Source organism: Macaca fascicularis, chromosome 3, assembly GCF_037993035.2.
Source record: "Macaca fascicularis isolate 582-1 chromosome 3, T2T-MFA8v1.1".
Lineage (NCBI taxonomy): Eukaryota > Metazoa > Chordata > Mammalia > Primates > Cercopithecidae > Macaca > Macaca fascicularis.
The window spans coordinates 174,756,733-175,910,165 of record NC_088377.1 but is presented as its reverse complement, the minus strand read 5'-3'; the positions used below and the strand labels follow the sequence as shown (position 1 = coordinate 175,910,165).

Sequence of the window (1,153,433 nt, the reverse complement as noted above, 5' to 3'; positions counted from 1 at the left end):
TTGTTCCACATGCCAAGAACCTGGACACCCTCCGCTGGTAACGTCATCACCCATGTGTCCTAACAGAGAGGAGGAAGGGGTATGGGTGAGCACCAGATTCTCTGCTGCACATTCTGACATATGAGGCACCCAGCTTGCTCTTTAACTGGCAAAGTTTTGAAGGGCATTACCTGCCCTGCTGGGAAGAGTGTGGAGAGAACTATAAGGCCTTTCATAATATGAATAGGAATTGGGAATTAGAATTACTGAATTATGGCTCTTGTCTCGGTGGATTTGAAATGAGCTGCCTTTCACTTATTGTTGAGTCTCCCAGCTTGGACAAATGTCCGTCTTGACCATTGTCTTCCCTGTGACTCTTTTTTTTTTTTTTTTGAAACAGAGTCTAGCTCTGTTGCCCAGGCTGGAGTGCAATGGCGCGATCTCGGCTCACTACAACCTCTGCCTCCTGGGTTCAAGTGATTCTCCTGCTTCAGCCTTCCGAGTCGCTGGGATTACAGGTGCACACCACCACTCCCGGCTAATTTTTGTATTTTTAGTAGAGACGTGGTGTTCACCATGTTGGTCAGGCTGGTCTCAAACTCCTGACCTCGTGATTGGCCTGCCTCAGCCTCCCAAAGTGCTGGGATTACAGGCATGAGCCACCACGTCCAGCCTTCCCTGTGACTCTTAATTCTCTGAGCTCAGTACCTTGCAAGGAAAATAAAATTAGGGAAACGTTCAGATCGGATGGAATTGGATCTAGCGTGAGTGAGAGGGATGTTGGGAATAACATACCCAAGGAAATCTGGTTTTTCAAACCTGAAAAAGCTGCACTATATGGGGAGTTTCTCAGACAAGTCCTAGATAGGCAGGCACTGCTCTGGGTCCTCTTACTGACAAACTCTGGAGTGCTGTAGTTGCTTTGTGAATGGATGTCATGTGATGTGGTGTATTTCCCAAATTTCTCACTGTTTCTTTTCCTTTTTGGAACACAAAGGCAATCAGGAAAAGTCACCCTCTGGTCCTGTGGGTTTCACACAAGTGAAAGAGCTTCTATAACCATTTTTTTCAGGCACAGCCTGAGAAAGATCCCTGAAAAGTATCATTTAGGTTCAATACTTATCAGCATCACATTTTACCAAAAGGTTTCAGTTACCCTGTAGGTTATTAACACAAATATAAAATTATGCCTATTCTCTCATTGAGATTTGGGGAATTTCATTATTTATACTTCTCTGACAGGCCAAGGAAAACATGGCTCAGATATGAGTGTGTAAATGGGAAAGATGGGAGGATCACAGGGGGATTCCTCTACCCCCTCAACCACCACATTTCTACCTCTGCCCTCTTTTTGCTACTTTTACTAGGTCCTCCTCCCCAAGGATTGATTGATCAGACTACAGGGCATTCAGTAAGTCACAAAGTAGCAGAATTTAGGATACCTGCACCTGAGCCAGTAACCTGGGCTCTACTCTCTCTCCTCATTCTTGGAGGGCTTAAACAACCATCAATAGAGAGAAAATCTGGGATAAAAAGGGTCAACCTTGATCACCTCTCACACTGCAAGTGGCTAGGCTTGCCATACACTTTATGGAGCAGGAAATAGATAGAGAACCCCAGAAACACACTACAGAAGGCATCAATTCTATCTTTAAGGAAAGTCAATCTGCTAGATATATAGCAAGGTTCTCGTGTAGGGCCTGCCACTTAGATGCTCACTGAACAGTTTTTGAACAAATAGCTGAGTAGGATAATTTGGATTTACATCTGATTATTTTTTTCTCTCATAATCAAAATAAGCCTGATCTTTAAATCCCGGAAGCACTGCCAACTTTCTTTGTAGCCTCAGGCAAGTTTTCTAACCTCTCTGAGATTAGTTTTCTCATCTATAAAAAAGAGGCGATGATGGTAATAATAATATCCCACAGTGTTGTTGGGGAGATCAAATGAGAAAAGCATGCAAAAGTTCCTGATAAATAATCATGGTAATAATGTTATAAAACCTTCATATCTCTCCCCACCCTCTTTGCATAGTTAGTGAACTTGACTGGAGCAGTTTTTGATTCCTTGTTTCAAAGTTCCTAATAACAGCAGAGCACTAGAGTCATTAGAGCGTATAGACACCTGGCAATTGTGAATTTCCCCAAACCCTTTGTTACTAGAATTTTAGTTCTGCCACCAGCCATCTGGTAAACCAAGTCCGCTTCTCTCTCCCAGCTATGATTTCCCATTTTCATTTGGTGAAAGAATCCCAGGAACTGGACAATTCTTTTTTTTTCTATTATTGAGTAGGTAATACCTTGGCTCAAATATCCAAATGAATAAAAAGTCATGCATTGAACGGGCACACTCTCATCTCTGTCGTTGCTCGCCCCACTTCTCAACTTTCAACCCTTACTGGCAATCATTTTTATTATTTTCTCATATATTCAGTTTTTCTCCTTACTATATACAAAAGGTAGCATACAGTTTATAGTGGTCTGCATCTTATTTTTATCATCTAGCAATATAACCTAGAGCTCTTTCTGTATTAGAACATACAGGCGTTTGGGATGTGTTTTTTGTAACAACTGCATGGGATTCTGCTGTGTGGATGTACCATGGTTTATTTAACAGATACCCTATCGTAAACCAGTCTCCCACTATTACAAACAATACTACAATAAATAATTTTGTACTTAAGTATCTCATGTGTGTGCAAATAATTAGGAAAATATATTGTCAGAAGCGGTTTTGCTGGCCCACAGGATAAATGTACTTATCATGTTGATAGATATTGCCGACTTGGTCTTCATATGAATTCTACCATATTCTACTCCCAGCAGCCAAGTCTAAGAGCTTGAAACAAGCATGTTTAAAGCAATTTAACAGAAGACAAATGAGAAAAAATAATGAAAGTTAGCAGAACCAGGGGCAAGGAGCATTGATACACTGTAGGTTAAAATTGCATTACGTATTAGAAATGGAAAAGTTCTGTATTGGTTGTACTGAAGGAAAGGATACGAGATTTTTACAACCCAAGCAGCCCTTACACTACAGTCTCTAACAACAACAGCAGCTCACCTGTGTGTGGCGGGTCACACTACAAAGCCCTTTGTGTACATTAGCTCAGTTGGTCTTCACATCACGTGACGTATGTGAGAGAAACAGAATCAGTCGTCCTAGGTAAAAACAGATGGATCCCCGCAGTGCTGGGACATAAGCCAATCTTCTGACTCAAGATTCTGGGCTTTTTCTGGAAGAAAACCTAGGTGGAGGCAAAAGATTCCTACCACTTGTCACAGTCTATCCTCCCCAGTCACCCTCATGCATCTCTCATACATCTACTTGGTCACTGTCATTTCTACTTTCCATGTCATTTTTGGCCCCTCCTCCCAACTGTCTTAAGGGTGGTGAAGCGGTTCCCTTGCCCTTCCCTCTGCCCACCTCTGATTTCAGTGCGGCTGTGCTGGGCCAGTCTGACACACACTGACTGGACACTCGCCCCATCGCTTCACTTTCTTGCCTCTGGGCAACTTCTGAAGCTCCTGGATCTCACTCAGTCTGGCAGTATGAGAGGGGCAGTATTGAAGCTTATGTGGCCGATCTTCAACCAGTGGGGAACAGGAGTTAGAGGATAAATGCCCAGCTGGTGAGGAAATCTAAGAAGCATCCTACAGGGTTCCTCAGAGAGGAGCCCAGTGAGACCGAGCACTGGCTACCACAGCTGTAATGAGCTCCATGATACCCCATTGCTTTTCCTCCCTCTGCTTCTCACTCTCTCTTCACTCCCTCACTCCTGCTTCCTGGGATCTCCTCCCAAAAGGCCATCCACACTGAAGCCTTGGTCCAGGCTCTGCTTCCAGGGCAATTCCAACCAAGGAAGGTGGGTTTATGTTTCAGGACATGTCAGTATGTATGGGTAAATAATCAGGTAAGTTTCTGGGGTGGGAGATTTGAGAAAGGGATGCAGACGCTGTATGCCATCTTGAGGCAGTGGAGAAGCGTGAATGGGAGGGAGTCAGGTAGGTTGAACTATTCTTGGCTTTGCCTCTAAGTTATCATGTGATCCTGGGCAAATCATTCACCCTCTCTGGACTTTAGTTTCCTCATATGTAGAATGGAGATAATAAACAGTCCCTGCCACCTCATAGTGCTGTTAAGAGTGTGTCCCATTCAATCTCTATTGGGTGCTCAAGGTTTTTTCTTTCCAACACCTACCTCACCCACTGTTTGGGGAGAATAACTGGTTGGGCCAAAAGCTGGAGCCTGACTTACAGGAAGAAGTTCTTAGGAGGAGGATTAAAAATATTTAAATTACTATTTTCTAAGTGGAGTAACTTCTCCTTGGTGTGGTCTTGTTGTCTTAGAGCTATTCCTACCTTGGATTTTGGGGGTTTTCCTTTTTTAAGATGGTCTTGTTCTCTTCTCCTCTTCATATGCCTGGTGCCATAAGATCTGGGGTTACCCCTCCTGGAAGGACCCTGCCTTTGGGAGCCTTCAAGGACCAGGCCAGTGCCCCGTGGAGGAGATGCATCAAGTGTGTAGCTGGGACCAGATCTGCTTCAGTCCCTCAGAAGAAAGGCTCTGAGTGCTACTACTCAGATGGCCAAGACCATGATGTGTGCCTTAGGGAAAGGGGACAGTGACACCCTTCACCTGGCTCCAAACAAGGCCTATAGCTTGTGAAAGGAAAATAAATATTGGGGCACCAAAATCACTAAGCTAAAGGGAAAAGTGAAGCTTGGAACTGCTTAGAGCCAACCTGCCTCCCATTCTATTCAAAGTCACCCCTCTGTTCACTGAGATAAATGCATATGTGTTTGCCTCCTTTGGAGAGGCTAATCAGAAATGCAAACAAATGCGGCCATTTGTCTCTTATCTACCTATGACCTGGAAGCCCCTTCCCTGCTTAGAGTTATCCTGCCTTTGCTTCGAGTTGTCTTGCCTTTTCCAGATGGAACCAGTGTTCAGCTTATATGTATTGATGGATGTCTTATGTCTCCCTAAAACGTGTAAAACCAAACTGTGCTCTGAGCACCTTGGGCACATGTCAGGACCTCCTGAGGCTGTGTCATGGGCACACATCCTTAACCCTGACAAAATAAACTTTCTAAATTAAACGAGACTTGTCTCAGATTTTCAGGGTTTACAAGCTCAGGGTACAAATGAAATAATTGACAGGTGTCCTGGCCCAGCCAGTTTGCCAGGGATAAAGACCACATAGGGGTGGGGTCGGGGAGTAAAGCAGCCAAGTGCCTGTATCACACGCAGACACCCCTGCAAGGGAGCCCCCAAGAATGGTGATGCCCTTGGGGACCTGAGATCCAATTCCTTCTCCTTCTCTAAGAAACACAACCACCAGTGAGAATCAATGACATAAAGTGTAACGGGGTCTGGAAAGTGGTGTAAATATTACTATGGTACAAAAATGAGGCGTCAAGAAGAAGCAGTGCCTCGGGCCCTTTCTCCTTTCTCTGCTAGGGCTCTGCTCATGTCCCTGCACCAGTGCAACCTGCCAAGGAAAAGTGCTCACCATGGCTCTGTCTTGACCTGCCAAAACTTGTGAGTGATTCACACATTTTAATACCTGAATGTGCAGTTCACTGTCTCTTGCCATCACTGTGACTTCTAGAGTGGGAAAGAACTGGGGATGTTTCAGCCTGAGGGACAGGAACTGTGCATAACCCCAGCCCGGCTTCCCCAGCCTCCATTTACACTGAGAAGCCTGGCAAGGGACTTTCAGACTTTTGGGCTCCAGGGCCAGCCTGGGGCTTCACTTGACCAAAGTATTTGTGGCTGTTTCTTCAGAATTTGAGTCTGCTCCGAGACTGTTGAATATGTAAATGTCACTCATCGTGTCTATTATGGCGAGAGAAGAAAGACATTGAGAATGACTGATTTGGGAATGGCTCTTTGATATGGAGTCCCTCCTATTTGGCTGGACTGGGCACCAGTGGCTGCAGCACTCTGTTTGGGTACAACAGAGGCTACTACAACAAGAAACCGAATGTGTAGCTGACTTCAGTTGGAGAGTTTGTGTCTCTCTCAGTACCAGGTCCCAGGTGGGCTGTCCAGGTGGGAGGGGCAGCTCTGTTCCTTCCACCTTCTTGCTCCATGATTTCTTAGGGCATTGGGTGTGAATGGCTGAAGTTGAGTTGCTGCCATGCCTATATTCCAGCTTGCAGAAATTTAGGAATTTAGTAACTGTCATGAATTTGGGGAGACAACTTGCAGTCTGCAATTCCACCCCAGCCAATTATTCCCCACTCCCTTCTATTTAGTAATTTCACGTAGGACCAATGCTACTGATTCAGGAATACCAGAAAGCCTGAGTACCCAGGGTAGATATATTACCGAGAATGCAGAGTGTAGTATGCATGGTACCTGGCTGTGCTCAGTGTGTCAGTGAGAACAGAATATAAAGCACAGACTTAAAATTCAGGACAGAGATACACAATTGATGTAAGAAGGGACTGTCCTATTGGAGGGTGAAAACATGCAAGCTGGGATATTGAAAAAGACTGGAACCATCCTTCCCGCAGGCTCTTTCAGACCATCATTGCTACTGATCGCCTCTCCCTGAAAACCAGAAGCTGAGCAAGGTGACCCCTTGAGCTCCTTCCAGATTTATGATTTTTATTATTCCAGTCCCTAACAGGCTTGTCATCCCCCCAGACCAAAGCAAAAAAAAAAAAAAAAAAAAAAAAAAAATCACTTAAAAATAATCTATGTGAAAAGAAATGCTATCTGAGGGGGAAAAATCAATTCCTACGTAATTCTACTTTTGTGTTAAGAGATTTTCTTCCTTTTATTTTTCTGACTTAGACTATTTGCATAGAGACAGAATCACAGTTCATCCGCTCATGCCACTTCTCTTTGTGTTTGTATTCTTGTCTGCTCTGGACCATGACAATCAGTTGCCGTGGTGATAACTGCATGCATCAAGAATAGAAAATTTCATAATTTCAGGTGTAGGATGACTTACTCCATCCTTGTTTGATGGTTTCTGTGATAGTTTGGGCTCTCTTGCTGCTCTTGTAAGAGCAAGAAAGATCTCCTGTTGAAATGAATTCTTCCAATTAATATTTTTAAAGCTTCTTTATTCTTTTCTTATCCTCAATTTATAGAGGTGATACCCATCTAAAGTCACTGTCGTTTAACAGTTGTGGCAATTCTGAATGTCGACAGGAGAATGTCTCCTGGATTTCAGTCTTTTAGAAGATAAAATGGTCCTATGTGTTCATGAACAAAACCCTGCAGTTTCCCCAGGGCAGTGAGTTACCTGACATCTGGCAGAATCCTGGAAAGTAACCGTGATTCCAAACTTCTGGGTTTGTCTCTGTCTCCCCCAAAACCTATTTTGCAATCAGCTGAAATTCCATAATTAAACATCCCTTGCTTGGTCACCTGCTATACAGCAAAATCTTCCTTTGAGCCCTCACCTCAACCCAATTACCTGGAAAGATACAGGGATTGGGGTTCTGGTGGGTGGGATGGGAAGGGAGACACATGAGCACAGAAGCAGGGAGAAAGGGGCCACTGGGGATACAAAAACCAATGTCTTCTTATTAGACATTTGCTTGGATGCAGGAAGAACGCATGGTGGAAACTTGATGGTGGCCCACCCATATCTCCTCTGCCCACCTGGAGGTCACCTGCAGCTTGGCCGACAGTTCCCACAGAGGGTGATGGTAATCACCTCCAGCACCTGTTTCCCTCTGCTTGAAGGTTTCCTCTGGCCCCATACCAGGGAGACATTCTGGGACAACTAGAAGTGCCAGGGAGTAAAGCCCCAAGAGCAACCTTCAAGCCAATAAGAGATGGCGTTGGAATGAAAACCTCAGCTTCCTCATACCTCAGAGGGACAATCCTGAGACGTGTTCCTCAAATCTCTCCGAGGACCTGGCGGGACTGAGTCCTGGTGGCTCTTGGTAATAATCCTCCTATTCACTCACTCTTCCTTGGCTTTCCCACTCTCCCACTTGCCTCTCACGCTTCCTGGACTCACCTCTCCCGCCTCCTACCCATTCCAATAAACTACTTGGACATAATTCCTCACTCAAGGTTTGCTTTTGAGGGAGCTCAATCCAAGACTGCATGTTTTCTCAAAACAATAACAACTCGTTGGTATCCCACTATGTCATCCACCACCCTAAATCAATTTCCCCCAAGTCCCTACAGAGAAACCTCTGCTTGAGTCACATTATTTCCCTAGCTGTTTCCTGATGCACACCTCCACGTCTTTCATAACAGTCCCTGGAAAATTTCCTAGTCTCTTTTCCTGCCTAAATCCTTCAAGACCCATGACGCCAGTCCTTGACATTTCTGACAAAGTGATCTGCCAGCATCGTAGACTCCTGATGGAGGCGTATCATCTACTTTTCCTCATGGCCATTTTCTCTGTTTAATTGCCTCATTAAATACAAATGAGAGCCAATGTTCTTATCAGAAGACCCAAAAATAAAATTCACCCTTGAGTTAACCTGATGACCAATGGCTTCTCATATACCTCAAATGACAAATGTTAGTAACAAAAACACCTGCACAGTTATAGCATGATTGAAACAAGGGGCGGGGAGGGTGCATGATTCTCTTGGATGAAGCAGTAGTGCGTTCTTATTTTCTATCTTAATGAAAAATTGTAAATTCTACACTCTTGTTGAACAAATAGAATTGTGACTTATGCTTCACAATTTATGTAATTGATTTCTCAGGTTTTTGACAGTTCTATCATATTTCCAATAAATATCTTTTCCCTCCCTAGGAAGTTGGTCATACAATGTTGGGAGCGGGTGGTTGGGGGAGCCCTAAATATTTTCATTTCTTTCAATTCCAAGGCAATTACTCCCTAAATCATTTGTTTGGCACTTATCAGAAGCCAACTTGCATTTTTAATTCCTTTTTCTTCCTACAAGAGCCCAGCTTCCCCAGGCAGTCATCTTGCCTTGTCCTTCTACCAGGATCTGATAATTGCCAGTCATCTAAAAATAGAAAAATAATTTTTCCTTGATATTGATGAGAATGTTGACACCTTTCTGAAACACATTATAAAATTCTCTGCTTTTTTCCAGAGAGAACCAGCAGGACTGAATGTCAGTGATTGCACCATGCAGAACTACAGATTGTACTGAATTTAGATTTTCTGCCTTCCTCCTCAGTTGTCAGGCTGCTAGCCAGCTCTTCCACTCCCATGACACCTGTCGAATGCCTGTCCCTTCCATACTACAAGACACTTTCCAATTCCCAGATTAGAATCTGCTGCAGGCTAGGAATCCCACATCCCAGAAGTGATTTGGCTCTAAGTGCAAAGGCACCAAGTGTCTGCCTTTTGTTAAGCAGCTTCGTGATGGACATATCCAGGACTCAGAGACCCCTTTCCCTTAGCTCTCTTGAGTTGGAAGCTGTCAGGTGCGGAAGGGCAACATCTTACATACATAGGGTTTGGGCAGGTCTGGACACTGCCTGGTTAATGTTAAATGATGCAGATAAAGGAATTGCTGACATCTGAAAGTCAACATGAAAATTGTTTGCCTGCTGTGACTCATGCAACTTCACCCCCAGCCCTGGTTTTCCATGACTCCAGAAGTGGAAAAAATAAGGCAACTCTTTTCCTCAGAATTCAGAAAAATACCTATTGACCAACATCAACTTGGCTCACACAAGACAACTTTTCTCCCTTTTGTTAGTTAACTTTGCTTGGCCCATAGCCAGAAAAACCTCGTTCTTTACAGACAACATCAGACCACATCCTGGAACCACTACAGAAACTAACTGCAGACGTGTGTCCTACTAGAGGTGTTTGGTAGCATTGAAGATCAAATCCCGGTTTTAAAAAAATTTTTTTAATGAACATAAAATGCATTTTTAAAAATGTTTGCAGTCTTTTTATTGTCTGCAAGTTAATTATATAGGTTAATACGGGACACTTCCCACTGCACACACACAAAAGAGCTCTGTCTAACTGAACAACCAATCTTGATCTTGGGGAATTTGAGCTAGACCATCAGTAAGCACTGGAATTCTCTGTTTTAATGGATTCAGTCATCACAACACTTCATGCACACATCCCCTCCTGCAGTATCACAACCCCACCAGAAAATCTTACTCTGGTTGAAAGAAAACTAAGAAGTAGCTTTGGTTTTACCTTGATGGAAAAATATCAGGAAAGTTTTGTTTTCATGGATATTTACATGTTTCACACACCCAGTCAGAAACCACCTAAAAAGTTCACGCTGTAGGTGTGCTGGTGGTGAGTATTGATGGAAAGTTTCTGCACCTGAGTGGAGTCAACCAACAAATGCTCCACGTCAACAATGGCCCAGCCCAGGAGAACCATGGAAAGCAATGATGAAACTAGCAATTCTAAGAGAAATACTCAGCAGCTTTTTGGTAGCCTGAAAGAGTAGGCAGACATAACAGACACATGGTGAATTCAGTGTTGGGCAAGGGCTTCTTGGAGATCCCATGACTACAAGACTAACCACCGATGAAGAATGTGGTACCTCTGATACGCTGTGGAGATAGACGAGGTCCTCAATTGCTCATTAGTGCCAGAAGCTTTTACCTACATGCATTTATTCTCACAACCACCCTACACTGGTTCTGGGGTTATTGTCATTCTATAAATAAGTCTCAGAAGGATTAAAAATATCTGCCTAAGGTCACCCAGTAAGTAAGAAGCAGGACCGGCATTAGAACCCATGACGTTCCCTGCTGAAACTACACATACATTCTTAGGAAGATGCTGCTTTGGAAATGAAGCTTTTGGTAGTACAAACTATTCTCCAGGGGTGATATTCAAAATATTTAGCCACAGTATGACAGGGCATTGACCAATCAGAAGGGAAGCGAGAAGTAAACAGTATGGACAACTATACCCGCCCTTTTCTACTGAATATCTGCTCCTCCTCTTCAGCCCATCAATGGGATTCAGAACTGAGTGATTGTAAAGAAGTTCATAGTGGTCATGTCATCAAAATATTTTTTACTCCGATGAATATATGTTTTTATTTTATTTTAGAGATGAGATCTTGCTCTGTCACCCAGGTTGGAGTACAGTGGCACAATCATAGCTCACTGTAGCCTTGAACTCCTGGGCTCAAGTGATACTCGCACCTCAGCCTCCTAAGTAGCCAGGACATGTGCCACCACACCCATTTAATTTTTTTATGATAAAAGAAAATGTATCTTCATGGTATAAAATATAAAATATTTTAAAATGTAAAATACAAACTAGAATATAATTCAAACACACACACACACACACACACACACACACACACACCCTTCCCCACTAGGTAAGATCTTGCCTTTTTCATTTATATCATAAACATCTTGCCTTGTCTTTAAAAAAGTCTCTGATGACTCTATGTCAATGGCTACTTAGTATTTCATTTTAGGCATGTAATATCATTGATTTACTCTTCCTTTTCTTATTGCAAATTTTGAATATTCCCACATTTTTGTTTATACAAATAATGCTTTCATTAATATCTTTGTGCCTGCAGTTCTGTTTGCATTTTCTCTTTAGGACAATTCCTAGAACGGTTACTAGTGAAGATGATCACAGACTCCCATACTATTATAAACCTGGAAGCTGGCCTTTTTTGTCTCGGTTCACCTCCTCAATCAGGGACATTTTCCTTCCACACGTTACAGTTACCACCAATACTAATAATTATCATAATCATCATTATGGTTATTACCTTCACATGACATCTCACCTGGGACCTTGGTGACATCACATCACACCCATGCCAATGCCTCCATTGATTTCCCCCACTGTTATTGAGATAAAGTTAAATCTCCTTCATGCAGTTTGCAAGGCTATGTGTGAGCTTGCCTCGTCTTACTAACTCTACCTCATAGTTTGCTATTCTGCCCTTGAACTTCATGCCCTAGCAACATCACATAACTTTGTTGGCATTGTGTAATGAGTATTCAGGATGGTCTCCAGGACTTTGTACATGCAGTTTCCCCTGCCTGGACTGATTTCTTTCGGCAAGTATGACCACTGCACTGCACCCATCCCAAGAGTGGGCCACCTTCCCCTCCTAATGCCCCCATTGCATTCTGGAATGCCCACCTTATCATTCATCACATTGTAGTGTAATTGGCAGTCTTCCCCCCTCGGTACTAAGCTCCTTGAGGGCAGGAACTGTGTCACCCTAACTATATACCCTCCATGCCTTTTGCAGATCTGGCATATGGCACACAGGGAATACATATTTGTTGAATGGACAGAGCACAATCTATGTTTACAGTATGTGCTTAATGCTTACATCTGAATGAACCAAAGAAGAGCTGAGGTGTTGTGGGTCTATGAGGAGCTGCCATTTTCTTGAAAATTTTTTCCTGATTAGAAAACAATAGACCTCAGCAAAAATGGTAAAGAAGGCAAAGCCAAATGCTTAAGGCTCTGGTTAGCAGCAGGAAAACATGGAGAGAGGAAGGAAATGCAACCCTTATCAAGCAGTTAAGTAGATCTAAATGCTAACTTCAGGTAGGAAATTCCCATTCTCAGGGATCAGCATTGCAGGAAGAAGTGAATTCTTTCTGCTTTTAAGGGCCCAGCCACAATATAGAGATCTGAATCCCATCATAGCTTGGGGAGCAAAAGGAACCAAGTTCAGGGAGCTGACCTGTCAGACCTGCCATACCTGCTTTCCAGATACAAAAGGGAAATGTCTTCAGATGTTTATCCAGCACATGTGAATCAGTTCTGTACCTTGCCTCAACATCTTTCCTAAGGTTGAGCTATCAGATCCCAGAATGTTCTGGAGTCTTCTGAGGAGACTGGCTTATGGTGACTCATCCCTCCATGACCCACCCATCTCTCTTCTTACCCTTTGAGTTTATGTGTGGGGACAAATATCTCAGGTCAGCCAGCTTCCAAGCCATCAGAAGGCTTTATAGTGCCGTAGAAGAATACAAAATTGGACATCAAACGACTGGGTTCTAGTGTAAGTTTCATAATTAACTTGGTTGTGTCTATTTCTTTCTGGATCAGCATGCACACCGGGAAACTGAGGTGTTTGGGGCCAGGCCACTGATGAAATTCCTTCCAACTCTCACATTTTTGTAATTCTACTGGTACGTACAATTACAACATCCTATGCTTGGCATTGTTGGGAATTCTTTAAACATAAAACATGATTTCAGTCCAAAGGCAAATTTGTGGGGAAGAAAAGACAACCTGGAGTGACTCTCTCATTCTTCCTATGTCTAAATGCCATGTAAAAGGTTACTACCACATCCAGTCAGAGACAAGGGAAAAACTTCACAGGAGAGTTGAGACCTCAGCTGGTCTTTGAAGTAAAAGGTCTAGCAAAATCCCCTGGCAAGAAATAGTGCCTGCAACAAGCCTTAGCCAAAGCACAGACTTTGTGTAGTAAAGCTGACACCTCCACCAGAGTCCTAGAGGCTCCCCAAGAGGGGTGAGGGCTCAGCCAAGCTTGTGACATGAAATAAAATGGGACTGGATATCCCATCTCATTGGGCTAACCCGTCTTATTGGACTGGATGTCCAATCTACCCTTTACTGCCAGACTTGGCTGTCATTCCTTATTCAAAGTCTACTAGCATTTTTGTGCCATGTCACTATGAATAATCCCATCATAGCTTGGGGAGCAAAAGGAACCAAGTTCAGGGAGCTGACATCTCAGACCTGCCATGCCTGCTTTCCAGATACAAAAGGGAAATGTCTTCAGATGTTTATCCAGCACATGTGAATCCGTTCTGTACTTTGCCTCGTCATCTTATTAATATCACTTCAAGTCACCATAGGTGTGGAACACCTATATTTGCAAAAGGTGTTGCCATTAGTTCATGAAAATGGAGTCTTAATCTCTGACCCTTCACCTTGGGGGTAAGAGAGAGGGTGTGGTCAAGCCAATTGGGCACTGAGTCAGAATTAGACCTACAGCCTCCCTGGAACTTGTCCATCCCCCACCCTTCTCCCTGTCTTGGCTTCCTGTTGTCCACATGAGTCACCTGTTGCTGTCATCCTCTGGAAGGTTAGCTGCCCAATGAACCACTGAGCTTTAATGGCTAAGAAATTTTCCAATGGTTCACCATGTTTGCCTTTCACATAAGAACACGCCTTCTCCTCTTGTGTTTACCTTTGGATTTCAGAAGGGAAAAGAAAAAGTGGAGAACAGAAATGAAGGAAAGGGAAAGAAAGGAAAGGGAAGGAGAGGTGTTCTCAAAGTGATTACCTGGTTCAGAAGGAGACAGCTGAAAAGAAACCAAAGGAGGCATGTCTGTGCACCACGCCTACTGACCCCCATGCCCAATCTCAGGCTTAACATCTCCATTATGCACATGGCTGCCTGGAGCAGTAACAAGATAATCCGTAAATCATGTAATATGGATTTGCTTTCTTAATTGCATTTTTATGCTATTAAAATGAATTTAGACTTGGCCTTATTAAACAACAAGGGACCATCACAGATTCCTAGGAGAGAGGACAATTTGAACACAGAAGCTTGTATTTTCTATCAACCAGAATCCTGGCAAGAAACAGACACATTTCAAAGGGATGTTCAAAGAAAATTCATTACAGGGACTATGTACAGTGGTGTGGGCAGAGTATAGGGAGCCAGCAAGGGATGGAGCGGGACCTCAGGGTTAGAAACGGTGGGAGCCATTATTGCCTGAGACCTGAAGCGGTTCCCACAACCCAGGTGGAGATCTAGCTCGAGCCCCAGGGGATAGACAGCTGTGGCCAGAAGCTGTGGTCTTGGGTAGAGGAACACAGTATGGCAGAAAGGGAGGAACCAGGGAAATAAGCCTGACCTCTTTCCTCTCACCCTCCATTCTCCTGTGGAAACCTCCCACTGGCTGAACCCACCCAGCAGTGAGAAGGCGAGAGAACCTCTGGAGGCTGTTCGTTCACACCAGCTTCCCAGAGTCAGAAAAGGGCATGGGAGTGAGGCACTGGGTCCCCAGGGGCAAACAGAGAAGATCTAGTCTCTGTCTGTGCAGCATATTATGATATCCAGAGAATAGATATTTACCTCTATAGGTAGAGATAGATGCAGATGCATAGGTTAGGATAGATTTTTTTTAAATCTCATTTGATCCTCACAACGACCCCGCAGGGTTTTCATGTTTTTCAAATGCAGTCAATTGGGCTCTCAGAGGTCAAATCATTGACCCCACTAGAAGAGGTGGCAGAGTGAGGACATCAATCCAGGATTTTGACCCTTACAGACAGCACTCTCTGCCTCTGCCTCTTCTCATATCTGCCTACCACTTCCCTTCTCCTCACCTACCCAGGGTTGACCTGTCCTTCAAGACTAGGTCAAACCTGCATGAATGAAGTAACTCCATCGATCCCATACCTTTTGACTGCCTAGAGCCATTGGTGGTATTCAACACTGCACAACTTAGTAACTATTTATTCACTTATTGACTTTATATTGTTCTGTGGGTGTTGTCCCTGAATGTCAGAGTCTATTTTCCTGAGACAAGATCAATAGAAGAGTCTTTTGGATGTCAACTCCTGAGAGCACTTAGCCCATTCTACCCCTCAGATCAATAGCTACTTTCCAAATTTGAATAAACAGCATGAGAAGGGAGATTGGGCCATGCTAAGATGTGTGTATGTGTGTGTGAGCGAACAGCATTGTGTCAGTCAGGGGTTGACGCAAGAAACAGAAGAACTCTAGCCGAAAGGGATTGAAGATAGGGAATCAGGCACCCTTATAATCACGGGGCGAGCAGAAGCAAAGGGGGGTTACCTTTGGATGATTGGTTTCTAGATCAAATTACCCTAGCTGTGATCCATAGCTCAGGGAGCTGTTATTACATCACACAATCGTGTGAGGCACCACGCAATTGCCTCACACCTCTGAAGTGAAGACCAGACACCCAGACATGCAGTTGAGCCACCACAAACATTCGCCTCTGACCGACCTTGCTTCCAACAGCCACAGTGTAAGCAGATGGCCTCTGCCTGCTTCTCTATTGCTCCAGCAAATTCAGCTCAATGGCACCATCTCAACTGCACCAGGATCCCAACTCTAAGAAACATGGGAGGGCAGTTTGGGGCCTCTCCTCTCTTGCAATGTTGAGGGGAGCTCAGCATGGGGTGGAAATGGATCCTGATTGTCGGTAAAGCACATGGCTGCAGGCAGATGTGGAACATCTGGTGCTACTGTCCTTCAAAATCAGACAGTGTGGTCAGGGCTGGATATCTAGGAGGTCTGTAGACTTGGCAGGGTTGAGGGAAAATGCTCCCGAGGTATTTTAGATTGAGCATTTTTATTCCATTGGTGAAATTTCACTGTGGGCTTCAAGATCAGCCTTGAAGGGAGGCAGATGTCACAGAAAGAAAACCTGTACCATGAAAAGAGCGTGGCTGGTGCCAGTATGGGGACCATGGATGGGGTGAGGCTGGTGTTGGATTATCAGAGGTTTTAAGATATAAGAACCTGAGTTTTTTGAGCACCAACTGCTCATTTAAAGCTCCCCCTCTCAAGCCTGCAAACACACACACACACACACACACACACACACACCACACACACACACACACACACACACACACACACACACACACACACACCCCTTCCATCTTGAGCCTTTCTTGATCAACAGTGCCCCCTACTGGTACTGCACAAACATTTACTCCAGTCTTCTGTGCCCTGGCAACAAATCAGCTCTATTTGAACTCAACTTTTAGATGATGGAGGGAAGACACTAAACTAAACTGAGATGCTGAGGAAATTGGAACTGGAGCACATAACGCTTAGCTCCTGGGATCTGGGGCAGCCCCTACCTCTTGATATGCTGAGCTGACTCTAGCTAGTCAGGACTTAGAATAGTGGTCCTCAAATAGGGACTGTATAGCATTTGGCAATGTCTGGAGACCCTTTCGATTATCATGACTGGGCAGGGGTGCATCTGGTGTGTAGAGGCCAGTGATGCTGTTAAACATCTTTCAGTGCAGGGGTCCTCAGGTACCATGATACCTAACAGGCCATGGACCAGAACCAGGCCACATAGCAGGAGGTGAGCAGCAGGCAAGCCTGTGAAGCTTTCTCTGTATTTACAGCCGCCCCCCATCACTTGCATTACTGCCTGAGCTCCATCTCCTATCAGATCAGCCACGGCATTAGATTCTCATAGGAGCATGAATCCTACTATGAACTGCGCGTGTGAGGGATCTAGGTTGTGTACTCCTTATGAGAATCTAATGCCTGAAATGACCTGTCACTGTCTCCCATCACCCCCAAATGGGATCATCTAGTTGCAGGAAAACAAGCTCAGGGCTCCCACTGATTCTACATTATAGTGAGTTGTATAATTACTTCATTATACATGACAACATTATTACAATAGAAAGAAAGGGTACAATACATGTAGTGCTCTTGAATTATTCCAAAACCATCCCACCCTGCCAGTCCATGGAAAAATTGTCTTCCTCAAAACCGATCCCTGATGCCAAAATGGTTGGGGACCGCTGCTACAGTGCACAGGACAAGAAAGAACCGGTCCAAAATGTCAGTAGTTCCACTGTTGAGAAATTCTGCTTTAGAAAAGGATGGTTTCCCCCAAGGGATGATTCTCAGGATGACAGGGTCTCCACTTTCACCGGGACTCAAACCCCCTGCATGGGTCACAGTTCTCCTGAAACCTGAGACACTGAGAAAGAGACAAGGGGGAAAGAATAAAAACCCACAAACCTCACACACTTAGGATAGTTATTAGAAAAACAACAACAGAAAATAAATGTTGGCAAGGATGTGGAGAAATTGAAATCCTCATATATTGCTTGTGAGAATGTAAAAATGGAGCAGCCTCTGCAGATGGAAAACACTGGATCCGTTTCTCAAAAAAGTTAGACCTAAAATTACCATATGATCGAGCAATCCTGTGCATATCCCAGAGAGCTGAAAGCTGGGGATCAAATCGATATTTGTATAGCATTATTCACATTAGCTAAAAGGTGGGAAAAAAACAAATATCCATTAATAGAAGAATGGATACACAAAATGTGATATATACAAACAATGGAAGAGGATTCAGCCTCAGTAAGTAATGATATTCTGACACATGCTACAACATGGATGAACCCTGAAGATGTTGTGCTAAATGAAATAAGCCAATCACAAACAGACAAATATTGCATAATACCATTCATATGACATCCTCAGAATGGGCGAACCCATAGAGACAGAAAGTAGAATGGTGTTCCCGGGGCTGTGGGGAAGGAGGAATGAGGGGAATTTCTGCTTAACGGGAACAGAGTTTCAGGTTGAGAAGATGAAAATAGCTCTGGAAATGGATAGTGATGATAACTGCACAGCATTGTGAAAGTATCTAATGCTACTAAATTGTATGCTGAAAATGGCTAAAATGGTGAATTTTATGTTATATATATTTTACCACAATTAAAAAAGAAAAAAAAACACAAGCCTGGGGCTCTCAGCTCTCTTAGACCAAACAGCGGCCAAGGTCAGCAGAGGCCCCAGCTCGCCAAAACCCTCTGCCAGTGACCCACACAGGCCCAAAGGTCTGTTTGCCAGGACACTGCCTGGTCATGACATATTAGCTGAGGATTTGCTGCACATGGCCTTGATCACCCCAGGCTCAGATTGGATTTACTAGGACCAGAGACAGCTGGCAGCCCATGTGGCCACCTCTTCAGCTCACCAAGAAGGCATCAGTTAAAAGTCTGAAATCTTCTGTGCACGAGGGAGCTCCTCTGAAGCCCTCTTGGCATTCTGTAGAAAAAAAGATAAGAGAAAGGGGCTGCGTTTGGAGGAGGGATAAGAAGATTGCCAAGTCCTTCTGGCTGTCCCTGCTTTTCTGCTGTGCCTAGAACCTGCCAGCTCTGCTCAAGTTCAAACAAAGTTACTTTACTTATCTTAGTTCATTTTTCTGTGGCTTCCCAAGGTCCATTTGTGTGCGTGTGTACAGGGGTGCACACATGCATGAGTGCATTTATTTAACATTTCCCTCTAAGTGGGTGATCTCATGTCCTTAGAACACAGGGTGATGAGTCCAAGGTTGGGGTTAGTTCCAGTTGTGAACAGCAAGCATCACACAGCAATAACTGTTTAGGTCACATTGCCTCAGCTAGCCTGCTGGCACAGGGGAGTCGGTAAAGGAAAACCGTCCACCCTAGCCATGCCCAATGCCTGTGGAAAGCAGAAGCCTTTGCAAAGCAGTGAGCAATGCAGGAGGACCCTTAGTGCACGGTGTACGACGCACGCTGTCTTTTACTCAGAGAATGCTACAGAGCCCAGAACTACCCTGTACGTGATATTAGTCACTTTCCATCAGTCAAACCCTCAACCGGCATGAATTCATGATTCTGTTTGAAGTCATGGGGTGTCCACTGTGTATACCCCAAGATTTTCCCAATGATCCCTTTGGGTTTCCACTGAGGGGAATCAGGAACCACCTCGTTGGTTCCTGACCAACCAGTGAAAACCGGAGTAGTCAAATATAGTTGCTCAGTTATCAGGACTGGAGAGATCTATATTCCCAGTGCAGCTCCTGCAGAATCCACAGACCATCAGCACACCCCGCTTAGTGGAGGCCTTGACCACCATTGCTAGAATGACTATAGCATTCTCCTTGGGCAACCACAAAAAAAGCACTTTTCTGGAAAAGCTAAGGATTTCTAAAGCCTAGATATAGGGGGGTCATGTCATACAAGGCCACACCCTTGGGTCAAGCAGTGTCCCTGTACATTGTCTTCTTGTGCAGAGTTTATGACAATGTGAGAAACGCCAGATCTCCTCTTGTCTCCTTGCTGTACACCCCAATCTGAAATTCAGCATAATAGTTCCAATCTCTGTGTTTTTGATCATGCTACTCTCCCTGAGTAGAATCCCTCCCCGTCCTTTCCTCTTTATCCAAATTCCCCAGTTTGTATCCATCTTTATACTTGCTGGGGTTTTTTTCTTCTTCTTCTTCTTTTTTCTTTGTATTTTTCTTTTCTTTTCTTTTCTTTTCTTTTTCTTTTTTTTTTTTTTTTTTTTTTTCTGAGATAGCATCTTGCTCTGTCGCCCAAGCTGGAGTGCAGTGGTGTGATCTAGGCTCACTGCAACCTCCGCCTCCTAGGTTCAAGCGATTCTTCTGCCTCTGCCTCCCGAGTAGCTGGGACTACAGGCAACCGCCATCACTCCTGGCTAATTTTTGTATTTTTAGTAAAGAAGGGGTTTCACCGTACTGGCCAGGTTGGTCTCGAACTTCTGACCTGGTGATCCGCCCGCCTCGGCCTCCCAAAGTGCTGGGATTACAGGTATGAGCCACCGCGCCCGGACTACTTACTGTTATTTAATCAAGTTGAATGTAGAAGGCAAGCCGTCTTAAAACTGCTTTCGTCTGGAGACTTTTGTTTGCAGTTCCAAATTTTGCCACCAGGTGGTGGTGGCATGTTATTCTAGTTTCCAAGAGACCTAACATCCTACCACGTGTCAGGCTGCGCTGGGAGCCATCCCCACCTGATCTCATTTGATCCTGCAGTGATCCTAGTATTACCATCCCCACTTTACAGAGGAGAAGATGGAAACTCCAGAGACCCACCCAACATCACACCACTCATAAGAAGCGTAACTAGAGTTGTGAACTCAGGTCTGGCTTTAAAATCCCACGTGGTTCCCATTGAGCTTTGCTGTTGGGGAAGTTTCCTGAGGAGCCCCCTTACAATCTGTCTGCCTTTTCTTTTAATTGAGCGTGCCACACAATTTGCCCTCCAATCAAGACCCTATCTTGTTCCTGGCTAATGATATGTTTGGTCTTTCTGGCAAGGCTAACTCTCCCAGAATCAAATGGTTAGCATAAACACTCAGGTGTGCCCCCGGGGGGTCTATCATGAATAACTAAGACACTCACATCACTCGGGGAATTCCAAAGGTTTAGAGACTCCCTTCCAGGAGCTGGGACTAAGTCTGGATCTCTGTTGGGATAAAGTTAATTCTTTACTGTACACACCTCTATGGCAAAATACAGTCTCCTGGGGCTCCTGTTCTCCACAATGCCTCAGAGTTCAGAAAAATCTTAACACCAAGCATAGTCCAGAATAATGTGGCCAAAATATGAGGCTCTTTTGATCTGCCTCAAGACAGGGGTAAATTTACAGTATTTAATGAGCTATCTCTGATACATACACTAGGGGCAAACTTCCATAAGTATAGTCTTTCTCTCAGCTAAGTTTTTGAGAGCTATTGAGTCAGTTTACACACCCTGATAACCATTGGAGAACAAGTATTTGATGTATGGTTAACCATCAAACTGTGTGCCTGAAGAGTCAAACCAGCTGGGAAGTAGGATAATCCCTTGAACCTGGGAGGCGGAGGTTGCATTGAGCCAACATTGTGCCATTACACTCCAGCCTGGGCAACAAGAGCGAAATTCCGTATCCAGGAAAAAAAAAAAAAAAAAAAAAAGGTTAAATCAGCTGGGGTGGGACCACCGTCCTCTGATGAATGAGGACACTGACCTATAGGAATTGTCCTTACTTCAAACGTGTGCAGGCTTGGAGTACCCCTGGCACCTAAATGGATTAAAAATACATTTGTCTCTCAAAAATGTATGGGCATATGTCAAATTAGCAGCGTTCTTACTGCCAAGCAAACTTGCTAGGTCTATTTTTGAATTGTAACACTTTGGCAATTAAAGTTATTCAAAACTCTTTTAAACTGTGGGAAACCTTGAAACTGTAAATGAAGTGTAAATGCATTGTTGTTTTTTTAAGTTTCAACTATCAAAACTCAACAAACTTTAATGAATCTCTAAAAGCGTCACTATGAAGGTGAGAATGGGGAGACACCATCACCACTGGATCCATTTTGTACAAGTGGGTCTATTCCCAGCTGTGTATGGTCATTACGTGATTGGCATCTGTTGAGTGTGCACGGTCCAAATAGGCCCGTGGAAAATGGTGTGCAAACACCTGTCACTAGTCATCACAGGCAGGCTCTGTTAAGCTCAGATCTGAAGGCCTTGGCCTGTCTCACCAGGTCTACACTCTCTGCTATCCAAAGAAGCTTATAGCAGCTTCACTGATTATATCAACTTCCCATTTAATGTAGGAAGAGAGTAGATCCTCCTAGTATTATCACTTCCAAGAGTAAATATTATGTTGTTGGTGACAATAAAATTAGCAAAATGAATGTCCTCTTGGGTGGCAGATGTTATCAAGATAGCTAGCTGATCAGGGCTGGGCGTGGTGGCTCACACCTGTAATCCCAGCACTTTGGGAGACTGAGGTGGGCGGATCACTTGAGGCCAGGAGTTCAAGACCAGTCTGGCCGACATGGCAAAACCCCATCTCCGTAAAAAATACAAAAATTAGCACAGGGTGGTGGTGCACACCTGTAATACCAGCTACCTGGGAGGCTGAGGCAAGGAGAATCCCTTGAACCTGGGAGGCAGAGGTTGCAGTGAGGTGAGATCGTGCTACTGCACTGCAGCCTGGGGAACAAAGCAAGACTCCATCTCAAAAAAAAAAAAAAAATGCTGCTCAGGCACTCCCACAAAAGCAGCCAGGATCTCTGCTCCCCTTCTCTTCTGTGCCAACAGCTTCATCGGGAAGTTGGCCACAGGGCTCTCTTCACAGCCTGTCTTATCCTAAGAGTGCAGCTGGACCCAGGGCTCATTGTCTGCCAGGTTTACTTTGCCCTCAACTTCCTGCAGTCATAAAAGAACTGCTCGGGCTAAACTGCTTCCTGGCAAATAAAGAAGCAATGTCCACACGAGGAGTCTTTCTGGACCTTGTGACGCTCTTGTGTTTTCGTGGTAATGTGGCATTGGAATGTTTAGCAATGCCGTTGTGCAACCTTCCAAACCCCACTGGGCATATGATCAGCAAAACACCAAAATTCTTTTAATACATAATCCTTGGTTCACTTTGTTGATTATTTACCTTTACCTGGGGTTGTTCGTTAACTCAGAAGAGGGTAACTATGTGCATTCTACATTCCAGGGAACCAAACACTGTACCTTACCCAATACACAACAGGTGCGTAATATAAGTTGCATTAAATTGTCATTGGGTTTTAAGTCAGCACATACTACATGAATGAATGTGAGTTGATTATACATCCCCCCATGGGGTGGGCACCCTGAGAATGCTTCTTGTGATGTTAGAGTTTGGATGTAAACAAAATCTTACTTTTGTGTTGTCCTTGAGTGAACAGCCTGCATTTAAGCGTGCGGGAGGGAGTTTGAAGGGAATCAGCTGACATTCATATTGATGAAAGAAATGAAATCATTTGAATTTAACACGGCAATTCTGGAAAAGTACTCCCATATATGTGGGACTGTGCAGCCCTGAAAGGTTCTGGTCCTAGCACACCCTGGAACAAGTAGCTTCAGGGGGCATCCAGAGAAACCACAGAGCAGCTATAGCATCGAGCACACAAACCTTGAATATCATCTACCTGTACGCTGCAAGAGGCAGCAGCTCAGGGAGCAGAGACCTCTGAGGCCCCCACCATGTTCATTCCTGCGGTCGACACAAAGATGTGCCACAGGTCAAGGAAGGACTTGTAGCCCAGCCGTGGGAAGTGTGCTCAGCAGACAGCCTCTAGCTGTCCGCAACTTCAAGGTCAGCCTCAGCTGTAGAGAGCTGCTCCCTCGCTGGAGGTCACAACTTCCCAGGGCAGCTCTGCCTGGTGGCTGAGCAAGGCCGGGATACAAGGCTGGCTAGCATGGTGCAGCCCTAGCTCCGTGGCTTTCCCAAGTGGCCTGGGCTTTCTGACACCAGCATCATCTAGGTTCGGCTCCTTCCTCTGCCCAGTCCCCCTCCTTTGTATGGAGGTTGATCCCTAATACACATTTGAACCTCAGACTCTTAGCCTCTGCTTCCAGAGAAGTCAGCCTGGGCAGTCACGCTCCCTGCCACCAGCACCTCCCCTTGACAGCATTCTAGGGGGCATGAGGTTTTCACTGCTGAGAGGCGAAGAGAATACAGACTTGAGTCGCACGTGGAAGCCCATTTGGATAGTCCCATTTTGACACTGTCCCCAACTTTCTGTGGTTGGATCCTGATGTGAAAAACAAAAAAAAAGGACACAGACCTAAAATTTTTTTATTATTATTTATTTATATATTGAGACAGGGTTTCACTGCAGTCGCCCAGGCTGGGTGCAAGGGCACTATCTCTGCTCACTGCAACCTCTGCCTCCTGGGCTCAAGTGACTCTCATGCCTGGGACTCCCAAGTAGATGAGGGTACAGGTGCGTGCCATCATACCCAGCTAATTTTCTTTTTTCTTTTTTTATTTTTTGAGACAAGGTTACACTATGTTGCGCAGGCTGGTCTCAAACTCCCTGGCTTAAGCAATCTATCTGCCTTGGCCTCCCAGGTCTGAATTTTTAAAATCATCACACTATCTCATTTAGAAGAAACTGCATTGCAGATAGGAAAGTGGGGGGCTCACTATCAGAGGAAAGGGACCATTCACACCAATTTTTTTATTTTATTTATTTATTTATTTATTTTGAGATGGAGTCCCGCTCTATGGCCCAGGTTGGAGTGCAGTGGCGCGATCTCGGCTCACTGCAACCTCTGCCTCCCAGATTCAAGTGATTCTCCTGCCTCAACCTCCCTTCACACCAATTCTTTACATCAAAATGACCAGTTTGCAAGAAGTTCAACCTAAGATCCCCTGCAGAGCTATCCTGTGGAGGGCAGGGAGAGCTGCTCCCCAAGCTCTGATAGACAGGGGCTAGGAACACTCTAGGTGAATCGTTCTAGCAAATTTCACAAAAGCTATTTGAAAAGAGTACTGATTACATACACTAGAAAAGAGTCATAATATCTGTTCAGAAAAATATTTGCAGGGAGTTAAACATTAAGAGTCTCTTCATCCGTTGATTTTTAAACTTCTTTCTCAAACTACTGACATAAGTATGGAATCATTATGGAGGAACTGATGTATTTCTTTGTTTAGTCAGGAGATTGAGATCAAAGATCCTGCTCTGTGTCATTTCAGATTCAGAGCCCAATTTAGCTTTTTCTTCATCTTATCTTGACTCATAATTCATTGCTTATATATTATTCTCGTCTGCTAGACCATAAAGTCCTTGAGGATAGAGACATTTTAACATATTTTTGCACCCACCTCACTCCTCCATACCCGACTCCATGCACAGTGGAGTGCCCATGAGGCTGGCAATCATTAAATGAAAAGGTAGCAAAGTTCAAGGAAGAGTGGCCAAACATTGCAGCTGTGCTTCATGCCAAGCCTGGAACAAGTGACAGAAAGTTCTACTGAAGGGGCCGCAGCCATCCAGTTGGGCCAGTCTCTTTCCTGGCAGCATAACTTAGCAGGATGTTGAGATATTTCAACAGGTCTGAAGATGGTCCTGCCATACGTTCATTTGAAACCCACAAGAAGAACCTGCTCACTTGTTTATTGAGATCATATGGTCCCAAGTGGCTCTGGGACACCTGGAAAGGTCTGTGGTCCTGGCAGAGGGAGAAGGGGCTGGGGGCAAAGGTTTAAGGGGTGCATATTGTAGGCAATATCCACATGGTTTCCCAACTGGGACTTTGGCTGGTCAGGGAGATGTGTACGGATTTCCAGGTACCTAGGAACTTGAGATTCCTTAAGTCTCATTCTCCCATGAAGACTCTTCCTTCAGCCTTCCAAGCTGCCAGTATCCTATCCTTCTGTGACCACCAAGTTTTCTAGGGCAGAGAAAATTGCATTCTTTTTTAAACAATGGGTGCGTCTAAATTCCAAACCACACTCTCCCCATTTATATATATATATATATATATACACACACACACAATATGTTATGTAATATATATAATATATATTCATTAGTAATACATATTATTCTAGAAAAGAGCACATTTTTATATAAATTGTTTCAGACATCTTTTAATACAAATGTTAATTAATATTGTTTTATTTTAGAAAAATATACTTTTTACTTAATAATGTATTTAGATCAACTTTTTAACTTAATGTATTATACTTATATAATATATAATATATTTATAATTTACTTTTTTACTTTATAATGTACTTAGATGAACTGTTCATGTCAATAGATAAACATTGCTGTCTTTTTTAATGCCTGCAGATAATTCTATCCTATGGATGTAGCATAATTTCCTTAGCAAACCTTATTGCTGGCATTTGGACCATTTTCAATTGTTCATTGTTTTTTGTTTATGTTTTTGTTTTTTGAGACAGGGTCTCGCTCTGTCATCCAGGCTGGAGTGCAGTGACACGATCTCAGCTCACTGCAACCTCCACCTCCCGGGTTCAAGCAAGTCTCCTGCCTCAGCCTCCTGAGTAGCTGGGATTACAGGCATGTGCCAACACACTGTTATGCTGTCCTTCTGAGTGAGCCTTTTTTTTTCTCGCAGCACACACCCCACCCTGGCTCACCCAGCATCCTTGCTCACGGCTGACTTCCTCCTAACCTCTGCCACCACTAGAAAATTAGCCTGGCTAATTTTGTATTTTTTTAGTAGAGATGGGGTTTCACCATGTTGGCCAGGCTGGTCTCAAACTCCGGACCTCAGGTGATCTGCCCACCTCAGCCTTCTAAAGTGTTGGGATTACAGGCGTCAGCTGCTGCACCTAGCTAATTGTTCACTGTTTTGATCAGCCATTGCTGAAAACAGTTGCTAGTAGCTTAGAGGAGAAACAATAATATCTTCATAGTTCACAGTTTATGAAACACTTTCATATGTATTGTGTCATCAAATGCTTCTACCAACCAGATGAAGTAGGTATTTCAGAAAAGGGAGGCTTAGCAATGTTGCAACTTGCCCAAGCTGGGTGGGAAAATTGTGTCTCAAAGCCAGGATTTTTACCTCTAAGGAACTGACTTAAAGGGATCAAAAGGACAATGTGGATGCAAACGTCATTTGTTTAAAAATGATTGTCTTGCCCAGTAGTAATTTTAGAGCATTGTGGGGTTATTTTGTAACCTTTATTGCATTTTTAGTAAATTCTGTCAAATTTCAGAGTTCTTTGGGGGCAGCTTCAACCCTTTACTTACAATTCATTCCCAACCAACGATTACTGGCCTGCCATATTTATAGTTGGAAATGATTGAAACAAACAAAATGTCCAACCGCATAGGTGAACCTGAATATCCCGGCTTGCTGCTGTAGTATGGAGAATTTCCGTGTCCTGTGTTCACTCACTTGAGCAGTCTGGAATGGGAATTCCCCAGCAGCACCCCGTCTCAGCCTCACTCATCCAGGGGTGGGGTCCATGGGCCACGTGACCATGGCAGTGACAGACTCCCTGCTCAGAACTGCCTCTCCTCATTGATGGGGGAGCAGCCATTTGGTCACATGTGTCGCTAACACCCAGATATTATGTGATGTGCTAAGAATAAAAAATTAAGTTGTAAAATAACAATATTCACCTCCTTCCCTTTTCCTAATTTCAGCTGGAGACCAAGGCAATCTTTTTATCCTAAGCAAGATTTAGTATACTTTTCCCTCTCTCCTCTCCTATTCCCACCCTGTTGCATTGCATGTTGCATGCACACACACGTGCCCACACACATTTGCAAGCCCCAGTCCTCATTTGACAGAAAGGATTTAAAATGAAAAAAAGATGTGGGAGGGAAATTATAAAGAAAAAGAAACAAACTGGCTGGATGGACTTGCCTCCAAATCTCAAGCGTACTGGCTAATGTTAGCGTAGCTTGGAGACCACCTAATCATTTAATGAAACACAGAGAAGAGAGAGATGCATTTGCTAGTCTAAAAAGCCACAAGTCAGTGAATGCAAATGTGCCCTATTCAGAAAACCAAATTAAAGGAACTACTGGGAATTCTCTGCATAGTTAAGTAGAACAATTTTTCCCCCTTTAAGGCCATGTTTACCCTGCAGAAATCACATACCCTTAATACAGAAACCTAGAAACGCATCATTTTCAGGAAGGATGTATCACATTAGCCGGGCCCTGTCCTTCAAAGGAAGAAACTTGAAATTCATCATTGCCCTGGACAGCTTCTGCACATGCTGCAGCTGCAAAGAGAGAAAGCGTGTTCCAGGGCTTCTATTTCACTCTGCTGTTAAATGACAGGTGTCTGAGCCAGTCAGAGCTTTGGCCTTGCTCTGACCCACAGCCACAATGCAACGTGAAGACGGTTCAAGAGACCTTAGACCAGGAAAGTGCCTTCCAAAGCCAAATACAGGCAAATGAAGTCATGGGGAAAATTCATGGCCCAGCTCCTGAAATTTGCCACTGGGTCAGTTGCAAGCATTGATTCAAGGTGTATATTCTTTGCTTAATTGCTAGAGAGCCTTTCTTCCCATTGTCTGTCTCCATCTCCAACCAGGCCAATGACGGATTTCCATTTCAGGGAATGGAAATGCCCTCAGCCTAGCCCAAGCTAAAAGGGGATTTGTGTGAGCATCCTGAGACGTCATAAGGAAGAATCCCAGAGCAGGCAGGAGAATGTCTGCCTCTCTCTGAGTCTCCATCTAGGTTTGTGCTCTCCATCTCTGGGTCAGTGTCTCTCTCCCCGTGGGTTTCTCAGCTTGCTTTCCCCGCGTCTTTCCGTCCCACAGGAAACTCATTCCCACAGCTCCACGTGGACTTGTCTTCGATGGCGCTGCGATCGGCTGAGGCTGATTCATTCTGATTCTCAATTCCGGATTCCTAGAAGACAGAAGCTTGTAAACAAAAACAACACACCTTCTGCCTTCATGGAATAATTTAGTAGAGAGAAAAACATACCACCAGAAATAGGCACATACATAGATAAAGCACAACGTAAGAGGAGGTAGCATGCAAAGGTACAGACGGCTACAGGACAGAACCACAGAATGATGATGTGATGGCAGATGTGGGGGGGTGTGATTATGTAGACTGGGAGTGCCAGGAATTTCAGTCCTCAGGGAGTGACATTTAAGCCAAATGTAAAAAAAAAAAAAAAAAAAAAAGGAATTAGCCATTCAATGAGAAGGAAAATAACATTCTGGGCCAGGGAACCACAGGACCAAAGCCCTGGGGTGGGGAAGAGCTGAGCTTACTTAATTAATAACATTACATGCCCGTGTGGCCAGAGTGTGGTAAACAGCAGAAGGTGAACTGGGATGAGCCGGAGAGGTTCTCCAGGGCCAGAGATATTGGGTCTCATAGGCCAGGTTAAGGGTTTGGGATTTTGTTGAAAGTGCCATGGGAAGCCATGAAAGGATTTTAAGCAGGTGCACTATTTTGTTTGTTTCAAAGGATCATTCTGTCTACAGTGTGAACCAATATAACTGGGAAACAACCATGGAGGCAGGGAGACCAGTTCAGAACCCACTTCAGGTGCACAGAGGAGAAACTATGCTGGCTTTTTAGTCCAGGGCTACAGGTCATGGCAGTGGCCAATCCATGATAATCTGAGGTTCACAGCTCCCCAGGTTTCTGCCCTGAGCAACGGGTGGATGCAGGTGCCAGCAATGAGATGGGAAACCCTGGAGCAGGAGCAGCTGGGGCAGGACACGTTAGGCTTCAGCTGCCTCTGAGACGTCAAAGTAGAATAGAAAGCCAGGTAATTGTATATGAGATTCTAGCACTAGTCACTGTCCTTAAGGAGCTTACATTCAAGTCAGAGGAGACGGGAAACAATAGTTATATGATATGGATAATAAAATAATTTGTGGTGTGGATAAGTATGAAAGTTGTCAGAATCAAAATGAGGTCTCTAATGTTAAAAAAAAAAAAAATGAAAGAAAAACCTGACAAATAGAGCCAAGGAAGGCCGTGAAGAGAGGTCTCACACTTGTATTCATGAAAACAAAAACCATCACAAAAGACGGCTGGTATGGTTTGGTTGTGTCCCCACCTAAATCTCCCCTTGAATTGTAGCTCCCAAAATTCCCACATGTCATGGGAGGGCCCTGGTGGGAGGTAATTGAATCATGGGGGTGGGTCTTTTCTGTGTTGCCCTCATCATAGTGAATAAGTCTCGTGAGATCTGATGGTTTTATAAAGGGGAGTTCCCCTACACAAACTCTCTTGCCTGCTGCCATGTAAGATGTGACTTTTCTCCTCCTTTGCCTTTCACCATGATTGTGAGTCCTCCCCAGCCATGTGGAACTGTGAGTCCATTAAACCTCTTTCCAGTCAGGCATGGTAGCTTACGCCTATAATCCCAGCACTTTGGGAGGCCAAGGTGGAGGGGTCACCTGACGTCAGGAGTTTGAGACCAGCCTGGCCAACATGGCAAAACCCCTTCTCTACTGAAAAAAACAAAAATTAGCCGGGTGTGGTGGCGGGTGCCTGTAATCCCAGCTACTGGGGAGGCTGAGGCAGGAGAATCACTTGAACCTGGGAGGTGGAAGCTACAGTGAGCCCAGATTGTGTCACTGCACTCCAGCCTGATTGACAGAGAGAGACTCTGTCTCCAAAAAAAAAAAAAAAAAAAGAATCTAGTGCAGTCTGGCTGAGAGTGATAAAGTTGAGGGCCATCAAGATAAAGAGAGTTTTTTTTTTTTTAATCATGGGAGAAGTGCAGAGTAAAAAGGGAACAGAGACTAGGATTGAGCTGGAGACCCCCACATTGATTGCTGAGGTAGAGGAAAATCAACCAGGAAGTCTGAGAGAGACTAGCTGGAGATAAATAAGGAAAATAGGCAAGCAGGTTGTCCCGCAGCAAGGACTGAGATGGAGTAGGCAGCTGGGCAGAGCCACTGAGAGATTTAGCTGCTTAAACCAACACTGACCCAAGGCCTGAATGCAGAGGTGTGCGTTGGTCACTGTCCCAGAAGGTGTCCATTAGACATATCTAATGATGACACTGTTTCTATTTTCCTTCCAACTCCTTCATGTTTTATAACTATTCCAGGTAGATGTTTTACTGTAAACATCCACCTGTCTATTCACCCACCCATCCACCCACCCATCCATCCACCCATCCATCGATCCATCCTTCCACCCATCCATCTATCCACCCATTCTGCCATCCATCCATCCACCCCTCCATCCATCCACCCATCCACACATACATCCATCCATGTCCCAGACTTCCCACTAAGGTGCAGGACACACAAGAATGCACAAGGAGGAGCCCTCAGTCTTCTTTCCTTCCACATTTCCTTTTCCTTTCCCTTCTCTACTGGTTTTTGTTTTCCGGCTCCGAAGAAATTGTGCAGGATGTGCTTCACGTACGTATAACAATATGCATTCTGGTATTTGGTCTTGGTAAAGCACCTCACATCCCAGTTTAATTATGTTGAGTTAGTAGTCGTAATAATAGCAATAATAGTAACACTATGATTGAAACAATCTCCCTTTTAATGAAGAGAAGGAATATTTCTAGCCTTCCAAATTACTCGCATTGTGTTTTTGCAGTCTAGATTGCCTCTAACCCATTTAAGACGACTTTCCCCCAGTTAACTCAGTTTCTTTCAACATTTGCATTTTCTTTCAGCCTGTCAGCATGAAAAACTCTTATGTAGTGATGCCTTAAAGGTCAGTGTAGTACCGTCACAAAGACTGATGAGACTATTTTCTCAAAAGACAAATCTGTTGTGCTATCCTTCAGAGTGAGCCCTTTTTTTCTTGCAGCACATGCCCCACCCTGGCTCACCCAGGATCCTTGCTCGTGGCCGACTTCCTCCCTAACCTCTGCCACCATTAGAACCATAAGTTCTCCTTTCCTGGGTAGGTCCCTTCTCTTGCTACCATCTGCCGTATCTATGTCATTTATTCATCGAGCTTGGTAATGATGGTAGATTTCACGAGAGCTTCCCCACATAGATTCACATATTCCTTAATGACCATCTATGGCACAGATTACAAAATAAGGCACTACCAATCCTTCTTCAAATCTTCTATTATGTCAGACTTCACCTATCACCAGTTTTTTTCTCTATGTCTAGACTGTTGCAAAGCAACCTCACAGCAGTTCGTTTATTCTGTGCCAACCACCACCTCTTAGTCTCTCTTCTCTCTGCTACTTACCTCATACCCAGTACAGCCCAGAGTTTCACAACTTGAGGCCATCCTCTATCTTTCTTTAGGGCAACATATTCTACACCACTCAGTTTTTTGTTTTTGTTGATATTTTTTCTTTTTGGCATTCTCTTTTCCCTAAACTCTGAGCCCGCTCCAACAGCAGATTGCCTCACAGCCATTTTGGAAGCAGGTAGTGTATCCTCACTGGATACACTTTAAAGTGAATGGAAGACATAAATCCTCAGTAAATAGATAGACTCCATCAGCCTGTGTTTGCTGTGGCAGGTGATGAATTAGGGGGATTCACCTTCTGACGTGTGAGAGTTGTTAACCCTGCAATGGCTCTAACAGAAAAAGAGGTTGCTGAGTGTCTTTTCCTGGGGGCCTTTCAAAATAAAAATGAACCTGCCTCAGATGATTTGGGGGGGACAGATTAGATGACTTTTCAACACTCCTTCCAGTGCTGAGTTTCTACTATTCATCTCTTCCCCGACTCTGCCTTCTGATTTCAGGAGCATGAGAGAAGTTGTGTCGTGATGGACCGCACCCATCCTTCCCACTCTGGGCTCTCTTTGTCCTGATTTTATTGATGGGGTGAGGTGGACTTCCTGTAAATCTATCAGAAAGATATCTGAAGCACACCTCAGGGTACATATTGAATCTAAGAACCCGATGTCCTTTTACTGCTGCCCCTGAATAACAATTATGCATCTATATCTGCACTTGACCATGTCTCAGATTTGCTGATTTTCTTTGCTCATGCTCATCTTGCCAAGTTTTGAGTGAATGGGCAATTCTCCAAGGCATTGAAAGTCTCCTGAGAAATAATTAATCCATGAATTGTTCGCTTGAGAGAGTAACTGTGAACCCAGGAGCATGTTCTTATGTAGCCTCCTGAATTTAAAAGCCTGTGCTTAGCACAGGTGCATTGTGTGGCTTAAAGTGATGTGTGCTACTCAGGAAACTCACCTGCTCTACGAACATTACCAAGCACCCACTATGTGCAAAGCTCGGTGCTTGGAAGATGCTAGGGAGACTCCCAAAGCCAGAGCACAGAGTTGGTGGCATAGCAGTGAGCACAGCTGCTGTCCAAAGACACAGCATGCTCCCTAACAAAGGAGGGAGAGGGTTTCAGGAAGATGAGCAACAGCCTGGACTCTGGAGCCAGACAGACCCGGGCTTTTACCCACCACGAGCTTCACCACTGCACAGCCAAGGGATTTTACACATTACCAAGCCCCCGCTAAGCCTTGCTTTCTTCCTCTCTGAAATGGAGAGAAATGTAAGACTGTTGCGAAGTTTAAGTGAGCAAATGAAAGTGAAGTGTTCCACCAGTGTCCAGTGTGTTAAATGAATAATGACTACTCCCAGCACCTGAATTTGGCTGAGCTATTTAAGGTGTGTCTCAGTGTATGGCTATATTTAAAAGAAACACTTTCTCTCACAGAAAGCTTTGGAGCAAATGTCTTGTCTGAATGTGCCATAAGAAGGTAAAGAGATTGCATTCTACAATTAAGAGCAAGCAGGGCTCCCCAACCATTCTCTTTACTCCTCTCCCTCCGCAAAATCCCACACCTCACTCAATGACCCCACTTCTCTACTTTTCATAAGTCCTCCTCCCACTACCCACCTGACTCTCCCACTCTTCTCCTCACTCCCAAACCACCTCCAGCACACCCATCCCACCTTCCTGAAACCAAGAAGCCTCCAATGGAAGCAGTGTCCTGAGTTCTTTTTAAACCATGCAGGGCATTGATCAGTATTTCTAAGGATTGTGGAGGCTGTTCGCTTGAGGGAAGTGATTTTTCCCACTTGTGTTAAAAAATAAAAACAAAACCTTGGGTTTCAGAGGAAAATCCATGGGAGAATCTGACAGGATGGAGAAGGAAGCAGGAGAAAGTGGAAGCAGAAGATTTTCCCCTTCTTTACAAGAGATAACGAGCACTTGTCCTTCCAAAGCAGGGAAGGCATAACTGCTCAGTATACTGGCCCTGGAAGGAAAGCTGGGATGCTAATTGCACACATTGCAATGGTCTGCAAAGTCTGTGGTTCCTTTTCACCATCACTGTGAGAGCAGGGCTTTCTGCAGCAGTTCTGCAGTTCCGAGAATGTAGTGAAGCACCCTGCACCTGCCTCTAGCTGAAAACACAGAAGGAGGCAGAAAATGCAAAAATGCACTCTCAGGCCAGGCTGACTTTCCCGGAGTCACACCACATCTCTGAAGAGGAACAAAGCATGAAAAGACCTGAATTCAAAATGAAGCTGGTGGCCAGGTGTGGTGGTTTATGCCTGTAATCCCAGCACTTTGGAAGGCCAATGCAGGCAGATCACCTGAGGTCAGGAATTCGAGACCGGCCTGGCCAATGTGGTGAAACTCTGTCTCTACTAAAAATACAAAAATTAGCTGGGCATGATGGTGGGTGCCTGTAATCCCAACTCTTCAGGAAGCTGAGACAAGAGAATCACTTGAACCCAGGAGGCAGAGATTGCAGTGAGCTGAGATTGCACCACTGCACTCCAGCCTGGGTGACAGAGTAAGACTCAGTCTCCAAAAAAAAAAAAAAAAAACAAGAATAAAAAATAAAGCTGGCATGCAATGTGCAGCTGCCTAAGACCCCCCCATGGAGCCTACAAAAGGCTCACATGACTATGGGTTTGTCTGGTCCTTGTTTCCGGAGGTACAGGGTTCCGGAGGTAAGGGGTTTCCGGAGGTACAGACAGCAACAGCTCTTGGGTACATCAAACAGGGCCTCCTGCATAAAGCTTGGCTGTGTGTTTCATCAGATACACTTTAAAGTGGACAGAGGGTGGGTGGAAGAAGACTGAAGTCAATTGAGTGCATTCCATATGCCAGGAGGCTTACATCTGTCATTTTGCTGAATTATCTAATGCTGGATTAGGTAGGTGTTATTACTCTCTTTTTATGGATGAAGAAACTGAAGCTGAAGTTTTTAAAAACAACTTGCATAGGGCTTAACAACTGAGAAGAAGCAGAGTCAGAATTTAAAGGAAGATCCATCTGATTCCAAAATACCTACTTTTCCCATAACTCTACATAATCTTCCCCATCTTCAGGGTTTCACATTAAAATTAAAACCTCATGTGTTTTATAGACAAGCTTTACACTTTCCTAAATTAAGGTTTAATAGAGAGATCCCCCAAATCATTTTCAATTGACATATATGTGAGGTGGTAGATATGTTAATTAGCTTGATTTAATCATTCTACACTGTAAACACCAAAACATCACATTGCAGCCATGATATATACCATTATTACTTGTCAATTAAAAATATAATAAAATTTTAAAAAATCATTTTCACAGAAAAAAACTTGTGCAAACCCAACTTAATTAAAATCATTAATCCACCCTTTGCTCAAAAAAACAGCACACATTCCGTTACTTTCAGGCTCAGGCATTATTTATTTCCTGGGCATGTTCAGAATGGACAAATGACTGTGACATCTGGTGTACATGTGAAATGTAATTTTGCTGCAAATGGAAGAGGAAACTCTCTTTTGGAGATTATGGTGGCCCCAGTCTCACTTCTGCACAGGCTCAGGGCAGTTTAAGACCATTCACTGAGGCAGCCACAATGCCCCAAAATTATGCGGAACAATTGTGCATTCAAACGCTGTCATTCACCATTTCAGAAGCCGAAATACAGCTATCTGTACAACTGTTTTCACAAAATGTAGAATCACAGCAAATGAACATTACTTCCTCCCTTCTGAAGCACGTTGCTCAGACGTGTTCCCTTTGTTCACCAAGTTAATGAACTCTCCTCACTGCCAGGTGAAGGACTAAAAAGAAAGAAAAAAATCTTTGATTAAGAAGAAAGAAGAGGGGTGACTTAATCATTACCCACCTACACTGGGAAGTCTGCATAGATGAGCTTTCTTTTAAGATAGGGACTTCTTAACTGGCGTCTGCCTTTTTTTCTTCTTGTATTTCTAATTTGACCTTCCCAAATGGCATCTGGATCTATAAGGAGATGAGGGGGGCGGTCTCAAAGAGAAGGAATTATTGCAAATTGAGGGAAGCCAATGGCCTCCAGAATCTTTGTTCTTTTATCATTTCTTCTGCAATTCATAGAAGTAGGACGAAGAGGGCTGGCCTTGCTCGCTGAGCTGTTGCACAGAGTAAAGCCACCTGTAAAAACAAAGCAAGGCATCCACTCTCTAATATGCAAGGCAGTGTTCTCTATGGGTGATATGGTTTGGCTGTGTCCCCACCCAAATCTCAACTTGAATTGTAATAATCCCCATGTATCAAGGGTGGGGCCAGGTGGAGATAACCAAATCATGGGCATGGATTCCCCCACACTGTTCTCATGGTAGTGAATAAGTCTCATGAGATCTGATGGTTTTATAAATGGGAGTTCCCCTGCACAATCTCTCTTGCCTGCCTCCATGTAAGATGTGACTTGACTTCTCCTTTGCTTTCTGCCATGATTGTGAGGTCTCCTCAGCCATGTGGAACTGTGAGTCCATTAAATCTCTTTCCTTTATAAATTACCCAGTCTCAGGTGTGTCTTTATTAGCACTGTGAAAATGGACTAATACAATGGGAGAGGAAAAGTCTATCATGCTGGCCTCACAATGTCTCTGGAGGTTTTTTTCCTTGTGGCTGGTTCATTCTGAATTCCCCTTGGCCACAGAATCAACCCTCAACTCCCTGCTACTAAAAAAACTGGTTTCAAAGGCTCCCTACACAGTGACTAGCACATCATAACCTCATTTCCTAGGACAATAGTCGTTGAGAGTGATCCAGCTTCTCAAATCTCCTGCTAAAACCCTCTCCTGAGGACTCCAGCCAAGAACTACGACTACCTCCTCCAGGTCCCCATATTGCTACCTGGCATATTGTTGACTCAGTATTAATGACAAAAATTAAAATGATGCTGACACTAACCAATAAAGGAACTAGAGAGGGAAACCTCTGAATTCTCCTGATGCCTCAGCAAATATTAAGTTAAAGACAATCACTGGAAACTTAGGTCAGAAAACACATTATCAGCCCTGTATATGGCCATTAAGAATCTTAGCCAGATGGAAGGCAGAAAAAGCACAGCAGCAAAGCACCTCTTCCACTTTCTCAGCTACTTGGAACAGCAAAGCACTGTATATGTACATACACAACAACCAACTGAAGTATATATTGTGCAAACAACCTGTGCCAGAGATTTCAGGTACCTATAATTAGCAACCAAGGGGAGTTGGCCCAACTTTATAGATTTTCCTATAATGAGATCATTACTTTATACACTTAGCCAGTTCTGCATGACAAGTTTCTTTATAATCCCTTTACGACTTTGTGGGGATTTTTTGTTTGTTTTTTGTTTTTGTTTCTGAGACAGAGTCTCACTCTGGCACCCAGGCTGGAGTGCAGTGGCATGATCTTGGCACACTGCAGCCTCGACCTCTAGGGCTCAAGCGGTAATCCTCCTACCTCAGCCTCCTGAGTAGCTGGGACTACAGGCACGTGCCACCATGCCCAGCTAATTTTTGTATTTTTGTTTTAGAGATGGGGTTTCACCATGTTATCCAGGCTGGTTTCAAAGTCCTGGGCTCAAGCGATCAACCCACCTTGGCTTCCCAAAGTGTTCAGATTACAAGCGTGAGCCACCACGTCTGGTACCTTTATGACTTTCTACAAGTTCATGCAATGTAGGAGGCAAGGAGCATAAAGACATAAAACTTGGACTCTGTGTAATCCCAGCACATTGGGAGGCCAAGGCGAGTGGATCATGAGGTCACGAGATTGAGACCATCCTGGCTAACATGGTGAAACCCCATCTCAACTAAAAATACAAAAAATTAGCCGGGCGTGGTGGCGGGCACCTGTAGTCCCAGCTACTTGGGAGGCTGAGGCAGGAGAATGGCGTGAACCCAGGAGGCAGAGCTTGCAGTGAGCCAAGATCGCGCCACTGCACTCCAGCCTGGGCGACAGAGCAAGACTCTGCCTCAAAAAAAAAAAAAAGAAAAAAATTGGACTCCAGGAGGAGATGCCTAAGAACCAAAGAAAGCTCTGAGAACATGGATGGGAGCTCTGGATTTAAATCTAGCTCCTGCCATGTAAATTTGTCTCAAGTTTTAAACATCTGCCTCAGTTTTTCTCTCTGTGAATTGGAGAGAAGAGCACTACCATATACCACAGGACTACTGAAAGGATGAGCATTTTAAGAGGTTAAAAACATGCTGCAGACATAAACTACACATGCAATTTACAAGGTTTCTTTATCTGAGAAACCCAAGGTACATCAAGTCCATTCACATTGTTAATATACGCTGAGCATATGCTATAAGTGGCCAGAAGGTAATACAGGTGCTGGTTGCAGCAATGGTCAGAACAGACAAAGTCCCTGTCCTTAAGGAGCTTACATTCAAGTCAGAGGAGATGGGAAACAATAGTTATATGATATGGGTAATACAATAATTTGTGGTGTGGATAAGTATGAAAGTTGTCAGAATCAAAACGAGATGTCTAATGTTCAAAAAAAAAAATGAAAGAAAAACCTGACAAATAGAACCAAGGAAGGCCGTGAAGAGAGGTCTCACACTTGTATTCATGAAAACAAAAACTATCACAAAAGATGGCTGGTATGGTTTGGTTGTGTCCCCACCTAAATCTCATCTTGAATTGTAGCTCCCAAAATTCCCACGTGTCGTGGGAGGGCTCTGGTGGGAGGTGAGTAAATCATGGGGATGGGTCTTTCCCATGTTGTTCTCATAATAGTGAATAAGTCTCACGAGACCTGATGGTTTTATAAAGGGGAGTTCACCTACACAAACTCTCTTGCCTGCTGCCCTGTAAAATGTGGCTTTTCTCCTCCTTTGCCTTTCACCATGATTGTGAGTCCTCCCCAGCCATGTGGAACTGTGAGTCCATTAAACCTCTTTCCAGCCAGGCATGATAGCTCACACCTGTAATCCCAGCACTTTGGGAGGCTGAGGCGGGCAAATCACCTGAGGTCAGGAGTTCGAGACAAGCCTGGCCAACATGGAGAAACCCTGTCTCTACTAAAAATACAAAAAATTAGCTGGGCATGGTGGGTAGGTGCCTGTAATCCCACCTACTGAGGAGGCTAAGGCAGGAGAATCGCTTGAACCCAGGAGGCGGAGGTTGCAGATAGCGGATACCACGCCATTGCACTCCAGCCTGGGCAACAAGGGTGAAACTCCTTCTCAAAACAAAAAACAAAAAACAAAAAAAACCAAAAACCTCTTTCCCTTAAAACTACCCAGTCTCAGGTATGTCTTTATTAGCAGTGTGAGAATAGACTAATACAACTGCAAAAACCACAACCTTGCCCAAAGGCCATCATAACCTTACACAAAAAATTACTTTTGCAAGGACATCTCCCCAGCACCTGCTTGTGTAACCTTGGGCTGGTGTCAGCCTTGTTACTGATCTGTATAGCCAAGGATAATTATTTCAAAATAACTATGTAATCCTCCTCATTTTTCCTTTAAAAACCTTTGTCTCCCTTTATCTCCCTGAATACACACATAGTTTACTATCACACACATTTTACCATTGCAATGTTCTATTTCTAAATAAATACCTTTTCTTTTAGAAAACCTCTCTGTTATTTAGGTTGCATAAGTATGCTTAAAAACATAAAGAGGAGTAAGTTGCTGGAGAGTGATGAAGGGGAAAAAAAAAAAAGTCCTGCTATTTTAGGCAGGATGACCAGGTACAGTCTCTCTAACGAGTTCATTTGAGCAGAATCCGAATGAAGTGAGGAAGTGGGTGATGTGGATATCTGAGGACGAAGCAATCCAAGCAGAGAGAAGCACAAAATGCAAAGGCTCACCCATCCCTCAGTATTCCAATCAGAAAAGGGACAAAGGTTTGCTTCCTCAAACAGAGGCTGAGGATGCTGAGGTCCAGAGAAAGGGGAGATGTGGGTAAATCCACACCATTTCATAGTCTGGACAGAAGCAAGGCAAAAAAAAAAAAAAAAAAAAAAAAAAAAAATTGCAGATCTGGCTGTAGTCCCACCTACTCCATCAGTGCTCTGGTTCTGAATGTTTGTGTGTCTCCAAAATTCTTATGTTGGAAATCTAACTGCCATGTAATGGTAATAGGAAGTGGGGTCTTTGGGAAGTAAGCAGGTCACAAGGGCTAGGCCCTCATAAGGAGATTACCACCCTTATAAATCAGGCCCCAGGGAGCTCCTATGCCCCTTCTGCCACGTGGGACACGGTAGGAGGACACCATCTGTGAATCCGTCTATGGAACCCAATCTGCTGGCACCTTGATCTTGGACTTCCCAGCCTCCAGAACCACAAGAAATAAATTTTTGTTGTTTATAAGCCACCCAGTCCATGGTATTTTGTTACAGCTGCCTAAATGGACCGAGGCAGTCAGCTAGTGTTAAGAACTAAGCTGTAGCAGCCTTCTTGTTTTCTCAGACCCACATTTCTCTGTGAAGATCCTACTACTTTTTTCTATAAGATGGGGTTTGGATTCTGTGCATCTCTGAACATGGCAGCAGGAAACTTTGAAAGTGGTCTTATTTATGCAAAGCAACACCATTCTCCACCTACACTGTGCCTGTGAGTGGGCAGCCGGCAAAACAAAGCCAAGGCCCTGCGCTTTACACACAAAGTGCCCATTACCCTCCCACTACATTTTTTTTTTGGAAAGGCTTTAGCTAAATTACAAGCCACTTTACAGTCTGAGTACGCCTCATTGTAGTGTGTATATTATACTTAGCCATAAAATGTCTTAAGGTTTCTTGAGTTGGAAATAGGTATAACATTACAGTCCATTATTATTATAAATTTCTCTTCATTACTCTTTGTTATATTTCTTAGCTCTAACCAAAATAATTCTTACTCTGCTGACTGTTTACAACCTTCAACTGTAAAGTGGATGGTCCCAGAGTTCTTCCAGATCATCATTTACTGAGCTCTACTTATTCAGCTCTTTTAATCTTTCTTCATAAATCAGGTTGTCCTTCTCCATCATTCTTGTTGCATTTCCCCTCACGCTCACCCCATTTGTCTGTACCTGGCTGGTAATTAGGTGCTCAGAGCTGAGCACAGCCTTCCAGGTGGGGTCTCAGCAGAGTCGTCTGTTTCTCCAAGTGTTGCTTAGCGGATCCATTTCCATTTCCTCCTGGGCCCCACATTTCACTCCAGACAGAGCTGAGCTGAAGAGGGCACAAAGGAGAACAACACAGACATTACCCAGACCCAGAAAATGGGTCCTGGGAGGAAGATACAAAGCTGGGCCATGTTCTATTTAGGGCCCAGAAGCAGTCACAGGAAGAGATGCTATGAAGAGGGCAGGGATTAATTTTTTACTCCATCTTTCAGTGACAACAAGAGAACAGGTGTTATGTGGCAGCAGAGACATTTTGTCTTAAATGTTATGAAAACCTGCATGGTGCTAAGCTTTCTAGGATTTCTTTCCTTCCAGAAGTCACTAAAAGCCTACTCTACAGTAAGGTGACAGACAAGGTGGAGCCTCCTATTCCAGGAGGATGCTGAAGGCACGACCCAGCAACTTGCTCTTTCCTGCCCACATTCCCTCACCTCTGACAGGCTCCTTCTCTCTCCCAAGTCACAGAAAGGGGCACTTGCCTAGCTCTCACCCACAGTAACCAGGAATTAATTCATTTTCTCATCAGCAGGTTTATGGAAGAGGAGAAAACCACAAAAGCAGATAGCTTGTATGGGTTCTTATGAATCAGCCACACCTCTCTGGCAATTTTGTTATGAGCTCAGTTTTTGCTCTTCTCGTATGCCTACTCCATCCTCGAACATAACATTCTCCTAAAGCAGGCATCTGACAGACACTTGGGAGATGGCCCCAAACAGTAGATTCTCATGTTTTTAAGCCAGAAAGCCCTGGGCTGCTTGTCTGGTGCTCCCATCGGCTGGGTGATTTGGGGTGGGTAATTTAACCATTCTGGGCCTCAGTTTCCTCATATATATGATGCCTTATTGGGGCTTTTGTCCACTGTGAGTGAGAAGGCATAAGCAGAGCCCCTGGTACATAACAGATACTTAGACAATGTTAATTTTTGTTTGAGGGGGGGATGGAGTCTTGCTGTCTCACTCTGTTGCCCAGGTTGGACTGCAGTGACGCGATCTTGACTCACTGTAACCTCTAACTCCTTGGTTCAAGCAATTTTCCTGCCTCAACCTCCTGAGTAGCTGGGATTACAGGCACACTCCACCACGCCCAGCAAATTTTTGTATTTTTAGTAGAGACGGGGTTTCACCGTGTTAGCCAGATGGTCTCGATCTCCTGACCTCGTGATCCGCTCACCTTGGCCTCCCAAAGTGCTGGGATTACAGGCATGAGCCACCGAACCCGGCCTAGACAATGTTACTTTTTCTCCCCTGGAGGCAAAAGCCATAAAGGTGGCTGGCTCTAGTAGACCACACAATCTCTCATGCTTACAAAATGTCTGTAATCATTCTACTTAGGGAAAGTTAGTGTTTGGAGAGAAAAATTCAAATAATGCAATTTGTCTAATCCATTAGCGAGACAGCATAGAAGTTCCTAACCTAGCTTTGATCTACAATTTGGAGGAAGGAGTTTCCAAATACTTGAGGGATCGTTTCTTCCCCTTAATATGATGCTGGAATTTAACTCCCATTAACCATAACATGCATAATGAGTCGGCAGCCACGGGAAAATACCCTCTAGTGCTTAATGAACACAAAATAAAACATTGCCTTTTATCTTCAACATCTACCAGGGTAATTTGAATAATGATATTCATATTCATGATGCATACGACCCTTCCATCAGCTCAGCATTGTCACTAAGGCTCCCACGGAATGCCAATAAGTAAGCAGAGATCTTTCTGATGATGTGGGAGTATGGAAGACCCTACTGCAGATGAATCATTGCATCTCAGCTCAATGAGGCAGATAAAAGGCAAAGGACATTGCACACTAGCTGCATCTTTCCATCTGAACCCATGGAACTGGGAGGCCTTGAAGTGATAACCTCCAAGTAGTTCACAAATCACCTTTAACAGAGCAGAGCTACTACCACCTGATGGATGACAACAGGGCAGTGGCAATAATGAAGACAGTGTTAGTTCATTCTTGCATTGCTATAAAGGAATACATGAGGCTGGGTAATTTATAAAGAAAAGACGTTTATGGCTGGGCAGGGTGGCTCACGCCCATAATCCCAGCACTTTGGTAGGCTGAGGCAGGCAGATCACTTGACGTCAGGAGTTAGAGACCAGCCTGGCCAACATGTTGAAACCCCTTGTCTACTAAAAATACAAAACATTAGCTGGACGTGATGGCATATGCCTGTAAGTCCAGCTACTGGGGAGGCTGAAGCATGAGAATTGCTTGAACTCAGGAGGCAGAGGTTGCAGTAAGCTGAGATCTTGCCACTGCACTCTAGCCTGGTTGATAAAGTGAGACTCTGTCTCAAAACAAAACAAAAAAAAAAAGGCTTAATTGGCTGATAGTTCTGCAGGCTATACAAGAAGCATGGTGCTGGCATCTTCTTGGCTTCTGGTGAGGCCTCAGGGAGTTTGTATTCATGGTGGAAGGTAAAGGCAGAGCAGGCATACACATAGTGAAAGCTGCAGCAAGAGAAGGGGAGGCTCTATACTCCTTTAATCAACAAGATCACACATGAACTCAGAGCGAGAACTCACTCATTATCCCAAGGGCACCACCAAGCTATTCATGAGGGTTCTGGCTCCATGACCCAAACACCTCCCACCAGGCCCCACCGTCAACACTGGGAGTTACATTTCGACATGAGATTTGCAGAGGACTAACGTCCAAACCATATCAAAGACCTTTCCACCAAACATGAGGTTCTGCAATTTGCCCAACTGGGACTAGACAGGACAGACGTAGGAATTTGAAAAGGAGTGGGGATGTGCAGGGGGAGGTGGGTGGAAGGGTTCAGGCTGTATTATAGTATCAAATTGGACATGAGAAAATCTCTATAGGGAAGCCATCTCTATCTTTTGTTATATCTATGAGCTCATTGAGGCAAAATACTATGTCCTATATATTACATATTTCTATTTCCACCTCTTAGCACAGGGCTTGGTGCAGAGAGGGCTAACAATTTCAAAGCATTCATTATGCACCAGGCCCTGGGTTAAGCATTTTACATTACACATTCTTATTCATTTCTCACTATGAATCTGTGAGGGAGGGAAGTAGTATTATTTCCTTTTTACAGATTAAGAACTTGAGTTTGATTTAGAGAATTCTAAAAAATTGCCCAAGGTCTGCTAGTAAATGTTAGAACTGAGACTTGAACCAAGGTCTGTCTGGCGCCATAACCTACAATCTGATGTACCATAAAACGCTGACTTCACAGCATTGGCGTCAAGGGTGAGGTCAGCACAGGCAAAGGATGTGTGACTTTTCTACATGAGTCTGTGGGCACAGAGAACAATACAATGATGAATTTAGCCTAGAGGACTCTGTGTGGTTTTACAGCAGGGGTTGGAAAACTGCTTCTTTAAAAGGCCAGATAGAAAGGATTTTAGGCTTTCTCACAACTTCTCAACTCTGCTGTTGCAGCATAAAAGCCAGCCATAGAAAATATGTAAATCAATGGGCGTGCCTGGGGTCCGATAAAACTTTATTTACAAAAACAGACAGCGGGTGCATTTGTGCTGTCTGTCTCCGTGGTTTTCCAGTCCCTGCTCTGTAGCATCTTGCCCACAAATATCAATGTCTACATTAAGTTGGGGAAGAGGTAGACCCCCAAAGCAGACAGTGTGTAATTTGCCACTCTATCAGTCAGGGTCCCAAAAGGAAACAGATGACATATTCAAAAGATTAATTAGACAAAGTTGTATGAAGGGGCTGGCTATGGAAATGTGCACAGGGTTAAGAATAAAGGATGGTTAAACCTCCAGAGGCTAGCAACAGTACAAACCTAGGCCTGAAGGGACAAAGAGAGGGAACCTGGCATGAGTTATATTCATGGGAGAGGATTTTCCTATCAGGAATTATGGTCCTAGGTAGAAAGATGCTGCCATTGCCAGAACCATCGCCCATGGGGTCAAGTAGCAGGGGGAAGAAAGACCTTGAGTTCTCTCTCTTCCTGCCCTCTGATCTCTTGACTGGTACCTGGGTGGCATGTTCCGTAGAGATGGGACTCTCAGGGCTCAAAACAGGACAGAAGAGGGTGGAAAATGAATCTGGAGGGACAATGGAGAATAACCTGTATAGTTTTCTATGACAAAGTTAAGCATTGCTGTTTTGTTGAGCTGCTGAATAGTTTTTATGAATCAACCAATGTTCTTCTGAACCTTCTTTTCACCACCTTTTTGGGCCAAGACACTAAAGAAGGGCCATTTTCTGGACAAACTAGTAGCAGCCCTTCAGTGAGTAGCTCTTTTCAGAGAATAACCTCACAGTTCTCTGTCCAGTTTTGTTGGAAAGATTCATCATGCACAACTGCCCAACTGTCCCTTGTCCCGTTTGCTGAGTGCAACTTTCAGCTATGCCAAACCAAGTAAAAACTGAACAATCAATACTGATTCAATGAATACTGACAGAGAGTTAATAGTTAAAATAATAATGTTAATAAAATAATAATGCTAATAAAAATGCTAATAAAAGTTAATAATGCTAATAAAACAATGTTGGAAAATCATCATCTCTCAATGTTGGCATGATGGATAATTTTTATGTCTTTTCTTGATATTTTTAAGCATTTCCCTTTTATTCTGTGGTAAACAGCAGAAAACATCCAAAAATGTGAAGAAAAAGGAGAGGAGGAGAAGAGGTGGGGAGGGGAGAGACAAATGATCTAATAGCACACTCTGTTGTTCTAGTGGATGTCAATGTTTGCACCTCCAGGATCTCCCAAGGATATCTTACTGCTGACCCACGTAGAGTCATTCATTCATTTAGCAAGTGTCTATTGAGCATACATTATGAACCAATATTATTCTAGGCACTAGGTTTCCAGTGCTGAAAAAATAGTTCAACCCTGGCTACATGGAGCCAACAGAGCAAGAAATAGATGAATAAGTCCCAGGGTCCTTATTTACCCCCATGGCCTCTCCAACTGAGATATGCTGAATACCGAAGAGGATATGTGCTGTGAGAGAGGTAGGAAAAGGAAGCTGTAAGAACACAGAGAGGGGCTCCTAGCCCAGTCAGCATTCATGGAAAGGTTCTTGGAGGATGCAACGCCTGAACTTATATTGGGAGATATGTAAAATTGATCCAGGAGGCGAGAGTAGAAAGGGAAGTCCAGGCAGAGGAAATAGCACAAGCAGATGCACAGAGGAACAAGAAATTTTAATCTATCAGTGTCAAAATTGATGCAAGAAGCGGAGATAGACGGCTCCAGAGCAGCACCGTCTGGTAGAACTTTCTGCAATGATGGCAACATTCTGTAAATCAGCACTGCCAAAGGAGAAGGTGTGTAGAATGGACAAGTCTATATATCTAATGTGCAACATGAGGACTATAGGTAATAAAATTTATTGTATGTGAGATTCGCGATAAATGAGTAGATTTTAGCTGCTGTTGCCCCAAGAACAAAAAAGCACAGGTATGTTAAGTTGCTTCACTATCACAATCTTTTAACTATCTAAATATGCCCCATAACATCACGTTTTATAACTTAAATCTACACAGTAAAACACACTAATATGGTAGCCACTAGCCACGTGTGACTATTGAGTACTTAAAATGTGGCTAATTTGAGTAAAAAATCGAATTTTTCATTTTCTTTAACTTCACATATTTTAAATGTAAATAGTCGGATGGGGCTAGTAGCTACCTAACTGGACGATGCAATTTGAGAAGAAAAGGTTGGGGAAGAGACTTCACGTCAAGAGGGTTGAGTATCGGATGCCGCACTTCCATTCAGAATTTGGCCTTGGATTCTCTGGACCATGGGAAGCCACTGAAGAGTGTGAGTCTGGAAGTGACAGTCAGATTTGGGTTTGTAGTGAATTGCAGCATCGTGGAAGATACACAAAGCACAGAGTGCTGTCAAAGCTCATAAAAGGGAACCCTAACTCAAGATGAGCTTGGAAGACTTCCTGGAGGAGGAGGACACACCTGGGCAGAATTTGGAAAAATGAGCTGACATTTGTCAGGTGGCCCTACAGAGAGGGCATCGGGTATAGAGACAGGAACAGGTGCAAAGCATCAGAGCAGGACCACGCGGCCATGCTCAGGGATGTCCATGTGCAGGAGGTGGAGGGCTGTGGAATGAGACTGGGAAGTTAGGGTGTGAAGGGCCCCGGACACAAGTTTGGAATTTCTTTTTCTGTAAAGATATAAGAGATTCACGAAGGCTTTTAAACAGAAAAGTGTATCTTATGTGTGTGACCTTGGGTTAACTATCAACCTCTCTGAGCTTCTCTTTCATTTTTTTGAAAATTGCGAATTGTGGATGATGACACCTGCTTTGGGGATCTGTGTAAGAGCCAGTATGTTGCCTGCAGCAGAGTAACTGCAGGATAAAAAGTTGCCTAGGGTTCTCCCAGCTGCCTTGTGAAAACTTAGCACCCAGGGGGCGGGCATGCCGACCCTTCCCTTTCCTAGCTGTCACCACTATAGGGTTGATGACTCCAACTTCCTTGAGACTCCATCTAAAACCAACAAACAAATAAACAAACAAACTGCACTTGAACAAACCCCGTTGCCGTGTCATCGGAAACTTTGGGAGACATTCTTTCTAGGAAACAAGTTTTCCTTATGTTAGGGGGTGGGCAGGAACATAAAGCCTTCTCTGCTTTGCATTCCTCCGACCACTCCTCATTACCACTCACATAAGCCATCTGCCATGGTTGAAAAGTAAAGAGATATGAAGGATCTCGGATGAAATCTGATCCTGAACAAGCAGGCTTCCTGTATCCTGACCTTTGTGAGGTTATGTTGTGGACATTGGACTGGAACTTGAAAAGCCTGTAATTCAGTTTTCTTCTCTATCCTGTTAGAACTTGTTGAAATACCATGAGGGCAAAATGGAAGGGAAACTACTTGCCACTAACAGCTTTGGAGACGTAGACTTTAGCACTGCAAGAAAAATAAGCCTGGAAGAATGAACTCCCGGGACAAACTCACAGTGGAAAAGCGCATGGACTCCACGTCAGACGCTGTGGTCCACATCCTGCTCGGCCACCAGCTGCCTGGAGCCTGTTCTTTAACCTCTCTGAACTCGATTTCCTTATCTGTGTCTGTAAAATGAAAATAAAATAATACACCTCTCCCATAGGGCTGTGGCAAAGTAATATATGAGATACTGTAATGAAAAACATCTGGCAAAATACCAGGCACGGGATTGCTGTTCGATATATGTCAATTACCTTAAAGAACACTGACATATATAGTAAAGGCGTTTGTTCATTTGACAAGTAAGTATATATTGAGTGCCACTATGTGCCAGGCACTGTTCTAGGTGCTGGAGATTCACACAAAGTCTCCGGCTTCCTGGAGTTTACTACTGAGTGGAAGAGACAGGCAATAAAAACGAAAATATAGAAAGATAATTGATATCCTGTTAAGTAATGGTAAAACAAAGAAAATAAAGCAGAGTAAGTTAAAACATAGTGTCAGGGGATGCTATTTTAGATAAGGTGGTCAAAAAAGATCTCTGTGAGAAAGTAACATAAAAGTACAGAACTAAATGAAAGGAAGGAGAGAGCCATGGATACATGTCAGGAGAGAGTGTTCCAGGCTGAGGAAATGGCCCGGGCAGAGACGCTGGGGCAGGAATGAGCTCAGTATGCTGCAAGGGGCCCAGCATGGCTGGAGGGCAGATTGCACAGGCAAGAGTGGGCAGATGAGTAGGAGAAAGGTACCAGGCGCCAGGTCACAAACTGGAGTATTTTGAAAAGTCTTAGTGGTTTCATCTGTGTTTATCTTGCCTCTCTGATGAAACTGAAAGCCTCTAGGATCAGTGGAGTAGAGTAGTTATGACTATGGTTTTGAGAATCAGACAGATCTGGGTGTTAGCCAAACTCCCAACTTAATAGTGCCTTGGAAAGGCTCTTAATTTCTTTGAGCCTCAATTTCCTCATCTATGAAATGAATATTATAATAGTGCCCATCTCACTATATTTTTATGAAGACTAAATGAGATAACTTGAATAAAATTCCTGGCATTGTGTAATTGCTCCATACATCAGATATTACTGAGGGCAAGGGGAACAAGCTCTGAACTTTTCTTTTGCCTATCAATAAATACACATTAATCTCTTACCATGTGCAAGCACTGTGATGGATAATCCCATACTTCCTAGTGTCATGTTGGCCACATAACTAGGCTCTTCACTAATTTTTTGTACACTTACAAAATAGCAGTAACTTTTAAATCTAGCAATCAGCTGACTGATTACTCCATTCAGAACCCAAGAGCCAGGAGGAAAACAAAATATGTCTTGGAATTCCCAAAACACCTGTCAGAAAGATTATGCACTAAAGCTACAAACTTGAATCATGGAGAGGCCTCCATTCCCTACTCGTTTTTAAACCCAATCTTAATGGCGCAGTTGGGTTTCTCAAGCCGCAGAGAGTTAGAGGGGGACAGCGGCCAAGGGCAACATGCTGAATTTAAAAAGAGCAACAGTGTGAAAGAAGACAAAAATAAAAGCTATGAAAAGCAGAGAGAAAGACTCAAGGAATATAGGAATCTATTTATTCCTTTGTTCCTTTAATCATTCATTCACTCAACACGTATTTATGGGTGACTATTGTAGGCTAGGCACTATCCTGAGGAGCTGGGTACGTAGAAGTGACAAGAACATATCCTTGCCTTCACAGAGGCACCCTGGCTCATACACAAGGGTGTCGTGGGGGCAGACAAGCAAGAAATGATTTCAATACAATATGTTAAGAGGCCAAGGGGGAGTACAGGACACTAGAGGGCACTGGAGGAGCATTGATCAGTCTTAGGTATCAGACAACTTCCTGGAGGAAATGGGGGCTATTTCGTATGAGGGTTCTCAGACCATGGTTCACCCAGTGGCACAGTGAGAATCAGCACATTGCGATAGGGGATGCTCAAAACCATGGCGTTGAGTGCACAAACGAGGATAGCCAACATTCAATGTATCATACTTGATAAAGCAGGGGATTGCATGAAGGCTTCCATTCAAAATCACTTTAGTACAAAAAATTTCAGTTCTAAAGTCAATATATTATCTGGAAGTTCTTGGTTAGTTGGAATGAGTTATTTCCTAATGATACTGGATCTGTGAGGAATTACTGTAGGCTGTACTTTTCAGACAATATATAAAGTATATTATAATAACATTTTATATTGTACTTAAGTATTAAACAAAATATCTGCTTTGGTGTTATCTGTATTGGGGGTTTGGATTTTTTTTAAACTATCTGGTTATAGGGAGAAGATTTGGAAAGAAGAATCCTTAGCTACAGGAGTTCTTTGAAAACTTGTGCTATCAATGCTACGGTTACGAATCTAAAGTGTGTCAGTCCGTTAACCTAAGTTTCATAGCCAAGCAAGGGCCAGTTGTCCATGTATTTAGTTTACTCAAAAATACGTACCATGATATTCAATGCAGTGCTGGCTGTTACAGCAAAAGATGGGAACCAACCTACAGATCCAATAACAGAACCAGTTAAATAAAAGATGGTATAATCATAAGTGGAGTATTATACAGTCATTAAAAAGAATAACACACTACTAATGTAAGTATTCTCCAACATCTATTTTTAAGGAAAAAAACAGCATGTGAGTGAAAAAACTACCTATTTTGTAGAAAATGGAAGAATGTACAAAACACTGGTGACACTGGTTGCTTCAAAGTGGGAGCAGTGGGTTACTGGGGCTCAGGAGATGGACGGAAAATTATTTTACACTAGTATCCTCTAGGCCTTTTGAATTTTGTACCAAGTAACCAATCCCAAAAGTAATATATCGGGGTAAGCTGGTGGAGTGACTGAGCTGGTGTCAAATGAGGGTGTTAAAGAGCTGGCTCATCCTTTTCCTGGCCCTGTCACTTAGGACAGGATCGGGGGCATAAGCCAGCAGCCTAGAGAAGAAATCTGGCTCAAAGATTGGTGTATGCCATGTCTTAACAATGTGAATTTGAAGGACTTAAAGAGACATTTCTCCAAAGAAGATATACAAATATACAAATGACCAATACACACATGGAAAGTTGCTCAACATCACTAATTGTCAGGGAAATGCAAATCAAAACCAGAATGAGATATACCACCTCGCACTCACTAGAATGGTCACTATACAAAAAACAGAACATAGTGAGTACTAGCAAGGACATGGAGAAATTGGAACCCTGTGCAGTGTTGGTAGAAATATAAAATGGTGCAGCCACTGTGGAAAACAGTATGGAGGTTCCTCAAAAAATTAAATGTGGAACTATCATATGATCCAGGAATTTCACTTCTAGGTCTATCCCCAAAATAACTGAAAGGGTTTCAAAGAGACATTTGTACCCCTGTGTTCATAGTAGCATTATTCACAATAGCTAAAAGGTAGAGCAACCCAAGGGTCTGTGGATGATGAATGGTTAGACAAAATGTATGGTATGCATAGAGTGGAATATTATTTAGTCTTAAAAAGGAAGGAGAGTCTAACATATGCTATCACATGGATGAATCTTGAGGACATTATGCTAAATGAAATAAGTCACTAAAGGACAGATACTGTATAATTTCACTTACATGAAGTACCTAGAGGAGTTAGATTCAGAGGTAGAAAGTAGAATGGAGATTTCCAGGGGCTGGTGGGAGGCAGGAATGGGGAGTTATTGTAGAATGGGTGTAGAGTTTCAGTTTTGAAAGATGAGTTCTGGAGCTGGATGGTGGGAATGGCAGCCCAACAGTGTGAGTGTATTTAATACCACAGAACCTTACACTCTAAAATGGTTAAGATGGTCAAAATGGTTATGGTACGTGCATGTTACCACAGTGAAAAATAATGTTGAAAATGCAAATTCAAATATATTCAGACAGAGCTTACACTTTTTAATTCCCCAACAAAACTCCTGTGACTTACGGCCAGTTTCACACATTTACCTTAGAAATCAGTTTTACCCACTTTACCTTACCTGCCCGGCCTCACGCATTCACACCAGTGAGCCTTGGAAAATATATTTAATCGTATTTCTCCTAGGACTAATAATGCCTATCTGCTTCATATGATTCATGTAGGGGGTAGATGGGCTCTGTATGGGATCACTTTATAAGCTGAAACTGTCAGAAACTGAGATGTGCAGCATTCACTTCCTGGAACAGCAGATCAAAGCACATGCTTGGTACGTGGGTTAGTAACATCCTCTCAAGCACCTAATGCCTGAATCAGAGGAGAAACATGGCAGTCGGGGTAGGAAAACTAAATGATCCCATAGGTCTGGTATTTTTTCCCCTAAGATATCATCAGTTGGCAGGGCACAGTGGCTCACGCCTGTAATCCCAGCACTTTGGGAGGCAGAAGTGGGTGGATTACGAGGTCAGGAGATCAAGACCATCCTGGCCAACATGGTGAAACCCTGTCTCTACTAAAAATACAAAAATTAGCCAGGCATGGTGGTGTGCGCCTGTAGTCCCAGCTACTCGGGAGGCTGAGGCAGGAGAATGGCTTGAACTCAGGAGGCAGAGGTTGCAGTGAGTCGAGATCGTACCATTGCACTCCAGCCTGGGTGACAGAGCAAGACTCCGTCTAAAAACAGAACAAAACAAAACAAAAAGATATTATCAGTTATACAAGGCAGGGGGGTAGAGGAACAGTAAAAAAAAAAAAAAAAAAAAAATTAAAAAAAAAAACCTTGGAGGCTTCTCATACTTGATATGGGTGAAGAACCAAGAAAACTTGATTCTTGGACACGATTCTTTTTTTTTTTTTTTGAGACAGAGTTTCTCTCTCGTTGCCCAGGCTGGAGTGCAATGGCATGATCTCTGCTCACTGCAACCTCTGCTTCCCGGGTTCAAGCAATTCTCCTGCCTCAGCCTCCTGAGTAGCTGGGATTACAGGCATGCACCACGCCCGGTTAATTTTCTGTATTTTTAGTGGAGACGGGGTTTCACCATGGCCAGGCTGGTCTTGAACTCCTGACCTCAAGTGATCCGCCCACCTTGGCCTCCCAGAGTGCTGGGATTATAGGCGTGAGCCACCGCGCCTAAAGGTGGTATAAACAGTCTCATTTCCTCAGTTAGATTTGCCACTTCAGTTCAGTAATATAATTTAACAAACATCTTCTCAGCAACAATGAAGGGGAAAATGATAAGGCACATAGACAAACGAGCTCTGGTACCTGCTGTTCAGGAGCTCCCCCACAGTCATGGGCATTAATGTTTGTTTCTTCAGGGAATTATTATTTTTTCTTTTTTAATTAAATGTTTTATTTTTATGGATTTAGGGGATACAATTGCAGTTTTGTCACATGGATATATTGCATAGTGGTGAAGTCTGGGTTTTTAGTGTACCCATCACCTGAAGAGTGTGCATGGTACCCATCAGGTAATTTCTCATCCCTCACCTTCCTCCTACCCTCTCACCCTTTCCAGTCTCCAATGTCTATTATTCCACTCTCTGTGTCCATGTGTACACATCGTTTAGTTCCCACTTACAAGTGAGAACATTCAGTATTTTACTTTCTGTTTCTGAATTATTTCATTAAGGCAATGGCTTCCAGTTCCATCCAAGTTACTGCAAAAGACTTGATTTCATCCTTTTTTATGACTGAATAGTATTCCACTGTGTGTGTAGCTATACCACATTTTCATTATCCAGTCATCTATTGATGGATACTTACATTGATTCCATGGTTTTACTATTGTGAATAGTGCTGCAATAAGCATACTAGTGCAGGTATCTTTTTGATATAATTATATCTTTTCTCTGGGGTAGATACCCAGTAGTGGAATTGCTTCAAGAAATCTCTATACTGTTTTTAATAGGGATTATACTACTTTGCATTCCCACCAGCAGTGTATAAGTGTTCCGTTTTCTCTGCATCCTCACCAACATCTGTTGTTTGTTGATTTCTCAATAATAGTCATTCTCACTAGTGTAATGGTGTGAGTAGTGATATTGAGCATTTTTTTCACATGCTTATTGGCTGCTTGCAAGTCATCTTTTGAAAAATGCCTGTTTATGTCTTTTGTCTACTTTTTATTTATTTATTTTTTTCTTGTTGAGTTGTTTGAGTTCCTTGCAAATTTTCTTCAGGTAATTATTCGTACTTAATTTCTCTCATAGCGGGCACCATTTTCAAAGCCTCACCTGTTTTCTTTATGAGTCCCTTAAAAAGTAACTGGTTTTTCAAAAGGTTCTCTTCCCTCCTTTTCTTTCTTTCTCTTTCTTTTTCTTTCTTTCCTTCTTTCTTTCTTTCTTTCTCTCTTCTTTCTTTCCTATTTCTTTCTTTCTCTCTTCTTCCTTCCTTCCCTCCCTCCCTCCCTTCTTCCTTCCTTCCCTTTCTTTCTTTTCTTTCTTTCTCTCTTTCTTTCTTTCTCTCTTTCTCTCTTTCTTTCTTTCTTTTCTTTCTTTCTTTCTTTTCTTTCTTTCTTTCTTTCTTTCTTTCTTTCTTTCTTTCTTTCTTTCTTTCTCTTTTTCTTTTCTTTTCTATTTCTCTTTCTCTCTCTCTCTCCCCTTCCTTCCTTCCCTCCCTCCTTCCTTCCTTCCTTCCTTCCCTCCAGCTGTTACTTACTGAGCACCTACTAAAAGCCAGATGTCATCCAAGTGTGGAGGATACTGTGGCTGATAAGACAAAGTGCTTGTCCTTGGGCCACAAATGTTCTGGTCAAGAAGGTTTTCTTCCCAACCAAGACGTCATGCTCCCAAATTACAGTAATCTGAAAAAATATATCTTCAAATAATGCCCTTGAAAATGTTAAAGTTCATAAGTCTATTAATATACCAGGGCATTGCTTGAATCTGACCTATGAAACAAACAACAAGAATATTTTGACTCTATGAATAATATCTTAAGTATATTTATAGTGCACAGCTCTAAATATCTCAAGATTTACATAATGCAAAGATGAGAAAACAGTCTTCATAAGATAGATATGGAAAAGAGGTTTTAAAAAATCAAATGACAGATCTCTGTAGGACTGGCAATTTGAGACTTATCAGGCAGTATTCCATCAGAGTTATATTATTTAATTTTTTCTCAACAAGTTGTGTAAGTGAATTTTACAAATGATTCAAAATATGTCTGACTGTCTAGAACTAGATACAAAAATGGCTTTTAGAACAAGCTTGACAGCTTTTTCCACTGACAACACTAGGTCAAAGATGATGAACATTCCTAAAACGATAGATCCTTCTTTATAAAGTAAGAGGACTGTGAAGAGGTTTAAACATGTTGAGCCCAGCTGGTGTCTAAGAAGTTGCTATTCATTAAAAAATGTTAGAATTCTGAACTCAGGGTAATAAAAGAAGAAAAAAAAAGGTCTATGAGATGAAATCATAACTGTACTTCACAACTTTGGTTTTATGATAAAACAAAATGTCAAGTTGACATGACCTCTAAAAAAACTCCTGGATGTTCTAGTTGTCTTATGGCCTCTCTGCTCAAAATACACCCTTCATGGCCTTGTTTGGGATGCTGGAGCTGGACCCTGTGGACGTTTCTCCTCTGACAGGGGGCACAGTGTGGAGCTTTGTCACAGAGGGTGCTGCAGGGACACTGAGGGAGGAGGCGGCTTTTCTTCCTGGTTCTGGTGTGCTTTCCTCCGTGTTGTTCATGCAGTGCTCAGCCAGCATGTAGGACACCCTGGTGCATTCACCCTGGTGAGTTCAGCAGTACCCTTACAGCTGGTATCCAGAAAATTCTGTCAGAGTCCCACCCAGCTTCCTAGCAAGTACAAAAGTTCCACCAGCAGCTTCTCAATGAGCTGGCCAGTGCCCCACCTGGACCCCAGAGGGTGACCATCAGTGAGTTTCATCAGCACCTCACTGAACTTCTCTGCTAGCCAGAGGACTACAGCCTTACCCTCTTCAATGAGGGCTGAATCTCCATTTGGGGAGGAGCGGAGAGGACCTTTTTCCAAATATGTTCTTTTCTTAGGTAGTCTGACTCAGTCTTACGTAGTGGCTACTCCTTGTATCTGCTATTCCTATAGTCTAGGGAGTTCTTTTAATCCTTTATAGTAGTTAATCTTCTAGTTAATACTATTAGTTAATAATTCTTTATATTAAACTTTCTTTGTTCAAATTACTATATAATTTCTGTCTCCTGCCTGGACCTTGATTGATATGCTGATATCCAGCAGAAATGTACAAAAGATATGTACAAGATATTTCACAGTAGCACTATTGATAATAGCCAAACTGTCCATCACCAGAGAACAAATAAATTGTAGTATATTCATACAAGGAAATGTTATACAGCAATAAGAATAAATGAGCTACAAATACACACAGCTGAATTGACAACATAATGTTGAGCAAAAAAAGCAGAAACAAAAGAAATATACTGCATGATTCCATTTATGTAAAGTGCAAAAGCAGACCAAACTTATCTTTGGTGCTAGAAAGTCAGAATAGTGCCTGCCCTTGGAGGGGGTTAGAGATTTGAATGGGGCACAGGAGCTGCTGGAATGCTAGTACTCATTTATTTCTGAACCTGAGTATTGGTTATATACCACTGTTTATGCAAATTCACTGAGCAGTACATTTTTGATGTTTACATTTTTAAAATTAGTCAAGCTGAAAAATATCATATATTCATGAGGTGTGAATTATTTGACTACGTCAAGCTGATTCATTCATTCATTGAATAGAAAGTATATGCACATATTATATACCAGTCACCATGTAAGATGCTGAGGATCTAGAGATAAATTAGTTATTTGTGGATTCTGTTCATCAAAGGCTTAGTCTAGAGGGGGAGACCAACATGAAAACAGGTAACTACAGTGCAACATGATTAATGGATTAGTGGGGGTATGGAGGAGTGCTGGAGTTATAGAGAAGGGAGCCATGAATGGTTCATTGAAAAGCAGCCAGGAGCAGTAGCTCATCCCTGTAATCCCTGCATTTTGGGAGGCTGAGGCAGGTGGATCACCTGAGGTCAGGAGTTTGAAACCAGCCTGACCAACATGGTGAAACCCCTTATCTACTAAAAATATTATATATATATTTATACATATATTTATATGTGCCAGACGTGCTGGCAGGCACCTGTAATCCCAGCTACTCAGGAGGCCAAGGCAGGAGAATGGCTTGAACCCTGGAGGCAGAGGTTGCAGTGAGCCAAGATCGCACCATTGCACTCCAGCCTGGGCAAGAAGAGCAAAACTCCCCCTCCAAAAACAAAGAAAAGAGGAAAGAAAAGCTACACACAGAAAAGTGACATCTTAGTATGGCACCTTCCTCCTGCACAACGTAGAGGTATCTACTCACTCTACTGTCCTCTCTGGCCACTGTAAAAGGATGAACAGGAGTTGGCTAAAGAGAAAAGGATAGTCCAAGCAGACAGAACAGCATATGCACAGGTAGGAATTTTGAAAGTTACTGTAAACTCAGAGAAGAGAGTGAGTTTATGTGAGTGGAGCCCAGGTAGCTCTAGGGAGAATGACACAAGATAAAACCAAAGAGGTAAACTGAGGCTTGACTGTGATGTTTATATGCCTTCTACTAAGTGTGACTTTTACACAAGGAATCAAGGAACACTGTATATAGCTAGACTTCAAAGACGTTCCTCCCACACAGACACAACTGATGATTGTGTTACTTTTCTCCCACAGTGAATCAAGCTTGGTCCTACAGAATCAATAGGGTGTGGCACAAGTGGCACTGTGTGACTTCAGAGGCCACCACGGCTTCCGCCTTAATATCTTGGAATGTTTGTTCTAGGTGAAATAAGTTACCATTTAAGAATTCCAACTATCTTGAATCCACCATGTTGTGAGCAAGCATGGCCTAAGAGACACCATGTTAAGAGACTTGCTCCTGCCATCTCGGGGATCAACCTTTTTGAGCCTTCAGTGAACTCCAGCCCCAGCCCACATCTGACTGCAACTGCATGAGAATCCAAACAGAGGACAGAGTAGCTGTGTGCTGGGCACGGTCAACACACAGAACCTGAGTGAGAAATACAGTGTTTGGGTTTTTCTCTTTGTTTGTTTTGCTTTGAATCACTACAGTTTGGGGTGGTTTATTATGTTGTACTACACAATTGGAATAGCAATGAGACATGAAGATTTGGGGTTTTTGGAATCAGCCTGGAGGCAGCAGGAAGGATGGGTTAAAGAACACAGAGGCTGAAGGTATCAAGATGTTAGGAGGCCTTTACAGGAGGAGGAGTGGATGTCAATGGGAATGGAAAAGAAAGGCTGGAATCTAGAGATACTTGTGAGGTGGAACCGACGGGATATAAAGAGCAAATACATGTGCAGTGGAAAAAAGAGGAAGATGTAAATCTTTCAGGTTTTTCCCAAAGAGAAGAAGTAGAGTACAGTGTTCTTAATAGAAATAAAGGCCTATTAGGGAGGGTAGGTAATGAAATGTGTATGCCCTGATGGTGAGGGGTTTACAGGGAAATATTAGTGAACATTCCAAAGGCGCTGGCAATTTTGGTTGAGGACACAGGGAAATGGGGGCTGTACATAGACATACACATAGGATCACTGTTCCGTATGGTAATGGTGGAAGTTCCACAGGTGAAATTGCCAAGAGAACATGTGCAGGGCAATAAGAGGAGGGAATAAATGATGGAACTCTGAAAGGCGAACCCAGCGGTCAGAGGAGGAGAGCCCATTAAGGAAACTGGCAAGGGTAAGTCAGAGAAGTCAGAAGAGAAACAGGAGACTCATGTCTTATAAACGGAGGGACAAGAGAATGTCCAGAAATAATGGGTTTTCATCGTAAAAAGTAAGGTGAGACTGTGGTATATGGTGTTGACAATTAAAAAGTCATCACGGCTCTAAACAGGACTACTTTTAATATCCTGACATTGATCAGAGTACTTTAAGAAGCTGATTGGAGGTTTAACAAGTAAAGACTACAAATATAGATTGCTCTTTAAAGACAGTTGATGGTAAAATGAGGGAGGAAGAAAGATAAGTTAGTTTCTTTGAGCATGATTTTGGTCTGAGGACGGGTTTGCTAGCAAAAGCTCTCTAAGCGAATCAGAGGGGAGGATAGAAAGGTCTTCAGAGTTAACGATTTTACAGGCTTCTGCTCTCCAACTGCGGTCAACAGGTCAGTAGCATCAGCATCACCCGGGAGCTTCTTAGAAATGCAGAATCTCAGGCCACACTGCAGGCCTAGTGAGTCAGAATCTGCATTTTAATAAGATTCCCAGGTGATTAACATGCACATTAAATTACTCACTGCAGTAGGTCAAGACAGAAATGTGAAGGAAGGAAGGAAGATACAGAACTTGTGTAGATACTACAGTACTCAGGCCATTTTTTCTTGTTCAATCACTTAGGCATGCTTTGGTTTTTATCTGAGATGTAATGAGAAATGTTTAGAACATCCTTTAAGGGCTTCCAAATTCTTGGCATATATGGAAAATGAAGGTCTGTGTGAAGAGAAATCTCCTCTAATGAAATCCAGATGAAAATCCAGATCAGCCTTCCTCTTGGTAGGATTATCTATAGTGAAGGTGGAGATAGTATCATTGCTTCAGCCTCACTCCCAGATAGTCTGCTTTATTTGGTCTGAAGTAGAACTGGCACTACTATATACCTGTATATATACCAGTTATATATATGTGTGTGTGTGTGTATATATGTGTATATATGAATATAACCGGTATATACACGTGTGTGTGTATATATATAATTGGTGTGTGTATATATATGTGTTTGTGTGTGTGTGTGTGTGTATACATATATACACACACATATATCTTGTGTGACTCTATTATGCTGCCAGGATTGAGAACCACTGAGAATTCAAGTAAAGCAGTGGCTCTCAACCACATCTGTACATTGGAATCACTTGGAGAGCTTTAAAGATGACTGATAGCCAAGTCCCACCCCCAGCGATTCTGATTCAATTAGACTGAGGTGCAGTCTTAAAGATGATCCATTGCTATTATCCTTAATCTTAGCTCTTTAAGGTACTCCCTTCCTTTACCTCAGTGGTTCTCAAACTTAGCTGGCCCCGCTCCGCTCGGGCCACAGTCAAATCACCTGGGGGCTCTGAAAACTGCCAATGTCCAGGCACTTCTACCAGCAAAAATGCCTGTATCAGCCATCAGATCTTAATGGTGAAAAGAAGGCACACTTCCTTCTTCTTACAGGGGTATTCTCATAGCACTCAATCTGAGCCATTCGACTTGACTCTTATTTACTCAATCAACAAGTGTTTGTTAAGCACATATTATGTACATAAGCTAGTGACCCACTGCTCTTTATTTGTAAAATAGGTATGCACACTTCATCTACCCAGCAAGACTAGTTTTTGATGGAAACATGTTTACACTTCCTTTCTGCTTCCCAGTGTCTACTATAAAAGGTTAGCATTACTGCTTAGTGTTTTACCACACCAAATATTTCCATTGAATAGAATCCAACAGCAATAGCAAAGTACACGGTACAAAGCTAGGTAGAATTTTGGAATGTTATATTGTTTTTGCTATTTCCTGTGAGACATGAACCCTCTGAAGTCTTTCTCGAGATCTGCAATATAGTTTGGAATGCTTTTTTCCCCCGTGGCTGGGAGATCACACTGGAATCATCTGAGGTACTCGTTATCAAGTGCAGATTACTGGGTCTCACTTTAGACCTACCAAGTCAAAATCCTTGTGTATGGGCTCTAGAAACCTGTATTTTTAACAAGCACTCCACGTTCTAATTCTAATGCATTCTAGAATTTGAGAACTGCTGCCTTAAAAAGGTGAGTAGGAAGAACTAACATGAATAGAATGCCTACTACCTGTGAAATTCAGTATTTAATGAGCACCCGTCTTGAGTCTGAACAGTGCTGGCACATTACAACAATGAATGAAAGAAAGTCCTGGGGTACATGTTCTGGGGGCACTGTGTCTCGGGTGAAAAAAATTAAAATTAAAAAAAAAAGGAAGGAAGGGAAGGAAGGAAGGAAGGAAGGAAGGAAGGAAGGAAGGAAGGAAGGAAGGAAGGAAGGAAGCTAGGAAGGAAGGTTGGTTCTTAGAGAGAGAAAGCGAAGAAAAGAAAGAGTCCTCACCATAGAGTTGCTAATAGAGTTGCTAACAGAGTCAATTAGTGCCCTGGGTGCCTCATTAAGAATGATAATATAAAAGCAATACACTTAGTATGTTAGGCTTTTCAGAGATCATATATTTTAATTCTCACAACCTCCAGGTGAGATAGGCATTCTCCATCCTCTCTTTACCAAAGGTGAGACTGAGGCTCAGAGAAGTAGCCTGAGACAGCAGCGCTGATGAGCCAAGATTCAACCTCAGAACCTCTGAGTCCCACTATTCTTTACTAGAGGTAGAGAGGTAAGTTCAGATGAATTTCTACTTCCACTTAGTTCAAGAAGCAGAGTTGTTTCAGATGCTAGAAGGTATCTATAACAAGCAGTCACATCTCTGTAGTTCTAGTGCCGCCGCTGCCAGCAAGTTTGTTGTGACCCTGGCGGCCGAGTTACTTTCTGCGCTCTGGGCGTTCTCGCAATAAACAGTCACCTTTGGGACTTCATTTCCCAGCAAGCCCCGCGGCCGCCTACCGCGCGAGGGATGCCGGGCACCTCGTCCCCCGTCTTCTCTGGCTGAGCTGCCTGGCGGAAGCGGGAACGGCGCAGCCTGACGTAAAGGTGCACGGCATCCTGGGACATGTAGTCTGGGTGGGGCTCGGACGCCCCCTCGGATGAATGGGACCGAGGCTGACTGCGAACTACAGATCCTTGGTGGCAGCGTCGGTGTTGACCGCGGGGGAAGGGGAGACCCGGCGCTCCCGGTGAGAGCGGCTCTCCAGGACCGTGCGATGTGCTGCGCTGCGGCGAGGCAGGAGGCCGGCTTCCTGGGGTAGCGGTATAAGCGGGCGCTTACTCTGTGCGCTCGCTCCCCGAACCCTGCACCGGCCATGCGCCCGGCCTTGGCGGTGGGCCTGGTGTTCGCAGGCTGCTGCAGTAACGTGATCTTCCTAGAGCTCCTGGCCCGGTGAGTGACCCGCTCGGGCCGCACCCGGTCTCCAGGGGCGGGGCGGAGGAAGCCGGAGGAGAGGTCCCCCCGGGACGCGCCCACGCCCTGGCCCCACCCCGCCGCCCACGGAGCCCGGGGCAGGACGGCCTGAGCCCCTCAACAATCCGTCCTGTCTGGGCAGCCTGGGACCCCGCTGAGTGCGCTGCTTCCCAAAACTGCGCACCGGCCGCAGTCCCGCCTAACAGTTTCAAAGCATTCCTGCGGGGGGAACACTCAAGGTGTTGCTGTTGTCACCCCTTTTCCACATTCGGGGGGGATTGATTGAAGCCTGAAGAGTTTTTCACATAACCGGTCCAAGGTCGGCGGAGAGCTAGTGTCAAAACCAAGGTTCCTTCACCAAACCACTCTCTCTCTTCCTTCCCATCCAACTCCAGCTCTTTTTTCGATCCTGTTAAATGGCACAGGCTGGACTTGAGCAGAGGTTTTTGACGTACAGAGTCTTTGTACATGCTGCAAAGAAAGTTTTACTTTTATTACGGCGTCCTGCAAAGCATTTGCTTTATTGGCCTTGGAGATGGTTATGAGTGCATACATAAATGATGCGGTAGAACAGATTTTTATGTAGAAGATCAGTCCACGTGACCCGAGAGTGCTCTTTGAGGTGGCTTGCAAAAAGAAAAAAAAAAAATTATATAGAAGATTGGTTCAAGTGACCCGAGAGGGCTCTTTGAGGTCGCTTTGAATGTGCAAAGTTCAGTGGATAGAAGCTATTACAGAAGAGACAACAGGTGGTGTGGAAAAGGCTCTAGGACTAAAAAGCTGTGTTGTGAAATTTCACTCTTGGCTCCGTCATCCACTGGCTGTGTAGCCCTTCAAGTCACTTAGCCTCTCTGGGCCTCCTTTTCCTGGCAGTAAAACAATACTTATAGTGTTTTCCAGCTCGTGTTTCTGAATCTATACATTACAAGTTGAGTATCCTTCATTTAAAATGTTTGGGAACGGGTGTTTTGTATTTCGTTTTTTTTTTTTTTTTTATTTGGGAATATTTGCATATACATAATGAGATATTTTAGGGATGGTACCCAAATCTAAACACAAATTCGTCTGTGTTTCTTATACACCTTATACACATAACCTTAGCTTGAAGGTAATTGTATACAATATTTTTAATAATTTGTACATGAATTAAAGTTTGTATACACTGACCTATCAGAAAGCAAAGGTGTCAGGTGTGGAATTTTTCACTTGTAATATCATATCAGTGCTCAAAAAGTTTCAGATTTTTTAGAGCATTTCAGAGTTCAGATTTTCAGATGAGAGATACTCAGCTTGTATCTCTGTTGATCATCCGAACAATCCTGTGCAGAAGATAGGTCAAGAATTATAAACTGTTTTACTGAAGTGGAAATGGTCCAAAGAAGTTAGGTGACCTTTCACTGCTTGTAAGTAGCAGAGCCAGAAATGGGAGCCAAGATATCTAAGCTTCTAGTCCAATACCTTTTTCAACCTCCCTGCCAGTTTTGAACTTGAGCAGCCCATAGATTTTGGTTATCCAGTTCTTCATGTGGTGCCTACTAGAAGTTTATTTTATTGGATATCATTGATTAAGTCATCCCGAAGCAACCAGTTTATTTAAGGTAAAGTCTGTATGGGGTTAAGTTTTGCTGTTATGGAGCTTGAAATTTTGTTATACAGAAAGTGTTGATAAAGGTCTCTTATTTGACTTAGGTGAGGGTCTTTTATTTGACTTGGGTGAGGGTGGTGAGGGATATAAAAATGACAAAAAAAAAATTGTATCCAACTGTAAGTCTGATACACTTTTAAAGGAAGGCCACTTTGGTAGCAGTTGATGTGAAAATATAAAAAAGTCGGCCAGGCACAGTGGCTCACACCTGTAATCCTAGCACTTTGGGAGGCCAAAGTGGGTGGATCACGAGGTCAGGGGTTCAAGACCAGCCTGGACAACATGGTGAGACCCCGTGTCTACTAAAAATATAAAAATTAGCTGGGCATGGTGGCGGACACCTGTAATCCCAGCTACTCAGGAGCCTGAGGCAGGAGAATCCTTAGAACCTGGGAGGCAGAGGTTGCAGTGAGCCGAGATAGCACCATTGCACTCCAGCCTGGGCAACAATGCGAGACTACGTCTCAAAAAATAAAAAAAGAAAATATCAAGAAGTGATTTCATCAGGCCAGCCATGGAAATGAAAGTCAGGGAATAATGGTAATATTTGTGTTGAATATGCCATTAAATTAAATCTTGCCAAAGGCTATATGACATGAGAATATGCAAGCAACTAAATCCCCTCTTTACTACTTTGTGAGCCCCTGACTGAATTACTTGATCTCCCTGAGTCTGACCCAACTGTAAAAGGAGGTAATGGTGATGATGGTTCTTCCAGCTTCACAGAGTTTTGAAGGATGAAGTGAGATGTGCGTGTAAAGCCTAAAGCACACTTGTAGGGCTTCCCATTCTTTCCAACAACTTGGTTTCAATACAGATATATTTCCTTTATGAGATGGTCCTGCAAAGTCCTGAACAAATCTGATTTTACAAAATATTTTCATGCATTATAGGAGCTTCTATTTAAAATATTTTGAATAATTTGTAAATAAATCATCACTTCTTATTTTGTTTGGTAAATCTGCATTTTTTGCATAAAACAATGGTTTTTCATAAAGTGGTGAGGAGGTGCATTTATTGAAATAATCAATGGTGCACCAGACTGAATAGAGCCCTTTCCTAATTTGCTTAGACAAGTCTCTACTTCTCGTGTTACAGATCAATAAAATAAGAGCTAGTTGAACCAGATGGCCTTAAGTTTCTTTCTAGATATGGCCTCGGAATTTGTGACTTTATCTTGGGACATCACAGTGGAAGAAGGCCCATAAATTTTTATAGCGTAGGAACTGTGCTTTTTATATTGGCTGGCTTGGAGCCATTAGGTGCTCTAATAAGTAGCAAGTATAATACTAAATATAAATGCTAAGTGACTTGCAGGAAGAAGAGGACATTTTAAACCATTTTCCCCAAATTGGAAAACAAATTTAGGCTTTTCTTTCTGATTTTTATACCTACAATTGGGACCAATATTAAAACACAATGCAGTGGACAGAGCAGATAGGTAGTAAGGGACGAGTGCCTTGATATTCCTCCTTAGGGAGCTTACATTCTACCTTGGAAACAAGATATACACACACCAGCTAACTAGGCAAGATATTACATGCCTTACATCAGGAAAACAATCTGAAACTTTTTTTTTCCCATTTTATTTTTCATTCAAGTGCCTGATCTTGAATTAAATCGTTTCCTAAATTCAGCAAAAGAAATGCAAAAGGCATAAACTATCTGCCCAATTCATTCTCTTCAAAGTTGCATCCTTTTTTAAATAAAAATTTGAATTTTTGCCAAGAGAATTCAAAGTAAGAGAAACTGTTTGCGGTTAGTGATTACAATTCCTGAGGAATCGAGCTCAAGAAAACAAGATTAAGGGATCCAAGTTTTTACTCTGAAGTTTTAAAATGAATTATTCAAGTTAAAATAAATAATTCCATTGGTAGCTATACAACAGTGTGTTTCGAAAAGGCTTCATAAGTTGAGTTTTCAAAAATTATTTGAGCACATTAGGGAGATTTGTAAATTCTATAGAAATAGAAACAAAAAGTAAATGAGGGTTGTTGCTGGACTGGGAAAAGCAAGAAATGGAAAGTGACTCAAAATGGGAGTAGAGTATCTCTTGGAAGTGTCCTAACATTAGTGGCAATTATTGCACAACTAAAAACCCATACCAAACCCCACTGAATTGTAATAATCATAATGCTAAGGGTAACGGCAAATGCCATTTCTTTGCCACTGACCCCTGGGAGACTTACCTAACGCAGTGCAATGGGACCCTCAGCGTCTTTAGCAATGGAATGAAATGGGCATATCAATACCCACCTCCATAAAATAAAAAGTACTAGGATGTCCTTTTAAAAAATCCTATAGAGAATACACATGTAAAGTGAATCGTTTTTTAAATCTCTTTTTATCTCTCGTAGAAATTATAAGATTCTAGATCACATTGGAACACTCCCATTCATTCTCTTGCTTGAGCGAAGGTGGGTCACTGATCCGAAAGTGAGAGCAGAAAGGTAAAGGGACATGGTCTGTCCCCTCACCATCCCTGCTAAGGCACTGGCTTCTGACGGCCTCCTCCTTCATGTCTGGCTCCCTCATATTGTCATCTTCTTGGGCAGGGATCCAGTCCCCTTCAAGCTGGGGGCTCCCTGGTAGCTGCCACCTAACTGTACACATAATTGGGTCTTGATCATTGTTCTTTAGCTGACTTGGCCTAAGCTTGTTAAAGAGAACATAGAAGGAAACTTTTAAGCCTCTTTTGGATTAAGTCTTGTGCTTGGCGCTTATATGTATTTTCTCATTGAATACTCACTACAACAGTGAAGTCAGTTTCATTTTAGAGATGAGAAAACTTAGTCAACTGGAATGTCTTTAAAAGGGGGAGGACCTTTTAAAGACTGAAGACCTTTCAGTATGCAAGATCCTGAATACTGGTCATCATACTTGCCTTTTTCACTCTGTGGCAGGCAGTGTGTTAAGTGCTTTTCAGGGATGACTCATTTACTCTACAATAAATCAAAGAGATAGGCACTTATATGGTTTCCATTTTAAAGATAAAAACACCAGACTTAGATATTCACTTCTGTCACACAGCAAGTGACAGAGCATCATCTCGCATGTCAGTGTGTACTTTTAAGCACAGTGGAGCATGGTGGTTCCCAACCTTGTGTCAGCACCTGAGAACTACCTGTGCATTCACAAACACAGCGATACATGCACTCACACACACTCTCAACCCTTTCCCTGCACCTCAACTGCTATTTCTCCAACCTGGCTGCACATGACAATAAAGTGGAAAGCTTTTAAAAGGTCAGATTCCAGGGTCCTACCCCAGACTAATCAAATTAGAAGTGGGAGAGTGAGCCTCTTTGGGTAAATAGGTTGTTTTTTTGTTGTTTGTTTTTGAGACAAGAGTCTCGCTTTGTCACTCAGGCTGGAGGGCAGTGGCGCGATCTCAGCTCACTGCAACCTCCACATCCCAGGTTCAAGTGATTCTCCTGCCTCAGCCTCCCGAGTAGCTGGAATTATAGGCATACACCACCACACCCAGCTAATGTTTTGTATTTTTAGTAGAGATAGGGTTTCACCACGTTGGCCAAGCTAGTCTCAAACTCCTGATCTCAGGTGATCCACCTGCGTTAGCCTCCCAAAGTGCTGGGATTACAGGTGTGAGCCACCGTGCTGACCATTTGGGAAACAGGTTTTTAAAGAGCAGAGTAGGCTGGCCCGCATTCCAAAGCACCGTGCTAGCAACCGTCTAGAGTTAAAGTTCTTTCTGTTGCTCATATTTAGGCTAGTGGTTTTAATTAGCTCCTTGAATGAGGTAAATGTCTTACATGATTATTTATGGATTCCTGCATTTAGCCTTGTCCTTTGAACATAAGAAGTGCTAAAAGAGAACTTGTTGAATTGAATAGGTAGCAGTTTTCAAGGAAACCTTCATAGGCAGCAGAACTTAAAGAGTAGCAACAGTTCTGCTTCAGTTAGTAAGCCTCGCTCTGTAGGAATGGCTCCTGCCTGGGCTGTCTTATTTTTGTGCCTGATGGGTATATTTAAGGACTTGTCTATCTTGGCATTGCTTTATATATAATACTAACACCACCAATGGAGAATGGAGTCATTTCTGATAAGTAGCATTATATTAATATGTAATAATACAATTACATCTCTGTCTTCATCAGCTTCAGGTAAATGCCTTCGGTCAAGATGAAAACGCAGAATACGAAGGCGGGTGAATATTGGGATTATAGGAAATCTGGAAGCTTCAGGAGAGCAAAGATAACTGCTCACTTTGTTCTTCTTCCAGTGATTGAGCAGAGCTGAATGGAAGACAAGCTCAAGAAAACCTGAACATTTTAAATGACTGGTTTTCAGAGTGCCTCAAGATGAATGTCAGGAGAAAGTTTTTAACTTTGTAAATTTGTTCCTAACAATCACTGTTGAACGTGGGGTATCTTCCCCAACTATTTCATAGACCGCTAAAGAGAATCTATTGAATTCCACAAGCATTTTTTGAGTGCCTAATATATTCAAAACACTGGGTTAAGTGTTGTGGAGAATAGTAGACTACGGCAGTGTTTTTCAGTCTTTTGTTCATTATGCCTCTTCCAGAATACTTTTTAGACGTTGTTTTCTTAATCCCTCCCCCAGGTGTACTGGTTCAGGTACTGTATGTATATTTGTATTTTATTATTATAAAAAGAATAAGATTCCCCCCATCCCAAGAACCAAGTTTTGCCCCATTGCTGGGCACCATTACCATTAAAGCAATGTCCCTATCATCAACATTGGGTTCATTTTTCATTTGACAGCAGTCTTGGTGATTCCTGGTCAGGAGGGATATATAAACATTCCAGGAGACCTGAGCATATTTCTGTCTCTGGGCTTTGCTGCCTAAGCTGACTAGGATCCTGATTAAAGACCTTTTTGGTGAAGCAAAGATCCCAATAAGAACTTATGACCAATTTCCTACAGCTTACTAGGAAAGCTGTATCATAGTTCTGGAAACAAGTGTGTCACAGTAATTCTCCCTCATGGCCTGGTACACGCAAGGAAGAGTAAAATAAGAAAGCTTGACATTCTTCTCTGTGAGATCAATGCTAAATATATGTGATCCAAAGGCTATGAACATTGAGATAAAGGACAGTGGGTAATTGAAATCCCTCCACCCTGTTATTCTGGCCCTCTAATTAGAATGCATTTTAGTGTTATCTCAATTTTTGTGCCTTTCCCCTCCTCTTTTGTTATTCACTATACAGGAAGCATCCAGGATGTGGGAACATTGTGACATTTGCACAATTTTTATTTATTGCTGTGGAAGGCTTCCTCTTTGAAGCTGATTTGGGAAGGAAGCCACCAGCTATCCCAATAAGGTATGGTACATTAGAGTCTCTTTTAGCTTTTGGATTTTTTAAGAAAGTAAAGAGGTGGTACCTGTATAAAAGGAGTATGAGACATTCTTTTGTAAGATTTATTTCAGAGATATCAGTAGAATACTAAGTCATTTTCTGAATTTAATACGTTGTGAAAATCCAGGGTGCCTACTTCCAAACTAAAATTTCTGCCACAAGATTTAAAATAACCATGATGGAGACAAGAGTGTGTATGTGTGTGTGTTCTTATTTAGTATGAGATTACTCAGAAGGCCTAGTGTGACCACAAATTTTATGCTGTCTTCTGTGTTGGTAAAGTTATCAAACATTCTAAAAGAGGAGTATCCTTGTTTCTCTTTAAAAACGAATGGCTTTTGGAAATAAATAGAGGTAGTAGTTACATAACTTTGTGAATGTACTAAGTGCCACTGAATTGTTCAGTTTAAAATGGTTAATTTTATGTTACGTGAATTTCACCCCAATTAAAAGAAAATGAATGGCAAGCGAAGTCAAAATTTGTTGATGCCAGACCTGTAGTCCATTAGTCCAAATTTGCCTAATTGTACTAATGGGGCCAAATAGAAAACAGGGCAGTTCTTATGATAAACAATGTATTGAAAACTCACCTTTCTTGCTGAGAGTGACTCGAGATAAAAGTGTAATCCATCCAATTGTGAGAATTTAGTAGGATGGTATCACTTACTCCCTTTTAGAGCGACATTCTGGTATGAATATATCCAAGTACGAAGGCGAAGGCCCATCTTTGTTGGTTTTCTTTTGCAGCATTCCTACGTAGCCTGCTATAGAAAATCTGGCTGAATTTTGTTAATATTATACTTTTAAAGTTCCCAACGCGATGCTAAATATTCCAGACACTTTTTGTTTTTCATTGGCTTTAGTATCTGCATAAAACTTTCTGCCCCTAAATACCGGCATTTACATTGCAGTAAAAGCCCCAGCATTTCTTGGCTCCTCTGGCCCTTTCCCGCCTCTTCCCACTGTCTCTCCCCATTCTCTCTACCACTAGCATAGATCAGGAAGTATACCCTGTCACCGTATCTTTTATAATAGCATCCTAGCTGACTGACTTCCCTGCCTCCCACCTCGTCATCCGTCCATTTCACTTAATATCATTTTATCACGTGGCCTCACTCTGTGGTTACCATGATGTTCTGAATGACATCCAGACTCCCCAGCCTGCCCTTTGAGGGTCTCTGTGATCTTGCCCTCATAACCATATTCCCATGCATGTCCTATGTGTGGTGGCCATTTTATTTTCTGTAGGTGGAGCCATAATCAAAATTTTGCTCATGTCATTCATCCCCATCCACAATTTCTGGGCAAGCAATGTGGAATAAATTAATTGTCCTAAAAGACCTTGACAAACTCTCTGTAAATGGCACGTCTTCAAGATAGAACTAAGAAAATTTGGCAAGAAACCTGATAAAGTTGCAGATAGTATGTTGTTTAGAAGCTGTGAAGAAGCTGTTGCTGGTAATTTTGCATGTGTGTTCATTGTCAAGTTCCTCAGACTCTCCAGACTATATTAGTTTAGCCTTGGCTTGACTGGCCTGTTGTGGTGTATGGCTCCACACCTAACTAGCAACGCAGAATGGGTTCTTTCAGGGAAGGTCGCTTAGGACTCACTGCCGTCATATCCTTCAGCTGTGCAAAGGTGGAAAATGGTTGGGAATCTCAAAGATCAACATTTCCTGAAGAATATGGAACCACATATTTGCCTTTGCCCTGCATTCTTTAGCCATTTATTTTAAATACTGTTTTTTCTCTTACTGAATATGGTAAGTTGAGTCATGTGAAATTTCTGGCATTCAACTTGTTGACCTATAAAAATGGCAATTTTATATAGTTTAGCCCAATATATGTAGAAGGCATCTTATGTATTTTCTGGATCACAGTGATGACATACAAATGTAAAATTGTTTGTTTATTCATCTGTTCATAATTATTCATTTGTATTTATCCCTTTAAGTTATTAGGGTTACTGGATTTTTTTTTTTGTTTGTTTTTGTTTCTGTTATTATTTTAAGACCTATAAACTTTCAAAAAACAGAGACCCTGATTTTAAATAAAAATCTGTACAAGTCAAACCATGTCCTCATTAATTTGGAGGCCACTAGTTCAGAATGCGGGAGAATTTAGCAGCTGCTAGGCTGAAAATAATCCTTAACTTAGCGAATACTTTCTTTAGAAACAGCGAAAATTAACAGTACAAACAAGTGTATAGAGGACGTTTTTGAGAGAATCAGCCATTTGCAAGTTCTTCAGAGGTATATGAAAATTATTTACAAAGAACCAATGCAATCATTTTAAGTTGCTATGTATACTTGAAAAATATTAATGTTTCTTTAAATGTATTTTATAACTCAGACTTTCCCATGTTAGTCTGGCTTTGTGAAGCATTTTGATACTTACTTAGTAGTTGACATTGCATGATAATAGCGATGCAATTTTGTAACGCAGAGGAAATATGCAAAATGCCTTTTTAGCCAAAAATACATATTTCCTATACTTGATTTTCTTGAAATCCTAGATTCTGTTTGATGAGCTATTCTGTCTGCATTTCAGGTACTATGCCATAATGGTGACCATGTTCTTCACCGTGAGCGTGGTGAACAACTATGCCCTGAATCTCAACATTGCCATGCCCCTGCATATGATATTTAGATCGGTAAGTGCTGCCGGATCCCGTGTGTATGTTCGTCTGAAAAGTATAGTTAAATAGGTCAATTGAATATATGGCAGAACTAGAAGGGTCTTGTAGTAAGTGGTCTTGAGTAGAAGAATAGGTTTGTGAATGCATGAGCAAAAATGGCTTTCATCTGAAAAGTAAGGCAAAAAGAGAAATCTCAAAGTGGATGGTTTACTTTTATTCATCTGAGGTCTAATGAGTGATTAATAAAAAGAAAATTAAATTTTCCCTAGGAAACAGATTTTGCCTTCATTTTCCCTCATCTCTTTGATTTTATATTCAAACATGCTATGTTATTTAACGTATTTCTTATCACTTACTTCTTTCTTTCATAAAAGTACATTTACTTCCAGAACATGAAAGAGATACTTGTCTTTTCTGATTTTATTTTTTAAAGCAGAGACTTGAGATAATAAAGGGAAATTCTTGATGAAGGTAGAGTTTCTCCCAAAGCACTCCAGGCAAAAAAGGCTGATAATTGTGATGATAACATTTCCATGTGGTCTGAGATTTTTGTGAGATTGTACTGTTCCCGGAGGGAGTTTCCAAAGCAACTATAATAATTTTTTTTTTTTTTTTTTTTTTTTTTTTTGAGACGGAGTCTCGCTCTGTCGCCCAGGCTGGAGTGCAGTGGCCGGATCTCGGCTCACTGCAAGCTCCGCCTCCCGGGTTCCCGCCATTCTCCTGCCTCAGCCTCCCGAGTAGCTGGGACTATAGGCGCCGCCACCTCGCCCGGCTAGTTTTTTGTATTTTTTAGTAGAGACGGGGTTTCACCGTGTTCGCCAGGATGGTCTCGATCTCCTGACCTCGTGATCCGCCCGTCTCGGCCTCCCAAAGTGCTGGGATTACAGGCTTGAGCCACCGCGCCCAGCCAGCAACTATAATAATTAAGGTGACCTTCAAAGCATTGAAAACATAGTAGACTTTCAATAAACACCTGTTGATTGATTGTCGCCTTTTTAGAGAGCAGAGAGATCCTTGCATGACTTTTCCCATTAAAACTAGTCAGGGGCTGGGCGCGGTGGTTCACGCCTATAATGCCAGCACGTTGGGAGGCTGAGGTGGGCGGATCGTTGGGAGTTCAAGACCAGCCTGACCAACATGGAGAAACCTCGTCTCTACTAAAAATACAAAATTAGCTGGAAGTGGTGGCACATGCCTGTAATCCCAGCTACTTGGGAGGCTGATGCAAGAGAATCACTTGAACCCGGGAGGCAGAGGTTGCAGTGAGCCAAGATCACACCATTGCATTCCAGCCTAGGCGACAAGAGCAAAACTCCGTCTAAGGGGAAAAAAAAAAGTGTTCAGGGGTGGAGGGTGCAGGTAATAGGGAGAAGCTTATTAAAAGCTCTTATAAATTAGGTAGATGGAAATTTTGACAAATATAAGTCCATGATATCATTTATTCCTGCTAGCCCTAGCTTCAACACTGACCAATTATAGTTGACCCTTGAACAACATGGGTTTGAACCTCATGGATCCACATATATGCAAATTTTTTTCAAACAAATATGAAAATACAGTATTCGTGGGATGTAAAACATGCCTATAAGTAGGGCTGATAATGACTATATTGAGAATTGATCCTTTTTATTCTCGTTGTCATCTTTAAAAGGTTTTTTTTAAAATATATATACACACACACATATATTTTTGGAGACAGAGTTTCGCACTTGTTGCCCAGGCTGGAAGTGCAATGGTGCCATCTTGGCTCACTGCAATCTGCACCTCTTAGGTTCAAGCGATTCTCCTGCCTCAGCCTCCTGAGTAGCTGGAATTACAGGCGCCTGCCACCATGCCCAGCTAAGTTTTGTATTTTTTAGTAGAGACAGAGTTTCACCATGTTGGCCAGGCTGGTCTCAAACTCCTGACCTCAGGTGATCCACCCACCTCGGCTTCCCAAAGTGCTGGGATTATGGGCGTGAGCCACCACGCCCGGCCATCATAATAGCTTTTTATGGTTTATACTTTTGCCGTCATAAGAACAACTAAATCTTACTAATTATTCATCCTAGCCTCCTTCATTCCATGTTTTTCCCCCTTGCCCATGTTCCTATTCATCTCGAATTATGTTTTTTTCCTAGTGCACTAAACCTGTTACTGTTGTCTCCTTTTGCAGGGTTCTCTAATTGCCAACATGATTCTAGGAATTATCATTTTGAAGAAAAGGTAAACAATATACTTCTATATTTTGTGAATGGAAATGATATCCTGAGCCCCTGTCCATAAGCTAGTCATCTGGATTCCTTGTCCCAAAGTAGTGATAAGTTTGCTTCTGGCCATCTACCTCTTTTCTTAGTTCTTTACCAGTGAGGCCCAATCATGCAATGTCCTGAAGCAGCTGACCAGGTAAGAGGCGACACCTGTGGGGTCTCTATGTAGAAGTGAATAGCTCTTGCCATCGTTGAATTTTAGTATCATAATAACCTGCGAAGCCAACTTAAAAAGATGATAGAGAGATTCACTGTGCAGTATGGTCACCATGAACCACGTGTGACTATTTACATTTACATTTTTCAAAATTAAAGAAAATTAAATATTTAGTGTCTCAGTTTCATTAGTCATGTACACTTTTTTTTTCTTTTTTCCTTTTTTGGAGACGAGGTCTCATTCTGTCATCCAGGTTGGAATACAGTGGTGCGATCTCGGCTCACTGCAGCCTCCAGCTCCCAGGTTGAAGTGATCCTCCCACCTCAGCCTCCCAAGTATTTGGGACCAAAGGCGTGTGCCACCATGACCAGCTAATTTTTTTTGTATTTTTGGTAGAGATTGGGTTTCGCCATGTTGTCCAGGCTGGTCTCAAACTCCTAGTCACATTTTCAGTGCTCAGTAGACTCACGTGGCTGGTGGCAACCATGTTGGAGAGCCCAGACGTGGAACATTTCTAACATCCCAGAAATTCCATGGGATGCTGCTGCCCTAGAAGATGCTTATCAGTACAGCATAGCGAACTAAGGAATGGTTGTACATATTAAAAAGGAAATTCCTAACAAAGGCCCAAATAGCCAAGAAGATGGAAGGAAAGGTTCAGGGCTGTTCTTTGTGACCATCACCAGTGGCTCTCTTTGGGATAGGAGCAGGAGGTACCAGAAGTACCTGGGATGCTTTTTCAAAGTATTTGTCTCTCACCTTCACTCTGAGCTTCACCCCTCACTCCTAAGCAGGAAGGATGTTAGCGAGAGACAACACATACAGTTTGGGAAATTTCTCAGGGAAAGTTCACTGGTAAGACCAAAACTATGTAAGTGATGGCAACTTTTCAATGTATTTGATATCCAGCCCCAAGCTCTCTATACGTGCTTGGAAAGTAGCTTTCAATTCAGAATGTGAGAACCTAGAGTTTTTAAGTATTAAGGGCTGTGTCATAAAAAGAACAGCTGTCCTGTCCTACTAGGCTCCGTATCATGGACCCTTTATCTCCTGAGGCTTATGAATTCCCTGAAAAGTACTACTGTAGTTTTCTTTCTTTCTTCTTGGTTCTCTGCATTTCAACATGTATACATATGATGGTCAGGTTTATTACCTTTGAAGTGATCACTATGCTTCTTATCGTGTGGAATTCGCCTTGGGACAGGCCTGTGCTCTTTTCCAACCTTTGATTCTGGCTCGTAACAAGGATACCAAAGAACATGTTATAAGAGGAGTTGTGTTCTCCTGGTATTGCCCCAAAATATTAGGGGTCTTTCCCAAGCATCTGTTGCCCTTAAGAACTTGTTCTGACGGTGTCATCTTGCATCTGTCTAAGCCTTTTGACTCTTTTCTATGTGTATCTCTTTCCCATAGAGCAGGAATTTCCATAAGTTAACCTTCCAATAGAGTGAATTAACTTCTTATCTCCTTTTCTCTTGGGTAGAAGACCCTCAAGTTCATAGTGTGCTCCTCATTCCAAGATTTGAAGATCAAATCTATATTCACCTTACCCATGCCTTTGTTATTCTTTTTGGCCTGAGTTGTAAACCTCTTCAGCGTGATCTTTCTGAACTGAAGAGGTTCTTTTTTTTTTTTTTTTTTTTTTTTTTTTTTTTTTTTTTGAGACGGAGTCTGGCTCTGTCGCCCGGGCTGGAGTGCAGTGGCCGGATCTCAGCTCACTGCAAGCTCCGCCTCCCGGGTTTACGCCATTCTCCTGCCTCAGCCTCCCGAGTGGCTGGGACCTCAGGCGCCCGCCACCTCGCCCGGCTAGTTTTTTTTTGTATTTTTTAGTGGAGAAGGGGTTTCACCATGTTAGCCAGGATGGTCTCGATCTCCTGACCTCGTGATCCGCCTGTCTCGGCGTCCCAAAGTGCTGGGATTACAGGCTTGAGCCACCGCGCCCGGCCGGTTCATTATTTTTTACCGTACGTCCGCTCATACCTGCTTCCTCCCCAACTGCTCTCTAACATGGTCTTCTTGGCCCTTTTGGTCCCTTTCTGTGCTTATTAGCTAGTTCTGCTGGCCTTTTACAAAGTACTGTGACCAAAACAATACTATGTATTTGAGTAGAAAACCTGGGATGGTTCATCTTCTTAGTTAAATTTCTTTTAATCCTTGCCCGAGGCCTTTTGCTTGATCACCAAGAATCTGAGAGGGTGCTAATGATACTAGCTAATGTGAAATGGTACTGTTATTACTGCCTGTAGTTCTATAATCTGAATATCCTTCCCCTCATCCAACTATGCCAACATTTTAAAACAACATTAAGTCATTCAGAGATTTAAAAAAACAAGCCTCCCCCAGAGAATGGATGATTGGATTATGTTCTGAGTATTGAATCCTGCTACTTGCACCTGATAGCCTGTTCTTCCACTTGCATAGTGTGTCTTAGGACACAGATTTGGGCCCCCTAAAGACAGGAAAAGCAACAGATCCTAGTAAGGACTGGGTCAGGCTTTCATTTGGACTCTTGAGAGCAGAATGCAACATCACATCCGGTCTATTTCTGTTTTTATTTCCTGATGAAATAATCGATTGGTCAACAAAGTGTTGGAGACAGACTAAACAGTACCAAGGAAAAGTGTTGGTTAGAAACCAGTCAGTATCCTGATTCATTCATATGCATACTTCTGTGGACTCTGCTGGAAAATAATCCTGTCTGTCATATTTTAGTGATTTGTACTTTCACGCACCATCTGATTGTAAATATCACTGGGAAATTCATATCTGTGCTTTCCTAAGGTGTTTTTCTTCTTCTTTTTTTTTTTTTTTTGCAGATACAGTATATTCAAATATACCTCCATTGCCCTGGTGTCTGTGGGGATATTTATTTGCACTTTTATGTCAGCAAAGCAGGTGGTAAGAAGCTCACAAATCATTTTATGTTCACTACTTGCTATTGGGGCCCAGTTACCAGGCAATTAATAAAATTCAAAATTTTAGGTAATACAAAGATTTTGAAAGAGAAGAGGGGAGGGAAATGGGTAACATAAATATTTCCCTTGTATGTTGGCGCCTTGCATGTAGTTCTGCTCTCTGTACCTAGTTTATTTTCTTATTTCCTAGACTTCCCAGTCCAGCTTGAGTGAGAATGATGGATTCCAGGCATTTGTGTGGTGGTTACTAGGCAAGTACAATAATTATAATAAAGCTAATTGCCTCTGCAGTTGTGTTTGCTGAGTTTTCTCCTAAGAGACATGTTTCTTGGCAAGAAGCTTCAGCTAAACAAATTATGCCATGGAAGAGAGGCACCTGGGATCATATTTCTCTGAACCTTAGCGTTCAAGAAAGGAAAAAAAGAAAATGCCCCCACATCCGTGGCAATATGTTCTACAACATGGATCCATGTTTTTCTTGGATGCCACTGGTGTAGAAAGAAGTGTGTGTCTACTTGCCCATCACACTCTTTGAATGTCATCCGTCTCTTCACGATCTGTCTGCCGAGCTGAAGCTTCTGCAAGAGAAGGGCCCGTTAGAGCAATTGACTCTTTAAATTTCCGAGGGACTCATTTCTATAGACTTATTTTCTTCAGAGGTTAGCTGTTCCATATGGCAGTGTTCCCAAACCTGACTGATCATCAGAATCTCCTGGGGAATTTTTAAAAATACAAGGATCTCTCTGTGGAATTAAATAGGCAGCTCCTGGAGAGCTTTGTTCTCCTGTTTTTTGATACGGAGGTGAGATCGTCCCAGGGGCTTTCAATGATAACAATAACAGATTGAGACTGACCAAGTGGAAGAGAAATAGCAGTGAAAGAACTGTGTCCTCCTTGCTTCTTGGCTTTGAAACTTTATCCCTTTAGGTTGCTGTTTGTAACATAGAAAGATCCTCATGCGCTATTAGAAAAATACCCAATGAGAAAAATGTGCAAAGGATGTGAACATATAGTTCACGGGGGAAATAGTAGTACCCAACAATTTTAGGTTCAGCCTCACTAGTCTAGTAATCAAATAAATGCAAATTGAAACCCAAATGCAATACCTTTTTATGTTGGCCTATCATACCGGCAGGATGATAAATGGTTATCTCATTGCTGCTGAGGATACAGTAAGACAACTATTTTTATAAAAATAGTTTGGGCATAAATGGACACAGCTTTTACGGAAAAATATATATGTATATTTTTAAATATATTTATTTATAAAAAGTATTGTATTTTTTAAATGTCCAACAGCCTTTGACTCAGTAATTCCACTTATGAGGGTTTATCCTAAAATATATCAACATTTGTTTAAAGATTTGTATACAAGGATGTACATTGATTTTAATAATGAAATAATTGGAAATAACCATTCTCATACATCTAAGTATGCTATATCCATATCATAGTCATTAAAAGTATTCTTTTGAAAAAATTTTAATGACTGATTTGAAGGAAAAGTCCAGGCAAAAGCTCATGAAAAAAGCAAGATATAAAATTCCATATGCAATCTGATCCTGTCTTAGTGTAAAAAAATTTACATAAACGAATATATAAGGAGATGTAGAAAGCTGTAAAGGACTAGATGGTAATAATATATTTTTATTTCTTTTTACAATTTTGTACATGTTCTACAATTAGTTTGTAATATTTGCAGGACTTTAAACAATAATGTTCTTCAAGAAGAACATCTGGAAATGAACAAATGCAGACATCTTGTAACCTGATGTTTTATAGGTATTGGGGCACTGACTTTTGCTCTTCTGATGTCCGCAAGGATGGGTATATTCCAAGAGACCCTCTACAAACAATTTGGGAAACACTCCAAGGAAGCTTTGTTTTATAATGTAAGCCACTTGTTGAACCTGGGAGCATGGAAATTCCTAAGTTGTAAAATGTTACTCCAAGTGAACTATTCCCATTCTTCTGATGTAAAATGTTACTCCAAGTGAACTATTCCCATTCTTCTGATGTAAAATGTTACTCCAAGTGAACTATTCCCATTCTTCTGGTGTAGTTGGAGGTTGATTATTAGTAGATGGCTGTAAGACCCACAGACTGAAGCGGTTTTGATGGGATGCTCTGGTGGGTTCTGAGTCACAGTTCACTGCATGAGATGACACAATCAATCAAAGCGAATTAAATTGTGTCTGCATATGTAGCAAGTCCTTTTGTGCAAAATGACTATATGTTTAAATTTCTCCATTCCCTGTTGTTGAGGAAAGGATGCTGGCTCTGTTGTTTGCTTTGTCTGTGATGGCCCTCAGACCCTATAAGGGCAAGAACCATAATTTGGGAGTTGATATCCTGCCATACAATGTGAAGTAGTCAAGAAGCACCGTATACATTTAAGTCTAACTTGCTTTTCTTTATATTGCTGTCAAACAACCTGTACAACTTTTAATCATTGTAAAGCTACTCTAATTATTCTATAATGTTTTTGCACTTACACTTATGTGACCAATTTCTTTCCACAGCACGCCCTTCCACTTCCTGGTTTCATCTTCTTGGCTTCTGATATTTATGACCATGCGGTTCTATTCAATAAGTCTGGTGAGTTTGGGGTTAGACAGTAGAATTACCTGACAGTTTCTGAGGCAGAGTCTCAGTTTTACTCTTGACTTGACCACGGCCTTTTTCATGATCCTGTTCAAATCATGTGTTCCTTTCGAAAATGTCTCCATTCCACTTTCCAGTCATTGCTGCAGCAAAAGCTTTCAGAGGAGTTTCTCAATTATTTACAAATGAAGTAAAAGAATATTTTTGAGTTTTCTATTTTGCTTTGATATTTGTGTGTTTGCATTTGAATGTGAAATGTTTGATGTTTTGAGAATGCAAATGAATACTTATAGCACACTGCAGAGACTGGAGCCCTGAGAAGTTGGGCTGCCGTCCAGCTCTCTCAACTACTGTTTATCCTTCTCTGTCGTGAAAGGCAGAGCTGCTCACAGATCCATCCCAAGCTGCCGTGGAGCAGAGCAAGAGGGGAGCTCCATGATGACAAGGTTTTTCTCCTAGTTACACATGAGATAGGCAGCAGATGAATAAGCAAAATTAGTTTTAAGCTTCTAGTGTAAGTTAGCTGTCACTTTTTTAAATGGCCAGTTAATAAATTAGCTATAGATTGTCAGTTAACTTGACAGGGATCACTTATATGATCTGATTATCTACTAACAGCATTATATAGACAGTGAACACACAAGGAACAAATAAACATTTTTAAAATCAAGCTTTTATGTTGCACACACCTCAAATGCTTAAGTGCATTTTGTGGAATGACAGTAGGTGCTCAGTAAACATTTGTTTGCTATCTGAGCATGAATCGTGAAGTTATGACTATTCTCTGCATTTATAGTGTTGCCTCTCCCATTTGCCCCACCCCCCAAAAAATGTGAAGGTAGTGTGTAAGAAAGTTTGTAAGGCTCTGAATTACTCAAATAATCATGTCTTCATATTAACACAACAGTTTTTAAGATCTCTGAGAAATCCCACACAGCAAAGGGCTATTGAAATAAAAATGTCAAATTCCATGTGATTGATTTAATTGTTAGAATGCTTCTAAAAATCACAGGGCTAGACATTTATGATAAAATGTTTTACAGAATCTGCCTTCAACTTCTTCAGAATCATTTCCAAGTTAAAGATACATTTTCCTTCTCTTGCTTTTCTTGAGATTAAGTGTCTGAGATCCGTGAATTTTCCAAGAGAGCTAAATGTCCATCAAAATAAGTGATATCATTGTCTTTCCTTCAGAGATACAGTGTATCTCTGAAGTTATTAAAAAGTAATCACTTTTGTTAGCTTCCTTTTCATTTCAATATTTGCTAAGTATATCAAAGACAATAGAATACCAGATTATTGGCATTGCCCACTGATCCAGAACCAAGTTCCAAAACTTAGTCTTTATGTGTGTGTGTGTGTATATATATGAGACATTTTATTGGTGAAAGAAAATTGATGTTTATTTTCTTACCAGATCTCAGCATCATTGTATCAGAATTTCTTAAATTATGCTGTATAATTCAAAACCTGAAAACAATTTAGTAATACAAAAAAACTGACCCGTTGAGGATTTCTATGTCTTTATTCTCTTTCATCTTAGATATTTTATTTCCTCCCACAAATTTACTGTGCAAGTGTCATTATATAAAGCTAATATAAGAGTGAGTGTGTGTGTGTGTGTGTCTGTCTTTTAAGAGAGACAGGACCTCCCTATTGCCCAGATTGGTCTCGAACTCCTGGGCCAAAGGGATCCTCCTGCTTTGGCCTCCCAAAGTGCTAGGATTACAGGCGTGAGCCACTACTCCTGGCCTAAAACTAACATAAGAATATATTTAAAGTTATTCACAGTTCCATCAACCTAGACATCTGCTAATTTTATTTTTATTGGTTTTCTTCTAGACCATGTCTATTTACAGAGATTCTTACATAGCTGTAATCCTTGGGTGGATATAATTTTATATTTGTTTTTTACTTTTTTTCTGAGTTTTATGTGGCTATATAATCTCTACAATTTTCGTTTTTATCAAATGTACAATGCCTCCTCTAATGAAAGTACCTTTGTTTATGTAGCCATTGCACCATCATTGGACATTTGATTGATTTTGATTCAGAGTTATTCTTTATTATGTGTAGTACTTTAATGAGTGCAGAACTTTTTTCTTCCTTGGAATTAACTAGGATTAATTCTGAAGGATGGATATGAATAGTTTCATACCCTTAATAAGGATTATGAAATTGATTTTTTGAAGAATGAAACCAAGTTATACTGCCACCAACCTGTGGCTGCCAGTTCCATCACCAACTTGCCGGATTAAGATATTATTTATAAATTTTGAATTGGCTAGGCACAGTGGCTCAAGCCTGTAATCCCAGCACCTTGGGAGGCCAAGACAGGCAAATCACCTGAAGTCAGGAGTTCAAGACCCGCCTGGCCAACATGGCGAAACCCTATCTCTACTAAAAATACAAAAATTAGCCAGGTGTGCTGTTGTGCGCCTGTAGTCCCAGCTACTTGGGAGGCTGAGGCACAAGAATCACTTGAACCTGGCAGAGGTTGCAGTGAGCTGAGATCACGCTACTGCACTCCAGCCTGGGTGACAGAGTGAGACTCTGTCTGAAAAATAAATACATAAATATTGAATTGCTAATTTTGTAGCTATAAAATGGTACAGTCTTATTTACTTTGGAATTCTGTAATTACTAGTGTGATTGAACATATTTCCAAACGGTATTTAGTTACTAGCCGCCATTCCTCTTGTGTTGAGTAGTTAAGGCTGTCTGTATCATTTTATCATTCTCAACTTTTCTGTGCTTCGCAGTGTTTCTTTGTAAAGTGAGGTACTAGTCAGGCAAATGGTAAAGCATTTCCTTAAAAATTAAAACGACTATTTGTTTTAAGAAACCAATTTAATGACTTTAGTGGCTGCCATAGACTGGAGTCAAGGCAAGTAAAGTGATGTGTGGTCCAATTCTATTTGCAAGGAAGACAATGTTGCTGTTCCTATTATGTTCAGTCTGTATTACCCTGTTCAAACTATGAAAAATTCAGCTGTGAAAAAGTGATGTGGCTATATCCTCTTGTAACCTCTACAGAGTTATATGAAATTCCAGGCATCGGAGTGACCCTGCCCATCATGTGGTTCTACCTCCTCATGAACATCATCACTCAGTATCCTTTGGACTCTGCCGTCACCTTTATGTCGTCTTCAGGTTCTTTTGGCATAGGAATGGTCATTCTTGTCTTCCAACAGTGTGTTGACTTGAATCTGATTTTTGCTGGATTTATTCTGCAGCAAGCTGGAGACAGACCCATTCAGGGAACTCCTTGTAGAGGGCAGAAGAGGTGCTAGTGGTGCAGTAGGTCAGTAAGGCACAGGGCAGCGGGAGGAAGTGCCCTGAGTGGAAGCAGAGGAGTCCATTGATTGATAGTGGCGGGTGCGGTGGCTCACGCCTGTAATCCTAGCACTTTAGGAGGCCGAGGCGGGCAGATCACTTGAGGTCAGGAGTTTGAGACCAGCCTGGCCAACATGGTGAAACCCCATCTCTACAAAAATACAAAAGTTAGCCAGGCATGATGATGGGTGCTTGTAATCCCAGCTACTCCATAGACTGAGACAGGAGAATCGCTTGAACCTGAGAGGTGGAGGTTGCAGTGAGCTGAGATCATGCCATTGCACTCCAGCCTGGGTGACAGAGCGAGACTCCATCTCAAAAAACAAAAAACTGTATAGCTTGAATCATCTGTGATTTCTACCTGTGATTTTTTGGTGTCCTAAGGTATTTCCAGTGATCACAAGCTGCTGCAAAGTCCTGAAAGAAATTTCAAATTAAGAGGCTGAGGTGGGAGGATCACTCAAGTCCAGGAGATCGAGGCTGCAGTAAACTTGATCACTCCACTGCACTCCAGCCTGGGTAACAGAACATGACCCTGTCTCAAAAAAAAAAAAAAAGAAATTTCAAAATAGCTTTCATTTTTAAAAATAGTTATTTCGAATGATCTTATATTCATTATGAAAATAATTATGTCTTTGAAGTAGTAAAACGAATCACAGTTGACCTCATTCCTCTGAAGTCAGCTCCTTGATTTGCCATAGAGTCCCTTTCTGGAGGAGAGGATAGAAGGGCTGGAGGCAAGATAAATAAAGGTGAATGGGATCACCCTTACCGAGAGTGTCACCCTCTGTCATTACCTTGGAGGTACCTGTCATTGTAACCATAGGAAGACTCCAACATAAGAATAATTGGCAGTGTTTTAGGCAGTTTCGAATTGGTACCCACAAATGGAATGGCAGCACAGTTGTTCTGCAGGTTCTCCCCAGGAGGAGCCTCATAGCTGCCATAGCAGAACTTCATGTTTTCTTAGAATATGAGAAGTTAAGCCAGGGACCATGCCAGAAGGTTCTCCCACTGATCCCCCAAGTATAGTCTACAGAAAACTACCTTGACTCCACTCCTCCAGGTACGTGTGCATCCGGGGCGTGTTCATCCTCACCACGGAGTGCGCCTCCCTCACCGTCACGCTCGTCGTGACCCTACGCAAATTTGTGAGCCTCATCTTTTCCATCTTGTACTTCCAGAACCCCTTCACCCTGTGGCACTGGCTGGGCACCCTGTTTGTCTTCATTGGGACCTTAATGTACACAGAGGTGTGGAACAACCTAGGGACCACAAAAAGTGAGCCTCAGAAGGACAACAAGAAGAACTGAGACCTGCCTGGAGTACGTAGACCGGTGTCGTCGTGAGGGAGGGACCACCGTTTCGCTTTTGTTAATGCCGAGCTACCCGCAGTGCTGAGCCAGCCATGCCACAGGAAATCTTCAGGAGGAGGGGACTTCTCATATTGCTCATACTGACACGTGTAGACTGAATAGAAACCCCTCAGCCCTAAAATAGAAAAAAGAACAGTTCTGGACTGTTGAACAGCCCATTCATTTATTTGTTTTGTTTACCAAAATATTCAGTATTATTCTTGTTTATTGAATTCTGAGCCTCCATGAACTACTGGCTTACTATCCATGGTCTTGGAAAACATTGTCCCTTCTGTTGCTGTTCTAATGCATCTCTGCCACAGCAGTCATTGTCATCCTGTGGCCTTATCCCTTTTGTCTCCCATCACCTTTTCCTTCCTCAGCAGCACCTCACTGTCAGTCAGACGCTGCAGGCACCACCATCACCAGGAGTGGCCAAGTAAACTGAGACACCGGTAACAGCGGGGCTGGACTTCCTCCCGCGTTTTGGGAAGGAAACAGATGTTCCCTTGAGCTGATTCCCAGTGACACCGGAGCAACACTAGTGGGACTCCTCTTTCCCAGATTTTGCTTTTTTTTTTTTTCCCTATGCAAAAGTCAGATGCTTCTATCCGTTGCTTTCTGTGGTTAGGGCAGCCCTGCAGCATATCTCACAGCAGACACAGTGTTCATAACAAAGAAAGGTTGTGCCGGGCACGGTGGCTCATGCCTGTAATCCCAGCCCTTTGGGAGGCTGAGATGGGCGTATCACTTGAGGTCAGGAGTTCAAGACCAATCTGGCCAACATGGTGAAACCCCAACTCTACTAAAAATACAAAAATTAGCTGGGTGTGGTGGCGCATGCCTGTAATCCCAGCTACTTGGGAGGCTGAGGCAGGAGAATCACTTGAACCCGGGAGATGAAGGTTGCAGTGAGCTGAGGTCTTGCTACTGTACTCCTGCCTGTGCAACAGAGTGAGATTCTATCTCAAAAAAAAAGAAAGAAAGGTTGTTACGGACTGGGCACCCCTGAAGCCCATTACCTAGGCCACAGTGGTGACAGCAGGATGGCCCTGCCCAGCACCACAAGAGCCATGGCTGCCCCTGTTGGCCCAACCGGGCACTCACAGGGCAGAAGGGTAGGTCTCCAGTGGGAGGATAAAGCTTCACCACCAGGAGATTCCCCTCTGCCCGATGACTCTGATAGAGTCATGACCAGTCAGGGGAATGCATAGATGGAGATATGTAGTGTGTGATGTGTAAATCAGGTCAAACCTCAACTACAATTGAAAGTTGTTATTTTATTGCCCTATAAGGTATCTTACCATTCTCAGTGGGTATTGAGGATGGTTCGATGTGCTTTATTGTATGTGGAAACATGCCTCTCTTTGCTAATCATTTCAGAGGTCCAGTTTTCCTCTCACGGGACAGTCTTGAGTAGGAGGAACACTGTCGCTGTAATATGCGTAGCTTGTGTGTACTTTTTGTAGTCTGTGTGTGATCAAAGGGCACGGAAGTGGCTGCGCTTTCACGTCCCCTTTCTTTACTTAGCTGGGACCTTACATACCAGTACATGCTCCCCTGTAAGCAGCTGAATTTGCCGGCCACTTCTCCTTTTGCCTATAGACAAAGACTGTGTGTGTGTGTCTGTGTGTGTGTGTGTGTGTGTGTGTGTGTGTGGTTGTAGTGCACACATTGTGTTCTTAAACTGAGACGTGGCTCTCCAGGTCTCCTGGGCTCATTCCATGGTGTGATATGTTTATTCCACTGTCCAGAGCTATTCTCTGATGGATTTGAGCTACGGCAGTGGAAATAAATGTCCTAGAGTCATCAGGTCGCTTGGAGAAGAAGTCATTTAAGCTGCCTCGGGTTTTTGTTACTTAAAATGTGGATATTATTTCTCCACCTAAATCACTGAGTTTACAGAGTAATAATGTGTTGCTCTGGACATTAACAGTGTTCTAGAGCCAGTAATGGGCTCTTCTGAAAGATGCTCAATTAGAAGTGAACCCATTCATAGGATCAAAAGCCACTTGCTTTGAAATATGTAGAGTTCCTCAGACTTGACGGTGCTAGAAATATCCAAGTGTTATATAACCTCTTAAAAGCAACAAAAGCTACTTTTTTCTTATCACCTAATAGAAGAACCTGTCCCTAGAGGCGACTTGATTACCACATATCTGGAGTCTCTGAACTCTTAATAGGATGCAGCCTCACATACATAACAACACCCATTTTATGTTGATGAAAACATTACAGGTTTTCATTATTGGGTATGTGTTGATGTGCGCAGACAGCACTTGGGCCCATTAGGTTTTAGCATCTGGTCTTAGAGCATGTGTGTTCATCTCAATGTGAATACTTCAGCCAGTCTTATGAATAGGAGGCCATGCATGGGCACAGAATAGGGTTGAACACTCGTACAAGATGACCACATATAGAAGCAGAAAGCCCCAAATCCCCTGGGAACTGGTTTTTCTCTAGTAGCTGAATATAAGCAAATATGTCTAATGGACACCAGTTAATACTTTTTAAAACTACTCTTAAAAAAATATATATGTTCCCCTTGGTTAACTGATTTTTCAATCCAGGATGGACATTTTTTCAACCTTTATTAAAAGGACAAATAAACTATTTTGAAGATCAGACTCCTACCTAACTGGAAGAGAAATGTCTATTAAATGTCTCTCCTCTTTCTCCGGGTCAAGACCATGTAATTTTATGCTTCAGAGATGAGGATATAGTTTGTTTACAAAGAGTTTAGTCTTTAGGACATCCAAAACTGTATGCTAGAGCAAAAATCAAATAGCAAAGGACACTAGCCAGAAAATACGATGTATGTGTGTGTGCACCTGTGTGCCTGCTGAATAACTTGACAGTATAACAGATAAGGTAACAGAAGATGGTGGCTATTTGAATTGTATTAGCTTAATGTCTGCATATCTTTGGCCAAAACTCTATTGTCATATTAGAAACATGTTATCTTCTCCATGTTTATTAGTTTATTTTTTATTGTTTTCTTTTTCATCCAACTAAAACAACTGTAATGTACTTGATACATTTACATCAAGTTCTAAAGTATTTAGACAAATCCAAATACTTTGTTTTTAGTTTTTTCCTCCTTTCCATCCAGTTAACCACAGTGAAATGCTGCAGTATTTGGATTTGGTCAGTGCTCCAGAGGAAGACCATGAAAGCTGAATTGGTCTGTGCCACCCAGAGTAAACCTCTTTTCTTCTGGAAAGAGGGCGTGATGTTTTTCAAGGATTCTAACAAATATCTCACAGTCATCTCCTGAGCACCTTTCCTCTATTTCACTTCCAAACTCCTTCCCCCACTTTCTTCACTCCAGTTTCTTCACTTGCAGTGTTTTCTGCTAAGAAAGACCTATGATCTTGTATCTGCTTATGCCTCTATTCTTTGGGGCCTCTGGATGTTTTTGTGGATTTTTACAGAGTATTTATATCTGCACAGCATGTATTTTGTTATACATTCTTATACGCATTGATATTGGGGGGGTACATTTGTAATAGTAAGAATATCTGGCAGAGTATGTGAATGCCATATCTGTAGATGAGGATGAACATGAAGGGTTAATGTAGAAATGTTTGTTTATTGTGTTACAGCCCAAAATGGGGGCTGAGAGTCTGTACCACCATTCCCTTCTCTATTTGAGAATCTATACCACCATTCCCGTCTCTATTTGGGAAACAATACTTTTCTTATTTTGCTATTTTTACCTTCCCATTAACTGGTTTCACTCAACAGTGCCAGATGCCTATGGAGAGGGGAAGTAAAACACCTTAGGTCAGGAATAATTATAAACCAATGAGTTAGCTCAGGGCTGATGGACATGTTCACTGGTGGACCAGGTGGCATTGACCTAAGCAGACAGAGAAATGCACCACACGGAGGAGAACCACATTGAAATCAAGATCTATTATATTTTGTTTTTCTTTGCTTGGAGTAAATAGCATTATAAGTCATTCAATATTATATTGAAATCAAGTCTATTATATTTTGTTTTTCTTTGCCTGGAGTAAATAGCATTATAAGTCATTCCACCCTTATTAGATAACCAAAGCATTTTGGTCTCAATAGCTTTCTTCTGAAAAATTTGAATCTTACGTGTGGCAGTTCACTCTTAAGGTTGAAAGAACTGTCAATATAGATAAAATCCATTCCTTAGTATTGATTGGCGTGACATTTGAAAATATGTCTAAACAATATTTGTAAGTAAAATAACTAGTCATAAGCTTTGGATGTGTTCAGTATGTACCAAGCTGGAATGGAGACTGGCCCCTCTTGGCTTTGTAGCATGTTGTCTTTTTCCAGCAGCTTCCTCCTAGTAGACATTCCAGGGATGAGAGGGGCCAGGGATCATGTCTTATTTCTGTATCGCCAGCCCCTGGCATATGGTCTGGCTTATGTTACATGAACAAATGAATGCTTGCCAAGATCTCTTCTTCCCTCACGTTTCTGGAAAACCTGAAGGTTCCTGATACCAGCTCCCACTCTATCAGCTGGTTAGCAAGAAAGCAAATAAGGGGAAACATTCCTCACATTCCAAGCAAGAGAAGGAAGAAGGACCATTGGGAGGAAGTACACCAGCGATTGCTCAGTGTGCAGCCTGCTACCTCGCCTTTGGCTCTCTGGATTGCCTGGTGGTAGAAGGGAAGAGCATTATGTAGTTAGCACCTTGCATATTTGATGCTCAGGAAGAAAGTGCAAGGAGATCCCTAATAGAACATTAAAGATTCTTAAAAGTTTCTGAAGTAGGCTGCCTGGGGTGACCAGCCCCCACCCCTTACATCTCTCCATAGCTGGTACAGTTAGCTTGCAGCAGGTGAAGCTGATGCCTGGAGATCACTGTCTGTCGGTCTGATCTCAGTATCGTACTGAGACACCTCCCCTGAGCCTTACCTACTTAAATTACTAAAGGTCCTACCAAAATTTGTCAATTTTAATCAAATGAGGCAAGTTGCAAGGGAGCCAGAGATATGTGAAAAAAGAAAAGCAGAAATCCTAATACTTTCTAAGAAAGAAGTTGTAATAATTTCTTTGGCACATTGACTTACTGATATCTTTTGAAATGCATAGACGACTCTTGTGAACCAAAGAAAGCAGCAGTGGTTATTCCCCGGCGCAATAAAAATGCCTTTGTGTATCACTTGCGATTGCCAGTCATTTCTGTGCCAGTTGCTTTCATTCCAGAGAATGGCCTCATTCTCCAAAAAAAGACTATGATTTTTAGAAGTAGGATTTCCTAACAAATTAATGTGGTGGGGAGGGATGGTGGGGATTTTATTCATCCCGTCTGATCTCTTCATTCAGTACTACCATTAGGTTTTAAGAACAAAGATGGGGGAGGAGGGAGTAGAAAGCTGAGAGTATGTAGAACAGCTACAAGACATTAGTGGGTATTCAGATTTTGAGCTGTGTAAATATCAAACGTCGGCTTCCAGCCTTAAGAGTTATTTGAGCAAAGAGTTAAGGAGAAATGGGAGATTTTGTGAATAAAATGTTTTGCCAAACTGAATGAGTCTTTTTGCCATTATTTCTCAGAGAGAGCCATTTTTTACCTTCTGGAACAACTCATCAGACATCTGGGGTTTATCTTGAATTGTACCATCATTGTTTCTTAATAAAAGTGATACATTTCTTGCAGGTGTTTCCAATCACCATTACCTTTGAAGTGCCTGTATGCAGTTTCAAAAGCTCTCCAATTTTTACCTTGTAAAGTGGCAGTGGCATAGTTTACTACAAACGATTGTCAGCAACCTGTCTTCCTAATTCCTCACAGCTGGATCAGTAATAAACCACTTCTCAGGCTGGTTCCCGCGTCAGAAGTTAAAGAGGATCAGCCTACTTTTGGAAGTTTTAGAGGTTTGTGGCAGTACATTCTGTAGCAAATCTCTCAAAACCTCTTTGCCTTGCTAGAAATACATTGACGTTTGTAAGCTGCAGTGACCAGCTCTCTTTGTCTTTGAAATGTTGCTTTTAAATAAACTTCAATTGGAAAGCAACTCTTCAAAGCAGTTTACCACACCCAGCCTATTTTTAATCATGGTATGCAGTAGCCCCCAGGTACAGAACACAAAAAGAAAAACAAATGAGAAATTTTGCACTAAATATAGCATAGTTACAATTCATCTCTTTAAAAATGGCATTACTCTTTTATCGGGACAGGGCTGGATGTTCTTAAACAGCCCTGGGCCTGTCATTACACGCAGGAATGGTCTCACTGCTTCTGAAGCCCTTTCACTCTCAAGTCATTAAGGCCTTAGAGTGTGTTGAACTCTAAGATGTTATGAACCACAAGCCTACAAAAAGGTAAAGAACCTTCTGGGGGACAAAATTGTGGTTTAGTTCAACTCTAGCAAATTGTATCATCTTGTTAGTGGAGGAGACTTCTACACAGAACTCTGATTCTGGGGCTAGCAGCAAAACACAATTGCAGACAATGCAGTGGCAGAGATGTCCCTCATTAATAAAGGCTCCAAACACATAGGTGGGTGTCAGCAAAGATCCAATTTCTTTGTCCCGTCTTGCATTCAGCATTTCAGCAGTACATTAATTCATTCTCACGCTGCTACTAAAGAGATACCCAAGCCTGGGTAATTTATAAAGGAAAAAGGTTTAACTCACTGTTTTGCATGGCTGAACAGGCCTCAGGAAACTTACAATCATGGTGGAAGGGGAAGCAAACACATCCTTTTTCACATGGCAGCAGGAAGGAGAAGTACAAGCAGAGGAAATACCAGACACTTATAAAACCATCGGATCTCGTGAGAACTCACTATCATGAGAACAGCATTGGGGAAACCATCCCCATGATTCAATTATCTCCACCTGGTCCTGCACTTGACACGTGAGGATTATTATAATTCAAAATGAGATTTGGGTGGGGACACAGCCGAACCATATCAGGCAGCCATAAGAAATGAATACGTATCAATGAGTTGAATATGTGTTTATGTCAAAATTTTGCTTTAAAAGGAAAAACAAAGCACATCTGGCTATGCAAGTGTTTGTTAATAGAACTTTTCAGTAATGTTCTTTATCTGCAAATTAAAATCATGTCATTAAAATTATTTTATCATCTGATTGTTTCTTAATCAGCACTTCAAGGAATTAGCATATGGCTCCATTTTTACATGTGACTCCATGATGTACGGATGCATTCTAAAGCCAAGGGGGCTTATGATTATGATTACTGGAGTTTCGTTATTTCCTGTAATAGCTTTGAATGAAGTTTACTGCATGAAACACTCCTTTCGAGAAGGCCGTAAATCTGTATCAATTTCCCAGAATCTTTAGCATTGTTAAAATAATAAGTTCCATTCCAGCAATTAAATGGAGTGACATAGTAATAGTAGTAAACATATATTTACTACGTGCAAGGCACTTATATCAATTTATTTAGTCCTCATGAAAAATCGTTGACAAGAAAATTATCCTGATTTTACAGATAAGGAATCTGAGGCTCAGATGAGCTTCCTAACTTGCCTCAATTACTCTTATATTTTGGAGCTGGGATTTGAGCCCGTGAAATCTGATTTCAGAATGCATACTGTTAAATCCCTGCATTATGCCACCTCAAAAATCTCAGTAATGGGACTACAGTCTCCCTTTGCCCTGTGTGTCCCTGCATGGTGTAGATTTTTATATGCTAAATGTCATCAATCAGTCTTGAGTCGTTATCATGTCATCATGTGTTTGAATTCATGTCCTGTTTCCTCTCTAAGAACTTATGATCTGTTCTATAGTACAAGTGTAGTAGTCTGTTTTCACACTGCTGTAAAGAACTACCTGAGACTGGGTAAATTTATGAAGGAAAGAGGTTTCATTGACCTTCCACTGGCTTAACAGGCTTAACAGGAAGCATGGACTGGGAGACCTCAGGAAACTTACAATCATGGCAGAAGGCGAAGGGGAAACAGACACCTTCTTCACATGGTGACAGGAGAAAGAGGGAAGGGGAAGTGCCACACACTTTAAACCATCAGATCACGTGAGAACTCACCATCATGAGAACATCAAGGAGGAAATCTGCCCCCATGATCTAATCCCCCCACCAGGTCCCTCCCCTGACATATGGGAATTACAGTTGAACATGCGATTGGGTGGGAACACATTGCCAAGCCGTATCAACCAGCAAGAAGAAAATAAAACCCAGGAAGTTAGCAGCAAAACAGGACTCTGAAACCATTCCGCTTCTCACATGTTCACATCAAAATGTACCCATTTTCTCTGGTATCTATAGCATATGACTTTCAGGTTAATCAGCAATAATTAATATACAGAATAGAAAAAGGTAATTAAATCCAAATATCAATGAATGCTACTTGAGTAGGTATAATTTACAGAATATTTAATATATATATTAATTGGTCTTTCAGTTTCTCTAAGTTCTGTCCCAGAAAACATTTAAATTCTATTATCTCACCTACCTGGATAAATGTCATCCCTGAATTATCCTTTGATAATAAACCTTTAACCATTATACAAGGATCATTACAAGAGTTTTCATTTTCAGTGATTCAGTATCTTTGACACAAATGGAGTTTAATACTTTAGCCATTATCCACTGGATCGCCTAATATCCCCCACTCAAAAAAGGATCTATGTCATATTATGGCTCAATTTTTAGTTCTAGAAAACTTTTGTCTCTACAGATGTGTTTGCATGCGTAATTTTGTCAGAAAATGAAAACTGGCAGTCATCTCTTTTATACAGATTTTATCAGGATTGTGTTTAATTGCATGTAATGGAAACTCAAACCAGTCACTTAATCTGATGGTTTATTTTTCACAGGAGTTAGGCACATTGGGGCTGGGTCAGTCATTCAAGGAAGTTGTCAAGGAAAATAAGTGGAAGCTGCTATAAAATGGCACATCTGATCTGCCCGTCTTGGTCTCCCAAAGTGCTGAGATCCGGCCACTGCACACTAGCCTGGGCGACAGAGCGGGACTCCGTCTAAAAAAAAAAAGGCACATCTGCAAAAGCCCACTTGCCAGAGGAACAATGCAATGCCTTCTGCTTCACTTCCGCCTTCCACCCATCAAGTACCTGTCATTACAGGAATCCCAGAAAGCTGCCAGCAAAGATTGTAGGAAATGTAGATTCCAAGACTCCCAGCCCCTCTGGTACAGGGAAGAAATGAATGGGGAAATACGGCTGACTTGGCAACTCACAATCCAGCACAGTCCACCCCTGTGGTGGACTATTCAACAATAATGTTTAACTTCCAGACAGAAAAATGAGAGCAACAACAGTATGCTCGTAATATGATGTGACTATCCCTCCTGCAAATGAACATGCTATCATTCTTTCCCAAAATGGAGACTCAAAGTCCCTTTCCTGCCTACACTGGTGATGGTGTTCATTAACTTTTACCACTGGACATGCAAGTACTAAGAAAGGTACACAGGGAATGCCTTGAGTTTCACATATTCCCTATCTGCATGATGTAGCAGGAACTGTTTCCCCTTGATAACCAGGATCAATTCCCCCAGCAACTGTAGTCATCGTCTTTCTTGCCTACTGCTTCAGTGGCATAAAAAGGCAAATGTGACCGGGTGGCAGTCTCAACTCTCTCCTCAACTATCCCTTTGTTATACTCCTTGGTGACAGTGTTCCTCCCTTGAGAACTAAAACTTCTAGACCAGCAGCTCTTGAAGTTGTGGGGATCAGAAATAAAAATTTCGCAAGGGGTTATTATGGATAACAATGAGAAGCCATTCATTTCTATCTCCTAACTCTTGGACCTGGGGTTTCTTGTGGGTGAAAAGGTGCCATATTGAACTGGTTGCAGTTTAAGCATACACTGTAACTTGTAGGACAGCAAGTTTTCATTAATCATACAATCAGCCTCCATGGAGACTCAACCAAGTAAACCAGGATGTGTCAACTTACCTAGATCATGCTTTTCCAACGGCCAGACAAGCAACGAGGTCTCAGGTGTTCATTACTGGTTTAAAACAACTTGAGTGGCATAAAGAGATTTGGCTGAGCTTAATCTGTCTGTGATGTCTTCCTTAAACATTGCTTAAACACATGCAAATGGAACACACTCACATTTACAGTATTTCTGCTGTGAATCCTGAAAGCTACATTCTTTCTTTTTATTCTGAAGGCTTCTCAGCTCCCCCAATCCCCTACACCTCTTTCTTTCATGGGCTCATTTTAAATGTGTTAAATCTAGGAAAAGATTTCATTAAAAGCAGAAAAACAGGTGGGAAAGAAAGAGATGAAAACACTCTTTGACAGTTCACTTCTGTTTTGCAGCTGTGAGAGCTGTAGATTGAATTGTGTTACCCCCGCTCACCAAGCTAATTAATTCTCTTTTTTGAAAAAGCCACGTCTCCTTCCTTCAATCAGTGTCAACAGCCAATTACAATCTTTCATCACCCAAAGTGTAATAACGCAAATGTTATCAAGAAAGAAAACAGTTGGACTGACAAGATTAGCAATTCACTCCTTCTTTCTTAATCTTGTAATCACATGGTATACAGCAGTTTACAATAATATACACCCAAGTTTGCTAGTAAATTACTCTATAAAGGCCGTGTGTAAATCCCCCATCATGTCATGTCTACACTTGGCACAGAAGCGCGTGTCTTCCTGTAGGAGACGCGGGATGAATTAAGATCGCTTCCTTAGAGAGCTTTCTCCTCATCCATTAACCACTGCAGAAGTTGTTAATTATGTAAAGAGAGGCACACTTGGTAGAATATAAAACCACGAATGGCATTTAGGGGTAACAGAAAACCGAGGCAGCTGACGGTGACAGAAGCTATTCCGCCAATGTTAAGATTAACACTTTGCTGTTATCTGCTGGAAGACAAAAAACTTCTTACTTTATGGGAGTCTTTGACTCCCATATTTGTTGATGTCATTTGGAATTTGTCCCTAAAGTCTTTGGAAAGCCCAAGTTCATTATCGGTACACTCCCCACAAGCCCGGAGGGTGTGAGTACAATGGGTATGAATTTTGCAACACAAACTGGGTTGTGAAAGGAATGGCACATAGAATTGTTATGAAGACTTTGATTTCAAGCGCTCATTTCCAGCCCTCATTCTGCCAGATTGGTAGAGCTCTCAAGCTCCACCTTTGCTAAGGCACCCTCATTTCCCTGGTGCCAAACAGAAACCCAGGAGGCTAATGTGATGTTTAAAAAATGAATGGGGGCTTCTGCATTTCTGCCCATTCTTGATTATTGTGGTCCCTGAAGCCTGGTGACCTTGCAGCTCCGGTACCTGACCCTGGAAACAATGCCTTGGCTACCCCTGGGCGTTTAACTCTGAGCATTTCCCTGGGTCCAAACCCTGGCTTACCTCAGGCAAGAGAGCACAAAGGGCTTGAAGTAGGGGAATAAAAGCTTGGCAAAGGGATTTTAATGAGTAAACATGGATGGCAGAGGCAGATCACATTCAGTGAAACACTGGAAGTGTAGCTTTGAGGTGGAGGAAGGATTGGGGCACCTCCTTAATTTAGAGCTTTCTGTCTTCCTGTTATTATTCTCTTAGATTCCAAGAGGACTCACCACAACCACCGCCATCTCTATCAAGTAGACGGTATGGCTTGTGCCCTCTGTGGTCTGTGGGGTCGCCTTGTCTCTGCTGCTGCTTCCATGCCCATTCCTTGACTTGCGATGCTGAAGGAGAATTTCTCTTTCTTGGGTGGCCACAGGAATATCAGTCATTCTTAGAAGATCTTATCTGAGAGTGATTACAGGTGAGAGTGACCCTCTGCTGAGGAACCGGGAGCGCATTTCCTACTCTCCCAAAGTCCTCTGCATCATTTCTGCCAGGGGACCTCTAGGGCTCTCAGGCCAGAGGACTTGTGATGTGGTTTGGCTGTGTCCCCACCCAAACCTCATCTTGAATTGTAGCTCCCATAATTCCCGCTTGTTGTGGGAGGGACCCGGTGGGAGATAATTGAACCCTGGGGGCAGTTTCCCCCATACTGTTCTTGTGATTGAGAATAAGTCTTACGAGATCTGATGGTTTAATAAGGGGAAACCCCTTGCGCTTGGTCCTTATTCTCTCTTTTGCCTACCGCCAATGTAAGACGTGCCTTTCACCTTCCACCATGATTGTGAGGCCTCCCGAACCACGTGGCACTGTGAGTCCATTAAACCTCTTTTTCTTTATAAATTACCCAGTCTCACGTATGTCTGTATCACAGCGTGAGAACGGACTAATACGTGATCCTATAATTGAATGGTCTGGGAAGCCCAGGCCCCACAGTCACTACTGCTGGAGTCACACACAGTCAATCCAGGATCAGATATTGGCAGCCGACGGGTAATACAAAAAAAAAATTCGAATGAGAACATATCCTCAAATCATCCTTGAGTAGCCAAAATGTAGTCATGGTATAATAGATAATTGATGGAAGGCAGCGTTGTTGAGCTCAGTACGTTTAGTGCCTTGTGCTTGACTATCTCCCACCAAGAGTGAATGGAAATATTTCTATTTCAAATCAAACAAGAACACACACACTCTGCTGTGGATGCTGCGTGTTGAGTTCAATTCAAGCAGCTAAGGCACAGATTCCACAGCACACTTTGTCAGCACAGTCTGCAGGCGTTCAAAGAAGATGGTGAAAAGTCCGTGAGGTGCCTCTGCCACATCCAGCCCCCAGAGTGCCCTTGGAGGGCATGGCCCACGCCCTGTTTTGCAAGCAGAAACTTGAGATGATACACAGAGTTTTAGAATGCATGACCAATGACAAGTTAGTGAAAATGGGCCGTGAAGGATTAAGAATTTTAATTGTTTTTAAGTGTGCTATTCTAATTCTTTAATTGTTGAGTACCAGAATTCACAAGCACTGAGCTGAGCTATAGAAATACATAGCTGAAACACCTTGGTACTAATTTCAAGGTGCCTCCAACCCATCTGATGTGGTGGTTCTCACTAACCAAAGACAACTACTGAAAAATATTAGTGTTTTTCTTTCCAGTTTTTTCTTTGCCTATATGCCATATGCCAAAATTAATATCGTACTAAATATACAGCTCTATGTTGTTTTATTCACTTAGCACTGTTTTGTATACATTTCTAATATTCTTTGAAAATGTGAGTTTTCATGACTTCATGACAGTCTATTATGTGGATGTTCCATAATTATTTAAACAAATTCATTATTGTTGATCATTTAACATTCACTATTTCCAAACTTATTTTATTTTATTTTTATTTTTATTCATTTATTTTTTTTGAGACAGAGTCTCGCTCTGTCGCCCAGGCTGGAGTGGAGCCGCGCGATCTTGGCTCACTGCAAGCTCCGCCCCCGGGTTCACGCCATTCTCCTGCCTCAGCCTCCCGAGTAGCTGGGACTAAAGGCGCCCGCCACCACACCTGGCTAATTTTTTGTATTTTTAGTAGAGATGAGGTTTCACCGTATTAGCCAGGATGGTCTCGATCTCCTGACCTTGTGATCCTCCCACCTCAGCCTCCCAAAGTGCTGGGATTGTGCCTGGCCCAAACTTACTTTACTATAAATAACAATCCCACAAACGTCTTTGTAAGTAAATATGTCTGCATTGATCAGATTTCCTTCCTAGAATATATCCCTAGAGATAGACATATTAGTCCATAGAATATAAATATTTAAGATTCTTAAAGACAATTTTGTGGCTGTATACTTTACCTAAGTCATTAGTCAAGTATATATTGGGCAAGCTATTAGGTGCCAGATAAGATGCTAGGTACCAGGAGTACATTGCTGAGCAAAATCAACAGAGTCCCTGTTCTTACAAATGTTATCATTGACCAAGAATCTAGATCTAATCTTGGAACAAGAATCTTTATAGATTTAATGTTAAATTCATGCAAAATTAAAAGCTTAGTGGAAGGAAAAATTAAGAACAAAAAGAAAGCTTTGACTCTTAGAATATCATTTATGCAAATAATTCCAGGAAACAAATGACATTAAAATGTGCTAAGCATTGTAGCAGCTGTCAAATTACCTATAAATTATGCATTGTGTTCAGTTAGTTAAGGTTATGGAGGAATATTGGAAAATGGTTTAACTCCAAATGGTGTTCAAAGGAAGAAATAAAAATAATTATTTTACTCCCCAATTTAATAATGAAAAGGAATAATTTGCACACCAGAGGTGTTAGCTATTTGTTTTTTTGTTTGTTTGTTTGTTTTATTTTGTTTTTTGTTTTGTTTTGTTTTGTTTGCAAAGTTATCTAGGAAAGGCTACCAAAAATGCTAGGAATGGGAAAATTTAAGAGGAAGAAAGAGTCTATTGGGAATTTCTGCATAATGTGACGAATCAAGTTGACATGAATGGGTTCTCTTCCTGTTCCAAATCCATAGATAGTCCAGAGGAAAGTGTGACAAGGAAGAGAGGGGGAAAAAGATGAAAGGATAATAATTAAGCCACAAACTAGGAGAACATGTTTGCATACATACAACAGATAAAATATTAAAAAACAGCATTCAGAAAGAACTCCTAAAATCAGTAAGGAAAAGACAACTAAATAGAAGAACAGGCAAAAAAGGCATGAACAATATTTCACAAAAATAGGAATTTCACAGAGTAGAAAACACCCAATGGTCACTAAACAGGAAAGGATACTTGATCACATTAATAATTAAAGAAATGCATTTTAAATCCAGAGTGACATATCACATTACATTCATCAGATTGGCCAAAATTGGAAAGCCAAGAAATATTAAGTTTGGACAGAGAGTGTACGCACAGAAACTTTTTATATACTACTGTGTAGCTCAAATTGGTAGAGCCAACTTGAGAAATAACTTGAATTTATCTTTTAAGGCTGAAGACCTGTCTGCCCTGCAAACAGAAATTCCACTCCTGGATATACCCATAGAGAAACTCTTTCACATGTGTACCAGCAGACATACATAAGATTTTTCATAATAGAACTGCTTACTTTGCAAAAAACTGGAAAGACCAAAATTGCTGTTGACAAGAGAATGGAAAAGTGAAAAAGTAATGAATGTACTATAGCTTCAGCCATCAACAAAGCTGAATCTCAAAAGCATAAGGTTGAGCATAAAAAGCCAGACTCAGAAGACAACAAACAGAATGATAGAATTTTCATAAAGCTCAAAAATTAGCAACATCAAGCAACATGCCCTATTAACAAAACAAGGTAATCACAGTCTAGAAATTTACAATCGAGATTATCTCTACTTTTCTGGGCTTACATTTTAATAAGAGGAAACACATGGTAAACAAGATACATAATTAAAATAAATGTTAGATGTTGAAAAGTTCTCTGGAGACAAATGAAGCAGGCAGAGAGAAAGATGTGGGGTGTAGGTGGGGGCTCTAGACAGATGTTTAAATAGGATGATCAGGGAAGACCTGAGACGTTGATGTGTGAGCAAAGACCTGAGAAGATGAGGGAGCAAGCACTTTGGTGATCTGGGCAAAGAGTGTCCTGGGGAAAGTTACGGGAAATGCTCACACTCTCATCTGTAGCTCAGTTTCATAAGTGAAAGTCACGTTGCAGCACTGGTGCAATGAAATCAACCAGCATCCTTCACCTTCCATTATCTTGCCTTCCCTGTTTCTCCATTTCCCTCCATCCTCTGGCATTCTGAGCCGTATACTGATTAGTTTTTTAAGGACCTGCCCAAGAACAAGCAAGTGTAGTTATTATTTAGGCAAATTGGGTGACTCAAGCAAATCCTTATTTTGCAGAATTCATAGTTAGATCCAGAATTTTGCTGCAATTTACAAGAACTGCGATTTTAGGTAAATAGATTGGAGCTTTGTACCTAAGCTCAATGATCCGGTAAATGCAAAAATTTAAATATTCCACAGTGGCAATTCAGAATATTTTGACTTTATAATTGGCATGGTCTTTTATAGGAGTTAAAGAATTAGAGGCATGCATTAGGATAATAGAATAGAATTTTCAAGAGAACCTTATAAACCAGGGTGAAAATTAGATTTGGGGCTTTAGTGTCTGGGATTCTAATTTAACATGCTGTGGAATGCACCTCATCAAATTGCAAAAACTAATCTCTCATGCCAACAACTGCCTGGGTTAATAAAAAACCTGAAGTTTTTTACATGTTAGTAAACAAGAGAAAATATATAACTGCAGACCTTTCCCCTTCTTAAATGCAACCAAGTTGTATATGACCTTAGTGGAGCCACTTTGATTGATGGAAGCATTGTAATTAGTTAATCAAATTGCTCTCATTTTTCAGAGTTCTTGTTTGACAAAACTTCCTGCATATGATTTCAAAAAAGAGTAATAGCACAGATCCTGTCTGGTGCTACACTGATTTTTGTACTGAGTAGCTGTTCTTCATGTGTTAATTTCATCATCTTTCTAAACAACCCCCTGTGCTATTAACAGCATTTGGGATTGGGGTATTTTCATTAATCAACTTCTTTAGGGAAGGTTTTTTTTCAGAAAAGTAAACAATGATAACATAGAATGCTTATGCATTTGGAAATCTAAATGGCACATGTATGAATATGCATGCAATGTCTCACCAATATTGCTATGAGAAGTGTTTGTTTTAGAGGGTTTGATGTGATTTGGGAGAGGAAGGAAAGGCACGTTTTCCAGGTGCCCTCACACCTCTTCTTCCCCCGCCACAGACATTGCCTGGGCACCGCACTGTGAGAAGACCATTAGACCACAGAATTTAAGAGTTGTTGCTATTCATAGACTTCTAGCTAAGGCCTAATTTTCATTTTTTCCCATTTCTCTTTTAGATTTTGGTTTATTCGTTTTGGTAAGCAGATAAATATTATGTATCTATATATATATTACAAATATAAACATATATATGTGTATTACATACTGCTATGTATTGCTTTAATGAGTTTTTCTCGTTCTAGTTTTATTCTTTTGTTTCCTATTTATATTCATCCTATTGTGCAATTTATCTGTTTAAATATTTAGGTTCTCTATTTTGTCCTTTAAGATTTATTATTACATGTTTTAATGTTACACCTTAAAAATACTTATTTTGAACTGTTGGTTTAGAATAGTTCTTTTATTTTTTCTTTTTTATTATACTTTAAGTTTAGGGTACATGTGCACAACGTGCAGGTTTCTTACATATGTATACATGTGCCAAGTTGGTGTGCTGCACCCATTAACTCGTCATTTACATTAGGTATATCTCCTAATGCTATCCCTCCCCTCTCCCCCACCCCACTTCAGGCCCCGGTGTGTGATGTTCCCCTTCCTGTATCCAAGTGTTCTCATTGTTCAATTCTCACCTATGAGTGAGAACATGCGGTGTTTGGTTTTCTGTTCTTGTGATAGTTTGCTGAGAATGATGGTTTCCAGCTGCATCCATGTCCCTACAAAGGACATGAACTCATCCTTTTTTACGGCTGCATAGTATTCCATGGTGTATATGTGCCACAGTTTCTTAATCCAGTCTGTCATTGATGGACATTTGTGTTGGTTCCAAGTCTTTGCTATTGTGAATAGTGCTGCAATAAACATGTGCATGTGTCTTTATAGCAGCATGATTTATAATCCTTTGGGTATATCCCTGGTAATGGGATGACTGGGTCAAATGGTATTTCTAGTTCTAGATACTTGAGGAATCGCCACACTTTCTTCCACAGTGGTCGAAGTAGTTTACAGTCCCACCAACAGTGTAAAAGTGTTCCTATTTCTCTACATCCTCTCCAGCACATGTTGTTTCCTGACTTTTCAATGATCATTAGAATAGTTCTTTTAACTTCTCAAGTGTCTACCTTTAGCAAGTCTAATATAGAAATGTCCTATACCATGGTATTTATTTTTTATGTGTGTTTTTATTTATTCCTGATTTCTTGGGTTTGAAATTCTTGTTCGCAAGCATTTGAATATCTTACTGATTTCATTTTTTAATCTCTCTACATTTAAATTATTTCTCACGTGTATGAAAGGAAACAGAAAGTTAGACTCACATGACCCACATATAGAGTGATCATGAAATTATTGTCTGCATGAGGATACTTTTGAGGGTGACAGGGACCTCTGTTAATAATTTTGCTGAGACAATAGACATAAACTGAGGCAGCCAAGGGCAGACCAAGGTGCATGGATCTCTCAACCCACAGGGACGCTTCTAGGTCTTCCCCTCCCCCTGCATCGTGCATTCCCAGGCACCATGAAATGCAGAGCTGCATTTCTGGGGATTTTCTAATAGATCTTCCATACCTTTCAAACCTGTCTGGGCAAACAAACTTATAAAAGGAAAAATAGCTCATGTTTATATGGAGCATCGATCATCTGACAAGCACTTTACATGAACAGTTCAAGGGGAATGGGGTATAAACTTCCCCTGAAGGTAGATGTAGCCTCTTCCAGAACAGGTATGGCGTAGCTAGTTCTGCTTCTCCCACGTTTTTATGAGTTTCTCTGTGCCTCAAACCCAGTGGTCTCTGATATCCTTCCCGTTGGATTTGGGGCCAGTCTTGCCAACAGCATAGGAGGAAAAGGTCAGAGAAAGCATCCATTGGCAATGATACCTCCACAGTCCTGGTTGACTGATGAAAAAAAACATATAACCATAGGGAAATGGTACTGGAGAGGCCCCCGAAACGCTGTTGACCTGCTCCCTGCCTTCCTCTGACCTGCATATGCTCATGTGTATTTGTGGCTGACTCTTTTCCCTGGCAAACAAAAGGAGTTTTCTGCTATATGCAGATCCTTGGTTCCTTTTCATCATGACGAGGATGCTGGGAACGGCAGCAAGGATTAGCCTTAGGAAGGATTCCTCTTAAAATAAGAGAACTGTGCTTCTGCTGAACACCTTCTCACCTGACAGCCCCCTAACTGGACAGACATGGTCCTCTTGGATTGCCAGAACTTTAGCCAGATCCATGCCACCTCTCCAGACAGACCTTGGCTGCTCCTGAGGAGCGGCTGGTCTCTTATAATAATTATTGCCACCTTAATTTATTGAATCTGGGATGTAGTACATTGTAATATAAACCATCATTTTCTATTCCACCAAGAAAGAAAAACAATGCTGCCAGTTCAGCCATGGCATGCCATCAATTTTTAAATGTGCCCTGAGTTTAGAGATATTAAAATGTGAAAAATGCCCTCTTAAAATCAATGGAATACTTTTTTTCCCTTCTATTTTCCACCACTTGATTATTAATTCTCTTCCAAGATGCAGCCACAGGGAATTGAGGACTTGAGGCTAGAGGCCTGCCTGATATTGTTCAACCTGATTCATGATATGCCCCCATCCATCTCCCCCACCCCGTCCCCCACCATTCTGTGAATGACACCGCCATCAGTCCTTCCATGACCGAGCCTAACAGATGAAGAAACAGAGAGCAGAGTAAATTGCCTAAAGTCAGACTCCGAAAAGGGATGAACCAGGATTTGAACTCAGGAATTCTGACAGCAGTCTCCCACCATGAATAATTCTATAATAATACCTTCCTACATAGTTAGACATGTCTGTCAAATCACGCCTTTGGTGAGGGCAGGGAGAATTGTGATTTCGTATTCTATAGTCTACATTAGAGGACATTACAAGGAATAGAAGTGGCTTTGTCAAACTCAAGACTGTATTTAATGCCTATAAGCTACTGAGAGGGTGGTCCATACCTTCATACTGTTGCCCCCTTTGGGAGAATTGGGAAAGTAAGTCTCTGAAGTCATTATCAAGAAAAGCTGTGCTGCTTCTGAGCAACTGTTTGACTTATGGTCTTAGGGTCACCATGAGTCTTGCTACTGTGGAATGGAGCTTGCTTCTTTCTTTGCTTTGGCTACCAGGAAGCTTAATTTTGTGACTCTAACAATTGGAGCTTGCATTTGATATATTAAACATTTTTCTTTCTTTTTGCCCCAATATCCTTGCCCTTTTTGTGCTTTATCTAATTGAATTGAATTTACTACTAAATATTCTCAAAGATTTTTGGAATGAGATGATATAAAAATACATAAATACACACATTTTTATGAACTTTTGAAAACTTAGTGCTCTCTAGAAATTGGAGTGCAGATAAACCTGGTTAATATGGTAGCATATAGGCAGCTACCTATCCTAAACTTCTCATTCAATGAATTTGTCAAAGGGGTGAAAGACAACAGCTTGATAAAATCCAGGAAAAAGCTTCAACAATAACAAGAGTAACTGGTAGTAGAAATAACATCTAAAGTTAAGTCCATATGCCAAAGTCTTGGTATTTCCACTGAGCACAGTATCCTGAGCATAACAGAAAAAAGATACATATCCTGGGAATAGCAAAAGAAATGCAAAGAAAAAAATTCTGTCATTTCTCACCTCTCATCTCTCCTGCTGGAATACAGAAATCAAGCAGACTCTTCTATTACCATGTAGTTTCCAAAATGCTCCTTTCCCCTCACTTTCTTTTCTGGCTTTTAGATCAAGAATTTGACCATGAGACAGTCATCATATAAAACAATTGGTAGTAAACATTTAAATTACTGAAAAGTTCAGAGAGAACTGCAATAACATACATATTGAATACAAAGTCAAAATAGCTCTTAAAGATTTATTTGAAAAAAATGGAGATGGGATTCTATAAACTGAGTCTGTAATTTCTAATTAAACTTATAATGGTGGGAATGGAAAAGATAGGGAAAAACGAAAAACAATAAATACTATGTTATATATCAGAGTAGAGAAAAATATACCTTTCAAATTACTATAAATGAAACGAGCAAAAAAATGTATAGCAAAAAGTGTAAACCAATAAGTGAAATAGCAAAACATCAGTGTCAAACTCAATAAAAAATATAAAACAAAATGGTAGAAATAGGACTGAACTTAGTATGAAAAATAAATTAAAATAGTTTTGCTCTACAACTGAAATGAAAGATTTGAATTGAGTTAAGGAAGATCAAGAGTGAGACCAAAATTAAATTACATTGAAAAGATAAGATTGAAAGGATAGGTATAGAAGGCAAATAAAAATAAGCACAGGTGGCACTGATATTTTCAAAGGAAAGTTCAAAGCAAAAACAATTCAATACAACAATGAAACAAAAAGGACTCCTTTCCATTGAAACAAGATGAAATCTGTAATTATGGTATAATACTCCTGTGCATTTATGAGCTGATTAACATAACATCAAAATTTATATAGCAAAAAACTATTTGATATATAAGAAGAAAGAGACTGAAACACAATTACAATTAGGTACTGAAATCCCACACCATCTATTACAGAACAAGTTGATAAAAATAAGAGGATGTATCTAGGTAATTTAAATAACATAATCAGTAAAACTGAATTAGTAGATGTAGCAAAAGTTTATATCACAGATTTTCTTTTCAATTCCACTGATTTTCTAAAATTGAGCACATTACAATAAGGCACAAAGAACATTAATAAAATTTAGAAATATAAACTATATAAGTCAAACTTTTATTTCTTTATTGTAATTCACCAAAACTAGAACTTATAAGGAAGAAAACTCTCAAAATGACTGTTGGATCATAAAGCACAAAACTGTAATGATAAACCCTTTATAATTGCACTGTCCATTGTGGTAGTCACTAGTCACATGTGATTATCTACCTTTCAATTAATTTAAAACAAGTAAAATGAAAAGTTCAGTTTCCCAGTCACACCAGTCACATTTCAAGTGCTCAACAACTACACGGAGCTGGTGGCCACCACAGTGGACAATGTACGTATTTCTATACCTTTCCATCATCACAGAAAGCTCTATTGGACTGTGCTGCTTGTGGAAGGCAGGATTTGTGCGTATACACAACAAACACTACATAGCAAAATATAGAGCTAAAAACTTCTCTATTTAAAATAAATGAAGACCAATAACAAATTGAGATGGATATTTATAACAAACGGGAACCACATAGTTAATATTGAATAGACTATTATTAATGTTGAATCACTTTCACAAAAATATAAGAGAAAACACTAACATCCCGGAATAAAAATGTAACAAAGACATGAGCCAACAATTCGTGGTTCAATTAAGAAGGAAATACTAACAAAAAATAAGCATATGAACAATAGTAAACCTAATCAGTAAAATAACATATTTTTCAACAAACAAATTAATAATTCTAAAAAAGTATAATATACTTTATGCTAATGAGGCTGTGTTCATATGATCACTCACAAACTGCTGAAGGCCAAAAGTTAAAAAACTTGACAAAATCATTCTAGAAAGCCCCCATTCAACCTTGTGGAGCAGCAGTTCTCAAATCTATTTGCACAGTGGACTCACTCTGGGGACTTTAAAAAAAATGCAATGCCTGAGCTTCCCTGCCCATAGATTCTTATTGAATTGGCTTGGGTTGGAGAGTGGGCTTTGGTATTTGGGGAGCTTATAAAGAGCCTGATATGCAGACCAGGTTGAGAACAGCTACTTCGGAGGCATAACCTCAGGGACCACGGTACCGTAGACATCTCATCTGAGTGTGGGACTCTGAGAGGAAGGGCATTCATGCCCACTGCCTGGCTCTACCATAGAGAGCTCTACCAGGCATCAGGTTCGCCAAGTTCTCAATATGTCCATATCCCAATATGTCTTCCCCTAGTCAGGGGAAGACCAGGTGTGTGTCAAGGCAGAGAAGGGCTGAGCCTGACTCTTGGCACAGGGAGCAGTTGATTTATTATGTGCTTTCATGAAGGGAACCAAAGTTCCATGAAGAAGACTGTTGACACACCTCGAGAGCTCAGAATGATGGGGCTGCAGCCACAGCCAGGCATGCATTCTGGCAAATAGACAATACCCAAGACTTTCTCATGAATTCAGGGAGGAACCTAATGTCTCCCCTGATGCCTTGAAACCCCACAAACCCCTGGAAATTGGATAAAATCCGAAGTAAAATGCAAGAGAGGAGAAACTGTAAATTAATTGAGATTGTCCTGAATTGACTGAGAATAAGATTAATTCTTTCACTTTGGATTTGCACTTCAAATTAAAAGTTTGTGGCCTGAAGTGTTCATACTCACCATAGATGCATTATCTAGTTTAATCATCACAAGACTCTTAACAAGCAATTCTGTTAGTTTTATAAATGATAGTACTGTCATTCAGATAGAAAGTAATTTACATTTCTTATACTTTGTGCCTTATATACTTTGATGTCATGTTATTCAACTCATTAAGGCTTATAACTGTTATTACACCTTAATAATGGGATGTACCTGACTTAATGTAAAAGGTGTTTTATGTATCATTTAATGATTTTTGTCTTGACTTCTCCTTTGTCTGATTGTAATATTCCTATCCCTCCTTGCTTCTTATTTGTGTGGTATTTACTCCTGATTCTTCTGTAAGCATTTCTTACATACTACTGACTTTTCTACAACCATCCAGCAATACAGGAAGGAATGGAGGGAGGTAAGAAGGGAAAGGAAAGAAGAGAAGGGAACAGAAACCCTATCACAGTGAGAAGTTTTTTGACCTATCAGTATGAATAAGTAGGAAAAAACGAAAAAGGAAATAAATGGTTTGAATAATACAATTAATATGATTGAATTAATACATACTGCAAATGTTTGTACCCTACAAAGAAAACACCCTCTTCTCAATACTTATTCATGGTAAAACTCTTAGTAAACCGGGAAGAAAATGAAACTTCTTTCTCCAAAGAAGTTTATCTACCTAAAATCTATAGCAAATCTCACACTTAATAGTGAAGCATTAGACAGATTCAGATGGGAGACAAGGATGCTCGTTATCATCGTTTCTATTCAACATTGTATTGAAGGTTGTCTCCAGTGCAGCTTAGTAAAGAAGAAAGGAAAGGAAAAAAGAAAATAATAACAAGAATGGAAAGAAAGAGAACATTGTTATTTTTTATTATACTATCTGCATAGAAATCCTGAAATAATCTATAGTACATTGTCAGAATTAATACACAGGGTTATCTGTAGAAATGAATTGCATTTTATACACCAGACAGAGAAAATATAACCTTTAAAAACATTCAATTTACGACAACCAAGATAAAACACATCTAGGAATAAATCTCACTAAAGATACATTTGTCCTTTATGAAGAAAAGTATACAATTTTATTAATGAAATTAATGAAAACCTACATAAATAGAGAATGTTTATAGATAGAGAGAGAAAATATCATAAAAAAACAGAAGCCTCCTCAAATTTTTGAATTAAATGTAATTCTAACCAACTCCAAGTGAGGCGTTTATAGAATTTGAAACATAAATCCAAGTATTTATGGAAACAATCTATGAGAGAGAAGGTCTTACAAACTAGGAGGGGAGAGTAATGGGACAATTGGAATTAAAAAAAATTCAGTCCTATCTCACATCATACACAGAAGTTCATTCCAAGTAAAATATAGGCCTAAATTAGAAGAGCGAAACTTAACAAAAATTTAGAAAAATATCTGAGATATATATATCTGTCATAAGTTTATGACAATAGGATAAAAAAGAAACTCATAAGATATAAAAAGTACAAATCAAAAAGAAAAAGATTGACAAAGTTGGCCATATAAAAAACTTTCATTCATTAAAATATAACTTTTTAAAAGTTGAAAAGATAAGTCACTACCTGGAAAAAGATCCTTGTAATATGCATAATTAACAAAGAATTATTAACCAGAATATATAAATACATCAAATCAATAAGAAAAAGATAATAACTCAATTTAAAATTGGGCAAAACACATAAACAGGCAATTCACAGAAGAGAACCATAAGTGGCCAGTAAGCTTATTTAAAAGGTTCAACTTTACTTCACAATTGGAGAAATTCAAACTAAACACCTAACACCACAATGAGATTACATTAACATTTATTGGATTAGCAAACAAAAGACTATTAATGCCACTTGTGGAAAATGTGAAAAAAATGAGCACTCTCTTACGTGTTGTTGAGAGCGTATTACAGCAACCATTATAGTAATATCTGATAGTTAAATATTTGTATACCTATAATGCAGCAATTCCACCCCTACACAAGAATGTTTTTAGCTGCATCCTTTGTAATAACAAACATGTGGAAACAAATTTAGTGTTCACCAACAGAAAAGTGAATAAATTACCATATATTCTTACAGTGTAATATTATATAGCAATGAAAATTATGAAACTACAATAATAAAAACTATGTGGATTACTCTTACAAACATAATGTTGAGAAAAAAGTTAATTGCTGAATACGTGTAGTGTAACATGAAGTATTGACTCATGGAGAACAACAGTATATATTGTTAGGAATAGACACATATATACCAAAAGTGTAAAAAATTCATGGGAAGGATAAAAAACTAAACTGAGAATAATGGTTATGTCAGGGTGGGAAATCAGGAAAATATAATTAGAAAGGATACAAAATGGGCCTTAAATATATTAGTAATGTTTTGTTTTTTAAAGTGGGTATGTTGTGGGCTTAGAGTTTTATTGTATTATTCTTCTTCACTTGTAAGATGTAAGTCTTGTGCATTTTTAAAAGATCTACATCTAAAAACTTCATTTTGCTGAGTGAGTATAGTTTAATTTCTGTTTCCAAATGCTCATTGTTAGTATGCAGAAATACAATTGATTTTTTGTATCGATCTTGATAACTGAGACCTTAATGAACACATTTAGTCATTCTAAGAGTTTTTCTTTTCTAGATTTCTGGGAATTTGCTCTGTAGATCATAATATTATCTGCAGATAAGGATTTCTTTCTTTCTAATGTGTATTCTTTTTATTACATTTTCCTGCTTTATTGCACTGGCTTGAACTTCTGGTCCTATGTTAAATGAGTGATGAAAGTAGTCACCTTTGCCTTGTTATTCTCAGAGAGAAACCATTCGGCCTGTAACCACTAAGTATGATTTTAACTGTAGATATTTTGTAGCTGTTCTTTATCAAGTTGAGGAAGGTCCCCTCTACTCCTAGACTTCTATTGTGAATGGGTGTTGGACTTTGTCAAGTGCTTTTCCTGCATCAATTTGTATATTCTGATTTTTCCTCTTTAGCCTATTATTATGATAGATTTCACTGGTTAGTTTCAACTGTCGCACCAACCTGGCATCTCTGGATTAAATCCCACTTGGTCACAGTGCACACATCTTTTATGTATTGCTGAATTTTATTCGCTCATGAAATATTTACCAGGGTGGAATGTATCCAGAGCCACAGAAGAACTTCAATAAATTTAAAAGAATTGAGGCTGGGCACACCTCTAATCCTAGCACTTTGGGAGGCTGAGGCAGGAGGATCACTTGAGGCCAGGAATTTAAGACCAACCTGGACAACATGGTGAGACCTCATCTCTACAAAAAAAGAAACTTAGCCAGGTGTACTGGCACACACTTGTATTCCCAGCTAGTTGGGAGGCTGAGGCAGGAGGGTTGCTTGAGCTCAGGAGGTCAAGGCTGCAGCAAGCTATGGTGGCACCACTGCACACTAGCCTGGGCAACAGAGAGAGACCTTCTCTCAAAAAAAAAAAAAAAAATTGAACTCATATAGAGTATGTCTCTGACCACGATGAAATCAAACTAGAAATTAACAACAGAAAGGTAACAGGAAAATCTGTAAGTATCTGGAAATGAAACAACACACTTCTAAATAATCCGTGGATCTACAAGGAAGTCTAAAGGGAATTAAAAATTCATTGAACTGAGTAAGAAAGGAATCCCTCCTCCTGATTTTTTGGAATAGTTTCAGTAAGATTGGTAGTAGCTCTTTGTACAACTGGTAGAATTTGGCTGTGAATCTGTCTAGTCCTGGGCTTTTTTGGCTAATATTTTGTTAAGAATTTTTGCAGCCAGGCGCGGTGGCTCACACCTGTAATCCCAGCACTTTGGGAGGCCAAGGCGGGCAGATCACAAAGTCAGGAGATGGAGACCATCCTGGCTAACACGGTGAAACCTCGTCTCTACTAAAAATACAATAAAAATTAGCTGGGTGCAGTGGCGGGCGCCTGTAGTCCCAGCTACTCGCGAGGCTGAGGCAGGAGAATGGCGTGAATGTGGGAGGCAGAGCTTGCAGTGAGCCGAGACGGAGCCCCTGCACTCCAGCCTGGGAGACAGAGCGAGGCTCTGTCTCAAAAAAAAAAAAAAAAAAAAGAATTTTTGCGTATATAAGTGATACTGGTTTGTATTTTTCTTTTTTTATATTGTCTGTCTGATTTTGGTATCAGGGTAATATTGGCCTCATAAAATGAGCTGGGAAGTTTTCCTTCCTCTTCTGTTTTCTGGAAGAGATTGTATAGAATTGGTGTGAATGCTTCAGTTAGCAATTGGTTCTTCAGTGAAAGAATTTGGGTTTGGAGATTCTTTTTCAAATTCAATTATAAATTCTTTAATTCAACCTAATTCTTCGATTTCCTTAATATATTTATAGGGTTATTTGAATTACCTATGCCATGCAGCGTGAGTTATGGGAGTTTGTGTTTTTTAAGAAATGAGTTTATTTTATCTAAATTGTCAAATTACATATGTAGAGTTGTTTATAGCATTTCCTTATTATCTTTTTGATATTCAAGGAGTCTGTAGTTTCATCATCCCGTATTTCATTTATATTATTGTTAATTTGTATTAAACTATATTATCTTCATACATTTTTACTAAATAGATAGTCCATTTTATTATGTTTTCGAAGAATCAGCTTTTTGTTTTATTGATTTTCCTCTATTGTTTTTTCCACTTTCATTAATGTCTGCTCTTTATTCTTTTCTTCTGCTTGATCTGGGTTTATTTTGCTTTTGTTCTGGTTCATGAGATAGGAGCTTATTGATTTAAGACTTTTCTTGCCTAATGTAGGCATTTAGTGGTATAAATTTCCCTTTCAGCACTGTTTTAGATGCATACTACAAATTTTGATATGGCATATTTTCATTTTTATTCAGTTAAACGTATTCTATTTTATTTTTTTTAATTTTAGATTCTGGGGGTACTTGTGCAGGTTTGTTACACCGGCATATTGCATGATGCTGAGGTTTGGGCTTCTAGTGAACCCGTCACCCAAATAGTGAACATGGTACCCAATAGGAATTTTTTCAAACCTTGCCTCCTCTATTAGTCCGTTTTCATGCTGCTGGTAAAGACATACCAGAGACTGGGTAATCTACAAAGAAAAAGAGGTTTAATGGACTCACAGTTCCACATGGCTGGGGAGGCCTCACAATCATGGCAGAAGGTGAAAGGCACATCTTAATGGCAGCAGGCAAGAGAGAATGAGAGCCAAGCAAAAGGTGAAACCCCTTATAAAACCATCATTTCTCGTGAGGATTATTCACTACTCATGGGAACAGTATGGTGGAAAGTGCCCCATGATTCAATTATCTCCCACAGGTCCCTCCCACAACACGTGGGAATTATGGGAGCTACAATTCAAGGTGAGATTAGAGTGGGGACACAGCCAAACCCTATCACTCCCCACCCTTTTGGAATCCCAGTGTCTATTGTTGCCATCTTTATGTCCATGTGTACCCATTGTTTAGCTCCCACTTGTAAGTGAGAAGATGCGATATTTGACTTTCTGTTTCTGAGTTATTTCACTTAGGATAATGGCCTCTGGCTGCATCCATGTTGCTACAAAGGACAGGTTTTCATTCTTTTTATGGCTGTGTAGTATTCCATATTTTTACTCGTTCCATTTTTCTTTCTTCCTTCATGATCTTTCAGGTTTCCTTCTTTTATCATTTCCATTCTGTTTCAATAATTTCCTTCAACTATTCTTTTAGGATAGGTTTGTTGGCAACAAATTATTTTTGTTTTCTTTCATCTCAGAATGTCTTGATTTCTCTTTCATACCCGAAGAGGATTTAGCTGCCTCCGATTTCCCTGCCCTACCTGGTCATCTCCTTCATGGTCCTCTGGCTCCACCCTCACCAATCCCAAGAAAAGAACTTTCATCAGCTTCTGTTTGAGAGCAGGACTAGGGGGAGCACAGGAGCCAACAGCAAATTGTGTTACAACCAAATTTGTCACAGGGAAGTAGATTATTAAAAGGGGTTTTGATACTTTAAAAAGGAAAGTCATTAGAGGATTATGATACTCAAAATATTTAACAATGAGTATAGTACTATGTGGAGGCTTCTCTTTTCACTAGTCATCATGCACAGAGTACTCAGAGAAGAGACCATTTACCAGTACAAAGGAATGTATCTCAAAGTTTTAACAATCAGGATAGCCTTACTGGCACATATTAGCTGAATACCAGCCTTGTCTATAACTGCTCAATGGAGGTGTTTCTTTTTAAGACAAGAAGTGAAACCACAAAGATGATGAAAGTTGTCTAAAAGTATATCTAATCACAAGCAGTCCATAATCAGAGTCAAAGAAGGGTGAAATAAAAGAATCAACTGTTACTCTTTATTGTTTCATGTTGCTAAAGCAAGTCAAGAACCCCCCAAAATTACATTAATTCCTTATGAGAGATGCAGTCAAATATCATGTTGGTTACAAGTTAAATGGAACTCTGCAGTCCTTTCATAATCAGAACAAAATAAATCAATCCTCTAGAGCATACAGGAATGTTGTAAATGGACATGTTGAAATTTTAAGAGCACAATCCCAGTTGGATATATCAGAAAGCCACTCTGTATATCGCAGTGCAGGGATCTTGGGAGATTTTCCCATCTGATATTTCCGAGCAGGTAGCAGCTGGAAAAAATTTATTTATAGCTATAGAAAAAAAAGAAACGATATTTTTAAAAGCTAAGAATAATTCACATTCTAAAAAAAACTCACATCTTTAAAAATTATTTAAGAAACATTTTTTTTAATTAAAAAATCTAAAGACACCAGCCAAAGAATCACAAAAGAAACTGATTGAGAGAATTAAGGCAGATAGAACGTTCTTCTGTGGGTAATGGGTTGAGTGAGAAACAGCTGGATCCATGGCCAGGTAAGGCAAGGAATTCAACATCAGCAGAGCAAGTTTTCCATGTTAGGATCAGACATCAAGTGCTGGTCTACCTGCGGCCCTGAGGGATTGGAGGGAGGGTGGGTTTGACGTTGGAACCTGGGCGACTGATGACTGGGACCGAGTCTTTTCTGTGTTGGTGAGACTCTTTTTCACGTGAAAATGATTGTATAGGCAGTGCTGTAAAACATTCAGAAAAAATGATAGTTAATCCCTTGGTTTCTTGGAACAAAGAAAATAAGTGTTGCATGATATAAGCACCAGAACAATTTCTAGAATTCATTCATGACAAACTATAAGAAATAAATGAGGCCAGGTGCAGTGGCTCATACCTGTAATCGCAGTACTTTGGGAGGCCAAGGTGAGTGGATCACTTGAGGCCAAAAAAAAAAAAAAAAAAGAAAGAAAGAGAGAAAGAAATGACATTCAAGGAAGAACAATAGTGGACGAGGTCAGACTATAGCACGTACATGGCTAACCAAGCCTTAGGTTGTATAGACTTGCCCAACAACCGCAGGATACTACAGCGTGCAGTCACTAGCGATTCTTCCACCTGCTCATGCCCTCTGTAACAATGCTCCACTAGGTACTCCTTCACAATCGTACACATGTACGCAAACACACACACACACACACACAGTGAAGTGAAGTTCTTCCTATAGAAGCTTCATTTAATGCCCTCTAAAGATTGGCCTGCTCACCAAGCAGGAAGACATCTGGATCTCGGTTTCTCCAGGGACTGTGGGAAGCAGGAGGAGTTTAGAAGATAGAGAAGAAAGGTAGAGGCATGGTGGCCATAGCAGAATTCTCACTGGTAAGAAAGCAGAGTAGCAGGGATTGAGAAAGTAAAGCAGAGGATTCTATAGAGAGTGAGAGAAACGGAAATGACGGATAGGAATATGAAGACCGGATCTATTGGCCAAACCAAAGCAACGAAAAGTCAAAGGGAACATTGACCTTTTTAGGATATATTCAAAGAAAAAATAAGACATTGTTTGAGAGGATATTGTTATCAGCAAAAGAAAAGAAAAAAACTCCTCCTTTTTAAAATTTTTTTACTTTTTTGAGACCAGGTCTCACTCTGTCACCTAGGCTAGAGTGCAGTAGTGCGATCTCAGCTCACTGCAACCTCCACCTCCCAGGTTCAAATGGTTCTCATGCCTCGGCCTCCTGAGTGGCTGGGATTACAGGCATGTGCCACCACCACGCCTAGTTAATTTTTGTATTTTTGGTAGAGATGGGGTTTCACCATGTTGGCTAGGCTAGTCTCGAACTCCTGACCTCAGGTGATCCTCCCGCCCTCAGGTGATCCTCCTGCCTTGGCCTCCCAAAGTGCTGGGATTACAGACATGAGCCACTGCGCCCAACCACATTCGACTTTAAATCTTAGCAAATTTCAGTTTATTAAAGAAATTGTTGTGCATTTATAAAATACTGTTGTGAATGATGAGTGTTGAAGGGGTCTGCAAATAAAATTTACTTGAAAGTAACTTCATTTCCCTTTTATTTAGGCAGGGGTCCATAAACTATGGCCACACTTTTCTGTTTCTTTGTATGCCTTTGCTCTTTTGTTGAAAATTGGGCATTTGAGAAAACAGCTACCTCACCAAGGCTAATGTTAGAGAGCTCTCCCCGTTCACTTCCTTCCTCTATCGGCTACTCACAGAGCCCCACCTTTGCTATTGACACCCAGATTATTCTCTCCCATTCCCATTTTCACCTCCTGTTCAAGGTCTTTACTCAGTGTTATTTGTGAACGCTGCCGCTGAGCCCAGAGAGAAACATACAATGTCCCTTCTGCCTCCGTCTGGACATGCACGTTCACATGTGTGTTTGGGATCTAGGAGCAAAAAGGAGGTGAAGGGGGGCTAGGCCAGATCCTTCGAGCCTAAAGTCATCAGCATTCTGCCAAACCGCCACAGTGAAGACTGGACTGCAACGCGAAGCCTCCAAGCTTTCCTCCCCTTCACTGAATGGAGTCTACCTCACCAAAACCTCTTCCAAAGAGCGTGTGGTCCTGGCCCCAGACCCGTGCAGATAATGTGGCCAGATGGACAGTGCAGCAGCTTCTACTCAAAGTAGCTAAGTGACGGTGGGTGGATCCCCCACCTTTCTCAACAGTGGGCAACAAGATAACACTCTACCTTACAGGGAGATTCTGACTCAATACTCTCATTCAACTTTCAAAAATCGGGATCAATAAAAAGACAGTGGGAAACATATATAAATATAATACGGACTTATATTTATAATACTATATGTGAAACAACTCATATCTTTTTTTCCCCTTTTGGTTTTTTTTTTTTTTTTTTTGAGACAGAGTTTTGCTCTTGTTGCCCAGGAGTGCAGTAGTGCGATCTCAGCTCACTGCAACCTCCGCCTCCACCTCCTGGGTTCAAGCAATTCACTTGCCTCAGCCTCCCGAGTAGCTGGGATTACAGGTACCCATCACCACGTCTGGCTACTTTTTGTACTTTTAGTAGAGACGGGGTTTCACCATTTTGGCCAGGCTGGTCTCGAACTCCAGACATCAGGAGATCCACCTGCCTTGGCCTCCCAAAGTGCTGGGATTACAGGCGTGAGTCACGGCGCCTGGCCTAACTTATACCTTTCGTGGTCTCTTCGGTCTCACTGTCACTGGCTCCTGATCCTAGGTGTGAAGAAATGCTCCCCTCTGGAGGCTGGAAAGGCAATTCTTTTGACCACGGACAGAACTGAAGCAATGAACATTTCGAGGAAACCAAGGCATCTTTCCCACTGAAATAATGAAAAATCAAAGATCTTTTTGAGATGCAAACTATGCAATACTAATGGCCACACGATCTATGCCTATGACTTCACTGGGTTACCTTGTGTTGAGCCAGTTTTCAACAGTGTCTATAGCAGGTGCTACCTAGCAGCTGACATATCTTAAAGTATATTAGGTACTGTACACATTAGCATAAATGTCCCATCCATTATACAAGACATGGCTGAGTATCTACCAAGGGCAAGACATCATGATAGGTGCTGGAGTATAAAACAAGATGAGAAAGGCACAGATCCTCATCTCCAGGATTTTAGAATCAGTGCTATATCAAGGATAGAGAAACAAAACCATGTTAGGTGGCCTCACATTGGGCATAGGTTTCGGGGACTGTGATTTCCTCTCCTTTTTTTTTTTTTTTTTTTTTTTTTTGGAGAGAATCTTACTCTGTCACCCAGACTGGAGGGCAGTGGCACGATCTGGGCTGACTGCAACGTCCACCTCCTGGGCTCAAGTGATTCTCCTGCCTCGGCCTCCCGAGTAGCTGGGACCACAGGCTGCACCATTACCTGGCTAATTCTTGTATTTTTAGTAGAGACGGGGTTTCGCCATGTTGGCCAGGCTGGTCTCGAACTTCTGACCTCAGGTGATCCGCCAGCCTTGGCCTCCCAAAGTACTGGGATTACAAGTGTGAGCCACTATGCCCCACACTTCTTTCCACTTTTAGGATAATGTTCAGATATGATTGGGTGCCTGAAATCCCTGCTTCTGAGCCAAAACACTTCCTACTGCCAGGTTCCTCTTCTTTGGGATTCACCTGTTTCTTCTCTCCCTGCCAGGGAGGCAGCTCTACCAGGGGAGCTCATCCTGCAAAGCCCTGGCAAGCAGCTGAACCTTGTTTACAGGCACTTCTACGCACTGTGCCTCATCCCCGCCATATTTGCTCTCATTGGAGAATCTGAAATTGATCACAGAAAATGGTTGATATTTAAGCCATTACGTTTTGGATAAATCCTGCCTTTTAACAAGGGCCAAAGTCTTAAAAGAATGCAGCTCTCATGGCAGATTTCAGGCCTAAGCAAGAAGGCAGGAGAAATTTGCTGAGTGAAATTTCCTCACTGAACATTGAAGTCATGCCATTAGTAGTCCCTGACTCAGCAACGGGGATAGCTTTGATTCCACCTGACAGAAAGATGGACACGATCCTCTCCCCTCTCCCTGACCAGTGCAGTCCCCGTCTCCCACCTTGGGACCCTAAAGATTGTTTACACTCTTAACCCTTTTCTGTCACTCATTTATCAAGTCTCATTCACAATTCTAACACTGAGGAGGTTCAGGGGATATAGCAGTGAACATGAGATCTGGACCTGCCCTGTCTAGCTTACAGACTGGGGGGTGTATCTAATCACACACGTGCTTTACAAAAACTGAGATATGAAGGAAAATGCAGATGCTATAAGATGATATATTAGGCATTCCAGGACAGCTTTCCTTGAGGAAGTGCCATTTTAGTTAAGACATGTGGGATCAATTAGCTAGAAAAGAGGGAAGGTGGGGTGGAGGTTGAAACTGGAGGGGAGGAAGGAGAACGCTCTCAGGAGAGGGACCATTGTGACATCTGAAGGGCCTCACTGGGAGACTTCTCTTCTCCAACTTAATGGTTCCAGAATGCTTCAGTCAAAGTAAACTTCAGGAATGATAGAAAGATGCTGGCTTGGAAAACTAATTGGAAAAAGGTAAGGAATAGACTTTTTTTTTTTTTTTTTTGGAGACAGAGTTTTGCTCTTGTTGCCCAGGCTGGAGTGCAATGGTGCATCTCAGTTCACTGCAACCTCCGCCTCCCTATTTCAAGTGATTCTCCTGCCTCAGCCTCCCAAGTAGCTGGGATTACAGGCATGCACCACCGCGCCTGGCTAATTTTGTATTTTTAATAGAGATGGGGTTTCTCCATGTTGGTCAGGCTGCTCTCGAACTCCGGACCTCAGGTGATCCACCTGCCTCAGCTTCCCAAAGTGCTGGAATTACAGGCATGGACCACCACTGCCGGCCAGAAGTAGACTTTTTAAAGAGAAGGTTCGGGGATGGGAATAGGATAATCAACTACGGAAAAGGCAGGAGCGGGAAAGCATGAGGCCTGGAGTTTTATACCACTAGGGCTTGGGAAGAGGGTGCCATAACCCAAGTAACATGTGTCTCTTCTGACACAGGCCACAGGGGGCTTGTTCCCATCCATGTTTCTGGATCTCACCAGCCAATGACTCCAGGACCAGATGGTGGCTGACTGAAGTATTTATAGACTGTGCTCTTGACCTCCCCAGCTGTCTCATCGCTGGGCGCCCTCAGCCATTGGTAGGACCTTGGCAAGGAATCATGCTGAAACCAGATAAAAAGATCCCCTCATCCCCCATGCACACACAGAAAGATTTCTAGTTAACAGCAAATGTAAAAAAAAGAAAGAAAGAAAGAAAAAAAAACTGGTAAAAATGTAGGTGAACCCCTCAGACATAGAGTTGAAATGCAAATATGGGGCCCTCCCATTTTTAAAAGTTTAATAATTTTTCTTTAGAAAGCCACAGAGAATGTGAATTCTCTGTCGGAGATGCTGGCAGATCTTGGGGGGCTTTAGCAAATAAGAGGTAGTTTGGGGAGAGAAAAGAAACCTCTGGTAGAAAATAATGAAGGACAAAAAAGATGTCTGAACTAATTGTGTTTCATTCATCACAGACGTGCCTGTGTCATTGGTGTTTCTCTATACATGTCTTCTTCCTCCAGTTAAGTTCTAAGCCTTGTAAACAGTGTAGCCAAGTGGCTTAGCACAAAGATTCGAGCCTTTTGGCTTTGGTTCAGACCTCAGCTCTGAGACTTGATAGCTTCAAGTCCTTTTACCGACTAATTAACTTGCCTCAGTTGTCACATTTTTAAAATAAGGAAAAAGACAGCATTTTTTTCTCGCCGCGTAGTAGTTATAAATTAGTGTGTGTGTGTGTATGTGTGTCTGTGTGTGTTGAGATAACATATGTCACATTCCCAGAACAGAAACTGGCATGTGGTTGAGTGTTACACAAGATCCACTAGCTTTGTAACTCTGCTTCTCATATCCCATACACATTCATACTTCAGTTCAGTTGTTTTGGATTGACTTATCTTTATCCACTGTATTAATTTTCTAAAAACAAAGTTCACTAATTGCTTCTCATTATAAAACTAAATCATATGCATTATAGACAATTTAGAAAATACAAAAAACTAGAAGGAAAAAGGAAAATCAGACATAGAAAGCCACTCTTACAGTTTGGCTCTTTTTGTTTTATGTAATTGTGCACATTTTCAGTGAATTTCAGTGAATTTTAAGTTATCAACAGTTTTCTGAACCCTGATCTTTAACCGCTGCATAACAGCCCATCAAGTATACGCTTCATGCTTTATTTAATCATTCTGTTATTTTTGGACATTCAGGTTCTTTCTAATTTTTTCTGTCATAATGAATATCTTTGTATATGATGATTTTCCACGTGTTAATTTACTAGTATCTGCTAGGATCTGAATGTTTGCATCCCCACAAATTCCTATGTTGAAATTCTCGTCCCCAAAGTGATGATATTAGGAGGCGGGGCCTTCAGGAGGTGCTTAGGTCATGAGGGTGGGGTCCTCATGGTGGGATTAGTGCCCTTATTTAAAACTCCAGAGAGCTCCCTCACCCCTTCCATTGTGTAGAGGACACATCTACACAATGCCACAAGATGGCATCTGGAAACCAGAAAGTGGGCCCTGACCAGACACTGAATCTGCCAGCACCTTGATCTTAAACTTCCAGCTTCCAGAACTGGGAGAAATAAATGTCTGTTGTCTATCAGCTACTCAGTCTATGGTATTTTATTATAGCAGCCTGAATGGTCTAAGACAGCATCAATTCCCAGAAGCAGGATAAATAGGTCAATAGTAAATATATTATTTAGGATTTTGCTATAAACTTCCTAATTGCTCCCCAAAAGATTGTGAAATTTTATCTCCCAACAAAATCTGGGCTCTCCAGCAGTATCTTTCTCTTTGCACCATTTAAAAAATAATTTTAAAAAAATCAGTTATGCTAATTAAACAAGCAAAAAGTGGCATATTATTTAAAATTGCTTTCTAATCACAAGCAAGATTAAACATTATTTTTTATATTTATTCATTAGCTCCTCCCCATACTCCTTTTGTGACCTATGTATGTCTTTTGCTCATTTATCTGTTGAGGACCATACTGTTTTTCTTACCAATTTGTCTGAACTCTTTACATATTGAATATTAACCCATTTGTTGTATTATATAAAGCTTGCTGTTTTTCTTTTAAATTTGATTTGGACCTAGACAAATTTTTTCTCATCTCTCCAAAAACTTCTCATTAACATTTTAATAAACCTGCTCTCTCTATATAGTTAAAATTAAGTAAAATTATACAGAGAGGCTCTGTCTGTCACCCAGGCTGGAGTGCAGTGGCGCCATCCTGGCTCACTGCAACCTCTGCCTCCTGGGTTTCACTGATTCTCCTGCCTCAGCCCCCTCAGTAACTGGGGCTACAGGTGCGCACCACCACATCTGGCTAATTTTTATATTTTTAGTAGAGATGGGTTTTTGCCATGTTGTCCAGGCTGGTCTTGAATTCCTGACCTCAAGTGATTTGCCTACCTTGGCCTCCCAAAATGCTGGGATTACAGGCGTGAGCCATACCACCCAACCCTGACATCAATTTTAAATATATCTTTTAATAGATACGATTTCTGCTATGATACAGAAGAACTTAACTCACTTTATAACACTCCCCCTACATAGTTCTATCACTATTCTCAGTTCTTCCATCTGTCAGATCTGCATCTTTGTGTATCATATTTTAAAACTCCATTTCTTCTTTCATTAACAACAGATAATAAAATTAACCCTCCACCTCTACCTCCTAAACTTTGTCATTACAGGTCTGCTTTTCACTGTCAATGTTGATTATGTTAAGCTTTGTATTCATAATTCTGTCTTTTCATGATTTGGCCAAAGGTTGATTAAAATGTTGAAAATTAATAGGTAATTTTTCACTGCAGAACCTAGTAGGTGGCTGTGATTATACTTTCTTTTCTGTAGTTCCAATATTATGATCCCTATCCCAGCAAAGAAGTACATTTCTAGGATCAAGTTCAAGTTGACCTCCATTTGTTCACACTCCACATTTAACTTAGATTCGTACCTGCCAACAGGAAAGGCGGATGCAATTGGGTCTATACAAGGTAAAGCCTGCCATTTAAATGAAGGCATCTACATTTACTAGAATGATATTATGACTGTGGCAGAGATTAAAAGGGTAGAAGCCAGTCTTAATGAAATGCCCCCAAGAGTTCAGGGCTCTAGTATTGAAAGACATAGTGCAATTAGCCATCATCTGGGCCTGTCCTTGAGCCGGGAGGTAAGGGAGTGGGGTGGTATAGGCATACTGAGGGTGACACAGCTAATGCGCGCCACTCACTTTGTCTGTATCATGTTTGAATGGCAAGCAGAGGCCACAGCACTGGTGCACTTGGGAATCCAAACCCAGCTCTCCTGGAAAGGCCACATGCTGCTGGGCATAGACACCTGCCTACTACTCGGATCTCAGATGTCTGTCAACTACAGCTAGGGCTACATGGCACCAACGTTCCCAGACAGAGGTGTTCTGTGATGGGCATTCTCTCTGCACCCTAAGGGTTCTGCTTAGAAGTGTCGGTTACTTGTTATCAAGTGGCAGAGAAGTCTAATTGCTTGCTCAAAGGAGGAGGTCCGTCTTACCATCTTGGGCTGAGTTCTTGGGACTGTCTTCTCTTTGTTGGACAATAGCTTTTGGAATTCTACACCAGAATGTTAGGTCCCTTTAATTTAATTTAATTATCTATTTGAGACTGGGTCTGTCACCCAGGCTGGAATGCAATGGTGCAATCATGGCTCACTGCAGCTTTGACCTCTTGTGCTCAAGCCATCCTCCCACCTCAGCCTCCTGAGTAGCTGAGACTACAGGCACACACCACCATGCCCAGCTAATTTTTTTTTTTTTTTTTTTTTTTGTAGAAACAGGGTCTCACTATGTTGCTGAGGCTGGTCTTGAACTCCTGGGCTCAAATGATCCAATCCTTCCACCTTGGCTTCTCAAAGTACTGGGATTAGAGGTGTGAGCCACCACACCAGGCCTAGGCCCCCTTTAGATAGAGCAAAGTCTCCTAGGAGACCTTGTTTCCCAATCTCTTGCTCCCACCTAGGGTAATTGAACTTGCCCAAGAAGCACTTTCTAGAGAAGAGTAAACTGAGACCAATATTGCCAACGTCTGGCTCTTCCAGTCACCGGACAAATCTCTCCTCTATTTCCTGCATTGGGAAAGTGTCATTATTAACCCATGCATGGGATCTTCTCTTTAGATTTATTCCTAGACTGAGTCTTTTCCCCTAAATACAGCAGTAGATGCATTTATGTTTTATGGGATAGAGCTTTTTATCAAATGATAGATGCATAAAGATGTTCTTCCACCTTTTAGTGAAAAATGCAGTAACCCAAAGTGATATATAGTGCATACAATAGTAGGTTATATTTATAACATATAAATTAAATACATACATAGCATATAACCATGTAGCATGTTAAAGGAAACACAGAAAGAATTGACAAGAAAAATTTCACTGGATTTTTAATACAGGTTGTATTAGTTTGCTCCGGCTGCCATAACAAGGTACCATGAACTGAGTGACTTAAACAACAGAAATTGATTGTCTCACAGTTATGGAGGCCTAAAGTCCAAAATCAAGGTGTCAGCAGGGTGGATTCCTTCCAGGGTCTATGAGGGAGAATTGTTCCGGGCCTCTCTCATCATTTCTGGTGGTTTGCTGGCAAGCTTTGGTGCTCCTTGGCTTCTGCCCATCACCCCAATCTGAGTCTTCATCACAAGGTATTCTCCCTATGCATGTGCCTGTGTCCAAATTTCTCCTTTTCACAAGGACAGCCTTATTGGCTTAGGAGCCCACCCTACTCCAATATGACCTCATCTTAAGGTCACATTCTGAGATCCTGGGGGCCAGGACTCCAACATATGAAATTGGGGTTATGGGGGACAGCTCAAACCATAATACATACGTTTTGGGAAAGAATATGTCTGCATTTAAGACACACACCAAAAAAGTCATCACAGAGCAAGTTCTGTCTTTCAACAATTACTTTTCCTTTGCATCAAAGTATTAAATGAATGCTCATTGAAAGTCAGAAGAAAGAAAGTGGTGGAGTTAAAAGACACATGCATGACCACAGGTGAAGTGTCAGACTTGAGCCACAGGCCTGACCCCTTTTACCACAGGAAGAGATGATGTGTAAACCTACTGCAGCCCATTAGGCCACTTTGTTTTCTCTTTTTTGCTGTATTCCCATCTGCCTACCTCACTGGACTAACAATTCAGAGCTCAAACAAATCCTCAGAGATCACAGTTTCAACGTGGTTACAGAAAGCTAATTAACTAATGATAATGCTAGGGTCTCTCCTCTCTAGAGAAATGTGCAGACTGAGAGGGGACCACTGAGAGGGGACAGCTATTTTTCATCATCAAATGTATGAAAGGAAACCCCAAGTGTCAGAACAATAAAACTCAGAAATAAAGGAAATCATTGCTCATTTAAAAAGTTTTCATTCTCATTATGATATATCACCCTCATAAAATATCCCTTTGCTGTGACAGACTTCTAAAATAACTTTGTAAAGAAATACTAATGCTTCAAAAATTATAAAAAGTTCATTGTTGAAAATATGGGGTGGGGGGGGTGAACAAAAGAACAAAAACTGGCCATAATCTATTCACTAGAAGATAATAACATAATATTTTGGTGTCAATATTTTTACTTTCTCATTTATTGAATATTTCATTACATTCTTAGGGATTTTTAATAGTTTTTTAGGATACAGAAATAAAATGTATATCCCTGTGCAAATAATTTAGGCATTACAGGAAAAAAAGGATAAAGAAGAAAAATAAAATAACTGGTAATTCTAGAGAAATAGCCACTGTTAACATTTTGGTGAGCTTTCTTCCAGTCACATTGTATGTCTATTACATTGCCATGCGTTTGGACGCTCCAGAGAGACTGCCATACCCTCAGACCCCTGCTGAAGAGTTTTCCACTTGGTTCGCTGTCACTGGTCTGACCACAGAATACTGGCTAAAAGATAGGTGCCTGGCATAGGGACAGGCAATCTATAGACCAGCCAGCAACCTATGAGGGCCCTGGTTAGAGGTCTCTACCCAAGAGAGGCACCCTGTAGTAGACGGCGATTGACCCAACCAGCCAGATCTTTGTGTAAATTTGTTTTCAAGACCTACAGCGAGATGGTCAGTTGCAGCAGCAGGAGCAACTGAAGGAGAAACAAAATGTAGTAGAACGTTTGCAAAAGCACAGCACTACACTCAGCGATGGAGGCTCTGTTGTGGTCTGTATGGGGCCCTCAGCCTAAACATGTTCAGCTTTTGAGCCACACTGTGACATATTGAACACTGAGACCCTGAAATGGCCTTTTATATATTGGACTTCCATTGGTAAACATTTTGAAATACAGCGTCATACTAATCAAAATAGTTGGTTGCAAATACAGACACTCTTTGGCCAAGATGAATATTAAAAAGGGAATTATTGGAAGGCTATGGGGTACTTTATGAAATTAATGGAAACTAGAGAACCAGGCTTTAAAATGAGGCAGGAACAAAGGTAAGCTTGGAGCCAAGAACACAGCCGAATCACAGTACAGGAAGAGATTAGCAGAACATCACTGCCTGCCTTACCACAATGGATGTCTGTGCTCTTCCTCTGAAATCTCGGTTCTTCTGCTACTGGTGACTTGAATAACCTCTAACTGCCCCTCTGTCTTTGTATCACTCCCTCAAGATTCAAAGTCCCAGATAAAAGCTTCCAATGGTATGAACCTAGGTTATATGTCTGGGCCCTCCATAGAGGGGCAGGGTCTACTCCCTTCACATTCTACAGCAGGAGTTAGGACCCTGCTTCCCAGTTTTAGGATTTCTCTGAAGCCTAGAGATGAGTACCATGATTTTAACTAACCAGCAGAAAATAGCCAATTCCATCCAACGAAACACCTCAACTCACCTCTTTTCAGGATATGGTCCAAATGGAGGTTTAAAATAGTCTTCACAAAGATCAAAACTTTTCCGTAGTTCTTCTAAATTTGTATAATAGTGTAGACCACTGGTGAGAGGTACTGGTACTGGACCCCTGGAATCGGAAATTAAAAAAAAAAAAAACCCAAAGGATTTTGTTATGATTACAAGTGTATACACATGTATACCTAAATATCCCAGATAAATGCAAATGCCAATGAGATCCATGTGGAATAATGTAATGTATTCACTCAGAAACATTCACATCAGAGCTTGTCTAAGTCATTGGCATCATTACATTCTAATTTGAAGGTTAAGTAAATATTCATTGCTGTGAATATTCCATAGCCATTAAAGTACTAATATAGGCAAATTATCTTCCTGGAGATTCATATGTACTCTATTATAAATCCTAGTCCATTTGTTATGCAAGGGTTGGCAATATATCAACTGCTACAAAAGTTAAAAATAGGTGTTTTCCAACTTTATTTGTAATCTAATGCTTTGAAATGGTATCCAAGTAAAATATTTCTAAAAATTCTACCATTATACGTTCAACTAAACTCTAGTATAAAATATCCTTTTTCATCTACTCATATGTGCTGTATGCAAGTCTGTTCCCTCGGACTGATTTGAAAGAAAAAGAATCATTAGCCATTTTTCGTGAATAAACCCTGCTGTTCTTCAGACTTGCTGGAGTTGCTATGTGCAAAGCAGCCCAGTTGCATATAAATGCAGGCAAATTCAAAGCATCTATCTGCCTTTGTGACGACCCATTTGGAACTCATATTTAAAATTGCATAGTTTCTCTGTCCAGGCTGTTTGAACAGGCCTGGCATTCCGCTGGGCAGTGGTCACCTAGGCCCAGCTTCAGCTGCTCTGGGAGACAGTGTCTCATTCCTGGCCACCACCCTCGCAAACCCCCCATACAAATTTGCATATATCACACAGCCTGTGTTTTGAATCTGACTATCCAAAGATAGCCTACCAACATCAAAAAAATTAATCACTCTGTTTTGACATGGCAGCAAACAAGTGAACAAAAATGTATTTATATTGATTAAAGATTCTCAATAGATAACTTAAAATTACAAACAATAAAAAGAACCGAAACAAGCACACAAGGGAAAGGATAGATGGTAGTTAAAGGTGGTGAAGCCACAACTCCAGATTAATCACTCGTCTTCTTCTTGCAAAGAAATATTATTTGCAATCTTCAAAAAATCATCAGTTTCTAGTAGCTATGAGCATATTGTGCCTTTTAATAATGTATACAAATGAAAAGGAAATACAACTTCTAGAACTGGGTGTACTGCTGAATCACTGGGTCCATTTTAGGACAGAGGTTTCTGTTTATGTTCATGATTTAGGATTCATTTGATATATTTGGACACTAGGAAATCAATCTAAAGTTGCTCATGTGATAAATTGCTACCTTTGAAATAGGAGTGTGTGATCAGGGCGTATCCTTCCCATTAGAGCTTGCCGGGCTGCCTCATGCTGTCTGTGTATAGAATCTCTTTCCTAGGTAGGAAATATCATTAGAGAATTATATTGATGTTAAGAATGTCAGACGATTAAAACATCTATAATAATTCTCTTTTGTACTAAAGATTGACCAATATGTGGAAAGAAAAAGGGGGAAAAAGACAGGCAGAAAAAACAATTGATATTCGCTCAGGAAAAAGAAAAGAACAAACTTTATAAATAAAACCAAAATCTTTTTTTAAAGACTGTAATATAATATATAAACTCTATTTGACATCTAAATAATAATATGGCAATTTTAATTCACATTTTATGTGTGCATTTTTATCTTTCTAATGAGATTATAAACTTCTCAAAGGTACAGACTATTATGGTCTTTTTAGTCTTCTCAGATCTCAGCACATACAATAGCTAACTGATTGAATGAACATAGCCACCGAAGTTTAATTATGATCCTGAAATAGGAAAAATTGATGGGGGCGGGGGGGTCTTTCTGTCATTATTTCACAAATATCACTGTCACTGTTTAGTAAGCATTTAATGGAGATACAGATACATAAAAGATAGTCTCTACATTCAAAAGGTTTATGGTCTGATGGCAAAAGGCAACAAAAAAGGAGGAAATAAAACCCAGATAGCGCATGTTGTTTTATAAATAACAGAGGATGTATTGATACAAAGATCGCCTGATGGAGTATGACCTATTTAGCAACTGTTCAGGTACTGGATTTCCTCCCTTAAAGCAAACCTAATACATAAAGTTCTTAACTTACAGAAAAGATAAATTAGCAAGTGATTATTTGTTTTACATAAAAGACTTACAAGGGGATTTATAATGGTATTTATTTAAACAGCAAGTACACTTAAAATACATTAATCTTGGCTTCCAGTAACTTCATCTAAAATAAGCCTTGCTGTTTTGAGTTTTATGTCATTACCAGGCTCCACTATAAATTGGCATTCACTTAAAATTTCACAGGAAATAACAGCAAACAAGCATGCAAGGGAAAGGATAGCCAATAGTTAAAGGTGGTGAAACCACAACTCCAGATCAATCGCCTGTCTTAGCCTTGGGGGCTAGCATAGTTTCAATTGTTTGTTTGCATGTCTTTAGGGGAAGTTTTTTAAAATCAATTTTTAAGAATTAAGTTGATGTGATTGTAAAAACATTTTTGCATCACAATAACTTATCTGTAGTGATGCCAAGACTGACACACCTAACATCTCTGGAAATAAGTCACATCCCAGAGAGATCAGCATCCCTTTTGTCGCTGCTGTATCCCTGCACACAGCACACACACTTTACCACAAAGCAGGACCTCAATAAACCACTTTAATGTACAACAGTATACATTTGGGAGGGATAATGTAAAGAGTGAATAATGTTTATCATTTTTTTACAACCTAGATTAGAATTTGCTGTCCACTGTTCCTAGCTTGAAAAAGTCTAGGTCAAGCTTTGAAATTGTTCCTTAGAGACCAAGACACATGAGCACTAACATGGGCTCACTGAACACACTCCCAGGTGCATATTTGATTACCAAAATCATTTTACTCTTTCCCTGAGCTCTGTGTTTCTATGTAAACAAGATGAAGAGAAAATTGTGTTGGGAAAGTCGGGGGAGGATGTAATGAGAGAAGAAAGGAACAGGCCTGATTTACATTTCACCATTTAAAAACTACAGGTTTAAATAATTCCATGAATACATCTAAAAAACTTGACATGACTATAAAATAACTATATGTTAACCAAGTCTGCTGTGAATTTACTTTATTTTTTGTGTTTGTTGTTATTCACTCTCCCGTGAATTTGTCATTATTTTGCTGGGAATCACTTTATAGTAGTACACCATTTACTACTGTGATTTCATTTTATACCACCCTTACTTTTTCCCTTATTGTAATATATTTTATAACTGAGAAGATGACAGTGGTAGTGGCAGCATACTTTTTGGATCTTCTAGAATTCTCATAAAAATAAACATAGCAACTAAATAGCAAAATCAAAAATATGTCAAAAGATATACAACAAAACCAGGTGACAGAGTATCTCCTCAAACCCCAAAATGCAGGTGGGGCTTTCATAACCACAACACCTGCATGGTATCAGTATCTATGCAGGAGAAAGTCAGAGGATAGCCACAACACCTGCATGGCGTGTCTATGCAGGAGGAAACTGAAGGAAGCAGCATCGTGATTGAAAGACTTGGAAACAGGGGAATGCCAAGACAGCTGAAAAATATTCACTGAAAAGCAAAGCAGGACAATCTGGAACCACAGCTGAAACAGAAAAGGGGTTGTTCCCACTCCAGTAGTGTTTGAGTGTAAGAAGTCATAGGAACTTCTAAAGGAGCTGGGCCAACTGTGAATTCTTGAAACTGACCACCTGGGGCTCCCTGCTAAGACAGGCTCCGCACTCAGAGAAGGTGATGGGAGTGGAATAAAAATGTATTAGAATGGAGTCAACAGAAACAAAAGAAAGAGAAGGTCTAGACCAAAGGGGTGGGGACAGAGAACAGAGCCAGGAAATCCCAGGAAGAAAGCTGCCATGTATTTTGATGCTATTTGAAGGAATTGTGCTCCCTTCCAAAAGTCTGAGAAAACTAATTTCACATAAAAATGAGCAAAAGAAAGTATCAAGTGGAATCCCACACAAAGCTACTGTGAGAGAAAAAGGAGGAGAGTAACACTTTGACAATGAAAGCTTTCATATAAAACCAGAAAAAAATATCTGCAATCTACTACTTCAGAATAAACTAAAAGACATTAAGAAAATGACACAAAACATCAGGAACAGATAAATTACAATTTTAAAAACTCATGAACTAGGTGGCAGAACTCAGGAAAGAATTAGAGAAAAAACCACCCCAGAAACAAAAACTAAACTAGAAAGAGTGAATAAACACAACAAACAATGGTTAAAAAAAAATAGAATGTGAGCAGAGTAAAAAATTTTAAATAAAAAAGAAATGAATACAGGTAAAAAAGGACTCAAGAGAAAATGATGAATATTTAAGATAAAGAAGACTCAACACACAAACAACAGTCTTCCTTGACAAAATAAACAGAACAAGGAAACAGGGTAATGATAAAAACTACAATTACAGTGTAAAGTATAAGTGTATCACACACTGTTATCCATATACAAGAACTCAGGAAATACTGTTTCTATAATCCTTTTTGTAGCTAGTAAAGAATAAGCTTAGACAACAAAAAACTAGAGCAGTGTTGACCTATGGTCTAATGATAAGTATTAAGCATGTACATACTTGAGAACTAAGGTAAAATAATTTGAAGGTAAAATGAGAGTTAAAAAGGAGAGTATTCAATGACTATGCTTTGATAGTGTAGCTATGAATCCATAAATAATAGGGGAAGAACATTTGTAAAAAACATTCTTAACTATTTTTCGGTTTTCATAATGGGTGCTGGTGGTATTAGTATTGTTATTCTGAGACTGTTCTGTGTGTAAGGTGGGATAAATCAAAGGAGTAATTTAATGGGAGATTGTATCATCTCCTGTGTCTTTCAGAATCAGGGTTCTCAGTGTGGAAGAAAGAGAAATACATAATAGAAAAAAAACTTAAGTAAAAATCTTGAAAGTCGTGAATTTTAATTAGAAATATTAACTGAATTCATGAAATATTTTATCTCTCTACCTAAAAGACATAGAAACGACAACCACCTCAATAGTAATGAACATCCCTGATAACAACAATGTGTTCTTGCACTACCATTTCTCACTTAAAGAAACCAAGATTTCTCGAAGAAAAGACTGATTCCAGGTCTGGGATAGGGAAAGTACAAGAAAGCATGGATTATCTTGTCATAACAGACAGTAAGACAGCTATGAGACTCCACAGGGCATGTTAATGGACACAGATGTCAACTTGAACAGGCTTCCATTAGCCAAAGGTAAGATAATATGAATTTCAATAAGGATAAAAAATGTGGTGGGTGGTATCCTTCAAATATGCTTAAATGAAGATCATAATGATCATAAATGATAATTTAAAATTAATTGGTCACCTTCAGAGAATAAATGGGAGCCAATTCATTATCTTGAAAAAAGCATTAGCTGGGCATAGTGGCTCACACCTGTAATCCCAGCACTTTGGGAGGCCAAGGTGGGCACATCACAAGGTCAGGAGTTCGAGACTAGCCTGGCCAATATGGTGAAACCTCGTCTTTACTAAAAATACAAAAATTAGCCGGGCACGGTGGCAGGCACCTGTAGTTCCAGCTACTCAGGAGGCTGAGGCAGGAAAATCACTTGAAGCCGGGAGGTGGAGGCTGCAGTGAGCCCAGATTGTGCCACTGCACTCCAGGCTGGGCAACAGAGTGAGAGACTGTCTCAAAAAAAAAAAAAAAGAAAGAAAAAAGCATTTAGCCTGCTGATCCTATAAGAACTGATGAGAGATGAAAGAAGCATCTCTTCATAGTATTATTCCAACTAATAAAAGAAAATGAAATGATAGAATTACAAAATAATCAGTTTTCAATCCTCAACATATTAATTGAACTAGGTATTGAACAATAGCTAATATAATAACCATAAGTGTAAGAAATTTCTTCTGCTAGCTTCTTTTGAATTTCTGCCTTCAAATCCTCTTAGTGTTAAATTCTTCCTGTCACTGAAAGAAAACAGTACCTGATAAACTATTCAGAAAAGAAGCTTGTTTTTACTTTTCAGAGCTAGATATCTGTATGGCCCTATAGGCGCATACGGGTGTAGGAAACTTCTGCTGGAAGAACATCACAAAAAGAGAAAAACAGATGTTATTTACCCTTTAATGAAAAATAAATACCACTATTTACTGCCTTGCTAAAGGAACAGATCCTGAGTCTGAACAAACTTCTGGATCCAGCTGCCAATTGCAGGAAATTCAGGGGCAGAAGAACATGATGAATGGCACCATAAGCATGCAACTGGCAAAACCCAAAGTGTGGGAGACGCTACAATCTAAACAGAGTCCTTTAACAGGAACTTGTAAAGAAAAGAAAAGGCTGGGTGGAGAACCTGTAGATTAAAAGATACTGTAAATATATATTATTTCTTTTAAAATAGACAAGACTAAACTAGAATCTAAGGATGCACACTTGTGCAATAAAACCAAAAAGGACTATAAGGAATTGGTTACTATAGAGTCAGAATGATGGTTTCCTTTGGAGGGAGGGAGTGTAGGATGGGGCTCATGGGAGGGCTTCTGGAGTAACATGTCCCAACTTGGGGAGTGGTGACAAGGAGATTTGCCTTATAATAATCTATATATTTATTTTACTTGTTTTTTAATTTTATAATTTAAGAAAGGGTAAGAAAATATATTGTATTATGATAACATGGAACTTAAATAAAATATGAGGTAGAAGATTGGGACTTTAGGAAGAATTAAAATATCACTGTGCTTCTTACCTATTAATATCTTACTAAAAATGTGATATCTTATTATGCAAATAACATTTGTTCTAGCATTGCCTTGATTTAGCAAATAAAAATATAATATTGATACTTACTGAGCACTTAATATATTCCAGGAAATTTAACATCAACTAACCTAGGACTTGATTACTATTATCTCTACAGATAAGAAAACTAAGACTCAGAGAAGACATGTGACTTGCCCAAGTGACAGTGCTCTAAACTATACTTCCCCCTATTCCTTCATTCATTCAACAAGTATTACCTGAGCACTACTGTGTGCCTACCATTGTATAAAATAATGAATACATCAGGGAGTAACAATGATTTCTGCCTTTGGAGGATTTATAGTCTAACAGGGGGAGACCAACGACCAGCATAATAGATAATCAAATAGACTAATACATTAGAGGGTGATATGAATTTTCCAAAAAAAAAGTAGAGCAGGGAAAAGGGGCTAGGGAGGGCCAAGGAAGGACACAGAGTAGGGGATACAGGTTGCAGTATAAATTAGGGTTTCAGGGCAGAGAGTATAGAGGTGGTAAAATGTAAGTTAATAGTTGAAGGAGGAAAAGGAGTCAGCCATGTGGCTATCTGGGGAAACAGTGTTCCGGAAAGAAGAAACAGTTAGTGCAATGGCTCTAAGGCAGGAGTGCTGGTGGGTTAGAAGTAAAATCACTTGCCAGTGTCAGCAGAGCTGAGGTAGGAAGAGGAGTAGTAGGAATGAGATCGGAGACACCAAGGGAACAAGATCATGCAGGAGTTTGCAGGAAACTGAAAGGCACTGAGCAACATGGAAGCAAGTGCAGGTGTTTGAGAAGAGGGGGCTCATGATCTGACTTAGGTTTGCAATTGATCATTCTGTCTTCTGTGTTTGCAAATAGCCTATAGGGGCAGAGGTAGAACCAAAGAGACCACTTAAGAGGTGGCTGCTGTGATCTAGGTGACAGATAATGGAAGAGTAGACCAGGACAGTGGGCAGATTCTGGATTCCAGAATAATTTGAAGGTAGGGCCAGTAGAAGTTTTTAACAGATTGGATATTGGGTTGGGAGAGAAAGGAGGACGTTTTTGGTCTGATAACTGCAAATATAGAGTTTGCATCAAATAAGATGAAGATTTAGGGCAACAATCAGTATTTCGGGTTTGAAAGAAGTGAGTGTAGATAGGAAAACAGTGGAAGAGAAAGGAAGAAAAGGAAAAAGGAGAGAAGGGAAGGGAAAAGAAAGAAAGGGAAGGACAAAGAACTGAGCCCTGAGATACTCCAATATCAAGAAATTGGAAAGAAAAAGAGAAAGGAGACCCAAAAGGAACAAGAGAAGCAGACGGGGAAACACAAATTTAATTAAATGGCTCAGACAATAAATCTATTCTTAGAAGAACAAATTTATCATGAGAAGGAACATGATGCTAATTTTAGGAGGACTAGTGTTACAGTAAGATAGTCATTCTATAATCAATTCCCTGCCCATCTACCAGTTGGAAACAACAATGCAGAAAGGAATCAAAGGAAAACTTTGGAGGAAGGGTTCTAGTATATCACAAATCATTCCTTTGTCCATTCACTTTTACTCATTCATAGGTTCAGCAAAATTTATTGAAACCATGCAGGGGGTCAGACAACCACACCAGATGTTGGGAAACCATCATTGAACAAAGCAGAGTATCTCATCTCAGGAAGACCAGTGTGTGAGATCGCTAAGAGACTGGGAAACTGCAGTAGATTGTGGTATCTGAGGGTCATATAATGCTTAGAAAAAGGGATATTGGGAATTGGCCTCATGAAGAGCAGGAGAACAGGTTTGAGATGCTGATCTGTGCCCCTATGAACCTAACCGAAACTTTTTTTTATGACAAAAGACATATTGAAAATGAAACAGTTTAGAGCAGGGGTGTCCAATCTTTTGGCTTCCCTGGGCCACATTGGAAGAAGAATAATTGTCTTGGGCCACACATAAAATACACGAACATTAACAATAACTGATGAGATTTAAAAAAATACATTACAAAAGAAATCTCATAATGTTTTAAGAAAGTTTATGAATTTGTGTTGGGCTGCATTCAAAGCTGTCCTCGACCACATGTGGCCGGCAGGCTGTGGGTTGGACAAGCTTTGTTTAGAGCCATGAGGATCCTGAGTTCAAATTAGACACAAAGAGCAGAGAACAAAGATACTGGATATCAAATGTATTCTCTCGAGATTCATATTGATGCCTAGGTGACAGAGCAAGACTCCATCCCAAAAAAAAAAAAAAAGATTCACATTGATGTATCAATACTGAAAAATGCACCTGAGTAGAAGAAGGCATTTTTCTTCTGAAATCAAAATAGACATTCCTAAGCTGTGTGATCCTTGGACAAGCAGCCTCTCTTCCCTGAGCTGACTTGGGTCCTGAGAGTATTGAAAGGAAATGGTGCTTAATACTTTGTCAACACAGGTCCACTTTGTCATTTCCCCTTCGTACAGTTTGTACTTACAGGATTGTACTGGCCTTGTCTGCTGTACACATATATTTGCTAAATTGTCTCTCAATTAATTGATCATTCAGCAATTTTTCTTTCTGGAGAATTGGCTCTCAGTGACTTGGCCTGCTTCAGGGGTAAGGGTGTTGAAGGAGCTGGTTGAAGAAACAGATATGATGGAGGTAAAGAAAGTCAAGCTTCTTCTAGAAGGCAAAACCTAGTCACAATAGCAAATCCAGAGCAAGAAACCTTAACTAAGTCAGCACAGCCTTCATGTATGCTTTCCAGGGAGCCAACCATGCAAAGAGCATTGGGTTACTATCAGGGAGGGAGACTGAAGTATAATGATATCTGACAAATAACACACAAGAAGTTAGACATCTGTAACCTATACATGAGTGTTACAGAAATAAAAACCTCTCACTGACAGAGTTGGTCATTTATTTTTTGCAAGAGTAAGAAAAGAGCTGTGCACTTTTTTATTCTCAAACCTGCAAAGAAAAATGTTTAAGTGTTTAAGAAGTAAGGCTGATTAAAATTACATTTACAGTTCTCTAAGATTCTCTTAGAGATATTCAAATTAATGTGCTTTGGGTGTCATTCAGAAAAGTAAGTACCATTTAAGATAGGAAGAGAGAAGAAATAAAGCAACAAAGAATTGTATAAGCAAGGAGTGAGAAAATGAGTAAACTGGATATTTTATTAAATTATCTAAATTCATATTAAATTATGATCACATTTATAGAAAGAATTTTATATTTATAAATGATTGGAGTAGCAATCAAGACATGTGATGTTAGCAGATTTTGTTCAGATTGAAGAGTAAAAAATAATATTTGTGGGCATTTCTTCCTAACAAAGACAAGTCATTTAGGTTCTAGAGGAAACCTCCAGTGACTTTAGGAATAGGAAATAAAAAGCCTGGTGCAGTGGCTCACGCCTGTAATCCCGGCACTGTGGGAGGCCGAGGCGGGTAGATCAGGAGGTCAGGAGTTCGAGGCCAGCCTGACCAACATGGTGAAACCCAATCTCTACTAAAGATACAAAAAATTAGCCACGTGTGGCGGTGAGTGCCTGTAATCCCAGCTACTCAGGAGGCTGAGACAGGAGAATTGCTTGAACCCAGGAGGCACAGGTTGCAGTGAACTGAGATCGTGCCATTGCACTCCAGCCTGGGTGACAAGGTGAGACTCTGTCTCAAAAAAAAAAAAAAAAAAAAAAGATTAAAAATAACTATCAGTATATTGGAAGTCAGTAATACTGAGGATTTTCTACTCAAAGAAAGAAGGTAGTAGTAAGAAGACTAGGGATCCACTGACCTTATCCCATCAGTACAAGTAGGCCAGAGGATCTCACTACTAGAATATTAATTCTATCAGGACAGGGACCAGGCCCATATTGTTCTAGTGTCTGCAGCAGGGTCTGATCAGCAAATGTCTGCTCATATTGAAAAAGCAAATCAATATCCTACATACATGATAGGAATTCAACAAATATAAAATGGGTAGATAAATAAATGAGGAAACGGGAAGAAGGCAAAAGAAGGGAAGAAGGGATAGGGAGGGAAAGGAAGGAAGCGAGGAGGAAGAGAGGAAGGAAGGAAGAGAAAAATGAAAGGAAGGGAGAGCGAAAGTAAAGAAGGAAGGGAAAAGGAAGATAAGAAGGAAAGAAGGGAGGAGGGGAGAGAGAAAGGGAGGAACGAAGGGAGGAAGAGAGGGAGAAAGGGAGGAAGGAAGGGAAGAAGGGAGAGAGGGAGAGAGGGAGGAAGGAAGGAGGGAGGGAGGGAGAAAACAAGGAAGGAAGGAAGAAAGGAAAGAAGGGAGAAAGGAAAGAAGAAAGGAAGAGAGGAGAGAAAAAAAGAAGGAAGGAAAGTCCTTTTGAATATGGGAATGGAGATGATGGCTATGAGAGCAAAGGCTCTTTCTAAGCTTGATCAACTAGCAATGACATAATGAATTTATCTGCCAACAAACTATCACAGACCACAGACATTACTTTCTTACGTGGCCACACCTCCCCTGACTCATTATTTCACTTTTCTCAGATTTATGTCCAGTGGGGTGGTAAGCTGAGTCTCCCCCTAATCTGGACTACTGCCATGGATCCTCACTCACTTCAAATCCTTCAGATGGATCATCAAGTTGGACTCTGGCTGGTTTGGGCTTCAGCATCACCCTTGGATCCTTGCCTTATAGATTACTCTTAATTTTTCAAACTACAGCCCTTAGAAAATCCTACCCAATCCCAGAGTGGCTTATGTTAACTCACTGTGGCTTGTCCAGCTAATGAACAGAACAAATAGCATTCCAGTTCACCAGGTGGCCTCCTAAACCTCACAAACAATTGCCAGCGTCTCCAGGTCCCTCAAGACCCTTTTCAACTATTACCACATCTTCCCCCTCTGGAGATAAGCACTCTCCTGACTTTTACAGTAACTACTTCTTCTTTATAGTTTTATCACCTAAATGTGCATCCCTAAATATCATGGTTTAATATTGCCTGTTTTAAATTTTATATTAATGGAATCAGATGGCACGTATAGCATGTATTCTTTTGCATTAGAATTCTTTAGTTCAACAGTATGTTTGTGAAATACAACCAAGAAGTGTGTTGGTTTACATTACTGTACATATTTTATTATATGATGATTCAAAAATTTACATAGCCATTCTTCTGCTGATGGACATGTGAATTTCTAGTTTAGGGCTATTATGAACAATGCTACTATAAACATTTTTGTACATATCTTTTGGTGCACATAACCATTCATTTCTATTGGGTATATACACAAGAATACCACGGTTGAGGTGTAGGGTATATGCATGTTCAACTTTAGTAAATAGTGCTCAACTATTTTCCAAGGTATACCAATTTAATTTCCCATCTGTTGTCTTATAAGAATTTCCATTGCCCCACATATTGATAGTCTTTATAATTTTAGTACTTTTAGTTTATGCATAGTAGTATCTCATTGCGATTATATTTTGCATTTCCCTGATTAGTAATAAGGCTGGGTATCTCTTCATAAGAATATGGGCTATTGGATATTACTTTGTGAAGGGATTTTCCTATGGGTTACCTATGTTTTTTTCTTAATAATTTGTAGGAGTTCTTTATATATTTTGGATACACTTTGTTGATTGTTATGGCAAATGTCTCCTCACTCTCTGTAGTCTTTTTTTTTTTCCCTCCTTAATGCTGTGTTTTCAATTAACAGGAGATCTTAGTTTTATGTACTAAAAAATATTTCAGATTTTTCCTTTGAAATGAATGATTTTTGTGTGACATTTAAGAAATCTTGACCTCAAGATCATAAAAATATTATCTTACATTATTTTTTGATTATTATTTTGCTTTTCACATTTTATAGACAATCTACCTTAACTGTTATATATGGTGTGAGATCAGGGTTAAATCTAATTTTGTTCCTATTTATATCTAATTAATGCTATACAAAAGGCATCATTTTCCTACTGCTCAGCAGTGTCACTTTTTTCATAAATCAGCTTTCCATGTGTGCATGGATCTATTTCTGGGCTGTTATTTATTTTACTTGTCTATTTTAGTGGTGATACCAGCATTTTCAGATACATATTAAAATCAGATTATTAATTTCCACAAAAATGTGAGAATGTTTTTGACTGGATTGCTTTGAATGTATAGACCTAGTTGAAGAAAGCAGACATTTGTATAATATGGAGCCATGCAATCCATAAACATGGTCTATCTCTCCACTTTTTAGGTCTTTAATTTTTCTAGAAAATGTGTTTTACATTTTTCTGAGTAGAAGCATTGCACACCTTTTATTAATTTGTTTTTAAATATTTGACACTCTGGATGTTACCGAATATGTGTGTGTGTGTGTGTGTGTGTGTGTGTGTGTGTGTTTGTTTTTTGAGACAGAGTCTCCCTCTGTCACCCAGACTGGAGCGCAGTGGTGTGATCTCAGCTCACTGCAACCTCTAGTCTCCCAGGTTCAAGTGATTCTCATGCCCCAGCCTCCCATGTAGCTGGGACTACAGACATGTGCCACTACGCCTGGCTAATTTTTGTATTTTTAGTAGAGATGGGGTTTCACCATGTTAGCCAGGCTGGTTTCAAACTCCTGACATCAAGTGATCCTCTCATCTCAGCCTCCCAAAGTGCTGGGATTACAGACGTAGGTCACCGCACTCACCCTGAATATATATTTTTTAAAAATTAAATATATTTAAAATTATTGCTATTAGGTAGAAATTTATTTTTATATGTTTTATGTTTCTAATAATCTTGTCAAATGCATTTATTAACTATTTTCAAGCTTTACACCATTTATTTCTTGTTTATGCTTTATTGCACTGGCTATGACCTCTGATACCATGTTGAATTATTTATTTATTATTCTACTCCTTCCCCCAATTAGACTAAAAAAATACATTTCCTAATCTTCTTTTAGTATCATCCTAGAGATTAAAATATTTTCTTGACTCATCAAAATCTGATAATCTGATATTATTATAGTTACCCTCTTCTTAGACTTCAAATGCAAGGATTCTAAAACATTTCATCTCCATTTATATCCTTCTTGACTTACTATAATTGTTGTCATAAATTTAGTTTTATTTTTAATTTTTATATTTTAATTAAACTTTTTTATTGAGGTAAAATATACACATATAATTTACTGTCTTTACCATTTGTAGGTGTACAGTTCAGCGGTATTAAATACATTTACATTTTTCCCTTCATTCCACATATTTTAATTTTATACATTTTAATTCTATATATTGTTAAAGCCATTGCTGTTTTATACAGTCAACAACCCTTTAGATTTACTCATGTATTGCAGATTTACTCCTGTATTACCCTTTGTCTTGTTCTTCATTTTTTTCTCTATCTATGACGCTGTCTATCTGAAATCATTTTCATTCTGCCAAAAGAAAATTCTCTAGTGTTTCCTTTCATGTAGGCTTCCTGTGACAAATCCTGTTTCTTTGTCTGGAAATACCTTTAATTCACCTTCATTTTTGAATGATGTATTCACTGGGTACAAAATTCTAGGTTGGCAATAATTTATCACTTTAAAGATATTCTCTGTCTTCTTCCTTTCATGATATCTTTTGGAAAGTCAGCTGTTAACCTAATATTACTTTTTTGAAAGTAATTTTATCCCCTATGACTGCTCTTTAGATGTTTTCCTTTGTTTTTAATGTTAGTACAATATGATTTCAAAACAAATATGTGTCTAAGTTGGGTTTTTAAGATTTATTTAATCTATGGCTTGATGACTTTTATCAGGACCATAAAGTTTCAACCATTATCTCTTCAAATCTTGTTTCTGTTCCATTTCTTCTCTCCTTTTAGGATTCAATAACACATGTTAGAACTTCTCACATTTGCTTTATGTCTCTTACTCACTCTTCCACTGTATTTCCCATCTTATGTTTCTAAGATTTATTTTTCTTATCAACTTTTCAGTCTATTAATTCTCTCTTTAGCTGTGTCTAATGGGGTATCAATTTCAGTTACTGTTTTCCCCCAGGTTTTTACCATTTCCATTTAGTTAGTTTTTATTGTCTCCACTTTTGCTGAAATTTATATTTTTGTCTTATATCTTGGACATTATAAATACAGTCACATTAAAGTCTTGCTTTGATAACATCGATGCTTGAAGGCTTCAAAATATGTATTTAAAATCTGGAGGCTCTTGTAGGCCTGTTTCTATCATCTGGGGATTCTGTTATTTTTAGTTCAAGTTTTCCCATGTCCTTATGTGCCTAGTTATTTTTCATTATGCATTAGACAGTGTATTTACAACATTATTTATATATATTTTTTCTGCCATGGACCTAGGGACATCTGGGATCTTTTGAATATAATTTCAGGAATAAGAGTACTTTAACTGTGGCTCCTATGAAGTCCTGACTACTTTTTGTTCACCTTTACTCCAAGGTTGCAGCCCTTTGGTTACCAACCTAAAGAAAGCATCATTCACTAAGTTTACCTCCTTGATGGACCTCATATTTGATGTTATTGTCCTAGTTCCACAAGACTCTCAAAGTGTCAAGTCAGCCTTCAGCCATGTCTACCTCAATTAGCAAAGGTCCACAGGAGTAAGTGCCCTCTGGTACCAGGTTCACCTCTCAGGATCATCCTCCCCTAATTCCTGGCCAGATAAACTTTCTCTTATGTTTATTCTCTAATCCCTTCAAGTAGATATTTTTTTAATCCAGATTTTCTAGCTGTTCTCAGCAAGAAGGGTACTCCAAATTACCAGGTCTGCCTTTAGTGGAAGCAGAAGTTCAATTAACCACTTTTCAGGTATCTGAAGGTTCTTGGTGACACGGGGATGCCGATGATCCCCCAAAGGAGAGCTGCTGTTCTTGAATATAAAGAAGTACAGATGAGGGCCTGAGCCCTTCCTCACTCCCTGCCTATCATCACCGCCATAGCGACAACATTTGTTCTGTAGTCAATCATTTACAAAGAAGTTTCATATGGATTTGACACCATGACATTGTAAGATAGGTATTATTATTTCTCTGTATGTACTTTACAGAAGAGGAAATGGCATCTCATAGCAGATGAGTGGCTTTTGTAAGATCACCCAGTAGATGGCAAGGCTGTCACATTGATTCAAAAGTTAGTGCATTTTTCCTCTTGGGTCAAGAAAAATGGGTCAAGAAGCCAGTAGTTAAATGGAAATAGACATGAACATAGACCAAATACACACATAAACATGTACTTACCCAGCTAGTTATGACATGTGCCATATGTGACTACCAAGAAATAAGACTGGTTCCTTAAGACATACACAAAACCAGCCTCGTTATTTTGTAATCACAGCTCACACACATGTCACTGCACGCAATGGCCAAGGGAAGAGAGAATATTAGATTACAGAAGCAGTATGGACAAGGCCTCATGTACACAGTGAGTTTTGAGGTGGATTCGAGCAGGAGAGAAAGAATGCAATCTTTGACATAAGTGAGAATGGTGCTTCAGAGAAACAGAACCAGAAACAGAAACACACACACACACACACAGAGATGGGAATTGCTACCTTGTCCATCACTGTCAAAGCCCTCTTAATAGTTTGCAAAAGAAAATATAAATACATTAAATGTACACTTAAGACACCAAAAAGCACAAAAATGCCTTTTTTCTTTTGGATAATTTAAGATAAAGTTTTTTGACAAAGGCAGCTGCAATTACTTTCTTCCATCCACTAAAAAGTTCCAAAAAGACATGGAAATTTACCTTGGGAAGGCAAGAGAAGAAAAACAACATCTTCTCCTTCGGGTTGCAGTGAGGGGTATGTGAGACATCCTACACAAAAGCTCTTTCTAAATTATAAATGCTGCGTAAAGGCAATGTATGTTCTCTAACACACGTCATAATGTCTCACTGAAACTTCTGTTGTGATGGTCTTAAAAAGGTATATTGCTTGTTTTGCAGCATTATACCAGCTGTGCAAAAGGTTAACAACCCATGAGATCTCCTAAAATGGGATAAATACTTGCAAATTCCAAGAGCACTGAATCCATAATCTTTAAAAGAAAAATGAGGCACCAAACATAATCTTAGGTGAATTCACCCATACATATGACAAGAGCAATTCAGTTATTACATTTGCCCTAATTTCGTAAGAGTGAATCTGTTAGTTCTGAGGGGGTTTGATTTGCTTTTCTATGAAACTACCTTGTTACATTTGTATTTCCACCTAAACTACTAGCACTGAGAGGCACAGGCATCAGAACCTCAGGGCTCTGCAAATTACTACCATCGGGGGTCAGTAAATGCCACAGTGCTGACACTGGACACAACACAGGCTCCACACAGGCTTCCAGATGCTATGGATTATGGGGGCTGCTCAGTTTCTCGGGGAGGGGCACTGCAGGCAAGGAGCAATCCGGTGTCAAACTTCATGAAACTCTTTCCAGTAACAGGTGGCCTGGGATATCGGTCCTTTCCCCCATCAGTCATCACCAGGGTGGCCCCTTCCACTCTCACAGATTTTTTATCCTCTCTCCGGTTTCCCCATACTGTCTTCATTTTATATTAAAACGTTAGAACTGAATCACAGTTAAGAGCACAGAGTGGGTTTTTGTTTTTTGTTGTTGTTGTTTTTTTCCAGTTCTGTTCCCTTGTCCCCACCCCTTAGTACCTTATTGCCCTTGACCAGCGCTTTTTTTTTTTTTTTTTTTTTTTTTTTTTTGAGACGGAGTTTCACTCTTGCCCAGGCTAGAGTGCAGTGGCGCAATCTCCACTCACTGCAACCTCAGCCTCCTGGGTTCAAGCGATTCTCCTGCCTCAGCTTCCTGAATAGCGAGGACCACAAGCACACGCCACCACACCTGGCTAATGTTTTATATTTTTAGTACAGACAGGGTTTCACCATGTTAGCCAGGATGGTCTCGATCTCTTGACCTCATGATCCGCCCGACTCAGCCTCCCAAAGTACTTGGATTACAGGCGTGAGGACTGCTCCCAGCCGACCAGCACTCTCTTTAATTAGGCCCCACTATTTTCTAACAGGTGATATTTAGATTGGACTTTTTTTTTTTTTAACTTTTATTTTAAGTTCAGGGGTATATGTGCAGGTTTGTTAGGTGAACTTGTGTCATGGGGATTTGTTGTACAGATTATTTCATCATCCAGTTATCAAGCCTAGTATCCATTAGTTATTTTTGCTGATCATCTCCCTCCTCCCACCCTCCACCCTCTGAAGATCCCAGTGTGTGCTGTTCCCTTCTATGTGTCCATGTGTCCTCATCATTGATAAGTGAGAACATGTGGTGCTTGATTTTCTGATCCTGCATTAGTTTGCTAAGGACAATGGCCTCCATGTTCCTGCAAAGGACGTGATCTCCGAACACATTTAAATAAACCATGAATACCCATTAAGTGGAAGTGGGGTGCAAGTCAGTGGTGTGTGCTTCTGCCTATGAGTGTGAATCCAGCTGTGCGTCGGGACAGCTCACCTGGGAAATGGGCTGCCTCTGATTGTCAGGGCGCAGGCTTAACACTAAGGAATAAATAGGTGGACAGGATTTAGTGGCCTGAAGGTTTGCACTCTGGATTTCCATGTCCCAAGGGAACATTAAAACACTGATGCTGTATTTGAAAGTCCAAGAAGCATCAAGCCACACCATCCAAGAAGGCTGGAATACCAAGGGCAGAAGAGAAAGCTGTGGACTGATCTGGAAAGAGGTGGATTTCCCAGGACCAGAAGGACGGAGAGTGATAGGTTCCTCATGTAGAGGGAGCCTTACCTGTTGACTTCCACCCATTACCCCAGGTATAGCAAGATGTCAGGGGTAGGTATTAGGAAAAAACCTACTAGTTAGTTGGGCTCATTGACTCATGCCTGTAATTCCAGCACTTTGGGAGGCTGAAGAGAGACGATCACTTGGGGCCAGGAGTTCAAGGCCAGCCTATGCAACATGTGAAGACCCTGTCTCTACAAAATAAAAAAATAAAAGAAAAAAGCTACTAATAGTAGGAAAAGGTAGGATATGGAGAATACCAGGGCCACTGGCTCAGAATGGGATTTAGTGCCTTAGATAAGAAGCATGTCCATGGTAACCATGGTGGTTATTAAGCTAGACGCCCTTTTGCAATTTCCCAGGATGGTGGAACCCTCAGGATTCTTAAGCTTAATCCAAATATGGGGAGTGATCCACATTTCTAATGACATTTGATTTCCCACAAATCCTAGTGGGATGGGAACAATCCCAGATTTAATTAATTTTGGATAAATACGAGTTTCCTACACTCAGTATCATGGAACAAATTCATCTTATTTATAGATGTTTAGTGCACGCCGACTTACCCCCTGCTGCCTCTAAGAAGCCACAGCCTAAGCCACAGGTCATGCCTTCTGCCCTGCCACAGGTGACCAGACAGGCAGGCTAATATGACCTCCACGGCATGGCTTGAAAACTCAAGCTGGGTTGGGTAGATTCCCCTGCCTTCAGCAACTTGAATTAAAGAGATGGAAGGAAGTTGCTGGGAAGAATGAGCACAGAACCAAGAGGCCTGGACAGTCAGGGCTGGATGGCACATGAGAGCGTGCTCAAGCTAGTGGGAGCAAAGTCTGTGGGCGAGTGGAAGAGACCAGCCAGGAGAGAGAGGGCCACCACAGGCAGGAAATAGAAGCAGAGATACTGTTTCTTGCACCTAGAACACTCAAAACTATTATGACTCAGTAAGAGTAAACTGTATATAGCTATACTATATCTGTATATGCCCCAGCCTGAGACTTTTTGCCTGAAGTAATCAGTAATCAGTCTGATTCTTTTGACCACTGAACCATTGGCACTGAACACTGCCAATGGTTCTGACTTGATGCAACTATTTGTTTAGAACAGGCTATCCTTGGTGGGGCGTGGTGGCTCACACCTGTCATCCCAGCACTTTGGGAGGCTGAGGCAGGCCAATCACCTGAGGTTGGGAGTTCGAGACCAGCCTGACCAACACGGAGAAACCCCATCTCTACTAAAAATACAAAATTAGCTAGGTTTGGTGGTGCATGCCTGTAATCTCAGCTACTCGGGAGGCTGAGGCAGGAGAAGCACTTGAACCTAGGAGGCGGAGGCTGCAGTGAGTGGAGATTACACCATTGCACTCCAGCCTGGCAACAAGGGCAAAACTCTGTCTAAAAAAAAAAAAAAAAAAAAATCAACAACAACAAAAAACAGGCTAGCCTTAAGGAAACACAAACAAGGAACTGACAACCAAAACAAAAAGTTCTGTTGCTTCTGCAGCAAATTGCAATTGCAAGTAAGTCTCTGTATTCCCAGATCATCACATAAAAATGATTACAGATGGAAAACAAGTATGACCTAATCTGAATGCCGTGCCAATTTTGCATTCAATACTCCTGTGCGTGCTGCTTTCTCAAAACTTTCAAAGAATTAAGTTGGGACTAAGCGACGCGACGGGTTTAAGAAGTGCTAAGTTATAAAACACGGAATCTTTGAGTGGACTCACTTTTCAGGCTTGGCCCAAGAATACTCAAATTTATACCCTAGCAACAAGTTTTCCCTTGGAATACATCTTTCACTGCATTAATTTTCTTGTAATGCTTTTCTGTTCTTACTAAATGGAAGATTTGAACGTCAGAATTTTCACTGGGAGCCCGGGAGAAAGGTACTCACAGAATCTGATACTGAATATTCTACTTTTAGAACCAGTGTCTGTTCTCAGGGATGTACAAAGAGGCAACACCCTGTCTTCAGCTGACACTAGCGAGAGAATAATTTTGGGGAAATCTATTAGTCTCAAAATATTAAATCCTCTCTTTGTCTGACATTGTGTAGAGCCCAGTTGTTGCTTCCCCGCTTCTATCCCTCCCTTACCGCTGGTGTTTTTTTGGCTGAAAGTTTGGTCCATAATTTAACAAGGTAGTTTCTGTCTGTAGAATGCAGGAAATCACCAATATTCGAAGAACTATACTTTGTAGGATGCACTTCAGATTTCAGGTGGGATGTCTTACCATCTGGTAGGAGAAAAAAATAGGGTTTAAAATAAAAGGCATAATATAAAGGAAATTTCTGAAGGGATAGAAATGTTTTATATTTTTATTTGCCCAAACATAACAAGCTAGATACTTAAAGTCTGTGCATTTCAACTTTAAAATAAAATAAAAATATATCTTACAATAAAATAATAACTCACAATAATAAAGTCAGTCTGTAACACGTAATAGATATATCCTCTGAATATACCCAATACTTAATCAATTCAGGCTTATAAATAGAATCAAAAGAAGTAAACCATGTCAAAAACAGTGGCTTTTAGATAGTTAATTGAAAAATTACCCTTATGACTTTTCATTTGATGAAAGTCCAAGAGGCTAAAAGGAAAATAAACTATGCAATGCTAAGAGGCTTTGAAATAGAATAGAATGATGAGGCCACTGTTTTTGTTTTTTGGCTTTTTTTGAGAAGGAGTCTCACTCTGTCACCCAGGCTGGAGTGCAGTGGTGTGATCTCAGCTCACTGCAAGCTCCACCTCCCAGGTTCACGCCATTCTCCTGCCTCAGCCTCCTGAGTAGCTGGGACTACAGGTACCCACCACCACGCCCAGTTAATTTTTTGTATTTTTAGTAGAGATGGGGTTTCACCGTGTTAGCCAGGATGGTCTCGATCTCCTGACCTCGTGATCCGCCTGCCTCAGCCTCCCAAAGTGCTGGGATTATAGGCGTGAGCCACTGTGCCCAGCCTGAGGCCACTGTTTAACAGAATTTATTCATAAATAATATCTAATATTTCCTTTAAGATGTTAGAATGTTCAGAGACCTAGCATATAAGAATACTGTATCGGCCGGGCGCGGTGGCTCAAGCCTGTAATCCCAGCACTTTGGGAGGCCAAGACGGGCGGATCACGAGATCAGGAGATCGAGACCATCCTGGCTAACACGGTGAAACCCCGTCTCTACTAAAAAATACAAAAAACTAGCCGGGCGAGGTGGCGGGCGCCTGTAGTCCCAGCTACTCGGGAGGCTGAGGCAGGAGAATGGCGTGAACCCGGGAGGCGGAGCTTGCAGTGAGCTGAGATCCGGCCACTGCACTCCAGCCTGGGTGACAGCGCGAGACTCCGTCTCAAAAAAAAAAAAAAAAACAAAACAAAAAAAAAACAGAATACTGTATATATTTGTATTACTGCTCATTCACAGAGGGGCTAGGAGTAAATAGCTTTGGCTATATGGGAGCATCAACGCTTTCAGTAGTGTTGCTTTTAAAGTTGCTAAAATAAACGATATCCACATGTACCTTCAGTCAATACGATGGACTGAGCAGAAGCGGAAAACTACCCCCACCCAAAGATGAGAAAAACACTAATGTATAACATAAACTTGTTTTGTTTTTAATACATAGTAAGGCAGAAACCAAGAAAGAAAATTTTCTAGATACTACAAGTGTAGTGAAGGCTCGAAGTCAGAGGAGTGGGAATTGATGCTAAGAGGTCAGAGGGCATCGGGGGCTGAGGTTTGAACACGTGGTCTGAGAGGGGAAGCCACAGTCCCTGCATGCTTGGCATACAAGACCTGACTTGGCCAGGTACGATGGCTCACACCTGTCATCCCAGCACTTTGGGAGGCCGAGATTGGCGGAACACTTGAGCCCAGGAGTTTGAGACCAGCCTGGCCGACAGGGTGAAACTACTTCTCTACAAAAAATACAAAAATTAGCCTGATGTGGTGGTGTATGCCTGTTATCCCAGCTAATTGGGAGGCTAAGGTAGGAGGATCACTTGAGATCAGGAGGTAGAGGCTGCAGTGAGCCATGATTCTGCCACTGCACTCCAGCCTGGGTGACAGAGTGAGACCCTGCCTCAAAACAACGACGACCAAAAAAAAAAAAAAATGAAAAGAAGAAGAAGGAGCAGGAAGAAGGGAGGAGGAAGAAGGGAGAAGGGGAGGGAGGAGGAAGAAGGGAGGAGGGGAGGGAGGAAAAGAAGGAGGAGAGGAAAAGAAGGAGAAGGAGAATGAGAAGGAGGAGGAGAAGAAGGAGAAGAAGGAGGAGGAGGAGGAGACCTGCACTGTTTGAAAAGGTGACAAGTTGGAAAAGGGGTATCTGGAAATGTCAGTCCACAGACGTAGGGGCTTTGTCTGGGGACAGATTCTTACTTAACCAGATGATAGAAACACCTGTGGGAAATCAGACTCTACTTTGGTTTGGAATCCGAACTTGAACTTCACCCAAATTGTGTGGCAATCCCAAACCAATAACACAAGGTTAAAGTTGTTGCAGACAAGTACAAGTATTTAATCATGGTAACGAAGTCTAAAGTTCCACCTAGGCCCTGTCTTGAGAAAGGGAGCTTGAACAGATGCAACAAATGGGTGAGGACTATATCCAAAGAATTTCAGGTAATAGAACAATCTACAAAGGAATATTAAAGAAACTGTGTTTAATCACAAAGCGATAAAATGAAACGACTGTATGCAGAAGCATTCTCTGTTGAACCTCTGTGATAAAAGTCACTTGACCCACATTTATTGTGCACCTGCTATGTGCTGGCTGTTGCTCTGGATGCTGGGGATATAGCAGTAAATAAAAGTTCGTGACCTGTGGGGATTACATGCTAATATTGGAGTCAGACAAATAACACATTAAATAACGTCAGGTAATGACAAGTGTGATGAAGAAACAGAAAGCCGGATGAGGGGACAGCATGAGAGATGGCATGGTGGTCAGAGGAAGTCCACCTAAGGTGGTGACATCTGAACACATACTAAAAGGCATAAAGAAGAACCGCATTCAAACATCTGGGGGAAACTATGTGAGACCGGAAAAGTGGCTGGTATAAGAACGTAGATGTATCCTTAACATAACTGCATCACAGTAAAGAACTCAGTGTGGCTGAGGCAGAAACAGAGAGAGAGAGAGAGAGAGAGAGAGGAAGGAGGCGCATCCTGTGCTTATTTATCTTTTGGAAAAAACCCCTTGTCCTGTTGATGTCACTCTAAGTACAGAGCATTAGGAAAAAGACTAGATGAACTGGAACCATATCAATAAGATAGAATTTAAAGAAATAAAAGCTATATTCACTGAAATAATTTCCATAGAATAGATCCTACATAATATATAAAAGTTTATTCAAAATATAGTTTTTGTGTCCGGGTTCCTTTTTCCAGTTTTCTAAGACATAAGCTGTCTGTACTGTGGTGTAAACAAGTCAAGTTCCATCTGATGACACAATGCAGCTGTAATTCCAATAATTTAATGTCTTAGTGATTTCTCAGCAACAAAACATTCTGGGTAAAGATAATGTGTTTAGATTACTATTAAACTACATTGTAATACTACCACTTTAACGACTTGAACTCCTATAATAAAGAGTTTCATACAGTTCTTAATATATTGTCTAATGTCTTAATACATCAATGGACAAAAGAGCTTACTTCCCAATTTAAGGAGAAAACCATAATTACCAATGTTAGAACACCATGCAACAAATTTTCTTAATGTGATTTTATTCAAGCTATCTAAATTAAAGTCAACCTTGAGGCAACATTTTAAATATATATAAACTACTTTACAGTCCACAAAAAGAACCAAGTTCTTCAGTATATATGCTAGTTAAATTTCTTTAAATACCTGCAATGAAGCATAAATGAATTTAATGATCCAAGGCAGATTTTTAAAGTTATTTTATGGATTAGTATCATTACAAATGCAGGAAAATGTAAATGAAGTATCTGGAACAACTGGAACCACATTTCAAATTAATTCTAAATGGCTTAGATCTTTTATGTTAGACATACTCTTTTGAAGTCAAACAAATTAAAATAATATTTGTATAAAACATTTTAAAAGAATAAGCATAAAATCCAAACTAAACACCAAAAGCAGTAGAGGCCATGTACCTAAGAATAAAAGATTTGTACGTATATTTAACATTATATCATCAAACAGACTAAATAGGGCCATTTACTGCATTAAGGAAAGTTAAAAATAGAAGATGTTGATGATCTGGTATCACAGGCATGTAGCCAGGTCAATAATTAGTGATGAACTTACCATTTGGGGGTCAGATTATAAATATTTTGAAAAACAAAATCTCTATTTTAATGACAAGTGTTTCTACATTAATAAGATTTCTTATATAGCAAGGCAATTTAGTCATTCTCCTGTCCAAAAATATGACTGATTACTTTTCAATATGAGCTTTTGAGCTTTTGACATTTAAATAAAACCTTGCAAAAAAAAAAAATGTATCAACACTAGAGCTGATCTCTCTTTGAAAGCACTTAGAAATGGATGACTTGGAAACAGGCTTTAATTTAAAAAAAAAAAAAAAAGTCCTCAGATGCACAGACGACTTCAGAATCACTTATTTTTTTCCCCCACTCAAATGGGGCTTTGTAATCCCAGCACTTTGGGAGGCTGAGGCAGGCGGATCACTTGAGGTCAGGAGTTTGAGACCAGCCTGGCCAACATGGTGAAACTCCGTCTCTACTAAAACTATAAATATTAGCTGAACATGGTGGCATGTGCCTGTAATCCCAGGTACTCGGGAGGCTGAGGCAGGAGAATCACTTGAACCCGGGAGGTGGAGGTTGCAGTGAGCTGAGATCGTGCCACCGCACTCTAGACTCCAGCCTGGGAGTCCTCCAGGCTGGACTCCATCTAAAAACAACAACAACAACAACAACAACAAAACCATATAGCAAGGGTTTTTCTTTAAAAAAAAAAAAAAAAGGAAAACTAACAAGAATTATTCATACCTACAATGATTAAATGCATATATACATATGATGTAAATACCTGTAAAGTTAAAATCTCTATAAGTCTTGATACTGAAATATGTAATCACAAAAAAGAGCTTAAAAGAAAACACAATAATCTGCTATCAAATTTTAAATATTTTTAATATGATAGATAATTTGTAGTGGAAAATTAAGACAAAAGTTTAGTTTATTAGGAAGTGCTATCACAAAACTAAAGGTGGCAAAAGAAGCTATTTTTCTAGGACAGAATTACATCTTAAAAGTCTTGTCTATCTGTGCTTCTAAGAAAAGAATAATATCAACTAGAAAAATAATAATTTTGCATAGTATCCATGATAATTTTCCATAGCAAAATAAACTTTTAGAGTAGAAAACTAACATAAGTCCAAGGAAATACAGTACTAATGTTGTAGTCACGTTATATAAGGTAAAGTGAATACATTTATTAAACTATGCTAACAGTGAAGTGCTATATTCTTGAGTGTCTAATCAAAGAAATAGTTAAACAAAAACAACTTCTATATCAAGAAAAAGGAAAACATACACATTTACATTCATAAGAGCAAATAAAGTACAAAAATGTTCTTTTCCAGTAAACTTCATACATTGTAATGTCTTCAGTGGAGGTGAACTAATAGGTCAATATTTGGGCCTTGCATCAAGAATGTTCCAATTAAAACATAGAGCAATAAGGCCCAGAATTCCAAAAAAAAACAAAAAAAAAGGATGAGTATATAATGAAGTAGTTAGTTGACACTTTAAAGAAGTAAAACACATAGAACAGGTAAATTTCAAGAGTGAAAACTTGCTACATACGATCTGCATTAATATAGAAGAATTTGGGAAAGAAAAGAGGAAAAGGGTAGCAATGACTGGCAGAAAACAGGATATACATCATCAGGAAGCTTCAATACACACTAAAGACTTCCTTTCCTTCTACTAACATGTTCAAATAACTGTATTTCTGATGGGATTTCCACCCAATCCCACACCCTAAGCATGATCTTTGATTGCTAAGGGCTTATCCTTCAAGAATAACATCTTTTTCAAAGATGTTACTTCATTGGTCACTTTCTCCAGCAAAAACATTCTCTGTCTTTCTTCACTTTGCTTTTCTATTTTTATCCTAGGACACCGAGGGGGTATAGATCTGGTAATTGTAGAAGCTGGTCTTTGTCTCAACTGAGTCTCAAAGAGAAAATAAAATATCTACTATCTGGACCAGTGACTTGACAGCATTCACTATCTAACCAATCTGAAACCCAGAATATAAATGATCTTGATTTTATCAATAATGAAATCATAGTAAAAATAATAGATAGCATTTATTGAGCATGTACTATGTGCCAGGTGTTACTACAGGTCTTTCATGTGTGGATCACATGGACATTCATAATAATCTCAGAACTGATGTTTCCCTACTCACTTCTCCAAACTGCAATGCTCCCTATGAATGCCCATTGACAAACCTCTTGGTCTTCGTAATATTTTGCTCAACTACAATTTCTTTCCAATATTACTCTAATCTTACATTCCTAAATTAAATCAAGGTTGTCACATTTTTAAAAAAGGATTTCCACAAAGACCATCTCATTTACCAAATATTTCCACCCAGCTTGAACAGTGTCATCATCTTTCAATGAACAGGAAATGCAAACATTTTTGCTGCTTTCATGTTAATATGAACACACACTACTCATAGAAGCACTTACTGTGAGCTAGATATTGTTCTGGGTGGTTTCCAGTATACTAACTCATTTAATCCCCCTAAAAACACTGAGGTAGGTACTATTATTACCTCCATTTTATACATGAGAACTCTGAAACTTGCCCAAGGTCACATGGCTAGATTGTAATGCAACTGGAATTTTCAAGGATTATTTTGAATTTTAGTGTTACCTGCAATCATGAATTTCTAAGGTTACAATCTGTAATAAAAGGTCTTCAGCTTTTGCAAATCATGACTGCACTCTCATAATCAGTTTTAAGATTAGAGGTTTGATCTTGTAACACCATTTATCTGTCATCAACACAGAAATGGTTAGGCCGTTCTTATCCTCTTCTCTGAATGCCTGGTCAATACAGAAAAGTGATTTCTAGAATTATGTCTTTCAAATTGGACTACGCAATTAAATTCATTTACAGACACACTGTGCTACATACTATATAAATAGTGCAATTATCTGAAGTGGAAATTGGTGGATCTTTTATGGTAATTAGATGATTTTCAGACTTGTCATGGAGCAAAAGGCAAGGAAGTAAGCTGATCAAGATTGTTCTGAAGTGCCTTTAAAAAAAAAAAAAAAAAGCTCTATATAAAATGTATGCATATGAATTTTGGATGTATCTTATCCTGAGCCCCAACACTGAAAAAGAACATAACTGCCAATACACCAGATCCTTGTCCCAGAGCAGAATTCAGTATAAATGATGTCAACCCATCCAACCTCACTTGAAGGCAACCAGAGCAGGGGGGCAGTCTGGTAACAGGCCTCCAAGTAAGGACAACATCAAAGCAAAGCTCTAGGGCACTCAGTGCAGTGTTTTCCAAACTGCAGGTTGCAAACAAAATTGTGAAATCAATTTAGGAGGCCACGACCAGAATATTAAAAATTGAAATTCAGCACCATAGAAAATATCAGTCATCTATCACCATAGTAAGGGTGTTTTATGACACTTTTTTTTTTTTTTTTTGCCAGGTATGTATGTGTTTACTGGGTCACGATATTGTAACATGTATACTTCTAATTATGGATCTTGGTCAATAAAACTTTGAAAGCCACATATCTAAGGAATACTAAGTACATGTAATTTTCTAGTACTAAGCACTACATTTAATAAAACAGGATTCCTCATAACAAACAAATGGAGCCAGTTGCAGTAAGTGGATCTTAGATCATAAAATGAACCTTACATTTTAGCCAGTCCAACTAATCACCCAACATATGAAGACTTTCTGTAAGATTCCCATAACAGAGCATCTAACTTCTGGAGCAAGTCAGTCTGTTCCTCTGCAAATCACCTCTAACTCTTAGAAAGTTCATGATGTCAAATCAAAACAGAATGTAAGGCTATTGCTTTCGCATGACAGTTCTTCAAAGTGTGTGTGTGTGTGTGTGTGTGTGTTTAAATTTAATTCTATATAACTTTTTCTGAATAAACATAGGTCATGGTAAAAAATTTTTTAAAAATACTAAAAAGCATAGATGGGAAAATAAAAATTATGCAGAATCCATAATCCAGAGCTAATAACTAGAGCCATCCTGGCTCTACCTCCTTAACCTGCTTTCTACTTGCTATGCAATAGTTTCCTCCAATTAAATATTCTTCTACGACATGATTATAATGACATCATAACATTCCAGCATATAGTTATACCATAACTTATTTCTAAAATCCCATTAGATAGCTAGATTATTTCTAGATTTTATCATAAAAAAACACTACAATGAACATCCCTGCACATAAGCGATTTCCTTACAATAATCGTCAGATTCGCATTACTAGACTGAAGATATACAAAATGTTAAGGCTTTGACAGAAAATTGTAAAACGTGTCCCAGAAAACTTGTGCCAATTGACTTTCTCTCCTGAGACATAGAAAGTGCCTTTACCCACAGCCTCGCCAACAGTAGACATTAAGTTGTTTTTCATCTGCCAATTCAGTACAAAAAAAAAAGTATCCTGTTTTAACTTATAATGAGATTAAATACGTTTTGACATATCCATTGGACATTTTTATTTCCTCTTCTGTGAATTTCCCAATCATGCCCTTTGTTCAATTATCTTTTGAGGTTTTGGAAATAACTGATTTATCTCTTTAAATATTTGAGGAAGGCTTTCATGCCAAGAGGCACTATTATCTCCATTGATTTGAATATTAGGTGCCGGTCTTCTTTAAAGGAGTTAAAGATGGTATTACTAACGTAGTAACTATAAGCCACAATGTTTTTTTGCTCCTATAAAGATCACCTTGCTGAACAATATATCAAATGGGAATGATAGGAACTTTGCAAATATAGATGGAAAATGGCAAATTTTAAACATTGTTATTCTATGTGTAAAAATCAGAGGTTTCCCTTATACCAAGAAAATCAATAATAGCACTAAAGACCTCTTGTTGATACTCTTTTCCACTCCTTTCCTCCGACCACAAAGAAAATGTTGTCCAGTTCCATTGAGTCTAAGACATTAGGAATGTATACTACCAAAACAATAACAGAAACACAAAGAAGTGATAACAAAAATTTGGCTTATCACTTCCCTTTTGTACCCTAATGGAAATGCAACCACAAATGCCTTCAGGAGCTTCAGAAACAGGCGCCCAAAGAGGAAAATTATACATTTCTAAAAGTAATTTTAAATTTGGAAATTCTTCACCTAAATGAGACATGGACAACTCTAAAGTGCTGCACACCCACCTCATAGAAAATGAGTAATTATCTTAATTTTCTTCCTCTCTTGCACAATCTGCCCTCCCCGACATCCAAGCTAAATATTTACCTAATTTGACAATTCCTACCCCACAGCCTTGTTTCAGGCCTAACTTCTTTTCTGGACTACAGCAATAACTTCCCTGCCACTCCTCCTGCTTCCTGTATTGCTCTTCTCAAATTCATCCTCTATACCCCCTCCAGACAGATGCCTCTCAGATACAAATTCAGTGGCTCCCATTGTTAAAGATCAAGTTTCCAAGCTCTTTGGCGTAGCACAAAAGGGACTTTGGATCTATATAGACCTACACCTCTCCTGGCATTCGGGTCCTTAGAAGATGCTATGCCTGCGCGTGCCTCTGCTTAGGCATACATGGTTCCTTAAGAAAACTTCCTCTCCCCATCAGTCTGCTGACTAATTCTGCAACCGCAAAGACTAAGCCGAAGGCTGACCTTCTCTTTGAAGTGTTTCCTGATCCAATGTTTGTATCCCAGGCCAAATTCAGTGTCCTTCCTTGGTATTCTTATGACAGTCTGGAAAAGTTAACAAATGGATTTTCCTGTCTGTAGGATGCAAAATATAGCCTAGCACGCTGTGGGGCCTTCAGTTGCCCTAATCACATGGCATTATTAATATAATGAACCCTCTTATCTATCTCCCTTGATAAAAGACAAAGCTTCTTGAAGTATCCTCATCACCTCACCTTATCTAGCAACCATCAGTGTCTGGCACATAGGGTGTGCTCAATAAATGCTTGTTGGATGAATGAACTTTTAGTAAAAATAAACACACTTTTAGTAAAAATAAATAAATGAAATAAATGATATGTTTTCTACAGTTACTGTATTATTTTTATCATGGACAAATCAGATAAATCAGAGGGTAATTACTGGCATTATATATGCTTTTCATTTTGCCAGAGGGGATTTCTATATCCTGGATTTCTAAAATATCAATTTCTTTTACTGCCCTTGAAATAACATTTGAAATTCATAGTTTCTCAGACACCTCTCTTTTGTGTAAGATAACATACATTTACAAAGGCATTTAATCATCAGTTACATTTTTAAATATGAGATACCAACCACAGTTTAGCATGCTGCTGTGTACACAGTAAGTGGTCAATAGATATCCTGTAGCTTTTTAAGAGTCACATCTTGGGTTGTCTGTTTTGGTCACAATTATCCTCTTTTTGGGTGGAGTATAGTGTCCATACATAGGAGTTGGTTCAATAGGTATGTCTAAAGGTAACCCTGGTCCCTGCCAGAGTAGATTGGTTTGAGAACGAGTGCCTAAACCAAGCTAGGCCAACAAGACTTTCTCTGGATTAGGATTAATGAACATTCATTCAAATTAATCTCTTTACAGTAGTGGGAGCTTCCAGAGGTAAAATCAGATGTGGGCTTGAGGGCTGCTGGTGGCCTTGTTCCCCGACATGTGCAGAAACTGAAAGAGTCATTTGTAGTCCAAAGAATGAAGCCAACATGGAGAAAGAAACAGAGATGAGAAGTGGTGAGAGTCCTAGACCAGAGTCCAGGAGATGACTAGAGTCCTGGTTACGTTCCACAACTGGCCCCCAGTCTCCCTGAGACCTGCTGTAGCCCTGCCCTTCCCATAGTTTGGTCATACGAAATCTCCTACTCCCTTCTAATAGAGTCACACAAGCTGGCTTAGAGTGGACTTCTATCATTTGCCAGCGAAAGAATCCTGATGGTATGAATAAACGAGCAACTGATTCACTTAAATGTTCTCCCATTAATTCTTTTAATTGATTCAACCAGATGGTTTGGCATAATAAAGGCATGGGCTAATTTACATGAGATTTCTATTCAGAGATAGTAGGAAGGTATTCATTTTGAAATACATTTCAAGCAAAATAAGTTTCAGGCAACATATTGCCAAGACAAATCTGAAGCATTTGATCACAGCATCACGCATGCAAAATATGTCCTCTTCCCTACAGAAGATTCCCACAAGTTAACTGTAGGTTTGGAATCTCCAGGAACAGCAAAGGCTTCCTGTCTCAAGAGTTCTTTTTGCTTTGGAACTCCTCAATAATGCAAGAGGGATAAGAGGATTTTCTAGAAGTCTAGAAGCGAATTTTCCTTATGCAGGGAACAAAACTTAATGGCAATATGGCCCTGCTTCAGTCAGAGTTGGAACTCAGGTTGGATTTGTGTCTGGACACAAAGGCTACTTGCTGGCACCAGCCTTCCAGAACAGCTGAATTTGGTGGCAGCAGCTGATCAAGCCGCATCCCTCTGGGACAGCTGCTCTTCCAGGCGTGACAGCAACAGCAGAAGAGGCACAGGAGTGCAGATTGGCTGCCTTCTAGGAATCCAAGGTTTGGACAGCACTGACCAGCCCCTCCACCTATGCTGACCATGGGTTCAGGAGGAAGCCAGTGTGGAGACTCACAGCACCCAGCCATAGCTGGTCGTTCTCTGACAGTACTGCCTTGGGGTTCCCAGACCTTAATGAGCAGGTGGCTCCAGGGATGGCTTAAACCTTGGTGCGCTGACTGCCACTGGTGTTCAATCTTCCCTTCCAGCTGCCCTGCTCCACAGCAGACACCTGGTTCTGGGGAGTGACGGGGCTTTTGTCCTGTGGCACTGCCCCATGTTTTCAGGTTTGCTTCTCTTTGGTTTGCTGCTTGGAATCAAGTGCATTGTGCCTTTGGACAGAGCTCTCTCTGGCCTGACCTCTCCCTGATGGGCTGGTGTGTCTTTGACAGGCTGCTGGGTTGGAGGCTCACTGTCCTGCTCTGGGGGTTGCGAAGCAATGTCTCTCCTCTGAGACCCGCCCTTTCGATGAACCTGTCCCTTTCTCCCTGGATGCTCCAAGGAGCTGAACTATCCTGTAGTGACTCCGCAGGGGCCTCTTCCCTCTGGAGGGGTCTCCCGGGTGAGGGCTGCCTCTTCTGAGCTGGCCGATCGCCGTTGACGGGAGTTTTATTTTCTTGAGATAATCCTCTAAAAATCTCTCTTCCAAGACGGCCCTGGTTTGGACACATCTACATTCCAAGGCAGGTCATTTGTGGGGAGGTCGGTATGGGCTCTTTTTCTGGAATTATGTTGTTTTTTATCTTCTTGTAATTGGGGGTCTCTAGGTGATGACTGGGCATGGGGGGGCTCAGGAATTTCTGGTGTATGGAATTTGCTTCTCTGGTTGCTCGGATCTCCCGAGTTTGTAACAGTTATACACTGAAATACTAGCTTAGACAAGAAACAAGAGAAGGGCTGGGGTTGGGACGGTCGGGCACCATGGCGGGAGCTGGCTGACGGAGGGGTTCTAGCTGCGAGGCTGGCTGGTGGCTCCCAGGCGGTGCCTCTTCCAGAGGTGCCAGTCCTCCAGCCGTCCCTTTCTGGATGGGGAGTTTTTTTTTCCTAACCCCTGTCTGCTGAAGTGGCCCCTGGTTGTGGGGTGAGGCCTGCATGTCTGGAATCCTCCTCCTGGAGGAGCCGCCTGCTTGGGGAGCTTTCCTTTCCTTTGCAGGCCTTGGATCGGGCTGAGCCCCCGAGCTCTGGGGCAGCCCTGGCTCCGGGAGAGGAGCAGGAATGCGAGGGAGTCTCACTTTCTGAGCCGCCTCCTCCAGGGCGGGACTGAGGATGCGCGGTGCTGCTTGCTCCTGGCTGGGGGGACTGATAAGAGGGAGTTTCACCTCACTGACCTTCTCTTCCTGGACTTGCTGAGGACTGTGGGCTGCCTGGGGGTTCAGATTTGGTGGTGGTTTTGAGTGCGGAGGGCTGATGGGAGGAAGTTTACTGGTGTCTGCTTCCCGGGTTGGTGGAGGCCTGGGAGAGGGAGTCATGGTTTGATCAGAGGTTGTTCCTAAAGCCTCTTCCCTGCTGGGCGATAGGAGTTTGAGTGTGGGCCTCCTGCTCTGCAGGGGAGCCAGCACCTGAGGCTGGGGCAGCCGAGTGGGAGCCAGCCGGATTCTAGAGAGCAAGGTCCCTGGGGCTTCCCAGGCCTGGGGCTGCTTGGTATCTGTTGCTAAGTCTTGGGGATGTGGCAGTTCTGGGTGAGGCTTACTGACCCGGATGGCTTCTGATTTGGAGGTTTCCTCCTTCAGAGCTTGCTGAGAATCTCCAGCAAGTTTCTGCACCACCTCAGGGTGGGAAGAATCTTTTGGAGGATCATGGTGGGAACTGCTGGGTAGATGTTCGTCTGACTCAGTTTCCTCATCCTGAATTCTCTGAGGGCTGAGGGGAGTGGGGCCAGGTGCCTGTGGAGGTTCAGACAGAGGAGGGCCACTGGGGGTTACCTGGGCCTCCCCTGACTCCTCATCCTGGCCTGGCTGAGGGCCGCCGGACAGGGGAGGGGAAGGGTGCGCAGGAGGCGCCAGGGTAGGGGTGATGGGAGACTGCCCCATCTCACTGGCTTTCACCTCGGGGACATCTGTCTCAGCGGCTATCTGTTTTAGAGGAAGATGTGATTGTTGGACATCCTCTTCTGTCGGGTTTAGGGATAGGTCCTGGGCCTGCTGAGGAAGACCCAGTGCCGATGAACTGAGGTGTTGAGGGGGCTCAGGATTGAGATGGCTGTTAGGAGAAAGCTCTTTTTGATGGGTTTCTCCATCCTGAGCCCGCGGTTGGTTCTGGGCAGGAGTTAGGCTCTGATTTTCTAGGTTCTTGGCATGAATTTGCATTCCAGAGAGATGCTCTGTCATCTGGCCATCTGCTTGCAGTTTTGCCAAGCGCCTGGGAGATGGAACCAGGTGTGCTGGTACCCCAGAGAGAGTCTTCTTGCTAGAGGGAGCTCCTGCTTTAATATAAAAAGAAGTTGACTATAAACAGAAGTTAACTAACTGCTTAGAAATTAATAAGAAAAACATCTTTTCCCCATTAGATGCACATAGGCCCTTGAAAGGAATAAAATTACACATATAGGAGAACTAAACCTTCCCTTCTCCTTGAAGATACTAAGTGTCTATAATTCTCTTATTTTGTGGAACTTAGAACAATTTTAGTCAACTGAAAACATCAACTTCAATGAATAAACATAAGAGGTTTATGTCTGGTTCTCATTCACAGAACCAAAATTTACATCCAGGTTTGTGGGTGGTGAGACATTTTCCAAGTGAATGAGATTTTAAATTTATACCAACTTAGAGTATCAGTGCTGCTTTTGATGGTAGAAACTAGAGGATGCACATCCAAGCCAGATGAAGTCTCACTGGTTTGTTTCCTTGTTTAACGGCAGCCCCCTTATATAAGCCGTGAGCTCTGTGAAGCGTTATGTCTGGTCACCAATACCTGGCAAAGGGGCAGGAACTGAGGATATGGGTGATGAATGCAAGAAGGAAGGAAAGAATCAGCGTGACAGAATCACAAGGCACCATGGCTCAGAGCAGCTGTTCCTGAGGACCCCCATCCAGGCTGCTATCCCCCCACTCACATCCCCAGGCCTCCCCTTGGACTTCCACATCTACCTTGCCTTCAAAAATGGCTCTCAGAGGCCACTAGCAATGCTGGTGTTGCAGAGAGGGGGTCCTCCTCCATTCACCATGACACCAAGTTCTCAGAATGACTGATCTCTGGGACAGTCTCACAGATGCCATCATCCAGCAGGCACTCGTTCAGTGAACTTGTTCACTACATGGATTCTGGGGGCCCAAATACCGTCTTACCCCAGTCCTAAGGACATAGCTCTGAAATGTGGAGTGGTCAGAGGTGGTACACCAGTCTGGAACAGCCTTGAAGAAGCTAGTTTCAGCTCACTTTGGGGGAGATCTGACCCTGGAACAGCCTTGAAGAAGCTCGTTTCAGCTCACTTTGGGGGAGATCTGATACTCAGAGACTCCAACCCAAATCAGACCTCTGAGGTGACCCAGAGTGATCCATTCCCCAGAGGTAAACCAGGCTCCCAGCCCCCGATCCCCTCCACTGACGCAGATGAGCTTGCACTGCTGGGTTCTCACTGAGCCCCTAGTCTGGACACGCACCCTTTGCATCCTATCAAACTGGTGTTCTCTAGGGAGAGGGTGGGACAGGTGGGAGCAAAGAAAGGCATCCCTCGGTGTGGTTTCTGAGGGGATGTCCTGTTCATCATTTGGAACTCCCTAGTTTATAACAGCTATAAACTGAAATACTAGCTTGGACAAGAAACAGGGTTAAATTGAAAAATTAAACTGTGAAAATATCAAGAATAGGCAAACTCATAGAGAAAAGAAAGTAGATTCGAAGTTACCAGGAGTTGAGGGGAGTAACAGTTTAATGGGTATAGAGTTTCTGTTTGGGGTAATGACAAATTTTGGAAACACGTATTGGTGATGGTTATACAACACTGAGAATGTAATTAGTACCACTGAATTGTACACTTAAATGGTTAAATTTTAAAACATACAATTTTATGTTATGGTATGCTTTTTAACCAAAATATAAAAGTAATTTTAAAAGGTAGAAAAATATCAGAACAGTGAAATCCTGTGCTAAAGCTTCTTTTGCTCCTTAATCTCTTGGTTTACTGTAATCAGACATACAAGGATGTGTTCCCTACTTTTACAATTTAACAATTGACATAACTTGGCAAATCATACCAGGCCTTTTATTAAAGATAAAGGGAAACTTTATGGACTAGTCAACTGCTCAGTTCTCCTCTGTTTGACTCATCATAACCATCATCATTTCTTTCTACCATTAGTCAGAATAATGATTTGCAAATATAATTTTATTTTATGATCTATATAGCAAGAACTCAGGGTGATAGTTGGTCCAGCTTTCTAAAAACTTTACTGGAAGCACTAACTATCCCAGAAGTAGGTTGTTTAGAGACAAATGGAAAGAAAGACATCCCTTAATACTGAGTTGTGAATATAGTTTTTTCCTTATTTTATATAAACTATTTTATTTATTTGTGCTTTTTAAGTTTTTGGGTATTAGAAATAAATGTTATTCACATTACAATAGGGAAAATAAGATGTGTGTGTATATATATAACATATATATAAACATATATATAACATATATATAGTTTTTATTTTATTTTATTTTATTTTTTTTTGAGATGGAGTCTCACTCTGTCGCCAGGCTGGAGTGCAGTGCTGCGATATCAGCTCATTGCAACTTCTGACTCCCTGGTTCAAGCAATTCTCCTGCCTCAGCCTCCCTAGTAGCTGGGATTATAGGCACACACCACCACACCCAGCTAATTTTTGTATTTTTAGTAGAGACTAGGTTTCTCCTTGTTGGCCAGGATGGTCTCAACCTCCTGACCTCATGATCTGCCCGCCTCTGCCTCCCAAAGTGCTGAGATTACAGGCATGAGCCATCGGGCCTGGTCAATATATATTTTAAATTAAGGGGATATCTGAAGATTTCAAGGGTTTATGATCACTGTGTACCTAAAGTTACTATTTTATACATGCATTAAGTGAAAATTCAATTAATCCATCCATTGGTGAAAGTTGACATTTCTGGGTCCAGGCTGAAAGATGCTGTACTCAGAACTGATAAACCTTGCACTTCCTTTTATCACTCTGTTCCATTCTCATTGTTAAGAGTAGAAATTCAGCTTGTATTCTTAGTTAAAAATTAGCAATGTAAAATTACAAAACATAAAGCTATGTATTACTACTTCAGATATCTGGGAATAATTTTCAGTTTGCATTGATACAGGATTACCACTTTAAGAAATACAATGGTGTTGGTCATAAGATTTCTGTTTGTACTGATGCCTAATCCAATTGGGAAAAACCTCAGCTCTGGACAGCCAGATTCTAATAGTGCACCATGACATTATATATAGGTTTTTATTTTAAGAAATTGGAGCTCAAAATTATTTCTCCAATCAAGTTAATGGTTATTGGTTAGATTTAGAATAGAAAACCAAGGCTTCATATTTCTAGTCCAGTTTTCTAATTGCTCAGAAAAGCTGTCTCACAGAATCGTAAATATTTTTTATTTCAATTTCTTCCTTTTGACAGCTTAATTATTTTTTAAAAAATTCATTATACTAAAACTATTGTTTATTTCTAGAGGTCCCATTTATATGAGTAATGTGTTTATACACATATATCTAAATTATAGAACTTAAAATCAGAGTGACCCAGCTCAGAGCAGGAGCAATGAGGTGAAGCACCAGCTGGGCACATGACTGTGACTCTGCTGGGGCTCTGGGTCCCTTCCTGGGGAGTACTGATGAGATGTGAGGCCAGCTGGACTTCCTGGGTCAAGTGGGGACTTGGGGAACTTTCCTGTCTTACAAGAGGATTGTAAAACACACCAATAAGTGCTCTGTAAAATGCACCAATTGGCAGGATTCTAAAAGTAGCCAATCGCAGGGAGGATTGAAAAAAGGGCACTCTGATAGGACAGAAAGGGAACATGGGAGGGGACAAATAAGGGAATAAAAGCTGTCCACCCCCACCAGCAGTGGCAACCCACTGGGGTCCACTTCCATGCCGTGGACACTTTGTCCTTTCGCTCTTCACAATAAACCTTGCTACCCCTCACTCTTTGGGTCCGTACCATCTTTAAGGGCTGTAACACTCACCATTAAGGTCCACAGCTCTACTCGAAGTCAGCGAGACCGCGAACCCACCTGCAGGAACCAACTCCAGACACACTGACACTTGTTTTAAGGTAATTATGGTTGTCCCCACTCTCGTGTACTGAACCTGTAAACATCTGGCCCCAACTCCTTGGCACCTTGTTCACAGCCCTGAGACTCAGGAAGAACATCGGCTCTCCTTCTTGTCCCACTAGAGACATCATTAAATGTGTATTAATAAGGACCATGGCCATTAGAACTTTTTAGATACTCACTTGAATAATGTCTGGCCTCTACAATGTTACTTTATGTGCAAGCTTATCCTTAAACCCACAAGTGGAAAAAGTAACTTCCTCAGCAAATTAATTGTCTAGATAAGATAAAGTGGTTGGCTTCAGAAAACACATTGTATTTCAAAATACTAAACATGCCAAAAAAACAAAGGGGCCTTGAGGCTAGTGATTTGATACATTAATTACAAATCTGCCTACCTACCTTTTAAAGATGGAATTCTATTAGTCAATAACTAGATGGCTCAGTTTCAGTTATGAAATGTAACTGAAAGCTATCACATTTTTACAAATTCAGTAATTCACACTTTTCATTAAATCAGCCAAGCCTGACCTCATTAGTCCAAATAAATAAAATTTCATTATACCTGTTAAAATCAAAGTCTATTTTTCTATGCACACATTATCTGGTCTATTAATTTACCAAATGGCAACTGCACCCAATAGCCAGTGTTCCTGATAGTTGTAGAATAAGAAAAGATACAGAGATGGACTCTCACTGGCTGTTGAGGCAAAGTCTTGTTCAAGCCCCACTAATTAGTGGCAATCTCAGATTGAGAAACACACTGTTCTCAGTGACTCAGAGCTGGTCAGGCTCAGGGGGGACTGATTCATGTTTATCCAAACCCACAAGAGGCTGATTTAAAAGCCAGTACACCAATTAATTAATTTACAATGGAGACAAGCCTGGCTCAGGGATCAGGGCAGGGTGAGTAACGTAGGGTACAGCCTCCACAGGAGCAGGTCCACCTGATGGGACCAAATTAAAGATCAGAAGGTTGCTTGATTAGCAAAGAATTAAGGCAAGGGGAGCCCGATTTCCTCAAGAGAAACTTCTACTGAGCTACAGAAGCCTCATTAGGTACACTACACAGTCCTTCTCCATAGAGATGGCTTTCTAAAGAACCAACGCCCAGTGCCGAGATTCCGAGCAGGGCTGGATAAATACACTGACACGCTCCTAATCTAATGTCCCCCAATCCTCCCTTCGTAGACTGAGCATAGTCCTCCAGTCCTCCATTCCTGTCTATTTTCAGACAGGTCAGACTTTGTCCAGGAACATTCTAGTCAGCAGGTCATACCCTGGTCACTTCATCTCCTATAGACATATGGAGAAGGAAATTCTCAGCCATTATCTGTTGATTTTTACCAGTTTCACATTGACCTCATTCCAAAACACCAGGGCCCTCAACCTGGGAGAAGTGTGCAAAATTACAAAACAGCATTGATTTGAAGTCTGGCAAGATCATGACCTGCCCTGCCTCAGTCTGGCAGGATGCAACCTGGTAAACAAAATCCTATTTGGGCAAAAAGTCACAACTGCTAAAATGCAAAGCTGAACATACTTGCAAAACAGCCAGGGTCTCGGGTTAACATTTCACAATATGCAGTGTGTGAATGGGGTTCAGTCCATCAAGGGAAAGTTTTAAAATTTACTATGGTGGCAAAATACACATAATACAACATTGACTATCTTAACCATTTTTTTTGCTTGTTTTTGTTTTTGAGATGAAGTCTCGCTCTGACGCTAGGCTGGAGTGCAGTAGCGCAATCTTGGCTCACTGCAACCTGCTACTCTCTGATTCAGGCAATTCTCCTGCCTCAGCCTCCTGAGTAGCTGGGATTACAGGCATACAGGCATGTGCCACCATGCCTGGCTAATTTTTGTATTTTTAGTAAAGACAGGGTTTCACCATGTTGGCCAGGATGGTCTCTATCTCCTGACCTCGTGATCCACTCGCCTCGGCCTCCCAAAGTGCTGGGATTAGAGGCATGAGCCACCGCGCACAGCCGTCTTAACCATTTTTAAGTGCACAGTTCAGTGGCATGAAGTGTATTCACACAGTGCCACCATCACTATCATCCATCCTCAGAACTCTTCTCATCTTCCCAAACTGAAACTGTAACCATTAAACCACTCCCATTCCCTAGCCTCTGGCAACTACCGTTCTTCTTTCTGGCTCTATGAACTTGACTATTCTAGATACCTCATGTAAGTGGAATCATAAAATAGTTGTCCTTTTGTGACTGGCTCATTTCATTTGGCACAGTATCTTCAAGGTTCATCTATGTGTAGCATGTGCCAGAATTTCCTTCCTTTTTTAAGGTCAAATAAAATTCTATTTTATGGGTTCCTTCCACCTTTCGGCTATTGTGAATAGTGCTGCTAAAAACATGGGTGTGCAGCTCTCTTTTTGAGACTCTGCCTTCGATTCTTTTGGAGGTAGATCAGAAGTGGGATTGTTGGATGATAGGACAGTTCTATTGTTAATTTTTTGAGGAACCTCCATACCGTTTTCCACAGGAGCAACACCATTTTACCTTCATGCCAATAGCACACGAGGGTTCCAGTTTCTCCATATCCTTGCCAACACCTGTTAATTTCTGTTTTTTTATTTTGTTTTTATAGTAGCCATCCTAATAGTTGCGAGGTAGATTCAAGGGAGTCTTTTAAATACATCTCAAAATTCATGTACCAAAATTCTAACTTAGGGCTTTAGAATTCCTGGATTCCAAGGGGGTGCACTCTTACGTATACTACATCATGTGCTGCTCACCATCCATGTGGAAGATAAGGAGCATTAGGTCTATGTAGCAGAACAGTAAACTGAAACTCCGAACAGCGAAGAAGCTGACCCAAGAGAGCACAGGGCTAGGACAGGAGCACCAATCCTATGACTAGCGCTCTTGCCACAATATTCCGCAGCACAGTATTTTGAGGACTGGGGTAACACAAAGAAAAGGGAAAATAAAACTCTCAGACTAAATACAAACCCGACAAGTAGAACAACATCTCAGCTAAGGAATGAAACTTCTAGAAGGCTGAGTTCTGAGCCGTGAGGTTAACCCTTATCTATTACCTCCATCAAGCCACTGCCCAGCCTGTTCCTGAAGGGCAGTCCCCAGAGGCCCATCATGACCATGGAGACAAGCAGAGTTACAGGTCCAGAAGGCTGACTCATGCTGCTTGTTTTGGGGACAGTTGCCCCAGAAGAAGTACAGGAATAAAAGAGACCAGCTTTAGCTCAAGTGATGAGTACCCAAATAGGAACTCAGATTTGTTTTCCTTTCCATGAAAAAAAAAAAAAAAATCCTGGCACAAAAAAGATAGGATAGTACCTGCAGTTGTAGCTAAACTCTTGGCAGGTTCCTTAGTCAATCCAAGGTATTCTCTAATGAGCTGACTCAGGTTTTGGTAGGCAACATCCAGATCATCTGCAGCAAAGAGAGTACATTTCAAAACAACAGGATCAGATCCAAAAGAGTTGATGTTTAACTATTGGTGGTAATGATTTGTTTACTGCATTTAATTTTATATATATTATGGTAGAATTTTATATATATTATGGTAGAATTCTAAGATGACCCTAAGGACACATCACCCTTGTATAATCAATCTCCTCCCCTTAAGTGTGCACAGAACCTGTGGAGGCAATGAGATACCACCTCCATGATTGTGTGACATTCAGCAAAAGGGATTTTTGCAGATGTAGTTAAGGTTGTTAATGGGTTGACTTTGGGTTAATCAAAAGGGAGATTATCCAGGCAGGCCCACCCTAATCACATGAGCCGCATAAAAGGAGAGTTCTCTCCAGCTGTTGGCAGAAAAAGAAGTCAGAGACTCAGATCCCAAGGAGGATTCGATGTGCTGGTGCTGGCTTGAAGATGGTGGGGCCACGTGGATGAGACCTGAGAGCAACCTCCAGAAACCGAGGATAATTCTTGGCAGACAGCCCAGTAGAACTAGGACCTCAGTTCTACAACCAAAAGAAACTCCATCCTGCCAACAAGAATGAGCTTTGGAGGCTTATCCCCAGAGCCTTCAGATGAGACCTCAGCCTCCTGATACCCTGAGCAGAGAATCCAGCTATGCTGTACCAGACTTCTTATCTACAAAACTGTGAATTAATAAATGGGTGTTGACACTTTAAGACACTAAGTGTGATAATTTCTATGCAGGAATAGAAAACAAATTCAACTGTGTAATACATTAACATGTTTCAGAGACCAAAAACTATTATTAATAAGTTGAACCATATGAAATTGCTGTTTTCATAGGTCAAAATAGTTGAATATCAACAATTTCATATGGTTCAACTAATGTCCCCCGTCCATCTAGTTCATCTAGCTTCCCTTTCCCCTAAGAGGTAATCAGGTTATTAGTTTTTTGCAGATTCTGCCAGAGAATTTTTTTATGTAGTACAAGAAAATATAATTACATAATTTTTTTACATAAATGATGGCATACTATATTATAAACCTGTCTTTTTTAGTAACTGTATGACTTGAAGATGTTTCCTTATCTGGACACAGAGAACTTTCTCTTTACTTTTTATGACTGTGTAATATAGTGCAGTTTAAAAATATATAGAAATTTGCCAGGCATGGTGGCTCATGCCTATAATCCCAGCACTTTGGGAGGCTGAGGAGGGCAGACTGCTTGAGGTCAGGGGTTTGAGACCAGCCTGGACAACATGGCAAAACCCCATCTCTACTAAAAATACAAAAATTAGCTGGGCTTGGTGGCAGGCACCTGTAATCCCAGCTATTCGGGAGGTTGAGGCAGATGTATTGCTTGAACCTGGGAGTTGGAGAAAGAGGTTGCAGTGAACCAAGATCACGCCATTGCACTCCAGCCTGGGCGACAGGGTGAGACTCTCTCTCCAAAAAAAAAAAAAAAATATATATATATATATATATATGTGTGTGTGTGTGTGTGTGTGTGTGTATGTATAAATTTCTAGAATATATCTATAGAAATTTTATATGTATAAAAATATATATACATATATATAGAAATTTTCACATTTCAAAAAATTCTCCCATGAACTATCACTTTAAATTAAATGGTCATTTATAAACTAGTTTCTGAAAATATTTGTTTTACACATACATTTTTATGGTTATATTTTGAGTAGTTGGGTTTTTAACCTATGTGTAGATTATAATAAAATTACCTGAGTTTCATATGCCTTTCTAGAAATTTAAATGTGTATTTCAAATTACATATAATTTAACTTTGTTCTCACAATGTCCCCTAAAAAATGAACTCAGTTCAGGCTCATTTTACACCAAATGTTATTAGCTACAATCTTAAAAAATAATTGAGACAATGCTCTCATTAAAACAGTAGAAAATTAGACCTCTTGGATTCTTACCCTTTTCGTGTTCTTTGTGATTCACTGTTACAAGGAAAATAGCTTTTACCCAAGAATTTTATCCCCATGAAACAAACTTTTAATTCAGTAATCTTACATTTCAAAAATAAAACTTTGCTGAAAATTACCAACCTGCATTGATTACTGCATCAAAATATCCCGGAAAATTATGATTAGTTTTAATATAAAGGTCCACTCTGGAGACAGCAAATTCAATTTCTGCACGACTGAATAATCCTTTTCTCCGCAAATATCCCTCATATTTTTCCTTGTTCATGGGTACCACCAGGATATAACGAGGCTCAAAATAGGAATATTTTAAACTTCTTACACCCTGTGCATTAAAAGGAAGATAATAAATTGGAAACACATAGATGATTTACAAATCATTTTGGAGCCATCTGACAACATGGGTATAAGAAGTAGTATTATTGATATATTGAAGAATGTATTTCACCTGTAGAGTTAGCTGCTATTTTTCTATAAATATCTCAAGATTGGATTACATTTCTCTCTTCATCAAGTTTTAAATTGTCATTGGAAATATTAGAATTCACTCCACCTGGCTTTCCTTTAATTAATCATTCTAATGAATATGACTGTTAGAAAATTGCTGGATATAAAATAGGTACATTCATAGCAATATTGCAACTTTATTACAGAAAGGTAATTTCCATTCTATATTTCAAAAAGCTTCTGTGGAGCACTAGGAGACAGAGATCTTACCAGGGAGAAAAGACTCTTCTGTGACCCCTTTGTCATCATCTTGGGACCCTTTCTGCAGCTAAATCGGCACCCTGGTTGGGAAGGCCAAGCTCCTGGTAGCCTGCAGACCAGGAGATCACAGCGTGGAACTGTGTAAGGAACTGACTGGTCTGAGTCTGGAGGGCTTGGTCACAACTGCAGCTCTCCGGCTCCTGTAGACTCTGCACGAATCCTTCAAGTTCTCTGGCTATCAGTTTCCTCGTGGGTGAAATGAAAGAGCCATTCCAAATGGACTCTAAAGTCCCTTCCATCTCAATCAGTTTCACTCAATGTTCAAAATCTTTGTTTTAAAAATTCAGTTGGAAGAAATACAGGCTATTTCCAAAACAATTTCCGAGTCAATGGCCAGGGCAGTCTGGAATAATACTTCAGCTGGGGAGAATCAGGGGAATAAAGCATGGATTATAGACTCAACCTCCTGGAAATGGGTAGGAGTGAACTCCCAGGGAGAAAAAGAGTGAAACAGGAGCCACTCCTCAGATAACTGTTGGACCATAGAAAGATAGATAGAAAGGATGGAGAGTTTCTGGACTCACAAATGCATTAATTTTTGTTTCTGCCTTGTCAAATGAATAAATTTTTTAGAAAAGACCTTTTATTTTTGCTAGTTATTATAGAAACAAAGAAAACTCTCCTTAAAGATACAAAACCAATTAATCACAGAGAAATAAGATTTGAAATAGTCTAAGTCAGGAAAGTTAAAGAGCTGGAAGAAATACGTAAGCTAGGAAACGCTTACACCAACACAAAGAGTCAAAAGGGAATTGCAGTCTCCTACTGTGTGAAGTCACAGAGGAAAAAAGAAAGATTCAGAGTTGACATCAAAGGATTATGCACCCAATTTGCCTAGGTTTTGTTTTCTGTACGTTTGGTCTAATTGAATTAGTTTTATAATTGCTTTCTTTTTAATTCCAAAAGTGTCATACTGCTCAGTTAAAGGATCTTGAAAAAACAGTCAACTATCTTTGAAGGTTCCAAGTATGCAATAAAGCTATATTTTTAAAAAATAAATGAGTGGGATATTCATAGTTTTACTCCGGATCTTAATTTTGGAGAAGCTTCTATATACTCTAATTATAGATCATTGTTGGGGGAAGACACGGTGTCGGGGTAGAGAGAAAAATCTCTGACATCTACAGGTCTACATTGCCAGAAGTATGAAAATATTACACCCAGTGAGCAACTGCAGTTAAATGGCAGCACAGCTCACACATCTCATGTAGAACGAAGGAACAAAGTTGACCGCATGGGGCTGTCATTGTCCTAGGGCATGGGGAACCAGTTCCACACTCTACAAATCAGGCTTTATCTACAGTCTTTTATATAAACAGAGGCCATGCTCTAAAAAGAAAAAGGAGCATTTAGTGAGGAAATAACAGAAAATAAAGCTCGAGTGGCAGTTACACTCACAATATCTGTGCAATTTCTTGTATTGTAACCTAACTCCTGTCACTTAATGTTTCACGTGTCTTGCCCCCCCATACTAATTATAAATGGAATATCTTATCTTGTGTCTGGCAATGTGTTGCCTGTGCATTGTAACCCCCTCCCCAACCTCAAATATGTACCTCAATTATGTATCAATAAAAAATTTATATATATATATATATATATATATACACACACACACACACACACATACCCACCACACTCACACAAACTACACACACATTAATTGGTGGAATGAAAAACACTTACTTCTATTTCCATATGAACACAGCTTGCCAAACCATCTCTTGCGATAGCTTCTATAGTGTCCCTATTTAATCCATACTTGTGATTACCATAACTAAATGTTACAATGAATTTCCCCTGGAATTCGAGAAGAACAAAGATTTTCATATAACAGCAGCCATCATGGAATATGATCACAACTAAAATCATTTGATGTCTTATTCTAAATAATTTCAAAAACCTTACAAATTTTAGCAACTGCATACGGATGACAATGGGGTACATGAAACTTAATTTCAAACTGTGACAGAGAAATTTATTCAGAATTCTCAGCTGACAAAAAAAAATAGGTTTTTAGAAATAATCTGCTGACAAAATGTGGAGGAGTGTTAAGGCACTGCAGCATATGGTAAAATAGACTATTTTGTTTACTTACCCACTTCCTGTCAAACTCGCACCAAAACCTTCATTACTGAGAGAACAAAACTAATGGCCTGCTCTTTACCGCCGCCATTTCAGCTGTGCCAGCACACCAGGCAACCCAGAAAAGGCCTCCATTTCCAACAGCCTTGCATTCCAAGATAAGCCATGAGTTATAGATAATTCCGGAAGGCCATGAATTACAGGGACATCCTAAAAGCTTTGAAAACGCAGACCCATCCTGTTTTTCCTCATAAAGATAGCTTTCTACTGAAACTGCCCCAAATGTTATCCAACAGAATTGGTATCTGCCCTATAGCCATTTGAACTATAAATGATGCCTCTGTCTGTATTCTGGAAGCTCAGTTCTTCCAAAAACTGTATTCCCTTGGGGAAAAAAAAGGCAAGTAAAAACACGTCTCTCAAAATTGTCTGTGACTTTTTCTTTGGCAATACTATATTCATTAAACCACTAGGTCAAATCTAAACTGCGTAACTGATGACAACAGAAGGAATAAAAATTTGGATGATCTTGGCAAGTGTGACTTCTCATATACGTGATTTTGAAATGAACAATGAAGTGAAAACTTCCAGGGCTGCACTGAATCCCATCAAATGGCGGTGACAGCATTAAGAACAGTAGCAGCTGGGTCTATTGCTGCCCTGCGTCCTGGCCCCAGAAGTTCTGGAAATGTGAGGGCACACAGATGGGCTGTCTGCCAGGGAAGACAGGTCAGAGACCAGAAGGCACAGGGTGTCTTTTGAGGTTGGGGGATGGGTCTCTGGGCAATGTGTCTGCTGTGGGTGATGAGGAAAATCTACATCCCCCATAATCAAAAGAAGTTTATGTTATGTATTCAAAAAGTTAAAAACTCAACAATAAATATCCTTACTATTTTATTCCTTCAAAGTCATACTTTCTTTGTTATTTGGAACAAATACTGTGACTCCTTTTATATATATATATAAATGTGACTCCTTTTCTCTCTCTCTATATATATATATAAAACCTATATAGATATATATCTGGCTCTCCTTTCAGAGAGACACTTTATCTTGTTTATTGCATCTGCTGGTTAGTGTTATGTGTCAACTTGGAAGATGTTTGGGGTGAGATGAACATTTAAATTGGGGAACTTCAAGGAAGCAGACTGCCACCCATAATATAGGTGGACTTTATCCAATCAGCTGAAGACCTCAATAGAACAAAAAGATCAGCCTTTGGATTTCATCTGCACCACTGAAACCTCCATTGCAAAATTATGACTGAGACAATGAAAGAGATTTAACCTAACTGACTCCATCTTGCTTCTAACCTCCAAACTGTCCTTGTTCAGTCTTGGGCACAGGCTGAACTAACTTTGGGAGGAACTTAGTTTACACTTTAAAACAAAGATGATAACAGCCCTTTCCCAAAACAAACTTCCTTCTTGCCTGGGGACTAGACTGCCTTTGTAGGACTGAAAAATTAGCCACAAGATTAGAAATTATGGTTTAGGGGTCATGCAGCTGGAGGCTATAAGATTCTGACCCTCCCTAAACTGTTCCTGAGATTAGCACTTGAGATATTTTGCAGAGCCTGCACTTGATGGATCAGCTGGCACCGCCCAGATTGATAAACTGGTTCATCTGATCCTGTGGCCCCTATCCAGGAACTGACTCAGTACAAGAAGACAGCTTGACTCCCTGTGATTTCATCTCTGACCAATCAGCACTCCCGGCTTGCTGGCTTCCCCCGACCCACTAAGTTGTCCTTAAAAACTCTGATCCCCAAATGCTCAGGGCGATTGATTTGAGTAATGATAAAACTGTGGTCTCCTGCACAGCTGGCCCTGTGTAAATTATTCTTTCTCTACTGCAATTCCGCTGTCTTGATAAATCGGCTCTGTCTAGGCAGTGGGCAAGGTGAACCCATTGGGATTTCCTGGCTGCCCGTCTCACACTGCAGATTTGGATTTGCCAGTTCCCATAACCCATGTGTGCCAATTCCTTATACTAAATATCTTTAAGAGATGGGTTCTTGCTGTGTTACACAGGCTGGGGTGCAATGGGGCAATCATAACTCACTGCAGCCTTGACCTCCTGGGCTCAAGCAATCCTCCTGCCTCAGCCCTCCTGAGTTGCTGAAACTATAGGCATGAAACCCTACACCAGGCTAATTTTTTATTTTTTGAGGAGATAAGGTCTCATTATGTTGCTCAGGCTGGTCTCAAACTCCTAGGTTCAAGCAATCCTCCCGCCTCAGCCTCCCAAAGTGCTGGGATTATAGGTGTGAGGCCAACCCTAAATCTCTTTCTATACATATACACATCCTATTCTATTTCTCTGGAGAACCCTGACTAACACTCTATGACTCACCCTGTTTTCAAAATGTATACTTGAATTCCTTTTCAGATATATACTGTAAGTTTGTTTATTCACACGTATAAGGACCTTCCACTGTGGATCAAAAAAAAAAAAAACCAAACAAACCCATTTTCTAGAAAGATGTAGAGACATAGAGTTGGGAGGAACCTTGCATAGTACATAGGTATAAAAAAGACTCCATTACAAGTTTGTTAAGAATTGGGATTAAGTGGTTTCCCTCCACCCCATTCTGGCTGGTGATGCTACTTTGGTTTCTTGCTGCATGTGGATTTCCTAATAAATAGCAATAGTCTTACTCCAGAAACCTCAGGGTCTGTGGTTTGATTTCTGCAGGAGAAGGAGAGTTTCTGTGGGGACTATATATGTGTCCATAAAAAGGGTTCTCATATCTGCAGGCATGTTAGGGGGGTGATTGTGTGTTGTGGGGGAAGTATCTGACGGGATGAAGGAGGCACCTGTGTTGGGGAGGGTATGCAGGTCTATGTGTTGTACCTGTCAGAGCAGGAAGGTGTGACTGTCCACAGTAAGGGTGTGCCAAGGCTGTCCGTCAGTGGGCCTGCTGTAATGGAGGATGGTGGGCGGGCTGTCTGGGTGGCTACTGTGTAGAGGGGGGTTCTGTGTACAGAGGGCTGAGTGTCTGTGGGTGATTGGCAAAGCTGACAATGTGTCATGAGTTTGTCATCTCTAAGTTTGTTTCTCTTCATGAAACAGTTTCAAGCTTACATTAAAGGAAAAGAGATCAGAGGCACAATTCAAGTTCAAGAAAATTATGTTATCCTGAAGTATATGTATATATTATCAGAATCTGTAAAAATAAGTACTTCTCAAACACAGGAGGATTTTTGTAGAGGTAGTACAATTCTAAGACTAAATATAGTATAGAAGTGTAGTGACTTTTTAGACTAGGAATTGAACCAGACTAGATTACAGATCTGATAAGGTATGAAACACCAGAGAGCAGATGGGGTTCTGAGAACAGATGAACTGACATGAGAAAAAAATGCCTCATACTCCAACAAGAGAAATTAACATTAATTTTGGGAACTAGTTGTCTTTCAACCTAAAGAGTCCTAAGAGAATGCTTCTTACTAATATCAAGATAACTTCTCAAATCTCTATTGAGGCTTTTAGAAACAAAATCCCAGAGTATTCTTAATCAATTAAACTGAACTGCCAAAATATAGCCCTAGGAGAGAAAATTATAAAGAATTTCCAAGATGTTCTTTTGACAAGGTTAGAGGAAAACAGGGATCATACGTTTTTCTCACTTGTATGTCTCCACAAACACAAGAGAAGTCCAGAAAACATGCACCATGTATAGAGTTGGCCATTCAAAATTAAACTCATAGAAACTGCAAAGCCCATGCTGAAATGGTCCATGATTTTGTACAATGAAGAATAAGCCAGGTCCATTATTTTGGGGGTGGGAACAGAGGAAGGAAGAAGGAAAAAGAAGGGGAAAGAGGGAAGAGGATATACAGCTATAAGGGAATCACCAGGTGGGTGGTAATCTTTCAAAAGCAGAAACACAGATGAGTCCCTCATCTGATAGTTCAGTGGGCTTCAGAAAAGAAAAGGAAGTGGTGTAGGATTTACTTGGTGATAGAAACAATGAAGATATAAACAATAAGGGCCATGGTGAAGTAAAAACAAAAGGTTTACCGATTCATTGGTCGTGATGAAAATATGAACTCCTCTTTCAGTTTAACTGAAGTCATGGGCAGATACATATTTACATTAGCATATACTTTCAACAGATAAAACATGCTAGGATTATGAGGGTTACCTTTGTATGTGAAGGCCAAGAAGGGACAAGTAAGTTGTTTTAAAGAAAATGAATTCAAAGACAAGAGTATTTTGAGTTACTATCAATAACTAGATTGTCAGGGTTTCAGTAAAAAACAAACCAATGAAAAAACCCAAAACTTAAACAAGATTGCTCTGAGTGCCTGTGAAATGGACAAACGCATGGTAATTACCTTGACCTTGTTAAAACAGTCCTCAAAGAAATTAGGGATCATCTCCCATCTTCTAGCAAGGGCTTCCATCTGCATTAGTGAACTGCTTGGCCTCCAGGACTGAGAACTCAGACAGGAACATGACCATGGAAGGTAACATGTCCAGAAAAAGCCAACTAAATGGGACACACCATATTGAAATGGTGCTTAGGGCTGAAACAATTAGAAAGCACCACAGATAATACACAGAAAGAGTACTCTCTGGACAGAGTAGCCAAATCTCCAGACATACTTAATTTACAAGCTTTGTGCACCATCGGTTCTGTAAGAACTGTTTTTCTTGAGTAAATCTGACTAATAACAGTAGCAGCAACTGATAAACACAGATCACAAGAATTTTTCATACTGCTTTAGTTCTATTTCCTTAAAATGCCTACTCATTCATTTTTATTGGAAATTTACAATATTTTCTCCGAGACCATAAAATAAAAAAGCATGTGAAGAATGATGTATTAAGCACTTTAAGAAAAAAAAAACCAATATGAACTCACCTCTCAAAACAAGCACAAAATTTAATTCTTCCTTTTTTTTTTATTTATAACTATTTCCTAACATTTTTGCCAGAGAACGTGCATTTCTTGTGCAATAAAAACAAAGGCAACATTCTTACCGTGTTTACCATTTCATCGAAAACTTCTTGAGAGATAAAATGATAATCAACTCGATCCCCTTCTCCAAAGTAAGGTGGTCTTGTGGTATGACAGGCCCTGAAATCATAAAACAGATCATCCTAGTCTATTTCTAACTGGAAATTCAAAATGGAAAAGGTTTCAGTATAAAGTATGTTTTAAAAAATGAAGTTAATCCACAAATCATAAATCATAAAGTAATACACTTGTGAGAATATGTTGGTTTCAAAGTGCTAGATTATATTCAGTTGCTATCATCTGTAAGGATTATATAAAATTTGGATCATCCATACCAAATTTTTACTCATTATTATTTATCACCTTCTGAACCTCTTCCTCTGCCATCATGTAATAATACTTTAAGAAGTAAATCAATACTTATCATTTAACTATTTTCCACCCACCTGCTTTCATGTTTAATGTATGAGCCTTTTCCACAGGTTGTCCGTCTCTCCTTCCACCTGGCTGGCCTACTCGTTTCTTAGGACTCAGTTTAAATGTCACCCCTCCAAAAATCCTTTCCTGACCTCTATGGCTGGATTATTCATCGCTTTATATTTCCACAGCCTCAGCGTCTGTGCCAATTGCATTTCAATTATATGTTCAGGGCCCATCCCCTCCACCACTTGAGGGTAAATCTGTCTCATGTGCCCTGTGCTTGGTCCATATCCACACTGTGTATAAACCTCCTGTGGCAATCCACGGTGCCAGTGCTGAACAGAAGTCTCAACTCAAGCAAAGAGGCCTTTTCTCTCCACTGTCTGAAATAGCCTCCCCATCCTACCACACCGCTCAACTACTGTCTATCACCAGAACTGCTTTCTTTTATATATTTATCTGGTTTTTTTCCCATCTTTCCCAGCAGAACATATGAATCATAAGGGGAGGACCATGTCTTATTCACCACTGCATTCCCAAAGCCTGGCACACAGTAGGCATTTGATAACATTTTGTAAAGTGAATGAAAAATGAAACATGAGAAGTGGAAAACAGCTGCTAAGAACTCCCTTTTATAGATGACTACAAAAATGACTCCTCTAAGGTCACACAGCAGGCCAGTGTTGGTCCTACAACAAGAATATGGTGGTCCCAACCACCAGGACTCTTGAATTCATATAATTCTGCCTTCCACTGTTAAGTGCAGGAAATGCAAACTGACTTTTAGATTTTCCTGTAGTTTTAAAATAGGAGATGAGAGCCAGGCACAGTAGCTTATTCCTGCAATCCCTGTACTTTAGGAGGCCAAGGCAGGAGGATTGCTTGAGCCCAGGAGTTCAAGACCAGCCTGGGCAACATAGTGAGATTCTGTCTCTACAAAAAAATTTAAAAATTAGCCAGGTGTGGTGGCACGTGCCTGTGGTCTCAGCTACTCAGGAGGTTGAGATGTGAGGCTCACTTGAGCCCAGGAGTTTGAGGCTGCAGCGAGCCATCATTGCCCCATTGCATTCCAGCTGAGGCAACAGAGCAAGACCCTGTTTCAATAAATAAATAATAAAACAAGAGATGAGACTAGCTAGACACTTGACATGTTATTTCATTTATTTCTTACAAAAACCATGAGCTAAGTATTATTTCTTATTTTTATTTTATAGATAATGAAACTGAGGAACAGCTATTAAGGAATGCTACTAAGCAGCAATGCCAAGATGACTCAAAAGTCAATTCTTGTTAATATTATACTAATTCAGACAGTAAAGTTGCAACCTCAAAAGACTTTTCATTGCAAAGCCAAAGGCAAATAAATGTTTATAATTCATACCACTGCTCCCTTTCCATTATACTCAAGAATTAACTGTACTAATAAATTTTAAGGTCTTAACATCATATTTAAATTACATACTCAGGAAAGAGAGCACATTCTAAGAGAAGGCTGTCAAAACACCGTGGCATTTGTTTTGTTGTTTGAATACATTGGCATTTCTTCACACGCCTTAGCAGAGACCTGACACCCTCTGTCTATTGGCGTCCTTGACAGTCAGGGAAGATAAATCAATAGCTTGGCACCCTTGCAGCAAACCCTTAGCATAGCCTGTACACATTATGCTGAACTTACAGTTCTCAACAAAGGAATTGAGTGGCAAGAATTTCTTCTGAATTTCTCAAAGAAAGACAAAACAAAGAAGCAATTTGAAGCTTCTAGGCAGGTAAATAAAGAGATGGCTCCACTGGTGTGCAGAATGCTGATGACAGAGCCTGCAGCCACTGCAGACTTTCTATTAAGAAGAACCTAAGATGATCTGTGTTTTTGAATTTGTCATCCAATTTCCACATATACAAATGTTCACTGTGTTATATGCTGCCCAAATATGAACATCTCAAAAAGAAAATGCTTCACAGTGAAGGCAACATTTCACTCAACTTACATAGGAAAAATGATACCAAATTCTAGACAAAGAAATTTGCTCGAGCCAGGACTTTCAAAATTCTTCTTTTCCCTTGTCTAAATCTTTCTGCAGGTTCATTATTTACTAATTAATTTACTAGTTAAATTATGGTTTGTAATAGGAGCCATAATTCCAGTAATTTCACTCGACACAGAAAAGGACTGAGTTAGAGATGAACCCCAGACTCCAACTCTGGTCCTAAAAGTCTAAGGGTGCCAATTCATGGCCAGGTGTCACTGAAGCTACTACCAAACCGAATTCACAGAAAGGAGATGACCAAGAGGAAAAGGAATTGGAAGGCCAGGCCAAATAATGGAATCCCAAAATATCCAGGGAAATGTAACAGGAAGAAAAGATATCTAAGAAGAGCTAGCAGGTGGATGAGGAAGTAGAATTTTTTTCAGTGTCATTCAGAAGCATGCAGATTTAGAATCTTAATTCTGAACCAGATTGCCTCAGGAAATAATGAACTTGTTACTGCAAATATTTAGGCAGAGGCTTGGCTCTGAGCACATCTGAATTCAAGCACATTACAGCACATCATATTATTAGTAAGTGAGCTCTATCAATGGGTAGCCACAAAAGCCCAGGTATTACTAGAGGAATGTGGGAGGCAAATGAAATTGGTCTGAACACCCAATGCAGATATATGTCAATAGCTTGCTGGACACAATTTAAGTAATCCTCCACACAAAAGATTCCAGCACATACTGTATCTAAGTATCAAACTCCATGAAGCCACTATTCTGCCCACTTTTCAGTAACTACACACCATTTTCTGACTCACGCTACCATCACCAGTCACTACATTCTACCTGGTGTTCTTGTCTCCAGACTTCCTTCCCTAAGCCCTTTCCCAAACTGCCACCAGGATACGGTTTTTAAAATGCAAATGTGATCACATCATTCCCCTCCCTGTTTAGAAATCCTTTATGACCAGACCCCTGTCTGTCCTTCCAGTCTTAACTTTTGCCATCTCCCTTGATAGTCCAAGCTGAGCCAAATGCTGTACTCTCTGCCTAGAATACACCCCCAACTCAAGCCACACTTCCCACTTCTCTTTTATTTCTATCTCAGAGGCTCTTTACCTCCCTCATCATAGCACCCATCAAACTATCTTGTGAGCATTGACCTGTTTACATCCCATACTACTTTGTAAGCTGCCAGGAGGAGAAGACCCATACCTGTTCATTTCACAGTTTCATCACCCACATGTAGCATTTGCTTGATAAATATTGAATGAATAAATGAACCATTCTACAAATTTGTCACATGTGTATAAACAGACACATTAGCTGAGACTGCATTTAGATTGCTGCAGCTCATATCATCTCATGTAGCTAAATATCTGTGGTCTTTTATTTTACTGTATTACAATGCTAAAAATAAAATATATTTAGTAGTCAACCTCATAAGAAGCCTATGAAAATAGAGATGGCTATAAAATAATGATCTAAAAAAGAATAAAGTTTTTCTTTCAGGGCCATTCAGATCACTTTCATGGCCTTAAATCTAGAAGATAGACAGGCATGCTGACACTGTTTTGTGTTGCCCTCATTATCCGGCACTTTTCCAGGAAGTCACTGATTCATGGGTGCTCAGCTAGAAATCAATAGAGAGACTTTGAAGAAAGTAAATGCATATCTCCAGGTCACCCGTAACTAATACTGGTAAAGAAAGTATTAGAATACTACTACTAATTCTACTTTTTTTCCAACATATTTCTAAACATATTTCTAAAACCAAGAACAAATAGTAAAATCAAAACCTAACCACAGCAAAATCTCTCAGCCACACCAATATTTGTTATGTGACTGAGTTACGTTTTCAACATTTATATAACTGGATATGCAACTTAGTGTGCGAAAATGTCATTGAATGTCTCGATATTGGGTCGATGCAATTTAGAAAGGAAGTAAAATACCAGGAAAAAATTAAATGAGGAAGAGGGAAAGAAATGATTCAAGCAAATGGTGGAGAAAGTGCCTTTGTAAATGCTTTTATGTTTCACCATGAGACTCTATTCATGCCTTTTTTCTTTTTACATAATTAAAAATCAATAAAACTTATGTTGGATAAAGAATAATAGAAAAGAAAATCTAAACAAGAGCAATGACTTGCCCTTGAGAATGTGAGAAGGTGCTTTGGTTTTATTTTTAAATTTTAACTAGAAAGTTGCTGCATATAATGGTAGCACTATCTTACTTTCTCAATGGATAAAGTAACTACCTAACACCCTTTTTCATCTGATGCATAGTCTTTTATCCATGCCTTGATGAAATTCTTAGAATAATCTGCCATTGAACAAACCTTGACCTCTGCCTTCATGAGGATGACAGTGAATGGTTGGATGGTGCTTCTGAACCTCTGAGGGAGGTAGATGAATGAGTTTGTAGTTGGGAGGGGGGCAGTTAGGAGTATCTTTCTACTCACCGCTAATTCCAGCCAGAAGAGAAAAATAGTAGTGGCAGCAGTAACAGTACTGGAGCATGAAGCTAATTTTAGGATTCTGTTTGGCCATCTTGTGCCTCCACCTAAATTTCATATAGCACTAATTATCTAAGGTCTGAGTCCCCCATTAGATTACAGATTTCATTAAGGCAACGACCTCACCAATCTTGTTCCTGCTGTACCCTCAGGGACTAGCACAAGAGAGGAAATCAATAAGTATTCATTGAAAGAATGAACAAGTGGATGAATCCATTCATCTCTGCATAGCTCCATCAGTGGAGGCTGGGGAAAATCACCCATGCTTCTTATTGTAGTCCTTTCTATGATCTGTTGCTCACAATGCCATTAATTCAGCCAACCATTTACTCAATCAGTCAGTCAGTCAGTTATTTAACAAATATTTATTACACACATATTAAGTGTCTGGCCATATACTGGGCATTGAGAACTCAATGGTGAACAAGGCTGACATGAGCCCTACCCTCAATGGGCTACATACAAGTAAGGAAAGCAGACATTAAATCAACTCATCACAAGCATGATGGATAAGCATTCTAATTAGGGAAATAAAAGATTTAATGAAAATGAGTAATTGGGAGGTCTCGCCAGATAAGAATGTAAGGGCAAATTGGCTCCAAATCTTGATGATGAGTCAATAAGCACCTCTAAAAACATATCCAACAAAGCATGTCTTGGCAGTGGCATATCACAAAGAAATAAACAGGACTGGGCTACCAATCATTTGCTACATAACTGGTATCAGAGATGTGAAAGGAACTGGAGAAAACCTTGGTTCCTCATAGGTCACTTTGGTTTGCTAAAAAGTTCCAAATTTATGCATTAGAAAATAGCATATACTCTTTTGCCCTAGTTTGACCTTCCATTCATTGTGTTCAGCTTATCTTTTAAAACAGGTTCAGTACATCCACAGAAACATAATGTACTCTATATTTTTATTCTAACATTAACTTTTAATTTATTTTTGTTACTTCAGGGTATTTAAAATATATTAATCAATAAATTATTCCATAGTGTTTGTGGCCTAGAGTTGTTCAAATAAAGGATGTAATTTTAAATATCTAAATAAATGGACCTGTTTGAAATAGTGTTTACATTGTTTGAACATGTGTAGCTTCAAGGAAGGAATTTTTTTGTTTTGTAATAGCATTAGGAAATAATTTGCGCTTATTTTTCTGGCTGTCCTATATATCTTCGTAGTCACATCCTCAGTTCACTGACAGGCACCACTAATCTAAAAGTAATTTATTTGCCATACATAAAAAATACAAGAGGAAACCAGTTTAAGAGATGACAGACAATTCTAAATTTGAGTCTCCAAAACCTCTGAAAAAAATCTTTTTTTTTTTTTTAGTAACAGAAAACATATATATATATGTATTTATTTATTTCAAAGGTAACTTGTTTTACTCAAACTATTTACAACAAAGGGCAGAGTAGAGACATGAATGGCTGCACAAGTTATTTTAATTATAAATTAATAAAAGCCTACATTAAATTCATCTTATTAACTACTTATGAGACTGTATAAAAACTGATGAAGCCAACATTATTTGGTACTTCAGTTACTTCCATTCGCTTCAACTTAACTATTCTTTCTAAGTCTCGCTCTGTTGCCCAGGCTGAAGTGCAGTGGCACAATCTTGGATTCTCATGTCTCAGCCTCCCAAGCAGCTGGGATTACAGGTGTGTGCCAATACACCCAGCTAATTCTTATACTTTTAGTAGAGACGGGATTTTGCCACGTTGGCTGGGCTGGTCTCGAACTCCTGGCTTCAAGTGATCCGCACCCCTCAGCCTCCCAAAGAACTGGGATTAAAGGCATAAGCTACTATCCTCAGGCTCTAAAAAACTTTTTAAACTCCGTTGGAGTTTTGTGTGTGTGTGTGTGTGTGTGTGTGTGTTCTGATGGTTCTAGTTTTTGGATATGTTCCTTTATTTTAACTGGGTCATTAAGACATCACTAAGCAAAATATTTGCTCCAGAAAACTTGAAGTGTATTGAATGCTAACCTGAAGGAAAGAAAAAGAAAAACTTGCTGCCCCTTCTTCCTTCCTCCTGAAATATACCTCAAAAGAGGAAGACCTGTCAGAGACAAAGAAGCTCAAGTGCTGTTGGCACATGTTCCAAGCTCAGACAGGACAGTCTGTTCCTGAACACAGATCTGCCCATCACACATCACAACATGGTGATTCACGCTGTCATACTGCAAGGCAACAGGAGAAGCCTGCCTTCAAATGCCATTATGCTTAATTAAAAAGATGTTTATTTTCAAACCCTGGAGGGTGATTTGGGCTGAAACTGAATCAAGTTAAGCATTTGGAAAATTAAAGTTAAAAAAAATACAGTGTATATTACAGTATAATAAATGACAAAGAAGCTGATAAGCCTTTTATGGAAAAGGTGGGGAACAGCATGAATGAGCTATGCTGGTTTGCTTGCTTATTTTTGTGGGGAACAGGGGAGTCATTGCTGTATGTTTACTGTCTGCTTCACAAAAGAAAAATTATTTTGTTTTGGCCAGGCGTGGTGACTCACACTTGTAATCCCAGCACTTGGGAGGCCAAGGTGGGCGGATCACGAGGTCAGGAGATGGAGACCATCCTGGCTAACACAGTGAAACCCCGTCTGTACTAAAAGTACAAAAAATTAGCTGGGTGAGGTGGCAGGCACCTGAAGTCCCAGCTACTTGGGAGGCTGAGGCAGGAGGATGGCGTGAACCCGGGAGGCGGAGCTTACAGTGAGTGGAGATCGCACCACTGCACTCCAGTTTGGGTGACAGAGCCAGACTCCGTCTCAAAAAAAGAAAAATTATTTTGTTTCTTCCTGCTATATGGTAAGTTCTTCTATTGCTAGAAGTATACTTTAGCAATCATCTTTACCGTATTGATTAGAATGGCACAAGAATCAAGATTCTATCGTTCCAAAATCAGGTAATCACATTGATCCAATTTTATCAATAATTTACCGTCAAGGATTAATATTCGCATGGTGCTCTGTCCTTACCAAGAGTTAATATCTATTGGCCATTCAATTTACTTACCACTTTTGGTTTTGCTATAAAGTGTAACTTAAATATTAAGTTGTTTTGTACATTTCTGAACTTGCTTAAAATTAATAGCCAACATTAGCAATATCAGAGATTTTACTAGAAATGAACTATTGATACCTCCAATAATTCAGATAAATTTCCAAGTCTTAACAAGCCAATAAACAAACTTACCCGTATCTGAAGTAAGTGCTAAACTGTCTGCAGAGGCGATGGGCAAGTTCTCGTTTCCCACAAGCTGTAGGACCAGCTAGTATCAGCATGGGATAAGGGGCATCCAGGCTGGGAAGAGTGCTACAACACAGGAGCAGAGTCAGTTCTCCTACTGCAGCCAGGGAGAAAGCACATGAACTACACCCATTAGGCCATCATTAACCCGGCTGAATGAGGACTCGCTATAGAAGACACTGCGTAGAAGAATAGTTGTCCTTTCCAGAAACAGATTGATTATATGTCAAAAATCATATTCAAAGCATAGATAACAGTATGAGGTAAAATATGAACTTCTGTAAATTTGCTTTAACATGACTTTTAAAGGAAAACTATTAATATTTATTGGTTCTTGATTGCTAGAGTGAAATATTCCTCCCCAAAACTGATCAATGAAAGAAATGACTGTTAAAGTTAAATAAGACTGTAAAGTTAAGATAAATATTCATAACTACTGAATTAGAATGCAGGTATGCAAAGCCAACTTAACAGTAATAGCTAAAATTTACCTGAGCAATTACTACGTGCCAGGAAACATTCTAAGAGTCATACATATATTACCTCATTTAATTATCACAAGAAGCTAAAGAAGATGTTTCTGTCATTATCCCCTTTTAACGTATGAAGAAACTGAAGTACAAGGAGGTTAATTAACTTGCTCAAAGTGATAGTTAATCAGGTAGAGCTGATATACAAATGTAGGCTTGACTGCCAAGCCTGAAGACTGGACTAAAGAATGAATTCATTAATAAAATCTCCTGCAGCTGGGCGTGATGGCTCACGCCTGTAATCCCAGCACTTTGTGAGGCTGAGGCAGATCACCTGAGGTGAGGAATTCGAGACCAGCCTGAGCAACATGGAGAAACCCTGTCTCTACCGAAAATACAGAATTAGCCGGGCATGGTGGTGCACACCTGTAATCCCAGCTACTTGGGAGGCAGAGGCAGGAGAATCTCTTGAACCTGGGAGATGGAGGTTTCAGTGAGCTGAGATGGTGCCATTATACTCCAGCCTGGGCAATAAGAGTGAAACTGTCTCAAAAATAAAAATAAAAAATAAAATAAATAAAAATAAAATCTCTTGCAACACACTGAACGATGTGTTTAGACTCTACTCATGACACAAATTGTAGCAATCTAGAATCAAATATAAAGTTTTTAAAAACCACATGGCTGAGGTGTGGATTCTGTGAAGATGAAGGTGTAGATTCTGAGTAGAGTCTGTGGAAACAATGAAAGAGCATAGTTTTTCAGTCTCTCTGAATTCCCACAGAAAAACAGAAAAACTTGAGAACAAAAGCCTAAGGCAAACATATATAAGTACATGAAACGGTATCACCAAGAGCCACGGACCCACAAAACCTGTGTGGTACTGGAATCAACGCAGGAGGAAGAAGAAGGAAGCAATGGGCAGCATCTGACAGATCTGAGAGCAAGTGAACCCCAAAACAGCCACTGTGTACCTGCCGAGAGCAGGCAGGCTGAAGCTGTATACATGCGCAAAGGCCTGGACGTGAATGTTCATGACAGCCCTATTTGCAATCACCCAAAACTGGAATCAGTCCAGATGTCTTTCAACAGGTGAACAATTCAAGTAACTGTGATACCGCCATGCCATGGAATGCTACATGGCAATAAGAAAGAATGAACAATTGACTCATGCAACAACTTGAATGGATTTCCAGGGAATTAGTCTGAGTGAAACAAAGCCAATCCCAAAAGCCTATGTACTGTATGATTCTATTTATATTACATGTTTGAAATAACAGCATTATAGATAGAGACAGGGACAGATTAGTGGTTTCCAGGGGTTAGGGAAGATGAGGGGGAGGGAGGTGCTACGGCTATTACAGAGTATTACAAGGGATCCTTGTGATGAAACTGCTCTATAACTTGACTGTAGTGGCGCTAAGATAAATCTACACATGTGATAAAATTGCACAGAGGTAAACAGAACTAAAGACAAAAGAGTACATGCAAAACTGGTGAAATCCGATAAGGTTGGTGGATTTCCTGGTCAATTTCCTTGTTTTAATGTTCTGCTATAGTTATGCAAGATATTACCATTGAGGAAAACTGGGTGACTGGTTTATAGAATTTCTCTGTATTATTTCTTACAACTTCATGTGAATCTACAATTACCTCAAAATATATTTTTTTCAAAAAAATAACTAAGAAAAAGAAAGTGACAAATATTGAAATTAAGCAAAAGAGATCTTCTTCCTGAAGATGAAAACCAAAGCAAAGGAACAGAAAACAGAGGGTATACTTCAAAAAACCTTCCCTGAAATTAAAAACAAAAACAAAAACAAAAACAAATCACTATATATTGAAAGGGCACACATTATACCCGAAATATCAGCCCAGAACTAATACCAGGACATAGTCTAGTAAAATTACTGGGCTTTAAAGAAAAAGAAAAAAAATTCCAATTAGAAAAAAAAAGCACATTACTTATAAGGGAAAGAAAATTAAATTATCATCAGATTTTGACAATGTTTTATGCCAAAAGACAATGGAGTAACATTTTTAATATATTCAAGGAAAAAGGTGTGGGTCATGAATTTTATATTTAGCAGAAATGACTTTCAAGTATAAAGGGCATACATTATTATAACATGCAAGAATTCAGAGGATACTGATCCCATATCCCTTCCTAAGGAATCTACTAGAAAACAAGCTTCATACAACCAAAGTGACTCAAGGGACATCAATGTAACAACTGGTAGTGAGCAACAACTATGTAGTTAGCCAGAGAATTAAGACTAAATGAGAGCAAAGAGGGAGAAAGCACAGTATGTGATGGCTGTAAGTTTTGACAATATAAATATAGTACAACACTATTTTCTAAACGGGGTGGTTGATACTTATATGAAATACATAGAATAGGCAAATTCATAGAGACAAAAGTAGATTAGAGCTTATCAGAGGCTGGGAGCAGAGAAGAACCAGGAGTTATTGCTTAATGGGTACCGAGTTTCTGTTGGGGGTAATGAAAATGTTTTGGAAACAGATGGTAGTGATGGTTACTTAACATTACGAATGTACTTAATGCCACTCAACTGTCCACTTTAAAATTGTTACAGTGGCAAATTTTGTTACATATATTTTACCACAATAAAAAACACGGGAGGGAATTGGTAAATTGTAGGCAAAAAAAAATATTTTTAATGGTTTCAGGAATCATTTTGGTGGTAGTATTAGTACTTGTATTCTGATACCATTGTGCTACAATCTAGGATTTTTTCAAATGAGTAATTATGGGATTTGGTAATTTCATCTTCCTCTGTGTCCCTTAGAACCAGATTTCTTTTCTTGGTGTGGGAAAAAAGGAAATACCCATACAATAGCAAGGAGGTTGAGTAAAAGCTTAACTGTAGTTTTGGAATCAAATTGTAAACATCAAGAATTCAGAAGGTATTTAATCCATCTATCTATAGATAGACACAGGTAGGTCTACCCAAAGAGAGAGAGATAGATATAGATAGAACAAATATAGACAGGTACAAATAGATTGGATGGATGGATGGATGGATGGATGGATGGATGGATGGATGAATGAATGAATGGATGGACAGATGAACTGATGAAAAGATTTACATTCTTAGCTCTTTCCACTAAAAGGCCTCAAAATAAATGACCAACCTGGTAGCAATGAGTATCTTAACCCCCAGACTGGAATGGGAAATACTACTTTTCACTAAAACTGGAGCTTCTTGCAGAAAAGGCTGATTACAGATTTGGGACAGGACATGTACAAGATGAGTCTGGAGAACCTTCTCATATCAGAAGTCTCTATCATGACTACCAGACCAGAGTCAAGGTTTGGTCGTGTCATTTTAATACTGTATCCTCACCTCAATTTTACCAGGAGAGGGGACAGTGATTCCCCAGTAATGCAGCATACAAGTCCCAAAGTCAAGGGTTGGGGTTCCTCTCCTGAATCTTGACTTCTGGTGCTGACAGAGAGCGGTATACTGGTCTAGACAGAGTAGGAAGGGCATTGCAGGCCTGCACATTAGCTACTGGTCCTGTGTCCATGAGTTTCCACAATGAATGCCACTCCATCCTGGAACATCTGGGCCTACTTGGCCTTTGTTCTTGTTTGCCCGACAGCCAGAAATGATCAAGACATATGTGTTTATCAAACACTGCTGCAAATGTCTTTGATATATGTTTTTATTTAAGTGTACCCTAAAGCATGAAACAACTAGCAATACCATAAACTAGAAAAGAAATACAATGAGGAGATAAATGCCCCTCTTTTGAATCAAATGTGCTTTTCCAGATGCATGTAAATAAATGATAATTCATTTCACCTAGAGGGCCACCATAAACACGTAAAACTGTCAATGTCTACATTATTAAATTATATGTAAAAATCATGTCCTGGGTTGCAAAATAAAACATTTTGCTCTCTGTGGGAAACCAGCCATGTGAAGTACAGGAGCAAATACCACATGAAGAAGAGAAGCCATTTATACCCAAGAGATTTTACAAGTATTTTTAAAATGCCTTTGGGTATTGATAGAATTTCTCCATTATACTTATAGCATATATGGCCATCTGCTCCAACAGATTGTTTTAAAAAGATATGGAGAAAGCATGGTAAATCTGTCTTCGAATTCAGAGGTGAGAGACTCTGTTCATGTGCTCCATTGAGCTGGGTGACTCCTCCCTACTGAGTTTATTGCAGCTTAGTGCAAAGACTGCTTCGGGTTTCCCTTAGGCTAGCTGGGCTTCCTTCTAAGGGACTCCCTAATAATGTGAATTCATGGAACAGTCTTTGGCAAGGGTATTTAGCATTCACTCACAGCTGAGGGAAAATTTACAATGGATATAAATTATCACAATTTTCTGTTAAGGTTAAGGTCTGTGTTTCTCTCATAAGGCAGAAAAATTGACTTTTTTTTTTCCCCCAAAGATTTCAGTGTTGTATGGCACAGAATGGCCACCATACAAGGGACCAGACAAACTAGTGAAGATGAATCAACTCATCACCATGCTTGGGAAAATACCAGCAAGCAAGCAGCACATTGCAAGTACATGATATTAATAATATACCATAACGGAGACAATATCATCTATCAAATAAAGACTTGGCCCTTTCCCTGAGAGAAGGGTAAAAAGCAGCATTTATCGGAAATAAAGGGGTCACAAAATAGAGGGCTAGGGGAAATGATGAGGCTGTCTTGTGCTTGCTCACCCTGAATTCTGGCCTGTGGATTCCTAATAAATACCTGTCAAAGATCCTCTGCGGCTGCATCACGCTGTTGACAACATGGGTCAGGTGGTCTTGAGCTGCAAGCACTTCAGAGGGAGGATCATATTTATTCACTGCTGAAACCTTTTCCAGAATTAGAGATGTAAAAGGGAAAAAAAGTTTTGTTTCTAAAAAGAAGACGAAGCTTGAATTTTTCCTTAATGAAATGTTGTATACATGCAGCCGGGTATACAAAATAATTTAACACATGCCCATGAATGTTAGTATTCAGTCTTCATGTTTATGCTAATTTTCCTAAAATTTAAGAAATGATAATTATTTTAAAATATTGAGTGGAGTCTTTTGATCTCCTACTTCTTTATACTGCCTGGTTTGGGAGGGAAAATGACAAAAAAAAGAAAACCACCAAACAAAAACCCACAGCCCCTCTAAAGCCTATGATTACTTTTAATATAGTAAACATTCCAACTTTTAATATGTGAAAAATGAATAAAACTTATAGCTGTAGATTCCAGGTTTTGATGCGTGGGGAATGTTTTCCTCATACCATCTCACCAAGAACAATTCCCACAATCTCAAATTCTACCAAAACTTCCTCTTCATTTAGCATAACTTTCTTCATTCAAGGATATGGGCCTTTTCTTCATAATGTACAGTTCTCCATCCCCTTGTCTTTCCCATTCTTCTAAATACATTATCCTCATCTACCATATGCCATATCTTTACTTAATACATAGTTTTAAATTGTATTCCTTTTGCAAAATGTTAAAGGAAAAGAGGAATCTAATAAGTACCTTTGAGTGTGAGAATAATGACAGTCTGGCATCTGTAACTATTTTTAACCAAGATTTCAGAAAGGCATTTATGAGATGGAATACGTGCCTCTCTACATATTTATACCTGTTTTCATTCCCATTTCAAATTTGCATCCAGTGTAAGAAATCCTTCATTAGTAGAGATTTTGGCTGTCACCAACCACTAAAGCAAGACAAAGCAGTGACCATGAGTTTGAAAAGCAGGGAGGCAGGTGCTAGCATTCAAGGTCTGGTTATTCTGGAATTCTGTGACTAGATGAATCATTATTTTAAAGAGCAGAATTAAGGATTTAAAATATCAGGGTAGTGATTTATTTGAGTACCTTTCGATTATATGGTAGAGTGACATTATAGTACATTTTGTTGTTAAATGAATTTTTCAGGTAACACAGATAGAATCACACACCTTCCAAATAGGATAGTTTTTCAAACTGATAGTCTGACATAAAGCTATGACCTATATAAGTGGAGTATTGCTTCTGTTCCCTACGGCCAACCTCTTCACTGTACTAACAGCAAGTCATCAGGCCTTTCACTACATTTGTGTTGATACTCACCTTTGCAGAGGGTTAAACAAACAGATCCTAAGACAAGGAAACATTCCCTAAATGAATTAATGTACATATTGTTATGTGTCTTATTTACTGATTATATTGCTTCCACAGCAGGCAACACAAGCTTTTGAGCATATTAACCCATAAACACAATGGTAATGGTATGACATGATTACATACCTTTTCTTCCACTTTAATCTTCTTCTGATCTAATTCTGTTAATCGCAGAAGCATAAAAATTACGGAGAACCAATATTCAGACTTTTCCTATTTAAAATATTAAGAGGACTGCTCAGTTGCCTTCCTTTTCCCAAAATAACAAGCACCAACATTGGGTTTTCATGAGCTTGGGCCTTTCACCTGCTACCTCATCATTCCCACACACACCCTCACAGGGCTATGCATTTCACACTTCCCAGTTCCCTTACATTAACTTAATGCAGACTGTGCCTTGTAACATATAAAGGTCTTCAAGTGTACACTCTTGTTAATCTCCCTGTGAGATTAGAGATTAACAGGACAGGTGGGTTACCCTCATTTCTTTTTTTAAAATTTAATTTAATTGGCCGGACGAGGTGGCTCACGCCTGTAATCCCAGCACTTTGCGAGGCCAAGGCGGATGAATCACAAGATCAGGAGATCAAGACCATCCTGGCTAACACGGTGAAACCCCGTCTCTACTAAAAATACAAAAAAATTAGCCAGGCGTGGTGGCGGGTGCCCGTAGTCCCAACTACTCAGGAGGCTGAGGCAGCAGAATGCTGTGAACCCAGGAGGTGGAGCTTGCAGTAAGCCGAGATCGCGCCACTGCACTCCAGCCCCTGGGTGACAGAGCAAGACTCTGTCTCAAAAAAATAAAATAAAATAATAATAATAATTTAATTTTAAGTTCTGGGATATATGTGCAGGACGTGCACGTTTCTTACACAGGTAAGGGTGTGCCACGATGGTTTGCTGGACCCATCAACCCATCACCTAGGTATTAAGCCCCGCATGCATTAGCTATTTATCTTTATGCTCTCCCTGCTCCTGGCCCCCGACAGGCCCCAGGGTGCATTGTTCTCCTCCCTGTGTCCATGTGTTCTCATGGTTCAGCTCCCAGTTATAAGTGAGAACATGCAGTATTTGGTTTCCTGTTCCTGTGTTAGGTTGCTGAGGATAATGGCTTCCAGATTATCCTCATTTCTAAAGGCTACCAAGCCTCAGAAAGGTGAAGCATCTCATCTAAGATCCCGTGGCCAGTGACTTCAACCCTGTCTTCTAACTCCAACAAGTCTCAATTCTGCCAATAATGAAACTTTAATATTTTATATTATTTTGTTATTATTTATATGCAATATTTCATATTAATTTGTATTGTTTATTATGAATTTTTGTAATAATAAAATGATATTCATTTATCAGATAAACTCCTTATTACTCCCTACCATCAGGATTATCTGCCTTTTGGAAATATAATTAGAGTTTTCGTAGTAAAAAGCTATGCCTCTTTGAGGGGAAAAAAGACATTAGATATTAGCAGATAATCCATTATATATTAGGTTGGTGCAAAAGTAATTGTGGTCTTTGCCATTAAAATAATGCAAAAACCACAATTACTTTTGTGCCCTCCCAATAGATGAGACCGTATATGAGGTGAATGTACAAAGCTTAGGTGTAAATGTTGGGGGGAAGGTTTTGTGTATAAATCAATTAACATGTGTCAAAGGGCTTGTGATGCTCATTCATGCGTATGCACAAACACCCTTCAGGGATCTGAAACTGAGGTGTGCTGGCCACTTTAAACCCTGCCTCTTACTTTTCCAGAAATGTTTTTAAATTGCCTCTCACTGTTCCTGTCCCAAGGGCAGTTTTTAATTTATAAATCTTTCTTATATTTTTTTTCACCTATCTAGACATTTTCATCAAGATACACACAAAAAGAAGGTTACTAAGAGCTACATGCAAAGTCAAGAGCCTGTGGAAACTAAGTGAAGGATACAGGTAGAAGAATGGAATGAAGGACAAGCAGACAAGGAAGGAGGGAAGGAGGCCGGGAGAAAGCATCAATCAATGGAGAGAAAGAGAGGGACTCAAAACACAGTCCCCGATCCTTCAAACCCAGAGGTGTGAAGAACTCCTGGGAAATGTATTATTTTGCTCTATAATTATTTTACATATACATCAATTTCATGGCTATATCCAGGTAAATTAGGTATCTAATCTTAGATTTTCTTTCCCTTGTTATAAAATAGGAATCACATTCTGTCTCCACCTATGTCTTGCATTGTCTAATGTGAGAGAACACTGTTCTGTAATCTTATTACCTCTTTCCTGTAACCTTTAGTACCACCAGGGATGAGTCACAAATGACCAGCAGAGCAACTAAATGATATTCAGTTTCAGGCTTTCCTTCACTGACAGTCATGTGACAGCTTGTTAGTCATGAAAGAAGATCTTAAGTCTTAAAAAAAAAACGGTCACTGTAGGTACTACTAAATCCTTCCTTAGAGAGAAGGAAGATAGACAAATTCTAGTCACATTCCTGATATTCTTTTACCAAAAGTACTTCTTAAAGAATTCCTAGATAGTTCCCCTCCACCCTCCCACTTTCTTCTCTCTCTCCCTCCCCTGATATAAGTAATGTCTCACCTGAATTGGATTTTTCAGAAGATTGAGAACTCGAAGGATGGGTAAATTTTTGATGTATTCTATTTCTCTCAGCTCAGCAATCTGTTCAAAGAAAAAAAAGTATCAACAGACTAAATGCACAAACACAACAGAAAACATAACACAATAGGAGCCAGTTTGGGTCCTTTCAATTCAACTTATTTTAAAAATTGCTCTGTCCAGCTTTTTAATGAGAATTCCACAGAACTACACAGAACAAGGGAATGAGTGCATACCCCTTCTATAAATATGCATGCACACAACCACATTTTCTTTTTTCTTCTCTAGGTAGGGAACAGTAAGTTTCCTCCTCTTACCCACGTTCACTTTAAGGCAGAAATAAAATAGCATTCACAGTCAGAAAAACAGTACAAAAATGCATCCAAGGATGACCTGGTTACCCACCCCACCCCCGTTCCTAGCCCACCAGCCCCCCAACTTCCTTTCCCAATTCTGCTTCTGCCACCCTGGTCATTTGTGATTTTTTTTTTTTTTTTGAGATGGACTCTCACTCTGTTGCCAGGCTGGAGTACAGTGGTGTGATTTTGGCTCACTGCAACCTCCGACTCCCTAGTTCAAGCGATTCTCCTGCTTCAGCCTTCTGAGTAGCTGGGATTACAGGCACACAGCACCACGCCAGATAATTTTTGCATTTTTAGTAGAGACGGGGTTTCAATATGCTGGTCAAGATGGTCTCAATCTCCTGACCTTGTGATCCGCCTGCCTTGGCCTCGCAAAGTGCTAGGATTACAGGCATGAGCTACTGCGCCCGGCCAAAGTCTTCTTACTGCATGCACATATATGGCTTTATCACTTTTTCCACCAGAGAATTAATACAAGGAAAGGTAAAAAACTAAAAATCGTATGACGTATTTCTTGATGGGTGTGTACTGTTCACCTTGAACTCTTTAGCTAACTTGTACACTTATGTTTTATATACTTTTCTGTATAGGTTTTATTTCACAATTTTAAAAAGTAGCAGAACAGAAAGAAAAAAAAAATGATTGCTTGACAGTTCCTTAATTTGACCAGGAATAGCAGTTGGGTTGTGGCAGGCCTGAATTCTCCACTAAATTAAAAGCAAATAGGTTTATTAAAATTTTTGTAATTAGCATAATTACAATTTTATATCAAGTGTAGATATTAAACTTTTGCAAAAAGTTAATCATCACTTTTTCATTTCTATTTTTCTCCAAATCATTTCTGCATGCATTGGAAAGCACTCCAACAGAAGGATCACAAATAACTCCTGAGTTATCCAACCACAATACACAATTAAAATGCAAACTAGACCCAAAGCCAAGTCAGAGGACAAACATATGCACCATGTTCAAAGGATGCCATTTTCAAAGATATAATATGAAAGGCGAACACCAGAGTTGCAATCTACAACCTGCACACGTTAATCTTGTTAGAGCAACATTATACTATTATACACATCTTTTTCCATAAGATGACTAAACTGTCCATCAGCCTGCCATTTGGATTATCTTTTTTTTTTTTTTTTTTAAAAAAGGGATCAATTGTTTTCTATTGTATTATTCAGGGAAGTGGAAAAGTAAACTTGTAAACAATGGATTAATTTTCTTCTAGCATTCCACCTGCTCTTGTTCTTTTTTTTTTTGAGATTGGGTCTCGCTCTGTCACCCATGCTGGAGTGCAGTGGTATGATCACGGCTCACTGCAGCCTCGACCTCCCTAGCTCAAGGAATCTTCCTACCTCAGCCCCCCACCCCCAAGTAGCTGGGACTAGAAGTGTGCACTGTCAAGCTCAGCTAATTTTTGTAGTTTTTTGGAGACAGGGTTTTGCCATGTTGCTTAGGCTGTTCTTGAACTCCTGGGCTTAAGCAACCCACCCACCTCAACTTCCCATTCCCAAGTGCTAGGACTACAGCCATGAGCCACCACACTGGCCTGCTCTTGTTTTTGGACCTAACACTAATGTTAAGAGATGTGTTCCTTCATTTATCACATCTCACCAACAAGTTGTGGCCATGTGCATTTGCATACATTGCTGGTGAGAGTGGAAACTGGTGCATTCTTTCTATAGGGCAACCTGATGTATTTCATGTGTTTCATAAGCTATGAACCAGCTTTCCCACTTCAAGAGGCTTATACTAAAGAGATCATTTGTATCTAATTTTTTTGTAAACATTAGATTTCCCTCAAGGCCATAGTCTCTAAGCATCACCATCCAGATCTAAAGGGAACCACTAAAGTCTTTTCTTTAAAAAAAATATATATATAATATGTAATTTCTATATGTGAAATATTCTATATTCTAATTTTTTGTAAAAAAAATTAGATACAAGAACATTCAGTCTAACATTATCAATAAAAGTAAAAAAAGTGTAAATTCCTAAGAACACCACGATCATGTAATTAAATGGGTAATAGTACAGTCCTATAGTAGCAACACTACACGCTCATTTTAGAGGATAGTGATATTTACAGTGATTGACATGGAAAGATCTTGATATGTTTCAAACACCATGAACACAGTGGTCATGGAATATACAAAATTATACTGCCGCAAGATGTCAGCTGGGATCAGTTGGTTTTTTGAGAGTCAAATGAAAGGGACCCATTTTCCCTTCCTGGCCTTCCATGGGGTAGGATGAGGTGAGAGGGGAGAAGGTATGGGGTGGCCTGGCTTCACCTCCCCATGTCTACTGAATTAGCAAAGTGCCACAGATACTGCTTGCCCTGCATGCACCCTCCCTCTCCTGCACAACCTACCCCAAGGACTCCACCCTCACATCTTTTCTCTGCAAAGCCCACAAAGCCAGGACTGTGTACATAACAGACTTTTACAGCAGGAGTAGAGACAACAGCACCCCAAACAGCTTCCAGTGAAATACTGCCAGAAAAGTTATGTTCCTACGGGAAGTTCAGTCATCTGCTGCCAAGAATGTCATCTTAACACAGTTGATCCCCAGACTCCAGTCCAGCCCATTCTCTCACCTCCTTTGCCCCTATTGACGATAGTCCACAACTCCACCCCCAAAGCATGTTGACTTCCTCTTCTTTTCTTCTTTTACCATTTCCCTCAAGGCCATAGTCACTAAGCATCACCATCCAGATCTCAAGGGAACTACCAAAGTCTTTTGTTTTAAAAAATATATATATATACATATATAATTTCTATATGTGAATATATATTTATATATGTGAATATATAAAAATATATAAGCATATATAAATATATGTTATATATACACACACACACATATATTTGTCTTCTTAGAAAACAATTGGGTACAACCATTAAAATTTTTTTCACTGCCACATTTAAACATAAATCTGTGCAGAAAAATATTTTTCAAACTGCAGGGAACCTATCAAGTAGCTGATGACGTTGGTAAGTGCATTACTGGAATAAGAATCAACAGATGGATCAATGGAACAGAATAAATACTCCAGAAACAGATCTTTTCAGTATTGGTTTTGTTTCACAATTTTAAGAAGGGGGAAAAAGAAAAAACAAGATTGCTTGACTTCCTGAATTTGGCCAGGGTTAGAATTTGGGTTGCAGCAGGCCTGAATTCTCCACTAAACTAAAGACAACTAGTTTTATTTAAGTTTTCTGTATCTTAGTAGAATCTTAAGAGAAATAAGAATGGTGTATATTTAAAAGATGAACCACAAATATTTTTCAAACTGTGGGGATCTATCAACTAGTTGATGACGTTGGTAAGTGCATTACTGGAATAAGAATCAACAGACAGAGCAATGGAACAGAATAAATACTTCAGAAAATATTTATCTCTGTATCAGTGAGAAAATTAGTCTTATTCAATAAAACTATTTGTTAAATGAGTTAATTAAGGTGAATTGGTTAGCGTAAGGCTGGGGATATAATGAGTCCTCAATAAATGATAGCTGTTATTATATTACTATTAGATATTGAAAAAAGTAAATTGATTTTTTACATTTTTAGTTATTGTGGATACATAAGAGTTGTACATATTTATGGGGTAAATGTGATATTTTGGTACAAGCATACAATGTGTAATGATCAAATCAGGGTAACTGGGGTATCTATCACCTCAAGCATTTATTATTTCTTTGTGTTAGAAATGTGACAATTCTATTCTTTTAGTTATTTTGAAATATACAGTAAAATATGATTAACTATAGTCACCCCATTGTGCTATTGAATACTAGATCTTATTCCTCCTATAAATTAAAATGTTTGTTTCAATTATACCATAAAATAAATTATGGATTAAGAGTTGAAAGGTAATAAAAGAAACCAGGGGGAAAAAGTTTAGGTGAACACCTAACAGATTTCAGAACAGAGAAAGACATCATAAACATTTTTAAAATAATAAAGGAAGACACAAAGAAAAATATTGATGGACTTCAGAAATTACTTTCAAATGTGTAGCAAAAGTACAATGAGTACAATGAAAAGTAGAATGATAATAATATAAATGATAGTCAACGGCATGAATAGACAATTTCTAAAAAGAAAACTAAGTGTCTAACAAACAGGTCAAAAAAATGTTTAACCTCATGGGTAATCAAAAATTTTTATATAAAATAATGCAAAATACTGTTTTTCTCTACCAGAGTGACATAATTTTTAAAAGATATTTGCTCACAAAGGTGTAGTAAGATACACTTATAATATAGTATTCTAACTGGTAGGATATTAATTAGTATGAACCTGTATGAAATATAGTAAGAGTCTTAAAAATGCCTATATCCAGTAATAGTATTTCCAAGAATCTATCCTAAGTAAATCATTTAAAATATACTTAAAGGTTTATATATAAGAATATACGCTACAACAAATTTTAAACATAAATTTCAATAAGTAAATGACTCAATAAATCCTGACATATCCATTCAATAGAATATTTTACAGTATTAATCAGAATTCTGAAATGTTGGGACAATTTATTTCCTACCTTGGAATTAGATGCCCACCTCACACTACCCACAAAAGTAAATCCCAATTGGATTAAAGACTAAATATGAAAAAACAAAACTTGAAATTACAAGAAAATATATGAGAATATTTAAAACCTGGGGTATAGAAAAATTTCTTCAATAAAACATAAAAAGCAGAAATTACAAAAGACCGTAGCGAAGAATAACTTTCAGACCTCATACTCTAGTCCCCAGACATAGAATTTTACTTGATATATAAGTTTTCTAGGGTTTACATAACAAACTACCACAAACCTGGAGGCCTAAAACAACAGAAATTTCTTCCTTCCACAGTTCTGGAGACCAGCAGTCTGAAATCAAGGTGTCAGCAGTCCCGCGCTCTCTCAGAAGGTTCTAGAGAACCCTTCCCTGCCTTCTCCAGCTTCCAGTAACTCCAGACCTTGCTTGGCTTGCAGCAACATAACTCTAATCTCTGCCCCATCTTCGCCTGGGTCATCTCATGGCCTTCTCTGTGTGTGTGTGTCTTCTTCCCTTCAGCCTCTTATCAGGACATTGGGTTTAGGGCCACCCTACATCCAGGATGTTCTTCTCTTTAGATCCCAAACTTGATTACATCTTCAAAGATCCCTTTTCCACATGAGGGGACATTCACAGTTTCCTGGGGTAGGCTTTTTGGAGGAGAGGGCCACACAATTCCACCTGCTATACTTAGTAAGGATTAGCTTCCAAGAGAAGTGGCTCCACGGACAGGGCTTGCCTTCTGTCAGACAGCTGGCACAGCATGCCCCCACCCTGCTGTTGGAATGAGACACTCTGCCTCTAAGGTTTAGGACAAGATAAAGAACCATGCACCAGGGGTTCTGGATGACAGTAAGGAGGCTGGATGGCAGCACTGTCACCCAGTCACCTGAGTCACCTAAGTTGCAAACCCAGGAGTCGTCCTCAAACATTTTCTTCCTCATCCACCACCTCCAATCTGCCCTAGTTATTCTTCCTCAGAAACACCTCTAGACCCCAGCCTTCCTTCCCCTTCCTCACTACTGCTACCTGATTGAAGGCCCTCATCCACTCAGCTCAAACCACTCCTCTGATCTCCAGTCACCATCTCCCTTCTCTGCCCTGTAGGAAAACACTCGAGCCTCACTTCTTATACACAATCATTCCAGAATCTCATCCCATGCATCTCAAACATCACCCAAGCACTTGATAGAAGGGACGCAAATCTGGGTATTCCTGAGAGTTCCTGAGGGTCCTGCATTCAGTCAACAAATATTCTTTGTTTTTTTTTAAGAGACAGGGTCTCGTGATGTTGCCTAGGCTGAGGTGCAGTGGTGTCATAATAGCTTACTGCAGCCTCAAACTCCTAGACTCAGGCCATCCTCCTGCCTAACCTCACAAGTAGCTGGGACTACAGGTACATGTCACCATGCCCAGTTATTTATTATTTTATTTTTTTGTGGTGGGGGAAGAGATGGGAGTCTTGCTGTGTTGCCCAGGCTCGTCTCAAACTCCTGGACTCAAGTGATCAGCCTACCTTGACCTCCCAAAGCTCCAGGATTACAGATGTGAGTCACCATGCCTGGAGCCAAGACAACAAATATTCTTCAGTGCCATCTCTGAGCCAGGCATTGCTCAAAGTGAACAAGATAAAGTCCCTGAGCTCTTGAAGCTAACATTCTAGTTGGAAAGCCAGTGAACTCTAACAGATGTGAAACTAGAATATGCAATATGACACAATCTCAGGTAATAGTAAGTACTAATGATAAATTAAAAAGTATAAAGGGATAAAGAAAACAGGGAGGGGGTGCTGGAGAGGCCAGAGGGGGGTCAGAGGCCATTTTTTGTGAGAGTTTGCCACAGGCTTAAATGAAATGAAGTGAATTTTTTTGAAGATGAGGGGAAAAGCTTCCAGCAGAGACACCAGATGTTATGAAGCTCCAGAGGTGGAAATACGCTGGATCTGCATGAGGATCAGAAGAAAATGGCTGACTTAACATTCCCAGTCCTTCTGCAAGGAAGCACTCACCCCGCCAGCTGCCCCTGAGAGTGCTGGTCTCCATCCCCAGTCACATAAACTGGCCACTGACAGCCAGTCCTACGTAGCCGGCCTAACCAAGTCAGATGGCGAGGAACATGTGGTCTCCTGGTCAATGGCCGGCACTCTACTCAGTGAGCCAGTGCTAAAGCAGGCAAAGGGCAACTATCCCTGCTGACCCCATCATCATGGAGCCAGGGCACCAGGAAGCAGGCCAAGTCCATCACTGGGATATAAGCATTAAGAAAGGGGTCGGGGCAAAGGAGAAAGTCACATTCACCTTGATCTGAGAGTTCAAAAATTGTTTCTAAAAGTAATGAAGCAGCATCAAAACCTGGACTCAAAGTGTGCACCCATTAGCACTCTCCGCAGAGAGCCAAGACTATCCAGAGAGCAGTTGCTGAGCAGATCAGGATTTCCTGCCTTGGGCATCACCTTTGGGTGTAAGGAGGCCAAAGACCTCCAAGGGGGCCTCCCTCCTATTTGCATCCCAGGGCAGGAGTATGTTGGCCAGGTGGAATGGAGATTGACTTTAGCAGGAGATCTGATCACACCAGCATCAATGGTATGCCTCTGCATCAATGTTTTCAGCCCCTGCAGGCCCCAAGGACTCACCTAGTCCAACCCTTCTCATTATAGGCCTAACCTAACAAACCTAAATCCAGAGAGAAATAAAGTTCACTTAGAAGTCTGATTGGGTTTAATGCCCCCAAAGTTCCTTTTGCTCACATATGTGAAGAGAAGTGTGAGCCAAGGTTCAATGAAGAGGGGGGTAATGCACATTGCTTGCCAGGGACATTAAATGGCATCTGTCTTTGAACAACAAGAAGCAAGGGGTCCTCGTCAAAGAATGTTCTGCCTATACAAAGCATCACAAAAATAGAGTGGAATAATGGCCTTCAGCTGCCATTGTCCCCGTCAGCATTCAAGGAGAATGATTTAGAAGGAAAGCCAGAGCACTGCAAAGAATGAAGAGACAGGAAGCTCTGGGAGGAGCACTTTTATTACTTAGGATTCAAGTTGTCTCCATGCTTCCATTGCTTTATGAGTATTACCTTGCGAAATCCTCACAAAAATTCAGAAAAGTAATTGGGAACCGACAGTGTGAAATAATGACACTGAGACTTAGAGAAGTAAGACAGCGTTTTTCTAAGTCACTCCCAAACTGATATCTTGCTTCTAGAAGAAAGGACTGAGGTTATAATAGAGCTAACAGTTTGGGATATGTTTTAAATGCTGGAAATGATGTAAAATCTAACAAGACTACAGAGTAGAGGGTAACTAAGGTCCCCAAATCCCCAGCTGATGGTAAACATTCTCAAGTGGCCTTAAAAAGATGTTCAAATGATCACATGTGGGTGCTACAATGTCTCAACTGCTAAAACCAAGTACATAATACTGATGCAGTGCTACCATAAAACAATATTCTTAATGTCAGATTAATCATATGAGAAGCAGAAGCTAGGTTATGTTTCTGCCTAATGATAAATTTTCCACCCCTGATACACAGTATTCTCAGTAGTCCTGGAGAGTTCTCTGAGGAACTCTCCTGAAGCCTCAAAGAATATTTCAAAGTACTTCTGGTTGCTCCTCAACCTGCCCAGGGGGGAGCTGGGGAATAAGGTGATTGTTACAGACCTCATGGGTGCCAAAGGATCCCCCTTTGGGACACGTGGCCATTTTTTTTTAACGGATCCTCTTTAACATTTGAAAATTATAAACTCCTTTCTTCACATGATGATACTCCTCTTTTTTCTTTAAAGTTTGTCAAATACAATTTGAAAAGTCTCTTGAAATGGAGGAGAACGACATACTATTTGTGAGGTGTTTCTAGATCTGCACTGTCCCATATGATAATTACTAGCCACATGCAGCTGCCCAGCACTTAAAATATGGCCAGGATGAACTGAGACATACTTTAAGTGTAAAATACACAACGGATGTCAGAAATTTAGTATGAAACAATAGAAAGTTAAATATCTCATCAATAAGTCTGTACGTAGATTACATGTTGAAATGAAAACATTTTGGATCTACTGGGTTAAGTAAAATGCATTATTAAAATTAATTTCACCTGTTTCTTTGCACCTTTTTACTGTGGCTACTGGAGAATTTTAGATCACATCTGTGGCTCACATCTGTGGCTCACGTGACGTTTCGCTGAGAAAGCACTGTATTGGGGCATTACAACAGGCCCTTTCAGAAGGGAGGCCCATTAGCATTTTATGTACTGTATCACCCTGCAGAGGTTAAGAACATTGAAACCGGAGGCAAACCATTCTCTGTTTGCAGACTGGCTCTGCTATTTGCTGGATATATGACTTTGGGCAAGTTACTTAACCTCTTTCTGCCCCTGTTTCTTCATTTGTAAAATGAATAATGGGTTATAATGAGGATTAAATGAGATAAAGTGCTTAGGAAAGTGCCTGGTGCATAAAGATCCTCAACAAATATCTCTAGATTATTTTATGATCGGAATTGTTACTATTATCATTACTGTTACTCCTTTTCCTAAATCCTTAGATGCATTGAGTTGAGATTTAATGAGTGCTTTCCACCTTTTCAACAGCCCCTGTATATATGTGAGAACCATTTTAAGTAAGAAATTTTCTAAAAATCAGCCTTCAATGGCAAATGCATGAAAAGGACACTAAAACCACACGAGACGGAGATTGTGCGGACTTCCTAAGACACGTGGTACAGTGAACAAAGATTGTCCATTAGAATTAACTGGAGAAGTTGCCAAAACAACTAAACATACAAGTCAAGGACTCACGCCTGTAATCCCAGCACTTTGGGAGGCCGAGGCAGGTGGATCACGAGGTCAGGAGATAGAGACCATCCTGGCTAGCGCAGTGAAACCCCGTCTCTACTAAAAATACAAAAAAATTAGCTGGGCGTGGTGGCAGGCGCCTGTAGTACCAAGCTGCTCGGGAGGCTGAGGCGGGAGAATGGCGTGAACCCAAGAGGTGGAGCTTGCAGTGAGCCAAGATAATGCCACTGCACTCCAGCCTGGGCGACAGGGAGAGACTCCGTCTCAAAAAAAAAAAAAAAAGATATACACACACACACACACACACACACCACACACACAAGTCAAGGAGAATGAGGAGGAACAGTTTTGTCTGTGATTCAAAACTCATCTGTTCCCAGGACTAATAAATGACTTTTCTTGATTCTTAGCAACCAAACAGATGAGGGAAGTTTGTTGGAAAACAAGGCTCATCGCGCAAAACTGACAAGCACCACCACAGCAGAACACAGCAAGATCCCCACTAGAGGCCAGCTCACTTGAGCTCACACCAACTGTCCCTTTCAGGCTCAGCCCAACTTTTCATTTTCAAGAAGAAATAAACATTCAACCTCCTTATCAAAGTGTTCTCCCAAAAATATGATGAAGTATTCAATATAAATAAAATAACTTTGTAGACCTTACAGCATAAGAAGTCAGGTAAAGTTACCAACTGAATATACCATGATTAGGAGCACAAATGCTTTATTAAAAATAAAATATAAGAACGAAAGCCCGTTTCTGTGATTTTTGAAGTAAAGTGTGCATTATTAAGCCAGACATTAAAATTTGAAGAAACCCAGTCCCCAACCCATCACGTAGATTGGTAGATAAGAACTCGCTTCCTGTGCCTCCTCTCTTTATTTTTAAGGGTTTAAGCCTTTCCTAAGGTATTTGCATTTTTAAACGTTTTAATTTTTTTAAATTGACAGATAAAATTATAGGTACTTACTGTGTATAATACGATGACTTGAAATTCATCGCATCATCCTGTTACATTGTGGGATGGCTAAATCTAGCTTTTTAACATATGTGTTACCTCGCAAAGTAATCATTTTTGTGGTAAAAATGTTTAAAATCTACTCTCTCAGCATGGAAAAATACAATATATTTTTATTAACTATAATTGCCATGTTATACAATAGATCCCTGGGACAAACTCCTTATGTAACCGAAATGTTGTATCCTTTGACCAACATCTTCCCAACACTTCCCTTACCAAGGCCCTAGACTTTTCTTTAAATGGCAGACATGGAGCAACACCAGCCTATGGCTATTCTTATATCTCCAACCTCCTTACTCTGATATTTCAGACATTCCTACTGCCACATTTCTACACAAAATTTTGTATGAACACGTATACTTCAGAAAATCATCCACACGTGATTGCAGTTTAAACCTTAAAAATAATATAATTAGGAATCATCACATTTTCAATAATTAAGATTTTAAATACTTTTTAAAAACAATCCTTCTGCAACTACTCTAGGAATTTTGCTGGAACAATATTTCTAAGCTGGCATTTAATGTGTCCACCCTTGAGAAACCAAAAATGAAGTGTTTGTGCTTCTCTAATATGTCCTCTTATGTCGACACTGAAACCAAGACATGTGAAGTAAAACACTACCTTATTATCCTCCAGGTCGATCACTTCCAGGAGGTCATGATTCTCTAAGCCTTGGAGGCTGCTTATCTGATTGTGGGACAGATCCAGATTCTGTAGGGCTTTTAGATCCTCCAAACCTGTGATTGTCTCAATCTGGTTATTGCTCTAAAATAGACAAAATACATTTAATGTCTCAAAGACCTCTCAAGGAAAAGTTGTAATGGCAAGTTTTCATTTTGGATACTGACCCAAATCTCTCTTAAAAAATCAGTAAGGCATTCTTGTCCTTCCCTCCATCCCATTTCCATCATTCACCACTCTAAACACATACACATATCCCAGAAAGAAGTTCCAGTGTTTCAGCTGGAAAACTCAGAATATAATATTTTCATTAAGGTTAAAGCAAGATGAGTATTCAAATCAGTAAGAAAGAAAAAGGCAGGTAATTTAAGCTTTTAACACTGCACACCTAAAATGTAATGACAGCATAACTCCAGATATATCATTAGAAATATAAATGTAATGTAATTATTTCATCATCATCATAAGAAGCCACTTGACTCACTTGACTATTATAATCCCCACATACATTTTGTTTTCAGCAACACCCTAAATATGATCACTCATGTGGTGAGGGTGCTAGTAGTCTGTTATCTTAGTGTTCTCCAATGAGTCATGCCCCCAGTTATTCCTGCCCTTGTACAGTTCCCTCCATTCTTTTTTTTTTTTTTTTTTGAGAAAGAGCCTGGCTTTGTAGCCCAGGCTGGAGTACAGTGGCACAATCTCGGCTCACTGCAACCTCTGCCTCCAGGGTTCAAGTGATTCTCCTGCCTCAGCCTCCCGACTAGCTGGGACTACAGGTGCGCACCACCATGCCTGGCTTATTTTTGTATTTTTGGTAGAGATGGGGTTTCACCATGTTCGCCAGGCTTGTCTTAAACTCCTGACCTCAAGTGATCCACCCACCTTGGCCTCCCAAAGTGCTGGGATTACAGGTGTGAGCCGCTGCACCTGGCCGCGGTCCCCTCCTCTTAAACTAGGCTGGACCTATGACTTAGCTTCACCAAAGAATATGGTAGAAGTATGCCAGTTCCAAGCCTAAGACTTAAGAAGGCCTGGCAGCTTCTGCTTTTGTGTGTCAGAAGTACTGAGCTACCACATAAGAACTGCAGTTACTCTGTTGGAGAGAACTTGTGGAGAGGTTATATGGAAAAGGAAATGTCACATGGGTAGACATCCTGACACTAAATAGAAAAACCTAGCCATCCCAGCCTCTCAACTGAGCCAAGCCCCCAACCAATATGCCAGGTAATGCAGCAAGCCCAGTGGAAGAACCTCCCAGCTGAGCCTGGCTCAGATTGCAGAATTGTTAGTTAATACAATGGTTATTTTTCCAAGTCACTAAAACTGTGGTAGCTTGTAATGCAACAGTAGATAACCAAACCAAGTTTTTCAATAATTCACACAAAAGCATCTTCCTCACCAATGAGAATAAAACAAAGATTTAAGACTGAAATGTTGTCTTCTTCCCCAATCTCCATATACCCATAACAACAAATGACAATAACAATAATTCTCTTCCCTCTGTATTTTCCCTGGTACATTTGATAGCAAGAGCTCATTTTCATCCTATTTTTTTTTTAAAAATTTCATTTCAATAATGAGCAAGATTTGTGTTCATTAGTTTAATTCTATGGCTTTAAAACCATGTCAATAGAATGTTGATAATCTACAAAGCTAAGTGATAGCACACAAGGGTTTATCATAGTATTCTTTTTATTTTTATTTGAAAAATATCATAATAAATAGAAAAAAATACCCATAATCCATTTGCCAAAGTACAGTCAAATTTCCTTCTGTCCAGAGTTCAAAAGTTATATAAAGTATAATAGAAAAGGGAAAGAAAAAAACTACACCAAACTTAACATCATATCCATATTAATTTAACATACTGCAGTAAGACCCCAATAGCCTATTCAAAATATCCCCACATATCAAATTTATATACAATATATTTCTTCCTAAAGAACTCTGAAATGCTTTAGATGTGGTAGATAGACTGTAATTCTTAATACACTTCTTCCCAGAGAACTTTGAAGTCCTTTAGGTGTGGTAGATAGACTGTAATTCTTCCCACAGTATCTCTAATGGCTTTCAAAGTGGTAGATGACATGAGAAGAGTGAGCATAGAAAAGTTTAATTAGATAGCCTATAGTCATAAAAGAAACCAGAACTGAAAAAAATTTAGAATCACAGAATTTCTGAATTGAAAGTTTTCTAGTTAAACTCTTTATCCAATGCTGAAAAACCAATGCATCTCTCCTAAAAGTGGACATCCAGCTTCTGCACAAAAACTTCCTTCTGCTTGTTTCATAATGATTATTTGGGAAAAGACTTTTAGAATAAAGCCATTTTCTTGAATAAATGAAATTAGAAACATTCTTAACCAACCAATTTTGGAAGAAAAAAACAAGCAGTGTTTACTGTGACAAAATGAATTTGGAATGCATTGTTATTACTTGCTAAGAAGCTGGGTGACAGAATAGCCCATTAGTGAACCACATTTTCCACTTATATTAATCACAAAAGTTCATATTCGAGAATTAACAGTTGATTTGTATGGTGAGTTGTTCTTCTTTCTCTAAATTGTAAATTATTTTCAATAGTAACTAAAGCTGCTGGTTTCCTGATTCCATGAATTAAAAATAAAAGCATTAAAAACTATTGAAACAAATTTTACAGATTTTATTAAACTTTGGAAAAGAAAACCTTTCTATTCTCAAAAAATTAAGAAAAATGAATGAGAGTATATTCCATGTATTCTAGTTGATCTTGGGTGATGAGGGCAGAGATAGGGAACAATCCACCAAATCTAAGAAAATAGAAGTATTCTATCCTTTTTCTAAAAGCTACCTGAGACAGAACTGTCAACATGGATTATTTCTTTTGTAATTGAAACACACTCTTAGGATGAAAATGCTACATATTATTATTCTTAATAATGAGTTCATTCTCATTTCCTTAAGCACACCCCTATATCTTTTTCTATTTACCATGCTCCACTTTAAATGAATGGGAACATCAATACAGAGAAGATACGTAAAGAAAAGAACAAGATTCCAACAGACCACAAAATGAAGCATACATGCTGCTAAAAAATCCTTCAGACTGTCATAATTTTAAAATGTGACTTTCTTTTCTAACTTGAACATTTTCAATCTAATTTATCAAATTCGTTTTCATTTATGTTTGGCTTACATGCCTTCATGGGCAGAAAACATGAAAGATCAGGAAAATTATTAAACCCTCAGGTTCATCCTCAGTACTGGGATGCCAGTACTTTATCCTGACCTAACTCACTGCAGGAATGGAAGAGGTTTGGTTTGTGGTTTTTGTTGTTGTTGTTTGTTTTGTTTTGTTTTGTTTTGTTTTGTTTTTGAGACAGAGGCTCTCTCTGTCACCCAGACTGGAGTACAGTGGCACAATCTCGACTCATTGCAACCTCTGCCTCCTGAGTTTAAGCAATTCTCCTGCCTCAGCCTACCGAGTAGCTGGGATGATAGGCACCCGCCACCGCGCCTAGCTAATTTTTGTATTTTTAGTAGAGATGGAGTTTCACCATCTTGGCCAGGCTGGTCTTGAACTCCTAACCTCGTGATCCACCTGCCTTGGCCTCCCAAAGTGCTAGGATTACAGGCATAAGCCACCACGCCCAGCCTGGAAGAGTTTTAAGAAAGCACTTCGAGCTCTAAGCTAAGGGAAAAAAAAAATTAACACATAGCCAATCTTCAGTGATCTATGGTTAAATAAGACAGAAATAGTGTATTGCATATGTCAAAAATCAGCAGATAATCCAAGATGTCATTTCTTTTTTTTTGTTTTGTTTTGTTTTCTGAGGCAGGGTCTCACTCTGTTGCCCAGGCTGCAGTACAGCGACATGATCATGACTCACTGCAGCCTTGACCTCCTGGGCTCAAGTGATTCTCCCACCTCAGCCTCCTAAGTAGCTGGAACTACAGACTTGCACCACCATGCCCAGCGAATTTTTTATTTTTTGTAGAGACAGGGTCTGGCTATGTTATCCAGGCTGGTCTCAAACTCCCGGACTCAAGTGATCCTCCCACCTCAGCCTCCCAAAGTTTTGAGATTACAGGCATGAATTGTAGTGCATGGCCCAAGATGTCATTTCAAGCAACAGTTTCAACAACCCTCTGTGGGATAGTTCTCGTAAGAAATTTACAAGCTACAAGCCTCATGGCTTGAAATCCCACCTGCCCACCCCATGATAGATGTAATGAAGAACAACAAAGCCACCCAAGGGGGTAAGAGGTAGGAGGAAGGAGAAGAAAGAATCCTGGATATTTTACAGACAATACTGTAGACCCCCAAGTTAGGGAGCTATACTGTTATTTCAAAAATATTGTGCATATCTTTGGGACTATTAGAATCCTGCTGAATTTCTGAAAATTGAGTCATAGTCACACAGCAGGTCACACAGCTTCAAAAGAATGCCCTCTGTGGGAAAAAATAACCCCATTTAAACTTTCTGATTGGAATTGTTCATTTATTCTTAGCACTCTTTTTTATTTTCTAGAGTGGAAGACTAACTAACACATGTTAAAATAAAAGGACTGTCAAAATTCAGTGCCCAGAAAACATCTTGTGGTTCATTTGAAAGCAGTTAAAGTGTTAACAGCAATAAATACTATGCTTAAGTATCCTTAAATGTTATTTTCACCAATAAGATACTATAAAAAATATTTGTAAATACATGCTAAAAGTATACCTTTCTTCCCTAGTATAAAAAAGTCAATCATTTAAAATATTGAATTTGGATAACAAATTAGCAAATCATTTTACTTTAGCATGAAATATTGCTTTCTGTCTCTCTTTCTCTCTCTCACAACCACACACGCACACACACATGCAAATGGTAAAGAAAGGAGTAAACAAAACTGAAGACAATAACATTTCATGAAGGAATTTGCTCTTTATATATTTGAATCCTAAGTAGTCATAATTCATGCAGTTACTAAAAAATATGAACTACTACTTCTATAAAGAAGGACATTTTGTTAGACTCACCAGACTAAGTATTTTGATTGGTAACTTGTTTAAGCCATTAATTGTCGTGATCTTGTTGTTGGCCAAACTAAGGTGAGTTAGATTGTTGCACTTCTCTAGTCCACTGATTTCTTCTATCTCATTGCCTATATACCATGACTACGTTTAAGGAAAATGTTATTAAAAGCATTTGGAAGAAAAAAAGAATCAGTGTTAAATCATCAGTAGACAAAGCAGCCCGCAGCTTAAATAAAGAATGATTATATGCCCAATATAGGATGATTATTAATCCTGAAGTACATTTTTCCATACAGAACATGTCATATTTTATACAATTTTTATTTTAAAAAGGCATAGCAGCCGGGTGTGGTGGCTCATGCCTGTAATCCCAGCACTTTGGGAGGCCAAGGTGGGCAAATCACGAGGTCAGCAGATCGAGACCATCCTGGCTAACATGGTGAAACCTCATCTCTACTAAAAATACAAAATTTAGCTGGGCGTGGTGGTGGATGCCTGTAGTCCCAGCTACTCGGGAGGATGAGGCAGGAGAATGGTGTGAACCTGGGAGGCGAAGTTTGCAGTGAGCCGAGATCGTGCCATTGCACTCCAGCCTGGGCGACAGAGCGAGACTCCATCTCAAAATTAAAAAGGCATAGCTTTTGAGTGTGCTGGGTTGTATTTGACTCATTTAATCGGTATGGAAAGAAAAATCACCGTGGCTCATAGCTGCCTCGTTGGCACTGTGTTTTCCCTTGATCAATTAAGTCCCCATGAGAAACTCATGTGTGTTCCCACAGGCAGAACTTCTGACTACCAGATCGCCCTGCAGGGGCAACATGCACCAAGCATTATTATCCTCATAACTGGGCTAAGAGCCTGGGAGATGTCATCTGTAGCAAATGGGTGGTCCAAAGACCAATACCCTGTTATAGAAAGGAACAGCCCTTTCTTTCTGTCTACATTGACCTCCATTCTCCTTGTAAAATCAATGAGGCTTAAACTCTGCCTTACTTTCTTCATCTGTTAAGTTCCATTTATTGTGAAAATTTTAGCTTATCTTCTGTGTTCCATCTTGTAGTCACCTAACACTACAATCTCAAAGTCATTAATTCTGTTCAGCTCTCTCTGTTCTCAAACTCTTTGACCAGTTTCCAGGATTTAATGTCATTTCCCCATCAAAGCTCAGTTTTTCCTCTCAAGTAACTCATGACATCTCCATTTCTCAGCCACTCATAATCTGCGAGGCATCCAATCACCAAGACCTGCCATGTTTTTGCCTTAAAATATCTCTTTAATGATTTCTTTCCTTTTTATTCACTCGTCTGCCAACTTAACTCACCGTTAATATCAACAGTTACACGAATATCCATTACTTTCTGCCCTAAAGTCACTCTATACACTGTAGGCTGATTAATTTTTTAAAATATTGATTGAATATCATGTTTCAATTTAAAAATTCTCATCGAATTCCAAATTCCTCACTCTTCTATCTAAGGCCCTTTACTATAAGCAAAACCTGTTTATCCAGTTCCATCTACATTATCATCCAATGAGAATACCCTATTCCTGCCAGGTCAATTTCTCAATAGTTCTGGAATGTACCAAGAACTTTTTCCTACTTCTTTCTAAACCACATCCATTCGTCAAGACAACTCCAAATCCCACTTTTTTCTTTTTTTTTTTTAACATTCACATTAAATCAATATCTTAAGTATTTCTTTTTGACATATAACACTCATTCTCTTACTATTTATCTTCTATTACTTTTTAAATACATAAATAAGTGAAAATGATAGGCTACGAGAACATGTTCACAACATATATTAGCAGACAAAAGATTCTACCTAGAATACATTAAAAATGACAATAAATCAACAGAAAAGAAACAACCCAATAAAAAATGGACAACGAATATGCCCAGGCAATTTCCAAAAGAGTGAATCCAAGTGGCTAATAAACATATGAAAAGACATTCTGTCTCACCTGTAGTCACGAGAATGCAAATTAAGATAAGCTGCCATTCCTTACCCATCAGCTTGGCAAACATTTTAAAGTAAAAGGTTTTGAGTAACAGATACTTTTATACTACTGAGAGAGTTCATTATGATATAGCCACTTTAGAGGTAATTTTGCAATGTCTATCATAACTGTAAATATGTCACAGCCATTCCATTTCTTAGTATATATTCTAGACAAACCATTTCTTCCTCAAAGCCTCTCCTGGTCATCTTCTAATCCCCAGCTATCTCCTTCCATTAATCAGAGAAACAAAGAATTTTTTTAAAAAAGAAGGAAGAAGTCATAAATATTACAAAAACATTATGCCTCCATAATTATTTGTAATTATCCCAACTCTACTACTTAGTAGATTTTTCATTTAAAGTGGGGATAGTATCAGGTGGCCATTAAGGCCAAAAGTTAGGCCATGGGAAAAAAATTAGAAAATGGGTGTGAATGAGCAGCAAACCATAAATCATCTCACAATTAAAAGGCATTGATATCATTACCAAATTACATTACATGAGGCCAAGGAAGCACGTCCTCTATCTCTTGGCCAATAGCACAGAAATGAAAAATTCGAGGTTAAGATTAAGCCTGAAAATACTTAGGCCAGAGAAAGAGGTAAATAAGGAAACTAGACAAAAATGTAAAATGTACCAGAAATTCTTGGGTTTTCCTCAATGGTTTCAGTTTCAATCCTTGGATTGAAGTACAGCTCTGTTTGTGGTCAATATGCGTTTTCAAATCTGTTTCCATAAAGCTTCCTGCCAGAATAGCCCTTCAAACAGATGTGTGTGCTCGCAAATACTATCCTTTCTGGTTCTATTTTCTTTGGGCTGCTTAAATAATTGTTCTGAAACTAGAACAAAGACCAGATCTTTGTAGATACAGATTGTAACAAAATATGAATATGAAACATGAGAAATAGGAGATCAAACTATCTCACTCAGGTATGGATGAAATAAAATACCCTTGGAGCGGGCAATCTTTGGCAACAAAAACTATGCAAGGAAAACTTCGAATGGCCATCTGTCTCAGTTTAGCAAAGACAGGAATCACGTTTAAGTCCTATTTTAGGAGCACTAGAGTGTCCTGGTAGTTCTACCCCAACCAAGGTGAAGATACTCTGAATCACGGCAGAATAAAACCAGTGCTTGTGGGTATCTGCCTCAGGAAGTCTTCTCATGGGAAGCAGGCAAGGATCAGAAAACTAGAAAACAGGAATCCTGAAATTATCAAGAGATATCAGGAATCAAAAAGGAAAGCTTGTTTATTATGTCTACAGTAATTTTCTAAGACATTAGAGGCTAACCACAGTTCCCTTGGTACATCCAACTTACTCTCTGGCTTGGACTCCCACAGCTAGTCATGTGTTCTGAAATTAGCACTGCAAGGACAGAGAGGAGGAGGAATTCAGACGCTCACTGCAATCACAGCCATGGTTTCTGCAGGTACCATTGCAGTCACTAACAGCACTGGGGCAAAGGAGCAGGAGTTGCCTGAACATCTCTGTTGAGAAATACGCTCATTCCAGAAAAATTATTTCCTCCTATTTCTCAGCTTTTCACTCTCCTTTAAATATCAGGGAACTTCAGCACTCTAAATTAATCAGGCTTCTGAGTATAGAGAACTTTCTATAGTGACACAGCAGCTTTTTCCTCTACTTGCTCCCACAGTCACCTCATGTGTGCCTGGGGGCACTGCCAACAGTCAATATGCAGGCCTGGGCCATAGAGAGCTTTGAGTTCATAGTTGGTCTTCAATATCTTTATCTCCCCAAACTCTCGTTCTCTTAAGAACCTTCAGAAAATGTTACTTGCCCTTCCTCCTAACGTTATTCGTGTTCTTTCATAGGTCTTGGGACTTCCTGATAAAAAGAAACATAATCTGATAAATCACTACACATTACAATGAGTTAGCTTACTGGGTTAATCCTCTTAGGTATATTTTAATTTTAAAAGACCGCTATCGGGAGAAAGAAACTCAGAAGAACTCAAAATCATCATACCACATTCCAGCTCTAAACTTTTATGATTCTGTGAATAAATCTTTTAAAGTGAAATTGCAGATCCTTGGGGAAACTGAATGAAAGAATCCTGTGGCACTTAAGCATAACTTTACAACTGGGGAAAAACCCAACAATATATTTTTACATTTTGACGATGCTGTCAGTAGTTCACAATGCTTGACATGAATTATTCACTAGTTCAGTATTTGCTCTTATTCATTTGTCTACAATCATAAAATATGGTTCGGGTGTATAGAAAACAGTTACTGAGAAATAGTAGGAAATCCATCACAGTCTTCTTAGTGGAGAGAGCTGCAATGATGGCTTTAATCAAAACCAATCCTGAAAGATCTATATCACCTTACCAGTGAAAAATGCTCTTCACTGTGGGAGAGAATCTCTCCAAGAAATGAAACATGCATAGTTTAAATGCCTCTGTGACAAAAGTTGTAATTACTCAATGAATTGCAACATGGGAAAAACAATGGAATTCAGAAGTCTCAGTTCAACCATTTAGCAAGTTGTTGACCCTTCTGGAGTCCCAGGCTCCTCTTCCATAAAATAAAATAGTGATTAGCACTAGCTGATCTCTAAATTTCTGTCTGGAATTAAATTTCTATGAATTTTTAAATTCCATTATTCTATCATGATAAATTCTAATAAACAACTAGCCAATGTTTATAGGTAAAGAATAAACTGTACCCTTTCTTAAGAACAAATATACTTACTTAACCTTGGCAAAGCTTATTGTATTGCAATTTAGGATGATTATCAATTAATCATCAATTATCCACATATGGAAAGACAAAATAGTGTAAGATAAAAAATTGGTATCTTATAGTTACCGATTCATTCTGAAATATTGATATAATCTACTACAATTACACTGTCGGTATTACTAGCTCAACTGATTTGTTTTCATTTTAAAGAATTATTTTCAAAGAAATTAATTTAGAATTTTCAGGTTTTTAAATTTTTACATAGAGCTGAGTTAAGTTTAATACTTGATTCACCATTGACCTATGCTTGACTGATTTTATTTTTAAAATATGAGCATGCTTGAAACTAGTGCCCCTCAGCCCGATCAGTAGAAAATTAACAACTTGAACCTACCTCTGCATACCTCTCCTGTCAAATCCCTGTATCTCCTTCCCAGAGATAGTAACTATGCTCAGTTGTCTCTTTCCTCTTACCTTCCTCCCTTAGTTTTAAGCCTAAATTTTATTTACATGCAGGTAGATATATTTCATTCATTTTCTCATACTGTATGATACGCTGTTGTGTGACTATACCATAACTCATGCTTTCTCTTATGAATGTGTGTTTGGGCTGTTTCAATTTTTTACTAGTACAAGCAATACTGCTATGAACATTCTTATACAATGCTCCAGGTACACATATGCTAAACTTTCCACGTGTAGGAGTAAAAGTACTAGGTCATAGTGAACTTGGATGCTCAACTTTATAAGACAATATAAAATTGTTTCCTACGGTGGTTGAACTAATTTCATACCCACAAACAAGGTAAAAAGATCTTCTGGATCTACAAGTTCTCTAACACTTGGTATGTTTTGATTTCTTAAGTTTTGTCAATTGAATGGATATAATACAATATCCATTAATATCCATTAAGAGCACATATCATATGGTCTTTAGTTGCATTTATCTGAATACAAATGAGGTTGATATCTCTTCTTATGTTTATTTGCCTTCTCTGATTTGTTTTCCATAAAATTCTTTTTCTCATCTTTTATTTTGCCCATCTTCTTATCCAGGGACATGCGATATATTTCTCTTTAGTTAGGCCTTCAACACCCTTAAATAGAGTTTTGTTAGTCCCCCTACCCCCACAAGTCTTATTCATCTTTAATAAGATTTGTTTTTGTTGTTTTTATAAATGGGTTTCTTTTAAAAGTTGTTTTCTAATTGCTTGTTTCTGGCATACAGAAATGCAACTGATTTCTGTTTATTGAAGTCATATCTAGTCATGTTGTTGAACCCTCAAAACTCTATTATTTCTAGTAGCTTATTGCACATTTTTAATATTCTCTATAGATAAACATGTCATTTGCAAAGAATGACTTTTATGTTCTCCTTACTAACCTTTACACCTTTAATTTCTTTCTCTTGTTTTATGGTGTTGGCTAAGACCTCCAAAATAATGATGGGTTGAAGTGGCAATGGCAGACATCCTAACTTGTTCCCATTTTAAAGGAGAAAGCTTAGAACATGTCCCCAGTTAGGATAAAGTGTATTTCAAAGATTTTTGTAGACATCCTCTATGAATTTGTGGAAATTCCCTATTACTAGTTCACTGAGAGTTTTTATTGTGAATGAGAGCTGGATTTTATTAAATTGTCTGTTGAGTCTCTATATCTCTGGATCATAAGGTTTATTTCCCTTAATCTATTAACATAGTTAATTATGTTTATAGATTTTCTAATATTAAACTCTCCATACACTCCTGAGAAAAACCCAATTTGGTGGTAATACATAGTCTTTTTAATACACTGTCAGATTCTGTTGCTAATATTTTGTTTAGGACTTTTACAGATATATCATGGGTGAGACAAGCCTGTCATTTTCCTTTCTCTTATTGCTCCTTGGCTGGCTTAGATATCAAAGTAACCTCATTAAAATGAATTGTGAATATGCCTTCTATTTTTAGTGTTTGAAAGAATTTGTTCACTATTGGAAGGTCTGTTTTGAAAATTTTGGGTCTAGGCTTTTTTGGTAGAAGATTTTTAATTTTTTAATTTAGCTTATTTTAATTTATAATAAATTACTTTTATAGTTATAGGACTACCCAGGGTTTCTATTTCCAAGCTAGATGTGTAATATTTTTCTAGGAATTTTTGTATTTCATCCAAGTTTTCAACTGTACTGACATAAAAGTTGTTTCAAAATTCTCTTTTTAATCAAACTTTTAATATTTTCAAAAACAGTCTAATCTAGTGATTTTTCTTCTCAAGACCTTAATTTATCATCTAGATACATTTTTGCTTTCTGCTGTCCAGAAAAGCTTGTGAAACTTCACCACCTGTATCATGCACAATATGATATGCTTACACAGAACCGGAGAGAAAGAAGTATATTTCATGCTGTTTCAAAACTAGCCTACTATCTTTTCAAAAGATCTAAGAAGTTTATTTCATTAACAGTTGATGAATGATAGTTTGTTTTTGCATTTTTTAAAACACAGGCAAGAAATGGTGCCACGTTACACTCTAATTATATACCCATGTTCTGAACTTCTATTGGTTTTGGTGTAATAATTACAGCTTTTTATACTTTAGTGATAAGACTCAATTGCTACATCTAATGTCAAGGAAAAAAAAAACCCTGATTCCTTTTTTCATGATATCTGACATTTACAAAGTCATGATACTTTAGTTTTTACACGGAAAGCTAAATGTATATAGAAATTAAGACTCTCATGATAGAAATGTTTTCAACTGTGTTTTGAGTCCAAAATACTGCGGAGTTGTTTTCTTTGGCAATTCCATGTCAAAACATGGAATGTTTTCTGGAGGAACAAGAGATCTCCATAACAAACTCCAGACTGTCATGCCACCATCAGCATTCCAGGTACCCTAATTGCTGAATTCTTCTGGCTAGCAAGAATTTAGGGGCTGCTGACTTCTAGACCAACCAGTGTTTTTGTTTGTTTGTTTTTGTTTTGAGATGGAGCCTTGCTCTGTCGCCAGGCTGGAGTACAGTGGTACAATCTCAGCTCACTGCAACCTCTACCTCCCAGGTTCAAGCGATTCTCTCGCCTCAGCCTCCCAAGTAGCTGGGGACTACAGGCACGTGCCACCACGCCCAGCTAATTTTTGTATTTTTAATAGAGACAAGGTTTCACCATGTTGGCCAGGATGGTCTCTATCTCTTGATCTCATGATTCGCCCACTTTGGCCTCCCCAAGTGCTGGGATTACAGGTGTGAGCCACCACTCCCGGCCTAGACCAACCCCAGTGTTTCTTAAGCTTTAATGTGCGCTCAAATTGCTTTGGGTGGGGGGGTCTTATTAAAATGCAAATTCTGATTTCTTAGGTCTGCAATGGAGCCCAAGAATCTGCATTTCTATGAAGTTCCAGGTGATGCTGCTGCATGGACCTTCCTGTGAAGCACTCTACACAGCCTGAGATAAATGGATGTCTGAGCCAGATAGCTTCTGGACTGTCCGGCTATCTCTTTGCAAACTCAAAATATATGATAGTCAAGCATGAAGTTAAGGTTCTACAGAGATACGCTGCTAATGTGTATGCTTTTAGTTTGTCAACAAAACGTGTTATTTTGGTCACTTTCTGATTTCTCTGTTAGACTATAATCAGAAAAACTTGCTCATTTAAGCATCATCTAAATGTCCACTAATTGCTCATTTTCACACACAGGTTCTAAAGAGAGTGGTGCTATGTTCCAAGCTTTCCATCATATATGAATAAAGGATTTTTTCTTTTACAAGATACGTCTTCAAGAAGATGTACCCTCTGTTGTCCCTCATCTCAGCCTTATCACAAATGTAGTAGGTACTAGCTGCTGTCATATCCCTGAATGAGGCACCCAAGGCAATCAATTCATTCTCCATTCTGTCCCCAAAAATCCTCAGGTGAATAGAAAGATACTTACTGAGAAAGAGAAGTTACGGGCTCCCCTGCCACCAAGAAAACATCAGTCTCTGGTGTGAAGAAGAGACTCAAGCTCATTAAACTCAGGATCTCCAATTAGCCCCTTAGGCTCTAGAAGTTGGAGCTCGCTGTCTTTAAAGTAGGTGCTCTGCTTGCATGGGAGCCTGGCTCATGAAATAGGTATGTTCAAATCATATCAAAAGTTCTTTTTTTAAAAAAAGAATGAAAGCATATTTAAAATACATTAGAAAAGCTTACTATTTAAAGAGAACTTAGCATGAACTCATTGTAAAATAAATAATCACTAATTTTCCTTATGACCATATCTAGATTTTCAAATACTGAATTTATATAAAATAGGACACAAGTTTCAGTAAATTTGAAGAAAGGAGTTAATTTTTTTTTTTTCTTTTGAGACGTAGTCTCACTGTTACCCAGGCTGGAGTGCAGTGGCACAATCTTGGCTCACTACAACCTCTGCCTCCTGGGTTCAAGCAATTCTTGTGCCTCAGCCTGCCAAGTAGCTGGGATTACAGGTGCGCCCCACCACACCTGGCTAATTTTTGTATTTTTAGTAGAGGCAGGGTTTCCGCCATGTTGGCCAGGCTGGTCTTGAACTCCTGACCTCAGGTGATCCAGCTGCCTTGGCCTCTCAAAGTGCTAGGATTACAGGTGTGAGCCAACACACCCAACTGAGAAAGGAGTTAATTACAACAGAACTTCTTCTCTGGTTCTAGAATAAGAATAAGCCTACACTTATCAGAAGGATGACTATCTTACTTAGCTTTTCAGGGGTAAGATACTCTTGGCAAGCTTTGACTCACAGTTTCATTTCTTGGTAAATAAAATTTTTATCCTCATTTTGTGAATATCAATTCCTAGTCATTTAAATGAATCACATCTCTATTAAATTGCTTATCTGGTACTAGTCCATGTAATCTAGTACAATTCTTGAATATGTAGCCTTTAATTTTTATATTGTTTTTAAAATTTTCCCCTTTACTTATTCAAAGGATACCATCCAAAATTAGTTTAGTGAGAGCATGATACGCCGACAGATCACAAATTTCAGAAATGTGGTTGTGGGAAAAGTCCGCCTTCTGGCAAGAAAAAGAGAACAAAATGTTACATTAATATTTTATTTTTCATATTTACCACAATTAACTGCACAAGAAGAAGGTATTTCCGAATGTAAAGTTAGAATTCATTACTGAAAGTACACTAAGGCTAAAGGAGTCATCTGTCTTTAATCTTTTTTTTTTTTTTTTGTTTTTGAAATGGAGTGTTGCTGTGTTGCCCAGGCTAAAGTGCAGTGGTATGATCTCAACTCACTGCAACCTCCGCCTCCCAGGTTCAAGCGATTTTCCTGCCTCAGCCTCCTGAGTAGCTGGGATTACAGGTGCCCACCACCACACCCAGCTAGTTTTTTTGTATTTTTAGTAGAGATGGGGTTTCACCATGTTAGCCAGGATGGTCTCAATCTCCTAACTTCATGATTCACCCACCTCAGCCTCCCAAAGTGCTGAGATTGCAGGCGTGAGCCACCGCGCCCAGCCATTTAATCATTTTCTAACTGGGATACTTTCTGTCCACCTTGAGAATAGTAAGAAGGCCTCTTCCTTATGGTGCACAGGAACCTCCCAATAACCTAAACGCTTTCAATTCCTGCAGCCATGCTCTCCACTTTTAGCATTTATTTTAAATGTCCTTGGTCTTCCTGCAGGATTTACCTCAATTTCATCCTTACCTACAACCATTTTATTTTCTCTACTGCCCAGTAAACTGTATTCACTTCATTTCTGTGCATATCTTCTTTCCTGTTCCTTTACCTTTTCTATTCCTATTTCCATATATTGTCCCAAGATACTCTCTAAATGCCAAAATATTCAATTTTTTTTTTTTGAGGTGGAGTCTCACTCTGTTGCTCAAGCTGGAGTGCTGTGGTGCGATCTCAGCTCACTGCAACCTCCGCCTCCCGGGTTCAAGCAATTCTCCTGCCTCAGCCTTCCAAATAGCTGGGACTGTAGGCGTGTGCCACCGCACCTGGCTAATTTTTTTTTTTTTTGTATTTTTAGTAGAGACGGGGTTTCACTGTATTAGCCAGGATGGCCTCGATCTCCTGACCCACCTCCTGGTCCACCCGTCTCGGCCTCCCAAATTGTTGGGATTATAGGTGTGAGCCACCATGCCTGGCCTAGTCTTTCTTATTCATCTCCAGGCAATGCCTCTTCAACTTTACATTCTTTCTCAAAGTTGACTACTGTAGGAAAGCATTTTCAGCAACATCTGTTGTTTCTAGTCAAACATGTAAGACTAAAAAACAATATAAAATAACTTTAATTATTCACCTACTGGCAAAAGATAAACAAAAAAGTTTTTTTAAGGAAAGAAAAACTCAAGTTTTAGAAACACTGCATTCATAATATGCTGGGTACATGATAATCATTTTCAGGAAAACTATCAATCAATTACATAATAAGTGCTATTCTTATTTTTCCATGTCCTTTAAAATAGTGATTTCACCCCCCAAATTTATGGAGATTATTTTAGCAACACATTAAATACTAAATCCTTTAAATACTAAAAACTTTATATAGTAAATACCAAAAACTAATTTAGATACAACTCAAATGGCATAGAAAACTGATGAAGTGAATTGCAATATAGCAAGCAACAGGACTACTTAGTAAAATACAAGTGAGCAGACCATATGAAGAAACAGAAATGTACAAATAAAAGTGTTACTAAAAAAATCAGAACACCAAATGTATGCATATGCAAATGGGAGCTAGGTAAAATGCATACTATGAAATAAGTCAGTTTGGCATGATGTAAATGGAGTTTAACGTTCATTTTTTTCTTCTATAGAATAATAATAAACTAGGAATAAACTTATCATATAGGGCTTACTTATCATTGACACGTTTTCATGAACACCTTTCATTCTGGTGCTTCTGGTGCCATAGCATGACATCTATGTAACTACACTTCAGGCAGGGGAGCTAATACTATGCTCTCTATGTAGCTATGGTATTAGATTTCTTTTGCTTTTCTTTTTTTTTTTAGATGGAGTCTCACTCTGTCGCCCAGGCTGGAGTGCAGTGGCTCAGTCTTGGCCCACTGCAACCTGAGCCCCCCAGTTCAAGCGATTCTCCTGCCTCAGCCTCCTAAGTAGCTGGGACTATAGGCTCCCACCACCACGCCAGGCTAAATTTTGTATTTTTAGTAGAGGCGGGGTTTCACCATGTTGACCATGGCTGGTCTCGAACCCCTGACCTCAAGTGTCAGCCTCCCAAAGTGCTGGGATTACAGGCCTGAGCCACTGCGCCCAGTCAGTTTTCTTGAAAGACCTTAAAGGGGTTTGTGCCACTGTTTGGACTCCCATTGGAACCTAGAGCTTGGAAAAAGTAGCCATCAAGTCAAGTTAACATTTTTCACCTAGTAAGAGCAAAAGCATTCTAATAAATACAAAAAGAGTGTACGTACAAGTCCCCACTCTAGCAAATGCATGTTCTCTCTGGTTGGTGGTACCAGGTTCATAGATATTAAATGAAAAGGAAGTGGAGCTTCTCAAGAGGGTGGGGGATAGTACACGAGCCTGACTTACTGGAAAGAAGTGGGCTGTGGGGTCTCAGACGGCGGGTTCAATCCCAGTTCCGCTACCTCCCAGCAAAGGTGAAGTTAGTTACTTAACCTTTCATGCTTCAGTATCAGGACAGTATCAGCTGCCCCACAGCTTTATTGGCGGGATTAAATAATACATTGAAAACACCTGAGGCTGGGCGCAACAGCTCACACCTGTAATCCCAGCACTTTGGGAGGCCAAGGCGGGCAGATCACCTGAGGTCAGGAATTTGAGACCAGCCTCGTCAACATGGTGAAACCCCATCTCTACTAAAAATACAAAATTAGCCAGGTGTGGTGGTTCGTGCCTATAATCCCAGCTACTCAGGAGGCTGAGGTAGAAGAATTGCTTGAACCTGGGAGGTGGAGGTTGCAGTGAGCCAAGATCTCGCCATTGCACTCCAGCCTGGGCAACAAGAGTGAGACTCCATCTCAAAAAAAAACAAAAAAAGAAAAGAAAAGAAGACAAACACCAGGAAGCCACCATCATTCCTTCCCAGGTCTACACAGAGCTCACAGTGGCTCGCAGCACCTCAGGGTATAGCCTGGCACTTGGTACACACTTCTCTAAAATGACCAATATATTTGCTCATAATTCTCCAGGAGCTCAGAACCTTAAAGATGGGGTCTATGATTTGTTTTTGTTCGTTTGTGGGGTCTTTCTGGGAGAGTGCAAGGAAGGGGTATGAAAGGGAGAAACTCCAAAGTTTTTCCTGGGGTAGGGATCACGCTGTTACCATGAATGACTGCCCTGTGGCTTCAGGCAAGGCGACTGGAACAGCAAAAGGAGGAGCAAATCAGCTCTGCAAATTAAATTCCTGATAACCTCAAAACCCTGCGGCCCCACACTGAGTACAGACAGGCACCTAGTGCGGCTTCCTGCACAAAGGAATGTCACCCTGGCAAAAACTACAATTTCAAAGGGAAAAAGTGTGCTATTGATAACGGAATGATATAAAATAGAAGAACAATTGAAAATTAAGGTCTCTCATCAGTATAAGGGAATGTCTGTTTCTTGATTTCAAACGGATTTTCCTATTTGTGCAACTCTCCATAGAATATTTTGGATTTAAGTTAATTTGGTTTGTAAATAAAATAAAACTAATAGATAATAAAAGGCAATAGTTGATGTCCATTCCTTAAAATAACTTTAATTAAATATTTGAGTCCAATATAACAACACTAATCACAAAACCCAGGGTGATCATTTCCAGATTTGTCAGCACATTAGAGTCACCTGATGGTCTCTTTAAAAGTCCAGGCCAGGCGTGATGGCTCACACCTGTAATCCTAGCACTTTGGGAGGCTGAGGCAGGTGGATCATTTGAGTCCAGGAGTTCAAGACCAGCCTGGGCTACATGGTGAAACCCCATCTCTACAAAAAATACGAAAAAAAATTAGCCGGGTGTTTTGGCACGTGTCTGTAGTCCCACCTACTCAGGCTGAGGTGAGAGGACCACTTGAGCCCAGGAGTCCGAGGTTGCGGTGAGACTGAGACAAGATTGTGCCACTGCACTCCAGCCTGGGCGACAGGATCACTTGAGCCCAGGAGGCTGAAGGTGTGGTGAGACAAGACTGCGCCACTGCACTCCAACCTATCTCCAAAAATAAAAGTCCAAAGCCCACACCTTACCTTGGACCACTTAAATCAGAATCTCTTGCAGTGGAATTTGGGCATCAGTAGGTCTGAAAACTCTCCCAGGGCATTCCAAAGCGCAGAAAAATGTAGGAACCACTTCTCTCTGACCTTGCTACTTAAGTATGACCCATGGATCAGTGGCATGACATCACCACGAAGGTGTTTAGTAATCACAGGCTCAGGCCCCACCCCAGACCCAACGGGTCAGAATTCCCTTTTCACAAGAACCACAGGTGATTTGGGCATGCATTTAAGCAACAGACTCACTGCTCTAGGGCACAGCAAACTATTCCATCCACCGCTGTTCACAGGTACTTTATTTCTGTTTCAGAAATGCAAAAGCAAGTGCAGAGAAGCAAGAACGGAGATCTGAAAGCATTATTTTCTTAAAAAGTAAAGTTGGATAAATAAAAGGGCAAAGTTTGAGCCTAGGACATTTTTACAGATTATTCGGATATAAAATTTTTCAGAAAAATTATTCTGCTATATGTCCCATAACATCATGCTGTACATCTCAAATATATACAATAAAATGCATTTCTTTAAATAAAATGTTCCAAGTAATATTTTTAAAAAATTGTTCTGCTATAACAACAAAAAAGTGCAATAATAACTACTATTCAAATGAGGGAAAAAGGAGACCAGAGGAAAGTTCGTTGGTTTGAACACCAGGTTTGAACAAAGCTTGCTGAAAGCCTATCCATTGACAGACCATATCCATTTTCCAAAATAAAGGATACACAAGGTCGCCTTTTTTATTTCATTTCAGAAACTTACATTACTTACCTCTGTATCTTATTCTCTCTGAATTCTCTATTTGAGTGGTATTTTGCTTATTTAATGCACTTTTGCAAACCCCTAAACATGTGTAATTAATGTATTCATAAAGTCTACCTTCAGGTTTTTGGGTGGCTTGAAATTGAAGAATGTAGTCAAATTATTTTGAGAAGCATTAAGTTCTAGGAGATAAGGCATACAACTCACACAAGATAAATCTGGGGGGGGAAACAGATACAGAATAAGGTGAGCCAATAAAATAACAAGACAAAGGCATTAAAAACAGTATACATGACCTCAGAATATTTTAAAATTATAACGGTTGCAAAGACATCTTAATTATTCCATATGAGTGAGAGGAATAAAATCAGGTGTATGTGAAACATACAAAAAAAAAAAATGTGGAAAACTCTCGATGAGTCAATAATTTAATCCTCTTCTGCAGGGGTGGCCAATCCTTGTATGCCCTATTTTGGGGGCAGCCAAGTAACCAATCCCTGTGGCCTCTTCCTCATGCCCGCTCCCTCTCCCGCTAACAGTGAAATGCTACAAAACTTGCCAGCCTTTGAGAAAAGGATGAGAAGCAAAAGCCTTGATAATCCTCTTGATAATTAGCCCTTAAATAACTAAATTAGATCTTTTCATAAAGAGTGGAAATGCCACAATTCGGAAACTCTCTTTGTTGTAAATTAGATTTTGTTTCAGCTGGACTTAGCACCAGATCGCATTAAGTATTTGAAGCGATTTAACTCATTGCTGTTATTTGATTTTTGACTCTGGATTGGATCAAATGCACATCCGAGTTTTGCATTTTATCCGAAGCACACACTTTGAATCTTGAATACTAACTAAAGGACTACTGTGCTAATAAAGGATACTGCTAATGAAATTACATATAAAAGATAAAAGATATGAACTATTGCTTTACATTTCTCTATGACTTTACAGCAGACACAGAGGTAGCGGAATGAATTAGGGAAGGAATCAGGAAGGGTCACACAGGAAGGGTTATGGCCCTGTCTCTACCAGTAAGTCCTTTCTCCGCCTGAAAATGGCAACAATACTAGCATTTCCCTCTCTCTCCTCGTTCTAGATCACAGTATGCGCTATTACAACCCCCTGGGGACGACCTCTAGTGGGAGAGTGCAGCCTCCTCACCCAAAGCCAAGCAAAGTGCTTCTACCTTTCTCCAGGTGGCACAGACACATGCAGATCTGGGGAAGGAAGCCAGTCTGGAGTAGCTGGGGCCCTGCCCTGAGATGGGTGGCACACGCTGTGTAAGGGACCTCCTGGTATCTTCCCTTCTCAATAGTCACTGAAGCCAGAAAATTCCCCCCAATTTCTATGTTATTTCTCTGGATGAAACCATGCCCTTCCTTACTAAATGTAAATAGTTCTAGGAGAGACAATACTTTGAGACATTAACACTTTGTTGGAAATGAATCAGCAAATCAAGGAAGAACTCTTTGAGGAAACCTAAGGAGAAACTGTGATTGCTTTCCAATTGGTATCAGTTTGTCCACGCTGAGCTCAGCTACATGTCTGCCAGTAGTGGTCTCAACTCTACTAACTTCACAGGACACCCAAACCCTCATGAAAGATGATCTAACTGTGGGCAGGTAAATAGAGATCCTTCTTGAAGCAGAGGCAGCAGCTAGTACTTAGCTAGAGACAAAGAGATGGTGAGTGCATTTCACACACTGTACATAGCCAGTGTTTTCATATCAAGACAGAAAAAAGTCCCTGGTCTGGGTTGCTGGACTTTGAACTTGAGCTGGCCTGTGGTCCCTATCAATGCAGTGACCTCCTTGCCCACCAGAGGGCAGGAGCTCCTCGTGTCTCCATCACTGATTCTCAGCGTGTGGTCCCGGACCAGCAGCATCAGCCTCACGCAGGAGCTTGTTCGAAACGCAAATTCCCAGGCCCCACCCCAAACCTACGGAATCAGAAACCCTGAGAGTGGGGCCCAGAAATCTGTGTTATCAGGGCTGCCAGGTGATTCGGACGCAGTCTGAAGTTTGGCCTACACCCGGAGACCAGTGAGGCTGTCATCACAAAAAGAAGAATACGCTGTACCTTACACACAGGAGGCTTTCAAACAGTTGATGAACTAGTGAAACGTGCCATCCAAGGTTCACGAGTACTGACCCAGCTGAAGAGGAACGCCTGGAGCGTAACTGTGGGCTCCCTGCTCCTGTTGTCAGCACTGAGCATTGGCAAAGCCCCCACCACTCCGCGATTTCCTACCCGGCAAATGGAAACAACCTCGGAGGTATGGAGTAGGCCAAGTGCTCCTGCCAGAAACACTAGAAAAGGCCTTCTGATGAGAGGACCATCTGAGATTTGCTTTAAAATAACCCTGGGGAAGCAGGGCAGGGAGGTATATAGATGGACTGATAATTGTTGAACCCAAATATTCATTCCAAAATTCTATTTATGCACATATTTGTAATTTTCCATAATAAAGCTTTAGAAAACTGGAAAAAAAATAAAAGTCTTTCAAAAACAGTAGCATTTTAAGAATGAAAGCGGGCTAGAATATTTCTTAATCGTTAAAAAGTGTACTTTAATTATTAGGGTCCTAGAAGGGGGAAAAAAACCAAAATCAAACAGAGAAGACGTATCAGCAACATTTATTTGTCATAAAAAAGGCAGGCAAAAGAAGCAAGCGGAAAGATTATCAGTGAAGAAAGCAGGTCAGAAGTAATGATTTGCTCACTTCCCTAGAAATCTAAAGAAAAACATTGTACACTGTCAACTTCAAATAAGATCAGAAAAACATAAACAAGGATCAAGCTTTGAAGAAAATTTGACACTGGTAGGACTAATTTCATTAAATGTAAACAAGGTGTCATAACAAATAAATTATATAGAACTACAAATGGTGGAGTTAGAGTTGAAAGAATCAACTAAACAAAGACAGCAAAAAAAGAATGAAAAATATGTATCTGTGAATCTCTGGTGCTCAATAATAAGGATAAAAGAGCTAACAGATTTAAAACACAAAATGTAGGCCCAGGCACAGTGGCTCACACCTATAATCCCAGCACTTTGGGAGGCCAAGGCAGGCAGATCGCTTGAGCCCAGGAGTTCAAGACCAGGCCGGGCAACATGGTGAAACCCCATGTCTACAATCAATACAAAAAATTGGGCATGGTGGCATGTCTGTAGTCCTAGCTACCCAGGAGGCTGAGGTGGGAGAATTGATTGAGCCCAGGATGTCAAGGCTGTGTGAGCCGTGATCACGCCACTGCACTCCAGCCAAGGTGATAGAGCAAGACCCTGTCTCAAAAATAAGATGGCTGGGTGTGATGGCTCATGCCTGTAATCCCAGAACTTTGGGAGGCTGAGTCAGGCAGATCACATGAGGTCAGGCGTTCAAGACCATCCTGGCCAACATGGCGAAACCCTATCTCTACTAGAAATACAAAAAATTAGCCAGGCGTGGTGGTGCACACCTGTAATCCCAGCTACTCCGGAGGCTGAGGCAGGAGAATCACTTGAACCCAGGAGGTGGAGGTTGCAGAGAGCTGTGATCATGCCACTGCACTCCAGCCTGGGCAACAGAGTGAGACTCCATCTAAAAAAAATTTTTTTTTTAAATTTTAAAAATAAGATTTTAAAAATGCAAAATAAGGAATGCAATAAAATATAAATCAAAAGCAAAATAAAGAAAAGAATCCATTAAAGAAATAAAAGACTAATTCATCTGCACTGAGTAACTAACAGAGGAAAAGAAAAGAAATCATTAAATATTCAGGGAGCATTGAAGAAATAATGATCGATCTCTTAAAAGGAAAGAATAAAGCCAACATTCCATCTCCTAGTCTTAAATATCATTGACTGCATCTCAGCCACATCATAATATTGCAGATCTGTGCCTTTTTCTCTCTCATCAGTTATCGGTGCCTTTCTTGCATGGAAAGCAAAGGATCAATATGTAAATTGATACACAAATTAGTTATATCAAGTTTGGTATTATTAAACCATATTACCTACTGCAACGTTTAAGTTTTCAGAAAATTCAGTGATCAATCTAGAATGACAATTACATACCTTCAATTTTATTCACTGAAAGATCCAACTTCTGTAGGTGAACATATCCACAGAGAATGCTAACATCAATTAAATTACAACCCTGAGAAAATAAAAGGTAAAAGACCTTAATGTTGCTTTATCAGGTTACTACTCAGCCTTCTTGCAATAACTGTTGATGGAAAGAAATCCAGAATTTCTTTCACAAGTATAGAAGTGAGAGAACAAAATCTGAAGCCTGCTACTAATAGGATCTCAAAACAGATGCCATAAAAAAAAAAAAAAGCCCTTCCTTTGAAGAAAATAATAGCTTAGTAATATTAGTGTTGTTAGCAAAAACAAATACAACATGAAAGGCCAATTTAAAGCAGTGTTCATGGAGACCGTTAGAACAGAGTCTTTTTTTTTCTTTTAATAAATCACACAATAGCAATAAAGACAAGGCCTTTATCTAGTAGAAGAAAAGAAAAAAATGTCTAGAATTTAAATGAAGTTTTAAAGAGAATTCACAGCTCATCAGGAGATCATTAATAACAATACTACCTACACTTTCACCGGGTTCATTTTCAAAGCTCTTTCACAATAATCGCATCTGATCAAACACAGCTGTGAAATCTGTAGGGCCGCTTACTCCCAATTTAGAGATGAGGGGTGTGAGGTACAGAGAGGTATGTTAATAGCCTGAAATCACACAGCAAGTGAGTAACAGAGAAGCAGTATCTAAGTCTCTTGAATCCTTGTCCAAAATTCTTTTCAGGAAATCTTGATTCTAGTCAACTTCAAGTGACGTTGAGGGGAATTCGGTTGAGTGGAACAAAGACTTCTATGATTGTTTTATGTCGTGATGTCAGAGTCAGAAAAAAAGCAAACCAATGAAGAGTCATTATAAGCAGGTTATCATATAGAATAATGGTGATTGCTTAATGAAGGCCGCTAGAACAGTAATAATAAATAAACACTTACTGAATATCTGCTATGTATAAGGCATTGTGCGTGGCATGATAAGAAATACAATGATGGAAAAGAGCTATACTGTGCCCTTAAGAAATTTATGACTTTGGTAGAAGAGAAGATATGTACACAAGTAATAAGAGAAAGTAAAAAAATAACATGTAACACAAGTAAGACATAAAGGAAAAAAAAAAATCACCAAACCAGGCAACTCTAAGAAAGTGTATTCAGTAAGACAGGTTATTAAGTCAAAGTAATTCAACGTGTAATATCTCAAATGTAAGGAGGTCAGTGGCAAAATAAATTAAGCTTCAGTCCACCCAGCTGAAATAAGATTTAAAGGATTGCTTTTTGGGGTAGATCAATTTAAGGCATAGCAGTACCTACATAAGTAGAATATTGATTGAAAGGGGCTTGTGTGGGGATGCATTGGCTGCTGGAATTATATACCATATTCCAGCATTGAACACAGTGCAATGCATACAGGGTGTTCCCTGTATGTTATTGCCTGACTGACTGAGTCATCCATAAAATGTTATAAAGTGAAAATAGAAAAAGATTACTGTTTTAATATGCTGACCTTGAAGGACATGCCCATGGAACTAGCAAAGGTGAAAACAGCTTAACATTTCTTGCGTAGCTTACTCATTCAAATCCAAGATAGAACAGGCTTACAGTGAATTATATATACCCTTTCGCCAAATCATGGTGCCATGGTAAAATTTCAATGTGCGTTTTTTTTTCTCATATGTACCTAAATTTACTCTGTGGATCTCCAATGAATATTTAATGCTTTACAATATAAGGAGGCAAAACGACTTAAATTGTTTTCCTAGGACTACAAAGAAACAAAATGAGGAAAGAAGCAAGTATTCCCAGTAGTTTGCTCTTACAGCCTCTCTTCTGATAAAATTGAAGCCAAGATTTTGTGCTACTCTATGACGAGTACTGAAATCTTAAAAACTGATGAATAATAATAGATTTTTTTCTTTAATGGTAGGTATCTTTTGGAAAGTAAGATATAGCTCAAAGGCTCTTATTTCTTGACATACTTAGTGGGGAAAGTCAATATCAAAATACTTTGTTCCCTTGGATTCAGATATAAAGTTTAGTGCTTCTTCCACTGATCAGAGAGAAAATTCTTAGTCTTTGATTGGTTTTACAGAATCAAATTCAACCTCCTGGAAAGAAAGCATTGATTACTATAATACAGACTACTTAAGATGAAAGAAATAGAGTGCGAAGAGAATGAAAACTAAGAAGTTTGGGGGGCTGATTACTGGATTGGTCACAGCTCTCTGGAGTCTAATATTTACATAAATATCTCTTATCAACAGTCTCCGTCAAATGCAAGGCTCCAAGATTTTCTGCCCTCACAAAAGCTATGAGTACGGAAGAAAATGAATATGGTCTAGCCAGTGTCAAGCTGTAGCCAGCCAACGGAGAGTTTGTCATACTCACTGACAAAGTCAGATTGAGGTAGACTTGCTCAGTCCCAGAGCCTGAGCGCCCCAAGTGATGGAGTGCTTCGGCCACAGCCTCCTCTCTCAGGACCCCATCAAACTCCTCCTGTAAAACACCCAGAAAGGTAGACAAAGAAAAGACTCTCATTAGAAAAGAAACAATCTATCTTGTCATATCCAACACTTATTTAGGATATTTTATACCCAGGAGCTGAGCCCTCCAAAATTTACCGAGCCCCCAAAAAATTCTGTGTTGATAACATATACGTATTACATATAATTAAATAACTATCTGCCAAATCAATGTTTTCATTGGCACTGGTTTTTTCAGGTGGTCACTTACATTAGGCATTCAAAGTTGAGTGAACACTGTAGCAGTAGAAACAGTAGTATCAGTGGTGGTATTGAGTGGTTCTCTATTCCAGACACTGCACTAACAGCTCTCAATGGATGAACTCATTGAATCCTTTGGACAACACTGAGATAGGTACTCTTATCTCCACTTTACAGACGGAAGAATTAGGGTTTGGAGTTTAACTTGCCTGAAACTAAACAGATAGTATGTGACAGAGCTGGAATGAAAATCCCAATCTGTCCAGTCCCAGGGCAATTCTCCAAAACTGCCCTAACCACTGCATTTGACTGCTTACCCACACCCTAAAGGATGGTTACATCAAATTAAGGCAATCACTTCTCTTAATCTGGTATTCGTGCTGGAGAAAACAGGTCCTTCAGTTCACTTCCTATTAGTCAATGTTGCTAGATTTACAAAATGTACAAGATTATTAAAAAAGTGATGATCATTTCCATAAGAAGGTTGGCCCTTGGTCTATAGACATCACATGGACCAATGGCACCCTGACATGCCCTTCCTCCAACAATGACACACAAAAGAGATAACAGGTAGGTCAGTATCATGTTTGTGCTGCTTTCAGCTCCATAATGACCAACACATTGACACTGACATCAACGTGAGGACACAAAACATAGTGATCACATCAGTCACACCAACATAACTAACCATGACTAGCATATAGACTACAATGGCAAAATATCCTTTTTCTAAGTCCTCTATATGAATTCAGGAATCAACAGTGCTGCTCCGGCTGTAGGTACTGACGACATACGCATGTAGGCTTGTGCTATTATAAAGAGTTTCTTTCCCAGCAAGTTTCCACTGATTCAGGGAAGTAAATACCACCAACGGGGAGGCAGCACATGGCTTCAGAATTGGGCAGGCGTGGCTTGAACCCCAGCCCTGCCATTTTGGATGTGTGACTTTGGGGAGGTAAAGTTTTCACTGAGCCTTGTAGTTTTCAGCTATAAATAGGAAATGTTATTACCTTTGAAGAAATTCAGGACATGTCGCTCTAAAATATGCCACGTTGGTACATTGATTATTTTGAGCTGAAGGCACTTGAAAAACAGCAAATGCAGGGAAAGGCTCTTTCTGAACTCCCTTTATCTGCCTAAAGGCAGATCCTCCAAAAGAAACTCAGTTGTCCTAAATTCCTCCCCATTGGTGGTTTCATCAAACACAGAAGAATGACTTTTACCCACTCAGGAGAGGAGACCAGAAGTCAATGTCACACTCAGAAAGACTTTGTCACAAACTTTCATACCTCACGTCTGTTTTTCTAAGAGACTATTTAATTCCCTAAAAAGCATTTACTCTCCCCTAAGTGACCAGAATCCCTTCTCCCCTTCTCCTGTTGAGATGGTACATAACATCTGAAATCTCAGTGCTTTTTTGATTATTCACTTTTATTTTTTCCTGCAATGTCCCCCACAAACATTAAACATTTATTAAAACTTAATACATGTATAATACCTTTTCTCCTGTCAATCCACCTGTTGTCAGTTTATTTTGTAGACCCAGCTATAAAAGCCAGGAGAGTAGAGGGAAAGTCATTCCTTCCCTGCACCTTCTTTTAATATTTTTAGAGAAAGGAAAAAAATGGATATAAAACTCACAGCACAGTATGTGCAACACAGTGTTCCCAATAGATGACGATTTTTGTTACTACCAATTGATGAAGTCAGAAATTCTGCATCTTAATGTTTCACTCATCTATGCCAATCAGCCTGTTCACAAAATGGGCAAAACACATTTACTTTTCTAAATGAAGTTCTAATTTATTACATAAGGCCGGGAAGGAATGTTACCTTCCCTCCAAACTTTCCACCTAGCCCTCTGAAGTTCATCCATTTCCTGGAAATATGAAGACACTGCATCTTCACGTCTAGCAGATGGATGCTTATTTTTCAACTTAGCCACTGACATGGAGATGAGCAACACTGTCACCATTTTTCCTTGGGGAAGGCAGCACTCTGCACAATAACCTCCTCACACCTCCTGAGGTTCCTGACATTTGGCAGTATCATGTCTTCTCCTTCTGATCTTTGGTCATTTTCAAGCTCCTGTCATTACCTTGAGTGGCTTCAGAATCCCTATGGATGGCCATCCAACACCCTATTCCCAGCACATGCACACACGCACAATTCTTTACTGCCTCAGCTCCAGACAGCTTACTCTCACGGCCATGCCCTGGACCTAGCCACCATGCTAAACTGCTCCACCCTGGAAACCTCAGACCCCAGTGTTCCACTCTAATCCCACAATTGCTTATCCTTCAACCTATCTAGCACCTGTTGAACTTGTTCACTGACCACAACAAAATCTCCAGTCTGTTCACAGATAGACACCTTTCTCAGAGTCTATCTGTTCCCATCTAACTATACTCCCTTCCCTACTGGGTAGCCCATAGGCAACTCCTTTTTTCTTTCTTTTTTTTTTTTTTTAGACATGGTCTTGCTCTGTCACCTGGGCTGAAATGTAGTGTTGTGATCTCAGCTCAAAGCCTCAACCTCCCAGGCTCAAGCCATCCTCCCACCTCAGCCTCCAAAATAGATGGGTCTACAGGCATGTGCCACCATGGCTGGCTAATTTTTATCATTTTTTTTTATAGAGGCAGGGTTTCACCATGTTTCCCAGGCTGATCTCAAACTCCTGGGCTCAAATGATCAGCCCACTTCCACTTCCCAAAGTGCTGGGACTACAGGCACGAGCCATCACACCTGGCCCTATAGGCAATTTCAATTTCTCTCTATCTTCAAGTCTCTGATCCTTGTCCCCTGGTTACAACTACCCCATCCACATACAAATCAGAATCAAGTTCACAATCAACTGCTGCATTGAGGCAGGACTGTGTCATGTTCGTCATTCATCAGGGGGAAAAAAATCTATAGAATACCCAGCACATGCCAGCCACTCTGCTTGGCTCAATGGATAAGAAACAGTGAATCAGTGAACAGATATGGTGCCTGTCTATAAGGGATTTACAGTTCAGTCTGGGAGACAGATAAGTATGCAAACAATTTTTGGATTTGATAAATAGTATAATAGAGATAAGCAGTGTCTGCTGACTATGAGCAGGGCCCCTATTGTGTGTCAGTACCAGGGTGGAGTAAGTGGTTAGCAAAATCTTCCTAGGAGAGAGCAATTCAATTGAGACCCAAATTGTGAGTTACTCTGGCCAAAGGGAAGATAAAGCTGAAGAGCGAGCCAAGAAATAGTATTACAGGCAAAAGGGGCAGCATGTACAAAATCCCAAAGGCAAAAGCAAGCATGGCCTATTGAGAGAACGATGAAGGTTCAGGACGGCTGAGCCTAAGTGTGAAGGAGGCAAACAGTGGCTCGCACATGGTGAGTGCTCAAACATGGGTTGAAAGAATGAATGCACCTCTTCTGCCCCCTAGCTGCTGAGTGGGCTGGAGAAGACCCCACAACCCTGCATCCTGGAGACCCTGTAAAGCTGACTTTCAGCTGGGCCTCTTTGCTATGAAAGTCTCCCATTCTTCATCAGCCCCTTTTCAACTACCCTTCTTGACTAACCCAGCTCTCCATCACTCTCAAGCTGTGCAGTGCCTCAACTCCTTTGCCCTCTTCTCCACTAATGCCCTTCTCTTCTACTTCTGAGACAAAGTGGAAGCTCTCAGATGTTAAGCCTCTCAGCTTCCTAGGAGCACCTGTCCTAATGCTTCTCACTCAGGTCTTAGAGGAAGACTGTGCCTTCTCTCTACTCAGGGTCCCACCCCCTTCTCTTTCCTCGGGGACCATTTTTGCCCCCTTTCATCTGTGTTTTGAACCCACCACTCTCCACTGTTCCCACTCCAGCTATAAAAATGTGTCAGACTCTTCTGTCCTACAGAGGCTCTCTTCAGTTCTGCAGGTTCCTTTAGCTATAAACTAGAGTTTCCTTTAATAACCAATCTTCTCTAGAGTTGTTCGTTTTTTATGCCTTAGTTCTCCTTTCCTCGCCTCCCAACTAGTTTTCAACTTCACTTAGCCTCCTATTCACCCACCTCATAAAAACCACATGGGCCAATGTCTCCAATGACCCTCAAACAGGCAAAATGAAGGAGCACTTTTTAGACCTCTTCCCACAACCTATTTGTAGTGTAACCCATTCCCATCTTCTTCTTTTTTTTTTTTTTTTTTTCTTTTTCTTTTGAGACAAGGTATTTCTCTGTCACCCAGACTGGAGTGCAGTGGCATGATCATAGCTCACTGCAGCCTCGAACTCCTGGGTTCAAGTGATCCTTTTGCCTCAGCCTCCCAAGTAGCTGGGACTAGAGGTGCATACCACTATGATCCATCGGCTAATTTTTTAAAAAACCTTTTATAGAGATGGGGTCTCACTATGTTACCCAGACTGGTCTCAAACTCTGGCCTGAAGCTATCCTCCTGCCTCTGGCTCACAAAGTGTCAGGATTTCAGGCATGAGCCACTGCACCCGGTCATCATGTTCTTGAGACTCTTGGCTTCCCTATCATATAGGTCTTCTTTCTCCTCCTACTTCTACCAGTCCTTCCCAGTTTTCTTCCCTGCTTCATCTGCCTACCGCTTAAATACCCTTAGTATCTGTACCTTTATGGTTCTATTTGTGGTCTTTTCCCTCCTATTCCTTCCGGGATGATTTCCCAGAATCTAGTGGTGATAATTCCCATGCCTCCTACTCTGAGATCCCTGCCCTGATTCCCAGTCATATGGTTCATATATCCAACTCCTTAACAAATAGCTCCATCTGTCCCTGATTCCTATGATAGACAACAGCCTTAATATTACCCCAGACCATGCCATAGGCCTAACAGTCATCCTAGACTTCTAATATTTAGTTTGTAACTGAACCATCTTAAATACTTTGAATATGTTTTATCTTTAGTTTCCATTCCCACTGCCACTGCCTTAATCCAAGCTCTTCTCACTCCCCCCTGGATTTTGCTAGAATCTTCTCACTGATCTCCTTGCCTCCAGTATTACCATCCTCCAATCTAATACCACCTGGCCAACAGAGCAGTTCCCCACTGTGTAGAGACCCAAGTCCATGTTCCTACGGTATCACAGTGCCCTCCACAATCTCACCCCTACCTAGGAGGCTGCTTCTGTTCTCACCTGTAACTCATCACTAGGAAAAGCTGCCACCTGCCTGCCCACACACCACCTCTCCACCCAGGCAAGAGTCTCCTTCCCCTGAAGTCTTCAATGTCCCTGCAATCCAGGTGTCAGCTGTACTCATCTCTGTATGACATACTACAGGTATGCTGAATTGCTATTATTTACTCATATTCTTATGTCGCTTTGAGAGCAGGGACCATGTATGTCTTCAATCATGTTCTCATCTTTTTCTACCATTACTGTTATTATTTATTGCAGCCATAATTTTTTGAGAGTCTATTCTGTATGAGACACTATAGTAAGAACTTTAAATATAGAGTTTCTTATTAAATTTGATGTTCATAACTATCCCAGGAGTAGGTATTATTACACATATTAAGGGACTGAAAAGAAGTGTTTTTCATGCATCAATTTTTGGGCCTAGAAACTTCTGCTCTGTACAGTCAAAGAGTGCTTTCTGCATAGCAATCATTCAGTAAATGCTTGTTCAATGAAGGCTAAATAAATCAAATCACTTAATGGGTTGTAGTTAGCAGATAAAAACATGTAAGTTACTATTTGTATTATTAACTGCATCAAAATATATTATGATAAGCGTTTAACATATAGGATCTCATTTAATTCTCACAATTGTTTAAGTATTATTATAATTCCCACATTAACAATGAGAGAGGTTAAGTAACTTGCTCAAGATCTCGCAACTAACAAAAGGCTGAATCAAGCCTCAAACACAAATCTTTGATTCCAACAGCAGTGTTTTGAACAGGTGGTCCATACTGCCTCCCTTACTTCATAAGGGTTTCTGAGGTTTAAGGCATGTTGTATTAAAGGCACTCAATAATCATTGTGACCATCATAGCATTGCAAAGGTGCTAAGCTGGGAATAAGCTGGGAATAACAGGCTAACATGGGAATAATAAATCACTGAACATGAATTTCCAAATGTTTCTTTTTAAAACTTTGTTTCAGTTTATTTAGCATATTAATATGTATGCAATACTACAAAAAGCCAAAATAGAATAAAAACACAAAATTAATATTTAGAATATAAATGGAAGAAATAATGAACCTGTTCCACATGTGTCTTATAAGCCAAAAACGAATAGCTAGTTCATGTCAACCCCTTCTATGGTTTGTTAATGGCATACTGAAGACAGATTAACAATAGTGCTAATGAACCCCACAGCCAGCCGAAGAGCTATGTGTTAATTAGAATAACAAAATATACTGGTGGTTCATTTGTGAATTCCTCTGGGGGGAAGCTGGTGGAAACCATACAAACATCTCAAAGTTGCAAAAACACCACTAGAGTTTTGCAATAGTCACTGTTAAAGATAGAAAGTAAATCAACAAAAGACAAAAGAAGTAATAATGAACAGAATAATTAATAGCTTTTTATGGTCAACTTTAAGCATAACTAATGGGAACTAGCTCACGTAGAAGGAAGTAAAAAAAGGGGAAAGACAAAATGGAGGATGAGAATGGGAAAAAAAGAAAAAAACAGGCAAAATGTTGAAAGTGAACAGAAGGACATTACAAAGGAAGGGGAACCCAAGTGGTTAATAGAAGAATCAGAGTAACAGAAGACACTGCAGGTTAGAAAGGGGAGAATAAGGAGAAATAGGACAAATGAGGAAAGGAGTTTGTGAAAGGGAACAGGCATAACACAGAAATATGTTTGGCCTCAAAGAGAAAAGGTGACTATGAATAGATGCAAAGATGCAAAGAGGGGAAACCAGAAGAATATCACAGAATGAGAGCACTGAAAATATCCTAGGCTGGGCACAGTGGCTCATGCCTGTAACACTAACACTTAGGGAGGCTGAGGTGGCCAGATTGCTTGAGCCCAGGAGATTATGACCAGCCTGGACAATATGGCGAGACCCCCATCTCTACAAAAAATACAATAATTAGCCAGGCGCTCTGATGTACACCTGTAGTCCCTGCTACTCAGGAGGCTGAGGCAGGAGGATTACTTGAGCCTAGGAGGTTGAGACAGCAGTGAGTCATGACTGCACCACTGTATTCCAGTCTGGGTGACAGAGTAAGACCCTGTGAAAGAAAGAGAAGAGGAGAGAAGAGGAGAGGAAAGGAGAGGATGGGAGGGGAGGGGAAGGGGGGAGGGAAGAGAGGGAAGGAGAGGGGAGGGGGAAGAAAGGCAGGAAGGAGAGAGTGGAGGGGAGGGAGGGAGGAAGGGAGGGAGGGAAGAAAGAATGAAGGAAAGAAAGAGAAAGAAAGAAAAAAGAAAGAGAAGGAAGGAAAAGAAAGAGAGAAAGAGAGAGGAAGGAAGGAAGGAAAAGAGGGAGGGGGGAAGACAGGAAGGAAGGAAGGGAGGAAGGAAGGAAAAAAGAAAGAAAGAAAGAGAGGGAGGGAAGGGAAGGAAGGAAGGAAAAGAAAGAGGGAGAGAGGGGAAGGCAGGAAGGAAGGGAGAGAAGGTAGGAAAAAAGAAAGAAAGAAAGAGAGAGAGGGAGGGAGGAAGGACAAAAGGAAGGAAGGAAGGAAGGAAGGAAGGAAGGAAGGAGAAGAGGGAAGGAGGGGAAAGCAGGAAGGCAAGAAGGGAGAAAGGAAGGTAGGGAAGGAGGGAGGGAGGGAGGGAGGAAGGAAGGAAGGAAGGAAAGAAGGAAGGAAGGAGAAGAAAGAAAGAGAAAGAAAGAAGAAAAGAAAATATTCTACTTCTCTACATTATATTTACTTCTGAAAAGAATTTCATGCAATTTATACTGTCAAAGAAAAGGAAAGGGGAGAGAAAACATAAAGAAAACTTTGAAATTAAGAAAAACTATTGAATCTAAGTTTCCTGGCAGCCAAGACAAAGAGAAGAACCTAACAGTGTATTGAAACGAAGCAAATTAGGCCGGGTGCGGTGGCTCATGCCTGTAATCCCAGCACTTTGGGAGGCCAAGGTGGGCGGATCGCGAGGTCAGGAGATTGAGACCATCCTGGCTAACACGGTGAAACCCCGTCTCTACTAAAAAAAAAAAAATTAGCTGGTCGTGGTGGCACACACCTGTAGTCCCAGCTACTCAGGGGGCTGATGCAGGAGAATCGCTTGAACCCAGGAGGTGGAGCTTGCAATGGGCGGAGATCACGCCACTGCACTCCAGCCTGGTGACAGAATGAGACTCCATCTCAAAAAACAAATAAATAAAATAGAAAGGAAGCAAATTAAATTACGCTTCTGAAAGAAAGTAATTTATTGGAAGCCAAGAGAAAAAAGGGATGTGATAAGAAGTGAAAAAGGACAAGAAGACAGCAGTGGACTAAGAAAGGAAAAGGACGACAATAAGCGTAAGAAAGAAGAGGAATTGTGCGGTGGTCAGAAGAGGTATTGTAGAAAGGAGGGAATCGAATCAGCAGTTACGTGAAACGTGAAGCCGCCACCCCAGTCAATACAGGTGGGATGATGGAAACATTCCCCACATCCTAAAATACTCCCACAATGAGCTGACTGTTTGAACATTCTAGGGCTCTTTTCTGGTGTGTGTGCATGTTGCTTGTATAAGGCATATGCCCCTGACAGAAGTAATGTATTCAAATTTTAAGTCACTTAGTCTTTGAAGAAGCACTTTCAAAAGAGGATTATTATTATTATTATTATTATTTTCCCTGGAGAGAGGCTGACGGCACTAAAACTGAGGAAGAGTGTGGAAGTATGTCATAGCCATGGGCAACAGGTGCTGGCAATGTCAGAGATGAACTCTGCCTATTCACAAGACTGTCAAAGTATAATTTTGAAAAAGCTAAAGCCATAATTCCCAGATAATTATCTAGACACTCTTTCAAAGTGACGCTGTGTTAACTTGACTCATAAGAAATCAAATGTGTTAATGAAAAAAGAAAGGAGATATTTAGAGCTATTTCAGGCAGGGGGTGAGAAAATGGGGTAACAGACAGGGGAAGAAAAGTGGGGGAAGAGGCGTTCCTGGAGGCGAGAGAGCCTGACAAGGTGTGGGAAACTTCGGGCTGGTGGGGGTGCATCAGGGAGCTGCTGCTGAAGTAGCAGGCCCTGACGGCTGGACGAGGAAGCCAGGGAGTGAGGAGTCGGGGGGAAGACACACCTCCAAATTCAGCATTTCGGACTCTGAGGACTCCTCGGATCCCGCCTCGCCCTCGCTCTGGTCTTCGTCTCCGTCCACGTCCAGCTCCTGATCCGGGTGCATGAGCTGCTGGAGCAGGTGGGAGGAGGCTCTGTTAGACCTGCCTTTCGTCTTCTGCCCCATGGGAAAAGAAGGCCAGCAAGGCTGACGCTCTTTTTCTGAACGAAACTGTAACGATCGGGCTCCATTTCGGGATCTGCCCAAGCCTCTCAGGAGAGAGGAAGCTCTGGTCCTCACGAGAGCCCTCTTGGGGGTCGCCATCTTGTTTAGCGGGGTTGCCTAGGAGACTGACCCCCGGCAAGGGGAACCGCGGGGGATTCTGGGGCCTGTAGTTTCCTCCGCGCGAGCTCGCCTTCTGCAGGCGGGGCATTGGGAGCTCCACTTGACTTTTCTTTTTCTCAGCCTCTTCTGTTATTTTTCTCTCTTTGGTCCGTTCTGTTCGCTTCTCTTTCTTGTTTTCACCTCTTTTCGCTATACCCCCTTTCTTTGTCTCCCGCCGTTTCCTCCCTACCCTGAGACCCCTCTTAGAGTTTTGTCATCCCACGCTAGGATCGCAGGTGCGCCACGTTCCCGCTTCATTCTCAAAGGGCCGCAGAGTCGTACTTTGGAAGTGTCTAATGTGTCTAAAGCTGACTGTAGGAAAGCTAGTACCGTTGAAATTTATGCAGAGCGCGATGCTAGGAGATGAGGGTGCATACAAGTGAAATAGAAGGCATGGTTCCTGTCCTTATGATTTAATTGCAGATAATAAAGAGAAACTACCGGACGACGCCTGAGAGCTGATTTCCAATTAATTTACATTCCCCACCCCCACCCCCCAGTGATAAGCCTTGTCCTTGGGGAGAAAAACTGGCAGTGGTCTAACAATCCAAACAGAGAGAGAAAAAACTGCTGTCAAATTGACACTGTATCTGAAAGCGTCTGAAAAGCTATTAGCATCCCATAAATAATTATATTAGTCAAGTGACCTGCATTGGCAATTATTTTAATATTGTTGCATAGGCTTTCTTTGCAGTTAAAAAAATACTCTTGCAAGATAACAAAGCGTGATTTTATGCTAGTGTGATTTTATGTGACCCGAATCCCATAGCCTTAAGCTCCACAAAGTCGACACTCTATAGAAAAGCAGAATGAAAATTATAGTAACTATTATTGCCATAGTGATGACAATAGAGATCCTTGCAGGGAAGTAACCCTCATCCTCCTGGCCTTACAGGGCCTTTTCTGCACGCTTCAGTGACAGCAGTTGCAAATACAAAATGATCCTGTCAATGGCTGTCAGGGGAGAAGGAGAAAAAATCCTTATGGACACCATCCATTGACTATTATCTTTCTCAGTGCTTGAGGGGCCGTTAAAACTGACATAAAGCTTTCAGAATTACCTTCCTTCATTATCTTGCTAGTCATAAACGTAAAGGCCATAAGCAAAGTATCTCTTTCTGCCAGGCTCATCTTGCTTTTTGCTTATTTCTTTTTCCAATAAGTAGAGATTCCTCCAAGGGAATTTGTAGGGCTTAACCCTTGTAGGGCTTGGCTTTGGCTAAGTGACATAGGGAAGAATCAGGCAGAAAGTGTAAAAATGTAAATCTCGATCGTTTTTCTTTTTTTCAGTAACTTAATCAGCATTTCTAGTGAGTTTCACCAATGTCGGTCTACTGAGGAGAGTGTCTGAAGGCAGTCAAAGAATAATTTTCAAAAAGTTAAAAACAGCATTCTTATATAAAAAATAGAATGAAGCACATGTGAAAGATTCTATTCGACTCACTAATTAATGAAGAAATCAGGAAGATAGTAATTAGGTATTCAGAGTCCATGAGAAAAGACATTCTGAAATAAGTTTGCCAAGTTGTAGACAAAACTGGTTAATGTCCCACAGGGCAATCAAACTATAGCCTTCGAGGTCATATGGTCTAAGAATTCTGCCTCCTTTCATCTTCATATCCACCTTCTGTCTATCCTCATTAGACAGATGAGACCACTGAGCCTCAGAGAAGTTAAATAACTCAGAGAGGTCAAAAGCCAAGTGGTGGTACTGAAGTCCAGACCTAGAATGACCAACTCCACAGTCCACCTTCAACTACCACTTTTGCGTGTGGAAAAAAAATGTGAGTCAAGATAAAGCTATGCAATAAGAGGTCTCAGAAGAAAAAATACATCAGTCGAGGTTTTTTAAGTATTAATGAAAGAATTCATTCAAAGAAAAACCTTTTTATATATAACCATAAAATATAAAAATCAGAATGAAACTACAAGTCCATCTTATCCCAATTCTTTTTACAGAAGAAATTAATAGCCTTCAGGGGCTAATGACTTGCCCCAAACTGCCTGGCTTGTAAGCCCCAGAGCAGGAATTGGAGTCTAGACCTCTTGTTGCTCAGTTTTTGCTCATGCTAGTTCACCAAACTGCTCACTAGGCTGGACTTTTACTAATAGAATCCCTACTTTGGGATTCTGGGCATCGAATTACAAGGCATTGTATCCATAAAACAAGTTATTTTATCAGGCAGAGAAGACAGAATTAGACAGAGGGAGAGGAGGTGAGGGGAGGAGCTATTTACTCTAAACTCTTCTGATTAGTACAAAAACATCAATAATCACTTCCATTTATTCATTGTTTACTGTAAACCAGGCCTGTTCTAAGTGCTGTACGCATATCTCGTTTAATTATTCCAACGACCCTCTGAAATAGGATTGATATCCCTATTTTCAAAGGAGAAGAAAGAGGCCCAAAGATGGTAAGCAATTGCCCAGTTACAAAATTTGTGTCTAAAGTGGCATTCCAACTCAGGTCTTCCTGGATCCAAAGCTCCTAAAATTAACCATTAATACTCTTCTTTCTCCAAAAGTATGAATTAGTTGCTCAGGGACTTATCATAAGGCATAGAGAACCTGGCCCTGGTGAGACTCTAAAAATGGGAGAAAGAGAGAGTGAGAATGGGGTGCGTGTGTGCGTGCGTGCGTGCGTGTGTGTGCGTGTGTGTGTGTGTTGGAGCAGGCAGGAAGACCTCAGGTTTCTCTGACCAGGGAATTAAGTGAGGTGGGCAAAGACAGTGGGATATGATTGTTCTGGAGAGCAGGGTCTTTTGTGATAGCACTGGATCCTTGCCACCTTGGGTGAGAGGAAGGAGAAAGTAGAGGAGTGACATGATGATACTCAAGAGTGCCTTTTTTGAGAAGGCATCCAGGATAGGCTGTCCTGGAGGGAGAACCAAAGGGGTAAAGAGCTTAAGTTGGAAAGAGGGTGCTGACTCCAGCTTCAACTTCATGATATCTTTGCGTTGGTGTTATTATTAACTCTTATTTACCTCAAACTCTTCTGTGTGCAACTGAGTTGTTCCCCCAGTCTGGAGCCAGCACCTAACCTCATTCAGAATGGAAAGAGGAGGCCAGGTACACCTTCTGTTGCCTATATTTGGAAAGAATGCCTTTCTAGGAGTGTGGACCTTGGGCAAGGCAAAGAATGTGCGTCCCCTTCCCCTGTACATACTTATACCCCTTTTGTGCAAGGACAAACAGTGCTTCTCAGACAAGTTGAGATGGCAACACTTCAAACTCATGGTGATTTTTTATGGAACACTGAAATTTTTACAGAACACCTTGAAATGAAGAGAGAAGATAGACAATAGAAGGCACCATTAGTATTAGCATAATAATAACAATTAAAACACAACCACATTCATATTTATGAGTAATTGCTAAATGCCAACTAAGTGCTTTACATATATAAACTCACTTAATCCCTAGAGATTAATATTATTATTCCCATATTATAGATGAGGAAGAATAGGCATAGAGAGGTCATGTAACTTTCAATCCACTGTGTCAAATAGTGACAAAACTAGGACTCGGATACAAAGTCTGGTTTCCCAGCCTACATCCTTAATCAAAACGCTGTGCTTCCACTCAACTGCTTCAGTAAAACTTTATGGAGGAGAACCTTAAATTTGAGATAATTTGATGAATTAACTTATTATCCTTTGATGGTCTCTTATCCCTGTCTAGGAAGAAGAAAAGAAAGCTTATTATCTCATAAAAGCCTAGTGGGTATATAGACATTAAGCAAACAATTACACCAATAATCGTGTCGTTTTATTTGTCATAAGGGCTAAGGAGGGAAAACATAGGAGCTATGAGAATTTCACCTGGAGCCTTGACCCAGTATGGTGGAGAGGGGCCCTTTAAAATGTTAGACAAACACTTAGAGCCTCATGATTATAAAGTTGGGAAAAGCCAACAACGGATGAGGAATGCAGGTGTTACCTTTGCAGAAATCAGCTACATTCAGAATATAATTGTCATAAGTAATTGCGCTAATAAGATCTGATAAAATCTAGGCAGAATTCGACTGAGCCAAATAATATCCATCCTAACAGATTATCAAAGACGCTTTGGAGGTTGCCCCAATAATAGAAAACCCAGATCAGATACTGGTGTTGAGATCAAAGATAAAAATTGCAGTCCAAGAAAAGATAATCTTAAAAGCTCAGAGACCAAGGCAAAAAAAAGTTAAGCCAATGAAGAATTGTTGCAAAGGAATTGCAAGCATCATGTTGTGAATAAAATCTGAACACAGGACTAGATAAGGATTACTGAGAATTTCTAGCTCGGATTATCTTAGCAGACACAAAACTGGATATCATCAGGGAAGTCACAAAGACTTAAAATCAAAATGATTAAAATGATGACCAGAAGGGACTGTGTGAAATCTTTTGGGGATGAAGATATGAGAACTTGAGAATGTTACACTAGGACAGTTGGGAGATCAAAGACGACCAGGAGAAATTCAGGAAGAAATTTATGAGTAATTGCTAAGGTCTGACTCTAAATGAGTCCTGTTAGCCCCTCTGAGTGCTAGTTTGTGTCTTTTTAATTCTTGGGAGCCTTCAGAGTCTAGGCACTCCTGTGATTACAGGAGGTGGTAAAAGGAAGAAGTGCTTGAGAGACACAAGTTTTAATAACTAAAGCGTCCCAGTGGCGCTGAATAATAAAAACCGAAAGAAGAGCAAATAGAAGACAGACACATGAAAGGTTCGAGAAATCCTGCCAGAGCACATACACTTCAAAAGTAGCAACACAATTCATCTAGTTAAGAACAAGTGTGGAACAGTGCTGCTTTACGGAAAAGCAAATCATGCAGGCTCTGATATAAAGCACAGGTAACACCCAAGTCACCACTATCACCGACTGGTCATACAATCTATAAGGCCCTACTACACAGAGAGGGCTGTTTCAGGCACTGGGGATACAGAAAAAGTTAAAGTCTTGGTCTCTTTATTCAAGGGATTTGCATTACGGTTGGAGCAGCAGGACACCTACATCAAACATATAAGTTAAAAGTATACAAGAGGAGAGAGGTTCCACCTGATTGGTCTGGAGTTATGTTACAGGTCTTCACGGAGGGACTGAATTGGAGGCAGCAGTGGCCATCACTTTCCCCTTACCACTGTTGGCAGACGGGGCTCACTCCTGGACTCAGATAATGCAATGCTCGAGCCAGTCCAGGGGAGTTAAGAGAAAAATCTCAGTTGGGGTCAAATCTGTCCCAAGACAGCATTGCTCAGGAGCTTTAGGGAAGAGGTAAGAATTGAGCGAGACCCTGAAAGAGGAGAAGCAAGTGGGCATTCTGGGAAGGGGAAGCAATAGAGATAAAGGGGAGGAGGCTGGCTGTGCTGTGCTGCAGGAAGTCTCTGAGAAGTAATTATTAATAATATAGAAATAAACTCTGCTCACAGCAAGTCGGAAGAAGGACGAGGGTACTGCCTTCCTGTAAGAAAAGGGACATGAGTGAGGAAAAGGAGGAAATCGTGTCAAATGTCTAAGCAGAATCTAGAGATGAGAGTTAAAACAAAGGAAGAAAAGATGGGCACAGCTAGAGGTCCTGACAGCAGTGAGGAGAAGGCAGGAGCCTTATAACTCCTGGTCTTAGGTGACGTCTATTACACACAGATGATGCTCTCCCATGAGGTTAATAGGAGACTCTGTTGCCTGTGATCTACCATACCTTTTAGGCACCTTATAGAACTTTTATTTATACCTTGTTTCCAAACTTCCTCAGTTACTTTTCTCCCACAAGCGTGTTTCTCTTTCTTGCTGAAAGTCTCCTGCACATAGTGGTATGCTTTATAAACATGTATAACTGCTCACAAACTTATCTTTATGGTGATTATGCCAAATGCATCTGCCACTTCATTCCTCCTAAGTGAAATGACATCTGTGCAGATGAGTGTTTGGAATGAAATGATCAGGATGCTTGTCTCAGAGAGGAGTGCCTAGACTCTGCAGCCTCCAAAGAATTAAAAAGACACAAACTAGCATTCAGAGGGGCTAACAGGACTCATTTAGAGTCAGACCTGAGATCTAATCCAAACTAGCCCGAATGCCTACCTTCCAAGGTTACAGGAAAAGTTAAAGGAGATGAGTATAAAATTGGCTGATTCAGCATGCTAGATTGCGAAGACAGCTACCAATTCTTCCCATCCCTGCACGCACAACCCTTGCAAGGTGACTTTTGTAGTTCTCCAATTAAGAGGTGGAGTCTATTTCTCTACCCCTTGAATCTGGGCTTGACCATGAAACTTGCTTTGGCCAAAAAACAGTAGCAAATGTGGTACAAATGCTTGGCCATTGGCTACTCGTTCTTGTTGCTCTTGGGAATGCTGTGACCACCCTGTGAAGAAGCTTAGGCTAGCCTGCGGGATAACAAGAGATGCTGGGGCCACTTTCCCTTGTGGGCCTGGCCAACCATATCCCATTGCCAGACATGAGAATGAAGCTAGCCCAGATTATTTGGTACCAGCTGCCTTGCCAACTGATTTTTGAGGGAGCACAGTAAAAATCGGTCGAGATGACTCAGGCCAGAAGAACTGCTCAGGCAACCAAAAGAATCATAAGCCAAATCAATGGCTATTTTAAGCCACTAATATTTGGGATAGTTTGAAAGGCAGTAAAAGTTAACTTATACATACAGTACCTGGATGTATATAGGATGTGAGATGCCTACAGTCTCACTCAACTGGTTAGTAAAAGACTTTATTTTCTGACTCTCACTGAAGTGATTAGTTTCATATTAGTCTTTGCTACTGTGAGTACTATCTTCCGTATTAAACAAATCTTTGCTGCTATAAAGGCCAAAAAAGAAGCTACAAATCTTTCCCACAGTGCAAGTGTATTCCTAGTCAGGGTTCTCTAGAGAAAGAGAACCAATAGGATGGAAGATGTTTCTTCAGAGAAACAGAATGAATAGAATAGGCTATAGATATATACATACATATTATAAGGAATTGACTCATGCAATTATGAGGATTAAGAATTCCATGATCTTCAGTTTGCAAGCTGGAGACTCAGGAGAGCAGGTGGTAAAATTCCAGTACAAGTCCAAGCACCTGAGAACCAGGAGAACTAATGGTGTAAATGCCAGTCTGAAGGCAGCGGAGGACCAAAGTCTCAGCTCAGGAAGCCAGGCAGACAAAGTTTCCTCCTATTCAGCTTTTTTGTTCTATTCAGGTCTTTAATTAACTGGATGAAGCACACCACATTAGGGAAGGCAATCTGCTTTCCTCAGTCCGCCCATTTGTATGTTAATCTCATCTAGAAACACCCTCACGGACACACCCAGAATAAAACTTGACCAAATATCTAGGCACCTCCTATCCCACTCAAATTGACAAAATTAACTATCACAGCATGTAACACTTAGAGAAGTTTCTAAGTAAAGAACAGTGTCTTAGTCTTTTTTCTGCTGCTATAACAGAATATCAAAGACAGTAATTTATAAGGAAAAGAATTTTATTTCTTACCATGCTGGAGGCTGGGAAGTTCAAGAGCGTGGTGCCACATCTGGCAAGGGTCATCTCACAGTAAAAGGGCAGAAGACAGAAGGGCAAGAGAGGGTGAGAGGGCACAAGACAGAGACGAAAGGGGGCCAAATTCCCAAAATAACCCACTCCCATGAAACACACATAATCCATTCATGAAGACAGAGTCCTCATGGCCCAACCACCTCCCAAAGGCCCCACCTCTTGACACCTCACAATGGCAACCAAGTTTCAGCATGTGTTTTGGAGGAGATGTTCAAACCACAGCAAACAGAAAGTCCTTTAGAATCTCTTAAAGGGAAAGAACAAACCTTACATCTTTGAATGTTGCTGTACCAGCCTTCCCATCCAGCCAAGTGGGCCTCATGGGTGCTCTGCATGAACATCCTCACCCATTTCGTGCACCACTGTCTGCAAAGTGCTCCAGCCTTCCTTAAAGTTTGTGACGATGCAAACCATTAAGAATACTACAAAGTCTAGGATGCACATAGAAATAATATGATAATAATAGTGAAAAGAGCCACACTTGAATGAAAAAGTACAAGTAGACAAGAAGTGGCTTTGAAATTCCTTCCCCTTCAAATCAAACTTTAAATGTTTAAAATGGAAAGAGTATCATAAAAAGAGAATCACACCCTGAGTCATTTCACACAGGGCCTTCTGGTGAGGCGTAGGACATCAGCAACGTGCATTTCTGGAGGACAAAAATCCATTGCCTTGTGAGGAATAAGACAGAAGCCTGACCTTTGTCCGTCATTGCATTTAGATATCAAGGTGAGTGATTTCGTGTTTGAATTATTTACTGATACATATACAGTCTTGCACATACAAACAGCTTTGAATAGGCTTGGTATTTCTATTATAAATAAATTGAGACGTAGGGCATTTTTCAAAGTCATTCGTTATTGAGGCGTCCTCAAGAAGTTCTCACTTTGTCACGTTCTGACTTTCATTCCTGAGCAAATCAAGCTACTCAAAAGTCCGTCTTGACTGGAAAGTCATTCTGAAAGTGATTTATGGACTTTTACAAAATTCTTTTGAAGAAAAACCATTTTAGAGAAATTTGATTTTAACTCTTTAGGTATTGAGTTTCTCTTAATACTACAGCCTTTAAAAACATTGTGGTAAAATACACATAACATAAAATTTACCTTTTAACTATGTCTAAGTGTATAGTCCACTGGCATTAAATACATTCACATTGCAGTGCAATCCACCTGTCTCGAGATCTTTCACCTTCCAAAATTGAAAGTCCGTTGCTACTAAATGATAACTCCCTATTTCTTTCTCCCCTGTTCCCTGGCAAACACCATTCTATTTTCTGCCTCTATGAATTTGACTACTCGAAATACCTCATATAAGTGGAATCATACAGTATGTGCCTTTTTGTTACTGGCTTATTTCACTTTGCATAACGCGGTTAACGTTCATCTATGTTGTAGCCTCTGTCTGAATTTCCTTCCTTTTTAAGGCTGAATAATATTCCATTGTATGGATAGAGCACATTTTGCTTGCCTACTCCTCTGTCAATGGACGCTTAGGTTGCTTCCACCTTTTGGCTATTATGAATAATATTGCCATCAACTTGGGTGTCCAAATATCCCTTCAAGAACCTTCTTTCAATTATCTGAGGTATATACCCATAAGTCAAGCTGCTAGATCATATGGTAATACACTGGCTTTAGAAAATGCCATATAGTTTTTCACACTGGTTGCACCATTTTACATTCTTACCAACACTGCACAAGGGTTTCAGTTTTGCTACATTCTCATCAACACTTATTTTCTGTTTTTTATAGCAGCCATCCTAAAGGGTGCAAAATTATTTCTCATTGTGGTTTCCATTTACATTTCCCTAATTATTGATGATGTTGACCATCTTTTCATATTTTCATGTGCTTGTTTGACATTTGTATATCTTCTTTGGAGTAATGTCTATTCAAGTCCTTTGCCCATTTTTAAATTGGGTTATTTGTTTTGTTATTATTGAGCTGTAGGAGTTTTTGTTTTGTCTTTTTGTTTGTTTGTTTGTTTGAGATGGAGTTTCACTCTGTCATCCAGGCTGGAGTGCAATGTCAAGATCTTGGCTCACTGCAACCTCCACCTCCTGGGTTCAAGCAATTCTCCTGCCTCAGCCTCCTGAGTAGCTAGGATTACAGGCGTGCACCACCACGCCCAGCTAATTTTTGTATTTTTAGTAGAGACAGGGTTTCACCATGTTGGTCAGGTTTGTCTTAAACTCCTGACCTTGTGATCCGCCCACCTCAGCCTCCCAAAGTGCTGGGATACAGGCGTGAGCCACCGCACCCAGCCAGGAGTTCTTTATATATTTTGGATATTAACCTCTTATCAGATCCATGGTTGGCAAGTAGTTTTTTCTCCCATTCTATGGGTTGTGTTTTCACTTTGTTGATTGTGACTTCTGATGCAAAGAAGTTTTTAATTTTGATGTAGTCCAGTTTATCTATTTTTACTTTTGTTGCCTATGCTTTTGCTGTCATGTCCAAAAAGTCATTGCCAAATCCAATATCATTAAGCCTTTCCCCTCTTTTTCTTCAGCTTCACTGAGGTATAATTGACAAATAAAAATTATATATATTTAAGGTATACAATCTGATGTTTTGATATAAGTACACATTGTAAAATGATCACTACAATCAAGCTGATTAACATATCATTGGCTTGTATAGTTATCATTTTCTTTCTTGTGTGTGTGTGCGTGTGTGGTGAGAACACTTAAGATCTACTCTACTAGCAAATTTTAGTATACAATACAATACTGTATTGTTCATTATAGTCACTATGCTGTACACTAGATCTCCAGAACTTAGTCATTTTGCATAACTGAAACTTCGTACCCTTTACTAAAATCTCCTTATTTTGTCCTCTCTCAGGCCCCTGGGAACCACCATTCTACTCTCTGTTGCTATGAGTTTCACTTTTTAAAGATTGTACATATACAGGAGATCATGCACTATTTGCTTTTCAGTATTTGGCTTACTTCACTTAGCATAATGTCTTCCAGGTTCATCTATGTTGTTGCAAATGACAGGATTTCTTTCCCTTTTAAGACTGAATAATATTTCATTTTATATATATGTTTGTTGTATATAAATGTATATGTGTATATATATAAAATACATATGATTGGATATGACATAAAAGTACAGGAAACAAAAGCAAAGATGACAAGTAGCAAGACGACATCAAAATTGAAAACTTATGTGCATCAAAAATCAAAATCAACAATGTTTTATACTGTCCAGGAGTGGTGGCTCATTCCTGTAATCCAGCACTTTGGGAGGCCAAGGTGGGCAGATCACCTGAGGTCAGGAGTTTGAGGCCAGCCTGGTCAACATGGCATAACCCCATCTCTACTTAAAATACAACAATTAGCCAGGTGTGGTGGTGCACACCTGTAGTCCCAGCTACTCAGGAGGCTGAGGCAGGAGAATTGCTTGAACCCAGGAGGTGGAGGTTGCAGTCAGCCAAGATCATATCACTGCACTCCAGCCTGGGTGACAGAGCAAGACTCCATCTCAAAACACACACACACACAATGTTATATACATACACACACACACACACACATATATACATGTATCTGACATTTTCTTTACACATCCAACTGCCAATGGGCATTTATGTTCTTTTCATGTTTTGGTTATTGTGAATAATGTTACAATGAACATAGCAATGTAGCTATTCCTTCAAAATCCTGATTTCATTTCCTTTGGCTATGTGCCCACAAGTGGAGTTGCCAGATCACAGGATAGCTCTATTTTTAATTTAAGAAAATCCTATACTGTTTTTCATAATGACTGTATCAATTTACATTACTACCAACGATGTACAAGCATTCAATTTTCTCCACATCCTCACTGTATTAATCCATTCTCACAATGCTATAAAGACATACCTGAGACTGGGTAACTTATAAAGAAGAGAGGCTTAATTGGCTCCTGGTTCTGTGGGTTGTACAGGCTTCTGTTTCTGAGGAGGCCTCAGGAAACTGACAATCGTGGTGGAGGTTGAAGGGGAAGTAAGCACGTGGCTGGCATGAGAGAGAGCAAAGGGGGAGGTGCTACACACTTGTAAAAAAAAACCAGATCTCACAGGAACTCTATCATGAGACAGCACTAGGGAGATGGTGCCGAACCATTAGAAACCACCCCCATGATCAAATCACCTCCCACCAGGCTCCACCTTCAACACTGTGGATCACAATTCAACATGAGATTTTGGTGGGGAAATGGAGCCAAACCGTATCACTCACCAACCCTTGTTTCCCTTGATAGTGATGTTGAGCATCTTTTCATATACCTATGGCCATTTGTATGTCCTCTTTGAAAAAATATCTACCCAGGTCCTTTGCTCCTTTTTTAATTAGGTTATTTGTGTTCTTTGATATTGAGTTATACAAGTTCCTTGTATATTTTGGATGTTATCACCTTATTAGATATGTGGTTTGCAAACATTTTCTCTCATTCACTCTGTTGATTGTTTCCTTTGTGGTGCAGAAGCTTTTCATTTTGATGCAATGCCACTTGTTTATCCTTGCTTTTGTTGCCTGCGCTTTTCTGTCATATGCAAAAAATTGTTGCCAAGACCAGTGTCAACAAAGAGTCAAAGAGTCAAACTGTAAAATATTTAAAAAGGTTTAATATCTGAGCCAAATATAAGTCACCAAGGCCCATGACACATTCTCCAGGAGGGTCTGAGAACATGTACCCAAGGTGGTTGGTTACAGCTTGATTTTATACATTTTAGGGGGACAGAAGTTTCAATCAGACATCAATCAATATATGTAAGGTGTTCAGTCTGAAAAGATGGAACAACTCAAAGTGCAGGCTTCAAGGTCATAAGTGGATTCAAAGATTTTCTGATTGACAATTGGTTGAAAGAGTTAAGTAATTATCTAAAGACCTAGAATCGATAGAAAGGAGTGTCTGGGTTAAGATAAAGGGTTGTGGAGACCATAGTTTTTATTATGTAGATGAAGCCTCCAGGTAGCAGGCTTCAGAGAGGATGGATGGTAAATGTCTCTTATCAGACCTAAAAAGGTGCCAGACTCTTAGTTAGTTCTCTCCTGGATCAGGAAGTGAACTGGAAATGGAAGGGGATTCTCTCCAGAATGTAAATTTTCCTTGCAAGAAACAGTTTTGCAGGGTCATTTCAAAATATGTCAAAGAAATATATTTTGGAGTAAAACACTTTGATTTCTTTCAGGGCCTGCTACCTGTCATGTGATGGTATACTAGAGTCAGATTGGAATTCAGTATCTTATTGTTACAAGAGTCTGTTTTGTCAGTCTTAAGATCTCTGTTTTAATGTTAATGTTGGTCAGCTGTGTTTGTATTCCAAAGGGAGGAGGGTATAATTTCTGACCCCCCATGGCCTGAACTAGTTTTTCAGGTTTACTTTGGAATGTCCTTGGCTGAGAGAGTAGTCATTCAGTCAGTTGGGGATCAGGGGTAGAGCTTAGAGTTTTATTTTTGGCTTACACCAAGATCAACATTAAGAATCATTTTTTTCCTGTGCTTTCTTCTAGTAGTTTTACAGTTTGAAGTCTCATGTTTAAGTTTTTAATCGCTATTTTTTTTTTTTTTTTTTTGAGATGGAGTCTTGCTCTGTCACCCAGGCTGGAGTGCGGTGGTGCGATCTGGGGCTCACTGCAACCTCTGCTCCCAGGTTCAAGCGATTCTCCTGCCTCAGCCTCCCGAGCAGCTGGGACTATGGGCGTGTGCCACTGCACCCAGATAATTTTTGTATTTTTAGTAGATACGGGGTTTCACCATGTTGGCCAGGCTGAGCCCAAACTCCTGACCTCAGGTGATCCACCTGCCCTGGCCCTGCAAAGTGCCGGGATTACAGGCATGAGCCACCATGCCTGGCCAAGTTTTTAATCCATTTTGAGTCGATTTTTATACATGGTGTGAGATAAGGGTGCAATTTCATTCTTTTACCTGTGGATATCCAGTGGTCCCAACATCATCTGTTGAAAAGACCCTACTGCTTTTTAAAAATATACTGTTTGCTTCTCTTCATCCTTCAGCTTCCTGCTGTGGCTAGGCCCCAGGGACCTCAGCATCCTTTGTTGGTTTCCTTAACCTTGCCCATACCTCTGTACATCGACTCTTTATTAAATTCTCTTCAGAATTTTGAGTGGGTCAAATGTTTCCTGCTGGGCTCCTGCCCAATAAGAATGGTATGTGAACATCAAGACAACCATTTGAAAGGAGCCAACAAAACTAATTAGTCTAGAGAGATATTCACTATGGTACTTACATCCTGTTTGGAAGTTGACGGTTAAGTGAGAGAGACCCAGGAGTCATGTCTCCTGTGCTTTTTATTTTTCTTTTTTCTTTTCTTTTCTTTCTTATTTTTCTTTTCTTTCCTTTTTTTTTTTTTTTCTCTGTATGGGGGTGGGGAACTGTGAGGGAAAAAAGGAAAGGGAAATTCTGAGGTGAGGGGTGTGTGTGTGTGTGTTTTAAAGGCTAGGATTCCAAAGGGAAAACTTGACGTAAGAGACCAACATCTCTTACTGAGTAGTGATTCGTATAGTTATTATACGCAGACAAGTAATAGGATTTTACACTACCAGCAGCTTAAAGGATCCAGGAGGGTTTCTTCAGTCTCCCTAAACCCAGACAAGACGTTAAGCATTGTTTATGTATCACTCAGCCACAGAAATACATTTATAATTTGGACATAACAAGTGAATGCAGGACTGGATTACATTAACCAAAATTTATCATATCAGAAGTGAATGAGAGCTATGACACCAATCTGGGACTACCAAAGTGTTCTATTTCTCTTGTTCTTGTTCCTTTAGTCCTCTTTCAAAGGGATTGTATCCTCTTGTTACAGTAGGTAGCCAGTCAGGCATGAGCGTTGTAAACCCAACCTATTTCAAGGATAATAACCATCACAATTTACACAGTTACACGACTACTTCCTAATCCTTTGTTGTCTCAAAAATTACTCTTTATGTTAAACTTTTTAAAATAAATAAGTGGACATGGATCACAGTTAAACTATAGATAGAGAGATCTTCTCCCCATCGAATCAGCTCATATGTATTGAAATAATGACTTAAGGCTAGGAGAGACAACTTCTAAATTTGATACATATTTCTTTTTTTTTTTTTTTTTTTGAGACAGAGTCTTGCTCTGTCACCCAGGCTGGAGTGCAGTGGCCGGATCTCAGCTCACTGCAAGCTCCGCCTCCCGGGTTCACGCCATTCTCCTGCCTCAGCCTCCCGAGTAGCTGGGACTACAGGCGCCCGCCACCTCGCCCGGCTATTTTTTTGTATTTTTTAGTAGAGACGGGGTTTCACCGTGTTAGCCGGGATCGTCTCTCGATCTCCTGACCTCGTGATCCGCCCGTCTCGGCCTCCCAAAGTGCTGGGATTACAGGCTTGAGCCACCGCGCCCGGCCTGATACATATTTCTTTATCTCAACATTTCTCAAAGAAGCTGCCAAATCTTCTTAGATAAATCCTAAACGATATTTTATATTTTCATTATGCTTGTTTTTAAAAATGAAAATATAAAGACAAAGTATTTTTCACCCTGGCAATAAACCTGCACAGGCAGAGAATTAGATGTCAGAATCTTTAGCAGAAGCCACATTATTTAGCTGATGAATTAATAGGAATTTGTGGAAGAGGAGGTAGGATGGAAAGTTAAAGCTGAATAACAATTAGGTTGCTTTGTCATTAAAATTCCACTTTTAGCTGCTACTAATTTTCTTTTGACCACAAAAGACATTCGTTTTTCTGAGTGAAGAAGAAAAAGATCTATATTGTTTTACAACAGTATCTACCAGACAGGCTGCCATTGTAGGAAGAGGTTGTCATTTGAATTGCTTAGGAAGAAATAGATGAACAGAGGGGAAAGATAGGGAGAGAAAGGAATACACCATGGTCTATGTCGAGTCTTGATTGCATAAGCAGACTCAGATGGGAAGCAGCAATACTGTTTCCAGGGGTAAGGGAACGAATGAGGGAGGGCAAGAAGAAAGAGCAGAGGCAAGCTCCTCAACCCAGGGGAAGAGAGCGCTGAACACCAACGTGGGCATGGGCCAGGTACTGTCCAGAAAAGGATCAGGTGCTTTAGCAGGGAAAGTCATGTTATTCAAGATCAAAGACAAGTCCACTTACCTTCAAGTGACACTGTGGCTATTGGCTTTAAGCCTTTAGCAAACTTCCATCATTGAGATATTAGTTGGTGCCCAGAACTTACCTGGGGATGATGGGGTTTGAGAAATGCTACCCCAAAATGTCACCTTGAGGTACTGAATATTTCACACCAAAAGAATTTGAGAAAACTACAGAAGCAGAAAGGTCACTCTGACTGCCATCCACCCTCCCCAACCTCCTGAAGCAGATCATAAAACCTAAAAAGGATTTGCCGACCTTCCCCTGAAGCAGGTCAAAAGACTCTAATGTGGGAGGTGCCCACCTGCATGTGAAAGAAATAACATTCTTATCTTTGAAGACACGAGATGGCAAGAAGAATCTGAACAGGGCTTGCTAAGTTTCCCTCAGTTTATTACCATTAGATCATTCCTTTTTTGCCCTATCATATTTCTCCACAATTTTCTGCTCTTCATCAAACCTACTGTTAAAAAATGCTCAGGGCCAGGTGCGGTGGCTCACGCCTATAATCCCAACACTTTGGGAGGCCGAGGCGGGCGGATTGCCTGAGCTCAGGAGTTTGAAACAAGCCTGGGCAACACGGTGAAACCTCGTCTCTACTAAAATCCAAAAAGAAAAAAAAAAGAAAAAATTAGCTGGGTGTGGTGGCATGTGTCTGTAGTCCCAGCTACTCAGGAGGCTGAGGCAGGAGAATTGCTTGAACCCGGGAGGTGGAGGTTGCAGTGAGCCGAGGGAGCGTCACTCCACTCCAGACTGGGTGACAGAGCGAGACTCCATCTCCAAAAAAAAGAGAAAATACTCAGGTTTAACCACTTCAGGTCTTCTTTATGAAGGCTCCTGTATCACATAAAACTTATATTAAATAAGTTTGCCTGTCTTTTGGGGCCCCGGCCAATGCACCTAAGATGGGTAGAAGGAGACAATTTCCTCTCCTATAGGGCATAGGACTTGGGTTTGCAGCCTGATTACCCCTTCCCATCCTAGTCTGCCTTCCCTTCCCAAAACAAATGCTGGTCTACTATTAAGATCACCAGGGCTATCCACCTACCTTGTTCATGATTTCAGATAATAAATACAGAAACTGGATACATTTCATTGTTAAGCAGGCCCGTTGATATATTAATTGAGGGCAAAAGAGCACAGGCATTTTAATTATGTGACAAACTGTAGAATTTTGGCTATAGACTGTCAAAGCTACAATTCTGAGCTCAACCACTCAAAGACCAAAGTGTCTAAGGTGAAGAAGTATCACTGTATGAGTAATATGTAGAAATGCAAAACAAGGATGAAGCCACCACTGCTCAAGTCAAGACTATTACTAGAAAATCAAACATTCTTCTTAAAGCAGCTCTGGTAAGCACACAACTTCTAGAGGAACAACAGCAAATCAAAGAAAGCTGATTCCATAAACTTGGAGCCACTCTACTAGAATAGAGGAACAAGAACTCCCCCTCAAAGACCAACAGTTAGAGAGCTGCCATGAGAGGCTGAGATTAACGAAGAAGAAAAAAAAAGAAAGAAAAAAGAAAATAAAGGAATAAGGCCAGGCACAGTGGCTCATGCCTGTAATCCCAGCACTTTCAGCACTTTGGGAGGCCGAGGCAGGCAGATCACCTGAGGTCAGGAGTTCGAGACCAGCCTGGCCATCATGGTGAAACCCCATCTCTACTAAAAGTACAAAAATTAGCTGGGAGTGGGGGAGGGTGCCTGTAATCCCAGCTACTCAGGAGGTGGAGGCAGGAGAATAACTTGAACCTGGGAGGTGAGGTTACATTGAGGTGAGATTGTGCTGTGGCACTCCAGCCTGCGCAACAAAGCCAGACTCTGTCTCAAAAAAAAAAAAAAAAAAGGAATGACTCAGCAAGAAGATGGCAGACCCTTACAAAAATGAAATGTGGGTCAGAGCCTCAGCCCTCCCTTGCCTTCCTAATGGCTCCTCTGAAAGTAGCTCTGTTAACTTTGCGGCTATCCCTTAAAGACATGAGGAAATGAACATCCCGTGACCTCATCACAGCACTAAAAGGGGTCATATTTCAGTTGGAAGACGGCAGTCTTTCTCTGTAATTTACATACTACACAGAAGCTTCTAGATTCCTGGAATTTCCCTTAGGAAGATAAGAAAAGTTTTTTAAAAAGTGCCTAGGCTAACCTGTGGTCTAGCAGGAGAAAGTGAACTAAGTCCAGATGACTCATAAAGCTGGGTGGCTGTGGTAATACAATGCGATTATGTACTAATGGAGCTATGGACCAGGGGCTAACAGAAAGCAGCAGAAATGGGGGCCAGTGGAGCTCTTTTTGTACCCACCAGTTCTCACTTCATAGACTAGTGAACAAGTGGAGTACCAAGTTCTAGTGAGGAGAGAAAACATGCCAATGTTTTCGTTTTCAGTTTGAGCCTCCTAATTTACTTGACTGGCTCTAGGTGCCTCCCTTCCTCAATATTTTACGAAGATACGCAATCCTACCAGTTTTCTCTGTGGACGCTGTGGAACTGTAAATTATTTATTGCATTTCCTCTGAAAACAAATCTAGGATGTCAACCCGCTAGCAAATTAATAAGCAGCTGGCCCACCAGGTACTGCCACCATTTTGGACATATATAGAATAAAGGGATTTCACAGTAAGGGCACCTTCTATAATCCGGGCATTATACTGAGTTCTTCACACACTTTCTGTTTCTTAATATTTATAATGGTGGGAATTATTATGCCCATTTTGCAGAGGAACAAACATAGTTCAGGAGTTTAGGTGACTTGCCTAAGACTGAGAGCACATAAGCTACTCGGTGGTGCCGCAAAAAATGTCAACCCAGATCTTCCCATCCCTAAACCCATGCTCTTTCTACCACATTCTGTGCATCCCACAGAAAACCAGCTTGGACCTTTCATTATTTCCCTTGATGATGGTAACTGCCTTTGGATGTTTCCAATGGCTAAATGGCTACTTAAACTATGTTGCCTTTTTTTTTTTTTTTTTTTGAGAATCTGGGGCAATTAATTACTACACATTCATTTCTTTTCTTGTAATTTACAGAGCTTTCTTTCTGAAATGCAGAGCAATTACACAGGAAGGCAGAGGAAACTTCTCTCCCCATGTTCTTTTGTAAGATCAAACAGGTATCTGTCAATAAAAAGCAGTCATTCAGGCTGGAGCTCTTTAATGTGATAATGAGATAATGCTAGGTCTCAGATTTCTCCAGGGCTTTTCAAGGGTCTGCAGACTGCACCCCACTTGTACCTCTGGTCCCAATTTGGTCCCTCTCTGTATCCTCCTCCCACTCCTCTCTCTCAGAGGCAAACGAATGTCTCAATATTCTCTGTCTTTTTACTCTTAACCCCTTTACAATCTTAAATTCACAGGGCACCCCAGATCTTCATCACTAAATTCACCAAATAGTGTGGATTGCCTACTATGTGCAAAGCACTGTGGTAAGTGTGATGCAAGATATAAACTCCAGTAAAGTCAAGTCTCTGCCCTCAGCTTATACTCTTGAAAGGGAAATAAATCAGGGTAAAGTAAGCAGAGAGTACAAATCAGGGTACCATTTTTTACCAGCTGAGGAAGAAAGGGCAGGTGAGCCTTGGGGGTGAGCAGACAGGGGGAGGGGGGCAGAAGAGGGGAGTCAGCTCCTGCCTCCTTCACTTTGCAGATCAACTGCAGGACACTGCAGGTTCCAGGCCCCCCACTATTTTTCCACCTCACCCTTTTCTTGACTCTCTTCTTAACTAGCCCATTGCCCCTTGTTGTGCACTGCTGCCTTCCCTCTGCAATAAGGAGCTCTCTTCAACCACTTTTTAAAATGTAGTATTGAGGCAGGAGAATAGGATCTGGAGGCAGGGAACGTAAGGCCAATTCATGCTGACTTCCTAGAACTAAATCAAATGGAAACATTTCAGCTATGACAGGAAATATCCTTTCCATTTACACAGGGCATACACCAAGTAAATGAGTTTGTAACTTTATTTCATCCTCCTCATTTACATAGGGCATACACCAAGTAACCAGTAGAAACCTCTGGAGGGTATTTAAATGGCAGAAAATTCTGTAACCGGCTCTTGAGCCCCTGTGCTTGGCCTGCTCCTACTCTGTGGAGTATACTTTCGTTTTCAAAAAATCTCTGCGTTTGTTGCTTCATTCTTTCCTTGATTCGTCTGTGCGTTTTGTCCAATTCTTTGTTCAAGATGCCAAGAACTGGCTGGCCATCGTGGTTCATGCCTTTAATCCCAGCACTTTGGGAGGCTGAGGTGGGCGGATCATGAGGTCAGGAGTTCGAGACCAGCCTAACAAGGTGAAACCCTGTCTCTATGAAAAATACAAAAATTAGCCAGGCATGGTGGCACACACCTGTAATCCCAGTTACTTGGGAGGCTGAGGCAGAAGAATCACTTGAACCAGGGAGGTGGAGGTTGCAGTGAGCCGAGATCGCGCCACTACACTACACACAGCCTGGGAAACAGAGTGACACTCAGTCTCCAAAAAAAATATGCCAAGAACCTGGACACCCTCCACCAGTAACATATTTTATTACTGCTAGCTGCCACCCCTTCTCCTTGGGATCTTCTAAGGCTGGGCATGAGGAAGAGCCAGCTCCAGGATGTTGAGTAAAATCTCATCCCTCAGCATCACTTGAGGGAACAAGAGTTTAACAGGAGAGGGGCTGGGGCTTCCCAGGGTAGACAGTGGGCAGATGCCTTGGCTTCTGTCTGTGAATAAGGTTCCCTGTCTGCCCTACCCTATCAGTAGGTGTACGTGGCTTCAGTGTTGGGTTGAGTGAGATCTGCTGGTACTGTTGTGGGCTGGGATGGGGGCAGTGGGATGGGCTGCATCCAATGAGCCATATACCTTGATGAGAATGTGAGACAGGCTTGGACACCACATGGCTTGCATTTGATACAGGAGGGGGGCAGGAAAGTGCTGGGTAGAGAAGGGCATGGTTCCTGGCTAGGGCTCCACCCTCAGGCCTGTGCCCACAGACCTAAGTGAGGACAGGCGTTACTGTTTTCATACCCAAATGCTGCATTTTGCAAAACCACCCAGGCCTGCCACACCCCTATCCTGTGCCCATGAACACCCCAAAACCCTACCGGGCACAGGCACAAGTGGTTGGATGTCAAGAGGAACACACTGGCAGAAGAGCACACCGGCAGGCACCAGAGACACTGGCAGGTCATGTACAACAGGACAATGTGGAGTTCAGTCAAGGGTGGTTGGAAGAGAACCTGGCCACTGAGGGGCGTGACTCCAGGGAAAGACCACCCCGCTTCTGGCTCCTGTCCATCTGCTAAGAGTTACTTTGACCACTCAATAAAACCTTGCCCTCATTCTCCAAGCCCATGTGTGATTCAATTTTTCCAGTACAGTAAGGCAAGAACCCCCGAATACAGAAAGCCCTCTGTCTTTGTGATAAGGCACAGGGTCTAATTGAGCTGATTAACACAAGCCACCTACAGATGGCAAAACTAAAAGAGCACATTGTAACACATGCCATGTGACTTGTTCAATGACAGAGATACGAAAATCTATCAAGTACTGCCAGTAGAGTTGGCTTCTGTCCTTACGATGCTTACAGTAAAAAGGACCAGTAATACTGAAAATAACGGCCTTTACTGGTAACACCAGCTGTTACTGGTAATATGTACTTGGGCAAGGCATTTATCCTCTTATATCCTCAGTTTTCCCAACAGAAAAATGGTGTTAATCTATGTGTTGCTCAGCTGAATGTAAGAATTACCTGAAATAGTGTAAATGCAGTGCCTAGCATGGTATGTGGCACATAGTAAAAACACTGGGTAAATGTTCTCCTTCTCCCCAGTTCCTTTCCATTAAAATTTGAGATTCAAGCTTGCCTTTGCACTGTAGGGGAACAAAAACATCTTTTCCTCATCCATTGTTAGCTTCATGGCTAAAGCCCCTATAACAAAAGACAGATTAATAAGAGAAAAAGCATACAAATTTATTTAGTAAGTTTTACACACATGGAGCCTTTATAAAAAAATAACCCAAAGAAATACTTTAAGTATAATTTAATGCTAAGTTTAGTGAAGAATGGACAGTCGTGGAGAAATATGACTGGATAAAGGGGGGATGATTTGATGGTAATAAACTAGGGAGATCTTAGCAAGGTCTATTTGTTCAGATTCTTCTCTGTGTCTTTGTATCCTCAAAGATAAGAATGTTCCTTTCCTGCAGGTGTAGAGAGGGCACCTCTTGAATAAGGGTCTTATAACCTGCTGCAGGGGAAGGTCAGAAAATCCTTCCTAGGTTTTATGCTTCAGAAGAGAAGTGTGAAAGAAAGTCAGAAAGTGACCCTCCTGCTTCTTTGGTTTTCTCAAATTCTTTCAGCCTACAATATTCAATATGTCAAGATAGCCATATTTTGGAGTAGCAAATCCCGAACCCCATCAGCACAAAATAATATCTGTAAACTGAGTCCTGTGGCTTTTATTTATTTATTTATTTATTTGAGATGGAGTCTCACTCTGTTGCCCAGGCTAGAGTGCAGTGGCACAATTCAGCTTACTGCAACCTCCACCTCCCTGGTTCGAGCCATTCTCATGCTTCAGCCTCCCTAGTAGCTAGGACTACAGGTGCATGCCTCCATGAATGGCTAATTTTTGTATTTTTAGTAGAGACTGGGTTTTGCCCTATTGACCAGGCTGGTCTCAAACTCCTGAACTGAAGTGATCCGCCTGCCTTGGCCTCCCAAAGTGCTGGGATTATAGGCATGAGCCACCACCTACAGCTCGGAGTCCTATAGCTTTCAAACAGGAGGAAATACCTTATAATTTTGAAGAAATCTCTAGAAAATTAATTGGTCACCCATTTTGAAGTGTTAAAAAAATCTGGGAATGGGGAATCATTAGACTGGGGTGACTCCAACATTTTAACTTTCTACGTAAGCAGACCAAAGCCTGATGTAAATGACAAAACAAAACTAAAAACTTCACCAACCAGAAACTGCCAATAAACCTCCAACTAAGATCTTTCTACTGTAAGCAATGAAATAGATTTTCTTTGTGTTACTTCCATGCCAGCCTATAAAAGCTCACTGCTCATGCTCCTACAGCTACAGAGCTCTCTGAACCTTTCCTGCTTTGGACTGTTGCCCAGTTCATGAATTGTTCTTTGCTCAAACCAATTCTGTTAAATGTATCTTGTCTAAAGTTTTTTTTCAATCAGAAGAAAGATCATCCATTGTGAAAATGAGGTGTGATGCCATAACTAGATAATGAGTTTGTATAAATAGCAAAGACTGAAGTCTTCTGTTCAGAAGAGAGGGTGCTGTGCTTCCCAATAAGTGGGCCACCAGCCACATAGGACCCTCAAACACTTAAAACTGAGATATGTGGCCAGGCGCAGTGGCTCACACCTGTAATCCCAGCACTTCGGGAGGCCGAGGCGGGCGGATCACGAGGTCAGGAGATCAAGACCATCCTGGCTAACACAGTGAAATCCTGTCTCTACTAAAAATATAAAAAATTAGCCAAGCATGGTGGCGGGCGCCTGTAGTCCCAGCTACTCAGGAGGCTGAGGCAGTAGAATAGCGAGAACCTGGGAGGCGGAGCTTGCAGTGAGCCGAGATCGCGCCACTGTACTCCAGCCTGGGTGACAGAGCAAGACTCCATCTCAAAAAACAAAACAAAACAAAACAAAAAACTGAGATACACTTTAAGTGTAAAGTATATGCTGGATTTTGAAGACTTCACACACACACACAAAAAAAGTAAAATACTTCAATAATTTTAAAATATGGATTACATGCTGAAATGGTAATATTTTGGACACACTGAGTTAAATAATATATATTATTAAAATTAACTTTGCTTGTTTCTTTTTACTTTTTTAAATGTGGCTACAAAAATGTTTAAAATTATTGGCTGGGTGCTGTGGCTCATGCCTGTAATCCCAGCACTTTGGGAGGCAGAGGTGGGTGGATCACCTGAGGTCAGGAGTTTGAGACCAGCCTGGCCAACATGGCAAAACCCTGTCCCTACTAAAAATACAAAAAAGCAGCCAGGTGTAGTCGTGGGCTCCTGTAATCCCAGCTACTTGGGAAGCTGAGGCAGGAGAATTGCTTGAAACCAATTGGGAGGTGGAAGTTGCAGTGAGCTGAGATCGCACCACTGCACTCCAGCCTGGGCAACAAAAGCAAAACTGTCTCTAAAAGAAAAAAAAAAAAAAAAAAGGAAGTTTAAAGTTATATGTGGCTTGTATTCTATTTTTATTGGAGACTGCTGAAGTAGTAAGTAGTTTGTTTGCTTGTTTGTTTATTTGTTTGTTTGAGATGGAGTCTTGCTCTGTCACCCAGGCTGGAGTGCAGTGGTGCAATCTTGGCTCACTGCAACCTCCGCCTCCCGGGTTGAAGTGATTCTCCCGCCTCAGCTTCCTGAGTAGCTGGGATTACAGGCACCCACCACCACGCCCAGCTATTTTTTGTATTTTTAGTAGAGATGGGTTTTCGCCATGTTGGCCAGGCTGGTCTTGAACTCCTTGCCTCAGGTGACCCACCTGCCTCAGCCACCGAAAGCGCTGGGATTACAGACATGAGCCATGGCACCCGGCCTGAAGTAGTAAGTAGTTCCCACGGCAAGCCATCCTGTGTGATCTTATTCAATATTATTTGTCTTAATGAGTTTTGGTGACAACAGATCACATGTGGTATTTGTCACTTGTACCAGGCTTAATAAATACTTAAGAATAGAAGGTGTTAAGTAGGGTTGAGTGTGAGTTAGATTCTACTACCCCTCACTGTTTTGCTGAACCAGGCTTTTCTTACTGTACTTTAAGGAAAGGCCTTTCTTCCATTCTGGCGCTAAAAGCATCCAAGCTCTATCCAGATGGGGCTGCGTCTCTCTTTCTCCAGATGCATCAATTAATAATACTTTGATAACCCGAGCTTCCTCTCTGTGGGAGAACTCAGTCTTCACCAGCTAATTAACACTACAAAGAAAGCAGAGCTGCCATCATCTCAAATGTTTCCACTTGTGCTTCCTGAGACAGCCAGGAGAACAAAGCCAGAGATGACCCCTGTGGGCTGCGGGGACCTCGGGCTGGAGTTCCTGCATCTGTCTTTCTAGTTGAGAGGGACCTTCCTTGACAAACAAGAGTACTTCATCCTTCTGAAGAGAGGGATGACTTCGCTAAAAGCAGTGTTCAAGTAGTTTTTGCCACTGACCAGACCTTTCCTTTGTTAAGAGCACACACACACACACACACACACACATTTGACTAGATGAGAACAACCTCTGAATGGATTAATTTATTTTGTTTTTTGCTTTTATGTGTATTTTTTTTTAACCATTTCACTTCATTTCTTGCAGAGTAGAACCATTATTTTTTAGCTGCCTTCAAAACCTCAATTCTCTTGTTTGGATGAAAAATGGTGCATTTTCTCCTAAGTCCAACTGCCTGCTGGACCCCTCCACCACCTCATAGTCAATGTGTGCAAAACAAACTCCTCCACCTCCCCCACGTGATGCTTCCTCCTAAATCTGCAAATGGCACCACTGTCCTCACAGTCACCAGGCTCAAATGTTGAAACCACGTTCCATTCAATTCCTCTCTCTCCCTTCCTCCCACATGCAAGCATTTGCCAGGTCAACCTATCATTTCACCTCTTGTCTTTATCCCCTCTTCTCTGACCTGCTGCCCTTTTCCTAGTTCAGACCTGCTTTGCGTAGTTTTCAGATGATGGCCACAGCTTCTCACCTAGGCTGCTGCTTGGCTCTGTTTCTCCAAGGAGTTGCATCCGAGATTATCTTCCTGTGCAGGTGCTGATCAAGTCACTTTCTGGCCCACAATCTGTTTTGCCATGATCTACATGCTAAGGTCAGCCACCTCAAATCATTTTAGGCCAAGATAGATAGAAATAAATATTAACACAAAACAAGCAAACTCCGCTAGATAAAAATGTAGATGTCTTTTTTTTTATTTTTATTTTTTATTTCAGATAGAGTCTTGCTCTGTCGCCAGGCTGGAGTGCAGTGGCACAATCTTGGCTCACCACAACCTCTACCTCCTGGGCTCAAGCAGTTCTCCTGCCTCAGCCTCCCAAGTAGCTGGGACTACAGGGGCCCGCCACCACGCCCAGCTAATTTTTGTATTTTTAGTAGAGATGGAGTTTCGCCATGTTGGCCAGGATGGTCTCGATCTCTTGACCTCGTGATCTACCCACCTCGGTCTTCCAAAGTGCTGGGATTACAGGCATGAGCCACCGTGCCTGGCCCCAAAATTTAGATGTCTTTTTCAGCATTCAAAGCCTCTGTTACTTGGCCACAATAACCTTCCCATGCTCCTTTACAGACCTTGGTTCCAGTAGAACCAAACTGCTGAATGCTCTCAACATATTCTTACCCCAGGAAGCTCATGCTCCTCTATCCACTTGAGGTTCTCCTTCCCATTTCTAAAAATACAGTCCTACAAACCTGTATTCGTTTCCCAGGGCTGCTGTAACCAAGTGCCACAAGCTGGGTGACTTAAAACAACAGAAATATATTGTCTCGCAGTTCTGGAGGCGAGGAGTTCAAAATCAGTATGTTGGTAGAGCCTTGCTCCCTCGGAAGGTGCTGGGGAAGGAGCTGTTCAAGGCCTCTCTCCTGGCTTCTAATGGTTCCTAGGCTTGTGGCAGCAGAACTCAAGACTTCACACGGCATCTTCCCATGTATGTGTCTGTCTCCAAATTTCCCCCTGTAGGGAGAAAAAGGTATTTTCCTCACCCATTAACAACGTTCATGGCTGAGACCACTATAACAAAAGACATATCAGCAAGAAAAATGCATATGTTTATTTAAGTTTTATGTGACATGGAAGACTTTAGAAATAAAAATCCAGCCGGGCACAGAGGCTCACGCCTGTAATCCCAGCACTTTGGGAGGCTGAGGCGGGCAGATCACGAGGTCAGGGGCTCGAGACCAGCCTGACCAACATTGTGAAACCCCATCTCTACTAAAAATACAAAAATTAGCCGGGCGTGGTAATCCCAGCTACTCAGGAGGCTGAGGCAGGAGAATCGCTTGAACCTGGGAGGCGGAGTTTGCAGTGAGCAGAGATTGCACCGCTGCACTCCAGCCTGGGCGACAGAGTGAGGCTCCGTCTCAATAAATAAATAAATAAATAAAGACCCAAAGAACCAGGAAAACCTGTGCAGAAGTGTTATGGGAGGGCTGGGTGCAGTGGCTCATGCCTGTAATCCCAGCACTTTGGGAGGCCAAAGCGGGTGGGTCACCTGAGGTCAGAAGTTCGAGACCAGCCTGGCCAACATGGTGAAACCCTGTATCTACTAAAAATACAAAAATTAGCCGGGTGTTGTGGCGGGCACCTGTAATCGCAGCTACTTGGGAGACTGAGGCAGGAGAATCACTTGAATCCAGGAGGTGGAGGTGAGCTGAGATTGCTCCATTGCACTCCAGCCTGGGCGACAAGAGCAAAACTCCATCTCAAAAAAAAAAAAAAGAAGTGTGATGGGAGGAGCAAAGGGAACCATCTAATGATAATACACTGGGGGGAGCTAGAAGGCCTGTTTGTCTAGCTCCTTCTTGGTGTCCCTGTATGACTTTCCTTCCCTCTAGGTATAAGACAGGACAGCTGTCACATGAGCATCTCCAGGAGAGAAGCGAGGGAGGTCAGAGAGTGACCTTCCTAGGTTTTATGGCCTGCTTCAGGGACAAAGGGTGAGGGGGACGGTGAAAATGACCTTCCTGCTTCTGCTGTTTTCTCAAATGCCAAAGTGCCACAATTTCGGTAGCATGTCCTGAGTCCCATCACCCTTTTTACAAGGACACCACTTATGGGATTAGAGGCTCGCCTTACTCCAGTATGACCTCATCTTAACTAATTACATCTACAATAACCCTAATTGCAAATAAGGTCACATTCTGAGGTACTGGGGGTTAAGACTTAAAATACGCATTTTGGCTCAGGACAGAGTTCAGCTCATAACACCATCCTTTAGGTGAAGCCCAAACGCCGTCTCCTTCTGGAAACAACCTTGACCCTTTCCCCACCTCCTTACCCCAAGCTTGACATAAACTCTATCCCTCCTTGAATGCCTCTGGCCTAAGAAACTCTTACATCTTTATCATACGTGATGGCACAAAACACTGGCTTTGCATTTGAGTCAGGCACTGTGTTGGACGTGGCTCCAAGCTATTTTCTAAAGGGCTTCTCTTTCTCACACCCATGTCTCATCTCCCTTGGAGGATGGAGGACAAGAAGCATAAACACTTCAGTAAGAGCTCTCGTTGGCCCTGGGAACTGGCTGAATGTGTGTCCCTGCCATGACAGTTGTCCCCAGAACCAGAGGTAGAGTTCTGAAGACAGCTGTGAGGATTTCTTCACTTCCACCTGCTAGAGAGGCACTACCTCCAACTGCCACCCCTGAAGTACTGATGTTCTCAGCTGTCCCCACCCCTCCACCCCAGCAACTTTCCCACGCAGAGCAGTTAATCTGCTATTTAAGATGCAGACCTAGCTTTCTTTTCACAGGTTGCTCAGTCACATTTTGCAGTTTTGATTAGGAGATAGTACTCCGTGTGCAAGAATTGGGTCGGGTTACACCATTTAATAAAGCTATCATGACTGATGTGAGCACTACTCACAAAAGGGAACAGGAGTCACACAGCTGTACTCTTTGTGGCATGAAATCATGCAGCTTGCACTTGGGTAAGGACCTTTCTGATGTCACCGGGTGAGGGATTAAGTCATAATTATGTAGATCTAAATTACCTTCCAGCAAACCCACTGGTGGTTCTTCATTAACATCACAGCAGGCTTTAATTCCAGCAGAAGACTGATCACCCTTCAGCTGCCCGACATCCAGCCTGAAGAATATGTTTGGAATTAAGCAGGGGTCTTAGTTGAAAAGAACATCAGGTGCTATTTCTTGGCTTTAGTCTGAGACTTTATGTTGGTATGTGTGAATCCTCCTTTCGTGACAGTGCTTGGGATGTGTGTGTGCCAGGTTCTACCCATTTGCCTTCATCGTCTCATGCTCACACACTGGAATCTGAGAATCCAGTAGTTATTAGGGACCTTGGATATCTGATCATCTGAGTTTTGATCAGAAGGCAGTACTGATCCAAGTCGGATTTCCAGGACCATTTATGACTGAGGTGGCCAGTTGATGCCACCATGAACATCTTCCAGGCCCTGGAAAACTCTTTGTGCAATGGACCAGAGCTATAACACCTTAGTGTCTATCCCTAGGGAGGCTGAAATAACCAGGAGAAGGGTCTTATGGATAAATGGGATTTTCTGGAAACTTGGGTGTTTCCCTCCCACGTCAACTTGTGGGGGTAGATTTCCAGTCAATGTGTAGGAAGCCTTGGGATTGGTTAGTTGATTTTTGTTTTGGGTCACTTAGAGGCTTCTCTCAGCAAGAATAGTCGATAAACCATTTTCTCTTCCATTTTCCATTAGAGTGAACCAAAGAGAATGCCTCCCAAGTTAGGCAGGATAAAACAACTTTGCTTTATGGAACTACAAAGCAGTCCCTGTGAATAATGAATGGTGAGATTTGCTTTTCTCCATTAGGAAGGGAGCTAGGCATTTCATACCCACCTTCTGGGAACTGCTGCCCATGAACTTTTTTCTTCTATCTGTAACAGGAATACTCTTAAGCTTACCTTAAATTGGGTAACGTTTAGCCCCTGACAAAATCATGGAGGAGATGACCAAGGGCTGGGAGAGACAGTCTGAGACAGTCGATCTCTAACCAGAATTAGATAACAGGCTTAAAAAAAGAATATATTACCCGGTTCCACTCCAGATGTACTAAATCAACATCTCCAATGGTTGGGAGTTGAATTTTCTTCTTTGAACTTCCATAAGCTCAAATTTTTAATTTTAATTGTTGCTACTCTCCTAAGTCTTCCATGTGGTTTCTGATCTCTGTTTTTTAAAATTTTTATCTTTTTAATGTGTATATATCATAATTCCATACTACTTCATATTTTTTCTGTAAAAAAATTGGTGGTGGTGGTGGATGTCAAGTTATAAGTCAACTTGAAAACAGAGTTGTGATGGTTAAGATTGAGTGTCAACTTGACTGGATTGAAGGATGCAAGGTATTGTTCCTGGTTGTGTCTGTGAGGGTGTTACAAAAGGAGATTAACATTTGAGTCAGTGGATGGGAGAGGCAGACCCACCCTCAGTCTGGGTGGGCACCATCTAATCAGCTGCCAGGGAGGCTAGAATAAAGCAGGCAGAAGGATGTGGGAGGACTTGATTTGCTGAGTCTTCCAGCCTACATCTTTCTCCCGTGCTGAATACTTCCTTCCCATGAACATTAGACTCCAAATTCTTCAGTTTTTGGACTCTTGGACTTACACCAGTGGTTTGTCAGGGGTTCTTGGGCCTTTGGCCATGGTCTGAAGGCTGCACTGTCGGCTTCCTGACATCTGAGGTTTTGGGATGGACTCCCTTCCCTGCTCAGCTTGCAAATGGCCTATTGTGGGACTTACACCTTGTGATTGTATGAGTCAATACACCTTAATAAATTCCCCTTCATATATACACCTATATCCTATTAGTTCTGTCCCTTTAGAGAATCCTGACTAATACAAGAGGTCTTCTAAAAAATCCCCTACCCAGTAGAGAAGAAAATCACATTCAACATTGTGATAAATGGCCCTCTATCTTGGATTGAAGTATTTAAGTGAAAAGCAGCACACCACTTTAAAATGTGACTTATTCTATTGTGGGCTAGTCTTCCTAGGTAAAGTTCTTCCTTTTATTAAAACTCATTGTGCTTTTGATTTGCACCTCTCTGATGATTAGTGATGTTGAACATTTTTTCATATATTGTTTGTATGTCTCCTTTTGAGAAGTGTCTGTTCATGTCTTTTGCCCACTTTTCAATGTTTTTTGTTTGTTCGTTCAATTATTTAAGTTCCTTATAAATTCTGGAAATTAGACCTTTGTTGGATGCATAGTTTGCAAATATTTTCTCTCATTCTGTGGGTTGTCTGTTCACTCTGTTGATAGTTTCTTTTTCTATGAAGAAACTCTTTAATTAGGTCACACTTGTCACTTTTTGTTTTTATTGGAATTGCTTTTGAAGACTTAGTCATACATTATTTCCCAGAGTCCATGTCCAAAATGGTGTTTCCTAGGTTTTCTTCTAAGATTCTTAAAGTTTGGGGTCTTACATTTACTTTAATGCCTCTTGGGTTATTTTTTTATAAGGTGAAATATGGGGGTCCAGTTTCATTTCTCTACATATGGCTATCAAGTTATCCCAGCAAGATTTATTGAATAGAAAGTCTTTTCCCCATTGCTTATTTTTGCCAACTTTGTAGAAGATTAGATGGCCGCAGGTGTGTAGCTTTATTTCTGGGTTCTCTATTCTGTTTCATTGGTGTATGTGTTTGGTTTTGAGCCAGTATCATGTAGTTTTCATGACCGTAGCCTTATAGTATGATTTGAAGTTGGGTAATGTGATGCTTCTGGCTTTGTTCTTTTTGCTTTGGATTGTTTTGGCTACTTGGGCTCTTTTATGGTTCCATACGAATTTTAGAATAGTTTTTTCTAAATCTGTGAAAAATGAAGTTGGCAGTTTGATAGGAATAGCACTGAGTCTGTAGATTGCTTTGGAAAGTATGGCCATTTAAATAACATAGATTCTTCTAATCTATGAGCATGGAGTATTTACCGATTTGTTTGTGCCATCTATGATTTCTTTTTTGCAGTGTTTTGTAGTCCTCCTTGTAGAGATCTTTCATCTTCTCGGTTATATGTATTCCTAGGATTTTTTTGTTGGTGTTTTGTTTTTGGTGTGGCTATTATAAATGGAATTGTGTTCTGATTTGGCTCTCAGCTTGAATATTATTGTTGGTGTGTAGAAATTACGTATTTGATTTTGTACACTGATTTTGTAGCCTGAAACTTTGCTGAAGTCATGTATTAGTTCCAGGAGCCTTTCGGTGGAGTGTTTAGGGTTTTCAAGGTATAGAATCCTATCATCCACGAAGAGAGATAGTTTAACTTTTCCTATTTGGATGCCTTTTATTTCTTTCTCTTGCTTGATTGCTGTGGCTTGGACTTCTAGTACTATCTTGAACAGGAGTAGTGAGAGTAGGTATCCTTGTCTTGTTCCCCTTCTCAAGAGAAATGGTTTTAGCTTTTGCCCATTCAGTATGATGTTTGCTGTAGGTTTGTCATAGATATGTTCCTTTGATGCCTAGTTTGTTGAGGATTTTTATTATGAATGGATGTTGGATTTTATTGAAAGTTTTTTCTGTATTTATTGAGATGATCATATGGTTTTTGTTTTTAATTCTGTCTATGTGGTGAATCACATTTATTGATTTGCATTTAATGATTGGCATTTGAGGATTTTTGCATCTATATTCATCAAGGATCTTGGCCTGTAGTTTTCCTTTTATGTTGTGTCTTTGCCAGGTTTTGTTATCAAAACTGATGCTGGCTTCACAGAATGAGTTAGGGAGGAGTCTCTCCTCCCTGATTTTTTAAAACAGTGTCAGCAGAATTGGTACCAGCTCTTGTTTGTATGTCTGGTAGAATTTGCCTATGAATCCACCCAGTCTGGGACATTTTTTGGTTGGTAGTTTTTAAATTGCTGATTCAATTTCAGAACTCGATATGGGTCTGCTCAGTATTTCAATTTCTTCCTGATTCAGTTTTAGGAGATTGTGTGTTTCCAGGAATTTATCCATTTCCTTCAGATTTTCTAGTCTGTGTGTGTAGAGGTGTTCATAATAGTCTCTTAGGATCTTTTGTATCTCTGTGGAATCAGTTATAATGTCATCTTTGTCATTTCTGATTGTGCTTATTTGGATCTTTTCTGTTAACCTAGCTAGCAGATTATTAATCTTGTTCATCCTTTCAAATAATCAACTTTTGGTTTTGTTGATTCTTTGTATGGATTTTTGGGACTCAATTTTTTTCAGTTATGCTTTGATTTTAGTTATTTCTTTTCTTCTGCTAGATCTGAGGTTCATTTGCTCTTATTTTTCTAGTTCCTCTGGGTGTGATGTTAGATTGCTAATTTGAGATCTTTATAACTTTTTGAGGTAGACATTCAGTGTTATAAACTTTCCTCTTAACACTGCTTTTGCTGCATGCCAGAGATTTTGATATGTCACATCTCTGTTTTCATTTATTTCAAATAATTTTATTTCTGTCTTGATTTTGTTGTTTACCCAAAAGTCATTCAGGAGCAAGTCATTAAATTTCCATGTAATTATGTGGTTTTGAAGAGTCTTCTTGGTATTGATTTCTATTTTTATTCCACTGTAGTCTGAGAGTATGGTTGGTATAATTTCGAGTTTTAAAAATTTATTGATACTTGCTTTATGAATGAGCATCTGATCAATCTTGGAGTATGTTCCATATATAGATGAGAAAAATGTATATTCTGTGGTTGATGAGTAGAGTATTCTGCATATATCTAATAGGTCCAATTGGTGACGTGTTGAGTTTAAGTCCAGGATTTCTGTGTTAGTTTTTTGCCTCGATGACCTGTCTAATACTGTTAGTGGGTTGTTGAAGCCCCCCGCTATTATTGTGTGGCAGTCTAAAATCTTTTTGTAGATCTAGAAATACTTGTTTCAATAATCTGGGTGCTTCAATGTTGGGTGCATATATATTTAGAATAATGAACTCTTCTTGTTGAATTGGATTATCATTATGTAATGCCCTTCTTTGTCCTTTATTCCTGTTGTTGGTTTTAACTCTGTTTTATCTGTTATAAGAAGAGTGACCCCCTGCTTTTTGTTTTGTTTTGTTTTGTTTTCCATTTGCATGGCAGATCTTTCCTCAATCCTTTACTTTGAGCCGTTGGGCACCATTATGTGTGAGATGGGTCTCTTAAACACAGCACATGGAAGGAAGGGTCTTGTTTTTTTAATCCAACTTGCGACTCTATGCCTTTTACATTCAAGGCTAATATTTATGTGTGAGGTTTTGATCCTATAGTGAAGTTGTTAGCTTTTTGCTTTGTAATTTCTATTGTGTTTTTGCTCCATTGGGTCTGTAGTCTATGTACTTAAGTATGTATTTCTGGCAGTAGGTATCGTTCTTTGGTTTATTTTATTTATTTTATTTTTTTTTATTTTTTGAGATGGAGTCTCACTCTGTCACCCAGGCCGGAGTGCAGTGGTGCAATGTTGACTCACTGTAACGTCCACCTCCTGGGTTCAAGCAATTCTCCTGCTTCAGCCTCCCAAGTAGCTGGGATTACAGGCGTGTACCACTACACCTGGCTAATATTTGTATTTTTAGTAGAGATGGGGTTTCACCATGTTGGCCAGGTGGTTTCAATGTATATAACTCCCTTCAGGATCTCTTGTAAGGCTAGTATAGTGGTAAAGAAGTCCCTTAGCATTTTTGTGTCTGGAAAAGATTTTATTTCTCCTTTGCTTATGAAGATTAGTTTGGTGGGATATGAAATTCTTGTTTGGAATTTCTTTTCTTTGAGAATGCTGAAAATAGGCCCCAAGTCTCTTCTGGCTTATAAGGTTTTTGCTGAGTAGATACTATTATTATGCAGTCCTTTAACTCTTTAGACATGATTTCCTTTAATTCTTTGAAAATATTCATATTGGATGATTAAAAGTATCTGTATAATGAGTCCAGTATCTGGATTTCCTCAATTTCTATTGACTCATCTTTTCCTGTGTACGTCTTTTTCTGATTTCTCTGTGCATCTCATAAGTTTTTTTGTTAAAAACTGGACTTTTTTTCTTTAAAATTTTTTAATTGAAATATGTCTTATAATATTGACCCTTTTAAAATGTTCATATAATTCAGTGGATTTTAGCACATTCACAAGGTTCTGGAAGCATCACCACTAATTCCAGCACACTTTCATCAACCCAAAAAGAAACCCCTTACCTAGTAATTCAAAACTGGACATTTAAAATAATGTAATGTAGTAACTCTGGAAATCAGACCAAGTCACATAACCCTTATTCAAAATGCTTAAGAACAAAGGTGTTTTGGATTTTGGATTTATTTTGGATTATTTGCATATATACAATGAGATATATTGGGGATGGGACCCAAGTCTAAATATTAAATTCATTTGTGTTTCATATACAGCTGAAGGAAACAAAAATATTCCTCTCTAAAGTACTGGGGATTTTAGTTAAGTCTTATAAAAGGTTTAAACACAGGGGCACACTCTGACCCTGCTCTCTGCCTTTCCCACCTAAAGATGGGCCCCTTTATAATGCTTGCTTATAAACTGAGAAACAGAAGTCGGAAACAGTGCTGCTAGATCATCTAGAGCAGACTTTACTCTTCTCATAAATTTACCTTTCCACATTTTCCTGCCTTTTGGAAGCCTTCTTTGTCTTGTTACTATATAAGATTTATGGGTCTTTGTGAAAATACTGTCAGAGGCATTGAACCTGAGCAACTCCATCTTGAATAAGGGCTGGGTAAAATGAGGCTGGGACCTACTGGGCTGCATTCCTAGATGATTAAGTCATTCTAAGTCACAAGATGAAACAGAAGTTCAGCACAAGATACAGGTCATAAAGACCTTGTTGATAAAATAGGTTGCAGTAAAGAAGCCGACTAAAACCTACTAAAACCAAGACAGCCATGAAGAGTGACCTTTGGTCATTCTTACTGCTACACTCTCAACAGTGCCATGACAGTTTACAAATTCCATGGCAATGACAGGAAGTTCCCCTATATGGTCTAAAAAGGGGAGGCATGAATAATCAAGCCTTGTTTAACATATCATCAAGAAATAACCATAAAAATAGATAACCAGCAGCCCTTGTGGCTGCTCCATCTATGGAGTAGCCATTCCTTTATTCCTCTACTTTCTTAACAAACTTGTTTTTGCTTTGCACTGTGGACTCGCCCTGAATTTTTTCTTGCCCAAGATCCAGGAACCCCCTCTTGAGGTCTGCATCAGGACCACTTTCCTGTAACATCTTTCTGGCAACCATGAAGGGATGATACTGAAGAGACCCCTAATCCCAACTAAAAATCATCTGCTCGCACCAATTTTGGCTGACTTTGGGTAAGTGGGGTGCATATACCTGGGTAAAGAATGGGATTGGGTTAGAGGCTCAACTTTGGGGAGTTAGAGTCTCTCCTAAGACAAAGTGGGTTAGAGGCCCCTCTTGGTAAAGTCTCTTTTGGCTAAGGATGGGTTTGGCACTATGGGATGCTAACTGCTGTTCTCTTTGGATTAATCTACCTTGCACTCATTGCTGATGGCTGTGGGTGACAGGATTAGGCATGTACAGGATCATGGGACATGGGGAGTGTCTTCCTCCCTAAAAGGGAAAACCTAAGAGCTGATGAAACTGCTGGAAAAGATCCCTTCATGACCAACAAGCAGCTGCCTGAACATTTGAGCAATGGGTGGATCTTTCTCTGGTCTCCCCGAGCTCTTCGCCTTCCCCACCCTGCCTCAGGCAATGCTTTCTTTCTCTTTCTCTCTCTCTTTCTATGCTAACCAGTTGAATTAATGGTAAAAATCACATTTATCTCCTCTGTAAAGTTATGATTAATGGAAAAAGGATTTGAGAGACTAGTGTTAAGCTGTAGTGAATCTGGTGCGCTTTGTGTGTTTTTCTGTATTGTTCTGTCATAAAGAGGGGTACCTTAGGATAGTTCTGTCATAAAGAGGGGTACCTTAGGATAGGGCTTTTCAAAATGGCCCAACAAACTGGTCAGCTACAAACTTTGCTGCAGGTCCCTGAAAAAAACTGGATGAGGTTTCCTTCTTGTCTAGTATGTCCTTGGGAGCTTGACCTTGTAACCATGTGGCTGTGCTTTCTCCTTTCACAATGGTGGCCTGGGTTCAGGGTCCAATTCCTGGCTTAGAGAATGAGTCCTTTATCTTCTGTCTGTCTGTGTATTTATATGTGTTGTGTGTGTGATTATATATGAAAGAGCTTTGATTAATTGGCTTAAAAATAAGTGCTTAAATCAAATATTTTGTCAAAAAAGTAGAAAGTGTAATGCCTTTTACTTCATGTGACTTTAATACTCTTTGGAAAATAGAGATGGTTTTTTAAATTATTGGTAAAATAAAAATATCCTCCAAAATGTAAACATCTGGTCTAAATTATGCACGTCAGATATTAAGTTTACTAAATGCTTTAAGGTCATAAACTGCTTCTTTGACTTTTAAAAATTGTTCAGTCTACCTACTTTGAAGCACTAGATTCTAGATAAGGCCTGGAGACATGTGGAATTAGCCATACCCCATAGCTATGCAAAGAAGTTTATAAAGAAAAGAGACTTCATTTAAGAAAGGATCTTATATGGTAAATTCTTGTCCTAAACTGAAATAACTGGTTGTTTAAAAAAAGGGATGTTTAGGATAAGTCACAAAGTCAAAGTATGTCGTAGATAGTCTGTGTAGGTCACGAAATTCCCATAACAGGGAATTTATGCAAGAAATGTAAAATTTAAAGGTGATTAGGCCTCCTAAATGCTTCATAGAATACTACTGTGATGCTTAACTGTACAACTTGCCTGCTTTACAGCTAGGTAAGGCTTGGGACATGTGAAGTTAGATGTTGAAAAGAGTAAGGACTTATCTGCACTTCTGTCTGGGTCCTAGGCTCCACACTAGTACATAATTAAAATGGCTTACTAACCAGGCTTTTCACCAGAAGTAAGAGTTGCTAAGAGTTAACAGTGTAACATGTATTTGAGACTAAAAAACAGTTTTATGTGCAAGGTGTGTAAAGAAAGTGAAATGTGTTTTTGGTAAAAGATTATAAGAAGTCATAGGAATGTGGATTTTTTATGCCTAAAGTGTTAAAGGATTGTTTTAAGTTAGATAAGGTAAAGCTGAAGATTTAAGCAAGTTGTGGAAGGTTTGTGAAAAATTAGTTGTAAAAGAGATTCTGTGTGTGAACATATTGGCTGAAGTTAAAGGGGTATCATTCAGTTTTTCCATAAATTGAACAGTGGAATAAAAGAACAACAAGTTTTTCTTAAAGCAAAAATCTGCTTATAATCTGCTCTTAATAAAAATTTGTAAAGGGTTATACAAGATTTATGAAAATCTTATCTTATGGTCAAATGGATTAAGATTGGACAGATTTATGTATAAGGTTTTATTAAGAATTGGGTTTAACAGTACACTAATGCAAAGGTAAAATTTGCCTTGCTTGGTATAGTAAAATCATACAAGAAGCACTGACAAATATAATAAAACTTATTGTAGGTTATTAATAATTATAATTGTTACATAAAATCATTGTATGCCACAGAGGTAACCAAACTTCTTTTTCAATCATGTTTTTGGCTGTTGTTGTCCCAAAACACTTTGTCATCCACAAACAATTGTTGTCTTGTTTTAATCCTCTTCAAAAGGTGGTTTATAGTCAGCTATACAACTCTAACAGGTGTTCTTAAATGCAGGTTTCTGATAACTTTGGAAATTGTGACATTAGAATAGAAGAAACAACTTTCAGAACTCTCATGGAGAACTGAAATGTTCATGAATATCAAACAGAAGAGAAATTAACTGCATGGAGTAAACTAAAAGAAGTCTAAAGTAATCTTTTTAACTTTTTGCTTAAAACGTTGCTGATGCCTTGTTTTGTTTTTCAAAGTCAAGAAAACAAATTTTAAGCTATTTACGGCTTTTATCAATTAGGTAAAGTATACTCCTATGAACCCAATTTGGAGCATATTTGTTTCTCTCTACCTTGTTTCTCCAGAATTTGGAAACTACATGTGAATAATCTTAATTTATGGCAATATAGTTATTTGCATAAGTTATTTGCAATAAGAATCTGTTTTCTTTTGTAACAGGACACAATTGGAAAAACTAGTTATTTTACCAAGGCTTTGACTGGAATGGTGTGTTTTCCTTTAAGGAATTAAATTTGACTTACAGGGCCAATAAAAGTCCCTTGGGAAAACTGGCTTCATAACTTGTCTACACAGTCCCTGTACAGGGTTCCTGACATGTCGTAAGTAAAGAATGTCACTTTCTATCAGGCCTGGAGAGCTAAGTTATCTTGAAACCTCAAGAGGAGAGGAATTTATTCAACTTACAGGTATTTGAGGGTACAAACCCATGGCAGGGCTCAGCTCTAAAAAAGTCTTATCTAAGATTCCTTTTATGGAACAGAGTTCCATCAATGGCAATTTAAAGACAGCTTATGTGAAAAATAATTATTCTTGCTGCACTTTATACAAATAATCAGGCCAAGTAAAATAAAACAAATCAGTCTTACCATGATTTATCTTAATAAAAATGGGAAACTGCAGAGAGAAAAATTATGTTTCAAGAACTATGGTACACTTGTTATTAAATTCTAGTCTCATTAGTTGTTTATCAGTTTATTTCCTGCAATTAAGACTGATCCTGCTTATTCCTGTGAACCAACCAATGATCTCTGGCTGCTGCTCAGAAGAAACAAGAGGCATGGGTAATGTAAAAATCTGGATCAATATTCTAATTCTAGGCACATATTGAAATCATCTAGCAACCCCATATCAGCTTGGTTCCAACAGCTGCCCAGTTCATGGAAAGCCTTCTAATTTAGTTTACTTGGGATAATTTTACTTATTTTGCCTTACTTTTGTGTAATATATTGCTGTTGTACTCTTTGTGTAGGAATGAGGATGAGGTTACTCAATGTTTTCTTAAATTGAACACTTATTAATATTCCAGATATCACCTTTTGTTGGAACTCAAAAGTTATGAATGGCCCTCATCATACCAATGCTTTCTGACTGAGCTGTTCTCTACCCCAAATACAAGAGACTCTAATAGTTAGGCAGGAACATCATTGCCCCTATTCTGCCTGAAGAAGTTACAGAAGATAGATCTTCATTCCTCTGCAAACCTTGAAATTAGGGTTGTCTTTTAAAAGAAGGGGTGGGGGGAAATGTCAGAGGCATTTGAAACAGACCAAATCAATCTTGGATAGGGGCTGGGCAAAATGAGGCTGAGACCTACTGGGATGCATTTCCAGATGGTTAAGGCATTCTAAGTCACGGGATGAAATAGGAGGTCAGAATAAGATACAAGTCATAAAGACCTTGTTGATAAAACAGTTTGCAGTAAGGAATCCGGCTAAAATCCACCAAAACCAAGATGGCCATGAAGAGTGACTTCTGGTTGTCTTCACTGCTACACTCCCACCAGTGTCATAACAGTTTACAAGTGCCATGGCAACAACAGGAAGTTCCCCTATATGGTCTAAAAAGGGGAGGCATGAATAATCTACCCCTTGTTTAGCATATCATCAATAAATAACCATAAAAATGGGTAACTAGCAGTCCTTGTGGCTGCGTTGTCTATGGAGTAGCCATTCTTTTATTCCTCTACTTTCTTAATAAACTTGCTTTTGCTTTGTACTGTGGACTCGCCCTGAACTTTCTCTTGCCCAAGATCCAACAATCCTCTCTTGGGGTCTGGATCAGGACCCCTCTCTTGTTAACAATACTATTTAAGCAAGGCCCCAGTACCACTGCCTTGAGAGGGAAATACTTTTGAACTGAGGGCTTTCCCTGCAATGGGTACAGCATGCATTACTAAACTTCTACTTGTTTTTCTTCTGTTAATCTTCCTTTTGTTTTCAGGAGGGTGTCTTAATTAAGAACTTAAAAAAGAAAGGAAAAGAAATTATGTTTGCTCCCCTACATACTTTATGCACAGAGCCTGAAAGTAATTGTTTATAATACTTTTAATAATTTCGTGCATGAAACAAAGTTCTGACTGAGACCTGTCATATGAGGTCAGCTGTGGAATTTTCCACTCATGGCATCATGTCAGTGCTCAACTTTCAAATTTTGGAACATTTCAAATTTCAGATTTTTATATTATGGATGCTGAACCTGTACCCTCTGTATCCAGGGTTTGTTGTTGCTGTTTTGTTGTTTTTACTGTTTGTTTAGTAACTTTCCTGGACAAATTCTGTAAATAAGTATTTCCTATTATGATTGAAGTCCTACTCAGTTAACTTAGTGGTCAGCTAATAATTGAACAGAGGTTTTCTTAAGTTCTTTGAACTAATAAGTCTCTAACCTTAGCCAAGGGGTACTGTTAGCTATGTGTTGGCACACACTTTCAATGCTCTGGTATGACTTCCTGCTTGCAAGGTCAGCCAGAGGTGAGAAGTTAGGTTCCACTTAGGTCTTTCCTGAGCACACACAGCTCTGCCATGTGTATGGCCTTCCAGATCCCCTGTGATATGCTGGAGCTTTTCAAAGCCCCCTGTGAATATCCCCTTCCCAAGATCTTCCTTTTAAATGTTTTGCCAGGCTCCCATTTGCCCCAACTGGTATTGCAGCCTCAGGCAGCCACATGTTAAATCATTGCTATTGGTTGTTTTTGACAAACACCCTAGGGATAAGTTCTACTCCCCAGATCCCAAGCAATGAGTTGTGAATCAGATCAAATAATTGCAATAACATCCTGTGAATGGAGCTTTTCCAGGGAGCTGAAAGACAGGTAACATAGTGACAAATCTAAGGAGATGTGCTTTTGGGGGAGCTCTAAACCCAGGTTATACCTCCGGTGGCAGTAAGGCTGCTCATATTCATAGCTTCCATAATTGCAGAGCTGCTGTTTTCAAGGTTTCTGCAGAGTGGGAGTGAGGAGTACAGGAATAGTGCAAGTTATCATGTTACAACATTTTGCTATTCTTACCAAGATTCAGCAGTTTTTCTTGCATAAATGTTCCTTGGATTTTTTGCAAGCCTTTGGTTAATTGCAGAGTTTTTAAAAAGTTTATTATTATTATTATTATTATTATTATTTTGGCCAGGTATTCTTAGGAGTGGATTTTGGGAAGGTTATTACTTCACCATTCTGGAAGTTTCCAACCTCTCAACCTGACCTAGAGCTGCAATGAACAGTTATGAGGTATTAAAGCAAACTAAACATGGTCTGAGAAGGACTCCATACTTCTATATTTGAGTCCTTGTGGATGAACTGTAACCTAACTGGATAGGTAGACAAGATTAAAAATCTCATTTAGGAGTATGCACCTGTAACAATAGCTGAGTCTTGGCCAGTCCCAGCAGCCATACTTCAACCACTCATATACTGCTGAGTGTTCAAAATGTGTTCAAAAAAGGCAAATGCCCAGCTGTAACCAACCCAGCTGTTTTTATGCCTTACTTCCGATTTCTGTATGTCACTTCCCTTTCTTTGTCTATAAATTTGTTCTGACCACCAGGCATCACTGTAGTCTCTCTGAATCTGCTGTGATTCTGAAGGCTGCACAATTCGTGAATCATTCATTGCTCAATTAAACTCCTTTAAATTTAATTTGGCTGAAGTTTTTCTTTTAACAGAGGCTTAGCAATGGAATTAAGGGGATGGGAAGACTGTCCTTTTGGTGAATTTTTATTTTTATTTTTTATTTTTTTTTAATTTTTTACAGCTGCACCAAATGCTTTTCCAGAAGTTTCTGTCCTTTCCCTCTTTTTTTTTAATTGAGACAGAGTCTCGCCCTGTCACCCAGGCTAGAGTGCAGTGGCGCGATCTCGGTTCACTGCAAGCTCTGCCTCCCGGGTTCACGCCATTCTCCTGCCTCAGCCTTCTGCGTAGCTGGGACTACAGGTGCCCGCCGCCACGCCTGGCTAGTTTTTTGTAGTTTTATTAGAGATGGGGTTTCACTGTGTTAGCCAGGATGATCTCGATCTCCTGACCTCGTGATCTGCCCGCCTTGGCCTCCCAAAGTGCTGGGATTACAGGCATGAACCACCTGTCCTCTCTTTGAGCACTTGGAAAGCCTGTGCCCTTTGTAACCACCTGCCAGCCTTGCAAGGTAGAAAGGTATCCACATTCAGAGAAACCTTCCTGAGGCCCTACTGATACAAAGATAATCCAAGGGGAGTCCTAATGTCAGCCTGAGATGAGAGGATCTTCCAGCCTCTTGGGACCTTCTCTCCGATCAGCTTTCTCAGCGAGGTTTCCCAGTGCCACTAGTCGCTCTTCTCCTTGCCTTGATGGTGCCTCACCAATTTGTAGCTATCTTCTCACTTTTGGCCACCCCTCAGGCACTTTTTGTGTACTGCGTGATGCCCTAAGAGATTTTAAACTGTCTGTAACACTGGCAAGAGCTATGTCTCTTCACTATTGGGAAATAAGGAAGTCTCAATGACTTTCACAAGAATATTCCGAATTATAACCAAGGTCTGCACGTCTGGCTTAGCAGGAGCTGCCTTCAGAATGGCCAGTTATTGCCAGTGACCGGTGTGATAACTGATCAGTAGAAACTCCACACCCTTGGATGAGTCATGTTTCCAGGCTGATTATATCTCTTTCACAGCAAATGGCCTTCTCGGGAGAGCCAGCTTAGCATCTCACTGGAGCCAGACAGCCTTGGTATTAGAGTGATAGCATAAGGGATCCTTTTTGTTTGCTATAATAAGCCTCATTTCCTATGAAGAAGGAAGTGGAGAGATTTTGACTTTGCAAGACACTTCTAGAGAGAAATTGGCCCACACAGTAAGAGAAGCAGAAGGAGAACAACTTGGATGTATGCGTCAGACCTTGCCCCCTTGAAAATCCTGAACCAGACAGTGTGGCAGATTACAGATGGCTGCAAATTCATTGATATTCCTCATGTTGAGAGGTTGGATCTATGACTGGCCTATTACATTTTGACCTTTAGAGTATGGTCAAAGTGATGCTATGCTCATTTTAGGACTAGCATTTAAAAGGACTGGTCACATCTGTTTTGGTTTTTTTAAGAGCCTTGAGTCACGAAGTTCAACTACCCTGCTGAAGAGATCACATGGATAGGCTCTGAGACTACAGCCTGAGAGCTGTTCCCACCAAGGTGTCAGGCTTGTGAATGAAGCCATCTTGGATGTTCCAAACTGGCCCAGGTATGAGCTTAGTACCATCAGGTGACTAAGTCTTGGATTAGTTTGTTTTGCAGAGACAAATAATGAGAACAGGGAGCCAGTTGCCCTTCTGTGAGAGTCTGCCTTAGACATGAGCAAGGGACCAGAGATAGACCCTTACATTTCTGCAGCTGCATCTAGATGGGGCCCATATAACCTCTCTTAGGGTGTCCTGCTGGTGCATCATTGAATGGGGCTCCTAGGTGTCTGCTTAGTACACTAGCTGGTCATACCCTCCCTTGTCCTCTTGGCGAATAGCAAATCTTGTGCTTATGACTAGCAAATTTATATATCTAGAAGGAAAATTGCTGAGTCACAGATATGTAAATTTCTAAACTTTTTGATACACACTGTCAAATTGTATTCCAGAAAGATTCCACCCTTTTCCAGTTGCTTCCAAAGTCTATGAGAGTGCTTACTTACTGCCCCCTCAGTAACACTGGCTGTTATCAACTGTGTGGTAACTGTGACTTTATATGTAATGTCATCCATTTGCATGACCTTGTCAGAGGCCTTTGCCAGAGCAACTTCATCTTGAATATGAGCTGGGTAAAATGAGGCTGAGACCTAGGGGGCTGCATTCCCAGACGGTTAAGGCATTCTAAGTCACAGGATGAGATAGGAGGTCAGCACATGATACAAGTCATAAAGAACTTGCTGATAAAAGAGGTTGCAGTAGGCTGGGTGTGGTGGGTCATGCCTATAATCCCTGCACTTTGGGAGGCCGAGGCGGGTGGATCACGAGGCCAGGAGATTGAGACCATCCTGGCCAACATGGTGAAACCCCGTCTCTACTAAAAATACAAAAATTAGCTGGGCCTGGTGGCATGTGCCTGTAGTCTCAGATACTCTGGAGGATGAGGCAGGAGAATCACTTGAACCCGGGAGGCAGAGGTTGCAGTGAGCAGAGATCACACCACTGCACTTCAGCCTGGTGACAGAGCGAGACTCAGTATCAAACAACAACAACAACAACAATAAAAACTAGGTTGCAGTAAAGAAGCTGGCTAAAACCAACCAAAACCAAGATGGCCATGTGAGTGACCTCAGGCCATCCTCACTGCTACACTCCTATCAGTGCCATGACAGTTTACAAATGCCATGGCAACACCAGGAAGTTACCCTATATGGTATAAAAAAGGGAGGAACCCTCAGTTCCCAGAATTGCCCACCTTTTCCAAGAAAATTCATGAATAGTCTACTCCTTGTTTAGCGTATAATCAAGAAATAACCAAAAAAATGGTCAACTAGCAGCCCTCAGGGCTGCTGTGCCTATGGAGTAGCCATTCTTTTATTCCTTTACTTTCTTAATAAACTTGCTTTCACTTTACTTTATGGACTCTCCCTGAATTCTTTCTTGTGTGAGATCCGAAAACCCTCTCTTGGGGCCTGGATCAGGACCCCTTTCTGGTAACAACCTGTTTACTCATCTGTGTATCCAACATGCTTGTTGTAGGGTCTGGAACCAAGTGGGTTCACAACAATTTTTTTTTTAATGTATAAGTACTCCAAAGGCTGCACAATCTATTCTTTCAGGCCAAAGTCCTGTTGCCTCTACATCTTTCTGTACACGGCCCACAAGTGCCTCAAGTTTATTATCACCTCCTTCACCTCCAACCCTTTACCTCCAAACCTGCTTCTCCCCATCCTGCCTGGTGTTCCTTATCTCACTGAATAGCAGGCTATCCCCTCAGTTAACCTAGCTAGAAACCGGGGAACCTACCTTTGCTCCTTTACCACTTCCTCTTACCCCTTCCCATTCAACCAATTATCATGTCCTGTCAATTCTGTCATCTTTCACCTATTCATTCATTCTAAAAATATTTATTGACCATCTATTGTGTGCCAGGGATTGTTCTAAGTATTGGAGCCACAGAGAACAAAAGATATAAAAGCCTCTGCCCTCAAAGAGTGCATACTTTAGTTGGGGAAGACAAACAATAATCAAATTAATGATTGAGTTGTACAGAATGTCAGATGGCAATAAAAACCATGGAGAAAAATTAAGCAGAGAAAGTATATGGTGTGGGGAAGGGGCTGCTGTTTTATTTATTTATTTATTTATTTATTTATTTAATTTTTTGAGATGGAGTCTCGCTCTGTCACCCAGGCTGGAGTGCAGTGGTGCAATCTCAGCTCACTGCAACTTCCACCTCCTGGGCTCAAGTGATTCTCCCACCTCAGTCTCCTGAGTAGCTGGGATTGCAGGCATGTGCCAATAAACCCAGCTAATTTTTGTATTTTTAGTAGAGGTGGGGTTCTGCCATGTTGGCCAGGCTGGTCTCAAACCCCTCACCTCAGGTGATTCACCTGCCTCAGCCTCCCAAAGTGCCAGGATTACGGGCGTGAGCCACCACGCCCAGCCAGGGCTGCTGTTTTAAATAGGTGGTCAAGAAAGGAATCATTTAGAAGGTAAAATTAAAGCAGAGACCTAAAGGAGGTGAGGGAGCAATCACACTTTTATTTACGTATTTACAATTTTTTAAAGGCAGGGTCTCATTTCTGTTGCCCAGGCTGGAATGCAATAGCCTACAATCGTAGCTCAATTCAACCTCGAACTTCTGGACTCAAGCAATCCTTCTGCCTCAGCTTCCCAAGTAGCTGAGACTATAGGTGGGTACTACCATGCCTGACTAATTTTTAGATTTTTTTTTTTTTTTTTTAAAGATGGGGTCTTGCTACGTTGCCTGGGCTGGTCTGGAACTGCTGGGCTCAAGCAATCCTGTCTTGGCCTCCCAAAGGAATGGGATTATGGGCATGAGACACTGCACCTGGCCATTGTGTTTTTAAGTATTTCCTGAATCTGTCCACCTCCCTCCATCTGTATTACTACCACCCTAGTTGAAGCCACTACCGTCATTCTCCTTGACCACTGACTAGTCTTCCTGCCATCTGCCTTCCAATCCATTATCCATCTTCCAGGGTGATATCTGTAAAGTCAAAACCCAATACTACTTACTTGCTTAAAACTCCTTAGTGGTTACACCAGATCCCTCAAGATAAAAAAATATATACTTATTAATATCTCCTACTGGCCACTGAATTATTCTCCAACCTTATCTCTCCAAGTCCCCAGTTGTAGTCACAACTACTTTTAGTCCTTTCAGTAAGCATGGAGCTGAACTTTTAAAAACCTTCTGAAGCTCTTTTTTTTCTCATTCCATAAAGAAAATAGTGGAATTTTGTTTCTGTTGTAGATTCTTTTTTATTTGGGTTTGAGATGTGTTTTAGAGAACTTGGCTGCCTGTAGAAGAGCCATTCATTCAGAAAGGGTAGGCTTTGTGGCAGGATGACGCTTTCTAATCAGTAAGAAAGGAGCTAATCATGCAGGTGAGGAATGTTTATAGCTAAACTAAGTCAGGGGCTGCAGCTATACATTGTTAATAAGCTATGGTCTGGTAGCACGGCCCCAGCTATTAACAGCATAAGCTGGATGAACTCTAGATCTTGGCGTGATCAGAGTCCAAGGCTCTGTATCCTTGGAGAGGGAGCCTGTTTGGACTAGCATCAGGGGTTAGGTTTTGCGGGCAAGATGGTATTTCTGGTGAATGTGTTTAGCATCCCTTGTGCTCTGAGGCAGGCTAGGACTGCACCCTGGGTCCTGCCTTGAAAATTTGCATTGAAGTTTCCAAGCACATGTGGATGGCTCAGTGCAAACTCATGCCCATAACTAGGAAAGTCATGGTTAGTAGATGTCCTATTGTGGAGGACCAGAGGAACTGACACTGCATCTGAAGGGCACGGCATTTATTAAGGAGGGACAGGATAGCCCAAACTGGGCAGCTCCCTGAGAAATGACATCCTTAAAGACCAGACTCAGGCGCCTCCTTCCAGAACACACTTCCCAGAAGTGGCTGTGGCAAAGTTTTCAAGGACTGCCATCTAAACAGGAATAGTACTGGAGGGTTGGTTAATCAGCATAAAAGGGGTAAGAAATGAGTGCTGAAATTGTTCAAGACGTGGTGGGCTGGTAAGACTTTATGGGCTTTAGCAACTTTTTGTGAATGAATTAAAAAAATAAGTAAACCTAGTACCTGACGGCTATGAAACAGCACTCTGGGTCCTCAAGCACCCAGAACGCATGCAGAACTCTGTTTCTAGATAAAACTAGAAGGTGGGTCTGATCCTGCTGACAGAACATCATTGTGCTTGCCTCAGAGGAAACTTTCCAATAAGGTGCTGGACAGAGAATAGGGACAGAGAGTGCTTCCTGAGCAGGCTGGAAGACGATGTTTGTGCTCGCTTGCTAATGAATGTTGTCTGTGGACTGCTTATTTTGTAGCATACTACCTGCTAGCAAAGTTGTGAGGAGGAGCCACATTGCTTCCATCTCTGCTTATGGCAGAAGGCTACTGATGTTTACTGCAGGAATTTGGACAGCAGGAATGTCAAATTGCCCTAGATCAGTCCTCGATGGAGGGTGGGATGTGGGGCGAATGGTGTAACTACTCTTACTTCCCTTCTGAACTCTGTAGGGTCTGGAACAGTGTGTAAGCACCTCAGGGGCATCCAGGAAATATGGAAATGAAAATACAAGAAAACGATGACAGTTAATACAACTGCAAGATGCAAGAATTTCTATATCCCCTATGAAAACACTTTAATGTTTGCTGTTATCATAGATGATGAATTGCTCTTTAACTGCCAAGAGGCTAGTACCTTGTGCTTTATTAGTCTCTTAAAGCGAGCTGAGTTAACAGCATTTAAGTGTTATGTTTCCTCATTTTAAGATTGCAACTTCAAATCTCATTCAAAACCATTAGCATTTACATCCATTGGGATATCAGAGAAATACAAGGAACTCTAAGCTGTTGGGGAGGAGGGTAGAAAAATATATTCTTTTCCTGAATCTTTTTCATGTTTTGGTGATTGGGCCTTTATTGTTAGAAGGTAAACACTTACTGCTGAGGATGGGTAATAAACGATACTGAAATAGAAAGTTCCTAAGGAAAAAGGGACTGGTCCAGTGAGATAATTAGACATCAGGATTTTGGAGCAGGGATGTGTGGCATCTTGTAGGGGGTTTTAAGCTTCGATAACAGCTAATTATTATGGATAGCAGATTTATATCTATCTATAATATTATAATATTATACATAGTTAACTATTATAGTTTTATTCTGTTTGTTGGATTTACATAGAGGCTTTCCTATGAATACTCAGAGACACTGAATTAAGACCTATGTATTTGAGCTCACTAATACTATAGGAGTTCAAATAAAGGAAAAAGGTGGATAAAGCAAAAGACACAAATAAACTAGGGGGATCCAGGGTTGCTTGTTGTGATGGTTGAGGCAGGAAATTAAAGAAAAATAAATTAAAAAGAAAGAGAAATAAGTTTTCCTGTATTAGTCTGACTTACCCCAGAGGCAGCAACAGGCACAGCCCAGACCCAGGAAAAGTCTTGGTAATATTATGTAATGTGCTCTGGAGACTCTCCCAGCACTCCTTCAACATAAGGAGAAGAAAAACAAATTTTCCTTTGCTTTATGGAATGAGTTTATAGATTCCTGTTCTCTGTAACGAGTGACTTAAAGAATTCTGTTTTACCTAAGAAGTACAACGAAGGTCATGAGAAGCCTGAGTAGGCCTGAACTACAGCTGCCTGGGCACCAGAATGAAGGTTATAGGATAAGTCCGTTCCCAGACAAACCTAGGGAATGGATATCTAGGTTGCCTGGCAACAGTCATGTGCAATCCTGTCTTTGTCCTGCATCTGTATCCCTGCTTTCATGACGCTGTGAGCTTGCTTCAAGCTAGCCCACCCACTTTTGTGAAGTGTGTATAAAAGTCAAGTGCAGTCTCTGTTCCAAGTCCAGTTTTTTGGAGATGAGTCAGCTGGGCCTGAGTGCACTCAATAAAGATTCTCCTGTTTCAACCCGAGGTCTCTCTTGTCCTCCTGAATCCTGCAACAAGGGTTAGTTTTTTATGTCAACTTGACTGAGCTAAGGGATGCCCAGATCACTGGTAATAAATTATTTCTGGGTCTGTCTGTGAGGGTGTTTCTGGAAGGGCTTAGCATTTGAAGCAGCAGGCTGTGTAAAGATCTGTCCTTACCAATGTGGGTAAGCATCATCCAACTTGTTGAAGGCCCTGTTAGAATAAAAAGGTGGAGCAGGGACAAGTCTTTCCCTCTTTCTTTGAGTTGGGACATCCATATTCTTCTGCCTGTAAACATTGTAGCTCTTGGTTCTTGAGCCTTTGTACTCTGAGACTTAGACCAGTCCCCCACTTTCAACTCCCCAACTGAGAGTTACACCACTGGCTCTACTAGTTTTCAGGCCTCCAGACCTGGCCTGAATTACACCACCAGCTTTCCTGATTCTTCAGCTTGCAGATGGCAGATTATGGAACTTTTCAGTCTCCATAATCATGTGAGCCAACTCCCATAATAATTCTGTCTCCTCGTCTCTCTCTCTCTGTCTTGCTCTGCTCTCTCTTCTATACACACACACACATATATGCAGGTCTTCAACTTACGATGTGTTTAACAGGATGTAAGTGAAGGAGTGTTACTGAATGAGTATTGCTTTTGAACCATTGTAAAGCCAAAAAATTTTACATCAAAACATTGTAAGTCATGGATCATCTGTATATGTAATTCTAGGGGTGCAAAGATTCCATGTATCTGCTGAGTTCTAACAAGGTAAGAACAAAAAAGAATTATCTGTTGTTCTTCATTTATTGTTTGAGATATACATATATGTATATATATAAAATTATAGACAATAGTTTTTTCTGTTTATATGTTAGACATATATTTATATATTTTTGTTTATATGTTGGATATATATATCTTAAAGATACATATATATATCCTATTGGTTCTATTTCTCCGGAAAACCCTGGCTAATACACTCCTTGAGTGAACAACACATACTTGTTGCTTCTATCTTTAGGACAGACATATACCGACTGAGGACTTATTGGGAAAGTAATATCTTTTCTCCCCCTTCAGCCTCTAAATTTGGCTCTTATTCTCAATCCTCCACTCAACTAGTTCTCTTTAAAGTCAAAATTTCATCCCTCATTAAAATTCTCTTGCTCTTTCTGCTCTCCTCACCATGATCAGCCTCTTTGTTGTGTGTATCAGTCAGGATAGGAATGGTTATGCTGCAATAACAAACAATCTCAAAATGTCAATGGCTTTAAACAACAAAGATGTATTTCTTACTTACCTCATGTGTCCACTGCAGGTCAGCTGGGGCTCTGGTCTGCATCTTCCTCCCTCTGGAACCCTAGCTGAGTGAGTGGTCACTATCTGGAACATTGCTGGTCATTGTGACAGAGGGGGCACTGAGCTCTGGAGGGTTTCACACAGGTAATTAAATGGCTTTGGTTGGGAAGTGACACCCTTCTACTCATAACTTATTGGCCAAATAATCACATGGTACCACCCAAACACAGAAGGGCCTTGATATGGTTTGGCTGTGTCCCCACCCAAATCTCATCTTGAATTGTAGCCCCCATAATTCCCACATGTGGTGGGAAGGACCCAGTAGGAGATGACTGAATCATGGGGGCAGTTTCCCCCACAATGCTCTGCGGTAGTGAATAAGTCTCATGAGATCTGATGGTTTTCTAAGGGGTTTTCCCTTCCACTTGGCTCTCATTCTGTCTTACCTGCTGCCATCTAAGACATGCCTTCTGCCTTCCACCATGATTGTGAGGCCTCCCCAGCCACGTGGAACTGTGAGTCCATTAAACCTCTTTTTCCTTATAAACTACTCAGTCTTGGGTATGTCTTTATCAGCAGTGTGAAAATGGACCAATACAGGCTCAGAAATGCAATCCTACTATACTCCTGGAAGAGGAAGAGCAAGATATATTGAGAACCTAATGAAAACCTCAGACCTGATTTCATATAATGCACTTATACACCATCACCTCCAATCACCCATGCTGTATGCATGTAATTCTAGAGGGTTCAAAGATCCCATGTATCTGCTGACTGCCTGTGGAGGTTGACAAAATGCATACCTCCATCTCAGCCCTCACATTGATTCTGTAGCTCCACTTGTTTCTCAAGACCATGGTCCAGTTCCATTTTCCCAATTAAGTTGTATTTGACTAACGATAGTCTACAATCATTATTCATTTTTCTGAGTTCCTCAGAAACCACTCAGTGAGCTTTCAGTGGTACACTGGCTTACGATACTCCATAGTGGATTCATGTGTGTTGCCCTGTTCTTTCCATGCAACAGTCATGTCTCTTAAGGCAGGACCTTCCCTTCTATCCCTCTACTTGGCAGTCTAACAGCGTGATTCACATGGGGGCTCCCAAATGCAGGACCCTGGGAATGGTAGTCGAGACCTGGATGCTGGTCCTGGCTCAGACATGAACTAGGCATCCCCACTCTCTTCTCTTGGGCCTGCTCCCTTTGCTCCTCTGGCTCCTTTGAAAAATGAGATGGTTGGGATGGAAGCTCTCTCAAGTTATATCCAGTTCTCTGAATCCAAACAGGGTAAGTTATTGTGAAAGTAATTGATGCCAACCCCCCATCCCAAATTAGGATAAAAGATTCCCACTGCCACCCTGTAGGGTTACTTGGGGATTGCTCTTGAGTCCAGGCTCTCTTTTATCCTCAGAGGTCTGGTTAACAAACTTCTTGTTTCAGGGCAGAAGAAAAAAAAAAGGGGAGAATAAGAGAGGGGAGGGGAGAGAGAAAACTTATCTTCACTCAGATACTCCCTCCAGCAGCCTATTGTTTTGAAAGGTATAGATCCAGGGAAGGAGGCTTTGCTCTCCCAGTGGCAGAAAGGAAAAGAGGCTTTGGCGTTGGGAGGAAAGAGGAGAGAACTGCCCAACCTGGTGTTGGATCCCCCAAAGCTGGGAAGAGACAAGGGCTGTAGCGTGCACAGGAGCTCCACGGCATCTAGCTCACAGTGCCCACGCAGGCAGGCCCTCGTGTCGGGCAGCTGTGAGGGATGCCTGTGGTGGATGGACACTGAGGCTTGGAGGTCCCCGGAACAAAGCCTGGTCACACTGGAAAGGACTCTGCGTGTGGAGCACAGGGCCTGAGGACAGCACCAGACAGTGTTTAGAGCCTTCGCTGTGTCGCAGAAGGAGCACGGGGACAGAGTGATCAGGATGCCCTGATGATGTAGTGCTCACCCCGCTCTCCTGACCTGCTTCAGCAGCAGGGTGTTGGTGCAACCCGATGAAGGGGAGGCCTCTCCCCAAAACCCCCATCCGCGGCCCGTGAGGAATTCACAATGACTGGAGTCGGACTTCTGCTGAGAATGGTAAGCGGGGGCTCAGAGCCAGATTTGATTTTTAAAAATTAAAAAAAAAAAAGAATGTGACATTTTTCTCACCTCAATTTCATAGAGCAATTTGTGAACTTATTAGAAATCCAGGGGCTGACATTCCTCAGCAGAGGTAGAAAGAGTAACAGCAAACTCAAACCCCAGGCAGAAGGCCATTACGTCTGTGAAGGTCTGGTCCCTAAAGGGTACTGGAGCCTTGAGTTAATGAGATGCTCATAATACGCTGGCAGGCAATGAGAGGCAAAACCCTCGCTAATAGCTACAATGGAAGCAGGCTTAAGGAGCCAGACACTGAGGGCAGTCGGCCTGTGTGGGGAGGGGGCTGAAACAATTGTGTAAGATCAGAACATCTAGTTCCTATGATGAGGACATCCGGTTCCGGGGGCCTTCAGGTGTCCACATACAGCAAGTAACAGTCTTGGGTCCACCCTGCCATAGCCTGGGCCTTCCTTTGTTTTTGTTTGTTTTGTTGGTTTTTTTTTTTTTTTTTTGAGACTAAGTCTCACTCTGTCACCCAGGCTGGAGTGCAATGGCACGATCTTGGCTCATTGCAACCTCCGTCTCCCAGGTTCAAGCGATTCTCCTGTCTCAGCCTCCTGAATAGCTGGGATTACAAGCACCCACCACTATGCCTGGCTAACTTTTTGTATTTTTAGTAGAGACAGGGTTTCACCATGTTGGCCAGGCTGGTCTCGAACTCCTGACCTCAAGTGATCCACTCGCCTCGGCCTCCCAAAGTTCTGGGATTACAGGCATGAGCCACCATGCCCAGCCTAGCCTGGGCTTTTCTAACCAAGAAGCGTGGGAAGCGGGGTTGCACTCTTACTACACTTCAACACAGCAGGCTTTCTTGACAGTGTGTCTGAAACTCCTCAAATAAACAGACAAGATAATATTATTTGTTATGTATATATAATATTTATGACATGCCAGGCCCTGAACGCCTCTGTTGGACAGGAGCTATTAGTACCACTGTTATCCCATTTCAAAGATGAGGCAACTGAGGGCATTTTTAAGCACGTGTAACCACATCAAAAAAACAGCATGTACAGGAAGGTTTCTCTGACCTCCCCCTGCCATCCCACTTCTTTCCCCTCTGAAGCAGGTCATAAAACCTAGGAAGACTTTTCTGACCTTCCCCTGAAGCAGGCCTAAGACCTTCCTGTGAGAGACCAGACTGGGCGATACAGCAAGACCCTGCCTCTAAAATACCACCACCACCACCGTAAACAACAACAAAACCCCACCCAGGTTTAACTACTTCTTTGGGTCTTTTTTTTTCCATGTATAAGTTATATTAAATTAGCATGCTTTCTTCTTTTTTTTTTTTTTTTTTTTGAGACAGAGTCTCGCTCTGTCGCCCAGGCTGGAGTGCAGTGGCCGGGTCTCAGCTCACTGCAAGCTCCGCCTCCCGGGTTCACGCCATTCTCCTGCCTCAGCCTCCGGAGTAGCTGGGACTACAGGCGCCCGCCACCTCGCCCGGCTAGTTTTTTGTATTTTTAGTAGAGACGGGGTTTCACCATGTTAGCCAGGATGGTCTCGATCTCCTGACCTTGTGATCCGCCCGTCTCGGCCTCCCAAAGTGCTGGGATTACAGGCTTGAGCCACCGCGCCCGGCCGCTTTCTTCTTCTTAACCTGTCTTTTGTTACAGAGGTTCCAGTCAATGAACCTAAGATGGATAGAAGGAACAGATAAGTTGCCTTCCCTACAAAGGCTAAGGCAATATGTTGAACCAAGATACACCAGATTCTAGAACCTGAGCATTTAGCCTCAGCCTCTTGGGGTTATCTCCAGTCTCCAACTGGCTGGGGTCAGTCCCCGAACCAAAGGTTTGTGCTTCCAAGATTTCTGTCAAGGTACTGGCTACAGGGATGGGCTTGGGCAGCTGGGGGTGGAAGAGAAGCAGAGAGGAGAGTGGGCAATGGTGGCCCCAAATGTGGTCCAGAAATGGTTCCTGCTGGAGGTTACAGGAGAGGACAGAGTGAATGGATGAGTCAGACTACCAAACAGTGTCACTTGGGGCTCAAGTATAGCATGTGAGAGTCCCTGCCTTTGCCACACTGGACAAGGGGGTTTGGCTCAAAATAAGAGCAGAGGGGGTTTCCGTAGCAGTGAGAGAAATTTAGCGTAGTTGACTCCATCTTGCTTCTAACCCCCAAGCAAACTGCCTTTGCTCATTCCTGTGTGTAGCCCCAACTAACTATGGGAGGAATTTAGTGTGTAGCTTAACTTCAAAGCAAGGATGATAACAGGGCCTTCCCCAAAGTAACCCCCAAGGAGATAAGGAGGGCATACAACCAAGTAACAATGTTATGCTAAAGACCTATAGGAGCGCTGTGACCTGACCAAGGATATGAAACTCCCTCAGACTCTTGCTGACACCCAGATGTCTGTGGTCACCTGTCACCTCCTGACCGTAACCCCCTCCTTGTTCCCTTTACCCAATATAAAAAGCAGCTTGGGATTCATACCTTTCAAGATGGTTCTTTAGGACACCAGTCCGCCATCTTGGTTTGCCAGCTTCCTGAAATAAAGTCACTTTCCTTTATTTGGAAAAAATAGTTGAGTATGTCTTGTCTTATTGGCTGTTGTGAGACAAGTGGTATGAGCTTTGGATTTGGTTATGGTTCCAAGCATGAACTCTGGTGTTGGGCAGAACTGGCACACTTACCAGATCTGGTGCAAAGCCCTTAACCTGAGCCTTAGTTTCCTCTGTAAAGTGGGGATGATAATAGTATACATCTTGTCAGATTATTGTGAGGATTAAATGAAATAATGTGGTAAAGCATTTAGCACAGAACCTGATACACATGAAGGGTTCCATAAATGTGTCTAGAATAACATAGCAGCAATCATAAAATAAAAACAACCACAAAAACCAGCTACTAATGGTTTCCTGATCTCTCACACACAGTACATAAATCCTTGTGTGAAAGCAAACTTGAGCTGGTGATAATTAAATCAGTTTGGGATGAGGAGATTGCCGGGTTTTCTGTTTGGAATCAGGTTCCTGCGAGTATCTATTGCAAAGTCAGCAGGAATCTGAGGTCATTTTTCTAAAGGGGATCAAGCACTCACCTGAAAACACCTAACCTCCTTTTTTTTTTTTTTGGGTTATTTGCACACACATAAGCGGTCACATACATCTTAATAGTATGCATGTGGCTTTTACAAGTTATTGTGTTCTTAAGTTCCCGGGGACTCTTGCTCCAGGTGTGTGAATGTCCTGGCAATATTTTTAATTACAGACGCGTCTTTGGCCCAGACATATGAAAACGGCCCCTCCCCACATCGTGTAGTTTCATCACACTCACACCTACCTCCATTGGCAGAAATTCTCTCCTGGTGTTTGTGTCTTAGTTCACTTTTAAAGAAATTTCCAGCTCAGTTCCAATGGCTTTTGCATCTCATTACACTCTTGATAATTAGCTCTATCTCATTACACCCCAGCCCAGTTGGAATAGGATTAGTTGTTTTCAGGTGTAAACCTGTGGTGTGCATCTTACTACACCTCTTCAAAATTCCAGGCAGGCCTTCTGCCTCCGCCAAATTAGGACAACTACTTCCAGCTGCGCACAGTTCATTACCCACCCCGCCCCCCCTCCATTTCAGGAAAAACCTCTGCTGTATTCCACATCTGGTCACATGCTTATTAATTATGTACTTCTTATAACAACTGTGCCTAATTAGGACAGGGTTGACACCTTGCCGAGCCTAGCGATTCTTTATGTTTTCTTGTTTTTGGTACCTCATTACACTCCCTCCAAACTATGTCCAATTTGTTTTACATTCCTGCCACATTAAGACAATCACTCCCAGGTGTGTGTATTTCAGCATTCACTTTGCTTTGGAAAGCAAAATTGTGTTGACCAGGACTCTCCTTATTTTCACATCCTGCTAGAGGGACAGCCCCTTGGCTGGTCTTCTGATCACATCTGCCCTGAATGAAATGACTCTGGCTTGGAGCTGACCTCTTGTCTCCTTCATGGTTACTGTGAAATTTCTGTGCCCTGGTCCTAGGGAGGCAGCCACAGCTACACACCAGAGCAAGAATCCTGAATTCAATGACCTCGGTCCGTTCATAAAGGCTGTGGGGGTGGGGATCCATTAGTTCCATCAAGAAATGGTAAAGCGGCCAGGTGTGGTGGCTCACGCCTGCAGTCCCAGCACTTTGGGAGGCTGAGCTCCAGGGGTTTGAGACCAGCCTGGACAACATGGTAAAACCCCATCTGTACTAAAAATACAAAAATTATCTGGGCGTGGTCTGTAGTTCCAGCTACTCGAGAGGCTGAGGCATGAGCATTGCTTGAACCCAGGAGGCAGAGGTTGCAGTGAGCTGAGATGGTGCCACTGCACTCCAGCCTGGGCAAAAGAGTGAGACCCTGTCTCAAAGAAGAAGAAGGAAGAAAGAAGAAAGAAGGAGAAGGAAGAGGAGAAGGAGGAGACGAGGAGGAGGGAGGAGGAACGAGGAGAGGAAGAAAAAATGGTAAAGGGTGAACTGCTAGGTGTGCTAGCCAGTGGGGCACAGTAGATCGTGAGCGTCTTAAGCTTCCAGAGAAGGAAAGCTCAGAAGAGAGTGCACAGAGTCAGGCTGAAGATTCGAGTTGTCTTCCGAAATGAAAGGGTGGTCTCAGAGAATCGAGGTGGGAAATAAGGACTCTGGGAAGGGTGTATCAGAGAGGAGTTGTAAGAAGCCAGTGGAAGTATAAGCTTTGTGTCACAAGGGGCTGTCTCTTTTGCCTGCCATTGCTTGACTCCCGTATCAACCTGAGCTGTAACAGGCAATTCTATCTATTTGACTGACTGAATGCAAGCATTAATGCTATGAAATTCATGGATATGACTTGACAGTAAGTAGCATCAGGGTTTGGTTGCCAATTCAACTTGTCTGTATTGGAGTTTTTCCTCCCAAGCTATTTGAAACATAAATAAGGACTGTCAGGCTCAGAAAACATTCAGGCAAGAATAAAGTCTTGGAGAGAGGCTGGGGCTTCTTGGAATGGGGTTACTCTGCAGAGGGCAGTAATTGCCAGAAGAGGGTCCTACCAGATTAGTAGTAATGTAGTAGAAGTAATAGTACCTAAGGATGGGCAAGACACAACCCCTATGTTAGTCCATTTTCATACTGCTATGAAGAAATACCTGAGACTGGGTAATTTATAATGAAAAAGAGGTTTAATGGACTCACACTTCCACATGGCTGGGGAGGCCTCACAATCATGGCGAAAGGTGAAGGAGGAGCAAAATCACATCTTACGTGGCGGCAGGCAAGAAGTGTGTGGGAGAACTGCCTTTTAAAAAACCATCGGATCCCGTGAGACTAATTCACTATCACATGAACAGCACTGGAAAAACTCACCCCCAAGATTCATTAATCTCCTACCAGGTCCCTCCCATGACACGTGGGGATTATGGGAGCTACAATTCAAGATGAGATATGGGTGGGGACACAGCCAAACCATATCAGCCCCTTTCTTCAAGTAGGTCAGAAACAAGCATGAAAGCTCATGAAAAGCCTCTGCTTTTTCCAGTGCGGTGTCACTGGCTGTTTCAAGAGTAAGGGCTGTAATGGCTCAGGCCTGGTTGTACCACGAAACTTGAGCTGATCTGGACATACTAAAAAATAAACTTGTCTTTCAGAGCGTGGAAGCAGGGCTTGTCCTCTTACAGCAAGGGCAACCTGAGGAACCAATCCTTGTCTAATCATTGGGATGAAATCAGTGTGGAGGGGAAAACGTTCTAGTAGGGCAGTAAGATAACAAAACCCTACTGTGAGGCGGGAATAAAAACACTGTCCTAGGATAAGACCCTGAAAGAAACTGTATTAATAGAGCAGGTAGAAAGAAGTGCCTGTGGGGTAAGGGGCACAATATCATCCAAAGAGTAGTTTCATTTATAAATTAAAAGGTATACTGACAGGCAATAATATGATAGCTAAAAGTAACCACAAAATGTAGAAGAAACCACTACCTGCACGTCTGAGAACACAATTTGCCTGTGCGTGTGCATACATATGTATATATATATAAAATAGTTGGATCCCAGTTGATGAACTAGTACTTCTTTTTCAAGGAATTTATTCCAAGGATGGCTAACTTGGAAGAGATTCTTTCAGTAGTTTCGGGGCCCTTGGGTATGGAAGAAAGGAAAGTAATATTTATGACATGGGTTGCTGTGAGGACAAAATGGGAAGACATGCTAAGTACCAGAGAGTAGATAACAGTGTTAGCAGAAGGAAGTGCTCTCTGGGAGCTGCTGTACTGATAACCAAGTCAGATGACATCACTCCAAAGCCTTCCTTCTTCATGGTCATGTTGATTTCCCATCTCAGGATCCCTCCTACTCCTGTGGGCCTTCTCCACGGTGCAGTGACTAGTGATGCGGGCAGCAGTCCACATGTCCCTCCCGTTTGTACCTCTGTATAAGAATGAGAAAATGGTTTGCTTTGTTTCCAGCACCCCTTCTGGTAAGGCCTATTTCACTGGCTTTTTTGTTGAGACGCAGTCTTGCTCTGTCGCCTAGGCTGGAGTGCAGTGGGGCAATCTTGGCTCACTGCAACTTCCACCTCCCGGGTTCAAGTGATTCTCCTGCCTCAGCCTACTGAGTAGCTGGGATTACAGGTGCGCACCACCACACCCAGCTAATTTTTGTATTTTTAGTAGAGGTGGGATTTCACTATGTTGGCCAGGCTGGTCTAGAACTCCTGACCTCCTGATCCGCCCGCCTTGGCCTCCCAAAGTGTTGGGATTACAGGCGTGAGTCCTGCACCCAGTCTTTGTTGGCCTTGTTATCTGCAATAGCACACTTAGGGAGAGGTCTTCATGCAAGAACATTATGTAACTCTGTATGTGTTTGGTGGGCCCTGTCCTTGGCAGACCCTGGCTCTCTCTAGCTCTTTCTGGTTGGTCAAGGCTGTAAACAGCACAACAGTCTCACAAAATTCCCCTAAGTAGGATCAAAATGTGGAAATATTCACTGTGTTTCAAAGGCATGTAGGTTCTGAGGTAGCCGTTGACTATCCACTGAGTGTGTCACCGGCTGTTCTTTACCTGTGGAAGAATAAAGACTGATGTGCCAACCTTCAAAGAAACTTGGATGTCCTAAATGTCTCGGAAGAGTCCTAGAGCTCCTTTTCTGTGCAGAATTACCATGTTCAGTCCCGTCATTGTAAGCAAAGCAGGGATTTCACTTTCCTAAATGTTGCCCCTGAAGCAGCTCATCTGTCATTTTTAGGTTGGTTCTCAGGGCTCTTGACATTCTGCTCAATCCAAACCCATGTCTCTTTCCACACCCCAAAAAAACTAGTCTGAGCACTCTCAGTCCCACCCTGGCTCTGCTGCCATCACTGTCACCACTCGGGGTTCTCCACCTGGAGTGGACAGGAAGAAAAAGAAAAGGTACAGAATCAATGCTGGGGGTCGTGGCCATGAAGAAGCAGCTTAGGCAACCCTAATCTCCTCTCATCCCCCTTCTCCCACTACTGCTTCTAGGGTAGACTATTTCTCATGATATTGTTTAGGGCAGTATGTTTTCCCACAGTTGTCTCCTACAGAGATTCTTCTTCCCAGTTAGGCCCTTGGAGCCAGATTGACTACATTCCTTCCCACCAGAATCCCCTGGAACCTCCAGCTGGCCAGTGAATCCCCTTCACGGCAGCCCCACTGCCTGACCTGATTCTGACCCAGCCCTGAGTTTGAGCTGTTGGGATTTTTGACTCCAGTCCAGTTTCCACACTCTTAGATAATAAGGGTGTCCTCTTCATGTATCCATTTGCTCCTGTGTGTGGCAGCATGGAGCACATATTATGCTTCTGGGGAATATTTGCTGAATAAAGAATACAAGAAAAATAACATGAAACATTTAAGCTTCTCAAAACACTTTTTAATATTCCATTTCCCATCAAGACCAAGGTTGTACAAACAGGTATAAAATCCCCCACCTTCAGGGTGTGAGGCATCACTGTGTGTGGTCAAAGTCCCTCCTCCTCCTCTTTCCACGAGTTTTCAAGATGTGGCCCAGTCAGTGCTTTGCTGCCTTCTGTGACCTATGAACCATGTCCAGCAAGAGGACTGGGGACATGGTGAGGTCCAGTGTGCCAGGAACACGGTAAATGCCCACAATGCGGGGGAGAGGACAATCCAGGGACAGGCCCAGCTGGAGGCCACACAGAGGAGAAATGTTACTCTGTCCCATCTTCCCTGCATTCAGCTGAGCTCAGACCAAGTGAGCACCTAAGAATAATTTACTCCCAAAGGATGTTTCAAGTGAGATGAAATGTTCTCTAACCATTATTCTCTCCAAAATTAGGGCGGCGGGCGGGGGCGGGGGTTGGAAATCAAGCAGATGGTTGAATTGCCTTTCATTCCTCCATATTTGTCTAATTGTATGGCTCTTGGTTTTTATATAGCAGAAATAAAACAAAATGGCAATAAACCAACCTACAACCTGTGTACAAGATATAGCATACAAAACTGTCCCGGGGACTGGAACCAAAAGACTTCGATTCCCAGCCCTAAATTAGAGGTTCTGTTTTGTTAGGGAAGTTTGTTGTAAACAGCAGCTGAGAAGCCATTTATTTGACTTTGCCAATAGAGACAGACAGCAATGCACAGACACTTATTTCATTGAACTGTAAATGGATAAGGTCAGGAGAGGAAAAAATCCTACTGTTTATGTAATAGAACCCTACTAAATGGTTTTAGGAAGGGACCAAAACTTAGGTAGCAGTCTACTTTCCAAGGCTGGAATTTTATATATATATATATAGAGAGAGAGTAATAAATGAAATATTAGTAATCCATCCACTCGTTTTTCAGAGTCCAGCAATTTGATACCACCTTCCTCCCTATCCCACCCTAGTCCCGTTAGACTTGACTGCATTAAAGTAGTTGTTCAACCAAAACAGTCAGTACTGTTGCCTTCCTTTAGCATTTATATGAAAAGTCAAACTAGAGAGAAAAAATCCTTATACCTCCTCTCCACTAAAGCAACAGTGTAGAGAAAACTAAGCTCAGAATATACCAATAACATACCAAGGGAAAAAGTGAGTGTGACTGAAGGGACCCCAGCTACCAACCGAAGTAGGCTCTGCTAAACGGTAGTTATCTTCTTGTCCTTGGTGGCTTGCTTGATGGCAGCCTGCTCGCAGATGATCTCTTTGAGCCGCTGCAGCCTCATGTTCTGGGTGGTCAGTTCCCCCACCCCTGTCTGGCTGCGGTGCAGCAGGGTCAGGGCATGGATGTACTCCAGCTCCGTGTACTTCACACCCTGGTCCACCACCAGGTTCAGGAGCTCGTCAGCTGTGTTGTAAAGCATCTCGTAGTACTGCCTGAGAAAGCAAGAGAGAACACTGCTCACCAGCTCCACCATTGGAAACATCTGTCTCGAGGGGACAAATATGCTGTCTATACATTGATTCCTCTACTTACTTCATAAAAATTGATCAGCAGGCAGTGTTCTAGGCCCCACCAATAGAATAAAGAACATGACAGCCACAAGCTCTGTCCTTTGGAGCTCACAGGAGCTCTCTTCAGAAGAAGTCTAAGTGAGGACCCAGGGAGGCTGCATACCTTTCAGTGGCTCAGTTCATTCTACATTGTTTGCTAATTTTGCATTTACCGTGGGAGAGAGGAAAGAAAAGTAGGGGCATAGCCTGAAGAAGGAGAGAAGGCATTGTTAACAGGTTTTTGTCTCATTCAATCCCTCATTCATTCATTATTCATTGGAGGTTTTGTGAAATACTGAACATGGTTTTCTGCTCCATAAAGTGGGTTAATAATAGTACCTACCTCTTGGGGTTATTGAAATAGTTGAGTTAATTAATACATACAAAGCACTCAGAGTGGTGGTGCTTCACAAAGATTAACTATTAGTATTAGAACTATAATGATGCTAATGTGTGATAGTAATGTGATAAAATTAATAGTAGTACATAAGGATGGGCAAGACACAGCCCCTTTCCTCAAGTAGCTCAGAGACAAGGAGGAAAGGTCCTGGAAAGCAGAGACAGAAGGATTTCAGTGCTGTTGACCAAATTCATTCCCATGCACTGTGCCACTTACCCCTCACTCCACCCAGGGGCTATGCCTGCCTTTTCCCAGACACAAAGACCAGAGCATGGAGAAGTTAGAGGGCTTGCCCATGGCACAAAGACAGGGGCTGACTATGCCAGGATCTGAATCCAGGTTTTCTGACTCTAAGTTCAAGAATGTTTTTTCATGGACATTTGACAACTCCCAAGAATATTCTATGTGCCGTAAGTGAGGTCCTAGTACCGTGAATTAATAGCAGAAGAGGAGAAATTGCACCATGCTGAAAGGATGGTATGGGACTGAGGAAGACGTCCTATGGGTAAGATTCTGTCAGGCAGGGCTTCCATAAAGGAAATTCTAGTTGGAGGGAAGAGCATGAGAAAAGACATGGATGAGTAATCTGGTTAGACTGGGGAGTGCAGAGCAAGAGCAGAAAATCCTGGGATAAGGCAGTTGAAGCCTCTGAACATCAGGCTATGACTTTAGACCTAGTTAAGCCAATAAAGGACTTCCTTTTTCCAGAGATCAGAGGTGCCATTCAAAGTTGTGCTTCTGGAAGACTAATGTGACAACGGGATGCAGAATGGTCTGGGAGGGCATTGGTTACAATTCTAGCAGAAAGAGGAGACTTGACAGCCACTTAATGGCAAGGCCATTGGCCTGGGTGGTGGAGAAAGACTTGTGCCTGTAACAGAAATACGCAATAGAGTGATTCTTCAATGCAGCGAGAAGATGAAGGTGGGAGTCAGGAAGTGGAGAAGACAACCACTCACCATTCTTTAAACCAATACCGTGCCACTGCTCTCTCTCAGAGTCTACTGGACTCTGAGGCTGTGACTTGCACAGCCACTCCAAATTACCCAGGAGGTCAAGTTCAACACAGACTCTGAGCCAGCAAGGCTTATCACAGCTTGTCAGCGAAATGAAGAGTGTTACTCACTTCTCTCTGACGTGAAGGGTAACTTTGCCAAGATTGAGGGGACAGAATGAGGCAGTGTGCTCAAGGCAACTCTTGGGGGTGAAAGAATCTTCCAGACCAAACAGGATCAGTGGCTCAGAAATCCTGTATTATTAGACTCAGGGCCGTGAATTTGTTTCTTTCTCATCACGAACATTTTGAAGAAAAAGAGACTCCTATGGGGAAATGAAGCTATCCTTGTGGTAAGAAATACATTCTAGGAGCTCCATAATTTCAGGCCTGTTTTACTGAATTGCTAGTGCAAGGGGAATGTGGTCAGGAAGAGCTGCAGTGTCTTTTCACACGGTTAGCTTCTTTTCCTCCTGCTAAGCCTCCTTTTCTAACTAACACACTCTTTTAAAAAATAGGGGAAAGAATAATCTTTTGTGACTATTCCCCAAATAGTGGCAGAAATTCAAAGGGCTCTTTGTAGATTGGTAAGTTAATGAGGATCTCCTGGGAGCAAATCGGTCAGCATCCTTGTGTACAGTGGGCTAATTTTTCTTTTTTTTTTTTGAGATGTAGTCTCACTCTGTTGCCCAGGCTGGAGTGCAGTGGCACAATCTCGGCTCACTCCAAGCTCTGCCTCCCGGGTTCACACCATTCTCCTGCCTCAGCCTCCTGAGTAGCTAGGACTACAGGCGCCCACCAACACGCCTGACTAATTTTTTTGTATTTTTAGTAGAGACGGGGTTTCACTGTGTTAGCCAGGATGGTCTCGATCTCCTGACCTCGTGATCCGCCCGCCTTGGCCTCCCAAAGTGCTGGGATTACAGGTGTGAGCCACCGCACCCGGCACAGGGGGCTAATTTTCTACAGTGGTTTCAAACGATGTTCATTTTGGCATCACAGAACCAGATATATAGCAATCACTGGTCGAGGGCGACCCTGAATATAGACAGAAATGCTTGGTAGAAGAGGAGAAAAAACTCCACTTCCAGAGGTGTGAGACCCCAGTATCAGCTACAATCAGTAAATCTTTTGAAGTTTCACGTTTAGCATAAAACTCACATGAACTTTGCATTCTACTCCTCAATGTATCTGCAGTAATTTAAATACAGTTTCTAAGAAAAACTTGATGCTGCAGGAAGATGCATCATATTAATATTTATCCTACAGCTTTGCATGTCCCCTGGCTCTCACTGATATTGGCCCCTATTTTGAGAAATGATGCCCTATGTCATCTAACTCTGTTTCCTGTAGATGCACAGGTGAAGGAGAGTTATCTATTAATGAAACTTCCTAAGAGTATACATTTTTAAAAATTGCCCAAGAAGAGCTCATGCATGCATCGAGATTCACCAAATGAAATGAGAGCGAATCTGGGGCTCACGATTTTTTTAAAGCTAGAAGGAACGTGAAAGCTGTGGTTTCAAGACTAGCAGTTCTTGAACTTCAGGGTACCTAACTAAGAATTACCTTGGGGTGCTTATGAAAAGTGCAGATTCCTGAGGCCCCATCCCCAGATACATGCTTTTTAAAGGTTCTGAACCAGCCACGACTCAGCCAGACTCTGTTTGGTAGACGAACAGTTACAGAACTACTGTCTCCTCCAGCCAAGGACCTAAACACATCAGGGAAGGCTACAGAAGCAATAAAAGGTTTGTGATGCTTTTCACTGAGATTAAACCAAAATAACTGGATTTCTTTGTATTAGGATGTTGGTATTTTTATCATTTATCTTAAGAAGCAACACTGAACCCATCATGCCAGATGAAATTGGATTTCTTTTGAAAAATCTGATGAATTGTTTCCAGGGATACTGGCTGCTTTTCTACAGAGGCTGTTGTTCCACGCTGGGAGCAAACAACAAAACAAAGATGCCTGCATTTCTACTCCTGGCTCGTCCAGTGTGATGAGTGATAAAGGGCATGCTGCTTAAGTCCTTAATGTTTCAATATCCTCTGTGCAATGAAGACCTTTATAAATCCCAGAATGACAGTCTGAAGTGGACTGAGAGACTAAGAGTCCTCAAGAGCCTCAGATGAACAGTGCCCCTGAATTGCAAAGCGAGTTATTCAACAAAATTGACAGGTAACTGATGGTGTATTTTCTATAGTTATGGAGAAAAAATTCCTCCATAACCATGATGATATATTAGATCATAAAGAATCATAAATATTTAAAGACAGAACAAAATTCATTTATCTTTCAGAATGGTACCCAGGGGCAAAGATGACTAAACTGACATAGCAACAGTTTCACTTGGAGGTGGGGAAAAGATGCTACCAGGTGCCCTGAAGAGAAAATAGAAAAATGCCCCAAACTATACCATTAGAATGAGCTTCCATGATGAACACTGACAGACCGAAATGAAATCATGTCACCCAATAGGGATAAGTAATTTATCAACACTTATTGAGGCCCCAGGAAATTGAAAGCTTGGTCTTCATTATTGAGCATTAAAATAGCAGTCATGGCTTCCAGGGCAACACGTTTTCCATTTGATGACACTTTGCTCGGGCTGCCTGGATGGGATCAGTGAATGCACATTTGATTGAGACATTTTCTGGCTCAGGGCTTGTAGCCCTTCACAGCCTCTTCATAGCCTACAATATTCAGCAGCCAATTGCTAGATGTACACCAAATATCTTATTCTGGAGACCAAAGAGTTTCATGTCACCCTGGTGTATGGAACGTTCTGGAAGGAGATGTGTGCCTTGCTGTGGTTTCTCCTACCCTTTGCTGTGTGCCTTTGAGCAGCAGTTCCCAAAGTATTATGAGCAGAGAGGGTGAGGGAGTGGAGCGACAAAGAAATGGAGGTGTGACTTCACAGACTGGTCTTATGTGCAGAGTCTAGAACATGACAATGTTTATGCTTTGTTCTGGTGCAAACAGATCATTTTCTCTTATCTTCCTCATGTTTGCTTTATCAACAGACTGTTCTCTGTGGCTTTTTCTTTTGTGCTTTATTTTAACGGTATAGCACTGCGACTCTTTCTCCCCCATACATTCTGTTTGAAAGCATTTCTACCAGGAAGGAAATGCAAGGTATTTTGGAAAGGTGGGCAGATATTTTTAAAGTTTTAAAATAAAATTTTATCTTCCTCTGATTGGAAAGTTAATACATGTGCCATATAGAATATATGGGCCACAGAAAAAGATTTCTCAGAATTCCATCATAAAGATAAACCACAGTTTGGCATATTTTCTTGTAGTTTGCCCCCACCACATGTAGGGTTCTAGCCAATTTTTTTCTTATAGTTGAAATATTTAGGTTGAAACACAATTGGATACTTCAATTGTTTCCAATTATAAAGACTTACTTTCTCAGGGATAGATTTCTAAAAACAGAATTAGTTAAAAGATAAGTATATTATTGAGGACACTCGACAATGCTGCCAAGTTGCTTTCTAAAAAAGCTCTATCGATTTATCCTCCTATCAACAACATATGGGCAGCATCTAACTCACATTCTTTTGAATTTGCATGAGGTTGAACAATTTTTCATCGACTTGTTTTTAATGTATGTAGGTATGTGTGTATGTACAAATGAACTGTTGGTATCTTTCGATCTTTAAGTATTAGTGCTTTTCTGACTTCTCTTTAAGAGCTTTTCATAAATTTTCATAGACAAGAGGCCAGGGAGTTTTCTCATCCCTGGTTCTACCTCCCACGTTGGCATACTCAGTGCAAAAATTAGTACTGTGTCTCTGAAAGTGATTAGAAAGTTTCAGTTCCCTGCTTAGCAAATTGAGGGAAGAAATATTCACTAACAGAAACTATTCCCACCCATGGCAACTCTTGTTCCTGTATTTGTAGGCGTTCAATAAACTTTGCCTGTAGGGGTGACAGCAAGGCCCTGACTGGGGAACTGTCCAAGGTGACTGGGGAACTGTCCAAGGTCCCTGAGGAAAGCTTCGCCTGTTGCCTTCCTTTACTTTGTAGAATTCAGGTCCTAGATCCCGGGATGGAAACTGTGTTTTAAAATATATAGCTACATCTCATGCTGGGTTTTGGAATCTGTCTTGATTGTAGAATATTAATAATAATGTCTAGCTTTTAGGTGCATTTAAATCCTTTTAAATAGGTACTACAATTATCTACATTATACATATGAGAAAACTGAGCTCTACAGAGTATGAGTGATTTGTCTAAGGCCTCAAAATGAAAGACTTTGAGCCCTGTATTTACTCTAAAACCACCTTAATACAAAAATATTTGAAACTATAAACAGCAAAAGAACTGAAAAGAATATTTTTATCGCTGACTCATTTGAGTCTTGAGTATACAAATATGAATTAAATAAAATTCCCATACTCAGCTCTGCCTTTCATTGTAATGCAATGAGCCAGTATTGTGGCGATTCAAATTTGTTTGTACAAACTTTGTGGTTATATTTGAACAACACTGGATTTCATCTGGGAATTCGGTGCTCTAAACCAAGTAATGCAGTCATGTTGTAAATTTAACACTTAATTTGGGAGTTTACAGGAAAGATTTTTTGGCTTTTTATTTCTTTTTATTTCTTTTATTTCTTCCTTTTTAGCCCCTTCAAGCTGGTAATGGATGAAGTAACCTTTCTTTCCAAAAGTTGACTGTCCCTCTGATTCAGTACATTTTTGGGGAAGGGAGACAATTATTTTCATTGTAAAGACTTTCTCTTGTAGTCCTTCCCAAGATAAACTTCCAGTATTAATGTCAACAAATGAATTATGTGCTGAATCTGACTTTTGAAATACAAATTTAAGAGGGAGAAAAATTGAGCTGAATAAAACTTAGTATTGACCATAGCTCCCAACATTATTTTTAGCCAATATCTATAGCATTTTGAGCACTTTAATAAAAACCCAATGGTAGACAGGTCACTAAGTTGTCAAGTGAAGCAGTGAACTCCTGTATTCTCCACCCACTCAGTGGTACCTATGATAACAACAGGGAAATGACAAGAGAAAAAAGAGTAATCCATAAACCAGATAATCATCCATAAATAATTGAGAGGTCATGGTTATAACATAACAACTTAGTGAGGTAAATATTTAAGAGATCAACTAAACTCAGATCCTGGATAAGTCTTTCATTCCTCACTACTAACTAGCCATGTGACCTTGGGCAAATACCGTCAGCTCTCTGGATCTATTTCTCAGGTCCAGAGCAGAAAGGTTACAGCAGATGCTATATAAGCACTGGCATTTTTGGATTTTAAACCTTTACAGCATCCCCTGCTTGGTTCTTTAAAATCATGGGGCTCCCATCAGAATTAGCTGATGCTGTTTTTCTTCAAGCAATGGTAGACAAGAGGCAGTAGCAATTTATTTGAAAACTCTGAACAAGTGTAATCTCAGCTCAAATGGACTTTCCAGACCAATAATAAAATGGATGGTAATCTGTGTGTCAGAAGAATAAATTAGTTTATTAAAAAGTGTTATCTAATTGCTCTTATTTGTATTCCCCTTCGAAGAGCTTAGAGTTTATTACAAACATGATTGAAAATTCTAATTTAAAATGAGCTAAAGTTATTTTCATTTTAGGAATGAGAAAACTAAGGTAGAGAAAAGCTAAATAATTTTCAGACAGTTCATGGCACAATTAGGTGTATATTCTATATCGGGGTAGTGTTTTTTTTTTTTCTCCCACTTCTCACAACAGATTGTACAGGTTTTTGCTGTGATCAGGACATGCTAGAAGTAAAGAATGGTCTTTAGAAAAGATATTGCCTATATTCCCTCAGCTGGTGGCAGCAGAAAATCATTCAAGAGGTAAAGATAGCCTGGGAGTCTGTTGCTTTAAGGCTTGCTTGGGCTTCTTTGATCGGTCATGTACCTATCTGTTTTTTATATATAGTGACACATGCACGCATCCACCCTTTGTCAATGGTGCTATCCTTAAATGGCAGTTACCAGTTACCTCTTGGCCTTGTTCTGATAACCATCACGCCTCGGCAGTACTGCAGGGGTTGGGCTCTCCTGGGAGGCGCTGAAAGTTAAAATCAGCTGTTTCACTCCTCTCAGGAATGTATCCTGACATTTTTGATAGACAGCAGCAGCTACAGCCTTGCTTTATTTCTCGTCAGAAAATAAAACCACTTGAAACAAAGAAACTCCTCCAGGACATCCCCATCAGCATCGAGATGATGACACACTCCCAGGCTCGGTTACAGTCATTGAAATGGGGCTAAAATTTCTTTTTGTTTCCTTAGCTAGCTAGGAACTTTGCTCCCCGCGTTTGGAACACATTATAAATTCATAAACATCTATGGTTGAAATGTTCTCTTCAACAACTTAAGGATTCATATGTCACTCTCCACTACATCAGATAATTTTTTAAATTAAGTTTTCTACAACAGGGCTGGAGAAAGATCTGCATTTGAAATTCAGTACAATTAAAACTGTGTCTCTTTGGTCTGGCACTGCCTTTGGTCAAACCCTATTTGTATGAAAAATTATTCAGTCCATTAAGAAGTCTGCTCAACTCCTTCTCCCATTTTGAAGGTTTTAATAAATATTGATCAGGCACATTTCTGTTTGCACTTGCCAAGACAATTCTGATGTATTCATCTTCTGATGTTATCAAATAATGAAATATGAAAGAGTGAATAGAATTACCCTCTTGTTCTGTGATTTTTTATTTAGGGCCTTCATTTTACTTTCATAATTGTGTTTGTCTCATACTTCTGTAAATGTTCTTTTGATTATCAAAAGGTGAGTCCAGGTTAAGGAATGCTATTCTGGGCTGAATATCACTTTAGAGTCTTTTCAATTTAAGAAAATAGTTAATCAAATATCACTTTAGAGAGTCTTTCTGATTTTTAAAGACAATTTATCTAATATCATAGGTTGATAAAAAGGACATTGTATTATATACTTTGGTGACCACAAAGCTACATATCATTTAACCCAATTAGCACAAGACTCTTGTAGTGTGTATTAGCTACACTTTTCAGATTAGCAATCCGGGAAACAACTGCTGAGAGGCCCTACGGCTTTTTCAATTTTTAGTAATAAAATCACATCATTAATTTTTCAATAAATAATGCAAAGGATTTCTTCAAAGCAAAACCTAATGTTATTACTTATGCTTAGGAAACTCCAATAACATTTTAAATGTTAATATGATATAGAAAGGTATAGTCCTTAGCTCCAAGAAGCTTTATTTATTTATTTTTAAAATCCAATCCAGGCCCAGATCAAAAATACCCAAGGCATGAAGCAAACATTTTAATTTAAAGTAAAGGAAATCTACGGCTTGGCAGTCTGCCTGCCTGCCCTTGTCTGCTGGTACATAAGAAGGGCACAAAGAGTTGGAGTGCCCTAGACAAGGGATAAAAACAACGCTTCTGCTCCAAATGACGACCAGGGTTGGAAATGAGATGGTGAAGTGAATGGGTAAGGGGCTTCCTGTATTTATAATACTGGATCTTGCCCTACCTGTGGGTGTGTGAGGAGAATGGTCAGTGGCAACAGGCATGGCCTGCATGGCTTTGATGGGAACATATGCTCCCATCAACGAGAGCATGATGAACATAATGCCAGCGAGGCCAAGGTGATGGTTGATTCTGGCAGGTGCCAATTCGTTCTATTTTTTGGCCACCGACTCTGCCCCTAGCCAGCTACCTCACAATGATGTTAAGACAGGGCTGGGGGAGGCTGAATGGAGAGTTCACTGCAACCTACTACAGCTGCTGGGAGTCTTAAGACGCAAGGACTGATATTCAGCCATCACTTGGCTGAGTCAGTCAAACCCTGATTCCTGACCTTCTGGTCCTGGTTAGTGACTCTAGCATAGTTCTTGAAATTGTAGATCTCTCTGCCTTGCTGAGACACAAGACCACTTCTTACAGGACTGAAGGGCCACAAAGGAAAATGATTTCGTAGAAGAACCAAAAACTCTGGAATATTTGAGAAGTGTGAGCATATGCAAATCAGCAGGTCCCACTGGCAAACACTTGAGGGTGTATTAACTAAGCCCTTAGGTAATTTATGAAAGACAGAAAAGCTAAATAAACCAAAGCTACAAAATGGGCCACCTGAGATTCAAGGACATGTGACTCAGAACAGATGTCAATTAGAAAAATAATAGACTAACTAGAAAGGAGCTAATGGAAATATGAACAGTATCCAGCAGGTTTAATTAAAGACCCAAATACTCTGACAAACGTGATGGATAGCTTTGGATAACAATGTGAATTTGGTGGATGAAAAGACTACCGTGGCTGATATATATTTGAATGTCAGTGAACCATTTGATGCAGTGCCTCTAGAAAAATATAACTAGCAAAATGAATTTATTCTGAATGGCTACCCTCGATAGGACACAGGCTGAAAAACAAACAGAGGGTAATGATAATGGCAAGTCAACAAATGCAGAAGAGAAGCATCTAGTGAATGCTAAGGATGCTGGCTTTAGAACTGATCTCACTTAATACCTTCATTAATGCAAAGGAAGATACAGAGTGGTGAAAGGGGCCAATGTTAGTGAATGGGGAAGGGCTGTGAACGGCAACAAAAAAGGAAAAATCACATCAAGGACCCCAGGGAATCTGGAATTATGGGAAGCAAGTAATGAAAGGGGATTCATCTTAGAAAAACACAAGTGAATTTGTTTGGGAGAAATTCTAACCTCCTATATTTATTCAATAGTTGGGAGAAACCTTAGAACAGGTGGGTGAATGGTCACTGGGTGGGGGGGAGGAGGAGGTGGGTGTGTTGGGGTGGGTGGTAAGGGCCATGGAACCAGAGCATTTCTTATTTTCTATTTAAAAAGTACAATTTCTGTAATCCCAGCACTTTGGGAGGCCAAGGTAGGTGGATCACCTGAGGTCAGGAGTTTGAGGCCAGCCTGGCCAACATGGCACAACTATGTCTTTACCAAAAATATAAAAAATTAGCTGGGCGTGGTAGTGTGCACCTGTAGTCCCACCTACTTGGGAGGCAGAGGCAGGAGAATCGCTTGAACCTGGGAGGTGGAGGTTGCAGTGAGCCAAGATCATGCCATTGCACTCCAGCCTGAGTGACAGAGCGGGACTCCATCTTAGAAAAAATAATTAAAAAATAAAGTAGAAGAAAAAGTACCAGCTATAGAGCAAGGAAGTGACAATGATTTGTCTTTGTTGTACTTCATAGTTCTTCTTTTGCTTTATACTGTAAGCCAATTGAAAGAAAATCAGAAAAGAGGCTCAGATGGGATTAAAGGGACAGGAGGTTGGGGGAAAACAGAAGATTAAAAGAGATTCAGGTCAATTTTTGCTCAAATGTCTGCTTGTCAATAAGCGAGGTTTTCCCTGACCACCTTTATTTTAAATGATACTTGCTCCATCCTCATCAAGCTTTGTCCTTTAAATAAGCTTTAATTTTCTTTTTAGCATTCATCTCCATCTAAAAATGTATTTCCAAAATATATTTAAAATTATATATTTAAATATAAAATCAGAGATACTTTGATCAGCATATACAATGGTTAAGATCATGGACTCAGGAGCCAGTGGCCTGGGATTTCAACCCAATTCTGCCTCTTCCTATTTGTATGACTTTGGACAAGTTATTAATCTCTCTGTGCCTTGTTCTCTTCATCTGAGAAAAGGAAATAGTAACATAGGATTGCTCCAAGGCTTAAATGATTAAGAACAGTGGCTACACAGAGCAAGAATGTAGAAGCATTTAGTACATAAACAAGTATCTGCTTCCCCCTCCTCCAGTGCAGGTTCTATTAGAGCGGGGCTGAATTCTTTTTTTTCTTTCTTTTTCTTTTTGAGATGGAGTCTCGCTCTGTCGCCCAGGCTGGGGTGCAGTGGCGTGATCTCTGCTCACTGCAAGCTCCGTCTCCCGGGTTCACGCCATTCTTTAGAGCAGGGCTGAATTCTATATTCAACTTGCTCTTACCCCTTGGTCTAAGGAGACAGTAACTAGTGAGTGCTGAGTAAATGAAAAAGAATGAATGAATGAATGAGAGAGCTGATAGTCTATACATGTCATTAAGTATGGCATACGATCTAAAAAGCAGTCTATGATTCTCTGACACTGGGAAGAGAGGAACTATGAATGAAATAATTGATCCATATAAAACACAAAACGTTATTCTGATGTAACTCCAGGGGGAGATGGTCAGGATAATGGTCGCTAATGGAAAAGGGGGTGACACAGAGATCCATGTTTTGGCTAGTGATCTGTAATCCTTCTCAGCTTTTCATTCTCTGGCAGATTTAGACATGAATCCTACATCTTTTACCTAAAATGCATGACTGGAAATTTCTGAACCTGTCTCAACTTCAGTTTTTTCATTTAGGCATGGGATAAATAATATTACATCACAGTAGGTTTGAAGACTAATCAAATGATATGATAGAACACCTGCTATGTAATATAATACAAATGATAAAAATAATTGCTAACTTTGGTTGCATACTCCTCTGTAGTCTGTACTGGCCAACGTTCATGTATACATTATCTCTAAGGGTCTCACAGTTGTATGAGGTATCACATCCTCCGTACCGAAATACATTTTAAAAAACATTCCCTCGACTCAGAAGAAGAGGGGTTTCTTTTCTTTCTGTAAGATTAACCCTATGCCTTTGATCCTCACCCCTCCCAATGCTTTCAAGACTCTGCTGGGTTTTTGTTTTGTTTTTAATTCTTGTATCCAGTATCTTCCCTTTTCACTGGTTCTTTCATGTCTGCTTCAAACATCCTTCTGCTTCTCACATTTTGGAAAAACAAATCAAGAAACAAACCCCAAACCCTTTACGTGATCCCATGTCCACTCCATCTCTCTTTTTGTGTCTTTTCTCCCTTTCATTGTTGAATTTCTGGAACAAATCATTTGTATTCACTGCCTGTCCTTTCTATGCCTCCACTGCATCTATGAAAAGGGTCATCAACGACGTCCTCATGGACACACACAGCGGCTTTTCCTAAGTCCTCTTTTCCTTGACAGTTTTCCATCCTAAACCCAACTGTCATGGAGCCACATTTCTTTTTTCTTTTTCTTTTCTTTTTTTTTTTTTTTTTGAGATGGAGTCTCACTCTGTCGCCCAGGCTGGAGTGCAGTGGCGTGATCTCGGCTTGCTGCAAGCTCTGCCTCCGGGGTTCATGCCATTCTCCTGCCTCAGCCTCCCGAGTAGCTGGGACTACAGGTACCCACCACCACAACCGGCTAATTGTTTTGTATTTTTAGTATAGAAGGGGTTTCACCGTGTTAGCCAGGATGGTCTCGATCTCCTGACCTCATGATTCACCCGCCTTGGCCTTCCAAAGTGCTGGGAATACAGGTGTGAACCACTGCGCCAGCCCATGGAGCCACTTTTTTTTTTTTTTTTTTTTTTTTTTTTTGAGACGGAGTCTCGCTCTGTCTCCCAGGCTGGAGTGCAGTGGCACGATCTCAGCTCACTGCAACCTCTGCCCCACCAGGTTTAAGCAATTCTCTGCCTCAGCCTCCGGAGTAGCTGGGATTACAGGTGCGTGCCACCACGCCCGGCTAATTTTTTGTATTTTTAGTAGAGATGGGGTTTCACATCTTGGCCAGGCTGGTCTTGAACTCCTGACCGTGATCCACCTGCCTCGGCCTCCCAAAGTGCTGGGATTATAGGCATGAGCCACCATGCCCGGCCCTATGGAGCCACATTTTTAAGGCACTTCTCCCAGCTCCCTCCGAGTTTCTTCTCTGATTCTGCTATTGGCTCTGTGTCTGCTTGCTGCAGGTGTTCCTGCCAGTTGGGTGGGGGGTGGCCCTCCATTCTTCTCCCTCTGCTTCTGAAAGTCTTATCTGTGCATGTAATGCTCAGATGTCTCTCTCAAGATCTGGTCTCTCAATAGATTAAAGCTTCATTTTCACTTGTCTGCAGACATTTCTATCAGCTGCCCTTGTCAGGTGGCCTCCCTAGCCTCTGAATTTTGCTTAACGGTACTAGCTTGCAAAACCTCAAAATCTCAGTGTCACCTGGAATCTTCGCTCACCTTCATTTCTTTTGTTCAATTGTTACCAGGTCTATCACTGCAACATCTTTCATGTTCATTTCTTCTTTCCAATCTCACTATCACATGTCCTACACACTTTTCATTGGATTGCTACGGTTGCCTCTTAACTGGCCACCTCACTCACTCACTCCTCCTAGACTAACCCCCAGTTCTTAGTTGGATCATATCACTATTCTGTATTTAATAATAATAAAAAAACATTGTGTGTTCACTAGTGCTAACAGAATCAAGTCCAAACTTCCAACACTGACATCCAAGGCCTTTTAAAGACTTGACCTGTATTCCACCTTTTCTCCCAATTCTTCCCTGCTTCAACCTGCCATTCAAGCCAAATTGAGCTACTCACTGTCCCCTGAATAATACTTAGTACTTTTTGGCTCTAAGTATCCAGAGCCTACTTCATGTTCAAAATTGTTAAATCCTCTACCCTCTCTGAAGCTATCCTGAGCAATTTATTTCTTCTCTGTCACTTACTGCATGGGTCACCCACTTAACATTTATCATGTAGAATCAAACCTTTTATTAAAAAACAACTCTTAATATTCTTTTTGAGCTGATGATACAATAAAAAAGGTTGCTAGGGTATTTACTTACTAGTTGTGTGAATTTGGGTAAGTTATTTGACCTTTACAGGCTTCAGTTTCCTCATCTGTTAAAGGAGGATATTGATAGTACCTAGCTCATAGGATTGTTAAGAAGACTAAGCAAGTTAATATTTGTAAAGTGCTTAGAACAGTGCCTGGCATGTAACATTCTTGTTACATAAAAAGATAAAGGTACAAAATAAGCATATAGTGCAAAGCCTCTCTCCCACCATTTCCTTTCCTAGAGACAATTACTGTTACTAGTTTCCAGGGTATCCTTCCAAATATATTTTATACATATACAAGCAGTCTTTCTTGAGTGTGTGTGTACATATAGACACGCAAATATATTTAAAGATAAATGGTGTTTACATACTGTTCTGCACCTTACTTTTTCTACTAAACAATGGAGCTTGGAGAAGGTTCCATTTCAGTTCATATCAACCTGCCTCATTCTTCTTAATGGTGGCAGAGTACTCAATTGTGTGGATGTACCATTATACGTATTTATTATCCTCACCTAGACTGCAGGCTACTTGATGTCAAAGACTGTGTCTTACGACTTTTGTATCATCCTCACTGCTTATATAGTGCCTTTCAAAGTCCTTTTTAAATCTGTTTACTTGCTCAACAAATATTTCAGCATCAATGACACATCAGGCAGTATACAGTAGACACTGTGGATGCAGAGGTAAGTAAAACATAGTCCTTGTTCTCTGGCAATGCAGAGTCTGGTGTGAAAGTAGCCAGGCACTGTATGTACTTATAGCAATGTGACTGTGGCTATAATAAAGGTACGGAGGAGATTCTCTAAGATCACAGGCAGGAAGGGTTGTAGGCTTCTGAGAGCAGCCAGGGAAGGCTTAATAGAGAAGGAGAAGTTATCAATAATGAGACAAATATGAAGGAAAGAAAATCCTCCACAAGCAAAGGAAACAGAATGTGTGAACTGGGTGGGAGAGTAGGAAGAATACGGTATTTGGGGAAAACGACAAGTGGTTTATTGCTCACTGGAGTGCATGGAGCGTGGGGAAGGGCAAAGAAGGGGAAAGGTGGGCAAGGAAGGGGAAAGGTGGGCAAGGCCCAGAGCATAACAGACCTGTGGGCCATGCTAAGACTTTGGACTTTCATGGGTGAGTGGAAGGAGGAAGGTGAATTAACCTTTATTTTGCCCAGATTATTCAAACAAAACAATTACCATCTATTATTACCAGGATTTGATAAAAGAAGGTATGTTAACACACCTTAAGTGGAAAGAAAATAATCTCAGAACAAAAAGGTTAAATGTTTTGTTGCGTGGGAAACTCAGAAACTTTTAGTCATTATTTATGAGAAACTCACAAAGTACAGTCATTATTTTTCTAATTTTCCCATGGATAAGGACAATCAGCTTCAGTTTACATACACCCTGGCATTTGGAACCAATGACAGGGAGGAATCTGGAAACAATTTTAGAAAGAAGTCACACGTGATGACAACTGTGTTTCAGAAAGACCTTTTTAGCTGCAGCATGGTGGATGGACCTGAGGGTAAGAAAGCCTTCAGACGGTTGGGCAACTTGGTTATTTTGTTTTCTAGTATCAGACCACGCCAATCTTCTAGAAGGTTTCCTCACAACTCCACATCCCCAAGCTTGTAGCTAAACAAAATCAACCTCAAAGAGGGAAGGATGCCAGCACCTCAGTAAAGAACAACACATCACGTTCTCACCTCTAGTATGTCTCCTTCAGGTCAACAGTGACCTGGGGCCATTAACATACACACAACTGTACTGAGATGAGGCCAGTATCTGAGAGGAAAGAGAAGGCTAGCAGTGAGAATATAAGAAATAAGAGGACACCTTTTACTCAAAGGTTCCTCCTAACCTACTCCTCAACTGGTCTGGTTGAAATGTGAGGGAGGGGGACTGAAACTGCCTTTGCAAAAATTATAACTGAGAAAGTTATTAGTGAAAGAGACCCTGACTTAACAGACTCCATCTTGCCTCTAACCTCCAAGCTGTCCTTGCTTATTCCTGGGCATATGCTGAACTAACTTTGAGAGAAACTTAGCTTATAGTTAAACTTTGATGACAACAGCACTTTCTCAAAACAAACCCCTTCCTGCCTGGGGACTAGACTGTCTTTGCAGGACTACAAAATTACCTACAAGATTCAAAATTATGGATTAGGAGTCATGCAGCTGGAGGCTGCAAAATTCTGAACCTCCCCAAATTGCTCTCGGGGATAACACCACTATTGTTAAAACTAAGAGCAGTGCTTGAGATATTTTGCAGACCCTGTACTCAGTGGATCTGCTGGCACCACCAAAATTAATAAACTGGCTCATCTGGTCTTGTGGCCCCCACCCAGGAAATGACTCAGTGCAAGAGAACAGCTTCAACTCCCGATGATTTCATCTCTGACCCAACCAATCAGCACTCCCCACTTTCTGATCCCTTGCCTACCAAATTATCCTTAAAAACTCTGATCCCTGAATTTCTGGGGAGATTGATTTGAGTAACAACTCCATCCACTGTGTGGCATGGCCAGCCTCACGTCAATTAGACTCCTTCTTTACTGCAATGCCATGGTCTTTATTTGTGCAGCAGGCAGGAAGAACCTGTCCAGTTAGGTTACAGGACCTAAAAGCACAGAGTATAAATTAGGAGTACAAATATGATCTCATTTAAACTCTTGACAAACATACAAGAAACGCTTGATAACCTTAATTTGGCAGATAAAGGGTCAGAGAAGAAGGTCACGAAACCTCCTTGTGATGAACACGACTCAAACTCTAGTTCATCCAATTCAAAAGCTCAAGCTCTGATTCTACTAAAGTTATGGGGATTTGCTGGGGGCACTGGGAACTCCTGGAGTCACTGTTACACAGCAGGAGTTTACATTAGATTCTTAGTTGTAGAATTGGGATTTGTGCCTTGGGGGGGTGTCTGGAGTGGAATGACATACAATAGGATAAAATTAACCACAGGAAAATACATCCTGAGAGTCAGCAGAGAAAATCAGGCATTGCAGGAGAGAATAGCAATTTTCTTTAAGTGGCCCTTTCCATACAAAAAGACTAATACTGAGGCTGCTCCATGATGTGGCTCTCTTAAGCCTATATATAAAGAAAAAAGGCCTTTGATGGGAAAAATATAGAGAGCATTTGCATTCATTTTTTAGGACGAAAAACTATCTGATTTGAAAAAACCTCTCAGAAAGGGCAACATTAAGAGAGGAAGGTCTTCAGGCAAGTTTAATGCCTCTATTTAAATGCTAATGCTAACCTATAGCTCTGGACCACACAAAAACTAAAGTTTTTCAAAGACTATAAAGTGAATTTAAAATGAAACCTTAATTTCTTTAAGAAAAGATATTTTATTTCTGAAGAGCCAGCTAACACACATAATTTCATAAGAGCAGTACCGATTTGATCGCATCAGTGAGGAGGCAGGTGAGTTAATGGCAGAGGCTGGCCGGCATCCAGTGTGCAGGGGCTGCCTCTGTCACAATTAGGAGTCCTCCTCAAAACACCTGCCTTTGGAGCTCAACATTTGCCCCCAGCTGTCCCTGATGGGGATTAATGCTGCCCCCCACAGTCCGCCCCACTGCCCTGAATTGTTTTTTGCAATGACCTGTGCTGAGAGCTCGCTGGTGTTTAGAAGCAAAGCTGGGGACAAAAGTGAGGAGAAAATACAAAGGCATGGGAGTCCCTGGGTTCAGAAGAGGAGGCTGTGGGTCCTGAGTGCTTGATGCTGCTTGTTTTCCCTGGGAACCAACATTAACGAACTCAGGTAACCGGGGCCTGGAGTACTGGGGAAAGGTCTCCCAGGCTCGAGGGACCCCACACTTACTGCCTGTATTAACAGATATACAGGGAAACAAACTCAGAAAAAAAAAAAAATCAAACAAAATTAGGAAATGCCTGTGGTGAGGGCAATGACTAGGAGGGGGGCAATCTGAGCTGGTTTTGTTTTTTTTTGTTTTTTTTTTTTGAGACAGAGTCTTACTCTGTTGCCCAGGCTGGGATGCAGTGGTGTGATCTTGGCTCACTGCAACCTCTGCCTCCCAGGTTCAAGCGATTCTCCTGCCTCAGCCTCCTAGGTAGCTAGGACTATCCTCATCTGGCTAATTTTTGTATTTTTATTAGAGACGGAGTTTTACCCTGTTGGCCAGGCTGGTCTCGAATTCCTGGCCTCAAGCGATCCGCCTGCCTCAGCCTCCCAACGTGGTGGAATTATAGGCCTGAGCCATTGTGCCCGGCCCTGAGGTGGTTTTGAAAGGAGCTGGGCACATTCCTCAGCCCCGGGCTCAAAACTCCCTGAGCCTAGCACAAACACATCCCATCCTCCCATCCCACCACCATATATCTCTCAAACTCCCTGAGCTCAGTACAAACACCACCTGGAAAGTCTCCGATAAGGAGACAGCCGTACAAGGTTACTGAAAGCGCAGGAATTTCTTTGTTCCCCTACAACTTTCGGGCTATAAAAAGCAAACGCTCGCATTGTTCGGGGCCCTCTTGTATACTGTGTAAAGGAGGGACCAAGTTCGAACTTGTAGTAAAGATCCTTGCCGCTTGGCTTTGACTCTGGACTCTGGTGGTCTTCTTTGGGGAACAAACAGTCTGGGCATAACATCTGGGGGCCCGTCCGGGATTCCCCAAGCCCACCAGACCCCTGGTCAACGGATCTGCTAGGATCGATCTACTGATAGGTGAGCTGGCTCGTCTCCGTTTGTCTGTCTGTGTCTGTGTGTCTGTTCTGAATCTGAATCTCTGACTCGCGAGGTCTGAAACTGAGGCTGGCACAGTCCTGGCGGACGCGCTATAGGACAGCCAGTGGAGACCGGTGGGAGACGTCCCCTGGCTCTCTTCTGATTTAAATTGCGATCTGAGTTGCCGGAGCGGGTTCGCGATCCGGGCAACAGTCTGAATTGCCCCGGTCCCCGGGTGCGCGCCTGCCGTCTGAATTGCCCCGGTCCCCGGGTGCGCGCCTGCCGTCTGAATTGCCCCGGTCCCCGGGTGCGCGCCTGCCGTCTGAATTGCCCCGGTCCCCGGGTGCGCGCCTGCCGTCTGAATTGCCCCGGTCCCCGGGTGCGCGCCTGCCGTCTGAATTGCCCCGGTCCCCGGGTGCGCGCCTGCCGTCTGAATTGCCCCGGTCCCCGGGTGCGCGCCTGCTGTCTGAATTGCCCCGGTCCCCGGGTGCGCGCCTGCTGTCTGAATTGCCCCGGTCCCCGGGCTCCCGGCTTCCGGCGCGCGCTCGCGGCCCCGGTCCCCGGGCTCCCGGCTTCCGGCGCGCGCTCGCGGCCCCGGTCCCCGGGCTCCCGGCTTCCGGCGCGCGCTCGCGGCCCCGGTCCCCGGGCTCCCGGCTTCCGGCGCGCGCTCGCGGCCCCGGTCCCCGGGCTCCCGGCTTCCGGCGCGCGCTCCCGGCCCCGGTCCCCGGGCTCCCGGCTTCCGGCGCGCGCTCGCGGCCCCGGTCCCCGGGCTCCCGGCTTCCGGCGCGCGCTCGCGGCCCCGGTCCCCGGGCTCCCGGCTTCCGGTGCCACACTTCCGGCCCCGGTCCCGGGGCTCCCCAGCTTCCGGTGCCACACTTCCGGCCCCGGTCCCGGGGCTCCCCAGCTTCCGGTGCCACACTTCCGGCCCCGGTCCCCGGGCTCCCGGCTTCCGGTGCCACACTTCCGGCCCCGGTCCCGGGGCTCCCCAGCTTCCGGTGCCACACTTCCGGCCCCGGTCCCGGGGCTCCCCAGCTTCCGGTGCCACACTTCCGGCCCCGGTCCCCGGGCTCCCGGCTTCCGGTGCCACACTTCCGGCCCCGGTCCCCCGGCTCCCGGCTTCCGGCGCCGCACTCCCGGCTAGCTATCAGTAATAAGTCAGATCAGATTTCCTCTATTGGGATTCTAACCCACATTCCTTTACAGGAAAGGACTACAAATCATTACAGGATGGGCAATACCCAGAGTACTCCTCTATCTCTCCTTACAAATAATTTCAAAGAAGTTAGAGCAAGGGGCCATGATCTTGGTATGGAAATCAGGAAAGGAAAGCTAATTACTCTGTGTCGCTCCGAGTGGCCTGCCTTTGATGTGGGGTGGCCACCCGAAGGGACCTTCCGACTTGCTGTCATCACTAGGGTAAAATCCAAGATTTTCCTACCTGGACATGCGGGCCACTTAGACCAAATCCCATACATCCTCATATGGCAGGACCTTGTTGAAAACCCGCCTCCTTGGCTGTCCCCTTTCCAATTAGCCTCTGAACCCTCTAAGGCACTGGTTGCTCGACCACTAAAAACCAAGCAACCAACTGCCCCCTCCCATCCTGTTCTACCTGATAGCGGGGACCCACTGTTCACAGAACCCCCTCCGTACCCCTCCGGGCCCCAGGTTCCGGCCCCTCGGGCTGAGTCGCGGGAGAGAGCAGGCGGAGAGGAGGCGGCCGCCACTCACGGGCCTGCTGAAAGAGAAAGTAACTTTGAGGGGCCGGCGGGGCGGACGCGAGGGCGCACTTTGCGGACTAGCCCCCCCCAGCCGCCTGACTCCACGGTGGCTTTACCCCTCCGGGAAATAGGACCCCCAGATGACACAGGAATCCCCAGGCTCCAGTACTGGCCATTCTCCACCAGTGATCTGTATAACTGGAAGACTCAGAGTGCTCAGTTTTCAGACAACCCCAAAGATTTACTGTCTTTACTGGATAGTGTCATGTTCACCCACCAGCCCACTTGGGACGATTGTCAGCAGCTCCTCCGAATCTTGTTTACCACGGAAGAGCGAGAGAGAATACAGGTAGAAGCTAGAAAGCTGGTCCCGGGGGACGACGGTCAACCGACTGCCAACCCCGACCTCATAAACGCGACCTTTCCTCTGACCAGGCCGGCATGGGACTACAATACGGCAGAAGGTAGGGGACGGCTACGCCTTTATCGCCAGACTCTAATGGCAGGTCTCCGGGCAGCTGCTCGCAAGCCCACTAATTTGGCTAAAGTATATTCTATTCTGCAAGAAAAGACAGAGAGCCCAGCCACCTACTTAGAAAGATTAATGGAAGCTTTTAGACAGTACACCCCCATAGATCCAGAGGCTCCAGGAAGTCAGGCAGCTATTGTAATGTCATTCGTAAATCAGGCAGCCCCAGATATTAAAAGAAAACTCCAGAAATTAGAAGACTTGGAAGGAAAGCGGATTCAGGACCTCCTTCAGATAGCCCAGCGGGTTTACAATAACAGAGATACTCCAGAAGAAAGGCAATTTAAGGCCACTGAAAAAATGACCAAGGTCCTGGCAGCAGTAGTACAGAAAGAGCATCTACAGCCAGAGTACACCCAACCCAGGCGGCCCCCCAGGCATGATAATCTGAAAAAAGACCAATGTGCCTACTGCAAGGAGGCTGGCCACTGGGTAAGAGACTGCCCCAAAAAGAAACAACGAGGACAGGGACCCCCTAGGTCTACACCCGTACTAGTCACTCAAAATGAAGACTAGGGAAGACGGGGTTCGGATCCCCTCCCCGAACCTAGGGTAACTTTGCAAGTGGAGGGGTCCCCAGTCCAGTTCTTGGTCGATACGGGAGCACAGCACTCAGTCTTAGTTAAAACTAATGGAAAATTATCCTCCAAGTCCTCGTGGGTACAAGGGGCCACAGGAGTTAAGAAATACCCATGGACAACACAAAGAACAGTAAACCTCGGAGCCAAGAATGTAACCCATTCTTTCCTGGTTATCCCTGAGAGCCCCTGTCCCCTATTAGGGAGAGACCTGCTAACTAAAATGGGAGCACAGATCCATTTCCTCCCTGAGGGGCCCATCGTGACCAACTCCCACAATCAACCCGTGTCCGTCCTAACTATAACACTAGAAGATGAGTACCGGCCCCTGACCAGGACATAGCAACCTGGCTCCAGCAATATCCAGAAGCTTGGGCGGAAACGGGGGGCTTAGGACTAGCAAAACACCGTCCTGCTTTATTTGTTGAACTTAAACCTGGGGCAGACCCCGTGCGGGTACGCCAATACCCGATGCCCCTAGAGGCCAAGAAAGGAATTGCCCCGCATATCCGCCGGCTCCTTGACCAAGGAATCATCTGCTCATGTCACTCACCCTGGAATACTCCATTGTTGCCGGTACGAAAACCTAATAGTGGAGAATACAGACCTGTACAAGACTTAAGAGAAATCAATAAGAGAGTTGTGGACATACACCCAACTGTGCCTAACCCATATACCCTCCTAAGCACCCTAAACCCTAAACATCAATGGTACACTGTTTTAGATTTAAAAGATGCTTTCTTCAGTTTGCCTTTAGCCCCTCAGAGCCAAAAGCTCTTCGCCTTCGAGTGGAATGACCCTGATAGAGGCATAAGTGGCCAACTGACATGGACCAGACTGCCGCAAGGATTCAAAAACTCTCCTACCCTGTTCGATGAGGCCCTCCATGAAGACCTGGGTGAGTACCGACGCAAACACCCTGAAATAACCTTACTACAGTATGTTGATGACCTCCTGATTGCTGCTGAGACCCAAGAAGCTTGCATCCAAGGGACCAAAGGTCTCTTACAAGCTCTGGGAAATCTAGGATACCGAGCCTCAGCAAAGAAAGCTCAAATCTGTAAATCAGAGGTAACATACCTAGGATACCTGCTTAAAGAAGGGCAGCGCTGGTTAACAGACGCCCGAAAACAAACTGTTCTGCAGATCCCCAGGCCGCAATCCACCCGACAAGTGAGGGAATTCCTGGGGTCAGCGGGGTTTTGCAGACTATGGATACTTGGGTTCGCAGAACTGGCTAAACCCCTATATCAGGCAACACGGGGGCAGCAGCCATTTAAGTGGACAGACGAAGCCGAGTCGGCTTTCCAACAGATTAAAACTGCCCTACTCTCCGCGCCTGCACTGGGACTACCTGATGTTACCAAGCCCTTCCACTTATACATAGATGAAAATAAAGGTATCGCTAAGGCAGTAATAACTCAAAACTTAGGCCCCTGGCGGAGGCCAGTTGCCTACCTGTCAAAGAAGTTAGACCCAGTGGCTGCCGGGTGGCCCCCTTGTCTCCGAATGATTGCAGCCACGGCTCTGATGGTGCAGGATGCTGATAAGCTTGTCATGGGGCAAGAATTGCGGGTCGTTACCCCACATGCCATCGAAGGTGTACTCAAACAGCCACCCAATCGATGGATGAGTAACGCCCGACTCACCCACTACCAAGGATTACTACTAAATCCTCTCAGGATAACTTTCCTGCCCCCAACGACCTTAAACCCTGCCTCATTGCTGCCCAACCCGGACCTGGACGCCCCACTCCATGACTGCACCGAGATACTAGCTCAGGTGCACGGAGTTCGAGAAGACCTGCAGGATCGCCCACTTCCTGACGCCGACCTCGTCTGGTTCACTGATGGGAGCAGCTTCATGCATCAGGGCCAGAGGTACGCTGGAGCGGCAGTGACTTCAGAGACTAAGGTAATCTGGGCGGAACCCCTGCCCCCGGGGACATCGGCCCAGAAGGCCGAATTAATAGCGCTCACCCAAGCTCTTACCTTAGGGGCGGGGAAAAAGCTGACGGTATATACAGACAGCCGATATGCTTTTGCAACAGCGCATATACATGGGGCCATTTACAGGGAGCGGGGGTTACTAACGGCTGAAGGAAAAGAAATAAAAAACAAGCAAGAAATCCTAGCCCTGCTAACAGCCCTATGGAGGCCAGAAAAGTTAGCCATTGTGCATTGCCCAGGGCATCAGAAACTAACTACTCCAACTGCTCAAGGCAACTTTCTAGCGGACCAAACTGCAAGAAAGGTGGCGAAGGCTCCCAGCCAACTCCTTGCACTCCAGCTCCCTGACCCGGGCCCCCGGGACTTGCCATATTTCCCTGATTATTCAGAACAAGATCTCCAGTGGATTGACAAGCTTCCCCTGAAACAGATCCAGAATGGGTGGTGGACTGATACTAATGACCAAACCATCCTGCCAGAAAAATTAGGACAACAAGTGTTAGAACACATCCACCGAACCACCCACCTGGGTGCTCGGCGGATGATAGACCTGATCAGACGCTCTAAGCTCAAATTCAGACATACAGCCGAGATGGCCAGCAACATCGTGACAAGTTGCAAAGTCTGCCAGCTTAACAACGCCTACCCCCAATCCCAGGCTGCAACGGGAACAAGGCTCAGGGGAACCAGGCCCGGTATCTACTGGGAAGTAGATTTTACTGAGATAAAGCCAGGAAAATACGGGTATCGGTACTTACTTGTCTTTGTAGACACTTTTTCAGGGTGGACTGAAGCATTCCCCACCAAGAAAGAGACTGCTCAGGTTGTAGCAAAGAAAATCCTGGAAGATATCCTCCCCAGGTATGGCTTCCCCGTCCAGATAGGGTCAGATAATGGGCCGGCCTTCGTCGCTAAGGTAAGTCAGGATTTGGCTTCCATCCTTGGGGCAAATTGGAAACTACACTGCGCTTACAGGCCCCAGAGTTCAGGACAGGTAGAGAGAATGAATCGGACCTTAAAAGAGACCTTAACTAAATTGACTATGGAGACTGGCGCTAATTGGGTGGTCCTTCTCCCCTACGCTCTGTTCCGGGCCCGTAACACCCCTTACAGACTAGGCCTTACTCCTTATGAAATTATGTATGGCAGACCCCCACCCTTAGTTCCCGGCCTAAAAGATGATCTGCTCAAGTCCGAAACAGAAAATGTCTCTGAACTCTTGTTTTCCCTACAAGCCTTGCAGAAAATTCATCAAGAAATCTGGCCCAAGCTGAAAGAACTATATGAGACCGGTCCCCCGCCGACACCCCATCCGTACCAGCCGGGAGACTGGGTCCTGGTCAAGCGACACCGACAAGAGACCCTAGAACCCAGGTGGAAAGGACCACTCCAGGTACTCCTAACCACACCCACCGCCCTGAAGATAGAAGGCATCGCATCGTGGATCCACTACACCCACGTCAAGCCAGTGGACCCAACCTCTGATCTTCTGGGACCAATCACGGCGGCGGCTGAAACACCGGACACGTGGACTGTGGACAGAGCTAAGAACAACCCCTTAAAACTCACCCTGCGCCGACAACATAGCTCACTGCAAACATGCAGTTAGATAGTCTAACCCTAATGTTAGTCGCCCTAGTGGCCGCTGGAGAAATCACAAAACCAGCTCATAATCCCTTTGTCTGGAGATTCTGGCTTTATGAAAACCGAACCCACCCTGGGCAACCTCATAAGCCCGGAAAATTATTGGCCAGTGCTGATTGCCCTTCCTCAGGGTGCAACAGCCCAATTCTACTAAATTTTACCGGTTTTCAAATAGCCAAACCTATGACACCAATAATATGCTTTGAGTTTGATCAGACTAAATACAATTGTAAACACTATTGGTGGCACCAAAATGCTGGCTGTCCTTATAACTATTGTAACATCCACAGGCCCCGTTATTGGGGAGAGAGAAAACAGTTAGACCCTAAATGGCCCTTCTATCGTAGACGGGATAAAGACTTTCCATATACATGGATAGTTAGAGACCCCTGGAACTCCCGCTGGACCACACCTCAACATGGGGCTGTATACTACTCCCCCTCCTCCACATGGCCTAGCAGTCACCTCTATCTGTGGCGAGGCCTAGTGCAAGTACTGCCCCTGGTCCACGGGAATATCCAACGACAGGAAAACAGACTAACACAAGACTTACGTCCTTTCTCCTGGTTAAAGTTATTACAAGAAGGACTAGAACTTGCTAACCTTACAGGACTTCATAGCCTGTCTGGCTGCTTCCTGTGCGCCACTCTAGGGCGTCCACCGCTAACAGCTGTCCCTCTGCCATGGGGACCCTCTACCTTTGCCCAAGCTAACAACCTCCGAAACCACTCGTATGCTCCTATCCTGAACGTGCCCCTATACCTAAACCCCAGTCAGGAGAAGTTTCCCTACTGTTTCTCAGGAACCAATTCCAGCCTCTGCAGCATCACTGCAACGCCCCCTAATATTACCTTAAGAGCTCCATCAGGCATATTCTTCTGGTGTAATGGAACCTTATCTAAGAACCTACCTAGTCCTTCTGTTAATAACCTACTATGTCTCCCTGTCACATTAGTTCCCCGGTTGACTCTACTAACTGCTGGCGAGTTCTTAGGGTATACCGGTAACTGGACTAGTGCTATTATTCACCCAGACCCTAGACCAAGACCTGCACGAGCCATATTTCTCCCCCTCATTGCAGGAATCTCCCTCACCGCATCCTTCATTGCGGCCGGACTGGCGGGGGGAGCCCTAGGTCACACCCTCATAGAAAGTAACAGGTTATACCAACAATTTGCCGTTGCTATGGAAGAGTCGGCTGAGTCCCTTGCCTCCCTTCAGCGGCAGCTCACGTCCCTAGCTCAGGTAACCTTGCAAAACCGGAGGGCCCTAGACCTACTCACTGCAGAAAAAGGTGGTACATGTATATTTCTAAAAGAAGACTGTTGTTTCTACATAAATGAATCAGGACTTGTAGAGGACCGGGTCCAACAGTTACGCAAGTTAAGCACTGAAGTAAAAACACGGCAGTTTGCTTCAGCTGCAGACCAATGGTGGAATTCCTCTATGTTTTCTCTGTTAGCCCCCTTCCTTGGACCCCTGCTAAGTCTACTATTTCTGCTTACCGTAGGACCTTGTGCTGTTAACAGAATTTTACAATTTATTAGGGAGAAATTTGACACCATACAACTCATGGTCCTCAGAGCCCAATACCAACCTGTAAACGCTGAAACAGAATCAGACTTATGAGACCCAAGATTGGCTCTGAAGATACCTGAAAAGAAGGGGGGAATGAAAGGAGCTGGGCACATTCCTCAGCCCCGGGCTCAAAACTCCCTGAGCCTAGCACAAACACATCCCATCCTCCCATCCCACCACCATATATCTCTCAAACTCCCTGAGCTCAGTACAAACACCACCTGGAAAGTCTCCGATAAGGAGACAGCCGTACAAGGTTACTGAAAGCGCAGGAATTTCTTTGTTCCCCTACAACTTTCGGGCTATAAAAAGCAAACGCTCGCATTGTTCGGGGCCCTCTTGTATACTGTGTAAAGGAGGGACCAAGTTCGAACTTGTAGTAAAGATCCTTGCCGCTTGGCTTTGACTCTGGACTCTGGTGGTCTTCTTTGGGGAACAAACAGTCTGGGCATAACAGTTTCAACATTCTGTATTTTTACAGGAGTGATGGTTATAAGGGTGTATTCTCTTTGTCAAGAGGAATCCAGTTGTGTACTTAAGATCTGTGCAGTTTAATGTGTGTATGCCATACTCGCTATAAACACCTTAGCTTCCTTCTCCCCACCCCTACAGAAAAAGGAAATGAAACGGACAGCAGGCTGTAGGCCAGGTGTTGGGATGTGTACATGAGTACATTTTTAACTATGTCATACCTGTGCTAATTTTATAAATCTTGAACGTATTCTGCTAATTGAAACAAGCTAGCCACAAAAGACTAAATATTGTGTAATTGCACTTCTATGATCTATCCAGAAGAGGCAAACCCACGGAGAGAGAAAGTAGATGTATGGTTGCCAGGGGTAGCGTTTAGGGGAAATGAGGTGTGATTGCTAATGGATACGGGCGTTTCTTTTGGGGGAGATGAAAATGTTCTAAAACTAGCTGGTGATGATGGCTGTACAACTCTGTGACTATACTAAAAACCAATGAATTGCACACGTTAGAAGGGTTAATGTTTATGGTATGTAAATTATATCTTGATAAAACTATTATAAAAATGCAAATCCTATAAACTAGAACCCTGACTTCTTAACTATACAGAAGACATCTGTCCACAGCCAATACTGTTGTGAGGACTGATCCATTGAGACGTTTGCTGCAGTTCCACGTTCTCCTGTGATAATTGCAGAGAAGATTCTGTAAGCTGACAGATATGGCAACATCTTCGCCAGCTCACATTTTCACTAAGTGCCCCAGAAATGTACTACAGTCATGTCTCAGGGCTCTACACTTTTGTAAGTTAACTGACCACCAGCATCTTTGTACTAAATGCCTTTGAACTCTCTCCGTCCCTACACACTATTCTCAAGAAACATTGGTAACAACTAGTAATGAGTAACCCTTACGAGAAATACAGGTTAGAATTGGGAACAACTCTATGTACGATAGAAATATAATTCAGCCAAAGATTCACTAAAGATTCTATTAATGTTTACTATTAAGAAGGACCATAATTATAGGGAACAATTAGCATTTAACACTTACTATATACCAGGTCCTTTCATATACACCTGATTTAGTCCTCACAACCTGAGGCTCCAAAGGCAAAACACCTGCCTAAGGTCACCTGGCTGGCACCAGGATTGAATTCTTTTATTCTTTCAGGGTTAAAGTTTGACTATATAGCAAGACACTATCATACCCTACCTCCCACACATCATTCCAGGAAAACTGCTGAGTTAGGCTGTGAGAAAACAGTTCAAATCAGAAAATGCTTGGGGAGACAAAAATATTTACTCATCAAGAGACCCACTGAAATCATATTTGTGAAAGCTCTATGTTGATTGTAAAGTGCTATGTGAATATAAGTATCTAGCAAGAACATATTAACAGCACTGGATGGGGGGAGCTGGAAACTGGGGTGCGGCTCACTGCTCCAAGTGTGCATGTTGTGCTAACTTGTGCTACATTAAAGTGAAGGGGGAGATGCCTTGCAATTGTCTGCTCTTTCACAGATCAGACCTTCAGATCTTTATTTGTGGTAATGGATGACTGACTGTTCACAGTTGAGTTGAGGCTGTTCTAGACAGCAAGGTGGCAACCAGGATGGCCTGTGATCTCAGCAGATACAGATGTCAAAGAAAATACATGCTGATCCCTAGTAGAAAAAGTAGACACTGTTCAAAAGGCAGCAAAAGTAGCCTGGAAACCTGAACCTAGTTTTTCACAAATCCTGCAGAAGATGGTGGTAGGCATGATGCAGCAGAGGTTCCATTTCCGTCACACTTGCTACCCTCAGAATTAGTCTTGTAATTTCCAGTGCTTTCAAAAATCTCATGGCCTTCCACAGGTGCTTCACCTGTTTCAGTGGGGATGTCAGTGAGCGGGCTGTGGCCTTATTGATTACTTCCCTGTGGCTCAGAGGAACGGCTGCTCTCATGACCTGGATATCAGTGGAGAAAACAAAATGGGAGGAAGGTGGTGACAAGGACTCCCTTGGGCAAACTCTGGACAGGCTCCTTTGAGCTCTTCTCCACTAGGCTTCACCCAGTGCAAGGTGGATTAGTTGAGATTATCCATGAGTCAGAAATAGAGTTAGGATTCTGCCCATTCTGCCTGGACTCTGAACTGCTGATCCAGTTCCTAGACCATGCTCCATCACTGATCAGGCCAGCACTACAAACCAAGGTTATTTTAAAGACCCCACTTCCAATCAGCACAACTGTGTTGGAGCTGCAGAGGCTGTGCTGGGAAGTGAGGGAAAAAATGAGGAAGAATCAAGTAAGCCTCAGCCTGTCCTTCTCTACAGGGAGATTGCCCTGGCCATTCACAGCTGCATGAGAGAACTCACTTGCCACCGCCAAACCTCCCCCAAAACCACCGCACTCCTCAAGGTACCCCTAATAGTTTACACCCGAGAAAAGTCAAAGTCTAAGGTGATGCTGGGAGGTGTCACACATTCCTAGGGGCCAGGAAGAAACTGCTATCCCTGGAGGACCCTGAATGCCCCAAACCAGGTGGCTGTGGGTGTCCCTCCCTTTCCAGATTTATACTTCTGTTGAGAATCTGTTTTACTGACAAACATTCTAATGTTTTCAAAGAGAAATCTTTCAAATGTGGTGGCGATACAAACATTGGTTTGTGACCCAAATGTTTCTGCGAATGTTTTCTCAGGCTGGGGGATGTAAATGTTTACAAACCATTTGAGCAGGAAAACAGCAGTGATGTGTTTCAGTAATCGTTGCTTGGGGGAAAAAATCCCACCCCTACCAAATGCCAGGGTGTCAAATGCCAGGGTGTCATTAAGAAAATTATTATCTGCTCCGTTATGTGCTGTGTGACAGCGCAGACATGACATGACATCTCTGAGGCATCTATTCCAGTCCTTGCCCCAGCACCAGCTCACTAGTGATCATGATCATGCCACGCAATCCCACGGTACCTCAGTTTCCATATCTGGGAAAAAAATGGAGTAGACTAGAATATATCACATCTAAAAACCATCCAAACCTATGAGGGAAACTGCAGTGGGGGAAGGGGCAGCATTATATTGATTGATTGATTGAGATGGAGTCTTGATCTGTCACCCAGGCTGGAGTGCAGTGGTACAATCTTGGCTAACTGCAACCTCCGCCTCCCAGGCTCAAGCAATTCTCCTGCCTCGGCCCCCTGCGCCAGTAGCTGAGATCACAGGCATGCCACCACCATGGCCAGCTAATTTTTGTATGTTTAGTATACACGGGGTTTTGCCATGTTGGCCAGGCTGGTCTTGAACTCCTGACCTCCGGTGATCCACCTCAGCCTCCCAAAGTGCTGGGATTACAGGCATGAGCCACCGTGCCTGGCCAGGCAGCATTATTAATATTATTTCCATTTTCCAGGAAATGAGATTTAGGTGCGGAAAGACGAGGTCCAGATCACACAGCTAATCAGTGGCAGGGCTCTCACTTAAATCTGCATATCCTGAGCCCAAAGCCTGTAACTTTCTACTACACCACACAGGCTCTTGACAATTTATCCAGTTCCCTGGCTTCCTCAGGCCTCTGTCATAATCAACAGTGTGCCCAGTCGTAGATGGCCCACATTTGTCATGTGTCCTTTCACTTTCCTTTTTTTTTTTTTTTCATAGCATGCATTGTGTCACTCAATCTGCAATGAAGAAAAAGTGCTTTTGACAAGAGCATTGAGCACACTGGGAAATGCGGTTGATGCAGCTTTATTTCCAGGCATATTCAATTGAAAGTAATAGAGGCTTTATTGTATTAAAAAGCTTTATTGCGCTTTGTAATGAAGACACAAAGCACTTAGTTGAAATAATAGTCTTTTAAATTAATCTGCTTTATACTCTATAGCAGAGATGCAGATACAAGGGAATTCAAAAGTGATTTCTGCAAAATGATTCACTCAAAGTCACTGTATCTTTTGAGTAGAAGCCTCAGTTTTTCCCAGGTATCCTCCTGGGCCAGGGTTTCTTTCTTTTCTCTTTTCCTAAGACATTTATGGCAGTGCTCGCTGATCTTTCTCAATGTTTATTCTGCTTGGGAGGACTAGATAGACTTCCCCACAAATGCCGCTACATATTATATGATTGCAATCAGGGTACACAAACCCTGTACTGCCTACCTGCACATACGCCCAGCAGAATGTAACACAGCTGGCTCAGTGGGAGAAGAGGGAAATGAGGATTTGAAAGCCTTTAAATAAAGATTGTAACTGTTGTTGGACTGCACAAAGATACAGAGTAATTAAAAAGCTCTTCAAAGAATGGAATAAGCCCATTAAATCCAGTTAAATAATTTTTCAGAAACACTGCAAGAAGCATTCTTGCTGTTTCCTTCTCTCACAATGAACTGAAGGAAGAATATCTCATTTTCCAAATGGAACTTTATGGAGTTTTCAATAAGCCCCCTCAGCACTTATCTAAATCTTTAATTAGTTCTATAATATACTGATGATATCAAGCCTAATTAAATTTATATAGATAAGGTGCAATGAAATTCTAACCAAGTGATCTGGAAAGCATATATTAAATAGTAAATTTAATGGTTCAAGCTGATAACCACAATTTTATATCAAAAAATTAAATTCAATTTACATGTTGTATTCAAATTGATTTTGAGTGTGCAAATTATTGGAAAAATCTCTTAAATATATCAGTAAAATTGCTAATCCAGCCTGTTTAAATATCAGTTATTAATGTCTACATTTGCAAATAAGCCACACACATTTGCATTTTTACTGCATATAGTAAAAAATTATGTAAACCTTATGCCGTTTTTATTAAGAATATGAAGTAATTTTTCTTTGGGCTTCCTGCATAAATTAAGGAGGTAAAGAAATGACTACTGGGTCTAAAGAAGAGAGAGTCAGCAATTCAGTATCTACCAAGGCAAAGATGATATATATATTTTGCTGACTAAAGCAGTTTATGTTATCCTTTGGGAATAGCAGTTACAATGGTGAAAGTTTCCCTTATTTAGGATCAACTCAAACAGAACTATCTATAAACATCTGATGTCATAATCACGGGGAGAGGTGGCTATATGCAAATTTGGTGGGTTTTTACCATCAGTTTAGGGAGGGGAAGGAAAATGCATAGTTTGGCTTTATTAGAGGGCAAAGGTACACACCAGCTGATCGCGTGTCACAGTTCAGCCAAGGATTAGACCTGGGAAGTTATATTAAATATTCATCTGATTAAAGAGAAGGCTCGACCACCGATACCACATATGCTGACCAATAATAGTACCATTGATGATAGTACCACAGTTGATTGACTATCCTTTAGAAGTATCATCCTGAAACATGCTTACATATTTTTCTTTGCTGACAAACAATATTACAAATATTAACTGAGCTTTAGTTACCTCAGAATTAGCTACATATTGCTAAAAATTTGTGCACTCATTACTTTGCCATTATCATTACCTGCTTTCCCCAAGACATGCCTTTATTGCTCTTCAATTTCATTGGTTGGAAAATTATCTTTGAAATGATCAAATATTATTAAATATCTGTTTTATGCCTTGTGCTTCATTATGGAGGTTTCACGTAACATGCCAATGACTTTGGAAAATCGAAAAATGAGGGTCAACTGGAGCAGTCAATTATTCCAGAGGAGGGGTGCGAGTGTGATGTGTTCTGAAGGCTGGGAGTTGAAGAATGAATCAAAACAGCCAGAATAAAGAAGGCCTGGAGGATGGACCGTGAGTCACACGTAAAGAAGACTCTTAAATCAGTGGGAACATAAGGTTAAATAATGAGAGAAGATGCTGGCCAATTAAGAAAGAACAGTTATCAGGCAAATTTTTCTTTAACCCTGACAAGTTTGGGCCAAATAGTATATTTATAAAAAAGTCACTCTAAGGATTGGGCAAAAAATTAAGAGAAGCAATATCTTGGGATGATTAGTCTATCTACATCACAAAGGATGGCTGAAGGGAAGAGACCAAGAGATATAAACATCAGCTGTGGGACTGTTGCTTTATTCCAGATGTGATATGGTGGCAATGGTGGGAACAGTAAAACAGGTATTGAACTGAGAACCATTTGGAGGGAGAAAGAGTCAACAAGTCTATGTGTTTAACAGGATATAAAGGGTTGACAGGACATACGGGTGAGTCACAGAGAGGTGTTGGCAATTTGTATAACGTGAAATGTAAGGTTACGGGATGGAAAACGGGACTAAGATTCAGATTTGGCAGATCTGGAGGCTACTTTCACAGAGAACCCAAATCCAAGTTAATGAAGCTATTAGTTTGTTACCAACATCTGGAAACTTGGAAGTAGAACTGCTAGGACCAGATACAGATGATGAAAGAGAAACAGGATGAACAACCATCCAAGACTTCCCTCCTGAATGAGAATGCTATCAAGGTTAGAAATGGGAACCTGCTGTATGAGAGAAGATGATGAGCTTTGCATGTAAACTCTTCAGTATGGTGAAAACCTGGGTATCCTGAGACTCTGTTCCCATGGTTGCTCATTATACTGCAGCAGCAAGGAAAAGCAATATGACCAGCTGGGGGTAGAGGTCAGTTCTGAATGGAGGACTATGATGGAGGGCAGCAGAGAAGAGATGACACTAGCAGGCCTGGAAAGATGATTTCATTTCAGCATTAGTACGATTGCCTGTTCTGATTCCTAATGTTTTGTTCAGAATTCCAAGAACAAGAAAGCAAATATAGCCATCCAAAGAGAATGGATTTAGAATATCACAGCACTTTTTGAGAATTTGGGAAAATCATGGACTATCCTGCCAGAAAAAATACACATCTATATAAACATAGATTTTGCATACAATTTTGGGGGTTTATGGACTCCCTGAAGCTTTATCATGCACTCCAAGTTAGGAGTATACGGTTTATACTCCTATACTCCTCGTGTAGGTATATACCATACCTACGTGAGTACATATACATTTATCTATTATCTATATCTATTGATCATTAAGGCCTCATGTAGCAATCTTTCACTCATTTCTATCTCTGATTAAGCAAGATGTCTACCCACACCATACACAGAAGCAGGAGAGGGGAGCAACGTAAAGGTGGGTGACCCTTTCCATGTTGCACCAAGAAAAATGAAGGCAGAAACCTCAGTATCTCCAGAAGCGGGAACACAGGCTATGAGATTTACCATGTAGACACACATGGGTATCTCTTTACATGTGCATTTGGAGTGCTTTGAGACTGCTAGGTAAGCAAATGTCCATTCATCTTGATTCTCAGCATCCTGACTTAGACCTAGTCAAGCCCTAGGAAGATCTCGTTTCCAACTGATAGCTCAGGGATGTTCCAAGAGCCCCTAGTTATTGCCAATGGTGAGTGACACAGACTGGGAGCAGCCTGTGGTGTGGCTGTTCTGCTTGTTCTAGGCTTCCCAGCACTCTCTGGGAAGATAAGGGCATGGGGCCATGGAGGACAGTGAAGGAACATAAGGCAATAAACAGGAGAAGTAAAATCAAAATGAGAATGAGGGCCGGGCGCGGTGGCTCAAGCCTGTAATCCCAGCACTTTGGGAGGCCGAGACGGGTGGATCACGAGGTCAGGAGATCGAGACCATCCTGGTTAACACGGTGAAACCCCGTCTCTACTAAAAAATACAAAAAATTAGCCGGGCGCGGTGGTGGGCGCCTGTAGTCCCAGCTACTCGGGAGGCTGAGGCAGGAGAATGGCGTGAACCCGGGAGGCGGAGCTTGCAGTGAGCTGAGATCCGGCCACTGCACTCCAGCCCGGGCGACAGAGCGAGACTCTGTCTCAAAAAACAAAAAAAACACAAAAAAACAAAATGAGAATGAGTTACAGGGTGAAGACTGGGAAAGATATGAGGAATCAGAAGGAAGCAATAGAGAATAAAATTAGTGTGTTACAAGTGATTTCTCAAAAAAGACTAATTGACCCACATAATGAAGCTCAGCAGTCTAAGGCAATTAAAGGATATATAAAACGAGAGTTCAACAATCCCTGAATATCTGACTACACGGAGGGGTTCCCGAAGAACATAAACGTAAATATATGCCTAGAGTATTAATACAGCACTTGGGAAATATTTTTATTTTGTAACGCCTAATATATCCAGGAATTTATAAAAACTGAAATCTTTTTATGTGTTCACTGGATCTCCACGGGAGAAGTAGGGCTGCATGTTAAAATCCTCAATTTGCTGTGTGAAAGTTCAGCAATGCCAATCTGCCTGGTGCAGATGCCTCTCAGTTGAACGAGTTCAGACAGTTCCCATCTGCCAGATATGCTAATCCTTATACAATCGATACTGCGACTCCTTAGCCCATGCTTCTCAGACTGGCCTCAGGAAATGGGATGTCTGTTCTACTGAGTGGTCCATAGTGGGTATAGGGGGCCTACATGGCACTGGGTCTTGACCTTTTAAAGGTAAATAGTGGAAGACAAGTTATCTATGTTAGTACCTGTTATCTGTAGTTCTAGGCCTTCTGAAAAGAATTCCCTGGGTTCAGAATCAGAGAACACTTGAGCTGGTGAGTAGCAAGATGCTGAGGATCGCTATCTTATAATTGGAATGCTAGAAAGAAAAAAGGTCCTTTTTATCAAAAACTCCTGGGACATCAGTGGGAAACAAGAACTTGTAAAAACTCATAGGAAGTCTTCAGTTTTATTGTGGCATTCTGTTTCATGAACTGTTTGAACCTAGAGCAATTGCTCAAAGGGGATTCAAAAGAAACTGGAAAGATGATGCTTCTACTCAAGGACTCTCCCTGAGGAGGAAAACTGAAAAATGAGGGTCAACTGGAGCAGTCAGTTATTCCAGAGGAGGGCTGGGAGTATGATGTGTTTTGAAGGCTGGGAGTTGAAGAATGAATCAGAACAGCCAGAATAAAGGCATGGAGGTTGGACTGTGAGTCACACGTAAAGAAGAACACTTCTTCTACATTGTGCCTAAAATGTTCATGTTCATGTTTATAAAGCCATGGGTACCAAAGCTACAGGAACATTGCTCCGGTCTCATGGCCTTGGTAGGGTGTGAAGAATGGAAAGCCTACCACAGGGCCCCTCTCCATCGATGTATGCCAAAACGAATTCAGATAATACATCTGAACTTCTTTCAGCCTCCCACAAGGGAAAAATGCTAGAGAAATTCAATTATTATTGAATTATAATCCTATAACATATTTCACCTATCATCTCATGCTTTTTGATCATCTGATTTCTTTTTATAATCAAAGTGTTTCAGCGAAGAAATAAAGTCACCCTGGTCTCCTTCTGTGAGGAAACCATTTCACTGAAATCCCCTTCAATGGGGCTCTGTAGGATCCGGCTCTGGGCAATGTGGGAGCAGCTTGCAGTCTTTGATTGAGAAAACTTGGTCAAAACCACTGATATCTTGTCCCTTCGGTCTTTATCCTTGCTGCCTTTCATCTCTCCTCTTGTTACTATATTCCTGTTTAAAATGAGAATTAAATTCCTCTGCCTTGCCCCCTAATTTGACTCACTTTTCAATAACATCAAGCTACTACCAAAAATATAAAAACGGGGAAACCAAGTGCTAGATATCCTCTTACACATTACAATAGGAAGAATAAGAATGAACAATCGCAAATCTCCCCCTTCTATTTGTACTGGGTATTTTACTTGCAGTTTCATTTAATCTACAACCACCCTAAAGTGTAAAGAAATCATCTCCATTTTATAGATAAGGTAACCGAAGTATTAAAAGGTTAGAAAGCTACTGGGGGTTAAGCAGCTACAAGTAAAAGGTGGGATTCAAGCTCTAGCTTGCATTTGGTTTCCACCTCACCAAGGAAACTTTGAGAAGCGACACAGAAACCTTCTGTCTCTATAGAATCTCTACATATGTAAATGTAAAATCTATAGATTTACAGAGATGAAGAAACTTCTAGAATCTATGAATTATATAAGGCTGTTTAATCCAAGAAAAAATTCATTCAGCAGTTCTGAGGATTCTCTCTTTTTTTCTTTTGAGACAGGATCCTGCTCTCCCTCCCAGGCTAGAGTTCAGTGGCATGAACATGGCTCACTGCAGCCTCAACCTCCCAGGTTCAAGGGATCCTCCCACCTCAGCCTCCTGAGCAGCTGGGACAACAGGTGTGCACCACCACACCCATAATTTTTGTATTTTTGGTAGAGATGGAGTTCCCTTATGTTTCCTGGGCTGGTCTTGAATTCCTGAGCTCAAATGATCCACCCACCTTGGCCTCCCAAAGTGCTGGGATTACAGGCTTGAGCCACTGTGTGCCCAGGCAGGTCTGAGGATTTTGATATGATACATAAGCTGGAGAGAAGGATGCTCTCTTTCTGTATCTCAACGGAAAATTATTGATCAAGGAAACTAGAAAGTCACCATGGCCTTTTTTTTTTTTCTGAATTATGTGTCATTAAACTCATACAGGGACAGCATAGACAACCTGTCTGTAATAGGTCTACTGCTATGAACACTTACCAATTAAGGGAAAAGGTGAGAAGAACAGTTGTCACACTTCAGTCTTAGGTTCATGCTGAGATACAAATTGCTATTTCTAGGGACTTCCACCAAATTAAATCTGCTGAAGAATGGCTGTAAGAAAGCAGCTTTCCATTTCCGTTGTCAGTTACTAGCTTAGGGGGAATGTGTGATCAAGTTCTGGCCAACAGAACATGGGAGGAAGTCAGCTGAGGGACTGCTAGGAAATGTTTCCCTGCTGATGAAGATAAAGCCCAGAAGGAAGCACTCTTCTTCCAACGTGTCTCTGTGATGACTGGAAACTCAGCATGCAACCTGTACCACAGGAGCAGCTTCAGAGGATGAAGCCAACAAACTTTAAGGAAGGAAGAGCAGAGAGATGGCAAGAACCTGGGTTCTTCACGACATCAGTGGGCTACTGAATTAGCCCACCCACAAGTCACCCCCTTGGGACCTCACATTAGATGACAGAAAACTTTAAAAAAAGAAGTTTAAAGTCACTATTTAAAGTCAGTGTTTTCTGTTACATGTGGTTAAAAGTGTCCTAAAAGATAAATCTCCTGATGTGGAAGACAAAGATATGGCTCATCTGTAGTACTGTTCTCCTTCTTCCAGTATTTTATGGTTATATTTTATCATTTTTGTGCAAAAATGTTGTTCTTTGTAATTTAACTACCTAAACCACTATTTTTACTTCTACAAATCTCCTGCCTGCCCCCACTTTTACGATGACACTATTAATGACCCTTTTAAAAAACCTTTTTGGCTAGGCGCAGTGGCTCATGCCTATAATCCCAACACTTTGGGAGGCTGAGGCAGGCGGATCACCTGAGGTCGGGAGTTCGAGACCAGCCTGACCAACAGGGAGAAACCCTGTCTCTACTAAAAATACAAAATTAGCCGGGCATGGTGGCGCATGCTTGTAATCCCAGCTACTCCAGAGGCTGAGGCAGGAGAACGGCTTGAACCCAGGAGGTGAAGATTGCAGTGAGCCGAGATCATGCCACTGCACTCTAGTCTGGCTGACAGCTAGACTCTGTCTCAAAAAAAAAAAAAAAAAAAAAAAAAAAAAAAAAAAGAAAAAAAAGAAAAGAAAAGAAAAGAAAAGAAAAAAACCCTTTTTTTCCTCCTTCTTTCCCCCAAAACTTATTTCTGTGTCTCACCTTCTATTTTCTCTCAGCTACATTCTTGCTTTTGCTGGGAGAAGATAAACATTTACATACTCTCCTGCAAACACAATGGAGTCTTTCATGCTTTGTTTGCATGATGACTCATGAAAAACAATAAAAAGCATTTAGGCCATGCATATACGCAAATAGTGCTTGGCCAGTGCTGCTAAGGATTATATTTCCTTCTCTATCAGTCACTTACAACCTGCATTAGTCCGTTTTCATATTGCTATAAGGAACTGTCCAAGGCTGAGTAATTTACAAAGGAAATAGGTTTAATTGACTCACAGTTCAACATGGCTGGGGAGGCCCCAGGAAACTTACAATCATGGCAGAAGGTGAAGGGTAAGCAAGGCACTGTATTCACAAAGCTGCAGGAAGGAGAAGTGCTGAGCAAAGGGGGAAGAGCCTCTCATAAAACCATCAGATTTCATGAGAACTCACTGACTATCATGAGAACAACATGGGGGAAATTGCCCCCATGATTCAATTACCTCCACCTGGTCTCTCCCTTGACACGGGATTATGCGGATTACAATTCAAGATGAGATTTGGGTGGGGACACAAAGCCTAACTATATCACAGCCCTGAGGCCTCTCAAAGAGGGTGCTTCTAGAAGTTCACTTTGTATGCAGGCCACACATTTTCTGTATAGTTGCTTTTTTTCCTAAAGATTTCCAATTGCCTTTCCTTTTTCTTGTACTACTTGAGTTTTTCACATCATAGGCTCTTTTTCAATCTCTCAATCATACTACCTATTATCTTGAGTCTTTTCCCCACCCAGAGACCTTTCCCCAGAACAGCTGTATCTCATTATCCCAATTTGGACTGGTTCCTCTCTAAGCCTGCTTCATGGTTACCTTTTCACTGTTCTGAGTTGGATCAAGTGTTTTTTAGACATGATGTTTTCTAATTTTTGTGGTTTATTTACTTGCTTTGCTTAAATGCATTCTCAAAAAGTTCCCCTGAAAGAAGAGCATGAAAAGTAAACTTTCCAACTCTTTATGAATCTGAAGATGCCCTTATTGCACCCTCAGAATTGGCCGATACACTGTTTGGATGTCTAATTCTAGGTTGAAATCATTCTTCCTTGGAGCTAAAAAAGCATTGCTTCATTATTTCTTAGCACTTAGTGCTACCGATCACAAGTCTGATACCAGTTGACATTTTTTTATGCCCCTCTCTCTGGAGCTTTTATATGTTTACTTTTGGCATTCTGGAAATTCACGAGGCTGTGTTTTAGGTGCTATTTCTTCATTCACTGTGCTGGGCACCCAACAGGCTCTTAATATGAAGACTTGGGACCTTTCTGAGTTCTAGAAAAGCATTTTTACTAGTTCTTCAGTAATTCCCCCTTCCCTTCATTTTCTGTTGTCTTTTCCACGGACTCCAATTGAATCCTGGGCCTCTAAGTATAGGCAAGATCATGTTTCTAAAAAGGCTCTTAGTGGGAGGGAGTTCCTGGGAGTGTTATGTGGGGTGGTGCAGAAGGTGCTAACAGGTGGGTTTCTCTTTAGGATGAGCAGGTGGGATGCCAACTGTCAGGCTGGGGACCTCTTCCTCCAATGCTAGAATGAAGAAGGTTTTATTCTGGTTCTCCAACATCCACACCAGAAGTCTTGACTTTCCCTAAATATTTCCTAGGATGGCTCTTTCAAGAACAACTTCTGGATACCAACATTTTGGAGGGATGAAGAAAATAGTGCTGTAGGATATATATTTTTATGTCTAGAAAATTTTCATTAATCTCTATTTTCAGTATCTCTTGGCACTCCTATTTTTTTTTTTTTTTTGAACTTCTGATTATGAGCCTGGAACTTCTCCGAGGTCCTCATTGCACATTCCAGACTGAGGGTTTCCTTTTCCCCCACTACTTTATCCATTAACAATGTTCCATCTTCGTCCTATCATCCAGAAAGTTGCCGTCATCATTTGCTTATTGGTAAATCCTCCTATTCTTTCTCAGTTGTGGATTTATTCCTTTTTGTTTCTCTGTGAAAGTACAGTAATGAAGTCTGTCATCTTATACCCTACGCATTACCTAAACCTTACAAGCTTTGTTAAAAATGTCAGAGCTAATGGAGGACATTTAAAAATAATTTTCAATGCATGGCATTAATCTTTGCCTAATGGTCAGGGAGGGGCAGAATATTGCTTATTTCTGTTACCTATGCAGGCACATGGTGAGGAGAAAGCTGTTGGTGCTGTCCACTCTCCTAGACAGAATAATTCTCTAATTGCTTTTATCTCCAGTAACCAGTACAGAAGAGACATGCTGGGGCTCTGATGTGCTGACCCCTAAAAGTACAGAATTCTTTGAGTCCCCAGGTCCAGTCTCACCGAGAGGCCGAGCTGCTTCTGCAGGCAGAAAGGTGGCCACCACACTCCCTTCACCAGTGAGGCCCCCCCAGCTCAGGACTGGGCTAGTTCCTGTTGGCTTCACTGCTGTGAGGGTGATAACGAATGGTGGCAGTAAGAGGTGTCAGATGGCTCTGAGCCTGGCAGGGGAAATAGCTCCTGCACCTTGATGTGGTATGGAGAGGTGCCAATCAGTCCCATTAGCAGCAGGAAGATGGTGGCAGGGGCAACAGCTTGTGTGTGATGGTGATGACAAAAGCAACAGTGAGAACAGGCTGGCAGCTGTTCAGACACCAGAGTAGCAGCCACTGGACAGTGACAGTAGCGACAACTGCAGGAGAAAGTGTTCATAGACCTAGGGCAATACACACCGAACGCTTTGGTGTAATATATTGAAAATCACTTTCAATATGGAGGATGTTGCTGAAACTAGGCCTCATAAAATTTAGAAACTAGGCCTCATATAAAAAAAATTAACACCAGGTGGCTCTGGATAGGGTCCCACCCTGCCTCGATAGGGTCCCACCCTGATAGGGTCCCACCCTGCCGATTCCGGGAAACAACCTCATGGGGTCCCACCCTGCCAATTCCGGGGGTCCCACCCTGCCTCGAAGTTCCCGGAATCAGCAACTCCAAGAAAAAACCTCATAAGGTCCTGCTCTAACCAATTAGAACAAGACACCTTGCTCAGGCCATAGCTAGACCCAATTACCACGCGCCTAAAGCTTTGTTTGAATTTCGCGCCTTAAGCTGTGTTTGAACTTGTGTTTGCCTATATATAAACAACCTGTAACAAGCACTCGGGGTCCCAGGGCCAACTTAGAGCTTGGGACCCTAGCGCGCTAGTAATAAATAACTCTCTGCTGTGAATCTCGTGTCGGTGATCCTTCGCGGCGACCCCTGCCCAGGAGGGAATCGACAGTTCGGTTCCAACATTGCTTTCTAGGTAATGTACTTATAAGAAAAAACTTCAGTATGCATCAAGATGCCTATGACAAGGGGCCTCTTTCTCATATCAAGGTCAAGGACCTTATAAAAAGCCTTTGTCACCATCTCTGAATCACTGATTCCTAATTTCATCTTTCAAGAAATTAATTTGTTTCTAGAAAGGCTAGTATTTCCAGAAGGGGTGTACTCTGTTGTCATCAGGTGGCAACAAAGAGTCATAATTTATAATCCCAGATGCTTGGGGTTACTAGGGAGATTAGACATTTAGTATTTTAAATCAGGACTTTATAAACTCACTGCTTATTAAAATAACAACAACTGAGAGAGATTCAGCAACAAATGAAACTTAGAAAAAAAACTTAGTTACATGTATAAAACAAAATAATTCTGTATGCTTCTTTAGCTCTTCACTTCATGGGTATATACTGGAAACTTAGATTCATTTGCATAGAAGTTTCCTTCCCTTCTTTGGATGCATCTATTCTAACTTTGGAATTGCTATTTCTTCAGTAGCTCAAGCAGCACAGTTCCCTTTCTAGCATAAGCAAGTCTTCTTCCAGCTGGATGGAGGTGTCAGATTCTGAACTAGTAAGACTTCTCTCTACCCTCCCAAGTGTAATCTGCTCCTCCTCTACCTGAAAGTTCCTTAGTCCTAGTTAGCTCCACAATCAACTCTTAATAACAATAATGATGATAGTAATCATACTAAAATCACCAGGACCACTAAAACCGTTTCCTTACTTCCAGGCACGGTTATAAACCTTGTGTCTGTCTTTTCATAATCCATAAAAATGTCTTCCCTTTTAGAGAGACAGAGAGAACAAAAACAAAACAAAACAAAAACCTCTCTGCTATTCCCTACCACTGCTCTCAGTTTTTGCTCTTATTCGTTTCTTTCTTCAAAAAACAGCTTTATTGAGATATAATTCACATACCATACAAATCACCAATTTAAAGTATACAATTCAATGATTTTTAACCTATTTACAGATACGTGCAACCATGACCATAATGAATTTCAGAACATTTCTTCACCTGAAAAAGAAACCCTGTATCCTTTAGCTCTCATCCCCTTCCCCGCTACTCTCCATCCAGCCCTAAAGTGAACACTAATCTACTTCTGTCTCTATAGATTTCCCTATTCTGGACCTTCATATGAATGACATTATAAAGTGTGTGGTTTCTTTTGACTGCCTTCTTTCATTTAGTGCAATGTTTTTGAGGTTTACCCATGTTGTATATTGTAGGAGAGCGGCCAGGGTGGTGGTAAAAGGTTAAAAGTTATAGGGAAAGATGCAAACCTTCTTGGAAAGCTGGGAGGTTGTGCAAAAGCTTCAAAAGAAAATTTGGCTGAAGGCGGCCAAATTCTCTTATCCAGAGCCTGACAGCAAAGGGTAGATAACAAGGGAATGTAAAGGGTCTTACCTAGATGAATTTGTTTACTCTTGTCTCCAGAAACCAACCTTTGATCAATCATGTGCAGGACTGCTCTCTACTTGCGGGGTCAACAATGTTTATTACCCACAAATTGTGTTAGCTTCAAGCCTTTGTCATTAAATCTGTACTAAATAAATGCGAGTGTCTCTGGCTTATGGGGGCTGCTGTGGCTGCACTGCACTCTCATCAGCAGTGCTAAGCTGTGGGGTCCTCTAGCCCCGCTGTCAGGCAACATACCTGTGTCAGTGAACTTCTTCCATCCATTGCTCGGCCAGAGTCTGCGGGACAGGCTTGGCAACATGTAGCATGTATCTGTACTTCAAGTCCACTATGGTCACATAATATTCTGCTGCGTGGATATACCACATTTTGTTTATCCACTCATCATTGATGGACACATGAATTGTTTCTACCTTTTGGCTATTATGAATACTGCCGCTATAAACATTTGTGTGTAAGTCTCTGTGTGGACACATGCTTTTCATTTCTCTTGGGTATATACCTATGAGGGAGTCTTACGAGGTTTTAACCTCCTTTCTTACCTTAATCCTCTCCCTCTCTTAATTCTTATCACAAGGTTCTGCTCACATTACTGAGGTCTACTGTGCTATACTGTGTACAAATAGGAATCATATTTGTATCTTTGTAGCTCCAGGAATGATTAGCTCTCACATTTATTCAATAATATTTGATGTACGAATGGAATGATTGACCCCTTGCCAATCTGTCATAACCTCAAGCAAGTGACTTCTTTAAGAAACGTTCCAGATATTTAAACAGTTTAAATCATATGCTTGTACATGGCTATTCTCATTTCAGAAAGTAGTGGAGAGAAGCTCTCAATGGTGGATGGTTCCAAAGATATGTAAGAGCCTAAGAAGAGCTACTTTAAAAGGGCCACCAGCCAGGCATGGTGGCTCATGCCTGTAATCCCAACACTTTGGGAGGCCGACACTGGAGGACTGGTTGAGTATAGGAGTTTAAGACCAGCCTAGGTAACATGGTGAAATCTTATCTCCTCAAAAATTTAAAAAAACCAGCTGAGCACGATTGTCTGTGCCTGTGGTCCTACATACTCAGGAGGCTGAGGTGGGAGGATCACTTGAGCCCAGGAGGGTGAGGCTGCAGTTAGCTGTGTTCACACCACTGCACTCCAGCCTGGGCAACAGAGTAAAACCCTGCCATTCATGAAGTAATAAAATAAAACCAATCAATCAATCAATTAATAGATAAGACCACCAAGGCCCTACAGTGAGGAGGAGGCATAATGTAAACAGACAAGGGAGACATTAGAATGTTTTGGATACTGAGGGTACGTCATCTCTCCACATAAGAAAGATAACCCACTGGGTGAATATCTTGGCCTCGACAAGGTCAGTTTCCTTTATGAAGCTAAGAGAAAACCACCTGGGTGGGTGTCCTATGGTCACAATGGCTGGTTCCCTCTGGTCCCTCCTAACTCCTCAGAAAGACCCCTGAAGAGGCCAGCCACCTGAGGATCCTTTCATACCTCTTTGCTAGATATGCCAGTACAGCTGAGAATGTTCTTTCAAGGCAGCCAGTAGGTGTCTAGATTACACCACATTCCTCTCAGTGAAAAAGTGAGAAAAAGAAGATTATGTGTAAGTGGCCCCAACACTAAATCTCTGCTCTCCTCCAAATCGGTCAGAGGTACGAGATTCTCTCTTATCACTCCACATGTTAAGGGCACATGATGACCCTAAACTCTGGGCTTAGGAGAAGAACCTGTGCACCCTAAGGAGAAATCTTCATTGGAGGCAGAAGACTAGTTGGCACTTAACAAGTTAGGTGAAGACACTCTTCTTCCAGGCTTGGGCAATGGCACCATGCCCACTGCTAGTGAAAGAGGAGTCCAGCCACCCTCCACACTGCGGCTACCTAGGAACTCCATGCCTTTTTCCAAAGATTTCACTTTCCTCATCTTAGCAGCAGGAACAGTCTCCCACATGTTATTCTCACGTAATCGCAGTTCTTATATTTTGTTTTGACTTATAGTTTAGTAGAATTCTGATTGTAATTGTGTTATAGTTTCTACTTTAATTTCCTTTCGAAAAAATAACCAAGTTGATGTGGGCAGAGCAGGTCTTTATAGCTAAGAGAGAATATGACAATTTCAATACCAAAGGCTAATGAAACTAATCATCTTTCTGCATTTACTTAGTAACAAGGACATGAGTATGTGAACAGAAGTCATAATTACGGTCACATAGTAATTTTTGTTTGTAAAGATGTGTTCACAGCAATGTTACTCTAGTATTAGAGAAGGCGGATATTATGGTTAATGGGGTTAACATGATACTCTTAGGATAGTGTGAGAAACACCTCACAAGATGACCCTCCTCCTCCAGAGGATTCTAGTAATCATCTTCCTGGGTTGCCTGTTGCTGCCCTAGGGCATCACTCTTCCCGGGAAGAATGTGAATAAGGCTGAGAACTCCTGACATGAGTCTGCAGGGGGTGGTCAGAGCTCCAGGAGGGAGCCCAGAACAAGCAGTTCAGAAATCTGGGTTCTAGCCCTATCTGGATCATTTGTGCCCAGTTACTCCATCTCTCAGAGCGAGTCTCCAGCCTGATAAATGAAGGGGCTAGAAGACACCATCTCTAAGGTCCTACTCAATTAAGACTTTCTGAGTTTCAGACAGTACGATCTAGTGATCTGAGTCAACCAGGACTCTCTTCTTAGCAAATTCAAATCTTGTCAGATTTCTGCTTCTTTCTCCTTCACTAACCCCATGAGAACTGTAAAGTCAGCTCAATCAATTCTTTCTTTTTTTTTTTTTGAGATGGAGTCTCTCTCTGTCACCAGGCTGGAGTGCAGTGGCGTGATCTTGGCTAACTGCAACCTCTGCCTCCTGGGTTCAAGCGATTCTCCTGCCTCAGCCTCCCGAGTAGCTGGGATTCTAGGCACGCACCACCACGCCCAGCTAATTTTTCTATTTTTAGTAGAGATGGGGTTTCACCACATTGGCCAGGACGGTCTTGATCTCCTGACCTTGCGATCTGCCCGCTTCGGCCTCCCAGAGTGCTGGGGTTACAGGTATGAGCCATCGTGCCCTGCCAGCCAATTCAGTTTTTGCTGCTTTTCTCCTCATATTCTCAGTCCTCTTTCACTGTCTTTCTCAGACAGAGGTACGGGTGGGGTGGTTGGGAGTATTTTGCTTCTGTTTCCTCCTGAGTTCATGAGAGTGGAACCAAATTAATTTACATTTATGGAAACCTTCAGGTTCACAGGAGGACTATAAATACAGATGACTGTTATTTCTGGTAATTTCAGCATCTATTGTTAATCAAAGTGACAAAGGACAACAAAAATGCATATATTGTACACTTTTAAAAGAGTTTTCTTTTCCTTGATAGCAATCACCTTGATAGTTTTATTTTTGTGTGAGCCCCCCACCTCCCCTTAATCACTAAAACATCTATTTGTCATATCTAGGTTAAAAAAATTCTTTTTGGAACCAACTAAATCTGTAACTATATAGTTCAACATACTATAATAACCAAACTCCTGATTTTCTTACAGGTATAATTTCAGAGGATCAGAAACATCCTGAAATTATACTCTGCAACCTTCTCTCTTATTAACAGCATTTGTTTTTTAAGAAAGCAACGTTTCCTCTGCCTATAAAATCGTCCTTCCTTCTAAATCTTACCTTTTGCAAAGTACAGCTCAAAAACTGCTTCTACAACATTTTCTCTAAAGATTTCAACCCACTTTGAGTAATGTTCCAGCAGCACTTTTACCTCTTTCCATAAAAATGTCTTTCCATAACAGCATTGTTTTTAAATGTCTATCTTCTTTGACACCTAATAAACTCAGTGCAGTAGTGTCTGCACCACTCAGTTATAACCTACATTTTATTCATTCAGCAAACTGCCACTGGGCTTAGGGATGATCTTGTTTTTGTTTATCCAGTATCTATCCCCCTTCTTTTTGGTAGCCAAACCTTCCCTTTCTGCAGAAAATGTTCTTCTAGGTCCAGATTAGACTGAGCAACTTTTCACCACAGGTGCAGATGGGTGATCTGAAATTGTCCAATCAGAATGCAGCATTCCTCTTGACCACAGGAATTGGCTCAGAAATGGACAGAGCCCATCAAGAGGCCTTCCATGGATTTTTCCCTAGGATTTCCAGCTATGAGTATAAGCCCGGGCTACCACTTTGCCATCATGGGGAAGCAGGCTATGTAGTAATAAAGAGAAGCAGATGCAAATAGAAGCAGGAGTTGGAGGAAGAAAAGCGATCCTGCTGATATGGTTTGAATCCTTGGATAAAGCAAGCCTAAAACCAACCGGCCCTTGAAAATCTTAGCTTCATGATTCAAGAAATTTCCTTTACTGGCTTAATCATTTGAATTAAGTTTCTGCTCCTTGCGCTGAAAGCATTCTGACAAATAGATGGAAGGTCTACTGTATGAGGCACTGTGTTGGGTGCATATAACTGGAGGCTGAAGTTTAAGTATAGTGGTAACTAAATTCCAAAGATAACTCCTAATGAACCATGCCTCCTGCTATTCATGCCTCTGTTTAGTCCTCTCCTACATTAAACCTGGGCTAGCCCTGTGACTTGCTTTAAGAAAGTGACAGAAGTGATACTATGCTCGTCCTGGGTCTAGGCCTTAAAAAGGCCTGATAGCTTCTATTTTCATGTTTTTGGGAGCCCCAAGTAACCATGCAAGAGGTATGCCTACCCTGATGAAGGAATCATATGGAAAAACTACATGGAGAGGGGGAAATCTCTGAGAGTACACAGAAACAGAGAGAGGAACCGAGCCATGCCCATCTCCCAGCTGAGTCCAGGCTTCCAGTTGGCTCCACCAAATCACTAGACAGATGAGACAAGCCATTTTGGATGTTCCAGCCCTAGCTGCCATCCCACTGCAGCCACAGGAGAGAATACAAGGCAGTCCAGAGAAGAACCTTACAGCTGGGCCCCAGTCAATCTGCTCAACTAAGAGAACCCATATAATGCTTGTCGTTTTAGGTACTGCGCTTTGGGATGATTTATTGGAAACAAATGTGTAGATCCAATAACTACCTTTTCCCAGATCTGGGTAGGCTTGCTTCAGGGCATGCCATCCAGTCAATTTTGCTTTTTCTTTAAAAAATAAAAATGCTTGATAGACATTTAAGTTTGTTAAATAACTGACCAAGATAAAGTGATACAATGTGGGTTGAAACTTCAATACTACTAATAATAATGCAAGATTCCAAACTTCACTGTGGGCTGTCAGAATTAAAAGCTAAGATTAACAATTATGACTAGATTTTACTACAAATATATGTATGTAACAATCAGGGTTCAAAGTTGCAGAGAAGGAATTATTGAAAGGGTACTGGGCAACTCCAAGATGAGCCAGGAAGGCTGGAGAATGAGACTTGGAAAGGGAACAGGAATAAACAAAGCTAGACAGCAGCTGGGATTGTGGCCAAAATCTCTCCAGAATCACTCTTCAAAGATAGTTTTGTGAAGATACCACCACAGCTGCTGCTAAACACAGAACACCAGGTCTTGCTCTGCTGCCAGCAGAAGTGGATGTTGGCCATACCACTGCCACTACTACTGCCGCCACCTTAGGTAACCAGAAGTTACCACTGCTGCTGAGACAGCCTTCCGTGGTGCTCTGTCACCCTTGTGCTTGGAGTCCTTAGCCCCCTGATCAGAGTTCAGAGTGCGTGCATCTGATGGTGCAGCCGAGGTTGTCCCCCACACAGTAAGCAAGTGGGCTTTTGTGTGTTTATGGTGAAAGATGCGCTTTGTTTCACTCCAAGACCAGGTTGTGGGGAATTCCTTAAACATAGATTTTAGAGGAGAGGTAGCCAAAAATGGACAAGTGTCAATAATATATCACTACTTTTTCTTTTAAAATGACTAGATTTTTTTATTGAAATAACAAAAGACAGAGCTTCTTGATTTCTCCTCCTTTGTGAATATTTTAAAGTAATTAAAAACATACTAACTTCTAGCCAGGCGTGGTGGCGGGTGCCTGTAGTCCCAGCTACTTGGGAGGTTGAGGCAGGAGAATGGCATGAACCCGGGAGGCAGAGTTTGCAGTGAGCCAAGATCGTGCCACTGCACTTCAGCCTGGGCAACAGAGCAAGACTTTGTCTCAAAAAAAAAAAAAAAAAAAAAAAAAAGAAAAGTCAAAAAAAATACTAACTTTTTTTTTTTTGAGATGGAGTCTCAGTCTGTTGCCTAGGCTGGAGTGCGGTGGCGCGATCTCGGCTCACTGCAAGCTCCACCTCCCGGGTTCACACCATCCTCCTGAGTAGCTGAGACTACGGGCACCCACCACCACGCCCAGTTAATTTTTTGTATTTTATAGTAGAGATGGGGTTTCACCATGTTAGCCAGGATGGTCTCGATGTCCTGACCTCGTGATCCGCCCCCCTCGGCCTCCCAAAGTGCTGGGATTACAGGCGTGAGCCACCGCGCCCAGCCACTAACTTCTTAAGGGCTATTTTAAGACACTTACATCAGTCACTGGGATACCACCCTAGGTAGGAACTCTACTGATACTGTGGGAACTGAGGTTTATACTTGGTGGACTCATTCTCCCTGGAAGGTGTGGTCCAGCCTTCCTCCTGGATTTGGGCACCCCTAACGCTGCTGCCATGCCAGGTCTCTCTGAGGTCTTACACCCCCTTCATGAAGCCTGTGGTCAATTCCTAGACAGGCCTTAGGGGCTGCGCTGCAATCCTGCCTCATCATCTTCTTAGGTCTTCTTTTGTTTTTCCCTGCAGGTCTACGATACAACATCTCCTTTCAGCTCCTCTCTGTGAAGATAAAACACTGCCATCCCTCCTTTAAGTTCTTTTGACTAGGAATACTGTGCAATACAGTTAATAAGAATATTGAGGCTGTGGTACATTTTCCTGAAATACTGATATATTACACTGTCATAAGCTGTATAGCGCAACGGCTAAACTGCAGATAGACCTGACTTTGAATCATGGTCTTGTCATTTACTACAGTGTAGAACCCGGGTTACTTAATCCTTCAGAGATTGAGTTTTCCCATTTGCAAAATGAAAAAGTTAATTCGTAAACACACTAGGTTAGTATAAGGATTAAATAAGATAATGTGTGCAAATCACATAAGTTACACGAAGTACTCAATTCATAGTAGTTATTAATAATACTAAAAATAACAAAGTAATATAAAATTATTTTAAGCAGTTTGTCATTACTACCTAGTCTTATGGAAGAAATGAAATGCTATGACAATTACAGAGATACGAATACTCTATGATGCAGGATGAAAAAAAAATGAGGGCTTATTTTTAATCAGATATTCTTGCTTATTCTCAGATACATCATATTGAGTCACTGATTTTTCAGAGACAGAATACAGCAAAATGTATATAATGCTAACTATACTAAATTGTAGTAGTATTCTTCTTTGGTAATGGATGGGATATTCTAGACTCAGGCAAGCATCATGAATCCCAATTATCATTGCAATGTAAAAGCACAGAGTCCTAGTTTAGCACAATTTTCCATACAGAGGAATTACTGATAACCAGTTCTTACTGTTCTTATATTTGGTTCTAAATATAAATAATAGTTCAAAGAAAGAGGTTAACATCGAACGGGGAAAACATTGTTTTAAGAGGGACAGCTTGGTATGGGAAATTAAGCAAACCTTTGAAATGCAGACTTAGGATACTTCAGTGATCAGGAATGAACAAGAGAGATTAGACAGAATAAAGAAGCAAGATTAATATGAATTATTTGAGTTGAAAATACATGTGAACAATTCCTATTTTGAGGAGTGAGTTAGCCTTAGTGCAGATAGAAGGAAATTGATGTGTGATAATACGCCATGCTGGCCAGTATACAGGCCTCACTATTCTATCTGCCAGGGCAAGGGTACCTGTTCAAATAGCTGCCAAAAGGAAATTTCTCTCGCTTTGTCCAGGTGAGTCAACACAGAGGTTGGTATTATCCAAGTAGATCTTTACAGATCTTACTGCAAGGCAAGAACCCCAGGCAAGGAGCTGCAGCTTTTATATATTATATTATATATATATATATATATATATATATATTTTAATTTGAAAAAGGGGAAAGAGCTATTACAGACTCTTTGGCTTGAGGGTCCATAATGTAAACATATGCTACTGGTGGAAGGAGACTTAAAATGCCTGAAAGCCAATTCTTCCCCTCTGTACAACAGACAGTAAATATTTAAGGCCCATTAGAGAACTGGCAAATAGCTGATAGCCAATAGCTACGAAACTTAACTAAAGCAATGAGCTTCCTCACACACATATGCTTCCCTTGTTCAAATGCTGGTTATGTGTCATTATCGTTTCAATACCTATGTCCCTGGAGAACTATGCACCAAGAAATGAAAAAAGCAAAATTTCTGAAAACTGAAAAATAAAAATTCTCATACGCTATATAATTAAAGTTAACAAAAGAAACAGCCGGACTGCCACACACATAAAACAGAGAGAAGCTGAAGCTTCAAATGACTGATTTACCACAGCAAGTAATTACTTTATGTTTTTCACAAACATTTGAAACCTATTATTACTTTCACAGCGGCACACATCAACAGAAGACTGTCACCTAAGGGAGAAATGGGGAACTGGGCTGTAATTAATTTCTGGTCAAATATATCATGAAGCCTTTAATGTTGTCAATAAAAGGCTCTGGCCACTAAAAATCCCCAACCTCTCCCTCCCTCCCTCTGTCCCCAATACCCCAAAATGTTTAATCAGCGTCTCTGCAAAACAGATTGCCTGAAGGAGAATGAGATGCAGTGTTAATGCCTGCTGAAAAGTTGAGGCCATTGATCCGTTCCTTCCCCTGACTGTGTGTGTCAAGAGAGAGAAGTCAATCAAGAGCTGGCCTCTCCTACTCCACTCTTTTTTTTTTTTTTTTTCTGCTTTGACTCCATCTGCAACTGAGAAAAACAGAAGGTGCACAATTCTTTGGAGGAGTTTAAACATGCAGATTCCAGGCAATGGAAATCATTACACGGCAACCGAAGTCTATATCGTTAAAGGTTAGAACACAGAGATTAAGAATGCCTCCAGGAAAAAGAGAAATGGCTGATCTGAATAAAACCTTTCCATCAATTGGAAAACTACAGCACAGCAAAGGAGATGAAGAGCTAAAGCAGATGTGACATTTATGTTTTTGAGTACCTATACGTTTATGTTTTGAATTACTGTTCAGAGCCTTATAAGACCTTTATAGGTCATGCAAAAGCAGTAGCCAGCATCTATCTCTGTTTTACTTTCCTGTATTTGTGGTAAGCAAATGCTATAAGCACGATCTTGACTATGAAAATGAACAGGCCTACAGTCCTTCCTTCCTCATTAATTCATCCATACACACATGCATTAGTTTATCCAGTCAACAAATATTAAAATGCCTATTATATACTGCATATCTCAGAAATCTTTACAGTATCTTTATAGATTGGATGGGAGCTAATTTCCTTCCTCTTAGATAGTTTTCCTGTGATAGTCTCTTCTGAGAGCTAGGAGTTGAGGCAGGGCTCTAGATCTCTCAAACCCCTCTCTGGCTTTATGTCATGGAACTCTAGGCAAGTCCAATCTGCAAGAGACCCTATGGTTGATCTTCTAATCAAACCCTTCATTTTTTTTTTTTTTTTGAGACAGAGTCTCGCTCTGTTGCCCAGGCTAGAGTGCAGTGGCGCAATCTCGGCTCACTGCAGTCTCCCCCTCCCAGGTTCAAGTGATTCTCCTGCTTCGGCCTCCCAAGTAGCTGGGACTACAGGCACCTGCTACCACGCCTGGCTAATTTTTGTATTTTTAGTAGAGACAGCGTTTCACCATGTTGGCCAGGCTGGTCTCAGACTCCTGACCTCAAGTGCTCCACCTGCCTCAGCCTCCCAAAGTGCTGGCATTATAGGCACAAACGCTTTATTTTATAGATGAGGAAACTTCAGCCAAGAGAGCTGAAGTGACTTACTCAAATTCATGCAACAATTAAAGGTTGATTTATTAGCCAACTACTAGGTGAATGAAATGCTATTTACTCCCAAATTTCCAAGAATACAACCCGACCCTGCCTCAGTGTCTACACATGTTAACTGAGAGTAATAATGGTGACCACCTTGCGGGTCCTTTTAATGATAAGATAATACAGAAAAGTGCTTTCAAGTTATTTTTACTTTCAGTGCCTGCAGTAGGAGATAAGAGTCAGGGGGACTGAAGGAGAAACATGAGGCTGAAAGACAATGGTCTGGATATTGCATGACTCTCAAAGAAAACAGGTCAGGCCAGTATTTCTGCATGGGGATAATCTCTTGAGCACTTGTTAAACTACAGATGCCCAAGCCCTACCCTCAGCCTTCTGAATCAGAACTTTTAGGGATGGAGTCAAAGAGTTTCCACTTAAAGCAATTTCCCTGGAAGAGACCCTATAGCTGATCAGGAAATTCTTATACCTTCTAGTCTTTGGGAAGCACTTGGTTGAGCTGCTGACTGTCTTAAAAGCACAGGTGTGTGCATTTGGATTAATGACAGGGCTGCTCAGTGCCGTGGACGATGTGCTAGTTTGTGGTGAGGTTCTGAGATAGCGGTCTTGGGTCTAAGTGTTGCTTCCCCAGGACAGTTGTTTGGAAGGCCAGCAGAAGACCCATAAGCAGCACGAACACCTGACAGCTGAGCAAAACCAACCCCATAACACCTACCAAGGTAGGAAGAGTCTGCAGACCCCTCTGCCGTCAGACTGCCCATTAAAGTGGATTAAAACGGATAGCAATCAGAGCTCAGTGGAAATCAAGGGGGAAAGACACCCAACCAGAGAAATAAAGGGAAAGAAAATGTTTGATAGCTAAGAGACTAACTGAAAAATCAAATCATATTTTAATATAAGCAAAAGAGAGACCCAACATTGACCAAAATGGTAGCCTCACTTCACGTAGTTAAGAGCATACATAGACTTTGGGATTGGATTGACCTAAGTTTGAATCTTGCCTCTCTTCTTATGTAAACTAGGAATTTACTTAACTTCCTTAAGCTTTAGTTTTCTCATCTATTTGCAGCAATAGCTACATACCGAGTTTCAGGGACATTCAGTGAACCAATGTAGGTAAAGCATTTACTAAAATTCATGTCATGTGCTGAGATCATTATATAATAGTAATTATAAGTACTCGTATTATGATGGGAACATATCATCATCATCATCATCACTGAGAAAAAGTCACCAATATAGGCCTTTAGGATGGTTTGTAAAAAAAAAAAAATCACATGTCTTGCAGGAGCTTTCCTTGTTTTAGAGAAAGTAGTTTAAAGTTAAAGGTCTGTAAAGCTAGGTACAAAAACTCTTTCTTGGTAACTTATTTGTATTTAGCTATAGATGCTCTCTAAAACATACATCACGGCCGGGCGCCATGCCTCATGCCTGTAATCCCAGCACTTTGGGAGGCTGAGGTGGGTGAATCACTTGAGGTCAGGAGTTTGTGACCAGTCTCGCTAACATAGTGAAATCCCATCTCTACTAAAAATACAAAAATTAGCCGGGTGTGGTGGCACATGCCTGTAGTCTCAGCTACTTGGGAGGCTGAGGCAGAATCGCTTAAACCTGGGAGGCGGAGGTTGCATGGGGCGAGATCACACCACTGCACTCCAGCCTGGGTGACAGAGCAAGACTCCGTCTCAAAGAAAAAACAAAAACAAAAACAAAAACAAACATACATCGAAAGCAATACATATGAAACATACTTTGAAACCCAAATTATTTTCATAAATACTTTAGATTGCTGACAATTAGTCTATTACAGAGAAGCAAAACGGGGAAAACCAGCCAGAAACCAAACAAAATACAATCATGGTAACTAGTCACAACAACTTTATAACTCAGTAGAGAGAGAGAGAGAGAGAACATGCTAATAAAAATTAGAGGAATAAAATATTAAAAGATGGGAACAAATGAAGAACAATATAGCACATAATGAGGTATTAATTTTAGAGTACAGAAAATTAAAAAAAAAAAAAGGATTACAAAAAGAGTAGCTGATATGGGCCAGGCACATTGCAGAAGGTTTCAGGGAACAAAAGGTCCCTGAGCTGAGTGCTGGCCACAGAATTCACTGTGGCCATGTGACCTTCCTTCAGTACTCCGATCTTTTTCTCTTTGGATCAGCAAAGGGTGTTCAGCAAAGCAGGAGGTGGGAATGAAGAGAAGGGCTTTCTTTCTGTATATGCCAAAGCAGGTAAAGGGAGGGGCAGGATAGAAAGTCGGCCATGATACCGTTTGCAAGGGACTGTAGCTCTGCTTTTACAACAGCAATTGTGCCAGTTTCCTACTTTTAAGCATCACAATTTAAACACTACATCTTTATTTACAAAACAAGAAAGGTCAGCTTCCAGCCTCAATTTTTTCAGTGAGAATTCTAATAGAGTTGGTAAATGATCATTCTTGGGCTTCAGTCACAGAACAAGCTTAATATCTTTTCAGTACAATGCAACCCTTCCCTGGCAGAAAAATAGCCTCCCTGGGTGGGTTAATTTAATTTACTAACTATGATAAATACAAAGGTACTGCAGGATATATAAATAGCAGGATTCGATGAGAGATTTTGGACAAGTCACTTCTTATTTCTGTTCCTTGGGATCGTTATTGGATAACAATAACACTCGCTATCTATGCTAATCTCTGAATCATTCCAATTCCAGCACATGTGCTACAAAGGGAAGACTGTCACTGTCTGCCAGTAATCTCGAGGAACCCTAAATTATACATTGACAATATATACATACAAAATATGGTGACACTAATTGAGCATAATCAAAAGAAATCTTACTTAACCAAAGCCTCACACATGAGATATGTTTATGGGGAATCAAACATCAGTTACTGAGAGAGATTTTTGTGAGAGGCTTAGAAGTATTTATTGCTCTGAAGTGCTCTGTGAAGGATATGCAGACCAGTAAGGTATGCTCACCTGTATTCAAGGAGTCCGAATTAAATGATTAATTAGAGATCAATTAATTAATTGTTACAATGCACGGGACCTAATGTAAATGTAAAAAAAAAAGGGAGATCAGAAAAAAGCGACATGGTCAGAAACGGGACAGCAAGGTCAAATGAGGGTTAATGAGAGAGATGTAATATTCTTTAAATCTATTTATATGAAGATCTTTAAGAAAGTCCATCAGATCAGGCCATACAAGATTTTGTTTTATTATTGAATTTTATCAACTGGTATATTTCCTTCTGTCTGGCAGCGGGAGCCATGTAAACCATCGCATTTCCCAATTTACTCTGGTCCCTAGGAAAATCGAGACTAGCTTTTTATCACTATTAAATTTAAGAGATTTCACAGCATTTTAAGGGGCATCATCATTAAAAAAAGAATTTTTTTTGGCAGCAGACTAGTCTTTTCTACAAAATTAATCCCAAATCTACATGGCTAATAATCTTGAGTCAAAAATCTGGAGTATTAAAGGTAAATCTTGGGAAAAGGATAGGTGCCCCTAGAATTGGGAAGGTGAACAAGACCAATGGCAGAATAAAGCTGGCAAACGCAAACAGAAAAAAGGATGTGACAAATACTGTGCTTCTTTCTCAGAAACAAAATTGTTCTTCTAGCAAAGCAGTCAGATGCAATTTTATTTGATAGGGTGGGGCATTTCATGTTTTCAAGGCAAGTCACCTTTGAAGTCTACTTCAGGGGCAGTACCCTCTCTTGATTCAGAAGAGTCAGGGGAGATTTAGGAGACCACAGACATTCTCAGTAAGGCTGTCTGTGGGCATTTCCAGTAGGTGGCAGCATGTCATTGCTAATCCCCTTCTATCAAATTACACTTCAGTCATTCCAAAAGGGAAAATTCATAACCTTTCCTGCAGAAAACAAAAAGTAATGTTCCTGGTGCAATAGGTTTGTAGGAAACAAATTTATGTAAACAGCTCCTCTGGGAAGAATTCAACATTCTCAGCTATGCCAGAGATCATTCCCCGCCTTAGTGAAGGTACAAGGTCAAGGAAGAAGCAGGGGTCTGAATCTGTATGTTTAGTTGCTAGGCTGGCTTTGTCACTCCATCACTTGAGGAAAGTATCTGGACAGTTTAATTAAAAGAGTTGGAGAAGTTAACATGAGAAAATGCTTCCATTTATTGGGAAGAAGGATGCTCTATCAATTTATGGGGAAAGTGGCATTTCTGTGCAGGCAGCTACGTGATCATGCACTCTGTTTGGTCTACATGAGCTGTGTTCTGCCCTTGTCCTATGAGACCATTCCTTCCCTATCTTCTTCAGGGGCTCCTTTTCCTTCTCAAGCCTTTTACTCTGGGTCTTCCCCAGGGGATTGCTCTCCATCTACCTACAGCCTTGATCTCCATTAATGGTTTTAAACAGCTCCATGATGATGATTCCCCATATCTGTTGGTTCACTCCCGGCCTCTCCCTCAAGCTTCCAGTTCACATGTCCAGTTGCATGTTAGATGTCTCCACTTGGAAGTCCTACATCCATCTTACACTCACCACAGCCACTGATGATCTTCCCTCCATCAAACCTACTCCTCTCTCCTCCTGTATCCTTATCTTACTTGACCGTGGTGTAATCTGGCTAGACACTCATGTTAGAAATTGGAGAGTCATCCTTGACTCCTTCCCTTTACCCTCACTATTCAGTCACTCCCCAAGACCTGCCGATTTTAGCTCCTTCACACTTCTCAAATATGTCTCCTCCATTCCCCCTCCCCACACCGCCAAGCACTGATATTGTTGAAGCCCTACACATCACTTACTTTTTTTTTTGAGACGGACTCTTGCTGTGTCACTAGGCTGGAGTGCAGTGGCGTGATTTCAGCTCACTCCAACCTCTGCCTCCCAGGTTCAAGCGATTCCCCTGCCTCAGCCTACCAAGTAGCTGGGATTACAGGCACGTGCCACCACGCCTGGCTTTTTGAATTTTAGTAGAGATGGGGTTTCACCATGTTGGCCAAGATGGTCTCGATTTCCTGACCTCGTGATCCACCTGTCTCGGCCTCCCAAAGTGCTGGGATTACAGGCGTGAGCCGCTGTGCCCGGCCCCTACACGTCACTTTCTTAGCAATCACCTTCCAATCGATTGGACGGTATCCAGTTTTATCTTCCTCAAATCCAAGTCCTATACTGCTGCTGAAATGATGTACTTAGAATATAAATCTGACCATCTCACTCCTCTGCTTAAAATCCTTCAGTTACTTACAGGATAAAGTCCAAATAACTTTAACACCCACAAGCATTTACTGAATGTCTACTATATGCCAGGTACTGGTTTAGGTCCTGGGGCTACAGCAGCGAACAAAAAAGGATCCCTGCCTATGGAACTTACATTCTATTCAGGGTAGACAGATGAGGAACAAATAAGTAAATACAAAATATGTCAGATACTTGCTTTTTAAAATCATCGTAAGGAGAATAGGGAGTGCTGGTGGGGGAGGAAGGCATGTTTTCAAAGTGCAGGAGAGAAGGCCTTAATAAGGTGGCATTTGTGGCTTATCCTAAGCCAGCCCTGACTTCAGGACTGATGATGACTCAGGTCTCTTCTTTCACCATCTCCTTCCTTGAACGTCTTCTCCAGTTCCCGGAACTACCCTTTCTCTTCCATATGACTTTCTCCCTATTCCGGATAATTCCTATCAAGACTAATATGAAGCATCACCTCCTTCTCCAAAAATTCTTCCTTTATCTTCTACCTCTCAGGATGGATTAGGGAAACTAAAAAATGAGCCAAATATTTCCTTTTAAAAGTTTCCCCACTAATGAGAGGATAAAACTTGGGCTCCTCATTTCCTATGGCAAATCATTTGATTTTCAAGTCTTAAAGCTCAACCTCTTTCGTTTGTTTTTAAAACAGCTTCATCGAGATCTAATTCACACACCACATAATTTTCAGACTTAGAGGGTACAACTCAAGGACTTTTAGAATAGTCACAGGGCTGTACAAACATCAGCACAATCTAGTTTAGCACATTTTCATCACCCCCCAAAGACTCCTCTATCCATTTCCCCATTTCCTTTCAACTCCCACTTATCTTTCTATCCTATGCATTTGCCTATTTTGGACATTTCATATGAATAGTATCATACAAAATGGCTTTTTGTTACTAGCTTCCTAAATTTAACATAATGTTTCAAGATTAAGCTGACCTCTTTCTGTGGCCAAATAAAGTCCATTGTATGGATGTACCACATTCTATACATCCATATGTTGATGGATATCTGGTTCTTTGTACTTTTTTTTTTGAGATGGAGTCTCGCTCTCTTGCCCAGGCTGGAGTGCAGTGGCACGATCTCGGCTCACTGCAAGCTCCGCCTCCTGGGTTCAAGTGTTCTCCTGCCTCAGCCTCCCGAGTAGCTGCGACTACAGGCGTCTGCCACCATACCCGGCTAATTTTTTTTTGTATTTTTAGTACAGACAGGGTTTTACCGTGTTAGCCAGGATGGTCTTGATCTCCTGACCTCGTGATCTGCCCACCTCAGCCTCCCAAAGTGCTCGGATTACAGGTGTGAGCCACCACGCCCAGCCTGTTTATACTTTTTGGCTATTATAGATAATGCTTGCTATGAACATTTGTGTACGTATTTGTGTATGCATGTATGTTTTCATTTATTTGTGTATATACCTAGGAGTGAAATTCCTAGGTCATACCATAACTCTATGTTTAACTTTTTGAGGAACTGATGCAGCTGTGCCATTTTACATTTCTACCAGCGGCAAAAGAGGGTTCCAGTTTCTCCATAACCTTGCCAACATTTTCATTGTCTTTTAAAAATTATTATTATTGTTATAGCAATCCTGGTGGGCACAGAGTAGTGTCTCATTGTGGTTTTAATTTGCATTTCCCTAAAAACAAATGAATTTGAGCCTCTTTTCATGCTCAATGTGAATTAGCCACCTGTATACCTTCATTGGATAAATGTTCTCTGAAATACTTTGTCTAATATTTTTATTAATAGACTTTATTTTTTAGAATAGTTTTGGATTCACAGAAAAATTGAGAAGATAGTACAGAGTTCACATATAATCTGTACCCAGTTTCCCTATTATTAACATGTTACATTAGTATGATACATTTGTTACAGTGAATGAACCAATATTAACACATTATTTTAACTAAAATCTATAGTTCATTCAGGGCCTCTTAGTTTTTACCTAGTGTTGTTTTTGTTCCAGGGCGCCATCCAGGAGGTCACAGTACATTTTAGTCATCATATCTCCTAGGCTCCTGTTGACTGTGATAGTTTTTTAGACTTTCCTTGTTTCTGATGGCTTTGACAGTTTGGATGAGTACTGATCAGGTATTTCACAGTACGTATCTCTATTGGAATCTTTCTGATGTCTTTCTTATGATTAGACTGAGGTAATAGGTTTTGGTAAAGTGCCATTTTCATCACATCATGTCAAGGGCACATAGACATACTGTCAACATGATTTATACATGTTGATATTGACCTCGAGAAAAGAGAGGCTGCCAATTTGGTCTTTTATACATCGCACTAAAAATAATTGCATTTTTGTTTTGCCCTGATCACATCAAACCCTACAGTAGACTCAAGGAGTGAGGAACTTCTTCCCAAATATATACATCTGAAGCATACTCCTACTTTAGGTGAGTTGTGTATGGAAGATAAAGGAATGCAGACCAAAGCATTTCAGGGCTCTTGTCAAGCCCACCAGTAGCCAGTTCTCTGTCTTGAGCTAATTTAACCTATCAACAGCATTTGACACAGATGAAGACACACTCCTCTGAAAACACCTCCCTTGACTTCTGGGACAACACCCTTTCTTAGTTACCTTCCTATTCTGTTGGCTACCTCCTCAACTTCCTCTGCTGGTTCTTCTTCAGCATCTCAACAGCGGGGTACCCAAGGTCCAATTCTTGGACAGATTCTCTTTTTTCTCTACTTGTGCTCCCATTGAGATCTCACCTCCCAGCCTTTCTCATGACTTTAAATCCCACATATAAGCTGATGACTCCAAAACTCCCATCTCCTCAACTCCAGGTTGTATAGCCAGCTCCCTTTTTATGTCTATTCTGGTCCCTAATAGGCATCTCAAACTAACATTTCTTGTTATCCACTCTCTATCTGAACCCCTGCTCCGCCCTCTACACACTTCAATAGCCTCTCCTATGGTCTGGTTCACTTTCATTACAGTAAATAAAAACTTCATGCTTTGAATTGTTCAGATCAAAACCTTTGGAGTCTCTGGTTCATTTCTGATTCCTCAGCAAATCCTGTTAGCTTAACTTTTAAAATATATCTTAATCTGACCATATCTCATCCTCTCCAGTGCCACCATCTTGCTTTGAATCACCACTACCTTTCACCTAGAAGATTATTGCCACAGTTTTCTAACAGAGTCTCCTGCTTCTGCCTTTGCCTACAATACCCCTCCACAACTAACAACTGCGATGTCAGTTTCAACATCGCGGCCAGACTGATTCACATTATGTAGCATCCTTCTGCGCCAAACCTTCTAATAGCTTCCAACCTCATGCAAAGTAAAACTCAGTGTCATTACAATGACTTTCCAGATCTCAGCTCCTTAGATCAAACCTCAGACTTCATCTCTTACTCTTCCCCTGCTCACTCACTTCATCCATGCTGGCCTTTCTGCTTTGTTCTTCAGATGTTAAGTGTCCGCCTCCCTCTGGCTCTTCACCCTTACATGTTCTTTCCTGGTATGCTCTTTCCCTAGATAGCTGCATGGCTTGCTCCTACTCTTCCTTTAGGTTTTTCCTCAAATGTTACCATCTCATTAAGGACTTCCATGAACACTCTAAAATTTCAGATTACCTCCATTATACTCTGGCATCCTCTGGTCCCCTCCCCATGCCTACTCTTTTTTTTTTTTTTTTTTAAACTACAGCATATATTATCATCTGAAATACTTTATATGTATTTTACTTATTTATTACTTTGCATCTTGCCCCACAGTAATGCAAGTTTCATGAGGCCGGGACCTACAGAGAACATACACTGAATAAATATTTGATGAAGGAATGAAGAAATGAAGGAATAACAGGGCGAGGAATCTGTCTTGGGTGTTACAATTTTTTGCCCTACTACTTCCTGAACTGCAGCTTTTGTTGCCTTATCTTGCACAGGTTTAAGAATGAAAGATACCAGTCCAAAGAAAACCAAAATCAGGGGAAAAACTGAGGAGCAATGAAACCTTGAAGGAGGACAGCAGGAAGTAGAGTTATTGGAGAAATAAAGGAGAAAAAAGAGACAGTCGAAGAGGTAGAGAAAGAGACAAAATGGGGTAAAGAGGGGAGAACTGGGAAGAAAACTCTGGGATATTCTTTTTGAACGATGGCGTCACTCAAGCTAGAAGCGTTGTTAGACACACCCTGGGGACTCCAACCACCAATCATTTGGACCTCTCTTGTTATGCTCCCACCATCTGGACTCCTAGGAGGCTTCTGTGACTCACATGTGGAAGGGTGCATGACAGCTCAAGTTAAGATGCTCTGTGATGAAAGGAACTAAAAAAGCACACTCATAAACCCTTCCACCTTCTCACTCATCTGCACTGATTTTCCTGGATAAAGCATCTTTTTGACTCTGAAAATTAACAGTGGGGTCAAAACTGTAAAACAGCTTAAATGATCATTACCATAGAGGACAGAGGCTCCCTGTACTTCTAGTAATGTTACAGGTTGTCTGGTTCCTTTGCTCACCCAAGATCTACCCTTCTATTAGAGATCAGTTAGAGGAAAGGTGTACATGAAGAGAGAGACAAGAAAAAATACTATGAGTAGAAGAATCAACATCAATGGAATTGCTCCAGATCCCTCATTTCTTTATTATAGAAAGGTGTTATATTTTCCACTGGCCAGGAAGGCTGAGAAGGTAAGAAAACTACAAGCACTTTGCAACTTCTTGTTAAATAAGTTTTCTGACACATGGCAACTAGTGATTAATTACTGTGTGAGCAGATAACATTCCTATAGAGATTTGCTGGAAGTACAGATGCTGTCCATGCTTGATTAGACACTGCTTAAGGAATGCTGAGGTATACTGCTGCAGTCTATTATTTCTGGCTATTTTGGTATTGCTGTTTTATTTATTTTACATAGCTTCAAATATGGTAGAATTGATGGAGCCCCTTTCACAAAACCTGTCCCTATCAAAAACAAGAAGGGGGGCAAAAAGAAGGCTATAAAGTATGTCTGTATGAAAGCAAGAAAAAATGAGAGGGAAAGAGACTCTGAATAGTAGGGCTACACTATTTCTTTTTGTAATGCTTTTTGTTTTACAAAGAATGAACTGCAAGGAAAATGTTTTTTCTTACAAGCTTATAAGAAAACTGACCCATGCCGGCTAGTTTAAACCTTCAGGGAATTAAACATAAACTAACCTGTCAATATCCAAGGCCTTCATCCACACCAAAATTAGCCTTGATTTGATATCTCTTCATTCATTCAGCACATACAATGAACACTTACTTTGGTACAGGCACTGAGAAAAAAGTCTCAGCCTCTTGGAGCTTATAGTCTTAGAAAGGAGATGTCTTCTGAAGCAGGAACAGAAGAACAGATTCAGCCAGTACTGTGTGTTTATGCTAGCCTATTTCCTGTCAAAAATCCATGTCAGAATAAAGAATAATAGTAGCAGTACATCTCCCAAGTGGTCCACATGCCACTTGTACCTACTTCCTGGGACATAATTCACCAATCCAACTGTAAAAGGCGTGGCGTGGTTGGGACTCAGTTCCTGAAGAAATGCTTCATCGGCACATGACCTGCTGATGCCAACTTCAATCCTGCCCAGTCAGCATTGCATTATTCAGATGCCAGGTTTTTCAGGCCCCATACTGTCTGCCAAAAACTGTGTTAATTTACTTATTTCAGCTAAATAAAAAAAAAAAAAATCATTTAAAATAGGATGATTGAATTTAGGAATTGTATTCCTTAGAGCATTAGTAATGGGTTTCTGTATCCCTCAGGCCTCTATGTTCTTAACTTCCCCTTGTCAATGTTATTATGACTAGACTAATTCAATAATGAGATCATTCCCCATAAGAGCGACCAAATAAATGCAGCATTCTGTCACACCTGGTTTCCCTAATCTGAGCAAGGAAGGCTTTCCACCAAATTTAGCCTAGAACAGGGAATTTAATGAAAACACACTCTCTCTCTCTCTCTCTCTCTCTCTCTCTCTCTCTCTCTCTGTCTCTCTCACTTTCCCACAAATAGAAAAAGAAAGGGAAGGAGAAGGACAGAAAGGCAGAGGAACAGGGTAGCAATGGAACAAATGTAGTAACAGATTGAGGAAGAAAGGTTAAAAATGAACATATATGGTTCATAACCAAAACAAAGATCACAGCATATTTGTCTTTATAATTGTTAAAGTAATATAATATTTCATCACCTCCGTAAATGCCTCAAGAATTGTTTCAAATTTTCCTGCACTTCTCAAGGGATCAAAAAAATCAAGTGATTTCACCCTGTTAGCCAGGATGGTCTCAATCTCCTGACCTCGTGATCTACCTGCCTCGACCTCCCAAAGTGATGGGATTACAGGTGTGAGCCACTGCACCCGGCCAACCCCGTCTCTACTAAAAATACAAAAAAAAGTAGCCTGTAGTCCCAGCTACTCAGGAGGCTGAGGCAGGAGAATGGCGTGAACCCGGGAGGCAGAGCTTGCAGTGAGCCGAGGTCACACCACTGCACACCAGCCTGGGCGACAGAGCGAGACTCCATCTCAAAAAAAAAAAAAAAAAAAAATTAAGTGAAAAGACACAGAAATACTAAATGTCAGGCAGAAACATTGGGGATTATTAAAAACAAGTGACTTCCTAGCCATGAAGGCTTCTGGAAAATAAGGGAGTTTACAGAATAATCCACTCAGGTATAAACGGCAATACAGCATGAAAATAACATATTTCTCATCTTCAAATTGCTTAAGCTTTTATTAAAGCACCAAAGGTTTGATATTCTAATTAAGGTTTAGATGGTGTTAAAACAAATGAAGAGAGAAGAAAACTAACTCTCAAATTTTGAAAAAGTGTGTTATACAAAAACATTAAAAATTGAGATCAAGGCCAGATGCAGTGACTTATGCCTGTAATTCCAGTGCTTTGGGAGGCTGGGGCAGGAGGATTGCTTGAGGCCAGGAGTTCAAGACCAGCCTAGGCAACATAGTGAGACCCTGTCTCTATAAAAAAAAAATATAAAAATTAGCCAGGCGTGGTGGTGTGCGCCTTTAGTCCCAGCTCCTCAGAGGATCCCTTGAGCCTAGGAATTCAAGGCTACAGTGAGCCATGTTCACACCACTGCACTCCAGTCTAGGTAACAGAGCAGTAGCCTGTCACTTAAAAAAAAATTAAGATCAGAAAACTTAGAGAAAGGATAGTGATGAGTTCTCACTTTCCTCCCAGTGAGAACAAGAAGAGATGGGTTTCAATCGGAACAAGATGGAAGAAATGAGAAGTAGGTTTCTGTAAAAATACAGTAGATACATGTTATTTACAATAAGAGAAAAAAAGGGAAAAATTCAAATATTCAAAAATTTGCAAGTGATTAAAAATAAATATGGCTCATTTATGCCATGAAATATTTGTTCAGGCATCATTAAAAGTAATGTTTTCAAGGAGTATTAGTGAATGTGGAAAAATTATGTTTTCAAACAACGTCATAGATATGGGAAAACAAAATTAAATTAATATAAAATTGCATTAACGTAGTTCCAATTTTGGAAAAAGGGAAATCATATGCTCGAGTATGTGTGAAAAGTCACATAAACAACACAGCACATGCAAGAAAGTCAGGAGAAAATATACCAAATATCTTAGCCTCTGGATCAAAGGTTTATATTCTTCTTTGTATTTTATCTTATGTATTTTTAAGCATGTATACTTTTATACGCAGAAAAAAACGTTATTCAAGCATTGTAATAAGAACAACTTCAGTTAGACATCAGGAAAAACTACCTGCCAAAGTAACAAAATTCAACAGAATTCTGTGAAATTACCTTCTCTATAGGACCTAAAAACACCTACCTGTGCTTCTTTCTTTCTTTTTTTAAACTAAGCTTTTTCTGCATCAAGAGTCCATTTTTAAAAATGACTTTGCAGGCAATGAGGTCTTGGCTTTGGCACGAGAAACTAAGCCCAGTTTTCCCTCCTACCTTGCGAAGTCCAGGTCTGCCTCCCGTGACATGGTGATGTTGGTCAAATTCTGCTGAAGAACAAAAATGTTCCTACACATTTTCTTGATGCCAGACTCACTGATGCGCCTGAAGTACTGGGCACCATTAATGAGGATGCAGGAGATCAGGTGGCCCAGGCCTGAGGGGTCAGCACAGTGTGGGGCAAAGAAAATGGAAGACAGATTAGAGGCATTCCTACAGAAACCTGCACACAGAATTGCTGTCTTCGAATCCTACATTTAAATGACCAAAGAAAATCTACCTCTGATGGTTGCATCTGCTGATCTGACAATAATTTTAGGGTATTTCTACATCGCCCTAGTAGTTACAAATGGGTGGACTTCATGTTGGCGGCCAAGCCTGGTAACAGTCCCATGTCCAGCATTGCCATGTACACCTACTGCCACCATGCCAAGGCCTCAGAGAAGAGGCCAGCTTATCACAAACCGTTGAAGTGCACGGGAAATCCTGCTTTTCTTTACAGACAATTGGGAAGCAGAGAAGAACACAGGCATATAAAATGACCTGTTTGGCCTCTCCTTCCTCCTGAAAAGTAGAGGAGGACACTTTTGGCTCAAAAGTTGACTGGGAAGCTACATAAATAAAATCAACAGGAAACTGGGCCTTGGCAATAATGTTAATATATTTCAACACTGTCAAGTAAAAAATAAATCAATAAGAAAACTGGGTTATTGGCAATAATGCTAATACAACTTAAAAATGGCAATGGGTGTATTTCTAAAGTAGTAATTGGAGAAAATGTAATTAGAAACAAAGGGTGAAGGCAAAGCAGATAATACATTAACTGTTGACTTCCCGTGAGACATCTTTGGACATTTTGAGGCCCCCTAAGTGGTTTGTTCTTACATCTGGAGGGTCGTTTTGTGGTCTGTGAAATGTAGCAAAGGACAGCTCAGGACATCAGCAAACTAACAAGTCCTCCTCAGGATACCCCATGTAATTAAGTTGAGAAACGCTGGTTCAGAACAACGTGAGGCACATATGGGTTACTATTTTTAAAAGCTGGATTTTAATTCTAAATGGAATTCAGTAAACGTTTCTTCCTTCTTTCTTATTCTTGGATGCTAGCAGGACATTTTCCTCGGAACCGTAAAGCTGGTCTGACTAGTCGCAAGCCATTTGCTATTGGTTGTTTTCCTGTTCTGAAGTCTAGTCCCTTCCCCGAGACTCTGAGGTTTAGATCAGAGAGCAGGGCTTATCTTTAGGTCCATGGCTCCCCATGTCTTCAAAATGAGTTTTCCCTTGATTAAAGTGAAAGTAGAAATGAGGGAGGAGATGCATTCAGGTCTTACTTCAGCTACACTCACACAACATTGCTTCAAGACCACAAACTTGTACGTGCTACTATTTGAATGTGAAGAAAAGTTTTTATTCAAAGAAAAACACAACTGCAGATTCTACATTTAAAGCTAGACAACTTATTTATATGAAAAATCTCTGTAGGCCAAGTTTTGGTGTCATTCTCTCACGTCCATAACTTTAGGTACAGTTTTTTTTTTTTCCCTGCCACAATATAACATGGTCTGCAAGTCTGGGTAATGAAGGGGTATGCTGTTTGTAGAGAATAAGAAATAATAATACATTATAATAAATACATTAAATGCATTTTGTCATAGGAATAAAACAAATGTTGATATGCAGGGGCTGGGAAGAGCCACAGTCAAGAGCAAAGAGGAAACTCAGTGTAATAACAGAAAAGTGAATTCTCAGGTAGGCACTGCAGCTCAAAGCTGCAGAATATTCCAGGTGCCGCCAAACTCATAGTGCCATGGGGTTAACTGACAGCTAACCCTTTAATCACTTACACTTTTTGGCTCAAGTCTTTGAGAGATATACCCCAAGAGAACACATCTCTTTATAACTCCATATATATTTAAGGACTGGATTTTGGGGGGGTCCAAATTTGCAGGAATATAACTTTCATAAAGCAAACATTGGCCATGTATTGTCAGTTTGCCACAATCCTTTGGACAATGTACCTTCTTAGTTGTTTTAAAAAATACTAGTTTAATTCTGTGAGAGAACACAGATACAAGTTTTCACATAAACAAACCAAAACATGGACCAAGGGAACATAATGTGAAATCCTAACAGGGGTCCTCCGGGTGAAATTCATCATGAAAAATTATTTGGGTGCCATCACATTTTTTCAAAATTGTGAAGCATAATGTCTTTAGATGGTACTTCCTGTCTCTCACACCCTTCCTTGCCTGCCCCCTTGGAGGCATTTATGGACATATCCTTCCTAAAAATTGCTGCTAATCAGAGGCTTCTGTTCTTTCCAGATGATTATAACATTCTGTGAGAAAACTTCCCGTTCCAGTGATAATTTTAGCCAATGAGTGATCTTTCAGGATTCTCTCCTCATTGTGTATGTGTGCTTTTTTTTTTTCTTTCATAAGCTCCTCTTGAGTTAATTTGTGGCCCAGTCTGCACATTCTCTCAAATCTCATGAGTGGCATGTCAGGGAGGCAGCCATCTGCCTTATCTTGGATTAAATCTCCTTATCAACCAGGAGCAGATGGTGGCCATATTGTTGTCTACCTAGTCACACACAAAGAGGCTAGGTATTGCAGATTTAGTTCAAACAAGCAAGCAAACAAACAACTCTTTTCTACAAGTCTTCAACTTCAGTAATACAGAAAACCAGGAAAACCTTTGTCCTTTCTTCCTCCCCAACTCCCGGAGACAGAAGCAGGGCCTGACCTTCAAAGATATACTGGAACTTGTGCTGCTGAAGGCTGGCACTCATGGCCTCTTCAATGGCGCTGATATCTTTGTTGAGCTTGACCACCAGGGGGTCATAATCCATACTTTCCACATTAGCCACAATGGCATAGTTCCCCTCCTTTGCAAGAGGGATGAGATAGTGGAAACAGTGAACCCTGAAAAAGAGAGAGATGGGGAGAGCAGTTACTAATAAATCTTTCCAGGGAGGGCAGTGATCTTGGGACACAGCACCAAAATAACTACTAAATTATCATTAATAAATGTAAGACTAGCGATGATAGCCAACGCTTAACTCTGTACTCTATTTGTGCCAGACATTTTGCTCTACACTTAATATGAAGCAGCTGTGGCCTTGTATGTTTTAATGTAAACACCCTCCCCTCTTTTAACCAGAAAGCCATCTTAGTTATTCTATAGAACAACTGAGTGATCTGGGGCAAGCTGGCTGCTATGATCATTGCTTGTTTAATCCATACAGTGTTGGTAAGGAGTTCTAAAATTCTTTTCAATGCCAGGGTTGTAGGCATAGTGTGAAAAGCATTGTAATTTTCAACAGATACTGTTGCAATGAAGATGAGAGGCAGAGTTTACAGATCTTAAAAGTGTAAGGAGACTACATTGGCTTCAGTCACCAGCTATATAACTTTAGGCAAGTTACTTTATTTCTCTATCCCTCGGTTTCCTCATCCATTAAATGGGGGTAAAAACAACAGCTGCCTCATAGGGTGCTGTGATTACACTACTACTACATATTAAGTGTTATGTATAGCAGTGTCTGGCACAAATGGCGTGCATAGTAAGTATTGGCTGTCATCACTAGTCTTATATTTATTAATGATAACGTATTAGTTAAGTAAATCACGTACGTAACCTCTATGAATTTGTAAGAAATTGTGCTAGGCCCTGGAAATATAAGACAGTTTATATCCTTAAAGACCCACAGCCTAGTGGGGCAGATTAAGAAAATGACTAAGAGAGAACAGCACCTCACTCCAAGCACATCTACACAGTGTGCCATGGAAACGTGCCACAGGGTATCAGGAAAGGGTCCTGACGGAAGGTGATGTTTGAGTCTCACAGAATCTATCTGACAGCTTGAGGAAGGAGGGCATTTCTGTGTGAAAATGGCCTGTGTCAGTCTGGTCACACACAAGTCTCAGGTTCTTTTTGGCAGATATTAGTAGCTGCTGAAGAAGTCTGAGGTGGGTATGGATTGGCTGCACCAACACAGCCTTTTAAAGTTGTAATCAGAGTGTGTTTCAGTCCAAATTCTGCCCTACATGCAGGTATTTATTTTGAATCCCCCACCCTAGAAACAAAACAAAACAAAACAACCCAAACCAACAGTATCCCTTGGCAGGCAGAGTTCAGACAGGCTGTTTTGTAAGCCCAGTCTAGTCCTAACTGTCATTTTAGGTGCTCTGTCTGACCTTGCATGGAAGGTTCACTGGAGGTAAGACATGATGACATAATCCAGGGTCCATGTTCTGTTACCTTTACAATTGGCATCAAGTAATAAGAAATATTCCTAAATGAATGGCTGCAAAAGCCTAGGGCATTATTATCTCTAATGATGCGACCATGCTTTGCCTGTCATCTTTCTTTACTTATAGTCAGGTTTATTGAGAAATAATTTACAAACAGTAAAACTCCCCCCTTCTAGTGTACAGTTCTATTAGTTTTAACAAACATGTAAAATTGTATAACCACCACCAGAACCAAATTATAGAACACAAACATCTCCAAAATTCTCTGTGTCCCTTTATAGTCAATCCCTACTCAACCCCCAAACCTTTGGCAACCACTGATCTATTTTTCTGCCTCTACAGTTGTCTTTTCCAGGATGCCATATAAATGGAATCATACAGTATGTAGCCTTTTGAGTTTGGCTTTTTCACTTAGCACAAAGCATTTGAGATTCATCTATGTTGTTCATTACTTTTTTTTGCTGGGTAGCCTTCCACTGAATTGGATGTCCCACAGATTATCTATTCACCCACTGATATTTAGATTCTTTCCAGATTTAGGTGGTTGTGGATAAAGCTACTTCATGTACACATTTTTGTGTGCATATAACTTTGCATTTATTTCTCTTGGATAAATACCTAGAAGTGAGACTGCTGGATCATATGGTAAGCGTATGTTTACTTTTGTAAGAAACTACCAAATTGCTTTCCAAAGGAGCTGTGCCATTTTGCTTTCTTACTGGCAGTATACAAAAGTTCCAGTTGTTCCACATCCTCATCAGTACTTGGTGTTGTCAGTTTTAAAGAAAAATTTTTGGTCATCCCAATAGATGTAGAGCAGTATCTCACTGTGGTTTTAATCTGCATTTTCCTAATGACGAATGATGTTGAGCATATTCTCATGTCCTTATTTTCTGTACATATATTTTTGATGAAATATCTGTTCAAATCATTTGCCCTGTTTTAAAAATTGGGTTTTTTGTTTTCTTAAGTTTTGAGAGTTCATTATATATTCTGGATACAAGTCCTTTATCAGATACGCATTTTGCAAATATTTTCTCCTGGTCTTTTGCTTGTATTTTAATCTTGACAATGTCTATCAAAAATGGTTTTAATTTTGATGAAGTTCAACTTATAACTTTTTTCTTTTTGGATGGTACTTTCAGTGTCATATTTCAGAAATCTCTGCCTAAATAAAATGATAAAAATTTTTTCCTATGTTTTCTTCTAGAAGTTTTAGAGTTTTAGATTTTACATTTAGTTGAATGATCCATTTTAAGCTAACTTTTATATGGGATGTGTTATATTCTTAAAAGCAGTTCATCCAAGAGAATCCAAATATCTTGACTACTGCTCATTTTTACTGATAGATGCTTATCTTAACAGTTACTAATTAACTAATAACTAATTTCACCAATAAAAACTCATTCTGACATTCATGTACTAATTGGCACAAATGTATAATTTTGATAAGAACACCAGTAATGGCACTGGTTGCAGCCTCCTCTGGAACGTGATCTTTCTGACAGAATGAAAGTTGACCAACTCTGGAATGGGATTCATGACTAGGGCAATGATTGCTACTGTGGTTGAAATTTAAATAAAGTTTAAATTTTATTTTTAACTTTATTTTCAAAGAAGTTGAATAAAATTAAAGCATCTACGCTAAAGTATTTTTAAAGTAAATGACAGATATTATGACTCCAGGCAATGAGAAGACCATGTAAAATAGCATGAGACTATAAATGCAGGATGGTCTGAGGACTGGTGAGTAGTTCTTTTCAGATGCACACAGATCCGACATTACAGGCATGCCACGAGCTTGGGGAGATGGGCACGGGCCAGGTCAGCAAGGCTCTGAAGGCCACGTAGGGAATCAGGCCTTTATCCTAGAAGCCACAGGGAGCCTTAGGAGGATTTTAAGAGGTGAATAATATAATCAGACCTAAGCTTTGGCAAGATCACTCTGGCACAGTATACGAGTGGATTAATAGCAGAGAATGGAAGCAACTGGAAGTAGAGCGACTAGTTAGGAAATTCTTAGGAACTGGAGGTGAGCGCTTATGAGATCCTGAAGCTATTGGGAGAGAAGACATACAACCTTTCTTTAAGGTATTATCTTCTTCCCAAGTGATTAGAGATTAAAAAAAAAGAAAGAAATTAAAATAGTCATCAGCTAATGCCAAATTCAAATCAAGTATTTTTTTAAATTTAAATTCTGGCCTGTTGTTGCTGACCTTAGTATGACTTTGACATTAATGTATTCTGCAAACACTGCTGATTACACAGTGGGGTGGATGATTTTCAGAGAGTGCACACTTAGGATCCCAACAGTGATAGACAGTTGCTGTTGAACCTACTTAGAGCCCTCCTGATGGTGAGAAAAATCAGCTGATAAAGGTGACATTCTTGGCATCTTGGACTCAAATGGCAACTTAATTTTCTTCTTCTAAAGTTCAAATAGAAAAAACAAACCTCAACAGTTTTTAATGGGCTCACCATGTCTTTCGTCTCTTGGGGGTACCATTTGCTTTATGCTTTGTACTGTGGAAAGGGGCTGCCTGGTGGTTAAAATGTGAACCACAATGACACAGGTAAAATGTCAAACACTCCTTAGATGGATCATTCAACACAGACTGCGTGGGATTTGAAAACAGTTTTTTGGTTTGAACTTTAATAATGTCAAAGAAAAATATGTGCTATGGATATAAAGATATTTTGGGGAACAAGACCAGTTTTTGGCATCTGAAGTTGTTCTGGACTTTTTGCTGGCATATCTCATTACTTTTTTCCATGAATTTTTTTCTTCTATCTGTACTCTTATCTCAGTGATTTCTTGGCTAAAAGTGCCAGAGACAGGAGCTAATCAGCCACTTTTTCACCACACCAGCTGCTGGACAACTGGGCCTAAGCTCTAATTCCTTTTTTACAGCAGGATGGGAACAAAACAAATATTAGTTGATGAGAATGATGTTGGCCACACAGCCTCTGTACCTCTTAAGATAATTCAGTGGACTTACAAGTGGACTACTGTGTAAAAACAGAAACTGCAAACCAATTCGTTTCTTTAAAGACAACAGGTTTTGTTTGGTAAAGTAGCACTTACTGTATCTGGGTTTGGTTTCCAACCAGCTAATTCTTAATCACATTTTTACTGAGCACCTAATATACAGCACGATATTAGGTTTCGGGGCCAGCCATCACAATGAATAAGCCACACCTGGAAGAGCTGTTTGATGGTCTCTTCCACAGTCATGCCCCCAGAGCACTTAGCAGACAGCTCTATTCTAGCGTTATTATACTAGAGTGGCATGAAATCTGTCTTACTCATTTTGTATCATCACTGTGCAAACTGAAAAAAATTGTTAACATGACCGGGACACAGTAAGTGTGTCTACATTCACTATCCGAGCCTTATGTGGCATATTCTGCTAGTTGTATGTACCTTACTTTAAAAGGAACAAAGACGAAATGAAGCACACTTACAAGAAAGCAACCTGAGTGTTGGAACCATGTTATACAAGGAAGTGGGGAAATTTAATTTTAAAAAATCCCATGTTTTGTGTTCTGAGTTAAATTCAAGGAAAGATAATTCTACATCCAGGGCTCTAAAATTCAGTCTTTTAAAATATTCATTATTAAAAATGACGTTTTTCTGTTTTTAGACTAATGTTGAAGAAGATACAGCAACCGGTGTTATAGCACTGTATAGTTTCTTGTAAATTAATGACTAAAGCATGTTCAGTATTAAGAAGAGTATTGCCAAGATGTATCAAAAGGGCAGAAATAGGGGTTAAGGACTTAAAAGATCTTACTCAAATGTGTTACAAATATCCCACTTGGAATTAACTACACATAAGTAGACAATTCTGAATGTAGAACACACATAAGCACACAATCAATAGTATAAATACCAGGAGTTGTGATAGTAACTAATTTGGTATTCCCTTGTTTTCCTTTGTAACTCAGGTAACAGCAGCACTAGAATATTACTTTGTGTTTTTCATTTCCTTCCATCTATTGCATATATTTATTCACAGAAGACACCTGATTTATTTCACTGTCCACTTGTAAATAAAGAGATACCAAATCTGTAAATTATTGTAAAACAAATCAGAAAATATATAGAAAGAGCTTTATTTCTGGACAGATTAATGTGAGAAATAACATCAGGAATAAAGCTGAGTAGCAGATTCTAAATCTGCAATGTTAACTTTTCTTGTTCCACTCACAAGGCTCTCACAAGCAATAAGGAGGTAACTCACTGGGCAATGGTAATGAAGAAGGATAAAAAGCAAGTAGCACACACAAGGAGTCACCATGGAAATAAATTCAAGTTCTAACTGGAGTCCAAACATATTCCCAATGGTCACCTATCAAACAAAGTCCTATTTACATTTTTAAACCCTAAATCTAGTAAAGACTTCAAATGAAAAGAAAAATAGTCTATCAATGTTAATCATATTCCAAAGCAATACAGAACAGAATGTGTTACCACACCATGCACTTTCTGGTCCTGATGTTTGGACATTGCTACCTAGTTGTTTAATAAGCATCTCAAACTGAACATCTCTACATGGCAGGCTTGATTGCCGCCATTCTCCTCAACCCTTCTCCTCTCTCAGTCTTTCTCCCCTCAGTTAATGGCACCAGCATCCACACAGTTGCTCTGGCCCCAAACTAGTGGTTTTCCTTGAGTCTTTCCTCTCATTGCACCAGCCCCTGTTTCCAATACAATCTATCAACAAACTTCATTAGCTCTACCTTCAGCATGTGTCCCAAATCCTACACTTCTCATACCTCCACCTCTGTCACCTTGATGCTCAGAGCTGGTCTCAACTGGTCACCCTGCTTCCATTCGTATTTTTCCCTGCAATCCCTTTTCCATACAACAGCCAGAGTGACCTTTAAAAAATGTTAATTAATTGGTATCTCTCCCTTTCTTAAAACCCTTCCATGGCTTCTGTGACATCTGAATGATTCACTTGGTCTGTAAGACCCTGTAATGTGTCAGGCTTCATGACTCCACAGGACTGGGCTCTAGCCTGTCTCCTGTGCCTTATTTTTTCAGTCCTCCCCACCCAGCTTGTTCATCAGCCTACAAGCATATCAGCCTCCTCTCTGCTCTTGAGACAAAAACCAAGCTTGATTTTTGTCTCAAGACCTTTGTTAGTGTACCTCCCTCTGTCTGAAACTCTCTTCCTCCGGGTCTTTGCACAGATGGATCATTCTTGTTACTTTGTCACATTTCTTTTGACCATTTCATCTTAAAGAAAAAAAATCCCATTCCTAGTCAGCCCCAGCCACTCTTGGCAACTGCCCAGTATGCTAGTACTGGGTACATGTAGCTACCAGGCACTTAAAATGTGGCCAGTCCACATTGTGATGTGCTGTAAGTATAAATGGGCACTTTCAAAAGCTTAGCGCAAAGGAAAATGCTGAATACCTCAGTCAGTTCTGTTGATTGCCTATTGAAATGCTGTTTTACATATACTGGGTTAACTAAAATGTATTAGTATAATTCTTTTACTTCTTTCCGTCTACTTTTTCCAGCGTGACTCCCTTCTTGACTAGCAGAGCACTTTAGTAAAAATATGAATCACAATAAAGTCACCACAATAGCAAAGCTACCATATTTTGAGCACTTACTTTGTGTCTGGCATTGTGCTAATTATTATTCCATTTATAAAATCTCTATAAGTTAGAAACTACTGTTTCCATTTTTAAAATAAGGAAACCGTGGTTTGTAAAGTTAATTAACTGGCCAACAATCGCCTAGCCAGCTGATAGTGACATTTCAATCCAGGTGACCTGATTTCATAGACCATGCCAGCTCTGAATTACCACACTCAAAATACACCATGCCCTCAAACAGTCACTGAATATGGCTAAAAATAACTTTCAGCGTAAAAAGGGATAACATCAATAATATGAGCCAGAAATTATGGTGATACTCCCTGGAAATAAGTAAGTGATTTATGAACCACAGTGCATTCAAATTGCAAGGTCCTGGGCTTGGCTGTATCATACCTCACTTCCAGATGTAAGACCAGCAAGCAGCGGTCAGCCATATCCTGGAACGATTTGGCAAGTTCACTGAGAGTCTGCATGATCTGCTCTGACACTGGGGGGAGATCCGTGTTCGTGTGGCTGTCTTGAGCAGGAGAAAGCACTGAAAGGTAAGGATAAAACACCAGTCATTTCATTAGATGCCTACAGATTTTTTTGAAATGACATTATTTTGCTGTTCATCTTTTTGTTTTTACTAGTTTGGGTAACACTAGTGTTGGCAGCATTAGAAGTCCAAGACATGATAGACTGTTTCTATATTTGATTACACATAGAAGCTCAGTGGCTTATCTTGAATCAACTCATAGAATAATATTTAGGTTGGTGCAAAAGTAATTGAGGCTTTTGCCATTACTTTCAATGGCAAAAACCCTAATTACTTTTGCACCAACCTACAGAAAGAGAACCTCAGAGCTGGAAGAGGCCTCCACTATCATGTGGCCCAACCACCTGCTCTGTGCCTCCGTCTTCTGTGCACCTTCAAGTGGCTGTCCACATTCTGGTTGCACACTTACACAAATGCTGGTGAAGGGAAACTTAATACCTTTCGAGGCAGCCTGTTCCATCTCCGAAAGATTTGACCATCTTACATCAAGCCAATATCTGCCTCCATTAACTTCTAATCATTGGCTCTAATTTTACCTAACTTTGCAATCCCACATGTGTCAGTACTACAAGTATTGAAGATACCTCTTTTGGCTTCCCTGAAGTCTTCCCTTTTGTAGGTGGAATGTCCACAGTTCTTTACCCCTTCTTCTAATGATTGAATTAAATCATTTTATAATCTCAAAATTTACCTACCAAAACATTCGAATTTTCCTCTATTTCCCTTGAAATGTAGGACTCAGGACAAAACAGAATAAATACTACAGAAAGGGCTGACCAGTCTAGACAGAATGATCAGTTCCCTTTTTCTAGATGCCATGATGCTTTACACTTCCCTAAATTCTGGGAGGTGGAAGTGGTAGTGTGCTATATTCCACTTCAGCTCATATATAGCTTATGGCCAACTAAAAGTCCTAAAAAGGTCTTTCTGGAAAATTTGATAAAGCTACCTTCTATATATTTCCAAACCAATTTATTAAAATATTTAGCACCACTTAGACATTTTCTTCAAAGAAATGCTGAACAAAAATAAAAAACATTTGTTTATCTCTAAACTTCTATTGTATCCCCATTTCCCCACAATTTCTCAAAGATTACCAACCAACAATTTGGTAATCTCATTCAAAGGTTTTCTTAGCTCTCTGGAGCCTCAAAGTTTGGCTTTAAGTCCTGGCTCCAACATTTCCTTTATGTGACCAAGAGCTAATTATTCAAATTTTCTCTGCCTTATTCTTTTATTTTATAAAGTGAGGGTAATAGTATCTATATCATGGGGTTAAATGAATTAATGTAGGTGAAACACTTAGAATAACAACGTATAAAACTTAATATAAGCAAGAAACATAAGAAATCATTATTCTTCTTTAGCAAGTGATTTTTTCAGGTTAGGTCTTTGATTTATTACAGCAACAGTAGACTTACAAAATAATTCCATCCATCCTTATTCAATTTCTGATATGTTTGGCTTTTCTGTATGAAAATCCTTCTCTTTTTCAGAGAGTCCTTTGGAAGAAAGAGGCGCTCTGGACTTAGGGAACATGGGAATTGGTGAGGCATCACTAACTCAGAAGGTCATTCACCTTATAGGGTAGAGAGCCAACGTCTTGCTATAGTGTGTAGTGTCTGCACTTATGACCTTTCAGCACTGTATCCATTCCTAAACTTTGCTAAGTCCAGAAAACGGCTTGGATAGACAATCCAGGCTTATAATATGTAAGGCTAAGTTCTCCTCTGTGGAACAAGATCGTAATAAGTAAAAATAACACGGCAAACATGAAAAAAAAAAAAGAATGTTGTTCAAGGGAACTGATGGGTGAGGAGGAAGGGAATGTAGCAATGCAGATTTTAAATTATTGCCAGCCTTGGTATCATTCTAGATGTTTACTAACTTGATCTGCTGAAGCTTAGATGTATGACATTGCATCTCTTCTCTAACGTTAGCATTAATCATGTTGTTTGATTGCAAGGCAAGGTCACTGCTTTTGCAATGTTTTCATGGAACAGGCTAGAGGAAAGCAACTATACAACTGTAATATTTAAAAACATTTCAGGGCTTTTCAGCCCTTCAATTCCTCTATGGGGTGACAGTGACTATAGCATGGAGAGTTATCTTGTATCAATGAGAAGAGGCAGAAATTGGACTTTGAAGTCTCACTCCTAGTCTGAGGTCCAAAGATATACTCATCAACCAAATTCCATCAAAGGCATTCTGGACAAATCCCGCCAAGAAACTTTAAAAATTCCCCTTTCCTATTTTATAAATACGTAATTTTATCATGTGGCAATTAACCACTGTCAAATTACAAATTAAGAAATATCTAAGTTGAGTAAGTCTATAGCAGATTAGCTGCTGAGGTAAAACTTAGAATGAGTGAGGTAAAAAGTAGTTTCAGGTAACAGCACACTGTACATTTCTCTTGACTGTAATCTATGGCAAAAATATAACATTTTATTAAAGTAACATGAAAAATTATGCCCAGAGCTCTACTAGAAAGCTGGCTTGTGAGCTCCTCAGGGCTTACTGAAATTTACACAGTTTTCTTAACAAGAAGGAATATACTGAGCAAAGAAATACTAAGCATGGCAAACAAAGACAACACAAAAGCCATTAACTAGATCTTCAGTGTCAAATGAAAATCTATAAAAAAGCAATGCTAACACAATCTGCTTGGGAGGTTACAGTTAAGGTATGAGATTACTAGACACACACACACACACACACACACACACACACACACACCCCCTCGTACATACCCTTTAAGAGGCTACATTGTATATTTATCTCCAGTATTGCTCTTCATATCAGCAGAGACCACACATATTGGACTTTAAATATGTTAGTGCTTGATCGCTTTATGAAGATATGCACTCTGAGCTGTTTTTCTAATACTAGGGATGGGTGACATCAGATCATTCTTAGTATCTTTGTTCCTCCTATGACCACTGCATAAAGCATGCCATCTTTTATTTTTATTTTACTTTAAGTTTACTTTAAGTTCTGGGATACATGTGCTGAACGTGCAGGTTTGTTACATAGGTATACATGTGCCATGGTGGTTTGCTGCACCTATCAACCCGTCATCTAGATTTTAAGCCTCTACATGCATTAGGTATTTCTCCCGATGCTCTCCCTTCCCTTGCCCTCCTCCCCTCGACAGGCATGGCACATATACGCCACAGAATACTATGCAGCCATAAAAAAGAATGAGTTCATGTCCTTTGCAGGGACATCAACGAAGCTGGAAACCATCATCCTCAGCAAACTAACACAGTAACATAAAACCAAATACCTCATGTTCTCACTCAGAAGTGGGAGTTGAACAATGAGAACACATGGACACAGGGAGGGGAACATCATAAAGCATGAATCTTTAAGTCGCCTAGTTAGCTGTTTGTGGCAGGATGATTTTGGCTTTCTGTACTACATAAACATTATTCCATAAAAGGAAGCCGAACATTGGTCTTTGGAGCAGACACTGCTTTTTTGGTGAACCAGCAGCTACTTCCAATTTCATTCTCTCCTTTGCTCACTCCACTACAGATTCTGGAAAGCTAAATATTTATAATCCCAGCCCTGTTTGTTGCTAGAGGTGACCATGTATCATATCTGTCCACTGGCCCCCTAAGTAGAGTCTTTTGTGGCTATTGGGAAGTCTTTTGTTTTCCCCGATAAAAGGAGAATTGAGGCTGGTGCCACCACTTGCTCCCACTTTCCCCACTTTTCTGATTTGACTGAAGTACCTGAAGTTGCATCACCTTGCTATTGAGAGGAAAAGACCAAGAATCAGAGACGTGCTGGACTAAGTATTGTTGAACCATTGGCCAAAAGAAGCTATTGCTTGACTTCAGACTTTTTGCTATATTAGAAAAACAAACACCTCTTTAAATCACTGCAAATCAAAAAAAAAATTAATAACTTGCTACAAAATTAAATCCTGTTTTCAGCCTCTGAAATTTTAAATTCTAATATCATATTCTCAGATCAAAAACTTTTCTTCTTTCAACTCTCTCCCACCCTCATTGCCATTATAACTTTAATGCTGTAATCCCCTCATTTTCTCCTGGTAGAAAAAGTCCCTCTTAGGACCCTCAGCATGAATTGCATGGTTGATCCCCTGAGCTACTCTTTGACCATAAACCTCAACTCCCTTGAATACTTTTCTTTCACTATAATTGCCCTAAAACTCACGTAACATTGAGCCAATTCTACAACTCATAATTTGACAGGAAAACAAAAGAACATATTGTTCACTGATACCAAAACTAGACAAAGCGAAACAACAAAAAAGAAAACTACAGGCCAATATCCCTGATGAATATAAATGCAAAAATCCTCAACAAAGTGCTAGCAAATAGAATTTGACAACACATTAAAAATATCATTCACAGTGATCAAGTGGGATTCATCCTAGGGATGAAAAGATGGTTCAACATATGCAAATCAATAAATGTGATATATCACATCAACAGAATAAAGGACAAAAATCATATGATCATTTCAATAGATGCCAGAAAAAGCTCTTGATAAAATTCAACATCCCTTCATGATCAAAACTCTCAAGAAACTGGGTATAGAAGGAACATAACTCAACATGATAAAGGCCATCTATGACAGGCCCAGAGCTAGTATCATACTGAATGGGGAAAAATTGAAAGCCTTACACTAAGTTCTGGAATAAGACAATAATGCCCACTTTCACCACTTTTATTCAACAAAGTACTGGAATCCTAGCTAGAGCAATTAGGTAAGATAAAGAAAGAAACAGCATCCAAGCTAGAAAGGAAGAAATCAAATTATCCTTGTTTGCAAATGACATGATCTTATATTTAGAAAATCCTAAAGACTCCACCCAAAAACTCTTAGGACAGGTAAATGAATTTAGTACAGTTGCAGGATACAAAATCCACATACAAAAATCAGTCCGGGCACGGTGGCCCATGCCTGGAATCCCAGCACTTTGGGAGCCCGAGGCGTGCAGATCACTTGAGACCAGGGGTTAGAGACCAACCTGGCTAACAAGGTGAAACACTGTCTTTACTAAAAATATAAAAATTATCCAGGCATGGTGGCAGGTGCCTGTAATCTCAGCTACTCAGGAGGCTGAGGTGGGAGGATCACTTGAGCCTGGGAGGCAGAGGTTGTGGTGAGCCAAGATTGCATCACTGCATTCTAGCCTGGGCAACAGCACTAGACCCTGTATCAAAAAAACAAAACAAAACAAAACAAAATAAAAATCCAGTAGCATTTCTAGATGCTAACAGCAATCGATCCACCAAAGAAATCAAGAAAAAAATCCAATTTACAATAAGAAAAACCTAGGAATAAATTTAATCAAAGTAAAAGACAACTACAAGGAAAACTATAAATCACTGATGAAAGAAATTGAAGACACACACACAAAATGGAAAGATATCTACACTCCTGGATTGAAACAATTAATATTATTGAAATGTCTGTAGTACCCAAAGCAACCTACAGATTCAATGTAATCCCTATCAAAATACCAATGACGTTCTTCACAGAAATAGAAAGAAAAAATCGTAAAATTCAAATGGAACCACAAACAACCCAGAATAGTTAAAGCAATCCTGAGCAAAAAGGAAGAAAGCTGAAGGCATCACACTACTTTGATTTCAAATTGCACTACAAAGCTATGGTAACCCAAACAGCATGGTATTGGTATAAAAAACAGTCACACAGACCAATGAAACAGAATAGAGAACCCAGAAGTAAACTCACACACTTAACAGCCAATTCATTTTGACAAAGGCACCAAGAACACACATTAGGGAAAAGACAGTTTCTTTAATAAATGGCACTGGGAAAACTGGCTATCTGTATGCCTAAGAATGAAACTAGATGCTCATTTTTTAACTTATTTAAAAAACAACTGAAAATAGATTAAAGATTTAAATGTAAGACCTAAAAACTATGAAACTACTAGAAAAAAGTATTGGAGAAATGCTACAGGACATTGGTATGAGCAAAGATTTTTGGGTAAGACCTCAAAAGTACAGGCAACAAAAGCAAAAATAAACAAATGGGATTATACCAAGCCAAAAAAGCTTCTACAAAGCAAAGGAAACAATCAACAAAGTGAAGAGACAACCTATATAATAAAGCAAATTATTTTCCAACTATATACCTGGCAAGGGATTAATAACCAGAATATATAAGGGACTCAAACAGCTTCAATAGCAAAAACAAAACAAAAAAAAAATAAACAATCTGATTTTAAAAATGGGCAAAAGACCTGAATAGACATTTCTCAAAAGAAGACATACAAATGGCCAACAGGTATATGAAAAAAAAAATGCTTAACATCACTAATCATTAGGGAACTGCAAATCAAAACCACAATGGGGCATCATTTCACACCAGTGAGAATGACTATTATAAAAAAGTCAAAACAAAGCTAGTGAGGATGTGGAGAAAGAAGAACGCTCATACATTGCTGGTGGGAATGTAAATTAGTACAACCATTATGGAAAACAGCATCGAGTTTCCTCAAAAACTAAAAATAGTACTACTATATGAGCCAGCAATCTCACTTCTGGGTATATCCAAAAGAGAGGAAATCAGTGTATCAAAGAGATACCTGCACTCCCATGTTTATTACAGCACTATTTACCATAGCCAAAATACGGAACTAGTCTAAATATTCACCAACTGATGAATGGAGGAAGAAAATGTGGTAGATATACACAATGGAATATTATTCACCCATAAAAAGAATAAAATCCTGGCAGGGCGCGGTAGCTCATGCCTGTAATCCCAGCACTTCAGGAGGTCGAGGCGGGTGGATCATGAGGTCAGGAGTTCAAGACCAGCCTGGCCAACATGGTGAAACACTGTCTCTATTAAAAATACAAAAATTAGCTGGGCATGGTGGCAAGTGGCTGTAATCCTAGCTATTTAGGAGGCTAAAGCAGGAGAATTGCTTGAACCAGGACCCAGGAGGTGGAGGTTGCAGTGAGCCGAGACTGCATCACTAGGCTATAGAGTGAGATTCCATCTTAAAAAAAAAAAAAAAAGAATAAAATCTTGTCAGTCAAGCAACATGGATGGAACTGAAGGTCATCATGTTAAGTGAAATAAGCTAGCATAGAAAGACAAATATCACACATTCTCACTCGAATGTGGGACCTGAACAGGGAATTTCAAGGAGGCTGAATGGTGATTACCAGAGGCTGAGAAAAAAAAGGGGGTGGAGGGGGAGAGGAAAGTTAGTTAATGGGCACAAAAATACACTTAGGAGACACAAGTTCTAGTATTTGATAGTACCATAGGGTAAGTGTACTTAACAATAATTTATCGTATACTTCACAATAGATGGAAGAGAATTGTAATGTTCTCAACATAAAGAAAAGATAAATGTTTGAGGTGAGGGATATCCCAGTCACCTGGATTTGATCATTACACATTGTATACATTTATCAAAATATCACATGTACCCCCCAAATATGTACAGCTATAATATATTAATTTAAAAAGACAAAAATGTATAGATTGTTGCCACTAAAATGTTCTGGATTTTAATTTCAAAAAAAGCTTTCAGTACCACTTGCCAATCCTTTCCCTGGTGCTTGGCTAGCTCCTTCCCTTTCTCAGCAACTTTTCCAGATTCACGCTGTTCTCCTCAGGCCCTTTGTACTACCTGCTCCCTATTAGTCCTCAACAAAGACGTCAAAAGAATCTTAGCACTGACTTTCTCCAGTCCCACCTCCTATTAACGATTCAGTGTGCCACAATCTGACTCTGCCCTCACCTTTTTATTCAAAACTTTTCTGGTAATAGCCATCGATGATACTGTAATTGCCAAATCTACTGGCTGCTCTTCAGTCCTCATCTCATGCAGGCTCTCTGCTATCTCTGAATTCACTGGCCCTTTACTTCTTGAAATCATCTTCTTTTGGCTTATGTGGCGTACTCTTCTGGGTGTTGTTTTCTCCCTCTGGCATTTCTTCCATAGTTTCCTTCACTGAATCCCCTTCCTTTAGTCCGTCCACAATGCCGGTGTTTCTGGGGACTTTTTCTTCTAGTGGTCTTCCTTACTTGCCAATATGTTCTGAGTGAGCTCATCCCTTTTCATTGTTTGCACTATTATACATGAAATGATGACTCCTAAATCTTATTTGATTAATGATTTGCAAGACATTGCTACCTGTATATCCCATAGGCATCTCAAATGCAATGTGTTCAAAACTAAACTCATTATCTTTCTTTAGCATCTGTTCTCTATCCTGAATTCTCTTTTTATAGGTGATACATCAATCTGGGAGTCCAAACTGCAAACATGAGTTTTTTTTTGACTTTCTCCAGAAAAGACTAATTTCTACCAATTTTATTTACAAATATTTTCTTAATATTTATTTTTTCTTTTCTGTATCTACTGCCACTTTCTTGGTTTGGACCCCATCTCTTCCATGGACTACTGCAATAGTTTCCCGACTGGTGTCTCTATTTCTTACCTGGCCCCCTTTTATCTAATTAAATATGAGTTAGATAAAATTATTTACCCAAAACACAAATTTGACTATGTTAATTTCTTGTATAAATAACATCAGTGTTTCCCACTGCTTATATGATCAAGTCTAAGCTCCTTAGCAAGGCTTTCCAAGATTTTTTATTTCTGTCCAACCCTCCAGATTTTCTCCATCTCTCCATTCCTTTTTTCTCTCCAGCATATCCCCTCTCCAACCCTGGCCCTTTGATTTACCACCCTTTTAAAGCAAATTTCCTAAATATATCATGCTGTCGCATGATTCTACGCCTTTGATGGCTCTTACTCCTCTTACAAAACTATTTATGCCTTGTCTGGCTTAGAAAGTCTTTTCTGATTCCCCAGGAAGGGTCAGTGGCTCTTCTGGATGTTCCCCCACCCCTCTCAATTCTAGAAGTTATATTCCATTAACTATGTCTCCCTTCCGGATCATTAACTACTTCAGTGAAAGAATTATGTATTATATGTATTTTCCCCCGTTCAAGGCCAGCAGAATAACTAGAGGCATTACAGAAGCTCAATCAATGCCTTTTTAATTAAACTGACCAATGCAATATGACGAAGAACATAACAACAGATTGTTAAAGAAAGATTAGAAAAAAGAAGAAACAACTTGCCATTTACTACTCGAAATTTCTCCTTAGTTTTTCTGAGTATAATCTAGAGAGAGAGTAGGGATGGGGAAGTAGTTCATTATAGCTGGTTTCTGGGGATTCAGGAATCTAACAGAAATATAGTTTAAAGCAATTCTGGTGAATCCCTATACCCCAAGTTCTTTCCCTATAAATCATGCTGCTGTTAGAAGCCACTTTAATTTCATGAGTTGTCAGTGCGCTTTGCTGCATCCACGACTTGGGGTCTCTCTTTACTATTGACATAAAAATGCCTGGCATTAAATACCCAGCATCTATCAAGGAAAGCCAACATAAGAACTGTCATCGAGAAGTAATCAGACTAGGACATTAGGATGTCTCAAGTGGTTCCACATCCTAATATTAACCAGACTGAAATCTGTTTAGGTCTTAAAATTAGTTAAAATTGGACTCATTCAGACCCAGAAGAGCATCTGCTTTCAAGGATGCAGCTGCTACACTTTCAATGGCAACTTACTGTGACTTCTTTAATTGATTCATATGAGGATGTCCTTGTGCATCTGCAATATTATCTAAAATTGTTCCAGTATTAGCTTAGACTGGTATCAGCTGTCAGGAAAGCGAGAAAATGAAAAGGGAAACATGGTTATCTCGGCAGGAAAGGAAAGGTTAACACTGTGAATTCAAACTTTTTAGAAGATAGAAAAAGACAGTGAAGAATGATCCCATGAGATTTTCTCACTGAAAACATTTTAGAAGATCAAATTTTAGTATAATAATGATTTCCGAATCCTCTTCCTATTTGTACAGAGGTGAAAGACACCACACAGTTTTCTACTCTAACTTGGGGTAAAATAAGTTCGTTCCTTCTTTTCTTCTTCCTTCCTCTCTCTCTCCCCTCTTCCCTCCTTTCTTTCTCTCCTTCCTTCCTTCCTCTTCCTGCCCTATCTTTTCTCCCTCCCTCCCTCCCTTCCTTCTTTTTTCTCTCTCTCACTTTTTCCTTCTTTCTAAGACAGTAATCTTCCCACCTCATCTCCCAAGTAGCTGGGATTATAGGCGAGCATCACCACGCCTGGCTAATTTTTTAATTCTTTTGTACAGAAAGAGTCTGGCTATGTTGCCTAGGCTGGTCTCAAACTCTTGGGCTCAAATGATTTTCTCACCTCAGCTTCCCAAAGTGCTGGGATTACAGTGTGAGGAACCTTGCCCAGCCTCAAAATATTTAATTTTTAATCTTCAGTTTTCCTATTTAGAAAACTATTAAGAGTACCTTCCTAACTCCTATAGCAATATGTGACTAGGTCTTAAGACAACTCTGAAATCCTTTGATGTTGTTGCCTGGACAAAACTAAATACTTTAAAAAAAATAGGAATGCTCATTAGGTCTGTGATATTAAGAATTCACAGGGCCTACAAAGTCAATGGGGACAGTGACAGGACCCCTTCATCTAACTTCTTTCCTCTCCTTAAATGCCTAAGGGATATGCTGCTATCATGCCTAACACTGGGGTCACATTTGAGTGTCAGACACCATAATACTCCAGCTCCAAGCTAGAGATTTAATGCCAGCTAATTCTACTCCCAGTCTTCATAATTTCTCTGTACTACTGTCCCTGCATTTTATTTATTGCCTTGAATTATTTGGAAACCTATACAAACTAATCTTTCCTTACCCCAGTGCTTTGTACACTGTAGGCACTAAATACGTGTTTAAGAAATAAATTATGTACTTATGAAGCCTACTGGCTTTTGGAACGGAGGGGTGATCTTCACATGCTAAAGTAACTTTGAACTTTCTTGGAATAGAGATGTCCCTTTTTCTTGAACTAAGTCATTACACCAAACTGAAATTTCATGGTAACTGTTTTTGATCACTCTTCCCTGAGTCCCATTTTCCAAAGCTACTACTCTTTTCCCAACAGTACTTGGCTTCTGCCACTATTAGCAATTCATGTATTTACTTGTTCGTTCCCATCTTCCAAACCATCTATAATCTAGTTTTAAGTTCTTTTGCTATGTTTCTACATCAGGATGGGCCTTATCTAAGAAACATGTTTGGAAAGTTCTCTTCATTTTGCTTCCTATTTCAGAAACAATAGTTCTTCTGCCTCCAAATAATAACTACCTCTTTTCACGGACCCCAGATATTTTAGGTTTGAACTACTAATAGCAAAATAAATTGATTTTGAAAACCACCATGCTCATTGATACTGTTCCTTCTGATTGCACAGGATGGGGACATAATGCACATTAGTCAGATTAGGTACTAAGCATGCATACACGTGTGTATAGCCAGCAGTGGAAATAAAGCCTACGCTCTGAGGCACAACATGCAACCAATGAATCCTTTCACATCTCGATTAAGGAGCAATCATTCCTGCCTTTTCACTGCTCTCTCTCTTTTGCCCACTTTTACAGGAAGGGCAGATGAAAGGGATTTATTAAGAACTGGGATGGAGAAAAGTGAAAGAAATCATCAGGAAGGATAAAAGGGATAAGAATGAGGGGAACTGGAGGATCGGCGGAAGGTGTCTTAATTATGTGCTTTTCTATGGTCTAGTCACATAATTGGTAATATATTTATATTTAAAAAATGTTTCCTGAATATGGAGGTGTTGAAGTCAGATAAAATATAGAGATGAATGTCTAAATTTAAAATTTTTTATTTGGAAAGTAAGAATTGCAATTTGGGGCATACACAGAGAATGGATGGTCTGTGACATATCCAAAGAACAAAGAGAAGGTTAGGAGTCTTGTGAGAAAGACGAACACTACATATTGTTTTAAAAGAAAGCTCATTGGCCCTAGTAGCTGTCAAGCTCTGACTGGGAGTGATGGTGGTAGATAAAAGCAACTTTAGAGTCACAGCAGGTTGTTTCAGCAGCTACTAGGTAAAACTGGTCTTAGAGTTACAGCAGGCCATTTCAGCAGCTGGCCTTGTAGAAAATTTAATTCTTGGAGCAGGTGTAATGTACACAGAGTGATTTTACCTCTGGCCTCCTGAGTTGGATTTAGTTGGGGATGACAAGAATGACCCAATTTGTATAATGAACTTTCACAGAGGGGACGTTTTATATTTGGGTATAGGAGGCAGAGACTTACTTTCTTTTATGCGGTACCATTTGTTATTTAAATGATCATTTGTTACACCTTCCCCCAACCACTGGTCATGAGACTATGGGCAATATAACTTCTTAGTGTTTCTCAGAATGCTTCCTCCGAAATATCTTATATGACCCTAGCTACAAACAGTAACTCTTTGGGGAAGCAAAGACATACCTGTTCCATTCACTGCCCTGCTTAATGTTTTAGATGTCTCTACACTTGTTTGAGAATATATTATTATGAGCCTCCCCAAAAATAGTAAAAACCAAACTCTGCTGCTTAAGAGAAATTTTCATCTCTATGAAACCATACTCTTTGCTGCTGCTTCCCAGAGGAATATAATTTATTCTTTCGCCTTTTATTACCTCTAGAACAAATTTCTTAACAACTCTAAGTCTCGTTTTCCTCAAATACACAACTTAGGGAGTTGTTGAGAGGACCAAATGGAAGATGTGGCACCTTGCACTGTGTCTGCAACAAAGTTAAGGGCCATCCTTTGAGCCCTGGTAACACTCTGCCTCTCTCCTATGGACTTAGCACATTTCATCTTGCACTGTATTTGCCCACAGCATTCCTAGTAGATTGTGAGATCTGTGATAACAAAAACAGTAACTACTTCTTCCTGGCATCTCTCAGTGTATAGCTCTTCCTTACTCTCAGTAGACTGCTGATAATGCTTGTTGAATTTTATCTTCAAGTTAAGGACAAATCAAAGAGTTTTATAACAATTTTTTTCATTATATTTTCACAATGCCTTTAACTTAATGTCTTCCAAATAGTTCATTCGCCTGGAACATTATTCTGTTTCAGGGTGAGAAACTAAAGTTCCAGGAAGGATATGAGCATCTGAAATGGAAGAATTACCCCAAATATCAAACTATATAGAAAGAACAAAGGAGATTCATGGAAGGCCCATTCTGATGAGCAAAACAAAAATAAGAGCCAAAGTAGAAATGGATAGTCGTTCCCTTAGGCTACCACAGGATAAGAGGCCAGTTCTGAGCCAACAGTACACACTACACACTGCACAGCTCTGCAGAGAGAAAATTGCATCTGGTTACTCCGGAAACAGTGCTTGATGGTAACAAGTCTGAGCAAGCCCTAGGTCCCCCAGGACATTTAGCTTTGGGGTCCTATCTGCATACAGTGCAAACCAGCATGGACACATGATTTTTATACCTTGTGATTGATAGTACAGACCTCAGTGTCTTTCAGTCCTGGGGAGAAACATTAAGATTGATTTTTCCTTTATTCCAAATAATCCTCCCTAAGGCTCGGTAAAAAAAACTCATCATTTGCTAAAAAGGCGTATGGTGTGGCCAATTCAGCTCTTGCCGGATATGAAAGAGAAACAGGATGGGTAGGGGAGTGGAGGCTAATGAACAGCTCCTGTTCTTCTGTTGAAAAGCACTATTGTGGTGCTATATTAGATTTCCATGGACTTTGTAAGCCTTTTGTATTTCTGTAAAACCCTGCATCAAAGAGCATCTAAAAGCGTTAACCAATACTTAATCAGGTATTTTGGATGAATAAGGGACACAGATTTAAGCTTTGCAGAATTCTAGAGGCAAAAATATTACATGGCAGAGAGATAACATTTGTCTCTGTGTTCAAATAGGATCCTTCTAGCTTAAGCATTTGTAAATCTTCCAAAGAGCCTTAGGGAATGGCTTATTCACGGGTAAACTGGAAACATTAGGACCATTTACAAATGATGAAACTGAACCAAACAGAAATAAAGCACACTTCCCAATATGACACAGCAAGTAAGTAGAAACAGAACTAAAGAAGTTGCATTGGAAGTCCCATATGGAGTTCCTCTTCAACTTAACTTTTTCCAGTTGCTTTATTTCATGGGTTTCTTTTTGAGGCATCTGCATCACTCGTAAATTTGGATCTAAGTTGAAATACTCATTACTTTCTTGATATAGTTTGGATGTGTCCTCTCTAAACCTCATGTTGAAATATAATTCCCGATGTTGGAGGTGGGGCCTAGTGGGAGGTGTTTGAATAATGGGGGAGGATCCCTTAGGGCTTGGTGCCATCCTCACAATAGTGAATGAGTTCTCGCAAGATCTGGTTGTTTGAAGTGTGTGAATCTCCCGCCTCTTTCTCCTGCCACGTTTGGTACCTGCTCCCTTTCTCCTTCTGCCATGACTGGAAGCTTCCTAGAGAGGCCTCCCCAGAAGCAGATGCTGGCACTGTCCTTTCTGTACAGCCTGCAGAAACATGAGCCAATTAAACCTGTTTTCTTACAAATTACTCAGTCTCGGGTATTTCTTGATAGCAGTGCAAGAACAGACTACCATACCTCTTAACCAATAGCAGGTACAATCTCAGTTTTATCTTTGTACCCCCAACACATAATGTGTTTTCTGAAACCAGCAGGTAAGTACCAAGTATAGTGAACAGGAAGGTGGTCCTCTGGAGGTGGACTGACCTGAGTTCATATTTCTGACTTTCTCATATATTATACTATTTGGAAGAAGTTCTCTGTAACAGATTCCCCACCTGTGAAAGGAGGATCATCCTACCTAACTCACAGGATTCTGATGATTAAATGAAAAAATATATAAAGGTTTAGAACAGTGTTTGACACACAACTGCTAATACATGGCAATTCCTCCTCCTCCTCTTCCTCCTCAATAAAGGTGTTGAATAAATAACAAAAACTCAGTATCTTTTTAATTTAAACCTTTATTTTAGCTTGAGGGGTGCATGTGCAAGTTTGTTATATAGGTAAACTTGTGTCACAGGGGTTTGTTGTATAGATTATTTTGTCACCCAGGCATAAACCTAATACCCAAGAGTTATTTTTTCTGATCCTCTCCCTCCTCTCACCCTCAAGTAGGGCCCAGAGTCTGTTGTTCCCTTCTGTGTCCAGGAGGTCTCATCATTTAGCTTCCACTCATAAGAAAGAACGTGTGGTATTTGGTTTTCTGTTCCCGCATTAGTTTACTAAAGATAATGGCCTCCAGATCCATCCATGTTCCCGCAAAAGACATGATCTTGTTCTTCTTTATGACTGCATGGTCTACCACGGTATATATGCACCGCATTTTCTTTATCCAATCGGCCATGGATGGGCATTTAAGTTGATTCCATGTCTTTGCTATTGGGAACAGTGCTGCAGTGAACATTTGCATGCATATATATGTCTTTATAGTAGAACTATTTATATTCCTTTGGGCATATACCCAGTAATGGGATTACTGGGTAGAATGGTAGTTCTGTTTTTAGCCCTTTGAGGAATTGCCACCTTGCTTTCCACAATGGTTGAACTGATTTACACTCCCACCAAGAAAGTATAAGTGTTCCCTTTTCTCTGCAACCTTGCCAGCATTTGTTATTTTTTCTACTTTTTAATAATAGCTATTCTGACTGGTGTGAGATGGTATTTCATTGTGGTTTTCATTTGCATTTCTCTAAAGATCAGTGACATTTAGCTTTTGTTCCTGTTGCCTGCATGTATGTCTTCTTTCAAAAAATATCTGTTCATGTCCTTTGCCCACTTTTTAATGGGGTTGTTTTTTCTTATAAATTAAAAACCCAGTATTTTTCATTCCATCTACAGTGTTATGTGGGCATTGGAAAAATGACTCTAGCTTTACACATTTGATGGCAAAATCTGAGAGCCACCAAGACTGCAGAGGAAAATAGGCAGAATCTCAGAAGGCATGGCCACTCTGACTGCCATGTGGATAACACCTGGACAACTGATTTATCTGGAAGAAGAAGCTGACCCTGCCACCAAATACATAGATCATCACCGTGACTAGCTGTGTAATTGGTGGGGGCTCCTCTGAAGCATGTGAGAAGTGAAAAACACAGAATTAACTTGCTGACACACGGTAGACTTTGCAGGTGTAAATCTTGCTAAGACAATTTCTACTCAGTGAGGACAAGTGTGGCCACTTCTCAGCATGTGGTGAAGATAACAGTTAAGTACCTCCCCTTTAATCTCTTTAGGGTCAGACAGTCCCTGTGCAGGCTGATTGACGAGGTGGTGTGATACACATATTGACTAATGCTTTGTGAAGGTTAATAATATATGACTATATTTCTGTCTTTATACATTAGTAACACATGAATACTATTCACACATCCATTCCAGTTCTGCCATGTAATCCCTAGAATAATTAACAGTTCATATAGATGCTTCCAGAATCAATTTTTTTAAAAAGTAAAAGATAATCAATCTGTGTTTATGCCAGTTGAGAGTACATAGAGAATGAATTCAAGCTACATAGAGAAGCAATCTTCTATCCGTTGTTTACACAATTTCAGAATATTACCTCAAAATCTAAATATCTTTCTCCAAGTAAAAGGATATGAGTATTCTTCTATTAACTAAGAACCAAATTCCTACGTACATTTCTTTTGAATTGACAACCATTTATTTTTGATTGGCCCAGAAAGTAGTAGTTACATTATGATTTAACCAGTTACTAACTGGATAACCTTGGGGAAATCATTAAACCTGTTTATCCAAGTGACTATTTTTAGCCTCAAAGGGTCATCGTAAGGATTCAATGATATAAAACACATAAAATATTTAGAACAATAATCAGCACATAGTAAGTGCTCAGCAAATCGAAGTGATCACTGTTGAACCCCCTGGTGAAGATCCTAAAAGAGTGAGATTCCTAGACTCATACTCTTACTCCTCGAAAAACCTTGCAAAAACTCTGACAGCTGTGGGTCTAGTTGTTCATGGCGCTAATGGCCAGAAAGAAAATGATACATTAATATATTAAACATATACACTGGATAAGATCATGACATTTTGAACTTAAAATAAGGAATCACAGAAGTATGAGAACAACATAGGATTCTGGCAATGTTCAAATCAGTGAAAACACACAGGAGAGAAAAGGGATAAAGGCAGAGGGCAGGTTCAAATTTATCTTTTCATACATAAAAAGGGGAGAATGCCTTTCTCCAGTCGCCAGTTCATCCGTAGAGATGGCCTTCTTCAGGCATGAGGTAGGTGGTAGATGGGTAGGAAAGCCAGGAACGATGTTGAGGAGCAGCATGGGAGGAGATAAAGCAGTGTTTTTAACATTACTTTGAGGAATGACAGGGATCTCTCTTTCCGAGGAAAGGATGTCTGCCAAGCTAGGTTCTTTAACAAAGGCAACTTAGGGGTTATTTTTTTTTCTTTTCTTTTTTTTTTTTTTTTTTTTTTTTGAGACGGAGTCTCGTTCCATTGCCCAGGCTGGAGTGCAATGGCGTGATCTTGGCTCACGGCAAGCTCTGTCTCCCGGGTTCATGCCATTCTCCTGCCTCAGCCTCCCCAGCAGCTGGGACTACAGGCGCCCGTCACCATGCCTGGCTAATTTTTTTGTATTTTTAGTAGAGATGGGTTTCACCGTGTTAGCCGGGATGGTCTCGATCTCCTGACCGCGTGATCTGCCCACCTCAGCCTCCCAAACTGCTGGGATTACAGGTGTGAGCCACTGCACCTGGCCACAATTTAGGAGTTATTTTAGGAATTCAAAGAATATTCACCAAAGCCTTGAAATTGTTCATGTGATTGAGAGATCATGTCTGCCTTACTCAAACAGGGCCTGGAATCAGCATTTCTTTCCTGACCACAGTTTATTTCCTTTCTGTCAAAGAGGCACTATGAGAAGGGAAGAGGATTACGTGAGTGTGATTGCTGGTGGTAAAGGTAAGACAGTAATGATTCTGAATCTAAAGAGCCATTATGATACCTATGAAGTTTTGACGTGAAATGATAGAAATTGTGTTATTTTCACCTGAAGAGACAGAAATTGGGTTATAAATTATGTTAATATGTACATAAAAACACTGAAAATCAGGTTTTCCATGAAGGCTTAAAACAGCTGAATCAGGATGATTTTGGAAAGATGCTTTTTATATTTTCTACCACAGGAGACTTGTTATTTTATCTGCTTTCTTGGAAATATGTTCATCTTCCTGTTACTCTAGATTAAATTTACTGTACAAGTGAAATGGGAAAACACCCTTGTGCCTTGTCTGTTGTCAACTCAGCGTCACCTCTAGCCAATTTCCTGGAAGCACAGGAACATTTACAACTTCTTGCCAGAAGGGGTTTTGGGTTTGGATTCTGCCACTGAGAGGTACTCCCAGAAGATGTGCAAGGCAAAAAGAAAGGGAAGGCAGGATTCTCTTCTTACAGCGGCAGAAAGATGCTCAGGCAGCTGGCAAATCAGAAGCTTGCCGCAGCTTCCAGAAGAGCTCCTGCAGACAGCTGCTTCCTCGCAGCAGGAAGCTGAAATCCCCGGCTGCATTTCCTGATTATCCTCAAAGGCAGCAGCTAGATTCCTTGCTTTTTGTATCCTTCCAACTGCTGTCTAAGCCCTTTCAGCGATTTCTAAAACATCTTATTCCCTATATTAAATTCCTTCTTGCTTGAAATATCTAAAATGATTTCTGTTTTCCCAACTGAGCCTTGATGAATGGATGTAACCTTCTACTCTTGAGATATTTTTGAACCGTGGCACTTTGAATCTCAGAGAAGACCGGAGCAGGAAGGAGTGAGGTGGAAGCATCACCAAAGATCTCTGGTCTACCTTTAATGCCATGCTGCAACCTCTAAGGCAAGGATTTTTAAAAAGTGCCCTGCAGAGTTCCTAATCTCTGTTAAAAGACCAAATTATAACAAACGTAGATCTTAACTGGCTTTTATTTGTGATTCTAGAATAGTGCAGCAGCCCAGACCAAAAATGGTTCAGAATGCTCTGCTCTACCACATGTGTAGATTATATTTATAGCCAGAGAAAAGGATGTGACATGTAACGCAAGGGATGTACAAAGGATGCATACTTAGTTAAAGCTCAGTGTTTGCCTCATTTGAACCTGGGTTGAAGAGTTGGCTGCCTATCACTCACTGAAGCTTGGGCTGCTGTGATTGGCTGAGACTCAGCTACCTGTTACAAGAGTAGGTTCCAGTCTGTTTACACATCAAGTTAGGTTAGGGTTCACTATGTACAAAGAACCCCTTAGGTCAAACTTAAAACATGTACAGAGGGCCGGGCGCAGTGGCTCACGCCTGTAATCCCAGCACTCTGGGAGGCCGAGGTGGGCGGATCACAAGGTCAGGAGATCGTGACCATCCTGGCTAACACGGTGAAACCCTGTCTCTACTAAAAATACAAAAAATTAGCCGGGCATGGTGGCGGGCTCCTGTAGTCCCAGCTACTTGGGAGGCTGAGGCAGGAGAATGGCGTGAACCTGGGAGGCGGAGCTTGCAGTGAGCTGAGATCGCGCCACTGCACTCCAGCCTGGGCGACAGAGCGAGACTCCGTCTCAAAAAACAAACAAACAAACAAAAAAATGCACATAGGCATTTTCATTTTAACATTCCTTAATCTCCGTTCTCTCCATCTTGCCTTCTCTGCTTCCTTCGTCAGAGAGGCTCCACTTTGATGTGTTACCCAATTCGGATTTTATAGTAAAATTATGCTGGAAGAAAGGATTCCGCTGCTAAAACAAACAAAGAAACAAACAAACAAACACACACACACACAAAACAAACAAAACCAACCCAAAGCAAACAAAAAAACCACACACACAAAAACAAACAACAACGACGAAAAAACCAACCAACCCAAAGCAAACAAAAAACCAGCTGCTCACAAACCACTGTCTTTGAAAAGGAAGGATTTGGTCACAGCAAACAAGTTCCTACCGCACTCCACTCTCTAGTTGTGAGCGAAGGCAGGGATAAAAGTCAAACATTTAAATTATGGCACCGTTCCTATAGGTTGAGGACGAGGGGGGAGGAAAATCTATATAAATAATATTTATTTGGAAGCAAGTGATTTGCTTTCTCCTTTCTCTTCATTATGTTCGCTATATAAACTCTAGTATCTTTTTTTTTTTTTATTTAGTGAATACCGAACACATTATGAATTGCTCTTATTCTCAGTAACATACACAAGATTCCCTTGCAAAGCAGATTCAGCCTTCCCTTCAGAAAATGTTTCACAGGACTATTTTACTTTCTAACTTTTTAGAAAAGTATGCCACGGGTTTCTACTATTTTCTAGAATCCCAGGTTAAAGATGTAGACCCCATCAAAACAGACTTCTTAGCAGGGTCACTCAATTTGGAGCTGCTTTCAATTACTCTGTAAAAGCTTCAGCTTAAGACTGAATGTATCTTCCAAACAAAGTCCGTGCCTATGAGTACACTTAGTGTGTTACAACTTCTGGGCTCCACAGGTTAGACCACCAAGGCTCAAGCAAGTCTTTGGCAATTAGGTTAAAGGTATGAAATTGAGAAGGAACCACCTATCGAGGCAGAAAAGCTTAGCTCTCTTTGTTCCAAGGCTCATTCATCAGAACATTCACTTTTAAAAAGTAAAACTTAAAAGTTTTGCATGTTCCCTTGCTGGATTAAGTCAAATTTGATTTTCAGAGAAACACTGGGCTGATCCTGGTAAACCTTGATTTGTTAGGACATAAGAGCTAATTTAAAAATATATATATTCATACCGATTTATAAACCAAACAAAGGTGTTTGAGACTGTGGCAAGCCTTGGTCTCTGATTGGTAACTACAAGGACATATGCATAATGCCCCTGTTCCTTCCATGGTAAGGCCTGTCCATTTTCTTTCAGTAGCCCTTGGACACCTATGATACTTTTTCTCCCTCTTGTGAACCATGTTGGCTTCTGGCACTCATATTCTTTTCCATGTGCTAACTATCATATTGGATCATTGTCTAACATTAGTCTGTAGTTTCTGGAATTTCTTCTTCACTCTATTTTAAGAATAGGAATATCTGCTGTAATCTGGGTGTTCTGTCACTTTTTACATGCTCTACAATTTCTCAAATTCAGCAAATGTCCTTAACACCCTCGGATTTGATCTATTTAAGTTCTACTCTAAAGAAGCCAGATGCCATCTGACACTTTCCTCACCTTTCTTTCTTATCACTTGTCTTACCCTTACATTTGAAGAGCAGGCCCCTTTCTAAATAAGACAGAAACAAAAGAGAAGTTAGAGTAGTTCCGCATTTTCTTTTTGTTTTTTTTTGAGACGGAGTCTTGGTCTGTTGCCCAGGCTGGAGTGCAGTGGTGCGATCTCGGCTCACTGCAAGTTCCGCCTCCCGGGTTCATGCCATTCTCCTGCCTCAACCTCCCAAGTAGCTGGGACTACAGGCACCCGCCACCACGCCCGGCTAATTTTTTGTAGTTTTAGTAGAGACAGGGTTTCACTGTTTTAGCCAGGATCATCTCCATCTCCTGACCTGCTTTTTCTTAACATTACATTCACTACTTCACCAATCTGTGGACCTGTTTCATGTTCTCTTTGTGCCTAAACATAGCCACACACTGCATTTTGTGGTCCTTAGCATCTCTGATGACCATTAAGTCATTCTAGGCTTTAGCCTCCCCAACACTGTACCTACAGGTCCCCCGAACATTTTGTGTGCTTGCTATATGCACTCATCTGTGATTGACTGCAGGACTTTTCTTTCATTTTTTAAATATATCTTCTTCTATGTGACCTCATCAGAGAGTTCTCTGAATGCTACACAATAGTGTGGTGGTTAAAAGCACAGGCTGTGAAGGCATACTAAATAGGTTCAAATTTTGGCTCCACCATGTAATAGCTGTGTGTCCTTGAGTTATTTTAATCTGTGACTCAGTTTCCCAATTTGTAAAAATGAAGACTATGATATCTACTTCTTGGGTTATTGTGAAAGTGAATAGTTGTCTGTGTGTGTGTGTGTGTGTGTGTGTGTGTATTTTAGAATACACCTTGTCACTGAATGTTTGCTATTACTTTTTGTTAAAATTACTTAGCATTTTATAGTTCAAATGTTACATTGTATAATCTCCCACCCCTCATCATAAATTACATTCCCTTTGACAGGTTTCTATTCATGAGATCATACCTACATTTTCTCCAAATGCTTAAAAATTTAACTTTCTGAAAACTAAACATCTAGCTATGCCTAGTGTTTACTTTCTTTGCTGTGTAAATTCCAGTATGATATGAAAATATTCTCTAAAGATTATTGATTTTTACTTTCCCATGAATTCTTCCTTTTGGTCAGAATTATGCACAAAATGGTGGGTCTCCACATGTTTCTCTCTTGAGAAGAAAGATCATCTAAAAGATGAGTCAAGAACTTACCATTCTAGTTTGGCTGAATTTGACTTCTGGAAATATCAAGCTAATTGAAACCATCCCTACCATCCCCATATCAGTGTCATCATTTATGTCAAGAAAGCATGATCCAGACCCTATATTTCACTGAGTTAATAGTATACTTTTATGAAAATATCACTTGCTTCTTCCTTCTTCATTTATTTTAATCTTCATTTGAATATTTTTTCTAATTTCTCAGAGAGGTGAATTTCCAAAAGATATTTTCCACACTGTACTTATAAACAAGCATAATGGATAAATATTTGTGCTTTCCTCCATATGAGATACAGAACTCAAAAAATAAAAATAAAAATAAAAAAAGGTACAGGAATTTATAGAAGGCTTGAATTTATTTGGTTGCTGCAAATGGTCCATCTGGTACTTCACCATAATTTTGGGTGAAAGCATTATACATAGAGCAAAGATGTTGATAAGTACTTGCAAAATCAATAGATTCAATTCTCAGTGAAACTTATACAGAATTCCGTAATTTTGTTTTAGTTAGTACCATCAACTTTTACTTTCATTAAACCATTCACAAGGACTACTAATGAGCTGAGTTACTTTAGGGACATTCAAAAGCTTATTGCTCAGGGTGAGAATTACCTTCTTTGCCTTTGTGTTTTGAACTCTTTCAGGTTGTTTAGCTGCTTATAATTCTTCCTGTTAACCCCAAAACAGAACTCTTGTTTCACTCTATCTCCCAAATGGAACAAATACAGGGCACGAACAAAATGCTATTCAAGTGAGTCCATGTTGCTGCTTCTAGTAGGTATGTCTGGAGAATAATCTAAGATTAGATTTGTGTATTACAGACCAAATAATATGACTACAAATATCTTTATACTGGAAGAGATTTCTATGAATCAACAGTATATCCTAAGGAAAACTTTATAAGGGTTCTAGTTCAACTAAATAATTTGGACAGTTTTCTTTTGTTGTTTGTATTTAGAATTAAGCTGTAATACACATCTGTGATGTGCAGGTCAAGTTTCATTTTAATAAATGTCATTTTAACATATGGTTCTATTTGGCATAGATGATTCTGCATCCTAGCACAGTGCTTAATATAGCCATAGTGTGACTAGTTGTACAGACAAAGAACTTGGTAATACTTTTGATGCCCCTGTTTCCTGTACTCCCTGTAATTCTTTCTTAGTATCTCTTGAATCCAACCCCACTATCTCTGCCTTGGTATAGTCTGCTATGGTTTAAATGTGTCCCTCAAAAAGTACGGGCTGAAAACTTAATCCCAATGCAACGATGTTAAGAGGTGGGACCTTAAAGAGGTGAGGGTTCTATCCTCATGAATGGATTAAGGCCATCATAGCAGGAGTGGGTTAGTTATGAAAAGGCTGAGTTTGCAGCCCTGCCCCCTTTTCTCTTGCCTTTTCATCTTCTGCCTTCCACCTTCCACCACGGGATAATGCAACAGGAGGGCACCTGCCAGATACAGGCCCCTCAATTTGGGACTTCCCATCCTCCAGAACTATAAGAAATAAATCTTTGCTCTTTATAAACTAGTCAGCCTCAGGTATTATGTTATAGCAGCACAAAACAGACTAAGACAAATCCTTTGCCATCTATCATTCATATTAATGCCTCAGGTTTCTAAATAATCTCTTGCCTCAAGGATTATTCTTTTCCAATTCATTCCCCTATATTCTTACTGGAGACATAATTCCAAAACACCATCTGATCATGTCTCTTTTATGTCTAAAATCTTTCAATAGCTTGACATTGTCCTCCACATAAAATCTCAACTGACCTTGCCTACATCTCTAGCTTCGTTACTTCTTGCTGCTCCCCTATAGTAAGTCCTGCAATGTAGCCCTACTGAATATGTGAAATACCCTGAACTCACCATATTTGCTTCCACTTCATAGCCTTTTCTTTCCTTTCACTTAGTTTACCCTCCATAATATGACTTCTATAATGTAATAACAATATAACATATTAAATAACCCCTCTTTGTCTGGCTAATTACTACTTATCCTTCAAGACACAGATCAGGTGCCATCTTCTCCAGAAAGCCTTCCTTGATACTTACATCCCCCTTAAGATGTATACGTCATATATTCCAATTATATGTTGTGGTTTTTCCACAGTCGCCAAATCACATTATGAGGTTATTACTTTCATGCCTGTATCTTCCATGACTTTTAAATTCCCCGTAGGCAGAGGCTGGGTCTTGTTTATCCATGCCCCTCTAGCCTAGAGACATAGCTGGTACTGCGTTATTTGTTAAACTGAACTGATCCAAAAATACTTACTGAATCAATGAATATCTTCTCTAATGTCCCCATAAGATAGTGCACCACTGATTTAATTTCTGTTGGAAAAATCCCCCAGACCACATGATGTATGAATCCCTGTCTATGTGTGTAACAGTTGTGGCTACTCGGCTGATTGACTATGTATCTGTCTGTTCCCCCAGCAGGCGATGCCTACTGGAGAAGATGGAGAGTGAGGGAGGGGACAGACCCAGGGAATACAATAGCAAAGTCAGAAATCAAAAGCAAAAACAGGGAAGCCAAATTTCCTTTTCCAAGTAAGATCACTTTCAGCACTTCCTCATGCTCTACAACTCAAAAAACCCACAACACACAAAGTGACCAAAAATTCTCTAATGTAGATAGTGAATATTTCTGGGTTTTTGCATTTGCAATATTTATCTAAGCATTGCTTTATTTCGATTTAAAGACATGTAAATGATCCTCTCTTTGCACATTGCTACCACACTGTATTTTCAAATTTACTTTGAACTTAATAAAGCAATTCTGATATTTCGAGTTTGTGAAAATGTCATTATACCTATTTTTATAGTTAAGAAAACAACTTAAATAATAAGGAAGATAAGTAAAGAACTTTCTAATCCAGAAGGTTAAAGTATGTCCAAGAATCACCGAAACAGATTTTCAGAAGAAAAGACACCTTTGCTTTATACTTCAGCTGACGGATCGGTAAAATTTTTTCTGTCACATGAGAAAGTAGAAATCATAAATATAGTGGACAGACTAAGCATTTACATGAGGGGTACTGAAAAAATGGAAAATAATGAATGTAAGAAGGAGAAAAAGAAGCAGGGTAAAATTTCTTGTTAGTTTAATAAAAAGTAATGTAGCTCTTGGGTCAATATCCCAGCTCTCTCATTGGCTAAAGATAGTTCATACCTTTTATACTTCGGTTTTTCCATCTGTAAAATGGTAGTAAAGCTGTTAATTTTCTAATTAGCTCAGAAAGTGGCTGTGGGATGACTACAGTGTAAGGTACAAATGTATAGGGCTAGAGAGTTTTTGCTTGGGACGTATCAGAAAATCAAAGAGAATGGGAAGAAAATTTTAAAATGGACACAATAATTTCATAGCTTCCTTGAGACCCCTGGATTCCTCATTTCAAAGAAGTTCAGAGCCCAATGAAGCTCTGAAAGTGATGTAAAGTCATCTAAGATGAGCTGTGATAAGCAGGCCTGACTGCGGTCTCCATCAGCTCAGTAAACACTAATGATGGAGAGACAGTGCAGACTGCCACTGGTGATAAAGAGTCAGCTAAACACTCTATTAGTTTTTCATTTTGTGAATTAATGTCCTTCATAGTGTGTGTACACTAACCAGTAATGAATTGTCTCCTTCGAACTGCCTGGGGTACTCCTCACTGCCTCTGCAAGAAGGCATAAATTTCACATGGAAATTAGCACTTTTAAGGAGGCAATTACTCCTTTAAAAAAGGTTTGTTTTCCATTAGTTTCTGCAAACATCCTGCCTTTAGAAAATTCGCCTTTAGATAGAAAAATCTATCTATTTAATAAAAAATAAGAGGCAAGACAATCTTCTATAAGAAAAAATATACTTATGTATATATGTGTATATATATTCATATATTCTTATAAGAATACATAATACCTATTCTTATATAGAATACATATTCTCATATATATATATATATATATATATATATATATATAAAAATATAATTTTTTCCCACATTTCTTATAAGAGCCCAGGTTCAAGGAGCTGGAAATATTTTTTTAAAAAACCAACAACTCTGAAGCCCTACTGGTCTTTGTAACAAAGAGAAATCAATCTCTTACTCGTCAAGTCCTGCACATTAACCCTGATGATTAGGTTTTTTTCCATTTGCCAAGGTTCTCTAAACCTTCTGTACCCCTACAGAATCAGAAAGTCAAGCCTGGGCCTCTGATGCACATAATGGTATTTCATTTCTCTGGAGTTTACTGTAACCTCTGTATCTCATGAAGGCACTACAGTTAGGGCTGAGGTTCTCTCTTTAGTCTTTAACCAGCTTCCCTGGGGGTTTTTAACCAAGAAGCCATTTCTCAAAGACTTAGAAGCAATTTGGGAATCATTTTTCAGGGCTGAGAAGTCAGCAGATGAAGAAAAGGAAGGCAGGTCAGGGGAAAGCCATTTGGAACCTGCAGTTTCCTGGTGGCTCTATAGCTCACCATCTTGAAGCAGTGAAATTTAAAAACCCAAGAGAAGGGTAGCTGGCAAGATGGCCGAATAGGAACAGCTCGGGTCTGTAGCGCCCAGTGAGATTGACGCAGAAGGTGGGTGATTTCTGAATTCCCAACTGCAGTAACCAGCTCACCTCATCGGGACTGGTTAGACAGTGGATGCAGCCCACGGAGGGTGAGTAGAAGCAGCATGGGGCATTGCCTCACCCAGGAAGCCAAGGGGTCGGGGAACTCCCTCCGCTAGCCAAGGGAAGCTGTGAGGGACTGTGCTGTGAGACATGGTGAATTCCGGCCCAGATACTATGCTTTTCCCACAGGCTTCGCAACCTGCAGACGAGGAGATTCCCTCCGGAGTCTACACCACCAGGGCCCTGGGTTTCAAGCACAAAACTGGGCAGCCATTTGGGCAGACACTGAGCTAGCTACAGCAGTTTTTTTTCATACCCCAGTGGCACCTGGAACGCCAGCGAGACAAAACCATTCACCCGGCCGGGCGCGGTGGCTCACACCTGTAATCCCAGCACTTTGGGAGGCCGAGGCAGGCGAATCACAAGGTCAGGAGATCGAGACCACGGTGAAACCCTGTCTCTACTAAAAATACAAAAAATGAGCCGGGCAAGGTGGCGGGCGCCTGTAGTCCCAGCTACTCGGGAGGCTGGGGCAGGAGAATGGCATGAACCCGGGAGGCGGAGCTTGCAGTGAGCCAGGATTGCGCCACTGCACTCCAGCTTGGGCGACAGAGCAAGACTCCGTCTCAAAAAAAAAAAAAAAAAAACCATTTACCCCCTGGAAAGGGGGCTGAAGCCAGGGAGCCAAATGGTCTAGCGCAGCAGATCCCACCCCCACGGAGCCCAGCAAGCTAAGATCCACTGGCTTGAAATTCTCACTGCCAGCACAGCCGTCTGAAGTTGACCTGGGACACTTGAGCTTGGTAGGGGGAGGGGCGTCTGCCATTTCTGAGGCGTAAGTAGGCAGTTTTCCCCTCACAGTGTAAACAAAGCCACGGGGAAGTTTGAACTGGGTGGAGCCCACCACAGACCCCAGAGCCTCTGTAGCTAGAGTGCCTCTCTAGGTTCCTCCTCCCTGGGCAGGGTATCTCTGAAATAAAGGCAGCAGCCCCACTTAGGGGCTTATGGATAAAACTCCCATTTCCCTGGGACAGGGCACCTGGGGAAAGGGGCAGCTGTGGGCACAGCTTCAGCAGACATAAACATTCCTGCCTGCCAGCTCTGAAGACAGCAGCAGATCTCCCAGCTCAGCACTCAAGCTCTGCTAAGGGTCAGACTACCTCCTCAACTGGGTCCCTGACCCCTGTGTCTCCTGACTGGGAGACACCTCCCAGCAGGGGTCGACAGACACCTCATACAGGAGAGCTCCAGCTGGCATCTGGTGAGTACCCCTCTGGGACAAAACTTTCAGAGGAAGGAACAGGCAACAATCTTTGCTGTTCTGCAGCCTCTGCTGGTGATACCCAGGCAAACAGGGTCTGGAGTGGAATTCCAGCAAACTCCAGCAGACCTACAGCAGAGGGGCCTGTTAGAAGGAAAACTAACAAACAGAAAAGAATAGCATCAACATCAACAAAAAGGATATCCACACAGAAACACCACCAGAAGGTCACCAACATCAAAGACCAAAAGTAGATAAATCCATGAAGATGAGGAAAAACCAGCACAAAAAGGCTGAAAATTCCCAAAACAAGAATGCCTCTTGTATTCCAAAGGATCACAACTCATTGCCAGCAAGGGAACAAAACTGGATGGAGAATGAGTTTGACGAATTGACAGAAGTAGGCTTCAGAAGGTGGGTAATAACAAACTCCTCGAAGGTAAAGAAGCATGTTCTAACCAAATGCAAGGAAGCTAAGAACCTTGAAAAAAGGTTAGAGGAATTGCTAACTAGAATAACCACTTTAGAGAAGAACAGAAATGACCTGATGGAGCTGAAAAACACAGCATGAGAACTTCGTGAAGAAAACACAAGTATCAACAGCTAAATTGATCAAGTGGAAGAAAGGATATCAGAGATTGAAGATCAACTTAATGAAAGAAAGCGTGAAGACAAGATTAGAGGGGAAAAAATGAAAAGGAACAATCAAAGCCTCCAAGAAATATGGGACTATGTGAAAACTCCTAACCTACGTTTGGTTGGTGTACCTGAAAATGACAGGGAGAATGGAACCAAGTTGGAAAACACTCCTAAGGATATCCAGGGGAACTTCCCCAGCCTAGCAAGAGAGGCCAACATTCAAATTCAGAAAATACAGAGAATACCACAAAGATACTCCTCGAGATGGCCAACCCCAAGACACATAATCGTCAGATTCACCAAGGTTGAAATGAAGGAAAAAACGTTAAGGGTAGCCAGAAAGAAAGGTCGGGTTACCCACAAAGGGAAGCCCATCAGATTAACAGCGGATCTCTCCAGAGAAACCCTACAAGCCAGAGGAGAGTGGGGGCCAATATTCAACATTCTTAAAGAAAAGAATTTTCAACCCAGAATTTCATATCCGCCAAACTAAGCTCATAAGCGAAGGAGAAATAAAATCGTTTACAGACAAGCAAACGTTAAGAGATTTTGTCACCACCAAGCCTGCCTTACAAGAGCTCCTGAAGGAAGCACTAAACATGGAAAGGAAAAACTGGTACCAGTCATTGCAAAAACATACCAAATTGTAAAGATCATCGACACTACGAAGAAACTGCATCAACTAATGGGCAAAATAACCAGCTAGCATCATAATGACAGGATCAAAGTCACACATAACAATGTTAACCTTAAATTTAATGGGCTAAATGCCCCAGTTAAAAGACACAGACTGGCAAACTGCATAAAGAGTCAAGACCCGTTGGTGTGCTGTATTCAGGAGACCCATCTCACACGCAAAGACACACATAGGCTCAAAATAGAGGAATGGAGGAATATTTACCAAGCAAATGGAAAGCAAAAAAAGAAAAAAACAAAGCAGGGGTTGCAACTGTAGTCTCAGTTAAAACAGACTTTAAACCAACAGAGATCAAGAAAGACAAAGAAATTACATAATGGTTAAAGGGATCAATGCAACAAGAAGAGCTAACTATCCTAAATATATATGCACCCAATTCATAAAGCAAGTTCTTACAGACCTAAGGGACTTAGACTCCCACACAATAATACTGGGAGACTTTAACATCCCACTATCAATATCAGACAGATCAACAACACAGAAAATTAACAAGGATATCCAGGACTTGAACTCAGCTCTGGACCAAGTGGACCTAATAGACATCTACAGAATGCTCTACCCCAAGTCAACAGAATATACATTATTCTCAGCACCACATCACACTTATTCTAAAAACTGACCACATAATTGGAAGTAAAACACACTTCAGCAAATGCAAAGGAACGGAAATCATAACAAACAGTCTCTCAGACCACAGTGCAACCAAATTAGAACTCAGGATTAAGAAATGTACTCAAAACCACACATCTTCTTGGAAACTAAACAACCTGCTCCTGAATGACTACTGCGTAAATAACAAAATGAAGGCAGAAATAAGTTATTTGAAACCAATGAGAACAAAGACACAACATACCAGAATCTCTCGGACACAGCTAAAGCAGTATTTAGAGGGAAATTCGTAGCACTAAATGTCCACAGGAGAAAGCGGGAAAGATCTAAAATCGAGACCCTAACATCACAATTAAAAGAACTAGAGAAGCAAGGGCAAACAAATTCAAAAGCTAGCAGAAGACGAGAAATAACTAAGATCAGAGCAGAGCAGAACTGAAAGAGACAGAGACATGAAAAACACCTCAAAAAAAAAAAAATCAATGAATCCAGGAGCTGGTTTTTTAAAAAGATTAACAAAATAGATAGACCGCTAGCCAGACTAATAAAGAAGAAAACAGAGAAGAATCAAATAGATGCAATAAAAAAATGATAAAGGGGAGATCACCACTGATCCCACAGAAATACAAATTACCATCAGAGAATACTATAAACACCTCTATGCAAATAAACTAGAAAATCTAGAAGAAATGAATAAATTCCTGGACACGTACACCCTCCCAAGACTAAACCAGGAAGAAGTCAAATCCCTGAACAGACCTATAACAAGTTCTGAAATTGAGGCAGTAATTAATATCCTACCAACCAAAAAAGCCAAAGACCAGATGAATTAACAGCTGAATTCTACCAGAGGTACAAAGAGGAGCTGGTGCCATTCCTTATGAAACTATTCCGAAGAATAAAAAAGAGGGACTCCTCCCTAACTCATTTTATTAGGCCAGCATCATCCTGATACCCAAACTTGACAGAGACACAACAACAACAACAACAACAACAACAACAACAACAACAAAAATTCAGTGCAATATCACTGATGAACATCGATGTGAAAATCCTCAATAAAATACTGGCAAACTGAATCCAGCAGCACATCAAAAGGCTTATCCACCTTGATCAAGTTGACTTCATCCCTGGGATGCAAGGCTGGTTCAACATACGCAGATCAATAAACATAATCCATCACATAAACAGAACCAATGACCAAAACCACATGATTATCTCAATAGATGTAGGAAAGCCTTCGATAAAATTCAACACCCCTTCATGCTAAAAACTCTCAATAAACTAGGTATTGATGGAATGTAGCTCAAAATAATTAAGAGCTATTTATGACAAACCCACAGCCAGTATTGGTAATGGTATATTGAATAGGCAAAAGCTGGAAGCATTCCCTTTGAAAATGGCACATCATCTCAGCCCAGAATCTCCTTCAGCTGATAAGCAATTTCAGCAAAGTCTCAGGATATAAAAATCAATGTGCAAAAATCACGAGCATTCCTATACACCAATAATAGAGAGCCAAATCATGAGTGAATTTCCATTCACAATTGCTACAAAGAGAATAAAATACCTAGGAATCCAACTTACAAGGGATGTGAAGGAACTCTTGAAGGAGAACTACAAACCACTGCTCAAGAAAATAAGAGAAGACACAAACAAACGGAAAAACATTCCATGCTCATGGACAGGAAGAATCAATATTGTGAAAATGGCCATACTGCCCAAAGTAATTCATAGATTCAATGCTATCCTCATCAAACTACCATTGGCTTTCTTCATGGAATTAGAAAAAACTACTTTAAATTCAATATGGAACCAAAAAAGAGCCCATATAGCCAAGACAATCCTATGCAAAAAGAACAAAGCTGGAGGCATCTTGCTACCTGAATTCAAACTATACTACAAGGCTACAGTAAACAAAACAGCATGGTACCGGTACCAAAACAGATATATAGACCAATGCAACAGAACAGAGGACTCAGAAATAACACCACACATCTACAACCATCTGATCTTTGACCAACCTGACAAAAACAAGCAATGGGGAAAGGATTCCCTATTTAATAAATGGTGTTGGGAAAACTGGCAGTCATATGCAGAAAACTGAAACTGGACCTCTTCCTTACACCTTACACAAAAATTAAGTCAAGATGGATTAAAGACTTAAACATAAGACCTAAAAGCATAAAAACCCTAGAAGAAAACCTAGGCAATACTGTTCAGGACATAGGCATTGGCAAAGACTTCATGACTAAAACACCAAAAGCAATGGCAACAAAAGCCAAAATTGACAAATGAGATCTAATTAAACTAAAGAGCACAGTAAAATAAACTATCATCAGAGTGAACAGGCAACCTACAGAATGGGAGACAATTTTTGCAATCTATCCATCTGACAAAAAGGGCTAATATCCAGAATCTACAAAGAACTTCAACAAATTTACAACAAAAAAAAAACTATCTCAACAAAATGTGGGCGAAGGATATGAACAGACACTTCTCAAAAGAAGACATTTATGCGGCCAACAAACATGAAAAAAAGCTCATCATCACTGGTCATTAGAGATATGCAAATCAAAACCACAATGAGATATCATCTCACGTCAGTTAGAATGGCAATCATTAAAAAGTCAGGAAACAACAGATGCTAGAGGGGATGTGGAGAAATACGAATGCTTTTACAGTGTTGGTGGGAGTGTAAATTAGTTCAACCATTGTGGAAGACAGTGTGGCGATTCCTCAAGGATCTAGAACCAGAAATACCATTTGATCCAGTAATCCCATTACTGGGTAGATACCCAAAGGATTTTAACCCATTCTACTATAAAGACGCATGCACATGTATGTTTATGGCAGCACTGTTCACAATAGCAAAGGCTTGGAACCAACCCAAATGCCCATCAATGATAGATTGGATAAAGAAAATGTGGCACATATACACCATGGAATCCTATGTAGACATAAAAAAGGATGAGTTCATGTCCTTTGCAGGGACATGGATGAAGCTGGAAACCATCATTCTCAGCAAACTAACACAGGAACAGAAAACCAAACACCGTATGTTCTCACTCATAAGTGGGAGTTGAACAATGAGAACACATGGACACAGGGAGGGGAACATCACACACCAGGGCCTGTCGTTGGGTGGGGGTTAGGGGAGGGATAGCATTAGGAGAAATACCTAATGTAGATGACGGGTTGATGGGTGCAGCAAACCACCATGACAGGTGTATACCTATGTAACAAACCTGTACATTCTGCACATGTATCCCAGAACTTAAAGTATATAGAAAGAAAAAAAAAAAAAAGAGAAAAATATGGTTGGTTCTTCAACTTAGCTGGCTTTGTTTTGTAATATAAAGTTGTGACTCTGACATAACGAACTGGACAAGGAGCCAGGAGGTCTGAGTTCTATGACTGGTTCTTTTGCTGATTTTTCTAAGGAGGTTTGGGATTTACTTTCTTCCCCAAAGACTTATATACTGCCTATTTTCAAAGAACTTGAAGTTCTTTCTCATATATTACCTCATATTAGCTTTGCAGATTTTAATTAAAAAGATTTCACAGGGGCATACATACATAATAAAAACATTCTCATAAAATATATAAGACAAGTCCCTATTTCCGTACTTAACATTCTTAACAGTCATCCTTTCAAGACGAACTACTCCTTTCTTCTTTTTTTCCATAATTGTCTGTATTTCCTAGGTAACCACATTAAAAATATAACAGAAGCCTCTGCGTTAATTTAACTCATGTCTTATGTAGATAATGGCCCCACTAGGTTGTAATCCCCAAAGTGACACCATATCTAATGGTCACCGCTGAATGCCCCATGCCTAACGGTCCTGGGCACAGAGCAGGCTTGAAGGATTGAAGTAACAGAATGAATGAAAAAACAATATGCTTTCTTGCTCAGTGCCAATTTCACGTTCTTCTCTCCTTTCATGGCAATTCTCATTTCTTTCCTTTTTGACACTTTAATATCATGGATTACTCTCTAATAATTTAAGCATAAAACCTGTCTTCCCCCAAATCCTTCACGCTGCAGTTATTTCATGGGGTTCTGGGGCCCACAACATCTACTTGTCACTTTCCTTTCACTCCTTGCCTTGTCAGAAACACCTCCGGGTGCTGGCATTTCTTTTGCCTCCGGGCTGTCTTTAGTCTAAAGAGAAATTCCTGAGGGTTCAAAATGTCTGTGTTGCACTGTGGAATAGATTTTCTAGGGTATTACATTACAACAGTACTTAAGCGAGGCTGATGTGTACCCTAAACCCTTAATGTATACCCTAAAATGTACTCTACAACTAAAAAGCATTCACAGAGGTTTTAATTTATGAGCATTTTTACAGTTCTGAGTACTATAGATGCCTCCCCTCTCCCTCACCAAAACAAAAATGGGAGCACCCCAACAACCTTTCTGTGATACCTGATCTATGGGAGTGGGAAGAGGCACAACTGCGGTGAGTGATTAGCAAGGGCTACCTGGTGAAGTGGGGGGACAGGGAAGGCAGCCACAGGCTGCAGTATTCCCTTCCCTTGCTTGGGATCAACTCCTGTTTTTACCATGCTGCCACCCTGTATCTCAGAGCCCTTCCTACATGTGCGGCATGTGAAAACATATTGAAATCCTCTTTGGATCACAATACATCTGTTCTAAGAGGCTGAATGAGAGATGCCAGGGGAACATTAACTCAGAATCTCCTAACTTGAGTGCAATTAAAATCTCAGCCACAGTGTGGAATTAATGTAGCCCTTTGCATTTTAAATACATATTTTAATTAAATGACACCCATCTGTAGAATATGAGACTGCATTTTTATTGAGGATTTCAAATGATATAATCTGTTCCTATGAAGCGTAAATGGCTTGGTTCATGTTTCCAAAAACCTCAAAAGAATTATACATATCTGGTATAAGCACATGTGGTGACACTCAATTTTGCTTAAATTTAAATCTGTTTAACTTGTATGCTAAATGTTGTTTGTGTGGTAAGATTTAGATAGTACATAAAGAGTGACAGAAAATAAGAGCACAGCCTTTTAAATGTCTTGGGGTACATCTCCATAGAGGCTGTCAAAGGGAACCAGAGGATCAAAGGTGGCACATCTCTGCTCGGGCTGAAGCTATGTAGCCATGATGATCATCTTTTAATTAATTTAACCTAATGAGAAGTGTCATCTAAGGTAAAGGGTATGTTAATGAGCCCAACTAACAAAACATAGGCAGGACAGCTACTTGGGAGTTGCACAATTAGCTCTGACAGAAAAGATTTGAGGTATGTGTAAAGCTTCTCAAGAAATTAAACTACACTAACAAGAAGGAGAGAGCAAATGCATTATTGTCTATTTAGAGCTGTTATTTGGTATCTTTGTTTGATGTGGAATTTTCACCTGTATTTCCACAGTAAGTATGTTCTTTAAGAAGACAAGGCCCTAGATGAGACAGAAGTTAACCTGGGTTCTAGACCTGGCTGTGGCAGCACCTTGGGAGAGAGTCAGACATCTTGGTTCAGTTTTCGCATTCATAAACTGCTAGGAGATAGCAAAGAGGTGTTGAGATTAAGTGTGCGGGCACTGGAGTCTGACTGCACAGCTTTAAATCCTGTTTCCACTAAGCTTGGCCTCAATTTCCTCCTCTAAAAAAATGAGGGCAGCCACCACCTTCCCCCATAGGCTGCTGTAAGGACTAGATCAGGTACCACATTAGAATGCATAGACCAGAGCCTGCTTTCTACCTGGTTGGTGATCTATAAATGCCAGCTATTACTGCTGTTGAAAGAGTCTGGTCTGAGAGTCACACTGGCCTAGGTTCCAGTCCTGGCTGTGCCAATTACTTAGTCATGGTTTTTGTAAAGTTACTCAATCTTTGAAACTTAGTTTTGTCATCAGAAAAATGGAGACATTAATACCTACTGTGTTTGCTTCCCAGTGCTGCTGTGACATTACCATGTACCTTATGGCTTAAAACAACATCCATTTATTATCTCACAATTCTGGAGATTAGAAGTTGGATATGAGACTGGGCGCGGTGGCTGATGCCTGTAGTTCCCAGCACTTTGGGAGGCCAAGGCGGGTGGCGGATCACCTGAGGTCAGGATTTCAAGAGCAACATGGCAAAACCCCGTCTCTACTAAAAATACAAAATTAGTGGGGTGCAGTGGCATGCGCCTGTAGTCCCAGCTACTTGGGAGGCTGAGGCATGAGAATTGCTTGAACCTGGGAGGCAGAGGTTGCAGTGAGCTGAGATCATGCCACTGCACTCCAGCCTGGGCAACAGAGCAACACTCCGTCTCAAAAAAGAAAAAAAAAAAAGAAAAAAGTTTCACATGAGTCTCAATGGCTTAAGTAAGTGTCAGAGGCTCTAGGGGTGAATCCATTTACTTCCCTCTTCCAGCTTTGGGAGGCTGCCTGGCTCCCTCCTCATCTTCAAAGCCAGCAATGAGGGTTGAGTCTTTCTCGCATTGCATTACTCTAATCTACTCTTCTGTCTCCCTCTTCCACTTTTAAGAGCCCTTGTAATTACACTGGGCTCACCTGCATAACCCAAGATAATCTGCCTATTCTCAGGTGAGCTGAGAACCTTAGTTGTCATTTGCCTCACATTTTTGTACGTTCTGGGGATTAGGATGTGGACATCTTTGGGCAGCCATTTATTCTGCCTGCCAAACTTACATAGGTTGTGAAAATTAGAGATGATATCCTAAAATCTTCAGTATAGCATCTCATGTATCATAAATTGTCAACATATGGCAGTGCTTGTCATTGGAGCAGACTACTGGCTGAGGTTCTGTCAAACTTGCAAGTTCTGTGATCTTATAATCCATCATACAGCAATATCCCTGATGAGCCCAGATGCTAAAATCCTTAACAAAATACTAGCTAACCGAATCCAGTAAGATATCAAAAAACCCGCCATGATCAAGTGGGTTTCATACCAAGGATGCATAAAGGGATGCTGGATTTTGTCAAATGCTTTTTCTGCATTTATTGAGACGATCATGTGATTTTGGTTTTTTAATTCTGTTTATGTGGTGTATCACATTTATTGACTTGTATATGTTAAATAACAAGCAGCGAGATTGAAATGGTAATTTAAAAATTACTACCAAAAAAAAGTCAAGGACCAGATGGATTCACAAAATTCTGCCAGACATTCAAAGAATTGGTACTAATCCTATTGACACTATTCCACAAGATGGAGAGAGAGAGAACTCTCCCTAAATCGTTCTATGAAGCTAGTATCTATCACCCTTATACCAAAACCAGGAAAGGACATAACCAAAAAAGAAAAACTACAGACCAATATCCCAGATGAACATGGATGCTAAATTCCTTGTAAGTTTTAATCATTGTTTAGTTTTAAGTACTCAACTCCAAACTCTCTTCTGATGGACAAATTTTTTTTTCAATAAATCTAAACATATTAGGTATTCTAATCAAAATCCTCCTCCTCCAAGAAGCTCTCCTGAGAGCTCAGCTATTCCTCTCCTGGCTAGTTACTTCCCAAGCCTGTGGCAGAGCTGTTATCTTGGCATATCCTGTCATGATTATTCTGGAGATAACTTTCTCTTTCTGTAACTACTCTAGAATCCCCATTTCTTGTAGCAGCGCATGTTTTCCTATTTTTATGTAAACTCCTTCAGTTTGGTAGATTCTATGGAAGACTGCATGGAAGATAAGTTTTCTGAGAACTTGTGTGTCTGAAAATGTCTGTATTCTTCCCTTACATGGAACTGGTAGTGTGGTTAGATACACAATTCTAGGTTGAAAACCAATTTTCTTAGAATCTTATAGTTTTTTCCTTTTTGTCATCTAGCTGCTTCTGCCCCTTTTGAGAAATCATTGCTTTTCTGCTTCTTTTCTAGATGTCCTTTCTAGAAAAACTTTCATTTTTTTTTTTTTCTTATGACAGTTGTAGGGTTTTCTTTTCAACTTGAGGGTTCTGCAATTTTGTGATGACTGCCTTAGTGAGGATGTAGGTCTGTTTTCATCCGCTGGGTCCTTTCGTTTTGAAAATTCCTGTTTTCCATTTGGGGAAGTTTTCTTAATTTTGTCTATTTTCTCTCTTTTCTTTCTCTGTGGACCTATAATTCAGTTATGGACTATCCTGCTGTTCCATAGGGTCCTTTTTCTGTTTTGCCTTTTTCTTCCACCTTCCTGGATATTTCAATTCTATCTTCTGGTCTTTCTTCTGAGATTTTTATTTCACTTTATTTTTCATTTGTAAGAGTTCTTGTTTTCTGAACGTTCCTTTCATATAGTATACTATGCTTGTTTCATGAATACAATATCTTCTCTTATTTCTTCTAGGGATATTAACTTTCATTTTTTAAAGATTTTCTTAATTTCTGGATAATCCCTGTTTCCTCTAAGTTGCTTTTTCTGTTTGTTTTGGTCTCTGTTTCCTATAATAAGGTCTCCTCAAACATCTACTCTTCTTGGCTGTCTGCTCATATTTACATGGGGCTGACTGAAGTTTGGTGTCTGGAGGTAAGGCTGATGCACTGTAGTCATCTTTGCAGGTGATCTGGCTGGTCTCTTTTAATGGAGAACCACTGATGTTAGCGTCTATCTCCTGCCTCCACCTGCCCCATCCTGGTGCTTATCAGATTTTTCAGAAAAAAAGACTTTCTCGTCTTTTGTCTGAAGTTATATTCCTGGATGCCAGCCAGTAGGAAAAAGAACAGAAGTGTCACAGTCATTAATGTAAACTTTGCCTAATTTCAGAATAACAGCCCTCACACTCAGCTATGACTTATGTCCCTCATTCCAAGGAATCTCTATTTTACCATTTTCAGAAACTTAACCTCCAGTGCTCAGCTGCAATTCGGATAGGAGCAGTGGCACAGGTATATGAAGTAAGAGAGAAAAATCTGAGGGTAAATATCTCCTAAACAGACTTTTAACAAGTCCTCCTGTTTTTAGCCTTATCTTCATTTCCTCTTTCAATGTCAGTAGCTATGCCAATTCTCTACTTTTTGGGTTAAAAAAGAACTTCTGGAATACAACAAATATATTATTCAGTGAGTGATATTTGTGTCAGAGTAGGTACTATAGGAAAGATTGTTTAAGAAAAAGTAAGAGAAGTCAAAGTAGAAGGTCAGAGAGAACAGTTTCAGTAAAGAAAATCCACATTTAGCAAGGGATAAAATAGGCATATAATTAAATATATTGCTTTAAATGTGTACATTAATGACAAAAATACTGTGGAAATACTAATCATACCATTTAATCCTAAGAGAAATTCTTAACAGAAATAAATGGATGACTAGAGAGGAACATCCCAGTGTTATAAGACATTAATAATTGTTACTATCAGTGTTTGAAATGTGAGGGAGAAAAAAAAAAGGAAAAGGAATGATAGTACTCGCAAAAATAAGAAAAATGGTTGATTCATTTGAATAAGTAGCCAATTTGGCAAATAAAAGCAGGGTAGAAGATTTCAGGCCCTCACTGAAGCCATTTTGTTAATTTAATTCAATTTGATAAAACATTTATTAAGTGCCTGCTATGTTCAAGGAGTTGTGCCCTGAACTAATTTTATTACTGATACTGACCCTGTCAACATCTAAATCAACAGGAAGTATCACGAGGCACCATGCAGCACACTCAGATTGGCTGTGATTTCTACCTGGTGCTCTGGTTTACAATCTAAGTCACAATATGAAGCACTGCTGAGGAAAAGGAATCGTAGTGCTAACTGATCTGGCAGTGGTGACTGGGTTAAGTAATACACATGACTAATTCAGTGTGGAAAGTAGAAAATTAAGTGGACTGCAGCATGGCTAATTAACCCACAATGAATTTGAGCTAAATAGCTATTTTCACTATTCTTGTTTCCTAGCTCCTCTGAGTATATTACTGGGATGCATTTCTCAACTGTTTAGATGTTTCAAATGGTTCTGCTGAAGCGAATAGAAGATCCTGACAATGAAGCCTTTTGTTGTTTCATGATGTATGTGAAACCTTAAGAAATAATCCTTATAAAGGGTGGGTATACAAAAGAAATGATGGAGGAATCCATTATTCAAAGAGTGAACACAGGAAATGCCACATTAACATTTAAAAATCTTGACTTTCCAAAGACCAGAGTGGCTTGAACTCCATAGATTCTATAAGGAAAATCCTAATTTCGACTAAGTTATACTTTGCATCAGGATTTTACTGAAGACTAAAGACTACAGTTATTCAAAAGTAAGTCCTCGAAAGTTATGGCAGATATTTTAATTAATGCATACTTACTCTAAAACTTCCAGCATATAGGGCATTAAGGAAGTATCAGTATTCTGTACACCTTCCTAGAACTATTCAGGGTCACTCAGACATTTAACAGTCTATAATTATTCTGCCTTTCCAAAATAAAACTATTTCTCAGAGGTCTAACTGAAAATAAAAAAAAATCACTGTGAACAATCCATTCAATGAGACATGTTACAAATTAATCTCTAATGAAGAAAGGAAGAAAAGCTTTGACTTTAGGGAACACTTGCATTGAAAACTTAATTTAGTTAATTTTAAGCCACGAATATAAAGATCATTTTGAGTATGCCATTGAGGAACACTGAAAAGATGCATCATTTCAATTGCACATTTTAGCCTCTCTATATAGTCCTCCCATTGACAAAAAAGAAAAAAAAAAGAAAAAAAAAAAAGAAAAAAAATCAACTGTATTATCACTTGGAAAATACACTTTTTATAAGGAAATGCATAGAAAACATGCTCTCTGTACAGGCCAAAGTGATTAATTATAAATATCTTTTTCAGTATTGTTTCTTCATAATTCACCAGTGCGGTGGAATAAGTATGATCACAATTCTTTGCAGCTTTTCCCATTAAGAAGTAGAGTCTTTTCCTCACCTCTGAAATCTCGATTGGCTTTATAGCTTACACTGACTGATAGGATATGGCTGAAGTTCTGTTATGTGACTTTCAGAATCTGGGCCTTAGCTATTCCAGCTTCAGTCTTTGCCTTCTTGGAGCTCCCCTGAGACCTGTGTGCATTGAAGCAGCCCAGACTAGAGGACCACATGGAGAGAGGCCCCCAGTTTTCCCACATGATGCAGCCCTGACTTAGCTGCCAGCTGAGCACAGCTACTTGAGGAGCTCTGGCTAGAAAAGTTGCTCAGTCAACTCACTGAATTGCGAGAAGTATCTGGGCTGGTTTGTTCTAAATACCAGGTACAGATAACGGAAAGGCCAAGTTTCTGTACACTCCAGCATCGGCCATGATACGCTTCACTTTGCAATGATTAAAACAGACAAAAAGCTTCCATGGAGGAAGAACTGTTGTTAGTCTGCTTGTCTGTCAGAAAATCCCATCCTATTTGAGCCACCTGTATCTTTTGCCACTTACTTTAAGTTCTATGGAAAGAATCTGGAGACTGCTAAAGTCCTAATTATGTCATATTATCAGCTACAATTCACAGTGTTCATCTAAAAACAAAACAAAGAAGAAAAAAAAAAGAACACAAAAAGCAATGGTACTACTGTCCCTGTGGTCCCATAACAACTTCATTTGGAGACAACAGTATCTAAAGCAATTGATGGCCCCCAGCCACAGCTGCAGACCCAGGCCTCCCTGTGGTCTTGGGGGCCAGAAGCAGGCAGGAGCCCTGCCCTCCCAGGGGCAGCTGCTGCCACCCAAACTGGAGCTGCAGACCTGGGCATCTCTGGACTCAGGGACCTGGGAAGCCCCTCAACTGCCCCTGAAGGCTCAGAAGTGCCTACTGTCACTGCCTGGCTTCTCCCTGCTCCCAGTCCCCACTCTGATCTCAGAGCAAAGTTGAGGCTAAGCCTGGGCACTGTTGCAACCTGGTCATGTATGCATGCACTCAGGGCAGTGCTGATATGCCAGCCCCTTCTTGCCTTTGGGTGCTGGCTTGTCAGGAGGGGGGCTGATGGGGTGCCGAGGGCAGCTTGGTGCAGGCCTGTAGGTGCCCCTTGGCATGAACAGCCTGGGTACCATGAACAGCAGCAGGAGGCAGACAGGCCTCCTGACAAGGCCAGGTTTCCAGTGAAGCCCCACCTTTAGGCAAGGGAAGGTCTGAAGCCTGGGGGCCAGGCTGCCAGTCCCATGGACAAGAATGGGACCTTATGTTGCTTTTTCCAGGCCCACCCATGGACCAATCAACACACACTTCCTCCCCTCTGAAGCCCAGAAAAGCCCCAGACTCAGCCAGACTTAAGCAATCAACAGGATGACTTGCCTGCAGAGAGGAGCTACCCACTCCAGGGTCTCCTCTCTGCCGAGAGCTGAACACTTGACAGGACAACCAGCTGCAGAGAGGAGCTACCCACCCCAGGGTCTCCTCTATGCTGAGAGCTGAACACTCATTGGGATGCCTTTGCTACACAAAGGAGTTACCCACCGCCTGTCTCCACTGAGCTGTTTTGTTGCTCAGTAAAGCTCCTCTTCACTCTGCTCACCCAATACTTGAACATGTAACTCATTCTTCCTGGATGCAGGACAAGAAATCAGGACCCGCTGAATGGCAAGGTTAAAAGAGGCATAAGCTGGGTGCGGTGGCTCACGCCTGTAATCCCAGCACTTTGGGAGGCCGAGACAGGCAGATCACGAGGTCAGGAGATCAAGACCATCCTGGCTAACACAGTGAAACCCCGTCTCTACTAAAAACACAAAAAATTAGCCGGGTGCAGTGGCGGGCACCTGTAGTCCCAGCTACACGGGAGGCTGAGGCAGCAGAATGGTGTAAACCCAGGAGGCGGAGCTTGCAGTGAGCCAAGATCGCGCCACTGCACTCCAGCCTGGGTGACACTCAAAAAAAAAAGAGGCATAACATAAATAGGGCTGAGACACTCCCCTTGCTCACCAAGTTGCAAGCAACAAGAAGGAGAGAAGAGCTGCAGCCCCTTGGGGAGCCCAGATGTAGGAGCTCCCCAAGCCAGGGTTCTGACACCCTCTTTGGGGCTCTGCAGTTCCTGGCATCTCCAAGCTTCCGTGTGCCACCGTGCTCCCTGGTGCTAGCTGTGGAAGCTGCCTGTGGTATGCCTGGTCCAGCTGCAGCCTCGCAGGCAGTTGGCGCCCATGCTGGGACCTGGAGTTGCCCATCCCACTGTAGTCAGTGTATCTGGCTGTGAGCAGTGGCTGCAGCTCACGGTCACTTGCTCACACCCCGCTTGCTGCTCTGCTTGCTCTTGGCAGGCGTGGGATCCAGGCCGGTAGCGCAAGCCAAGCTGAGCACAGCCTGCCAGGTCAAGTGAGGCCAGTGGTCCTGAGCAAAACTCAAAGGCACCAGTGGCCACAGAGGCTTCTGCCTGGTGAAGGGACACCCCAAGGATCCCGTAACACAATGATCTCCAAACCTCTTTGATTATATATTCCAACAGTGAAAAATATTTCTGTCCAGATTAATAGTAAATATATATTTAGTTATTTATATATACTGGTACTAATACATTATATAAGTTTAAAAATATAACCAGAAAAGAAATCAATAAGAAGTAAGCTAAAGATGAAACAAGATATTCTTAAATGTCTTCCTAATGATTACAGCTTCAACATGTAATAGCTAGTATTTCAAGGCACACATACACTTAGAGCAAGGTTCATGTTAATAATTGTAGATGTAAATCCGTATTCCAAATAATATCCTTGACAAGTTCTTTTGCCAGTTTCCAGTCATCTGATTAGATTATTACTGCTTAGATAATTATAATGTGACTGATGAAGATCCCCGCCAGGAACAATGACAATGCCAGCTCTGCCATTTTCTCATCGTTCAGTTTTGCTTATAGTGTCAATCCAAAGTTTTCCTTTGAAGTCACTTATCTATTTGGGGAAGGTGAGTTTAGTAAAAACTAGAAAACGTAATCCATAAATTTACTTCACCTGGAACATATTACAAAATGATGAAAATTTTAAAAAATGGCCGAAGATGCCAAAGTGAGCCTCTCTCTACTGAGGAATCCTTGGGGTTCCTGCAGGACTCCTTCCGTATAGTACTTCACATATGGCTCAAATGAGGGCTATCATGTCATCTCTTATGTTAAATATTAGTAAAACTTGCATCGTTTCTGACTGTTTTACTTTTAAAAAGTATACATAAATAGTCTCATGTTTCCTTCCCATGCTTCAATGTATTGTTTTACACAATTCTTGGGGGGCATATAGCCAACATTGTAAACAGCTGATCTAGAGAACAAGCCAGTAAGCTTAAATTTCCATTGTCAATGTTGAATTCTCTAGGAGTGAAAGGAGGATACTCTCTAGGGCTTTTAAATTTTTTTCTTTTCTTTTCCTTTTTGAGACAGGGTCTTTCTCTGTTGCCGGACTGGAGGGCAGTGGTGCAATCACACCTCACTGCAGCCTTGACATCCCAGGCTCAAGTGGTCCTCCCACCTTAGCCTCCCTAGCAGCTGGGACCACATGTGTACATGACCATGCCCAGCTAACTAAAAAAAAAAATTTTTTTGTAGAAATGGGGCCACACCTGGCTAATAATTATTATTTTTTTTTGTAGAGATGAGGTCTCCCTGTCTTGCCTAGTATGGTCTCAAACTCCTGGGCTCAAGAGATCTTCCCACCTCAGTCTCCCAAAGTGCTGAGATTACAGGCATGAGCCACTGTGCCTGGCCACCGCCTGGCCAAATTTTTTATTTTCTATTTCAAGAGGTGGTAAGAAGTAATGATTGATTTGAAGGCGGCAAACTCTTGACCTCAAGTGATCCACCCACCTTGGCTTCCCAAAGTGCTGGTATTACAGGCGTGAGCCACCATGCCTGACCTATATATTATTATCATATCTGAGAAACATACTGAACTTTCCTTCAGAAGACGTCACATATATAAACAATCAGAGAGTTGAGAAGAAGTAGAAAAACATGTGAAGTACATCTAATCTCAAATGACTAATTTCCACAATTTCACTTCTGGGTATATACCCAAACGATCTGAAAACCAGGACTCAAACAGATATTTGTCCTCCCATGTTACAGCAGCATTACTCACAATAGGCAAAAGGTGGAAGCACCCTAAGCATCCATTGATGGATGAATGGAGAAATGAAGTGTGGTACAGTCATTCAATAGAGTATCTGCAGCTTTCAAAAAAGAAGGGAATGCTAACACGTGTTTCAACATGGATGGACCTTAAAGACATCATGCTAAACAAAACAAGTCAGTCACAAAAGGACAAATATTATATGATTCCACTTATATGGGCCACCTAGGGTAGTTATATTCATAGAGATGGGAAGTAGAATGCAGGTTGCTAAGGGCTGGAGGGAAGGAGAAATGAGGGATTATTGTTTCACGAATATGGAGTTTTAGTTTGGGAAGATGAGAAAAGTTCTGCAGATGGATGATGGTGATGGTTACTCAATAATGTGAATGTACTGAATGCCACCAAACTGGACATTTGAAAATGGCTGAAATGATAATAAAAAAGAACACAAATTTCCCTTCCTAGCTAACACTCCTAAGATCCTAGCAGAACTGAGACTCCCAGAACTCCTGTAAGTGTGTTATTAGGCAGCAGAGAGGCGTAAGCAGCTAACCAGATTATTGTCACCCCTGTGGAAGAGGCCCAGCTGAAGCTTGGATAGATCTTAACTAGAGCTATTCCAAAGCCCACTTCAACACAGATAGAATCATTCCGTTGATGTTAAAAGGCCTGAGTCCCAGAGCTACTGTGGGCTCTGAAATTAGCTGGTCTGCCATTTTTGTAATAGTTTTTACTGAAGTCACAATTCAGCAGTTTCTTTCTTTCTTTCTTTTTTATTTTTCTGAGACAGAGTCTTGCTGTTGTCGGCTTGCGCTGGAGTGCAAAGTTACGATCTTGGCTCACTGCAACCTCTGCCTCCTGGGTTCCAGCAATTCTCCTGCCTCAGCCTCCTGAGTAGCTGAGATTACAGGTGCCTGCCACCACGCTTGGCTAATTTTTGTATTTTTAGTAGAGATGGGGCTTCACCATGTTGGCCAGGCTAGTAACTCCTGGCCTCAGGTGATCCACCCTCCTCGGCCTCCCAAAGTGGTAGGATTCAGGCGTGAGCCACTGCGCCCGGCCAATTCAGCAGCTTCTTCATTGCCTATTTCTTGATATGCTGACATACAAGTTCACAGAGGAAGTAATTTAATGAGAGCTCGAGGTTTAACCTTAAGTTTCACTCATTGTGGCCCTGAATAAATACGACCTTACCCTATGCCTATGTTCCAAGGCCACGTGGATTTTGGAAGGCTGTTAAGAGCTCAAAATCTAATTTCAACTGCAATACAGCAAAGATCTTTTGAGATGAAATGAAACTATCAAGCAGAATGGGCAGAATAACCCAGTTATCAATAGGAAGGACAGGAGCAGGGGGAAATAAACAGAGGGCGGACTTGGGCATTTCACGATGAGTACCACTTTTGGCAAATATTGGTAGCTAAATGAGAAAGACAGAAATAAAATATTCTCGGGAAGAATAAGAATGAGGAAAAGAGTTTAAGAAAGAGGAAGCAGAAGAAACTACTATTTATCATGTGATCATTGTTTGTAGGCATTGTACCAGGTGTTGTGTATACATTAGTTGAGCTGATCCTCCAAACAACCTATGAGGGATTTATAATGCAAATGACACCATCAGCAATGTCAAGTACCTTGTCCAAGGACAAGCCCATACTCTTCTATTGAGTTACGCTGATGCTGAGGACTAGAATTAAGGCAGGAGTGTAACAGATGTTGAGGTGGCCTCGGTATTCCATGGGTAGGGCTGGGTCAAGGGAGAGAAAGTCCAGGCACAGCATTCAAGAAAAGCACCCCTTCCCATTTGTTTTGTGGGAATGGGAGCTGGTGGGAGGGGTTTCCGGCCGCTGGTGGTGCTTGTGGCAGCCATCTGTCTGTCAGTGACCCATGCTCTGCTTCCTGGAGAGAGGCAGATACAGCAGCATATGCAAAACTCTTTTGTGGGGGTGTTTCTCTAGCACACTTCCAAGATTTCTGTGAAAAGCTAAAAGGCTGTTGGCTTGAACAAATGCGTTAATTGGACTTGTGGTACCATTAAACAAGTAATACGATGGTGGATTTTTAGTCACAGTCCCTCTTTTAGAAGCAGACGTGACCGGCATCTCCTGTCTCTGGGTAAAGTTTGAGCAAACATTTTTCATCGTAAAGCCAATCCTAAAGGGCAGCCCTTATTATTAATGTGTGAAGACAGACTACAATGCTGTTTCTGTTTCATGCTTACAACAATAATCCATAAATCTTAAAATGAATATTTTGGTGAGATTTTCTAACACAATCTTTTTCAGCATTCTGGTATCACTATTGAAAGACTGTACCCATAAAAGGTCAAAATCTTATCATCAAACTTCTTGAATGAAGTTCTATATGTCCCTGAAAATTGGGAGAGACTCTCTTGGACAGAGAAGCAGGCCCTGAGGCCTAAGGAGAGAGTTCCCAGTGACAGAAGATGTGTGGCTGTCTTACTGGGGTCCAAAGCTTGGGTAAAGTATACAGATCTTTTCCAATCCTTTTAGAACCACAGGGAGTAGAATTTTTTCAGGCTTAAAAGAGTTAAAAATTTCAATAATGAGCTATACATAGAAAGATGTTGTTTGAAGTGGCATGTATCCCTTGGGTGTCAGGCTAATGACTTTATCATTTTCCTTTCAGGAAGTTTCTCATATAAAGACAGTCTATATTTACTGAAAGATCTACTTATATCGTTTATCACCACCTTTTGGAGGTTCTATAATATAATAATTCTGATAATACTCTCCTCGCCTTGTCTTCTAACTACATCAGGCTTCATAATACCTCATCTTTGCCATACACTGTGTGTTTTAGCAGAATGGGGGAATCCAAAGAGATAGAGAATACACATGTATTAGAAAATAAAAAGAATAAAAAAGAAGGGAAGACCCCAGTCGCAATTAAAATGCAACAGGCCTTACTGCACATCCCAATGCTAGTTAATACAGACATTTCCAATAAATTTAATCTTTTAAGTGGTGATTGTTAAAAAAAAAAAAAAAAAAAAGAAATCAGGTTTGCGTTTCTTAAAAGACAAGAGACACGAAAATGACTTGTCATATCTGGCTGGTTTGGAAATATAAAATCCAATTCTGAAGAAGTAGAGATAAGAAAAGTGTGGTGGAAGTGCCATCAGCTTAGCAAACACTAAATAATGAACAATGCAGAGACTGTCCGGTATGATAAAATACTCTATTAGAGGGACTGTTTTTAAATTAGTGATAATTGTGGCACATCCACAGTGAAAGGTTATTGAATTTTTATCTGTAGCAAGAAGCTTTTGACAGACTTGCTGAAAAGTCACCTACAAATAGTACCTTCTTTAGATGAATTTGACCAAAGGGGTTTTCCAGCATGTAACATCTTTCTGACATTTACAGGATTTTTGCTTCCCTGAAGAATCTGATCAGATATTCTTGGCTTCTATAAAGACACTTACTTAGGTTTTTCATCAGTCTTACAGAAAAGTCCTCATTACTCTTCCTTTCATAAAAATTGGATTAAGATGTTGGTTAAGAACTCTAGTCAAATCCACCTAGGATTCAACAACCAGAGCTCAAAGATGTTAGTACACAGAATTAACTGCTATTAATAAGGAACACTGTGCCTTAGAGACCTATACGTGATCTACCTCCGTACCCATATGAAGAAGGAAATCTTTTATTGTATAATTTACAATATTTAATATAAATCACAGTATTGAATTTAAGATAATAAGACAACCTCTCCCTGAATGCATGACTACCAAATTTGGTTCCAAAATAGGTCCTTTGGGGGCAGGAGGTACAGCTTTTACATCTCAGCTTCTGAAAGAGACTAAAATAATGTCAAGCTCACTTTTCCCCACTCCTTCTTTTAAAGTGTATTATTCAATACCCATTTATACTAAACGTTTTATTCAATACCATTTATACAAGGCACACAGCATTGCACTCGCCTTGCTGCTGTAGCTTTGGGAGATGGCTGAACAACAGCATTGCCTCCGTGGGGAAACAAAGGCACACTGGTTTGGTGTGCTTGTAGCTCTGTCACTCATAACTCATCATAGGTGATTATATTGTTTTTCCAGACACTCTGGTCTGCACTCTGAGAACAGACAGATGTGGTCTAGATTTTTGTCACTGACTGATTTTGACCTTGGGCAACTGCCAAACTTTTGCATTTCATGATCATGCCTTGTAAAACTGAGAATATAAAGGCTGGTTTGTCAACTACAGCTTGACGGAGGGATAAGAGATTAAGAATGAGTGGTTATAAAGGTCCCTGAAAGTCTGAAACGTAATCTGAAAGTTGAATCCATTATCATTACCGTAGTATCCTTTGGGGCCGTTGCACGCATACGATTCGCACATCCTGCCCCTTTGCTACATTTTCCTGGGCAGTCTGGAAAAAGTCTTTATGCACTATTGATTAATAAGGCAGCGTTTGAAAAAACAGCACGTCCAGTTCACATTTAGAACATTTTTCTAAATTCAATCCCATGAAGTAATGGAGAATTCTTCTATGTCACTTCGGCCAGCCCTCCATCTTCTTTCTGATTTCCCTGTCAGGATTTGTCTCCCCTCACCCACTGCATTTTGTAGGAGACCTAAACTTAGTTTCAAGGGTGAAGAATGGAAAGACACACTCTCTGGTGAGGAGTTCATTAAGTCATGATTTCACACTGGTTCCTGGGCTTATCTCAGGTTTTAAAGCACCCAAGTGTCTAAGGGTTTTTCTAGATAAGAGGCCAGATTGAATAGCACAATCAGTGCCTTCAGGTACAATCTTCCACTGCTCCTCATTGGAACGCATGGTTCTGCTTGGCAACCAAATCAGTCCCCTCAGATGTCTTGTTCAAGTCACTGTGCTGCAGCAGCCGCTCCTCCTCTCTGCTGTGCGGGGTGTCGGCTCAGGCTCTGGTGACTCTGCATTTCCACCATCTTCTCTGTCTGGCTCTGCAATTTCAGCATGCCATTTTAGAGCCTTCTCTTGCTTTCTAACTCCTTCTGTCTCTCCTCTTTCCCAGAGATTTTTGTCATTTATGTTTCTTCTGGTTGTTTCCATTTTATAGTTTTGCTTGAAGATACAATCATTCAGCTGGCAGCTCCCAGCCACCAAACTTAAGCATCCATGATATTATCATATTTTAATAAAATATTTCCCTTATGGATACAAATGTTGGCATTTCCAAAGAAACAGCCACATCATTTTTTATGGGCAAGTACTTAGAACTCCATAATTACATTGAAACGCCCACAGCACGAGCCTTCTGTAGCTCCACAGTTGATAATCACCTCCTTACGGAGGGAGGTGGGGTACTGCTTTCTAATCCGCACAGGACAGTGAACTCTACTAACGACCAGCTGATTGACAGAAGGGAATTGTGGTTGGATTTGGCATGTTTTTCAATATAGCTGAGCCTTGTTTTCACAGTTTTGAAGAACAAAAGGTGCCTTTTTCAAATTCAACCCTGGCTTCTCAGATGAGCACTTGTAGGCCCTCAGATGCAGGCCCATTCTCAGACACACTTCCATGACCTCAGAAACACTTTGGGAGCTCTGGTGAGTGACAGCCATGATTTACTAGAAATGATTTAGGAGCATACATAGTAACAGTTTTGAAAGCAACCATACAACTTGAGAGAAAAAAGAAGCCTGAAGGGGCAGGAGGAAGGGGAAGACCCAGAACAGTGAATGAGAGCTCCAGGGATAAGATTTACGTAGGAAGCCCAGAAACCCCATAGTGAGCCCCACTGTGTATCAGATACTGCTGAGAACTTCGAGTTCATCAGATCATTTAATAGTTGGAGCACTCCAATGAGTATGCATCATTATTTCGATTTAACAGGTGAGAAGACCGATTTAGGTCAGACAGGCTAGTTTCTCCGGTTATATACTAACTTGCCTGATTTGTCCTTAAGTGTGTCAGACTTCAAAGTCAAATATGTGCTCTATGTCTCCTAGACTAAGGGAGAAGAATGACAAAGATTCTATGAATTAAAAGGAGAATTTCATGAATTGTGAGGGGAGTCAAAAGTCACCATGATTGGGGAGCAGAGGGAAGACATTCAAGACACTCAATCACAGGAGAGGGAAAACAAGACAGTAGAGATGTTTCACAAAGGGGGTAACCCTTGTGTATCAGCAATTTAAAATGTGTTCAAAACCAAGAAACACGGGGAACCCCACTGAGGTCAGTCTGAAGCTTGCATGATAAACAGAAGGAGACAGAGAGGTCTAGATGGTAGTCCTTAGAAAATAAAAGAATAAGCAGCATCTCCATTCCTAGTAACAATGTGGGTTTCAGAAGAGGGCTAAGAAGAATCAGGTGAACACGCTAAGCACAGGGGCTTTCCACACACTTCTTTCTTCATTATGATAAGTTTCAATGAGTTTGTAAATATAAACAGAGTACAATTAAGACTGAAAATGAACAAAACTGGATCATCATACAATTATCAGTTAGTGCTTTTGTTCCTACAAAAGATTAGTTGAGACATTGAGCACAACATGGAAATATATTTGGACATTATTTTTAAAAGGGAGAAAGGCTCATACAGAAGTACAAGTAATGTTAATTAGATAAGGTCAAAATATATTTAGAGTCAGGCAGGGGGTGGGAAGCTCATGAACAAAATACAATACCAGTGGTAAATTAATTTTCTTAGTCAATAGCATCATCATGAAATCAACCAATGGCAATGAATTTGGAAGGTATCATCAATAAAAGAAGAACAACAGAAATGAAGCCACGATATGAGAGTCAGCTTAGGAAAATGACAATTACTAAGACTGAAAAACGATGAAGGGCGTGGAAAGTCTAACCACAGAAATGTGATTAGACAAACTAAACATGTACGGTGGGCTGAGGAGGAGCTGTCTGATAACAGTCAACAAATATTTGAAACTTGTAAATACTGAGGCGGGAGAGGAATTACCATGCATAGAGTTCTAATTAAAAAGAATCAGATGAAATTATGACAAGGAAAACTCTGGCTTAATGGTTTGACAAACGCAAACCTGAAACATGACAGATTCCCATGAGATCTTGCGTAGGGAAATTCTTATTCTCATTTGTGCCAGGGCAGAAAAACAAACAGCTGGGGGATTTGCATTTTATTTTTCATTTACTATTAAGGCACAAAGAGTCCATGATAGTGAGCTCTAGCATGAGAAAATTCACATTCCATCTCATAGAAAATATTAAGTCACCATAGGGAATGCATAAAAACATGCTGGAATATTGTACAACTGTGCACTTGGGGGATGGGGGTGGACTGACACCTAGGCCTTTTCCATTTATTTTCAATGACATAATTTCAATGACATATCTACATTCATTCCATTGGTTTGGCAATTGCAGCCTTTTGTGTTGAGAGACACAGATTCCTTATGCCCTTCTCATGTAGCTGGCTTGAAAAGTTTAAGAGGAACATTTTTGTTTTTAATCAGATTTTGGTGACAGTTTAGCTAACAACTGCTAAGCAAGGCTGTGGTCCTGACTCTGGCATGGACACAAAGTACAGTATCTCCATGCATACTGTTCTTGTCTGTAAAATGGGAAATCACGTTAATCTCAAGCTTCAGAGGATAGAAGAACTGGCAAAATAATTACAAAGCATTTCCCAAATATAGAGAGTGAGAGAAATTGGAGAATCAATTTTTAGGGGCTCTAAATTGGTGGTTCTCAACCTTGGCTGTTTGTTAAAATTGCCTGGGGATATGTTAAAAAGCACAGGCATTTCTAACGAGATGAGGCTGAAAACCACTCCTTTACAACATGGGTTCTCTGCCTCTGATTTGATTGGTCTGGGGTGTAGCCTGTTGTTGCCCATGTCATACCTAGGAACAATTACATCAAAATCTCTGCATCAGTATTTTTAAAGCTCTCTAACTGATTGTAACTGATGTGCAGCTCAGTATGAGGTATCCTACTCTAAAAGGACTTCTCAGGAAGTGAGTTCCACTTGTGAATGGGTTTTGAGTCAACATTGCACATTACAGTTTAATTACAATGGATTAAAATAAGACTTTATTTTTAGTGCAGAAATTTAGTTAAACTCTTTCAATGTCAGCATGGTTTTGTTGGAAATTAATATGGTTGTATATATTTACTAAGGGATATTTAGCACATGTAGCAACCAAAAAGTAGCTACAGGCCTTAGTCAAGTGGCTCAGGGTATTAAAAAACAGTTCCTCCCACAGAGTCTTTCAGACCCACAAGATTATAATTCATATCAACTGCATAATTGTTTAAGGTAGACAACCATTTTTCTTAGCAAGTATTCAACTCATTCAAACATTGGGCTTATAATAAGATGCTTCTATCATGTTAAAAAAATAGCTGCTAGAAAGATAAGCAATTTGTAGTAGGAAAGTGGAGAATCAATCCAAAATTCAGAAGAAACTGTCAAGAGAGGACTACACAAATTGGAGGCACAAAACCAATCCCAGACATCATCAGTAATAAGTTACATTGATGATATGCACCCTTGATGTGATTTCATGAGAATGGTACCTCGTCTCTGCAGTTTTCCTTTTGAAAACCCACAAGCCCAGTCTAATGAGGAAAAGACACCAGATGTAGCCAAATTGAAGAAGATTCTACAAATACCCAACCAGAATTCCTATAAACTCTCGAGGTCATAAAAAACAAGGAAAGTCTAGGAAACTGTCACAGTGTAAATGAGCCTAAGGAGACATCATTATGTGATATATGTGGTAACTGTGATATGGGAAACTACGGTGTATATGTGATACATCCTGGATGAGATCCTAGAACAGAAAAAGAAGATCAGGGAAAAACTAAGAAAATCTGAACTAACTACAGACTTTCATTAATAATAAAATATCAATATTGATACATTAGTTGCAACATATGTATCATACTCATATATTAACAATGGGGAAAACTGGATGAGAGAGATAAGGAGATTATCTGTAATATCTTTGCAACTTAATCTAAAAATATTTTACAACAAAATTTTTACCATAAATCGATCCCAGGAGCCCCACAATGGATATATTGACATTATTCCATAAATTGGGGTGTGTTATAAAACTGTAGCTAGAATCTTTGAGAATTGTGAGAAAAGCACCATGACTGGAAAAGGGTCAGTATAGCAGTAGCCAAGCCTGAAACAGGTGGAAAGGGAAACCATGGTTATTTTATATTGGTTGACTTGAACATTTCTAAAAATCACTAAATGAATCAAATAATCAATTAACCAAACTGCAAAATAAGTCATCTGATAGTATGCAAATTTGCCAATAATATGAAATTAAGTTCCCGCAACAGTGGAACATCTGCCCTGAGCCTGATGGTGCTGGGAGAAATAAAATATTCTAAACAAATTATATAAATATAGCATCGGGCAGTGTCACCTGGAAGTTGTTTCATGGACAAAAAGCCCTGTGAGATACGCTGGGAGAAAAGAATTCCACTGAAAAGTAAGTTTAAGAAACATTCCACTGCTGTAATTATCTGGTTAATACAGTAAATATTTTAGAGGTTTTCTGGTATTGAATTATATTTAATGTACTTTAATATTTTCCCAGTCTATTTGATCATGAAACCTTTTCCCTTTTAGCATTAGTTAACATCAACAGGAGAAATTTTGATAATGCAGAGCCAAAAACATCAACCTTCATCAGGAGAGTACATGTGATCTGAGGCTGGACAATTAAAGTAGTTCACCATGTTTTGATAGAACTAGGTAGGCATTTCAAGTATCTTTCAAAGCCTAAGTATATGGACTGGAATTATTTTTAACCTTTATCAATGACCTCAGTGATGATCTACAGCATTAGCCAACAGAACTTTCTGTGATGATGAAAATGTTCTATACCTACACTGTCCAATATAACAGCCACTGAGCATTTGAGACATGGCTAGTATGACAGAGGAACTACATTTTTAATTTTAATTAATTTAAATTTAAATAGCCACACAAGGCTAGTGGCTACTGTGTAGGACAAAGCAATATCTAGAATATATTACATGGCATGATAACAAGACAGATGGAGTTTCTAACTTAGAAAACACGTGCAAAACAAAAATAGAGAGTGGCAAATTAGAGAAATGTTTTGTTGCAACTAAGATGAAATTTAAGAGGGGTTTGTACAATAATTCCACGTATTTAGGTGCAGAAATTCTGTTTAGGCACAAGAAAATGATCAGAAATGATCACAAGTTACTTGTAAGCATTAAAGTGCTTCCATTAAAATAAAATATGTCCACACTGCTGGAGTGGTTTAATAGGAATATGGCATGAAAGGTCCCATTAGTGGCTCTAACTGACGTAGTAGAAAGAAAATTAAACTGGGAATCTGAAGACCTGCTCCATCTCAGTTTGGCACAGACAGGTGATATAACCACTCTGAGACCTTAATTTCCTCATGTGCAAAATGACTGAGTTAGACCAGATGATTTGTAAGATGCCTAACAATAATTTACTTTTAAGAAAGAAGTATAAAAATAATTGTATAACTAATACTGCAATTCACAAACCAATTCTGGCAACCAAAATTATGAGATTTATTTGCCCGAAAAATTAGAAGAATGTTTAACTTTGTGGTTGCTCAGACTGAAAACGACTAGGGCATGGTTTTTCTTACTCTTATTATTCATGTATGTGGGCTTAGCAAGAACTTCGGCAACGGGAACTCAGAGAGCTGGAGTGGGTAAGCCTGGTGTCAAAGATCCTACCCTAAGCCCCACATTCACAAAAGCCAACAGCCAAATCATCGTCCAAGAGACTGAACTTGCGCCTGATCGGGGTTCCTGATCCTACTAGATTTGGGTGTCCTTGACTCACAGACTGGAATTGTCACAGGCCCAATAATCTTTAAAATCCAGTGATAGGGAAGTACAAGGCCACGGAAATGTTTTTGGAAGCATTACAATATTTTATAGAGAAAATAGTCGTTAATAGTCATTATTTAATTTCTGAAGAGAGTATAAAAGAAGAGTGAGGTTTAGACTGAAGCACAGGGGTTTCACTTAAAAAAAAAAAAAGACTTCCTAGCTGGTAAGGACCAGAATATATAATCAAGGAGGTTGTAGAATCTCTAATCCCAGAGATTTTTACAGAATTCAAGATAGAGAGAAGGGCCTCCTTAAGGAAGCCATGGAGACAAAATAAGCCCTTGAGCCTCCTTCAAATTCTGTGTAGTCTATTTTTAAAAACAATCTATCTTTAAAACAAAAGGATAAGATGCAAAAGAAAATCACTAATGTTAAACTGAAAAATAGTCTAACAATTTTTATGTAGGTCATATTTTGTTCTGAGAATTTTCTTAATGATAACAATTTCGGAGTCTTTATTTAGGGATCTTACAAACAGCAGGCATTACAAAAAGCCAGCATTATTTGTGCCTTTATTACAAGGTAGAAATTGTGATTGATGCAGGAAAATAAGTAGAAACTTACATCCTGAATGCTGAAGGCTAAATATGCTCCTGCTCACCTTCCTTGCACTGAAAGCACATCTGTTAAAGCAGGTCCTGAATGTAAGGGTCTTCTAGGGGTAGGGATGGGAGGCTGAGACTGGGGTGGGTTGTGGGGGAAAAAGAGAGAGAGAGAGAGAGCAGGTGTATAAGCATGCCTGGAACCTGACAATATTTGGAGAACCTCTGGATCCAGCCACTCTTAAAGTCCTTTGATTTACCAGTTGTATGAGTCAATGCATTCTTTTTCCTTCAGTTAAGTCTGTGACTTTCAACTGAAAGAATCTTAAGTAGAACCAGTGTCAGAAAGACTGAGGGGAGAATACCAGAGAAGATGGAACAGGGAACTGTGGACTGTGTGGTAGGGCAAATACAAGAGTTGTACCTTTGGTGTGGTCAGGAGTTAGATACAACCAGGAGACCCTTTTATGTCTAAAGGAGTTAGAGAAACATTTAGGCAAATACGAAAAGAAATGAAAAAATTACCTTAGAAAAAAAATAATCGGTTTTAACCTGCTGAACAATGTATAGCCAGCCATGCTCCGCCATTAAAATGTGGAATTTTTTTTCTCTACTTTCTTCAAAATGTAATACCTGACATGAAATGTTCAGATGGATGAGAATCCTACTGTCCTATCTGAAGAGATACTCTACTATGAAAATAATTTTTGGCCGGGGGCGGTGGCTCATGCCTGTAATCCCAGCACTTTGGGAGGCTGAGGTTGGCGGATCACGAGGTCAGGAGTTCGAGACCAGCCTGGCTAACATAGTGAAACCCCGCCTCTATTAAAAATACAAAAAATTAGCTGGGTGTGGTGGCACACGCCTGTAATCCCAGCTACTCGGGAGGCTGAGGCAGGAGAATCGCTTGAACCCGGGAGGCAGAGCTTGCAGTGAGTGGAGATCGCACCACTGCATGAATCCGTCTCAAAAAAAAGAAAGAAAATAATTTTCTGCAAACTTTTTCCACCCTATCACAGTAATAGCTTCTTAAGCTTAATAAAACATGGCCTTTACCATACCAAATAGTTAACAGAATGTGGAACAAGAAATAAACCGAACATCTTCTTATCTTGATTTCTTCCCATCCTGCTGAGCATTTTCCTCAAGTTCTCTAGTCTCCAGACTTGGAAACACTTTTGTTGCAGTAATCATTTGGTTCACTTTTCAAAAAAATAAAAAATAAAAAGCTGTCCCCTTGTTCCCTTTCTAGAGTCACACTGACATAGGGCAATCAAAGTAAGCCATTATCAGAGGATCCCCCGTTTTGTTCAAATTATAAACATCAATGGGCATCTCTCCTGGGAATTCAAAGAGCACGTAAGGGGGGGTGAGCCAGGCTTGCTGTTAGCAGGATAAACCAGGCTTGCTTGATGCTTTGTTTTAGCAAATACACCATAAGTAGTGATTATAGTTCACTTGGGTTTTGCACTGATCCTCAAAATGCTGACAGTTACTTAAATCACTCACTGGGTGGAATAATCACCTTGGAAGGAACTGAGAGGGTACAACTTATGTTATAAAATGGAACTGAGAACATAAGGCAAAGGATTAACAGGCGTGGTAGATGAGATCTTTGTCAGAATAACAGAGATGATTATAGGCACGAATTAGACATCAACTTTACGGGGTACTTTCAGTGACATGAACACAACAGCTAAATTGTGCAATTACAAAGTTAAGCATAACTCAGAATGCATCTTTCTCCTTTTGAAAACAGTTGATGCCAGGTTAGCCTGTGTGAATCACTCAGTGGCTTGCTACAGAGGTTATATACTATCTTGCTTTGTGAAGCCCTTTTAGAATGGGCAGAATAGAAGTCTAGAATGCTGTGTCATTAGAAACAAGAGATTGTAGCATTAAATATTAGATGCTAATGACATACTAAATGACAGCACTCCTTCCAAACACTACTAAATAAACTACCTAAGCAGCTCTGTATTTCCAAGTCAAAGAAAACCAGGAAAAGAGGCAAGTGGCCCCTTTTTTTTAGAGCTGTTCATTTTGCAACTAGCAAAGAAAAATTAGTTCTTTCTGACTTTTTCTAGAGGGGAGAAGGGAGCAGAGTGGGTTTGGCAGAAAAAATGGATAATTTAAACTGCTGCTTGTAATAGAACTGCCTGATACTATGGGATTATAAACTTAAAGGGGCCTTTAAGGATACATCCGTATGTAGAATCTGGTCAAAAGTAATAGTGTGCCCAAACTATCCTTAATTGCTAGACACATTTTCTATTCTTATAGATTTCTGAGAATAAACTTGTATAATTTTGTCATCAGATAAAAAGCAGTCTTTTAGAGTTGGGCATGGTGATGCATGCTTGTAGTCCCAGCTACTTGGGAGGCTGAGATGGGAGGATCACCTAAGGCCAGAAGTTCAAGACTAGCCTGGGTAATACAGCAAGACTGACTCAAAAATAAGTAGTATTTTCAATAAAAGACATAAGAATAAAAGTATAAATATACAGTAATATTTTAAGAAGATTTCTAGTGAAGATTCTATGATCTCCCTCCAAAGCCCACAGATTCAGTGCCTTCTTCCCACCCTGCATTGGCCCTTGGGATAGGCAGAGAATCAGCATGAGGCCATACAAGCAGTGAGCACTTAAGGGGCTCCTTAGACTCTGAGAGGATAAGGGAATAATTCACCCTGTGAATTTAATCCACACCTTTCTATCTCTAGGCTGGAAACAAGGCTAATCAAGTAATAATACCTTCTCAAATGACGGTGATTAAAAAAAAACTCACTCTGCTGTGCACAGTGCAAATAATGTTTTCTTTCAAATCATTGTCTAATAGCCCGAATATTAAATTCAGAGGTGATTTTGCTTCCTTCTCCTTCCTGTTGTTTTTTTGCTTTTTCTATCCTGTTTCTATCTCTCCATTCATGCATCTAAATCTGCCTTTTGGGCTGGATGTGGTGGGATTACATACTTGTAATCCCAGCACTTTGGGAGGCCAAGGCAGGTGGATCGCTTGAGCCCAGGAGTTTGAGACCAGCCTGGCCGACATGGCGAAACCCCATCTCTACTAAAAACACAAAGCCAGGTGTGGTGGTGCACACTTGTAATCCCAGCTACTCAGGAAGCTGAAGCATGAGAATCGCTTGAACCCAGAAGGCAGATGTTGCTGTGAGCTGAGATTGTGCCACTGCACTCCAGCCTGGGCAACAGAGTGAGACTGTCTCAATAAATAAATAATAAATCTGCCTTTTCCTTTATGCCTTCTTCATGTCATGTTTTCTTTGTCTCTATTTTAATTGTGTTATACATACTCCTGAAGTAATGCTTTAAGTACAATTGTATAGCTATTAAAGTTTATGTGCCCTAAAGTTTTCAAATCATTTTTTTCAAATCATTTTTCTCTAAGTCATTGGTCCTTGACAGAAAAAGAGGTTCCCCCTAATTTCATGTTCTGTTCCTTAATTTCCTTGAAATCTGTAATTGCTATCTCTTAGCCATCTTTTTTTCCAGAATAATTGTTGTCTTCATTGACTCTATTTTCTAGCACCTTAATCACTTCTATGACTCCAATAAAAAAATTAGCTTTACGCCAAGTAAAATGAGAATGTCAGCCGTGCACACAGCCCTGAGCTCTGAGACAGTTTCTGCCCTTGAGAAGTTGCTGTAAGGAGGAAAAAAGGTATTGCTTTCTGTTCTTGAGACATAGTGGCTCAATCCTAGATGAACTGATGTTTCTAAGGCTATGTTAATATCAAGCTGTGTTAACATGGGCCTTTCTTGGCTTCCCACATTCCACACAGGGAAACCAAGATTAGTTCCTTTCCCATTATCACAAAGTACGAGAGGTGCAACACAAGCAGAATTCTAACCAGGATCTTCTGACAACTTGAGATGCGCCCCGACATGGGGACCAGTGTATACTCTCATCTTTCAATGAACGCATTCAGTCTAGTTCCTCAACTGTCCCCACAACAGCTTCCTACTAGATACTTACTCTGGGATGTAGAAAGATTGGAGAAAGCTGACTTTGTTCGACTTGCCAACCATTCCAGGCTTTCATGCATGTTGGCCAAGGCTTTGAGGTCACTGACGTCTCGAAGGATGTCTTGTGGAGGGATTAATTTATCACCCAGGTTTCCAATAAGAACTTCAGACTCCTTGCCAAAAGCTGCCCTGAAAAGCAAATTGGAAACACACTTCATATACACAGCATGGGAAAGGTAGGACCGGGCAACACTGTTTTAGGCACACCTAGCACAAGGACTGACATGATCACTATTTTACAGCGTGCTCTTTTCCCTAGGTTTCACTTTGTGAGACAACTATCACATGCCGGCTTAACATGATTCTGGTAGGGGAAAAAGTTCTTAGAAGAAGAAGTAAGTGACTCCAATGATTGTGCCTTCAACAGGGACGAGCATGGGCCTGGGGTGATGGTTCCTGGGGATGGCGTCTATACTGCTCTCCTGTAGGTGTTTTCCTTGTCTCTTCTCATGCTATAGAAGTTGGCAAACAGCTTAGGGTGTTAAATATGTACATGGTTTAAAGTTTATTGTAGTGAAAATAAAACCACCAAGTTAATCTGACACCTAGAAAATACTGAATAATATTCAAAAGCAAAGACCCAGCCTCTTTAAAAGAGTAGGTTACAACTGAGATGGATGACAGGCTTCATTTATTCATTTACTAAGTTGTTCTAAAAAGGATCCAACACACATAAAGTATAAGTATTAAGGCATTTAGCATTTGGAAAGAGAAACCAATTAAAAAAAAAATCAATGCTGGGATCCTTTTACTGCCTGGAAAAATATAATCGAGTGGGTTGCAAGCAGAGCCCGATGTCTTCAAAACGTTTTGCAGGGTCAGGGAGGGGTTGAAAAATCAAGTTATAGGGGTTACAAAGGATGAAGCTGGAAGGGGCCTGAGATCACAGAGCTCAGCCACTGCGGAGATGAAGAACTGGAGGCTCCGACAGTTAACTGTTCTGCCTACATGACACATGAGTGGCAAAGCTGGGACTCAGGCTGCCTAATTTCCACAGCTCTCTTTCCTTTTAAAAATGAAAAGGGCTAAAATTAGAAAAGATGACTGAGGGCTGGGCACAGTGGCTCATGTCTGTAATCCTAGCACTTTGGGAGGCCAGGGCAGGCGGATTACCAGAGCTCAGGAGTTCGAGACCAGCCTGGGCAACAACAGTGAAACCCCATCTCCACTAAAATGCAAAAAATTAGCCAGCTGTGCCGGCGTGCACCTGTAGTCCCAGCTACTCGGAAGGCTGAGGCAGGAGAATTGCTTGAACCCGGGAGGCAGAGGTTGCAGTGAGCTGAGATCGTGCCACTGCACTTCAGCCTGACCAACAGAGCATGAGATTCTGTCTCCAAAAAAAAAAAAAAAAAATGACTGAGAATGTTAGGGGAAAAAATCAAGAAAGTTACACACAGGTGGGTAAGCAAAGCTGATGCTGGAGGAGGTTGAAATAGGCACCTGGAGAGTTTTCTGTAAGACCCAAGGCTTTTAAAATCTAACACACCTTAAGTGAGAAGAAGCAAGGGCTTAATTTAACTAGAACAAGTCAAATTAAGTTTCGAGCATGCAGTGATTAATAAAAATGGTTGACACCTAGTCAGAAAGATGCTTAATTGACCCACAGGCGTTTAGCGCCCAGCACTACAGCAGATGCCCAATGTTGAAAGAAACAACTGCTGTGAATCAAATGGTTATCTAAAATGTTTATAGTGAGTCACGACTAGCCTCCTTATTTTAGCCGAGGGTTATCTTTTCTAAAGGAAACGCCACAGTTGATGTTGAGGCAATGAAGGGCAGTGAACCCAGTACATGGAATGTGGGTGTGCACCAATCTGATCTAAGGGGTGTGGAAAAGGTCTTGGGGTGGGGCCCTGAATTCTGCATTTCTAACTGATTTCCAGGTGATGCCCAGGCTGCTTGTCTGAAAAGTGTTTTCCTTCAGTGGCAAGGGTGGGACACAGACTTCAAAGCGAGATAAACCCAGGTTTGAATATTGAATCTGCCACTTGCTTATTGTGTGACACTCCTTAACTCCAAGCATTCTTATCCAGGGGTAAAAGAACTGACCTGATATGAAGGAATGTGAGGATTAAATGTGACTTTTAAAGCTTTTCATTGGGAAAATTTCAATAATTATAAAAGTAGAAAGAAGAGTATAACAACTCCCCAGTAACTGTCTTCCAGCTTCAACTATTAGCAACTCATGGAAGTCTTATTCCATTTATCCTTATTTACGCCTCCCCATCACCACTTTAGAAAATTTTAAAGCAAACCATTCAGGTGATGCTTTTATGTGCATAACACAGTGCAAACAGTTTTTACCTGGTAAAAACTACTGTTGTTATTATTATTCTCAGGTCTGTTGAGATGGCTAGTTTATTTAGTGGGATGATGAATGAATTTAAGTAGATGAGAGTGAGCAGGAGGAAATATGTTACATATCAAGGGCGAGTTTTACAAATACCAACCACAGCGTCTTACAGTCCCGACTTTCATCAGAATTTTCAAGATGTTAATTATTGTGACAGAAGCCATTAGCTGCCTACCAAGTATCCATTATCCCATGTGTTCTTGGTAAAAGTACCCTGATGTTGTTGGGGTCAGCAATGTGCCCAACTTAAGGTGAAACAAAACAAAAAACCCCAGTAAATTTTCCTGCCCTTCTTGCAGATGCGGTGGCCAGTGAGATGTAAACTGAAATCAGTAGAGGGGCTTCAAGGAAGCTCTCTTAAGCAATCTTAGTTAGCAGAGACCTCTTTTGCCTTCTCTCTTTCTGGAATGAAGCCATGGCAACTGGGGCTGAAGCAGCTCTTCTCAAACATCAGGTGACCTAGAGTATGGAAGCCAGTGCTGCATAATGGAGCCCAAAGACAGTGGGGCAATGGCGCACTGATGCCCTCATGGGGCACCAGTGCAGTCCCAGACAATAAAAATGCTTTTGAGCTTCATGTCATAGCAGAGAAAAGTGAAACCCTACTTGTTTAAGCCACTGCTATTTCAAGTTTCTGTTAGTAGCTGCTAAATGCAATTTCTAGCTGACTCATTTATCTAATTAGCATATGAGATGTCATCCCAAGGAAGCTTTCTCTGAATTTGGATAGCTCTAAAATCCACTTACTAGGAAAAGCAAAACAATGTCTCCTCCGTGATTCGAGCCCAGAAGACATTTATAGTATTTCCCTTGGCTGTCACTCAGTCAGGTTGTAAATATTTAGTTTTCTTAATCTGCCCTTATATATCAACTCTTCGAGCCCCTTAATCATCTGTGATAGGTGTAACACAAAAAATGCCTCTGAGCTGGGTAGTGAAAAAGCAACGGGGGGGGGGGGGGTGGGGGGCAAATGGCTTTGAAAACCAGGCTTGGAGCTATTTTTATGCATATTAGGTATAGCCCTAGGTGGAATGTGACAATCAAGACAAATGTGTTTATGTAAGAAGTCTAATCTCCTAGAGTGGGGATCTTGGGGCCTGGGCATGTTTGCCGTGTGCTGCCAGGGCTTGATGCCTATCCCATTTCCCTCTGGCTCACTGAGATTTGCTTAACCTCCTCAGACAGAAGAGCAATAGACTGAGAAAAATACAAACTGCCTCATGTTGAATACATAGCAGACATCTCATTTGACAGGAATCCATAATCACCCCCTAACAACCTGAAAAGAGCACAGAAACCATGACACAGAGAATAAGTGATTGACAGCTATAACCATTTCACACAAAAAATCATTCCTTCGAGGATTTGTGTGTGTCAAAGAGCTTGGTGGAAGGTTTTTATGTGTTAGAATAACCTTAAAGGGATGGCTTTAGCTGTCTGACTACAGATTTTTTTCCCACACCCTCTGATTTATTAAATTATGATCTATCTATACTGTGGAAAACCATGAATTCATTAGGAATTATGTATACAAAAAACTTGATAACATGGAAAACTGGTATAGCTTACTTTTCATTATGATGTGCAGTTGTGTAAAATAAACTTATACAACTGTAGGTACTGTATGATATTAAGAAAATAAATAAATACATGAACCAAAAAAAGGTTGGATGTCTATATGCTAAAATGTCAACTGCAGAAACTTATCACGCTTTTCTATACTGTCCATATGTTCTCCAGAAAAACAAGTTCACGCTTTAGTGAAGAGAAAAATGGAACATCTCACCACATATGAGAGAACTTTCAAATGGGCATGTCAGGAATCCCAGCACATAAAACTGGAGGACACGGGTATTAGTTACTTGTGCCAAGGTGGGAGGCAGTGGGCCCACTGGCCTGAAGCTGGTCTGGACTGGTGCCTCCAGGCTTGCGGAAGACACAGTCACTTGTCCCCTGGAGAAGACCTCACAGCCAGAATGACTGCTGCCTGGCAACTGGACAGTATTATTTCCGCTTTACATACCCTTCATCTTCTGCTTATTATGATAACACATTATTTAATGAAGACACTATGTATTTTTGAGTGAAAGCGGCAGCAAATTAACATTGTCTTCAGAAGGTGAAGTAACAGAAACTCAGAGGCAACAGGCACTCAGCAATTGCTCAAAATGATGCGACACAGCAGGAGCGGGAATCAGAACTCAAAACATGAGTGTTTGGGTACCGGATCCCATCTCAAGACTTGCCTTCCAAATCTGTTGGCCAACAGGCTCACATAGAAGCCTATGAAACTAAAGAAGAATGTTAAACCTGTGAAGTTTAATTTTTACCACACAATTATTTATAATCTTTAAAGAGCTCTGACAAGAATTCATTTAAGATAATTTTGCCAGGAGTGTTAAACCCATTTAACTTAATTTTACCACACAATTACAATCTTTAAAAAGGTCTATCTGACAAGAATTCATTTAAGGAAATTTTGCCAAAGATGCTCAAAATTGTCTCCATTTAGTCTTTAAAGAATTCTGTTATCTACTGAAAGGAAAGCGAAAAAGAAAAAAAAAATCTGCGCTTTCAGCAGACCTGATGCAATTATGAACAAAACATCACAAATGGTTTCAGGGATTGGTCTGCAGACCTGTGCTGTATCTGATCACATTTACACACACACACACACACACACTCACACACACACTCACACACACACTCAGGCCCATCTCTCTCTCTCCTAGCCATGTTCCCCAAATCTTTCATTGCCACTTCCTATCGCTGAGCCCAGACCTGAGATAACTGCCCCAAGATCCTAGGAAATGCTGCCTGCAAAGTCAGTTCCCCTGTGACAAAGAACAGAGCAGGGGAAAGGCCAGGACAGACTCAAATGGCCAAGCCTATTGACAACAGTGGTAATTTGTTACAAGGCCGCAACATAAAACTAATACATACGGTAATGATATGGGTACATAAGAGAATGTCTTCGTTCTTGGCAAATGCAGGCTAAAGAGTGCAAGAATAAAGGTCATTATGTCTGTAGCCTACTTTTGAACGGCTTGGCAAGGAAGTGTGTGTATATATTTGGAGAGAGCATAGAGTGAGTATAGCAAGATGTCAGTGGTCAGGAAATCTCAGTCAGTATATGGTACATATGCATTCACTGCACTGTTAACTTTTCTGTGGGTTTACTGTTTTTCAAATTTCTAAAATAACAACAAAGAGTTAAGCTCAGGGAACAAATAAGAAGTGAGAAAAAGCATTTTTTGTTGGGCTTTTCAAAATCAGTATCTCTCCTACTCCTGTTCAAAATAGTTCCTAAGATGGTGAACTCCTGGGAATCACTTCCTACATAGATCCCTTGACAGTGCTCTTTAAGTTTCTTCCCAGCGTGCCGAGTTTCTGGAAATGAAGGTTTTATACAAAATATAACATGTACGATGAGAAGTGAATGCACCAATTACAAACTTAAGCAATATTACGAAAGCAATCAGAATCCCTGCAAACTGTCTCTGCCGTTTTAATTTCAGATCTGGAGAGAGAAAATTTAGAATGACAGTCAGTTACGTTTTGACATGTTCAATCCAGGAACGCATAAATGCATGGTTTCTTCTGTCAGTCTATCTTTCTGTCCTTGTGTAAGTATTTTTGAGTGGTTTATGTGTTGTGTTCTTAAGGGTGAGCACAGAAAAACTATTATGCATAATTTAGCCTCTTCTAGAAGAAGCAAGGTTAGAGTTATCAAAGCTATGGCAGAGGCAAAGGTCTAGAGAGTACATTGCAGACACCATTCTGCTAAGGCAGCTTTGCCACCATGCAGGCTCCCAGTCTAAAAGAAAGATACAAACACATCATCCTTATGGAGGCTAGATTGGTAGCAAAACACCAGGATTCCAACAGCTTCTCCAATTAGAGGCCAAGATCTTAATCACAGGTCCAGGTGTGTGATAAGTCCAAATGCATTAGTATGAGAGATTTATTATGTTTTAAAAAAACCTGTTCCTATTTGACTCAGATCTATATAATGTGTATGAGAAGAAATTCTTTAAAATTTCTCTATAATTATACTTTTAGTTTAAGTTACAGTTTTTCTTTCCTAGCAGCATAATTGTTGTTCTTTTGCCTATATTATTAAAAATATATTCTGTATATTAAATAGATAACTTTTTTATTTCTGAGTAATTTTCAATTGCCAATATAAAACTACAGCTCAGAATTTGGGCAAACTTGTACTCCATATTCTGAGATTCCTCCTATACTATCCTTTCTCTTATTTGAATCCATTACTTATATATCAAGTAGCACATGAATACAGACATACATTCATTCAACAAGTATTTATTGAGCCACTCCTGTGTGACTCATTTGATGCCTGTCATTAAACACTTAAATTCTAGAACAATAAAACTGGCTAGGCACTCTGGTCATTAACCTTACATCTTTGATATCAGTGTTGAATCCTGAGTTTATCTAAGAACTGGATCCTTCAAAAGTAATTACAGGCAGCTTTTGGTTGTATGATACTGTTTTTCTGGAAACCTCATTGGAAAATAGTAATTATCAAAAAATTGACACAATTTTCTTTTAAAACAGCTTTACAATTGAGGTTCTGTTTCTGAGACATCAAATAAATGACGAATGTTTGAAAAAAAAAAAAAGCCATAAATGTAAACTAGAACCCAAAGTAGTAACTAAAAATAGTACGATTATATTCAAAGTTCCACAAAATGGGTAGAAATACATTAGGTGACTACACAAGGGGTTCCAACTTACTCTGAAGCATAAATATCTGACTTAAAAACATAGCTTTACGGGATGTTAAATATGACCTAATAAGCTAGTTAAAACAAATAAATACACATAAACACATACACACACACACACAAACATCACTTAAAAAAAAACAGCCAGTAAGTTGGAGACTCACAGGTTGTCGTTTACAGAGGAAGAGCTGGAGGTGCAGAGGAGGAAGGGACACACGGGGAGTTAGCGGCACAGGGGGTCAGGAACCCCAGGCTCAGTCTCAGCGTTTCTCCACGTTTTGTATCCCCGTTTTTGGTACCAAGCAGAAGAGTACACTGATGTATCAGTGGGTAAAGACAGTGAAAAAATTCCGTGAAAACTGATACTAGAAACTAAGCAAAAAGCTAACTGTAAAGCAGCATGTAGTACTTTGATGCTGACAGCACTAGCTCAGAGTTATGATATGTAGACTTGGAACACAATTGCATGGAAATGCTCTACGAGCTTGGAAAAAGAATGCATCTTTCTTTAGCTAAGACACTCAAATAAGCTTGGCCACTAGCTTTGCTTCATAGAAATTGTCAAGCAACACTAGGTATAAACAATTAGGTTCATGTTTTTTCTTTAGGTGCTAGGACTTCTGTAGGTATGCAGTTTTTCTGCCAGGAGTCACTGTATAATATGCATTATACAGTGCATAATTATAACAATAACTTTCCACAAAGAATTCCTGAACTTCAAAATAGATTACCAGGTGATAGGAGCAAAATAACCAATAATCACTTATTATAAGTTGAACACATAATACTCTGGTTTTTCCACTACTGAGAATGAGTATGGGTTTAAAAGCCATACTTTACACAGCATTGAACTCCTTCCCCTGAGGATACCAGCTTATTGACTGTCTTGGTTATCTGTCAAATTGCCACATGATTTCCTCTTGAAGAACTGATATCTGTTCAGAGCAGAGATATTAAACAATTGACCTCAGGCAAAAGAAACGAAGTATCAGGTAAGGTTTCTTTTCTCTTGGAACAGAGAAGAGAAGGGATGAGGAATGAGTAGGGAAGGGGGTTTTAGGAGGAAGGAAGAGAGAGATGTGAACCTTGGCAGGGGCAAAATGAGATACACACTGATACAAAGAAGGGAGCAGTAGACATGTGCCTACTTGAAGGTGAAGGGTAGAAGGAGGGTTAGAATCAAAACACTACCCATAGGGTACTATATTTCTTAACTGGGTGATAAAATATTCTGTACACTAAATCCCCATGACACGCAATTTACCCATGTAACAAACCTGCATACATATCCCTGAATCTAAAATAAAAGTTGGAAAGAAAAAAAAAAAACAGATACTATACAGAAGAGTAAATGCTTTGTGTAAAATTGGCAAAAAAGTGAAAATGGCTTAAGATGATCCATTTTTTTCTCTGGGATAGAAGTGTTAGAACAACAATGTATTTGGGAGCAGCAGGGAACTATCAGAGCAGTCACAGGGTTTGAGGATATGTAGAGAATTATTTTTAAAGCAAATAACAATTCTAAACCAAAGGAATAATTACCCATGGTTAAATAACCTACATGAATCAGTAGTGACCCCACTGTCCTACCACTCCCCAGTCTCAGTCTTGTGCCCCAGAAACAACCACATATAACTGTTTAAAAAGGTACTACTGTAACCAGGTGTGGTGGCTCACACCTACAATCCCAGCATGTTGGCAGGCAAGGCGGATGGATCACGAGGTCAGGAGTTCAAGATCAGCCTGGTCAATATGGTGAAACCCCATCACTACTAAAAATACAAAACTTAGCCGGGCATGGTGGTGAGTGCCTGTAGTCCCAGTGACTTGGGAGACTGAGGCAGAAGAATCGCTTGAACCCAGGAGGCGAAGGTTGCAGGGAGCCAAGATCGCGCCAATGCACTCCAGCCTAAGCGACAGATGGAGACGCTTTCTCAAAAAAAAAAAAAAAAAAAAAAAGGTACTGCTCTTTCTAAAATTCTTTCAGTGACTTTCGCCATCTCTCTGAAGAATCTGTTGAAACGGCTACTTGTTGATGTTAATTTTAGACATTGTGTTCTGACCTCTTGCTTGATGGATGGGTGAGGACCACCTTCCCTGAGCTCCAATTCCATCCCCTTTGTCTTTCTAATGTAGTTATAGTATGCTTTTTAGTTCTCTGGCCTCTTCTGTGTAGGTTTATCCATATTTTTCCCTCCAGCAGTAGTACTCACCACACTACTAAGAGTCTGCTTACTTGTTTGACTCACCCACAGACTGTGAGCGAGGGGAGCAGGGTGGATTGTGGAGCAGGAGGAGGGTTTCTGGGAGGAGATGCTGGAGGAGTTGATACCAGAGCTGAATCTTGATGGCAAAGGTGAGTATGAAAGAGGATGGTGGACTAGGAAGTGGAAACAATTCAACAAGGAGAGAACGACAGATGTAAGGAGGTAAATGGTCCTTCACCCCCGGGCAGGGAATTTCAGCTTGCAGCAGAGAACAGGCATCAGCAGAGACAGAGCGGGGCAAAGCCTACAGCAGGCACGGGCTTTTGGTAGTGCTTCTAGACCGTCTCACCACTTGCCCTTGTCTTCGGAACACTTCTGCCTGCAACCTACCCAAGGCTTGATCACAGGCATCCTGCGCCCACCACCACAACAGCACAGGTGACCACTGCCAGCCTGTCTTTCTCAAGGGCTAAGTGGGACTACCTTGGGAGAATTGCATTTTTTTTCTTTTATTAAGCCTCAAATGAAAGAGGAATGGAATTAAATGTCCACTTGAATGGAAAAAAATTAAATAATTATATCTGAAATTAAATAAAAAATGAAATGTAGAAAATAAATTAGTAACACTTTAATGATACTAACAGATAATTATAATTCTCAAATAATTGTCCAAATACACTAGCATTAATGTGATGTGTAGAGGAGATTTTACATTTTGTTTTTTTCCATTTACTGCCAATCTTATGCTAACAAGAATGGTATCATTTTCATATAATAACAGAATGCCTAATTCAATCATCTTGAACATTAATTGATATGTTTGCAGCTGAGTCTCCAGTTAATGACCTGTCTTTTTTGTTTAGTTTTGAGATTTAAGTCAGCTTCTCATCCAGACTTGCCTGGCAGCATCCTATATCCATCTACGACCTTCACCTCATTTAACTGCGGCAAAGAAAATATTTTAGTAAAGCATTTTCTACTCTTGCACTTATTTAATATATTCATGTTTTCTGATTTGTCTTTCCTTTTATAATTATATTTTAAAAGTTATATTAAGCATCCAGATATAATGAAATAAATGTCTCCAATTTATGAACATAAATATGAACATTTTGTTCAAGACAGCTAAAGTCTTTTTTTTTCCTGCTGCACTCCTTTCATTTACTCCTTCAAACTTATCTAAAGATTCTTTGGTAGTTATAGTTAGCTGGAACCTTTTAACAGCTGTGGCTTATATTACGTTGAGAACCTTTCAAATTTCCAACAGGAACTTTTCTGAGAATCATTTGTGTTCTACTTTATTCATATAATTTCCTCATCTAAACACATTCCTAGCCCTGCTAGAGTTCTGCTTCTCTTAGAATTGTGTAATCTGAATTGGATGAAAAAATTGAAGAGGTATAAAGAACTACTAAGGACAAACACAAAACAAACTAGTTAATGATGTTGTTGAGGACCGAATGTAGGCCAGTGACTTTCCAAAGGGAATTTCTTACTATGCATGTAACTTTTAGAGAGTTCACTGAAGCCTGAGGCCTCCTCATTTTTTTTGTTTTTACATTTTATTCCTTTCATTTGAGGACTAGCTGATCCTTCTCATTCATTCAACATTTACTGAGGACCTATGGTATGAGGACCTATACTAAAAGGATTCCACAGAAGAAAAGTAAAAGTGCAAACCTGCTTTCTGCTTTTATTCCTTTTTCACTGAACACTTAACATATGACTCACGTCAAATAATAACTTAAGATCAACCATCTTGCTTGCTGGAAACGAATATTTTGCTGTTAATCATGTTGACTTCCTAATTTCATAAAACCCCAAAAGGTAGTCATAATAAACATACCACTCATCTGATTCTCCAGACAAAATAGAAAAGTTGTTTTCTGAATAACTCAATAACTACAAATAGCTACAAAATGTCCTTTAGTCTCTCTTCCCTATTCAGGACTGCATCACCCTCCATCCAAAACCTATATAATTTATTTTATATCATTTTTATATTTCATTCCCCCATCTTCTTTTCAACAATGATTATTATTTTTTCTTTGCATTGATTAGTCAGACATATAACTCAGAGGAAAATAAGACAAGCAGTTTTAAAGCACCTAGATTCAATGTATTGTTTTTCCTCCAAATACAGCTGGATGTTCTGTTTAACAACCTGTTATTGGAAGGGAGAGAACCTATAACAATATAATACATTGTAACACATTCGGTAACAATATAATACATTAGGTATAATATAATGAATACCATAGAAAACAAAATCTAGAGTCAAAATGCTTATATGATAAATGTCTCTGACATTAGCATAAAATGAATCAAATATCAGTCAAGATTGTGATGATCAATGAAAATGAAGGAATAATTCAAATGTCAAAATCCGCAAATTCCTGATCCATTTTTAGGCTGGTCAGTCATAGTGTGGTGGCTCTGGAAGTCAGATTACCTAGAGTCAAATTCTAGCTCTGTCACTTAGTGGCTGTGTTTTTGGGGAAGTCATTTACTTCTTCTGCACCTCAATTTCCTCATATGTTGAGTAGGAAGAATAATTCCTGAAACTTTGTACTGCTGCTGTACAGTGCCAGGCACTGACAACTCTTATTGCTGTGACTGTTGGAATAGACTGAACAATCTTAATTCTTTTTTTTTTTTTTTTTTGAGACGGAGTCTCGCTCTGTCACATAGGCTGGAGTGCAGTGGCCCAATCTCAGCTCACTGCAACTTCCGTCTCCTGAGTTCAAGCAATTCTCTTGCCTCAGCCTCCTGAGTAGCTGGGACTACAGGCATGTGCCACTACTCCAGGCTAATTTTGTTTCTATTTTAGTAGAGACGGGGTTTCACCATGTTGGTCAGGCTGGTCTCGAACTCCTGACCTCGTGATCCACCCACCTCAGCCTCCCAAAGTGCTGGGATTACATGCACAATCTTAATTATTTATTGTGCATCTTTTAAGACTAATCTGTAGGTTTTATATCTTGCTTGACATTTAGCACCTGAAAATTCTGCTCCAGGTCCTGCCAATCACACCTATCCACTTAAGGATTTTCAAACCCGGCTCTAGAGAACTGATTCTTCTTCTTTCATTCAGGGTATGAATGAAATGGGGGTAACAATTTTGGGGGGACGGGGCGGCTGCTGTTTTTCTAATACACATGGCCTCCCTAGCTCCTTCCCTGTCCCCTTTGCTTCCCCCAACACCTTATCCCTTCTGTTAATTACATCTCCAGAAAGCAGGAATGCCTTTTACCAGCAGATACTCATTGATCTCAAAAGGATAAATATATACATATATATGGCAGGTGCAAAGACAATGGGCTAGAAAGCCTGCTTTCAGCTTCTTTGGGAATAAAAGGATATTTGCTATTTTCCTTTTTTCTATGAAAGCCCTTGCTTGACCTATTTTTCCTCCCTCCATTCAAAGTTAAGCCTGGAAAGAATACATTTTATTTTTTAGTTAAAAAACAAGAATAGAAAAGAGCCTCATTTAGTAATGAAGGGAACATAACCTTTATTCAATGCAAAGGGCACTGGATTCTATATTCATCTATGTGCCAAGCAACCCTCTGAGCTTTAAAAACTAATTACAGGGGGAAATTGTGACTTTTCAGTCTTTTTGGCTCATGCCATATTCTATGGCACTCTAAAGTGCTAAATCAAGGCACTCTGTCAAGTCCACCGCATTGGAATACCAATGAAGAGTGTCCTCTTCTACTTACCTTTGCTTTAAACTTCTAATTGGGATAGAGAATGTAACAGGTTAAAAGGAAAGAGTCAATCATATAACAAATAGACCTAAAAGTTACTTTTCTTTTGTTAAGGCAAATATAGTTTTGTTTTTCAAGCCATGTCTATAAGCAAAAACGTGGATAAATCCTTTAGGCATAATATTGAACAAAATAAATCAGATGCTATGATTAAATTTATATAAAATTAAAAGACAAGTAAATCTAAACTATGGTGATGAAAGTCAGACTAGTGGTTACTCTGAGAGCAAGACTTTTGGGGATACTAGAAAAATTGTATATTTTGATCTGGGATGGTATATAATGAGATATAACATTACATTTGGTTATACACTTAAGATTACATTTTACTTCACGCATTAAAAAATATACATTTAATTTGTTTTGCCTTCAAATTTAAGATGGAAAGTGATATAACTCAGTGAGCAAAATGAGAATAAAGAAAGCCAGGACCTTGATTCTAGCTTTTCTAAATCAGAAGCATGAGGTGGTAAAAGCTCATTTCTTTGGATCAGTATTCTCTCTTCTGGAATGAGGCTAGAAAGCATTCCCTTCAATTTAAACTACTGAAGATACCTAATAAGACTGATGGAAAATCCCATTGCTAAGCATCGAATACAATTAAGGAGTTACACAAAAATAGGCTGAGGGACAAGAAGAAGAAGATATTTAGTCATTTAAAATAATCTGCAAAGTTGGGAAAAAATATTTTTTCTTCCAGAAACTGCTTGTAGTGCAACTATTAAGGTTGACAGCTGTAGTTAGGTGAGTATGCTTACAGAGAACGAGTGGGGACATGTTCACCCAGGTGTCTTCAAAATCTGGCAGTGGGAAAATATTATGGCAATACTGTGAAAGAGTGGAGCCTTGTGGCTTGACCTCTGTCCTAAGGTCAGTTTAATTATTTCTACTCAGGGCTCTAACGATCTCTCAATCATTCTTTACCTGTCTTGATAGAAAAAAACCCCTCAAGTTACTCTCTACATTATAGTCATGACAACATGATGCAGATGAAGGGAAGAGAACAGGCAGAGGAAATAAAAATGTAAGAGCTTATCATTTCTATCAGATGCAGGGAAAATAGGTTCAGCACGATAAAAGTTTTAGAAGAAAACATCTCTGTGACTTTGGTATATCACAGGTTTCTTAAATAGACTCAAAATGTCCTGTCCATAAATAATAACAAATTCAATTCATTAAAACTTTAAAAAGTCTGTTTAGTAAAAGACACCATTAAGAGAGTAAAAACGGCAACCTGTACAGTGGGAGAAGATCTGTTGGTCGGTCGATCTATCTATCTATCTCAAATATGTTACATCCAGATATGCAAAGAACTCTTAAAAGTCACTAAAGACAGGCAAGCTAATTAAAATGGGCAATAGATTTGAACAAATATGTTACCAAAGAGGATATTCAAATGGCCAATAAATATGTAAGTGCACATAAAAAAGTATTCAAGTTCATTGTTCAAGAGATAAATGCATATTAAACGACAACGAGATACCCTTATAAACCTACTGGGCTGGCTAAAATAAAAAATTAAGTGCTGGTGAGATATGGGGCAACTAGAACTCTCATACAACACTATAAGGGAAGCCGAGGTGGGCAGATCACAAGGTCAAGAGTTCGAGATAAGCCTGGCCAATATGGTGAAACCGACTCTACTAAAAACACAAAAATCAGCTGGGCATTGTGGTGGGCGCCTGTAATCCCAGCTACTTGGGAGGCTGAGGCAGGAGAATCTCTTGAAACCAGAAGGCGGCAGTTGCAGTGGGCTGAGATTGCACCACTGCACTGCAGCCTAGGCGAAGGGCGAAACTCTGTCTCAAAGAAAAAAAAAAGTATAAACTCTTACTACCACTTTGGAAAATTATTTGGCAGTGTATACTAAAACTCAACATATGCATACTCTATTACCCAGAAATTCTACTCCTAGGATATACCCAACCAAAATGCATATATATGGTTATCACAAACCCCCAGGATATTCACAACAGCACTATCTGAAATAGTTCCAAGTGCCCATCAGAATGATGTCTGTATGAATACACAATCACATGTACATACATACACACACATAGACACACACACGTATAAATTGTTTAAAAACTTTGTTGCAGTAACATAATGAAATACAATATAGACTATGGAGTAATGAGAACCTATATACAACAATATGGATGAATCTTGCTCACATAATGTGCAACATAAGAAGACTGTCATAAAAATAAAAACGTATATAATTGCATGATTCCATTTATATAAGGTCCAAAAATAGATTAAACTAGTCTAGTAGTTACGAGTCAGCTAGGGTAACTTTTCAAGAGGCAGGCAGTAACTAGAAGGAAGGAGGACAAGAAGGCCCTTTGTTGCTATGTTCTATTTCTTATTGCTAATCTTCTATTTCTTGATCTGAGGATTGGTTATGAAAGAGAAAAGTGTAAAAATTGGCACAGTTGTGACTTTGATATGTGCACCTTCTCACATATTTATTATGCTTCATTAAAAGTATGTATATATAATAAATAGATATCCAATAAAAAGCAAACTACAGGTAATGCAAGAAGAGATGAAAACTCTAAGAAAGAATCAAGAGGAAATGTTAGAAATAAAAAACACTGGGTAACAAAAACGAAGAATGCCTCCAATGGGCTCAGCAATAGACTGGATATGGCCAAGGAAAGAACTGGAGACACTGAAGAAATGTCAATAGAAACCTTCAAAACTGAGCCAGAAAGAGAAAAGAAGAACAAAACAACAGAATATCTAAGAACTCTGAGACAGTTAAAAAACATGTGATCCAAGAACTATAAGACAGTTTAAAAAGGTATAACATATGCATAATGGGAATATCAGAAGGAGAAGAAAGAGAAAAAGGAACAGAAGAAATATTTGAAGCAAGAGTAACTGAAAATTACCCCAAATCAATTAGAGATACCAAACCACAGATTCAGGAGGCTCAGAAAGCACCAAGCAGGATATACACCATAAATTCTACACTTTGGCATATCATATTCAAAGTACACAAAATCAAAGACGAAAAAAATCTTTAAAGAAACCAGAGGCAGAAAAAACCTATAGAGGAACAAGGGCAAGAATTATATCAGATTTCTCTTCAGAAATCATGCAGGCAAGAAGAGAGTGGAATGAAACATTTAATTGTTAAAACAAAAAAACAACAACAATCAATTGTGATGTTTAATTTTATATGTCAACTTGACTGGGCTAAGAGATGCTCAGATAACTGGTATAACATTTCTGGTGTGTCTGTGAGGGTGTTTCTAGAAGAGATTAGCATTTTAATCAGTAGACTTAGTAAAGAAGATCCTCCCCCACCAACATGGATGGGTATCATCCAATCCACTGAGGGCCTGGATAGAACAGAAAGGTGGAGATGGGTGAAGTCCTTCTCTGCATGCTAGAGCAGGACATCCATTTTCTCTTGTCCTCATACACTGAAGCTCCTGGTTCTCAGGCCTTCAGACTCCATGACTTACACTAGCCCCACCCTCCACGCCTGTTCTCAGGTCTTTGGACTTGGAATAAATTACACCACTGACTTTCCTTGTTCTCCAGCTTGCAAATGGTGGATGGTGGAACTTCTTGGCCTCATAATTTAATGAGCTAATTCCTATAATCAGTCAATCAATCTATCTGTCTATCCATTCCTCCATCCTATTAGGTCTGTTTCTTTGCAAAACCTTGACTAATACATCAGTCTAGATTTCTGTACCCAGTGAAATTATCCTTTCAGTGAAGAAAAAATAAACACTTTCTCAGACAAATAAGAACTGAAGGAATTTGCTGCCAGTAGATCTGTCTTGCAAGAAATGTCAAAAGAAGTTCTTCAGAGAGAAGAAAATTGATACAGATCAGAAACCTGGATCTACACTGAGAAAGGAGGAGCATTAGGGAAGGAATAAACGAAGGTAAAAATAAACCTTTCTAATTCTTACTTGTAGTGTATAGTGTAGTGTGTAGTGGTACAGTGTTATTGAAAGCAGACTTGGATTAGTTATAAATGTATACTACGAATGCAAGGAGTAAAAAAAGAAGTATAACTAATATGGTAAAAGACAAGAAAAATGGGATCATATAAAATAATTAAAACAAGAGAAAACAGAAAAGCACAATTCACAAAAAAATATGTAGGACTTAATTAAAAGTTCTCCTCTGCAAAAGACATCGTGAAGAGAATGAAAAGGCAAACCACAGGCTGGGAGAAAATCTTTGCAAAATACTTATCAGATAAAGGACTGCTACCCAAAATATACAAATAACTCTTAAAACTGGACAAGAATATCCATAACCCAATTAAAAAGTAGGCAAAAGATCTGAATAAACACTTCACCAAAGATATACAGACAGCAAATAGCATATGAAAAGATGTTCAACATCATGTCATTAGGAAATTGCTAATTAATACAATGAGATATCACTAGACATTCATAAGAATGGCTAAAATCCAAAACACTGACAGCATCAAATGTTGACAAGGATGTGGAGAAACAGGAGCTCTTGTTCCTTGCTGTTAGGAATGTCAAATGATACAACCACTTCGGAATACATTTTGGCAGTTTCTTATACAACTAAACATACTTTACCCTTATGATCCAGCAATCACAATCTTTGGTATTTACTCAAATGAGTTAAAAACTTGCATCCACACACAAACCAGTACACAAATTATTTACAGCACCTTTGTTCATAATTGCCAAAACTTGAAAGCAACTAAGATATCCTTCAATAGATGAGTGAATAAAGTAGTACATCTATGAAATGGAACATAATTCAGAGTTAAAAAGAAATGAGCAATAATACCATAAAAAAACATGGAGGAAACTTAAATGCATATTGCTAAGCAAAAGGAGTCATTCCCAAGAGGAAACATGCTGTATGATTTCAACTGTATAACGTTCTGCAAAAGACGAAACTATGGAGGTAATAAAAAGATCAGTGGTTGCCAGGGGTTCAGGGTGTCGAGGGAGGGAGGGATGAATAGGAGAACACAGGAAGTTTTTAGGGCAGCAAAATTATTATTCTGCATAATACTATAATGGTGGATGTATTCCTTATACATGTGTCAAAACACATATATTTAGAATACGAAGAATGATCCTTAATGTAAACTACAGACTTTAGTCATTAATATTGTATCAGTATTAGCTCATCAATTATAACAAATATACCACATGAATGCAAGATGTTAAAAACAGAGGAAATGGTTGGTGGAGGTGTAAGGGGATCTATGGCAACTCTGTACTTTTTGTCCAAGTTTTTCTGTAAACCTAAAATTGCTCCTTCAAAAAATGAAGGTGGTGAGAGAGAGAGTTTTCTTATATAATTAACTAGCTAACAAGTTTCTTTCAGATACTGTAAAAAATAAGGAAGAAAAACATAAACAGGAAGAATTTAGGTTAAATTACACATGCACTTTTGCGTGTCATGGTTTTGAAAAAGTTTAACATGACGCTATAGAAAATTTTCATATTAAAATGTTGGTAAAAATATGACACTACAGTGTATGATTATAGGTTAACTTTGTGAGCAGTAAAGATTTGTCTACAGTTACACAGTTTGAGAGAGAGAGAGAAAGACAAGAACACAGTTCTGTGATGAATTAAAACATGGGCCATTACTCCTTTTATTCCTCTTCTAGTCTTTGTTTCCTTAAAATGCTTTTATTTTATTTTTACCACTTATTCAATTCACTTAGGCAAAAGAAAATAATATTAAACCTAACTTTGATGTGACAAAGTATTACCACCATTGTTTTTCTACTTTACACAGCTCTAAAGTGACAGAGGTGAAAATGTTTCACTGTGGCAAGCCAGCCATATGGAAATGAGTAGCTTCATCAAATGAGGCCACATTTTCATGGCTAAGTAAATAATTTAAATTGAACAAAGGCGAATGTTGAGTGACAAAGTTAAAAGAAAGACTCTACTTTTGTTAAAACACAGAAAACAATCACAGATGATACAAAGTACGTGAACACACACACAGGAAGCACATTTGTGTTTTCCAGAAAGCCCAACAAACAGTTTTATGGACTGAAGAACATGTTAAGAACAATCATAACATATTCTGTATGGACACAAATTTATCTTACTCTCATGTTTGAAAGGGTATGGCCCATATGGGGGCGATAAACAGCTTTGCTGAATGAATGAATGAATGAATTCTATTTTTCCTCTAAGAGGAAAGAAGAACCTATAAATTAAGAGGTATTTTAACCCAATTTAGCAATGTTCCAAATTTGACTCACATTAATGTTTTTCCTTCTGAAGTTTTGAGCTCAAGGCACACTTGCATGGGAAATGAGGTGAGGCAGGAGGAAAATAGATTTTACTAAGTTCAAGTAATTGCTGTTTGATTTTTAGAACTGGCCGAAATCTCATGTAAGAAAAGATTGGTTAAACAGATGTGCTTCCTCCCCATGTTTAGTACAACTTAGAAAATGGACCCTTTACCTTATGAAATCTTCTTCCTCCTCTCTTTTTGGCCTCAGCTGTTTGGGTTGAGCCATATTCATCCAGTTTGGTAGAGATTTCAAGAGTCTGCTGATATCATCATCTTTTGCCCAGGATGCACTGATAACAAGTTTTTCTTCTGACTGGACAATACCCCTAAACACAGCCAATAGAAAAGAGACACTGTAGCATGATGCCTGGTATTCAGTTAGTATTTCCATCTACCTTTGCTGCAAAAAAGAGATCACACTCATCTCTCTTTTGAACATAATCCATTATCTAAGTTGGAGTCCGTGATACCCATTAATAAGTCACATTACTGGGAAACAGCATTTCTAGATTTCATTCTTAGTTTCTTAGTTCTTGAGTAATTGTGACAGTTGAAAACACTAACTAGGTCCTCTTACTGTATTTGATCCCTTAGGATAAATAAAAGTGTATGGTACGTTTTGGGGGAATCTTTTAAGAAAAAGTGGGATCTTTGAATAAAAAGTGGGATAACCATGTTAAACAATGCTATTAAGTGACAACATAACTAGTACCTGAAAGGTGACAGAAGTGTTACAAAAGGTTGTACTCTGACTTCTTGGTTTAAATTATCAATTAGTTCTAGTTGAGGGTATTGTTTGAATTATGGACGCCCCTCTCTTCACAGCCAATCTACCATCATTAAGAAACCCTGAGCCCCAGATGTCAGGCAGAAAAAGCCTTTGATTGCTGCCATCTCCAGCGGGCTCTGACTAGTGACCTAGAGCTGACAGGCTTCAAGTCTTTTAATAGGGCCCAGGGGTTAGCTATTAACGCTGCTCTTACCAGAATGTTACCTGTAAATTCATCTTAAATGTTCAAGTTCAATTTAATTAAAAAGCTTTTCTTTCTGTTCAACATTTGTCACTATAACTAATTTTAATGATCTAAATATCCTCGTCAGCAATACTAGGTGACAGAAGTGACAGAGTCTCTGAGACTGACCAAGACTCCAGGAGACTGCCCTCATCATAGGCAGGAATCTCTTTTGGTACTGGGGGACATTCTGCACTTCCAAATACACAATATATATGGCATGTATGTATGATACCTTCTTGACCCAGCAGACAATTAATGTTTGTAGACAAAAGAAGGTGGAGCCTGGGCCAGATGCAGTGGCTCACATCTATGACTGCAGCACTTTGGCAGGCTGAGGCAGGAGGACTGCTTGAGGCCAGCAGTTCAAGACTGGCCTGGGCAACATAGATTGACCCTCTCTACAATACAAAAACAAAAACAAAAAGCTGAAGCCTATAAACCTTGATTCATGACAGATTGACTTAAGTTAACATAGTTTCGTGTCGTAGGGCAGGGGTCCCTAAGCCCTGGGGCACAGACTGGTCCTGGTCCGTGGCCTGTTAAGACCTGGGCGGCACAGCAGGAGGTAAGCAGCAGGCCAGTGAGCATTACTACCTAAGCTCCCCTCCCGCCAGATCAGCAGAGGCATCAGTGTCTCATAGGAGTGCAAATTCTATTGTGAACTGCACATGCGAGGGATCTAGATCACATGCTCCTTACGAGAAACTAATGTCTTATCATCTGAGGTGGAACAGTTACATCTCGAAACCATCCCATCCCCTTTTCTCCCCCCAAACCCCACCCCAGTCCCTGGTGACAAAAAGGTTGGGGAACACTGTTGTAGGGAGCAATATTACCCTGGTTCTTTTAAAATAACTGGAATAAATAAGACAGCTCTTTATTTGCTCTCTTATTCTAAAGTTATGAGCTCAAGGCACACTTGCATGGGAAATTAGGTGAGGCAGGAGGAAAACAGATTCTAGAATTCTTTTAATTCACTATAAGCAAACGTTTTCTCGTAGTAACCATGGTCAGACACAAAAATTGGATTACAGAAACTTCTTCCCTCCAATCTCTCAAATTACTTTCTTACTGCTATTTTCTATTCCCTCTTTTGTTATTTCCTTGCATCTTTTCTGCAATATTTATGGACTAATCCAACAATTTAACTTTTACCATCTTACACTCCCACTGCTAGGTGCAATCTTACAGCGTGGTACCACCTCAGATATGAGATTCTGTTGCAGGCGTACTCTCAATGTTCTCTGACTTCTTTATACCTGTCTCTGATCAGGCTCATCTCCCCATTTATCTTAGTAGCTATTTCTTTAAAAAACATTTGCCCTTTCTGTATCTGCTCATTGCTTATTCCCCCATATCCTCCTTATCTGACAGAGAAAGGAAGGGATCTACTTACATACTTTCAAATATTTGACCTCCTATCCCAAACAAAGATATGTTCAAATCTGTTTCACCCTCATTCATTTCCAGTAATTCCTCTACTTAGGCTCTTGGGGATCTTTTTTCCCCGACCTATCTCCCCTTTTCCCTGTATTTTTACTCTTTCCATTATATAGTCCCTAATCCTCTGTTATTTTAAAAATGACTGGATGAATGAATCTCTTCTCTGCATTCCTCTCTAACAAAGCTGCTCCCTCTCCTTCAAAGGCATTCATCAAAGGAGCAGCCTGCACTAATTGACTTCCCTGCCTCACCTCTCATTCATGAAATCTCTCTCCAAGGTCTACTTTATGACGTAACCCATCTACTGCTTTTTGAAAAATTTTTAGTTATTATATTTTTCATTTCTAGATTTTCTATTTGCCTCTTTTACAAATCTACTGGCTTTTCCCTCCCACACTGCCCTGTTCTTGCATCATGGAAACTGCCCTTTTCTTTATCTCCTTGAATGTTTTAGAAAACAACAATTTTTAAGTTCCTTTTATGAAGTGGCTTTATATTCTTTATATTCTTTGGTAGTTCTTATAGATGTCAAGTGTCCTGTTTGTTGCATTTGCCTTCTTTTCTAATGATGCTGCATTTCCTCATGTGGTCTGCTACTTTCGTCTGGAAGCTCTACTTCAGTGCGACATCCTCTTTAGGACTCTTGCATTTGCCCTGAATTTTCAAGATATCACTGTGAGGTAGTCTGCATTTCCCTCTTCTGGGTCCTTTGAGTTTCACTGGTTCCAAACAGGGTTTTAATTTTTTTTGCCTTTTTTTATTTTTTACTTTTGGCTTAAGGCTTTTTCGCCCTATGTAGGTAGTACAGATTGAGGTTCTTACTCGCACATATCACATGAAGTGTGGGATTCTGATTTCTTTTAGGGGCTACTTTTCTACTCTAGGTTGGGTAGCTCCTTCTTAAGTCCCAAGTTTTCTTGGTTCCATTCATGAATGAACTAAGAAATACGAATGAAACAGTTATTTGCATAACTTCTGCACGGATAAAGCTCCCTCACTGCCTGGAGGATGTCAAGATGCTAGCCTCTATTTGACCTCTAAATGTGGTCCTGAAACCTTTGTAGCCCACTCAACTTCCACATTTGTCTGTTTCTGGCTTTTAATTCCTCTTTCATTGATGGCATCTGGAGAATTCTCTTTCATCTGTCTGAGTTTGGTTACATATTTAAAATGCTTTTAAAGTTATAATTTTTTAATCCAGAATTTCTACAAGTTAGAAACAAGAAAAGGGCTTTTTAAATCTATTCGTACCAAACTTTTGACAGGAAATCAAAATCCAGTCTTAAATCAACTGCAATCAGGGTTCTAGAACCATTATTCCATTGAAATTGCTCTGCCAACCCACGAGCACTTTTTATTTTATTCTTTGTACTCTTTGACTGTTCTAAAGCATCCAACACTTTTGATTACTCTCTTCTTGAAATATTACTCTTTTGCTTTCCATATCATGTTCTTTACCTACCATCCTAACCTTTCTTAGCCAGACTGACGGCTCTTTTTCTCCATCCGTACTTCAAATGCTGTGTTCCACAGAATTCTGTATCGCCCACTTGGGCAGTCATCTTCTTGCCCAACTTGAACCACCTATATTCTGATGACTCTGAAATTATTATCTCTAGGGTGGCCCTCTCTTCTAAGTTTCCAGTCTGCATATCCAAAGGCTTACTGTAGAACTCTACTTGAAAGTTCCATCCACATTTCAAGTTAAAATGAGTCAACAGGAACTCAATTTACTAACTACTTCTCTCTCTCTCCCACTGAGCATCTAATGTGCCCTATTCAAGCCATCCTGTTGTTCAAGTCAGGAACGAACGCAGAGTCATCCTAATTACCCAGTCACCACATCCTGCCAATTCCACCGCCTTAATATCTTAATAAATATGTCATTTCCTGTCCAGATTCACTGCTATTAACCTATATTTTAACCCTCATCTGTTTTCACCTGGACTTGGCAATAACCTTGTAACTGGGCTTCTCGCCTGCAGCTACAAGACCATCAGTTCACTCACCACATCAGTCAGAAGAGTCATTTTTCTAAACTACAAATCCAATCATGTTATAACCCTTCCTACAAGTCTTCAGTGACTTCTAATTCCAGGTAAGACCAAGGCTAGACTTAGCAAGCCATGAACATCTATCTTTTCAGCTTCATCTCCTGCTATTCCTTTTCTCCTTTGTGTCTGTTCACTATTCCTAGCCAACCCCTTGCCTATGCTGGTTGAACATATTACCCATAATGAGTATTCCAAAGTTTTCCAAATGGGATCTATTATTTCCTGCTTCTGTGTGTCATCTCTGCCTAGAAAGCCTTTTTCTCATCCTCCTTGTTTGCCTCTACTTGTCAAGCATTGCCCCAGTTCCTCCCTTGGTACATCTGAGTCCTCTTTTTTTGTGCCTCACCACCCCCATACCAGAGGTTTTCAATCTCGACTAAACATTAGAATCACTTGGGGAAGCTATTTTAAAAACCAGATGCCCAAGCCATACCCAAGACCAAGTAAATCACAATCTCTTGGCTGTGGGACCCAGGCAACAGAAATTTTTATAGTTTCCCATGTGATTTAAATGTGCACTCAAGGGCCATAACCTTTGCGTTTGCCAACCTCTATTTTAACTGGTCCTTCTACACTTTTTTGCAAGCTGGAATCCCACACTGGATGATGAGTTCTCTGAGGGCAATGAGTTCTCTGAGGGCAGAGCTGATTTCTTATTAGTTTTTGTGTCCCTAGTGCCTAGCACGATACTTGGTATATGGAAGGCATATAAGAACTGAAATACAGATAAAAATAAGCCCTCTTCAATTTCAAAAGTCGAGATAACTTATTGCACTAAAAGCATCTTAATGGTTTCAGTTTTCTTCTCTGCACTAAACAACTTTGATGAGCTGTCAAGTCATTTGGCATTTAACCAAATCACAGATCACTCTGTGCCATGCCCTTCTCCATGCCTCTCTGGATTCAATGCAAATCAGGATAATGAATACAGGTGTGTCCCCCTCTGAAAAATTCCAACATAAAATAGTCCTGACTCGTAAAACAAATGAACCAAGGAGAGATTATTAACAAGCCTTTCCCGTCTACGCTACTTATTCCTAGGTGGCCTATTATTGGAAAGTCTCCTCAAAAACTCACTTTCTCTGTGAAGAATTTGTTGACTATGTCAGCCTACAATGATCTGTCCCTTTGGAAACAAAACAAACAAAACCCCTCCTTTTACACTTATCCATAACTTCCCAGTTAGCACTCTGTCTGATACAATGGGGTGGGCAAACCATGAGCTGCGGGCCACCCTACCCATCGGTGGTCTTTGTATGTCCTGTAGGTTAACAGTGGTGTTGGCATTTTAAAATGGTTTTTAAAAAACTAAAAGAACAATATTTTGTGACATGTGGAAATTATATAAAATTTCAATTTCACCATTCATATCTAGAAAGAATCTTGGCTGTGTGAGATTTCACTGTTCATATCCAGAGAGAATCTTGGCTATATGGCTCAATTCCTCTTAGACCCACACTACAGGTCAAATTCTGTTTCACAGAGTGAGAAGCCCAAGCCCAACTCATTTTGTCAACATCTACGTCTTTGAGCCCATCCGTGCTGGCCTGTATCTGCCCTCAGGTTCAGGAAATAGTCGGAGCTGTAGGTGTAAGATGGTATTGTACATTTTGAAGGGCTAGAATTTTCCATTTTAGCATTAGCTGAACTAAAAAAATTAGGTTAGGTTGGAGGACATTAAAGGTACCCACATTATTTACTTACATGTTTTCAAAGGACTGGATTAATTCAGTAATTCAAGATTATGTTATCTCTAATATGCATCGATCCCATTTTATTAAAAAATGGTCATCCCAATGAATGAAAATGCTACTAACATACTGCCCTCAACAATATATATATTAGTACATACTAGAACGAACATCAATCCCCAAAGTAATCCCAAATATTCTAATTTGAAATACTGGCATTGATCAGCAATATACAATTACCGTAAAGAAATTTTTTCACTCAAGTGGCAAGTCCACCCTGACTAATTGCATTTATTTGTTTTTGATTTTCTGATAAATCAGATCATGTGGGTTACAGAAGTCCAGGACATATCCAAATAGCCTCAAAAAAGAAGAGCTATACCTCCAACAATTATTCCATAGGAGAAGCAAGGTTAATCATCCCTACCAGAACCATAATGTACTCATTAATTCACAGCTCAATGGGCCACAGACACAGCCATCTGTGTAACTATTTGTATCTGTTCCCAAGAGGAGGAGGAAAATAGGTGTACCTTTTGGTACAGGTGATGAGGCTGCCAAGAGAAAGGTCCACCCTCGAGATACGGCTGAGTGAATTTCATTCAGAAAACATCTGCTGGTGTCGCCTGGCTCTGATGTGTACCGCTTCCTCTCTGGAACGGTTGGGAAGTGCGAGTGTGCATGGTCCCTGGACACAGCTGGGGTGCTGAGTCTTTCATTAGGTAAACAACCAGGGGCAGGTGGGGCTAATTGGATTCAACTGTTTGGTGACAGCCAAGGCATGATGTTTACTTTCCCAGACTGAATCTTTCAAGATACTTCAAAAACTAGGAGCCAAGCTCAACAAATGAACCCTGGACAAGGCTGGTCCAAATTAAAGTGCCGTCGTCCAGTTTAGACTGTGAATAACTGGACCTGCAGCAGATGAAACCGCAGTGAAATGTCTGGCAGCACAAGTGATAATGATAATTAGGGATGCAAAGATAATAGTATTGTGCTGCCAAATAAAACAAAACGAACACAAAACCAAAACCAAAAAGTCAGTTAAGATGGAGCAGGATACATAGGAAAAGAGGAGAGGAACATCAGAACATCTTTGACACCATACTCAATGCTGGTCAGAGAGCTTTATGATAATGTGTATGTCTACCTGAGAATGACAACTTCTGATAACTCTGGAGGGCGCCCATGGAAAACAGAAACCATCCAAGGGGACCTCGGGAAAAAAGCTTTGGAATGACACTTTACAGAAGGTAACTCTTGGGGATAATTTAATAACAACCTTTAAACAGACAAGTTCTCATATGAAGGGTCATAGCTGATACTTAAAAGATCAAGAAGAAAAAAATTATACTGTAACACAGGTAGTGGACCAAGAATTCATATAAAATCTGTATCAGGTGGGCGCAGTGGTTCACGCCTCTAATTCCAACACTTTGGGAGGCCGAGATGGGTGGATCACCTGAGGTCAGGAGTTTAAGACCAGCCTGGCCAACGTGGTGAAACCCTGTCTCTACTAAAAACACAAAATTAGCTGGGTGTGGTGGCACTGTGATCCCAGTTACTTGGGAGGCTGAGGCAGGAGAATTGCTTGAACCTGGGAGGTGGAGGTTGCAGAGAGCCAAGATCACGCTATTGCATTCCAGCCAGGGCAACAAGAGCAAAATTCCTCAAAAAAAAAAAAAAAAAAAAAAAAAGAACTGTCTCAACCGTCAATGTTCAGATTTTTCTCATAATAAAGCAAATTTAAATATAGTCTGTGTTTGAATATCATTAAGATCTTTATAAGCAGATCTCAGATCAGATAACTCCCTATTTAAACTTTGCATGTCTTCCCATTTAACTGAGAATAAAATTCAAATTCTCTAGCCTCAAGATCCTTTATTAATGGTTCTTAATCCTGACTGCACATGAAAACACCTGGGAAGCATTTTAAAAATACATCAATTCACAGTCTGAAGTGGGGCTCAGTCTGGATATGTTTTCATCTCCCATGTGATTCTCATGTGCAGTCAGAAATGATCCAAATGATCCGACCCCTGTACCTGTCTAATGTCACTCAGTATTCATTCTCTTTGCTCACTAACCTGAATTCATGCTACTTCCCATCTTCGGACTTGCTCCTTTCTCCACCTGGAGTTTTCTTCCCCACATTTCCACATGGCTCCTTCTCATCCTTCAGAACTGAGCTCAAACACCGTATCCTCCACGACGGCTTCCCTGATCTTACTCCTCACTTGAACTTCTTGTTTTATTTAATCACATCATCCTTATTAATGAGAAATTTATTGTTTATTTCCACTTGATTATTATCTAGCTCCCTCCATTAAGGTGTAAAATCCACAAAAGCAAGGACCTTACCTAGTCAAATCACTTCTCTACCTTTAGCCCTAGAATAATGCTGGCTCCCAGAAGTGCTCAATGAATGATTTTTGAATGAGTAACAGATTGAAGCAATGAATGATACAACTGAAGCACCAAACACCAGGAAAATAACAAATGACCTAAAAATATCTTTCTGAACCACACACCGCATGTTCTCACTCATGAGTGGGAGTTGAACAATGAGAACACACGGACACAGGGAGGGGAACATCACACACTGAGGCCTGTTGTGGGTTGGGGGACTAGGGGAGGGATAGCATTAGGAGAAACACCTAATGTAGATGACAGGATGATGGGTGCAGTAAACCACCGTGGCACGGTGGTATACATTGTATACCGATGCAACAAACTTGCATGTTCTGCACCTGTAGCCCAGAACTTAAAGTACAATAATAGCTGGGCGCCGTGGCTCACGCCTGTAATCCCAGCACTTTGGGAGACCCAGACGGGTGGATCTCGAGGTCAGGAGATGGAGACCATCCTGGCTAACACGGTGAAACCCCGTCTCTACTAACGGTACAAAAAAATTAGTCAGGCGTAGTGGCGGGCGCCTGTAGTCCCAGCTACTCTGGAGGCTGAGGCAGGAGAATGGCGTGAACCTGGGAGGCGGAGCTTGCAGTGAGCTGAGATCGCACTACTGCACTCCAGCCTGGATGACAGAGCGAGACTCCGTCTCAAAAAAAAAAAACTTAAAGTATAATAATAATAAAAATAAAAAAACTTTCTTGTACCGTCCTATTATTGAATATCAACAATATCATCAATGAATTTAAAAGTAAATAATACAAAACAGCATCAAATGCAGCAACAATAAATAATCATATTGGCTGACAATTTAGCCTTTACCATGAGCTGTGCATTCTTCTGAGCATTTGGCATATATTAACTTTTAATCCCCACAACCACCCTGTGTGGTAGGTACTAACATTACTTCCATTCTATAAGTGAAATACAGAGGCATAGAAGGTTGGGAACTTGATGGTGGTCAGCCAACTAGCAAGCTAGAACCTGAACTGAACCAGACCCGCTGTTCTGCAGTCTGTTTTCCTAGTTATTACACTGTCTCTCTAAAGCATTGGAAACATTTTTCAGGTTTCCTGTTTCCTCTTTAATTCCATTGCCTCTCCTTTGGGCTGAAGACTGAGATAGAGCTAGTGCTTTTCACACACATACTACCACTTCATGCTCTGCGGCCTTTGCCACGTTATTAACTTTTCTGAACCTCTGTTTCCTCATCTGAAAAGCAGAGAGAATCTAATTTAACAGAATTGTTGCGACTGACTAGATGAGCTATGACTATAAAGTCCCTGGCACAGAGACTATGTATTAATACTTTATTATTTATTTTCATTCCAGTCGAGGTCCTTGTTACTTTATGTCAAGGTCACTGCAACAGACTCCTATCTGATTATGGTAGACTTGGGTAGGAGAAATGAGGACTGGCTGCTTGCTAGAGAATTTGTAGGGCAACTGGTTAGGTGGGTAGCATCTGTATTTGGTCAGAAGGGCAGCTGATATGTACTGGAAAGGATGAGTGAAGGGATTCACTTGATCAAAAACAAAGAGTGCAAGCCCCATACAGAGACACCATGCAAGATATTGCAGACAGGTGTGTAGAAAATGACATAATAAGTTACTTCTGGAAGCTAAGAGTTCAGACCAGTGATTTCTTGATTTCTCTCTCTCTCTCTTTCTTTTTTTTTTGACCAAGTCTCACTCTGCACCCAGGCTGGAGTGCAGTGGCATGATCTCGGCTCACTGTAACCTCTGTCTCCCAGGTTTGAGTGATTCTCTTACCTCAGCCTCCTGAATAGCTGGGATTACAGGCACCCACCACCATGCCCAGCTAATTTTTGCATTTTTAGTAGAGACAGTGTTTCACCATGTTGGCCAGGCTGGTCTCGAACCCCTGACCTCAGGTGATCCACCCACCTCGGCCTCCCAAAGTGCTGAGGTTACAGGCGTGAGCCACCGTGCCTGGCCCAGACCAGTGATTTCTAACCAGTAACACATGAAAATCACTTTGAGGATATTTTTAAACTAAACTGGCCCAGGTCTAACTCTCAGTCGGCCTAGTATGGAGAACCCAAGATGTGTGTTTTGAAATTTCCCTAAATAACTCTGTGTGAAGCTACAATTGAAAAACAATGTGTTTTTTTTTTTTTTTTAAAGAAAAACAGTTAAACCAATAACTAATGAAATAATATATTTTAAAAGTTTAAATTACAATACAATGGAATAAATACTAGTATAAAGTTTTGCATAATAAATTATAGGAGCACATAATAAAAGCTCATTTGCTGAATGCCCTCTATGAAACAGATACTGTATATAGGTCATAATGTTTTTGTAGCTATTTAATGTTTAATATAAATGAATATATATATCAGTGTTAGGAGACAACATAGCTTTGAGAGACAGGTCACAAGCTGGAGCTTGCAGAGCGTTTCCCTGGTGTATGCCCTTGGCTGTTCTGAGGTTGGAAGTTAAGTTAGATTGGCAAAAGCTCCAAGGCCAGCTCAAGGAGAGTCTCATTCCTATAGAACCCTGGCCTCTGGCTACATAGGAAACCTGAAGGGCTTCAGAAGCAACCAGAGCCCCTAGTGTCTAGTCTCTGCTATTGAGCACAGTGGGGCCAGTGAGATGGTAAAACACCACTTTGATCATGTCATCCTCCTTACCAAGACCTATGTGTCAGGCCTCTGAGCCCAAGCTAAGCCACCGCATCCCCTGTGACCTGCACGTATACGCCCAGATGGCCTGAAGTAACTGAAGAATCACAAAGGAAGTGAAAATGGCCTGTTCCTACCTTAACTGAAGACATTCCACCACAAAAGAAGTGAAAATGCCGGTCCTTGCCTTAAGTCATGACATTACCTTGTGAAACTCCTTTTCCTGGCTCATCCTGGCTCAAAGAAGTTCCCCCACTGAGCACCTTGTGACTCCCCACTCCTGCCCGCCAGAGAACAACCCCTCTTTGACTGTAATTTTCCTTTACCTACCCAAATCCTATAAACAGCCCCATCCCCATCTCCCTTCACTGACTCTTTTCGGACTCAGCGCGCCTGCACCCAGGTGATTAAAAAGCTTTACCACTCACACAAAGCCTGTTTGGTGGTCTCTTCACACAGACGCGCATGACACTACGATAGTACTCTTTTACCTAATACAGGATGTTAAAAAAATCCCCTTTCCTGCCCATTTCTACCCAACCACACTGTCCACCCTAGTCACTGTGATTTCTCAGCCTTTCTCCCATGCACCATGGTCATCCATCCTGCTCCACTGCTTGCTTGTCCTGTTCAGTCTGGCAGAAATGTCCTCATTCATTCAGTGAGCATACCAAGGGTCAACAAGGTACCTAGCCCAGTGCCAGCTCTGATGTCTGCCATTAGCCGCTGCAGGTTTCTCCTCCTCACTCTTTCTTCATGTCCAGCATGAGTTCTAGCTCCTCTCTGAAGTGGTGAAAGGGGTGAGCTGAAAGTAACATGCTTGTGTCTTAAATCAACTCAAACCAACTGAGCCTCTAACACGAGGGAAGAGGTTTTATTTGTATTCTCTACCAGGCCCAACACAAGGCAGAGAGCCCCCTTATCCCCCACCTCCAAGGAAAAAAATTGATTAATGAACTGATGATGCTAAATTGGAACAGAGAGAAAATTCCGAAAACTGATTTCCAATCTTTACATTATAATTTTGGGACACATGAGCTGCTGGCTGGATCTCATGACAGAGGACAGGCAAGGGGAGGGAAGCACTCTGCTTAGACGTAGGCGACTCACAGGCCAAGTGCCTGATTGCTAATGTCGAGCAGTACAGAATTCACAGCTGAGTTTCCCGTTAAGCCCCAAGGGGTGTGGAGAATTAGGGAAAAGACTTCTAGCCCCATTTCCCTTTTTAGGAAAGCCCTCTTAATCCAAAGCATGTAACCTGACATCATTACCTGCGGCACAGTCCACAGTCTTTCTCTCCAGAATGAGGCACTCATAGAAAGGTGGTATGTTTTTCACCTTTCCTCAGATCTCTAAGCTCCCAGGAGCTGCCCCGGTTCTCATGGGAAGCTTGGAAGACAAGCCAACCCTCAGCAGAGGGCATTGTGAGCTTCTAGATTTTATGATTTCTCTGAAGGATATCTGCTGAGGATCACATGGGAGAAAATCAGACTGCAGTGTCTTCCTGCTCCCTTCCTCCTTCCCCAGTGTTATACCATTTTGGATCATTTGAATTGTATATGGCTTTCTATTTAAGTCAGTCATTTGCTGGCAGCAAAACTAGAACATTTCCTGTTTTTCCCCTCACTGTAATCAGGATTTGGCCGTCCAAATTAGGACTGCCCTAATTACTCCTCAGCAGGTGCCAATCTGGGGGAGGGCAATAAATAGGAAGAGAGGAAGTAAGGACACTTTGCATCTTCAGAGTCATATAATAAGAAAACACTGTCTCCAGAAACCTGAGTATGCTGATTAACCAGCAGGCAACAGCACCGTGGGGGCATGTGTTGTGCCTTTGAGTGTGCATTGTTGTATAACAACTAGAAAGATGATTTTCTATTTATTCCCTTTCAAAGCCTCACAGAGTACTTTTCCCAATCCTGAGAAAAATTTAACATAGGTCCATCATTCAGCACTATGGTAGATTCCTCCCAGATAATCCCCTGTGATGTGACAGTGGGCAGCAACAGGTGGCCACCATTTCAGAGACTATGGGTAGCAGAGATGCCACAGCAGTAGAGTTTCTTACGGGAAGGAATCAAAATGCTCCTGACGACCAGAATATGCCAAAAACCAAAAGCAATGGCCATGTTCCAGAAGTAGTAGTCCAAGGGAGACAGAGTTCTGCTGTTTGGACAAAGCAGTAAAATATGAATGACAGAGAAATAACTCAATTCCTGTAGAACAGACAGACAGCATGGGCAAAACTATCCATGTTCCCGCCTAAACCAATCACTCCAGTTGCGCACCCCTCCTCTACCCTTACTTCCCTGGCCAAAAACATAATTTCAGGGATTTTCTCCTTTTTCTCTTACATCACCAAATTTCCCTTCTTCCCAAGTCCATTTCTTCAAATACAAGTATGTACTTATTTCTTCTATTTAAAAAACTGTGACTTCACTTCTCCAGCCACTATGCCATTTCTCCGTACCCCTTTGCAGCAAAACTCAGTGTAAAAGTTTTGCCTCTATTTACCCTTCCTCTACTCTTAGTTTGTTTAAGGCCATGCCTGTCCAGTTTTCATCCCTGCTACTCCACAAAAACATTCACATTTATCGCTCAGTCCATGCTGAGCTCTAATGCTGGCAACACTACAACACTACATTTTCTAGATTTTCCCCCTCCTTCTCTGGCTGCTGCTTGTCAATGTCCTTTGATGGTTTCTCCTCATCTTGCAAAATTCATAAAGTCCATGGTCCTCTTCTTTGTCTCATGAAGTCCATGGTCCTCTTCTTTGCCATGAGTATACTCCCTCTTGTGAAGATTTCATCTAGTCCCATAGTTTTAAATTCCATTTAGCTATACTATTTATATGTCGATGGCTGCCAAATATCTATCTCCAGGCCAGACCTCTCCTATTTTGATGCATATGTCCAACTCTGTCCCCCATGTGGCTAAGAGACACTCCAAATTTAAGCCCTGATCGGCTTGCCCAGACCTGCAGCATCCTCCGTCACAATAGCTGGCAACTCCATCCATCTTTTCACTGCTCAAATATAAAACCCTGAGAGTTATTTTTGATACCTTTCTTTATCTCATACCCCATCTTCAATCTGGCAGGGAATTCAGCTGGCTGGTTCTTCAAATACATTCAGAGTTCACTCAGTTCCCTCCATCTCTGCTGCTACCAACAGTGCAAAGAGTCCTCATTTCTCACCTGGGTTACCACTCTAGCCTTTAGTTGGTCTCATTGCTTCCATCCTTGTCTCCCTAAAGCCTATTTGCAATACTTAAATTTTAAAATACATGTAAGATCATGCTGCTCCTACGCACAATCCTTGTAATGGCTTCCCATTTCACTCACAGTAGAACTCAGCATCCCCAGAGTGGCCTACCAGGCCCTCCATCCCCCCTTGGTGATCCTCCAATACCCTTCCTCCTCTTGTTCACTTTACTCCAACCATGCTGGCCTCCCTGCTGTTCCTTAAAAGTGTCCCGGAGAGCCCTGCCTCCTGGCCTTTGCCCTGTGCCAGTGCACTCTTCCCAGATGGCTGGTCAAACTCTTTCAACTCCTTGGAGCCTTTCCTCTAAGCTCAACATGACAGAGCCTCCCTGGGGCATCCTATTTAAAACTACAACCTGCTCCTCCCACACTCCTGAGTCTATCTACTTTACACCATTTCTTTTTTCCACAGTACTTACTATCTTCGAAAATTCTTTTTTTGTTTTGTTTTGTTTTTTGAGACAGAGTCTCACTCTGTCACCAGGCTGGAGTGCAGTAGCGCAATCTCGGTTCACTGCAACCTCCATCTCCCAAGTTCAAGCGATTCTCCTGCCTCAGCCTCCTGAGTAATTGGGACTACAGGTGTGTGTCACCACACCCAGCTAATTTTTTTGCATTTTTAGTAGAGACGGGGTTTCACCATGTTGGCCAAGATGGTCTCAATCTCTTGACCTCATGATCCACCCACCTCAGCCTCCCAAAGTGCTGGAATTACAGGCATGAGCCACTGCGCCTGGCCCTAAAATTCTTCATGTTTTATGTTTTACATTCATTTATTGTCTATCTCCCCTCTCCCATCCACAACAGAACATAAACTCCATGAAAGCAGATATTTAATCTGTTTAGTTCACTGTTATATCTACAAACTCTTGTACAAGCACTCAATAAATATTTGTTAGATAAATGGAATTCTAGAAACCAAGTGAATGAATTGTTTTAAGGATGCAGTGATCCACTGTGCTTGTTAATGGTTATTGAGATCAAAAAAATTCCTGAGAGGTTTAACAAATTTAGGGAAGGATCTTGTGGTGCCAAAATAATTCAAAGCATGGAATCACAGAACCACTGCTGAACATTTTGAAGGTATCCTGACACACAGGAAAAAGTGCCTGGGAGCAAATCCCTGATGTTCATAAAAGAAAAGGAACATAAATTACAGAAATGGGGTGAATTTGGAATTGTAGGCAAAATTCTGAACAGATAATTAAAAAGTAGTTCATGAATAATTTGAAAGTGGTACTCACTAGAAGCTAGAAGGATCTCACAAAGAATAGGTCAAATGATCCTTTCCTAACTGACTTGGGGCAGCGGTAAATTCGGCTCTTGGTTGTCTTGATCTTGTTTCCAAAGGTAATTTGAAAGCTGCCCAAGAAGAGAGTTCCTAAGGAATGGTTTAGTTGGGACAAGTGGGTCCTAACAGTAAAGGGATGGGAGGATTCCTGAACAAATATCTAGTATTGTCCATAACAGGTTTGCATGCCCATCTTGGGTGGACATGAGGAAGGGTTGGCTGCATTAAAAGAATTAGGCTGGGAAGACACCAGCAAGAAACCTGATCAATCTTTTACAGGGTAGATTATGAAATATGTGGAATGACTGTTATGGGAACTGGTAAAGGTAATTACTGTCATTACCATTATCATCATTATCAAAATAGCAGCAAATCATTTCGGGGGGAGCATATTATTTTGCGAAAACCGGTTACAAAAGATTGACATTTTTTGAGACAACCCTTTGAGAAAAGGACTATTATTACCTTTTTGCAGATGAGGAAATCAAGGCAGAGAGGCTGAGTAGCTTTTTAGGGTCATATAAGTAGTAGGTAGAAAAGCTGGCATTTAAACTGAAGCTGTAGGGCCTGCTCTTGAGCTAAAGCCCAGGTTCCTAGTTAGAAAAACATATGAACTCCTGAGGCACTAAGTAATATATACGTCAACATACAAGGAAGTGTCAGGAGGTATAGCTCCCAAATTCTCAACTTAGTCCTAAGCTGTTGGACATTTTTTCAATGACATGCGTAAAAAAATGACTGCTTATGTAATCAAGGAAGACATGGAACTTACAGGAATAGCTAAGATTTTTTGATGACAGAATGAAGATTCAAAAATATCTCAATAGGCTGAAATGATGACTTAAAAATAACATTAAATTTGGCCAGGCATGGTGGCTCATGCCTGTAATCCCAGCACTTTGGGAGGCCGAGGTGAGTGGATCACCTGAGGTCAGGAGTTTGAGACCAGCCTGGCCAACATGGTGAAATCCCGTCTCTACTAAAACTACAAAAATTAGCCAGGCATGGTGGCGCATGCCTGTAATCCCAGCTACTTAGGAGGCTGAGGCAGGAGAATTGCGTGAATCTGGGAGGTGGAGGCTGCAGTGAGCTGAGATCGTGCCACTGTACTCTAGCCTGGGTGACAGAGCGAGAATCTCTCTAAATAAATAAATGACATTAAATGTAATGGGTAAATGTGAGATCCTGAATTTGTGTTTTACAGAAATCACCACAAATACAGCATAGAAAAGATAATACTAATTTCAATCAGTATTTCTTCTATAGCCAATCAGTGGCCAAGTCTTATCAAGTTTACCTCTTTACTATCTCTTAACCTGTTCCTTCCTCTCCATTTTCCTTCCCTGTCCCCTAATTCAGACACTTAATGTCTCTCTCCCCTCTATCTCTATACTCTTGCTTTTCAAATCCATCTTACACAAAACTCAGAAAAATTTCCCTAAAGCACAGGTCTCCACATGGCACTCCATGCTTACCGCCCACTCAGTGGCTCCTTGCTACTTAATTTAAAAAGGCAAAGGTCCTGGAGTCTGACATTCGCGATCCTCCAGTCTGACCCAAGCCTTCCTTTCCACATCCCAGACATTTATCACTTGTTCTTGCTCTTCTTCAAGCCTCCGTCTAAATCCTCTTTATTCTTCATAAAGTCTAGTTCATATCCTTCACCAAGCCTTCCCAGTTCTCCTTCGTAATTTCTTCCTCCCACAGCAAGGCATTTTTACCTATCCTGCCATATTTTCTGTCATGAATTAATGCTGTGGATATATGCTATTTCTTTGTCCCGTATTTCCCTTTCTATTCTTCACCAAGAATATAAGCACATGAAAGGTAGAATCTTGACTGATTCATTTCTTTATCCCCACACACCCACACAGCATCCTGGTAAATGCTCAGTAAATACCTGACAAGTGCAATGATAGGACACACTAAGAAGCATTGTGTCCAGCACTGGTGCTGCTCAACACCCAGAGTGCATCTGGTCACGTGGGGAAGCCGAGGCGGTGGGAGGATTGCTTGAGGCCAGGAATTAGAGACCAGCCTGGCCAACATGGTGAAACTCCATCTCTACTATAAATAGATTAGATAGATAGATAGATAGATAGATAGATAGATAGATAGTTGGGCATGGTGGCTTGCGCCTGTAGTCCCAGCTACTCAGGAGGCTGAGGCAAGAGAATCACTTGAATCCGGGAGGCAGACGCTGCAGTGAGCCAAGATTGCACCACTGCACTCCAGCTTGGGCAACAGACTCTATCTCAAAAAAAAAAAAAAAAAAAAAAGAAAGAAAGAAAGAGTACATCTGGAACACTGGGCATAGTCTGGGGCATTCCTTTTTAAGATGGACACTGCCAAGCTAATGGGTAATGGAGAAAGAGGACTGGGATAGTTCGTAGACCAGGGCATGCCAGAAACTGGGAATGTTCAGTTTAAGGAGGAAAAACAAGACTAAGTGGACTATGATAGCTATCTTCATATATTTGAAGGGTGTTCATAAAAGGATTAAACTGATGAATTATCACTCAGAGAAAAGAACTATGTCCAATGGATAGGAGAGTATCACATCAAACTAAGAGAAAACTTCCAGATGAAAACTATTCAACAATGATCAGTCTGCTTTGCAGATGCAGTGGCTTCCAGCCACTTGACCTCTTGAGAGGCAGGAACATAAATGATTGGAGAAAAATCACGCATGATGAATATGGTGCCAAGCTACAAGAACTTACAACATGTCTTTCAAGACAACAACATCAATAATGCTATATAAATGGCCATCAGTGGGATTTGCATTCTAGAGACAACTTGACCTTATCGTGGTCAGGTTATGCAACATCTCTACTATAATTACTATTTATCAACATTATTATTTGTGAGAAAGTAACTGGGTGCCCATAATCAGGTAACTTACTAGAAAAAGAGGGCATGCCCTACTTAAAAAAAAAAGCTTTAAATTTAATGGAGGTTAAACATAAATTTAAAATGTGATATTATTAAAATGCAATTATTTTTAAAATTTTTAATTTTTTAATATTTAGGTTTTTATTTTTTATTTTTTGAGATAGAGTCTCACTCTGTGACCCAGTCCAGAGTGCAGGGGTGCGATCTCGACTCACTGCAACCTCCACCTCCCGGGTTCAAGCGATTCTCCTGCCTCAGCCTCCCGAATAGCTGGGATTATAGGCATGCACCACCACACCTGGCTAATTTTTGTACTTTTGGTAGAGACGGCCTTTCACCATGTTGGCCAGGCTGGTATTGAACTCTTGACCTCAGGTGATCCACCCGCCTCGGCCTCCCAAAGTGCTGGGATTACTAGCGTGAGCTACTGCACTGGGACTAAGTGTTAATAGTTAAAATATTTTATTCAATTCTCTTTTGGTAGATGAGACGTTGGTACTACCACTTTGGAGTATGGTTCTGTAAAACTGAAAATCCAAGACTCTATGGCCCAGAAATTCCAATCTCAGACAATTAACCTAGAATAGTGGCTTTTACAATTGTTATTGGTGTATCCCTTAAAATAATTTTGGAAAACTATATTCTCCTTCCTTTTTTAAGTTGACATTTAATTTTTTTTAGCATGCTTTTAAATAGATGCAAAAGACATAAATTTTGGCATATCCTAAAGACTGACAATGTTAAAAATCACTATTTTAAATGTATCAAATGGCCAGGCACAGAAAGACAAATATTGCATGATTTCACTTACATGGGGACTCTAAAAAAGTCTACAGAAGACTCACAGAAGTAGAGGGAGAACAGTGGCTGCCGGAGGCTGGGGGCCAGCGGAGTGGGATGGGTGTGGGGTGAGGTGGGGAGATGTTGCTCAAACCATACAAAGTTTCAGTTAGGAGGAATGGCATTTTGAGAATGATTGAACATCATGATGACTATAATTAATAATAACGTAACATATATTTCAAAATGCTGAGAGTAGATTTTAAATGTTTGCAGCACAAAGACACACAAAAACAAGTATGAGAGGTAATGGATATATGAATTGGATTGAATGTAATCATTTCATAATGTATTCATATATCAGACCATCGCATTGTACTCATTATATAATTATTATCTGTCAATTAAAATTTTAAAAACAGTATCCAATGGAATCTCAATGCCACAGGGATTTGATACCCTCCATTATATATTTAAAATACATATGAACAAGCTCTTCTTTAACAGTTGGATATTTTTCACTTTTCCTTTTCCTCTTTGAATTATTATTTCTATTTCATTTCCTCACTGAAATTTATCCTAATGAAATATATTTTATGCTTGAAATTATTTTATTATTCCATTGTAGCTTTTTACAAAAGACTATCTGTATAAATTAAAATCCAAAAACTTTAAAGTTTCTGTTACCACAAGACTAAATTTTAACTTTCTTTTGTTTGAATTACCATTATAATTATTATTTAGTATACAACCAATTGACAGAATTGTTAATTATATGTATGATTTTAACCTAAATATAAGTTTTGATAAATAATTATTGAACACAAAAAGTTATTGGGACAGCATCTCAATGAGATGGTTGTTGATTAATTTGTCCATGTAACTGTGGATAATTCTTATTGCTGGAATCAGGAAGGTTAAGCATTAATCTATGTTGTATTCCTCTGCCAAATCAATCTTCTGTGAACATTGCTTCCTTGCTCACTTATTATAAGTGATTCCCTATCTGCTATCCAACATCTACATTTTCAGGATCTTATTTTTTATGACCCCTTTTTAGTTGGTCTTATTCTTCCTATTCAACATTATCTCCTGCTAGATTCTCCTAGGAACTCTATCCCAGTCAAACTTCCTCCTCAATGTCCCCTTTAAATAGTGGGCAACTGGGTTGGGTGCGGTGGCTCAGGCCTATAATCCCAGCACTTTGGGAGGCCAAGATGGGCGGATCATGAGGTTAGGAGTTTGAGACCAGCCTGGCCAACATGGTGAAAGCTTGCCTCTACTAAAAACAGAAAAATTAGCCAGACGTGGTGGTGCACACCTGTAGTCCCAGCTACTCGGGAGGCTGAGGCAGTGGAATTACTTGAACCCAGGAGGCAGAGGTTGCAGTGAGCTGAGATTGTGCCACTGCACTCCAGCCTGGCGATAGAGCGAGACTTTATCTCAAAAAATAAAATAAAATAAATAAAGTAAAATAGTGGGCAACTGTCTCATTGCTTCCTCCATCCTCGCCTTTGTGTATTCTTTCTACCTCTGTAAATTTCATCAGTCCAGCACATATCTCACCTGCGAAACCATTCCCGATTACAACCCTTTCTCTTTCTTGTGTTTTGATCCCTCTGCCCTCACAGTCCATATTATACAAGCAGCGCCTGATTACGTAGTGCACTTCACCTATCTAGTCTTCAATATAGAGCACACAAAATTTAGTATTTTATTATACATTCTTTTCTTCCCTAATTGTTTCATGTATTGTGAACCAGATCGTAATTTGTTCCTATTATAAGCTTTCTTAGAGAATTGCTATGATCTTTTCCACAAGCCCAGAGAGATTTTTTTGAACCTAGGGAAGGAAATCAGAGGGATAACGGGATAACTAATGGTTTTCAAGTTCATAACAATGGTTTTTCATTGCTACTGATGCTGAAAACAGGGGTAACTGTTTTGTGACAGTAGGAATGCTACAAATTAAATGTCAGGAAGAATATATATATATATATATATATATATATTTTTTTTTTTTTTGAGACGGAGTCTCGCTCTGTCGCCCAGACTGGAATGCAGTGGCGCGATCTCAGCTCACTGCAAGCTCTGCCTCCCAGGTTCACGCCATTCTCCTGCCTCAGCCTCCAGAGTAGCTGGGACTACAAGCGCCCGCCGCCTCGCCCGGCTAATTTTTTGTATTTTTAGTAGAGACGGGGTTTCACCATGTTAGCCAGGATGGTCTCGATCTCCTGACCTCGTGATCCACCTGCCTCGGCCTCCCAAAGTGCTGGGATTACAGGCGTGAGCCACCGCGCCCAGCCAGAATATATTTTTAATTAAAAAGAAATCCTATTAAAGATTAAGAGTTTCAAATTGCTCTATTTTAAGGATCTTTTTAACCATAAGATAGACTAACCAAGATCTGGAATTTCCGTGAGGAACATGATCTTATCATTCCAGGTTTTCATGAACATCAAGGCTGACACATAATCCGAGCCACTCAATGGCAGTCCTAGTGGCTCTGTCCCTTCATCACTTTCATTCTCTCTGTTGTTCCGACTACACAAAGGTCTAGGAGACTATTTCCATGATGGATGTTCTCATCTCTTGACAAACTCAGAGATGATCCTTTTGAAAATTAGGCTATTAAGGCAATTTCACCAATCAGAACCACCCTCAGGCTCAAACGTTACTTTGCTTAGCTCCTAACAGAAGCTATACCTGTAAGCTGCAGTGCAGGTGTCCTTGTACTCCTGGAGCTTCACGCACACCATGTTGAGGAATTGATCTGAATATGCACTCAAGTCATGCATCAGGTTCAGGAGGTCTTGCACTGTCTTCTCCACAATGATTGTGCTCTGGAAATGAACAACAAAGAGAGGATATGAGATTTCTGTAGTCAAGTAATGTGTAGGACAAGGAAGGACAACTCCAAGTATGTCATAATTTAAGGTATCTGAGCTTTCCTGGAAGAATGTGACATTTTGAAATATGAACTCAAAACAACAACCAAATAAGAATCTTACACAGCACCGGTCTTCCCAAGACCTGAGCAAGTGTTTTCTCTGGAAGGACACAGAATAGGGATTTTCAAGTTGATATCATGGAATTCTTGACACTCACAAGATAACTCTGGCTTTTAAGACAGAAAATGCATATTCAGCTGGAGCCTGATTCATCACTCCAAGGCTCTTTGAGATTAGGAACCTATGACAGGCAGCACAAAGAAAAAACCTTCCATGATTTATTTTAAAAGTTTCAAAACCATCAATCTATTCAGAATAACAATTAACATTTGTATTGTGTTTTACAGCTTGTAGAATGTTTTCACATACACAGCATATGTTATCTCACTTGAGACTCACATAATAATCATGATAATCATGAACATTTATAGAGTTCTTACAAGTGCAAAGTACAATGATAAGCACTTTGTATATTTTATTTCCTTTAATTCTCTCAACACCCCTACCTATCAGGTGTATCCTATAATCATCCCCAGTTTAAAGATGAGGAAACAAGCTTCGGAAGATGAAGTAAACAAAGAAGGAGCTCCAGGCTTTGCTCTTCTAACTATACCACTCTGCCTCAGAGCCAGACCAGAGTTCTGCTGCCCACAGTGCATTTTCTCACGAGATTACAGTGTTTCATATTGCTGTCACCACTGTAGGCGCAGGGTCTAAACACACTCAGACATATTTTAAAACTGAATTAAAAAACTATCCAAAAGGAAAAATAAGCCCATCTTAAAGCTGGACGCCAACAGAATTGTGTAGCAAATCAGTGTTATATCTGAAAAAGACACATAGTCAACAAATTCTAAATCTTTGATTAAGAAAAGACTTAGTTGTTTAAACCATTAGTTCATGCCTCTTTCAAGAGAAGCAGAATTACACTGGGGTAAATATTAATCGCATGCTTAGCAGCTTGGAATCCTTCAGTCAGTAACTGGCTTGTTGATTTTATATTTATATAAAATTACATAGGCTATGATAAGCTTAGCCATAAAAGTAGGCTTAAAAAAATACTCTTCCAGTCTTGACAGTGAACTATGAAGAAATCAAATGCATTTTTATTATGCTTAAATACAGATGATGGGGTACAAGGTTCTGGCTAATTATTTTCTAAAAATCAAAAGATTAAACAAAGGTGTATAGCTCTTCTCAACACAGTGGTGGATTAGCTTGAATTATGAGTTACACTTGCATGCTTATTCAAGATTTGGTGGTAGAAGTTTCTTGTCATCTTTCCCCTTCCTCTCATTTTTCCCACCCCAGTAAAATAATCAGAAGGTGAAAAGCAAGGAGCACTTATATTCTGTAAGGCAAACCTCATAGGAAGCCAAATTACAGTCTCTATAGAATCCCCACAAGTTCAACTTCCTTTTCTGTATTGATTTTAAGATTAAAGCACTGCAGCTTCACCCTGATCCATAATCCCATTCCTCTGTATTTGTGTGTGAGTGACAGGAATTGATTCTGCCTGGCTACACGTCCTTACACTAGGAAGAATTTAAAATCCTCATCCTGATTCAGAACACAAGATATCCTACAACATGTGGGCAGCAATTAACAAAGGAGACTGAAGTTCAGCCATCCTAACAAAGCCTGTTTAAAATCTAAAACATTGCAGGGAAGACGAGCATGAGGAGATCCCTCTGATTATTGGGAGAAAGAGCCTGGTTCTACTCCCAAGTATGCTATTGATGACGATCTCTGGGGTAGGTTTGGGTAGCCCTTTCCTTTCTTATGACTCAATTTAGTTCTCTAATAACCAAGGATAATTGGATTGCTCCTTTACTCTGTTGGCCCCCATGACTCATGCATTCAATTTGTGTACTGGCGCTTTCACACTGGACGAATACTGTGTAACGGCCCTCAAGGCATCTCAGGTGTATTTCGTCTTCCTGAATAGATTATCAGCCTCTCAAGAGGGATCAGCATTCCTCTTTTCTTTTTGTCCATCTCCCATCCTTCTCTTCCCTCAGTTGTTTATAATCTCTCAGGATTTTCAGGACAATACTATTAATAAAAGAAACTAGACTAATAATGTTAATACACAGAATAAATCTCCGAATGCCATATATGTGAGGGATGTTAGACACAGACACCTTTGCATTTTGAAATCTCCTTGGGTGGTTTGGGTTTGGTTTGTATTTATTGCAGAGCTTTCAGCTGACTAGAATTGTGCTGACAGCATTTGGAGGGGAAGGGATGACTGCGAACACCTCTGCATATCCACTGGAGGTCAAGGTTTTGGGGATGAACAGGAAGTACCAGCAGGGAATGATTAGATGCCATGGTTTAATTCTAATGGTTGTGCTCAACACAGAGCCTCTGTGATGCTATATGATTACATACAATTTTCCAGCTATTTGGTTGGTTTACCTTGTCATGGTAGCACTCTGGATAATCAATCACTACATTCTCTTCAAGAAAAATGACACTGTATTTTGCCAAATGATGGGTATTTTTACAGGGAAAAAAGTTTCCATTTTTCAAGAATTTATAACAATTTCCAAATCAGTGGCTTTGACAGATAAATGTTGAAAATATCAAATTTCTAACAAGGTCAATCCTGTTTTTATTTATTTGATCTCTTTAGCAATGCAAATGATTTACTGACACATTATTAATTTTGGGATTTGCTAATGTTGACTATAATGACTTCATAATAAGCAAAACCCTGATTTTCTTCATTATAATTTCTATTAAACAAATCATAAATGATTGATATTTGCTTAGAAACAACTCAATTCACATTTCTTGCAACTTATTACCAGGTAATAAAGTCTATGCATGACATGAAAAATAAGAAAAGAAAAGATAAATCCCAGGACAGTTGATGTAATAAAAAAAATATTGCTGTGGAAAATAAACACCTAAAGTTTATTACAGGGATACGCTGGTAATCTAAAGTATAAAGTGAACCCGTTGTTTGGTTCTGCACTTAAAAAAATTTAATTAGTGAATGAATAAAGATGATTGTACTTTTGAGAACTAGTCCACTGTTTGCCAGAATGGGGCTCTGCCTCATGATACTAATATCCTGTTACAGAAAATCGGCTCCCAGTCCACATAATTTGGAAAATACTGAATTAAAGAAAACTGAAGTGGTGTTTTTACTGGATGACTTCAGAAACCTTTAATATGCTAGAGTCATGAGGAGTCTTAAAGAGGCCAATGCAGTATTCAGTCTTCCCTTAACTATCAAAGTAATGAAACCATTGTTCATAGTCCATCTTTTCCCATCTACTGGAACAGTGTTTCACGGTTTGGGAATAACTCTCCCTAATTCTCTGGTCATACTAATCAGGACCCTAAGGCCCAATGACATGTTTGAGGACACATGAGGAGTACCACTGTGAACGGGGTGAGCTTGATCAGGCCTCTTAATTCTCGATCTTTCCTTCTCAGCCCTTTCATGAACACCAATCATCTTCAGTTCTGCCTCCAGCCTACCCCTCTAGGCTTCTCTCTCTCTTTTTAAAAGTGTTTTTGTCCATTAAAATTATTATTATTATTACTATTTTTTCCTCTATGCTTCTCTCCAGTTCCTCTGAACATGCCCATCTTTTGCTCCAATCACACTAAATTACTAGTGACTCCTTGCCTACAGCAGGCTACTTTTTGCCTCTGTGCCTTTGTGCCTCCTCATCTTAGTGTCTGGAATACTATTCCTAGCTCATGACTCTCATCTTTGGAGATTACCTGCTCTGATTTAAATGCCCCTTCTGTGCCACCAGAGGACCCTGGCATTTTGGCCCATGCTCTAATTGGAGTCTGGTAATCACTGGTTCAATTGACCATGTCTTCCACTACGCTGCTAATTCCTGTTGATCAGTGACTGTACCTTCACACTTCTAACACCTCACAAGGTATCTGGCATATTGCAGGTGCTCAATAAACATGTATTGATTTAATGCACATGCACAACACATTCAGAATAGGGTGAAAAGAGCGAGTTAGAGTATAATTGTAGTAGTGGATAAGAGCCTGATTTGGTAAGGTGAAATCAGACCACTGCTTCCTTATTACTACACTGTATCTTTTTTTTTTTTTTTTTTTTTTTTGAGACCGAGTCTCACTTTGTCGCCCAGGCTGGAGTGCTTGGCTCACTGCAACCTCCGTCTCCCAGGTTCAAGTGATTCTCCTGCCTCAGCCTCCCAAGTAGCTGGGACTACAGGTGCGTGCCACCACAACTGGCTAATTTTTGTATTTTTAGTAGAGAGGGGGTTTCACCATGTTAGTCAGGCTGGTCTCGATCTCCTGACCTCATGATCCGACTGCCTCGGCCTCCCAAAGTGCTGGGATTACAGGCATGAGCCACTGCGCCCGGCCACTACACTGTATCTTAATTTCCATGGTTCTAAGGAGTGAACATTTATTGTGGCTGAAAGTCTTGGGTATTTCCACAACAGCACTCTTAACTTCACCTGATTGTATTATTTTCTATAATGGCAATTCATTATATATGTATATATAACTGAATGTGCTCATTTTAATGTTTTAAGACATAAATTCCCAATTCAAAATGTGCTGATTTTAAAGTTTTAAGACACAAATAAATTCACAATTCAGAAACAAAACCAACACCAAAACAACTTTAGTTTGGCGAATGGAGTCTCTGTATCTGTGTTGTTTTACTTCCTGAGAGGATAGATCAGAGATGCTGCTAAGAATCTAAGGTTCTGTATGGTCAGAGAAATATGTCTATCGCTTCAGACACACATCTCCAGCACCATCACACACGTGCGTGCGCACGCATGCACGCACACACACACACACACGGAGTGTAGGGCAAGCACACCTGAGAGCAATAATTTAAGCATCTCCTTAGAATGATCCTGTGTGGCAATGCACCTGAATGTGTGTTCCGAGCTAGGTAATTTGGGAGTGGTTAACCTGGAGATTCCTTCCTTATCTATGATAAACATCTGAGGCCCCTGGCTGATTTCATGGAACACCAGCCATACGGGGATCGAGGCCCTGAGTTTTGGGTTACATTAAAGTTGCCAAGTGGAGGTGGTTGGTGGGAGGGTGGTAAGTGGAAATGCTCTATAAACTGCATGACGTTTGTGGGTGGTTGTGGTTTTCCTGCCCAGCCCGTCCCCACTGGACTCTCTCCCCTGTATTAAGCCCATAATAAAACCCCCTCTCTCCTCTGCTGGCTCTGGGTCTCTTCTTCCACCTCTTGAACCTGATGCGTTTCCTACTGAGGTTAACAAGGGTTTGGCACAACAAGAAGCTCGTAAAAACGGGGCTTCACAAACGTTTGATGACAATAATGGTTTTGTTTATTGGGGCATATTCAATGACAAGTCACTAAAACTTGTATATCATATTGTCTTTGCAGTTACTATCAGCTCTAAGCTGTAGCTGGCTGTAAACAATGATAATAACTATGAAAACGACAGTAATGATAGAAGCCAAAAGGAAATATGCTTTCCATTTTTTAATCTACGCTTTGATTTGTGTGATGTTTAAACTGTTTTGAATGTGTCCTCTCTTTACTAAGATGACTTGCAAAAGGCTGTACATCCAAGAGCTGGCGCCTGAGGAACTGCCACCTCTGTGCCTTCCAAATCAGCCTCCACCCTGAACGCAGAGTCATCTTTTTGAAAATTCTACCTCCCACAGAAATGAGTGTTCATGTCAATCAAAAGACATGAACACAAATCTTCACAATGATTTTATTTATTTATTGCAGCTCTAGCTTAATTTTTTCTTTTTCCTGAGATGGGGTCAGACTGGAGCTCAGTAGTGTGATCATAGCTCATTGCAATCTCAAGCTCCTGGGCTCCAGCGATCCTCCCACCTCACTCTCCAGTAGCTGGGACTACAGGCAGAGGGCACCATACGAGGCTAATTTCTTTTTTTTGGTAGAGATGGAGTCTTGCTATGCTGCCCAGGCTGGTGTTAAACTCCTGGCCTCAAATGATCCTCCCACCCCAGCCTCCCAAAGTGCTGGTATTACAGACATGAGCCACTCTGCCTGGCCTAATCGTTTTATTTATAACAGCCAAAAAAAAAAAAAAAAAAGCAATTCTCATGTCAATCAATACAGTGGGCAAATAAATTGTGGTATACTCATACAATGGAAAACTACAGAGTCATGAAAGAGACAGGCTACTGCTACAGGCAACACATGGATGAACTGTGCAGATCTTAGGTTAAGTCAAAGTAGCCTGACCCAAAGGTGTGCAACTGGACAATTTTGTTATTATTGTAGTTCAAAATCAGGGAAAAGTAACCTCTGGTGATAGAAGTCAGAATAGCGGCTACCCTTAAGAGAGGGTCCTAACTGCGAAGGAGAGGACATTCTAGGTGCTGGCATTATACTGATGGAATAGCTGTTGTGTTAGTAAAAATGTATATAAAAATTCTTTGTGCTTAAGATTTGTGCACTTCAGAATTTGTAAGGTTAACATCAAAGGAAACAAATTTAAAGTTATGTCCATTCATGGGATTAAAACTCTTTAATGGATGAGGACTCACGTTGCTCAGATAACTCATAAGGCCCTTCATGACATGGCTTCTGTCTACCCTTCCAGCCCCACCTCCTACCATTTTCTACTTTCCTCTCTATGATTCAGCTACATGGGGGTTCTTTCAATTCTTCATTACCATTTCTGGACCTTGTACCTTCCAGCAATGCTGTTCCTTGTCTTCCTTCCAGACAGTACTTTTGTTTCTCCTTCGGGTCTCAGCTAACATACCCTTTCTGTGGGAAGATTCTCCCTAACCCTCATGCCAGATTACGTTTTCCTGTTATAAACACCTAGAACACCTTCTATGTCTTAGTTACAACATTTAGCACACTTGTAATGGCTTGTTTAGGGTCTGCCTTCCCCAGTAGTCTGTGAGATTCCAGAAGGGAGGGACACTTATTCAGGACCTGGCACACAACAGGTACTCAATAAATCTTTCTTAACTGAATGAGTAAAGTTAAGTACATCCTATATTAAGATCAATTTGTTGCCTATTAGAAGGCAGAGAAAGGACAAAAAGCAGGTCTAATGCTATGCTCTGTAGTTTGGTTCTCAAATAAAACTTTATGTTCAAGGCCAAGTCTGGAAATAACCCAAATGTCCATCAACAGTAGAGTAGATAAATAAAACTGTGACATATTCATACAATGAGATGCTACAGAGCAATGAAAAAGAGCAAAGCTAGTAGTTAACATAAGAATTCACATGGAGCCGGGCGCGGTGGCTCACGCCTGTAATCCCAGCACTTTGGGAGGCCGAGGCGGGCGGATCACAAGGTCAGGAGATCGAGACCACGGTGAAACCCCGTCTCTACTAAAAATACAAAAAATTAGCCGGGCGCGGTTGTGGGCACCTGTAGTCCCAGCTACTCGGGAGGCTGAGGCAGGAGAATGGCGTGAACCCGGGAGGCGGAGCTTGCAGTGAGCCGAGATCGCGCCACTGCACTCCAGCCTGGGCGACAGAGCGAGACTCCGTCTCAAAAAAAAAAAAAAAAAAAAAAAAAAAAAAAAAAAAGAATTCACATGGAAAAATATCACAGACATAATGCCGAATGAAAGTAGCCAGTCACAAAAAGATATATACTGTTCGATCTCATTTATATGAAGGTCAAGATCCGGCATAGCTAATATAGGGTGAGACAAATCAGAATAGTGGTTATTTGTTTTTAGAGCGGGGTGGGGAGGATATTGACTGGGAAAGGCATCTGGTTGGTTGTTACATGAATGCATGTTAAGCCTCAATTTTAAACAATTTATTTACAACCATTGTTACAAATAGGTACCTCTTCAAAAACCTTTGAGAATACAATCCTTAGGTATATTGGTATTCTGATACAATGGTTTTTACTTATGATATATTTTAAAAATGTGAACACATAGAAGTATTGTTGGCAGTACTGCTACTGACTACCAGATGAAAACTGTTCTGGAGAGGATGCGAAGTTGTTTGGGGAAACAGCAGGGAACTTAGCTAATTGATTAAATAGATAAATAAGTACCTTCTCTATGCCAAACACTAGCCTAACTGCAGGAGATACAAAGCCAGACAAGATTCTTGCCCTCCAACAATCTTAGATACTAGCAGGATAAGAAAGTAAGTTCACACAATGAGAACACTTGGACACAGGGCGGGGAACATCACACACTGGGGCCTGTCGTGGGGTGGGGGGATGGGAGAGGGATAGCATTAAAAAAAATACTTAATGTCAATGATGAGTTAATGGGGCAGCAAACCAACCCATGTATACATATGTAACAAACCTGCATGTTGTGCACATGTACCCTAGAACTTAAAGTATAATAAATAAATAAATAAATAAGAAATTCTTGATGAAGATAAAAAAGGAAAGAAAATAAGCTCACAAATAAGGACAATAAAATGTCCTAGGTGCTGATGGGCATCTGCATATTGTACGGTAGAGGCACAGAGGAAGAAAGAGTTAATTGGACTGGGGTGAAAGACAGGGAGAGAGAGGTGAGAAAGAAGAGTGTACAACTGAACTGACTCCTGCAAGATAAATAATTGCGATTTGTAGAATGAACAAAGATGGAAAAAGAGCACTTCAAGAAGATGGAGCAGTATGAACATGAAACAGCATGGGATTCAGGGAACTGTAAGCGGTTGTTCAGGGCTGGGGTGAAGGGGGTGTGTAGGGGAGCGGGGGTTGGGGGGGTATGTATGCATGATCAGGTGGGAGGGCTCAGAGAGGCAGTCAGAAGCCAAGTCATGAATGTCCTTTTACGACATACATACATACATACACACACAGAGTACTTGAACATTTGGAATATCACTCATTTCCAGCAAAAAAAAATAAATAATTCAATCTGATGACACTAATCACTAGATGATCCACTTCAAGTACAGAAGATAATTTCAAAAAGTTTCACTGTTCAGAAAACATGAATATACTTACATAACAAACAAACTCTGAAGCTCTGTTTGTCAGGCTAACAAGGCAGAATTTAGAAATAGGCTTACACAAAAAATATGAGGTCAAATTTTAGACAATCAAAAAAACTATATGCCTTTAGAATTCACATAAGTTATTCTTATTAAGTTTATTTGCCAATAAAAACATGGAAAATGTATATGATATAAATTATCAATAATATATATTTTTAACATTTTGGGTAGAAATCATTTATGGTTGAATAAAATCTGTGACGAACATAATCTTATAAGCACAGCTGTCTCTTTATGAGGCTTATTTGGGGGTTTGTGATTTCATATTCAAAACAAAACAAAACATAACAGCAGGAAAGGGAGAAAAAGTCTACAACAGTTGTGCTTAATTAGATCGTATGAACCCAGGGGCCATCTTTCTTTCCCCCGCTAATATTACATAATAAGGCAGTAATTGTTGACTTATGTATTTCAAATCAACGCAACTCTACAGGTAAGTTGTCAATACCTCTTGATATGCAATGGGTTCCATTACATATGGGTAGAAATAGATCGATGAATAGGAAAGTATTAGCATTTATAAGAAATATCCGCAACACCCTCCTTCCCCAACACACACACACACACACACACACACACACACACACACACCCATGCACACTTCAAAAGCACCTTAAGGCTGTTATTCAGCAAAACAAAAGGTGTTACATGTTAGAAAAGATATAGAAATATAACAATGACATTAGCAGATACTGTACTTCTACTGGGCCTAGCAATGTTCTTGGTAAAAAGCATGGACTTTTTTTTTCAGGGTGATGATAATCTGCTCGGGAAAACATCAATTAGAACAGGAAACAGTGATATTCCAAGAGAAGAGGGAAATGAGTATAAAAGACAAGGTAAGGGAACAGGAATAAAAAGGTGGGGGAGCCTGAACTGGGATCTGGAGTATGGGGAGGTTTGGATACTTACAGAGGCAGAGGCAGGGTATTCAGGCAAGGGAAAAGGTGTAAGTAAAGGCTGGGGATAAAGGAGGAGCTGGTCATGTGTAGCAGTTAGGAGACAAGTGTGGCTGGAGGAGGGAATTTCTGCCAAGGAGTCTGGAGAAAGGGTTGAGTGGATGGGGGAGCCAGCTTGTGAAAGGCCTGAATGACAGACAGGCTGAGGGTCTTCTGCAGCTGGACAGAGGCAGGGCAGTATTTGGTAGCAGAGCTCAGGATCCTAATTCTAGAGCTGAAAGCAAACCTTGTTATCTAGTCTAATTCTCTGGCTTAAAAAAGAACCATTACAAATATTAAAGGGCCTGTCAAAGATATTAAATATATAGATAGTTTGTGATATTTCAAAATCTAGAATCCAGCTCTGTGAGTCCCTCTGGCCAAAGCTGATGATTAGTGCATCAAGAAGAATAAATTATTACAGGTGATTACGCATACTGAAAAATCAACGAAGAGAGAAAGTCAGAAAAAACTCATTTGTCACCATTTAAGGTGGCTATTAAAACAAAACTGTCTTTGAAATTTGGTAAATAAAAATTATGCATTTGTGCTATCTTGTCAGTAGGAACTATATTTCAGCATTACCAAATTCAAAAAGTCCTATTTTAAGGAAGAATACCAGCTAATAAATGTAGAAAAAATAATATAATTACAAAATAAGGCAGGATGTGGTGGCTCACACTTGTAATCCCAGCACTTAGGGAGGCCGGCACAGAATTGCTTGAGCCCAGGAGTTTGAGACCAGCCTAGGCAACACAGCAAGACCCTATCTCTACAAAAAATAGAAAAATTAGCTGGGTGTGGTGATGTGTACCTGTAACCCCTGCTACACTTGAGGCTGATGTGGGAGAATCACTTGAGTCCAGATGTTTCAGGTAAGCTATGATTGCATCACTACTCAAGCCTGGCGACAGAGTGAGATTCCATCTCAAAAAAAAAAATAATACAAATAAAAAAATCATTTTGTGGCCCCTAATAAAACAACTGATTCAGGTAAAGGTTATCTATTGGTACTAAGACAAAATGAAAGTTGAGGCCAGGCGTGGTGGCTCACCCCTGTAATCACAGCACTTTGGGAGGCCAAGGCAGGTGGACGGCCTGAGGTCAGGAATTTGAGACCAGTCTGGCCAACATGATGAAACCCTATCTCTACTAAAAATACAAAAATTAGCCAGACAAGGTGGAACACACCTGTAGTCCCAGCTACTCAGGAGGCTGAGGCAGGAGAATCACTTGAACCCGGGAGGCGGAGGTTGCAGTGAGCCGAGATCATGCCACTGCACTCCAGACTGGGTGGCACAGCGAGACTCCGTCTCAAAAACAAACAAACAAACAAACAAACAAACACAAAAAACCAAAATGAAAGTTAACCAGAAATTGTGGAAATGAACATCCACATAGGGTCAATGTTATAGAACATCAATTACTTCCCCACAACAAAAATCAAATTACACAATGGAGGGATTAAAAGGTCACAAGCCTCATCCAGGGGTTGAGCTTGGCCTAATTAATGTAAGGAAACCAGTTCTTACAGGTTTATGGATGAGACAGAATATGAATATAACATCATCTATGATATATTCTCACTAAAAACATTTAACTTCAATCTAATCAAGCTTTCAGACCTAACTTCTAGTAACAGGAAATAGAGGAAGCAATCAAATACAGAAGATGGAATGTTCCACAGCATGGCTGGCTGGTTCCGTTCACTGTATCAGTGTCAAGAAAAAAATGTGACTGTTTGGGATTACAGAGACTTAAGCCACATAACAATTATGGTCCTAGATGGAATCCTAGTTTGAACAAACCAGCTGAAAAGGACATTTCTGGGACAATGCATCTGGGAAAATGCAAAATTGACTACATATTAGAAACATGGAGATATTAGAAACTTTTTCTAATTGTGACAGTGATCATGCTATCTTGATAATGCATTAATGATAATGAAGAAAATGCTCTTGTTCTGCAGGGAAGTAAAATTAAAGTATCTCAGTATAAAATAGCTTGAAATCCTGCCTTAAAGCAATTAGAAAACCAGACAAAATATGGGAAACAGTAGTTTCAGACACCAGAGATGAAAAACGAATGACGTGAGCCCTCTGAGTGCCCCAGCTGAAGAGTTTCTGGGTCATAATGCAGGAAGAAGGGACCTGGACAGAGCCTGGAAGTCTTGTTAGGTTGAGGAGACAGAATTTGGAGTTTTAGAAGACCAAGGCAGCTACAGTTCACTGTGGCAAAATACTGAAGAGTGGAGAGCTTCACAAAGAGAGGGGAGGGTGGGGAGAGAAAGAGAGCACGTGTGTGCAAAAAGGAGCACGTGTGAGCACAAGATCTCTGTAGATCTTCTGTGTAGAACCTTTGGCTAAGTACTGGTCTGTGTGAAGGACACTACTGAGGCCAGAGAGGACTACCTCAATGGAGCAGGCAGAATAATCCAATTTGTGAACTCACAAATCCTGTGAGTTCACACAGGGCAATGAATGGTCCATGTTCCTTCCCACTAGCTAGAGTGGAAGAACCTCCTAATAAATAGGGTGTCAGGTAGTCTTCAAAACAATATTGCCTCAACAGTGGGGCCAAATTAGCCTCAGAGTAAAAGCTGCCCTGGACCTGTCTGATAAAGCCTAGAAGCAAGGCTGACATGATGAAAATAATTCTAAATAACTTAAATGTGTTCCCAAAGTTCAACAATATTTAAAGAACTATAACAAAATCCAGCACTTAACAAAGTAAAAAAAACCTTGCATGTCTAGCATCCAATAAAAAAATTACCGGGCATATGGAAATAAGTTGGAAAATATATGAGGAGAAGTAAAAATCAGTTAAGGGAAACAGACCCAGGGATGACACAGATAATAGACAAGGAGGTTAAAACAGCTATTAGGAATAGGGTCCTATGTCTAAAAACATAATGGAAAATATAAACATGGCAGAAACAGAAATGGAAGACACAGCAATAGAAACTATCCAAAATAAAACACACAGAGAAAAAAGGATTAAAAAAAAATAGGACAGAGAGTCAGCAAACTGAGAAACAATATCAGGCAGCTTAATATACATGCAACTGGGGGTGGGGGGGTGCAGAGAAAATGTAACAAGATATAGTGGCTGGAAATTTTCCAAATTTGATGAAAAATATAAGCCCACAGATTCAAGCAGCTCGATACATCTCAAATGGAAGATAACAAAAACTACAGAAAGTCACAAATAATCGAATTGCTCAAAATCAGTGATAAATAGAAACATCTTAAAAACAACCACCAGAAAAACAACACAAAACAAAACAGAAAGAAAGAAATGAGATTTCAAAGGAAAAAGAAGAATCTAGGCCTTTTGAGTCCCAGTTTGATGTTCTCTTTACCACCCTATACTGTGCCCCCTCCCCGGGAAAATGGTATTCGATGAAGACTTGGCAGATACACTGGGGTGGCCTGGAGAAGTGAGAGTTCACAGTAAGGCATCTGACTAAAGCCCTGGAAGTGGTCTAGGGTGGCTTGCACTGTGGTACCATGAGAAAAAAGAAGATTTAACAGAGAAAAAAAGAAGTAGAAAATAGACCAAAAAAAGAAAGAAGAAGGAAGAAGAAGGAAGAAGAAGAAGAAGAAGGAAGAAGAAGATTTAACAGAGAAAAAAAGAAGTAGAAAATAGACCAAAAAAAGAAAGAAGGAAGAAGAAGAAGAAGAAGAGGAGGAGGAGGAGGAGGAGGAGGAGGAAGAGGAAGAGGAAGAGGAAGAAGAAGAAGAAGAAGAAGAAGAAGAAGAAGAAGAAGAAGAAGAAGAAGAAGAAGAAGAAGAAGAAGAAGAAGAAGGAGGAGGAGGAGGAGGAGGAGATGACTTAGTATGATAAAAGCTAAGCTAAGAAAAATAAGAGCTCCTTGGATCATGTATGGACATTTGACCTTTAAGAAACAAACCACCTACTCACATCCTCTAGTGAAGAAAGAACAACTCAGGAAGACTCGCTCGAGGTAATGATGTCCCCAGAAATTTTACTTCCCAGTTGTATATTTCCAAATATTCTTTTCCTGCTCAAAAGGCCCAATGATTCCCTGCTCTACAGTCTACACACACACACACACCCCTTCACTCTGTTCCTTAACCTAAGCAATATGAGTTGTTTTTTAAATGTAATTTGTTCAAGGAAAAATATTAATAGCAAGAAGCAATATAAAAGTTAAAGGACATGAAAAGCCACAAATACAGATGAGCTTATAGCAAACAGATATATATTCAAAGATAACCAATTCTAGCCCCTACAAGGTAAAATACCCAAGCACTCTTGTTTCCTTTCTCTTGTTTTGGGTATACCTGTAGATATTATATCAACAGCATTTATATTATAATATAAATGTGAATGTTAGAATGAGCCTGCTTACCTATCTGCGAATCCATCCAATATTTATTGACCACCTACTATGTGCCAGGCACTGCTACTATGCTATGCTCTCGAATACAACAGCAAAACAGTTTATACTGTTATGACTGAAACCCAGGCAGACTGAATCCAGAGCCCATATCTTAACCACTATTTTTTGTTACTTCCAGTAAAGATGAAAAGCAGTAAGTTCAATCTTTTCAGGTAGTCCATGATGCCAGGTGTAGTGTGGTAAAGATGAATGAAGACTGCTTGTGGAAGAAGGTTATTGTGACCTTCCTCAGATGACAGTTCCAATGGTGGGATTGGTGAGGCCAAAACTAGGTTTACAGGAAGCTGTGAAGGTAGTGTGTGGTGTAGGAAGACAGACTGTCATTGGAGATATTCACCAGTGAAAAAAAAGGTGTGAAGTAACTCAGTAAGTAGATAGGATGGCGTCAGGACAGCAAATGAAGACGGGACCTTCCTGATCATCAGTAGACCATTCTATGTGACCAGCCTCAGGAGGCACAGACCACTCCAATGCCAGCAGCCAAGAGACAATTCGTGGGCAGTTTTGGGCCAGCAAGATCTCTTCTCTCATCCCACATTCCTCAAACCCTGACCTCTAAATTCACTCAGAACTGATACCTAAGACAAAAGGACAGACCAGAAGGACATATGATTGTCATACAGGTAGAGGCCAGTAATCCAACCTGTCTTCAAACTTAACATTCTGAAATTATTTTAGCATAGGTTTCCACGCCCTGCTAAAAACATCATCACAGCATTTCCTAACACCCTTCTTCCTCAGAACTCAGAGTACTTGCAAATATCTCAATCAATATCCAAACAGATTGTGAGAAAGTAGAGCAGTCATTATCATCCCTATTTTATCACGAGTCTAACACTTAAAGCCGTTTCAAGGAACAAGTACAACACCAGAAAAAGGTTTTCAAAGAACTCCAGAATATCAAGCTGCCACCAAAGGTGGTCTGAAATGCTTTCATTTCTTCACGTATCTCAGATTCGCATTCCACACCAACTAGTTTGTCATGCTGCAAAGCATCTGTAGTGACAGAAGCCCCTTTTGATGTAGCAATGTTATTTAGACATTTTATGTGATTATTTTGTCCTTTTAAAGATTACATGTCCTCAGCCACTCCTTTAGAGCCAATAAACCCCCAAAATTCACAGAGGAGAACATTTACTATTCCTTTTACTAGCAAAGGTAAGGTCTATTCAGCAGGAGGCTCGAATGACCCATAATGGGGCATGATTCATTAGGGAAGAGCTACAAATATATCAATCACCATGTCAGAGGAGAAGTCCAGTTACATGCAGTGGGAGATGCATACCACATATACATTTGTTCCGCTCTGTGCAGGCTCACCTGTCTTTGGTGGTTCACACCATATAATAATCAATTTTGCTGACAAGTTTCCCTACAAATTGTTTTAGCCTCAGTTACACGTGCACCTCAGAGGTGAGATCTGCGGCCCTCTAAGGAGGAGAATGAGCAGGGAGCTTGGCTTCCAGTAAAACAGAACATATGGAACCGTTTGAGGGAGAGAGTGTGCAAGCAAGCGTGCCAGTGTACACACACAAGGGAAAATTTGTTCAGGAGTGGAGATTCAGCTTGGATATGCCTCCTACGGGGAGGGACAATAACACTTGAGAAGAACTAATGAATTTTCAGAGCAGTTCTTGATTTTAACGAAACTGGTTGTTGTGAACCCAGCATTCTAGCTCATTCCAAAAATAAATTTAACTGCTTTATATAACTTTTCCATGCTGAGTAAAACAAAATGCACTACTGGGCAAAAATCAAATAGCTAGCCAACAGGAGACCTGGGCTCCAAACATAATTTTAACATTGACTGACTTTGAGATGTTGAACAAGTTGCTCTCCTTTTCTTCATTTGCAAGGGTTATGATAATCTTTATGAACCATGGTGATATCTCCAGCCTTCCCACCATAAAGTAACCTTAGGCTTTAATTTAACTGTCTCCCTGAGTTTAGGAGATGAGTCATTGTATTTCCTAGATTTTAGTTATCAAAGCACATAATTTGTCAAGAGAGAGGCCAATATGATATTGGAACTCACTAGAATGCATTCTAATTAAACTCAGTGGCATCCTGCCCAAGTTTATATGAAAGGAACAGTAACAGTACCACCCACGTATTGCCCAGGGAAGCAGCTTTTCTCCCAAGTCCAAGAACAGTTAGTGGTTAAAAATCAGAATGTCAAATCTTTGCTAAGTTTCCCTCTGAGACAATCACTTCACACAGGAAACACCTACACCCTGGGAAGGAGACAGCCAACACTTAGAATGTACAATAGTTTTCAAACTCAGATTTCACCAACCAGGAAAAAAAAAATGGACCAATAGAGATCCAATTTTTCATTTTATCAAGTTAGAATACTTAAAGCGGGATTATCTATACTACCACTCTTTTCATAAAATAATGGCAATGTTTTAACACCAAATAGGAGGAAAATAATATCAGAAAAAAGGACAGTCTCTTCTAAGAAAATCAACTTAAAATCTTCACACTTAGCCCACCTCCCACACATCCACCCTACCCACTACTTTGACCTTACTTTCCTCATTTTCTGTGGATCCCATGCTGGACTGGCTGCCCCAGGTTAGTGAACAGGCTTTTGTGTACCTTCCTCTAGGAGAGAGGTGTGAGGTATCATTAACAGTGTGCATGTTTCACAGATGACTATGGCTGATGAGACATATGCCAAAAGACAACGTTTGGCTATTGTGATCGTTTTCAACTTTAGGTGAGGCAGAGGAACTTTTGCTTTTATTTTTATTCATTTACTTTTAGAGACAGGGTCGGCCTCTGTCACCTAGGCCGGAGCGCAGTAGTATAATCAGGTGCACACCACCACAAATGGCTACATTTTTTTGTAGAGATGGGGTCTCACTATGTTGCCCAGGCTGATCTCAAACTCCTGCCTCAAATAATCCTCATACCTGGGGCGTCCAAAACGCTGGGATTATAGGCGTGAGCCACTGTGCCCAACCGAGCTTTTGCTTTTGACTGAGAAGTCATCATTCTACCAAACCAGGTTTTGTATTTTCTCAAGTCTGTCACTAGACTGGGGAGGAGAACAGAGATAGGGTCATATGTTTTAAAAAGCAAAGGAAAGAAAACATACAAAGACTCAGTTATCATGATTTATCTTTGGGCTATTTAGTATGCATTTTTTAAAATATAAAATTAATATGAAACTCAAAAGTGTTAAATGAAATTGTTCAACAGCCTCTTACTGTGGGTTACTTAGGAGGGATTTTAAGAACATGCAGTTATAATTTGGAAAAACATTCTAATGATTCATAAATTTACCACAGTTCCCATGTAACTGAAAACAATAGCGCTCACCGCAAAACATAGACAGAGCATTCAAATCATTTTAATGGTTTCTCATTTTTTTCTTTTAAACTCTCTGCTCCTTTTATCACTAAGATTTTTTAAAATGAAAAGTAAAATGTCCCTGCTGCCCATTTTCTTCTCTTATTGTTTCCCTTTTGCTCTAACAATGAGGGTAAAATTAAGTGCCTGGACCACTAGAGATTTCCAGATGGTCAGACAAATGAGTACTTCAGCTCCCGGCTTGCGTTTTTGATAGATATGGACACACATCTCTCACTCTGTCCCTGTGGCTCTTGTTCAATACACAGTTGATTTAGCCTAAGTGCCTTAAATATGTGGCTACCACATTCCTGCCTTGGGTGAAGACCAAAACTGAATTAACTGCTAACATCAAAATGGGAACTTTCTATGCATTTATAAAAAAATCCCTTTATTTTCCTGGGGCTTATACTTGAAATAAAATACTAAAAGCTAATATTATGTATATTTTAATCTTTGCAGATTATTTTGAAATGTAATTTTTTTATTTGTCTCCCTTCCTGATTCCCACCTTTCCTCCAGTTCATTTCATTGACTCTTTTCCTAGTTCCCTAGAACTGTCACACCACTCCTGTGATACAACCCCAGGCCATTTTGTCTCTTCTTTTATTCTCATGTGTTCCATTGCTGTTATCCTTCTGGCCTTGAACATTAGCACCTAAGGAAGGGCTGGATGACAAATGCAAGTGTTTATTTTATTAAGTAAATATGCACATATTGCTTACTATAAGCCACCCATTATTCTAGGTGCTTTTAAATTAACTCATTTGGTCCTCATAATAACTGTGCTAGGTGGATACTGTTATTATCTCCACTTTACAGATGATAAAACTGAGGCACAAAAAGTTCAGTAACAACCCCAAGGTAACATAACCAGCTGATGATGAAGCCCAGATTCAAAGCCAGTCAGTCTGTCTCCAGAGCCCTTGCTCTTAACCATTGGTAGAGGAAGAATGTGAAGAAGCAGGAAGGAGAAGAGGATGGGAAGCAGAAATAGAGGGAGAAAGAGAGAAATTAATGACTGAATCATTGGGGATGAGAAAGATGGAGGGAGAGGCAGCCTAGGAGTAACCATGGATCCAGAGTAAAAATCTGGGCTTGGTGTTCATACGGCTGTGGGGCAAAAATGCGTAAGGTTGGTATAACCACCTTGGAGGAAGAGTTTTGCCATCTTGAAGACGAATGGTAATTGGTGCGGCTCACAATCACTCATGACTGGCAGAATAGAAGAGCATGACTAGCGGTGTGCTGGTAAATGTTTTGACAACCAGGGAAATGGAGGGGTCCTGGTTTGTGGTGTTTGGTGGTTTTCGTGGTGTAAATAGTCCCACCATGGCCGATTTCAAGCTACCACTGAGATGTCACTGAACTTAAAGATGTCACTGAACTCAGAGTTGGGAAGAGATGAAAAGCAACACAAATAGTAATAAGGTATAATAACTCTACTATCAGCAATAGATGCAGATGCCCTCAAGAACATAGATAATCCTGAAATGTTATAAAATAATTGAGAAGTGATGAGTCTTGGCACTTATTACCTTTGTCATATTATGGAATTTGCTTTTTAATAATGGCTGTATTTAACAACCAGCTCACAAAATTTCAGAAAGTTTGACAACCAGCTCTCTGGAGCACAGAGAATGTGAGTATGACTACCCGAGTACCTCTGTTCTCAGGTAAGTGCATGGAGAGTGAGCTGAGACTTGATCTTCACAACACCCCAAATTTACCCTAGCTAGGAAATAAATGCAGAAAGAGGGAAAACAAAAATGACAGAGCTTATGAAAAACGGAATACCCACCCTAACTTCAAGACTGGAGAAAGAGGTCAAGTGTGAAAGAGTTTGAGAAGGCAAGTCTAGAGAAGGGCTGAGTGTGTGTTCTCTACCAGGCTATAGGCCATGAGTGGCAAACAAAACAACCTTACCACCTACCCTGAACTCCCTAAGCGAGGTCTTGTGTCTTCTTTCTCTGTTCTACCGAGATTCGTACTCACAGGAAACAGAGGTCAAGAAGGAGTAGAGACATTTCATAAAATGACCCTCTTTAGATGAGCCACAATAATCAACTGTGTAAAAAGAAAATACAACTCAGGAGTTTAATGGAAACCATTTACGCACAAAGCTGGATGTAGCACTGAGAAAAAATTTGCACAGACAGCTCTGGTAGAGAAGAAAAAGTCAAATATCAAAGGCAGCTAGAAATCTTTGGAGGGCAACAATCAGTCTCACTCAAGTTTTCCTGAGAATCAAGCAGAGAGTCTATAGTACAATCATACTCGGGAAGAATTTTCCACTAAATGGATTTCCATGGTATCTGTTCCATGAGGTAACCGTTTTAAAAATTTTTGTCACTTGAGTACAAAGGGAGGTAGCGAGATGTGTGTGAGAAAAAAAAGTTTTTCACGGAAAACCCGCTGCCTTTTTCTTTATTGCTTAAGATATTTGAAAATTCATGAGCTCAAAAAGGGATGCACACTTAATCTTTTACCTCTAGCTCTGCCTGCAACCTTTACTAGATATAGCACAGTAAAGAATTTTACGTATAAAGTACTTACCAAATGCTTGCTGAATTGAAAGATTAGTGCAAGATCCATCTCATTACACCAAACTGCCAAATAATAGACTGTTCTGCTAATTGACATTTGAATATATAATTATAACTAGCAACCCTACCTAGCAGGGCACCTTGGGTCAAACAATCAGCTAGCTGCCAGATCCCAAGTGGCAAGCTGTGGATTGAATTGGAAGTTAGCTAACACACTTCTCACTTGTAACTGGAAATAGGAGGCACAGCTGAAAGCCTCAGGTTGGCTTTGGTGAAGCCAACACTGAGACTGAGGCCCTTTCAGTTTTACTGAACACTGTGTTTCTGTTCCCTCGTGCCCCTTAAGTGATAAGAACTTCCTGCCACATGATTCTAGTTTAGAGAAGGGATTCTACTTTCCTGCCATAGTTGATATGGTACAGCTGGATACAAATAGAGTATGTCTAATGAAGAACCTCTACCAAGTTCTTTTTCCAGAACAATCATTTAGTGAATATTTCTTGAGCACCTACTACAAGGAACGCACTGTGCTATGGAGATGCGTGGATAGAAGGGGCAGGAGACTAATGTTTATTAAATAGCTCCTCCATGCCAGGGATTATGCTAAGCAGGGACAAGGCTTCATCTCATTTAGTCCTCACACGCCTCATTTTACAGATGAAGACAGGGAGCTACAGAAAGGTTAAGTTCTTTGCCCAACAGAACACAGCTAGTAAGTGGTGAAGCCCAGAGCTGCCCCCAGGCTGCTCCTACCCCAAGGCCTGCTCTACTATACCACATTGCAACTTATTTCAAGAATTATCAGGCAAAGCCCTGGAGCGAGAACAAATGCAGTCTAGTTGATCTAGTCTGAGTCTTCTTGAAGAGGATAGAAAATATGCATACACAGGAATTCAGCTGCCCACAGGAGGTACATATGAGTGCTGTTCATCACGACCCTGAGTGCTCTAGAATGGCTTTCTAGACGACTTAGAATCTCGGCTGCGCCTTCAGGGAAGGTAACTAGAAAGGCTGGACTTGCAGTGCATGCATAGGAAGAAAAGAAGCGGGGTGGGCGTTCCATATTCCTCCAAGCGCCTGCTGGGAGAGGCAGGGCAGGGCCTTCTAAGTAAAGGCACAGGGAGCAGGAAGGAGAGATGTTATCGAGGGGAGAATTTACTTCTAGGTAAAGAAAGCAGATTCAAAATACACATTTATTCTCCCTCCCTCTTGAAACCCCACTGAAATGAGGATAAAGAGATTATTTTTTCCCAAGACATAAACCTATAAGGGTAAGGAGAACAAGAGGCAGAAAACAAAAGCAACAATTTTGGAAGCTGAAAGGCATATTAGAGAGATCAGTTCCTCTAACAGACTCAAGAAAATGGAATCCTGTGTGAATAGGAGGGAAGGCTGGGAAACAACCTAATCTTTATTTTGAATTCCTGGCAGCCCCAGGTACATCTGGACATGGGGGCAAAAGGGAGGGAGTGGTTCATAAAAGGATTACTTGAAAGTCTACTGAAGAAGTAGTCAGACCCCTAGATCCCTTAGGCCCTCCCTGGGCAACTGTCTCTTCACCCCAGCAAAAACTTGAAGGTTTATTTTTTGGAAGGAATAAAATAGAGGGTCACTGGACTGGCAGACTGCATGAACAATTAAGGGTGGAAGAAATATTAAGTGAATTCACATATACTGGACGCCAGAAATTCCCACCTCTCTTCTACCCTCTTCCCATTTGGTTTCCTGGATACTGGCAGCCAGGCCTTTGATCCCCAGAAAGCAGATTAGAGAATCTTTCTCTGTGGAATCTGGTCTAAGACAAAAGACCTAAAGATACTGACATTGGAGGTTTCGCAAATAAATGGCCCAGTCAAATCTTTATGGTTCTATGACCCTACCTCAAGCCAAGAGGTAAGATGAGAAGAATAAATAAAAGCTAAAGAACTCCGTTCCTTAGTATTTGAAAAATAAAAAGGATCTCTTTGAACCAAACTCCATATAAAACTATTACTAAAAAACAGTTTAAAGTATTTTAATTTATTTACAGAAGAAAATGCTTTTTACCTTCTGTGTTCTTGGCAATTATTTGCTTACCACATTAATGGAATAACCTCAGATTCATGCTGGTTGAAAAGAGAAGGCCATTAGCACATATGCCTGAAAGATCCCCTAAACCATACAGTAAGATAACACACAGTGCAGTGCACAAGTCATAATCTTCCTTTAATTAAGTTAATCAATACACATTTGCTCAAGGTTCTACGGAAAGGACCTGGTCTCTTTTAATATGCACACCCACCTCTGAGACTTCTAAAAATTAGTCTGTGGCAGGTTTAAGTAAGTGATTAGGGTTTTCCATTGTTATCCTACAGGTCATACTATGCATCACATTTAAGTGAATGTGGCAGGATAATCTTCTGAGAGACTACTTTCTGTTCTAACTGCTGCAGGAAACTGGACGGGATGGGGGGTGGGGAGAGAAACACCCCAAAGATATTTTTCTCCTTCTCTGCCCTCACTTGAAAAGAATGGCTCCCCGGGAAAGGATTAACAGCTTCCTTTGCTCCAAGAAATATCCCCCTAAAAATCTACCAGCCAGGTGTCTGAGAGAGGAAGCTGAGACTGCCCTCAATGGGAAGGGGTAAGAGGTTTTATACACTTCGTAAAGATTGATGCCATAATGGTAATGAGAACAAACTTGAACATTTACTGAATGGTGACTACTGTGTTTGAAAGTTTTCATAGTAATATGCAAATTAGAGATTTACATACTAATTTATTTAATCCTTGCAACAATCCTGTGAAGAGGGTATCATTACTGCCATTTTGCAAAAGAGAAAACTGAGGCACAGGGAGGATAAATAATGTGCCTAATGCCATACAGCTAGTGAATGGGAGGGCCAGGATTTGAACCCCGGCAGTCTGGCTGCAGAGCCCACTGGCTTATTTACTCATAGCAGATCCCTGGCCTGGGAATGCCTGGACTGAGGAGCGCTAGTTTCCACACAGGCTCCAGTGGTTGAGTTCGACTGGCATGAGTGGTGAGATCACAGGGCACGGCAGAGCCAAAAGTTTTCAAATCTCCTGAAGGGACTTGCAAGTGACCCTCTCAGCAAAGACGACAATGGACAGAATGCATTTTAGGAGAGAGGGCATGCACATTTCTCTTTTCAGTAGAACAAGTTGTACAACTCTTATAAAGCTCTCCAAAAAAGGTTTTAAATGGGAAGTGTTAGTTAGCTTGATTGTGGGCATCACTTCACAATGGATGCATAGATCAAATTGGCACATTGTACACCTTATATATAAGTAATTTTTATTTTTATTGTCTCAGTAAAGCTGGAACTTTTTTTAAAACTCAACGCTTTAGAGCACATAGGCTCTCGGATCCAGGGATGAATCAAAATGAGTTTTATTTTGGAAGAAGGCAAGTAGATAAATAAATTAAAAGGTACTTGTTAGAGCTGAGGTTTAGTGTAAGAAGAAAGTGGTGATGCCTCAAATTAACCAATCCCATTGCCCAGCCTACATGACTAGCTATCCCTTATTCAAAACGGGACAGCAGCCTCACCAGTAGAGCCTCTCTAGCTAGCATTATCTCTTGCTACCTCCCCTATGTTCCACAGCTGTAATGAAGAGCACACCTGTGCCCCTATTCCTTAGTTCCCTGCCCCCAAACATCTCATACCAACTAGGCCTTGACACACATAAGGCCCGGTGCATCCTGAGCATCTAGTCAATGTCTGGTACCCAGTAAGCCAAGTACCTGAGCCACGTAGTGTGTAGTAGGGACAGAAGAGCTTGAATGCACTTCCATCTCTGTCAGTGACTCACTCTGTGACCTTGAGAAGTTGCTCGATTTCCCTTAATCTCATATTTAAAGTATTTGCAGTATAGTATTGTTGCAAAGATTAAATGAGATCATATATATGAAAAGCAAGTTATTCAACAGTAATGTGTCTATTATTAGTAATTGTTAGCTATTAATAGTTTCCCATCATAAATGTTACTTGTCAGTCCCAGAGTTATTATATGTCCCCCTTCATAAATATTAGTTGAAAGAAGGTAATTTCTCTGAGAAAATATTGATAAATGACTATAATCTTTATTAAGAAAATATGCACAGCAAAATAGATGTCTCCAAGTTCACAATGATTGGTAATATGATTTGGCTCTCTGTCCCCGCTCAAATTTCATGTTGAATTATGATCTTCAGTGTTGGAGGAGGGGTTTGGTGAGAGGTGACTGGATCATGGGGGTGGATTTCCCCCTTGATGTTCTCGTGATAGTGAGTTCTCACAAGATCTGGTTGTTTAAAAGTGGGAAATAATATCAATTTCCAAATATAAATGAGTGGGCCTAGTCAAATCAAGTTTCAGTACCTGTAAACAAAAACTACAGTGGACACACAAAGCTCTGTGCTATTTTATTTTAGCACAGTTATTTATGCAAATTAGCCATCAGAGATTACAGCAGAGACATGGTCAGCAATCAACAAAAGAACTGATGATGATGATGAGAATAAGCCGACAAATAACAAATTCCAGAATCAACATCGGAAGATATACTTATTACTGCTGCTAATGTCACCCTAAGCAGATACAAGCAGAAAACAAACAACCCAATGGCCACCCACTGCCTTTTGTGAAATCTGTTTGCTCAAAGCTCTGTTTGGTCAGTAGGTTGTAATAGAACTACTGAATGTCACAACTGTCAGTCACTAGTGCAGAGCTGCAAAGCAGGAAGTTTTTCTAAGCAAGAAAGCCATTCCAAACTAAACAGCATCCTCTAATACAGCCTTGATTTTCTTGGCAATATGTTTAAGTGAAAGAAAATATATAAATAGAAAAGTGCAAAGTGCATAAATTGTAAGTATAGAGCACAATAAACTTTTACAAAGTGAAATCACCCATATAACCACCACCTAAATCAAGATGGAGAACACTGCCAGCACTCCAGAAGCCTCTCTCCCTGGACTCTCCCAGTCACTATTCCTGCCCAAAGGTAACCCCTGCTCTGACTTCTATCCCTGTGATTCCTTTGACCTGTTCTTGAACTTTATATAATGAAATGCCACAGTATATGGTTACTGCATCTCCTTTTTTTTTTTTTTTTTTGGTTTATTATTATGTCTATGAGATTTCTCCACATTGTGGCATTTAGTCATAGTTTATTATTTTTCATTGTTATAATATTCCATTGCATATTTGCCTAATTGCAAGTCATAAATATATTCTATTTTATCTTTCCAAATTTTTACAATTCATTTGGATATCTAGTTGATCCAGCACCCATATGGAAAGACTACCGTTCCCCCATAGCCCTGCAATGGCAGTGTTCATAGTCAGAGCTTGGTCTGGTTTTCATTTTCTGTTATGCTCCAATGATTTCTTTTTAATGAAAAAAATTGTGCGGATCTCCCCATGATGGCATCTGTATGTTCAATATTTTTTGATAAAGAATATATTTAATTACCCAAAGATATTATAACATCAGTAAGGTTTATAATTATTTTATAGTTATCATTATAGCTTTTACCCATGTTAACAAATAGTACACTTACGTACGAACCCTAATAATTCTGATTAATGGATCCATGTGATAACTCAGAGATTCTCACACTGATAATTATGCTTTAGATGTTAATTTTCAAATGGTTTTACTCACATATATTTGCTCTGGTATAATTTCTGACTGTAAACATAAATCTGTCACATAACCAAATGTAAACATAACAAAAAAATTTTAGAAAAATGTTTTCCCTACATAATAACTACCTCAGTTTTAAAAAGAAATATGTATGTATGCACATATATGTATGTAGTATGTATGTATCTATAGCTTAAAGAGCAACTTTGACTTCTTGTAGACATCCTAAAAATCTTAGCAATGGCCATCAGTTTCACAGCTGGAAAGCAATGATTTTTGTTTAACTAAAGGCCATCCTTTCTGTTGTAACTAGTACTTTAGTCAGTCAATCAATCGCTCAAACCCCAAAATAAAATGCCTTAATTAATGAAGCCTCTGGGAATGAGGTTCTTTTTATTCCCCCCTGCCCCCTGAGACGGAGTCTTGTTCTGTCACTGAGGCTGGAGTGCAATGGCGTGATCTCAGCTCACTGCAACCTCCGCCTCCTGGGTTCAAGTGATTCTCCTGCCTCAGCCTCCTGAGTAGCTGGGATTACAGGTGTGCCACCAACTTGGCTAATTTTTTTGTATTTTTAGTAGACACGGGGTTTCACCATGTTGGCCAGGCTAGTCTCGAACTCCTGGCGTGATCCACCCACCTCAGCCTCCCAAAGTGCTGGGATTACAGGTGTGAGCCACCGTGCCTGACCTCGAATAAAGCTCTTTTTAATGAAAAATGTAAAATCAAAAAAAAAAAAAAAACTAAAGATATGAACCATATGAGCCAGTGCTGATATAAATCTTTATGGGATTGCTTCTAAAGCTACATACACAACTGCTAAGTACCTTGTCTCATGACTTTTATGTGTAATCACCAGAGAAAAATGGGCTTGATCTCACATGAAACTGTGAAAGCATCCCTTTAACATTCCCAGCTTTACCTTCTGTACCATGCCTTACCTCGGTATGAAAGGCACCTGTCCTCTAAACCAGTGTTTCTCAAAGCAAGTCCAGGAAACACCTTCAGCGGAATCACCCTGGGTGCTTGTTAACACTGGGGATTCCTAGCCAGACAAGGTGGCTTACGCCTGTAATCCCAGCACTCTGGGAGGCCCACGCAGGTGAATCACTTGAGATCAGGAGTTCGAGACCAGCCTGGCCAATATGGTGAAACCCTGTCTCTACTAAAAATACAAAAATTAGCCAGGCCTGGTGGCGGGCTCCTGTAATCCCAGCTACTCAGGAGGCTGAGGCAGGAGAATCACTTGAACCCAGGAGGCAGAGGTTGCAGTGAGCTGAGATCACACCACTGCACTCCAGCCTGGACGACAGAGGAAGTCTCTGTCGCAAAAAAAAAAAAAAAAAAAAAAAGGTGGATTCCTGATCCCCGCTCCAGATGTAGAGAATCAGAATCTGTGGGGTGGTGCCCCGGAGTTTCCGTTTTTGTTTTTATTTTTAAATTGTATTTATTTCTTAAACGTTTATTCTAGGTTCAGGGGCACATGTGCAGGTGTGTCATGTAGGGAAACTGCATGTCACAGGGGTCTGGTGTACAGATTATTTTACCACCCAGATAATTAGCATAGTACCTAATAGGTAGTTTTTCCATTTTTAAACAAGGTCTGCAGGCAATTCTCATGCACCCAAATTTAAGAACCACTGTTTCTGGCCCTATTGTAGCTTCTCCTCATTTCCTGAAAACCCTTGGGGTTCTCTTCTCTGACTTAGTTAAAGCACAGGTCAGCGTTGACTGTTAAAGCACAGGTCAGTGTTGAAGGAATCTTCTCTTCACATGCCTCTCTTCCCTTTTGACTTGAGAACAGTTTAGTTACTTTCAGCTGATTGAGGTTGTTTTGTGAAGGAGGTGGCAGCTGAGTCAGTAGTATTTGGATATATCTGGATGGGTAGAAGGGCATTCTCAACAGAGAAAAGTGAAGGGGTAAGAATGTAAAAGCAAGCATTCTCTCAGAATGTGAGGGGAAAGGTAGCAGTTGGGTTTGGCCTAAGTGCTTGGATTATTTCTAGTCATATATAGAGAAACAAACAAATACATGTTGAGATTATACATATTAATTTAGGATTAAGGTAGGATTAGGTAGACCATGACATCATGCATGTATGTGGAAGTGCTTTTAAAGGTTTAGAGGGTTTTGCAAAGGGTATTATTATTATTATTATTATTTCATGGGTTTAAATTAAAGCATTTAAACCCCATGTTTGAAAACTGAAAGTAAAGAGGAAAAAGAAGTAACATCTATTAAGCACTTATGTGTGTGTTGGCTGTATATGTGGTATTTAGCTATTTGATTCTCTTCAATTCAACAACATTTCTCTAAAATAAATCAGAACTAGTAGATATGAAAATATTTGCCCAAAGTCACACAGCAGCTGTAAGGGGGGAAAAGATTTCTTTTTCTTTTCCATAGTCCTTTCTTCCCTTTCACACACTGCCATCTCTGGAGTCACCAGTGTTAAAGTTTTTCCTTGTCAGTGGCACTTTGTAGGCATGAGGAATTGCTTGCACTTGTACTTTCTTCCTCGGAACTTTTAGTTTGATGTTCTCTCATGCTCTGTTAGCTTGACAGTGTAATATGTAGAAATGCTGTGGAAAACCAGGCGGAGAAAGGCAGACCGAGCTGTCCGACATTAGCCAGTCTGTGTGACCAGATGTTCCCCTAGCATAGCAATTCTGAGGCACATTTCAGATTCACAGTTAACAGCTTAGAACTGGGCTCCTCTCAAGGACACACAGGCATTGGCCCACAGGCTTCGGATTTTTTCAGAGACAGGAAACATACCTATGGTGCTCTCTTGGCTTTCAGAATTTCATCTAAAAACAAAACTGCATAGGTCGAATAGTAGGAAATTGCCACCATTTGACCTTGTTTGACCTACAAAGGTGGCAATTTCATAATGAATAGAAACAAACATTCCAGATGTTCTATGAGTTGGAGTTTTCTGGTCTGCAGCTGGCTCTGCTTTATAGAAGACAGCACAAATCTTTGTGACAAAATTTCCCGCACTGTAAAGAGCTTCAGCATACCAAACAATAGCAGCCCTATTACACCTACAAGTGCTCAGAGCAATTTTTAACCAGCATCTTATTTTATCTTCACCATTCTGTACACTGAAGACATTAAAAAAAAAAACTTGTTTTTTTTCTAACTCTTAAAAGTCAGAAATAAACGTTTTATGTTAGGCCTTTTGTTCTATCTCTAGAAGGATTTTGTGAATTTGCTCTCTAAAAAAGCCAAAACCAATCAACCAACCAACCAAACTGTCCTAAGTGTTCAAGGATGGCATGAAAGCAGCTCTCTAGTCCTTGTCTTCAATATGATTTCCTCCCAGTGCTAATGACTGTAAGCCACTATTCCGTGAATAAATCCATTTAGGTCTCCTAACACCAGCTGCAAGTAGGAAATTAAAGCAAATGGAAAGCCAGGCGCTGCAGTAGTTCCAGTGTGGGTACCAGGATCCAAGAGACACTCATCCATTAACCAAACAGCAGCACTTTCCAGCCCAGCGGGAACCAGTGGCTCCCTGCTGAGAAACAGAAATTAACTTTGCGAGGAGATAATTCGTCTTCAGATGGTTGTCATATTCAGAAAAGCTCTCTAGGTGAGGTAGTGGGAAGAGAGGGCGTGAAGCTACTGACAACATAGCCACACATGAAACAAAAGGCTTATCAGGGAGCCAGGTGGCACTGAAGATTGATGTTCTGTCTTGCCACCTCTGGGACATGAGCTTGAAATGTAGCAGGAGCCGTGGTGCCATTTGCCTCTAATGGCTGCTTGGAAAAACGAAGATGCACAAGCAGTGGTTGTAGATTTAACTCTACCGAAAAGAAACAATGAGACAAGTAGAATAAGGTTTTTGAAAAACAAATTGGTGCCACTGGGTGGGGTTCTGCAAAGTTTTGAGGGAGGGGAGAAAAGTCAAATACCAAGAGGATGCTACAAAAGATGGCAAAAAAGAGACCTGCCAGGGTGGACGGCTGTCACAGAACAGGCACCTGGAATTTGAAATGCATCTTGGGATTGGATAGCAAACTGCAACAAGATGCCACTTGCTGTTCAGAACAGATGAAGCATAGAAGTACCTCAGACTGTAACACTGATTTGACTAATTTGAAAATAATTTGATACTATAGGGTTTGGATTAACTACCATGGGGTAAAAGCACAGGAAAAGTCTGACGTTTGGAAACTGAACAGAACACCATTCCATTTCAGAATCAACATTTGATGAGCACCTGCACACCACCAGGTCTCCATCCTCAACAAGTTTCCAATAAAATTATGTCTGTTTAGTCCAAGGTTACTAATGATAGCAGCAGGAGGCAAATTCCTAGGCAAGAAGGGGCAGGTCCCTGGTGATACCTGACCTTCAAGCCAAATACAGCGGGAAGCCTGAAAACCAGGCTGCCAGTCTCGGGGAGAATCCATTACCCAGAGTGAGAACTAACTTAATGCCTTCGGGTCAATCCAAAGGTGCTTTTTCCAGGTCCACCCATGGACCAATCAGCACACACTTCCTCCCACCCATGAGCCAATCAGCACACACTTCCTCTATTCTGAGTCCATAAAAAACCCCAGACTCACCCATATGTGAAGACTGCCCGCCTGCAGGTAAGGGCTACTCACTTTGGGTCTCCTCTCTGCTGAGAGCTGTTCTGTGGCTCAATAAAATTCTTCTCTGCCTTGCTTACCCTCCAGTTGTTTGTGGAAACTCATTCTTCCTGGATGCTGGACAAGAATTCAGAACACACCGAATGGTGGGCTCGAAAAGGGCTGTAACACTTTCCTGGCCAGATCGCTGAGCTGCGGGCAATGACATGCTCCTGTTCATGAGACTGTGGGAGTAAACACTGGCGACCCTTCTGGAGGCCCAGACCTCAGGATTCCCCAAGCCAGAGCTGTAACACTATAGCCTTCCTACCCTTCGCTGGTGTTGGGTGGCTACCCCATGTGACGGGAAGCAGCAATGGGGCCAGGGCAGCCTGGGAGCCGTGGGCCAGAGTGAGGCAGTGGGACTGAATGAGGCAAAAACACGCCTCCCTCCTACCCCCCATTCGCCAAGCTGTGGGTGGTGGAAACCAGAGAGCTGCAGAGTGCCCCCACACCCACCCCTTGGGGCTCTGCAGTTGCTGGCATCTCCGAGTTTTCAGGTGTCACCGCATTCCCCTCATCCAGATGCTGGCACCCACAGGAGAAGCTTGTGGTATGCCTAGTCCAGCTGTAGGCTTGCACGGAGCCTGGAGCTGCCTGCCCTGCCGCAGTAGCTGGTGTGTCTGGCTTTGCGCACTGGCTGGACTCCACGCTCACTCGTGCACACACCCCTTGCTGCTCCATGCCTGGCTTGCCCTCAGTGGGCATGGGTCTGGGTTGGGAGCATAAGCCAAGCACAGCCTGGCAGGCCAAGGGGGACAGAACAAGCCCGACGGGCATGAGTGAAACTCAAGCAGAGGCGCCGCCGGCCACAGAGGGTTCCGGTTGGTGAAGTGACACTAAGAGAATCATCCAGGGAGGTTAAGTGGAGGTAATATTTTTTAAAGGGTTCTGTTTCTCCATTGCATTTACGGCTTTAGATAAGAACCTATCAAGCAGTGCCCAAGAGGCATCAAGAAACCTAGAGATGCAGAATGAAGCATCTGGATCTCCTATGAGCTACACTAATTGGCCATTGCCCTACCAATTCCAATTCATAGTTATTTTTATAAGTATAAATGATATCTAAGAGGTACCATAGTATAAAAGGTATGGAAGATGATAAAAATCACACATTTATTCATTCAACACACTTTCTCTATCTACTACATGTTGGATACTCCACTAGGAAGGAGCTGCATACACAGTGAGAAGACAATCTCTCTATACTCAAGGAATTCAGACTTGTGAGTGACAGAGAAGTAAATAAACAATTTCAAAAAATGTGACACCACAATGTTAGTAAATAGCAGTGTCAGGGATCACGCCCAGGCAGTGTGCTCCAGGTGCTTAGCCATTTGGATGCTCCCTCACAACTCACTAAAGCATCACACATATTATTTTCCCACTTACAATGGCACCAATAACCTAAATCTATGTAGGACTTACCTTCTTTTAAACACGTTACTGACTGAATCCCCATATTGGTGTTGTAAATTGGTATTACTTCCGTTTTATAGCTAAGGCTCGAGGAAGTTAGGCTTCCTGTGAAAGGCCACATAGCTAGTGAGGAGCAGGTCTGGAATCTGATCCCACGTCTAATTCTAAAGTCCATGCTCTTTTAATGACACAGGGCAGTTTCTTACAATTAATATGCATGTAGTGTTTGACAAAGTGCTTTTACGTGTTCTAGATCTTTTAACCTTCCTGGCAATTCTGTGAAGTAACTATCTCAGATGACAGGTAAGAAAATCAAGGCTCAGGATGGTGAGGGATACGACCTGTTTATATGGGTGACAACCTATGTACATGGTTGATAAAGCCAAAGGCTTAAAACCAGGTGCCAAACCAGGCTTAAAATCAGTGCCTTCCCTGTAGACAGACACAGTCTACATCTGTAGATATAACACTTACAGATAATTATTGCAGCCATGTAATAACTGTTCACTAACTTTCTTGAGTGGGAAGGGGTATATAAGGTTAACTGCTTTGACTGGCAGATGGATTGTGGAGAGCTGGCTAAGGCTTACTTTCTTATCAGTAGTTGCTTTTACCCTCCTCCCAAAGAGAAAGGTACACACTATGTTTTTCAAAATCATTGATCATTCTATTATTATGTTAACAGTGCTATTACGTCACTATATAGGCACTTAGGGTGGAGAAAATGAATCTGGAGATTTGAAGGTTATAGGCTAAAATATGAATCCCAGGGTCCTAGAATAAAAGCCACGTACCTCCAAATGTGCTGATATCTTTTGAATTGAGATAGTCAATCCTGCCTGCCTGATAAATGGAAGACATACAGACATGGGCGTGTGTACATCTTTTCATTTCTCGATAGAAGAAATCTGACAGGGTACCTGCTGTAGTGTAGAGGAACAGCTGAAATCCGCTGTGGAACTAAGTTGGTTTTCCGGTTTAGATTATTAGATTATTCCAGGAAGGTTGGTTCCAGAGGACTGAGAGAGTATAAAGCAGCAGAGGTGCTCTACTCATTGTCTGGGGTAAGCCATACATGAAAAACAACTGTCCACTTCTCTGCTGATTAAAAAAAAAAAAAAAAAAGCCTTAGGAATAGAGAAGTCATTATAATCCCATAATCAGCTAGAGGACAGCACTGTGTCATCTACTTGCTGCAAATGGGAAAGACATGAAGACAATAAGAGAATCATAAAAAGTAGGGAAAATATACTGCACAAGTCTCTAGCTGATGATCTAGATCATAAGGTGTCTTCCCTTTAATTAATGCCAACAGCCAAGTTCTTTTTTTTTTTTTTTTTTTTTTAATTGGTTTCTGGGGAGTAAGGAAAAGGGATGGTGAGAAGGATACACCCAAGCAGATGAAATGGCGAAGAGGGGGCTATTTGAAGGTAGGGCTAGAGTGGGAGTTAAGAGGGCTCAAAAGTCTAAAGTGCCTTGAGGTCCCACACAGTCTCTCAATTTTGCTGATGGCTGCACTTGTGTTTTAAAAATAAAATATCTGCTGAGTGGATTAAAGGAGTGAATTGAATTCCCGAGGCTCCGATTACTTTTCCCTTTGCCAGTTTTTATCAGCAACGATCAGTAAGACTGTCAGATCTGATGTAAGCTGCTTTCCTCTTGCACTCTTCTTTAGCTTCACAGCATGTGAAGCACAGGATTAAAATTGTGTGTGTGTGTGTGTGTGTGGGTGGGTGCGCACGCGCGCGCGCTCTTTTAACAGCTGAGCCCAGTTGAGAAGAATGCTAAAGAAAATTCCCTAGGAATCGGGAGACCAATAAGAGGTGGCAAGCACATGCGAGGGAACACCATCCTCGGTCTCGAAGGTAGGGCCCTGGAGTCCGTCATTCTCATTCCCAGCTCTACCCCAGCCTCACCCTGAGGAACAGGGAGCTGGACAACTAGCGTCTGCAGAGGCACATGTAAAGTGATGCTACTGATGTGTTATTATGAGGCCTCTTCCCGCAGCCAAATGGGCTGGACCTTTTGACACACTCCCTCTCCCTGTGCACACTGATGCCCCGATGAGGCAGCTGCCTGCCAGCTCCTGGCTGAGGCTGTTTCCTCCGGGCACCACATCCACTTGGAGGTTAAACACTCTGCCTCCAGAAGGCAAATGGAAACAGAATCAATGTTTTTGACTCACCCCCCACCCCAGGGACTGTAAACTGCTGAAACCTTGTTCATGAATACTCTGTGCCCACAAATATGCCAGTCAAAGAATGCACTTGGAATGAGGGCACAGTACAAACAGGCTGCTCAGTTCACAGGAACCAGCAAGTTCTTCTCGGTTTTAATCTGTCCAGAAGAGAAGGGAAATGATTCTAGAATAGGATCACTATAGAGACACTCCTCAGAGATGAATACAAACATGAGCATGGGGAAGGACTCAATAAACACTGGCTAACTGTATCAAACTGAAGCAGGATGTCTCCCCACTGGCAATGGTTGGGAATAGTTCCCCAGTTCTCAGGTGTGCCTAAGCGACTTAGATATTAGGGCAAAGAAAGATTTTCTTTCCCCATAAAATAGACAGAGGTGGCGACGGTCAAAAACATGGATGAGATATTGACAATATGAATATTGAAACCAGCTGCAGTGGTGCATCCCTGTAGTCTCAGCTACTCAAGAGGTTGAGGTGGGAGGATTGCTTGAGCCTACAAGTTCAAGAGTAGCCTGGGCAACATAATGAGACCCTCTCTCCATCTCTCTAAAAAGTGTGTGTGTGTGTGTGTGTGTGAGAGAGAGAGAGAGAGAGAGACAAAGAGGGAGAAAGAGGGAGAGAGAGAGACAGAAAGAAACAAAGAAACAGATGGTAACAGAGCCCAGCCAGCTACACAAAGCAGGTGTTCCATCTAGTGAATAAGCACATAGTTATCCTCCATGTCATGCTAAAGAATGGCATTGTTCCAAAGAAGCCGGAGACGACCTCGATTGCTTAAACCACAGTCAAAATGCACTTAACTGGTACTTCTCTACCTTAGGCTACAGCCATTTACTGGATTCTGAACATTAGAAGCAAAAAGACAGGTAATTGACTAAATCCAGCTTCCAGTAACTTAATCCATGTCAGATTCTGCCAGGCCTTCAAGGAATACTTGAGAGCAGAGATGCCCGATTGTGTATTTATTTATTGTTTTGTTTTTTGTTACTCTGGTCCCTAGATCATTGTGAAAGTACTCAATAAATGTGCTTTGTGTGATTTTAAGGATGGATTTTAAGTGGCAGCAAATGTTGCTATTCCTTTCCCTTAGAAAAAAATGTGTTTTTTTTTTTTTTTTTTTTAATCAAACAAGACTCTATAAGCTTTTACTTGTTCCCCAATCTCCATCCCAAAGACAGGAGTCAGGGAAATGCTATGGTTATTTTTTAAAAGCGGGGGAAAGGATTTTAGAAATTATTGATTAAATTTCAATCATCCCTTGGGTTATGAATATTTAGACAAAGAAATGTTAACTAAGAGCCATTATACATTCACCTAGATATTATGTTAATTTTCTTTTCTTTTCCTATAGGATTAGCAGACTAAGCAGTCTATATGTGTTGAATTATCTCATGGGCTATCCTTGCAGAAAAATATGGGGAAATGAAAATTCATGTAGTCAAATATTAGCAGGTGGTTGAAAAGCTATATTGAGAAAAGGTTGCTTAATGGATTCTTTCAACTAAAGGGATGCTTGTAACAGACTACAGTCCTTAGAAATGACCTATACATGTAATCCCAGCTACTCGGGAGGCTGAGGCAGAAGAATGGCTTGAACTCGGGAGGCAGAGGTTGCAGTGAGCAGAGATCGCACCATTGCACTCCAGCCTGGGCGACAGAGCAAGACTCCGTCTCCAGAAAAAAAAAAAAAAAGGCTCTATACAATGACTTTATTGCCAACTTTGAATAAAAAATTTATTTATTAAACTTAATAAAACCCAAAAGCTGAGAATGCCCTAGTATTACTAATAACAAAGTCAGTATTGACCATTATTCTGACAAGGCATGAGAACAAAATTATAAAATTTAAGAGCAACAAATGTTTTTCACTGAGATTCCAAATTACTGGCTTTGTCAAGATTATAAGAAAATCTTAAAAGATCTGGGGATTTTAATTCGCCAATAATAAGTTTGTATGAGAAGTTTGACTAGGTTCTTAGAAAAACAATGGCAACAACCAAAAATCTTGGGTTGGACTAACAGCAGTATAATGTAGCATGATGACTCATGGGAAGATCAAATCAACTGGAATGAACTGTTGAAGTTTCTGACACTCTCCTGCTTAAAATCTTCCAATGGCCACCTACTATGCTTACAACCTATACTTACCTGAGCCATGGTAACACAGCTTTGATGCCTTAAATATGCTGGCTGCTGCCTTCCTCTCCAATGTTGCTGAAGTGACTCTTCCCTTCTCTTGCTCTACTTTGCACATGACCTCTCTTTCTTTGACAAGACTCATGTTCACCATAGAGCCTGCCATGTACCACTCCCTCTGGCTGGAATGCGCTGTCCACAGACCTTCATTCGCTTCCTGGTTCCTTTGTATTATTCAGGAACAGTTCAAATGGCACGTTCTGAGATGCCTTCCCTCACCACTAATCAAAACACGCCACCCTGGCCGGGCCAGTGGCTCACACTTGTAGTCCCAGCACTCTGGGAGGCCAAGACAGGAAGATGGGTTGAGCCCAGGAGTTTGAGACCAGCTGGGCCCTGTCTCTATTTATAAACAAAATAAAAAAATACCACCTCTCTGCAAATATTTTCTATCATATTATCTGGTCTTATTTTCTTTGTAACATTTTTGACTACCAGAGACCATCTTGCTTATTTCTGTGTTTCCTGCCATTTACTTGATTTTTCCACTACAAGACTAGAAGCTCCATGAAATATCCGACCTTGCCTGTCTTCTTGTCTGCCGTATTCCCAGACTCTAGAATAGTGGCCAAAGGAGAACAGTGGCTCCAGAAGTATTTGTTGAATAAAAAGTTAAACATGTGTGCTTGACAGATCATAGCAGACTGTGTTTAATTCTAGTTATCTTGTTTTGAGAGGGACACTGGACGTTTTCCAGGGGAAAGTAACCAGGATGTTGAGAATTCTAGAAACTTCCTCATATGAGGAAGAGTTGAATAAGCTAGGAATAGTCAATCTGAAGAAGAGAAGGTGAACAGGAAACATTATAGTCATCTTGCAGAAAAGAAAGCAAACTTGTTTTGCCAATATTCCAGATGGCAAAACTAGAAGGAACGAGTAAGTTACAGGGAAACAGATTTTTGGTTCAATTATAAGGAAAATCTTTGTTAAAAAAGGAAAGGAGGCCAGCCATGGATTGGAATGACTTTTGGGATGGGAAGTTTCCTGCTATGGTCTGTATTCAGCAGAGGCTGGATGACCATCTGTCGGAGTGATATAAAATGGATTTTGACATGGGTGTGTGTGGGGGGTAACCTAGATAACCTTTAAGCCCTCTCATGTCTGAACGTATGATTCTATAAGACTGTTCATACATAAATACAGCATTTGTCAAAGAGAAATGGAATATTAGGTCCCTGTGACATTCTTGTGGAAAAAAAAAATCATTTGGGAAATACTATATACTATATCCCCTTTGGTGATGTGCTACCATTAAAAAAAAAAAAGGAAAGAAAAAACAAAAAACAAACTTATTTAATACTGAACCAATTTTTTCCAAACCTATTTGGAAATGATTCAGTTTTCATACAGTACCTATTAACATCCCACAGGGCTGGATCCCAAGGAATATATTTTGGGAAATGGTAGCCTATACTAGAGGGAGATAATTTCTTTTCTCCTTAGAATGCCCTAAAATGCAAAAATACTAGAATTCCTATTTCTACATTCAGGTCAGTGCCAAAGCTCTAGGCTAAAAATGTGGAAAAGATACAGCACCCAGAGAAAAATTTTCAATTTTCTGCAATGTTATAAAGACAAATAATCTACATATCACAGGAATTGGCAGTGTTTTGTTGGTTTAGAAGAACACACGCAGCTGAAAGAAATTGACATTCTACTGAAAAATAGTTCCTGAACATATTTACATTGAGAGTTGTTTCTGTGAACATTATGGCCATGAATAACTCAGATACACTTACTGGATGATATTGAAAACATTAATATTTCATATGCTGAAGTGCTTAGGGATGAACGTTTATAGTATATTGTTAAAGCTGACCAAAAGAAAGAAAATGAAATGTGATTTTTAGACAAGAAATCTTTTTCCTTTGTTTTAAGTTGTATTAATTTGGTAAGAATGCAAACGATTGGATTGATTCAGTCAGCTAATACCTGAGTACCTCCTACTACGTGTTAGGCATTAGAGATTCAATGGTGAGCAAAAAGACATCGCTGCTTTCAGGAAGTTCATTATTTAGGGAAAGAGAGAGAAAATGAAATCAGCCACTATAATAAATTGTGGTAAGAATAGCGATGTGCTGGAGCTGGCTCTTTTGGCTCCTAAGCGTGGACTGTTAAAGTTTTAGGACTTTCACGAGTCAGTTATTAAACACAGCCATCATTAAAAACTATATAAGTGTACAATTAAATAAAATTTATTAAAAACAATGGTAATACTCAAAATGTTTCACTTCCCAGTTATCTTATTATATATTTCACTACTCCTTAAACTTTTTTTATTTTTTAATTTAAGAGACAGGATCTTGATCTATCACCAGGCTGGAGCACAATGGCACAATCATAGCTCACTGTAATCTCAAACTCTTGGGTTCAAACAATCCTCCCACCTCAACCTCCCGAGTAGCTCAGACTGTAGGCGTGTGCCACCATGCCCAGCTAATTTATTTTCTTTGTAGAGATGGAGGTCTTGTTATGCTGCCCAGGCTGGTCTCAAACTCCTGGCCTCAAGCAGTCCTACCACCTCCCATATCACTGGGATTACAGGGGTGAGTCACTGCACCCAGTCTCTTTATGCTCTTGGGGTTATTAGCATCTATTATAGCTGTATGATGAAAATTATATATAATGAATTTTCTTAGAAAAACTGTACATTTCTTCCAAAGTCTCAAGGCATCAGGTTAAAACAGATGAGGCCTCCATTAACATGTAAAAGCTATCAAACAAGATTTCTGTATTCTAGTATTCTTGGATTAAGAAGGGCTCTCCTATAACAAAACTGTATATACTTTTGCTTAAACATATTATTACTCAACAAATATGTACTGAACAACCTACCACATGCGAGGTTCTGAGAGAGATGCAGAACTGAACTAGAAATGTCCTGATGTCCCCAAATTTCTAATCTCATTGAGAAGATGTGAAAAGATAATAATAAAATGAGTAAACTGTAATTTTAAATGATGCTCCAGACAAGCTATTAAAATTTAGAAAATGAGAACATTTTAGATCCCAGAGAAGGGATGAGATGTATTTATGGATAAGATCTGACAGCTGAAGGAAAGTATGAAAGATATTTCAGGTAGAGGGGGAAGAGTTGTGGAACAGTAAGGGGCCAAGAAAATACCATGTATGCATTCAGGGACAATAACTAGACCAGTGAGAAGGTCTGCGCTATACAGAATATACCATTCTATCTAAGATACAATTACCTTCCACAGTTGTCCTTATAGACATGTTTGCCTGCTAGCTTCATTAGTGTTAAAGATTCAGAGACTGGGAAAGTCATAATATGATGTCCCTTGAGTGTATCAAATCTTGGCAAGTTGAACATTTTCACATGGGAACACTTAGATGGGAGGGAAACCAGCTATAATACCTATCACCTCGTTGACTGCTGGAGTTGATATAAAAATATTACAGACCCTGGGGGCATCCTCCTCTTCCCCTACGTGTTCTTCCTGAAGCTGTACACGCAGGCAAAAAGGCTCCTTTCACATTTGTTCCCTTTCCTAGGTGATCTGTTGCTGAATCACATTCACACGCACATTTCCAGGTGCAGTGTACCGCCCAGTGTGGGGCTCTCACAGGGCTTGTTGTGGCTGTGTCACTAAATCCTGTGTTCAAAGATATTCTGGGATAGCTGTGACTCCTGGGCCAGGTGCGGTGGCTCATGCCTGTAATCCCAGACTTTGAGAGGCCAAAGCAGGCGGATCACCTGAGGTCAGGAGTTTGAGACCAGCCTGGCCAACATGGTGAAACTGCGTCTCTACTAAAAATCAAAAAAAAAAAAAAAAAAAAAAAAAAAAAAGTTAGCTGGGTGTGGTGGCGGGCGCCTATAATCCCCAACTACTTAGGAGGCTGAGGCAGGAGAATTGCTTGAATCTGGGAGGAGGAAGTTGCAGTGAGCCGAGATCATGCCATTGCACTTCAGCCTGGGCGACAAGAGCGAAACTCCATCCCCCACCCCCAACTCCAAAAAAGAAAGAAAGACAGAAAGGAAATAAAGGAAAGAAAGAAAGAATCCTAACCCAGCCAGGCACAGTGACTCACACACCTGTAATCCCAACACTTTGGGAGCCCGAGGCGGGCCGATAACCTGAGGTCAGGAGTCCGAGACCAGCCTGGCTAACATGGTGAAACCTCATCTTTACTAAAAATACCAAAAAAATCCCACAAAAAATTAGCTGGGCATAGTGGCACGGGCATGTCGTCTCAGCTACTTGAGAGGCAAGAGAATCGCCTGAACTCAGAAGGTGGAAGTTGCAGTGAGCAGAGACCATGCCACTACACTCCAGTTTGGGGAACAGAGCGAGACTCAGTCTAAAAAATCAACAGAAATTAAAAAAATAAAAGAAGTGAATCCTAATCCTCTTCTCCCCTAGAAAAATTGCCCTTGCTGCTGCTAATAATACTTATTAGGGGAAAAGTCTATGTTTACATAGTACATCATAGTGAATACATCTTCTTTATCTAAATTATGCTCTTTATTCTATTGCACAGTAGGGTGACTATGGTTAACAGTAAGGTATTGTATATGGCAAAATAGCCAGAAGAGAAGCTTTTGAATATTCTCACCACAGAGAAATGATAAATGCATGAGGTGATGGGTATGCTAACTACCTTAATCATTATGTAACATAATGATTATATAGCTAAGCATCAAATTGCACTCCATCAATATGTATAATGTGTTAAATAAAAAAATTTTTAAGTCTATAGAATGTTAACAAAAATTAAAAATTAAATTATCCCATGCCATGTGACTTTCTAAGGAAGGCATGGCAAGTGCTATTACCATGAACTTTACAAATACATACAAAAGTATGAGACCCATTTGAGAACACACTGTGATTATACGGGTCTCAAGCCCCATGTGAAACCTCAGCTTGAAACCCAGCAATCTCATCCGCATACCAGGAGTCAGCAAAGTACGGCCTGAGGGCCAAATGTGGCCTGCCACCCACTTTTGTAAATGAAGTTTACTGGAACACAGTCACATGCATTCACATATATATATGTTGTCTACAGCTACTTCCCCACTACAAAGGCAGAGACGAGTGACTGCAACACAGACTGCAGAGCCCAAGAAGAAAAAGATTGCTTGTCCCTGCATTATACCATATTATCTTAGTTGAATGGTCCTAAATTCCTAGAAACAAAAGTATGGAATCTTTTAGCCCAGCATATAGAGAACAATCTATATCTGACTGGGTACTGGAAAGGGACTCCCTAACCCACTACAGGATGAACGCCACCCACATAGCATGCAAGGACTCTCTAAGCCCAGAGTACCAACTGTGGGATGCATGCCACCTACACACAGCTCACTTAAGGGTGGTAAAAGGCTGTGGTTACAAGGTACTGGATTAACTTCAGGTTGGCCTGTGATGTCTATTAGCATTTTTGAAGGTTACAAGAAACTGAAGAAAAATAACTGTGTAGAAAGATTGAACTAAATACTTAAAAGATTATATGAAAGCCTAAGGTAATGAGGCAGGCAGCTGACAGGGCTAGAAATGGATTTTATGAAATTCTAGTCTCAGCTTGCTTCTTGCAGCGTCTTTTCTCAAATTTCCTTTCACTTTATCCCCTATTTTTTTGCTTGATTGAAGACCAACTTCAGAGATATAAAATAAGTGTGACGTTTAACTTTTTTTTTGGGGGGCATAAAATTCTTGTGTGTGGGAAGGGTAGTGAGGACTAAAAGGCAGTTATTACAGAATTCATTGCAAAGTCCATTGTTTTATTATAGTAAGCAAATGCCTGCCTTTTATGTTCTTTCAAATCCTGTAAGATTGAAGAGTTTATCCAGTCAACCAGACACACAACATTCTCCCTGAAAAAGGAGAGTGTGCTATCAGTGGTCTAATGACACTGCAGCAAAGAATCAGATTACTCTGACTTGTGTTCACAGCATGATTATAAAATAAACCTGTAATCTGTGAAAGTGAGCAAAGCTTCCTTTAGCTCACTGCATGCAACATGAAGTATATAGAGTTTTGTTTATACTAAGTTCCAAGCAGGTATCAAGATAGACTCCACTAGCTGAGAGGTAGATGCCCATGGCTGAGACATGTGGCAGGAATGACGTGCTACAGTAGGCATATGTGAAATGCTTCTGTCAGGGAGAAAGCCTACCAAGTTACATGAAAAGCTTTTGGACTTTCTAAGAGAACCAAATACTGGACAGTTTGGGATGAGTCTAACTCACAAACATCTTCAGTTAGTATAATGGGCAAACATTGTATTTCTTTTATATATCTTATATATCTAGTATATATAAGAATATATATAAATATAGTAAATATATATGATATTATATATAATATTGTATTTTACACACACACACACACACACACACACACACACACACACACACACACACTCCTAACTTGCATATCATGCTAGTTGGCCCATGCTGGGTGCTCAGTACCTCTTAACTGAAGGGAGTATTCCCAGTGGGCCATTTGTAGTAAAACAAAACAGGCAATGGTATGTGCATGGATCATGCAACTGCAGCTCTTGCACTAGAAAAGTAACATAAAGCACATGTTTACCTAGTCAGAGTAGGCTTCCATATCATCTTTCTAAATAGGCAATAGTTTATTCACTCTATTTCATACAAAGAGAAAACACATAAGCAATACAACCCAAAGTTCCCAGGATGTAGAGTCTACTTATACATACAAATTTCAATGTTAAGATATAACTTTGGATCTTCAGGCTTGAGTTAATCAAAGGCCCTTTCAAATAAAATTCATATTAGATACAATGAAATTTGCTATAAAGTAGAAAATCTAGTGTGGTTTTAATGTGGACACGGGTGTTTTCAGGTCATGTTTCAGAGTGCCTGAAATGACCTCCTTTTTAGTCAGAAATGGGCTGGTGAAGGGAATTCTAAGCTTGGTTACAAACACCTGAGTAGAGTTTGAGGCATATGATACTTTGATGCTGTTCTACCTATAGAAGCATGGTAGGGAGGTATGGCCAATGAGAAGAACAATGAGCAGTAGGTACTCCATTGTCAAGCAGGTGCAATCCCAGCACTTTGGGAGGCCAAGGCAGGCAGATCACAAGATCAAGAGATCGAGACCATCCTGGCCAACAAGGTGAAACCACATCTCTACTAAACATACAAAAATTAGCTGGGTGTGGTGGTGCCTGCCTGTAGTCTCAGCTACTTGGGAGGCTGAGGCAGGAGAATCCCTTGAACGTGGGAGGCAAAGGTTGCTGTGAGCCGAGATCACGCCACTGCACCCCAGCCTGGTGACAGAGCAAGACTCTGTCTCAAAAAAAAAAAGGAATGTGTGGTAGTAGTGAAGAATCCAAGAAATTAAATAGGTTGGGTACAAATGTAAAAGAGATTAGAAATAATTTCAGGTAGTCATTGGATTTTGACAGAGCTGAATTCTACCAGACATATAAAGAAGAGCTGGTACCATTTCTACTGAAACTATTCCAAAAAATTGAGAAGGAGGGACTCCTCCCTAACTCATTTTGTGAGGCCAGAATCATTCTGATACCAAAACCTGGCAGAGACACAACAACAAAAAAACTTAAGGCCAATATCCTTAATAAAATATAGATGCCAAGGTCCTCAACAAAATACTAGCAAACTGAATCCAGCAGCACATCAAAATACTACTCCACCATGATCAAGCAGGTTTCATCCCTGGGATCCAGGGTTGGTTCAACTTATACAAATAAATAAATGTGAGCTCATCACATAAACAGAACTAAAAACAAAAACCACATGATTAGCTCAATTGATGCAGAAAAGGCTGTCAATAAAATTCAACATCTCTTCAGGTTAAAAACCCTCAAGAAAGTAGGCAGTGAAGGAACATAATTCAAAATATTATGAACCATCTATGACATACCCACAGCCAATATCATACTGAATGAGCAAAGCTAGAAGCCTTCCCCTTGAAAACTGAAGCAAGAAAAGAATGCCTTCTCTCACCGCTCCAACTGCCTTTTCTCAGCACTCTAATTCAACATATTACCAGAAGTCCTGGACAAAGCAATCGTACAAAAAAAAAAAAAAAAAAAAAAAAAAAGATATCCAAATAGGAAGACAGGAAGTCAAACTATTCCTGTTTTCAGATGCTATGATTCTATTCCTAGAAAATTCTAGTCTCTGCCCAAAAGCTCCTTGATCTGATAAGCAACTCTGGAAAAGTTTCAGGATACAAAATCAATGTACAAAAATCAGTAGCATTCCTATACACCAACAATATCCAAGGTGAGAGCCAAATCAAGAACGCAATTCCATTCACAATAGCCACAAAAAGAATACAATACCTAGGAATACAGCTAACTAGGGAGGTAAAGGATCTCTACGATGAGAGTCACAAAACACTGCACAAAGAAATCAGAGATGACATAAACAAACAGAAAAACATTCCATGCTCATGGATAGGAAGAATCAATATTGTTGAAATGCCATACTGCCCAAAGCAATTTACAGATTCAGTGCTATTCCTATCAAACTACCAATGACATTTTCCACAGAATTAGAAAAAAAAAAACTATTTAAAAATTCATATGAAACCACAAAAGAGCCCAAATAGTCAAGGCAATCCTAAGCAAAAGGAACAAAGCTGGATGCATCACATTACCCAACTTCAAACTATACTACAAGACTATAGGAACCAAAACAGCATGGTACTGGTACAAAAACAGACACACAGATGAATAGAACAGAATGAGAGCCCTATTAGAGAGCAGAAATAATGCTGCAAATCTACAACCATCTGATTGATTGACAAAATCCACAAAAATGAGCAATGAAGAAATTTGTTCATTTATTGAATGGACTCCCTATTCAATAAATGGTGCTGGGATAACTGGCTAGCCATGTGTATTAGATTGAAACTGGACCCCTTCCTTATTTATACCATACACAAAAATCAACTCAAGATGGATTAAAGACTTAAATATAAAACCTAAAACTATAAAAACCCTGGAAAATAACCTAGGAAATACCATTCTGGACATAGGACCTGGAAAAGATTTCATGACGAAGCAATTGTGATGAAAACAAAAATCAACAAATGGAACCTAATTAAACTAAAGAGATTCTGCATAGCAAAAGAAACTATCAACAGAGTAAACAGACAACCTACATTATGGGAAAAAATATTTGCAAACTATGCATTCAACAAAGGTCTAATATCTAGCATCTATTAGGAACTGAAACAAATTTACAAGCAAAAATCAACCCCATTAAGAAGTGGGCAAAGGACATGAACAGATACTTTTTTGAAATAACATATACATGTGGCCAAGAAGCATATGAAAAAATGCTAAGCATGACTGATCATTAAAGGAAAACAAATCAGGCGGCGCACCCAAGATGGCCAAATAGGAACAGCTCCAGCCTCCAGCTCCCAGTGTGAGCAACACAGAAGACAGGTGATTTCTGCATTTTCAACTCAGGTACCAGGTTCATCTCACTGGGGCGTGTCGGACAGATGGCGCTGGTCCGTGGGTGCAGCCCAACTAGGGAGAGCTGAAGCAGGGCAAGGCATCGCCTAACCTGGGAAGCATAAGGGGGAAGGGAATTCCTTTTCCTAGGCAAAGGAAATTGAGACACACAACAGCTGGAAAATCGGGTAACTCTCATCCTAATACTGTGCTTTACCAAGGGTCTTAGCAAATGGCACACCAGGAGATTATATCCCACACCTGGCCCAGAGGGTCCCATGCCCACGGAGCCTCCCTCATTGCTAGCACAGCAGTCTGAGATCTAACTGCAAGGCAGCAGCGAGGCTGGGGGAGGGGAGCCCGCCATTGTTGAGGCTTAAGTAGGTAAACAAAGCCACCAGGAAGCTCGAATTGGGTGGAGCCCACCACAGCTCAAGGAGGCTGGCCTGCCTCTGTAGACTTCTCCTATGGGGACAGGGCATAGCTAAAAAAAAGGCAGCAGAAACCTTGGGAGAGGAAAATGCCCCTGTCTGACAGCTTTGAAGACAGCAGTGGATCTCCCAGCACGGAGGTTGAGATCCGAGAACAGACAGACTGCCTGCTCAAGTGGGTCCCTGACCCCTGAGTAGCCTAACTGGGAGACATTCCCCACTAGGTACAGACCAACACCTCACACCTCACATGGCAGGGTACACCCTGAGACGAAGCTTCCAGAGCAAGAATCAGACAGCAACACTCGCTGTTCAGCAATATTCTATCTTCTGCAGCCTCTGCTGCTGATACCCAGGCAAACAGGGTTTGGAGTGGACCTCAAGCAAACTCCAACAGACCTACAGCTGACGGTCCTGACTGTTAGAAGGAAAACTAACAAATAGAAAGGACACCCACACCAAAACCCCATCAGTATGTCACCATCATCAAAGACCAGAGGCAGATAAAATCACAAAGATGGGAAAAAAGCAGTGCAGAAAAGCTGGAAATTCAAAAAATCAGAGCACATGTCCCCCTCCAAAGAAACGCACCTCATCGCCAGCAACAGAACAAAGCTGGACGGAGAATGACTTTGACAAGTTGAGAGAAGAAGGCTTCAGTCGATCAAACTTCCAGAGCTAAAGGGGGAACTACATAACCAGTGCAAAGAAACTAAAAACCTTGAAAAAAGAATGGATGAATGGATAACTAGAATAATCAATGCAGAGAAGACCTTAAAAGAACTGACAGAGATGAAAACCATAACACAAGAACTACGTGACAAATGCACAAACTTCAGTAACCGACTCGATCAACTGGAAGAAAGAGTATCAGCGACTGAAGATCAAATGAATGAAATGAAGCAAGAAGACAAGTGTAGAGAAAAAAGAGTAAAAAGAAACGAACAAAGCCTCCAAGAAATATGGGATTATGTGAAAAGACCAAATCTATGTCTGATTGGTGTGCCTGAAAGTGACTGGGAAAATGGAACCAAGTTGGAAAACACTCTGCAGGATATCATCCAGGAGAACCCCCCCAACCTAGTAAGGCAGGCCAACATTCAAATTCAGGAAATACAGAGAACGCCACAAAGATACTCTGCCAGAAGAGCAACTCCAAGACACATAATTGTCAGATTTACCAAAGTTGAAATGAAGGAAAAAATGTTAAGGGCAGCCAGAGAGAAAGGCTGGGTTACACACAAAGGGAAGTCCATCAGACTAACAGCAGATCTCTCGGCAGAAACTCTCCAAGCCAGAAGAGAGTGGGGGCCAATATTCAACATTCCGAAAGACAAGAATTTTCAACCCAGAATTTCATATCCAGCGAAACTAAGTTTCATAAGTGAAGGAGAAATAAAATCCTTTACAGACAAGCAAATGCTTAGAGATTTTGTCACCACTAGGCCTGCCCTACAAGAGATCCTGAAGGAAGTACTAAACATGGAAAGGAACAACAGGTACCAGCCACTGCAAAAACATGTCAAAATGTAAAGTCCATCGATGCTAGGAAGAAACTGCATCAACTAGTGAGCAAAATAACCAGCTAATATCATAATGACAGGATCAGGTTCACACATAACAATATTAACCTTAAATGTAAATGGACTAAATGGTCCATTTAAAAGACACAGACTGGCAAATTGGATAATGAGTCAATACCCATCAGTTTGCTGTATTCAGGAGACCCATCTCACATGCAGAGACACACATAGGCTCAAAATAAAGGGATGGAGGAAGATCTACCAAGCAAATGGAAAACAAACAAAAAGTAGGGGTTGCAATCCCAGTCTCTGATAAAACACACTTTAAACCATCATAGATCAAAAGAGACAAAAAAGGCCATTACATAATGGTAAAGGGATCAATTTATCAGGAAGAGCTAACTATCCTAAATATATATGTGCCCAATACAGGAGCACTCAGATTCATAAAGCAAGTCCTCAGAGACCTACAAAGAGACTTAGACTCCCATACAATAATAATGGGAGACTTTAACACCCCACTGTCAACATTAGACAGATCAATGAGGCAGAAAGTCAACAAGGATATCCAGGAATTGAACTCAACTCTGCACCAAGCGGACCTAATAGACATCTACAGAACTCTCCACCCCAAAACAACAGAATATATATTCTTCTCAGCACCACATCACACTTATTCCAAAATTGACCATATAGTTGGAAGTAAAGCACTCCTCAGCAAATGTAAAAGAACGGAAATTATAACAAAGTATCTCTCAGACCACAGTGCAATCAAACTAGAACTCAGGACTAAGAAACTCAATCAAAACCGCTCAACTACATGGAAACTGAACAACCTGCTCCCAAATGACTACTGGGTACACAACGAAAAGAAGGCAGAAATAAAGATGTTCTCTGAAACCAATGAGAACAAAGATACAACATACCAGAATCTCTGGGACACATTTAAAGCAGTGTGTAGAGGGAAATTTATAGCACTAAATGCCCATAAGAGAAAGCACGAAAGATCTAAAATTGACACCCTAACATCACAATTAAAAGAGCTAAAGAAGCAAGAGCAAACACATTCAAGAGCTAGCAGAAGGCAAGAAATAACTAAGATCAGAGCAGAACTGAAGGAGATAGAGACATAAAAAACCCTCCAAAAAAATCAATGAATCCAGGAGCTGGTTTTTTGAAAAGATCAACAAGATTGATAGACTGCTAGCAAGACTAATAAAGAAGAAAAGAGAGAAGAATCAAATAGACGCAATAAAAAATGATAAAGGGGATATCACCACCAACCCCACAGAAATACAAACTACCATCAGAGAATACTATAAACACCTCTATGCAAATAAACTAGAAAACCTAGAAGAAATGGATAATTTCCTGGACACTTACACTCTCCCAAGACTAAACCAGGAAGAAGTTGAATCCCTGAACAGACCAATAGCAGGCTCTGAAATTGAGGCAATAATTAATAGCCTACCAACCAAAAAAAGTCCAGGACCAGAAGGATTCACAGCCGAATTCCACCAGAGATACAAGGAGGAGTTGGTACCATTCCTTCTGAAAGTATTCCAATCAATAGAAAAACAGGGAATCCTCCCTAACTCATTTTACGAGGCCAACATCATCCTGATACCAAAGCCTGACAGAGATACAAAAAAAAAAAAAAAAGAGAGAGAATTTTAGACCAATATCCCTGATGAACATCGGTGCAAAAATCCTCAATAAAATACTGGCAAACCGAATCCAGCAGCACATCAAAAAGCTTATCCACCATGATCAAGTGGGCTTCATCCCTGGGATGCAAGGCTGGTTCCACATAACGCAAATCAATAAATGTAATCCAGCATATAAACAGCCATAAGTAGAAAGCTGAAACTGGATCCTTTCCTTACTCCTTATATGAAAATTAATTCAAGATGGATTAGAGACTTAAATGTTAGACCTAATACCATAAAACCTTAGAAGAAAACCTAGGAATATCATTCAGGACATAGGCATGGGCAAGGACTTCATGTCTAAAACACCAAAAGCAATGGCAACAAAAGCCAAAATTGACAAATGGGACCTAATTAAACTAAAGAGCTTCTGCACAGCAAAAGAAACTACCATCAGAGTGAACAGGCAACCTACAGAATGGGAGAAAATTTTTGCAATCTACTCATCTGACAAAGGGCTAATATCTAGAACCTATAAAGAACTCAATCAAATTTACAAGAAAAAAACAAACAACCTCATCAAAAAGTGGGCAAAGGATATGAACAGACACTTCTCAAAAGAAGACATTCATACAGCCAACAGACACATGAAAAAATGCTCGTCATCACTCACCATCAGAGAAATGCAAATCAAAACCACAATGAGATACCATCTCACACCAGTTAGAATGGCAATCATTAAAAAATCAGGAAACAACAGGTGCTGGAGAGGATGTGGAGAAATAGGAACACTTTACACTGTTGGTGGGACTGTAAACTAGTTCAACCATTGTGGAAAACAGTGTGGCGATTCCTCAAGGATCTAGAACTAGAAATACCATTTGACCCAGCCATCCCATTACTGGGGATATACCCAAAGGATTATAAGTCATGCTGCTATAAAGACACATGCACATGTATGTTTATTGTGGCACTATTCACAATAGCAAAGACTTGGAACCAACCCAAATGTCCATCAGTGACAGACTGGATTAAGAAAATGTGGCACATATACACCATGGAATATTGTGCAGCCATAAAAAAAGGATGAGTTTGTGTCCTTTGTAGGGACATGGATGCAGCTGGAAACCATCATTCTCAGCAAACTATCGCAAGAACAGAAAATCAAATATCTCATGTTCTTACTCATAGGTGGGAATTGAGCAATAAGATCACTTGGACACAGGAAGGGGATCATCACACACCGGATCCTATTGTGGGAAGGGGTCGGAGGTAGGGATAGCATTAGGAGATATACCTAATGTAAATGACGAGTTAATGGGTGCAGCACACCAACATGGCACACGTATACATATGTAACAAACCTTCACGTCGTGCACATGTACCCTAGAACTTAAAGTATAATAATAATAATAATAATAATAATAATAATAGAAGGAAAGCAAATCAAAATCACAATGAAACACCTCTTCACACCAGTCAGAATGGCTATTACTAAAAGTCAAAAAAAAACCAGATGCTGGTGAGGTTGTGGAAAAAGGGAAAACTTATACACTGCTGGTGAAAATGTAAAATAGTTCTTCCATTATGGAAAACAGTTTGAGGATTTCTCAAAGAACTTAAAACAGAATTACCATTTGACCCAGCAATCCCGTTATTGAGTATATACCCAAAGGAATATAAATCATTCTATCATAAAGACACAAGCACACATAGGTTCACTGCAGCACTGTTCACAATAGCAAAGACACGGAATCAATCTAAATGACCATCAATGGTAAACTGGATAAAGAAAATGTGGTACATGTACACCGTGGAATACTAAAAAAGAATGAACTCATGTTCTTTGCAGCAACATGGATGGAGCTAGATGCCACCATCCTAAGCAACCTAATGCAGAAACAGAAAATCAAAACTGCATGTTCTCACTTATAAGTGGGAGCTAAACATGGAGCACATATGAACACAAAGAAGGGAACAACAGACACAGGGACCTACTTGAGGGTGGTGGGTGGGAGGAGGGTGAGGACTGAGAAACTACCTATTGGGTACTATGCTTATTATGTGGGTGATGAAATAATCTGTATCCCAAACCCCTGCAACATGCAATTTACCTATATAATGAACCTGCACATGTACCCCTGAACCTAAAATAACAGTTTAAAAGAACTTTCTGGAAATAAATACATAAAGATGGGGAATTGAGTAGTTTTCTCATCAGGACTGTGGCGGAAATGATACTGATTTATACCTAACTGAAGAAGTAGGCAGGAAAAATAACCTTTTTGTAGAATAAGAATGGACCTAAAAGGAAAAAAAAAAAGCTGCAGCAGAAAAAGCCTTGCCCATTGTGGATACTATATTCCCCATCTCAGCACATGCCATCTTCCTAGTCAACAAATTAAAAAACCTGGGAACCATGGTAGACCCTGGCTTCCCATGTCCTATCAGTGGCCAGGTGATTCTAATATTAACACCCTTCACATCGTCAGTGGACTGAATGTTTACGAACCACTTCCCAAATTCATATGTTGAAATCTTAACCCCCAAGTTGACAGTATGAGGAGGTGAGGACTTTGGGAGGTGACTAGGTTATCAAAGCAGAGCCCTTGTGAATGGGATTAGTGTCCTTATGGAATGGGATTGGTGCCCTCAGAGAGATCCCTCACCCCTTCCACACTGTGAGGTTCCAGAGAAAAGGTAGCCAACTATGAATGAAAATATAGGCCCTCACCAGACACCGAATCTGCCGGCACTTTGATCTTGGACTTCCCCACCTCCAGAACGGTGAGAATTAAGTTTCTGTTGTTTATGAGCTACCCATTTTGTGGTATTTTGTTATGGCAGCCCCAATGGCCTATGACAATACCCACTCTTCCATTTCCTACTGCCTTATTCAGGCTCTCATTGTCTTTTAAAAAATCTCTGTTATTGTGAAATGTAACCTAACATATTTATGACAAAGTTTATAATAGGAATGCACATCTTAATAATCATAAAGGTAATACCCAACAAAACCACAAACTTGGTAAAGAAAAGAAAGTGTCCAGCCAGGTGCAGTGGCTCACGCCTGCAGTCCCAGCACTTTGGGAGGCCGAGGCGGGTGGTCTCCTGGCCTTGTGATGGCCAGGAGATCAAGACCATCCTGTCCAACATGGTGAAACTCTGTCTTTACTAAAAATACAAAAATTAGCCGGGTGTGGTGGAGCGTGCCTGTAGTCCCAGCTACTCAGGAAGCTGAGGCAGGAGAATCGCTTGAACCCAGGAGGCAGAGGTTGCAGTGGGCTCACATTGCGCCACTGCGCTCCAGCCTGGGCGACAGAGCAAGCCTCCATCTCAAAAAAAATAAAAAAATAAAAAAAATAAAACTTTCCATTATCCCAAGTGCTCTCCTGCCCAATCAAAATCTTTCCTTCCTATCTGAGGTAACCTTTGTAATAGTTTTTTGTTGTTGTAGCTATCCTTTATGATTTTACCACTTAGATATGCATCCCTACACTATATAGCTTAATTTTGCCTGTTATGAATAGAATCAAATTTTACATATTCTTTTGTGTCTTGTTTCTTTCAACATTGTTAGATTAATGCAGGCTATGTATGACATGCGGTACATCCATTCACTCTCACTCCTGTATCGGATTCCATTATAGGTATATATGACAATGTATCTATTCCCCTCAATGAGGTATGCCACTATATCTTTGTTAATACTTTTTCCTCTATTTGGAATCTATCTACCTTTCTAGAATCAGCTTAAGCATCGTCTTCTTTACGAAATCTTTTTAAAATGACCTTCAAGGTAGAATTGACCACTGTCTCCTGAACTCCCAATATGTCATACACAAGTGTAGATCATGGCCAATATGACATTAATTTATTAGTATATCTGCCCTTCCCTAATAAACCTGAGGGCAGGACTCAGGTTTCCTTCACCTCTGTTGCTCCAGTGTCTGAGACTGTGGTATGGATTGAGTATATACACGATACATGTTGGCTAAATAAGAGCATGGACTGTTAGAAAACTTTCAAGTGTAATACTTAGAACTTCAAAGAAATGAAATATATGTGATCTATAGTAATGAACAAATTAAAAAGACGAACCTAATATAGTGGCCTGAGGTTCTGGATTTTAATATTCCTATAAAGCACCTGTCGCTATAGGATTTGGGTCTTGGTACAAGTCCTCCATGGCTGATATCATAAAGCTCAATAGAATTCTTACCTGAGTATCAACTTTGGTCTTCATTCTTTATTGACTGCCAACTCATATGACCATTTCCCTATTACTGATAGGCAAATAGGCAAATGCTAAACAACCTTGCTAAGGAAAATACGGTGAAAATGAATTTATTAAGAGCATACATTTTTCACCAGAGCACAATCTTCAAAGCAATATGCTACACTGTCATTATCTCATTACAGTAATTTCAAGACTTGCTCCTGTTAACTTATTAAAAAACATTTAAAATCATTTTCTTCATTGCAGGCACAACAAACTATCTCATTATCCAAATAGGATCAGAGCCAAATGATATGGCAAGGGATGGGATAAAAGAAATGCACATACGCAGAAAAAAGTCAGAGTTCGGAGAAAGGCAGGCACACAGCAATATACAAGTGTAAACGACTGTTTGCCAAAGAAGTGATTTTTCAAAATGCTGGCACTATTATGCCACAATAGAGCTAAGCCATTATGCCTCTCACCTTACTCTAAGTTCTCTAGAGAAAACAAGATACCTTGTTAATTGACTAAAAATTTTTCTTGCATAATACCCAGGTATAGCATGAATGAACCTCTACTCGTATATATGCCTAACATCACTATAAAACAATCCCATGTAGATACATGGATGACAACCTTTACATTAAAAATAACAACAAACCACTTCAAATACATTGCCTAAGCAGGGGTTGGCAAACTACAGCCTGCAAGCCAAATCCAGCTGCCACATTTTTTTGTAAATAAAATTGTAATTGAAATGCAGCCATGCTCATTCATTTACATATTATCTACGATTGCTCTTATACTACGATGGCACAATCAAACAGAGATGATATAAACCACAGGCTGAAAATATTAACTTTCTGGCTCTCTTCAGAAAAACTCTGCTGACCCCTGGTCGACAGCCTTGCTACCGTAAAGTAGTACCCTGGACCTAAAGCGTAGGCATTACCTAAGGGCTTATTCAAAATGAATGAGGCTGCAACCAGACTGACCGGATCAGAATGTGCATTTTAAGTTTCCCTGGTGATGAAAGTGAATATTAAAAGTTTAGAAGCACTGGTACAAAAAGAAATAAACTCACCAAAAAGGGGGTGGGTAAATTATTACTAGACTCACAATATTTTATTATTAGACAGCAGAGAAGAGGGCTGCTTGCGAAGATTTTCATAAAGACGAGAGAAAAGGAGGTGGATTGCAAATTAGGGAACACATTAATATTGCAGATGAAGGGGAGAGATTTCTATTAAACAGCATCAATTTATACCCCTAGAGACTACGGGACATGTGAAAACTACTTTAACTCAGATGGCTAGGTATTTTGTTTTCTTTCTTTCATAAAAAAACCATTACCACCGAGAGCTGGTCTGGGCCCCGTATCATTCTCCCTAGTACAAACACAACGAGTAAGTAAGAAACAAATTTGCTGATTTCAACCAAGTCCATTTGGTTGTCGTATTCATTTCCTTTTTAAATACTCCATTCTCCCTGTGTAACATGAAAATTGTTTTTCCAATAAGGCAAATGGGTTATGATTTGCTCCCTGAAAATAAACATGTTATAAAATCCACTCTAAATCTCTATTTTATCATGTGTTATTTGTGTTCCACTTGTAACAGGCTATATGCTGTCATTTGGGGTTGACTTTATCCAGCGCTATAAGGGTCTGGCAGAGATGAAAAGCATTTCCTCTTAAAGTTGCAAAGCCTGCTCTATTTGTATTTACACTTAAGATCCTTAAGTTTTCTAGGTTTTCGAGTTAGGAAGTTTTACCTTATCCAACTTAGACACCTCCAAAAAGAAAAGCATAACATATAAAAAAGCACAAAACCCATTTTGTGACTTTCTCTTCTAACCAATACATAGTGAAGCTCAGGCTTGTGAAAACCACATTAGAATTAGAATCCTCACTGGAAAAACAGCTTCACGAGCTAAGAAGACATCAGGCAATAATTTGAAAGAGAAAGTTATTGTTGCTTTGATAACTTTCAGTTACTCAGAGATTGTTACCTTCTGCCTCCAAACACACCCTGTTTTGGGCATGCAGGACTTAGCAGGAAGAAAATGTATTCAAGATAAAGGAATCCCTTGTCAAAGAGCTGAAATCAGAGATGACAAAATGACTTCTGCCACAGAAAATTTAAACCTTTTACCACTCCCTATTCTTCCAGTTAAATCTGACTGCTGCTGCTATTGTATGATCTTTTTTTGGAGCACTGCCCAATATTATAGCTAGGAGAAAATTCAGAAGAGGGCCAATACGCTCTGTTTAGAGATGAGAAAACTGAGGCCCAGACAGATTAAGTGTACTGTGTAAAGTCATGCCGCAAGTTAGTAGGAGATCACCAGGATGAACACTCCTAGAGGACAGGCCTTTTCTTTAAATTTTTGCACTTCCTAATTGTTAGTACTGTCCCTAGCACACAGTAGGCATTCAAAAATTGTTAGTTCAACTGAATTCCAGGCCAAAGTTTTCTCCATTGTACCATGCTTATTCATGTTTAACAATGGATTCGTCTTTTTTATCTTCCAAAAGAATCATAAGTCAGATTTCAAATTATGCTTTTACACAGGTATAATTAAATCTTTAAAAGGTGGGATGGCAAAAAAATTAGAGGCTAGAGTGTAACAGACATTTTACAACCTGCAGATGCCAGCAGCAGGCAGCTCCCATCCTACTTCACTCCCACATCCCCCACAGTATAACGGCAATTATATTCCAGGGTGAATAATATAATTATCTAAATGAAACCAGGAAGGGAAAAATAAAGCATCCAACATAAAAGGATTAGCTGCTCAAGGACTTGTGGTTTAGGGAGGCAGGAGGATGGATCCAGGCTGACAATTTCATAAAGTAGCCATCAATTATTTAAATCATTGTGACTTTTCAGACAGCACTCTGGACAGCAACGGGGGAAAAAAAACTCTGAAATTTTGAAAACCATAAATTAGGAGAGAGATGTGTGTTATTTGGTTTTGGAGTGAAACGTGTTCTGCCTTTAGAGAGAGGAGCAAAAGGAAAGGCAAAGTCACCCTAAGTAGGAGGTGGTTTAAGATGTTCCTTTACTGGAACTTCAGCAGAACAAAATATTTCTTTTACAGTACAAGTGTCAGTGCTGTTAGAATCCAATATAAATAAATCATCCAGCACATGAAAGGTTAACAGGTAGAATAGAAATAGAATTGGGCCAGAAGGAGAAGGGCCTGAATTCTACTATTGGATCTGCTATTTACCAGATATGCCATCTTAGACAAAGCACTTAATGTGTTGAACTTGACTCCAGTAAAGAAATTAATTTCTAAGGTATACCTTCCAGTCTTAACATTCTATTGAAGTCTAGCCTTTATATGATAGAGAATACCAATGCTAGCTGGGGAAAATTAATAATGTAGGCTAACTATACACAATCAGGCTTTTATTGAAAAGATTTATGACTCAGAATAATTATCCCATGTATATGAGTTTGGTTAAAACTTGCCTGACTGCTATATTATATTTCCATCATGTAAGTAAACTAGCCTGTGCCTGTATGTCCAGAACCTGAAAGAAATAAGGAAACAGAATTGAAATAAGCATAGAATTTTTGCTATTACTTGAGGTATTTGCATTTGCTAAGCTAGCACTAAGGCAATTAATTATTTCTATCCAGGCACAAGGTCTATAATTGGGTTAGTAATCATGAAGTTAATCTGGTCAACAGTTTCATGAGCCAGTTAGCTTCGTTTTCCCTAGATAAAGCTGGTTGACAAAGAGTAAAGATAGCTTCCATTCCATTCATTTATGATGATTTCTATAAAACGACTCCATAAAAAGGCGATATTATAAATATATAATCACATAAATATTTAATGCATTTTAGACAAATATATGAACTATAACATGATTTTTAAAAACATACTTACCCAGGGACTAATTTAAAACATTCACCAACTATGTGAAAGGAAAATAAATCTTGGGACCCCCCAATTCATTAAACTAAAGGGGAAAAGTGAAGCTGGAAATTGCTTAGGGCAAACCTGCCTCCTATTCTATTCAAAGTCATCCCTCTGCTCACTGAGATAGATGCATATCTGATTGCTTCCTTTGGAAAGGCTAAACAGAAACTCAAAAGAATGCAATCCCGTGTCTCTTACCTACCTACGAACAGGAAGTCCTATCCCCACTTCGAATTGTCCCATCTTTCTGGACCAAATCAATGTACATCTTACATGTATTGATTGATGTCGCATGTGTCCTTAAAATGTATAAAACAAGGCTGTGCCCTGACCACCTTGGGCACATGTTGTCAGAACCTCCTGAGGCTGCATCATGGGCATGCGTCCTTAACTTTGGCAAAATAAACTTCCTAGATTTACTGAGACTTGTCTCAGATATTTGGGCTTCACAACTGTAACATAAATTATAACTTATCTCTGACTTTTTTTTCACTATATTATTTCATTTTCACACTGCTGATAAAGGCACACCCAAGACTGGGAAATTTATACATGCAAGAGGTTTAATGGATTTACAGTCCCACCTGGCTGGGGAGGTCTCAAAATCATGGCAGAAGGCAAGGAGGTGCAAGTCATGTCTTACATGGATGGCAGCAGGCAAAAAAAGAGAGCTTGTGCAGGGAAATTCTCATTTTTAAAACTATCAGATCTCGTGAGACTCATTCACTATCATGAGAACAGTGCAGGAAAGACTCCCCCCGCCCCTTAATTCAATCACCTCCCACCGGGTTCCTCCCATGACACGTGGGAATTGTGGGAGTTACAATTCAAGATGAGATTTGGGTGGGGACACAGCCAAACCATATCATTCACTTAAAGAGAAATCTTAAATTTTCTATTATTTACGTCCTATGTATCAAAACACTTCTGATCACTGCTGTTTACAAATTTCTTGTCATGTTGGCTGTTGGAGAAAGTTCTTTCTGCACTTATACTTTGGCTCCTCTGCTCATATTCCTTCCACCCTATTAATTCTTGTTAGGAATAATGCTCAAAATCCTAAGGAAATTGAACACTGGAACAAAGGATTCTTAGAAAAACAATTTTACTTCTGCGCAGAGGGGTGCCTCCTTGGCCAGCTGGCATGAGAGCACACTTCAACAAAGGGACACGAGAGCCTTTATTCCTGACACAAGTCCTGCCCCTGTACCCTTTCCCCAATGGCCGGGGTCGGGTCGTACAATCTAAACCAATCCCGGTTGGCTAAACATTTGATTTTTTTAGATAAGGTGGGCACTTAAAAGAAAGTGGAGGGGAAGGGGAAGGGGTGTCTGTAATGAGCTAGATAGTCCTCTTTCCAAATAAGGAAATGAATGTGAGCCGGTACTGAGAACACCTGGTACTGTGGCGTGCCTGGGCATCTAACAAAGGCAAAAAGGAAAAAAAGGAGAAAAAGGGAAAAGGTGGGGTGTACTATGAATTAAAGAATAAAAGATTGATCAGAGTTTTTGAAGAGAAACCTCATCATATCCCACAATTCTGCTTCAAATGAGGAGAGCTTGTTAATCTAGTCAAGCCTCTGAGATTATGTTATATCTTACTAACATGCAGGGTCACTGTGCATTCAAGGTGGGAGGTGTGCTTGGTACCCCTTCCTGTGTGTTCCATCTGCTAGGCAGTAAATATACTTCTCTTTCTCTATTCTACCTTCTTCACCAGTAACTGGTTTATAAGTCAGGTTCTAACTGGCCCAGCTGAATGGTCACCTAATACTGAAAGCTGTGCAAGGGTCAGGTACGGTGACTCGTACCTATAAATCCAACACGTTGGGAGGCTGAGACAAGCTGATCGCTTGAGCCCAGGAGTTTGAAACCAGCCTGGCCAACATGGCAAAACCCCATCTCTATAAAATATACAAAAAAATTAGGTGGGTGTGGTGGCACATGCCTGTGGTCCCAGCTACCTGGGAGGCTGAGTTGGGAGGATCACCTGAGTCCAGGAGATCAAGGCTTCAGTGAGCCATGACTGTACTACTGCTCTCCAGCCTGGGTGACAGAGTGAGACCCTGTTTCAAAAACAAACCAAACAAACAAACAAAGGTGTGTAGGCTGGAAGCAAGAGGCTTCTGAAAGGCCTCCTGGTCAAAGCCATCTCTTCCTGGAAGCTTAACAAAAACAACTCCTAGTTAGCTCTTGACAAAGGAAGATTTCATTTACCATTTGGTGAGCTCCTTCGGGTTTAGCTCCCTCTATAAGAAATATCTGGGAGGAACTCCAAATCCCAGAAAAAATGACTTGTTGCTATCTCTAAATGACTTGGTAAAATAATTATATTTGTTCTTTTGTCTTATTAATCAATTCCAGGTTTCCAGATACCTAAACATCTCTAGGCCTTTTTTTTTTTTCCTTCTTAGGGGCAAGAACTGATTATTCACCTTTACATGAAATTTCTCTCCTGTTCTTTGAGTTGGAAGAAGAAAAATCATTGTGTTAAGTTTTGCAGGAGTCTACCACCCGACTTGTGGTCTTTGCTAGAGCTTTAACAGTGTGTCTTCAGCAAGTTAGGTTGGTTTGGGGGTGTGTGTGTGTGTGCATATGTGTGCATCTATGTGTGTTAAGGGTGTGTTTTTCCTGGAAAGAACTGCTAAATATTATCTTTTCTATAAGAGAGCCTAAGAATGATTTAAGTATTTTTACTTTTGCCTTTTTCTTAGATTCAACAGTTTACATGTTACATTTATAGTTTTATGAAAGCACTTACCACTGATATACTTGTTTACTTGTAAATCTCCCTCTACTACACCACAAGCCCACTGACCCCTACAATTTCAATACATTAAAAAAATCCAACTGATTAGAAAGCTTATATACACACAAAACCTAAACATAAGTGTTTATAACAGTTTTATTCATAATCACTCTAAATGGAAGCAACCAAGATGTCCTTCAAAAGGTGAATGTATTTTAGAATCTATGGTATATCAATACAATGCAATATTATTCAATGATAAGAAGAAATGAGTTATCAAGTCGTGAAAATCCATGAATGAATCTTAAGCATATTGCTGAGTGTAAGAAGCCAGTCTGAAAAAGGCACTTCTTGTATGATTCCAATGATATGAATTCTGGAAAAGGCAAAACTATGGAGACAGTAAAAAAATCAGTGACTGCCAGAGTCTTAGGGAGAAGGGAGAAATGTTGAATAGGTGAAGTATGGGAATTTTTTAGGGTAGTAAAAACCATTCTGTGTGGTATCATAATGGTAGATACATGACATATTGCATTGTCAAACCTCACAGAACTTTAAAGCACAAAGAATGAACGTTAATGTATGCAAATTAAAAACATCATTTGGGTTATCATAGAATCCTAGGATTTAGTGCAGAATGTGACAAAACTATCTAACTATTACAAACGTATAAAACAATGTCTTTGAAGAGGGTAAGGAGAAAAGGTACTGACCCAAGTAACACCAGAAATGCGTATAGTCTATAAGACTAAAGGCAAAAGAAACTATAAAAGTACTGTATACTAGCTGATAAAGTTGTTTCCCACAAGGGTATGCGTTAACAATTCTGACACTGCTATACGTATATATTGGAATTGAATGACTGTGTTATTGTTACACATGTATACTAGACTCCATGTATACAGTTAAGTAAACTAATGGCAGATGGTGGGAACCAGGTTTCTCACTGAGGGAGAGGTAGGTCACACCTAACCGAGAAGAGGCTAGAATGCTCCACGTAGTAATGGATTAGTGTTGCAGACATCATTCTGAACTCGTTTTTAGCTTAATATAGATATAAATGGTTACATATAGAAATATATAAAGATATGAATATATTCAAGGGTTAGTATACACACATATATTTTTCCTTTCAATGTCAGCTGAGTGGGCCTAGAAATAATGATACTCAAGTAACAAGAAACATTCTAAAACCCCAGATCTTGTTTTCCAATACTAGTCTCTAATAAAGGAACTAGGATTCCTAGAAAAATGGCTGATTCTAGGCCTGGGGCAGGCAATATACAAGATGAGCCAGGAGCACCTTATAGTGCCAGAAAGTAAGGAGGTGCCTTAAAAAAAAAAAATCACGAAGATGGGAACTTAGGAGATAACAGAAGACAATCAAAGAAGCTCCTGATGTCCAAAGCTAGACATCAGCAGCAAAATAAAGTGGATTATAACTCCAAGAATAAAACACAAATCTGTAAGTCTATACTGACAAATAAATAACCAAATAATTACATAAATGAAGGAGAACAGACAGATCTCTCATGTAGAAGCATTCTAAATCAAATCATTTATACTGATACTCCACCGTCAAGGAAGTGGAGAATAACTCCCTGCACGTTAAGTGTGTGGGCTGGGCAAAGCGGCTTCCTTCCAAAGAATACACTGTGGAAAGGGAGTAAAAGTAACTCAGTAGTGAAAAAACCTGACAAGTACTGCCTCAGGCAAGTAATCAAGGTTAACATCAACAGTGCTAAGTCATATTGATAGTGTATACCCTGGTAAGATGTGATGAAAATGTCTCCCAGAAACACATAATCCCAGTGAAATCATGAGAAAAATAGCAGACAGACACATATTGCAGGACATTCTACTAAATACCTAACCAGCACTCCTCAAAACTGTCATGGTCATTAGAAGAAAGGAAAGTAAGAAAACTGTCACATTTAAGACAGCCTAAGAAGCCATAACAACTAAATGTATTGTGGTATCCTGAACAGCAAGAGGGCATTAAGTTTAAAAAATACACACATACATATACACAAAACAAGGCAGTATGAATAAGGTATTATTAGTTAATAATAATGTGTCAATACTGGCTCATTAATTGCAATAAATGCACCATAGGAATACAGGCGTAAGATATTCATATAATAGGGAAAGTGGGGGTATATGGGAACTCTTTGCACTGTCTTTGCAACACTGATAAATCTATAACTTTTCTGAAATAAAGTTTATTTTTTTAAAAACACAAATATTTGACACTCCTTTCCTTGGCAAACAACAGAGGTTTGCTTTTACACACCCTACCCCTAACCAAGTAAGCCAGAGGCCACACTTTAACATAGCTGTTGGCAATTTTCATTTTATTCATTTAGCAAATAAGTACCTACTATGTGTTAAAGATTTCTTTTGGCTCTAAAGCAAACTTTGAGAGGTTGGAAGAAAAGCATACTCCTCCTGTTCAAGAGGCAAGAAATTGACTGACAGGCCAGCCTTCTCTCTGCTCGGGCAGGCTGCTCACTCCGGTAAAGCCTCAGAAGCCATGGGCAAACACAGCAAGCAAGGTCACCGGAGCACTTCTGCAAGTGCCTGATAGGCAGCCTTGACCTTGAAATGACCAAGGGCACAACAAATTCCGAAATGCTTTGTGGAATAAAAAGGAAGAAGCAATTAAGCTCCTGCAGCTGAAATGGGGCAAAGAGAAGTAGTGTGTGTGCAGTGAGAAGAGGTGGAGAATAGCTCTCATTTAAGTGTAGTTATCTGTATTTGACTTTGTAGCTATTTGCAAGTGAATACTCAGGGTATTCTGGACTCCACAGATACGACCATCCATCATGGGAATAGCTGTAACTATAAAGGGGAAAAAAGGAGATAAGAATGAAGAAGAAAAAGAAAGGGAAACTAGAAGGCTAGATAGCTTTTTTTTTTCCTCCTCAAAAGACTCTATTTCCAATATGCACAATCCAGAAAGGACATAACGACATAGATAACCTGTTAATGAACTGGCGGCATGTTGCCTTTTCCCCAAAGCAGGAGTTTAACTGACAGAGCTCCTGTGTGTCTAAAAAAGTAACAAATGAGAAATGTACAGCTTAATCTTTAAACAAATGTGAGTGTGCTAAAGCCAAGATGGCTGCTCCTGTGGACACGGAGGTGACGATGAACCCCATTTGGTCATGCCTTTGAGGGCTCAGGAGGGAACACCCTCACGGAGATTCATGAGTGCAATATTTACCCCAGAAAGTCAGACTGTTGGGTGGTTTGGTCAACTAGGACAATAATTCAAGAGACTGATGACAAATGCTAAGCTTGGCACAATGCTGGGGCTCACCGGATCTCAGGCAGCCATGACGCCATCACCTAAAACTTTGGTCTGGAGAGAAACACATACAACTTTCTGTCTCCCCTTCAGAGCTGAACTTAGTGGATCTCTGCCTCAGCTGCCTCTGGGACCCCAGGCTCTCTGCCCCTTAATCCTGTCTGAACTGCCAAGGCCCACTGTTCCTTAAAAGTGCATCCATTTGAACACATCCCTTCTCTAAAAACTGCCACCATTCTGTATCAGTTCCACTTCAAAAGTAAACTGGTGTGTTCAGAGTTTGAGACTTCCCTGGTAGAGTTTTGTGTCCCCGTTAACCTTATTTCTTATTCTCCTTTCATTCCTTCACTCATTTAGACCCTCACTGTCTGATGAACACGCAATGGTCAGTTTTACCTTTTGTGTCTTTGCTTACGTTGTGTCTGCTGTTCAGGTCACTTTTCTCCTCTGCCTTTTTCATTTCTACACATCCTACAATGACTTTTCTCCTCTGCCTTTTTCATTTCTACACATCCTACAATGACTTTTCTCCTCTGCCTTTTTCATTTCTACACATCCTACAATGACCCAGGGCCCACTTCTTGCCGAAGGTCTCTCTTGAATCCTCCAGCCTTCTGTGTCTCTCTCTTCAGCTCTTATAGTGAAAATCTTCTAAACCATCACATTCAGTACTCAACTATAAAGTGTCCTTTACTGTTCTTGGATTTGTAGGTGTGAGAAATTCCAGTTTCCTAATTAATTGATCCCTACTAAATTCCTGAGAAGAAGGAGTCTTGCTTTAAATTTATTCTGTATCCCCACAATCACCTTGTCCAGTGATAGCACAAAGCAGGTGTTTAATAAATACATATTAATCATTTCATTTTATTAAAATTTCAGTGGTGAAAATTCTTTCACTGTGTCATGTCACTCTTGTTTTAAGAGATGTGTCAGGTTTCACCAGTCCATCTGAGATTGTCTATGCTAAGATTAAGTACACACAAGTTTTTGAGTAGGGCAGCATCCTTGAAAAGCATGAAGAAAAGCAGCTGCTTTATTTGAACAGTTAATCTTAAAGGGCCATTAAACTTTGAAGCTGAGATAGTCTTGTTTCTCTCCATTTTCTCACTAGAACATCTCTAAGCCAGAGCTGCAACATCCACATAGGGCAAAAATTGCTTAGAATAAGAACCTCAAATATTTCCTAAGTACAGCAGTTCTCTGTCCACACTCATCTGGCTCCTACTAGCAATCTCGCACTATCAGCAATTCTGCTGCTCCCAAGAATGATAACTATCAGTTGCTTGGGCTGTTGAGCCAGGCTTTTCTCTTCCTAGTATCTTTCAATGGGATGCTCTTCCTCTTCTCTAACATTTAAGGAAAAGAAATAAATCTGAAGATGCCTTTGTTAGCAAGTAAAGTCAAATATATTTCAGGCAAAGGCAGCCCTCTAAAGATCTGAGTGACAGAGTGTTAATGTATTTCAGTCCCTGTCAGCAGATCTGTCATAAGTCATTACCTTCTCTCCTGCTTAGCTACCAACGAGTGGGCTGAGGCAAGATCAAAATGGACAGCAGCCAATCAAAACCTCAAAATGCTTACCCCAAATAAGTCCTGTTTCAGAGAACAGTCTAGGTGACAACTAAGACGACCATCAGTGGGGCTTCTTTACTCATGATAGAAAGTAATCTCAGAGTCCTACTTTAAAACCCAGGGGTTATCCCTATATTGATGTCATTCTGAAACAGCCGCGTGCTCAGGCAAGTTTCTTAGCACCAAGCAAAGCTAGTAAACAAGTGTCACTGACTATAATTACTTTCTCATTCAGTAGTCCCTCATGACTCCTCTACCTAAGGGGATAAAGGCTTCCAGTTTATTCTTTTTAAACTGACCTCATAACCCAGATGTAGTAGATGAATTCTTTAAAAGTTGCATCTAAACTAAAATCTGTTCCAAATACATTAAGAGAGATTATAGATTGTTGAAGAAAACATTCAGAATAATGGTTGACCTCAAAAATAAAAAATGTTGAGATAATTAAGGATCCTTATAAAATGTGTAAGGTTGGTTGCAGATGATTTTTCTGAAGACAAAAGAAAATAATGTTTATCTCTAGTCCCTGTGGTATTATTCCAAAACCCTAGCTGGCTATATTATATAGAAGCGAGTTTAAATATAGTTAAATATTTTTTTCTGTCATTGCTTTGCAGAAAGTTACTTACAGAAGTCTAGTTAACCAGGAACGTCTCTAAGAAAACCAGCCAGTCAGAGGAGATCCTGTTTCTTTTTCATTCGAAGGTAAGACAATAAGTTAATGATATTTATAGAAATTCAATTTGATCATATAATGGGCCTGTTCTGCCTGTATATTAAAAAAATCGTCTCTGAGTGGCTCGACTCACAGCCTTCTTCATCAACAGTTATGAGGACAAGTTCCTTTGTAATATTATATCAATAAAGGCACTACTTATAGATTAATCATAAGCATGAGCTGGTCAATTTCCTTTTCCATGGAACTATGTGAAGGAAATGTTTGGACGAGTACTTTTAGAAAATAAATACTCTTTCGAAGCAACTACTTTCTTACTTAATGTATCTCTCTGTATGTTCAGATTTTCTAAGATTAAAATACTGGGAACAGCACCATGGTAAGGTACTCATGGAATGATGGGGAATTCATTTCTGTGAAGGCTGAAGAGGAATCAAAATGACCAGGTTTGGTCATGCTATAAAACAAATATAGAAAAATGTCAATGGTAGAATCTGGGTGGTGAGTATGTGGGTGTTCAGTGGACATTTTTTTCTAGATTTTTTGTATATTTAAAACATCTTTGTGATAAACTGGGGAAAAAATGGTTGTCTAATCATGTATGAAACAAACCAGTAAATATTAGTGAAGCTTTCCACTTAGTAGAAAATATTTTTATTCATGTAGGCGTTTTCTTAGCACCATTCCCTTTAACACTAGTGGATTTTTTTTTTTTTTTTCTGAATGGAGCAATCATGTGGGCATGTGGACCACTAATAATAATTATGAAACAGATCAATATGTAGAAGACTTCATAAATCCCTGCTGAATCCATGATCCCATGGTACTTCTCATCCTAGTCTTTGGAGGTAGTCTATGGTCTGGGCAAGTGTCATTCTCGTTTTATACATGAGAGAGGAGAAGCTCAGAGAAGGCAAGTGGCTTGGACTTGTCTAAGGTCATTGAGCTGATGATTATGGAGACCAAATCTATGTTTTATATCTATTTCCCACCTCACCATGATGAAACGTAGCAGTAAGCACTTTCAAAGATGGCTATGAAGAATCACAACAAAACTTCTACAAAATTAAAATGTACTAAACCAGTAATAGAATTAACAATACATAAGTAACACAACTTGATAAAAATGATCTGAAAACACGGACGAATGTTATCAGATCCCAAAAGTCTCTATTAGTAATAAAAGATTTAATTTGCTCTGGTGTCTTGGAAGTGAACAGGTGAGTGCTGGACAATCTAAATAAAGACAAGAACAAAGGCATCTTCCACTCCATCTTCCTCGATAAAGTCTTAGGTAGCCACAAGTGGTTATTTCTTGACATGAAGAGGCAAAATAATAGTTGGTGAATAAATAAAATAACAAAAGTAAAATGCAAAGAAAATCAAACCTCTGAGTGGTAAGTTAGTGTTTCTTTAGGTATCGATAAACACTGAAGAATCAGATTAGACCCCAAGGCATCTTGGTTCTAAGACTTATTTTTAGCACAGTGAGACCATTAGCACCATCTCTCTGCGCTTACAGGGGGAAAGAAAATCAATTGATCAGTTCTCTTCAGCCTAATGATTTTCATAATGACTTCCAGCAGACCTTAAATGGGACTAATCTATTTACACTAATAAAAGCTGAATCTATTCTGTACCAGAGAGTGGAAGGGCAACAACTGGCTGTGATGCAAACACCGCTCAAATGCAACGTTCTTCATATGAACATAATGTGATATGATGAGAACAATATGCTACTGCTGCTGGCCACACTTCCTCGGGAAACCAGAATAAGTCACTGGCAGTGCCTTAGCTTGGCTGGGGAGATAATAGGTTTGGGCAGCAGTATAATTATCTCTAGCAAATTATTATACTGTAAGCAGCTGTGTCCACCAACTTTCAGTAAGAGCTCCAGCAATCACTCAGCCTACCAAACACTTTCACTTTGAACCTGGTTGACATCTAGAATTTAGACCATCCTGGGCCTACTGCCTTAACAGAATACTTATTTATTTATTTTTTCTTTTTTAGAGACAGAGTCTCACTCTGTCATTCAGGCTGGAGTGCAGTGGCATGATCATTGTTCATTGCAACCTCAAACTCCTGAGCTTAAGTGATCCAACCCTCCTGCCTCAGCCTCTCGAGTAGCTGGGACTACAGGCATATATCATGACATCTGGCTAATTTTCTTTTTCTTTTCTTTCTTTTTCTTTTTTCTTTTTTTTGGGGGCGGGGGGGGGGGGACAGTTGCTTGCTATGTTGCCTGGGCTGATCTCAAATTCCTGACCTCAAGCAATACCCTGACCTTGACCTCCCAAAGTACTGAGATTACAGGTGTGTACCACCCAGACTGGCCAATAGCAATACTTCCACACTGCTTCCTGCCAGAGTCTTCAAGGAAAACATAGACAATTGAATTGACTGCATTCTAGTTATGAGCTGTAGTGGACTAAACAGTGTCTCCCTCCAAAATTGTACATGGAACTTCATAATGTGACTTAACTTGGAAATCTTCTTAGATGTAACTAAGGTAAGGATTGAGATGAGATCGTCCTGGATTAAGAGAAACGCTAAATCCAATGAAAGTATCCTTACAAGAGCCAGTAAAGAAAACATGGAGACACAGGGGAGAAGGCCATGTTACGATAGAGACAGATATTGCAGTTATGCTGCCAAAGCCAAATATCAATGGGAGTCACCAGAAGCTGAAAGAGGCAAGGAAGGATCCTCCTCCAGAGCTTTGGAGGGAATGTGGCTCCCAGGCCTCCAGAACTGTGCAAGAATACATTTGTGTTGTTTTAAGGCACTAAGTTTATGGTAATTTGTCATGGCAGCCCTAGGAAACTAATCCCCTAGCTTTAATGGACAAAAACAGTGCATGCTGCTTCAGCTGCTAATAAATGACCAGCTGACAAACCAGGAAAAGGAGAAAGCACGTGAAACAATATCTTCTCTTGCTGTCACACCAGGGTTAGGAGAAGACAGGAAAGAAGTTACTAGCTGGGTGCTAGAGCAGAAAGAACAGAAGGTGGGTAAACAGCAAGCTGGTGATGAGAAGATGCAGGTTGAAAATCTGGGCAGAGAGGGGAGGAGTTGGGGAGCAGTCAGTAGAGTTCAGGAAGGAAGGCGGGTGTTAAGGGGCAGGCAGGAAACATACCAGAGCAGTCAATGCAGAGACCTGCTCTCAGGTGACCTGGGGTAGGAAGGAGAGGGCACGTTTTAACTCATTACTCCATTTCACCACTAGAGTGTTGCTATGACACAGATTTTATGATTCCCATTTTATAGGGGAAGAAATAGGTACAGAGAAGTTAAGCAATTTGGTGACAGCCACAAAGCTATCAAATGAAATGGCTGGGATTTAAATCCATTTGCATCTGATTCCAAGGCTTATGTACAAGGCTTGGTTCAAAGTATCCTACAGAGCAGTCTTTTATAAACCTGGCTGCATTAAAGAAAGCCTCAACTATATATAGATAATATATATGTAATATTATGTATTATATATATTTTATGTGTGTGTGTATATATGTATTTTTGAGACAGGGTCTTGCTTTACTGCCCAGGCTGGAGTGCACTGGCGCTATCTTGGCTCACTACAACCTCAACCTCCCGGGTTCAAGTGATTCTCCTGCCTCAGCCTCCGGAGTAGCTGGGACTACAGGTACGTGCCATCACACCCAGCTAACTGCTTTATTTTTAGTATAGACAGGGTTTCGCCATGTTGGCCAGGCTGGTCTCAAACTGCTGACCTCAAATGATTCACGTGCCTCGGCCTCCCAAAGTGCTGGGATTACAGGTGTCAGCCACCACGCCTGGCCTTCAACAGTGATTTTTGATGTGCTATCTCTCCCAGCAATAACTGATACTAGGGAGTAGAAAGATCGAGGCTGGTGGTACAAATTCCGGCTGCATGTTGGGATCACCTGGGCATCATACCAAACACTGATGCCCATGCACGCCCCACCTCTGACCAACCAATGGGATCTGGGAAGTGGTATTTTTAGGAAGTTCCTGGGTGATTCTAATGGGTGGCGTTGGTGAGAATCACGCTGTAAGCCTACAGATATAAGTGGAAAGTGCAGCTGGCAGAGGAAGAGATGACAGCGTGGTGTTTGCAGGCAGATTCTAGCCATTTCACTTCTCAAAAGTTACTTTGATAAATACTGGGGCAGAGAAGAAAATGAAAATACGCTCTAAACATTTCAAGATTGCCCAGAATTTGTACTTGCACAGCTTATGTTCGTTCCTCCGATGATGTGGGAGTTTAAGCCTGAGCATTAGAAAAGCTGCCTCTGTCTCACATTGCCCTGCATGAGCCAGAAAATGTACGCTCATCCTGTACTTGGAAACAACTTTGCAAAATCAATGTGCTAGACTAGGAAGCAGCTTCTGCTGCTGCTGCAAATATTGCTTTTACAATTGCTGGGCCTGCATGAAACAAAGCTGAATACTTTTAAAAAAATGACTACTGTTGTGCACCACAAAGCTAAGACCCCACAACATTAGATACCATTTCCTAACCTCACGCTGGGTATCATGATGACGTTATGTTAAGAGAATGCTTCTTAAACTTCAGCGAGTATCAATATCACCTGGAGAGCTGGTCTGAACAAAGATATCCAGGGTGGAGTGAGGTTCAGGAATCTGCATTTCTCATAAGTTCCCGGGTCACATTGATGCTCTCAGTGCACGGGCCTCGCTTGCTTTTGCACTGGTATAAGGCAATGCTGCTCAAACTCTACTGTGTAAACAAATCACCTTGCGATTCTGTACAAATGCAGACTGATCAGAGGGTGATGTTCTTGGCCACAGAACACTCTCTAAGTAGCAAGGGTATGGGATATTCCATTGGGGATAGAGAAAGAAAGTTTGCTTGTACCGCTTGTTCAAATAGATAGTTGCCCATTCAGCAATTTGATAGATAAGGGGTTAAAAACTTTAAGCACTAGTCCCCTCACTCTTTCTTCAGATGGAGACACCAAAGAAGAAATACATTAAATGGCATCTCCAAATCATTGATAAACCAGGGAAACAGAGTAAATCAGTTTAGTCTGTCTCCTCATTTTTAAGGAGTGAATAACTTGTACTCTGGGAGACATATAAAGCACGAGATGGTATCCACTTCAATGGACTGTTTCCAGAACTCCACGTTCAGAATCTGACTCAAGCGAAATGAGTAATTTCTCTTAAGAGAGTTCCTTAGTTTGAATCAACATGCTTTGCCTTGCAACAGGTGGAGGCCATTCTGCAGAAAAAGTGATGGCAACGGAGGGATCTCAGATGGTAAGACCATGAGATGCATCCAATCCTGCCCTCATCCTGGGAGCATTAGAGGCATAAGAGCTGTGACTTTTTAATTTTAGCACCATTAACAATCTTAAACCCAAGATCATGAGTCTTATACTGTGAGCAGAAAACACAGCCATGTCCCTGTACTAAGGAATTCATAACTCATTCATTCATTTTCATTCACTCATTCATTTATCCATTTATTAAATAGTGAGTGTTTCCTCCATGCAGACACTATTCTAGGAGCTGGTGATTTAGGAGAGACCCAACTGAAACACATATCCGCGCTTTTCTGTCTATCTATTGTAAAATGCTTGAGGCACTGGGGCAAAAAAGATGGTTCCATGCTTTACCTCTCTGTGAGGCAGTACCAAAGAGTAAGGGATTTAAAAAGTTCCTTCTCTAACTATGGAGAGCCCAGTTTTAATCCCCAATCAGGTGCACATTGATACTTTTATAAAACATAAAAATGAATTGCTAGAAAAAAGAAATTTTAAAACCCACAAAGATATACAAGAGGACCAATTTTTTATTATTGGATTCAACAGACAATGTCAAAATGCTAAAAAAAATTAAGTGTCTAAATGCTCACTCCTAAATTCTCCAAGTCTCATAGCAGACTGGTGACAAACAGCTTGCAGACAAGCATAATCCTCAGAATCCACTTTGGGTAGAACTGGCCGGGAGCACAGACTCCAAGGTTACATTGCCTGGGTTTGTATTACAGTTCTACTACTTGGCAGCTATGTGACTGTGGGCAAGTTATTTAATTTCATTGTTTCTCAGTTTCCTCCCCATAAAAAGAATACCACTCAGAATTGCTGCCATGCATTTTAAACACTTGCAATCAATATAGACAAAGCACTCAGAATAGTGTCTGACACATAGTAAATGCTACTAAAGTGTTAGCTGCTATCATTACTACTATCCACTATTATAACTGCTATCATTACTGTTTTTACTTCTTCTATTATTACTACTAGTGTTACTCTGCTGTATCAGCTTGGGCCAACACTTGCACAGTTGTTTTATGTATAAAATGCTGCTTGTCATCTCTTCCTTCCTACTGACTTCCTTCCCTCCTATGGAATCTGTGACTAGAAAATGAAATCACTTAGAACACATGTTGGCACCCACGGAAATGCCTCTAATAACCCAAGTGTCTGTACTGCCCAGATGCCACTTCAGAGAGACAAGGACAAAGTGTCCTGGGGTTCTCTCCACAGGGCTCCTAGGCACTGTGTCTGTCCGTTCTCAAACGAGTGGAAGCATCACTGAGACAGCTGTCCTCCCACCCTCCCTGGAGAATCTGGCTGGGCTGATGCTGTGTGACACTGGGTGTTGCCTCAGGGAAAGGCACGTCCTCTCTTCTACTCTGTGACCAAACAACAGTTTAGCAAAGGGAAGAATTTTAAAGGACACTTTTATACTTCCTGTAATTGAATACTTAACCCACATGCATCTTTCACACATACACATATTTCTCCAAGCTCCTTCTTAACATTTGTTTTCGATTCTCAGTCAAAGTTTTTGAGAATTATTTCTTACTCTTTCTTCAGATTACCCACCTACAATTAGCTGGAAATAAAATATTGAGGAAACATAGAAACACATCCGAGAATAAAATTCACCTTGTGCGTGTAGAGGGAGACAAAAAAAGAATGAAGCTTGAGTATGGGGAATTATTAGAAAACAATTTACAATCACTATAAGGCAGGAAAATACCCAAGATAGGAAAAAAAAAAAAATAACCATCTCCTTGTTTGCTTTTTAAACTGCATAACTCTCTCTGAGAATATTAAACAACCTTATTGATATGGTTTAAACAATTTGCATTTTCATAAAATAAAATTTTTATGAAAGAGAGTAACATAATCACACAAAAAATTAAGCAGGTGTGTTAGCTCTAGAAAAAAAAATTTGCAGGTTAATAGCGTGAATGGTCTTAGTCTCAAGATTTATTCACTTATATATAATTACATCTTGACAAGGTCAAAGAGAGAACAGGTAAAGCTGGAGTTCTTACCTAGCCTCACAATGACTTAAAGGGCAAGAGGCACAGTAACGTGTACAAAATGGCTGGTGATGAGGTTGGGAGTGATCTGACAGGCACATGGATAGACTGCCCAGATATGTCATTTTGCTGGTAGCATATGGCCTTGACATGGCCCAGATTGTAGCTAAGGAGTTACGAGTTTTAATGCATCTTTGCTACTGAAGCTGCAAATTATCACATTTAATAGTATTATTGGTTCACAGATTCACTCTGTAGTGTACTGTTGCCTTTTTTTTTTCCTTTTAAATTCAGTATACTAAACATGTTCAGGTTGCTCTGTATGGCATATAGCGTGACATTTCAGATAAATACTGAAAGGTTTTCTGATGGAAATGAGGCTAATGATATGGTCAGACAACACATAAAAGTAAGCATATTTTTGTCACTATTTCTCATCTCCCCATTCTGACTCTGCGAGTATTCATGACTCTCAAAATTTACTCACTGTATCCATGCTTCCACCTTTCCTTCCTTCTTTCCATCCATCCATCCATCCATACATCCATCCATCCATCCATCCATCCCTCCCTCCCTCCCTCCCTCTCTCCTCCCTCCCTCCCTCTCTCCTCCCTCCCTCTCTCCTCCCTCCCTCCCTCCATCATGCATTCATTCAGTAAGTTATTCATTGAGCACCTTCCTGCTGCCTGGCATTATAATATGTGTTTGGAACTTACCCTCTAGTGGGAAAAGACAGAAAATATACAAGTTAGTGAAATTAATTAATAATTAGAGTTGTGATAAGTGTCAGGAAGAAAAAACCCAAAGTATTAAAATACTGATTAACTGGGGAGATCTACCTGGGATCCTGACCAAAAAAAAAAAAAAAAAAAAAAAAGGTATTCTATTCAGATGATGCAAATAAATAAATATGAATGAAGAAATAACTTACAGAGGTATAGGCAGGGTTGAAAACAGCAACAAGGGATACTGAGGCACCCAGAGGCTTGTAACAGCAGAAAGTTGAAATGAAGAGGCAAGAAGAAATGACCTTGCTAGAGTCCAGTGAGAGCTGGAGCTATGGAGGATGTGTCACCTGGCAGGATCTCCGGTGATAGAGGGAGGCACGCACAGTCAGGGCCATGATCCAAAGTGAAGAGGAAGGGGAGAAGAAATCACCCACCCTCCTTCTTCTCCCACTTTCCAATCTTCTACTTGTGCTGCCTATTGGCAGAACCTGATCAGAAGCTATCTGGCAAGGGGGCCTCCATGACCCAGTTCACAGACACAGTCCATAGGTTGTGGCCTCAGTATTGATAATGGATGGGGGTGGTGGTGAGGGAAAAGGGAGAATGGAGAATAACCAGGAAAGGGGACCTACTTAGCTAGGACAGTCAGGAAAAGCCTTCCAGTGGACATGACATTTGAAGTGACACCCAGAGAAGACCCCAGCCACGCAAAGAGCTGGAGGAGAAATCCAGCAGAAGGAAGAGCGAGCACGTGCCTTTGGCATTCCCCCTTCTCTGCACCCCACACTCAGTACAGATCCCTCACCAGGCATATGGTTATCAGAGACCCAGACCATCCAAATGAACACCTTCCTATTCTATTTTACCAACATAATAAAAAAGCTTGTTCATAAAAAAAATACTCAAAAGTAGGACACTTCTCTAAGAAAGGTCCAGCACTTCTGTAAATTCTAACGTACAAAGAAAAATCAAGGCAGACATATGTAAAGGCAGGAAAGGGAAGGCAACTGGAGCAAGCATAACTCCCTTCCATTTATACAACTTCTCTTTGAAAAGCCCAAGCCTTCCACATATTGAATAGTCTCATATTGTACAATTTACTAAAAGTGTGAGACTGTGCCCATCCTACTCTTAAATGAAGAAACACAGTAAGGATTCAATTCCAGTGTAATAATAGTTAATGTATAACTAATTTAAACTCCTACTAATTTTCTTTTAGTTTTATATTTATTTAACTCCAAGTCACCAGCTAAAATGTATATAAAATATATGCCTCAAGCCTATTAATCAAAAATATGTACTGACAGGTGATTTTATTTTTTCTGATACTAAGAAACCATTTTTTAAAATATAAAGTAAAATTTCCAATACTAACAAGTTCATCATGTGAATTCAGTGATTTGACTTTTAAAGGCCAGTTTACTAGTTCAAATTCCCAGTGAGGTAGCCAAGTCATTGAAAGGTAAGTCTGCCCTTAAAAGGCACAGAGGGTTTCCTGCTGGTAATTGAGGTTGGGCGTCATAACTTCCTTCCTGTTAATCCTTCATACTCAGGGATGCATTCACCAATGGAAAAACAGTTCCTTTCAAGGACAAATTCCAGTCAAAATAATGAGGAACTGCCTGCATGTTAATGAGATTCACCATCTCTCATATCCAAAGGTGTTTTTTTTTTTTTTCTTAAAGATCTTAAGGAACTTCCATCATCCAACTACATTAAATCTAAATTTCCCTAGTGCCTATTTAATTTATTTTCTTTTGTTTTGTCCCTGATGAATATGGAAACAGATGGTAATTCTTCTTCTTTTTTAAATTTATGATGGTTGCCAAGTCAATGAAAATTGCTGATAAAAATAAGCTCAAAGTGTATTATTACCTGTAGGAGAGGCCGCTGCACTCCCAGCACCTTCATGGTGTCTGCATTAGCCAGAATCTTCAAAGGGTCAGATGTTTTAGTGACTCCTTCAATCTCCTTGTTGATCTCAGCCAAGACTTGATTGAGAAAGATGTTTTTGATGTACACGGTGAGAAACTCTCGAAGAGGACACTGTTTGGCTGGGCCAAGACCCAGGGCATGCTCAATCTCCTGAATAAATCTGGAAGACAAACAGTAAGAAGGTTACTAAATTTACGAGGAAAGTGTTATATAAATATGTCATGATGACATGAGAATATCTAGCGTTGGCTATTTCCATGAAGAGGGCAAGTCATCGTAATACTCATCTCTGTATAATTTTTAATCTTTTAAAAATATAAATTATTCCACTAATTGAACAGAAATAGGATGAAACAGAGAACATGACTTCTAAAAATGGGGGGAAAAGGAGAAGACAAAAACCATTTTTAATTCAAGAAGGAGATAAGAATACAAGAAACAATGGGAAAACATGAAAAACAAAAAACACAAATTATCGTGCAAATTAAAAAGCACATTCCCGAAGAGTACATATTTCCCACTGAAACCTTTACATCACGGGTCCCTCTACCCCCGCACCGGGCCATGAACCAGTACTGGTCTGTGGCCTGTCAGGAACCAGACCATACAGCGGGAGGTGAGCGGCCAGCTGGGCGAGCATTACCCCCTGAGCTCCGCCTGCTGTCAGTTCAGCAATCACATTAGATTGTCACAGAAGCATGAACCCTACTGTGAGCTATGCATGTGAGGGATCTAGGCTGCATGCTCCTTCTGACAGTCTAATGTCTGACCTTTGGTGGAACAGTTTCATTCTGAAACCATCTCTCCCGCAACCCCTGTCCATGGAAACATTGTCTTCCACAAAGCTGGTACTTGTGCAAAAAAAATTTTGGGGACTGCTGCTTTACAAGTACATATATAAATGTCGAAAAGAGAGAAACAGAGAGAGAATGAAGGACACTCTAAAATTCATGATGATATGTGAGTTCAGAGGTTAAGAAAGGGAACGGGATGGGAGTTGGAGGACAAAGGAGAACTTCAATCTTACTTGCAATGATCTATTTCCTTTATTAAAAACACTTAAAGAATACATAACAGAATGTTAATGATTGTCAAGTCTCAGAGATGAGTATATAGATATTTATTAAAATTCTAATTTTAATAACAAACAAAATAAATTTATTATTATAATTCTTTTTAATTTTCTATTCAGGCAGCCCCTACTTATATGAACAAATTGAAGTTACTACTATTTTTTAGTTAAATAACATCAGTCCTTCAATTACATAGTTTAAATATCTCAATACCACAGTATAGTCACCACAGTACATTAAATTTAAGTAACTAAAGTATAAACTTTGTTGCTAGCTCCTCTGAAATCCCTATGTAAATAACTGATGTGTGTTCATCATGATTAGTGACCAATCATATCCCTTCTTCCAACGTCTATTGGCAACTGGTCACTGTGCATTTGTTATTCGCTTCATGTACAGGCAGCAAAGCATGCAGCTGTGGTGCCTCCCTGTCTCCCACTGATAAACCCATGTGGCATTTTATAAAAATGGATAATTGAAAGAGGGAGGGAATTGGCCAACAAAGATAAAAGTACCACAAAGTGGTAACACTGGAAGTGAAATTTGAATTGAATGTAAAGGGAGTGACAGGAGAAAGAGCTGCCCCGGGAATGTTGACACTGCTACCATTGGAGAGGCATAGCCAGACTGAAGGCGAGAACGAACCAGGAAGGTGGCTGTGACCAAAGGGATGCAGAGGATGAAGAGAGATGAGACGCCAGAGGAAGTGATGTTGGCAACAAATTTCATACTTAAAAACCTCTTGGAGATATTTCATAACACAGAAAAAATAAAGGATAAAATGCTGGCAACTGAGCCAAACTTAGAAGTATGACAGTTCGCCGAGGCCCAGAAAAGATGCTTGCTGTATACTGTAAAGTATATAAGGCAGCGGCAAGCACTGCTATACTAATCTTGATAAGATTTTAACAAAAAATAAAACACTTTAATTCTCAATGTTTTCTAATGTTACAGTGTACTAAATACATATTGGTTTTCTTATTTTTCATTTCTGTATATATTTATGAATGCCAGGAATAGAGTTTTTAATCTTTTTTTTTTTTGAGACAGAGTCTTACTCCACCACCCAGGATGGTATGATCTTGGCTCACCTCCATATCCTGGGTTCAAGAGATTCTCCTGCCTCAGCCTCCCTAGTAGCTGGGATTACAGGTGTGTGCCACCATGCCCGGCTAACTTTTTTCTATTTTTAGTAGAGATGGAGTTTCACCATGTTGGCCAGGCTGGTCTTGAACTGTTGGCCTCATGTGATCTGCCTGCTTTGGCCTCCCAAAGGTTTTTTAATGTTTTGACAAAAAATTGTAAAGTCATGAAACAATTGTGACTATCCTCATTGATTGCGATTGCTTTGCGTGGTTTCAGCTTGCATGGTCATTTTTACAGTTCCACAATGCTATGGAAAGCAAGAGCTGTATTGTACTTCAATTTCTTCTCAAAAAGGGGGAGAAGAAAAGTAAATGAAAACATAAAATGGATAACCAATTGGGAAGGTATATTTGCAGTTTGAATCACAGATGATGGCTGGAACTCAACAAGAAAAGAAACCAAATAACTTAGTAAAAAAAATGATCAAAACACATGAAAAGACTGTTTATAGTCAATACAATGACTAATACATTAAACATTAAAAAATTATTCATTCATAAGAAAAATGCAAAGTAAACTATACTGAGATACCAATTTTTACACCAATGCAATTGGCCAAGTTCCAAAAGTTTGAAAACACACTCTGTTGCCGTAAGTGCGAAGAAAGAGGCATTCTCCTGTATTACTGATATGAGTGAAAAATGGTACAACCCTTGTGGAAAGCAGGTTGGCACTATTATTCAAAAATCCAGATGCATTTCTCTATGGCCCAGAAATCTCATTCCTGGGAAATTCTTCTGAGAGCTATATCTAAATATGGATGTGATGATCTACATACAGAATATACAGATCATTACAGCATTGTTTTTAGGCAAAAGACTGGGAACATCCTAAAAGTTCATCAGTTAGGGAATAATTACATAAACTATGGTATATTTACATTTTGGAATACTGTACAGCTCCCTCTACCCCCAAATGTGGAAACTTTTGGTGTACTAATGTGAAAAGACCTCCAGGATATATTGTTACAAGGAAAAAAACAAGCTCAGATCAATCTACAGTTAGTAGTATTTACTACAGTAACCCCTATATAACAATTATATATCCTCATTTGTTTATTTTAGCATAAAGACACCCTGGGAAGTCTCAAAAAAACAACTAACTACCCATAGGAGGCAGGGGTGGGGGTCAGGTCTGGGAGAGGAGTGGAAATTAGACTTCTGAATTTTAACTTTTAATAATCATTTGATTGTTAAAAACTGTTAATGTATTAGCTACTCAAATAACATTAAATCAGAGAATTTAAAAATTGGCTATATGTATCGAAGACTGTATTTCATAAATTGCTATCTAATTGGGACACATTTAAAGTGTGGTGTATAAACAGTTCCTTAAGTTTAGCTGTTTAACCTAATAAAGAGTTTTCTTTACTTACTAAATCAATACATTGCAGTTAATCTTACATATTACCAGTTAAACACTCTATTAATCCCTGGGGTGTATGTGTGGTGGGGGATGAAGATAGTGTATATATAGGATTGTCACAATGAAAAAAGTAGCTTTCCTTCAAAGAAAGATGAAATTGAGAAGGCACAAGAAAGAGCACTGAGGCTTCTTAACTGATGTTATCACTGTGAAAGAAAAATAAAATATGACCAAAACCAAAATATAATGGATCTTAAGGAGAGGGTAAGTGAAAGAAGGCAGGGAAAAATGAAGAAATAAAAGTAGATGGTTAACCATGGCCACAATTTGAAGATCTCCAAATACCACATCCTGCTACGATGACCCCTTCTGATCTCATCTAACTCTCAAAAAGATGCCCTACTCAGGTGCATCCTAGTCTACTTGGTTGCCTTCCAAAAGAAAACCACTGTTATTAATTTCCTAATGAGTAAATATACCGAAACTCTTTTTATTATTTTTTAATATTATGAGAATTAATCATCAAAATCTCTATTTTCTTCAAAGGGACTTTGGAAAAGAGTTTTCTGAGTGTAAGTACTTCTGACATTTTCAAAATATTTAACATTTATTAGAACAAAATTTTTACTAGTCAATCTGCTGCTAAACAGACGGGCAGAAGACTCTAAATTAGCCTCATTTTCTTTTTTTCTAGTCTCATATTTGCCTTTGGTGCTCCTAAAATACGAACTGTGCTGAGCAGCACAGACAGAGGGGCCGCCATTGCTTTTGGCTGAGTGATTTCTTTTCAATTCAGATCATTTATTCCCTAAAGCATACATATCCATCTCACATGACACATACAGGTTGATGTTGTCAGCGCTAACTGGAGGGGACTCATTCAACATGTTTCCAAATCTGCTTTCAGAGCTGCAAGGGACCTCCCTGTGCAGAAGCACAAAACACGTGGGTGAGAATGAAAGAGAAAAATTAAGGCTGTTTCACCAGTCCCTTCTTTACCTTAGTGAAAAATGGGTAGAATGGGGGCTAAGGGATGTAGGAGGGGAGGAGATGTTGGTCAAAGGATACAAAATTTCCAGGAGGAGTAAATTCAAGAGATCAACAGATCTAATCTACAACATGGTGACTACAGTTAGTAACAATGTGTGGATACTAGAAACCACTGAGAGAGCAGAGTTTATGTGTTCTCACCACAAAAAATAAACATGTGAAGTAATACATGTTACTTAGCTCAATGTAGCCATCCCACAACGTATACATATTTCAAAACATGTATATCATAAATGCATATAATTTCTATTTTTCAATTAAAAATAAATAAAAATGAAAAAAAGTAGTTACATTAAATGGGCAACCTACCCTTCATGGGCAGGAAGGACACAGCAAAATGAGCCTTCCTAGCCATCCAGGAGATGAACCTCACTCACTGTCACTCTGCAGAGGGGAGTGACTTAGAGAAGGAGAGTGGTCAAGAGAGGAACACTTACAGTAGGGCTTCCAGAGTTTGGACCTGGAACGCACAGTCTTGAGTAGGTACTTAGCCTCTCTTAGCTTTACTTGTGTCTTCTGTAAAATGGCTATAATAACACTACCTACCTCACAGGATTGTTCTGATGGTTTAATGAAGAAATTAAAATTAAGCACTCAAAACAGAGACTGGCACACAATAACTGCTTAGTAAATGGTGCTGCAGTGGTGTTTAGAATTACTATCTTACATAAACCCTGATGAGGCTGGAGATTAGAGGAAAGCGTGAAGTATTGTATTTTTTTTTTTTCACTTTGCTACCTTATTTTCCCATCTAATCATCCCTAGTTGGCAATTCAGACCATTAGGTTAATACTTGGAATATTTCACTAATAAATGGATGTAGGAATGAGCAAGAAACCCCATGTGGCCAGGGGCAAAGTGTAAATTGCCAACTGCTGAATCCTTCGTGCCTAGTAGTGCTACTCTATGGCTGGCACACAGTAGACGTGTAGGAAATGCTTATTGAATAAAATATTGGATAAAATAATTAAAAGGTCCTTCGATCATAACCCATAGTTCCTGAAACTAGGACATAATCTATCTGGCATGTAATGCCCTTCTCCTAAGAATTTGGACTACAGATTTCAATACAAAATTTTATTTTATTTTATTTTTTATTTTTATTTTTTTTTGAGACGGAGTCTCGCTCTGTCGCCCAGGCTGGAGTGCAGTGGCCGGATCTCAGCTCACTGCAAGCTCCGCCTCCCGGGTTCACGCCATTCTCCGGCCTCAGCCTCCCGAGTAGCTGGGACTACAGGCGCCCGCCACCTCGCCCGGCTAGTTTTTTGTATTTCTTAATAGAGACGGGGTTTCACCGTGTTAGCCAGGATGGTTTCGATCTCCTGACCTCGTGATCCGCCCGTCTCGGCCTCCCAAAGTGCTGGGATTACAGGCTTGAGCCACCGCGCCCGGCCTCAATACAAAATTTTAAAAAAATCATCCCATATCTCCACCATCCAATGTAAACCAGTAATTCTTATTGACAGAAGATTCTCTCATTCTTATGCACATCCCACACTGTTTTATATTTTGTGCAATATGGCTGTTCACACTACTTTGTATTCTGCTCTTTCACAGAGTATTACAGACTCATTCTATCAAGCTAATGAACACAGTATTATTAACCAAACCTCTACTAGGGAACATCTTCATTTTGCTTCTGTTGAATTATTTCCACAAATTAAAATATTGCAAGTAGCTCTTCAACATTTTTGGTGAGTCTTTTTTATTTTCCCTGATTTGCCACAGTGTACTGGATGAGTCCTTTCATCTAGCAAGTGTTTAAAAATGATCTGTTGAATGGGAGACAGGAGGGAGAGTCAAGGGTATAGAAGAAAATAATCAGAAAGCCCAATTTTCCCAACAATGCTCCTCATTAGCTCTATGGAAGTATGAAAACATTGAATTTTTAACAGCGAAAAGAATCTCATTAGAAAAGAAAATATTTCACTTCAAAGTTAAGTTAGAACACAGATGGAGCCCTGTCAAAAGAGTATTATTTAATCTCATGAAGTGCTTTTACACCAGGGATTTCCTATCTCTGTAAATGATGAGCAGGCAAACACAACGTACAGGTATATCTGTGTATATGGAAAAAGAGACTATGAGAGTAAAAGAAAAAGGTATACATAATGCTGTATGGAGAGCATCACATTACAGGATTTTGAGAACCCTTATTCAGAACAGCCTCCTAAACTTAAGGCTGTAAAATAGGAGAAACCAAAAAACAAATAATGCTAGTATGCAACTGACTCTTGTTGCTTTCGAATGTTTAAAGCACGGATCTGGTAGGGCGTGGTGGCTCACACCTGTAATCCCAGCACTTTGGGAGGTCGAGACGGGCGGATCACGAGGTCAGGAGATTGAGACCATCCTGGCTAACATGGTGAAACCCTGTCTCCACTAAAAATACAAAAAATTAGCGGCCGGGCATGGTGGCAGGCGCCTGTAGTCCCAGCTACTCAGGAAACAGGCAGGAGAATCACTTGAACCTGGGAGGCGGAGGTTGCAGTGAGCCAAGATTGTGCCACTGCACTCCAGCCTGAGCGACAGAGCAAGACTCCCTCTAAAAAATAAAATAAAATAAAATAAGATAAAATAAAATAAAATAAAAGCATGGATCTTATTGTCTAAATTCTAATATTTATAAATATTTAATTGAAGCTTTCCCTTTCAGATTCTCAACTAAGGGCCCTCTAAATGTACGCACATAAGCAATACCTGTGTTGTTGAATTTACTTTCTTACAGCAAGTTATGTGTCCTTTGAAATGCACACATGAGCACACACTACCAACATTTCACCCAATATTTTCAAATTTTTAATCTTGATTTGATTGCTATCGAGGGAAATTATAAACTAATTAAAATTTCACTCAAGCATCCCTCACTTAGCCCAGCCTTATCACAAATTCTGTTTCACTGTACAGCTCCATTTCTTCCATTTCATCTCAGCCAAGAATTGTGGCTGCTACCAGCTGGAAATATCCTTGAACAGAGAGGTCCTATATCGTATTGTAGAAGCTGCAATATGAGCAGTGATATGTTATTTATTTGAATAAAAATGATTGCTTATTCGATAAGTATTCCTTATATTCATACCCTAAAAAGCTTTTAAATTCGACGGCCAACATCACTAATAATGGGACAAAATGGACATCATGTACCTCCTGACATGATATAAAGAAGAACACAGTATTGTTCTCTGTTATTCTTGCTAAAAAATGCATAACTTGAATCTATATCACAACAGCACATCATCTTTCATAAAACCAAAATATAAAAAATTTCAGGCCAGGCGCGGTGGCTCAAGCCTGTAATCCCAGCACTTTGGGAGGCCGAGACGGGCGGATCACGAGGTCAGGAGATCGAGACCATCCTGGCTAACACAGTGAAACCCCGTCTCTACTAAAAATACAAAAACTTAGCCGGGCGAGGTGGCAGGCGCCTGTAGTCCCAGCTACTCGGGAGGCTGAGGCAGGAGAATGGCGTGAACCTGGGAGGCGGAGCTTGCAGTGAGCTGAGATCAGGCCACTGCACTCCAGCCTGGGTGACAGAGCGAGACTCCGTCTCAAAAAAAAAAAAAAAAAAAAATTCAGAATATTCAAATTTAGGATTCTGGTTTCACAGCACAAGTAATTCATGCATGACTCTGTCATAAACAGTGAATCACTGTTTATTGCTCATTATGTTTTATAATATATACATTTATATATACTTTGTATCATACAACATAAACTTTTCATTTGGCTATTTCCTGACTTTGCTGTGTATCATTACATTTAATTTGGTAGTTTAGGATGAATAACATACACATTAATATAGATATCTGGGAGGCCTGGGAAGTTTTCTACTGATTCCATGTATCACAACCAATAGAAACATGTGATTTATCCTTTGCGACTTCTGCATTTTGCAGGATCTCTCAACATATCATTTCCTCTTACATGTTTTCTAATCTAGTCTTCACTCTGCAGAGATGTACCATCCTTACTGAGAAGCTCTGAATCTCTCCTACTAATAATTTTAAAGACTAAAAAAAGAATCTGAATTCTCTTATCTCCATTTTAGTCCAAGATTTCTATGTGAAAAGTTGCATGACATTTACAGGTCTGCAGAAGCCTTTGCATAATCAAAGGTAAGTCCACACGATCCCATCCTCATTGTGTCCATCCTCTACTGTCACATTTAATATTGTTGTATGACACATATTGTGTATAAAAGCATACATTAAAATTTTAATTAGCAATAAACGGTGATATACTGTTTGTGACACCATCATGAATGAATTACGTGTCCTAAAAAAGCCACAGTTCTGCATCAGAATTCTGAACCTTTGATTTCGAAGTTTGGTTTTATGTAAAGAATGCAAACAGCAGTAATAACAAGCCTGTAGCATGAATGATACATGAGTTACAAAGAGAAAATAAAATGCACATTTCCCTCTAAATCCAGCGAACTGAAATAATCTTTGAACCCAGAATGAGAATGAAACACTAACTGTCAAATGCAGAACTTTTCAGGAGAGATATGGGCCCATGTACAAAGATGGCAAACAGCACTAATAACACAGTTCTGCATTCTGATAATACTTTCTGCACACCACTCTAAGGGAAATCATGGACTTTTATGAGAACACAGTATAATCAAAATCTCTACCCTGCTAGATTTATATGGGAAAAAAAAAATCAACCTACAACTCATAATAAAATTCACCCCCAGACACGGGCCCATCCTTGTACAAAGAACTGTGACCAGTTAGCTATACTCAGATGATAAATGGGCCTTGGGAATCAAAGCCAAGCGAGGCCATGCCAAAGACTGGAAACAACTCCGTCTGCAGAAAGAAGGCGTCCCCAGCAAACAGGGCTCCTTTAAGATATATTTCTTACTTTCTCAACTGCTCTCAGGTATGACATTTAAGACACAGAACAAACTGGAAAACAACTCAGGCAAAGGAAAGAAGCCTCAGAGGAATTGATTTGAGATATATTCAACTCACTAGTATTATCTGAGTCGAAAAAGATCATTTAGAAATGATTTACCAGGGACTCATTCAGAAACAGCAGCAACAGGCATATTTAAGACCATAAATCAGTGGAACATGAAAACCGAAGAAAAATCCATAAAGGTTAATGCACTTTGGAGCACATTTGCCTCTTAATTCATGGGAGTAAGCCATTGGCACATCAGGAAGAGGTTCTCCCCCAAAAAGCTGTAATTGTTCATGCTGAGTGTAACTACTATCTGTGCCTTTTGTATATAAAGATTTTCTGTGTAAAAGTGCTAAATAAGCTCATCACTGCAGGGCCCAATCATGTCCTCAGTCCATACCCGTAGGAGACAATTTGCTGAACTAATCAAATAAAAAGGGATTTGGGTGCTCTTATTTGTAATGGGTGAAATTCATGTCTGGGAGTAGAGGAGAAAAGGGGTAAAAATCGTTAAATAAAGGGAGAAAGAATATCATCTACAAAATTTGGATTCTGCAGGTTTATAAACAAATTTAACTTAAAAAAATCTTACCATGAGTATATTGCAAGTGATTTGTGACTGCAGTTAAGTGTTCCCTCTAGACTGAAAAGCACTTTAGGTAAAATGAAGTAAGCCTCTCTAAAAATGACAGCTGTTAAATTTTTTTAACCATATAATTTGGAAATTGAAGTGACTTAAACTCTAACCCTTAATATCAAACAATCTTTTTAAACCAAAAATTGCATAAATAAATAAGGGATGCTGACACAAAACTCAGAGAACGAAATAATAATCCTGCTTTTCCGATAGGTCTGGAATTTTGTTTTTATCCTTTCAGTTTATCTCACAGTAAAATAACCTCTTCTTTATTTTTTTTTCAGAAGGTAAAGCTTTCAGAAAATTTTCCAACAAAAACTGTAATTTATTACAAAATGTCTATCATACACCTGGAAACTGATGTGTCACATATTAAATATACTCTGTTTTAGGCGCCCCATATCAGTTTGGCCTTCAGACTCTGTAATGCAGGACACAGAAGAATCTGGGAAAGCTTCTACCTGTTGCTATGCCAGTAGGAGCTGTATTAATAATTGCTTACACCCATGGAGCGCTTACCATGTCCTGATCAAAGAGCTTTATATGGATTCTTTTTTATGTGATTTTCACAGACACTCTATGAGGACTGTGCTTTTACTATCTCCATTTTACATGTGATAAAACTGAGCAGCTGAAAAAATGGCAGTAACATTAACAGCTGACAGTTCTTATTGTTCTTATTATAGTCATCTTTCAGTATCCCTGGGGGACTGGTTACAAGACCATCTGGGTGTGTGCACACTCCAGTCCGGCAGTTGGCCCTGCAGAACCTGCGTATATGAAAAGTCGGCCCTCCATATCTTCTCATTTCAAAAGCTGTGAATGCTGTATTTTCGATCTGCATTTGGTTATGGATGCACAGCCCTCCGATATGAGGGCCAACTATATTTATTTAAGAAAACCAGCATAGAAGTGGACCTCAAACCAGTGTTGTCTGAGGGCCAACTGTATAGGCCAGCACTCTTTTAAGTAATCACCATGCTTTACTTCACATATTCCTTACAACACGATGAAGTTAGGTACTTTTATAATTGCCATTTGGAAGAAGACATGAAGGCACAGAAAGGTGAAGTTACTTTCCCAAGGTCATATAGCTAGCAAGGGATGGGGCCAAAATTTGACCTTGGACAGTTTGTCTCCAGAGACCATGCCAGACTTCATCACTCTATCCAACATACTTCTTTAACATCACTGCATCTCAAAGGTTCACCTGTAGGGTTAGAACTCCAGAGGTGGGCAGGTAAGGGGATGACAATCAATAGACTTAAGTCCATGTTGAAAACCCTAAAGTGTGTGTGGAGGTACTGGGACCTTGTGTGGATGCAGAGAACCATAACATTACTAAACATAAGCATTTGAATATATCAAAGACCGAATTATTTCTCTTAAAATACAACAAATATTATCTCTAGCCCTGACTTCTTGCTCCTGACCTGTGTTCCCAATCACTTGATAGATACTTTCAAGTGATGTCCTCCTGATAACTCAAACTATGTCCAACATGGAGCTCTTCGCTGCTGCACTCCCATTATCATTTCCATTCTCTCCTCCTGTGTTCTCTATTTTTGTGTCATCATCATTCCAGTTACCTAAGCTCAAGCTTAAAAATCATCTTTCACTTTTTCTTCAGCCTTGCTACTCATGCAAGAAGCTTCTAGATGTATAGACATTCTCTTTATATTAAATCTTAAGTTCATACATTTATCTACTTGTTTACCCCTTCACTTATTTATTACTCCTTATGCTGAAAGGTAGGCACTATGTTAGCGTTCTAGGCCTAAGGCACCCACAGTGAAAGAATTATCACCCAGGAGCTATCACCCACTTAGCATATGATATGAATAGTGTTCAAGTTGTTTTAATGTTTGCCTGAGTGCCTTCAACTTATGTAATATATGACTATTTGGTTAATCTCACTAAAGCAAAGAATCTAGAACTCCTCGCAGTTTCATAAAACATGCCTTGCTCTCTCTTGCCTCCAGCATGGTCTCTGTACATGCTGGTTCGTTTATCTAGAACAGTGTCACCATATATCTGTCCTGACTGTCACTTGTCCGGTAGCCACCAGCTTAGATGTCACTTCCTCTAGAGGCCCTTCTCCCTTAAGTGTATGTTGAACGCCCTTTGACTATGTCACCACACCACCCTAAGTCCACAGAATTCTGCTGCTATGGAGGTATCTGTCTTCCCTACTAGTTTTTAAACATCTTGAAAAGAGGGAACATGGCTTTTTCATTGTAGACAATGTTTGGCATCCAGTAGGAACTCAAGAAGTAAGTCTAACATTATTTCTACTTCTACTCATTAGCAAACTTTGAGTCCCATGTACTCTCTGTATTTTTTTAAGTTCATGCCTTTTCTTATAATGATCCTGTGGTCTACTTCTAGTGTTCCCTTGCATTTTCTAAATTGTAGCAAATCAGCTAAAGAGGAGTTTCGAAAATGTATCATTTTCACAATAGCCTTTCTTCAAGGACCACTTCAAAACTAAGTCACTCACAAAGTTTTCCCTGATGCCTGTAAAACTGTTTCACGTATTTGAACTATTTTACTTCATAGCATTAGTCTTTTTTTCTACCTGTTTTTCTCTTTTAGAATTAAGTTCCTTCTGAGCAGCAACTGTGTTTTGTACATCTTTGAGTCATACCTGAAACACTTAACACTATATCAAGTACAGTGGACATAATTAATGTTTTAATAAATAATATTGTTATTTTTACAGCTTGTTTAGGCTTGTCTTTAAAGGCAAGTCCTTCTTGAAGGGGATACAATATACAGATTATTTTAAAGCTATGTTTTAGGAAAGAAATATGGCTGGCTAAGCAAGATAAAGAATAGAGATGGTGAAAGAAAAAAAGAAAGTTGTGAAGTTAAATGATGCATGTAGTATGTTAAACATATCAATATGAGGCATTTTTAAGGCAAACTATCAGCAAATTAAAACCTAGTCCTTTTCTCAAACGTGAAATTTAGTGAAGCTGGCCTAAACTGAACATTACTCAGGTATCAATAACAGAAGTCAAAGTCTGGGTATTTCATATGTCGAAAACGTGACTGACTTGTGTACCTACCAGGATAAAATTATATACTGTCTGGAAGAAACACACTGGCTCCATGGTTCTTCCACTCTTTTCCAACAGGATGGATTGCACTACATTTAATAAATGAAAGCTTTGGAAAACTTAGTCTGAATGATCTCTAATGAGCCTATTTGGCAACCACCCTTATTGCTGAACTTAGTTTATTATTATTTCTTATCGCACTCTTACGTTTACTATCACTTGATTAACTGGCAAAGTGTTCTGAATGCACAGCGCCCTAAGAAAAAAGTAGTCACTAATGATATGAGTCACAGACAGGCAATAACAATTACGAGTCTTGTCCCTTAAACTTTTCTATTTTTGTTTTCCTGTATTCACACACTTGATCATTAATTCAGGTAACCCAGGATCATCTTCTCATATCACTGTTGGTTTCTTTCTCTGTTTCCACATCTACACTTTGCCTGAAAAATATCTACAATTATCTTGCAACAGTATTCACAAAGTTATTTTTCTACGGTGGTTCAAAGTTCTTCTCAAATTTACCTCCTCCAGAGCCCTTTCCTACTTAGAAGAGATTATTGCCTTTTAGAGTCTCACTTTGGGTCATCTATGGAAACATCACACTATCAGGATTTCAACATAACAAAATGGACTGGAGTAACATCAAATTTACATCAAAAGTGAACTAACAGTAAACCAAGCTAAATATTTTAAGCCATCTCAGCCAGCATTCCATTCTTACAGTTCTTTGTTCCTTCAAGAGGCACCAGTGTTAAATTCTTCTTTATAGTTAATTTCATAAATAGGTCCACTTATTACGTAGGAATTAAATACTTTAGTATTTCCACCTTTCTATTTTATTTATGTTTTCATATCCCCTGTAAGGCTAAATCAGAGTTAAAAATTCTGCTTACAAATCTGAGATATAGAAAAGTATAGATTATTACATCTCTATACAGGATAATAAAGAAAAGGTATCTTCCTGTCTAACTGATTACTTGCAAGTGAATATCTATCAATTGTATATAGGCATTAAAATGATAGAATATGCATCATTTTCTAAGAAAAACTAGACTCTGTAGAAGAATTTTGATTACAATATTATCAGTTCCTGCAGAACTGATATTCTTTTGGATTATGTTGATGACAAATTCCTAAAACTCACAGAAGATAAAACAGCTGTCCAAGCAAGAGTCAATGTCTGCAATCAGGTGACTCTGCCCAGTGTGTTATACTCAGCAGAATATGCAAGAGACAGAAAAAGCCTGTAGAAATAGTTTGTACATTTAAAAAAATAAAACAACAAAACTCCAGTATAAGCCCTGGTTTCATCTGAGAAATGTTTCCTGTTTTCAAAGTAATGGAAAAATACAAGAAATATATGCTTTATCGTAACACAAACACAAAATACATCTTAATGGAAAAAATTATTTCAGAAAACTACTTTGGCTCAGATAAAACTTGTGAGAAAATTTCTAGCCATCATATTGGCAGCGAGGTCTAACACAGTTGATTTTAAATATGATAGTATTCATAAAATTGTTCATTGTTATAAGGCTGACAATAAAAAATTATGGCAACAGGCATGATAGCCACAAGCACAAAAGTTAGTTTTGCACTTACCATTTATGTATTCAGTTCATTACTTCAATGCGTTCACACTTATTCATGTCTTTAGAAGTGTTTTTTTGTTGTTGTCATTTCGACATGCATATCTTGTTTTGGAAGCAATATAATAAGCCCTTCTTGGACAGGAGGTATTCACTGTCTTTTCTCTCTCTCTCTCTCTCTTTTTTTTTTTTTTCTGTTGAGATGGAGTTTTGCTCTTGTTGCCCAGGCTGGAAGTGCAGTAGCCTGATCTTGGCTCACTGCAACCTCTGCCTCCCGGGTCCAAGCAATTCTCCTGCCTCAGCCTCCCAAGTAGCTGGGATTACAAGTGCCAGCCACCACATCCGGCTAATTTTTTGTATTTTTAGTAGAAATAGGCTTTCATCATGTTGGGCAGGCTGGTCTCAAATTCCTGACCTCAGGTGATCTGTCTGTCTCGGCCTCCCAAAGTGCTGAAATTACAGGTGTGAGCCACCGTGCCTGGCCTATTTGCTCTTTTTAAAAAATATGGAGCAGCATCCATTTTACTGTTTGGTTTTGACAAATTCTCAGCAATAGTTATTCATGTAAGATCCCAGCAACAACCTGAAACATGACAGTAAGCCTACCAAATATCTAAGTATTAATTCAACTAACATTTCCTGACCATATGTAAGCTGGGCCCTAGAAGCTAGGAATGCCAAGTCATGTAAGTCAAGTGGATGCATGATTATTGCTCATATCTATAGTGCATGTTAGTGCTTACAATAGACTTTCACATACTTGAACCTCATTCTGCTTTGGGGGCTGTTTTGACAGTGATAATTATTTCCATTTTACATATGAGGAAATTATAGTTCAGACAAGATAAGTAATTTACTGAAGGTCACACTGTTATCAAGCTTTCAGACTGTATCTTGAAGCCAGATCTGGTTCCTAATTAGTCCACCATTCTTTCTTCTATACCACATCCTAAAAATGGCAAAGCCCATAATGCCTGTAAATCCAGAGGTATGTAAAATACATGGCCCACAGGTTCAAAGATTCTAGAAAATTTCCCAAGGAGCAGAAATATGGAAAGGCTCATTTTTCATAACTAAGTTTTAGATATTTTGGTAGTTTTAGAACTTTCTGATGCACAACTATATCCTGAAGAGTTTTAAAACACTAGCAAAGTCTGATGTGTATAACCTTGTTGGAAAAGTGGGTGGGCAAAATGCGTATATAAAAAGGAGCAACATGACAGGAACTTGCACTATTGGTGTGTTATTTCATATAGGAAAAGATCCCAAAATGGGTAGGACATGATCAATGCTATACACAGGTTCTGGCAACTGTGAAAGATCTGAGATTTTTCTAAGACTTAACCACAAGAGTAGGCTGAGCACAAAATCTGCATCTTTTGCCTCTGAGTTCTCCAATGACAGAAGTCAAAGAATAATTAGACTATGTGGGTTTCTCTGTAACCTGGTTGGCCATTTCCCCTAACAGCACAATTACCCTGCTAATGAGATTAAATTTGGTTTAACTAGAGGATTATTTCACTGCAGAGCCCCCCGCCGACTCGGGTTCCCACAGGATCCATCCCTGTGTTGATGCACCCATCTAACATTCATCTGCCTTAATGAAGGCCAGACACGAGAATCAGGCCTGCACCGTAGCGAAAAACACAAGGGCTTTTGTTTATATTGAAGAAGAGCCTCGTTTAGTCAATCTGAATCTTTCTAATACCCAGTGAAATATTTATTAATGAGTATCAGCACAGCAAGCCAGAAAGTCTTATTTGCATTCATTTAAACCATAAATAATTGAAGGTAGAGTTCATTCCTTCTGTCATGGTTTCAGGAAAATCCTCAATAGCATGCTGAATAAAAAGAGACCATTAGTGAGAGAAAATGAATTAAAAGTTGAGGGTGGTAGATGTTTTGCCTACCCTTGCACTACATGGATCGTTTCCTGATAATATATAATTCATTATCTTGCTATAGGCATCTCAGTGGAGGTGACAGAATGAGATACTAACACTTTTTTTCTTATTTCTTTAGGTCATTATAGAGGACATATCTGTGCTATTCATAAGGTCGGATCAAAGATGGTTCTGAGCAGACATGGGTATCCCTTTATTCGCTTACTCACTCATCAAAAGAAGGACTTGATCAACTTCAACCGCAAGCTTGAGCCACTGTATTCCCCAAGATAATTTATGTAAGTTAAAACATTGGAATGGAACAGAAGCATGAGATTATCTTTAAAAAAATTGTATCTCATGCTCAGATTTGAGAATTTATGTATGCTTGACACTCTGTAATACCATTATTAGAGAACAGAAGATGCCTGCCTACCCACACTGAAGTTATGACTAGACGTCAACGCTGTCCATTACTTGGGTCATCTAAACTTTGAAAGCAATGACCAGGGGATCTTTGTGAAATGTTTCCCTAAATGAATTATTTTTGACTATTGTTCCTAAGATTGCTTCAACTTTTGAAACAAAAGAAAGAAAATCTATCATCAGAGGACAGTGCAGAAATTCTACTTAATAATGTGACGATTACTTAATACTGCTTTATGAGGACAATAAAAGGAATGTTATTAAAACAAAACTGGAAAACTTACTTTTCAGAAGGAATCAGAATAGTTAAAAACTATTAGAATGATTGAAGGATATATTTATTTCCAAAAATACAAGTAATACATAACTCTACCTACTTTAAATGTGACTTTACGAGACTCCAAAAGGATGACACTGGATAATAACATTTCAAATTTGTTTTCAGAATTTTTTAGTCATTTTCACATTCATTACCTAATTTAATGCCACCAGCATTTTAGAGTGCTAAGCTGAGACTCTCATCTGGGGAAGTGATATGTTTGACTGTAAGTATAAATGTAGAGAGGGAGGAAAGAAAATATGATGGGTGGATGGATGGGTAGATAGATGGATGGATGGATGGATGGATGGATGGATGGATGGATGGATGAAAGGATGGATGAAAAAAGTGCATTCTAAAAAGCGACAGCTACCTGACTCACTAAGTTCTTGGTATTTAACCTGCTCCTTTGAGTGTGCATTATTTCCTTTAAATCACATTAATGAGATTAAGGTGAAAAGTAACCTCCAAACAAGTCCCATCTCTAGAAATGATCTAACTCTAGTCCATACCTTCTTCTAGATTGTAAGTGTCTCTGGTCTGGTCTTTTCCATTCCTACTTCACTACCTGCCCTACATTTCACCACTAGACTAATTTGCATCAAGTTTTCACAGTATATTTCATTTCTCTAAAACTTTCAATGGTTTTTACTTCCATCTCATGAATCTCTAATTTTCTCTCTGGTTTTCATGGCCCTCTTAGGATCAGGCTGCGTTACTTTCCCATATCTCTGCATAAAGGCCATTTGATGATTTCAGAAGAATCCAAAATTATTTCTGCCCCAGTTCTTTCGCTTATGTTTTTCTACTTGTTTAGAACATACTCCACTTCAGTGAGGTTTAAGAATACCCATATTTAATATACATGAAATCAGTGGCGCATGGGCTGAGAGGGACAGGGGCAATGCAAATACAACAAGGTATTTGGCCTGCCATTCCACTCGATGAGAATGTGTCCCACAGTAAGCAGGTCAGGGAGGCACCAATCCAGGTCCCTCAATCAGACTCAGCTCCTGGATGTCTTTCATGGTGTTAGACTCTAGTCACCCTGAGTGTGACTGTGTGATCTAGTACTTAAAATGTGTATTTTTTATGTGACATAATTATTCACAGGGGGAATACTTCTTTTGGAGTTTAACCAAAGGGGTATAAAATTGGAGGAAAATGTAGCTGGGTTATATTTACCATATTGAGAGACAGTAGTTCATCTCTTGCTAAGCAATTTTCACAGGTAATCATGATGATATCTGATTTTCATCCTAGGTACAGAAGTAGATTCCAACATCCATATATAATTGGAACTCTATGACAGAGGTCACCTGAATTTTACCTGTCTCTCAAAATTACAGCTTAAGGCTTATTTTCTGTAGTCTACACTAATCTCTTTCTGTTCCCTAGCTTTCATAGTCCAAGGAATGCAATGATGTGTTTATAACTCTTCTTTCACTGCCCTCTGTTATTTCTCTTAAAATTACCTCTCCCCAACTATATTTTCATGTCTCTGAGTACAGGGTTTGTGCTTTTATTTTTTTTTCTGTCTTTCTCATGGTTCCTAACACAGTGTGCCACTCATAATAAGAACTCAATGGTATGATCGTTTGAGCAACATAATATACAGGAGAGGCCACAGGATTTGAGGTCAGACAGGCCTGGGTTGGAATTTCGGCTCTCCCAGATATCTAACTGTGGCACTTTTCCGACCACTCAGGCTCCTAATCTGTAAAATGAGGAAATAATACCTGTCTTGCAGGGTTATTATAAGATTGGCAGTGATGTGTGTATTACAGTTATACCTTAAATTCACCTAGTGCCTATAAACAGTGTCTGAAATATGGTAGTACTCATTATATGGCAGGTAATATTACTAACAAGTAATTCCTTTGTTTATTTATTTGTAAATATGCCAAGAAAATTACTGCTAAAAGGTTTGTGTGATAAAAGTGATATCACCACAGAGTTGGTCTCTTTAAGTGGGAATTCCCTCAAAGCTTTTAATGACTCAGATTATAATGATAGAGATCTCTAAAGCTTATTTGGAGCTTACTAACAATATCCTACATTTATGTATTATTTATAGATTACAGTACCTTCTCATGCATATTTTCTGTATTCCCTAACTTACAAATAAGAAATGTTGAGGACTAACTCTAATATTATCAGGCAAAGGAATGTGGAAGCAGCTGGTTTCTTGGTGGTAGGACTGACAAAAATACTTCTAATTTGCTTGGGCCTCTGAAAGTCCTGGTCCCTCTGCCTGGGCTGCTCTTCCTCCAGACAGTTACACAACTCACTTGCTGACTTCAGTAGGGTGCCAAGACATACATCACCTTCTTAAGATCATTCTCCATCTCCCTTCACTGCTTTTTTTTTTCTTTACAGCACTTATAATATGATACCACATGCACTGACTTCGTTTACTTTTCATTTTCCTTACTGGAAAGCAGGCCCCATGAGGGCAGGGTCTTAGGTGGATTCATGGCTGCATACCTAGAACCTAGGAAAGTGCCTAGCACACTGCAAGTGCTACTTAGATACTTGCTGAATAAATGTAAGCTTGTGAAACTGTCTAGCTCTTTGCATAAACTCCAAGGACTAGAGATTCTAGGAATCCTATAGAGCAGGGCTGTGACTCTCACTGAATCAATAGTGAATGAATAGAGATGATGTCTTTACTACTTCTTCCCCACCAGACACATGCAACCACAGTTTTTCAAAGGAGAATAAAGCTCATAACCCAGTTCTGCTTCCAAACCCTTATATTTAGCCCATCCATTGTGTTCCCTGACCTCTAGCGGTCCCAGGAAGTAAAACTAGAATCTGTGAACTTAAAAAAGTGGTTATGTAGCACTGCTTGTCACCTGTCCTTAATGCCTCATTAAGATTGATCTTTGATAATCACACCTGAAAAGAGAAGAGTACCAGTCTAATGATATTACTTGGGCAGAATAGCTTTAATTTTTTTTGAATTATCACCAGTAGCACATTCTTCCATGTTCAAATCCTGCGGCTCTCAATCTGGCCCCCTGTAAAAAGTAACATATGCTCACAATAAATCTTTAAAATGGCTCTATTAATAGAGTGGCTGTGGTGACAGTTTTATAAATGGGCCCCATCTTTATGCAAACTGTGTTTTATTCGATTGCATTATAATGATTTGTAATAAGAATACAGAGATGAATTCTGAGAGAAGGAACTCCAAACGTTCCTAAGCTGGTCAGGGGTTTCAAAGCCCATGCATTCTGTGTGGTGGATTCTGCATTCCCAGAACAACAGACATCATCAGATTAGTTTTTGCTACAGTTGTATGCTTCTCTGGCTGCTTTTTTCCAATCAGATAATAACAGTCTAATAACCGACTTTGTGTCTGTCAATCCAATTACTTCCTATTTGGGATATGCTGACACTCCATTAAGTCGGCAGACAGATGGCAGGGTCTTTCATTACCCCCCGACTGAATAATTAGTTTCCCAGGCACGTAACTGGGGAAGGAGCCTTCGATGAAGTCAGGTGTCTTCCAAATAAACCCAAAGACATAGATTACTACGAATAATCTTTTTTATTTAGAAATGGAGTCTCGCTCTGTCAACAGGATGGAATGCAGTGGCACGATCTCAGCTCACTGCAACCTCTGCCTCCCAGGTTCAAGCGATTCTCCTGCCTCAGCCTCCAGAGTAGCTGGGACTACAGGTGCGTGCCACCATGCCCAGCTAATTTTTATATTTTTTGTAGAGACGGCGTTTCACCATGTTGGCCAGGATGGTCTCCATCTCTTGATCTTGTGATCCACCCACCTCGGCCTCCCAAAGTGCTGGGATTACAGGGGTGAGCCACCGCCGCACCCGGCCAAAATAATCTTGTTAACCCACTATTACATCAATGCCATGCCTGTCATAGGCAAAGCTATCCAGTTCATCTGAACGGAGGAACCTTTCTGAGCAGCCTTGATCAGGAGGAGTGGTCCTCTGGCCCTATTTCCACCAGAGTCTTCCCCCCACAACCCGTATATCTGATTGGTATTCACTCAAGGAAAAAGGCAGCCTCGGTCTGGGATCCAAATGATGTCACGTTGGGAAAGAAAAACAGTTATTTCATCAGATCTGAGCTTATTAAGAATTTAAAGAAGTACCACACTGACTAAAAGAAGTTGCCTATAGAGAAAGTTAAGTAGAATTTAACTGAAAACTTTTAAGGCTTAAATGTCTATAGTAAATTAAGACCTAATCATAAGAATTTTAATGAAGTTACCTTAACTTCATAGGATGTTCATAATACAATTAGGAAAAAAGAAGTAAAAGGAAGCATCATCATACGTCTTCCTTATTCTCGACTGTATCTACCATAGTGATCAATTTTTATTGTTCTAAGAAGGGTAAATATGATTTAACAGGTGTTTCATAGACTCTCTGAATAAGCTTAAGGATGTTTTTAAAACGTGAATAATGATAATTTTTAAAAAGAAAAATATGTGATATAGTTGGTGAAATTAATACCCCCAAATATAACTGGAATTTACTTCTAAGAAACTACACGGTTGATAGAGATGCTTTTCTATTCCTCTACCCTCCTTGAATAACTTTGTCACGTAAGTTCTACCATCATGGTCAAATTCTAATTTTAGATACTTGGCGTTTTGTTTTTTTCATGGGTTAGAACCTCAGGAATGGAAAAGGCGAATTCTTATGGAGATAATATGATGTCACAGAAAGAATCTGGACTGCGAGTTGAAAGACCTGGATTCTGGCCTGGCTGTGCTATTCATAACTGGGTAGCCCTAGGCTTCAGTTTCCTCACCAGGTCCTTTGCAATACAGCCTCGCATTCCATGATTCAATATGGGATGCTGGCATGATTTGCCTTTTTCTCAGTTTTCTGAGTTGCTGAGAGTAATTCTCTTGGGGCCTTAAAAAGGCTCTGAAACATCACTGTTATCTCATTATGAATATTCATTCCCAAAGGCCACAAAGACTAATAAACTCCCAGCTGCAGGGAACAGAGGGTCGACATACTAAAACAGCACTAAAAGCAAGGAGACATTAGTGTGCTGAACCGAGAAAGCAGACAACTTTATAGCCCTTTAATGAGGATTATACTTTTGTGGTTGTGGTTAGAGGGAAAAACAGACCCATTACCTATTGTTCTCTCTTTTCTAGGTGTCATCATTTCTTATTTATTGAGGGTAATAGTTCTATTCAACAATGGTTATATATGAGCTTGCTTGTGCAATACTTGAGTTTTTAAAAAAGCTTTTTTGAATAAATAGTGTCTTCAATGTACCAGTTAAGAAAAACATGCATAATGGGTAGTTGCTTTGAAAACTATCCATTGTGATTCGATTGGGAGATGCTCACTCAATGGGGCAAGAGTTCTGCTACTGAAGAGACAATGGTAAGCGCCAGTGGGTTGTGACACACTCAAGCTATTAGCAGCAGCCTGGATAGCTTCCAAGGGAACTAATATAATGATAGAAGGAACATCTGGGCTGAAGGAATTGAAACCTGAATAAATTGAACTGAGGGTAATGCCTCTTAGGTACTAAGAGAAGAGATGGAATAGCCTAGTAACTAAAGTTCAAAATCAGGAAAACAGGTAACTTAATTTTGAGATTTCACAAACGCTGAAAATAAAGTAAGAACTCCAAAGTAGAAGAATAAGGTTCTTCTCCTGGGCTCACTAAGGAGGCCAGATAGCTTCCACGTTACTAGGACAGTCGCCAAGGGGTTAGTCCGTCAGTGGCTTTCTGAAGGAATTCACCACTTAAACCAGGAGAGAGACACAGTCTATGACTCATCTAGACAGTAAAGATGAAAATATCACCCAAATTACTGATGTCTCCCGAATGTACATGAAAAGGTATCTTCAAAGAGTTATTTTTCCAACCAGGGATAAAGAACACGAGAAGCATCACAGAGGATTCAAAGCTGATTATAGTAACTGGAAAGTGTATCAAAAAAGCCCAAACCAAAAAATGAACTAGACAGTTCAGGTTTTAAAAAACTAAACCTAAACTTTTTTTAGTTTTTGCTACTAGATAGTAGCAAAAAAAAAATGAACTAGATATATGAGGAGAAGTTCAAGGTCCTTGAATCTACCTCTTCAGTCAGTTTCTCACTGTATCAGGACTGCATATGAAGGGAAAGACCTACCAAATCTAAGGGGGCATTTTTATTGTTCTTAGAAGGGTAATGTAAAGCTGAAAGTCCTCTTGGAGTTGTATATTTGAGACCCACAGTTCAACAGTTATGTGAAGTACCTGATAAATACAGTCAGAATTAACTTTATCCTGCTGTTTTAGAGCTATTTATTTATTTTTATTTTTACTTTTTTTTGAGATGGAGTGTTGCTCTGTCCCCAGGTTGGAGTGCAGAGGTGATCTCAGCTCACTGCAGCCTCTACCTCCTGGTACCAGAGATTCTCCTGCCTCAGCCTCTTGGGTAGCTGGGGTTACAGGCATGTGTCACCATGCCCAGCTAACTTTTGTATTTTTAGTAGAGACGTGGTTTCACCATGTTGGCCAGGCTGGTCTCCAATTCCTGACCTCAGGTGATCCACCTTGGCTTCCCAAAGTGTTAGGGTTACAGGCACGAGCCACTGCACTCAGCCTTGTTTTACGGCATTTTAAATGATGAAACAGTGCGAGCTGTTTAATCTGAGTTGAAACAAATGTGAAAACTCATCAGGTCCGAAAGGAACGTCCAAACCACAAGAGCCAAACAGAATGGTGGTAGATCCTCCAAATCAGGATCCTTACCGTGGGGTCTGTGAATTGCCCAATGCTATGAGTAAACTGCCTGGGTCTGGGCACATAAGTGTTAGTCCACAGTCCACAGCTGTCATCAGAGTCTTAAATATAGCTGTAGCCCCCCCAAACTTCCCTAATCTTGTATTAATATAGTCAAGATTAACAAGTACTATTGCGTCTATTAACATCTCTTCAAATCACCAGAATTAAAAGTATTAATGAAGATAAAAGGAGTTGAAAGTCCTCCCTGTTCACTCTGCCCTTTCAAGATTTTGGGGCTTCATTTTTACTAAGTATCTTCATTTGCTAATTGGATACATTGGGTTTGCTTTCCTAGTAATTGGCTTATTTTCACAGGTAAAGAAAATGGGTGGGGTTACGGGGAGAACGGCAAAAAAAAGCCAAGGTGATTGTCCACGTGCATCTTCCTTTCCTCACCAGGGTCTTGCTGATGTTCTGAAGGTAAGGAGAGCAGCCTGAGAGGATGACTCACCATTTGGTTCTCTCTACACTAATGAGCCTCCAAATCCACACAGACAACCTACCATTGACTATTCTATTATTTGGTACCTTTTCTTGAAGAACTCTAAATGTATGCTATTTTTATACACTTTTTCAGAACATTAAAGTTGTCTCCATTTTTACAGTGCCATTTCCATTTTGGGATAAAAATGCATACTTTACAATAGCTCCACTTAAGGCTTCAATATAACATAGTGATTTAGATTTTTGTTCATTGTGAACAATTTTCTTCTACAACAGGTTTTTTATATTCCATATTTTTCAAAAATGAAAATGCCTCAGTTGTAAAGTAATCACCTTCTACGGACAATGTAAAAAGTACCTTTTAGGGTTTCTTTTTTTTTTGGAGACAGGGTCTCACTCTGTTACCCAGGCTGGAGTGCAGTGGTGTGATTGATCTCAGCTCATTGCAACCTCAACCTTCCAGGCTCAAGCAATCTTCCCACTTCAGCCTTCCGAGTAGCTGGGTCTACAGGTGCCTCCCACACCACTTGACTAATTTTTCAATTTTTGGTAGAGACGAGGTCTCACTACATTGCTCAGGCTGGTCTTGAACTCCTGGGCTCAAGCAGTCCTTTCACCTCGGCCTCCCGAAGTGCTGAGATTACAGGTCTGAGCCATCGCAGCTGGCCATTTTAAGGCATTTTAAATGATGAAACAATGTGAGCTGTTTGATCGGAGTAGAAGCAAATGTGAAAGCTCATCAATTCTGAAAGGAACATCCAAACCAAAAGAGGGCCAAACAGAATGGTGGCAGAGCCCCCAAATCAGGATCCTCACCGTGGAGTCTGTGAACTGCCCGATGCCACGAGTAGAACCGCCTGCGTCTGGGCATACACGTGTTTGTCCATGGTACACAGCTGTCATCAGATTCTCAAAGGTACCGGTAACCTGCCAAACTTCCCTAAACCACAAAACTCCCTTGAACAGAGTCTCAACTGCATGTGAAAAACAATGTTCAGTGATGTTTCCACACCCTTCAGACGTAAGAATAAAAGTGAGAAGTAACTGTAGAGGCAAGTTTTATTTAGAGCTGTAAATGTTTGATTTCCAAATCTTAGGCAGCATTTTCATTCATAAAGGTTAAACACCTAAAGGAACCTGATCTGTTTTCAATAACATAGTTCGTGGTGGGAAGACGGTGGGCCAATAGCTCTGGATTCTAATCCTGGTTTTGCCATCATCCCCCTGCTCAACTTAAGACACTTAAGTTTTCTGGGCCCTAGTTTACAACTGTGCAAAGTCATTTTCACACCATTATATTACTAATTTGCTCTCATGGAGATTTTGTTTGAAATATTTTTACTAACCAAACTGTGCTTATTAAACAGTAATTGATTCCTTCTTTAAGAAAATTAATCCAAGTGTCTATAACTGCCAAAAGAATTTCTGATTAGTTCTTCTTCCACTCATTTGTTCAACCGTCCAACTAACAAATATTAAAATTCCTACCAGGTGTGAAGTCCTATTCATGAGAGCTACGGACACAGAACTCAACTAGGTAGACCCAGCCCCTATTTCTATGGAGCATACAATACACGCTACACTTTGAGTTGATATAACTCCCACCCAAATATAAATAAATCGATTTGTAGTTTTGTGGTCTTATCATGCATGCATTCATATTCATAAATATACTAAAAATAACTTGTAAACCCTATCACCAACTTCTCAGACTTCTAGGGATTGGGTAGCCTGAACAGGCAGCTGCTGAATGAGATCAGTTGCCAGCTTCCTCTTAGTTCTAAAATGTGAAGATTCCACCATTCTCAGTGGAAAAGAGTGGATCCATTGTTCAATATCAGTCCCTAATATCCAGCTGTAATAAAAATGGTATTCCAGTGATTAAAACCTTCCACATCCCCCAATCTACATAAATGTCTTCTTTTTTTAAACCTAATTACGCCTACAACTAAAGTAGATATTTGTAATGATAATTCAATCGATGTAATGTACATCTCCTTCCATGCTTCAGAGAGTTGAGTTTAAATGCTTTTTTTGATTACTAATTATTTTCTAAGTGAGTTTAATGCTTGTGAAAGCTATTGGGACCACATGCCTGAGAATGAATGTTCTCTGTTTATTTGACAAGCAGGTTCCAGAGAGCCCCCAGCCGCGTGCAGCATGAAACTCTACCTGCAAATCTCACTCTAGAAAGGCTTCTTTAATGGAACTGAAGAATATTTCAGTCATATGTTGCCTTCAGTTACTGGCTAGTTGTAAATCTTAAATAGAAGGACAACCTAGCTCTAGTAACAGGAGATGAATTATATGAAGAATTTGCCTAATTATTTCAAATGAAATGCATGTGGTCACCCACAAAATACAAATTGGGTAAATAAGGTTAACATGTGAACTTCTGATAGCAGCAAATTATTTCCTCATATTTCCATCCAGTTGCCTAAGTTCCATCACTTTGATGCAACTTGAGGTGTTATGGTCATCGCCCCCACAGCTCCAGGAAATGGAGGCATGATTTTCCATGATTTGTTTCAGCCTACTCAGTGCTTCACAACATGAAAGTGCCTCAGTGGGCTAGACAGAGACTCAGCAGCAGCTTAAAGCTTTAAGACTATTAAGCAATCTCAGGTGAAGAATCTGAGACTTTTCCAGTGAAAATCAATTCATCACATTCCTTTCCTGTCTACATCCTATTGCATGCTCTATCGCTCCTAAAAAAGCTTGTTTCTCCTCCAGCTGGGGGAAGTGCGGTTCACTCAGCAACCACTGATACTTGGACCATACTGCATACTGTGAAGTAGGCTGACGTATTTCCGCTGGGAAGATCAGGTTCTGTTAGTTATGTGCTCATTATTTACGAGGCTGGAAGCAGCTTCTGACTCCCCAAGGAGCTGCCTAACACGACCGACGTCAGGTTTGTTACAAGAGAATATATATTTCATCTAATTATGTGGTCAACAGGTTGAAGATCTCCCTATCCAGAAAGAGGGGCAAGTCTTTGGATACTTTAAAACATATGATCAAAATGTTGACTACATCTAAGATGGAGAATTAGAAAGTAAGTCAGTATAATATGGCTGTGATGGTTAAAATGCACACCTTGTATATCAAGTTTATCAGTACTTTTAACAGTGTATTCTTAGAAACTGAAATTGAACAGAGAAAGTCTTTCCCCATCATACCCTGCAAATGACACCAAAATAACAATTTCCCTTTGAAATGGATAGGCAGGCTGATTAGTAAACCTGCAATTATTATAACAGTAACACAGTCTTATAACCAAATATAGTCACTGAGATAGATATACAGTCAAAGTAGACCAAAAATACACCTAGGATCAGCAACGGGCCTAGAATCCACAGCTTTCAAATCCTCAGCCAATCTTCTTTCTAATACATCATACTGCTTTTATTCTACCATCAAATGGTAATGCTGTATCATTAGTGGGAAACTATAGTCAGAAGCTTGCTGGAAATCAACAACTGCACAAGTCATCAAAAGCAAAATATACGCCCTTTGGTCCTGGGGAAGGGCAGGGAGTAGTGGCATAGAATTCAAGAAACATCAGCAAAATGCAAAGTCGCACTAAATGGAGAGCTTCTGTGTGGCTGTAATCTTTTCCTCAAGTATTTTCTGGAGACCTGTGTTCTAGAACTTTTCAGATAAAGAATAAACTAAGACTTTCATCACATTTCTGGAATAGATGCTGGTCCAGAAAATGCTCTGGCCCCTAGTTTTCCTTTCCTCCTTCCTTCTTGCTTTATAGGGCATGGTGAAGAATTGGAACTTTACCCTAACAAAGTGCCACAATCTACCCTGTGTTTTAATAGGATCACTCTGGTTGCCATGTGAAAACCAGACTATATGGCAAGAAAAGTAGTAAAAAGTGTCCGATAGGAGACATTGCAAAATAATGGAGATGAGACATGATGGTGGCCTGATTCAGTGGGGTAGCAGTAGAGAAAGTGTAGGATGTCAAGTTCGCTTTATGAGAAAACATATATTTCATGAATTATATGGTGAAAGAGCAGAAGATCTTGCTATCTAGAAAAGGTCAGATTCTCCATACAGCCTGAAGGTAGAGCACACAAGGTTTGTTGAGGGCCTATTGCATGTGGAGTATAAAAAAAAGAGAAGTGTTTCTGGGTGTGGTGGCTCACGCCCGTAATCCCAGCACTTTGGGAGGCTGAGGCAGGTGGATCACCTGAGGTCAGGAGTTCGAGACCAGCCTGGCCAACTTGGTGAAACCACGTCTCTACTAAAAACATAAAAATTAGCCAGGCGTAGTGGTGGGCACTTGTAATCCCAGCTACTAGGCAGGCTGAGGCAGAAGAATTGCTTGAACCCGGGAAGTGGAGGTTGCAGTGAGCCAAGATCACACCACTGCACTCGCACTCTCCAGCCTGGGTGACAGACTGAGACTCTGTCACCAAAAAAAAAAAAAAAAAAAAAAAAAGAGAAGTGTTGAGCATGACATAAAGAACTTTTGTCTGAGCAAATAGGAGGGTGAAGCATTTACTGAGATGACCAAGATAGTAGGAGGAGCAGTTCTGGAAAAAAAAAAAAAATTGGTGAGTTTTGTTTTGGACAAGTGGAGTTTAAGATGCTGATTAGACATCTAAGTGGAGACATGAAGTGGGCAGTGGATATATGAACTGAGAGTTGAGAGTAGAGACTGGCACTGCAATAAAAGTTTAGATGCTATTTTTATATAGTTGTTATTTAAAGCTGTAAGCCTAGGCAGTGGATCTGATAGAAAAGAGGAGAGAAGAGGTCTAAAACTGAGCCCTGAGATACTCCAATTTAGATAGAGAAGATGAGGAGGGGCCAGCAAAGGAAAAGTAACAGCATGTAAAGCAGAAGAACCAACCAAGAAACCAGCAAGTGCGGTGTTTAGAAGCTCTATGAACCTTATTCAAGCTCCCTTTCCTGTAGAAAATTCCATATATATATATATGCACGCACAGAGAAGTATCTAGATTGCTACCTGTGTGACCTTGAATAAGTTACTTAACCTCCAGGAGTGCTATGGATTGAAGTGGGTCTCCATCCCTATCCTCACAAATTCATAGGTTGAAACTCAAACCCCCAATGTGAGAGTATATGGTGGTGGGGTATCTGGGAGTCAATTAGGTTTACATAAGATCATGAGGATGGAGCCCTCATAACAGGATGAGTGCACTTATGAGAAGAAACAGCAGGGAGCTTGCTCTTGCTCTCTCCCTGCACCCTTTGTGAAGACACAGCAAGGAGGAGGCCATCTGTAAGCCAGCAAGAGCCTCTGCCAGAACTGGACCACACTGACATTCTGATCTTGGACTTCTAGCTTCCAGAACTGTCTGTTGTTTGAGCCACCCAGTCTACAATATTTTATTATAGCAGGTCAAAGTGACTAAGACAGTAAGCCTGTCTCTTTAATTATAAAGCACTACCACCTATATGTTAAGGGATTAAATGATTTAACCCATAAAAAGTGCTTTGTATAAGTAGTTGACACAGCCTGGGCAATATAGAGAGACCTCATCTCACCAAAAAAAAAAAAAAAAAAAAAATTAGCCTGTTGTGGTGGCGCATGCTTGTAGTGCCAGCTACTTGGGAGGCTGAGGTGGGAGAATCACTTCAGCCAAGGAGTTGGAGGCTGCAGTGAGCTATGATGCTGCCACTGCACTCCATCTTTGGCAAGAGAGCAAGACACTGATTTAAAAAAAAAAAAAAAAAAAAAAAGGTACCTTACAGAAAATGCTCAGTAAATATTGCTTATCATTATTTTTGTTATTCATGAATCTTTTATGCCTAAGGCACTTTGCATCTACAGACTGATCGTTTGGAATTTACTTAAAACTGAAGAATAGTTGTAACTACTTCTCTGTTTATATCTTATATTGATAACTTAAGTATAAGCAATTTGAATTCAGCAACTGGTTCAACTTCCTTATGTTTTCTACAATTCTAGCACAATACTCTGAGCATAGCAGATACTGAACATCCATTAGTGGACTAATATATTCGGACTTCTTTGTTTGTCTGGATGATTAGGAGGAAACATTTAATATGAGATACTTAATTAAACCATAAGTCTTCCAATAGCCAGGATGGTGAAATCATCACTGTTGGATCTTACATGGCCTTTGGTTAGATGGGGGAGACGAGGAAAACAATTGAATAAAGGTCAGTAAAATGTAAAGTGACACAAAGTGCAGACCTTCAATGTGGCCTTAAGCCTGAGGAAAAATGCTTCTCTTGACCTGGAGTTCCAAACTTCTCAGGTACTGAATATGCTTTGAGAGCTTTCCTCATATTTCTGTAACAGATGCTGGTCTGGAAAACTCTTTGACACCTGTTTTGTGATATTCTGAATTATGTTCTGGACCCTGCCTTAACCCTGGATCCACCAACATGGATAGTTCTTGGGTAGCACACCCAGTCTCCTTTCTCAGAGAAGGATCCAGTCTCCAGCAGGGTGGACTCTGAAACCACGTTTTCTGTCTCATGGCCTTGCCTTTGCTCTAGATGATGTGCACAGTATCAGTAGACCCCCGGCCGAAGCGAGAGACCTGGGGCTTAGGAGTTAGTGATAACTGGGTCACGCAATGACCCAGAGGGAAGATTCGCAGACGACTCCTGCTGAGGCCCCCAGTGCTGCCCTGGTTTTTGTCCTTCCAAAGGGTTCAATTCCATGAGACATTCTAGTGTCCTCCAAAAAAGTACCTCTTTTGCTTAAAACTTCTGTTTTTGTATTGGTTTCTTTTATGTACCAAATAGAACCCTTTATCGATATATTTGGTATATTGGAAAGAAGGTGAAGTGTGAAGTAAGAATATTAACTAAAGTTTCTAAAGTAAAACCAAGGAAATAAAACATGTGCCCACTTCTGGCCAGGTGCAGTGGCCCACGCCTATGATCCCAGCACTTTGGGAGGCCAAGGCGGGCGGATCACAAGGTCAGAAGATCCAGACCACCCTGGCTACGGTGAAACCCATCTCTACTAAAAATATAAAAAATTAGCCGGCCGTGGTGGCTGGCATCTGCAGTCCCAGCTACTCAGGAGGCTGAGGCAGGAGAATGGCATGAACCCGGGAGGTGGAGCTTGCAGTGAGTCAAGATTGTGCCACTGCACTCTAGCCTGGGTGACAGAGCAAGACTCCATCTCAAAAAACAAAACAAAACAAACAAAAAAAACCCAAAACATGTGACCATTTCTGTCTTCCATCTCTTCCTCTGGCCTCGGTTTGGTGAGTAGAAATAATGACATTCTTGGGGGCTGATGATGAAAGAAGTCAGGCAATTTAGAGAAAGTAAGTATGTGCTTAGTGAAAAAGGAGGGAATATGTGGTGGTTTTTGTCCAAGTCACCTCACTTCCTCCTTGTCTCTTCACTCTATCCCTAAATTATACAGTCATCAAAAGACAAAACTCCTAAGTTATGATACAGTACAGTAAATCAGACACACATGGGAAGGAAAAAAAAGTCAACTGAAAAAATTTCTCAATTCTATGGAAGTGTCAAAGAAAATGGGTATTGAAAATACTCAGATTTGATCAAATGCCTATATTGTTATTTTTTATATTTAAAAGGGGATATCACAACTAGCAACTGAAAAATTAATAGTGCTTTAATTCTAGAAATTACCCATGTAGGCAAATAGACCTGGAGAACATAATTTTCAGGTATTATTCCAATGGCGGGGGCGCTTGGGCTGATTAACAGAAGTTCCTTTTTCCAGACCCGTTTTGCTATGAGGCAGTAATCTGGGAGATGGGTAAGTAAGGCTGGGAATATATTAACCGGTGATTGAACTTAGTGAAGTTAGCCCCTACGGAAACTAAACTCGTGGTCTTGATCTCACGCAAACCATGCTCTAATTAACTACAATGCACTGTTCTGTGGTCATGTAGCTGCAGATATCTTCTGGAGGTCCCGAAACAGCACAGCTGTTCGGAGTAAAAACCAGCAGTCAAGCAGTTAATTGCATTTGGGAAAGCAAAATAAATTTTTTAATGGCTTCTTTTTTTAAACTTTAGCCTGGGTGCAGCTGTGATTCTTGAACAGCTTGTTCTGAACCACATGGCCTTCCAGCCTCCCAATCTTCCCACTATGTTCCATGCTCAACTGGCTTTCAACAGCCTTCCCGAAGCAACTCCTCAGCATACTAAACTTGGGATTCTGTAACACCAAGTAACACTTTTCTCTCTTTAATGGGATAATTTAGCCTTCTGACTTTCACAGCAGATGCATTTAAGACTCAGTGATGTCATTTAATTACAGACTTTGAAGAAATCTGAAGGCATCATTATCACTAGCCCGGACTGTCAGCTCCCTGATGGAGCTCACCAGAAATGCCACACACGAGAAGAACAGACCCCAGAGAGGAAGAAAGGCCTGTGCTGCATCCCTTGAATACTCATGTCCAGGGTGCTTCATATATCACCTAGTTAAATGGAGATAAACTTAGAAGGGCCAAGACCAAAGGTCCAAATTAGAAGGCAAATGAATGATCAGGTCAATATACCTACTGAATAATTATTAAGGTGTATTTTCTCAATTACAGTGATCAGATTAAGATATCAAAGGTGCATTTTTCTGTCCTCTTAATGAACTCTTGAAGTCTTAACCACAAGAGTTCAATAACTGCAATGGACTATTACAAGCATTTCTACTTGGCCTTTGCCTAGTAAGAAAGAGATGATGATAAAGAAAAAAAATATGAGCAAAGAGAAGACTATATGTTAATCAAATGATAAAGCACTTTAAAAAAATTAAGTGGCTTTTTTTATTGATTAGAATTATTAACATAATTAGTAATATTATCATTGAAAATGGAAAGATAGTTAAAACACCCTTTTTTGTTTTTTGTTTTTTCTGAGACGGAGTCTCGCTCTGTCACCCAGGCTGGAGTGCAGTAGCGCGATCTCAGCTCACTGCAAGCTCCGCCTCTCAGGTTCACGCCATTCTCCTGCCTCAGCCTCCTGGGTAGCTGGGACTACAGGCGTCCGCCACCGCACCTGGCTAATTTTTTTGTATTTTTAGTAGAGACAGGGTTTCACCGTGTTAGCCAAGATGGTCTTGATCTCCTGACCTTGTGATCTGCCTGCCTCAGCCTCCCAAAATGCTGGGATTACAGGCGTGAGCCACCATGCCCGGCCAAAACAGACATTTTTAAACTAATGATTCCTATTATTTAAGAGTGGAAGGATGGGGGTATGAGGAATATATTACATGCATAAGTTGTCCAAAGAAAGCAAACCAACCCACATCAAAAATAAACATGCATTTCATCTACTGTATAAAGCTTTCTCTTCATGCCATCGACTAAGGGCCTATGCAATTAAACTGTATGAAAGAGTCTGGTAAAGTTTGAAAGCATCACAGCCCCAAATCTGTACTACCTCCTGTTATTGAGAACATGTATCTCTGGTATACTGTACATAAAGTAAGAAGGAACTGAGCTATCTTTGTGAGTCTATCAAAGTCTAAACCTTCTTCCTTTCCAAATCATCTGCAGTTTTTAAAACTACCAACAAGCAATGATCCCATACACTAACGCTCCACACAGTTCACTGAACACACACTTTATTACACTACCTAAATGTAACAGAGTTCAAGAGAATATAGATGGATGAGTAATTCTGCATGGCAAGGGATATGAATATTCTGGCCCTCTGCCACTAGGAATCATATGAAATTCATTGCTCATAAAAGCAGTTACATCCTAAGGGAACCACAAATAGGACGAAGGCTAGGCCATTACTTGATATCATGATGTCACACACAGTAGTGCTTCATATGTAAGCATCAAAGTCCATATGGGTATGAAATTATGATCTACTCTTTCAATAACCAACCCCTGATCCCAGGACATGTCCAACTAGAGCTGGCCTTGGCAACACGGGCAACAATGAGACTTAAGGATGCTATGAAGATAACTTCACATACTTAAGTCCCCTGTGACAGGAAAGGGACTAAAAAAGTAAAGTTTTCAAGGGATGCAAAGGCTTATATTCATAGTAGCAGATACAAGTTATAAGAGGTTCCTTAAAAAATAATGTATTAATGCTACCATGTATCAGGCATTATATGAATTTCTATATATATTTTATTACCCTTCTTCAAAATATTCCCATTTTCCCCATTTTAAAGATGAGGCACAGTGATGTTAAGTAACTTGTCCAAAGTCACCAGGCAAATAAATGGCATAGATGGGATTCAGACCCTAGTCTGTCTTGACATTTGGGTCTTCCCACTCTGACACCCTGCTTTCCAATGGCCTGGGCGAGGAACCATACAGAATCCACCAGTGGGTGGTCTTGAAGCCAGAGGGAAGGTCTATGGAGACTAATTTTGTCTTTCTATACATACCTCACAATACCATTTGCCTTTCCTATGGTGTCCCTCTCTCCACATGCATAGTATAATTGTAGTTATGTACCCAGGTCCGAGGAACATTTAATAGAAGGTGACAGTCATTCCTGGCATTCATTTAACCAGATTTTATCTATAAAAGGAAGTGTTTCAGGGGACCTATTAGAGTGTGATTTGCTCCAGGCTCCACTCCTACTATGAATGACTGTGAAGAAGGCTCCCATGTCGGGTTCATTTTTCTGCCCTTATGTGAAACTTATCCTTTGACAGCTTTCAGCCTGCCTGATCTCAGTTTCATCTGTTCAAGCAGATTATTGCAAAAGAGACTCCTTGCCTAGTAAAATCAACATGCAGGGAGCATCAGATAATTTCTAATTGAATTTTGCATCACTTTGATTAATGTTAATGCCCTCAAGGCCCCAAGGATGGGTACATTTATGTGATCTGAAGTAATCCAAGAACTTTATAAAACCAAGGAGGGATACTTGCTTTATTTGTGAGCCTAGAGGCCCAAGTATCTAGCTAGTCTGGATCCCTGAATGACTGCATGCCCTCAGAGGTTACATTTACTTTAGTAAACCTATGGATATGGATAAATATAACATTTCCTAATTCCTCTGAGCTAAGGAAGTCAATATGGTCTTAACAAAAGCTTCAAAGATACTAGTTGCAGACAATACTGCAACACAAGCAGCAGTGACACTTGGCAGCCTTTTGATACTGACCCCACTTGGTTGTATTCATCTCCCAAAACGATTCATATAGGTTAGGATTACAAAAAAATGATTATGAAAATTAGAAGCCACAAAGTAATAATTAAAATTAGAAGAGATTGGTTCTGACATAATAAAAGCTTTTTTTGTGTTATCACTGATTATGTGGCAGGTCTGGAAGTACACATTATTTGTGCTTTGCAGCTGGTGAAACTAAAGATAAGTTAGATAACTTGGCCAAAGGCATTAAGAGTTGTAAGTCCAGAACACAATTGGGAGTTGAGGCTCTGAGCCCCCTGCCACTCCATTGATCATGATGAGTCACTGCTGAGCCTCACATGGGAGACTCACAGAGGTGAAGAAGGCCCAGAGCAAGGCAGACTCTCTGGAGACATATCAATCTCTCCCACGAGCTTTAAGTGTGTGGGCAGCTGGGCTTTGAGGACTGCAACCATCTAGAATTACTTAGCCCTGACACTGACAGAATTACTAAGTTTTAGGATTGTACAGGGCCTCTGCACTCACTGCCATTCCAATTCTTGCACTCTGCAAACAAAGAAACAAACCCAGAGACTAACTGATATCTTCAAGGAAACACAACTAGTAAGTGGCTCTGCCAGATTCCAAACTCAGATCTACAAACTCCAGGCCCACTGTTCTTTTAATGGCACCTCAGTGTGGACAAACCGTCTTTAGATTTTATAGCCTACAGAAAGCCAGTTTATTTTTTACGGTGACTCCAGGAACCCCAAGAGATCTCGTCTGATCTTGAGTTTCATGGCCACCCTAGGGTGTGAAGAAATGGACGAGAAAACCCAGAATGGCCTTCAAAAGTTTTCTGCTTCCAAAAGCCTTCTTAACAAATGGTTTTGAATTCAGCACTTAGAAGGGAATTTTGCTTCTTGATACTTTTTGTTTCCGTTACATAGAAAGATATAATATCCAAGAGTCAGCATATTCTTTCAGAACCAAAGTGTTGGCAGGAATACAGACAGCATATTCTACTCCTGTCGGGGCTGCTGACTCACTGGCCAGTGCCTCATGCTTCCAAAGGCTAATAAAAGGTTATCTACCCAGTTTTGTGATGTCACCCTATTCTTTGTGTTTTATAGTATCATAAATCCATACTTCTCAACACGGAGGCAAAAATAAGAGTAGTAGTATTGAGAAAGCCATTAAAAAAAAAACCCTCATTTTTATAGACAGGGGCATTAAATACATAGCATTTAAACCTCTCATTTATACAATGAAGATGGCAAGTAGATATAAATTTTATAGTATCAGAAAGCAAAACCCCATGGCCTACCAAAACAAAATTACCTTTCCAATACAACTTTGCAATGACATTTAAACTCCAAAGGTAATTTTGCATCCAAGGTACTCACTGATGTATAAATGATACTCACCAAGGTGAATCAATAGATTTTGTTTGATTGCTTCGTCATCCCTCCATTATCTCAAATCTTCTAAGGCAGCAGGAGAGATCATAAGGATGTTTGAGTATTGCTTATTTGAAGATACAGAGAAGGCCAAATCATATCATCTCTATTAAAGGAGTGGAGCCTGACCATGAAATTCTAATTAACACTGTAACAATTTACTTAAAAGTCTCTGATGCAGCCCATGTGAGGCTAAATCAGAAGGGAAACAGTGTTAGCATTTTAGTAGAATTAAATTAAAAGAAAAAAATGACATATCAGAGACCACATTATAGACTAATAAGGGATTAGATAAAGCAATTATTGCTTGGGTATTGTTTCTGCTGTGTGATAGAATGAAGAGGACGCAGCTCTGAAACTTCGGTTAGAAGATGCTAACTTTCCGAATGAGTAATGGTGGGACACAGTCAGTGGTCACAAACTTCTGACCTATCTGCATCTTAGAATAGTAGAGAAGTCTTTGTTTTTTTGAGACAGAGCCTCACTCTCTTGCCTAAGCTGGAGTGCAGTGGTGTGATCACAGCTCACTGCAACCTCCACCTCCTGGGCCCAAGTCATCCTCCTGCCTCAACCTTCCCAGTAGCTGGGACTACAGGCACACGCCAAGCCCAGCTAATTTTTTATTATTTGTAGAGAGAGAGTCTCCTGATGTTGCGTAGGCTGGTCTCGAACTCCTGGGCTCAAGTGATCCTCCTGCCTCTCTCCTGGTCTTGGATTACAGGTGTGAGCCACCATGCCCGACCCAAGAAGTCTTAAATGAGATAATATCTCAGATTGAGTCCTGTTCAAAGTTAATAAGGGATTCATGAGGAACTTGGTTTACATTTTTCTTTTCTCATTAATTATCCCCTAAGATAAGCATCAAGAGATGGAGTAGGATGGATGGCAACTTGGGTCAAAACTCTTAATACTTTGGACCTTTCCTTTGTCTTAATCATGGCACAGTCCTGGTTAAAATGTAAATATTCTTGGGAGAATGTCTGTAATTCTCAATCAAGTATATTTTTATAAATCTTTCAGAGAAATTTTTTTAAAAAACGGAAGACAGAGAATGAATGTTACTAGATATCTAGGCTTCAATTAGCACAGAGATGCAGAGATGATGTAATTCCAGAAAGCACAGACTATTACCTGGGTAAGGTATGCACCAAGACAAACTTCAGAACGACTCATGATAATAGTCATTCACAGATACTAGCTATATGCCAGAGACTTTTCTAATAACTTTACATGTATTAACAAGCTTAATCCTTACAACAACCTTATAAAAGGTGGTACTGATCATTATCATCCCCATATATCACATGAGGAAACCAAAGTACAGAGAGGTTTAGCGACTTGCTCAAGGTCACAAAGCTAATTAGTGACTGGGTCAGAATATGAACCCAGATAGTCTGCATTCCCACCAATGTGCTGCCATCTCGCATCTATATTACTCATCTACTTTCTACTATAATTCCAAATCAGTGCTTCCTTATTCCACCAATAATCATAATACCATCCTATTCCTTAGAATAAATGCACTAAGAATGCGAAAGCCCTTTTCAGCTCTAGAGTAGCACCTTCTCACATAATCCTCTGCAGGAAGTATTTTTCTCTACATTGTGTTCCAAAAGGTGATCCTCAGATTGTCTGAATCAGACCTGGATATAGAATTCAGTAATAATGTTTCCTGATAATTTCTTCTGAAAATATGTCTAATACAATCACACTTGATATATACATATTCTCTCTCTCTCTCTCTCTTTCTCTCTCTCTCAGACTAGAAGAAAGTGTACATGATCTTCAATCTCAGGAGAAGTTCTGATAAATACTATGCTCAAAGAATTCTGCTTGATAGGGAACAAAAATCAATAAAGATCGTGGTAAAACTCACCATTTTAAATCTATAATCTTAGCAGACTAAATATAAAAAATCAACAACAAAATATATTTATAAAATAATATTTAAAAATATAAATTAATTCTCCTGGCCCTCAAACGGTCCTGTATTTAGAACAAATTTAAAGCTCCTGCTCCTTTTTGTTTTCATTTTTGTTACTTTCCAGAATGCTAAATGGGCCTTGTTGTTACAGGACAGCTTTGTTTCGTATTTTTAATATGGCAGCGAATTACAGATAAGTATTCTTAGATACCAAGCAATTAGGAGGGCATCAGTAAAGCAGGGAACAAATTCATGGCCCATGACATGCAACAAAGAAACATAGAGAATCATACTTTGTTAAGATCATCCATTTGAAGACCCAAAGCAATAGGTTTCTGTACTTCATCCAAATTATTTGGCATATGAATAGGCTAACTCTAAGCCAAATGTTAGCTCTTGAACACTTGATAACTCTTAAAAAATAATATGTTGATGATTTAAGAGGGTACAAATCAAACATGGATTGAATTTTTCATAAATTACCCATGATCTAAAAAATTAGACAGGAGAGTAAATGACTCATGTCCACAATGACAATGGATCCCAATCCATCATTCACATTCTGGAGTCCTTCATTCACAAGAAGGTAAATTAGCCTTCTTTGGCAGTCCCTTTTTCCACATAAAGGAATTGGGCTTGGGGCAACACGTGCCAAATGTCTGGAACAAGAGACAAGACGTTCAATTAACTCCTGAAAGATGACTGAATAAATTAATATAGAACTGAAATTAACATACAAAACATGTCATTTCAGTTGGCAGCATCAGAAAAGGAGAGAGAGTAGCCTTTAAGGAGGATGCTGCATTGTTGCTTTATTTTGCAACAACATAAAGACAACACCATTTGTATTCCTAGAACCGAGGGTGGAATTAGAAAACAGACTTATGACAATTAATAAAGAAATGGTGGAAAAAGAAACTGAAAAACTCAGTATCTTTAAGTTGCTAACCTATTCTTTAAAATCATGGTTGCAACTTGAAGTCCCTACTTGCTTTAGCTTTCTAGCCCAGCTAGAATTAGATATCCCACCTTATTTCTCTCTATTTCTTTAAGAGTGCTTTTTATCTACAGAATACCCAGTAATGTCCAATAAACCCTAAGTCTATTAAGACTATAAGTAGAAAGAAGATAGATGCAATTCCTTCTAGATGATGTGGTTTCCTTCTAGCATCGAGCCTAGTCTTATGTCTCCTAGAAATCCTTTCCTGAAATGAAGAAAAGTAGAGAACATTAAAGTTCAATTCTTCTAATGTAGACACAAGAATATCCCACATGGTCTATAAGCCATGACTTTCTCCATTGCAAGTGCAAAATCAGTCCTACTGTCTCTAAGGATGCACGATAGAAAAGTGAATGAAAGGCTTACTGATGCCCCACGGGAGACACGGATAGGGAAAAAATCTTGTATATTTTCTTAGACATTTTGATGCTTTAACTGTGCCACAGTTCTCCCTATGTACTTAATACAAAGAAAAACTATAGGGAGAATATATCCCAGATAGCTTTAGTGTAGTTATAGACATGCCTGCTGATGCACCTGTTATGTATTTGGCAGATAAAACTAATTTATCCTCTTGCCTAACTTTATTAAAGACAATAAACTAAAAGACAAGAATATATAAACAGAGCTACATTGTGTACCCAGATTAAGAAGGTCACGTGTTTGCAGATCACCCTGTGAGACCGTCAAACTGACTGCTTAAATGAATGGCCTCACCGGTGGCTTGACATCATTTCTCCATGCTACAAGCTGCAAATGATCCACGTACACTCTTCTAACTGAGACAAAGCCTAACACATGAAGGCTGTACATTTCATGCATGTTGATTTCTACTCCTTTTCCCCCAAAGATTAGGCATACTACAGATTAAAGACGTTAAGAAGTCCTGGCACGTGGCACAACCTAGTAAAGAGTTCAGGAGGGAAATGCAATTCCTCACTTCTGAAAAGACAAACTAAGGGGAAAAAAATCATGTAAAATGCTGTCTACCTTTTTGAAAAACTGCCACAATTATAGCTCCATAGAGTTAATGTTATTTAAAATCCCCAGACCTGGAGTCCCAGGGGTAAAGATGGTGCTCTATTCCACTGCCCTATATCTGAGCCACTGCTAGAGAAAACAGGCTTTCGTCAGGTTAGCCATGTGTTCATCCTAATTTATTCAACTAATAAAGTGGTGGTGGGGGTGGGGGAGCAAGCTGGGTGGAGGATTGAGCCTTTAGGGAAAAATAATCATAAACTTTGAATTGACAATGTGAATTATCCATAAGCCTCAGTGATTCTTGAAATTATTCCAGAGATGAGCTTCATACAGCCCATTTAGTTCACCTAAAAACATCCAATGCACTAAACCCAGTGGAAACATGAATTCAGAACTAATGTACATAAGTTAAGGACCATATACTATAATATGCACAAATAGGGTAAGACGTTAGGCTTGAACAAAGTAGATTGTTTAAACTGCTGTTTTCTAGAAAATCAAGTTAAATGTCTTGAACTTTCTATGCTTCACATCCATAGTCAATATGCCACTGATTATCAGTAATAACTTGAGTTAAACAATGATGGCACAAGAATAATAGTAATAACCTCCACTGAAGTTAACATTTATTGAAAGCTTATTATGTGCTGGGCTCTGGCTAAACTAACTGTAATATATATTATCTCGTCATCTTTGGTTGCATTATTTTTTTCAACATCTTTATTCAATGTCATTCTACCTCCTATGGGGCATCTTCAAACCTTTACAAACATTTAAGAGTCCACAGCTGGTAAGGAGACTGCATTCATTTAGAAAGCAAGTGAACCATTATAGTAACATATGGAACTGGCTATTGCATACACTCTCTGCTCATGCCTGAGAATAATTCAAGAGATCAGCCTGGCTCTTTGGGGATGTTAATGGCCTACAATCCTGCAGCCTTCCCAACTCTGCCCTGGCTGGTTAGCTCATTGGGTAGAGACTCATAAAAGGTTAGGCCTTGTTTTATGGCTTAATATGCTTTCTGATCCCAGTCTATTTTGCACAGAGAATAATCAGTACCACACACCACATCCTTAATCCCAGCTACGTGTTTTGAAAATCTGTATCACTGATTATGAGGAAACCAGATGTAAGAAAGAATGGCCTAATACAAACCCAGCCATATCATTCGGATGGTGGGTATGAAGGGATTAAAACCACTACCACCATAAAATAAAATGAAACAAATCTCAAACATGTTTTCTACTGGTAGCAGACAGCAGGCTTATCTTACAGACAATAGCAGCTATCTACTATATAATCCATTTAGACTAGAAGGGTTGTAGACCAAGTGGTGATAGTGGGTGCAGGGTAGCTTTGTGCACGAATGAGTACATAAGCGCAAGGAAAGAAATGCCAGTGTGTCCAAAAATTTATATTATCAGTTCACTGCTGATATTTCAACCCCCAACATGTGAAAGTTAATTACAACCCACAAAAAGTACCCAGAGATTTTAGCAGCTGTTGAAGCTAGCATATTTTGGGTATGGTATGATCTGCTCTGATAGAACTAGGCGCTCGAAAACCTGGCTGGTCTTCACAATTATCCAGGGAGCTCAAAAAGAAAATAATAATAACAATAAAACAAAACCTAGCAAATACAGAGATTAACAGGCTCTTCTCCAAACTTCCTCTACTAAAGGTTTTCCTTCGAGGGGAATTGACAGAAGGGCATTGAGTGGGTCAGGGAACGAGAATCTGTACTTTTAAAACATTCTCCAGGTAATTCTTCCTCTGGCATGTGTGGGAAGCATGTGTGGGAAGCACTGTCCTAGAGACAGCAGTTATGATAACTTGGGTTGAAAAAGCTTGAATGGCAGCACACGGCTCGAATGGGCATGTCTCTAAAATAAGAAACAAAGGTACTGGGTGGCCCATATAAGAGTATGGCTTTCAATCACAAAGGCACTGAGAGCCTTCTTATGCCCCTGAGAAGGCACTTACAAGCTCCAGGCATGCTCTGGGATGACAGCAATGACCTAGGGACACCTAAGGATAAAGGCAATCAGAAGGCAACATAAGGTTGCTTGGAGTCTTACTGAAGGCTTCAGAGTGGCTTCCCCACTGACGCTCACTGTAATTCTATGAGGTACATATTATTCCTATGTCCATTTTACAGACTAGGACTCTCAAATTCAGAAACATCCAGGGCTTCGCCCAAAGTCACTCAGGTAATGTCACTAGCTAGAGCCCTTAAGGGGAAAGAGTAACAGCCTAGAACTCAGGAGAATGGAATTCCAAGTCAGGCTTGCCCAGAAACTGCATAATCTTGGCAAATTACTTTAGCATTCTGGGACTCAAATGTCCTTGTTTGCAGAGCAAAACGAGTGGACTAGAAAATTTCCAAGAATGCTTAAAATGTTAACAATCTATGATTTCAACATGGTTTCTACCTCATGGCTTAGTTTTTAAGAAATATTATACTTCATTGTCATGCTATTATGATGTTCGGTAAAAGGGAGCATGAAAAATTTAGGTTAAGTACTACTGCAGGAATTATTCAAATGTAAGGTTTTAACATATGTGAGAATAGATGACTTTAATTAATGCATTGCAAGTTGTGTTTTAGAAAAGAGGGAAGCCTGGTAGTTTGAATTTAACAGTGTGAAAGATTCTTTTTGTTCTAATGCATAAGTTGCAATGACAAGAGGCATCTTCCACTTGAGACCAGGTGTTAGACTGCTGTGTGAGATGTTCCTAAATATTACCAGGGCTGCAGTAACATCTCTGTCTGCAAAATGCATGCCCAGCCCAGCCTGGGATGCAGAGTACATACTAAGTAGGAAACATAAATGTGCAGAACGGCTGTATAATTGTTGAACTCGTGCCTCATGTATTCACAGTTAATTTTGGCAACCGATTTCAGTTACGGGAAGGGGGAATATGAGGAGGGGGTGACTTCTCCTGTCCTTCAACTTCCCAGAAATGTATTAAAAATGACAGCCTATGATTGCTGCAGACAGTATCTAATTAACTGTCATTATAAAACACATGTCAGAGCCTGGGGCCTATGAGGGATCTGATGTCTAATTTCTTTCCAGAATAATAAGAGTCTCCTTTGAAACAAGCTGGTGAATGAATTTTGTTGTCTTATTAATCAACTGATTTCAATCTGACCCCCTGTTTCCCTCCCATACCTCATTCTTTCCTGCTGCATACCCTCCCCTAACTACTTTGGAACTCATATTTTAGACAAGTGATGGATTTAAAACAACTTCTTGTCATCTTCTGCCGAGGCAATCTCAATAAAGAGCGACTGTAGCAATATGATATGGAAATGGAAGCTGTTTGTAAAAACTATTAACTCAATAATGAAACAATTATTCCTAAACAACCATGAAAATTACTTACAAGCCTTATTTTCTCTCATTTTGCCATACCACGGATTGCAATTCTATTTTCATTTCTATTAATTAGAACAAAGAATTTAATCCTTTTCTCCTTCTATTATGCAAAAACAAGCATGGTTATTAGGGAGCTATCTAGTTTCCAATTAATTTTATTTAGGAATGAGTTGCAGAGACTGAATCATTACTGATGTCCTCTAACTAGGGGGTTAAGATGAAATGAGGCCTGAATCAACATAGAAAGTAAGCAATTTCCTTCACTTCATTTTTTCATCCACAAGATGACTCATCAGCTTCTCCAAATGGATCTATGACACACTGCAACAAAGCAAGGCACATCAGCAAATGAGGCTGAATGAAATTGGAAAAAAGGCTGTCGGTTGATAGAAAAAGAATGCATTCTCCTGTGACATGGGAGGCCTTCCATAATCTGCTGCCAACTTGCCTTTCTAGTCCTGTCTCCCATGTATACCCTCCCCAGATTCTCTATAAGTCTACGTCTTTGGCTGTGACTTCAGTTCTGCCTAGGTTGCCAAAACAACTTTGGTAAATTCCAGTTTCACTGCCTGCAGCCTCTTTTGTGAATCCTTACTCAATCAGGGGAAGTGAATCATTCCTTTCACTGGGCTACAACATGTCCATTCATGTATGACCACAATCCCTTCTGCTAAACTCTTAGGACCAGATATATTTCAGAATTCAAAAAGTTCAGATTTTAGAAAGGTTTTCAGGGCATTTACTATGTATTATATGTATTATGCAACAATGCCAGGAGAGCTTGGGGTAGCACCTCATAATCAAACACACGTACGAAAAATTCTATTAAGAGGTACAAACAAAGGCTATATACAATGTGGCCGCATATGAATTCAGGCATTAGTGCTAAATGAATCTACACATTTTTAAAATTTCATTTCTTAGTGCATTTTGGAATTTAGAATTGTGGATAATGGATTATGTACAATTAGTAAGTTGCCCCAGCTAGAGGTGACCTTCTCAAGGTCGGGACATATACATATGTATATGTATGTTTACCCTGATGCCTGATACAATGTCTGGCTCACTATTAGCAAAAGCACATTTGCTGAATACAAATCTTATTAAGTATGCATTGGTTAAAGCTTGCTTTCAACATTTACAAACAAAACTACCAATAAGCTAATAAGTGCTATCATAAGAGATCAATGACAGCAACGACTGTCATGTCTTTTTTTAAGATCACAGAAGGATTAAAAGGATGAGGTACAGCATAGCATTTAAGAGCATGGGTTCTGGAACCAGACAGGCCTGGGTATGAATCCAGCACCGTTAGCTGTAGGATAATGGGCATGTTGCTTAATTTCTTGTGCCTTAGCTTCCTCACAATAAACAGGATAACACTCTAGTATCTACCTGAGAGAACTATTGTACAGGTAAATTGGGTAATACAAGCTAAATGCTTAGCATGAGTTAAGTGATAAAACGTAATAGTTAACTAATATTATGATTATAAAATGATTACGAGAACATTTATGACGTTACTGAAATAGCTACAAGAGGGACCAAAGTGACATTCCACATGTATAGGCGGCTACACATGTTGATTTTGGCAAGTTTATTGAAGCAATGACCTACTCTTTCCTAATACATAATTTGATTACTTTCACGAGGTTTCAGCTTGGCAGAGGTGGACATTTAAAAACAGCAGATGAGGCTAGCAAAACAGAGGCACTTGCTATAACTACACAGAAAATGATTCCGATTCAGGAAAAAGGATGGGAAATAGAATTGGAGTGTGAGGCTCCCTGTGGTGATTGCTAATAGTCTCCAAACCTGGAAGCTAATTCTCAACAAAAATTGGCTCCTTTGGATATTAAACATTCATGATAAAGGGAATAAGGAAAAAAGTTCAAAACTGTTTTAGATTTGCTTTGTTATCTAGGAAACAAGATTGACATACTGCATTTAGAGCTTTTTTTCCCCTCACTAGAAAATAACCAAAAGTTTCTCTCAAGTCAGTCTTTTTTTTTTTTTATTAAATAAATGTTAACTATTCCCCTCAGTTGTTAATAAAAAGAATAATAAGAAGAAATCATTTGTCCTTCTGTGTGCTACATGGCTCAAGGCACAGCATGTTCAGACAGACCTTAATATTGGAATAAAAACCAAACACAACCCCAGGACAGAGAGATTTGATGGATCAAAAACATGTCTGTTCAAAGTCTCTGAGAAAAATGGTGCATTAATTGGGAATGAAACTTTCCATTTTAGTAGCCTAACCACTGGGTAGGTGGTTGGCAAATTCAGCTGCTATGAAACACCAACATTTGCCTTCTTTGGCAATGGAAGCCCAGCTTTCAACATTTAAAAAGAAACCAATCTATTTATTTTTATTTTTTGTTTTAAGTTCCAGATACAAGTACAGAACGTGTGGGTTTACATAGTATAACGTGTGCCATGGTGGAAACCAACCTATTTTTAAACGACTACGCGCCAGGCTTGAGTAGCTTCTTTACCTGCATTCGCACGTGCAATTCTCACAATGTTTTGTGGTAAACACTAAATGCAGATGTGGAAAGTTACGTTCAGAGACGTTGCATGACTGGCCCAAGTATCGGACATCCAAGTATATGTGATTTGCACTTTAACAGAAAGCGCATAGGACATCCTTCCCTGTGTCTTCATCTGCCTAATTTCTCATTCATTCTGAAAGACTCAGTTGAAGAGTCGTGGCCTCTGATATGACATCCTCTTTTCTATAACCTGCTCTTTAGGTTTCTTCCGTAGCACTTACCACAATATTTCGTAATTATCTACTTACTCATCTGACTCCTTCACTAGACCATGGGCTCTCTGAGAAAAGGGGCCGTGCCTTTTCACTCTTGCACTTAATACAGTGCCTGATATCCGACAGTCAATCTCAAAGAGTGTTGAATTGAACTGAACATCTCTCCCAAATTCAGCAACAAATTTTAGGGAATTCATCAAGGTGTGGCTAATAAATAACACTTTACTATGAACCAGATACAAATTTCATATTATAACTGAGAATCCTCAAAAAACAATGCAGCATTTTCGTTTTGCCAATTAAGGTTCGTTATCTAACCTTGGTGACAGTTTGAACGTGAAAAGAAGTTTTGACTATTTTTAGGTTCCTAGAGAACCCAGTTGCTGTTGTAGACACAGTAGATTTATCTGTAGTATTTTACATACCCTAGGGCCTCTCTCTCCTAGACAGCAGCCTGATTGACCATTCCCAGTTGACACTGGGGAAGAGTTGTGGGGGAGACAATAAAAACTTTAAGATGGACAATAACATTCTTTCGTTTTGTTTTGTTTTTTGTTGAGACAGAATCTCACTGTGTCGCCCAGACTGGAGTGCAGTGGCCGGATCTCAGCTCACTGCAAGCTCCGCCTCCCGGGTTCACGCCATTCTCCTGCCTCAGCCTCCCGAGTAGCTGGGACTACAGGCGTCCGCCACCTCGCCTGGCTAGTTTTTGTATTTTTCAGTAGAGACGGGGTTTCACCGTGTTAGCCAGGATGGTCTCGATCTCCTGACCTTGTGATCCGCCCGTCTCGGCCTCCCAAAGTGCTGGGATTACAGGCTTGAGCCACCGCGCCCGGCCAATAACATTCTTTCTAAATTGCACTTTTTCTTAATTTAAAAAAATCTATATTCCTCATATTAATAAAAAATGTTTATTTCAAATCATCAAACAACTCGTCCCTTTTCTTTACTTCTACCTCATTTCCAGCTTCTTAGTTCGGTTTTTCCCATTTAGGAGGATAAATGTGATTTGTTGTTTCCTACCAGGGTTTCTTAGTCTTCTGTCTTAGTCCTTGAGAGTCTTGCAGAGGTTTTTGTTTACATAAGGATTCATTTCCGCTGCTGGCAATCAAGGCGCAAACTGTTTAAATCATCAGAAAGCCTTCTCAGATGAGTTCATGGATAAGCACAGCTTTCTATGCCCTAGGTACTTACACATCCCATTTATGCCATGCATATTGCCTTAAAACTACTTTCTTTAACTGAATCTAGAATTGCTGAATCTAAGAGTTCAAAGAGGTTGTCTCCCAGCCTATGAACTCCTTCACGGGAAGGACCATGTCTTAATTTGTCTTTGTGTCTCGTCCTAGCAAAGTGTCTACCACGTAGTGGGCACTCATTAATGTGAGTGAATTCAAAATAACGGTTCAGTACTTCAGACTATCTGATTTTGCAGGGTCTGACTTAGAACACAAAAGGACCTTGTATTTCATGGACAGCAGTTACCCCTTTCTCTGTTTCACATAAGTTTCTTATGGTTTCATGTAAGATTGCAGTTGAAAAGATTTTTCACTACTAAGAAAGCTTGAAAAGCACTGACTTTAGTAGCTTCTGTCTCATTGGTTGGTGTATTTTGTCTCTTGAAATAGAGTGTGAGCATATGACAAAAGGAACTCAGTGGTGTGTACATGGTACGTATGATATCACATATATAAGCGGTAGGGGTGTGTGTGTGTGTGTTTGTGTGTGTGTGTGTGTGTACTAAAGGCCACTGTTTATAATTGGAGCCTACTATGAATTAGATGCTTTACATATGTTACATCATTTCACCTTCTCTCTAGCCCTAGATGGCTGTCATCATTGAGCACCCCATTTTACAAACAAGGACTCTGAGGCTCAGAAAATTAGCAACTTACTTGAAGAGGCATGTTTTAAACTCATTTCTGTCTGGAGCCAAAGATCAAGCTCTTGTGATAGAAAAGAAAGTTTTTGATGTAAATTAGGGAGAGTGACTAGGTAGAAGAAATTGCAAATTTTTTTAGATTGGCATTTCAGAGAGAGGAAGTAGTTTTAAATTGAAGGAAAAAAACCCAGATAAGAGTCAAATGCTCTGAAAAGATGCAAGTATGCATGCAAAAAGAGGGAGCAGCTATGGAAATCAGAGTTTCCCGCTTATCACTTGGATAAGTAGGGGAAATTTTAAAAAATATCTACTGTCTGACAAAGGGTAGGAGGAAGAAGACATGTGTAGAGGTAGAAGAATTTTGAAACAGAGAGGATGAAGTGAATGAAATGGAAAACACTCAACTCCACTGGGAATCCCATTTTAACTCGAATAGATTTGCAACCCTGGAAAAGCTTACACATATGCTAAGTACCGGGGTGAGTGATCATAACCAAGTGACCTGGGCAATGTGACTTTAAACAAATGCTTCAGAGAATATATTAGACCCACTTCTAATTAGGTCTTTGAGAATCACTGTCAAGTATAATTCCCTCCCTCTCTCTTTTATAGAAGGTGATCCGGAAGTCTGGAAGAACAGTCAAGGTTTTCCTTAAAGGATGAAAATGTTTCCTTCAGCAGATGAACCACGTGCAGCATCAGCTGGTGGTTTGGCCATGTTAACCATTTTACTTTAAAACTTGAAGATCCCTAATTACAATCTGATATTAAAACAACTCTGTTAAATTTTAGCGAGTCTAAATTCCATTGAGGTAGATAAAGATTTTTCAACTACTATTCTAATGAAATGCCACTACTATTATTTTAGGAAGCATATTAAATTGAAGTTTAATTTAAATAGAAAGTGAGTTGCTTTCCTTTAAAGAATTACACTGTTACCAGTGTTAGGCAAATAATAATTAACACAAGTACATACAGTTATAATTAGCAGGGAATTTAATTAAACAAATATGCCAACATAACCAGATGCATGACAAAGTAATTGTAATATGTCTTGCCAGTGTGTTCTTTCCCACTTCATAGTTCTTACATAGCAATTAGAAAGCTATCTCTTTTTTCATAAGCACAGAAACTCTAAATACACGCCTCCTAAAAGCCATATTCAAGTAAAAGAAAACAAATAACAGAAATCTTATTGAAGGAGGGGCGTTGGAGAACGCAATCAATGACTTCACTGAGGACTCCTGGTAAAAGTTCAGTTGATTTTGATTCTTTAGCTCCATCTGAACTTTACCAGATAGCATCCTCACTTTCGTTTTATGGAGCTGTATCTCTAAGCTAGGAGAGACAAAGTCATATTTTAAAAAGACTGATTTTACATAATCTCCTAGTAGTAAGTACTCTTGTCCTTTGAAAGGAAAGCAAGTCATCTAGAAGTCATATACTACTTTGAGTAGCAAAAGAGAGAGTAGGGAAATAAATTACCGAAGAGAGAGGAATATGATTCACAGGTAAAGTTTAAAATACGTACTCTTATTTAACACTGAGGAAAGAAAAATGATGGGTCAGTCTGCTAGTTTCCTTATAGGAAAGATTACAATACAAAGGAAGGTGATTAATGCAGAAAAAAGAAAGACTTAATCAGATCACTTCTAAAATAAGCCCAAGTATAAACTTTAACATCACAATGCTATGCTACACAAAGATCTTAAAATACCATACTCCCTTTTTATTTTTATCCTAAACATACAAAAACTATGATGTTTTTAGTGATCGAGAAATAAGCGATCTGCCCATGTTAACAGGGCACATCTGGAGACACACATACAGCTTTCAATTCCCAAGCCTGCCATCCTTATAGGTATTCTATTCGCCTTGGGTTTTTTAAATGAGAACAAGCCATTTGAAAATATGATCTACTCTGCATTCAAAAAGAATCAGCTATTCAGCTTTTTAAATTTTGTGTCACACATGTTATTCTAAACCAGTGATAAATTCAATCCAAAGGCAGGCAGGGATCACTTTCATTTAAATGTTAAATCCTGAAATCAAGGAGAAAAAAACAGCAATCCTCACTAGATGCAATATCCAGTTCAATGAAAGTGTAAACCCTCCCTAAGCAATGAAGGCATGCTTACTTTATAGAAAAGAAAACTTATTTTCATAAACAATATAACATAAAGATAGCGACAGCCTACCTCTATGGAGGACTAGAGGTCCCATCTACCTCTATGTAGGGCTTCAGTGGTTGTAGAAATTATCTCACAGTTTAACTTAGCTGGTGGTCACAACCTAGTGACCGTATCTGTATTTAATGACGTGGTAATTGAGACTGCAGAGGTTAAATATCTTGTTCGGGATCACCTCACTAATAAGTGGCACAACTGGGGCTCAAAACCAGTCTTTGTATTTTGAATTTACTCTTTCCCACCACCTTCCAGATGTCAAAGAGAACACAGATCTGTCCATATGTATAATAGACATCATCATTCTCCAGATGAGCAAATGCTTGGTCAATATTAAGCACCTCCCAGCTGGGTTAGCTGATGGCGAAACAACTTATCTAGAAAAGTTAACCAATATACTTAAAACTACAAACTTTCTCAGTATTTCAAATATTACCTAAAAAGAAAATTAAAAGCAAATGTGCATATATGAGATATAAAGTTTGTTTCCTAATCCTCACAGGAAATTAATTCACTCTTCCGGGATTAGAAAGGTTTTGAACTGAACGCCTCAAACCAAACAATTTCCAGTGGCACCTTTGCCTCAGTAAAACATCATACTCCTGGGCTAAGTCCTGGCAGCCCACAGCATGCTGGAGCTCTTCTAGGAGGGGGAATGGATTCATCCCTAAATAGAGATGCCATCATAAAATATTCATGAAGCCTTCTTGTCCTAGAAGAGAAAGGAGGACTTCATATTTTGATGATTTGGATTAACTCTTAGAGAATATGTTTTTTAACGGGAGTATCAGAAAAATTATTAGATTGTCAACTTTTAGGGCAGTTCTTGAAAAAGTTTGCCAATCCTAGAGACAACACAATCTTCACTTCTGTACATTTGAAAACGACAGGAATGTGGGCTGCAGGATGAGCAGAAGGCAAAGTGGGGAGGAAAAATGAAATGAATTAACATTGAAGCTGAATCAGCTGTGTGCCTGGCACCTTGCTAATTCCTCACCTCATCTTCACAACTGACCTGTAAGGGAGTGAGTACTGTCACCATTCACAGAGAGACAAAGGCAAAATCACAAGGTTAAAGAATTCTACTAAGGTCAAAGAGAAAACTTTCCATGCTTCTTTGTGGTTTATTTTTTATGGCTGCAAAAATCAAAACAAGACTAAGAAACTTTCATACGCTTTTGGTAGGTCTCCTAGTTGGTAAATCCTGGGACTGTTAGAGCCACTAAAAGCAGAAATGTCCAGTAAAACCTGCCATATTACTTTCAGAGAATTCTATTTTCTCTATAGTCCTTTCCCCAAGTTTCCCTAGTAAATTAAAAAACAAACAAACAAAAAAACAACAGCAACAAAACTATAATTTCCCCCTCTTGAAAGTGTTTGCTGTTGCAATTTTTTTTTTTCGCTAGGTATTCAAATAACTCTTCTTTTTTGAAAAGGATTAAAAATGCAAGCAATCCTATACGACAGTAACAACAGCTGCTGACATTGACTAAGTGCTGTTCTAAAACTTGTGCATTAACTCATTTACTTCTCCCAACAACCTCATGAAGTTATTTTACAGACGAGCAAACTGGGGGAGCAAGAGGTTACGTAATCTGGCCAACAGCACATCAGGGTAAGTTTATGGAGCCAAGATTCCAATTCATTTTTTATGATTTCAAAACCGTACTCTTTACCACTTATTCCATTCCATAAACCAACCAACACAACTGAACATTTTTTCCTAAGTCATGGACTGTGCTAGGTGAAAGGGATACAAACAGGAATTTTAATTTGTTACAGCTTGGTGACTTCGAGACAGCATTTATACTTGGTACTCAGCCCTGTTTTAACGAAATCCAACGACCAGTGATAAGAGTTTCTGACCCCTGGAAGCAGAGGCTGTGGCAGGGGGAGCAGCAGTGGATACATGTTGACACCAGGAACTTATTTTCTCACTAGGGATATATATCTCCATATGGTGATTCTCTACATTAGTAATTCTCAAAGTGTGGTCCCCAGACTTACAGCATCAACACTATTTGGGAACTTAATAGAAACGCATTATGTGCATGTTGCCATGTGAACATGCTAACCTTTGGCTAGGGAGCATATTGACTTTATAAATTGGTATACAACAATTGTAAGTATGTAATTATTAATATATAAATGATGTAAAACAATAGATGTTAATTGCATAACAAAATTAAAACAGCAAAGAAAAAATATTTCTTTCTCAAAAGTCAAAACATTATCAATGTTTTGGTATATTTTCTTGTTCTTTTCAATGTTTACAGCTTTCTACACAATTATCATATTGTATATACTATTCTGAAATTACTTTATTCACTTACTATATTCTACATGTTTTCCAGTGTCATTAAAAACACTTGGTAAATATCATTTTAATTACATATTATGCAATTTTAATTATATAACACTACATAATATGGATACACTATGATTAATTTACCTTCCCTATTGCTAGATATTTAGTTTGTTTTCAATTTTCTGCTGTTATAAACAAATTGTGAAGAACATATTTGTGCAAAAATATTTATACTTGTATCAATCTAGCACCTTGGTATAAATATCTAGCAGTGAAAAACACTGAGTTTAAATATTTGCATACTTACTGGTTGTATTAACCAATGCTCAAACCAGGAAAGTATAAGACTAATTGTTGGTTTATTATTTAATGAAGTAAAAGGAAAATGGTTTCTTATTTTAATTTTCAATTTTTGGCTCTTAGTAATGTTGAACTTCTTATATATTCACCAGCCATTTATGACATTTTTGCACATAACTGATGTCATTTGATTTTTACTTTTTAGGTTAAGCCATATGAACTTGCCCTTTTCTAGATATAATATAGTTGAAACCAGCAATTTCATATTCTTCAAACCAAATAGCTTAGCCTTTAGGATTCTGAAGCTGTATCACTTACAGTGATAGAATTCTCAAATGGGGATATAAGACATATATACATGAAAAGAAAGAAATACATATCACTAGTCTCAGGACCATCATGGATTCCACTCAGAGCTCTGCCTTCTCCTATAACCAAGTAGCCAATGACATTTAAACATTTATATTAAAGGGCACAGACGGAACAGATTAAGCATGACAGAGCTGAGTTTGAGGCAGAGAAGAGCATCCACATGACTCTCCATGTGCCACCTTCTCATTTCTTCTTGGCAAGTCACTTCAGTGAAGTCTCATGTCAGGAGGGAGAAGCACCACTTCACTCGCAAAAGCCAGCCTAAGTTGTTCATTTGGTCAGTACAGGTAAAAATCATTGGGCCCAGGTGAAAGTATTTGCTTAAAATTAGTATTGTTCATAAACTGGACAGGGACATGGTTAGAAATGAACACAATCATAAAGATAAATCACTTATAAGTTATTACCTCAATCAACAACTTGACTGTCCATGGAAAAGCTAATCAAACACTAGCCAGGCAATATGGTGGGATGGGAAGAGCAGTGAACACTTCTTTATCTTTCAGTCAGCATGGAGTCTAGCCCTAGGTCTGTTGCCAAAGCCAGCTGTGGGACCTTCACTGAGTCAACAGTCAACACATCAGTTCACCCTTTCGTAAAAAGAGTCAGATATGAAGAGTTCTAAAGTCTCTCTCCAGTTCTAAATTCTATGATGACACTGACAATTGAAGAATACTATAGACTGACTCTTTTCCATATAACTCTGGCAATAATTTTTACCGAGAGACTCAGCAAACCTTTCATAGCAGGCTCTTAAGCACCCTTAAACTCTCATGTATGCTAGAAAATACAACGCTTTTTATGAGTTTCATGAGTCTGTTTCGGATACTTTAGAAGAAATAGTGTTATCCAAGCTAATTAAATCATTTCATCTGTGTGGCTCTATGCAATTGTTGGGATTTTTCCAAAAATGCTCCTTAGGGTATCTTCTGCTTACAATGTTTTGTTCAAAATTTCAAAGGTAAACATCAACAGAGAATGCTAATCTCCCTCTAAGACTTCTTAATTAGGGAAGGTTGAAGCCCCAGTAGATTTATTGTTAATACTACATTCTTAGTTTATCGGTTTGTTTGCCCTCTCACTTATCATCAATAGGCTGAACATGTGATAATTTTGGTGGAGGGTTGTGAATTTGCCATCTTGTTTTTTTGCCATCAAGCTGTAAAACTGGGTGTTATGGGTCAAATAATGATAAACAGAAATACAAAAGGTGATATGTATCTGTTTACTTGCTTAGAATGTTGCCATATCAAATATTGCTTGAAATAAGAGCATTTCCTAGGCCTTAGAAATACTTTTGTTACACAGAACTTTCTGTTGTCCAGATAAAAGGCCCCTTTTAAATCAACCTGATAGGACATTAAGCATGCTGGGCTACATTTAAACTTTTTTTTTTTTTTTTTTTAAAGTAAAGAAGGTTTTATAATATAGTGAAAACAATAGGGAGATGAAAACCAGAAGACCTGGGTCCCGCCTTTGCTACAAATGCCTTTCCTAAAAGCCTCAGAATGGTGTGAGGTCAAAACATACGGGCAGAAAGGAAGTGGTCATCAGAGCAAAAGAAAGTGCAGGTGCCAGACACTCACATGTGCAGTCCTATCAGGTAGAGATGATGAGTAGAGATCTGCCCTAGAAGACACTGGATTCTGAGATTCAAAGGGGACAAGGTGATTTGATAGCCAGTGATTTTACAGCCCACTTTCCCTGCCCCACCCCTACTCTAAGAACTGACATTCTATTAGAAGAAAATATTAAGATGGTGTCTATCCTTCCATATCACATTCCATGAACCAAGACAATATTTTAGAAGTTTCTGGGTTTATTGAAAGCATTAAACATTATATTCCAATACAGTCACTATACATAAACACTACACTCAAAATGTTACTTTCTTCATTAAAAGAACAAAAAATGGACAAGGTCTTCTGAATGGCTCTGTTATACAAATTGGCTTTGACTCTACAACTTGCTGTATCCCTATCAGGAAGGCAGTGTTTACAATGGCTGTCCCAAGAGAGTAGCCTGATTACACAGAACTGAGCAGCGCAACGGTACCCCTAAAAACAGAATTTACTTTCTGGTGATTTTGCCAGTAAAGGATTTTCACTCGTCACGCCATTTCATCATTGGTCAAACTCGTGCTGACGTGGAGAGTCAAAGCTGAATTCTCACCTGCACACTGTTTCTTCTCAGTCCTTTCCTGTAGCCCTTTTGTGTTCTTTTCTCATACCTGAGACTACTTGTAGCCCAAATTGGAAAGCAGGTGAGTCGGCCGCTGCCTTCCCATCTTACTTTTCTTCTACTGTACTCCTTCCTATACTCGGACCACCCCCACCCCCCCAACATCCAAGGACTGATAACCTTTCCCCTTCTTCCTTTCCCTCAACCTCCATCAGAACCCCAATTAAGCAGGGACCTTCTCTCAGTTTACTGTCATAGAGGATAGAGGAAAAGAGTCAATACGTGATTCCAGGTGGCAAATATCTAATGACAACTTTATATGCAGTGGGGGTAGAGTCATACTACCAGGGTTTGAATCCTGGCTCTGCCATTGACTAGTCATGTAACCATGAAAAAGTTACGTAAATCTGTTAAGTCAAAATCTCTTCATCTGCAAAATGAGGTAGCTCATAGGACAGTCATACTTAAGTGAGATAATACTTGTACATGGAAAGCCACTGTAGATCTGTGCCTGAGACACAGTGCAGTTATGTACCATTTTAAAACATCATAATGTTACCATCATCATCTCATCATCATTTACTAGGCTCTCCCAGATCCATTTCAGTTTTAAATGATGACTGCTCAGAGAAATATCTTAGTTTAATATTCCACGAGAAAAAGGATTCTGGACAGGTGCAGTGGCTCATCCCTGTAATCCCAAAACTTTGGGAGATGAAGGCAGGAGGACTGCTTGAAGCCAGTAGTTCAAGACCAGACTGGGCAACAAAGTGAGATCCCATCTCTAACAAAATAAATTAAAAAAAAAAATCATTTGCTTTTGTTGTTGTGGTTTTTTTTTATTTTTTGGTTGAGAGGGAGTCTCGCTCGGTTGCCCAGGCTGGAGTGCAGTGGCCGGATCTCAGCTCACTGCAAGCTCCACCTCCCGGGTTTACGCCATTCTCCTGCCTCAGCCTCCCGAGTAGTGGGGACTACAGGCGCCCGCCACCTCGCCTGGCTAGTTTTTTGTATTTTTTTTAGTAGAGACAGGGTTTCACCGTGTTAGCCAGGATGGTCTCCATCTCCTGACCTCGTGATCCGCCCGTCTCGGCCTCCCAAAGTGCTGGGACTACAGGCTTCAGCCACCACGCCCGGCCTGTGGTTGTTGTTTTTAATTAGCTGGGCTAGGAGGTGTGCCCTTAGGGGTTTTTTGACATGGGGAGCAATCCCTAAATCCAAAAAAATTCATCACAGTTAAAACTGTCTACTCTGTCAACATGATAGCGGTCCCTCTCCTTATTCCTCCTTACCCTCTAGGAAACGCCTCAACATTTCAGCATTTTTTCCTTAAGCACTTGAAACTGCCAAAGCACTTGAATTCTTTATTTCCCCTTATGAATAACATGATCTTTGTCGTCTGTAATCTACAGACTAAAAAGGCATGCTGTAGCTCTGGGGCACAGGGGAAGAGCTATATCTTAGTAAAGTTATTAAACTTCAAAGATTAATAAAGAATCATCTGGTTGGCAAGAAAAATTAATGAAACTATTATATACACATACACACTTTCAGTGTATAACTATATAGCCTGTGTCTATTTTACTTATCAAAAGTATATATGCATTCTTGAAGTATGAGTGAAACAAAGAACACATGTTCATCCCCAGTGCCCTCACTGCATCTGTATATGTGACTCTGTGCACCTGTTGATTTGTGTATCTGCTTCTCTCAGACACAGAGCTCCTCAGGGATTGAGACCTAGCCTCTAATCATCTTTCTGTCCCTAGGGCCTGGGATATCATAAGCATTCAATAAGTAACCATTCAATTCAAGGAATAAACTATGGGCCGGGCATGGTGGCTCATGCCTGTAATCCCAGCACTTTGGGAAGCAGAAGCGGGAGGATCACTTGCGGTCAGGAATTCGACACCACTCTGGCCAACATGGTGAAACCCCGTTTCTATTAAAAATACAAAAAGTAGCTGGGCATGGTGGCGCGTGCCTCTAATCCTAGCTACTCGGGAAGCTGAGGCAGGAGAATCACTTGAATCCGGGAGGCAGATGTTGCAGTGAGCTGAGACATGCCACTGCACTCCAGCCTGGGCAACAGAGCGAGACTCCATCTCAAAAACAAAAATAAAAATAAATAAACTATGCATTGATTTCATTATATCATGTTAGCTTCATGACTTTCTGCCTGGATCGCAGTCACTAATAATCCCACTGAAGATGTTTCCTAAATAGTCTAGCAATTCAAAATTCCCCCAACTGAACAAAAAACAAAAGCAACCATTAATGTGATCCTTCTTCAAGCCCTCTGTATAAGAAAACAGGTTCTGCAGCTCGACGTCCTGAGTTCAAAGCTCCGTTTTCCCATTTACTTGTTGTGTCAACTTAAGCAAACTGTGTAAAAATTTTAAGACTGTCTCCTTATCTGTTTAAAAATGAGGGATAATAATAGTACAGGTAACTACCTCATAGGGGTGTTACAGGGATTAAATGAGTTTATAAACACAGACGCACTCACACAGTATTTTTCATACGAATAGCCCTCAGGGCTGAGGAGAAACCAATGGGGTCACTGAACAAACATAATTTAGTTGAAACCAGATATATGAATACCTTGTCTTTATCCAGCTCCGCAGTATTCCAAGAATGTTAATATAAAAGGGTTTTGCAGAGACAATGGAACATATCCCACTGTGGGATTATAGTCCTTTTTTCACTGTAGTTTAGTCCAATTTGGGATTCCCTGGCATAGGCCTCTCTCAGAAGAATCCACCTAGTAGTTGTGACTTCAAAATCCCTCAGGAAAAGGGCTGTCTGACATTTTTCTCTCTCATCTCAACCTGGACACTTCCAAAGCTGAAGCACACTCATGACCTTATTCATGACACTCCTTTAAACATCAAAATCACAAAGCAAACACAATCTGCATTTTTAAAAAAATAAGATGCTTCATATTTTTTCCTAAAACTACTTCCTCCCACCTCCCTTAACTCAGCAGAACAATCTTGAGCCATTTAACTAAAGCCATAAAATGCAATTTGTGTTCAATGGCTCACATTCAAGATTAGATCATTTCCCCACTATAATCGCATTTTGAAGTAGGATCCAGTATCTTCCCATGTAAGAAGAGGGCCCTGGAAAAACGGGTGGCATCTTCAGCATTAAGACAGCGTGTAAGCATCTGAACAGTCACTTACACACAGAAAACGAAACTCGAACGGCCAATTTCACAGATATATTATTAGAAAATGTAATAATATACAGTGAAGCTAGGAAACATATTCAAGTCTTTAATACATATTTTTAAAAAGCAGCTAGACCATCGTGACCTTGTCCATTTCCCCCTTCTCATTCTAGAAGCCTGAGATTAGCATTTCCAGAGTCACCATCTTTGACAACAGCGATTCTCCTAAGCTAAATACTCAGATCAGATCCAGATATATTGAACTCATTTTAGTCACTATTTTATGTAACCTTGCAATGTATTTTATACATGCTTTTCAGAATATCTTCCAATTTTCTACTTTCCTGGTTGCATAATATCAGAGTAAAATAAGCCACATAATTTCTCCTACCTCTTAGATAGGGAATACTTTCTGAATTCTACGTCATTTCCATAAATTTTTCTTTCCTGTGCTTAGGGCAAAAGATTCTTGATCCCCAGATGGTATTGCATGAAACATTATATATGTTTGTGCAAAGTGGCAATTTTAAATGGAGGGAGGATTCAAAACTTTCACCGTATTCTCAGTGGGGTGTATGACACAAAAAAGGTGAAGAATCACCAACATTATAGAGGATTATAACATTCAGAGGGTCATCGAGTCACAGACTAGTTAGAGCTTAACAGGACTTTTGAGATCATCTTAACAGATGATCAAGCTCAACACTCTTCTACAGGTGAGATAATGAAAGATCAGAGAGGTTAAGTGAATCTGAAATAACTCTTGTGAAAAAGTAACATTATCAAAATTAAAAGTGACAGTCTAGGCTTCCTCAGCTAAACACCCCCACCCCTTACCTTATATTGTAACACAAGTACTTCGGGGAAAAAAAGCAGGAAGTGTCATCAAGATAGTAATTATGGTTGATTTATTTTCTTTAATGGGTTAACATTGTTTTTATGATGAAAATGATACTTACGAAAATTATATAGAAATATGAAAAAATATGCTGTGTAAGAGAAAAGCAGAATACAAAACAGTACAAGTGGTTTTATAAGAATACACATGCATGAGGAAAAGAGCTGGAGGGTATGGAACTAAAATGAGTTATGCTGGGATAGAATATGATGTTTTTTCTTCATTCGAATATTTCATTAGTATCAGACTATTTTCCCAATGATCTTATTCAGAGTACAGCCACCATGCAGACTCTGGTAACATCAGCTAAGTCATGGAGGATGAAGAGGTAACACAGAGAAGGAAAAGCAAGTTATTTAGGTCAAAGATTCCACCTTGACAAGAGACACAAAGAAATTAAAAACAGGAATATCTTGGAAATGGTTTAAGAAGTTCAGGGTGTTTGAGCACATAGTTCTGTGGATAAGAGGAGACATGTACTGTACCTATTTGCACAGAGCCTAGTATGCTAAGCATTCGCAAATGGAATTAGGTGTCACTGTTTTTATTCTATAGACCCTTTAAAAATTAAAAACAAGGCTGGGCGCAGTGGCTCACACCTGTAATCCCAGCACTTTGGGAGGCCGAGGTGGGCGGATCACTAGGTCAGGATATCAAGACCATCCTGGCCGACATGGTGAAACCCTGTCTCTACTAAAAATACAAAAATTAGCTGGGCATGGTGGTGTGCACCTGTAGTCCCAGCTACTTGGGAGGCTGAGGCAGGAGAATCACTTGAACCTGGGAGGCAGAGGTTGCAGTGGGCTGAGATCGCACCACTATACTCCAGCCTGGCAACAGAGTGAGACTCAGTCTCAAAAAAAAAAAAAAAAAAGAAAAAAAAAAATATATATATGTATATATATATATTTATTTTTTATATATATTTTTATTATATATATATAAATGAATGGTTTACTGTTTCATTGTGTGAAGAATTTATGCAACATCAAGTAAGTCTTGTGGAAATAAAACTGGTAAATGAAGGATTTGTTAGCACTTATTTTCTGTTGATCTTTAGCCTGTTTCTCAGCTTTTCATTATATTTTAAATAGGCTAAGAGTTGATAGAGAAAGGTATGTTGGAAAAAATGTGGGGTCAATGTTTCTGGCAAGATTTTTGTTTTAAGTAGGGAAAAGAACATCATCAATATGCATTCATTGACCAGCAACTATAATACTGTATTTACAGATCTGTGGGAAAATGCAAACAATCCCTCCTCATTAAGAGCAAGGGTAAGTATGTAGAGAAAAAGAAAACATCAATTTAGTCCCTTTGAAGAGCTTTCGACCACATCTTAGAAATAATACTTCTTAGCCCTTCTAAATTCTAAGAAAGAAAGAAAATTATTATTAACTAAATATGTGATGTTTGTTCTATTTGTTAGCATTAAATTTAAAGTAAAATCAAGTTGGACTTTAAAATAGTACATATGCATAGCTCATAGTACATCAGAGCATCTCATATAATCAATCCATACTGTACATTTATGATGGCTAATGATTTTATCACAGCAAAAATGTTAACAGTATACAGTAGTAGAATCTTCACTTTAGTCCCCATCCTCTGACCATTCCTGAAATGGTTATGTTCCCTAAGGTGTCACCCAGTTCTCTTCTTATTTAACAAACTACATAGTTCATTTCAACTACTGACATGGTCCCAGCTAGCACCCAAGTACCAATAACTCTCTTTCATAAACCTTTTACTGATAACCCTTTGAGCTCTTGAGAGGCATTCCTAATGAACGAATATATTCCTTCTCAGTATTTGTTTGGGACCTCAAATGCCACAAATTCGAATCTAAATTTAACATCTTTCTCCAGAAACCTGCTTCTGCTTTTAGTCTCTAGCTCAGAGAAAAGCACTGCCATCGCAAGCTGCCCAGGGCAGAACTGGGGGGTCACCATGGCCTTCTCCCTCCCCTTTACCTCCAACAGGCTAAGACCTGTCAATTCTTGCGACAAAACCCCTTATCTCAGTCTTACTGAAACCATCTGATTTCAAGGACCCATCATTTCTCAACCAGGGTATTATAATAAACTACTCCCATTGCCTTTAGTTTTGCCCCCATTCAAAACATCCTCTACGTGACTGACACATTATTCTGGGCATCGAAGATGTGAAGATTAAATGAGTTAATATATATAAAGAATGTGAATTTTTGCCTGGCACATTAGAAGAATTATAATCATCTTCTCTTCCCTTTTTTCCACCTTCTTCAAGTTCAAATCTGATCAAATCATTTTGACTTACACTCCTTCAACATTCCCCAACCCATAAAGTCTACCTGAGTCCTCTATAAATCAGGCCTCTATACATCAGTGAGGTTCCAGCCTTGCTCCACCCTTCCAGCCTCAAGTTCACGCCACTAAATACACTCAGCATGCCAGGTACAGTAAGAAACTTGTAGCTGTGCAAAAATGTGAGACTCTTTCCAATTCTATGCTTTCTACAGATTGACTCCTCAGGCAAGAATGTGCTTCCTTCCTTGTTCACCTGGAGAAATTCTTGCCATCCTTTAACATAAATAGTATAACATTCATCGAGCTTTTCTGTACCTCCCCTGGTAGGGTGATTTAACGTCTTCAGTATATCTCTGTAGTAATAATTATTTCTAATTACCTATTAGATATTTACACGGCTGATTTCTAGAGTTTTGGGTTGTTGTTTAGATATAATCTAAGCTCAACCCTAAATGTTTGTTAATATATTCCTTTACTTAAGTAACATTTTATCAAGTGTCTATCATTCTTGGGTGTCCATGCTAATAATACAAAGGTGAATAAATTGTAATCCTGCCTCACTGAGACCACAATAAGGTAGCAGATTCAGAAAACAAACAGTTACAATGAGGACTACAAAGTTGGTCTTTGGAAAGAACAGTTACCTCAGCTTCTTCCCATTCCTATTCCTAATGGATCAAGTTTTCTATATTTATACATTTAAGCTGAAAAGGCACAGAACATAATTTATATATAAAGCACATTTTTAAAAGATTGAGTTCTTTGATCTTTAAAAGAGTTGGTCAATATGGTGAAGAAAAATATCAAGAATATTCCTCAGGATAAGGATAAAAAGAATGATGTTGCAGAAGCAGAAATGATCAAATAACAGAGAAAGGAAGACAGATGAACCAGCTTCGCCTAAGCAGGATGGCATTAGCAAAACATGGCGTTGGAGGTTGGGCATCTTTGTGGGATGATGTCTGACAGAGCCAGGGGAGCAGTCAAAGGTTGAGAAGAACTGGGAAACTGAGACTGGTGAAACACTTGCAAGTTTTGCTAAGGGCAGCAAAACAAGGCCTATTTTTCCTCATCTTTCATGAAGACATTTATTAAGTTAACATTTACATGCTGAGGAAAGTTGCTTGTGCCCACCAAAAAAGAAAGACTGATGGTTTCCCCTTGCTTCTTCTGTTTTATGCTCCCATGGCATCCTGTACTCACTCTTTTTTGTTGTTGTTTTGTTTTTAAACAGTGATCACACTTATAACCACATTTTTAATATTCATTTTCCCTAATGGATGGTGGGTTTTATGACAGCATAGACTATGTCCTTCCTGACATTCTGGTGTTAGCATAGGGCTTCACACAAGGTAAATGCTCAATACATATCCTGAATGAATGAAAGAACAAATGAGCAAATGAGAAAACATCATCCTGGAAAGGTGGGTACCATCAGTCCCATTTTACGATGAGAATATTGTGGACTGGGAAATTAACTGATGTGACCAAATTCACAGAGATAGAAAGCAGCAAAGGCAGATCAAGTCCAAAAATGTTAGGACTCTGCCACCCATGCTTTTTCCTTCTGATCACAGAGCTTCCCTTTTAAAGCAAGTAAAATTAAATTCTTAAGTGCTGAGGAAACATAAATGAGTCCTCCAGAAAAGGAAGACGTACCAGAGGAAGAAATTTTAGATAATGGTCTTTTTGTTTGTTCTTTTAAGAGAAAGGGTCTCACTCTGCTGCCCAGGCTGGAGTGCAGTGGCATGATCATAGCTCACTGTACCTGCAAACTCCTGGGCTCCTGAGATCCTCCTGCCTTTGTCTCCCAAGTAGCTAGGACTATAGCCATACCATGATGCCCAGATAATTTATTTATTTATTTATTTGATAGAGAGATAGTCTCACAATGTTGTGCAGGCTGGTCTTAAACTCCCGGCCTCCAGCAATTCTCCCACCTTGGCCGCCCAAAGTTCTGAAAGTAAAAGTAGGGGCCACAGTACCTGGCTAATGCTGGTCTTGAAGAAAATAAATTAGAAAATTCAGAGAATAGAAAAGAGTAGCCGTTCCAAGTGAAGAAAAATAGTATGTAAAAGGATAGTTTCAAGGGCTCTTGAATCAAGTTAAAAAGGAAAAGTAGATGTAACTGTTTCACAGCTTTAAGACGACGTAAAAACCCATGTGACAAAAAGAGCTACATAGGAAGCTGTGGTTTTGACAGAAATAAAAGAACAACAAAGAACAAACACCCAAATCAAGATGCTGCTATATATGGAGATTTGCTCACTTACATCATCTACCTAACTTCTGCCTTCCTGCTTCAATTCAGTCCATGAAAACCAATTAAACTTGAATGAAAAGAAAGCCAAGCAGTTTCTGAGAAGATGTAACACCCCCTTACATGCTGACAAATCAACTTTGGGTGGAGGCAAAGCAGCAAGGAAATTTCAAACTATTTTGGGCTATGCGTTTTCTCAGGTCTTTCCCTGGCTAACCCTTCCCAACCCCAAAATTTTACTAATTGGATCTCTAGATTTCAAGCACAAGTCTTGAGCTGTAATTTGGTACATCTGCTTAGAAATGTGACTAGACTCCCAAATGATTGAATTGTAACATTTGGGAATGGTGAACACTAGTGCAATTCCAAATAACTACCAGAGAAATGCTAATAAATGTCACTTTGTTGGAAAAGGAGAAAGACAGGCTCCAACTTTACGCAAGCAATTAAAGCTGCCTTTGTGACCATGAAATAAGCTGGCCTTCCAAATATTTTGATGGTCTTCCATAAAACATGCAACTCAAAGGATTCAGGAAACCAGTTCAGGGGAAAAAGTACTTTCTTCCAAAATGGTCCTCCTCCACTAACACACGTGTGTGGGCGTGAAATACAAACAACGTCTGTCCAAGTGGTGTGATTCTTGTATTTCAGGAAACTTCATGCTTTTCCAAAAATGGGTCTTCGTAAGTTTTCCCACCAAAAAAGTTCAAGGCTGGGCACAGTGGCTCATACCTGTAAGCCCAACACTTTGGGAGGCCGAGGTAGGAAGACAGCTTGAGCTCAAGAGTTTGAGACCAGCTTGGGCAACATAGGGAGACCCCGTATCTATAGAAAGTAAACAATATTATCTGGGCATGGTACTGTGAGCTTGTGGTCCCAGCTACTTGAGAGGCTAAGGTGAGAGGGTCACTCGAACCCAGGAGATTTGGGCTGCAGTGAGCCATGATTGTACCACTGTGCTCCAGCCTGGGAGACAGAATGAGACTCTATTTCAAAAAAAACCAAAAAGGTTAAAAACAAGTCCATAATCCCCTCACACAACAGTTACGTTCTCCAGCAGCACACTACCTTGACCATAGTTTCAAAGCTGGATTCCTCACAGCATGAAGCACTACAGGCATTCTGCTTTACATATATATTCACTACGGAAGAAACCAGTGAGCTACCAATGGTGCTCTGAACCTCCAATTAGGGAATATCATATAAAACCAAAAGAGCATAAGACCTCTTAAGGAAATGGAGTTCAATGAATACCTTGAAAAGTGTTTTAGGTCAATGATCCTTACACACATCGAGATCTAAATATCCTTGAAATATAAAGCACATTTCCATCCATGATCATGACAATGGCTCACTATTAAGGACACACAGAATCCAGAGTCTTGGGGGAAAGGAGACAATGGGAAGCAGATGCAGTGGAGAAACAGAAGCCCATGTAATCTGAGTCCTCAGATAATTCTAATATACAACCTCCCTTCTCTGCTTATGACCAAGAGAAACATATTAGGCCTTGGACCATTCCTTCACTTCTGCTACATTTCCAGCAATCTCATTTTGGTCTCAGTGGCTTATCTGCTTAGAGTTCATGGCACCAAAATCCACTAGTAAAAACAAACAAACAAACAAACAAACAAACAAACAAAAAACACCAACCACCTTTAGGAAGCCCAACAAGGGAGAGCAAAATGTCTTAAACAAGTGTTAGGGTTCGTCTTCTACTGAACCTCAAGGTACTATAAAAGTAAAAGCAATTTAGCTTAGAAAAATAATTGACCATTGGTTTGATGTTAAGATACTAATTCATATCATGCTCAGTGCTTGAATTGAAATTTTAAACACAATATTATCCCTTTGAAGTTTAATAAGATTAGATTTACTTATGACATAGACTGAACAAGCTCAAAACAGGCCAGGCCTGGTGGCTTATGCCTGTAATCCCAGCACTTTGGGAGGCCAAGGTGGGTGGATCACCTTAGGTCAGGAGTTCAAGATCAGCCTGGTCAACATGGCGAAACCCCATCTCTATTAAAAATACAAAAAATTATCTGGGTGTGGTAGGGTGCCCCTGTAGTCCCAGCTACTCAGGTAGCTGAGGTATGAGAATCGCTCGAACCCAGGAGGTAGAGGTTGCAGTGAGCCAAGATCATGCTGCTACAATCCAGACTGGGAGACAGAGTGAGACTCTATCTCCAAAAAAAAGACTCAAAACAATTAAGTCACATTTTCAGAGTTCTTCAGACTGATTATGCGGAAAGCTTTTAAATATGGGCCACTATCCATCAGGACCCAGAGACATGGGTAAAATTGTAAAGTAGGCCATATGGGGGACTCTCTCTCCTTTCCATCACCCCTTCAGGCTCCAGTGAAAAGTCTATCACAGAGAGCAGTGATTCTCAAACAAAAGAGCAGGGCGCCAGAATCTCCTGAATTTAATTTCCAAGTAATGAAGTTCCCTTAGATTACTAATAGTGAGTTATATGTACTAATGAAAGCATAAAAGTATTTATCTCTCATGTATGAAAACAGGCACCAACTGCCCAGGCTCCTGAGCCTAGTGCCTATCCACTAAAATCATTGAAGCCACGTATTTATCTTTGTGCAGGCTGAGACTGCTATCTTAAAAAGGGCGTGTTTGCAAGGTTGGCCTTGGAATAGCATTTGGGAACTTGGGTTTTGGAAGTGAGCTTACCTTTCCCTGACTGATAAGGGTAGTTTCCTGTCTAGACTGTGCAAACGACATGGTTTATGCCAAATACCTGATTTCCTTCTGGAAGTCTAAAATTTTGGTTTATGCTAGTGGGAGAGTTGCCGACGTGACCGAGTGACAAGTCCCTGATCATAGGCACTGAATCTCTCACAAATGTTGCATTTTTGTCTCCTGGGGAAGAGTGTGCTCTATATGACCCTCTCATGGAAGGGAGACAGCATAGGAAGCCTGTACATGGATTCCTCTAGACATCAACACCTATGCTTTTCTGCCTTATTATCCAGTTGAGTAACCTTACTACCTCAATGTAATAAATCATAGCCATAAATACAATTATACGCTAAGGTTCCATAAGTCCTTCTAGTGAATCTCCAAACACGGGAGTGATTTGGGGGACCCCAGTGCAGCTCTGGAATGCCTAGCCAATCTGGGCCTTCACGTGGTTCCTCTCATCCCTGGGGCTCATTGATATGATAGGCTTCACTTTCCCCCTGTTGAAACCTGCCTAGCTCTTACTCTCCTAGATTATTGATAAAGTGTGTTAGTGAAGAAGGGTCACTGCAGAGTTCTAAGATGTAAGGTCTTCCTTCAAAACTGTATCATGTTTGAAAAAAAATCCTCAGGTTCATTTTCTGAGCCAAAGTATTAACTATGATGGGAGAAATCTAAGGTCAGGTAGAAAGATGATAGGTCAATAATTGATCAGTGAAAAAAAAACCTGGGGGCAATACAGGCTTTGCAGTGTCTCCAGTCATAACACACCAGCAGCTCTTAGATCTGCAAATAGGGCTGGTCTAGCACGAAGATTGAGGTATATGCCCACAGGAAGAGAAAACCTACTGCTCTGCTAGTCTTTGTGACTGTTTAGATTCTCCTTTTTCAGTATGAGATGGGCAGCAAAAAGCTAATGAGACATTCTAAGTCTGAAAGATCAAATCTTCAATCAGGATGTAGATGTTGCAATTATGTGATGGTGACTGATAGGCAAGAAAATAATTAATATTCTCCCTGACTGTTGTTTTTTTCTTGCTGAATAACACAGATTTAAAACACTGTCTCAGAATAGGAACAGTTATGTTGGCGTGGGGATGGAGGAGCGGGCAGCAACAGAGCAGCTAGGAAGTCAGGTTATACGTTCAGGTGGATCCTCTGAGGGGCAAAACAGCTCAAATCACCTTTATTTTTTGACAAACGTAATACACCAAGGTCAGAAAAATACATTACCATCACCATTTTAGCAACATACACTTCAATGTATGTGCATTTCAAAGTCAATTCACAAATTATTTCATTTGATACTCACAGTGTATCAATTTATATGACTATTTCTGGTGTGATTTTAAATAAATGTTACTATAGTACTATAATGTTAGTCTTCTTGGAGTTCTAACCACAAGTTAAACATGCCAAGTTTATTTCCTGTAAGAAAAATAACAGTGATAGTGACCAACAGTACTACCACTGCCATAAGATCAATTCAAACGTACCATTTATTCCTTCTATTTAGCATACAGTTGTCTTTAATCTGGACTACATTACTTTCAATAGTAACTGCTTTTAGGTGTGTTTGCTGCAATGCTTTCCAATATTATATTAAACAACAGATCTTAATATAGAGCAGTAAGAGTAGATGGTATTTCAGAAAACTGAATACGCCACCAACTTGGAGTTAAGGGCTCAGAAAAGTCTCAGACCTTCAGAGTAAACAAATGCTACTGGAAGATTCATCACGCACATCTAATTACATCACTTCAACCAAAGATTTAGAGAAGTGGATGCTTTTCTAAGTGCTGCTTCAAACAACATACTTTTTGTCTGGACCTAATTCTTAACATTCCCCAGGTGTAGTTGTACTACTAGTATTGCCAGTCAATAAATACCCGTCTGAGCCTCTGACTTTCTCTCCTCAAGTTGTTTCCTTCTCTCTCTCATCTCCTGTTTTTGCTTTCTCTAAAGTCCTTCAGTGAGACCCTCTTTAGAAAAGAGAAAACTCTGCCCTGACTCATAAGAACCATGGTAGAATTTCCTGCTGTCAATCTGGCAGTTGAATGAGGAATCACAGGAAAGATGGGCTGCATCTCTGGCTTTGAAATTTGTTAGTAACAGATGAGAAGGTTTCTGCATTCTGTTTGAATTCTCTCTGTATGAACCTGTGTGTATCGTTACAATCCTATTTCACTGAAGTTTCATCTTTAAAAATGAGCACTGAATTACAGAAAACCTTATGAACCTCAACAACGAATGCCAAGGCCAAGTTTCACTGGAAAGCAAAGTCTCTGGCAAAGAAACATGTATCCTCTCACTGGTATATCTGCAGGTAACTTACAGGTAACCTAGCTGTAGGCAGAAACGCACCATGGCTCAGTGAGTCAAAGCATGCTAGGTAGAAACTCTGGCACTGGGAAAATTAATACAGAGTAAACCACTAATGGAATCTGTGAGTTCAATAACTATGCTACAATTTTTGGAATTAAAAACGGGGATATTTTCTCAACTACAACAAGGCTTTAAGGTAACATTTAACTAGCAAAGTAATGAAAGTTCTTTATGTCACTTGGAACTAACTATCCTAATCAAAAAAGAAGAGCTTTAGTCGGTATACAACAGAATAGTGGAAAATTAATATACCTAGGATTTTCTCAGACTGATTAAAAGCTAACAACAAAAACATCAAAAAGTTAAAATAAATAAAGGCTGTGAGTTGGAATGGCCACTTCTAAAAACAAAACAAGTGAACATGTAATACAAGAATCTTTTTCTTCTTCCTTGATACTTTACCATGAACTGTGGGGTAATACTTTTAAGTATTACCTATTTTAAGCCCTTAAGAAAGCTGAGTTAATGTTTTAAAAATAGTCTTTTTAAAAAATGTTATAACATTTAGGGATTTTCTGTTAACAAGACTGGAAAACATAGAAAAGTAAGAAGCAAATATATTCACTCAACACGTGCTTATTGAAGAGATGTCCTGTGCCAGACACTTGGCATCAGACACAATATATAATAGTAGAAAAAGATTGACTTGAGTCCTTTCTCATTTAAAACATACATGCTACAAGGAGAGACAATCAAAACCAACTAAATAGATTGTGATAAGTAACCCAAACAGGAAAAAAAAAAAAAAAAAAAAAAAAAAAGAGTAACAGAAGGCAATAATTCTAAACTAAACTATAATTAATATTTTGTTCTATTTTATTCCAGTCCTTTTAAAAATGTTTAAATGTTTAATAGTTGTGATCATATGTCACTTTATATCCTCTTTCTTAAAGTTCTCTCATGAACATTTTCTGTATCATTACACATACCTTATAGACATAATTTAATAAGTTTTTGTTATTAAATAGGTTAACATATATTTATAGAGTGCTGTGTACACAATACTTCCTATATGTTAGTCATTTAATATTGATAACAATGCTAGAAGATACTTCTACAGTTCTCATTTTATAGAATATAAAATTAGACAGTAAGTTTAAAGAACTTACTGAAGATTATATAATTAATTAAAAGAACAGTTGAGATTCAAACCAGGCAGTTGTACTCGACTGTAAGCTCTTATTACATAACTACATTCTACTGCCTTAGTGCTTGCACAATATTCCACCATTCTTATTTGGTATTTGGCACACAAACTTCCTATAGGGTGAAAATCAAAACAATAAAGACAAAAAATATGGAGAGACAATGGAAGCAACAAATATGAAAGAAAAAAGGCAGAGCAGTAGAAAGAACATTTCCTGGGAATGATGAAATAAAAAGGAACAAGAAAGGGGAGAAAAAGTGAATTTCAAAAATTATCTCCTTGGCAGATTTCTAGACATTGCTGATCCAGAAGTGATTATGCACTTGGAATAACTTTATTTTTTTAAGTAAAAAAACAAATGTTTATTATGTACTAGTTTCACCATGAAATCATCAGCTAGAACCTTCTATACACTTGGGATCATGAGCAAAAAGCAGCAAAAACAGGTTTGGCTGCATGTGCAATTCACTGGCCTCAGCAAAAGGGTGTATAGAATCAAGCATTTTCTGCAAGCCTTGGTAGTTTTATAAAAATGACAGAGCCAAGTCACCAATCAGCAAAGGTTTTACGTTCTGTAGGTTTTACAGACAGCAGGGATTCACACATGCAAGCTTAACCAGTGGTGGAATAATATAAAGCCATTTACAGCATTAAAAATAATTAACAATAGTTCTCATCAAAGCTCTAGTTCTATCTATGCCTCCTCCTCTTTACTTTTCAATGCCTTTGGGCGTGTATGTTTAATTCAATACTCTTCTATCTCACTCTCCCAAACCAACATCTCTATCATCAGTTAGATTTTGGGTTCACTGAGTAAATATCAGCTTCATACATATCTTCTTCCCCCAGAGAGGCTTTCTTTTAAACATCAAGTAAAAATTGTAATGAAAGGTTTGTGCTTTTAAATCAGACTCTCCTGGATTCAAATCCTGGCTCCATCACTCACTTTTGATTAACAAACTTGCGAGGGCAGGAGGGGAGGTTCAGGGGGACAGCGGTGGTGAGGGGCAGAGTTAAGAGTTTGCTATAGTTCCTGTATAGAAGATGTCTTCGATAATGCCTTGTACATAGGCGCTCAATAAATATCTTCATATAATATGCCCCGTATCTACATTTTCTCTGTACATTTAACAAGATCTAATTCTCTTCCACATTTTTTTTTTCTGCCTCTAGGAAATGTGTACCTGGCAGATGTTTAACAGCTATATATCAGCAATGAATGAAATGATGTTGGTACATAATTTGGTTGTAAAGTTTATAAAGTGCTTTGAGCTGACAGAAATAGTGCAAATGAAGACTGTAAATGAACATAAAAAATGAAATATCTCTCTCAGCAGCCTATCCTTCCTCCTTAGAGTTCTCTCTCCAAAACTAGGAATTCCTCTGGTTTTCTCCTTCCCCTAGGAGGCAGAGACACCAACCTAAGAAGTAGCAGTGAGAAGCAGGGTGGCTCTGATTTACCTAGAAGACTTCACAGCATCAGGGCACGAAAACACCCAAGTAGCTTCTTCACCTAATGTGTATGGCTTTTTGATTAAGCCTCACTAAATGGACAGTGATTTCTAGCAATTATGTCCATAAAGAACAATGGCCCAAGTATGGCCCACAATGGCAACCATGGGGGTTTTTGACTTATTTCATGGTTTTGTAAAGGATGGCATCTAGTTTCCAAAAATATCCCCATGTTTTGGGGAGAAATCCATCCACTATCTTCCTCTGGAGCTTTAATATATGACATGTCATAGTGCTTTTGAGTGGGCTACTGCCAGTAGTACAGAAACTGATGACATGAAACAGGTACCAACAATGGCACAGCTGCTAAGGGGCACATTTAAATCAACATCTATTCTTCCCATGCCATCATGCAAAGCCCCTTTTACTGCTCTAAAACAAATACAGCTTAATTTTATTTCCTGCTTGGCTTTGTATAATTTTGACATGTCCTCAGTCAAACACGACCCAGACCCTTCAATCAGGGCCTTCAATCAGGCCCTATTTTTCTGGAGATGGGAAAACAAGAGGAAGCTAAAGTAATTATTGAAAACTCATAAGCAGCAGCTTTAGCCTAATTACCTTGACTTTTCTTTTTAATTTTTCTATCGATTGTCTCTTGTTAATATACAAGTATTGACTGAGCTGGTAGAGCCTGGTGCTACTATGATAAGAAGAGATGCCGCTGGGAAGTGAAACGTGATTACAAGACCCAATATTCTGTTCTTCTTTTTCAGAAGCACGCATGTGCAGCACAGACTTTGATTTAAGACCCTAATAAGAACCACCAGCAGCACCTACACAGCCAAGAAGCTTTGTTAAACGTCTTTGCTGTCTGTTGTGCCTTTGCCACCAGAGGGCAGTTGGGAAAAGCAAAAACAATCCCTTTTTCTTTGTTACTCCTTCGATGTTAAAATAATGTTTCCCCTATTTTTAACACATATTCTATTAGAACTCCCAGGTCCACAACTCCAGGGGAATGCACAACCCAGGAATGAAGGTGATTCCTTTGGAGCTACATGTGTTCCCTTTTAACTGCTGTTGTATTTAAAGTGTCAACTTGGGGGGAAAAACAAACCAAAAACTAAGCAATATTGCAAGAGCTATCCTGAATATTAATGTATCACTGACAAATGCTTTTAACAGATTCTGATTCCTTTGTCAGAGAGAAATGTATGGTTTTCTTGCTGCGGGATATGAAACTAGCTTTAAAAATACTTCTAAAATACTTTAAACTTTTTGGGTTTTCATAAATCCAAGTTTTATGGAATACTAATACTATCTTATATGTTGGGAATCTTAAATTGCTATCAAGGTGTAGCTCACGTTAAGCAAACATAAATCAGTAAAGTTGTCCCAAATCCATTTTCTAGGAGCCAAGATGATCTTGGTAAACCAGGGTATCATGTTGCATTCTGTTTTACTGTATCTTTTAAAGCAGAACTCTAAGAAGAAATAAATGAAGCAGGAGCAGTTCTCAATGCTAAAAGTAACCAGAAATCTCTAAAAAGGGGACTTTCTCAAGGGCTAGCTAGCAACAGCCCTAAAAACGGTGTTAGTGTTGTCTAATCCAAGAAGCATGGGGAAAGGGACAGGAGAAGGAATCCAATCATTCAAAGGAAAAAAGAATTAAAAAAGCATTAGACTAAAAAAGAGGGCTAATGACTGGTATTCAACACAGATGGTGCGATAAGCAGTAGAAGCAGCCGCAGAAGTAGCTTAGTACTTACAAAGTGTATTATAATAACAACAACAGCACATTCATTACAACATGACAATTCTACAGACTTTGGGGGCATTCATTTCATGAAAGGGCAAATGGATTTCTATTAAAATAACTCCATTGGTCCCTGAGAGCACTGTAATCAGCTAGTCTCAGGAATGAGTCTATCACCAGTCCAGATCAGCAAATGGCAAACAATTCATTGGAAGGTACTGAGAAACGAAGTCATACTACAATCTGTACAACAGTATGAAAAGCATCAGACAAAGTCATAGATACTCATCCATAATATAGGTTTCAAACATGCCTTAGTGAAATGTTAGTTCAGGTACCCTAAATTTAAGGTTCAGAAATGAAAGCTGAAAAATATCTTTAGGATTTTGAATTACCTAATTCTGAAAAGTAATACCATACTATGCACATAGTTCAACTAGAGGACTCAATGTTTCAGAAGTTCAGGAAACATTTTCTGAGTGCCAACTATGTCCCAGGTGGTAGAATACAGGACCAGATATGACCGAGGCTTTCTTTCTAGGTCTTTCCCTAGTGGAGAGAAACACCCAAATAATTACGATACAATGTGATAGGAACAATAATTACGACAGGAGCAAGGTGTTATGTTAACTAAAGAAAGAAAACAGGAGGTTTCATATTTTTTAGAAGGTTACATTTAAGTTATATCTTGAAATATAATTGAAATGATCAGCGGGAGAGCAGCAGGGCTGGAACAGTGGGTAGAAAGAGGCCCTGGCATGCTCAGGTCAGCTCAGGCATGCTGGCGAGAGACAAGCTGATACAAATAAGAACAGACCTGTGTTTAGAGGCAAGAATGGGAAGATAGATGAAGATACCTGTTGGGGAGCTACTTTAGGAGACGAAGTGAAGAGTAAAGAAAGATGAAATAAAAAAGTAGACGGTCATCTTCCAGAAATTGAACTCTAGTTTTTACCAACTTTCTAGGCATGTGATAATTGAAAGAGCTTTGAATTTATTGTTGGATGGGCTGGATTTAAGTTCTAGCTCCAGTATTTACTCTGTATGTGACTGTTTCCACCAGGGTTAACTGAGCTGCAAACAACAGGAAACTGACTACAGGTGGCAAATAGGGTTTCACTGTAACAGACAGAAACCACTCTAGTTATATTACCTCCAACTCACAGGGTCTTCCTTTCCTGAATTCTAACATGAGGATGTTAATATCTGCCTACTCATCAAACAGGGTCATCATTCCCAAGAGAACGAACCTATGCCTACTATCTAACGGGGCCATCATTCCTAGAGGATCACATTAAATGACATATGTAAACTCTCTGTATACAAGCAGATGCAATTATTATTATAAGGGGGAGTGAGAAAGGGGACTGTGTTTCTCAGAAAGTATCACCAGTCTTGGAATAGTGTTAATTAGAAGGACAAATAATTGTCATGAGGAAAAGCAATTTGCTGAGATGTGTGTTTCTGAAGCATTTTATATTGTCATCATGGGAAAGAAGGTTAGACCATATCTAATGAAAGACAACCAGCAAACCATGAAACTGCCCAACAATGTTGGAGTGTTTCCAGATAATTTTTTTTAACAGAGACTCTCCTGAGCAGTGTCAGTATGTAAATGAAGGTGGACTACATTTATGAAGCAATTCCACTATCCCAGCAGGTAATAATAGATCAAGAACCTCAAGTTTAAGAGACAGGTCTTAGTATTAATGTACATGCTAACATTCACGCAGACTCTTATATATAAGACAGAGCAAGACTCCGTCTCAAAAAAAAAAATTAAAAAAAAAAATAAAATAAAAAAAATGTGTGAAAAATTGGAAATTTTATGGTCCTACAGTTTTCAAAGGGTCATATGCTCACTTGTTGCTTCCAGTGCACAAGCTAATGCATAAAGTCTTCCTGTCAAGTCCTAACATTATTTTTTTTACACTCAGTAGAATTTTATTTCATATAGTTCTATGAGGGTAGCAAGCATTACTATTATCATGCTTGTAGTATCTTTCTGCTTGCTAAAGTTAACTCACCGAATTAAACTATAACATGAAATATTATAAAACTGGATGTCATAAATTGATGATGAAACTTTTCAAAGAAATTTCCTCTAATATCTTCATTTCTTTACTCTTAATTTTGCTACATTAGAATCCTTTACCCTTAAATACAATGAGCCATGCTATAGGACTCTCAGCCCCACAGTAACAATAATGATGCAAGGAAATACACTGGTTATGCCTCAAATTTCATCATCCAGATATTATGAGAAGGTTGGAAAAAGCCTTGGTTGCAGAATATTAGACAAGTTATGCAGAAGGCTTATTTGTTATGACGGCTTTGTAATGTGCAACTTGGCCAGGCTGAACTGCATTTCCCAGAATTCTCTTCCTTGTGTGTTCAGGGGTCAGGTGGGCTAAAAGAGACATTTTTGCTTGAGCTGTGAAGGGTGGAAGTAAAGCAGTAGCCAGTCTGTTTTAGACAATCAGCAGCTGCAGCCTTAATGTTGCTGCTTAGCAACTTTTCATAAGGCAGCTGCTCCAGCTTTCCTGGATCCCCTTTCTGCTTCATCCATGTGTAAACCAACTGTTTCTCTAGCTCCATGATGCTTCTCCTACAGGACATCATTAGGACTGGAAACAGGGAGAACTGACATGAATTCCAGCCCATTCTCGCAGTTCCAGCTTGTCACTGCTCTCCCTGACTTTATATCCCTCTCTGTCTTCTGATGGCCTGCCTTGTGAACTTCAAGCTCCATTATGAGTTGTGAAGACAAAAATCTTACAGAGACTGTTTCCACAATTAAATGAGGTCAAGTTCCTGCAACAAATCTCTTTTTATACACACACGCGTGCGCGCGCGCACACACACACACACCTCTACATGTGCTTCTGTAAGGTAGGTAGATGTCATGATAAAGTTCAATGCCATCCTTTCCTAAAATGTCTTTTGTTGTTCTATTAGAAAACAGTATAGTCCTATACTATGGTGAGTATTCATAAAAGGCACCAGAAGTAAGAGTATCAGGTCTAAACCACAACAAATAATTTACATTCATATTACATTTTATAGCTAAGAGTACACTTTTGGGTCTCAAGCTATGTTTCAGTCTCCATTGCGCAGGTTGGTTTCGCTCTCTTCCACAGCTACAAACTGTTAAAATAATCCATCCATTTTATAAGTGTATTCCATATATAAAAAGGAACACTAGCCTAGAGCATATTCATTTCAGGTGCTGAAAACAATCTGAACAGAATGGAAGTACCAACACAACTTGGAGCTGACAGGAAACTCACAGGCATGCTGGTTCACATGGTACCCAAGCTCCTTTTGGCAGTGTCCTTGGAGATGTAACACTATCTTCAAATTAGAAGAAGCTAATAGTTTAGATAATTTCTAATAATTACCACTTTATACAATATTTTAAATCATGTTCCCTGAAAATGATGTTTTCAAAACTCCAAAAATACATGTCAAAATTATCTATGAAAAACAGGTCACAATGACTGGAACAACTGAGCTTCTTCATACATGCAGAGTCTGATAGTGAATCCTAAAGAATGTCTCATAGAATGCAGCTCAGAGAATAAGAAGTTATCATTTTGTTATTCCATTATCCACATTCTCAACTATAAAGCTCTTCTCCAAAGGAATTCTTCTTGTCTTTTAAAATGTTGCACTAAGTAAGCACCATGCTATTTCCGAGCAAAGATAACCACAAAGGTAATGAGGCTGCACATTTAATTTTTCTAGCCTTCGTGTGACTGCTGACATTATAAATGAGTCATTAATTGTCTCAAATAGATTGACATTGTCTGCTACTACTGAGAAATTTCATTTCTTTCAAGGTAGCAGAAGGACAATTTGGATTTAATAATCAAGCAGGGCTGGGCACTGATGGTTCACACCTCAAATCCCAGCACTTTGGGAGTCCGAAGCAGGAGGATCACTAGAGGTCAGGGGTTTGAGATCAGCCTGGCTCACATGGTGAAACCAGGTCTCTACTAAAAATACAAAAACTAGCCTCGCATGACAGCATGCACCTATAATCCCAGCTACTCGGGAGGCTGAGGGAGCAGAATCACTTGAATCCAAGAGGTAGAGGCTGCAGTGAAATGAGATTGCACCACTGCACTCTAACCTAAGCAACAGAGCAAGACCCTGTCACCAAAAAAAAAAAAAAAAAAAAAAAAAAAAAAAAAAAAAGCAAGAGGAACAAAAAGTAGGCGAAGTTAGAAGAATCTAAAAGTATATGGGTCCAACTTTCTAGGGTATTTATTTTGTCATTTAACTCCAAGTCTGAATGGCATATTCCACAAATCATGGAGGCTGTGAAGATAGCCTCTGGTCTACAAAAACATGGTAATTAAAAAACAAAACACACCTGAAAAACCTCTTCTTTGCCATGTATAGTTTGAAGGAAAAAAAAATCTGCTACACAAAGGTCCCAGGATGTCACATACATCACAGTCAGCCACAAGCCATCTTCTAATGTACAAACACATCCTAGTTAAATGAGATCCAAACAACTAGAAACGGTAAGCTACTAGTTCTATACTGAATTTGGAAGTCTAATATAACATGAAGTAGATGCATATAGCCTAGAACAAGGCAAAAATTTTCCTTTCTAAGGGATGCAGAAAAAAAAATTAATAAGCTTAATAAGAAAAAAGAACATTTATGCTAGAAAAGAAATGTCAAAAAAAAAAAAAAAGTTTAAAGGCTAGGGAGCACCAAGCAGCCCAGTTTAGCTGAAGCAGAGAGTCTCTGCAGAAGGGTGATGGAGATGGATTGAAAATGCTGGCAGAGAACTATTACCAAGTGCCTAGAATTTCATCCTAATTGTTTGGATTCAATTATAGTCAATAAGGAGCCATAGAACAGATTAAAAGACAGTGAAAAGAGTGGGGCTTTGCCTGAAAATATGACAGCATTGTGTGGTACATAGTAAAGACCAGCTACTAGGTTATTATAATTGTACATGTGCAGCCAGAATAAGATTAATGACTATAGGAATATTAAAAGAATAGCAAATTAAGAAGCTGTTCATAGGATGGAATCTACAGGTTTTAGCTAAGAACTGTTAGTGACAAAAAGTAAGAAAAAATTTAAATATGATGTTTATGTCACAGGTGGCTGAAAAAACAGGAGCTAGAAAAAAAAACAAAAACAAAAACAATTCCAGCAAGACAATAAGCTCTTCTCTGGACAAGAATGCCAATGATATATGTAAAAAGGTACCCAGAAGGCAGTTTGTTTTGAGGATTCTGGGTTTGGGAAAAGAGTAGGGTGATATTACACAAACATAATGGAAAAGTAAGGAAATAAGATCATTACTCTAGACTATATAGATTAGAACAACTACCTAGGTTAATAATTGGGGCAGAAACAGTATTTTTGGAATAGGCAAGGGGAAGATCAGTCAAAAGAAGACAAAGACAATGAGCAGTCAGAAAGGTGGGAGGATAAATATGGTGCACTATTTCAACCATCAATATTCATGGACACAGGGAATGTTATATCCTGCTTTGAAAGAATAAACCTAGAAGGGTAAATATTGGGAAGGAAATCTGTTGAATTTAACCTTTAGGAGGTATTATAAAGATCGGTTAGAGCAATGGTCCTCAACCCAAAGCACATTAGAATCTTCTGGGGAAATTTTTAAAGTTATCAATGGGAAGACTTATCACTGACCAACGAAATCAGAATTTTTCAGGATGGAACCAAAGGATTAGAAGTTTCTAAAAGCAACCCAGATGATTATAATACAACCAGGGCTGAAAACACTGTTCTACACAGAATGATGAGGTAAAAAATATTCAAAAGAGAAAGATTAGAGTCAGCGGGTGGTTAAAATAGAGAAAAGGAACACAGCCTACTGTTTGGATAAACGTGGGGTAGAAGAGTATCTTGAGAGGATCTCAGGTTAGGGGAAGGTTTGTTTAGGATAAGGAGAGAATGAGCATGCTTGTAAGTAGAAAGAACGAGATCAGTGGACATAGAGAAAATACCTTTTTTTTTTTTTTTTTGAGACAGGGTATCCCTCCCAGGTTGGAGTGTAGTGGTGCGATGTAGGCTCACTGCAACCTCCGCCTCGCAGGCTCCAGCAATCCTCCACCTCAGCCTCTCAAGTCACTGAGACTATAGGCATGCACCACCACACCAGGCTAATTTTTATATTATTATTATTATTATTATTATTATTATTATTATTTGTAGAGATGGAATTTCGCCCTGTTGCCCAGGCTGGTCTCGAATTCCTAACCTCAAGTGATCTGCCTGCCTCGGGCTCCCAGGGTGCTGAGATTACAGGGATAATCCACCATGCCCGGGCAGAAAATAAGTATCTTACAGTAATAGTGGGCTGGATTGGATTAGGTGGGGGATAATGTCGCAAGATTCTAGAAAATTTGGAGAGTTTATAATCAAAAACACAAATGGGGAGTTTCGCTTGATATAGCAGAAGACAACTGTTCTGAGGAAAGAGAGAAATAAAGAACAGAGGAGAAAGATAAAAAGAAATTTTTGAGTAGAGTAGGGGCATGCTAGAAGGCGGCTCTTCAGAGGGTCTCAAATGGAAAAAGTGGAGGACTATAATACCTATAAAAATAAAGAATGTAAGATCCCATTTAACTGAGGCAGGTATATAATCTTCTAATGGAACTAATCAGATTTCCTAATAAGAAAAGATCAGGAAGATGAGTGGTGTGCATGGAGATGACTCAGATAAACTTGTAAGTCATCTAGTAGAGGTTTATAAACAACATGCTAAGATTAAAAGTTGGATCCCAGCTGCTTTATAAAAAAGAGAAAGGGCTGCTTAAACTGATGTTTCAACATATACATTAACTCTAAAGAAAGTTAAAGATCTGATCAAAGTTGTGAGTAAGGAATGGCTTTAAAATAGTTGACAAACACCAAACTGTACTTTAACTTATTTTATTTTATTTTATTTTTTGAGACAGGGTCTTGCTCTGTTGCCCAGGCTGGAGTGCAGTGGCTTGGCTCACTGCAACCTCCACCTCCAAGGTTCAAGCAATTCTCCTGCCTCAGCCTCCTGAGTAGCTGGGATTATAGGCACACGCACCATGCCCGGCTAATTTTTTTTTTTTTTAGTAGAGACGGGTTTTCACCATGTTGGACAGGCTGGTCTCGAACTCCTGACCTTGTGATCCACCTGCCTTGGTCTCCCAAAGTGCTGTGATTACAGGCTTGAGCCACCACACCTGGCCTTTAACATTTATGATATACAGACAATGAAGTGAGGGTCATGACTTGTTAAATCTCTAATATTTCAAAAAGTTGCATGAAACTAATACAGGTTGAGTATCTCTTATCCAAAATGCTTGGGACCAGAAGTATTTTGGATTTTGGACTTTTTCAGGTTTTAAAATATTTGCATTACATATTCTTATCAGTTTAGCATATCTAATCCAGAAATCCAAAATCCAAAATACTCCAATGAGCATTTCCTTTGAATGTCATGTTGGTGCTCAAAAATTGTCAAACTTGGAGCATTTCAGATTTTGAATTTTCTACTTCAAAATTAGGGAGATTCAACCTGTACAGGAAAACCAGAATGTCAAGAAATCCCTGGGTTTCTGGAAGGCATACAGAAACTGGAGGAAAAATCTTTGAAATATAATTTTTCCAGTAAATGGAATCTAACAGAAACAATTAGAGATCTAAAGTTTCAACCTCATAACCATCTTGAAAAAAAAAAAAGGAGTGAAGAATTGTCATGAGATAAGTGAACTTCAAAGATTCCATTTACATTCTGCCAGGTCCTGTTTAAGTAAAATGGAAAACCAATTTATGACCCATCGCCATCCCCCTGCTTAACGTGATAATGACTGCACAGGCTTAAAAGGTTTAATTTTAAATTCTTCCTAGTACTTGGGATGTTCTCATCAATAATTTGAGCTTGTGAGTGTCACCAACTCTCACTCTGTGCTGCTAACGGAAGCTGTCCCAAGGACGCAATGAAGCTCTCCGGTGGATAACAAACAACTTACCTGTACAAATTTGATCTGCCACAGGTGCTATTGTCCAGTGGTTGGTAAATGGCTTGTATAAAAATCCATATATTGAGGTGAGCAGGAATGAAATAAAGTCTGAGCAGTGACAGGATGTCAATTATGGAGTTGGTAAAATAGCCCTTTTAAAAAGTTGTTAACTTAGGCACTTTTTTGATTCTAAGGATTTTATTTAAATATCATATTTCTCTGCCACGAGCCACCTTTTTGTCACTTGCATAATATCATGAGGAATTAGAAGTGAAGGGTGAAGAATCTCAATACATCACCCTAAGATTTCTACAGAGATGTGGTAGGTTACAAACACTGAAGAGAAAGTTACCATAGACTTGTAAAAATTAAAGTTCAGGGAGAATGAAAATTAAAGAGTGACACCTAGATGTGTCAAGTGTAATGACAAAACTAATAGTTAAGAATTGGCAAGGAAAGACAATAAGAGGAAAACATTTATGCCATATATCTGTATATGTCAAATGCCATGTACATTAACATTTGAGGCACTTTCTGCCCTTTTGGCTCTCTCAGTAGCAGGACGGCAGCTGCCAAGAACAAGTGCCTTACAAAAGGTGGCCAAAAGGAAGCCAAGAAAGTGGTTGATTCATTTTCCTTTTTTTCTTTTTTCTTTCCTTTGTTCTTTTTTTTGAGACAGAGTCTCTCTCTGTCGCCCAGGCTGGAGTGCGGTAGTGTGATCCTGGCTCACTGCAGCCTCCACCTCCCGGGTTCAAGAGTTTCTCCTGCCTCAGCCTCCCGACTAGCTGGGATTACAGGCATGCGCCATCATGCCTGGCTAATTTTGTATTTTTAGTAGAGATGGGGTTTCACCATGTTGGCCAGGATGGTCTCAATCTCCTGACCTCGTGATCTGCCTGCCTCGGCTTCCCAAAGTGCTGGGATTACAGGTGTGAGCCACTGCGCCCAGCTGGTTGATCCATTTTCTAAGAGTGACTAGTGTGATGTGAAAGCATCTGCTATGTTCAATGTAAGAAATATCATAAAGACTCTAGTCACCAGGACTCAAGGAACCGAAATTGCATGAGACGGCCTCAAGAGTTTGTGTGTTTGAAGTGAGCCTTGCTGATCTGCAGTCAAGTTGCATTTAGAAAATTCAAGCTGATTACTAAAGACGAATAAGGTAAAAACTGCCTAACTTTCACGGCATGGATCTTACCATGGCCAAAAAATGGCAGACCATAATTGAAGTTCATGTTGATGTCAAGACTACTGATGTTTATTTGCTTCATCTGTTCTGTGTGGGTTTTACTAAATAGTAAACAATCAGATATGAATGACTTCTTACGCTCAGCACCAACAGGTCCGCCAAATCCAGGAAATGATGATAAAACCCTGACCCAAAAAGCATAAGACAAATGACCTGAAAGAAGTGGCCAGTAAATTGACTTCGGACAGCATTGGAAAATATATCAAAATGGGTTGCCAATCTATTTATCCTTTCCATGATGTCTTTGTTAGAAAAGTAAAAATGCTAAGCCTAAGTCTGAATTGGGAAAAGGCATGAAGCTTCATGGTGAAGGTAGTAGTTCTGGAAAAGCTACTACCCAGACAGTTGCTGAAGTTGAACAAGCTGATGGGTGTGAACCACTAGTTCAGTAATCTGTTTAAAATTCAGTCTTTTTTTAAAAAAAAAATTTAAGTTCTGGGATTCATGTGCAGGATGTGCAGGTTTGTTACATAGGTAAATGTGTGCCATGGTGGTTTGCTACACCTATACACCCATTAGCTAGGTAGTAAGCCCCGCATGCTTAGCTATTTATCCTGATGCTCTCCCTCCCTCCACACCCCTGACAGGCCCCAGTGTGTGTTGTTCCTGGGTCCATGTGTTCTCATTGTTTAACTCCCACTTGTAAGTGAAAACGTAGTGTTTGGTTTTCTGTTCCTGTGTTAGTATGCTGAGGACAATGGCTTTCAGCTCCATCCACGTCCCCGCAAACGACATGATCTTGTTTCTTTTTATGACTGCACAGTATTCCATGGCATATATGTACCACATTTTCTTTGTCCAGTCTATCATTGATGGGCATTACAGTTGATTCTGTGTCTTTGCTACTGTGAATAGTGCTGCAATGAACATACACGTGCATGCACCTTTATAACAGAATGATTTACATTCCTTTGGGTACATACCTCATAATGGAATTGCTGGGTCAAATGGTATTTCTGGTTCTAGGTCTTTGAGGAGTCGTCACACTGTCTTCCATAATGCTTGAACTAATTTACATTCCCATCATTTGATTTGTTTAAATTTCTTTTTGAAATGTGAGTTACGATTTTCAGAATACTTTGATATAATTAAATTTTTGGTTCCTCACAACATCCATGTGAGACTGAAAAAGCAAGCTTTTATTATGCTCATTCTACAGCTGAGGCAACTAAGACAGGTTAGCAACTTGCCTAGAAGCAACCATTTAGGCTAAATGGTAGAGTCAGGATTCAAACTGAGGTCTCATGCCAAATTCCATGCTACTCCATTGTACTAGTGAGTGTTTTACTTGGCCAGACACATTACTATTTTATTTAACTCTTTACTCTTTCTCTGCTGTTTTGCAATAGCATAGTAGTAGTTCTAGAAGTCTAGTAGTTCTACAGGTTAATTTTTTTTTTTTTTTTAATCATATCCCAGTAACAAATGGAGAGTCTTCGGTTAGTATCTATTACTTTTTTAAAAAAGCCAAAGATATGGGATATTCATTTATACACGTCTCACATAGAAGAAAGCAAGCAATAAAAGGGAAATGAGACGTTATTAGTTAATGGGTAGCATTTCAGTTTGGGGAGATGAAGAGCTCCTAGAGATAGATGGTGTTCATGGTTGTTTAACAATGTGAATGTATTTAATGTCACTGAATCATACACTTAAATGGTTAAAACAGTAAATCTGATGTTATGTTTTATTATTTTATTGCAATGATCAAAGGGAATAAAACATTTAAAAACACATCAAATTTTCATCGAAATATTGTCCAAAACATAAATTAGGGTGAAATCTAATATTTTTGAAAATCTGTTAAATATGCTGCTTTTTAATTTAAACATAATCTATATTTTTAAGTAAAATCTAAAGTCAAAAATACCTAAGTCCTATCTTCCATTTGAAGAGCTGGATTCACTTTGTAATGATTATCAAGTGAGTCTTGTGCAATCAAATGAGATCTGATAGAGGAAAGTAGAATATTTAACTGTACTAAAGACCTGTCTTCCACAGCATTCACCAAAAAATGACCAAAGCGCACCATACTTGTGTTTATCTGTTGTTGTGAGTTAATTCATACAAAACTGAAAAATCAAACCAATAAAGCACATAGTTTCAAATAGTTTGACATTCAGTATTGGTATTTTTGAACTCTTCTTTCAATATGCTTTGGATTGTAAGCTCCATGAGGACAGAGACTTGTCTTACGCTTTGCTGTATGTCCAGAATTCAGCAAGTGATAGAGGAAGGAAGGCAGGAAGAGAGGAGAGATGGAAGACTAATGACTTCATAAACATATTCAAACAGGCATCCCAAAGCGAATGCACAATCTGCCAAATCTGAAACAACTGGTAGCTCACCAAGTTGACTTTCATTATATCAGAAAGCTAGTTTTTTTTTAACAACTGTGCTCAGCAGATAGGGCAGGACCATTAATACCATCTTACTAATCTATAATCTGTTTGAAAGGAATAATGAGAATTTAGAACATTTCAGTTAAGTGCCATCATAAACAATGAATCCTAACGTTCCATACATGAGGATCTTGTTACCTCTAAGATCTCCCCTATAAGGTCCCTGTCCAGGTAGAGAATGTAATTTCAAGTCTATTTAACAAGATTGTCATATTGTCACAATCAATTATTATCCTGTTTCCAATCACCTCATTTATACAATGTAGGTCAGAAAGAAGGTCACTAAGAAGCTGTTTTAGCTGCCTTTGGGATCTAGTGGGTGGTTTTGTTTGTTTGTTATCCTTGATTTGTGGTTATTAGAAAGAGTAGCAATGTTGGAATAACAGGAAATTAAAGCCACGCTCTTATTTGGTCAAAAGCCCACATCTTTTATTTCCTTCACCTAAATCCAAGAAAAGTAATCACAATAGCCAATGATTATTTATCCGGATGCTATAACATTTAATTTCTAAAGGTCAATTACTTTATCTTCCTCTGGGAGGTTTTCAGATAAAGATTTAATTTATCATATACCTTCGACCAAGAGACTAGGCTATTTTAGACCTAGAAAAGGAAGTTTTCTTAGTCTTCTGTAGTGAGGAGAGAATCTATCTTTTGAATACATGGAAGCATTTAGAAAAGGAGAAATATAAAAGCTGATAATGACTATTTCAATTCTTTTTAAAAAGTTACCATCAAAATAATGAAGTTTGAAAAATACTCTAAAAGAAAAATCTATAATTAAAAATAAAATAACAAGAAAGCTTGAGAAGTCTTACCATCTTTGAAAAGAAGTTATTCTGTAAGTAAGCACTCCCTTCCAATCATGCCAGATAACATCATTTCAATCATAGGAGGCACAATGAGGCCTTTTTATTGCTCCCTAATATGCAGTGAACTAATCTGACAGTGCTGACTCTTCCTGGTTAAATATATATTTACCTAGCAGTATCTTTTATGTATTTCTCTCTTCCCCAATCCCCTAAAAGAGCAGTTTGCAAGATTTGTATATTAGGTCAATGTGAGTCCAAACCCATTGATTAAAGACAAATAAGCAAATAGCAATGCTTTAACAATTATACAACAGACTAGTGCAATTACTGTCTTCTCAAAAAAAAAAAAAACAACAAAAAACAGTTTTTTAAAATGGCATAATTATATATTTACTCAATAGAAGGTAACCAAGCCAGCTATCAATCATTACCACGTTTCTTCTCACAACTTGCCTCAAGTTTTTAGTTTGCAACTAAGTTTTTGTATCTGTTCTTCTTAGCTTTTCTTGAAACTAATTCTAAGGAAATATAAAGGAAGAAAATTCATCAATAACCAACATTATCGGAGAACCAACAGAGTCTACAGAATAGAACTATGAATCTGTCATTCAAATATATGAAGCACTGTTTTGTGGAAGAGAGATTAGACTATTTCCATAGAAACCCAAAGGCTAGAAGTGCAATGGAAATTTCCCCAGTATACACTGTCAAACAAATAATCCTTTCAAGGACAGGTGAGGCTGGGAGGAGACTGTGTTTTGTATTAAGGGAAGGCTTTCCAATAGGTAATTTCATTGAGAGATGAAATGGGTTTCCTCAAAAGGTGGGGAGTTCTGTATTACTAACAGCCTAAATGTTAGGGTGGACAAAATTCAAAATGAAGGGATGCTAGAGAAAAGATCATGTGTTAGAGAGTGGCTGGGCTAGAAAACCTTCAAGGTCTTAGTATAATGACTTGTACATAGAAGTCCTTCTTGTTAATGCTATTGGCCAGCTAATAATGAAATGGGGTAACAGCCCAAAAGAAGTTTGTAGAATAGATGAATTTTACATCATGTTATAGTGGCACATACTGTAAATTACAAATAGCTAGGTGGCAATGAAGTAAAGGAAGTTTGCACTAAATGTCAAGACAAATTACCGGCAAATACAACCATTTTCCAAGGGAAGGACAGAAAATCCAACTTAAATCTAACAAGGAAAGACACGAAAGACACTCTTTGATTCATTCGATAGGGTCAGAAAAGCTTGAGACAGTCTATAACTCTCAATGTTATCTACAGTTCTGAAATAAAAAGCTGTCTACAGTAAACATTATGTGACAACATCAATAGAAAGTCTCAATAAAAAATTCCCCAGTACATACTGTCACAGAAATAATCCTTTCAAGAGGGCTCCCTAGCAAATAGTTACTTTCATGAAACAGCAACTGTTTCTTACTAGCCAAGTTTCACAAAGCTATTAAGCAGAGGTTTAGCTTCCCATGGAACTTTCTCTCTCTCCACCTGATGCACTACCATAAATTTTTAACAGAAGATTTTAAGGTCTAATGATAAAGTTATAAATATTGACTTCGGCTGTTGCTCGTTTTCACTCAGTGATGCTGTTGATCAACAAGAAAAGTGGCAATTTGGGGTAAAGGAAGAATCAGACACTCATTTGTTGTTATCAAGGCAATAAACTGCCAAGTCGGCAATGATTTAAAAGAATTTTAACAAAGAGTGTAGAATGAAAAATAAAAAAGAAAGAAATTCAACTGTAATTAACTTAAAACATAAAAGTTAATGCTTAATCCTTTCAATGTAAATAATTTAAGAATAAGCATGTGTTCACAAGGGAAAATGGTAAACACTATAAAAAATATAAAACATGAATAAAAATGGGAGTAATCTTGTTATAACTTTTCCTTGCACACACTTGTTTATTAAATTATCTACCCCGAGGTGCTGCTGCTTGTTGTGGGTGTGATGGCTTCGAGGTTACTTTCCGGAGCTGGAGCACTGACTGTGCAGGCCCGCAGTCCCAATGGGGCGACCGCAGTGTGCTCCATGGCATCTGGAGGTGGTGCCCTAATGATGGCAAGCAGGTGACCGGGTTGGAGAGAGAGGTCATGATGGCTGCCCTGAAGGGACTGGACCCTACAATATACTGACCCCAAAGGCAGCCTCCAAGGCAGGAATCAAGGAGGAGCCTAATTTAGTCCTGTCCATCACCAACAAGCATATAGGGGGCTGTGTCTGTGAAGAGGACAACAGCATCATCATCTGGTTTTGGCTGCGCAAAGGCAAGACCCAGCAATACCTTAATTGTAGAACCCATTACAAGGTGGTGTCACAGCAGGTGGCCCACTAAGTCAATGCACTAAGTTACTCAAAATGTGCTGTAAAGTTTCTTCTTTCTGATAAAAATTAGCCATTGCATTGGCACTTTCTCTCATAAGTGGCTGGTCTTATTTCTTTCTGATATTTTTGGATAGGCATGGAATATTCTTATGCTGGGAATAGCTATCTGTTAACACTAGCCTGCCATCCACTTACTTAAAGTATCTAATCAGTGTACAGTGCTTAGATCAATAACAAAAATAGGTTGACAATCTATTAAAAATAAATTATTTAAATTGAAAACACTTAGCTTGAATCTGACAGGCAATAAGTGCAATATTTGAATAAACTTAATGTAACTATCTCAACTAATTCCATGACACCTTATTTGTCTTCATTTACAAGTGAAGAAATGGAGCCTTCAGGAGTTTAGGTTACTTAGGAAAGTCACGGGCTCGTAAATGAAAGAACTAGTATTTGAAAACAGGTCTGTTTATACCATTCTCCATGCTCATAATCATTCCACTATGGTGTCATGCACCTGCTCACAGGGATCCCAAAATATCATGTGCAAAACAAAATGAACAACTGGAACCAAATGGCAAGTGGGATGCACGTCAGTAGAGCCATGACAAGGGTTTAAGGACAGGTTAGAAAAGAAGTGGAGGGAAGGGGAAGTACTCATGAAGGAGAGAGCATTTGAAATGGCCCCTAGTAGAGGGATAAGATTTCAACAGGTAAAGAAGGACAGAATGGCATTTCATACATGAAGGAATTTGCACAGAATGAGTAAATAAATGCAAAATTGCAGAGCCTATTGGAGGCCTATGAAGAGGTGCTGCAGTTCAACTCAGTCATATATTAAAATACAAATTACTGGTCAAGGAGTTGGTAATGGGGAGCTATTAAAGGCCTCTGAATGGGGTAAGGGGGTGTTGTATATTAGAACTCAACAGAAGTCACTATAGAATAGTGCATGCCCAGTCATCCATTGACACAGCACACATACGTGTGCCTATGATGTACCAGGCAGCATTTGATACGTGCTGATGAAGTCTTCCTTGACACACTTGCACTTGGCTGCTAAAACATCACTTTCTGGTTTCTTTCACCCTTCTGCAGTCTTCTTTTCTCAGTTTTCCTCATGTGTTTTACCACATACTGAAGTATGCCAAGGATTAGTCCTCAGACCTTTTTCTCAACTTTGTCAAATTCTCACTCTAGGAGATCTTATTCCTACCCATGGTTTTAATACCATTTTTTATAACTATCAAGTATATATAGCTGCAGTCCAGATCTCAGTCCTCACCTCCAAACTCCCCTTGGATAACTGACAGACATCTTAAACTTCAAGCGAAATTTAATAGTTTCTCTCAAATCTGCTTCTATCCAAGTATTTCCCATCACAGTAAATAGCAACTCCATTTTGTCAAATGCGGAGGCCAAACACTTTTAAGTTATTTGTTTGAATTTCCTCGTCTTTTACACTGCACATGCAATCCACCAATAAATCCTATCAACTCTGCCTTTGAAATAAGCCTGGTCATCGCCACCTCTCATTCCGACACCAGGAGTTGGTAAACAACCACCTATGGGCCAAATCTGACTGATGAATGAATAAGCTTTCATTGAAACACAACCATGCTAGTTTATTTACATATTGTCAATAGCATACTTCAGTAGTTGTCAGAGTCCATATAAAATGTCAACCCTGGCCAGATGTGGTGGTTCACACCTATAATCCCAGCACTTTGGATGGCCGAGGCAGGTGGATAGCCTGAGGTCAGGAGTTTGATACCAGTCTGGCAAACATGGTGAAACTATGTCTCTACTAAAAATACAAAAATTAGCTGGATGTGGTGGTGGGGGCTTGTAGTCCCAGTGACTCAGGAGGCTGAGGCAGGAGAATAACTTGAATCCAGGAGGCGCAGATTGCGGTGAGCTGAGATCGCGCCATTACACTCCAGCCTGGGTGATAAGAGCGAAACTCCATCTCAAAAAAAAAAAAAAAAAAGAAAGAAAGAAAGAAAGAAACATAAACTCTAATATAGTTACCAGCTAGCCTTTAATTAAAAAAATTTTTTTTTTTGGCTAAGCCTTGATCCGCATTCCTAAGGCTTCTCCCTGCTTTTGTCTCTTTGCTTCCACATACTATTCTCCATAAAGCAACCTGTGAAAATGTATAAAATTTTTCTGACCAATATGCTAGCCATATGTTGCTGCTTAAATTAAAATTCTATTAAATTAAAAAATTCAGTTCCTCAGGTGCACCAGCATCACTTCAAGTGTTCAATAACGACAAAGGGTTAGAGGGCACTGCAGATTTTAGAATATTTCCATCATCACAGAAAGTGCTATTGTTCAGGACCACTTTAAAACCAAAGTCACATCATTTTCCTCTACTTCTCTAAATCCTCCAATAGCTCTTTAATTCAATGTAAACATCTTTGCTATGGCCTATGATGTGATCACCCTCCATCCCCAGTTCCACAACACTTCTCCGACCTCATCTCCCTTCATTTCTCACTCATCATATTCTAATCCTACCAGTCCCCTCACAGTTCCTCAAAATGCCAAGCACAAGCTTTTTTCAGGTACTTTGTACTTGCTGTTCCCTGTTGCTAGAACATCTGTCTCCAAATATCTGCATGAACCATTCCCATACTTCTTTTGGCCTCTGCTCAAATATCACTTTCAGAGATCCCTTTCTTAATTAGCCCTTCAGTCCACTTTACTTTCATGGTGCTCGTCACCAAATGATCTATTATCTGTATTTTATGATTCATTAATAAAATAATAGATATGATGTTATTAACATCTGTATTTCCCTACAAGTTCCAAAAGAACAGAATTTTTTTCTGTTTTGTCACTAATACAACTCCAGAGCCTAGAACAATATCATGTACACAGTAGATGCTCAGTAAATATTTGTTGAAACAAATAAAAAATATTTGTTGAATGAGTGCTGAGTAAATGAACTTATGAATGAAAACACCCAGCAAATAAGTCTCCAGAAGAATTAAGGTGTATGAGGTAATGCTTCAGAATGTGCTTTTGCTGCACTGACCTAGCTTCCAGATATGGTTTAAATCTTATCTTGACCTCCATCAAACTTTGGTCTGACTGAGGTCTCCTTTGGAGTAACTGGAAAAGTGAAGGATTCTCAACAAAAGAAGACTGTAAGACTTTTGAAATATCAGCCTGGGAAAACCACATCTGACTTAGCAACTCAAGACCTCAGACTTAACTTACCATTGATTAGTCTGACAGCCTAGGTTTAATTATAATCAATAATCTATCATCATTAAACTGTTAATAATTATGTAAGATTTTTGACTCTCACATAAGTTAAACTGGTCTGACTAGCAAATGCATGTATGTTTTTTGTTGTTGTTTATATAACTCAGGGCTTCACTTTTAATTTTAAATAAGTCACTATGGAAATAAATTCTATTTATTTAGTAGATCAAGATAATATTCTTAGCTGGGCATGGTGGCACATCTATAATTCCAACTACTCAGGAGTCTGAGGTGGTAGGACTGTTGGAGCCCAGGAGTTCAAGACCAGACTAGGCAACACAGTGAGGCCCTGTCTCATTAAAATGAAAAAAATAAGTAAGTTGGGCATGGTGACTCACGCCTATAGTCCCAGCACTTTGGGAGGCTGAGGAGTGCACATTACCTGAGGCCAGGGGTCTAAGTACATCCTGACCAACATGGTGAAACCCTGTTTCTACTAAAAATACAAAAAATTAGCTGAGCATGATGTCACATGCCTGTAATCCGAGCTACTCGGGAGGCTTAGGCACAAGAATCGCTGAACCCAGAAGGCAGAGGTTGCAGTGAGACAAGATCACACCACTGCACTCCAGCCTAGGCAACAGAGTGAGACTGTCCCAAACAAACAAACAAGAAAGAAAAAGAAAAAAATACGTGTTCTCTCATCAAGTACAAAAGGTAATGTCTTACCTGCATTCTCTGCCAGAGATGGATAGACCATTTCTCTTGTTTTAAATAGCGTTCTATTTCTCCACTCTAACCAAACCCATCGAAGACTGAATGAATGAAACAACATGGGAGGTGGAAGAGTAAAAGCAATTGTTCAAGGTTTAGCAGAAACTGCCCAAAGGCGCCAGTCAGTGCCAGCTGCAGCACAGCAGACTTTGTTATAAACTGCCTGACCTCTTCTTCCCTCTTTTCTGCCCCTTATAACACTTTTTATTTTTGCTGTGAACCAAGCCAGCTACTTTAATGAGCAACAGACAAGTAGCATAAATATATTCACTCATCTGGCAGCTTTCATTTGGCAAATGTGTAACATATGAATTCCAAAGCAGGTAAATAATTTAAGATTACTAATGTAAATGGATAAGTAACACTTAACTCATAAATAATACTCATAGAAGAATTTTTCTTCTCTGAGGCATATAAAAGCAAATCTGTATGATGATCACTGACCTAAGAAAAGGTTAAGAGTAGTTTAATAAATGCACAAGTAGAATTCAGACTGACACAAATTTATTTTTCCTGTTACTACATCCATATGGCAACAATCCAATCTGTGAAGCTGAATTTATGAGGTAAGGGCATAACTCAAAACCTGCTTGTTTAAAAATGCAACAATTTAGGGCAGTTTGGAGTAGTGATATTATACACCACTTTGCATTTTGAATGGCAGTGAAATTTTACATTGATTTTCACAGCAGAAGACACTTAAATGAACACTCTAGTAAAAATTAATGGATTATTTTCCCTTCCCCAATGACCTTTAAAATGCCTAAAATTCAAGGTGAAGTACCTAACAGTTATCACCTCTGCTTACTACACGAGTTGTATTACACCAAAGACAGGGTTTCAATATTTCCAAATTGGCTACTGATAGAGACATGCAATTGCCAAAGACAGGGTTTAACAATAGCCGGTTTCCCTTTCCCTGTGGAAAGAAAAAAAAAATATTGCTTCCTTAGCACTCCTCATTCCGTAGAATCTTGATTTCTAAAGGAGAAAGAAATTAACTATTTTCTCCAATTAAAGAGACTGTACTCTAGATAAATGCAAAGGCAACAAGAATGTAATGAACTCAGGTAAAGCAGCTGAATACGTGTGGCCAGAGATACCCGTTTTCTCTGGTTTTATGTCTTAACACTCTCAAAATCAAAGTGCATTATCAGTAGACTTCTAACATTTCATTGCAACGAAAGAATAGTTTTCAGGCATCCAAGTCCCAAATGGGATAAGGGGCAAAGCCTATTTAGCAAGAAATCATAAAGCCACATTTTTATGTCTTTAGTTCTGACCTCCTGTTTGCGTGCCAGAATTTATATGCAGCTGCAAATTGCATCAGATATATAACCTCATCTCTGTCCCTTACTTTAAATTCAGTATGTTCAAACTCAATTCTGCCAGAAACTGTGAAGAATCTCAGGTTTTACTCTACTTGCAAGCTAACAAGTTGGCCTGCCATCATTTCACGAATGCTGGTAGAAGTTAAAAACGAACAAACAAACAAGAAAAAACTTCCTGGGTCAAGGACAAGGATATTTTATTACTCCCCACAAAAATAGTAGCCAGAGTATCATCATTTAGTGGGAGGCATTGTCTCTTTCTTACAAGGCTGTTCACTAACCAACCATCCTTCAGTTCACAACCAAAAGGATATCACTGTGCCTCTGTTCATGAGACATGTACACAAGCAATCCATGGAGCACTGTCTCCAACAAATTCCTTCTTACCGTGTAAACCTGCCCCATGGTTACATGAAAAGAGACACCTGATTTATTAGGAAGTCATGAAAAAGACCTGGTGCTTTTGGTTGACCACAAAGATTCAAAAACTTACTGCATCATACGCCAAGCATCATATTTTATCTGGATTTTTCTTTTTCTAAATCTTAAAACTGGCCTATGTCTAATGTGATAAAATCTGGCCTCTGACAATATTAGGAATAGGAATGCGACTCCTTGGCTTCCAAGCATATCGTTTTTCTGACACACCACCCTGGCTTCAAATTATAAGAGAGTCTCTCTCTTATTAATGGTTCCAATTACCAGTTTTGATTTGTAGCTCTTTCCCTAAGGGATACCATATGAACCTCAAACAGGTAACACTCAAAAGGTATGTCTGATAATGTTTTGAGGTATTTTTCTTTATAATAAGTTCCTATGAGTATGGGAAATAGTAAATTGCAAGGTAATGCCATTGCTGATAAATGTGCAAAATACAGATTTTTTTTCATAATCTTAATGAAAAAAATCAAAATGAAGTTCCATATTTTCTCATCTTCACCCAAAACCAAGGCCAGCCAATTAATTTAGTGATAGGAAGAAAGAGTTCTCTGAATTTCAAGTTCTTTATTTTCCCTTAATTGGATACAGATAGTAAATTCAAGAGCAAGTCTGCCAGAAGCAAAAGGAATAGAGCAAAACTACCATTTCAACATCAAATACCACTAAGCTACATATTTACTGTAGGAAAATTGAAGGCTCCTATTTAAGCTATAAAGTTATATTCTAGCTCAAAAGATTTTCTTCTCAAAATTATCAGATAAATTTAAGTCCTAAATAACTATTCACTGTTTTTGTGGTGGCATGCTTAGGATAGCAGTCAGGTCAGTTTGAAGTTATCTATCCTCTTGCAGGAGTGTTCATTTTCCACATCTCCAAATAGTCTATGTTCTGTTTATCTACCATGGAAATATTATTGTTTGCTAAATACAATAGCAGGTTGCCGTTAAGTACCATCAACAAGTTAAGCAAAATGTTGTCCTGACTCTCTTGAAATTTATTTTTCTTTGGTATTTTAACAGAAAACAACTGAGGCAGGCATGCAAAATCCACCACACTATCAGAAATTTCTAGTTGTATAACTTGATATATTCCAAAAGGGGCTATTTTATTTTCTTTAACATGAATAAAAAATAAAATACCCCCAAAATAAGATCCTGTGGTCGACTGTTCTGTGCATTATGGTTTCCTCGGGTAAACAGGTTATTTCCTTACCGGTGGTTATGCCTTGCAGCCTCCTATTATGAAGGTTTATGCGCAACACTCATTAAATAAGTCCCTTGATTAGTTGCATATATAGCAGATTTAATTATTATTACTCTAAGGAATTATTACATTTTAACCTATTATGTATTGGCAAAATAGGTACTATACATATTTTTTTAGATAAGGAAACCAAGGCTCAGAGATCTTAAGTGAATGGCTTAAGGCCCAAGGCCGGAACATAATCCTTTATTGGTGATAATACTCTCCCAGAACTGCATGCTTAGCATTATTTCGGGGGTAAATTCACTTACTCACTTAATGAAAGAGTATTCTAGTTAACAAGCTAGGAACTGGAAATACAGTAAGAAAAACAGAGACACAGACCTTGCCCCAAGAGGTCCACAGCCAAAGGTGGTGATGGCGAAGACATATTAGACAATCATATACAATTAATCACAATCAGTGGGATAAGGTCCAATGATTCTGAACTCCTCTGCATACCTTCAATTCATCCATCTATCCATCCATCCATCCATCCATCCATCCATCCATCCATCCATCCATCCATCCTTTCCTGAGAAGAAGTTAGTTTGTTACAAGCATTATGCTAGACAGGGTTAGAAGACACAATGCTGAACAAGACACTGCAAACTTTTATAGAACTCTGGCTCGCTACATTAAAAACAATTACTATTTCTTGCAATGAGAAAGTATTGTTTCTGAGTTTCTGCCAATTCAATTTAATGAGAAATCACCAAAACTCACTTCAGACAAATGCCATTTATGTTGTTTTTGTCACTATGCCTTATTAAAAATAATTTTGATTACTTCTTAACTCTTTTTTGCAATGCTAAGCCTCAAACCATGCACAATGAAGAAAAGCAGCAGACAGACAAAGGTCTGAGGCATACAGCAAATAAGGGCATAACTAAAGGAATGAAGGCTGATAGAAGACGAGATGGAAGTCGAAATTTAAAAAACTCAAACCCACGACTTCCTGGAAAATAAATTACTTCTAGCCTAAAAGGTCTTCCTGCTCTTGTTTACTTTTTAATCTACGTGGAATGCCTACCACCACATTACTTTTCCTAAAAATTCTTCTATGTGTCATGGTGTATTAGTTCGTTTTCATGCTGCTGATAAAGACATAACGAAGACTGGGCAGTTTTAAAAAGAGGTTTAATCGACTTACAGTTTCACATAGCTGGAGAGGCCTCACAATCATGGTGGAAGGCAAGGACGAGCAAGTCACATCTTATGTGGATGGTGGAAGGCAAAGAGAGAGAGTTTGTGCAGGGAAACTGCTCTTTTTAAAACCATCAGATCTTGTTACACTTATTCGCTATTGAGAGAACAGCACAAGAAAGACCCGCCCCCATGATTCAATTACCTCCTACTGGGACCCTCCCACAAAACATAGGAATTGTGGGAGTTACAATTCAAGATGAGATTTGGGCGGGGACACAGCCAAACCGTTTCACATGGTTCGACATGAAAATCATGAATGGCTCCAAATGGACTGGAAGATGACTCTTTGGTCTTACATTAAGGGCCCTCCACAAATCCAGTCTATTCTCCCTAGAATGAGCCCTTTCCCTAATGAGACTGGGAAAGTGGGTCCACCCACTATCCCCAAGCATGCCTATGGCCCATAAAAATGTTCTCACCACTCACTTTCTCAGAGGATCCTTCCTTTTCAGCTAATGTTTACTAAACATTCACCATGTGTTACATGGCTATTTTATTTAATCCTCACTTCATGCCTGGACAATGGGCTGGCTTGGGTAGGTAAACACCTTCCTCCCAAATCGGTTATCCTCAGCACTGGTGGCTTCCCTGAAAAGAGAAAACTGCCAATTCACATCGGTCTAAAGGCATCTAAGTACTAGGCAAGCAGCTGACATTCTCAGACAACTTCTGTAGGCAGCTGGGGCCCTAAATTGAACCGCTGGGTCCTAAGTAGCCTCTGTATTCTCCACCAATAAGAACGCTTCCTCATTCTTGCCCTGTGGTAAGGCGGAATACCACTCAAATCCACAGAGTAGGTTCAGCAGAATCCAAACCTACTATACCTAGTACGCCCTCTTTTCTCTTGCTGACTTAGCCTTCTAAATTGTCCCTTTCAGCAGTAAAATCTATTCCTTAACCCACGCTGGGTGAGGTGGGCAATCAGTGTTGAACTCTGGTGTGTGATGAATGGAGACTTAAGATGGAATCTAGTGAATGAAACCACCACCACCACGACAGTGCCTTTCGGCATGTGTCTCACTCACTCTTTTAAGGCTGAACTAAAGTCCCATTCCCTCTGTGAAGAAGTCCCTGATTCTCCTTATTAAAGGGAGTTCTTTAGCCTCTGTTGATAAGAGAGGTGATCCTTTAGCCTGTGAATAAAGCAAGGCTTTGAGATATATACCATCTTTAGTTAAGGCAACGTTTTCACAAATGTTAATTTTGGTTCCAATGAAACTGTAAGCTCCCCAAGGGTAAGACAAGAGCCCTATATTTAGCAACTTCAACAGGACCAGATATAAACATGTAAAAAATAGGCATTTAATGTATATTTGCTGGTTTTGTGTGTATAAGTATATTCTGTCCTTCACAAGACCACACACTTCATCTACTCATTATTTACATATGCACATCTAATACACGAAGTACTGTGTTGGGCACTGGGTTCACAAAGATACTGTCTTGGTGCAAGAAGCTCCCAAGCTGGCAATAAGATGAATATACAAACAATATATTCAAAAAATTTATGCAGAACCGTGAGGTAGTGTGGAGGGCACATCATGGAGGACCTCACGGGTTGGGGGAGGCAAGCATGTGCACAGCCAGAACAGTTACATTCTAGTAGTGCTCTGATGGATCAGACTAAAAGGGAGAAAATATCTACAACTGAATGAAAAATACATCAACTCTTAAGTTATTAAATGAATAATACTAACCTAATAGATTATTCCTATCATTTATAAAATTATAAAGCTCATTTAATGATCAAAAGTTCTCCCACAAGTTATTAACTTTGAATTACACACAAAAAGTAATTTCACTGATTTCATTCTTCAGCAGTAGCCACCTTAAAGGATAAGAAAATAGTGAATCTTTCAGAAGTTTTCACAGTTCATCTTTGGAGTTTTTTTTATTGGAATCTATTCAGGATACCAATTTTTTAAAAATGTAACAATGAAAGAAAAACTAAATTTCTTGCTTCTTATAGTTGAGCCCAAGGAACACAGAACTGGTATGAATTATGGCCAATTGAAGAAATGTACTTTTAAAGAATTTTTTTTTTTTTTTTGGTTGAGATGGAGTCTCGTTCTGTCGCCAGGCTGGAGTGCAGGGGGGGCATGATCTCAGCTCACTGCAATCTCTGCCTCCCAGGTTCAAGTGATTCCCCTGCCTCAGACTCCCGAGTAGCTGGAACTACAGGTGCGCACCACCACGCCCAGCTAATTTTTTGTATTTTAGTAAAGACGGGGTTTCACCATGTTGGCCAGGATGGTCTTGATCTCCTGACCTTGTGATCTGCCTGCTTCGGCCTCCCAAAGTGCTGGGATTACAGGCATGAGCCACCGCACCCGGCCAAAGAATATTTTCTAACTAATGTAAAACAAATAAATCCTATCATTACAAAAATATTCTAGAAGTAAGCTCTTTTTTTGGGGCATTTTCATTTCTATATGTCATGACAGGAGACCATAATCTATATTAAAAACCATTTTATGTTTTCAAGTCTAACAGGCAAGATTAGACATAGAAAGTACACACTATTCTGTGAAGAGGCAGAATGTCTCTTCCAGATCCTTCTAAAGTAGTATTTTTGCTCTTACATTTTTCTAAATCCTTATCTGTATACATAGGTTGCATTCACCCAAGACTCGCTCCCATATACAAGTATTCAGTTCTATAACAAGCCCTTACATTTTTCAATTTGTTTTCTCCCACACAGTGAAAGCCACTTAAAGACAGAGTCCCATGTCAACTTTTCATTGCTACATGCCCAGCACTCTGCAGTGCCTGCACATTGTAAGTATTCAATAAACATTTGCTGAACGGATGCCTAAATGAATGAAATGCATCTAGAAAAAGAATACTTAAGTATCATGCCAGAATAAACCTTTTTGAAAGCAGTGTTGTAGCATACAGTCTTTAAGAATTTGACTTTAATAATTTAAAGAAGCAGGAAAAGAATGTCTCGATTGAGATACCATGTGCCTTCCATATTCTCTGGCAGAGTTAAGTGCTTTAATGATTCTGCATCACCTGTAAATGGTTCTCCCCATTTGAACAGGATGATATAGCAATCTGACAGTAACCTTCCAATGAAAAAATATGCTTTCTAGACTTAGAGTTAACATGGGAAGTAAACTGCTTAGCCTCATGTGTCTATAGTACAGACTCATGAGAATTAAAGAATCAAAGGACATTGGTACCCTAGCATCCTCCCTTCTCTTCCCTTCCTTTCTCTCTCTGAATGCCTCTAACAGTGAAAAGAAAACAATGTCTGCTGAAACAATACACAAAATGCAGAAGAGGTAGAAAGTGGTCAGCTTTGAATTCAGCAGACAAGAGCAGAGATAAGTCTCTCAAAAAAAGAAAAAAGAAAGAAAGAAAAGAAAATGTCCTATATTCACTCAAAATATAAAGATTTTTATACCGTACGACTGAATTACTATAACTTTTAACTTGCATCTCTCCCACTGGTTGCATTCCGAATTTCTCCCTCTTCCAAAAAAAAAAAAAAAAATTAGAAAATGTGAAAGATCTAATGGCTACTTTGAGAGTGGCAGAGAAAGGAGCTAGAGACCAGATCTGTTTTTGTAGTCTGTAGTCAGGTTACACCTTTTCTGGCTAACGTGTTCAGTGGTAGTCACAAGAAATTAAAGGATAATGAAAACACTGAAGTCTCAAAAATAACTGATTTGGGCAGAACTGTAGTCCCAGCTACTTAGGAGGCTAAGGCAGGGGAATTACTTTACCCCAAGCGTTTGAGGCCAGCCTGGGCAACATAGCAAGACTCTGTCTCTAAAAGAAATTTTTAAAAAACGTATACTAGTTTGGAATTAGAGACACTGGAACACTCAGTACAAGGTTGCCCACAGTTTCCATTCTTTGCTGTCTAGGCTCCTTTATTTATACAACACAGGAAAAAAAAACTGCTGCTCTTTTGTGATGATCATGACAATTTTGAGGAGTAAAGAAAAAACAGAAGACAAGAAGAAATATTAATGGAATCAGGTATCAGAACCATAAGAAAAGCTGGAGACCAACACATATAACCTATCCCATACCACAGATAAAAACGAAGCCCAGAGATGTGATGTCTTTCTCAAGGTCACACAGTAGCAGAGTAGAGGCTAAAGTCCAAATCTGCTTGCTCTTTTATAGTCTACTGCAGTCATTCCTGGTATCTGTATGGGGACTGGTTCCAGGAAGAACCCCAGTCCGCTGCCCACGGATGCTCAGGTACCTGATATAAAATGATGTAATACTGGCATATAACCTATGCACATCCTCCCACATACTTGAAATCATCTCTAGGTTACTTATAATACCTAATACAATGTAAATACTAAGTAAATAGTTGTGCAAAAAAAAGTCTGTACATGCTCAATACAGATGCAACGATATTTTGATTTACACTCAGTTGAAATGGATGCAGAACCCAGGAATATGGGGGGCCAACTGTATTACTTTTATTATATTATGACAATGATTATAATATGAATGGAAAAGACAGCTAGATTTGAGTTCTAAAGATCAGGACTTGAATCCTGGCTGAGTCTTAGGCAAGTCACTACACTACTAGAGGCTTTGTTCCCACTCTGGTAAAATGGGGATGACTTACTAACTAACTAATTGGTTCCTAAAATTCCTAAACATGCAATACAGACTATGGAAGAAACATCCAATGTGACCTCTCCGTCAGCACGCTTTCAGCAGCAAGAGGATGCAACAGTTAGTCAGAAGGTGGGGAGGGTTCCAGGACGGTGAACTGTGGCTCCAGCTGTCTGTCACTCCCTTGGCTTTTGCCTAGTCTATGGTCAGCCTGCCCTCAGGTTATCTTCCCTTTAAACTGCAAAAGAGGGAAGACCTCTCTCTCCCAACTCTAGAAAGCTTCTACCTAGTACTGGCACTTATTGTTGGTGTGAGGGTGGGCCTGACGGTGGTTGTGCCCGCATCCAAGGCTCTGTGTATCCTATCAAGCAGGATAGACCAAGTCCTGGATCCACCATATTTCTATGTCTCAGTTGCCTATTGGCTTCCATTATAGCTCTTATGTTCTATGATACTGTATCAGTCCATTTTCATACTGCTGTAGAGAACTGCCCAAAACTGGGTAATTTATAAAGGAAAGAGGTTTAATTGACTCAGAGTTCAGCATGTTTGGGGGCGGGGGGAGGCTCAGAAAACTTACAATCATGGCAGAAGGGGAAGGGGAAGCAAGGCATCTTCTTCACAAAGAGGCAGGAAGGAGAAGTGCCAAGCGAAGGGGAAACAGCCCCTTATAAAACCATCAGATCTTCTGAGAACTCATTCACTGTCACAAGAACAGCATAAGGGAAACCACCCCCATGGTTCAGTTACCTCTACCTGGTCTCTCCCTCGACACATGGTGATTATGAGGATTATAACTCAAGAGGGGATGTGGGTGGGGACACATAGCCTAACCATATCAAATACCTTTCTTGTGTTTGTTTACTTATTTTTTGGTCTTTCTACTCAAACAGAACCTTAAATCTAGATGATATCTTACTCACATTTATATCCCCAAGACTAACATAATGCCTACAGCACAGCAAGCATTCTGAATATTTCAGAATGATGAGATCAATGAATGTTATGTAACTTTGTGAAAAAAATAATTGGTAAGTCAAAGAATAATCCCCATTCTGAGGGAGGTCACAATCTAGTCGGTAGGAATGAACATAGTTCATATTTCTTCCACTATAAATTAAATTATCTTTTCTTACTTAGGCAACTCTGTAGAAGAGGAGATGAGTTGGTTATTCTTATAAAACCTACTGCATACGAGGACTTGTCTTTATTAGCCCTTTACTTTCTCTTCCCAGATAAGAATTCTTAGTTGTTTTATTGTTTTTTCCTCAGGAATAAATTATTAAGGTGAATTTCATATAACACAAAATTAGCCATATTAAAATGAACAGTTCAGGGGCACCTAGTACAATAAATATTTTGCTATCACCATCTCTCTGTATTTCCAAAACATTTCCATCACCCCAAAGTAAGAGCCCTTACCTGGTAAGCACTTCCTCCCAATTGTCCCCTTTCCCTAACCCTTGGCAACCACCAATCTGCATTCTGTTTCTATAAATTTATCTATTCTGGATATTCATATAGATTGAACCATATAATACGTGGCCTTTGGGGCCTGGCCTCTTTCACTTGGTATAATGTTTTGGAGGAGTATCCATGTTGTAGCATGTATTGGTAGTTCATTCCTTTTTATCACTGAGTAATACTCCACTGTATGGATATACCATAGTTTATCCATATATTTGCTGATGGCTATTTGGGCTATATCTATCTTTCAGTTATTGTGAATAGAGCTTTATTAATGTGTGTATATGTACTTGTTTGAGTCCCCTGTTTAATTTTTTTTTTTTTTGGTATATGTATCTAGGAGTGAATAGTGAAGTTATATGCTAATTCTATGTTTAACTTTTTGAGGCACAGTCAAACCTGCCATCATGGTGGAACCCTTTTGTATTCCTACCAGCAGGGTAGGAGGGCTCCTTTTTTTTTTTTTTTTTTTTTTTTTTTTTGAGACGGAGTTTCATTCTTGTTGTCCAGGCGGGAATGCAATGGCATGATCTTGGCTCACCGCAAACTCCGCCTCCTGGGTTCAAGTGATTCTCCTGCCTCAGCCTCCTGAGTAGCTGGAATTACAGGCATGCACCACCACGCCCGGCTAATTTTGTGTAGAGATGGAGTTTCTCCATGTTGGTCAGGCTGCTCTCAAACTCCCAACATCAGGTGATCCGCCCACCTCGGCCTCCCAAAGTGCTGGGATTACAGGTGCGAGCCACTGCACCCGGCCAGAGGGCTCCATTTTTTTTAATGTCCTGGCAAGCCTTGTTATTTTGCATTCTTATGTTACAGTCATCCTAGTGGGTGTGAAGTAACACCTTATTGTGGTACTTCAGTCTTTTTTAAGGCTCTAATTGTTAATACTTGCATTTTCTAATGACTACTTCTGAATGTTCTTGATGTTTGTCAAATCCACTTTATTTCATGGAGCTCAAATTTAGGCAAGGTAGTGAAATTTTTAGAGCATCTTGATAGTCAAAGAGAACAATAAATCCAAAATGGGCATAAATGAATAAATAAACAGGAAGGCATGGTAAGATAGTAAGTACTACAGTCAGTCAAGAACTATGGGCAAAAGTCAGGAAATGACAATAATAAGATGCACCCATAAGAAATGAACTCTCTCCCCCAACCAGGAAATCTCCTAAATGATTCCTGCTAGGAAAAGACTAAATGCTGGGGTTGGCCAGAAAATAATTTGGACTTTATCCTGTTCTTTGCTCGCTCACCTCTCTTAAGTGCACCTAAATAAGTATGGCTTTACAAATACTGTATTCAAGGGCTATGATAATGGCATTGACTATACACAACTACATCCCAGACTGACGGAGTCTGAGTTCCTCTAATTGCCGGGGGTCTTATCAGTCTCCATCTCACTGAGTCTATTTTCCCTAAAAACATCCATGAATTGCTTAATACCATGTACTTTTATGAGACACTCAAAAGTGATCATGTGTATTTTTATCAGTGGGTTTCAGTTTGTGCATCCTTCCACAAAAATCCATGAAACTCTCTCTATTTTGAGTTTCACTAAATCCATTTCTTTCTCATTTCAGTCTGAGCATTGCAATCTAGCTCTACAGGTAGCAAATTGAAATGTTTAGTGGCCCATTGCAGACAGATTGAATCTGAAAAGAATACAGCAATAAGAAAGAAGCCAGGCATCAATATCATATAGTAAAGCTCTCACCAATGACAGCGATGATGTAGGGTGAATGATTGAGCATTTGTTAAACTTCTACCATTGTGAAAGTAACCTATTATTTTCCTGGTTGTGCACTGAAATGCTTCAATCACCAACAGAACAAGTCAGTAAAAAATGATATAGTTCATTTTCTATTGCTGTTTTTCCATGGGGACAGTGTGGTGTATCACACCTCTCACCCCTTGAACTCTACTTTACCAATACTGTGCTCAAAATCTCTTCCTTCATTCATTTTGTAAAATGTTTTATATCTTGGTGGCAATTTTTTTTTTTGGGCTGTTAAAATTAAGCCTGATGCCATGACATGGTTTTCTGATTTAGGATTACTCTAAAGAAAAGAACAGTATCTGGCAAAAAGTATCATGTCAAAACAAAACAACAACAACAAAAAAGAAATTAGTGGCAGCTGCCCTGAAATACATTTCTGTCTCTCTGACTGCATACTAAAAACAGTTGAAGCTACTGGACAGATCTTATGCAGTAGCATTTTGTATCTGCAACTACCAATTTATATCACAACTAGTTTCTGTGTCCAAATCATCTCACCACTGAGTGAAATCCCCATACAAACTGAGCCATTAAAGATGCACTGACCCAGGCCTTCGAGCCAGAGGGAAGACTGTGGACGGCACTTGAAAGATCAAGTACAGAGGAGACAGCATATCTCCGAGGTCGGTCCCACCCTGTGATGGAAGCCCAGACCATCACCAGTGCTGCTTCTGCTGCACTTCCTCCCAAGTATTCTGTTCTAAATGCCTGGCTACTATGGCATATGATATTTCATTAAACTCATAAGTTATTTTATGGCTGATAAAAATTTGACAACACTCATAGGCAAAGTGCCAGGAATCTAAAAGTAAATGCTGTTATTCATCTGCCATTTGATGCTAAGAGGATAATGGTGACCGATTTAAGTATGGTGTGATAACACATGTGTAATAATAATTACAGCAATAACAACAATCACAGTAATAGCAGTCTAGCTAATGCCTACAGCATTTACCATGTGCCAAGCACTCTTCGAAGTGCTTTACTCACAAAAATGCTAGCAAGTAGGTTCTACTGCTATCCCCATATTACACAGGAGGAAACTGAGACAAGAGATTAAGTCATTTGTCCAAGGTTTCACAAGGGGTAAGGGATTGGCATTAAGGCGATTTGGCTAAAAAGCCACAGAGTCTTCACCATGACACTGAAACTGCACACTGCTTTGGAAAAAAAAAAAAAGAAAACAGATTATGATAGTGAAGAGTCTATCAGAGGATATTTTAAAACAATGCTAAACTGCTAAACTCACTATAGGAAATGAATACCCATAATCTTCCAGCTATGTAGTCTGAGGTCTGGCCAAAACCACATTAAATATGATTATGTCCCCTTCTCTTGGATCAGATGTAATCAAAACCTTAATCTAATAACAAACAAGGTGTCTAAACAAATTGGCAGGTAGCAAGTCTCACCTGCTGGAGCAGAGCCTGGTGACAGCCACTGCTGATAATCAGTTTGCAGGACGCTTCACCGTAGCTGACTGGTCTGTGCATGGAATTGTCTTGCCTCCTTTTTATCTTTTCTTCCTCCTTGATGTCATCTCCTACGTCCTATTCCTCCACAGAATCTATACTCTACAGCACCTCCATCAATGTCCACCTTGGCAGACACTGCCTGGTGATAACTTGTTGTCCTTTGCAATTACACAGACTACACTAGTAAAGAGGAAGCTGCTTATCAGAACCTTTCTGAACACAGTGTCCATTACGAATCTTCCTGCTGTTATTGACGAGAAGCAGCCATTTGTGTGACCAGATCAGAACAGCCACATCAGATGTCATTTATTTGAAGACATTACCAAGCCTAATACTTCAAAGTAACTGCTCTGAAAAAATGCAACTGAATGATGAACAAACTCATATACTCTAAAATTACTAAATGTGGACATTTGGTAAGGAATTCTTATAAAGAGTGTGACCATGGAAGGAGACAGTACAGTAGTGGAGCTATGGATCCATGGGGTCAGACCAACTGAGATTTTTGTTTCTTGAAACCACTTTATTAGGCTATGACTGACAAGATGCTGTACATATTTAATGCATGTAACTTGATGAACTTGTAAATAAGTATACACCAATTACCTTTCCAGTTACTTACAAGCTGTGTAATCTTGAGCAACTTTCTGAGACTCAGTTTGGTCATCTTTAAATGGGAAATAATGATAATGCCACAAATTGCTGCAGAACTTAAATGAGAGAATGAACATGAAGAACTCAGCACAGGGCCCACAACAAAATGGAAACTTCTCTCTCATCAGAATTTAATCTCTACAACGGCAGGGAATCCTGTCTGTTCTGCAGCACATAATAAATGTCCAACAAATATTTATTGAATAAATAAATGAATAAATGTGTTGATTGACTTCTTCCAATCCATTCAATACCAATTAATGTTGATCTCCGTTTTTCCATGCTGTGGAACGGAATTCTTTTATTAGGACTAGGTAACTTACTGAATTCTTTTGTATCAATGTTCCCCATCTAGCCAACTAAACTGTTTGTTCTTTCCCAAACTCAGTATCACAAACTCAACAACAGACTATTAAAAATGCCTCCAATTCTTCATTTATTTTAGTTTATTAAGTCACATATGAAGAATTCCTATTTTTCTGTATTGACCACATATTCTTCCTTTTTGTGTCTTTTTCTCCTTGCAATAAGGTGTCATATACTTCTGCTTCACCTTATACTAAGAAGTCAGTACTCCTACTTCCCACTTCTGAGTCTGAAAGTTTTTATTAGATTCTATCTTGAAGATTTCAAAACAGCGCATTATAAATAATATGAACCACAGAGCACCTTAAAAATTTCTAGTAGTTTTATCATTCCATTATCTAAGTAATTGTTCACCGCCACTCATGATAACCAGAACTTCAGAATTTCAAAATCCAGGAATTCCATTCCATCAAAACCCAAAGTGAGGCCAGGCACAGTGACTCATGTCCATAATCCCAGCATTTTGGGAGGCCAAGGCGGGTGGATCACTTGAGGTCAGGAGTTCGAGACCAGCCTGCCCAACATGACAAAACCCCGTCTCTACTAAAAATACAAAAACTAGCCGGGCGTGGTGGTGTGTGCCTGTAGTCCCAGCTACTCAGGAGGCTGAGGCAGGAGAATCGCTTGAACCTAGGAGGTGGAGGTTGCAGTGAGCCGAGATCATGCCACTGCACTCCAGTCTGGGCGATGGAGTGAAGCTCTGTCTCCAAAAAAAAAAAAAAAAAAAAAAAAAAAGATAGCAAATATTGTTCAGAAATAAGCACCTGGGAGGTGAGCAAGAACTGGGAAGATACCTAAAATCTATACTAAAATAGAAAACTTAATTAATTGGTATTTCATTTTCAACTTTGCCTTTGCTTCTTTTAAACAATGGCTTTTTTTTTGAGTTGACTCTTGTGGAGGAAAAACAACAACAACAACGGCTTTTCTGTCATCTTTTATTTTCTTTGTATATGTCGATACAGAGTCTCGCTCTGTCACCCAGGTTGGAGTGCAGTGGCATGATCTTGGCTCACTGCAACCTCCACCTCCTGGGTTCCAGTGATTCTCATGCCTCAGCCTCCAGAGTAGCTGGGATTATAGACATACATCACCACATTTTCTGTCATTTTCTTGACTAATTATGGATCTATGTTAAATTCTATACTTTTACCTGTAAATGCTTCAATACAGATCCTTCAAAGAACCTTACAATGAATTATGTCCTAAATTAGTCTCTTAGCTTCAATTCTATATTGGTTTTTTGAAAGCACAGGCAAAAAAAAGGCCACTTAATGTGTACACACCTATGTCTTATAAGAGCTCTGGTTCACTGGGATAGAGACAGTGAAAGCTTGAGGTTATAAATGTCTGTGTTTCCCCAAATTCACACGCTGAAGCCCTAATCCCAAGTGTGACAATATTAGGAGGTGGGGCCTTTGGGAGGTACTTAGATTTAGATGGGGTCATAAGGGTGGGGCCTCATGACGGTGTTAGTGCCCTTATGCAAACAAGAAGAGAGACAGGTGCTCTTCCCTCCCTGCTTTTCCCCTTGCTCCAACCATAAGCCATGCGGGGATATTAAGCACTTCAAATGTGGCTAGTCTAAAAGGAGATGTGCTCTAAGTGTAAAATACATGCTGGGTTTCTAAGACCTAACATGAAAAAAAGAATGTAAAATATCTCCTTAAAATGTTTATATTGATTACAGATTGAAAAGAATATTTTGGATGTATTGGGTACAATAAAATGTATTATTAAAATTTATTTCATTTATTTCTTTATACTTTTTAAATGTGGCTCATATTATTTCTATTGGAAATAAAATTATATTTGTGACTTGCATTATATTTCTGCTATCAGAGAGGGCTCTTAGTCAACCAAAAGCCATGTCTAATGATGACTTGGGGGTTTCCACGTATGTGTGTATAAATGTAAACGTAAGTACAAATACTAATATGTTTGTGCACCTCTCCTTTGTTGTATCCTTTTGTAACTGATAAACCTATTTTGTAAATTCTTATAAAGTAAAATCATAGTAGCATGCTGGAAATTACTTATCTGGATATTTTTGGTACAATAATTTAATTATATTGAGGCTAATGGAACTAATAAAAAAATTCATATACAATTTTTCACACACACAGATACAGACTTGCACATACACATACATATGGTGGTCGTCAAAATGACATTAATTCAAACTTGTTGGGAGGGAAGTTTACACACAACCTGGCAGAAAAGTCAGGTGGATACTATACTTTTTTAAAAATTAAGAGAGATTATTTCTAAAGTTATAATTGCACTGGAACTGCTAGTTAAATGCTGTCTGCTTCTAGTAGAAACTAAGTTTAAAAAACAAATAAAAATACAGTAGTTCCTCCTTATCTACAGTTTTGCTTTCTGTGGCTTCAGTTACCTGCAGTCAATTGTGTTTCAAAAATATAAAATGAAAAATTTCAGAAATAAACAACTCATGCATTTTAAATTGCACACCATTCTGAATAGTGTGATGATATCTTATGCTGTCCCACTCTGTCTCATCCAGGATATGAATCATTCCTTTGTCTAGTGTATCCATGAGTTTTATGCTACCTGTCCGTTAGTCACTTCGTAGCCATCTCGATTACAAAGTCAACTCTCAGATGGGTATTGCAGTGCTTCTGTTCAAGTAATCTTTATTTTACTTAATAATGGCCCCAGAGTCCAAAAGTAGTGATGCTGGCAATTTGGATACACCAAAAATAGGCCATAAAATTCTTTCTTAATATTTAATATTTTTGGACCACAATTGACCACGGGTAACTGTAGCCACAGATAGCAAAATTGTGGATAAGGAGAAACTACTATATTTTTATTTGTTTAGTAACTATAGTTTCTACTAGAAGCAGACAGAATTTAACTAGCAGTTCCAGTACATTTATAATTTTAGAAATAATCTCTCTTAATTATTCTTCTTATTTTTTTGAGATGGAGTCTTCCTCTGACACTGAGGCTGGAGTGCAGTGGCATGATCTCAGCTCACTCCAGCCTCTGTCTCCCAGGTTCAAGTGATTCTCCTGCCTTAGCCTCCTGAATTGCTGGGATTACAGGCACGTACCACCACACCTGGCTAATTTGTGTATTTTTAGTAAGAGATGGAGTTTCATCATGTTGGCCAGGCTGGTCTTGAGAACTCCTGACCTCAAGTGATCCACCAGCCTCAGCCTCCCAAAGTGCTGGGTCTATAGGCGTGAGCTACCATGCCTGCTTCTCTCTCAATTTTTAAAAAGTACAGTATCTACCTGGCTTTTCTGCTAAGTGAAAGGTGAAAGTTCTTAACTTAGGGAAATAAAATAAAATCATATGCGGAGGTTACTAAGATCTAAGGTAAGAACAAATTTTCTAGCTGTGAAATTGTGGACAGCAGATTCTTATAATTGTTCACCATGTTGAGCAACCCCAATTCAAAAGTCTGAAATCTGAAATGCTCCAAAAGCTGAAACATTCTGAGAATCACATGATGCCACAAGTGGAAAATTCACATGTGACCTCACGTGACAAGTCACAGTCCAACTGCAGGTGCACAACACCGTTTATTCAGCACTCCCAAGGAACAAAAGACCCTCCCAGGAAGGATATCTTTCTTCCCTTCAGCTGCAATGTATCTTCCACACACACCCAGATTCCCCCCATAAAAGCACGCTCACAAAGTGTAATACAATGCCACACGTACAGGCCAGATGCAGCAAGGACAGGTTCCCCAGGATGGGGCTAAGACCTATGTGCATTAGTCACTGTGTTTGTGTGCTTATTCTCTGCTCTGTGGTGAAAGATATTGTTGAAAATGTCAAGAAGGCTATGAAAAACAGTGATCAGCAAAAGAGAAAGCATTTATGTTTCTCTATAGCACTGAAAGTCAGGCTGTTGGAGAAACTGAATAGCAGTGTAAGTATGAAACATGTCACAGAAGACTATGGTGTTACAATGACCTCCATATACGACCTGAAGAAAACAAGGATAAACAGTTGAAGTTCCATGCTGAAAGTGATAAACAAAGTTAATGAAACAAAGAAAAACACTGCAGAAAGCCAAAAATACAGATCTTAGGGATGGCCATGGCAGCTCACACCTGTAATACCAGCACTTTGGGAGGTCAAGACAGGAGGATCACCTAACTGCAAGAGGTCAAGACCAGCCTGGGCAATATGGCAAGTCCTCACCACTATTTAAAAAATAATTTATTAATTTTAAAATCTTAGGTGTTGAAAGAGGGGATTCATCAGTGTCACAGTGAACACATGCCACTTAATGGTATGCTGATGATGAAACAAGCAAAGCTCTATCAAGATGAACTGAAAATTGAAGGGAACTGTAAATATTCAACAGGCTACTTATAGAAACTTAAGACATGGAATTCAATTTGTTTTAAAGATTTATACAGTGAGAAAGCATCTGCTGACCATGAAGCAGCAGAGCAATTCACTGACGAATTTGCCAAGGTCATTGCTGATGGAAATCTGATGCCTGAACAAGTCTATAATGCTGTTAAAACATCACTGTTTTGGTGTATGGTCCCAGAAAGACACTGGCTACAGCTGATGAGACAGCTCCTACAGGAACTAAGGATGCCAATGACGGAATAACTGTGCTGGGATGTTCCAATGCAGTAGGCACGCAAAAGGATAAATTTGTTATGATAGGCAAAGGCTATGATCTCACTGTTTTCAAGGAGTGAATTTCTTACTAGTCTATTATTAAATGAACAAAAAGGCATTTATCACCAGGGACATCTCTTCTGATTGGTTTCACAAACATTTTGTACCAGTGACTTGTGCTCACTGAAAGGAAGCTGGCCGGGATGACAAATGCACGACTTTATTATTCCTTGACCACTGTTCTGCTCATCCTCCAGCAGAAATTCTCATCAAAAATCATGTTCATGCCACATATACTCCCCCTAAGTGTGAATTTATTAATTCATCCATGTGACGAAGGTATCCTTACATCAGTGCAGAATGAATATAAAAATGCATTCTTGAACAACATGCTAGCAGCATGAACATTGGTGTGGTTGTGGAAGATATTCAAAAGGAGTTTAGCACAAATAATGCTACATATGCTGTTGCCGACACCTAGAACACTGTGACTAAAGACATAGTGGTGCATGCCTGACACGGCTGCTAACCTGTGACTATGTTCAGTGATAATGATAAACAAAATGCTGACTTTGAAGGATTTCACATGCCGTGTGAGAAAACAAATGTTTGATCTCCTTACATATGCAAAAGCTGTTATCTTCAGAATCCATCAGTATGCTGGAAGAAGTGGATGTTAAAGAAATTTAACATTGATAATGAGGCTTCAGTTATTTCATTCATTGACTGATAACAAAATAACCAAAATGGTTCTGAATAAAGGTGATTGTGATAATAGTGATGATAAAGATGGCATTGTTAACACTGCAAAATTACTATCTACAGACAACATGGTGCAAATATGTGATGAGCTTATTGAAGGACTAGAGCAGTGCACATTCATAACAGAACATGACAGTTTGTAAAATTAAAGACTTCTAAGACAAAAATCATTATGGAGCCGCAGATGACTCTGCTGGAAGCATTTTTAAAAGCCACCCAGCAGAATGCTTCCTCATCCCTAGGGGATCCGCTTCCTGGACCCTCAACTGCTTCTGATGTTTCTTCTCACCTAAATAAATAAAATATAGGCTGGGTGCAGTGGCTCATGTCTGTAATCCCAGTGAGTTGGGAGGCCAAGGCAGGAGGATCACTTGAACCTAGGTGTTTGAGACTGGCCTCGGCAACGAAGCAAAATTTTTTTAAAAAATTGGCTGGAGGTCATGATGCCCACTTGCAATCCAGGCTACTCAAGAGGCTAAGGTGAGAGAATTGCTTGAGCCCATGGTTTCAAGGTTGTAGTGAGATGTGATCATGCCACTGCACTCCAGCTTGGGCAACAGCGTGAGATCCTGTCAAGACAGACGGAAGAAAGGAAGGAAGGGGGGGGAGGGAAGGAAGGAACTAAGGAAGGAAGGAAGGAAGGAAGGAAGGAAGGAAGGAAGGAAGGAAGGAAGGAAGCAAGGAAGGATCACTGGTGGCGATAAAGCCAGCTGTGGTTCAGCAGCTGATGTGGGTGTTCTGGTGATGCTGCTGTGCTGCTTAGATACCCTGAACACATTATTTTTTCACTATGTTAATGGTATGTTATATATTTTGCTATCAACTATTTATGTGTGAATAAGTGAAGCATAAGAAAATGATTGCTTATCAGTAGCATATATATTCAGAGTCAGAAATGATGATCGCTTGAGCCTGGGAGGTCGAGGCTGCAGTGAGTCAAGATCACCACACTGCACTCCAGCCTGGGCGACAGAGGGAGATACTGTCTCGAAAAGGGGAAGGAGAAGGGGAAGGAGAAGGGGAAGGGGAAGGGGAGGAAAAGGGAAGGGGAGGAAAAGGAGAGGGGAGGGGAGGGGAAGGGAGGGGAGGGGAGGAAAAGGGAGGGGAGGGGAGGGGAAGGGAGGGGAGGGGAGGGAAGGGGAGGGGAGGGGAGGGGAGGGGAGGGGAGGGGAGGGGAGGGAAGGGGAGGGGAGGGGAGGGGAGGGGAGGGGAGGGGAGGGGAGGGGAGGGGAGGGAAGGGGAGGGGAGGGGAGGGAAGGGAAGGGAAGGGAAGGGAAGGGAAGGGAAGGGAAGGGAAGGGAAGGGAAGGGAAATGACAGTGATTCCAAACAACCACAGATTGTCCCCATGGGTGGCTGAGATACTGACACCTTTGTTTCCTGATGGTTTAATGTACACAAATTTTATTACATGCACAAAATTATCACAAATAATATATAAAGTTATCTTCAGGATATGTACATAAGGTGTATATGAAAATAAATGAATTTTTTATTTAGACCTGGGTCCCATCCTTAAGAGATCTCATTTTATATATATGCAAATATTCCAAAATCTGAAAAAAATCAGAAATGCAAAACATTTCTGGTCCCAAGAATTTCAGATAAGGGATATTCAACCTGCATTTTATTATTAGTTATGGTTGGTAACCTGTGACTGTGCCTAATTTATAAATTAAATCTTATCCCAGGTATGTACATATAGGAAAAAACACAGTGTATATGGGGCTTGGCACTATCTATGGATTCAGGTATCCACTGGAGGTCCTGGAATGTCTTCCCCATGGATAAGGCGGGGAGTCACTCTAACCAACAACCAGCATAACAAGGCCCCAGTGTAGGCAAAATCCTTAACAGTGTCTAAAACACTGTTGCTTAAGCAGGCAAATGTTTCCCTTTTCAGCTTGTTGATCTTGTTTAATCAGGTCCTTCATTAAAATCTTTAAGGTAATACTATGCTTCAACTCAGTTCCAATTCAGATTAATGCTGAACAATAAAGTCTCTTGCACTCTGTGGAGATCTTTTTGGGGCATGTAAGAGCTATTTGGACAATAAAAAAATTCTCAAGTCTAGGACATTTTACTTTGAATTATCTATGGTGAAATTCAAGTTGGAAAAGTAAGACTTCATAGATGTTCTTAACTCTGGTGGAATACCACTTGCAAGTTCAAAGTAATGTTTATTTTCATTAACATACGTATCTGTATTTTTATTCTCATACTGCTTACCTGGTCTTTTCTATTTATTATACCAGGTAAGAATACAGTATAATTTTTTTTTTCTTGGTAGAGACAGGGTCTGGCTATGTTACTCTGGCTGACCTTGAACTCCTGAGCTCATAGTAACCCTAATATTTGAATTTGATCAAGTTAAATTAACTTACAACAGACATTACTAAACTAAGTTAATATTGACTATCAGAGAAGCCCTCTTTTTTCCCTTTACTAACTAAAAATAAGGGCCACAGACAAGGGTCCCTGTAGTGTTCCTTAGACTATATTTGATACTTAAGTCTCCATATAAAAAACAATTACCAAGCCAACCTCCTTCAGCTAATAAAAACATAAATCCAGTAAAATAAACGAATGTGGATTGTCTATTATTTGTTATAATATAATCTAATATAATCTGACATATACATCTTAACTAAGACCTATTAGCACAACAATGACTACAAGCTGAAATTCACAAATCCAAAAGCTGAGTATTTGCCCATGAGTCTCCTCAGATAGCCCCCTTGCTAACGAACAAATGGAAACAATTTCCTGCAATTTGGGAATTTGTCAAAACTCATAGAGCATATCAGAGTTGAATATAAGAAAAGAGCCCACAACCAATATATTTTCAATTTCTTTTGTTAACATACAAAGTTGAGATGACTTTGATATAAAGAACTTGATATCAACATCTTACAGAATAGATTAGTGCAGCTCCTCCAAATTACATCCTGAAAAAAAAAATAGTCCCTCAAGAAAAAATAAGAGTAATTTTGAAGAGGATTGTGTTAACAGATAACTGTAAAATATTGCGTGTTACAGCAGTCTCTTTGGCACTATGCACTTTAGCCCATTATACTTGAGAAAAGTCCTGGAGTCAAAAGCAAAAAATACCATTAACTTTTACTTGAGGTTTTTCCAAAATCCTTCTTCCCCTCCACTGGCCATGATTCCAGTTACGTTTCTTGGAAGCAACAGTGTCACGTGGACTGTAGCTGGGCAAAAGCTAGTTTTTTGAACAGTATATGGGATTGACCAACAAATGAGCATAATGTCAGACTAAATCTAAGGGACAATCTGTATGACTTCAGCAAGCTATGTAGCTACCTCAGACCTTGGTTTTTCTAAAAATAAGAATCATAACATATGTCACAATTATATAATGTGAAATCAGTTGTTCTGCTACATTTTCTATTGCAAACAATAAATTTTATTCATTAAATCAAAATCAAACAATTAGTGAATGCTCAATGTTTCAGACTCTATGGGAGCTCCCAGAGATGGTCCTTAAATGAAGGAGCTCACATGTACTTGAGAGGACTGTGAAAGTTGTCCACGTCAAAATAGAGTCACTTATGTCAAACTCCAACAAAATGGAGCCAGGATGCAATGAAAGACAGGCCCTCATGCACATTTGCTTGACAAAAGGAATTATCATAGGAGACTGCCAAAACCACAATGTTATATAAAGCCTACTGCAACCCTACATACAGATTAGTTCTACGAGGAGACCTGCCCAGCAACTGCCTGTTCCACTAATGAACTGATGCCAAACAGCTACTGTAACCTCCCTCATTTTGCCTTTACAGACTCTTACCTTCCCTTGCCTCTCTGGAAGCGCCTATGACCCATCATAGCAGGAATATCCTGGATCGCTCCCCTGCTATTCCTGAAGAAACTCTTTGGAGAGTCGGTCTTTCTGTTGCTTATTTTAGGTTGATAAGACATACACTTAAAAAAACCATTGCAGGTGCAGACTGGGGGAAAAAACACTGACTCAGTCTAGAAAAGTGTCAGGCGGAGAAGGCTCTTTTAAGAATGGACCTGAGGGGATGCATACCAATTTGCTCCAGGAGCAGCAAAGGGAAAGAGAATTCCAAAGAGAGAGAAGAGTGTAAGAACATGCATTTTAAACCCTCTAAATTAAATACATCCCTCTCTTGAGATTTCAGACTAGCCTCTTTACTGTGTATTTTAATTTCACCTGTGCAAATATTTATATCTTATCAATGTGATTCTAAAAAAAGTGAATGCTGATACTAAACAATAACATTACTTCTAGAAAGCAACCTCAAGTTAGTGCAGTTTTACAAGAAATACAATATACATGCTACAGAACTTCAAAGCACACGCCTATTTTATTCCCTACTTTTTCATTTTCATAATTTATTGTTACAGTCAGCTTTTAATTTCCATATTGCAGACACACATCATACACAAATAAATTAACCATCAACTTCTAAACTTTAACATTCTATGCAAAATCACAGTACAAGGCCTCAAAGCCACCAAGACAGAAAAACAATAGCCAACATACTTGCCGTAAGAAAAAAACAAGGCACAGTGTTAAAGTAATGTGCACACTGAATATAGGTTGCTGTTTTTATAAGTTTAAGAAATAGTTATATAGTCTGTAGTGTGAAAAAATAGCTGTATATCTACATGTATCACATCTTCTTCTTTTTTTTTTTTTTTTTTTGACACCACTCTGTTGTCTGTGCTGGAGCGCAGTGGCATGATTTTGGCTCACTGCAACCTCAACCTCGTATATACAGGTGAATCTCCCACCTCAGCCTCCCAAGTAGCTGGGACTAAGGGCGGGCGCCACCACAACCGGCTAATTTTTGTGTCTTTTGTAGAGATACAGGCTGGTCTCAAACTCCTGGGCTCAAGCGATCATCTTACCTTAGCCTCCCAAAGTGCTGGGATGACAGGCATGAGTCACTGCAACCGGCCTGCATCTTCTTTAAGAATAACAGTCTCAACACAGAAGTGAAGGCACTATTTAAACTATACACAATGTTTTTTTAAAAAACGATAGCCTAGGATTTCCACGCCCCCCCCCGCCCCCCATGGAAAGGCACTGATACAGAGAGCAGGGGTAAACAAAACACAACACAACCAAGGTCACAAATATAAACCAACATAATTTTTTTCATAAATTATTTTAATTTGTTAATGGAATAACTTATTCACTTTCTTCTGTTTTTCAAAACAGAACACATATGCAGTTAGTGCAACACATTTATAAACCAGCTAAATTTGGTTTTACTATAGAGCTGGTGATAGACTCTCTTCATTGACCAAAACTTGAGTCAGCCTCCTCTGAGTCCTTTCTGAGTAAGCAGACATTGGGCTTCCCTCTCTGCTCCTGTAGAATCCAGTTAGAGCAAGAATCCTGCTAAGTCAGTTTAGGGAAAATCGCCCACCTTGGGTATCTGACCACCATGGATAACTTATCATCTGGCCTGCCTTCAACAAGGGTCCTATCAGGTCAGGTTAGCCAGAAACCCCTGCAGCTGATGCTTCCACTTAGGGACTTTCCACCCAATCCTGCACCATGCTCTTCGGTTATAAATCCCCACTTGTCCTTGTTGGAGTCAGGGTAGAGCCCCATCTCTCTCCCCCACTGAAAGACCCCATCGCAGTGGTCCCCATACCTATGGCCACAACCCCTTGAATAAAGCCTCCCTCACCATCTTTAATAAGTGCCAAGAATAATTTTTTTTTTTAACACTGCTGTTATTAGGAGAAAAGAATATGAGCTCTGGAGTTACACACCTCTGGGTTCCAAGCCATATTCTACCATTAACTAGTTTTGTGGCTTTCTGTAAGTTTTAAAAACCTTCAGTGCTCAATGAAAAAAAGGGAAATAATAACATTTGCTTTACAAAATTATTCTGAGTGAAATAAGATAATCTATATTGAAGTGCCTTCCCCTTCCTTAAACTTGAAAATAAGCTACTTAGTCTCCCAATTCCTATTTTTTCCTGTGAATAGAAATAAAAATTTTAAAAAAACAGAGACAAGGATATTAATCAAAGAAAAGGAAAAAGACGATATATCCAGTCTAGTGAAAGGACAACCTCTTTATATTGAAGCATGACAGAACACTAGTATCACTATCAGAGCTTTGAAAAAAAAAAAGAAAGACTTCTCCAGTCCCAAGCCTTACCCTATAGTATCAGAATCACCAGGGATGGAGTGTAGGAGTAAGAACTACTTTCAAAGTTCCCTAAATAACATGATGCAGCCAGCCCTATGCTTAAAACAAATTTGTTACAACAGGTAACAGTCCTAACACAAAGTTTGTGCTCAAAACATGTTTATTAAATGAATTATTGCATGATTGACTAATTGAGCCACTTGTAAAATCATTAAAAAGAAAAACTACACTAATGATGTTGCCAGGGACAAGAGATGTAGTGAAAAATAAGACATTTTGCCCTCACGACTTAGTAAGGGAGAGGCTGATATATAAACAAAGAAATTAAATAAAATTGTGGTAAATGCAACAACAGAAACATAGTAAAGAGGAAAGTGGGATTAATGTGCTGCTCTAAAGCAGCTATAAGAAATCAATAATTATGTTATTCTGTTGTCAATACCAATAACAACAACCAAAATTATACAGAAAAAGAGACCAGAATTTGAGTGGAAACATTCATTTGTTTTGCATTTAAAATATTGTTAACATAAGACCATGAGGTACATGGGAGAAAAAAAAAGGCGCTTTATTTTCTATAAGCAATATGCAGATTGGGGACTGGCAGCCTACAGTGCAAACTGAAAATGTGTTGGCTCTGAGGATAGGTTGGAGAGTCAGAGATTATGAAGGCAAAAACTGGAGGACAGAGGAGGGGAGTCAGGGGAGTGAGGAATAGTCTTGATTGGATGACCTTTAAGCCCTAAATCACCAGTCTCTCTTAACTGGCTGGTTCAGCGGTTAGTTGGTTGGTGTCAGGTGGTCTGTTGGTGGTCAGATGGGGGATTTCCAGCTACAGCCAATCTCTGCATTGACAACAGAAACTGGTTTGGCATGATTGTAAAAAGGGAGGTCCTGTGACACTTTAACAGCATCTCTGCAAAACACAGAGTACATGACTACCCCTCACACAGCCATGGCCACCTGATCTGTTTAACAAGCACCTCAGTTAGCCACAGGAAGTCCACTTTGCCAGCCAGGGGCATACTTTAACAATGTCATGCTTTAAATGCCCCTTGATCAGTAAAATGTTTTATTTTTTAATGACCTAAGAAGCAGTACAAATAACCTCTAAAACATGAAAAATGTTTGAACCATATTTATATGTTAATCTTCATATAATAAAACATTATTTCAAGCAATCCCTACATACAGTTGTGTTTCAGTATAACAAATGAATTTGGATGGTCCCTTGGCTTTTACTGTAATAGGATTTGATTCATACAACGTAATTGTTAGGATAAGCATAACTCAGATGCCTCTGGAATTCCATTTCAAATTTGTAAAATGCTGAGACAACTCAATGAACATCAATGATAATGGACTAGAAAAGGTGCTATCTCTATGTCACTGCAACAATTATCAATACAGACTTATTTAAGCTGATGATGGTTTGGTTTTACCCCAATATTTAAATAATAAGTCATTAGTTAATTATAACATTGTTAAATGATATGAAGTCTCTTAAAAGTAAGAGGCTAGTTGGGAAGGGATTCAACTATTGAGAAAGTGAAGGTGAAATGTGGAAACCTGCTGTCCACAAAGTCTACTTTCTTATTAAAAAAATGCTAGACATATAATCAAAAAAAAGGAAATCAATATATCAAAGATACCTATATGTTCATATTTATTGCAATACTATTCATAATAACCACGATATGGAATCAACCTAAGTGTCTGTCAACAGATAAATGGATAAAGAAACTACAATACACATACACATTGGAATATTATTCAGTCATTAAAAAGAATGGGAAGCTGTCATTTGCAACAATATAGATAGAACTGCAAGTCCTTACGTCAAATGAAAAAACCTAGGCACAGAAAGACAAATGTTGCATGTTCTCACACATACGTGGTAAGGTAAAAAAATGAATCTCATGGAGATAGGGAGTAGATTGTTGATTACCATAGTTAGAAAGGGTAGTGGGGGCCGGGAGCGGCGGCTCAAACCTGTGACTCCAGCACTTTGGGAGGCCGAGGTGGGTGGATCACCTGTGGTTGGGAGTTCGAGACCAGCCTGACCAACATGGAGAAACTCCATTTCTAATAAAAATACAAAATTAGCCGGGCGTGGTGGCGCATGCCTGTAATCCCAGCTACTTGGGAGGCTGAGGCAGGAGAATCGCTTGAACCCGGGAGGCGGAGGTCGCAGTGAGCTGAGATTGCACCATTGCACAAAGAAAAGGTAGTGGGAAGGGAAGATGATGGAAGGTTGATTAATAGGTACAAAAAAGCAGTTAAAAGGAATAAGATCTAGAGTATGATAGTGCAAATAGGGTGACTATAGTTAATAATGTATTGCATATTTCAAAGTAGCTAGAAGAATTTGAATTTTCCCAACATAAAGAAAACTGTTACAGTGACAGATATCCCAATTACCTTGATTTGATCATTACACATTGTAAGCATCAAATGTAAGTATCAAAATTTCAGAAAAAACCCCAAAATATGCACAACTGTTATGTAACAATTAAAAAAATAAAAATAAATGAAACAAGAATACATCTTTAATTCCTTTTCTTTATACACACTGTTAGACCAAAAGTAGACAATTTCAGTACGATAAACAACTCTGTTTCTTTTAGGTTGCAAGGGAGAGGAATGGAAATAATATTGTAATTCTTGAAATAAGTCACATTCGCTCATCTTCTGAGCATTTACAGCGGTTCTCAAGTTTGAGCATACCTAAGGATAACCTGTAAAGGCTTTAAAAATGCAGATTTCAGGGCCCAATAGTGTTTCTACTTCCATAGGTCTGAGACTTAGCATTTCTAACTTTTTTTTTTTTTTTTTTTTGAGAAGGAATCTTGTTCTGTTGCCAGGCTGGAGTGCATCAGCCTGATCTTGGCTCACTGCAATCTCTGCCTCCCGGGTTCAAGCGATTCTCCTGCCTCAGCCTCCCAAGTAGCTGGGACTATAGGCATGCACCACCACACCCGGCTAATTTTTGTATTTTTAGTAGAGGCGGGGTTTCACTATGTTGGCCAGGATGGTCTCAATCTCTTGACCTTGTGATCTGCCCACCTTGGCCTCCCAAAGTGCTGGGATTACAGGCGTGAGCCACTGCACCCGGCCAGCATTTCTAACAATCTTAAGAGATGTTCATCCAAGGGTTACTCTGTGAGACTCCCTGGTAAGCATTATCTCTTCAGCCTTGAACACCACTAAACAACCTGGCCATATCCACTGAAGTTTAGGTCATAAATAATCTCTTTTCTGAAGCCTCATCTGAGACCTTAGTGGTGTCTTCCTATCCTGCTTCCCCTTCCTCTTATAGAAAAGACATTTCCCTTACAGCCCTTCTCTGCCAGGGACTGCACTGAGGCTAGGTTTATCTACATGGCTATTTTTTCTATCACCCGTGCCTACAATATAGACAGCATTTTATTTATTTTTTACTGATTTAAATGCATGTGATTATCAAGAGAGTGGGCCCTGGAATCAGATTGCCTGGGTTTGAATCATGGCTACATGACTTTCTAACTGTGTAACTAGGAGTGTGATGGTTAATACTGGATGTCAACTGGATTGGCCTGAAGGATGCAAAGTATTGTTCCTGGGTGTGTCTGCGAGGGTGTTGCCAAAGGAGATTAACATTTGAGTCAGTGAACTGGGAGAGGCAGACCCACCCTCAAGCTGGGTGGGCCCCATCTAATCAGCTGCCAGCAGGGCTAGAATAAAGCAGGCAGGGGAAGGTGGAAGAATTTTGACTTGCTGAATCTTTCGGCTACATCCCTCTCCGACGTTGGATGCTTCCTGCCCTCTAACATCAGACTGCAAGTTCTTTGGCTTTCGGACTCTTGGACTCACACCAGTGGTTTGCCAGGGGCTACTGGACCTTCAGCCGCAGACTGAGGGGTGCACTGTTGGCTTCCCTACTTTTGAGGTTTTGGAAGTCAGACTGGCTTCCTTGCTCCTCAGCTTGCAGACAGCTTACTGTGAGACTTCACTTTATGATCGTGTGACTCAGTACTCCTTACTACACTCCCCTTCATATATACATCTATCCTATTAGTTCTGTCCCTCTAGAGAACCCTAATACAAGGGCATGCTACTTAAATTCTCTGGACCTCAGTTTCCCTATGCAAAACAAGGAGGAGGATATCAACAGGACACACTTCACAGGACCAAGCTACAAATGGAATAAAATAACATGTGAAGTGCTTAGCACAGTAACGAACATGTGGAAAATAATTAATTTCTATTTCGTTGACAATATTATTAAGAAATACTAAGGAGGAGGAGGAAGGTTAAGGTGCTGTTGGAAACTCTTGAATAAAAAGGTACATGAACATACACTGATTTTTACACATAGACTGATACTTATTGCTTCTGGACACAGACTGAGTACTAAGTTTAAAAAGGACTAAGAACTCTGTTGATTTTTTAAATATTTTCTTTTCCAGTTTCTCACAACTGGCAATCCAGAGGGATTCTGATTTGCTGGAAGGGGAGATTATGGAAGTGGAATCTCTCAAATATGGGTAAGATGGAAGTGCTTAACAAGTATCTGGGATTTCTTCCATCTTCCCATTCACACAACAACAATTTCCTTAGATTTCCCATAAAAGGTCCACAGACCCTGTGAGTGTCCCAGGGTGGGAGGTAAGTGTTAAGAGTTGTACACCATCGATCTGAGCTCAGTTAGGGGAGACACTGTGACGCTGTAAAAAGAAAAGGACAGAATGAGTAATTCCTAGATTGGTAGAGAAAAGACTTTAGTAAAAACTATTTTTTTTTTACAACTAATAACATGTATATTTTGCAATCACATTTGGAGAGTATGCCAGGAAATTCTACTGCTCATAGCTGGACTCTAGAAATACTCTCTTGAGGATTACTTTTGGCTTGATTGTTTTTTCTACTTAGGTATATTGGCGCTAAGGTAGTTTTTTTGTTACTACTGCTTCACAAATTTTGCAGGTTAAAACTACCACAGACATACTCCATAGCCTAATTATTTATGCATAGGTGAGAAGCGAATGTCTTCCAAAGATACTCTTGACCCAGCCCTATCATTATTTCCTCTATATTATTTTGCCTCCCATCAGAGATGAGGTGGTCTCTCCAACAGCAGATTGAACCATCAGCCATGAGATTATGACGCACACAGTGGAGGTGGTCAAAGGATAGTATCTTTTCCATGTGAAGGCTTCCTGTAATTTTAAGCACAGCCTTATTCTAAGCACACTGGCTGCTTTTCGATTTCTCAAATGTGCCAAGCTCTTCCTCACCTCAGAAACATCCATTCTCAACTTGAATACACCTCCCCAGGAGGCAATTTTGGCTGAAACTTCTTAAAGTGGCCACCAAATTTTATTCTTTACTGTACTACTCCCTGGGGATTTCCTGACAGCCACTTACTGGATTTCATAATTATCTGATATTTTTGCTTGCTTACTTCTTGTTTATTATCTGTCTCTCCCCATTATATTTATAAGCTCCTTGAAGACACAGGTCATGTCTGTCCGGTTCACTATTACATATCCAGCATACATAATATGTTTCTGGCATACAGAATATACTCAGTAAATATCTATTATTAATATTTTATTTGCTCTGTTGTACTGCATTTACTTCATTGTTAAAAATACATGCATTACATTACAAAGTATTATCTTCAAGAGAATCTCTAGAAGCTATCCCATTTTCAGGAACACATAATTCTTCTGAGCAAATGGTTTATTTTATATGACAGACCCAAGGAATCAAATGAGATATATCTATGTGCATCTCTGTGCTGACTGCTGGAAAGCTCAAGACAGTCACAGTCCATCTCCAACCACTAACATCAATGGCTGCTTCTGACTTTTTGAGCCATCATTTCCTTAGTTTCATATTTCTCATATATCATTAAGTTTAACTTACTTAATTACATCTGTAAAAGCCACCTTAAATCTTTCGTGAATGAGGGAGATGAGCATATACTACCCTAAAATATGCTGCTCAAACACAAGGATTATTTTGAGCTGAAGGCAAGTGAGAAAGAACAGACGCAAAAGAGTTCTCTGCCCTCCCTTATCTGCTTAAAAGCAGGGCGGAAATTTCCCTTGTGAGGGTGTTCCCTACTTCTGGACCAGAGAAAGGAGAGCAACTCTTATCACAAGTTATCACAAGATGAGGAGTCGGCACCGAGATGAGACTGTATAAGCAACCCTTACTAAAATAATCCTATCTTCCATTAGTTTCCCCCATATTCCTAGTCACTTCCCCACAATTTATGGCTCCTTGAAGCCCAACCCACCCTGTCCTGCGTTTGAATGATATAAGACCCTGAGACTAACTACTTTTTGATTTTCTCTTCTGTGAACTCCCATGTATATAAATATTAATAAAAACTGTGTAGCTTTTATCCTGTTAATGTCTTTTGTTATTCTAATTCAGTGGTCCCCAGACACTGAAATAAACAATGTAGTGAAAAAGTTTCTCCTCCCACCACATGGAAAAGGGGAGAATATAAACAAATCTAACTGTTTGTTGAGATGAAGCATTTGATTCGCCAGAATCCCAGGAGAGCTGCCCCTCTCAGGAAAAAGCCTACAGCAGGAATGATCCTGTATCCAAGGAGGCATTGCTGCATCAGCAGGGAGGGAAGAAAGAAGAAGGCAAAGGTAACAGGGAGATAGCATGGTGACATGCGGCCTGTGAGCACAATTTTAGCTGCTCCCATCACTGCAAACTTTGGGCTGAGGAGGAGGTATCTGAAGAGGGCTTTTACAAAGTTTTGCTGTGAGGTGAATCTTAAAAAGTGACTTTCTCCTCTTCAAGAAAATTAAGAGTAAGTATCTTTATTCTGACAAGACTCTGTTAAAATTTATAGAAGGCTATGGGTTTGGACTCAGATCCTACACTGAGACCAAACCAAAATGGAGTGACTCATGCTGAAGTAGCAAGCCAGCAAGCTGAAAGTATGTTATTTATCTGACCTTCTGGAAAACCAGGAGAGAGATGATAGCCGAAACTCCAAACAGGCCAGTTTTACCTGGCATGATAAAGAAGTTCCCTGTGCTTCAACTTCCATAAAGAAAATAGCTTTGAAATGACCAATCCAATTACTGCAGTCTGTTTTTGTTTTCCACAGTCATTTTTAGTCTATAAAGCCAAACTCATCTGCTCAGCTCATCAAAACACTCATTCTGTTTTATAGGATGAGGCGTTGCTTGATTCTAAAATTGCAAATAAAGGTCAATTAAGATGTTTAAGCTAAATTTGTTGTAATTTTGTCTTTTGACAGTTCTTTCCCTTGACCAAACTTGAGTCAGGCTTCTCTGAGCCCTCCTTCTGATGAGGTCCCTGACCTTGGGTTCTGTCCTTGGCTCCTTCAGTCCAGTTTTAGCAACAATCCTACTGGGTCAGTTGAGGAAAAGTCCCTCACCCTGAATATCTGATCAAATTCCACCTCCCCACCCTTGATATCTGACTACCTTTGATATCTGATCAAATTCTTTATCCCCTGCCTTCCATGTTTTACCACCTTGGCCTGCCTTCAGCAATAATCCTATCAAGTTGGTTTAGCCAGAACACTGTTACCCCTGATGTTTCTTCTTAGTAATTTTCCATACAGTGAGCCACATCCATATCCTTGGCTATAAATCTCTACTTCTCTTTAATATATTCTCAGTTGAAACTGATCTTTCTACCCCACTACAAAACTCCATTGTAGTAGCCCCCCCTTGAATAAATTCTGTCTTTAACAAGAATCATGAAATAATTGATTTCTTTTTTTTTTTTTTTAACAATTCCTTCATAGCCCTCATTGTTAGATTGGTTTGTTAAATTAGGCCACGAGACTGCTCAGCTTTCTGTATTTTATATGTGTTAGAGTAGATAAATGTAAGAGGAACTATGAAAACACTAAAGGACGAAGCTTAAGCTGGTCAGGGGCATTATTTCATCATGATCATGAATAATCACCTCTACTATGACAGCCATTCACCGAGAAATTGCTGGATGTGTTGGTTATTCTACTTAAGAGACCAAAGCACAGTTTCCAGACTGTTTCTTTTCCAAACTATTCGACTAAAGCAACACATTTGGGGAAGGAGGGTGGCTACAAGGGAATGAAGACTGGGCCTGTATGAAAGAAACTATATAGATAAATAGTCACATTAACAAAATATATCTATGGAAAGAAGACAGCACAAATTCAGCATGTGCACAGAATGTTGTGAATGCCTGACTAGTAGATGAGATCCCATTGGTTAATTCCAAAAGAACTAGAATCCTTTGATTTCTTTTTTTTTTTTTTTTTTTTTTTTTTTTTGAGACGGAGTCTCGCTCTGTCGCCCGGGCTGGAGTGCAGTGGCCGGATCTCAGCTCACTGCAAGCTCCGCCTCCCGGGTTTACGCCATTCTCCTGCCTCAGCCTCCCGAATAGCTGGGACTACAGGCGCCCGCCACCTCGCCCGGCTAGTTTTTTGTATTTTTTTTAGTAGAGACGGGGTTTCACCGTGTTAGCCAGGATGGTCTCGATCTCCTGACCTCGTGATCCGCCCGCCTCAGCCTCCCAGAGTGCTGGGATTACAGGCTTGAGCCACCGCGCCCGGCCAAATCCTTTGATTTCTTAAGTATTCAGAGTGTGATATAAATGTCAGCACTTTCACATAGGAACCGATGAAGCACTTCTTGACCAAAAAAAAAAAAAAAGGGCCCAGACCACGGGGCTATGCCTTCTGAAATGTTTAAAATGACGGACAAGCTAAATTGTGTATGAACATTTTCTTTTCCTAAGGCAGACAAACTACATTTTTTGCCAACACTGAAAGATAATTTACTTGTTTAAAAATACATTCAGGCCACGTTCTTCCAGCTCTACAAGCTTCCCATACTACTTATAACAAAGAATACTAATGACTAATATAATTGGGCACCATTTCTGTTCTTATCAGTCCCAAAGGAATGATAATCATCACTGTACTGTCATTTCTAAAGTAAAGTAAAATCGCTAATCCATTGGGACTCAAAGTAAAAAGCTGCAAGATATTGCTTTACTGCTGTTACTTTTTTCAATACATATTTTCACTTCTGTAGATTTTCATTGTTTAATCAAACATATGCATTGATCAAAGGAAAAATACAGGTAGATATGAACATAATGAAATGTCTATTCCATGCACTGTGTGCCTACACAGAGAGGCACATTTCAACCTACTTCACATAAAGGCCACCTATCATGCTATAAAACTTACTGCCTTCTTCCTTGCTTTGGTGAAGACCACTATAAAATTATGCAATGACCTCAGGACATTTCTATTTGCATTACAGGGTGTCTCAATCATGATTTTAACTCTGAGCTCAATGGCATGGAAAGTGATGCTAAACGGTTCTCTAAACTAACTATTTTAAGGGAGCTTGCAGGCAAATATAGATGTTCTCTAATCCTAAAAAAAGTAAATTTCACACATGCCTGTATATACAGTTTGTTAGATTTCTATACTAGTATTTTAAGATGCAATGAAAATATTTATGTTAAATAAATATCTTTTATCTAACAGGTTTTTTTTTTTTATGGCAACTGATTTAAAAGCTAGTTAAGCTAAAATAATGACCAATTGTTTGAATTATTTTTTAAGGACAGATTGAAGAATGTAACTAGTTAGGAGAAAAAGTAACACTTGTATTAACGTTACAGAAACACCAGAAGTTCAGTATAGGTCCTGCTGCTCACTGTGCAGAAAGCCAATCACTGAGATGGTGACTATCGCCAAGGAAGACTTTAATCAGGTGCTACAGCCAAGGAGGCAGGAACTCAGTCTCAAATCAATCTCCTTGACTGATCAAAACTAAGGGTTTATATAGCAGAGAAGAAATGAAACAATGTGTCAAGAAAACCGGAATTAGGGATAGGCAAGGAAGCAATCATGGTGAATGAGGGGTCCAGCATCTTATTGTCTGGATTTAGTGATCTGGTGAGTTTCAGTTCTTTTTTCTTTAATTTTAAATATAATATTTTAATTTTTTATTTCCATAAGTTTTTGGGGAACAGGTAGTATTTGGTTACATGAGTAAGTTATTTGGTGGTGATTTGGAAGATTTTGGTGCACCCATCACCCTAGTGTACACTAAACCCAATTTGTAGTCTTGTATCCCTCACTTGCCTCCCACCCTTTCCCGAGTGCCTAAAGTCCACTGTATCATTCTTATGCCTCTGCATCCTCATAGCTTAGCTCCCAGTTTTGAGTAAGAACTTCATACAATGTTTGGTTTTCCACTCCTGAGTTACTTCACTTAGAATAATAGTCTCCAGTTTCATGAAGGTTGCTGCAAATGCCATTAATTCGTTCCTTTTTATGGCTGAGTAGTATTCCATCACACATACACACACACACACACACACACACACCCCCCACAATTCTTTATCCACTCATTGATTGATCGGCATTTGGGCTGGTTCTCTATTTTTGCAATTGTGAATTGTGCTGCTACAAACACGCATGGGCAAGTATCTTTTTTGTATAACGACTTTTTTCGGTCTGGGTAGATACCCAGTAGTGGGATTGCTGGAGCAAAAGGTACTTCTAGTTTTAGTTCTTTAAGGAATCTCCACACTGTTTTCCATAGTGGTTGTAACAGTTCCCTTTTCACCACATCCATACTCACATATATTATTTTTCTATTATGGCCATTCTTGCAGGTGTAAGGTGGTATCGCACTGTGCTTTTGATTTGCATTTCCCTGATCATTAGTGATGTTGAGCATTTTTTCATATGTTTCTTGGCCATTTGTATATATTCTTTTGAGAACTGTCTATTCATGTCCTTAGTCTACTTTTTGATTCTTAGATACTTTTTTGGGAGGCCTGAAAGTCCATTCCTGAGGAATGTACTCAGACAAAACAAATGTTAAGTTTCAAGCTTTAGGGCCAGAAGGACCAATTGCTGTGTTTATCCAAAAACAACTGTCTATAGGACTACTGAGTTTTCATCAACAGTGGAGTCCTATGGCGGGGGGAAAAATGCTAAGAGGCAACAGAGAGGAGGGAAATGCCAATACAGAAATTCTGAACTCAAAATACATGTTTTGATCCATTTTCTGTTGCTTATAATACCTAAAACTGGGTAATTTACAAAGAAAAGGAATTTATCCTTATAGTTATGGAGGCTGGGAAGTCCAAGGTCAAGGGGCCAAATCTGGTGAGGACTTTCTGCAGAGTCATGAGGTGGTAATGAGCATCACATGGACAGGGGGCCGACTGTGCCAGCTCAGGTTTTGCTTCCTCTTCTTACATAGCTATCAGTCCCACTCTCATGATAACCCATTAATCCACGAAAAAGATTAAAATCATGTCTATTGCAGCAACATGGAGAGAATTAGAGGCGGTTATCTTATATGAAACAAGAAAGCCAAATACTCATGTTTTCACTTATAAGTGGAAGCTAAATAATGTGTACACATGGACATGGAGTGAGCAATAATAGAAACTGGAGACTTGGAGAGGTGGGAGGTAGGTAAGGGATGAGAAATTAATAGCATTAATTAATAATAACATTATCCAGGTGATCACTACACTAAAAGACCAGACTGCACCACTACGCAATATGTCTATGTAACAAAACTGCACTTGTGTACCTTAAATTTATAGAAATTTTAAAATGTTTAACATTTTCATTTTTAGAGGTCTACTTGTTCTTTCTCAAGTCAGCCTAATCTTCTCTGGCAGCATCTTAATCTTTTACTACTTTTACTATGTTTTGATTTCTATTTCTCAAATGTTTAAAACATAGCCATTTGATATTCTGTAATCAGAAATCTCATTTATAAAGTTATTGGGAACTAACTGAACTGCTGTATTAGTCCATTTTCATACTACTATAAAAAAACTGCCCAAGACTGGGTAATTTATAAAGGAAAGAGGTTTAACTGACTCACAGTTCACCATGGCTGGCGAGGTCTCGGGAAACTTACAATCATGGAAGAAGGTGAAGGGGAAGCAAGCCACCTTCTTCACAAGGCATCAGGAAGGATAAGTGCTGAGCAAAGGGGGAAGAGCCCTTTAGAAAACCATCCGATCTCGTGAGAACTCACTACCACAAGAACAGCATGGGGGAAACCACCCCATGACTAAATGACCTCCACCTGGTTTCTCCCTTAACACGTGGGATTATGGGGATTACAATTCAAAATGAGATTTGGGTGGGGATACAAGGCCTGACCATACCAACTGCTTATTGTTTCTGCTGACTCCAGTTTATGGTTACATATTCCTTGTATATTTCTATGATTGGGGATTGTGAACTCATGTTTTAGAAGATTTTATCCATGGGAAGAACAAAGGCCTAAACTGAAGGCAAATTCCTCAAGAACTGCTTGCTTTTGCCAAGACAAGTTTCCTTGCCATCTCTCTTTGCTGATTAGATTTTTTTCTATTCTACCCTTTAACTGATGATGTAACCCTTCAAAAATTACATGCTTTATAAAAAGGAGGTTTCAATTCTCCATACCATTTTGTATAGGCCAAAGGCCCTGTCTTCAATAGTGATCCAGCTGTTAAAACTTGGACCTCTAGGTTACAGAGGCTGAAAAATGCCCCATGGCAGCTGAAATTTCAGTGTCCGTTTACTGCTCTGGATTTTAGTTTTCTCTTTATTTGCATCCCCAGGAGACCTCTAACTCTCTAAACAAGGTCAACAATGCTTTTAAAAGGAAGTTTATTGCATTTTACCCAGCATTTCTAACTGCTTTGTACTGGGAAATTTACCAGACATTTTAGCACTCAACCTTGCCAGGAATCAAAGTCCTTTCATTTTCTTTTTATGGGGTCCTTTCTAATATATTTTCTTCACCATTTTTTCTTTCTTTCTCTGTGAGATGAGGTATTGCTATGTTGCCCAGGTTGACCCTGAATTTCTGGGCTCAAGCCATCCTCCCACCTCAGCTTCCTGAGTAGCTGGGACTACAGGTCCATGCCCCCATGTTTGGCTCTTTTGCATTTTCTTAGACATAGAATCCACAAATCTATCAGATATCATGGAAAAGCCATCTACCTTATCACACCAAATTATTAAAAAGTCAAAGAAATTTAGTATTTTTAAATTACCAACCCAAAATATGGTAATTTGTACTATAACTGTCTTTAGAAGCATAACAAGTTTACACATAATAAACCATCAATTTTGAATCTTTTACAAAGTTAGGAGTGTATTACAACTCAAAGAATAAAGAATTCTGATATTTTAAATAACCTTTTCATCATGAAGGATGAACGCTTTGATTTGTAAAGCAAGAATGATATGATATCCTGAGGCATCTTTTCTAAGTGATATGATCAGTTCTCACTCAAGTTCCTTGTATCTGTGCTAAGTAGGATCTACAAGTTATAGTTTATTAAAGTAGAGGTGTCTAAATAATTTGGATAAACAGTGTATGCTATAGCAGAACAATAAATATTTAAAACAGCAAATGTGATTCCATAGCTTTCTAAATCATATAGGACAGATTGCTAAACATGTATAAACTAACTTGGATGTACATTGTGACCATTTGCTCAATAGGCTATGTTTAATTTTGAAAAAACAAAAAAATATACTTTCTAGGACTTTTATTTTGCAGCCTTATATTCTTTGCATTTAGATCTATAGGAAAGATATTTACCAGCTCATTGTATTTTGATGTTAATAAATACTATCTTGTTTATCCCCACGTTACAAAAGTGGCAATTTTAACAGAGTTGGTAAAGTTGTTTCTTGGTTGAAGAATGCCTACAATCTCATATGAGTGCCACAAAATTGGAAAAAAGAGACAATGTGCTATGTAGAGACCATACAACTGTAAGAATAGTACGAATTTTTTATTTTTCCTTGCTTTTCCTTTTGTTTTGTCTTATTTTTAGGGGTAGGGCTTTTAAATATGGGCTTTACTAAAAATTATTTTCATAATTCTAAGCTTAAAATAACACTTAACATTCAGTGAAAGAATAATTATCACAGTATATTTTCATTTGATTCAAAAGATACAGATATTATTTCAAATGGCTCAGATGATCAAATTATAAAGCATTCATTCTCCTATTGCCAGAGTCTTGACAGTTTAATATATATGTTAGATACTGAGCCCCAAGATATGAACCAACGCTGCATATAAAATCAGTACACTGTGAGTTAAATTAACAAGTCAGATGTAGAATAAACTGCAAACTTGATACTGATCAATTATGCCCCAAGCAGAGCAATCAAGGAGTGCTATCTTTGAAAGTAAGTCTGTTGACCTGGAAGAATGAGAAACAACATTCTCAGTGATTTTACTCCTTCTAATCTCTCTGATAACACTAACAAAATGTGTCAGCTAGAATGAGCTATGCAATATAAACACAAGGGGAAGGAGAAGTCAGGTCCCACAAAGAAAGACGGGGTAAAAGATGAGGAGGAGAGATGACATTCAAAAGAGTCATAGTGCTCAGATAATCAAGGTGAGAAGGGTGGTCTTTTAAATGAGCCTTCACAGTTTTCCCCCTTTCCCAGAATGACAACATCTCTGTAAGATCAGAAAACCAACTTGTTTAAAGAAAAGCATTTCATGGTGTTCAGCCCAAGAGGGTAAATCCATATATCTCTTTGCCATGTCTGCACCACCTCCTTTCCTTCAAAAGCATGTATTGGTACTTGAGAAAATCACAATGGGCTCTGGGACCCAGCAGGTGCGGCATTTGAGTCATTTTGACTGAGAGCCTCAAACTCTATGTGGTGGTAAAAGCATCTGATCTTTACCACTACTTTACATGTGGTAGGTGACTAGCAGGTAGTGAAATTATAATGTGTGCATGAGAAACGTGGCTTAAGAAAGTGCTCAGGGTTTGCCCTTCCTCCATAATGCCATACACAGTTATCTGAGTGTTACCCCAATAAACTTAATGGTATAAACCTGGTAGGAGAATTCCAGATACGGGGTGTATTAGTTTGTTTTCATGCTGCTGATAAAGACATACCCGAAACTGGAAACAAAAAGAGGTTTAATTGGACTTACAGTTCCACATGGCTGGGGAGGCCTCAGAAGCCGGGCAGGAGGTGATAATGGCGGCAGCAAAAAAAAAGGGAGGAAGAAGCAAAAGCAGAAACCGCTGATAAACCCATCAGATCTCGTGAGACTTATTCACTACCACGAGAATAGCACATAACATACACTTTTCAAATTACTATGGGTGAAGAATTTTATATCAAAATAGTTGAGAATGGAACCTTTTTTAAAATACAAAAATTGGCCGGGCGCGGTGGCTCACGCCTGTAATCCCAGCACTTTGGGAGGCCAAGGCGGGTGGATCACGAGGTCAGGAGATCAAGATCATTCTGGCTAACACAGTGAAACCCCGTCTCTACTAAAAAAAAATACAAAAAAATTAGCCGGGCATGGTGGCGAGCGTCTGTGGTCCCAGCTACTTGGGAGGCTGAGGCAGGAGAATGGCGTGAACCCGGGAGGCGCAGCTTGCAGTTGGCCGAGATCGCGCCACTGCACTCCAGCCTGGGCATAGCGAGACTCTGTCTCAAAAAAAAAAAAAAAAAAAAAAAAAAAAAAAATTACAACTTTGGTAAATAATATAAAAGTCAGAAAATCAGTAAATCTATTTAGGTAATAAAGATAATAGCTGCCTGGACGTGGTGGATCACTCCTGTAATCCCAGCACTTTGGGAGGCCAAGGCGCCAGATCAGTTGAGTTCACGAGTTTGAGACAAGCCTGGGCAATAGGGCAAGATCCCATCTCTTAAAAAAAAAAAAAAAAAAAAAACATAGCTGGGCATGGTTACACGTGCCTGTGGTCCCAGCTCGGGAGACTAAGGCCAGATGATTGATGGAACCTGGGAGTTCGAGGCTGCAGTGAACTATGATCATGCCACTGCACTCCATCCTGGGCTAGAGAGTGTGATACTGTCTCTAATAATAACAATGGCTAGCAATTATGGAATATTATAAATCAGGTGCTGTTTTAAGCATTTCACATTTATTAATTTATTTAATCCTTACAACTAAAACGTATAACTGATGAAGCAGGCACTTCCTTATCTCATAGTGAGATAACTCAGACACAGAGAAAAGGCCAAATTCACACAATATGCAAGCTAATCATTTTGCTCCATGATACGGTTTGCCTGTGTGCCCACCCAAATCTCAACTTGAACTGTATCTCCCAGAATTCCCACATGTTGTGGGGGGGATCCAAAGGGAGGTCATTGAATCATGCTGTTATAAAGTCCTTCAAAAACTTTTCTCTAAACTATGGTAGGAAGACTGAAGTCCACATACTAACAACATTGAATGTAAGCTGGGCCCAGTGACTGAGGAATTGGCTTTGCTTCGCTACTTACTCGAAATATTATGCGAATAAGTAGGTGTCCTATTTTGTCACGACTACAGACCTTTCTCACTATAGATACAGAGAGAACATTTATTTTTAAATAAAAACAAATTTGCCCTTGAAGCAAATTTTCATCATTCAAAAAGATATCTGGTGCTGAAATGTCCTTTACCTTGCTTTATTTACATGAAAAACACGACAGAAAGAGACTTTATGCTCTCTACTACCTAATTTCTCTAAGTCACAGCCATTGATTCTTTGTAAGTTTATTTATTCAAAACAACAGCACAAACAATTCTTTTTTTCTTGGGTCAGCAGCTTACTGAATTAACATCAATCATCAAAGGAGACAGGGCTGAAAGGAAGATGGAAGCCCATTTTCTCAGAGATTGATTTTTTTAAGCCAAAACACACAGGCATAAGCAGGAGGCTATTCACCATCAAAAAGGTTCAACTTGAAAGTCACAGCCAAAAACTGAGCCCTCACAGTACTGACCAGGTTCCCTGAAATCTTAAACAAGGAAAATGTTTTTTGTAAAAATCATTTAAATTTCTTTTTTAATGGCCTGTGAGAGTTTGATTACTTTACTATATAAAGTCCAACTAAAAGACTTAAAACAAGGAAAGGGGAGGCTCCAAAGGAGAGAGAAGAAGTAGATCAATGTTGGTATTTATTATAATGATTTTCTAATGGCTTTCTCCACTCTCTTTGCTTTGTTTGATGTATTTAAAGTGGGAAAAGTTCATCAAAAGACTTCTGTGATTAGGGGCTTAAATGTATTCAAATAACTACCTTTGGCATGTTTGAAAGGTGATTTGCTCCATAGGTTCTAGCGAAATTATTTTTTGAAAATCTTGATTCGCTTCTTGCTAGAAATTCAGCTCAATTATTTTTCCTTACAAGATGGGGGTGGAGAGTTCTTGCTTGAAAATGAAGTCAGAAGGGTCAGTATTCCTGAGACTCTGGGAACTGCAAAAAGTAATTGGTTTATATCCATTTTACATCCTGTCGTGTCAGGGGAATGTGTTTCCTTCCTATAGCTTTTCTGGAGATTTATGTAAGGTGAGGAATGTATTAGACTAAACGTGTATAAACTGCTAGTTGCCTATTTCAGTAGAATGTGCTATATTCTTTATTTTAGATATTTTAAAATGTTAACTATATTGTTAAATCTACTTTAAAAGAAAATGTGAGATTTTTTCAATTTAGAATTGTAGTGAATGAAAAAAGATAAAAAAATAAAAGGCCCATATGCCTGAGTTGGTTGGCCGAAAGGATTTGTATTATCACTATTTTCTCTTAAATTGAGACAAAATTTATTTCATTTCAGAATCTGATATCAAAGCTATCAATCACTTGCTTGTCTGAGAATGAGGCAGGAACATCCATTTGTTCTCCAGATGTAAAACAAAGATTTTTAGCCTCTAATTCACAGGGATTATGATGAAGAATAAAGGTCACTCCTTGGAAGGGAGAAAACATACAAATTACTTAAACAAAAAAAAGTAAAAAGCATGAAGGACTTTCACCCAATTTAAAAAAACAACAAAGCCCCCACTATTTAATATTGAGATAGTATCATTTGTTGGCCAGTGTAAACCTTCTTTTCCACTTACTCTCATAATTAAATCACAAACAAATGAGCAAATTAATGTACTGCATGTTATCACATATGGCCACTCAAGAGCAATCTTTTAGCTTTACCATTCTACAGAATGTTTTGCGTGAGAATATGCAAATTCTAGAAGAACAAACGCCTGTCTCAAATAATGACTGGCAAAGTCAACTGATTATAATAGTATTATAGTGAATATGATGTCCATACCATTCTATGAGATGAAGGTGGAATTCCAGTGAAGCTAAAACCACTCCCCAGGGCCAGCTCTGAGGCATGATAGATGATAGCTATCATTCATGGATGGATGGATGGATGGATGGATGGATGGATGGATGGATGGATGGATAGATGGGGCAGTAGTAGGAGCTCCTGGACAATTAGGCCAAAGGCTCTGCTCTCAGCAGCTATGTAGTGGACTTCCACCACGAGGAGAACTCTCAGAGGCCTCCAGAGCATTAACATCACGGGGAGAGGAAGTAATTTTTCACAATGAGTTACAAGAGGGAGAACTGAAAAGTATTGTTAATAGAAATGCTTTCGGAGAGAGATTGTTTCAAAAACATGATTTGGAACAAAGGTAGCGAAAGGGGAAAAAAGGCCTTATAAAATTCTAAAAATATAATTTGCTAAGATTTTCAAAATGGCACATGCACTTTCAGCAAGATGCTTCATTCCCAAAACAACAAGTTATGGGAAAGAAGCATCACACTTAGAGGAATAGCAACTGGAAGTGCTTTAAACTATCTCTCTGTGAGTGAACACGTAGTGCAACACGCTGTGAAGAGCGTAATTCCACACTCACATTGTGTTCTGCAAGCAAAGTGGGAAACTGAGAATTACTGACCCATGCTCAAGTTCTTATCCAAATGACTGTTTCAATTAGTTAACTAAGATTTCCCCATGTTTTAGAACTGTAGTATGTGGAAAAAAGCAGTCAATCTATGGTGCTGCAAAATGCCCCAGCAAATTTGTTACATGTGGGATTAAATCTAACAAGAGAAGGCTATTTGTGTTTTAACACACAACAATATAATTTAGATATTTTAGGTTATTCTTTTTTATATAGCAGCTTTACTGAGGTATAATTTACATATCATAAAGTTCATACTTTTAAAAAGGTTATTATTGATTTCAACAAATACAGGAGGCAATGAAGACATTAAAAATCGCAAGTTTTGCAGTACAATTATAATGATGCTTTTTAAAAACAGTACAATGTTGAACACATTATAGGACATTCAATAAACATCCTAATTCACTATGTGATGTAAGGTCTCTCAAATATATCTACCAATAATAACTACTTAAAACATAAAAAAAAAATCCTTCAGTTACAACTAATACACACACACAAAAAAGCCATCAAAGTGATGCTTCCTAATGCTATTTAGCAGAAAGAGAAGGATTTAAGATTGATTAGCAGGTCTGGGTGGTCTTGGGGTAGGAGAATGTAGAAATGAGCTTTTACTTATCTTTGTAACTATTAAAGTGCTTAAAACAATTCTTTGCACATAGCCAACATTTAAGAAATATTTGTGAAATTAAACTAGAGAAAGAAGGAAGCTGAAATGTATAAAGAAAAAGCCAAATTAAAAATGGGAGCAAAAGAAACTTTAAGACACAAGCTTGTAATTGCAAACTGAAGCTATGGAATTTTACTTTTATTATTGATAACTCAGATGACAATCTTTTTTTTTTAAGTGTACATAATATATTTGACATTTGAGAAATTCTAGTATACATTCCCTGTGGTGAGATTAGCATGGCCTTGACAAAGATGGAAGTGTCTAAAGATGAAATCATGGAACAAATCAAGCACAGTAAATCACCTGCATACGGCACTTTGACCCATGGATTTGGTAGAAGCCTTATGGAATGACAAAGACATGGGATTTGTCATTTGTTCCTACAAACAACAATACATCTTAACAGTAACAAAGATGTTAACAAGAATCTTCTGTTCTTTTTTTCTAAAACTAAAAAAATGAGAGACAAGGGAGACACTAAGAATTACTAAACCACTAAGTTTTTTTCTCATGTATATGCAACAGGGAGCTCAAATAAAACAGAATAATATCTTATAAGGATAAGACAGATGTTATCAGCATAAATAAGAATGACTGTCAGAATAAAGGAGGCAAGAACTCCAAAGCCTTGGTGATTCATCACTTTGTTCTCAACACACACACACACACACACACACACACACACACAGAGTTTACTACATACCCCCCAATAATTTATTTTTTGAATAAATGAATATAACTTTTTGAATAGCTTTCTATAATATACATAAGAACCTCCTACTGTAAATAAGAGATTTAAGAACAGACTTTTAACTAGTGAAAATGACCAGAAAAATAGGAAAATAAATAGCTCAAGGGTATACACAGTTAGATACCACATGGATATCCTATTAATTAATTAATTTACTTACTTAAAGAGAGAAAAGACTGCCTTGGGGAAAAAAAGAATAGGGTGGTAGCTAATAAAACATCTTATGGGAAATTACTAAATCACAGAAGTATAATACCCTTCCTTCCACTTTGTATATGCTAGATCCTCTCACAATTACTGTCTTCAGTCCTGGTTCCTACACATGAAAAGAGACAAGAATCAAGTAGAAAAGACTCACAGAAGGGCAGCCAAACTATTTAGAAGAAGAACTGCTGCTACTCAGTCTAGACTTGAGGCCAATGTGATTGAAATATTTAATGGCTGTCATAAAGTGATTAGAACTACTCTATGTTGCTCTTCAAAACAGGCATAGTTGGTCCCATTCCAGCAGTTGCAGCTAAAACAAAATAGGCATACTTGGTATTTTACTTGTTTAAAATAAAATTTTGAGCCCATTCTAAATGTAATGTACTTTGTTGGGTGAAATAGAAGGTAAAAGGTGATCAGACAAGAATCCTGTTCTCATACACTATATGGTCTAGAAATAAAAGGAAGATACAGAGGATGAGTACCATCTAGTATCTATAACAGTGCCTGATACATAACGGGCACTCCATAAATATTTTTTGAATGAATGAATGAATGACTGCAACTCTCACGCCATTAATTTTGTGACCACCTGCTTGACTGAGTTGCATGAACACATCTGACTGTCTCATGTTCCTCTTCAAAACTGTCAGCTCATGAAGCAGATGACGTTGCCACATAGAGATGAGACATCCTTTATTCATGGTATAAGCATAAATAATACACAAGGCAGAAACTAACATTTGCCTGAGAAGAGAACCAAAGAGTGCACTGGGAATTTTGAGGTTGAATAAATTAGTATTAAAAATTATAAGAAGGCATATTTCATCTCAATTTAATAATTAAAGCTGTCCAACAAAGGAACAACTTCCAACTACCCAAATCAAGATTGTGCTTTTTGAAGCCTCTCTTTAGAAGGATACGGTACACGGTTCCTCACTCCTACACCGTTATCTGGAGATGTAGTGAGGGGCTAATTCATCTTGGCAGAGCCATCAGGAATGCAGTCTGCTCTAAATCAAATAATCTACAAAGTGGAATGATTTGTCCACATAGAAGTAGACAACTAGTAAATCAGACCTCAAAATCTTCCAGAATAAAGTCAATTCTTCCCTGATACAGAACTATGGCCTATATTGTTTCTATAACACCCTACCTGGTTTCAAATTTTAAGCATTCAAATTTGTGACCATTTATTTAAAGGAACAAATATCTAGAAAAGCAAATCATATCAAATAAAAACAAAGACAATACAAAAATAAACCAAATAATCTTAGAATATAATCAGGCATACATTGATCTAGAAAGACTTTTGAACACTCATATATGACTGTTTCTGGACTTCAACCATAAAACAGAATGACCCTACGGACCAAACGCCACACAGACGTTCTGGCTTGTAGATGTTGCATTTATGGATAGCTGACAGCTGGGGTCGCCTTGAAAATTCCAAATGGAATTGACAGAGAAGAGATTTTGAAGCAATCCCCTGCCCCCTCTCACCCCCTCACCAAAAACACAACCCCCCAAAACTAAGGGCTTTCCAAGGGTGAAGAAAGTGGAAAACACTAACTTACTGTGTATTTAGCGTAAGAAATTAAGCATTATATGCTTTTGAAGAACACTTTCTTATTTGAATTGCCGATTTAGAGTTGGTATCACCTTCTAAGATGTTGCTAATGTGACTCAGTCTCCTCCCTCCCTGAGTCTCACTGAATTCAGATGCTAGTAGTGAGCACAATGTCAAGCACTATAATTCTGCCTTTATCAGATTCAGGTATATAAATGACATCCCAGCGAGCATGGTGAATTTTGATCGTTACTTCTCCACTCAGGTTGTGTTCATCTTCCTGCTGAGAGGATGATCAGTGAGTTTTACCATAGGCCCAAGGGACCTATTATTTATTACAGTACATTTTATGCTGTGGAGTAAATAAATAGCGTTAAAGTGCTAAATTCATTCACAAGAGATGAACTGTATTCATAAACTGGAGAAGTTCTTTAAATCAAGCCTATGCTGCTAATAGGCTCTTCATAAATATGCAGAAAACATTCATTGTAATATGGCAGCAATAAAGGGAGGCAGCTGGAGTAACACACAGAAACATTACAAAGCAAACATTCTAGGCAAGGCACATTATCGGCATATAAGTGAATCATGAGGTTAAACACAACAAAACTCATTTAGTAACCTATCATGTTTATATACCTGAATTGCAAAAATTCAAACCTTAAAATAATGTAATTATCCTGATAGAATTTCAAATAAATTAAGTATATGAATGTATTTAAAAATCCAGCAACTCTGACCTCTTCTAAGATGTTCCTAATTACTGTGCATTTTGTCTTAATTGGCTTGTTTTATAGTAAAGCCCATTGGGTGGGGAATGTGTCTGTATCTGTCTTTTGTACTGTATATAATCCACTCTCATTTCCATTTGTGGTTTCTAGGGTTTCGAGCAATTGCTTTTGGTATAGCTTTTGACTATAAAATACTTTCTAGCCATCACTCCTTTGGGATTTTCTTTCCGCATTCCTCATGTGACTTTTAATCATTCAAGGCAAGCTCCAGCTCTGCATTTTTTCCTTGGCAGGTTTAAAATCTGGAGGGTTTGGGAGTGATGCAAATTCCTCGCCTTACTTGAACTCCACTATAGAAAGTCACAGTGGGTCTTCAGAATAGGGCACCATACAACCCTAGCATCTGCTCTTCCTCATACAGTGCTGTACCAACACTTCCTACAGGACTGTGAGTGGCTTTAACAATAGGAATGAGGATGCATGTTCTGTGTCAATAACAATATTTATTCAGTATTATGAGCTGGTACAACACAGATATAAGGAACAAGAAAAATAAGTAACAGAGTGCCATAGTAATTATTGAAAAACATACTTAACAGAATTCCCACAAGACCTATAATCAACATATTAAAAATGGCAAGGAAAAAAAGCATGCATGTTGCCTTCTTGTTTTTTCAGATTTATCTCCATGCCAATGTAATAGCTCAGAGAGCACAGGAAACAGTATATCAAATACAGACTGGAAGCTAAGGCAGAGCCAGGTGCACGGAATACAACCAGAGGTTGGGACATGCAGGAGAGATTCCAAAGGCAGGCTTGTTAGAGTACTTCAAGACAAAGCAAGGATGTGTGTGGTGAGACCAAGAAAGACTCTGAATCGGGGCATACACAGGAACAATGAATGGAACTTCATTCAAGGGGAAAAGAGAAAGACAGGACATGCAAGGTTAACTCTCTACACTTGAAGTCCAGAAGAGGAATTAAAAGAGAAGATGATAAAAATAATGGAAAGATAATCAGATCTAGCTATCAGAGATTTGGAGTCAAATCTACTTTTCAACCATATACAATAACTTCCTACAAGTTGCCACAGGCCAAGTATACATACAGATTCTAGCTTCCCCATCTAGGAACTAACTCCCTTTAAGTACTCCTTTAAGGAACCACAGAAGAGTAAAGTAAGGGAGAAAGGAAAAGTCCAGGGCTAGGCAGATGTTTGGCTCTTTAAACTCAACTGCTGAAATAAGAAATACTGAGGCTATCTCCAATCCAGCTCCTCTAAAAATAAGCCCTGGAAGAACTGGGGAGGGGTGATGGTGGGTGGCTGATGAGTAAGAGGCCATGAACAGAATTTGGGATTTCCAACAGGTAGCAGTTATAAGATGGCAGTGCTTGGACCTCAAAGAAGAGAGCATATTTCCTGAAAAAAAAGTTTTAAAGGCTAATCGAGTAAGCCATTAATTTGTTCAGCATTGTTCATTTTAGAAGTGATTATAAAGCAGTAACTATTTGCTAGGGCCTGGGATAAGAATGGGTTTCAAAGAGAGAAATCCGTACATGACTTGCTCTATAATGAAGGTGATGAACAGATCAACAGCATTTATACATTTGATTATTCTCATTAAAACACTGTCTTCACTTGGCTTCTTGGAAACTGTTTTCTTTTGGTCTTCCCCTTCCTCACCATCTATTGCTTTCTGAATACCTTTTGCTGGTAGCTTTGCATTTTCCTAACCTCTACACTGGAGATCTCAGTCCTCAGATGTCTTTTCTTCTTTACCTATGCTTCCCCCAGGTGGACTTACCCAGTCTCATGACCTTACAAAACACTGGAATGTTGATGGCTTTCAAGTTTATATCCATAGTCTTCCATGACAAGCAATAAGTAATCACTACACACATATGACTATTTAAATTCTAATTAAGATTAAATAAGATAAACAATCGATTTCTCAGTTGTACTAGGTACATTTTAAGTGCTCAATATCCACGCATGACTAGTGGCTATTATATTGAACAGTGAAGATATAAAACATTTCTATCATGGTAGAAAGTTCTTTTGGACAGTGCTAGTCTAGTTCTCATTTCCGAACTTTAGTGTCATGTATTTCAACTAGCTACTCAACATATGCACTTGACTATCTAATAGATATGTCAAATTTAGCACGTCCCAAACCAAACTCACAATCTTACTATCCAGCTAGCTTCTTCCTGTAGTCTTCCTATGGTCTTCTGAAATTACATTTCCATTGTGCTGTTACTTAAGTGAAAAACCTTTGCACTATGCTTGACTCCTCTTTTTCTTACATGCACATTAAACCAATTGGCAAATCTTCACACTTCATCCAGAATGTGACCACTTCTCCCCTCCACCGTTACCATCTCTTACCATTAATTATTACAATGGTTTTCTGCTCTCTGTTACTACTATTATTCCCCTACAGCATATTCTTCATATGGCAGCCAAATCCATCCTATTTATTTATGTATTTATTTATTTAAGATGGAGTCTTGCTCTATTGCCTAGGCTGGAGTGCTGTGGTGTGACCTTAGCTCAATGCAACCTCTGACTCCCCGGTTCAAGTGATTCTCCTACCTCAGTCTCCCAAGTAACTGGGATTACAGGCACCCCCACCACGCCCAGCTAATTTTTGTATTTTTTAGTAGAGATGGGGTTTCGCCATGTTGGCCAGGCTGGTCTTGAACTCCTGACCTCAAGTGATCCGCCTGCCTCGGCCTCCCAAAGTGCTGTGATTACAGACATGAGCCACCATGTCTGGCCTAAATCTGTCCTTTAAAAAGGTGAAAGCAGATTATGACAGCCCTCTAGTCAAAACTCTCCAATAGCTCCCCATCTCACTCTGGATAAAATTCAAAGTCCTTATTACCATCTAAAAGACCTTTATAATCTTGCGCTAGCACCTCTCTGATGTCATCTTTGACACACTCGCTTCCTTGCTCGCTTGTCTTCAGGTGTACGGGTCTGAGGGCTTTTGTCCTCCACTAGGAATGCATCTCTCCCAGGTATCTCAGGGTTTGTTCCCTGAATTCACTGAAGTCTTTGCTTGACCACGTGCCCTGAGCACCCTATGGCAAGCAGCTTCCTATCTGACTCCTCCTTAGCCTGCTTCATTTTTCTTCACAGTACTTAACACACCTGAGGCATTTGACATTTGCTTATTGTCTGCCCTTCCCATTAGAATGTACACTCCACGAAAGCAGGTTTTTTTCATTACTTGATACATAACAGGAGCTAAATAAATATTGTTAAATACAAACACTTATTACACCATGGTGGTAAATGCTCAAACAGCATGTTATAAGAATGTTCTCCAAATCTGTCACCTCAGCCCTCCAGTTGGGATTACCTCAGTCAAGCAAATACTGTCACAGAAAATAGAGAGATACAGACACAAACAAACATTCAGGAGAGATTCCCAGGATAACATGTTACACAGTGAAGAAGAAGAAATACAATGAGGGCATCTAGGAAAGAGTCTCTGGAGGCTCATGCCCCTGACAAAGAGGCAAAGTAGTCTTCCAGGCTGCCCCTCAATGTTTGGCGGCTCAACAGACGCCCTGCAGCCAGGCTGTACTGCTGCTGTTTCTCTGCCTGCTCGCTAGCAATAGTCCAAGAGCATGCAGTCACACATGGAACCAAACTGAAACAAACCATGTATTGGCTGGGCAGCTAGGAAATGCCAGAATCTTTCACATGTATCATTTCAGTTGAACAGAACGGTGAGCTAGGTAGTATTTGCTCCATCGTACAGGTGAGGAAACAAGTTCAGATGATTAAAGAACTCGCCCTAAGTCACAAAGCTGCATGGCTAGAATTTTAACGCAAGCACCACCCCAAAGACTCTGCAACCTGAGATAAGTTAAAATAGCTACTGAGGGTACATTAGCAATGTACGCACCAATCTTTAAACGAGACACTTTAAATTCACAAAGAAACACCCTCCCCACAGCAGTTATTTGCAATCTTAATGTTCAACATGAAAACTAATCATGACTTTGTAATACCAAAAGTTGAAATGACTAACCTTCAGGAAATCTACTAAAAGTTCATTAAAAACTTCAATTTTAAAAAGAAAATGAACTTCCTAACACCCCACCGCCCCGCCAAATCACAGCTACAGTGCCAGATTAGGTAAAGAAAATAACTGTGGAAATGTTTTGATATAAAAATATAATAAGGGAAACAATACTCCTTAGCGTCCTTGTGAGTGTCCTCAGAAATGGGAATATTATCTCCGACGCCATTCAAGAAGCTTTATGGGAGTGGAAGGGATTCTGAAGGAATTCATCTCATGTTTCAGCCCATCTAGCTTCCCTCTCTTTCCAAACACCCTCTCTTACCCCAAATACACACAAATGCATTTTACTGCAACTTTCTGTCTTTGAAAACTGTGCATATTTTGAAGATTCAGGGTCAAGGGACATATCTTCTCATGTGTTAAACACAGTCAGGCATTTAGAGAACATAGTTCTTTATTCACTGCTGTGTTTGAATATCACTTAATTGGTTTCTAAAATTAAAAAGTTTCCATTCTAAACTTTCCATGATTTGCCACTAAATCAGAAATTCTGATTCCAAAGAAAAGTACTGAGCACTCTCTTCAACTGTCCTCCCCACACGCACACAGGTGCCCTGGCCAGGCCACAGAGCTAGCATTGTTTACCCTCCCCACCTCAGCAATGGCTTCCCCCACCGTGTGACGTGTGGATCTCACCCTGCATTGAGGCAACCTCATCCGTTGCACATGCCAGCCAGGCCATAGGAGCTCCTTTTCCTTACAACTGACAGAAACATCCCGCTGTTCCTCCTCTCACCACTGCAGGCGCTGCATCCGCCAAAGACAGCTCGATTTGGTTTCTTATCCCTCCCTCCAGTCATGGCCTCCCTGAATGAGGGGGAAAATCTGTGTTGGTGTGCTGGCAGTGGCAATGGGGAAGAGAAAGGTAAATGTCTTTTTGCCAAAAAGGGGGAGTCCACCCAACATGCCTTACTAACTAGGAAGGTAAGTAAATAGAATAGAGTATGAAGTGACAGGCAAAACAATAAATAAAATAGGGAGAACAATCTGTTGTGCATAACACAAGGGGCCCACATATTCACTCCTATCCTCAGACCCCCATCACCTCCTCCCCTTTCCATGCCTCACTCCAAAGCTGTTACCTGACCCAGGCCACATCCTGCCTCTTATACCAGTGACCCCTGGAGGCTGCCCCTCACCACCTAACTCTCTCCAGAACCATAAGTTGGGAATGTTGGAGGTGATGTTTTCATTCTCAAAACAAAGGAAGGTGGACTAATAAGCTTTAACGTCCCCTCTGTTGACCATGTCCTAACATTGCATAAGCTTGTGATCCCATGCACAGCATTCAGTAGGAAGAAATGTGCTCCTAGAATCTCAAGTCAAACTCTAAATCCATTCCCAGGACACATGCTTAACACTTTAGTTAACGTTCAGAAAGCCATAAGAAGATACTAGAAATACATTATGGATAAGCCTGTGTTGCAGAGGGTTGCACCAATCAAGGTAATACAAGATTATGTCTATGAGAAAATGCATTCTGAATTGCAAACAACTGACTTACAAGTGAACCAGATGTATGAACTAAAATCTATTTACAAATAAAAAACTATATTGTTATGATTATAATGGGGTGCCCTGCTTATAGAAAAGCTTCAGAAAACAGGCGATTAGGCAAATGACTGTGAACACGACCTAAAGATGACCACTGAATATTCTGTATGTATACATTTTTATTGAACTTACACGTTTCTGGAATATATTTATGAGAAAAATAAGGCCTTATTATAAAATATTTTCCATTCATACATTTAATGGTTTTACTTCCTTGCCTATATTCATTGCACTTCCCTTGACATAAGAAACCATTCAGAATATAAACCATACAGTGCTTCTGCAGTGTATCAGGTTTTAACACTGAGTCACTTTATATTTGTCTGTAGAGCATGAAGGAGAGAGGCCCACCAGGGCCTAAAACATGATATGGCTATTAAGGAAAAAACATCCTAAATCTTCGGACAGGCAGCAAATGAGACAATTAGAAAGAAAAAAAGAACAGCAGACAAATTCAGGTAACTTTGTGGGAAAACAGCAAAAAGTGTTTGGCCGTACAGTCTATTTTTTGTCTATTTGATTGTAAAGGCTATTTATGTAAGAGTTATTACCAAACGCACTAGTTGTTGGAGTTCCAACAACTGAGTAACTGTTGGAACAATTTAAAGTTCTGAAACTAAGTGAGTGAGCCTGGAAATACAGCAAAAATTCCTGTTATTAAGTCTTGCATAGCAAAGATAAAAAAACAAAATGTTTGAAGAAAATGCAAATGTAATTGTGAAATGTGCAACAACAAAACAATAACCTTCTGTGAAGACAAAAGAGTAAATTCAAACCAAGAAGATCCATGGAATACTTCCGTCAAGTACAAGGTGGAAAACTAGAAACAAAATACACTACACAGGGCTTAGGACAGTATTACACTCCACAAGGGCTCAATAAACATTAGCTAATGCTTCCCAGCAGTGTCCATAACTTATTTATCTATCCACTTATGTTCTCAATGCCTCAATTTCCCTGTCTAGAAAATAAATAAATACTTACTATAAAATAAAACAGCCATCTATACTCACTGAGGGGATGGGAGGCTTCATTTCAGTTTCAGAAGCATTTGGAAGAAGGCAAATGATGGATGTGAGTGTCAGTCATCATCACTGCTCATAACTGCTCTTGCGGCAAGCAGGTTAGAAAGCCAGCACACCAGCTCTCCTGGCTCCTGTGTTTTCTGTCAGGAGAGGTTAGAAAAGGAGAGGTGTCCTTTTTCTAAAGCCACACTCTTCTCGATTAGTTAGGGTATGGAGGAAAGATGAGAATTGCTAAGGCAATAAAACTGGATATAGCCAAGTTCCAATGCTTTACATCAATGAAGATTTCCCTCAATGTATGACAAGTATTTGTGCCTACAAAATATATATAAATTATTTCCTAGGAAATGCTAAGAGAGAATGGAAGAAAAGGAAAGAGAAAGAAGGAAGGAGGAAAAAAGAAGACACTCATCTGGAAAAGTCCAGACTTCACCACTATGCAATATACGCATGTAAGAATCTGTACTTGTACCCCCTAAATATACAAAAACTTTTTAAAAAAGAGAGAGATGATACTTATCTGGGCTTTGAACAGAGTTGAAGAAGGAAAAAATATTTGATTAGGACCTTCATTGTATACTACTGGTTCCTAATCTATCAGTCTATACATTACGTCGAAGCAGGTATTGTGGCAATCACTCTTACATTGACTGGCATAGTGTCTGGAATACATTAAGCACTGAGGAAAGGCTGAATGAATAAATGGATGAATATCTGTGTCTCAATGTCTTATTAAGCAATAGTCAAAGCCTAACCAGCTACCAAAAAGCTGACAGTAATGGTTCTAGTTGCTTATGAACTGCTTCAAAGTAAGATTTTGAATGTTTCCATCCCCATTAGCATAACCCTTAAAGGCAGGAGAGAAGAGGGAGGGGGGAACAAGACAGCATCTCTATACACTATAAAATGTCCACCACCTTAATATGTGACATGGCTATCAATCTGTACACCAGTCACCCCAATCCATTCTGGAGAAAAATCACTGCTTCCAACATAATACACTAAAACAAATTTATAAATGTTAATAAAAATTTTAAAAGGTCAGGTCACTACTTCCTACAACATATGTCAGGGGAACCTAATATATCTCAGTATCAGGTCATTGGCAGGACAGCTATGACATTAAAGGATGGAGAAAATGGAATTTTTTCGTTTTTAAAATTAGTTAACCAGCACATCCGTCTGTTTCCCTCTTGGATGCCTGGTATGGAGCAAGAACTGTAACAGGGGAAATTTATTGAAACATACCATTAAATCAATATGGCAGAGCACTCTACTTTATGCCATGCTATAAAAGTCATGCATGTGGGAAAGCGGAAGGAAACAAATTGGTACTGAAAATAAGAACAGAAATGTTTTAAAAAGTAAATGGATTCCTAGAATTTATAAATTTAGTAGATGAGGTAGCAAAACCAGGGTCCTGAAATAGGCCTTGAAACTCTTTTGCTCTTAGGCTAAAATTGTAGTAAGTTCTGTTACTTCACAATCTAGCTTGAAAATGACAAAACAAAAATGAAGGTTCTGGCTGGATTAACACAAATTACTTTGGAAGAAGGCAATAAAACTGGATTTATAGAAGAGAATCAAACTAGAGCTTTATATTGTCACAAATGGAGATGCTATATTTTTGTAAATCATCCAGGGAGATTCAGAGGGCAGGAAGGAAATGTGTTGTCAAATAATTCTGCCATAGGGTAAAAAGTGTTCTGAATGTCTGAGAAGCAAATACTGAAAATATAGTATGTGCGTCACAGTGACATTCAGAATAGACTATAAAAAAATCCTAGGCCACTTCAGATCATTCAATAGTTCATGGTCAACTCATAGAAACCCCAAATTTTATGTATGTATGTATGTATATACATCCCAATTACCTTAATTTTATAGAATTTACTAGAAGGATTACTTTCAGAAGTCTTAGAACGATTCAAGTCTACAAATCAACTGGTCTAATATCCACATAAGCGCCATTAACTTAAATGTTTACAGCAATTTATGAAGCATATGTGTACACATTTGATCCCCACAACAACCATGCACAATATGAAAAGTTAACTGATCAACTTGAGACCACCAGTTAAGCATGTAAAGGTCAAATAGGAAGGGGAATGACCACATGCTTCTCACTTAAATTAATAATGGAAACAAATGCATGGAAAGTGAAAGAAATCAGTATAGATTCCTGTGATCCTGCTGTAAGTGTCTACAAGTGAAAATAACAAGGAACTAAACAATTCAACATAACAATTTGCAAGACATGTGAATACCACAGGAAAAGGAATGAATGAACTATACCAGGTTGGAAATAAAGAACATCGCATGTTTGCCTGATATGGTAGAGATTCCGCCACCACTGTAAAAGGGTGCATGTATCTTTTTCAGCCAAGGTGCATGTACTTACAAAAACAAAGAAAAGAAAAACAAAAAGATACCATGAAAATCACCTGGGCCAGCAGATTGTTTCATTGCATCTTTGGATGAGTTTTTTTTTTCTTTTTTCATTACCTTACCAAAAACAGGAAAAAATCCCCACCTTGCATGGCTGCTCAGCCTACAGAGACCCATTTTGTCACAGGCCATTAGTGTTCATCATTACACAGCTTAATGCAGTTGTCTGTTCCCTTTAGTGAACTCTGCATAGATTTATCTTCAGCTAATGCAGCAGAGGCTAAGGGAAACTACAAAGGTCTCTGGATTTGTTTGCCTTGATGGGAGAGCGTTTTGAAGTCATTCTGGGCCAAAAGGACTAAAGAATTGGAGATGGTAATATGTGTTTCTCTTATTTGGCTCTAATAGGCAGTTCTTGTTCAGAGACATAAAGATCTGGGTACTCAGAGGCACCTCTGTTCAGAGGTGGAAAACTGTTGTCTTCAGACTGCAGTTCAGAGATCAGTAGAAAAACTGTACTCACAGACAAATATACACGACATAACCCTGACTCAACCACTCTATTTTAGGCTCTGAAACTTCATTCATTCATTCAACAAACATTAATTGAGGGTCTACTGTATGTCGGGAACCATTCTAAGTGGTAGGAAAACTACAGTGAACAAAACAGACAAAAATTCCTGCCCATTTGGAACTTATATTCTAGTGGGAGAATACAGACAATAAGCCAGATAACAGATAAAGTATGTACATGGTAATAAGGGCAACAGAAAAATATTACAAAGTAGGGCATGCTGGAAGAAGATATCACAGTTTTCAACAGGATGGCCTAGGTAGGCTTCACTAGGAAGGTAACGTTTGAGAAAAGCCATAAAGGTATTAAGGGAGCAAGTTACTTAGATGTTTGGTGGAAGAAAAGTAGTGCAAATGATTAAGGTTCAAGGAATAGCTGAGAGGCCAGTGTGGCTGGAGGAGTGTGATCCACAGAGAAGATTGTAGAAAATACATTCAGTGTCAACCAGTAGGGGCAGCTTATTTAGGGCCCTGTAAATCACTGACAAGAATTCTGGCTTTTACTCTGCAAGAATTGCAGTTGAAAAGTTCTGTGCCAAAAAGTTCTTGTAATGTGACTTACATTTTAATAGCATCATTATGGTTAAAAGGGAGAGGAGCAAGAGATAAAGTATAAGACCATTCGGGAGCCTAATCCAGGCAAGAGATATTGACAGATTAGACCAGGGTAGGAGTTATGAAAGTGGTGAGCAATGGTTAGATTCTGGGTATGTTTTGAAAAGTCAGTAGGACATGCTGATGGATTGCTTCTGAGGTGTGTGAGAAAAGGGATACTCCTGGGATTCTGGCCTGGGCAACCGGAAGGATGGCATGCCACTCATTGAAATGCAAAGACTAAGGGAAAGCAGGTGTTGAGCAGACAGTGTGGAATATTGGGATCTCAGTTTTGGATTTTTTTTTTTTTTTTTTTTTTTTTTTGAGACGGAGTCTCGCTCTGTCACCCAGGCTGGAGTGCGGTGGCCGGATCTCAGCTCACTGCAAGCTCGGCCTCCCGGGTTCACGCCATTCTCCTGCCTCAGCCTCCGGAGTAGCTGGGACTACAGGCGCCCGCCACCTCGCCCGGCTAGTTTTTTTTTGTATTTTTTAGTAGAGACGGGGTTTCACCGTGTTAGCCAGGATGGTCTCGATCTCCTGACCTCGTGATCTGCCCGTCTCGGCCTCCCAAAGTGCTGGGATTACAGGCGTGAGCCACCGCGCCCGGCCCAGTTTTGGATATTTTAAATCTAAGGTTCTAATATAACAAGGAAGTGGACATGTTAAGTAAGCCAAAAGGCATTTAAGGCTGGGGTTCAGTGAAGTGGTCCAGGCTGGAGATATAAATTTGGAAGTGATCAGCTTGAGATGGTATTAAAAGCCTTAGGATTGGATCAGATTACCAGGGAAGTGAGTGTACATGAAAGAAGAAAAGGTGGCCAACGACTAACCCCTGGGTACTACAGGCTAATAAGAGGTCAGGCAGATGAAGGGGACAGAGTTGGGAGAAGACAGTGAGGCAGGAGAAAAATCAGAAGAGCGCGTATCCTGGGAGCAAAGTGAAGGGAGTCTTTCAAGGAGAAGATACCAGTGAGCCACATCAAATACTATAGATGGATTTAGTAACATGTCAGACTGGCTGGTCACAATGGTGGTGACACTTTGTTCTGATGAGCAGGAAAAACGCAGACTGGGAGACATTGCACAGAAAAGGAAAACTGGGGGTTGCAATTGTCCCACACCACTCCTTTCTGTTTCAATTTCTCCACTGCAAAAGGGAAAACAAAGAAATTCAACAGCCATATCCTTTGCACAATACATATTTAAAAAATGAAGCAAGTCTGTGAGATGTTTTGAGTACCTTAGTAAAAAGTATAGGAAATTCCACTTTCAATTGAGTCCACTAACACATTTACCCTATTACCTACTGCCATCTTCCATCGACTTCTTCTTAGTAAAATATTTCCTAGGCAAAATAGAGAAAAATAGCTAATTCTGCTTTCTCAGTAAAGCAGATACTATCTCACACTTTTTTTTCTTGTTTTATACACATATTTATTTTAGAAAAGAGAAGGAATGGGACAAAGAAGTAAAGGAAGTGTCACATGTGCTACTTTTTTTGTTGTTGTTAAAAAACATTCAGAACTGCTACCCTAGATTAAATAATGCTCTTAAACTAGCCATACATGACAGGTGAGGATAATCACTGAATAAACTAATTCAAAGCTTCAAAATGAATGGTATATTGAGATATGACTAAATGTTATACTCAAAACTGTTCTTGTCAAAGTCCCTAAAGACACATAATCTCTATATCCAATAATTTCCCTCCCATTCTCCTTGAGTTCTTTGTAGTTTTTAATAACTCCCTTCTTCTCTAAATACTCTTGCGTGGTTTCCCGAAACTGGCTTTCTTTCAGTGTCGTTTGCTAGCTCTTCACGTGCTATCTCAACACTTCTCTCACCCTTAATAAGGGCATGTTCTAAGATTAAGTTGAACCCTGCTTTCAACTATATTCGAGGTTCCAAAATCACCTGTATGCAGACTACCATAGGAATGAAGAGTTTAGATTTAAACATCACAAAGGTTTGCCTTTGAATCTCGCTCTAACAATTGCAGTTGTGTGACCTGAGACAAGTTACAAAAACCTTTCCTGCGCTATGTTCCTCATCTGTAAACTATGGATTTTAATACTACCTTCGTGGAGTTTTTTGTGAAGATTTAATGAGCTCATCCACGTAAAAGGCTCAACACAGAGACCGGCACATATTAAGCATCTTAAAAATGCTGGCTATTATTGTGGCTCCCAAATACAAATTCCTAGCTCCAGCCTTTCTTAATTTCAAGTTTATTTTTTAACTACTCTGTAAGTACTAAGGAGTTTGATGTGACACCATACTTTACAGGACAATATATGCTTTATAGGACTACCAATATAGTTCTGTAAAGCACGGTACCACATCAAACTCCTGCTGGACACCCAGCTCACTGGTTATAATCTATTTTAAAATATAGAGTCTGACTGCGAACAAAATTCTTTTTTTTTTAAATTTAGTTTTAAGGAGTGGAGAATTTAATAGGCAAAGAAGAAAGCAGAAGGAAGAAGTTCCTCTATATAGAGACAAAGGGAGGGGGCTCCAAGGCCGAGAGAGGGAACCCCCAAAATTCTTTTATTTTACAAAGATACAGCTCCTAATGATGAGCAGTTAATACGATATATCCAGAGGGCCAGCTAAATGTGTATTTTAGCATTTCTTTGTGAGTTTTCTGTATTCTTTATGGCAGCAAACTTTTCACTTTTGCCCAGAGGAAGGGGACAGAATACAACTATAGCTCAGGTTTTGAAGACAATTGCTGAAACGTAAAAAAATCCCTCCTGTATTGCTCAATGACCTCGCACAGTAAGATGTGAATGTGGTTAATTGTGACCTTGTGTTCGTCTCCCTCCAGAAGACAGCTTTTTAAGCGGTTAATTCCCAGAGCCTCAGCAAACACACGGTGGCTTTGCCAGCATGCAGCAAGAGACTGCCGAGCAGCGGGCATGGAGGGTGGGTTCCCATCCTTGACCCCTCTCAGGCGTGATGCTACCCTGTCATTTCAGGTATCTCAAGTGCATTATGAAAATGCCCTGCCTGGCATTTTCGTGGAGTACCCTGGCAAGCAAATGAAACTTAAAATCAGACAAATGTGAATTAAAATCTGAAATACAACACATGGTAGTATGTTCTATAACCTTGAGCAAATCACTTTATCTCTTTCTCCAGTTTCTGGGTTTTTTTTAAATATCCCATAACTGTTATGAGAATTAACATAAGACATGAAAAGTAGTTGGTACACAGCAAGTGCTTAATCAATGAATAAACAGCAGTTCTCTCCCTCCAGGCAATGTGTGGACTTCTGAAGGTGGAAGTACATCCCACACATCCACACTTGTCATCGAATTCTGTACTCAACTTTAATGAAGCATTTACTATGTATCCCCAAGGAATAAAACTACCATTGGGTCTCCCCAACAAGTAATCGGAGGCAAAAAAGTGAAGAATAATTTTTTTAAAAAGATAAGGAAAGCCCTAAATTTCACTCAAAGGTTCAATATTCTTCTGACTGGATGCTTTTGAACTTTGCAGAGTTCCACTAAGGCCATTCAGCAGGGAATAAATTCTTTTCCATGACTTATAGAGATCAGCCCAAAACAAAAACAAGACACGGTGTGCTATACTCCAGTAATCAAGAAGTGTTCCACACAGTGTGGCCGAAGTAATACCTTAGAGCGGGTAGGCATCTTCACCACCACTCTTTTCTCTTGCTTATTCTTTTAAAAACTCCCGCAGGAAACGCAGGCAGACAGCTATTTATGCCTCAACATTTCCCCTTACTCTAGCTCACGGTTTCCTAACTCACCTTTGCTTGGAAAATACTCAGTAAAGAAATGAGTGGAAACAAATTAATCATTCTGCAGTCTATTGATCAAGTCACACTAAATCAGAGTCTCAGTAGGTATGCTTGGGGAAAGGGAAGCAATCAATTCAAGGCTGAAAAAAAAAATAATGAAAACACACAGAAGTTCCAGTCTGTTTTTAGCTTGTTATTAACATTCAGGTTGTGAATCCTAAATGTACTGCTCCAGGGCAATAACAAACCCCAGGATGGGGAAAGGGAAAGGGCATTGGTAGCTCCATGACACTGCAGGTTGGTGGCTGATGGTGCCAGCCTCTGCTTCTGGTTTCAGAGAAATGGATGCTAGTAAGAGAAGACTTACCTAGAAAGGAAGTGAGTTCAGTCATATCTTACTTATCTCTGGGAATTATCCATGTAATGAAGCCTACTTAAGAAGCAAATTGCTCAGTTTCTCCACCCAAAGTAAAGCAAAGAAGGTTTGTCAGGATTCACAGCTGTAGAAAATCTGACTAAGTAATAGAAAGAAGAGGAAAGTGACTGTAAGGCTTTCCTTAGTGGAGCACCAAACGGGAGGTCAGGGAGACAATGTGACCCTAACAGGTTGTAAACTTCAATACGTATAGAAATCACCTAAGAGCCTGTTCAAAATGCTGATTCTCCATGCTCTGCCCAGAGGTTCTGATTCAGTAGGTCTGACGTAAGGACCAGGAATCCACACTTACAATAAGAACCCCCGCTGATTTTGATGCAGGCAGTTTTTATAACACACTTTGACAAACACTGCAAAAGTATAAATTAAACCAAAATAAGCAAACATTTGCTTTTGCCAAAAAAAGGGAGGAAATGCAAATAACAATATAAAACCAGTCATTTTTCCCCAGAACCGAGGTACATGACAAGGCCCTTAGAGCATCCGTAGTACATATTTGCTTAGTGAATCAATGAGTGAGGGAATGAACACGTTCATCATTAGCAAACACAGGCAGACAACTGTCACCATAGTTATCACTTATGGGATACTTAACATAATCTTCAGCAACACTATGAAATAGCTGCTGGTGGTGCTGCTACTACTACTATCCACATTAGAAAGGTGAAGATAGATTAAACAACCGATCAAATATCACACAGCCAAGAAATCATGGAGCTAAACTGCCCTTACATTACAGTCTATGTCTCTATTCCCTATGGATAGTCAATGACTAATGCTTTGAGGGCATTTTACCTGAGAGGGGACACCACAGCTACTTCTGTCTTAGAGAAACCAGCCCTAAAACGAGCCCCTTTTCTCATTTATATGAACCACAAAAAGAAAAGAAAAGAAAAGAAAAGAAAAGAAAAGAAAAGAAAAGAAAAGAAAGAAGGAAGGAAGGAAGGAAAGAAGGAAAGAAGAAGGAAAGAAGGAAAGAAAGAAAGAAAGAAAGAGAAAGAAAAAAGAAAGAAAGAAAGAAAGAAAGAAAGAAAGAAAGAAAGAAAGAAAGAAAGAAAGAAAGAAAGAAAGAAAGAAAGCAAGCAAGCAAGCAAGCAAGCAAGCAAGCAAGCAAGCAAGCAAGCAAGCTTCTCTGAAGTCTCACCAAATCAATGATTGGCTGAGTTTTTTGTTTTTGTTTTTGTTTTATCTGAAACTAAACCAAAAGGTCATTTCTTTCCTATGCAATATCATTTGCAACAACATCAACATGCAGTCACTGTTCCAGGTACACTACTCTCTCCATCAACTATGCATTGAGATTAAACAGGATTATTCAACACTGCATCTTTACTCCTTATTGCAACAATATTCTTTTCCCGTACCTTTACTCAAGATCTCACTTGATTCCTACCTTCCTAGGAAACCTCTCCAGTTGATCACGTGTCCATCCCTCATATCCTTTCCTGTTGGAATTTTCTGTCTTGCTTGCAACTTACTTCAATGTCATACTAAGTCTGTAGAAGCAGTGACTGTAAACTGCAGAGTTAGCCCAAAGACATAGTCAATCTCATGATTTCAGTTAGCACAGGCTGGGAACAGACAGCACCCCCCAGGCTGGCGGCAATCATGTACTTTTGGGGTATAGGCAGCATGAGCCCCATAGCAGCCTGGCCATACAGAGGCTATTTGGCAGGGGCAGTCACACTAACAGCAGATGTGGACCTCCTTATTTGGGCACAGGGTAGATGTAAGTAGATTTTAACCTGCTAGGATCCTTAAAGGCCCTAAAACATACTGGCAGAAGGGTCATGTGGCCTACAATCAACTAGTTGCATTTTCAAACCATAGGTGAGAAAGTGCAAGAGCTAATGGACAAACAAGTTCATATTGGCATAATCTGGTAGATCTTAGACTCAAACAGTCCTCACAGATGTTTAGGGATCTCTCTCACTCTCTCTTTTCTGACCGCCTCGGCACATGTACTTTCTGATAGAAAAGGTCTTCCCCATATCCCTAACTAAATATTAGTCATCCTCTAGGTCTCAGTTTAGACATCTCTTATTTTAGGAGGATTTCCCTGTCCCTCAAAGGTAGAGTTAGATTACTCTACTATACTCTCCCATCCTTTTGGTAACTAACTGCTTTCTCTAAGATTGCCTATATTCCCCGCTAACCTGTGAGCACCATGAGGGTTGGAATGACTCATGTCTATTTTATTCCTATTGGCTAGCACAGAGCCAACCACACAGTGGGTGTTCAGTAAATGATTGCTGAATGAATCAATGAATAAACCAATGAACAAATAAGCAAGCAAACTAAGCCTTGACAAAGTCCAAGGACCCACAGTAGGTTCATGGCAGAGCCAATTCTGTAAGATTTATTTCAAGTGCTGGGTTCCTTGCAGCAGTATAAAGTACCAAAGAGCAAAACCCATGCATATCATTACAAGAAGCACAGAGAAACTATATCTCCAGTTCCAAGTTTCTCCACACAGTCTTTGGAACCAACTCAATTATCCCCCAATGCTGAGCCCACACTCAGCCAAGGCAGGATCCACACTGATTTCTAATGTAACACTGCAACTCTGGTGAGATGAGAAGAAACTCAAAAAGCACACACCACACTTACAAAATGCTGTCCTTGGGAAACTAAAGATCATTTCTGCTTAGAATTACAGCTTATACTAAACATAGAATGACCCTCCTTAGTAAAATACCAACGTTAGTAAAATTTAATTGTATCTATCAAGGGAGTTGGGATAGAACTAATACAGAACTGTTGATGGTGTTTAACATTCATGCTAAAGAAAAAAAAAAAGCTCGGAAGTAAAATTTTGATATTTAAAATTTTATTTCTTTATGCTCAGTAACAAAACTCTAAAGCTTTCTTAATAGTAGCTGTGAATGGCCATCCCTTCTTGGGCTGAATATTAACTAGGAATGGAAAGAAACCGATGTCCATGCTTCTCATTTGCTGAACTTCATTCACATCATTAATTTAATATGAAACCGGAGGGGACCAGCAACTGTCACCATGCATTTAGCAAAACTTGTTTCTCTTAGCCACGCCTCAATTCCTAGAGGAAATACCATTTTACCTTTCCAGACTAAGAACAAAAAGACAAGAGATAATATCTGCCACTTCTGATATTCTCCTTGGCTGTCTCCACATCTTCATAGCATATGCTAAATTAGATAAATGAGCTTTTGTTCCCCCAAGTGTCATTTGTTATTTGAAATGCTGTTCTGAATTATTCTCATTTCAAGTGCCAAAATCATAACAATTCCTAAACCATCAAAAGTAAAATTCAGGCAAGTATATACAACTTTACACAAATCCCTTCAAAGCTATACTATATCATTTCACAATATTCAAATTTATGTTAGTATTCTGGCACAAATCCTACGTGGTAAGTCAGACCTTATCCGTTTAGTACAAATAACTGCAACTCTACTATTTCTGGCAATATTTTCTGCTTAAGATGGAAACAATTTAAAATAGGTAGGCACTTGTGTTTTTATTCGGTAAGGATTCACTAAAGTCCTCACAATTAATTTAACACATACGTGTCTGTGATGGGTCATTTCATCAGTAGTTGGCTGTCATCTCATTTGCACTATTACTTAATAGGATCACTCACCATTTTACTAGCACTTTTTCTATATTTGAGGGAATTATTACCTCCTTAATATTTTCAGAATTCAAAAATAGTGATTCTCACTGTTCCAGTTATATATATATATATATATATATATATATATATATACACACATACATACATACATACTCTGGATGCTTTACAAGATGAAATTCATTTTCTATTTCTTCCAGTATTCAAACTTGTGAATTCATTTTCACAGGCAGAAAAGAAAGTAGTACATTCTATGTGTTTTATGAATTCCCCCTTGCCAACTGGTATCTTTGCCACTAAAGCTTCAAATTTAGCCCTTAATAATTTAAGTGTACGTGATCTTTCTCCAAGTCCTTCTATACTACAAATACTGTGGTGAGGCAATATATCCTATTACAGTCATGCACCACATGATGACATTTTGGTCAAGAATGGACTGCTTATATATACCATGGTGATCCAGTAAGATTCCAGTGGAACCGAGAAAGTCATATCTCCTAGTGATGTCACAGCCATGATAAGGTCACAGCACAATGCATTACTCATGTACTGTGCTGATGCTGGTGTAAACAAACCTACTGTACTGTCAGTCTTATAGAAGTACAGCATATACAATTATGTAAAGTTCATAATACCAGATAAGAATAACAACAATGTCACTGGTTTACATATTTACTATAGTCAGCTTTTATCATTATTTGAGAGTGTATTCCTCCTTATTAAAATAAACAAATAAAAAAGTTAACGGTAAAACAGCCTCAGGCAGGTCCTTCAACAGGTATTCCAGAAGAAAGTATTGTTATCCTAGGAGGAGGTACCTCCATGTGTGTTACTGCCCCTGAAGACCTTCCAGTGGGACAAGATGTGGAGGTGGAAGACAGTGATATGGATGATGCTGACCCTGTGTAGGCCTACGCTAATGTGTGGGTTTGTATCTTAGTTTTTAACAAAAATTTTAAAAAGTAAAAAAAAGAAAAATTTCCAAAACAGAAAAACGTCTATAGAATAAGGATGTAAAAAAGAAAATATTTTTGTACCACTGTACAATGTGTGTTTTAAGCCAAATGTTATTAGGAAAGAATCAAAAAGTTAAAAGGAATATGTTCAGGTGTTCTATTACACAGCAGGGAGACTATAGCTAACAACAATGTATTGTATATTTCAAGATAGCTTAGAAAAGACAACAGTAACCACCACATAGAAATGATAAAGGTTTGGGGTGATGGATATGCTAACTACCCTAATTTAACCATTATAAAATATATACATGTATTGAAACATCACACTGTACCCCAATGTGTACAATATGTCAATTATAAACAAAAATATCCAAAGTTTATAAAGTTGAAAAAATTATAGTAAGCTAAGGTTAATGTATTATTGAAGAAAGAAAAATATTTTTAAATAAATTTAGTGTAACTCAAGTGTACAGTGTTTATGAAGTTGCAATACTGTTCAGTAATATCCTAGACCTTCACATTTACGTACCACTCACTGACTCACCCAGAGCAACTTTAGTCCTGCAAGCAACATTCATAGGGTAAAGGACCTATACGGCTGCATTATTTTTTATCTTTTATATGTATTTTTGCTCTGCCTTTTCTATTTAAATATGTTTAAATACAGAAGTACTTACCACTGTGTTGCAACTGCCTATAATGTTCAGAACGGCAACCTGCTGTTCAGGTTTGTAGCCTGGGAGCAATGGGCTATACCATAGAGCCTAGGGGTGTTGTGGTTATAACATCCAGTGTTTGCAGAACGATGAAATCACCTAATGGCGCATTTCTCAGAACACATCCCCATGGTTAAGTGATATGTGACTATACTTTAATATGAATGACGCCTGAGCAACAGGGAAAAGAAAGAAAGAGAACTGCTGAGCCCAGTACTGAGATAAGAGGGAAGGAGCAGATAATACTCCCATACCCTTCAGTTTGCTCTATCTATAACCAACACCCCGAAATGCTAAGGCCTCTCAGATCCTCTAAAAGTGTTAATCCATTTAACCAACCATTTTCAGTTTCTATAATAACTACCTGTACAAATATCATTTAACAAGACCTGTGTTTCAAGTACAATTCTAATTAATTTAGGTATAATGGCTCATCTTCTCCTAACAATCCCATAAAACTTAATGATATTATTGCCATTTTAAAGATGAAGGAACTGAGGCTTAGGGAAGTTCAGTGACTAAAACAAGAATGGAACTTAGATTAGTTTGACTCTAAAACCTGAACCTCAACTGTATTTCTGCTTTCAGGGCTAAACAGTTTCACTCACAGCTCTCAGAATACTAATGAATTTAAGGTCCTCCTTTAAATTCCTACTAAGGTATTTTCTTTCATGCAGGATTGATTTGGATAAGCCCTAATTCACAGATGCATAGAACTGGTGCTGTAATGACAGAGACCACCCAGCGCACTACTCGATTTCTTATTAAGGCAAAACTCCATCTATTAGAAAGCCTATTTTATTAGTCCCAAAGGGGGAAACATTTCTAGAGGAAACACTTCTTCCATGACTATCCCTACCTTTCCCGACTAGGTTTCTTAATTATAATTAGACTTTCTTGTGTATTATTCACCTTGGCCAACAGAAATGGAATTTCTCTAGCCCTGAATTCTCTGCTGCCCTGGGCACTCTCCTGCCCTTTTCCTGTTCTCACACTCATGAAAGGTAGCTATGGACAGAGAGTACACCATTCTCAATATCTCTCATTTGCTCACTTCAAATTCTGCTGTGCAGTTCAGAAACAGGAAAGTTGTTTAGAGAGTGACAACTCGGAAAAAGGTTCACAAAGTCAGGCTTACTTGTTCTTATCTGTCAAAAGGGAGGAAATTGGAGCTACAAGGGAAAGAATATTCAGCTATCTAGGGAAAGGTATTTTATGAGCTTTGGACAGTTTACAAGGAATGAGGGGATATTTGCAGAGCTGAAGACCCAGAGAAAAAAAGATTAGAGAAGGTTTTTACCCTATCAACTTGCCAGAGAGAAGTGAAATTTCTGAAAGATAAATGTACTGCTGCATTTGTGTGCAAACACAAAATAGTGCAAAAATAGTACAGAGAGGTCCTGTACATGTTAACAAATTACTCCTGAAACACGGTTTTACAAATAAAGGGGTATCTTAGAACAGTGAGTATTCTCAACAGTTCTAGGTAGATATGTTGAGAGCATTTTATCATGGCAATTGGCCTTTAGGGCAAAAAAGCTAGTGAAAGCTAAGTTTTGGTTTTAGATTCCAAACCAATTCAAAGTAATAGAGAATCTGAAAATATAGTATCTACTTACTAATATAGCATATTAATATTAATAATGATCTTCTTCCTCCTGAAGTTTCATTAGAAGGCCCCCCCAGGCCCACCATGTAGTATGTAGAAAAACATTACATACAACTGTTCTATTACAGATGCAAACACATAACCTCAGGTTTCAAAATTCTTCAAGGCCCAATCTCACTCATTTACTGATGTTGCTCTCTTCCTAGGAGTTAACCTAATTAAAAAAATTGTAAGCATTGCCAAAATAGGTCACTGAGAGTTTTAAATTCCTACAATTCCTATGTCCTAAAGACTTTTACTCTTCCAAACAAGAGAAAGCAGGCTGATATTTTAAGTCCAAAAGGGGTCTACTTTAGTATAGTATGCAGTCTGCAAGCTTTTAGGATATTGCCACAAAAGCATTAAAGCTATTTTCATTTTCTTATCTGTAAGTAAAACTGATGATGATGAGGAGGGTTTGGAATGGAGAAACAGTTGAAATTCATCAAAACAGTAAAACCGACTGCTTGCTCAGAGGCAGAAACGTCAAGGGGGCCACCTAAGGCCCTTTGACCTGTGACTGCTTCTCCCTTCCCAGCCACCCTACAATCTCCATTTCTCTCCAAGTCTCCTTCTTGAACCAGGACTCTGTCTTGCCCCTCCCCCATCAGTCCTCTTTGGACCCTGGTCTGTCTTTGTCTTTCTTCTTTCTATGGCTTCCCTTTGTCACTGGGCAAGGGGGAAACTCCTGTCTTCACTCCTTTCCTCTGCTAAGTGGCTTTTATGGAACTGAGGTTTGGTTGTTTGTTTAAAAAAAAAATCACTGTGTTTAGTAAATAAAGCACTATAATCTCTACATTATGCTAAAGAAAATTAAATCACTTCTATTTCTTGAAGAATAACAACAACAAACTGTATTTTACCAGTATTTCGCTTTCAAATTAAAATCTCTCCTCCAACTCCCACTTACATTCATTCAAAGATACTATATGTCTAGGCTGCATGTGAAAGTAATAACAGTTCATATTTTTTCATACGTAAATCTTTTAAAATGTGTATCCTTCTATTGTAAGTATTAATACTTATACTGGTAGCTTTTCATCTACATGGAAAATATTTACTGTTAGTGTCACGGGGAGAAAGGCAGTTATAAACCATCCACATCACAGCCGAATTACTTGGAAAAGAAAATCAACCAGGTTTCCCGTTTATTTCTAAGCCAATAATGAGAATCAATCTACCAAGTCACACCTGCCTTATAGAGTTTGAGTTATGGCAGGGTGCGGTGGCTCACGCCTGTAATCCCAGTGCTTTGGGAGGCTGAGGCGGGCAGATCACCTGAGGTCAGCAAGACCAGCCTGGCCAACATGGTAATACCCCGTCTCGGCTAAAAATACAAAAATTAGTCAGGTGTGGTGGTGCACACCTGTAATCCCAGTTATTTGGGAGGCTGAGGTGTGAGAATCCCTTGAACCTGGGAGGCAGAGGTTGTGAGTTGAGATTGTGCCACTGCACTCTAGCCTGGGCAACAGAGCGAGACTCTGTCTCAAAAACATGTATATATAAAAAAAATACAGTTTGAGTTACAAGGTGTGATCCTTCTGGGAAACTCTAACATCAGATAAAAGTCCTCAAAATAATTTTTAAAATCTTTCTATGCAATGAACAAACAATCTATATCTTGGAATCCTGGTTTAATGCTATGAGGCAAAGCACTTACTCATACCATAAGTGATCCAAAGCCTATTTCCATTATAGTCAACAATCCTTTTCTTATGATAATGTGATAATTTTTCAGACTAATGAATCGTGATGTTTTTCTGAAAATGTGCAATTCAAAACAAACACAGAATCTGTAGTGCTGAGGATACCATAGGTGTTGGGGTTTTTTCACATTTTGTTTTGGTTTTTAATTTTTTGAAGCTACAACGTCCTTTTCCTTTAGATTTATTCAAGTTTGAATGAAAAGTTCCTGCTTCGGTTCTGAGTTTTGATTTCCTTAGCTATGATGTCTTCCTTGACCTAGACCCTAATGAGCAGAAGGCACTACACATGCTGTCAATCACTTATGTCAAATGCTGGGAGTGAGTAGAAAGGGACTTTTTATTACAGAACACTGAGGTGTTATTTCGACAAAAACTGGGGGATATGTGGTGTATGACTTCTTTCGCATTTTCTTCCTTCTCATATGGGGAGTGCTTTGAACATATTCAAAGACACTTGCACAATCATAATCATTAAATCACTAAGGAAACTCCCTCCTGCTTTCTTTCTTTGACAACACACAATAAATGTCCATTCAAAAAAAAACCAAAAAACAAAAAACAAAACCTGACCAATCTCAGTATGTACTAAGAATGCTTTATTTATAATCCTAAATGAACAGTTTCTCTCTATTATGGGATAAAATAACCTAAAAGTTAGGAATACGTCTCCTGGCTTTACTTCTGCTTTGTATTTCTTCCACTGCAGTTATTGTACAGTTAGTATCCAGACAGTGAATATCCAGCAGGGTAGGTTGCTGATTACATCTTATGATGAGACCACTCCTCCAGATTTGGGCTTCAATATGAAGTCAGCCAGGATTATTAGTGTAAAGTCTTAACATAAGATTCACTTCCTCATTCCAAGGAATAACTACTATAGTTAGGGACCTTGAAACAAGTACTCCGTTAGTTTGAAGTGGCATGAATTAGGGCTTATAATTTAGATCCTTTGTATAATAATATACAGACATAAACACACACCATGTAAACTTCTGGCTTTTATTATTTTAAAAAAAACCACCAATTTGAAGATTAAACATTGACAAAGTATTCTTAAAAGGGCATAATTTTCATTCTGGAAAGGAAATGCACAATCTCAACTTGCTACCAGTGGGAGGAACAATTGAGTTTAGAGCTCCATTTCACAATTTAAATTCTGGCTGCATTTTATCATCAAGTCTTTTTTTTTTTTTTTTTCCCCCTTCTCGGTGCCAGATATACATTCCAAAACCAATGTTCTCAAGTGAAAACATACAGTATTTAGACTAGTTGTAATTCACTAGTAATGTTGCCACATAATCATTTCACACACAATTGCTAATCGTGCCATGTGACAGAACTCTCTAGACTAGGGAACATACATATGACAGTAAAATTAAATTACCAAGCTGAAAAATAAAGGAAAAATGATCAAATAAAAGAGTGTATTCCAAGCTGGTTCAGACTATTAACCAAGTCTGTTTTGAATAGTTTTGTATATTTATAAAGGGATTAAAAACCTAGAAAATAACTCAATCTTAAGAATATAAACTTTTTCTTACTTCTGAAATACTTAGCTAAAATTATTTTTCCCCAAAGTAGTGACGTAACATTAAATAGGTTCTTATTCAGTCATTTATCATCATAACTTCTAAGAATTTTGCTCTTAAAATCATTTACTGAAGCTCATTCCAGTAACAGCAACAACAAAAACAATGAATGAAGTATATTCCTACCAAGCCTTCCTCTCCCTCTAACCACTTCAAGCCACTATCAGGCAGCCATAGAAATAAGGTGTTGGAACTACACCAGAGCTTCTGAGAGCACTCTCCTGTGAAAAGCAAAGCATGGCCTTGAACCGAACTCCACTTCTTCTCCTTTCACTCAAAAGGAACAACACAGAAGGTGGTGACTGAAAGTATTAGTGAGGTTTACATAGAAGAAAGCCAAGAGAAACACTCTGATAGGGCACACCCTTGCCTCCCTTCTTCAGGAACACACATGAGCATGAAAGAAATCAAAGTTATAAATAATCTTCACTGGTAAAAAAAAAAGTAGTAATGCTTCACACATGGTAGGGTCTGGCAGAATATGTTACAGAGCCAGCCTGTGAAATGCTTAGCTATCAAATTCATTCCAGTTGGCTGGGCTATGAACCCTATCATGTGTATTGAAAACTAGATGAAACATAACCAAATGCAATGATAAAGAGCAAAGAAAGTGGTGCTGGAAAAGTAATCATGAAGCTCAGCATGTTTAATGATTCTGTCAATATCTGGAGAAGAGGAATTTCATAGAACCGTAAGTATCCTCAGGGGGATTTTGCAAACATTAGGAAGAAATTATTAAAAAGGGATTGCAACACCAGTAATTTTTAAAAGAGGAGGAGGCATTATTATTTTAAAATAATAAGCTCAAGAAAATGCCCAACTAAATTTAAAAGCCAAGGTGACTTTTCCCTTTATGAGTGGTATACCCAGACTTATGAAACTACCAAAAAAGTCTACTCAAGCTTCAGTGTAATCCACCACAGACAAAATTCATCCCTTTCATCTCTTTGTGATATTAAAGGCACTACATGGAAAAGCACAGGTATTTCAAGAGAAATGGGTAAGAAAAACTAAATATGTCCAATGCTTTCCTTTCATAAATTGTTGCTGACATTGTTTTCCCACAACAGTTTTTAACTGCCCCTCAAACGAAATATTCAGGCAACTGTTTCACAGTCTTTTCAGAAAGGGATAAGCAAGTAAATAAATTTTAAAAATTAATGACATTTCTGAATCAAATTGCAAATCTTTTATTCAACCTTTCCAAATAAATATGTAAATGTATCTATTCCTTCTCATGTAAGACTAAGGTTCAAAGGCGGCACTAACAAACAGTCTGTTTAAGTCACAGTTGTCTTCCTCCCCTTTAATGGCACCCACTGTATCATCCTACTATAAAATAAGGACTAAGGAATATGTCATACATTGGGGGATATATGTGTTTACAGACGATTCACAACAGTATCATGAAGACTAAAATATTTGAGAACAGTATTATATTGCACATATCTCACAGAAAAAAGAAGATGATTCTACAAAGGCAGAAGTCATTTGAGAAACAATGTAATACCACAAAATGTAGGGAAGTGTATGCTCTCCAGAAGACAGTGCCAACAGAGAATGTTTATAAAGGAGACAGTCCCGTAGGCAGCACGTGAGGTTGCTGAAAGTTTTCCTTTCACTTCAGACCAAGACCTAAAGCTAACAGGGAAATCACAATGTTCACTTCTAAAAATATTTAAGTGCTCCTCTTCGGCAATAGAGGCATCCCTAATCTGTGCAGATCAATGTTTTTTAAAATAAATTAAATTATATTTTAAATGGGCTTGAAAATTTACCTTGGGTTAATGTATTTAATAAAAGTCCTTAAGTTATGCAAATAATTAGACCTATATTAGCCCATCAAATACATAATCTTTTCTTCTAAATTGGCCTAACTCTTTCTAGATTCTTATCTTTTAGAAGTAAAACTAATAGAAGGGCATAGTAACTGGGCTAGACCAACATAGCGAAGTGTTCTGAGCTCATCTTGACCTGGCCTGGAAGTCTCTGGGACACAGGGCTGGTCATATTTTATCTTTTCATCTTAGTTTTGTTTTTTTTTTTTAACAGAAAAATCATGTATTTCAACCTAACAGGAGAACTGTTTATGAACCAGACATCTTCCATGATGGCTCTACTTAGGCTGTTTGATAATCCAGAGTTGAACTGGATTATCTGTTTGACTGTGGATTATCAGAGTGGATTATCTACTCTGTTTGACTGTGGATAAACTCTTTGACTGGATTATCAGAGTCAAACAGCCTAATTAGAGCCACTATGGAAGAGTCCTCGAGCCTGAGAGCCTCCTCTGGTAAGGGTTTTAAATGGAGGCACACACCTGAGGCATAGAGTAAAAGGTACGAGCTGGGGCTCTAGGGTCCTTCTGTCTAGGCTTGATCCTAGCCCCCTATTTACAATCGCCTGACCTTGGGTCAAGCTACTTCATCTCTCCATGCATGCCTCAGGTTCCTTAGCTATAAAATGGGGGTGATACTATTTCCTACTTCATAGAGTTGCTAGGAACACTAAACTAGATAATACATGCAAACTGTTTATAACATAGCTGAGCTCATCACTAGGGCTCAATCATTGTAGCTCCTCTTATTATTTATTTGAGTTGACTGTGACCTTTGCAATACATATGCAAATTTCAAATGACCCAGAATGTACCCTTAGATAATTAGTTCTATGTCATATTATCCTAACATGCACAGACTTCAGAATATTTGAAAACTTTTGCTTTCTTGTATATAATCCAAAATAAAAGGATTCAAGATGTATGCTAATTACCATTTCTAGGGACAAGTAGGAAATGGCATTAATGTTTGTGAAATTCAGTGTTTGCATGCCGTCAAACACTTCGTGGCAAACTGGATGTGAGCAATGCAAGCAAAATCATTAGGATTGCATCAGTAATCTGACTCCTTATGGCTTCAGTGATGGGTTTCCTGGAGTTGGCCATGAAAATGCATATTGATAATGCTGATCCATTAAGGGCCATGTGTGCTGTTTCAATGTGTTCCAAGTAATTTAATCATGCTTGTTTGGGAAAGGCTTTGAGCTGTCTTAGGAACATTTAAATACCTGGGTTTCTTAGAATATGCTAATACATTTAAATTATAGAGGGGTTTCCTGATTGCATTAGAAATGCATCCATCTTCTCCTTCTCTTCTTTGCAGAGGGCATGCTACTAGCTTTGTCACAACCAAATGTAAACTTCTCCAGGGCTGGTGTTGTTAATTACATTTTGAAGAGCAATTGGTTTCTCTCTTAGTAGTTATTCAACATCCATCAAACACAGTAATATCTGAAATATGCATACCACACATACATATATTTCATCCAACTCCCAAGTAAGTACACATGTGGATATTTCCCAGAAGTGGGTTTGGTGGAAAGCATCTAGAAGACTGGGAAGAAACTAAAAGGAAAAATAAACAGAAATTGTAGAAATATCAAGGTCATTTGAAAAAGCTTACACTTTCATTTTCAGAGAAAGCAGGAAAAAAAAAAAAACATGAGATATAAGTAATACTTAGAAGAAAAAATATCTAGCCTCTTGTAGTGTAGTAAACTATAAAGTTCACACAAAATATTGGAAAGATTGCAAATGTGTCAGCAGAGGCCTCCTTCCTCTTTTCCAAACTACGAAAAAAACTTCCTGCAGAAGCTCCAAAGCGTATGACAAAATTTCTCTAACATTTACATCTGTAATGGTTTTTCTTCTGGAGAGAAGAAAAAATATCAGGACATGAAATTTTTGACAGCGTTTGTGATGTTCAGTAAGGTGGAAGTATGTTTGCAAACTCCAAACCTGACTGACTTGTTGTAGCACCTTTTCTGACAGGCAACGTTAAACAAATGTCTCACATAGAAGGCTCCTCTGATATGTGTGCTTGGGTTTGGGGAGGGGAGGAGAGGAGAAGCTTCATGTGCTGTCATGGGAAATTAATGGTCTAACTTAAGGAGTTTACAGACTATCATTTTTAATCAAACACAGGCAGTCTGTCAGCTAACATAAAGCAATAAAGATTGCAAAACAAAAGACCTTCTTTCTCTGCTTCATCCTCATCTTTACAATGACCTAAGTAAAAACTAGTCCTCTTTAAATACTTTACCACAAAATACATTTGGAAGTGCATATTTGTAATTTGTCTATTTGGATATCAAAAGCAACTCCAAGAAGAAACACTGGATGCAAATCTGTTTTAGGGGGGCAATGGTCCGAAGGCACACAGGAGCACAAAACCTGAACCATGAACTGTGTGTGGTTTCCTAACAACCAGTTGTCTGTTCTTGATATCCTGGTTCTGACAGTGATAACTATATGACCTTAATTTCCATGAAAAAGTCACATTACTGATTCACTCACCAAATATTTACTGAGAATCTAGTGTGTGCTAAAATTCATTCAAGTTCTAGTTATGCAAAGCTAATCAAATAATGGTCCCTAGCATCTTCTTAATGAGGGAGAAGAAATACTCAGGAAGTAATGTGCTAGGTCCCACAAGGGCACAGAGGAAAAGGAAAGGGACCACTGAGACATGAGGAGCAGTAAGAGAGGTGGTAGAGGGCTGGGCGCAGTGGCTCATGCCTGTAATCCTAGCACTTTGGGAAGTCGAGGCAGGTTAATCACGAGGTCAGGAGATAGAGACCATCCTGGCTAACACAGTGAAACCCTGACTCTACTGAAAATACAAAAAATTAGCCGGTCGTGGTGGCACGCACGTGTAGTCCCAGCTACTTGGGAGGCTGAGGCAGGAGAATCATTTGAACCTGGGAGGCGGAGCTTGCAGTGAGCTGAGATCACGCCACTGCACTCCAGCGTGGGAGACAGAGCTAGACTCCGTCTCAAGAAAAAAAAAAAGGGTGGCAGAAGGCTCCCCAGAAAAGATGTTGCTGAGGGATGAGTAGAAATTCATCAGGTGAAGGAGGAGGGAAAGGGCATCAAGTAGAGAGAAAGAAAACACATACAAAGATTCAAAGGGATATAGCTACGGCCGAGCACTGTGGCTCACAAAACTTTAAATAGTTTGCACTACAGGAAGAATACAGAAAAATGAAGGAAATGATGCTTAAAAGAGAGTTCTACAATCCCGTCTTTCTCATGCACTTACTAAATGAAAAGACTCTGAGGGCCTAGGCATGAGAGGGGCCACCAAATGAAGGTGGCCTGGATCCCTGAATCACCTTGTGGTACATCCCATGGAGTACCTGGGAATGGCTCTCTTCAGGCCTAGGCTCCAGATCCAACAAAGTGCAGAAAACACAGGATTTATAATCAGATTCACAGATTTTTAAGTTTTGCCTCTAATACTATGTTACTTTAAACAAGAAACTGTCCAAGCCTCAACTATAAAACAGAAATAATATGTCTCCTTCAAACTATTTCTTAGGGTTGGTATGAGGACCAAAAAAGACAATGTATTTTCAAGTATTTTGCAAACTGTATTTAAATGTTAGCTATTAATGCTCGTATATACTTTACATATTTAAGTAAACATCATAATCATAGTAATAAAGTTATAACAGATCTAACCATGGGAACCACAGTCACTCAACCACAAAATTTAAATACAATGGGAATAATTGCATCCCAAGATGGCAGGGGCCAAGTGACGGCACTCAACCATCAAAGGCAAAGAAGGCATAGCTACAGTAATGGACAGCAGGGGCAGAGCAGCAATCAGAATAGTCTGACTTCTGTAGAGCTCTGGCATTGGCTAATTAACCACAGTGTTCCTAGAAGTGAAATTGACAGGAAGCCTACTGCATTCCTACTTCATTGATATAAACAGAAAACTTCTAGGTCAAATAGACAAAAGACTAATTTGAATTATAAAAACAGGAATCACAGCCCCTCAATCAATTTTCAGACTTGAGCCAGTTTATAGACCCAGAACTCCTTGAATGAAGGGGAGGCCAGGTCCCCTTGAGGAAGGAGCCCACTGCATTACTGACAATTTATGCAGTGAATCTTTCTCCCATCCTTCCCCAAGGAGACCTCTGGCCTTCTACCATGGTAACTGTACACTGGGGAAAGGGAAATGATCAGTAGAGGAAGTAGTCATCAATACCTATGATCAACAACAGCTATGACCACGTGACCAGTTGCAGCAATAAGGACAGTAATTACAATGAGTAGTTCCTCTTCCTTTTGTTAAAAACATGTTTGTGTACGTATACATTTGCATTAAGAAAATTGCTTCATTTCATTTCCTTTTTCCTTCATTATGTGACATAAGATTTATTGACTTCATATCAGCATTTAAGTATTGTTAACTTCATGTAACAGCATTTGGGTTGAGGACTGGTGTGTTTCTGGTTGTAAAAAGGACAGTTGTATTATGTTAAGTGTAATGACCTTATTATTGTCTTTAACATTATACATGATCTCAGGAGATGTATATGGGTTCCAGTTGACAAGGGGTGGACTTGGGATGGTTAATAGTGAGTGTCAACGTGACTGGATTAAAAGATACAAAGTATTGATTCTGCGTGTGTCTGTGAGGGTGTTACCAAAGATTAACATCTGAGTCAGTGGGCTGGTAAAGGCAGACCCACTCTTAATTTGGGTGGGCACATTCTAATCAGCTGCCAGCATGGCTAGAATAAAGCAGGCAGAAAAACGTGAAAAGGGCCTTCCAGCCTACATCTTTCTCCCATGCTAGATACTTCCTGCCCTCAAACATTGGACTCTAAGTTCTTCAGTTTTGGAACTTGAACTGGCTTTTCATGCTCCTCAGCCTGCAAACGGTCTATTGCGGGACCTTGCGATCATTTGAGGTTCTAGAGAACCCTGACTAATACACCAAATAACACCTGTGTTCTATCCTGAGTCATCTCCAGACAATGTGCTCAGTGCTATAATAAAAATATAGCAAAATCACAATAATTTTTAAAAAGCAGACAATGATCCACTTACATTATGCAAGTGTGGGTAGAAGTAGGCCCAGGAAAAAGTTGGAAGAAAAGGGGATACATGAGCTGATTCCTGAAGGATAAAATGTCTTTCAGATAATGAAGGAGGTCAAAGGTCAGTGTTGGTAGATGCCTTTTTGGTAGAAAGAAAAAAAAATTGAAAATAGCATGACAGACCTGGAAAAAGAAAGGGTTCATGCCTTTGAAGTGTACAAGGGGGGCCTGAGAGCAGTGCGCATAAAGTCAGAAAGTCAGGCCTTCTATACTACAACAAGGAGTTCCACTTCAAGGGCTGGGGATAAGAAAACACAAAGAAGGAGGGGAATGACACGGATCCCTCTGGAAGAACTGTAGAAGATGGATTACAGAAGTTTAGGTTTGGAGTAGCAGAAACCAATTAGGACTGAAGCGATGGCAACAAGTATCGAAGGGGGGATTGGATAAATTTGAGACATATTTATAAAGTAGGACTGGTAGAAATTAGCAACATTAGATGTGTGGGGTAAGAGGGTCTTACCCCACACAAGGGTCTTCTAAGTGGAACTTCAAGATTTTTTGGTCTGGATCCCAAAGGGGATGGAGGGAAGTGGGATGAAGACCAGAGGTGAAACTACCTCTGAAAAAGAAATGGCATGAAAAGAGCTGTGCCTCTGCAACAGATAATCTTCTAAGCGTAAAAAAGGAAACCGGAAGAAATTTAGCACTAGTGGAATGATGGGCTCCTTTGTCACAGATTTTCTGTTATTCTCAAATTACCACAATACCCTCGTTAGGAACACAGTCTCCACAAAGCCAAGGACAGTGTCTGGCACAGAGTAAGCACTCAGTGAGTATTTGCTGGAAAAAAAAGAATGAATTAAAAATAACTGAAAAACATGACTATGTTGAAGAATTTTGCCCCAAAATTCAGTTTAAATACTGTCAACTCCCACTGAATGTTGAAGTTGCATTTTTAAAATCAACATGTCAATCAAAAATATGTAGAAAAGAAAATGTAATGAGTTGAGGCTTATAAAGCAGACAGACCTCCAACATTCAGAGAAGGATGTTGGTTTCTTTTTAGTCTTCATGAAATCCTCATATCAATTTTCTTAAAAGCTTCAAAGAAAGAAAGAACTGTAGATTCACTTAGAGGCATTTCTGAGCATTGATGCACCTCTGTCAACCCTGTTCAGCATTTATAATTTCATGCTAAAGAATGAATTTAGTGGCCTATTTTTGTACAATGTTCTTTACTATTCTTATTTCCACTCTTACATTGAGAAGATGTTCTACCATTTTTCACAGATGCAAAAAGCAAAACTAAATAGAATACGCAAAAAAAGATATTGATGGATGCCAGCACCCTCAGCACACTGGACAGAGTAAGAGAGCTTCAGGTGGTTGGCAAAGCACTGCAGGTGACACTGATACTAGCAGCCACCAGGAGAGGCTGCAGATGTACAAAAACTTGAAAACAAAAGTGGCTGGAACAAATGTGACTGTATAAAATATATTCTAATAATCAACTAGCTAAAGTGAAGGCAATGAGTGTGTGTGTTTATATGTATGTATACGTATGTGTGTGTATGTATGTATGTATATATGTGCTCAGGACAGTATAAAGAGGTTAAAAAAGTATCTTTTAATATTCAAGAATTACAATGAAAGGTTCTGCAGACATACTAAAAGAATATTCAATATCCATCCAGTTTGCCTTATACATTTAAAACTGCCCCCACTACTTTTACCTTCAATTAATTTGCTCATTTGCTCAAAACATTTTTTAGTGACTGCCTGCTAGGGACCAGAACCATGTGATTTACGATCAATAAAAGTAAATTCCCAACTCACTACAACTATGTTAGGGTCTCTCAATTGGGTCCACACCTGATCATGGTTTCCTGTGATAATTCTGCATCTGGCTCTTGGCTAATCCCTCATGTCAAGCTTCTCTCCTCCCTCTTTGACCGAATTTACTGTCCCCAAAAACTAGCCTACATATTAATGTTGGTTTAAGAACACTGACTTAAGCTGGGTATGGAGGCTATGGTGGGAGGATCGCTTGAGCCCAGGCATTCTGCAGCGTGCTATTATTGCACCTCTGAACAGCCACTGCACTCCAGCCTGGGCAACACAGCAACATCCTATCTCTTAAGAAAAAAAAAAGAGAATGTCGATTTTAAATTGCCAATTATCTTTCCTTAAAAAGGATGGATCTTAATTCTAAGAAAAATCCCTTTTATTTAATAAAAGTAGCAACTCGTGTTAACTGCCAATTATCTCTTCACTGACTGATCAGAAAACCCAAAGTCTAGGAAACATGTCAACTAATTTTTGCTTTCCTAGCTTTTACTACCAAAGCTGTAGGAAACAGTCTACGTCCATCACGGAGAGAATGTGGCTTCCAGCTACACTGGCTCACTGCCCTGCTGGACACTGCGCCACCGCAAGATCTCTTACTCTCCTGAGAACCTCCTTGAACCCACGAGATAGGAAATCAAAAGATTTCTTGGAAAGTTGTTTAGAAGAAGTTTAATTTGTGAACAGTTTTTAGGACTGTAGGATTCTAAAAGTTCTTTTATTCCAAAATAATGATTGAATATTATATTTTATAATTGCTAATTTCAGTAGTATACTGACACAATGACTAACATAAAGAAATCAATGTTAGTCTATGGATGACTAACATAGACATCATGTCACACAAAAGAAGTCAGGCACCAAAGAGTATATACTATATGATTCCATTTATATCAAGTTAAACCACAGGCAAAACCAATCTATCTGTAGGGACAGAATTCACAATAACAGTTATCTCTCAGGGAAGGAGATTGACTGTCAACATAAGCAAGTCTTCTAGGGTACTGAAAATGATCGATGTCAATGTCTTATATCTTGATTTGTGTCATGGTTATACTTGTGTATACATATGTAAAAATTCATACAAACATACAAATATATAAAAATATGTGTACAGATTTATACATTTGAATGTATGTATGTGTATCTCAATAAAAATTTTAAAAGACTTTTAAACATGTATAGATTCTGAATTTACGGAGTCCAATTAAGTAACATACTTCCATATTTTTTCACTAAAGAGTGATATGGTAGAAACTTGTTAGCATTACAGTTTTTTTTTTTTTCTTCTCGACATTATTGAATACTTTCTCCCTATTTACAATGTGGTATTTTACAGAAATAGGCTTTGAAGAATGCTCACCGAGTTTAAAAACAGTATGATTGTCAAAATTACTATTCTTTCCCAACTAGTAAAAACAACATAAAAACATCAAACATTCCAGCAACTATTTCAAGTGCAACATGAAAGTCAGACCCAGCCCTTCCCAGGTTCATAACCACCACTCTTACCAAAAAATGAAATTAAGGTAATTCAAAACTAAAACTTCCTTTATGATGCTTCCACCTTTCTTCTCCTTTCTAGCTGGCTGTTCTCACTTATCTTGCTGAATCAAAGAAGGTTCCTTTCTCAGTTATTAAATAATAAAATCCTGAGAAAATATCATTGCTTATTTTGGGGTTTATTTTTGTTTAACTACAAAAAGGAAAATAAAAAAGATCTCATGACCATGAAAAGAAAAATACTTCACTTGCAGTATGACACATTTTTTAAAAACACGGTAGGCAATATTAACGATCAAATGTTCAAATGACAATTATGACCAAAGAAGAGTATTTAGTATTATATAGAAGGCTCAGTAACAAAGAATGCAAAACAGAAAGAGAACAAAGTAAACAGGAAAGAGGTTGTGTGTGTGTCTTTCTGTTTTCTGAGGAGCGAGAGGAATGATAAAATAATTTTTTCCCAATCATATAAAGAAACAATGCATAGCCAACACTCAAAGGAATATATGTTATTAAAGGGAGAGACTGTATTTTCCCCCTAGGTATGCCTATGTTATTTTTAACACTAAATTACATTATCAATTCAGATTTCAAAATCAGATGTAAATGGCCCTGTGGCTGGACATAAACATATTTCATCGAATGCTGAATAAGCATATTTTGTATATTGCAGTCCAAAAGGCGAATACATGTTCAGAATACATAAAAAGCAGCCTACAAATTATGCAAGCATCTTGTTCTGAATAGTCTTTTCTACTGTCTTTTATATGTAAGCTGCTAATAAGGTTAATTAATAACAAAATGTAATTGATAAAGAGACGAAAACCTGCATCTAAAATATCAGCTTAAATCTACGTCAAAATCACAGCAGCAAAGTAATGCTGATTTTAGGGTTATTTGGAAATACAGCGTTGGTCCCAAATTAGCTTTTACAACAAAAGAAAGCTGGTTTTCTTTTTCCTTTAACAGTCACTGGAAGAGTTAAGTTATACTCGTATGTACCAGTTAGTGGACATGAAAAAGAAAAAGAAAAATACAAAAACAAAAGCAGAGAAGAAAAAAAGAGGATAGAAGGAACTATATGGTAGGGAGTGGTGGCGTTTGTCTAACAACCCTTCCATGAGTCTCCTTGTGTTCGACAGAAGAAAGTCAATGCTGAAGTGACACAGAAGTCAACTATACTCCCTTGACCCTGCCAATGATAATCATCAGCATTAAGCTGAAGCATAAAAAAGTAACTCAAATGAGCAAGATCGGAAGAAACATATCTCCCCAGAGCTCTGAAGTTGCACAGTATGCTAGAAAGGCTTATAATCAGAGATTTAAAGAATGTAGACCTGGAAATTCAACAGCCAGTTAACTGCATCATAAATTCAGCTTCTGGTTAATCATCTCCATGAAAAATATTATCTCCCAAGAAAAGCTTTCCTATTTCTGCTGCCTTATTCATTTGAAAATTTTCATTGTGTAGAGCAGAATCTCTTGAAACATACAACCAACTAGTTATAATCCATATGTACGAAGCAACAAATAACAAAATGACTTTATCTCTTTAAGTGATTTCAATATGAAGTGATCTCTTTATATACGTAAATAGGTAAAAAATATTGTTTCTCCCCTGTTTTTCACTAACATTTCCAGTTTTTCCTACTGTTTCTCATGAGAAATGGCCTATTCTTTCGTGCTAAGTAGATTGGGATGCCTCACCTCTTTAGAAATTGCTGAAATGTGCATATACACATGGGTTGAAACCTTGACTGGCTCTCCATTTTACTCAGTAGTACAAAACTGCCCATTTAGTTGCAATCAGTGTTTAGCCATATGACATACATTTTGAAAATATAAAAGTAAAAAAAGTTTAGAATGAAATTTTTTAATCTCCAAAAGTTAGGTGGTTTGAAGGTTTATAGCATTTAACATTTACAATATTAAATCAAAAGAAGTTACTCAAATATAGGGCTTGAAATCTATGTATATCAACCACTCAGCACTTCACAGGCCTTACAGGTCAGGCAGACCGAAAACTAGCAATACTTTTTCATAATTCTGAGCAGAGGGGAAAAAATGGCTGTGTTTCATAAAAATGCAATAAGGTGTCCACATTTCCGCCCATGCATGAATAATGTATGATCTACAACATTATTTGCTAGGCTGTCTAATCACTAACATCTTTCAAAATGTCTACATAAGCTTTAGCTCATTAAGAACAAACATGCATCTGTATAAAAATATCAAATACCTGTGAACACTGAGAATAATATTCTGCTAAATAAGTATCAATGTACACATCAAATTGACATGGGTAGAACAATGTCACTGCATTTTTCAAAGATAAAAATATTAGGGAAAATGTGCTTAATTATAACAGTAAATTATATATGCCTTTGATCTGAAAATATTGGCAATATGTGATAAGTACTATAATTATTAAAACAAAAAGTATAAAATAAAAATGCTAATCACAATTCTTTTTTACTTTGAAATGTCATTTTTGGAAACAGAAATTACTGGTTAATAGCATAATCACCTTTGGAGCCTTTCACTGCTCCAGGTTTGGTTTCAGTTACTTCCTGTCCTAACTTTAAGCATCTCCTAATCACAGGCATTTCAAAGCTATTTCACAAACAGGCCACAAAACAGTACCCTATACTGCTGCAATATAGCGATTTCTATGTGTAACATCTACATCTCAGAGTAATTTTTAGAAATTCTTCTCTATGCATTAGATATGACTACAACTACTTGTTTTGACTGTTATTAGTCTTAAGGATGGAACACAGCAAACCAAACCGTCCATCACCAAAAGCCCAAGTTGCCAAGAGAGTTTCATCTTCTTAACTGACCTAGATGCCAGGACTTTCCTCACTGACCAATAAATATTTCATTTTTTGCTCTACCTAGAAAGACATAAATTGATGTCTGATCTTAATGAGGTGTGGATGATAATTACTAGTAAAAAATGCTTATAGCCCAGATATTCAATATTCCAGCAGTGTTCAACAGAACTAGAATCAGTAACACTTTGCAACTTGAATGGCATCATCAACCCCATGTCCCCAGCCTCCTGCCTCTGCCATGTCACAAGATTACAGACAACTGTTCTTCAGTTGTCCCGTAAGAAATACATCACTTCATGCATGGCAAGTATTCATTACCCTAAAGAGCCAAATGCCTTTTAAAAGCCAGTTGAAGCAAATAAGCAACAATTCTCCAACACACTATAAAACTCACTTGCTACATAAACTTTTAAATTTCAAAATGCCAGGCCTTCAGATTCCCTAAATATTATAAAAGCACTGCCCAGTCACAGAATCACAAAACTTAACGGGTAGAAAGCAACATCCAAACCAACCAACTCGTTTATTTAATGCTTTTCCTTACTGTTTTCTCTTTCTGGTTAAGCGCATCTGTTAAAGATTAAATTTCTAGAAAGAAACGAGGTATAGTATTATCTTGCTTTTACTCTTTACCTACCAAGACATTGTCTGTCATTAAACACTTACTGAATGTTTTTCCTTCCTTTACAGATAAGGGAAATGAAGGCTCACAGTGATTTGGCAGACATCAAAACTTAGAATGTGTTCACTTCTATCCAGCCCCAACACTTCACTTCTTCACTTTTAGTGGTCTAATCTCTCTCTCATACAATGTACAAAACTCTTTTCCAGTTAAAATAGGGCTCCAATGCTAAAAGGATGATTAAATACCACTTTAATTAATAGTCTGTTCTGACAGTGAATTTTAATATATATTCTCTGAAAGAGGTAATTAAGGTCAAATGAGGTCACAATGGCAGGGCCCTGATCCCATAGAGCTGATATTCTTGTAAGAGGAAGGGACACCAGGAAGCTCTGTCCCAGTGCACAGGGAAGAGGCCATGTGAGGACTCAGAAGGTTTCCTTGGGCCAGTGTGTCCTTGTTTTTGAGTCATGTCCTAGCTAACCACTGTTTCTAAAGCAGTGATGGGCTGCATTAAATGTTGCCATCCTTCTTTGACAATTCCACCTATTTAACTGGGACTCTGTGGTTATGAGGTGCTAAGTGCACCTGTCAAAGGCATGACTTTGTTTCGATTTAGCAACGCTCCCACCAATACGCCTTATTGGTCCAGGAAGAAAAAATGGCATTAGAGTATTTTCTGAATGATACTTCTAGTTAGGTGCAAGCATTCAGATTTTCTAAGAAATAACTTGTGTTCTCACCTGTGTTTGCTAAGTGAAAGAACTGTACTAACAAATCTAAGGCACAATAAATTACCTGTTTTTAGACTTGCAGAGAATAAAGAATAATAAGAAATGAATGAAAAAAAACAAAGAGAAAAGTAAATTCTCACTCCTTCTCCCCACAAATCCCACAAATAACAGCTACAAAGTAATTTCAAATTTCCTGAAAAGACATTATATATTAATTGTAATAAAAAGTGTCACCCTGATTTAAATTGTGATTGATACTATAATAAAATGTACTTCATTGCCAAAGGTTTCTTTATATTCAGATCATGGTTAATAATTACCATGATGTAATTATTCAAAAATAATTATTTTTGGAAAGAAACCTAAATGCACATCAGAACTACACAAAAGAAGAGAAATAATGTCACTCAAATTCCAACATTAACATATCTTCCTTCTGTTTCCCAAAATCAAGGCCCATAACATAAATTCCATTTATAAGAATGAACTCATTCATTTGTCTTAAAGCCTTCTAGAGAAAGCTGAAAGACAGGAAACATGTCAATGGAAGAAAAAAAGGCATCAGTTATATCACTTTCAGAGTCTACATTTTAGGGAAAGTATTTCAGAATCTATCTGGGCATGGCTAGAAACCGTTGTTTTACTATGGTTTTGTTCATTTAGACCCACAGGCAGAAATACTGATTAGATGACCTGTTATTGGCTGGGCACAGTGGCTCACACCTGTAATCTCAGCATTTTGGAAGGCCGAGGTGGGCGGATCACCTGTCAGGAGGTTGAGACCAGCCTGGCCAACATGGCAAAACCCCATATCTACTAAAATACATTAGCCGGGCATGGTGGCACATCCCTGTAATCCCAGCTATTTGGAAGGCTGAGGCACAAGAATTGCTTGAACCCAGGAGGCAGAGGTTGCAGTGAGCCGAGATCACACCATTGCACTCCAGCCTGGACAACAGAATGAGTTAAAAAAAAAAAAAAAAAAAAAAAGACCTATCATTAAAAACATTCATTAAAGGTTTAATTACAGACAATGTCTTGGTAGGCTAAGAGTAAAGCAAGTAAGATAATATGCTATACCCCATTTCTTTCTAGAAATTTACTCTCTAAGAGACATGCTTGACTGTAAAGAGAAAACAATAAGGAAAGCATTAAATAAGCAAGTAAAGGGACAAGCAGAGTTAATGGGCAGTGAACAAATTAGAAGTCAGTATATTTGACTCTCACATCCTGTGAGATTTCCTAGTGATAGAACTGCAGTAGCTATGAGAACAGTATAAAAATAAGTTAGCAAGATTACCAGAATTGAGGACCCAGTATAATAATTTTATGAAAGGAGAGTAAAAGCAACTGCTGAGAATACACAAACCAGCATAACGGGAAATTGTGCTGTGGTATTCTTAGAAGGGTGGTTGGAATTGTCAACATAGAAACTCTCCAAGCTGCAAAGAATGCACTGCTAGAATAAAACTATGAAATGAATGATTTTAATAAATGAAGTGTATAGAATAGTCATATGCAAAGTTTCAGGAAGACACAGTACCAATGACACCAGACATAGGGAAAAAGTAGCAAAGGAAAGTGAAGGACCTACACACTTGAAAGGGATGGATCTCCCTCCACTGAAAACAAATGTGAGTTTGCCAAGAGACCATGTAAGAAAAAAAAAGATATAATGTTTAAATAGGTCCTGACTTTTGATAAAAGTCAACTTGTGATAAGTTCCTCTAGAACTTATTTCATTTTATTTTTGAGATGGAATTTTGCTCTTGTTACCCAGGCTGGAGTGCAGTGGCGCAATCTCAGCTCACTGCAACCTCTGCCTCCTGGGTTCAAGTGATTCTCCTGCCTCAGCCTCCCAAGTAGCTGAGATTACAGGCACATTCCACCACGCCTGGCTAATTTTTGTATTTTTAGTAGAGATGGGTTTTCACCATGTTGTCCAGGCTGGTCTCAAACTCCTGACCTCAGGTGATCCACTCGTCTCGGCCTCCCAAGGTGCTGGGATTACAGGTGTGAGCCACCGTGCCCAGCCAAACTTATTTTTAATATGAGCTAAGTTATAAATAAAGAATAATTATTGTAATCAATTAGAAAAAGAGTTTGGCAAATTGGCATGGAAAAATAATATGAGTCAGTTGATAACAAGCAGAAACACATTCAAGAGCATTAGGATAGGGAACTGCTGGGTAACAGGAAATGTGATTTCTCAATAATGTCAAACCGGTTGAGAGAGGCTGAACCAATTTACATCCTCCTACAAGGTATAAGACATCCCACTGATCCATGTCCTCACCAATATGTGGTGTTTTCAGGCTTCTTTGTTTTTTGCAACCCATGCGGCTACAAAGAGAGGAGCTTGCAGGTAAGGATATGATCTTATTTTTTTCTTTCCCCAGGACGTGGCATAATCAGAGTCTAATAACAAGCACTGCGTAAAACTGAAGTGAAGAAGCCTAGACCTGAACCAAGATCACTTGTCATGTTTTCCATTTGAAATTTGCAATCCTGTACATTTTTTCCACCTTTCATTCTTCTACACTGCCCCTCCCATTTTGCTACACTATCTTTCAAATAACAGAATGCTAACTCATGTTCACTTAAACTAGCATAGAATAAAAGCAATGACCATTTTAAAGAACAGAAAACATATCTACACAATTTTTGTTTACATAATCTCATAAAAATAAGAGCAACTACGTCTGAACAAGAGACCACATCTAACTTGGAGATAGGAAAATATGCATCATAAGTATTCAATAAATATTTGTTGAATATAAAAGAAAATTTTTAAATTATAATAGTACTAATAAAATACACAGGTATGATAATGCACACTGGTTCATTTAATTACAAAAATGAAACTTCTAAATTTTAGAAGAAATAATAAATCCAACACTCAGGAAATGCTGAAGCGTAAAAACTCAAATAAAAAAAGTAAAAAACCACTAAAAGATCTTAATCATTTCAAGTTCCACAAGTCAATCAGGAGTTTTCGACAAGGTTGCAATTTTGGGCCAAGGGCTAATTTAAACTCTATCACAGTCATCTGTTCATCGAAGAATGAACTTACCTTTCAGACCACACAATATTTTTGGAATTTCCATTAAGAGATACAGAGAGAAAGAATGAATGATAAACTATATCAGGCAACAAACTTTTTTCACTTTTAATCAATAATAAGTTAAAATTCTGAATGAAAGTAGAAATCAAGCGAGTAAAACCACTGGGAGTACTACCAAGCCTTGAAACAGCTTTCTAGCAAAGCAGCATTTATAAAGACTTAACAAGTAACTGTCAAGAACTGTAATACATTAAGTTTCACCAGAATCTTCTACAAAAAAAAAAAATGCATTTTATTAAGTGTAAAATAAGTACTAACATATATATTTACATATATGTGTGTGTATATATATATTTCATTCTTCTAACTTCACATTTAAAAAGAAAAAAAAAAACAGAGGAAAAATTTCTTGAGAAGTGGTTACTGACAACACTGTTAATGGCTTCTAAAGGATTTCTTTTCTACTTGGGAATAAATGTAAGCACAAGAGTTCCACTTATCCAAACTACAGTGGAACTTAGCAGTAAATTATGGCACTAAATCTAGGTTAGAAGATGCCTACCATGATTAAGGTATTTTCCAATTTCTAACAATTAGCAACATTAACTAAGTAGAAATCAATTGTAATTGAGGAAGACAGTGAAAACTAAACTAATTACCAAAGTCAATTGATATATATAATCAATGTTATTTAATCTATAAATTCTGTATGTTATAATTTACTTATACACATATAGTACTTATCAACTAAACCTACAGAGAAATAGCTTTAATTTTCTTAATCTCTTAATAGTCTTAGTTTTCTTAATCCCATGCTTCTTAAATGAATTTACTTGCTACAAATCTCTGCTAAAACAGACTTTTTTTTTTTTTTCTCAGTGTTTTTATTTATTGATGAAATTTTAGACAAGAATTAAATTTGATAGTCTGTAAAGTACCTAGCTCCTTGGCTTGTAGGCAGGCAATAAATATTAGATCTTTTTTTCCCATTTGCTAACCAGATTCCCTTGTGTTCTCTATCCTTTACATTTGTTTGAATGCTAGCATACCTATAATTATGTTAGATCACCTTGAGAAGCACACCACAATATACTGCTTGCTTTCTTCCTACAGTGTATTATCTAATTTTGATGTAAAACAGACTTCTTAAAGTCAATAAAATTTCTTTAAAAACTTTTTATTGTGTGAAAGTCAAGTTTTCGATATTTAATTTACATATTTATGTTTTTGTATTTAAAATCAATTGAGGAAACTAATCCAGTACAATTTAGAACACTGGTTACCCATATAAGAGATTAGAATGTAATTAGTTCTAATGGTATCAATTTAGTAAGTCTCGGTTAATGAGAAGGTAGGACAATTATAGTAATAAACTGTTTATGCTTGGAGAAAATATTCATAATATTATCTCTGGCCAGTTCAACAGCATTTGTTTAACTGTTATTTCAAATGCCTCAAATATTACAGAAGTGATCTGAGAAAGGTAAGGTGATATTCTGAAGTACCTAACATTTAGTAAATTCAGGAGTTTCTGGTCTATTATATGAAAATGCCACAGATATATACTCTGGTTCTTTACAGAGAAAACATACAATTGATAATATATTAGATATCTGGATCCCAAAAGATGCATTTAAAAAATTGTGGTTAAAAAAATACATAACATTAAATTTACCATCAACCTTTTTTAAAGGTACCGTACAGTAGTGTCAACTATGTGCACATGGTTATGTAACAGATCTCTAAAACTTTCCTATCATAAACTGAAACTTTTTATCTACTCAAACTTTTTATCTACTCAACAATTGCCTCTGACTAACTTTGATAGTGAAGCCCTAAAATTAGAACAAATTTCTTTTATGACTTGTTTCAATGCTGACGCAACAACTGGCATTCAGTAGAGCAGCACAAATAATGAAAATATTGATCTTCAGTAAGTACATCATAGCACTTGACTTACCTTAGTAATGGGTGGAATATGACGGTAATGTTTCTGGCTCCAGGTTTGCAGACAAATTTTGTTCCTCCACCTTCAATTAAGTTGTCATCAGGACCCCCTTTCAGAAGAAAGAAAAAAAAGAGACTTAGCTCATTGAAACGTTTATAAATAAACAAACCAAGCATATCTAGATGAGTCCTATACTGTCATAATTAGGACCGTCTTTGCAAGCAATAACCTTCGGTATGTACAAAATTATTTTGAACGACTTCATCCAATCTTCCTCACTTGAATAAACAATAGATTAGAATTTTCACTCTGGCCGGGCAAGGTGGCTCACAGCTGTGGTCCCACCAGTTTGGGAGGCTGAGGAGGGTTGAGCACTTGAGGAGTTCGAGATCAGCCTGGCCAATATGGTGAAACCCTGTCTCTATTAAAAATTTTTTAAAAATAGCCAGGCGTGGTCGCATGTGCCTGTACTCCCAGCTTCTCGGGAGGTTGAGGCAGGAGAATTGCTGGAACCCGGGAGGCGGAGGTTGCAGTGAACCAAGATTGCACCACTGCACTAAAGCCTGGGCGACAGAGCGAGACTCCATCTCAAAACAAACAAACAAACAAACAAACAAACAAACACCCAGCATTTTTACTCTGAGTAAGAACATGGAATCACAGTAAGAACAAATGCTACATTTAAAGGAACAGTGCAAGGCTACAATTCCGTTAAGGTGAAAATTTTGATCTCTAATGACCAGGGTCCATCTTGGACAGTATGGGACGTAAAGCTTTCAGAGAAAGGATGAAGTGCCTGCCATTCTAAGTTGCTGCACATTGTAAAGACTGGAGCAGAGATTCATATAAGCCTAACTTACCATAGTTTATCAAATCTGAGACCCCAATGATTATAAGACACACTATTATTTTACATATCACCAAGAAAAAAAAAAAAGTCCTGCTATTTAAACTATATAATGCTTTCTTGGAATGTTTCCTTTTCCTTGTTGAATAGCTCCTTTGGCTTTTTACATAAACAAATGGTTACCATAAACCTCTCAGGCACATTCAATAAGGAAATATAAGAAAAATAAGTTTGTTAAGGTATTCTTAACACTAAGTAATATTTGAAGTCTAGCTCTTTCGAATCACTCTGACTCAGAGTTTTCAATGTCCTTGTTTTCTAAACATTGTCATCCACTGTCACCAAGAGCGTGTGTTTCATAAAAGAGTGCTCCATGCTGCATCCTATATTTTATTCCACGCTGCTGATATACATCCTGCAAAGTTTAAAGTTGATGCTTTCTTGATGCTATCAGAAGGTTTAAACAGAAGGCTTTCCTATCCCGACCAGGACTCATACTCTTTCCTCAAATGGTCCTTAATTGCTTCATTAACGGAAACACGGAAGGGTCATGGTGCAAACAGTAACGCAGGCTCACACACACCGCACCGGTGACAATTCACCGTGACTGGTTTCCAGTAGGCAGCCATTAAGATGCCACTGATTTCAGATACATCCTCATTTCAGAGAATTTAGAATGTGAAAAGATGTATCACTTTGGATGTTGGGAAAAATGCTCTCCCCCTACTTGTGTTTCTTGCCACTATAATGAAGTTCACCTAATGTAATCTCTGACCTCTCTCCACCTTTTACCCACTCCAGGGACAGTGATATAATGACTCTGACTGATAAAAATTGAGAAGAAAAGGCTGGGCATGTATGGCTTAGCAACTCCCATATTCCACTTTAGAAACTAGAGTGCCTGAAGACAGTTAAGTGGTGTCTGGTGTAAGTTTAGCTATAAAGGCCCTGCTTTGTCAGAGAACGCCTGAAGTGGGCCAACATCTTTTCTAAATGGGTGAGTAAATCTGTTTAATTGTGATGTTCAGTTAGCAAGCTTTGTTTGATTCTCAAACTGGGTTACATCCTGCAATCTGGCTTAAATCAATATAAAAGTGACATTTCACTTACTATCTACCTTACTTATTTCTCAATAGTTTCAAAACTCTGGCAGGAAAGATAGCTACTCTTTAGTGGGCTTCCTCAAAACCCTAGCAATCTACACTTACAACATTTGGTTTCCTTCTTCTAAATTAAACATTTTCTTTCTGAGTATCGTTCTTTGCATGTTACCAAACACAGCTAAATCTCCCTTGATTTATTATCTATCTAAATGGTCTCTAGGCATCTTGGAAATTGCCTGATAAAAACATGTGAAGCTTCAGAAATCCATACCCTGGATCATCAGGACGTCCCAGAGGCATCAGAGTCTAGACATTTGGATCAGTTGTTTCTACCAACTAATCAGTGCATACTTTTTCTTAAGAATAACCAAAAATACAATGGCATAGTCAACCCTTAATTAAAAATCATGGACTGTTTTTTCTCATTAAAAAAAATCAATCTTGTACAAGGTTTGCATCAGAGATATGAACGTGCTGCTAAATTTTGCTGAGTTAAGGAAAGCATGAAGACTAAAAAAAACACTATACTTCTAATAAAATCCTCCTTGAAAGGTCACATGGTATAGTTACAAAAATGATAGAATAAGTATAACTTCTTTAACAACATATTTCCTTTTAAGATTATAAAATCTAGTCAGAATTCATTCACGAAGGAGATGTGTATAGAAGAAACCGGGATATATTCTACACTTCAGGAACAGGTAAATAAGTCTACATAAAAATAATGTAATAATCGACCCAATATGAACATGTCTTTTGATAACCTATATGAGATAGACTAGATGATTTCCAACAGTTTATAAATATTCTGAAGTGCTACGATATTAGGCACTCAATAATTAAATTCAGACCTGACTAACCCGGCTTCATTCAAATGAAAACCTTCACGTATGGTAAATGCGCTGTATGCATGTGTACCTCTATGCCTTAGCCACACTGCGCTACCATCTGGAGGTCTCTCTCCCCTCGTACCATTTCTTTAGGTCCCACATCTATTCCCAAACTGACAAATGCCCCTCTCTCAAAGTCCACAATTCCATTAACAGTGACTATGTATAAAATAACCCATAAGAACCTTAACACAAGTCACTTCTGTTACTATGTGTTTTCTTCCTTATGTCACTTTTTCCCACCTGGAATGTAACTTCCTGGAAAGTGATTAAACAAGAATACATTTGCTGAATGAAAGGAAAAAAGACCTAACTTGCTAAAATATTATAGCAATTAGATGAGACAGTATGTGTGAAAGCTTAATAAATGTAAACTGTCAAAACCTGAATAAATGTAAGCAACTGTCAAAAACTAATAAAGGTAAGCAAATCTCACTGTATCATCAAAGCTGTATAGGGAGTAGGTGTGCTTAATAAACATTTGTTGATGACCATATTACAGAGAACAAAGATAACAAAAGATAAGCTACAATACCAAAAATAAAGCGTAAGAGTCACTAGAAATGTCAGTGAGAGGAAGATATGGCTGTGAAAATATAGGCACAATGACAGGGTATGAGGTTAGAAACTAAATAATACTTTCATTAGTTCTAAACCCCTGCTAGCTACAAAAAGATGATTACTGATTCACATAATGCAGTTAAGCTAAATAAAAAGTAAAGTTCAGAGAGAAATATGAAAAAAGAGACTCTCCTCCCTACTCCAAGCCCTAACCAGACTTCCACCTACAGGAACCTCACATACTCTTCCAGCTCCATTACCAAATGCCATCTATACTGCACTTGTCACGATTTCCTCTTGAAGATGAGAAGTCAAATGTTTCTTACTACATTACCAATAAACAGAGCCAACCCAATGAAAATTTTCTTGAAAATAAAGCTGTCAGAAACAAAAGTAAAGGTCTTGGCCAAAAATCATAAGGTCTGAGTCCTGACCCCCTGAAATCTGCTTTAGCATTTCAGTATTCTTAGTGAAAAACAAAACTCACTTTTCCTCATGTGCCTTCTCATCTTCTCATGATCAAATAACCTGGGATCTACTGTCAGGAATCTTTTTTTTTTTTTGAGATGGAGTCTCGCTGTGTCCCCCAGGCTGGTGTACACTGGTGAGATCTCGGTTTACTGCAACCTCCACCTCCCAGGTTCAAGTGATTCTCCTGCCTCAGCCTCCTGAGCAGCTGGGATTACAGGCACGCACCACCATGCCTGGCTAATTTTTGTATTTTCAGTAGAGACGGGGCTTCACCATGTTGGCCAGGCTAGTCTCGATCTCCTGACCTCAAGTGATCCTCTCGCCTCAGTCTCCCAAAGTGCTGGGATTACAGGTGTAGGCCACCATGCCTGGCCAGGAGCCTTCTTAAGGAACATGTTGTTCAATCCTGGTTAAAGCACTGGACAGGTCAGAGCACTCCTTCCCTTCATTATATTTATGGTCTAATTGCAGCTGTGAGAAGCCAAGTGACAGGTACCATAGAAAATGTTGAATGATGATGGATAGCTGGAATGCAAGGGAACCCGACAATAGTATTACAAGTGGAATATACTATGCAAAAGGAGAAGAAAGGCCCCAGATTATTTCCTATTTTTAACAATGAGGACGATGATTTGACACGCTGTCCCAGACAGATGGCAACAGGCACCGAGGCCACCTGATAACTGCTGGAATGACAACATCTTAGTGTTCACAGGCTGGCCCCTTCTTTTAGAATTCATTTGCTTTTAAGTAATAAGATTCCACATTTATTTATTCCTTGATTCTACCCAACTAGAGTTTAATGTGGTTTGTAATAAACATTGTCATATTAATAAAACACAAACAGAAACCAAAGCCTCAGAAAGAAATGGTAACAGGATTCTCACCGAAATAACTATGGAACAGAGGGAAGAATCAAAATGATCTTGCGTCAAACATCAGACCACTATTCATTATTAGCATAAGTGTGATAAAATTATTTAAATTCTCTGAGTCTCAGCCTTCCCATTTATAAAATAAGGATTGCGATAATCTCTTTCAAAGACTTGTGATGTTTAAGGGAAGTAACGTAGATAAGGGCATTCAGCAGTGTTCTGTGCGGAGTACATCGCCAATGCTCTTTTCCTTTTCCATTAGAATTACCAGACACTGAAGGATCTAACTGATTTCACAAACTAGGGAGAAAGAAAGTCCAAATTCAAAAAATGTTGTTCTTGTTACTTTAGGAAACACAATACTAGCCAGTATCATTAATGAGACCAACTTTACAACAAATGTGTGAAACATGCTTGCCTTATTTTTGTGGAAATATTACTGTAGCGAAAGATTTAGAAATTTGCTGGGAACACTTAGCAGGACAGAAAGAAAAAAGGCATTCTCTAGTCTTAATTTTTCCTTTTTTAAAAAATTTATAAAAACATTAGATAGTGTTAGCCATTGTTCCCCCTACTCTTTTTTTTTTTTTTTTTTTAAGCGATGAGGTCAGGCTTGGCGCGGTGGCTCACACCTGTAATCCCAGCACTTTGGGAGGCTGAGGTGGGCAGATTACCTGAGGTGAGGAGTTCAAAACCAGCCTGGCCAACATGGTAAAACCCTGTCTCTACTAAAAATACAAAAATTAACCAGGCGTGGTGGTGCATGCCTGCAATCCCAGCTACTCGGGAGGCTGAGGCAGGAGAATTGCTTGAGCCTGGGAGGCAGAGGTTGCAGTGGGCCAAGATCATGCCACTGCACTCCAGAATGACCGACACAGTCAGACTCTGTCTCAAAAAGAAAGGAAAAAAAGAGAGAGAGAGAGAGAGAGAGAGAGAGAGAAAGAGAGATGGGGTCTCACTCTGATGCCCAGGCTGGAGTGCAGTGGCGCGATCACAGGGTTCAAGTTCCTGAGTAGCTGAGACTACAGGTGCATGCCCACATACCTGGTTCATCTTTTATTTTTTGTAGAAACAGGGTCTCAACATGTTGCCCAGGATGGTCTTGAACTCCTAAACTCAAGCAATCCTCCCACCTTGGCCTCCCAAAGTAGTAGGAAGTGCCTAGCCCTACTCTTTATTTTTCAATTAAAAATAATGAATATTAAATGTATAGATGTTGAAATTATAACCATCTTGTACCAAGTGCTCAAGTGAAAATAGCATAAAATTGATCATGACTTTTTGAGCCACAGGAAGTCGCATGCCCCATCTGACCTTTTTAATGTGTCCTGATTTTTAAATTGGCCTTTCCACGTAGAAAAGAACCACAGTGAAGGTGAATTCTTTTATAGCAAATTTTTTGCTTCACAACTACTTTCTAAGGATTATGAAATAGTATACAGTATAATAAATATGGAATTCCTGACTGCATCAATAAATGGGGTCTTTAATTGGCTCTAAGAGCCAGTTGAATGGTTCAAGAGTTCCCTGAATTCACAGCTGTCACCCTGCCAGAGGGGTTCTTTTAGATTACATTTCTTAGCAAGTGCTTATTCTTAAAGCACATGTGATCATTATGGCTTAATGCTATTGCTGCTCCTACCACCACCACTAAACTTGTCAGAAGGGTAACCTTGTTACAAGTATGTGACCTTGGGGTTTGTTGCTACATCAAGAAGAAACAAAGGTAAAATACTTATCCTTACCCTCAAATGATTTACTCTCACAGCAAAGTCAAGTAAATCAGGATTAGTGATGGTACTGTGTTACCCAAGAGTGAGATGCTGCTGGACACAGGAAGAAAATCCAGGCAACAAGCCCCTTCAAGCGAAGAATTACCTTTTGCACTCAACTCTTAGGTAGTGTGTCATTATTATTAATAACAACAATACTATTTTGTTCATAATTGTATTATTTGTGCCTAAGACGGTTTCTACCAGGGAATAAGCACTCAGTATATTTGTTGAATGAACATATGCACAAACAAAAAATGAGAAAGAATGTCTTTTTTAGAACAAGTGAATTCTACCTACAAACCAACTAGGAGCAAATAGTACTTATGTTTTTACATAAAGTTTGCTCAGTGAGAAATCCATGTTTCAAGAAAGGGCTGAAAAAGTATATTGATTACAGTATTATTTATAAAAGATAATCTCACAAATAGAAATAAATTCATTATTCTCATCATAAGACAAGTAAATGTCTTGCCAATATTGTGTTCAATTATATTTTATTCTTGTGTAGCTCTCGTGTTGTACTTTAGGTTAAGACAGGTGCCAAGTATTATCCTGGATATGTAGAAAAAAGATAAAAGAAGGGCAAGGGGCAATTCTGATTTATCAAACATCCACTATGAAACTGGCACTATGCTGAATCCTTTACATAAAAATACTCACTTCATCCTAATAATATTCCTGTCATATTATTATCTACCATAGAGATGAAAAAATGGAGGCTCATGGCAGGGGATTAAGGGGCATGAAGGGTCTTGCTCAAGGTCACACATAGAGTAGGTTCATTATTCAAACTTCAGTCTGTTTCTCCAAGAACAATTTTTTCAACTATATATCCTACAATGTGCTTAATATCATTTTATGTTTCCAAGGAATTTGCAGGTTGAATAAAAGGATGCAGATAATAGTAGTGCAGGAAACGTTTAAAACAGGGACCACTGAACACTGATATTGTGATGGAGTTTGACACACAAAATGTTTTCCATGGAATCAACATTAAATAAAGCAGCTGGTTATTCCAGCCAAAACACAAAAAGCCTCATTATAAATGTAGGTGAAGCTTAAGAGAAACAATATATAGGTTATGTCCTATATATATAAATATAATGATCATGTATGCAAGGTTTGGGTGGTCCAACTGAAGCTAGAAATACTCTCCTCTCTAATACAGTCCCAGTAGCAAGAACTAGAGCTCTGCGTTTTTCTGTCTCTCCTGACTAGTAGTGGCTATGATGCTACTTATCCCATCTTCACCTTCAAACTGCTGGTGAGAGCTCCCTGGGTGTCAAAAACATGAAGGCAGGAACGAAAAAAAAGGGGGGTTTGCAACCTTCAAGAAAAGAACTGTGGAGAGTCCGCCTGTCATCCCAGAAATACTGATAGAAATCCATCTATTCTGTTTCTCCTTCAAAAGGAGAAAAAGAAAATCAGCCAGGTGCGATGGCTCATGCCCTTAATTCCAGTGCTGTGGGAGGCCAAGATGGGAAGATCACTTGAGGCCAGGAGTTAGAGACCAGCCTGGGCAATGTAACGAGACCTACTGCTACACAAAATTAAAAAATGAGCCCAGCGTGGTGAGGAGCAACTGTAGTTCCAGGTACTTGAGAGGCTGAGGCACGAAGATAGCTTGAGTCCAAGAGTACAAGGTTGCAGTGAACCATGATTGCACCACTGCTCACCAGCCTGGGTAACAGAGTGAGACCCTATCTTTATTGGATGGACGGATGGATAGACAGACAGACAGACAGACAAAAGAAAAATAGTCAACAGACCTTTCTTGCTTCTGTTACTATCACCGCAGACCATTTCCACACTTCTAATCATCCGAGACCCAAATAATGTCTTGCAGTTTCCTCACGACACAGAAAAAAGCTATGGTTTAAACGTCCCCTCCAAAACTCACATTGAAATTTAATTGCCATGCAACAGTATTAAGAGGTAGGGCCTTAAAAAGGTGGCCATAAGGCTCCAGAGAAATGAAGGAAATAAGGCAAATTCCAAGAATCTCAACTCAGAGGAGAAAGGACAGATCCTTTTGGTTCTCCCTAGAGTCACTCACAGGAATAGGCATAATGTCAAGAAAGAGAATCTAAATGTGGGACTGCCTAATGATGGATCATTGTGAGAAGGACATCTCTCATATGTGCTGAAGTAAAAAGAACAGCATGTCATGTGTATGTGCAGTATCTTATGTGTGCTGGAAATGTCCATGCCAGTAGACTGCTAGAATGGAAATAACTAATCGAAGTTTTGCTTCAAGTACGATTCTCTCTTAGATTTTTGGCTAACGACCATAAAATAATCCTCATAAAGAAATAAAAATCATATTTTTTGCAGTTCAACAACTGAGTACATTCTAGCTCTGAAATAACAACGAATTCTATAATAATCTACTATTTATTTCGAGGTAGTCTCTTGGTTTAGAACACAAAACAAGAGAAAAAAAAGCAGCTTTCTCAATTATCTCCTTACAATACATTAAAAGAGGAGTGAAAGGACAAGATAACAGGGGAGGAAACAAAAATGAAGCAACAAATTTGAAGGTTAATAATAGCTCATCCTGAGCCATCAGTAAAATGTGTTCACCTGGAGCTCTTCCCTGAGCATAAGTCAAAGGAGGGTCCATTAGCAGCAGTGCCCAGTGTTTCTACAATAGAGTCTGAAAACGGCATGTTCTAGGAAGAGCAAAATGTAAGATATGAGCCAATTACCAAAGGATCCACAGTGACTCCATGCATATTTTTAAACGGCTGATCAACAAGGCACAAGGGAGTTTTCACTGACAACCCAGTGAGGAGCATTCCTATCCTTGTGACATTATCCTACAACTCACTTTATTTTAAGGTTACCTTGGAAGATTGCAGTAATTCTCTTTCCACTCTAACTGATTCTCTAGATTTAATTATCTTGAATCTATTAGATATGTTTCAGTGGCTATTTGGGTATATCTAGCTCAGAGATTCTCATGTGTGTGAGCCGGGGAACTGTACTTCTAATTACATTTCATTTTTTTTTTTCACTAAGCATAATGTTTTCAAGGTTCATCAGTGGTGTAGCAGGCATCAGTACTTCATTTCCTTTTATGGAAGAATAATATTCCAATGCATGTATATGCCACATTTAATTTATCCATTTATCAGCAGATGAACATTTGGGCATCTCTACTGTTTGGATTAAATAATGCTGCTAGAAACACCCAGGTACAAGTTTTGTGTGGATGCATGTTTCAATTCTCCTCAGTATATACTGTATCTAGAACTGAAATTGCTAAGTCATATGGTAACTCTGTGTTAAACATCTTCAGAAACTGCCAGATTGCTTTTCAGAGAGGCTGAACCCTAATGCTAGGTTTTTTGTTTTTAAGTAACTAGTTGCTTAACAGAAAATGGCAGGGACCAGTGGCTCATGCCTGTAATTCCACTACTTTGGGAGGCTGAGGCGGGTGGATCACTTGAGGCCAGGAGTTCGAAACCAGCCTGGCCAACATGGTGAAACCTGGTCTCTATTAAAGATAAAAAAAAATTAGCCAGGTGTGGTGATGCACATTTGCAGTCCCAGCTATGTGGGAGGCTGAGTCAGGAGAATTGCTTGAACTTGGGAGGTGAAAGTTGCAGTGAGCCAAGATCAGGCCACTGCACTCCAGCCTGGGTAACAGAGGGAGACTTTCTCTCAAAAACAAACAAACAAACAAAAACAGAAAAAGGGGAGATAGGGAGACAGAGAAGGTAGGCAGCACGCAGAGAAAGTATGAATATTTTCTTCTCTAGGCTCTGTCACCTGGCTCTTGTAGGAGTGGTCTTGTGTATGTCAAAGAATCATTGAGAAGGCATTACCAGGCATAACAGATGATGGCTAGAGCAGAAGCACTGGGGAACTGGGCCAACTAGGAAATTATCTGTGCCATTTGCATTCTTTGAACGGTCTATTCTGTTTTATCACTCACAATTAAAACAGACAATAAGGTTTCTCTTCTCACTCAACTTTCAGATTGCAGAAGACTTTACTGTTTGCTCTGTAATTCTTGTTACAGCAAGAATGATATGAAGGACAACAGAATGCCATGAAGTTCTCTAATCAGGTGAGTCCATCTCATTGCTGACCTAAAGTGTACGGTTGGCTAGCTGAGAATCCTCTGATGACAGCTTGCCAGTTGAGCAGTAGATTTATGATGCAAATAAGCCTCAAACTGAAAACAGGTTGACCTATCAATCTTATTTTGTCTGTAAAAGGGTCCACAAAAGAGCTCAGGCCACTGGAAATGATTAGTGCTAGTTCACAAAGAAGAAACAGTGCTGTTTAAACGCTGTCATTGTCTTCACTCACAGAGGTGTGCTTAAATCTAAGTACTCCCAAATTTGGAAAGAAATTATTTTGAAGGGATTGGCATAACAAGTATAACTCAAAATGACTAAGAGAAGTGGGAGAGATAGAGTGCTCTGTAAATACAAAATCAGAGTCAAAATACAGGTTGCAAAACATGGTGCCATTTAGCTTACTGACAAAGATAATCAGAGCTGGCATCTAAACAGAAACAGCATTATTTCATGGCTCATTAGAAGCATCTGGATTACTGAGGCACAGGTGGTTTTAAATAACTTTACCAGCAAACCTTTAGGTTTCACTGGCAACAGTCAACTTTCCAGGCACTCTAGGCAGCAATTTTTGTAATATTCTAACAAAATCAAAATCGGTCTTCCAAGCCAGGGAAATGTGAGACATGACAAGATCAATATTCAAAATTACAATTGCTAGAGTCGTTTTTCCTGTTTTCACACAGAGAATGTTACATATTATTATGATATATAATATTACTTGTTGTACATTTATTATGTTCAACAAATAATTGACAAAAAATAATCATCATTTTACAGTCTATCCAGACTCAGACTATTTCTCAGATCTCCAAGGTAGAATACAGTTTAAATTTTTGCTCTGATGGAGTACTATATTGATAACAAAAGGAAATACAGCACTCCTACATATCTTCAATCAAAGTAATGACACCAACCAATAGAAAAAAGGTAAGTATTCTGTTTGAAGTACTGACCTCTGTCCTTCACTGAATTTAGTAAATTCAATGTTGACCATTCACCAAAGCAAAAAGTGGTGAATTTTTCCAATCTTATTTGCTCCACATTTGTCTAGCACACTTACATGAAAACTCAAAATTTTTATTATCCATTTGATCGGTCTTGATTGTTATAACATTTTGAATATTATCTGATCTCAAAATTTCAGTTCTAGGAATTTACTCCCAGCCGCAATAAAAAATAATAGCATGGGTGAAATTCAGATTTGACAACAAAGATGTTCCTCACAGAATGGTATATTGAACTTTAAAAAAACAACTCTCAAAATGCAAAACAGAGACTAGATTAAATAAACATAAATATAGATATACACACACACATATATAACTAGAATATCATGCATCCATTAAAAATAAACACTGCAATAAAGCAAGAAAAAGATATAAAACGCAGGTGTCATTAAGGTGAAAGGTTATTAACTAAAATCATATTACAAAATGAGCCTGTATCATGTGTCTGATAATTACAATACTGGAAGTCTCTGTTGATCTGGTTCTTCTCCTTTCACCTCTACTGAAACCTGATTAACTTTTTCCTGTGTATCATGTGTGTATATGTTTGTATGTTTTATACTCTCATCTTCCTTAGATCTTTATCTACAGTGATTCTTTAAGGCCCGGTCTGAAAGTAGGTCCCATCCCAAACATTAGCAACAGTTCTGCTAATCCACTTAAGGGCACTACCAACCTGGAACACATTTGGAACTCAATTCTCACTTTAAACTTTCCTCACACTATCCAGAGGATGTATATTTTGACAAGACATCTAGTTAAGAATTCTTTAGGGATGTTTTTCTCCTCTCAGCCTGTGTCAAGGTGACCAACTTTCTTTTAGTCTCTTACAGGAGGTGGGGTATTATGGGAAAGAGATGATATTTTTAGATGATCTATATGCTTTATGTAGAAGATGGGGATGCTTCTGTCAGACTCCCCAGGTTGCACAGGTCCTGGGCTTTGTTCTGTTTCTCCTGTGCCATGCTAGTTCACTTGGGTTTAGTAAATACCCTTAGGGTGAAAACTGGCTTTAGCGGCATTTTGTCTAATATCTCCCTGCAGCTCGTTGGTGTTATTTTGTTTATGTGAATCCTATCTTTCTTCAGTTCATCAAAGCAATTCAACACATTTTTGAATGTTTTATCTGGCATTTTTAGTTTTTTCATGAAATGATCAATGAAGGTACTAGTTATGCTGGAGAGAGAAGTCTCCACGCAACTCTCTCTTTATGCAACAGTCTACAAATAACTTCACCTCACCATTCAGTTGTTCCAGCGTGAGTGTCTTTGGATTCTACTCAGATAAACTGTTACTGTTTTTATGGTTTTAGCCCATTTTCTTGTAATCCTAACTAAGGCAATCACTATAAATAATCCAAAAATAATTAATATAGAGCAGGATATAGCTTTTGCCTTAAATGTTATGTTAACTGGATATAGTGAAATATAATGATATATAATACAACGCAATTCATAGATTACAAAATCAGATATTAGGAAAACAAAGTTCTCTAACTTTGACATAAAGTATATGGCGTTAAGTAAGCTACTTAACCTATCTGGGACTTCTATTTCTTGTCAATAAAATAAGGCAACCAGATGTGCTCATGAGCAATCTCCAGTCTATGAATTTTGATTTTTTAGATGATAAAATTTCCTTTACAATAGATTCTGTCCATTGGTTTTATTTACATTTTTCTGATACTGCATAAAATGGCATAGTAGCACCTTTTTCGAGTAGAAAGGGAGTCCAATTATTATAATCGTTGATATAGATGATAATTCTAGTAGATTTTAAAGGACAATGAACTGTATGTTTTGCTTTGGGATATTAGTAAAGCTTCAGGAATAAATGACTGGTATCATTTGCAGCTGACAGTTTTACATGATTTAGTTATGATTATTTGATACTCTCTTTCTTTTCTAAGACGCATCTTAGATCCTGCCATGATTGTCACAAAAATTCTCCAATGCAGAGAAAAAAAATGGGCAAAATTCATGACAGGTCTGTGCAATTTTGGTCTAAAAATTTTCTCAATTATTTACCACAAAACAAGTATCTGAACTTTAAGCAAGTCACTATAGTCAATGGTTTTCAAAAGTGTATTTCCTTCAGAATTGCTTTAATAGGGAACATTATTTCATTTCATTCAAAAACGCATGATTAGTAATCTATAATCAGCATCTTTGTGACTAGAAGTGGGTTCATGGTGAAATAAACATAAGCAATAGCCATAATCCATGACCTCATGAAGTTCACATGATGATGTATTAAAAGGGTATAAAAAAGAACACACCCAAAAATTACAAGCAAAGCTATTACAAGATAAACCAAAGGAATAAAAAAGCCTTCCAACAAGACAAAACTATTGCTCTTGAGTTTGGAAACCAACTTATATATGCACAATAAAATCCAGGGAGAAACACGAAGTTACCATTGTTTGGTAGAGAAAACAGGACACTGTTCCTCTACAACAGAGGCCAATATTAATAATATAGGTAAACAGACTGGCAATGGTAACATATCACACAGAACTCCTAATATTGGTATTCAATACATACTACATTTAACTGATCAAAAACAGTGACTCAATCACACAACAAATAACTACTTATCAACAGTTTCTAAACACATCACATAAAATTACTGCTACAACCTCTTCCTGGAAAAACACTTTTTCTTTGTATTTCTTTAATGATTGGTTGCCAGGCGCGGTGGCTCACACCTATAATCCCAGCACTTTGCGAGGCCGAGGCCGGCAGATCACGAGGTCAGCAGATCGAGAGCATCCGGGGCTAACACGGTGAAACCCCATCTCTACTAAAAACATAAAAAAATTAGCCAGGCATGTGGCAGGCACCTATAATCCCAGCTACTCGGGAGGCTGAGGCAGGAGAATGGCGTGAACCCGGGAGGCGGAGCTTGCAGTGAGCCAAGATCGGGCCACTGCACTGCAGTCTGGGGGACAAAGCGACACTCCATCTCAAAAAAAAAAAAAAAATGGTGATTCTGCTTTTTAAATGTTTTCAAAAGTCTAAAATACAGACAAAGCTTTTTTAAAATAAAATGTACTAAAGCTCAGGAGAGAACAGAGACAGGTAGAGGTTACCAACGAAAAGGCTCTGATAATACTAGACAAAGCAACTTAAGCCTAAAAACTAACAGTCCATGGAATACAACTCAGCGTAAACATCTTTATCTCAGTCGCCAAGCACCACTCCACCAACAGAGAACTGAGAAATTAAAACAGAAAGACTGGAGGCAGATGAAATTTGAATATAGCTAATCCTTCAACAAAGCAGGAGTTAGTTAGGGTTGCTCCTCCCATTCCAGTCAAAAATTGCTATATAACTTTTGACTTCCTAAAAACTTAACTGTTAATAGCCTATTGTTGACCAGCAGCCATACGATAACATGAATAGAAAAATTAACATATATTTTGGATGTGTGTTATACTGTACTGTTATACTAAAGTAAGCTAGAGATAAGGAAATCATAAGGAAGAGAGAATTTTACTATTCACTAAGTAAAAGTCAATTGTTGTAAAAATGAATCACCCTCATTTTCTTCATTTTGAGTAGATGGGGGGGAGGAGGAGGAGGAGGGAGAAGAGGAGGGGTTGGTCTTGCTGTCTCAGGAGTGGAAGAGACAAGTAAGTGAGGAGGTGGAGAACGTAGAAGGGGAGGCAGGAGAGGCCGGCACACTCAGTGTAACTTTACAGATGCTTTTTCATTTCTCTAACAATGTTTCTACATGGTACCAATCCTTTTACAACTGTTTGCTTTAGTTTCAGTAACTATATCATAGAAGGCTCCATGTCATAAAAGAAGTCAAATGCAGTCTTGGATAATCTGAACCCTTCTGCCAGATTACCTCATGTCAATTTGTTTTCTGGCAGTGCTTCTTCTAGATCTTCTTCCTTATCATCTGGCACTGTTTTGAAAGGACTCAACTCCATCAAGTTGTTTTCTGTTAATTCCTCTGGTATGCTGTCTGCTAGCCCTTGAATTTCTCCAAGATCTGTATCTTGAAACCCTTCACAACCACCATCTTTTTTTTTTTTTTTTTTTTTTGGCCATATGCAATTCTTTCATGACTTGTTTGATCAGCTCTCTAGTAAATCCTCAAAAGTCATGCACAATATCTGAACACAGTTTTCTCCAACAATTCATTATGGGTTTGGTGGTTTTCAAGGCATTTTCTATAACAATGGCATCTTCAATGGTGTAATCCTTTCAGACTTTCATGATGTTCTCCCTGTCAGGATTCTCTTACATAATGCTGACAATCCTTTTCACAGAGTATCATGTGCAATGAGCCTTAAAAGTGTTCATGATTCCCTGATTAGAGACATTCTGTTTGGGGGCAAGTAGACTATTTCTCCTTCAGTGTTGAACTGATGGAGTTCTGAGTGGCCAGGAGTATTGCACAATTAAAAGGCAGTCCCTTACTGATTCCTGACTTTAGGGACAAAGTATCAATGGAACCACTCCAGAAAAAGGTTCTTGTTATTCGAGCCTTCTTACTGTACACACCAAAAGACTGGCAACTGCTGTGTGTCTTTTCCCTTCCAGACTCGGTGGTTACAGACAATGGCAGTCCCAATCATAAACCTGATTGCATTTGCACAAAAGAGTAGAGTTAGTCTCTCTCTTCCTGCCTTAAATCCTGGCGTTTGCTTCTTCTCCTAATAAATATCCTTTGTGGTATTTTTTCCCCCAGTGTAGGGCACTTTCATCTGCATTAAAATCTGTTCAGGCCGACATCCTTTTTCCTCAATGGGTTTCTTAACGATGTTTGGGAACTCATCTGCTGTCTCTTGGTTGGCAGAAGCTGCTTCTCCTATTAACTGGACACTTTTTAGACCAAACTTCTTTCTAAAATTATCAAACCATCCTTTGCATCCTTTCAATTTGCATTAAATTGTCCAGCTTTACATCCTTCACCTTCCTTTTGCTTTAGGTTACCATATAATGACTTCCCCATATCTGGAATCATATTAGAGTCTGTAGGTAAGACTTTCTTAGAGCAGTCCTACACCCACATAAAAGCTGCATTTTCAAGACCAGATAAAAAGATATTTCGCAAAAAGAACAAGGTTTTCATGCCTGCTGATGCAGCTTCAATGACAGCTCCACAAATTTCCTTTTCTTTTTACAATAGCCCTTACACTGAATTCATTTATCTTGAAATGGCAGGAAACCACGGCTGCAGACCTCAATCTATAGTACATATCAAGCAATTCAACATTATTTTTTTGTAATGTCATGACTTTCCCCTGCTTCTTGGGAGCACTTCCAGTGTGACTAATGGTGCTTTGTATGGGTTCCATAGAGTTATTCAAGGCTTACAGTATTGCACTAAACACGATGGAAAATACGTGAGAACTGCCAAAGATCACTTCTCACTGCCATACGAAATTTACTGGAGAGATGGACTGCTCACAAGGAGAAGATTAGTATCACACAGCATTTTAAGCAAATACTCGCAGCACTTGAGCTCACGGTAACAGCAACAGGAGGTGACTATGAAATGACTGCAATAGTACAGTATGCACTATAGCTAATTTTATGCAGTTATGATTTAACACTGCATCTTCATGTCTCTTTACATTTCTTTCTACTGTGAATGGCACCATGTAAGGTCTGTATTTGTGTAAAAGTTCTGATATATTTTAAGTTTTATAATAGAGTCATAGACTTTCTAATAAATGATAAAAATAGACTATCAACATATACTTTGTGCATTCATGACATATCTAACATTTTCTTAATTTTTCTGCTATTTCTAGACTACACACTGTCTCTTGAGTTTTTTCAAACTATAGGCAATGTCCAAAAATTTGTTCAATATATTTATTTTTTAAAATCCACACACAAATGGACCTATACAGTTCAAACCCATGTTGTTCTGGGCCAACTACACATCCAAAAAGTATTTATGAAGTACCAGCCATGTACAGGTACAGTACAAGATTCTGGTGATGGTAAGAACAACCACCTTTAGTTGCTCATGTCTAAAACTTTGGAGTCATCTTTACTCTTGTATTTTTGTCTACCTCTCATCCAATCCATCAGTAAGTGCTTTCCATTTTGTCATCAAAACAAAAAGAATCCCAGTACCTCTCACCACCCTCACTACTACTACCTTCCAAGCCACCACCATCTGTCTTCTGGATTACTGGCCTCCTAACTGGTCTCTCTTCATCCATCCTTGCCCCCTGTAAGTGGATTGTCATATATGCCAGAGTGATACTGTTAAAATACATGCCTAATCCAGTTACTCTTCTCCCCAAAATGTGCCAAAGGTTCACATCTCATTTGAAGTAAAAGCCAAACTCCTTAAAATGACCTGTAAGACCTGTGTTCATCTTGTTCCCTCTACTATGTTAACACTCTTTCCCCAAAACTGCAGACCTCACTCCCTTACCTTCTTCAGATCTTTAATCAACTACCTCCTTCTCAGTAAGCCCTTCCTTGGCATATAAAGTAAGAGTAAAATCCAATATAAATAAGATCATTTAAATATTAAATCTAGTCAGTAGAAAATGTATACTTCTATATACCAGCAAGTAAGAGCAAGTTTCAGAAATCTGCCCATGATGATATAATTGTGAGAGAGATTACCTGGGAATGCCCACTAAAAGGAAACATTTGCACAAGCTCACAACTCACATAAAAATTGAAACCATATCTATATAAATGTCTGAGTCAGCTTTTTCCTCCTAATATCTATCCTAAGTGTTTTCCCATGTCATTAAATATTCTTAAGAACATGAATACTAAAGATTACAAATACTGTAGGGAAGCACCAAACATTCACCCGTCAATAGTTGTTATTAGACAGCTTGCTGCACACCAGGCACTATGGTAGGTGCGACACGGTCCCTGCCCTCATGGAGTTGACCATATTGTAAATAAGATTATTTACATGTAGTAAATGATATTCAGTAATAGTGCAAATAAAGATGCAATTACAAATTGTCTTCTGTGTTATGAAAGATTAGAAGAGAACAGCAGACCCTAATATCTCTATAGTACTTAACAATAATCTCTATAATATCTATTAGGGGCTAATTTATGTCAAGGCCAAGGAAACCCGTTTCAGGCTTCATTTCATGGAAATGACACACAGAGACCTGAAAACAGGTGGGAGTTGGTCTGTAAAGAACAGAGGAAGGTGTGTTCTGGGCAGAGGAAGAGCATGTGTGAAGGCCCTGGCTACATTCAAGGCACTGAAAAAAGTTGAGTGTAGAAGACTAGGGAGGAAGGAGAATGAATGAAGAAGGGAGGTAGGTAGACCAGATCAACAGGGTGTGGTAGGTCCTATGAAGGAAAAGACATTTTTTCATCCTAAGTAAAATGGGAAGCTATTAAAGATTTAGAGCAGGCGAGTGATACAATGAAAATGTCAGAAGATCATGTTGTTAAAAACTCAGAGTAACCTCTGACACAATCTTTTCCTTAATTTTTACCCTGATATAAAGTCTAGCTTCAAAATGCTTTTCCTATCTGCTCCAAAGCAAAGTATCTGAAATGTCTCCTGTTCTCCCTACCAAGCAGCACACAAGGTCTGTACCTTCTGAGACCATCATCAGTCACGCTAAAGTGACAAAACCTCTGGCCACTACCAAAGCCCATCACACCTCTCACTCCTATTTCATTGGCTTATTTTCTTGGCTAGTAACAATCTAACCATTACCACTCTATAATCTCTCTCATAATCCTCTCATTAAATGAACAAATAAAAGCCAGGCATGATGCTCATGCCTGTAATCCCAGCCTTTGGGAGGCTGAGGCAGGCAGATCATTTGAGCCCAGGAGTTCAAGACCAGCCTAGGAAACATGGTGAAACTCCATCTCCACAAAAAAAAAAAAAAAAAAATAGAGAAAACAGCCAGGCATAGTGGTGCACTCCTGTGATCCCAGCTCCTTGGGAGGCTGAGGTGGGAGGATTGCTTGAGCCCAGGAGGTCATGGCTGCAGTGGGTCATAATCACGTCACTGCATGGCAACCTGGGTGACTGAGATCCTGTCTAAACAAACAAACAAACAAACAAACAATCAAACAAAATATATATATATATATTTAAGTTCTTTGTAAAATTTTTAAGTTCTTTGTAAAATTTTTATAAAGGACATCATAAACTTAAAAATTTTAAGTTCTGCCGGGCGCGGTGGCTCAAGCCTGTAATCCCAGCACTTTGGGAGGCCAAGGCGGGCGGATCACGAGGTCAGGAGATCGAGACCATCCTGGCTAACACGGTGAAACCCCGTCTCTACTAAAAATACAAAAAGAAATTAGCCGGGCGTGGTGGCGGGCGCCTGTAGTCCCAGCTACTCCGGAGGCTGAGGCAGGAGAATGGCGTGAACCCGGGAGGCGGAGCTTGCAGTGAGCCGAGATCGCGCCACTGCACTCCAGTCTGGGCGACAGAGCGAGACTCCGTCTCAAAAAAAAAAAAAAAAAAAAAAAAATTTTAAGTTCTTTGTAAAATTTTTATAAAGGACATTATAAATGCTAGTTACTGTAACACAGAAACAATTGTGTGTTTTGCTAATCCCTGCTGTGAGGCAATCACAAGAGTTGAATCCTCAGAGGAAAGCATGCTTAAGTTTTAGAGTTTTATTCAAGAATATAAAAAAAAAGTGGAAGAAATGGGGAATGTTTAGGTGAGAGAAGTGGAGGTGTGGGGAGGAATATGATTAGTGTCTTGTGACATGTGAAAAGCTACATGGTGAAAAAGGAGTTAAAATTATATTCCGTGGTCCTAGAAGACAGTATTAAAATAAACAGGCTGGAACTTTCAAAAAGGCAGATCTGACTTTATAAAAGCAAAAACTTACTAAGAAGGGCATGAAAAAGTAATGGCTTTCTTAGGAGACAGTTTATTCTCTGCAACTTCAGTCTTTTGTTTGTTTCTCCTAAGAGAAGTTGAAGGTCCACTTGTTGTGGTCTCATAAAGGAGATTTAAAACATTGATTAGAATGTTAAGAATCAATTCCAACAGCGAGATTCTGGGAATTCATCAAAATATCCTGGGATTACATCCATAAATATTAAGTCAGGAACCATCACCAAGGTTTCTGCAGCAGGTGTCAACTTCCCTGAAGAATTCAGTGTAATTCTCTGTCACAGTCATGGAGGATCATGGAAAGGAAATTAAATTTATAACAAGTTTAATTACATCTAGTTATGTCTATCAAGAACAAAAAGGAATATTGCACACATCAAGGAACAGGTGATTATGAAACAATGAGAATAGTGTTTAAGAAGACTAAGATTACAGAACAATAAAGCAGCATTCTAGCCTCTCTTCCTATGGGTAAAAAGTTGTTCATGGACTGTAATTACTGATGTGTTGGGCAATGTTTAATAAGCAGCTCTGTGAGAGAGGCTAGAGTCCTGTTGTAGCATTTGCTGATTTCTGTTGTGTAACTACACTCACCGTGGCCAATTCTAAGCTACCAACATGATGTCACTGAATGCAGAATGTTCAGTGGGAAGAGATGTGCACCACTGGCTCTGGTGAGTCAGCTCGACCCCACCTGGCCCACCGAGTCTATCACTGTTCTCATGATTCTTATAATTTTATCACTCCCCAATCCCCAGGATAAAACCACATGTAAGGCAATGATGTTTAAATACAGATTTTTCCCAGTTTAGTTGTAACTATGCTTTACATATATAACTTTTTTATTTATGTGTCAATATGAGAGTTGCAGTGGATGGGAAATATTCCCCTATTAACATTTCTTCTCAGCTGACTTCTACGTATTCCCTGTGCTTATTACACAATCAAGAGAAAAGGGCAATTGCTACAGAGCTATTATGAATTAGTAATATCAGAAAATTATTATTTTTCAACTCACTGCAGGCACAATGTACATGTAATTAGAATATGCTATATTCACAATAGCCAAAAACTCACTTGGCATAAACATCTGAATCAAGACCTGGAACAGCCACAAGTTCAATTTAAGTATGGAAACAGCCCACACATACAATAATAGGAGGAAGTTCTGCACTGTCATACTGGATTCCATATAACAAAACTTATTTCTTTTTTATTACCTCCTTTTAATCAGTAAACCCTAAATGGAGGCAAAATGTGTAATTACAGTTCCCCACACTTAGATATCCCAATTGATGGATTTGTGGATATCTTAGAAGGTGCTCTTCGGTTTTAAAGATGTGAATTCAGGCAACCAGGGGTCAAATGACATAATGTCTGGAAGTTGCTTTAAAATACTTCCAAAAAGAAAAAAAATAAAACAAAATAGATGAACCCGGTATGGTAAAATCTGGATAACAATATGACACTTAAATATGAGAAATGAACACATAAGTTATATTTAAACTATTTCCCCAAATTGTGTGTTTATTTGAAATTCTTCCAAAATAAATAAATAAAGCTACCAGATATACAGCGGTTAAGGTTAGGGGCGGTGGCTCACGCCTGTAATCCCAACACTTTGGGAGGCCGAGGCAGGCAGATCACGAGGTCAGGAGATGGAGACCATCCTGGCCAACATGATGAAACCCTGTCTCTACTAAAAATAGAAAACTTAGCTGGGCGTGGTGGCGCATGCCTGTAATCCCAGCTACTTGGGAGCTGGGGCAGGAAAATCACTTGAACCAGGGAGTTAGAGGTTGCAGTAAGCCAAGATTGCCACTGCACTCTTGCCTGGCAACAGAGTGAGACTCCGTCTCCAAAAAAAAAAGAAAAGAAAAGGAAAAAAGAAATACAGCATATTTACTACAGATAACAACCATTTATTAATTTTCCCCACATCCACTAGGGTCTTTAGTATGATGTACTCCTAAACACTGTTGCAGCAAGTTTGAATACTACATTCTTTTTTAACTCCTATTTCAGTATAATGCCTAAATCTCTAATAATGTTCAGTAGCTGATGATCATAACAAATATAGATCTATTCTGAGAAGGCAGAAAGAAATTACCACAAACTCCAATGGGGTAATCAAACAAACTGTTAATCTAGATACCTTTAAGGAATATAAAAGAAAATATTCACTAGACTCATCATCCTGTTTGTTCAAGGGAAAATGTATTTCCATTGCTGTTTTCCATTTACCTAACAAAAAATAAGTCCCAAACTCAGATTAAAGTGTTCTATACTAAACTAATATTCCAGAATCTAGCTTAAGAATAAACCCCCAGGAAAATTCTATTATGAAAGTCTGAACATCTTTGAGTTGAAGCATATTCTACTAACAAATGCCAGATTTCAAAAACAATTTTCAAAAGAAAATTTTCTAACTCTATTTACAACTGAAAAAGTCAATAAAGAATGACTTAAAAATGACTTACTGATACCAATTTTGGCTTGCTCCCCCCACTACCCCTTCACTTGGTGAAGATGAAATTCAAATTTCAGAGCCATGCTTGTTTACTTTTCTGAAATCTGTTGTTCTAGTTAAGGGGTATGTAGTTTTATGCAATGGTCCATTTCATATCACATAGCACATAGCAGGCACTAATGCAAATTTCTCCATTATAATAATCTGCACTTCTACTTTTAGTGTTTCTTATGAGAAGTCTATAAATCGATTACAGTCTTCTGATCTTGTTAAAGCACAAGAGAGATGGAGAAATTAGAATGATCACAGAATGCTTGTGATAGTGCCATTTCACTCTGATCTCTTTTATGTCAACTCTGTGGAGATCTTGAAGGCTCTTTTTGGTGCCCTATAATTATTTATTTGCTACATATCAGAGCTTGATGCCATGAAATGCATTTAAATATTGTTATGCAGATAATGCTTAGGTACAACGTCCTTCTGATGCTGCCGAATCTGTTTATATTTCCAATACTAGCTTGTCTGACATCCAACACCATATGCATTGAAATAAGTTGTTCTTCAATGTTTCAAAACCTGATTTATTAGTTGTTCACATTCCATCTGCCTCGGAAAACTGCAATGTGCCTTTTACTTTCACTGGCTGCCCAAAAGGTTGAGGCTCAATTTTCCTTCACTTCATCATTTGATCAGCTTGTCAGACACATGTGTTAAGTTCTCCTTTCAACTACACGAACCATTTAAAAATTCATGCATTTTTTTAAAAATCAGGGCCGTATGGCAGGAGCCTGATTAATGCATTTGTCATCTTCCATATTTACTAATGTCTCAGAAAAACCGCTCTAGAAACGTATCCTCACTATTGTAAACCACATAGAAGCCAGGCTGTAATAATGATGCTTGCCAAAACTCGGAAAATAAATTACTATTAGCAAATACACTTTGTAGGATCTACAGCTAGGAAAAGGTGGAACAATCCCAGGGTCTATAAATGAGTACAAGAAACAATAACAGATGGAATAATCTGAAAGTATGGGAATTTTTAGGGAGAAGAGAAAGAAAATGATCTGGAAGAGACAAGGAAGACACCTATCACACAAATGTGCTGGAGACAAGCCACGATTTAAAACAGTAGCAAAGGGCCAGGCGCGGTGGCTCACACCTGTAATCCCAGCACTTTGGGAGGCTAAGGTGGGCAGATCACCTGAGGTCGGGAGTTCGAGACCAGCCTGGCCAACATGGTGAAACCCAGTCCATACTAAAAACACAAAAAATTAGCCAGGCAAGGTGGCGCATACCTGTAATCCTGGCTACTCAGGAGGCTAAGGAAGGACAACTGCTTGAACCTGGGAGGCGAAGATTTCAGTGAGCCAAGAATGCACCACTGCACTCCGGCTTGGGCAAGAGAGTGAGACTCTGCCAATAATAATAATAATAATAATAATAAACAGTAGCAAAGGAAGCAGGTTCTCAAGAGGGAGAGTGTGTGTAATTCTAACTGCTCTAGGAAGTAGGTTAAAAGAGTATTCAGTGAAGATATTCAGGATATAAGGGATTTGCAATGATGAAACAGAGAAGTTCAAGTAATGCATACTGCAAGGAAATAGAGATGTATAGAGCAATACTGGGGAAAGGGGGCCTGAAAATGGCAGATAACTAGAGAACCCTGGACTCTGTGGTAGCTGACAGGAATGAGGTACAGGGCATGATGAGATGGAACAGACTGTAAAGGCGAGGCCAAAAGACTTGCAGGGGATTAGGAGCTTGGGAATGGTCAGGAATATGCACAGCTCTCAGGCCCTCACCTTCACTCTTGCCATTGCTAGTGTGGAAACTACCTTCTTAAAATGGTCTTAGTCAATGAACAATTCCCTGTCCTTATCTTTCTTATTTTCTTATTGGATCTAGCAGCATCACTTGACACAATTAACCATTCCTTTCTAGAAACACTTTCTCACTTAGCTTCCAGGACCCTATACTGTCTTGATTCTCCTCCTGACACACTAGCTAGAAACCTTCTGAGGTTTCCTGGCTAATTCCACCTCCTTTTTCTGACCTTTTAGCATTTAAATGCCCCCAGGCTCAACTCCCGAACCTTTCTCTGCTCCACCTATACTCCCTAGCAGATTTCATTTAACCTGGTGGCTTTAAGTATCATCTATAAGCTAATGACTCCTCAACTCATATCTCCAGCCCAGACCTCTCTCCAGAACTTCAGACTTCTGTTTTCAACTTAACAACTCAACATCTTCACTAGAATTCCATTAAGCATGTCTCTAATTTAATATGTCCAAAAAACAAACTCTGACCACCTGCAATCCCCGGCTTGCTCCTTCAATAGTCACCCTTACTTCAGGAAAAACAAATAAAGTACTGACTCATGCTATACCATGGATGAGCCTTAAAAACATTATGCTAAGTGGTGGAAACCAGACATAAAGGCCACACATTGTATGGTTCCGTTATACTTCGTGTCCAAAACAGGCAAATCCACAGAGACAGAAAATAGATCAGTGGTTGCTAGCGGCTGGGGGAAAGAGGAATGCAGAGTGACTATTAATGAATAGCGGTTTCCTATAGGGGTGATAAAAATGATATAATTAGATAGTAGTGATAATTGTACAATTCTATAAAATATTATATAAATTTTATCTCAATAAAATATTCAAAAAAACAAAAGATTGCAGGAACTTTGTTTTGTTTGCTCTTGTATCTCAAGCATTAAAGCAGAGTCTGACAATAGTGTGTACTAAGAAAACATTTGCTGAATAATTGATGAATTCGTCTGTAACGTTCATACATAGACACACCTACTATTTTGCTGCTCTCTTTCCTTCCTACATGAATACCTAACAACCTATGAAAGACGAGAAGAGGTTAGACCAGAAGTTCATTGTTTCATCTTGACATCAGCACTAGAGGCTGGGTGCAGAGGCTCACGCCTGTAATCCCAGCACTTTGGGAGGCCGAGGTGGGTGGATCATCTGAGGTTAGGAGTTCAAGATCAGCCTGGACAGCATAGTGAAACCCCATTTCTACAAAAAATACTAAAATATGAGCTGGGTGTGGTAGCGCATGCCTGTATTCCCAGCTACTCAGGAGGCTGAGGTAGGAGAATCACTTAAACCCAGGAGGCGGGGGTTGCAGTGAGCTGAGATTGCACCACTGTACTCCAGCCTGGACAACAGAGAGAGACTCTGTTTCAAAAAAAAAAAAGAAAAGAAAAGAAAAGAAATCAGCGCTGTGAGTTAATGCAAAAATGAAACCAGAGCTGAAGGAGCAGTACCAAGTGTGTCAAGTTCAGAACTCACTCAAAGAAAAGATCATTTTAATTACAGTCATGTGCCATACATACAGTGATGTTTCAGACAATGATGGACAGCATATACCATGATGGCCCTGTAACATTCTAATGGAGCAGAAAAATTCCTGTCGCCTAGTGATGGTGTAGCTATCCTAACATCTCACAATGCAATGCAATACTTACATATTGTAGTGAGGCTGGTATAAATGAACCTACCGAACCACCAGTCATATAAAAGTATAGCACATACAATTATAAACGTTATACAATACTTACTAATGATAACAAATGACTATGATATGGTTTATGTATTTACTATACTATACTTTTATCATTATTTTGGTGTGTACTCCTATCACTTATAAACAAAGATAACTGGAATGCAGCCTCAGGCAGGTCGTTTAGGAGGTATTCCAGAAGAAGGCACTGTTATCATAAGAGCTGACAGCTCCATGCATGATATTGTCCCTGAAGACCTTCTAGTGGGACAAGATGTGGAGGTGGAAGACAGTGATACTGATGATCCTGACCCTGTGGAGGCCTGGGCTCACATGTGTGTTTATATCCTAGTTTTTAACAAAAAAGTTTAAAAAGTCAAAATAAATAAATAAATAAACAATTCTAAAATTAGAAAAACAGCTTACAGAATAAGGATATAATGAAAATATTTTTGTACAGCTGTACATTGTGTTTGTGTTTTAAGCTGGGTTATTACAAGAGTAAAAAATTTGAAAAATAAAAATTTATAAAGTAAAAAAGTTACAGTAAGCTAAGTTTATTAATAAAGAAAAATATTTTATATAAATTAAGTGTAGCCTAAGTGCACGATATTTATAACATCTACAGTAGAATACAGGAATGCCCTAGGCCTTCATATTCACTCATCACTCACTCACTCGAGAACTTCCAGTCTTGCCAGCTCCATTCATAGGGTAAAGGCCCCCATACAGACGGACCATTTTTACCTTTATACTGTATTTTTACTGTAAAAGATAAAACATATCTTTTCTATGTTTACATGTTTAGATACACAAATACCCCTTTGTTACAACTGCCTACATGTTGTACACATAGTACAGTAACATGTTGTACAGGTTTATAAAGCAACAGGCATATCATAAACTATACCAGGAGCAACAGGCTATACCATATAAGCTAGGTGTGTGGTAGGCTATACCATCCATGTTTGTGGAAGTACACTCTATCATGTGCACAAAATGATGAAATCACCTAATGATGCATTTCTCAAAAGATACCCACATCATTAAGTGAGAAATGACTGTATTTAGGTATCTGCATGAAGCTGCATTTGAGTTTAAAAATTATTTTTTGTAGAGCACAAAGAGGAAGTTCTAAATCAAGCCAGACAGGCATTACAAAACTATTTTGAGTATGGCACCTAGAGAGAAAACAGAGTCTAAAATATAGTGCTCTACCTCAAGCACTTCACAACCTACAAAGGCACAGAATCGACACCAAGCCCTAGAATTTCCAAGGTAAAAGACCAGCAGGTGAAAGAGTAAAATTATGTAAAGTTTAAATTTGGTAGCAACTAAAAAAAACCACCTCGTATATTCTTGATTTCTAAAATCCTGCATATTTTTTCAATGTGGAAAAGAGCATATCCTTAGCAGGGGTAGTAGACACGAAATAATTGTTTTTAGACAAACATAATTCCACAATACATCTTAACATCTAGGGAGCCACCCAACACACATAACACTTATTTTTTTCCTACATATTGTATAAGAAAGGAGTTCATTTTCCATTGCCCATTGGCAGGCAAAGAGATCGTTCCTAACAGCACGGGCTTTCCCAAGTGAGCTGCTGCCTGAGCTGCTCATGCCAAGGCACAGAACACACCTGTCAAGAAGAAAGGCCCAGCTGAAGCTGAAATATATGATTGTCTAGACTCTGCCCTGCCATATCATGTTCCTCAATCTGTTCATCCAGAATCTCTTTTAGATGGGTTTCTCTACCTTCTCATCATGGCAGCTTTGTTTAGTCTGAAATTCAATCACAGATGAATTAGGCTTTAGGAAACATTCCCATTCTAGTTTTGTAGTCACATCAGAAACCCTAGACCCCGTGTTAATTTTGTTACAGCTTTTAGTTCTCGCATTTCAATGTGAAATCACTTCCCCTTGGAGAATGCCACTGATACTGGCAAGAAAGCACAAGGGGCTGCCACACAACTCAATCGCCAATAACAACCTGGGAAACTCAACCCTCCGCAGACATTAGTAATCATGGGAAAACAGCCAGAACTTTAATCACAATTCTTTCAAAAACAGCCAGGGATTTGGAAATGCTGTTATTCTAGGATATGACCCTACTACACTGTTTAATCAAAGCCATTGCCAGTACAAGAACAACCTGCAGATTTTAATAAAAACCAATTTCATAAAAGTCAGTGTGTATCATGCTGGACTCAATTTAGCAAAATTCCAAAATCTTTACATATATGCACCTTCTACAGATACAAATTTGCTTATTATATCGCATACAACCTCTCTGTTTGGAGTTGCAAATTTTTACAAAAAAACACACACATACACCGCCATTTCGGCATGCAGTCACCCAACTGAGGTTATATAGTCAACAAAACTACTGAAAAATACGAACCTGTAAAATTGGTGACCAGCTGGGTGGGCAGGTGCAGGATCTGGATTGGATTGCCTCCATGCCCCAGAGATGGTCTGGAGGCTTTCTTCAAAACAGAAATTTGGGAGAGAGTATTTTCAGTGCCAAGCTGGCAATAGCCACACATCCCTGATGTTCAGGAAGCCATGTGGCTTGACTTCACTCCACCAGTAGCTCTATTTTTAGGCAACATCCTGGTGAAATGGCAAAGGCCGCAAGCACACCTTAAGATACAGCAGCTGCCGCCACTGCTACTGTGGCTGGTGAGAGCACAGGGGAGTTGTTCTCTGTCATCATGGAGGAGAGAGAAGGAAGGCAGAAAACTGCTAGCTCATCCTGTCTGCTCCACTCCCACTTCTAGGGGATTTCTATTCTTCCAACTAGGAGAGAAGTAGGGAAAGTAGCAGTGGGAAAGGAACATGAAGATGGGGACGGAGAGGCTGGATTGAAATGTTTTCTTCATTTATAAAGATCATGTCCACCAAGAAATGTGAATATAATGGTGGGATAGATACACAACAATTCAGAGTGATTTATGGCCTATTAGAATTGAAGGGAATGAACTAACCTTAATTTTTGAAAAATACGTATCCCCCTCAAAAAAAAAAAAAAAAAAAAAATATATATATATATATATGCACACACACACACACACACACACACACACACACACACACAGAGACATACATACAGGCCTCCAAAGATTTTCACTGTATCTTTCCACTAATAATGGGAAAGATATTTCTCCAAATAAAAATAACAGGACTATAAAAAAGTATGCCAAGCCAAAGGACACCAGTAAAACAACAAAATTCAGCATTTCAATGAATTTGAAAAGCAATCAGATTTTTACCTCCGAAAAACACCCCCTTAACAATGAGGTCTATGAAAAGAATATGCCAAACAACCTATTCCTCAATTTTTTAAAAAGCAGCATATAAACAAAGGGGAGGATGGGCAATGCAGTGTACATCTGTTGCATTTCTAGGTACTCTTACAGGACAATCCAGGATTATTCCCTGGATAGGTGATTCACTGCAAACCTGCTTTCAAACGTACATTGACAGTATTTAATTACATACTTTCTTAGTATAATCTATACGTAGTTGGTACTGCTATAGAAGCTGAGAAAACAAGATGCTTCACACAAGTCAGTTACTGTCTGACTAAAGGTTTGAAATGTTAAAAAATAAAAATAAAAAGAAGCCAACAATGCTGTAAGCTAGAACTCTGCACTGGTTAGAGACATAGATACGTATCTGTCCCACAAAAGGCTGCTGGGAACAAAGGGCAAAGATGGCAAGTTGCAACGTTTATTTTCTTCTGAGTCAGACTTATTTATTTACTTATTTGCTTTTGTTTTCTGAATTATGAATTCTTGGAACACAAGAGAGACCCATATGTAAATGTAAATGCTGAATTATTTTCTGAATGATTTTCTAATTATATGGCTTTTTGGAAAATTTGCAACATCGATTCTCTCCATTAGTGCAAATAATAGAGGGTACACTGCACCTAGGTGATTGGGAAAGTGGAAAACTACACCACTCTCATTTCACTGAAGAAGAAAATAGGTCTATGTAAATAATATCTTGTAATAACGTAGCTACTAAGTGTCCAAATTACCTTTGCAATCATATTCTCCTCTGAGTCTCAAAGTATTATGAGGTAAAGCAAATATTACTGAAGCAACCAATGAGAAAACCAAGATCCCAAAAGCTGAAGCATCTTGCCCAAGATCCTCACAGATGGCTGGCAGTTGAAAATAAATAAAAATGCTAGGCAATGCAAGCAACATTCAAAGACCTCAAAAGTCAGGGGAGAGTGGCTTACGCCTGTAATCCAGCACTTTGGGAGGCCAAGGCCAACAGATTGCTTGAGCCCAGGAGTTCGAGAATCTCCTGGGCAACATGGTGAAACCCCATCTTTACTAAAAATACAAAAAAATTATGCAGGCACAGCGGCACCCACCTGTAGTCCCAGCTACCTGGGAGGCTGAGGTGGGAGGATTACCTGAGCCAAGGAGGTTTAGGATGCAGTGAGCCATGATTGTACCACTGCACTCCAGCCTGGGCAACAGGAGTGAGACCCTGTCTCAAAAAAAAAAAAAAAAAATTCAGGAATCTGTTCAATTTTTAATACTTGCTTATAGTTAACATCTAGTGTGATATTTTGGGGTAATAATGTCAAGGTAGACATGAGTTTGTACTTTATAGAATAAGAGTCACACCACTTTACCTCCCCCAGGAGATACCAAAAGAAATGAAATAGTAAATAAACAGTATGCTCTGGACACAATATACTCCACACAATTTCAAAAAATAAAAAGTTTGGTCTCTGCTCATTTATCATCTAAGAAATGATGAATGTCCAGAAAAGGTCCATCTAGCTATGGAAATTATTGTCTGAAAGGCTAATTTGGTAACTGTCATCAAAGAAGCAATGATACATCATATTCAGCAAAGTATGCCACATGAAGATTACACAGTATGGTCATCTTCTGTTAAACAGCCATTAGAGAAGTCCTATTTCTGGCAGAAGCAGGGTTAAGGGGAAGGCTGAGGAAAGGATCATGATAAAGTGAAAGAAGTAAAGAAACACAGGAACATAAAGAAGAAGACAGTAGCATTCAGCAAGGACATTATGACAAAAAGATAAGGCCCAGCTGTATTCATCTTGGAAATTTGTTTCTTCTGAAATCAGAAGATATTAAGAAGCCTCATCATTTGTACAGAGTCATGTCCTCTATTGAGAGATGAGGCTTTATAACAGTGCCAACCAATGGAACTATAATGTGGGTCACATATGTAATTCTTTGTTTTCCAGTAGCCATATTAAGAAGGTAAAATGAAACAAGTGAAATTAGTTGCATTAATATTTTCATTTAACCTAACATAGCCAAAATAACATGCAAACATTTAGTCACATTTAAAAATTGAGATATTTTATTCATACTGAAAGTCTTTGAAATCCAGTTGGTATTTTATTTTATTTTATTTATTTATTTATTCATTCATTTATTTATTTATTTGAGATGGAGTCTCGCTCTGTCACCCAGGCTGGAGTGCAGTGGCATGATCTTGGCTCACTGCAACCTGTGCCTAGCGGGTTCAAGCAATTATCCTGCCTCAGTCCCAGTCTCCAGCTGGGACTACAGGCACCTGCCACCACGCCCAGCTAATTTTTTGTATTTTTTAGTAGAGACAAGGTTTAACCATGTTGGTCAGGCTGGTCACAAACTCTTGACCCCAGGTAATCCACCCTCCTCGGCCTCCCAAAGTGCTGGAAGGAGCCTAACTTTCCAAGGATTCTTTTTATTTATTTATTTTTTTTGAGACAGAGTTTTGCTCTTGTTGCCCAGGCTGGAGTGCAATGGCGCGATCTCGGCTCACCGCAATGTCTGCCTCCTGGGTTCAAGCGATTCGCCTGCCTCAGTCTGTTGAGCAGCTGAGATTAAAGGCATGTGCCACCACGCCTGGCTTATTTTGTATTTTTAGTAGAGACGGGGTTTCTCCATGTTGGTTCAGGCTGGTCTCGAACTCCCAATCTCAGGTGATCTGCTCGCGTTGGCCTCCCAAAGTGCTGGGATTACAGGCGTGAGCCACCGCGCCCGGCCTCCAAGGATTCTATGCAACAAGGCGGTCCTATCAGCCCTGAACTACATCTGACTTGTAAGTACGAAGGGGAAATGTCCATCTTGTGGAGGCCATTGTTATTTTAGGTCTTTGCTACCTGTAGCAGAATCTAATCCACACTGATAAAGGTAAGGAGGGGGCTGCTTCAGTGACATGAATTATCTTTGTGCTATTCACCAAACTTGATCTGGACAATCTGGCTGGATGAGGAGATACTCCACATATACTGAAGAAGACAAACTAAAAATTTGGCTGTCAACCTAAATTCATATCCTTCCTGATTGCTTCCTCTAAAAAGAACCCTAATTCTGTCCTTCTGGACAGCTGGATGCTTCATGGGAGACTGACCCAAAGTCCTTGGCCATAAATAGATATAGGCAAGGTCCACAATTCAGGCTAATGAGACATGGGGTCTTCCAGTAAAGGTTCACTTGCTTTATAAAGGAGAGTCAGAAAGAGATGAGCCTTTGTTGGCTCTAAAGGTCCTGAGTGGATTTTATAGCTATGAGAGCTATGATGCTGGGCACACTAGTGCCCATCTTGGACCTAAGTTGAAGATGAAGTTTGTACTTGGAAAAGGGAAAAACCATGGTATTGGCAGGGAAAAGAAGCTGGAACCCACCTGCTGTAATGAGACTAAAGCTCACCCTATTTGAGAGATGTCTTGTTGCATTTACGGGTGAGCCACATTATTGGGGGGAAGAGTGAATTTCTCTACAAAATCATTTCATTCTTTTACCAAGCTCCAAACACAACAAACAAATGATTATAAACAAACAAACAAAAATACATAGCTGAGTTATGGAAACAGAGGATAAAGAATGGGAGTTTAAAGCAGGAAAATCTAATTTTAAGTAGTTCTACTATTAATTCATTCTGCAAATATGAACAATTCTCTGCACATGTTCCCTAGTTTTAAAACAAAGTTAGCCTATTTTTATCTTTTCTCCAAAATGAGGCAGCACATTATGAAACATAAAAAAACAGCCAGAAATCACAGAAATTCTCAAAAATCCATGGAACATTTTCTTTTTCCAATGTGAAATAAAATAACAAAATACAGTTTTCACTAAATAGCAAGAAAGAACTCTAGATTAGGTCAAGGATTGAGACACCAAGACATGTAACATTTAGGCTGTGAGATGAGAGAAAGAAATTACACAGATGAAAGGCATATGAAGACAAGGGCAGAGGTGGAAGTCACGTGAATAACATTGTACAAAGAGAGCATGTTGGAGCAAAGCAAATGGGAGTGTGGGAAAAGGGCAGGGCTGGTTGGGAGCCACACTTAGCCAAGACAGAAACAGGCAGACAGGGGTGCCAGAATCTGGGGTTTGGCTCTGTAGGAGAATCCAGAGAAGACAGAGGCATGGTAGGTAGGTACAGGGGGAGATACTACAATCTAAGCCTTTCCATTAGCTTCTAGAAAAACTCTAAGAGTAGAGATATTTGGTGATAAGACAGTGCGAGGTATAGGAAGGAACTTCTTGTTGCTAAGAGTGTAAATTTTAGAATGAGAAAGACAGAAGTCTTAAAAAACAATTCTGCCACTGACTAATTATGTGACCTTGCACTGATTTCTAAACCTCTCTGATCACTAGTTTCCATTATCAGTAAAATAGGGATAAAGGTAGTTATAGCTCATAAGGCTGTAACAAGGATTAAATGAGATCATGCACATAAAGTGCTCAGTACAATGCCTGATACACAGAAAGAACTAAAAAATGTTTTTCTGACATACAAACACACAAAACAAGTATATCAGAAATAATTCATCCCATAAAAGTAGACGCTAATCTCATGACGTATGCAAAACAGACATTTGTGGGAAAAGTCTTAAGAAAGGCATATGCAACAAAAGCAAATTACTTATAGAAACTAAAGACTTCGTAGCAAGGGACAAAGGACAGAGGAAAGGTAGAGACAGACTTTCTAGGCTGTAGGACCAAGAACTTTGTTCACCACTTCTAAGGGTATCAGCAGCATTTGATACATACTATTGATCACCTCCCTTCTTCTCTTGGCCTCCAGGATACCACCTGCTCTGATTCTCCTGCGTGCTACTGCACAGTCTACTGGGTTCCATCCTCCTTCTCTTCCTTTACTCTATGGGGAAAAAGTCCTCTCTGATCTCACCCACCTACTCTCCCCATTACCTACACTCCTCCATCCACACTGGTTTCCTTGCCAGTCCTCAAGGACTTCCTCCACCCCCACCTCTACATCTGCATGATTCTTTGACTTCCTTCAGCTCCTGCTCAAACACCACCTTATCAGGGAAGCATTCCCTGACCATTGGATCTGAAATAGCAACTGACACCTACTCCCATTATTACTCTGACCCCTGAACTGCTTCATTTTCTCATTATACTTCCCATAATCAGATCTGCTTATTCATTTATGTTTATTTTTTTATTCTGGCAGGCTCTTGAGCCAGAGTAGGCTTAAAAAGACTGAAGCTTGGCCGGGTGCAGGGGTTCACACCTGTAATCCCAGCACTTTGGGAGGCCGATGCGGGGGTATCACAAGGTCAAGAGATTGAGACCATCCTTGCCAACATGGTGAAACTCCATCTCTATTAAAAATACAAAACTTAGCTGGGTATGGTGGCATGCACCTGTAATCCCAGCTACTCAGAAGGCTAAGGCAGGAGAACTGCTTGAACCAGGAGGCAGAGGGTGCAATGAGCCAAGATCGTGCCATTGCACTCCAGCCTAGTGAAAGAGCAAGACTCCACCTCAAAAAAAAAAAAAAAAAAAAAAAAAGAATCCAGCTTATTTATTTCTTGTGTCACCCACTCTCCATAACAAATGTAAGCTCCATGAAAGCAGAGACCTTGTGTGTTTTATTCACTGCCTATACCCCTTGCCCAAAACACTGTCTAACACATGGTAGGATCTCAACAATATTTGCCAAAGGAAAAGAGAGAAAGGTTTTCAAATGAAAATATTATTCATTCTTTTTTTACTCTATCTCTCATTACCTGAATTTATTTCCTTCCAGTTACTTTTTAGCCACTGTCTCTCTAATATACAAAGACTCACACATCAACTCTCTTTTTGGTTAATGGGAAGCAACAGATACTGTGCATCAAAGTGGTTCACATTTAAGGGTTCTGACAAATCTTAGATTCTAAGATTACTGTCTCAGTTCAACTTACAGTTTTGCCTCAATAACACTCAGGATGGTCAATATGACTATTTCAGTTTGAGGACAGTCTCTTAATTACTGTGCTTCAATTCTACTTGTTAGAAGAACATTATTTTTATCTAATCTACAGTTAGGCACAGGCATCTTTTTTGATAAATTCATTCTTTAAAAATCATTAAACTTTCCACATTGTTACATAACCATATAAATGTGTGTTCCAATACACAATTAGAAAGCATTTATTCTTGTTTTAATATTTAATCAGAATAAAACACAAAACTGGTCTACTTCTGTTTGCTTAAAAATTTTGCATATTATTCGTAAGAATATTGTCTATTTTACTGTATTTGCTCAAAATATGTGTGTGCTCATCTATTATAGAAACACTCTTCCAAATATTTAGAAAAGCGAGTGCAGGAGTGGTGCCAAGCGGAGGAAAGCATTGTCTTTGAAAGTCTTTTGATGTGTGGGAAACGGAACTGAAAACCAGAATCAGGAGAGATTTCTATAATTCAAGAGCTTTCATCCATAAACATCCCCTATGATAATTTACCATATAGATCTGACAACTGAACTTCATCAGTTTTTCTTCTCAATCCAGACTCCCCAAAACACATTGATTCCCATTTTATAATCACATACATTATAATTACACATTAGTGATTCAGGGAGCAAGATGGCCTAGGGCTTAAAGATTTCTAGCTGGATTCTGTTTGACTCTGAAGGTTATGCCTGCTGGGTAAGGATTACCAGAGTTAATTTCAGATAGTGAACAAGAGATACCAAGAACTAATGAAGAAACATCAGACTCCACAACCAAAACAAGGAAGCAGCGTCTCCCATCTTGCCTTAACAAATCTCCTCTTGCTGATGATATGTGATTCATTCTCCTGTTTCACTTGTAAAAACAAAATGAAACAATAGCATCACAGTGCTTACTACGGTACAGAATTAACGACTGTTCACACCACTTTTTCTCTCCAATGTTTCACAAAAACTCAAGAACAACAAGAATTACTGACACTAAAACAAAAGACTTGCCTAATTTTGAAAGTATAAGCTTTCATATCTACCAAGTTAGGCCAGGCACGGTGGCTCACGCCTGTAATCCTGGGACATTGAGAGGCCAAGGTGGGCAGATCACCTGAGATCAGGAGTTTGAGATCAATCAGGCCAATATGGTGAAACTCAGTCTCTACTGAAAATACAAAAAATAGCTGGGCATGGGCTGGGCATGGTGGCTCATGCCTGTAATCCCAACACTTTGGAAGGCTGAAGCGGATGGATCATGAGGTCAGGAGATCAAGACCATCCTGGCTAACATGGTGAAACCCTGTCTCTACTAAAATTACAAACATTAGCTGGGCATGGTGGTGCATGCCTGTAATCCCAGCTACTCGGGAGGCTAAGGCAGGAGAATCGCTTGAACCCAGTAGTCAGAGGCTGCAGTGAGCTAAGATCGTGCTACTACACTCCAGCTAGCAACAGAGACTCCGTCTCAAAAAAAAAAAAAAAAAAAAAAAAAAAAAAAAAAAAAAAAAAAAAAAAAAAAAAGCCGGATATGGTGGCACACACCTGTAATTCCTGCTACTCAAGAGGCTGAGGCACTTGAATCACTTTAACCCAGGAGGCGGAGGTTGCAGTGAGCCGAGATTGCACCACTGCAGTCTAGCCTGGATGATGAAGTAAGACTTGTCTCAAAAATAAAATTTAAAAAAAGTCATATCTACCAATTTAGTTGCTGGGTAGATCTTTCAAGGACTCTCCAGATATTCCCAGGCACTAAAGTAGCCAAATGAAAATGTTTTCTATATTGTGGGAGGCCAAGGCAGGAGGACTGCTTGAGCCCAAATTCAAGACCAGCCTAGGCAACATGGCAAGACCCCACCTATTCAGAATTTTTTTTAAAAAAAATTCACTGGATGTGGTGGCACACACCTGTAGTCTCAACTTCCCATGGGGCTGAAGCAGGAAGATCACTTGAGCACAGGAGTTTGAAGCTACAGTAAGTTCTGATCATGTCACTGCCCTCCAGTCTGGGCAACAGAGCAAAGACCCTGTCTCAAAAAACAAGAAAAAAGAAAAAAAATAAATGTTTCAAAGAACTCACATCCAGATTTTGCCACACTTTGGCATACTTTTCTATAGCCAAAGAATAACCCCAGGAGGTGAATTTTAGAGTACTGAGTGGAAAAAAATTCAAAAACTGTTTAGCTCAGCAGACTCAAAGGGCAGCTCAGAATCACAACACGCATCACTGCTCCATGTGTATCTACCTGTATCCACCTTGTTGCCACAGCATGGAGAAAATGAAAGTGTTTTTAATTGATTCCCCAACCTACACGCATTCAGTCCCACAGACCCAAGTGTCACCTTTTACAGAGCGGTCCATTCTGACCAGCAGTGCACAGACCTGAGAAAACTCACTTCTGCAGAAAAACTGTTAGTCTCAACAAATTCAAGTCGGCCACTCAGATCCAAAGATGTATTTTTTACAAAAATATACAGAGTGCAAAATGAAAGAAAAGAAACAGTGTTGCTAGAAAATACACACACACACACACATACAAGGTCTTTTAAAAGTTCACAGAAAATGCATATGAAAAAACTATGCCATGGGTTTCAAAAATATTTTTGTATCAAACTAAGCTTGCTATAGATCCATGCCTGAACAGGATCTAGTTTGAGGCACTAAAAAGGATAAAACATCAGTCACATGAATTCTGTTAAAATTGAGGCAAGAATGAACATCAAAATTATGGCGAAGGCTGGGAGCCAAGGCTCACCCTATAATCAGTAGCACTTTGGGAGGCTGAAGTGGGAAGACAGTTTGAGTCTAGGGGTATGAGACCAACATGGGGAACATAGTGAGATTCCATCTCCACAAAAAAATTGTAAAAGTTAGCCAGGTGTGGTGGTACATGCCTATACTCTCAGCAACTCGGGAGATGCTACAATTGAAATGGGATAGTTCCCTTGGCCCTTTCGTGGGACTCCCGAAGAGGGTGGCTTTTTTACTCAGCCCACAGCCCTCAACCCCTCACAGGAAGGGGAGCACACAGGTGAGCAGGTACAGGGGCTGGGGCAAGTACCTTTGGACACCAGCAGGGCCGAGCCTTGTATCAGCCGCGTGGCAGTGTCTAGGGAGGTGCCCTGCCCATGATCTGTGATGCCCCAGAGGGAATGTTATACTGTGCTCTCTTAGCTTTGTTGTCTATCGATGGCTACGTGTTTAACAGCTCAGTGTGACATTCCTCTGTATCCCAAGCTCTCGTTTGGCATCCAGGAAGAATCAAGTCACAGGAACAAACTGAAGACGGTAGATGCAAGGGATTTTATTACTGATGAAAGAGGCTCTCAGAGGGATGGAGAGCTGGAAAGGGGATGAAGTGGAAAGCTGGTCTTCCCCAGAGGTTCGGCCATCCCTAGCCAAACTCTTCCCCGAAGTCCCGCCGTCGAGCCGTCCTTCTGAAGTCAAGCTGCTTTTCCCCGAAATATGGTTGCTTCTTCTCTCCTTCTCTGCCACTCTGCCCCGCTCCTTTACCAGCGGAGCCTGGGGTTTTTATGGGTACAGGATGGGGGCAGGGCAAGCTAGGATGATTTCAGAAAGGGCAGCATTTGGGAGAGAAAACAGGAATGTATGTTCTCACTTTGGGCTGCGGGTTCAGGCTTGAGGGTGGAGCCCTTGCCAGGGACCCTGCCCTTTTCTATCCAGTGTTTCCCTGCCTCCTGTCCATATCAAAAGGAGCTATGATTGTTACACTGCATTCCATTCTAGGTGTCTGGGTGAGACCCCATCTCTAAAAATAAAAATAATAATCACATTTTTAAAAATAGAAAAACAATATGGTGAAGCTTGGATGGAAAAGTGGCGAAACTGATAGATACAGGAGGCAGAGAAAGGAATCTGCACAGGGTCTTGCCTGAGCATGCCCACAATGGACCAGGGGCCTGCATGTGTACTGGGAAAACGGGCTGGAGGCGTCAGAAATCTGAGCCTTAGACGAGGAGCCGGGGGTCTTCAGCTTGTGTGTGGTGGCCTGTTATTCAATCTGTGAGGTGGGAGCCTATGAGCAGAACCCCCCTCTTTTCTGCGGACAGATTTCTTGCAGGATTTTAGCTGAACTAAGGAATAAGAAATCCTGCATCAAAATTATTGATTCTTTATATAAAGATGATAGAGATAATGTCCCAAAGAAATCAGCAGTTTATAAATAGATGACTTGTTTTCAGAAGGGACAGGACAATCTTGAGGATGATGCCTATAGCAGCAGACCATCCACATCAATTTGTGAGGAAAAACTCAATCTTGTTCTTGTTCATGCCCTAATTAAAGAAGGCCAACAATTAACAGTACAAACAATAACCAACATGATAGACATCCCATCTGGTTCAGCTTACCTACACTCCTGACTGGAAAATTAAAGTTCAGCAAACTTTCCACTCAAACTTTCCACTCTGCGTGGCAAAACTGTTATGCTCAGATCTGCTGCAGACAAGAGCAGAGTATCCAATGGAAATTTTAAACAAGAAAGATCAAGATCCTGAAGCACTTCGCTGAAGAACTGTGACAGAAGACAGAACATGGCTTTACCAGTGTGATCCTGAAGACAAAGCACAAAGCAATGCCTCCCAAGAGCTGGAAGGGGTCCAGTCAAAGCAAAAATGGACAGGTGAAGAGCAAAGATCATGGCAACAGTTTTTTGAGATGCTCAGGGCATTCTCCTTATCGGCTTTCTAGAAGGCCAAAGAATGATACCATCTGCTTATTATGACAGAGTTATGAGAAAGTTAGCCAAAGTTTTAGCAGAAAAATGTCCAGATGATCTTGAAAAATCTTTAAAGGCCACCCATTTGTCTGCAGTTAGTAATGTAAAAAAGATGGCACTGACATGGTTAGGTTCCCAGTAGCCTCAGTTCTTTAGGGAAGGACTAAATGGCTGATGCCATCATTTATAAAAGTGACCTTGATGGAGCTTATGTTGAGAAATAAAGTTTATATTTTTATTTTGTATCTTTTAATTCCTTTTATCCAAGACCTTTTGAAGTCCCCCTTGTGTGTGTGTATACACATCTATATACACACACACATATATGTACAGACACATATCTACACACACACATATACACACATATATATACACACACACATATCTACACATACATACATACACACACACACACACAAACACATTTTTTTGAGACAGAGTTTCACTCTTGTCACCCAGGCTAGCATGCAATGGTGCAATTGCGGCTCACTGCAACCTCCAGCTCCTGGGTTCAAGTGATTCTCGTGCCTCAGCCTCCCGAGTAGCTGGGACTGCAGGCACAAGCCACCATGCCCAGCTAATTTTTGTATTTTTAGTAGAGACAGGGTTTCACCATGTTGGTCAAGCTGGTCTCGAACTCCTGACCTCAGGTAATCCACCCGCCAGCACCTCCCAAGGTGTTGCGATTACAGGCATGAGCCACCGCACCTGGCCATATATTTATTAATTAAAATAGAATTACATCCAAAAAGTTGAAAAGAAGGCAAAAAAGTGGTAAGTCTTCATTTCCCTTTTATATGGACATCACATTTTTATAGAGTAAATAGAGAATAGTGGCAAAAAAAATCTGCTAATATTTTTTCTTAATGATAAGTAAATTATTAACCACAAAAAAGAAAACCACAAATAAGCAAACCGTAAATACTGAAACAGAAAGCATTTGGTTTGTATTTAGGATATCACTTAATATTTCTAAAGGGTGAAATGGGAAACCCTGGGGAGAAAGAAGGGAGGAAAGAAAATCATTCATTTTATGTCCACGGTATTTAATTTCTTTCTTGGAATGAACTGAGAATCTGGGTCTCATGAATCTAAATGCTGCCACATGGCCCAGTTCCTAATGATTGGTCTATTACACTATAGTTGAATTTATTTGAACAATTAAATGGCTTGTCCAAAACAGAAGGCATTCCTGCCTTCCAGTAGATAAAATACACAATTTCCCTTAGGGGATGAATATAGGGCAAGAATACAAAGAAGTATGTCTAACAATGGTAAAAATGTCAGGAAACAGAAAATGTCAAATCCTCCAGGGAAAAACAAACTCAAACTTTGCTTAGAGCTCAGGCACCATGTTTTTTGTGATGAAATTACACTCTACAGTCTCCCCTAAGGGGGAAAAAAACCTGCTAGAACTAATCAAAGTATAGTGTTTGGTGAATTTTTTTTTCTTTTTGCAAAGTTCAAAACAAAAGCAATAGCAACCATATAGTTTTCATGTCATCACTGGCAGGAAATTTAACTCTTGTCTGGATAAGTTCTTTGGAAAAAAACTGAACCAGAAATGAGAGTTTCACATTCTGAGTTCTTCTTTCTAATTTCAATTTCCTGCCTGGTACGCTAGAAGCTAAAAAAAATCTGGAGGACAAATTTAACTGTTAATTACATATTCAAGCCATCTGATTTTGTTGATAGGTTCAAACAATGATGCTAAAACTTGGGCATTTTACTTGATTTTTGCTCAATCTGACATGCAAACACCTTTTATAAAAGACAAATATAGTGAATAAAATTGGCTGCTCACTCCCCACCTGTCCAAGGCCAGTCTAGTTTAGTTTCACTCTGAGCACTGGAGCTTCAGTTAGTTCTGAGATGAAGCAATGTCTCCCCATAGTTCCAGTTTTCATTATGAAACTCAAAGACACTAACATCCTCATTTAAAATCTCCAAAGGGCAATTAATAATGCCTGGCAGAGGCAGGTAGTCTTTATTCTTCTGGTTTTCATTTTGCAAGTGTCTGGACTAATAAAAATCAGACAAAACAAGTATTAAATATTTAACTTTCATAGATTTCCACCAGTCTCATCCTAGAGGTGAAGGTCTTGCCTCTTCCATTATCTCTGTTCTATTTTGATACCATACCAATTCCTTGTCCCTATACTTCTACTACAATGAAAATGGGATCAGGGCCAGGCATGGTGGCTCACTGCTGTAATCCTAGCACTTTTGGAGGCCAAGGAAGGTGGATCACACAAGGTCCGGAGTTTGAGACCAGCCAATATGATGAAATCCTGTCTCTACTAAAAATACAAAAAAAAAATTAGCCAGGCATGGTGGTGTGCACTTGTAATCCCAGCTATTCAGGAGGCTGAGGCAGAGAGAATCACTTGAACCCAGGAGGCAGAGATTGTAGTGAGCTGAGACCGCACCATTGCACTCCAGCCTAGGCGATGAAGTGAGACTCTGCCTCAAAAAACAAACAAAAAAAATGGGATGGGGAATACAAAGAGCCCATAACAGAGGTGAGGGCACAGCTGACAGAATGAGTATATCTAGATAAATGACCGCAGGTCAAAGACTGTGTACTATGAGTATGTCATGTGTTTCCCAATTTCTGCAGAGAAAACTTCTGAGAAGCCTTTCCCATTCAATCTATCTATTCAACCCAGCAATCCCATTATTGGGTATATACCCAAAAGAATATAAATCATTCCACCATAGAGATACATGCACATACATGTATGTGCATCAGAGCACTATTCACAATAGCAAAGACATTCCTGGAATCAACATATATGTTCATCAGTGGTAGACTGGATAAAGGAAATGTGGTACATATACACGACCATGGAATACTATGCAGACATTAAAAATAAAAAAAGTAAGATCACATCCTTTGTAGCAACATGGATGGGGCTGGAGGTCACTATCCTAATAATGGAGGATATTATCCTAAGTAAACTAACACAGGAACAGGAAACCGAATACTGCATGATCTCACTTGTAAATGGGAGCTAAACATTAAGCACATATGGACACAAGGAAGAGAACAACAGACACCAGGGCCTACTTGAGGGTGGAGGAAAGGAGGAAGGTGAAGATCAAAAAACCACCTATCAGGTACTCTATTTGTTATCTAGGTGGAGAAAAAATCTGTACACGAAACACCCATGACACACAATTTACCTATCTAACAAACCTGCATATGTACCCCTGAATCTAAAATTTAAAAAATAAATAAAATTTCTACCACCCCTCTTGATACTTCATATCTCCCTTTCCTCCTTTTTCTCCTTAGCACTTATCATTATTAAAACTGTATATATTTCTAGGCCAGGTGCGGTGGCTCACACTTGTAATCCCAGCACCCTGGGAGGCCAAGGCAGGCAGATCACTTGAGGTCAGGAGTTCGAGACCAGCCTAGCCAACATGGTGAAACACCGTCTCTACTAAAAATACAAAAAATTAGGTTGGCGTGATGGTGCGCAACTGTAGTCCCAGTTAAAAGGGAGGCAGAGGCAGGAGACTCACTTGAACCTGGGAGGCAAAGGTTACGGTGAGCTGTGATCTCACCACTGCACTGCAGCCTGGGTGACAGAACAAAAATCCATCTCAAAAAAAAAAGTATATATTTCTTAGCATTTATCTCCTCTTCTAGAACATAAGCTCCATGCTGACAGCTACTTTTTATCTATTTATTTATTTTATTTATTATATTTTTTTTAAGACAGGGTCTCGCTCTGTTACTTAGACTCTGGCATATAGTGGTGTGGTCACAGCTCACTGTAGTGTCAACCTTCCAGGCTCAAGTGACCCTTTCACCCAGCCTTCCGAGCAGCTGGGACCACAGGTGTGCGCCACCACCCCTGACCGATGACAGTGATTCTTGTTCATTTTGTTCACTGCTATATCACCACTGCCCAGAGTAATGCCGAAGTAAATACTTCTTAAATGAATAAATAAATGACTGAGGGTGCACAAAGGGACCGAGATCAGAAAAAGTAACCATGTGCTATACACTTCACTTTATTAATTTAACCTACACATGGTCTATTTTACACATAAGAAACCTAAAGTTTAGGAAAGTCCGTCATTTGAAGTTACACAGATAACACAAGGATTTGCATGAAGCTTTATAAAATACCACACTGCTTTCTCTTCGAAGAGGAAATGAGACTTGAATTATTGAATTTGACCTTTGCATGTGTGAGGAGTAAAGAAAGTAATGGAAACAGCATTTTAAAAGGCAGACATAAAAATTCAGGAGTATTGAATATCACAGAATGACAGAAGCCTAAGGTTTATGCTGAGATTTACATTTGAAAAAATAAATTAGATAGGGAGAGACTCCAAAGAGCCTTGAATGCCAGGATCTGTATTTTTATAAATGAATACTTTCAAACTTTTTTTTTCACAGCAGAACTCTTCTTTGTCATTGGAAATCTTATATAGAACTCTGACATATTACAGAGATAAAAGTCTGGAACAGGCGCGATGGCTCACGCCTGTAATCCCAGCACGGGGTGCCAAGACGGGCGGATCGCCTAAGGTCAGGAGTTCTAGACCAGCATGGCCAACATGGCAAAACCCCATCTCTACCAGAAATACAAAAATTAGCTGGGTGTGGTGGAGTGCATCTGTAATCCCAGCTACTCTGGAGGCTAAGGTAGTAGAGTCACTTGAACCCAGGAGGCAGAGGTTTCGGTAAGCCAAGATCACACCACTGCATTCCAACCTGGGCAACAAAGCAAGACTCTGTCAAAAAAAAAAAACAAAACCGAAATAGGTAAAAAACAAAGCCCTGAAAAATAGTGATACACGTGAGAAAAAATCAGAAAGGGCAGATCTAAAAGGTACTGCACAGGAAAAAAGCAAAATCATGATGACTAAGTGATGAGAGATTACACAGTTAATTGTCAGAGAAGACTCCCAACTCTGGCTTCCAACTACATTGAGAATGATACAATTTTGAGTGAACAAGACAATTTAGTAAGAAAAGGGTTTTGAGCAGATAATGATGACTATCTCCTCCACCTTCAAAATCCCTCACCTGCTGGGGTCCCCAAGATTCTTTTCAAGTCTTTTCTCTTCTTACTGTATCTCTGATCAAATACACAAACATGATATCCAGTCAACGAGAACCTCAATGCTAATGATACTCAAAGCCATGTGTGGCCCAGACCTCTCTCTCAAACTCCAGATTTCACCTAAATAGTCCATACATCCCAAATTCAACAAGTTCAAATCCAAATCTGAGCTCTTGTTCCCTACATCCTGCCCTTCTTCCACCAAAGTTAAACCCTCCAGCATGCAATTTTCTGAGCCACAGTCATCTCACACTCCTCCTTGTCCTTTATAACCCTTCTTCTTCCCCAACCCACACAGTCACTATCCTCCAGACACAGCCACAGTTCATTATCTCTAACTAAAGCAACCACAATCACCTCATAGACATCCTGTCTCCTTGCCTTGGCTTACCAAATTTACCTTCAGACCTCCTGCTAACATCTCGTCATACCAGTCCTCTGCTTAAAATCCATCATCGGCTTTATCATTTCTTCCTCCATGTAAAATCTTTCAAAGGCTATCTCTGCCTTCAGGATAATGATGATATTCCTTAGTATGGCATTCAAGGCTTTTCAAATATCAGGCCCTTCCCCATCTCTCCCTCTCATTTTTTTCTCTCCTAGACATGCCACTGAATGAACTGGTTGCTTTCCTCTAAATACAACTGGTTCTTTCGAATCTTAGAAGCTTCATATACGATAATCCATTTGCTTGGCATTCTCTGTCTTGTACATCTGGCTAACTCTTACCCACTCTTTGAGACTCAGCTCAAGAGTTCTTTCTCCTGCAAAATCGTGCCTGCACCTCTCAAGTGTCCTTCTATGTTCCCAGAGCATCCAGAACAGCGTTTCAGTCCCTGGAGTGCCGCCATTACTTGTTTACATAACTGTCCTCCCAGCTAGACCAACATTCTTCAGTGCCCAGCACACAACAGGCTCTCAACAAATGCTGAATGAATGCATAAAATAGCAGGACACGTAAGAGATTACCAGAGTAATATTAAGGAAGTGAGAAAAACAAGTTGGAGTGTAGGACTAGTGTTTCCGTATTAACAGTTGAAACAGCCAAAAAAAGTAGGCAAGATCTCAAAGAAATCAAATGTAAATAAAGAATAATAGAGGCTGTTGGTGAGAATATGAAGAAACAAAGAAAAAAAACCACACTTTAAAAGAAAAATAGTCTATTGTAAAATTAGAACGGAGCAATGGCTATACAACTCAGTGAATATACTAAAACCACTAAATAGTATACTTTAAATGTGTAGCTTACACGGCATGTGAATTATTTCTCAAAAAAGCTGCTAAACAACACTAAAGAATGTGTAATACTGATGTTTCTTAACTTCTACATATACTGTTATTTCCCAAAGGATGCAATTCATCTGCAAAGAATGAAACTTTTCAAAACCCCCATGAACTCTTTTGTATTTCTTAAGACTCCACTTCTTTTTTCTTTTAACATGTTAATTATTGTTTGGAAAATTTTCTGATTGCTTGAGAAACAGGGTAATTCTGGTCCTTGTGATTTGTTTCTGTTGCAATTTAAAATGCTTTTTTCTTAATTTTTTTATTTTTAATCATTAACCCAATGATCATTATTCATATTTATACTAAAATGGCAAGCTATCTAATCATTCTGCACATGTAAACAACATTAGGAAAAACTTACATTTACATTTCTCCTTATTTAAAATAGAAAAAATACAGAGCGATTGTGACCCCATAAGGACTATGGAAATATCATTAGGTAAATTTTATTTGATTAATTATGTTTGAAAAACCTGATTTTAACAATCCTGCAAAGCAGTCTCTTTTATCTTGGATATGGAGGCTTTAGTAACATCCATAAGGACACTTTTAACAATTAGGCTTTGAAACATAAAGTAGAGAAGTCCTTAAATGACCTGATGGGGCTGAAAACCGTGGCACAAGAACTACGTGATGCATGCACAAGCTTCAGTAGCCGATTCGATCGAGTGGAAGAAAGGGTATCAGTGATTGAAGACCAAACGAATGAAACGAAGTGAGAAGAGAAGTTTAGAGAAAAAAGAGTAAAAAGAAACGAACAAAGCCTCTGAGAAATATGGTACTATGTGAAAAGACCAAATCTACGTCTGATTGGTGTACCTGAAAGTGACGGGGAGAATGGAACCAAGTTGGAAAACACTCTGCAGGACATTATCCAGGAGAACTTCCCCAACCTTATAGTAAGACATGCCAACATTCAAATTCATGATATATCGAGAATGCCACAAAGATACTCCTCAAGAAGAGCAACTCCAAGACACATAATTGTCAGATTCACCAAAGTTGAAATGAAGAGCATTGTTTAAAAGTGCTGTTCTTCAGTAGACTGGATAAAGAAAATGTGGTCATATCCACCATTGAATACCACACAGCCATAAGAAAGAACAAGATCATGTCCTCTGCAGCAACATGGATAGAGCTGGAGGCCATTATCCTAAGTGGAACTAACATAGGAACAGAAAACCAAATACCACATTATGTTCTTGCTTATCAGTGGGAGCTAAACACTGAGTACATGTGGAAAAAAGAAGGGCACAAGAGACACCGGGGGCTACTTGAGGGTAGAGGGAGGGAGGAAGGTAATATGGTTTGACTCTGTATCCCCAAACAAATCTCATCTCAAATTGCAATCCCCACATGTCAGGGGAGGGGCCTGGTGGGAGGTGATTAAATCATGGGGGCAGATTTCCCCATGCTGTTCTCACGATAGTGAGGGAGTTCTCACGAGATCTGATGGTTTGTTTAAAAGTGGCAGTTTCCCCTGCGCTCCTTCTCTCCTGCTGCCATGAAAAGACGTGCCAAAAGACGTGCCTTCTTTACCCTTCGCCTTCTGCCATGATTATACGTTTCCTGAGGCCTCTCCAGTCACGCAGAACTGAGTGTCAATTAAACCTTTTTCCTTTATAAATTACCCAGTCTCAGGACATTCTTTATAGCACTGTGAAAACAAACTAATACAGAGAGTGAAGATCAAAACATACTATATTTATCTCCTGAGTGATGAAATAATCTGTACACCTGTGGCAAGCAATTTAAGCAATTTACCTATCTAGCAAACCTGCACATGTACCCCCGACCTAAAATAAAGGTTAAAACAAGTGCTGTTCCTAGCAACAGTAGAAGTCTTTGACTATGTCAGTCTCTTCAGTTATTAAATAAGGTTCTCACTGAATCATCTCATAGCTTCCAGCCAACTTCAAACTTCCATAATTCTGAGCCAGTGTTAACAAATCAGAGAACAGTTGGTGGGTCCAAACATTTTCTGGTCCTGTATCAAAAGCAGCAGGAAACAAAGGCCCAGTCTTCATAGGCCCAGTGTGTGCCTTAAAGCAATATTATATTATACAACATGGAAAATGCATGCTCAAAGCAACACCAGCGTGAGACTGCTTATACTGCACTGGAAAGGAAAGAGGCCTATGTTAGTTACTTCCTGAAAAGTTCCTCCCAGACTGGACCTGTGTATTCATGTATCATATGTATTTTGAACACCTATGACTTGCCAGGCACTATGACTTCGGTACTGCTGATGCTATAAAGTTGAAAACTATGTGGATAGTACAATGTCTGACACAAACCCACGTTCAGTAGCATTCACTAAATGGAATTCACTGTACTAAGATGCAGTACCTTAAAAGAGAAGCTCAAAAGAGAAGACAATTATCTACAGATATGTGTGGGAGGGTGTTAAAAAGCTTTCTTGGGAAGATTTTTAGAGGAATTTGAAACTTCATCTTGGATCTGATTCAATCAGCGTTAATCAATGTTTCTAGAGTCAGAGAGAAAATAAAGAAGGATTTTCAAGTTTACTTCACACCTCTCTGAATCGTTTGAATCTCTACAATAAGAATATGCAAACTTTTATAACTTAAAAATCAATATATTAAATAGAAATGTAGGCGTGTCGGCGAGGTTGTAGAGAAATTGGAACCTACGGGCTCTACTGATGGAAAAGTCAAATGCTGTAGTCGTATGGAAAACAGTAGGGAGATCCCTCAAAAAAAATAACAATAAAATTACCACGAGATCCAACAATTCCAGTTCTGAGTAAACATCCAAAAGAATTAAAAGCAGGGTCTCAAAAAAATATTTGTATACCCATGTTCGTGGAGCAGCATTATTCACAAAAGCCAAAAGCTGAAAGCAACCCAAATAATGTACATGCCATGTAAGTCACACATTTAAAGTACACGTCCATCAACAGGAGAATGAATAAACAAAATGTGATGTATACATACTTTGGAATATTCTGCAGCCTTAAAAAGTAAGGGAATTCTGACACATACTGCCACGTGGATAAACTTTGAGAACATTACGCTAAGTGAAATAAGCCAGTCACAAAGAGGCAAACACTGCATTATTTCACTTATATGAATCAATGGAGTCAAGTTCATAGAAAATAAAACTGTGGGCGGGTGCTGTGGCTCACGCCTGTAATCCCAGCACTTTGGGAGGCCAAGGCAGGCAGACCACAAGGTCAAGAGATCAAGACCATCCTGGCCAACGTGGTGAAACCCCGTCTCTACTAAAAATACAAAAAATTAGCTGGGCATGGTGGCGCATGCCTGTAGTCCCAGCTACTCAGGAAGCTGACGCAGGAGGATCACTTGAACCCGGGAGGCAGAGGTTGCAGAGAGCCGAGATCATGCCGCTGCACTCCAGCCTGGCAACAGAGTGAGACTCCGACTCAAAAAAAAAAGTAAAATTGTGATTATTAGGGAATTAGGGACTTGAGGAAGGGGAGAATGGGGAATTATTGTTTAATGGATATGGCTTCAGTTTTGTAAGATGAAAAAGAGTTCTGGAGACGGATGGTGGTGATGGTTGAACAACAATGTGGATGGAGTAACACTGTATGTACACTTTACACTTACAAATTTTTTTAAGTCTAAAAGTCAATTGAAGCAACTAAATGAAACTCTAACTACATAATAAAGATAAATACTAGTGCTTAAAAAAATTACAGTACTTCAACACCAAAATACATATATGCACTGTGTCCCTGTTTTAGTCTATACAAGAAGAGAATATTTTCTTATCAAAAGAAATGATGAATTACATGAGTAAGCAAATTATTTACTCATGTCAGGTACTATATTTTCATTTCAGAGACAAAATGCCAATATATTATACACTATGCTGAAGTATCCCTTCACTGTTAGTCAAGTTTAAATGAAACTCTTTATGGATGGCTAAAGACCTGAAACTAAAGTATCAGTATACCATTAATATTTTAATTGATCATGAATATTCATAGTCATTTATTGCTTTAAAGAAAAAGGATAACTAAATTATTCTAATATGCAAATTACAGTTCTGACAGGACATCTTACCTTCATCTACATTACAAAAACCAATGCATTTTGCATCCATTCATTATTTATGTAATTCTAGAGTTTTTCAGGTTAACAAGAGCTACTGAGCACAAGAAGCATTTTCTCAGACAGGGGCAGAACAGTCGTGACGCTGCAAAGTCATTTTGCCCTAGCTACCTCAAGGACTTGTATTTTATTTTTTCATGATTCCAAACTAATTTCAACACCACCTCAACACTCGTTCTTCAATACAAGCCCAAGAGAACAAGCAGAATGCAACACTATCAAAGATTTGTTTCTTTGTTTTTTCTTTCAATGCCCTGGGAAATTCTAGCCCTAACACTGCAAAGAACATTAAGAACTTTGACAGGTATGCCAACTGTTTTATAAAACTAATAGTGCATTACTTCAACTCTCAAGCATAAATATATTTATGCAAATTAATTGATAATCCTCTGAAGTGAGGCAACTCTTTTTGATACAGCTGTACAAATCACTAGCTAATACAAGGAGCTTTCAAAAGTACATCACCATGTCAGGGTTATATATATTTTTAAATCATGTTATTATATTCAAGTTAGCCATAGTGATAAGAAATACAATGGCTGGAAATTCTACGATCACTCATACGAGATATAAAAATATATCTTAAGATCCAAAAATCACATATGTGACTGGAGAACAAGACGCTGGATTTTTAGTCACCAAATAAATAATTAGCCATCTGGGAACTACACTCAAAATTTTGTAGGATTAAGTAAAGTGAAAAGAGTCTTCTTTTTATGTACTAAGGACAGTCAGGTACATTCATAAAAATCCCAATAAGTCTAAGATGAGAGGTGAAACTGATTTAAAAGGGACAAACAGGACCAAAAGGGGATACAGAATCATAAATCTCCTCTTCCTGAAAAGCAATGTGGCAATCACATTACAAAAATACTACAATTTCAACAAATTAAGACAATAATATGAGTAATAATTCAAAGGTATGTTCAGTTGGAAAACTATTTGCTTCTATTTATTGGGGGGTTATTAAAAGAATCCCTATGCTATTCTGAAAATCTATCACCTTTACCATGCTGATTTGTCTGTGATAATGAACACTGACTTATATAATGTGACTGTGTTGGTATTTCATTATGCAATAATGTCCTTCCAAATAAGTCAGATGGATCCATTTTGGTTTCTTTTCTGATTTTAACTTTTTTTTTTTTGAAAGTCAGAAAAAGTGCATAAACAAAACTACCAGTTTCATTCACTCAGTTAATAAATATGTATTGAGCATTTTTTACAAAGATGGCCTATGGAAAACAAATTTTAATTCTATAATTCTATTATTAAAACATGGATGACAACATTGATCATAATTGCTAAATTAGACTGCAAACAGCATACCCTTGACATTTTGCAGCCAACCCAGCCAGACTGAGAATGTGATAGAAGGCAACATTAGAGTCAAAAGGACTGAACAAGGATGAGAGGATCTAGGTTTCTCTCCATACTCTGACTTAACTTGTTGTGTAATCTTAAACATGTAACTTAACTTTTGGGGAACTTAGTTATCTCTGCTGTAAATCACACTAATGCTATTTAAGAGATCTTCTAATTTTAAAGTAATCATTGGAATAATTTGTAAAAAATAGTTTTCTTAGAAACAGTTATTAGAAGAGAATGAAAACTGAGAACGAGGTGATACAGGACATTGGCACACAGTGGCATTTTTAGATTTTAAATGTTTTTCCATAAAGGAAAATATTACTAAATATTACTTACAAAGAAAATACAAATTTGTAACCTCAGAATATACTTGCAAGCTTCTTGAGGTCTGATGAATACATTAAATAGAGTGAATGTTTAAAGATAAGTAGAGGTGACACATTTTACTTTTCTAATCTACAATAGTACCCAAAATTTAATAAAGGTATGTCCCGGCCCTATCACTTGTATAATTTACTCTTAGATTATGTCTATCATAACTCACACTGTGAAAGACTGCTATGTTGAAGCCTCTGTACCTATAAGTATGTGAGCATCTTCTTCTACTTAATAATCAATGAAAATAGATATCCAACCCGGGGCATATTATCTTTCTCACTCTCACTCACATACTCACATACACACATGCAGTGAATAAGAGATCTGGAAAGCAAGAACAAACAAGTTAATTTAATCTTAAAACAGATTACCCAGATGAATTCATCTTAAAACAGATGAATTAATTGGCCCTAAATCTCGAGGAGTTCAGTAAAGACTTGCGGTGGACAGAAGGGCTGTCTGGGTGTAAAGGCCTCACAGTTACCTCTCCAACAGTACCCTGTAGACCAATATCTTCTATCTCCACGTTGGCAACAAGTCTTCACTGGTTTCATGGCTCCTATTGCTCACTTCTGATTGTTTCTTTTTCAACTGAGTGAGATCACATTTAGCAATAGCTAGGTGGTTATCTCTACCCCCTTGAGAAATCCACTTTACAGATCTGGGATTATTGGGATCCTCTCCTTTGCTCATTTTGGTTTTGCTTGCCGTTACTAAATTGGCCATGTAAGAAAATATTTTAAATAATTCAAATGCAACTGACAGATGCCCTCTATAAATGGGTTAAATAATTTTTTAAGTGTAGTAACATACTACATAATGCTAATTTGACTGTGACGGAGACAACAGATTAAAATGAAAGAAACAAGCCAACCAATCACTTTTCTTAAGGTGTGATCTGCCAATTATCCCAACCAACACAGATCCTAATATTATCATTCTAGGCCATATGTGTAACTCTCAGGCAAAAAATAAATCTTTTAACAAGTCTGTAAGGACTGTTGGCACCCATTCATGCCAGCCTGCACTAACATCTTGAGAATTTTCTCTATTCCAAAAAATACATAACGGGGGGGTAGAAGAGGTGGGAAAGAACCTAGCCATACATGTGATTTAGTTATAGGTCCAAAAAGATGTAAAGATCCAAGCAATTCTTTTAAAATTTGCTAATGGATAATAAGAAAAATGCTGGCAGTGCTCATGAGCTGAAGGAGTAAGAGGAGGTCCAGAACACTTTCAATATTCACTGTGCCCATCTGTCAGCAACACAGTCGCTGAAGAGAACGAGCAATTACCAAAGCCCTTTTCAGATATAATCTGTCAACCACATCTAGTCCTCCTGCCAAAAGAAATCAGAACTGAGGAATGCAAAAACAGACTGGCCTTATGGGACCAAGGAGAGGTTCATTTAAGATGAACCTGGAGATGAAGAAAAGAAAGGGGAAAATCAGAGAAATGTTATAACTGCTCATCAGATATTTTTGAATTGTATACCACTGGGCATCAGGGAAGCCAGGGAGGAGAGAGGCACCACTATGATTTAAACCTTCTTTGCTGCATTGTGCTTATTACAATGTTAATTTCAAAAATGCTCTACTCATTCCCAGAAATAGTCCTCTTTGGACAATGAACATGCTACATACCGGATTTGCTCCTCTCTAGAATCGTCCCATTACCATATCCTACCGTCATAGAAGAATTTTTAAATCAACAAACTACTTCAATTCAGTAAATATATTAAACGTTTTCACCATCTAAAGTGGTACTGTATATGTTATAGGTCCACAATTATTTTTTAATTGGGTGGGGGGCAATTTTGAAGTTAGTGCTTTAAAAATTACAAACCAATACCTCTCTTGTGCACTTTTTGATGAATTATGCCCTCTAGTCTAGAACTCAAATCTTATCACCACTATCACCACCATGGTAAATAAATGTCTGCTGAAGTATACAGTATATAGAATGAACCAGAAACAGGAGAGACAAGCATTAAGTGTACAGTAACTCAGGCCTGAGGTGATGAAGACTCGGACAATGTGGTAGCAATGAAATTAGGAAGCCATAATGGGTAACTCTAAGCTAAGAAGGAAATGACAAGAAAAAATGAATACATTCTGACTTCTTTGGGGGGAAAAATCACTTTAAAACTTCCATAGCTGTGAATTGAATGCATCTCTTTTCAACACATGTGTATACTCATAATTATCTGATCCTGTGGAGCAAATTACCAATATAGATAATATAAACGCACATGAAACAATCAGGTCATCTGTTTCACCAACAGTTTCATTTGTATTACAATATCCCATCCAAAAATTTGTTTCTAACAGGTTTATCATCAACGCTGAAGATAAAGGATCATTCTTAACTCTTAAGAGGTTTCACATCTTCACCAAATAGCATCTCTGCAGGTGACAACTTTTCGGATATATCTGGGTACAATGGACAGAGACAAAGTTATAATGAGAAAAAAACAAAAAGAAGAAGAGGAGAGCAGCCAGCATGAGGTGTAGGTACAATATTCACAAGAGTGAGAAAATTTGCATTTCTGAGAAGCAGTGGTCACACTGATCACGAGCTTCATTCTTCATTCACGTAAAGAGCAGATACTTCAGGGTCAAGGCAGCTATCAGTGGTTGCAGCTCACCAATCCTCTAGACAAAGTGACTGGCTTATACACACACAAAGCACCCTGATCTTAATTATTCTTTAGAGAAATGTAACAATTTACCCAATCCCAAAATCAGGGCAAGCAACAAATATTTCATTCAGTGTCTATAAAGTAAAAAAACAAGAGAAAATGTCTACCCTCAAGAAGCAAACCCCTTAGTGAAGAAGCTTATAATCTAGATTCAATCTAATTCACTCCCTAAATATCGAAGAAAGCAAGTAAGTGTGTGCATTTTAGCGTATGTGTAAACATATATGTATACAGAGTTCATATTTGTATAAATCATATATAATTATACATGACTATATGATTATGCATGTATACAAACACATGCATGTACACAAATACATGTGCACAAACATACACACACACTCTCTTTTCAAGAGCCAGAGCTACTTCTTATATATATTACACTCTTTATACTTACATCAGATATCACTTACAAATAATTTATAATCACAAACTATTAATAGGCACAGCAACTTATTAGCAGTCTTACTTAATAACTCATGGTACTAAGAAGCACTGTGAGAATACAAAATGTTTCAAATATCCTAAATAATAACTGGAAAAAATAACATGTAACCAAAGGTATTTTAAGATTTCACAAAGCTGAAGAATCTCTCTACACAGTAGAAATGCATGAAGTCCCCAACATCGTTAATTTGTACTTAACACAGGAACCTACACTGCTGACAGCAATGAATCAAACCGTAGGCTGGCAGTTAAAGACCTGGTTTGGCAAGGTGCAATGGCTCATGCCTCTAATCCCAGCACTTTGTGAGGCCAAGGTAGGAGGATCACTTGGGGCCAGGGGTGGAAGGCTGTAGTGAGCTATGACCATGCCACTGCCCAACAGAGCCTGGACAATAGAGAGAAACCTTGTCTCAAAAGAAGAAAAGCAGGGAGGGGAGTTGAGGGAGTTCTGCAGGACTGTATACTTTAGGGTGTATTATCATAGCTTTCCAGGTACCTGATTCCCCCTTACAGAAGCGCCTCAACTAGATGGGCCTAAGTAGAGGACCAGAGATGATGACTTACCAGAGAGGGCAATGAGGTGAGTGAAGGGCTATCCTAAGTATACTATATGGCGCTGAAACTGGTTCTTCCTCTATTCTTCTAAGTAGCATCATGGTTTATCTACACTGGTGCCCAAAAGATCTGGTGCTTATTTATCTCTGTCAATAACAAGTCAATTCACCTCTCCAGAACTAAGTTTTGTCATTGTGTAAAAATGGGGTTCCTTCCATCTCTAACAATATATATAAAGTTGTAAGTATCCTATATATTACAGATAAGTATTTTTTGTTATTAACTGGATAACTCCACAGTCAACATATTAACTATACTCAAGATCTAAGTGTTCATGTATTACCACTGCTATATATGACCACATCCTTTCATTTGTTTGTTTTAGAACTGGTATAATTTCATATTACCTACATATAGTAAGTGCTTTGCCATATGGTCGTATCCTGAAATATTATCTTACAATCTGGATAGTGCTTTCTGGTGAATGGAAGATGTCTAACTCAAAAATTCAAAAATAATAGACTCTTACCCCCAAGCAATCCTCATTTTCATAGTGGGAAACTAAGATTATTAAATTGAAAATTGTCTAGTAGTTTCAAATGAGAAGCTGGTCATAAGCCTTTTTAAATCACTATAGACCATATTCAGAGATCATTATTCTTGGATTATTAATCAGCAATCACAATCATGCTGTTTCAGTGGAATGACATTTAGGGACCCCAAAAGCTTCCCTGGAATGCCAACAGCTCTTCAATTCAATAATATATCTACATTAAAGTTTATCATTTCACTAAAGCGATTTTTGTTATGCTGGAAGGAATTCTTTTTATGTATTTTTTTGCTTGTACTTCCTTTATTCTGCTGTAACCTTTCAAATGCTAGAAATCTTTCATGTACACACAAGAAGACTATCAATTTTTTTAAAAAAATTTATATTGTTCAAAGTAAAACGATTATAGAAGCAACTTGGATATTTATTATTCTTGATTTATTCTTTTTTTTATATTGAATAAGCTTTTACAAGTTTTTTTTCCCTAAGCTTATTGATTTTTCAGTTCCAGTCATCTTTTCCAGTTCATGTTTTAGCCTGTTCAATTATTCACTGCTACAATTCAGATGTACTGTTTGCCTTGGTGCAAATTTGGAGGAATTTACAAAGCATTTCAGACAAGAATCTGAGTTATTTAAATAAGCTGTAACAATGCAGAAACAAAAGAAAACAGACTGGGGTGGTGTAGTAAAGAACCTCTAAGCACAAGTATGACCATCCAAATAATTGCTTCCTTTCTTTGATACCTATTGACACTTAAATTCCTTATTCACAAACACTACCACTCTTTCATTACAGTCATTGCATATTTTGTATACATCATTGTATATTTTCACCCAGTAACTCACTAACAAAGAAAATTCCCGTGCATACCTTCCCAGCAAATACTAATTTTTCATTAACCTTCTGCTATAGTTTCAACGTATCCCTTTTAAAATTCCAGTGCTGCCAATGTGATGGTAATTAAGAGCTGGTGCCTTTCAGAGGTGATCAGGCCATGACGGTCCTCCCTTATGAATGAGATTATGTTACTTAGAAAAATAGAATTCTTGTAGCTTTCAGCTCTCTTACTCTTCTGCTTTCCACCACATCAGGACCCTGAGTGTCCTCCTCACTGGAGGATGCAGCTCTCACCAGACAGCCAAACAGCCAAACTTGCCAGCACCTTGGTCTCAGACTTTCCAGCCTCTGGAACTGTGAGAAAACTAATTTTATTTTATTATTTTTTTTGCTTTGAGGCAAAGTCTCACTCTGTCACCTAGGCTGGTGTGCGGTGGCACAATCTTGGCTCACTGCAACCACTGACTCCTGGGTTCAAGTAATTCTCATGCCTGGCCTCAGCCTCCCAAGGACCTTGGACTACAGGCGTGTGCCACCATGCCTGGCTAAGTTTTTGTATATTTAGTAGAGATTCACCACGTTGGCTAGGATGGTCTCAGACTCCTGACTTCATGTGATCTACCTGTCTCAGCCTCCCAAAATGCTGGGATTATAGGCATGAGCCACTGGGCCTGGCCTAAATCTCTCTTTTTTACAAATTACTCAATCTGTGGTATTTTGCTAAATTGGCACAAAAAGGCGAAGACACCTTTCTTCATTTTTATTAGTAATTTCCACACTCACTGGCTCCCTTCTGTCTGGTGACTTTTGATCAGACAAGGGCTCCCTTTCAGATTAAGCCCCATCAAAGGGGCTTATCCCAACACAGTTCTGACTGAAACTTGTCTCTCCTCCTCTAAACCATTACATGATCGAGAGCTACACAAGTGATCATTTAATAATCACTTTTTAAAATACCATTCTTTAAATCTGTGTATAAGTTGTATCTTCTGCAAGATTCTAAGTTACTTAAAGGCAGAGTTTGAAATAATTTTAAATTTCACTGTCATGGAAGATAAGGCCACCCAGGTTGCTCAGCAGGAGTGAAGATGGGATACCAAAACTTAAATTACCATTGATAATCAGTTCCAAATTAAATCAATTTTCAAATATTAGGTAGCACAGTCTTACTTCTTTAAAATGCCTAATTAAAGCTGGCCCATGCTGGGTAATTTTACTTCTTATTAATAAGCATACATCACCCTAAGAACTGGCATCATGTTGATTTTAGATGCTTTTAAATCTTGTTCCAAACCTCTAGGTAGAGTGAGTCACTTCAATTTCTAGAATGTGAAAAAACATACATCAAAAAAAAAATACTGAGGAGTGGATAGGAGTCCTGGTTTCCCCATTTCCTACATGTGTGACCTTGGATATATAACTTCTATGTATTTCAGTTTCACGCATGACATGGTCTAGCCTTCTCAAAGTGTGCCTGCCACAAGAGCCATCTGCATCTGAGATTCTTGGGCCCACATCCCAGACCAGCTAAATCAAAATCTCTGAGGTTGGAGATCAGGAATCTGCACTTTTACCACGAATCACACGTGGTACACTGAGAGTTGAAAACCACGATGGTGAAAGACCAACATGTGCTGAAAGAAAAGCAATGAAACAAGACAGAAAACCTGTTAATCTCTACTACCAAATTTGCTTCGTACACACAGAAAAATTACTTCTTCAGGTTTCACTCTCCTACTATAAAATAATGTGACTAAACTGGATGATCACTAACTGGTGAGAGTGTAGGACCTCCAGTTCCCAATCTTCAGTCTAAAAACTCTCCCGACAACATTAAAAGTGTACAGAGGCTCTACATGCATGAGGTCATCAACATTCACAGTGCCATCTATTATAAATTATATATTGACACTGCTAACTTTTATATACCAAATTTGAACTTTCAAATATTTGCTATTAATCCACTGCAGCCTTTCCGGCCAGCTCACAATTCAATTTCAGCAGGACTGACATCTTGGTATAGAAACGGCTAGGTAACTATGTGATATTTTATTGTGTTCCACCATTATCTTATAAAATTTAGTGGTGAACAGAAAGACAAGTGTGTACACTCGTGATAAGCACAGACCTCATAAACATATTCCAAAGGTGACAGAGATGTAAAATATTAGGTAAAATATAGAATCTGTAAAATACAGAATCTCTAGCAGAAGCCACACATTCACTGGAAGCAGCCTGGAAACTTGGGCATTTGATTATGAAGGAAAAGAATAATATTCATCTTCATGAATGAAAGGCAAAATACTGTGTGAAAATTTGAAGAATAATTAAATATTCTGTATTTCTTTTGGCTCTCTGGAAACAAAATCCAACACTCCATCATTATGTCTTTCACACACACACACACGTATATACATTTGAAATATAATCCACACATCCTTCCTCAATATTGTCTTCCTAATTCTTTACTCTCTTAATAACACTGAGTTAATGCATGTTTAATAATAAAGTTATATATCTATACTCAGTTTTTAAAAGACTTTCATATCTTTCTAGTTGAAAACAACTGCCTGCTTGTGCCTAACATGAGAACTATATTCACTTTCCTTAAGATTATGTCAACTTATACATTTTATCTTACTTTCAAAACTGAAGCTCTTCTCTTATTAGTCAAGTCCTTTGGGTATGTCTAACATATTTGTTGTCGCTTGCATTAAAGTCCTATAGAGTGACTGAAAATTCTTACTTGCTTTTATTGGCTGTACAAAGTATTATACATTTAATATTATTACCTCGCAGTTTATACGCTCACCTTTCAAGTTATCTGAGGCTTTTGTTGTTTATTATTAATCTGGCCTTTTAAAACATCTTTATTAATTATTCTTTTTTTTTCTCAAAGGGAGTTCCAAAATCACATAGTTGGGAAGTTAGTGTTCTTATATTACTACCCTCTCCAACATCTTGAAAACTCTCTCAAATTGGTTTTCTTAGTCCTATTTATTTGCTTACTTATTTATTTTTACCTTGCTAAAAAATATCAGTAGAAAGCTGCCAGTCTTATAAACATGAATCCTATCAGTTGGTCTATTCATACTGTACATCAACATTCTTATAATTCAGACTGTATCTGTTCTTCTAAATAAATCCTTTAGTTTCATAAAACTAAACTGTTTTAAGATATTTCTGACTTCAAAGATGAGTATGGTATAAATATTTCCTTATTCTGAGTCCTGTTCTTTCCTATACAAAGAAAGCATGAATCACTCCTGTCTATGCATTCCCAAACATCTCTACCATAACACTTCATATGATTTTTCATTCATTATTTGTTTTGGAAATCCTAGTCATCCAACTAAGTTTTAATATGCTCTATGAGGGACACCCACCAAATTTCCTGATACATAAATGATACTCAATGAAAACTGGTGGAAATCGTGAAGTCATAAATAAAACAAAGTCAAGGCAGAAGTCGAATGATTTCCTCATAACCTATACCTAGATAACTGCCAAACGAATTGAAAATTTAAATGAAAAACAAACTACAAAAGTTACTTTAAAAGTATGACAAAATTCCTTATTTATAACCTCAGCTGGTGGAAGTCTTTTATAACTGTGTCACAAATGTAGAATATGTCGAAGAAAAGTTTGTTATATTAAATAAAATAAAGATTAAACATTTCTGCATGGCAAAAATTATGCTAAGGAAAGCCAAGGTATAAATGGGAAAAAACTGGAATCTCATATCTCAAATTGCTACATTCCCAGATTAAAAAAAAAAAAAAAAAATCCTACGAATCAGTAAGGGGGAAAAAAGAGGCAACTGAAAATTATTCAAAATAATATGAGGATACAGGTCACAGAAAAGGAAATGTAAAAAGTTCTTAAATATATGAAAACATGTGCAATCTCACAAGAGAAATATAAATTCAAACTAAAACAAAACATTCTTACATATCAGAATGGGAATGAGTCAAGAGTGTGTTAACACAATATATTGATAATAATGTAAAGAATGAAGAACGTTACTTGGTAAAAGTGTAAAATAGTACAACCACTATGGTGGGCAGGATGGCAATGCTACGGCTTGAACATCTGCACCATAACTCATGTTGAAATTTAATTGCCATTGTAACTGGGTTGACACGTAGAACCTTGAAGAGGCAGAGTCCTCATGAATGAACTAGTATTCTTATCATGGGAATAAATTAGTTATCACAGGAGTGAGCTCAGAATAAAAGTATAAATTCAGGCCCATATTTCTGTCTCTTGTGTTCATTTCTGCCTTTTGCCCTTCTGTTATGGAATGCCCCTCACCAGATGCCAGTGCCATGCTCTGGGACTTTCCAGTCTCTAGAAGCATGAGCCAAATATACTTTTGTTCTTTATAAATTATCTAGTCTATGATATTCTGTTATAGCAGCAGAAAATGAACTAAGACAGGCAGCATCCATCAAAACTACAAATGCACAAACCCTGGAATATAAGGGTTTGACCCGCAAATGCCACTTCCAGGAATTTATCTTACAGACATATTAGCACATGCATGCAAGGATGGTTATACTGTAGCATTACTTGTGATAGTAAAGGATTAGAAACAACATGAATGCATATTAACAGAGGACTGGTTATATAAATTATGGTGTAACAATACAATGTTAATACTCTTGCCATAACAAAGAATGAAGAAATAAAACTCCATGATATACAAAATGAAAAAAAGTTGATGTTCAGAACAGTGTTCATACTGTTACCATCTGTGTAAAACAGGAAAAAAAGTACATATATAAATATATATATATATATATTCGCTTATATATGCCAAAAAAATTCTAGAATGACATATAAGGAACTAATGATATAACTTAACCCATGGGAAAGATAACAGGGTATCTATTGGACAGGAGTTTTAAGGAGATGTTTAACATATACACTTTTATACTTTTAAATTCTGAAGCATGGGAATGTATTGCCTATTTAAATTTACTTTTGTTGTTGTTGTTGTTGTTGTTTTTGAGATGGAGTGTTGGTCTGTCGCCCAGGCTGGAGTGCAATGGCACAATCTTGGCTCACTGCAACCTCCGCCTCCTGGGTTCACGCCATTCTCCTGCCTCAGCCTCCTGAGTAGCTGGGACTATAGGCGCTCACCACTACGCCCGGCTAATTTTTTTTTTTTTTTGTATTCTTTAGTAGAGATGGGGTTTCACTGTGTTAGCCAGGATGGTCTCGATCTCCTGACCTCATGATCCGCCCGCCTCGGCCTCCCAAAGTGCTGGGATTACAGGCATGAGCCACCGTGCCCGGCCTAAATTTACTTTTAAGAATAATAAAGGTGGTTTTCTTAAGCCAGCATAGTATATCAAAAGGTTAAAAAAGAGAAGAAAAACCAAGTGACTGTTCTTATATCAGACATTTAAAACATTTCCATTTTTCTTGACATTCTGTATGATTGTGTATATGTGTCCAGGTTCATTGTTTGAGGTATTGTGAACCTTTAGTCTAATGTTATATCCACGGGAACATAATCTTCTGATACAACAACTTCATCTACACCTAACCATAGTATCCTTTAAACACAGTTTATTGAAAGCATTTACCAGTGTTAGTCATTTTTTGTTTTTTTTCCACAAATATTTATTATCTATTATACAAAAGGTACTGTTTTAGACATTAAGGAAAAAACAAACAACAAAGCAAGAATAGTCTCTTCTATTGTAGTGGATAGTAGACCAACTAACCAAGTTCTAATATGTACCTTCCTGTCTACGCATGAATCCGTGATGTTTCTTAGTCAAAAAAAAAACCAACCAGACTCAGAGGATTTGTTAACAATGTCTTAAAAACTTACCTACTAAATTGAGGATTTGAGTTTTATTAATTCTAATCCTACTCTAGTCTGCACTTAAGTGCTCACTGTATGCTAAACCATGTTCTTTTTTTCTTTTTTGAGAGGGAGTCTAGCTCTGTTGCCCAGGCTGGAGTGCAGTGGCGCAATCTCGGTTCACTGCAAGCTCTGCCTCCTGGGTTCAAGCGATTCTCCTGCCTCAGCCTCCCAAGTAGCTGGGATTACAAGCGCCCGCCACCACGTCCAGGTAATTTTTTGTATTTTTAGTAGAGACAGGGTTTTAACATGTTGGTCAGGCTGGTCTCAACTCCTGACCTCATGATACGCCCACCTCAGCCTTCGAAAGTGCTGGAATTACAAGTGTAAGCCACTGCGTCCAGCAAGCTACACCATGTTCTATGTGTACCCTTGCACATCATGCTCACAACAATCCTATGAGATAGGTACTATGATTATTTCCACTACACAAATGAGAAATAGCTCTAAAGCCCATGAAATAATCTCTCTACACTGCCTCCTGTATGACTCTAATTACTGGCTTCTGACTTAAAGGGATTATAAAGTACAGATGAGTTTAAGGTTTCATCCTGGGCTCTATCATTCCCAACTCCAAAAATAATTCCTGGCATTAAAAAGCTATAAATTTGAAGTTCATGAAAGTATAGATCAATTAAAATGAGCCCAAAAAGATGGAACCTATATTTTCATTTAGGCCAATGCACTTAGTTACATACCTTTACAAATGATCTCAAACTCATGTTCCTTATTTTAAAGACTTAACCACAAATATATAACCCCCACTAAAGTGCAACTATTTTGACACTAACATTATTGCCTTATATCTTGCATACATTTTGAACTCCCAGGGAATGTGATGCCTTCTGCTGCAGTTATTTGTAAATGATCGTCAACATACTCCTCAGATCCATCCAGCTGCGGGTATCGAGAAGTTCTCAAAGCGTTGTCCTGAACCACCAGTAGGATCACCTGGGAAGGAACACATTCGACATGCCAATTCAAACTGCCCCACCCCAGACTCAGTTTTCCAGATTTAGTCAAAACAAAACCGAAAACAAAAACAAAAACCCAGAAGATTCAAATTTGAGATAAACAATGAATTTAGCACAGTTAAATTAAAATTTCAGATAAACAGTGAATTATTTTAGTATAAGTATGTTCCAAATATTTCATGGGACATATTTAAAAGACTGGTTACCATATATCTGAAATTCAAACTTAATTAGGCATCTTGTATTTTATCTGGCAACTCTACCCTAAGGCTACTGAATCAAGAAAACTCGGAAGGCCATTTCCAATAATCTGTATTTTAATGAGTACTCAAGGCGATCTCCAAACAACTCTGGGGCCTAAGGTAAAAACCCATTCCTTTGAGTAGGTAGTATCTGTAATTGCCAACATATTTACTGAACACTCACTATGTCAAGGCAGTATTTTACGTGTTATTTATGGATTTTCTTTTTAATCATCATCAACAACCCCATGAGGTGACTATAATTATTGACTACTGTCATTTCACCGATGAGAAAACTAAGAGTAGAGGAGGTTAAGCTCAGGATTTAGCATGCTTCGGAGAGCAAACTAAGTCTATGGTCTTCCCTACCAAGCCTGCCAGGCATTTCCAATCCTTGGGAATTAGTTTCTCCCTTGGCTCCTAATTAGGTTACAGTTCCCCTGAACCTCAATCCATTTTGCCATGGTTCTGAAAATGGAAGAAGTATTTACGAAGGCCACTAATTGGGATTCTAATTCTAACTAAAACCAAACATCCCAACACCACTATTCATCAAATTCGATTTCTATCACAATTCCACTCTCACCATGTTAGACCCCGAGGTCGTCTATACTTGGCTGGGTTAGGTTTGAGTTCCTGGAATCCCTGGAACACTGTGATTCAGACTACTGGCCCTGGCCTTAGCAACCTTAGTTCACAGGCCTCAAGGTTCAGTTCCAGGACAATTTGCAGCAAACTCTAAGGTTAGAAAATATTTCCACTCATTAAGAGTAGAATTAAGATGTCTCCTTTTTGTCTCTCACATTACATTTCAAAAGCTCATACATTACAAATCTTAAAAAATATTAAGTGAACAGTGAAAAATCTGGTCTGCCTTGTACTGGTCATCAAAATTCAGCATTTGACTGGGCCTTACCTTCAAAATTGATCACTAAAAGAGGTTAGTTGGGTTTAAGGTATGGTGTAGTTGGTTTGGTAAAGGTATTTCATAAAGACTAAAACATCTTATATTCTATCTTTTAATTTCCAATTTAAAATAAGTGGAGAAGGAGAACAAAAAAAAAAAAAGGAGCTTGAATTTGACCTGTGATATGGTTTGGATCTGTGTCCCCGTCCAAATCTCAGGTAGAATTTTACTCCCCAATATTAGAGGTGGAGCCTGGTAGGAGGTGACTGGATCATAGGGGTAGATTTCTCCTGTGCTGCTGTTCTCATGACAGTGACTGAGTTCTCATGAGATGTGGTTGTTTAAAAGTGTGTGGCACCTTCCCCTTCTCTCTCTTGTTCCTACCATGGCCATGTAAGATAGGCCTGCTTCCCTTTCGCCTTCTGCCATGATTGTAGGTTTCCTGAGGACTTCCAGAAACAGAAGCTGCTATGCTTCCCATACAGCCTGCAGAACCGTGAGCCAATTAAATCTCTTTTTCTTTATAAATCACACAGTCTCAGGTATTACTTTATAACAGTGCGAGAATGGACTAATACAACCTACTACTGAGTAGGTAAAATAAAAGAATTTCTATGAAGTAAGTGATCTTTCCATAAAACTCAATTTGAATCATATTCATATGTCAACAAGAATAAAACATTCTCAGCACCTTCATTTATCTTTAAAGACTTCCATTCTGCAGAATTATGCCCAAAAGAGTAACTCAGCAGGAAAATTCAAATGGACAAAGTGACCAGTGTCAAAAGTCAGTGGTCTCAATGTGTAATATAATTCCTGGCAATTCTGTAGAAACAAATTTCTATCTTTACACAATTTGTAATTCACGTAAAAGTATAAGCAAGTATATTTGAATTGTTACATTTTAAAGCCCTATTTTGAAAGGTCTTCATTTAATCTAAGACATATCTCAATTTTCCCTACTAACTTATGCTGCCTAGTTTTACCAAATCCACTTCAATGAAAACAGAAAAGACAATGTATCAGACACCTCCTACTCAAGCTACACATAACTAGGCTACAGCTGGTGTAGATTAAATTCAACTCTTAACAGGTGCTTAGAGGAAAAGGCTTTAACAGATAAGCATCCTTGTCTTTAGGATCTTAAAAATAACTAAGTCATCTTACTTTTTTGACACAAGCAAATGCATGTGACCCAGGCAACAGTAGGGAAGAGGAAATAAAGTGACATGTAAGATGGAGGAGAAACGAACAAAACTAGAAACCTCACAGCCAACAGCAGCTGCAGGGCAATTAAACTCAATGCTTTACAGATGTTCTTGAGCAAAAGCTCATTTGCCCAATTTTGACTGACTTTTTTAACACATACATTTCTTGAGACATTCTTTAAAATTCCATTTTTTGGGGGGATACTTTAATAATTAAAAAAACCTAACTTTCCTTCTTTCCAACACTTCAGTCTCTTTCAATTTCATATGCCATTAAAATGGCCATTAAAAAATGACCACTAATGCCAGAGTGTGACAACCCACTAGTACAAATCAAACAAATGAAATATAAAACAGTTTACAACAGAACACTCAGCCTCCCAAATGCTGACCACAAATAGTGCTCCTGGGCCTGAAATACCCATTTTAAATAAAAAATGTCACTGAAATGCCCAAAATGATTTCATCCTCCTTTCAAGACTTCATGCATCACCAGTCATCCCAGCAGACCAGTGCATTCCTAATGAGTCTTTCTATTATTAAAATTAATTAGGAAAGTATTCAGTTTGGCCACAGGAGGGCTAGCAATACCAAAATGTGATGACTCAGGGACTAAAAATTAAAAGCTCTTATTAAGAGGCATGAGGATTACTAAAGACACATTAAGATCCTTTTACTTTAGATTTTATAAGTAACAAGGTCCCAGTGTGATACACGAACCCAATAACGTATTCCTTGTATCGTTAGAAACTACAATGACTCAATGCCCTCAATCTTTCTTTCAATTTGTTGCCTTAGAACAAAACAAGAATATTTCAGCTGTGCTTATCTGAAACTAATTGCAATTTTCCAGCTCTTCACACACTTGTGAAAACAGCTCTAGTTAAAATAAAGCTAATATTTTTCCTAGGTAAGAAAGAACTGTATTTGTCAGGAGAATGGCATAACTGCTGAAGCAATGAGACCTAATAAAAATGACAAGTCTGGAAGTGTCAGGTGAATGGGATTGAGAGAACCACATTAACCAGAAGCACAAGGCGGCAAGGTCAGGCAAGCCGGAAAACCGAGCATTGCAGAAACCAGGAACCAGAGCAACACCACGAGAACCTAATCCAGAGGTCAGGCTAGGGACCTGTAAGAATGCTCATACTGCCTTCATATCATAGGAGCAGAAACCAACCCTTGGGCTTGGACAGTCTAGAGCAGCACACAGTGGACTAAAAGCAAATGCACCCTTCACAGAAGTTCAACTATTTCTTCATGGTAAAAGCGAATATATAAGCAGAAATGCAACAAGTTCTTCACTTAACATCGTCTGTAAGTTCTTAGAAACTTCAACGTTAAACAAAATGATGTACCACAAAACCAATTTCCCCACTGGCTAACTGACGTAAACAAGAGTTGAGTTGTTATGGCATATTTCTGGTTGCGAAAACATCACCAAACCTCTAAATGAAGACAAAAACACTAATATTAAATACTGAAATAAATGTGAGCTATGCATACATTTGAGATAAATGACAACAAGTAAGATATTTACCCGTTTAATCCAGTTCAGGCGGCGGGTAGCAGGAGCCTATCTCAGCAGTTCAGGGTGCAAAGCGGGCACTAGCCCTGAACAGGACACCATTCCATCTCGGGGCACGCGCACCCACATTCAGACTGGGATAATTTAGACATGACAATTCAAAGAACATGCACAGCTTTGGCATGTGGGAGGAAACTGGAGTATCCGGAGAAAACCCACAGACATGGGGAGAATGTGCTAACTTCACACAGACAGTGGGGCCCTCCAAGAATCAATTCCTTTTTCTTATCAACGTTACAGCAAAGCGATGTTATTCAAGAACCTGCTGTGAAATCAGCATTCCAGCTCAGTGAGGAATGCCCAAGGCAATTCAGTCTTAGGCAATCAAGAAATGGCATTTTAAAATGATGGAAAACACACTATAAATGATTTTTTGGGTTTTGAGGACCCTTTTCTGCACTGTATAAGTGCCAGGCAAACAGTGGTAATGGCTTCCTAGAAATCACTGAGGGAAATAAATGAATAAATTAAGAAGCTTAGAGAAACACTGATTTAAGAAGATGTGGAAGAACTTATTTATCCACTGTCTAAAAAATTGGCTTGTACAATTTAAGATCAAGAGTAATTTTGGCCTTATTTGCAAAGGCAGATGGTGTTGACTGGCTACCCAAAGGCCATTCCAATCCCACTTCCCACAATAGAGATTAAAAAGCCATGTGCTTGCTTCTCAACCTTACCTGCATGGAGAAGAGTTCATGTGACCAGGCAGAAACAGAGGTACCCTAAGACAGCTTTCGTTTTACTGACAACAAGGGAACAAACTAACATCAAACATTCTGTCACCCTCTTGCCTCAAACATAATAACTGTGCTGGTAGCAGTCATCTTGTGGCTACCAGAGAAAGGCCAAAAGAACTGTACAGAATCGTCTTTGACTTTACTGAGTCACTAAACCAGTATCTTCAAACCTCTTTGATTATGAATAATAAAATCATACTCTTAGCAGGTTTCTTTTTACTTAAATGGGAAAGCATTCCTGATACAAATGCCAATTTATTGTATCCTAAACATTTAACCTCTGTGGAAGATACAGCACCATGATATGCCTAAATGTATATACAGTTATCCCTAAATGGCAAGATTATAAGAAAACTTTTTCTTCTTTTACTCATCTTTGCTTTCTAAATTATCATTATTCAATGAAGTCTTATTTGCTTAAGCAGAGATTAGTAATGGGCATTCATTTGACAGTAATATAGCCACACCCACCCACTTTACCGTAAAAGAAAGATTTTTTTTAAATGGAAAAGCATACCATGATTCTGGAAAAAAAAACCTTGGCCCAGCACAGTGGCTCACTCCTGTAATCCCATCACTCTGGGAGGCAAGGCGGGAGAATCTCTTGAGGTGAGGAGTTCCAGACCAGTAGAGACAATAAGATGAAACCCCATCTCTACTAAAACTATAAAAATTAGCTAGGCATGGTGGCACACACCTGTAACCCCAGCTACTCAAGTGGCTGAAGCATGAGAATCACTTGAACCCAGGGGGTGGAGGTTGCAGTGAGCCGAGGTTGCGCCACTGCACTCCAGCCTGGGCAACAGACAGAGACTCTGTCTAAAAACAAAAACAAAAAAATCTCAAAATAAGAAGGCAAATTTCCACTCAGAAAGCTATAAATTCAATATATTCCCATCAAAAAACATGGGATATGTACTGGAACTTGACATACTGATTCTAAATTTCATTGGGAAGAATAAATACCAGCCAATAATATTCTGAAAAGTTAAAAAAAATGAGAAAGTACTTGTCCTACAGTTTTATAAGCCAAACAAAACTACAGTAATTGACACAGCACTGAACTGAAAGAGGCATGGATAAACAGATATAACTTCTAGAGAGTCCAGAACGAGACCTATGTACCTAAGCTGCCTAATTTTTCTAAGGAAGAATTAGCCTTTCATCCCCATGGTTATGGTCAGGGCTGGCTATGTTTTTAATGACTTCATTTCCAGAACACAGTGAAGGGCCGCTGACCCAAATCTGAGATTTTTCGACTGGTAACCAAAAAAGTAGTTTCTGAGTAGATGAAACACTCAGGAAGCACTCAGAAAAAGTGTACAGTGAGAAAGAAGAATGAAGCCAATATATGAAAAAGAGAAGAAATGAGAAATGAAGACAAAGGAAAAAAGAAAGAGAATGAAACCTGACGGGATTTGAGTTCCTGTACATAGCTGTTGCCAAGGCACAGCCACCCGCTCTGTAGTCACGAGGAAAAGCCTGCTCTCCTTAAAAATTACCCAACTTTGTTTATGCTCATTAAGCTGAGTCCTTTACACCCGAAATCAAGAAATTCTAATTACGCATTTGGAAATGGGAAACACAGTGTATTTCAAATCACTGGGAATGGGCAGAACTGACCAACAAAAGATTCTGAGACCCTTTTTTTTTTAACATCAGGAAAAATTAAATCAATATCTTACAAAGAAATAAATTCTATATGGATTAAAGGCCTGGATGTAACACAGAAAAATTAAACAATCAAGTCTAGAAAAAAAAAGAGTGTGTGTTTTCAATATTAGTGTAGAGAAAGCTTAACTAAAGAAAATTTAAAAACCAAGAAGCTATAAAGAAAAAAGAATTCATGACACAAACATTATACATTTGCATAATAATAGATACTATAAAAGTTTAAAATATAAGCAACAAACTAGGAGAAAACAATTTGCCACACTTGGAAAAGGATACCCAAAATATATGCAAATATATACAAATCAATAAGAAGTATGGAAATACGGTAAAGGGATAAGAACAGGTCATTTGGAAAGACAAACAAACACCAAATGTACACCAAAGTGGAAGTTCACAGTTTGCAGTATTTGGTTTAACTGCTTAAAATCATAAACCTGAGAGGCATTTTACGTAGACCCTGTATATTATCAAGAATTTCTCCTCCTATGCCTTTTATTCGTAAAATAGAAAGGCTACTATGGTTGATCATATGATTGATGACCCTGGAGGATAGGTGGGCACAGGGTTTCCTCCTTCTGCCCCTCGGGCTTCTCTTGAAGGCAGTCATCAGTAGCATTTCTCTTCTGAGCAAATGAAAGTGTATTAAATGATTTGAAATGTTAACGGTGGTATCTTAGATGATCAGGGTTCCATGGAACACAGTTTATATCTATCTCACATCCTTTCAGTGAGCAAAGTCACAGCCTATGGGAAAAAACTAACAAAAGAAAAATACAATCTATATTCTTAAAATTAAAAAAAAAAAAGACATTTGAAGAATACGTACATTTGTTTGTAACCAAAATTATTGTTCTACATTAAAAGAGGGAGTAGATTAAACACGTTTCTCATTAAATTAGTCAATGTTTAACACACCCCTCTCCCCAGTGCCTCAGGTACTTCATGAACTTAAACTATTATTTATGCACTGAATTAAAGAAATCTATTATTGTGGTGTTATACATACAGAATGAATATAAAGCAACATATGTAACTCAATAAATTCCAAGTTATAGCTGAATTCCAAGAAGCCATAATTCTGATACTTTATTAGATTTCCTTCTTATATATCTCACAGGATTTACATTTATAACAGATTACAGGGCAAAAAGTGTTTTTATTTAAAAAAAAAAAAAAAAAAGAAAGAAAGAAAGAAAGAAAGAAAAGAAAAGGAACCAAAACGCCAGCTAGCATTTCCTTTCAGGAAGTATTTCACCATGGGAGTTTTAATAGGTATGTTTTTTGATCAAGGAATAAAAAAGCAGATGAATTAACAAACATACGACACAGGTCAGAAACCATGCATGAGGGGAAAACACTTATCATACTAATTTCCTGTATTTGCTGTTTGTTTGTGTTTGTTTTTGAGAAGGAGTCTTGCTCTGTTACCCAGGCTGGAGTGCAGTGGCGATCTTGGCTCACTGCAACCTCTGCCTCCCGCGTTCAAATGATTCTCCTGCCTCAGCCTCTCAAGTAGCTGCGATTTCAGGTGCCTGCCACCATGCCTGGCCAATTTTTGTATTTTTAGTGGAGATAGGGTTTCACCATGTTGGCCAGGCTGGTCTAGAACTCCTGACCTCAAGTGATCCATCTGCCTAGGCCTCCCAAAGTGCTGGGATTACAGGCATGAGTCACCACAACCCACCATTTGTGCTGTTTTAAGTACAACAGAAAATAAAATGTTGGATTTGCGCATTTAGGATCAGAAAGACTTTTACTATTCCGAATGCCATAAAAATCACATATGTTTTATTCACCACACATCTGTGATTCCAGCATCCTGACAAGACCTAACACTATGAATCTATTGACTCTATTTATTCAAAATAAAACAATTTTAAGTTCATGAGAAATTGAACGTTTTGATTTCAAAATCAAAGCACTAACCTTGGGCCCGTGAAATCCCCAGGCCATTAACAGAATGCATATGGCATATACCATTTAACTGACAGAGAATCAATATGCAACTTAACAAATATTAGGTGTCAATTATATGCCAAATAATTACAAAATAAAAGTGAAATATAGAGAATAGTGAATGAAAAAAAAAATGCAAGACTTTTGTGTTTGGTTTATTTGAAGGGAAACGTGGGAAAGGAAGGGGCTTTGGGGGAGGGAGGAGAAACCAGGTGGTATTTAAGAGTTTAATGACTACAACATTCTGGATAAGTCAGGTGGAACAAAAGCTCTAACAGCTAGTTAAAGAAAAGGGTACCTGTCTCCTTGGTCCAACATTCCAGTTAAGTACTTTAGGTTAACTGCTCTTTTCTGAAGAGCTCAGTGAACACAATGACTCTGAGGTGAGAGGCACTTAGAATTTCTAAAGGAGGTCCATCCTCTATCTGTCCAATAACATTTTCTTTCTTTGACTTATCCTTTCATATCCACTCACTCATTCACTCACTGTAACAAAAGGACGCGACGCGGAAAGGATTCAAGAACGCCCCTGGCACTGACCCGTCCTTGGGTATCAGGAAGGTCTCCTTGCTAGCAGGGCTCCAGCTCTTTTCACACCTACATCAAAGTACACATTCCCTGAAGATCAAGTCCTTAATCCTGATACTGAACCCTCCCACTCCTTCAGCAAGTCATCCATCATTTCCAACAACACCCACAGAAAAATATTCCATTAGTGCCTTATCTCCCTCATGTCCAGCCCCATAATTCTTCCCAAAGTGGTTAATTCCTATCATAACACTTCCTGTGTAGGTCTCTAGCAACTAAGCAGAAATGCTTATCATACACACTGAAACTAGATCCCATCCTCACCGTGGAACACCATTTTTGTTTCTTCAAAAATCTGACATGGTATATTTTATGAAAGTCGGTGCTTTACTGTTTCTTTTTGGACAGTGTGGGAATTACGAATTTGGCAGGGACGTAGGATTTGAAGATGGATAAGAAACAATAAGGAACTGAACACTAAAATAAGCTAATCTTAATAAAATGAGATGAAAAAAGGTAGGGCAAAAAATCTCCTTTCAAAAGAAGAAGAATTAACTCTAGATATGTATGGAAATTCCATTTAGGATAAGAATCAGCGACAGGAAACAGCCAGAAGGGACTATTTGTACTGAAATACAAGCCATTAACTTGAGCCAAGCTAACAGCAAATGACTGCAGCGGCAACTACTGGCTACAGATAATTAGTTTAGAACCTATTTAAACATGAATATTTTATCATGCAGCCCAAAACTCGTTATGGAGAAGAATTAAAGAGCCAGGACGTCTGAAGGCTCTGGAGAGGTGATCTGTCAGGTCCCAATAAACAGCCTTCTAGGAGAGAACAGGTTTAGTGATTCAGCAAGACTAGATTTCATTAAAGTTACAACAATCCATGAAGAACATAGCTGGTGACAAGTTAAAGACTGTAGGTACCAAGTTGCACTGCAACAACTTAACTACAGGCAACAAATACAGGTAAAACGAAGTTTATGAAAAATCACGTCAAGTGGTTATAATTTTCTAAGTGATGCAAACATCCTATTTCTATCAGAAACAACCTAATATATCTGGCCAACCCTCTCACAAAAGCAGAACGGCCTTACATATACAAGGTACAGAAATTCAAAGTGTTGAAAATTCAAAATTGTATTTGGCATGCTACGTAGGAGTGTGCCGAACTGGAATTTTTATTTTAAAAATACTTGTCTATCAAGCATATGTTATAATAGCTAACAATCCTATGGGCATTATCTTATTTAACTCTCAGAATTACCCCAGAATGAGGTGAGTACCACTACTGCCATTATTTCGTAGATGCCAAAATAGCAAAAAGATGCTAATGTAAATATTTCTAAAATCATACAGCTGGAGTAGCAAAGCCAACATTTCAACCCATGCAATTTGATTATAAAGTCTGTGATCTTTCTGTCTGTGTGTCTTTCAAATAGTCTCTAGAGCTTCTGAATATAAACCTAGGTTCTTAGAGGAATAACTTAAATGACTTTCAATTTTATTAAAGAAATAAAAACAGGAACATATACATATTACTCAAAAACTTACTATTATAAAGAAAAAATATAGCTAACAAGAATAAAGTTCTAGGTAATCTTTGAAATTGAAACATAAAATGTCTTACCTGTGAAAATAGTTAACACACGCTCACATATTACCATCTTCTTAACCATTACATGCTCAGTGACCAGCCAATAAAAAAAAAAGGTATATTACTAGTTTTTCAATCTATTTAGATGCCTTGGTCTATACAAAGAAGAGTCAAGTCTAGCACAGTCCTTTAGGCTGAGGGGGACTCAATATAGTTCATTGCTATTTAGATAAATAACTTGCCCAGGCCACTCCCTGTTACAGGAATTAATCCACACCTCAGGAGGAATTACAGGCTAGATTCAATTTTTCCAATCATTTCTAATCCACTGCTTTCCCCGATATTTTCTATCCATAGAAATCATGACATACTGCTATACCTAAGGGAAACTACAAGATGAGGCATCTTACAATCATCAATCCATCTTTTAATTCCACATTTACTACATGTAATGTGCAAGGCATAGGATTACAGAAAATTAATAAATCATGATCCCTTGCCCATAAGGATCTCACAGTCTAGTTGGAGAGATAAACATATAAATGCAAAATCATAATACAATGTGCCGATTGTTACATATAAGGAGCTACTGGGATAGGAAAGGGAAGATGAACTCTAAAAGGTCAGGTGGGGCTCCATGGATGAAAAGTGACCTGCAGGAGGCTACAAGACGTGTGAAGCAGCAGGCCTAGGAAAGGACGGGTTTCAAATAATGAGGAGGACATGACAATGGCCACAAAACCTAAAACTCAAAGGGGTCCTGTGATTGGCATTCTGATTCATGGTGATTTTGTCAAAGAAAAGGCATCAATTTAGTAGCATTTTGAAACACAGATCAGGCAGATAGGTACAGACACTGCCCCAGCGCTAGATGAAGGTTGGCAAGCAGAGCAATAAACAACTCTTCCAGACCTCAATTTATTTTTAAATTGAGAAAATGTATAACAACAATTCTATTTTTCGTATAAAGAACTTAGGAACTTAGAATTTAAACATATACGGCTGTTCTGTTGACATTTACAAGATTTTTGATACTCATATAATATTAAGAATGATTTCTAGAGAATAGTATTAAATTACTGAGAGATAAAATAAAACATTTCACCAATCTATAGTAGTACAGTCTATGAAGATTTTAATAGTCTCAGGAGTAGGCCTGGGCTGTAAAGTTACTATTTTCCTAAAGATCCACCTGAGATAAAGCACGACTTAAGAAAAGCTAATATAAAAGAGTCTACATAACAGATAAACTGTGAGGTTTTTCAACGTAAAAACTGGTTCTTTGCTTTCTAGATAGCTCACCTCTTCATTCCTCTAAGCAGCTATTTCCTATGGAATTTACGTTACAAAATGTATTAAAAATTTATTATCTATATTACATAAAATAAGAATGCTTATAGATCTACATAAACTCCCCTTATCAGTAAAGTACAAATGTAAGCACCAAAGAATAGACATGGGTGGAGGCGGGAGAAACTGGTAACATGCTACAGGAGCGATAAAAACCTACCACAATTTTAAATTCTCCAACAGCAAAATAAAACGTAGGATCACCTCTCACTTTGTTGGGAACAACAGAAAGTCTAATTCGTTAATACTTTCTATCCCCTGGCTGCCATCCCCATTCCTACCATTATCTATCCCATTTTTATAAAAGAAACATTGGGCCTGGCAAAGGAGGAAAAAAATTAAGGGACAAAGTCATATCTGAGATGAGTCTTGAGAGACAAATCAGATTTTGTTGAGTAGAAACATTATGAGGTTAGAAAGGAGAAAGGATTTTGGGTAGAAATAACAGCACGTGCACAGGCATGTAGGTGGCAAGTATAAAGAGCTCGGGATAGCAAGCAGTTCAGAGGATGAAATGGGAGGAAGGAGTATAAAGAGAAGATAAGGGCTAGAAGAGTAGACAGGTGGCACAGCAAAAAGTCTTGAAAAGGAAAGTAACATATTTAGAACATTATTTCAGGACTACTCAACACATCCTATTAAAGCAAGAGACAGGGAACTGATTTAGCAGAAGATAGGTACAATACAAGTGTGAGATAGCAAAAGGCCTGAATTAGCTGGGGCAGTCAGAATAAACAAAGATGTAAATTACAGACACACTGTGATTAGTAATACCCTTTATATGTATATCACACTTTATAAAACACTTCATATCCATTATCTTATTTGATTCTCATAATCATCCTATAAAGTGGGATATATAATACCAACCCTAGCTTATCAATAAAGAATCAATCAGTGCCTGAGATGTTGTAAGTTGCCCACTGTCACACACCCACTAGTAAATGGCAAGGATAGTACTGGAGCTCACTACATGTTAACCCAGTCAATGATCCTTCAATTACACCAAAAGCAAATGGATCAGCCTTTACAAAAGTAAGTTCTCCTCCTTCCTTTATTAATTCACCAAACTCATTTTATTCAAATATTTAATAAAACTTTAAGAGGAGGCCAAAAACAACAGTAAATATACACATTAATGGGTAAAATACACCTTAACGACAAACATTTAAGTGTGAAAAAAATAACAAAAAATGATTTGTTATTATCAGGAAAATATGGTGTTTTGTACTTTGCACCAGATACTGTGCCAGATGCCATGAATACAGTGGCAGATACTTCCATGTAGCCTGACTGTACTGATTATACATGCATGATCATTTCTGTCACTAGTTAAGGACACCGTCCCTCCTCATTACCCCGATTCTAAGTCACCACTGAGTTTCAGCAGAGTCTGCAGAAACAGTCCAATTTGCCATATCTCCCTAGAGGTGGCTATGGTTGAAAGGAGGTAATGCCTAATATAGATGGCTTTTGAAGTAATTTCAAATATCAATAATTATGGCTCAATTTCTCTCACATGTTGGGTATTAATAAAACACCTGCAGCTAAAAATCTCAAATGTCTGCTAGACTGTAAACAAGTAGTACCTTTTTGTTTTTATGTGACAGCAGTAACACAAATACATCTTCAGCGATTTCTACCCTGTCTATTAAAACAGCTGCTTTGAAGAGAGCCTAAAATATTTAAGATGCAATGTAAAACAATGCTAGCTGACACATAAACCAATAACTCTGCCTCAAGCTTAGAGAAGCATTTTTATGAGGTCTGAATACCATGGTTCAATTGAGCCATGTTTTTTTTTCTCTGTTTCTGAAATCAAAGGTTCTTAATGATATAAAACAACTGCAATATCATGCAGTCAGAATGCAACCAGTTTTATTACTTTTTATATTCAATCAAAATGCCAAGTGCCATTCACAATATCATTATTCCTGAACCATGAAAACATATTTATATTCATTACTATTACTTTTAAAAATGTCCAAAATGATCTAACTCCATCTTCTCATGAAGACTCAATAAAATAAAAAAAATTAATTTCCCTCTCCACTCCACAAGTCAGAAATGGATACACTGTTCCCTGCTGTTAATGAGGTGATAGAAACACTACTGCTATATTACTAATGCACTCCTTTAATGAACCATTCTTTTTTTCTTGGTAATCACTGTAACAACAGTAACTCATCCCAAACTTCGGCATTTTAACATAGGCATATTATTTTCATTTCCTTATTTAGTTTGCTTACCTCTTGGACAAATTTAAATGAATGAAAATCGGCTAGATTACAGGTGGTATAAACCCCAAAAGTAGCACCATATGGAGATCCATATGCTTTGGCACTATATCAGCATGTGACAGAATCCTGGAATTTAACTTCAGAGCAACTGACATCCCCCTTTGTATCAACTCTCTGTACTCGTGCTCTAGAATATTCACATTTTAATCTTGGAGCTAACATGTTATACATTTAACTACTGACTATAGTAAAATGCACAGCAGTTACGTTTCTCCTTCCAAAAAACAGAGCAATTTTGAAACAACTAAAATTATCAAAATATTATTTCTCTGTCCTCTAGACCAGAAAAATAACATGATGAAACTATCCTTAGAAAGAATAAACCTAGAAATTAAAAAAAATCAAATGACAAAATCGTCAAGTATACAATAGTATGGTTTGTGGCAGCCGTGCAAGTGAAAAGTATGTTTAGTCCAAGAACTTAACATGCAGCAAGGGTCTTTTTTTGATATGTAGCATAGGAATAGGGTGATTAATTACGAATCATGCTTAGCATCACACTATTTCTTATAAAATTATCAGGAGCCATCATTCTGATAGGGTAATATATCAGCCAGGGTTCAACTAGAGGAGGAGAACCAATGGAGATACACGTTAAGAAATATACTGCAGGGTATTGGCTTAGAATAGTGTGGGAGCTATCTGGCCGAGTACGAAATCATCAGGACAGGCTGTCAGGAAGGTGGGGCCTAAGTCCCAGAAATCAGCTGAAGATGCTGTCCACAAATGAAATTTCTTTTTCAGGGAAAGCCACAACTCTTCTTGTAAGAACTTTTTGCTGACTCAATCAGGCCCACCTAGAGTATCTAGTATAATCTCCCATACATGAAGTCAACTGGTTATGGACTTTAATCATATCTACAAAATACCTTTGCAGCAGCACTTAAATTAGTGTTTTGCTGAATAACTGGGGGTGGTAGTCCAGAAATGTTAACATGTCAAAAAGGCCATTACAAGTTCTAATGTGGAAGCTAGGAACATGCCCTCATTTGTGAGGTTAGGAAACTCTGGACAGTATTCTTGACTGGATCTTGGTTAAAGTTGAATGCTTATGCTTATCTTTTATTTTCTGAAATTAATAAAAATCAGTGATAAAGGAAAGTGTAAAAAGCCTTATACTTATAATACTGTTGGTGGTAATAAAACACTATAAGGCCGTTACTTCTGAGCAAAAGCTAGATGTCATTAAATGCTAGATTGGCTCTGAGATACAGATTTTATAGTCTCCAACTTAGAGTTACATTTTTCAAGAAAATCTTTATTATTTAAATTCCTGCAGGAAGAATAACTCTGTTATTGTGAGTAATAGCCATAAATATATAATAAAACAAGTCTAAACAGGGCCTGATTTTTTCTTTTTATTATACTTTAAGTTCTAGGGTACATGTGCACAATGTGCAGATTTGTTACATATGTATACTTGTGCCATGTGGGTGTGCTGCACCCATCAACTCGTCAGCACCCATCAACTCGTCATCTACATCAGGTATAACTCCCAATGCAATCCCTCCCCCTTCCCCACTTCCCATAACAGGCCCCGGTGTGTGCTGTTCCCCTTTCCGAGTCCAAGTGATCTCATTGTTCAGTTCCCACCTATGAGTGAGAATATGCGGTGTTTGGTTTTCTGTTCTTGTGATAGTTTGCTGAGAATGATGGTTTCCAGCTGCATCCATGTCCCTACAAAGGACACAAACTCAACCTTTTTTATGGTTGCATAGTATTCCATGGTATATATGTGCCACATTTTCTTAATCCAGTCTGTCATTGATGGACATTTGGGTTGATTCCAAGTCTTTGCTATTGTGAATAGTGTCGCAATGAACATACGTGTGTATGTGTCTTTATAGCAGCATGATTTATAATCCTTTGGGTATATACCCAGTAATGGGATGGCTGGGCCATATGGTACTTCTAGTTCTAGATCCTTGAGGAATCGCCATACGGTTTTCCATAATGGTTGAACTAGTTTACAATCCCACCAACAGTGTAAAAGTGTTCCTATTTCTCCACATCCTCTCCAGCACCTGTTGTTTCCTGACTTTTTAATGACTGCCATTCTAACTGGTGTGAGATGCTATCTCATTGTGGTTTTGATTTGCATTTCTCTGATGGCCAGTGATGATGAGCATTTTTTCATGTGTCTGTTGGCTGTATGCATGTCTTCTTTTGAGAAATGTCTGTTCATATCCTTTGCCCACTTTTTGATGGGGTTATTTGTTTTTCTTCTTGTAAATTTGTTTTGAGTTCTTTGTAGGTTCTAGATATTAGCCCTTTGTCAGATGAGTAGATTGCAAACATTTTCTCCCATTCTGTAGGTTGCCTGTTCACTCTGATGGTAGTTTCTTCTGCTGTGCAGAAGCTCTTTAGTTTCATTAGATCCCATTTGTCAATTTTGGCTTTTGTTGCCGTTGCTTTTGGTGTTTTAGACATGAAGTCCTTGCCCATACCTATGTCCTGAATGGTATTACCTAGGTTTTCTTCTAGGGTTTTTATGGCATTAGGTCTAACATTTAAGTCTCTAATCCATCTTGAATTAATTTTCATATAAGGAGTAAGGAAAGGATCCAGTTTCAGCTTTCTACTTATGGCTAGCCAATTTTCCCAGCACCATTTATTAAATAGGGAATCTTTTCCCCATTTCTTGTTTTTCTCAGGTGTGTCAAAGATCAGATGGCTGTAGATGTGTAGTATTATTTCTGAGGACTCTGTTCTGTTCCGTTGGTCTATATCTCTGTTTTGGTACCAGTACCATGCTGTTTTGGTTACTGTAGCCTTGTAGTATAGTTTGAAGTCAGGTAGCATGATGCCTCCAGCTTTGTTCTTTTGACTGAGGATTGTCTTGGCAATGTGGGCTCTTTTTTGGTTCCATATGAACTTAAAAGCAGTTTTTTCCAATTCTGTGAAGAAATTCATTGGTAGCTTGATGGGGATGGCACTGAATCTACAAATTACCTTGGGCAGTATGGCCATTTTCATGATACTGATTCTTCCTATCCATGAGCATGGTATGTTCTTCCATTTGTTTGTGTCCTCTTTTATTTCACTGAGCAGTGGTTTGTAGTTCTCCTTGAAGAGTTCCTTTACATCCCTTGTCAGTTGGATTCCTAGGTATTTTATTCTCTTTGAAGCAATTGTGAATGGAAGTTCATTCATGATTTGGCTCTTTGTTTGTCTGTTACTGGTGTATAAGAATGCTTGTGATTTTTGCACATTGATTTTGTATCCTGAGACTTTGCTGAAGTTGCTTATCAGCTTAAGGAGATTTTGGACTGAGATGATGGGGTTTTCTAAATATACAATCATGTCATCTGCAAACAGGGCCTGATATTTACTACAACAGAATACAGTACATTCGGCTATGAAAGAGGTTTAGGCTAGAGTTAGAGATTCTGATTTGAGAATCCCTACTATGTACTAGGCATTGTGCTTGATTCTGGGATCACATTAGTACACAAAAGAGACATGGTGCCTGCCCTCAGAGGGCTCATTTAGTAAATATAAATTATTTACTACATAACACCTCTCCCTGCCAGTGTAGGGCTGTTTAATACCTAATGAAGGCAACAAGGGCTTTGTAACAAAAAGCATGGCTTCAATTCAAATATAAAAACATACTTTAGAGAAGATTTCATTCATAAGAAATAGTCAATTGAGAAACAAAAATCCACTGGTTTTGTACAACTTATGGTTATGGAAAGTATCAGCCACATAAATTTCAAACTTAAAAATGTGAAAGAACAGGCCGGGCACAGTGGCTCAAGCCTGTAATCCCAGCACTTTGGGAGGCCGAGACGGGCGGATCACAAGGTCAGGAGATCGAGACCAGCCTGGCTAAATACGGTGAAACCCCGTCTCTACTAAAAAATACAAAAAACTAGCCGGGTGAGGTGGCGGGCGCCTGTAGTCCCAGCTACTCGGGAGGCTGAGGCAGGAGAATGGCATAGACCCGGGAGTTGGAGCTTGCAGTGAGCTGAGATGCGGCCACTGCACTCCAGCCTAGGCGACAGAGCGAGACTCCGTCTCAAAAAAAAAAAAAAAAAAAAAAAATGTGAAAGAACAAAAATGACAAAGAAAAATGTGAATTTCAATAAACAATGTGCCAGATGATACTTTCAAAGTCACATTAGTAGCCAGAAAAGGTTACTAGACTTTTATGTAACGGAAATCTAGGCTTAAAGGCATGCTCCAGATTTCAACATGACATCTGCCAAGATTTCTTGTGCTGTCCTTGGTTAAAACACATGTACCAGCACATGTTTTTTGAAGTATGCTTTGCTTTATTGCATTTTTTACAAATTGAAGGTTTGTAGCAACACTGTACCCAGAACGTTTATAGGTGCCATTTTTCCAACAGCCTGTGTCCACTTTGTGTCTCTATGTCACATTTTGATAATTCTTCCAACATTTCAAACTTTTTCATTATTACTATATCTATCATGGTGATCTTTGATGTTACTACTGTAATTGGGGCACCACGAACCACACTCATACAAGACTGCAAACTTAATCAATGCATGTGTGCGTTCTGACTGCTCCACTCACTGGCCATTCCCTCATCTCTCTCTCACTCCTCCAGCTTCCCAATTCACAGAGATAGATCAATTTCGTAAAATATACAAATTAATAACCCTACAATGGCCTCTAAGTGTTCAAGTGAAAGGAAAAGTCACACGTCTCTCATTTTAAAAGCTAGAGGCTGGGCGTGGTTGCTCACGCCTGTAATCCCAGCACTTTGGGAGGCCAAGGCGGGCAGATCACTTGAGGGCAGGAGTTCGAGACCAGCCTAACGACACAGTGAAACCCATCTCTACTAAAAATACAAAAATGGTGACGCATGCCTGTAATCCCAGCTACTCAGGAGGCTGAGGCATGAGAATCACTTGAACCTGGGAGGTGGAGGTTACAGTGAGCTGAGATCATGCCACTGCACTCCGGCCTGGGTGATAAAGCGAGACTCTGTCTCAAGAAAATGTATTAATTAATTAACTAATGAAAAGCTAGAAATAATTAAGTTTAGTGAGGAAGGCACATGGAAAGCCAAGACAGGCCTCTTGCACCAAACAGCCACGTTGTGAATGCAAAGAAAAGTTCTTGAAGGAAATTACAAGTGCTACTCTAGTGAACCAAGAAAAAAGGATAAGAAAGTGAAACAGCCTCATTTCTTATATGGGGAAAGCTTTAGTGGTCTGGATAGAAGATCAAACTAATCAAAACATTCCCTTAAGCGAACGCCTAATCCAGAACAAGGCTCTACTCTCTTCAGTTCTATGAAGGGTGAGAGAGGTGAGAAAGCTGCAGAAGAAAAGCTTGATGCTAACAGAGACTGGTTCATTAGGTTTAAGGAAAGAAGCCATCTATATAACATAAAAGGGCAAGGTGAAGCAGCAAGTGCCAATGTAGAAGCTACAGCAAGTTATTCAAAAGATCTAGCAAAGAACATTGATGAAGGCATTGATTTTCAGTGTGATGAAACAGCCTTCTATTGGAAAAAGATGCCATCTAGAACTTTTCAGAGCTAGAGAGGAGAAGTCAATGGCTGGCTTCAAAGCTTCAAAGGACAGGCTGATTCTCTTGTTAGAGGCTAATGCAACTGGTGACTTAAAGTTGAAGCTAATGCTCATTTACCGTTCTAAAAATCCTAGGGCCCCCAAGAATTATGCTAAATCTACTCTGCTTGTTCTCTATAAATAGAAGTGGAGCTGAAAGATGGACTAAATTGCTGGAATCTCAGGATAAAATTTGAATGGACAAAGAGTCCTTACAGTCGAGCAAAGAAAGTGGTTTCTTGAGATGGAATCTACTCTGGTGAAGATGCTGTAAACACTAGTGAAATGTCAACACTGTTGACACAAAAACAAGGAGATTGTTTTCATGTCTGCTAATATAACATCTGTTCTGCAGCCCGTGCATCAAGGAGTCATTTGGATTCTTAAGTCCTATTATTTAAAAAACACATTTCATAAGACTATAGCTGCTATAAATAGTGATTCTTCTGATGGATCTGGGCAAAGTAAATTGAAAACCTTTTGGAAGGATTCACCATGCTAGATGCCATTACAAACATTTCTGGTTCATGGGAAGAGTTCAAAATATCAACATTAACAGGAGTTTGGAAGTTGGTTCCAAACCTCGTCGATGATTCGGAGGGGTTCAAGACTCCAGTGGAGGAAGTAACTACAAATATGGTTGAAACAGCAAGCGAATTAGAAGTGGAGCCTAAAGATGAAATTGCTACAATCTCATGATAAAACTTGAATGAGCGAGGAGTTCTTATAGTCAAGCAAAGACAGTGATTTCTTGAGATGTAATCTACTCTTGAAGATGCTATGAACACTGTTGAAATGACAACAAAGGATTTAGAATTACATAAACTTAACTGATAAAGCAGTGACAGCGTTTGAGGGGCTTGACTCCAATGTTAAGAGACGTTGTACTGGGAGTAAAATGCTATCAAACAGCATTGCATGCTACAGAGAAGTTTTTCATAAGAGGAAGAGTCAATCCATAGGGCAAGCTTCATTGTTATCTTATCTCCAGAAACTGGCACAGTTACCCCAACATTCAACAACCACCATCCCGATCAGTTAGCAGCCACCAACATCAAGGCAAGACCCGCCACCAGCAAAAAGATAACAACTTGCTGACGGCTCAGATGATCGTCAGTACTTTTTATCAATAAAGCTTATCAATAAATTAAGATATATATTTTGTTTTTCAGACATAATGCTATCCCACACTTTACAAACTACAGTATAGTGTAAAGGTAACTTTTATATGCACTGAGAAACTAAAAAATTCATGTGACTTGGTATATGGTGATTTTTCACTTTATTCTGGTGGTCTGGAACTGAACCTGGAATATCTCCAAAGTATGCCTATATAAGTACAAATTGAACAATAATAAAGTTTAGTGGATTAAAGTAAAATATCAAAAGAGAATGATTAATGAATAAATGTCACCTTAGATAATGTTGTCTAGTGTCAAATAAGGAATTTTTGTGGGGTTTTTTCCCCCTTGGCTCTTATCTTTGGTTGGCCTTTTATCCCCAATAACATGGAGGATCAGCTAAAATGCATATCAAATGTATGCATGGTATGAGATAGGGAAGAAAATAAAAACAGAATTGGGATTAAAAATATCTTGACAGTCTAGAGCTACGTATCCAAACTAAGATGAAGAAATTTTACATAAATAAAGTATTATACCAGAGCAGAGAAGCCAACCATATAAGAATAGAATGGTATCTACAAAATACAAAATTATATGGACAGGAATCAGGTTGCCAGAGGCTGGGGGTAGGGAAATGAACTGGCTGCAAAAGGATACTAGGGAACTTTTGAAAAGGAAGGAAACAATTTATATCTCAATTTTGGTGATAGTTATATGACTGTATACATTTGTCAAAACTCTTCAAGTTTTCCAGCTAAGGCCGGGTAAAGTGGCTCACTCCTGCAATCCCAGCACACTGGGAGGCCGAGGCATGCAGGTAGCTTGAGGTGAGAAGTTTGAGACCAGCCTGGCCAACATGGTAAACCTCATCTCAAACAAAAAATACAAAAATTAGCTGGGTGTGGTGGCATATGCCTGTAATCCCAGCTACAGAGGCAGGAGAATCACTTGAGCCCAGGAGGAAGAGGCTGCAGTGAACCAAAACTGTGCCACTGCACTCCAGCCTGGGTGACAGAGCAAGACTCCATCTCAAAAAAAAACAGAAGTTTTCCAGCTATTATAAAAAGGGTGAAATTTTGCTGTATGTAAACTATATCTCAATAAATCTGATCTTAAAAAAAATAAAATAGATATAGTTTAAAAACAGTAGCCATAAGAAAGAATTCTTAGAAGTTATTATGAATCAACAGAGTGACTGGCTATAAAACATACCTAGAGTGATATAAGGCTACATTAACAGAAGTATCTAGAAGAGAAGTAATCATCTCACTCTCCTCTGGATTGGTTAAATCATATCTAGACTAGAATCCATTCCAATCCAAGAGCAAGTTAAACCAACTGAAATAGCAGGATATAGCAACCCCAGTGTCAAGGCACTGGAAACCCCAAAGTATAAATTGGTAAGTAGGGGTTTTCATTTGGAAAAGGGGAGGCTCAGTGAGAACATGCCAACCATCCTCATGTATTGAAGGGTGCCACATGAGACTGAGATCTGACATTTTTTGTGGTTGGACAGGGTCAAACTAGGACCAGCACATTTAAGCAACAGATATAGACTGCAAAGTAACTTGAAGAAAGGATGCAAATAGAATTCAACTATTGGGACAGTAGTCAAACTAGATTGCTTTTAAGAATCTTTAACACTGAAAACGGTTCAAGTGAATGATAAAGAGAATGTAAACTGGAGAATCTGTAATAAATATAGAAAGGAAATTTTTTTAAAATTTGAATGTAAAATCTAAATGATTTTATGACTACGAGTGTATGAAGAAATAAGAAAGAGATAATTTAAATCTAGATATCGCATTTAATGGGAAAAGGGAAAGAATCTAGTATCTATCAATCGGCTATAAGGTATCCAGTTTTCTTGATATCTCAAAAATACTAAGTTTTTTGCGGTTCTAGGCATTTTACACTTATTTCATCCTCTGAACAAATCATTAAAATAGGTATTACATGTCCATCTTTAGAAAAGAAGAAATGGAGGTTCAGTGAAATTTATAACTTGTTCAACATCTAAATATGGAGGAGCTAGTATGATTCCCAGAGGTAGGATTTAGTTATCTGGAAAATTAACTTTTGAGAGACACTTCGTTTCTTAATGATACTAGCAAATGAGGCATTACTATACTTTTTTCTTCTACAATGCAAGAATCTTGAACCTAAAGTGGGGGAGGAAAAGAATAACTCATTATGAGTATTTGGCAGAGAAACAGCTACCACATAGACAAGGGAATTGTTGAAGTAACCTTTTCATCCCTCACAAATTTCCAAATACTAAACACATAAATACACACACACATACATATGTACACACACATATGCTTTTAAAGGCCCAAAGTGAAATGAAATTTAAAAACGAAATAATTGAAACAAAAAGTGAAGAGTTATCCTCCCATTCATTCAAATCTTCTTTTCATATTATTTCATGTGCAAGATACAAAGAGCGCTGAAATACACTGACCGGGAAAAAAAAAAAAAAAAAAAAAAAAAAAGGGTGGGGGGGAGGGGAAGGAAACCTACAAGTGGAAGACAACAAGGTTTTTCAAAAAAATCAACCCACACAGCAATGTCCTCTTGCTTTAGAAACAGAACATAAAAAGGTTACTGCTTTAATTCCCTCGATTTGGTTAAAAATCACATTTGACAAAATATCTAACAAACTTACTAACATGGTCCTAGAGATCAAGAAGACAGGAAAGAAAAAAAATTGACAGTATTGGAGTTCTAAAATGTCAGTTAAAATGCAGAAGAAAAAGGCATTCAACACCGTTAGGTGACCTCATTTCGTTTCTTATAGGAGCTGATACAAACAGGTTCTGAAGTCCTAGATCCTGACTGACAAAGAAAAGACAATTTCAGAATAAAGATACCAGAAACACATGTGGAAGTAAGGTAAATCAGTTTCCTACTGAGAAAACAAATAAATGGCGAAGTTACTATAAAAGTCACTTTACCAGCAGAAATTATACCAGATTTCAATTTAATTTGATCTTTAAATGATTAGGCAACTAAAAGGAAGACAGATAAAACAATGAAGACATTAGTCCTAAACATGCTGTGATTATCAAGATTTGGAACTTTATTTTAGATCTGAAAAAAAAAAATCAAAGAACAAATATTCAGTAAAATTTACTTTGAACATATATTTCTCAGTTCGGCTGCAAGTATAGATGGTGAGGAATCTTTGTTCTGTTTAGAAAATATATGCTGATTTCTTAGTACTTGAATTTTCCCAATGCACCATTATTTGCTGATAAAAGGCAAAAAAATATGTATGTAATAATAATCAAAATTTAGCCCCTAGCCTTGGCCATTTAACTTTGTTCAGAAAGAAATAATTCAAAATTTTCTAAGTAATGCTATTTCTGGAAGAAATAAGATAAACCTAATTTCATTTACAGGCAAACTAAAGACTGAGGGTCCATTTATCATTTTTAAAACGCTAGCCAGCAGATAAGATTAGTTTCTGTCACTCACAGCACTGTCAAGATGACTCAGTATGATTGCAAAGTCGATTTTTATGGCCATATTTGAACAATAATAAATGTTCCCATGAATGCTTCAGTTTGAGGATCTCAAAGAATTTGACTGCTATACAGGAGAAGTGACAAGCACACTGCTAGCAGTAGGTCCGTTTTATAATCTCATACTACTCTTTTCTAAAGAAGATCTAGAAGAAGCTGCTAAAATATTAAAGGCTGGATAAAAGCAGGATAAAAATAAAGCTTAAGGAACTGGGATTATTGTGGCTGAAGAAAAGACAGCATAAGGATAACCTAATAACAGTTATTAAATATATGAAAGCTTATTGTATGAAGGATGGATGAGGCTGTTCAAGGGAGCAGCAACTCAGGACAAATGGAATTAAGGGACCAGGTAAAATGAGGGGAAAAAAATGCCCACAGTATAACCGTAGAGATGAAAATATAAAAATACTCCTCTGAGACTCAACACTAGGGAAAATCAACTGATAAGATCTTGGGTGAAATAAACAGAATTAATTAAATTATATCGTCGATGCCTGAGTTAGCTCAAATAAATATTGAATAGAAACCTAAAAATTTGCCTTAGGGGAAAATCTTAGGCTATTGAGATTATGTCAGGACACTCAATTTATACGCAAAGTATATTTTGCAAGGATTATATTTAAAAAGTTCTCATTACCTTTTAAAATCAATACCAAAGGGTATTAAATCCTTTACCACACCATCCAGAAAACAAACAGCAAAGCCAATCAAGAGTTCAAGGAGAAATCTGAAAAGCTCAAGTTTCTCAATATATTCAAGCTGTTATGTTTATGGTATAACTGAAAATAAGCAAAACATTCTTTTGATAGCTGTGGTCATCTTAGGGCACTCCATTAGCATATTTCTAGTCTAAACACACTTAATATTATTAATATTTATAACCTCTAAGTTTTTATTCTGAATCCAACAATTCTAAAAAAAAAATTCAAAATTTTTTTTTACATAGAAGAAAAACTAAAATGGTACTGACAATCAAACATAGAATTAAATGCCATTCCTTAGATCAGCTTCAAACCATTTCAAATCATTTTCTGAACACCTTTAAGTAGGCTTTCTCCAAGTGACATATATTGGGGCTCAGAAGACACTACCCCCAAAATGAAGGCTTCAGAAGTGGCCTCAGAAGTTGAAGTTTTTCTCTGATCTTCTCTCCTCCTCAGTCCTATTCTCCCCCAAGGCTACCCACAGAAACTAGAATCCCTCTTGCCCAAGGCTGGTCACAGAAGCCAGAACCTTTACCTCAAGGCCAGCCATAAAACCTAAAAATATTACCCTAACTTTCTCTCCACATTTCAATGTAAATACTGGCCAAAAGGAACTTATCTGACCAACTTTGTTTCACTATAGGTCATAAGAGCCCCCACTCCCCCCGCCCAGTTCCAGAAAGGGTCCTGCCCTCTACCCAGAAGGAAGGCATGCATGCTCAGAGAGGCCAGGAAGAATCTAGACGGACAGGCCTTGCGGGATTTCCCTACTCCTTCTGTGAGAATTATGATCATGCTCTTTTGTCCAATCATAATTCTACATGATTGTCCATGCTTTGTTGAACCTAAACATAAAAATGGACAATTTCCTCTGTTTCTTTGGGTCTTCATTCTGAAGACACACACACACACACACACACACACACACATACAAACTAGACAAAATTTGTCTGCCTTTTCTCCAATTAATCTGCCTTTTGCCAGTTGAATTTTCAGTGAATCTTCAGAAGGCCAAGGATGTTGGCCTGTACACACATTGCTTCAAAATAATTTTTAAAATAAGTTCTTAAAATGCACTTATACTGTGTCCTAAAGCAAGATTCCTAACAAGAACCCTGGAACCTTGAATCTACCAGAAAGCAAAAGTGCATGACCACCACAAATGAGACTTCAGCCTCTGCTGGAATTCCTCACTGGACACCCACCCCTCACTCATGACACAGGATACAGTGCCTGGGGAAAACTTCTTTCCCCAAAAATTAGTCCCAATATTACCCAGAATTTTTAAATCTATTACTCTGCTTATTCATTCACCAAATAGAGGCCAATATCCACTAAGAATTTTCCTCCAATATGCAAATATACTTGAGCCCAGGAGTCAAGACCAGTTTAGGCAACATGGCGAGACCCCCATGTCTATAAAAAAAAAAAACAAAAAATTAGCCATGCATGGTGGTGCCCGCCTGTAGTCCCAGCTACTTGTGAGGCTGAGATGGGAGGATCATTTGTGCCCAGAAGGTTGAGGCTGCAGTGAGTCATGATCACACCACTGTACTCCAGCGTGGGCAACAAAGTGAGATGCTCTCTCAAAAAATAACGTAACATAACGTAACGTAACATAACATAAAAACAAATATACCTCGGTTGATAATTCATGCCTGAAAGTAGTTATTTATGAGGCAACTATTTAATGAGAAATCATGCATCATTATTCCCAAGTGTTTATAGCCAACAGTTTCTAAGGCTATCAGGGAGATTCTAACCAGAGTGCCCCAGAATGGATAGGTAACAGTGACCAATATTCAAACATGAAAAATTAAGCTGAAGGCCATTTGGGCATAGGTTCTCAGAGACGGTATATCTAACTGATACTTCCTGCATAGTGCACAACTTCTCAAATGGTTTGAAAAATATGGGGAATCATTTTCAATATGAAAATGGTAAATAATGACTATAATTAGCTTAATCAGACCTAAGGACACTATGTTACAAATAACTCAAAAACATTCTGTCTCAAAAATTATTTCACGTAGACATAAATATTTAGGAGATGTGTCACGGTTTTCCTTATTATTGCGTATCTTCACGTAAAATCTTTCCTTTTCCTAGAATTAAAGAAACAAAATTGTTAATAATGTCAAAAAAGGGGAAAGAGCTAGCAAGAAGTGCTTCGATTCATTGTGTAAAAATATTACAAGGCCGGGTGCGGTGGCTCACGCCTGTAATCCCAGCACTTTGGGAGGCCGAGGCGGGCGAATCACAAGGTCAGGAGATCGAGACCACGGTGAAACCCCGTCTCTACTAAAAATACAAAAAATTAGCCAGGCGCGGTGGCGGGTGCCTGTAGTCCCAGCTACTCAGGAGGCTGAGGCAGGAGAATGGCTTAAACCCAGGAGGCGGAGCTTGCAGTGAGCCAAGATCGCGCCACTGCACTCCAGCCTGGGCGACAGAGCGAGACTCCGTCTCAAAAAAAAAAAAAAAAAAATATTCCAAACATCAAGATTCCAAATTTCAAAACAAAAATTTTTTTTAGTCTTTTGAGGAGCAGTAAATAGAGAATTAATAAATGTGTCTGTGTAACAAAGCCTTTCTCTACCATATAATGGGAAGCTATTAGCTTTGCAAGTAAAACTGGCAAAGTCTATCAGGTCAATACGTTGTTCCATAACATGCAAATTGATAACTGCTGGCAGGAATGTTTCAGAATAAGAGACCCAAAGCTATTGAATAAGGAAGGCATGACAATTTACCAGGAAACACACACATACATATATATATATGCAAAGAGCTTTGCATTAGTAAATGAAAGCACAGACTTGGAAATTGTTTGTAAATTTGAAAGTGAATAAAACGGCAACTTAGCAATTTAGCAATTGGTTATAAAAATGAAGCCATGCATGGAAAACTTATTAATGTTCTTTTAACAGTTTTCTGAAGTACTAAGAACTCTGATGGGGTGATCAGGTGGAGTTATGCTAGTTTTTAATATATTTTCTTTTCCTGGGCATCTAGTATGCTATGTTCCTAAGAAATTTCTATTAGTGGTTCATTGACAAATAGAACAGAAACAGTATTCCAGGGCTGGAGTTTGAAGAAGAAAGAAATCCAGTGGCAACATTTAGATGGTATGTGGTTTACCACAGATTACATAATGACAAAAAGTGGCCATCAGGAGTAAAATTGCAGCTCCTGTAAGCAACTGCATTAGTGAAGCAGGTGCTACATAAATGATAACAAGTAATGGCAATAGTAATAACAAAAAATGCCTTATGTTTATCTAGTGCCTTCCTTCTAAAGTCCTCAAAAATACTACCAGGAAATAGCTAACTGCTGCTCCCAGGTTTTAGAGGTTGCTGGTAGTAATTTTTTTTTTCATACTTGAATTGTAGAATTATCAAAAAATCATCAAGCAAGAAGGGATTGTGAGATTACCTCCAGTGAACTCATTACCTCTACAGAAGATGTGCCCCTAGGGCATGCCTCCTTCGAATCTTCTGGGAGAGCATCCATACACTTCCTTAGTAAGATTAGTGTTAGAAATTCTCGGGTCTAGGGATTCATAAACTTCACAGAGCAATGATCTCCTTTGCAAAGACCAACTAAAAAATTCAGGCCCCATTAATGATGGGATCTTGAACAGGTTTCATTTTCATAAAACCGTATTATAATTTCCTTTCCTATACTTAAAAACTGCTAAGTCACACACAAAAAAGGAAAAATTCTCCAAGTCATTAAATCATCCAAGCTACTACACCGATTTTATAGTTAGCTTTTAGAGAGAATGTATATCTGGGGCAAACAAACTTTCCTATTCTTGATTAACAGGTACTAAGCCTGTCTTTACTTAAATCAACATGGAACTGAATGCAACTGAGATCTAGAACTCTGTTAAATCAGTCTTGCCAAAGGAAGTTCATTTCAAAGTGCATAATTTGAGTTCAATTTAAGGTTCAGACATTGCAGTTATGCAATAGGAAAAAAATCTAACCCAGCAGAAAAGGTTAAGGGCAAAAAGAGATACAGGAGAGAGAGCTGTTTTTGTCAGACAACAAAATAATAGCACAATAAAAAGAAGACAATACAAGAAAAAAAAAGTCTCATACCCAATCAAAGCCTCACATTGCTTAAGTAGGACAGAAAGAATGCTGCGCTGTCCATTCCCAGGGAGGACAGGACACTCTGTCACTGCCTTCTGTCTCACTCTCTGTAATATAATGGCAATATTACACATGCATGTGTGTGTCTAAGTATAAAATTGTTCTTCCTAGAAGCAATGAGGTAGAGCAGAGGCTTAAGCATACCACAGATACAAGACACCTGGGTAAAAGATAAAGACAGACAATGAAGTAAACATTTCCAGAATAGAGAATGACAGATCAGCAGCAGTTTATATTAAAAATGTACCAGGCCGGGCGCGGTGGCTCAAGCCTGTAATCCCAGCACTTTGGGAGGCCGAGATGGGCGGATCACGAGGTCAGGAGATCGAGACCATCCTGGCTAACACGGTGAAACCCCGTCTCTACTAAGAAATACAAAAAATTAGCCGGGCGAGGTGGCAGCGCCTGTAGTCCCAGCTACTCGGGAGGCTGAGGCCGGAGAATGGCGTGAACCCGGGAGGCGGAGCTTGCAGTGAGCTGAGATCCGGCCACTGCACTCCAGCCCGGGCGACAGAGCGAGACTCCGTCTCAAAAAAAAAAAAAAAAAAAAATGTACCAATAAAGAAGACTAAGACAAAAAAAAAAGGCAGCAATTTCACAGGGACAATTTTCTTTTCCTTCCCTTCTCCTCCTCCCCTTCCCCCTTTCTCCCCTTCTCCCCTTTCCTCCGCCTCCGCCGCCGCCTCCTCCTCCTCCTCCTCCTCCACCTCCTCCACAGCAATTTCACAGGGACAATTTTCTTTTTCTTCCCTTCTCCCCTTCTCCCCTTTCCTCCTCCTCCCCTTTCCTCCTCCTCCTCCTCCTCCACCTCCTCCACCTCCTCCACAGCAATTTCACAGGGACAATTTTATTTTCCTTCCCTTCTCCCCTTCTCCCCTTTCCTCCTCCTCCCCTTTCCTCCTCCTCCCCCTTTCTTCCTCCTCCTCCTCTCCTCCTCCTCCTCCTCCTCCCCCTCCTCCTCCTCCTCTCCTTTCTTGGCACAGCATCTTGCTCTGTAGCCCAAGCTGCAGTGCAGTGGCAGCATCACAGCTCACTGCAGCCTCTAACTCCTGGGCTCAAATGATTCTCCTCCCTCAGCCTCCCGGGTATCTAGGGGGTACAGGCACATGTTACCTCACCTGGCTGAGTTTTTTATTTTTTTATTTTTATTTTTTGTAGAAACAAAGGTCTCACTTTCTTGCCTAGGTTGGTCTCACACTCCCAGACTCAACTGATCCTCCAGCCTCAGCCTCCCATAGTCCTGAGATTAGAGGCATGAGTTGCCACTCCTTTCCTATCAATCCTTTTTCATACATATATTATGTGTCCCTGAAGAGATTTAAAGTACCTTGAGAGCATATATATGACTGTTAAAAAATATTATGCATTCAATTAGAGAAGAAAGGGGGAAAGGTCTAAGAGTAAAATATTTTAAGAACCAGAAAGGAGATGTTTGTCAAGCTATGGATGAAAAGGAAACCATTTAACAGGAAATACAGGGAAATAATTCTATCCCAGCTGAATAATACAGTATAGAGATGAGGGTTCTGCCATGAAGGATGACCCACCCATTCTGAAGTAAAAGCAATAAAGAATTTTGAGAATTCAGTCTATAATATGCAAAAGAATGCTCGTATTTTCCATTCTTGTACCACGTGAAAAAGGAAGTGAATTTGAGTTCAAACGACCTGGCTTTGATTCTGGGATCTGCTGCTTGCCTGTTATAGGGCCTTGGACAAGTTATCCAACCTCTGAACTCAGTTGCCTCATCTTTAAAATAAAAATACTCTTATGGCCTCAGATACCTGTCAGTCACAAGAAAGTATATGAAAAAAAAAAAAAAAAAAAAAAAAACCAGGGAAAGCTCTTGTAATTGTTCCTACTAAAGAAAGGAAACATTTATTTATAAAAGAAAACAAAATGAACCACAAATATGTGTTACTGTGATCAACATGTAAAACTTTTTACAACCCCATCTTCAATACAGTTTGGTTAAATGTTCTTTCATTACACTTGAGCACTGATATATTTCCACAGATTCTTTGATAAAAATAAATGAACGAGTGTTATACTACCATTATTTGGGTTTAAAACAACAGTAAAATCCACGTTAGACTACTTTCAGAGGAATGTGGGGGAAAAAATCCAATATGGCATTCTGCTATATTTGCCTGCTAAGACTACAGTCACTGACCATGGTGGGTGGTTCAGGAGAAAACAAAGAATCTGACTAGAAGAAACACTTTTCTCTTGGCAAGAAAATGAACAAAATACAAGTGGTATTCTATTTCCATAGATAGTGTGGACTTAGAAAGATAAAGCATGGGATAACAATAGATAGCTATATAGTGTGAAATTAGGCCAGGCGCAGTGGCTCATGCCTGTAATCCCAGCACTTTGGGAGGCCAAGGCAGGCAGATCACTTGAGGTCAGGAGTTCAAAACCAGGTTGATCAATATTCTGAAACCCCATCTCTACTAAAAATACAAAAAAAAATGAGTCAGATGTGGTGGGGGGTGCCCATAATCCCAACTACTCAGGAGGCTGAGGCATGAGAATCACTTGAGCCTGGGACGCAGAGGTTGCAGTGAGTTGAGATCATGCCACTGAACTCCAGCTTGGGCAACAGAGTGAGATTTCATCTTTAAAAAAAAAAAAAAAAATCTACAGTGTGAAATTAGAGGATTTGGTTTCCTGAAACCTTGGCTAAGGATATGGCACATCTTACACATACCAACAAGGCAGACACTGCCAGTTGTCCTCAAATATCCATTATCTCCTTCTTTTAGGCATGTGGATAATTGAAACAGGATACATTTCTGAGTCTTTGCTGTATCTAGACATAGTCAGGTAATACAGTTCTGGCCAAATGTAAGAGGAAGTCAGTGTGGGCAACTTCCAACTAGAAGGATATGTCTTACTTTTGCCCCGTCTACTTCCTGCTGCCTAATATGTAGATACAATAGTAAGAGTTCAAGTATCCACCTTGGACCAGGAGGGGACCTTAGGAATGGAGCACGCATGTGGTGAAGCATAGAAAGAGCCTGGGTCCTTGAGGACTTCGCAGATCAAAGTCCCCACACAAGTACTTGACTCCCACACTTTTATGTGAGAAATAAAGTTCTGTCTTGTGACATCACTATTATGCTGAGTCTCTGTTATTCACAACCAAACCTACTCCTATAGCCAGGATAAAGGAAGCCTGTCAACTAGATAAGGAGGCCTTTAAAATGGACTGACAAGAGGCCAGGCACGGTGGCTCATGCCTGTAATCCCAGCACTTTGGGAGGCTGAGGCGGGTGGATCACAAGGTCAGGAGATCAAGACCATCCTGGAGAACACGGTGAAACCCCGTCTCTACTAAAAATACAAAAAAACAGCCAGGCGTGGTGGCAGGCGCCTGTAGTCTCAGCTACTCAGGAGACTGAGGCAGGAGGATGGCGTGAATCCGGGAGGTGGAGCTTTCAGTGAGCCAAGATCATGCCACTGCACTCCAGCCTGGGTGACAAAGCGAGACTCCATCTCAAAAAAAAAAATTAAAAAAAAAATGGACTGACAAAAAAGAAGGAAACAAGAACAGATAAAATAGATAATGGGGGAGACAATGGCTATCACTGGAAAAAGTAGTGTGATAAAAATTGCTACCAAGAATATTTTGAAGAAGGCTGGCTGGAAACTATTCGTATGATCAGAGCATGGTCAAAGTAAACTTCAAAGTGGATGTGCGTGATCTCATAAGAATTTGGGGCTGTAAACTGAGAGAGAAGGAGAAAAAGAGGAGGAGGGAGAGGCGAACAGAGGGAGCAAAATATCTAATTAAAAAGCATGAGAAACAGTACTGCATATAAAGGAGAATTGTAATTTGTTGAACATTTATTCTGAGTAAGGGACCATGGTAGGCATTTCTCTCAGGCTGCCCTATCAAATCCTCACAACAGCACAACTAACCCCTATTTTACTAACAGGATTGGGTGTGACTGGGAGTATTTGAGTAATTCAATAAAGCTAGTAAGTGGAACAGCAAAAATCCAAATTCAGGTCTTTGTCTCAAAAGCCTACACTTTTTCCATTACCTGATGCTGCTGCCTCAAAGTTCCATTTCTGAACAAAAACTACTAAACTCAGAATAAAAGTGAAGTTTTAAAACTCAGACTGTCATAAAAGACAAAAGAAACAAATGTGTTAGCACTGCCTGCATTAATGTGAGCCATCAGAAAAGACAAAGATGATGCGATAGTGACAGAAATCTTGGAAGAAAATGAAGATGCTTATTCGAGTTTATAACAGCAACAAAATGTATGCTGGAAATACTTAAACGTGTACCACTAGCCTTGAGAGGAAGAAAATGACATGTCTGGAAGATAGATATGTATAATTCCAGGGCTGAAATCTATAAAAGAAAATTAAAATGTATAAGCTAGAAACCATTTTTAATCATATAAAAGAGTTGATATTGCTTTAAAAACATGCATTAAATTGCTTTCCATAAAACAGTACCAGAGTTCTGATTACCCAGGCTGCCCTTGGTCTGCATGCAAATCCTATAATCCTCCCACAGAATGCTGGTAGACACTGTGATGCCATCCTTGCTTTCTACAGTATTTCCAATATTACTGCTTATCTTGACTGAAGTTAGGATTCACGCGGCCATGGTCATTCAGGTATGATTATAAATTTCCAGGTATGAGAAATTCTTTTAAATGAAATTCTTCTCATAATTATCTAGCATCATGTTAGCCACATAAACAAGGCAGCTGTTAATGGCTGAAAGACAAAATTACTGTAGCTGGAGTCACAAGGCCTTCATTCAAGGTCTGGCTTTTACTTACAGAGAGGGTAACTTTGGACAACTCACTTACCTGCTCAGAACTTCATGAGTAAAATCAGGATAATGACTCTTAACCTCCCACAATGAGGCATTATAAAAATATCATCTCAAAAGTCAAGTGCCACAAAGACATTCAGTTTTATAGTGGGCTCTCAACCGATAAGCATTTGACACTCAAAAAGGTTGTTTTCAAAAAATAAAATATGGTTGTTCCATGTGCTCACGCAGAGATATTGTGAGCACAATATGAGGGCCCATCTCGTCTCCAAGTAATGACTCTCATGACCTTTTAAGTATTCTGCCTCATAGGCACAAAACTTCAAATCTGTTGACACATCTATACAAGTACCACTGAGAAGTAAGCAACAGATACCACATGGGATAATAACAGCTCCAAACATAAAATTCACCCCATTTACCCCATACTTTTTCAGTCCATGTCACCAAAGACAGTATATTATTAATCAAGCAGTTCTTCAGCTGGATATGAGGAAATCAATGAGACCAAAGGAAAATGTGCTGTTTAAGTTTGCTGACTAAAATCACAAGAAAAGTCATCTTCAAAATCTATTTCCTTCTTTTGTCTGATTTGGCCTGATTGACTTTGAACACTGATGTAACACTACTGTGTATGTGTATGCAAGTGTATATACATGTTAATGTAATTCAATACTGCCAGGTTAAACTGCAGAGAAAATATTTCCTAGCCCTTGATTACGGCCTGCATTAAACCATCAGGCCCCATCACAAGCTTTGCTGATGAGTAGCTATTTGGACACACACAGAGCTGTGATTTCCATCTACTTTACTAATCAGCAAGTTCAGATTTGCTGCTAATGTGACAGTGATGAACAGGAACGATGTTGATGTGACAGTGATGAACAGGAATGACAGCTCAGGGCTGACTGAAATTAGCTAAGGATCTTCAACCTATGACAAAATGGAAACAACTACAACCAAACATGCATCTCGGAAACAGAAAGAACAAAAACATCTGTTTACTGATTATACATAAATCTGAGCAAATGTACATTTCAATGTGACATCGTTTAAAATGTATGCAGTCATTAATCAAATCCTACACTAAATCAAAAATGGCAACAAAAACGTGAATACACAGAACCAAAGTGCTGAGCAAAACAAAACGTCAAAAGGCAGAGGCTACGGTTTGATTATGAAAACACAGGGAACACTAGAAACAAATCAAGTTCTTATGTGAGCTGAAACAAAATTCTCTGACCTAAACTGAGTAATTTAGAAGAGGTATTCTCAAATGCCATGTGAACTTCCCCCATTTTATCATTTGCAAAGACTTGAAGATCATTTGCAAAGATCTTTTATCCCAGGACAATTCAGGACAATTACCTCATCTTCCTTCCCTTCCTTTTTCTCACCAGCTACTCCCATACCATCAAGGCCAAATCATTAGATTAGCACATCAGGGAAACAGAAGAGTCAAACTGTACTCCCGTCAAGCAGGTAACACATTTCTCTTTTCCAACATACTGTACTTAATCCACCCAGTTTCTGACATCATACTATAGTTTCTATAAAACAAAATTATAAAACAAATAAACAGAAAATCCATACAGAGATGGCACAGTCAGCCATGGCACTACCATAGCTTTTTTAAAGAAGACCTGTGGCCAGGAGCGGACCATAAATAATCCACACTGTACACGCTATCCCTAGAGCTAGGTATAGAATAGCGTATGATATCAATGTCCCTTTTTTAAAAAAACTGAAGTCCACTAATACATTCTGCCTCTGTTAAGCTCTACATAAACTGGCCAGATTCTCATTGTTGACAGTACTGAATTTAATTCCTAAAGATTTACTCAAAATATTAACCTGCACCACCGAGTCATCTGAAAAGAGTAGGCATCCACAAGCTACGATGTCCTGGCATAGGCCGTCATTCCATCACTTAAGACCAAAAAGCATTTCAACACAAACATTTATAGAGATGAGGTTCTACAAAGAATAAATTAGAAAAGTTTATTATATACCAGAAATAACAATCTCAGAATCCTAGTACACTTTAATTCAGGTTTTCTTCATTACTATTCAAATTGATTGAACTGGTAAATACTAACAGAAATGGTTAAGTGGCCTTCTAAGAATCCAAAAATCTATAGATAAACCAGACACATTTTACAAACATTTCTGAAAGGAGACAACAAAGGAGATAAAAGAACAAGATACATTGCTCAGAGCTTCTGTAATCAGATACTGAAAGTCAATCAACACAGGCAAATCTTCAATTACTGTATTCCCAGTGGCAATCAATGACAGCGCTGTTTCTGGGTCATGCTCTAGTCATGCAATTTTCACCCTGAAATCTCAAAGAAAACACTACATTCAAAGCAAATCTCTAGTTTTAAACTCTAACCATCTACAGTAACCCTATTTCCTGTTTAGTAAATCGTTATTTCTCATGCATAATTGTTTAAATTATCCTTCATTAGAACTCTTCCTCAAAAATAAATTTTCTAAAATTATCTGAATTGCTTTATTGCTGCTAAATAAGTCAACTACTGACACCTCCAAACAAATTTATACTGGAGAAAATAATTCATTTATTTTTCTTGGGCTAAGATTCAAAATTAAACACAGATTCCAAGCTTAAAACCTGATGTGGCCAACTTTTAAACTGTCCACACCAAAGTCCTATTCACTTCTAGAAGAAACAGGTATTAAAAGCGGGCTTTCTCCTAGAACTATGTTTTCTTTTAGCATTATGCTTCATTTCTTGGTCATTAAGTTAAATAGCACTGTATATAAAAAGCACTTGGCACCCAGGAAAACAAATTACCTATAAAATGAAGCACCAACTCTTGACCGGTGTGGTTACTCTGCTCCTGTTTACAGTGGAAGAGTGCAATTAATACTCATTTCCTAAGAGGAGTTTCACTGAAGAAATTTATTATAATTCTTGTCTTTTTGAGCCCATCCCTCCTTTTATGTTTCTAAAATATTACTAAATGATGGGTCATATATTGATGAATGACAATAAAAGAGTTAAGTTCAAGCTAATGAAGAAAGAAGAGGTTTAGAATATTTTTGGAATTACTGGCTTTGCCAACATTAGAAATAGTAAGTATTGGGTACAGGTTGAACATTCCTTATCAAAAAATTCAAAATCTAAAGTGCTCCAAAATCCAAAACTTTTTGAGCATCATTACGACACCACAAGTAGAAAATTCTACACAAGTATTTAACATAAACCTCATTTCATGTATAAAATTACTTAAAATATTGTATAAAACTTTCTTCAGTCTACATATATAAAAACAAATGAATTTCATGTTTACACTTGGGTTACACTCCCAAGGTATCTCATTATGTATACGCAAATATTCCAGAATCTGAAAAAGTCCAAATCCCAAACGCTTCTGGTCCAAAGCATTTTGGATATGGGATATTCAATCTGTGCTTGTAGGTCTACCAGGCCTCTAGTCCCCAAAACTAATTTCTAAAAACAATTCTAAAGGAAGATTTTTTGAAAATAAAAAAGCTATCACATTATTAAAAGTAAGGTTCACTGCAAAGAAGCAGTACAACTGAATTCTCAATCACAAATCCAAGGAGGATTTATGTACCTAAGGACTACTATACTTTTCACATATGAAGAACTTTTCTCATGTCTTTTTTCTTCCTAACTTTGAACCCTGACTTGGGTAAATCTGCTCGCAAGTCTTGCCTGGGTCTCAAATAAGTGGTAGTGCCACAGTCCCTGACTAAAGACAAGTCTTTCTTGGTTTCACTAAAATGTTCCTTTGTCGCTCCTCCAGTTTTCACCTACTTGTCAAAATTTTTAAATTGGATATAAATTCAGTCAATGATCTGTAGTTAGAAGCCAACTAGACCATATTATACATCTAAAATGCTAAACATGAAATGGTTTATTATATCAGAACTAATTAAAGCAGCACAGACACTCTTCAACTTGGATGGTTGGGTTCTGTGCAATAGCAGTGTTAGAATCTGTGTTTCAAGAGTTAACTTAGGAAAGATTTCACAAGTACATTTATAGTCAATAAAATAAAGACACCATCTCTTATAAAGATAATATCATCTATATTTTAAAGGAAATGAATAATAATGGGTACTATAATATTATTTCCATTAAAATATATTCCTTACTAAAAACTTCATTTTATCCTTTTCCTACAGTCTGGATTCCTTACAGAAAATATGTATCTTAAGAAGTATTTGTATGTATGTGTATACTAATGATTTTAGCTTCCATTAAGTCCTGCCTCTATGAGTCTGGCCATGATGTCAGAAAGGCCAACCTTAGAGACACTTTAACTAGAAAAAAAGAGTAGGATAAGCCCCTTGACTACATTCAAGGTTATGCAGTTAATTTGCCAAAGCATGTGACATCACTCTCTCCATCATCACAGATGCCTTGGCATGTAAAGTGAACTAGAATCCTTCATATTCCCTTTGACAAAGCTGAATATGTGCCAAACCCATCTAGCCTTTCTCTGCCACTGCTTTAACTTTCCTTTTTTACTCTCAAAACCCCTAGATTCCACTTGTACCCAACAAGAGTGATTTAGAAATCACATAACTAACTTTCTTGGATTAATAGAAAGTTGCCAAGTAACTCTACATGTGCTTTCATTTCTCTTTAGGAGATTAGCATTTGAGGATGGATAAATGTATAGTTGCATGCCGCATAACAACATTTCCATCAACATCACACTGTATATACAATGATGGTTCCATGGGATTATGGTATTTTTACTGTACCTTTTCTATGTTTATATACACCAATACCACTATGTTACAAAGACCCTATTCAGTACAGTAACATGCTGTACAGGTGTGTAGTCTAGGAGCAACAGGCCAAACCATGTAGCCTATGTGTGTAGTAGGCTATGCCATCTGGGTTTGTGTAAGTGCACTCTATGATGTTTGCACAACTATGAAAATGACTAGTAACACACTTCTGGGAGTATGTCTCCATCATTAAGTGATACATGACTGTATATCCATTTTCTCAATATTTCTTCCTGTTTGATGGAAAAAGAAAATGTCCAGGTGTTCAAATAACTTACCTTTCTTTTTCTAGGTTACTATGTCACACCACTTCCACCTCTGAAACTGCCATTCCTTGGCAGTGTAGTGTAGTGATTGAGAGCTCGAGCTCTGGAATCAGATGGCAGCGCTAGCCCCAGCTGTACGCTTGCAGGCTATGTGACCTTGGGCATATTATTTAAATGCTTTGGACCTCATTTTCTACATCTACTCTTACACCTCCTAGAGGATTAAATAAAATAACGCATGTATGTGCCTGGCACATAGTAAACTCCCGATACACATTAGCGGAGAGGTTGATATTTTCTTCTCTCCAGTTACAAAGAAAGCACCTGGTTGGTTGCTATTCCTGAACATCCCTGCCTATTTCATTTGCAAAGCCTGAATAACTCTCCAAATAGAAAAATGATGACCTAGATATAAATCTGAATCTTCGGATAAAAGTAATATTTTTAACATGGTTCCTCTTATCTTTCTTTTGTCCTAAATAATCATGCCACATAAGCAAACAATGACGCCACATAAAAAATGAATACAGACATCTATATTTATATGTAACTCAGTAAAAGGTTGCATACATAGTACAGAGAGATGACGGAGCCAGACACAGATATGAATCCCTGCTTCACAATTTACTAATTGGGTTTTAGATCTTTCTGATGCTTAGGGCCCCATCTACAAAATGAGATAATAATTCCTATATCTTTATGTCTCATAGATTTATTGCTAAAATCGAATGAAGTAATAGGACTAAGCACCTGATACAAAATAAAAAATCATAAGCTCCTTCGCCTGATAAGTATGAGAAACTTAAACCTGCAACCCTCTCTCCAGCAAAGTTGCTTTTTATACCAAAGGGAACAGGGATGTCTGAATGATAGGGGTTTATTGTGAAAATCTGTCCTTAATATTCTTCTGGTTACATAAACAAGTGATATGTACTAATTACACTAGGGTTTTATTTTTTTAAATACAAGGCACAGCACACACCATAAACATAATAAAAAGGCAAAGAAGAAGGAGAAAGGATTAAGAAAAGGAACAGCTGGCATAAACTGTGCACATCATTCAAAGAGGCAATGGGGCCAATAGAGTTTTTCAATAAAAGGAAGAGAACACTAGGTGGTAATGAAATGGATACTTTAGATCTCAGGAAGCAAAACATATTCGCTACTCTTCAGGATGCCAGGGGAGGCTTGGATAACATCTCCTGTCTTAATGAGCTATATTCCATTCCCAGCTGTTCAGAACAATGACAGAGTTCACTGCAGCAGAGTATCCATATACAAAACTCCATGGTCCCTAGAGCCAGAGGTGCAGGGCAAATGCTAAATCATACATCTGTTGATGTGTGGATGTATAAATGAACAGAGATTTAAGAAGAAGAAGAAAAAAAACCCTTGCACATTCAGGATCTTTCTTCTCCAAACTTATGTACATTTTCTCATCTCTTCTTTTGTTCAGACGAATGTGTTGGCTCTGAGTACATTTTTTTTTAATTAATTTAAATTTTAGAGCAGTTTTAGGTTTATAGAAAATTAAGCAGGTGATACGGGGAGTACTCATATACTCTCTCACTCTGAGCACTTTCACATGTCCTGGCTAACTTAAAATATTACATTGTCACTCGGTATCTGAATGAATCAACATATAAAAGGCCATAGAAGATAATTTGAAAGGCTCTTCCCCATTTAGGTTTGCAGAAACCAACTGACAGTGACAACAATCTGAAGAGAATACAATGATCAGCCACCAGAAAGAATATATATAGCTGTAGATCTCTATAGTTCCTATCAAGGAATCACTACTGCCAAATTAAAAAATCACAACCACTGATGTCGAACTCAAGTTTATTTGTAACATCAGAACTTTCACAGACAATTAAAAATATTAACATCTCATTGACCCCTATATTTCCTAAGACTATAAGGAAATCTCTCTCCAATCTAAAGGACTTTGAATGTTCCTGAGATCAAGGCTCAGAACTCCATTTAGTTTTATTATACACCTTCTTTCAACTGTGAAACTGCTCCCTCTTGTTTTTAATATGATGAGGTGTTCTATCATGTCACATAGATACCATCTGTCATTAAGCCAAAGATCATCAGGTGAGTCTTCACTACAGCTAGGAAAAATTAAATGGACAATATAGTGGTTATCAAAGTGTGGTAATTAGAAATGCACATCATTGGGTCCCACTCTTGACCTAATGAATCAGAAATCTGGGGATGGTACACAGCAGTCTGTGTTTTAACAAGCCCTCCAGGTGATTCTGATGCAAACAAAGTTCGAGAATGACTGATACATTCAAAGATGTCTGACCAAGTACAAAAAGGAAGTGAGCATGAACAGTAAATATCTCCCCACTATATCATACCCTCACACACAGTTTTGGCTAAAAACAAGAATGATTCTTGAAGATCAATGTTGTATTTTATTTGGGAATGCTGATGACTGTTTTGTAGGGCTTCATATAGTGGCCTACTGAGCAGAACTCTTTCAACTACAGCCATTTTTTGAATGTAATTCAAATTTTCCATGCATCGCAAAATGAACTGAAACCTACTGTTTTAACTAAACACAATTTTTCTCTTCTACACAACTTGAAATTTATTCTAACTAGTTTTTAATCAAAATTTTTAAATTATTATTCCTTTATCTATTGCTCAGAGTGTAGTAACAGTAGACTTACCATAGGAAGATCCCATGTTCAGATAAATCAGATGAAAGTTTCTAACCGTATGCTCTAGTCTTTAGTTAACCAACATAGAAGGCCCATCAACTGGATGACTAAAATACATATATTTATTTATTTTATTTTATTTTTTGGAGATGGAATTTCGTTCCTGTAGCCCAGGCTAGAGTGCAGTGGCGTGATCTCAGCTCACTGCAACCTCCGCCTCCCAGGTTCACACGATTCTCCTACCTCAGCCTCCCAAGCAGCTGGGATTACAGGCCCCCAACACCATGCTCGGCTAATTTTTGTATTTTCAGTAGAGACAGGGTTTCACCATGTTGGCCAGGCTGGTCTCGAACTCCTGACCTCAGGTGGTCCACCCACCTCAGCCTCCCAAAGTGCTGGGATTACAGGCATGAACCACTGGGCCCGGCTAAATACACATTATTTTAAAAGAACTACAGTTTGATGTAAGAAAAATCCAGTTAACAGGGGTGGTATTAAGGTTATTGTCCCTTTGTAATTTTGCCCCCTTTAATATTATCATCTATATCTACTTTTTGTTTTTGTTTTGTTTTGTTTTGTTTTTTTGAGACAGGGTCTCGCTCTGTCAGCAGGCTGGAGTGCAGTGGCACAATCTTGGCTCACGGCAACCTCTGCCTCCTGGGTTCAAGCGATTCTCCTGCCTCAGCCTCCCAAGTAGCTGGGACTACAGGCGCGTGCCACCATGCCTGGCTAATTTTTTTGTATTTTTAGTAGAGACGTGGTTTCACCATGTTAGCCAGGATGGTCCCGATCTGCTGACCTTGTGATCCGCCTGCCTCGGTCTCCCAAAGTGCTGGGTTTACAGGTGTGAGCCACCACACCCAGCCCCATTTCAGTTCTATTTTATATATATGTTTGTAACTTTAACAATATAATAATAATGGTGGGGGTTCAGTTTTTTTTTTTAAACTGGATGTGAGTTATTTATTTCATGACTCCTGTTTATAAATCAAAATCAGCAAAAGTATTTCATCAATATTTGTCCTCTTCAAACATTTTAGTAAATTGTAAGAAGTGAAAGTGGAGTTGAATACCAGTCATAAAGCTAGTTAAACCTCTTCCAAAACAAACATACAAACAAACCCCTAAACTACAGGTGTGGACCTTCATTATCTTTTCTTAGAAAAGATAATGTGCCTTTAATGTGTTTGAGTCTCTCTGAGATGCATAATACGTGTTGTTTGTTTGAGTTTCAGCCATAACTTAGTAGTGATTTTTCTCCATTATAGACTTTGCACATAATGAATTTCAGGAAATACACAACAGCTTCTTCCGCTTGTAGACAAAGACAGTAATATGATGGAGTGATCAAATACAAATGCTCCTTTAATTTATTTTACCAAGACATTTATCCATGTTTTATTTATAAGGCAATTGAAGTCATTCATTTTGTATGGAACTCTTCCTCTTCTGAATAACAAATAATATATTATCATATATAGCGCATTGGGGGAGGGAGTGATGAAAGCCAAACTTGAAAATAAAAGTTTAATATTTTGGGCTCATTGGGCACAATTATAGTGGTACTATCTTTGTTTTCAACTGAATCATAATTGTGTGTGCAGATTTTTTAAAAACCGGGATGGCATACGGCACAGAGTAGTATGGAAAACAGAAAATCCTTTGTTCGAAGAGAGGGTTTTTTTTCCCTCCAGTTGAAGAGCATTTTAAATGCACAAAATCTGTCTCAGAAATATCCCTTTGAAAGATTTTTGCATACACAAGATTTAAAATGCTTTCATTCTGTGAGTGACTTGAATGAAATGGAAGCCTACATTCCCAAGAATCTCTGATATGACCATATAAAAACCATGACCAACTGGTTTGTTTTTAACTCTTACCATGTACGAGCCCATTTGAAGGGCATGGGCAATACTTCATTTCCGAACCAAGTCAAGTTGACCACTGGCATTTAACACACCACCTAGTGTTTGCTGTTGCCTGATGCCAGTAAGAAATACATTGAAAGCTATAGTATAATGATAACCATTATTTGCCCTCAGTTAAAATTCTAGCTAATGGGTATGAGGTGCCCGCAGCTTCATATTGCTTGAGACTGCCCACTTTTAGGATATTTTAGAATAAAAGATCAGACCAGAAAGAAAAGTTTAAAGCTCAGAATCTCATAGAATAAATGGAAGATAACCAGCTAGTTCTGTTAAATCAGATTCTATATTTTAAATTCAGTAAGGATTTAAGTACATTAATGGTTACCAGTTTCCTATAAATTAGTTTGGGGACATCCATGTAACACTGAAGTCATAGTTTACTGCCATGTTTTTCCAAAGTATGGTCACAGGTGTTTGGAATACGTATGATCTCATCTGAAAATAAAGAGTATATATGCCTTTCAATTCTTACTATATCTTTCAACAGTGAGCTGTTCCTTAGCAGTTCCTTTGAGTGTATCTGGCTTATAAAGTACTATTTCAAGAATATCTCTTATAGAGAGATCCAAGCATACCTGATGATTATAAAGACACGAGGTTGTGATTGTTTTAATATCCAGTTTGAAGGGTATTAAAACAATATTAAGAATAACTAGGTTATCCTTCATTTCTCCTATTTTGCTAAAATACATCGGGGGAGAATACAAATTTCAAAGGCTACAGAAATAAATAAGTGTTAACAAATAAATACTTTCTGATTTTATAAAGTAACAGCCTTAGAGCCACTTTTATTGTTTAAAAGAAGGTATTTTTAAGTAGATAAGACAAATTATCCTCAGTGAGAAAATCATGGAAGAAAAATCTGATTTTTTTCTCCTGTGCTTTTGGGAAGTGACTTACAAACAGAAAATTATAATTACAACTAATACAAAAGATAACGTAAAATAAAAATCATCTAATGTCTAGGGTTTTCAATTGCCAACTAGTGTTTCCCACAGCATAAAGCAGCTCTAGAAAAATATTAAAATATAGTGAGTGTATTCAATACAATAAAAGCTAAAGCCTGACTGATACAAATGTCATTTTGAAAATTTATAAACACTGTCATTTCCAGTAGCTAATATTAAACTCACTCAGTTTACCATCCAGACCACGTAATGTGGACTTATAAGCCCTGAAGGGTCAACAGTCCACATAACATCCTTCCCTTTATTTTATACATCATCACCAACAGTAATCATTCTGCAGTGAAAGCTTATTTCCCTCATCATACTGGTACTACATGAAAGCATCCTTGGTTGATTTTTATGGCAAAACAGGCAAAGGCATAAATGAAACTCAAAAACTTCACTCTTTCACTGAGCTGTTGTGGGGAAGGCAATAGAGAAAGGAAAAGAAAGAAAGGGAGAATAGAGAAAAAAAGAGGTAAAGAGAATGGGGGTGGGAAAATTAAGACAGGAGGAATTAAGGTAAAGCTTCAGCAACTGGAAGGAGGGAAAATTAAAAATGGCACCATAAAGATCTCCCTGTAATTGATTCACATAAACAATGTGTGCTAGTTGCATTTTGTAATGTGACTTCAATAGCCACCAAATATTTTACTGAAACGTATATTTCATCTTTTAAAATATTTTGCACCAAGAAAGTTAACGTATGCTGCATTTGCACCGTAACTTAACTGAACATTTTTCTACCCCCTTCTCAAATCTGCTTCATCGATTGACAAATGCATTTGTCAGCATTTCAGACCTCAGTAAAATAATAGCCCCAGAATCCAATTTGTTCATACTCAGACATTTACAAAATGCCTTCTGGACTAGACTTTGTGTTTGTCCCTGAAAATACCAAGATGTGAAAGGTACACACACATACATATCCCACCCCAAGTGAGACTGATACAAAAACAGTAATTATACAATAATGTGGCAAGAACAGGAATAAGATACATGCTCAGGTTTTCACCCAAAAGAGGATTTTACCTGGTAAGAACTTTAGCCTTTCTGTCATATTTTTGGCAACATTATTCAATTAAATTTTTTGGCTTTTAATTTTATATGTTTGGATTATAAAAAGTTTTACATTTTTATGTGGCAATATTAAGTTATCATTTCCTCTTAAAGTTCTTTCATTATTATTACGCAAGAAGTATTTGTATATCCAAACATTAAATATCTACTTTTACCTTCTAACTTTTTGTGTCATTTGTTATATTTTACTACTTATCTATCTGTAATTAATTTTGTCAGATAATGTGAGGTGAATTAAACCACACATTATCTGTGAGATTTTTCCAAATTTCTGTAGCACCATTTACTGACTACATCCTTTCCACACTGAATGATCATATACAGTAGGTTCCTATAGAAACTGAGACGTGTATTCATTTCCATTGATCTGGCAATCTGCTTTACACTGGGAACTTCATCTGAAAACTCACCTTGACTTGTAGCTCCCACAATTACCACATGTTGTGGGAGGAATCCAGTGGGAAGTAATCGAATCATGGAGACAGGTCTTCCCCGTGCTATTCTTATGATAGTGAATAAGTCTCGCAAGATCTGATGGTTTCATAAAGGGCAGTTTCCCTGCACAAGCTCTCTTCTCTCATCTGTGGCCATGTGAGATGTCCCTTTCACCTTCGGCCATGATTGTGAGGCCTCCCCAGCCAGGTGGAACTATGAGTCCACTAAATCTCTTTGTTTTGTAAATTGCCCAGTCTCCGGTATGTCTCTATCAGCAGCATGAAAATGAGCTAACACACATGGAGCGGGGTAAGGAACTCAAGAGAACAAAACTTATATATTATCTTTGTTAATATCTTCGAATGATTAATAGATTTGTAGGTTTCATTTTCCCATTTCAACAGACAATTGATAATAGCAGGCACTACCTTTTTCTTGATTTTTCTGTTACTCCCTGCATACTGCCTTTAAACCCTCTCTCCAGACTCATTGTGGAACTGCCATAACTAATCCTCCTTCCCAACCCTATACTTTCTATTAATCACACTGCCTCCCATGCAGTTTCAAACATGTCTTCCAACTGTCTTGATATTATTTTTACAAATCAAATAATGGTCTTTTAAATAAATGTATAGAATTCCTTTTGCTCGGTGAAGGACCCATTTACTCTCATTGTCCAAATTAGTATCAATATCATTATGGTTATGGCATACTTATGTCCCTTGGTGCATCAGAAGGATACTTAAATAGATAAATACATTTTAGAAAGAATAGATTTAGGTGGATGTGCATAAATGGTGTATTTACATGTACTATTTGTGATGTAATGACTAATCTACATCACAAATGGACACATTCACACATCAAAGAGGGAAGAATAAACAACTCACCTTGAAGATGATGGCCTAAAGCAAAAATATTTTAATTGAATGTTTTCTACTGTAAATGAATGGTATAAATTCTGTAAAAAAAAAAAAAAAAAAGAGCAGCTAGCTTGTCAGTTTCCCCAAAGAATAAACCCCGAATGACCATATGATCCAGACTTTCCACTTCTAGGTGTTTACCCAAGCAGGATGAAAACATGTGCATATAAAATCCTGCACATGAATGTTATTCATAGTACCCCAAAATTGGAAAAAAATACAAATGTCCATCAACAGTTCATGAAGAGATATATAAAATGTCCATACAACAGAATAGTATTCAGCAATAAAGTAGAGACCAATGCCACACATGCATGAACTTGAAAACCTAAGTGAAAGAAGCCAGTCACAAAAGACCACATCTTTTAAGATTCCATTACATGAAATGTCCAGAAAAGACAATTTTTTAGAGATACAATAATTTTTGTCTGCCTAGGATTAGAGGAGAAAAGAAAGAAGAGACAGTGACTGTTAACAGGTACAGAAATTCTCTTAAGGATGACGTAAATGTCCTTAAATTGACTGTGGTGTGGTTATATACTTTGTGAACATCCTAAAAACCACTAAATTATACATATGAAATGGGCGAATAGTATGGTATGTGAATAGTATGGTAAGTATTTCCATACAGCTGCTTTTTAAAATGTAAAAGCAAAATAATAAAACAAAAGTCCCCCAAACCTTGTAGTGGTGATATAGTTGCTAAGACTGTCATATTACCCACCTTAGAGACTGTAATTTCAATAGTGATGCATCGATATTCTTCCAGTATCTTAAAGCACTGCCACTGAGCAATGGTTCAATTCGCAGCATATAGCTAATAAGTCATTTAACATTGAAGAGCAACTAGATGACAAATTTTCTATTCAGATTGATGAAACCACAATTACAGACAATAAAGCTCTTCAATACATTTGTACACAATTTTGATAATGACTATAAACTGTAAGAAGAGACGTTGTTGGTGAATTCTTTAGAAACTGGCTATAGTGAAGCATCTGTTTTTACTTCTGTAAAAACTTGATTTGATTTTTTAAAAAAGTGCTAGTCAGGAACTCTGGCTCACCCCTGGAATCCGGGCACTTTGGGAGGCCAAGGCAGGAGAATCGTTTGAGGCCAGGAGTTTGAGACCAGCCTAGACAATGTAGCAAGAGCTCGCCACTATAAAAAATTTGAAAATTAGCCAGACATGTTGGAACCTGCCTATAGAGCCAGCTACTGGGAAGGCTCAGGTGGGAGGATCACTTGAGCCCAGGAATTCCACCCTGCAGTAAGCTATGACCTTGTAGTGACATTCTACAATGTTGTCCAGCCTGGGTAACAGAATGAAACAGTCTCTCTCAATCTCTCTCTCTCTATATATATATATGTATATATGTATATATATGTATGTAAAATACACATACACATATATATGTATATATGTGCATATATTTATATATAATTACACATATAATTATGTATGTGTAATATATAATTATGTGTGTGTGTGTTTGTGTGTGTGTGTGTGTATACACACTTGGGCTACTGATTGGAGTAACCTCCATGGTTGGAAGCTATAAAGGTTTTACAAACCCACCTAAAAAAGTATGTCCTGAAGTTCTTGCAATATACTGCACCGTGCATCAGCATTAACTAATTGCACAAACAATGTTGGTCCAGTTCTTTATCCCTCTCTCAGTACAATAGTCTAAAAATAATCAAGTAAATCCATATTCCACACATATAAAAAAGTTGAGCAGCTAGTAAACAAAATAAACTATCTTGTAGAGATGTATACAAAAAAATGCTCTAAAAATTTGTTAGACATTATTAAGAACTATAGTTTAATATTACTTTATCAATCTGAGCTTCTCATTAATAATAAAGACTCAAGTGGTGGTAGCAACAAAAACACTGACTCTCCTTAGTCTAATGCATCAGATTAAAATGCCCTTATATGAAATGATATCATTTATCATAGTAATGAGCATAAAGTACTGGATCAAAAATAATTCACATTCTCCTACAGGGTCCAGATTTTTCTTGGGCTTTCCGTGCCATGTAATCGACTCAAAAAATATTAACCTATTCTTCTGCACAAATGTTTATATTTTCATTAGTCTCCTTTCAAGAACTTTGGTGCATCTTGCTGCCTGTATGGAAAGTCTCTAAATCTAGATTAAGGAGTCTCTCATCAATCATTTAGATACTGAAGGGGTTATCCGTTATTTAGATACTGAAGGGGATGCTGCTCAAAGGCACCTCTTTGCCAAATTTTCTAGAACATTCATTCCAGGAGTGGATTTATCAGAAATTACATGGATAAAAGGGAAGTTACTTGTTTTAAGTATAAAGATGTTCCAGGCCATATGCAGTGGCTCACGCCTGTAATCCCAGCACTTAGGAAGGCCAAGAAAGGCAGATCATGAGGTCAGGAGATCAAGACCATCCTGGCTAACACGGTGAAACTCCGTCTTTACTAAAAATACAAAATTAGCCAGGCACAGTGGCACACGCCTGTAGTCCCAGCTACTCAGGAGGCCGAGGGAGGAGAATCCCTTGAACCCAGGAGGTGGAGTTTGCAGTGAGCCGAGATCGTGTCACTGCACTCCAGCCTGGGCAACAGAGGGAGACTCCCATCTCAAAAGAAAAAAAAAAGATGTTCCAACAAGATGGATATTAGAACTAAATTAATCAAATTGATTACACAATAGAAACAAAATTTTATCAATACCATTAATACATGTAAAGCACCTAGAACAATGTCTGCATATAACAAACAATAAATGTTAAGTATCGCGCTACATACATAAATTAATAAGCATGATATGGCGCCCTGAGCCAGCCAGCCACAATGTGCTAGGAAAACACTACCCAATGGAACAGCCAGTTTTCTCCTCTGTCCAATTACTGTCCAGCAAATTGAAGAGCAGATACAGCTCACATATCCAGCAATTTCATGAATCTTCATAATAACCAAGAACTGAAAGTAAACAAAAATGGCCTCTCAAGGGACAAGACAGATGTTAAAATTTCACAAACCTTATTACTCACCTCAGGTCTATTTACTTTTACTTTACACAGAGCAACGCATTCTTATGTCCGATTTCTAACTCCAAAAGAAAGAAGGAAACAAAGACTACTAGAAGACAGTAAGCTATGAGCAGGAAGAAAATGCCTGAAACAGAGAAATAACAAATTAAATACAAATCAGACCCAAGAACACAAAAAGATAGGATGCTGGATCACTTACATCAAGGACAATCAAACTGAAACTTTAGTATAGTATGCTGTTTGGAGCTGATAATGACAACCTGAAGTTATCAATAAAAAGGTGTATCATGTTTAAAATATTATGTTCAAAAAGACAGAAAAGTATGTAAAATATCTTAGAATGCTTTTCCTAGAAAACAAGTAAAACTTTTGATGATAAAAATAATATCAAGCTGGGTGTGGTGGCTTGTGCCTGTAATCCCAGCACTTTCGGAAGCCAATGCAATGGATCGCTTGAGTTCAGGAGTTTGAGACCAGCCTGAGCAATGTGGTGAAACACTGTCTCTACCAAAAATACAAAAATTAGCCAGTCTCATAACTCAGTAAGTCTCAAAAATAGGTAAATAAAAATTTAAAAATAAAATAAATAAAAATACTAGACATACAGTTAAAAGTTTCATATACTTTATTTATTTATAAATATTTTTGAGATGGAGTCTTGCTCTATTGCCCAGGCTGGAGTGCAGTGGTGCACTCTCGGCTCACTGCAGCCACCGCCTCCCGGGTTCAAGTGATTCTCCTGCCTCAGCCTCCCAAGTAGCTGAAACTATAGGTGCACGCCACCACGCCCAGCTAGTTTTGTATTTTCAGTAGAGACGGGGTTTCACCACATTGGCCAGACTAGTCTCGAACTTCTGGACTCAAGGGATCTGCCTGACTCGACCTCCCAAGGTGCTGGGATTACAAGCGTGAGCTACCACACCTGGCCAGTTTCATATAATTTATTTTCCATTTTAACTGCCTCCCTGAGGATGAGAATGATCAACCTTAATGTAATAGATTGAGGCTTAGAAAGAGTAACTTGCCAAAAATCAGATGACTAAGACCACGCTTAACCACAGCGCAGCATGACCTAAACTCAGTTAACTGTCCAGTTTGTTTGTTTGTTTGTGTGTTTGTTTTTGAGCTAAGCTCTCCCTCACTACACTAACTTCTTTGAATGTCTTGTGCACATTGATCTTCTTCCTCACTGGGAGCCTTCACAACTATCTTCCCTATGTTTGGCATTCCCTTTCTTGCCTCTGCTCCATCTCCCTGATGCTAGGATCCTTCAGAGATCTTCCCCAGAGAAGATTTCTGACTCTGTAGACTAGGCTAGATCCTGTACTATGCATTTTCTTTTTTCTTTCTTTCTTTTTTGAGACGGAGTCTCGCTCTATCGCCCAGGCTGGAGTGCAGTAGCGCAACCTCGGCTCACTGCAACCTCCTCCTCTTGGGTTCTAGCAATTCTACTACCTCAATTCCCGAGTAGCTGGGATTATATGCACGTGCCACCATGCCTGGCTAATTTTTGTATTTTTAACAGAGACAGGGTTTCCCCATGTTGACCAGGCTGGTCTTGAACACCTGCCCTCAGGTGATCCACCTGCCTCGGTCTCCCAAAGTGCTGGGATTGCAGGTGTGAGCCACAGCGCCAGCCCATTTTCAAAGCACTGTATACCTTCCTTTCACAGCAGTTATCACAACTTAACAACTATCTGTGTGATATTTGCTTAATATACGTTTCCCCTGCTAGACTGTAATCTCCAGCAGAGTAGGATCCATTTTGTCTCATTGATATCTGAATCCTCCAACCTGAGCAGGTGGAGAAAAGTAAGAATGCTGTGCTCTGGCTAAGCGTGAAGTGGTGGGAAGGAATGGGAAGGGCGGGGAGGTGAAGATTTCACACAGGACTACCATTCACTAAATATTTACATCACAGGTACTGTTTCTGCATTTGCTTTACAATGATTATACTCAAGGGAACCAGAATATGTCACCCCAAAAAGAAAGAATGCTGCACTGTGGTTAAGCATGAAGCGGTGGGAAGGAATGAGAAGGGAGGGGAGGGAGGATTTCGCGCAGGACTAAATTCATTCACTAATATTTACATCACAGGTACTGTGCCTGCATTTGCTCTACAATGATTATACTTAAGGGAACCAAAATATGTCACCCCGAAATATGCCACTTTGGCATAAAGATGATTCTGAACTGAAGGCAACTGAGAAAAAGCAGAAACAGGAATAGCTCTCCGCCCTCCCCCATCTGCCTAAAAGCAGGCATTAATTCTCCCTTGCGAAGGCCCATTCCGACCCCCGTGCCAGGAAATGAAGAACAATCCTTATCACCAGAGACAGAGAGAGCACTGAGATGAGTTTGCATAATCAACCCTCACAAAATAAACCTTATCTACCATGAGTCTCCCCCATATATTTTATCTTCCCACAATTTTTTTTTGCCCCCAGAAACCCAAACCATCTTTGCCTAGTCAATTCTCAACAATTTAGTACCCTTTGTTAAAATTGTATATAAGCCCCCCAATCTAACTACTTCTTTGAGATTTCAGTTCCTTTCTGATTCCACACATGTAAAATTTAAAATAAAACTGGTATGCTTTTTATTTTGTTAATCTTGTTAATTTGTCTTTTTTATTGTTTAATTCACAGACCTCAAGCACACACCTAAGAGGGTATAATAGAAAATTATGTAGCCAGGATGTCTGGAGCCTAGATGTTCTGGATTAATATTTCCAAAATTCAGGTATTTTGCCTACCAGTAAAGAAAAGAGAAAGAAAAATGATGCAGATCTCGTGGATATACTCTTTCGGCTTTCCTTTCTTTTATAAATAAGTTATAAGAGCATATTAAAATTATGTACCGGACACTACAATTCTGAACTTTAAGATGGTTCTTACTTGCCAAACCATATGAGCAATGAAAAAGTCACAACTTGTGCATTACCAGGACTATCACAATACAGTCACTACAGCTTCTGGTGTGATGTGTACCACTCTGTCCTTAATGAGTGAATAAACTATCAAGACAATACGAAGTAGTCATTTGAAGCCCTGTGGGTCCCACTATCACCACCCACAGTGCATTACTGAAAATCACTATAATGGTGTGGGTTGTTTTAATACATGCTTTTGAAACAATTCTATTGCTCGTATGCTTTCAGTGTTTAGATTGCTAAACAAATGATCTCGTAAGGTATTTCATTTAATCCTCACAACAACTGCATGAGGAAGTCTGTATTATCACCTTTTAGAGATAAGAAAATCACATGTTTTAGAGACAAAGAGTAGTTAGGCAATTTGCCAAAGGTCACTAGCCTATTAAGCAGAGCTAAGATTCAAAGTCACATGTGTTAAGGACTTGAAGAGCAATGTTCAGAGCAGCATACTCACAATAGTCAAAAAGTAGATGCAACCCAATGTCCATCAACTGATTAATGGATAAACAAAATACAGTATACTCATTCAATAAAATACTATTCAATAATAAAAAGGAATGAACTACGGATATGTGCTAAATTATAAATAAACCTCCAAACATTATGCTCACTAAAACAAGGTCATACAAAAGACCACATCACGATTCTATTTATATGAAATGTCCCAAAAGGTAAATATACAGAGACAGAAATTAGATTGGTGATCTTCTGAGGCTGAGGTGGGGATTTACTGTAAACAGGCACAAGGGATAACATAAATGGGTTGACATGCTCTAAAACTGAATTGTGGTAATGTTTGTAAACCAGTAAATTCACTAAAAATTACTGAATTGTACATTTAAAAGGGGCGAATTTTATGTTCTGTAATTACGCCTCCATAAACTTGTTAAAAATAAAACAGGTGTATCTGACTCCAAAAGATAAACCATTTCACTAGGTGAAAAGAAGAAGAAAGAAAAGATGTAAGATGATGGGGACCCAGTGACACATGTGGAATAATTTACAATGAACTTACAAAGTCATCTGTAAAAACACCTCATAGGTTTTAAAGAGATACCCTTCATTAACAAAGACAGACAATGCCATCTTCAATACAAACAGCAAGGTTTGCTTACAAGTAACAGAACATCCAAATAAACTGGTTAAACAAGACAGACATGTATTTCTCTCTCCAATCTGACAGTACACAGTCCAGGGCTGGAAATATTGGTCTGTGATCATGTGGCATCAAGGCTCCTTCCTGCTCTACTAGTGCTTGGCTTCCAATTTCAAAGTGGCCTCAGAGTCCGAGATGGCCACTAAAACATCCAAATGCCAGGGAGAGAGGAAGAGGAAGGGTTATAAAAGAGTACCTTCCAGCTGAGCCTTCTTTAAGGAATTTTCTCCGAAGTCCTATCCAACTACCTCTGCTTGTATTTCAATGGTTGCACCCAACTGCAAAAGACACTGAGAAATGTATCACTGGCAACACTGCCACCTTAAATACAATCAGAAGGGGTAAAAAAAGGAGGAGAAAGGGGTGAGTAATTGGATACTAAGCAACCAGCAGTTTCTACTATGTGCCTTCTAAAATTGCTCGGGACCAAAAATAATCCAAAGAAAGTGTGGAATAAAAACTCAACAGTAACGTACAACAAACATGTAGCACAATGATAATATCTCTCTACAGCATTTTATTATTTTTCAATAGTGTGGTATGCCTTATAAGCATCTAAACTGACTAGTCATTTTCAATTCACAATTAGTACAAAATCTCTATTGGAGTAACAGTTTGGATGCTACTCCTTCATCCTCTTCCTGCTTTCCCATCTCTAGTTTTATAATTCACGCATAAAACCCAAATGGAGGAGACTGGTACAAACACCCTGATAATTGTTAATTTGTGACTGTAGCTACAGGTTTTATGTCATTTGATGGAAATGTCTCTTTTCAAATTGCTCTAGGCCCAAGGGAAAAGGTGTAAGGTTGATGATCTCTTACAGTGCACGCATAATTCTATTAGGTTTGATCTTCTCCAGGGGAAATAAGATAATTCCTAAGTGCTACAATGTCAAAGAGGAAACAAAAGTAGTTGGTCATGGGCAATAAAGCTATCCTGATTAGCACCACCTTTCATCATTTTTATTACCAGGTTTAGAGTAGTGCTTCTCAAAGTGTGTTCCCTCCATCAGCATCATAAAAGGACTTGTTAGAAATGCAAATTTTCAGACCCCATCTCAGACCTACTGTGTCAGAAACTCAAGTAATGGGGCCCTGCAAGCTGTGTTCACAAGACTTCCAGGTATTTGATGCACCCCAAAGTTAGAGAACACCGTCTCACGAAATACTTCGTATTTCATTTCTTTCACTGAAAAGACATAAGTTCTCAAGGACAATGATATAAGAAATATCATGATGTATTATTCAGTTGGGTACCTTCGTAGCCATGGATTAAAAAAAAAACAATCTGTGTATTTGTTACTGATTTTTCTTTTCTTTTCTTTTCTTTTTTGCTCTTGTTGCCCAAGGCTGAGAGAGTGCAGTGGCGCAATCTCAGTTCACAACAACCTCTGCCTCCCAGGTTCAAGTGATTCTCCTGCCTCAGCCTCCCGAGTAGCTGGGATTACAGGCATGCACCGCTATGCCCAGCTAATTTTGTATTTTCGGTAGAGACAGTGTTTCACCATGCTGGCACGGCTGGTTTTGAACTCCTGACCTCAGGTGATCCACCCGCCTCGGTCTCCCAAAGTGCTGGGATTACAGTACTGATTTTTCATGTTACCAGAAGAGGAATTATAATGCTGCAGTTTATAACTTAACACTTTACACTTCAGAACTAGCCAGTGGTGACAGGGAAAAAAGTCAACTGGTCATGCTAAAATTCTTTCAGTCATGTTCGGCTATGGTCATCAACATAGGAGTGATTCTCATGCTTTCTACAAGGAAATATATGTTGGGTCACATACTGGGCCAACCATTGCTAGACAAGAAAGCTATGCCCTATTTGCATGGCACATGTATTTTACCTTGAGAGCACATCTCAACAGACTGAGATTCTAATTTCGGATTCCGCAACGGTACTACCTTCAGTAAACTGTTAAATATCTATTCTTCCCTTCTGAAAAGTACAGATGCTGCCCACTCACAATTGATCCAGAAGGATACTATGATGCTGACAGTTTATAAAACAGACTGATTTTAAGAAGAAATGCAGTCATGTTGCTACTTAGTAACAAAATATTTGAGATTTAATTTAAAAACTTAGTGAAATCTTGAAACTTCATGTTCATAGGAAATTTTTTTAGACTACTAAATGAGCTAGATAGGTATATCGACTAATGTTAATTAACAGATTTTTATATATATATATATTTTTTTTTTTTTAAGTTGAGAAACAATAAGGACTGTGAGACACTAGAAGTGATTCCCCAAGGAAAACTGTAATATCTACTTACTTTATGGTCTTTTAAAAACATCCATCTGAAAGACATCATACTATCAAAAAATACTACTACTATAATAGGTTTGAAATTATTTTTAGACATCCTGGCTAACCCGGTGAAACCCCGTCTCTACTAAAAAATACAAAAAACTAGCCGGGCGAGGTGGCGGGCGCCTGTAGTCCCAGCTACTCCGGAGGCTGAGGCAGGAGAATGGCGTGAACCCGGGAGGCGGAGCTTGCAGTGAGCTGAGATCCGGCCACTGCACTCCAGCCTGGGTGACAGAGCGAGACCCCGTCTCAAAAAAAAAAAAAAAAAGAAATTATTTTTAGAAAAATCATCTTTGTCCCCAAATTAAATCTTATCTAAATGTCTGACTAGGAGGAAAAGTATTTGTAATACATTTGTATCTAGAATATATAGAGTATCTAAAAATCAGTAATAAAAAAAAAAACTCCAATAAAAATAGGAAAGAGGTGTTAGGGATTATTTTTAGACTCGATAATAATTAAGTGAAAAACTACAAATGTCAAATAAATGCAAAAAATATGCTAAACCTGGTTAGTAATCAGGTACACACTCTAATCAAGTTGGTAAAATTTCAAATTTTTAAGACCTAAAATTTACATTTAAACAATTTGGTAATATTCAGTGATGTCAAGGATGAAAAGAAATGATGTTTCCATAGATTCTGAAAGAAGTATAAACTAGGAAACACTGGAAAGTAATTTGTTAGTCTATCAAATGTTAGATAAGACTATCTTTTTTATCCAATGATTCATCTTCTAGGTACCTACATTAAAGGAGTATCACAAATGTTCATAAAAGCCTGTATTGCAACATTTTTTGAAAGAGCCAACTTTAGAAAATATGTCTGTGTGAAATCCCAACATACAAAACCAAAAAAATTAAGCATCCCTGGATGAAGCTTTCAAGAGGAAATTGAGAATTCTGATCGCCTAATTTCTTATACCTTTCCAGACCTCTAAGTGTTCTAGGGAACATAGTGTTTTAAAACTGCTAGAGTAGATAAACTCAGAAAATGCTTCCTAGCCCCAGGGAAGAATGTAATTTTTTGAGGGGTTTAATATCACTAATGATTATCCGAACTTTAATTACAGACATGAGTACATTTAGATTACCAGAACATTACCATGAGTGCCATCTACAACCTAAAACAATCATATTAAAGAAATATATCCTCTCTAATTTATTTAGGTATTCTAAAACGTATCCTGTCATCCAATTACCAAATATAATACAACTAACAAGCCAACCACTAAATAGGGTATGAATATTTTTCAAAGTATTTTTCCAGCATATATATCTCTCATTTAAAAAAAAAAAATCTAGTTGAAGAAGGCCATTTGAAAGTATTTACATATTCCATTGAACATAACAAAAAGGAACTGTTCATTCATCCTGTACTAAATGCTGCTGATGGACACTGCCTGCACAGTGAGTAAGCAGGAGACTTCAGCAGTAGCTAATGGCAATTAAGCTGAACACAACCACAACATCATAGCAATTGAAACTCCCAGAGAGAAATGTAAAAAGTCATCCAAGCTACTAATCATTTATAACTTTTTTTTACATTATTTAAAAGAATCTAACTACAGAACATCAAGCTTTTGTTATTATACTATCAAGCTTGTGTTACATTATCAAGCAATTAGAGAAAAATCTGAAAACCTTAATGTGATCTAAGATAGTACTACATTCTTAGAAGACTCAGAATGGGTATGAGATCTGTAACTTAGGAGGTATTGCAATTAGCTGGACCTCACAGAAGGTTCATATAAGATACAAAGAGAAGTTCTCGATGTTACATTAGAAAAATTTTCATTGCTATAGTTAGTTTCATGCCATTAAAACAAAATATTTCTATTAAATACAGGATGTCATAGTTAACCAAAAATTCTTTTTCACTGACCATTTTCTTATGGGCTGCAAAAATCATACAATTCGAACTCTGGAAATTGCAGACAAGAGCAGACTATTAAACAATTAAAATGAACCCATAATTTTGGAAAAATTAGGCTCAGAGACAAAGGTGCAGTTATCAAAACTGGCAGGAGGGCACAGGAAACAAAAGCCAAAATCAGACTGTGGTTCTTGGGAATCATTAAGAACTCATCTAAATGTGTTTTTCAAAAAGTGGATAGAAGATTTTCACACTATAAACCTTAAGTGTCCATTTGCCTGCCTTTCTCCTAACTTATTCAAGACACTGCTCGAGTCTCACAGCCTACTCTTCTTCAACAAACTAGCAGCCTTTTCCTTAGGCAGAGTCTGGAGTTTTTCTTTCCATCTATTACTGTTTTAAAAGCTCAACTCCAGCGTTTCCATCTATCTCATAGATGACTCATAACATTTCAGTCTCCGACCTGACTCTCTGCCAACCCATTGCTTTGAACCCTGAGGTTTCCATATTTCATTTCGCTGGCCTACACTCACTTTCATGCTCACAAAAATCTAATTTCATAAATTAGATTGACTACTATCCTAAGAAAATGGGGTTCTTTGTACCTACACTACTTCTGCTAGAGTAGGAAATTCTCATGAAAGCAAGTATTTAGATGAGAAGTGGAAAAGAGTTCCAGAGACTCAATAATAACACAGTTATCCCAACAGAAATATCAATCATAGATATTTAATAAATATCTCTTCAGATATAATCATATAAACACACATTAGTTTATCACTATTAAAGATGAATTATGTCATACTAAAAACTAAAGGCATTCTTTTCCACCCATCACCAGCAATGATTTTTAAATATTCTTCCACATCCATCATCTACCATGATATAAACTGAGCATAAGCAAATCAAGCAAAGCAAAAATGAGCCAGTAGAACAGGTGACACCCTCACCTCACCACTGGGAATTCAACATGATAATATGATTATTATCAACTCTTAAAGCCTCTTAAAGCAAATCAAGTTCCTTAATTAAATGATCAATTGAGCTATAACAAACTGTACTTTTAAAAAAACTTCACATTAAAGGAGAAAAAAAAAACAAACAAACCTAGAATAGCTATGCTTTTCTGCTTTTCTACTCCATTAAATAATCCTTGCTTTCTTTCAAATGATTCACACTTAATTACTATGCCTCTCTTGATTAATTTTCTCAATTTTTATAAATTCAATTTCTCTGCCTACCTGTGATGTTAATATAATTAATATTAAATGTTACTAAGCATTTAAATATAGGTTAGATGTATTTAATTTACATTTATTACAAAAGGATATCATTTTATGTGCTTTCACTAAAGTTGTTATATTGTTTTCTTCTGTTGATAATAAGGCTCTCCAAGTTGGGAACTGTATTTGTATATGTATTTATGAATATGTGTGTGTGTGTATACGTGTGTATACATATATACACACATCTATACATATCTACATGTGTATATATACACACATCTACACGTGTGTATATATACGTATATATACACATATATATACACACACATGTAACAATAGCATTTTGTAAACCTAATGAAAACTTGGTAACTTCTTCCTGCTCCCCACCCCTCTAATCTGAAGATACTGCTGGGTATCACAGACTCCCTGAAGGCTACCCATGTACCCTCCCCCAAACCACCCAACACAAAACACACATAGACTAAGAATCCCTAATTCATATGCTTAGGCTCCCTTTGTTATGGACCTGGTAGAAACATTTCCCAACAAAGAAAATATCCATAAATATAACTATAAATTCTTTCCACAAATGTTTATTGGATGCCGAAAGGCATGTAATCATAATCATCAATATCTAAAAACATGAAGATCAGCATTGATAACTGATGACTACAAATCTGACAAGATCAACTCTTCAGCCTGACTGGCAGTTTTCTTCCTTTTTCCCCCAAGATTAAACTGCAGCCAATTTTCATCCAGGCAGTGATAGATACTCTTCATCAACAAAGGAAGGAGGATTAAGCAAGACTGACAAACAAAGCTGAGAATCCACAGTAGGATTGCAAGAATGATAGGCTAGATCAATGGATCATATTCCTAAATCAGAGGGGCTTTAGAGAGAAAAATGCAATACCAAAAATCTCTGATTATATAAATGACATATGGCCTCTTCCATTCATTTTTGGTGTAGTCTGGAATCTGCTTATGAAGATGTTTTTTAAAACAACTTCCCAGATTCTAACAAAAAGTCCTATCCCTTATTTGAATAGAGAAACCAACGCTAGGAGAATATGAGAGAAACCAGATTCACACGAGACTATCAATCAGTTCTCAGTCCCTCTCCCACCCTGGGCCAAAGACGCATTGTTCACTTGTGTTTCCTCTTAGAACTGGATGCCAACGAGTTTCCTAACATCAATAGGCAAGTAATCCATAAATAGTACATATTACTAATTTTAATATTTATAGTGTACCATTTTTATACTATTTATAGATAGGCAATTCATCATACATGCAAATATGAAAACAAGGTAATGAAGAGAAGGTTGGATGATTCAAAAATACTGACAAGGTCTCTTAAAAATCTTAGAACCTATTGAATAAAGAACAGAGGCATATGAGTTTTAACTTGGCAGAATGAATTAAAACAAAGGATACACTGCTCCTCTATTTCTCTGTGAAAATTAGATGTCCAAATTAAGAGGAGACAAGATGAAAAATATTTTCCAGAACAAATGCATTTTTCATTATGTTGCATTCCTCAGGGAACACCAATTACACTGATGACAGAATACACTTTGTTTTACAGCAAACCTGGGATTGTCTTACTTCCTATCTCAGCCACCTAAGCTTGACAAGGCCACTTATCAATAAGTGGTCATCTATGGCTTCACATAACCCACAACCTAAACTGTGTTTTGAGTGACTTAAAAAAGTTAAAAACACCAATGAAAAGAAACAGACCCCCTGCCCACCGTCAAAAAAAAAAGCAAGAAGCTCCCTTTTCCAACAAGAGAAATTTTGGCCTCTCTCCAACATATATAAACATTTTAAATATTTGTTCAGCCACTGAATATCCAAGAGAAATTTATGAGAGAAAAACTGAATAATAAGTAACAATGAAGGAACAAAACAATATTGCTGTGCTCCTAAAACATACTTGCAGCAAACATTTACAACAGGTATTTTGCATAGCAAATAGGCCACTACAGAATCAGTCCTTTCAGGTTCTTCCATTTCAGACTTGTTGTTCTTTCCCTCCTCTGAATTTCCCACTGCCGTAACAGCAATCTCAGTATCAAAATCAAAAGACTCTTTTTTTTTTACATATAATTTCACACTCCCCCACTCCCGCTTTGCTGTCAAGTGTCTGACCCTGGTTTGATAATCTCATTTCCTGAGAATCAAAAAGCTGGAAATTTAAGCTTCCTCGAGTGTTAATTGCGGCCCTGCTCCACTGCTAATCAAAAAATTGGATGTTTTGCATGAAAATGCTTCTCTAATTAATTCTCAGTCATAAATCGCCCTGGTTTTAATAACCCCTCCTTGATTGGATAGCCTTTGAAGAGACAGTGCAGCTAATCCGCTAAACCAGAAAAAACACACGCAGAGGAAATAATAAGTGGGCTTACAAGGTATGAACTAGATGATTGCATTAATACTGTCAAACCAAAAAAGTGAGTTTCCTTTCCAGGTCTTCCAGACCTCACCCTGTACCCCAATAAAATAAACCACGAAACTAGGAATCATGAACAAAGGCAACTGTCAAAGAGGTCATGCATCAGAAGTCAAATCTTTTCACCCTGCTTCCTCATAAAACAGCCATTCCCATCATTTTTAAAAAAAGAAGTTTCCCTTGACATTTTTTCCCCTAGAAACCAGAGATCCAGCAATGTCCACTTGTCACAATGTCTATTTTAATAAGACAAGGTTTGTGCTTCTCCCCTTCTCTCTGTTTCTGACTGACAATATATTATCACACATATCTCTAAGAGGTGCTGAACTGAATTTTCATTATCTAAAATGTCAAGATTCATTTTTGTCATCAGAGAACACAGCTGGTCTACACCAGCAGCCCTCTGATTAATTCAAATAGAACAAGTCACCTATACATAACTTCATTTTCCCTAGACTAGTCCTTGCATTCTGAAAGTTTTAATTTACAGCTTCTCAGTTTAAGATACCATTTGCTGCCATGGTGGCACTCAAAGAAAAACATAAAGTCTTAATTATCAGAGCTTTGCATTAGCCCTGTGATTACTAATAAAGCAACAATTGGGAATTTTTATCTTCAAAGCAGTACTTATTCAGAACTTACCCACAAACTTCCAGAAGATGCTGGAAATATAGATATATACAAAAATGAGCATTTTATGAGTATTTTTAGTAAGCATTATTTTTAATGTGTAATTATATATATACATATATGTCATACACACACAAACATATACATACATGTATGGCTTTCCAGTTGACTCGTAAAATAGTTACATGTATTTTCTCTGTATTTAAAAACTTCATGGAGGTAGACACAAGTTATTCCAAAAGACATGACCTATAATAAGAGGTTTAGATGAATTCTCACAAGAGAAAAAGGATTTGAGGTTGATTCTAACTTGGATATAGAAGGCCTGAATCCACATTTGTGTGGACTCCTACATCAATAAGATGTTCTATTAAAAATAAACCACCATAATGAGATACAACTACACACCCACCACAATGTCTAAAATTAAAAGAACGGACAATACCAAGTGCTGACACACATTGTTGCTGGGAACATAAAATAATACATTTATTTTAGAAAACTGAGAATTTCTTTAAAAGTTAAACATACACTAATCATATGACTTAAGAATCCCACTCTTACATGTTCCTCAGGGAATACTGTCCCACACAGACACCTGCACACAAATGTTCACAGCAGCATTATTCACAATAACTAAAAACTAGAAACAACCCAAACGTACATCAACAACTGCAGGGATAAGCAATAAATGGTATCTCCATACAATAGAGTACTACTCAGCAGTGAAAGGAACAACTACTGAAGAATGCAACACTGATGATGAATGTCAACATCATCATGTGGAGTGAAAGAAGATGGTCACAAAATTGTCTATTCTATGATTCCAGTTACATCAAATTCTAGAAGTCAAAAGCTCATCTATTATGCCATAAAACATTTTAACAGTTACCAAGGGCTTGAAATCGAGGGAGAAACACTGAAAAGGACACAAAGAAACTTCTAGGTAATGAAAATGTTCTATATCTTAATAGTGGTATTATTTTCACAGGTGTATACATCCACCAAAACTTATCAAATTGTTCATTTTAAATAAATGTGGATTATATAGAAAATATCTCAATAAAGTGGAAAATACACAAGCCATTTCAAATGCAAGTTATTTTGCAAACTCTATATAACAAAACTATTATGTAACAACTTTGTCCTTCATTGGTTTTGTGACTTTGGTCAAGTTACTTAATCTCCATGAGCCATGTTTTTTTTCCTTAAGCTATAAAAGAAATGAAATAACAAGGCATATTAGTTCATTCTCACACTGCTATGAAGAAATACCTGAGACTGGGTAATTTACAAATAAAAGAGGTTTAACTGGCTCACAGTTCTGTAGGCTGTACAGGAAGCATAGTGGTTTCTGCTTCTGGGGAGGCCTCAGGAAATGTATAATTATGGCAGAAGGTAAAAGGGAAACAGAAGGTAAAGGCACGTCTTACATGGCAGGAGCAAGAGAAAAATCTCAGGAGAACCCTGTCACAAGAACGGCACAGAGGTGATTGATGGTGCTAAACCTTACATGAGAACTCCGTCCCCGTGATCCAATCACCCCCATCACGCCCCACCTCCCACACTGGAGATGACAATTTGACATGAGATTTGAGTGGGGACACATATCTAAACCATATCAAAAGGCCTACTTGACAAAATGATTATGAGAACAAAATAATTATGTATATACCCTAAATAATTCCATCTCAGTCACTTCATGCTCTTCTCTCAAATAACATTAGTTTCTCTTAGCTTCCTTCTTAATATAATCTAATCTGTGATATATTCCTGTATATCTCCAAGTATTATCCGCTTATGGAAAAAACCTCTAAACTTGAAGGGAAAATACCTAAGCTACTGTCTCATTCAGGCATTTGTTTAATAATATTGAACTTCTTTTACTTTTAATAAGCATGATTATGTATTAGGTGCTTACTATACTAGTGATTGGTATATACTGACTTGGTCCCTGACTGCAAGGAACTTAAAATGAATGATAAATACACATTTCAAACAACAGCAAATAATTAAATAACTAAGTATGCCAATTGAATAATGTAAGTATGCCATGTGCTACAAAGAAGGAAGCTGACCTGGTCTGGGGTAATTTTTTTTTTTTTCCGAAAAGTTTCCCGAAGGAAATAATGGTTAAGAGAATAAAAGAAGAAGATATACTACCTGTAAAATGTTTCAGAATACTGATTGACACATGGTAAGTACTTAATAAGCATTATATAAAACTCTTATTATACAGAGAAGATTAGCTTAAAGATGGCATTAATTATCAAGAATATGGAAGGAAGCCAATTCCATGTACAGACAGCAGCATGCAAGGAGGCTCCAAGGCCTGAACAAGCACAGCATGTTCTGGGAAGTCCGCAATGCTATGATTTTCAAAAGGGGCCAAGAAGCTGCTGCAGATAGTGGTGGCTAAATCATGCAGAACTTTATTAGGCATATTGAGGACATGGGGCTTAGTACTAAGTACATAAGAAATTATTAACCACCTTTAACTCACTGTAGTTCTGGTACAAAGAATGGTTTGGAGGGATAAGAGATAGAAGCAAGAATAACCAAGAGATGATGGCAGTTAGAACCTGTGTAGAAGCAAGGGACATTTTATGTTTGTTTGTTTGTTTTTGAGACGGAGTCTCGCTCTGTCACCTAGATTGGAGTGCAGTGGTATGATCTCAGCTCACTGCAAGCTCCACCTCCCAGGTTCACGCCACTCTCCTGCCTCAGCCTCCCGAGTAGCTGGGACTACAGGGGCCCACCACCACGTCCGGCTAATTTTTTGTATTATTAGTAGAGATGGCGTTTCACCATGTTAGCCAGGAGGGTCTTGATCTCCTGACCTCATGATCCACCCATCTCAGCCTCCCAAAGTGCTGGGATTACAGGCATGAGCCACTGTGCCTGGCCGCTAGGGACATTTAAAAAAGAAACAGTTTTGATTTGCATTTCTCTGATGGCCAGTAATGACGAGCATTTTTTCATGTGTCTGTTGGCTATACACGTCTTCTTTTGAGAAATGTCTGTTCATATCCCTTGCCCACTTTTTGATGGGGTTGTTTATTTTTTTCTTGTAAATTTGTTTGAGTTCTTTAGGTTCTGGATATTAGCCCTTTGTCAGATGAGCAGATTGCAAAAATTTTCTCCCATTCTGTATGAGATACCATCTCACACCAGTTAGAATGGCAATCATTAAAAAGTCAGGAAACAACAGGTGCTGGAGAGGATGTGGAGAAATAGGAACACTTTTACACTGTTGGTGGGATTGTAAACTAGTTCAACCATTATGGAAAACAGTATGGCGATTTCTCAAGGATCTAGAACTAGAAGTACCATATGACCCAGCTATTCCATTACTGGGTATATACCCAAAGGATTATAAATAATGCTGCTATAAAGACACATGCACACGTATGTTCACTGCAGCACTGTTCACAATAGCAAAGACTTGGAATCAACCCAAATGTCCATCAGTGACAGACTGGATTAAGAAAATGTGGCACATATACACCATGGAATACTATGCAGCCATAAAAAAGGATGAGTTTGTGTCCTTTGTAGGGACATGGATGCAGCTGGAAACCATCATTCTCAGCAAACTATCGCAAGAACAGAAAACCAAACACCGCATGTTCTCACTCATAGGTGGGAACTGAACAATGAGATCACTTGGACTAGGAAAGGGGAACATGACACACCAGGGCCTATTATGGGGAGGGGGGCGGGGGGAAGGATTGCATTGGGAGTTATACCTGAAGTAAATGACGAGTTGATGGGTGCTGACAAGTTGATGGGTGCAGCACACCAACATGGCACAAGTATACATATGTAACAAACCTGCACGTTGTGCACATGTACCTAGAACTTAAAATATAATAAAAATAAAGTAATTAATAAATAAAAAAAAAAAAAAAGAAACAGTAAGTGGGTTTGTAAGGCACTTAGGAGGCAGCATCAGTAGGATCTGGTGACAGATTAACTGTCTAGGGTAAAGGAGGACGAGTCAAGGATGCCTTTCAGGTTTACCAACAGTGCCATTTAACAAAATTAGGTGCACTGAAAGAAAAGCAGGTTTGAGAGTGGTAGGGAGAAGGAAGAATCATGAGTTTCATTTGGGTATGTTCAGTGCCGGGTGCTCATAAGACAGCCCAGGAAGGTAACATGATAATCTGTGCTGCCTTCCTCAGGGGCTATCATCACAATGATGTCTTTACTGTATCTATAACTACAAACATTTTCAAAATGGGTATCTCATACTATAAAGCCCACAGTAACAGAGAAAACCTGTAAGACTTCCATCCTTTCCCAAAGCCCCTTTCAGCTTCCAAATTAAATAAAAGCCATAGAGAACTGGAGGGGCAAGGAGATATTTCAAGGCTGACAGATGTGTCTTCCTCATTAGTATAGCGGTATCCCTGCCTGTCACGTGGGAGACCGGGGCTTGATTCCATGACAGGGAGGCAAAGGTGTTACTTTGGCCAGGGCGTGGTGGCTCACCCCTGTAATCCCAACACTTTGGGAGGCTGAGGTGGGTGGATCACGAGGTCAGGGGTTTGAGACCAGCCTGGCCAGCATGGTGAAACGCCATATCTACTAAAAATACAAAAGTTAGCCAGGCTTGTTGGCAGGCATCTGTAGTCCCAGCTACTCAGGAGGCTGAGGCAGAAGAATTGCTTGAACCTGGGAGGCAGAGGTTGCAGTGAGTGAGCCGCAATCAGAACCACTGCACTCCAGTCTGGGCGACAGAGCAAGACTCCGTCTCAAAAAGAAAAAAAAAAAAAAGACTGACAGACATTTGGAGTAAATTTAGGGTAGGGTAGGGTAGGGTATTTTCCTTTCTTACAACAAGAGAGCTAGTCTAGCAACTTTCATCCATCAGTCTTACGAACTACATGGGAGTCTCAAAGGGACAATTTCACAAATTTAGCAGCTTAGAAAAACAAAAATTGACGATCTCACAATTTCTGTGGGTCAGAAGTCCAGGCATGGGTTAGCTGAGTCCTGTGTTTAGGGTTTTACTATGCTGAAATCAAGGTGTCAGGCAGGGTCACAATCTTATCCAAGGCTTAGGGCCCTCCTCCTAGCTCATTCTGATTGTTGGGAGAATTCTGTTCCTTTCGGTTATAGGATGGGGCCCCTATTTTTCTGTTGGCTGTTAGACAGATGACCCCAGGTCCTTACAACATGGCCTAATCTATTCACAAGAATTACTACTTTGAGGCTAACAGAAGAGCACCTTCTGCTGCTTTTTGTCTCTTGTAAGCGTTCAAATGAATGTGTGAGGCCAAAGCAGGGTAATCTCCCTTTTGATTCACTCAAATTTAAATTATTAGGGATTTTAATCACACTTGCAAAATCCATTCAGTGCTGCCATATAAAAAAACTAACCCTGAGAGTGACAGTCCATCAGAATCATGGATACCACCCACACTAAGGGGAAAAATTATAAATACATGGGCATGGGTCTGGTCACTGGGGTCATTCTAGAATTCTGCCTACTACCAGTGGGAATATCAGTAATAAAGATGCAATAAAAAGACCATTCCAACTAGAAAACCATTGACCAAAAAATTACAAAAAGTTGAAAGAGAGGAGATATCTTTATCTTCCACCTTGAAGGTGCTAAGAAATATGGTAGGTGATTTCTAGTAAGAAAGGCCACTAAAGAATTCTGGGCAGAATCTGTATGAACATGATCAGGACTTCTTCTAGAAAGAATACAAGATCACTGAACTATGAAAAACTATACTGGCTGGGTGCAGTGGCTCAAGCCTGTAACCCCAGTGCTTTGGGAAGTTGAGGCAGGAAGACTATTTGAGGTCAGGAGCTTGAGACCAGCCTCAGCAAAAAGGTGAGACCTTGTCTCAACAAAAAAGTTAAAAAACTGGCCAGGTGTGATGGCACATGCAGTGGTGCACACCTGTGGCCCTAGCTACTTGGGAGGCTAAGGCAGGAGTATCACCTGATGTCCAGGAGGTCAAGGCTGCAGTGAGCTATGATCACACTGGTGCACTGCACTCCAGCCTGGGGGACAAGCAAGACTCCATCTCAAAAAAAACCAACAACAACAACAAAAAAGCTGTACTGTAAATCAGTAAACTGGCAGACAGCCTGAATAGCAAATAATCAAATCCAGAAATTCCTGCCAGTATGGGGGCAGGGGAAGGGTGCAGAAGTAAGGAAAGCTTAGACTCTTTTATTTTGTCTTAAAAAAAAAAAAAAGTATACTCTTAAAAAAAAAAAAAGAAGGTATACTACACACTCAAGAGGATGGTAAAAATTTGAGCCCATAAAAATACATTAGTGAGAATGTAGAGCAACTGATAATGTCATACAATTTCTTATCAATTTCTATAAAGGTAAAATGCTTGTATCTCCTAAAGCCAAACACATGCCGATGTCATGAACCAACAATTCCATTCCTAGGTATATTCCCATGAGAAATTAGTGCATTTGTAACACAACTGTTCATAGGATAATTATCTATAGTAGCCCCAAAGTGGAAACAATGAAAGTCCATTAAAAGATGAATGAATGAATTGTCCTATAGTCATAGAATAAAATACTATGCAATAATAAAAACTGATATGCAAATCAGGAAGAATGAATGTGCCAGACATTTTGTTGAGTTACAGAAGCCAGACACACAAAACGCAGTATGATTCTATTTATTTAGAGTTAAAGAACAGGCAAAACTAAGAGATAGAGTTAGAAATCAGAATAGTGTTGACCCTCAGGGAGTGGTAAGAAGTATGGGAAATCTTCTGGGTGGTAGTTATATGGGAATATATGTGTGCAAGAATTCAGCTGTACATCTAAGATGAGTGCATGTTACACACTTCACTGCAGGTACATTCACCTCAATAATAAGTGAAATCTAATCAAAGTATAATAATAATATTAATAAATAAACTAAGGTTTAAAAAAGGGAGAAAGAACAGAAAAGATTCAGTATACAGGCATCTAAAACTCCAGTGTTAGAGACACAAATTTTTTTTTTTTTTTGAAGACAGAGTTTCACTTTTGTCACCCAGGCTGGAGTGCAATGGCGTGATCTCAGCTCACTGCAATCTCCACTTCCCAGCCACAAGCGATTCTCCTGCCTCAGCCTCCCAAGTAGCTGGGATTACAGGTATGTGCCACTATACCCAGCTAATTTTGTATTCACCATATTGGCCAGGTCAGTCTTGAACTCCTGACCTTGTGTGATCCACCCACCTCGGGCTCCCAATGTTCTGGGATTACAGGCGTGAGCCACCATGCCACACTCAATTTTCTTTAATATAAAGTATATTATTATTACTTCTAAAAGTATTTATAGGAACTACAAATTTCAAAGTGTAAAATGCAACAAATATGGCTAATAACTAAACAGAAACCAACTAAAATAGATAGAAAAGTAGCAGTTACTTAAAAAGAGTTAATTATTCCTCTTGGGCATTATAATTGCCAAAAAAAAATGTCCTGGAAGTGACAGTAAAAAGAAGACCATACTGAGTATCATTTGGGGATGACAAAGGATTTCAATTGGTTAGAATAAGTTAGACCAAATTCTGTATCTATTTTAAGGCAACTGCATCTATTGTGTTAGGGGAAACACCATAATTTAGGAATGATAGTCAACCACTCAATTTACATGTTAAAGAATTCTTATGGAAAAAGTTCCTGTCTTGAGGAATTTTAAAAAATGATTCACGACATATCTAAGTGGATATGGAGTTAATGGTTCTCAATAACAGTCCTGTAATCTAGAAATGGTAGATAATCATAAATGAGTGAATGATTCATCCCACCAATAGCCTTGTTTTTAAGTCCTCTTTCAGCAGACATGCTGTGGGGAATGATATCCATAAACAATTCATTGCTTGCTTTCCAAGCCAAGTCAAAAATTTCCCTTTCAGATCAGCTGTAACTTTTTTTTTTCAAACTTTGTTTCTGTGATGGTTACCTTTATATGTCAATTTGACTGGGCTAAGGGAAGCCCACAGAGCTAGTAAAGCATTATTTCTGAGTGTGTCTATAAGGGTACTTCTGGAAGAGGTCAGCTTTCCAATCTGTAGACTTGAAGAAAGAAGCTCTCCCTCACCAATGTATTGCCCAATCCGTTAAAGGATTACAACTGCATTTTTATTTTTGTTTTCACAAGCGGCAAGAAAGTGATGTCAAGCTGGAGGCAAGAGGAAGGCAAAACAATAATGTACATAAAACAATGCCAAATTTTCAGCTGCCATTAATTCATATATAGAAGGGCTGTCCTTTCCATTTTAACTTCTTTACTAGCCATATTCCTATCGTCCTAAATTATTTGTGTAGTAAAATTTTGAGTTCGTGCCTCTGCAGATCAAATGGTTTTGAAGAAAAATGGCCACGTTCATTATGGCCATTAATATTTATCTCTGGGGTGGATATAGGCCGGAAAGACGAATTCACTAAAGGTCACCAAGTGTGGCCCTCTTAGTTAGAGGTATATGTGAATCACACCTACGTTCTCAAAATGGATATCACTTAACATTACAAGATTGGGACAATCTCTGAGGTAAACACATTTTCTCAACACTCTAGAAAGACTTCTGTCAGAGAAGAAAACAGGAAAAACGGGGGTGGGGGGAGGAGTTTCTAGAGACCCTTGTAGGAGATACTACTAGAACTTACTTGTCCATTAACAGGCTTATTGGTGCATTAATTTAAAAAAAAAATTTACTGAGTGCCTCCTATGTGTGAAGAATGATGCCAGGTGCTACAGATTATGGGTAAAATAAGAGTTGCTAACATTTATCAGTACTTAACATGTGCCAGGCACAGTTTTTGGTTTTGTTTTGCTTTGAGACGGAGTGTCGCTTTGTCACCCAGGCTGGAGTGCAGTGGTGCGATCTTGGCTCACTGCAACCTCTGCCTCCTGGGTTCACGTAATTCTCCTGCCTCAGCCTCCTGAGTAGCTGGGACTAGAGGTGTGTGCAACCATGTCCAGCTAATTTTTGTATTTTTAGTAGAGCCAGGACTTCACCATGTTGGCCAGGCTGGTCTCAAACTCCTGACCTCGGGTGATCCACCTACCTTGGCCTCCCAAAGTGCTGGGATTACAGGCATGAGCCACTGTGCCAGGCCCCAGGCACAGTTTTAAACATTTTTCATGTGTTAACTCATTTCATCATCACTATGGCCCTATGAGGTTAGGTATATTATATTCACAGTTTAAGAAAATGAAAGTGACACACAGAAGGAGTTCATGTGCCCAAGTCACCTAGGTAGTAAGTCACATTCCACAGACCACACTCTGAACCTTAACTAGTCCCCAGACTCTGCCCTGAGGAACAGACAGTGGGCAAGTGACTGAGAATCCAAGAACCTAGAGCTTTGGAGATAAATGAGATTCAAAACAAAACAAAACAAAAAAATCATTTACCTTCTTCCCTTTGCAACTGAGAAAACTGGTTAAGTGACTTGCACAAAGTCAGAGCAAGTTATCAACAAACATCTCTAGTAGTTTGATTTTAATAATAAAAATACAGGGTACATCAAGGAATAAAAATTAAAGAATTCATATTCGTAAGAGACTAGAGTGGGCACTAAAACTAATATATCAATGAAAGCCTAGAAAAAAAGAGAAAGTAGTATTTGCAATTAAAAAATAAAAAGAGGAAAAGGGATGGAAGAAAACCGTAACTCCATTACTCTGAACTTGGGAAGAGTAATGGTTATGAGTAATCACACACTGCTGAAAGCCTTACACTTGAAGGAAAAATAGAAGATTAGACTATGTAATAAAATTATATTAGGCTAGATTAGACAGATCTAAACACAACTAAAAGCATATACAATGAAACGCTATCTTTACCCCTAACGCTCCATAAAAACTACTCCTCTTTTTATATTTCCTATCTTAATAAATAACATCATTACCTACCCAAGACACCAAAACACATCCCTCCTGCTGAAACACCACACAGAATGAGTCACCACGTCCAACTGATTTTACCTCCAAAATAGGTTCTGGGTCACTTCCCACCTCACCTCAATATTCTTCTATAAGCTCTCACCTGAAATAACACCACAACTTGCCTCTGTGTACACTCTCATTCCACTCAATTCATTCTCCACACAGTCATCAGAAAACATTTTCCAAACTGCACGTTTCATTATGCGACTCTCCTACTTTAAACCCTTGGAGGACTCCTTATCACCCACAGGACAAAACCGGAACCTTCCTGCTATGGTATACCAGGTCTTTTGAGATCTGCCTACCAGTCTTCCCTGTCTATATTCAATCTTCCCCATACACTTGATGCTTAACCACAACAAATTATTTCCAGTTCCATGAAATTCTCACACATCTGTGTGTTCATTCACATCTTCTCCCTACTTGCAGCGAGTTCTCCCTTCCCTTGTTCAGTGTCAACTCATCTTACCAGTTCCGCGTAAGGATTCCACCTTTGTAATACTTCCTATGACTTCCCTTGAAAATGCTGAGTGTTTTCTCTTCTGTACTCCCCAAAGTACTTCTAATATTCACTGAAGCTGTGACTGTTTGCATGTCTTATCTTCTACAGCATCTAGAACTCCTCTAAAACTCTCTCTAGTACACAGAAAATGTTCCAGGAACAGGCCCCAGAATATAGTTGGCCTAGAAATGTTGACTGTACACCATAACCTCCAGTGTGTCAACTGATATGACAGCCCTAAGAACTAACCAGCATTAACTTCATTACACAGATGAATAACCTAGAGCTCAGAAAAGTAAAATGCCTTGCCTAGAAAAGCTAGGATGAGTAATAGGTGATCATTCAGCTAAACCATAACACTCCCCAAGCTACTCAAAGCCCAAACGGAGCTGCACCAATATTCCACAGATGAACATCACTAACCAACTGAACAGGGATATGTAAATGAGTTAGCTGGTGCTGAAATCAGACATTAATGTGCAAACAAACAGGGACTTATTTGAGCTAAGTGGGCATGAATATGCAAATTACTGGCTGCAATTCAGTAGATGTCATCACAATTCTAGGAATGAACATCCTATATTATGACTATTACAATATTCATGTTGCATTCATACATACTATCATATATTACCGTAATATGGGCTTCTCCAGTTTAAAATTGTGGGGAAGCCAGAAGTAACTTAATGCATGTTTTCATCCACACCAAAATGACAAGCTGGAAATCAGATGTGAGCACACAGAGCTCTGCAATCTCTATATAGAACCAGGCAGCCATCATGATCGCTTGCAGTTCAAGCTGAACATTCTATTTTTAACTCAAGGTAGTTTAGAAATAGGTTGTGCTGGGAGCTCTACCAATATGTCCAGCCTCAGCTACCACGCACAGTCTAATATAATATGCTATAGTAAGTGCATTTAACACAAAGTTATTAATGCACTATATCACCAGTACACCATTGGTTCTTATCAATTCTTAATCTCTTATTAGGATGAACAATGGCCAAAGCCATTCACAATAGCTTTGATGTACTTTCATCTCTGACTCCTGAAAGTAACAAATTACAATCAGTAAAAATCTGTATACATAAACTGAGTTCCTTAATTAGTAGAAAAATATCCGATTCATGTTGTGAAATTCTGATGAGAGAAGAGCCTATACTCTCACACTTTCATACACTCACCTGTACTGTGCCTGGTGCCTGAAATGCCTGCCTCAATTTCTTTACCTGGAAAACTTCTCTTCATCTGTTATAACCAAGTTTAAGCTTTAAATATTTATAGATGCCTCCCTGCCTTTCCCAGAACTTCTATATGCATCCCAGTTGTCCATATACATACACACAGCTCCGTGATAGTGTGCATCACAGAGCTGTGATCACTCGTGTTCCTGCTGAATTAACTGAGATATAAGTAGGGCTGCATGTAACATGAATCAAAACACTAGTGAATTAACAAGTCAGACAACTACTCCTCTCCCATGCAGAAGTCTGGGATGATGTGGTGACTCTGGTCCAGGAAGTTCTTGAGGTATGGCACTGCACAGTATCAGAAACCCAGGCTCCCTCTGTCTTGTTGCTGTAGCTTCCCTTCAGTGCTGCCTCACCTGCATGGTGGAGGAGGACTTACCACATTCCATTCATATTCATACCTTCACACACATGCTGGGCTGGGAGAGAAAGACAGTCCCTTTCTTCCCATTAAGAGCATGACCCAAAGTTACACACATTACTTTCAATCACATCCTATTAGTCAGAATTAAATTACATGTCCATGTTGGCTGCAAGGAAAGTTAGAAATGTTCCTATTTTGGGTGGCTCTGTGACTAGCAAAATATCAGGGACTCTATGATTTGGAGGAAAAGGAGAACAAATGCTGGGAGGCAGGTGACCATCTGAGTGACACATTTATAGTCCCTTTCTTTTCTTTTGGCCTTCAAAGACAGTCCTGTTCATTATTTTATTCTGAGGGCCTAGTGAAGTATCCAGCACAAGTAAACATACAATAAATCTACACAGGATTAATAAATAAACAGAAGGTCATTTAACACAGAAAACAAAAGTATAATCGCTGCTGACTCCAATTAATATTGGGTGTCTGCCATCCCAGATGGAGGATGATGGAGGGAACAGGTAAGTTGGGAGGAAACTCCTCTAACCACAAAGATGTCTCCTCATAATGACTTAAGGTACAGTACTAGTTCAGGGGTAGTTGATAGCTTTGGCACGTACCAGGAGTTGCGACGGAAGTGCTGCTGTCCAGAAAACCCCACATTTGGCCTGGATTTCTAAATGGGAACATAAAACTACATACATGGTTTTGTCTCTAAAGCTTTAAGAGACTTCTTTAAAAACTGTTTATATCTGCACATTTTATGAAATGTATGAGCACATATGACATTTGTACAGTTTTTAAAAGAATAAAACAACAATATTTCTATAACAGCTTAAGAAACAGAACATTACTAGTATCTTTGAATCCCCACAAGCTCCTCTCTTTGGTTACATCCCTTCTCCATCCTCTCCAGAGGTGATCTCTTCCTTGAGTTTTATATTTATGCCCTTACCTTCTTCACTTTTTTATCACACAGGATATATTCCTATGAAACAGGTTATTCAGTCCTGTCTGCTTCTGACCTTCATACAAATGACATTAGATTTTACATATATTAAATATATTAGATATTATATACTAGATTCATATATATATTACATATTAAGTTTACATGTGTAAGATATGAGATTTATATATTATATATTAGACTTTATAGAGATTTTATATATATTACATTATAAATGTTTACATATTTTTATATATAATCTAATTTCTAATATATAATCTAATATTTTCTTATATGACTACTTTTGAGATTCAACCAACTCAATGTATAGCATAGTTCATTTCATTTTCATTGCTACATAGTATTCTACTTTGTGGCTCTAGGACAACTTACATATCCATCCTTCTTTCTATGGGTATTTGAGCTGTTTCTCAGTTTTTGCTACTAAAATAATGTTGTTATGAATAGGTTTGTCTTTCACATTTATCAACCTATTGAAAATTTATTTCCGGCCAGGCACGGTGGCTCACGCCTGTAATCCCAGCACTTTGGGAGGCCGAGGCGGGAGGCTCATGAGGTCAGGAGATCGAGAACATCCTGGCTAACACAGTGAAATTCCATCTCTACTAAAAATACAAAAAATTAGCTGGGCGTGGTGGTGGACGCCTGTAGTCCCAGCTATTCAGGAGGCTGAGGTAGGAGGATGGCGAGAACCTGGGAGGTGGAACTTGCAGTGAGCCAAGATAGCGCCACTGTACTCCAGCCTGGACGACAGAGAGAGACTCCGTCTCAAAAAACAAACAAACAAACAAACAAAACAAAACAAAACAACAGAAAATTCATTTCCCTAAATGATATGAGGTACAAATCCGATTTCTTTTTTTTTTTTTTTTCCTGTATGCATGATCAATTGTCTCACCATTCTTTATTGGCTGGTCTGTTCTCTTCCTAAACTTTATAACGTCATTTCGCCCTCATATAATATTTCCATAAGTCTGCTTCTGAGTCTTCAGTGTTTTCAATAGTACTCTGGGTGCCCACACAGAGGAAGGAAAAAGAAAAATATGAAGTGGGGGCTGGGGCAGATGGGGCTCTGAATCCTCAACCCCACTTTGTTAAACTATCTCCACTTCTACCTGTTGTCTACCTTGAACTGTGAAATAAGATGAAACAGAAGAAGAGTTCTATAACTAAAAATGAATTTAAAAAGCACTAGACTATGAGTTCTAAAGCACTGTCTAACACTAAAATCTATTGTTTGATTTTCCAGATATCACACTATCTGCAACTTTACATAAATTTCCTCTGAAATTTGGTAATTAATAGCTCCCTTCAGAAAGGAAAATTTCTATTAATACTATTAGTATTCTTAAAAGGATCCAAACTTCATTTTCAAATATAAAATTATCTCACGAATTGTGTTTATTGGGACAATAATAAATTCATTATTCAGCATTTTCACCCGTTTCTAATAATTACTTTCTTTACTATATGCCATAAATGTTGGTGGTCTTCTCTGTACTTTAACAAGGCTTAACTCATAATGAGTGGTATTACATAAACTATTAAAATTGCTAAAAATATACCTTCTTGTGGGCCTAAAAAAGGTCTAATAAGATGAGCAAAGCTGTTATTTCTACCTTATTAAAAAAACTAATGTGAATCAAATAATTAAAAATATGAGATATAAGTTAACTTTTAAATTTCCCTGTTGCATCGTTTCAGAAGTTTTTGTTCTGAAAACAAAAACTTTTTACACAAATTTAGTGTTTTTTGTTTGTTTTTTTTTTTTTTTTTTTGAGACGGAGTCTCACTCTGTCGCCCAGGCTGGAGCACAGTGGCACGATCTCGGCTCACTGCAACCTCCACCTCCCAGGTTCAAGCAATTCTCCTATCTCAGCCTCCCGACTAGCTAGGACTACAGGTACACACCACCAAGCCCAGCTAATTTTTCTATTTTTAGTAGAGACAGGGTTTCACCATATTGGTCAGGCTGGTCACAAACTACTGACCTCAGGTGATCCACCTGCCTTGGCCTCCCAAAGAGATGGGATTGCAGGAGCGAGCCACCATCCCCCGGCCGTAAATTTGGCTTTTTAAAAAAACCTTATAATTGAAGTATAATACAAATATAGAGAAATGCATTTGTTCAACTTTTAAAACTCAAATACATTATATTTCATTTACCAGCATTCCCTCTTTTCTCACATCTGTATGAATGAATAGAATCCTTTTAGAAATAAGGTTAGATGTCATCAACTAGTTCTGTGTGATGACCAAGTATCATTATCTCAAGAGTGAGGTTCTTAGGCTTTACTAAGCAATGGGCTTTGTGATTGTTATTTTGTACTCTCAAAGATCCATGTTATCGTAAATTCCAGGCTCTTCCACATGGTTCAGCTACCCATGGTTTGTCTACTGGCTAGACAAAATAATGCATGGATCAGATTTATTCAGAAAACAAATCTAATTTGTATAAACTAAATTCATAACTAAAGAATATTTTTAAATAAAATAAATTTCTACATCATATCAATTAAGGCTAAAAAGTAATACACTTGATAACAATCTTGGCATAAGAATAATTTTATTTCCTAAATGATTTGAAATAAGGCAATCTGTTCATGACCTGAGGAAAGTATATTTATTAGTTACAACGTCTTAGGGATAGAGAAAGAAATTAGCATTTGTAAAAATTCTATTATAACTTTATTATAAGACAAATCATACATATAAGTAAGTCAAGGTCATTCTTCTAAAAAGCAAGAATATAAATCTACGAAGAAAAGGGGAATCAATTTTTAAACACTATTTTAGAGGCTAAGACAGAAAAGATAACTATGAAAGATTAAAAGTTATTTTGCGATAATTATATGCAATTTTCAGAAGAAAAAATGTACTTTTTTTTCATGTTGCCTGCATACTGTTACATAGTTATTATTAACGAAGTCATTAAGCAAATTCTAGAAGGCTACAAAGAATTTTCTAATCAAACTTCAGGGTATAAAGTTTTGAAAGTGCTTCTTATATTTAAGGCTGCAGAACAAATATACGTCATGAGCGTAATATTGCTATACAAAATAACGCACCTCACTTCAATCAAAATGACCCCAAAAATGTGTGCGAAAGTGAACTATTGCCTTAAACGCTCCATTATAGAACAGCTTGCTATATAAGAGACTCCTATTATAAATCCTTTTAGTAAAAATGGATAATCAACTCAGAGTGAATCTATCTAAAATACTATCTCAAACCTTTTCTTAAGGCAAGACACCCCCGAACAGATTAATTACATACAATATCATTAAGCATTCACAATCCTAGTCACCAACAACCCATTAGAGAGAAAAACTCAGAAAATTCAAGTCAGGTCAGTATAAGAGCTCAGTTTTTCCTTATGCTAGTATGTCCATATTTACTATGTAATACAAATTATCTTAAAGAAGTGAAGTCTCAAGTGGTTGGAGATTTACAGAACATTTTAATGTCAGGGCTATAGAAAGGCCACTCATTAAACTAATGGAAATAAAAATGGCACTCTAAAGGTAATATCATTGAATAAAAACAGAAGTATTAAGCAGTCCCGAGATAGAAAAGAAAATATAATGGAAATTGAGTATATATTTCTATTTGAATCAATGGCAATTAATATACTCTTACTCATTCATGAGCTTTAATGTCCTTAAAAATGAGAAAAGATAAATCACAGGACTCCCAGTCTGTTTATTTAAACAGCTACTAGGTTTCTCAAATAAGTAGGCTTGTACCTACAAATAAGGAGATATTAAAGACAGAATCATATGTGTTCATCATATATGTCTTTAAGTGCCTAATTCAAGCCAAGCATTATCCTAGGTACTGAAATGTACCCGTGAATAAGGCTTGCATTCTGGGTCAAGGGAAGTGAAGGAAGTTAAGAAATTAATAAGACATGTACATATTAAGAAAAGTATAATGAGAAAAATGTTTTAAATATTGTGATAAAGAATTATAATGTGGAGAGACAGGATGCGAGAAAAGGTCAGAAAATAATGAGAAAAGGGCAGAAGACACAGATATGGAGGTCAGCTGTGCTCAGGCACCAAGTGAAGCTTGGTCTTGGCTGAGATCATCTGGGGAAAGTCTACAAAGTGAGCACAGAAGAAATCCCAGGACCAAATCATGAGATACTCCAACAGACTTTTGACAAGACTCAGAAAGAACGTGAGGATAAGAAAAAAAAAAAAACAGCAGTAAGATCAGGTGAAATCAATACCAGAAAAAGCTAATACTAAGTCTGCCAAGCAGAGACCACTGGTGACTCGGAGAAGAGCTAACTCAGTGGACTGCAGTTGAAGAGAAAATGGGAAGTAAAGAAGTAGATGGAGCACTCTTAACTCCATGATGATAATTTTTTAATTTTTATTTATTTATTTACTGACTTATTTATTTAATTACTTATTGTGAGATGGAGTCTCACTCTGTCACCCAGGTTGGAGTGCAGTGGTATGATCTCAGGTCACTGCAACCTCCACTTTCCAGGTTCAGGCAATTCTCCTGCCTCAGCCTCCCAAGTAGCTGGGGTTACAGGCATCTGACACCTCACCAGGCTAATTTTCTTATTTTTAGTAGAGACAGGGTTTCACCATTTTGGCCATGCTGGTCTCGAACTCCTGACCTCAAGTGATCTGCCCACCTGGGCCTCCCAAAGTGCTGGGATTACAGCTATAAGACACTGTGTCTGGCCCAAGATGATTTTTTAAAACACCACTTTATCATTTAAATCAACATTGCTAATCTAATGTTTCTAATGTAGAAATTTTTAATATTAATAATTTAATATTTAAGTTAATAGTCACAACATTCCCCTAAAGTAGTCAGGACTGATAACAGTTCTAATTTTTTCCTATGAGAAATCTGAGGCAGAATGTCACTGATAAACCCGTGACCTTATTTTGGTCATGACTGGCAGTCTTTAGATTGTTTTTTGTTTTTTTTGTGTTTAACCCTCACCAGATAATGTGTTCATCAATTAGCTATTCCCCTGAAGAATTATACATTAAACCTGAGAAGCTATATTCAAATTAAATGTTCATTAAAACTTGTATCTTTCTTCACTCCCAACACTGCTGTCTAAGTACAATGAAACAGCAGAGGCTAAAACCACAGGAAGCCCATGATTAACACTGACACATCCACAAGTTAGATTTCCACCTGGTATCTCACACATTTTGAAGCAGCACCCGCATCTCTGCAGCCCAACTGCCAACAGCAGACTATATAATGAACCATCTGTACCATAACAGTTAGAGCCTATTGAGATGGGTTGATAACACCAAAGAAATCTCATTTTTTTAATCCTTTTATCCCCTTGGGTGTTGTTAGACTGAGTAACATTTCTAATTGTATGATAAATTGAAAATGTTGGCAGGAACTTAACTTTTGTAAAATTTGAGCTTTTTAATGTTACTTTGTCTTTCTGGTGGATTTCTTTGCCGCTCCCCTGCGATGGAAGGAACAGTTGACCTATGAACCGAAACTACTGGGAAGCAAACCTGCCGCTATATGGTGTTAACAGAAGAAACAAAAATCTTCCCCTAGTCTCTTATGGTTTCACTGAATTATTCAATTATGATGCCTTTTCAGGGATAAGTTGAAATGCAAATCTCATTGTGGTCCTTGGACCAGTCAGATTAATGGAATAATTGAAAAAGGACAGTAGTTTTTAATGGAAGACAGGTATGATTTTCTTCTCTTTTTTTCCTGTTGAAATGTTAAAAGCATTCATCAGAGAAACTTTCCCTCCTGAATGAATCATCATCAGACTTTTACAAAAACTGGTCCACTGATTCATTCTCTCACCAAGTGTGTAATATGTCAGTTCACCTAAAGTATTTTTAATGGTTATTAGGAACATAATGTGCTTGCTAACTATTACTTTTTTTCTATTGTAACCAGAAATATTCCTTGCTGAAAACTGGTAAGTTCAATTGATTTGTGCTTGGAAGCCCATATTTCAATTAATTTTTTGAAGGATGGGAAAATTCCTAGTTAGATTATAGTGATTTCTCCATTAACCATCCTCACAGAGTAAAATTTCTCTGTCACTTAGATTTTAAAATGTTTTTCAATTACATACAGTAGTTTTGTCCTGGGCCAGAGAGCTCAAGGGCAATATTTCTACTTAATAAAGCTTATAACTGCAAAGGACAAAACCATAGATGTATACCCTCTACTTTGCCTTCAACTTAAAGACTAATGGAAAACTATAAAGCTGAAAGTGGCTCCTTTCAGGCCCTTCCTGCCTCTCCATGGTGCTCTCTATCCTATTTTAGATCCTAACTGTCCTCATTCATTCTGTCACTAAGTCAACCAGTATTTATCAAACATTTCTTGTACCAGGTGCTGTGCAAAGCACAGGAAATAAAATAGTATTTTACCCTTGGAGCTTATAGTTTTGTGGCAAACTCAAACAAGAGAGCATTGTTCCACAATGCAGTATGGAAAGTACTCAGCAGAACATCATTAAAGATGTGGCAGTAACACACAGCAGGGGCCACAACCCCAGAATGTGTGTGTATTTGTGACAGGCTGAGAGAGGAGGGACAAGCAGGGAAGCCCATCTGAATGAGTGACACCTAAATTTAACTTGGAAAGCTCAGGAGGGCTTAGCCATATACAGATGACAGAAAGGACAAACAGAATGTGTGTGAAAACTCTGAGTCACACCACAGTACTAGAAATAGAGGAGAAGAAGAAAGGCATAGCATCCAGTGTATGTCAGACACCTTTTGAAACACTTCCTAGCTTAACTCACCTAATTTTCATGACCACCTCATGAAGTTGGGAGTGTTACTTTTATTCCCATTTAGAGAAAAGGAAAAAGAGGCACAGAGACCATGGAACTTGCCGGAGGTTACAAAGAGAGTGCTGGGGAGCCAGGTTCCTAAACGGAAGCGACCTGGGCCCAGAGCCACCTACTCTGCACTGCCACCCTACACTGTCTCTCAAGAGAGCGTGGACCACTGGGGCGGGGCTGAAAAGCCTTCCCATGCCTGCCGCACAGAGTGCTCTCCATTCTCACTCACACAAGCAGAAAGAATCTGCCACCAGTGTTGTGCCCTTGTTGACTAATTATGCTTGAGTGTGAGTGAGCGATGAGAGGTCCTTGGTCCCTATGTAACCACAGGGACATGTTCTGCCTGTTCATCTGGAAGGGTCAAATGGAAGGCTGCACTGTGCTGCCGGATGTCGACACTGGAAGAAGGTGGGCATGTGTGGGGACAAGAACACACAGAACTCTACTTTCCACTCAATTTAGCTGGGACCTTATAACTGCTCTAACAGATAATGCTTATCAATTTTTAAGAAAGAAAATAATCAGGACTCAACCTAAAAAAGAAGAAAGGAGACGCTTTGTCACCATCAAATAAATGTATGTGTATTAGAAGACAGGTGGAGAGAAAATATGGAGGCAAATGTAAACTGTTCCTTAAGGCAACTCTGAAGAGAAATTAAAATTAGGACACCGTGAATGTGAAGATACACTAACCTTAGATAAGCTGCTAAGGGCAGTTCAAGCACAATCCTACCTCCTGCAAGAATGTATGTTCTGTTATCATCATTTCCTTTCACTGTCGGCAGCCTAGCCTCTTCTCCTGGGAGGCAGCAGCCTGCCAGAGCATGGGTCACCCTCTCCTTCACTCCTTTCTGTCCTTTCACTTGTTCCAGGTCTAATGACTGTCTGTACTCCTCTTCATCAAGACTCTCGACATGCACGCTGCACGTCTTCCAGAATGCATGACAACCCTTTCATATTAAATAAAATGTTGGTAGGCTAATCTCCTCTTCCTAATACCCTAAACATACTTCTAGGCTTGTACTTCTGGTGACCACATATATGGGCTGTAGAACTATCACTGTGATGTAACTATGAGAGAGTACAGCAGCATCTCTGAAAAAACTTAGAGGTTATTCTATTAATAACAAAGGTGAAGTTAGGAATGACAAGGCAATAGTCTTTAAATCAAGAAAGGTTCAGTGGTTACTTCATAGTCTTGTGGTATAGAATAATGAGTCTTAAAAACTAAATATTTAATTACACAGGCCAGTCACTGCAAAATGCTAATGTATCAAAGACAGTAAAAGTATTTGTTCCCATCCCTCATGGAGAAAAGCCCAGAGTTATAAAATAATTTGTGTAATCACTCCTTTCTTGTAATTTCTCTAGCAATTTATCCATACCACACACTCAGTTGTTAGTATTTACTTCCTGATATTGTTATTGACGTGTGTGTGTATGTATTTATGCACACACACATATGTATACTTTACTTTCATAACTAGATCTTTAGGCTTTATATTTCTTTGTACCCAACTTCTATTACTTCCAACACCTAAGATGTCTTACACTTAGCAGGCCCTCACCAAATTTTTTTTTTTTTTTTTGAACCGTGGTCTCATTTTGTCACCCAGGTTGAAGTGCCGTGGCATGATCTCAGCTCACTGCAACCTCTGCCTCTCAGGCTCAAGCAATCTCACCTCAGCCTGCTGAGTAGCTGGGAATACGCACATGCCACCATGCCCAACTAATTTTTGTATCTTTTTATAGAAACAGAGCTTCACCATGTCATCCAGGCTGGTCTTGAACTCCTGGACTCAAGTGATCTGCCCACCTCAGTCTCCCAAAGTGCTGGGATTACAGGTGTTAGTCACCACACCTGACCTCTAAATCTTTCGTAACTCATTACATTTACTATGATCAGCATCTTTTTGTCACAGAAGGAAATGTTATCAGTCTAATATATTTATTTATATTGCATTTATTTTCTAAATATTTTCTTCCTCAGCTTACAACTCTTTGGTAACCACACATGGGTATCAAAGATCCTGTGTATCACAGTTATGTCGATTATAACATACTATTTAGAGGAATCTTTTTCCCTTTCAATAATGACAGTGGTTGCGTTTTCCCTTTCCCAAATCTCAGGTACTCCTGTAATATTCTAGAAGGTGTCAAAAACAGCAATTAGAAGTAACAGTGGCAGTCGCAGAAGACCAGCATTCTCCTAGACTCTGACTGGATTCGGGTCTTCTGTTTAAGCAAGACAAGCCTGGCCTCATCTCTCTTTGCTTTGAATTCCCACTTGAACAGTCGCAGGTTTATGAGTCCTATGGCCACAGTAATGTTTTACCTGCTTGGCAGCAGATGCTGGGAAATTATAGACGAAACAAATTATTAAGTCATTAAATGTTTGTTATCTTGAAAGGATCTTGTGAATTCAGGAAACAAACTCACACGCAATAAAGGAGATATTCCTCCAGAAAATTAATTTTTCCAGAGAAAAATCAATCACCCACCTTGCAGTTCTCCACTCCGACTATAGAGTTCCCTTCTCTGTTCTCGCAGATAGGCGCTCATACTGATGGCATGGGAGGACGATTCGAACCTGCAGAGAAACATAGGGGAAACAGACAAGCAAGTATAAAATGAGTAAGGGCTGACCAGCTCTGTATTCCACAAGTATTCTACTCTGGTCTGTGTGGTGCTCCCCGATGTTCTGTGATGAAGACACTTTGGCTATACCATGACAGGGCCAGGGCCAGCTGCCACAGACCTTGATTTATGAATGATATTCCTGGCTAAGGCTCCATTACAACCGTATTTGGATCTTTTGCTAATTCTCCATTTCAACTGGTACAACTCTGATCTGCCCCAGCTTCCTTTTGCTTTCAGACCCCCATCTGCCTTTGCCAGGATCCTTATACATACAGCAATGAGAGCATCCTATGAAGTCATTCTAATTACGTTACCATCCAGCTCAAAAGTCACCAGTGACTGCCATCTGCCAACACAGACACACTGGCTCCTCAGAGCAGAACTCGCGCCTAACTCCCATAGGTAGAGGACTAGACAAAGGACATACTAGAAATGTGGCTGAAAAACGGCACCAGAAAAGCAAGGCAGCTATGGTCTCTCCCTAAATGGCCTAAAAAACAGTTTCTTCTCTAAATGGCTGCTAGTTTTTTGACCTGCTGCCTACCATATAAAATACTCTCAAAAATACCAAGCTACGCAATATTGTTCACACCTACCCAGGAACTATTTCAGAGGTTAGAAACACTGGTGAAGGAAGGAGAACGAGAGACTCATGACAAAGAACAGGTTTCTAAAACCTAAAATAATAACTATAAAAAGAAATAACAAAAACAAATCAGTCTTAAGAGAAACGTGCAAGTAAGAAAAAAACAGATAAAATTATGACATATCAAACAGTAAATCCTTTGATGTGCTAAGAGATTCCATTTCAAACTGAGATTTCAAAGGCAGGATAACAACCTGCCAGACGGAGGAATCCTTCTATGAATGACTGCCACTAAGGGGTAAGCAGCAACATAGTACAAGCAACAGTGCTAATGGGATAGGTTTCTGGCAACAAGGCAGGCACACCATCATTTTCTCAATTATGTCTTCTTTATCCTTTCCTTGACAAGGAAGATGAATACCAAGATGAATGTCAGTCTGTGAGGGAAACACTTGGGTTACTTGATCCCCTCTCTGCACCCTGCCAAGAACTAAGAGGGTACTAACAGCCGGAAAGCAGGCAAAGTGTGCAGTACTTCAAACATGCCACCTGCCAGTCAAGGGCAGAAAAGAAGCCACTGACCTCCAAAAAGCATGCTGACAGCTATTGATCAGATATGACAAAGAAAAAAAAATAAACTCTTAAGCAAAGAATAGAGAGGCACACATAGCACAATAAGGCAGGACTTAAACAAACTTAATTAACCTTAGCTAAGGGCAATTAAAGAGGGTAATAAAGTCCTTCACATATGTGATAAAAACAGATTGCAGCTCGCCAAAATCTTAATCCTTTATGACTTGATGTATTTTTGCTACTCAGGAATTCTTTTTATGTCTGCGACAAGTCACAGATTGATATAATTTTGCAGTAAAAGAGGCACTAGAGATTGAGTCTCACCTCCTTATTTTATAGCCAGAGGCACTGAGACCTGCCCAGACTCACATGGGCTCAATGATAGAACCAAGACTGGAAACAAGTACATCTGTAATAATGGCCTAATTCTGTGTCTCTGTGATAAGTTTCATTACTGCCCAATAATAATAAATGTGTAATAATTATTTAAGACAATTTGTTCATTTCCAACAATTTCTATTTTTTTTTTCCAATACCACAACTTCAGAAGCACTGGCTAAATGTTTGAAAATGTGTATGCCGTCTGACTGAGGCTGAAAGTCAGAGTGATGGTTGAGAGCATGAACTCTAAAAACCCTAAAGCCTGCTTTCTGCAATGATTCCATATTTAGAAGGTTCAATTGAGCTAGAAATAGAGAAAAGAAAAAAGAGAAGAGGAGAGGAGAGGAGAGAAGAAGAGAAAAGAAGAGAAGAGAAAAGAAAAGAAAAGACAAGACAAGAAAAGAGCCTGGTGAAGCGCATTTGAGACAGTGTCAGTTGCCTCTACCAACTACCTTTTCCTTCTACTATCTTTGTGCTTGCTGGTATAGCTCTGATTCCATCTGGGCATTCTACTTCCTTGCTCTTTACTCAGTCATGTGCTCAGAAAAAGTGGCTTCCTCTCCAGCTGGAAACCTAGCACCAGAGAGGAACCTGACTAGTTTAAGACAACCACTGAGATCTGCTTCCCCTTGCCAGTGACTAATTTAGTAATGGGCTTATGACCCAATCCTAGAGCTTAATAGGAACTTACCAAAGAGTTTTGTCACTAGCAGAAATGACTAATAAATTGATAATTAATAAGTACTAATTTAAAAATATTTAAAATGGTACAGCCACTTTAGAAGACAGTTTGACAGTGTCTTATGAAGCTAAACATAGTATTACCAAATGATCCAGCAATGTTGCTCCCAGGTATTTACAAAAATGAGTTGAAAAGTTATGTCACACCAAAACCTGCACATGAGTGTTTAGAGCAGCTTTATTCATGATTGCCAGAAGTTGGAAGCAACCAAAATGTCCTTCCATAGGTAAATAAGCAAGCTATGGCATATCCACACAAACGAATGTTACTCAGCAACACAAAGAGACACCTATCAAGCCACAAAAAGATGTGGAAGAAATTTAAATGCATCCTGCTAAGTGAAAGAAGCCATTCTGAAAAGGCTAAACACTGATTCTGACTATACGACATTCTGGAAGAAGCAAAACCTGTGGAGATAGTCAAAAGATCAGAGGTTGCCAGGGGTTAGGGAGGGTGGAGGGATGAATATGTGGTGAATGGAAGATGTTTAGGGCAGTGAAACTGTTCTGCATGACACTGTAATGGTGGATACATGACCTTATGCCTTTGTGAAGACCCATTGGAACTGTGCAACGCAAAGAGTAAACCCTAATGTAAACTATGGAATTTAGTTAATAATGACATGTCAATACTGGTTCATCAATTCTAACAAACAGACCATGCTAATACCAGATGTTAATAGGGTAAAACGAGAACGGGGAAATATAAAGGAACTCTCTGTGTTTCCTGCTCTACTTTTCTATAAAGCTAAAACTGTTCTAAAAATAAAGTCTATATGTTTTTTTAAAGAGACAGATTCACAGGGAGAATCACATGCTATTTTCTTGCCCACACTGTCTTTAGTGGACTGGACACACCTCGTGATCACAATAGAAAACATTACTAATGTGTTGAGAATGGCAATACAGAGAGATGGAAAGGGCTGAGTCCTTTACGATACTGTACAGTTGAATTAAGGAAACATCCACATTCATCCCTGTTATGTGAGATGGTAACTTTCCTATAGTTCAACCTGTTGTACTTAAGGTTTTATGTTACTTGCAGCCTAAAGCATTTTAACTGATATTGCAGCTACTCTCTGAATAAAACTATTTAAAAAGGAATGCATTCAATAAACGGAATAGATTTCATTTCTGGCAGGGACATACTAAATAAATCTCTCTGCTAGATCACAAAATAAATAAACTGTTGAAGCTTTCTTTAATTATTAAAAACACTACAAATCTAAGACAAAAACAAGCCTCAAATGTGAATCAATAGAAGGTATTAGAGCTCCAACTAGTGAAAAAGAACAAATTCAATATACTGGGATACTTCTGTGGTGGTCACTTTACATGCTTATATTTACAGACACAACTTCTTAAATATCTACTAAACCCTCAAAAGAAATAGATCTAAAGTAAGACTGCCAGGATTTAAATCCTCCTTCTACCACATGTTAGCTATGCGACCTTATATAAATTCCTTAACCATTCATGTCTCAATTTTTTTTATGTATACAAAGTATACAACCCTTGCCTATAAGGTTGTTGTAATTAGTAAATAAAATAATCTATGAAAATAATGTAATGCCTTGATTAGCACTTAGTAAGAACTCAATAAACGTTAGCTACTACTGCTGCTGCTGAAATTTAGTATAATCCAATTTAAAGTATGTTTAATTGAGATTATTTTGGGAAACTCACCCAGTATACTGCCTGATACCTAGGAAACAATCAATGGTAGCTGTTATTATTGAAGTTATTATCAATATTATTAACTATTAGCTGTTGCCAAGAGATACACACTTTGGGCACATGGCTTGTTGGAGTTAACGAAAGTAATAATTAGGAAAAAAAAAAAAACCTAGATTGTTCTTTTATTAAACAAGTAACCACATAAGGCCCAATACTGCTTAGCTAGAAACATTTGCATAACTTTATTAACAAAGGTTGTTTCTTGGCTCTTGGGGCTTTTTCAAGGCTGACATATTTCATTTCCTTTCATTTCATATAAAATTCCCCAGAAACAATTGGGGAGTTTCATTTCTCTTAATTTTAAATAAAACTTCCCTGAAACAAGTTCCAGAAATTTTTATTAGGAGTTCCAGGTAGTCCAGTCACCATACCCAAAACAGCCACTTCACCTGACAGAAAACAAAAATAAATAAAACTCAACATATATTTACTTCCTCTAAATTACTTCAATCAACTTAAGCTAGAGAAAGTTATGGCTATCAATAAAGTAGGAAGTCATCTTACTTCAGTCTAAGAATTCTTAACACCTATTATCTTACCAGCAGAATAATACTTACTTGAAAAGAGAATTTTTTGGCCTTTGAGGTTTCTTCTTGGCAAAAAAGGCTGCAAACTCTCGTCCAGTGCTGGCATAGCTTAGTTGAGCTGATGGTTCAGAAGCCGTACGAGTATTTTTCATATCCAAGTACTCAGTTAACAGCATCTGTGCAACCAGATAAACAAGTTAATGTTAATATACACATTTTTAATGTGCTATTAAGAAAAACTATTTTAAAACCATGCAAATCTAATTCTAAAACCTCATGCTTGACATTCAGGAATATATTAACCTGGTCATTAATTTTCCTAGTTGGGGATCTAAGAAAAGATTCATTATAGCTGGTAAGTCATTTACTTGTTACCTATTCATATAGGGAAGAGGTGTGGTGGGCATCTGAACATGGGAGTAAAAGGAACGTTTTTATTGAGTATCTACTATGTGCTAGATATTGTGCTGAGTGAGTGAATCAACATTCCTCTTTAATCACAATTTAATCCTCACTATTCTGAACTACAGCAGCATTAGCAGCAATGCCATAACATTTACTCAGGGCTTACTATGATGCAGGCAACATGTTAATCCATGTAAAATGTATTATCTCTTTTAAAGCACGGAATTTTATCAGATAAATTCACAGATTATAAACAAAGAAATGGAGCTTACAGAGGTTCAAGAGCTGTAAAGTGATCCCTAGTGGACTAGGAAGTCCATGCTCTTACCACTCACTATTACACATAGTGGATAAACACTACAACAAACCTGCCAATAAGAGATACAGAAAGGCCACAGGAAGCTAAGAAGTCCTGACCTACAAAGAATTTCCATAGCCACTACTCATTTGAGAGCTTCAACAGAAGAAAAGCAATTGCCTTTTAAAAAATCGACTACTAGGTAGGCAAAGTGGCTCATGCCTGTAATCCCAGCACTTTGGGAGGCTGAGGTAGGAGTATCACTTGAGGCCAGAAATTCAAGACCAGCCTGACCAACATAGTGAAACCTTATCTCTACTTAAAAAAAAAAAAAAAAAAAATTGACTGGGTATGATGGTGCACAAGTGTAGTCCCAGCTACTTGGGAGGCTGAAGCACAAGAATCACTTGAAGCAGAGGTTGCAATGGGCTGAGATCACGCCACTGCACTCCAGCCTGGGTGACAGAGTGAGACTCCGTCTCAAAAAAATTAAAAAATTAAAAAATTGACTACTGCCAACAGGTTCTACTTATAAAATCAATCCAATTTAAAATCTAAGAATTATCACAAAGCAAAAACCCATAACAAATACACTAAAAACAAAAGGCAGCAAATTTAAACATGCTACCAGAGAGATCATGTAACCACAAAGACAATAAGAAGGAAGAGTTACAAAATGACTAGAAAACAAGTAACAAAATATCAGCAGTAAGTCCTTACCTATCAATAATAACACAATGTAAACGAACTAAATTCCCTGATTAGATACACAGTAGCTGAATGAATTAAAAAACAAGACCCAGGCTGGGTGCGGTGGCTCACACCTGTAATCCCAGCACTTTGGGACTTTGGGAGGCAGAGGAGGGCAGATCACGAGATCAGGAGATCAAGAGCATCCTGGCTAACACGGTGAAACCCTGTCTCTACTAAAAATACAAAAAATTAGCTGGGTGTGGTAGTGGGCGCCTATACTCCCAGCTACTAGGGAGGCTGAGGCAGGAGGATGGCATGAACCCGGGAGGCAGAGCTTGCAGTGAGCCGAGATCACGCCACTGCACTCCAGCCTCGGCAACAGAGTGAGACTCTGTCTAATAAATAACAAATAAATAAATACATAAATAAGACCCAGTAATGTGGTGCATGCAAGAAACTCACTTTGCCTATAAAGACACATGGACTAAAAGTAAAGATATGGAAAAAGTTATTCCATACAAATGGAAAACACAACAGAGTAGGATTTGCTATACCAATACCAGACAAAATAGACTTTAAGTCAAAAACTGTAAAAAAGATTTAAAAAAAGGACATTAATTAAGGGATCAATTCTGCAAGAGAATATAACAATAGTAAATATATATGCACCCAACACAAGAGCACACAGGTCTATAGGTGGCAGTAAATGGACTTTATTTCATTTTCTTATTTCAATCCAATAAGGATTGCACCTGGAAAGTATAAAACATGTCAATAGACTGGTAAATATTTTTTATTTATTTATGAAGCCACTAGAGTATTATTCAGTATGTGAATGAAATAATATAATGATAAATACTATCTCTGTTAATACATCACCCAAACTATCCAATGATCAGGGAGAATATTGAGTTGGGTCTCTAGGAACAACTCAACTCAGGGACTAAATTATATTGTATATTTGTCACTGCTACTAATAAGATTTTCAGCAATCTGTGATCAAAAAGACCAGTAAACCAGAAAAGAATTTCAAATTAAAATAACACAGAAAGATGTATAGAAATGCATTGTTTCACTCATATTTCAGATGGTTAACACCAACATGACAGAGCGATGTTTCTACTAAAGCGTGAAAATGCATTAATCCAAGTAACTCTTTTGAGGACTTGCTGTCCTAGAATCCAATGATTAAGGCCTTGTGTAATAAAATACTGACCTCAAAACACAGGTATTTTAAGATCATTTTGCTTTTTCTCATCATCAGTAAAGTCCCTTTAATTGTTACCACTCAGCATTGTTAGTCTATTCCTATCCACCCACTTCTGCTTTCAATCTGCAAACACATACTTATCCTACTTTCTCAAAAAAATCTTGCATTGGTCCTCATGCTATATCTATAATCTTATTTTCCTTTTGTCTTTGGGTTCCAAACTTTAAAAAGTAGCCTTTACATCTACTGTTTCCTTTATCACAATGTGATTTATTCCTCATTTCTCTCCTGAGCTCTAGTCCCACATCTGTGACTGCATGCTTGATATATATTCACATATTTCACTAATAAAATCAACTTCTCTGAAACCTAAATCATCTTCCCACAAAAGCATTAATTCCTTCTGTCTTCTTTTTGTTGGTAGTTTCTTATTTTCAGTACTTTTCAGGTTTAAAACTTCAGGACCATCTTTTGATACATTTCCATACCCTTTGTGCCCATAAAGGAATTAGTCCTCAAGATCATTAATGACTGTTCCTCAACTCTCTCCTAGTTTGCCCATTTCTGTCCATTTTGACAGCCACCAACTTAGTTCAATTAGTATTCACTGAATTTTCTGTCTCTCATCTCTTACCCTTCCAGTCCTCCTCACATACTATCAACAGACAGTCCTAAAACACTGCTGCTATCATCAGAAGGCTACTCCTTTCATCGTCTACAATATTCTGACTTCAATACATATTTCCAAGTGTATCTTATTCTCTCAAATGTGAACCCAACACTGCAATCAAAATTACTTAACTCTTCCCTTAATATATGTGGGCATTCTCATTTCTAAAAGGCCTAATCTAGATTACCTTCTCTCCTAAATAAATACCAACAAACCCTTCCAAGAACAATTCCAATGTTTTTTCTTCAATGAGCCCTTCCCAGGCCACTGTAGTTGGCCATACCCTTTCCTGAACTCTTAAAACACCCATTTTCTACATCATTCAATAAGTATTCATCAAAAACTGCCTGATATTATTAGTCCTTATTTAATAAAAAAGACACCTGACTACCCCCAATTTATATGTTCCTTAAAGCATTACATTTCTTTACTTCCACCATAGAGCCATGCAACAGACCAGCAAATCAAAAAAATACAACTGCTGAACATTTTTTTTAAAGTATATAAGAAGCCTTAATGAATATGTTGTTATATGCAAATTAAAAATAGTCTCCAAAGTAGAATGAACTCTGTAAATTAATCCTCAGTACAAAAATCTACAATACAAATAAAATTTAAAAGAAAAGGAATAGTTGTGATTTTTAACCACAGATAAAATGTCTTTGGAGCATCTAATATATCTTCTTAGCTTAAATGAGTATTTGTTCCTTCACTAAGATACCTATAGATTGATATGTGTGTGTGTGTGTGTGTGTGTGTATATATATATATATATATATTTTTTTTTTTTTTTTTTTTTTTTTGAGACAGAGTCTCGCTCTGCCGCCCAGGCTGGAGTGCAGTGGCCTGATCTCGGCTCACTGCAAGCTCCGCCTCCCGGGTTCACGCCATTCTCCTGCTTCAGCCTCCCGAGTAGCTGGGACTACAGGCGCCCACCACCTCGCCCGGCTAGTTTTTTGTATTTTTTAGTAGAGACGGGGTTTCACCGTGTTAGCCAGGATGGTCTCGATCTCCTGACCTCGTGATCCGCCTGTCTTGGCCTCCCAAAGTGCTGGAATTACAGGCTTGAGCCACCGTGCCCGGCCAATGAGTATATATTAACATGCATCTATCGACATTTATACCAAAATTACTATCTTTGCAGAATACTGGTATCTCATAAAAACAGGAGTAGTGGTTTGCACAGATTTCAGTCTGTACAACTATGAACCCCATTTTCCTTGCTTTTTTTTTCTTGCCTTTTTTTTAAGATGGAGTCTCGCTCTGTTGCCCAGGCTGGAGTGCAGTGGCACGATCTCGGCTCACTGAATCCATCGCCTCCCAGGTTCAAGCGATTCTCCTGCCTCACTCTCCTGAGTAGCAGGGATTACAGGTGCATGCCACCACACCAGGCTAATTTCTGTATTTTTAGTAGAGACGGGGTTTCACCGTGTTAGCCAGGACGGTCTCGATCTCCTGACCTCGTGATCCGCCCGCCTCAGCCTCCCAAAGTGCTGGGATTACAGGCGTGAACCACTACGTCCTGCCCCAATTTTCTTGACTACTAACTTCACATATTCAGTGATTTACATTAAGCCATAGTATATTGGTCCTCCTTGATGAATCTGATAATAGACATGAGAAATAGTAACACGAAAACATCACCTCAAGCTCCCAACATGAACTAAGACTCAATTTCTCTTGGACAATATTTTAAATGTGCCTATATTAAATACTGGAATTTTCAATAACTTGCTCTTTTAAAATGCAAGTGCCCAAGAGTTTGTATTCTGGGTACAGCAAAGCAGTTCTCATTGAACTGGTCCTCTTGCTGATAATTGTAAAAGCCAAAAAAATACTAAAAAATAAGAATTTGAAGACCCTAGAGAGGAATCTAGTTAGGCAGAAACTGACAGCTATGATCCCTGGAAGAAACAAGGAAGCACAGTAGGTGAATCCCTCTGGCTTTCTTCCAGAAGGCACCTCCCGGTTTTCATGGAGCAAGGGAAGAGCCCAAGCAGAAAGTATAGTGTTACCCGATACAGGATGTCTCAAAGGCACTTGAAAAGGATGAGAGACAAAATCAGGCTAATACATCCACCAAATTATAACCTTGATTCCTGAAAACATTATAGCCAAGAGACTGAAATAATACAATAATATTTTTAAGGTAGGATGTCCATTTTAAATTACCAAAAATTATCGGGTTTTCCTCATAGATTTACTATGAATAGAGTGTTAATAACAGAAAAAGTTATTTTTTTCAATATAGCAGTCTAATTTCCCCATTGTATAAAGTCTTAAATATTCTGCAGTAAGGAAAGCAAAGGAAAAATCATCGTTTTGAAAACAAAGTGGATGCCTGCTCAATTATACTCATTGTCAGTGGCAGTTGTACAATTAAAACCACTAATGCTATGGTCTTGTGAATGGTTCATTAGTGTTCAGAATAAAACAAATCAAAAACTTCCAAGAGTACACAGGTATTTTGGGTCCTGTGTCAAACATCTGATCAAACTACTCATGTTTTGTTTTTTTTTGTTTTTCCCAAGAGAATAGCTCTTAGCAAAGAAAGCCCAGTTTTAATAGCTTCCAAACGCTTTCATTCATTTTAAATATATATTTATTTAACACATAAAATATGCAAAGTATTATGCTAGATATAAAACCAGGACTCAAAAATAAGTCCTTCCCTCAGTGTACTTATCTAGTAATAGAGACACACATGAATGACTACAATAAAAAGGAGAAAGTGGTAAAACATCAGGACAAAAATATGGCTAAGTGCATTTGTAGGAGGACAAGATGGCTCCTACCTAGGGCAACAAAAAAAGCATTCAAGATCATGGAACTATAGAAGGACATAAATTGAATCTTAGAATGTATGGGAAAAAAAAAAAGGCACAGAACAGAATAAGCAAAGAAATAGTGCTGGAACCATTTAGGGCGTCTTCAGTAACTAACAAATATTTCAGGTGACATTAAAATGACCAACGAGAGGTAAGCCTGGAAAGGGAGTACACTGACAAACTTCCAAGAATCTTTCAAAAAAAAAAAAAAAGAAAAAAAAAAAAGAATCTGTAATAACAAACTTACAAACTGAAGCCAAATGCAAAATGAGGCAATGAAAAAAGAGTTTTAAACAGGCAAATGAAATGGTGATAAACATGCTGTATGTAAATTGATCTGACAGCATACAAAATTATTGACTGGAAGGAAATGGGATTGGAGGCAAAAAGAATGATCAGGAAAATCCTATAAAGGAAGGAGAGCAAGAAGAGACAACCTACCAAGACAGCTCAATTTAGAAAATTGAAAGGTTTTAAACTAAAGCAGTGGCAATAAGATTAGACAATTAGGACAAATTTAAGAGTCAAGGCAGAGAAAAAAAATGAACAAAATTTAATCAGTCATTCTGAAAAAAAAGGAGAAAAAAGAAAAAAGGAGAAATAAAAGCAATGGCTAAAAGATTGCTATTTGAGGGATTTAAAAAATTATGGTTCTATGAACAATAATTAAGAATGCACGAAAAATGGGTTTCATGGCACATGGCGGCAATAAATTTTGTTTGGAATATACTCCCTTGAACTTGAAGTAAATAATGTGAATAGGTTAAGATTGATGGTATTTCCATGTTCTATAAGTTAATAAATTTGCATTAGGTCAAAAAGTTCCTTGGTGATGCTAGCTGCAGGTTTTTCACAAGTGTCTTTTATGAGGTTGAGTTTCATTTTTTAATGAATAATCAGTGGAGGTCAAGTGCTTTTCCATATCTATTGAGATGATTATGTGACTTTGGCTCTTTATTAATATGATAATACATTAATTGACTTTTAAAATAAATCCCAATGAATCACGGTATAATACAGTTTATATGTCGATACATTCAGTTTGTTAATATTTTGTTCAACATATTATACTTATGTTTGTAAGTCTACAGTTTCCTATAATACTTTGGCTTTGTTACTGAGTAAGACTGGCCTACTAGGATGCATTAGAAACTGTTTCTCTATTTTCTGAAAGAGTTTGCAAAGAACTGGTATTATTTCATCTTTAAATGTTTGACAGAATATTTGTGTGAATTACATAATATGCAGGAAAATTTTTAATTACTAATTTATTTGTTATAGGACAATTCAGATTTTCTATTTCTTCTTGAGTCAGTTTTGGTACTTTGTGTCTTTGTAGAAATTTGTCTGTTTCATCTACATTGTCTGACTGGCATATCATAGTATCAGAATCCTTTTAATTTCTGTATAGAGTCTGTAGTTACATCTCCTCTTTCATTTCCTGATTTTGGTATTCTTTAGATCTCCTTCTTTTTTAATTGGTTGGTTAAGATATATCAATTTTTGATCTTTACAAAAGACCTCTATTTGGTTCCATTGTTTTTCTCTACAGTTGTCCTGATTTTTATTTCATTGATTGTCACTTTACCTTTATTATTTCCTAACCTCTGCTTGCTTTGGCTTTGAGTTTTCTCCTTTTTTTTTTTTTTGTTTTGAGATGGAATTTCACTCTTGTTGCCCAGGCTGGAGTACAATGGTGTGATCTCGGCTCACTGCAACCTCCACTTCCTGGGTTAAAGTGATTCTCCTGCCTCAATCTCCTGAGTAGTTAGGATTACAGACCCCCACTACCAAGCCCAGCTACTTTTTTGTATTTTTAGTAGAGATACGATTTCACCATGTTGGCCAGGCTGGTCTTGAACTCCTGACCTCAGGTGATCCACCCACCTCAGCCTCCCAAAGTGTTGAGATTACAGGTGTGAGCCACTGCCCCTGGCTGAGTTTTCTCCTTTTTCTAGCTCTTGGGATGAAAACATATGATTATTCATTTTAGGTCTTTCTTTTTTTACCCATAGTTTATTCAGAAGTTTGTTGTCTTATTTTCAAATATTTGGGGACCTCCAAATTTCTTCCCTTTTTTTGTTTAATTCTGTTGTGGTCAGAGAATATACTTTGTGTGATTTCAATTCTTTTAAATATATTGAGATTTACTTGGTGATCTAGTATATAGATTCACATGGAGAATATTCTATATGACCTTGAGATCATCTGAATTCTGATGGTGTTGACTGTACCATACATGTCAGTTTAAATCAGGGTGGTTAATAGTGTTGCTCAAGTCTTCTCTGTATTTTCTTCTAGTTGTTCTATTAATTGTTGAAAAAGAGTATTCATTATTTTTAAAAATCACCAACCATAATTACTGAATTTTCCACTACTCCTTTCAGTCAATTTTTCCTCCACGTATTTTGGATCTCATGGTATTTCAATAGTTTGTTATTTCTATTTTCACTCTTAAAAAGCGAAGACAAGTTGGCCAGGCGCGGTGGCTCATGCCTGCAATCCCAGCACTTTGGGAGGTTGAGGCGGGCGGATCACGAGGTCAGGAGCTCAAGACCATACTGGCTAACACGGTGAAACCCTGACTCTACTAAAAAAATACAAAAAATCAGCCAGGTGTGGTGGCAGGTGCCTGTAGTCCCGGCAACTCGGGAGGCTGAGGCAGGAGAATGGCGTGATCCTGGGAAGCTGAGCTGCAGTGAGCCAAGATGGTGCCACTGCACTCCAGCCTGGGCGACAGAGCGAGACTCCATTAAAAAAAACAAACAACAAAAAAAAGACAAATAAAAGAGATAATGCTAGGGGACGGCACAAAAATGGTCTCAACATTCAAAGGTATATTCCTAACTATAGCTTCAATATATTCTCTGCCCATTTCATTTAAACATACTTTAAAGTTCATTCTACCTATTTACATTGCTTTCTCCCCTTTTCTCTTCAACTTTGACTACCAAACTCTAGAACTGTCTTACCCCATTACAAAAACTTCAGGCTGGGTGCAGTGGCACATGCCTATAATCCTAACACTTTGGGAGGCCAAGGCAGGAGGAATGCTTGAGGCCAGGAATTCAAGACCAGCCTGGGTAACAGTAGTGAGGTCCTGTCTCTACCAAAAAAAAAAAAAAATTAAAAACTAGCCAGGTGTGTATGTGCCTGTAGTCCCAGCTTCTTGGGAGGCTGACCCAAGAAGATCCTTTGAGCCCAGGAGTTCGAGACTACCGTGAGTTATGACTGCACTACTGCACTCCAGTCTGGATGACAGAGTGAGACCCTAACTCCAAAAAAAAAAAAAAACTTCAGCTACTGGTTAATTGTTAATTAGCTAATTAGCACAATTTTACTCTGTTGTAAGACTAATATGTTTCATCAAAATATATTGACTCCTTCTATCATCACAGAGTCTTTCTCAGTCTCCTAGATTCCAATAACCTCCACTCTACTATTCTTTAGGATTCTGTGTCCTTAGGAAATACTCCATCTATAAGGTCACCAACTCTGAGTTCTCTTTGTCCACAATGTTTTATCTCCTCCCAAAAACTATAGACCTCTTCCTTCTCAGTTTGTGCTAAAATTCTGGGAAGACTGGTCTGCACATAGGAATCACTTGGAGAACTCTTTTAAAATAGAAACTCATGTGCCTGCCTTAGAACTACAAAATGAGAGGGTCATATAAAAACGCAGAAAGTCTGTGCTTGAAATCAACTCTACTACTTATTAGTTATGTGACCTGGTCAAGTTACTTAATCTTTCTAAGCCTCACTTCTCACATCTGTGAAATAAAAACAATAATAAAAGATAATAAAAGAACTATTTCATAGAAGCACACGTTTACCTGTGTAACAAACCTGCACATCCTGCAAATGTACCATTGAACTTAAAAGTTGGAAACAGAAAAAGAACTATTTCATAGAATTAATATGAAAAAAATTTTAACAATGCATATAAAATGCTTAGCACATAACAGACTATTACTGTCTTTCAGGATAAGGCTCAGAAATCTGTTTCCTTTCTAATATATTCCAGTAACTATATATCTATGATATTACCTCTCAGAACCTCAGTTTCTTCATCTGTAAAACAGAAATAATATCATCTATTCCACAGTACTATCATCAGGGTCAAATGAATATTCCACTTAGAACACTGCCTGAAGCACAGTAATCAATTTATACGTGTAAATGAGTTCATGAATGGGTAAATGAAATTATCTGTGTATCTTCATCATCTCCTCACAATTATCATTCTTCTCCTTCTTTCCTCTTCCCCTTTGCTCTACAATAAAGGTCTCAATCACCAAATCCAGGCTTTTGCTAATACTCATTCTCTAAACTTTTGGAATGTTTTCTTTCACTTCGATGAGTTTGATTACCGTATTTTACAACCTAACTACTTGAGCATTAGTAGTTAGGTTGTAAGAACTAACACTAATACTTAAGACTATTACTTGAGTATTAGTAGTTAGGCTGTAAAATGCGGTAGTCAAACCATGGAAGTAAAATATCCTAACCCTTGCTCCTGCTCTCTTCCATTTTTATTATTTCCACATTTTGAATGATTCCCAATTATCCCTCTTACATCATACTTTCTCCCAAGCTCCAAAGATACACTGCCATTGCCTGCAAGAATGTCTGGGTTCTCACATCCATATCACAGTAAGCAGGTCAAAACAATGCAGCAGACGTTTAGGAAATGCTAAAGCATGGGTCCAACAAACTCAGCCTGACCAGGTAAACTCTCTACTACCGCCTCTCCTCAAAGGGAGGAAGGGGACCAAAGGGGAGGAACTCCTTAATGTCATCATTCTTCTGATCACCTCGAATCAAAATGTGTAGTTAGTTGTGGCTCTTCTCAGTCTCGTTCTCCAAATCACCTACCAAATCCTACAAACTTCACAGTACACATTTCACGTCCAGTTCCTCTTCTAAATATTTTCATTCCCATACTCATCTTTCTAAATCAAGCCCTCATTATCTTTCATGCAGATTATTAAAACAGTCTCCCACTGGCCATATCCTGCCTAATGCATCTCATGACAGTCTATCCCACAACCTGCTACCAGATTAAACTCAATGTTTTCATTCCCCTGACAAGTCCTTCAATGGCTTCCTCCATGCCTTCAAAATAAATAAACCTCTATCTTCTCATTATTATTCAGCACTTCTCACAACACAGCTCCAATCAACCTCTGTAGGATTAGATCCTATTGGTTCCTTTTACATCATTACCAGTTGATTAAACTAAAATTTTATTTCCTGTTTCCTAAATAACTCCCAAAGGCTTTCCACCAAGTCTAAATTTATCTAATTTTTTTTCCTGCCATTAACTACTCTTCCATTTATCAAGTAAAGGGAATGTTAGCTGTATATCAGGTATCAGGGAAAAATAATTTTTTTTTTTTAAGCTTGGGGTATGAGATCAAGAAAGTGAATCTAAGTAGAATTTAATGGATTTTAGCAAGCTACTTCTGCTCCATTCAGATGTTACTAATCAGAGTTACATGCATGGAGATGAAGCCAACCCCATGCATGAGGAAACAGAGGTAGGGGCTCATAGCTTTGAAGCTTTATCTTCTCATGGAGCTGCTACCTCTACCTTCTTCTTTTGAAAGTTCTTTTTGCACTGGTCTTTTTACATAACTTCCCCTTGGTCTTATGATGACAACTACGTGCCTCTATCTTCCCATCAGATGTAAATGTGTAGCATGCTGGTGGGTAGAATAAATCATTCTTATATTCTTTTCTAGCTAAAGGTCAACATCTCACCAGTAGACTGACACTCAAGTTGAGGTTACAGGGAACCAGTGAGTGGCGTATATCTCTAAAAGATGCTGTGTTTTTTTTCCTGGTTTTCACCTACTTACTATAGTCACTTTAGATCAATGCCAGACATTAATATTTCATATTCTCAAGAGGAAAAAAAGCACATATATGAAAATTGTAAAATATGTTTATGATTTATTCAACTCATATTTACAAATATATTTGTTCATATTAATATTTATACATATCTATATACTGAGAATAAACATAAATGAGCATATTGTGTAAAAAAGCCATGATTCCGGTCTTCTGGGAGATTACCATCTATCTCGACTGTCAACTATGATATCTCTAATTAAAACCCACACAGCAGTTTGTATCTCTCAAGGATATCATCTTGCAGTTATTTGCCTTCTCTGCTGCCTGTCAGCCAGGTCTTTTCTTTGTATCTCTGTCAACATCTAGGCACAGTGTCTTAAAGTAGGGACTCTCTAGTAGGTTACCTAAATTGAAAGTTAGATGCTCCAAACAGTAGCTACTTATTGCTGTTTCACATTCATAGATGAGCTCCTCGGAGTACAACTACAACACCCATGGTGAAACTTCAGGCTTTTTGAGGCACATTAATTTACTTACATTATAGGAATACCATTTATTACATTTCTGCTCCAATGAGATAAGTGCCACCCTAACGACCTGAAAGAGTTAATGCATCTTGGAAAAGACCCAAATTACTCTCTGGAGACAGTTTATTCAATTAAGTGTCTAAGATCCAGCATTTTCAATTAGCAGTTCAGTTACTAAAGATGCTTTTATATTGGTTATCTGTAATATGTAAATAGTGACACACTTATAAAAAAGATTTGCCTATAGTTCATTCAAAATAGAATTTTTAGAGATAACAATTGCGAATTCAGATTCAGCCAGCATTTACTTTGTACTTACCAAGTGCCAGGAACTGTGTCAAGTACCTTCTAATTGGAATTTAAGGGGAACATTGTAAAGACCAGGAGATAAGGGGGTTTGGAAGCACTGAGAATACAAGGCACCAGAATGCAGAGACAAATAAAGTGGTTCTGTTCTTTAAGGAGTCCACAAAGAACATCTCAACCGAATTCATTGAAGCCTCTTCAGAATCTAGTTAAATTCAGTAAGGTGCTCACTGTTCTGAATATATGCATATTACCCCTATCTAAAATGATCTTTCCAAAATACCTAAATCCTAGCCTTCTTTCAAGGACCAGTTCAGCTTCTAACCCATGCGCAAAACCTTCTCTGGCCAATCTATCTGAAGTTATCTTTTAAATTCCTAGAGGATCCACAGATGATATTTGGACTTGGCAATTAATCACACACTGCTGTATATTTAACTTTTCCTGTATTTCTCTCTTAACCTCTCAACATGACTTGAGGAAAAGGCGTTTTGTCTAATATCAGCATGTATTAGACAAAATTCATGTCTAATGATATTTCCACTGAAGTATCTTATTAAAATGCTTTATGACTGAAAGAACAACTTAATATCACTAATTTCTGTACTTTGTCAACTCTTGTACCTACAAGAAAGATTGTGCCTATGAAATAAGCAAAATTCTTCTGTCTGAAGGTGATGGTGTGTGTGTGTGGTGTGGAGGGTGTAACCCTTGAGCAAGCTACTAAACTAATGAAAAATACCTGTCAACAGCTTGGTTAAACAAAAAGTAATACTATTTTATCACTTTGTTGCCAAAAAAAAATTTCCACATCTACAATAGGTATTTGATTATTATACATTATTTATACTGAATGTTATGTGTTAATTCAAAACATGGAATTAAACTATTTTATTTATGCACTACACTTGAGGACAGCCTAAAATTTAAAAGGTTACTCAAATGAACTGCACTGCTGGTTTAAGTAAGCTTACGGTAAATGTGAAAACTCTAGTGCAAGGGTTCCTGTGCACTAGAGTTACCGGTCTATGGGCCTTTACCAGCACCAGCCCATGGCCTGTTAGGAACCAGGCTGCAGAGCAGACAGTGAGGGGCAGGGGAGCAAGTATTACCACCTGAGCTCCACCTTCTGTCAGCAGCATTAGATTCTCATAGGAGCGTGAACCCTATTGTGAGCTGCACATGCAAAGGATCTAGGTCGTGCGCTCCTTACGAGAATCTAATATCTGATGATGTGAGGTGGAACAGTTTCATTCCAAAACCATCACCCACCACCCCCCATACATGGAAAAACCCTCTTCCATGAAACTGGTCCCTGATGCCAGAAAAGGTTGGGGACCACTGCCCTAGTGTACAAAAATGGAGAACTATTTCACTGATATTTCTGGCATCCAATTTAATTCTTTTGCATTGGCTTTCCTATTTCTTTCTTCCCAAATAATTATTTATTTTGATCTTTGATTTAAAAGCAATATACACTCATAAAAATTTCAAAGAGGACAGAAACATGTAGATTCCAGTATTCTTTAACAGTACAATCATATGCAATGTATTTAAATGATATGTCTTTGTTGATTTATCATTTCATTATTTTTCTCATCATCCCTCAAATTCTAATAAGCACAGTGTCCTGCATACATAAAGTACCTAAGAAATGCATTATATACATCCATCAAACAGTCCATTTCTATCAGTAAATGAAAAACACACTATGTGACTGGCAGTATATAATCCAATAAGATCCTTTCTTTCAACTATTTACTCCCCATTTTCCATTTATCACAGCACATCTCAGTTTGTAAATTATACTACGTACGTCTGCCCCAACAAACTTATCCCCTACTTCTGCCCCCATGATCCAAGGGCAACGGCTGAACAGCTCACATGCCTGATACCAGAAATTAGTTGTATACCTGGATCATTTCTCTCCAATAACTACATCTTTTAATTTTAACTCTCAAAAAGACAACCACAGCCAGGAGATGGATACAATAAATTCAACACAGTAGGATGATTAGCCTTGACTCCATATGACATGAGAGTGAGTGTTTGTAAACATAACTAGAGAACATCCAATAGGATGAGGAACTGTGCCTAACTCTGGTATTTATGAAAACCACCACAGCTCTTCCTAATTATTCTCAGCTCTATCCTACCATTCAGTAACAAGTTCATACCATAAAACAAGCTACAGAAAAGAAAAAAAGACAGCATGCTATTTAAATACCAACCATGTTAACGCAGAAGCAATACCATACAATTCATGTACCTCATGTTCTCTGCTAATTGCTTAAGATATCCTGCAACAGAGAAGACAGCAACAGTAGCCAGGCCCTAGTCTTCTTTAAATGCCAGCTCTTAATAACAAACTCCAAAAAGGTCTTAATTGCATTTACCAGGAGCTCATGAACTTTAAAAGTTGTTAATCAGATTTCCATGTAAATGGAGTGACAATTAAAGGTTAAGTACAGGTTTCTGAAATTTCAGAAGTTGAGAATATATTGCCCTTCACAGGGCGGGGGGTGCAGGGGTGGGGAGAGGGCTACCAGCCTTGACAGGAACTAAACATCTTAATTAAACATGCAGAAGTACCATGCTTATTTTTACATGAAGTTCCATTTCCAAATGTCAAAGTTAATCATGCACTTGACTAAAAATGTGCAATATCCTCTCTGCCAGCAAAATGTCTTAGTATTCTTTTCTGAGAAGACACCAGCAGGTCTTCAAAAATTTCTCTGGAGTCCCCTCAGACCTGATCTCTGCCTATGCTACAAGAAAACCTGAGAAGCAGAGTGAAATGCCTTTACAGAGAGATCTTAATTGCTCTCCACCTGAGGAGTAATCTAAAACCACACGTTTTCAATCAATTCTGCTTCATATTTATGTGACTCAGGAGAAACACGAGGTGCTTCCTCCATAAATTTGCTGCACCTGTGTCCCTGGAGTGACATGTTGACAAATGAACACGACATCTCCTCAAACTCCAATAAGAATTTATGAATCTTTGAAAGAATATATTTGATCAATTATAGTGTCATCACAGTTGAAAGCAAAACCATGTCTTTGGAGTGCACTTCACAAAATGTGCGAGGGCTTGCATCCTACAATAGGATAAATGACAATCCCAACCCCCAGAGTCAGGTCCTTATTCCAGCTCTAATACTTAATCTCAGATTCCCCAGCTTAAGAGGAGCTAGGTACAACAACCGGTAAGTGCAATAATGAATGAGATGAATAGCTGTGTAGGGCTCTAGACAAAATAACTACAGAACTCAAAATCAGAAAATATTTGTAGTGTGACATCTAGTCAGTAAAAATAATTATTCTTTAGGTATACATTTATTAAGAAAAACACCCCTTCTGTCAACTCCACTATTGGTCTCTGATTATACTTCTAATTCTTCCTTATTTTATTTCTTCTAAAAGTCTGAGAAAAATTCAGTGTCTGCTAAATTCAAGTACCTACAGCACACTTTAAAAGAAAAGCATAGATTCTTAGCATCATTACTGAAGCTACACCTACTACCGTACCATTATGATTAAATTTGGCCACAGAACTAACCAAAATACCTGAGGTTTAAAGGAATCCGTAAGTGAAAAAGTAATAAAATATATTGGTTATCCAATTTACAGTGAAAAAAGAAGAGGAAGCAGAGAAGGGAAGAATTTTTAAATAATTATTTTTAGCAACTGTCTCTGCCAGATTGTGAAGTCCTTCTGGCAGAGTCTCTGGTTGCCTCTCAAGGACAATGGGATATACCAACTGTAAGGAGGTTCCCTCTTCCTGAGAATAGCATTTCAGAGTTTTAAATTTGATTCAATCCAACAAGTATCAGATTTTGATAAGCAACCTAATGGAGAAAATGATCCCACTCAGTATGGCGAGTTACCTGAGGAAGACGGGTGCGCTGAGCTATATACTGCACTTGCTTCTTGCTGGTGCCCATTTGAGACCAACAGCCTATAGTAAGCCTATTGATCAGCAGTTATGAGACTAGTCTGTGAGACAGAATTTCTCAGTAGAAAAATGTCTCATCCCTTTGTATTTCCCCAAAGAAGCTTGCACTGAGTCTTTTTGTGTGTGTGCAATCAATATCAACCTCTTATCAACCATTACCACCACGACATACACCATGGGCCTCTCATCAGACTGACCTCTCCTGTGTCTCACAAAATCAAATAAGCTCATTCCAACATCTGTGTCTTTGTTCACTGAGTCCTACTATCCTGAAAAGCCATGTCATTTTCCTTCATTAAATCAAATTCAACCACCATTCGAGGCCCAACATAAATACGAACGTTTCACTAAAGTTTCTGTTCATTCAATGAGCATTTATTGAATGGAATGCAGGGTACTATGTTAGGTATTGCCCATGAAAAGATGAAGAAGACAGTTTATGCTCTGAAGGAGCTCTCAGTGTTCTTCAGTGCTCTTCCATTTCATTGAACTACATTTAGTTTCTCTGCTGGCTTATACAAATAATCCTGCAAATAAAATTAACCTGAAGTGTTATCTCTGTTCTTCACATGCTATGGCCTATCCCTGTAATTTCCTTTATTAGCTTAAACAGCATTTATGAGTGCTTTCTGTGTGCTACACACCACAAGTATCTTCGTCACCTAGGTGATCTGTAGAGTGACTCAATTCTCCAAACCACCTATCATGTCCTTCATCCTGGGCTCTGTGAAACCTGATTCCATACTGGTGGTAGCTGCAGCCCAAAAGTGAGCTCAGAGAACTTCGGAAGGTACACCTGCCTTCAAGTTCAAGATGATTATCCACACCATTCAGGGGAGTTTGCAAAGTTCAATTCATGATGTTTCCTAAGTTTTATTATATCAGACATTGATTAGATAGTACAGAATGTGGTTTACTGTTATTTACCAAACTACCAGGGGAGTTTCATCTCAAGTTCCTCTCCCTCCTAAGTCAATTCAATTATACGATCACATGAATGTGAATTATGGCAGTGTGCTCCATAAAGGCAACAAAGTTTACAATTCCTGACACTGTGGCACTTTCACACAGTGGAGACATAATTATTGCCCATTTTGCTGACCTTGGTGCAGCCATTCTTTCTTCTGGGCACATAAAACTAAAACTCAAATAGTTTCCAGCCACATGGTGACCTCTCTAGAATCTGGTGATCCATATAAACACAGTGATTCTAGGATTCAGTTACAATAACTTACAAGAAGACATTCGAATGATTAATGATAATATATAGGCTGGAATAGAGGTGCTTTCCCTTCCTTTGCATTTACCTTCGACTGATAAAAATGTACTTATCTTTACATAGTAGCCTCCATGAATAAAAGCAGAATACATGTATATTGATTACAGAATGAAGCATATTAAGCAAAGATATTCTGGCTTATTCCAAGGTGGAAGGAGACAAACGGCTCACATAATTTATTCCTTATAATTTATTTTCTCAGAGGGTAAACCTATTGCAATAATTCTCAGTTAATAAATAATAAAGGTGTATGATTTGGGATACAATAGACATGGCAAGAGCTGCACTGCTTATGTTGCAAGAAATTCTGTTACTTTTGATGTTTGAAACATCATTATCACTAGATAGATCATTCAATCTTTCAGTCATAATAGCAGTAACTTAAAACCCATAAATCCATGGGATGCCAATTATGCATATTGTATATGCGGTTTTAAAGCTCCAGTAAGCACTTATTCACTGGACAACCACTAGCTCAGCCTTGTCCATGATATTGGTTCACCTACTTAGCGACCACTTGAATTTTCAGATTTATCAATTCTAGAACAGCTTTCAAAGAAGCCTAAAACTCTCTATAATAAACAGGTTCTACAAGTAACAAATTTAGAAAATAAACTCATTTTGTCTCAATGTCAACCATGACACTTTAACTGAAAATCTACAATTAAAATCTAGATGGTGGTATTTTTAAACTTTGTCAGATAAAATTTGATAAGAAAATACTACTACTAAATAATACAGTGGTCCCATCCCCACCTCCCCTAACCCCTGGGCCCATGGTTTTGCTTTCCATGGTTTTAGTTACCCATAGTCAACCACAGTTCAAAAATTTAAATGAAAAATTCCAGAAATAATTAATAAGTTTTAAATTGAGTGCTGCTCTCAGTAATGTGACGAAATCTTATACCGGCCCACTTCGTCCCTTCCTCAAATATCTTAAGAAAGAGAAGTTATGCGAGTTTTACTCATGTAACTTTTACTACAGTATATTGCTATCATTGTTCCATTATTGGTTATTGTTGTTAATTTCTCACTCTAATTTATAACTTAAACTTTTTATTTATTTCATATATATATATTTTGGAGACAAGGTCTCACTCTGTTGCCCAGGCTGGAGTGCAATGGCGAAATCTTGACTCACTGCAGCCTCAACCTCCCAGCCTCAAGCAATCCTCCCACCTCAGCTTCCCAAGCATGGCTAATTTTTATAATTTTTTATAGAGATAGTGTTTCACCACATTGCTCAGGCTTACCTTGAACTCCAGAGCTCAAGTGATCCACCTGTCTCAGCATCCCAAAGTGCTAGGATTACAGACATGTGCCACTGTGCCTGGCCTATAACTTAAACTTTATCATAGTATATAGAGTGGTTCTGTACGAGCTTCAGTTTCAGGCCTGCACTGGAGGTCCTGGCACATATATCCTCCACGGATAAGGGAGGATTACTGTAATCACATATTGCCATCTTAGAAATAAGTTCTATTATTTGCAAGGAAGAAATTTTGTTTTATAAACTTTGGCCTAACAAGAAACAAAGCTCCTCAAAAGAAATGAAGGCAGTGGCCAGGCATGGTGGCTCAAGCCTATAATCCCAGCACTTTGGGAAGCCAAGACGGGCAGATGACTTGAGGCCAGGAGTTTCAGACCTGCCTGGACAACATGGCAAAACCCCATGTCCACTACATATACAAAAATTAGCCAGGTGTGGTGGCGCACAACTGTAATCCCAGGTACTCGGGAGGCTGAGACACAAGAACTGCTTCGCCAGGAGGCGATGGCTGCAATGAGCTAAGATCACACCATTGCACCTCAACCTGGGCAACACAGTGACACTTTGTCTCAAAAAAATGTAAATAAATAAAATAAATGAAAGCAGTGTTGGAGAAATTATTTAATATGTAATACAAAACAAAAGGTTCTTTTAGTACGAAAGAAATGTCCTTTCAGAAATGAATTAAGGAAAAGATTTCCTTATCTACTGGAAACTGAATTTTTATAATGTTTTCAGTCTAGTTATGTGTGAGTAGGGGTGAAACTGTAATAGTAGCATGTCTTTAATTTTCTTTAAGATTGGCATTTAAAAGCAATCTGAATCACAGAATTTAAAACTTAATCATAAATTGTCTTGAAATGCCAGTGCTGTTAAAATTATATTAGTTTGATCTCAACTAGGAAGCAATCTAAGAACAGCATTGTGTCTTACACTTCTTCTTTATCTCTTGTATTATGTATAGAGGTGACTTAATTCTAGTGACATGAATGAAGCATTTTTTATATACAAAGAAAATCATCTGGCTGTCACAATAAAGTTATGTACTTACCATGCAACATATAATTCTTAACTGTGTAAGAGTTACATATTATAAAGAAAACTTTCTTCAGCAAAGAATAATCTGTTTATTAATTAATTAACTAAGAGACGATACCTTTAGTAAAAAGAATACTCTCTTTAATACATGTTTAAAAGGAATACATAAGTTTATGCAAACTTACATAAATGTATATGTTTATGATTAATTTTCCCTAGAAAATATTGTTAAAGTAGATACAATATGGAAAAAAAAATTAAGGAGATTATCTGGATGCTTTATAAAAAAGTAGTCTAAAAGTTAATCACTAATTAAAGAGAAATGACATTTTAAATAAGTTAAAACAAAATGTTTAAATTTTTCAATACAGATTTTCATTCTTTAAATGATTACAAATCTGCATGCTATTATCCAAGAGCAAATATAGAGGGAAAATGTAAAATTTCTTTTGATAATTTGATAACAATATAAAGCAAATGCAATCTCCAACAGAAAGTATCACTGTTCCATGTTACCAATGATCTCCCAGAATTTTCACTATGGAACTTTCTACTATATTCCACCCCTATATTCCTACTATAGAAGCTGGTCAACCAATGATATTAAAATCATTGGGACTTATTGGGAGAAGTAGAAATATATGTCTGCCTTTACATAAAATGATTTCTATAACCTTGCTGTATTATTTATAATTCACCATGATTTTTATATTCTCAAGTCTACAGATTTTTCTCAGTGATTTATGCTAAGCTCTTTTAATGCCTCGTTCATATTTATGGTTTATTCTCCTCCCAGAAAAGGTAACAATCCATTCCATGTATAAATGTCATGACAAACTTACAGACTGGCAGAGGGAGGACAAAAGGAGACTTTACATAAGGGAAAGGAGATTAACGAACAACTGGTAATGACATTATAAGGCTCTTTTCACATGGAAACAAATACAAAATGGACTATCGAATTCCACAACTAACCTCACATGACAGAATTTTAAACACACATATATTTCAAATGTCCATATGTTGTTCATTTGCCCAGAGTGAACACAAAGCTGAGTAGTTTACATATGTAACATTCTGTTGGCTATTCCGTCATCATGGCTAAGCACATGTTCCACAGGGTACATTTGTCAGGCTGTCAGTTGCTCTCAACAATCCATAATGGTAGAGAATCAAACAACTTAGTTAAAAATAACATTTATAGAAAAAAATAAAACTGCTATCTAGAATGGATGAGCATTAGCTATTCTGGACATACGAGATGCACAGAGAGCTAAAGGTTGGGTGGGGCATGAGGATGGCAGAGGCTATTGAGGGAACATGGCTTGTGACCTTCTAGATGCCAGTGCTGTGGCACTGTTCTACTCTGGTCACCAACTTCCTCCTCAGACACAACATTTGCTGCTTCCTATCACCATGTGGGAGACTTCCTGGTATTTCTCAGATTCTAAGGTACACATTTGCTCACATTTTTTCATGTATCTAAAAATCAATAGTTATCTTATGATAGATGTATACACATTTAAGGTAGTTTTACTTTTTTGTCCTAATGTTATACTTCTTAGGGTCTTGTAATCAAGGAAAGGAGACATTTACTAATAATGCTGTAGGGACCATTTATAATCTAAGCTATATTCCTCTTCCCTCCTCTCTGCTTTTATTCTCTCATTTTGTCTTTGGTTCCTTCCATGAGAAAAGTTGGACTGTTCAACAATTCACAGTGCATCAGGCTAATTATCAGAGCCTCAGCTCTTCAGAGTAGGACAAAAAGCTTTCAAAGATAAAGGCAATAAAAGATAACACTAATGTGAATATAGTTAACACTACTGAACTGTACAATTAAAAATGGTTAAGATGGTAAATTTTATGGTTTTTACTACAATTAAAATTTTTTTTAAAAAAGGTAATAACAAGGCAACAGGTTTCTCTGTAATTATCCTGACATACAGTTGTGTTTCCAACTCAAAATCATTGACCTCCTTCCATCATATCAATTAGCTATGGGCTGAGCAGGTCTACCCTACCGACACACTGGAAACTAGCATCATGCTGGAGACCTTAGGGATGAAACAACAGAATTGAGAATTCATTTCATCCTGTTCCTAGCTCAGCTGATGGGTGGCTATTAGCTCAAATCCCCAAATAAGTCTTTGTAACTCTTTCTCTGACTCAAGGTTTTTAAATAATATATGCCTGGGGATGAGAGAGGAAAATATACAAATAAAAGAGAAAGTAAAACATTTTAAATATTGAGTCTATCAAACAAATGAAAGAAAGAAAATTCATTCAGGAATACAAGAGAAATAATTTTCTCTTAAATATTAACAAATAAAATATTAGTAAGTTACCTGAATTAATAAACATTTATGTTAATCTGCTAACTAAAACACATTTAAATTTGAAATCCCATTTAGAGCTAAAGAAAATAAGATCAAAAGAGGATATCGCCCTAAATTACAAGTCATTAGGAAACCTACGAGTAGAAATGAGGAACAAATGTCAGACTTCCAAGTTAAAATGGTATTTGGCTAGTAATACCCCACATGATCTCTCCCACATACCCATTCAAATATCTATGAATGCAAAAGATTAAAAAAAAAAAAAAAAGCTTCATAATGTCAAAAAAAAAAATCTGGACCCACACACAATACAGCCAGAATCTTTAAACAATCTCCACTAAATACAAGGTCAACGGAAGAGAGTTAACACGTACACTGAATGGTTTGTGTTGCAAGTAAGAAGGAAAGTAATCTTACTTGGAAGTAGGTACAAAAAGCCTTTCGCACTCTTACATTGTCTGTACTCTCCAAACCAAAGGGAGCAACCGTTCACGACCGTATAGTTGCTGGCCTGAGAAGCAGCTAGCCCTCCCGCTCACCATCCCACCCGAACACTTCTTGTCCTGCATCCATTAGAAATAGTACTTCAAATTACACAGTCTACTAGGAAGTAGAGAGGACTAACAATGGAGTTGACAAAGTGAATTATCTTTTGTAAAATACTGTAGATAAATACAAAAATAATCATGGAAAATGATTTACGTTTACCTTAGTAATTCATTTATTATTTTCTGTGTTTCCGGAAGCCAGATAGTGATACAGGTTGAAGTACCATCTCAGAAAAACAGATTTGCATTATATGTTAACAAGGAGTTGAGCTAGCATATGTATACGTGAAATTGACTACTAGCAGTAAAACTCAGAAAAAGATTTCATTAGCACACATTTAAATAACAGGCTAAAAGGCAGTCTTCATATTCCAAGAGTCAGCAAACATGAGGTCTAGGTAGATTTCCTCTCATTTGAGAATGAGTAAACAGGGAAAAGAAAAAGTGAGGAAAAGATACATTTCAAGAAATTAGAGGCCTGACACGGTGGCTCATGCCTGTAATCCCAGTACTTTGGGAGGCCAAAACAGGAGGATGACTTGAGGCCAGGAGTTCAAGATCAGCCTGGGCAAGAAAGCAAAACCCCATCTCTACAAAAAATAAAAATTAAATGGGTGTGGTGCCACACCCCTGTAGTCCTAACTACTCAGGAGACTGGGGCAGGAGGATCACTGGAGTCAAAGAGTTTGAGACTACTGTGAGCTGCACTGTACTGCAGCCTGGGCAACAGAGTGAGAGTCTGTCTCAAAAAAAAAAAAAAAAAAAAAAAACCAAAAACTAGAAACAAGAAATTTTCAGTAAATCCTGGCATCCTCAGTAGCATACAAGAACACATAGCCACTTGCAACAGTAAAAGAAATCTTTAAAGAGAAAACAGGTTACGAGGAAAAGATACCAGGATAAGATTTTTTTTTAAGGGGGACAAGGGAAAGATAAGAATTGTAAGGAAGGTTAAAATGCTATAAGTTTACAAGAGAAAGCCATAATAAAGGAACTAGGAAATAACAATTGATATTCCAGAAAATAAAATCAGAAATGCAAAAAACAAATTGAGAAATACTCCCAAATAAAGATGGGAAATACAGCAACAACAAAGATTGAAAAAGTTGAGGAGAGATGATAGACACAAAAATTTTAGAACAGGGATTCAATCTAAGAATTACAGAAATAACTTTTGTAAAAAGAGGTATGTGTATACACACACACACAAATATGTATTTTCTTGCTTTAAAGAAAAAAATACCATGAGTAAGACAAACGAGTTTACCACATTTTGCAGGGAAAACAATGAAATTATACTTATCTAGATACAGGTAGAATAAGGAACTTATAAAAAGAACAAAAATCACGATAGCTATATACTTCCTGTAACACTAAATGACAGAAGACTAAGGAGCAATATTGATAGATTTGTAAAGAAAAAACAGTGTCTTAAAAAAATTATCCTTGCATTTAAGAAAGCTCAGAAAACAACTTGAGCGAGTTCAGACACAGGTGTTCATGAGACGTGACACAGGTGTTCATGAGACGTGTGTTAGTTTCTCAGGGCTACAGTAACAAAATGACCACATACTGGGTGGCTTAAAACAACAGAAATGTATTCTCTTGCAGTTCTAGAAGCTGCAGATCTTAAATCAAGGTACCGGCAGGGTCATGCTCCCTCTGGGGTCTCTAGGGGAGGAGTCTTCCTTACTTCTTCCTAGCTTCTGGTGGTGGCCAGTAATCCTTGGCGTTCCATGGCATGTACAAGTTTTACTCTAATCTCTGCCTCCATCATTACATGACATTCCCAGTGTATCTTCTCTGTAACCAAATTTCCACATTCTTCTTTTTTTTTTTGAGACAGAGTCTCACTGTCACCCAGGCTGGAGTACAGTGGCATGATCTCGGCTCACTGCAACCTCCACCTCCCAGATCCAAGCAATTCTCATGCCTCAGCGTCCTACTGAGTACCTGGGATTACAGGCATGTGCCATCAAACCCAGCTAATTTTTATATTTTTAGAAGAGACAGGGTTTCACCATGTTGGCCAGCTGGTCTCAAACTCTCGACCTCAAGTGATCCATCCACCTCGGCCTCCCAAAGTGCTGGGATTACAGGTGTGAATCACCACACGTGGCCTAAATTTCCATCTTCCTATAAGGGCACTAGTCATTAGACTGGGACCCAATTTAATTCAGTATGACCTCATCTTAATTTGACTGCATCTGCAAAGACCCTCTCTTTAAAAAAGGTCACATTCACATATACCAGACGTCAGGATTTGAACATACCTTTTGGGGTGATACAATTCTATCCACCGTAAGCAGAGGAAGGAGGCTTAAGATCTGCTCTAGGTTGGGCATGGTGGCTCATGCCTATAACCCCAGCACTTTGGGATGGGTGAAGTGGCAAGATCACTTGAGGCCAGGAGTTTGAGACCAGCCTGGGCAACATAGTGAGACCCTGTCTCTACAAAACAAAAAAAAAAATTAAAAATTAGACAGCCATGGTGGTGTGTGGCCTGTGATCCTGGCTGCTAAGGTAGCTGAGGTGAGAGGATTGCTCAAGCCCAGGAGGTCAAGGCTGCAGTAAGCCATGATCGCACCACTGTATTCCAGTCTGGGTGACACAGCAAGACCATGTCTCAAAAAAAAAAAAAAAAAAAGACATATGAGAAATGAGTAAAAATTGGTATTGAAAGCATAAAGAAGTCACAATATATAGGACTGGTGGGGTTTCCCAGCTCCAATGTTAGTTATCTAACTAGACTGAGTGCAGTGGGGCATACTCCACAGTCCAAGGGCAAAGGGAGGCCCAGAAATGCTTCACTGAACTGTACTTTTTCCTGCTCTGTCCCTCACCTAGAGCCACTTTTTAACCCATAGTCACAGTATTTTAGTTGAACACTTAAGACAACAGCAGTGTTGTTCTTTCTAGCACTTACTAATAGTGGCTCAACTATTTTAAACACATTTGGGACAATATTCCTTGACAACTACTAAATAAAAAGTACATCTTTCTCTCTAAAGGGAAGAGTTACATATCACAACATAAATAGATACTTTTTCCTTAGGAACTTCAGAAATAATTTTTCACATCTTTGAAACTCAAACTGAATGACCTGAGTCATTAGTATTTTTATTAACTCTTCTCTCATCCGTAACCTGTGACAATGCCTGTATTAGGTACACTTAAAAATAATTATGATATGAATCCAATTAAAAAAGTAAGTAAATATAAGTGAAGGTTAAAAATTGTCCCTGGGATATAGGATTCTGGGTGATTTTTAAACCTTCTTTGTAGGTTTTCTCTATTTCCTTAACATTTTTATGATATACATATCTACATTTATTGATAACAGAAAAAATAGCTTATTTAAATAAGCACATAGAATTTTGTACTCCCAATATGTTGAAAATTTTGTAATTTTTAATGAAGCAAAATTTGAAGAAGAAAATGCATAAAAATGTGAATTCTCTAAGTGCTAGGAATATAAAAAAGTTAACTCTCCTGTTTCACTTTTCTGTATTTCCCAAATATTCTATAATAAGCATGCATTATTCTTATAGTAAGAATAATAATATACAAAAAGGGAGTGGAGGAACTGCTTGGTAGACTCTACAGAAGGCGAGAGAGTGAAGCAATGTTCATTTCTCATCTGTAAGAGGATCTATACATCCTAGTTAGGAAGAAGCAAGCAGAAGTCTTTGATTGCCTAAAACAACGTGTAACAGAAAAGGATTAACACTGATGTTTTCATGCCTCAATGTACTTTAGAAAATGATGTACTTTATAGAACATACTAGTATACAGCCAAAATACAAGTGACTATATACAATGATGAACTGTAGAGTTGACTTGGTCAGAATCACTCAAAAATGAAAACAAAAGCTGCCAAAGCAAACTGAAATCTATCTATCCCCTTTATAACTTCACTTATGGTTAAAAACCAACCAAAATGTTCCTGAGTCTTCAAACGGTTGTAGAAACATCTGCAAATGTAAACTGCAGCCTAGAGAGGACAGGTGGAAAGTATCAGAAGCAGGTTGAGAAATGTATATCGTAGATTAAGGCTAAGCTCTAGGCTAATGCCCAGTGCCAGAACTTGAAATTTACCACTTACAGTGTGTTACTCTACATCCTCAAAACAGTCACAAATCAAGAATATTATTTCTACTTGTGAAAAGAGCAGGGGTAGTTATTAGTCCTCTCAGTGACTACTGGATTCAGAGATCTAGTCCATGGCTTCTGAAATTATCTATCATCAGTTTTTGATACTGTACAAAACATTAAAAGTGTATTTTTTAAAAAGACAAAGATGAACAAAATCTAAAGTTATGTTTTCCAAATCACTAGGAGTTTCTAATGGCTTCATCGCAATTTCTGTACTTATTTCATCAAGGATGGGTAATAGTGAGCAGACTGGTCGCTGAACTGAGGACCGTGCCCTGAGTAGCTCAGAGTAATCTTGCCAAGTTATAAGCCGGCATGTTTTCACTAGCTAACAGTGAGCAAACTAGAGAAGAAGCTATCTTCATTTTACAGACAGCCCTGTGTTAAAAGCTAGGAATAACCTTCAAAAACACTATCGAATCTCCAGAGATAATTTTATAGCACAGAGGAGAGCAAAAAATAAAAAGCATCTCTCTCTATCCAAAAAATGGAATAAAGTCTCCCTCGTAAATAAGAAAACAGTTTTATTCACAGGTTTTGGTTGTCATTAAATTGGGCTGTGGGAAGAAAGGAGTTAGTCCAGTTTCACTGGTCTCATGTACAGGCAGAGAGAATACCGATACCAGAGAAAGAATGTGTGATACCCGCAAACTCACAACCAGAAACAGAAACAGTCACAAGAAAGAGGAAGGACTCTGCTTGAGACTTAAAGAAAAGAGAGAACTTCCTTAACAAGGTCATTAGAAGTATCCCAGTTGGTTCAGTCTTTTTTTTTTTTTTTAAGACAGGGTTCCATTCTGTCACCCAGGCTGAAGTGCAGTAGTGCAATCTCGGCTCACTACAATCTTGACCTTCTGGGCTCAGTTGATTCTCCTACCTCAGCCTTTTGAGTAGCTGGGACTGCAGGCATGCACCACCATGCCTGGCTAATTGTTCTGTGTATTTTTTGTAGGGCTGGGGTCTTGCTATGTTGCCCAGGCTGTTCTTAAACTCCTGGGCTGAGTTTAGGCAATCCTCCCACCTCAGCCTCCCAAAGTGCTGGGATTACAGGGTAACAACACACCAGATAACGCAGCTCCTGGTAAGGCAATGTGGAATAGAGCAGGGGCTCACAGCTACCACTGCACATCAGAATCACCAGGAGAGGCTGATTTGTTTGTTTGTTTGTTTGTTTGAAGTAACTGTCCAGGTCTCTGAGGTGGAGGCACAGTTGCTGGGCTTTTTGTTTTATTTTATTTTGTAACTTCCCAAGACGAAGCTAATATGGGGCCAAGGCTGAGAACCACTGAAGGAGTGGAAAGACCCTGGCATATAAATTAAAGCCTTGGATTCTAAGATTGGTCCTAACAATGTTTAGTTGTGTTTTCCCGTCAGAGTCACTTTATAGTCCAAAGTCCTACCCCACACAATTGCAAAGGAAAGAGTACAACATCTTTCTACCTCACACAGGTTTTGGAACCTCAGATGTGTGTTACCTATAAAGCACTTGACACACGTTCCAGCCATCTCTTTCAAATACAGTATTTACTAAGAGAGATTTCTGGGACTCTTAATAAATCTGAAGATCAGAAACCTATGACTGCATATGCACACTTGAGTAGATTCTATAATGAGTTTAGAAAATTTTCCATTTGTCAGGATATAAGCTGAAAACTTTGAGAACTGCTTTCTTTTAGCCATCAAGTACATGACAGGAGGAACTTGTCAATCAGTACACATACGGTCCAGAAACATGAAAAAAACATAGATACACAAAATCATATTCATGCCCTCAAAGTTCTGCCTCATTCAACAAAAAATCTGTTCTATTTAAAATAAGAATCTTACGTGTTGTTAATCTCCAGGCAAATACACATGATTAAAAAGAGCTCCAAAAAAGTGTGAAAATGCCATCTCATCCAGTCCTGTGACTTTAAAATACAATCTATCTGGTAAGGCCCTGCAATCTGTCATCCCAGACCTCTGACCTGAGCACCGACAAGCTGACACCACCAACCTACCTGCTCATGATCTCAGGTACCACAGGAAACCGACGTTTAACACAGCCAAAATACAAGACCCAATTTTCTTCTCCCTTCCCTCAATCTTAATGTGGCACTCCTTCTCACCACTCAGGACTCAACCCAAATGCCACCTCTTCAAAGAAGGTTTGCTGACCGCACTAGCTTTAACACCTATAGAACAAATCACACCCTACAGCGCTGGTTCTCTAATTGTATCTTTTTCATAGGAAGTCATCAGTAAGGAATTACCCTATGTGTATAGGAGTTTACCATTTCCACCTGTCCACTAAGACATAAGATCCACGGGGCAGGAAACGGGGGTATAAGACTGTCTTGTTCTATCTTGTTCATTGCTGTGGCCCCAACACATAAAACAATATCTGGTACAAAGTCAATCCTTAATAAATGTTAGTCTCCACCTCGCTAAGTATGTGTCCAAATTGAAGCATATGGAAGGAGGGAGATTCAGGAAGAATAAAGAGCCTGAAGGAAATGCCAAGCCCCACTTGCTACCCACTGCTCCGATTCTTCATTTGCTGGTCTCCTTGGTCCATTCTGCTGGCTCTCATCCAGAATCTCTCTTGCCCCTTTGGACTAAAACTCCTTTGGTCAGCCAGCCTGACTTTATAATTTGGCTTCTCCTGAAGAAACACTCAGACTGAACCCATGGCTATACACAATCAGAAAGTGAGCTACACTCCACTCTTATGAAGACCTGGTTTTCAGCATCTCTTTTGGGCCCGGATATCAGTATACCCAGGTCTCCTGACCCAAGAGAACAGGAAATGCTCGTAATTCCCTGAACCACATAGTTCCTGGGGTTTGTCATTTGTCCCTGGTCCTGCCTGGCACAATGGCCAAAATAAAGGCCACACTCCCAGCTTTCCTTATCTGGGCATCATCTTCCAATACAGGTGCTTCTTACACAGTTTGAGCTTTTTGTGTATAGAAGACAACGCTTAAACACTACATGCCCCTATGAGAGGGGGTGTTTTCCAAATGACTTTTCTCGAAATATAACTTTGAGACAGAGGGATGGAGCTCTGGGGTCCTCAGATACTGTAACTAGTTCTGGCTCCTCATCACAGCCAGGAAAATGGGAGAACCTTTGTTAAAGGCCACTCATACCACCCACTGACGCCCCCAGAGAGGTCAAGACAACCTGTATGGAAGTGAATCTGTACAGCAGCAGAGACAAACACTCACCCAAAGCATCTGCTGGATTCTGCACCCTGGTGCGTGACCGTGGAAAAGGTCACAGAGGAGTTTTTGGTATTTGAGTTTCTATCACCAGACTGAAGTGACAACAGACTCAGGAACAACTAATAGGCATTTCATAGACCTAGAGGTTGATTTCTAACTCCATCCAAGGCTATCCAGCTGCTCTCTGGTGGAGAAAGCAGAGATGGGCCTAGGGTCTCCTGAGAACCCACCCCAGCCTTGAAAAGGGCATTTCTGTGTCTAACAGTGCTTCTACTGCCCATGCGAGGTCGAGCCTCCACAACCATGCCTGTGCCTGAGATCCTGGACAAATGTGACTCCGGAAGAAGATGTGAAGACGAAGCAGTTATACACCACCCCTACAGGAAAATAAATTGTTCTAAATCTCACCCACTGGTTCCTGTCACAGCAACCGGAGCTTCTCACTCTACTACTTCACAAACACCCAAGTCCTGAAGAGAGGCACTTTGTATTGTAGATTACGTTGTCATTACACTCCTCTGTAATCAACGGTGTTCACCCTTATCTTTCACAGGTCAACCCTATCAACCTTCAGTACAAGCCTCCTCTGGACTCCCATTATCTCAAACTCAAATGTATTTAAAAACAGATTCATCTCTTTATTACAAATGGGACCACCATTCTTTCAGTCACACACAACTGATTCCTTGGTCATCTTTGATTCATTCCTTTCTTCAGTATCCAGCAAATCTTCAATTCCTTCAAATGCCTTCTCCTAGTGGTCAAAATCCTTCTACTCTCACCTCCTCCATAATTCACTTTATTAATCTCCTCTTCTCTCTCCCAGATCATCTTTTTCTCTACTAGGTTGTTTCTTTTTGCTTATAAATAGGCTCAAATACCACCCTACAAGTTCCTCTCTAGTCCGTTCCCCATCCCCAGTAGCCTGAGGCATCACTTCATGCCTCAAGGGCGCTTCAGCCTGTTTCATCCTGAAGCACAGCGTACCATTACTACTTAGCTACTGGGGGCTCTCTGAAGTGGGGTCCAGCTTTTTCAGCTTTAAATCTCCACAGTGTAATAAATTTCAATAAACGTTTACTAAATGAATAAATTATCCCTCTAATCATTCTCTAATTCATCCTTTCTACTGTCTAATAACCACCTCTCTCTATTCTCATTGTCCTTATTCTGTTCCCCTCATCTCATGCTAGACTTTCAAAAGGGTCTTTTTAATGTGGCTTAAGATTTTATCACCTCCAATTCATCAACTATGTCCAGTACATCCTTTCTAAAATAATAATTTCAAACTATCCATTGCAGGTATTAAAAAACACACACGAAAATAAACATAATATGCAAAAAATAAGCTCACAAAAAAACCTCTAATGGTTTGCCATTGCTTATTGGCAAGCCTTGTAAGTGGGTCAATCATTAGTTATCAGCAGATCTGAATGACCACGTGGTCAGAATTTCATTTCATAGTATTCCAGGATTATTCACCGGAGAAGAACTCAGCCAGCAGCAATGCACTGTCCCCCACTCTGCTCAAGGACTCCCATCTTAGGAATAAGCACCAGTAGGGATGTTGTATTTACATAGGTATGCGTGCACACACACACACACACACACACACACACCACAGAGGCTCAACAGTGTGAGTCAAAATTAGCCCCACTGTATCATTTGCAAGCCACATCTCTTAGAAGATGATTGGAACCTTAGAGGAAGTGATAAATGCCTCTTCAAGATAACTAGAGGCGGGGCATGGTGGCGCGTGGTGGTTCATGCCTGTAATCCCAGCACTTTGGGAGGCCAAGGTGGGTGAATCGCTTGAGGCCAGGAGCTCAAGACCAGCCTAGTCACATGGTGAAACCACATCTCTACAAAAAAAAAAATACAAAAATTAGCCAGGCGTGGAGGCACACATCTGTAATCCCAGGTACTAGGGAGGCTGAGGCATGAGAATCACTTGAATCTGGGAGACGGAGGTTGCAGTGAGCTGAAATTGCACCAGTGCTCTCCAGACTTGGTGACAGAGTGAGACTATGTCTCAAAAACAAGGCAAAAAGACAATTAGAAACCCTTGCTCCATAAAATACGCAACTGAAAATCTTCAGGTGGAATTTCTAGGCCCTCTATGAGCCAGTCCCAACCTACCTGACCAGGATTTTCTTTCACACGTCTTACATGCATACCTTCTGTCTAGTCCCTTCATTATATTCCTTCCGTCCACACATTCCATATACTTTCCTAACTCTCTTTCTGGTACTGCTTCTCCAGATCTTACTTGCTGTAAATATCTCTTCCATCTTTTGCACTTTCCAACAACTCAGTGATCTCTACTTTCCTGTAACTCCCCTGGTACTTACAGTCTATCATTTATTTGGCATTTGCCACTGGCTGTTGATGTTACAATCTGAAATAGAAGACCTCAGCCAAAATCTCGCAATAGTACTAAAATGTTTCTGTTTCCAGAAAGGGGTCCTGATCCAGACCCCAAGAGAGGGTTCTTGAATCTCACACAAGAAAGAATTCAGGGTGAGTCCACAGAGTAAAGTGAAAGCAAGTTTTATTAAGAAAGTAAAGGAATAAAAGAATGGCTACTTCACAGAGCAGCCCCAAGGACTGATAGCTACCCACTTCTATGGTTATTTCTCGATTATATGCTAAACAAGGGGTAGATTATTCACCTCTCCCCTTTTTAGGGTAACTTCCATATATGGTAACTTCATCTATGGAAGTTACAATGCATTGCCATGGCATTTGTAAACTGTCACATTGCTGGTGGGAGTGTAGCAGTGAGGACCACCAGAGGTCACGCCCATTGCCATCTTGGTTTTAGTGGGTTTGGCTAGCTTCTTTACTGCAACCTATTTTATCAGCAAGGTCTTTATGACCTGTATCTTATGCTGACCTCCTATCACATCCTGTAACTTAAAACCATCTGGATTATGCAGCCCAGTAAATCTGAGCCTTATTTTACCCAGCCCTTAACCAATATGGAGTTGCTCTGGTTTAAATGTCTCTGACATTTCCAGCCACATCATGAACACTGATGACCAACTATAGCACGAGAAGTTAATTCTAAGGCTAAAAGTACTTGGAAGGAAGACAGAATTGAATGGATAATGGGGGATGGAGATAAAGGTGGGAAAAATAACAGAATGAGAGCTTTTATAAAAATGCAGAATTGATTCCAATACTGTACTTTCCTCTGTATCCCTGAATAAGTCACTGTCCCTCCCAGGAAGACTCAGATCCAGTGAAAACATGAAGAGAGAAAAGAAAGCCATTGCAGTGTGCAAGAACTATGACAACTTCCTGAAGAGTGTAAACAGTAGTTAATGTCACCTATGCAAGGCCTCGACTCAGAAATGGTTAAACTGTGTGTCCCTGTAGGGGTGGGAGAGGGTTGCCGTAAGTGATTATTCAATTTAATCACTAAATTTATTTTTTAATGCTTTCAAATGAATATATTGAATTAAAAAGTAAAAAAAATAAAGAAAGAAGCTATAACTCATAATAAGAATTGTGCTCATCTGAGTTTGGTTTCCTGGAGATGTCAGAGGTGAGTGATAGATGGAAGAGTTACCCACTGAGTTATAGTCCCACTGATGGCTTGGTTGTTAGGAATCTTTACACACTACACAATTCGACAGTGAGGCAGGTCCAGAGAAAACATGGGAAGGGTCATCTGGGCTGAGAGACTGGTAATCTCCTCCTACATCTTTGCTTCTTTTGTGTTATAGGCTTTATGTCTCTTAATAAATCCTGAGTCTTTCAGGAGTGTCAGACCAGTGATACAGCTTTTTTGGTCCCAAGTAACCATGTGTCAGTAGTCAGAAGGTAGCTTTGTGTGGTATCATTATCCTCACAACTACAAACACACTCACACACAAATACGTACACTATACTTCATGGATCATATGATACCTATTATTTCACATTTTAACATCTCTGAAGTTGGGAGGGATCTGGTAAGTGATGATACATTAGAACTGATGAAATATGGGCCGGGTGTGGTGGCTCACGCCTGTAATCCCAGTGCTTTGGGAAGCCGAGGCAGGCAGATCATGAGGTCAAGAGATCGAGACCATCCTGGCCAACATGATGAAACTCTGTCTGTACTAAAAATACAAAAATTAGCTGGGCGTGGTGGTGGGGGCCTGTAATCCCAGCTACTCGGGAGGCTGAGGCAGGAGAATTGCTTGAACCCAGGAGGCAGAGGTTGCAGTGAGCTGAGATCACCCCACTGTACTCCAGCCTGGAGAGAGAGTGACACTCTGTCTCCAAAAAAAAAAAAGAACTGATGAAATAAGGTACATTTCCTTTAAATAACTGTAACATATTGAAGATGGAAACCGAAACTGAGGTTCAAATACTGACTGAAAGAAACAGTGGTAATCCAGCCTAATCTCCTTCATTTTACAAGTGAAACACACACATACATATACACACATACACAAAAACATATGTGTACAGAGGCAGAAGTAAAACCAAACCTGTAAGTCAAATTTCCTGATTCCCAGTCATTGTTCTTACGTTCTATCAGCACCTCAGCAAAATACTAATGAACTGACCTACTGTCATCTGTAAGCAACAGGTAATCAAATAAGTTTTTAAGATGAAGAAAGCAATTCAACATACTATAAGAACTGCAAGATCAGGAACAATGTCCATTTTGCTCACTGTGATATTCTGAGTGCCTAACAGAGAGCAGGCATTTTATAAATGTTCTGAGATGAAAAATCTGGCTGCTGCGTTTAAGATAAAGGATGGCAGTTAGCAGGTGGTAGCCGTAGTGGACCGCCTCAGTAGACCACCTCAATAAAACTTCTTGGGATGTTTGGCTCTTCATATCTAGGCTCTTCACAAATCAAATGAATTAGAATGTCTGGGGCTAAGACTCAGAAATCTGGACTTTTAACAAGCATTCCAGGTGATTCTCATGGCATTAAAGCTTGAAAACCAGAGTATATTAGATAATAACAATCCCCACTGGAGGCAACAGAAAGGAAGAAACTAATGTCATAATATTTACATCAAAAGAACATAGGGCATTAGAGAAATAAGAGACAAAATCAAGATGACAAGGAAAAACCAGGGGAAAGTTACTTAAAAACTAATATAAGACTATTTAAATATAAAAGTATAAACATTAAGGAATCAGGAACTCTGAGGAGCCCTGGGATAAGGAATTAATTCCATCAGTGTGCAAGAGGCCAGGGGTACCATATGAGACATCATTAGGATAATTAAATAATTAACACACATAGGATTAAAATTCCTCTTGGGGAAAATGATAATGAACAAGAAACACCTAATGTAGTTTCACAAATGACTCTTCAAATATCTACAAAGACAGATGTGAACTAAATATGGAGAAAAGTGAAAAAGTATCTTGTTACAGTCAGCTAAAACTTACAGAAAAGAGTCAGAGGTAGCAAATTAATTCATGCTACTCAAATAAGTCAGACACGAGAAGAGGAGCTTTTAAAATTACCAAGAGCGGGAGAAAGACTAGGAAAAGGAAAATGCTGCTAAAAATGGAGTGGGGTTTGGAATTAATGAAGACTAAACTAGCTAAGAAACTGAACTAATTCTTTTTAATTTGTCTTTGACAAGAAAAATGAAGAAGACATATTTGTATAATTAGAGAGAATGAAGACTTTGCAAAAATAGCGACTGACAAAAAGCAGATGGGGAACACTTGACAATACGGAACTCATACCAATCAGCAGGCCTGGATGATGGGACGCAGAGGATCTTACGGGAATTCACGCACGCACTTGTGGAGTCATTTACGATCATTACGGAACATCACAGAAAAATGGGGAAATAAAAGATCTGAAGTGGAAAAAATATTAGATAATAAAATATCCTATTGATCTTAAAATGGAAACAAAGAAATACTGTGGAAAATTTTAGTGGGGAAACCAGTAGCACTGTTTTCCCATCCAGATGTGAGCTCCACAAAGTCAGAGGCATTCTTCTTCATTGTCCAGCATTAGTCTGGAGTTTAGAGCAAATAGTAAGTGATCACCAGATAACTGAAAATGGGAAAAGACCGTGAGCTACAAAATGAATGCCACCACACTTTTGCATTTCTTCTGAACAGAAAATTGTACCACAGGGAGCTTACAGTTCATTTTTTTCTCTCGTAAATAACAGAAAAAGGTAAAATACTTAAACATCTGGTGGATAATTACATCATAAGCCATAATCAGAATAAATATCTAAAAACTCTAGTAACACAAATATAGGTAAATTTGAGAAACTATAAAAGCAAAAAAAAAAAAAGTAGAACACAAATATTAATTTGGGCAAATATTTTCAGTACTTTAAAATGAAACCCTCTAACAAATTTGGATAACATGCAAAATTTAAAAAGAAATCAAAAATAAAGAGAAATTTTTAAATTAGCCTTTACTATGAGCACTATATATCTCAAAGAATCACGGAAGATCCTCGCATCCTCACACACTCCAACACAAACCCATCCATAGTCACTCAGATGTATTATTTTTTAATCAATTCATCCTCAATTTATAGACAGGGCCAACAGGCAAATTTATATAAAAGTATATGCCTCCAGGAAATTGACACAAAGCTCATGGGAAAAGATAATAAGTTACTCTAAAGTAGTTTTCAACACAAGGAAAATAGAAGAAATGCATTTCCTACAAGCTAAAATAAAGGGGGTGGGCGTGGGGGTGAAGATTTCATTTTTGGATTTTTTTTTTTTTTTTGCATAGAGCACAGTGCATTCCATAATAGTGCACATTAATAACCATATACTGATTAAATCCAATTGAAAGCCACTGGCTCGTATATAGGAAGGGTATATGATGATACTTAAAGAGGCTGATTATTTCATAGGTCTATCTTATTTCTTTTGTCAGGTCTCCAAAACTGAACTCTATGGTTCTAGGCTTTAGTAAAGAAGTATTAGAAGTATTATGCCAGTAGAGTATCCCATAAGATATGAATAATACTAGGGTTTTGGTTTTTTTTGTTTTTTTTTTTTAACACCACACTGCCTTCACTGAGGAAAAGAGAGACAAAAAAGAGAAAAAGAGAAAGGTTCTCATTACTGGAAAGGAAGTTAGTTTCATCATTTATTAGTTTTGATGCCAAATGAAGAGGAAAGGAGAAAGCTATCTCAAAAAAGAGTATCATTTACATGAGTAATGATAGCTCTGGCCTAAAGAGGACAGTCAAATTCTAGATCTTCTCAGTCAGAGGGCAGAGCTCAGGGCACATAGAAGGGTAAGTACAGACACAGCAGCTGAAACAGTCAGAAGGCAGCACAAGGAAGGCCCACACCACTCTGGGTTTGATACAGTTCATATCATTAGTTTGTATGGATGCCAAGAAAAACATCTTTCAAAAACAAGCAGGCTGATGCAAGAGCACCAGTTTTTTGAAATGAATAGCAAGAGCAAATTCTATCTATTTAAAAAAAAAAAACAAAAAAAAACCTGAGATAATTCAAATTCTTTCACCCTGTCCTTCCTTATGTGGCTCTAAGGAATAAAGGACAAGAACAAATTAAGAGGAAAAAAAAGTAACCAAATATTTAATCACACACACAAAAAAGAAAAAACCCACTTCCTTTAGTACCAAAAGAAGCATATTTATTCATTCACTTATCCATTCAGCACAATCCAGGTGGCAAAATAAACAGCAATAACTTTACCCCCAACCTAGATACTTCTAGAAATTAACAGATCACTAGATAATGGAGCATTTTTCCCAGAAATGGATCTTCATGGAATAGCTAAAATTTAAGGAACACAAATACAGATGGATGGGACTAGGATAAAGAATTCTACAATAAAAGTGTTTTAGGTATCATTTCATTGCCATTGTTAGCAGAATAATACCTAATTTACCTGGCAATCTGGACTAATAAGAATAGCAGAAACTAAAGAAGAGAAAATTAAGAAAAAAAGGACATTTCCAGGGGCAAAATTTCCTTATGTTATACAATCCATAGCTGAGAATTCACGCGCATATTGCCACAGAGTGCTCTCTGGTCGCTTATTCTACACACAATTCTAACCACCTTGGTTCTCTGCCTTTGTAGCTCATACTACAATAGTTGAGCAACTTAGCAAGAGGAGCTTGTCTGAAACAGACACAATCAATAGCTAGACATGATAACCTACCCCCAAAAAGCAAGGGAAAGACAGAGGGCATGAAGAGTCAACAAGGAAGATTTTTTTTTTTTTTTAAATGGAAGTCCGGGACTGGTTCAGCACGGTGGAACATTGTCCGTGCCTTCACAAGTGACAAGATGACCTCTGACATATCACAATACATTCAATAAAGGGTAGTGTGCAAAAGTGCAACCAAAGCATCCATTAACCAGGTTCAAAATGACAGCCCTTCAGTTACCAGAAAAGGTCTGAATGTGCTCAGTATATTGTGACAAAAGGACCAAATCTGAGAAACGTATTTTATAAAATTTCCATTAAAGATGTTAAAATACAACCTTTAATGCTTAAATGGGAGAAACTTTATTTTCTGGAAAATTAAGCCATATTGAAAATCAGATTTCAAATGATGCTAATAAATTAGGCATCACCAGTCTTCTTTTTAAAGAAACTATCACACAATAGTTAGGAGTTTACTTACAATAAAGCAATCAGTCTCTATCAGAACAAAGATAGCCATTGAAAACAAAAAAAAAGAGGAAGAATAAAGCTTTAATTACAAAAACAAACAGATACATGGATTTATCTATTATGACATCACAATCCTGAAGTCTGTGTAAAAGGCACCTCATTTCAGTCCTGGCACACAAGCTTTAAAAAATGGTTAAACAAGCTCAAAGTATCTTTGAAGCAACATCAATGGTGTATGGTACTTGGTTTCCGATTTTTTCTGCACCAAATTAAAAGTTAATAAATGTTGCCAGCAATTCCTCTACATTTCTCAATCCACCCCCACCACAAACTCTGGGAAATAAAAGCAGCCCCTATCATTACTTTACAGTCTAGAGGGTTTGCAAAATGACTTGGAGGGGGAGCTTTGAAGTTTGTAGTATTAGAAAGAGAAATATACCATGAATGCCAGAGGGGGGAGCTCAGAGCAAAGGGAAAGATCATGTTTATAATGGGCAAAAAAGGGAAATTCTGAAAACCTTCTGAGCTTTTACACAATATCCTTTTTTCTCTTTTTTCGGTATTCTCTTTTGAAGAATGGGTTCTAATACCCTTTGAAATAAACAACCTTCTTTTTTCCCCCCATGTAGAGAGAAAATAAATAAAAGTAGTACTGAGGGTAACCAGTTTAAACAATGTGCAGGTTTCGGAAACCTCTGCTTTAGGGAAGTCTCATGCACACAGCCTCCAGTCTCTAATCAGTTTTGTTTGCAAATGAACCTACACAGTAGGATTGGCATCTAATGATGCTGAAGGCACAGTAAAGGAATTAGCCCAAGACAATCATTATTTTAAAGAGGCGTTTGGCCTCCTCCAGATTCCTTTATATGTTTACTTCTTAAGACAAAATGGAATTTTAATAGGCTCTTTCCATAATTAAAGACACTATCTTTGTGTATTCACTGCCCTTTGTACCACTAAGGACATACAACTAGCTGATCCAACAACAAAAAAAAGAGCCACTGGCCATTATACTTTCCTAGAAACAACTTCCAAGTACAGACACGTTTGTGGAGATAGACAGGGTCAACCAGCACTCTTCTTCCCATCTGAATTGTAAGCATTTCTTTAAACTGAGCTTTCAATCCTGAACAGTTTTGCCAGTAACCAGAGACAAAATTGGCATTAAAATAGGTGCCATTGAACAGTAAAGTTCTTGATGCTACATGGAAAGCTATAGCTTTCACAACAGTGCCCAAAGAAAGTCTTTAAAAGAAATGAATATCCTTTTGTATTTGTTGGCTACCGCCACAATACTGAGTAACAAACCACCTCAAAACTCAGCAGTATATAACAAGTATATCTTCCTTGCTCATATATATGCTCGTTATCGGGGACTTGGCTGTAGGCTGGACTACACTGGGCTTGGTACCAACCTGCAGATCAGGTCCAGAGCCAGTGCTTTTCATCCTCCTTGAATTAGCAGCTACTAGAAGCATGCTCTTCTCACGGCAAACAATAGAGGTACAAAGACCAAGTCCAACTGCACAAGCATATTTGAAGCCTTTGCTAGTGGCATATTTGCTAACATTCCATTGGTTATAGCAAGTCACACGACCAAGCCCAATAGCAATTGGACGAGGAAACAGACCGCTCTCACTGGTTGGGTGGGGGGCTGCTGGGGGTGGGGTGGGTTAGGGAATGAATATTTGCAGAACAATAATCTAACCTACCGCATCCTTCCATTCAGGCTGCTAGAGGTTATTTGTTTACCACATCTGGTATCCTGCTGCTTATGTATAACAAGATCTCATCATCTAAGTAAATAAGTCCTAGTTTTACATAAGTCTGCCGTTTATAGTACCATTAGAAGAATGAGAATTAAGCAGAAAAAACTGTAAAATTGGTATTATATTGTATAAATGGACATGATTAGGAGTTTCATTGATGCCTCAGAAATCTGTTGACAAAGGGTAATACATTACAGCTATAGAGTACTGCTTAGTATACTCTAGTGTTTCAAGTCCATGTACTTGCTAAGCTGTCTACCTTACATCGGCATCAATCATATTTTATGAAGTATTAGTTTTGCATAGAAATAGCCTGCTAGACAGCAGAATTACAAAGAAAAGAGAAAGCAGGAAAGATCACACCAAGGTTTCCAACTTGGATAATGTAGTAAGCAATAGTAGTGGCATTAGCAGAAACTGCAAGAGAGTGGAAAGCACTTGACAAACAGATTTAGAGCAGCTATTAACAAAGCTTTACAGTGAAAATTTTAAGATAACTTTAAAAGGCTCTGGCTATTACATACATTTAAAAGTTAACTTGTCAACCACATGCCAGTTAAATCCTACTGGAAACAAGACATGGAATGCAGATATAAAGGGGGGAGAAGAATATGTATATTATATAAATATGACACATATTTATATATCTATTTACCAAAATTTTCTTAAGAAGGTCCAATGAACCCCAGGTTCAGATTTCACTATCAGCTATTAAATGCCTACTGTGTGTCCCATACATTAGCTCACAAAGTACAAAGCTATGTTGTAATGTAGGAATTATTATTATTGTCCACATTTTACAAATGAGTAAAGTGAGCCTTGGTAAAGTTAATAAGGTTATATAACTAATTAGATGTAGAGCCAGAATTTGAACACGAATCTTCTAAATAAAAGCCTGTTTTGTTTTTTCCTGACTGTCCCATGCTAATTCTCTAAAAATGCCTTTTTTACCTGAACCAAAAGGATTCTTTTATATTCTCCCATTCTCAACTCCCAACACTAAAGGGATAGAGTAGACCAGAAACACAATTATGATCATAATAGACTTATGATCCTCCTAGAATATCTCTCACAGATACAACAAAATTCAGGAATCTTTTAAACGTGTTACTTTAAATACCAGGTATCAATCAGTTGATCAAAAGTTACAACAGGGAAATCTCAGTACTTTCAAGTAATATTCTAACAGTCTGCTTCCTGGAATGAGTTTTAAGTAAGGTAATTGAACACACTGTTTCGCATAAAGCCTTATAAAATAAAGTCTTTGTCAAAAGGAAATGAAATATATGCTCTCTGCATTCAAAGGCTCTAGATGTCGACCTGTAGTCTACAGCTTTTGCACAACGATTCTCAACTTCATTAGGGGTCCAGTCTATAAACCTATCCCTCATGGCACACAACTCCACTTAACATGCAAATGTGGTTCTAAGAACACTGCCTCAGATACAGGGTAATCTATGCTTACTTAAGCTATGCTACATTTAATTTACACATATATTACTCTGGAAGAGCAGAATAAGGAGGAAAGGCTGATAAAATGGATTCCTCCATCCGCAAGGGTGATTAGGAAAGAAAAGAATACCAGTAGATAGCAAACCTGTAGTAACCTGTCTCACTTTCAGATAATTAGTTGTGAAATTTTTAAGGCAAGTGACTCACAAGGGAGGGTACAAATTTATTGCCTTCCACAATCTAATAATCTTGGCAGCAATGAAAGTTATCTATTTATTGATAGGCAACGGTAATTTATCTTCCCTGGGTAAAATGCAGTCATTTAAATGTTTTTTTCTTGTTATGAATGCTAGCCTCAGCAGTAAACATGAAAATGACTTCACAAGAACAAAAACACTCATTAAATGTCAATAAACCCCCAAAGCACAGCTATAAAACTGTCAGAAAATTCTGTATCAGGTCAGCAATGGACCACGAAGTTCAGGAAGAACAGTGAATTCAAGATGACTATGATGGCAAGAATTTGGCAAGGAAATCAGGACCAGAATTCTAGTCCTTGTTCTACCACTAAATTTTTTAGTGACCTTTAGAAAGTTACCTGACATCTCTGGGCATCATTTTTCTCATTATGAAACAGAGGAGTTTGATTAGATTCATTTATTCAGTAAAATTGGCTGAGCACCTAGTATTTACAGTGCTGACATAGGTGGAGTAGATACAGAAGTGAACAAAACGGACAAGGCACCTGACCTCAGGGATTTTCCATTCCAGCAGAAAGATGGATTCATTAGAACCTCTCAAGTTCTACAATTTTAGGGCCTTTCAAAGTATCAGACAATAACTAATTCCAGTATATATGATGTCCAAAAGGCAAGACAGAAAGGGTAAACCTATTTTGTGTTAGTATATCAGTTACATTTCAAATAATATGCCCAATATGTGTGGTGGAATATAAAATGATACAGCTGATTTGGAAAACAGTTTGGCAGTTCCTCAGAAAGATAAACACAAAGTTACGATATGACCCAACAATTCCATTCCTAGGTATAGCAAAATTGTAAACAAATATTCACAAAAAGACTTGCATGCAAATTTTTATAGCAGCATTATTAATAACAGCAAAAATGTGGAATCAACCCAGATGTCCACCAACTGATGAATGGATAAACAAAATGTCCATATAATGGAATATTATTGATATGGACAGGAGGCAGGGAAATATTAGATAGAAGAAGGCAGTTCCCCAGCAAAGGCCCCACCCACAAGCCTGGAAACCACTGCCCTAAATGGGAAGAGTTATCCTTGTTTTCCCGCTCAAATGTTGCTTTTTCCAAAATCACCCTGGCCCGCCAGCCCCCCATCCTTTACCCATAAAAACCCCAAACTACACTGGCAGAGGAACAGAGCAGTGCAGGAGAGAAGGAGAAAAGAGAAGAAGCATCTGAAGGTCAACAGGAGTTCAGCCAGGGATGGCTGGAGATGAGGGAAGATCCTCTTCCCACTCCACCTCCTTTCCATCTCCCCATCCTGCTGACAGCCACTTCCACTCAATAAAATCTCTACATCCTTCAAGTCCATGTGACCTGATTGTTCCTGGATGCTAGACAAGAAGTCAGGTACCAAGAAGGCAGGGTGTAAAAGGCTGTCACCCTGACTCTCCACTGAGCTGGTTAACACTTAGCTGTACACAGATGACAACTGCTAAAAGAGCATTAATTTTAACACACCCCTAGACACTGCCATGGGGCTGGAGCCCAAAAGCGCTTGTCCCAGCCCTGACCTGCTCACCTGCGTGTTCCCCATTCCTCAAGAGGTTTGAGCACAGCAGTGGCCCAGTAAGCGGGCCACACCCCCATCACAAGTCCCATGAGGGGGTCAAGGGAATTCTCCTGTCTTATTATTAAGCAATAAAAAGAAATTAGGTACTGCCATCCTATAACATGGATAAACCTTGAAAACATTATGCTAAATGAAAGCTAGTCAGAAAGGCCATATACTGTATGATTCCATTTACATGAAATGTCCACAACAGACAAATCTACAGAGATAGAAAGTAGATTGGTGACTGCCAAAGGCTGAAGAGAAGCGGGAATGGGAGTGACTGGTAATGGTGAGTGATTGCTAATGGACAGTTTTCTTTCTGGAGTGACAAACATGATCTGGAATTAGACAGTGGTGATAGTTGCACAACCTTGTGAATATACTAAAACCTATTGAGTTACATTCTTTAAAATGGTGACTTGTATGTGAATTATATCGCAATATTTTTAATTTTAAAAAATTAAAAATTATGGAAAAAATTTAGGTCCTAATACGTAACCGAATCAATTATCTTAGCAAAGTTAGAAAACAGCATAGTAAAACACAAAGCAGATGATTTGCTAGTGAAATGTTTAAAATAATGTTCAGATTGTGATTTCAAAGCAGTCTTACACTTGGTTCATTATTTTAGATCCAAAATAAACATCATTAAGATTGATTCAAACAAAATATGAAAAGTCATGTTTCCATCAATTCTTTCTCTAATATTCTAAGACTTCGTTGTTTCAGTGCCCTTTCATTTTACTAAATCAATATCCTCACTTCTCCTTCATCATTTTCTTCCAACCCATGCTGTTAATCACCTCAATCCCTTTTCTCAAACCATGCCTCTCTTGCTTAATACTTTCCCTGCAACTTCAGCCTTTCCAAGACATCAATATTTCCACAATCCTCCTCTAGTCAATGTTTGACTCATTATAAGAATTTCTAATCTACACATCTGTATAACACTCATAAGGTAACTTTTGATCAGGTAAAAAGGGAAAAAGAAAATGCAAAAAAAAAAATTAAGAAAAATGATGATACTTACTGAAAGCAATTTTACCAAAATTAACTTTAATAAGTCCTGGTATACCGTGGCTCAAAATTTAATATCTACAATAAGTACCAATAGATGTTTGTGGCATAAAAGAAAGCAAGTGGCATACCAGAAAACACAATGATGTAGAATATAACTGAAGGAACCCGAATATTATACTAAACAAGTCTTCAAGCCTCAACTATTGAATCCGTTTCCTGATTTATAAATTCTACAAGAGCACATTTCTAAGCATCGAGTTTGTGCATAACTAGCCAAAGCTGGACATGCTCTAAGGATTACAATAAAATAAGAACAGAGTAGAGCAGAACAGAACAGAATAGAATAGAATATTAGCACAGAGTGATGACCATTTGTTTTGACATTGTTTATTCCTGATCACTCTAAGGCATGTGCTCTACTTGGTGGCAAATGCTTATGGCTACTAGAATAACAAATGGCATTTAGATGTCAATAGTGAACAAAGTCAAAGGTGAAATGTTAGCAATTCTCTGATTGAGAAATCCAAGGGAGAAAGAACTCCTTAACACTCAGTGTGGTTGGCCTTGACCAGAAATTTAACTGTAGCTGAGAAATTTACATTGGACTATGCAAGACAACAGGAAGGATGGCTGCTCCTCACATCAGACCAAGTGAATAAAATTGAATAATTTTAAATCAGGACATTCTCTATGCTGAGGTTTAATAAGCTGTAGACATACAAATCACTGTCAAGTGTGATCCAGCAATTCTGAGAGCTGCATTTTTAAGCTTCCATTAGGCTGCAGCACTTTTACCATGATCCTATCAGTCATAAGTTGAGAAGTTAAATACCCTATTTCTCAAACTCTTGGAAGTATCACAGACTGAAGCAAATAATTTGCAAACACAAGTAGTTATGTCTCTCATCTTTTTTGTAATAAGGAAATTGATTCTCTCCTCAAAACCTACCAATTTATTTTTCTCCTTCTGTTAATCAGATTATCAAAGCACAGTAGAATTTTTCTACACGGGAATCTCAAACTGAAAGGAAGAAAAATGGAATACCCAAGGTGTGTGTGGTACCACCCCTTACCCACTGGAAATACAATAAGAAAATATTTGGCCACCAGCCTCCCAAACTCTCATCTCTGCCATGGCAACTGATGGAGAAAACTGGCAAAGAGAGCCCATGCAAAAGCAAGATGTTAATTTATAGAGTACAGAGTTTGGTGATTGAACCTTCCTGTGCCAACCCCACATCTCCCTGCACCGCAACGCACTTGTAGATGGCAGAAATGAGGTTACAGAGTAGCTGATAAAAGCTAATCCAAGATACAAATTGCTGTTTTCCTTTCTGACTAGATGTTAAAATTCCTGCTCTACCAAAAATTAAAACAAAAATCCATTTCCATTCTACTTCCTGTTTTGTGAACAACAGATGATGGTGTCGGGCATTCCATAAAGATAATAGTTTCAAGCTTGTCATGTCAAAATGTCAGAGGTGCTGATGAAAATGCATAGAGGTAATGTCAATGCTTGAGCCTTAGCATATAGACAGCAAACAAATAAAATAGTAACCCAGTACAACTGTGGCTCACAAAGGCTGGGAGTGGAGAAGCACAGCCTATAAAGTTGGATACAAAAAAAAACACTCTTCATCCCAACTAAAGACTCATTCCCATACTCATCCCCTAGCTTATGAGGTGACTGACATACAATCCAACTTAATGAACTGCAAAAAAAATGATTATCTTGAAAAAAATAAAACAACTCATCAAATCACCTTTGATATACCTCAAAAAAAAAATATATGGGAACATCAAGAGAGTCACATTGGATGCTAAGGTTCCTTTAGAGTATATGGAGCACCAGGCAGAGTTTAGAGCCATCTTTTCAATGTGAATCCAATTACTCATTAATGAAAAAGACAGAGACCATGGATCACGCTGTCAATATAAACTGCTCAATTCCCTGTTTTACCTTAAGAGAGGAAATGTCTGAAGCTCAGCAAGAAGCTGACATCAAAAGATGTTCATGAAAAAGATCAACAGGAAGTCAACTGAACTATTGAATGTTGATATTCAATAATAAGAACCTCTGTATTATTTAATGATGTTGGTGATGACAACCATCTGTTTACAGCAGAAAGAACCTACATTCATTAATAGTTCTTTCTTCACCATGTATTTACAAATACTGTCTTTAAAATTGCCCTTGGCAAAGCAAAGATAGCAAGACACGGTAACAGTTTTCATAATTTCAAGGAAGTGTTTCTAAAAGAAAGGCAAAAGGAACCAATATTTATTATTTTCCACAGGAAAATTAGCAGAAAATTGAGCCATGTAAATAAATTTGCCATAAACATCCAAGCAGATACTATTATTATCCCACACTTCATGAGCAACTTATTTGCATGTAATTAATTTGCTTATTTCTGGGGCCGCAGACAATATAATATGCTTATCAGCTTGGTTTCCAAACAATAAGTGTTTAACTCTTCCTTTTATATTTGTAAGAAAATATTTACTTGCTCTTTCCTTGACAGATTCATAGCCAGCTGCAGGCATGAACACACAGGGTTGCTTCTGTGGCAATTACAGACACGTAACCCCCAACTGGGGCATGAAGTTACTAACCTTAAAATGAACACAGAATAATAGCCAAGGCTGAATTCCCTAACACGAAAAACATGATCACCAGAAACAGAAAACATCTATGGGAAAGGGGTGCTCATATCTCCTTCCTGTAGACAAAAAGAGTCAAACTCTGTAAAATATTTGAAGAGATATATTCTGAGTCAAATATTAGTGACCACGGCCCGTGGCACAACCCTCAGGAGATCCTGAGAACATGTGCCCAATGTGGTTGAGGTGCAGTTTGGTTTTATACATTTCAGGGAGGCATGAGACATCAATCAAATACATTTAGGAAATATAATGGTCTGGTCCAGAAAGGTAGGACACCTCAAAGCAGAGTGTTCCAGATTATAGGTAGATTTTAAAATTTTTCTGGTTGACAATCGGTTGAGTTTATCTAAAGACCTGGGATCAAGAGAAAGGAATGGCTGGGTTAAGAGAAAGGACTGTGGAGATCAAAGCTCTTATTTGCAGAGGAAGCCTTCAGGTAGTAGGCTTCACAGAATAGGCTGTAAAATGTTTCTCCTCAGACTTAAAGTCTGTGTTGATGTTAATCCTAGAGAGGTATAATGGGGCATGTCCAACTCCCCATGTTCCCGTCATGACCTAAGCCAGTCTTTCAGATTAAATGTTAAGAGTGTATTGAGCCAGACGTGATGGCTCACACCTGTAATCCCAGCACTTTGGGACGCTGAGGCACGTGGATTGCCTGAGCTTAGGAGTTCGAGACCAGCCTGGGCAACATGGTGATACCCCGTCTCTACTAAAACACAAAAAATTAGCCGGGTGTGGCAGCGTGCACCTGTAATCCCAGCTACTCAGGAGGCTGAGACAGGAGAATCGCTTGAACCCAGTAGGCAGAGGTTGCAGTAAGCCAAGATTGCGCCACTGCACTCCAGCCTAGTTGACAGATCGAGACTCCGTCTCAAACAAACAAAAAACAAAAGAGTATCTTGGCTGAGGAGGAAGTCCATTCAAATGACTGGGGGGCCTCAGAATTTTATTTTTGGTTTACATTCCCCAGACTACCGACTTCTAAATTCTGTCCTCCCTTGAAAAAGCAACTCCCTACCAACATCTCCCTATCCCCTGAAGCTTCCATGGCTGTTCAGCTCATTGTCTTTAAAGTTCTTCTCCCTGCCAACTGTAACTGGAGTCCATGGAGCCCATGCCTTCCCCCCGCCAGGGTACTATGGCAGTGTCTCCCCATCCTGAGCTCTGGCCCTAGGAAAATACTGTTATTTCCTCACTGAACTGATTGCCATCACTAATATAGTCTGAAGCTTTGGGAACTCCCTTAATGTTTTCTGTGTGCTAGCCAACCTACTTTCTAGAGGCTTTGCCTCCAGAGAATTTTGGTAGTCATTTGTCAAGTTACAGGCTAAAGATTTTAAATGTCCCATCTATTGATCTCCCTCTCTCTTTTCTTAAGTTTAGCTTCTCTCTGAGAGAATATAAGAAACAAGAGTTAAGCTGATCACATTTTTAGGGATTGTTTCTATTCATAGTGCTAAACTTCACATCGAATATACAACATTATGACTCTAAACATAATGTTACCTCTAAATATTCCAGGCATATCTTTTTATGAGTAATGCTTGTGGGGTACAAGCTTATGAGAAATATTCATTTATTCATTCAGTAGTTACTAAACACCTATTATGTACAAGAACAGCACTAGGTACGGGGTACATAATAATAAGCTAATCACATGATTCTTAAAATTTAGCAGGAAGGAAACTGACAAAAGTCTACACACGTGCACATATTCACATCTACACAATCACCAAATGAGCAAAGTGATGTAAAGTAAGATAGAGAGTGTTATGACTTACATATGGCTTACCTAAAGTGAGGACAAAAGATGACACAGAATATCTAAGCAGTAATATTAGTTTTGCCATATATTATGAACTCTCTAGAAGAATTCTAGAATTAATCTCTAAAAGAATTCTCACAAAGAAACTTATTTAGCTCATTTTGGATTGCTCCGTTAATTCTATTACTTTACCTAGTGATAATTTTCTTTTTTTTTTTTTTTTTTTTTTTTTTGAGACGGAGTCTCGCTCTGTAGCCCAGGCTGGAGTGCAGTGGCCGGATCTCAGCTCACTGCAAGCTCCGCCTCCCGGGTTCACGCCATTCTCCGGCCTCAGTCTCCCGAGTAGCTGGGACTACAGGCGCTGCCACCTCGCCCGGCTATTTTTTGTATTTCTTAGTAGAGACGGGGTTTCACCGTGTTAGCCAGGATGGTCTCGATCTCCTGACCTCGTGATCCGCCCATCTCGGCCTCCCAAAGTGCTGGGATTACAGGCTTGAGCCACCACGATAATTTTCAACATGAGATTCTTTCCCTTTCTCCTTTTAAAAAGTAAGCATTTCCCACAATTTCTGCAGTAAGATAAAACCTTCGCATACTTCTCTAAAATTCTAACTACATATTTTTTTTCTATTATTAAAAAGAATGAGATTCCTAGTTTTTTTTTTTTTTAATTGCTCCATAAATCCCCAAGGGATTTTCCACCAATGCCCATTTCAATCAGCTCTAAGTTGAATGTCATTCTGAACTGGGTCATTTTGAAGAGCTGCATGAGCCAGTAAAACATGTAACCTACATAACCTCCATGTTAAGAAAATGTGGTTCTAAAATCAGCTTCATGCAGTTTGACTATAATTTCACTGGCTCCCATCTAATTTAAGCACCGATTTTATTATGTAATGCGAACTACAGGAAACACACAACTCTTATGTTAGGCACCCTTTTTATCAAGCAATGCAAGCAATATCAGTACCCTCTTTATTGTATAATATAAGATATATAAGTACCCTTTTTATACATGATGCAAGCTATAAGGAAAACAAAACCTCTAAAGCCAACCTTAAACATGAAAATCACCCAGAGCTAAAGGACGACTTAACCAAGAAATCAACAACTTCACTAAGCAAGTTTTTCTAAAATCTCCGATTTGAACTTCTGTTTTGTTTTCAGTTTTGCCTACCTCAGTGTATTGTCCTCTGCCTACTTAATGAAGAAAGGTATATAGGCCAAACTGCCCAGCCTACTTCCAATGTTCAGAGACACAAGCAAAAATGATGGGTCCAAACGCATGTCAGGACCTTATCATCAATCAGCGAACAAAAGGGCTCCATTTTTTGCAAAAAATGAAATTTTTAATGACCTTCAATAAGGTTACTGGGCATAACATAAAAATTACCTCAAATGAATTGCACATAGCTCTTATTTCTTTATTCTGCCTAGTATTATAGGTTGTCATTTAAATGTCCATTTCTCTTAGTAAATTAAAAAACTGCTTCAGGGCAAGGATCATATTCTTCATTTTGGCATTTCTAAAGTATCCTGAAAAAATGCTCAATGACTATTCAATGAATGAAGAAATATAATTGGCTTTTAAAAGCAAATTATATAGGCACTGGGGGGAAAATAAATGAGTAGTTAGGAGATTTTTTAAAAATTTTAAGTACACACTTATTGGCTCACATTTCAGCTCTCTAGTTGTAAGTAACAGAAAACAACTCCAAATAGCCTGAACAAAAGAGGGAAATTATTACTAATACATAGATTTAGAGTTATGTGTTATACAACTTAAAGGCAAAAATGCTGCCAGGACCCAGAAAAGCAAGCAGGAAATGAAAAGCAGACTGGCCCCCAGCAGTAAGCCCTCTTTCTCTATAACTTTTCTTGTCTCTTCAGATCTGAGCTGCCTCTGTCCTCTGCAAGGAGCATTCTCTGCCACTCATACAGTAGAAGTCAGCTGTACCACAGCTTCCTCGGTTTCTAATCTCTTTATGTTAGATCAGCAAGGACTAAACTGTCATCATTTGGTCCCAAATCCAAATTCCCAAGACGGAGAATCTGTGTGACCCAGTTTGGATCAGCCATCTATGCCTTCCCTGAAGGTCTGTCATCAGACTAATTCAAGGAAAAATCATGACTTTTGGGTACACACTACTATTGGTAGGAAGGGGGCAGCCCTGTGAATAAGGCAATACAACAAAATGAGTCCACTACAACATTATATAATGCTTTACACTTTACCAAGAACTTTCACTTCTTTAACTCATTCAATTCACGCAACAGCCCTGTAAGAGAAGAATGACAGAACTTACATATAAAAGAATTGATGCTAAGGATAGTTCAATGTCTTTCCCAAGATAGTTCTGCTATTAGGGCAGAGCGTGTCCATTACTTTACACCAACCCCTATCACCAAAATGGAATAGTAAAAGAGAAAGGAACAACTTTTTTTTTTTTTTAAGCCCAAGTTAGGATGTTACAAACTCTCTCGGAGAGTTCAACAGCACTACAAACGTGAAAAACACTATACTCAAGCAGAAGTGGCAGGGAGAAAGAATACCAAAAATTCCCTGATGTGAATAAGCTTTTACATAACAAATTATTTTGCTGACCATAAAACAATTCACCTGGCCAGGTCAAGCCCAAAGAACTTTCTTCTCCCTCTAAATCAACCTTCTTTGGCACCTACCATCTGTAAAAATTTCTTAAAATGTAATCGTCTAAGGAGTGTTGCTGAAATGTAGATTCTGATTCAGTAGTTGCCGCAGACAAGACTTTACAGTGAACCCATGATCCCTACCTCCTACTGTCCATGCTTTTGTGTGTTTACCTCCCCTTCAGTGTGGGAGGGAACTGTGACTTGCTTTTAACCAACAGAATATGGCAAAGATGACAGGCTGTCACATGACACTATGCAAGACTCTGAAGCTAGTAGAACCCCTCCCACCAACCCCACTGCTGGCTTTGAAGAAGCAAGTTGTCATGAATCCTGGAGCAGCAAGGAAAAGAACTCAGCCAACAACTGGAGATTAGAATCAGACTCTTCCTCAGTTGAGTCTCTGAGGTGAACCCAGCGCTGGCTAACACCTTGACTGCAGCATGGTGACAGACCCCGAAGCAGAGGAACCATCTTAGCAACTCAGACTCCTGACCCACAGAAACTGTGAGATAATAAGTGTGTGCTGTTTAAAATCACTAAGTTTGTGGTAACTTGTAGGCAGCCATAGGAAAATAATAAGAGTTGGTTTGGATTGGGGCCTGGGATCTGCGATTCACACTTCAAACAGCACTAACATTCATTTGACACACCAACATTTGCTGTCTTCCGTTTAGGTTGGCCTTTGATGTTATCCCTCTGCCAATCAGACTATGATTCCCTTAAAACACAAAAACCATATCCTCCATGGCTCCCCAGGACAATACTCAAACAAATACTTGAGTGTTGGCTGTGCATGAATGCACCATTGTTGCCTTCCTGATCTCCCATCATACAGATTTTATCCCTTTAACTCTGCTTCACATCAAAACACCAGTCAGGTGATCAACTGCTTTACTGTTAGTTCTCAAAACTGACTTCTTAATTCTTTTAATCATGAGTACCAACTTGAAGAACTGGAGAATTTCAAACGTGTTCCTTCAGTGGATCTGTAAATAAGTCCTTAATCTGTTCCATACCATGAGTCTCCTTTCCTCCTCTTCCTTGACATTTTTTCAGACCTACTAATCATACATCAGCTCATATGCTGCTGATGGAGCTACAAGTCCATAACCACCCCAAATCCTTATTACATGATTCATCTAACTTCTCTCAAATTGAAACCACCTTGCTATTTTCTTGAAATTCGCTCTCCACTTCTACCTTCTTTAATTCTGCCTATACCCAGCCTCTTGAAATAACAGTTATTCAGAGGATGTCTCCCGTTTCCTCTGCTGTACAACACTCCTTGAATTCACTTACACCAGGAATATCATGCTGAACCACTTTATGACTTTGAAACACAGTCAGAGATGACCTTTTTCTCACCACTGAAATTATCTGTCATCCTTACAATATATTCCCATAAATCTCCATTTATTTTTTCATTTTTAATTTAAATTCTGAAAGCTTACTGTATATGAAGGCTTCATCTAATCCTATATCCTGCATAGAAGTTTGCTATAAAATACCTGACCAATCAATTACAATGGTCTCCCAGCCTCAGAGTATATGCACCAATTCATCTTATATCTAACAATATTCACAATAACCCTAAAAGTAACTACTAGTAGTGAGAAGACAGAGTGATGCAAAGCAGAATAAAGGAAAACGACAAACCCTGGGGATGACAGCTACAGCAGAATCTCAGGAGGTGGGTTGTGTATATTTAGAAATGTTTTAACTAGAGCTTCTGTTATCACCCCTTAAAGAATGTGGTCCCCACCCTTACCCCAAGAGAATCAACGCACTGACCCATTTTTTTCTCTCCAGCACTTCATAACCCGTGCACATTTCAGACATTATTCTTAGTAACTTCTGACATTATTTTCCATGAACACTTCGTGACTTTAATTCAACAGTATCTGAGCAGTACAACGTGAAAGTAACTCTGAAACTGATTATTCAGTCTTCTCCAAAACCAGTGTACAACCTCAGTAAGCAAAAAGAGCTAACTGGCCAACATTACGAACCAAGCTACTTTGCCATTCCTTTCACATTCAGATGAGGCAAGAGAAACTACAGTAATCAATACTAAATTTCTGGGCACTAATGTGCCACAGCAACAAAAAAAGTGTCGAGTCTGGGATTCTCCAAGATTGCAGCCTATTGTCTAAACATGTAAAGCACTGAACCAAGAAAGGAATCAATACATACAGTTGTCTCTTGTCCTGAACTATGTTCATAACATGTTTGATGACATTATCTTTATGAGATGAGTGAAACTGATAAATCTGCTATGTTCTTTCTATTACTAAGTAGAGATGAAACTGGAAAGAAAGGGTAGAAAGGAATTACTTGAAAATTCTTTTTTAGTAAAAATGGAAGAGACATTGTTATTAATACTATGACTTTCACTTAAAATCAAATATCCATCTATTGATTGATGCCAGAAGTTAAAAATCATGCAAAAACTGGAAACCTATAAAGAATTCTAATGTTTCACATGCACAGTCTACAAATAAATTTAATACTCCTTGGTTTTTTACTTTAAAGAAGCCAATTATAATGACTTCTTCTCAAATGAAATTTTAAACGAGGGTAAAAAAAACACGGTACCTAAAGGTACTGATGAGGTTGACTGATCAAGGATCACAGCAAGCAAGAGGGGATATTACTGATATGATCAGTCCTTGATGTCACTAGTATAGAGGCAGAAAAAAAGGATGTAAACTATGGCAAAGATATTCCCCAAATGTCTTAGATCCTTGGCTCCATTCGGTGTATAAGTAGAACCTAACCTTGATTCTTGTAGTCACTCTATGTATTCTAACCTAGCCTGGATTCTTATAGTCACTACGTTTATTCTGCTTTTAATTATAAATGAGATTTTTTTTACCCCATCAATGTTCTGATTATAAAGCCATTTAACACCTTAAGTGTAAAAAAGGCTTTCAGTTGACACGCAGTCAGAACTTCCATCTTCACATCCTAGCTTCTCTCTGAATCCTTCCCTTGTTAGGAAACTACCTACCTCTAAAGACAGTGTATTCTAAGAATAGATAGCTCTAATTACTGGTGATTTCTTTTGACTGGGCAGGAACCTGCCTTTCTTTGACTCTTTAGTGCCTGAGTTCTGTCCTATGATAAAACAGAATTAAAAGAATTACTTAACCATAAAAGAACTGTTAAAACATTAAGGGAAATTGCCACGTCTCCACCAAATCTGTCCTTGCAGTCCTGCAAATCCCTTCCATTACACACCCTGTATGCTCTTCTTCATTCCCAGTTTCCAAAGTATAAAAATCATATAATCACATAGACCTCATCATTCGTACTATCTAAATCCATGTGAATCCTCAATGTTGTCAGATAATGCATTTAGACATCTGTCTTTCATGTCTTCACTCATCCAAAGATGTTCCAAATGTTGTTCCTTCCCTGTAATGCCCCATATTGCTACCTTCATCACCACCAGGCCCTCTTCCTACCAACTGGAGGGCACTCACCATGCATTCCTTCAGCTCCTCCTCTACTCCAACATCAGCTTAGCTTCCCTCCCTGCAAGCAAAGAGTCATCCATCCACCCATCCTTTTTTAAAAAATGTACTGTTGCCCTTTCTCTCCATTCCTTTCAGAGTGTTCTGAAACTGTTTTCCTCAATTATTTCTTCTCAAATATCTAGTGGAGGAGACATGAGGAAATACTAAAGATTGACTGATCATGAGTGAGGCAGTGTTGATGGCACTTGGTACACATTGTTTCATCTTCCCAGGTTTTTCACGGCTTTCCCACATACAAAGTCTCTCCATGCTGGATAAAGTTCTTTTTCAAGATATATTTACTTATGCATCTGACTATACTCTGTGGTTGGCAGTGGTATTATAGAAACCATTATTCCTGGCCGGGCGCGGTGGCTCAAGCCTGTAATCCCAGCACTTTGGGAGGCCGAGGCGGGTGGATCACGAGGTCAGGAGATCGAGACTATCCTGGCTAACATGGTGAAACCCCGTCTCTACTAAAAATACAAAAAACTAGCCGGGCGTGGTGGCGGGCGCCTGTAGTCTCAGCTACTTGGGAGGCTGAGGCGGGAGAATGGCATGAACCTGGGAGGCGGAGCTTGCAGTGAGCCGAGATCATGCCACTGCACTCCAGCCTGGGAGACACAGCGAGACTCCGTCTCAAAAAAAAAAAAAAAAAAAAAGAAACCATTATTCCTTACTCAAAGGATCTTTGAGCGCTAGAAAGAGAAACAACCCTATATGCACATAACATGTTTTTAAAAGAGAGAAGGTATGAATAAAAAACTTGTCACTCTAGGTATCTAAATCAGAATTATGTTGCTGTGGTACCACTTGGAAATTTCAAACTGTTCACACGAGTGATGGTCAAGTACTACAGCAAATCTGATGCACAAGGCAAACTTTGTAGCTCCATCTTTCCTTTCAAGCCCTATTTCTCTCCTTCAATTCACTGACAACCTTTTTAATGTGTTTTACACCACAGTCTTTTTTTCTCATAGGGTATATATTGTATACTCCCTACAATCTGATTTTGAATCTTGCTTCTAAAATGAAAACTGCATCCTAGGAGGATATCAATAAGCTAATTGCCAAATATGAAGTTTTGTTGTTTTTATTTAACTACATTCACTCCCTCTCTGTACCATCTGACATTGTTGACAACCTTTCCTTAGTATCTGTACTAATAAATGATTCTCCAACTTATACCTTTATGACCAAATTTTATTTCCTGTTTGTCAGATCTCAACAAAATGTAAGTATGCACCAAAGCATTTCTGCAACTTGTATTATGTTTTAATTCTTCCTTGGCAAAATTTTCTACTCTCATCACAATGACTATTATTTTGAGGTTGTTGACTACATCTGTACATATCTATATTTTAGAAAATGATATAACAGCTATGTATCTAGCACCCCAGCTTTAACAAATGCTAATATTTTGCCTTATTTGTTTAATGCCTTTTGTTATTTAAGAAATAAAATGACACAAATATAGCTAAAGCTTCACTCACCATCTCTTCCCATTTTTTTATACTTTGATCATACATGTGTGTATCGAGAAACAATATATGCCAATGTTTTATATGCTTTAAAAATCTATATACAGTCAATATGCACATGAAAAAGATGATCAACATCATCAGAGAAATGCAAATCAAAACTACAATGAGATACTACCTCACACCCACTAAAATGTTTATAATCAAAGACGAACAGTAACAAGTATCAACAAGGATGTGGAGAAACTGGAGCCCTCAGATGCTGCTGGTGGGAACGTAAAAGCATGCAGCCACTTTAGAAACCAATTTGGCTATTCCAACATAGAGTTACCAGGAATCCAGTGATTCCACTCCTAGGTATATACCCAAGAGAAATGAAAACACAGGTCTACACAAAAACTTAAACATAAATGCTCATAGAAACATTATTCATAATAGCTACAAAGTGAAAACAACCCAAATGTTCAACTAATGAATGGATACACAGAATGTGGTATATCTATACAATTAAATATTACCCAGCAATAAAAAAAAATGAAGTACTGATACATGCTACAACACTGATGAACCTCGAAAACATTATCTAACTGAAAGAAGTCTGTCATTAAAGACCACACATTATATGATTTCATTTATATGAAATGTCAACAGGCAAATATACAGAGAAAGAAAGTAGATTTGTGGTTGCCTAGGGCTGGAGAATATGAGAGACTGGCAGGGTTTGGGGGTGGGGACTGATGGCTAAGAGAACGGAGTTTCTTTGTGGAGTAATGATAATTTTCTAAAATTAACTGCAGTGATAGATACACAACTCTGTGAACATGTTTAAAGCCATTGAATTGTGTACTTTGAATTGGTAAACTGTATGGTATCAAAATTATATCTCAAAAAAGGTTTACTTATAATAGAGAATATGGACAATCACTGTATCACATACATAATAGTTACATTACATATATACTCTTTTACAGCTTACATTACCCTTAGCATGTTTCTGAGATGTATCCATGTGGATACATGTGCAACTAGTTTATTTTAACTGCTCTGCTGTATGGAGGAAACATCACCCTACATTTATCCATTCCTCCACTTTCTTTCTATTTGAAGTAGACAGTGCTAAAATGAACATCCTTGTACATGTCTCTTTGTTTTCTATGTGTGACAATTTTCTAGGCTAACACATAAAGGCAGAATGGCTGAGTTGCAGAATATGGACATCTTCAACTTTACCAGATATTTCTAGATTGCTTGCTTAAAAGATTGTAGTAATTTATTCTCATCAGTAATATACAAGAGTTCCTGTTTCTTCTCATCCGTGCCAACACTTGGTGTTATCAAGCTTATTAGGTATTGTCGATCAATAGTTGTAAAATGGAATCTCACCAGGGTTTTACTTTTCATTTCCCCAACTATTAGCAAAGTTAAGCATCTTTTATAATTGGCCATTCAAGCATTTACCTATGTGAATTGCCTAGTCATATTCTTTATCCATTTTCCACTGAGTACTTTATCTTTTTCTTATTGATTTTGTATGATTTATTTCAAATTCTGAATATTCTCTTTGGCCACTTAGAAGAGTTACAAATACATACTACCAGTCTATGGTCTGGCATTTTGTTTTGTTTTAATGTCTTTTGTTATATTTAAGATTTTTAAGTTAATGTATTTTTTTAAGTCAGTCTTTTAGGGCTTGTGATTTTTATATCTGCTTTAAGTGTCTTCTCTATTACAGTGTCATGAAAGTATAGTCCTTCAAAGTTATTCAGAGTTTGTCTGAAATGGCCTGGCCTTTATACCTCCTTCATTGATCAGTCACTATGGGCCAAACCAGGAAGGTATATGATCTTGGACAACATAGCTCTCAGCAGCTTTGGCAATCTCTAAACGAGGTGACAGCTGAAGTTCTGGGTACCAAGATCTTTGGTTTGACCCATAGTGCAAATATGAATGATCTTCTATTTAAAACCCTTCGAAGACTCTTCTGCCCTTCCAGCAAAGTCCAAGCTGATTAAACACGGCTATAAGTCCCCAAAAGGAATCTGAGGTTTATAAAAATTAAGTCACTTGCACAATATCCCAGAGCTATCCAAAGTAGCAAGACCGAAAGTCAAGCCTAAATCTGACACCAAAGTCGCTGCAGTTCTATGACATCATCAATAAAATCCCAATGTGAGTATATGAAAGGGGATTCAAGCTAGGGAAGACTAAAGAAAGACCATCTACGGCAACATTTTCTTAAGAGCAGTCTTACTACCTACAATGGTCCCAAGAAAACCTGACTATTAAATAGAGTTAATTAAGAATGCCCCCTGGTAAGTCCTTTGGATTTAGGCACTAAGCAAAATGACAAGGAATTTAGTTTTGAAATGACCAAACTGCCAGTTTCATCATAACTTTCACTGGAGCTCATAAATCAGAAAAAAATTCAATGAGCTGTGCAAACGGAAAATCACTGAACTCAACAGAAGAAATCATTCTGAAATAGGTCTTCAGTAGATGGAGCTCTCCCCTTTGAATTGGTGCTGAACCAGAACTGAGAAATCTGAACAGTTGGAAATACAGTCGTTCAGACAAAGGTTCTGAACATTTCCACTGATTAAAATGCCAATCACCCTTCTCCTTAAAGCACCAGCATTAACCCTAGTATACTAGCCACATTTCAATCCAGAATAACATTATTATTAAACATGAACTGAGCACCAACAATGCCTTCAGCACCTCTAAGAAAGATAGAGAGTCCTTGCCGAGAGGTTTGCCATTAAACCACTATTTTGAGAAAGATAGCAGAACAATTGTCAACATCTTCTGAATTTTATTTTCATGGGAAAAAAAGAAAACCTCAAACTTCATTTCTCCCATTAGATTTTAATATGATTCAGAATTTACTTATGAAAAACTTCTCTATGATTACTACTTTTTTCTGATGCTTGATGTTGTCATATTAGGCTTATGGCCCGGTCCTGTTGTTTCGTTTTGTTCTGATTTTTTTAGAGATAGAGTCTCACTATGTTGCCCAAGCTGGACTCAAACTCCTGGACTCAGCAATTCTCCTGCCTCAGTCTCCAGCATAATTGGGACCACCACTAAAGAGGATATTTGATTTTTCATGGTGGTTTGGGATTAATTGTGAGGTTGCAGAGCTGGGCTACCATTAGACAAATGCTCAAGAAAAACAAAACATTTTATACCTGAATGCGGAAAAAAAATAATTGGACATTATCCGAAAAAAATATGGAAATATTAAAATACCCAAATATACTCAAATAAAAGTATGTCTAATCCTCCCACAATGCCCACCACAACATACCACTTTTATCAGCTAACTAATGCCCGTCAGCCAAATATTGGCAAAAAATTTAAAAAAGCTGAATTCTGAAGGTACTGACCCGATACAAATCAGAAATTCTGCACAGTCTAGACGCTCTTCAAGGCTTAAATTTAGATAGACCAAAACAGAGCAAAATTAACTTTGGCCCAGCAGTCAGGTAATAGCCCATCAAAAGCAACACACCTTATAACAAGCTCACTGATAGACAAGTGATTATTATTTAGTGATGCACTCGAAGGTCTGACCTCTTCCTATCAAAGCCACACTTAGAAGTAAACTGCATTATTAGAGAGAAACAAAAACTTGCAATGCAAAATCAAAAAAAATTGCTTTGTTATAATGATGTACTCCAAAACTTTTAAAAGGCAGAAGAAAAACAGCAGGTGAGCACATATATTCAAGTATTTCAGTATAAACAACGCTGCGTGAGTACCAAATAAACGAGCATGTTCCACTTGACACTATGACACAGCTTCCCCCAAAGCCAGCATACTTTTGTGACCTTGAAGATAAATCTCCCATAATCTGATCATAATTTGCACCTGGAGATGCCCTGTCTGGAGTATTTGATGTTGGGATTTTTGTTCAAATGACTTTCTTGAGAATGTCAATACATGTTTAGATGGAATATAAAGACTAAAACAACTGCCCCAATTTTGCTGATGCTAAGTCCTGAAAAGATTAAATGTACAGATACACAATCTGTGATGACATCTAGTTAGAATTCTGCCAGTGTACAAATGTGCTAATGTAGTGGCTGAGGTCAGGAAAAGCACAGGAAATGGGAAATGTCTTTTCAACGCATAAATGACTAAGAATATTTCTATTCTTATTAATAGCATGTTTATTCTATAGTAATAATAAGAATTATTGCGTTTACTTCTAATGACATTATAAACTATTAAAGACTACACTATGGTAAAATGATTCAGTGAGGATCTATTTGATGTTGGGATTTTTGTTCAAATGACTTTCTTGAGAATGTCAATACATGTTTAGATGGAATATAAAGACTAAAACAACTGCCCCAATTTTGCTGATGCTAAGTCCTGAAAAGATTAAATGTACAGATACACAATCTGTGATGACATCTAGTTAGAATTCTGCCAGTGTACAAATGTGCTAATGTAGTGGCTGAGGTCAGGAAAAGCACAGGAAATGGGAAATGTCTTTTCAACGCATAAATGACTAAGAATATTTCTATTCTTATTAATAGCATGTTTATTCTATAGTAATAATAAGAATTATTGCGTTTACTTCTAATGACATTATAAACTATTAAAGACTACACTATGGTAAAATGATTCAGTGAGGATCTATTTGATGTTGGGATTTTTGTTCAAATGACTTTCTTGAGAATGTCAATACATGTTTAGATGGAATATAAAGACTAAAACAACTGCCCCAATTTTGCTGATGCTAAGTCCTGAAAAGATTAAATGTACAGATACACAATCTGTGATGACATCTAGTTAGAATTCTGCCAGTGTACAAATGTGCTAATGTAGTGGCTGAGGTCAGGAAAAGCACAGGAAATGGGAAATGTCTTTTCAACGCATAAATGACTAAGAATATTTCTATTCTTATTAATAGCATGTTTATTCTATAGTAATAATAAGAATTATTGCGTTTACTTCTAATGACATTATAAACTATTAAAGACTACACTATGGTAAAATGATTCAGTGAGGATCTATGATCTACGGAATATACAAAGATGTTTCAATTTCTTTATATTTGGCTAACACAAACTATTTAAGACTTTGTATCCAAAAATGAGGCTACAGATTTAAGACATCAAGTTTAACTATTTGTTTACAAAAGTGAGAATGAGTGTGCACTAATCTACATACATCTTTTTGCTAAATTCCTTTTGATACAAAAGATGGAAACTTTTAAGATGGCTGGCCATAATTTGGGGTATAGTATATGAATTAAAAAAAAAACAGCCCAAGTTAACTAATCCAAAGATAGTTAGCCTTTGTAACGTTAGCCTCGTAAGAGACTCTTAAAATCATAGTCCCATCCAATGTAGTGCCTATCCTAAACTTTAGTAAAATAAGATCAGAGAGGTTGACTTAGCACAATTTAAATGGTCCATATTTATTGATGCTAATGTAGATTACAAACAATATATTTCACTGTCATCTTTTGGTGACCTTTGATGTATTATTCAAATAGAATATAAAACAAGGTGATACATCAATTATATCTTCAAATAGTTTTAATAACTTTGGGAAATTATCAACATGTGACATTATTTTTAAAGTTAGGATGCGGAACTGTATACATGCATAATCTCAACTATATAAGCATATATAGAAAAGAAACTCACAGCTAACAGTATTTCTACATAGGATAGTTATAGAGTAAATTTCATTTTCTCCATATTCTATAACTTTCTCAATGAACATTTATTACAAGGAAAAATAAAAATATTTCTTTCTCCCCCTGTCATCCCCAACATGCCCCCACCCCAACACACAATCCTGAAGGTAAAAATCCAAGGTTTGAATCAAAATAGACCTAACATAGAAGCGGACAACATGCTGATAACCAAATAAACCCTCAGGTGAGTCAAATTAAATGATTGTGTTGTAAAAAAAATAATAAATAAGATAAAATAAGGCAACAGACAGATGCCCATGCATGCACAATGTGAATGCATGTAGTAGAGCCATACATGGAGGAAAAAAAACCACACATATAGATATAGATTCGTCAACATTAATGTTCATTTGATAACCCTGCACAAAACTCTAATTTCCCTAATGTAATGCTTTTTACCCTAATATAATGCTTTATTCCCTCCCTCCTCTGATATCCTGTGAGATATAAGTCTTGATAAGAAGACAGAGCTATCTTGAAACACATGTCCGAGACATTATTATGATTCCTGCAGACTAACCATGTGGTGCTCACAGACATAAAACCATTTCAAAAGTACATTCACTGTGTACTGGCTCAGCAGGATGGGTTGTCTGGAGGAGGGAAAAAATGAAAAGACGATAAGCAGGGAGGCCTGGGTAAAATATAACTTCATTTCTTAGCATGAAAAAGAGACTCCCAGCAAATCTGTAGACTCAGTCTCTAATCTTTATTGGTAAAACCAAGCTAGTAATTCTGAATATTCTTTTAAGAAGATCATACAGATAGCCTAATTAAGTATTGAAAAACAAAAAAAAAAAAAGCAAAATTATTTTTAAATGTTAGCTAAAAAGAGGTTTCCCTTGTAAGAAAGATCTAGTAATTTCTAGTTCTTCCATTCAACTGTTCTTCCTAGTCCTGTAAGGCTAACTAACCCAGAGCTATGAAGATGAAAGTATTTCCAAAACTTACCAAGCTAGCCAATAGTAACATTCTTCAGAATACCAGATCCCTAGGGCAATTAAAATGTATAGAAAAGAAAGAAGGAATGAATTGAATGACCACAGCCTGCCAAATGTCTGAATAAGGTCAATTGTTAATACTTTCCACGTAAGAAAAGTTTAGGCAGGGGTCAGGACGATGACAGCAGACAGTCATATGAACTGCTCTGAGTTAGCGAGCTCTAAAGGTAACAGTGAAAATACTCATGGCAACAAAAGAAAATCAACTCCTGTGGCCATTTTTGGATACACTTTAAAGAGAAACAAAGCAATTCAGCCTCCAGCATATTCTGTCTCTCATAGCTGGTGATACTTCACATGACTGCTTTGAGAAGATGGGGGATGGAGGTGGGTATCACTGTGCATACAGCATGTAGCACAGACATTTATACATGGATTTCTCCTGTCACTTGTGCTATAGGAACATTCTGTAACGGCAATGAATTAAGAGTAAATCTAATACAGCTGAAATTCTGGTATTTTTAGTAGACTATCAAATGGTAGCTTTCTAACAGGAAAACAAAGCCTCAATAAAGTGGCAATAAAACTTGATCATTCTGTTATTGAATTTTAGCTAAACATTTACCAATTTGCTAGTTAATGTAAAATCCCTTATGAGAAACAGGGAGGTACAGCCTATAAGTAAGAACAACGGTGATTTATCTGTTGACTAACCTACTGGGAGGTTTATCTGATTTTGATTATACTTCTTTTTTATGCAGTCACTCCAGATAGTTCCAGCAAGAAAAAATTGTTTATATGAGATTGTCCTAACACAGGCTATCTATGATAGTTCAGAAAGGTCTTTTGGTCTTATAAATAAAGTGGTGGATATTGAAATATGCAAAGGTAAGAGAATAGAATTATTGATGGCAGTTTGACCATCTTATACTAGTCCCACAGTCCCAGAATACAGGTGTCGTTAGTCTGTGAAAATACACAGAATTCACATATGGTGGACTGAAAATAATGTGAGGAGCAACGTAACATTTCTGTGAAGTATGTGGACTTTGGTGTCAGACAAACTTAGGTTCAAATCCAAGCTCTTCCACTTAATAGGCATGTAGTAAATTACGGATGCAGAGGTGTACGTGAAATGAGATCATTCCAGAGGTTAGGACAAAAGAAATACTAAGTAAGTGGCAGCTGCCACCACCAAAACACCATCACCCCCATCATTACCATCAACATCTTCACCATCACCGCCCCTCCTCAACTCCATCATCACTACCAATCCCTCCATCATCCCTACCACCCTACCATGACCTCCGTCATCATCACCACCATCACCTCCACCATCACCACTCCCACTCCACCATCACCAACCCCTCTCCACCTCCATCATCACTACCAATCCCTCCATCATCACCACCATCACCTCCACCATCACCAGTCCCATCCCACCATCACCACCCCCTCCTCACCTCCATCATCACCACCAATACCTCCATCATCACTACCACCCTACCATGACCTCCGTCATCATCACCACCATCACCTCTACCATCACCACTCCCACTCCACCATCACCAACCGCTCTCCACCTCCATCATCACTACCAATCCCTCCATCATTACCACCATCACCTCCACCATCACCAGTCCCATCCCACCATTACCACCCCCACCTCACCTCCATCATCACCACCAATACCTCCATCATCACTACCACCCTACCATGACCCCCATCATCACCACCATCACCAGTCCCACCCCACCAACACCATTCCCTCCCCACCTCCATCATCACCATCAATTAATCATCACCAATATCTCCATCATGACCACTACCCTAACATGACCTCCATGATCACTACCACGTCCTCCACTACCTGCACCACCATTTCCATTATCACCACCACCATCACCTATAACACCGTCAACACCTCCACCATCACCACTAACTTCCCCCCAGTCCCCCTTCTCCTTCATCTTTACCACCACCATTATTTTACAGGTTTTGGAGTTAGGTTTAAGTTCTAGTTGACTTCAAATAAATTATTTGACCATTTTTAACCTCAAGTTTATCATCTAAAAGTGAAAAATAATTAATGGTCCCGGCTTTGCATAATTATTGAGAGGATAAAAGAAAAAAAAAAGTCCAACCAGGTGTGCATCTAGAAATCTAGGAGCTCAATATGAACCTCATGGTTAACTAAATTCTTATTTTGCTTATTCCAGCTTGACTTTAAATGTTTTTACAACCTCCTTCAAGGAGAAATGGTCCATAGGTTGGTAATACTGGTATTTATTATCAGCATTTTATTTAAATTAATCTTACTCCTAGAATTTACGGCCACCCTTTTCAGTTTGCTGGGGACTACATCTTACATACGCCTTGTCTTACTCTAGATTGCTATTCTCCGTAGCTTATTTAAACATTATATATTTGAATATGGCTGATATCCCTTTCTTTTACCTTTAAGCCACAGGGACCTTAACCTCTAAACCCAATCGTAGACTTGATTACATGAATTGCTTTTGCTGCTGAGAATCTGTTAAAGAAAAAAAAGTCACTCTCAACCATGTTAAAAATGGTAAGAAAGATTTTATTCAAGACCACAACAATAGAGATATTGCAACAGGGGAGAAAAGCTGGGCTCAACTTCGTATTAAGCTAAGATATTTGGGATTTATAGCCAACAAGCAGAGTAAGAGGACAGTGGATGGAAAAGTACTAAGAGGAAACACACCAAGAGGAGGGGGATTCTTATTAAACTAACCTAACAGGATTGTTGCTAAAGGCAGGTCAAGGACTTACAGATCAAAGGTGGGGAATGTGGAACTTGATCAGATATCAAGGGTGATCAGGTATCAAGGGGAGAGTGGATTCTCATTAAACTGACACAACAGGATTCTTGCTAAAACTGGATTTAGCAAGGACAAACACAGAAACCCAAGGTTGACCCCAAGTTGAGAAGAGGGCTCAGAGGAACCTAACTGAAGTTTGTCCCTTAGGAAACAGTCTTTGTCAAATCCAAGAGTAAACGAGCCCTGAGTGCAGGCCAGAGTGGCCTTCCTAATAAAGAACATAAGGTTCTTGGCACACATTTTAGGACATCAATACCAGTGGCAATGGACTGTCCCCTCTCACTCTCTGTCCAAGTGGAGGACTATAATAATACCACCTTACATTCATACATCACATTGCATTTAATAAACCACAGTTACATTCATTTTTGTCAACTGATACTGTCAATATAAATGACTGTTGCCTAAATGAAAACTTTCTGCAGAAGTAGACACAAAAAATAATTTAAACTGAAGTGAACTATGATATTTTATTTATGTGTTGTAATTCCAATAATATATTTCTTTCTCTAAAGTTCCTTCTAGCTGTAAGAATTTCACCCTTTGTATTTTATCAAGATAGCAAGGAAATTGCAAAAGGCAGAGAGAAAGAATCTAAAGAAATTTCAAAAAATACATACTTTCCCTTTACTGCTAATTTTAAAAAAAGTACAATTCCAGAAAACATTAGGGGTAAAACCAGGTTTTTAACGTTTTACAGTGACAGAGACCCAATAGTAACACAATGGATATAAGTTAGGTTGTGCTCATCCCCAAGGCTCAAAAATTATTAAGCATTTGCATCATAAATACAAAAAAAAGTGCTTCTCAAACCATATTCTTAAAAACTTGATATGATTCTGTAAGACATGCCACAATTGACCATGGATGTAGTACAGTATGGTGTGAGGAAATGGCACGGGATTTGGAATTGGAGCCCAGCCGAGGTTCAAGTTTACTTTCTCCATCACACAGCAATGTCACTTTGTACAAATTACTCTCAGTCTCTGTTTCCCTCATCTGTGATGTGGAATTAAAGGCAATAAGACGCACGAAAGAGCTCTATGAGCAGTACATCACTATACACATGTTCGTTATCTACAGACAGCAAAGAACACTCACAAGTAAGTTGTTTTTGCAAATAATGAACATAGTTTATCTTTCAGATCATATATATCTTGCTTATAATCCCAGTACCTAACACAGTGTCTCACAGTAGGCACTCAAATATTTACTAACTGAGGTAAACGGATAATCCCCCCGCCTTATCCACAGTTTCAATTTCCATGTTTTCAGTTACCCACGGTATAGTACATACCTTCAATATAGTAAAATAAGATATTCTGAGAGAGAGCAAGAGAGTGTGTGCATGAAAGAGTTCACAAGTGCACATTCATGTAACTATTATGGCATACTACTATCATTGTTCTTTTTTATTATTGTTGTTAATCTCTTACTGTGCCTAATTTATAAGTTAAAGTTTATCATAGTTATGTATAGGAAAAAATATGGTGTATATAAGGTTTGGTACAAACTTCAGTTTCTGGCATTCACTGGGGAGCCTGGAAATTATCCCCACAAATAAAGGAAGACTACTGTATATTTGGATGGAGGCAATTCCTTCCTGTTTTCTAGCCCTAAATTAGAATCCAATTACCACCTTAAGGTGGTACATTTGCTACCAAAGACAAATAAAAATAATATTCAGAAAACAAAAAAAATCAATTTTTTTATAATACTTATATCAGTTTACCATGATCTAAATAGAGAAACCACAAAAATGGAAAAATTTAACATTTCACAATTGCTACAACATCTACAACATCTCTATCTTTATTCAAATATTTATTATTGGTTTTATGATTATTATTCCAGATATTTTCCCTCCTCTTCCATATTTAATATGAATCACTGCCTACATACTAAAATTACAAATTTTGTTTTATTGATATTTGCTCTACATACATCATTAAAGCTTTATTACTCAATCAATGTGTATGAATTTAATATAAACTTTCCATAGCCTCAACATTGTAAATTCTACCTCACACAAAAAAAACTGTACTTATCTAAGTTTTAATTTTCTTTTTTTAAAAATGGTTTTTAGAGACAGGGTCTTGCCCTATCACTCAAGCTGGAGTATAGTAGCATGATCATACCTCATTGCAGCCTTGAACTCCTGAACTCAAGGGATCGATCCTCCCTCTTCAGCAACCCAAGTAGCTAGGACTACAGGTGTAGGTTATCACACCCAACTAATATGTGTGTGTGTGTGTGTGTGTGTGTGTGTGTTGGAGGGGCAGGGGGTAGAGGCGCAGTCTCACTATGTTGCCTGGACTGGTCTTGAATTCCTGGCCTTCAAGCAATCCTCCCACCCCAGCCTCCCAAAGTGCTGGGATTACAGGCATGAGCCACTGCACGCAGCCTTTTCTTTTCATTTCACCTCTTATTCAATAAATATTTCTAATGTGACAGGCACTAAGACAGCTGTGCACAGGTCACAGTCATGGCCCCAAGAAAGTTCCCAGTTGAGTCAAGAAAAGGCAATGACAACATAAGATGAAAACTGCGAGAAAGAAATGTGCACAGCGCTTTAGGGAATTCTACAACAAAGGGTACAGTATGTGCAAAAGATTGGAGGCAAGAAAGAAAAGGACCCCACCAAGAAACTAATGTGAGACGCACAGCTCCCACGGCCAGACTCAAGGAAGGCCTTGTGTGCCATGTCAAGGAATTTGGACTTAACTTTCAGAGTTTAAATGTTAAGGAGGGATTTGTCATTCAGAAAGCTGATCCCAGCTGCACTATGGAGAGTATATCAGAATAGGGCCAGAAGATCAGTTAATAGGATGGTATAGTGAGCTGGGGAGAGAGACCAGTGCCCTGAACTAAAGCTGTGGTCTTAGAGAGAGACAGACAGACTTAAGAGGATTTTAGAGACAGGAAGAGGTAGAATTGTTAGACTTTTAGTGACTGATGTGGGACCTTTCTGATAGCAAACTCCTGGGCTCAAGCTACCTTCCTACCTCAGCCTCCCAAGCAGCAAGGACTACAGGTGTACACCATCATACCTGGCTAATTTTTAAAAAAATTTTGGAGATGGAGATCTTGCTATGTTGCCCAGGCTAGTCTTGAACTCCTAGGCTCAAGCAATCCTCCTGCCTTGGCCTCCCAAAGAGATGGGATTACAGGTGTGAGCCACAAAACTCAGCCAATGTGGGGCTTTTTGATGCAGAGCACCTGAATGGTAGTATTCAGAAGTTACTGAAATGGAGAACACAGCCGCCTTAGCACCCAAAACTGAGTTAAGCAAACAGACAGGATTTAACTGACAATGTTGGTACCATTGTAACTGCCAATCACTATAATGGACTAAATTCATTCCTACTAACACTGGTAATCAACAAGGAAGTTCAGAACTTCAGCTCTGGGTCAAACATGATACCCTACCAGCAGTCGATCCATAAATGCACTAGGATCACAGTGATAAAAGGGGAAAGGGATACTGAAAAGACAGGAGTCATGACTACAATCCCTTAAGGGTCTCCAACAGCCCCCACCATCTGAAAGATGACAAATGCTTACGGAGAGTAGGCATGCTTGTGCATACGTGTGAGCACGTGTGTACAGTTCCTGTCAGTAAAGGATTTCTCCCCTTCTTCTAAGAAATACTAGGCTCTTGCGGCCGGGCGCGGTGGCTCACACCTGTAATCCCAGCATTTTGGGAGGCCGAGGCAGGCAGATCATGAGGTCAGGAGATCAAGACCATCCTGGCCAACATGGTGAAACCCTGTCTCTACTAAAAATACAAAAATTAGCTGGGCATGGTGGCGTGTGCCTGTAATCCCAGCTACTCGGGAGGCTGAGGCAGGATAAACGTTTGAATCAGGGAGTTAGAGGTTGCAGTGAGCCGAGATTGTGCCACTGCTCTCTAGCCTGGTGACAGAGTGAGACTCCGTCTCCAAAAAAAAAAGAAAGAAAGAAATATTAGGCTCTTGCTACTCAATGTGTGGTCTATGCACCACTGGTATCATCTGATAGCTTGTTAAAAATTCAAATTCTCCACCAGGCACGGTGGCTAATGCCTGTAATCCCAGCACTTTGGGAGGCCAAGGCAGGTGGATTGCTTGAGGTCAGGAGTTCAAGACCAGTCTGACCAACATGTTGAAACCTCTTCTCTACTACAAACACAAAAACAAAATTAGCTGGGTGTGGTAGTGCATGCCAATAATCCCAGCTACTTGGGAGGCTAAGGCAGGAGAATTGCTTGAACCTGGAAGGCGGAGGTTGCAGTGAGCCAAGATGGTGCCACTGCACTCCAGCCTGGGCAACAGAGCAAGACTCCATCTCAAAAAATAAATAAATGAATGAATGAAATGCAAATTCTCTAGTCCCACCCCAGAAATCCTGAATTAAAGTCTACATTTTAAGAAGATCCCCCAGTGATTGTGATTCATATGCTTGTTAAAGCTTGAGAAGCACCGAATTAGGAGACTTGTCCACAACTTATTCCCTATAGATAAAACAAAAACATAAGCACTGCTTACTTCATACCTGTTTGAAACAGTTACTCAACAACAGCCTTCAAAGTATACCACTTACAAAGCAGTATACGTGGGTACTTAATGGCAATTAGCCATCAAAAAGTAACTTCAGGATTTCCTATAGGCCAGAATACTTAGACAAACTAATATACTTACAGTTTGTCCTTGTTTTAAATACTTTCCAGAGGAAAATTTTCATTTCCACCACACATTTATTTACTAGAGCACTAGAAAACTTATATACATTTAACTCATTCCCAGTCTTCCAGCTTCCCCAAGGGCTCTGCAAAGCCCTTAATTACATAGTAGTCCAGAACAACTATTTCATTAGCTAATTTTCTGCCCACCCTCTTTTGTCAGGTGCAAATGTGTTACCAAGGTTCTTAGTGAAGGCACAGTTAATGTGTTTTGGATAGTGATTTGCCTTAAAAGGGGTAATTAATATTCTAGTTCCAAAATATTAATAAATAGCACATCTATTAAAATAATGCATTCAGGAATAGATTAAAAGGTTGAAGAAGGTAAACTTATGTCAAGATTTAGACAAAAAAAACAAGGAAAATCATGCAGAAATCAGTGTATAGACTACTTAGTATCTTAAGCTATTTAAACAAATTCTCAATGAAAAAGATTCAGAGTGATGATTTATCTTTTTTTTTTTTTTTTTTTTTTTTTTTTGGAGACAGGGTTACCCAGGCTGGAGTGCAGTGGCAGCAACATAGTTCACTGCAGCCTTAACCTCCTGCACTCAAGCAATCCTTCCACCTTATATTCCCAAGTAGCTGGGACTATAGGCCCATGCAACCACACCCAGCTAATGTTCTTATTTTTTGTAGAGAAGGGGGTCTCACTATATTGCACAGGCTGGTCTTGAATTCCTGAGCTCATGATCCTCCTATCTCAAGCCTCCCAAAGTGCTGGGATTACGGGCATGAAACCAGTCATCCTCTAACTATTAAAGAACATAAAATAAACTATCCTTGCTAAGAAAGACCAAATTGCAGGACAACTAAAATCATTGAGAGGTTAAATACTTGACTGAATAGGAAAGAGAAGAAAACAGGTGCTGAAACTAAATTTGGATCAATATTAGCACAAAACCACTACAAAGAGGCCTAATCTCTTCAGACTGCCAAGTTTAAAAAAAAAAGGGGGGGGGGCCTCTGGAATTATTCCCAAGGAATAATATTGTATACAAATGGTAATGGTAACTAAGATTCTTAGGCACACCCCAGCGTGGAAATTAAAAATCCTGGCAACTCTTCTAGTTGGTTAAAAGAGAACTAGAAAGACATCTGAATAACCTTTACTACTTCCTGTACAACTCAGAGTTTAGGAACCTGAGTTCAACCAGAAACCTCTGGCTACAAACAGCAACTCGTGCCCCCACTCTGAGGTCTCATACCTTTTCATTTTCTGTCCTTCTGTTTTCAACTTCTATCTTCTCTTAAACAATTCATTTTCCAAAATATCCACTAATCTACCAATCTATATGTTTGACCTACCTCTACATTCATCTCCTCATTACCTTGTTTATTAACCTATCACGTAACACAAAACAGGGCACAAGAGCCCCTCAAAGGGGGATGGAAAGAAAGGAGGGCCCAAAACAAACCTTAGATAGTTGTTATGGCCAAGTGCTAAAATTGGGAGAAAAAGTCAAAACTACTTCTTCAAAGAGATGTGGCTTTTGTTTCTAAAATGATGGAATACAGAGAAAAAAAAATGAAAAACTATAAACTAGATTCAGTGATGCGACACAGTAGGCTGTTGTAAAAAAGAAAAGCCAAAAAAAAAAAAAAAATCCTAAGAAAAGAATAAAGGAGACAACACTGTAAAAACACAGTCTTTGTTCAATCAGGTGACTCCCAAATAACTGGTCATTACAAATACTAGGAAGTAACTTATTACATGGTTGTCCCCCAAAGTAACTAACATCAGGTGGGCAGAGGGACAGAGTGAGCAGCCCATCAAATCTAACGAAGAGATGTATGTAGAGTAGGTGATTGATAAATATCCGCCAACTAAATACTCGTCATTGCAAGTTCTTATTACATTAGATGATATGTAGAATAACCAAGAAAATATGAAGTTTCAGTCGTCTAGAACCAGGTCTTCAGTAGCTGAATTTAGAAATTTTAGGACCAACCATAACCCAAGGGGTTGTCAACTCTAACAGCCTTCTGCTATTTCTATCTCTGGTCTCTCCATGTTTACCCAGGTTGCTCATATATCTCAGTGCCATTAACTCTTGCCCCCGCAGTCCAAGTGTCTTGAGCATAAATTCAAAATGCATATAAAAGTGCTGAGCATTGTGCCTAACACATAGATGGTATTCAGTAAGTGTTAGTTCACTATGAGTCCTTAGCTAGCATTCAAAGTCCTTAGAGATCTGACCTCTATTTAACTCTCAAATTTGAATGGTGACTAAACCCATACATGAACCCTTACTCCAAACAAACTGGAAATCTCCCTGCATCAAAACATGTAATATGCAAGACATAGCTATCTTCCCTGCTTGGGATACGTGCCACCACTACTCCCTCTTTTTTGTTTCTCTTACCAAAGCCTACACTGATGTCTAAGCCCTCTATCCCCAGTGGCAGTTCAGTTCTAATTCCACCTCCATGTGAAGCATTTCTAAAAAGGTACAACTTTGCTCCTGTGATGTCCAACAGTAGATCTTGTCTACACCACTCATGAGACACAACTTGTGGGCATCTCTTACTGTGACTACTCAGTGTTACTTTAATCCAGTAAGATAACACTTCTGGAACATACAGAAATGAGTTTTATAATGGAAGAAACATCTGAGCATGAAAACTCATTGTGTCCATAATTCCAACCACGCTGATGTTTAGACAGATTCAGTCTGTAAGACAGAATCACACACTCAAATCGAGATTCAACAAACGAGTGATGCTGGTAGTGTGTTTTTTCCTGACCCAAGTGTTAAGTGGGTAGGTTTAGTTCATGAAAATTTGTGAAAAATATACAATGTGTGCACATTCCTGTATGAATAAAAAATACCAAATAAACAGGGAAGAAGAAGAAAGTCAAAGATATATAATCTGTACAAAAAAATAAATTCTCCAACATTGGCTTGGCAGCCATGTCGGCAATTCCGGCATCTCCTTAACTTCAAGGGTATTTAAAAATGTTTACCTTTAGTGGTTTTAAAGCTATTAATCACTTTCACCCTTTTAACAAGGTGTAGTTGTCTGAAATAAAAATAAGAACTATAAACTGAAAATGGCAACATTTCAAAGGATAATATTGACATAATTTATAGAAATGCCAGGAGGACCAGCTAATTTACATGAACAAAGCACTTTGGAATTGTAAATGGTATACACATTCTAAATGATGATAATAATAATGGTTATCTATATTTTAACCTTTATAAATGTAATTTAAAAATAATAAGCACTTAAACATCACTTTACATTCTCTAATCAGTGCAGAGATACTAATTAAGCCAGAGGGCATCCTCTGAAATACATGTAAATATTTCCACTTAGAGAAATGGAAGTCAAGTCACTAAGTTAGAGTGGCACTGAAAGGAACTAAAGGTAATCTAAAGGTAATCGGGTTCTCTTTCATCCCTAAAAATTCAGTTGAGAATGTGGAACTTATGGAAATAAAGCAGAACAATACAAACTCAAATTTCTTGTTCTGCTTTTAGCTCCCTCTCTAAACCTGGCTTTAAAAAAGAAAGGATTACTGAGTGCCTGGAAAGGAAAGTTATTAAAATGAAGATCCAGCCCTACTGTGTGATCTAATCCACATTAGAAATTCAATACAACTGAATAAAGCAAATGCAAAGAGGGAGCATGAAATAGGAAAAAGGTTCACATGCAAAATACGAAGTCACTAAGATCCTGGATTGAAAGGAATTGAAATACCGGAAGGAAGTAACTAAACTAGAAAAATGCTGATACAGCCCTATTTCATAATAGGACTGTGTGTGCATCCTTGTCCTTACCTTATACTGGTATAAATATTTATTAAAAATGGCATCTAAGCTTAGTTTTGAACATATATACTAACTGTGTCATTGCTAGAGTGAGGAGATAGCTTGAGTCATGTGAAATAAGTCTTAACCTGGGAGGCTGTAGCCCATCACAGCCCCGTATGACATTCAGTTCCCTCTAGCAGAAAATCCTTATTCCAGGTGTAGGTAGGTGCCTGTCGGCCTAGAGGTCTCTGCATATTTTTTTCCCAGATTATGATAAGCAGGTTAAGCCTAATACATGGGTAAGAAAGATGTCATACTAAAGCAAAGCACACAAAGCCATAAAGGTTTTTATGTCTTCTGAAAACAATGGAGGCAATATACTATAGTGGTTAAAAGTTTAACTGGAACGAAGATACAGCTGAATTTGAATCTCAGTTTCGCCACTTAATAGCTGGGGCGAGGCACTTAACCTCTCCAAATTTCATTTTTATCACCTACAAACTAAGAATAATAATGGCATTATAAATGTGGGGGTTAAATGAGATAATGCATATAAAGTACTAAGCACAGCGGTATGTGGCAAATGCTCATCAAATGTTAGCTGTAATTTTTTAATTTTTTGTTATTAATGGAGAGAATAAAGAGAGAGAGAAGAAAACAATGATGCATCTGCAGTAGTGGAACGGTGAGTAAAAACGCTCAGAGGGAACAGGCGAAAAAACTCACAAAGAGAAAAGATACACGGAATAATATACAGAAGATAGGCTGGAAAATAATAGGAAGGGACAATAAAATAAGGAAGAGGCAAAATATTAATTCTTTATGACATTATTGAGCACATACTGTGAAAATGACACAGTAATAGTTTCCAGACAAAAAGCAAAGAAGCTGTCCTCAATGCCCAAGAACTAATAATTCAGTTAAAGAGACTGCAACTTTAGGTGACAGGTAAGAAAACCAAATGAAACAAAAACAAACAAGACGATATCGAAAGGCCTAGATATAATGACCAGATGGGATATGTCTGGACCAGATCCAGGCTGTTTCAAATCAAGGCTTGAGATGGAAGAACCATGACTATTGTTGTGACAAACAGCAAAGGTACACGTCAGTGAAATACTTCAGGTTTGCAAATGAACCCCTAAATAAAATGCAGGTAAAAGCAAACTTCAGCATCTGGTTGGTTTGTATTTCTTTTGCCATCACAACAGGATGGTACTGCATAGAAGCAAACTATAGCTCTCCCATTGAAAGGGGATAATGATCTTGAAAAAGACACTCCACTATGCTTATTTTTCCAGTTCGAAGTGGAAAGCCTCACTGTAAAATAGGCAGTGTCACAGGGAAAGTACAGTCATCTAAGGAATCAAGTCTCCCAGGAAGAAGCCTGTTCAGAGGATATTAGGCCAACGAAGTGAATGAGAGAGAGTAAAGGCAGAGTCAGGACTAGAGCTGAGTTCTAGATTATACTCTGGTTTGCTCTTGGCACCCAACTTGCCACTCAATCTCTCAGGCACTTTCCTAATTGATGACATACTTAGTTGTAAAAAGTCACAAGAATAGCCACTTCAAAATCATTCTTTTTTAAATCTTCCTATTCTACAGCAGTTAAGAAAATAAACTTTGAAACCAGACCAAGATTCAAAGCCTGCTTTACTGCTTACCAATCAAATGAGCATAAACAGAGTGTCATCATCTGAACGGAAGAATAATGACGGCAGGCTCTCGGAAGTGTTATGAGGGTGGAAGGAAATAAGATATTTAAGGTTTGGCCCAGGTCATATTCATCAGCATAAGTGAGTCTGAGTGTTGATGTTTCTTGAAATAACATTAGCGTTTCATTATTACAGTCTGTGTCTAATTCCATGGTTCTCCTGCATATCAGAATAACCAGGAGGGCTTACTAAACACAGACTGCAGAGTTCCACCCTCCAAGTTTCTCAATCAGTACATCTGGGATACAGCACTAGAATCTGCATTTCTAACTAGTTCCTAAGTGATGCTGATACTGCTGGTCTAGGAATTACTCTCTGAAAACCACTAGTCTATCAAAGATCATTCCTGATGCTATTGTCTATCCTGAGAAATTTTCATGCTAAGACAAAGGAATGAACCTCTCCTATAGAATCAGAAAAGGCTAACATAAAAAAAAAATTTTTTTTGAAACAATCATCATATTGCCATGTTCGTATGCTGTAAAGAAGAAAAAGAAAAAGAAAAAAAAAAAAAAAAGCATCTGCTGACTTGAGAGCTAAACAATTCCTAAACAGAAATTTGGTTGTCCTCCTCCCCTTTTTCATAAAATGTTAGCACAAGTTGATTCTGTACAAATCCCAAGTGATTCACTGTCAGATTAAATCCCCACAGAAATACAGACCAGAATGAACAGATGGTCTTTTTCTTTCTAAATACAGTGTGTGTGTGTATTTTATATATACAGCATATATATATAATTTTCTACTGAGCAGTAAAACTCACTTCCTCCAGAATCACATAGGGCCTAAATGTAATAATCTCAACACTTTCATAACAATCACAGTTCTGGGGTCCCATTCACCTGCTCCTTCGATATTGTGAACTTCCTGTGCTGTATTTGCATCCCAGCTGGCCACAGATCAGGGAGATATAGTAGATGTAAAATCAAGAGCATAATAGATACAAAATACGAGAAGTTTCCCAAGCTCTTCTGGCGGCCTCCAGATTTTTATTTTAAAGAAAAGGGAATCATTCTTCACTGTATATACTTCCTCATCGCTTTAATCCTCTGATTAGTGATCCCAGAAGATGAACAACAGCTCTTCACACATATTGGAATGGTGTTTATATGTGGGTAGAGAAACATTTTAAGACTACTTTATATTTAAAATGCAAACTTTCCTTAATGTGAGTGCTTCGAACGTCCCTATTTCACATCAGGAAGTTGCATTTACCCTTTCACGAGTAAATGGATTTTTCATCATCTTCAATTGCGACCAAGGGGAAAAAAAAAAAAAAAAAAAAAAAGGCAAAAGTACTGCTGTTTGACCAGCAAAAAATAATATAAAGCTTTGGTGACCGCAGCAAAATTACACTAATTACCACCAGACTAGCTGGTGATCTTCAAATTGAGGCTCTCAAAAGTAATTTGCTACCATAAACTGACTCAAATACAGCAACTTTAATTTCATATTTTTATAGCTTCTTTTTTCCATTTTTTTTTTCTTTTTTATATTTTCCCCTTTTAAACATTGCTGATCTTTAAAAAAGACACTGTCAGGCACTTTTGGTAGTGTCTTCTTTATGCTAGGTTATTTGTAACATTCACTTGAAGCTTGAAATTAAAATTCTTTCTCCTACCAATTTAGTGCCTTCCCATTTGGCAAACATCTCTTTTGATTCTTGCATCTCTAATGAAGCTGAAAATTAATATGACTTTTATGTTTAATTCTTTGATTATGCAAAATCATCAATGATGTTAGCATGGTTCTGTATAGTAGGTCAGGAGTTGTAATAAAAGCCTTATATTTCTATAGCACCTCAACTCCCAGAGGATCACAAAACACTTCATAACTGTTGCCATTTCTCAGAGGAAACACCTTCATATCACTCACTGGAAGCTGCCCCTCCAGTGAAATGCATGCTCTAGGGTTTACTCCAAAGAATTACATAATAGAAGCTCTGATGATTCTAAAGACAGACTTAACACTTAAAGAAGGTAATTACAAACCAAACCTATCATTGAAAGAAATGGATTTAATTTGCAGCAAGTACATTTCACTTATAGCAAGATATGAAGGAAAAATTTTTAAATACGAATAAGAAAATTAAAATGAAAAATCAAAAATTTAAATTGTTTTCAAAGAATAAAGGACAAGTTTGTATAGTTTAATTTCACTTAACCTATTATCAGATTTTTCACCATTCTTCCAAATCTATTATTGTCTTGCCCATGATAGAAATGATACTATCTATGCATGAGCATTGGCTATATAATAGTATACTATGACCGTTCCAATTATTAATGGTTTATCTTGCCAACAATATTTCATGCCCCTTATTTCATGACATCATTTCATATCTAGAAACCTGAGCTAACAATCTGCCTGGCCAACAGAAACTCTTCATATAGGAATGATTTAATTGCAGGCCGGTCTAAGAGAAAGCAGGAGGAACTGGTCTCCTGGGAATATAGCAAACCTTCGTAGTTTTATGAGTCCTCTGCTACATGATTTTTAAACCTACAAAGTTCATCACATTTACAAAGCATTTAAAATTCAACCTTGTCTTAGTTCAAACCACTACAACAAAATGCCACAGACTGGGTAGCTTATAAATAACAGAAATTTATTCCTCACATTTCCAGAGGCTGGGAAGTCCAAGATAAAGGCGTCGGCAAATCTAATGTCTAGTGAGGACCCCGTCCTGTTTCACAGATGGCCATATTCTTGCTGTAACCCCACATGGCAGAACTGTCGAGGGAGCTCTCTGGGGCCTCTTTTATAAGGGCACTAATTCCATTCATGAGGGCTCTGCCATCATGACTTAATTACTTCCCAAAGGCTCTATCTCCAAATACCATCACATTGGGGATTGGCTTTCAACATATGAATATGGGGGTGAGGGAGACATAAACATTCAGTCTATAGCAAATCTTAAATCAATCAATCAATAGATACGTATAGAGTATCTACTACTCATTTGCTCAAAACATAAGTGCATACTGCCAAACTCTGTGAGTGGAGGGCAGGAGACAGGCACGATAAATAAACCATAGTCCTTCTCTCCAAAGGCTTAAAGACTAGTTGAAAATTGAATTTAAAAATGGAAGGCAAAAGCACAGTGAGAAATTTAAAGACATGTAAGAAATGGTCCTCAAGAGAGCCTTTTTAATCTGATTAAAAAGGAAAGATGTGGATTCGGGAGATGAAGAAAAATATAACTGTTAGATATGTCAAATGAGTAGTAAAAACAAGGAGTACAATAAGTTCTTGAAGAGAAATGATCAACGAATGCTTCATAGATAAGACAGAGGACTGGAGCTATCAGAGAAGGTATTCAGAGATGAGGGCAAGGACAGTAGGAAAGACGTATGGAATAAACAAAACTACTACCTTAGGAAAGGACAGTCATTTTTAGAGGACAGAAAGAAAGGCTGATTTAAATGGACTACAGCATTTCTATAGAAAAGTGGTAAAGCTAAGCCTGGAAAAGCAGAGACTTTGTCCGAATTATAGAGGTATTTGAATGCCAAGCTAAGAAAACAATCTCATCCAAAAGACTTAAGATTGGATAACAATCTATCTAACAATCTTATCCAACAGACTAGTTTATAACAAGGAAATACAGACCATTTGTAATGAACCTGAAATTTAGTTTGCATTTTCAGTTTACTTCTTTGATTATACAATAATACTACTACAGGCAAAGACCGGCATACACACCACTGCCACACCATAAGGAGTCAAGCTCTTCTCCAGTGGCCCTTTCCCATCTAGGAACCTGAAATTTTCACATTTCTACAGGACACAGTAAAAGTCTGTGGTCTCCTACTCTGCTAAACATCCTTTTTCTTCAAAGTAAAGTCCTGGGGGAAGAGGGGGAAATAAAACCATCATTCACTCCCAAAACACCCAAAGAGGCCAGCTTGCAGCCCTGTTGGGTTATCAGATATATTTGAAGAAGACACTGACCCCATACACATGGCTCCATTCTATATTACATGTATTCACCTTAGGTAAAGGACCCTAACACTGCCTCCCAAATAGAAAGGAGAAATTCTACAACACCAGGAGGGATGGTGCCAGGTCAACCTCAGGGCAATGAAGCTCCACTTTTAGCCTATGTCAATCAGGAAAGCATCTACAATGTGCCTGGGTGTAGAAAAACAAGAGATAAAATTTCTTCCTGATCACAGCAGGTGAAGAGACCATCAACAGGACCCAGAATCAGAGAAGACAGAAATGAAAAATGCCTACAAGGATATTCAGTCTATTTCCCTACTGATACACATTCAGTTCTGTCAGGATCAAATGTCCAATGAAATTCAACCCAATCTTCCTAGGGGAATATCCTATGGTCCAATAGTTGTCACTGCAGAAATGCTCCCTGACATTCAGTTTATACTCTGTATTTCTTAAATTATTTCTTTCTTAAATTATTTCTTTCTGTTGTGCTTGCCTATACTATTGTGGAAAGTAAGTATAAAGTCTCACTCCCATTGTTCCCAGGTTTAATATTTGCATTTGAATTTCCAATCAAAAGCACCTGACTTACGTAATCTATTATTTTCTATTCCTTCTCACATTATAGCAAGCACTGCCAATGTTAATCTCTTGATTAAAACACAGTTGACCATAAATAAGTCTTTGCTTAATTTTGCTTTAGAGCCCCTTTTTGCTGATATGCTGTCTGTGAAAGTATTTGGGTAATTCCTCTAAAGTGCACTGTACTAAACTAATGCCAACTATGAGAAGTCTATGATGTATTTCCTCAACATCATCCTATCTCTGAAAAGGTTAACGTCTCTTTACTTCTATGCTCATTCCTAAATATGCCACTTCTAAAACTTGTCTCATCTAAAGTCCTTAGTCACGGCAGATGCTCTGCTTGGGACTCCTACCCATTTGTCTATCCTTCCAGTATGCACGTGTCCTACACTCAAGACAGCATCCCAGATGCTGCCTCACAAGTACTGGGTAGAAAGGAATGATCAGCCCCAGCTTGGTGATGAGATGCTGTTTTGTGCAGCACAGCCAAAAATAGCGTTGGCTTTTTTCACTGCCATATCACGTTGCTAACACATATTTAATGTGCTGTCGTTTATCACCCCAATGAGACTGGCTAATTCGTGCTGAGCTTTCGTCATTTGCTGTAGTTGAATTGGCGACAGCCGTCATCTTCCTGTGGAATCATATCCAAAGCAGTGAATTTTGTTGACGGTGGTGGTGCTCACTTTGTATTTTACTTTATATTTTCAAGACCCTTCAAGACTTTCAGGTGGCTAGTCAAAAAAGGTTTGTGCCACTCACTTATGTGACACAACTCTTTGGCAACACCAACAAAAGTTTCTGGAAAGCCCAGAACTATTACAGAAAAATATAATCTGCACCTTTGAGAGATATAAGATTTTCTTTATGATATTACTGAGGATAAAAAATTAAAATGATTTTGAACACAATTCCCCTGTGAAGAAGGGCACATCACCTGTGTTCAATGCCTCACTGAATTACAGGCATAGATTTGATAGCAAACATTTATTTTGCCATCCTTCTGCAACTAGGGAAAAGTATTCATAAAACACAGATGAGTAAATAAGATGCTGTTATACAGGTTAAGGGATATTTCCGAATAGCATATTTTCTTAAAATCCTTTCAGCTAGGGAGGACTTTTGAAATGATTACATATAAGTTTTGTAGTTTCCCATTAACCACATTCTCTGTAGTCTCAGGGGATATAAGACAGAAACAGCAGGAGAGGACACAAGGGAACTCTTGGTGCCCCACCTTCATTAACCAGTTCTCTTATGATGTATAAGGTCAGGCTGGGCTTCCGAAGGAACTGAAAGAGACTAACACAAGTCTATCAAATCCTTTCAACTCCAAGGTCTTTCCCTACAGCTGGCCCCACACACTTTGTCCTGCTTGCTCTGCTTCTTCACTCCTTCCAGGCTCACTTATGGACTTGGCTTTTATTTCCTCCCAAGGTGTCTACATCCCCAATGGAATCACCAGCTTCAGAAAGTCAACACTCCTGACGTGAACAGCAGCTGGATCCTGCTCAAAAATCTGCTACCATATCACCTATAAATGATGAAAAGCCACAGAAGCAAGGAACCGCAAAATGTGGCATCATCATGAGAAACTCCAGTCTCTAAAAACCGTGTAATATTTTGCTGTGACAACTACAGAGAGCTGATTAAGCTGACGAACTACTTAAGGAAAGTGCTCCTCACTTCACTCATAAGTTTCTGAGCTGTTCCATTTGTATGACTTCAGCTATTCCCAGGCAGATAGAGAATCCCTAAATTTCTATCTCCTGCCCTTACCTCTTCCCTAGTCCCCTATGATCAATCTAGCTGCCTGATATGGTTTGGCTGTGTCCCCACCCAGATCTCATCTTGAATTCCCACATGTTGTGGGAAGGACCCAGTGGGAGGTGACTAAATCATAGGAGTGGGTCTTTCCTGTGCTGTTCTCGTGATAGTGGTAAGTCTCATGAGATCTGATGGTTTTAAAAATGGGAGTTTCCCTACCATCAGAGTGAACAGGCAACCTACAGAATGGGAGAAAATTTTTACAATCTACCCATCTGACAAAGGGCTAATATCCAGAATCTATAAATAACTCAAACAAGTTTACAAGAAAAAATCAAACAACCCCATGAAAAAGTGGGTGAAGGATATGAACAGACACTTTACAATACAGAAGACATTTATGCAGCCAACAGACACATGAAAAAATGCTCATCATCACTCGCCATCAGAGAAATGCAAATCAAAACCACAACGAGATACCATCTCACATCAGGTAGAATGGTGATCATTAAAAAGTAAGGAAACAACAGGTGCTGGAGAAGATGTGGAGAAGTAGGGACGCTTTTACACTGTGGGTGGGACTGTAAACTAGTTCAACTATGAAGACAGTGTGGCGATTCCTCAAGGATCTAGAACTAGAAATACCATTTGACCCAGTCATCCCATTACTGGGTATACACCCAAAGGATTATAAATCATGATGCTGTAAAGACACATGCACACGTATGTTTATTGTGGCACTATTCACAATAGCAAAGACTTGGAACCAGCCTAAATGTCCATCAATGACAGACTGGATTAAGAAAATGTGGCACATATACACCATGGAATACTATGCAGCCATGAAAAAGGATGAGTTCATGGCCTTTATAGGGGCATGGATGAAGGTGGAAACCATCATTCTGAGCAAACTATCACAAGGACAGAAAACCAAACACCATATGTTCTCACGCTCAGGTGGGAATTGAACAATGAGAACACAAGGACACAGGGTGGAGAACATCAAACACTGAGACCTGCCTGGCAGGTTGGGGGAGGTGGGAAGGGATAGCATTAGGAGAAATACCTAATGTAAATGATGAGTTAACAGGTGTAGCACACCAACACGGCACATGCACACATATGTTAACAAACCTGCATGTTGTGCACATGTACCCTAGAACTTAAAGTAAAATCATAAAAAATAAATAAATAAATAAATAATAAAAAATAAAAATGGGAGTTTCCCTGCACTTGATTTTTTTTTTTTTTTTTTTTGGCCTGCTGCCATCCATGTAAGATGTGACTTACTCCTCCTTGCCTTCCACCATGATTGTGAAGCTTCCCAGCCACATGGAACTGTGATTCCAATTAAACCTCTTTCTTTTGTAAATTGCCCAGTTTGGGGTATGTCTTTATCAGCAGCGTGAAAACAGACTAATACACTTTCTGTAACACAATTCTGCAAGGATAGTCTACCAATACTCAGACCTTCAATTCAACATGCACAAAGCACCATCTTCCTGACCCTATTTCCCAATCACTCAGGTTCACAACTTCAACCTGACTTATGACTCTCCTTTTTTTTTTTTTTTTTTTTTTTTTGAGCAGGAGTTTTACTCTTGTTGCCCAGACTGGAGTGCAATGGTGCAATCTTAGCCCACTGCAAGCTCCGCCTTCTGGGTTCAAGTGAATCTCCTGCCTCAGTCTCCCAATCAGCTGGGATTACAGGCACCCGCCACCACACCTGGCTAGTTTTTTTTTTTTTTTTTTTTTTTTTGTATTTTTAGTAGAGACAGGGTTTCACCATGTTGGCCAGGCAGGTCTCGAACTCCTGACCTCAGGTGATCCACCTGGCGCCTTGGCCTTCCAACGTTCTGGGATTATAGGTGTGAGCCACCACGCCCAGCCAACTCTCCATTTCTTGTAGTTAAACCTAAAAGGTTTTGAAATTTCCTTCTTCTTTCAAAATCTCTCTCATCTCTATTGCCTATCTTTTCCCTGCTGCTGCCTTACTGTAGCCTTTCCCTCCCGCATTGATTGAACCTGCCTTCTAATTGGAATCTCTCTATTTCCTCCTTTACCAATTCATTTTGCACAGTGCTGCCAGACAAACCATCCTAAAAACATTACTTTCACTACTTTACTTCTCTATCCAAAAAAGCATAATACCTATGAAGTAATCATGTTACCACAAATCAACTTAAATCTGATCAAGGCTCTAGATCCAAGTTACAGGACAAAAATAAATAGCAAATGACGCCAGCAATCAGCCAAAGCCAGCCATGCTGTGGAAAATTTTACAAACCAAATGATATAGTTTCTTCAATAAATAAATTTCAAGGGATAAAAATAAAATGACAGATAAAATGACAGATGGAGCAGGAACTTACAGATTAAAAGAATCTTAAGAAACTTAATCAAATTGCAATATTTAAACCTTATTTGGATCCTGATTCAAACAAAATGTAAAAAAACATAATTATAATATTTGAGACAACTGGAAATGTGAACACTGACTGGATATTTGATGATAAAGAAATTATGTTTTTAGGTACTATTTTATGTTATTTTTGAGACAGAGTCTCACTCTGTCACCCATGCTGGAGTGCAGTGGCACAATATCGGCTCGCTGCAGCCTCCACCTCCCGGGTTGAAGCAATTCTCCTGCCTCAACCTCCCAAGTAGCTGGGACTACAGGCCACCACTCCTGGGTAATTTTTGTGTTTTTAGTAAAAACAGGGTTTCACCACGTTGGCCGGGAAGGTCTCAAAATCCTGACCTCAAGTGATCTGCCCACCCCGGCCTCCCAAAGTGCTGGGATTACAGACGTGAGCCACCACGCCCGGCCAATTTTTAGGTATAATTTTAAAAAGAAGAGTTCTTATTTTTTAGAGATACATATTAAAATATAGACAAAACAGTATAATTTCTAGGATTGTTTCAAAATAATAAAGGAGAGGGAAACAGGGAGGGGTAGAAAACAATATCACATAAATTGATAATGCTGAAACTGATCAAACTGGATAACGAATATGGGAAACCATTCTACTGGTTCAATTTCTGAACATGTTTGAAATTTTCCATAGTAATAACAAAACAGAACTATAATTGCAGCCCATGGCTTAAAAGGCAAAGTCCAAGCCACCCAACCTCTTCTTCAAAGGTCTCTCTATCACCCAAAAGTATTCAACCTTTTTTTTTTTTTTTTTTGGTAACATGCTCTAAGAAAACAAACCAACCCCCCAAAACTCATCCTCCCCAGTTCTGTATAGTGCTATTCACATTATGCATTTATACTTAACTGTGTGAAAACATGCCAAGTCCTCCTTCGCCCATGAACTCAACTACTTTAACCCACTCTGACCTCAGCCTCCCAAGGTCTTCTCTAGCACTTGTGTTCAGACTGACCATTTGTCCATGGGACCATAAACTGTTCTGCTGTGTTTTTGTTTTGTGTTTTGTCTTAGCTCCCAGCAAGATTAAAATAATTTCCTAAATTCCTTTTACATGAACTTGTTAAAAAGGAAAAAATGTCTCTCTTCCATTCCATAAAAATCTCATCAATATAAGCCTTAAAAATTTATACAAGCAATAAATGGAGGTGGGGGGAGAACCTAGAAAACCCCCTTCTCAATAACAGACAATTAACATGACGATATAATTGTTTCCAGTCCAAAAAATTATTGGATGAAGTAATGCATTTGTCAACATTCTCAACTGTTCAAGTCAGAAATAGGAATTATCTATGTTTGCCAACTTTGGGCTGCTACTCTAAATAAAACTGACCAAAATCTGTAAATGGAGATCAGTTAGAGCACAGATGCCTAGTTTTTCTTTTCCCTTTATAGTAATGTACATTAAATCACATTCCCATATTTATGAAGTTTCATAATTCTATCTTCATTTGCTATATGTTGCAGAACACAAACACTCTCCTAAACGTGACATATCTTTCAAAACGAATCAAAATTTGCCTCTGTAAACCTCTTCAACCCCTTAAGACTTTAATGGATTTGATTTTAATATGACCAATCCTGTATCATTTACTAATCCTGCCTCTTAACCAGGAGTGTGCATTAGAATCAGTTAGAATCCTACTGAAGCATGCTCTAGAGATGTGGGGTCCACAGGCCGTTCTGATTGTGCATCCCCACAGAGATTTGCTGCTTTAAGATAGTAAAGATACCAAAACTAAGACTGACCATGACTAGGATAACAGAATCCAGAAGACTTCATTGACCAGATTATACATACATTTAAAATAGACCAAATAATGGGGTTCAATACATTATAGTGCACTGTGTGACTTCTGCACTGGTGTTTCTTGCCACCCTCTTTACCAGAACAACTGGGTCTTGCCCAGTACAGCAAAGATTCACACACACACAAAAAACTCTTCTTTCATTATGTCTTTTCATTTGCAGAATTCCAACTAATGGAGATCTTACAGGCCAAGATTAGAAGAAATGGTGCAATAACAGGTTCTACGTCACCTTTTACCACAGAGGGTTTAAAGTCAAGGGCATAAAATATCAATATCCTACAATATCACTTCCACTCAATTTTTAAATTAAGCTTTGCATACATATTATGGTACACATGTCAGTAATATTCCTCCATTCTATATTCCAGCCTTCACCCCTGAACAAGAGTATAAGTAGCACAAACTAAAGTGGTGAAGGACTGCTCCCTTCACTACCAGAATGCAGTCCTCACTGGAGTGACAAACAGGCAAAAGAAGTACGCTCTCAAAGGAACAGCAACTGCCAGAGAGCCTCTTTGTGCTCCCTGCTGACAGCCACTTCATAAAAGCAAGATATACGAGAGAAAACAACACATTCTAAAAAGAGGGACGGAGGAAGTCACAGCTATTGCAGTTACCATTGGCTCTGGAGAGGAATGGGGGGAGGCCCAGTGACCACTGGAATAGCAAAATGTTCAGAATGTTCAGTTGATCTAATCTGAAGCCACTGCCAAAAACAAAACAGACATAGCCTTACCTTTCTTGACTGTATAGGGTAATGCAAAGGCTTAAACCAATCTCAGTGCCTTTATCAAAATCTTTGATATTTTAAAACAGGAAAAGACAAATCTCTATGCAGAGATGGTTATTCTTTTAAACTTGAAATCCACAGAGTAATTATGTACAATTTTATCTGTCAATGTAAAAAAAATAAACTTGAAATCCTGAATCTTCACAATTGGAAAACAATCATGCATGAATACATGTATACATGTATAGTGGTAAACACACTTGCATATATACAAACAGTAAAATCCTTGGTTGGACAAATTCCTCAACACAAAGCCTTGATTTTAAAAATATGTGAACTGAAATCATTTTAACTAAATGAATCAGCTGAAAGAGTTATCACGAATTCTCTTAAGTAAAATGTCAAGATGGCAAAGTATAAGCCAAAGTAGGCTTTTAAATCAATGACTTAAACATTGTAAAAGAAAGCTAGGGCAAGCTGACTCCATATTTGACTCTTTGGTGCTAAAAAACATGATTTAAAACCCATCACAGTTTCTCCACCTCTAAAATGGCGCACAATATGTATGACACATTGTAACAACAGAAAGATCAAAAGGATTAATAACATATAAAAAATCATTTCAGTGCTTGAGTGTAAAGTGACAAAGTGTAAGAATTAACTCACTTGAACAAAGGAGTTCTGTGAAAGACTTGTATTTTCCTAAATGTATCTTGAATGGTCTTTAATATGATCAAACTGGTGAAATGTTGCTGAATCTGGTAATCATTTAAATATTCTCTAACAAATTAAGAGCAGTAAACAATGAAATACTGGCCTCTATCTTGTGATACAAACCCAAAGACAATAACCTCATGCCAGTGTCTGACTGGTGGGTCTACAAAGGCAAACTTACAAAGTCCACAGCGAAGTGGTAGAAAAAAAATAGCTTCAAATTCCTTGCCACTCTTCACACTAAATAAATTCTATTTTCCCTCCACTTAAATCTGAGCTACCCAATTGACCAAAAGAACACGGTAGACGTGATACCAAGTAATGCCCAAGGCCAGGCTTTAAAAAACCTGCAGCCTTCCCCCTTTAGAATGCTCTCTAGTTAAAGCTAGCCATCATGTATGAAGTCCAACCACCCTGAGACAACCCTGCTGCAAGGTCATGTGGTGAAACAGAAGCCACGTGGAGAAAAATGATGGTGCCAGATACATAATAAAGTCTTCTTGGACCTCCTAACCAGTCCATGCTGCAGATGCGCAGCCAAGTGAATGTTCTTAGCCAATGCCATGTCAAGTAGAAGCACTGTGCATCGGAGCCTTCACGAATTCCTGACTCACAAAACTATGAGAAATAAAATGGTTGATGTCTTAAACCACCAAGTTTCTGAAGAATTTGCTATACAAAAAAAAAAAAAAAAAAAAAATTCAGAAGAACTATCGCTATACGCAAGGATTCAGACATATTCATTGCTTCCACAATCAGAATACGTTTTTTTAAAAAATACGCTTAAAAAAAAAAAAAGACCAATTCAGGAAAATGTAATTATTGTTGCTCCAAAACCTTCTCAAGTAAGCAAGAGCAATATGTCAGTGAAGATCATGCCAGTAGCTATAATTTCACTCAAATCACAGAATGATACTTTCTACATCATACTATTTCACTTCATGCTATTAATCACCACTACTTATTATGGCCTCTTGGTTCCTAGCAACATTCTTGCCTTGGCCCAGGTGCACCAAATCTTGATGAGGACACTTAAAGGAGCAATGGCAGCATGAGTCTGACGGACACTTGGCTTTTAACAGTTCACCCTCTAAAATAGCAGACAAAACCAGACAGAGATAAGCTTTGGAGGCCTTGAGGGAGAAGGAAGAGCTGCCATTTCTACACTTGTGTTCTCTAGACCAAGACGTAATGAGGCCCGAGCAGGCCCATCCTGGGTATGTGAAAATTTAAGGAGAATAGCCTTCCTACCAGATCAACCTATTCTGGGGTATCCCCAGCAAAGCTACTATTTTCTAAAGTTTGCCATAGTGTATTAAGATGTCCACGACATTGACATCACACTTCACTAGGCATTAGACACCCTAGCACTCTGATGTGGGCATCTGCTACGTCTGTACTAGAAGCCAGAGGAATCTCCCTGGCTGCTCATCAGTTCCTGCTTGAAGAATTAGTAGTGAACATAAAACAACACAGGGAGAGTCCTGGTGCTATAGAAACAAACTCGAATTTAGAAGATTTTTAATTTAACTTGCAAATGTTAATTATATTTTGTTCACTTGGCAGCATACTATCCATTGACAAGACAGAAGAAATATTCTAGGAGCAAGCACTTTTGTGGAGACTCAATAGCCTGGCCAACAACATGACTTCATGATGCCACCCAAAATAGAGGTTATCAAAAAGTTTTACAGGCTTAGAAATAAAGAAAAACTATTTCTGCAAGAAAGTTCTCATACGTTTTCTGGCCTGAAATACTAAAGTAGGCTAGTTTTACTTTGGTATAGAATCTTCAGCTAACCAAAATATCAAATTCGACAAAACCTAAGAATAACTTAGTTTCAGATGTGGATTCAAAATAGAAATTGCATGTGTCTCCTTGAAAATCCACTCCAGGTCAAGGATCAGTGCTAATAATTTGGTGGATTCTCTTACCTGACAGCAAACGTCAAGCTCTCTCCGCAAGAGGTTAATTTTATCACTATTTAAACATTTATACAGCAGTGAACAAAAGTAAAATGATTTTACCATCTGTCTCCGTTAATTTCCAGAAAAAGAAATCAAGGCACTAAAAAAAGTAAAGTGACTTGTTCTAGGTGTCACTAATAGTGGTAAACCGTATAATCAGAACCCACTGTCCCCATCTGTAGACACTGCTTAGCATGCCAAGGGGTTACACATTTAAGTCAACAATGGCTAAATAGACAGTTTTGTTTTGAAATGAGATGTGAAAAAAAAATTATTATTTTTTACAGAATCAAAACATCTGGAGGATGGGTTTGTTGAAACTGATCCTCTTCCTTTGCTATACAGAATTCAACAAGACTAAATATTTTGTGTTTCTAGTGTACCTCAGTCTTTTACACACTTGAAAACACACAGCCAGGGGCAGTTCCAAGAAGGCCGAATAGCAACAGCTCCAGTCTACAGCTCCCAGCGTGAGGGATGCAGAAGACGGGTGATTTCTGCATTTCCAACTGAGGTACTGGGTTCATCTCACTGGGGCTTGTCAGACAGGGGGTGCAGGACAGTGGGTACAGCATACTGAGCGTGAGCCAAAGCAGGGTGAGGCATTGCCTCACCCGGGAAGCACAGGGGGTCAGGGAATTCAGTTTCCCAGCCAAGCGAAGCTGTGACAGACGGCATCTGGAAAACAGGGTCACTCCCACCTTAATACTGTGCTTTTCCAAGGGTCTTAGCAAACAGCACACCAGGAGATTATATCCCATGCATGGCTCTGAGGGTCCCACGACCACAGAGCCTCGCTCATTGCTACCACAGCAGTCTGAGATCGAATTGCAAGGGGGGAGCAAGGCTGGGAGAGGGGCGTCCATCATTGCTGAGGCTTGAGTAGGTAAACAAAGCAGCCAGGAAGCTCAAACTGGGTGGAGCACACCTCAGCTCAAGAAGGCCTGCCTGCCTCTGTAGACTCCACCTCTGGGGGCAGGGCACAGCCAAACAAAACACAGCAGAAACCCCTACAAACTTAAATGTCCCGTCTGACAGCTTTGAAGAGAGTAGTGGTTCTCCCAGCAAGGAGTTTGAGATCTGAGAACGGACAGACTGCCTCCTCAAGTGGGTCCCTGACCTCCGAGTAGCCTAACTAGGAGGCACCCTCCAGTAGGGACAGACTGACACCTCACACGGCACAGTACACCTCTGAGACAAAACTTCCAGAGGAACGATCAGGCAGCAACATTTGCTGTTCAGCAATATTTACTGTTATGCAGCCTCCGCTGCTGATACCCAGGCAAACAGGGTCTGGAGTGGACCTCCAGCACACGCCAACAGACCTGCAGCTGAGGGTCCTGACTGTTACAAGGAAAACTAACAAACAGAAAGGACATCCACACGAAAACCCCAACTGTACGTCACCATCATCAAAGACCAAAGGTAGATAAAACCACAAAGATGGGGAAAAAACAGAGCAGAAAAGCTGAAAATTCTAAAAATCAGAGCACCTCTCGCCCTCCAAAGGAACGCAGCTCCTCGCCAGCAGTGGAACAAAGCTGGACAGAGAATGACTTGGATGAACTGAGAGAAGAAGGCTTCAGACCATCAAACTTCTCCGAGCTAAAGGAGGAAGTTCGAACCCATCGCAAAGAAGCTAAAAACCTTGAAAACAGATCAGACAAATGGCTAACTAGAATAACCAGTGTAGGCAAGTCCTTAAATGACATGATGGAGCTGAAAACCGTGGCACAAGAATGACGTGATTAATGCACAAGCTTCAGTAGCTGATTCGATCAACTGGAAGAAAGAGTACCAGTGATTGAAGATGAAATGAATGAAATGAAGCAAGAAGAGAAGTTTAGAGAAAAAAGAATAAAAAGAAACAAACAAAGCATCCAAGAAATATGGGAATACGTGAAAAGACCAAATCTACATGTGATTGGTGTACCTGAAAGTGAGGGGGAGAATGGAACCAAGTTGGAAAACGCTGCAGGATATTATCCAGGAGAATGTCCCCAACCTAGAAAGGCACACCAAAATCCAAATTCAGGAAATACAGAGAACGCCACAAAGATACTCCTCAAGAAGAGCAACTCCAAGACACATAATTGTCAGATTCACCAAAGTTGACATGAAGGAAAAAATGTTAAGGGTAGCCAGACAGAAAGGTCAGGCTACCCACAAAGGGAAGCCCATCAGACTAACAGCAGATCTCTGGGAAGAAACTCTACAAGCCAAAAGAGAGTGGGGGGCCAATATTCAACATTCTTAAAGAAAAGAATTTTCAACCCAGAATTTCATATCCAGCCAAACTAAGTTTCATAAGTGAAGGAGAAATAAAATCCTTTATACACAAGCAAATGCTGAGAGATACTGTCACCACCAGGCCTGCCCTACAAGAGCTCCTACAAGGAAGCACTAAACATGGAAAGGAACAACCAGTACCAGACACTGCAAAAATATGCCAAATTGTAAAGATCATTGATGCTAGGAAGAAACTGCATGAACTAATGAGCAAAATAACCAGCTAATATAATAATGACAGGATCAAATTCACACATAACAATATTAACCTTAAATGTAAATGGGCTAAATGCTCCAATTAAAAGACACAGACTGGCAAACTGGATAAAGAGTCAAGATCCATCAGTGCACTGTATTCAGGAGACCCATCTCATGTGCAGAGACACTTATACCCTCAAAATAAAGGGATGGAGGAAGATCTACCAAGCAAATGGAAAACAAAAAAAGGCAGGGGTTGCAATCCTAGTCTCTGATAAAACACACTTTAAACCAACAAAGATCAAAAGAGACAAAGAAGGCCATTATATAATGGTAAAGGGATCAATTCAACAAGAAGAGTTAACTATCCTAAATATATATGCACTCAATACAGGAGCACCCAGATTCATAAAGCAAGTCCTTAGAGACCTACAAAGAGACTTAGACACCCACAAAAAAATAATGGGAGACTTTAACACCCCACTGTCAACAGTAGACATACCAACAAGACAGAAAGTTAACAAGGATATCCAGGAATTGAACTCAGCTCTGCACCAAGCGGACCTAATAGACATCTACAGAACTCTCCACCCCAAAGCAACAGAATATACATTCTTCTCAGTACCACATCGCACTTATTCCAAAATTGACCACATAGTTGGAAGTAAAGCACTCCTCAGCAAATGTAAAAGAACAGAAATTATAACAAACTGTCTCTCAGACCACAGTACAATCAAACTAGAACTCAGGATTAAGAAACTCACTCAAAACCATTCAACTACATGGAAACTTAACAATCTGCTCATGAATGACTACTGGGTACATAACGAAATGAAGGCAGACATAAAGATGTTCTTTGAAACCAATGAGAACAAAGACACAACATACCAGAATCTCTGGGACACATTTAAAGCAGTGTGTAGAGGGAAATTTATAGCACTAAATGCCCACAAGAGAAAGCAGGAAAGATCTGAAATTGACACTCTAACATCACAATTAAAAGAACTAGAGAAGCAAGAGCAAACAAATTCAAAAGCTAGCAGAAGGCAAGAAATAACTAAGATCAGAGCAGAACTGGAGGAGACAGAGACACAAAAACACCCTTCAAAAAAATCAATGAATCCAGGAGCTGGTTTTTTGAAAAGATTAACAAAATTGATAGACTGCTAGCAAGACTAATAAAGAAGAAAAAAGAGAAGAATCAAATAGACGCAATAAAAAATGATAAAGGGAATATCACCACCAATCCCACAGAAATACAAACTACCATCAGAGAATACTATAAACACCTCTACGCAAATAAACTAGAAAATCTAGAAGAAATGGATAAATTCCGGGACACACACACCCTCCCAAGACTAAACCAGGAAGAAGTTGAATCTCTGAATAGAACGATAACAGGCTCTGAAATTGAGGCAATAATTAATAGCTTACCAACCAAAAAAAAGTCCAGGACCAGATGGATTCACAGCTGAATTCTACCAGAGGTACAAGGAGGAGCTGGTACCATTCCTTCTGAAACTACTGCAATCAACAGAAAAAGAGGGAATCCTCCCTAACTCATTTTATGAGGCCAACATCATCCTGATACCAAAGCCTGGCAGAGACACAACAAAAAAAGAGAATTTTAGACCAATATCCCTGATGAACACTGATGCAAAAATCCTCAATAAAATACTGGCAAACCGAATCCAGCAGCACATCAAAAAGCTTATGCACCACGATCAAATGGGCTTCATCCCTGGGATGCAAGGTTGGTTCAACATACGCAAATCAATAAATGTAATTCAACATATAAACAGAACCAAAGACAAAAACCACATGATTATTTCAGTAGATGCAGAAAAGGCCTTTGACAAAATTCAACAGCCCTACATGCCAAAAATTCTCAATAAAATAGGTATTGATGGGACGTATCTCAAAATAATAAGAGCTATTTATGAAAAACCCACAGCCAATATCATACTGAATGGGCAAAAACTGGAAGCATTCCCTTTGAAAACTGGCACAAGGCAGGGATGCGCTCTCTCACCACTCCTATTCAACATAGTGTTGGAAGTTCTGGCTAGGGCAATCAGGCAAGAGAAAGAAATAAAGGGTATTCAATTAGGAAAAGAGGAAGTCAAATTGTCCCTGTTTCCAGATGACATGATTGTATATTTAGAAAACCCCATCATCTCAGCCCAAAATCTCCTTGAGCTGATAAGCAACTTCAGCAAAGTCTCAGGATACAAAATCAATGTACAAAAATCACAAGCATTCTTATACACCAATAACAGACAAACAGAGAGCCAAGTCATGAGTGAACTCCCATTCACAATTGCTTCAAAGAGAATAAAATACGTAGGAATCCAACTTACAAGGAATGTGAAGGACCTCTTCGAGGAGAACTACAAACCACTGCTCAGTGAAATCAAAGAGGACACAAACAAATGGAAGAACATTTCATGCTCATGGATAGGAAGAATCAATATTGTGAAAATGGCCATACTGCCCAAGGTAATTTATAGATTCAATGCCATCCCCATCAAGCTACCAATGACTTTCTTCACAGAATTGGAAAAAACTACTTTAAAGTTCATATGGAACCAAAAAAAGAGCCCGCATTGTGAAGTCAATCCTAAGCCAAAATAACGAAGCTGGAGGCATCATGCTACCTGACTTCAAACTATACTACAGGGCTACAGTAACCAAAACAGCATGGCACTGGTACCAAAACAGAGATATAGACCAATGGAACAGAACAGAGCCCTCAGAAATAATACCACACATTTACCACCATCTGATCTTGGACAAACCTGACAAAAACAAGAAATGGGGAAAGGATTCCCTATTTAATAAATGATGCTGGGAAAACTGGCTGGCCATATGTAGAAAGCTGAAACTGGATCCCTTCCTTACACCTTATACACAAATTAATTTGAGATGGATTAAAGACTTAAATGTTAGACCTAAAACCATAAAAACCCTAGAAGAAAACCTAGGCAATACCATTCAAGACATAGGCATGGGCAAGGACTTCATGTCCAAAACACCAAAAGCAATGGCAACAAAAGCCAAAATTGACAAATGGGATCTAATTAAACTAAAGAGCTTCTGCACAGCAAAAGAAGCTACCATCACAGTGAACAGGTAACCTACAGAATGGGAAAAAATTTTTGCAATCTACTCATCTGACAAAGGGCTAATATCCAGAATCTACAAAGAACTTAAACAGTTTACAAGAAAAAATCAAACAACCCCATCAAACAGTTGGCAAAGGATATGAACAGACACTTTACAAAATAAGACATTTATGCAGCCAACAGACACATGAATAAATGCTCATCATCACTGGCCATTAGAGAAATGCAAATCAAAACCACAATGAGATACCATCTCACACCAGTTAGAATGGCAATCATTAAAAAGTCAGGAAACAACAGGTGCTGGAGAAGATGTGGAGAAATAGGAACACTTTTACACTGTTGGTGGGACTGTAAACTACTTCAACCATTGTGGAAGACAGTGTAGTGATTCCTCAAGGATCTAGAACTAGAAATACCATTTGACTCAGCCATCCCATTACTGGGGATATACCCAAGGATTATAAATCATGCTGCTATAAAGACACATGCACACATAAGTTTACTGCAGCACTATTCACAATAGCAAAGACTTGGAACCAGCCCAAATGTCCATCAATGTTAGACTGGATTAAGAAAATATGGCACATATACACCCAGGAATACTATGCAGCCATAAAAAAGGATGAGTTCATGTCCTTTGTAGGGACATGGATGAAGGTGGAAACCATCATTCTCAGCAAACTATCGCAAGGACAAAAAACCAAACACCACATTGTTCTCACTCATAGGCGAGAACTGAAAAATGAGAACACTTGGACACAGGAAGGGGAACATCACACACTGGGGCCTGTTGTGGGTGGGGGGAGGAGGGAGGGATAGCATTAGGAGATATACCTAATGTAAATGACAAGTTAATGGGTACAGCACATCAACATGTATACATACATAACAAACCTGCACGTTGTGCACATGTATCCTAGAACTTAAAGTATAATAAAAAATAAAAGCAAAAGAAAAAAAAACACACAGCCAACAATATGACACACTTGTCACCAAGCAGGTGTCATTTTGGAAGGTGCTGCTGCTGCTCAAAAGGGCAAAAACATGTATTTCTATTATCACAGTTTCAAAAAGAGTGTAAAACTGAAAAAGGAGTGCAATGGTGTGTGGTCACAGGGCTGACACCAGGGAAAAACTATGACACCCCGTTACTATCACAGCTATAGCCTTGTCTCCTCACTGTCTGTCTTCAGACAAACACACTGAGACAAATGAGCCTTCCAACTAAAGGATGGGTTCTGGCTGCTAGGGGAAGCCCAAGTTCCAGTGGGAAAAAACTGTTGAAGTCATTAAAAGATCAAAAATTAGGGCCGGGCGCGGTGGCTCAAGCCTGTAATCCCAGCACTTTGGGAGGCCGAGATGGGCGGATCACGAGGTCAGGAGATCGAGACCATCCTGGCTAACACGGTGAAACCCCGTCTCTACTAAGAAATACAAAAAATAGCCGGGCGAGGTGGCAGCGCCTGTAGTCCCAGCTACTCGGGAGGCTGAGGCCGGAGAATGGCATGAACCCGGGAGGCGGAGCTTGCAGTGAGCTGAGATCCGGCCACTGCACTCCAGCCTGGGCTACAGAGCGAGACTCCGTCTCAAAAAAAAAAAAAAAAAAGATCAAAAATTATTCTCTCCTCCAAGAATTAACTTACTATACAAAGAATTTAATATATAAGGAACATTTCAACTTTTCAGCAGGAAATGTTTTCCATTCAAAGAAATGCAGAAATTTGAACTCTAAACACTTATAACTCTATTCATCATAATATCCCATCACCTTCATTCATGCTGTTACATACTTAACTAAAGGCTTCTAGTATTCTGTTCAATTATTTTGTTCTCCAGGAATGATTTCTAACCTAAAGAACATTCCTCCAACAAGTATATGAAAACTAAATCGGCCCCATGTGTAAAACTGTACATAGAAGCTTAACCAAAAATTTTCGTCCTAAACCCTCCATATAAGTGAACATTAAATATTTCCTAGCCAGGGTTCTCCTGCGTTCAATGTATTTTTTTCTGTTCCCCAGTACTCAGCACATAGTTGATCACAATAATATAACACTAAACCATCATTAAAATATCTGTCATACTGGAAACTAGGCTGGCAGATGGACCATATCATCTTACAGATTTTCTAAAAGACTCTGAAAAGGTTTAGAAATCTTCTCCCTTCTTTGTATTCCTTGACCATACACCAAAGCCTGCCTTGTTTACTTCACTATTAAACAATACCTCAAGTAATTTATGCATAGACTCTCCATTGCCTACTAAATAGTTTGCCTGCCTTAGTCTCCACCCTCTCTACTCAGTCCTTTTCACTCAGTCCTTTTCATTACTACTACACTAATCTTCCTTCATCTCATCACATTCCAATACAAATCTCCAAAAGTCCCATATTACCTACAGCAAAGGTCCTCAAACTTGAGTGTGCCTAAGGATCACCTGAAGGTCCCGCCCCCAGAGTTCTTGTTTCAGTCAATCAAAGGTGGGGATAAAAATTTGCATTTTTTAATATGTTCCCATATAATGCTGATGATGGTCCAAGAGATATATATTGAGAATCACTTACCCAACACAATGACTTCCAAATACAAGATCCTAAACAAATATATCAGAATCACCTTAGGTGCTAAAAAACAGAATGTAGTCCTTATCCACAGCAACTGTCATTCATAGGGTGTAGGATGGAGCTAAGAATCAATCCCTAGATAAGTCAAATGTGTAACCAGGTTCAGAAACTATTACTCTAAAGATAAATCACAAACCACTTAGATAACCCTAACAGCTTTTCACAACCTGCACCCAAATCTACCTAACCAAGCTTATAGTCAGATCCACAAAGTAAACCTTCAGTTAGGCTACACTCTTCTTCTTACCTATCCCTGAATATCCTTGTCTATTCTTTCCTCTTTTGCCGCTTGCAAATATTATCTCATTAGCCTTTCCACCTACCTGGAGTGCCATTTCCCATCTCCTCTACCTCTGCCAATCCTCCAAGGATCGACTCATCATCAATCTCCAAAGCCTTTCTTGGGCCATTCAACATGTCTCAGAATAATAACATTACATATTACATCTACTACTCTTCTTACATTCAGCAGCATTAGTCCATCTGTGTGTCTGTGCCATTGGCCATCCAGTTATTGATAGGTATATAGCCTAATATTACTCAGTACTGTATAACCTGAAAGAATTCTGAGAGAACTAGAAAACATGGAAACCTAAAAATAATTTAAAAGTTACATAACAATTTTGATTGCATAGCAATTACCATTTAAAATATTTATATGAACCTCTTATTCAAAAATGCTCTGTGCTCAAATTTATAGGACAATAATAAAGATGAGTAGAATAGACAGTTAAGAAACAATCAACAACAGATTAACTCAAGTCATGACTAAGGCCATTCTTCCACAACATGCTTAAGAAAAAAGGGCAGAAAAGTAGATAGTTAAAGAGGAGAAGAAAAATGGGGAAACAGAAAGCAAGCAAAAATGCAAAGAACACTGCCATATCTTGGCCTCAGAGCAATTAAACAAAATACATGAAATGAAATGTTATTTCTATGTCAGACCTCTCACCTTTCACTAGAACAGTTTCAGTTCTATGTTCCTTCTCTGTCAAATAGCTTATGCCATTGGTACATGTATGCATTAACATGGAATAGCAACAGCACTGCCAAATGTATAATTAATTTGGAGACTACAAGTTTCTGACAGATATAACACATAATTGATACCTCTTTTAGTGTCTTAAATTCATCTTGTCTACTTTCTCTTAAACTATAAAATTTCCAAGGATCCATATTTTAGAAAAATAACAAAATAAAGATCATGGATCCACGATAAAAATAAGTCATTTCCAAAAAGTAGATCGGTACCCCCAGGCTAGGCCTAGAGGTAAGTGGGATATGAGGAGTGACTGCTAATAGATACAAGATTTATTTTGGCATAGATGAAAATGTTCTAAAATGATATGATTGTGATGGTTGTACAACTCCATAAACATACTACAAAACCACTGAACTCTATACTTTAAATAGGTAAACTTTAGAGCATGTAAATTATATTTCAATAAAGCTGTTTAAATAAACAACTAACTCATTCCATAACTTAAGACAGAATCCCCAAATCACTCATTTTAAACTATATGTATGAAACTATAACTCATTTAATAAAACAGAAATACCTATTTTTAATCTGTAAATTTCACCTGTTAATTTCTGACGGAATTTAAAGTTGCTTAGTTCATTACAATCATTTTTATCATGAAATAATGGGTTTCGTTTTCAGTTGTACAGGAATTATATACATCTGACAATTACAAAGTAAGCAGAGTTAGGGAAGACATGATATCTTACTTTGTTCATAATCACAGCTAATTCCTCATGGTAGTATTCTAAATAGGATTCTAACAGATTTAATAATTGTTTTCAGTTTAGAACATAAGTAAAAGCCAAAGATGGGGGGTCATAAAAAGTTATTCAGAAACTATTTTATGACCTTGCCATAAGTAAAATTACATAGTCCATAACATACTTTCTAGGCCTTGATGTATTCAAGTTCTAAATGTCTAAGTACTATAATACAAATAATTACATTTATATATTCTCATAATGTCTGATGTATTTGTGTAATACTAGCTATTTTTATTAGTATTTCATGGTATATCTCTTTCTATTCTTATATGTTTAATCTTATGTTTAAAGTGTATCTTTTAAACCCAAAATGACAAACTTGCATTAAAAGGGGAGAGATACATATTTTTCAAAAGTACCACTATCATAAAAGAGAAAAAAAAAAAGACTATAAATATTCAAGTTTAAAGACAACTAAATGAAATACCTGATCCTAAACTGGTTTCTCTAATGGAGGGGCAAAAATACTGCTGTAGAGAACATTACTGGGTCCGTTGACAAAACAAGAATATAGACAGTAGAGTATATAACTTGCTGTCAATTTTTCAAAGAGAAATGCATGTGTGTGTCCATATATACACAGAGAAAACAGGAAAAAAGTGGTAAAATGTTAAGAACAGCTGAATCCAAACAAAGAGGTATATGGCTCTTTGTACTATTCTTATTCTCACAACTTTTCTACAATTTTAAAATAATTAAAAATTTTTTAAAGTAATGAAATACCATAAAATGCATCTCTTGAAACAGCATGGTTGGGTCTTGGTTTTTTTAAATCCAGTATGATCTCTGTCTTTCAACTGGAGTATCTTGTCAATTTATATCTAATGTAATTATTGATATGGTTGGTGCTAAGTCTATCACCTTGCTTTTGGGTTCTATTCATCCTATCTTTGCTTTTTTATTGTTTCTTTCTTCCTTGTTCTTTTTCCTCCTTTCCTTTCCTCTGAATTAATCAAAAATATATTCACTGTTCAATTTTATCCCCTCTACTGGCTTCTTAGCTATGTATCTATCTCAGAATTTTAATGTTTGCTCCAGGGATTGAAATAGGCATCCTGAACTTATCATAGGCTACCCTAAACATTATACCACTTCATGTATTATATAAGAAATTCACAACAGCATGGTATCATTTACTCCCATCTTTTGTGTAATTATTGTCATATACTGCCTTCCAAAATATATTATAAAACCCACATATACCATGATTGTTTTTGACTTAGACAGAAATTTTAAAAATTCTTTAAATAAAAATAAATCAAGAAATGTGGAGGGAGGAAGCATTTTATTTTTTTGTCTACATATTCGCCATTTCTGGCCCTATTTACTTTTTTCTGTAGATCTAAGTTACCATCTGGTATTATTTTCCTTCAGCTTGAAAAATGTTTTTTTTTTTTTTGAGATGGAGTCTCGCCCTGCCGCCCAGGCTGGAGTGCAGCGGCGCGATCGCGGCTCACTGCAACGTCTGCCTCCCGGGTTCAAGCAATTCTCTGCCTCAGCTTCCGAAGTAGCTGGGATTACAGGTGCCAGTCACCACACCCGGTTAATTTTTTTGTATTTTTAGTAGAGACAGGGTTTCACCATCTTGGCCAGGCTGGTCTTGGACTCCTGACCTCATGATCCACCCGCCTCGGCCTCGCAAAGTGCTGAGATTATAGGCCTGAGCCACCGCACCTGGCCGAAAAACTTTCTATAACGTTTATTTAAGTGTAAGTCTAGTGGTGACAAAGTCTTTAAGTTTTAGTTCATTTGAAAATGTCTCTATTTCAGCTTCATTTTAAAGAATATTTTTGGCAATACAAAATCCTAGATTGACAATTTTTGTTTCTTTTCAACACTTTTGGAATGACATACATTGACTTCTGGCTTGCATTGTTTCTGATGAGATGTCACTGATAATTTTCATCACTGTTTGCTTGTAGGCAATATGTTTTTCTTCCTCTGGCTATTTTTAAGATTATTTTCTTTGGTTTTCATAATGTGTACATGTATGTTGATTTTCTTTGTGTTTATCTTGCTTGGGATTTGTTACGTTTCTTGCATCTGTGCGTTTATGTTTCTCAACAAATTTCAAAACTTTTCAGTCATTATTTCCCCTGATATTTTTCTACCCCAATCTCTCTGTCCTCTCTCCTTCTGTACCTATAAACCACATAATTGTTAAGCTGCATAATATCCTTGAAGATATTATAGCTTTGTTCATTTTTCTTTTGCCCATTTTTTTCTCTGTGCTTTGATTTGGATGGTTTACATTGATCTATCTTCAAATTCACTGATCCTTTCTTCTACAGTATGTTATCTCAGCTAAATCCATCTGGTGAATTTTTCATTTTATTATTTATTTATTTATTTATTTGAGATTGAGCCTCACACTGTCACCCAGGCTGGAGTGCAGAGGCATAATCTCGGCTCACTGCAACCTCCACCTCCTGGGTTCAACCAATTCTCCTGCCTCAGCTTCCTGAGTAGCTGGGATTACAGGCGCCTGCCACCACGCCTGGCTAATTTTTTTGTATTTTTAGTAGAGACAGGGTTTCACCATGTTGGCCAGGCTGGTCTTGAACTCCTGACCTCAAATGATCCGCCTACCTTGGCCTCCCAAAGTGCTGAGATTACAGGCATGAGCCACTCCTGGTGGGTTTTTCATTTTAGATATTAATTTCTATCAACTTTTTCATTCTGGTTAAGAGTCACATTTTCCTGCTTTTTAACAAGCATAATAATTCTACGCCAGACATTGCGGGTGCTTTGTTATTGAGAAACTGAATTATGTTGTCTTACTTTAGAGAGAGTTTTCTTCTATCAGACAATAAATCTACAGGTGGATCAAGATGCTGAAATAGAGGCTTGGTTTGGGGCTTTGTTGTATGAGATCTATAGTAGCCTGTCTTCTACTCCTAGAATGGCCCTACTCTTAAGGTGTGACCTTTCTGAGGTCACAGCTGAAAGCACAGTATGTTCAGCAAGCTCTCCCCACACTGGCTGGTCTGAGCTCCAACACTGCTGAGAAGCTTCCAACTTCTAAAATCTTCATTCAGCTCACAGTCCCACAGTAGCTGTTTTCTGCCAAGCCTTGTGGTGTACACAGCTTCATATCTGACCAACAGGCTAAGAGTCTGGAAAGTATTCACGAAGAAGATGCAGGGATGAAGGCAGAGCTCACCTAGTATGTTCTTTTTTCTCAGTTGACTGTGCTGACTACCTAATTACAGCAAAAGGTAACTTCATCAAGAAGAAAAACAGAAGTCCTTAATTCTAATTATTTCTAATCCAGCTTTAAAATCTATTATCTTATTTCATACTTAAACAGGGATATGAAAGGCACACATTATTTACATAGGACGGATGAGCAAATCAACATGCAAAATGTTAAATAACCAGCCTCCAACCCATAAAGATATTTTATTCAATACACAAATATTCACCAAGTACCTACTACAGGCATGGTAACTGACAAAGCAGTAAAAAGAACTTAGAGAATATAGTTTCAACCAATATTATTTCTACTGAACCACCAGTAAAGCATATACACTGTACCAAAAGTTGTCTAACGAATGAGAAACCAGGAATCAATCATGCAATCCACCAAGAACATGCCTACATTCTAAAAAATGACTATAATTTACATTCATGATTTACTTTTTTCTGCAAAGGCTCCTATTTGCCATGGAAGTAATTTCATTCCTACACAATTACGTTTTCCAATTCCCTACATATACTTAATTTTTTTCATATTAGCAGATACTATCTAATAAGTTACCTCTATTTAGTTATGTCAAACTTGCTTCAGCTAACTCTTAATTATATTTCTAATTTCCATCTGGCCAAATCAAATATATTTTGCTCACACATGGAGAAAAAATATAATACAATTTCTAAATATCATTTCAGCAGCATCATACCAGAGAGTAATATCATTCCTTTAATCTTCAACGAATCAAGCAAAGTGATACATTTATACTTCACAGATCTATTCTCATCTCTCAAAATAAGCTCTTGTTCTGTCATGTAACCCAATATATGCACAAGTTGACTCTAAGGAAATAGTCAACAAAATTAAGCTATATACATGTTTATAAAATAATGCTTAAGAACATTTTAATATTTTTTACCTTAATATATGACTAATTCCAGTGAAGTAAAGTATACTACAACAGAAAGACAGATACTATACATATTGAGAATATGCTTCTGTTTTTAAAGTCTGCCAAAAAAAAAAAAAAGAAGTCTGTTAAAAGGTTTTTTGTTGTTGTTGTTTAGATGGAGTCTCACTCTGTTTCCCAGGCTGGAGTGCAGTGGTACAATGGCTCACTGCAACCTCTGCCTCCCAAGTTCAAGCGATTCTCCTTCCTCACCCTCCTGAGTAACTGGGATTACAGGTGCCCGCCACCACACCCAGCTAATCTTTGTATTTTTAGTAGAGACAAGGTTTCACCATGTTGGCCAGGCTGGTCTCAGGCTCCTGACCTCAGGTGATCCGCCCACCGTGGCCTCCCAAAGTACTGGGATTACAGGCATGAGCTACTGCACACAGCCTGTTAAAAAGTTTTTTGAAGATGGTAGAAGTTAATGCCATCAGCAACATCACATTCAAATGCAAGCATTACTTTCTCACCCTGTTTATGACTCTCAAGGTAATGTTTTAGGTGGCTTGTTGTTGCTGTTGCTGTTGTTATTCTAAACTGTTACTCTGAATCAAGACGACACCCTTTGTAAAAGGCTCTTACCTGTAGAACATCTTGGATCTTCACCCATACATCTGCCATGTCATACAGTTTGATATCTTCCTGCTGAGTCAGTGGAGTCACTACAGTGTCCTGCAGGTATCCCAGGACCACAGAGTGTGCAGTGGCTACAGCATTAAACTTGTCAAACAGTAACTCCAGCAGTTCTAGAAGCAACCTAGTGACATAAACAAATAAATAACATTGACACATACATACATGCAGATAAATGGCTTACAGTGACCTGCAAGAAAAACATCAAACTAAAGTAGCACTCTCACTCTACAATGTAAACAGCATAAACGTTAGATTTCAGCAGATGTGAATTCAAACAACTGTATTTTCTTAAGCAACTCTTAAAAACTTATCTAAGCCTCAGTTTCCTCTGCTATAAAATGGAAATGATGTAAGAATTTTAAAACCAATTATAAAGCCCCTAAACCAGCAACAGCATCTCAATAAACATATGTTGCCTCTTTAACGTAGCTCACTGATTACAATACTACTACTATGTATTCATATAGGCAGCTTCTCCAAGGAATTCACGCATTTCAGACAACAGCTCAGATGTAACACAGAATATGCTATTCCCCAGCAATAAATTAGGAACTTTGATAAGCATATTAATCCATTTAGTCAGGGAAAGCTGCACTTACTACAATCCAAACGCATGGCCCGAGTTGCCTGAAAAAAATATATACACCTGCCAAGCAATCTGACTTTCACCACAGGGAGAAGCTCAGGCATCCACATTATCTCATTCATCATAGTGAGATATGCTGGACACATATTATTACATCAGTTTTATATACTCAAGGACACAAAATAAGGTTGCAGTGCAGCTAGGCCTAGAACAAAAGCTGATTTCCATGTCAGTACATTTAGCCACCTACCTCTCACTACAGTTCTAGAATGTAGATGTATCTTTAGAAATAGCACAAAGATTTATGTCAGAGATGCAAAGTAATTACTCTACCACTGAGACTTACAGTTTCAATGATCACATAGGCCTGGAATCATCTTTTCCTCCTCTGAACCTGTATACTATTTTGTCCTGCTTTTAAGGAACTTATCACGTGAGCCTCACATATGTGGCTCAATAAATGTCGGTCATATTTCTTTATATATAGATATTTTACCTCACTTCTCCATTATTAATCTTTCAGAGTAGGCACTGCTTTATACATCTCTGAATACTTAGGAGCACTTAGAACAATAATTAGCAAATACTGTTGAATGAATTTAACGTGTATAGGATGAACAAGTACAGAAAACATTGCAATGTGAGCTTTATTGTATATTTTGTGGCTCTCAGCTTGTAATTCCTAAATATACTGACAAACCAACTTGGAAAGTTGAAAAGGAAAGCAAAAGAGCTTGTCAGCAGTGTCAATTAACAAGGTTTTATTACCATAAATAAGGGGTTATAACTACAATCTCATCAAAACGTACAGCACATTATCTATTCTATGGCTTCTTTACTGCCCAATTATTGTAATTAATGTGCCAATGTGACAGCCCATAACTATCTTCTGGTAAAACCATAATATCTATTTGACACTGTAATTCGGATGAGACAAAATCAATAGAATTTATGTAGTACTCCCAGCCTAGAATATACATACATAATCCAGACGTTACACATTGTAGTTATAAATAGAAGTCATTCTACCTTTTGATTGATGATTCTTTTTAATCCTTTAAAGGTCAAATTCATATTTATACTCACGTATATCTAAAATAATTCTTCTTTCTCATCTGTGTTATTGAAGAACTACTCAAATATTAGCAGAGATACATACAAGATACAGAAACATGTGTCTAAACATACCAACTGAAACACTTAATGTGGTGCAGGGAAATAAGCCGTATAAAACTGGTATCTGGCAACATACAGATCAGTAACTTAATCAGTAAATACCTGATTAAGTGAAAGTTCTCCTTTTCCAACAAAGATTTATTCTAGGTATGTAAGACTGTGGTTCTCAAATATGAATCTACAGACTTAGTATGTTTTTGAGTGGTGGATAGCAAAGTATGAATAATATATGGACTTTTCACAAAGGTAAATTTATTTAACATTACATCTTTTGTACTCTCTTGATAGGAAAATCTTAGTTATTTTCTGCCATGAATGGCAGTTATGTTGCCAAATGTCCTTACTGGAGAAAATTAAAACTTAATGTATGTTAACGTAAATGTTGAGGTATTCAAAACATGGTTTGAAATCATATTGATCCATGACATTCAGATGCCTGAGGTACACTGGTGTCTAATGTCCCAGTGGCATGAAGTTCTAGATACAGGATTGTGAACCAGCAGCAAAGTTTTAATGGAAAAGTGGCTCCTCTTGTTAGGGGTGCTGTTATCTGGTTATCTGCAGAGCCGATGAGTTCCACAACTGCATACCTTGCCTGTCAGTCAAGGACAAGAGCTGCTCAGCAGCCAGGAGCAGTGCTACATTTAGGAAAAAAAAAAACCCAGTAGAGAATAGAGGTGTAAGATGAGATTCACAGTATCTATTAACATCTTGGAAATAGCCATCTCTTAATAAAATGCTGACACAGTTCCAGCTTCTGCCACTCCTGGAGGCTCAAAGCCAAAACAGGCCTGTTCCTATAGTGTGGCCATCACAGCCACAGGACGGGCTACATAGGGAGAAAGGAAAGGAAATGTAATAGTAGCTAGGAGACAGATCACAAGTGGTGACACTCCACTTGCAGCTCTACCTATTTTGAGACCTCCAGCCATTTTAACAGGAGGAAAGCTCTCTTCCACCTTACCAAAGCACAATGGTGTCATGTTATTTAATAAAACCCACAGCTCTCACACCAAAATTTAAAATGTTTGTGCTTCAAATGATACCATCAAGAAAGTAAAAAGGCAATACACAAAATGAGAGAAAATATCTGTGAATCATTAATCTGATAAAAGACAAATCTAAAATCTTACACTCGTAATAAAAAGACAACTGAACTTAAAAATGGACAAAGGATTTAAATATCCATTGCTCCAAAGAATATATATGAATGGCCAATAAGCAAACAAAAAGATGCTTAACATCATTTAGCCATCAGAGACATGCAAATCAAAATCACAATGAGCTAGAACTTCAGTCCACTAGGATGGCTATAATCAAAAAGCAAAGCAATAAAAGTATGAGTAAGGATGCAGAAAAATTGGAACTCTCATACAGTGCCAGTGGGAATGTAAAATGGTACAGCCGCTTCGGAAAACACTTTGGCAGTTCCTCGGGACATTAAGCATAGTTACCATATGGAGCCAGTGATTCCATTCCTAGCTCTATACCCAAGAGAAATGAAAACATACGTGCACATAAAATCTTGTACACAAATGTCCTTAGCAGTGTTATGCATAAAAACGCAAAGGTAGAAACAATCCAAATATCCATCAACTGATAAATGGGTAAATAAAATGCAATATATTCATACAATGGAATATTATTTGGCCATAAAAAGGAATAAAGTACTGATACATGGTACAATCGGAATGAACCTTGAAATTACTATGGTAAGTGAAAAAAAGTCACAGAAGACCATATATTATATGATTATGGTAATATAAAATATTCAGGATAGGCAAATTTATAGAGACACAAAATATATTAGTGGTTACTTAGGCTGGGGGTGGGTGGGAACTGACTGATAAAGTATATGGGATTTGTTTTAGGGAGGACATAAACTTGCTGGAACCAGATAGTGGTGACGGTTGCAAAACTCTATGAATGTACTAAAAACCACTGAATTGTATACTTTCAATAGGTGAATTGTGCAGCAGTGAATTATACCTCAATATAGCTGTTCAAAGAACAGCAGCTGTGGCTCTGAGTGGGGAGAGGGAAGATCCAACACCTCTCTAACAGTGAAGAGGAAATACATAAAATAGTGAAAAATGAAACTTGGCATCTCAAAAACCGAGGTGTTGTGAAAGCTGATTCCTTTATATTCTTACTACCAGGAGGACATCAACTTTTCTCTTTTAGCTCACTTGGTTTTTTGTTTGTTTCTCCTTCTTAAATAACATGTAAGAAACAACAGATTTCCATTCTTTCCCAGCACTGACACTTCCTACATCTTTCATTATGAAAAAACTCTCCCAACTTCTCCAAGTATCCCCATCTGCAAAGCAAAAGTATTAATTAATAACTGTTCTAAGAGACAACACTGCTGGAAAAATCGAATTAGAAAATAGAACTAGCTGAGGTAATGGTACAATTCTAAAGAGAGGGGAAGGTTCAGGTTTCCTTTGTCTGAAATTCTGGCTTGAGCAACACTGAGGAGAATGGTTAACCTTTCCTGTGTGAAAGCAAAATAAATCTTGGGACCCCAAAATCACTAAGACAAAGGGAAAAGTCAAGCTGGGAACGCCTTAGGGCAAACCTGCTTCCTGTTCTATTCCTTAAAAAAATAGCTACTAAGATTTTTTTTAAAAGCTACATACCTCCCTCACGGTTTGTCCACACGGAAATTCCTTGTGGACAAAGAACAGACAGAACTCAACGTCATGTCTCTGGTCACTGAGATAAATTTGTATCTGATTGCTTCCTTTGGAAAGGCTAATCAGAAACTCAAAAGAATGCAACTGTTTGTCTCTATCTATGACCTGGAAGCCCCTCCTCGCTTCGACTTGCCCCACCTTTAGGGATGAAACCAATGTATATTTTACATATATTGGTTGATGTCTCATGTCTCCCTAAAATGTATGAAATTCAAAATAAAAATAAACAAGCTGTGCCCTGACCAGTGTGGGCACATTTCATAAGGACCTGAGTCTATGTCATGGCTACGTCCTTAACCTTGGTAAAATAAACTTCCTAAATGGTTGAGACCTGCCTCAGACACTCTTTGGTTTATGCTTGAGAGAGGTGGGGGGAGAAAGAATTAAAGTGAAACCAGAAATCTGGAAGGACGCCGGGTGCGGTGGCTCACGCCTGTAATCCCAGCACTTTGGGAGGCCGAGGTGGCGGATCACCTGAGGTCGGGAACTGGACCAACATGGAGAAACCCCGTCTCTACTAAAAATACAAAATTAGCTGGGCGTGGTGGCGCATGCCTGTAATCCCAGCTACTCGGGAGGCTGAGGCAGGAGAATCGCTTGAACCCAGGAGGCGAAGGCTGGGTGAGCCAAGATTGCGCCATTGTACTCCAGCCTGGGCAACAAGAACGAAACTCCATCTCAAAAAAAAAAAAAAAAGAAATCTAGAAGGAGAGATGTTGGGTTTTTATCTGGATATGTTAAGTTTAAGGTGTATATCCTTAGGTAGTCAGATATGCAAGTCTGGAGCTCAGCAGAGAGAATGATACTGGAAATTTTAAAAGTGAAAAATATTTGAGGAGATGAGATCACTCGGGGATAATATGCAGAATAAGAAAAGCAAGTGAGGTCCAGGACCAACACTCCAGGAAAGCGTATCATTAAAAAGATGGTTAGAAAGTAACTAAAGAGGAAGAAGGAAGCCAGGGAACATTGCAGAGGACAAAAGAGGAGAGAATACCAGCAGAGTCAAAGGCTATGGTAAGGCTAAGAGAGAGAAATTTACAACTTAAGGTCCCCAGTGACCTTGACAAGAAGGGTTTCAATGGATCATTGAGTGGAACTCAGTAGTGGGATAAGCAGTGAATGACTAATAAGGAAAAAGAAACCAAAGTCAACCATACGTTGTCCCTCACCAGCATGTACACTCCTTTAAAAAGAAAAGGAGAAAGGAAGACAACGCTCCCCTGATGCAGCAAAGAATAAAAGACATTAGGAATCATTCACATAAACAGGATGTAAATCTGCACTAGCTTGGCCCAATTTAAAGCTACCAGAAATAAACTGAAATATGTTGTTAATATTTATATACACTCTCTGACTGCCCACAAGATTGAGAAAGAGCTGTTTGCCTTTAGCTGGAGACACACTGAGGATGAAAACACAACACCCCATTGAAATCATTCCCTGCCCCACTCCCACCACAAAATATTAAATAAAAGAAACAAAACATTATGTTGCAGCTAGCTCAGTTGCTTACATCCTGCTAGGATCAAGGTTTTCACCACTGATCTAAAAAAGACAAAAGAGTGGCAAGATCATGAAATTATCTCATGATTCCTTAAACTGAATTGAATTAGTAAAGGCCCAAGAACCTTAGAGATTTTAATTTCAATTAATTGCGATTTCTACCCTTCAGAAAAAAATAACACACATACCCCTCTCTCCAAGTTATTTCTAAAGTCACAAAACAGTATGTAGTAATACTCAATACAGCATCACAGTTGGTGAAAGAAAATATTAATCCTGGATGGCAATGTGGTATAAATGCCAGTTAGAAACCTGGACTTGAATACCAGCTCTCTAGACTTCTCCAAATTTCAGCTTCCTCAGAAATTGACTGTGAGAGCTACATGCAAAAATATATATGAATGTAACACTTAAAACAACAGCAAATTAAAAGTAACAATGAATTAATTCCTGTATCTTTAACATTTACCATCTAGAGGGAAAGGAGATAAGAGATACTCTGGATGTTCCTAAGGCCTAGCGCATCTCTCTCCTTCTTACAGCTTGGTTAGTAAAGTCCTGCTTATATTCCACAATGGTAATTCTGTATCATTCTAATAAAAAGCTCCTCTTTGATTAAGTTAGGTGATTTCAATTTCTGGCACTTATAACCAAAAGAGGCCTAATCCATAGAGTAAGAGCTAATTCTCTCTTTCCTCTGTGATTCTACAATCCCTCCAAACAAACAATTACAATGAACTGAGAGAAGTGACAAAACAGGCATGCGTGGCCTCCTGGGCCAGACAGTGAAGGCAGAATTCCTATTTTACGGTTCTTTGTAAACACATCTCTCCTATAACACATGGACCAATGTCCAGAATGGAGAAAACAGTCAAATTTTGAGGGCAAATGAGTTCATGAATAAAAGAATGAGCAATGCATGATGGCAATATGAGCAGAAGTCTAGGATGAAAGATGATGACCTGGGGTCCTTCTTCTACAAGGGGCAGGTAGTTAGCTACGTGTCATAATGGAGGAGATCCCTAAGAAAGTAAGACTGAAATGAAGTATCAGTGACAATGACAATGAAATCATGACAGCAACAAAAAGGAGACCTATGCTCATAATAGCCACTCTTCCCTAATTATTCACAACACTCTGAGCACTTTACTTGGATTATCTCATTTCATCCTTAGGACAGCCCTATGAGGAAGGTACTACTTTATCCCCATTTTATAGACAAGGAAACTGAAGTTCAGAGATAAGAAGAGAACAAAGGACACAGTTTTGGAGAATGTCCCTTTTTAGGGGTGTTAGAAAGCAAGGAAACTATTTTAGAAGAGAGGCCAAAGTAAGTACTCTATGATGCTAGGGAAGCCAAGGCTAGAAAGAGAACCAACCGTCTATACCGCCTCTTCCTTCTCACCACAAACAGGTTTTCACCCCTGGGACTCGACTAAAACATCTGTTGCTAAAAGTCCCTAATAATTATTTTGCTCCATCCAAGAAACCCACTTTGCCCTTTAATCAAACAGCCACAGCACTTGTTTCTACTGCCCACTCTTGCCTTCTTGAAACACTGGCTTCCACTGGCTCCACAGCCCTCCACTCTTCTGCTTTCCTGCCACTTCTCCAGTTGCTCCTTCTCAGGAACCTCATCCTCAGCCTGTTCCTTAAATGCGGTCAACTCTTCTCAACCCTCAAACTCTCTCTAGCTGAGCTCATTCGCCCCTAATCTTCAATTATCTACCTGCTATCAACTCTCACACATATCTCTTGGCCAGATTACTCCCCTGAGCTATAGACCTCAAACTTAATATGACTTAAATGGAACTCATCATTTCTTCCCCAAACCTACTTCTTCATGTTCTCTACGTCAGTAAATGGCAATGCTTGCCCCAGCAAAAAATCCTTACCTGCCCTCCTCCCTCATACCCAACGCATCACCAAGTCTCTTTACTGCTACCTCTTTACTCTCTCTCAAATAGGCCTCCTTCACTCCATTGTCACAGTTACCTTGCTCATGCAGGCCATGCTGCCTTTTGCCAGGATTATTAAAACTGTCCTCAAAGTAGTCTCTCCTTCCCTGCAGTCCTTTCCTCTTCCCCCCTACTGCAAGCTCACTATGGCTATGAGTTTCTGATTTATTACTGTATTCCAATATTTGGCATGACACCAGTTGGCAAAATAACATACGATAGGCAATAAATGAGTATTTGTTGATGAAGGAATGAAAAAGTGGGCTCCAGCAGAATGGGAGAGAGGCCTGATTACAGATGAGGTGGTAAGAAAAAAAGTGTTATAGATTATAACCTCCTGATTTTAGAAGCCCACTATAAAAAATATTTCACCCAAAACTAGGCTCTCAAAAAGGTAACCTTATAAAGCTAAACATGAGAACATGAAGTAGAGTTACGAGCTGAAAGATACACACTTTAAGAGCCAACTTTAATAATATAGCAATAAAATATATTTTACATTTAAAAAACAGAAAAGTATCAGGATGAAGAAAGTGTTAATTCCTTAAACACATATCCAATTACCCAGCGGTTTTTAAAACCAGACTTCCTAGAGAAGTAAAATGTTACTTATTCTCCAGATCATCTACTAACTTAGCAATCCCTGGGTATCTCATCTTCAAGTGCTACCATGAAAAAAGGCAGAAGGCTAAGAAGAGGCACATGTTAAGAAACAGTCACAGTTGCAGAAGGCAAGAAGCATCAACAGTGTAAAGCTACATCATCAAGCTGTGAAAAATGTTCAATATTTAAGGTGAGATAAGACTATCTGAATCTAAATTTAACATCCAGGGAACCTTGAATTAGTCATTTGGCTGGAAAACCCATGTTTGCAGCCAAGAAGCTGCCTTACTTGATCACGAAGCAAAGACACACACAAGGTAGAAGAATTAGTTCTGTTCTACTACTTATCTGCTGAGACTTTAATATCAGGGTTCTGCATTTCCCCACTGACAAAGGCAATAACCACAGAATGTTTATTTCCCTATCACTATGCTCTAAAAGGTAAGAAAGTAGTGAACTCAGAGCATAGATTTTATATGAAAACTTTATAATTTTATAAAAAGAAATGTATAATCAATTAGCTAAAAATGGTCTTTGTTTTACCTGCCCATATCTCTCATACACATTTCCTTAATAAGCCTGGCTGAGTTACTATTTTTCATTTCAAATAGGACATGCAGCCCATTTAATCTTCAAGGTTATCTAATACTTACTTTTAAGGGATAGAAATACGTTTTACCACTTATTAATAAGTCTTCATGTAAAAAGGGGTTACTATTTAAAGAGTGCTGACTAATTCTCCATCTGCTCTATGAAAAGAGCAAGAAAAAATTAGTAGTAATATAGAATGAAACACAGTAAAAATAACAAGCATACTGAAGTGGGGCCTGGCACTAGTCACTTCCTTCCTGTGTTACTCCCTCCTTGTCAAGTCAGGTTTCTGAGCTCTGGAGAGATGACCTCAAACATCGAATCCTGATGTACGCCAAATTAGTGGCTCAAATTAGAAAATAAACCCAGGCCCTCTTTCTTTGAATTAAAGTATCAGTATCATTCTTTTGAAATCCTTTCCCCCATTCCAAAAATAACATTTCATCATAGTGGAATATTAGAAAAATGATCCATAAATTCACTTCCCAGGGATAACAAAAGTTAAGATTTTAGGTGCATATTCTTAGTGCTTTGTTGTATATTGTTCTTAGTACAAGAATGGCCCTAGAGGAATGATTTAGATAATAAAATTTGATTCTCAAGTGACCTAATTAGAATCCAGGCACTCTGTGGCTGCTTTTCACGCTTCTCAACATGTCCAGCTATCTCTGAGGCCTGTCACTGACCACAGTGTGAGGTATGGGTAGGAAAATGGATATTTAGTACAGAGATCATCCTTCTGAGGACAAACAAAATCAGGCCCACGACATGGGTTGGAAACATCATCTTTATATAAGCCAGAAAGCAAACTTACATGGTGGAAAAAGACTACTTCTAATCTTAATTGCACCACGAACAAGCTTTGTGAACTGTCAAATTATTTCAGCTTTCACATTTCTCTGGGTAAATCTGGGATTAATAATAATGCCCCTGCCTGTGAGGAGGCAAGTGGTGAGGCTCACTCAGGTGAGATACCAGATGGCAGACAGCTTTGCAAAGCGTGAATACTACAAAACTGCAAAATTCGATGACGTTTGTGATGTTATCTAAAGAGTCTTCTCAAACTTCAGTGTGCATAAGAATCAACCACGGCATAGAGTCCTGTGGGCCCTGCACCCAAACATTCCAATTTAATAACCACTGCTTCTTGGAGAAATTTGCATTTCCAACTCTCGAGTGACACTGGTGATGTGGGTCCACAGACCCACTGTGAGTAGTGCTAAAAATATATAGTAACAATAACTTCCACTAAATTACCTTATTTGCATCTTTTTCTTATTCGTTCATTCATTAAAACTGGCCAGGTATGGTGGCTCACACCTGTAATCCCAGTATTTTGAGAGGCTAAAGTGGAAGGACTGCTTGAGACTAGGAGTCCAAGGTCAGCCTAGGCAATCACAGTGAGACACTATCTCTACAAAAAAAATAAAATAAAATAAAATAAAATAATAACTTTAAATAGCCAGGCATCGTGTCACATACCTGCAGTCCCAACTACTCAGGAGGCTAAAGCAGGAGGATCTCTTGAGCCCAGTGGGGTCAAGGCTACAGTGAGCAATGATGATTGGGCCCCTACATTCCAGCCTCGGCAACAGAGTGAGATCACATCTCCAGAAAAATAAACTCGTAGGCATTTAATATGTGCCCAGCCCTAAATCAGGCTGCAAACACAAAGTTAAACACTCCCCCTCCCCTTATAAACTCACAGTCCAATCTGATTAGAGACTATGACAAGAGGATGGGGCAGGAGATAGAAGAGCCCAGACAATATGAAATCAGCCTGAGAAACACATGAAGGTGCTTTAATCATATATGACACCACCCCTACACATCATCAATGGAAGAATTTCCTTTGATGTAGGTTTGTTTGTTTGTTTTTGCAATGAAAAGATCCAGTATTAGTCTGAGCTTGGAGTGCCTTTCCTATTACAACACTAGCAAGTGCACAAAAATGACAAAACCTAAGGCAGCTCCTATTCTAGCAAACAGAGAAGTGGCCTTGATATAGCACGATGGCTGACATCTAAATAAAGTTATGACAGTCCATGAAACAGATTGTATCTATTCCTCTGACTGGTCGGATCTTTAATTTGAACCTGCTATAATATGTAAAACAAGAGAAATCGAGAGTAGGTTTTTTTTTTTTTTAAACTTTGCCACATAAAAAAACAAAGGTTTAAGAAATGTAATATGGAGTAACATCTCTGGCTTATTCAGCCAAGAAGCCTTTTTCTAATGACTATAACCAAAGAACAATACACAATCAGAATGATAGCTGTCCAACCTCATGTTTACAAAAGAACTATGAACATTATCGACATTTCTCAGTCACTGTATATGTGATGGAGCTATTATCAATTAATTTATTTAAGTCTTACTAGCAAGTATATAGACTTGGGACCTTTCATGGTAATGATTATATATTTTAGTTAACAATTGAGTAATAAGTCCCATATGTAAAAAAAATTAATTCATTTGTTCTAAAAATATTTCAGTTAAGCTGCAGGGGACATATCCTAGTTGAAGAATAGTGGAATTTCTTCTATATGTCCCTGGTTCATCCTATTCATCCCCTTCAATATTTAATAGTTGGGTATATTTAAAGCATGTTCTCACTGATACGTGTAATCAAAAGTAGAGATTTAATCAAATGGAATCACAATCACTGAAGTTAAATTTACTTGCTTCCCGCTTGCTTTGATTCGAATTAACTACTCATCTAAATTACACGGAGGCCCTTCCTGATTCCAAGCATGTCCAGGTGCTACATGCGGTGCTTGGGAATGGCTATAAGAAGCCACAAGGACAAATGTCTGACCTTGCTTCAAAGCTGCTCTTAAATGACTTTTCTGTAAAATAAAATGACCAATTCCACCATGTCCTGCATTTCGGATACTTAGAAGACAGGTAACTAATATAGAAAGAAGAGATAAAAGGAAATGTTATTTATATGAAAAAGAAACTCATGCCTGAATCTAGCCACAGGTCTAAAACAAAAATCATGATCAATATTTCATTTATTTCTCTTTCCATAAACATGGTATTTATACTACAAAACTATCCTTGAGGCCTGAGCCTTTAGTCTTCCTCACAGATAAAAACATTTTATAAGAATGTTCTATTACATCAGTATGCCTTCATTCTGAATTCTGGCCTCCAAATTATAAAAAATATTTCAAAAGTTTATTTTTTCAATTTTAGAGCAATAATTCAATGTATTTCTGAAAATCTCAGTCTTCACAGACTGAAAAACCACGAGGGAATAAAGAGTTTTAGAAAATGAGGCAAATACCAACCTTGAGAAGAACCATGGCTATATTATAAACGATTCAATGTTAGAATTATTCAGCAATTACACAGCTAACATGGACAATCAATTACATGACAGATACATGGGTGACAGAAATGAAAAAGGTGTACAACCCCTTACAATACAGTGTAGTACGTGTCAAGTGTGCTCAAAAGTTGTTTGGCCACTCCTTCAGGTTCCAGATGTATCAAAGATAATAATATTAAGAATGAGACTGTGTAAGTACTAGAAAAGTGTTGAAAATTTTATTTATAATCTAAGAGTAAGGAAGCTCTAAGTATGACACAAAACCCAGAAGCTATAAAACCTGATAAATATAGCCTCATAAAAAACTAAAACAAATGTCTACGTGCCCAGAAACATCATGAAGTCAAAAGAGAAACTGGCAGAAAGTTACAAAATAAATTCCAAAGAACCAATTTCCTAGATATGTAAAGAGTTCATACAAATCAATAAAAGACAAACATACTAGAAAAATGTAAAGACTTCCTACAAATCAAGAAAAGACAAACATATTAGAAAAATAATTCATTGAAAAGGAAATAAACACTATTTAAATATTGTACTGTTGAAAATTTCAAACATTAAAAAAGTGAAGATAATAGGATAATGAACCACCTTGTACCTATCACCCTGCTTCAGTATCATTTCATGGCTTGTTGTAAGTGTATCCTCACTCACAACCTATTTTATTTTGAAGTAATATATCCATATATGACCCAGATATCATGACAAGTTACTTTTATACAAACGAAAAGAAGTGTAACCGTACTTATAATAAAAATGCAAATCCAAATCACCTTGGAAATACCATTTTTCACCTCTCAGATTGGCAAGGATAAAAGTATTTGATAATACAATCTGTTGGAAAGGGGATATAGGAACTCTCAAACATTATCCATGACATGAAAAACTGGTATCATCTCTAAAAGCACGCTTGGCAACAGTTAAAATTCAATCAACACAGAGGTAAGCAAAATCAGTGAAAATGGCATATCAAGAATCTGGCTGCTTTCATTCTCACATCTTAGGGTTCTTTGAGTAATGCCTTTCTTCCCCCTTTAAACTCCAGGAGGACAGGGACCACACATAATTTATTGGGCATTTTAGCCCAGTGTCTGGTCCATGGCAGATATTTCATAAATGTGGAATTTATTCTTGCAATCAACGATAAATTTCTTATGGGTCAGGTGGGCACTGTGCTAGATTCTGGAGATACACCAGTGCTGAACAAGACAAACTAGTGCTCTCTTCTCTTCCATTCTAGAGGCAGCCAATAAATAACCAAACATATATAAAGTTACACATAATAATAAAATTAATGAATGATATCAAGTTGGTTTAAAAACAGGTATCATATTTTTCTATATTAAAATTTAGTTTTATGAACTTTCATACCCCCATAGGCATTTTAATTTCTAATAATTTCTTGTGATTAAAATAACCTAAGTAATAATGTAATTTCTTGATTATGAATTATTTTCACTATAACTTGAGGTGCAAAATAGGAAAAAGCAAAGACTACAAGCCTACTAACCAAACACAACTACTTTTAGCATTAAGCGTATTTCTTTCCCATGTTTTCCATGAAGCTTTCTTCAATATCACAACAAGCCCAAAACACACAAAGTTCTCTGCTTTTCACATCTGATATTTAATCCTCTTTCTTCATAACAGAGGTCAATGAAGCTTTTAAAATGGTTTCCTTCCAAAAGAGAGCAATGTCTCCCTGGAAGCAATGGCTTCAACTCACTCAACGCTTTCTGCCCTCTCTAGGACCAACAGCTCTACCTAAGTGAAGCTGACCTCCACCAGCCCTTCGTGCAATGAATTTTTGCCTTCGCATTTAAACAGGTCCATTTCCCTCCCACATGCCAACCATTCTCTTTTCCCATATTCTTTTCTTCCATATTCTTGACAAGATACCACATCTTTGATAAGTTTTTCTTCCATCTCTTCCTTATGCTTTTCTTATTTGTTAAGTATAGAACTCCTTCCAGCTTCTTTGAAATAAAAATAATATAAAAATACTCATGAATTGGATTTTGGGAAAGAATCAACAATCAGGCAGCAGGAGTTGAAGAAATCGATTCTGAAATGCAGAGGCTTCAGGCTACAGTCACCATCTGAAGTTGAAGACACTGCCTGTCTTTCTAGAGAAATAACGGGTAGCAGGTGGTTCTGGTAAATTAGCAAGGCAAATGTTACCCTAATGTTTATCAAGTTGGCAATAATTGTATTTGAATATTTTCCTTTAATAGTAAGTGGAGGCTTAAAGACACTGATAGATTATGAATGAACAGAAAAGACAAAATATTTCTCCTATAAATAGACAACAGATAGTTTGGGAGATCAAAAACAAAATAAAATAAAATAATATGTAGGTCACCAAAGTGATTTTCTAAAAAACTGGCTGGGAAAGCATCCTGGCTCTGTAGGAATTAAAAGCAAGAAAGAATTCACTAGCTTGTTTCCTTCTACATTTCTAGCAAAATAGCACACAACATTAATTCTCTTTACATAAAGACAAATGAAAACAAGCCTGCAATGCATCACAACCAGAATATATTTAATAAGATGATGAAACTTTCAGGGAAAGTTACAGTATGGGTATCTTGTCTCAGAATAGCTAATGTTTTAGAACAGGATATTTCATTGGAGGGTGGGGGAGAAAATATGCATGTTGGGGAACAGGATTTATGGATTTTTTGGTCTATGTTCCAACTTTCTTTAAAAAAATAAATTCATGGATCTTTAACCATAAAATTTCATGAATGGTAAACAATAATAAAAAATAATGCCAAGTATTGCGATTTTACTTCTCTCTGAAATAAATGCCACTAATACCTTCCTAAGTAAAATTCAATGCACAAAAGCACCACAAGCTTCAAGTGATAATTTGACAATATTGCTTCTAAAATTCCAATCCTTTAGAAGCAACAGTGCTGATCATTTTTGAATGACTGTGCTTAATTCAAGAGAATTAATTCCTGAAAAGTTTTAAAGCATTTGATAGCACACAACAACTAGAGACTAGCTCAAAATTATCAGTCATTTGGAATCCCAACCCCCAAATTTAATCTTTGATCTTCTAACAAACTGGTTTACTCCAAATATTTGCTTTCTCTGTACTATTTTGTCTCATAATAAACAGTTTGGGTACCAAATATTGAATTTGTATGTTTTATAAAATGGGATTATATTATAGACATAAAGCCAAGGCAAACAGCTCATTCACTTGTTAGTGTCCAATATATCCTGCCTACAAAAGCTTTCTAAAATACGACCAAAAAAAAGACACTTAACAGGGAAAAAAACCCTGCTGCTGACTCATTCCTCATAGAGAAACATTTAGTATTTCCCAGGGCAGTGTGCTGAATTTCCATTATACTTCTAGTGCTATAATTTCCACTCATGAATTCTGGAAGGAGTTTAGGCAAGGGGGAAAAAAAAGATGAAACTCCTATGAAAGACACAGTGCTTTTAAAGGAACTATAATGAGATCTGCAGAAAAGTTATTAATCCATGCCCTTTTGTTTTATTTCTGATATATACTATAGTAATGCTATTTCCCTAGGAAAGTTCACTGTATTCATCTAGGAACTTGCAGCAACAGGGCAAAGAGCAAACCAGAATTTTAGAGTATCATCAGTAAGGAGTCAAAAGGTCTTCACGAAAATCCAGGTACCAGGCGAAGAAAGAAGAAAGGCAAAGCTCAAAGAACCACTCTCCACTTTCTCTGGATCATGATGTAAGTGATCAAAGAACATGGAATTTGAGGAAGGCACCAATAATAAACATGTATTCATATGCACATGCGTACATGCATGTTATAGTACTTACTGGTGCTATTCCACTAACCACCACAACCATATAACCTTATCTAAAGCAAGCAACTCTGTAAGACAGGTATTTTTTGCAAATCACAAAATGGGGATACAAAGTCAGGTCTGTTCTCCAAAACCCATCAAATATTTACTTTTGGTGTTTTTGTTTGTTTTTTGTGTTTTGTTTTTGTTTTTTGTTTTTGTTTTTGTTTTTGTTTGAGATGAAGTTTCACTCTGTCAACCAGGCTGGAGTGCAGTGGTGTGATCTCGGCTCACTGCAACCTTTGTCTCCCTGGTTCAAGCAATTCTTGTGCCTCAGACTCCCAAGTAGCTGGGACTACAGGGATGCGCCACCACGCACAGCTAATTTTTGTATTTTTAGTAGAGTCAGCATTTCGCTATGTTGGCCAGGCTGGTCTCAAACTCCTGACCTCAAGCAATCTGCCCACCTCAGCCTCCCAAAGTGCTGGGATTACAGGCATGAGCCACTGAGCCTGGCCAGATACATACTTTGAAACATTCTGTGGCAGGAGAAGGATAAAGGATAGTACTTCACCAAGCATAATACTTTTGAATCAAGTTTACAAGGAAATTAATTTCTGAAATGTTAAAGTATAACTGAAATCAATGTTATTTAGATATGCAAAAGAACATAGAAATACAGAACATATTTTTTCCAAAAAATTTAAATAAGTCTACAGAGAACTCTATACTAAATAAGTTATTATTTCTGCTTAATTTTATCTTCTTTTAAAAAAATTTTAAGCACTAAGTATAAACAGTAGATATTTCCTTAACAACATATCTACAAGATTATGATTTCTTGTTTGTCACACATGATCCCTTAGCATATGATAGTCACAAAGTCAGAATCTGAATTGAATTTCAGTACTCTCCATATGAAACAAGTATTATGAAATTCAAATCTTATTGTTTTAAAAATTCCTGAGACTGATTTGTCTATTGGAAAATATCATTACACATTAAAGAAGAAAGCATAAGACACAGGAAAGACCGTGGATTTTAGAATCAAATGGACTAGTATTCAACACCAAGACAAGCCACCTGTTCTAAGAGCTTGCTAATTATTCAATCTCTGAGCTCCAGTTCTTCTCACTGCAATATGTGGATACTAATAATTAGCTCATACAGTTGTAGTGATAATTAAGTGAGATAATATACATAAATTGCCTTGAACATTGCTGAGTACTTAGTATGTGTACAATAGCTACTACATTATTTGATTCAACTTATTTATTCTTTAAATATGTTTAAATATCGACAATCTTTACTATAAATACGTCCATATTTTTCACTCAGTGATAATATGCTTTAAATTTTTCAACAACATCAAAAAACAGACAGCTGAATTATGCCTAGTCAAGCTGTTTTTACCAATCTAAGTTTGTATGGGCTACAGTATCCTTTTTTTTTTTCTTTTAGAGACGGAGTCTCGCTCTGTCACCCAGGCTGGAGAACAGTGGTGTGATCTCGGCTCACTGCAACCTCCGCCTCCTGCATTCAAGCAACTCTCCTGCCTCAGCCTCCAGAATAGCTGGGATTACAGGCATGCACTACCATGTCCAGCTAATTTTTGTATTTTTAGTAGAGACGGGGTTTCACTACCAGTACAGGTTGGTCTCAAACTCCTGACCTCAAGTGATCCTCCTGCCTCAGCCTCCCAAAGTGCTGGGATAACAGGTGTGAGCCACTGCACCTGGCCTCTATGGGCTATAGTATCCTAAATTCAGGAAAATAACATCAACAGAAGATAAGTTACTTACGCTCCGCCTAGAAAATGTACAATAAATAGAGTTATCAAAAATACAAACTACACTCCCACCTACCTCGGTTGGTTCTCCACAGTAAGGCTCTCCCCCCGCTGATAGCCACTGTCCGCCACTTGGGTTGTAGACCTCTTCACAATTTGCTTCAGCTCCTGCTCCAAGCGCTCTATGATTGCCTTAACTGTCTCTGGGATCTTCTTCAGTTTGGCCAGACCCTTAATGAGGATACCCATAAAAAGGGTGCTGTTTTCCTCTGGATCCAATTCTAAATCTTCCTTGATGTCCTGCAGGTTTATCTCCCTCACTGAAAAATTAAATAATAACAATAACAGATACAGACTCCACTCAAAAACCCCAAAAAAGAGCAGTCTAATAAATGAAATCACTGCCTTGATTACTCTCTTAAGAAATTAAAGAGGATTTTTCAATTAAATTATATTTGCCCAATAACCATCCAAGAGTCACAAAATAACATTTATATTCCTCAAATCATACCCATCAGTTAGTAATAAGAGGCAGATGCAATAAAAATTAGTAAACAAATCACCGTGGGAAGTTTTCCACAGACTACTACTTCTGCCATGAGTCCGCTGGCCCATGACATTTATTAGGCACTCGCTGTTTATAAAATGCCATATGTGGTGCTGCAAGAGAATTCTAAAGAGCTGGATCCTAGCCTCAGGTTTGTATTTGTTAGTTAAAAGTGGTAAGTCACTGGAGAAAAAGACATCATAAATACACACAGGGGAAAGGGTGGTAAATAAATTAAAATTGTAATAAATTTTTTAAAAAGATTAAGGAAAAACAGTACATACAAGTGAGACAAGACTTTGAGGAAATAGAGTAACGAAGAGGTATTTCATAAATACAAAAGAACAACCTATTTTTCTTTAAACATAGTCTGCTACAACATCATTATCTATAGGAGACAGATCTTGCTAATAATCCATGAAAGGTTTCTGAGAAGTAATGTTATATGTCAAAAGCCTCTGTAGATCTTTAGAATACAGCATTCATTCAAACAATTTGGCATTGAAATTGAAGAAATAACCAAAACTTTAGTTCTCAACCCCTGTGGCAAGTTGGGGAGAGGGGAGAACTGCTGATAGGAGATCTCTGTTATCTACTGAAAGCCACAGGCCTTGCTCTCCAAAGAATGAATATACATATGCAAAACCTCACATAGGAATTCCGGGTTTCCACAACTGCCAAAAAAACAGGTTACAAATCTCTGACTTAAAAGTAACTGCCTCACTTTACAAATGGCTGGATTAAGATATACAAAAGCAAAAGTGGGTATAAGCCTGAAGATGGAGACTAATAGTCAAAAGTTTGCCCCATCCACCTCTGTCCTCCAACCCTGGAAACAAATGTGAGATTTTAACAATACGCAACATCTTGCAAGAATGAATACATTCTTCCTTAGTAGATTTAAACTCAATTAGACTACAAGTCATTCTAAGTTATTCAGCACTACTGGAATGGTACTGAAATCTACTAGGGAAGAAAGAAAACATCCCAGTAAATGGAATGAGTTCTTGTAACTGCTGCATAAAGTCCGTAAAACCTCTATTTCAGATGATCTGAAATCCACTGTAGGGCATTCTCCTCAGTCCCTATTTTGGGGGTTCCCAACTTATAAAATGCACTTAAGGAGGATTCTGGGAAGGTTGCAGAGTAGGAAGCACCAAGAATCTCCCCACCAACAGGACTGTACTGGCAGAATCTCTCTGATGTAACTATTTTGTAACTCTGGAGTCTATGTAAGGCTTGCAACTTCCAAGGGAAGGCTTAGATGGTAAATTGTGGTTAATTTCGGTCAATTACAGCTCTTATCACAGTAGCTACCCAGCACTGTGGCAGATATCCCTGTACCTATTCCTGGAGTAGCTTGCACACACCTGGTGGAGACACGATGGGCAAAAAGAACCCTGCCCACCAAGTATCAAGAACCTATGCTCCAATCGCTGATTGCTTCCTCTAATCACAGAGGTACAAAGAGGTGGGTGACCATTGCTGTTGCACCTCCTCCAATTTTTCAAGCCTCTCCTACTCTTGCTGAAGTAAATTCCAGGGAATTTAAAGAGCCAACAGCCTTCCCCCACCACCTTTATTTTTCTCTTGCTCCCTTTTTAAACCCAAACATTGGGACTAGGACATTCAAAAACAACTGAATGTATTCAAAAAATTATAAAGTGACCGTGCATGCTCATGTAAAGGTGCAGGCTTAGAAAAGCTTAATTTGAGGAGATCTTAAATTAACACCCAGGCTGATCCTTGGGATAGACACTGGCTACAGTAATTTATAAAACAATAACAACATCAAAACCCAGCAAACCCTGGAAAAGAGGGAGAATCCGATTTGCAGAGTCACCACATCATTAAACTGAAATACCCAGTTCTCAACAACAACAAAAAAATCACAAAGCATACAAATAGAGAGGAAAATATGGCCCAGTCAAAGGAAAAAAAATAAATCAACAGAACCTGTCCCTGAAAAAGACTTAATGGTAGATACATTAAGAAAAAAACTTTCAAAAAGTTTTTTTTTTAAGTTTTAACTATTTTAAAGATGCTCAAATAACAAAAAATATAGAGAAAATCAAGAAAATGATATATAAACAAACTGGCAATATCAATAAAGAGATATAAAAACTAAAAAAAAAGAGTAAGAAATTCTTGAGTTGAAAAGTATACTTGGAATGAAAAATTCACTAGAGGGATTCAAAGGCAGATATGAGCAGAGAGAAGGAAAAAATCAGCAAACATCAAGATAAGACAATGGAAATTATCATCTGAAGAACAGAATGAAAAAAGATTGAAGAGAAGTGAAGAGAGCCCACAGGATACAATCAAATGCACTAATTTAGACATTGTGAGAGTTTTGAAAGGAGAAGAAAAAGAGAAAAGAGCAGAGAATATTTAAAGAAATAATAGCAGAAAGCATCTCAAATTTGATGAAATACATGAATATAAATATCCAAGAAGTTCAACAAACTCCAAGTGAGAGGAACTCAAAGAGACCCACACCACGACACACTAGAATCAAACTTTCAAAAGACAAAGAGAGAATCTTGAGAGAAGTTACTCATCACATACAGGATCCCCAATAAGATTATCCACAGATTTCTCATCAGAAACTTCAGGGGCCAGAGGGCAGTGGATTCATTCAAAGTGCCAAAACAAACAAACAAACAAATAAAAAACTGTCAACCAAGAATTCTGTATCTCGCAAAACTGTCCTTCAAAAGTGATTGAGAAAAATTAAGACATTGCCAGGTAAACAAAAGCTACAGGATTTCAGTACCATCAGGACTGCCATGCAAGAAATGCTTTAGAAAGTCCTGCATGTTAAAAAGAAAGGACATTAGACAGTAACTAGAAGGCATATGAAGACATAAATATCTCAATAAAGATAAATGTCTAGGCAATTATAAAAATTAGTAGTGTTACAAGACAATTATTTCTAACTGTAACTTTGTTTTCTACATAATTTAAAATATTAAAAGATTTTAAAAATAATTAGTCTAAAAGCTAGTATTACTGTTAACTTCGGTTTGTAAATTCACATTTTGTTTTCTACATCATATAAGAGGCTACTGCATTTAAAAGATTTATTAGCTTATGTTTTTGAGCACACAATGTATAAAAATATAATTTTGTGACATCAATAATCAAAAGTTTTAGGGACAGATCCATTAAAGGAGTGGATGTTTTGTATTTTATTGAAGTTAAACTGGTATAAATTCAAGTTAGAGAGTTATAACTTTAGAATGTTAAACGTAAGTCCTATGGTAAGCACAAAGAAAAATGCTACAGAATGTATACCATCAGGAAATGAGAAAGGAATTTAAACATTTCACTATAAAAAGTCAACTAAACACAATACAGTAATGTAGAATATGAAGGGCAAAAAAATAATAATGCATATGGAAAAAAATAGCAAAATGTCTGAAATAAGTCACTCCTTATCAGTAATTACTTTAAACGTAAATGGGGTAAACTGTCCAACCAAAAGACAGAGACTAGCAGAATGAATAAAAATTCATGACCCAATGATATGCTGTCTACAAAGGCACAAATCGATTCAAAGGCACAAATAGACTGAAAGTAAAAGGCTGGAAAAAGATATTCCATGAAAATAGTAGCAAAAAAAGAGCAGGGGTAACTATACTAATATCAGAAAAAAATAGACTTCAAATCAAAAAAGATTACAAGAGACAAAGAAGGACATTATATATTAATAAAAGGCTCAACACAGTAAGAAGATATAACCGTTATAAACATTTATACACCTAATGACAGACTATCAAAATATATGAAGCAAAAACTGACAGAATTGAAGGCAGAAATGCGCAGTTCTATAACAGTTGAAGACTTCAATACCCTACTCTTGATAATTGATAGAACAACCAGAGAGAAATAAGGAAATAGAAGACTTAACACAATCAACCAACTAGATCTAACAGACACATACAGAACACTCTACCCCAAAACAGCAACATACACACTCTTCTCAAGTACACATGGGACATTTTCCAGAACAAACCATATATTAGGCTGCCAATTAAGTCTCAATAGATTTAAGCAGAATGTATCACACAAAGTATCTTCTCTAACTAAATAGGGATACAGTTAGAAATCAATACCAAAGTTAAAAAGGGAAAATTCACAACTTTGTGTCAATTAACACACTCTTTAAAAACCAATGTATCAAAGAAGAAACCTCAAAGGAAATTAGAAAAATACCTAGAGATTAAGGAAAATGAAAACAGAACATATGAAAATACAATTTACAGGATGCAGGAAAAACAGCAAAAAAAAAGAAGAAATTTATAGTTATAAATGCTTACGGTAAAAAACAAAAAAGATCTCAAAACAACAGCTTAATTTTACAGCTTAAGGAATTTGAAAACAAAGAACAAACTAAACCAAAGCTAGCAGAAAAAATATAAAGATTAGAGCAGAGATAAAACAGAGAATAGAAAAACAATACCAAAAACTGATGAAACCAAAGTTGGTTCTTTGAAAACATCATCAAAAATAACTGTTGGGAAGAGGCCCCCCAAAATCTGGCCATAAACTGGCCCCAAAACTGGCCATAAACAAAATCTCTGCAGCACTGTAACATGTTCATGATGGCCATAACACCCACGCTGGAAGGTTGTGGGTTTACAGGAATGAGGGCAAGGAACACCTGGCCTGCCCAGGGTGGAAAACCATTTAAAGGCGTTCTTAAACCACAAACAATAGCATGAGCGATCTGTGCCTTAAGGACATGCTCCTGCTACAGATAACTAGCCAGACCCACCCCTTTATTTCAGCCCATCCCTTCGTTTCTCATAACGGATACTTTTAGTTAATCAAATATCTATAGAAACAATGCTAATGACTGGCTTGCTATTAATAAATACGTGGGTAAATCTCTGTTCGGGGCTCTCAGTTCTGAAGGCTGTGAGACCCCTGATTTCCCACTTCACATCTCTATATTTCTGTGTGTGTGTCTTTAATTCCTGTAGCACCGCTGGGTTATGGTCTCCCCGACCGAGCTAGTCTCAGCAAATAACAAACCTTTAGCCAGGTGAACTAAGAAAAAAATAGAGAAGACTCAAATGACTAAATTCAGAAATAGAAGTTACATTACCATTGATTTTAGATAAATAAATTGATAATAACAGAGTACTGTGAATAATTGTACAACACTAAGTTATATAACATAGATGAAACATATAATTTCCTGGAAGCATAAAACCTATCAACACTAAATCACAAAGAAATAGAAAATCCAAATCGATCTATAACTAGTAAGGAGATTAAATAAGTAGTCTAAAATCTCCCAACAAAGAAAAGCTCTAGACCCGATGGCTTCACTGGTCAATTCTACCAAACATTTAAAGAAAACCAAACTTTTCCAAAAAATTCTAGAAGAAGGAAGAAAACTTCCTAAGTTATTCTATGAGGCCAGAATTGCCCTGATACCAAAGCCAGACAAAAGCACTATAAGAAAACTACGGACCAATATCCCTTATGAATACAGATGTAAAAATTCTCAACAAAACACTAACAAACTGAATTCAGCAGCATACTTATAGGACTAAACACCATGATCAAGTCAGTTGCATTTCTATACACTAACAGTGAACAATCTCAAAAGGAAATTATAAAAATAATTCAATTTACATTTAAAAGAATAATCAGGAATTAACGAAAAAGGTGAAAAACTTATATAATGAAAGCTACTATATATATATATAAAAGCTATATAACGAAAGCTATAAAACACTGCTAAAGTAATAAATTATAATTAATGAATAGAAACACATCACATGTCATGGACTGGAAGATTTACTACTGTTAAGATGTCAATATTATTATACCTAAAGCAATCTACAAAGTCAATGCAACCCCCATCAAATTCCCAATGACATTTTTTTGCAGAGAGAGACCATCCTAAAATTCATGTAGAATCTTATGGGATCCAAAATAGCCAATATCATCTTAAAAAAGAAGAACAAATCTAGAAGACTCACACTTCCTAATTTCAAAACTTACTTCCTAATTTCAAACTTACTTAGAAGCTACAGTAATCAAAACACTGTGGTGCTGGCACACAGACAAATATATAGACCAATGGAATAGAAAAGAGACCCTAGGCAAAAAAACTTCACATATGCAGTCAAATGATTTTTGGCGAGAATGCCAAGACCATTCAATGGGGAAAGGACAACCTTTCAACAAATGTGGTACGGGGAAACAATATCTACATACAAAAGTGAAGTTGGATCCTTATCTAACACCATATACAAAAGTTAACTCAAAATAGATCAAAGTTCTAAATATAAGACCTAAAACAATAAAACTCTCAGAAGAAAACACAGGGCAAAAGCTTTATGACATTGGATTTGGTAATGATTTCTTGGATATGATACCAAAAACAAAAGCAATAAAAGAAAAAATAATCAAATTGGACTGCATGAAAATTTTAAAATTTTTGTGCACCAAAAGACACGAAGAATGGAGTAAAAAGGCAACCAAAAGATTGGAGAAAAAATTCAAAATCTCCTATTGGATAAGGGATTAATATACAAAATACATACAGAACTCCTAAATTCAACAAAAAAGTCAACTTGAATATGTGCAAGGGACTTGAATAGACATTTTTCCAAAGAAGATATACAAATGGCCAATATGCACTTAAAATGATGCCTAACATCACTAATCATTAGGAAAATGCAAATCAAAGCTAAAATGAGATGCCGCCCTACACTCATTGGGATGGCTACTGTTAATATCACCACCATTTCCCCCCAAAAAAACAGGAAATAGCAAGAGTTGGCAAGGATGTGGAGAAATTGGAACGTTTGTGCACTGTTGTTGGGAACGTAAAATGGTACAGTCACTATGAAAACCCGTATTGCAGTTCCTCAAAAAATTAAAAATGAAATTACTATATATCCAGCAATTCTAATTGAGTATATACTTAATTGCAAGCAAGGTCTTGAAGAGATATCAGGGTCTTGAAGACTACACTCATTTTCACAGCAGCATTATTCACAATCACTAAAATGTGGAAGCAACTCAAGCGTTCATCAACACATGAATGGATAAGCAAAATGTGTATATACATACAATGGAATATTATTCAGCTTTAAAAAGGAAATTTGGATGCGTGCTACAACATGGATGAACCTTGAGTATATTATGCTAAATGAAATAACTCAGTCAAAAAAAAGACAAATACTGTATGATTCTACTTATATGCAGTACTTAGATTAGTCAAATTCATAGAAACAGAAAGTAGAATGGTGGTTGCCAAGAGCTGGGAGAAGAGGGGTATGGGGAATTGGTCTTTAATGAGTAGAGTTTCAGTTTTATAAGATGAAAAGAGTTACGGAAATGGATGCTGGTGATGGTTGCACAACACTATCAGTGTATTTAATACTGTGGACCTGTACATTCCAAAATGGTTAAAATGGTAGGTTTTATGGTATGTGACTTTACCACAATTAAAAAAAAAAAAAGCATTTAAATCTGAATCAAAACCATTTTAATTACATACATGATATAATCACTTACACAAGTTTTTTATTCTTATAAGTCCTCTAATTATCCATGATGCAAATCTTACTAGACTCATTAGATCCCTGAAATCTATGAGGAGAGAGAGGTATAATGACCAGATTCATGTGGTTTTACTTGCAATGTGGAGGGCATTTGATGATATGGGATTTAACAAATAAACTTTTTGAATATTAGTAAAACTTGGAATAAAACCAAGAAGTCTTAAGCTTATAAAGATGACAACGCAACGCTGAAGGCAGATCAAAAAAAAAAAGACATTAATATTTCCAAATCTGAAATTTCAGTTACTGGTTTTGTTTTACACATGAAGAAGCTAGATGAGAAGTACTCCATCCAGCAAAACCAACACCACAGCAAGGAGAGAAAAGTATTTAGCAGTCAACAAGCCAACTAAATTCAGCATGTTTGGGGACTGGGGGTAGAAACACGCAAAACTGTAAGCAGAGCTTCAAGAAGGACAAAAAAGTAATAGGAATTTAGGTGAGACAAAATGCTCTTCACAAAAGAGCACATGAGTCACAAACGGACACATACAAAGTGCCCCCTGAACACTGCAGCTACCTTCCACAAAGGTGATTAGTGATGAGGTAAATGCAGTTTAAATCAATAAGGCCTGAGATTATGTCACATGTAGCCTCTTATATACACACTAATATGATAGATAGCCCATTAAAAAACAGCAAATAAGCAAGGTATGAGTAATAAAATGACACAGCCCCAAATGGCACTTGTTTAGAATCTTATCTTCCTGTTTGTTTCCTGAAATCTCCTAGAGCATAAACACTGAACAGATCCAATATTAATTAATTTATATTATCTATTTCACTTACATCAGCTGAAAATTAAAAGGCAATTTAAAAGGATAATATAATCAACCATGACTAGTCTAATATCACAAAACCCTGTGAGGTCAGGTAGAATTATTGGTGCTTTATGAAAAAAGCCCTGTACAAAAATAAGTTAACAGGAATTCAGTAAAGTCTCACACCAGAATTATAACAAAATATACATATTTCCAAACGACTAAACTCCTAGTCATTCCCTAGTATCTATATTGCTACGATATGTACTCAGCATGTAGGTTTTAGAACACTTTAAAATTAGAAATACTTTACTTCCTTTCCCCAAATCTCTTACCCTTGATTATTCTGCTCTGAGGGTCTTAAAGAGTGAAGATTTCTCAAACCTAGTTTTGAAGACTTTCACAGACTGATAAGATAATGCTAAATATTAAAAGATTTGAATGTCCTTTAACCAATTATTTCTACTAAAATTCTCTTGGTCCCAAGTGCTTGTGATCACAGCCCCCTACACACACACACACACACACACACACACACATTATATATAGAGATATGGATATATTGGTATATATGTCTAAATGGCTATAAATCATCTCTGTGATTGAAGCTAAGAATGGAATCATGAAAGGAGGGCTTAGCTAAAACTCTCTGGGACTCATGAAAGGATTGACTACATGAGTCCTTTCATTCTCTACAATTCCATGATTCCACTAAGTACAGTTTACAGGCTGGGCGTGGTGGTTCATGCCTGTAATCCCAATACTTTGGGAGGCCAAGGCAGGCGGATCACAAGTTCAAGAGATTGAGATCGAGACAATCCTGGTCAATATGGTGAAACCCCGTCTCTACTAAAAATACAAAAAGTAGCTGGGTGTGGTGGTGCACACCTGTAATCCCAGCTACTCAGGAGACTGAGGCAGGAGAATTGCTCGAACCCAGGAGACAGAAGTTGCAGTGAGCCGAGATCGCGCCACTGCACTCTAGCCTGGGCAAGAGAGCAAGACTGTGTCTCAAAAAAAAAGGAGAGTTTACATCTATATATCCTTGGTTACATAGCCTACAGCTACTTACATGTATACCTATATTATAGATGGCTCATTTAAAAAATAACATAAAAAAGCTAAATAGACTATTTATACAGTTAAATATTTTAAAAAATGACTTCATGTCCTAGCAAGTACAGAAAGCAATCTAGACCACCAGTTCATCATGACTGCTTCCTTTGCTCAGTATATTTGGTGGGACAAGATCAGTAACATATGCCATACCATACATATACATCACCAAACCCCAGAAGGTAAGGGCCCTGGTGATATACTTCACCTTTTTACTTAATAAACTAAATTATTTCATTTATATTTGTACATGTTAACTAAGATATAGGACAATAATAGTGTTTACTATAGAAACTCTTGGTAGATGTCATTCCTTATACTATACATGATACACAAATTACACAAAAATCACATATATGATTTCAATCTACATAACTTAAATCACATGTATTCAAGAATATTATCCCTCTATCACATGAGAATTGTCTGCCACTACTGAATAGAATTCAATATAAAAAGAAGTGTTCAAAAACATTACCCAGTCTAATTAGATCACTAGAGTATCAAAAAAGTTACTTATCTACAAGCCCTACAGAAAGTTACCATTTAAAAATAATGTGAGTGCTTCTGATCAAAATGGCACTATAAATTCACACTTAACATATCCAATATGCTCAAAATATAATTAAATGTAAAAATATAAATTAAGAAATTAAAAAGAAATCATCTGACTCAAGATTGAGAGTAACATCTCTGTGGACAAGCAATGCAAACATGGAGAGGAGCTGGAGTACAGGTCCAATGAGCACTGGGTGGAGAAGTAGACAGAAGCAGACCGGATTTGGCCCATGCAGGGTAATACAGAATGCGCTCCACAGGCCAGGTGAGCCAATCAAACCAATCCTCCATCAAAAGCAGCAAGCACAGGACCAAATCAAGGGCCTACCTAGGTTGGAAGGCTGTTGCCCTTGCCAAATCTGTATCCTTAGCCTCCACTCATGTCTTATCTCTGTGTGGAAACTGGACAACTACACATCTTAAATAGCATTCCCTTCACCAGTGAAAAATTACTTCTTACATTTTTTATTCTAATTAATGCACCCACTGGTGCAGGTTGAGAGCAATATCTGAGGCACTGGCTGCCTCTGGAGTACTGAATTTTGATTAGGGTCTTTCAAATGTTAACTAACTACCCCTGGAGTGTAGATTCATGATTAAGGTACTTCAAAAATGTTAACTAAGCACCCCTAAGGTGCAAATTAAATTACTTTAAAGAAAACTACAGACAATATAACACCCACTCCAGAAAGGAGGCGGCCAAAAGTTGTTGCCAACTGCTACTTGGGGCTATCCTTTCCATTAAGTGCGGAGTTTGCACAGGGAGGGCAGTGAGTTTTGAAAGCCAGGTGAGTGTGCACGGGTCCTCCCATAAGTGAAAGTGAGCCAAGAGGGAAATGATAGTAGGTCTGCTTTAAGGGGAGATAGAGTAGAAAGCTCTATTAGGAAAATAAATAAATAAAATAAACAAAATTGACATCTGTTGAATCATTTTTCTCAAGAGACAGCACTTATTGTACATGATCTCATTTATAGGAAAGAAAATGTACCTTAGAAGGTCAAGGAGTAGCAGCCAGTGGAGAAGAGGCAGGAATACAAGATAACAGAAGGGATAAGGAACAGATGAATAAATTGACAGTTTATAATCACTAAAATGTTTTAGGTTGCAGTATTTCGTTAATGCATGGGTTTTCTAACTTCAGTTACTCAGAGAGATGGCAAGATGCAGAGAAAGAACAAGAGCTTGGCATCATACAATTTCAGAGTTGATTAGAATCTCTATCATTTCTAGTTGTGTGATCTCCCTTGAGTCATTTAATCTTGCTGGACCTTGATTTCTTCATCTGTGAAATGGAGATAATATGTGTAGCTCAGAGGTGTGCAAATTTAATGAGATAATGTGATTAAATGTAATATCAAAACTCAAAATTAAGAAAAATAGTTAAAAAGGCACTTTTAAAACGTTTGGCTTTAGAAACTCCCAGGCTGACAATGGTGGTTGCTTATATCTCCATCTTTCAATCTTTCCTCCAGAAGCAACAGAGAACAAGAAAAAGAAGAAGCAAAGCTACACAAAAACCATGTCCTCAGGATCACTAGAAAACAGAAACTGGCCAAAATCCAAAACAACTGTAAATAAAAATAAGAAAAAAAAACACCTAATCCCAGCAAGTGATCTCTCATGCTCCTCCTCTGCCCCTGATCTGCCAGAAGGCTTTATTGCAAACAAAGGTAGAATGTGAAAAACTGTAACAAAGAGAGAAGGGAATTACTGATGAACTTAAGGTTGATCTAAAACCATCAGAGGAAAGACAAAGTCAACCCTAAGTTTCAAAATACTTAAAAGGCATCCAGACAGATAATAGAGCTGACTATAGGGATGGGCTGTAAAAGTAGACACAATCTTAAGGACCAGTTTTTGAAACACGTACCTCCTGGGAAACAAATAAGAAAAAAATAAGTAGAGAGAAATGCCCTTTGGCTATTGGATGGCTAAAAGAGAAACAGGAAAAAAGGGGAAATTTTGGAATCCTACCAATGACAAGAGAGCTAAAATTCAGAGACCATACAACCTTCCACTGCCACCAAAACAAACAAAAATCTGGACTTTGCTATAGTGACAGAAGAGGGAGCCAATGAGCTAAAAATCCTATAAAACACCCCAATATCATAAAAATGAACAGAAAAAAATGATGAACAGACTCACACTGAAGTATTATTTTAAAAAGACAGAATATCCAACACACAGCAACAGGGGTAAATTCCCTTCAACAAAACAACCATGAACCACAAGAAAACTAGAAGGCAACATTCCAGAAGGAACCAATATACTCAAACAAGAATTTGGGATGGGAAAAGCCAGAAATTCAAAAACTAAGAAAAGATATGGACAAAAAACAGGAAAGTGTGAAGAGAAAATGATGACCCTCAGAAAAGAAATGGAAGAAAAAGACGAATTTAGGCCGGGTGCTCTGACTCACGCCTGTAATCCCAGTATATTAGGAGGTCAAAATAGGAGAACTTCTTGAAGCCAGGAGTTTGAGACCATCCTGGGCAACATAGTGAGACCCCATCTCTACAAAAAAACAAAAATAAAAAAGTTGGCCAAATGTGGTTGCTCACGTCTGTAGTGCTATTTGGGAGGCTAAGGCAGAAGGATCCCTTTGAGCCTAGGTTCAAGGCTGTAGAGAGGTATGATTGCACCACTGCTCTCCAGCCTGGGTAACCGAGCAAGACCCTGTCTCAAAAAAAAAAAAAAAAAACTCAAAGATAAATAATAAATTATTAAATGTCCAAGAGAGGGGCTCAAATGAATAATTCATAGGAAACACTGAGGAAATACAAGACACCAAAACAGAGAACAAAGTACAGATAAAGAAATAGGCAGGATGAGGGATATGAAAAGCCACCTTGAGCCAGAAATTCCAAAACTAAGAAAAGACATGGACAAAAAACATGAACGAGTGAGAAGGAAGTGATGAAACTCAGAAAAAAATAACGGAAGGAAAAGACAAGATTAAGTCCAGTGCCTGGCTCATGTCTGTAATCCCATCACATTGGGAGGCCAAGGTGGGAGGATCACTTGAGCCCAGGAGCTCGAGTTCAGCATAGGCAACATAGGGAGACCCCTTTTCTACAAAAAATACAAAAATTAGCCAAGTGTGGTGGTGGTAACTGGAGCAAGTGCTGGCTGAGAGACCAGCTGAGAGACCTGAAGACAGATCACATCACAGGACTCTTTGAAGACACCCCCAAGTACCAGCCCATAGCCTGGTAGCTCTGCTGGGTGGCTAGACCCAGAAGAGCAATAACAATCACAGCAGTCCAGCAGTCAGGAAGCCCCAACCACAGGGGAATGCAGAGAGCACCACATCAACGGATCATGCTGTGGGACAAAAAAATCTAAACAGCAGTCCTTGAGTCCCAGATCCTTTCTCTGACATAGTCTATCCAAATGAGAAGAAACCAGAAAAACAATTCTGGTAATATGACAAAACAAGGTTCTGTAACACCCCCAAAAGATCACAGTAGCTCACTAGTGATGGATCCAAACCAAGCAGAAATCACTGAATTGACAGAAAAAGAATTCAGAAGGTCAATTATTAAGCTACTCAAGGAGGCACCAGAGAAAGGTGAAAAACAAATTTAAAAATTAATGCAAGCTATGGATGTAACAATCTTGAGAGAAATAGATATCATAAATAAAAAACAATCACAACCTCTGGAAATAAAAGACACTCAGAGACATGCAAAATACACTGGAAAGTTTCAACAATAGAATTAAACAAGTAGAAGAAAGAACTTCAGAGCTCAAAGACAAGGCTTTTGAATTAACCCAATCTGACAGAGACAAAGAATCAAAAAAAAAAAAAAAATGAACAAAGCTTCCAAGAAATCTGGAATTATGTTAAACAACCAAACCTAAAATTAATTGGTGTTCCTGAGGAAGAAGAGAAATCTAAAAGTTTGGAAAACTTACTTGAGGGAATAATCAAGGAAAACTTCCCTGGCCTAGCTAGAGATCTAGACATCCAAATATAAGAAACTCAAAGAACACACGGTAAATTCATTGCAAAGAGATCACCACTCAGGCACATAGTCATTAGGTTATCTAAAGTCAAGACGAAGGAAAGAATCTTAACAGCTGTGAGGCAAAAGCATCAGGTAACCTATCAGATTAACAGGAGATTTCTCAGCAGAAACCTACAAGCTGGAAGGGATTGAGGTCCTATATTTAGCCTCCTTAAACAAAACAATTATCAGCCAAGAATTTCATATCCAGCAAAACTAAGCTTCATAAATGAAGGAAAGATACAGTCTTTTTCAGACAAACAAATGCTAAGAGAATTCGCCACTACTAAGCCACCACAAGAACTGCTAAAAGGAGCTCTAAATCTGGAAGCAAATACTGAAAATACAACAAAACAAAACCTTCTTAAATCATAAATTTCACAGGACCTATAAAACAATAACACAATGAAAAAAAAAAAAAGGTTTTCAGGCAACAAATAGCATGATGAATAGAACAGTACCTCACATCTCAATACTAATGTTGAATGTAAATTGCCTAAATGCTCCACGTAAAAGATACAGAATGGCAGAATGGATAAGAACTCACCAACCAAGTAAGTATCTGCCATCTTCAAGAGACTCACCTGACACATAAGAACTCACATAAATCTAACGTAAAAGGGTAGAAAAAGAGATTCCATGCACGTGGACAGGAAATGTGAGCAAGAATAGCTATTTTTATATCAGACAAAACAAACTTTAAAGCAACAGCAGCTAAAACAGACAAAGAGGGACATTAGATAATGATAAAAGGACTAATCCAACAGGAAAATACCACAATCCTAAATCATATGTACCTAACACTGGAGCTCCCAAATTTATAAAATATTTACTACTAGACTTAAGAAATGAGATAGACAGCAACATGATAGTAGTGGTGGACTTCAATACTCCACTGACAGCACTAGACAGGTCATCAAGACAGAAAGTCAACAAAGAATCAATGGACTTAACCATATCATAGAACAAATGGACAAACAGATATTTACGTTCTCATTCTATCCAACAATTGCAGAATATACATTCTATTCAGTGGCACATGGAACATTCTCCAAGACAGACCTTATGATAGGCCACAGAGCAAGTCTCAACAAGTTTAAGAAAATCAAAATTATAACAAGTACTCTCAGACCACAGTGGAATAAAATTGGAAATCAACTCCAAAAGGAACCCTCAAAACAATACAAATACAGAGAAATTAAATAACCTGCTCCTGAATGGTCTTTGCATCAAGGAAATCAAGACGGAAATCTGAAAATTCTTTGAACTAAACAGTAACAGTGACACAACCTATCAAAACTTCTGGGATATAGCAAAAGTGGTGCTAAGAGCAAAGTTCATAGCATTGAACACCTACCTCAAAAAGTCTGAAAGAGCACAATCTAAGGTCACACCTTAAGGAACCAGAGAATCAAGAACAAACTCAACCCAAACCCAGCTGCAGAAAAGAACCAAGATCACCACAGAACTAAATGAAATTGAAACAAACAACAATAAAAAATAAATAAATAAAATACAAAAAAAAAAAAGCTGGTTCCTTGAAAAGATAAATAAAATTGATAGAACATTAGCAAGATTAATCAAGAAAAGAAGAAGATCGAAATAAGCTGAATTAGACATGAAATGGGAGATATTACAACCATTACCAAAGAAATACAAAAGATCTTTCAAGGCTATGAACACCTTTATGAGCAGTAACTAGAAAACCTAGAGGAGATGGAAAAGTTCCTGGAAATATACAATCCTCCTAGATTAAACCAGAAAGAAATGAAAACTCTAAACAAACCAATAACAAGCAGCGAGACTGAAATGGTAATTAAAAAACTGCCAACAAAAAAAAAGTCCAGGACCAGACAGATTCACAGCAAATTCTATCCGACATTCAAAGAAGAATTGGTATCAATCCTATAGACATTATTCCACAAGACAGAAAAAGAGGGAATCTTCCTTAAATCATTCTATGAAGCCAGTATCACCCTATTACCAAAACCAGGAAAGGGCATAACAGAAAAAGAAGTACATACCAATACCCCCAATGAACATAGACACAAAAATCCTCAAAAAAAAAAAAATTACTAGCTAACTGAATTCCAACAGCATATCAAAGAGATAATCCACTGTGATCTAGGAGATAAATAACATGCATGTGTGTTTTCATGTTGTTGGAGGTGTATCATTAAATTTCTAGAAGAGGGATAGCTCAATCAAAAGGTAAGCCCATATGTATGGAATCTTTTTATAGCTTAAAATTTTTTTTAATGTTTTAAAAAAACTCATGAAATTTACTGTCAACCATTTCAAAGTAGACAGTTCAGTGGTGTTAAGTATATTCACATTGTTGTGCAGCCAGTCTCCAGAACTGTTTCATCTCGCAAAGCTGGAACTGTGTGCCCATTAAACAACTCCTTTTTGTCCGTCCCCACCAACCCCTGGTGGCCACCATTCTACTTTCTGTTTCTATGAATCCGACTACTGTGGATACCTCATATAAGTGCAATCATGTAGTATTTGTCTTTTGTAACTAGTTATTTCACTTAGCGTAATATTTTTAGCATTCATCCATGTTGTACCCTATATCAGAATTTCCTTCCTTTTCAAGGCTGAATAATACTCCATTGTATATATACTATATTTTTTTTATCCATTCGTGTGTCAATGAACATTTGGCTATTGTGATAGTGGTGCTGTGAACACGAGTGTGCCAATATTTCCTTGAGATCCTACTTTCAATTCTTCTGAATATATACCTAGAATTGAATTGCTAGATCATATGGTAATTCTATATTTAATTTTCTGGGCATCTGCCATGCTGTTTTCACAGCAGGTATACCGTTTTATATTCTCAACAACAGTGTACAAAGGTTCTACTTCTCTGTATCCTTGTCAACACTTGCCATTTTCTGTATTTTTTTCTTTTGATAGTAGCCATCCTAATGGGTATGAGGATATATCGGATTATTGTTTTGATTTGCATTTCTGTAATGATACTGATGCTGGACATTTTTTCACGTGCTTGTTGCTCATTTGTAGGTCATCTTTGGAGAAATACCTACTCAAGTCCTTTGCCCATTTTAAAATTGGATTATTTGTTTTTGTTTCCGTTGAGTGGCAGAGGCTCTTTATATATTCTGTATATTAACATGTTTTCAGATGTGTGATTTTCAAATATTTTCTTCCATTTCATAGGTTGCCTTTTTGCTCTGTTGACTATGTACACTGATGCACAGAAGTTTTAAATTTTGATGTAGTCTAGTTTTACTTTTGTTGTCTGTGCTTTTTATGTCGTATCTTGGAAATCTTTGCCAAATCCGATGTTATGAGGCCTACCCCCTGTGTTTTCTTCTGAGAGTTTTATAGTTTTAGGTCATGTTTAGGTCTTTGATCCACTTTGGGTTACTTTTTGTATATGGTATAAGGTCAGCATCTATGCTCATGTATAGTTTTATTAGGTCTTGCCAAATTCTCCCCCAAAGAGAGTAGTACCAGTCTGCATTCCCACCACCTGTGCATCACAGTACCTGTTTCCGCACAGCCTTCCCAACAGAATGTGTTTTCATTTTACAATTTTTGCCAATTTGAGAAGTAAATAATGTTATCACAGTGTTGTTTAATTTTCATTTCTATAATTATGTATAACATTTGAACAATTTCTGATGTTTAAGGTTTATTTTTATATATTTTGGTGAATTATGTATTTTTTTTCAATCTTTCTGTTTTAATTAATTAATTAATTAATTAAGAGATGAAGTCTTGCTCTGTTGCCAGGCTGGAGTGCAGTGGCGCGATCTTGGCTCACTCCAACCTCTGCCTCCCGGGTTCAAGCGATTCTCCTGCCTCAGCCTCCAGAGTAGCTGGGACTACAGGCACATGCCACCATGCCTAGCTAATTTTTGTATTCTTTAGTAGAGACAGAGTTTCACTATGTTGGCTACGGTTGTCTCGAGCTCCTGACCTCGTGATCCACGAGGTCTAGGAGCTTTTTGGATGAATCTTTGGTGTTTTCTAGGTATATGATCATCATATCATCAGTGAACAGGGACAGTTTGATTTCCTCTTTACTAATTTGGATGCCCTTTATTTCTTTTTCTTGTCTAATTGCTAGGACTTCCAGTAGTATGTTGAACCGAAAAGCTGAAACTGGGTGTCCTTGTCTTGTTCTAGTTCTCAGGGGGAGTGCTTTCAACTTTTTCCCATTCAGAATTATGTTGGCTGTGGGTTTGTCATAGATGGCTTTTATTACGTTAAGGTATTTCCTTTCTATGCCAATTTTGCAGAGAGTTTTAATCATAAAGTGATGCTGGATTTTGTCAAATGTTTTTTTCTGCATCTATTGAGATGATCCTGTGATCTATATAGAAATACATACAGAAATAGATACATACAGATGTATATGTATATGTTTCTGTCCATACATGTGTATGGTGTACACACATATACACACGTAATATACATAAGCATGCACCTACATTATCTCCTAGCTCTATCAACTAAGAGGGACTACAGCAACATTACACCAACAGCAATGTATTCAACTAGAATACAAATCTAGGTTTCAAAATATCATTCTCCAATTAAAAAAAAAAACAGATCTCCTTAGAGAAATGGTTAATTCCAAGGCAAAGGGAGAGGGAGTACAAGGTGAGTCTGAAATGTCTCGTGGTACCAGAATGTAAGGAAGTTTTCAAAAATGGATAGGGACATGTTGGAACAACCTAGGAACCAACCTGAAGGAGCTACCAGTGGCCAAATTTGGGACAATTTGAGCAACAATATAAATAATGACAGCACCTGATTACAAGTCATAGAACAAAGTAAATATCCATAAATTTTTACTGATTTAAACAATTAATGAATATGGAAATACATGAAGACACAGCTCTTCATCACAGTAGAATTCTATTAGTAAATGAAAAAAGAATGACAGAAAAAGAAAATCATAATTTGACCAACACCTGATAATTGCTATAGGCAAGAATAATAATCATACCTTGGAATGTGTACTGCATTTGAAATATTAAAGAAAAATAGATATTTGATAACTTTAAAATATCTCTGTAGCACAGTAGGTGTCAAAAATTAAGGTTAAAATCTAAAAGAACAAAAATATAATCTATAGCTTCCCACTCAGAAGGGTAAATAACCAGTCAAAAATGAAAAGGAAATATGATACTTGATGACATTTTAGAACCATTTCCATTAAGGGCAAGACTCACGCTATTGCCTCCCAGCTATGCAAAAATTAAATTTTTCCCAGCTATGCAAAAATTAAAAACAAATAAACAAAAAGGGGAATCTTTAAGAAAAGGAGACAGCACTGCCCTTACCTGCAGACACTTACTGTTTACATACAAAATCCAGGAAAATCTACAAATATATTTTTTAAATATTCTATTAGAATTTTGAAAATAATTCAACAAAATTGGTAGATACAAGACCTAGGCTCACTAAACCTCTGCCTCCCAGGTTCAAGCAATTCTCCTGCCTCAGCCTCCCAAGTAGCTGGGATTACAGGCACTCACCACCATGCCCAGCTAATTTTTATATTTTGGTCATCATGTTGGCCAGGATGGTCTCGATCTCCTGACCTCGTGATCTGCCCGCCTCGGCCTCTCAAAGGGCTGGGATTACAGGCATGAGCCACGGCACCCGGCATCCAAATTCTTAAGATATATATTAAGACTCAGAACAAAACTTTATGAAATAAAATGCACATCAAGAAAATAGCAGCAAAAAAATCATTTAATTTGTGTTCTCTTTAGGTTTTTATTGCTTAACCTATGCTTGTACCAAAAAGAAAAGAACTAAGAAGTCCAGTTTCATTATAGTCATATTCATGCAATCCCAGCAGAGGCATGAATAAAATGAATAAAGAGGCCACAAATGAAATACCTGTGTTCCCTGGGAGTAACTGCTCAGTCGAAATGTTCCAAAGGCAGTTTGCCAAATGAAAAGACATACTGGGAGTCCAAAAGCTTAAACCAACATTTTACTACAATTATTGGCTTTTCTCCACACTTCTCCCATTCTTCTACCTAAGTTATAGTTGAACTACTACATCTAAATTAGACATTAGTTTCTCTGTGCATTACAAAATACTGTGACTGAGGAGAAAAAGAGAAAGGCTTGCAAAATACATGCCCTACATATTTAGTCTGGGAACAGCATGAGGCCAGGCTCCAACAATTACCATCTTGGTTGAACCTGGCCAAACCGCTCAACCTACCTGCATTCAGTTTCCATATCTGTAAAGTGATTATAAAGATAATACCTGATTAAGTAGAATATAAGTGGTTTTTCATATATTTATTAGCATTGGATTCCCCTTATGCAAACTGTTCATAATTTTGCCTATTATTCTATTAGTTTGTTTTATTGATTTATAGAGGTTCTTAACATATTCTAGATACTTAAATCTCCATCAGATAAATGCCAATTTTTCCATGGAAAGGGACTCTTCATTGAATTGTCCATTATTTGCTCAGTTCTTTATTATGTCATTTCTTTTCTTCATTAATATGTAGGAAAGCTAAGCGGATGCTAATCATTTTTCTTTTAATGGGTTACTTGCTTTTGCCAACCTGTGCCTTGACTTTGCATTTTGTAAGTAAATGTTTTATATCTGATCACACACTTAAACTTAATGATCTAAATATAATAATTGTAATAGTAATCACATAGTACCTGCCCTAACTACGTCATAGGACTGTTGCATCATTTAAATGACATATTTTGCAAACTATAACTTACAAACTATGATTTTAAAAAAAAAAATCTCTCACAGAAAAGTCACCCACAGATTGCTGGCAAGACGGCCAAATAGGAACAGCTCCAGTTTGCAGCTCCCAGTGACATCGACACAGAAGAAGGCGGATTTCTGCATTTCCATCTGAGGTACCTGGTTCATCTGACTGAGACTGGTTGGACAGTGGGGCCGCCCACGGAGGGCGAGTTGAAGCAGGGTGGAATGTCGCCTCACCCGGGAAGCACAGGAGTAGAGGAATTCTCTCCCATACTCAAGAGAAGCTGTGAGGGACTGTGCCATGCCATGAGGAACAGTGCACTCCGGACCAGATACTGAACTTTTCCCACGGTCTTCGCAACCCACAGACTAGGAGATTCCCTCCGGTGCCTACACCACCAGGGTCCTGGGTTTCAAGCACAAAACTGGGCGGCCATTTGGGCAGACACGGAGCTAGCTGCAGTTTTTTTTTTCCAAACCCCAGTGATGCTTGGAACACCAGCAAGACAGAACTGTTCATTCCCCTGGAAAGGGGTGCTGAAGACAGGGAGCCAAGTGGTCTGGCTCGGTGGGTCCCACCCCACGGAGCACAGGAAATTTAAGATCCACTGGTTTGAAATTCTCGGTGCCAGCATAGCAGCAGTCTGAGATTAACCTGGGACACTTGAGCTTGGTGGGGAGAGGGGTGTCTGCCATTGCTGAGGCTTGAGTAGGAGGTTTTACCCTCACAGAGTAAATAAAGCCACCGCGAAGTTCCAAATGGGCGGAGTGCATGGCTCAGCAAGGCCACTGTGGCCAGACTGCCTCTCTAGATTCCTCCTCCCTGGGCAGGGCATCTCTGAAAGAAAGGCAGCAGCCCCAGTCAGGGGCTTACAGATGAAACCCCATCTCCCTGGAACAGAGCACCTGGGGGAAGGGGCAGCTGCGGGCACAGCTTCAGCAGACTTAAACGTCCCTGCCTGACGGCTCTGAAGAGAGCAGCGGATCTCCCAGCACAGCGTTCGAGCTCTGCTAAGGGTCAGACTGCCTCCTCAAGTGGGTGTCTGATCCCCGTATCTCCTGACTGGGAGACTCCTCCCAGTAGGGGCCGATAGACACCTCATACAGGAGGGCTCTGGCTGGCATCTGGCTGGTGCCCCTCTGGTATGAAGCCTCCAGAGGAAGGAACAGGCAGCAATCTTCGCTGTTCTGTAGGCTCTGCTGGTGACACCCAGGCAATCAGGGTCTGGACTAGCCCTCCAGCAAACTCCAGCAGACCTACAGCAGAGGGTCCTGACTGTTAGAAGGAAAACTAACACACAGAAATAGTATCGACATCAACAAAAAGGATGTCCACTCAGAGACCCTATCCGAAGGTCACCGACTTCAAAGACGAAAGGGAGATAAATCCACAAAGATGGGGAGAAACCAGTGCAAAACAGCTGAAAATTCCAAAAACCAGAGTACCTCCTCTCCTAAGGATCACAACTCCTCAGGAGCAAGGGACAAAACTGGACGGCGAATGAGTTTGACAAGTTGACAAAAGCAGGCTTCAGAAGGTCGGTAATAACAAACTTCTCCAAGTTAAAGGAGCATATTCTAACCCATTGCAAGGAAGCTAAAAACCTTGAAAAAAGGTTAGACAAATGGCTAACTAAAAGAACCAGTGTAGAGAAGAGCTTCAATGAACAGACAGAGCTGAAAATCACAGTACGAGAACTTTGTGAAGCATACACAAGTTTCAACAGCTGATTCGATCTAGCGGAAGAAAGGGTATCATTGAAGATCAAATTAATGAAATAAAGCAAGAAGACAAGATTAGAGAAAAAAGAGTGAAAAGAAATGAACAAAGCCTCCAAGAAATATGGGACCATGTGAAAAGACCAAATCTACGTTTGATTGGTGTAGCTGAAAGTGACGGGGAGAATGGAACCAACTGAGAAAACACTCTTCAGGATATTATCCAGAAGAACTTCCCCAACCTAGCAAGGCAGGCCAACATTCAAATTCAGGAAATACAGAGAGCACCACAAAGATACTCCTCAAGAAGAGCAACCCCAAGACACATAATCGTCAGATTCACCAAGGTTGAAATGAAATAAAAAATACTATCGGCAGCCAGAGACAAAGGCTGAGTTACCCACAAAGGGAAGCCCATCAGGCTAACAGCAGATCTCTGCAAAACCCATAAGCCAGAAAATAGTGGGGGCCGATATTCAATGTTCTTAAAGAAAAGAATTTTCAACCCAGAATTTCATATCTAGCCAAAGTAAGTTTCATAAACGAAGGCGAAATAAAATCCCTTACAGACAAGCAAATGCTGAGAGATTTTGTCACCACCAGGCCTGCCTTACAAGAGCTCCAGAAGGAAGCACTAAACATGGAAAGGAATAACCAGTACCAACCACTGCAAAAACATACCAAATTAACAATATTAACCTTAAATGTAAACAGGCTAAATGCCCCAATTAAAAGACACAGTCTGGCAAATTGGATAAAAAGTCAAGACCCAGCGAGTGGTGTGCTGTATTCAGGAAACCCATCTCATGTGCAAAGACACACACAGGCTCAAAATAAAAGGATGGAGGAATATCTACCAAGCAAATGGAAAGCGGAAAAAAAGCAGGGGTTGCAATCCTAGTCTCAGATAAAACAGACTTTAAACCAACAAAGATCAAACGAGACAAAGAAGGCCATTACATAATGGTAAAGGGATCAATTCAACAAGAAGAGCTAACTATCCTAAATATATACGGACCCAATACAGGAGCACTCAGATTCACAAAGCAAGTTCTTACGAAGAGACTTAGACTCCCACACAATAATAGTGGGAGACTTTAATACTCCACTATAAATAATTAGATCAACGAAACAGAAAATTAACAAGGATATTCAGGACTTGAACTCAGCTCTGGAACAAGCAGACCTAACAGACCTCTACAGAACTCTCCACCCCAAATCAACAGAATATACATTCTTCTCAGCACCTCACAGCACTTATTCTGAAATTGACCACACAATTGGAAGTGAAACACTCCTCAGTAAACGCAAAAGAATGGAAATCATAACAAACAGTATCTCAGACCACAGTGCAATCAAATTAGAACTCAGGATTAAGAAACTCACTTAAAACTGCACAACTACATGGAAACTGAAAAACCTGCTCCTGAATAACTACTGCGTAAGTAACAAAATTAAGGCAGAAAAAATTCTTTGAAACCAATGAGAACAAAGACACAATGTACCAGAATCTCTGGGATACATTTAAAGCAGAGTTTGGAGGGAAATTTATAGCACTAAATGCCCGCAAGAGAAAGCAGGAAAGATCAAAAATTGACAGTCTAACATCACAATTAAAAGAACTAGAGAAGCAAGAGCAAGCAAATTCAAAAGCTAGCAGAAGACAAGAAACAACTAAGATCCGAGCAGAACTAAAGGAGATAAAGGCACAAAAAACCCTTCAAAAAAATCAATGAATCCAGGAGCTGGTTTTTTGAAAAGATTAACAAAATAGATAGACCGCTAGCCAGGCTAATAAAGAAGAAAAGAGAGAAGAATCAAATATATGCAATAAAAAATCATAAAGGGGATATCACCACTGATCCCACAGAAATACAAACTACCATCAGAGAATACTATAAACACCTCTACGCAAATAAACTAGAATATCTAGAAGAAATGGATCAATTCCTGGACACATACACTCTCCTAAGTCTAAATCAAAAAGAAGTTGAGTCCCTGAAGAGACTAATAACCAGTTCTGAATTTGAGGCAGTAATAGCCTACCAACCAAAAAATGGCCAGGACCAGACGGATTCACAGCCAAATTCTACCAGAGGTACAAAGAGGAGCTGCTACCATTCCTTCTGAAACTATTCCAAACAATAGAAAAGAGGGAATCCTCCCTAACTCATTATGAGGCCAGCATCATCCTGATACCAAAACCTAGCAGAGACACAACAAAAAAAGAAAATTTCAGGCCAATATCCCTGATGAACATCAGTATGAAAATCCTCAATAAAATACTGGCAAACCAAGTCCGGCAGCACATCAAAAAGCTTATTCACCATGATCAAGTGGCCTTCATACCTGGGATGCAACGCTGGTTCAACATACGCAAATCAATAAATGTAATCCATCACATAAACAGAACCAATGACAAAAACCACATGATTATCTCAACAGATGCAAAAAAGGCCTTCAATAAAATTAAACACCCCTTCATGTTAAAAACTCTCAAGAAACAAGGTACTGATGGAACATATCTCAAAATAACAAGAGCTATTTATGACAAACCCACAGCCAGTATCCTACTGAATGGGCAAAAACTGGAAGCATTCCCTTTGAAAATCGGCACAAGACAAGGATGCCCTCTCTCACCACTCCTATTCAACATGGTGTTGGAAGTTCTGGCCAGGGCAATCAGGCAAGAGAAAGAAATAAAGGGTATTCAATTAGAAAAAGAGGAAGTACAAATTGTCTCTGTTTGCAGATGACATGACTGTATATTTACAAAACCCCACTGTCGCAGCCCAAGATCTCCTTAAGCTGATAAGCAACTTCAGCAAAGTCCCAGGATACAAAATCAATGTGCAAAAATCACAAGCATTTCTGTACACCAATAACAGACAAACAGCGAGCCAAATCATGAGTGAACTCCCATTCACAATTGCTACAAAGAGAATAAAATACTTAGGAATACAACTTAAAAAGGATGTGAAGGACCTCTTTGAGGAGAACTACAAACCACTGCTCAAGGAAATAAGAGAGGACACAAACAAATGGAAAAACATTCCATGCTCATGGATAGGAAGAATCAATATCGTGAAAATGGTCATACTGCCCCAAGTCATTTACAGATTCAATGCCATCCCCATCAAGCTACCATTGACTTTCTTCACAGAATTGGAAAAAAAAATTACTTTAAATTTCATATGGAACCAAAAAAGAGCCTGCATAGCCAAGACAATCCTAAGCAAAAAGAACAAAGCTGGAGGCATCACACTACCTGACTTCAAACTATACTACAAGGCTACACTAACCAAAACAGCATGGTACTGATACCAAAATAAGATATATAGACCAATGGAACAACAGAAGGCTCAGAAATAACACCACACATCTACAACCATCTGACCTTTCACAAATCTGACCACAACAAGCAATGGGGAAAGGATTCCCTATTTAATAAATGGTGCTGGGAAAACTGACTAGCCGTATGCAGAAAATTGAAACTGGATGCCTTCCTTACACCTTATACAAAAATTAACAAGGTGGATTAAAGACTTAAACATAAGACCTAAAACCATAAAAACCCTAGAAGAAAACCTGGGCAATACCATTCAGGACATAGGCATGGGTAAAGACTTCATGTCTAAAACATAAAAATCAAAGGCAACAAAAGCCAAAATTGATAAATGGGATCTAATTAAACTAAAGAGCTTCTGCACAGCAAAAGAAACTTTCATCATAGTGAACAGGCAACCTACAGAATGGGAGAAAATTTTTGCAATCTATTCATCTGACAAAGGGCTAATAACCAGAATCTACAAAGAACTTAAACAAATGTACAAGAAAAAAAAAAAAAAACCCCATCAAAAAGTGGGTGAAGGATATGAGCAGACACTTCTCAAAAGACATTTATGCAGCCAAAAGACCCATGAAAAAATGCTCATCATCACTGGTCATCAGAGAAATGCAAATCAAAACCACAATGAGATACCAACTCATGCCAGTTAGAATGGTGATCATTAACAATTCAGAAAACAACAGATGCTGGAGCAGATCTGGAGAAATAGGAACGCTTTTACATTGTTGGTGGGAGTGTAAATTAGTTCAACCATTGTGGAAGACAGTGTGGTGATTCCTCAAGGATCTGGAGCCAAAAATACCATTTGACCCTGCAATCCCATTACTGGGTATATACCCAAAGGATTATAAATCATTTCACCATAAAGACACATGCACATATATGTTTACTGCAGCACTATTCACAATAGCAAAGACTTGGAACCAACCCAAATGTCCATCAGTGATAGACTGGATAAAGAAAATGTGGCACATATACACCATGGAATACTATGCAGCCATAAAATAGGATGGATTCAGGTCTTCTAACACAAGAACAGAAAACCGAACACCTCATGTTCTCACTCATAAGTGGGAATTGAACAGTGAGAACATATGGACACGGGAGGGGAACACCACACACCGGGGCCTGTCGGAGTGAGGGGCTAGGGGAGGGATAGCATTAGAAGAAATACCTAATGTAGATGATGGGTTGATGGGTACAGCAAACCACTAGGGCACAGGTATACCTATGTAACAAAACTACACGTTCTGCACATGTACCCCAGAACATAAAGTATGATTTTAAAAAAATAGTCACCCACAACTCTACCTCAAAATAGGACTTGTGAAAAACGATTTGTTTAAAAGCAATCAGAATTCTCATTTAATTAATAATAACCTGAAAGTTCTTAGGAATCACTTCCAATCTTATTTTATGGTACCCCAATGGGAGAGCCATACTACCCAGGGATTCCCTACTGGAACTTCCTCTATAAAAGTGTCAATTCTAATGGATTACACCCTCAATCTTACTGTTTCACAAAATGAGAGAGGAGCTTTAAGAGCCTATGTTAAATTTCCTGCTGAAAACGGCTATTACTTTCTAGGCGGACTTGCAGAGCACTTCACAAATAGACTCTTAGGACTTACAGTTTATTATTAAGAATAAGACAAAATTCTTGCTTTTTATTATAGTATATTTCATCAGTCCCATAATTTTATATGTATTTAGTAACATTTTGTGCAGTTCTCTACATAATTTATATCTTCCTCATTTATACAATTCCCTTTAATAATGTGATCCAGATTAATAGAGTCCTAAAGACTAGACTGCAATGACTGAAAAAGATTTTGCTACATAATTTGAAGAAAGTCAAATTTTTACACTTGCTCCTAAAGATAATTTAAGTCACAAAATGGGCAGTGCAGAGTGTGGTAAGCAGAATTATGGTTGCCCAAAGACATCCATGCCCTAATCCCTAGAACCTGTGATTAGTCACATTGCAAAGGAGACTGCAGATGTGATTAAGGTTAAGGACCTTGAGATGGGAAGAGTAGCCAGAATTATCCAGGTGGAATCAATCTAATCACATGAGTCCTTAAAAAGAGGAAGGAAGCACAGACGAGTGGGTCAGAGAGAGGCAACGTGAGAAGAATGTGACCCATCGTTGCTGGTTTTGAAGATGGAGGAAGGAGACCATGAACCAAGGAATATGGTGGCCTCTAGGAGCCGGAAAGGCAAGGAAACAGGTTTTCCCCTAGAGCCTCCAAAAAGGAACACAGCCCTGCCAACACCTTGATTTTACTGCAATCAGATTTGTGTTAGACTTCTCACCTACAAAACTGTAAGATAATAAATGTATGTTGTTTAAGCCACTAAGTTTGCGTGAGTGGAAAATTAATACACAGAGGATACCTAGCTTGTTTTCAGCAAAACAAACTGGTTAGATGAGCATAGTCGAACCTGGCTCTGAGCTGAAATCACAACTACTTGTCAACTGTGTAAACTTTTATCAATTATTAACTTCCCTGTGCCTCAGTTTTCTCATCTGTAAAATGGGACTGACAATAAATTGTTATAAAATTGTTGTAAAGCACTTAAGACATGGCTTCACCATATACTAGGCACTAAACACATATTAACCTCTGCTATTATTGATTTTAATCAATAATATTTTTACCTTTTTTTGGTCATGCACAAAAAAAAAAAAAAAAGAACAAGATCAAGTCTTCAGAATAGTCAAGGAAATGAACTCATCTAAAAAGAAAGGTCTGGCCGGGCGCAGTGGCTCATGACTATAATCCAAACACTTTGGGAGGCCACGGTGGGCGATCACCTGAGGTCAGGAGTTTGAGACCAGCCCGGCTGACATAGTGAAACCCTGTCTCTACAGAAATTAGCAGGGCATGGTGATGCATGCCTGTAATCCCAGCTACTCAGGAGGCTGAGGCAGGAGAATCGCTTGAGCCCAGGAGGAGGAGGTTGCAGTGAGTCGAGATTGCACCACTCACTGCACTCCAGCTTGGGCCACAAGAGTGAAACACCGTCTCAAATAAATAAATAAATAAATAAAAGAAAGGTTTATACACATCTCTACCAGCAGTCCCCATAATGCTCCTAGCCCCAGTCAACTACCAAGCAGTCCTTCAACAGTAATTCCTAATAATACCAAAGTCAGAGTGTCACCATGAACTCCACTAGGTGATGAACGCAAACTCCAGACGCTGACAGATAAAGTGCCTATCAAAAAGTAAGGCCTATCATAGTAAAAATAACAGATGTAGCAAAATTAGCTTCTACTGAAATTTGCCATAATTGGTATATATCAGCTTATTTTATATTTATACAACACTTATTTGCAAAGCCTGCCCTGTCATTTCTTCATAAATAATTAAATTTTTTATTTCACTTGGCCACTGACTTGGCAACATTTACATAAATTAATATAACCAGGCTAAGCAGTAAGATTCACATTATAAAAAAGTAAAGATGTAACAATTGGTAATTTCCATGAAAGGCAGAGACAAAATACAAATCAAAGGTACAAATACATTTAGTTTCATATTTCAACAGTCTACAACACCTCAGAGCAGTGTTAAAACTCAAAAGCAACATTACATCAGAAAGAGGGAGAAAACAAAACCTTTCTAGCTCCAAGAAGAGACTGGAGTACAATCTATTGTATTTATTGTATAATAAAAATAAATGTTTGCAATTTTTAAAAATTTGGCTACTAATTAAACAAAGGAAAATTTATTATCAAATTCGATACTTCCCTGTAAGTTAAAGTAATAAACTTCAAGATTCCATGCCTAAATAACCCTAAAATAATTTTAAGTGGCATTTTAAAGGTAGCAAAATATGCTCCAACAATATATTAAGCTCTCAACAGAAATATTTCCAATTAGTTATACAAAATGTACTGACTTAATCCAAATTGTTTTTCTATTTTTTTCTACCTTTTCATTATTTCAAGCTCTACAGAACTAATAAGAACTATAAGAACTAATTTTTATCTGAAAAGACAATGATAATAAACACTACAATTTTGTTAAAATGCAATGAAGATTTTGGCTGCCACAAGAAGGCACTTGTGGGGCATCCCACAAAAGACATCCAGTCTTCTCCCCCAACCCAAAGTTATAAGAGCAGAGAAACTCTCTGCAGAGGTCCAGAAGGTCTCCAAGCCCAGTTGAGCTGAACCCTCTGCAAAAGCAAGTCTAAGACAATCCACAAGATTCCCCTAAATCTTTACATTCAAAGTATACCCTCCTGCCCTCAACCCTAAACATAACCCCAAAATGGCTTTGTCTTGTTCAATAAGATATTGGGTGTCTTCAAAGAAGAAAAAATAAGTTTATGGATATTTCCTCAAAGTGTGTTACAGGTATGACTATGTATGCACACGTGGATGTGTGCACATTTAGGAGTGGAGACGGCATAGGACAGAGGTCACACACTCAAAAGCTCCCAGGACCAGACATTGAATGTAATACATGAGATAACTGAGTAAAAGCTACTAGGAGTAATAAATATTATAGCACAAAGGAAAGCATATGCTCTATCAAAAAGCATTCAAACTCAACTTTAGAAAAACAGTGCTGGTCGCCCAGGTGTGGTGGCTCACGCCTGTAACGCCAGCACTTTGGGAGGCCAGGAGTTTGAGACCAGCCTGGCCAACATGGTGAAACCCTGTCCGTACTAAAAACACAAAAATCAGCTGGGCGTGGTGGCAGGCACCTGTTATCCCAGCTTCTTGTGAGGCCGAGGCAGGAGAATCCCTTGAACCCAGGAGATGGAGGTTGCAGAGAGCCAAAATTGTGCCACCGCACTCCAACCTGGCCAACAAAGCAAGATGAAAGAAAGGGGAGGGGAGAGGAGGGGACGGAGGAAGGGAGACGAAAGAGAGGGGAGACAAAAGAGAGGGGAGGGGAGGGGAGGGGAGGGGAGGGGAGGGGAGGGGAGGGGAGGGGAGGGGAGGGGAGGGGAGGGGAGGGAGGGAGGGGAGGGGAGGGAGGGAGGGAGGGAGGGAGGGAGGGAGGGAGGAAGGAAGGAAGGAAGGAAGGAAGGAAGGAAGGAAGGAAGGAAGGAAGGAAGGAAGGAAGGGAGGGCTGGTCCAATAAAACACAGATGCAGTTGGATTCAGCAGGCAGGCCAGGTTCAGCTGCCACTTTTCAACCCTGATAATGCAACAGACCAATGAATCACTGTACATCTTATTTGCTCTGAAGGTTGCAAAGGGCTCATCACAGGTTCCAGCACACTTACCTCAGGCCCACCCAGCCCAGCTTAGCCCCCAAAAAGCTCCTCCAGGTCTTTGCCTAGGAACTGAGGCATACTAAAAAGCTTAGTGGCTGAAGAATTAAATACTTACCACTTGAGCTTCCAGCAGTAGAATACTGAGAGGTATCAAGGAATTTTCGAGGAGTAGGGAGGTTTGTAACATCAATCAGAGGAACAGAAGCATCTTTCACAAGGGAGCTGAACGGGAAAAGAAGCACTAGTTACCACTTTCTCCAAAACCAACTGAAGTCCTCCCACTACATGCCCCACCCTTACCACTTTTGTTTTTATCATGAGTCCTCTTTACACTAGAACTTGAAACATCTGGATCTCCCCAGTATATTTTCAATAAAGAGGTGATTGTCACAGACAGGGGTATAAAAATGTATTGTAAGAGTTCTAAGTCCTTAAATTTTTATTTTGTCATTTCATTCAATGCTGTTTAAAAAATTAGCGTAGTGAATTCTGGATCACTGGATAACCACCTTGTAATAACACTATGCCAGGCAATTTCATTATCCTCCTTTGTATCTGTATTAAATATTAATTTATCAACAAAGAAAGATCAAATGACAACATGCCATGATACTGAATAAAGGTTTAACTAGTGTTTACGTATGTTTTTCAGGCTACAGTTTTTGACATATTCCAGAAGTTTACTACATTTAGTTTTCTTCAAAAGAGACTCATAAATTTCATGACGTTGATAATCACAATTAAAATGATTTAAGGATCTCAAACAGGTTAATTCAGTATTTGATTACCCATTTCACCTTTCCTAAGAAGGCCAAGCTCCTCATCTTAATAATTAACTTTAAATAAACTAATAAACTTTAAATAAACTAATAAATCAACTTCCTTCAAAATAAACACATTAATTTTAAATCACGAAAACTATAAAAATCAAAATTTCAAATTAATTCCCATCTCAAAGTACCTGTTAAGTGCAAGAATACAGGCAATGCCAAGCCAACTAAACTGTATGCCCTACTCTCAAGAAATGGAATCGTCTCGCCACACTATCTACAACAGAAGAGCCCCTCAGAGCCAAATCCAAGGGTAGGGAAGTCAAAGCCGTAATTCTCACTTTTTAGTACTGAAATACATCATCAGTAGCACTGGCTACGGAGAGCAGGCAAAGGAAGAGCAGGAAGAGACCACGCCCATAGGAAAGATTTCCTCAAATGGAAGGAAGGATTTGTGCAATTGGGAACAACATCTGCCCCCACCACAGCGATATATCCCCATCTCCCACCTACACTCCTTTTGGAACAAATGTGCTAGGTATGTGTGTATTTATAATCCAATAAAAAACAAACATGTTCTCTCAGAGAACTTTGAAAAATAAAGTTTGTTAGGTTCAAGTGATAATTTCGCACTGTGTTAAAGAGCGAAATTATCACTTAAGGTTTTATTCTTTTCATTGAGTGCAAATAATGTGGGAGCCACTGTCTTAGGCCTTGAGGATTGCTATGACAGTCATTAACTTCTCCCTTTTCACTTGTTACAAGGAACAAGGGAATCATTACTCAAACAATTCTTCAGCATCCATTATGTGCTTGGCACTGCGCTCAGTTCTGAGGATGTGAGTATGACTAAGATATGAACTAAACCAAACAGCATTATTTCCAAATGAGCTAAACCAAACAGCATATTTCCAATTGTTAAAATCACCCACAGGCTAATGTGAAAAGTGAAGTATGAGACATTAAAGTAACAGAAAGCATTTACCAGGAATTGAACTGGCATCCTCCCAACAACTCTTTTCCACCAATATAAACCTGTAAGTTCCCAGCCTAAACTATCTTAAGAAAATCCAACAGTCCTCAAATCCAATAACTTTTCATAATGGTTTATCTGTTTATAAAATAGATAATCGATTTGTCCGTTCTTTCATGTTTTATGACTTCTTGTGTCTTCTCTTTTTTCTCCACTTAATGACGTCATCCTCTTTCACCTGCATTCTACTCACAATTAGAAAACACTTCACAGGCTCCCCTAGGCCCTGGATACAGATGCCCAAAGACACAGAGAGCTCTTTCCACCATCTTTCCATGCCACCGTAATGGTGTGCATAAATGTCCTGTCTGCTGCTTTCAAGAGCATCGACAACGCCGAAAAGAGAGGCAAACACCTGGTTCTTACTAGACCTTGTTCCAAAGTCATTGTCTGGTGTCTTCATCAACTGTGACGACAAAGTATGGGTACGTGGGTGAATCTGAAATCACTGATGATCACAGAGCTGGAAAAATTGTTGTGAACCTCACAGTGTGACCAAGTTGTTGTGAACAAGTGTGATCAGCCCCAGATTTGACGTTCAACTCAAAGATCTAGAAAAATCTAGAAAAATCACAGAATAATCTGCTCCCATACCACCAGTTTGGTTTCATTGTACTGATTTAGCTCACATCATGGACCAAGAAGCAGCAACACAAAAACACACAGGAGAGAAAATCCTGGGGTTCTTCATCTAGCGATGTAATACATATTTACAAATAAAATGCTTCAATGGACAAATGAATAAAGTAAAATAAATGTTTTTTTTTTTTTTGAAACAGAGTCTCGCTCGGTCGCCCAGGCTGGAGGGCAATGGCCGGATCTCAGCTCACTGCAAGCTCCGCCTCCCGGGTTTACGCCATTCTCCTGCCTCAGCCTCCCGAGTAGCTGGGACTACAGGCGCCCGCCACCTCGCCCGGCTAGTTTTTTGTATTTTTTTAGTAGAGACGGGGTTTCACCATGTTAGCCAGGATGGTCTCGATTTCCTGACCTCGTGATCTGCCTGTCTCGGCCTCCCAAAGTGCTGGGACAATAAAATTTTTTTTAATTAAAAAAAAAGACACAGGTTTATGGTACTGCTGCAGAGTAAAAAAACTTCAACTTTAAATGACAGGAAAAATATAATACATTGTCTAAATATTTAAATATTTCTATAACAAAGTGGAGGAATTATTTTCAAAGCATAAACAAAAGTATCAATCAGCGGAGAAATTCAGTTATATAGCTGGAATACTGCCTGCCACACCTAATGATGAAAGAGTGCACACTGATATTTTTCAGTGCACACTGATATTTTTACATGTATTTATAACAGTACATACTTCTATGAACACAGATGTACATGCGAATCACTTTAGATTAAATCCTACAATTATTTTCTCAGTTTTAACCTAAAAACATATTTCAGTTAAATTTAGAGTGATAAACGACTTGCCATTTCAACTCTGAAAAACATAACCTGCTGATTTTATTATCAGAGCCAGAAGGGCCCTTGAACTCCATCAATAAACTTTTAGAAAGTCAATTTACTGCAAAACTATTTTCATACACTCATCTCTCTCTCTAAAATGTTCCCTTAGGCTTCAATTTTCTCCTTTGTGAGCACTAACCCAAAGGCAAGTAGCTCTGGAAATGACTTTAGATTTGCTCCTGCTGTTTTATGAAAGGACTTAGTCTCCAAAGTTCCAGAGAAAGGGGCACACCCACTCACTTTGTGACTACAGACATGAATGAAGCTCAGCAGAAGGTAGGCGCTATTGTAGAATATCGCATTAAATAGTATGGACCTCAGTTTCCATTTCACAACAGAGAAAAAGACCTCTTCTCACCACATATCAGAGATTAAGCTGAGAAGGGATTAATTAATACCTTCAAAGGGTTTTTAATCTCTCAGAGAAAGCATTTTTTGAAAACAAAAAATAAAATAAAAATTAGACTGTTCTTTTGGAAATATTGATAGTTATTTTTCATTTTAAATACATGATTACAATTTTTTAAATCCATTCAGAATCATTCATAACTGAGATCAAAAGACAGCTGATATACAGTAAATCCCTGCCAGTATAAAACAGTCCACCCAAAATTACCAATTATATATTGTGACCGAATGCATTTTGCCATTTAATAGCAACATGGTAGAGGACAAGAAAAGTATACAACAAATTAAACCAAAAACAAGCAACAACAACCACTGCCACTGTAACCTCAAGAACTTCCTGGCCATGAACCAACCATCCAACTAGTAAAGATCTGCTTCTAAATGTTAGATTTCAAAATTTCACGACATGGAAACAGTTTTTTAAGAGGGGTTAGAAGTGCTGACAGCTTATTAAACATCTACTTTTTAATTATAACATATTTCTGTTCCTTCATTTAGCAATAAATGGGTTCAACTACGTACAAAATTTACAACTGCGACTCATTTGGTTGATTTTGTGAAACTAAAAAATGACAGAGATGAGTTGAACTTTAAGTTGTAAATCGAATTAACTGACATATTCAATTCTTAACCAGAACAGCTGGCACAGTACCTGTCAAAGAGCAAGTGCTCATAAAATTTTGTTAAATCAAACTGAGCTGAGAAATATCTGTCAAAAATAATGTGCCCTTAGTAAGAAGATTTAACTAAATAATGAAACAGGAATGGCTGGCATAGTAATTCTCAATAGTTCTAAGATCTGGTGGAACACTCAGAAAGAATAATGAATGATTTAGAGGGTATAAAAGTAAAAATGAGCCATCGTTTCAAATGACAGACCAAGGGTGAAGACATGGTAACAGAAAATAAAGTGAAGCTAAAAATTTAAAATCTAAGCAAAGAGGGAAAAAAAAAAAAACAAACACTGAAAGATAAAAGGAAAACCAACATATGTGAACAGAAAAAAAAAATCTTTAGAAGACAAAATAGGGAACAAATACAATGGAGTCAAGAACGTTCTTTACATGCCCAGAGACAAATACGGACACCAAATTTTCTCTTCCATGAGCTAGAGGATGTCCAGGATGGCTGAGGAAGCAAGGTTAAACCAAGTATTAATCCAAGAGATCATGCAATAAATAAAAGAATTACTTTTAAACAACTTTTTAATTTTATCTGATTATAAGGGTGTAAATTCTTTCTAGAAAATATAAAAAAAAAAAAATCCATTCACATCATTTTGGTATATTGCCTTCCAAAACATCTTATAGAAAGGAGCATCAAGGCCAAGCACAGTGGTACGCCTGTTACTTAAGAGGCTGAGGTGCAAGGATTGCCTGAAAAAAAATTTAAAAATGAGTCTCTGTCTCTCCATCCACCCCCAACATCGCACACCACAAAAATGGCACACATGCTCCTTTTTCAACATTCTTTGATCATCCTGCATAGTTTTGAATTCTAGTTTTTCCCTTCAAGCATATAGCCTAAGCATTTTCCCATTTCATTTTTAAAAATCTTCAAAAGGATCATCAGTAATTGTATTATTTTTTAAAAACATGCTCATGATGTACACAGGAAATAAAAGAATTTCAACTTCCCTATTCCCCACCTCACATTTCCATTTCTCACAAGTAATTCCTTTTGCCAGTGTTTTGACATTATCTGTCTGGACATTTTCTATACACATACAAATATTTATACCAACATATAAAGTATACATATTTAAGTTTCTATCCTTTCAATCTTTCACAAATAGGTTCATACTATCTATGCTATTTTTCAATTTGCTTTTGGGACCCAAAAATGCACCTTAGAAACCTTTCCATATCAGCACATAGAGACTATCATCATTCAAGTTCTATAATTACATGGTATCAATATACCATACTCCTCTTGATGAACATTTAAGCTGCATATTTTTGTTGTTCTTACCAACAATGTCACAATGAATATCTTGTTACATATATTTTTATGAAATGGTACTGTTTTTGTAGGAGGTAGATCTAGAAACAAAATTCCCTGGACAAAGAATATGCAAATTTATTTTCCAAAAAGGCATACTGGTTATTCCACCATCAAGAGAAAGGTATGCATTTCCGCCATCTTTGCCATTATAACATGCTATCAATGTCTTTGAACAAAAAATTGCATTTAATTTTTCAAGTGTATTTCTCTGACTACTCATGATATGGAACAATCTTATGTTTATTAGCCATTTGTATTTTTAATCTATGAACAGTCTATATCCCTTTTTACTAAGCTTACAAATATCTGCATGCTTTAGATATTAAAGCATTATATGACATACATATATTTTCTCAGAGTGTAGTTTATCCTCTGACTCCGTTTTACTAAAGGTAAGTTTTGGGTTTTTAAATGGCTAAACCATTTAATATATTTCTTTATGTCTTCTGATATGCTTGGAAAAGGCTCCTCCACACATATCCTTCTATAAGTTTTTCTAATGCTAATACAGTGTTATGTGATTTTTACATCTGGCTGAATTATTTGTACATAAGAGGTAGGCATCTAAATTTATTTTCTTCAAATCAACAGTCAATTGTCTGAACACTATATATTAAATAGCCTTCATTACCCCCAGCTGACTTGAACTATTGTTCAAAAATACCAAAGTCCATAGATCCTGGGGTCTATTTCTCAACTCTACTTTGTCTCACCCATCTGATTTTCTATTTGCATGTCTGTACTGTTTGCTTTTTGAAAAAAAATTTGTTTTTGCATGTCTGTGCTGTTTTGACTAAAACAGTTTTACAATATGCTTTGATATCACATAAGAAATGCCCCCCTCATAACCTCCCTTCACAATTCTTTTAAACAATTCTTACGCATGTATTCATCCATGTGAACTGTAGATTTCATTTGACAGTTTCAAAATTTTCAACTGGAATTTAACTGGAACTGACATCTTCATGAGCTAAGAACAAGGACAGTCTCACCATTTATTTGTTTCATTTCCTCCAAATAAAATATTTATTATTTTTTGTATGTGAGCATGTACCTTTCTTTCATTTGTCAATTCTACTGCCTATTTTCTACTTCGAAAATGTCTAGTAGTCTTTATACGTAAGTGCCTTCATGTGATTTCCTTTGTTTTCTCCCGCAGTAGAAATTTGTTGGGTGTTTGTTTTGGGTACCAAATAGCTGAACAGTCCATCCCCACTGACTGCATCAAAGCAAAAAGAAGGCCCCACTTCCTACTATGGAAGCTGAAGGAGGCCAGGCATTACCAGGCTCAGCAAATTGGATGCTTGAATCCAGAACTTTGAATCTTGAAGAGATAAAGGAAAGATGCAGGGACATTTAGAGATCATTTACAGAAGAGTTTAAAATCCAGCTATTGTGGGCAGGGTGCCAGCAAAAATAGCAACCCAAACAGACCCTTCCTGTGGCTTGTCTAAGACTGTGTGTGCTCAGCTGCTTAATCTCCGTTGGTTCCTACTGGGTTTTAGAGCCTGATTATACAGACTTCCCATCGATTCCGTGAACAACCTGATAACTTTCCAATAAATTCTTTTCCTATTTTAGTTACCCAGACTGATTTCCTCTATTTGCAATCAAGAATCTTGGCATATAATGAAACCATTTAACCATTTTTTGTTTTTCTGTCATCAACAGAGGACCTTGAAGGACACAATGTTATTCTAGGACCTTCTGCACATCATTTCACTTAAAGTTACAGCTTCATTTCACTTAAAGTCACAGTTTCCAAGTACCTATTGAGAGCATTAAGTGAGAATTTACTGTGCAGGCAGATTCAGGGTTCAGTACTATCTGTAGGTACCTACTGTGGGTCTTGGAACATATCCCCCGCTGACAAAGTAGGGCAGCAGTACAATATCCTTTGTAATACAAAACATTTTTACTTGTCTTCTCTATTCATTTTTAAATATAAAAATCTTTAAATATACATATCTAGATCAATAAAAACAAAATTAAACATTTTCTCTAACTATTAAAGTCCAAAACAAAACTTCACCCCTCATCTTAAGCAAGAATTCAGCATTCTTTTCTCCTACCTATCCAAATTTCCTAGTCACTATTAACTGAGTAAAAAGGGATATAAATTCTGTTTACTATTAGAGAGTACTCCTTGACTACATAGACCTTTTTTTGTTTGTTTTTTGAGATAGAGTCTTGTTCTGTCACCCAGGCTGGAATATAGTGGCGTAATCTCGGCTCAATGCAACCTCCACTTCCTGGGTTCAAGTGATTCTCCTGCCTCAGCCTCCCAAGTAGCTGGGACGACAGGCACGTACCACCATGCCTGGCTAACTTATATTTTTAGTAGAGATGGGGTTTTACCATGTTGACCAGGCTGGTCTCAAACTCCTGACCTCAAGTGATCCTCCCGCCTCGGACTCCCAAAGTTTATTACAGGCATGAGCCATCACGCCTGGCCAACATTTTTTTCAACAATGGTTTTTAGCTGATATTCTCAATCTTGCAAAAATATATTTTTCAGTTACTTACAAATATACATGTACATATTTAACGGTATGTGGCCCTCAAAGTTGTTTCAAACTACTTACAACTTTATTGTTCTCTGGTTGTAATTTTGACGTATGTCTTACAGTTTACCTCTGAGAATTTTGCTCAGAAAAAGAATATTAATGATTTTTTTATTATAAATTCATATCTGAGAATGTCTCTCTGTCACCTACACATATCAATGTCCCCTTGGCTGGGCAGAGAAGTCTTTGATCCCAACTCTTCTCCATTCAGCTTTATAGACTTTGTTCTATTGTCTTCTGGCATTAGTATTCAGCAAATCCTGGTGAGCCTGATTTTTGCTCCTTTCTGTGTAACTGAACTGGTTTTAAGTGTATAAAAAGAATACCAAATAATAGTGGTCTGGGTAAAACAAAACTTCCTCTCATATTAAAGAAGTACCCCATCCAGGGCTAGAAAAGAGGTTCAAGGTGATCATGGAATTTCGGATGTGGCTTCTATCCTCAAGGTCACCTTGTGTCTAGGATGGCTTGATGGCACCAATCTATGTCCCAGATACAAAGTAAAGAAAGGCAAATGAGGGGTAAAAGAGTGAGCATACCAGTTTAATTGGTATCTTTGAAAAACTAATGACCTCCCCATTCAACAGCTTGCAAACTGAAGTCCCACTAATCGCCCTCTAGCTATATGGTAGGATGGAAAATGCAGCCTTTTAGCTGGGCCTATAGCCACCAGGAATGAAATAAAGATTGTCATTAAAAATGAAGGGAAGGATGGATATTGGGTGGGCAAATAATTATCTCTATCACTTCAGATCACATAATATTTCTTCCTGGTGCTTATAAAATTTGTTTTTGAAAATCATAAAAATTTCCAGATTATATCAAAGAGTAACTTTTTTTATTAAGTTTTTTATTAATTTTACCTTAAATTCTTTCAACTTGCAGACTTGTTTTTCTGTTTAAGTGGGTTTCTTTATTTATACTCTAATTATTGCTTCTGATCCCCTGAGTTCACTCCTACTGCCATAATAAAGTAACACAGACTGGATAGCTTAGACAACAGAAATTTACTTTCTCACAGTTCTGCAGGCTGGAAGTCTGTGATCAAGGTGCGGGCGTGGTTGGTTTCTTCTGAGACCTCTCTCCTTTGCTTGTAGGTAACCATCTTCTCCCTGTGTCTTCACATGGTCTTCCCTCCAAGTGTGTCAAATTTCCTTTTTATAAGGACATCAGTCCAACTGGATTAGGGCCCACACTAATGACCTCATTTCAACTTAAGTTACTTCCTAAAAGACCCTATTTCCAAATACAGTCATATTCTGAGGTACTGGGGGATTAGGATTTCAATATATGAATTTTAGGGGGAATATAATTCAGCCCCAAACACTATCATTTTAGTGTGATCCTCTGGAAACCCTAAAATCACTGGATTGGCCACTGTTCATCTTCCATATTTATCATCTTCCTTTTGGCATCTTGTCTTTTTCCTCTTCATCATGAGAAAAGTTTTCCCTTCACATCAGTTATTCAGATCTTCTCTCTAAAGTTTTAAAGACTTAAATTTCCCTACTTCATTTTGGTTTCCTTACATGTTTTTCATGTTTTAGTTAGCTCTGTTAGCACCTCTCCTTACTCTGTTCTTGTAACTCCTGGTTACTGTTTTCATATAAGCTATGCGCCTGCTGCATACAACCACAAAATCTCAATAACGTTCAACAATAAGCATATATTTTGGTGGTTGGTTGATGCAGGCTAGGCAGGTCTGCTGATCTTCAGTAAGTTTCATGTGTCTCTCGCCCTTCTCCTGGGACCAACAGCAAGACAATGGCAGAAGCATGAGAGGCCACACTCAACAGCATAAGCACGTTTGAAGCCCCTGCTTGTGTCATGTACCCTAATGATGGCAAAAGCCAAAGCCCCAAAACCAAAGGGTAGGAAATACTCCTCTCCTACTAAAGTAAAGGGGAAAGGAGTGATTATTCTGAATAGTCTACTACATCGTGTTTCTTGTATTTTTTGAGAAACTTTGAGCTTAAGTCTCTTAAATGTTTCTTGCTTGCTTTACATAAATTTTTTTTAAATAAATGTTCTTCCTCTGAGACCTCAAAATAATGCTCATGTTCCCTTATAATATAGAATATTTTCACAGGACTCATAGTGATTCTATTACTTAACCTTGTATGGGAAGAAATCTCTTCAGATCTGCTATTTATCACCAGGCATTGTAGAAAGAATTCCTTAGCACTTCCCCTACCCACCACTTCACTCTCTGCTGAGGTACTGACAGATACCGTACTCAGAGCTAGCCTTGAAGTTATGTCTCAGGTACATATCAAATCTGTGTGCCTGGCAGAAGTTTTTCTAGTGCCCATCTGCAGAAAAGAGGTAGAAACTTCTCTTTCTCTGTCAGGGTCTCTGATTAAACTGAAGCATCACACGCAAATTTGGCATTTTTTGTTCAAACAGGGTAAGAAAGACTTCATTCCCAGCGTGCACTGATTCCAGTACTCTTCTTGTCTATATCTGAATGAAAAAGCGTCAACATGTATATTTCAGTAGACAGTGCTAAAATGCCCTCTGAAAAGATCTATTCTAAAGAAATGTTGGAAGGACATGTACTATGCACAGCTGTCTAACATGTTAAAAACTCCAATGTTCTATCATCTTAAGATCTAGTCTTATTCCCTACCAGGCCTCTACTAACCTAATGAATTTCTTGAGACTACCCAGGCCATTAAATATAAGGCTATGCTACAGCTAACCAAGGAATAAAGGTGTTCTCTCTGAACCTTTCCTTAACTATTCCAGAAAAAGGACAACCTAAAGCTGAACATAACCCTAAGTAACAAAGAATCTTATTCAATCAATACATCTATATTTCTTTTTGTCATTTTTTTTTTAAGAGACAGGGTCTCTGTCTCTGTCACCCAGGCTAGAATACAGTGGAGAAATCAGAGCTCACTGCAGCTCAAACTCCTGGGCTCAAGCCATCCTCTCATCTCAGCCTCTGGAGTAGCTGGGATTACAGGTGCACACCACTATACCCAGCTAATTTTGGCCTTTTTTTTGTAGAGACAGGGTCTTGCTCTGTTGTCCAGGCTGGTCTTGAACTCCTGGGCACAAGCAATCCTTCCACCTCGGCCTTTCAAAGTGCTGGGATTACAAGCGTAAGCCACTGCACCCAGCCAATATATCCACATTTCTTAATTAGGCTGACTTCACAGTCCAATTTAAGAATTTTTCAACTTCCTTCTGAGATGTACCAATGTCTCTGATCCAGAATATGAGACCCACAGTAAATTATTCTTATATATCCTCACAGAAAAGGACCATAATGAATGTAGAATGAATGAATGAACAAACTTCAAATGTCAGCCTCTCAGAACAGGGAATATTTGCTATTATAAAACCATCCTGAAGTTTCAGAGACAGTACACTAAAGGAAAAATAAACTACAACAACATTCTGGAAAACAAAAAATATTCCTTGTAATCCTGCACTGCCACAAGACACTTATAGCAAAGAGCCTCTTTAACCTCATTTTCCCCTTTTCCTTGTTACGCTGCACAACTCGGCTAGTCGATTTGATGTACAGGTGCCGGTGTAGTTCATCTATGAGAACCAAATGGAGGTTCATCTTCTTGCTGTGAAGCTCTAGTCGAAGGTCACTCAGTCCTTCCACCTGGAGCAGGGGGCCCTCCAAAGACTCAACTGCTGACACCTGAAAAGAGAAAAAAAAAGAAAGACAATTAAGTACAACTTAATAACCTGGCAATATTATAAATAAGAAAGACGTCTTAAAAAGATACTAACAAAAGGGAGCTTACGAGAACTTTATCAGCATATCCAAGACTTTGCAGAGTATAATGTGGCTAGGGGAGAGTTTTTCTCACCTTAGATAATGATAAAACAGTCTTGACAAAGATAAACATGAAAGCATACACAGCACCACAGCAAACTATTTATGCCCACACACGCCCATCAATGGACACATGTAAAGAGACCTCCCTATTTAAATGATACTATCATTCACATTCTCACAGGAATCCCATGTACTAATGGTTTAATCAACTTTTACTCAAAGTTAGCTTTTTTAAACTAAGGCTTTAAAAAAAGCACACTATATAAATGTTTTAAAAAGAACTTGTTCTCACAGCAATCATGACTCTTTATGCTTACCAAGAGTCGGGCTCTCTCTCACTCTTTTTCAAATACACATCACACAGAGGTAAATACATTTTTTTACATGAATGCTACAAGTGGACAATAGTAGTCATCACTTCTCCTTGTCCTGAGTCAGTTTAATAGAAGAAATGGGAAATGAACGGTGACTGGAAGACATAACATAAAGAGGAAGATACTCCTGGTGCAAAGTGGTTTGGGAGATTTTCAAGGCAAAAGGACTGGATAAATCAAACTGGTATAGGAATGCCTACAATAAATGGAGAACATGAAGGCTTCAGGGAACCTGGAACAACCAACTCACTTTGAAACGCAAAGTGACATCTGCAAAGGGGAAAAAAAAAAAAAAAAGACAGCATGCATGATATGATCCCATTTATTCATGTACACAAAATTATGTTTGTTTTTATGTATAAAGATCTTGTATCTTTTCAAAGAAAAAAACTTAAAGAGCACACTCTAGGTGCTATTCTTTGAGAGAAAATAGAAATGACAGGATGAGCTTAGAGGGAAAGAACACAAGTGAGCTCCCTCAGGGATGAAATGCTATGTGTGTTACTCCCTGCGTAGGTTATACTAAATATCTGTAACAAGTACAGATAAAGGAAGTAACTAATGATACTTCAGGGTAAAGCCCTTAAACATAATTCTGGATGCAAACACGCTCCTAAAGAATGAACCATTTACACTAAAACAATAGGTAATTAAAGCCGTGAAACACACTGGTGATCAAAAATGTTGATCACACATCTACAGCAGTCTAAGGAGTCATTTAGGAGTTTGTGGACAGTGAAGAAAGAAATCTTTGTAGCTGCCCAATATAAACCAGCCTGAAATGGTAAAGAAAATGTGATGGCTTACCCACAACCACATCACTTGTTTTGTGATGTGCTATAATCAAATGTCAGTAGCAAATAAGTTTCCTTAAGTTAACCAAGAGAGAATCAAGGAATGTAAGAGTGACAAGCCCTGGGCCAGCTCTGCCCTCTGAAGCCTGCCAGTTCATTTTCACGCTGACTTGCAACTGCCCTGCTATGAGAGCCCCTGGGCCCAGAGCAAGCTGCCAGCAATTCCAAATGGAAAGGCAGCCTCACAAAATGACCACAGTGTCCCCAAGGAGGAAAAAACAACAACAAATTCATTTACACTTATGCCCTAAAATGGATTTTAACTCGGGTCTCTAGCAGAGAAAAGAGGATGCATTAACCTCCAGTGACACTGAGATCCAGAAAATGAAAAATAATTTGGTAAACCACTGGCCCATCATGTAGCCTTATCCCTTAAGGTAATTAAATCCAGCTGAGATATTTAAGCTTAAAAACCACCCACTGCACATCCACACTTGATTTGTTTGTAGGAATTTACATGAAGATTTTTAACCCAAACAGTACATGTTCCAAATACAGAATTTTATGACAAGTGTCAACTTTCAAAGCCACCTAATTAAATTAAAAGTAAAAATTCAGGTAAAACACTTAGCGCAGTGCCTGGTACCTCCTCAATGCTTACTGAAATTATTTTTAAGAGTACCTATTTATTCCATGAGTAAAGAAACCTCAGAGGGTATTCCCAACATGTTTTAGTGAAGCAATTTCAGTAAGTGTTCCTTCCTTCTTTGAGCCATTGTAACCATTTAAATGACAAACTTTGAATATATTTCCTTGACCCAAAATACAAGTAAAATTAACATACATGTTATCAAAGGTAGTCTCAGAACTTCAAAAATTTGAAAACCTTACCACAAAAGAGAAAAGAGAATAGTCTCTTATTTCTATAAGAAAACACTGTTTTATTTTCTGGCCTTCACTTATTAATAGTCTCTTTATAAAGCTATAATTATGGAAGCTGGACAAGGCCACTGTCTTCCCTTACTCTAACCATACTAAGTGGTACTCAAACCAATTTAAAGAAAATAGTTGTCAATGCAACATTTGCTCTCTAGAATATATACTTAGAAACCTAACATTTACCTTTTTTTGTTTTTATGACTTGGAGTCGCCCTGTCGCCGATGCTGGAGTGCAATGGCGCAATCTCGGCTCACTGCAACCTCCGCCTCCTGGGTTCAAGCAATTCTCCTGCCTCAGCCTCCCAAGTAGCTGGGATTACAGAAGCCTGACACCATGCCCAACTAATTTTTTGTATCTTTAGTAGAGACAGAGTTTCACCATGTTGAACAGGCTGGTCTCAAACTCCTGACCTCATGATCCACCCACCTCAGCCTCCCAAAGTGCTAGGATTACAGGCGTGAGCCACTGCGTCCAGCCCTAACATTTATCTTATCTGGTTTTAAGGAGTTTGAAACATAAAGTTCACCCACAAAGGAACAGTTGGCGAGGTAGCAGTCAACCCAACAGACTACCACCTCTGACCGTCAATTCTGTTGTACTGGGGAGGTGCAGTTTCCAGGTATTTACTAAGACTTGAGATTTACTAGAAATAATAATCATCTGTATTTACGAATGTGCATAATTAATTATAAAAAGATTGTTTTAATATATAGGAAGTGGTCATTGTATAAATTACTGCACTTTTCCAAATGTAATGACTGCAGAGTACCTTTTAAATAACACACTGATGAAAGATTAACAGAAATTTAAGAGACGCAGTTGGATTAATGTAGACAGCAATAAAATAATTTCACAGGGCAGTTACTATAAGAAATTATTTAAAAAGGGGGGACGGTTCCAAGATGGCTGAATAGGAACAGCCCCAGGTTACAACTCCCAGCATGAGTGACGCAGAAGACGGGGGATTTCTGCATTTCCAACTGAGGTACCGGGTACATCTCACTAGGGCGTGTCGGACGATGGATGCAGGACAGTGGGTGCAGCCTACGGAGCGAGAGCTAAAGCAGGGCAAGGCATCACCTCACCTAGGAAGTGCAAGGGATAAGGGAATTCCATTTCCTAGCCAGGGGAAACCATGACACACAGCACCTGGAAAATCGGGTCACCTCCACCCTAATACCACATTTTTCCAAGGGTCTTAGCAAACGGCACACCAGGAGTTTATATCCGGGGCCTGGCTCGGAGGGTCTCAAGCCCATGGGGCCTCCCTCATTGCTAGCACAGCAGTGAGATCTAACTGCAAGGCGGCAGCTAGGCTGGGGGAGGGGTGCCCGCCATTGCAGAGGCTTGAGTAGGTAAACAAAGCAGCCAGGAAGCTCAAACTGGGTGGAGTCCACCTCAGCTCAAGGAGGCCTGCCTGCCTCTGTAGACTCCACCTCTGGGGACAAAGCATAGCCGAACAAAAGGCAGCAGAAACCTCTGCAGATTTTAGTGTCCCTGACAGCTTTTAAGACAGTAGTGGTTCTCCCAGTACAGAGTTTGAGATATGAGAACCAACAGACTGCCTCCTCAAATGGGTCCCTGACCCCCAAGTAGCCAAACCAGGAGGCACCTCCCAGTAGGGTCAGACTGACACCTCACATGGCCGGGTACCCCTCTGAGACAAAACTTCCAGAGGAACGATCAGGCAGCAACATTTGCTGTTCAGCAGTATTCGCTCTTCTGCAGCCTCTGCTGCTGATACCCAGGTAAACAGGGTCTGGAGTGGACCTCCAGCAAACTCCAACAGACCCGCAGCTGAAGGTCCTGACTGTTAGAAGGAAAACTAACAAACAGAAAGGACATTTCACACCAAAACCCCATCCATACGTCACCATCACCAAAGACCAAAGGTAGATAAAACCACAAAGATGGGGAAAAAAAGAGAGCAGAAAAGCTGAAAATTCTAAAATCCAGAGTGCCTCTCCCCCTCCAAAGGAAAGCAGCTCCTCGCCAGCAAGGGAACAAAGCAGGATGGAGCATGACTTTGATGAGTTGAGAGAAGAAGTCTTCAGACTATCAAACTTCTCCAAGCTAAAGGAAGAAGTTCAAACCCATCGCAAAGAAGCTAAAAACCTTGAAAAAAGATTAGACAAATGGCTAACTAGAATAACCAGTGTAGAGAACTCCTTAAATGACCTGACAGAGCTGAAAACCATGGCACAAGAACTATGTGACAAATGCACAAGCTTCCGTAACCAATTCGATCAACTGGAAGAAAGGGTATCAGTGATTGAAGATCTAATGAATGAAATGAAGCAAGAAGAGAAGTTTAGAGAAAAAAGAGTAAAAAGAAACAAACAAAGACTCCAAGAAATATGGGACTATGTGAAAAGACCAAATCTAAATCTGATTGGTGTACCTAAAAGTGAAGAGGAGAATGGAACTAAGTTGGAAAACACTCTGCAGGATATTATCCAGGAGAACTTCCCCAACCTAGCAAGGCAGGCCAACATTCAAATTCAGGAAATACAGAGAGCACCACAAAGATATTCCTCAAGAAGAAAAACTCCAAGACACATAATTGTCAGATTCACCAAAGTTGACATGAAGGAAAAAATGTTAAGGGCAGCCAGAGAGAAAGGTTGGGTAACCCACAAAGGGAAGCCCATCAGACTAACAGCACATCTCTGGGAAGAAGCTCTACAAGCCAGAAGAGACTGGGGGCCAATATTCAACATTCTTAAAGAAAATAATTTACAAACCAGAATTTCATATCCAGCCAAACTATGTTTCATAAGTGAAGGAGAAATAAAATCCTTTACAGACAAGCAAATGCTGAGAGATTTTGTCACCACCAGGACTGCCCTACAAGAGCTCCTGAAGGAAGCACTAAACATGGAAAGGAACAACCAGTACCAGACACTGCAAAAATATGCCAAAATGTAAAGACCATCGATGCTAGGAAGAAATTGCATCAACTAATGAGCAAAATAACCAGCTAACATCATAATGACAGGATTAAGTTCACACATAACAATGTTAACCATAAATGTAAATGGGTTAAATGCTCCAATTAAAAGACACAGACTGGCAAATTGGATGAAGAATCAAGACCCACCATTGCGCTGTATTCAGGAGACTCATCTCATATGCAGAGACACACGTAGGCTCAAAACAAAGGGATAGAGGAAGATCTACCAAGCAAATGGAAAACAAAAAAAAGGCAGGGGTTGCAATCCTAGTCTCCGACAAAACAAACTTTAAACCAACAAAGATCAAGAGACAAGGCCGGCCATTAGATAATCGTAAAGGGATCAATTCAACAAGAAGAGCTAACTATCCTAAATATATAGGCACCCAATACAGGAGCACCCAGATTCATAAAGCAAGTCCTTGGAGACCTACATAGAGATTAGACTCCCACACAATAATAACGGGAGACTTTAACACCCCACTGTCAACAGTAGACAGATCAAGAAGACAGAAAGTTAACAAGGATATCCAGGAATTGAACTCAGTTCTGCACCAAGGGACCTCATAGACATCTAAAGAACTCTCCATGCCAAATCAACAGAATATACATTCTTCTCAGCACCACATTGCACTTATTCCAAAATTGACCACATAGTTGGAAGTAAAGCACTCCTCAGCAAAAGTAAAAGAACAGAAATTATAACAAACGGTCTCTCAGACCACAGCACAGTCAAACTAGAACTCAGGATTAAGAAACTCACTCAAAACCGCTCAACTACATGGAGACTGAATAACCTGCTCCTGAATGACTACTGGGTACATAACAAAATGTAGGCAGAAATAAAGATGTTCCTTGAAACCAATGAAAACAAAGATACAACATACCAGAATCTCTAGGACACGACACATTTAAAGTAGTGTGTAGTGGGAAATTTATAGCATTAAATGCCCACAAGAGAAAGCAGGAAAGATCTAAAATTGACACCATTACATCACAATTAAAAGAACTAGAGAAGCAAGAGAAACACATTCCAAAGCTAGCAGAAGGCAAGAAATAACAGATCAGAGCAGAAATGAAGGAGATAGAGACACAAAAAACCCTTCAAATAATCAATGAATCGAGGAGCTGGTTTTTTGAAAAGATCAACAAAATTGATACACCACTAGCAAGACTAATAAAGAAAAAAAGGGAGAAGAATCAAATAGACGCAATAAAAAATGAAAAAGGGGACCCCACAGAAATACAAACTACCATCAGAGAATACTATAAACACCTCTACGCAAATAAACTAGAAAACCTAGAAGAAACGGATAAATTCCTGGACACTTAACACTCTCCCAAGACTAAACCAGGAAGAAGTTGAATCCCTGAATAGACCAATAATAGGCTCTGAAACTGAGGCAATAATTAGTAGCTTACCAACCAAAAAAAGTTCAGGACCAGATGGATTCACAGCCGAATTCTACCAGAGGTACAAAGAGGAGCTGGTATCATTCCTTCTGAAACTACTCCAATCAATAGAAAAAGAGGGAATCCTCCCTAACTCATTTTATGAGGCCAGCATCATCCTGATACCAAAGCCTCACAGAGACAGAACAAAAAAAGAGAATTTTAGACCAATATCCCTGATGAACATTGATGCAACAATCCTCAATAAAACATTGGCAAACCGAATCCAGCAGCGTATCAAAAAGCTTATCCAACACGATCAAGTGGGCTTCATCCCTGGGATGCAAGGCTGGTTCAACATACGCAAATCAATAAACGTAATCCAGCATATAAACAGAACCAAAGACAAAAACCACATGATTATCTCAATAGATGCAGAAAAGGCCTTTGACAAAATTCAACAGCCCTTCATGCTAAAAACTCTCAATAAATTTGGTATTGATGGTATGTATCTCAAAATAATAAGAGCTATTTATGAAAAATCCACAGCCAATATCCTACTGAATGCGCAAAAACTGGAAGCATTCCCTTTGAAAACTGGCACAAGGCAGGGATGCGCTCTCTCACCACTCCTATTCAACATAGTGTTGGAAGTTCTGGCTAGGGCAATCAGGCAGGAGAAAGAAATAAAGGTATTCAGTTAGGAAAAGAGGAAGTCAAATTGTCCCTGTGTGCAGATGACAGGACTGTATATCTAGAAAACCCCATCGTCTCAGCCCAAAATCCCCGTAAGCTGATAAGCAACTTCAGCAAAGTCTCAGGATACAAAATTAATGTGCAAAAATCACAAGCATTCTTATACACCAGTAACAGACAAACAGAGAGCCAAGTCATGAGTGAACTTCCATTCACAATTGCTTCAAAGAGAATAAAATACCTAGGAATCCAACTTACAAGGGATGTAAAGGACCTCTTCAAGGAGAACTACAAACCACTGCTCAATGAAATAAAAGAGGACACAAACAAATGGAAGAACATTCCATGCCCATGGATAGGAAGAATCAGTATCGTGAAAATGGCCATACTGCCCAAGGTAATTTATAGATTCAATGCCATCCCTATCAAGCTACCAATGACTTTCTTCACAGAACTGGAAAAAACTACTTTAAAGTTCATATGGAACCAAAAAAGAGCCCACATTGCCAAGTCAATCCTAAGCCAAAACAACAAAGCTGGAGGCATCACACTACCTAACTTCAAATTATACTACAAGGTTACAGTAACCAAAACAGCACAGTACAGGTAACAAAACAGAGATATAGACCAATGGAACAGAACAGAGCCCTCAGAAATAATACCACACACCTACAACCATCTGATCTTTGAAAAACTTGACAAAAACAAGAAATGGGGAAAGGATTCCCTATTTAATAAACGGTGCTGGGAAAACTGGCTAGTCATATGTAGAAAGCTGAAACTGGATCCCTTCCTTACACCTTATATGAAAATTAATTCAAGATGGATTAGAGACTTAAATGTAAGACCTAAAACCATAAAAACCCTAGAAGAAAACACCTAGGCAATACCATTCAGGACATAGGCATGGGCAAGGACTTCATGTCCAAAACACCAAAAGCAATGGCAACAAAAGCCAAAATTGACAAATGGGATCTAATTAAACTAAAGAGCTTCTGCACAGCAAAAGAAACTACCATCACAGTGAACAGGCAACCTACAGAATGGGAGAAAATTTTTGCAATCTACTCATCTGACAAAGGGCTAATATCCAGAACCTACAAAGAACTCAAACAAAGTTACAAGAAAAAAACAACCAACCCCATCCAAAAGTGGGCAAAGGATATGAACAGACACTTCTCAAAAGAAGACATTTATGCAGCCAACAGACACATGAAAAAATGCTCATCACTCACCATCAGAGAAATGCAAATCAAAACCACAATGAGATACCATCTCACACCAGTTAGAATGGTGATCATTAAAAAGTCAGGAAACAACAGGTGCTGGAGAGGATGTGGAGAAACAGGAACACTTCTACACCGTTGGTGGGACTGTAAACTAGTTCAACCGTTGTGGAAGACAGTGTGGCAATTCCTCCAGGATCTAGAACTAGAAATACCATTTGACCCAGCCATCCCATTACTGGGGATATACCCAAAGGATTATATGAATCATGGTGCTATAAAAACACATGCACATGTATGTTTATTGCAGCACTATTTCCAATAGCAAAGACTTGGAACCAACCCAAATGTCCATCGATGACAGACTGGATTAAGAAAATGTGGCACATATACACCATGGAATACTATGCAGTCATAAAAAAGGATGAGTTTGTGTCCTTTGTAGGGACATGGATGCAGCTGGAAGCAAACTATCTCAAGAACAGAAAACCAAACACCGCATGTTCTCACTCATAGGTGGGAATTGAACAATGAGATCACTTGGACACAGGAAGGGGAACATCACCTATTGTGGGGAGGGGGGAGGAGGGAGGGATAGCATTAGGAGATATACCTAATGTAAATGATGAGTTAATGGGTGCAGCACACCAACATGGCACATGTATACATATGTAACAAACCTGCACGTTGTGCACATGTACCCTAGAACTTAAAGTATAATAAAAAATAAATCAATCAAAAAATTATGAGAAAAATAGTAAAAAAAAAAGAAATTATAAAAAAAACAGGCTTATAAGTGTGACACACAACACTGAATAATGTCACAAATATATATTAAAATTACAAGATAAAGGCCGGGCGCGGTGGCTCAAGCCTGTAATCCCAGCACTTTGGGAGGCCGAGGCGGGCGGATCACAAGGTCAGGAGATCGAGACCACAGTGAAACCCCGTCTCTACTAAAAATACAAAAAATTAGCCGGGCGCGGTGGCGGGCGCCTGTAGTCCTAGCTACTCAGGAGGCTGAGGCAGGAGAATGGCCTGAACCCAGGAGGCGGAGCTTGCAGTGAGCCGAGATCGCGCCACTGCACTCCAGCCTGGGCAACAGCGTGAGACTCCGTCTCAAAAAAAAAAAAAAAAATTACAAGATAAAACATAGCAGATGAAAGACCAAACAGACAACATCCACAGTACAGTGAATTGGTAAATAATGTCTATTCCTCCATTCACAAATCGAACACCATGCATTCATGTGCCAAATGATCTGTAATATGACGTCCTAGAATTATCAAGTATATCTCACAGTGTCTTAAAGTTAGATTACTATATAATAATGATTCACCTAAATGTATTTAATTATTCATATATATAGATAGATATAGGTATTTTTACACGCATTTTGGAGGAAAAAAGATATCACTACAAGTGAATTTTTTCACAGAACACCTATTACCATCTAATAGAATATTAATGTTCTAGTCAACACAGTTGGAAACTGCTCAGATAGATAATAGAAATCTGTTTTAGAGCTGAAAACAAATATTTCCTTTAGGATTATGAAGATAAGCAAACATTTTCCAAATTTTTTTTTTTTTTTTTTTTTTTGAGACGGAGTCTGGCTCTGTCACCCAGGCTGGAGTGCAGTGGCGCGATCTCGGCTCACTGCAAGCTCCGCCTCCCGGGTTTACGCCATTCTCCTGCCTCAGCCTCCCGAGTAGCTGGGACTACAGGCGCCCGCCACCTCGCCCGGCTAGTTTTTTGTATTTTTTAGTAGAGACGGGGTTTCACCGTGTTAGCCAGGATGGTCTCGATCTCCTGACCTCGTGATCCGCCCGTCTCGGCCTCCCAAAGTGCTGGGATTACAGGCTTGAGCCACCGCGCCCGGCCCCAAATGTTTTATCACATGATATTGAACAGGAAAGCATGTTTTGCTATTAGAAACCTATGCATGTAAGAAAACAAAAATTCTAAAAATGTTTCTATAACTAAAAGAATAGGTCAAATACACAGTTAAAATGTATATAATCAAGAATTCAAAAAAATTTCCCTGAGTTGAGATATAAGTCTACAACAAAAGAAAATATTTGCCATTAGGAACCACCATACCCTTAAATTTTCTTTCCCAATGTCTATTTCTCAACTTCATTTTAGTGTAAAACATAGGAAATAATTATTTCATAGTTAAATGCTTGTCTTTAGCCAATCTTAATCATGCTTATCAGGTAAAAAGATCTAGTTTTGTGTTCTGACATGAACCACTCTAAATATTTGGGAGAAACACTAAACTTGGCCATTCTCAGCAGCTGCTTTGTTGAAGAACTGTTGTAAAAGAAACTACTGATCTTTTAATTTTTCTAGTTGAGGTGAGTAAGACACACAAAGGTAAATGACATGAGTAACTGTTTCTGAATAGAAATAAGGTTCAAGCCAAAAAAAGAAGAAAAACTTGTGTATAAACAAAAAACACAACTGATAACTAAACCATCTGGTAGCTAATGAATATGCTTATTTTGGCAACACTGTTTCCTAAGGAAAGCAAATGTACTGCCATTGTTGAATCCAAAACAAATATTTCCTTGAGGACTCTGAAAATTATATGGTTCCAAATGTTTTATCATTTTTCACTAGGTCAGTAAATCTCCCTTAAGGAAGCATTTTTCTAGTAAGACAACATAACCATTCTGAATATGTTGCCATGGTCTACCTTGGAGTTGCAGTAAAAAAGATATGAAATTAGGCTACTCCAGAGAACTGATACCTTCCCCCTTCTTACATATATATAAGACACAGTTAAACAAACTTTTTGAGCAGTCTCAACTATTTAATAAATAAGAACACCACAAAATCTCTGGCTATGAACAAAAGAAACATGCCCTGAAGCCCTAGATTTACTTAGTGCCCAGGTCACCCTCCTGCTGCTGCCTGCCCCTGCACTGCTGGAAGGCAACCTCCAGTGGTTTTAGGCCCTGCTCCCCTAGACGGCCCTCCACCTCCAAGTGTCCACCTTCAGGATCAGGGAGTCCTGGGTGGGCACAAGAAGCCTCCAGGTCTCCCAGTGAATGCGGAATGATTCCAACTCAGGTCTAAGCAAGCAGCGAAGATATTTATCACACAGGAGCCAAGAATCCCAGATCATTCACTCACCAACTATTTCTACTTTGCTACATGTTATTCTTCCCAAGGCAGAAATTTTTATCTTTATCAGGCAGAAACTAGTAAAACAAACAATGCAGGTTAGAGAAAAAAAAAAAAAAAAAATATATATATATATATATATATGGTATCTATCACATTATTAACTTGAACCATAAGAAAATACTGTTTTTACAAGTTAAAAATGATCAAATACTGGTTATTTCCTACGGTCCAACCTAACAGCTGTAGCAGCAAGTCTGAAAGCTTTGATACATCTGGGACATCACAGCACTTTTTGCAGAACATTGTAGCCTTTATAGAACTCTATGTATTTAACTGCAGCAGATAAACTAGGAACAATTTTACTAGTAGAATATACCACAATATACATGTATGTGACATAAATGTGCAAGCAAGTGAACCCAAAAATCCCAACTGTTAATATAAACCTAATAACATCATCCACATAACTTTTGTTTACAGCATGACACCAGTAGACTGGTCTTCATGTAAAAATGGTGGTCAGGGGGAATAAGAGTATGAGACATGCAAGGGAAAATAAAGGGGATTCATTCAAGGGTCAGGGCTATTGTGAAGGTTTCAGGGACTCTTGCGGGATCTATGGGAAAAACAATCTCTGATTTCAGCTTCACTGGAGAAGACTAAGATGAAGTTTCTGGCTCCCTATGGCCAAGCTTTGCCACTGCCTGAATGCCTCAGGGTTATTGACAATCTGGTACTGAAGGCAGACTTCCAAAAATAGCTGCATCAGGAGCAAAGCCAAGTGCCTGGAGCAAGAACACCTTTTTCCCCTAGCTCCTCAGCCTATATGCTAATCAACAGTGATCAAGTAAGACGATCAAAAATGCCCATTCTTAAATCAGCCTGACAAAATAATATCGATCAGACCCATTCAGATGCCCTATCTCCCTTAGGAAACCCAATACCTATAAAGCAGACTTGGTGTACTCTCACCATTAAAAGGATGCTGTCTACCTCCCTTCTCCCTTCATTACTGCCAGGTTATTGCATGTTTTTATTTAATAAACCTTCATCAGCTCAAATGAAGGGTTGTTATTAGTTGAGCTAACAGCAAATGATAATGCTCCAGAGAGATATCAGTGCTTGTTGGTGCATTAACAAAGAGAGGAGAAGGACTGAGGTCAAGCATGTGTCAATGTAAATGAGGCGATATCAGGTACTAAGGGCTTAATGCAATAGACTGCCAGGGAGATAATGGAATTTACAGGATAAGGCAAATTAGATGAAGTTATTGATAAGTGAATGAAGGGAGGGGGGCCTGCAAGATAAAGTGCTGTCAAAGAAAAGGCCCTTTACTTGTGAATTTCTTCTTTAAAGTATCTTCAGATCTAGCTTGGAAAATAAAACTCAGAAACAGGATCAAATGTGACTTCTTCCTTCATGAAAGATCTCATCTCATTACTACTATGAAATGCAGACTTGTTCTAAAAGCATACCACCTTACTAAGTTATTCTTAAGCATTCTTCGGGGTTCCCTGTTTTGCTGTTGGTTTTTTTTGTTTTTCCCCCTTAAACATCAGGGCATTCTGCCACAAATAATTCCCATATTTTATTAAAGAAAAAGTAATCTTTTTTTTTCCCCTCCTAAAGTAGGGACAGACAAGTCTTCTAAGATACTCTATCAGCCTGAGCCTCACAGAACGGCAGTATCTGAGAGATGAAAAGTAAGAACTTTCTATTGAAAAAGACCTTTAAAGGTTGTCAAGACTGAGGTCCCACCCTAATTTCACAGATTAAAAAAAAGTGAGGCCTAGAATGGTATTTTTTTTTCTTAAGCTTTGCATTTCTCCCAAATTACAAAAATAATACCTACTCAACCAAGACAATTTGAAAAGCACAGAAAATTACAAAAGAAAAAGATCATCATATTGTCACTCATCTGTTGCAATAATATATAATATTTTAACCTAATTCCTTCCAATCATTTTTCCATGCAAAGTGTTTGCAAAAATACTTGTTTCTAAACATGCTTTTTCCATTTGGCAATACACTGGGAGCATGTGCCTATCCCTAAACATTATATTTAGTATTTTCTTTTGTTTTTTTTTCTTTTTGAGACGGAGTCTCACTCCGTCCCCCAGGCTGGAGTGCTGTGGCACAATCTCTTCTCACTGCAAACTCCACCTCCCGGGTTCATGCCATTCTCCTGCCTCAGCCTTCTGAGTAGCTGGGACTACAAGCGCCCGCCACCACACCCAGCTAATTTTTTGTATTTTTAGTAAGACGGAGTTTCACAGTGTTAGCCAGAATGGTCTCGATCTCCTGACCTCATAATCCGCCCGCCTCGGCCTCCCAAAGTGCTGGGATTACAGGCGCGAGCCACCGCGCCCGGCCCTATTTAGTATTTTCATACTAGTCCATGAGTATGAATATACAATGACTTAAACCAATTCCCTACATTTAAGTCATTACTAATCTTTTTACTTTCATAGATCTTACTGTGATAAGTATTCTTGTATACATATTTGTGACACAAAACAGTTACAATTCTTAATTCTTTCCTTAAAATACAATTCTAGAAGTAGATCCCAAGTCCTAAGCTATGCACAGTTCTAGGGGTTCTGATGCATAATTCCACATTAAGAGCCTTATTTCTTCTAAAAGGCCTTGTAACGGATCTGTTCACAATTACTTTCCTGATGAAATTAAACTATACTTAACATGGTAAGAGAAATATAACTGTAAACTGCTCATAGGAAAACCTAGAAAAAAAACCTCTTTTGTTCCTAACCTCATGGTCCCTTCAATTCCCAGTTCCCATGGGTGCTCTGTAAGAGAGCATTAAAACCTAGGTTTCTACTACAAAATGCAATAGAAGAGACCACTAGAAAAGCCATTCTTTTTTAACAAGCGTCCTAAAGTCACTCACCCCGTCATGTTATGTGTTACTCTGGGACAAGAAAAAGTTACAGAACTCTCTTTTTAAGAGTTGGCAAAGGAGGTCTCAGAATCACTTCAGGCTCACACTTCAATCAAGACAATTTCGCCCACACTCTGCAAGAGCCCCAAATCCATTAGAAATGCTCAGCACTTACACAGCTCTTTACTAACATGAACTATTAAAATCCCACAAAGGATGATAGAGGAATATGGCTTTTTTCATTTCAAGAGCTAGGCAACCACAAGTAATTAGTATTGGGATGAATCTCAGAGAAAATAGACTTCTTTAACAAGCTCCTCCTATCTTGTCAAGCCAAGCAAAAGCTACTGATTAGCATTCTCAGACCATCATCAAGTTGAGACTGAAGTCCCCCATCAACAACATGGTTGTCATCAGCTGCAATTTACACAAATATCTAGTTCCCATCTGGCCACAAACTGACCAATCAAAAATCTGTTCAAGAAAGGTCATATGTGAGGTTGAAACCACAAATATGATGGAGGATGGCAGCAAATGACTTAGGCATTATTCTTTTTTTTTTTTTTTTTTTTTTTGAGACGGAGTCTCGCTCTGTCACCCAGGCTGGGGTGCAGTGGCCAGATCTCGGCTCACTGCAAGCTCCGCCTCCCGGGTTCACGCCATTCTCCTGCCTCAGCCTCCCGAGTAGCTGGGACTACAGGCGCCCGCCGCCTCGCCCGGCTAGTTTTTTGTATTTTTTAGTAGAGACGGGGTTTCACCGTGTTAGCCAGGATGGTCTCGATCTCCTGACCTCGTGATCCGCCCGTCTCGGCCTCCCAAAGTGCTGGGATTACAGGCGTGAGCCACCGCGCCCGGCGACTTAGGCATTATTCTTGACTTAGAACAGTCTTCCTGTAGACTCAAGTGTGCAAACACAGTCACACTTGGTTTATCTGATTAAAACAGGTATGCATTAATGATGGTAGCACCAGAATAGAAATGCTGCTCAGTGTAAACAAGCCCAGATTCCTGCATTTTCGTTTTACCTGGCACTAGGAAGTGACGACGATGATACCTACATCGTTTTAAGTTTTTATACTACTTTGTATTCTACAAAGCACTTTTCCTGTACTATATTTCACTTTTATTCTTATAACCATTCTATAATGTAGACAGGTAAGTATCTGTTTATCTGTTCTACAGATAAGGATACTAAAACAGAGAGATAAGTAATTTATTTATCTAAGCTCAAGGAACTGGTAAGTCATTGAATCAGGACTAGAACTAAGAATTCTTGCTTTTAAATCCACTTTGCTTTCACTATGACACACTATACACAGCCACCACTTGTCAATTAATAAATATATTCTCTAATTTCAATCCATTAAATCCCTGCAGTAGGTCATATCAGGACCCATAGCAAAGATACACAAATCAGAGCATCAAAGATGACAGCTCTGAAGAGTGCAAGTCAGTCCAAACCTGGAGAATCATCTTATTTAAAAACTAAGTGAGTTAACTACTGAATCATCTCATTTAACTACTAAATCTATTTGACCAAATAATCAGACTATAAAATCAGAATAAAAGCCAAATACTCATCAGCTCTATCCCAAAACTACAATAAAGTATGGCAACAAAGCAACTTCAAACAATAAACTTCTACATAAAAGTGCATATCACCATGTGATGTGTGTCTTACATAAATACTTGGTTTTCAACTACTTACCGCTGTCGCTAAATGAAGACAAGAAAAATAAGTTTTGCTGAATTCCACAGAACAAGCTACACTCTACACCAATAGTTCCAATTCTGTCTGCATATTGGCATTACCTGGAGAGTGTCAATAACTGAAGTCAGTGGCCCACCCCTAGAGATTTTTATTTAACTGGTCTGGGATGTCACCTGAGTGTAGAATTCTTGCAAGATCCCCTAATATGCAGTGTGGGAATCATTGCCCCACAGCAAGCAAGCCAAATGGAAACTGCTGAACCTCGTAGGCTTTAGTGCAATAAAACAGAATTTCCATTGGCTTTAAAATAAAAGAGGCAAATGAATAGCAGATTAAAAAAGCAAATTTTTTAAAAAAAGGAAAACTAACACAATAACCAGGTGCCTATCAAACAATCTGGTTTCCAAAAACCCCAACCTTCAAAAACAAACATAAATAAAAAGGGCCTTGAGCAGCATGAAAAATAGCTACTAAAAAGCCCTGCACTTTTACTCTATAAGAGAAAAATAAAGCTGTCACAAACTTACTCACTTAATTGTAGATATAAAAAAAACAAAGTTACTCGTTTTATTTTCAGCTTTTCCTAAATCTTTTTGAAGGGAAGAATGAAGGGGGGTCCCAAATGTGGCTAAAAGCAGCTACAGCTGACCACCCCTATTTAAATAGCAAACCACACTACCCCTACCCCAACTCCCAGTCTCCCTGTCTTACTGTATTTTTCTCCATAGTACTTAATATAATATGAGAGACACTATTTGGTCACCATCTGTCTCTACCTACTAGCTAGTAATATCCTCCACGGTTAAGGCCACCTTCACACAAACACATACCAACAACAGAAGTTATCAACAATGGCATTATCACATGTTAAAGACCCAATCATTTGTCTCTTTATCAAAATATGTGCCAGATTCTTTCCTGATAAATTATTAGCATAGAATATTGGCCTCAGTCTTTCAAGCTGCTCTTCTACACTAGGAACAGATGGGCTTTAGTAATGGCTATTTCATTATTGATCACTGATATATTTTTATCATGTTGTGGAAAATCCATATGGAATATTGGAACATTGTTGTACAGTCGCTGAACCACTTTCAGGTTTAGTCCAATAAGCTCACTAGAATATTCCAGCTCCTGTTATCTACAGAGCTTTCACGTCGATACTTTTCCCAGAGTAATAAGAAAAAACAATTCTGTGAGATCTCAGAAACTTTCAAGCCAGATAAAAGGGATGTATGTATGTTTTGGTCCCCTTTTTTCTTGCTTGCACATTAATCATTTCACAGTGGATGCATGATCACCCATTCCTTGTGCATAAAGAAGAGAAAATAAGATCAGTCTATTTGCTAATGACACAGTTTTATTGACACAAATAGAAGCAACCTCACTGGTCCACTGGTCCTGCTATCTAAGCACTCACAGAAACAATAGCTTAACACCAACTCTTCTAACACTAAAATGTTCTGATGACAAACACCTTCCAGTAGTGACCTGGCTTATATCTAGTGATGATACCCAGTGGATTAACATATTTACTTACCTAAAAGCAGATTTTACAAGCTCATCTTGGATACTTTACCAACAAATTACATCGCTCATGATTATACAATCAATGGGTACCCTATGAACATATTTTTAATGTAAGCCGAGTAGGTAACTGATGACACAGAATCTGAAATTTGTCCATGCCGAATCCTAGAAATATAACAGAGAATTGTGGGTCTTGGTGGCCCATCTGTGCATATGTTAGAGCAGACTAGAATTGCTTTCTGAGAAAAGCCCTATCCACCCACAAGAGTTCCTTTAACTTTAAAAAAGGTGGGCTGGTCTTTCATTTAGGTATATCCATGTTGGGCCAAGAAGAAAAGGAAGCTAAACTGCTTAACCCAACCCTACTTCAACTTTTACTAGCTCAAAAGAAGTCCACCTCCAAGACAGTTCTTGAGATTATAACATGGAAGCAATCATCATATCATTTCCTACAATGTCAGTAAAATTTATCGATTTATTGTAAATAACATTTCAAAAACTTTATACTGCATATACTTTATGTACACAGTTTAATATCTCACTTAATCCATTCAACAACCCTTGGAGATATATTTATTATTCTTAACTCCAGCTTTTAGCAAAGATAAATTACTAACCACAAGTCATCCAGCTACTAAGAGCCAAAGCTGGGATTCCAGCATCAGACAACCTAATCCAAATTAAGACCCATGCTGACATTCACAACCCACCATGTTATCCAAATCCAAAGGATCTTGTTAACTAAAAATACTACAAATATACTTATTTTATTACATAAAGTCTTAGAAAACTATTTGATTAAATAGCCGCCCTACTCTCTCTATCCCAGATATGGCCACATTTTCACAGTGTAAGTGAAATAATTCCATTACACCATTCTCTCAGCAAAGCACTCTGGGATCCTCTGGGAAGAAGGCAGCTATATAAATATAAGTTGTTATTATAATTATCATAATAATCCTTATCTGACTATACAGCTATGGATTCTTTTTAAAAGGCTTATAAATAAAGACAGACAAAATGATTAAGAGACATTCAAAATCTCTACAATCTCAGGAAGGCTTAGAAATGAAAAAATTATTTTAGTCACAAGCCTTGTGACTGTCAGCTAAAGTGCTTCAAAACTATTTGCACTGGCTTGGTTTCCACTGATTGAATGCAATTATGAATTGACTTCTATGGGATGATAAATCAGAACTTGTGTAAGTGGTTTTCAAAGCTCATCTGTGCAATTTTAGTTTGATGCAGACTTCTACACAAATTTTCCCTTTAAAAAAAAAGTTTATGAAAATATTAACTATCATGAAATACCTTCCTGGTTAGCTCATGCCACTGGGAAGAAGCTGCTATTCTTATATTCATAATTCTTCCCAGAATTAATCACTCTTTGTACATTAGAACCAGCAGCTGGAGTGTTCTGAGTGATAATGAAACCTGTAACAAGGCATCTTCAGCCGTCTTTTCAAGACAATAAGGGAATTAAAATTTCAATTTAAATGCAGAGGTTTGAAACACGCTTCACTGGCAAAATTACTTCAATTAATGTGAGTGGAATACAAAGGACAGACTGCAGAAATGTGATGCTGCAACCAGAAATTATGTCATTAATGTGCTTGCATCAACCCAGCACAATGACTGCAAAGGTCTAATTTAAACCGTACATATCACAAAGCTACAGGCTACAATATTAATCAAGTCTCTGATTTCAATGTGACGGATACAGGCTTCTCGTTGGATCACTTTTAGCTTTTCATAAGCCAACAGCAGCTGTTTACCTTGAAGAAAGAAACAAAAGGCCAGACCTATTTGCAGACATTCCCTGTCATGACAATTTAATTATTTTATGCAATACTCGGGTTATCACATCAAAAGAAGAAACAAATATCTCACCTAGAAGCCAAGCCTATAGCTACCAGACCAGTCTGATGGTGAAGTAGGAACAGCAGGAGCTGCCAAGAGCAATGGGTCACCACAGAGTTATTTACTCTGGATTTATTAATCTATTCTGAGTAGGGATTAAATTACTAAGCATCTGCATCTGCCTTAAAATGGAAATGCAAAATCTTCTGACAAACAAATCCAAGGAAATCGGGGGTTTTGAGGACTAGATTGTTTTGTCTTCACTTTCCTCTGATGTCTTTTAGCAAAGATTTCTACTTGGACCCTTGAGATGCCTTAAGTAGATTTTACTTCTAATAGTACAGAACCATGGGGAAAGAAAATGTGATTGCTTTCCACATGAAGTCCAATGAAAGAGCAATTATAGAGCTTACTACTCAATCTTATATACCACAGACCAAGTTGAAGATATCTCCAACCTTTTAAGTGCACTTTAAATCCTACCTTCATGAAATTTTTGCATATTGGGATATACAAATCATTGTTTTTTGGGATATGCCAACTCCCCAGAACATGCAAAGTTATAAAATGGTAATATCAGAAGTGGAGTTGTTGAGAGAAATAAGTTAACAAATATAACATATTTCAGATAGTACCAGGACATAGTAAGTGCTCAATACATATTAGCTATTGTTATCATTGTCATTCATTTAATTACTACAAAAAGGAAAGGTTAGACACTAGAGAACCTTGCCATTAAAAAATAAATAAATAAATAAATAACCAGAGAAGAAAAAACAGAACAAAGCTCCCACAAAAGAAACACCTTTTTCTTTCTGTAGTGGTATTAAAGTCTTCCACATAGTCACCCATTTAGCTAATGATTTGTGAACTCTGACTATATGAGCTATGCTATGCTGGGAACAGGGCAGACAAAAATAGGTAAGAAACAACCCCCACCCTCAATGACCTACTACACCAACAAAAGGAATTATATATATTAAAATGAAACATACGAGCTTATGGAAACATAAAGAAAAGCACCTAGCTATCTGAATATCCGGGACATTCAAAGAGTTGATGAAATTTGAGCCAGGTCTTAAAAAATAAGTCATCACTTTTCAGGCAGACAGTATTGGGAATCAGTTCAGGGAAATATAAGGTCAATTAAAAAAGAAAAATACATCACATCCTTATGCACCAGCAACCAGTAACTAGAAACCTTAATAAATAAACAGCTACTGTTTTAAAAGACAACAGCAAAAAAATGTAATACCCAGAAATACATCTAACAAAATACATGCGAACCTCTAAGGACTATATCGCTAAGCATTATTAAAGGACACAAACAAAGATTTTAATAAATGAAAGGAATATGTTCACAGATAAGGAGACTTAACATTGCAAAGATAATTCTCTTAAATTCTATCTATTAGCTATTGAAGGTTCAAGTGATTCTCCAGCCTCAGCCTCCTGAGCTAGCTGGGATTACAGGCATGTAATCCCACCTAATTTTGTATTTTTAGTAGAGATGGAGTTTCACCATGTTTGGCCATGATGGTCTCGAACTCCTGACCTCAAGTGACCTGCCCACCTCAGCCTCCCAAACTGCTGGGATTACAGGTGTGGGCCACCATGCCTGGCCACAAAGACAATTTTGAATAGCAACAGACAATCTCTTCACTTCCTATCAAGATGTATTATAAAGTTATAGGAGTTAAAACAGCATGGTTTGGGTGCAGGTACAAATAATACCATTAAACAAAATAAAGAGCTCAGAAACAGATCCATGCATACGTGAAAAGTTGCTGTGTAACCAAAATAGCATCATAAAATCAGTAGAAAAAGGATTCAATAAACAGCCTGAGCCAACCGACTATATAGAAGAAAGATAAAATCAGATCCTCAGTTGATACCATATATAAAAATGGACTTTTGATGGGTTAAAGAAGAAAACATAGGAGATTCTCTTATGACATTGGGATGGAAAAAAGATTTCTTACATCAAAAATCACGTAACAGGCTGGGCACTGTGGCTCACAGCTGTAATCCCAGCACTTTGGGAGGCCAAGGCAGGCAGATCACTTGAGGTCAGGAATTCCAGACGAGCCTGACTCAACACAGTGAAAACCCATCTCTACTAAAAATACAAAAATTAGCTAGGCGTGGTGGCACACGCCTGTAATCCCAGGTACTTGGAAGGCTGAGGCAGGAGACACCCTTGAACCTGGGAGGCAAAGGTTATGGTGAGCTGAGGTCACGCCACTGCACTCCAGCCTGGGCAACAGAGTGAGACTGTCTCAAAAAAAAAAAAAAAAAAAAAAATCACATAACAAAAAATACTGAGAAATTGTTTTGCATTAAAATTTTTAATTTCTTTATAACAAAGACACTGTAAACAAAGGAAAAAGATAAATCCCCAATTGGGAGAAGATATTTGCAATCCATCTCTCAGACAAGAAGAATTAGTATCTAGAATATATAAACAACCAAACGGAAAACAAAACAAAACCTCCAGAAAATGTGTCTTACACACTCACTCTTTTCTGGACATGACTGTTCTTCCTCCCCATTCCACCCCCACTGCCCCAACCAGATAGTTTTATTGATGATTATCATACCCAACCTGGCTCAATCTAGCTCCTAACCCTAGAATTCTGAATTATGGGAAAAAAAAAAAAAGAGCATTTTCTTCTGTAAAGGTGGAAAGATGTAGACATAGCCTATGCCCCCTGTTTTCTCTCAATACCCAACCTCCTCCCTCACACATGAAGAGACCAGTCTTCAGTAGAACAATGAAGAGGGTATGCAGAGAAAACACACAGGTGACATTCCACATACACTCCTGTTCCTTTGGCAGACTGGTTACATGAGTCAAACAATTATTTTCACTTAAGCTAGCTAGAGGTGAATTTCTGTAACTTGCAACCAAGAATTTAAAGAAGTTATTCAATGAGTCTTGAGGAAAATATGTTAGAAAAAAAGGAACAGTATTCATTATTGATTAGCCTTTAAGTAAATAAATTGATTAGCCCTTAGGTAAATAAATTAGCCCTACAAAGACCATTACACAAAAATCTGAAATCCTAAATGAACATAATTAACAAATAAATTCTAACAACCTATTTTAATCTGTGGCACTTACTTAAAAGCAAGCCCACTCCAAAAAATCGTGATTCAAATAGATGTATATTTGCTACACAAATATATACATGCTTATCTGATTGCTGAATCTTGATGATTTAACACAAGTATGCATTCATAATGCATAAATCAACACTAAAGGTGAAAAGTAATTTTTTTCTACCAGACACCCTATAGTCATTATTACTAAAGAAGAAGCCACTTTGAATAAGATGCTGAAAATAACCAATTCTTTTGTCACTCCCAAGAGTCAATCTTTTTTTGTTGCTTTTTGGGATTCTTTTTGAGACAGAGTCTTGCTCTATCACCCAGGCTGGAGTACAGTGGCACGATCATGACTCACTGCCGCCTCAAACTCCCAGCCAAGGGCCAACCATTATTAATCTCCTTCCACTGTGGAAACTGACCACTCAGTCTTATCACATAACCAGGTTTTAATATCTCATAGAATATCATGGCACTTCTCACTCCTTGGTTACCAAATTTCCTTAAAAAGCTTCTTATGAAGGACTTTTAGCCAAATTCTTCTTGGAAGTCTGAATGAATTAGAACCACTTAGAGCATTTAATCTGTGTCTCTACCAATTCCCCTCAGTGTTTTTTCCAGTGTTAAAGCCAATCTAATTTGGTGAAACAACAGTAAAGGTGAAACACCTACTGTGAGGAAGAAAAAAACAACAATTCAAATACAGCCCATCTGCTGCTGAGAGCTCCTATAGAGAGCTTCCTTAGCCAACTCTGAATGAGATGGAAGTGGGACCGGGTGGGTAGAAGGGAAGGGGGAAAGAGCAGCCCTCTCTAAGAGCCACAGGCCCTGGGAAAGTTAGGATTATTAGGGAGCAAACTCTGTGTTTCTATTTTTTATTCATCTTCTTGACACTCAGCCACATGAACCACCAACTGCATCCTTCTGGGAACTTTCAGCAATTCAAAAAGGAGCATACACAAAGGACTAAGACAGAAGCTAAAGGCTAGATTGTGGAGTACTCTTGCTCAATAAAGTTGCTTCCAGCATTAGTCTCCCAAAATTTTATTTCTTATCAATTTCAAGGAAAAGAACAAAGCCCTAATGTAAAAATTTCTTCAAAAAATGTGTGGAACACTAGTCTATAAATCTTCAGAAGTTCTGTATTATATAGATTTCATTTAAAATTGGATTCATTAACTATTTTCCTCTGAAGTTAAAAAACACCTCTCATTACCATTCTAACCTGATTTAAGTACTGGTTTCTTACTATTATATTTCTTCCCATTGTTACAAAGGCAGATAATACATAAATAATAATCACCTACCATTTCAAACACTGGAATTAGAAAGAGAACCAGCCAGGCTTCACCTGCAAGGGCTCATGCATCCCAAGAGGGCAGTTTGTAATGTGCTACACGCATTACAGGATTCAGAGAGAACAAAAGAGAGTGCTTTTACATCTTAACAAAAATGACCCTTAGCACAGGCTGTTCTCTTACCAGCATGTCAGTGGCACTGAGATAGTGCTTGCTGGCCATGCACTGTTCCAGTTTTTGAGGCACTTGCTTGATATTCTCAATTTCATCCAGCAAGTTCAGGACATGCTTATGCTCAATTCCTTCAATCCATAGTTTCCGAAGCTCATCCCGTTTGCAGTGCAGCAGCATCTTGCATGAAAGCAGGTTCTCTTTTACCTACAATAAAACAGATTCAGTCTTGGGTCAGTCCAAAGTCTTGCCAGTCTAAACCTATAATCTGGTTAGTAGTCTTCACTGGTACTACTGTATGTAGCAGTTCCTAATTCCCACTGCCACTTACTCTCCTTGGTCTGCCTCCAAAATTCTAATCCTGGTTCTGACATAGCCTCACTTGGGCACATCTCCACCTCTCTCTAATTTCTCTCCCATGAAATGAGAAAACTACTCCCAACCTACCTTTTCTAGATTACCTTTGAGTAATCTAGAAAAAATTACTAAAGAGAAAGCACTCTGAAAACATGAAGTACCTCATAAATATTAATATACCTAAAAGGGGAGTGATCAGTGTAAGAGTCCATGCTACTATACCTTCCCCAATCCCTGCAAATCTCCTATCCAGCTGATAGGTCACTTGGTCCATGCTTCTAGCTCTAGAACTCCAGCTGAAGTTTAAAACCAAGAAACTGGGTGCTCAACTTAACTGACTAAAATAAAAATAACCCCAGCTTCCAAAAGAGAGTAGGCACATCCAGAGATAATCTCAAAATAAAAGGACGTACCAAGGCTTTTTTGCCTTGCATTCTGATTATTAGATATTAAATAAGACAACCTCCACCACCTGTAGATCTGCACGGTATAGCGACTAGCATACGCAAAACATGACAAAATAAAAGGGAGAACAGAGGAATGGAGGAGGTAGTTGTGATGCACGTGATAGAAGTAAGTTTTTATTTGCTCCTCTAATTGAAAATTTTCCATTTTTGGAAAATGGAAATGACAGCCATGACAGAATGGAATGACAGCCATTTTCCAGAAACATGGAAAAATTTTAAAAACCATGATCTTTCAAAATTCACAGAACTACTTTCATATATTTTTGATAGTCCTCACATGTATGTTATTTAAATTTGAGTTTAAATATTTCTTTACAGTTTTGTGTCTGGTTTATGTTTGAGGTAAAATTTATCCATGAATGCATCTCAAGTGTACCACATGGTAAGTTTTGGCAAATGCGCCCACCTGTATAATCCAAACCTTCATCAATACATGGGACATGTCCATCAGCGCAGAGTCTACCATACTTTTGATAACTGAAAATCTGTATTGTTCTTCTACAAGATTTGATGTGGTGATGAAAATATTCACTGACACTATGCCTCTGGTGATTACAAAACTAAATTTCAACATTCATCCAACAAGTATGGAAAATATGAGGACAAAATACCAAGATTAAAAGGTTTCTTGAGAAAGCACCTAATCCCTTCCTACAACTTCATGACAACACCTAAATCATGTTTCTATGAAACTCTCCCATGTTAAAAAAAAAAAAAAAAGTCTTGAATAAGAAGACCTTGTAACCTCTCTTAATAAATATAATAGACTGATTATTAATTTGGGGGGTCATAGAACTCTTTGAAAATCTGATGAAGATAATTCCAATTATTTCTACTCCCTCCTGCAATCCCACCAAAGTAATAGCAAAGAAATTTTTTTAAGCATAAAAAGAGAGAACAGAGAAGAACAGCAGCAAATAAGAGATGATAACAAAACTGTGGAAGTTAGCAAGAAGATGGACAGTAGGCAACTAAATTAGCAGGCCAGAGAAATCTGAAAACCTTAGCCTGGAGCAGGATTTGCTAATATCAAAAAGGAGGCACCAAGTATACTAAAGGCAGGGGTACTGGGTTAAAAGTTTCCATAGGAGTATTTTGAGCCCCAAATCTCCATCAAGCCACACACATAGGCAATTCCCTCCCCACAGCATTGGCCAAATTGGGAGCAACTGAATTGGAAAGGATCTAGACAAGGAAATGTCAGGTATGGTTGAGCGGAGGGCATGAGACACTACACAGAAAACAGGAGGATGAAGACAAAGTAGGACCTATTAAACAGTTAGATCCTCAGCCCCCATGGACCCTCGGTCTCTGTCAACAGTTAGGCTCCAAAACACTGGCAGCTTGACTTTTCACCCCAACACAGGAGACGTATGGCTTCTCCCTTGGGAAAGTCAACTGGTCCAAGTGAAAAGGCTTATACAGATAGTGACATCTGACGATTCAAGGAAGAAACTGATGAGTCCCTACCCAACAATCATTATGGACAAGCTCCATAATATGTTCTGAGCTTCCAATCAGCTTTGTAGTGCCTGCCTCTTACATACAAACGGTTAGCCAAGGATCACCAGACATTCACAGAAAGCCTGCAGAATGGAATGACGGGCATCAAAACAAAAAGAGAAAATTACTGAAGCAGGACATGAGGGAACAGAAACTGCAGGAAAGATAATTTTGTTAAACGATAATTAACATCCTTAGGAAAAATAAAAGAAGCTATTACATCAATTAACCAAGGACAGAATGATACAAACATGAAAAACAACTCTTAGAAATTAAAACAGAAATTTTAAAAATCAAATTGAAAGGTTAGAAGGTATCCTTGAGGAAATCTCCAAATAGGAAAACACCAAAAAATGAGATAGGAGGTAAAACAAAACAATGGGATTGATCCAAAAGGTCCAACACTTACCAGATAGGAGTTCCAAGGAAGGAAAAGTGAAAAAAATGGAGTCGAGAAAAAAAGTTTTAAAATAATTAAATAATTAAATAATTTTTTTAAAAAACTGCCTGCCCGGGGCAGTATCTTACTATAATCCCAGCACTTTGGGAGGCTAAGGTAGAGGGCTGCTGGAGCTCAGGAGTTCAAGACCAACTCTGGCAACACAGGGAGACCCTGCTTCTACAATAAATTTAAAAATCAGCCGGATATGGTGGCACATGCCTGTAGTTCCAGCTATTCAGGAGGCTGAGTTAGGAGATCACTGGAGCCCGGGAGGTTGAGACTGCAGAGAGCCATGATCGTGCCACTGCATCCAGCCTAGGCAACAAAGCAAGACTCCAGCTCTTTTTTTTTTTTTTTTTTTAAATAAAAAAAGAAGAAAGAAAAAAAAATGCCAGAACATGCCAAGACATAAGTTTTCAGATTGAAAAGGCACACCAAGTACTCAAGAAAATGGAAGGCAAAAAGGCCCAAGTCAGGACACATTATTCTGACATATAAGAACACAAGGGATAGAGAGACAATCACAAAAGCTGTCAAAGAAAAAAAGGAAAAACCAGGACCTATACAAAGGCTTGTGAATCAGAATGACATCAGATTTCTCTCAGCAGCAACATTAAAAGCTACAAGACAAAGGAACGATAAACCTTCAAAATTTTAAGAAAGAATTATTTCCCAGAAGAACTATCAATCAAATATAAGGAAAGAATAAAGACATTTTCAGGCTTGCAAGCTCTCAAAAACTCAACTTTGTATGCACCATATCTCAGCAAACTACTGAAGAATGTGTTCCACCACTACAAGAGAAAACAGAAGAGAAGAAACAAGGGATCCAGGAAACACAATACAGAAGAAAGGTAACAGGACTATCCAATCAGCAACTCCAGAAAAACAACAACACGCGCACACAAGAAAAAACATAATCATAGTATGCTGTATGGCTTAGATGTACATGTTAGTGTAGTTATAAAAAGGCAAGCACTGATCATCTATTTAACCAAAACTAGAATACAACTATATAGAGAGGATGAAGGAAGAGGATGTGGTAGGATGGGGAGAGACTGGGAAGCGGGCTAAGGCCTCATCTTCCGTAATTGGAAGTTAATACATAACATTTAAGAAAAAAACACACACAGCACAAGCATACTATTAGAAATAGAAATACCTAAAAAAGAAAAACTAAAAAAGTCGGCACCTCTGAGATGTTAGAACTGGGACTGGGGTTGGATGAGGTAGGAGAGTCCAGTCTTTTATCATCATTTGCGGCTTTATTTGACTTTTAAACATATCTCTCCGGCCGGCCGCGGTGGCTCACACCTGTAATCCCAGGGCTTTGGCAGGCCAACGCGGGCAGATCACGAGGTCAGGAGATAGAGACCATCCTGGCTAACAAGGTGAAACCCCCTCTGTACTAAAAATACAAAAATAAAATTAGCTGGGCGTGGTGGCGGGCGCCTGTAGTCCCAGCTACTCCGGAGGCTGATGTGGGAGAATAGCATGAACCAGGGAGGCGGAGCTTGCAGTGAGCTGAGATCGCACCACTGCACTCCAGCCTGGGTGACAGAGCAAGACTCCGTCTCAAAAAAAAAAAAAAGCACATCTCTAAAAGCCATTCCTAGATTCTACTGTAGTTCTTAGTCTCTAGGTTAAGGACTCCAGCTATTAAATCATTCCATTTTAAATCTTAGTTCAAATCTGTTAGAATCTTGATTTCTGATATCCTGCTCATAGCACCTTGCTAATATAGTTCTCAGCTTTTTCCTCTATGTGTAATGGTTACCATGGAAACAATTAAAAATAAATTTTATGTCATACAACACCCAACTAGGCTCTTGATCGAGAGTGGGGGACAAACTTACAGAGTGTCAGTAAAGCTTGGCAAACTCCTATCTGATTGGAAAAAGACAATTGTGTCATTTCACACTCGGATATGTACAATGTAATCAGCTCACTCATTTTTGCTTACTACATGGAAAGAAAAGTGAAGTAGAATTTGTTGGGGGTAAACAATTGGCATCAGTCTGTGTAGAAAATGACCACACCAAGATTCTCTAAACTGAGGTAACAAAGCTACAGACCAAAAAAACTACAGGAACTTTTAATACTAAATTGCCCTGAGGTTTTTGCTTTATGATTAGAAAGTCACAGTCGTAAAAAATGTTATTTTAGAAGTTGCGGGATAGGGTCAGTCAGCCACAAAAAGGAAGAAATAATGAAGAATCACAAAAACATTATGCCAAGCAAAAGAAGCTAGACACAAAAGAGGGCATAACATACAAAGTTCCAGAACAGGCGAAACTAATCCATAGCGCCAGAATTCAAATCAGTAGTTGCTTGGAGCAGGATGTGAGAGAGAACCGACTGCAAAGAGGCAGGAGAGAACTCTGGGGTGATGGTAACACATTCAGTGATATATACGTTTGCCAAAACTCATTGCACTGCACTCTGAAAATATGGCATTTTACTGTACGTAAACTATACCTCAATAAAGATGGAAAATACAGCCACTGTGGAAAATAGTATGGAGTTTCCTCAAAAAATAAAAAAATAGAACTACCATATGATCCAACAATCTCACTACAGGGTCTATATCCAAAGGAATTGAAGTCAATATGTCAAAGAGATATCTGCACTCCCATGATCACTGCAGCCTAAGTGTCCATCAACAGATGAATGAAAAAAGAAATATGGTATAAGCACAATGGAACGCCATTCAGCATTTAAAAAGAAGGAAATCTGTTCGGGCATGGTGGCTCACACCTGTAATCCCACCACTTTGGGAGCCTAAGGTGGGTAGATCACTTGAGCCCAGGAGTTTGAAACCAGCCTGGGCAACCTGGTGAAAACCCATCTCCACAAAAAATTAGCTGGGCATAGTGGCATGCACCTGTGGTCCCAGATAGCGGAGGAACTGAGGTGGGAGGATCGCCTGAGCTCAGTAAGTCGAGGCTATAGTGAGCCCCAAGATCGCGTCATTTACTCCAGCCTGGACAACAGAGTGCGACCCTGTCTCAAAAACAAAAGGAACTCTTGTCATTTGCAACAACACGGATGAACCTGGAGGACATTATGTTAAGTGAAATCAGCCAGACACAGAAAGATGAATATTGCATCATCTCCCTTACACGTAGAATCTAAAATAGTCAAACTCATAGAAGCAGAAAGTAGAGCAGTAGTTACCAGGGGCTCGGAGTGAGAGGACGGGTTGAGAAGATGTTGGTCAAGAGATACAATACTTCAGTTAGACAACAGAAGTAAGTTCAAGAAACCCATTGTACAACACGGTGACTACAGTTAATAACAATGTATTGTATGCTTGAAAATTGATGAAAAGGTAGATTCTAAGTATTCTCACCACAAATAACTGACAAGCATGTGAGGTGATGTGTATGTTAATTAGCTTGGTTTAGCCATTCCACAATGTATATGTATTTCAAAACATCATGCTGTCTACTACAAACATATGTAATTTTTGTCAATTTTTTTAAATTAAAAAATAAAGTTTTTTTTTTAATGGGAAGAAACAGGGCTATACCCATCAATGAATAATAACATTCACATGTTAGAAAAGTATCAAATAACACTGAATCATTTATTTCTCAAAACTCTGTTCTACTTTTATAAATGTGATGACAGTATTTTCATTTCATTCTATTGAATGTATAAGTATAATTAAGATTGAAAAATTATGTTACTCCATTTCTTCCTTAAACAAATGCATGAAAAGTCAGGTTGTTCAAACCACGACATCAAGTCAGAGACAAATTTCCTTTGCTTTCTCAGAGTTTTAGTAACTTCACAGTTGCTCATAATCACCTGTTCAGCAATAGCTAGAATTTCACAAAAACTACAAGTCACCCTAACTAGAGACTATTAGAAAAAGAGAAAAGAAGGAAAACAGGGCTCAAGAGGCTATTGTGAATAGAAATGTGAGATGACACAGACGGCAGCGAAGTTGAGATTTTTGCAGCCCTCTCTTGGAAAAGATAAAGGGGTGAGAAAAGCAAAGTGGGGCTTTGAATAAAACTGCCTTAGCATTTGTGAGAGGAAGACCAGAGAGATATATAGAGAGAGAGGGGCTGATACACACAGGCCTGGGGAAGGTCATAACTTTTAACTCATAAAATCAGAAAAGTACTGAATTTGGCTGGGCGTGATCGCTCTTGCCTGTAACCCCAGAACTTTGGGAGGCCAAGTTGGGCAGATTACCTGAGGTCAGGAGTTCAAGACCAGCCTGGCCAACATGGTGAAACACCACCTCTACTAAAAAATATAAATATTAGCTAGGTGTGGTGGTGGGTGCCTATAATTCCAGCTACTTTGGAAGGTGAGGCAGGAGAATCACTTGAACCTGGGAGGCGGAGGTTGCAGTGAGCCGAGATCGCACCATTGCACTCCAGCTTGGGCAACAGAGCGAGACTCTGTTTCCAAAAAAAACAAAAGAAAAGAAAAGTACTGAATTTGGATCAAGAAAAACAAAGAAGTGAGGGAATGCCTCTGCGTATGCATATTATCTGTAATAAAATACAACAATGTGCAAACAGCTCATTGAAACTATAGACTAGAAATATCCTGAAAAATTCTCTATGAGGCAAGGATAGTAAATGAAAATTAATGTGTTGACATCATTCTTAATTTTAAAAGTATAAAATATTGAGATGTGTTCTTTGTTTTTGTTGAATTTTGTTGGCAAAAGTAAATCTACATATAAGCACTATCATAGGTTTTCTCCTGCCATAAGAGACCAACCCAATTTTTTCCATGGAGTCTTACAGAAAGCACCTAGAAAGAACAAACCTTGGAAATACCATTCATTGTTCTGTTTAAAAGCCTTTTAGAACTATAGATCATTTTTAAATTACCTTCAAACTTGTATTGCCTGTGCTTTCTTTCCCCGGGTTTTTTCAGTTGCCATTCTAAGGTCTGAAATTCTGAGAGGCTCCCCTCAACGCTTTCCAATACGTTCCTTTGAGCTGCAGAGCCTAAATACAGTACACAAATACACATACCTGAACTTAATGGAAAGATCACCTCATGGTTCCTGTGACTGCATTAATGTGCTCTAGAGTGCTGCACACATTTAAAATTATATCTCATTATTACCCACTGTTTAGCATGTCCATTTCTAGAAACCAAAGGCCTTCTCCCTTTCTCATACAAGTGGCTAGAATTTTCCATCTTATATTTGGGCTGTAAATAACTTCCTACCAAACCTTGTTGTTCTACTAGGACATTTTTAATATTAAGGCTATTCCTCGTTCCAATTCTACCTTTCAAGGTATAATCTCATTTAAAAGCCAGAATTATTTTAGGTATATATTAAATAATAAATGTTTCATTACTCAATGATTAAGCCCTAACAACTTCACTTGAATAATCGTGTACAGTTATTTCTCATTATAGGCAAGAAAAATGAGATTCAAAACTTGATCTAGTACCAACAAGGTGGTCAAAATTGGGATGAAATGTTAAGTGTTTGTTTGCACATCACAACAAAGCCAGGTATCTCCCTTCAACCTACCCTGCTGCAGCGATAAGCATTAGACTACTCTGTAACTTTAAAGAAATCTGAGGTCATCTCATTCACCTAGTACACCATAGAGAAACACACCAATCCATTTGGCCCAAATCCCCAATTTGTCTCAACTCATATCCATCTATTTTGGTGCTGCTGCTATAATAAGCCGGTCGGTCATTATTATGAGAGAACTGGCAAGACCTATGGAATTGGAGGTTTATCAATGCAATAACATCTCATTTTAAGAAATTTTACAATGCATTCAAAAGTAATAGAACTGCCCATTTATTTTGCTTATCGTCCACATTACTTGACCTGATCAATTGTACATGGTATCAAGGCTGAGCCTATGAGCCTTCTGTTGAGATCTCGACTCTACAAAAACAATTTTAAAATTAGCTAGGCATGGTGGTGAGTGCCTGTAATCCCAGCTACTCAAGAGGCTGAGGCAGGAGGATCCCCTGAGCTCAGGAGTTTGAGGCTGCAGTGAGCTATGATGGCACCACTGCACTCCAGCCTGGACAACAGAGTGAAACCCTATCTCTAAAATAAATCAATAATTAATTTTTTTTAAAAAAAAGCTTGGACCATCAGGGAAGAAAGTTAAATCCATCTGTCAGCTCATTTTTATACTCAAAAACATAGAATCTACCAATATAATATAAATCAATATATGAAAGTAATGTCAAAAAATGAGACGTGTAGGCCACGCACAGTGGCTCACACCTCTAATCCCAGCACTTTAGGAGACCAAAGCAGAAGGATCACTTGATGGAGTATGAGACCATCCTGGGCAACATGATGAGACCCAGTCTCTGCAAAAAAATCAAATATTAGCCAGGCATGGTGGAATGCACCTATGGTCCCAACTACTCAGAAGGCTGAGGCAAGAGGATCACCTGAGTCTGGGAGGTCGAGGCATCGGTGACTCATGATGGTGCTACTGCACACCAGCCCGGGTGATGGAGAGAGACTCTGTCTCAAATGGGAAGCATAAACAGTTCTGTGGTCTCAAGCTTTAAAAGGTGGCAATGGACAAATATGAACATCTTCATTTGCCTTGGTCCCCACTGAAATCTATTCCCAGCACAGCAGCTAGAGTGGGCCTTTTAAAATGTTAGCCACACCATGTTATTCCTGTGCTCAAAGCCTTACAATCAATACTGACAGTTAAAATCAATGTCTTTCCAGTGACCTACAAGACCCTACATGACTTCTATCCACCCACCCACCACACCACATGCCCTAGCTCTCTCATCTCTCTCCTGCCACTCTCCCCATGCCTCATTTTGCTTCAGCCTCACCAACCACCTTGCTGCTGCTCCCAACCTCCAATCATGCCCCTGCCTTAGGATCTGGGCACCTGCTTCCTTTCTTCCTGGAATGCTCTTCCTGACACTCTCCTTAACCTCCTTCAGATGTTGGCTCATACAGGACCTCAGTGAAGCCCTGTCTGGCCAACCCAGCTAAAACAGCAACTCCCTAGTCTCCTCTCCTTGGTGGGGGGGTGGGGGTGTGTGCAGCACTTCTCACCATCTGCTATACCACACTTTACTCATATATTCACTTATAGTCTATAGTCTGTCTCCCCCAAGTAGAATGTAAACTCCACAAGGACAGAAATATTTGTGTTTTCCCAGTTAGAATGGCAATCATTAAAAAGTCAGGAAACAACAGGTGCTGGAGAGGATGTGGAGAAATAGGAACACTTTTAACACTGCTGGTGGGACTGTAAACTACTTCAACCATTGTGGAAAACAGTGTGGCAGTTCCTCAAGGATCTAGAACTAGAAATACCATTTGACTCAGCCATCCCATTACTGGGGATATACCCAAAGGATTACAAATCATGCTGCTATAAAGACACATGCACACATATGTTTATTGCGGCACTATTCACGATAGCAAAGACTTGGAACCAACCCAAATGTCCATCAGTGACAGACTGGATTAAGAAAATGTGGCACATATACACCATGGAATACTATGCAGCCATGAAAAAGGATGAGTTCATGGCCTTTATAGGGGCATGGATGAAGGTGGAAACCATCATTCTGAGCAAACTATCACAAGGACAGAAAACCAAACACCATATGTTCTCACGCTCAGGTGGGAATTGAACAATGAGAACACAAGGACACAGGGTGGAGAACATCAAACACTGAGACCTGCCTGGCAGGTTGGGGGAGGTGGGAAGGGATAGCATTAGGAGAAATACCTAATGTAAATGATGAGTTAACAGGTGTAGCACACCAACACGGCACATGCACACATATGTAACAAACCTGCATGTTGTGCACATGTACCCTAGAACTTAAAGTATAATAAAAAATAAAAAAAAGAAACATTTGTGTTTTCTTCGCTTCTATACCTGAAAATCTAGAACAATCCTCAACACAAAGTAGACACTCAATACATAGAGACTACATAAATGTTGTTCAACATTATCTATTTGTTCGTTTTCTGTCCTCTCCTTTGCACATAAGCTCCATGAGGACAGGAACTGGTGTTTCCCATTTGTACAGCTCTAGCACCTAAAACAGAACCAGCAACGTAGCGGGCACTCAACAGATATTTGCTACATGAATCCTTATTATTTTGGCAGAGAACACAAAGAAAATTTCAACTCAGATCTATACATTCTCAGCATCTTGCTTGGCTCTGAGATAACATAGCCCAAACGTTACTGAATCATCCATGTTTTCACTTTAAAAAAATACATACCTATATTTCATATATAATCCAAAGTGCAATTAAAAGCCAAAAATGACAAGAAAAGATTAGTGAGAAAACATCAGTGTTTCCTTGGTGATAAGAAATGGACTGTCATGGTACAAAATTGTCAAAAACAAATTCATTTTCATTTTCCCCCAACACTTTTATTTTCCCATTAATCAATTATTAAAGGCTCTTTTGAAAAGAGCTTTGACCCTTTATTTCTCTTCCCAATACTGAAGTTAATTCATAACCCAGAATAGTATGACATTTACTTTCTTCACAACTATCAGATATAATAAAGTTTTGTTATTTTCTTTTGCTCAAAACTCAAGCATACTGAAAATGAGGACGGTCAGAAATGTGGCCACTAAAACAAATGTGAAATGATCAAGACGAGGCTCTTTTTCAATATCAGGAGAACATTGTTTGTTTGCAGCAAAGATGCTATTGACTCAGAGTGATGGGAAGCAAAGCAGAAATCACTGGTGGTGCTTCCTGTGAGATAAGGACAATGTCTTTTCAGTCAATCAGACTAATCAGAAAACACAAATACCATGAGGTCCTTCACCTTTGCTGTGATTACCCGAGGCAAAGCCAGAAGGTCAGCAGCTCTATACATTCATTGACCCCTCCTGAGCTTAGTATATTAGGTCAAAATGGACTACAGTTTACTTTAAATCTAGAGCAAGTGATCTATAACTTTACCTAGTTTCACAGATAAATCCATAGGATGAACTCAGCACTTGTAAAGGCAAACATTTATAGTATCCCTTTCAAAAATGCCCAGTTATAGCCAGGCGTGGTGACGCATGCCTGTAATCCCAGCTACTCGGGAGGCTGAGGCAAGAGAATCACTTGAACCCGGGAGGTGGAGGTAGAGGTGAGCTGAGATCGCACAAATGCACTCCAGTCTGGGCAACAAGAATGAAACTCCGTCTCAGAAGAAAAAAAAAAAAAGCCCAGTTAATTTTAAAATGTAGAGAGGTCAACATGTGGCTTCCAAAAAGGTTAAGAGTATACTGATTCTGGAGCTAGAGCTACACTCTTAGACATTGAAAGTCATATATCATCAGTATTTGTAGAAGCATAATTTATATATCTGCTTACAAAATCATAATGTAAGATCTAATGCACACAAAACAAAACATGAAGATGCCATATGCACAGCTGTTACTGGGCAGATACAGGCCAGACAGTCCCCTAACCAATCTGATAGCATAGGGCAGTGAATTTTAAATCACGGTCTATGCATCCCTCAGTCCCACAGTGGTGGGGAGAACCAAGCATGATGCTTTGGACCTCTCACCCCAAAACCAAATAAGAGGAGAGCATTGCCTCTCCTAATGATTGATATGTTGGTATTCTGCAAAATATCACCCAAAAAAAAAAGTTTCTGCTGCTTTAAAAATGCCTGAAAATCAGCATCAAAGGCCTTAGAATCAGGGAGATAAGAGTTCAAATTCTAAATTCATTGAGATGATTGGACATAATCATCCCTTGCAAAGACTCAGTGTTCATTCAGTAAGTGGTGGCAATTATTGTTATTTATCACAGAGTAGTACTGAGCGGTATTAAAGGAGTGATCTCAAAATACACAGTTAAAAACCATATAACTATAATGTTATACTACATAACCCTTATTTGATCAGTTCATCCTTTGGCCAATTATGAAAATACTCCTTACAAAACCATTTTATCCTTTAGATACAAAAGACATAGTACCCAAGAACCAAGATTTTTCTCTAGGACCTAATGCAAAAGGAAGAAAGTGGGGGTGGGGAGCAAGATGGGGTAGGAGAAGAGAGAGAAGGGGAGAAAGAACGTGGGGGAAGAAAGAAAGGAAGGAGGAGAAAAAGGGAGAAAAACAACAAATAAAAGAAAAATTGTTCCAAAACATGAAAATAAAACTACAAAATAAAAATTAATGGCAGGGTGCAGTGGCTCACGCCTGTAATCCCAGCACTTTGGGAGGCCCAGGCAGGAGGATCACGAGGTCAGGAGATCGAGACCATCCTGGCTAACACAGTGAAACCCCGTCTCTACTAAAAATACGAAAAAAACATTAGCCAGGCGTGGTGGCGGGCACCTGCAGTCCCAGCTGCTCGGGAGGCAGAGGCAGAAGAATGGTGTGAACCCGGGAGGCAGAGCTTGCAGTGAGCCAAGATCACGCCACTGCATTCACTCCAGCCTGAGCGACAGAGTGAGACTCCGTCTCAAAAACTAAAAAAAAAAAAAAAAAAAAAAAAATTAATACACATTAATCACAACTAAAGCATGATATTCAAGAATTTTGGTTTTCTGCCAGGCATGGTGGGTCACACCTATAATCCCAGCACTTTGGGAGACTGAGGCAGGAGGATTGCTTGAGCCCAGGAGTTCAAGGCTTCAGTGAGGCACTACTGCACTCTAGCCTGGGCAACACAGCAAGGCTCCATCTCCAAAAAAAAAAAAAATTGTTTTCATAAACATTTCATTTTATGTTTAAATAATCTGTAGGTTAAATTTTCTTCACTTCACAAAAAATACCAAGAATGCACAATAAATGCAGGCAAATCACAACCAACTTCAATGTAGGAAACATACTCTCTTCTGTGGTTTAGATTCCGATAAAAGGGTATTCAGCTGGCTGCCCTCCAACTCATGTGAGTGTAAATAGGTCGGCCACTAAGATGCAGAATAGGCACTGACTCAATGGTCCAAATATTAGGCTTTGTTGTTTAGATGTGTGAAGTACAGGAATAACTGCTAGAATGAGAATGGAGAATACAAGGGCCAGTACACCTACTAGTTTGTTAGGGATGGACCGTAAGACACAAGCAAATGGAGGCCATCTTGCTTGTCTCATTCCACACTGCAGTGAGAAATAATGGCAGAACCAAGGATAAGACACAGGGGAGGGGAGAAATCAGCCGAGGATGTCTTCTGTGGTCTTTCCCAGCAAGCCTTTCCAGACACCTGCAGAACTCCTGAAAAGCGGAATTTTGAATCACTTATTAAGGACCATTTGCCACTACCATGGCTCCTCTCCAAGCTGCAACGCCTATACTGACAGGAAGTGCTGCCATCACCGGACAAGAAGGGAGGAATACCTGCTTTATTTTATTTCGGGAGTTAGTGATGCGCTCTGTGATGCTCTGGTATGTGCGAATGGCTGTCGTCAATTCTGTGTAGTGCTGCACAATCAATTCATCCAGGTCACGGTCACATTTTTCGTAGGCTTCTTCAAGGCGACCCTTCTCATTTTCCCTGTCTTCGACATCGTCACTAGTAGACAGAGTCCTGGTGAAGGCAGAGAGTATATTAAGCTGAGTAAAACTTGAAAGTAAAATGCAAAAGAAAGGTGAAGCACGTTCATCTTACTAACTAGGAAATGAAATAAGTTACAAACACAAAACACAAAACTTCCTTCACAGTAAATTCCAATAGCCCATCTAAGTGGATTTGTTGTTGCCTATCCAAGGGGCCCTTCTCTTCTGTCACTGGCATTAGAACTGATTTTAATCAGCTAGCAGGCAGGCATGAACGGTTCAAGAGACTGGGTAACTCTTGATTTAAGTGAACTGTTCCATTCTCCTTATCAGTGACAAGTCTGGTCAATGAGACAGACCTAAGGAAGTACTAGGAACAATTTTCTGCAAGAAGAATAACAAGAAAAGGTCCCTTTCCCAACCCTAGGTATCACTATACAAAGATAAGATACTCGACACTTCAGCCAGGTGTCTGAGTAACCGTGGAAGGAAAAACCAGGAGGAATGCCAAGCTACCACTATGTCCTTGGCCACCAAAGCAGCCCTGCAGCGGCCTTACCTCAGGACTTCTTGTTGGAGGAGATAATAAATATCCATTGTTTAAGTCACTTTCAGCTGGTCTTTTTCATACATAGCTGAAAGCACAGTAATGGATACAATTACTTATACACTGAGGAACCACCTTCCAAAAAGCTCATTTGAATGACCTGAATTTGGTATGGAGCCCCCAGCAGTCTGGAAATAAGGTCATATTAATTCTAAAATCTCTTACAACAGCAGTCATCTAAGGTATCCTACAGGACAGTTCCTGCACTTACTAGTCTTCAAACAGCACTAACAAGATTGATACAAATCAACAATAACCAGGGAATGAGATAGATATACTTATTAAAAATATTTCAATAACTTCGTTTGATACATGGACCACAGATCTTTGTTTCCTCCACTATCTTTCTCGGATAATTTTTTTTAATTTAGTATTATAATCAGTCACAAAGGAACCTTTTCCTCTTATCTGTTGGCTGTGGTAATTTAGAGTTTCATTAAATTCCCTCAGATTTGTCAGCTTATACATTCAGCCTAGTTTATTTCATTTATCTTTTTTAATTTAGGGAGGGGGATATTTTAGGTTCTCAATGATGGATACCATCAATTATAAGTCCATCATTAGAACTGCTTTCAGAGATGGTCTGTCAGCAAATTAATCACATATCCACTCTAGATATTTGCAAGCAAAATACTGTACAATAGTCTGCTCTGAACTGTCATTTACAGAAAAGGATCTTAATTCATGAGCCACACAATATATAAAACTCCTTTTTCAATTTATAGGGAAATTCAGGCCAGTCTTTGACTTCAATCTAACCTCCAAAAAGAATTTTGTAATTCTTTTTGTTAGGTGTTAGGGATGCCAAAAGATCAGCTATATCATGAATACGGGTAGGGGGATGGCAGGAACGAAGGCAAAGAAGGGAAGTGCAAAAGCCACTAAGGACAGTGTGGGATGCTCCAGAAAGGAACACTACTGGGAACCGCAAGACTTGATTTAAAGCCTTTACATGAGAGATCCTGTTTCCTCATCTGTAAACTGGTGATCCTAAACCAGACTACTTCCAAGGTTTCTTGCAGGTAGAGAATACCACCCAAGTGTTTGACTATTAAAGTAAATCAGAGTGGAGAATGTAGGCTAAACTGGGCTTCAAAAATAGAGCTACCAAGATTACTTGCAATATTTGGGTACAGAGCAGCTTAGCATGTATCATGTCTTCTTGTTGTTTTAATGATACACAACTTTGCTCTTTAAATCTGAAACTTCCAGGCTGTTAATCTAAAGTAAAGCACAATCAGAAAATGCCTTCAATTTATCAACTGTCCCAAAGGTAAGGGTTCCTAGATGTTTAACTCCATTATTTCCCCTTGTAACAGCAGTCACAGAATTGTCAAAGCTACACTAGATCAGTTTGCCATCTTTACAAGGCTTTTCATGATTTCTGCTCCACTACCATTTGTGGAAAAAATATAACATTTCACATTGTTTACCTTAACTAGTTAGAATTACCATTAAGGAAAATGTCAGGCCCAGAGAGGACACCTTCTCTGGCATCAGCTGTCACTATGAACACATTACTGGATCATTAGGAGTTATTTAGGGAATAGAAAGGGTTACTAAAATGAAGATTAGAGAGTAAATTGGGTCTACTGGGGGGTTTGCCTCCTATTTTCCTTTTTCAAGAAAATATTTATGTAAGAAATACCCTGTGCCAGCTTTGCCCCATATTTGAAATGTATCCTCTTGATGTAAACTGGGATGAATAATATTTTGTCTTTAGTGAAAAATATTTACATTACAGAACTCAGAGTGCAAAACTATTAAAGGTTTTTTTTTTTTAATTAGAGAAAAGGCAGCAAGGATAATAAAAATAATAATAGCCTCTAATATTTAGAGAGGCTTACTAGCTGCCAGGAGCCAGCTGTGTTGCACATTTTATAGAATGTATGTTTAATCCTCATAACAGGCCTTTGGAGTAGGTCCTATTATTATTCCCTCCCCTCTTTTTACAGATGAAATAGCTGAGATTTAAAGAGGTTACATTAATTTACACCACCTCACACAATGAAGGTTAGGAATAGTATGGGGATTTAAAACCCAGGTTGGTCTGCTTTCAGATTGCACTCCTAACAGCTACAGAGTGGTGTCTCTTCAGGCAGAGTAAAGCTGCCTGGGTTAGAATCGGGGCTCCACCATACTGACGACTCATGACCTTAGTAATAGCATCTCATTTTGCTCATCTATAAAGTGAAAATACTAAGATATCTTCCACATAGGGTTGTTAGTGAGAATTAAATGAGATCAAACAAGGCCTGGTATGTCATTAGCACTCAACAAATGTTGGTTGTTGTCATTAGCTATTATTGTTCTAGTAAAAACAGTAGTAATAGCAGCAGCAAAGGCAGTAGCGTTTTTCCACAATACAATAAAAAGTACACCCTCTGAAGACAAAAGTTAAAATCCCACCGCCCCCAAATACTAGATCACTTAACTCTAGGCATCAGGTTTAAACTCTCTGGTTCTCACTTTATTCCTCCTTAATGTCAAGAATGGTGAAGGCTGAGATTTTATCCTACTTGCAAGCTAAGAGGTTAGCCACAGTTTCACAGGCGCTGGCAGAAGACACAAAACTCCTGGAGCTCCTCAAATCCAGAAGACTTGATCATACTCATAGCACAGCAAGCGGCGTAAGTGCAGCATGTTCACATCGGTTCCCCTCGCCCCCGAGTCCCACAGGGGTTAGGCAGATGGGCCCAAGGAGAAGTTTGCCCACATAGGCAGCTCCTGGAGAAGAACTCCGAGCCCCAAAAACCGAATCTAAGCCCCGAGACTGGACTGGAAACACACCTGCCCCTTGCTCTGGAGTGAGAGACCATCTCTATCTTCCAACGCTGTCTGCTAAACAAACATCCTTGGCAAAATAACCTAAAACAAAGGGCAATCAGTGCTTGGCTCACAAGAACTTCAGAAACATACGAGACCTGAGGAGAATGGTCTCCCAACAATAATAAAATCTAAGTCATTGGGTTCCTTCAAGGATTGAATGCATGGTGCCAAGCAACAGCAGGCAGTGAATATTTATTTCCAAGCTCTGTTTTCTTTTCTGCAATATGAGAGCAGAAATACAATGTCTCAGACAATAAATATTTGTCTGAGATAAATAGTCAATAAAAATGATAGACCATAAAAGCATGAGAGGCCAGGTGCGGTGGTTCACACCTGTAATCCCAGCAATTTGGGAGGTCCAGGAGGGCGGATCACAAGGTCAGGAATTCGAGACCAGCCTGGCCAATATGGTGAAACCCTGTCTCTACTAAAAATATAAAAAATCAGCCAGGCACAATGGCCTGTGCCTGTTGTCCCAGTTACTCTGGAGGCTGAGGCAGGAGAATCACTTGAACCCAGGAGACGGCGGTTGCAGTGAGCCGAGATCGCACCATTGCACTTCAGCCTGGGCAACAGAGTGAGACTCCGTCTCAAAAAGAAAAAGAAAGAAAAGCATGAAAGAGCTGACTAATTCTAGGGAGAAAGTTCTCATGCACGCTAGCAAATCCCAGCAAATTTCAGTGTGGGATTATCTCTAGTCCCTTAACCTGAACAGACAGCAGTGCAGAAAAGAACACTTGTCATTGAGCTCCCTCCATCAGCCAGGTCATGAACCTCTCTTCAGCCTTCTAAGCCTCTGTGCAATGCAGAGCTCTACCAGCTCACAAAGCAATTCACTGCAATTTGGAACAGCTTTACTTATTATAAAGCCTTCCATCAAAATAAAATAAAATCAGCCTCTTTATAATTTCTACCCATTGATCCTAGTCCCATCTTTTTCTGTAACACAAAAAATGTCTATTCCTTCTTCCATAAAATTTCCCTTTAAATGGTGAAGGACTTTCGATAGTTCTTTCTTGGGTTACACACCTCCAATTTCTTCAACTGTTTCTTCCATATCATGACTTCCAACAGCCCACCATCCTTTTTGCTTTCATCTGAAGTCCCCTCGGAAACAGGTAACACTCATATAGAACTTACTAGTGCCAGGCATTAATCTAAGTGGTTTACACATACTAATTAATTTATTGCAAAAACATCCTTATGAGGTAGGTACCTGTATTAATCTGTTTTCATGCTGCTGATAAAAACACACCTGAGACTGGGCAATTTACAAAAGAAAGAGGTGTACTGGACTTACAATTCCACGTGGCTGGGGAGGCCTCATGGTGCAAGGTGAAGGTGAAAGGCACATCTCACGTGGCAGCAGACAAGAGAACAGGGCTTGTGCAGGGACTCCCCTTTTTAAAGCCATCAGATCTCGTGAAACTCATTCACTATCACAAGAACAGTGCAGCGAGGAGAGACCCCCTCAATTCAATCAACCCCTACTGAGTTGCTCCCACGACACATTGTGGGAGTTAAAATTCAAGATGAGATGTCGATGGGGACACAGCCAAACCATATCAGTACCATACTTATCCCTCTTTGTAGAGATAAAGAGATTGAGTTTTTTATTCAAGGCACAGTCTTTAAGGAGCAGAGTCTGGCCTCAAACCTGGGCCATATGGCTCTTAATGGCTTCAGTAACCTGCCTCTCAGATGTGCTGAGAAGTGAACACAACATACTTCCAAACGGAAAGAGGTTTTATATCCCACAACATGAACACTATATTTCTAATAATATAGCCCAAAACTACATTGCATTTTTTAAAAATATAGTCCAAAAATTATCCAAGATCCCTTTGACAGTAAGTGTTGACAAGTCAACTCTCATTCATCCTCCACTTGTGAAATTTTAAAACTAAATGCAGAAATGTACATGCATGACAAATTTAGGACATCCCTGTGTCCTACATGTTTGGAAAGGAAGGTGAAAGTGAGGCACAGGATACAAACTACTGAGTGTCTATAACACACCAGGCAATACAGTGGTTATTCTGCATACCTAGTCTAAGACAATCCTCAAAGCAGTCTAGTATAATAAAATATTATCACCAGCCTTTTTACAGATAAGGAATCAGAGGCTCAGAGAGGTAAAGTAACTTATACACGTGCACATAGTTAATAACAGAGTTGAAATTAAAGCTAAGTATATTTGACTCCAAAATCCATGCTCCTTCTACTATACATGTTACAAAATCCTATCTTTCCTGCCTTCAACTCCTGAGCTGCAGGACACGTACTCTCATCAAGCCACAGTTCATAGGTAAAGAGAACAGCAGACAGCTAGGGATGGAAAGAGAGCAACAAGCAGCTTTTTTAGTAATAACAGTCTTGAATCTGGGCAAGATTTAAAAGCATGAGCTAAATAAAAGACATGATCAAAGGACCAATGGTATAAAGTTGCCAACCCAAGATGTATTCAAGTTATTGAATCACTCTAGATTTTTTTTTGCATTCCTATTCTCAAAACGATTATGACTTATAAACTATTGTCAAGTTCATGGAGGAACATAAAAGAATAAACAAGATTCCAGTTAAGCTGGACACAAAGACATTTCTGGATCATTAAGAATTTTTCACTAAGACAGCTCTGCTATTTTGCATGATGAATTACATCTTAACCATGACTAATTAATCCCCAGGAAGGCATTTATTTACCTAAAGGGCTAAAAGGACCACGGTACACATGTTAAGCTACTGTTAACGACATCTAGTAGGAACAAATACGTTATTAAGTTCTAGGTGATTCACAACCATGAGCTCCAAGTGAGTCCCATAAACAAGCAATAAAACCCAGGGTAAATAATGGGAGATCTAAAACTAAATTTGTCTGCTTCCCATTTTCATACTAGCTTCTATATTTCAGTGTAGCCGATCAAATGTTTTGAAAGGAAAATAACCAGTCACCATCACTGGTTCCTTCTGTGGAGCAATTTTGCTTTCACTTTGGACTTAATAGAGTAATGGAGTCCAGACAGGAGAAAATACATAAAAGTCGGTATTGTTCTTAAAGACAAAAGAAAGATCCAATAAAGGAAAAAGCACACCTGTGAAAATAAGGCCAGTCACCAAAAGTGACTCATTACTCAAGTGGAATAAAAGGATGCAAAAAGAAAAACCCAAATCTAGAATACTACCATTAGGAATACACCAAGAAAGTCTCTTACTACCTCATCAAGTATGTCAGACAAGAGCCATCCACATACGCATTAAAGGAACACAGGTTCTGGAATTTTAAAAAACCCAGATTCAAACAGAGCTCTGCAACTTTCAAGCTGCTTGACCTTTGGTAAGTGACTTAACTTTTCTGGGTCTGTTTTTTTCTTTGTAAAACAGGTAAGATAATAAGAATACCTGCCTCACCAGGATACTGTTAGGACTGGAGAAGTGTGTGAATGTGCTCTGAAAATATAAAGTGTGACAGAAGTGTTGGCTGACATATTATTAGGAACAAAATAAATAATCTATGAATCACAACATTGTTAGCCCAAATCCCCTAAAGTCCACCCCTTTCTAAAGTTCCTGAGGATATTTATTTCTGAATTGAGATCAGACCTTTTCTCTATACTCTGACAGTGCCTGGTACATTGAGTGCTTAGTAAAAGCTAAGTAATGAGCAGCAGTGCGATGCAGGATCTACAGAGGTCATGGAGGACAGTTCCCAGCCTTAAGAAACAATTGTAACTAAATTGTCTCACATGAAATGCATGCTCAAAACTCTGTAGAAAAGAACAAATAATAGTTGCTAGTGACCCTATTTAATTCACTTATTCATTCAACAAATATTCACTAAGTATCTACTACTTACCAGGCACAGTTCTGAGGGCCTAGAGATACATACAGCAATGAACAAAACCAATCCCTCCCTCATGAAGCTTATGTTTTAGTAAAGGGAGCTGGGAGGTAACAGCTACGCAAAAGCCAAGACAGGCAGGGAGGAAGGAGGCTACTTCATTTATAAGGAGGCCAGGGAGGGCCTCTGGATAAAGATGGCATTTGAATACAGCTTACTGGAAAGTGAAAGAGAAAGGGCACTATCTGGGAAGCTGATTCCAGAGAACAGACCCTGAAACAAGATGTGTTTAGCCTGCTCAAGGAACATGGAATGACAAGGAGGTCAGTGTGGCTTTAGAGACTTGAGGAAGAGTGACAATGACAGGAAATGAATCAAGGAGAAAATTAGGAGTCAGACCAGTCCCAACTTTGTGAGCTTTTACTCTGAGTGTTCTATGAAGCTTCTTGGGGGTGAGCACCCAGTCAAAGACTGATAACCATTCAACCAGTATTTAATGGTGAAACTGAGTAACAATATCTACAGTCAAGTTTCATTTTAATTATATCCCACCTCTTCCCAAAAAAGATGTGAGATGGCTTGCACAAGAGTATAAACAATAAAAAGTAAAATACAAATGAGAAAGTGGGACTAAAGAGATGCAGAGCTAAACAATACCAAATAGATGTAAAAGACAACTATGCAGATCATACGGGCAAGCAGAGTGAATATGAAGTGAGCCCCCAAACTAAATCTGAGCTTCCTAGCAGCCCAGGCAAAAGGAGACACATCACATGATATAATTCTCATTGTCAAAAATATGGACTCCAGTTCCTCTAAGGAAGCAAATTTTGAACTAGTCCTAAATTCTAAAAGAAATCTTTCACTTAAAAAACACGGAAGACCTAATATAGTAAAAGATGTCCTTAACAATCTTCTAAAAGCAGACAAAGTCACAAATCTTACATGGCCATTTCTTGTAAGCTCCTTCAAGAACATAACATTAAAACTCAATTCAGGCCTAGAGATTTTGAAAGATCTGAATATAGCCCAGGTATAAAGTTTTCCAACAATTCATTTTAATTTAAGGCTAGAGGCCGGGCGCGGTGGCTCAAGCCTGTAATCCCAGCACTTTGGGAGGCCGAGACGGGCGGATCACGAGGTCAGGAGATCGAGACCATCCTGGCTAACACGGTGAAACCCCGTCTCTACTAAAAAATACAAAAAACTAGCCGGGCGAGGTGGCGGGCGCCTGTAGTCCCAGCTACTCGGGAGGCGGAGGCAGGAGAATGGCGTGAACCCGGGAGGCGGAGCTTGCAGTGAGCTGAGATCCGGCCACTGCACTCCAGCCTGGGTGACAGCGCGAGACTCCGTCTCAAAAAAAAAAAAAAAAAAAAAAAAAATTTAAGGCTAGAATTTCAGGAACTTACAGGACTAAATAGATCAACTTATGTTTTATTAATTTTAATACAAACCAGAAAAGCATGCAGTAAGATTGACAAACAATTGTGAAAAATTAGCAGCCTGATCAGAGCTCTTGCCTGAGCCTCAAGACTACTTGTAGGTGATGAGAGACTGTCACTCTAGAAGCAGTTTAGGATATTTTATCAAAGTAATAAGAGTCCCCAGGGTACCACCTGTTATGAACTTCAGTTCATAACTGTGTCCCTCCCAAATTCGGAAGTTGAATCTCTGACTCTCAATGTTATTGTATTTGGATACACAGTCTACAAAGAAGGTAATAAAGGTTAAGTGAGGTTATAAGGGTGGGCCTTAATCCAAAAGGACTGATGTCCTTAGAAGAAAGGAAGCGGAAGGAGAAGCCCTCTCTACATATTTACACAGCAAAGGCCATGTGACAGTAGAGTAAGGGAGCCATTTACAAGCAGAGTGAGAGGCTTCCCTAGAAACCAGCCCGATGGGTTGACCTTGATCTTGAACTTGTAGCCTCCCGAACTGTGAGAAAATACATTTCTATTGGTTTAGCCACCTAGTATTTGGTGTTTTGTTATGGCAGCCCAACTAGACTAATACACCACACTTTAAAACACAAGCAGTGTTATTTTGGTTGGCTAATTTCTCAAGATAGATGTTATCAGTCACTCTCAGTCATAAGCAACACAGAGTCTTGGCAAATTCACAAGAATTAGCTGACTAATACAGGCCCTGATAACTAAACTAATTAACCAACTATAAGAAATAGTTAATGTAATACACCTGAATTTTGGCGACACCTGCAGAATAATTAGCATTAAGTCATGCTTTCTGCAAACAGTTAATGGGCTTAATTGTCTACTAAGGACATTCTTTGTTGGCATCCAGTGACCTCTCCTCCAGGAATAATAAAGATTAACAAAACAATTAATGGAAACCCCTTCAAGCAACTCAGAAAAACTAATTACAAGTAGAGCTTCACATATCCAAAAATCACTTATCAGGAAGCAACAGCTCTACAGAGCACAATCTATAATAAGAATCAAATCTCAGTGACCCTTCTTAAAAGTACTCAAAATGGGCCCCTAAGTGAATAAACTGTATCACCGAATCCCTGCCTTTTCTACTCATCAAGCACCTGAACCGCCCAATCAGTGCTACCTTCTCTCTTGTTGGGACAATTCCAGTGAAATTTTTTTTTTTTAGACAGAGTCTAACTCTGTCGCTCAGGTTGGAGTGCAGAGGCACGATCTTGGCCCCCATGAAATTTCTTAAACTGCGTAATGGAAAGAGTACTAGAGAAGGAGTCATCCTGATTTAGTTACAAAATATTCTAACACATAAAGCAAAAACTAAGCATAAATACCCAACAAATGCTGAAGAGTTCACTAGTTTCAGAACCTCACTCCAAGATGAAAAAAAAAGGAATTATTAGCTTACTGATCTTTCCAGAACATAATATTCCTGTTGCTACTAATCCCAATGCCAAAAAAAAAAGTCTAGAGCTGATGTGATTCTTTACAACACAAATCCTGTTTTCTCTCCCAAACTGCTTTTAACCAGAAGACATTAGGTTAAGTTACTGTATCTATTCAGCCCTAATTTCACAGTGTGACAGTCAGGTTCTCTTTGCCTTTAAAATTCTAAAGAGCCAATCTAAGAAATGGCTGACAGCACCATATACCTATAATGTCATCAGGAAACAAAAGCCAGTCCCAAGTATGAATAGAATGAAAGTACAAACTGAAGAGGAAAAGAGATAGTTAAGAATATAAACACTAAAGAAACAAGTTAAGAAATAAGTCTTCCAAGCCTCTTATTCTAAGCAGAACAGTTTGTATAAGACAAATAGTCTATAAATGCTCCCAGTGAATTATAAAAATAAGAGACCCTCATCATATCCTTTCTGAGTTACTCAGAATTATGAGTTTAATGTGTAAAAAATTACACATTAAAGAAATGTTCAAGATGTGCACCACTATATAATCATATAAGATACGGCTTCACTCAAAGCATAACCAAATCTACACTACACTTTTCAATCGGATTTTATTATATTCAATTATACATTGTGATTGCTTGTTTCTTAATTATGTCTTATTAGAGCACACAAAATACAAGATAATCCTATCCCAACTGATAGCAATTCACAATGACAAGTCCCTCTGAAAAAGTTTTCTGATGCATAAAAACAACATCCCCTAACAGTACAAAGAGATGTATTTAATCTAAAGTGACAGTAAACAATTTTTGCTTAAAGTCAATTGAAAATTCGTTGATGTCTTGCTTCAGACAGCACTTAGGGCCAATGACTACACCCAACACATACAGTTTTTCAACATTTCAATTAACTCAGTTATAGAACACTTCTGGGGACCAAAGGCTATAAATCTCTTAGGCAACAAAGAAGGTCATTATCTAATATTAAGTAAAATCACCCCACTAATGCATAAAACTGAGCCCAAGGTTGACAAAGTCAACTTCAAATCTCCCCCCTACTCTTACGTCACTGAACTCTACCTCTTTTTCTACTTCTATTGCAGCCCCACATCCTTCTTCAAGCATCATCCAGTGATCTTGTTTTCTGGTGCGTTCCTCGGAAACAATGTTTTACAAAAAATTAAGAGGTGTTATGTGGTCAAATTTTGGAAATTCTGGGCTACACAAATTGAAGCAGATTTCTTAAATGCAGAAATCAGGGACATTTAAATATGTTATCGTTCAAAGTGTCTAGGGCAGAGAGAACAGGACATAAAGAATATATAGCATTTCTGTAATATACTAATCTATTAAAACATCAATCAATTAACTTTGTTTCTCACTATCTTCCCTCCCCGACAACATATACATATGTAAACACGCACACACATAAAAATTTTTATGGAATTTTCAACCATGTACAAAAATTAAAAGATCTGTCAAATAGGTCAGGCACGGTGGCTCATATAATCCCAGCACTTTGGGAGGCCAAAGCAGGCAGACCACTTGAGGACAGGAGTTCAAGACCAGCCTAACCAACATAGTGAAACTCCAGTTCTACTAAAAAAAAAAAAAAAAATTAAAAAAAAGAAGATCTGTCAGATAAATCCAACTTCAACAATTATCAACACATTCCAGTCTTCTTCATTGACAACCCCAGTTACTCTAACCCGTCTCTCATTATTTTGAAGCAAATCCTGGACATGATATCATTTTTGTTGGTATATATTTCAGTATATACACTGCTTAAGAATAATGTTTTTGGCTGGGTCTGGTGGCTTACACCTGTTATCCTAGCACTTTGGGAGGCCAAGGCAGACAGATTGCTTGAGGCCAGGGGTTTGAGACCAGCCTGGCCAACATGGTGAAACTCCCTCTCTACAAAAAATACAAAAACTAGCTGAGCTTGGTGGCACACACCTGTAGTCCCAGCTACTCAGCAGGCTGAGGTACAAAAATTGCTTGAGCTTGGGAGGCAGAGGATGAAGTGAGCTGAGATCACGCCACTGCACTCTAGCTTGGTGACAGAGTGAGACCCTGTCTCAAAATAAGAAAAGAATGCTTTTTCAAAAAACATATCTATGTAACGTTTATCTCAGAAAAAAATTTTTAACAATTGCAATTGGCTTCTTGTATCTCTTTTAATTAATGCAAAATATTTGTACATATTTATGGCACACATGTGATTTTGTAATATTCATAGACTGTGTAATGACCAAGGCAGGTGTATTAGTCTGTTCTCAAGATGCCAATAAAGACATATCTGAGACTAGGTAATTTATAAAGAGAAGAGGTTTAACTGACTCACAGTTCATCATGGCTGAGGAGGCCTCACAATCATGACAGAAGGCGAATGAGGAGCAAAGTCACATCTTACATGGCAGCAGGCAAGAGAGAGCTTGTGCAGGGGAACTCTCATTTATAAAACCATCAGATCTCATGAGACTTATTCACTATCATGAGAAGAGCACAGGAAAGACCCACCCCTATGATTCAATTACCCCCCACCAGGTCCCTCCCATGACACATGGGAATTATGGGAGCTACAATTCAAGATGAGATTTGGGTGGGGACACAGCCAAACCATCAGGTGTTTAGGATATCCATCGTCACCAGCATTTATCATTTCTATGTGTAGAGAACATTTCAAGCCTGGGGTTTCTTGTTCTAAGGGCTACCTAAACTTTATCGTGCTTTCAAATCACATGGGATTCTTGTTTAAATGCAGATTCAGCTCAGGTAGGTCAGGTAGGACCTGAGATTCTGCATTTCTAAAAGTGATATTTTTAGTATAATTCTCCCATAATATTCAGCACAATTATAGATTTTAAACGGAAAAACACTTTTTAATTATATTCTACTTTATTTTTGACAAAGAGTTTATACTTTTAAAAGAATAAAAAAAAGTCAGAAAAGGGTCTCCTAAGAATCTCCTAACTATTTTATTTTCTTCTTTTTTTTTTTTTTTTTCTTTTTTGAGACAGAGTCTCACTCTGCCGCCCAGGCTGGAGGTGCAGTATCTCGGCTCACTGCAAGCTCTGCCTCCAGGGTTCATGCCATTCTCCTGCCTCAGCCTCCCGAGTAGCAGGGACTACATGCACCTGCCACCACACCCAGCTAATTTTTTGTAATTTTTTGTATTTGAGATGGGGTTTCACCATGTTAGCCAGGATGGTCTCGATCTCCTGACTTCGTGATCCGCCCACCTCAGCCTCCCAAAGTGCTGGGATTACAGGTGTGAGCCACCACACCCAGCCAAAATATTTTATTTTCTTACCAGGTGTCAAATGTAATACAAGAATTTTCCCTTATTACTTCCTATTAAACTGTACACACCTATGTTTTTCAAAGCTAAACCCCTAGCACATAAAAAAACTGGCCACTATAAGGACAAAGGTCATAATTTATTTCATGGCTTACTATGCTGCCCCAATGAGAGTTGAACTCCTGAGCTCAAGCAATCCTCCCACCTCAGCCTCTAGAGCAGTTGGGACTACAGGCACATATCACTGCACACAGCCGCCATCATTTTAAATAGCACATTTGAGTATCTTATTCTTCCACTCTGAGAAGACGCAATCCAAAATAGTACCTTTAGAGCTATTTTTTAAAATAAGAAGTGCTGATGGACTTCTACTTCAGGCCCAGAAGAAATAACAGGGACTAACAAAGTAATGAACAAACAAACAAAACGGGTTTCAAAACACTGCATATTAAGGTGGTTAGAATCTGCAGGGCAGTAATGGAGATGGGAAAGAGCATCACAGGGAAGTCTGCAGATCTGTAGAGGGTCATCAGCTGGGTATTGATCAGCACACATGTGACAGGTAACTACCCAAGGTCAGGAAAACAACCTGAAAGGATTAGAGGGACTAATGATCTGAACTCACACAGGGCTGGAAATAGTGCCTATCGCCCTAGGCCAGAGTGAAAAAATTTCACAATTCTTACAGTATTGAGTGGAATACTCAAAACAATTTTGTCACAGTAGTGAGACAATCTTAGCCCTAGACTAAATGTTGCTCTGCTTCTAACTAGCAAAACATAAAACAAGGCCTGAAAAGAGCAAATTGTTTCTAAGTAACTTAACCACATCTCAGAACAAAGCTCAAGAATAGTGGAGTACAAAAATATCCAAAACCAACAGCCATCAAGATAAAACTGACAATGTCTAGCATCAACTCAAAAAGTACAAGATGCCTGGGTGTGGTGGTTCACAGGCTGAGGCCTGCAGATTGCTTGAGGCCAGGAATTCAAGACCAGCCTGAGCAACATAGCAAAACCTAAAAAAAAATATGAAAATTAGCTGGGTGCAGTGGCACACACACCTATAGTCTCAGCTACTTCAGAGACTGAGGTGGGAGGATCACTTGAGCCTGGGAGGTGGAGGTTGTAGTGAGCAAAGATTGCGCTACTGTGCTGCGGCCTGGGCAAGAAAGCTAGCGAGACTCTGTCTCAGAAAGAAAGAAAAAAAAAAAACTACAAGGCATGTAAAGGAAGAGGGAAAATTAATCAATGGAAACTAACCCAGAAATGGCACAGATGATAAAATTAGTAGACAAGGACATTAAAACTCTTATAATACCAGTATTTCGTTTGTTCACAAAGCTACAGGAAAAGTTAAACATGTAAGCAGAGACATGAAAAAGACCCAAATCAAACTTCCAGATAAAGAAGATAAGCTTCTATATCTTAGATTGAAAAGTACAATCTAAGATAAACAATAACATTAGATGGGATTAACAAGAGATTAGGAGTAGCAGAAAAGACTAGTGAACGAGCATAGCAACACAAACTATATAAAACAAAACATCAAGAGAAAAAAAAATGCATTTTTTAATGAACATCAACATTCCATGAACTGTAGGACAACTTGAAGTGGCCTAAAATAGAGATAAATCTGACCAAAGACATATAAACCTAGACACTAAAATCTACATACACACATACATACACACACACACAAATTGCTGAGATAAACTGAAGAAGAATTAAATGGAGATATATAACCCCCATCCATAGATCAGAAGACTCAATATTAAGATGTCAATTTCATATATTAATCCCAATCAAAATCCCAGCAGGTTTTATTGTAGAAACAGACTACCTTATTTTAAAATTTGTAAGAAAATGCAAACAACCTAGAAGACCCAAAACTACTTTGAAAAAGTAGAATAAAGTAAAAGGGGCCGGGCACGGTGCCTCACGCCTGTAATCCCTGCATTTACTTTGGGAGGCCGAGGCAGGTGGGTCACTTGAGGTCAGGAGTTCAAGACCAGCCTGACCAACATGGTGAAACCCCGTCTCCACAAAAAATACAAAAATTAGCCAGGCATGGTGGCGCACGCCTATAATCCCAGCTACTCAGGAGGCTGAGGCAGGAGAATCGTTAGAACCCGGGAGTCGGAAGTTGCAGTGAGTTGAGATCGTGCCACTGCACTCCAGCCTGGGCGACAAAGCGAGACTCTGTCTCAAAAAAAAAAAAAAAAGTTGAAGGGCTTACACTATGTCTTCAGAACTTAAAAAAGCAGTAATCAAGACAGTGCAGTATTGTTATTAATATAAACATGAATAGAACAGACTAGAAAGTCAAGAAATAAACCCACACATATAAAGTAAATTGGTTTTTGATAAAGTTGCAAAAGAAAGCAAATAAAGACAGCATAGTCTTTTTAACAAGTGGTGTTGGAAATGGATATCCTTACACACACACACAAAAAAAGGTACTGGAAAAAAATGGTAGAGAAGGATCATTCTAGTATGCTGGAAGTGTTCTATATCTTCAGCTGGACAGTGGTTACACAGGTAAAAATTCATCAAGCCATATACTTAAGATTTGTGCACTCTAGCATATACATGTGTACCTCAAAAAGGAGGACAAATAAAATTAGTATATAGAGTAAGATCCCATATTTAATAAAAAATTATTTCTGGCCATCAACATTTCATATACACACATACATTCACACAGAAAAGGGAGGGGTCTGGAATTCAGTTCATCTAATATCAATGATAATAACTTATAGATGACAAAATTTGAAATAATTTTTTTATTTTCATCTTCACATTTTTCTGCATTTTCATTGCTTGAATTATTTATCATGAGAGTACTATTTTTATAACAATAGAGTGATTTTTTTTCTTAAACTGGAAGCAAAAGTATTAATAGTGGATAATGCTAGTGAAGAAAATACAAGTGGGCCGGGCACGGTGGCTCACGCGTGTAATCCCAGCACTTTGGAAGGCCAAAGCAGGTCAATCACCTGAGGTCAGGAGTTTGAGACCAGCCTGGCCACCATGGTGAAACCCTATCTCTACTAAAAATACAAAAACTAGCCAGGCATGGTGGCATGTGCCTGTAATCCCAGCTACTCGGGAGGCTGAGGCAGAAGAATCACTTGAACCCAGGAGGCGGAGGTTGCAGTGAACTGAGATGGCGCTACTGCACTCCAGCCTGGGTGACAAGGCGAGACTCTGCCTCAAAAAAAAAGAAAAGAAAAGAAACTATGGGTGATTTTTTCTTCCCTATTGTTCTGTATATGTTTAATTCCTCCACTCAAAAAACTTTTATAACTATGAAGACTGTATAGCAATATTTTAAAAAATGTATATACACGGACAAGATCCACACAAAAACCTGAAAAACAGGTAGTATTTTGGGAAATGAGATTGCTGGACAATGTTTCTATGACTCTAGTCTTTACAAATTTGTACAATACACAATATTGTTGTCTCAACAGAGTATGGGCCCCTTGACTTACATCTTTTCAGTCTTTTAATCTAATAAATGTTTTATACTTTATGTGAGTTTATATTTTACATGTTTTACACACCCACAAAACTATACATATATTTAAATCTAGCTTCTTTAACTGACTCTCAAATTACCAAATAATTACTATCTTAATTTAGCTGTACAAGATTCCCTGGTTACAAAGACAACATCTTGACGAATGGAATCAAACACTCTAGTCAACGCATCAAGGTTACTTCTGGTGAAAAATTAACCTTATAGCCTGGTTACTATCTGGCAAATTTATTAAAATCAAAAGAATCTTCTTAACAAAAGAGGCTACAGATCTAGAAAGGAGGAAATGAACATCTGAGTGCCTACTGTGTGCCAAACTGTGCTAGGCACTTTTATATACTCTCCTCTCGTGTGATGTTCCAAAAAAACACAGATCGTATTAGCCCATTTTCCAAATGAAGGAACTAAGACACGGTGGTTTCAAGGAACTGGTCTAAGGTTACCCAGGTAATACAGCAAGTTTCAACTACAACACACCACCACAGCACTTCTCACCACAGGCTGTGACCACATCTGTCTACAAGTAATGGCTTGAAAAAACCTGACCATACCACCCACCATCAATACCACAGGCCTCATTGCCTTCAGGAAATCCCAGTGTTAACAATTACACAAGGTACATTAAGACATGGGTCCACAAGACACTAATTCTGAGCCAAAGTATGGGAATTGTGTTGCCCCTTACATTCACACACGCTGCCAGACATCCCAGGACTTCCGGGAAGCACTGTTTCTGGGAATTCTAGTAGTAATTTTCAAACAACACAGCATGGGTAGGGCCAAGATGTCCCAGGGTACAAAGAGAGCTAGAAACCAAAAAACCATTATATGATGGGTTCAAATGAAGAGAAGAGATGGCGATGCAAAGAACATTAACACCTAACCCAACTTCCAGGACTCGGCTCAGAACAGGGGAACAGACTGACTGCTTTCCTTTCCTTTCCTGCCACAAACTGTGTTACGAACCTCAAAGCTGTTTGTTCAAAGCCCTGGTAAAGCCTGGACCCCTTCAACAAAGTTTACTTTGAATTAAACACAGGGCTGACCAAAATACTCTCCAAGGAGGAAGGGAATTTAACAGGTGTCTACAATAAAGGATTTTCTACGTTTTTGAAATTTCAACTTTTGTGAAGACATAAGAGTTGATGAAAACGTGAGCCTTCCACTGCCTTCAAACCTCCTTGACATCTGTAACCAGAGTGTGTCTTCAAAAGCTCTGCTCCAAGGTTCCGATAAGGTCTCCTGAAGTCGCAACCAAAGTTTGTCTTCCCAATTAAACTGGCTATTACAGGCCAAGTTATAAAGAGAGACAACATTTAATTGGAAAGCAAATCACCTAACAGTAAGTGGCAGACACATTTCCCAATTAAAAATCTGACAAGAACTCACAGAAATAAAATATCTCCAAAATGCCATCTTATTTCCCATCTAGAGAGGCTGCCTCCTCTGACTTCCCACCAAACAAAAGGTTGGCAAGGGAAATCAACAGAAAAGTAGAAAAATTGTATGTGTATATGCTTGTGTGTGTGTGTGCACGTGTATGTGTATGTATAAAACATCCAAATCTTACATCAGCAGGTCAATAGAAAAGTAGGTGTGTGTGTGTAAAACTGTCCAAATCGTACCTCACACATCAGCAGGTAATCAGGATTCTGTACCCCCAGTTAGTTCAATTTTAAAGGGCTAGTGGTAAGACTTAAAACCAAAAGCTGCAGTTGGCCGTGGCCTCCAACAAACTGAATTCCAAGCACTATCTGTCCCCTCACCAAAGTCCCACCTCACAGGCCTGAGGTCCTCTTCTGTAAAGCCCTGGAAGTCTGCCCTTTGAAACATCTGACTGCCCTGAAATATTTTTACCTGATAATTTTTAAATAATTAAGCATTTTTATTTGAGTCTCAAGGCACTTAAAAATTATCATATAATACTTACATTACAATTACACTATACTTCATCTTTATTTTCGGCTTTTAAATGCTTTAAAGTTTAAATACTTTGTACTAGCAAAATACTTTATACTAGCAAAATAGAGTCATTATTTAACTATTTAGTACAAGAGCTGGAAATAGCGATGAGATTTGGATATTCCCCACGTCTACACCCACTCTGTCCTTAAGTCAAACCCTTATCCACCTGTAGTTTTTTGAATACAATATTAAAAATGACTGTAACAATAAAAGCTACCCCAACTATTAGGAAAAGCATTGAAAAAATACAAAACTTTATGATACATAATGTATCATAATGTAGTATAGAAATGACATTTTCACACATGTGAGCAAGAGAATTAAAGGAGCATTTTTAACATTCACTATTTAAAAAAGAAAAACTACTACTCAGTGATACAAAAAGATATTTTTTAAAAAGCTAAACTGATCGAACTTTTCAAAAGACAGTACACTAACAGGTAATTTATTTTGTGACAAAATAAGTCCATGGAAACATGAAAGGAGCTAGCAGGTACCCGGTATATGTTAGGAATGCTCAGACCTTATAAACACGAGCCTAACATGGGTTTTTCTTTTTTGTGGCTTGTTGCCAAAGCAACTAGAAAAGCTACAGTCTTTGGGAGAGAATTTGAAAAAAAAGTTAAAAGATAGGAGGAGATAAGCAAAGTTTTATATGAGGAATTAAGAATAATGAATACAATGTTGCAAGAAGGAAAACACAAAGGACAGAGATTGAACAGAAATACAAGAAGCAACTTCCAAGTCACAGCACAATTTACTAACAAGAAATATACATTCCTGGTTCTATTACCCACAGGACTCTCCCCCCATTCCCCATCCCAAACACCAGAGTAATACAACCATTGTCCTCTCATTCACTACCACTGTTTATAAAATTTAAACCACTGGGTATGTTCAAAAGCATATTAGGAAGGAAATAACAGGAAGTTATAGCTACCAACATCCTCACTCCAACACCAAAATCTCCCTGTGACTCAAAGAAATGTTGAAATACACCAACACCATTCGGTCTCAAGGTCATATGTAACAATGTATCCCAAGCCTTACTAAACTTGCCCAGGATACTAAGTATAGACCTTCCCTTACACCAGGCTTATAAAAAATATACAACAGAAGTGTTATTCAGTGATCTGAGGTGATCAAGGATAAAGTAGAAAAATGAGAGCTGGGTGCGGTGGTTCATGCCTGTAATCCCAGCACTTTGGGAGGCCAAGGCAGGCGGATCACAAGGTCAAGAGATCGAGACCATCCCGGCCAACATGATGAAACCCTGTCTCTACCAAAAATACAAAAATTAGCTGGGTGTGGTGGCACACACCTGTAATCCCTGCTATGCAGGAGGCCGAAGCAGGAGAATCACTTGAACCCGGGAGGCGGAGGTTGCAGTGAGCTGAGATCGCGCCACTGCACTCCAGCCTGAAGACAGAGCAAGACTCTATCTCAAAAAATAAAGAAAGAAAGAAAAGAAAAGCAATAATGCACAACAGAGATCAAAGTAAAAAATGCCTAGGCCTAATAAAGTGCAGGGCATATATTAATAAACTGGCATAAGAGATGGATGACCACAAAATCTTTGCCATCAAGCAGTACGGGGTTCCTCCTGGAGAACATGAAGGAATGGTCAACCAAAGGCAATGTATGTTCTGAATTAGCATTAGTAAAAAATGCTTTAGGTTGGCTTTCATGCTGTTTTCAAAAATATGACATTTAGAGTAAATTCAACTGGCACTGAAGAAAGCACAAATAGCATAAAAGAAATGGGAAGAGCTTGGAGAATCAAAAGTAAACAGACGAGATGGCACATTTCACTTTCATTAGAAAAGGCTACTCCTCCTGGATTTCCATAACATTTCATGTCTCTCTCGTAGTCTTACGTCATCATTTTTACTGACATGTTTTATCCCCCAGGTAAACTATACTCTCCTCAAGGGTAACACTGTGGCTGCTTCATTTTTGCAAAACTCAGGGCATTTATTCATTCAGTCAACAAATGCTATTAAATATAACATGTGCCAGACACCATACTACAAACTGGCACTAAATACCTATTGTTTAAATGAATGTTGACTATAAGGTAGAAAAAACAAACAAGTTCAAAAAAGGATCCAAATGTCCAGGAATTCTAATTCCACAGGAAATTCAGATGGGAAACAACAAACATTCTAATTGGAATTTTAGTATCATGAGATACATCTACACTACCTGTATATTGTCGTGGCGAGAATGTGGGCCTATCGATTCACAATAGAACAGCACTTCCTCTGTATGGCCTACCAAGTATATTAAGCATTTCCACGCAGAGATTTTTTCTCTTAAGCCCAAAAGAAAATTAACAGTAATGATTTAACAGGCTATAATCTTAAAGCCCCCTAAATAAGACCCATAAGATGTGTCTTTGTCAGTGAGTGGTAATCTGTTTTAATGGTTTGATATATTCATTCATTGAAGTGCTTAGTACCTATCAGATAATGTTGGGCCCTGGGTTTTGAAAAGATGATCAACACATTCCAGGAGGCTTGCAAGAATTCAAACAAAAGTTTAGCATTGGTGGGGAAAAATAGGAGTGTTTACGAAAAACAAATGAGTTGAAATTCAAATGCCAACAACGTAAAAAACGTGCCATAATAAATTTTATTTAGATTGGTTTTAGTCAGTACCTGTATCATCTCCAAGGTTCTTGAAAGGGTTTCCCCATCCTCAATATATTTCACTTTTTTAAAAAAAGCTCGTAAAAGGTCCACCACTCCCAGTCCACCCACACCCTAATCTTCTGGGAGGTGCAGAGCGGGAGTGCATGGAAGATAATCTGAAATTGGTTTGGTTTTGTTTTTTTAAGGAATGGACCAGAATGGGAAGGCAGGAAAAGGCAGAGCAAAAATCGAAAACCAATGTGTGCCTTCAAACCCCGTCCTCCTACCAGCTCACTGCAGATTCTTGTATTTGTGGCTGTGGCCACGCACAGGTGGTTGAAAGTATCCAGAGTGTGAAAACACAATCTGCAACTCATCACAGGAGTCTCCGGACTCCAAGGCCTTACATCCCAAAGTCCAGGAAACAAGACGCCTTTCTCAGTGAGTGCTGCTACAGGCAAACAATAAATAGGCATTTTAGGAATCAATAAACACACCTTCATTTGGTCTTCTCTACCAAACCCAAATAGCGTGCTTTGGGGCCCCGAGGCTGTAATAGAAGGTGCTGCCCCTAAAGAAAAGACTGAGGCGGGGCTCCTCTCTCTATAGCTAACCCCAGAAAAAAAAGTGGGGGGAGAATTGCTGGGGCCCTGGGGAGGGGTTAGGGCCCTGGGGAGGGGCTGCGGGAGGCAAGGAGGAAAGGGAAGGGAGAGCAGGGTGGGACCCAGCTAACCCTTCTCCCTTCCAAAGCGGAGGTTAAGCCACTGCCCCCAGTCCCCAGACCCTGCCTCCTGCCTCCCTCACCTGATCACAGAGATGAGCAGCCCCGAGGGGTCTTTGCTTTTGCTGACTGTGCTTCTGTATTTCCCACCAGCTGCTTCTGCCGCCATCTTGGACGCGGGGAGAGCCGCTAGGCTCCAAGGAAGCCAAGAGTGCGTAAATTCTGCATTTGACCTAGCTGGAGTCTCCACCAATGGGTGAGGAGAATTCCAGAGGCGCGGAAGTGGAAAATCCAATCACTGAAGTGAGGAGGCGGGACTAACGGAACAGGTTTTGAGGCAACGACGCGTGTGTTCGCTCTAAGCACTCTGGGAGTCGTAGTTTTCCTTCTCCGTCTCCTGGGCGCGCAGGAAAGCTAAACCAGCTGCAACTTCGTGAGTCTTGTAATGAGTGTCTTCATTTATCTTTATTCTGACTTCGAGCTTTTTTCGGCTTCCTTGCTTTTAGAATTTTGTCAGGCTTTAAATCAAATTTATCCGATGATGCCAAAATTTGTTAGGGTGTGCATTTAAATGAAAGAGGGGTTCTCTGCTGGATGCCTATGTGCGAAGTTTTTGCCTTAAGCGCAAGTGTTTTTTTTAAAAATCCAATAAAATACGAAAATGAATACAAGCAGAAATGCTTTTCTTTAGTGTTCTGTAAAACTAATGTTTCTACATTAGGTTTATGTGTGAGTTCAATTTTCCCCAGTGTTCTTATATTTCCAGATAGCCCTAAAAACACATGCACAGGAATAAACAAATGAATATTGATGAAGAAAAGACAGTATAAGCGAAAAACAAACAGACCACACTGCAGATTCCTGTTTTTCAAGCTAAATGAAATAGTTAGTAGTAATGCACATTTGTGTTAATACTTTTACCAGTAAGCTATTAGTATTTCCTGCAGTTGGTTCCGTTGGCTTAGTCGTTAATTCATAAGACCACGTGAACAAAAGAAGACCAGAATGTGTGTGGAAAGTGGTTAGACTGAGGAACAAGAATAATAAAAATTAAAAGTAAGGAAGGAGGCGGCTTGCTCAGTAACAATAAAGATTGAAGAACTTAAATGAATAGAAAGCAAACTAACTCAGAGGTCCTGGAGTTGTGGAGCAGCAAACTCAGAATGCATCAACTACTTTTATAAATAGACATCGAGCTGGTAGAAGTTCACATTTTTAAAAATTAGTTGAAGATAACACACACACATATATGACATGATAACTTAAAAGTATTCATAACCTTTGGCCCAATAATTCCAGTTCTAGGGACTTTGTTCCTAAAGAAATAAAGATAGGGTACTGACATTTTTGAAATAACACAGAAGTATTAAATAAATTATGTAAGATTCAAATGAGTAAATAACATATAGCTTCTGGGAATCTTAATTTTAATGGCTCTTAAAGAAAATAAGATTTTTGGGACAAGTGCGATGGCTCACACCTGTAATCCCAACACTTTGAGAGGCCGAACCAGGCAGACCACTTGAGGCCAGGAATTTAAGACAAGCCTGGCCAACATGGTGATACTCTGTCTCTACTAAAATACAAAAGTTAGTCGGACCATGGTGGTGCATGCCTGTAATCCCAGCTGCTTGGGAGGCTGAGGCAGGAGAATTGCTTGAACCTGGAAGGTGGAGGTTGCAGTCAGCCAAGATCGTTCCAGTGCATACTGCACTGCAGCCTGGGCAACAGAGGGAAACTCTGTCTCAAAAAAAAAAAAAAAAGATTTTTATGGTATAAGTACAAAAACTGGACTATAAAATTAAATAATTCATAGAGAAAGGGAGAGGCAGTTGGGCCTACTGGTTAAGAATGCAGGACATAGGATAGAAAGTGTGATCATCTCAACTGATGCAGAAAAAAGCTTTGTCAAAATCCAAAACACTCTCACAATAAAAACACTCAGAAAACTAGGGATAAAAGGAAACTTCTTATAGACTATAAAGGGTACTTATGAACAACCCACAGCAATCATCATAGTCAATGAAAAACTGAAAGCCTTCCCACTAATATTAGACACAAAAAAAAGATAACCATTTTTTGCCACTTCTATTCAACAAGTTTTAGCCAGAGCAATGAGGCAAGAACATGAGTAAGTCATCCAGATTGGAAAGGAAGAAATAAAACAATATCTACTTTTGGATGATATGATCTTATATATAGAATATCCTAGATAATACACACACAAAAACTATTAGAGCTAATAAAATACTCAACAAAGTTGCAGAATGCAAATTCAACAGCAACAGAAAATCAGTGGTATTTCTGTAAACTGGCAATAAACAATCCAAAAAGGAAATTTACACAACAATTCCATTTCCAATAGAAGCAAAAAGAATAAAATGCCTACGAATAAACTTAGCCATGGAAGTGAAAGACTACTACACTGAAAGCTACAAAACATTGCTGCAAGAAATAAAAGAAGACTCAAATAAACGGAAAGACATCCCTGTTCATGGGTTGAAAAACTTAATATTGTTGAGATGGCCAAACTCCCCAAAGCTATCTACAAATTCAATGTAATTCCAGTCAAAATTCACTAGGCTTTTTGTGCAGAAATAGAAAAACTGATCCTGAAATTCATATGGAAATTAAAAGAGCCCCAAATAGCCAAAGCAATCTTGGGGAAAAAAAAAAATCAATGTGGAGGTCTCACACTTCCTGATTTCAAAACTTACTAAAAATCCACAGTAATCAAAATAGTATGGCACTTGCCTAAAAATAAACACATAGATAAATAGAATAAGCCATACAGAAATAAGCCTATTCATCCATGATCAATTGATTTTTTTTTTTCTTTTTTTTTTTTTAGACAGAGTCTCTTTCTGTCACCCAGGCTGGAGCGCAGTGGCTCAATCTCAGCTCACTGTAACCTCTGCCTCCCAGGTTTTCAAGCAGTTCTCGTGCCTCAGCCTTCCAAGTAGCTGAGATTACAGGCGCCCACCACCACACCCAGCTAATTTTTGTATTTTTAGTAGACACGGGGTTTTGCCACGTTGACCAGTCTGTTCTTGAACTCCTGACCTCAGGTGATCTGCCCACCTCGGCCTCCCAAAGTGCTGGGATTACAGGTGTGAGCCACCACACCCGACCGGTCAATTGATTTTCAACAAGGGTGACAGTACCATTCAATAAGGAAAAAATACTCTCCTCGACATGGTGTTGAAAACTGGATAAGCATAAGCAAAAAATTGAGGATGGACCCTACCTCATACAATATGCAAAAATTAACTAAAAGTGGATCAAATACCTAAATATAAGAGATAAAACTCTTAGAACAAAATATAAGGGTAAATTTTCATGATTCTTAGCTACGACATCAAAAGCATAAGCAACAAAAGAAAAAATAGATATATTGGGCTTTATTAAAATTAAAAACCCTCGTACATCAAAGTACACTACAAGAAAGTGAAAATACAGGCACAGGATGGGAGACAATAAAAGCAAATCACATACAGTATCTGATAAGAGTCCTGTGTCTAGACAGTGTAAAGAACTCTTACAACTCAACACAAAAGGAAATAAAAATTAAAACCTGGGCAATGGATGTGAATAGACATTTCTCCAAAGAAGATGCACAAATGGCCAAAAAACACATAAAAAGATGCTCGACATCATTAGTCATTATAGGAAAATGCAAAACCATAATGAGATACCACTTCACACCCACTAGGTTGTTGATAATTTTTTTAATGGAAAATAAATGTTGGCAAGTATGTGGAGAAACTGGAACCCTTGTACATTTCTTTTGGGAATGTGAAATGGTTCAGCCATTGCGGAAACCAATTTGGTGGTTCCTTAAAAAATTAAACACAAAGTTACCATATGACCCAGCAAGTCCACTCATAGGTATATACACAAGAGAATTGAAAACAAGTGTTCAGAAAATAACTTGTACACAAACATTCATAAAAACACCGTTCAAAATAGCCTAAAGGTGGAAGCAATCCAAATGTTTAACAATCGATGAACTGCAACAATATGACTGTATGAGTGTAGTATAAACAAAATGTGCTATATCCATACAATGTAATATTATTCACACATAAAAATGAAAAAAGTACTGATACATGCTGCAATATTGATAAATCTTGAAAACATGCTAACTGAGAAAAGCCAGACACAAAAGGCCATATTGTGTATAACCCCATTTATCTGAAATATCCAGAATAGGCAAATTCATACAGACAGAAAGCAGATCAGTGGTTGCCAAGGGCTGCAGGGCAGGAAGAAATGGGGAATGACTGCTTAATGGATACAGAGTTTCCTTTTGGAGTGATGAAATGTTCTGGAACTACAGTCGATGGTTGCATAACTTGTGAATGTATTAAAGGTCAGTGAATTATAAACTTTAAAGTAGTCCAAAGTCATAAATTTTATTATGTGTTTTTCACCAAACCTTTAAAAAAAAAAAAAAAAAAGAATGCAGTTTGTGTAGCAGGATGGCCTAGATTCAATCCCAGCTTTCCACTTCCTGGCTAGATTACCTAGGGCAAGTTCCTTAACTTTACTCTGCCTCAGTTTCCTTATCTGTAAAGTGGGTGATCACTGTATGTCACGTAGAGAATGTTAGTAAGAATATGTGAGTTATACATTATCAGCACTTGGTAAATATCAGCTATTATTACTAAAGTATGGTACTAATTTGGTTGAAAGTACATCTCTGGGGGTATCGCAAAGTTGTTTTGAGCGTCAATAACATGGGTAATTTTTTTTTTTTTACACTTTTCTGTGTTTTACAAAGTTTCCGGGACAGGCACGGTGGCTTATGCCTGTAATCCCAGCACTTTGGGAGGCCGAGGCAGGCAGATCATCTGGGGTTAGAAGTTCAAGACCAGCCTGGCCAACATGGCGAAACCTCGTCTCTGCTAAAAACATAAAAACTAGCCAGGCATGTTGGCAAGCTCCTGTAATCCTAGCTGCTCTGGGGGCTGAGGCAGGAGAACTGCTTAAACCAGGGAGGCAGGGGTTGCAGTGAGCCAAGATTGTGCCACTGCACTCCAGGCTGGGTGACAGAGGGAGACTCCATCTCAAAAAAAAAAAAAAGTTTCCAGGTGTTGCTTTTTGTAAACAGAAATACACAAAAGTACTTCCTTTAAAGGAGAATTGGATAAGTGTCAAAAACGATGGCCTACTTTCATCACAAAATGGAAATACAATTAAGTAATAAATAAATTAGCACACCCAAATTAATTAATTTGTTTTATTTTATTTTTTTGAGACTGAGTTTTGCTCTTGTTGCCCAGGCTGGAGTGATGTGATCTCAACTCACTGCAGCCTTCGCCTTCCAGGTTCAAGTGATTCTCCTGCCTCAGCCTCCTGAATAGCTGGGATTGCAGGCACATGCCACCATGCCTGGCTAAAACCAGTATATATGCAGGTCTTGTTTTATGTTGTCTAAACCAGGGCAGACCATTTCCTAATATTACATTTGTAAATATACCTAGGGGCTCTTAAAGCCACGGGAACATCCAATTAAATTAAAATGCTTTGACCTCTTCGGATGAATGGCTCTATATAAATCCAAGGTATTGATATTCTTATTATTGTGGATAAATGAAATGTGTGCGTGAGGCCAGCTCAGCAGCAGAGTGGCTCCCTGAGATTCATAAAAAATGCCCATGCTTGGGTGTCTACAGGACACCCAACACAGACACAGGAGATTTGAAAACAAACAAACAAACAAAAAAATGAAGTGTCTCATAATATCAGCTATGTGGCCAGAACCCTGGAAAGGAGCTACTTCCCTGACCCCATCAATATTGCCTGCTTAAAAGCCAGCTCAGCTAAGATATTAAAGATGTGCTTTAGCCAAGGCTGAGTAAATGAAGGTATAGGATATAGATTATAAACTGAAGGGAAAAGTCAGTGACTCTGTCACCATATAAAAAGCAACTTTTATTTCATTCAGGAATTAAATTGTATGTTAGCTTTTTCAATTACATTGAATTAAATATAAGCTTAGTTAAACATATACACATAGTATATTCTATTTGGAGGAAAATGTTATAAGTAGATTACAATAAGCTGTTAATTTTCTTGTCCATATTCTCAATACCTTGTTCAGCCTATGTTGTCTAATGGGGGAATTGTGATTTAATCTTCATGTTGCCTTTGAGTTTCTGAGTGTTTTAGGAAGTTGGTCAAGGATATTATTTTCCATAATAAAGGACAGCTTCATTGAGAGAGGAATGTTTTTTGTTTCTGTGAGATGCAAGCCTGATCGCTGTTGAGCTCAGACTGCAATGGCCCCCCAGTTTCTCTCCCAAATTCCATCATTTAATAAACGCTGAATGCATAGAATGCACAAGTGAAAATGTTCTGGAACTAAATAGAGTTGATGGTTGCATACTATTGTGAATGTACTAAATGTCACCAAATTGTATACTTTCAAATGGTTTCTTTCATGTTATAAACTCTACTTAAAAAGAAAAATCTTTTGAGTCCCCAAGTTGGGATCCATTAAGTCATCTTTCTTTTTTTTTTTTTTGAGACGGAGTCTCGCTCTGTTGCCCAGGCTGCAGTGCAGTGGCTGTATCTCGGCTCACTGCAAGCGCCACCTCCCGGGTTCATGCCATTCTCCTGCCTCAGCCTCCCGAGTAGCTGGGACTACAGGCACCCGCCACCACACCCAGCTAATTTTTTTGTATTTTTAGTACAGACGGGGTTTCACCATGTTAGCCAGGATGGTCTCGATCTCCTGACCTTGTGATCTGCCTGCCTCAGCCTCCCAAAGTGCTGGGATTACAGGCATGAGCCACCACGCCTGACCATTAAGTCATCTTTCAATTAGTCACCAAGTTCCATCAGTTTGACTTGCACAGTGGTTCTTTTTTTTTTTTTTTAGACTGGGTTTTGCTCTTGTTGCCCAGGCTGGAGTGTAGTGGTGTGATGTCGGCTCACAGCTCACTGCAACCTTCACCTCCCAGGTTCAAGCAATTCTCCTGCCCCAGCCTCCTGAGTAGCTGGGATTACAGGTGTTGGCCACCACGCCCGACTAATTTTGTATTTTTAGTAGAGATGGTGTTTCACCATGTTGGCCAGGCTGGTCTCGAATTCCTGACCTCAGGTGATCCACCCGCCTCAGCCTCCCAAAGTGCTGGGATTACAGGCGTAATCCACCACACCCTGCCAGTGGTTCTTAAATTCATCTTCTTCTCCACATTCCCACTCCCATTGCCTTGACTAGGCCTCATCTTCTTTTCCATCAACTACTGCAATGGTTTCTCAGTTGTTACTCCTTTTTCTTATAGAAAAAAGAGATTGGTTCTCATTCTAGTCTACCCACCACACTTCTTCCAGATTATAGTGAAGCATGAATCCGATCCTTATAGCCCAGCTTTAAAAAATTCCAAGGACTCCACTTCCCGTATAATTGTTTTACAAACTGTTCACTAGAGAACCAGCTCCAAACTACCTTTTCAGCTTCTTTATTGATTACTCCTGCCATTGTACCCCAGTCTCTAACCATGTGCCAAGTGGGTCAGGATTCTTATATTTCCCTTCTTCCTACATACTTTTGCTCAACCTAAAATGTCTCTGAGTCCCGGATCATACATCTGTTAAAATGTAGCTGCCTATCTTCAGCGTTGTTGAGAAACTTGGAGAAAATAAGATATGTACATAGGACACTCAGCATTGGGTTCTTTTTTAAGAAAAGTTTCTTTCAATTCATCAGGTTAAAACTTTGTTTATTCTTCAAGGCCAAAGTTCAGTAGCTCACCTAAGCATTCACACACATTTACATACCGTAACTCTTTTAATTCTTGATTAGTACTGGTATGACAACATAATATGACTGTTGGCTGGATGTGGTGGCTCACGCCTGTAATCCCAGCACTTTGGGAGGCCAGAGCGAGTGGATCATCTGAGGTCAGGAGTTTGAGACCAACCTGGTCAACATAGCAAAACCCAGGCGCTACCAAAAATATAAAAATTAGCCAGGGGTGATGGTACATACCTGTAATCCCAGCTACTGGAGAACCTGAGGCATGAGAATCACTTGAACCCAGGAGGTGGAGGTTGCAGTGAGGCGAGATCGTGCTACTGTACTCCAACTTGTGTGACAGAGAGAGACTCAGTCTAAAAAAAAAAAAAAAAGATAACATGACTGTTACAGAGGATGTGTTTGTTCCCTTTAGTCGAGTTCATTGTAAACTTGAACACAAAATCATTGTTGTATTCATTTTCATACTCAATGCTTTCAATGGAGCAGGGCTCTCAGTGTTTGTCGAATTGTAACATCCTCTATCCTACTTTAATATCTAACGGGGCCAAGACTGAACCTTTCAAAAATACTTCATTTTAGCCCAGGCGCAGTGGCTCATGCCTGTAATCCTAGCACTTTGGCGGGGGGGGCCGAAGCGGGCAGATTACAAGGTCAGGAGTTCAAGACCAGCCTGGCCAATAGAGTGGAACCCCATTTCTACTAAAAATACAAAAATTAGCCAGGCATGGTGGTGGGTGCCTGTGGTCCCAGCTACTCAGGAGGCTGAGGCAGGAGAATCACTTGAACCTGGGAGGCGGAGCTTGCAGTGAGCCGAGATTGCGCCACTGCACTCCAGCCTAGGCGACAGCGGGAGACTCAGTCTCGAAAAAAAAAAAAAGAAAGAAACACTTCATTTTAAGGAAAATTACACCATAGAGGCTGGTAAAAGTCATCACAGTTGTCAAACTAATGATAAGTGACTTAAACACAGTATTTCCTTTATATATTTTTTTAAAACTTCACTGTTTAGATGAATTAATGCAAACTTAAGTTGTCTTTTGGGAACAATAACAAAAATAGAAACCATTTTTGACTGATTTATAGCTCGTAAACTTATTTTAATACATAAAACTGGGAGGAATATTAAAACAGAATCAGCAACATAATTTCATATCTAAAATTTCTCATACTCTCTGGAGTAAAATCACGTTGTGTTTACGTTTTTCCCATATATGAATAAAACTGTAGATGATACAAAAATCCATGTACTTATTCTGTAAAAATACTTATAGATATTTCGTGTGGGATGAAACACTATCCAAAATACAAAAGCTTTTGAAATTTATTTATTTATTTTTGTTTATTTATTTTTCTTTTTCGAAATGGAGTCTTGCTCTGTCACCCAGGCTAGAGGGCAGTGGTGTGATTTAGGCGCACTGCAACCTCCACCTCCCAGGTTCAAGCAATTCTCCTGCGTCAGCCTCCTGATTAGCTGGGATTGTAGGCACGTGCCACCAGGCCCAGCTAATTTTTATACTTTTACTAGAGACGGGGGTTTCACCATGCGGGCCAGGCTGGTCTCGAACTCCTGACCTCGTGATCTGCCTGCCTCGTAATATTTATTTGATGCCTATTTTGGTCCTTCATTGATTCATCAGTGATACAAAAACAAAACAAAACACCCAACAAGGTTGTACCAGACATTAAGAAGTTCAATTATGTTAAAATCACAGTTCACATTGCAACAGGCACTAGCTTCAACAGCATGACCACTATTCCTGTTTGACTCCTTGGAGAGGATTATCAGCCATCCACAGAGATCATTTTATTTATTATAACAAATGTCCCATAGATATCCAGAGGTTAGGGAGGTATCACAGGGGAAATCCAGTTAGCAGATGATTTCAACTGCTCTGCATGGATTGGTGGATGAATTGGTGGACTCATAGTATGCAGGATATCTCCTATAGCAATGGCTACTCAACAAAGTTCCCTAGTTCCCTTAGTACCCAGAACAGACAAGGAAGAAAGAGGAGAGAGAGAGAGAGAGAGAGAGAGACAGACAGAGAGAAAGACAGAGAGAGAGACAGAGAGAGAGAACATGAGAGGATATTAAAGAAAAATCAAGTGAGATTCCAGAAAGTCATTAGAGAGTCATATAGAGAGAGAAAATTAAAAATAGTCATGGCAGAATGGGGTATAGCACCACAAATTCTCCAGATGTTCATCACTGTCTAAGTGAACAAATCATTGAGCCTACACCTCCACTTTTCTGAGTAACTTTTAAAATAATATGAAAGTAATACTTATTATAGAAAAAAATAACATGGAGCAACAAAATGAATGAAATAATCCCATATAATTCTACTACCTGCTACTCAGATATAACCACTATTAACATTTTATTTTGTATTCTAAGATTTCATTTATGTGTATGCCAATACATATTATCTTGTTACTTGCTTTATTTAAAATAATAAACAGTTTTCTGTATCATTACATAATCTACTACTAATTGTTTTTTTAAAAATAGCTGAAAAATATAGCTTTGAACAGTTATGTGATTATTTTATCAACCTCCTACTTCTGGGCATTTGAGTATTTTGTGCTATTTAAAAATCGTGTGAAGAGTACTAAAATGAACATCCATTGAACAGAGATTATCAAGGTGAGTTGGTTTACCTTATAGTTGAAAAACAGCTACCCCATAATTTAATGAACTCCCCAAAACTCACTTGCCTCTATTAGTCCTTCACAAAATAAAAGCCCTTGTGAAGAAAAGCCATTGTGTGTGGAGGGAGTGATAACACATTATAACTTATTTACGTTTTACACACACACGTGTGTGTGTATGTGTGCATGCTTCTTCTCCAGATATATGGGTACATGTACACAAAGGAACATAAAAAATGTATTTGTGGCAGGGCGTCATGGTGCACACCTGTAATCCCAGGACTTTGGGAGGCCGAGGCAGGCAGATCACTTGAGGGCAGAAGTTGAAGACCAGCCTGGGTAACATGGCAAAAACCCGTCTCTACTAAAAATACCAACCTTAGCCAGGCATGGTGGCACGTGACTGTAATCCCAGCTACTCGGGAGGCTGAGGCACAAGAATCACTTGAACCCAGGAGGTGGAGGCTGCAGTGAGCTGAGATAGTGTGCCACTGCACACCAGCCTGGGAAACTGAGTGAGATTCCATCTCAAAAAAAAAAAAAAAGATATTTGCAGTATTGCTGAGCATTGCAAGAGAAATGCGCCAAAACAGTAGAATGCATAAACAGTTCCACAGTCATACAATAGAAAATACTAGAGCAATGAACAAGAAACCAACTTTTGTTACACAAAACAACATGAATGAATCTTGAAAATATAAAATGAGATCGGGCATGGTGGCTCACACCTATAGTCCCAACACTTAGGGAGGTTGAGGTGGAAGGATTACTTGAGCCCAGGAGTTTGAGACCAGCCTGGGCAACACAGCAAGATCCTGTTTCTACAAAAAACTTCTTTTAAAAATTAGCCAGGTATGGTGGCATTTGCCTGTGGTCCTAGCTACTTGGGAGGCTGAGGTGGGAGGATAGCTTGAGCCCAGAAGGTTAAGGCTGCAGTGAGCTGTGTTCACACTATAGCACTCCAGCCTGGGTGACAGAACATGTCAGTGTCTCAAAAATAAAAAAAATAAAATAAAATAAAATGGAATGAACAAATAAACAAAAATAATGTGAACTGTATAATTTCATCTATATAAAATTCAAAAACAGGCAAACATAATGGTTGCCTTCCAGGTAGGAGAGACAGGGTAGAAATTGGGGAGTGCTGGTAGTGTTTTCTTTCTTGATTAGGTGCTGATTACATAGATACTAACTTTATTTATTTTTGTATTTTATATTTTGTGCTTTATGGTGGTCATATTTTACTAACTTTTCTGAAATTGACAACAATATATTGCCATATGTATTGTTCACTTTTCTGAATGTGAATATATACACTGAATATATATTCTGATTATACATATGTATATACATTATATGAATCATATATTCTTATAAGAATATAAGAAATAGATAACATGATCATCTTGGTTGTCTCTTGGGAGAAAACACATGGCTGAGGGATAGGGGTGCATTTTCTTTTTTTTTTTTTTGAGACGGAGTTTCACTCTTGTTGCCCAGGCTGGAGTGCAATGGCACAATCTCGGCTCACGGCAACCTCCGCCTTCTGGGTTCAAGCGATTCTCCTGGCTCAACCTCCCGAGTAGCTGGGACTACAGGGATGTGCTACCACGCCCGGCTAATTTTGCATTTTTAGTAGAGACAGGGTTTCTCCTGTTGGTCAGGCTGGTCTCAAACTCCCAACCTCAGGTGATCCGCTAGCCTGGGCATCCCTAAGTGCTGGGATTACAGGCATGAGCCACTCTGCCCAGCCAGGGGTGCATTTTCTTCCATTTTGAAACATATAAATTAGTATTTGCTCAAAAAATAGATAAATTACTACAACAAGATTTATACAGTATAACATGCATTGTTCTGACAGATCCTTATAGTTTCAGTATTCTTGCTTTTACTTAAGGTGTTTTCCTTTTGGCACTTAATATTGTGAATTGCACAGGGCTCACATCTGTGGTCTAAGGTGATGAACCACTCTTTGCATTTCCAGTCATTCTCTTTCTTCAGCATTCTGTCTATGTCCAATGTCAGTTTCAAAAAAAAAAAAAAAACCTCTTCCAATTTCATTGGCATTTCTGATGCAGGTTCCCAGAATTCATACATAACCATTCAGTCACTTTTACACATTCTAAAACTTTTTAAACTTTAATGAAATTATTGCTCCAAATCTCATCAAATTCTTTGATTATGTAAATAGCCGCTCAGAAACACCACTTCTGTAAACACTTGTATGTACTGAGTAAATGCAAAATAGATGACATTTGTTTAGCTTTACAGGTTTATGAAATTTTTACGCTTAATTTCAAAAATATTAAGTAAATAAATGCTCGGATATGCACACAATTCTTAAGAAACAGTCACTACCACCTGTTATCTGTTCAGTGCCAACATTTATAAAATAATAAATATGGTTTTTATTTGAACACCGAATGCTGGGTTCTTTGGCTGGAGTAAACATGTAGAAAATGTGCTCTACCTTGGGGAAATATGATATTTATACATAGATATGTTTGAAATTTTTATATATGATTCATAGGAGTGTAATGAAAAGGAAAATGCAGAAAATTTTAAGAGTAACAGGAAGACCTTAAGTAGTAAAAACTGTTTAATCCTAAATCTATGAGTGACTTGGTAAAATATAAATTCTAAAACCATTTTTAAAAACCATAATCCCTGTTAATAGACAGGAGGACTGAAATAGGCAGAGTACTCATGAATGTGTCTATTCAAGGTTTTCATTGTTTTTCATCCTGGAGGGATATTTTTTAAATTAAGAGTATGACACAGATACTGACCAATTAGAACAGACATCTCAGTCGTGGTCCTGGAGGTCATCTGGGGTGCCAGGAATTAAGGCCTTGATGCCATAGTGTGCCAATAGTAAATAGCATTTTGACATTAACAATCATGCAATTATATAAGTGCATATCACCAGAATGTCAGCCTTGCTCTAATCCTAGCTATTCCCAGTAACAAGTGTCTGATATGTTGACTACATCCTGTTCTATATGTTCTATACTTATTATTCCTAGTCCCTCTATCATCTTTGTAGGTAGCAATATTCATCTCAGATTCTACCAGGAAGAACTGTGGGACAGAAACAGTAAATGAATGACTCTTCCACATTTGTTCAAAGGGAGTTAACATGAAAAACTGCTTTTCTAGCTTATCCTGAAATATTAGAAGATCTTACAAGATAGCACACATTCCTGGATGAAAACAATTTGTCTGAATTTAGAAATAATAATTGGCAGCATGCAATTCATGAATATTTATAAAGTCCTATATTTTTATAAAAGCAATAATAACAACAACTCTTTAAAATGTTTGAAATGACTATGGAATTTTTTTTTTTTTTTTTTTTTTTTTTTTGAGACAAGGTCTCACTATGTTGCCCAGGCTAGTCTCAAACTCCTGGCCTGAAGCAATCCTCTTTTTTTTTTTTTTTTTTTTTTTTTTTTTTTTTTTTTTTTTTTGCGTATGGGAGACAGAGTCTTACTCTGTTGCCGAGGCTGGAGTGCAGTGGCATGATCTCGGCTCACTGCAAGCTCTGCCTCCTGGGTTCACGCCATTCTCCTGCCTCAGCCTCCCGAGTAGCTGGGATACAGGTGCCTGCCACCACACCTGGCTAAGTTTTTGTATTTTTGGTGGAGACAGGGTTTCACCTTGTTAGCCAGCATGGTCTCGGTCTCCTGACCTCATGATCCGCCCGCCTCAGCCTCCCAAAGTGCTGGGATTACAGGCATGAGCCACCATGCCCAGCCCTGAAGCAATCCTCTTACCAGCCTCCTTAGTTATTATGGAATTTAAAATATGAACTGTATTTTTTTCTTATGTGTCATTACAATATTGTAGTTATATGTATTTTTTGTTTTTATCTTTAGGAAATGTGTGTTGAAATATTTGCAAATGAAATGTCATGTTTTCTGCAGCTTATTTTCAAATATTTTAGAAAAAAACTAAGGTATATACGAACAGACAAAGCAAATGTGGCCAAATATTAACAACTGGTAAGTCTAGGTAAATGTATACAAGTTTTCTCTGTTCTACTCTTCCAACTTTTCTGTATGTAGCTTTGAGCATTTTCATAATAAGATGTTGATGGATTAACCTGGAGGACATTATGTTAAGTGAATGAAATAAGCGAGGCACAGAAAGATAAATACCCCATGTTCTCACTCATATGTGGAAGCTAAGAAAGTTGAGCTCATAGAAGTGGAGAGTAGAACCGTGGTTGCTAGAGTCTGGGAAGGGGAGCAGGGAGAGGTGGATAGGGAAAGGTTGGTTAACAGAGACATAATTAAAGCTAGATAGGAGGAATGACTTACAGTGTTCTATAGCACTACAGAGTGATTATAGTTATTAATTTATTTCTTAGTTTTTGTTACGTTTTTTAAGAGACAGAGTCTCACTCTGTTTTACAGGCTGGAATGCAGTGATAGGATCATAGTTCACTGAAGCTTGAACTCCTGGGCTCAAGCAATCCTTCCACCTCAGCCTCCTGAGTAGCTGGGACTACAGGCATGTACCACCATGCCTGGCTAATTTTTTTTTTTTTTTTTTTTTGAGACAGGGTCTTGGTCTGTTACCCAACTGTCACCCACGCTGGAGTACAGTGGCATAATCATGGCTCACTGCAGCCTGAACTTCCAGGGTTCAAGCAATCCTCCCACCTCAGCCTCCTGAGGAGTTGGGTCTACAGCCACATGCCACCACACCCAGCTAATGTCTTCTAATTTTTGTAGAGATGAGATCTCGCTATGTTGCCCAGGCTGGTCTTGAATTCCAGCTTCAAGTGATCCTCCCACCTCAACCTCCCAAAATTCTGGGATTTCGAATGTGAGCCACTGCACCTGGCCTATTGTATATTTTCAAATAGCTAAAGGAGAGAATTTTGAATGTTCCAAACACAAAGAAATAGTCAATGTTCGATGTGGTGGGTATGCTAGTTACCCTGATCTCATCATTACACATTGTATACACGTATGGAAATAACACTCTGTATACAAGTATCGAAATAGCATTTACACATTGTATACATGTAGTGAAATAACACTCTGTAACCCCATAAAGGTATACAATTATGTCTCAAAACTTTGTGAAAACATGAGAAAATGAAAAAATATAAATGGTGTATATATATAGAAAATGGCCAATAAATATTCTTTATATATATATTATTTATATAAGCTATTCAATAAATATACTTTTTTCTCCATGTCTATCTCATTGCTCTCTCTCTCTCCCTCCCTCTCTCTCTCTATATATATACACACACACACATACATGTATATGGATATATATATGGCATATATATATATATATATGGCAATGAGCCAGACATGGAGAAAAATTAAGAAAATGTGAAAGTCGTGTCCACCCTGTAGAAACATACCAGCAAGGTGGGAACAAATAACTGCACTGTACATGATTATAATCTGATGTTACTATGCAGTTTTAGATATGAAGTGTTTAAACAATAACACCTAGAGTCACTGGCATAGAAGGGAAGAGAATACTTAATGCTGTTACCCAGAAATTGCCATGGTGTAGCTCAAAGTACAACCTTTTAGTGTAGCTGCCAGGCAGGGAGCAATACTTCCCACTAAAGAGGATCAACCAGCCCTGGGATTTCACCACACAGGAAACACGCATTGTGCCAAAGCAAGAACAGAGACTGAAGAGACCAAGGATGCAGCATGCTCTGAGGACCCTGAGAGGGGAGCTTTCTTTCTCACCAAGCACCCATTTACATTAACAAGTAGAGCAGGCAACTAGCAAATAATTCTTAGAATCCATAGCACATAGGCAAATCTCCCACAGAAAATACATAATATGGCTGGGCGTGGTGGCTCATGCCTATAATTCCAGCACTTTGGGAAGCCAAGGCAGACAGATCACTTGAAGTCAGGAGTCTGAGACCAGCCTGGCCAACATGGCAAAACCCCATCTCTACTAAAAGTACAAAAATTAGCCGGGCATGGTAGCATGTGCCTGTAGTCCCAGCTACTTAGGAGGCTGAAGTTCACTGCTTGAACCGGCTGCAGGGAGCTGAGATGGTGCCACTGCACTCCAGCCTAGGCAACAGAGCAAGACTCTGTCTCTAAAAAAAAAAAAAAGAAAAGAAAAGGAAAGAAAAAGAAAATACATAATATTCAGTCCTTTGAACTGATGCTTTGACAGGCAAATGCGTCTACATTTGCAGCAAGAACGACATGGAACACATAAAGGAGGGCACAAGCTAGACCAGAACCATTCTCGTCAACACATGGGTTAAGGGTTTTTGCCAGGGCATTAGAAGATATACTTTAGGGTATGTTTAATGTAAGTGCCTGGAGAAAAATAGACAGTACATGCAGTCTTTCTCAGCAAATCTTTGCTGCCATTTTCATAGAATTCTGAGATAAATTTTGCTAAGTGTTATTACACTGAGATTGGACCCAGTGAATCCCATATGACTGTTAAGTCTGCATTGTCCTCTCCTGGGCCTTATTTCTGTCTAGTATGCTGTGCTATATTAACATGAGGAATACCAGGAGTAATTGTTACAGGAGTCTGGAGGTTTTAAAAGATTGAAGGCTGCGCATGGGACTGGAAGAAACAAAAGAGAACATGAGTGGGAAATCCCACAAAATGATATGGGGTTATGGGGAAAGGATTTCCTGACTATAAGACTTATGAATCACACAGGAATGAGTGACTGTGGAGAATGAAACACACATACACACACACACACACACACACACACACACACACACACACACACGCACAATTTTCACAAAAACCTTTAGGCCATGAATATTCTATTCTCCTCCACCAAGTCGGAATTGTTCTTCCTACAATAGGAAGTGCTCCCTGGCTGACCTCTCCTTCACAGTCATCAACCCTACCTTCTATAACCTCCCATATCACTAAACTAAGAAAACATAATCATCAGCCGGCAGCAAATTCTAAAAGGCCTTTGGCATATCACACTGGCTTTGCATCAAATTTATTGCTGAATTTCACTGGCTTCTCTCGATCTGCTTTATTGCTGATTTTAATCTTGTTTGTTTTAGGCTTCTGAGCCCCACTGCAAAATACCTAATATACCCTTTGTAGCTAGAGACTGTCTAAATTAAATGTATCACATTCCCATTATAACAATACTATATCATGCACATTATGTAGCACCCATAGGTGGCCTACATTTTTAATTATTTCCCTCCCCCAAACTCTAAATTAATACAATGAATTTAGAAACCCCTCCAACTCTCATCAGAGCAAGTAATTGAATACTCCATTATGATAATAAACCATTTTTCATTGTAAGTGCTTGTTCCCAGAGGGCTTTGCTCTGTGCAGTAAGTCTACAGGCAATAGTTTTGAAAGGGCAGTGTGTGCTATGTACTCAGATAATAACACTTTGTTATTTTGCCTTAGATCTTAAACCACTTTCACTCTAACAAACCATCCAGTATTCTATGTCAAAAAAATCAATCAAGGAAGCTACATTTTTTAGGTAGAAAAGGAGATGCATGAAGGTGGTCGCTTTTCCATAGCACCCCAGTGATTCAGAGATTGAGTAAGAGAAATAAAGCATGTAGCCAAACAGGGCTGGAGGTGAGTATTCCTTTTTTTGTTTTTGTTTTTGTTTTTGTTTTTGTTGTTTTTGAGATGGAGTTTCGCTCTCATTGCTCAGGCTGGAGTGCAATGGCATGATCTCGGCTCACTGCAACCTCTGCCTCCCAGGTTCAAGTGATTCTCCTGCCTCAGCCTCCCAAGTAGCAGGGATTACAGGCATGCGCCACCATGCCAGGCTAATTTTTTAGAGATGGGGTTTCTTCATGTTGGTCAGGATGGTCTCAAACTCCTAACCTCAGGTGATCCACTCGCCTCGGCTTCCCAAAGTGCTGGGATTACAGATGTGAGCCACCTTGCCTTGCCAAGTATTCATGTTTTTAATGATCTCCTGGCCTGTCCATCTTCTTCTCCTGTAAATGCCCCTGGATCCAGATGAGATGTAAGAGCCTCCAGGCCAAGGATTATGTCATGTGTAGCATGAATCCTTTCAGTGCTTTGCCTGAGATGGGCAATCAATGAGTGTTGAATAACTGGGCAAGAAATGATGCAGGCTGCCCTATGTTTGTCCTCTGGAGCACAGGTGAGGAGGAGCAGAAGACAGCCCTACCTCTAAGCAATTGCCCAGGGCCCAGATGAGAAGGGACAGAAAAAAAACAAAACCTCATCCCACATTTGCAATAGCAGCATACAGATGTGCAAAAACAATTGAGCATTTAAGGCAGCGTTGATGTAGATAAAATATCTTCAGGTTGAGAATTAGTCTAGAGTAGATTAAGGTAAGAATATAGCCTCTAGAGTCAGGCCACTTGGCTGTGAATCCTTTTTCTGCCACTTACTGTCTAGTGGTGACATTGGGTGAACTACTTGGCGTCTCTGTGCTTCAGTTTCTTCATTTGTAAAATGGGGATAATGATAGTACTGACTTTGAGGGTTGCTGTGAAGATAAAAAAGATTAAAAATTACTTAGAACAGTGGCAGACACATTATAAATACTGTTACCTATTATTATGGTTGCTATGGATCACATGCCCATCATCACTCAAGAAGTACAAGGCCAAGTAGGTGGTCATCTCCATGGTAAGGATAGAAGCTGATAAAAGGTCTGTGTGAACAGATTCATCGCTCCCAAGAAGTCACATGTGTGAAAATTCACTCATCAGTCCTACTCTTTATGGCAGAAGCCCCCTCTGAACAGAAAAATGATATAGGAGAGGACGGTGATTCGCCCCTGATGGGTTTCCCTTCACAAACCTCCAGTGATTCCTGCTTGCCTCACAACACATTCCTGCCCTAGCTTTTGAAGCTCTGTACTGTATGGTCCCCGACTATTTTCCTCACCAGAACTCTTAACTGCTTTCTGCATTCACCTTAGCTCTGGGCTTTCTGTTCATCTAGCTGATGCTATTAAAGTCTGTTCTGGCTAGACATAATTCTTCCCAAGGCATCCTGGTCTGGCCACAGGAACCCTTGACAGCATGTGCCATTAAAGTCCATTGAATTTCCCTGTCTACATCTGGAAATACCTAAAGGATTTTCATAACAAAAGGATTAATTAGGCCGAGCGAGGTGGCTCACGCTGGTAACCCCAGCACTTTGGGAGATCAAGGAAGGCGGATCACCTGAGGCCAGGAGTTCAAGAACAGCCTGGCCAACATGGCGAAACCCCATCTCTACTAAAAATACAAAAAAATTAGCCAGGCATGGTGACAGGCGCCACTAATCCCAGCTACTCAGGCAGCTGAGGCAGGAGGACCACTTGAACCTGGGAGGCGGAAGCTGCAGTGAGCCAAGATTGCACCATTGCACTACAGCCTGGACAACAAGGGCAAAACTCTGTCTCAAAAAAAAAATGTTTTTTTAATAAAATAAAAAAGGATTCTTTGGGAAGCCAAGGCAGGTAGATCACCTGAGGTTGGGAGTTTGAGACCAGCCTGACCAACATGGAGAAACCCTGTCTCTAATAAAAATACAAAATTACCCAGATGTGGTGGCACATGCCTGTAATCCCAGCTACTCTGGAGGCTGAGGCAGGAGAATCGCTTGAACCCGGGGAGGCAGAGGTTGCAGTGAGCCGAGATTGTGCCGTTGCATTCAAGCCTGGGCAACAAGAGCGAAACTCCATCTCAAAAAAAAGGATTAATTGCCCATAAAACTGTAGGAAATGTATATACAGCAACTAGCAGTGGATCTTCAGCATAAACTGAGTTATAATTGAGATAGTGTCATTCTCTTCTATTTCCAATTCCTGCACACTAAAGGGCAATGTGTGCCACGTACTCAGCACAAAGGGACGGATCTGTGGGCAGAGGGTTCTGAGGGGGTGTTAGAGGATGCCAAAGCCACAAGACCAACAGGGAGCTTCTTTCTGAATCATGTCTTTGGCAGCCTGCAGCCATTTCTGTTAAGGTAGACAAGCGGCTAGCAAATAATTTGTAGAACATTTGGTAGATAAGTATTTCTTCCACAGAAAAGCATACAGATTCAGGACTTAAAGATGGTTCTTTCACAGGAAAATACAAAGGGCCACCGGGACTCTCTGCAATGCTGGTCATGTTCTTCCACTTGGTCTGGTTGGTAGCTATATAGGCATGTTCATTTTGTGAAAATTCATGCAACTGCACACTGAGGAATTGTGTACTTTTCTATATGTCTGTTATACTTCAATTAAAAAGTCTATTAAAGAAAATTGAACATGTTAAATGTATATATACTATTTGAAATTTTAAAGGGCTTTAATTAACTGTGTCAATGGACTAAATATTAATCAGTCAATAAAAGCTATCATTCAAAATTTGCTAATTCCATGAAATAGAATAATAAGATTTGTAAGCTGAACTAAAAAACTTAAGGAAAATATCATTCAGCCATAAAAGAAATGAAGTACTGATTCATGCTACAATGTGGATGAACCTCCAAAATATTATGGTACATGAAAGAAGCTGGACACAAAAGGCCACATAGCATATGATTCAATTTATGTGAAATATCTGAATAGGCAAATTTATAGAGATAGCAAACAGGTTAGTGATTGACGAGGTTGAGGAGGAAGGTGGGAATGGGGAATGATTGTTTAACGAGAAGGGAGTTTACTTTGGAGCAATGGAAATGTTTGGAACTAAACGCCACTGCATTGTCCACTTTAAAATGCCTAATCTTAAGTGAATTTCACCTCAAGAAAAGACTTACAATGAGATTTATATTTTCATAGTTAACATGTAATACATTCAATAGGAATATTTAGACTGCTGAATGGTTTCTGTGCACCAAAACCACCTCAAGGGCACACAAAGCAATCTTAATTTCTTTCGGCTTTTACTGTGGGGGCTATAAAAAGGGTCAGGTTCACGGTCAGATGCAGGGATGGGAGTATCGCTCGACACTGTTTGGAAGAGATGGTTCACCATCTTTGCAAATCCAGTTTCATATGTTCTCCCTAGCAAAGTGGAGAATGAGATATAACAAACAAAAACGTAATTGATGGAGTCTGAGGAGTCACTGTTTCTTCCCCCCTGCCATTTGATACATCTGAATTTGATCCATCTGAGATGGCCTCTCTCAAGTTAACCAACTCCCAGGAAGGGAGGTTCTACAAAATGTTTGTAATAGATCTCATATCCAATGAGTAGGATTTGTAGGGAAAATTATGACATAGATGATTATGTCTTTGTAATGTGTCCATAGGAGGTCAACATTAAGTTCAATTTATCATTAACTGGACATGTTTGTTACTTTGGCATAGGAAGTAATGTGTAATATGTACACATTAATGGTATATGTAATGTGTAATGCATCCATGGGAGGCCGACATTCAGTTCAATTTATGATTGAACTGGACATGTTTGCTAGTCTGGCAAAGGAAGTTATCTTGGTGATAGTGGAAGGGGTTGAGCATCTCTGGAATTTGGGGAAGGAGAGAACAAATTTCAAAAGAGACCTACTTGAAAAACTTGTTTCAGCATCTACAGAGTGGAAAGTGCACTTAAGCACAAACTTTGAGTAGCTACAGACAGAAATCAAGAATTATTTGCAACTAATATGCATGTCTCAAAACAAGAAAATGACTGTTCCAACAGAGTCCAACAGGGGGCAGTAGTGATTTCCTCAGCTCCATTCAGTGACAGCAAGTTGACCTCAAGTTTCATTAGGTTTCGGTTGCCAGATCTAGTAAATAAAAATACATGGCACCAAATTAACTTGAATTTCAGATAAAGAAGCCAATTTTTTAGTATGTTTCATATATTTCATATGAAACTGGGGCATACTTAGACTAAAAAAGCATTTATCTTTTAGTATGATATCCATATTTAACTGGGTATCTGGTATTTTATTTGGCCTTCCTAACGTGTGTGTGTGTGTGTGTGTGTGTGTGTGTGTGTGTGTGTTTAGGAGAGAGAGAAACAGGCCCAGAGAATACATGTGGCTCATCTAGTTTACACAGTCTAACATACTGAAACAGGGTTTCTGTTCATTTCCTCCTAAGATGCTATGAAAAGGTGAAATCATGGTCTGAAAATTTGGGCGTTTTCCTGATTCCTGCCTTTTTTCTGATCTTCCTCTACTAGCTCTATCTTTCCTGCTTTATAGCCAAACAGATTTCTAGTTAACCTTGTCTGTCCCCATATTGGCAATCATCTTCATGGTTTATGTCTTCCAATGAACCTGTCTCCTTCTCCCAATTTTCTTATCCTGCCCCTAAGGTTTAATTTTGTTCAAGAGTCTTCTGAAAACAAGCAGAAAGTAAATGAAGACTGTCAGCTCACCTCAACCTGGACCAGATGGAGTTAGGGAGGTAGTGAAAACATGAAGTAAAAGAGAAGGAAAAACATGTTTTATTTGTCTCTTTTTGTCATGTGTCACAGAACAGGGGACCTGCTATATCTGTGATATTTACCTTAGAAACAAGGTTTGTTTAAACTGGGTAAGCCACATGGCCGCAGTTTTTCTCAATGGTAAATAAAAATAATCTCAACCTAGCACTGCAGGTAGGCTTCAATGAGAAAAGGATATACAAGTACTTTGTAAGATGTTAAAGGCTATGGTTATAACAATTTATTATGTGTTTCTACTTTTGGAATACTATAACTAATATAGGCTTTGATCTCTTGAAAATAAACATTGTCAATATATATTCTTCGCCATTACCCTAACCGCAGCACTAGTCAAAGGTGTTATAACAGTGATAACAAAGCTGAACTAAGGTAGGCTAAATAATCGGTACCTTCCAATTTCCTGGGGTTGAGCTCTCCCTTGGAGAGCAGGTGACAGTTGGGGACAGAGTGATACTCTTTTTTTAAAACCACATTAGAGTCTCCAAGAAATGGCAATGTTTCAAATGCATAAAAGGAAACATTCTGTAGCTAAACACCAGGAAACATCTATCAAAACACAAAAGAAGTCAAAAATTACTTTATAATATGCAGAAAAATATGCATTTGAATGATCACCTTAAAAGAGTTTTGGGTGGGGGATGGAGGAATAACACATTTATTGATGTTATGCCAGAGGATGGGTGACTGCCGTATTCTTCTATTAAATCTTCCCAGGAAAGGAAACTTTAGGGACTCAAAAGATGCTTGTGATGAGTTTATCTTACTTGCTTTTCTAGACTTTTGCTTTCAGCAAAGCACTGTAGCTCTGACCGTTATATTCATCACCCTGTTAGGTGTCGGCTGCTATTTTTGTTTATTTCTCACACATTCTTCTTGTGTTCTCGTCTTTCCAACTCCAGAGATAGCTAAGCATTTCCAAACTTATCCCTTGTGTACTTACATCCCCTGCATTCAATCCAGTTTTCTAAACCCCAGGTACAGTGATTCCCTACCACTTACCAAAGGGGATGTGCCTTTCAGGGGCCCTTGTGGAGGTCCTATGTGACCACTTAACACCATTTGTCAGCATTAGTTTCCAGCAAAGGATTAGACCACAGGTCTCTAAAGTGGGAGCTGGGGGTGAGATATTCCTCCTCATTCCTGAATGTGATGTTCTAGGGTTTGGGTAAAATGACCTATTGGTGTATGAGGAAAAAATAATAAAACAGTTATCTCTTTCTCTTAAAAGTGAAAGGAATTCAACTTTAGTATTTACTGTATGGATACACAAAGACACTCTACTGGTATGCCAAGTGTCCTAGGGAGAGTGAGAATTCCATAGTGAGTTGGGATTGACAGTGACCCCTGCTATAATTTGGATTTTTGACTCCTCCAAATCTCATGGTGTTATTTAATCCTAATGTTGGAGTTGGGGCTTAATGGGAAGTGTTTGGGTCATGGGAGTGGATCCCTCATGAAGAGATTAATGCCCTCCCTGTAGGGGGAGTGGGTGCAGTAAGTGAGTTCTCACTTTTCGTTCCCAGGAGAACTGGTTATTTTATTTTTATTTTTTGAGATGGAGTTTTGCTCTGTCGCCAGGCTGGAGTGCAGTGGCATGATCTCGGCTCACTGCAACTTCTGCCTCCCGGGTTCAAGCGATTCTGCCGCCTCAGCCTCCCGAGTAGTTGGGACTACAGGTGCGCACCACCACACCCAGCTAATTTTTGTATTTTTAGTAGAGACGGGGTTTCACCATGTTGGCTAGGATTGTCTCCATCTCTTGACCTCGTGATCCGCCCACCTCAGCCTCCCAATGTGCTGGGATTACAGGCGTGAGCCACCACGCCCAGCCGAGAACTGGTTATTAGAAAGAGCCTGGTACCTCCCCCATCTGGCTCTCTTGATTTGCTCTCACTGTGTGATCTCTGCACACATGGGTTCCCCTTGACTTTCCCTGTTCTTGGACGCAGCATGAGGAACTCACCAGAAGCCAAGCAGATGCCGGGGCCATGTTTCTTGTACAGCCTGTAGAACTGTGAGCCAAGCAAACCTCTTTTCTTTATAAATTACCCAGCC

At 39.3% G+C, this 1,153,433-nt stretch overlaps 3 protein-coding genes and 3 long non-coding RNA genes across 12 annotated transcripts; 3 read left to right on the top strand and 3 right to left on the bottom strand.

The window, feature by feature from the left end:
- The first annotated feature begins 61,581 nt into the window (after positions 1-61,581).
- On the top strand, positions 61,582-89,671 carry SLC35B4 (solute carrier family 35 member B4). Its single transcript, XM_005550814.4, has 10 exons — positions 61,582-61,888; positions 68,750-68,863; positions 71,450-71,552; positions 73,693-73,742; positions 76,760-76,841; positions 77,049-77,109; positions 78,641-78,750; positions 79,381-79,456; positions 82,499-82,574; positions 83,865-89,671. Exons 1-10 carry the CDS (start codon positions 61,812-61,814, stop codon positions 84,109-84,111), a joined length of 996 nt encoding a protein of 331 aa, XP_005550871.2. The 5' UTR covers positions 61,582-61,811; the 3' UTR covers positions 84,112-89,671.
- Positions 82,632-83,359, top strand: LOC135970242 (uncharacterized). Its single transcript, XR_010585844.2, has 2 exons — positions 82,632-82,766; positions 83,183-83,359. It is a non-coding gene; the product is annotated as an uncharacterized lncRNA (long non-coding RNA).
- Positions 89,672-113,362: 23,691 nt separating the features above from the next.
- On the bottom strand, positions 113,363-242,388 carry LRGUK (leucine rich repeats and guanylate kinase domain containing). 2 transcript variants are annotated; one of them, XM_005550807.5, is made up of 20 exons: positions 242,061-242,388; positions 232,543-232,650; positions 230,152-230,233; positions 226,213-226,313; positions 221,074-221,155; positions 211,440-211,564; positions 206,376-206,519; positions 195,006-195,086; positions 192,555-192,641; positions 191,022-191,128; positions 185,747-185,866; positions 177,652-177,748; positions 172,261-172,374; positions 169,930-170,131; positions 167,759-167,854; positions 146,545-146,684; positions 127,269-127,357; positions 125,823-125,948; positions 116,555-116,703; positions 113,363-114,126 (listed from the first exon to the last, which is right to left on the bottom strand). In XM_005550807.5, exons 1-20 carry the CDS (start codon positions 242,358-242,360, stop codon positions 113,996-113,998), a joined length of 2,481 nt encoding a protein of 826 aa, XP_005550864.3. In that variant the 5' UTR covers positions 242,361-242,388; the 3' UTR covers positions 113,363-113,995. The 2 variants fall into 2 exon arrangements, with proteins under 2 accessions (XP_005550864.3, XP_045244268.2); XM_045388333.3 differs by lacking the exons at positions 113,363-114,126; positions 116,555-116,703; positions 125,823-125,948; positions 127,269-127,357; positions 146,545-146,684 and adding an exon at positions 154,108-160,622.
- Positions 242,389-267,974: 25,586 nt separating this feature from the next.
- On the bottom strand, positions 267,975-279,767 carry LOC135970241 (uncharacterized). The gene is made up of 2 exons (XR_010585843.1): positions 270,798-279,767; positions 267,975-268,760 (listed from the first exon to the last, which is right to left on the bottom strand). It is a non-coding gene; the product is annotated as an uncharacterized lncRNA (long non-coding RNA).
- A 23,256-nt stretch (positions 279,768-303,023) lies between these two features.
- Positions 303,024-1,128,760, bottom strand: EXOC4 (exocyst complex component 4). Of its 6 annotated transcripts, XM_045387459.2 has the most exons (19): positions 1,128,656-1,128,760; positions 1,128,139-1,128,302; positions 1,106,121-1,106,310; positions 1,092,042-1,092,236; positions 1,067,617-1,067,801; positions 1,056,006-1,056,112; positions 1,024,334-1,024,577; positions 1,006,177-1,006,351; positions 900,449-900,594; positions 895,735-895,823; positions 746,190-746,286; positions 559,830-560,049; positions 483,848-483,984; positions 461,823-461,978; positions 442,240-442,418; positions 381,573-381,714; positions 374,053-374,231; positions 371,305-371,464; positions 303,024-304,492 (listed from the first exon to the last, which is right to left on the bottom strand). In XM_045387459.2, exons 4-19 carry the CDS (start codon positions 1,092,207-1,092,209, stop codon positions 304,255-304,257), a joined length of 2,622 nt encoding a protein of 873 aa, XP_045243394.2. In that variant the 5' UTR covers positions 1,092,210-1,092,236; positions 1,106,121-1,106,310; positions 1,128,139-1,128,302; positions 1,128,656-1,128,760; the 3' UTR covers positions 303,024-304,254. The 6 variants fall into 6 exon arrangements, 4 of the variants coding, with proteins under 4 accessions (XP_045243394.2, XP_005550861.3, XP_073892106.1 ...); XM_005550804.4 differs by lacking the exon at positions 1,128,139-1,128,302; XR_012432868.1 differs by lacking the exons at positions 303,024-304,492; positions 371,305-371,464; positions 374,053-374,231; ... (1 more) ...; positions 442,240-442,418; positions 1,128,139-1,128,302 and adding an exon at positions 810,610-810,745 and having other exon boundaries at positions 461,848-461,978.
- Positions 322,288-369,468, top strand: LOC135970240 (uncharacterized). The gene is made up of 2 exons (XR_010585842.2): positions 322,288-322,421; positions 367,108-369,468. It is a non-coding gene; the product is annotated as an uncharacterized lncRNA (long non-coding RNA).
- Positions 1,128,761-1,153,433: the final 24,673 nt, after the last annotated feature.

Coding starts and splice junctions, on each gene's coding strand:
- LRGUK (XM_045388333.3), bottom strand. CDS start 242,360: ATGGCGACCCCCAAGAGGGCTCTCGTGAGGACCAGAGCTTCCTCTCTC. Junction 232,651..242,060: donor CCGAAATGCTGAATTTGGAG/GTGTGTCTTCCC, acceptor GGTGTTTTACAG/GAGGAGTTTGATGGGGTCCT. Junction 172,375..177,651: donor TCGATGAAATGGTAAACACG/GTAAGAATGTTG, acceptor CTCGAATTCCAG/GGGAAATTCATTGTAACATT.
- SLC35B4 (XM_005550814.4), top strand. CDS start 61,812: ATGCGCCCGGCCTTGGCGGTGGGCCTGGTGTTCGCAGGCTGCTGCAGT. Junction 68,864..71,449: donor CCACCAGCTATCCCAATAAG/GTATGGTACATT, acceptor TCTGCATTTCAG/GTACTATGCCATAATGGTGA. Junction 77,110..78,640: donor ATTTGTGTGGTGGTTACTAG/GCAAGTACAATA, acceptor GATGTTTTATAG/GTATTGGGGCACTGACTTTT.
- EXOC4 (XM_005550804.4), bottom strand. CDS start 1,128,741: ATGGCGGCAGAAGCAGCTGGTGGGAAATACAGAAGCACAGTCAGCAAA. Junction 1,106,311..1,128,655: donor CTGCTCATCTCTGTGATCAG/GTGAGGGAGGCA, acceptor TGCCTTCACCAG/GACTCTGTCTACTAGTGACG. Junction 381,715..442,239: donor CAATCTTTCTACATCCCAGA/GTAAGTATCTAG, acceptor CTTACCTTTCAG/TGCTTTCTCCTGCTCAAGAC.